This window comes from Haemorhous mexicanus, chromosome 5 (genome assembly GCF_027477595.1).
Source record: "Haemorhous mexicanus isolate bHaeMex1 chromosome 5, bHaeMex1.pri, whole genome shotgun sequence".
In the NCBI taxonomy this organism is placed as follows: domain Eukaryota; kingdom Metazoa; phylum Chordata; class Aves; order Passeriformes; family Fringillidae; genus Haemorhous; species Haemorhous mexicanus.
In genome coordinates, this window is record NC_082345.1 from 29,598,560 (window position 1) to 30,741,542 (window position 1,142,983).

Here is a 1,142,983-nt window from a genome sequence, read left to right on the forward strand (position 1 = left end):
CCAAAAGATGTGCAGAACACATTCTTTGTGAATAAATCCTAAACTGAAATTTCATCACCAAAACTGCCCATAAAATCCTGAGGCAATTCTTAGAAGATCTTAGCATGTTGTAACTGGGTCTGTCTTTGAGCAATACACAGTATCTGAACAATAAAAAGTGGTTGTGCACTCTGCTCCTATGGTGATCCAACATCCACAAAATGAAAACTCAAATACACGGGCAGCAGTCTATTAAGAAACCAAGAGAATACTCTACTAGAAGGGCAATTAAACTTAGAGAAACTGATGGCCAGCTAGTCAGTGGGAAAAAAAACCAAACCCCAACAAATATAAGATCAAGCTTTTTAAGTGCAAAATACATTTTTGTCAAAAAAAACCCAAAACACTCAAGTCCCGACAACATAAAAACCTCAAACCATCTACCTGTCTCATTCCTTCCCAAAGGAGATGCCTGGTTAGACAGAACTCCATAAAGCTGTTTGATATACTCCCTGAAAGAAAGAGCCAAGAGTACCCCTTCACATTGTATCTGATCTACAGAATCAAGATGGCATGTAAACCATGGGTGCCACTGGACTCATCTCTTCCTTCTAATCCTTTATGAGCAAAATTCTAAATCCTGAAAAGTCTGGGTTTAGAAACAACTCTTGCTAAATTTCTATGAATAGTTAACCACCAACCAGAAATATTTTTCTTCATTTACAAAGCAGTATGAGCCAGCTAACAAGAGCTTTTGATGAATCACAGCAGTCATAATTACAATTACATGAACAGAAATCTGGGAATAAATTTCCATACATGATTTTAATGCCTCAATCAATAAAGCATACTGTCTGTCTAGAAGTCAAATATGTTGATGAGTCAGAAGTGAAGTAGATGAAAGTGTGAGAAAATTAGTATTAGATAGGAATAGCATTTTCTCTAATTCTGGATAATGTCCATGATGTTTTCCATCTCCTTATGTGGCACCTCTCCTTGTTGAACACTGGGTATTTTGTTCATTTAATGACTTCTGACAATAACACCTTCAGTGATCAAGCCATGGCAAGGAACTGATTGTGACACATTCTCTTTTTCAAAAACTGCTGGGGTTTGGCTTTGTTTCTGCCTTTGCAACTCTGAAAACTTATTCCACTCAAAATGCATTTTTCCATTATGGGATTTTTTTAAAAAGTGAATCGAAGACTGTCAAAATAAAAACAGCTTCATTATTGACAATACTGAGCCTTTCTTTGTTTTTCTTTCAAGTCTTCCAGTTAACGATCCATTTTATAGATAAATATTTCAGAACCAAAAAATGAGGCCAAATACAAAAAGGAGGCATAAACACTCGTAAGTCCTAAAAATTACTGTCCAAATATGCTTGAGATATTTGGTGCTCCTATTAGTTCCATAACTGTTTTTTCCTTCTTGGAATTTAATGGTAGATGTCAAAATGTTTTCTATATTGTTTTCAATCAAAAGAAAATATCTCAAAGCATTTACTTCAATCCAGTCTCTGAATATCTACAATTTAGAATTCAGTGATAATTTTCACTGACTCTAAATTCACATTCAATGAATACAAAGACCATATATGTTATTAATTCATGCAAAATGATAAATCCCTCTCTGCTTTCTTTCTCATTTTCAAGATACTATAAATGTATGAAAACTCTTTTTTTCCTTCCTTACTGTGCTGGTCCACAGCTCATTTAATCTCATCTTTATTCTAAAACTGCAATTGTTATTTATGATGCACAAAGTCTACTGTTCATCCTTTCAATAGGAATGAACATGTATTGTCTGTAAATGCAGGACAACATGACTTTCTCAGTAAAAACAGTTGTGCACTAGGTTTTACTATGTGCTGACGGATATGATGAGAAAGATTGTGACCCAGCTCTAATCCCATCCAGCAGAAGGGCTGGGGAAGGAGAGCATCTGCCACCCTGCAAACAGCCAAGCCATCAGCCACTTTTTCACAAACTTGGCCACAGTAATTCACAACAGTCACTTCTTGTTTGAAAGATTCTTGTTCAGCTGTGTCACTTGGCATGACCCACTATCAGCTTTCTTGCAGACACCATCCCGTGCCTCAACAGTATTTTGCAAAGACATTGCTTACTGAATTGCTTGCTGACCTACCACATTGTCAAGCTTCAGCTGACTTTGGAATTGAATATAAAGCTCTTCACAGGACCCTGTACACATAAGAAAAAACAGCCTTTCAGATCACACTGATCCTATCCTCCATTACAAAAGCACAAAAGACAATCTTCTACTTACCCACATTTCCCATGAAATAAAAATACCACTGCACGACGGCAGAATATCTCAAAAGAACATGCATTTCAGATAAGTGTTGATAACTTTATTGCTAAGTTTGCTCTAAAAGTTAAACTTTTCTGAAGATATTACATAACATGAGTAATGCAGTAATTGGGCTTATTTTTAACTGCGCTTATTTTAAATTGAGCTACTCAGGTATTGAACTTAAGGCAGTCACCTTTAAATGACTTGCTACATTAATGTAATACATTTTAAAAGTCTTAGACTTTCATCTACTTAGAGGTGCTTTGTAATCTATTTCTTCCAGATACATAGTGCATGGAGAAGTCCTGGAGTGTTTACAGCACCAGCAAGCCCTAATCCCAGCAGAACCAGCTTGCTTTTTTCAAGCGGGGAACAAGACCAGTGAAACACAGCTGTGGCCATATAGCTAATAAAATAAACCTGGGTGGTGAGCTCATGGCTGAAGCCCACCATGCCCACCCCAGTCTCCAGCCATGTGGCTCAGCCAGCCTCCCGTGGGCAGCTCAAGACCTCAAAATTACGGATTGCATGAAAAGAGAAAAGAAAGTCCTCTTCTGACCTGCCCTCCTGCTTCCTACATGCAGTGTGGGAACACTCCCACACACCCTGGTACACTTTTGGATCATTATATTCAACCTTGGTGGAACCAACTGGATGGTGGTTTTTTTTTTTTTTTTTTAGTTTTCCTTGGTGTTTTTGCAATTTGATTAAAAGTGGCTTTCTCTTGCCAGTCCATCAGCCTTCTACCTGAAAATCTGAAATCTGCCCAGAGGCTGAAGTTCTCTGGATGTATGCTCCTTCTCCCAGTCTCACAACTACTTTGGACATGGAAAGTTTAATTCTAAAATGCTCCTAATTTGATTATTTCAGAACGTCACACCAGAGTTATCATTTCAGGGAAAACATCAAAATTCCATTTGATGTACAATATTACTGGGGAAATTCCAGTGAGAAAAGAAATTACAAATTCCTTGGATCTAATACATACCAAAAATAGGATATAAGATAATCAAGCTGAGTACTGAGAGAAATAAGATATGACTGTTAAAGTTACATTTCACTGAACTCTAATGTGTGAAGGATTTTCTTCTTTTAATGCATAAACCACTGGTTTTCTCCTCCTCTGTTCTGTTACCTCACTTTCCTTTCCAGTTTTAAAAATATTTCTCACTAAGATTCTGAATATGCATGAAAAGGCAGTCCAGAAGTAGAAGAAAGAAAAATAATATTTTAAGTGTGAGAGAAATGTTGGCAAATTGTTAACTAAATATCTACTCAGATGAAATCTAGTGATATCACAAGTATTACCACCAGGCTCTATCTAGTTCTCCAAGTCTATTTTAAGCCAGCATTATGATAAGATTGGTTAGCATGCAGCATCCTTATAAAAATAAAATTAAAACCACCAGGGTCATTTAATTTCTTTTTGCATATAAAAGTCCCTCTAACTGATTCTTGTAAAACCTTATATTCTATGGTAACATTGCTAGAAGCTGTAAAAAACTCACCTTTCTCTTAGCTGAAGATGCTTCTTAAAGGCAACTTCCTATGTTTGGAAACTCACTGTAAAGGTTGCCATGGTGATTAATTTTAAAAGTGAAATTTTCCCTTTTTAAAGTTTTTTCTTTAAAGAAGAAATGTGCTAGGGCTCAGCTCTCAGCAAGAGAAATGGGAATGAAAATTCCACCTTAATCCTGAAGATTAAAGGACATAACCTCTGTGTAACTACAACTTCAGAAGCAGAGACGTTTTCAGAAAAAATTTGGAAGTATCTATTTTTACCTAAAAATGAAAGAAAAAGCACATCCATAGGCAAAAGAATTGAAGGGAAAAAGCAATATTTTCCGGGGGTCAGACTGCAGCCACCAGGCTAGGTTATGCTAGTGATACGATGGAGAAAAGTCAAGGAAGGAATAGTTGGGGGTAGCTGAAACTCAATAGAAAAACTGGCAGTCAGCTAGGAATAGTGACATTGTGTGGCAAGAGAAAGGGAAATGCATCCCCAAAGAAAAGCCTAGAAACCAAAGGTCACTACTGAAAAGCTCTTTACCTAAGGCATTGTCCATTTTATTTCCATGGCTCAGTTTCACATGGGTGTTTCCATCTATCAACTTCTCCTCTCCCCAGTGATGTGCAAAGCTACATTAAACCTTGGCTGTCTGCACAGCTGTGTTAGCTGTCAGGGAACAGATAACTGCACAGCTCTGTCCTGCACTGGGAGATGGAAAGTACCATTTCTTCTCTAAAAAACACACAATTTTCAACATTACGTCATCCAGCTTGCCCCTGCATAAGCCGTCACTGCAGAAATCACTGGCAAATTAAGCTGGGAAATGTTGTGCCAGTTCAATACCTAGGCAATTCATGGCTTCTTTATTCACATAAAGATCACAGTACTGTGAGACAGCTGCATTATTCATTATGTGTTTAATATTTTATCTCTCTAGGCAAAAGTATCTGTACGTGCACAATTAAAATGTCTGTCGTAGAGAGAGTTGATTTTAATACAAAGAATCAAATTTGTTTCAGAGACCTGCTTGACCTTAAAGCTCTCTGGTTTAAATCAATAGAAGGAAAACCAGGCTGAGACTTATGTGGTGCAGTGCCTGGGCTTACTCATTTTATCTTGAATGACTACCCAAGAAAGCCTCTTCACCTGAGCTTATCATATCAGTGATAAGATCACATGGTGAATGTAAGATAGTCTAAGTTATACAGAATTATTTTTCACTCAACACATGTGGTCATGATGATAACAAAAGAAAACACCTTTTAAAAAATGACAGAACATGCAAATAATTACTATTGCTTCTTTGCCATTATTATAAAGTTTAGTAAATCCATGTGCTTTGTAATTACCTATTAAGACTTCTAGGGGAAAAAAAAAAAATCTCTGCTGCATGGCATCGGAGTTACAGGTATGAACACAATGCAAATAGAGTAGGAAACAGTCACCATCTCCTTCCCCAGGCTCCAGAGCAGCAGTGTTACTCCTAAACCAGTGACCCCCACACATTTTTGCCTCCTCTTGCAGAGACAGATCACACCTATTGGCAACTGCATGCTCCCAAAAGAAAGTTTGTTTTTACTGTCCCAGACCTGTGTTGTTCAGCACACAGAGTTTAAGCAATGAAAAATCAATTTTCTGAGCAAGGGGAGAACAGCAGTTCAATGTGCAAACAGCTAGAGTGGCATAAACATTTCAAGGCTGTCATCTCTGTCATCAACAGGTACATTCACCCTTTTAACCACTAATATTTATAGAGAATGCAGTTAGCTTGAACTGCAAATATTCTCCATACTCTCTTGAATAAGGGTTTTTGTAAGAATTATGGAGACAAGCCACACTCCAGACATTCATCCTTAGGAGTTTAAACCTCCTTATGTACTCATAGCAGAGAAGTTGCTGAAGGTCTCCACCGAGCACAGAACAATAGCTCAGAACAAAGCTGAGATGGACCACACTTAAACCACTCCATGATGTGTCTTTGAAGGCTGAGGCTGATTCTGCGTTCAGGAGTAAGTTACAGAGTACAAAGTGTAGTGAAGCATCATTCACGTGCTTGGTACCTTTTTTTCACTTCTATTTTTCCTTTACTTTTCCTGTGACTCTGTCCTTTCTTGAGACCAGCATTTTCTTTAGGCCATGATTTGCTTCTCAATTACTCAACTTGAGCAAGTTGCAGAACAGCAAAGGGATCTTAAATAGAGTGTTTGAGAATTTCTTTGGAGCCTAAAGTTGGAAGTGTGTTTCTCATCTAATAAAAGGCTAAATGAACCAAACAAAGCAAAAGAAAATGTAGCGGGTTTAGCTGAACCTTCTCTTTCATCACCCCTGCTCAAGCTGATGATGCTTCCCTCATGACATCACCAATATGTTAGTACCAGCTCCTTGCACTAAAACAAAAAGCAACTCAAGGAAACCCAGCACACAGAGGAAGAGAGAATGGCACTGGGGGCAGGGGACTGGAGAATCAGTTGGGAAATCCCTGGGCCAACACAGGCAGACACATATGCCAGCTCAGCATCAAACTGTGATTTCCCTCCCCTCCTTAAGATGTATCTGACATCTTCCCAGGAGCTTGCCCACCCAGACATGAAGGTACAAAGCAAGTGAGGACACAGTGGCTGAATACAGTGTCTGAAACATTTGAACTCACAGTAAAAGTTCTGGATAATTTTTGTTGCACAGAATGGGACTAAAAACAGATGCTGGATTGTTTTGCCCTACTCTCAAAAAAGAGGCAAAGACTCAGCACAAGAAATAAATACTTACATTACAAACTTGGACATTCCATGCTATAGATAACCTTGGAAAAACAAAGGAATCATTTAATCAGAGACAAAACTCTTGTGGATATTTCCAGCTTACAAGGCAGCACTGCAGACACATAATCTAAACATACATAAATACTTCCAGACAGGAAGGCCCCTCTGGGACTAACTCAAAACAAGGCATGGTAATGGCACAGGATGAGGAGACTAGGCTTAAACTTAGAGAACCCAGAAATGAGAAAAGAGGAATGAATTTGCCTGTCAAGGGAGAAAGACACAGCTTATTCCCTTCTGCCAGTGTTTCCTCATTAGCACTGGACCGTGTGACTGGTCAAGCTCTTCCTTTCCCATCCAGACCACAGTTGTACTTCATCCTTTCCAGATGGGAGTGAGCTGCAGTGTCAATGCAGCAAAGAACAAGGTATTCAGCACTACCAGAACAAGCTGCCAGCAATTCAGCTGTTAAATTTGCAAATTTGCTATTAGGACAGTATGACCAATCAGTTTTCTAGCTGGATGGGGGAATCACTGAAATGTAATCTCCTGCAGCACTGCTAAGTGGCACAATTAGCCTGAAGAATGGTGGCCAAGCATTGCTAATATGTCACGGAGGCAATCTGTGACTGCTACACAAAAATATGGCCCCTAGGATAGCCACAAAAGAGCAGGCTGCCTTTCAGTGTCTGCAGAAGTAGACATGAGGGACATCCTCCACACGGCAGAAATGCCGAGTAAGTCAAGGTCTGAGAGCAGTTCTGGCAGATGACAGCAAGGTGGTGCCCTCAAGGTGCTGGGTGATTAGAGCTCAAGCAATAAGTCTTCTGCTTTCTCTCTAGGCAGCCCGAGCTTCCCGAAACACTTGATTGTATTAACCACAGAGGAGTCATTAAGACTGCTCTGACAGTAATGCAATCACACCTGCTGAGAGAGTCAACAGCCTGCTTTCAGGGAGGAGACCCTCTGGCTGGAAGGCTTCACAGTCCTGAAATCAGGGACCAAAGTTCTGAATATAAACTCCTATTTAGTAGGAATAATTCCTACCTAGAACCTATCAAAAACACAACACCCTGTTTACCCTAGGACAAAATGATCACTTCCAGTGGCATTGAGAAGTCCCATCATTTGGAGAAAGGCAATGAGGCTCATCAGTGTTTTTCACAGAGATTTCACAAGTGCTGCTGACTTAAATCTGTTTTAAACACCAGCCGGGGTCTAGAGGTGAAGTATAAACTGAACCAAGTGTCAAAGCTTCACCAAGAACCCTTGCAGGAGAAATAGAGCTGAGGTGGAGACAATCCAGAAGTGTGACATTAAGTTACATTCAATTCTTTACAGGTATTTGGAGAACCTCAGGAGAGTGGGTCTGTCTATCCATCAAATATCAGGTATCTGAGGACATGTGAAAGACTCCAGCCAAGTCATCCAGGAAATGCTCAGACCAGTGAGGCAAAAGAGCTCAAATAACAATCAGTTACAGCTCTGAATCCTTCACATAGCTTAGCAAACTCTGAGGGTGCTCAAGGCAGCTAGCACATGCCAGTGAAGAGTGGGGATGGTCCAAGACCTGGCACCAGATATTTGTCTGGGTTGATGAAGAACTAAGCAAACCAGCAATCCCATCATATTACTTTATGATTTATCCTAGTGAAGAGCTCACCCATGAACTAACCAGGACTGAACCACTGTGCCAGAGAGGCCAACCATGGCAGCCTTAGCCCAGAGCCACTAGCTCAGCACACATGATAGCAGTCCTGATGAAACAGAAGGCCTTTTACAGAAACTGAAACTTCTTGCTCATGGCTGGCAGTAGAAGTACCAAGCAGCATGAACCTTCTACATTGCCACAGCATTAATCCTTGGAGCAGAAGAAAGAGACTGAGCCTCTGTCAATAACTTATCATGCCTTGCTGAAGGCTAAAGGTAATCTGGGGAAATGGCAAAAATTAAGCAATCTAACATGTAATCAAAAAGTTTCACTGCTTGACTACGCAGATTGCAAGGGGCAAAATCTACATCCTGTATCTCCTTCCATCTGCTGAGATGAGGCCACCCCTCAAGACTGGATTTTGTCTGAGGGGACTTGAGCACTGTCCCAGCAGAATTATGGAATGACATCCTGAGATGAACAGCATCTCACGAGAAAGGAGAGGGAAAAGCAAAGCAGTATATCAGTTTACCTGCCCTGATGAGGGCATGAGGTATGCTGGTATCATACAGTGCAAACTGAGGAACAGAGCAGAGGGGGCTTCATCAGTCTGGGAAAAGACAGAGAGGGTTTGTTCACTTTCAGTGGCAGGAGGCATGTAACACAGCAGGCCACTCCTTCACATTCTAAGACCTGGCCAATGCAAATGCATTTTGATCCTTTGGCTAGAAATATCATGTGTAAACAGAACCTTTTTCTTATACCCAACCTAAACCTCCCTTGACACAACTTCAGGTCATTCCCTTGTGTCCTGTCTCTGGTCACCACAGAGAAGAGATCAGTGCCTGTCCCTCCTCTTCCCATCACAAGAAGTTGATACTGCAATGAGGTTTTTCCTCAGTCTCCTCCAGGCTGAACAGAGCAAGCTCAGCCATTCCTCATACGCCTTCCTCTCAAAGCCCTTCAACATCTCTGCTGCCTTCCTTTGGATGTTCTCTAATTCAGCCCCATGGAGGGCCAATGGGAAGCTCCCCATTTCCATGCAACCTGGCAGAGAATCTTTAAGATGATTGGCAAAATTTTACTATCTCAGAATGATGAACTAGAAGTGGTAGATTATTGAGAACTTATTTAGAGAAATTTGAAGCCTAGCATTTTTTCTGGATTTATCTGTGTAGCATTAGCAACCTCTTTTCAACAAAAGAGTAAACATTTTCAAAAATACCCCACCCATCCAGCAAAGACAAAAATGAAAATAGAAACCTGTAGCAACCTGCATAGCACTTGATGGGAGAAATGTATCTTATAGAAAAAGAAGTTTGAAGACTGATCAGTCTACATATATCTCAGTGGATGGCACTGCAGCAATGCATCCAACACCTCTGCAAACAGCTAATTCAGGGGCACAATGTTACATGACTCACAAACACTGGGGGTTTTCTTTTCCTTGCTGAGAAAGAGGAGAACATTACTTCTACATATACAATACAAGAAATTTTGAAGTTATTAAAAGAAAAGTGAGCTTAAATTTTCCCCTGCTGTGTTCCACCTCTGTAATTAGCCATTCTTAGTTCTCTCTAGTTCTCATTTCTCCTCCCCAGGTTTTTAGTAAAAGAAAAATTCTTTTTTCCTGCCTTTGTATTTGCTAATGAATTATCAAAGACAATAGAAAGTATGTAACCTCGATAATTCAGTCATGTATCTACCAGTTCTGGAGCCTGCAATATATAGTGTCAGAGAGAGTAAAAATAAACATTCTCATATTAAATATTAAAATTATTATTACTATTACTACACACATTGACGCAGAGGTAAGAACAGATGTAGAATGCCTTCACCACAGATTCTCCTCACCAGGTTTACCTGAAATCATGAGAAATCACTGCAAGGCAACTTAGAAAACAGCACAAGAAGAAGCAACAGTGAAGGTGATGATTTTTCTGTCTTACACATCTCCCTGTGAAAGTCACCCACCTTCAAAACTGAGAGGGGCAGACCCCCTCCCCAGAAACAGAGAGAAAATGCAAAGAAAAAGAAGCAAAGGTCCCTGCCAATTTTTATGTGTGTTTTTTTAAGAGACTTGTTTGGGAGCCTATTAATCATTCTTCACTCCCAAAGAGTCATTTTTCCCCAGCAGAGTCACACCATGAGCAATGTCACATTGTCACAGACGATGCAGCACCGCTGACATGCTGTAATTTTCTCTGAATGCAGACATTTATGGTTTCATACTAACATACCTCATGCTGATGGTGTAATAATCTTGACCTGCAGTTTTTACAAGGAAAAAAGAAAGCAGCAAATCACTGACAAGTGACCCCAGTAGCCAGTGTCCCTGTTCGCCAGAGAGGCTCTGCTCTTGCTGTTCATGACACATCTTGTTAACCAGCTCCGTTCCAAAGGACGCGTTTAAAATGTGAAGTTGGCAGTGTCATCCTGGAGGTCTCACTGCCCATTCCCCAGAAGAAATATGCCATCACACAAAGACCTTGCAAGGAGCTGCTGACAGGGAGGGGCAGCCCTGATTCAGGCTGATGTCACCAGTGTTGTGACCTTGGGCCAAGACAACAGAGGGCCAAATCAGCCCCAAAATGGGCAGAGCTGGAGTCTGCTGCCCTGCCCAGGGGATGAAGGGGTGGAGTGCAACCTTATTTCTGAGAAGACATCTCAACCTGAAATGGTGCTGCTTCATGTCCCCATGTCTTGCCTGTCCAGGGCCTGGGAGGATGCACAGAAAATAAAGCTGGCTGTTCCCTCCTGCAGTCCTCAGTGACTGCCCAAGGTACCTCTGTCAGGAGCCAGCCCCGTCCTCCTGGCACTCTGCTGTGCTCAATTCTAACTCACACTGCATCGTCTCTGGGGCTGCTTTGGCTTCCTGGGCAGCTCTGTCTCTTGGGAGCCTGATACCCTTTTGCCACCCAGTCTCATCTATCACTCAAAGATTTTCCTTCTTTCAAAAAAAGTCTTGCATTTCACTTGTTCTCTGTCTCATTTCAGATCCCTAGAATGCACATTCCTCCATTTCCCCTATCTTTGATCTCTTAATTAATCTGGTTGCCTTTGTTCAAGTGCAATACAATGTCTTTGCAGCACTATTTTTTGTGATGTATATTGCCTTGGTTATTTAATTCTCTAAAGCCTTCTGGAGACAGCTTATTTACAGGACATCATATAATTATAGGAAGGTTTTTAGATTGTGCTGGAAATGAAGGTGTCATTGGGAAAGTAGCTCTGAAATATGCTGTGGATTTAACTCACTGTTTCAAGTATTACATCCAGATACCAGCAACACCTAAATGCCAAAACATGAATATAAGTTTAATATATAAAAACAATTTACTCCCAAAAAGAACAAAATCATCCTCATATAATTGTCCTCAGTAAAAGTATCTATTAATTACATTTTAAAATCAGAATTTGGAAAAAAAAACCCTTTCTAGCAGGTGGCAAACTTTGTGTTATTCACAAATATTTCAGTATGCTGAGTATTATTTAGGTATAATATTTAATGAAAGCAGATGCCTGCTTCTCCTTTAACAGCTGGGAAATTGCACTTCTGGGACGAGTATAACACAGGACAAATCTGTTCTCAAGCCTTTGTGGCCCACTCCTCTCCTGCTATGCAGGGAAATCCTCAGGCACGAAATCCATACACAACATATTTCTACCTCAGGCTGCCTGGCTTCCAGAGAAACCTCAGCTTCCTTAAAATGAAAAAAATAAAGAAGCATGCTAAATAGCCCCTCCCCTGCAACCCAGCCAACAAACAAAGAATTCACCCCAAAACCAAACCAACAACAAAAAACAAACCTAGAGAATAAAAATAATCTATTAAAAGTCTCTGGCCTACCCATGGGAAATTAATCAGAAAATGAAACCAAAGTGAATATGCAGAACAAGGATTTTTTCTGCCTCTCTCCTTCTGTGTATATACTCATACACACCTTTGAAAAAACTCATATATATATATATATATATATATATGTAACAAGTCATCAGTCATCATAAGTATTACTACAGTAGCAGTCATATCTGCCATCTCTACAAAATGTAGTCACAATGATATTCTACCCCAAACAGCATTAACATTCCTGATTTCCTTAGGAAACACTATGGCAAGAAGGATCTGCCAGGCTACAGCAAAATGTAGAACACTGCACAATTACCTCAGGGTAATCTGTTTCAAAAAAAAAGTTGCAAAAATACTGACAAGGAAGGTAGAGCAACATTTCCAACTAGAGAGCATTCCAGAGCTGAAGGTTACCCATAAGGTTGTTACCTTGCATGGCCCTTGGCAAAGCAGACCATTTCTAGTGACAGGGGTTTGTTCAGCATAGAGCTTTTGAGCAACTGACTGCAACAAAAGTCATTTCAAGGCTGAAAAATAGGCACTGTGTAAATAAGCTCACATAAGCTGATAAAAAGATAAAGACCAAGAGAAATCAGGGGGGTAAGTGGGGTTAAGAGACATGTGCAGGATGGGTCTCTTGCCAAAACTAGGAGCCTTCCTACAAACGTAGGACTTGAAAAGACATAAAGCCCACTCATTTTGTACTAAGAAATCTGACAAAAAAGACCATATTTACATGACATCCTTTCTCGAACACATATTTTTCTCTAGCACTACTGTATTTCCTGCAAATAGAGTGAAATTTGCTATTCCCAAATCCTTTGCAACAAAGTTCAAATTTCCTTGTGAAAAATTTTGTTACCTGTAGGCTATGAAACTCAATGAACTAATGGAGCCTTCTTCACTTACAAGTTGCCTCACAGAAGAAGATTCATTTTAATTTGAGTGGAGTGATTTCTGACTACATAATTACCACCTGGGATGCTTCTAGAATGATTTTGCTATACAGTTCTTAAAAATGTCAGTGCATTGCTTATCCAATTCTACACATGTCATAAAACTTTTCTTCAGATTCACAATAGCAAGGCAGAGGTAATAGAAGATACTGAGCCTATACAAAAGCTGAAGACAGATAAAAGATGCCAAGTGAACTAACCCTTTTGTTGTCAACACAAATCGGAATTAAAATGTCATCAGAGGTTCCCTGCAAGGAGTTTTATGTCATTTACCACCTTATACCCTTAGAATCCATCCCTTTTCTTGTTTAAAGCACTTAAGCTTTGCTAATAATTTTACTTAAACCTGTTTGGTTTTACTGAGTTGTCACCAGATTTTATTAGATGAAGACCTTTTTGAAACTATCAGTGAAAATGTGACCACTCTATACCACACAAGCACCTTTGAAACACTGCTGATATTTGCTCAAAAGACAGCAGATTGTTGTACAGTAGTGCTGTAGTCACAGCCTGTGAGTGACTGCAGGTGCAGGCAAACTCTCACAGACATGCTCCACTGCAACCTTTTAGGAAGACACAATTTCTAAGCCCACAGCTGTTCTCAGATATAGCAAGGGATATTTAGAAAGTAAGACATAAGAAAGATCAAACTCATTACGTGAAATGAGGTTACATAGGAACTGGGGCTCTTTTAAAGTACTACCTGGACACATGCAGCTTAAGGAAGCCTCACACCTTGCAAACTTGAAGCATTAGCAGGAGCTAGAGCACTAATCCTAGCAGGCACAAAGCATCACAAGGACCACAGACATGGAAGTACACCTAGCTCAGAGCCTGACAGCTTGCCTGGATCCAAAAGGTCAGAGTTTAGTCTGACGCAAAGCTGCTCTGCAGCACCATAAAAGAGCACCATACTCTGAGACCTTGTTTGTTTAACAGGAGCAGGAGCCTATAATGATATTAAAATGTTGCCCCAATTCTGGTGCTGTAAGGGTGCCCCAACAGCACCAGATGGGTGATGCTTGTGTTGAGCTGTCTTGCTGTGGAGTTGAGCAGGTGACAGCTTTTCAGGGAAATACAAACCAGCTTTGCCAGGGCTAGGGCCAGAGCAACACAGGAAACAGGGAGTAAAGGAGCTTGCAAGATCACTCAGCCTCTCCTCTGCCTTCTCAGTTGAGAGACCAAATTCATGCAGCTACTTTAACCCACCCTGGAAATCTTCCAGGAGAGATGGCACAGGCCCCTGCCTGTTCCCAGGCACTCTCCTCTGGCATCTCTCTCCTCATGATTAGAAAGTTTTCCTTCATGTCTGAAGCTCCTTTACTGCAGGTTGAGGTCTCTTCTCCTTGATCTCCTCGCTGTGGACAGAGAGATCAGACCACTCCTCTTCTGTCTGCCACCACCTCTGGTGTAACCTTACAGAAGGGACAAACACGCTCTCCCAGTCTCGACTCTGCCAGCCTGAGCACCAGCAGCTCCTTGGCTGAACTCCTGCACACCTTGGCTTTCAGCTGCTCTCTCCCAAAATTTCTTCCATCAGCTTTTCCACCTCCTCCTAGAAGGGGACTGCCTTAAACTAGGCAAAATAGTACAGCTGAGATCTTCTGTGTGCCAGCAACAGAAGGAGGATTTCTCCAGGTATCTTCCACACAGCTATCCTCCTCCTACACCCCACTATGTTGCCTGTTTGCAGCAGTACAACATTATTGGCTCACACTCAGTTTTTGTATCACTGTAACTCCCCCACCCCCAGATCTTTTTCCAGAAAGCAGCCACTTCTTGTTCCCCATCCTCCACACTTGCAGTTGATTTTTTTATGCCTAAATGTGGTCATACCAGCTGAATACCATCCTACTTTTTTCCAGACCATTTTTGTGGTTTTTCATGGCTATCTGGGTTTGACTCCTGCCCTTCAACATTCCTGCAGCATATCTAACAGGTCTGTATAATATGTAAATGCACTTAGAATTGAATAAATATAAAAGATGCAAAGGAATGTCATATTACATAAGCCATAGATTGTGGTGTTCTATCAGTAATTGTATAGCATCAAACTCCAGGTGACCTCTGTGAAAAGTTCTGTGCTGCACAGCATTTCAGGACAACTGGCTTGACATCTATTCTGTGCCTGTTCTTTTCCAGAACATTCTAGTACAATATTGCACCTTGTAAGAGTTTCAAGAGCATCAGGCTTCAGTAGTTTGCAAATGAGTTCCATGAAAGACTCTGTGAAAACCACTACTGAGCCAAGAAATATGTCAAGTATTCTTTCTCCCATATCCAGTAAACATGATGTTCTTTCAACATGAGAAAATCAGATGGCTTCCATGAAATTTCTTCTTTACATAATCTAAAGACTGCTGCTCATCTCCTTGTTACCTTCTAAATATGAATCAACAGCTTACTTGCTCAGTATTTTTTCCTGGCTTTCATTTTCAGGGATTAATCCCAAACTAACTAGTTAACAAATTCCAGGCTTCTCTTTTTCTCCCTTCACAAAGGTGCTATTTACTTTCCACTTTTTTTTTTTTTCCCTTTTACCAGCATGACAGTCCTGTGCTGTATCAATGGATCAATAACTCTTTAACATACTAAGATCAAATTAGCTCCTCTGCCTGAACAGTAGAACAGGCAAGCTGCCTTGGCAGTATTGTGCTTTCCCTCTCATTATACTAAATAGCTCTTTTTAAACCAGCCTCTCTTTTTTCTCCTAATCTGCATTTGAAAGTGTCTTTCTCTTAGTTGTTAAAATGCACTCACTTTCTACTAGGACTCCACACTTGGAAACCACTTGGAACATCTAAAAAGACATTTTAGCCTGGCTTCGAAGCACTTTGCTCAGAGGGGTCTTTACTTAATTTATACACAGGTCTGGCCCAAAGGCCTTACCTTGGAATGCCAGAATACTGAGACTCTGGAATTTTACAGAGATGTTTCCTTTGAATATTGAATTGCCCTCCAATGTGACCTTACTTTGTGAGCACCAGAATTTGGGATGTGGGGGAGGGAAGAGTTTAAAAAATTACCTTTTTTCTCTTAGAGAACCCAGCAACATTTTGCTGCTGAAGGGAATGGGGGCAGGCTGAAGGGCCTCACTTCTGCTGAAACAAGATCTCAAGAAACTGTAATCTCCTCAATTATTTTCTATTTGTTTCATGAGGCTCTAACTGCTGAACTGGACTTAAATTCGCAAATAATTTAGATCAACATAAAACTACATATGCTGTCATTTAGTTTTGGAAAAGTAAATTCTGAAATGTTTGCTTTTTGCCTCTTTTTCCTCTCTCAAAGCACTATTTTATAACTTTTCCTTTGCCTATAAATTAATTCTGATTTTAAAGGTTTTGTGTTTCAGCAAAAGATAGATAGTTTTTCATCAAAGCAGCAAAGACATACCAATCTGTCAAAACATTTGTTACAAACCAAAAATTTGCTACAAAGAAAAGATTTTCAAACACAATTCAACAGAATTTATATTAAGATCTTGTTAACATTAGCAAAACTACATTTCTATAATGGTATAGAAAATAACTAAACACTTTAGCAGATGCTTCAGAGAGGCAAAAATATCTGGCAGAAAAAAATTGGAGGGATTTTTTTATGTAATCTGCCCTCTTCCTTCACCCTCACTTTGCTGCTGCCACGCACATATCCAATAACAAAAAGCCCAACTGCTCACAGATGCACAGATGAGTTCTGCCCAGAGAAACAGCTGTTCAGTGCCATCTCTGATACTTACTCATCTGCACTTTTCAGGCACCAGACTAGCACTGCTCTGCTGCTCCTAACACAAGAGATAGGAGCTGAAAGAGGCACGGTTTGGGGTTTTTTACATAAAGACTGTGGGGCTCAAGTAACTGCATGAGAGTGAGGAAGGTAAGTATGGAAACATCAAGGTTATCAGTAGAGAACAAAAAGCACTAATCCCAGGTTTGACCTGAATTTTCCTAATGTTGGATTAGCTTAGATATTCTGCATTAATCTTTTCCACCAGACATTTTCATTCTGTGATCTGAGAGTGCCTGGTTTTGCACAGCTTCTATGCTCATTACCTTATATTGACTTAAAATTATACACATCTATTGCCTAAGAGATAATGGTCTTCTCTATTTATCTATTTTACTTCTCACGAAATTGGATTCTGCTTGCCTTCTGAAATGTTATATGTAACTTTCTGTTTATCTATAGCCAAGCTGCCTGAGGGAATAAATTCCTGTTCCTCCCAGGAAGATATACGTGCTCCCTGCAGTACATGGCCCATTTAATGAAAAAAAATTACTACTATAATTACAAGTTTTCAGGACTTTGTCAAAACCCTATAAATGTTTTCTTTGGCCATTCACAATGAATAATTTAATAATTTCTAAGTATTTCCAATTATTTCCTTGGAACAGTTTGTAGAAGAACAAAGTCTTTTGTGTCAATTCATAAAAAATAATCCATAAAATGTTCTTTCAGGAGTTGTTGACTTGGCTGATACTCATCCCTGTTGTCAAAAATCTCCATGAATGGATTGCAGTATAGCCAGTATATTATGAACCTTGTATGCCTTATATTGATCATGGATAACTCCTTGGCGTGGGAGTTTGGGGGAGCCAAACTGAAGGTGAACAGGGAAAAAAGAATGAATGAGAGTAGATGAATCATTTGCCAGACAAGAAAGAAATAAGAGACACACAGTCTAACAGCAGTATGATTACCTTTTTGATAGGCTAGGAATACAGCATTTAATTATTCACATTTCTTTAAAAAAAAAAAACCATAAAGATGTCAATTAAGAAGATATATATGGTATTGGAAATTGGAAATTGCTATTTTTCAACAGTTACACTTGCACAAAGAAATCAGAGAAATAAAATAAAATATTTGCAAAAGTGCCTGAATTTTCAATACAAGTTTTAGCAATCTGAGAAAAAAATGGAAGGACCAGCTGGTAGAGGGTGTAAGAGAAACATCAGCAGTGCCAAGCCATCCTTGGCTTCTCTCCCCTATAACCTGTGGCCTTTTCTGCAAGCACTGTTCTCCCCTGCCAAATGGTGTTACTCACCAAAGCAAGTTGTAAATTTTAGAAGGAAAAAACCAAAAAGGCAATGGCAGGAAGACCTTATTGCAAAAAAAAAAAAAAAAAAAAAAAAAAGAAAGTGTGGAGGAAGCAGCAAGGTAAGTCCCTACTGCTGTAGTTAGGGGAGCAGAAGGACAGCACAGTGATGAAACACCTCTCTTCCACTGTGTTTCAGCACACTTCTCATGCATCAGCATTTGTTTTGCTACTGAGTAGAGGTGAGAGGGAGCTCTGCTCAATCATGGTGACAACTGCTTTAAGTTCCAAAGAGACAAATACATTCATGCTCTAAATAGATATTTAAATTTATTTCAGTTTCCAGCTGATTCAAGTTGCTACTGTTTTTCCTCAATCCTGCCACAAATCCTGATCTGCTCAGAGTATACAGTAGGGTCACCTGGCATTCAAAAATGCTGTACTGAAAAGAATACAAGCAGTATCAAAATCTAATAATCTCTTATGCATTAAGAAAAACCTCTCTTGTTGCAAAGTTACTCATAATAACATCATTTTAAGCATCTCTATGATTGCTATCTAGATGTCTTTCCAGCTGTGGGAACTTCTGCACTGAGTATTATATTCAATTTTAACAATAGCACAAATATTCTTAGTGTTTATTTGTAGCTTGCCTGCAATTTTTACTGCAACCCTTTCTCTTTTTGTCCAAATTTCCTGTTATTTTGGGGTTTTGTTCTGAGTCTAACATCCAGATAAAGTAAATTTCTGTAAGACCATAGAGCTGAGAAGGCATTTTGGAGCAGTACAGGATAACCAACGCACAGGGGAAGGTCAAGACCCAATCTACAACCCACGGTTCTGCCAACAGGAGCAGCAGCTGATGCACTGTCCTTCTCTTGGGGGACACCTGGGAACAGCCCTGTTTCTGCCTTCACTGGTGGGACTGTCAACCACCTGAGTCACAGTCCTGGCTGACAGCAGCTGCCACACTTGGACCTGCAAAGCCATGACCTAAAAGTAATTTGTTGTTAAAATATAAGAGATAGGACTTTCAGAAAGTAGTGCTGACAGCATTGGCTACAGAGGGCTAAGGAAACTCCATCTGCTGTGCTGTCCCAAACTCTGCTGATTTCGTCTCCAGTTCCCTGAGATCTGTTTTGGGCATCAGGTCAGCTCACTCAAATATGGGTGAGCAAGGACAAAGGACATAATGAATGTTTGGTACAAAAAGCAGCAGGCATTTTCCAACTAGCCTAGGCCTGCAGAACAGCCAAACAGAAAACATATTTGTGCTTTTGTTTTTTCTGCTTCTTAACTTACAGCTTGGTTTTGTGAGTAAACCCATCACATTCAGAGCTTGTTTCTTTAAGGATACAGATACAAAACTGGGAGAAGCAGTTGGCTCCCTCGAGGTCAGGGAGGACCTGCAGAGAGACCTCAACAAGTTAGAGGGCTGGGCATCACCAACTATATGAAGTCCAACAAGGGGAAGTGCATGATTCTGCAACTGGGATGGGACAGAAAGACTGGATGTACAGACAGACTGGGGAATGAGGCACTGGAAAGCAGTGCCATGGAAAGGGACCGGTGGTCCTGGCTGATGGCAAGCTGAACATGAGCCAGCAGTGCCCCGTGAGCCAGGAGGGCCAACCCTGTCCTGGGGGGCATCAGGCACAGCATCACCAGCTGGGCAAGGGAGAGGATTGTCCTGCTCTGCTGTGCCCTGGTTGGCCTCACCTCGAGTGCTGCATGAAGTTCGGGCACCACAATAAAAAAGATACTACGAGAACATCCAAATGAGGGCAACGAAGATAGTGAAGAGAACCTTGAGGGGAAGACATGTGAGGAGCAGCTGAGGTCACTTGTTCTGTTCAGCCTGGAGAGAAGGAGACTGAGGGCAGACTCTGCAGCTTCCTCAAGAAGGGAAGAGCAAGGGCAGGCACTCTTCGCCATGGTGAGCAGTGACAGGACTTGAAGGAATGACCTGAGGTTGTGTCAGGGGAGGTTTAGGTTTGGTAGGAACCTTAGAAAAAGGTTCTTCACCCAGAGGGTGTTTGGGTACTGGAACAGCTCCCCAGGACAGTGGTCACAGCACCAGCCTGACAGAGCTCAGGAAGGGTTTGGACAATATTTTCAGGCACACAGTATGACATCCTGACCCAGGGATGGTCCTGTGCAGGGCCAGGAGTTGGTCTCAAGGATCCTTGTGGGTTCCTTCCAACTTAGCATATTCTGTGGTTCTGTGAACATGGATCTGCTACACCAATCCCTGAAACTGACATCAAAGTTGCAAAGCAAATGAAAAAACACTTCCAGAAGGATTCCTTGTCTGTGAGAGGAATTGATGAAGCTCTCCCAATACATGCTGCAAGCTGGACAGGTAGGTATGAGCCTCACCTTGCTATTTGCATTGAAGACAATGGTCCATTTCCCCAAAGACCCCATGACCCTCTAGCCTTGCAGACTTTCCATATACATTCATAAGTCAAACTTTTCTTTCTTAGAAACTGGCTCTCAGCTAAAAACCTGCAAGTCTGATAAGGCCCTGGGTAACCTATTCCAGCATAGCAACTCCCCACAGGAGTGTTGCCTTCCTACACAGAACAGGACAGACCAATGGCCACAGCAAAAGAGGCACCATAACAAAAAGCAGAAACCCAGAATTCCCATTCACAGTGCCAGGCAGCAAGGGTTCTGTATATTATCTCCCATCAGGCTCATCTTTTCAATAGGCTTGGTCTTCCAAACTCAAAGACACATCAGTATTCTTGGCTAACAAAAAAGCAGAGAAAATAGTCACATGTAGAGGAAATTGCAAGCTCAAGACCATTATTTAGCAAAGTACACAGCTGGTAACAAAATCAGTCATTTTTACATTCATGAGGAAGGCCCTTGAGCACCAGGCCTGCTGATATTAATTTTTTTGTTTAATTTTCATGGACTCAGTTTATTTCTTTGAATCGCTAAGCTTTTGAGACTAATTAAATAATAAAAATGTTCTGTTTGCAAAATTGCAGCATGTTGCTCTCACACAATTCGAAGAACCAGAGGGGTATTTGTTTGGTTGCTAAAGTCAGTAGTTGTTTTTTGTCTTGCTTTTGCTTAAGAAACTGTTATTATTTAGGACACAGTTTTTTCAACCTAAATTTGCATGAGAACTTCTTTTCAAACTATAAACTAGATTTTTGATACCCTGATTACAGAGTTAACCTCTCTCTTGCAGGAGTCTGTGGACAACTCTTAGTGCTCATCTCTCTTGGGAATCCAACAATTTACTTAATTTCCAAAGATACAGACCTGAGAGCATTGTTTTTCTGCTGTCTTAATAAAACAAAAAAAAGACACCTCTGCTGTTTTCAAAGGCATTTACCAAAGTAAACGTTCATCCACTTGTTCTTTGATCTGTAGTTTTTACAGTGCTAACACACCAATGCATTGAGAGAAAAACCCTGCAGTGTGATGGTGATCCTTTTGCTGGAAGTACAAATGAAAATTAATACTTTCAAATCAGTATCTGGCATTTTTTGGACCAGAGTCATAAAAAAGTTCTTACTCCTGAGAAAAGATGGGAGTACTTCACTGACAACATAATACACGTGTAAAGTGAACATAAGAATATATGAACAGGTGAGATACCTTGTGAGTGAGATTTCTGATAACCTATGGTAATCACATTTTTAAAAAGACATCAAAGAATTACTTCAACCTCATGAAATGATGCCATAGAAAGACATACTGCTTTTGTTCCTAGTATTATTCAATCCTGGAGAGGTATTTGACTCAGTGCCCACAGGAACTGAGTATCTTAGAGTCTTTAATGGGTTCACCCTTATAAAAAAACACGAGACAGAAAAGTTCCTTGCTTGCTTACACTGCTAAATGCATACAACCTCAGTGATCCCCCTCTGGTCACACTAGAAGAATATGGGCAGTCCAGAAACATCTACTGTGAAGACCTGTCCATGCAACTTTGTTAAATGCATCACTTTCAACCTATAGACACAGCAAAATGAAAATAAATATATTCAGAAAAGTAGAAAATTCTGCCTTGCCATCCTAATAGCTCATCTACCACAAGAGTCAGTAACAGACCCACCAACAAAATTAAAGCAGTTCTTGACTCTCAGTTTTAGTGTTATCAAAATGCTAATAAACAAGTACACTTGATCTCACTAGAAATATTTAGTTGATTCTCTGGAATTAACTAAATTTATTGGTGCTTCTGTTTTCAAACAATCCATGGGTACCTGCGTGCTTGTATGTCTATGCGTACAAAACTCCACTTGAATTTCTGATCACTGTCTTTCAAAAGCTGTCCTGTATTTCACATTTTTCTTCAACTGGAACCAGTATATTTCCTGAGAATCCAGGTGGTTCCCTTGAGAGCTCACTACATGTCAGGGATGGTGTCAGGACTTGCAGCCATCACTTGAAAGTCTGCAGAGAAATTCTCCGTCCATACACATTTTAGCTGTGTTCCTTCTGCTGCTTCTGACCTTATAGCTACTTCTGAATTCAGGTGGGGTTTGAAGGATCAATGTCAGTGGCAAAATTGCTACATTATGTTAATGAGTTTGGTACACAAAGCTTGTTTTTTGACAGCTCCTTCACTGTCATCGCTGAACATTTAAATGAAATGTGATTAGACCCACAAACAATAAGAAATGTTGGGTGACACTCCTGAAAGAGAACCACCATAAATGGCACAAAATCAAGAGCCCAAATGCAAAGTAAAAGACTGCCAGCAAATTCAATAGGATCACTGTTTCCAAAGTTTTGCTTGTGCATGCAACTGTGTGGATTCCCATGAGACATTAAGACTGGGAAACAGATTAAAATCTGGATTTGTTTGCTTTGGGTACCCCTGGTATCCATCTACCTTTTAGGATCATTTCCTTATGATCCTAAAAGAATGTATGTTCATGTGCATGTATGGTCAGCAAGAAAAGCAACATCCAATGTCTCAATCTTACAGGTGCACATAAAGCCGAGTAGAAACCAAATATTTTCTGAGAAGCTCACAGGACATTGCCAAGAGGACGCCTGTTACATCAGTAGTGGATGTAATCCAGGTTCAACCTGTGTTCTTTTTCTTTTGTTATTTTAATGAAATTCTAATTTCACAAGGGATACTCCAGTTGAGAAAGGAAAGAAATCCTCAGTTTTCTTTTCTGGGCTCCAGTACAGAAAACAGGAACATAGAGAAGATCCCAATTTTGTTATCTCTCTATTTTCTTTTGGCTTTGTCCCTCCATTTGATGATGCATCAACAATTAGCATTTTGGAAAAAAAGGAGAAAAGAGAAGGAAAAGACATCTTCTGGATTGCTCGATGTTTTCATTATGTTCTGCAGTCTAGTAGCTCTTCAGAAGTAGTAAATTAGCCTGCAGCACTGATTTTTCCCAAGACACCTCTGTTACTTTGAATTTGCATCCTTATCATGTATATTATGTATGCCTGTGCGTCTCTGTGCCTGAATTAGACTACGAGTTCCTTGTCACAGAATACCTTATTCTGTTCACTGCACTACATTCAACTTTGGTGCTCAAAGAATAAAGTTAACATAAGGAACATAATGGCAAGCAAAAGAAACCAAAATATGCCAAATGCAAAACTAACTATGGGCCCAAGAGCTACTAGACAAAAATTAATAGACAGCACAGCCTAAAGGTTCACAGCTGAAGACTTCCAAAACTACCCCCACAGACTTTGGATGATCATTTCTTTCCACAAACACACATTGTGGGAGCTCTTCTTCCATGGGAGAGCAGCTCTTTCTAAAATGACTTCCTGCATAGAAGTACTTATTCTGAGTTCCTATTAATTAACTACTGTTTCCCCGTTTTTCTGGCTCTCTGCAAGGCTGACATTTCACCTCGTGGCTGATTTTCAGAGGGAAAGGAATACCCCCTTTGTCTCTCACTCAGGAGCTTGTAGGTTTCTATTTTCAGTTCAGTGCAAGGTAGCAGGAAGGACACATCCCAGGGCTAAGACTCCAGGTAAAAAAGAGTCCTTCAAGTTTATGCAAATACAGGACAGTTCATATGAACTCTGTTATTTTTTTCTACTTCCTAGGTCTTGATTCCTGCCCTTCTGACATTAAGAAAGGCTGGCTTGAAGCCACTGGATCAATAACACGTTTTCTGGGTCATTTTAGGTCCATTACATGGACAATACTCTGAGAAACAAGCACTAACAACCCCAACAGCACAAAATGATTCCTACATGTCCTGGGCCAATGTGTTAGCAATTTTGCAAGTTATGACAATGAAAGCCACATGGGATAATAGACCTTGTCTTTCACAGAAATAAACTGTTCATCTCAAAGAGTAAAAAAGGCCTAATTTTCTCAAGTATCACCATAGTATGATGCTAATAATGCAACCTATTATAGAACCATAACTTATTCTGAAGTAGCTTCAGTCTTCTTTAGAGCATTAAGAGCAGCCCATTGCCAACCACAATGATGTAGATGAAGAAATAGTCTGATTTAGCAGTTTCTGCCCTGCTTTTTATCATTCACAGTTTTGCTTAATCTACAGTACTAACTTGATAATCTCCAATTTTCCATCAGGACTGTGGTTTTTGAAGGTAAAGAGACATAACTACACTGCTGTCTATTAAATTACCATTACCCTAAGCAGTGCCTGGGATTACTGAAAATGAGCAGAATTAGAGGAAGGAAATGGTATTTTCTGTCTAATGAGTAGTTTTACTCTATTTGCACTGGACAGCCCTCCATGTATGGTGTGTTTCCCATTGGGCTGACTCCTTTTTTTCATTAAGTGTTCTCCTGCATGAATATCTTACAAGCTCTGCCTTCCTGGCACAGCTGTGGCTGTCCTGTCTCTGACAGAACTGCATGCAGCCTTCTCATTCAGCAAAATGATTTTTTTTAAATTTATGCCTGTGTAAAATTTTTATGCACACTACAATAATTACGCAGCAAACACAAGCTGTATTACATGGAAGTCATTCCTTGCACCTCACCAAACACAGAGGAGTCAGGAATTTAAATAGCTGGGAGGATACATTCTCATTTCCCAGCAATGTTTCCTGCTCTCTCTTCACCTGCTCCTGTGGTTTGCCTGCTGGGAGCTGAGCAGAGCACGGCGACAGGAGAAGGTGCTACGTCAGCTGCGAGGTGATACAGCAGTTGTTTCAATGACAGCAATCCTTTTAAAATGGAGATCACAGCTTAATCAGCAAACAGCTAGTGACCTGGAAAGGCAGCTAATTCAGTGCTTGGCTGCAAGATGAACACTTAATTGAAGCCTTATCAAGTGCTTGCAGAATTTACTGCCAGAGTTTACAAGCAGGCTCAAATGCCCTGTGAAGAAAAGGGATTGTTGTTATCTTGCACCATCCGGTGTAAGATGCAAGTTGACTTGCATTTCTGAAGAGCCATACAATCCAGATGGAAATAGATGGGGCTTCCTCACACTCTTCTGCTTCCTCCTGCTGTCAGAATTTCCAGTGATATCAAACTTGTCTCAGACTAAGCACTGCAACATAAAACTTGACTTGAACAATGTTCAAGTTCTTGAGACATGCCAATATCCATGCAGCTTGTCAGCTCTTGGTTTAGACATGGCTGCAGCAGAGTGAAAACCATCAGTATATTTCTCTTCTACCACTAGGAAGGTGACTTCCCACCTTGGGCAGGCTTCAATGCACAATCAAGCAGAAAAAAAATAAAAAAAATTCAGAAACCAGTGGACATGTGCTGATAAATTACCTACTCTTAGGCCTACTCACTCCTGTGGACTGGCATGGAAAACTGGTCTTTGCACTGTGGATGCTTTCATGGGTACTGCCATAATGTCTCCAACTATCTTTGCCTTAGGATAATACATTAAAACCTCCAAATCAGAAAAAGCAGGAGGATAAAAATCTGGTACCATTTTTCCTGGAGCTTCAACAGAGTTTTGTGTGGGTTTTTTTTTGTTGTTGTTTTGTTTATTTTTTTTTTCTACAACTAAATTGGGGGGAAAAAGATTTAAAGCATAACTGAGTAAATGTCTCCTTACTTTATTGCCCATAACTCCCTTCCCTTGATGCCTTGTCAATGATTGACACAAGAGGAGTAATTTCCCAGGGAAGATGCTTTGTTTGGAAATTCTGCCAGCGTTTCTTTGCTGATCAGCAAGCAAGGCTTTAGAAAAACGAATACAAAGATCACCAATTGTTATCCAAAACTGAAACGTATGTTTATCACATGTGCTATACTCAGCTAGAAGCTGAAGATGTGCTCCTTTGTTTGCTCACCCTTTTAAGTATATAAAGAGAAATCAGCTAGCAGTTAACTGTGCCACATTCTAAGTGATTTTATTTGTGTCTGTGTGCATGCACTGATAAGAGTCCTGAATTTAATTTTTTAATTGACTTTGAGAATGAATAATAAATGTTTTGAATTATCCCCTAGGGTAGCAGCACTCCCCTGTGAAATAAAGCCCTGTCACTGATGGTGTCAACCAGAAATGCCAAATGTCAACTAACAAAAATTCCAGGCTTTGCAGTGGTCTTGACCAAACTAATCATAAATCCGCAGTGTCAGTTCTTTCACCTCTACATCATCTGAACAGTACAAATAGGACACAACTTGGCACTGGCTGCCAAATGGAGATCAGCAGCAATGGAGGGGAGCACTGAGCAGGCAGGAAAGCAGCCACTGCTGTGCCCTGCAGAGCGGGCAGAGGCAGTGGGTTAAAGCAGAAGGCAGAAACCCTTGCTTGCTCTTTGCTGGTGCTGACCAAGCAGAGGCATCTGCTAAGTCAGGTATCAAGATGGTAGTACAAGGACTGGGAACTGTTGCTCTATTTTTATCCTTTTTCCAAGCAAAGAACAGCATTTAAGAAAATCCAGAGCAATACTTTGTGTATTTCTCCTTGGAAAGACAGGAATCCATTTACAATTTAGCAATAGGCTTCAGCTGTAAAAGACTTGTTCTGTGCATGACCCTGGATGTATTCTCCAGAATACAACAATGTGATGAAGACAGAGCTCAAAATATCTTCCTCAGCAAGAATAGTGTAGTAATGGAGGTCTTAGCAACAATATGGACATGAACACCACCTGACTGAGTGAACTTGTAAAAACACTCAGACATTAAGTTGAAAGTCAAAACAAAACCGCATTTTCTGGAGGTTCATTAGTTTTAAGGCATCATTAAAATCTTGTTGCTTTTCCTTATGATTCTCTCAAATGTCAATTATGGCAGCAATGGATTAGACAAAACACTCACAGCTCTTCTGCTGTTCTTGCAAAATACACAGTCAATTTAGTTTACTGCACTGCATTAGAGATAAACCTGCTGATGTTTAGAAGTGACCTTCAATTTCTTTTTATCAGAAGCTCAGGAAGTCTTGGATGTCATTGGTTTGACAGCATGGCAGAGCATTTCTCTAACTCACTTGCAAACCTAAGTAAAAATGCACTGAAAGTGAGGTGATAAACTCCAGTTTAACCCAAGGATTGTGCTCGGCACAGCATCCAGTGCTGAATGTGCACACCACATATTGCTGCATCACCAGTGACCTTCTTCTGACTCTCATTCCCATAGCCCACTGCAGATGCTAAATCCTGATCAGGTACAGCTATTACAGATAAACATGCCTGTTGGTAGATAATCAAATTAAGCAAACTTATGCTATTTCCTGTGCAATTTCGAACCAAGTTCTTCTCAATGGAAATTTACAACTTCAAATTTAGACATTTATCCTCTATTTTCAAACTTTGCCTGATCCATCCTTCCAACCTGTCCCACAAGACAAACTTTATTTTGCACACAAGAAGATAAGGCATGAAGGACTGTCTGTGCTCCAGTCATCAGTGCAGCATCATCACTGGTGAATGTGTTCTTCTTGTGATTCCACACAAGAACAATAAAAGCTGCATCTCTCCTGCCTGTGCTGCTCATTCCTATATGGATGTGGTGCAGCTATAACAGTGTCTGTTACTGAGCCTAATCAGCAAAGCTGTAGTAAGGCCCAGGTGATTTGACCAAAACTCAAACAGCAAAATATTGGCAGAATCAGACAGAAGGTTCACATCTTCCAGATATGCTACATTGAGATCAGTCCCCTACCCCATTTTCTGTATCTCTACAGAAAAAACAATTAAAATAAATGAGCCATTAAATAATTAAGGAGAACCTCAGTGATTCACTAAAATTTCAAATACTGAGCTCATTGTAACAAGGAAATGATCTAAAGAAATTTACCAACAATGTATTTTCATGAAAAGGTAGCCCAAAGAAGCTAATACTTAAAATTTACTTATCTTCCTGCATCATCTACTAATACATTAGGATGATTTTGTCATCATCCTGCTACTGACACAGTTTTGTGCTGTTTAGTATGACTGTGGTATTAGTGAAGAAGTTCTGTTCAAGTTGATGATGAAACCAACAGCAATGTAGACTGTCTCTGTGTTCACTGTCTCTGGGAAACAGCACTCAAATAAATTCTCTCAACACAACACAAGTTAGCCAAAGTCAGCAGACATCCACAAGCCAGTGCTTTTCTTCCCTAGTCCGCAGCCTGTGAAGTGTCCCTGCAGCTCCTCTGGATCTGGGTTTCAGGAGCAGGGTAAGGAGTCTGGCTGCTTTGCACTGCAGCTTTTCAGAAGCAAACACACACCGCAAAATCCATTGAAACAGATTCAAATCGTAGAAATTTCTTGCTACACTGAGGGGTGGATTTCTGAACAAGAGACAATTTACTGTACCTATAGTTGGATCTCGCTGGCAAGACTCCTTGATTGTTCCATGTATCACATCCTAGTGGGTATAGGATTTCCCTCTAAAATCCTATACATCCATCTATGTCCCACATGAAACTGCATTATGCAGCTCAAAAATTCATTCCCCACTACTTGTACTCCTTGCCTAAATCTCAATATTTTGTTTTTCCTTTCGTTGAAAAGTTGCAAACCAGGAACATGGCAATTTTGTTTTAAAATTATTGTTCCAAATTATTACTTAAAGTCAGAAAGAAGTCTGAAAAAAAGCATTTTCCATCAGAAGTGCTATGTGAAAAGGTAGAGAACTACAATTCAACCTAGATTTTCAAGAACACTTCCTTAAAAATTGGTAAGATCCTTCATCTTGAAGCTAGAATTCGTATTTTATGTTTCTTATACCATCTTGTTATGATTGTGAAAAGGTCAGCTTGGGAACTGCAGTATTTCTAGAAACTCTACAATTGCCTTCTACTCTTTTCCTTATTTTAGTTCATTCACTGCATAAGGGAGATATAAAAATGTGTAAGTCCATTCCAGATACTTTAAGATGCCTATGGGAAGAAAATGGTCTTTATTTACTAGCTTTATTACAATTATTTAGTGTCAGTTTGCCCCTATGTATTTATTTTCACACCAGTATAAAATAAACTAAGATAGGCAACCCAGACCTTGTTTAGGACGATGTTGAAAAAATGACTACATGGCAAAAAACTCTAAAAAGAGCTTAGCTTCCTTATGATAGTACTTAAATTCTGTTCAAATTATTTCTGTGCAAATTGACCCTGCAAGTTTTGTGCAGGTTTACAGAGGATCTGCACTGAGCCTGCCTAGTTTGAATTGTGCTTTTGCCCATTGGGGGCTGTCAGCAAATGTTAGAACTGTCCCAGCTAAGCATGGTCAGCATCAGTGGGTCTAGAGATGGAAATCTTTCTTCTCACCTTCATGCTGTGGTAGAATAATCTCTTTTTTTCCCCTTCCCATTTCCTCAGAAAGGTTCCTCAGAGATCCCACTGTTACAAGCTCACAGATACGACCGTGGCAAGAACCACTCTCCACTTCAATCCCGAATTGAGCACTGTCCCCTTGTTCACCTCTGGAAACTGCAACATGAATGACTATGGGCTAAATCAGATAATCTCTGAACATAAAGTGCCACACCTGAGGTTCCCACAGTAGAAGCACATTGACTTAAGCCCACTGAAATTGTGTCCCTTCTGGTTGGGAAAGTGCCCAAGGCTAGGATTGCATGAAAACTTTTAAGGTTAGTTTTCTTTAGCAATCTGGAAGCATGCAGGTTTCAGTCCAGAGAAAACAGAATAATCGCTCTTCTCCATCAAAAATTATAGCATAGGGTGTATTCCACAGCACAGAGAACAGCATCAATAAAGTCAGCAGCGTGTGAACAAAATTGTCAGGGTCTTTATCTCCAATGACCAGAACACATCCAGCAATTCTCCTAGCTAGAGCAAAGGCACTCTTTCTGTCTGCAAGTGAATGCCTCACAATAAAAATGAATTGTCAAATTAAGCTGTTGATTAATTCAGGGCTATTTCTATCCAATGATCCTGAAATAATACTGTTAAAGCAGAAAAGTATTTTTTTCTTTTCTTAGTTGATCATTCAATAGACTGTAAGCAAGGAATTGTTAATTTCTAGCAATTTAGCCTTCAAACTCAATGTACAATTTAGAGCCCATAAAATCCATTGGTCTTTTGTAATTATAACATGAAGATTTAGACCATTTATTTGACTAATTACCTATTTTTTTGTGCTGACTTGAGTATGGCTCTGAAAGAGAAAAATGACATCAAGAAAAAGAGCTTTAAAGCAGTGAACAATGCAATTTTCATGACATGGTATCCTACCCTCATTCACACATTCCACAATTCCTCTGTGCAAATTCTATACCTAAAATATACTTCCTACCCTAGTTCCCTCATTTCATTACTCTTTAAGTTCAATTCCCTTTAAAAATAAAACACATTTTTTCCTAAAGGAAGAGAAAGGGAAAAAACCTCCCCTCTCACCTTGCTATTTATTTTTCAACCCTGAGTAAAATAAAAGTCTATTTAAACACAAAATGACAGAGCACTGATTTTTATAGCCATGTACATTGCTCCTACATCAGGTAACTGCTTGTTCAGACTACCCTTGTATGGACCAGGTGTCCTGCCTCTGGACTCCAGAGTGTCCAGGAGGCTGGATGATCTATGGAGTGAGACTAAATCATCACCATGAATAACTGCTAATTAACATCACTAAGTGACCTTTCTGCTGCAGGCAAGAGAAATTTCAAAAAAAACAACTCTGCTTGTTTCCCAGGTACCTGACTTGAACGCCCACAGAAAGATCCAGATTCAAATTCTCTACATCTGTGCTGCTCACAAACTGCAAACTGTGCTGAGAAAACTCTTGACCCTGCTGCTCCTCATCATTCACACTTCCACTTGTTACTGCCATTCACTTCTGCTGCATTAGCAGCTTCATTCCTCTTCAAACCAGAAATTAGAATTAGTCAAAAAATTGCATTGAAATGAGGAGATATTTCGCGTCTCAGCTGCACAAAGAATTTCTACTCAAGACAAGTATTCATTGTCCAAACCAGAGGCAGAGTTGCTCAATCCTTGTCCCCACTGTACCAGCTGCTGTGTTGACCTCAGCATTTTATGGGACTTTCTGTAAGGAATGGAGATTTCCCTGTCAGGACTTTGACATTACCCAAAACAGACCTAAAGAATCTTAGGAGCTTAGAAATTTGTACAAGGCACAAGAATTATTAGGTTTCCAACAGGGCCCAAGATCCCACAATCTCAGGCTCTTGACTTCACATGCTTTTAAAAAAACCAAAAATGTCATGTGTCAAAGGCTTACTGTCTTTGTGTGAAAGAGAAAAATTGAGCAAAAGAATGAAACTAGGGGGTACCTAATGTGCCAAGCACGAATGAGACAAAGCTCATTTGCTCTCACTCACTCCCCATTACTGTTAATTGTATGGATCATTTACTAAAACTTTCAAAATAATATGCTGTGCTTTATAAAAACTGATATCCATCCATTAAGGAAGATGTGACTACAATCAAAAATATTGCACCAAGCTAGGTTTGAATTTTAAACTTTTTTTTTGGGGTTGTTAGTTTATTCTAAAATCAACCAGACAAGTATCACTGTATGCTGTAAATTTCAGCTACTGGGGTGTTGGAATTTACTGACTACAGATTAGCAGCAGCTTCTGCCTCAGCCAGGCAATACTTTTGCAGGAATGAAAATGGCAAGCCTGCATTTTTACTTGTAATTGATTTCCAAACACACTGCAGCACTGGATTCTCTCTCACTTTTTCAAAGATTTTCAATGACATCAATTCATGCTGACACACAGAAGATCTGCAATGTGTCTTGCATGACTCCATTTTTTGAAAGCACCTGTCTCTGAATTATTTTATCACACTTGCAGCCTGAGCTTGCTCAGCAAAATGGCAGCACTAGACCCAGAGGATTAACTTTGCACCAAAGTGCTCAGCATCTGGCAGTTAACAGGGTATAATATTAGTGGTGTGTCAGGCTTTTCATATGAAGAGTAAGGAAAAATTTCTCCAGACTTTCACAAAGCATGAAATTCAACACAAAGGTGACCCTTGGCTTAGTTACTGAAGGTTGCAAGCCTAGCTTGTCCTAAATCAACCAATATATACCTGCTTATGCTGAAAGGAAATGGTCTGTCTGGGAGAATGAGCATTTTATAGATAGCCTTTAGAGGAAATCAATAAGTCTCTAATTTCCTTGACACAGAATTAGATGCTCAGTGCCTTAAAACTGCTATACAGAGTAAATAAACCTACCATCTTGCTCTGCATATTTCTATTTATGCAAATGGCTCCTCTCCACCTCCTGAGCATTAGCATTTTTAGCTTACAATTGCTAGTGTGATTACACGTAAAAACATTTCAATGATGCATTCAAGTTACATTTCTAAGGGATAAACAATGACTGGAGGAACATCCTTAGTACTGTTACCCAAGTTCTGCAATTCTCAGTATATTCAGCCCACAATATTCCCCCTGATATATCTCAACCCCTAAAGTAATTAAAAGAAATTATTGTAAAGCATGAAAAATTAGCTCATGATTTTCCTTCAGCTGCAGCCAAAGTAAGGTATATCCTGGACCCCAACAGAGAGACAGGTTCAGTCCCTTTCCTGAGATACTCCATTAAAGAGAATTCTTGTTCTTGCCCTGGGACAGCAAAACGCAGGTGACAAACCACAACAAAGCCACAGGCACTGTAGGATGCCATGCTGTGACATCTTCCTGCCAACAACACTCCAGCAGCATTTAGTAGGCAATTGCTGATTCAAAATCTGCATTCCTGTAACCTTGGCTGACTGGCCAGTGCTGGCAAAGCTTCTGAAACAGGACAGTGGCCAGGCTATTTTCAAGGGCACATGAGCAAAGTATTAATTGCTTTACTCACAACACTTACAGCAGGACAGAAGATATTTTTTTTTCTTAGACTTGATCAGTTGCAATTTTATTACTTGTGTAAAGTCCTGTGCTAAAACTATGTTAATGAGAAGGAATGAAAACACTTTCACAATTTAACTGGATTTACTTAACACTGAAACTGTAAAGATAGAATTTTGCTCACATAATAGTTAATCAACATCAATTTTTCATTTTAAAAAGCAGCTTTAAAGTATTAACCACATCAATGAATATGCTACAAAATCACTAACCATGCATATACAAACACAGATGCCTCAAGATTTAGAATGCCATTTCTGACTTGGGAAATCTGCTCAGGCACATTTAAAAGCAACTTCGTTGGAAATTTAGAGAGAGAAAATTAGATTTAGGAGGGACATTATGAAGAAGGTCTTCACAGAAAGAGTAATTGGGCATTGGAATGGGCTGCCCACAGAGGTAGTGGAGTCACCATTGCTGGTGGGAGGTGTTTAAGAAAAGACTGGATGTGGCACTCAGCCCCATGATCTGATTGACAAGGTGGTGGCAGGTCACAGGTTAGACTTGATGATCTCCAATGTCTTTTCCAGCCTAATTCTTTCTGTGAATATCTATCTATCTATCTCTGAGAGATGGTTATTACTGTAAAATAAAAATAAGATTACCTAAAGTTTTAGGCTGCCTAATTTTTTTTTTTTTTTCTGTCAGCAATTGATGTGGGGTGTTTTTTCCCCTCTAACAGCTCAAGGGCATCACTGTAATGGTAGAAGAGTAGAGACCTTCTCTCCCAGGATGTCATAGCTAGCAGTCACATCACATCATGAAGGAGGAGGAATGCCAAGATAAAAAGTTCTGTGGCAGTAGAGGACACTTCGTTCCATTAAAATGCCATCAACAGGGAGTTTTGTAGCAAAAGATGTGCTTCCCTCTTCTGACAGTTCTACCAGCCCTGGAATGTCAACCATGGCTACCAAGCTCACTATGCTCAAGACAAGGAAGAAGAAAATTGAAGCTCTCAAATACCTCACATATACAGCCAACATTTTTCTCCATAACAGAGGATGAAAATACTGGATTTCATGAAGTCTTTTAAAATATTTAGGTGTTGACATATAATGCAACTGTATCAGAAGGCTTTTGAGTTTGCAGTGTCAAGTGCCTAAGAAGTGCCAGGATTAAGGCTGCATCTGTGAAATCCAGTCAGCACTTCTGTGCTTATGCAACATGACATGAGTTTTAATTTCAGACCACACAGAAATTTTTATCCTCAGTGTGCACTTAGGATGGACACTGCTGGGATAAGCATCAGCTCCACCTGGCCTCTGCCCAGTCTTGCCATAGAGAAAAACACATTGAAAGTACATGAAGACAAAGGTTGGTCTCAGGATCAAAGAATTTGGGTTTTAGTTTGAGATGCTCAACTGCATACGCCTCTCTGCTTTCTATGGAAGTGACTTCAGAGGGGGTATGTCACTGTCCAAGCACCCAGCAGACAACACCAAACTTATGGTACTCAGAGCTACAGTCAGTGTCCACTGAAGCCTTGTTTTGATTATATAAAATGCTATAATGTGATTAAGACATGAAAATAATCGTGCCCTTGACGTTTCACATTCAGGACCCTAAGCCATTTCTCCCTTTCACATCAAAAACCTCAGCTCCTTATGTATGAAGTAATAAGAACAAATGACACCAAGAACGAAAATATTATCTTCTTACAACATAGTTTCCATGAAGGATAATTATTTGCCATCTAGACTTAAGCAGAAGTTTTAGTGATTGCAATAAAAATACAAATATCAGGAAATATTTGTTTGGTTTTCGTTTGGAGCCTGGTTTGGATCACAGAATGAAATTTTTCACAAGTAAAATAAAAAGAAACCAAGACAACTCAAGGAAAAGATTGCTTGTCAACATATGACTAAAGTCTCCAGGATATTGCATAAATACAGGCAACCAATATTCTGGTATTTAATAATTCTTAAATGCTCAAAGCTGCCTCCTCCCACGGTATTCAGAAAAATCAAGCTAGCAGTGCTCGCTTCCAAGAGTGCAATTAAGTACTCACAAAGCTATACCCAAGGCTTAAAACTGATTGACAGGCTTACAGATGTTTCCAAAAGTGCAGTTCAAAAGATGTAAGTGCTGACAGTGTGGCCTCAGAACACATTTTCCCCTGGACTCCATTCAGCAAACACAACATATGCTTGACAACAGTGAAAGAGAAACACACCAATTTCAAGTTACTTAGCCTGGGGTGCACTGCAATCAGAGCACATCAAAAACTAACCAGGCATCATGGAATGTCCTGGAAACAAACAACTGGAATTTTTAGGCAGGCAGTGACAAGCTGCAATGTTATCAAAGTTATTTGGCAAATATCCTAAATATTTCTCCACACTCTGTAACAATATGAGTTTGTCTTTAAAAAAAACTTTTATTTTTAAAAAACCTTTCATTTTTAAAAAAATTCTTTGAGGTCCTTTACTTGTTTTAGAAACTAGAAGACTGAAAGTTTTTTTTCTTTACCTTGTGTATTTGAATGTAGCTTATTTAGAATTATCTGTTAGTATTAAAATTTTCACTTCCCCTATATTGTCACTCTGGGAAAACAGGTTAACCTGGCATGGGCAGGGTACTGGCACAGGTTTCAAGAGTCCTGGGTTGAACCAAGACATATATTTCTGAGTGATCTTGAGTGAGACACTTAAAGTTTTGACAATGAACAAGTTCCTGTGCAATAATTGCCATGCTATCACATGATGGGTGAAAGCACAAAGAAATTCTCAAACGCACAGTTTCTTTCATTACAACCTGAACCTGAAGCAAAATGTCAAAAAAAAAAAAAAAAAAACCCACAAAAAAAGCCCCAATAAAACCACCAAAAAAACAAACAAACAAAAAACAAATAAACAAAAAAAACCCCAACCCAAACCCCAGTGGATATGTGCCACATTCATCTCTCTTCTTTCTTCCCTTGTCCCTCTTGGAACTAAAAGGAAGTCCAGGTCCTGAACCTATCTGCCTTCTCAACTTGGAAGCAGAGGTGATAGCCTTTAGCTACCAACCTCACACAAGGAGAATCAGGACAAGCACAGACCTGTTATGCCTCCTCACTGCAACATATATTAAATTTCTATTCAAGCAGTGTACCTTAAGGTAAGGAAATGGCTCAATAATATTGAAATTGGAGCCCCCACTTCTGCATTGTAATGTCACCTTTAACACCCTTTGCATTGTTTCACAAACAGTTCATAGAAAGTTTGGGTTGCTCTTGCAAAGAATGGTGACCTGCACAACAACTCAGCACAACTCAGTGGTCTGAGTTCACATTTTCATTAAGGCTCAAAACTTTAAGCACAAAACAAACACCAGTGTGTGAGTGGGACGCCTGGACACAGTCTGGAGGAGCAGGTAAAGAACAGAAGGAGCAGACAGAGAAATGCTGGAGCAGATCTTGAGAGAGGGTCAAAGGACAGGAGGTCCAGGAAGAAGCAGAAGCACAAAATGCAGAATTGTAAGATATAAGATCAGATGTAGAAGCAGAAATATAAGAGGAGAATTAAAACTGCATCAAAAAGAGTTACCTGAATGCTGATCTCACTGAGCTTTACAGGAATCAACTTGATAATTTAGATCTAAATTTTGTCACAAAAGTTGTGGTTTACAAACATAATGTACTAAGCACAAAACAATTGAGTCATGTTAGCTTTTTAGGTAAAAAAGGAAAATAAAGTAGCATTTTCTCACATAAGAATGTATTTTTTGCAGAATTGTTCCAGGTGACAACAGTGCAATGAGAAGTTGCAGCAACAACCTGATCATGGGACACTGACTACTGATGGAAACTTGTTTGTATCATCAGAATTGTACCATAAGATATTAATCAGAATAGTTCAGAGTCTATTATTATTAGAAATATAAACTAAGTAAACTTCATGAAGCATGCTGCAGTAGAAGGCTGTCCAATCTTTTGCCAGGGCATTTCTGAAATCCAAATCACAAATCCTACATTACAAAGGAAAATAGGGAAATTCTGTCTGTGGCTCAACAGGGATTTAGGTGTGACCAGTTAGAAAGGACTTCTTATGCCTAGGCTCATCTGGTGGTTATCATAAAGAGGCAGAGAACAGAACAGCTATTAGCAGCACTCAGCATCATTCAAAACAAAAATAAGTCCGTGGGTACAAACTTGACTACCCTGTATTTAATTTAAATGAGATCAGGAATTTTCACCAGAGTGGAAGAGTTCATTTAAATGGCATAGGCTAGAAAATCAAATGCTGCAGATCCTTCTCTGGGAACAAAAAACAAGAAATTAGAGGAAGTAATACTTTTCCTTTCCCTGAGGGTAGAAGAGCATTCAACTTAATTCATTTTCTTCCCCTCATCTAAAATAAAGAATTTTTATGGCAATAGCCTCAAAAACACTAAACATAAACCAAAGCAGCAATGTCTGCATGAGGCTGCAGAGAGGTCGAAATAACTCAGACCAGTATCACCTGCTTAATTCTTCTTCTATATGGTTCTTTGATCTCAGATTCCACAGCTACAAAATATATTATTTTCCTGCTAGATTGAGGAAAAGAATATTCACGTTAACAAGGCTGACATTTTACTTGACTCCTAAGTTCCAGCCCTTTTGTCCTGCCAAACCTGTTTGTCAGTGCCTTTTGTTCTCCATTTTTCTATGCATGCTTCACAATGTACTGGGACTGCAGACCAAGCTCTTAGGAACACTGAAAGAACAATATTTGCATTTCCCTAGGCACTGAATCAGAGCAGTGTTCTGCCCAGATGAACTCAGCACAGGATGGCAACTAGCATGGTTATAACCCTCCCCAGCCCCCAGTACAAAAAAAAAACCAAAACTAAGAAAAAGTTGAAGGCAAATCAATATGTAAAAAGGCAAAAAAATACACACCAAGGGAAAACAGTGGAGAGAGAATGTCACAGAGCACAAATAAGAAATGAATTGAACTGAAGCTGGGGGATAGATGAACACCATGTAGAGAGTTTGCATGTCTACCAGCATACATAGAAAAACACCAATGGACTTCACAAAGCTCTGGATTTTAACAGGCATTTTACAGGGAGTGGTTTCCCAAGAAGTATCAAGCCCATTTAGAAAAAGTCTCTGGAGGTCTAATACATGATGTATAAAGTATTAGGCTTAATCTTAATGAAAACTAGTTCCTTCAAAGAAAATGATCTGAAATGGGAATATATCTCCTTCTGATCCAAAACAGCTAATCACCAAGCCAGCTAATCACCAGCTTTTCCATACAGCAAACTGGCTCAGAAGAGATTCTGTCTTTCTCTTCTCAAGTGATTTTGTTAATTAACTTCCTCATCCAAAAATGAAGGGAAGTCAGAAAAAATTTTCTATATTTGAAGGCTGTAAGCACTATATAAAATAGGAAAGTAATGTCAATACTGCAGGGGGTTGCAACAAGACCAAACGGACAAAGGTAGAAAAGCTGTTTTGATGCACGCTCTGTTTTAATAATCTCCCAGCACTAGTGACATAAACCCTAGAGATAAATCATACAGAGGCTTACTCTTCCTAGCTTCATATTAAACAGCAATCATTTTCTAAGGAAGATCAGGACATCTCTTTTAGGCATATTTCTAACCACCCTCTGGAAAGGCAAATTTTTGGTATTCTACCTCTGTAGAGAGCACAGGAAACTCATCTCCTATGATCATCACCAATACCTACATAATCCTGGAATCTTAGAACATACTTATGTCCAGAGAATGCATTCAGATGATTTAGTTTGTTTATCTTTTAAAAAATACTTACCTATGGTAGTATGGGCTTTTGAGGGACCGAATTAAGTTGTCCGAAATTCATGGACAGCAAGCCTCCCTTTGGACAATCAGATTGTATGTGCTGAGTCTGGAAATCTCTGGATTTATGTTCAAAGTTCATCATTTGGTGGGAACTGGTATTCTCTCAGAGCTGAATTTGGTGGCCAGACTGGTTAACTGCTCCTGAGGTCATAAAGGGAAACTGTTTCTTAGATTTGTGCTTTCCTAGAGTAAAATCCATGCATGGGCAGAGAACTGCACATCATTAGCTCTCATATTTGGGGATCTAATTGCAGCTTTAGCAATATTCATCCTGCTCAGGGTGTTTTTCATAAAGATTAAAACACTTGCATTGCCTGCCAAGATCCCTTCTACTAGAAGGGATACTGAAGAACTAACCCAGAACTCCTAATGAAATTATTATTTGTCCTCATATTATACCGTGAGAAGTGCTCAATTCTAAACCAATCTCAATCTCACATTACCAGAATGCAAACACCTGATGTTGGTCAAGTCAAACAGGCCTAGTGCTGCTCCACTGTTACCACATTGAGTCTGGAATAACATAATTGTGACTTTTGCCATGCAGGAGAAAGTTCTGTAACACAGAGAACACCTCTCACTTTATTGTCCAGTGTTTCCTGTGCAGAAGTTACGTAAGAACAAACCCACAGGAGGTGAAGAGAAACACCATGGTTTCCATGAAGAACCAGACAGATCTACACAAAGCACTCTGCACTTGCACAAAAGCAGAAAATGCAATCCCCTCCTGAGATATGACAGGATGCAAGCCATTATAAGAAGGCAGGGTCTGCACAGGAGACACAGGACGCCCATAACAATGTCTGAAAGCTAATCCTTCCCCAGTGACAGAGAGACAGCACACAGCACACACACAGCCTGCCCAGGGCTTCCCCAAAGCACTCAGCTTGTGACAGATTATGCAGCACAGTGTTCTCACACAGGATTTCCAGCCACCCATAAACTGCAAAAGTAGCAAGGGCACTGAAGAGAGCTCACCTGTTAAAGCTGCAAAACATACAGAGACAGTTTTGTAATACCTGCAACATTAGAGCTGAAAAGTCCTTGAAATCATCCTGGACAAAATCTGCAGCCTAAGTGGGATAACATGTCCAGGAACACCTTTAAAGTTAGCTCTGTGAATAAGGGAGAAAGCCTAGAAGGTGCAGTTGGCTTTTCATTATTCTTATGGGCTCATTAGTGGGTCAGGGTGGATGAAGAAACAGCCAGGTAAAAGCACAACTGACACAGCATGAAAAAATCACCAGCCAGAGCGCTGCCTGGTACTGATGACTTCAGCTCTGCAACATGCATATCTCAGGACTGCTTTCCAGTCTGGGGCAGAGAGGGAAGTTGGAGCATGGCTCATTCACTGCCTGAGCTCTTCAGCCAGTGATAATCAATAGTGTCTGCATAAGTTTTGTCAGAAATGATATGAGCAGATGGAAAGCATAAAATTACTGAAGCAGTATGGATAAATGAGTGAGCTTTCTGTAAAAACATACCAATTTATATTCCCAACATAAATGTATATTTTTGAGTATTTGTGGAGTAAAAAGCTTTAAAAAACTTGCTTCTATAGACAAGTGGATGAAGAATGCATATTGATCATACACAAGAAAAAAAAGTGCAATGACTTCATCAGACCATTGGGTGATTTTGGCTGGCTAAGGAACAGAGCTTTTTTTTTTTTTTTTTTCCTTTCCCTGCAGTTGTTTTCTATGCAGTCTTCAGCCACTCTGCAAAGGAATTAACATGACACCATGCTGTGAAACAAGGAAGTACCATGCATGCATTCCCTATTAGAGCATTCACAGAATTCCCAATAAATGAACAGTAGGCATATCTACCTACTTGAATTTCATGTAATTTGGGGAATTTCACTCTTCTCTATACCTCTCAAGACTGTTCCAGAGGATTGCATCTTTATTTTTCAAGCCTTTAGCCTGCAACAAGATGTGCTGGCAAGGATTTCAGATGCACAGACTTCTCTGTTGCAGTACACAGATGTTAGGTTCCAAATGCAAACATCCCATGGCAAGCTCATATAGTTTAAACTGGAGAAAATACTTCAGGATCATTTTCCTCTCTTCCTTTTGCCTCAAGGTTATTGAAAAAGCACATTACATTATGCACTTTGGATTTTAAACTTTTATTGGAAAAGTCAGATATGATCATGCACTTATGGTCAAAATTAGCTTTTATAAGATTATTTAAACATAGGTAATTTTTGAGTAACAACCAAACTTGTGATAAATTGTTGGGTAGGAATGTGGATTATTTTAGGGCATAGGAATATCTGAATTTACAACAATATTTTAAAACAGAATAGCATGCAGTTCTGTAATTAACTGTGAGGTCTTCAGGATATTTTATGTGGTGCATGCATTTTGCAAAACAGCTTTTTTTTTAGGTTTACAATAATTTTATATGGAGAAAATGGTAAAAAACTCCAAGTTCAAATGCATGCACAAAATTACTTTTTACATTTAATCAAGAAAAGCCTAAGCCTAATTGCTCCAAGGCAATATCACAACCTGCAGGCTGTGCAGGGTCTCAGGACTGCTTCTCTGTGTGTGTTACCAGGAGCCCTGCATATCTTCAGAGCAAAAAGTTTCTTTGCTGCTGTCATAGTGTCAGCACTCTGAAACTGGAAGAGAACAAACTCAGGCACTTTCACTACGGATATAAAAGAGTTAAGTACCACACAGACCAGTCATAGTGCCAAAGCCTTTCTGTAGGAGACAGTGGGGAAGGCTGCTCTAGAAATGTTTTTAGGCAGTTCCTTGAGCTGCACAATTGCCAAAACTGGCCTGTTCCCTGCCAGAGTAGGAGATCTGCAGCACGTCCTCACTGCATCGGGGAGAAGGGAAAGCAGGCTCAGGATCAGCTGCAGCACTGGGTTCTTCATGATGCCAAAACCCAGGATCTGATGGGGGAGATGACTCAGAGCACTGAGATCTGGGCTACGTGCTGGCCATTGCTGCTTGCTCTGAGGGCAATGCAGCAGGTACCTCACTGCACCATGAAGTCCTCCACCTGCAGGTCTGGGTAAGCCTCCTCCTTCTCCCAGTGCCTCTTGTCTAACCTGGGGTTCCCCCTCCCCCACCACACACATCATGCTTATCAACACAGCTTGACATTGCACCCAGGTACAGAAAGGAAATTAAGGGTATTGAAAATAACAGCAGTGTTCTCAAGTTTTTACTCTTTAGGGAGGGAAAAGGAGGTACACAAACTCTATTCAACTGATCAGCTCATGTGAAGCAAAACTCTCTGAAATACAGGATAAATCAGGAACTAAATTGTTTTATGAAGTCACAATGTAAGCTACATTAAACCAAGAAAAAAAAAAATTCCCAGACATCAGCATCTCTCTTGTTAAACCCAGATAAGGCAATGCAGAGACAGAATAAAAGCTTTATTCTTATCCTACCTCAGTAAAACAAAGGTGTAAGAACACATCTCCTCTCTGCTCTGCTTGAAGTCAGACCACCCTGTGACAAGTTTGAGCCAGTGCTATATCTTTGCCTTCAGTGGACCTTTGAAGATGTAGCAGAGTCTTTATTATTCCTGCAGCCTGTAAGGGCTATGCATAGTCAATCCACATAATGAATCCACAGCATGAAACACATTTAAGTTAAAAGAAATACTTTCGTAGTTCTCTCATACCAAAAGCAAAGGAAAACACTTATCTACCAGAAACTGTATATTTGCTTGACTTTAAATCTCATGCAACAAACTAGAAAAGAAAAAAAAATACCAAAAAGACCCCAACTAAAACTAAGGGCACAGTTTACTGTGGTCTAAATAACAACCTTTCCTATTGATAAAATCAGAGCTGTTAAAATAGCTTAGAGCACAAATTAAGCCAGAACATATTTTCAGACATTTAAAGCACTTTTTTTCCTACTGCAGAGATGTAAAAGCACTCCAAAAAGCTAAGAATTTGCAACAGTAAGGACTAGATAGGGATGAGGGTTATTGGGTTGCCTATTCTGTAACTTCTTGTCCCAGCTAGTCTGCACTTGTAAGATGCAAAAGGTCCAACTTAAAAACACCTGATGACACAGGCTTATACAGCAAATGCTGAAAGAGCCCATCTGTCCCATGCCAACGACAGCAAACACCAGCTCAAACCACATGTATGCTCACACTTGAATACTGAGGGGCTTCAGAGTTTTCTAGCTGGCTGGTCAAGCAGGGGACATCTGTGCCCTCAGTGCAAGGGTCCAGACCTAGAGAAGCGAGCCTGTCACCTTTACCCCATGTCTATTCCAGGTCCCCAGAAGCGTATCCCGCTGCTGCCACCGGCAATCGGGAGCAGTGCCCAAGGCTCCCGTTTCAAGGACAAAGAGGCAGCGCTCAGCTGGCAGTCAGCACTTCAGAGCTGCGGGTCAGAGGAGGGAAAGAGCGAAATAAAGAGAGAACTTGCATTTTACTTAGCCAGTCTCTGCCAGGAAGACGCTGAAAATTATGACCAGATATTAAGTGAAGGTCACGAGACTTAGACAAGACCACCGGGGGAGAAAAACAGATGGGGAAGGGGGAGGGAGAGGGAGAGAGGGAGAGAGCACGAGCACTGCAGCAAAGAAGCTACGCTCATCCAATGTATGCTGGCACTTACCATAAAAATAGAAAGATCCAAAGAGAATCAGATTTAGGATCCTTTTTATCTCTCTTCAGTAGAAAGGTTCCCACATGAAGCTCTGAACACAGCTGGCCAGGGGAAAAGCAAGGTAATGTGCTGATGCACAGAAAGCGCTAACGCACAAACGGGAAGCCCTTTCGCAGCCTCCGAAAACCCGCAAGCAGTTTGTGCCGAAAAAACCAAAGGTAAGAAGTCTGGAGACGACTCCTCCATAACACTGCAGCTAAACCGGGCTGCTGGATTTCCAGTCACTCACGCCGCACTGTTTTCATCCTCATCTTCTCACCATTACTTACATCCCAGAGGTGGGCTCGGGGGTGGGGAGAAGAGATTTCTCCTGCGAGCGGAAAGGATCACAGAAGCGGCATCAGCATTTGCAATCGGTGGCTGGGAGCGCCCAATCAGAGGAGCCGAGGGATGGCAGCGTGACAGCTGTCCGGGGCACGGCAGCCCCACGCCGCGGTCCCGCCGTGCCCGGCATCACCGAGGGGCTCCGGAGCCCGCAGCCCCCGCGGGGTTTCTGCACCCAGGGGCGAACCGAGCGCCTCCGGGCTCTGCGCCGGCTCCTCCGGGCAGCAGCGCCCTGAAGGGCACAGGCTGCTCTGGCTGCTCTCTGCCTCTCTGCAGCCCTACAGAGGCGAGAAAAGTTTGGAGGTTTGAGTATCAGCCTCGTTTACCTTGTAATTTTATTACCCGGTACCTTCTCTGTATAAAACATGCATTAATCGTTGCTTCCTCTTCAAAGGTATCTTTCTGAAGAAAAAAGAAATCTGGAAGGGATTTTACAGTCCCGTTGTTGTGAACGGCCCTGTTAGAGCCCGTGCTGGTTTTGACATGACATCACAGACCGCGGACAAACCACAGAAAATACACGAGCAAAGTTCCTCTCCCTGCACCTGCCAAGATGACAACTGGATTAAGTGTTTTGCTGCTTTCTACCATACTATTTGACACCAAAAAAGATTTTTAAAAAACCCAAACCTCTACTTGATTTTCAGCAATGAAATCCAGGATCTGGGGAGAAATATTCCTGTGGTATTTAAACCATTGAGGCAAGTCACACAGTAAAGTGATGCACTCAGATTTAAAGCTGCCAAGCACTGTAATTTACAAGGGATGCTCCTGATTCTAAGGTACAAATGGCTGCATTTGACTATGGGGGAGAAATTATTCTGATTCTGCTCACAATGCAGTCCGTAGTGATGGAAACATAAATACAGCATGGAAACTTGTCTTTACTTAAAGTTAACACTCTTCCAGTAGAAAAAGTTCGATGCTTACCTTTTCAAAACATTTTTAGAACAGCCAGTCCTGAATTTTTTTGCTGTATCACAAAGTAATCATGAATACCATACATCTGATATTCACATTTCAAAAGATGAAAAGGCCATGCAGTGTAAGGGGGGAGCATGGAGGAAACAGACATCAAAGCACTCCCAGCAGTGGTTCCCTTATTACTTGATCAGTATCAGGTACTTGCAGATCACACCAGGTAACAACATAAACCTATCAGGGACAGAGGAGGCCTAATAACAACAGCAACAACAACATTTAAAAAAAAAAAAAAGTAAATCACAGCTTCTACATCTTGAAGCACAGACTGAAAATCTAAAGGCCAGTTTAATACAACTAATCTGTTCCAAAATGTTTGAAAGTTTAAATAGTGCAAGAACATACAAATTCCAGTAGCAACAACAGCAGAACACTAGGCTGTCATCCCATCTTGGTCAGAAGATATTTCTGCATGGTTTTTTTTTTTCTCTTTTGTTTTGGCTTGGTTTTAGGCTTTTTTAATAAATTTTTTTCCCCCTCTGATGACAGGACATTGGAAGGCCCATTACTTTCTTACATTTTATTTGGGTTTCAATTTGATGGTTTCATAATGTCAGCGGGACACGCATGATATTTATTCCCCCCTTTTCACAAACATAATTAGCCCAAAAAACATGAGATCTGCTCAAGAGGGGGTAGGCACAGGTGAAGGCAGATCAAATGAGCAAATGACAAAGGAGGGCAATTACCATTTCCAGCTAATGCACTAAGATATATACAGATAATAACACTTATACTGGTAGCCAAAACTAAAAATATAGCCAATATAGGAGCAAACATGAGAAAAGAAGGAAGCAGCAGAAGAAAACACATTTAAACTCTGCAACAAGCTTTCAAAACAGACTGCAATGCTAACAGAAAGATTACTACTTGACACCTGTGAGTGTTGCCAAGCCCAGATGCCATGCCTGGAACTGAGGAAGGTGATGAGAGCAACAACTTTCTGCTAACTTGATCTTGCCTGAAAGTGACTTAGGAGAATCAGCTCTTGGTACTGCTCAACTTGAACATCCTTCAACTTTCTGATTTTTCTATTTTTATTATGCATTAAATTGAAGTGCTTTCAGTTATCAGCTTTTTAACCTCTATATTGATCTATTGAGAATTGGCAAAAATCCCTGCTTAGTTGTCATATTGGTAAATGTAGATGTTTCCTGATCTTTTCCTCTGTCACATGGCTCCTTTGCAATTTTTCAGGACCTTTTTTTAGCTCAATTAGGAATTTAAACAATTCTTTTAAAATACTTTAAAAGAAGTTATCTTTCTGCTTATTCTAAAATAATTGGTGGTTTCCAATTAGAAACTATTGAGTGAGTATTGGAATGAAGTATTTCAAATTATGATGTCAGTTTTCCCTTTAAATAGAAATATTTACTGAGTATTTCTGCTTTTAACATTGTCATGGAAAATGCTGCTTTTCTACATCAGAGCTCGAACAGACCAACATGTTTTGAGTAAAAAATCAATTCCTAACATACTGTTACTTCCAGTTATAAGAGAAACCTTATTTATTTTCTACTGAATTAAACATGCATTAATATTGATGGCTGTCAATACAGCACTTTTTTTTCTGTTTTATCCTTTTTATCTTACAGTTAGGAAATTAATATCTTTTTATTATTAAGACTTCCTTCTTCAACATGTAATTTCCTTGGAAAACATAAAATGTTCTTAAATGGCTTCCAGACAAATAAAAAATTCATAATTATAAAAAAGTGACTTCATTTTTCAAATCTCTTAGCCATGAAACAGGGATTATCAATGTCAATTCAAGTAGAAATTTTATCAATCTCTTTTTCCAGAAAAGTGGGTGTTCCAAAGCTTTTGCCCATGTTGCTGCAACATCATTTGAAATTCCATAAGGGAGGTTCTGAACAACACATGCAGATGGAAAGGAAGCAAAAAAGTATGATGGACTTCAAGAAAAAGATGTCAGTTCAGCAAAATCAAAATGACCATTAATAAAAAATAAAAAAAAAAATCCATACAGGCATTTCTGAAGTACTAAAAACATCGTGACAGACAAAAAGAGAATAAGTAATCATCTAGAGAGACTTCATTTCTGCAGTGTAAGTTTAACTCTAATGCAGGAGGGAAGCAGTACAGAGCTGACAAGGCTGTGTGGAGAGAAATGGCTGCTGCTCACTGAGGCATCTTCATTCTGGTAAGAGAGCTTCAAAGACCTTTGCTGTAATCATTGAAAAAAAACAAACAACAAACAAGTTTTTCAATGATAAAGCCAAACCCCCTGGCAGAAAAGCTGTTCATAAGAAACTCCCAAAACCTAAAAAAACTCCCCCAAACCTCTGTCTGTTAACCATCTTTTGGTTGAAAAATCAGTAATGGCCCTGTCTGCATTCCAGAGACTTTATCTAAAAGGAATTTATCTAGTGGCAAGATGCTATTGAGAGATTGTTTCACTTATGGAGAATTTTCCTGGATGTTTTATAGAGAGAAGTAGCTTTGTTTTGGTTATCCGTGTAACCCTTATGTAACCACATTTGTCAAACAAAAACCAAACAAAACAAACAAACAAACAAACAAAAACAACCCAGAAAGATCCACTCAAAACACCTCAAAATTCTACAATTTAGGAACAAAGACAGTGAGAATGTTCTCCCCACCTTCTCTCCTCCTGCCTAAAGGGACAGTAAAATCAGTGTCATACAGAGGAAGCATTACCAGTTCCAATATCTACAATATCATTTGTCTCCAACTCAGGACCTCACAATAAGACTTTCCATAAATCAAATAACAAAATTATAGACAGGTAGTATTTCTTAAAGCATAAAGAACTGGTTTTTTTAAAGCAAATTCAAGAGGGCTCTAACAAATCAATTGCTGTCTAAAGCCTAAGCTTGTAGGTATAAGCTTTAAACATACATAGAGCAACAAATGGAAGTTTTGATTTAAAGTTGTTCTTCAAAAAAGGGAAAAAAATATTAACTATTCAATGATTAAATATTTTAAAACTTTAAAAATATCAGTTATGGTACCTCTACATAACTCCATAGGAACTATGTTTTGTACCATGCACCCTAATAAGAAACAAATGTCATAACATATGAAGCAGTTAAAGCACTCCTAACAGATTGCAACTTAATGGTACAGAATATTCCATTTATTTCTAGCTATTCCCTTAACTAACTAAATTAAATTCATAACAGCAAAACAAGTTTTATGATAGCCCAAAGAAAACTACCATTATGAAAGACTTCAAGCACTGAACTACCAGCAGAAATAGTGAGATAAAAGGTTGGTGAAAATTCAGAAATAACAACAAGCCTTTAACAAAGCAAGTAAAAACAGTTTTAATTTTATATCTATATTTTTTCTTCACATATGGATCACACAGATCCCTTTCAGAGTGTAGACTAGAGGGGAGTTGGTAGGACTTTTCTAACCTGCAAGGAGACAGGCAGGTTACATCAGGTCACACAGGATGGAGAGGCTGAGATACTGAGGTCCTGAGAGGAATTAGGGGAAAGCTGATATCTAGAAAGCAGGGGGCCACCTTGCAGGAGCTGACAGGCCCCCAGACACTTAAAAGGGCTTTCCAGCCTCTCTTAAAGCAGGTGCCTTAAAGCTGTGTCAGACCTTTAGTCAAGTTGCAGGTGACCATATGCTAAGCCTTCAACTTCTTGGAAGTAAAACATGACCTAAAGTTAGTGCTGCAGCAGAGAGGAAGGACCCAGCACAGGTGAGCGATCAGAGCAGCCCCAACAGAGCACCTCCTGCTAATTTGTGCCCCCAATTAATAAAGCATTAATTGGCCACTGAGATTTGAGGGGCCTTTAGGGTCAGACACACGCATGCACATGTGACAAACATTTGAGAGCTTACAGTAGTAGAGAGTGATGCTGAGCATTTAAACACCTGACATGTTCACTGCTGACCTTTAAGAGGTTTAAATAAAGAATAATTTAAAATAAAACATAATAATTAATGATGCATGGTCTCTGCAAAGAGACAAAGTGTTTTACTTACTTCTGATTGGAGGTTTACCATTCCTTTATTAAAGAGTAGGAATGAATCTCTTTTGAAACAATAAAAATCTGAACTGATCTAAGCTGCTCCTGATATAGGAACTGGACAAGAATATTTCAAGATGCCTTCTAACCTAAATTACTCTACAACTCTAAAACATCCCACCAAACTTCAAGACCAATCAGCCAAGAAAATCTCTCAAATAGAAACAAACAGCAGCAAAACTGTTAGTGATAACCAATAAATAATAAAATAACAGTCACACTGCTGAATACACACACACATATGCACATCATAATCAAAGAGCCTGAATTCCTTCAAGAGGTGTTTCAGGCAGAGTCAAGAAAAGAAGAGATTTTTATACTGGGTTCTTTCTCTCAGCAAGGACCTACATGAAAGATCTCACACTGAGAAGTTTCAAAAGTTGGCTGATCAGACTCTGAAAGTGACTCCATGTGATGCTGACCTTTTAAATTCCACCACGCCTACCAAGGGCTGGGGTGAGCTCCCCATGTCTTAGTCTCCTTTATTGAAGTCTAAAGGAGTTTTTCTTCTATAGAAATATTTTAAGTGCATCTTAGAAATAGTAATGGGATTATTAAGTGTTCTTTCAGAAAGTGAAGTAATTTTTTAAATTAACTTACTATCAAATTAGGTAGTTCAGTATTTCAGCTCATTCAGAAGCACAGACAATTTTCAGGCATCCAACCATTAAAATTTGGGGTATGAAACAAAAATAAAATAACCACAAAACTGATTATTTATTTGAGCTTTCCATGTTTTCATGGATTTTTAATGTAAGAAAAAGAAATTCTAGAAATGTAACCATTAATAATTGTGTTGGATCTCTACAAAATCAACAGCAAGAGGAAATGAAAATAGAAATCCTTAAGTAGGGCATATAACTGAAACTGTACTTGTAAATGCATCTCTTCAGGACACATTCACAAATGCTGCCAGCCACAGACAACAGCAATTCAAAACAACCTTTTAATAACAGCTTGTATCCCCCTGTAAAATGCCTTATGAAAGGAGCTCAAAAGAACTGGGCTTCCACCAAGAAATAAATCTCACCACATGGCACTTAGGACCTAATAAAATGGACAAAATGCAATAAAATTAGTATCTATTTGTGACAAACTCAGTATTTTGTGTGTATTTACTGATTACTATCCCTGTATCCTATGGTGACACATAAAACCTGTGAACTAAAACACACAATATTTTTAGACTGCTGTTGATTGTCCAGTGTAGACAGAGCCTAAAAATGTCAGTACACTGGTTTCTTCAGCTTGGCAGATAAACTGAAGAGTGATTTATAGTGAGGATGAAAAGACAAAAGTTTTCTGCAATATTTTTACAGATTATTCTGGCTTAGTTAAGTGAAGAATCTTTATGAGACAGTGTAAGCTATTTTGACTGAAGCAGACAGAAATGTTTTATTTAGTTCTTGCCTTATAAAACCCTTATATTGATTTCCTCCCTTCCCTGTTAATTTAGATGCATTTCTCTTTTTAAGTGAAAAAAACCTGAAAAAATTTGTATTTCAAAATTGTTTTTCAAAATTTCCAAGTATATTTTTGTGAGAGAGACTAGTAGTCTCTCTGTAGTGTAACACTGCTCTGCCATCCAACTTCAACACTTATAATGGAAACTCAGTGGGAAATCAGTAACCTCAGGACACCTAGAAGCCAAAGGTGCAGTACAATAGCTCCAACACACAATAACCACAGATCTGCTGCTTAGACTCACAGGACTGGTCTAGCAAGCTTTGGGAAGAGCTATCACTTTTCTAAATTTTAATCTGGGGGGAAAAAGGCACACAAAATACTAAAAGTTTGGGAAATGGAAATTGCCCAAAAAGTTTCCTGAGTAGAACACCCCAGTCTGAAAGCATGAGAAGCAAAAAGGCACTGACATTGCAACAGTTCTGCTTGAATAAGAGCATCCACTAGATTCGATCTGTATTCACTGTTTTAGTTCCCATTTCTCCTCTGCATACACACACATCCAAATCCCTTCTAGTGGAGCACTTATAATTTACTATTTTATTATTATTTTCATTGTAACTGCTGTTATATTTAATTTTAAAATATTTCACCCACTCTGCAGTGCTTTCTCCTTTGTAGTGAAGAAAAGGAAGACACCTACACATTGATGTGCCAGCCCTGGAAGACAGAAAAAGCACCAGGTCCTACACAGTTCAACAGAAAGATTCATGAAGAAAATCCACCTGTAAACCAACAAAGCTGTCCCTGGAAGGGCCTACAAAGAATCAATATTGATATCTGGAGCTAATGTTGCTCTAGGTCTTAAGCAAGAGTTGCCTGAGACCCCCATAAATTATGCACAAGGAAAGAAGATTCAAGGGACTTGAATGTCCCTGGTGGGAAAAGCTGTTGTGTTGCTTAGAGATTTGATAACTGCTGCTGTGACATGAAAAGTACAACTGGATGGAAAGGTTGCTGACTTAGGTGCTGATTACTCTGCTGTTAAAGCACCATGCAAGCAGCAGTGTCCAGCTGGCACTAATGATACATCACAACACTCCATCTGCAGCTCCCCATGCACGCTGTGGGGGGAATGTCCTGTGCAAAGAACAAGAGGTAATGATTCCAGAGAGGCTAGAAACACAAACCAACACTACTTGCTTATTGTGGTGCACTCCCAGCCTCCCCAGAACTGCCAAAGAATCATGAATGACCAGTGCACACATGGAAGTATTAACTTCCATTTATTATTATGTTTTTTCAAATTAAATATTACTATCATCTGAAGTAAAACACTATCTGAAGACATTCCTGAAAGCAGGAGTAGGTTTTGTGTGCAGCCATGCTCTGGTTCTCTTTTCCTGTCGTCGCCTGAGAAAGGCTCTTTAAAATAAAAAATTCTCCATATTGACTTTTTGACACGCCCCACGCTTCCTAGAAACACAGATTCAGAACAGCAATTTTCACATGTTGCTTTGTTTTCCCCCTCATTTCTATATTTAGGAGCTGGGATTTGAGTGCTACTGTGGCCCTGAAACAAGTAATGGTTTGGTTATTCAGAATAATCACCATTTCCACACTAAACAAAGACCATCAGAAGAAAGTGACTTAAGGAAATATGATCACCACAAGTAGCTGTAGAGCAAGAGGTAATGACAAGCCAGAAAAGAGATCATTTTTCACATATGCATATGGAACACCAAATGAGACTCATCAATTGGCTGAAATAATCTATGACATGCAGAAAATAAAGAAAACAAATTATTAATACCCACTTTTGCTATAAAGCTCTTTTTTTCTCTCCTTTCACCTTCCTTCCTCACATTTCTGTCACTTTGTTGCCTGGGGCTCGGAAGGGAAGATTTTGTTCAATTTCCATAATGCAGCAGAACCATTAGTCTCATAGCCATAGACTCAGAAAAAAAAAAATTGCTACATTTACAGGGAATAAAACTCAGTGTACAGTTAAAGTCAGAAAAACAACTGACATTTATGATTTCATATGTGCCCAGGACAATGTGAGGGTCAGGCTGTTCTGATTGCTGCCACTATAGAGTGGACTGCCAGAAAGTGAGATGGGTTTTGCTCCCCTGTATCTTCCTATTTACCCTTGGTTTCCCTTTGGAGAGCTTGCTCAGGTGATAAACTCCTGACTAGATGAAACACCTCAGTTTTCATGTCCCAGCAGGGATCTGACCAAAGCAATGAAAGGACAACCTGCCACCACCAAGTCAGGCTGGTGAGGAAGGTGGCTGGGAGACTGCGACCCTGAGCACCACGGGCAGAGCCCAGTGTCCACGTCCTGCTCTTTGGCTGAGCTTTCTGCCCCTTGCCTGCATCCAACAGGGTGCTTTTGTCTGGGCAGGAGGGGCAGTGAGCTGAAGGAGGCTGCCATGGGTCAGCCTGCAGCCCACATCACAGCAGGGCCAGGCTCAGGTCACCTCAAAAAGCACTGCTGCTCCTTCTCCTGCACAGTCCCTGCTGCCATGCCTGCCCCCTCTGCTGAGGCAGCAGCACATTCCCAAAGGGAAAGGGGCTGCAAACCACCCACCCCACTGATGAGATCCCAAAGGCTGGGCCAGAACAGCACAAGTGAATCCTCAGTGCAGAAATCAAATCCTCTGACAGACCAGCATGGAAGCACAGCAATTACAGCTTCCACACCACCCTTTTCAAACATGACATGAGGCACCCAAGAAAAGATGGAGATGGTTTTCCACAGCCTCTGCTTGTGAGGACACACTGATCTCTGCCAGACAGGGAGATTTCTCCATGTAACTTGGCCTCTCATGATACCAGTCCTTAAACTGTCCTTGCAGCTTGGCAGAAGGTGTCCTTCTTACCTCCCAAGTGCCTGCCTATACATAGTGACTGTAATTGGAAGAGTAATGTCCATTAAGTTTGCCAATTTCATTGGGATTCATTTTTAATAACGAGATTGAAAAGGTGAAAGCAGTACAATTTTATTCTGTCAGGGCCCAAAGCTGGTTTCTGATGACAAAGTTGCAGAGGAGAACAAAAGAACCAAAACCTATTTTACAAGATGACAGAACCTTCCCCGAGCTATCACTTGAAACTCCTGAAGCACCTTTTTTGCCGTAGGGGGAAAGAAATGCAACAGCTGCATTCCCCCAGAGCTGAGCCCTGTGGGCATTCCAGGGGCTGCTGGATCAACCACTTTCCTCCTGCCCTAGCAGAGCCTCCCAGCTCCCATATCCACATTTATTGGCAGCTTCCTGACCTTCTGCTGTTGTTCTCATCTGCTTTTTAACAAGCAGCAAAGCCACTCCTGGCTTCTTTTCCCTGAACAAGTAGAGCTGCTGCCATTTCCCAGGTTTCATCCCCAGATTCTAGAATATCAAAGTACAGGATTGAGGTCCCTCTTGGCCCTCTGATCACAGAGTGCCATCATGCTCTCTAATACATTTCTCCAAGCTTAGGTAACTTTTGAGGTATTTTCAGTCCCCTCAGGACCATCTCACTTTCTGATAAATAACAAACCATCTGGAATATTTGTTGCATGCTTACCTTACAAATCTTTCCATTTTCAGTCTGCTTTCAGCCCTCCACTGGGATCAACCCCATTGCAGAAAAAAACCATAGGAGACAGATCTGGCCTGTAAAAGAAGCCTTCCAGGTGTCCCTTTGACTCCAAATTCAGAGAAATTTGTACTTGTAGTAGAGACTAACTCCCTCACCACACCTACCTTCACACACAGTGGAGTCAACCACAGAGTTTCTCAGTTGAAAATTGTTATAAAGTAAAATGAAGAGGGAAAAACCTTCTGAAGCTTCAAAGTGGATGTCAATCATCAGTAGACTTGAAGATCTTTAAGCACATGTGTTTCTGCAGCAACATTGCAGAATGTCAACGTTTCTCAAGACTGCATGCATGAGACTGTTAAGTCCAACCTCTTGGCAAAAAAAGCTGTGGAATTAGTAAAAGGACTTTGTTTCTATTTCAATGCAGACTAAATTAATTCATTACTTCAGCTGCCAAAGCAATTTTTACAAAGAACACCTCCCAGAAGACTCCAAGGGGCAGGTTTCCTTACAACTAGCAAAGGTGCACTCCCAGGTCATCTGCACAGACAACAAATCCTGGCACTGGAGTGGCATCAACCAGCCTGAGCATCTGAGACTCAACTGATCAAACCACTTGGATGTCAAACCTAAGGCTTATGAAAGAACCACTAAAGTAAAAAGATTGCTTTCATGCTAAAAGGTACACACTAGCTTAAATATTTTGCTAGGTCATCCATCATGGTCCCAGCAGTATTTATGATTAATTAGCTGATTCCTCTTGGAAAATGAAAGGCCTTTACAGAGGACTGGCTGGAAGTCTAGAGCTTAAAAATATGTCTATGTTTTAATTCAGTTACAAAAGTAAACCAACTATTTAAATAACTTAAAGTAATGTAAATGTGAATAATCAGGCATTAGTATTTTCAGACTGGTTTACTAACACATTTACACTAATTAACTATTTACTTTTTCCAGAAGTGCTCTGCATAAAGATATATTAATATAGAAGATTAGCCCAGCTTATTAAATTAATATATTTGTCACCACCATAGAAAATCCTATATTCATTAAGCAGGAGCTTTTGTACCTTGTATAAGGAACAGATTGAAAGAAATGTATGAATTTAACACAAAAATCAGTGTCTTATATGCAACAAAACAAATACTTTTGAAAAGCACACTACTGCATATGGAGCTGGAGGGACTTTTTTATTTTTGAAAGACAGCCATGACAGGATCTGCAGAGTCAAATATTTATTTGTCATATAAATGTTGAAACAAGAATAATCATATTTTTAATGAAATACCAAAATATCAAAACTGCAACTAATCATGTATGCAAACAATTTCTAGTCACTGACCTACTTGAAATGTTATGCATTGTTAAACTTGCTTCAAAATCTAAGTCAATGTAAAACAATATTAAGAAAAAATACTTCTACTAAGACCTTCAAGTCTACGTCAAGTCTCCTTAGATGCCAAAGAAAATTTTAAACAGTATGCCTGAAAGAAAAGATGAGGCTTTTTTTCTCTGAGCCAAACTCTCCTCTGTATATGCTATATTTTGAAGAATTAGGAAACAAGGTTCTATAGTCTTCCACTAAAAAAAAAGGTTCTATCAATAAAGGTAAAAACGTGTCTGATAACTCTTGTGGATAGAGGTCACAGGGCAAGTCATTCTACAGAACCTCAACAGACCCTGTCAGCTTCAAAAGAGTCACGTGGCAAAATCTTGGAGTACTTTCCACAGCTAAAGAAGGAAGATGAGACTTTGAAAGTCCACAAGTTAGAGTGAATGTAGATGCAGTTCTGATCAAAAATATTATCACTGGACCAGGAAATAATACACTAAAAAACATTATATTAAATTAAAACTAGTAAAGCATAGTAGTAAAACCATAGTGTAAATAGTTAAGATACAAATTAAATAAACCTTTGTAAAGGAAAAAATAGTTTATAATAAAAATTCCTTATTTAAAGAAAAATATATTATCAGTCACATTTATGTATATGAAAATTTAGATTTTTTTTTTCACAGTGGGTTTTACTATTATTTTAGTATTCAGTTAAGTTGCTCAAAGTGAGAATGAACAGTGTGTTCATGATGCAGGAACATTACCACTTGCTTGTGAGTCTTAGGACAATACAATGACTGCATCTGAAAAGATGCACTGAACCTACCTCAGCCCTGGAGCAGTTCCCCTGTATACATAAGCCCATTAAATGAGAATTTCCCACTCCTGTGAAGATGACCTTACATGATGTTATTCTGAAGCATCTCAGAAGCTGTTTTACTGAAGCTTACATCATTCAATCCTAAGATTTTTGTGTAAAACCATTTTTATTCAGTCGTTATAAGTTCTTCTGGTTCAGCTTTCAATTATTCACCACCTGATTCATATACCTGAGCTCAAATAAACAATTTCAATAATATTTTTAATCAAAGCTTTTAATATAGCACAAAATTCAGGGTTGCTAAATTATACAAGAGAGTGTTTCTGGACTAAGCCCACAGTGTGCATGAATAACTTGACTGAGATCATGAGACTCTGCTGGATGTTTATGAATGCAGAGACATTATTTCTGCAAATGTCCAGTTTTAGTCACTGCCTTATTCACAGAATTTTGGACATATTCTTTGAAGCAATTGGCCTTTAAGCTTGATGCATGTCCAAAGAGTTGTTAAGCCTTGAATTCTTCTGCCATCTCTTCCATTTGCACGCTCTAGCCTCACATAAAAACCTTGTTTCAGCAAAATGGATTCCTACTTTGCTGAAATAAGAATTTTTCTGTACTTTAAAAGCAAATATCTTATTTTGCAGCTTCTTTCTTTCTATCCTCTAAAAAGTAAACTGTGGAGAAGAATAGGATGTAAAAGAATTTTTAAAAAAAGTAGATTTTTGTTGTAATCAGAACTCAGTACAAAGTATTACCAGATTTACAACCTCTTCATCAAAGCCTGGTTTCCACGGTGACCAGCACATCATCTGCTGGTTTGTTTTAGTTTTTAAAAAAACTTGCTTTTTAATGTCACCCATTCCCAAAATTAGGATAGAAAATAAGCTTGGAGAAATGTGATTTTTTTTCCCTACAGTATCTAAACCAAACTGAGGACTTAGATGCCCACACAGTATCAGCATAATGCATCATTCTTTTTATCTAAAGCTTGCTCATCCAACAGAGTTACTAGTAGCTACTCTACTCTGACAAAAATGTTCATAATTTTTGGAATTTTTTAAAGCCATATGGATGACAGTGACAAGCAGGTGAACCTCTGCTCAAGCTCAACACCTTTAAACTGTGTAGGAACATAACTTAAAATTTGGTGTGCTGGATCAGGCTAGAGGCCTTCTAGTCAACTGGCTGAAGAATTGTGTTCCCAGTAATAGCCAGAGGTCGTAATTTCTGCCACCTTTTTTAACTAAAGTGATCACTTCTTCCTTCACCCTATGAACTGAACTACTGCATCCCCTTAGCCATGAGAGAAACCCCATTCTAACCAGACATAAAACCAAGCTGAGCTCATGATTTTCTATATATACACACCAAACAGCTGATTTTTACTTTTGCTGTTTCTACTTGGCTTTTACAGTCAGTTCCCCACTTGCTACTCATGGTATTCAACATAAAGAAAGACTAAAAAGCCTTGTGCCTCAACTCCCTGCCTCTGCAGTCCCTTTCTTGTCCCTAGTCACCATGTGATCATATAGTGATCAACATTTATATAGTTTAGACACTGTCTATTTCTCACTGCAAATTTCATCCTCTATTCAGCTGCCCAGCACATTCAACATTTAATTCAATCCCACATCCTATTTTTAACAATGACTCATTTAATTTCATCCTCACCCTCTTGCAGTCTCAGTTCAAGACTATTATATAACTCAAACCAGTAAAATATACAGCTACAATTTTTTACTGTTACAGCTTCATTGCTTGTAATTTCTGTCAAAGATGCCTTTTATTTTAATGCAGCATTGGATGTTTACTAATACAGGTTCTCAACAACCAGCTGTACTGATATCAAGAGATAATACTTTGTTTAACCTGCTAACTTGAAGATCACCTAGAGACATCTGATTTCTGGTTTGACTTGATAAACACTACCCTTGTGATCATGCAGAATAGTTGAATAATGGCTCCACCTTTCTCCCTCACCTACTATACACAGAATGGCATAGCATAATATCTGCCTAAGGGAAAAAAAAAATAATAAAAGCCTGTTTTCAGCAAGGCTGAGGTACAGCATGTTCTTATCTTTATGCATAGACCTGCATGAACACTCTCTCTTCTCCCACAAAATTAATCTCCCATAATTTATTTTCACTCTTCAATATTTTCATCTTAAAAGCTGAAGTGCTTCAAGGATATGAATGACAGTGGTTTTGGTAAGGGAGAAAGAGGCACCCAGGGGAAGCACTTAGAAGAATAAGAAAGAAGTATGTAGGTATTTCTGCATGAGGTGTGTTGGTAGGTTTTAGTCCTGATGTGGAAAAGATTACTGGGCTTTGAGAACTTGTCATTTGAAAAGGAGCAATTACTTCTGTAACCCCAGAGTGATGGCTGATATGCACCTCATTTTTTTTTTCTCTGCAGACAACAGATAGTCAAGTACCCATTTCAGATTACTGCAGCTTTATTTCCAGGATAGAAGGGAAAAATGAGGTAGGAAGCAATGGGAAAAGGAAGCACAGACAGAGAAGAGAGAGAGAAGTCACATATTTAAATAGCAGTTTTGTTTATCATAGGTTCAGTTACCTTAGGCTGCAGTGCAAGTGAGTCTTTCCATTGATTCCAACAGAGTTTAAACAAAGTCCTGACTTGCAAGATAAAACTCAGGATTAAGGGGGCTCCAGCAAGGTAATCAGGATTCAACTGGAAGCATGTCAGTACATTTAGGAATTCTGTCCAAGAGTTTTTTTTGCCCTTTACAGTGAATTCTACTTGGTCTTCTCAACCAAAAGACATGGATTAGACACAAATGCCATGGCAGACCTGAAAGCAATCAGACACAAGCACTAAGGAGCAAATATTCTACTGGACATCAGAGCAACACCTGCCAAATAAGCCATCTGCTTATCTGCTACAGGAATAGGCTCCCAGCTAGAAGCTGGCCATGGACCAGCTCTCTGGGATGAGGTGATCCACTCTCCCCTTGGCCCTCAGCAGCAGCCTGCCACCTCCATGGGCATCCTCCATCCTGACTGAGAGAGAGGTACAGGCACCACAGTGGCTTGATGTGCTTGTTGTCTCAGTTTGATCCTTTCAGTTTCCTAAAGTCTCAAGGGAAGCAAAGCACCTCACCTGTGATCCAGGCATGGGAAACCACAGGCAGTGTGAGAGGAAAAGCTACATACATGGAGCTTCCTCCAGCCATCACCTCCTCAGAGCTGAGCAGAGGCAGGCTGGGGGCAAGCAGACATGCATGGCTGGAAGCCCCCTTTCCCTGGAAATGCTATAAATGAGGAATGCAAATAGGTAGAAAATGGGGAACAAACTCACAGTATGTGCACAGAACAAGTAGGTGGGCAGGAAGGAGAAGGAAAATAGGAAGAGATTTTCAGAGGAATACAGTTATGGCTGAAGAGGAAGAAATGTAAAAACAAATGTTAAAAATGAGGAAAAAGAGGGAAATACAGTAGTTGAAAGGGTAGACAGGATGGCATTTTTCAAATTGTTAACTTCAGGTTTTTTTCTCAAACTTGATTACTCTTCTTTCAGTGAGTGGAGTGATGGGACACAAAGCTTGGTTACCTTAAACTGAGCTTTAAAGACAGAGAGGAAAAAGCAAAAAGGGCTTTACTGGAGCTATTTTATATAGTCCATTCCATTTCAGTTGTACAGCTCCTGATCTCTGGCTCAGTCTTGTAGTGCAGTGCTGCACATGAACACTTCCCACTTGACATCTGAAACTCTTGACACGTCCTTTCTCTTTTAAAGGATCAAGCTTCATCATCCACAGAAAAATGAAACACCTCATTAAAAAAACATTGGAAAAAAAAAAGAAAACACATTAGATATTTGGGTTTGGTTTTTTTTTTTGGTTCATGCTCTTTGATGTGACTATCAAAAGTGGATTTATTATAAAGTTAGGGTTTTTTCATAGTTTTCCCACCCAAGGACACATCAGTTACTTACATATAGAGCACTTCAAGGTTTAACTGTGTAATATTCTCTAATGAGAAACAAAATAAAAAGCATTCTATTGTTAGACCTTTAATTTCTCTGGAAGCAAAGCTGAAAAAGTCTTTTTATGATTCTGTAAAGTTAACAAGCAGATACTAAATGATAATTTTATGCTTATCTTTTAGTAGTGTTTTGGTTATAAAATATGCAAGATAAGTACACTGTTCACAGGGAAAGGCATGTCATTGACAGGAGAATGAAACAGACTGCTGTTCACAAACCCTTCTTTGATTTAAAGAACTAATTAAACATTTCCTTCTTGCACTAAGCCTTGAAGATCCTCTAGCACTAGAAGGCTGCAACTGGAAAAATGGTAGGAAGACAGATCCTTAGGTAAAAACCAGTTCTTCAATTACTGATTCAAACTCCATCCTAACCCTTTTCTTCATTAATTGAGTAGTTTACAAAACCAAAATATTGCCCAGAGTAAAAAAAGAGTCTCCATGAAATCTGATGTTCAAAATAATTCTTATTGCCCCAGCAGTTCTCAATGGACAGTACAGAAATATATCCAAGAAAAAAAAAAGGCAATCAAAAAGAATTGAACGTTATAAATGTGTGTTAGCTAAGTGGTGATGTGAGGAGGAGATTGTGTATCACTCTCCCTCCCGAGTTTAGGTTCACACAAAGCACCAGCAGGAAGCAAACAGGGATCAACATCAGATTCCTGCTTGAACTTGTGCAATGATGTGCCAACCTCAGATCAGCAAAAAAGGGCAAATATCAACATTGTGGATAAATAGGAAGGCCAGGTCTTGCAACTGGTTTCAAAATTAGCACAAAGAGAATGCAGGAGAGTAAATGCACTTCCAGCTCTAAAGATGCTCTCTGAAGACAAGTTTGAAGCACACTGGTACAACAGTTCAGGAGGCATGTGCTAGCATTGCCAGTTTTAAATGCCCTGAACCAGCAGCATGATCAATCCTGGCCAGCATTTCCAATAAATTTTTATAGGAACTACCAGCTCATTGTATTTAGGCAGATTTTAGTTTCCCATTCATAAGTGGTAAGAATAATTAGAGATGCCTATAAATTGATCTCCATGGCACAACTCTCAAGTTCAATTAAGCATCCACTTCATTGCTTTGCTGGATCAGAATCAGGAAGTTCAGCAGCTTCTAGACTTGATCCTGCAACAAGGTCAGAAGAGTACAGAAGTTTCACAGGTTTTCTTTTCTTCCTTTTAAACATGAGTGTTTTAGAATGGTCTGTGCACTTAGTGTCAGCCAGAATCTTGAGTAAACAGCATTACACTTTGAATCACAAAAGCAATTCTACTGGTAGCCAGAGTTTTGAAACTGATTAAGTAAGTGCACTTAGATGTTTGGAAGTAGAGATTTAATGGCCTTCTCTGTCCCAAGAGTCAGCAAGGACATTCTTTGTAAGATCCTAATTTGTCATATTTATTGAACGCAGTATGCATTTCAGCCATTGCAGGTATAAACTTAAACACATTTAGTCTCCTTTTATTAAAAGGAAAAATGCATATGCTGCATTTCAGGAGCAAAAGATGACATAGCACTGGAAGAAAGGCATTCCACAGTGCTTAGCACTTCTGAAAGTGCACTCCCCTCATTTTTGAGTAAAGTAGGGAATCATTGCCTTTCTTAACTGTAAAGATTCTGCTGGTGGCTGAACGAAAGAATTGAGAAGGGGAAGCCTCCCCTCTTCATGGTCACAATGATTTATGAACAGAGGCATGATGCTTTTGCTGGCAGCCAGGAGACAAGGGTAGGGAAGGCAGGCTGTTCTCAGGCCAGTGAGAGCAAGTTCATGTAGTTGTCAACTGGACTTCATTGTTTCTCAGGTTCAGCTGACTGCAGAGTTCCCAAGGAACATTTTTGCTGACAATGTTTTTCCTCTTTCTAAACCCCACCAGGAGCTCTCTATTAGACAGCCATGAACTGCAGAAACCTGTCTCTCCTTCACTCCTTTCAAGATGCTGTACAGAGAGCACCAAGCCAATCTCCCAAAACGGTCCCTCCCTTGATGCAAGCACAAAAGGAGAACAGGCAGAGAAGCACAAGCAGTCAGCAACACTGTGGGCACAGCAGACTTTGTCCTTGGCATTTAAAAGGCACCAAAATTCAAGAGAGGATTCTAATCAGAGATAACAAAGATCTGGGGTTTTTTTCTATTTCTCAATTCCATCATTTCATCAATCACCAATTGATGAAACAACAACCTCAGAAATAACCATCACCTTTCTAATTCCCTTAATTCCCTCTTTCCCTCCAATATACTAAGAATGCATTAGGACTTTTTACCAAAAATCAGTGCTCAACCAAAAACTGCAGCCTGAAGTGATCCACTGACTTTTTCACTTGTTTGCAGGTTAATACACACCAAACTTCATGGAAATTTTGTCTGGTTACGCCCAGGCTGCTGCATATTCTGCTAAATCTCTCACAATGCCTTCAACCACTGTAAGGAGTGTCAGCACCATCTTGTGGCTTTCACTTTTATACAGAATCCCCAGGAGCTGCTCAGTTTATGGCCCCTCCACATAAATACCTTAAACTGGAACACACACTAAGAATTAAAATGAGGAGTTGCATCTCTGGGGTCACTTTGCAGTTTCCTCAGTCTCTGAAGGCTGCTGGTCAGGATAAATGGATGGTCAGGATAAATGGGTGGACCTGTTCTTCAGACTCAGCTATTTCCCCAAACTTTACAAACATTAGAGTATTAAGTAAACAGAAACAGAAACTACTGCTTGGTTTTTCTTTCTTTAAATGGCTTTCGTTTTGCGAGTCTGAACGCAGCAAAATTTTTTTACTCTCTTATTGTTCTGGTAGTTTTTCCTCTGCTTAAGCCCCAGTAAATCTCTACTCTCTGAAAATAAGCAGTCAGTTTACATAAAAATCTTCTATCTCTCCCTCTGTAGGAAATACTTCACCTGAAACATCCCAGGCCTCCATTTGCTTTTTTCATAGCTGCAGCCCCCCTCCAATTAGTAGCTGAATTTTTCTTCCTCTACTATTTCTTGCTGAGGACTCACAGTTTATTGGAGAAAAAGAAAAAATCCTGCTATGCACAGTCGCAAAAGCAGCACCATTGTATTCCATAACTTTTCCCTTATTCTGTTCCCAAAAGGCATCCATTTTTTCCTACGTGACATTCTGAATATCCTTAGCAGTGATGATGTCTCCCACCTTAGACTTGTCAGCACTTCTCACCCAATGCACTCCTCCTTTCCAGGCAAAAATCCTCCACAAAAATATTAACCTTGTTTCCAAACCAGTTCTGGGCAAACTCCACTGTTCATCTTCCTCCTGTTTAGCACTCCCTGTCCCAAGACTGTTTTCATGTCCCCCCGAATCATCTCCTTATTCACATTATAATTCTTCTAAGTATCATTTTTCTTCAGGGGAACAAATAAATTCCTAAGCAGGCCAATATTATTCCTTTTACAGAATCCATTTAACATTGGATCTACTTCCTTTGCATCTAATTTACCAAACAGATATTACTGGAATCCCACACCACACTAGAAAGTAGGCAACATCACAAATGTCTATATAGATGGGTTTCTATATATAGGTTTTTACTGTTATTGCTCAATTTAAAACTTAAAACCTGCACAAGACAAGGCAGCTGCAGAATCAAAGAATACATATAAGGATGCACTTACCTACAAATCAAGAAACACATATAAAAATAACTTTATTTTTGCCCATGTCAAACACAGCATTCACAGCAGGTGCAATGTCTTGCAGTGTAGTAACACAAGGCAAAGGTTTCAGGCCATGATTGTGCATGCAAAATAAAATGAAGAGGTCACAGGAATTTATGTAGATAAAAGAGGGGACATGAGCTGCAGCCAGACTTCCAATAGTTTTGAGGAATAAACCTTGAACACTCTTTCAGGTTTACTTATAAAAAAGTTGTGTACTATGACCATAATATTATTTATTTCCAAAGTGTGTGTTTCTGTCTAACTGTAAGACAAGATCAAATGCATCCCTGAGGAGGGTCCATCTTGAGTCCTCTGCATTTTCACTGTCTCTGCTGTGAAGCACAAGCTCTCCTGAAATTGCTCTGTTCTGGACATTCACAGGAATGTCCAGAACAGAGCAATACTTTACCTTTCAGTTGCTTTGCTGGGATTTAGCAGCCTACATGCATTTTTGGGATTATTCCATTGAAGTAAGGGTCCCATAACAGTGAAGAAGGGCAAATAAAGTAGTTCAGGTAATTACAGCCCAGTCAGCCAGACATCAATATTTGAAAAGAGATAGTAACAAATTAGTAAGTAAGCAATAAATCAAGCTGTCGTTAACCACCTTGAAGAAAACAAGATAAAAAAGAGTTGACATCTTTGTCAGGAACAATTCATGGCAAATCAATATAATTGCTTTCAAAACAACTGATCCAGTGTACAAGGGGACAGGCCCCTGTAATGAGCAAACAAGAGAAATGCAGTCTGGATGAAGGTGTACTTATTTCAGGTCAGAAGCAGTTGAATGAAATTATTCAGATTATTATTGGAAAAATGGGAAATGCATTTCAAAAAGGCACAGATTTCTTGTTATATCCAGTATTTTAATGAATTATGGTATTTTGTGTTTCTCTAAAATTTGGCACAAATTTGACAGGTATTGTTCAGCTCCTGACTCATTTCTACCCAGTGCAAATCTATTCATCTCAATCCAGCTGGTGTTGTCTAGAAAATCTTCTGAACATTCTGGAATACAGTGTTCAATGTAATTAAGCATTGAATAATGATCATAAGAGACAAAGTTAATCAACAGGAACTCTTCTTGACTCAGCTAAAAACCAATATGCAGTTATGAAATATTTACCACAATGACCTTCCTCTCTGCTACTCCCTCACAAATTCCTTAGGTTAGAAAATGAGCAAAGAATAACTCATGTTTGTCTCATTCTAAGCAGAAGCCTGGCTTTTGTTGACCAGAGCAATCTTCTCAAAACTCCATTATTTAGAATCACAACTAATAATATAAATTCAAAAATTCTCTTCCACAGTCCATGAAATTGATTAATTCTGGTGTCTATTATACTCCTATACCCAAGGACAAAATTTGACACTACTCTGTAAATTATCTAGCATTGCAAAATGCTGCAAACGAACAAAAGCTCTAAATTGAAACTAATGTTTCAAGTAGGATGCAAAGCACCCACTAAAACCAGCTGCAGATTTATCTCTTTCATACAGTGTATCAGAATACACTGAGGTTTTTATGTTGCTATCTTATTTTGAACATTGAAATCCAGCTCAGACAACGCCATGCATGGTTTATTTCAAGGTCCCAAACATGTCCTGATCAAAAGGAAGCAGACAGAATTTTTCCACTATCAGTAATTAATAAAAGAATTCTTTTGAACTAATGTGTGAGTTGAGTGCATTATGTACCAGTGGTTTAGCATAGTTTGTTTTTTAAAGAATTTGCTGCTAAAATGTTATAGAGAGTTTAAATGTAAATGCACAGAGGAGAAGCAGCACAGTAAGCCTGTGGCATTCTTCTGCATTTCAAGTTTTTGTAAAAGATCTGATCAAGTAGTCTTGGAAATAAACAAGTGTGGATATAACTTCAAGATTTACCCTGCCTAATTAATCTGTCCCTAAGTTACCCTCTGTCTTTTCAAGAACTCCCCCATTTCAGCTGACACTGTACTCTTGCCTGAGCTTCCACAGAAGTGCTGAATGCTGCAAACAAGCTTTTCAATCACGGCAAGACAGTCCCTGAAAACTGATGTAGTTTAAATCACTTAAAGGAATCTTTGCATTAGTAGAGTTATAATGAAGCCCAGGGATAAGGTTTAACACTGGAGTTGCAGATGTGACATCCAGCCTTAAGGAGCAGCTGCTGGCACAACACTGTTCTACCCCTGAGCAGTAATGGTAAAACTCTGGTTACATGCAGTACCCTCTACTCTGCTGCAGGATTCGATTTTAAAATGAAATTTTAAAGAATCCCACAGATTAGAAATTGTTTCATTGGATAAAGAAATTAGGATATCAATTACCAGGATGAAGAATGTACCTTCTTGTGCTGGAACTTTGAACCAGCACCACCCTGCCCTGCTGAAAATGGACATTGCTTGAGTGCTAGCTCAACACCATGCTGCCATGCTGCTTTTCAGTATGACATTTTCATAAACATCTCAGTGTGAACTCTTCAAAGACCTTGCAGCTTCTTAAGTTAGGGTGAAAAATAAGGCATTGGTATTTGGCTTGCTCATATAATATCCTACTGAGGTCTTTGGCTATTTGTATCCATACTTTAGAAATTGTTGGGAAACTGGGAAATTGTTCTGCAATGCTAACAGGTTCTTATCAAGTCTTACTACTGTTTTATTACGCTACTACTATTTTCTTTTATTTTAAATTAACATTTCTTCCCTTCTCCACAACATCACCTCTAGGTGTCAAGTGCCTCCTCACTTGCCACCCCACTGTCCCAAAACCACTTCAAATTAAAACCAGAGCTGTCACCCATCATGTGGGAAAAATATTAAGTGTCACACAGTATTTGTATCAGTAAAACAGATGGTAATGTAAACCAAGATGCAAATTAAGCCTACAGAATATAGTCACAGAATTCATACAACCAACACTGCACTGAAGAAGGAGGTCCATATTTACATAGCTCTTAACTGGAAGCAGAAAATAAGGGAAATGAGAGCCACAGCATTTAGCCTTCCTGAAGCTGTTCAGCATTTGACCTAACGCTCCTACTTAGCAAGTGTCACCATCAAAGCAGATATTGGGAATGGCACTTGAAGGGCTGGAACCTGAGATTTCCAGCTGCCATAAGCATCCAGGAAGGTTCTGAGGATGAGCCATTAGATCAGAGAGCTCTGGGAAGGGACAAATAGGTTTTGATTTGATTTCAGCACCACCACAGAGTTTCAGGTCCATTATTTTTTGGCAACATGCAATAATGTCTTCATCAGTTACACTAAATTATATTAATGTACTGCAATACTTAAAATAAAAATAACAGTAATACAAGCCACAAGAATATACATATTTGACCATCATTTTTACTACAGATTATATTCAGCCACTGTTGACAGCAATTATTACAATTTTAAGAACTAGATCAGCACTATGCATTCATACCAGCTCTAGGTATGAATAGACTATTCAGACTTTTCAGAATATTTGGACTTTTCCAGCATTATGACTTTCAATACTGGCTCTGCTAATACCTTGCTCTCAATATACAACATTCTTTTACTGGCACCTAGGAAGAGCCTTCTAATTCTTCACTCAGTAACAGAACTTAGGCAGCAGGAATTAAAAATCCTTTTAGAGGGGTTCAGCTAGGAAGCATATAGATGAGAGATTCATTGATAGCCATAAATTTTCACTGAGCTCATGACCCACTTCCTATCATCATTATCATTAAGAACTCTCAGAGACTAATGCAGCCAGACTTGGGTTGAGTGACTTCTCCTAACATCACAACTCTTCACCAGCTGTTATCTTTCCATCAGACCCTGAGACCTCCAAACCTCAGAAGGAAAGAACAGCACCAGTGATCAGCATACTGCTGTTGCCTCAGATGGGTTCTGGTAGATGTCAGCCTTCTAACAGGCTGGGAGCACAAGTGCATTGCCATGGATGTAGCTGGATGCTCCTTGTACCCCCTATTTTGTGACTAGCCAGGTGCTAGCAGCGTTTTGAACACAACAGACCTATCAGGGCATCCTCCATCACATGAAGTTTCATGGCAGGCACAGAAGAGACTGCCCTCCAATGCCTCCAAATGCTAACATGGATGCACCCTCATCAAACAGCTGGCCTACCAGTTTCAAAGGAAATGTACCATAGTGGCATTAGTGCTGCTGAGAACATCTTTGTTCCTGACACTTGGTTTCAACCATGAGGGAAATTGTTAGGGTTTCTTTGGATAAGGATTACTTTGCATAACCATAAATCCTTTCAATGATGTTTCTGAGGTCTGATTCTTAGTTAGGAGCAATCAAAGCACTCTGGCAACAGAAACAGCAGTTTACATTGACCATGAAAATTGCTGATCAAACCAAGTTTGGACACGTGAAAAACAAAGACTCACTTACCTGTGGAGTCTTGACTCAAAGTTTCTTGACTACTACTGTTGTAAGAAGGCACTGGAGTGATTGAAAGTGATGCTGGACAGGACAATGGACATGAGAAGTCATTCTGAATAGAAAAGCATTGACACCCAGGAACACAGGCATCTTCAGGGGCAGTGAGACCGAGGGGAGGGTTCCCATACACACACAGATTTTTCCAGCGAAGCAGTCCTATTGCAAGAGGGCCAACAGCTTCAGAACCTGACAACAAACACCTGGAGTTAAAACCTGTGTCCTTGTATTGTACAGCTTGTCATTTTGGACAAGGAAGCTATAGCAAGGTAATGCTAATTCCTGTTTTGACCATTAAGTTTTTCTGTCTCTTGGAAAAGAATGCCAAATTTTATTCTGTATATGATATTCCACTGTCAGTAAAGTTGTTAAATGCTGGTGTAATGCTGAAGGAATACTTTCAGTATGTGTCCTCCTTGTCCTGAACAAGAAACATTTAATGTGAAATAAACCTTCTAATTGCTATGTGAATGCACAGATTGTGGTGGTCTTGCTCATACCTGCATTTCTGCCGGAACTCACTCATACATTACAATCTGAAGGTTTCACAAGTAGAAGCAGAAAACCACTGTTGAATTTTTAATTTTTTTTTCCATCACCAGCTTGCTGTGATTTTTTGACCCCTGTAAGGGACAGACATCAGTGGAAATCAGGAAGTGGGAAACAGCCATCCCACTGTCACATGCACTTCTCTGTTCTTATGCCACAGTCCTCAGGAATTCTCTTATCCACCAATCAGTGGTTTAGGATTTTTTCTGTCTATTTCAGATTTCCTTTTTGCACTTTCTGAAGATTATTATTCCATCTTCCTAAAAGCTCAACTGCATATGACATTGTGACACAAAACCATATGGCTTATTAAAACCATAGGACACTGTACCACAAGACTGTGGAGGAGAGATACCTTGAAGAGATTACTCTGCTGCACATGATACTACCTCTGCTGCATCACCAGCATCCCATCCCAAAATATAGAAAAAGAAAAAAAAACCCTAAAACTGCAAAATAAGGGGACTTCTATATGTATCTCCTAAATGTAGTTTCTTACTTTTTAACTCTCATATTTGTGATACTTGCAAGACTAGGAGCATCTGAAAACAAAATGTCCCATCCACAAAACTGGACTCTCAAATGCAGACAAATCAAATCTGTGATGGTCACACAAGCACCCTCAGGCCATTATGGCAACACTCACTACAGGACTACAAGTCTGATGTAGACTTGGCTGCTGCATCAAGCCAGGACTGAAATACAACACAGAAATTCAGACCTCAGTCATGACCATGCCATGAGTTTCTGAATTCACCTCCAGAAAACCAAGTCAGTAACAGCAGAGCAGGCCTGAATGGAACAGGTGGCTCAGAAGTGGCTCAGAAGTTCTGCAAGAGCAATGTGAGAGCATCTAATGCAAGAGTCATTCCAGTTGCTCCAACCACATTTCTGTCACTTACTGTAACTAAGCATCAAACTAAGCACCTGAAAAGCAGCAGTTGCCTAATGGTAGAGCCCTTAAAAAGGAACAAAAAAATACAGATTTTCCATCAGTTGTCTCAGAAGAGGAGTCTCTAGGACTGAGGAAATAATCCCCTTTAAATAAGTGTGTGTGCCCTCAGAGCTATTTGAGTTCCCCACTAGACAGACAGACCCATAATCAAGGACCTTCAAGTGTGTCCACTCCAGAGAAAGAGCTCAGTGTCACTGCAAAGAGTTCAATGGACTGTAATAAAATAACATCACATTTAACAGAAAAGCTCTATCATCCTCCCTACTTTCATCTTTTTTTCAATACAAAATTTTGACTCACTTTTTTTAAACATAAATTGATGCATTTTCTAGGGAGTTAGCTGCCAATATGTTGTTCTATCTCTCCTGCAAACACTCAGCACATTTGAGACCATCAATTTTACTGAACATGGAGCTTTGCCCAGGTAACTTAAAAGGACATGGGTTTTATTCAACTTTCTTAGTTGTAATTTGGGTTTGTTTTAATACAAATACCAACAGACTAAAGACTGTGATCATCCCATAGTGCTTGACTGCTTTATCATGAAGGCTCAGGAAAATGGGAGCATTAAAATATATCTGTGTACACAGGATATGACATTCATGGCTGTTTTTAACTGTCGCTATGTTAATGAAAATATCCATAAAGATTTATGTTCAGATTTTTTTAAATACCCTTGCAGTCACTCCTTTGTCCAGTATAATTTCCTGTTAACATTGATTTTCACTTTTACCAATAAAGAATCATTCCACAAACTCATTTGCAAGTACATTGAATTGATCATTTCTGAGGAAAAAAACCCAAAACACAAACAACAACACAGATATATCACATCAAAGAGACTTTTAGTTGTCTTATTTATCCATTCACCACTGCAAGGCCATTTTGCCTACACTAAAACCATCAGCCTAATTTTCATTTTTATCTGTAAGAGAGCATATGCTGGAGCTGTAAGCATATTACACACAGAATCTTATGCTGAAAAACTAAGCTAGACTATAAAAAGTTCATAAATAGAAAAACTCAGCAGTCTTGAGTGAATACAAGCTATCCAAGTTTCTGACTTTGTTTAATCTCATTAGTCACATCAGTTAGGAACAGTTTTCACCATAACCACTTCTAGTAGCCAAATGAAAATAAATGTCTAATTAAAACAACACATATAGAACACATATATGTGTATATATATCAATAATATAGATGTGTTCCTAGATATGAAAATGTATATAAACACACACCCACCCACAAAAGCATGAAAGTGTATGTATGAGAAGTGAATGCAGTAGTTTTAAATGTTTGAATTGCAAAGCTGTAACTGTTTTGTTTGCAGTAAATTTTAGTTTCAATTGGGTTTTTTTTTTGGAAGGGGGGAAAAACACTCCCTGAAAATTTTCAGCTCAGAACAAAAAAAGCCACTTGAAAAAGCTGTCATAGTTAAAAGATTTGTCTTTTCAAGGTGATTACAACACCAGGGAACATTGCAAAATGCAAGGAATGAATGCTGGCTAACCCTGCAGCAGTACAACAACGTGTTTAACTGCAAGATCCATGCACGGGCTGCTTCTGCCTGTTTGTTCAACTGACAGCAAACCAGCAGCTGAACCAGAAGGATCCAAAAAAGAGACTTTTGCTGGGGTTGCACACCTTTTAAGTTGTACCAACAATTTCAATCTTATAACAGTGAAAGAAAGCAGCAGATAGCTCTCAACAGAACTTCACAACATCAAGGCAGGGAAAGGGTTGCCTGAGATGTGCTGCAGGAGACTCTTCAGCAGCCTAATAGAATCGAGGTTGGAAACAAGAGGACAACTATGAATCCACAGACAATGTTCAAGCCACAAGCTTAATGCCATTCCCAGGTGTTGGGATATGCTTTGCAGAGAAACAAACACATGCACCCTCTACTAGCAATAGAGAAATTAAATTGTGTACCTTGGGATAATTTTTCTAAGTGAAGAGGACTGAAAGGGGCTTGACAGTCCCTCAGAGCATTGCAGAGGCAATGCCCTGAAAAGCAAACCTTAAAGCTTAAACATGGATTCAAACCTGGCTGCCCAAGTCCTCCAGGTTTCCCTGTCAGGCATCCACTTTTTATGCACTTGTTCCACTGTCAGACAGGTTTCCCTTTCTCTCTGCAGTTTTCTCTGAAGTGGTGGATTTGCATCTCTGAGTTTTCTCTCTGCTGGATTGCCCCCAGCCTTGTTCTCTCTCAGACAACACCACACTCAAAAATTCTCCCTGAAAACCTAAACTTTTGTATATCCTCCTGAAGCAGTAAAACTCAAAACCAGTCCCCTAATGCCCCTCTTACCCATAAATGCAGTAATGCTATGCAGCAAGCACGTAACTCTGTTAGCTCCTGCTTCTGCCTTACAATGTAACAAGCCAAAAGTAAGAGAGATGAAAAATAACATACCTGGCATGGTCCATGCATTTGCCCTGCCTGGGCTCCAGGCTGAGTTTGCTGCAGAGTGCCAGCAGACTGCCTGTCGTGGTCTGTGCACCTCCAGACTTCCCCTGTTTCCTGGGCTGCTGGAATCCCCCATCCTGCTGGGGTGCTTCTTTCTGCTGCTGCCCAGACAAAGCTTCTCACCTGTGCTCCTGCTGCCTCCTGAAGCCTGCGTGGCACATGCTGGCCACATGTTGGAAGTGCAGGCTTGCCATTCAAAGGCTTGGGTTTTTTTTTTTTTCTTTTCTTTTCCCCTCCCTCCTCTCCTCTCCCACTTCTCCAGCTAATCCTGATCTTCACAATCAGACACACCTTTCCCCTCCTGCAGCTGAGGTGGAGCAGGAGCTGCTGTTCTTTCACGTGGCTGCTGCTCCAGTCAGGCTGCTCCATAGGGAAACAGTCTCCCTCAGGGAGGTGGGAACAGAAAAAGGTACAAACACATTTTTGCAAAAACACACATCTATTTCTTGCTGCTAAACCCTCCCTGAGCTGTGGTGGTGAAACCAGACACAGCCCCTGCATAGGGAAATGAGGCTGCTGCAGGGTGGGCCAAACACATCTGCACAAAAGATTGGACATTAAAAGGAAGTGTTTATATGGAGAGAAACAAAACAAAACAAATCCAAGCCCAAAAGACTTCAGTGGCAAGTTTTGCTGCTACATTTCCACCTGAGATCCTGTCCCACCTCACCTGCTCCTGTTCAGAGCAGGAGGCAGAAAGCCCAGCAGATTTTCTGGGCCTGAGGTTTACTGCAGGTCAGCAGCCAGCCAGCTCCTCTCCTTCACCATTGCCATGGGAGGCAGACTGTGGCCACCTCAGTCACACACCCTGACACTTTCCTCTAAAAGCCTAAACTGGGTGGCCAGTGTGCAGCTTGCTGGAAACTCCTGAAGCTCCCAGACCATCCCACTTCACCCCTGTAACTGAAATGCCTCAACATGCTAGGGAGGCAAAGCAGGACACCCCTTTTCTCCTAGGGTAAGACTCCCCAAGTTGTATTGAACTTGATTAAAAGCTCTGCAGTGCAGGGAAGGAGGGCAGAAGGGAGACAAGACCAATCCTGGCATCAGAGCTTGCCTTAATTATCTGGCCTGAAATACTGCATAGGGCTACCTGCTCTGGAAAAGGTTCTCCAAATCCTCTGACCTCTCAAAGAGGTTAAAGGATTGAGACATCTCAATCCCAAATTTTGCTTCCTTTTTTGAAATAATCTGTTCTGAATAAACCACTTTATTAATTACTTTCCACTTAAAATATACATATTGGGAATAGATGACATACAGCTAACATGGCAGAAAATTCACAGTAAGAGACTAAGAGCACCAGTTCTCAAATAACCCCAGCCCCCAAACTATCAAGTCTATATCAGCATTTTCTAGTTTTGCATACTTCTGGTATGTTTATAGGTATATTTAGCCAAATGGGACAACAATAATTGCTTTCAAGAAATTCTGTTCCAGCTAAGCATATTTGACATTCACACACAGCATAAAACTCAAAGTGCATACGTGGGATTTTTTTCAAAGTTTAGGTTAAGCAGAAAAACAGCTTTTAGCTTTTTATTATCTATGTGTGCCCCAATTCAAACTTTTCAGCTTAACCTCTCCTTGTCCAGGTTTCAAATACTGCTGTTAGCTGGTAGACTGGCTAACACATAACCAGACACAAAGAGTGTGGTATATTAACAGGGATTTGACATGACCTAATTATTTTACATCTTGGCAATCACTCTATCCCTTCCCCTTTGTAGAAAGGGAATTATCCTTCAGCTGCCTCTCCTTGGAGGATATATGCTGCCAAGGGTGAGCCAGATCTTCCATGGCTGTTATTATGTTAATCATATCTGGATTCAACAAGAACCGATATTTATATGAAATTTTAGTAGAAAATAAAAACATATACGTGAAAGTATTTGCAATGTGTACTCACATTGCATCTGCTGACGTGAGAAACTTCATTTGGTTTATGTCAAGACTATAGAGACACATCCAAGGACAGAGATTTGCACTCAACCACAGAAAAGGTGCACAGCAGACCACGTCGTACAGCAGAAGGGCATATTCTCAGTGCTTAGCTTCACTTAGCTGCTTTAGTTTCTCCCATAAATGAAGAGAGAAGGATAAACTGGAGTAATCTGTAGTAAGATCGAAAATCTAGTCTGTGAATAATTCTTGATAAGAACTTTACTTTTATTTACCATTAAGTAAAAATACAGCACAAGGAAACAAGCTAGCTAATTTAGCTGGCTAAACTGGCTTCTTGAAATAGGAAGTGTAAACCATGACCCACAGTATCCATTTTGTCATCCAGTCTTCTTCCATTTTTTTCTGGATTCAATAAGCACTTAAGAGTTTATTCTGGGGAGAAAATTGTACAAGTGTGTTGTCTACTTCTGTGGGAAAGAGCAGTACCAGCCTTCACTATCACAGCTCATCTTCCTCTAGATGGGGCACGCATCAAGATCAGGACAGATTGCAATTTGTAGGTAGATGATGGAAATCACACTGGTTCTCTACAGGTCAAGGCAAAAATATTAAATTATTAAGGACAAGATGTTGTTTCCACCTGTCTCACTGCAGAGCAGTGGGTAGAACACCTGGCAGAGCCAGAACACACAAAGCACTAAAAGCCACAAGGGGTTTCCTTGTCTTCTTACCTAAGGATTTTGAGACTGCTTCCTGTGGAAGGAGAGAGTGTAAATAGCAGGTTTGGAAATAACTAAAATAAAGCAACAATAAAGACTTTTGCTCTGCTTACACACAGAAGGATCTATGTCACTAACAAAGGCCTTGATCTTTAGCTAGTTGGCTCAGACTGCTTATCTGTCAGATAACTTCAATTTGATTGAGAGCCCTTGCTGTGACTTTTCATGTCAGTGCAATAAAATACACTGCTGTGGATGTCCACTTCATCAGTGGTGTGGTTGATAGGATGGATTTTTATTTTTGGTTGTCCGTTCAGCTACACAAGATGAGGTAGGGCTACTGCACATCACTGCTTTAGACATACCATAGCAGAGGGGCTGGGGAGAGTTGGAGCATACTGCATGGGAAACAGATTTAATTCACAACAACAATTTATATTTACACTAAGGACTGCAGCATCATTAAAAATCCCCACTACAGAAAAAGCCCAGGAGAACAATGACTATAAACATCTTTCCTGAAAAAGCTGGATGCAAGGCACTGAATGCCAAACTCTAGCAGAAAGCATTCAGAGTGGGGAACCTAGATGACTCAAGATGACAAGTTATGAGTTGTCCCAGTAGTGCACTATAAAATTTTAAGTAATTATTTAATTTAATTTTTTAAAAATACATACTAGTGACATATATTGGCATTTTAATGAAAAGACAAGTAGCTCAAGAAGAGACTGGCTTGTTGCATTCTACAGCCTACAAAGGAAGAATCTTTAAGCTTAACAGCTTCTCTTCCCATAAATAACTGTGATATTCCCACTGAAAAAAAGTTAAATAAATCCTAAAAGCTTTAAGTTTTACTGTGGAAGTGGAGAATGAAAGATCTGACTTCACAGCAGCATGAAGTTTACCCAGCCCTCTTTACCCCGAGTTTTCATATCTGATAAGGAGAATTCTGTTCAGAAAACAGCTTTATTGCAAGTGCTGACAAATGGATAACACAGAGTTTGCTACAGACCTTGACGAAAATAATTGAGAGCATCAATCATAATCTATTTGGGAAACCTCACTGTGTATTAGATGCAAGTTATGAATGTCTCTTCCTATCTCAAACATTCAGTCAACAGGGGTGAAGACTGAGGTGCAGAGTGCCAGCTGCCTGAAATACGTAACCCAACGTCATCATTCACCAAATGGGTCCTGTTCCAAGAGCCTTGGCACCCTAGGTCTCACCTTTGCCTGAAAGTGTGCATGCTCAGAGACAGAGGGGCATTGAATTCCACAGCAGGGTTACCTTGTACAAGATACAAGTGACAGAAGTACAAGTTAAGTCTTTAAAGAGAGACCTCTGCTCTGCAAGCAAAGCAGACTGAGTAAAGCCATCCCATTGTGTAGAGTAAAATAAATCCTCTCCTCAGTTCTGTAACTTTTACCAATTTCCTGTCTTGCACAGACTCCACAAAGCCCTCCAGAGTCTCTGTTGCCTCCAAAGGCCCAGCAGGCTGAGGTATGTCTGCCCCACCTTTGCAGATGCTGATGCTGGAATGTAGGGTAACCTTGCTCCTCTGCAAGATGAACGTATTCTGAATGCAGTGGGCTCCAGCAGGTGCCCCCCAGGTTTGTCAGAATAAAATGAACAATTGGATAGGTAGCAAATGGCAAAGCTTAGTTTTCACTGTCACTGGGTAATGTAGTCTTACAGAAAACTTCAACGAAATTTGAGTGATTATTCTCCTTTTCTGAACTCACTCCTGACTTCAGCACATAGCCACACAAAGACCCCTAATTGGTGTCATCTTATTGTAAAGTTCCCGTATCTTCTCAGTGATTTCCCATGGGCAACTCCTTACAGCCCTGACTCCTTCTTCTTCACAGCAAGCCAACCAACTCCAACTCTCTTAACCACCAGCTAACCCACTCTTTAATAGCTCCCATCCTCATGGACACATCTGTGGCCTGTTCCTAATCTTTGGTGATTGGTACAGCTGCAACTCCTCAGGGGTGAGATTGCCTTCTGCACTATCTTTATTTTCTTACATTCTATCCCCCCACACCTAATGTTTTTACTTCTGTTTCAAAACACATATTTCTGTCCTGCAATTTCATTGTTTAGCCCTTAATAATTGAGTCATAAGCAGTTTTCATTGTTAAAAAAATCAAAGGTTTTTTTTTCTAGTTCTTGGAATAGGATTATGAGAAAAAGCACATGTACAAAAATAGCTGCTCTCAATTTAAAAAAACTCTCATTTGTTATTACTGAATTTCACTTGTGAATTGAATGGCAAGCATAGGTTTTTACTGCATTTCATGAGGTTGCTCATTAAGGTACATTTTTGCATCTTCTTGGCTTTGAGCTTAGCTTAAGGATGCCATTGGCCTGAGTACAGCTTGAGAATTCCTGCTGTATAGGAATAAAGCATGCAGACAGAGAGCCTGAGGCTTGTTTCCTTCCAAAGAGCCTCTCAAACACCACTACATATCCGGCTCCTCTGAAAACACTGGACTCTGCTTTGAGAAACATCACTACACCTCATGTTTGTCTTACACTTTATGAACTGCAGAAATCTGTGAGGGCTCAGGCAATGTAACAGCACATGCCCTTGGATTTTTATTATTCTATGCAGAATCAGATTTTATAGAGAGCAGTACTTGGTCAGCTAAAACCAAATGCTTTATTGTCACAATACCACTTCATTGTTTTTAAGGACACTGCAGTATTTTCCAAAACACACATTTCTAATTTGGTTTTAAAAAACTCCTCTGTGTTTATCTGTGTGTCAAGGGAAAGGCAAACTAAGCCAAACACTACCACAATTCATTATCTACTAGAACATTTGGTGATGAGAATTTCCCAAGAAGAGCATTTGCAGAGAAGCAAAAAGCTGAGCTGAGAACAAGAGTGCAAACTTTGCTTCCGAGAGATCTCACTGAAGCACCCAGCTCTCCAAAGGCAACATCCTGTCATCCAACCCATGGCAGTCACCTAGCCACCAGGTTGTTCTTGGTCAAAAATTCTTTATTTGTTGAATATAGATACAGCTTTTAAATCTTCCCAGTGTGACAATGCTGCCTGTCCCATTAAGGTTGAGGTGGTTGTAGGTTGTGACTGGAGATCAGAGGGTGAAGAGGGAGAAGGCAAGGCCTGAACAATGCTGTTGTAGAAACTTCGGCAAAGGTTTTTGAGACCATGGGTATGACTTCATGACTGCTTAATATAATTTCCTTATTGGGGGAGAGGGAAGCAGTAAAAGACCTAAATGAAGCTTATGTGCTTTTTTTTTAAGCTTTATAAAACCCTCTCAGCCCAATTCTTGGAAAATCAATCACAATGCCTTTTTGTGCAGTCACAGCAAGAGTGACTCTCTCTCACAAATTGCAGTTCTCCGGGCACCCATTTCCATTCAAATGTTCACAAGGAGTTTGTTGACCAAGTTGGTAGTGACTGGCTAAGAAGATGAATAATAAAAAATGGTAGTGAAGCATCAGCTGTATGTTGTATGCAGTTAGTCTTTCTTCATAGTTCTCTTCCCTTCACCTTTGGCATTATACTGTTAGGTTATAGCCCAAACCCAGCTAAATAACTCAAACACTGTTTGAATCTAGCTGTATCTTTCACTAGTACAGGCACCTATTTTTGCTTGATTTGAGTAGGAGCACATGTGGTGGTGACATGGAGTAGAATAGCTAAATTGGAATGGACCTATGTCACCGACATGTTTTATGAAAAATCCTTTCCTTAGGATTTTTCCTCCTGAGAAGCTGAGAGGCCTCAAGAAAAAAAATGTAAACAATGATTATCTGCTGCTGTGGAATGCAAGAGGTGGATCTGTGACTGGTCTCATCTGGTTGTTTCGAATTAATGGCCAATCACAGTCCACGTGGCCAGGCTGTCTCGGTCAGAGACAAACCGTTGTTATTCATTCCTTTTCTATTCTTAGCTAACCTTCTGATGAAATCCTTTCTTCTATTCTTTTAGTATAGTTTTAACATAATACAAATAATAAAATAATAAATCAAGCCTTCTGAAACATAGAGTCAAGATTCTCATCTCTTCCCTCACCCTGAGACCCCTGCGAACACCGTCACAGACCTATGCAGTTCATTTAGTCCAACAGTACTTACAGTGTGGACCAGAACTTGTGGAACAGAGAGACTTTTGGTTTCATTCTACAGAACACACAAAATGGTCCAAGAATTTTGGAGGCAGATATTATAAGCTTAGGAAATGACAGAAATGAATTGGTCAGAGATGCTTGTAGCTCCTGAACTCAGATCCCTTACACGCATTTAAGATGAGATGAGCTGTAAATTCCTGAAGATTGGTTCTGCATCCTTGGGAGAGGTAGATGGGGAACATGTTGAAGGAATACAGGAAAGTTGAATGATTTTGTCTTGCTTCAGGCAAAAAATTTCTGTCTCTAGGAACAAGATTTATATGTCCTCTTTTTTCTTTCTGCCTCCCTGCATGATATTAGATAACTGAGATAAGCTCACTGCTTCACAAAGAGCTACTTTACTTTCTTGTTATATATGTCTGACTTGAGCCCATTACTCAATTTTGCAATGCTCCTAAGCACTCCCAAGATATAAAGCCAAGTCACCTGAAATTTCAAAGTTAGTCAGTCCAGTATCTTCACTATCACACTAACTACTTTGAAGTGCAAGTTAATTGACTCAACTGAATGGATACTTTAATCTCAGTGACTTTCAGCCCTGACTTTCCTCGATTTTAAGGAGATAAGCCTCAAGAAACATTCAGGTGCTGGGATGAGATCCTGCAAATACCCATATGACAATGATTCACTGTCTGCAGCACAGGCTAGAAAATAAGGCAAGGGTCCACACACTGATGTACAGAGAGAATCCCCAATACTGAACTGCCTATGCAGGCAGGGCTGTCTCTTCTACAGGCTGAGTGAAACAGCATTCTGATGAAATCATAATTGATAATGGAAATGTGTGACAAAATGATAGAATCATAGAATGGTTTGGGTTAGAAGACACCTTCAAGACCACCTAGCTCCAATGCCCCTGTCACAGGCAGGGACACCTTCCATTAGACCAGGTAGCTGAAAGCTCCATCCAGCCTGGCCTTGAACACTTCCACAGATGAGGCAACCACAACTTCTCTGAGCAACCCATGCCTCACCACTCTCATAATGAAGAATTCCTTCCTAACATCCAATCTAAACCTACCTTCTTTAATGTCATTACCCCTTATCCTATCACTCACTACATGCCCCCATAAAAAGCCCCTCTTCAGCTTTCCTGAAGGCCCTCCTTTACGTACTGAAAGGCTGCAATGAGCTCTCCCCAGAGCCTTCTTGCCTCCAGGCTGAGCAACCCCATCTCTCTAAGCCTGCCTTCATAGGAGAGGTGCTCAAGCCCTCTGATCATCTTTTTGGCCCTTCTTCGGACTTCCTCCAACAGGTTCATGTCCTTTTTTGCAGGGGGCCCAGAGCTGAGCACAGTACTCCAAATGCTTCATGCATGCTAGTGAAACAGTTGCATTCACCCATCTGAATTACAGCTTTCTCTAAACTGTGAATGTTTGACTTCACAGACCTAATATATTACTTTTACACACCCGTGTAAATGAACTGTGACTTAAGGAGCTGAGTCTTGGGGAAACTCATGGGGTTTTAAGAAGGAAATCACAAAGAAACTTCTCAATATTTTTCATTAAGCAATTAAGCCCATCCATAATTAGCAGATATTCTTATGGCCATTGTCATGTGCATCACCAAAAATTCTTCTTCATGGATATATTTGTAAATAATTTGACCTAGCACAATATCCTACTACATCTAAGAGTGTTTTATACAATTGTGTAGTCAGAAAAACCTCCCAAATCTAATGTAATATACAGGAGCTTAATTCCAGGGCTATAGATGCAGACAAAAATAATTAATTTGATTTTTAAATAAACTCATTCTGCTGCTCTTTTCATTGGATGTAGCAATAAATAACATCACGGTACTTCAAGGGTCAATGCTGCAATGTGTACACAATAGAAGCAATTTATTATAGTTTTATTTCACAGGTGTCTATAGAGCAGTGTGTTCAGCAAAAAGGAAAAAAAAGCTGTGAAGCAGCATATTGTTCATCAGGATGACACATCACAGTAATTATTTCTGCTCTTCTGGGAATATAGGTTCTGCCACAAGGCACTTTTTGTTACAGCAGCAGTGTTTCAGAAAAGTAAATAATAATAATAATAATGCTCATATAAAAGTTCAGCAAATTAGAAGATTCTCAACCTGAATTTCGACAATTATTTTATTTTGAAATGCAAGAGGTAAAGTATATGATTTCACTGTAAAGATGCATGTAACTGACTTTAACATGGTTCTTATCAGGTGCCCTGTCTGAGTATTTTGACAAACACTGATGTATTCCACTTTTCCTGAGTGAATATCCTAACAGGGTGTTTGAGGATGCATGCAAGTTTGGCTTTGTTTAGTAGGACCTTAGCTTTGCACAGCACTTTCTGACTCAGCACTAAAGGCCAATTTTACATCAAAGTTCTGTGCTGCAATCTTACCTTCTAAAAACTCTTAGCACAACAAATCTGTCAATACTTTCTGCCTAGCTACATTCTTTGGAGAAATGGCCAGCTGCTCCCATCCTGTAAAGTTTTTCTTCCATCTGGAGCAAAATACTTCACACAAAATGCCATATTAGCTTTGCTTTAGACATCAGTAGTCCTCCCCAAGCAGAAAGCTGTCCACTGCTGGCACTCCCATCAGGTGACACACCTGAAAGTTCATTTCTCAGTTAAAGGGGATTGCTGGCTAGCTAGATCTGAACTGTGAGCAGATCTCACCCCTCAAATATTTTAATGCTTTATTTTTTATTAAAATGTCTGAAGGGTGTAAGTGTTGAACTTAGCTACATTTCAGACAATTTATTTTTCGAAACTTTTATTATGGAAGTGATCTTCAATTTTGGCTTTTAAAGAATATAATGAAAAGGAAGTTTTCAAGAATGTACTTGCATGAAATGAAAGGGTCTTACAGCATTAAATGTCTCTTGGATTACTTATTTCATGGCGAATCTGGATTTTGCTAGCTAAAGGTTTTATTTGAATCCAAGAGAAGAGTTTTGCCTGTGCATTTCTAGAAAAGTTGAGGGGTTTACATTGTCAGAGTAGTCTCTATAAAATTAACAGACACCAGATGACCCCATAGAACTCACCTAACAAACAGATTTCATTTTCCCTGTAGGGAAAAAGAAAAGGAGCTGCTTAGTGCAATATTCTAGGTTATGGGTGCTTCAAGTTTTAGAAAAACTGCCCTGAAATTTACCAGAGATAGATAGATATGATTAGGATATATAAAATAGGGTTAGGATACTTACCTGAGAAAATCTTGGACTGCCTTTGCATATTATAGGCCAGCTGTAACAGCATCTCTTAGGAAAAAAAGCTGCAACTAACACCTAAGCAGAGCTTGGTCCTGTAGGAACAAGGATGGTAGATGCCCTTTGCATGTGCTAACTAGACACAGCTGAAGTGGAAGGGTAATTCTGTGTGATTAGGCACCAGCACCAGACTGCCAGGAACCAAAGACATTTTGGAACAGCAGACAAAGGCAGGCTTTAAAAGTTTTAATAAAATAGAATAGGGAAAGGGGAAAAAAAGTTAATTAGGTGGTTCCTGAGAGAACACCCACTTTTCCACCCAACAAAACGAATTAAATTTCTGTCTGCAACAGACACAGAGATAGATCTTTTGTTGACAAGATATAAGCAGGGAAAATATTGCACACAGGTGCTCTATATTTCAAGTAGAGCTGCAAATACAACTTTCTGGTATATCTGAAACTACTTAGGCTTATTCCTAGATGAGGATGCGCCTTCCACACAATTAGTCACACTGATAAAAGGGTCAGAGGAAAAATGTCTTGAACTCCAAACCAAGCAATGGATTAGACACAGCTATTTATGCCAGAGATGGAATCTACTATTTATGTGGTGGCAGAGGGAAAACATGAACCTTCTGAAATGCATTTTCTTTCCCTCCCTGCAAAAGGATGTCAGGAGAAGAAACGTGTGCACACAAAAAGGTGCAGTGTATGTTTATTTTAAATAAGTACTCATAGAGAAGACATCAATATCACATGGAGAATCAGTCAGATTCTTGCTCCAAATTATCTTTCTCTCACAAAAGGTAATATAAACTGAAGATTAGACTTGCTACTTGGCAACAAACATTGCAAAAATAGTATGTGTTTTCATTAGGAGGTACTTTGTTACACTTTATTCTTGGCTCACCTCATGTTACATGACTATGCAATGCAGCTGGCAACTACCATTTCCACAGAAGTTGGAATCACACTCAAATACACTATTTTTATAATAAAACCAAACAAGTCTACCCATGTGTAACTTTAAATTAGCTGATAAAGGTTTCAACTGTAACAGTTTATACATTTTTATTTCAATTTTGAACTTTAAAATTCAGTTTATTACATGACATCATATATCACAAAGATGAAGACAATTTGCTTCATTTTCCCTGCAGTTCAGAAAGGCAGATGTTGAAGTTGCCTTACACTGAGATCCAAGAGCCTCAGTGTTTAAATTGATGCTAAGAACTTTGTAAATGGTTTAAAAGGTGCTGTGGGTTGACCCCACTCAGCAGCCAAGTGCCTGTGCACACCCATCAGTCCCCTTATCTCTCCTCCACCCCCAGCAAGATAAGGAGAGAGGAACAGCAAAAGCAAACTCACTGGCTGGTATGAAGAGTTTAATGAATGAAGAAAAGATATGAAAAGTAAACCACCAAGTGATGCAAAGGCTTCACTACTCCCACAGACAGACTGATGCCCAGCCAGCTGGCAAACAACCATCTTAGAAGCCACACAACCTGCACGCCCTTCTTTCTCTACCTCTTCCTTCTTTTTATTGTTGAGGTGATGCTTTATGATATGGAATAGCCCTTTGGCCAGGTCAGGTTGGCCAGTTCCCAGCCATCTCACTCCCAATCTCCTGCCTACTCACTGTGGGGGCAGAGCAGGAAAAACAAAGACTTGATCCTGGAAGGGTGGTTCAGCAAAGGCCCAAACAACAGCATGTTATCAACATGGGCTTAGATTTTAGATTTTAAATCTAAGACACAGCCTCATATGAGATGCTATGAAGAAAGTTAACTCCATCTCTTCCAGACCCATTAAAGAAAGAAAACCCCAAGAAGTCAGCTATTAATCTGCATGTAGCACATGTAACTCACCATTTGGAAGCCCAAAAATAAAAAGCAAGTCATCTACTGCAAAATGCTTTCAGCATATGAAACCAGGTGCCAGATTTATCAAACCTGACAGGAAACCACTGTAGTCAATACTCTACCTAACACTGTAACAGTGGCTTTGACCAGCGTACATATAAAACAAGCAAGCCCAAGGCCTTCCCCAAACATACAACTTTGTATGGGATCCTGTGGGACTTGTGTCCACGTTATCAAAACAGATCTGTTTTCCTCCTACAGTTTGGATACTGGTATCTACTGCTTACTCCCAGCAGGTTGTGTGCAGTATTATACAGTAGATGTGCATAAATAGAATCATAAATTAAATAAAATAAGCTAACAAGGTGCTCAGAAAAGCAGCTCTAGGACTCTGCCACATTGCATGAGAACTCAGTTTATGATGTTTGCTTACTCTAGTTCTAGAAAAAAAAAAAAAACAACAAAAAAACCCTAAAATAAAACCCCTTAACAACAGAAACTACATATTCCATGGAACTCTGCTCCTTTAAAAAGACTTCCCAGTTCCACCATCCAGGAGCCTTTATGGCAGTGACATCCACTCCTGCCCATAAATAGACTGGGAATGGAGGGCAGAAGTGATGGTCTGTGGAAACCATCAGTGTGTCTTCAAAGACCTTTAGAGCTCCTCAGAGTCTGGAGGGACAACTGTTCATTAACCCTGAAATAACCCAAAACAGCACTACTCCCAAAGACAGTAGTTTTCCATCTCCCATGAAGCTCACTTCTCAAGGGTAAAGGTGATGGCACCAAAGATGTTTAACTCACTGAAAGACTTCAGGAGATGGGTGTAAACAGTGCATAGCTTTCTGGCACTTTAAGATGTTTAAAGTCAAATGCAGACTATATTCCTCTTTGAGAAACTATTTCCCACCTCCAGAGAGTGATAGAGGAGAGCCAGGAAAGAGGTCTCCACAAATAAAACAAGAAAGGCCACTGCAGACTAGAGTGCCAACAAAAATTAACCCGTAGCACTGAGAAAAGTATTTGGCATTTCAGTCTTCCATGCAAAGGCCACTCTGCAGTAAAGCTCTGCAGTAAAGCTCTGCTAGAACAGGTCAGTGCTTGAAGCTCAGTGTTGCTGCAGCAGGAGCTGTTTTGGGGCTCCAACCCAGGAGTAGGAGCTGCTGGGGGGCTCCAGCCCAGGGGCAAGTGTCTTCCCTAGAACTCAGAAACATCCCTCCATACAGCAAGAGCTTTCTAGGAAAGCTAGTCAGATTTGAACATGGACTAAGCAAGGTTATCTGCCCTGGGTTTTAAAGGTAGCATTGCTCACTGGAGAGTTCTGATCTGAATTTGAGAGGCTAAGGCACAATGAAAGTGAGCAATAAAGGCCATGATTATTGGTGTCCAATTTAAAACAAACCAAGCTCCACTTCCAAGTGAGCTGAATCCACTTTAAGGCATATGGGGGGGGCACAAGGAACACTGATAACAGCATCTGTCAAATCTAAACAGGACTAGAAAATTCTTCTCTTTCCAAAACATGTGACCCAGATTTGGGTTCTGGGATACCAGTGAACAAAACCCAGTTTTGTTTGAGGTATTAGAAATTTTACAGCTTGTGCACAGCTCTGTTGCTTGCCAGACACCTCAATGCAGATGTGCCAGAACCAGAGTTCTGCTGCAAAAACATCAGCCTTAATTCCCCTTTCCTCTCCCACACTTTTTTGCAGCAGACCAAGGACATTTCCCATTCCACAGTGCCACGCAGCAAGTAAGCTCACTTCTAAACATATCCAAAAAGAAGTTTCTAAACCACAAAATAAACACAGTTCTTACAGTAAGTTAGGCAGCAAAAGGCAGGTTATACCTAATATTTCATATTAAATGTAGTGTTATTTAGCTTTTTTTCCTTGTCCTCAGTGTAGCAGTTACAAGAGGCCATTTTAAACAAAACAGACTTCCACAGAAAGTAACAAATTAGTTTACTTTCTGGGCTTTTTAGTCCCTGTCATAACAAAATAGTGATCATCTTGCCTGCTCTTCATAAGAGGAACTTTTGATGCACCAGGTGTTCCTTTGTTATATGCCTGCTCCTTTGGCAGTGGCTTCTTGGCTGCTGGGGCCAAGCTTTTGTTTGTTTGCAAGTTTTTGGTTGAATGCTGACCTTTTGTGGAAGGCTGTGCTGGCTTTTTGGTCACTGCTGCTTTGGCTGAAGTTTGAGGGAGCCGTACAACAGACAAAGGTGTGCGTTCAGCAGGTTTGGATAAAGAGGGTCCAACCTGAGGGGGATTATTGGCATTTGGCTGCTTGCTGCCAGCTGATGACACATTTTTGCCTGTAGGTAACAATGGAGGTGGTGAATTGGATGCTTTGCTAATGGCAAGGGAAGGTGCAGAAGCGGAAAGTTTTAGCTCAGAAGCAGTTTTCAAGTTCCTTGCTAGGTGAGAAGTTGTTTGTGGGGCTCTCCGAGGATGCTGAGACCCAGCACCTGAGATCTGAGTATCCTTTTCAGGAGGTTTTGCAAGGAGTTGCTGAGAATGTGCAAACTTGGCAACAGCGTGCAGATTCGTAACCGGCAGCCGAGCAGCCCTGGGAGTGGCTGAATTCACCTTGGGTTTAGTGACAGATACAGGTCTGCATTTAGCAGGGACACACTTCTGGTTTGAAGTAGCTGTTCCAGCTGTCCCAGACAAGAGAGATGGCTGTTTTTTAGAGGGTGAGGGGGCACGATGGAGTGATGGTGCTGGGGAGCCCCGAGGCAGGGCAAATTTCACCTTGGAAGCATCGGGGGACCGAATACGTTTGCGCAACGTTTCAGAAGAAACAGGAGCTGGTCTTGTTCCTGCACGTGAAGAACTTTTGCTTCCAGGCTGTGAAGGAGCAGAAGCTGGTGAGCTGCATGCAGGAGACTCCAGTTTCTTTGAGGTGCCAGCTAATGGTTTGAAAGGAGACTGCACACCTGTTGCTGAGGACCCTTGTAATTTGGACCTGACTGTGGATGACTTGGCAGTGGAAGATGGAGTCACTCTTGGTGATGCCAGGGCAGGGGACTGAGGACGTTTAGCTAAAGCCTTCTTGGCACTGGCACCAAGACCTATAACAGGAGCAGGAGGTTTTGATGGCTGCTTTTGAAACATACTGACAGCTGACATTGGATTCATAAGAGGAGGCTCCTGATTTCTAGCTGACAAGCTGGGGACACTGTCACTGGTGACCCCTTTCTGAAATGCCAGGATTTTTTGTTCCAGAGTGGCAAACTGAAGCACTCGGCATGGATCATATTTCAGCAGAAAACCTTGAAGAGTGTCCCAGCCTCCACCGACACGCACCATCACATGCTTGCCATGTAGCATCTGAGAATGGGGAAGAGGGGTGGGAGCAGAAGAACAACAGAAATTCTCATCTTGTTTTATTTTTCTTCATCTTACATTGCCATCTATTGAAATTGACTAAAAATAGCACTTCCTTTCTTACAGAGAAACATTTTAAAATAGAACTTATGTTATAAACATGGTTTTTGCTTCTCAATTATTTTATTAGATAGCTTCTCCTGCACAGGTAGTAATTCTGTGTCAGGAAATAATGGAAACATCTTTACAGAAGACATTTTAACCATTCTGTAAGAATCTTTGCTTAGTATACAGAGTTCTAGGCATGAATTTAATTTAAATTATGTCCTTGCAACACAAGCTCTTATGATTGCTGACAAGAGCACTCAACAACTCCGCAAATTATAAACCCCAAGAATCCAGGTTTTGAACAAGCAACATTCTCAGGATATTCTATGGCATTATCTTTATTTATGCTGCAAGTCATTACTGAAATATTAGAGACACCACAGAGAAACATTATCTTAGTTTAGTGTGGTTGTAAAATCTATGTTTGTGGATCAAAGATCTAAAGAATGGAGTAATTACACCTATTTAGAATAAGGGATTGAATGTCAAGTTGTGCCAACCTAAATAATTCCGCAATTCTAAAACAACTCCACAAAAAATGAGGTATTACACTTAAAAGCATTTCTCTCCCCAAAATAAATATAAATTGGAGTTCTAAAAAACTACTTACTCGTATGAAGAGTACTTTATCTCCCAGCCTATAACGTCCCTCTGACAAGTATTCAATTGAAAATCGATGGGAACAACTGCAGGGAGGATCTTCTGCTATATGTTTTACCTAGTTATTAAATGGAAAGTATTTGTTAGTATTTTGACAGAAGCACAAGTTTAACCATCTATTGAGTTAATCTTCTGTTAAGATGGAAGACCCAAGAAGGAAATAACTGAAAAAAGGGGAAAGGGAGTCCCCAAATAAATTCTGGGTTAGAGAAGATCTGCCTCTAAGAGCCACTTAGAAAAGCAACAAATTGGAAGGCTGAGATTATTGCCAAGAAGGAGAAATAGTGAGTATTCAGAGAAAGTGAGGACCTGGTGGCTGACATTCCCAAAGAAACAGAATTTTTACATTACAACACAGAGGACCTTTAAAATAAATGAATTTTTAAGCAGAATAGGAAAATTGTTCATAATTTCCTCTGGACCAGTTTACAAGCTGTACAAATCATTTCCTTTTCTGGATACATATTAATTTCCAATTGGTACAGCTACAGAGGTTTGATTTAAAAATCTTCTTTTAAAAGACTTTCATCAAAGCCTACTTTAACATCCGATGAAATTTTAAGAAAAGATCAAATTAAAGGGCAACATCGCAGTCATAGAATATTGACACCAGAAAAATTGAATGAGAGCATTTCTTCTACTCAAAGAAGCAAGGAAAAGGAAGAGGGGAAATGAAATCTATGTAGGTTCTATGTACTCCAAACCATATAGAACAACATTTTAGTTACATTTTCAAAACAAAACAAATTGATAAAAAGAAGTGCATAGCCTTCTCTTTGAGGAGGATAACACATATTAGATGAAAACCAACCTGTCCTTACTGAGACAGATCATAAAAGTTCATCACTAAGAGATTAATTTAAAGCCCAAATGACACTAAGCCAGTAGCACTTACTGCCTCGTGTAGCTCCCCATGGTGACAACATGACTTTGGTGTGCTAAGAGGTGATGGTGGCCCAGAGGTCATAAGCAGGGTTTCTTCTAGCTCAATTTCCTTCTCTAGTTTTACAAGTACAGGAGGTTCAACTCCATACCTCAAATACCAAAGCAGAGTGTTTAATTACTTATTTACTAAAGAAAACAAAAAGAAACTGATGATAACAAACTTGCAAAATTCTAAGTGGCTTGACAGACAAGGACATCTGAATCAATCAGAGGAGTAATTGCCTTAATAATCCAAAGAGAAGGAGCATCTCTGAGGTTCTAGCAGAAGCCCTTCCTTAGGTAGCCTTGGTTTTACCAGAGGATGCAGTAAAAAAACTACACAGTTGAGGTCCCATCCAATTTAGATAGACTATCTTAAAGCTTCCAGCTCGGCACTAGAAATAAATTGTTGACATGTAGATAATAAAGAGATACCTTCCAAAAAGCTGAAAAATTGAAACCCTTAAAATCATATCTAATGCTCAGTGAGCTCTTCCAAGAGGTACACATTATCAATAAGATGAATGTTTAAGTTAAACACACAGCTATAGAAACCAGTATGGAACAGCGCCTCTCCAAGGAAAGAGTCCGATACATATTTGAAGAAACATTCATATTGTATGGTGGTCCTAGAAAAGCTACTCATTACTTTTTGCACACAATTAACATCACTTGACCGCTGCAAATAATGTCCTAACTTTGTCTTAGCTTTTACTTAGTAGGATGGGCCTTTCAAATTCTTGTTGGGAGCATGTGTGGATCACCTACCCGGATACAATGCGCCCAATTTCCAGCAGACAAAGATACACTTGTCTAGGATCCTTGTGCAACACTAAAAGGGAAGAGAATAAAGAGGAGTTACAGCTCATATTTATTGCAGGAGGCCTATGCAATTAGGTACAGCCAAGAGAAGGGAGGATGAGGCATCCACGACTATAAATTTCCCATCATCCTACCCAGAGGCAAGGTACATTACCATTGATAAAGCACTACATGCTTTACAACTCTAATTTTCTATTCCATAAAATCTTTAAACCCATCCTAGCACTCATGAAACCACTCTTCCTCCTAAGAGAAATATGTTTTATAATCTTCTTTCTTGATGAGAACAGGAAAGAAAGAGACACGAACGCTTCCCATTCCCTACTCCCAAATGCAATATCACAGTCTTAAAGATGGAGAGCACTGAACAATGACAAAAAGGAAAATACACCCATCTGTTCATGCTCATGCCTACAGACACAGCTAGGTGCATGCACTCTGGAGGTTACAATCCACAGGAGGATACACTACAAGGGCCCCAGCTGACAAGTGGATGGCTACACAGCCAGGCAGCCTGAGTGGTTTCAGACTTCACCTGGGAAAGAACAATCTGGGTGATTGTTACCAGTTCAGTAAGCAACAGATCTTTTCTTATCACTGCTTCAAAAGTTCCAGCTCTGTATTTACAGATGAAATCCAACATCCTTCTGATATCAATTTGCTATTTGAAATGCCTTTGCTTTAAAAGTGTTTCTTCAAGTATAATCCAAATATGAAGTCAGATTTTCTGATGATGTTTACATCATCGACTCCAGTTTCTAAGTCTGCTTTTTAAAAGATCCGATTATGAAGGGTAAATCTAGAATAGAAAGTTGACAAAGCCATAATCTAAAAGCTTTTAGAGGCCAGTTGATCTTTTTTTTAGTGTATGTGCATGTGTGTATTTGCCAGCTGTAACAAAAGTGCTTTAATTTGCTTGAGTCCAAAAGAGAAAAATCCAAATATATCCCTAGCAAAGATCAAGACATTTTGTTTGGGCTTGACGTCAAAGGGCATCCCACAATGCCTAATCTTCCTTTCTGCTGTCTCAGGAGCCTCTTGATTTATTTCCTTCCCAGTCATCTACACTTTCCAGGAGGTGCTGCTATATGTCCCTGATGGGAAAAAGACAATTGTCAACTTATCCTTTTTCATTCATGAAGAATGGCTTGAAAGTCTGATGAAAAACATCAGTGGAAAGAATGTTTCATCTAGGAGGCTGCAAGTCTGCTCATTTCAACTGCCAAAAAAGCTCACAGAAGATATTTATGCCACAAAGCAAGCTTGTGTCAAGAGTTACAGACTTCAAAACACTTCTTTGCAATGAGTGAAAGCCACAGCACTAGGAAATCATGTCTGCTTATCACAGGGAAGTTAAACAGGTTCTAGTTACCTGTCCACTTACAGGAACTAACATGTTTAAGCAATACAATTCATACAAGGAACTAATAAAAAAAAATTAAAATATTCTTGTAACTCAGTTCTACTCTGTATTTCCCGGCACTGAAAAAAGATACACTCACTAGTTAATCAAAATGAAACATGTAAATGATGGAGTTTTCGCAACTGTTTTTAAAGATGACTTATCCAGTAGAGATGCATGGGCAGTCCAGCCAGTATGTAAATAGAATTTAATTAGCATTAATTCTAATTAATAGCATTAATGGAAAAAAGACTTCAAAATACAGTAAATATTATGAAATTTCATACTATTACTGAAAACAAAAGATAGTTCTCAGTTTTTTGCTAGTCTGCTGACAGGCAGATATTTTGCTTACCAAAAGAAAAAAAGCCAAACAACAAAAAACAGAATTTGGCTTGCCATAGAAAGTTTTGTATTAATTAATTTTTACTGACATAATAGCTGGTAGAAAAGCATTTCCTTATTTATTATGTGATGAAAGTGCAATCCTCTTAACTAGCAGTCAAAAAGATTTTATTCCATCGTACCAGTCTAGAAGATGCTACACAGCACCAGTTGTGCACTGGAGCAGGCATACTCATAGTTGGTAATATTTATTTTTTTAACTATCTTATAAATGGGAAAATACAAATGGTTTAGAGTAATGTTGTGTCCTGAAGTAAATGTTAATTACCAACAGGCTGTTGCCACTTCAGACACAATGCCCTGATGTCATTACCAAATTTAAGCATCTTGAATGTATTATTCTGAGGGATTTTTGCAAGAAGAATGAGCTGTAACACCAAATAAAGGATCTTATTGTGAGTTGACTCCATGGCCTTGTGGTCTTCCCACACACAGAAAGTGAAACCACAGTTTTCTCCTGTTTCTCAGTGGCTCTTTTTACTGAAGGAAAACGCGGTATTTTGTTGCACAGCTCTCAGTCCCTACTTCAGCCCACACAGTAACTTTCAGAAGTTTGGAAAAGCATCATACAAGTTATATTAGTCATTGAACTGAATTTTCAATGCTTGTACCTGGACGCTACCTTAAAATAAATAAGAGCTTGCACGACACATGAAGAGTCAAGAGAAAAAGTTCAAAAGTCTATAACAAGGCATCTCCCTGACCAGGTAGTGATTCACACAGAGATCAAAGCAAATCTTACAAAAAGAGAGAGCTACCTAAGCCTTCAGATTCAAAGAGGTATGTCTCATCAACTCCAATGGCTCTACACCAGTTAAGAAAGTTGGCTGTATTATCTCTGGCAAAAAAAGATCCTGATGGAGCATCCTTCTTACATGGAACTTTTCTCATAGGAAAATTCTGGCAAGGGAAGAGAACAAAAAGTACATTGTACACATCAACATTGCCAACAGATTTCAAAGCATATTTGCAAAGGAAAATACACCCTAAATTCAGAGTACAGAAACAGTTGTAACTATTTTGTGTTCACCTCACTATGTATTCCATGAAAAAAGCTACACTAATATAGAAGGCATTCTACTTTATCACTGCGAATGGTCACTGAGTGAACAGTCCTTAGTTCTGCAGCCTTTGTACTCAAAGTAACAGAGACTTGCTTGAGATTCACATTTCAACTAAGCACTGCCTCTCAATGGAAACACTGAAGCCCATCTGCAGGTCTGGATAGTTTTATGGCTGACCTGTACACCTCAGTTCAGACACCACTTTCTGGCATAAAACATAGCACCAAGTGCCAATGGATATCTCAGTAATAACCCACACTGGTGTCAGGGGAACAAACTACAGACTTGGACGAGATCTTGGTCTGGCAAGATTTCTACTGAAATCAAACCCAAAACCCAGTAAAGACCTTAGAATGAGATTAACGAAGCAAGCAATTTATTGGATGAGTTTATCCGTCTATAAAGGCACTTTGTTGTTAATCAGTCTCTGGATACACAGCATAAAAAACACTTCTTTGGGAAGCCTCACTCACCTGCTTTCCCTGTAACTACTACTTGAACTTTAGGACTTGGTATTTAAAAAAATCATTAAACAACTCACCCTTAAGTTATTTGTGCTACAACATTTTTTAACTGTGTTTTGAAGAACATCAATCAATTGGCAAAGCAGTACCCCATTATCAAGTTCTTCTAGCAGTTGTTCTGCTTTGACTTCCATTCCTTTAAGAAAAAGAAGGTCGATATTAAAGTTACTCCACAGAAGGTAAAGAAGTTTCATATGAACTTAGAGGCAACTCAAACAGCATTCCAGTGTTAAAGACTGAAAAACAGAAGAAATACATAAGTAAAATAAAATCAAATATTAGTTTAATTAGATTTTAATTAGACTAACAAGATTCATAAATATAAATAAGAATTATTAATTGTGCAATCCTTAAGAGGTGGCAGCTAATAAAGCTGAAATCAAAGCATGCATTTTAATGCAATTCTCCCAGCCATTCAAACTCAAATACACCAGCTCATAATAGTACTATAGATATTACACGTCAGTGCTGACTAGAATACTGGAAGTGCTTTGAAATTCATGAGAGTGATTTATTTTTAAGCTCACCCAGCAAGCCAGACAGCCAAATGGAGAGATCTTCCTGCATAGGCACCAAAGTGGCTTCGTGCCGCACAGATATCCATTGGTCATAGAGGCACACGTCTGCCAGACCCGGCCCATGCCTCGGAGTCAGAGGACTTCGGGGACTCAAGGGAAGCTCATCTCCAAACCACACCTGCAGAAGATTCCAGTAAACTGAAGACAGGAGGCTCTAATATTTGCAGTCAGATGACAAAAACTTGTGCTTCTGAATTAGACTGAAGAGCTATTATTCAAAGAATGTTCACTTCCCTTTCAAGAGATATAGCAAACCAGCAGAGCAATCAAATGGTTCTGCTCTTGCTAGTAACTCCTGCATCAATATACCACTGCATTCCTTCTCTTGACTCCCTTGGATTTAAAATTACACACTTGCTGAATACAGAATAAAGACAACATGCATTAAATGCTTCAGGTTTTTTAAACTCAGCACATTTTAAGTCACAAAATCAGCAAATTATAATATTATTTACTGCTGACTTCTTAATCAAACATTTCAGAGGCATTTTGTGCTTAAATCATTAAAAAATTTAGCATTAAAAGAGGAAATGTTCCCATGCAAGGACATAACACATTTCTTGAACACAATTACTTAGCATTTCTCTTCAGAATTGTATATCTTGTAAATGAGAGGTAACTTACACTTCAAGAAAAGGACCACACTGAAATTTTGTGAAGAAAAATTTCCAAATTTTTTTCTGAATAATTTTTGACTGAATAATACCAGAATCTTTCTGGTATTCTTAACTATTTTCCTTCAGTTCAGTGTGTATGTAAAATACATTTATTTATTTATACTTAAGTGATTAATTAGAATATAAGGTTACTAAAAAAGCACTTCTTAATCATGATGGAAATTTTTCAATAATCTCAGGCTTTGACTTTAAAACCTCCTTAGCTAATAGCACTAAGAAGTGAATGGGTCACCTATCTGATAATAGCAGTGGGTTATCCTTATCATATTGCTCCTTGTAAAAGGGGAAAACCACTACATTTTTTTAAATCAGAGGTAACTGGGGAATCTAGTATTTCATCTGCTTCAGGGCAGACTTCAGTATTAAAAAAAAAAAAGTATTATACATATACAGGATTTAAACACTTCAAAAGGCATTTACCTGAACTGCATTCTGCATGGTCACCTGCTTTACATTAGTTTCTCCTCCTGGGGAAAAATAAGAGATTTTTATTACAGTCTCTCCTGTTTTCATGAAAATCTTGAGGAAAAACCCATCAGTGCTGTTTTGGAAAAATAAGAATGTGGCCAATAGGAAGGGAAGGGGAAAGAGGGAAATATCTTAGTAGCTAAGGTTTTGATCCAGGATTCAGTCAACTTCAGTTCTCTGCCCTGAGATAAAAGTGCAGTTATTACAGCAAAAGTAGCGACTAACTTTGTATGCAAAAACAATGCTCCAAAGTTTGCAAGATTTTTAGGAGCTGTATGACATTTATTTTGTCAAAGAGTAATGAACATACTTCAAACCATTCTTGGATTTAACACTGTTGGCTCTGATTTTTCCTTCCAAGCTATCACAAGTGTATCTTGTACATGTGTGCAGACAGATATATGCATCCTGAATTTACATTAAATGCTTGGAATACCAGGAAAACCTTAAAGCAAAGGAATAGTTTTGACAAATAAGATTTTCTCTTACAGAATCATAGAATGGTGTGGGTTGGAAGGGATCTTAAAGATCATCAAGTTCTAGCATAGACACATGAGAGAAATCAATGTTTTTATAAATCCTTGTTAGGATTGTGACTTTGCAGGCAGCATGCATGCACTGTTTTCAACAGAATGCTGCGAACTATTGCAGCAACATAGTTATCAGTACAAATCCCTGGCAAAAGGAACATTAAGGAAACTTTGGAGACAATCCAGTCAATGCTTTCTTTCCTGAAGCAAACACTATTTTCCAGCAATACGTTCAACCATGGGAAAATCCAGAGCAAATTCTACACTGGGCTAAGAATTAGTAAGTCTTTCCCTGGAGGCTCTAGGTCTAAAGATGTGCAGCATTGCCAAGTTAGCTTCATGCATGTGTACAGAGGGTATTTCTCCATAATCATTTTCCAGTGGTATTTTGCAATGTCAAAAAGTTCCTATCTGCGTCTTGAAACCTGTTAAAAACTACTTACTTGCTGTTACTCAATAGCTGCAATAAAATTTCATCTTACTGATTAAACTGAAAACCAGATTGCAGACATTAGCAGACATTTTTAACTCATCTGTTTTCATTTAAAATTAAGTATTTTTCCTCTCCTGTCCCAGATATTTAGGCTTTGTATGTAGATGGCATCTTCTCTCCTTCACAATCTGGCCCTCCTATGACAAAAGACTGAACCTCCCATCACAGAAAACACAATTCTTGTAAAAAATTCTCACCCTTTCATCCTACATAGAAAGCAGAATGGTGTCATTTTCTCCCCCTTGCTCCTTCCCACTGCCTTAAACCTCACAGACTACGTGGGACCACATCTATCAGGCATTTCAAACAACTTACCTCTACGACTGGCAAATGAGCAACCAGTTTGGTTTCAGGTGAAGACACTTCCTTGTACCAGGACTGCTAGCACTTCTCAGACCTTATCAGAGACACTCCAGTGATATCTTCCCCCTTCCTTTTATTTCTAGGGAAGGAAAAAAAAAAACCCACAAAGAGACATCCTCTCCTTGATGTCATTTTTCTTTCTATGAATGAACAAGGGAAGGGAAGGGTATATACCAAGCATTACTAATGAGCATGTTATGCTTCCCACAGCTTTGTCCAGGGGAATACGTTTTCCTTTGGCATAAGAAAGCTATTGTCCTAAGAGAAGCTCAATAAGAGGCTTCATTGATTAAAAAAAAATAAATAAAACAACAGCAGAACAGCCAGTAGAGAAGTTGGTCTCATTAAAATAAGGAGTTCCATATAGGCTAACAAGAGCTCTAGCATATTAACTGCCAAGGGAAAACAAAAGACAGCCTAATTCACAGGGAGCACTCAAAACATGAACAAAGCAAAATATTCACACTGCAGCTATCACAGGAATGCTCAGCATCTGCAGTTTTGTGGCATGCCTAACAAAAACTAGTCTTGCCAAAGAAAAAAAAAAGAGGAGATTGAGGAAAATTGTGGCACTTGAACTTCAAGTGCCTGCTCTTCTAAAACAAGTTATTTTGTAAGCCCATATGTCAGAGCTCCCTAGAAAGCCAAAAGGCTTCACTTATTATCAGGACATCTGAAAAACACTTAATAAAAACCCCCTCTGATGATGCGAGCTACAGTGCATGAATTTTGAGTTGAAAAGTAATACAGTAACAATTGCCCATTTTCAGATGCCAAACAGTTCAGCTCAGAGGTTGCAGGGAATACAGATTAATGTAGCCATATCACTTACTGCAAGAGGCACAGGATGAGAAGACCCAGATCCGCCACCTTCAAGTAGTCAGCCTGTAAATGTGCAGAAGTTGCTGTGGTGAGGTGAATACTGCAGTACCAGGCAGAGTCATAACCAAATCTGACTTCTTCTAAAACCAGTTGGGTTCCCTGCATCAAAAAGCTGCACATAATGAATGAAGTGAGTATCTGATTCTGAATTTTGGCAGCTCCAGATAGGACTTCATCAGTTTCTACACATGCCAGTTTTATCAACTCTCATTCAAAAGGCATTTGGTGTTCAGACACTGGAGTTTGTGAAAGAAAGGACCTCAGAATAAAAGTACACTGTAACAAATCCTCCGCACAGCTCCAGGCCGTGCCATTCTCATTTCCAGGCAGACCTTGATAGCCTCAAGGTCCCTTGGGACAGAAGACTGAATATGCCCATCACAGTAGAAACAAATCTTTTAATAATTCTTCTCCTTCTCCTGCTGTTTCTGGTGTTGTTTCTTCCCCATTTTCCCCTCCCTGCTTCACTCCTTAAAACAAGGAAAACACCAGAAATGTGAGCTTTGCCCCAACAGGGGGCAACCAATCCAGTTGCAAGCTCAGTAAGCAGAGATCCCCCACCAAAAACGCCACTTTCAGAAAACCCCTCTTTTTTTGCTGGTACTTCTGCCAATGGCTCTGTGGGATGGAAGGAGAGGAGCTGTCAGCTAACCACACCTTGCAGCTGGATCAATAGAGAGACACTGATTTACTGGGAGACAGGTGGTCAGCCACAAATTATATACCAGGAGAAGCAAGAATTGCCTTCAGCTGGTTGAGTGCCAAACCTCCAGAGAAGAACTTAGAGCTATGGATCAACACCAGGTAAGAGAGATGAGAAAAACATCCCTATCTCTTGACACGTGGCATAGGCATTCCTCAGGAAAGGGGGTGCAGACACACCCTGGACATGACCCACACAGACTTGTGAGACCACAGTTTGCCTCTGCTCTCGACAGAGATGCCCAGCACTTTGCCCCCAGACACTCTGAGAAACAGCAGAGTCAGCAAATACTAAAGCACTTTACACAAATACTTCGGGGTGTTAACACACGCTCTTAGACACTCCATGAGATAGCCTGCTTAGGATCAGCTGTATCAGGATTTATAGATCACTCAGTGGGCCCCAACCAGCAAGACATGCTACACTTATTACAACCATTCTGTAGCACAAGATGAACCGATCCGGATTTTACTTGACTGAACAGTTTACAAATAAACAAACAAACAAACAAAATCCACAACTCTACAGATAGCCAAAACATTGATGAAGCAGCCATTCACCTAGCTTTAGTGGGACCTAAAGGGATTCACGGGCTCATTAAACTGCCTTCTGTTAACAGGCTCATTAAGAAAACACTTGGGTAGAAACGCTTCTACGTCTTCACCCTGTATTTAAGATTTATAACATCATCTTCTATTCCATCAGCACCCAAAGGCAGTCACAACAGTCTAACCCAGAGCAACTGGATTAGTCTTGATAGTACCTACTGAAAGCCATGTTTATAAACACACTGAAATGAAAGAAGCTGTCATGTCAGTATCTGTTGAAACCTACTACAGGACAATCACGATTTTTTTTACAGACACATCTACTAAAATGCAAAAAAAAGGGGTAGGCACAAGAGACATTCCCTGAATGGAGCGCTACTCCATCACTACAGCAATTTCAGAGCCTTTTCGTTGCATTACTGAGTCAGCAGGAGCTCTGCTTCCCTGGGGAGTTCTCAGAGGCACGAAAGAGAAAGAACCAGACTGGTCAGTCCGAGGTGATGGGCTTTAAGGCGGTAACCAACTCCTTACATTAAGGCACGCTGACTCTTCTCCCCAGAGACTGCCTTTCCACACCTCTCCATGAAGAGCACACAAGCAGAGGCAGTGAGCACACTCTCCTCTACCAAATGGCAACAAAGGCCCTGGGTACACCTGTCAGAGCAGAGAAACCCACTTGAAATCAGGGAGGAGCACTTCATCTCAACAGCTGCCATCTCCGCAGGAGACACGCAGACGGCGGCTTTCCCACAGGAGCATCCAGTTTGGGCAGAGGCTGGTTAACACCAGACTGCCCCAGATGCTCCCTCAGTTCTCCTCTCCCTCCCATTTCTCCTCTCCCTCCCATTTCTAACCCACACTTCTTCCAGAAAAGCAACACAGAGGGGAGCATTTATCGATGCCCATTTAGCAGGCTGCTGGCTGGCCACAGTCAGGAGTAGTTTATTATGACTTAAATATAAAATCGTGTGTTATTCTGAAAGATCCACCCAGTACAATTTCGGTACAATGCATAGGCCAGTTAGGCCTTATAGCTCCCAAAGGAATACATGAACTTTTTCCCATGTCTTGATCTGCCAAAGGTGACACACAGCATCCCTGGAACACGGCCAGCTTTTGGGCAAAGAAAGGTGCCAGACGCTTTTAGGCTTATTAAGCAATATGAATGAGTGTTTTAGCCAAGAGCATTGGGGCAGATTTCCTACAGAAGCAGCACTGCATAGGGCACAGGAGAGACTGGTTTGAAGGCGGTTATGCAAAAACTCTCCCTCTCCCTTCCCCAGGGTAAGTTTCGAGGCACTTCCCTTCCGACATCCGTGACTGAGACGCAGGATGAACTGCTGCCGCTGGACGTGGGACCGGGCCGATGGCAGCGAGCGGCTCCGCCCAGCACCGGCTCTGCCGGGGCTCCCCGACACGCGGGACTCGGCACCCTCCCAGCGCTGTCCCTGCAGACGGGCGGGACCCCCGAGTGCCGCCGCTCCGGAGCTGCGCGCCCGGGGCTCCGCGGCGAGCGGGGCTCCCCCTCAGCGCCCCGCTGCCCGCCCGGCCCCTCAGCCCGCCTCAGCCCCCGCTGCCCGCCCGGCCCCTCAGCCCCCGGCCCCTCAGCCCCCCGCCCCTCAGCCCCCCGCACCTCCGCCGCGGGCCGGGGCCGGGGCCGGGCCACTGCCACCCCCCGGTGCGGGCTGCTGTCACACCCACCGCTCTGCCGCGCCGTGCTCTGCCCTGCCCTGCCGTGCCGTCCTGTCCTGTGCGGGGCCGTGCTGGGCTCTCACGGCGCAGCGACCGCCGCCGCGCCGGCCGCTCCTTTCGAAAGCGCCAATCGGCGCCGGGGGCGGGGCCGTGCCCGCCGCACCTGGCCCGGAGCCGCGGCACCGCCCCGCTCCCGGGACAGCGGCCCCGGGCTGGGACACGGCCCCGGGGCTAGGACATCGCCTCCGAGCTGAGACTAGGCGCCCGGGCTGGGACACTACCCCCAGGCTGGGACACGGGCCCCGGACGGGGTCACGGCCCCCGGGCTGGGACGCCGCCCGCCTGCAGCCCCGGGCGCTGGGAGCCGAAGGGCCGCCGGCAGCCCGCGTTCTGCCCGGAGCGCTCGGCACAGCGCTGCCCCCGCCGCCTGGGCTCGCGTCCCTGGGAGCGGAGCCCGGCACGAAGAGTCTCCCCCACCCTGCCTGCAGCCCCCGGCGGCATCCGCACCTCCGCGCACAGCATCCAGATGCGCTTACCTGTCCCAGGGATGCTGCCGATGGTATTTTTGTGAGCTATTAAGCACCAGCAGTCAAAGTCATAAAGCAAAATAACCTGTGACACACTTTCACAAAGTAAAGATACTCTATAATTTTTACTTCGAAATAATATAGCAATTGAAGTTACATGTTATATCATTAAGAGGTTTTTTGTGTATGTGGTTTTTCTCCATTACATAATTTTTCATCTGGTGAAGAAATAACATCTTGCAAACCTTAACGTGAACACATTTCAGAGTTGAACAGCAAACGACTATGACATTAACCATTTCAGCTGGTTTATTACTGAAACGATCTGGAATATATTCTTTGTCAGAGGTAAAGAACAAAAAAACACTGCAGTGAAAAAATTATGAATGGAAACTTGCATTTCCCCATTTCTTTGCAGAGGAACAGTTACTGCAATCAGCTTAATTGCAGCAGGAATTAATTGCGTTCCTCTGAAGACCTGGTGGGCTCTTTCTGGTCAGAGGATATAAATACAGGAAAAGTTATACTCACGTGTGAGGATCTGATAGCTATACAATATTCTGTGTATAGTGGACAAAATGACTTTTATGAATCCATGGTATGTTGCTATAAAAATGCAGTAAAGAAAATATAATGCACTGTGGGAACTTCTCTATGAAAACAAGTGCTATGCGGTCCTTTAAAAAGATATTTCTCCTAAAATAAAATAAAGAAGTATCCATCACTGCACATCCCAGATCTCACAGAGAAGAGGTGTGAATTTGTGATCATTCACTCTCCATGACATCAGCATCTCTGCATGATGATGGTTAAATGTCCGTAATTCTGTGAGACGGCCCAGAAGGCATGCAAAGTGTTGAGGGTTATCTGGGTGGTGAAGTTTGCAGACTTTTTGTAGAATATCCAGCAGTGGTTCTTGAAGCCTTTCCACAGAATCTCTGTCCTTTATGTATTGTCGATCTAATTATGGTTTTAAAGAAAAAAAGTGATCAGCAAATATATGCTCTGATACATTGCAAATATTTACACCGATAAGTTAAAATAAAAATATTCAAATATTTACACTGGCCACTGATGTTCATACCTACAAGGAACATTTATTTTCAAATTAATAGGAAATAAAAATGTTTAATGCTGTATTTTTGCTTTAGGGTTTTCATGTAAGCGTCCTACTTCTAGCGAGAAAAAACTTTTAACTTCTCAAAAACTGAAGTATTTTAACTCTGCAATGTTTCGCTGGAGTTCTATCATCATCTCTCCATGTGGTTCTGCACCAGAGTATGTCGTGCGATAAATTTCAAAAACTGAGCAATACCCTAAGTTCTTGGAGGTGTAGTACTCCTGGGGAATTTAGCCAGAAGAGAAGAGTGTAAAAGCAGGTCACCAGGGTGAAATCAAACATCTTCATCCTCAGATTAAATTTCCTTGTTAGAAAATACTTGTATTTTTATTTTGTTCATATGGAAACATGTTTGGATACTTGGATTGGGAGGAGAAGGATGGGATTTTTGGTGTAAAAAAATTTCCTGAGACATACTGACTCAAAGAGTGATGGAAATGCTTCATCTTCCCATCTTTGATGAAACCTGGTTTGGAAACCTCCCAACAAAGTCTGAAGACCTCAATTGCCATACTCTAAGTTATTCTAAGTTATAGGGCTTCCCAATTTCCCTTTAAAATATGTGGCATTTCACAGTGGTCAGTGATGATGTGCATGTAGCCACATCTGGGGTTTTCTGAAGGAAGAAACCTGTTTTGCTAAGCAGTGAAGAGATACCTGTAATTTTTAAAAGCACATTATTTAAGCAATTTCTTCCTTGTACTCAAAACCAAATAGTGTAGCAGGACATTTGGAGTTTGTATTTCTGTGCTTTTTTTCTGGTTTAACAACTGAATGTACAGAATGAGCATGCACATGCACTTACTCCGTGTAGAATGTAAGTTTTTACAAATCTCATGTTTGCTCCTCATGCTTTCTTTCCAGAACCACTAATATTTAATTCTGGATGAGAAGTTACCTGGAGACAGGATAACTATGGCTGTGAGCAGTGCATATTCTTCCAGTGTCATCTTCAGCTCTCCAATGCTTTTATAAAAATTAAACATGGGAGTTATGAATTCATCTGAGATACCTGTGAGAATGAAAGAATAGTTATAGTATGTCTTAATTATTGAAGCACTCTGGTTTATTGCTACACAGCAATTATTTCATATTTCATATTGACTGTCTTGGTGGGAGAAATCTACTGAAGAAATCATGATGCAAGACAATTAGTTACTGAAATGCAAGCACATCCTTGTTTTCCAGAGCAAACTAGACACAGACCAACACTGGAAATTTCTTTTTGCATGGTTTCAAAGTCTTTTTTTCAAACAATTCATTTCACTCTGCAGATTTGTCCATCTGGCTCTTCAGGACAAGTCTCATAGGTGGTTTCCTTGTCTACTGATAATCCTCTTTGCGAAGCAGACCCTGTGTTCCCTGTCTCTGCATTAGTTATGTGGAAACCTCTCAGGGTGTATGGTTTAATTCCAGCCCAACTCTAAAGCCAACTGCCTTGGGCAATTGCTTCAGTTGTCTCCATAAAGTCACTTAATTACTCCTTTTATGTAGCCTGAAACGTTCATTAGGTCTAGGATTACCTGTAGTCCAAGATCAACTTGCTTGCAACTACTACTACCTTAAAGCATAAAATAATGTATTATAAAACACAGAGCCAAAAATAGCTAAAATCCAGGCCTATTTCAGAATAGGATCATGTGATTCTCTCACCATCAGCAGAAGCCTTTGGGGTTTCCAAATTAAGGCATGCCAATGGGACTTCTTCTTGCTGACTTTGTCATCAGGTCACAATGTTCTTAGTTAGCCTTAAATTACAGATGCACTCCATCCTGCTCTTTGGTGTAAAAGAGAAGTTCTGTGACATCAAAATTATTCCTCTTTTAAATGATATGTGAGTCACTCAGAGCAGACATGAAGCTATTGACAGCAGCTGCTTGCAGCTCTGAAGCAGTGTCGACATCCAAACCAGTGGTTCTGCAGCAAGAACCTTTTGGCCTTCCTTGCCTGAAAGGATGGGAACCTCCTCAGTTCCCACAGATGAGGGCCATAGGATCTCTTGTACATTTAATCTTAATTTTGAGTGGTTCTAAGAGAAGTCTTTATAACTTCCTTTGGAAACCATGTGAATTAATGTGGGTTTGAGTGTTGTGTACAACACCAAGCTGCAGTCCAGGACTAGTGAGGTTTGGAGTGCCCCCAGTAGGCAAAATTCAAACTGAAACTCAGCATGTGGAACTCAAAGAAAGGAAACATGAAGTCACTTGACTCAGCTATGAAACAGTCACATTTTGCTGTGGCAGTGAATTTACTTTAAGCAGTGGAATAGTTGTGTGTCCCAATAGTGAAGGAATGGTCTTGTAGGGTGTGGTTTATTTCATGGCTGAGTCATGTTTTTAAACACATGGCATGAGCAACCTATGTTCACTTCAGATTACAAACCACAAATCTTGTTTCCTTGATGAGTTCAATACTACTAAGTCAATTAAAGGGATATATATGATGTGGGTCAGCTTGTCCTGTAGAAGTTAGTAATACAGCTGGCCCTTCTTACAGGGCAAACAATAGTCATAGCACCTAATGTGCTGCGAGGCTTATGTTGTTAGTCATCAGCATTAACTACTTTAAATTTTTAATACCTGTTATTGCTAACTTTTGGGGCACCACCTGTCTCCCTCTTGGGTGGTTTGAAATGCCAAGGTTCCTTATAATATGTAAGTAGCACATATATATGGAATGCCAAAGTCTTAGAGTTTGCATGAAAGTAGGAAAAAAAAGAAGTGAAAAGCTGGGCCCTAAAGCAGAGCAAATGAATTCCTTTCATGGAAGTGAATAGCTCAGCAGCAACATGAGAAAAGTCTAAGACAAAGAAAAGTCTAAGACAAACTTGATATTTTTAGAAGTCCCTGTGCAAGGTATTGTGCCACTGGGCACAATCATCTTGACAGGAAACAAGAAATGGTAGGAAATGGGCTGTGACTGACTCCCATCACTTGTTTCTTATATTCATAATTTAGAGGGTTTTTTTCTCTTTTTTCTTTTGAAGGTCAGGCCAGCTTTCAGCTGGATTAATTTATTGCTTTTGGTGACTCCAAACTCCTCAAATCCTATTGTCTATATAGCAGAAGTAGGATGAAAATTGTGCTGGCAAACAGGATATGGAAAAGCTAGTGAGGACCTAAATTCACATCCTCACTGCTCCAAACAATGCCTAAGCATGTAGTGAAACAATCCCTGCCCAGAGAGCTTCTAAACTAACATTAGAAAAGGAAGGGTGAAGCAAAAAATGAGTATAGATGTGAAATCAAATGAAATTACTGCAGAGTGAAACTCTGAAACTCTGCATTAGTGTAATGCAAAGAGAGAAATAAAACAAAACCATAGAGATGAAAGGGAATTATAAATTACATGTTTGTAATCATATGTAGGAATTATATGTTTGAGCAAAGCATGAGATTTACCACTTCTCCTAGGGAGAACAGAACTTAAAAATCTTTAAACTGATATACGTCACAAGACAGTTATGAAAAAATCCGTAAAAAATGAGCAATTTTGGAACTAGGATAATGGAATCTTTTATCTTAGTAGTTTTGCTGTCATCCCGCCTAAGCTGAAGTTTCCCTGCTATTAGTTCATCTTTCTGCATGCACGTTACACAAATTGCTTTTCCGTCACAAGAGGGGGCTGTTTTCTAATGTGATTGTAAAAGCTTCGGCTTGGATTTAATAAACTCCAGCAGAAAGAAAAAAAACCAAACCGCAAACAGCGAGGAAACACAGGAAACAGATGTTTATAGTTCTTACTTTTTGTTTCCCTAGCTACTGTATGAGATGTTGCCACTTCAGATTATCAGAACGAGAATTAAAGGTGATTTGGTGCTTGTAACTGGAAAGGCTAGAGAAGTGAGTTACATGATTTTCCCAAATCATTACTACAAGTTATAGCTCAAAAGTGAAAAAAAAAAAAAAAATCAATGAAATTATATTTCTGGCCTCATTGAGAACAGAAAAGTTAGTTCCACCTTACCTTCTATATTTAGATCAGATGAGAGCCCTGCACAGTGCTGTCAGGCAGGCAGAGCTTCCTGGTCACTGCTAATAGTGCCTCCTTCCTAACTTTCTTCAAAAAGGTTTCAAAAACCTTGTTTCATGCAGCATTATGGCAGTAAGAACATGCTTATCCCTCACATGTCACTGGGCATTTTTCTGTGTTATACAAATTCCTATCTAACCCAACTCAGCCATCTGCAGAAGATGCTGCAGATCATTTGATTATTTCACTGTGTTCATGCATGTCTGGCTGTAAACCCAAGTGTGGTCACTGGGAAATACAGGCTTTACTGAGTGCACCTTTGCAGCATCAAACTAGAGCAGATTTAAACCCATGGACATCATTCATTCAACATCCCTTACTTGCACAAGTTCCTCCCCATCTGTAGTTCAAGGCCCGGTATTACTTTAGACCTTGTCTTTTTCTGAGTTTTGTTGCTATGATTACTCCTTAAAGGTAAGATGACTGATACCTGATATAAGATTTGCAGTTTCAGGCCATGAATAATTATCTGTTTAAGAAAACCCTTGAATATGTGTCTTTACTGTGATATCAGGTCAGTATTGCCAGCTTTTTGAGGCAGCATTCTCTCTTCTACTTTAGCTGTGTTGCAAATCTGAATAAGTAATCTATTGCAAGAAGAAAGCTTGAGAGTAAATGCTAATTAACAGTAACTAACACTGTGTTATTAATATAGATAGAGATCATTTATTCTTTATAAACATTTAAACATCAGTGAATATGAAGCCAAGGGTATATCAGTGGCTGCTTTATGCAAATAAAATATTCTAATTACTCACAAACTTACATTTTATCTTTCACATTATTCCATCTACCAGAATTGTTTTTCATGCTGCTTATTAGCTCTCCCTTCTAAGCCATTCAAATGCATAAATGGTGCTTTAAACACTGACCAAACTCACCCCTGCAATGATGAGTGCTAAGCCAGGGGAAAATCCAGCCAGGAGAGAAGATACACCAGAGCATGGGCACAATCTTTTCTGTCTGCCATTATCTTGTAGGGCTTAAATGGCCAACTTAAATGAGACTTAGCATATGTTGAGCAGAACTCACAACCAACTACCAAACCCCCATCTTCTTTAAAGCAATCTGTAGGACCTCTGGCAAGTCATGATTGCAAGCAAAGACACCTTAGTTAAAAAAACCCACCAAAAAAACCAAAAAAAACAAACCAAGCCTGTAAGGAGGGTACAAATAACCTTTTCCACATACCCTCCTATAGCAGTGGCCTGAGGGCCTGCAGACAAGAGAGAAATGTGGTCTGGCACACAGTAGCAGCATCTGCACTGCCTCTAGCTGGTCTTCCTAGGCAGAGTCTGAAAATGTTTTTGGCCTGAAGAAACACACTTATGCAGAATAAAAGAGATTGGGTTGCTGGCATCTGTTTTTGCTTTCATGGGTATAGATTTATTGTGTAGATATGATTTAAATAATTTTAATTGGTCTTCAGGTACCTAGAACTGGATGACTCAATGTGGTAGATTGTGCAGGAAAGGTATGTGAACAGAAAAGATCTTTCCTATCTTTTGCAATTTAGAGTGGTCTAAATTTCTTAATGTTTTGGGCAGTGTGCCAGTTTTGCCTTGAGTCACAGGATGATGTGTCCTTCCACAAGGATGCACATGACCATTTGGAGGGTTAGACACTTTGGTCAGTACAGATCATTTTGTTTCTCTGCACAAACCCCAGCACAAGAGGGGTTTGAAGCACCACTCTTGCTCAGTACTAATAACCAAATTATAAAAAACAAGGGCAATGGAAGTTATTAGGTATCCATGCTCCAATATCAAGCTTTGCTTTTGGTTGCAGGAGCCTCTTATCCAAATCAGTGGGAACTTTGTATCCCACATTCAATGGGAAAAGGTGGCCTCTTGCCAATGCTTTGAAAGTGCGGCTATTTATTTTTTTCCCTTGGATCTGAGTGTACTTCAGCACCTGTAACCCATCCAGGAAGACAACAGTGTGTTTCACAATGTCAGAGGTCCTGCTGCCAACTTAAAATTTGGGTCCAGGTTCTTCCCTTTCGGTCAATATCAGTATTTTATTTCCCAATACTCAAATTCCTAGAACTGCTCTGTAGAGTAAAGTGACGAAATAAAAATCAGTCTTTTCATGACTACTGAAACCTGGCATCTTTAGCAAAACTAAAAATCCTCACAGAGAAAAATTTCTGTATCTCAGCTCTGTTTTTTAAAAATAGTATAATGCTCGGAAATGGGGAAAATTTACTTTATAAATAACAGAAAAACACCAAGCATTAAATTACTAGAATGTCAGCCTTTCACAGAATGAGTCAATCAGAATATGGTATATGCATAGTGAAGCATCAAATAAGATGAGTAAATGGCAACAAATCTCAGTAACATTAAATTTAAAAAGTCTGTATTTCTCATTAAGTCTCAATATTAGGGTGTGTAGGAGAGGATTTCAGTCACAGGAGCACCTAATGCAAGAATTTTCCTAATGGCTTGTGGAGAAAGACCATCAGGGCTCATACAAAGGCAGTCTCTGAGGTGCAGCAGGACTTGAGCAATATGCACAAGCTGAGAAATAAAAATATGCCTCATCAGCATGAGAATTAAATTGAATGCTGATAATGCTCAAAGGTCATCACCACCAGATCTCTGACTTCTTTATCAGAAAAAAAAAACCCCAAACATTCCATACAAGCAGACCAGAGAAGGCATAAATATTAATAGATGAGAGCAGCTTCAAAGTGGACATGGTGGCAGGTGACAGAATGCTGGACAGCTTGTGACTTTTAGGCAGAATCACCACCACCCTCCCTGATTTTATGGATACAGGCATCAAAGCTTGACAATAGAACTTCTGTGATATTTAGACATTAGTCTGTACCTAAAAATATACAGACAGAAATTCTGACTAACAGCAATAACTTATGGCTGCTGGCATGACAATGTTTAGGACCTCACTAGGAGCCATAAATAATCCTGATGCTGTTTTTCATTTGTTACCTATAAACTTGATTTTCAAACTCCCACTCAGCCATCACTGAATTTCTTCTGAGGCTCTCTATTGTCTTTGCATCTTTCAGTTTGCTGCATTTAGCCTTTTTTGTTTCTGTGTTTATTTGTTTGTTTTCCAGTGAGGCTATATGGAAAAAGAGGGGTTTAATCTCTTCTGGCCGTTCTTGTCTCTTGGGCCAGTCTATAACATGATAATGGGCAGCTGCAGCTTTTAGTAGCATTTGCCCTTACTGGTTAAGACTGGAAAAGATTGTTTACGTTTCTATTCTAATGTCACATTTGGTACAGGCTACTGTGAAACCTAGAGCCCTGGTGTTGAGTTCTATGACATTCAGGGGTGCATAATATTTAATATTTTAATATTGAATATTTGTAATATTTTATTTTGCTGTAATTTATATTGCATATTATTGAGATAACATTGAAAGCTGTATGTGTAAACAATGATAACAGAAGAATTTGGATGTCTTTCCTTCATTTGGTTTGAACTTTGACACATGAAAAGAATGAGGATTTAAACTGCAAAAATAAGCTATTTCTGTAGTAGATATTTTAAAACTATTTCAAAGTTTCGTTTATTTAAAAGTCAAGTAGGTCCAGTAGCAGTAATTAAACTAGAAATGCAAAGATTTACAAGCTGCTTTTTTTATTGTCACAGCCCCATTAAATGCAGCAAAGGAAGATATTTTAAAGTAGTCTTGAATTTGCACTAAGTAGAGAAATAAAATATATGAGTTATTTTATTCTGGCTATTAATAGAAGGAAAAAATGCAGTCAGCAGCAGTAAGCTGGATAATACATTAGCCTTTTGTAATACATGGAGGGGGAAGTTCTAACATCAGAATTTCCTCTTATGTCTTCAACTTGATCCTGGCTTGAGGGAGGACGTTTCAGAAAGCTTCTCCCAAGAGCAAGAAGATTTGTATTTATACACACACAGAGGTTTAAAAAGTTATTCTGTTTCATTTCTTGGGAACTATTCATCCTGGGTTTTTGGTCTAAGAATTTGCTTTTAATTTACCCTGGAGTTTTTCCCCACAGAAAAAAAAGAATTGCAGGAAATATACCACATTTTTTACTTGTCTTGAAATTTCTACACAAATTTCTTCTAAATTGTTTTGCACAAAATGTTTGGGTTTTTTTTTTAATTCTGCAACATGACAGGCAAATAATACTAAGGCAGGATACAATGTAGTATTCCAGCCAGTTGTATTATCATGAAGTCAAGCACAAACTTGTAAAAGGTAATATTGCATCTCATCTGGATCTCATAGCTGCAGAGAATTAACAGAATATTTTAAAATTATGACTAAGGAAAATTATTGGTATGACATAAGGGCTTATGCAATGTTCTGGATTAAAGTATTTCTTGCTTTTGGGTTTTTTTTAAATGAACAGTTGATACCTGGAACAAAGAAGCTTCATACTCCTACAGATTAGAGAAGAGAAGCTTTCAGTAATCATGTTGCCATATGGATTCATTTCTCTAAAAGCTATTTTTATCAAACATGTGGGTTATAATCCAGTAAAAAAAATCTCTTAATGAAGACATTTGGATATGTGACAACTCATTACAGTTTCCAGGAAACATATCTGGCCTTCTTGGCACACTTCTCTGCCTGCAGAACCTGAACCAGAAGCTATTCATATCACTCTGGAAGTCACTGTTTCCAGTCCATCAAATAGAACCCTCTTATAATCAATGAAAATGAAAGAAATAGAAAAAACTACTAGTTATAAATGAGAGTGCTAAGCCAGAATAAATACATATGGTCAGCCAGTGAATTATTCTCAAGTTTTCTGAACCTTTTCAGTGAATCAAATATGTAAGCATTGGCTTAATTTTGCTTACATCAGTAGTTCTTTCTGAACCGAGTTCAAGCCCATTCCCATGACTAATGGTTACATGTTCTTCTGTCTCCTCTCCTTCTGATCGTTAAAAAGGAAAGTCAGAAGGCAGAATCTATAGACTGACTCATTCAGAATTGTTGATCCCTTTGAATATTCATTGATAGGTATCTGAGGATTAGATGAAGCTTGCTGGCCAATACAGGAAAAGGCAAAACATTCGGTATTGTATTGGTGGAGAACAAAGAATGCATAACAATGTACAACACAACTTCTCCTGCTCTAAGTAACAAACAATATCTAGTCCCATTTGGCTTCTCATAATTATTACAATTTATGTCTAGGACCAATGGAACTTATCAGAGTCACTGAGCTTTCAATGGACCTTAAGAAGCAAAAAACATACTCAGAACATGCTGTATTTATAATTCTTCTATGCACCTTGTTCAGTGTGATTCAGTTTTACCAGAACAACCCTAAGAATAGGTGCTTGCCTTCGGTCACCTTCAGTAACATCCTAAAATATTTTTTTTCTTTTCTTCTTATGGGGATTGTCTTTGAAAGCATCATTACCAACACTTTATGTGAACAATTTGAAATGGTAATAGTTCTTCTTCATCATTCTTTCATTCTTATCACTGGAGACATGCACTAGGTTTATTTGATGTAGCATTATTCATAAAAGTTGCAAGGTACTTGTAAAGGATCCTTTACCTTGTGAACTTTAGACTCAAGGCTCAGTTAGATTTGTTCTAGTTAAGTAAAGAGCATTCAGATAAATCTATCAATGCTACTAAACAATCATACCAGCTTCCCAAGGGCCAAAGACTGACACAGAAGTGGAATGGCGTGGTTTGGTTTTGCCTCATTGACCAAGTACCTACCACTATTGCGAATTCTTTCTTCTAGAAGGACAGTGTGTCCCGTAGGAAGCTTCCTGCTGAAGATCTCAGCTGAACGGAGGAACATGGCTTCTACTGCTGAGCCCTTCAGCAAAGCAATCTGGTCTTCATGATCAAGGGTTTGGAAGCCTGAGGACACATTAGAGACAAATCAGACAGCAAAAGAAGCAGTTCCCACTTCTTTTGTCCTGCAATTCCTGCATCTGAGGCACCACACATCGGCATAACCTCGATGTTGGTGTCAGTAGGGTTGCTAAGTGCTGCAGACATTCAAACCTGGACTTCAGCACATGACACTGATTTGAACCTCCCCAAAGTTTATGAGGATTACACACATATTTCAGTGTTCATGGTACTTTTTGAGGGTAAGCAAAGTGAGGTGGTGCATAACCAATAGTGACAATTTTGTCTAACCTGATACTGCTCCATAACATCTTCTGTTGTGTTTCCACCAGAGCTCTCTACAGTCCTTTCCCACTGCCATGCTGCTTTCAGTGTTACAATGCACCTTCCTTAGTTAAGGGTGCCTACCATATGCCCAGTGTTCAGTCTGGAGGTAACACGAACTTGAGAGTTAAAAAAATGCTAATAAACTCAGATTTTCAGCCCTTGTCCATAACACACTGTGCAAGGACCATAAATATTGGTGACACCAACTAGAGAAAGTTCTTGTGTGGCACTCACAATTCAGTGGGTGTTATAACCTGGAGGCATTGCTAGAAAGGCAGCAAAGGGAATCAAGTAGAGTCTAGCAAGTGTTAGTGGTAATTTAGAGGCAGACTATTTGGCACTGCAGCAATATATAAAACTAAAATATCTCTACAGACACAATCCCTTCTCTGAGCATTTTCTCTGTCAACAGCTAAAGGGTGCCACATCTTGGAGTAGTAGAGTTTGGACTGTTCAGTCTGCTATTCTTCTGAGCAGAAGGCACCTTTTCTTTATATGATATCTAAACAGTGAATAGAATGATCAGGCATTTTTAAATAGCCTTTAAAATATATGCAAAGCTTTCCAAAAGGCAACAGAAAGGCATGTAAGCATTTCAATAACAAATATTTCCCCAAGACCCTGGATGTACCTGGTAGTTTTTTAGTGAATTCTACAAGAACCTGCACATGACTGGTGGCCATTTCTGTTAAAATCAGAAAATTTCCTTCAGCGCTGAATTCCTCATTCAACTGTTGAAAATCAAACCAAACAAAATCTGTTAATTTTCACTGACATTTCCTTTTTAGGAGCATAAAATACAAGAACTATTAGACTGGACCAGGCAAGAGTTCTGCCAAACACTGTAATTTGTCTCCAATGTTGTCAAAACCAAGTATTTTGGAAGGCAACATAAGAAGTAGACAGTGTCTTTTACTCTAAAAAATATTTTCAAGATTCCAGGCTGGTGTCTTTACAGGAAAGGAAGCTTGACAGCAAGTCAAAATCAAATCACTGCCTACAATGGAAAAAACAAAGCTCCAATCAGCAAAGGTTAGATTTGATCATAGGAATCTTACTCTAGAGTTGAAAGATTTTTCTAAACACTTAAGTTTCACAAAGATGTGGTCTAATTGTTGACTGAATGGGAGAGATTCTGCCCCACTTTCAGCATACTTAAAGTGTAAGCCCACAGTTTGCTCTACTTACTACACCTGCTTATGCTGACTATAAATATTTTTTGCCTTATAATCCTCACTTCATTATCAGCATTTCAAAAATGAATTTGTCAATATACTTACCAGTTTTTTTGACACCTCCTGGGGTATTTGTTGTTTACTGTATGAATCCATAATATAATCAAGAAGTTTCTGCTGCTCTGGGGTAAGTTCTACTTTCTCCTATACTGGCAAAAAAAAAAAAAAAAAAGCCCATCCTGAAATGCAGTCATAGTAATGATGTAACATCTCCTGCTGTAGGCAAAAGCTATACATCCATTTTTCACCATTTGGAGACTAAGGAGATAAGAGGTTTTCTTGTCACTGAGGCTTTTACAGAAGTGTACAGAAGAGAGGTGCATAATGTTTTTAAACTGCACAGGTTTGTGTGGTTAATTATCAGAAATAATGAGATGATTAGCAAATAAGTAGGTATGTTCAAGTTTTAATATCACACCTCAATGTATGTGATATATGTACCACAGAAAAAATACTGCATGGATCTTACAGATGCTTTACAGGGTTTTGACTAAAAATATCAGAACTACATCTACACTCAAGGTATTTCCTTGACTTACTGGAAGACAAAGTTTTAATCAACACAGGTAACTCCAGAGGGTTTTCAATACCCTTACATCACTGTGCTAGATGCACTTAACAAAAATCACATCACCAGTAATGAACTATTACAAGAATTCTCTTACCCTATATATTTTGGTTGTAGAAGTTACTTGTTTCACATCATGGCCTTCGTTGTCTTCACTGACTGTCTGATCTGGGGGCTGCTTTACATTTTTCCTTAGCCTTTTTGACTTGCACTGTATCTCTGTTAGGAGACCTAGGACACATAATGCAGCACAAAGCAATTGGATTTATACATGCCTGAGGCACTGAAGAGGTACTTAGACATGCCCATGAATGCCCCTTACACCAACAACCCTCTTACCCATGCAGATCATCTCCTGCATGTGTCATTATCTTTGGATGTGAGTCTGCTGAGACAAGCTAGGCACACTCCATGAGTAGTCTACCCCACATGGAGCTTATCTGCAGAGCAAGAATCCACACACTGAGCATGTCAGGGGTCTTGCTTTGGACCAGGTCTAACCTATTCTTACAGGCAAAAATCTCATTAGTGAGGGGGATATGCTGGATTGTGCCTTTGTTTCAGTTTTACAGAAGAGAAAAGCCTTTCCTGTGCTCCAAGACCTGAACCAAAGTACAAAGAATAGGAACAACTGGAAGACTGTCATCAAAATAATGCTTTTTTGCTCTGATCCAAAACAGTGATGGAGGTGCAGCTGTTCTTACATGAAAGGCTTTGGATATTTTCAACAATCCTTAAGCAATATTAGGTCTGTTGTGCCCAATTTTTTGGAAAGAAAGCCCACACAGAAGAGGGGATTCCCGGGCTTCAGCCTTTACTACCTCACTGGTAGGCCAACAGCTGAAAATGTCAACTCAGAAGTAAGTCAGATTGGCAAAAGTACCTTTAAAATGTAATTAAGAAGTTACCCAGATGGTCTTGTTATTTTGCTTTTCATTGTATTATAGGAGTGCATAAAGCCCTGATTTTGTTATAGGATTTGACTTGCTAAAAAGGATTTTTGAATTTGTGGTGTGGGATTTTTTCTTCTCTTTTTTTTTTTTTTTGGTTTTTTTTGGGGGGGGGTTTATTTGTTTGGGGTTTTTTTGTTTGTTTTTTTGGGGTTTTTTGTTCTTTTTTGGTTTTTTTTTGTTCTAGACTACATTTCAGTACCTTGAACTAGGAAGCATCCTTGTTTGGATGTCCGAAAAACTATCAATTTTCTTGTTCTAACAAAAGAAGGGAACAATAGGTAGCCTACACAATCTGTTGAAGACAGTCAGAAATCACAAATGAAAAAGAAAATACCTAAGTATTAATCTAAAATTAAACCTTTATTTTAAGCACAGGACTTCTCTTTTTCTTTCTTTCTTTCTTTCTTTTTCTTTCTTTCTTTCTCTCCTTCTCTCTTCCCATTCTTCACCTTTAAAAATGCAGAGCAGGAAAAGAGGCTCATTCAGTGAGTATATGATGTGGAGGAAGATACCATGAAACCAGTGAATCTCGTTGTGAATGTTTTTAATTTCCTGTTTAAGCCCTATATAAAATGACCTACCTGAACTGCTGAGAGAAGAGGAAATTTACATGATTAAAATAAGACCTGCAAAGAATACCTTGAAAGGAGGGAATAGGAATGATAGAGATAATAATTGGTATTGAGCCATGTAATTTGTGGTGCCACACAGCACCATAGGTTTCTTTTTCTAAATTATTCAGTGCATCCTTTGGTGCTGTTAATGGGCTTGTGCTGTTTTCCACCAGCTTAGGATCTGGTCTATTGCCTTCCTAGGGAAAATTTGCTTTACATTTGCCTTAAGCATTAAGACAGATTTTTCCTATGCTTCTTGCTACTAAGTATTACCTTGATATCTTATTCTGGCTCCATTTAAGCAATCTGAAAAACTTGTGTGTGAGACAGGACATCACTTTTTAGCTCAGCAATAGCTAGGTTTTGATGGGTATTAAATTCCAGGAAGAGTGGCAGAACCTGGGTCTTCCCTAGGTAGACATTTCACCCAAGAAACTTTCAGTTTAGATCCAAATGACAGCAAATGACTGAACTTGATGGGTAGTAATTTTGGTCTGTCTGTAGTTTGCACATAAAGGGCAGGAAAAAGATTGCTGAGTATCTGTGCCATAAATATTTATAATACTTTAGCTCCTTGTTCAGACGGCAAAAAGAATTCACAGAGCTTGCAATTACAATCCTACAAAATGAGTAAGTGAAACAAAGTTCAAGGTAACCTTTTATTTCCTAGTCATATTTTTTCAAATAATGCCCTATACTACTAGAAGTTTCATGTTTTACTGTCCTAGATTGCCTTGAACAAAAAGCAATTATACAACACACTCCTACTTTAAAGCCATTAAATGGTGCCTTGCCAAACATCCTCATTGCAGTGCATTGGAGCACACTTATGGTTAAGTCATGAGCAGCACAAGATACCCCGTGTTTCCATTGCAGGGAGAGAGTCAAATGGCAGCAGCACCCACTGGCTTTTATTTCCCGTGTGCCAGCTTGTGAAAATGATAGGCCAGCATAAAAGTTTCATGTGGTCCCAGTCAGTATTATTTACGCTGACCTGGTTTTATTTTTTCAGCAGTGGGTTGTTGGGTTTTTGCTGCAGTGAGTGACTCAAGCTATTTTGGATCCTCAGAATTTTGAGGCAATGGATCAGGGGTGAGCTCCACAGGGGAGTTATTTTCCTCTGACAATGCAGAATGCATTGAGTTCTTCCATCAAAGTGGGGTCTGCTCATATATTTATGTATTGCACAAGAATATATCCTATCTCAGGATCTTTGCAGCCTGTTCAATTTGCAGAATGAAAGATTAATTACATTATGCCGGCAACACCTTCAAAATATTGATGGAGCTTATTGTTTCTCATATAACAAACAGTTACTATAGCATCCTCTGATTAGATTGAAGGATAGAAATATATTAAAAATTCCAAGTAGATTAATTTCCTGTATGAAGCTAAATTGATTTCACACATACGTGTATGCTAAAGTGACTGGAGCCATCAAGAAGAATAAATTGCAGTCTTATTCATGGAAGGCAAAAAGCAGATGTTTACAGAGAGTTTTCAGGAGCAGGCTTACAAAAATAGTGCAATAACTCAAAGAGGATCTTTAAACATGTTCAGAGTTGTACTTCAATATCCCATTGTTCAAAGTTATCCAGTTTGAAGTTCAATAACGTTTATAAACTGTCAGTCTGAATAGAATATTTCTTCTACTATGCAACATAATTAAAATTTATTGGGTTTGTTTCTGGAGACCTATGTGTCTACCTATGTACCTATATGCAAGGCAGGAAAATCTGTAGCAGCATAAGAAAAGCTAATGAGACTATAAAAAAGGGCCAGCCCTTACCCAGCTTTGCCTGATTGCTGGGTGAGGTCTGGGAACATACATTTGGCAAGTCCACAGAAACTTCCTGCTAGCGACACTCCCGCTCTTTTCTTGAAAATGGCATTGTATATGTGCCAAAACTTGGACTTGGCCAGCAAGAACTTGACTGGGGGAGCCCCAGAGAGAGGAGGAAAGAAAAGTGCCAGGACTTTCCTGCTCTGGCTTTCATAACACTGCAAAACCCTGACTCCTGGGGAGTCTCCCATAGATCCACTTCCCCTGCTCCTTCCCACTCAAGCAGACTAAGAGCTGTCATCCAGTGCAGGACTGGCCTTCCTTCACCATTTGCTCAGCTCTTATGCCCTGGCATCCCTGACCAGGTAAATCCCACTGCTTAAAAGTGCATTTGTCTTTCAACAGGGTTTGATGCACAGGCACAGGATCTTCTTTCATACGCCTTCCACCTGCCACATCTTTTATAACTTTGTCAAAACCAGACCACTCCAGCAAATCCAGTATGTAATGCACACTCTGACTGGATGATGCAAATACCTGTATACATACATTCAGCCAGCATGCCCATCTGCTTGCATTTCCTTAGACGGCACTCCTGGCATTTTCTCCTCATGTACATGTCCATCTCACAGTTGCCTCCATTTTTACACTTGTATACTGCATTTTTTGTGATGCTTCTTCTGAAGAATCCTGCACAAAACAGCAGTGACATAGATGAAGGAAAACACTCAGAAGCAAAGTCATCGAGGTGAAGTTCACCTCCATCCACACTGGATTTTCTGAATGACACATGTTCTGCCAGATCATCAATTTCTTTCAGTGCCTGGGTGACTAAAATTTTGACACTTGTACTGACAACAGTACCCAAGTCATATAATTTAAAAAATAAGCCCAAACACTAGACATTAGTCCAAAGTAAAGTCCTGTAATTGTGAATTTTGGGAAAATTCAGACACAAATCTGAAACCTGCCAGCAGCAGGCTGAGCACCAGCACAACAGCCATAGGGTGTTACCATACAAATAGCCAGGGAATAAAAAGTGAGTCTGTTAAGTCTCTTGAGGTACAGAATGTGCAGAATGTGCAGAAAGAGAGATGAGTAATTCTTCACCCTTCCCCCAGCTCCTGGGAGCAACAGAAGCTCCACATATTGGTTTGCTCACCCACCCCCAAGTTTAATAAGGAAGCTGCACCGTGTCTGCCTATTGTACATGTGGCCTCTGCCCCAGTTTACAAGATACTCCAGCCTTATTCACTAAGTATTGTCCACTTGATGAGTTAAGTAGTCACCCAATTTCACCTGCATGGGCAGTTCTACTGGTATTGTCACTGGATTCACTCAAAAATTGCACAGTTATAGCTGCAAACAGCAACTGATACAAAAAATGGACAGGACCCTTCCTAAGTCCGTCCAAATCTCCTATTTGGCTGCTTCCCATCTGTAAGAGCAGCACTGTGGGCAAAACATGGGGTAGACAAGATAATAAGTGTGATAAAATAAGATTCATCACAAAGCAACAGAATCTTTGTTGTCAATGTTTTGTGAATTTTTAGTATTAGTCACTGTGCCACTATAATCTTCTTACACTACCCTTCACGTGGCAGAGACTCTTTAGCATCAGCTACAGTGGGAATCAGTTTTCCTCCCCATGTGAGGGCAGGTTTCTGAAATAAACTCCTGGGATCTTCTGCTGCCACATCACTGATTTATACTGTACTTCAAACTAGAGCTCTGTGTACATTTATATTAACCAGAGCTATTCAAAAAGCTTTTGCTTTCTTATCACCACTGCCTGGAACAATAAAACTATTGTATTCCAACCTGACACTCTAATGCATTAAAAGAGGGACCAGATAAGAGCCAGTCTCCCATAATCAAATCACAGAGCACATTCAGTTGAGAATCTAAAGAATTGCCTGTGTGTTTGAAGAATTGTGCATTGTCAGATGACAATTTCCCTAATTTGCCCCACGGTTTTATAGTTGCCTAATCTCTTCCAAGCACCAGTGTGTAGCAACCAGTAAAACAATTCCACTACCTGGTCACAAAAAATCTGGCATTTCTCTGAATCTTCAGTAATTCCTGCTTGAAATCTCTTCCATGCTGTCTGTTTTATTGGCTGCTCTTCAAACAAATACAGTTGACTGGCATCAGTCTCTTTTGAAATGCAGATTACTTAGAGCCTCCAGAAGCCCCAGGCATTATTTTTTATTCATCACTCACATGGTTTTAATACATTACCATTTACTGGTCAGGGAAGGGAAAAAAAGCCTGGATTTAAGATGTAAGTTCTCACTGTCAGTTAAAGGCAACTGCATCTGCTTTATATAATTTATTATTTTATTTGTAAATTTAAAATCCTATTGTTTATGATATATTAACTGGTAGTAAACACTAAAAAGCTCAGCACAAATACTCATAACCTTCTAAGACTGATTGATGACTTTATCACTCAACCTATTCACAAGGCGCGCATTTACTTCTTCATGATGGAAGAAAGAAAAAGATTGATAAATAATTTTTTTAAAAAGTTCAAGAAAGAAAAAGGGGAAAACATAGATGCAAAAGCTAAGAGCCAACAATATTCAAGCAGTCAAATACTTTCTCTTGAAAACAAAGGGTATGAAAAAGCGAAATTATCTGAAATGAAAAGTAAAATAATTTTTTTCTTTCTGGCAAACACTAGTTTTAACCCTATTTTTGTTTCAGTTTTCTGTGAAGTGACTCTTGACTTATTGTCTTTTTGAACAGATTTCTTTGTAACTGATTTTTAAATTAGCTTTTGGTATGAATGAGATTTCTGTATATATTATTCACTACTAATTTAAAATGAACTTACACTGCTGGAAATGTGACTTGCTATAACAGGAGGAGTTTTACTAAAATTTTAAGGTAAGTCTGAAACAACATATGTTAAACTAACAAAGGGTTAGCAATTCCAAAAGCTGAAGGTTTTCCTGGCATAGTCTAATTTTCATCTGGTCTTGCCAAATTACAAAAAGCTCATGTTGGCTGGAAATGTTGAATTTGCTTTGTTCTCAGATAGTCATGAATATGATTAATTATGGTAGAGCTGCTCCAATGTTACTGATGCTGATTTTTTCACATGGAAATTATGAAAGTTGAAGGAGGGCAGCTGTAAAAAGATTAGATGAAAGCTTTGGAAATATCTCTGTTTGGCATACTGATGGGTTTTAAATTTAAAAGTTTTTGAAATTCACAGTTGCTAACAAATCACCTGCTCTGCTCTGTCAGGCTATCAAGACCTCGTCTGAGTTCTTCTGCCCCATGCCCCCATGGTGGGTGTTAGTGTGAGGAGAAGATTAAACAGTGACCCTTTTTGCAAGAGGAATTCTAGTCTGGTGTGAGACACATCAAGCAGCACAGGAGTGGTTTGAATACTGCAAAAACTCCTACTGCAAGCCTGCATGGAGGGGATGTGTAACCAGCATTTCATAGAGTCTAGAATGGCTGGGGTTGAAAGGGATCTCGAAGATGGGCACTTTTTGTTTCAACAGATCTTATTCTGTGGCTTAATTAAACAAGCACAACATTATGTCACACTTGTTCTGTAACACCTAGCAAGGGCCCTTAAAACCCAGTATAACTGTTCAGGCTGGGGCTGTACCAGAATGTCTTTGATGTTAGTCTGCAAAGATTGTTTCAGAAATGGTCCCCGCAGCAGCAAGTTTAAACACAGTGTATTGCTCCTTGTGCTGTAAATATTATGTAAAATACTAATGAAATAGTTCATACATATCTGTTTGTGGATGATAATGTATTAAGAAATATATATATATCAATATATCCTCCTGCCAATATCTTCAGGTGAATATTCTCATGAGGACAATAGATAAGATCCTAATATTGTTTCGTCTGCCAAAGAGAAAGAAAACCAAAGAGAATGGAAAGTGTTGCTGAATGCATTACCCATGAAAGAAATAATAATAATAAAAAAATTAACATATTCATAACAGAGGATTGAATCCCATAAAAATATGTGCAAAGCTTCTTCCTTTGAATAAGAACATCCACTGCATCAATGGAGCAGAGGTGCTCCAAGGTGAGCTCCAGTCCTACAGAAAGGGACCTGCGTATTATTTTGGACACACATTGAGCATGAATTAGAGTCTTGTTGCAAAAAGAAGGGATAATCTCATACTGAGGTTCAAGACACAGACACGTGAGGTAGCTATTATACTGCACTGATAAGAGCACAGCTGAAGTGCCGAGCCTAATTTTGGTCTCCATGCTTTGAAGGTAATGGATACCCATGTGAAAAACTCCAGGGATAACAAGAATGATCAAGAGATCTAGAAAACAAAGTATCTGCTTTGCCTTGTCAGACAGAATTACTGACCTCAGCACATCTCTTTACTGAATCAGCTGGTACTTTAGTCACCTTTAAAATTTATTGTAGAAACAGAATCCATTACCTATAAGTAATTCAACTTTTACTATGTTTGATCAAGGGTACTATTCTTTGCAATTGATGTTGCAGACATGAAACAGAACAAAAACATAAAATAGATTATCCCAATAAAGCAGTAAAATTATGGTTACATAGAGTGATTCAAACTGAATCAGTAGGGAAGTGGATGCACTTTTCCTTTCACCATGGGCTTTAGTCTGAATATTTACTGGATAGCTTTAACCTCTCTTCTAGAAACACTCTATACGAATTTCAAAGTTTGTAACTTTAAGTCTTTGAAAAATTTCTCACACATTAAATACTGCAGTTAATAAAGAGGAGAAACAGCTTCCTAACAGAATTAAAGTATCATTACTTGGAACCATTGCATCAAAATTGAGTTTCACCTGGTTTATAATGACAGCATTAATATGAGTTAATTCACAGTTTTTGACTTGGAGACTATTCCAAGTCAATCTTCAATAAGAATCTCTTATTTATTGGAATTATTGAAATAAATTGTGTGAGCCTTGACTGTATTCATGTTTTGAGTGTTTGACTCATGTGGTCTGTTTTTTCTCACAAATGATTTTGTGATAGATAAAGCAAAAGCCCCACATTAGGTCCAGGTCCACTCCCTATAACAGTGAATTCCACATTAAGATATTTTAGTAATTTGGTAGTGACCATGCTTTAGTCTTTATCCATGAAACAGAAATGTTAATGAAATATTTATTCACAGAACAGGATGAAAAAATGGGGCACTATTTTTCTGGCCATAATGTACCTCAGCCCTGTCACAGGTATATTATACCTCTTCAGGTATGATAGTTGACATAACCTCTTGTCCCTCTGTGCTAAAATATCTGAAAATCATGTTTTCATGTAGAAAATCAGCAATAATTTTCTACATCACATTTATCCTGATAATAATATGTGAATAATATTCTTCTAAGAAGCAAGATATTTGTCCTACAGATACGACCTTCTTCCTGAAGAAGCTCCCTCCCTAGAGATAGGGGCTACCCTTAGAAGAACGTATAGAACTAGAAATCCTTTAATTTCACAAACCTGAAGACACCCATAATATCCTTTGGGAGCTGGGGGAAAGAGAGTCCCTGGGAACAGCCTGCAGGTGGGGGCTGACAACTTTTACTTCCCTTCAATGCACACTACATGAGGCTCTTGGGCTGGTTTTAGCTATTTTCTAGGGCAGCCTAGCACTCAGCTCCCAGGGGCCTCCATGGGCATGTTCCTTCCAGAGGCAGAGAATGGCATGAGCAGCTTCCACAGAGAAGAGAGCAGAGCCAGGCTGCCAGCCTCCAGAGAAAGCTGTCCTTCAGTTCACCAAAAGGTGCTCAAGAACTGCAGGTTGGCCTGTTATGCTGTACAACCCTAGGCAATGGTGGAAGACACTGCCAGTCTGCCTTGGGGGAAAATACAGAATAGGGTACACAGGATTCAAATGCAAATCTCTAATATGCTTAGTGATTTGGATAAAATTAACAAGAAAAGTAAAAAAACCCCACAGAACAACAACAACAAAAAATCAAACCCAAAGAATCTGAGTAGCTGCTGTGTCTATCAGCTGATTTCATCCTACCTTTGCATCCTTCACAAGTAAGGGCGTTATAGTGATACCCAGAGGCTTTGTCACCGCAGACCACACAGAGCTCTTCTCCTTTCACTCTTCCCGTGGAGTGACCCAGTCTGGGCTTTTTGGCTGCAGGGATATCCATTATCTCAGCCTCCCTTGTGAAAAAGGTCTCTGAGGGTAACCTCCTGAGTTCATACATCCCAGGGGAGTACCATTCCTCATGCTGTGGAGGGTAGAAGCCTAGGTTGGAGTAATAAGGCGGCGATGAGATCTGAGGCTGAACTTGGGGAAATGGCACATTGTTGTACTGTGCATAAGGTGACACATCTGCCTCTTGCACTGGAGAACTCATTGGTTCTGAAAGGACACCTGGAAAATAATAATGCAAAACCAATTTCTATTACTACCATGAAATTGTAGTCATCAGAGAAGTTCCCACTTCCAGACATCTATCTCAAAAACCAGGTACAAACACGAAGATTGCATTATCTAAACTCAGATTTGCTACACAAATACACCGCAAGAAGTTTTAAAAATAATTTATTCATTCTCAGACAGTCCTTTATAATTGGTGGAAATATCTGGCACTGGCAGTTACACTACAAAAATCTTGAAAAATATTGTGAAGGTGATCATAAGATCACCTTTCAGTTTATAAGAAAGAGCAACCCAACCCCAGACAAGTTAACAACCCAAATTAGGCCTAAAAGCAGAATGCAAGAAATCCAAACTAATGGCAAACCCCCCCATGGTATTGGTGAAGGCTAAATCAAGACTCAAACATCATCTTAATTTGTATTAATTCTGAATGAATACATCATGACAGACAAAAACTGCACTAGGGAAAAATGACAAGGGTGAGGCTTAATTAGAAGACTGAAAACATGAAATAAGCCATCAAGAAGAGCCTGAAACAGGAAGGTGACGTTACCAGGAAAGAACAAGAAGGATATTCCTAATGTAAGTGATGAAATGCAACCTTCTCACCATCCAGCCTCCAGTGGCCAGCCAGCCTCTGCAGCCTGATCCCCAGATCCCCAGCCCCTGTGCTATTCAGTGCAGCCGTGAGGATCTCACAGGAAGCACCTCTGTAAGCCAGCATTAGTCACCTCTGAGCCACCAACAGAGCTGGCAGTGGCACAAGGAGTGGCAACCTTTCCTGTCGGGATCAACACAGTATCCAGAGGTTACCTTAACCTTGCTCATTAAATAGCATTTTTTAAATTGCAGACAACTGAACCCTCTTTTCTTTTCTGTACTCCAAGCACAGCCACATCTAGCAGTCCCTGGATGGTGTAGGTAAAATCCAGTCCACATCAAACAACTGAAAAGCTGAATTTAAAAGTTATTTGCAAATTATTTCTTATTTTCTGTTGGAGAGAGCCACATCTTGCGGTTTCATGAAAACTCTGACTCAATTCCTTCAATAGTTCCAAGAAGAGAGTCTCAGAAAAAGAGTGCATAATTCCAGGAAGATGATCAGTCCAGTTTTATTTGAATCAGCAGCAGTATTTACAAGAAAATCATGGATTAATGCTCATTGGTGACCATCACTTAACAGCACTTCAGAAGAACTCCAAAAACATTTTTGCTGACATAAAATTGGTCATGGACAAGTGTCCTTCTTTTGTAAGGAATCAAAACCAATGAAGGAATGCCAACAGTTAAGAACAGGGAACATATGTAATTGCAAAAAATAAATAAAATATCTCGTGGGGGATCCTTCCCTCTCCTTTGTCTCACTTCAGTCAGTGCCAGAAACTGACCTCTTAATCACACTGGCTTTTTCACTTTCAAGGTCTCACATTCTTGCTCTGCAGCTTTCTGCCCTTCCTATTTCCCCATGCTGCAGAAGCCATGCAAGTGTTTTGGGTTTTGTGGCTGCTCTGTAATTGCCCACAGCACATCTTTGCCAGTAACAAGTGTTCAGGTCCCAGTTCCAGAATAGGCAGCGAGATGTACGTCTGGAAAAACGTGACACAAAACCAAATGAGAATAATGGTGCCCTTTATTACCAGCAATTAGTTTAATTATGGCTGCATTTCGTAGCTCTGGAAGAGGCCAGGGCACCAAGTGCTACAGTGGCAGAAGGAGAGTAGCAGAAGGCACTCCTCAAATCCAAGGTTATGCCATTCAAACAAAGACTATTGACACTGAGGGCATCTGGGGACTCTGTGAAAGAGCCTGGAAGTGACATTACAGCTTCTTGCATCAGATGCAAGCTGTCACTGATACCTGCCAGCCACAGCAGGGATGAAACAAGTAAAGGGTGAGGACAGCAAAGATTTCATACCCTGAAGGTTTAATGAGTGGTTTTTTAGCTGTATTTACCACTTGCTGAGGCTGCTGCTCATGAAGACTGGTCAAGGTACTTCAGGTACAAATGTGGGGTTAATTGTGGGATACACAATCATTCAGTCTTTGGAAAGGAATCTGTTCACTGTGGAAACCTGAGCTTTCGTTTGCTCATTGTTAATTAGTTGAGTTTGCTAAAAGAAAGTGGGATGATCCCAAAATGAAAAGGAAGAAACTTGATTTTTAGCTTTTTGCCATACACAGGAAACTCCACAAAAGCCGTATACCAGCCTCTTGAACTGCTTGGGTTTTTTGGAAGAGAAAGAAGAGAAGGCAACATTCCTTCCACAGAAAAAAATATCAGGGCTTGTTAAAAAACTCAGAGCTGCTACAGGACTGCAGCACATCCTGAGACAATACTGGGGGTTTATTTAAACAACTGTAGAGCAATTTGAGTTACAAGTATGTTTAGAAAAATCTTCCCAATCATTAATTCTACTCTGCTTCCAAAGGAAACAAACAAACAAACAAACAAACAAAAGAGTCTTAATTAAGTTTAAATAAGGAAAAAAAGCCAAACAGCCCATATCACCTCCTTTTTCCTTCCATCAGACACAACATTAAACAATTTAGCTGAACTGAGTCCATGCTCAGAGCAAAGGAAGGGAAAAGGAAAACCAGACAGGTTTGAGAGAGACTGAGAGAACAAGGCCTTGTTTTATGTAAAACAGACTCACAGCTTAAACTCTGGGAAGTGCTCAAAGACCAGTAAGATTTTTGAAGATAATTAGGTTGCAACTATGTATGTTTTCCCACTTTAGCTTGAAGTTTTGAGGGTTTTTTGTTTGGTTTTGATTTGGTTTGTTTTAAGTAGACCTGAGCATGACGTACCTGTAGACCTGTACATGAGAGGCTGGACTAAATAATTTCTTATCACAAAAGAAAAGTAATCTTATCTTACCAAGTGGAACGTACATAAGCTTTTCTCCAGGTATATTTATTAATAGAGATCTGGGATGGACTGGTCTCATGCAACTAAAGCATGAGCAGCCCAGTAATATCATTGCAGTTGCAGTAGTATAAGCAGTGAAAGTGAAATCAAAAATGAGCTCATTGGACTACACCAACATTTTGTTTCAGTGGTCTTAAATATTTTGAACCATTTATCTCTTTTTCCATTTGGAAGGATACCTTTCATATTTTTAAGGAAAGACTATTTAGGCGCACACACAAATGTTAAGCTAATTACATTTGCATATTTTTTCTATTTGCAAATCTTACATTTTGCAAATAAGTGTTTTTCAATTAAAACCTTTTACAAAAATATTGAAAGCTTACTAAAAACAAAGTGAAACCTTCACATGCATGTGATCATTGTTTTACAAATATTTTTTTCTACTTGCAACTGAAAGTTATTAGAGAGTTTTACTTTTGTTACTTTAAATTTTACACAGAATACTTTACAAGAAACTTCAAAATATATTTGACTTGTAGAAATATTCCTTGCAGGAATAAAGAAACTGTTTTCAGTTTGCAGAATGATACTGTGATTTTGTGCAAGCTAAATGTGCTTTTATGCAGAATATTACAGAAATTACAATGAGATCACATTTTAATGTAAAAGTTATTGTTCCACTAATATAAATTTCAACAAATAGAACTAAATTCTAAGTAGGTTTAAAATATGAACCCCTGGCTCTCCTTCGTTATTCATGAAGAAACATAATAAAATAACAACATCCAGAATTAGGTAATTCAGAAACCATGCCATAGCCATTATCAAAATCCTGGTTTAATTCAAAACAAATTATTTGCATGTCTTTTAAAGATCTCTTGGTGTAAAAATCCTACTAGCATCCTACAATTTCAAAGAAGAGTGCAAGAATAGATAACAAAAATATCCAAGGGAGAATATGGCAATATCCTACCTCAGGCTGTGTTCAGTCTGACCATTTCTTGACCAAAAATGTTCTCCTTAAGGTGCCACAGTCCTTGTTTCCATCTTTTTCCTTTTTTTACTTCCTAAAGTCCACATGTACATAAAACTTCTTAATTCTGCTTTGTCTGTGTCCTGTTCACTTCTTCACTGTGAGAACTTTCTTTAAGATTAGAAGGAGTGACACAGACCAGGGGTTGTATAGTTTACTAATTAACTTCATTACGAGCAACTTGTTTGTAGATGCCGGAAACAATGTCTGTTCCCAGTGTGGATTTACCTGGGTAAAATTTGGCTGTCAGTTTGAGGGGATGCCTCCAAGCAGCCTAGCTACTGTATTTTTGTACCTATTGTGGTTTAGTTACAACCAAATTTTGTATCAGTCAATAGTTGGTGGGGTCAGGTGGTACTGTGCAATAGATTGACCACTCCAGTATCACAGGAAGCAGGTTTTTTAGGTGGAGAAATGTTGCATTCTCAAAAAAAAAAAGGCCAAAGTGCTCAGACCATACTGGACACACCTGTGTGACAAGACAGAAGGGTTTGGGCTGGAAGGGACCTTAAAGACCATCTAGTTCCAAACCCGGAAATAGGAAGGGACACCTTCCCCATGAGCAGGTTGCTGAAAGCCACATCCAATCTGTCCTTCTCATTAATTTTTTTACTCACATTGCCACTCTGTTTGGTTTGGGTCTGTTAATAATTATTATGCATCCAATGTTTTCTGTTTTAATTTGTGCTGGTTTGTTTCTTTTTGATTTGGGGGTCAGTTATGAGCCTAATTATCTTCTCTGCAGGGATGAAGCCAGATGTTGCATCAACTGCCAGGTGGTGCCAAAGACAAGAAGTTATTTAACATACTTTATGATCTTGAAGCTGTTTAATCAGTTTGGACACTTGACCCTAACAACTTTTTCACTACTCTTATTTATTTTAAAAATACACACACATAAAAGACCAAATAAAACAAAAAAACAGACAAACAAAAAAACCAAACAAAAATAAAACTAAAAAACACCACAAAATAAACCAAACCCTGCCAACAAAAAAACAACTAAAAAAACCAAATAACCACAAATCAAACCAAACCAAACCAAGCCAAGAAAAAAAGCAGGAAAAAAAAAAGCTGGTTTACCTAAAAGGAGCCAGTCTTTTAAGCTACTCTTAAGCACTCTTCTGTGTCTAGAACAATTTTCAATGATATTTGTTGTTCTTTCATTAAGAAGTTTAGAGATATTGGTTTTTTCCCTGCCTTTGTTACAGGTCATTATTTTTTCTTATTGTTCCTCATCCTTTTCCATACAGCTTTTAAGAGTGTTCATTCCCTCCAAAACCTTCTTTCCCAGCTAGGGACATGTACAGTGAGGCTGGCATTTCTTGTCTTGTTATATTTTAGCATCTCATTACAAGAAAACATTTTCAGGCCATCAAAAACACTTGAAATACTTGAAAATACTTGAAATAGGTCTTCATTCAAAGAATTTGATTTTCTTTTCAGGTTCTTAGAAATAATTCATTTTCTGATATCTGAGGTTTCACACTTAGTATCTTACATACTTGCAACTTCTATATGAGGTGATTTCACAGAAAATAGAATGGATCTAGCTACTTACTTATCATAGAAATGACAGTTTGAGTCACATGCCGTACATATTTCAGGTGCCACACACATATATAACCTTTCTCAATCACCTGAGTCGAGAGTTAGAAAAAGAAAAGAGTTTTGCAGGAAGACAGGGTGGAATGGAAGGACCCTGACTTTAACTAGGTTAAAGATGTTCCTCATTTGCATTTGAGGCCCTTTCCCCAGGGACTCATTGCTGCAAAAGTGAAAAACTATGGTAAAAACACACTAACTCCAAAGACATCCAGACATACTTTACCTTAGACATATACTCTAAAAAGGCAGCACACAATTTTCACCTACTGAAAGGCAGACAACCTTTTTTCTGAAACCTGCTGCATCTAGAAGTCCTGAGGCTAAGGATGCAGAAGTGCCCCGGAATTTCTATGGTGATGAGGCTCAAGGCACAGGCAACTCAGAATTGACAACATTTCTTTTTGAAAGACCTGAACCTGGAGCTAATGTTTGGAGAAGCAATCAGATTTGCTTCTGAAGGTCTAAGAACACTCTCCCAGGAGACTGAATAAAGCACAGTGAAAACAAAATGTATTTCCAAGGGTTTTTTTATAGAATGTGAGTGTGCATCTTTGAGTAAAGGAGACTGGTTTGTGTGAATGGTAATGTCTGTAAGCCAGCAATTTTGAACTTGTGAGCTGAAATATATGAGAAGACCTAAAAGAAACATGAATTATAAGGACCATCTGAAAGAAAAGCTTTCTTCCTGTTTTCTGGGGTTCACAAGTCACTTCCTGCCAAAATGGAATGTCAAAAATTGCAAATAATTTACAAATATACAGAATGGAGAGGCAAAGCCATTTCCTGCAAGTGTTTTGCAGGGATGGAGTCATATTTTCACAATGAGTAACTTTCTCTGTGCACTCAGTTGCATATTATTTCTGATAGGCTTTTTTCCAGCTATAAAAGCAAAAAAGCTCCACATTAGAGCGACACCCCACAAAACAAAAGTCAGCTTAAGTGAAACACAGCAGGAGTCCTAAGTTTTCTTCCTAATAGGACCCCTGATTCAACTCCTTAATACATTATTTCTTTCTGTTACAGAAATGTCAGTTTGAATTAAATCTCCATTGTGCTAAGCTCTGAGCACCTTTAATGAGAGACACAATGCCTCTTCTGAAAGCTTCACAATTTGGAAGTAAGATTACCCTGTGGAAGAAAAGTATTTTACATTAACATTCTCCCTTCTATTTTCAAGCAACCTTATAATTACTCCTTTAATTAATGAAATAACCAATGAAAAAGTAGATATTGGGGGGAAATTTCTCGATAAAAATCTGAAGTAGCTTGGGTATGGAGGAGTTTTGAAAGATGACTGGAAATAAAGTTTGGCACCCTAAATTTGAATATCATTCTCCTCTCTATATATCATGGCCTGACATTGGAATTAAGAGGTAGTAAAGGAGTGTTTTAGTTGTTAGCATATTTTTTTTTTCAACAACTCCAAAACATTTCTCCAACCAAACCCCAAAACAAAGAGGGATAAAAACCAGTAACCCACAATAATGGAGTGGGTTCTGCTTCCCATTAGTGATCATGCTTTATTTTAATTGTATGGAGCCAGGACACTGCAAGGGGTCTGTCTTGTAGAGATGGTCCTGACTTCCAGGAGCTCTGCAGCTGGAGTGGCTCTGGGTGCCAGGCACCAGGCACTACTCTTGTTTCAGACAGATGAAACTGGGATGTGTTTGGTTTTTCCAGCACTCAAAAAGGCAGAACTCTGGTCCTATTTGGACTGTAAATTTCCGAAGTGTTGCAGCACTTTGTGGGTGTTTGTATTGTGTGTGAGGCCCTCAGTGTACCATAACTTACTCAACGAAGGACCCACTCTCTGTCAAATGAAAGGCTAAAACAATTTAATATTACCTTTTTTTTTTTTAGTGGTACATATACCAGGAAACAGCTTACCCATGCTAATAAAATATTCACCAAGAATTTTTCACTTATTAACAAACTCATGTTTAGCCTTGAAAAAGATTCTCCATGAAACTGGAGCAAGGAGCATCTTCCAGCCTGCTTTATAAACTTTCTTGTCACTGGAGTTAATAGGATAAGTTTTTAATGGTTGTAATAAGACAGAGATTTTAATTTAGGTGAAATTACTTTCATAAATTTGCATAATATGGCAATGCAAATACATTGCACTATAATTTTGTTACAGGTTAACTGGAAATGTACCTGCTCAGCTTGATTTAAGTGACTCACATGAAGGTAACATCCAGCCTCCATACAGAGGTCTGGTTTTGCCAAATGATCTCCAGTATGAGAAGAGTGTCACGACAACAACTTCAGGTTCTGCTGTGAGCAGTGATGAGAGCAGTAACCTGCAGGACTGCATTAACACCACAGATCTATTGTTTGTTACTCCTGTCATAGGTACTGAAGATTCAAGAAGGCTGGCAGGTTTCAGCCTCATACCCTTGACTTGGAATTTCAGTCCATTTTCTCCTAGGTTTCTGACTATAGGACAGTTTGCTATTTCAACCCAATTTGGTGACTTACCAAACAAATGAGGACCTTCAGCAAGAGGAAATCCATCAGCACTGGCTAGCTGATGATGCCCTATTAAATTCATTTCAGATCCCATTTATTCTTCAGTTCAGGAGGAATATGCTGATTAAACAGGAGGTTGAAAAGAAACCCTGAAAAATATGAAACAAAAAAGAATATTTAAAACAAGATAACTAACTTTGGTGTACCTAGTATAAAGCAGAATGCAGGAGGTTATTTCAATATTTGTTGTAACAAACACTGTCTTGAAATTACAAAACCTAATTCAGCCTTTAAATAAAATGCTACATCCAGCCTGTTTGTTTTTTCCTTGCTGTGGCATATTTTATTTGCCCTGTTTCTGGTCATTTTAAATTAATAGAGGTTCATGCCCAAATTTATTCACATATTCAGCCTGAAGCACTGGCCTGACCTCCTGAGGGCATGCTGCCCAGCCCACCTCCCATGCAACACCAATTGTTTGCATGATTTTTCACCACCCTTTCATCATTTCATTGTTTTCACTTATTGGAAAAAAGTGTAAGTTTATGGTTAGATCAGAAGAATACAGATAGGAAACTTGAGTTTAATTTGTAGGGACCAGCTCTTTATCTTGTCTTAGGTAATTTCTGAACAAGACAGATGGTGACAAGCACAGAAAGCCACGCCTGGCTCTGGCACCCAGGCTCGCCCACGCGCTCTCTCTGGTCTCAAGCAGCCACACAACTCTCCCTTGGGAGGCTGGGAGAGATGTGACAGGGACTCCCCTGCCCAGCTCACCTGGGTGCGCTGGGCCAACTCCAGATTGCATTTGAGGACCAGCAGGAGAATGTAGAGCTCCAACAAGGAGATGTCTCAAGGGCTTATACAGACACCGAGAGGATTCTGCACAGAGTTGTCAGCAATCTGCTTTACTTTGTTTTACAGCCTTAATTCTTTATTTGGTTTTACTAGCGTGGGACTGTCCCTGGAAATGCATTTCCACTCACTGAAGGCATTTGAGAGTTCTAGCCCAGTCTGCTTCCCAGTGAGAGCCCAGCATGTTTCTCGAGGAGAAATGAAATCATCTAACAAAAACGTGAGTGCTGCAGGAGGCCCCAGTGCTGAGCAGGCTGGGAAGTAGCTTGTGAGAGTGAGTGACAAGCACACTCTGTAATTATATTCAGATTTGTCTGTAAGGATTCATTAAGTTCTTTTTTAACATAAACAGAGGCCCTCTAATTAGACAGATGCATTTTAAATGTCTGCCCACAGATAATTTAAACAGTTTACTTAGAAATGTCAAAAGCTACTTGTATCACAGACCAGATAGGGTTCTTGAGGCAAATCACATATAAACACAGTCTCAAATCTAGCACAGAAACATAGTTTTGCAACAGCAGAAAAACTCCATGTGTCTTGGATGGGATCTGGCAACAAGCCCAGCCACCCCACCACGTCCATGTTTAATTCCAACCATTTCATTGCCTTGCTGCCTCCTTTTCCAGGGAAGTTAACTGCTGAAATCAAGATGTGGGGCTACTCAGATGGCTTTAAGGTCTTAAAATTCGTGACAGACAGATTTCTCATAAAACACCCCTGACAAACCCTTAGGATGGGATTCCTCTTACAGCCCATTAGAAGCCTTCTGTGACGGGAGAAGGCAGTGGCACTGTCAGGACCATTATCATGGCCAGCAAGAAAACCATCAAAACGAGGTATTTTCAGAGGGCTAATGAGTACTTTTCTGGATTTTCTTGTTGGAGAGCAGAGAAGAGAGGCCATCAGCACCCTCCCCTCATGTCCCAGCCATTTATTATCTTCCTTACAGCCCATGGGAGTGCAGCCCTTAGGGCTCCTTGCAGGATCAGCTCTCCTTACAGCCAGACATGAAGACTGCTCCACCACTGCTACTTCTACTTCTCATGTCTCCTCATCAGCCCCTGTTTGAGGGCCTGACACTGCAACACCTAACATCAGGCCTGGGATTGTGAATCCCTGTATGTTCATACAGAGCCTAGAATTTATCTTCTCGGGGAATGTTGGAAGCTATATCAAAATACTTTAAATACAGTCCCAAGAAGGCATCCATTTAAAAGTATTTACTGCCAGCATATGGTCAGACTTTCAATGCACAGATTCTTAGCTTGTAAGTTTTATATTCTCCATCCTGCTAGCTTCTGCTGCAAATAAGAAGAAAGAGGGCAAGCTGTGTTTCTAAGGGCTTATAAAGTGTCTGTGTTTTTATAGCCTCTTTGTTATGTCTATAAACTTCTTTCTCATTTCTTTGAGGACATTCCATTTTTTAAAACATATCATTGTATAATGCCCCTCTTTAACCTCAAGATGGATTCCTTAGAATGTATAATTCTTTGCATACACACAGAAAAAGACCCAACCCTCATGTTATTAATACTGCCTTGTTGATAGTAAGAATCTTGAGGACACGTTTGTAATAATCTGCACTGTTGTAGGACATTACAGGTTTTGTAACTCTATGCCTCCTGCCACATTTATTTTTGTCTGGATGGATTCGGTTCAAGCCAAATGTTCATGATGATTTTACAATTCCCATCATTTTAATACTTCATTTTCTTTAATATATCCAGCTGATGCAGATCATTTACTAGATGTCATGGAAGAGATTACTCCTCTTTTCTTGGGGTTTCTGCAAGCCACAAGATCACCATAAAAAAGACCAGAAATATATTTTCCAATGCATCTAACTTTGGTACTAGATTTCACTGAACACCAAATTCTTCATTAAAGACTGATTGATATTTGGCTTTGATTTTCTCCTGAGTCCAGCCTGCTGTGAGCTACCTAGCCTACATTAGATTTATCCATATAATTAATTGCACATGTATTTAAAAGCAGAAGGTGCTGATTTCCAGCTCTAGGACCTGCACTAGGTACACAGTACAGAGCATTGAAGCCACACTAACTCCATAATTGTTCAGTTCTGGGAAATAATGTGGGTCACTATATTGGATTGATACTCTATCCTGAGGTGTAACAACAAAAACAAAGAGCATCTGACATGTAAAAGCTGAAATAAAAGCAACAGAAGCACAGGAAAACAACGTTGCTCTCCCAAATAAAAGCCCTTCAAGAGAAAAGAAAAGGCATGTGATAAATTAGAAAGCTTCTTTATTCCAAATAATTTTTGGTTAACTGTTTAAATAAACCAATTTACTCCACCACCTTTGGAGATTATTTCGTAGGCCAAAATATACAGCAAAGGAAAACAGAGATCAGTATGTACAAAGTAACATATGTATAAAGTAAAATATGTGCCCAACTGCTTGAGATTATTGTCTTCAACTGTGTGTTAGGAACTTGGAATTGCATAAAATTTTGTTACACGTAACCTTTAACATACTTCAGAACAATCAGTGTGTGTTTACATGTTCTATGTTTAACTAAGAAAATTTACATGTATATTATTATATATGGGGCTTGTTCTTTCCACTGTATGGGTGTATACACATATTTATTCAGATTTCTTATGAGATACATGTTCATTGAGGTATACAAATATGTATGTAGAGACAATTGGGCTCACCACTGAACTCCAGGTTTCAGATGTATTGTGGGCTCTTATCTGTGCACTACCCTGACCTTGCTACAGTCAATAGTAAAGCTTTCCCTGGCTTCTGAGTCAGCAAAGCCAGGTCTCTTGCTGAAATAATTAAAGTTGAATCAACTGGCTTCACTGAAAACGAAAGCATATTGGCCTCACACTTTCAAGTAAATGTAAAAATACATTTGATCATCAGAAAAGCTCCATGACAGCTCTAATTGTGGTTTACCTTCAGAAGAATGGTTGAATCTATTTCAACTACTCAGCAAAGGAAGATATATCAAAGCACATGCAAAATCTTTGACAAATATTAGTGAAGTACATTTCCTTCCATCTGTCCCATAATATTTTCCTATTCTTTACACATCTGACTGCCTATTGCTCAAAGAGAAATTGCAGTAACATCACTAATCTATGGCCCAATCCAAACATTGTTAACATCAAGGGGAAGATAGATTCCCATCTCATTCACAGGCTTTTGATGTGGCCTCACAGCCTTCCTGCAGAATATTTAATGCAACGCCTCAGTTATTTGAGAAGCTATTTTATTTGCTTACCTGTTTGTTTTAAAGTGTATCAAAGGGACCTGAAAGCATTAGGAAGATTCATGCTCTCTACTTCCAGCCTGCTGCTCTCAGGTCATTTTGGCAAGCACAGCACCACAGGCAGCTACACAGCAACTGATGCAAAATGCGAGCAACCACACGAGCAAGTCTGAGAAGCAGAGGCAGGATGAGCCTTACTGGGCTTCTTTGAAATTTTCTGTTACATTTCTTACTATGGAGTTTAAAATCAGAGCAGGAAAGAGACACAGGACACAGAAAAAAATAATAGAATATTCCTACTTCTTAATTCTGAAGCAAAGGCAGGTATCTGAGTCCCAAGTAGAACTGAAAACTCCAAGAGAAGTATCAGTGACATTTCTGGGAGCAGGTAAGTGACTTCGAAGAGTGGGGCCAGCTTCTGACTCTGCCTGGGATTTCCTCCTAAACACCATTTGTGTGTTTTGCTTTCTCCAGCACCTTTTTCATGTCTCAAGCCCTCCACTTCTAACTTGTTTTTGGACTGCCATTTAGACTAGTGCTATTCCAATATAATTCCCAATCTCTGGGCTCTCTGTAACACAAGCAATTGCAATAAAAATAACAGAAGTGAAATATGCTCTGCCACAGGTATAGTTTTCTGAAGATAAATGAGTAGCAGAAGCACTCAGAGTAGAATTACATTTTCTTAAAAACTACCAATGGATTCAAATAGTAATCACTTGAGATTTGAAACCCCCTTTTTACTTTTCCTAGTTATGTGAAATATGTGCTAAAATCTTTGGAAGACTTGCACTTGAAAAATGTACACAGAACTCTCAAAGAAAAAACTCTATGAAATAAATATGATTTTCCCTTTCTGGATTTTTCTCTGTTCTTTCATTAAAAACATTGAAACTATTTCCCACTTCTAAAAGGTGAAAAAAAATTTCAAAGCTAATGCACAAATTAACTCAATACTGCTGTTGCAAGAAAGTCTCAGTATCAAACTTACACCTTCTGTTCCAGTGACACACAGAAGCCAGCTTCTGAAGACAAGTTTCAACATGACCTTCTTTTTCACCTTACTATTTTTCCCAAAGGGAATTCTTGCTGTTGAGACAGTTTTGTGGACAAAATGACTTCTTAAATTATTCTTCACTTTAATTTTTTTTTCTGGTCAAAAAATCCATTAACATCCACTAAACAAATCAGGTGACAAAATTACTTTTATACTACACAACAGCAAGAAGCTATCAGTTTAAGGAATTATTACTTACTTTTCTTTTCTGGAAGACTGCAGATGGCAGGATGTAAGACAGTTCTGCACTCAGTTCAGTATCCTAATGATTCTCACATAGGAACATTTTTGTTTTGTTTTTCTTTCATGTTTAGCAGAAGCCTGTAGTGATAACACAATGAATCAAAGCTTGGGTTTATTGGCTCAGTGCCCTAATGGACAAGGATTACTCATTAACAATTCTTTCTTTGCGAAACTCTCCAAACATGGGCTGTATTAAAATGTTCTGAATTCCAGCTTGGCCATCAGCAGAGAGATTTGAGATGCTCCTTAATACTCTGATCGAGTGCAGAGGGGAAGTTAACTCAGACAGCGGGGTGATAGGACCTTATTGCTAATTGTAGCACTGTCCTTGCACATGTGCATTTTGTGACATCCTCAGCCTCCTTGTCTTTCCCATCCAAAGAGCCCAGATGTTATTCCAAGACATAAACTTGGTTTTTAAGTCTTTCTGTTATTTTGTCATGCTTTTTAGGGAGACTGAGCATTACACTGAGTACTGAAGCAGAATAGGCTATAAATTTCACCATCACAGGGATGCAAGGACATTGAAGTTTAATTCCTGTATCTGCAACAATCTCAAAAGAATTGCATCATTTTGATTTGGGCTCATCACATAAAGCTTTAGACAAGAAACTGAGGCCCCTAATTTTAAATCTATCAGACTCATGCACTAGGTGTGCACAGGGGGAAGAAATTGGTACCTGTGGATGGAAAACCACATCCTTGAGTGGGTTCCACTGGATCTGAAAATGCTGATGTGCTGTCATTGACAGAAAGGGGACCTTGAACTACCACATCCCAATTTACCCTGCAGAGGGAATCAAAGCCAAGACAAATGGATTGAGGCTGTTTTGTTTCAACATCCCACCTACACAGGAAGCATACTAATTCCCTGGTTTGCATTGCTAAACGTACCCAGTGGGCACGAGTTGATCTGACAGTGGTACTGAGACAAATTTCAGTCAGAGGAGACTACTGACAGCATCACTCATGGTGAGTGAGTTCACGATTGTCACACAGAATATGATGTCCATCCTTCCTACATATTTACACTGTCTGAGTAAGATTGAATACACAGGGACACAGATTGTGCTCCTACTTGAGCAAAGAGAGGCATTGGGCAGCAAACACAGTCCTTTGTCTGAGAAAGGTGAGAGCTGCTGGCCCTAAAATTACCAAGAGTAAAGTTCCTTCACTTTCCCTCATTTTAAGAGAAAAAAAAAATATTTTAAAAAGGTATATTAATCCTCAAGCTTTTAGCAGGGCAACTCAAATTCTTTATAAATTCTCTATACTTCTCATGAAAATATTATTAATAATGAGTCTCTTTTGTGTTCTGTCCCTTGCCAATTCACCTGGTAGCCACCCAAACACTCCTGGTCTGACAGATTTCTGAAGAGAGCAATGGGAGAATGATGCCATAAGGCTCTCACTGGACACTAATTCCCAAGAGACTACTGTTCCCAGGGATTTATGCCTACAACTCATTCCAGCGGGCACTAGACACATGATAAACATATTTAAGACTAAGGCTTTCTCAGTCCTCATTTCTGACTCTCTGAACACCATCTCACTTCTGTAAACAATGAGATTTCTCTTTGACAAATTAATATTTAGCAAAACCAGCAAAGTACTTTCAAGTAAGAGAATTCTTCCAAACAACCCTACCCACAGGAGACAGGAGGTCTCTTCAACCAAGCATGCCAACAGCCCATCTGACACTTTCCATCATATGTCCACTCCAGTGGTGCCTAGAAAGCACATGCCATTTTAGTATGTCAAAAAAACCAAGTTTATTTGGTGATACTGAGGCCAGTGATGGGTTTTGTCCCGCACCAGGAAAAAAAAACAGAAGTGGAGGCAAGAAATCCAACAAATGTCATATAATGTGCCATGAAGCTTTTGGTCTCTTGGTAGGTTTCAAAGATCTGAGATTTCTTTTTCATCATTCAGCTTCCCCCAGCATTGGTTTGATACAGTTGGTGGCACAGAGCAATTGCTTTTTAGAAGCCCCTAGAGACTAACTTTCAATAAATGTTCTTTCCCAAAAAGTATTTTCCTCTGTGTGGATGTTTGTCAGACAGCTAAGAGTTTAGCAGAAAGGAAATTGAATTTAATGCACCTATTCACCAACACATTTGTTGCATTAAAACAATTTTCCTTTCCTTAAAATAATGAAGAGGCAAGTGCCAAAGCGGAGCTTTGTCCACTAATCAATATATTCAAGACATTATTGGAAAAAGCTAAGAAATCATCCACATGATCTAAAGAGGAGATGTTGCCTGTAGCAATGACATGTGGCATTACTGGTTAAAGCCAGGTGTTCCTGTTTCTTATGGTTCTTGTACAAATGAGAATTGAAGAGAAAGGAATTGGAGCAAATTAAATATATCTTCAGTGGTGTTTCAAGAGATTACATACACAGCATCAAGGGAGAGAATAGAAGAAGGAAATATTCAAACACAGATACTTATAAATGGAATGTCTTCTCAAATATAGCATTGCATTCTAAAATTTTTAAAATTTCAGAATATTATCTGACATCCTGAAACTTTTCCAGACAATAGTACCATTACTTCTGTAATTGACAAAGAGTGTGTGTTCTACACATACACATCTATGTCATTAGCAGTCCAAATACATGTTCAACAACAAAACCAGGGATATAGATAACATTCAGAGCTAGAAATCTGCCTGCCTGGAAAACACCACTTCATAAACTCCATGAAAGAAAAAGGGGGTGTTTGCCATTGCTCATTTGCTCCTCCTCTTGCTACTCTGTTTTTTCTCCACTGAAATAAATGCCATTCCACACTTTCACTGGCAAGGTACCTCATGGAAAGGCAAGACAAATCCTGGCAACAAAGTAGTTTGCCATCAAAAGTGTGGTGGGAAAAATGTAGTACAGAAAGAGATAGGGGGAAAGAAGAAAAAATGTAGACTGGGTGTTCACCTTCAACATTTCCTTCTCTCCACATCCTAATGAATGCATCATCACACACTAAAAAAATCCTCAAAAGCAATACACCCAAAAATAACCAGTACCTGCTCCTTTTGCTCAGAATTTTCTTCCAGCAGCTGAAAAGCTTACTGCCCATTCACAGCCAGTTTTCTGGAGCTCCAACAACATTGTGCACATGACAACTGTGGAACTGTTCAGGTTGAAGAAGACCTCTAAGGTCATTGAGGCCAACCACTAACCCAGCACCACCAAGTCCACCAGTAAACCATGTCCATAGGTGACACATCTGCACAACTCTGAATACCTCCAGGGTTGGTGACTCAACCACCTCCCTGGGCAGGCAGTTCTAATGCTTGACAACCCTGCTGGTGAGGAAAGTTTTCCAAATATTCAATCTCAATCACCCCTGGCACAACTGGAGGCAGATTCTTTGCTGCATCAGACAGTCATTACCACAGGGAAGGTAAGGATGAGGAGCTAAAGCCAGACAGATCTCTGCCAATGCATTAATTTCTCTGTTCCCCAAGATGCAAAGGGAGAAACTTCCTGTCTTGCCAGTGGGAAAACATACCTTCTTGGCCTAGGGATTCCTGGAAACATCTTGGGGCAGGTGGGAATTGCAACAAGGATTAGGTCTGGTCTGGCTGAAAGATTAATCAGCTTTTCCAACTGGCACCTGGAGCTGTCAATACCCTTAAAACACCTGGGCATTTCTGACAAAAGATCTAATTTGCAACAGTCACAATGAGTGAGATACCTTGGATCTGTGTTTGTTTCATAAGCCAAGGGACAGGTGTGTTGACCAAGACCTACTTGTGCTCAAGGACTTCTTTTTCCCTATTTTTACATCTCCTGGAATGAATGGTACTGCAGACACCTGAGAGATCAGGCAAACTAAATTGTGCCTCTGCACAAACCATCAGTTTCAGCTCATAACATGACCATAAACAGTTGCCACTAAGCTGCTGTCACCCTCAGGTCTTCTTTCATCCTTGTGGCACGCCTTATTTATCATTGCTACCCAGAGGATTCACATCCTCTACACCACTTTGGGCCACGGTCTGTCTCCTCAAACCAGCCATTTCTTACTCTCAGGCACCCTCACCTTTTCATTTCTGGAAAGATGTCCAAGATTATCACACTCTTACAATAAATTTTATCATCTGAAGATAATTAGGCAATCTTAATAGCTATGGTTGTTTCTGTACAGGTTAAGTACTTCATGAATCAGAGCCTCTTCATTGTAAGTTGCTCTCTGATTATTCAGTTTCTGAGCAGGGCAAAAATTATTCAACAATCTTATTTTTTGCCCTGATAAAATAATCTGTCTTCTCCCCTCACATAGTTTACATGGAATGTCATGAAGAGTAAAATGACCACAGAACAATCAGTCCTAAGAGGGGGAATTCCTCCCTGGTGACAGGCAGTTAATTGTTAGCCAGCGTGCTCCAGTGAGACCATAAATGTAAGATACCCTCTTACAGCTGCCTGGGTGCAAGAGGAGAGCTGACTATTTGTGGAATCAGCTACAGCATCAAAAAGTTAAGTTTCAGTAGGGGAAACTTGTCTATTTCCCTCCAGCTGACTTAAATGAAATTTCGGATGTGTTTTTCTGTTAATAAATTCTGATATTCCACATTAGATTATCTCTTATTATTTTAATTTTTAATTAAGACACTGATACCACATGTTCTTCCCCACCCTTACCCCCTTCTAGAGGTTACAAGTTTACAAGTTCCTAAAGAAATCACAGCTTTAAATTAAACTTGTTGGTACAGTATTAGCTGATAAGAAGTTCTCTTAGAGGCCTCGGACTAAATATATACTGTATTCTTACAATTTTTTTTCTCTTGACATTTTGATGTTTTACAGTGTGATAGTGATTGAGTTCAATAAGGGTTAGCCTTCATTTATGTAAATATTTGGAGAGATAAAATTGTTAAGAAATGTTGATCTATTCCAGTAAATGAAAGCACTGTCCTTTCATTAATAAGTAGTTCTCTTAAACTAAATGTCAAAGGTGACAAGTGAAGTATTATTAATAAGTAAATATTAGAATATTTTTAGATGGGTTTTTGAATTTTTAAAATAATCACACCAAGTAAATTCATTTTGCAAAGTTTTAAACCTCTACTTTTTTCTCATACTTTACTGTCAAGAAAAAGACAGATGTTTAAAAGGACTAGTTCAGTAGCTAGCTAAAAACCATTTCTTTCAGGAGGGGGGAGGAAGTGTAGGCTAGACATCATGTGAATGGACAGTGCAAAGCATTGGAGCTGTGCTGATGCTCTCTGGCAGGGCAGAGTCACCGTTAACCTCTGAAACCCCCAGGTGTATAATTCACTGCTCTAGAGGAGGCTCTGCCATGCCCTGAAGCACTGCAGGCAGATGCCTGCTCTCACTCATTGAGAGGGAAGGCTGCAGAGCCCACATCAGATGCACAAGAGATCCCCAGGACAAAGCCTGGGGGAATCTCCCTACCCTGTCTCAAGTCCATGATCAACCAGGGAAAAATGGGAATATTGCTCACTCAGCAGCTGATGGAGATGTCATCACATCTGCCTTCACATTTGAGAGGAAAGAGAACATCAGATTCCACCACAAGTAATGCTGCAGCCCTCAGTTTGGGAGAAGCTGCCTTCTTCCTTTGGCAAGGCAGGCACTTGTACATCAGGAAGGAGCAGGAGCAGGAGCAGGGCTGTTCCATGAGGGGATAAAACTGGAGCTAAGGACAGCCCCACACTACCTGAGTGGCCAGGTTGCTGATAGCAACAGTCCCAGGGGAGACAACATGGTAAATCAGGATGAGGGGCCCTGCAGGGATCAGCCAAGAGCAGCAGGAAGAGGTGGGGCCAGGTGCATGGCTGGGAGCTCACTGCTTGCAGCCTCAGCACAAGGTCCTGCCAGGAGGCAGAGCAGAGGCAGAACTGCAGATATTGCAGGCTACAGCTTAGCACCTGCAGTCCACCTGGGGGAAAGTCCACTCATTAGCCAGGGCATGAGGAGACAATGCCAAACACACTTCCAGAAACTTAACACAAAGCAGGACTAGAAGGCCAGGCTTGAGCTTAAACAGCATCCTCAACCCACAGGCAAGGCATGCGGGAGGCTCCAGATGAGGCTGTTTAGGTGTTTTAAAGCCTAGTAGTACCTTGGGACCTTATTGTAGAGCAGCTCTCAAAGTTTTGTTGACTCTTCCTTGTTCCCTAAGAGAATTTAAACAAACTTGTGGCAGGCGAGAGGAGTAGCAGCAGGACCAGCCCTTCAAGGTCCAATTAGCACAGGAAATACTGAGATATGTCCCAAGTTTAGCTGAAGAGTACTGATGACTCCACTTAGCTAAGAAGAAATGAAAGGGACTGGAAATTAGATTATGTTGTGTCCTGGATATAGCTGAGATATTTCCAGACTTAGAAAAGTAGTTTCAAGTACCAGGTCAATCTGATTGCTCTCTTAGTTTCCACATAGTAAAGAGCTGGTACTAAGGAAAGAAAGGGATTTGAAGATCAAGGAAAAGTGCGGTAATTTAAGGGAAAGTTAAAGGGATATTGAACAATAGATCTTGGAAGAATTAGTTTATTTTCCTTTCTTTCCTAATCTTCAGCTGACATCATTGCATTCTGAAAACAAATTACTTCCCTTTTTAGAAAAAAGAAACTAAATGTGGTATAAAGCTTATTAAATTTATATAAAGCATATCAGGAAATGGAGAGGTTACTTATCTCATAGCAGTATTAGCTTGGGCTCAATCTGAACAAAAGCTTCATTTATCAATATCTAATCTGAATACCATTTTTGTCCAAAATTTGGTCTCATCCCAAAATATGGGATCATTTGCATTGGCAGATCCCTCGTTTATGTCAAATCTCACTTGGCTGATGTATTCCATCTCGCCATCTCAGCCTGAAACACAAAACATGTGTAACAAAACCAGGTTATCTAGAGGAGATTGCATGCATGGAAAGTTTGTCTAGTTCTGTTCTTTGTCTTTTGTGACCCCCTCCTGCAAAACCTTTGTAAGGGAGGGAATCTTACAATGAATTTTAGGCATTAACTCTTTCTCTAAGTAGATGTGTAATATAAGAAAATTTTTGAGGAAAAGGGGAAAAAAAATCAATTCAAAGAATGGCAGTTCACCTACTCAGCAACTTAATCAGCAACTTAAGCCCTTGTTCCTCCCTATGCACTGGCTCTTCACAAGTATGGAGCCAGATTACAGGTTTCTATCCTTTCCCTTGAGGTTTCCTCAAAATTGCCTCATGTTAGTGGGGGTCTGTGCCTACAGCTCTCTGAATTTAGAAGCCTTCCACCAAAACTGGTATTTCCTGTGGCCAATGGAGCTGCCTACCCAGAGGATGTGCTGTGCTCATAAGGAGATGGCCCTTTCTCAGCTGATAATCCATGGTGGAATAAATCCTAGAGAGCCTGCAGGATTCATTCCTACGTATCACAGCCAATTGCAGCCATATTGGTATTTCTTGGACCCAGAAACTGGTTACCACAAGGGAAATGGGGAAAGGAAGGTGTTGTCATTACAGAAATACCAGCTAGGAAGCTCTTCAGAGAAGTGACTGGATTGAGTATCCAGCCCTGGTGTTAACTCTTTTGTCCAGCAAGAACTAGCAAGGAAATGTGCTCCAGTAGGATTCAGGAGGCTTTCTACCAACCCATTTGATGTACAGAACTGCTTAATAAAAACACCCCCAGTCCACATGAACCAGCCATCACATGGAATGGTACAGTTCCAGTTTCTCATCTACTAAATTTGAGTGAAAATTTGAAACAAGGTAGCACCAATAATGGGAGCTGCTGTTGTGGTTATCATGAGGGTGACAGATAAGTCTCAGCTGCAGCAAAATTCCACAAGAATTTTTTGGGAGATGAAGCACATATACTTCCATGGGTAAGCATTGTTATTTCTACTCAAAGGAAAGAGAATCTCTACCTGTGATTAAATTGACATCACCAACAACTGAGGGGCAAAAGTCATACCCTATTCTTTTTTCCAGTTGTCTTTCCCCATAATAGCTGCTGCTGATAAACTCAGTAGCAGACTTTGATGGAAACATCAATGGTACCAAATACTGGAATAACAGCGTGATTATTAGATGCAACTAATCTTGTTCTAATATTAGTAAACTGATTACTTCCTGTATGTAATATATACCTCCAGAAAGTCATCCTCCTGTAACAGAACAACAAAAGGGATTCCTTCCTGTATGCATGAAAATTACCCAGATACAGGGAGATGATTCTGTTTCAGATTGTGTCTCACTGATGTGCAGCTGCTAAACATGCATATATACACATGCCAAATAAAAGATTAATAGAGGAGGAAAAAAATGCATGTAGCAACATTAGTCTTTCAAAACAGAAAACATTTTTCACCTGGATATGTGATAGCAATCTGGGAATGTATATAAACCCTGAAATTGCATTCTTTTTTTCTTCACATCCAGTTCATTCGAGAGAGAGCAAATAAAGAATATACCTAGCTCTTATCACTTTCAATTTAGTTCAAGGGTGGTAAGTGAAAGGTAGAAAATGTGAGGGAACTGCTATATTCCCAATGACAGAACTGCTGTTCAAATAGGTGATGAACCTTAAACTGTGCAAGAGCTTTATGTCACTGCTCGTGCATGATAGTGTCTATATTCCATGATATTTGCTCTGAAGAAGTCTTAAATCTTTTTGGAAAACTGACAAAGCATAACTTTTCTGTTATTGCAAAGCTGATCTACGAATGGAATATGCCAAAAATATGCCTCTCCTCAAATGTTAAAAATGATACAAAAATAAATTGCCTGAGAAAGAGGATAATTAATAAATATCAGGACTTTAAATAAGCAGAACAGAAAAATTTTAGTACTTCAAATTTCTTACAACTCAGAGAACTGGGGTTTTTTTCTTCATACTTTCTAAATATCTTTTTAAACTAGCAGAGTTGATATCCATCTTATCCGTTTAATCATTGACTTGTTGCCTAACTTGTCTTGTTACCTAGGCCTTTTAAAGTCAACAGATAATAATATGAAATAAACAAAACCTTTGTCACTTATTCCTACACCAAGCTTTATGTAACTCCCCTAAATATGAGTTGCAATAGAAACCTTTGAACACCATGCCAGTAAAATGGACTGCATTGCAAAGAAGCTGATAAAATCTTGTTTGGAATACCATCAATTTATTCCAGGAATTAACTATAATTAACCCAATATTTTAGGCTTCTTGAATGTAATAAATCTCTGTTCTGTTAATATACTGTTCCTTGCTTCTTCAGGTGGAAAATCTTGATCCATAATTGCCTGGACACAGTTTTTTGAGATTACCATTTAAAGTGGGCAGAGACACATGATTTCTCTAATCAGAATGTCAGCCAGCAGGTGCTAAGATGAAATGAGACCTTGACTGCATTTACAACTGGCCTTGGATTATTTCAAGGCAATAGGTGAGGTATGGAAAAGCACTCTTTTCCTGTATCTGCGCTCGATCTCTCCACATAATTTCACAATTCAAGGGTATTTTAGCAATCAATTTTAGCAGTTCAGAATTTTAGAAATTAATTTAAAATTTGGTGTGTCTGCATTATCTGCCTTTAGATGGTGGACCATAACTCTGCATATTTCAGCATGTTGAGGACTTGTTTGGAAGAATATCATGGGATATGGCCCTGGGGAGAAGAGTGGTCCAGAAGAGCTGGATATCATTCAAAAATCACCTCTTCCAAGTTAAAGATCAGTCCATCTTTAAAGCATGAATCAAGCAAAATCACCAGGAGGCCCACGTGGATGAACAAGGAATTTCTAACTAAAATCAAACTTAGAAAAGCAGCGTAGAAGTGGTAGAAGCTGTGTTACATGATCCAGGAGGAATACAGAGCATGCAATGCATGCAGAGGTAGTGTTAGCAAAATTAAAGGCCACACCATTTCTTATGGCAAGAAATGTGCAGGGCAACAAGGAAGACTTTTACAGGGGTATAAGCAGAAGAAGGAAAATTAAGCAAAATTTGGATTTGCTTCTGAATGGGAGTGGGCACTACCGGACAAACATAGAGAAAACCAAAGTATTCAATGCTGCCTTTGCCTCAGTCTTCACTGATAAGAGCAGCCTCCAGGAATTCCATGTGCCTGAAACCTGTATAAAAGTCCAAGAAAGTCTTGCCCTCTGTGGAGTAGAATCAATTTAAGGAGTATCTACACAGGCTGGACATGAGTAGCTTGAGTAGCTCTGTGGGTTTTAATGGAATGTACTAAGAGTGTTGAGGGAGCTTCTGGTGCCACTGTAAGGCCACTTTCGATTGCCTTTGAAGGGCTGTACCTACTGGGAGAGATTCCTGATGAATGGGAAAAAATCAAACATCCCTCTGGTCTTTAAGAAAGAGGCAAGGAACCCAATAATCTTCTATCACAAGAAGACAGGCTCAGTGAAAAAGGGCAGAGCTTGAACTTAACAATGCTTTCAGCACTGTCTTCATTGACAAAATCATAAAGCACATAATAGATAAATACACTGTGTGTTCGATTTGAAACTGGCTAAACTGTTCATCTCAAAGGTTTGGGATGAGCAGCAGGAAGCCCAGCTAGAGGCAGTGATTTGGGGTATATCCCAGGACTGAAGACTAAGACCAGTCATTAATGACTAATATGACTAAGACCAGTCATTAAAGATTAATACAAGTCATTAATGACTTGTATGATGGGACAGAGCACACCCTCAACAGCTTTGCAGAGGATGCAAAACTGGCAGGAGTGGTTAGTGCAACAGCTCCTCATACTGCCATTCAGAGGGGCCTGGACAGGTTGTAGAAATGGTCTGACAGGTATCCTACAATCTTCAACAAAGGGAATTTCAAGTACTTCAGCTGGGGAGGAATAGCCATGTGGAGTAGCCAAATTGACCTGGGCATCTTTCACTAAGACCCTAGCTACAGAAACCTATCTCTCCAAATATAGTATCACTAAATAAATTAAAATGTTAAGCCACAATTTGGGGAGAGCAACAGGTGTGGAAACTCAAACTCTACGCAACTTTGGTGGACTTCAGTTGCTCATTCTTAGAAATTTTCTGGTTTCTTCGGGGAAGCACTAATGAAAATATTACTGGAGGAAATGCTTTGCTTCCTAGTAGGGTTTGTACCGGGCATTCCTGATGAGGAAATCTGCATGTGTGATGTGTTGGGCTGGAAGCCTTGCTGACCTTCAGCTCTTGCGGTAATTTGATGGCTCAGGAAAACATTTTGTGATATTTTTTTCAAACTAGTATGTGTTTGTGCCTTCTGGAACCAATTCCAGCCATTGACACAAAGAGAGAACAACCTGTTAGCAAACTTCTCCTACATGTTTTTTGAAGAGGCACATTTCTTTTGAGATAAGTCTTACCCAATAACTGGCAAGAGTCAGCACCATATCTTCTCTGAAAGACAGAAAATTGCCCAAGAATCATGGAATCATAGAGTAGTTTGGGTTGGAATAGACTTTTAAAAGGTAATCTACTCCATCCCTGCTGCTATGAACAGGGACATATTCAACTAGACCAGGTTTCTAAGAGCCCCATCCACCCTGACCTTGAATAGTTTCCTGGGCTGGGCACCTGACACCACTCTGGGGAAAAAGGAGGGGACAAGAGGGGTGCATGGGCCAAAGGTACAGCTCAAGGGCAGAGAAGGAGGGTGAGATTGAGAGATGCATAATGTGCTCCAGGCTTGGGATACATCTTGGGAGTAACTGAGGGGCTTGAATTTACCTTGTCTCAGGTAAATTCAACAGCAGAAGATGCCAATTGACAAGGGGCATTTTAAGCTGCTCACAATTTTCCATTAAATTGGAATAGAGGTGGTTCCTTGGGGGATAGTAAGATTGTGGATAAGGAGCACAGAAAAATTCTTGGAAACAGCAGAGTTTCTCATGGTCTGACAGCTCCTGTACCCAGGCAGCCAACAAGGGTAGGAGACAGAGGTCCTGACTGCAGTTTCCCTCCCAGCTTTGTCAGCAACTTTGCCCTTCAGCCCCCTACAAGCGTGACAGTTTGCTGTGTGCTCTGGCGCAGCAGAGGGAGCAGGACAGGCCAGCGTGGCCTTGACCTTTGGCCAGCCAGGGCAACGTTTCAGCTGCCCACCAAGGACCAATGGTTCCAGCCTCTGCTGCCATGAACCTTGGCACAGAATTTACCTCTTCCTAGCAAAATTTAAATAAATTAAAAAATAAAATAAAACAAAACAAAACAAAATAAAATAAAATAAATACAACTAAAATAAGGAATATGCTAAAAAAACAAACCCTTGCTAATTTTGGCTTTGGGCTGCCCTGGTGTCTTGTGTACCATTCCATCTGTTAGCAAGGGTCAAGGGAAGCCACTCATGAAAACAAGAAAATGCAGGTAAAGATAGGTGTCTAGTGTGACTGCAATATTTTCCTTCACTCCATCCAAGCATTGTAACAGGTAAACTTGCAGCCAGTATGGGGCACTGGGAAATGGGACGTGAACAGTGCAGGACAGGGTAATTCCATTACATTCCCATGCTCAGTGAAAACCTGCCTGCTGGGGTTACTCCCAGTTGCCTGTGTCTGCCCCACACAGCAGCATTATTCCACAGAAGTAGCATTACATCCATTCACACTGATTGTCCTTGTTTGTCCTTAATGTTAATCTCTTTCACATCTAAATTCAAATTTCATGTTAGCGCTCTAATTTCCCCATGCCCACCATAAATCAGCGAGGGCCCATAAGCCACTTCCAGCCTCCTGCAGATTTGTACCAGTACAAACTACACAACTGATCATTGCCAAGAAAAAGATGGGGTCTCTCAGGACCTGCAGACATTTTTCTTTTGATTGCATACCAGAGAAGGAGCAGGGGACAAGCTGGGGGATCAAAGTCGCCTCCCTAGAAGAAGAGAAAGTCCAATTTTTCTTATCTTAAGCACCATATCAGCAAGTTTTTTCCCATTAATTCCCCTTCTGTTCATTACAGTTATTCCCAGCCAAGGGAAAGCACCTGGCATGTTGCTTCTGGTGATGATTGCCAGCTTCAGAGAGCAGAGGTATCTTTATTGGGGGTTCTCAAATACTTCCTGTTTTATAAATTGTTGTCTTCCTGGCTGGTGCTTCAAAGATTTGTCAGACACCTCTTGACAACCAAAACTCTGATCCAATGGAGATGCATTTTTCATGAGTTCCACTGTTTTCCTGACACATATTTAACAAAACAGCCATGACCTTCTCAGAGGAGTTCTGAATTTGCCATGCAGACAGAACAAGGAGTGAAATAGTTGTCAAAAATTTGTACAGCAAGTGTCTGAGCACTGACTTTATTGAGCAGATAAATATGGTTATACATAAACAAATTTAGTCTGTTAGCTACTGCAGAGATCCAATACAGTAATAAATTGAGGGGCAGTACACGACAACATGGGACAGAGACAACAAAATAAATGGGTCAAGTTTTTATTGTGATCAAGACTAAAAATACCCAAATAGTCTGTGGAAAAATGTGTTGGCTCTTATTACACTGTAGATAGCTCAGCATGAAGTCAAATCTTACTACATGTCTTACATAAATTTCCTTCTGTAGTTATGTAATTTTGCATGCAGAAGAGCTGTAAAAATGATAAATAGTATAAACACAAAACCGAATAAGTTGAGATAAAAAAGGAACAATTTTTTTTCTGTCACAGCTAAACACTGTTATCAAATGGAAGTTAAGAAATAACTGATACTGGTATGTTAGTAGTTGAAAGCATTTTTACTAGGAAGCCTGTCTTCTGCATGGACATATAGAGCTGCAATAGTATTAGTAATGTTACTTTTCCAGCAGTATTATCTAATCCAACATTTGGAAGACATCAGAATGAGGAGTTTTTAATCGTTCCATTTATTCCTGATTTCATGAGACTTAAGATTTGACATGGGACCTGAGTGAATTCCCTGGACCCTAAGATGATGCAGAGTATTAGATCATGGCACACATCCTGTAGGTTTTTAACTCAAAAATCTAGAGAACTCCAAGTTCTAGTTCCAGGATTTGAAATTTGATTTCTTACCCATCCTCAGCCTTCTGTCTGCATGGCCTTGTGGCAGCAATTTGCTTTCTCTTTTTCCTCTATTCCCCTTTCTACTCTTTAAATCCCAAGAAATACTCCTCTTTCTTAAAATATGAATAATTAAATAGCACTCTAAAATTAAGATCTTCAGTGGAAAATAAAAAGAAAATTAAGATTAAAAATCTGGTTTTACAAAATTTTCCTTAAAATAATGACTAAACTTACAGTCTCTGTAACTGTCAAAAGAAGTCAGTTGAAAACATATATGTGAAACCTTAATACATTTTTCATGACCTTGAGTTAATTTTTACCTTCCTGCTTTCAGTTAATTATGTTACACATGAGTCTCCTCCTGGTGCTTTGTCAACATCTGGATGCCCTGGTTATATATTTCACCCCAAGGTCTGTACATTCTTTTGGAATAAGTGATTATTTCCCTGGAGAAATTCCTACTCAGGTGAATTTATCATCATTTCTGTCATTAATTTGTCCTTTCTCACTAAAAGGACCAGTTTGTTTAACTCTTACAAAAATATAAGAGGAGTATTAATTATCATTAAATGTCTACTGGTAGTAAGAAATATAAGCTGTCAAAGAAATAAAAGCTACAGCTTTCTTTGTTAAGAAAGATCAGTAAATAACAACACTGAACAACAGATTCCTGGGACTGTACTGCTTTTTTTCTCCTCAGACTTGAATTCATTCCCGTGGACTATTCTACCATTTCAGCTTATGGAGAGCTGAATCTTCCTCTGGCTGAATTAAAATCTATATTCCAGTGTAAAGAAAATTCTGCTTCCTTCTGCAATCAGAAAGCCATTTCCAAATCAAACTCTGACTTGTATGAGCACTGTCATATTTGAAAATACGCAAAAGTTATTTTGAACATGGACACAGCACAATATTCAAAGAATGTGATAAATGAAGTAAAATCAAGCTAATGTTTCTCCACAGAAAATATAGTTTGAATTATTCACATTACTACCATCTGAGACATGACTTTTTAGACGTCTGAGTCGGATATAGCAGTTTCCCTGATTGTTTAAATGTTCCAAATTCTTACATATTTTAAGAAGTCATTTTGTAGGAAAAACATCCTCAGTGACCATATCTCCTCAGACTCCACAAGAAAATTCTACTGAAGCATGTTGCAGATAGAAACATCCAGCAACACTGGAGCTACAAAGTCAGTTTGTTCTCAATAGGTTGTCTTTATTCTTTGTCATACAGGATTGTGGAAGCCACTGTGTAAATCACAGAGTTGATTAAGTACAGACATTTCCAGGAAAAAAACCTGGTTTCCAACCAGTGCTGATGTTTATAGTTCAAGCAATGCACCTGAAATATTTTCAAAAATGAAAAGGAAAGGGAGAAAGCCCAAACATCCACTGTGAGTGCCTGAAAAAGCCCTGTATGTAATACTACATGTATACTACATGTATGTAACTTCAGCTGATAAGAGTTGATGTATTGGATTAATAGACAGTTTAATTCAGACAAAAAAGAAAGGAGATTTTTAAATGCAAAAGTTTTCCAGATGTTTTTAAGCTATTTCTTTCAATATATTAAATAACCCTCAAATGTCCACTGAAGTCAAACTTCCACTGAACTAAATCAGTGCAGTCTGTTTGTGGATACAAGATGATCCTGCTAAACTGAGCTGTGGCTTGTCACTTGTGACAGCTGTGGTGCATCTGCAACAGGAAAAAATAGCAGCTATACTCACCAGAGAGGCAGCCAAGCTCTCATGGGCCAGCTGGCCATTTCCCAGACTGTTGGGATGTTTGTAGTTCTTTGTCATAACAACAGCATTCACCCCCTTTGTATTCCTCTTAACAACAGGAAAGTTAGCCTTCATCATTACTGGAAAAATGATGCTGCTTCTAAGCAAATGTTACTGTTTCTAGAGTAATACGTTGTCTGGTCTTCTCTTTTCTCCCTCAGATTATACTTATACAGATTCTTATATTGAATCGTTTCATTATATGGTTTTCTCTATTAGACTTCCTGTAGCAACTATATGAATGTTACATTACTGGGGAGGGAGGAAGAAGCAGTTTGCTTTGCACATATGCAAAGTGATGGACCTCTTTCTTTTGTAAATTGTGGTGAATATTGCAAAATAGTTTGACAGCAGCTGGTCCTGTTATTGTGATAGACTAATGAGAATTATTTGACCCAAGTTCCTGCCAATTAAATCCCCAAAAGCTGACTATCACCTGAAAGCAATAAGATATTTTCTTATACCTGTTCTAAATATCAGTAGTGAAATAAGGAGCTCTAGTCTAAAATGAGTTTTTGAATTAAAAAAAATATTATTTTCTGACTTAACAGCACAAAGTTACAAGTTTTTTTGGACTGACTTATTAATAAATTGATATTTTTAAAAGCAGGATTGAGCTGTACCATGAAACTACCCCTTTCATTAAATTATCTGCTCATATCAAAAGTCTTCACTGTAGTCAAATTAGGCATTCAACTCACTTTCCTTCTTACCCATATGCAGTTGAGATTGGATTTTGCTGAGTAGAAGAGACACAAGAGACATGAACAGAGAACAGCTAACTTACCAATACACCTGTTTGTAGGGAAGAGAAATCATCCATGGATTCAAATGAATGTACAAGCGTAATTGCACACATGCTATTCAATTGCACTTCAATAAAGTAGCAAAATGCATCTGAGAAATGTTCAGATCTTGCGTGCATCACAGTGGCTGCACGCGGTACACGAGAACAATAACACTGAAACATCACAAAGCACAGCGCAGGCTAGACAGGTTAGCTTTCACTTGAATTTAATGAGGCAGTAGTCATAATGAGAGACAAATTAAATCACATCTTACTGAAATTATCCATTCTGAAAAGAGTATTAATGCCACAATGAGTCTCTGAGTCGCAGTTAACTGAGATGATACAGCATGCTCCAATGTTTGATTCTAAAAATGGTAGAAAAAGGCTAAAGCCACTTTATATTGTCAATTGTATACCAATGGCAGAGGATAATTACTTTTATACATAGGTACCCTGTTAACTCTCAAATGGTACAGTGCTTCATTCATAGCAAGAACAAGACTGAGGCATTGAAAAGTTACAGATCCAGAACTAAATATTCCTGTAAGTAAGCTTGTTCACCTAAACAAGTACTATTGGTGATGAGAGCAGGAGCTCTATCAGTATAATACTAGAAAAATATATTCAAATTACTTCACAATGATGAATTGAGTGAGAATCCTAATCAAAACAGGGCTAAGATTTCCTTTCATAAGGATTATTAATATTGCATCACTAACAATGATTTTGTATTCAAAATTATCTCATGCCAGCACAAAATCTTTGGAGGGGGAGAAATTTTACAAGTATCCATTTTATGGTCTTATCCATACTCTGTGGGGTGTGCACATAAAGATATCTGCCAATCAGTTTCTAGGAACTGTTGAAGCAATCCTGTGCCACCTCTGCCACATGTTCCTCTTCCTCTTGTTGAGTGACCATTAGTAATTAATTACAGCCTACAGTCAGAAATCTGCTTTTCCCTCAGCTCTGATCTTTCAGCTTGAGCTTGCAGTTTGACATGGATTAAGCAATTCAAATGCCACCCTACAGGAAACCTAAAAAGGCAAAGCAGGGCTGCTTACCACAGACTGTGACACCACTGGAGACCCAGGGATTACACAGATCACCGTGGATCCACCATCTGGTATCACTTGTCCTTTCTCTGCTCAGATGAGATGATGAGGGAACTCCTTGCTCCTACAGTAAGCTCTACAGCTTGCATCAAGCAGGAGCCCTGCCAGGGCTGGTCATTTAACTGGCACAGAAGCTCTCCCACGGTCATACAATGTCTGGGAGAGGATTTAGGATCACTTATCCCAGTCCTACTGTTGTTAGCTTCTTACACACCATGGAGAGGGAACTATCACCCCTCAAATGTAGCCATGTGGCCAGATGTTATGTAATGGAATAAGACAATAAATGTGAATACCTGATGATTTGGGGCAGCTAGGCAGGAGTCATGGGAGTAGCTGCTATACAAATCTTACAGTTTCAAGTGTTAAGACAAATCTTGAAAATTTCCATTTTCATAATGGTAAGAAGTCTGTTCCTCCATGTCTTGAGTTACTTGCTTTTGCTTCTTCCATTCCCTTCTCTGTACTTCACTATTTTGACTGGTAGCACCATACGTTTTCTTTGGACTTACAAAAGTTTCATTGTTCATCTCTGTTTCTTCTGCCAGTTCATCCTGATCAATTATGCCACATTTCTCTTCACTGAGGTTTTCGGGGTCAGCCCATTCCTGCTTCTCCCCAGAGGCAAAGAGAGCGTAGAATATCACACCACTGTAATGCACCAGGGCTGCAATCAGAAAGACGTTCTGCCATTCTTCACGGGTCTGAAAGAATGGTGCAGGTCTCATTAAGTTTCCAGTAATAAGAAATATCACCCTCCAAATTATGCCATTAATTAGCACATATTGAGGAATGACTGTGAGCACCGTTTGATTCCTGATGCTGAAGACAGAGCAACTTATGAGAACCATTGCAAAGATTTTTTTTTAATATATATAACTACAGCAAATATATTAAAACTTAGGTTTCTTTGCTTTTTTCCTCACAGTAAAGTTTCTCTCTTGCATGTGAAATATTTGTGGAGTTGGAAATGCAGGAATTTCTCTAAGAACTACACAAATATTATTGTAGATCAATGTTTGCTTAGAAACTCTACCGTGAGAGTATGGATGCATTGCAGAGGAGTTTTCCAGGCCCTGTAAGCATTGCACAGTTGTATGGAGATACTACAGAGACTCACACTCAGGTGGTATTTAACAATGTCTGCCTACAGTGATAATTAGTTATAATAGCGGTAGTGGTATTTAAAAAGTGAATGTTTAAGACAAACAAAAAGCATCTGCAGAGACCAATGATGGAATAGTATCCCCAGGAATCTTTGAAATGTCTTAAATTTGTTGCATTACCTATCCCTTTTCCTAGAAAACATGGAGAAATGTTACCTTATGCTTTGTCATTGCACCAACGATGAGTGGGCACACCATTCCCGACAGCGTCCCCACGCCGTTGGAGATCCCCATGAGAATGCTGGCATAACGAGGGGCTATGTCCAAGTGATTCACATTGAAGCCTACAAAAAATGAGAGAAACAGCCAGCTGTACAGCACTGCACTACCAGGCCAACAGGGCTATCTACTGCCATTCTGGCTGAAGACTGAAAATGTTAGCAGCCTCCCTACTGCACCTCTGAAGATTATGTTGTATAGAAAATAAAGTTTAGTTTGGCCCTGCCTAAAGTGTCTATACTTTCCATTTTCTCATACTGGAACAGTGAACTTGGCAAATATTTTTAATTAAGGAATCAACACCTCAAATTAGTGAAATGTCTTCTATCTTTTTATTTATGTAGTAGTGTTTTTAATTCATTTCTTTCGGTATTTTAACCACATGAGTGGTTTAACAGAGTTTAACAACGTAATAAAAAAATAGAATATAAACCAGTAGGAAAAACAATTATTCTCACTGTAGCGTGTCTTCTGAGCACATATTTTATTAAGAAATAAAAACAAATACTAAATATCAGCTCAGATATTTATCATTCCTTAGGTAATGAAAATTAGTCACGTTAACTATGGTAGATTGCAAGAAGTGACAATTAATTCCAAGTGGGAGGTAATAAATAAGGTAAGAAATAGACTACTGGGAAAGTCCTGCAGTAAAAGCTGATTGATAGAAATGACCAGCTATCCAAGCACCTCGTAACTGAGCAGCAAAACCACTTCCCATCTGCAGAATCCTGAAATAACTGAAGACCAGCAGTTACTTTGCTGGTCAATTTTGTTCAATAGATCCACGTTCTTGGCAGTCTTCTTGGAAGATCTTCAATCTTCTTCAGAAAATCTCTAATCTTCACAGTGAAAGGAGTTTTTTTTCAGTGATGCTGGTACTGATTGTGCCACAAAACAGCTTGAGACTACAAAACGTGGGTGAGACTCATGGAAGCGTTAGAAACAACTTCTGGAGAAGGGCTGGATGTAGGATACAACAGAGAGAGGGCTGACATAGGAAGCAGAAATCGGGTGCTAGGGTTGGGGACAGAATTGCAACTGATAGCCTTTGTGCAACTACTCACTGCAGATTAATGCTCTCTCTCTCTCTCCGTCTCTCTGTCTGTCTCTCTTTCCTTTTAGGCATACAGATAAACAGGATGAAAAGGTGACTGACAGTGTAAAAGTATATTAGAAAATAACAGCATAAAGCTGATGTAAATTGGGATCAATAAAGAGCAGGTTCTTTTCAAAGCTTCAGGAATTGTATGCAACATGTTTCATAGACAGTGAAGTAAATTAGTTCTGATATGGGAAGAAATAACAAACACCCCATAAGCTGCCACATTGAGAGCAAAATAAATAATAGAAATTATGACAGTAAGAACAGTGAGGATAATAGCATCAATTTTATCATGAATAGTAAAAGCAAGAATAAGTTTAATTCTTACCTGAAATTGCAAAGCCACTGAAGCCTACTGCTAACACCAGAAAGGAAATAGCCACACCTTTTGTGTGAGAATAACCAACCACCAAAAGCAAGGTTGCTTCCATCCCAAAGCCTTCCAATGAAACACATGAGAATGAATTACATTTAAATTTCTAGTTGCCATGAAAATACTAATAAGCATTATCCAGAGTAGAAGCTTAAAATGAGAGAAAATTATTTTGTATCTTTTAGCTATTCTTGAATACAACTGGGAGCTTTGTGCATTTGCAGAAGTATTTGTATAGTTATTGTTTGAGAATATATTATTTTTTACTCCTCATTCACTGCTGTATACATGACCCAAACAGTTGGTGAAGTTAATTCACTGTATTCACTGAGCATTACAGTGCTCAGTGAATACAGTGAATTAACTTCACCAACTGTTTGGAAGACAATTGAGAAAGTGAGTATGTGCAAAGGGCAGAAAAATTCACAAACCCACAAACATTTGAGAGAAAGAAGAAGAACACTTGCCTTTAGTTTCTCATGGTTGTAGTGATACAAGAAGTTCTTGGTAAATGGAACAAAATAGTGTTTTACATTCAACTCTGTTATCAACACAACAGGACATCCCTGAGCATCACAGGGAACTTCCAGTCTCTGCCATTATTGGAACTTAATATTTTCTAATATGTAACATTACAATCCTTCTGTTTTGTTGTTTTAATGACACTATTAATATGCCCTGAAAATACAATGAATTTCACCATCCTTTCTGAAGATGCATAGCCAAGTTATATGCCATCACTGGCTGCAGGCATCTCTATTTCTAGGAGCCCGTGCCATCTATAAATAATGCAAGCCAGCAATTGGCAGTGGGCAACTAACTACTCCACAGGCTGTCTGGCTTGAAATCTTTTCTCTAATTCAGTACCAATCCTACATGTCACTGATTTTTCAGTTCAGTGACAGAATTGGAACCAAATGATTTTGTGCTGAGTTAAAATTTTCCTGTTCATCCTACTTTTTACCCCCACCCTAAACCTTCCAGCCTAAACTTGTCAGTGGGCTCTGCTGGGAGTAGCAAATGGCAACATGGCCAGTTACTTCAAGAACACATCCACTGGAAAAGGGTCTCTCCAGCACCATGGTACAGGGTTCACTTTGTATGAGTTTGCAGGTTGAGGCCCATTTGATCATACTATTCTATTGCCTGTTCAATTATTAACCAGACTTCTTGTCTCCTCCCTTTTTTAAAGCATGCTCATATGAGTAAGTATTTATGTCATGAGGCATCAGTTCTCCACTTGACACTTCAGATTAACCAGCTATAAATGCAATATTGAGTACATTGTCTCTTGTTACAATCAAACATGGGCAAAACTATGATACTTGCACTGACTGCAGCACACAATTGAAATGCCATATTTTCAGAATCCAATAGTACCTCCACAGTTCATGACCTTCCTTACAGTGGTAGTGGTTAAGATCTTCCTGCTCCGTAAGAAGTCAGCTAGTTGCCCTCCAATGGGCACAATGATTGTCATGACCATGTGAGGAACTGCTGACAAAAGGCCAACCTGCAATTAGACAAATGTGTGCTTAACTGTCATTTCTCCTTCAAGATTTAGAGGCAAGAGAACAGGAACCATAATGATTCTTCACCTCTTTTCCCCTGGATCACTTTATCTAATTACAGCCAATGCTCAAAACTGGGTGAGGGAGAAAACATCTTGTGGGCCAGGAGGAGAAACCACAGCACAAGTGAGAATCTCACCTTAGAAATGCCATGCAATATCCCAAGTACTCATGGTTTCTCTTTAGAGTTGCATGGGAGACTGTTCATATTAAATTCAATTGCAGACATCACAAAGCCCTGTCATTTGTGTCCTGATACTGGAGTGCTTTATCTTGGTTTTCAACTGTGTTTTTATATTTTTGTTATTCATGTTCTCAAGGACCTCCTTCCTGAACAACAAATCAATCCCTGCTTCCTGCCTCTGTGTAAAGGAAGGAAGCACCTGCATTTTGCACAGGGACTGAAGACCATGCAGCATAAAACCTGACATCATGAAATAATTTTACAAATAATTAAATAATCTTTTTTTTTTTCATTTTCCCAGAATCACAGAATTGTTGAGATTGGAAGAAGCCTCCTTCTGCTCAAGCTGGATTGCACAGAGAATGATTCCCAGAAATGTTGTCCAGACAGCTCCTGAGTATCTCCAAGGATGGAGATTCCACAACCAGGTAACCAGGTAATTTTTATCCCCTTCTTGATTTTTGTGACTTTTCATAAGCAATGGAGATCAAAGGATCTGAGGACTCTGAGGAGCCTGTTCCAGTACACAGTCCTCCTCACAGCAAAAAAGTGTTTCCTCACGTTCAGAAGGAACCTCCCATGTTTCAGTTTGTGCCCAGAGCACTACTGAAAAGAGCCTATTTTCATCTTCTTTACACACTCAGATATGTGTACATACGGATGAGAACCCTGCTGAGCCTTCTCTTCTCCTGGCTAAACAGTCCTAGCTCTCTCAGCCTTTTCTCGTAGGAGAAATATTTCCATTCCTTCATTGGACTCTCTCCAGTCTGTCCATATCTCTCTTGTACTGTGGAGCCTGGAACTGGACACAGTACTTCAGGTGTGCCCTCACCAGTGCTGTGTAGAGGGGAAAGATCACCTCCTTTTACCTGGTGGCCTTTGCATGATGCAGCCCAGGATACCATTAGTCTTTACTGCCAGGACACACTGCTGGCTCATGTCCAGCCTGGCGCTCAGCAGGACCCCCAGGTCCTTTTCTGCTAAGCTGCTTTCCAGGACCGTACTGGTGCATGGGCTTGTTCCTCCCCAGGTGCAGGGCTTTACAGGTTCCCTTATTGGGCTCCATGAGGGTCCTGTCAGCCTGTCAGCCTGCTTCACCAGCCTGCCAGGGCTCCTCTGTACAGCAGCACAACCCTGCAGTGTAGCAGCCACTACTCCTAGTTTTGTGTCATCTGCAAACCTGCTGAGGGTACACTCTGCTGCATCTTCCAGGTCATTAATGAAGATCTCAAATAGGATCAGACTCAGTACAACCCCTGAGACAGAGTTTTAGTGATCAGCATGTCATCTTCTAGAAGCTTTTCTTTGAAGAAGTAATTTAGAGAGAAGTTCGAGTTTACTTTCAGCAGTGTGCAACCTCGTTACATTGACAGCTGGTTTTACACTGGTTTTAAATTAGTGAGGTTCACAGAGATGGAACTAGCATTAATGAAAAGCAGCTCAGAATAAATAGATGGACTTTTTCTTAATATTCCTCTTCATCTCCATGCTGTACTTACATTTGGACTGTCATTGCTACCATGGCACAGCCATTGCTTCTCTTGCAGAAGCTGGGCACACAGTGCTCCCAGAACAGATAAATAATGATGTTCTTTGTTATCAGCCTTTGACTTGCTTGAAAATAATTACCACAAAGCAAGTATGTTTGCTAAATGAAAGAGTTTTTAAAACTTTTCTAAAACAATTCTTCTGTATTCCTCATTCATGCTCCGTAGAGGAAGTGTAACAATTCTGATTTTAATGAAATGGTGGTGGCACAGAATATAAAGAATTTGATCTTCATTGCTAATGAAAAGTCACAAAAATCAAGAAGAGGATAAAAATTACCTGGTTAAATTCTGAATAGTCAACACTAAACAAAATGCACATTTCTATTTACTTAGTGGTTTTTCATAATATGAGGGGGCTTTTAATCAACTATTACCCAAAATAACATCTCCATTCTTTCCTTTTTCTAATAATTTCATGCTCACATACTTTTATTTCTATCAGGTCAGCAGAATTATGTCATGCCAAATACTGGGAATAATCTCCTGTAATGATTCCATGTCTATCTGGTTCTCCTCAAATAACCAAACCATAGCACTAAGTGCCATGCCCAGCTATGTCTTTAACATCTCTAGGTATGATGTTCACCTCCTCTCTGGGCAGACCATTCCAATATTTAACCACCCTTTCAGTGAAGAAATCCTTCCTGATGTTCAACCTAAACCCCCCCTGCTGCATCTCCTAGGCCACTGCTTATTCTCAGACATTTACCTTGCTTATTGCAAATCCAAAGACTTCTTCAAAGTAAGCAGGCTGACTTATAAGGAGCAAATAGAAGGTCCAGCTTCTGCAGAAGTTTGCCACAATGATTGCATAAACTGGCATTGAAGTGAAAAATCTCTTCCATGGAGTACTAAATTTCTAGGGGGAAAAAACCCAAAAAAATTGGGTAGATAGAGGCAAAATAAAGAACCAGTATCTTTTATTATCAAGTCTATTACATACATTGCATACAACTTACATCGCAGATCACTTAAAATGCAAGTGAAATATATCTCATGAATTGCTGGCAAAAACAAGGTAGAGAAATTTTCTTAGAAGTTGGGATGTTAAAGGTGGATACTGCACTGCTATTGTCCTGCTTACTGAAATACATGAGGTCTTCTGGAATCCTGCTAGCGGGATAACAGGATCAGTAAAAGAATCAAAGAAAACTAGAGAAAACCTTGTGCCATTCCCCACGTTTTGGCATGATGCAGTTTGAGACACAGAAAGGAGTTGGAAATAAGGGTTGTACAGGCTAAGACACATGCAGTAGTGCAGCAACAAGCAGCTACCTGCTTCAACCTAATTCATTTAATTCAGAAAAAAAAAGGCCTGTGGTAGAGAATTTAATTTCTGTAACTTGCTTTTTTGGCATTTTCAATTAGTGTTATGCTCCAATACTCCATACAGCAGGAAACATACTTCAGAGACCTATTGATTTTTAATAGAATTCCAATCAGAAGCTGAAATCTGTGGCTATGGCAATACACAATGATATTCTCCTTCTTTTTGAAAAAAATGTTAATTGTGTTCTACGGGCCACCATACACCTGCAGTTGTGCATGCACCCAGGAACTTGGTACCAGTTTCCTCTGCAGAAAAACCATCATGCTGCAAGGAAAATCCATGACCTGGAACAAGTGTGTGTCTGTGTGTGTGTGTGTGTGTGTGTGTGTGTGTGTGTGTGTCTCCAGCCAAGCCTTGATCAGCCAAATTTCAGATACATGCCCAAAAAGACAGTCTGGTATTTTACACTCCTAGCAAGGCTGTTATCCAAAACATGTAGAGGAAAAACCTATAGTTACTTTGCTCCAGAGTGTTCAAAACTAAAAGCTAATAATGAACAAGAAACACCTTTGTTTTTCACTACTGGCAAAAAAAGTTGCCTAAGGGAACAAAGGGAAGTTTGATGGGAAAATAGGTTTTAAATCAGAGTTTCCGGGATCTTCTCAGAGAGAGGATGAGAAGTCTCAAAGGATCTGAGTTGCTGTGGGAAAGAGCAGGGCAGAAACCCAGTCCTTAAGCTATTAGATTTGCAATCATCCTTAATAGGAGTTCAAAAGGCCACTGGATAATTTAATATCTGGAGTCAAATTCTTATTTAGCTAAATCCATGAATATTTTTTAGAACAAGCATGACAGTTACTCAAGAGCAGGAGACCAGAATGTGTGGTAACCCCCCTCAAACCCATCCCTTCCCTCCCTAAATCAGAGAAGCTCAACAAGCCAAGAGCTTAAACAGCATTACGAGTTTTCCTCATCCAGTCCAGCTGCAAGAGCCTGATTCCGCAATTATCTTGAAAGGAAAAGCCCCTAGTTCAGCTAACAGTATCCATCCAGTCATATGCTGATCTTCTGCAAAGTCCTCACAAATGACTACAAGGAAAGCCTTTTTTTTACTTACACTTGCATTAGCTAGGCTGGCTCCTTCTCCTATACTTGTTTCTATGTATATCCTTTCTTCACTGGTTATTGTTGGATGCACAGCAGGGCTCTCATAGGCGTGAAGCAGCCAAAACACGTACCAAACAATCCCAAACATTCCTGAAGAGGCAGGAAAAGCAACTTGGTGTTCAAAGCCAATAAAGCTACACTTCAGTATCTGCAAGCCTTGGCGTTTATTTCAAGTGCCAGTTAAACAAAACCTGCAAGGAAATTATGCCCAGGAAATAACAAAATATGGCAACTAACTCTGTGCATATTGTATGCCTGCTTGCAAAGCATTTGAGTATTTTGTTACTTTTATTACATTATGCATGGGGCAAAGAAAAGGCAAGAAGAAAACTCTCTGTAGAACCTAGGGGGAAAAAAAAAAAAAGCAGATGGGCCATAAAGTGGTGGGAATCTGCATGAAGGGACTTCACTGTAAGATGGAAATGGCAAATCTTGTGCTGTGTCCTGTATTTCCAGGGAAGACAGAGAAAACCCACTTTAACTGGGCTGCTGATGTGCAAGGCTGGTTGTAGCCACCTCTGCCATACACTGTGAGGGGAAGAATGAGGCACCACAGATCAGCCACCAGGCCATACCCATGGGACCACTTTGTAAAGGTGACACTGCTTTATTAAAGGCGGACAGCATAGGGAAGATTTCTCAGGGCAGAAGTTTTCCATTTGGCTCCCTGTCAGCAGCATTTGCTGCAACTTTTGCTGTTAGTGTGCGCTCTGGGGCAGTCCCACACAAGTGTTTGTGCTGTGGAGCAACGTTTGCAGCCACATCCAATCCTGTCATTGAGTGATCTTGGGCTGCAGCCTGGTCATTAAAATTTTACAGCCTTTTGTAACAGATGATTATGAAATGAAAGCTCTCAGAATCTGCAATAAGTAGGGAATAAATTGGAGCACCCATTTGCAACCTCTTCATTCATCAAAATAACTTTGATCCATCCTTGTTGGACAGGTTTTAGTAAATGCCTGGCAGTACTGATCTAGTGGCAGATGACCTTCATATTAGGCAACTCACCATAAATATAAAAGACTGATGACCATCCTATGTACTGTACCAGCACACCTGCCAGGGGCATGGCCACCACTGCACCTGCGTAAGACCCTGAGGAGAAAACAGATCAGTGAAACATGTCAGCTGTGGTAGGGGTGGGGGCCCAGCTTTCTGAGCAGATGATCCAGACAGGTGCTCATGAGAGCAGAACTGGAGGGATGTGTTTGACTGACTTTTTATGAACTTTGAGAATGGGATGGAAGTTGCAGAATTTAGACTGGGGTGACAGGAAGCACTGACCCCTCATGAGTCACCAGGCTCATTTTGCAGAGTGGTGCCCTGCAGGGAAATAGGAATTGCAAACCCAAGACTGATGACAGACGACAGCAGAGGCATAAGCTATATGTATGCTCTTGAGAGGGAAATCCCACCTGGCACTGTGGTGTGGGAGGTGAGTTTTGGAGAAGATAATGGACCAAGTTTCAGAAGCTTCATCCTGATGACTGCAGATATGTTGGGAGGCTCTTGTCATGGCCCTAGACCGATGACCACACAAGCACTGGTAGCAGAGATGGTGTTCAAACCAACCCTGAGTCTGTGTAACCATGCTTAATTCATATTAACAACATAAACAAACAGCTGGAATCAAAAGGCAGATGTTGACAGGGGGGAAAAAAGAGGATAAAAATGTGGTCTGTGCCAAGGTTTCTGATTGGGAAATACATAATACTGGTGAAATATATTTCTAAGTGTCTTGTGGAAAGAGATGAGTATTTAAGTGCAATCTAGATAATAGGTTTCAGTGGAAGACAGTGCCAATGGCTTTACATGTGAGGAGTGTTGCTCTGAATTATTCTAGGAAATGCGATTCTTGTGGTTTTGAGAGTAGTACATCTTTTGTTAATAAACATTTGTTAATGCTCTAGTCATTAGCAAATACTTCTCTGCAAGGGTTCACAGTAATCCTTTTCCTTCATCTTCATGTAATTAATTTTTCCTACAGCTTTCCTACAGAAAAGCCGTAGGCCAGAATGTACATAGAAAAACCAGGAACCTGCTTAACCTGGATTTTCCTAATTTTTCCATTGTTTCTATGCACCTTTCAAGTGCAAGATCAGTGACCTGTAGCCACTAAAATGGATGTCGAGCTGAAGGATGGATCTTTCTCTAGAGATCCCATGCTAGGAATTACATGGAGGGAGCACTGAGAGTGGAGAGGCCTTTCTTTGGGTCTTTTCTTCTGCAGGAAGTGAAAACACCTAAATAATTAAAACCTGAAGCCATCTATAGTAAAAATAAAATTCCCATAATATACAAACACGGGGTTTTTTCCACTTGCTTCACTCTTCCTTTTATTTTTTTATTATTTTTTTTAGTGCTCTATTTTCCCCAGCCATACAACTCTACTGCTGATGGACAGATTTTTTTTTTCCTGTGACTTTTACATCTTTACTGAACATTTTCTCGCACAGACCTTCAGCTGTCAGCATTGGAAAGGGACACAGAGAAGAGAGCAAAGCACATGTCTGATCATAACTCAAAACAGAATGAAGGAGGGCAGCAGCTGGCAAGAAGTCACATCACCTCTGCTGCAGTATATTGAGCAACCAGCCTAAAGTAATGAAGATAATTTCAGATAATTTTTAAAGGTGTGCTTTTTTAGAAGCATCCATTGAGTATGTATAATACATGGAGTCTCTAAGGATGATGCAAATAAAAAAATACAATATAATTTCTCTCATGTGAACCTCTCGACCCATTTTAGTTTATTATGAGAGTGTTGGCTTTAAATGACAAAATGATGACATATTAAACAAAAAAGGACTCACAAGTTCCTGAGCTTAGGGTACAAGGTGATTGTAGCAAAGGGCAGAGTGTCTGTGCAGCTCCCTTCAAATAATGAAATTAATAAAATAAATCTAATCAGGATCCATGCTTACAAGCACCATACAAGCCCATGGACTCACCACAGAATGAAGTGGTAGCCAGCCTGCTTCTCTCCAGCGGCGGGGCCCACTTACTCCACATCCCGTGGCAGGCTGGGTACGTGACGCCCTGGCAGACATTTCACACATCACATGATTTGCTTTCTCTGCATTCCACTTGAAGCAGTTGCTGATGCTATCCCTACTGCCTAGCTGTTTGTCACCATGGAATGATACAGGAAGGGTAAGGAAAGTCTGGACAGACTTGATTGTTTGAGTATGAAGATGTCACACTAATCTGAATGACCTATTACCTGAATAGTAATATGTTCTGAGGTAAAAACACTGGTTAGTATGTGCACTTGATGGCACGGGAAAACTGAAATAACTAAAATTGCTGCACCAGAAATATACATTTTTCTTTACTTTAAGTAAACTTAGAAATATAAATCAGTACAATTAAAAAATTATACCTCAAAATGAGCAGCAAGTAAAACCGTATATTGATGAGAAATCCTGATTGAAAGAGATCTTACAACTTCTGGAACCAAATCTCATAATCAACTCAGTTTGAAAGGACCAAAATGGTGTGTGAGCCTACCTCCACCAAACCTTGAAGAATCCTTACAAACATCACACAGCCATAATGCACTCTTGCTGCAGAAGGGATGATCATGTTCAGTGTAGATGTCAGAAAGATAGCTGCACCAAATACCCTACGGAGAAAAGTAGCATGAAAGGGAATACAATTATTATCTATTCTTCAGAAGTGTTTTCATGTTCCACTTTATAAATATTTATAAACTTATTTTAAAATATATTGTTGCTATTCTTTTTTTCTTTTAATAAGTATTCAAATTGTTTGCATTTCAGTCTCAAAAAACTTGTTCGCAGGAAATATAAGCGACTTTATTTTTGTGTCTGGTCTTATTCACAGTAGGATTAATGGTTGTGTTATAGCATGAAAAATTTACAGTCAGATAAAACAACACTGTTTTATCTAAATCCTCTACACCTATTGACAAAAGCAACAACCCACACCTAGAGAGCTCATTATCTGAGTGACAAGAAAGCACTAAACAGATGAACACAAAAGCAAAGAAGCTTAGCAGGCTTCTACATAAATCAGCTCCTTTGTCACTTAGAGAAGTGACAAAGGAACTGATTTACACAGAAACCAGTCTGAAAATATGAATTGAAATACAAAGTCCACAGTCATATCTTGACATTTAGGAGACTGCTTTAAAAGCCAAGTAAACATTTAACTGAGAAATAAGTATTATCTCTCTGTTGTGATCCCTGAAGAAAAGACTTCTGCCTTTTGCTTTTTTACCACTAATAGAATATCAGGTCTGTTATCATAACACTGTTGACTCAGGGAACTGCAGCAAAGCATGTGAATTAATAACCATGTGAAAGAAGAAACTGTAACAAAAAGAACATGTTTAATTATCCAAACAGCTATCTCTAAAGACTGAATTTCCAATCTCTGCTACTTCTTTTAATGCCAACTCTTAACATGCCTAGGTTGTAAATGCATCATTTATACTACTATTTAAAGAGTTGAGTATTGTTTCCACAGAGGCAGCATCTTTTCATCAATTCACTGCCATTTATCCCAAAGAAGTTTGTCTCCACTTTGACAAGAAATTTTCCAGGTTTTTTCAACTCATTCACATATTCTTCTGTCCTCGCTACCACGATTCCTGGGCAGCTGCCACCTTTGGATCAAAACAGACTTCTTCAGCTACAGACTCCTCTGCCCAGCAGGGTGCCCTTACTGAAAACTGATATCAGGAGGTGCCTTTGTGTTTCATGCATCCACCAAACAATTCTGAAATCACATTTAGATGCATGTTTGAGGATAATAACTAAGTTAAAGGGATGGTGTCAGTACATGGTTGATGAACTTTTTGGTGGAATGCAGATCTACATCAATTTGGGTGAATGTAATAAGTAAATTACATAGTGTTAGAAGGGTTTGGTGCAAACCCACAAAGCACTCAATATTTTCAGCCATTATGAGATCCATTTTAATCCCTCACTATTACAGATAATTATATGCATTAGAGAAGTGCCTGGGGTAGGTCATCCATACATATGTTCAAGGTTGCACAATTTAAACAAGTGTCAAAGGAGTCTTTACCTAAATCTGTAAGGTCAGTATTAGCATAGAATCTCATTTCCAGAGTGCAGCTGAGAAAAAAGAAAGTTTTTCCTCTTTCTAGAGCTGGTAGGTTCATTGGCCACAGAACCCCTGTTTTCCTGCCCTGTGTCTTAGCAAATAACCCCTGAAACTGAAACTGGAACTTGGCACCATTGGTGAACCTACCTAAGCTGAAATTGGTTGGGTAAACAAGGAATAAAGGAAAAACATGGACTTAGTGAATCCTATTACTGCAAATAGAAATTCTCTTTGAGCTCAGCTCTGGAGCTATTTTTGTTCCTCAGCAAATTCTACTCCTAAACTCAGTTATGATGGGCAAATCCATAGTGTGATATTATAGTATAGCATTAGATTGAGTTGGAAACTCTCACGGGAATAAAGGCAGAGCTTTCTGTGCTTGTGAACAGCCTGTACTTAAAGAAACACTGCTGACAGAACACATCTAGTTATGGTGCAAACATGGTTATTTTACTGTTTGCAAGTAAATTAGGAAACAAAAGCTGAACTAATAATATGCTGAATTATTCAGCCAACAGTGTGCACATCTGTGTTTTGGAGCCCTTCTGCTGCAAAAGCTGGTGGCAAGACTAGAAAGGCTGGAGAAGTTATTGAGCTTAGCTAATTTGTTTGACTTATGGAAAAATATTATTTGGCAGATGGAAAAAAATATTGTGCCTAGGCACTGTTACGTGGTAGAGAAATAAATAATTGAGGATGAGAGCAGTGCTGAAGAAGCAGTGCAAACCAAACTCTGAGTACCTTTTGTTATGGACAGTGGAGAGTGGGACTGAACAGTCCGGGCAATTCTGTGGGATGACTGTTCTGGAGAAATTTCCACAAGAGCATATGGGTGGGAAGAACATTCAGGCAGTCTTGTAACCCCCACAGCTCTTTGCAGAATGCAGAAAGGAAAGTACTTTGATTTGGGGCAAAAACTGCTTTTAAAGACCCTTTCCAATTCTGACACTATTTGTAGATAAGTCACATCTTGTTTGTAGAAAATGAAGTTAGTACCAGCCATCCTTTTTTTATTTTAATCTGTAGATCCCAAATACCCTTAATAAGCACATCTCATAAACTCATTCACAACAGCTGTCTTCAGACAGCCACTCTCTCTCTTGTGATAACATTCAAAGTTCTGAAGACCTTTTAAAGTAAAGTCCAAAATAAAAGTTAACATTGACAAAATTAGCTAGTTTTTCTTATTCACATTTTCAAAAGCAGTTGAATAAAAAAAAATTTGACAAACACATTGATCATAAAAAAAAAATATTTGTACAGATTCTCAGACTTCACCAAGCAGAAATCAGGAGGCTCTATTAGAAGTTCTATGCAATCTTAATTATAGTCAGTACTGTATCCAGCCTTGGCAAGGATATTTGTGTGCATGAGGATAGATTTGTGAATTCAGATCATAAATAGTTCTGTAATTCCTTAATTCCGAGCTTCAGTCCACAGGGACTGTGAACTGTTAAAGGGGGAAGACTAAACACTGCTGAAAAACCATTGTTTGGTTTTGACCATTGTTGGAAGCATTAGGTGTGATTTTCCTTAAACTCTCCAGAAAGCATTATTGTTTAGAGAAGAAATGTGTAAATATTTGAGATGAACAAGTTAAATTGAAAAAATCAGCAATAGACCCATAATGGATGTCCTGTCCTCTGAAATAATTTTTGATTAATTATTATTATTAATTATTATTAATAATTCTTGGTAAATACCGAATTTTCAGCTTCAGATGTGCGTTTCTGAAACACTAATTTGCTATTTTAATAATTCCCATTTACACAGTGTAAAACAGTTGTCAGGCTCTAAAGCTTAATTCCTTTGCTTGTTGGTTTTTTACCTGTTAGCAGCCAATTTGTTTGAGATGAACCCTCCTGGAATTTGTGTCACAATGTAACCCCAGAAAAAAGAGCCATGAATGAGTCCTACAGTCTCTGGATCCCAGTCGAATTGGGCTGTCTGTAAAGGAAATGGGACACATGCTGCAAGATAAAGCATACTCATTGTAAGGTAACAGTTGCTTAGAAGTCACACAGAAGCCACCCCGTGCTCCAAATCAAGCCTCTTTACACTGGCTGCTCAGGACTGCTGAGCTTGAAAGCCCCCAGTTAAGGCAAAAGGATGTTCAATTCCCCTGAGATTACTGCTTTTGCTCTTAGGAGTGGGAAAGGTTTCAGCCATAAAGCAGCTAATGCTGGACCTTTAACTTTGCCACTTGCCACTGCTTCCCCCTGGGCTCCTTCAGCTTGAAGCCTTTGCTTTCAACACTGCTCAGAGTTATAAGAAGGACCTGATACCTTTCAATGGACACATCCATTTTCCCAAGATTATCAAGGCTGCTGAAATCCTTTGAGCTGATCTGCTTCCTGGTCAGATTTGTTCATGGCTCTCCCTGTCAGGGCCCAACTCTGATCATCCACTGTCAGCATGAAATGGCATGGAGCAGGAAAGAGTTGGGGGCAGGGAGAACATCTGAAGACAAAGCAATCTAAAAATAAAACCAGGTAACACTAGCCAGTGACTAGTTTATCTTTTGTTAGAAGTGATGCCAGAGTAGCCAGTTGTCACTAAAATACCAGAGAGAAGCGGCAACTGTAGTGATAAGCACTGACATCTCTTTTTACAATATTCCTTTCTGCATGTTAAAAGAAAAACAGTTTTTCCCACTATATTGATTTTTTGCTCAAAAAGAAGCAAACTGAAAAACAGCTCATGGTTTGACCAACAGCCAGACGGCATTAATTAGCCAGACATGTTTACAGAAGGCTAAAGGGTTTCCTTCCCCATCAACACTCATTTTGATGTGTCCCACTTTCCTGTGCTGAAGCACTTCTGTTTAAACACCTAACTTTCTACTGGCAATTTCCAGTTGAGTTTCTAGGTAGTGTTAATTTCTGAAGGCAGAAACACCATGAGATATGGAAGAAGGTTCCTCCTGATTCAGGAGATGCTCATGCCCAAATGCTATGAGAAGAAATTTACTCCCATTTTCTGAAATTACCTCTTCTGAGCTTCCCAACCTATGCAGGCACATACTTTCTCTTGCTTAAGTACAGAACCTGGAAGTCCCAGCAGGACCCTGGGGAGCAGGGATTAGACTGAATAAATACAAATTCAGCAGGAAGTCTAAGCATGGGTCCCATGATCATGAGTCATGGATACAGGCATACTTTTAACATTGGAAATTTATGATAGACATTTTCTGCACTCTTCTTTACCAAAAGTTAAAAGATGCAGGAGAAAAGCTGATAAATATTTGCACAGCATTTCATTCAAGAGTCAAGATTCCTATGAATTTGTTAGGCCAAAAACATTCAAAATATATCCAAAAAAAAGTCAACAAGTAGAGCAAATGTAGAGATTTAACTTCATAAAATCCATAAAGGGACACTTGATATCACAGCCAAATACTGAGGGAGGATGGGGAATGCTGTGGTATGGATTGAATGCACCTCCTGGGGTGCATTGATAAAGCTGTGTAGGATCTGCTGTGGAGCACATGCCATCCACTGCAGATTTGAAAACAGCTTGGCACCCAGCTCTTAATAGCTCCAGACAACAATCTACATTGTCAAAAACCAGATGCCTTATTGCCAGTGACTGCTTTAAGATCTCGAAAATTATCCACTGATATGAATGTAGTGGCTGCAGCCCTACATAAAATAATTGATAATTCCTTCTGCAGCAGCATCAGAGCACATTTCCCTGAGAGAGAGTAAAGAGCAAAAGCTTCTGCCACCACAGCAAAATCTGTCTACAACTGACAGATCGGCGACCTGGGAGACAGGCAAACCAATTCAGTTCTCATTTCAGGTACTTATACCCTCTCTATGACACTGCAAATCCTCAGATCCTGAAGGTTTTTAATGTGACTTCATCACATAAATAGGAATTAAGTGCCTGCACATCTACGCGCATCAAGACTGACGTGTCTCCCTCATTCTGCTTTTTTAATCTGTGTCTACACAGGACTTTGCTGCGTGGCATTTGGGTGATTTCACAGCGGGATCTGCTCGGAGCAGTGAAAGGAAGACGTTTTCTCACCCGCAGCTCTGGCTTTCCGTCGACATAGACAGTGTTGTTGTTGACCATCTCCACGATGGCCACGCCCAGGTTGCACCTGATGCCGAAGGAGATGCAGAAGCCCAGGCCGCTCATGATGGCGATGATGTAGCGCTTGGGCAGGCCGCAGCACTGGCACTCGCACCGCGCGGGCCGCCGGCCGCTCGCGGCCACGGGCCGCCCCTCCGCCGTCAGCTCCAGCGGCTCCTCCTCCACGGCGCTGCCGTCGAGCTTCCTAAACACACGAGGGAAGGGAAAATGAAGGCGCCCCGTCGTCTCAGGAAAATTTGCTGAAACGTGGATGGACAGCTCCATGCTCCGGTCCCCGGCTAACTCCGGTTGTGAGGTGCTTGTCTCCGGGCAGTTGTGAGGTGAGCTGATGCTGGACAGGCTGTGAAAGGTTAGCAGTGACCACGCTTTTTCCAGACAGCCACCTGCAGCAATGCTCACAGGCTACTCGTGAGCGTAACTATGAGATCTAACTGGAGGTCTGTTGTGATAGAGTTCCATTGATTCTTTGGAAAATTTACATTTAAATTAACCATCATTTCTGACTAGATTTACTAAGCAGAGCTGCCAGTATGTTTCAAGAAAAAAAGCATGGCTTCACTCAGCCCCAAACTTCCTGGAATTTGTTGTCTCCTGTGAGACAAAAATCAGGGCTGTAGAGCAGAGGAGAAACCTCTCTGGCATCAGATCCCCTATTAAAGACACAAAAGAGACAGACCCAGACGTTCTTTGCCCATCAGCTACCAACTAACACAGGAGTGCAGCTCCTCAGGCTTTGCATATCCAGCCTTTACTTTTCCCACAGGCAATCTACCTGAGATATTCATGTTAAACGAAATGGCACTTCCATGCAATCTGGAATTGCATGATAGCACAATTAAAATTTAATGGTCTCTCAGTCTGATTAGGGCTATTAACATCGTGCTGCAGGACCAGGCAAAGTCTGTGGTAGGAAAGGTGAGGTAAGAAAGAACTAGACACACCCACCAGACCAGAGCTAAATAATTCCTTTTCTAACATTACCTTTCCAGGTCTATTTTAAAATGCAGATTATGGTTTTTCTGACATGCTGAAACACTTAAGGACGTGGCTAGCTGTGACTAACCCACTGAACAGTAACCATAAGCTTAAGGTTAAGCCTTCACTAAGAGAGGCCTTGATCATCAGCCTTTCAGTTTTGGCATCACCCTGAAGCACTGAGCTCAGGATCCAGCTTTTTTTGTGCCTGCCATGGAGCACTGTGAAAATATGAAGTTAATTAACCTAAAGGAAGCCAGCTTGCCATGTAAAATGATGAGATTATTTCGTTCAATATTTTCTGATAAGGAATAACTTATTTCCTTCTTCCACACATCTAGTTGAGTGTATTTGAAATCTAATGTATGTATTTGATATGTATTTGAAACATCAGTTTTCAGTATGAAAATCAACATAAACAAAAGCTGACAGAGCATACATGGATAGGCTATGTCTGACTGGGTTGGGTTTTTTGGGACAGTGTTGGTTAAATCACTGCTTTTCCCAGTTACTTTAAGTCTAAGGTAAAGGTTTAAAGTTTTAGGCTCTAGAGCTAACTGGAGCATCATTTACCATATCATTCCTTTTTACATCACAATATAAACCCATTATTTCAGCCACAGTCTTAGGAAAAAGAAAATAAGCATGCTACAGTCCATCAGCTCACGTTTTCAAGAAGCACTAGAATCACAGTGTTTTGGGCCAGAAGGGAACTCCTGGGATTATTTTATTTAATTCTTTTCTCAAACCAGTGCTCACTGCAAAGTTACATCCTTAGCTCTTTGTCAGACTGGAGCAGAGGCTTTCCATTCTAGCAAGGTAACATAGAAAATGTGATCTTACTGTGGTGTTATTGGGGGTGATGGAGATCTTACGATTCACCTGCAGGGAAACAGCATTTGTTAGTGAAATGGGAGTGCAGACACTAATTCAGTCAGGCACTTGAAAAATAAGACACCAATATTCTATGCTCTCTCTATGTGTTAATAGAGGCAAGTGTAAACAGAATGAGATACCAAAAATAAAGACCTCAGGAAGTTAAAAAACAATTGAATAATTATTTTTTAGAACTGTTGTCATCTACAAAGTGTTATTAACAAGCCAAAATAAATAATTTGTCTTCCTCTAACAGAATATAAGATATTGATGGAATTAAATCAATTAACAATTTTCCAAATATACCAGACATTAGACTTTAGGGGCTGCATTATTTTGGACAGCTGGCAAAGATTAGACACTTCATGCAAAGCCAAAACATCTGGATGTTTTCAGCTGGCTGTCAATTCAGATAGGAATGAAAACATCCTTCTGCTCCAAATTCAGTACTAAAAGTGGTGACCTAGGACTAGAACTAGGGGCCAATATTGTCTCTGCAGAGAAGTTAATTATTCTGCTATTGTATTTGACTAATGAAAAGAAGAAAGTTGAGGACTGATCCATCACTCCAAATCCACACAGTTTATTTACTACTCCCAGAGATAATTTCAATGCCTCTATACCAGGTTTGTCTTGGAGAAAACTATCTTTCAGTAGCTGTCCAAACACATAGGTATTAGAGAAGTGCAGACGTTTACACAGTGTCTGCACTGTTTTTTTGGTCTTACTTTATTGAAGAGGTACATAATGAAAATATGGCAACTCCATGAAATTATGAGAAATTTATCTTCCAATTAATCCATGTATTTTTGTAGTGTCAGTGAAAATTTTTACTAGTTGTGGGCCAATGACTTAGAAGAAAACTGCTTCAGGGCCAGTGCTCTCCTCTAATTATCAGCCTCATGCAGGAGATGCAGGTGTGCATTTTCCTGCACAGGAAATGTTCATTTCTTAGATCTGTTTTTCCTTTTTTCAGCAAATGTACAACATTTGGAAAGTAAGAAGAGCTAAGTTATTTGAATCTGCATCCATATTCTGTGCCCAAATGTCATAATAACTTTATGCAAAAATTCTCTTTTTTATTGAATGCCTACTCTGGCATATACAGAATTTTGAAAGCATGAAAGAAATTTTAAATATCCCTATCAGTAATAAATAAAATCCCTAAAGCACATATACATTCAGCACTCTGTATTTAAGGGGGTTTTAGCAGAGGAATTAGTTCTTTCTAGGTGTACTAGAATTTCATTTTGTTTATTAAAAATTCATTGATTCTACAGTAATAGGGAAATGTTAATATCTGTTGTGGTAAAACACATTGTAGAATGGATTTCATCAGATGTGGCAGCTGGAGCACAATCATACACAATGTTCAAAGCTCACACCTATAAATCCAGTAACTACAATGATCTCTGCGTAACTTCAGAGACATATACAGTAATTACCAAAAAATATCATTAATCCAAAAGCAGATACAATCTCCTAAGATTTTATTAATTCTTCGAGGATTTGTCCAGGTGAAAATTTTCTATAATAAATCCTGTATTTGATGCATTGGTACCAAATCCCAGCACAAATATCCAAACTCTCTCGAGTTACTCAGGGCATGGGACCTCTCTTGCTGGTTTCTGCGTGGTATTTCCATGAAGCCCCCAACAAGGCTCAGACACTGAGGGACTGCATGGCCCAGGTGCTGCACTCCTGGGCTGCAGGGCAGTCTGTCCCCAGTGCAGTGGCAGAGCACTGCAGGGATGTTTGCCCCCGGGGCGCTGCGGTGCAGCGCTGCACCAGTGCTCTGTGCCCTGGCACCAGCAGTGCTACAAAGGCACAACTCGTGCATCAGCTGGGTCTGCAGCTCACAGCACTGCACAGTATGGAAGGCACTAAGTTCCCCCTGCTTTTGCACAAAGGGAAAATCTGAGAGGAATAACTCCGTGATCCAGCACAGTCAGAGGAGCCCCGTCCAATGCAAGCGTCTATCACCCAACTGCTTCAAGATGCAGTTTTCAGCAATTTAGGCTAATTCACCAAGGGACATCTACAGCAGTCAGAATGACACCTATCAAGGCTGCACTTCATACAGCAGCCATGTGGCATGGCCCATTGGGCTGTAAACCCACTTAAACACCTCCCACTTCACCAAGAAGCCCACAGCTGCCATTAGCTGGTCCAGGACTCCTGAAATCCTTGGAGTAGGGAGAGTTTAAGATCTTACTTCAGTCTTTGGCTTTTTCCTTGACTGCAGTAAGTTCACAGAAGGACCAAAGTGTTTGTGCTTGTCAAGATGATCTGCATGAAATCTTTCTTTTCTGAGAAACATAATGATGGCAGAGCCACAACTCTGATATTCATTCACTCAAGCCTTGAATTCTCTAATTCTTTTATGGCGCCATTGTATAAAATTAATCAAGAAAAAGACCACTTTTGCATTAAAATAATTTATACAAAGCATTTACAACATTTTTTAAAACATTTTCTAAGATCTCACAAATTAAACTGCTGCCAACAGCCTAAAGAAAGGATGGCTCTTGGGTCTCTCAGTTCAGTCTTCCCTGCCTCCCTTCCAGGATCCAGACAGCCTAAAGTCACCTCCTGTGAGCAGACTCTTATTTTGCAGCACCCACCAAATAAGCACACCTGTGAGGAGGCAGTAAGCTGCTTTATGCTGCTTGTGCTTTAGCACTAGAGCTGGACTGTGGATAATTGCCATGGAGCAGCTGCTCTTGCTGCTTCTCTCTTGTTTGCAAGACAGAGGAAATGTGGCAGGAAGGCATAGGCCAGTCATATTTACCAAAGTTAAAACATGTTTTTCTACCCACTTTGTCAGTTTCGACATCAACACACCACAGTCAGTGAAGTCACACTTGGAGGTTTAATCAAGGATGTGCATTATAATAATTCATCAAATTATGATGAATGCTAGAAGAGAAACCAAATTCTTTGCTGATTTTCACCACATTAAAGTCAATTGGATTGGATGAATAGCAAATTCAAGGTTGGAGCTGGTATACAGGTATATATGCCACCATATAAAAACACAAGTGTGGGCTCTCATTTGCAGACTAAGCTGTAGAGAATGAAGTTCATATTAAAAACATGCATGTTTCAGTCATTTATGGAAACTTTCAAATATGACTGCATATTTCCTACAGGACTGCTCAAGTTGCAGCAATTCTTACTTAGATCTGACTGCAGACAAAATAAAAAGATTTTATAGTTTGGATTGTTTCCTCTGCTGATTGGTACATCTAATGAAGGCTCTGAGATACCTATGCTTAAAATAGGAAATAATTGAGTTCATCAAACTTGCTTGCATCTCAAGTGATATTTGGGTTAATTTGATTCAGGAGCAGTGTTGCTGAAGTTGGCTGTCTGTACTATCAACTGTGTAGGAACTGGCATGACAGCTTTAATACATGGCTACAAGAGGAGAGCAATCTGGATAATCTAAGGTGAGCCCAGTGTACTGCCACATCACGTATTCACTAGATACAAACCTTACAGGTATTTGGTCAAATTGACCAGCAGAGCCCACAGCAAATAGAATTTATCACTGAATAAATGAATTGAATCAATGTTCTAAAAGATAAACAGATTTCCTGGAATTACTGTAGTGTATTGTAAAAGCAAAACAAAAAAAGCAAAACATCAGGCTTCATCTGTAACACTGTAAATTAAAAAAAGTTAAGTAGAAACTGTGTAGAACACAGATAGTCTGTTCACATGATAAAGAAATACAATAACTGCAGTATGATATGTGTAAATTCTTACACATTTTCTTGTGGTCGAAGGCTTGGTTAGATATTCCAAGAATTATTTCTTGACTCAAAATAGCATTCCCAATAGAAGGCAAAGGGGTGGATATGAAAGCAAATGCAATTCAGCCACTAGAAACACCTTCAGTTAAAATATTGGCCTGATCAACACAAAGATTTAAAACACAACATCAAGCATGAAAGAAATGCCACTAACCCCTCTGGCTCTCATCTGTTGATTACACAAATAAGTGTTGTCAGTAGGCATTAAAAACATAAAGAAGCTTCTCTTTAAATGAGAAGTATCTTCTCCTTTATGAAACTGGTAATTTCTTACATCAGATTTTCATTTCTCTAAAAATAAGAATCCTCCATTTCTTGGTTCATAAAACCATCAGGTTAAGATGAAAATCTTAAATCTTTTCCCTGATTTTGATAGCAAACAGCTGCTTCTCATTATTCTCTCTCTAATTTGCTAGTGTCAGTAAACTCACACATACACATCTCTATTCAATACATTTTCTCTTACTGATTTGGAACAAGTTTTTAAAACCCCCAAACCTGTAATTTAAGAACATTAAGTCTAATTTCAAGAGTGGCATCGCTGGGAGTGTTAATTCCCATTAAATTATTCCCTTTTCTCATGCAAGTTAAACCACAGAATTAGTCACACTTAATTATTTAAAGTTTTTTTAATTAAACAGTTCTTCAAGCTCTTTTTAATATTAGAACATTATTTCATAATTTATTTTCACCTTTCCTGTTTAATATAAACATTCTATGATCTACATTCATTTGCTGTTGTAACTGCTCCTTTTACATCTTCTGTCTTACAGCAAGCTATCTCACTCTCTGTACTCAAATATTAATTTTGCAACTCTGTAGTCTGCTTTGTGTTTATACATTTTATTTCTATACTGCATTTCTCTTTATAAATGGAATCAATGGACCTGTCTGGGAATTTTCTGTTGGGTTTTACCTTCTCAGATTCCCCAGCGATTCGCTAATGGTGTTCTTCACCTCTTCCTTTCCTGGGTTAAAAAATCTTTCTTTCAGTGAACCAAGACCTTTAAAAGGCATTTTGTTTTTCTTCTTCAGTAAATCCCTTACGTTAACGAGCATTCACTTCTGCTGTCATATTTCCCAACACCAGAGCCGGGAGCCTCCACCAGTCCCCGCGGTGACCTCTGCAACAACAACCAGTTGCTCAAGAAAGGAGCGGGTAAAAAAATAATAATTAAAAAAAAAGTCAGATCTTGCAAATCCAGAAGGGAAAGGCTGTGGAGCAAAGCCCCCCCAGAAGCACTCAGGGGCTCGGCGTGGCCCTGGGAGCAGCTCTGGTACCTGCTGTCGGTACCTGCGTGGGGCAGCGGCTCCGGGCTGCAGCTGGGAGCTGCAGGTGCTGCTCAGGCCAGCCTCCCTGGGCAGGAGGTGCTGCCTGCTCCACAGGCAAACCTCAGCCTGGCTCGCTGGGGCTCATCCTCAGTGCATCCCTCCCTCTCTTCTTCCCTCCCTCCCCCCCTCCCCTGCCTCTTTCACACCGAGATCCTGTGCAAGGTGGTGCTATAGTAACAGACACAATACCTGTCCTCAAGCCACTCCAGTTCGCTAATAAGACCTCATCTATGGCAAGGGCCAGCAGTTTATTAAATATTTACGAGACCTTTCTGCAGGGAGGGAATTATTGAAAGCTACAGCTCCCATTCACTGTGTACCCCCCACTCAGGGGAGGCCCCCTACCCCAGCACACTTGCTGGTTTGAACCCAAAGCTGCCTTCCCATGCCTGGTCATTTATTATTGATGTTGTTGGGCAGAGAGGCATGGAGGGGCATTGGTGCAATGCTGTTTGAATAAGCAATGGAAGACCAGCCATAAATTGAATGCATTGCACTTTTGAAACACAAAGTGGCTCAAAGAGGTGAACCAGTCCTACTCAGTGTGACTTTGTGAAAACAACACTCTTCCTAGCGTGGCAGAAAGCACTTAATGAAACTTTTGTGGAAATGCAGCTGGCCACTCCACTCATCATGCCTGCACATTGGCTGGGGTCAGTTGTAGAATTTCTGCTTTTGGCAAGGCCTCAGATATTGGATTTGGATTATGGACAAGTTAAAAACAAACAAACAAAAACCCACACACAAAACCAAAAAAAACAACAACAAAAAAAAAACCAAAGCCTCAAACTATTTAATATATTTCCTCTCCCATCAGTCCCTCCCTTCAGGTGACGGGGAAAGCAGAAACTCTGTAGGTTGTCAGAAAAATGGAGAGCTTTGTGTTTGGCACATTACCTCACTCCTACAAGGAAAGTGAAATTAAGTACCTGTCAGTGCCTCATCAGGCCAGCAGCACAATAAGGATTGATTGCCCCTGGAAGTCCCCAGCTGAGAGCTGCCATGTGGAGGGCAGGCAGCTGCCCACCCCCCAACCCCAGCTCCTGTTCTGCCACCAGCCACCTGGTGTCCCTGAGCCAGTGGGTGACTCTGAACCCTCCCTCCTGCCCTGTCCTTATCCTTCCAGGCTCAGGGGCCACACTTTCCCCCAAACTTCTGTTCAGAGCTTGGTCTACTCAGACTCTACAGAGAGACAGAAGAAAAAAAGAAACCCAGAAAGCAATTTCTCCAGAGAAACAAACTGGATCTGACTTCTTTTCACTTAAAAACTCCTCATTTGGGTGTTTGAACTGAGTGAGCAGGTTTGAGAGGGATGTAAATCTGGGCCAAAGCTGTGCAAGGACCATCCATCCATCCATCCATCCATCCATCCATCCATCCATCCATCCATCCATCCATCCATCCATCCACCACTTCATTCCTCTCCTGGCTCCTTGCATGGATCCCCAATCTCTGGGTTTTAGGACCCTCCATAATACAAAAACCAAGTGTCTGGATTGTCCCAGCTCCACTTTGAGGAAGGCGATTTTGGAAAATACATTTTCTCAGGGTTATGTGAGGCAGGCAAGCAGCTTCCACTGAAATCCTGTATTCCTAGTATGAAGCAGGAGGGAAGAAGAGAGGGAGAGGGAGCATACTTAGGAGCTGAGAGTTTGCCTTTGCTGCAGTCTCTTTTGTTGCAGCACTGGTTAGAGTTTCTTTCTTATCTTTGAATAATTCATGCGGTGTAGGAAGCCTTGGCTCAGCACAGCCAACACATTTGTCCTTGCAGAACAGTCCTCTCATAGCAAGCATTTAGAGCATGGGTACCTCCAGATCTCAGCACTACCCACCTGCCTCTGGCAGGGCTTCTCTGGGTGTGTGTCTCTCTAGCTGGGTTGAACAGCAGCTGCTCTCACTGCCAGCTCAAGGACTGACCAGCGACCCGCCCTGCAGCACATCCCACTGCCCTGGGAGCAGCTGCACCTCCTCTTCCTCCTTCCCCTCCTCACACTGCTCAGTCTTGCATCTGGCTATCTCCAAACGGAGTAAAAAAGACAGAATTTCTCCTGGTTTCTCACTCCAGACCCCTAATCCTGGTTTACCACTGGGGTGTGTGGACGGGCAAAGCAGCAAGGTCACCACGATGGCAAGGCCCAACACGACCACGTGTGTGCATTAAATCAGCCTCTCCAATTTCCACCAGGCACACAGAAAATGAACCCCAGCAGGCCAGCTGCCAGACACCACAGGTACATATGGGTTTGGGAATATATACATGTGAAACTACAAACCAAAATTGTCTTCCATGTAAAGAAACATGTATTTGCTGGCATTTGAGATAGTATTCTGAATGCTCTCATGGCAGCTGGACATCTGAAATCATGGAAGAACCCAGCACCGCACTGGAAATGGTGCAAACTCCAGTGCAAGGAATTCACTTTGGAAGACTGGAACTCAGGTTGGAAAGTGGTGTTCAAAACCCATACATGCCAGCTGCTGTGGAAAAAAGGGTTTTATCTGGCCCATCTTTCTGGTCTTCTGGTTCTGGTTTGGATAAAGAGGGCACAGAGCAGACACAAGAAAGGAGTTAAGCTTAAAATGTGCTGTTTTGTTCACTTATCCCATTCTCTAGCTGCATTTAGCACAGAGGTCTGAAGCCTGTCCTCCATGGATTTGGGGCTGATTCAAGTGGCTCCCTCAGAGACCTATGCAGGCTGGCCTGTGGCAGAGTATGCTCCCCTCAAGGATGTGGGGCTCTCTCATTAGCCATACCACTTGCCTCACCATTAACAGAATTTCACATTTCTCACAGCAGGTTTCCTCTCTCCCTCCTCTTCACTCTCAGTAACCCTTCACTTCCTGCATGTCTGCAGTGCTTCAGCAGTAGCCCCTTTAGAAATCCACAGATCCTTTCTCTGAGGTCTAGAGAAAGTGGGTTACTCACTCCTGCTTCTCTGAGGGCAGGCAGCTCGACAGGAGCAGAGCTGCTTCTCTGTTTTCTCCTTCTCAGGCTCACAAAGTAACAAACTGCCTGGATTCCAAAGCACTGCTGCAGAGACTGTCACAGCAGCTTGGCAGTGCCCTGCTCCTGCTGGGGCACCATCCACAGGGGCACCACCCAACTCCCAACAGGAATGTGCTGGATGAGGCCATGGCAATGCCTGTGGGAATAATCCCAGCACACATTTCGGAGCATCAGCTGAGGAACTCTTCCTGGATGAGTCCTAACATGCTAACATGTAGACCCAGCCGTCATTATTACTGCCCTTTTCTTTCCTGTTTTAATCTGTGCCCTGATTTGCTTTTTCAGAAATTATACCACATTGTGATTCTCCTTTTGCTATCTCAGACCTCCTTAAAACAGTGGATTACATAGTTTCATTTTCAGTCTGCTGTATGCAAGCTGGGGCTGAGTCCAACATGCAGCATTTGCTTGCATTTGTAAGGAAATATTTTGCAAAATTAAAACTCTATGGCTCACATAGCTTGTAGATTGAAACTACAAGTTTCAATTGAACTACTGCTATTGAAACTACAAATTTCTATCCCTAAAGACAACTAGTAAGTTTATTAAAACCATATTTTAGACCCAACACAGACCTAAACCAGCATGCAGACAGCCACTGCTGAGTGCTCATACACCATCACTACCTCAGGTGTTCAAGAGTAAAGTGAGCTGCAAGAAAACCCAAAACTGGTCAAGTGCACATACAGGAGATGTGCCTTCCTAACAAGAGCTGTGCCTTGCAGACACAGGGCTTGATTCAGAGTTTTAGCAATCCCTTATGAAAACCAAGCTTGCAAATATCAGAACTAGCAATAAACATAACTTTTGTGGAACAGTACTTTCTACAGGCACAAGTAAATGTATCCCTAGAGGCTATCTAATTTGTTACACTTATTTATTTTGTTGAAAAGCCTTGAAATACCATCTTTCTGCTGCTCCTACTGAAGATTCCTCAACATAATGGATGGGATAAAGTCTTTGCCACATTTAAAAGAGATTTTTGCTACTGCTTTCAGTGCAGACTGGATAGCATACACATTTCATGTGCTGATTGTCTTGCAAGCAGTCACTTCTCCCAGTGCTTGTAAAATATAAAATTTTGATCTCTTTACAAGTGTTTAATTATCACAGTAATTGACACCCTGATACTAACATCCTGAGAAAGTCAATGTAACTTTTTGGTGTCTCTGCTGAATTGACATAAACATGCTTCACTTTGTGCTGTGACCAACCTTAACAATAACCAAAGGCTGCTGGGCCCCTCCAGTGGAAATGCATAAGAATATCTTGGTCAATTTTTAATCAGTTTCTTTTCAGTCCAAGGCCATGTGATCACATCCCTGGAGCTTGTGAGATGATTTTTAGATCATAGTTTGCTCTTGTTATTTGGAGGAACCTTCTTTTGTTAAAGCAAGATGACTTTGCCTTTTTAGCTCTTACCAAGACCTCAAAGGCTAGAAAATCCTGAGTAACCTCTCTTACTAACTGAAGATTTCTTAAAATTAAATTGAATTTAAAATTTTTGATGTTTCAAAACTAAGTATCTTTGAAAGTTTTGAGTGCCTCCATTTCTTTCAAATGGAGCAAAGTAATGAAGCAGAGATAATGGCTATTGGTTTCATCTGCACAGAGGTCTTAGGGTTGACAGACTTCAATGTTTAGAGCACTGGGAGTTTGACAATGCTTTGCCCAAGAGCAAGGCCTGGGTAAAAGTTGTCTGATAGATTTCATTGAATCATGGAATCATTCTTTCAGGAAAAGACCTTTAAGATCCTAGAGTCCATCTGTTCACCCAGCACTGGCAAGTCCACCACTAAACCATGTTCTTAGGCAGTGCCTAAGGGGTCCACTCAGATGACAAGCATATTTTATTGTTAGGCACAAAATTTTGGGTTTCAGCCAATTCTTCCTTTGTATTTGTCCAGTGTCTGGTGTACTGGAGACCCTATTTCTGTTGGCACCTGTAAAAGTCATTGTAACATTACATAAAAAAGAGGGTACTCTAGGAATTCAGCCTTGGAGATCTACAGCATCTGCTGTCAAAGATAAAAGAGGTGACCTGGGATCCCATGTTATGCAAGGCTTTAGAGTAAATGATCAATCTGGTCCTTCAGGTTTTGAAACCTATGCTTTACACCTACAATTTTCTGCCAGAAATGAGGATAGAGTCAAAGACTTCAGAATCCTGATTTCTATTTTACCATGTGTGAGAACTGAGTGCTCTCCTGCCAGGTTAAAAAGTTTCATGCTGAGTCAGCCCAAATCAAATTGTCAGATGTTATATTTGTTTCCCTGATAACTGCAGCAAAACCAGCACTAGTTCCAAATGGTTTTAAAAATCCCTCTTTAGTTTCTAGTTTCTGCTTCCTGGTCAGATCGCCGGTATGAACAACATCTGATCACAGCTGGACACAAAATAAAAATAGTGGCTCCTGGGATGTTAATAACATACAAAATAACAATAGAAATTAGGATTCCTATTTATAATTTTATTTACTGAAAGCTGCTAATTAAGTACTCATTTCTTACCTTATACTGTAAGAGGGCTTTTAAAGCATTTCCATGTGGAAAGTTCCTATCCTGTTCCTTTGAAGTTCCTGTGAAGTATGTTCTTTTTTCCACAAAAAGAAAATGGGCAGAGTTTCTACACCATTGCTCTAACACAGATATATTTGATGATGATTTTTGTGCATACAGGAATACAGGTTTTTAATTAAAAATAGGTCCTTTTTTACTTTCCCAAAGCTGTATAAGAAAAGTCTTGTAGCTGGACAAGACTATTACTACAATGTTTGACATTTATTTGAAAGTTTCTTGGGCTATAGTGACACCTTATGGCAGTTTTATTGTACCTTACAGATCATTTTGAAATTAACATATCATACCATTTTACAGCCTGTCTCTATCAGTAAGGAACTACTTTCATGTTTTTAGAAATCTTTTAGTTCCAAGTTACTCAAAAGATCATTCCACCTCTTCAAATTTGAATTTTCCCTTTACCTCTTACTAGAAAAATGTATTTTACAGTCTTTGGCATTATCTTCTCTCCACATTTAACAGATAATCTCTTCCAGGCAGCCCAGTTATAACATACTATTCATAACCACCTATGGTGATGCCAATATCTCTTACTTGATTGATTCACTAAATTACAGAATGCAACTCATTGTGTTTCTCTAATCCTAGATCTGAACTCTTTAAAAGAAAACATCATGATAGAAGTGAAGGATTTTTTTTCCTTTTAAATACTGTTGGAAACCAAACCTGTGGGACATGAAAATAAAACTTACTACTACATGAAGAACAGAATTTATAAAACCTGCCTTCCTGGGGCTCTCCCTTACATGAATTGTCCAGTGTCTAACCAGAGCTATCTCTACCTACAGCCCTTCCCTCACCTCAGGTGCCAAGTTGGTCCCTCTAATGAGGCAACAGTTACCATAAAATTAATTCTTTACATTATTCTTTGTCTTTGGCATTTTAACAACACTTCCATCAAACAAGGGTGGAAAGTGGGCAACAGGTTTGAAGTTGCAAAGGGCTGAGAAGGAATGAGGGAGAACAATGACTGAGCAGTCACATTAATCTTAAAAACAGAGATGAAAATCTACAAATGCTCAAGCTGACTTAAGGAGGAGTTGTGTTTATGCTGAACTGCAGTTTTCTATCTTAGAATAAAACAAGCTCCAGAATACCTTTCATGTAACCTTTTCTTGTTTTAAAATTGACATAGAGACAGCTTAAAATGATAAAGATTTTTTTTTCCTTTGAGCAAGATATTTGTTTAAAATCAATATCTTAAGTGCCAACAGATGTCAGTTAATACACTTAACAGTGTATTAACAGATGTCAATGACTAAAAATGGCAAATCTCTTACAACCTATCAATTAAAAAATTAAAACCCACATGCTTTTGCCATAATTTTAAAGGTATTTCCATTGCTTAGCTAGCTGAAATCACTGACTAAACACCTAGCATCTCCTGCAGCTCTTTGGGAAGAACAGAAATGAAACCAGCTCTATTTCAATTTAAAACCACTAGTGTTTCAAAACTAAGAATCTGAGCAACACAGAAAAAAAAACTTCTTCCCTCACAATGCCTGCATTAAAATGTACTGAAGAAAAATGAAATTTAACAACTGTAGCTTCTTGAAAAACAGTGACTAGTAACTCACAGCTCAAGACAGTACTTTTAATTACTATTACTTTGGTTCAAATAAATTTTGTTTTAAAACTCACAGATTTAATACAGTTCCTTTCCAATGTCTCTAATCTTTATGTATATTTACATACTGAATATTTGACCTACCTTTCACTAGAAAATGTCTGCTACAGCAAAACAGGGACTGGGAAAAAAGTGAAGTATTCAACTTCCTAATCGCAGTCATTCAGTTTAACAAAGTAATCATTTCCAACAAAAAGCAAACAGAGAGAAATGAAACATTCCAGTAAGAGTGTTAAGACTAGATTAAATCAGGGTTCAAGCAGCTGCCCTTCAGCAGCAGCAATAGTTGTCAGGACCAGTCAGGCTCTTCCATAAAAGAGCATCCAGCAGCACTCTCTGTGCAGGCCCCAGGGATGTGAAGAAAGCAGGTGGGCAGGAGATACAATTTCAAAGAAAATAAGTCCAACCCTGCAGGGCAGGCACTAGATACTCTGGCATTTTGCAGATGACAGTTTCCACTGTCCTTCCTGGTTCTGGTTTTTTTTTCCTTCAGCAATTCCCTGAACTCTGCCTCTCTGCACTGAAGGGTTGCTCTATCACTCTGGCACCTGGATTCAATAATCCTTCAGGTCACTCACCTGCAGCTGCTTTTGACATTTCTACTCCAGGTTCACGCTGCCTGTAGAACAGAAGACAAGGCAAAGAGATGCCTGCTCATCATCCACTGGCTTGCCAGAGCTGGACCATCACACCGAGATGCAGAGCCTCACGTGAGGTTCCCTTCTGCAGCCCCTCATGGCAAAGCAACAATCTCCAGCTGAAAAGCACCAAGCACAAAATTCAGCCTGTCACTGTCATAAAGTCTGCATTCCTTACCAAGCATCACCAGAAAAAAGAAATTGTCAGAAGCCCTTGAGTTTGGTTGTCCTTCTGCTTCTACAGCCATGCACTGCTTGGGAGCATTGATACAGGAAAAAAATCGAAGAGAAAGTAGATGCAAGAAATGCCTTCAGCAGAAAGGGCCTGGAATAGTAGCAGGCACATGGTCCAAAGGAAAATTCTGACAAAGGAAGTGCTACACGTGGGATTGAGCTAAGTTAAGTTGGAAATTATGTTTGAAGACACACACAAAATTTAAGACATACTTATTTAATCTCTGCAATGTGCAGGAAATCACAGCTCTGTCCTGTCTATATCATGGTTAGAATAAGGTAACACTTCCTACCCAGCAGCCAGTTAATGATCTGGTTAGCTTAAAAAATATTTACTGTTTGCTAAATCAAAGAATTTCAGCTGTATGGCTCTGGTTTGCAATATGTGGCAATGAAGATATTGCAAGAGGTATTTGCTATTTCACTGCAAATCTTTTATTTGTAATGGCTGTAAATCAGTAAGACTCAAGCAATGAATTCTTTAGGAAACATAAAACCAGGAAGGACAATCAAACTGAAAAAAAAAATCAGATAATTTAACAGTTTCCTGCTTGCCAGATAATAAAAAATAATAGATAAACACTAATTTAATCTTGCACAGAATAATGATTAAAATGTTAGTACTTTAATATGGAAATTACCCGAATTGCAGAAATAATATTTAGTATCTATCAAGTCAGAAAATTACACAGAAAATACTGCTGTTGATATTTTATAGAACAGATCAAGAATTTAAGCACAGCTTACACCAAAATGGTATCTAGATCTACAAATACTTAATTTTTTTTTCCTATTTTGTAGCCAAGTAAAGCCAGGATTTGTAGCATAAGGCTGTTTGAGGAAGGTCTACAATTGAAGTTCCCATTCAACAACAAAAGCATGAAACATATATTCTAGTCTAATTCTATTTTTTTCCTGATTCTCATGCTTTAATTTTCTAAGATTTTCATTGTAAGTCATTGTAAGACACAATTATTTTTAGAAATTCTTAAATAATAAAAATATCTGTCTGGTGCCAAGTTTGGATAGATTCTTCAAATGAAATTTACAGTAATTACAGAGGGCTCCGATTGCTTCATTAGCATTTTCTTATTTGCACTATTTGAAGTCACTGCTGGGACATTGGTTAAAATGCTTATTCACAGCTTTGTACCACAGGTGAGTGTTTATTTCATCTGCATGGCAATAGCAGGAATTGCAATTCTATTTTTTTTTTTTAGTTCCCTGCTCTAAGACTTGATTTTTCTGTTCAGAAGATAAGCAGTTATTTATTCTGTGTGGTGTTTGGTTCTAAATTCACCTCCTGGAAAGCAAGCTCTTCAAGGTTTTGATTTTGTTTACTCTTGCAAGTATTGGGTTGCATGAAAGAGAAACAGACTGACATGAACAAAGGCTGCCTGTGTCATAACTTCAGCTCCCAAACCCCCTGCTTCTCAGGTAAAAGATAACAATGTTTTCATTGATGTAGTTACAAATGGAGGTTCTTCTTTGATTATTTGGCTAATTATTACAGGAGAGTGTAAAACCTAGTCTTTTGATGTTGTGCAAAAGGTGAAGCATTTTAAGAAATTCCATCATAAAAGGCCAAATAATAATTAAGGCACAAGCAAGACGATGAAAAAAAAAAACCTTTAAAAAATTGGTATGTAAATGTACGTAGGTCATTAAACTTCTACTATTTCTGAGTTTCCACAGCCAGAACAGCCTTAATTTGCAGGAAGAAACTGCAATAGATCCATAATAGTACAGTTCACAGGCAGGTGTCCTACAGAGGAAAAAAAAAATATTTAAAAAAAGCCTAGAGTTTAAATTTTATGTCTCGAACACTTAGTAAATTATTTCAGAGTTTGAATAACTAGTATTTATTGAGCTGCTGTTGGGTTTGTGCATGGATAGTAGTACAAACTGAATTCCTGCTTTGTCAGTTTGGCACAGGAAATCAAAATCCACCTCTTGAACCATTCTTCAATCCTCTGAGAAACTGCAGTGGTCTCCAGCTGGTGACACAGCTCTACAAATGCTGACATAAAAAAAGATTAATCTAAAGTTCTGGTGTATGACAAACCTAAAGGTTGGAGATATTTAAGTGATGAAATACAGACAATTAGCTGCCAATATCAAAGGACTCCAGGACAAGGAAAGCCAACCAGACTCCCTGTTTGAATATTTAGGCTATCTGGATTCATAAAAAGTTTATAAAAATGTCAACTTTACTCCACAACAAACCAACCCAGAACATCTGGATTTCAGCACTTGAAACCTTTTAGCTTCATGAACAGGTAGGAGTTATGGATCCTACCAATATCCAGAAATGGAGAGGCAAAGAGAACATTACCAGGGTGAAGGACATGCCAGTCAGATCAGGACTGTGATTAGCTGAGCAAATTAAGGCAGGCATTTTCTCAGCAGGGGGCTGGCATATGACAGGACTGTGCTCACTTGATGGATACAGCTGTGGAAGGAAAGGGGCTGCTGTCATCCTCAGCAAGTGAAAACAGAGAGAGCACTGAAGCCAGCTGATGCCACCTTTCCATTTTCACCTCATCTGTATCTTTTTTGTTCTTTTACTCTCCCACACCATCTCTGGGCAATGATGCTTCTAATCAGATCAGACATCAGATGTCTTGTACTTGAACAATTGATACCATACAAAAGGCTGAGAACTACATTTCTTTAGAGTGCTGGCAAACTAATCTGCCAAAGCACTGTATCTTGAAACTCAAGTTTAGAGAAAGGGCTGGTTTCTGGGTTAATCAGCTGTGAAAATGCAAATTGAGATCACTGTGTGTGATCAGAAAAAGTAAATGCTAATTTTAGAGGCATCTAGTGTGGCAATTTTCCCCCAGAACTTTAATCCACTGCATGAAGGCAATATGTGATGACATTTGACAAATGTTTGGAGAGCAATCTCTAAGAAATGCACTCAGAAGTACATGGGATAAAATGTATTTCAAACAAAATGAACAGGGAAAGTTTTCTACAGAAGTTACTGTTAGTTAATTTAATGAAAATTATCAATAAAAATATCTTCCAACTTGAAAATATGAAAATTCATTTATTTCCATAGGCAACCTAATTCAGAGTACAAAGTGATGTGTATTTCTGAAAACTGTCACTGTACCTTTTACATAGCTTTAAAGTAACTGATCTAAAAGTTGATACAAGAATAATTTTGGTTTTGAAGAGCTGTCCAATAAATCAGATATACACTAATGCCATGCTATGACAGTTCTATTTATGAATCACGGCTGACACAACAACAATATCACTATAAATCTCATGAGAATTTTAATGTTTTACAATCAGAACATAAAACTGCCACTAGTACAGAGACTGTACAATTAGACAAATCAACAAGTATTAAATATTTTGCACAAGGCCTGAGTTCACTATAACACATTTTGATTTACAGCTTCATCTCAGAAATCTGTACAGCAGTTAGACCTGTTCCAGAGAACTTAAAGATAATACAACTTCAGGGCTTATTTGTTATGTTGATACAAGGGTGAGGCCTGAAAGGCAAGAGGATTTGGTGTATGAATCCAAGGTTTTACTGCCTTGTGTCATTTTCTTGCAAAGCAGTCAAAACCTAATGGAAGGTAATGTACAAGGCAGAACCTCACTTGAAAATCAGCTAACTCATCTGAAATTCTCCAGATAGGTTTCCTCACAGCTTTCCAACAGAAAAGTTCACAATAAATATATAAAATGCAGCATATCTCTTAACAAAGAAAAGGGTTACATATACAATAGGGTATTTTTTTCTGCACTCCCCCTCCCTATGCTTCTTTCATTGGAAATGGCACAAATCACCAATATCCCACCCAACCCCAATAAAAAACCCTAATCAATAAGCAAAGGTCACTCCAAAGTCCAAAAGCTTCATTGTAATGCAAGATCCAGTGTTCATAAACTTATGTTTTAAAAACTTTCCTTTTCTGCTCAAGTCACACAGATGTAGGCAGACTAAGCATGTATTATTAATAAAAGATAACACAAGTATCATATAATTCTTAGCCTGTATGGAAGCTTTATGCAATTTAATTCAAATCTAGCTTCTCATTTAATCTGTTTTTTTGGTGCAGTTAAATGGAAAAATCCAAAAATCCTATAATCTAGAATATAATCACACTTATCTATCTACAGACACAGATAACATTACAACAGAGGTTATAATACAAAAGTCAACATACATTTTTCTTACTTTAAAAGGCAATCAGGGTATTTGTTAAGGTTCCACATAAATGTGAACCAGTTGTTGCTAAAAAGACGAAACAGAAAAGGAAAGTTTTAAAGAATAAGGCTTGAAATGTTGTGCACCTACACATCAAAAAATTCACCCTTTTACTTGGGGTATTCAAAACCTGTGTAAGGCTACAACTTCCCCACAACATTTCTTATTCACAGTGAGGAGAACATAGTATCTTCATTTAAAAAAAAATTAGTATCTACCCATGCTCTCAGTAAAATTTCTCTCCCCATCTCCCAAATAATTGGTAACTCCTTTACCTTTCAAAAGCCTCCACTGGTATTGCTTCCCTCCTGCATAAGCAACTTCCAAGGGCTGTTCTGTGCCTTAGTTCAGAACTTCCAAGGGCTGTTCTGTTCCTTTTCATCACTTGTGTGATGAAAAGGAACAGAAGATCAGCTCCCTCCCCCAGTGACACCTGTGCCATTTAATTTCTGGTTTCTCTCAAGAGTCAGAACAAGGGGTTTCTAAGCTAATCTGAAACTCAGTAGTTTTAAGGTTCTCCATCAGCCCAAGTAGAGAAGGTTTTTCAAGCCACTTCAATACAATCCTTCCCTCTAGCAGGATTAGTTTGTTTTCTGTGACTCAGTTTTGAGAGGATGCTTCAGACACTTTAACACAAACCCAAATGGAACCAAGAGCTCTAATAAGGAAAACACTGCTGTCTTGGTGCAGTCATGTTCATTTAGCATACACCAGAGCTGGCAAAGCACAACTGATGTAAGATGTGCAGCTATTTTCACTTAGCTTCTCCTTTTGTAGAAAACAAAATATAGATGAATCACTTACAGAACAGGAACTTATGCCCTTCCAAATTTTTTTGGAAATTTTTACAAATCAATGTAAACTAGATGGGCTGGGCATTTCAGCCCAGACCCTGTCCTCATTTCCACAGTAGAATGAAGACATGCTGACAGTGGGTGAGCCAAGTCTGTGCACAGTGGCTGCTGTCATGATAGAACCTGACAGGCTTTCACATTTTTCCTTTAAATTAGGTTGAATACAAAGGGCAGAAATTTAGTGTAATTTACTGTCTTCCTCAAGATATTGTAAAGAATAACTCATTACCAGATGACTATTTAAGTAACAGCACTTGTAGTTTCTTAACCAGGTACCAATTTCCAACCTATGTTCTCCGCTTGACTTGACATGACCCTCTGGTACAGGCAGACCCTCTGCTTGAGGCCAAGCTAGATGTAGCACAGATTTCCATCCAAGTTCAGCCACAGGAGGCTCCTGGAATACCCATATTTTGTAACACTGTCCCTTCCTCTTTGTCTTTCCCAAAAACCAACTTGGATGTAAAGCAAAACTGCTGCTCTCAAACAATTCACTCTGGCCACAAAACAAGTCTTCCAGCCTCTTGCAGGGCCTCAAGAACCATAACTTTTAAGTGGAGAGATCAGTTGGCCAAGGATTCCTAAAGTAAAACTATTGCAGCAGAAGCCAAGTGGCACATGGCTATGGTGACTTACCTCTTGCAAGTCCTCTTTGCTTTAAGTTAAGAAGAAATCATTTGAGAACTTCAAACACACTGAGTTCCTGACACACTAAGCAAGAAGCATCTATGTGGAAAAGGGATTGGACTCACTGCTTTTGTTTTATTGAGTTTAAAAAAAAAAAATAAATAACTGGAAGATTTTGTTAAAGCTTTTGTAAGCACCCTTTCCAGTTTTCTTTGTTGTTCTTCCACTCTGGGCATTCTGAAAATTGCAGCAAACAAGAGAAATCAAAGTTATGTTCTCAAATATAAATGGAAAAAAGTCTTATTGCTTGAGTCAGATAAAGACCTTATTCCATTGCATTACTACTTCAAAAAAGAGCTTATTTTAATTTGAACCTGTAGGATTTATTTTTACTTTGTTCTTACAAAACAGATTATGTTCTGGTATAGCCCATGCCAAAAGCACATACCCCAAACCACACGGTTTAGGAGGTCTAGTAAATGAAATCAGATCCTTTTTTTCCTACTTTCCCTGCAATAGGTTAAACTAAATCCAGTTCTGAAAGCTCCCAGTCCAGACACATCAGTGACTGAAACCCCAGATCAGGACACTGACTTTTAAGACTGCCTTTGCCATAGATGTATTAATTTAATACATTGTAGAGTCCTATGAGATGCTGTTTTTAATATAGACTTATTTTCCTAATAATTTAGAGGAATACAGATTCAAGTAATTCTCCAAAGGCTTGCCTTAGGTTACCTTAACAAAACACAGCTTCAAAGGGTTGACATAAAAGAAGACATGAGTGTGACTGAGAGTATAGAGTGCCAGCAACTGTAAATGAACCTAAATAGTTCAACAGTTCTAGTATTGTACTTCAATTTACATGGATATTTTAACATGACCTACAAAGCTTACCATGAATATTAACAGCACATAAGCATCACAATGTATTAGGTATTGTTTTCCAGACCACAAACTTATTGGTCCCAGGTATTTTAAAACGATAGGACTAATGCAGCAGCTATAATACATAAAGAATCCTTTAAGAAATATGCTTAATGCTATCACGGCTCAGAACTGTGGAAGTATAACAAAATACAAGTCATATTTACAGCATAAGGCCCTTTGGTTTCTTAAGCAGCAAATGAAAGAAGAGTTTCTTCAGTGAAAGGCTTTGAAAAATAAAGCAAGTAGGCTTTCCATAAAAAAGGTAACTAGTTCTTTCCTTCTCAAAATAACCATTTATAGTCTTCAAAATACTAGGTAAGAAAGCTCTTGAAATTCTTAGGGAAAAAAAAGTTAAAACTCAACAGTAGTATCTGACAGAGCAGAGATTCCACCATGGGCAAGCTGAACATACACCTTCTGGAAGCAGAAGAAACTACTATTTGGATTTCTGAAGACCTTTATTGAATTTAGTCTAATACAATAAAAAGGATCTGAAATACCTGTGTATTTATCATACACTCTAGAGCTTACAAATCCATATTTGAGAAATCACTTCATGTCAATCTATCCTTCATAAGGACTTGATTTAAACCAAAAGTAAAATGAAATAGTTCACTCTTAGTCAAGGCAATTTACGGCAGCCTGCTTTTTCACAAAACCCTGTGCAAATTGTATAAGGTGATCCTCTTTCATTGTCTCAATTGAGCAAAAATTATGAATTCAAGATATTTCTAACTGCAACATTTCTACATGTGTAACTGTGTAACATGTGTTTAGTTACACAGTTGGGGCAGTCAACATGTGAATTTTACATTTACATTCATTTTTTGAGGTTTCATAACTAGAGGGTTTCACATCAGTTAGAAGCAGTATCATACTAGCCAAAACAATGGAATATACAGTAAATGTGATGAAATCACCACATGAATTTTAAAATCCTGCTTAAGTGGTATGTTGCTTTTGCTATGGGGCTTGTAACAAGGATCTGGCATTATAAAAGAGATTGTAAACCAGCATGGCCTTTGAAGCAGTGTTCTTACTCTGTCCCAAACTTGAACCAAATTTTAGAACAACTTCTTATGCCTGATCAATCTTGTTAGAGTTTACTACCACATTCATTACATTAGCTTACATGAGAGAAGAAAGTCAAAACATGCTCCCTTCTCAGTTCTGCCCTTAGTTATGGGTTAGAGTGCTCTCTGTACAATTTGGCTACCAAAATTTTTAGGCCAGCATAAGAATTTTCTTTTTGCAAACTGTCATAGGACAAAATGACAGCTTGTGACAAATTCAGGCAACAAGAGTAATTCTCCAGGTTTGCATCCAATAGCAGCATTAGCCCCTAAGCATTTTTGCTGAACTTAAACAAAATTTTGAAGGAAATTTCATTGGACTTGACCGAGTTCAGCTCTGAATAATTTCAGTATACTTCTTTTTCAGAAGAATATACACATCCTACCTTCAGCACTCTCATGGTGGTAAAGAGACAGGAAATCTTTAGCATGTAAGATGACTTTGCACTTACACAATTCCACTGCGGTACCAGGTGAATGAAACATCAGCCTTTTTTCCTGCCCAGAAGTCTTTACTTTGCTGGGTTCAAAGTTTCCCCAAGTCATGCTTTTATTAATAAAAACCAGATGTTAATCAGCTTACCCATGATCCAAATTTCACCAATCTTTGAAGGAAGAAAACAAAACATTTTACCCAAAAAGATCTTTTAAGTCATTGCTAGCTGAGCTGCTGTTTGTCATGGTGTTTGCTGGTTGTGCGAAGTTCTGAGGAGAAAAGAAAGGATTACCCTGTATACCAAAGCCTGGCTGTGCTAGCATGTTCATCTGAGGTGCCAAGGCTGTACTGCTCGCATTCGGGGACCCTGGCGGTGGCACAAACTGATTAACCCACTGGCTTGATTTCTGTTGAGCCAACTGCTTCATGCTAACTTTGGGTTTTTGAGGACCAAAAAGATTATCTAAAGCAGACATATCTGGGGGTCTGTTTTGTTGTGTCAGTGGAGAGAGTGCAGATGCAGCATTCATAGGACTGTAATTTGGCATATTGGCAGGGGGTACCATGTTCATCTTGGCTGCTCCTGTTGCACTTGGACCACTGAAGAAATTCTGAGTGGCGAGACCTCCTCCCATGGTGAATCCAGCAGTCTGAAACCCCATATTTGTATTTAGTCCATTTGTCATATTTCTCTTTGTGTTGTCAATGGGTGATGAAAATCCCATTCCAACACCCATAGAAGGAACGGAAGAGAAGCTGTTTGAAGATGCAACTTGAGCTTGGTTGATAGGACGGCTGGTCAAAGATGACATATTATCTATCAAGGTATCTGTCAAGTCTTTTGTCTGCAAAATACACAAAATGCAGTTAAATGTTTTTCCTGTACAGACACCCTAGCAACAGTATTTTATCATTACCTCTGTAGACCTGGCATTAATTTTTCAGAAATTAGAGTTCACTGCATGGAATTTGGCGTGAAATGTAATAATACACAAGAGAAATTACATTATTTGTGTTCTTTGCTACTTAGAACTAATTGTTATGCAGCTTTAATTTGACATCTAAGACTCCACACACAGCACTACCTGTGACTGTTTGCTTAAATGCCCCATTCCTATCCCCAAATCTTATATATATTTCCTTAATAAACTCTTCAGAGAAAAACCTTTCTTAGTATGCCCTTTTTCCTTATCTAATACAATGACCTTCCAATAATAAAGATACCCTTGGAAACTCTAGCAATTTAAAAGGTGGGAATATTGCAAATTATGCAAATGGAAGGCACATGAAAATTTAATTTAGCTTTTCTCAGCTGTGCTGTTGTACCACCAGAGAAAACAAAAGTGACTCACAGGAGGAAAAATATGCTAAATCATACAGCCCTTGAAAAAGCATCAGAGCTCCAATGGAAACAGTGCAGTTGTTTGTTCGTTCTCACCTGCTTCACTGGAGGTGTCACTGTAGTTGCTTGGGGCTTAAGAGGTTGCTGGCTTTTCAGTTTCTGTGCCTGTTCTTGTTCTTTAGCTAACTTTTGCTTCTCCTCCAGTGTAAGTGAGGCCTTTAAAAGGGAAAGTACTGGTACTAAGTTGCACAAAATGGTTATTCTGACATTCATATTTTAATTTCATACTAGCACTGTTGTTTCAATAATATGTGGTAAATACAATTATTTACACAAAAGAGAAAGGCAGTAAGTGAAATCTACTATAATATTTACCATATTGCTAGAAAGTACTTCAAGCATATAAATATAATATTAAGACCAGCATAATGAGAAATTTGGGTAGATCTCAAATAAAAGAGATATATCAGCAAAACCTCTTTAGCTTTGTTTCCTTAATATTGGGTGTAAGAAAAAGTGTTCTTTACAGTTTTTGTTTTTGTATGGTTACTAACTTGATTTAGAAGATGCAATTGACTGTGGAGTTGAAAAGGGAATTTCATTTTAAAACTGCTCAAGAGTAGTTTGAGGATTTTAATTCTACTTTTGTTAATAATGAAGGATGAAATAATTATATCATTCTCCCTTACTTTAAAATTAATGCAAGGATTCAGATAACTAGAAAGAAAAATGATAAAAAAAAGATTCTGGGCAGCCATTTCCATAATTAGTACAAAAAGAATTTTACAATACTTAAAGCTTATGTTTACTGTATTACTGCTTATATTTTGTTTTTCCTTTACTTCTTGTATTTAACCACATATTGACTGTTTTTTTCACTTCACTTTGAAAGGTACAGTAAAAGTTAGTCTCTACTACTACTTAAAATTCTACATTTTATTTTCATTTCTCTTTGTCATGTTATCATAAGGATCCCTATTTTGCTTTTCCTACCTATATCCAGTGGTGAAGTTTCAGTTTCATTTAAGTCTATAATTAAGGAGAAAGAAAATGACCACAAATTTATAATCCTAATGGCTGCCTACTTCGTACAAACATATTTTCAAGGAAAGGCTTACATGAAAATTGAAGGATATGATCTGAACGTTTTTCATGGACCTTCTCATGTGACTAAATAAAGCAGTTAGTTTTTCTACTAAAGCTTTGAATATGGTACCTATTTACACACACTCTTTTTCTGCAACCCTATCAGCCTTGGATTAGACAGATGGAAAAAAAAATAATTACAAAATAAAGCAAAGCACACCTTTCTCTGTACTGATGACATCTCATTCTCTTTACTATCAGATCCACTGGTTAGAAGGTCAGTTCCGTTATTAAATACCTTGTCAATCTGTTTAAGTTCAAAGAAAAAAAACCCTTCATTATTTGAAATACTGCAATTTAAGGTGATGTAAATATCAACTAAGTGATTTTAAATTTCCATGTTCTGTATAAGTTACATATTGTTACTTACCTGATTGCCTGTACCACTAGATCTTGCCTCTTCAGCCCCACTCATTTGGTTGGCTATGTCCAAGGATCTACATAGCGCAGAGTATATTACAAGAAGACAACTTTGCAATCACATCCACAACATTAATCTAACAATGCACATCATTCTTCTGCTTTTAAATAATACCAAACAATAGAGAGCAACCACTTTAATATAATGCCTTGAGGAGACTGGCAAATGTTCCTTTGAGAAATAGTAAACATCTACTAATAATTTCCCATGGTTTTCATTCCTCCCATTGAGCAGGGTGACCTAGACTTCAGATATCCCAAATTATTTTGTCTCAGAAATCTCACCTCATATCAGGTTCCATAAAATAGCTCCAAATACTTCAAAATATCACAGCCTTCTGAAAGGCTGCAATGTTTATGCTTCTATGATATGGTTTATTTCTCAGCAACTACAGGAAAGCAGCTTAGCACATAGAAGCAGATCTTCTGACAACTGTGCTTATTTGAGATAATTCTCAACTACTGAACTTAGAATTACCTGATTTTTTTATTGCTCTGGCTAGCAATAAAAACATTTGCCAAAAAATGACTACTTCTCCAACACAAAACATTAACACTTACTTCTGTTGCTCTTGCATGACATGAAGTTGCTCAAGTTTGGTTTTATGCTCTGCTTCCAATCTATTGAGCATATCTCTTATAACACAAATAAAAGAATTGAACTGGAAAAGAAATACATAAGAAGTTTGGGTTTTGCAATGATGGAATTCAGATAGGTGTAACTTAGCAGGTAATACCTCATAAACCTACAATACACAATGTAAGAAAAAGTGTAGACTTTTAAATAATTTATACTCCACCTTCATTCTTGTGCATTAGATAACAAACTACGAGCAGAGTGCATACTGAAACAGGGAAAAATACATGTCACTAAAAAAATTGAAATGGGCCAATGCAGACAAAATCTCCACACGAGTATTACCAGATTCATTTTCAAACAAACAAACCAACCTATTATTCCCTTTCCCAATATTTTATAGCATCATAGCATTTTATTTTAATACTTATTATGTTAGTAGCTAACTGCTTTTGCAGGGTATTTGGAAGGTGACAATTTTATACCAGATCAGTTAAACAGACTAAAAAATAACAAGATTCAAACACAGAAACACAGTAAAACTGGGAAGGGTTTTTCTATTGCTTATTTTCACAATAGACACAGACATGCAGTAATGCATGACTTTTTTATGACAACAGTTTAAATTTATTCTCTGATAATTGTAAAGGAAAAGCATGCAAAACAGTCATGTTCCTACCTGATTGAGATTAAGATTGTTCTCAATACTAAGAGGAATCAGATGGGGCAATACTTTTCCTGCAAGCTGTTCTTTGGTAATTCCCAACTTCTTGTGAGTAAATGTACATTTGTAAATACCTAACAGAGAACATCAAAATAGGAGAAATTGTTAAGTTTAGTAAACAATGTGAACAAACTCGAAGTAGCACACTCATATATGTATTGATCAGCTGAGCGACCACTGCGCTTGTGTGCAAGCAGGGACCAACTGACCAAGAGACTCTTAAAGGCTAAGTACTGATCCACAACAAACAGCAAGAAGCTTTGCTACAGTTCAGAACAGATGTCCAAAGTCACACTTTGCAGCTATGAAACCTGCTATTAGTGAATGTCCCGTTCTGGTCAATTATTTGAGAATATACATCTTTGAATGTACAAGTGATTTGCCACAAACTGACACACTGTCACTTGAGGAATCAAGCTGCATCAACTAAGGATGTGTTCTCTCTCTCCTGGCTCACTACAAGTAGCTAGGATTAACTATCATCCTGCTCTCTGATGGATTTTTTCAAAAACTGTTAACTAAGAAGTTAACAAAAGAAGTTTTGGACTGTTACACATAGTATCAGAACTCATGCATAATCGTTATCATAGTTTCAAATTCAGTGGAAAAAGAATCCTGGCAGGCATGAGACACCCAGTGTTAAGCCCAAACGTTCTGTAGCGTTTCTGACATGAAGAGTCCTCTGCTTAAATGATCCAGCTCTGGTAGCAAACACTGAACACACTAGCATAAAAGACACAGCAGCTTTCCTCACTTTCTATGGTAGTAGAACAGAGCTGTCATCAAGACAAAGATGGTGAAGGATTGTATTATGATTCTGGAAGAAAGGAGAGCCTGAGTATCAGTTTTATAAACTGATTTCAGCCCATCATTTCCAAACCAGGATTCACTTACTGTATCTGAGTAGAATTCAGAATTAACACAACTAAAGCAAAAAATAGAGTCCCTTATTTTTAGATAGCAAATAAAAGTCAAAGCTGCAAGGGTTAAGGGAAACAGGCAGCTTCAGACCAGTACAGACAAGACGCCTTCTTGCTGCTTTTGAGCAAATAAAAATAATGCTCCCATCACATATTAGTACAGTTGTTTAATGAGGGTTACTGGCAGTGCAGCTTAGCTGTTACAATTGGTCTACACCACTTTGGTGTCAGGAGGGGAAACAGTCACTGTTTTCCAGACCTGGCCAAGGAGTCACAACTCATCCTTGGCAGTGGCTCTGGTCATCTGGACTCCTTAAGCCCATTCAATTTGCTAAAATCACACACTCTGTGATAGGCAAGCACCACGTGGCAGGAGGAAAGTTCAAGTGGGAGTGAGGTCTCCCCTCCGAGATGTACCAAACCATTAGGTTTTGTTAGTCATTTTGGGAGACCTCACCCAGACTGTGTTCCACCTCTGCCCACAGGCACAACTGTGTGTGCCTAAATATCCAACAAAATGAGTCTAACAAAACCTGCAGTAAGGAACAGCAGGTTTGTACACCATCCTTTATACCATCTGCTATGCAAGAGTGGTAAAAGAAGGCAACAGTAACATCTCAAAAGCTCCAGCATCTGAAAGATGACAGTTCATATATTCTCCTGAAGAAAACAGCCCCTCTGACACTGTGGAGCACCCACTCCACGTAAGTGTCACAGCCCAAGAACTGCAGTGAGAACTCAAAACTGCACCAGGCCCTGACGACTAAAAATATATGTACTAGTGCTCAAATGTCATACATAAGGCAACTGAACAGGGACATACTCAAGAACCAGAAAGTTTTTAATAGTCATTTTAGGGATATACTATGTAAACATGTTCAACGGTAACACAAAAAGCTCTTGGATTTACAATATCAAAGCACAAAAGAGAAAGTTGGAAGTATTAGTTACCTAAAATTCCCATGAGCACTGCAGGTTCCTTTGATGGAATTTGTTGTAGAAAAGGTAAAATATCATCAAGCACAAACCATTTATCCAAGTACTCCAAAATCTTGCCTAAGCACACTAGTGAGTTTACCCGGACCTGTGAAGTATGATAAGAATGAAACAAACTCTTTATTTATAGAAAAAAACCAAAACAAATTTACAAAACTCATAAGAAAATCTTTCTACTGAAAAATTCAAGACAAGTTAAAAAACGCTTTTCTGTCATGAAAGAAAAACACTTGTTTTTATGCTCACAAAAACTCAGCTTTTCTGCATGACAAACATTGTCAATGTGTATTACTGTGGAACTCAATTCAGTAATTTAGACAGTATTACTAACATGGTAAGTTGTTAACAACTTTAAAAATTGTTAGAGCAAAGAAATGATGCTTTTGCACTTTTAAGAAGTTTTTAAAAAAAATTTCAATAAGAAATCAGAACATAGTGATTGGCTTTTCTTTAAAGATACAATATGGTAAACCCAAAGTAATTAAAGGTTACAACATTTTCTGAACACTAAAGATTGTTACTATGATACTCACAGCAAGAGAAGAGGTTTGCAAACATGCATTTTTAATTCTTGGAATTAATGAATTTTTCATTGATGGGTAATCTATTAAATTGGCAAATGTGGGAATTATGTTTAGGCAAAGCTCCTAAAAAAAAAAAAAAAAAAACCACACAAGTTTAAAAAGAGCACACATATTTATTATAAAATTAGTACTAATATAACTCAGTATCAGTTAGTTTGAAGCGTCTTCTTAGGCTTTCCTCTTAAGGAAATATGTTCAACTAAGCTGCCCTTAATCTATCACAGTCACTTAAAAATAGCTATAATAATAAAGCATCATGGCATGTATACAGAATCTTCAAGAATGGATTTTAGAAAAAAGAGCATTCATAAATTCATAATATTTAAACAGCAAGAATATCTTCCATTTTTATGAGGCTCCTTTATATAAAACCCAGCTTTTACTACATCAAACTATCAATCTCTTACATAAATCAAGAAAATTTCAATGACTACTATCAATAATACTGCAGCACAATGATAGGCTGAATGATAAAATATCATGCCAAGATTAACCATACTTTAGCAACAGAGAAAAAATAAACACATAATTTGAGACCAATCTCAAAAAAAAGAAACAGCAATACTAAGTATATGCTATAAGTGAACACCTCAGTAACCAAAGTACTGATGCAGAAAGAAACTCATGACAGATACTTCGAAAAAAAACCCTTTGTCCCTAATATTACAAAGGCTTTGCAAAGGCAAAGTCACATCTGATTATCCAAAACTGCCTTTGAAAAATATTTTGTTTCTATATCTCCTGCTTCTGAACATTTTTGGCTAACTGGAAGTTAATTGCAGTTGAATGATTAAAAAAAATCCCCAGAAGAACCTTACAAAGGTAGAGAAAGCCTAAGGAGAAAAAAAAAAAATCATGGATATATAAAAATGTCACTGGAATATAGATTAATATGATTTTCCAGCACATCAGGTCTCCTGAGGTAACTGTCAGCACAGATGTTCTCCCCAGCAGGAGCTCAGAATAAGCCACCTCTCACTGACTGGTACAAGCATGCATGCCTGCATGGTTTCTGCTGCAGAGGCAGTGAAATATAAATGCATATCCTACTTTCTGCTATGGTGGCTAGTAGGAATCTAAGTTAAGAGCATTAGAACAACAGTCAGGTGGTTACCTTCCTGGAAAACAAGGAAACTAAATTTTACTTTAACAGAAACAAATGTTCTTTAATAAAGCATTCATCTCTTTCAACATTCAGGCATATTATACAGTTCTGTTTTTTTTTTAAGTGAACAAATACATGAGTACACAAAAGGTTGGTGTGTCAGCTGAAAGAGGAAAAAACAAAGTTTTAAAAAAAGGCTGCAACTACTATACCTGGATCTGAATTGAAGGTGCTTCCAAGGCTCTATAAACCATTGGCAGAACGCTGTTCTTTATTTCATCTGGTGGAGTTTTGGTTAGAAGCAAGTCCATTTTTTGCAGGAAGATTAACAATATCTATTCAAAGAAAGACAATTCAGAAGCCAAAAGTTTTAACTGCAGAGGATATATTTACAATTTTAACTGTGTTGTATCATATCAAAAAAATCTTCAGAAGTTTTCTTATAACTCAGGAAATACGATCACTTACCATGTTGCTTGCCTGAAGGCATGGAAGACAAAAAACACTTTGACATGTTATTGCATTTTAAAACCAGCAAATACAAATCAAACAAAATATGCATGTTCTTGACTGATTCTTCTGAAATAACAAATCATAATGACTCAGTAAGGAGTTCTTGTTTCTACTTACAAGAACTCGTAAATAGTTCTTGCTTCTCTTTATGGTCTTTTGTTAATATACACCCCCGGAAAGTTTTTATACACACATCACTGTTACAAAAGCTAAACTTCCAACAACTAGAACTCAAATTCTGTCCTCAAAGCACTTGATCACTACTCCACATATGTAAGCTGTATTCCATGTGTCTAAAATCAAAATAGGGACATAATAAAAACAATATTATGGCTACTAGATGGACAAAAAGGCCTTAATTCTATTTAACATGGAAACTGTGTACCCTAAAATTAAAAAGATCTCAAACAAAATATTCACATCACATTAACATAAAAACTAGAATAGCACATATGCATAGTGGGATCCATCTTGCTTAAGATTAGCCATCTAAAGGGTAAACATTATTCTAAATCCCTCAGCCAGCTTAGTCTCAAATACAGAGCACTATGTAACTTATAAGATTCGTATCACAGCTCGGACAGGTGCTAGAGGGGACAGTGAGCACCACTGATAGCAGAACTCCTTTCAGAAAATAGCTTGAACTAGACAGATAAATTATGTTTACAAGTATCCCATGTATAACAAAAAGCCAAGTATTTTATAGGAACACTTACACTTTTTGTCTAAAAATACAAGGCAATCAGTGCTTCTATGTCAAATAAACAGAAGCACTGAAGTGTAGAAACAGAAATGTACCGAGACCCCATTACAAATTTTCCCCTTTAATTTATTCCCCCTTCTCTTTACAGAGAAGAACAATAGATTATTATAGTCCAGCTAATATGTGTTTTCTTTATGGAAATGTATAATTTCCCAAATTGCACATGCACGCACACACACACACACACACAAAATCATTCATTTAGTTCCATGAACATTGATTCTAATGTAATATCCCCATATTTGGGACAATCAGGGTGACATGGACACGACCAGTTTTAAAGCTAGATTTTATGGTTTTCTTCAATACACAATCTTTGTCCTAAACTTGAGTTCTTAAGATTTACATGTTCTCTTAACACTTGTTCTTCTCTAACAACCCTAACCATGTAATATTGTGGAATTACAGGTTCTATGTTTAAGCTTCTAGGATCCTATTTGATAGTTTTTATCTATTTAGGTAAAAATTAAGAAGGTACAGCCACAGATTCACACACACCATTTAATAAGCAATTAACAGCAGCTGCACTCTGCGTAATAATGCTTCATTCATTAATGCAGGGCCCAGTACTTGTCAGGGACCACTTCTGTGTAGTGAATTAGAAAATGAATTTACAGCACATCCTATGCTGTCTATGTAGATCCAAATTAAGGGTTTGTCTGGGAAGCTATGTCAGAGTAAGCTAGGGTGTTAAGGTACAGCACACATTACTACACACTCACCCCAAGAATAAGTTTATCTAAACATTCCATTTTCATATTATGAACTCCTTTACAAAAAGACATTGAGAACATTAACTAACAATTTCTTCATATTGAATTAGAGCAGCTTTCCCATGATGCATTCATTTCCTAATTCGAATATACTACTAAAGTCAAGCAACAGGCCCCTCATACAAATTTGTAACATCTTGAAAGAGTGGTTGGAAGAAACACTGGCATCTTCCCTGAATGCCCTTCTCCAGGAGTTAGAAGCACACAGAAACCAGACATTTCTGCCTTGCACAAAGATAGTCACACCTGGAAATCTATCTTCTGGCATTCTGAACTTCTGTAATTTTTTCCAGAATTCCTGATATATTAACTTTGAAAACATGACCTAGATTATTTAAACTTTGCCATACTAAAAAGACTGTAGAAATAACAGTTGAATAAGCCATGCACTACTTTGCATGAAAAATACCAGCATAAGAATTTAATAGTGTCTAGACAGTCACAGAGGAACTTTGCAAACATCCATCTTTATGACCTAACTCCAAGTTTGTATTTTGCTTCCTCCATCTTTCAAGATATAAACCAGCTTTTGTGTCCATTATGCTCCAGATATAACTTTGCTACAAACTATTTACAGCAAGGATTGTGTCCCAAATCTAATGGTAAAGGCAACAGAACAAAGAGTTACCTTTCAGGATGACACAGCACAAATGAGATGTTCACTGGCTTTTGGTTGGTTATACACAGAATTTTTTTAAGACAAAAAAACTAACATAAAGATTTAGTGTAACAAGTATAAACAGCATTAAGTAGATCAAATGTCCTGAGGTATTCTTAGACAGCTGTCCCCTTCCCTCCCTCCACAGTACAATGACAGTCCTCTGGTCCCATCTTTTTGAAACCCAGAAATCACAGGTCTGCTATGTTTACCTTGCCCTTTCCGTGCTCTGCAGAAAATAATGGCACACAGGAGTGTGCGAGAAGGAATGCATACCTGTCTCTCATGTGTGGAGGCACAATGCCCTACTTTGCGAGAGATTTCTCAGGAATCATCATGGTGATGACAAAAGGATGCAAATTTTTTTCTCCTTTACAGTAATGACTATGTATTAATACTTTTATTACATTTAAACAACAGGGAAAACAGCATATTTTACTTACACATTACATTTGTCAAATAAAAATTAAATTTATTTCACAAATTTTTGCACAGTCCTCAAACAAATACTACTCTTAATATGAACATACAGCACTTCTTTGAGAGTGTCAACACTACAATTTTTCCACCTGATGATCCCAATGTCAGCAAACTGAATACAAGAAAAAACCCAACTCAAAAAACCCCAGGTTCTCTACTGGTAGAATATATGCAAACACTGTACTGTACAACCCTGCTCAGATTGCCCAGATATGTGTTAAAATGCTTACAAATATATCTCCTACAATCAGCCAAAACCAAGTGGTGAACAAAACCTTCTTCGCAAATCTCATCTCATCTATAAAGCAATATACCCTCAGAACCCATCTAAGCAAGTAGAGGCTTTGAGAATTTCCTGGAAAAATCTATTTTGAATGAATCACGGCTGACTGCCTGGACAACTACAGAGCAGACTGGGCAATGTGTGTGAAGCTGGAAAAGGGAAATAGAGCAATTAGTCATTTTTGCAGGGAAAACAAAACCAAAGATAAAAATTGAAATATGACTAATATTAACATACCTGGATTGGTTCTTGCTGCTTAAAAACAGGACCAAGATCAGGTAGAATGAGCTTGATATATTCTTCTTTGGTGCACTCCTCAGCAATTAAGAGAACATTAGGCAAGACAAAGGGTACCATATCCGGATTCACAAATTCAGAAGTCAAGCAAGGCAAAATTCGCTGAATTATAACACGCTAAAAAAAAAAAAAAAACCTGAGTATGAATCATGTACTGCACAGCAGTAAGTTACCACTGTGCCAGTTCAGCAGCTTTTGTATTAGCCTGATATTTACAAAAAAGTAGACAGGTAATTTTCAGTTTTGATCTCTTATTTGAATAGTACACTGTAGTTAATTTACACTGTGCTACTCTGCTTAATTTTCTGTTTGCACTCAAAATTAACAACTGTGAAGATCAACAAAAAGCAATTAACTGTACAGAAAATACGACTTTGAGCTACACGAGTTATGAAAACCATGCTTCATATGTTTTCTTTAAAAATACCCTAACAAGACCCTTATGATACCTTATAAATCCTCCAAATGAGTAATTTTTTGTTTCTGAACACCATAATTCACTGAACAAACACATAATCCTACTATACCTTCCTGCAAAATTCCAGACACATTCCCTACCTACGATTCTGCTGATGAAAGAGATACTAAAACTATGGATGTCTACTGTAGCATTAGACATCCTTAAATGCTTTTGAAGTCAATAAACAGATATATGGTTCAAGGGCATAGTCACTTCCCTCATAAAATATACTTTCAAGACACAAAAAAAAAATAAAAAGAATGCCCTAAAGATTATTTGATCAATCAGTGGCTGTCTAAAGCTAGGTGAAATACATGCCACTTATTTCCAAATTCAAAGCACCAACCATTTATGATAAAACAAAAAAATTACTAAATTAAAAAGAACAGAGTATTAACTATGGAGTCTAAATGTTGCACTGTGTAGTGCAAAACAGAATGAAAAATAAAGAAATGTAATCACTAGTTGGGAAGCTCAGTTATTCTATTATGTATTAAACTAATACTACTTTTCTATCACGTGTGCATTACGGCTTCTATAAATTAAGGTATACCAGAAAAGGAAAGGGAGTCAGCCCAGACATCTCACTTAACACTGCACAGGAGAAATATGTAATGAGAGGCATTTCCCTTTGAGATTTCTGAGCACTGCCAGCACAAGAAAGCACTTAGTCTACTGGGGGAAGGAAGCTTTGCATCACTCAACATTAAAGTACTGCCTTGCTATGAAAAAACTTGAAGCAATCTTATAGGAAGAAAAGGTGGCAAATTGGCTTCAAAGAGCTATGATGGCATCTGGAAACACAGGGAAAGCCTTTAAGTGGAGAGAAGACAACACCCTTTCAAACTGGGATGAACTACAACAGGACACGCAAATGATGGCTCCTTATTTGCCTTATTTGCCATTTCCATCTAAAGTATTATTGATTGCTGAGGAATACTTCCAGAATAAGCACTTCCTTTTATTTCCTTCTACCCTATTCTGACAGTCTCACAGCAGTCCATTATGGTACAATGCTACAGAAAGTCCAGCATTCCAAGAGTCAAAATGCTAACAGATGTTCATACATTTTCAAACTTGCTATTACAAGAAATCATTCAGACATACCTTAGGTAGTTTTGGCAGAACTTTTGGTAGTCCTTTAAAAAACTGTGATTTCTGCAGGTTATCCCTTTGAAATAATGAATCAAAATACTGAAGTGTCATTGCTCCTACATCATCGAAGAATGGTATCTAAAAATAAGATAAAAAGGTTTTGATCTGGAGGGGGACAACACTGACACTGCTACAATAATTCCAAAATATAATCATCTATGTACCCTTTCAATGCATGACAGTAGGCTTTTACAATGACATGTCTGCAACTAACAATTAGAAAATTAAATTTTTACATATCAAGTAGTAAAATATTCAGATACAGGTTCATTACTAAGGCAGAATTTTCCTAGCATTTTTCAAAAAGTCATGCATGTTATGTGTATCTAAGTTAAAACATTATTTCATATACAGTAAATTGCTAACAAAAAATGTAATGAAAAATAAAAACTTTGAATAAATATTCTTCTGGGAATAATTATGCTATATTATATTATATTACAACACAGGATTACCTACTAGGTCATCCACATCTGGCTCCCACCCCTGGAAACTCCAGAAACCCTGGGAACTCTGGTATCTCTACCCTATAATTCAGTGTGCAGATGTGGTAAGAGAGACTCAACATCTTTATAAAACCATACTGCTTAATACAACCCCTCAGAGATTTGTTTTTTTAGTCCTTTAGACAATTGAATTGATACCTGAAGAAATATCTGCCAATTCCCTTGCTCCCATCTTTCAGCATATAGGTGCACAAAATCATCACCTGCTCCCTTCTTCCTTCTTCACCCACTGTTTCCTTCAACAGTTAAAACACTGATTCCTATCTCTGCATACCATCTTTTTACACCACAGCAAAATAATAAAATCCTTTAGCAAAACAAAACTATAAGCAGGAATCTGAAAGGCTGGAGAAAATGGGGCATAAGACAAGGGAAGAGCAATGCTACTTTAAGATAGAAAAATGGAGCATCAGTGTTGCCAAATTAAAACTTACATTATAGCCTACTTGCAATTAAATTTTGCTTTGTTAGGGCAAACAATTTCTGAATATACTTCATTATTCTGCATACTTATGAATACACCAAAAATCATAAACCAAAAACCAATCCTTACGTTTTTTGCCCTTTATCATTTCCTCACTTCCAAATCCTTCCAATATAATTTTAAAGACTCAATTGTATAAAATCATAGCACTGAAAAGCTTTCAATTGAATGGAAAGGAACAAAACAGTGTTGCATTGAGTAATTTTTGAATAATTGAATAATTTTTCTAAATTCTGTATCAGAATCCACTTTTTCCATAGAAATAAATGTCAGCATAAGGATAACTTTTGACATCAACTGAGATTACACCGAAATGGTTAAAAAATATTTATCATTTCAAATAAAATGATTAACAGAAAACACTTCAAAATAGCTCTAGAAATCAAACACTAATTTCTCTCTTTCCTATGGCTGCTGTATTTTCCATGGACTGACCTTGGTCATTTGATCAGCGTCTGGTCTGACTGCCGGAGCTACGTTTAGGAGGAGCTTTACATGCTCACGCACCTCCTCAGGTATGTTCTCAAGATTACTGGAGCTTAAACGGCTCAGCTGTGGAAGTAATTGAAGCATGAACACCATGAAGTCAGAAAACTCTGCATGTAACTATTTCCAATATACAACAGGCCTATACTTTGTTCTCTTGATGGTTTCTCTATCCACGCATTTGAAATCCCTCTCTTCTTGCTCAGTCTTCTCTGTTTCCCAAGAGCCTACCTGTTTTAGGTCCCATCTCTGTTTTTTCAACTTCCCACTGTAGTTCAAGTTATCAGAGAACACAAACACGGTATTTTAAAGAGGCAAATGTCATTATCTGAGGTGTTGTCTGCACACATTAAAACACAGTACATACTGTGTGGCAATGGGCACCCAAAGAACTTTCAACAAAAGAAACCTGCATATGAACAGACATTATGTCAGCTGACCCAATTAACTGTGACACTGTCCTCTGTTAATACTCACAGTCCACAAAGAATGTGAAATGGTGATAGCTAAGTGGATACCAGCTGCCATGTCAAGTGATCACTCTAAACCCAGCCCTCTTCAATGGTCCTACAGAAGTAATTCACTGCCAGGTGTTTCGTACTGTTCACCCCAACAGGTAAGCATTATTTCACAAGACCAGCATTCAACAGGTTTACAGAGAAATCAGGTGAAGAATGCAATGTTTAGTTAATAAAGCTGGTACACGGAACCTCCTCTAAACATATTTTTATTTCTCACCTTTTGGTACGATGTTTTTCCTTGTTATAACAACAGTATGCAGAGTAAGATACCATTGTCAGATGGTTTATGTTGGAGCACTGATAGTGTTCTCAATATTTAAATCTATTTTACAGTAGTAACTTTTCAAATACAAAAATCAACCAACAATAACCACAAAAAAAACCAAATACCTGGTCCAGCTGTCTACTAAAGCTTTTATAAATATCTTGCTTGTTGACCTCAAAAATTGGTTTCCCTTTATTAAACACTGCATACATAACAGCTCCCAGAGAGTACATATCACTGGCTGTCTCACAGCTCACAGAGAGAATATATTCCGGCGCCAGATACTCAGGATTTGGAAGACACAAGGATGGCAAGTTTGGATCCCATTCCTTACAAGGGAACTTTGGCTACAAGAGAAGCATGAGAAGCGAAAAAAAGTACATTTACCAAGGATTTTTAAAGATCATTTTGAAAAAGAATCTCAAGCAGTGAAAAATAATTAAGCCACTCAAATTCAATTATGAATCAATCAGCAACACAGTAAGGCAAAACTGTTAAGAATCTCTGTGTGGAGCTTAGAGTGATTGGCTGATGCAGTTTTATCTGAATATTTGAGCTGGGAAGTGTAATGTAAAATCAAAGCACTGCTGTAATGGGGAAACATGAGATATGATGGAATTCATCTTCAAAGGTAGCAACCAGGCACTGAGTAAGTGCAACACACTAAGTTAGGCTTGCAAGTCATCCAACATGGAGGGGATCAGAAGTGGCACTGGTTCCAGCCTCTGTTTGAAACCATCACTAGTCTACTGTGACCCCACTGAACTCAGGCTCTTTTTCTGAGATTATCAAATGCAGCACTTCAATCCAGACCTGTGCCATATGTTCTAACTTCTGGCCAACGAAATACAGAGGTGAATATTAAATAAATGGTTATATACTGGAATGCAAAATCATGAAACTAGTTTCAGGCAAAGACCTGAATTTGAAACTGAATGATGATAACTATAAAGATTATTACCTCCTGTTCGGATGGATTTGTTGATTGGATACAAAAATCAAAACCCATTATTTTCCATGCTCCACTCTTATTCAAGATTATATTTTCAGGAGTAATATTTCCATGGACCATTTTGACACTGCTATGCAAAAATGACAAACCTTCAGAAACCTGTTCATAAAAGATCATTATTTCAGGTTAAATATTTCCCCAAACATCCTATAAGACATTTACAAAAATTCTGTTCTTATGGTCACAGTTAAATTCCTAAGTTAACAATGAACAATTTTTCATATTTTAGCCTATGCCTTAAAAATGATGCATGAAGGACATTAAACACAGATGGGTAATCAACAGGTGAGATTACTAGTGTTAATTAACTATCACAGTGTAAGTGTGGTGGTGCATTCCCCTCTCCTCTCAGGCCACACCATCTCAGAAGAACAAAAATGCTTTATGAAGCTGGTCAATATATTTACCAAAAAAATCTGGGAGCTGTTGGTTCTCCACAGAACATAAAGGAAAGATTCACATATGGAAGAGACAGATGGAAAATAGACAATTACATGGAAAATAAAAATTAATTGAAGTTTCAATTTTACATGTCAAAACAATCAAAAAAAGAGTAGCACCTTAGAGCTTCTTGTGTTTATCCTCTTTTACACTTAGAGTGATCAGGGCACTATTACCTCTCACCTCACTATTATTGATTTACTATAGGCAGACAAAACTTTGGCAGTGTACTGACTTAATTAAAAAAATCATTAATACTAAAAGCAGAAAAAAAATTATAAAGACAACCTATATCATACCTGAAGCAAACCATATTTGGTCTCCACGTCATAAAGTTTGTATTCTTTAATGTCTGATGGTAAAGGAGAAGGTAGGTTGTCCCAGCTGCCAAGAACATTAGCTAAACTTGCACAGACGGGTTCTGTACAAAATGCCAAGCAATCCCTGTATAGGAAATGCATTAAAAAATGTCTTGTACATAAATGTAATACATCTCTTGATTGCAAATAAAGAACCATGCAAACACCACATATATTGCCAAAGCACCTGGTGCTACCAAAAGCCATGTTATATTTCAGGTTTTGAATTCTTTTAACATGATACTAAAGAGAAACAAATAAATGTCTGAAGTTTAAAAAATACTAGAATTAGGATATTTTATTCTCTAACATTCACATAGATCACTAATGATTCACACAAAGCTTCAGAATTTTTTTTTTTTAAAACCATGCTTTCCTTGTCGTGATCCAGGAACAAACTGATCAAGTAATTCTTAATACTGTTAAAACTTGTAAAATCAGACTTGTACCTATGCTTAAAACCAACACATCCCTGACTGAAGCAGTACTTAATGAGGTCAGACAATGATGAGAAACTAAATTAATATAAGGCAGCACCTGAATATTCTTTTACTTTGACAACTGACAGAGAAGATCTGCAAACACAAATACACTTTTATATGAATGGCAGTTTGCATGTTAAGTGACTGTTCTTTAAATTATTTTATTGATTTTTTTTCTTCATGAAAAATTAATGGTCTTGCCTATGCATTTTTGTGTCAATTGTGTTTGAAAAGCACAGAAGAAGCAAACTTCCATACATAAGGAATGGTCGTAACACTGTCAAAATTTCAAATTTCAAAACTGGTCCTATATATTGGAAACCACTATATGTCTCAATTTCCCAATCTTCATGCAACACAGACAGAGTCAATCTTTACATCCACATTCTTCATACTGCTCTGCACAGCAGTGGAGGCCCTGGACAGCCATTGCAATTCACTCCTTAACAGTTTTAAAGGGCTTTTTTTGAGAAAGCACGACATGGACGGTAGCACACATACCTGCTTTAAGGATCATTAATTCATGAGAACACTAAATACTGCGTCAGTATGAACACAGAAAACAGAAACCAAGTAACAGCAACAAAGATACATTTTTGAACAGAGCCTAACTTTTTGACCACTCCATAAAAACATCAGAAGACATGTCTCAGCAGGAAACTACCACATATTTTTTAAGTATTTCAATAATTAACAAGCTTGACCTTTGAAGTAAAAGAAGGCCGCTGAAACATGCAAACCTCTTACTATCCATCCAGACTTTCGTTTTATCTACTGCCTCTCTAGAAGAAAAACAACTGAAAAGTAAAATACATTGAATGCTAAGTGTCAGCCAACCTGACAGAATTTTTTTGCTTGATTTCCTTCCTCCCATTCTGATAATGAAATACCTTTTCATGTTTCTATTAATATGACTAGGGTTATAAAACTTGTTTCTGTTATAAACACGACTCAAAATGAGAACACAGAAAGACAAAATACTTTCTTTTCAGTCTGACTTCAGCTTTACCATAGAGCTTATCCATATAGTCATGGTTAAGGCACAGTTGAAAATACCTAGGGAGCAGTTATTCCATGGTTTTCATAAACTCTCTGATTACTGCTGTTTTGAGGGAATAAAAATATGGCTGTTTATTTTTTACTTTAGGAGGTAATTAAAAAAAGGGCCCAAGCTACAGTATTGAAGGGATGCAGTAAATCTAATTAAATAGCAGAACATTGCAGAAGGTGATGTCTGCCATACAGGGCAGCTGCCTTAACAGTTTCCTGAAAAATATCAACATGAAATTCAGAGCAATAAGATAAAAACATTTTAAAAATAAAAAGTGACAGCTAAAAATACATATGCTTTCTACAGGGAAACAATGTAACAAATGCAATGTCTAGTAAATTGTAAGGGACAATTCACAGTATTACTATTTTTAAAAGGTAGGAATGATATTATGAGTTAACCCACACTTCGGTTTTTTTATCTTTCTCTTCAATAACAAGCTAAATATAAATTAATAACGCTTTCCAGTGCTGCTAATGGAATTCAAGATCATTTGTAAATAAACATACTCATATTAAATATTTAGTATAAATAAGGAGTTACTCATATAAATGCATGTTAAGAGGTTTTACATCATTATAAGTATTACATACATTTATATTAAATTTAGCTATGCTGGATACCAATAATTTGTAGTAGAAACATTCTATTAATAGTGAAAGAAGTATCTACACACTAGGGTCAGATTTCTTTCCATATCTTCTTCAACCCTCCAGGTGCAACAAGTATCTATTTGCATCATAAAGGAGGAATATAATGGGTAACCTGCAAGCAGTTCATTACAACTGTACCTTACTTCTTGCAAAATAAAAAAAAAGGAAGAAAAAAAATTAAAAAATCAGGTACAGTCTAGCTAGAGGCCCATGAGAGATTTCTTCAAGAATAAGCCCTCTGGAAAGACCTGAAATCCTAAAGCAATCTTACAGCATCCTTGCACAAGATTACACACACATATATTCTACATAAACCTTTATTTTATTAATCTTCTCCAAAAACTGTTACACCAGTAACAGCAACTGTACTGGTTTTGTGCTTCTAGTGTTTCTACCAGCAGCTGAGTGCACTGAGTATGGAAACAAAAACAGCAGAAGCAAAGTGTAAGGCTTTACTAAAGACTCACAAACAACAACTCTGATGTAACTACACTGCTACTTTTACTCAAAAGGCTTAAATACTTCACAAGAACACCACCAAAGCTTTCTTAAAGGTATGAATCTGGGTGTTTTCTTCTGAAGGGCAAAGTTCAGAGGAGAAGTTGCTGAGTCAACTGCAAAGCTGTGACAATTTTAGGAAGAAGCCTGAGGTATACTCTGGGATTCACTTGCATACACTATAATTTGAGATGACCCTAAGCCATTTAGCATGTAATAGTTTATTTACTGTTGTAGAGTACTGAGAGTTGTCTTCAACTACCTAATTGATTCTCTTTAGGCCATTGTAAGGGACATACTAGATCATAGGTGCAATGACAGCTTTGAACCCCTGTTAATGAGAAATGTTTTTAGCACTGGAGGAAAGATAGATATGAATATGTAAGTGCAATTTAATCCAGTAAACCTGTCTCAAAGCAGGCATTGCAAAGATGAAGAAGCATTCCTACAGTATTCTCAGCTCCTAGAAACCATTTGGAAGAAGTCAACACAGAAAGGAAGGACATTATATAATGAATCTTTATCAGGCTACAATTTGGGATCACAGAATGGCTGGGGTTAGAAAGCAATTCTGGAAATCATCTAGTGAAACCCTCTTCCTCTTTGGGGGAAAACACCCAAAAACCTCCATGATCTTCTTTGGTTTTCCTTGTTAGATTTTAGTGTGCTGTGATCCCTACAGCTGAACAATAAATCTGTAAGACTAACCAGTTACTGTTCCTAGTGACCAACCTTTCATAAATCAAATAAGCACTAGAAGAACATGCTGAATTTTGTCTTCCTCGATTGGCACTTGAGGGCCTTTTCAACACATATTTAGCTACAACACATACAATTTATCAGAAATCCCCAATGTACTTGTACTAAATACATCTCATACATGTACTAAATACATCTCATACATGGAACAAAATGCATGAAAAAGTGTTTGAAAGAAAACTATTTTAAGAGAGTTCTTTGAAAGCAAAATTAATTAAAGGACCAAATTTTCATGCTGTAAGGGTCATGTGTAGCCTTACAACTGCAACTGGACTAAAATCAAGCAATAGATTATTAATTTGATTGACACCCAAACAGCATTCTATGGTGGGGGGGGGGGGGGGGATATGGGGGTAGGGTGAACACCTTGTTAGATGAATAAATACACTACACTTGAATCTCATGAGATGTACATATTGAATGTTCCAGACAGTTTACATCCACTACCAAAACAATGATTAAAAGTAACTGTTCTCTACTTTACTACAGCTTACCTGGACTCTTCTAATGGATGTTGTACAGTAAGTAGTCTAGGGTGCCGGAGCCTAGTTAGCTGCTGAACACCTCGCTTTAAGGAATCAATAATCTGATCTTTTTCAAATTTTTGGTACTTGTCTATTAGCTTCTTATCAAAGACAAAAACAGCCACTTCCTGAAAATAAGCAACAGAATTCTCTCAGTATATAACACAGCCAAAACCTAAGCCTATACACAATTATACACAAATGTGTTTCTTGAATCAACAGTACAATCCCACCAATACAATAATCAAACAAAGAAACTGACTTGTCCTTACTTAGTCTCAGTCATGGGAGACCTTACTGTAAATAAACCCTGAAACAGACATTTTGAATTAAAGTACTAATGTTCCTTTATTGTATAAACAGTAATGTGTAAACTGTAACCCCTGCCTACACAGTGACAAAGCAGCAGATCCACAGTCAGAAATTAGCTTGATTTTAAGTAGATGAAAGCATGTATAACTACTATGAACAGTTAAAATATTCTGAGTACATATCAAGTGTTGCTTTATTAAACCAGGTCCTGTCTGAGTGTTCTGCTCCAAACCAGTACAATCTGACAAAAGAGTCACAGTAGTCTATTAATCTGATCAGACCACTCACATGATAAAACATTAAGAGTTTTGTAATGCTAAAGATGTGTAAAAACCGAAAACATTAAGAACAGAGAAATCCTCTCCAACTTCTGCAACTGGAGAAAGAGAAAATTAAGAAATCTGTATGAAACTTTGAAATTACAGAGGTCAATGTAAAATAAAAAATTAGATTACACCACCATCTGGGAAGTCGTTAATGTGAAATTTATCAACTGATGAAAAAAAGGAATTAAAACCTTTCATCATGAAACAGACTTTAATATGCTGCTTCAACAGCATTATGAATAATAATAAAGGTTAGAAAGCAGTAGAAAATAATACAAAAATACAGTCTGCAGCCCCAAGAGGAACTCGATGGTCTTTTATTGCACATTTTATAACCATTACCCTAATTAAAATCTCACAGTAACAGCTTAATTATTAATTAAATAAAACCCTACAAACTTTTAGAAATAGGCTATCCAAAATATGAAATTCAGCCCAATACACAAAAAATTGTTTTTTAGCTATTTTCATTAACCCGTTAGCAGGTGAATACTTTTAACCAACTCAACCAAGTACACTTTTCCTGCCTCTGTTTCCTCTATTTCCTGCCTCTATCCATATTTGCTCCCTGCTCCAGCTTTTAGGTGTTATGGATCAAACATTACACAAGGCAGAGAAAAGCAATGACAGGGGATGGAAGAAATACACTGAGCAGGACATGACCAATAACAAAATTTCAAACTAAGACTGCACTTCTGAAAAAACTTCTGTTTGATGACAAGTGAAAAGAATCAGAAAGTGAGTATTTAAATCAGCTATGGTTTGAATATTTTGTGATGGGTCTAAATAAGTGCTACTGGTGCTTGCTGCAATCCTGCATGGTTTTTTTAAACTCATAATTCCCTGCACCTGGCAGAAGAGAACACAATTTGTGCTTCAGATCCTTAGCCAGCTGACTCAAAGCCATTAGGTTCCTCTTGACTGTCGGTAGCCTTGTTGTTGGGACTTCTGAATTCTGCTAGCTTTATAACTGAGCTGGCTAGTGCTTTGTGACCTTACCCTATCTATTTATGACTGCACTTTCTAAGCAGAAGGACAAGCGCTATATTATGCCAAAAAAAGTGCATAAAGTCTAACTTATTAAATCTAACATGAGCTGAAATACATACTGTGAAATTATACATCTATATATAACCAGAGTGATTCATAAATCTTTCAAACAAACAGCAGCAGACCAGCTATGAGATAGCACCAGACAAACATAAGCACAAAGGTAAGTAATTTCCTCACATACTGTTAGGTTGTTACTAAGTCACCTACACAGTAAGCAAGAAAAGACAAGGTACATTAAAAAAATAGTAACAGATAAACATACAGAAATCCTAGAAAAGCAGCAAGGCAGGAACCAGGCAGAACTCGGAAAAGAAGAATAAAGTTATAGATATCTACTGTTACCAGTAATGGAATATTTGTAAGTGTCCACTGACTCAAAACAGGAAGAAAAATAATCCTGAAAACAAAGATTTCTGATAGGATCTACTGCTGTAACTTTAAAACCTCCAAATTTAGTTGTTTATCTGGCTACAATGACCTAAAGTATTAAGCCTATTAGACTATATGATTTAAACTATTGTGTTGTGGTAAAGTGACAACAACAGGGGTAATTAAGCCCTTACATCCTACTTGTCTGATTACAATACACACTGCAAAAAAAACCCTGTAGCTTCAACTTAGATATACACACTTGTAATACAGCAAATATGTGCAACTTCACAAAAGTGACTGCTATCACCTGGAAAATGACAGCCAGCCCAAAGAACATTCAGAAGGTACTTGGGAGAGAAATAAAAATAATGTTAAAGAACATATATTGCAACACAACACACCATAAGCTGTATTGCTCACAATTTATTTTGCAATGGCAAAGTGAATGTTGACATGGTGTTACCTAACTGGTAATATTAATAATGATTTGCAACTGCATGTCAAAAGACCAGCCATCTAAAATTCCATACAGTACAACTGCTGCTGTATTTTCAGTTACTAATGATGGCATACCACTGCACAGAGGTCAGTCAGGGTTTACAGATATATTGCAGGACCACATGGAGCACCTGAATTAAAACTCTGTAAAACTGTTGGTCAGAACAGCCATTCAAGGCTTGAAGAAGGTGACTGACAGGAACCTAATTACATATACTCTGTCAACTATACAGTGAAAGAAACTTAGTACAACTCTCCAGACCTTAAGGATATACCTGCTACAGGTCAAATGCTTACTGGGCATACAGATTGTATAAAATCTATCAAAATTACCACACTTCCAATGTTATCACTGTGTATAGCTGAGTAAAACCAAAAAAAAGCCCCAATCAACTGCTATGTTGGGTAAATTCAGTAAATAAAAGATGCACAGAGCTCTGCACTAGCTAAAAAAATGCATATAAATATGGCAAAAGTACCTGATTAAACATTGTTCAGACTCTGTCACACAGAATCAGATCACACATTCTTTGCAGATTATTTATTGTATGTACTATTTATATCTATTTGCTACTGTTTATTTGCCTATAATCTAACAGATTGTTAGATCATTTTCCAAAGACATTCCTTTGTGACCATTTCATTTTGGTACATTTGCAGCAAGCTGTTGCACTAAGTGACTTCACATAACTAAAGACCTTAATTTATTAACACTTCTTTTTACACTTTGTAAATTGTATTTCCTCCCTGAATTTGAAAAAAGACTTTTCACATTTCTCCAGCAACAAAATACTTTTCTGTAATAATAATAATTCTTAAACTGTTTTTTACAAACTTTCTTCTGAAGTCACAGTCCTATATTCATTTACACATGTAATTTCAAATGAGTCAAATGCTTGAGTATTGGTGCTCTAAACCCTAATACTTTAGGGAAATTAAAAAGGAACAATACTGATCTGAAAACAGTACATGGAAAGCATAACTAACTTCCTTCATAACCTCCTCCTCTATCCCATGCCTTCCTGTTACAGTACCTCAAAACTTAAAATTTCTAACTACTCAATTTCTGTAGGGTAGCTGAGCAAAAAACTACAGTCTTGCTGACAACAAACGATGACATACTTCATGGTTATTTTAAACAGTAAAAAGCCAGAACTGTTACCCAAAAAAACCTGCAAGCTGCAACAAACTGGGGAACCAATCCACGGTAAAGCAAACTTCTTCCTTCTTGTCAGATCACTTTTAACACAGATGAATTCTTCATCTTGGTTCCAAATTGTATGCTATGAATGCAGAACCACTTCTTTCTCTACCAAAAGGCTTAAAGCGAGTAATACTTATACATCTGAGAACAATGTACTTAAATAGTGCTGAGTTTTTTGTGTCATTTCACTGCCCTTAACATGAGTCTGTCCAGTTGGACTTTAACTGCCACTTACCAACTGCTACCAATCAATCTGTCATCTAATGTTTATAAACACAGGTCTTTAGTTGATAACTCACCTGCTTTGTTGATTTTTTAGTTCCATTAAATATCTTCCAAGCAAGACCATTACCTCCACTGGCAATGTGTCGCCCGACATCGAATTCCCTGGTGACGGGATTTCCCATGACTGCACTGGTGACATCAGCTGTCACCTTTGTGACAGTGCTCTTCAGCTTGTTCAGCATGGACTCCATGGTTTCAATGTGCACCAATGGCTTATCCTACAAAGACAAGAAAACAAAGGTTTCACAGTCCTCTCAATTCAACCGTTTCTTGAAAACTGTAATCAAATAATGCAAATGATTTATAAACTGTCCCCCAACAGGAAAGGTTCACACCCTGTGTATTAGTATCCATCAAACAGAGAAACAAATCTGAAGGAGAACAGATTCCTTTAATTCCAGTGCTCACAGAACTACTCATCTGTCTGAAGCGAAGGATTGCTTAAGATCCCAGGCCAGCAAAATAATGGATGTATATTATACAGACAGCAAGTAAGAAACAGAAATATACTTTCCTATGCAGTGATTTTCAAAACACAAGCTCCAAATTCAGTATTTTGCCCATCAGACTGCTGGCATTACCATTTCCATGATCCAAGGATTTATGAATTTAAGTATTTAGTGCAGGGGAAGGAAACAAAAAAGCATATTTTTATGCTTTACCAAAATTGTGCAAGGAAACTTTTTTCACATCACCTTTCAAATTTTAGAGCTAAAAGACAAAGCTAAAGAGTTGAGCTTCCAATTTATTTCATCTTCCTCTGTAGTGTGGACTTGCAGAGCTTACTGTATTTTCTCAATAAATGTGACTTGTCTATTCTGCCAGATACAAGTTCTGAAGCCATTTATGCAATTGTTTCTCTGATAATGCATACACAAGAAAGAATGAAGGCAGCAAACAAACAGCAGAAAAAAAGATAGAGGCATTCAGCTTCCTTATCTGTGTGAGCAAAGAAAAAGAGAATGCAAGAAGAAATTATTTCCTAGAATCAGTATTACGTAGTATATTCAAAAGCAACACTTGAGGATATTTCTTCAATTTCTCTTTCAAGTAAGATGTGAAGACATCTGTATCCTTCAGTCAAACTTAACCAAAATCAAGCACACTGAAGTTACCTGGACATGCACTCCTCTCCCTGGTACTATAGATTTGATTCCACCACAAATCAGGACAAATAATCTGATTAGGTTGCAATTGCAAAGACAGATCTGTAATAGAGGCCTGTAAAGGTAAAAGAGGTAATAAACATACTAAACAAAACTCTTTAAAAAGTTCCCTGTGTTATGGGACAATTCCTTCCAGTGCAATTGTGTGTAACAGTATTATCCAAGCCCCAAGCAAATCTTAGTGCAGCACTGCACGCAGAATAGCTGTGCTGCTCCATCTTGACTCTTTGGATATGAGAAGCTATGTCTGAAATCAACAAGACAATCTTAAGAATAACTACAAACTTGTTTGGTATCTAGTTAGTGTTTTGTTGAGAATGTATCTTGAAATAAATTATGGAAACACAGAATTCCTTTATTAAGACATTTTATTTCAGCATTTGAAATTTTATTATTACAAGAAATTAATTTTACTTTATGATTCATTATATGGAAAAACACATGCAAGTCCTAACTGTGCAGCCCTACACCAAACTTCTATGAAGACACTGGCCAATATCCCTGTATGAAGAAACTTTTCATCAATCTAATAAATAGGCACAAACAAGGTTCATGGATTATTTTGAAAAGGTTCTATAGGCATTTCCAGCTCTCAGCAATTTTATTCAGCAGCTATTCTGTGGGCAAACTCTATATGCTAAAAGACTATAAAATCAATCCTAATGAGTTTAAAATAATCCCAAATCTAATTTACTTGGGTTTAGATGTCGTGCTTTTTCCATTGTTTTGTTCACTCCCAGCCATCAAATCTTCTCTAGTACCAATGCAACACCATCTTGTTAGGACTCTCAAACACTTTGCAAAATTAACTGCAGAAGTATTATGAAAAAAATGCATGTGGATGCATGTTCAAATTCCTCTGTGTAAATCTGAAGGGAAGCTTTCTCTACAGAAATGGTGGGAAAATGGTGTAGTATTCATTAAATCAGAAGCGTCCTCTGCTGTGGGTGACAGACAAACTGCAGTGAGTAGCCTGAAAAAGCCACTAGGTGAGAATACCAACAGCATTCCGGTATGTGAAGTGCTAGAATTTAAAATTTAAGCCTGGTAGACCCTGAACAACCTGTTCCCCTCCAGCTTGACAGCAGGCAAACTATTGTTTAATTTAGCTTCTGAGCAAGAGTACCAAGAAACTTATTTCTCAATAAGCAGATAGGGTTTAAAGCTTACATCTACCTAACTGTAAATTTGTAGAAATCCTCTTATCAACATCTAAATGTAAGCTAAAATAATATATTTTGCTTTATAAAAACAATTGCTATTACCAACTTCAGGAAAAAAATCTATATATGTATGTCAACAGAAACAAGGTACCTAGAAAATCCATACCCCACCAAAAATAGCTGTTTTGGATAGTATCTCTAATACCACAAATCATGACTAGTTAAACCACATCAGAAATACACAAGTCTAGTTCTCAGCTGTAGGAAAACTTGTTTGTTCAGTTAAGACTGGTCTAACACTTAAAAAAAATTAATAATAACCAAGTGGCAGTAAAGTCAGTCACCCACAATAAAATTTGCATTTCAAGTTAAAAGATAATAAATGAGAAAAATGCAAAATCTGAAGTATAACAGTGTCTGGACAAGCAACACAGGACATGCAATAAATGTTTAAGAACTCTTCCTGTTTGAATTTCATGAGTAATATCAATGCTACTGATTCGGAGTCCATGAAACCTGGAAATAATCCTAAAAAATTCTGAATGTTCAATATGATTTTCACGAATGCCCCTGACAATCAGTAATGGTTTTTACGCTGATGTACATCAGCAATCATATGGCAGCATGATGAGAACAATCACTTAGCAAGGTAGTAAGCAGCAACCAACACTGCACTCAGAACATTCAAAATGTTGAAATACAGGCTGTTGAAATCCAAAACAAAGACTGTCAACCATTTTTCAATTCTCACTCATTTAAAAAAAAAAAAAAGCACTGCATAATGCAAACCCAGCAGTTTAACCTCAAACTAATTCATAGCTTCATCTGATGTATGGCTGAGTGCACACTGTACAGCAGTACAACACACACTACCGCTATTCTGAACTATAACAAGCAGGGATCCCCCTTAGGGAACCACGACCAGCAGGCTGGTGCACAGCTACTTCAGGCTGCCCAACCGCATCCTAGCCACCTGACCCAAGCCAGGATCAATCCACAGAAGTAAGTGCTGGAACAACTGAGTCACAGCAACTAAAAGGACAAAACCCCAGCATTTTTAAAGCACAACCAGGCTTTTGCATTCGTTACAAAAACATCGAGAGGGTCAAACGCAATGAAGCACTGGACAAGGCTGCCCTAGCCGCACCTCACCTTCTTAACTTTCACGTACCATTTCGGTACTGAGCTTTACCTGAATCCCTATCAAAACTTCACGAAATGAGATCCATTAACAAGGTTCAGCCTGTCGCCTGGTGACAGGGGAAACCCAGCCTGTGCACTGCACAAACCCCGGTCAGCCTCCTGCGGGCCCGTCCTCCCAGATGAAGTATTTACTGTTATTTACAGCGAGAGCGGACTCGCACCGTTCCGAGCCGCAGGGCCGGTGCCTGCCCTCCCTGCTCCGCGGGGCAGCCGGCAGCAGGGCGCTGGGGGCCGGGCGGCGGCCACGGGCGGCAGGTGACCCGCGATCCGCCGGCCCGGGCAGCTCAGCGCTCCCCGCCCGACCCTGCCCGCGCGGCGATCGAGCCTCCGGGGCGGCCCTTCCCCTCCAACCCTCAGCGTCGGGCACCCGCGACCCGAGACCACCGCCCCCGCGGAGCCGGCCGGCTCTGCCCGCCCCGCGCAGCGCCACCAGGCCACGGGCAGCCACCGTCGACCCGGGCCGCGGCCTCTCACCTGAGCCCGCGGGAAGCTGCCGGCGCAGCGCCCGGCTGCCCGTCGCCCTGTGGGCCCGGCGGGCCGCCTGTCACGCCGGTTCGGTCTCTCGCTCGGACCCCGTCCTGCCGCGACTACTCCATAGTGACGGCGGCAGCCTCGGCGGCGGCGCGGGGGCGGCCGGAGCTCGGCTCACTTCCGACCCGCAGGGGCGGCGCTGGGCGCGGCCGGGGGCGGCGGGCGGGAAGTGATGCGCTCCGCCGGCTTCCGCCAGCTGCCTGGCCGCGGCCATGGCGGGGTATTTGACTCCGCGCTTCAGGAGGATCCGTAGCCAGAGCGAGTTGCAGCCGCGGCAGGGGAGCGGGCGGCGCCGAGGTGGGCGAAGAGCGTCATCCCCGTCTCTCCGCCGCAGCAGCTTTTCCCCCGCAGCGTCGGAGGGGCCGGGGAGCGGAGCGGGCTGCGAGGGGCCGGTGCCTGCCCGATGTTTGTGCTGGCACAGCCGGTGCTGCGGGAGGGGGCGGCGGGCAGAACGGGGCTAGGGAGGTTCGGCAGCTGAACGGGGAGGAGAGGAGCTTCCTCCGGCCGTACCCCTGGAGCTGAGCTTACGGGGGATGCCGCTTGTAGGGCTCGGCGTGGAGCTGGGCTGGCTGCCAGGCGCGATTAATGCACTACAAACACTTGTCTGCCGAGCTGGGCGCGATGTGTGAGGATCCACTGGGGGCTTCGGAGCACCTCCCCCAGTGGGGCTGAGAGCGCTGGGGCTGCTCAGCCGGGAGAAGAGAAGGCTTGGACGTCTTTGTAAGAGGGCAAAGAGGATGGAGGCAGACTCTCTTCTGTGTTACCTAGAAAGGTTTTGATATCGTTCGTGGACAACTCAGGTTCTGGAGATATTCAAAACCTGGTTCTGGGCGACCAGCTCTGGGTGGCCTTGCTTGAGCAGGGAGGTTGAACCAGATAGACCCCAGAGTCCCTGCAAGCCTCGGCTGTTTTGTGATTCTCTAATGATTTAATGTGTATGCACACAGCACGTACATACAAATGTGTGGTCATACCAATGACAAAAAAACCTTCATCCATTGTTTTAAGTGGATTTTTCTTCTCTTGAATCGACCATAGTGGGTGTGAGTCAGCTTACAAGAAGGACTGAGTCATGAAATATTATCTTTGTCTTTGTAAAATTCAGCTGATTTCTGAATACTTTTTAAAAAATATAAAACTAAAACCACAGTGTATTTTTTTAAGTATTAAAGGTTTTAGATTTGTGAAACTTTCATATAAACATTTTGCAGACTGCAATGGTCCTTTTCAAGCAACTCAGCTGTGGAATAGTATTATACATGCCCTTCACAATCAAGTGGAAATCAAAAGACGTAGACAACACCTGAAAACGTATAGAAACTGTTTCACCGGCTCCAATGCTGTTGATGTGGTTCTGAGCCATCTTATGCAAAGCATGTACCTAAGCTGCAATGACATTTCTCGGCTGAAGGGGGTCCGTGTGTGCCAAGCGTTGATGGATCACAAAGTGTTTGAGCCAGTTGGAGCCAAGCTTTACTTATTCAAGAATGGGAAGGAGACGGAGTTTGAAGACACAGACACTAGTCTCTATAGATTTGTAAACAGCAGTCTTGATCCTCCTCTTCTTCCAAGTAAGAATAAGGACAATGAAAGCTTATCTCCTGAGCAAATCTGCAAACAGAAAACAAAACGATGTTCCAAGTGAGTTATTCTAAACTATTCTAATTTTTCTCTTTTTTAAAAAAAGTTAAGGAGGGTTACCTTTAAATGAAGTTATGCCTGACTAAACCAGGTGTTGGAGACTTCTGAAAAGTCTGTGCCACTTTTGAGAAGTGTCATGTCTAAATTGTAGATGCTTCCAGGTATTTTTGGGTAAAGTATTTTGATCCGCCATTTGTTATTTGGAATAGAGTCTGGCACAGTAGCATAAGCCTAGGAATAATTTGGTTTTGCTATCAGTTGTGCTGAAATCTGAGACTTAGCATGAATAAGCTAGTTTTACTGAAAGCCAGTAAACAAAGTGGAACTAGCAAACAGTATTTGGAATCAATACCCTTGCCCTTTCCAGAAAGCAGATGTGGATGATAGGAATTCTAGTAGCGGGATAGACTCCAGATATAATGAAGCCCTAAAGCTCTGATTTGAGAGCAATTTAGTAAGTAACAGAAAGCCAAATGTGTTCTAATAGTATTTGTTGTACATCTTTTTTTCCCCCTCCCTAAGCAGGAAGTGTGGCACAACACTTTCAAACCCCTTAGCATTAGAAGCAGCTGATAAAAAGAGGATTGAGGAGCTTCTTCAATCAATATATGTTCATGCATCTTTACCTCCAAAGATCGTGGTTAATGAACCAGCTCACCTGCTTTCAAAAGGAGGTGAGGATTGAATTTTGTCTTTTTAAAACTTGATTGTTCTTCACTGTATCTTGTAGTGAGTGCCCTATTTCTGTTTAACAATGCTCCAGAGACCTAAATTTAACCTGTCACTCATAACAAAATATCTAAATAAGCATTAAGGGGTTAATGCTTGTAAACCAAAGGAAACACAACAGGGTTATGTTTTTGCATAATGTGCTATTTATGAAAATACTACTTCAGAAGGAAGTAGGTCTTAAGATTAAGACTATCTTTATTATGTGATTCCTTTGCTTTTCACTTGTCTTTTTTTATCTTCTACTAATTAGAGTAGTTTATTCTGAATCCTAATATGATGGGGGAGACATTTTTATTTTTGTTAGCATTCCTGTTTTGATCCCTTCTTACCCAGCACAGCAACTTCACACTATGCTGTTACCATGTTTTTTTTGAACACTTTAAAGATTCTTTAGTGAGTAAAAACAAAGGTGAGTTGTTTACATAAGATCTTATTTCTGTGGGTTTTTTTGTTTGTTTATGGTATCAGTAATAGAAGATGTCTGGAAACAGCAAGCTCTGCTACGACTGCTGCAGTTAATTGATGTTCCCCTTCTAGAAGATTTCTTGGTGTCTTCAGTGAAGACAAAATCAGACAGTTTTGGCAAAGAAGAAGACATGGTTATATCAAATACTTTCCTGGACAGAGAGGTTACATGTAGCTTAAACTTGCCCGAGTAAGTTTTATATCTATTAAATAAATTTGTTAATAAAGGCTTTATTATATTCTTGATCAAAGATTTGTCTTAAGTGAACAAATAGACGTCATTATGTTTGTGTACTTGTAGACAGAGGTGACATTAGTGTGATTGACTTCTTTTCAGAAATGGTAAGTGATTTCACAAAAAGTGTATGTTTAGAGTTGGACATTTGAGCATTTCAAGTAAACATTAAAACTTTAACCTTGAATGTTGTAAACATGCCCAATTTCTAGATCAGATTCTTTACTCTTAGGTCTCTGTAACAGAGATCAGAACTTGGAAACTTTATTCTGAGTCTTTGTCACAGTTCCTGGTGGCTGTGGTGTGAAGATACAAAGTCAATAAGGCATCTGTTGTTAGCAAGAGAAAAGGAGAAACCGAGGTGTAGCACTGAGGAATGCTTATATAATGAGAATATAAATGTCTCTGCATGTTGTTAGTGTTCTTTTCCTTAAATTTTCTCTTACTTTTGTAGTGTTCCTGTTTAGTATACTTAGGCTGATCTCTATCTTGCGTATGCTTCTAATGAATATGTCAAGGCTGATGTAAATTTCTTAGGAATTACTATTTTTGTCAAATTATTTCAGTTTTTATCTGCAATTTCGCAATCTTTGTTTCTGTTCTCCATGATAAAAATAAGATTCTGTGGATCTTAAATAATATTTACAACTTGTCATTGGTTCAGATCAAATTATTTTACATCCAGAATGAGGTAAAAGTAATTGTTCTTCTGCCCCACACAGTTCTAAGATTTTACATTCCTTCTGTACAAAATGGCTGAGACTTTTTCTAATCTTCTGGCTTCTTTCAACAATAAATTACGCACCTGAATTTTAGGTGCATAATTAGGTTACATTTTTTTTCCTTAGTTATAGAGACGATAGATGCTTGTGAAAACCCATGCCTTTATAGTAGGTTATATAAACTGCTTCTTTAGTCCTCTGGAATTTAACCAACTTGTATTTTCCTCTTTTTTCAAACTAACTGCCTTTTTCTCTTCTGTAAAGATCAGGTTTTTTCACCCTGGTTAGCCCTGGTGTGTTCTCAGTGTGTGTGTTGAAGTAATGGTGGTGTTTGGTTTTCAAATACTAGCTGAAATCCTGGGGTCAGGGACAGTCTGGCATGATTGCAGCTTGTTTTGATCTGGGTTTGTCTCAGGTGTATTGCCTTTAGCATCAGAAAAACATGGAAGTTGCCCATTTTGAGCAGGTTCTTGAACTGCTGTAGTGAAATAAGTTACACAAACTGCTTAATAAACCAGTTCAGCATTGTGGTTCATAGATGTGACTATACCTGCATGGTTATTTCTGTCTAGTTTTCTTTTAAAGGATTAAATGGACCCTGGGATAGCTCAGTTGTTTAGAGCATGGTGCTAATTATACCAAGGTTACAGATTCAATCCCATTTACTTAAGAGTTGGATGTAGTGATCCTTGTGTGTCCCTTCTGACTCAGAATATTCTATGAATCTTTGAAAATAAAAATATGTAGAGCAATTTAAAGCAAGCACTAAAATGACATTTTCTTTCTGCAGGCTTGACAGATGGCTCTATGCTGCAATTGAATGCTTGGAGTATTTTCCTGACCAATTCCTAGTGATGGTTAGTCAGCAGTTACCTCAAAGCACTAACAACCCCAGCAGTCTGACTACATACAAGAAGATTCTTTTTGATGTTATTGTGAAGTATTACAGTCAAAAGAAGGACTCTCTTCTTGCCACTCAGGATTTTGATATTCATTTAGGAATTATAGAACTTATAGGTAAGTGCAACCTGGAACAAAAAATCAAGATGAAAGCTGTGTAGAGGAAGTCACTAAGTATCAATTGACTGAATCATGATGCCATTTGCAATGCCATTGCAGATGCACTTTTTAGGTTGGAAGGAAATGCTCAAGATCACTATTATGAACCTGTACTCAAGACAAGGACAAATTTCAAAGTTAGATCAATTTGCTTAGACCTGGTCCAACAGAATTTTGAAAATCTGGAAGGATAGAGATTCACCAGCCTCTTGTGGGTAACTCAATATGTAACTACTCCCATTTTGAAAGTTACTTACCCCAAGCCAGAATTTGCCTTATTGCTACTGCTAAGAAATTACGTAAAACTAAAATCATTGCTATAAAGTTTTTCATGTTAACAAGAATAAGGTTTTTAAAGTTATGGACATAAGGTCCTTTTTAGTAATAGAAGTTATTCAAAGTTACAGAAGGGACTATTGAGAACCCTCCCATCATATGCATAGAAGTAAACCAGAAGGGTTTCATTTCAATACAAGTTTAAGGTTAATCCTGCCTAAAGAGGCTTTGTTGCTGCTGCATCAGTCCTATTTGGTTGTTCCTTAACCGCAGCTGCCAACTAGCTACTATGAAGCTGCTTACTCACTGCCTGCTGCCACCCTGCCCCTGGTGGGGGAGGAAAAATTAGAACTTGTGGATTGAGAAAAGAGTCTTTTAATAACTAGAACAACATGAAATTTTGTTTGGAAAGAAACACCTCCAAAACTGAGATTATTATTGGGATTTAAATAAGTATTCATGACTCTGAAAATGAATAGTAACATTGGATATGCTATTTTACTCCATGGCAGAAAAAGGAAAAACAGATCAAGCTCTTGAGGCATTACAACTTTATTTAAAATTATTAGCACCGAATATTAGTGAAGAACTTCACAGGCTCCTTACATTCCTAGCCATTGCATCAGAATCTGAGGGCTACAGATTGCAAAAACAAGTAAGTATCTGTTCTGCTTAATGTGAAAAATAGCAGTTTGTCATAGCAAAGCTAAAATTTTTGTCTAGTTAGAAGTATTCCATTTACTGCCTTTCTGTGTGATCTGTTTCCCACTGATAGCATCCTGTTGTACTTAGTCTTTGCTAGCACTCTGCAAGTCAATCTAATGCCAAATCCGGGTACTATTTTTTCTAGTTTGAGAACAGATTTGTGATCATCAAGACTTGTACAAAGTTCATCCTACAAAACAGGACACTGTCAAAGCCACAGGCAGAACTGCTGACTCAGTTTCTGATGGACAATCACTCCGAGCTCTTCAAGGTATCATTCTCCTTACATCATTGGCTTTGTAATTTTAAATGTTAAATGCCACAAATTGCTTTTTTTTTGAGTATGACAAGTCTGAGGAACTGTGTTTAATGTTCCATTTGTTACAGTTTAATAGTACAGCCAAACAGGGTGAGAAGCTATTCCAGACTACACAGGACAGATTTTTGAGAGCTTTGCAATCCTTTATAAATTATATCCTCCCTTTGTATTTGAATGATTTCTATTAGGAAAATATTTAAATATTAATAATTTTTATAGACTGATTTTGACACCCTGTTGGTAATGAATGCCTACTAAATGTTTAGGTATCTTAGTGTCTTTCTCCTTTAGAAGTTCACTGGCATATACTCTGAGTGGTAGAAAAATGGCATGCTCTTGTACCCCCGTGTATGTGTGCAGCTTTGACAAATCTAAATAATCCTTCAGCATTTTGGAATGTTAACTTCTAAATTGAAGAAAACAAATAGAACCACAAAATGCTAGTAGACTTTCTGTTAAACTTGATGAGTGGTGTAAATATGCACATATAATCTTCATGTTTCATCGTATTACCACATGTGAAAAGATGAAGCTTTACCATACCCTATAAAAATAAGCTTCACAGAACTTTGGTTTCAGTAAAATACTGTTTTTATTTTTATTCAACACATTGATTTCCACTTCTGACTTCAGGTTGAGACATGCGAGAACTATTTTTTTTTAATTAGCTCCATTTTAGTTTGAAAGCATTAAGTGGTTAGTGGGGTTTTTTATTTGTTAGTACACAGCAACCCCCCCTTTTTAAATTTGTGCTAAGGGTTCTGACATGAGGGTTGGGCCTTTGATTCCCCACTGGAGTTAGGGCCAGAACTGTGCAGCAGTGACAGCGAGTGGACGGTGGTTCACTCTGACAGCTGCAATTGAGAGCCTTGTGTGAAAGCTGAAATCAGCTTCTTTGGCACTGCAGCTTTTGCCGTGGAAAATGGCATCTAGAACTTTTTGCTTCCTATTTCTTTGTGCAGAAATACCGGAAATAAACACATGTATCTTAGTAAAACTATGTATTTTAGTGCAATTCTGTGAGAGACTTTGAATGTGTACTTAAATAAATTTGGGCATAAATTCTTCTGCATTTAACTATGTGTTTTTAAATTGGTTTTCTGAAAGCTTTAGATTATAAAAACATAGGAGTATTGCTTTTGTAATATTTGCTTTGTTGGGTTGTATTTTCAGGCTCCTTTAACTCTTCTGGAACTAACGAGTAGGAGACTTCAGAGTTTGCTAGAAGGGCAAGATCCAGATATCAATTCAGGTAGATGATGGGATAAGTTTTTTATATAAAATATTGTATAAGAACTAGTTTATCATCAGTTGGCTATAATTGTTTGTAGACTTATTTTCCTTTGTTGGAAGTGATACATTAGGGGGATTAGTGGCTATTGCACTAAATATTAAATTATATGCTGTCTGCAAATCTGGTCGGAATATTGGAGAGGAAGGATTCTATTAATCTAGTTTGGATATCCTATGATTTTTTAATTTTTTTAAATTTTTTTTTTTTTTTTACCAAATAATTACTTCTGGAAATAGTAGTGCAAAATGTGATTCCTGAAGTGATTTGCTTCTAACTGGGTTTGGGAATTTGACTGGACTTTGCATTTAGGAACAGTATTCTTTTATTTTTGCCACAAGACACCTATAAATTCTCACAGAACTCAATAGTTCAAGGTTCTGCTACATGACTTGAGCACAGACTTTGTTTCGTGTTTTGACTGTTAAGTGTTTTGAAGAACTCTCCCTTTTTTCTGGGTAAGCAAAAAGTTCATTAAGATCTTAGGACTTGTGCACCAAGTGTCAAATGGCTTCCCTTTAGGCTACACTACCCTTCTGTATGTGGGGTTAATGCTTTTCAGCTTATTTCTTTTGAGCTAACATTCTGTCTGGCCTTGCTGCCAATCTGATTAAAAGGGTTGGCTTAATTAATTGAGTTTCTTTCTGACTCTTCATCTTCTTTGACTCCTGTATTGCTTGCATTGTGTGCTTAAACACTGAAGAGAAACCCCTAGGGAAACAAATTGCACTAAGTTATTTTGCTGTGTAATAATGTATTTAATACAGCAGCTGCTGGAGAAGTTGTTTGGTACAGAATCTTTTACCATCTCTGTTGGATTCTGGAATGAGGCCAAATTCCTTCTGGTTCAGTGTTCTGAGAATCACATATTATGAAGCCAAAGAATACAGAGATGAGCAGCAGTGGGAAGAGCTGCCTGTCTGTAATATTTTCAGAGCCTGTGTGATCTCCACTGACACACTGAAGAGACTACAGAAGCACAAACCCCATACTCCATTTTTCTTACTAAGTTTTGGGGTTCCAATCTATAAATACATATAGGTTCCATCTACTTGCTGAAATAGTTTGATCTGTTTGTAAGCTCTCTGGCATGGCATATTCCTGTTTTCCTGTGTGCCTCATATGCTGACATCATCTTCCCTTTTCTTTCCAAAATCTTTCCTAGGAGCTATTGAGCATTCTTAGCTGGTGAGCTTCTTAAGTCCAGGTAGGAGCAGGAGGGAAGGCTGGAAGACCCAGATAAGAAAAGGGGTCTGTCAATTGCAGGAAAGTAATCCTTAGGTCTGCTGGAAATAAAAAAGACTAAAACCAGCAAGAGAACTCTAGAATTGGTTTTAATCTAGTTAGACACTTAAAAGCACAGAACTAAAGATCCATGCTGAAGTTTTAAGAGTTAATCTCTTTGTCAGTTGTTAAGCCTTCCCTTTTGAAAGAGCTGTCTTTTTTTCTTCATCTGATTCTACTAAACCATAAAAGTATTGATGTTTGACAAACTTAATTTAGAAGATGGGAAGGACAAGTCCACATAAAAACTCTGACAGCTCAGATTAATACTACTCTCTGTGAAGCCTAAAGATGATGGTGTTTTTAAAGAAGGTTTAGTAAGAAATCTTTCCCCTTTAGGCAGCTGACACTTGTTCAACCAAATTGCTCTCTAATGTGTATAGGAATAAAAAGTGTCTGTGGAGTAGCTGAATGCCTGTCTTTCCTCAGGCCAGAACTGCCTGCCCAGCCAGGGGGCTTGAGTCCTTGCAGGGCAGTACTTTACTGCAGAGATTCACAACTTTTTAATAGTTAAGGTGTGCCAAGTATCTCTCTTGCATCACCTCTGCTTCTGGTGCCCAAACCATGCTCAGCTGTCTACTCACGTAGAAGCTCCTAAATTCTGTTCCTGATTTTTGTAGTCTGGTTAAGAGGCAACTATTTCTCCAAAGTATGTATTCACTTGCATTAGGTGCTGAGCCTTGCTTACAGATCTGATTTACTCACAGAGAACCTTTGGATCTGGACAAATGCAAGGTGCCATTCTTACTGTGTAATGTTCTTCTTGTTTCTGTGTGAGAACTGTATTTGCTCTTTGTCTTGCAGGCCTGTTTTGCAATACAGAATCTTCTGTGATACTGTATTTGTAACACTGCTTTTCAACTTGATTTTTGCAATTCATGTTTAGATTTCCATCCTTTCTCAATGGAGAGCTGTATGTTTCACATTGCTGGTAGTTGTAATCACATCTGAACTGGAATATCAATATACCTAAGTTTCTTACTGTATTTTTAACCAAGGCTTTTACCTGATGCATGAAACTTAATCTGAACCCTCTGATTTCTCACAAAGGCTTCACCTTCTGTCAACGCATTACAACCAAAGAATATGAAGATCAAAAGCAACAAACCAATCAGTATCTTCTAGCTCTGGTTCAAGAGATAGACAATGACCCTACTTGGCCTTCAAAGCAAAAGAAGAAATTTATCAAAGAATTGCGAAAATACCATTCTTTTGTCTACTGTAGTGGTTGTAAAACTACATGTGAATTTTGTACTCCAAATGGTTAGACTTCAATAAAGCCTTTTTAAAATATTTTTTTAAAAGAATGAATGAGGCACATGAAAATTGCTCATTAAAAATGTTTTTATCTTACATCCTTACATCTTTAATTTCAGGAAGCTGCAACTGTCAAAATTACTATGCTGCTAAAAAGCACTAAATCTAATTAATCTTTTAAGCAAAATACACTTAATTATTTGTAAGTAAGTAGTAACAGCTCACTGCTTGGGCTGCCTTGAGTTCAGGGTCTGGCACTTTTTTCAATCTGTCCCACAACCCCATGACTTTCTGTCTGAGCCACATCTATGTTCTGAGCTTCAGTTGATAATCAGTGGGGGGTTTTAATCTTTTCTATCTTTAATTAATAATAACTTCATCTCATCTTAAACTGTAGGTTATGACTCCTGTGGGTATTGTAAAAGTGTAGAAAGTGTGTAAAAAATGTTGGAAGCAGGTCAGTGGGTTTTGAATCTGGAGCAGGAAGGATTTATTAGGCAGGCGAGCTGTGCGTGCTTGCAGTCAGTAATTACAACCTGTTGTTACTGCCTCCCCACTCTGGCAGACTGAGCTGCTGCTAATTCAGGGGAAAAGTTACATTTTGAAGAAACCCTCTCCAGGTCTCTGTAGGCTCCCTTAAGGAACAGGAAGGCAACAATTAGGTCACCCCAAAGCCTTCTCTTTTTCATGCTCTCTTGTCTGTTTTTAATAATAAATAAATATGTGATATCATGTGATAAGGGTTATATTACTTCTTTCATCCTTATAACAGACATTTTGTCATGTATTGGACAAAGGCTCAAAAACTTGGTATTGGAAGGGACCTCTGGTCTAGTCTCGCCAGCCAGGTTGAAGTGGAGTTGATTAGTGCAGGTTGCTCAAGGACTTTTCCAGTTGAGTTTAGAATATCTCCAAAAACAGATATGTCACAGCCACTTGGGTGAGTCTGGTCCAGACTTTCACCAGTCTCACAGTATTTAAAAACAAGCAAACAAACCCTGCCTCCACACAAAAAAGAAAAAACCCAACCAAAATAAACTGCCTTATGCTTATGCAGAATTTCTTGCACAGCCTCCTGTCCTTTCACTGGCACTGCTGAAGTGTCTGGCTCAGTCTTCTTCACTCCCTCCTGTGGGCATTCTCAGGGCTAAACAATCACAGCACTCTCAGCCTCCTCCCTGTGTGACAGATCCTCTACTTCTCTATCATTTTCTTGGCCCCAATGCTGGACTAGTTCCACTATAAGCATGATTTTTTTTTTCTGTTGTAAGTGTGCTGGTTTAGGTGTCTCCATCGTCCTGTAGGCTTCAAATATAGTCAAGTGAGCAGGGAACAAAGCTTTCTTAGAACAAGTGCTGTTTTTTTTTTAAATTGAAATAGTTGCACTGTAAGATATAAACAACACAACCTATTACCTGTACACTTAGTTAATTTGAATATTTGAAGTAGCCTTATTTAAATTACCTGGCCCTATTAGAAATCAGGGAATGTAGTTGAAATCTCTGTCCATGATTCCATATTTGTGCACTTGCTATTTAAGTGTGACTCACCAGTGTGAAATAAATAATTTCTAGAGGAAGAAAAGCATCCAAGTTTCCCCTTTCAGAGGTGAATGCCCTAATTCCTATACTACAGGGCCATATATTCTTTTCCTAGACCTGTGTGGGGTCTTGGTCATTCTCTCAGAAGAGGGAGCATATACAGAAGCAGGTTACTGAGACTTGTAAACAGGAAAGGATTTCCTGATTAAGTGCTTCTGGTGTTGAGTAGCAGAAGAAAGAGGCTTTAGTTGTCTTTTTTTTCCTTAATCTCTCTCTCTTTCTTCTGTCTTCAGTCTGTTTACTGTGTCTTACTCAAAATACGAAACCATGATATAACATGGTAATTTGTAGGCTGGGTGGGCTGGGAATTGCTTTGGGAAAAACTGTGTTGTTAAAAAACAAACTTGCACTTTGTGGCTTGATTTCGAATGTTCTTGTGCTAATTTAAATATAATAAATAACTGTATAAAAAGTGATGAGCCTTTCATTTCATAGTGTGTTTTTCAGGAAGAGGCAGCTCGGGGTGGGGGGGGGGTAGAACCAAGTATAAAACAGTAAGGAAGTGTTCTGAGCAGCAGTTTATAGCTGCCCTGTGGTTCCCTTCAGTTCATGGGACAAGCAGCTAAGATTGATCTAGTTCTGCAAAGGAAAGGAAGAGCTCTTAAGAGCCCTGTTTTATTCACATAGCCTAAGAGGAGGATCTACTTACCTTTTAATCCTCTGTTGACAGAAGCTTGTTATTTTACATCTAAGGGCCCCCAGAAAAGGTTTGGTGAACTATAGACTACTGGTTTTCAGTTAAATTCCAAAATTAGAAAAATTTTATTGGACTTTAGAAAGTTCTGTCACATATTTTTAACAGTATCTGAGACAGAATCATGTGCTAAAGAAACTTGGGACCTGTCACTCAGTTTATGATTTCTAGCATAGAGCTATCAAATTAATTGCCAGTATGAATTTGTTTGAAGTAGAGAATATAAAGAGTGAAGAGTTTAGCTGAGGTACTTTTCAGTACAGTCTTATCAAAGCACAAGTGGTGCCACCTTCAAAGGAGGCTTGCTTCTATTCACAGAGCATTCGTGTTTGCTCCTACAAAAAGTTCATTAGTGCTTTCATGAGAACATGTATGTTTCTTTAAGTCCCAGCTAAAGTATACTGACACTTTCATAAAGCACTTAGTTAAAAAACTAGAGCTTGGACACAAGGGCTTTTCCATGTGGCTGTCAAAGTGGCAGTGTACAAACTTACTCATGTCCTAACAAAGTCATACAATGTGTCCGACAAGTGCTGGTCTCATGCCTTCATACCTAGCTGCCTCCTGTGGGGATCAGTAGCTGCTAACAGCAGGAGGAACATACCCCTTTCATTCCTTTCAGCAGGTTACACTAGAGGAAAGCAACCCTGAGCTTGTTCCAAAGTAAAAAAAGCCACATTCAAGAAGATCATCTCCCACTTTCTGAAGCACTGGCTGCTCTTTGATGCTGCCTTTATGCCAGGTAGCCAGGAAAGTGCACTGTGTAGGAATAATTACTGGCTTTATGTTAGGATAGACAAGAGAGGGAATATGAAACACAACAGGATACTCCAGTGTCCATTTTCCACCCTGAGTGCCTCTGTCTTGGTACACAAGCAGGCCAGGTGAGGCACCCCCATATCCCAGCCTTCTGGTTCTTAGGCCAGGCTCTTCCTCTCCTGCATGCCATGCCGCACAAATGATGGCAAAGTAAAACAGCTTCTGATGCCAGAAACAAGTTCTGGGGTGTTTGTGTTTATCTAGGATGTGTGGAGAGGACACAGCTGAGTCATCACCCAGGACACAGCTGCAAGCTTTGTTCACCTTTGTGGCACCTTCTTATCAGAAAGATGGGAGTGGAGTGGCAGGAAGCTTATTTGCTCAGGCATTGTTTAAAACAAAAACCAAACAAAAAATTCCACAACCTACTAAATTAAAAACCCTTTAAAAAAAGGAATTGTTCGAATTACTCTTTTCTCAACACCTAAGTATATTGTCAATAGCAGTGGTCACATTTCAAGTATATTTCCCTCATAGCTACTCCAAAAATAAAACTCATGTTTCTTTTCAGGAGAGGCAACATCAGAAGGTTCTTTTGAGATATGTTTAATGCCCTTTTAGTGGAATATGTAAGTTAGAATAATACTCATTTTGGAAAAAAAAAAACCCCAACAAACTTCTCACTATGTATTAGCATCACACCAGTACAAGCACTTGATATTTTTATTGCCTCATGCACTGAGGTGTTCTGCAATAAAAATACAATAAAGCTATCAAAAAAGATACAAACATAATGAAATTGCAACGAACATATTATTTCATAGTATTACACTTGTGAAACTTTATTTCTGAACTCTTAAAATTATTTTTGTCAACCTAATTCAATACAGGAAAGCTAAAACACAATCCTAGCTGATGGAAAAGAGGTTGTAGTTCAAAGAATTCCATTCTAAGTAAATCAATGGAATAACAACACATCCAACTATGCTACCTATATATCAAATTTTTCTTCACAGATATTGTGTCCATGTTCTTCATAGTCTTCTCTAGTTACTATCATGTCTTCAAAATCATCATTTTCAGAAATGAGCTTTCCACCTTCCCAAGAATAAGTGATAGGGCTGGAAAATGAAAGTTATTGTTACTCCTCTATAAATTAATTTAAAATAGAAATACACACTGATGATTTCCAAGACTTTTATTTAGCTGTATCTATTTAAACTACATTTTTGATGGCTAAATCAAGCCCTCCAGCTCTAGAGAAGTTATGAGACAAAGTCTGAAACTTTAGCAGGGCTAGCTGACTTGGTTTTTAATAAAGGGCCTCTTTGAAGGTAGGTGTGAAGAAGGAACCACATGGATATGCTTTGTATTTACTTTGAACAGATAATAATTCTTTAATAGTATTTAAAAATACTCCTTAACAATACTTTTTTAACAGTAGACTTTTTCGGTATATTCAAAATATACTTGTTTTGTCTCCACTCCTTCTGCAAAGAAGGAGTTACCCTTTCCTAACCCCTGAAGTGGTATATTAATGATGACATGGGAGCATTCAGATGCTGAAAATTTTAAGTAAAAGACTAAGTTCTAATCTTACATACTTACAATACAGTCTTATTTATCTGTTTACAGTAAAAAGGCTGACCCTAAAAACACTTCCTTAACTTTACTAGGTAAAGTACAGAGCAAGCAGGTGATCTGGTTTATTTGGTTTGTCTGAAAAAAAACTGATTTAAAACATCCTCTTGCACAGTTTTTGTTCACTTAATATTTAAATTAATGCCCTTACTCAAACTATCTTCTTAATCAGCAAAAGAAACCCTACTTTACTGTTTGTTCTGCTAGAAAGATAAAGCCCCTTCTATTTAGTAGTTTAGGACTTACTTTTCAGGAAGAACAACGGAAACATCATAATCAGTTGGAGTAAGACATCTAACTTCAGAATAAACCCGATCTCTGAAGCCTGGAAAAAGGGTGTTTCCCCCAGTCAGAACTATGTTCTTGAAGAAATGAGGCTGCATTTCTGTAAAATAATTAAGTAAATCTGTAGTTAAGAGATGGAACATACATCTAAAGATTAAAGGTGGTAATATTTCCAATTTTGTTATGAATTTAAACAGAAGTAATAAATAGATGTACAAAAAATTTAAGATCATCTAATCAGCATATCAGTTAAACAGAAATATGAGAAGGTGATCAATCACTCTATGTTCCCCCTGATTTCAGAATTTGGCTTTGATAACTACTGTTTTCTTGTATTTATTAAATTTCACATTCACCAACACAATTCCATCTTTAAAGAGGGATTTTAAGTGACACAGGCTTTTTAAGAGTACATTTATAGCCTAAATGCTGCCATGCTTAACATGGCATCATAAAACCTATGAAAATCTTCTTTGTAATAATAATTACCTATACATAATCTATGAAATGAAAGCCTTAGTATTACTTCTGACAAACTGCACTCAGAAAGTGTATTTGATGCTTAAATACTGACTTTTGGTCAGTTTCACACCAAATGAAACCAAGCCATTTCAACATGCCTCCTTCTCCCACCCCCCTGTCCTTTTCAAAATACTTTCAGGATATACCTTCAGGTAAATTCTGAATAGAATAAACAATGGCTTCAGGAATTCCCATCTCTTGAATACCAATATCCGAAGGATGGAAAAGTATTTCTGGAACTGCAAATCTTTCATTTGTTAGACGAAGTATTTGTTCACCAGTCTTGTATTTTCCGCTTAACACCATCTCTTCCCTTGGCTAAATTAAAGACATGAATAGTACTCACTGCTTAAGAAAAAAAATCACATCCTAGAATATTCAACTGATCTATCTCATGCAGAAGCAGGCAGTGTATGCTGCCATTGTCATTTTATCTATCAGCAACTCTTTTAAGAATAATGCGTACTCCCATATTAAATCTGAAGTGACTTTGCTCTTACCAACTGCAGTTTTGCTCAAAGCAAAATAAAACTGGTATGCATGAGAGTGGCCTTAAAGTATAGGACTGCTTTCAAAACTATGGCTGGCTCAGTAAATGAGATAAAACTGTTAAACTGTCTTCACTGGTATTTCAGGCTCTTCTATAATATGACTTAGAATTTTTAACCATATTTGGGTGTTTAAATGTAATTCAGAGAAACTTTAAAAAAAAAAATCAAAGCAGAGAAAACATTTCATAACTTAATCTTAAAAATTTTTATAATGATATGGATAAGTTATATGACAGAGCACAAACAGAGAAAGTAAAAACTGTTAAATAATAGAACATAAAATGCTATGCTGAAAAAACTGTACTTTGTTGTCGTCCCAACTTACTGAGGAAAAACTTTACCAATTAATGCATAGCAAGAAAGATGTTACAGTACAGGATTAAAAAAAAGGAGTACTTTTAACCTCTCCACTAGACTTGTGCAGAACACAATCGAAAAAACTTCAGAATTATTATTACCTTACAAAATCCTTTTTTAATTGTGCTGAAGTCTGGCAAAACATAATCTACCATTACAGTATTTTCCTCTCCTTTCAATCTGAAAAAGAATGTAAAATTCAACAGAATAGAGAACAAGTTCTAAATTCCAACTATTTTATACTAACAAGACTTCTTTAACTTAACTGGAAAGTTTTCTGATTAGGAGTATAGTTTTCTTTGTACAAACAGATTATTCTACATTTAGTACCATCGCATACATACTTGGCAATGTCCATGTCTTTGTAAAAGTCTTGAGAAACATAACACACGTCTTCTTTCACTTGATTAATTACATGTGTTTCATCCATAACATGCAGCTGCCTGTGAACAACAAAAACCAAAACCACAGAAGTTTGAGAATAATTAAGTGTTCCCTTTCCTGTCCAGTTTTCCTCTGGAACTGAGCAACCATTGTTTTTCAGCCACAGGAAGCTACTGTCTCAATATCTAAACTTCTATTCCATTTACAAAAACATTCCTGGCCTACTGGAGCTTAATATTGTCCTGTTTCACAGTTCAGTAAATACATCAACCTGCATTTGCCCGCTGTCTTGCTAACGAGCACAGCTGTAATCCTGCCAATAGCTCTTTGGTAAAGACCTTTACCTAGATATAGTTCCAAGCTGAAGGATCCCAATGAAAGGTTGATCCTACTGCATTTTATTTGCAGTACTGATACAATCAGTCAGCAAACTGACTGATGATCTACTGAGACACCCCAGAAAATATATAAAGACTTGTGTAATTGTGAACACACAGGTAACCTCAACAACTTCAAAAGCACTGTCACTTTGAAAAATAACAGCCTAATTCTTCAATGTTAATTCACCTTGATCTTAAGGTCAAGATGGTAGCTAGCAGATTATAACAGAACAAAAAATTCCCTTCTCCTTTAAACAGCAATTAATCTAAAATTCACAGAACCTATAAGAATACCCCATAAACTTCTGGCTCGTTTCACACCAAGTTTCAGAGTGAAAATTAGCATGCTTTACCTGTAAGAGATGATCTCCTTTAGATGGTTGGTTAAGAGTTTCCCTCCAACATTAATCCTACAGAAAAAGAGTAACATGAGCAATTTTGTCATTATTAACTTCAGGCACATCAAACAGTTCTTCTAGAAAATATATACTGCAGTATACCTGATGATTGCTTCTTTTTTCTTTTTACTTCTGCAGTAAGGTACAATGTGGGTGAAAGAGTATCCACTATCCACGATGATACAACACAGCTCAGATGGATTATCCCGGAAATACCTGTGTGCACTAAGAGCTCCAGCTGAAATACAAAAAATTGAATTCCATTTTTATATCAACATTTAGAATTCACAGTGATATAAAGGTGAACTTGCTTCATATTTTAAATGCCTTTGACAGACTTTCAAGACTTCAATACATAGTAACACAGCCACTGCATTAATTCATTTTGGCAGTGGATAAAATTAAGTGTTCTATATGTCCCTATTTGATCTTTTTCAGGAATTCCAGTCCATGTTCCACTTCTTCTCAAGTCTAATCACACTGATTGTGCTACAAACTTATCAAACTTATCAAAAGGAGTATCCTGTGTCCAGTTAGCTGTCAGCAGGATGGTATGGTTGTTTACACATTCCCTTTGAGACACAATAAATTTCATAATCGTAATGCTGCGTTTTATTTGCTAACACATAACAAAATCAAACAAAAATACAATCCTACTCCCCTAAAAAAGGAAAGCTATCAAAGACTTCATGCAAAGTTTTGGTAGAATTCTTTAAATGTTATCCTGTTCCAAAATCCATCTGTTATTTCTGTCATCCTTACTCTCCTCAAATTTCCTGTAACTATATACCATGACACTCTTTAGGAAGTAGTAGAAGACTACAGCTGGAATTTGTAAAAGATATAATTTTTAAAATGTTTAATCCACTTTTACTCAAGAGCCAGGAAGCAACTGAAGTAATATTTTTTACTGTGTATATATGTGTGTGTCTGCATGTGTGCTTGCTTATTCATTTGTTTAAAGGGTTAAGCTTCAAAATACATAAATGCAAAATGGAAGGAAACATACTCACCATTTACTCTAAGAACTGCTTGAAATTGATATTCTTCAAATAGAATTTCATTCATAGATTCTTGTATCGAAGTGAAGTTAAAATAAGGTTCGGTAATAATTATACTGGTATCTACAAAATCCACCTATAAAAAACACATTAAGATTGTAATTGCATAAAACATAAACATCAATAATCCCTTACCATCTTTTGCAGCAGTGGAAGATCATGTAAATCTGAAGACATGATTACCACTTGCCATTATCTGTTTGTAGAAGCTAGACTTAGAATTTAGCTTTTTTAAAGGCTTCATGATCAGTGATTCAAGTTTATCTAATTAATGGGTAAAAAACATAATAGAAGGGAACACTTTCATACATATCCTGATTCTGTTCTCATCCCTACAAATTGTAATCCAACATTTTAAAGAGACACCACAAAAGAACACTACAATTTTAATGTAAAATACTTTACACCAATCCTGTGAGCTACAGAAAAATAAGTCTCCTTGACAGCTCAGCACTTGCACCACAGATTACCTGTCTAATAACCAAAGCCCTGTACAGTGAAGAATCAATAATAAAACTCCCAGTGACCTCTACTGAGGCCAGCAAAAGATCCTGGACTTCCCACATTTACCAGTATCTCAAATACTCTTTTACAGAGGACTTAATAGGGTTACTTCAACCATAATGGGATGTGGCCCTAAAAACATTATCAGCTGTATCTCTCTGTAGTCTTCACTTGTGAAGAATTAAAAACAAATTCTCAAAACCATGACAACATTGAATACAGTTCCAAATCTAAAATGAAATTTATGTATCAAAAGCCAGCACTTCATATTTTAAAATATAAAAATGTAAAGAGACTAAGTTAATTTGAGCCATTACTTTCATTCTTAGTACACAGGTATTAGAAAAAACTCAAGAATTTCCAGAGAATGTAACATTTTTAAAGAAAAAAATTAAAAGAAAGTCTTAATACACTTCCTGTGCTAAACCCAGCTTGTGTGATATGAAAAAAATTAAGTATCAGATATTTATATTTTATACATTTAAGTTATTCAGGGGTAGAAAATGGCTAGTCAAAGATGATTACTAAATGTGTATGTATTTTGGCCTACTGACCCAGCTCATCCCTCCATTTTACATTAACTATTTTTTGATCTCTTAACTACACTGTATCTGTCTGTGATTATTTTTTATTAACTTGACCTCTTAATTATGTTGATATTAATTTCTTATGTGAGCTGCACACAGTAACAGTACATTCCTACAAGACTAAAAAATTTAAATATTTTTCAAAATCTACACCAGAATTCAAAAACATTTGCAAAAACTTAAATCCTGTGATTTCTAATTGAAGGCACTTTCAAAGAGAACAGTAAGATCACCCATTCTCCTTAATATTTATTAATTCCATTAGTCAGTATTTAATCTACACAAAATATGTAGTTAAGAAAAGGCTCTTACTTGATACATTTCTTTTCCAAAGAGATAATCCCAAACCTGTCTCTGAACATCCCAGTTCACCAAGTAACCCTGTAGGAATTTAGAAACAAATTTACACTATTAAGGAAAAATAAAATCATACTTTAAAAAAAAAAAAAGTCAACAATTGAGACTGGTAATATAAAAAATCTGAAAGTTAAAATGTCTAAATTTACATTTTTAGGCTAAGGAGTAAATGTTACATAGGATTAACAACAGATGGTTATTGACAATCTGGACAAGGGTGGAGTTCAACAGAAAGGCCTAAGTTGGGTAGGACTGTTGATCTGCTTGAGGGAAGAACAGCTCTGTAAAGATTTCTGGACGAGGTGGATTGATGGACTGAGGACAATCTTATGATGTTCAGCAAGGCCAAGGGTGGGGTCCTGCACTTGGATCACAAAAACCCACGCAGCACTGTTGGCTTGGGGCAGAATGGCTGGGACATTGCCCAGTGGAAAAGGACCTGGGGGTGCTGGTTGGCAGCCACTGAGCAGGAGCCAGCATGTGCCCAGGTGGCCAAGAAGGCCAAGAGTATCCTGGCCTGCATCAGCAATGGTGTGGCCAGCAGGACCAGGACAGGGACTGCCCTCCTGCACTGGGCACTGGTGAGGCCATCCCTTGAATCCTACGTTCAGTTTTGGCTCCTTCCCAACAAGAAAGACATTGAAGGACTGAAGCAAGTCCAGAGAACAGCAACAAAGCTGGTGAGAGGTTCAGAGAACAAATCCTGTGAGGACCAGCCGAGGGAGGCTGTCTAGCCTGGAGAAATGGAGGTTCAAGGGGGACCTTATTGCTCTCTGCAGTGACCTGAAAGGAGGTTGTAGTGACGTGGTGGTTGGTCTCTTCTCCCAGGTAACAAGTGACAGGACCAGAGAGAATGGCCTTAAGTTGCACCAGAGAATTTTAGATTAGAAATATTTTCTCACCAACAGGGCTGTACTACTGGCAGAGGCTGCCCAGGGAACTGGCTGCATCACCATCCCTGGAAGTATTTAGAAGATGTGCAGACGTGGCACTTAGCCACATGGCTAAGTGATGGGCTGCACAGTGCAGGGTTAACTTTTGGACTTGATCTTAAAGGTCTTTTTCAACCTAAACAATTCCGTGACTGTAAACTTTACACTGCTGACTGGTTCTTGTATGATGCTACATATAACCCTGCAGCTGGGACATACAGTATGAAAACTATTCCTTAGAACAGTTTACATTGGGCTTTAATGTTAAACTGGAGATACCTTACTTACTTTCTGAAAGGGAAGAATATAAAAAAGACCAGAGGGATCCTTAATTTCATCCAGTTGATTTGCCGTAAAGGTTTTCAAGCGTGCAGTCTTTGACCTGAATTGACAGTTGGGAATAACGCTGGAAAAGATTGGGAAGTTTCCTTTTAAACATGGTATGAGACACATTCACTTTCTTTATGCCCCTTTCATAAACAGCGTACTTTCAATAATGTGTTTGCTGATGCATTTTGGCTTAAGTCCATTAACTGGAGGTAGTTGTGAAGGAAATCTTTAATTTCTGAGAACTCCAGTGCAGACGAGACACCTTTTGGAAAACCAAATACCACCTCCTACCTCCGCCGCACATTGCTGGCTGCCGCCACCCCCTGCACAGCAAGAAGAGCGCCAGGGGTTCTCCCCCCACCCTGGCCGGCGGGGCACGGTGTGACACGGTGTGACACAGACGGACAGAGTGTGACACGCGGGGCACGGTGTGGCACAGAGGACACGGTGTGACACAGGGGCACCGCACGCAGCGCGCGTCGCAGGGGCGGGGCCGCAGCCGCCGCAGGGGCGGGGCGGGGCCAGGCCGCGCCTCTCCGCGCCGAGCGCAGGCGCGCTGCGGGTCCGCGCTCCGGTGAGCGGCCGAGGGGCGTGGGGCCAGCGGAGAGCGGCGGCGGCGGCGAAGCCGTGAGGGGACGCCCAACGCCCGCCCCATCCCGGCCCCTCACCTGACGTTCGCGTGGCTGTAGCCGATCTTGGCGTTGTAGGCGCCGTTATCCAGCACCAGGGTCGCCATGTTCCCCACGGCGCCACGGCCGCCGCCGTCCCAGTATTGATCCGCCACCGCCGTGGATCTCTACGGTGACCATAGAGCGGAGGAGCAGCGCGCGCGTGGCCGCGGGAAGCGGGAGTGCCGGCAGCGCTCCGCCTCTGCCGCGGGGCGCGCGCCCTGCCGGTGACGCTGGCGGAGCTGCGGGAGCCATTGGCCGGGCGTGACCCGGCAGCGCTCGTCACAGCGGTGGGCGGGGAGGTGGCACGGCGTCACCGCGGACAGCGCCCGGCCCGGACGGACGGTTCCCCGCGGGGGCGGCACCGGCGGCTGGGAACACGGCCGGGGTGGTCAGGGCAAGAGCCCTGTGGCGGTGGTTTAAAGTTACAGACTGCGTCGGGTGACCCTGCCTGCTCGGGATGCTGCGGTGCGGGAGCGCCGCGCCTCGGGATAAAGGTGCTGAGTGACAATCTCAGTGAGAAGTGCCTGGGCTATGTAAGAATGTGACACAGTGGAAAGAGAGACAACTCTAAATTCCACCATCATTATATTTTACTGTTGCAGAATCACAGAATCAATTCGGTTGGAAAAGACTTGAGATCACTGAGTTTAACCTATGACTGAACACGATATAAACTAGAGCATCGCACTAAGTGCCATGCCCAGCCTTTCCTTAAGCACCTTCAGGGACGGTGACTCCACCACCTCCCAGGGCAGTCCATTCTGATGTCTATTCACGATTTCTGGGAAACAAGAAGAAGTTCTGGTGCAGTTTAAAACTAGGTTCTTTCATCCTGTCCCTGGTTGTCTGGGAGAAGAGACCAGCCCCCAGATGGCTACAACCTTCCTTCACGTAGAAAGTCTTTCAAAGCATGCATAATTAACACTTTTATTATAAGTAGTATGGAAAACAGTGCTATTGGAATTCTCTGTTCCTGACCAGTCTTTGTTTTGCTTAAGTCTGTGTAGTATAGCAGCACACACCTCTATAGAATCACAGAACCATAGAACAGCACCAGGTGAAAGGGTGCTGAAAGATCATCTGGTCCAATCTTTTGTAGTAAAGGGAACCATGATGAGATAATCTAACACCCTGTCCAACACCATCTTGAAAACCTGCAATGGGAGCTCCCTGAGGTATGGTTTTTGCAGTGATTGGTTGTTCTCACTGGGCACAAGTTCCCTATATCAAGACAAGAGCTCTCCTGGTACAACTTAACAATTGTTTTTTTTTTCTTCTTGTGAAGAGAGAGCCTCCATCATTGTAGCCACTCTGTAAGTAGCACAATACTGTGACAAGATCCCCCTGAGCTTCTCCAGAAAAAAACTAAGTCCTTCAGTCTTTCTTCAGTGTGTGTTCCTGAGCCTTTGATCACCTTTATGGCCTTAAGTTTGGATGCTCTCCAGCTGTCCACAATTGTTTTTGGAATTGCTGGGAGCAGAGCTGGACACAATACTCCAGGTGTGGCCTGAAAAGCACCAGGCAAGGTGGGATGATCAAGTTTCTGTCCCTGCTAGCAATGCCCCTGTGGATGCCACCCAGGATGTGCTTTGTGCTCCTTGCTGCGGTGGTGCACTGCTAAGTGCAGTTCAGCCTGATGTCCATCCAGACCCCCAGGCCCTTTTCCACAAGGCTCTTTCTGTGCCACACAGCTCAGCCTGCACTGGGCTCTGTGGGTATGTCATCTCAGGTGCAGCACCTTGCTTTTGTCTTGATGATTAATTTTGCTCTATTTAAATGTTTTACTTGCCATCACTAGTTCCTTTGTTGTAATCCAGTAAAACAGAAAGAGAATTACAGTTTTGTATTTGTGTGTAATTGACTTTCCTGAACTTAAAAATAACTGTTACTCTGTATGATGACTCTTCTCCCTAACAAATATAAAATGTCTTTCCACGAGCTGGAATGTTCATTGGAACACATGGCAATCTGCTTTTAGACAAATCCTCTTTATGTGCTTGTGAAGGAAGTGTATCTTAAGGACAGCTTCCTTAATCCTGACTGTAGCAGATACATTATTTGATTCTTGAGAAGAGGTCACAGGAATTATCAAAAGCCTGTTTTTCAAGTTCAGGAGAACTTGAAAAGAATTTTAAAGAACACTGTAGATTGTTTTCCTTCTTTGCCTACTGACAGGTATACTCATAGTAAATTTTGGGTTTGTAATTAAAATCCAAAATACACGAAACATAGAATAGCAACAAATTTATTAGATATTCAGTGTTAAAGAGAAACATAAAATACCACTCTTAAAATTGCATAACTTTTACTTTATCCTTTTACTAATATAAAGTTCTTAGTCTAATTGTTTAGATTCAAAAGTCCTAGTATCTGTTGCTGACTTTTGCCTTGTGAAAATAAAAGTGAAAGCCAGAATTTAGTAAATTTAGTTTCCCTTCTAAGTACTAGCTCCAGCTCTATGAAGCTTTATCTGTTATCATCCAATGACTTGTGTTGGATTTGCAGTTACTTTTGCTTTTTTCCTTTTTTTTCTTTTTTTTTGTTCTAGGATGTAGGACAAGTGCCAGGCTTTTAAGAGTTTACTTAGATTTATATGAAGTGGTTGATATACATAAATATTTCAAATCTCTTCAAACTATAGTTGGTGTGTTTACTGTCACTGCTACTTGAGGATAATTCATAGATATTTATTGATATTTACACATTCACCCATATATTCCAACGGCACTTACGATAAGAGTGTCTGTTGTTGTTGGAGTACGTAACACAGACCAAGTCAGCCACCCAGCAAGGACACATAAATAGGACTTTCAAAAGTCCATGTGGTAGCAAACCTTGTACATTGCCCCTTGCAGAAGTGAGAATTGATATTTTGTGATGTTCTTTGAATAATGGTCTACCAGACTACTTAATCCTTGCACATCTGCATTTGAAGACAGACCATTATCTTCTCCATTACCTATAAGAAGGCATGCCAGATTTCTCATTCTGCAAGTATGATACAAAGCACTCCCTGAAACTTAGCTCAAAATTAGTTTGTTCTCTTACTACATCTCCTACTGCTTTATTTAATAGGAAAAACAATTGTGGTTTTTTTTTTTTTTTTAATTCTGTGACCTTCATGTTTCTGAAGTTGCTTGAGCTCCAGGTGGTTTTGGTTTTTTCCTCTCAACTCCATTCCGGTTTTTACAGTTAAGAAATCCCCATGAACACTTGAAACTGTGAGAGAGTCAAACTCTGCACACCCTCTACAAAGCACAGGTCTGTGGGAACGAGCAGCCTCAGAATGACTGAGTGATGCCAAGTACAGGATTTCCAGGTTGTTTAGAGCATCCAAAGAAAGATTACCTGGAGGAAGAAGTTACTGCACCCTTTGACACAGGGGGTTGTTATCCTGGACTTCGCATCAATGAACAGTGCTCCATGTACCTTTATCTGGGTGATGGTGAAGGCCAGGGTGCTGGTTGAGATGACTGCCTGATGGAAAATTCCACACCCATGGCTTCTTGAGTGTTCTATTGAATTCACAAATTCGGTTGTGCTCACAAATAGGCCCTAAAAATACCTATGGTAAATATAAGACAATTTTTTTCTTTGAGATTATTTCAGCATCCTGGATATGCTCACAAGTGGGGTTCTTTCTAAGTGACATGAGTGCCAGCTGCTCTGAGAGGGAGAGAATCCAGGAGCTAGAAGGGCTACTGTGGCCAGCAGGGTAGGGCCTTGCTAGCCAGGTCCTGTCCCAGCACCCCCAGGGAGCAAGGCAGACAGACGTGGGAGTGAAGCCCAGAGCCCAGGCTATCTAGCAAACGTGACAATGAAGCAGGTGGAACATCAAGCACATAAGACAATCCTCAGGTCACAATCAGGATCAGGACTGGTAGGATTAGCAAGGGCCAGACATAGTCTGGGGATCACCATGCAGGTCCATGGTGACTGGGAAGGTCTAAAATCAACACTGGTGCCCTTCTCATTCCCTTCTAGGTAAGGAGGGTGTGGTGTGTGGTAGGTGTTAATCTGTGCATTTTCCTCTGTTCCTCTACACAGTATGCTCCAGGACATAGGGATATAACATGAGGTCATAACTCAGACCAATCCTGCTGGACAGAAATATTTCTGGTCTTCACTTCTGATGTCAGTGAAGAGCCTCAGGACTTCCCCTGTTCTTCCAGAGCTATGCTTGCAGAACACTTGAAAGACAACACATGGCATGGGTCTTACTTTCCTTGCCCCTTGTATTTTCTCTCTTGATGAGAAGTTGACCCATCATGATGCTGAGTATTGTTCTCCATGATACTGGTGGACTTTTCCTAGTTGAGAAAACCGAACATAAAACAGGCACAAAAGTGTTAGCTTCATACACAGCTCATTCCTACTTTATAAATCTCCTTAAGAATATAATGAGGTCAGTATTACACAACTGACTGATTTTTAAATGTCTGGAAAAATCAATTGAAAATGTTCATCTCCTGACCTATTTTTTCTATTACTGCTTCATATTTCTGACTTAAAGGTCCTTAGGGTTTTGGTTCATCGCTTGTAAATTATTAATGTTATGTATATGAGAAGCAGAGAAAATAGTATCTGATGTCTTTCCTCTGCAGCTCAAGCTCTATTACAGAGGCCCATCCTGCATATGGAGGTCACAGCTGAAACTTTTTAGTTTTCTGACTGATAATTTTTTCTTTTTCTTTTTTTTTTTTTTTTTGCTTTCTCCAGTTAATATTTTTAGGGTACTTGGTTACCCACCACTGAAATTCTTCCAGATGCCTTTTATGAATGAGGGAGTGCCAGAGGAAAAGGGTTACAAAACCGTGTTTGGAATAACAAAACTAATACAAGACATTAATTTCTTAACTGACTTGGAGATTTTGCTGCAGCGTGAGAGGCTGTTCTCTCAAAAGTAAAATAACTCGTAGGCTGTATACTTGTCACAGATACCCAGCAAAATGTAAGCATCTGAGGATCAATCTGATTTTTAAAAGTCTCTGGGTTTGAGCAATTCGGGTATAGGATATTTTAATGTATGCATATACATGTGAATTTCTTGCCATAGCATTGTAAGTTTCTGTCGGCGAGCTCTTTATCTTATTTAGCCTCGTTTCTTTTGTGTGGTGCTGTAGAAGCTGCAGCTGTCCTATCTTTGGGCTTGGCCGCGGTCAGGCCCGGGCAAAGGTGTGATGGTGCTGGGACACGCTCCACAGGCGGGAGAGGGATGGAGCCACAGGCGGGGATGCAGAGACACGCGTCCAGAATTTTGGAGATGGGAAGGCTGAAGACTGATGAAAGAAACAGCTGGCGGAAGAGAGCGGGGAAAAGGCGGGCGGTGGGGCTGAGGAGGGCAGAGGCTTTGGGCGCTGAGTGGGGATGGAGATGCTGAGCAGGCGGGCAGGGGCTCTGTGAACAAGCGAAGGGCGGAAGCGCCACCGCCCTTGCCCATGGCCCCACGAGTGCCCGTGCGCCTGTCTCTATACCTGTCCCCGGCCCGTGCCCCCGTCCCCGGCGCCGCTCTGCCCGCCCGGAGCCGCCGCTCTCCGCGCGGGGCGGGGGCCCCGGGCCCGTCCCGCCCCGTCTCGCCCCCGTCACCAGGCGATGCTGCGGCCAAGATGGCGCCGGGCGTCGAGTGAGCGCGAGTGGGGATAGCGGCTCCGCTCCCGGCGCTCTCCCCACCTCGGGCAGGGGCGGGCGCAGGGATGAGCCGCGTTCCCGGTCCCGGCTGGTCGTCGTGAGGGGCGCGGGCAGGCAGACACCATGGCGGGGATTATCAAGAAGCAGATCCTGAAGCATCTCTCCAGGTCAGTGGGGCGCGGTGCTCCGGGCAGGCTGAGGCGCTGCGGGGAGGGGGCGACTGCGGGTGCCTGTCCCGGTGAGCGACCCCCGGTCTGGGCGCTGGGCGGGGGCACCGGGTCCGTTCTGCGCGCAGAAGGGGGAACTGAAGACGCCTCCTCGTAGTGATTTGGAGGCGGAGGAGGTGGCTGGGTGCTCGTGTGGGGCTGTCCGGCGGCCACAGCCGCTTAGCTGGCCCCTGGCCCCGGCTCCTTCGCCCAGTGCCCGGCGGCGCAGGCGAGGAGGGGGCTCGGTCTGCCTGGCGCAGGAGGGAGTCACCGAGTGAGTGAGTCACCGCCGGGCTCCGGCCGCCTCCCCGCCGGGCTGACGGTGCCCGCCCCCGCTGCCCGAGGTGTGCGGGGGGCAGAGAAGCGGGGGAGACCCCGACCCTCGTGGTTCCCGGGCGGCGGGGGCGAGCAGCAGCCGCCGCGGTGCGCGGCTGGCCGGGGCTGGGGCAGCTCGGCCTGTGTCCTTGCAGCTCGGCTCGCGAATTCCGAGCTCCTGAGGCGCCGGGCAGGTGAGGCCGGGCAACAGAAAGGTGCACGCGGAGAGGTGAAAATAAGTTCGTGGTTTTTTGTGTGGCTGAAATAATGTCTAAGGTGCCTCGCGGCCTAAAACAAAACAAACCTCCTGTAAATTTCTTAGCTGTCAATGTCGTGTGCTTGACAGATGGAGAAATCGCAGAAAGTACACAATCTGATTAATACAGTTTTAAAAAGCCGCATCAGGTTTCTCCCGTTTTCTAAAGAGAGGCAAAATACCTGTTAGGTACTTGATCTGTCATAATACCATACCATTGCTAATTCTTCAGAGCTTACTTTTATATCTTAAAAAACACAACCTGAAATACTTCTTTTTTTTGTCTTGCAAAATGTTCTATTCCACTTTTGTGTAGTATATCTGAAAAATGTTTATAGAAAATCAAACAAAATGAAGTGACAGATTGTCATTTGACTAATCTGTTGTTGATGCATACAGAGAACGTAATTCTCATTCCAGATCCTTTGATATGTATCTGCTAAATGTGATATATGGAGCAATAGTAGAATAATTTTTGTTCTCTGCCCTGCTCATGAGTTATGTAGCAGGGAATGCTGACAAAGAAATCTCTTCACATGAAAATGACAGAGCACTATATGAATAGAAATGAACGAGAATATGAACGAGAAGATGTCATCAGCCTTGAGTCAGTTTTCTAATCAGCAGTATGCTTGGAATAGCTGGATTTAGCAGCTTGTTTCCTGTAGTGATGTGTATGTAGCAAGCTGTATGGGAACAGAAGTGAGCCCTAGTCTCTGTGCTGCAAGTTAACTCTAAAACCTGTCTGGGAACTAGGCATGAGTAAAATTAGTCGGTTTTTGTCCAGTTTTTCAAATGAGCAGCTGAATAGATTAGAACTAAGTACTTTGTCATGTTTGTGATTCCTCTCTTGTGTGTTGTGATAATGTTTACTCAACAAGGCTCTGTCAAATGATTATGACAGATTTTATCACTTCTGGAAAGCTTATGGGATCTATCCAGTGGTCTGTGGCTTGCAAGTTGAACTTGATGCTCATAATCCGTACTATTCAAAGAGTGTGTTTGATACCTGAAATGTAGACAGTGTTATTAAGCTCCTTGTTATGAGTGTTCTTCATTACATGTACAGATAATACCTTTACTTCCTGCAGAACAGGTGTTTCAGTGGTTTCAGAAGTTGATTACTCAGGAAAGCAAAATTCAAGTGACATGAGCCTAAATTTTAGGACCTTGATTTTTCAGCAAAAATTCAGGATTTTCATTAATAAGTTTTGTGAGAATGTGACACTAAGGAGCCAAATGCATAAGAATTTCCTGTAATAGAGACAGTGCCAAAGGATGCTTTCACTTTTTACTCTTACTATAACAGTTGCAGTTCTGCATTTTTCATAGTTTCTTGAAACTGCTGCCTGCTTGTCATCCTCAGCTAAGCAGGTGTTAGTGGCAGGACTAAAATTTATTGGAAGAGGTACATATATAGTGGAAAGAATTACCCTCTTATCTTGATTTATTTTCATTTTTTGAATATTTTATTTCCCTTTATGTTTGAACAAAGATATGAATTTGTACCTTAAGAATTGAAAGATATGAATTTGTACCACCAGAGAAGTGCTTTGATTTTTTTGCCACAAACCACAGAACAGTTGAGGTTGGAAGGGATCTTTAGATCCCTTCCAGCTCCCCAAATCATCATTGATTTGGCAACGTTTGCCATGAAGATTACTGCAATATCTGTTAATCATGTTTTTACTCTTTTTCCTATCTAGGTACTGTATTTGCAAATTTAGAAGCATTGTGTCATTCAGCAATGCAGTTTCCATTCAGCAGTTCACAGTGCTTTTATTAGATGAACTGATAATGGAAACTGGTGTAGAAGGAGCCCTCATCATTCTACATTTGTTAGACAGTGAAAATGTTACATAGGTATAAGTCTTTAAAATCTTTAAGAGTATAAGAAGATGACCCAAACTCCATTTTGAAATGGTTTTGGTATCCAAATTACTTTTTACCTTTATAGAGGGGGTTTTTGTTGCTGTGTTACAGTTTAAGAGCAGTGAAGGTAATAAAGCTTATTTTATTCAGTTTGTATCAAGTCTTTATCTCATGTCAGGATGTGGTGATGAGGTTTTTGTTTTTTTCAGTCTTAAAATTTTAAAAAATGTCCTCTATCTTCAACATACATTGTTCTTTCCCAAAATGAGGAGGGAAGGGGTAGGAACAAACTATGTCTGTTTTTTGTTGTACTTCACTTATGTGGTGCTTGGTATAGGATATGAAACTAAATGCATCAACTAAACTGAAGGGATGAGTTTGCCATTTGGAGGCTTGAAATTGTAACATCTCCATGTTGTGTTAGGTGAGGCTTTACTGAAGGCACTTGACAGAGTGTCTTTATTTCATATGTGCCATAAAATGAAACAAGTGTCTGGATAACAGCATCATCCTTTACAGAGGTAGGAAAGATACACCATCCCTAGGAGAAGTCTTCTCTGTAGTGTTGGGATCACGTACTTGAAGGTCTTCCCCTTTGAACTGGAACTTGTGTTGAATCTTAATTTGTGCTGTTATGTATTTTCAGTAGGTGAGAGAATTGTTGTTGAATGGCACCTTTTTATTGCAAAATTTTCTGTTCAGTGTCTGCTGTGATGATTGCAGATATCCTTCAGGATTCCTTCTCTTTTCTCAGACTTGGTGGACAACTGTATGAAACAATAGTGTTAAAGATTTCCAATAGGAATCTAGATTGCCCTGTGCAAGTTCACTGTGGTGTTACTGTAATACTGTCTCTGTTTTTGAGGGGGTCATCTCTATGGCAGGGGTTTCAGTCTTGGGTTTTTTGGATGGGAGGTGCACACAGAGATCAGGTATTACTAACACAGATTTGTATAAGGGTGTTTTCAGGTGTTTTTTAGTTTTGGCTTCTAGTCTCATTGAAATTCCCTTTCTAGTTAATGAGCAGTCTGAGTCTTCTGTGTATTTGCATGATCCATGCCTTTCTGTGAAAAACAGTTTTGTTTATATGTGTAAGAAGCACGAAGGCAAACTTATAAACTTTGCCAGTCTGATAAGTAGCCACACTGAATATGACAGTCTTCACCTCAATTGATATTAACTCTTAAGTTTATTAATGAAAACACATAGTTCAACTTAAAAAGTTTCAGTTTGCATCTTACTCAATATTTTCCACAAAGGAAACTGTAAGAAGTTTTGAAGTGCTTGGTATGGCAGAAATTGTTTTCAGTTGTGTCATTAGTTAATGTTCTGCATGAACTTAGACCTTTGCTTTTGCTTATCTGAATCAATAGATGTGAACATACTCAGATTTCAATAGAAGAAGATTGCAGTGAGTTTTATGACAATTGTTTTCATTTCATAGTTAGAAAGTCATTCTAAAGCTCATAAGGAGAATGGTTGTACAAAGAATAGCATCCTAATTGTGTGAATATCAGGAATCAGCTGGTACTGATATAAACAATGATATCCTACATCATCTGGTACAACTGATATGCATCCTACTGAAGGGTTTGCCCTGCATATTGACCTGGTTTTATGCCAGACATGCCTGATTGGTGAGGAATGTTGTCCTCTCAAGAGATCTGAGGTGACTTCTTTTAGAGTAAAGCAGTGTAACACCTTTATTGGGCTAGAATGGTCTGTTTCCTTCCTGAAAGTAAATGACCAAAATTGTTTGGATGAACTTTGAAAATTCTGCTAGTAGCAAAATAAGTAGGTTTTTGCTTATTTTCAGTTTTGTATATTCCCCTTCTGTGTCACTTCAGTTTTGTGAAAGTTATCCAATTCCTTTAGCCAGCCAAAGAACACAAAGTGTGTGCTTTCCTGCTTCTCTCTTTGCTTGTACTAATTTTGCAGAGTGTATTTTAGGTGACTGATTTCATTGCCTTGTGTAGTATGTGAGAGAATTGCAAAACACAATGTAGACAGAGCAATCTCTGTTGTTCTGAATGAGTCTGTATTGTCTCTGAATGCTTGCAGAAAGTGTTAGCCTTATGTCTGTCTTAAATGCTGCACCTAGGGAAAGAATAAGCCTAAAAAACTGCAGGTAGTAAAGCAGAACTGCTTGAGACATCAGACAAGAAGGAGAAAGAGCAATTTAAAATTTCACTGTAATTCTGTATTTCTTAAATTCCCTTATGTTTGAAAATCGATACTTTTGGTATTTAAGTGGAGACTTCATGCCAATTTATTCTGTGTGAATGTGTTGGTAATGTTCTGATGAGCATGTAGGAATCAATAAATGCTTTTTAAAACAGAAATAAAAAACTTTCACTGTCTTCTGTTTTTGTTAGTAGCTTCATGCATCATATGACATTTTAAGATTTTATAACAGACCATCTTCCAAAATTCAAACTGAAATTGCTCTGGTGCTTTATGAAATTATACATGTATTTTGGAGATAAATAAGCAATATTGCATTTTCTGGAAAAATTCTAAATCGTTACCTTTGTTAAGATTTGATATTAAATCTTGTGTTACATCTCAGAAAGATCTCTTAAGATTTCAGTTAATAAAATAAATGGGTTAATAAAATAAACTCAGAGAATTTGACTTGTGCTTTTCAGTTTGTTTTACTTTATTTTTGCAAATGTATTATAAATCTAAATGCTAATTCTACAGACGTTGTATTTGTGCAATTAAAGTTCTGCTGAAGCTTTGTTGAAGTCAGACAACTCTTGTGCATACATAATAAAAACTAATACATTTGCATAATCAAGAGGAATTAATCAGCACCATTTTGGTTGTATGTGATCATTTTCTTTAAAGGGTTCTCAGAACACTTGTAAGTTTCACAATGAAAATGATCTTGAAGATTGCTCTGTTTAAGTATCTGATACACTAATATGAAGTATTCCCTGGGAAAAAAGGGTATTTAAATAAAGCCTGTAAGGAATAAAATTGTATCTTGGGGTCAAGTGATTATGGAGTATGTAAGAATCAAAACTAGCCCACAGTTACATTTTTTAAAAATTTGTTATTTCTTCTGTCAAAGCCTTAGTGTTTTGAGGGGTTTTTTTATTATTGAAGCAGAATAAAAGTCAGTACTAAATAACTCCAAGAATGAGAGGTGCTTTTTAAAGTGTCTTGGTTTTTTTTTTCTTTTTTTCTACAAGAAGATTGGGTGAAGGAGATCAGATAATTTCTGATGAGACATTAATGGAATTATAAAAGCTTATACAAAGTGATTTATTTCACAGGTTTTTCTCAAATCATCAGAATAATTGCTAGCAAGTAATTAGTTATATCAAGAGTATCTTGGGTATGACCACTTGCACAACAACCCAGGTTTCTCAATCCAGTAACTCCTGTAGGAGTACCCCTTTGTGGAGCTGGTGTAAACCAAGGTTCAGATCTCTTCGTTGTCTTCTTTTTTGGCAGGGAAACACAGGAGAGGAAAGACTTCAGCTAGGCTGTCTGTGCCTTTTAGTTCTTCCAGCCTCCCCTGGATGGATGTATGAGCCCTGCTGGAAGAAGAATGTCCCCAGCACAGATTTGGTGGCAGCTCTGCCATGCATCTTTACCATTTAGCTAGAGAACACTGGAGTTTTGGGGTTTTTTATCTCAGAGACACTTGCTCCTTCTGACTCCCAAGGAATTAACACTTGGATCCAGCTACCCAGTAATCTGGAAGTTACGTGGTTGCCTACTTCTCAAACAGTTTTCATATCGTAGTTTCTTCCATTACTGGGGGTCTGGAGACTTGAGAAGAAGAATAATTTGTAACTAGGTATCTCTAATTCACTTTAGTGGTAAATCTCTTAAATTCTGTTCTGATATCCCAATGGATACCAAGGTCACTTTTCAAATGTTTGGGTTTTGTTGCAACAAAAGGATGAAAGTGTAGGAATTAATTATACTTAAGCTGACGTATCTCTTTGAAGTGAAGACAGCAGAGAACTTTTTTTTTTTGAAGAGTTTATTGTACTAAAATTTCATAGCCTGCAAAATCAGACTGTCAAACGTGTGCAGGTCTTTGTAGTACCACCCCAAACACAAAAACAAATGTAGAAGTGCCATTCCCCTACATCTATAGAATCAGGTTTCTTTAGTGTGAATTTTGAATAGCTGAGGTTGAGACACTGTAAATAGGAACAAATAATGTGAGGAATCTCAGCCTAGGCAAAACAAAACTGAAAAGTTGTCTCCCATTTAAAAATGAAATAAAACCCTCTTATGATGCATCTTTGGGCTATCTTCTTCTTCATCTTCCAAATGTACTTACTGGGTATCTCTGAAATGACTTGGCTACATTATATAGATCTTTTCTGCATGATTAAAATTTTCTTCATGAGCTGTTCGTTTATACAGTGCTCCAGTACTGTAGTATCAGACAGCAAGGGATACTCTCACAGGAATCTAGTGTTTTACACAGGTCTGTTTCCTTTTGAATTCTCTAGTGTCATGATGTGTAACAAACTGTTGTAACTGCAGTTATCTTCAGCTAAAACTCTCTTACATTATTGTATCACTCCTTTTTCCCTTTGAACTTGATCCCTTGTGTGTCCCCTGTGTCCCGTTCCCTGCAGCGATCCCAGCTGGCTCTGGTGGAGATTGGTTTGCTGTGAATATCCTTTCTACCAAAATGAGTACCAGAAGCTTCTCAGAAGCCGTGGCAACTGACCACTTGCTTTCACCAGGAATAGGGGCCTTATGTCTGAATACCTTGCCCTCAGGTAACTTCCCCTCTCCCACCTTTGTAGAGTAAATGTAAGAGGTGGTATGTATTTATATAAATGTAGGAGTGAAGAGAGCTCTATAAAATGTTACTTGAGTTTCCACTCCTGTTTCTTTTTGTAATTTAAAATTATGTAAAAAATAATTGTTTATATGCAGCTGGATACAAACAATTTGGATTCTTTGGGATTTTTGTCAGTCCTAAACTAAATTTGGGTTTGTGAACTAAATCAGCAATCCCATTATAAACATACCTTGATGTGTGTTCTCTAAACGTAATCTGGGTATTTCCCAATATCTTTAGGCTATATGACATCTACTGTTTATTATTTGCATCTGCTTAATTTCTTTTCATTACTTTGTGTGTATTAACTCTGTATTGACATATTTGAAGGATCAGTCAGCTCTTAAACTAGTTTACAGAAGAAAGTGACTGATTTTATTTATTTATTTAAAATTAAAAGAGTTCTTATAGTTAATATCAAAAAGATCTTACTTTGTAGTGAGATCTGATCAGTTAGCATTAAAAAAGATACCTGCTAATGTCATATAAATAAATGATATTTCCAAAAAGAAGGTATTGTTATGCTTTTACACCATATCATAATTTCATTATTTAAAATTTCTGAAGTTATTTTTCATCAAATGGCTTTTTTTTGCATTAGGTACAGAATATTGTATTTTAAAGTGGTATTTAATAGTTATCAAGTATAAGCAAATTAAGGTGGTTTATTTGCTGCCTGCAATGGGGAAGTTGTATATGCATTGCCACATATTGTTTGATATATTCAGGACTTTATGTTATCTTGTACTCACTATATCATTGAGGCATGACGTATAGGATTGTCATGTTTGAATAAATTTCATTGGGGTTGATCATATTGGCCATTTCTCTGCTTGATGTGAAAAGACTCACGGAATAGAAAAGCTTAATATTGATCTGTGTGAGGGTTTATCATAAATGAAAAGTAAATTGCTTGAGCAATGTTTTGCTTGCGACATGATTATCATTTGTGCAGTGCAAGCTCCTCATTTATGCACAGTTCTTGGCTGTGTCTGCACAGATCTGCTTCATGACACATAATTAGATAATAACCACTGATGACAGCAGCTGTCTCAGTTCTGCCTGTACCCAAAAAGCAAGCAATACAGCTTTTCTAAATAAGGAAAGGAAGGAAAATAATGTCCTATATGTGTTATTACAGAATTAACTAGGGGAAGCATTACGTACTTGGCGGCAATGTCAGTATTTGAGAAAGTGTGGAACAGGTCTTGAAGAGAGTAGGAGTGTTCTAAGACATCATTAGGAAGTCACCTGGAGTGGGAGTCTGTGCTGAAGTCCTTCTGTGTTGTAATAAAATGGAAGCAATTATTTGGAAAGTGTCAGCAAAGCAGATGTATTACTCAGGACTCCTACAGTGGGATGGATCAGGAGGTGGTGTGACACTGCAACAGATGTGTTACACAAATATGAGTTGCTTGTTGAGCCAAGGTCCAATTAGTGATCTCCCTGGAAAGGAAGAGTAGTCCTTAGACTAAGATAGGTCAAAAAGAGTGATGACTGTTAGGTGCTTGAGGTCATGTATAGTTGCATGGAAAGTCCCACCTGAAGCTGTAGGGTTGTAGGTGCTATTTTGGATTTGTCCAATGTGCTATAACACATGGCCAGCCCGAGAGCAGTAGGTCCAGGCTGGGTGTGTAAACAAGGAAATGACCTGTCCTGCTCCAGAGGGTTGGGCAATGAGCACCTTCACAAAGTGCTTTGCAGGAGGTGATGCAGATCCTCTCCATGCTGGACATCAAACAGGCCATGGAGGGTTCTCCATCTTGCATTCAGACACCAAATGCATATCTGACAATTCTGCAAATGTTCATGGTGAGATTAGATAAAGCATGTAGGAATTGGTGTGGAGTGGCCACAATACCGATGGGTAAAGGGGTGATACCTTTCTCATGTACAAACTGATGTTGGAGGGTGTAACAGGGTGTCAGCTGGGTGTCACAGATAGTGAGGGGTGTACTTGATCAATCCAGTTACTTAAAATCAGCTATGGTTTGTGGTGTTACATTGGATGAGAGGAACTCAGTTGTAATAGTATACACTGTTGATCCCAATGCATTTTTTTTCCTGTGGGAAATTTGACAGAGAGTTAGTTCTATTTCTCTTCTATACTTGAAATCTTAAAGTTTGAAGTGGTATAGTGAGCTGAACAGAAGTAGACCTCCTCCATTCTGTTACTTAGAGTCATGGGAAGGAAACATCTTCCTATGAAACTCAATTGTAAAAGACCATTTTTCTTGTTTCAGAAATTGTGTAATATTCCTTAGTGATCAAATAACATGGTTCAGCCAGGTGAAACAGTAAAAAAAAACCCACTTATCTTCATGTTCCATTTCTGCTGTTCTATTATTGATCCAGTTGCCAGTGCTTAGTAGGTCATGCTTCCCTTTTTCAAAGCCTGTTGTTTAAGCAGTTTAAGTTCATAACAAGGAGATAAGCAAAACTTGTGGCACATACTGTGATTTAATAATTTATCATGATTAGAGCATACATTTAGAGTCCTATCGCTGAGGAAATTTTATTTAAAAAGCAGGGAAGGCACATAGTAGAGCTGGGGAAGACTGTTGTATATTCAGGAGATGTGCAAAACAGCTGAGAATCTGTGTCCAAATGTGATCCAGACTTCTCTTATTTTTCTACTAAATCCAGACATTGGAGTTTCTGTTGTCAAACTTGACAAGGCACCCGGTATTCACTCCAAACCTTCGGGGAGCACTGCTCTAAGCTCCATGTGGTTTGTGGCCTTCCGTATACAATCCATAAACTTGTGGCTTCAGAAAAGTGCTTTCCCATCTTCTCTACCTGTTTTGGGGGTTTTTTTGTTTCTGTTTTCAACTTCTTGGCTATCTTCTCTGCCAGCATGATGGAACTCCAAGCCTGTGGTGTTACAAACAAACCTTTAGAAGATAAATATTTTAGGCAAGGAAATAAATGCATCTTTTGTGTAGGTTTTGAGTTATTTTAGAGGGGGAGAACTGAAACAACTGTTTTGGTCCTGACCTGTCCATTGATTGTAACTTACTCCTCTTTGATTCTTAATACTGCACTGTTACTGTATAGTTTTTATGCTTTTCACAAAACACTTAGTCTGTACTTTGTAGATTGAAGTTGAACCATCTATCTGTAACTGTTTAGGAATATTTAGTGCATGTGTGTGTAGATGTACCCAAAGGAGCTATGTGAGGCATCTTGTGATATTGACAAATTCATATTTCTGGATTCTTGCATTTAAATTGTAAATATTTTACAGCATTATTCTACTTATGAAATTCAATATTAAAGCTGTATTGAAATCCATACTATCACGTAGTAATTCAAACCTCAGCTATGTTTTGAGAAAGTGTAGTTTGTAAAATTGAAAATCAATCTGTGAAAACAATTATGCTAAGAATATCTTCTCACAGCTCACCTGTTGAGAGTTTCCTTCCATGACTTTTGACATGAAGGGTACAGTCTTAACATGCAGAGATCCTCTTATGTCTGTCTCTTCTCAATGAAGAATTAAAAAAAAAATGTATATAGAAAAAGTGATGGTCCTTGAATTTTTTCCCAGTCCTTCTGCTCCATCTTGAGAGAAACTGGTTTCTATTTTGTTTGTTGGAAAGATATTGAAATTAACTAAAAAATGGATCTGCTGTTGCCATTCTCTGCCTGACTGGTATTTTGATATCTTTCTTGCTCTGAAATTTGAAAACCTCTTTCTGTAGGTCCTGTGTGTTTCACTGTGATGTGTCTGCAGCTGTGACAGGATAATGCTTAGATCTGTCTCCTATCTGAGAGGCATTTCTGGTGTGGCTGAGCAACAGGGAACTCTGAGGGGAACTTCTTTCACAGAGCATGAGTCTCAGGAGACTTGTGTGTACCTGTGTGTGTAATGGCAGAATGGTTTTGCATTTGCTGTGTAAATGTGACTTTAAAATGACACCAGTTTGTAATTCTTATGTTGACCCTTACGTAGAAAGTCAAGACTGAGAGGTACTACTGGGTGACTGAAAACACTCAATGGTTGCTTTTTATCTTCTAGGAATTTTGTACTACCTGAGTCAGATGAGACTTTGCAATGGTTTCTGAGATAGAAGTTTTATATTTTGCTGTTACTGATAGGTTGTTTTAATGAGGAAGGTTAATTAGCTCTTCTCATTATTCTTTCCTATTGAAAGCAAGAAAAAAGGGTAACGAGAAAACAAAATAATTCAAGTCCTTTATTCCCCTCATAATGTTTCTAAACAGACCATTTAGAAGTACATTTGTTGCCAAGGAAAATACGTTTATCAATACCCTTATCTCAATATATTTTTAGTACTGAAATTATGAAACTTTATTATTCACAGATTAAATCTCATTGCTTGGGGATAATATAATACAGTAATGACTGCAGCACTTCTGTCATAAGAAACATGTCTATTATTATTTGCAAATACATACTACTTGTAATTTCTCAGGCTAGGTAAATGCATTTTCAAAGCTAACCATCCCAGGAATGGAGTTGGGGAGTTGGACTCAAAAGATGCCTTCTCTGTTTTAAGGTGTATTTGGAAACTGTTAAGAGGAAAAAGAAAGCTTGCCAACCTTCCTCATCTTCTTCTACCATCTCCTCCAGTATCAGACTTAATGAGGACCTTGTAGTTCAGTTAGAAGTTGGTCTCTTGAATGGAAAGGAAATGCTGGAATTGCACCTCCTGGGGCATTACTGCAGAGTGATGTTCCATCATTGAGGACAGACAAACCCCCCTGTCTGGAGAATAGCAGCACCAGGAGGTTTTGGTGGGAAAAGTCGCAAAGCATACTGCCAACAGCAGTATTTTCTACTCCCTGCTCTTGTAAAACTAGACTCAGTTCATGAGCAGAAACAAATTTTCATGGCAGATTGAAAGTGTGGTAAAATATAGATTGTTCTTAGCTTATGGTAGATACAATGCTAAAGCTGTTGGTTTGAAGGTAGAGAACCCATGGGCTCTGTCCTGCAGTTTCACAAGGATGTGAACCATTTGATGCAGTCACACAGATTGTTTAATTGTATCAACAAATCCCAGTGCATTTGAAATATAAAGTGATTTATATGTACGCTTTTAAATAGTTACACCATTTACCACATGGATATCATATTGAGCTTTCAAGTTTTCATCCAATATTTTATATACTTCATGCTGTTGTGTGTATGTGTATTTCTAATTTGTCTTTAAATTCTATGACTAAATCGAATTAATGTTGTAAATAAAACTTTTTATTGCAAGATTTTAGCTAAATATATAGAAAGGTACTGTTTATGACAGTAATTTTAGGGGTTTGGGATTTTTTCTCCTTTCAAAAAATTAAAGAGTGAAATAGATTCAATTCTACTTTATATAGTTTAAAATAAATAGTTCAATAGTTTGAGTCAAGGATCATTTGTTATTCTGGGTGACACAAAAATTAGAAGATATCTCACAATATATTTTTGTTTATGTATTTATAAATTGAGCTAATGAGATGAAAAAAATTAGAGGGACAAATCAATTCCATCATACCATTTCTTTCCTGGGTGAAATTTATCAAAGATTTCTTCACCCCCAGACCATTACTTTTAAGTTAAATTGTCACTTTGATTGCTTTATATGTATTTACTTAAGGTGTGTTTGTTTTTAGGTTCACCAAAAATCTGTCACCTGACAAGATCAACCTGAGCACGTTAAAGGGGGAAGGTCAGCTGACCAATTTAGAGTTGGATCAAGAGGTACTCCAGAACATGCTGGATCTTCCAACATGGCTGGCTATAAACAAGGTGTTTTGTAATAAAGCATCAATTAGGGTGAGTGTTTTATTGTGCTGGTGTGGTAATTAACCAACTCTTTTTTCTTTTCTTTTTGTCTTTGTAAACTTTCAAGCAACTTTGTATTAGTAGGAAATTGTGATAAGTGCTTGATAAAATTTTAAAGAACAACAAAGATTTTATCAGCAATAATTTCTTCCTTATTTTTCTTTCCCATGTAATGACATAAAATGTCTGGAAATAATGAAAATAAGAGATTATTTTTAATTTTTTTTCTTCCTGAGTAAAATTCATTCCTGCATGTTTTGAAAATGTGGTAGAAGTAAAAGTTTGTATTTGTCTGCAGTACTTAATCTATCATAATTACTTATTATTCTCTTTTTAGGGTGTTCTCTATTCACTCTTCTTCGTTTATTGCTTTCCCTCTTGTTCTGTTCCTGTCTCCAAAAATACCTTTTGGAGGGATTCTGATCTCTGTGGGAAATGTGGGAAACACAGTAATTCTAGTAGATACTGTGGTTTAGCTCATCGTGGCTGCTAATAATTGAAACAATGTGTATCATCTGTACCACATTGTACGTGATATTAAGAAATGAAGTATGGCTTGTTCTTGACCGAAGTTACAATCTGGTCAAACATTAACACCTCCTTAGTCTTTTGGAGGAGTTTGTTTATGGTTTTTTTTGGTGTTCTTTCTTTGATTTTTTTTTTTTTTTCCTCACTCTGGGAGATTGTCCTGATTTTTCTAAATGCAGTGAACTTGATGCTTTGTGTCAGGTATCCAATTAGTTGTAGGTCAACAAAAGAAATGTACATTTTCTTTCTTTTTAAAGGAAATAATGTGTAAGGCTGTGATGCCTTTTCTGGTGCTTGACAGCTCACTGTTTAAGAGACAGATTCTGCTTTGTTCCTCTGTTTTTCTACTCAGTGATAAGTAGATTTTGAAGTTCAAAGTTTTTAACACCTAGTTTGCATAAAGCTACCACATAGTACATTCAGATGAACTTAATATTTTGAAAGTAATATTATGCTGAGTTCAGAAGCTAGAAATATAATTTGTATGCCTAGAACACATGTGATTTATTTTACTGTATTTTTAATATTTAATTTGCTTTAGAATAGTGTTTTCTCTTGCAGATACCATGGACAAAATTGAAAACACATCCCATCTCTTTGGTGAGTTCTGAAATAAACTCTGAAATATACTTTGTGTGAAAGAATCTATATCAAATATTTATATAGTTCTCTTGATATGATTCTGAAATAATAAAACATTAACAGGCCTTTACGAAGTGTCCTCTGGGTAGCAGCAGATCAAGGCAAAATGTTTTTCTTGGTAGGTTTACGTTCTTAATCTGTGGCTTCAGTGTAATTACTGTAATGTTTGACTATTAGCTCACTTCTGTCACATTTTTAGTCATTGCATGTTCATTTGGGTTTACCTGAAGGGTAGTTATTTGTTCAAGTCCCCCCTTTTACAAGTCCCTGCCTTTCTTTTGGGGCAGTCTTTTCTGGGACTTTTCAATTCTACATCTATACTTTACATTGTGATCTCAGCTATAGCAGGTTTGACACACATAGCATTTATTGGGTTTTTGTAACCACCTAGGATTCAGCCTGGATATAAATAGGAGGTAAAATGTGTAAATAGAACTCAACAGCAATTAGAAGTCACATTAATTCTTGCATTTGTTCTCCTTTGTTGTTTAATTTTAAATATACTAACAGTTGTGACAGCACCAGCAGTAATGTATTTGATGACTAAACTTTGTCAATTGCATTTGCTTAAGAGTGAATATTCCTTTAGCTGTCATGTTTCCCAGTCTTGCAGTGAATGCGCTTCTAATTCCTTCGTTCTGAATCAGACTTGGGAAAGACATGTTGTTTTAAATAATTGATGCATTTGCTAGTGACCCAGTTGGAATGTACTTATGTCTGTACTGCTTCTTCCTGACACCCAGAACTTAAAGCCTGGTAATGCTGAGGTGGGATGATTCAACCACTTGGCTGTGAGATGCAACTGCCAAATTAGGAAATGGGTTTAAGCACTGCTATTCTTAAACATGACACACTTTGACCTATGGTAGCAAGGCGCTGTTTGGTTACCTCCTGTTGAACTTACATTAGCACTCTTTGAGGCTAAAAGAACTATTCAAGGTAACCTTTTTCACATCAAGGTGTCCTTGAACAAGTGCATTAAATATGTAACAAAAGTTCATTATTCAATGAATTGTTGTACAATTAGATTGTACAACAGGTTTTTTGATTTCTAAAGGAAAGTGAATTTGGTGGCCCAGGTGCCAAACCTCAGCCCTTCATTACATAACTGAATTCCTGGTATTTTGGCAGGGATGGGGAGAAGGGATATTTTTGCTACTGAGAGTTGAATTAAGTTGGAATAGCATCCTCTGTTAGCACAGCTTACTGGATAACTAGAACCCACTTGTCTAGCCAAAGAGACTTTCACTAAGCTGAGTTGCCTTTTGTGAGAATCAGTCTGTTGACATAGTGGCATACTTTTTGTTCATGACCCAGTTCTGGTTTTATATGATAAACAGGATAGTTTTGAGGAGTGATTTTGGGCCCTAAGGATGATCTGCAGCAGTTTTTACTCTATCCAAGTACAGACGTTGCCAGTGAAAAAAGACTTAGATCTGCATCCAGGCATTCTTTGTTACCTCTTTTTTATATTGTGCAATCTCCTTTAATCTGTGTCCTACTGTTCTGTGCGCTAGTCATGTAGTAAAGAGAATTTCTAAAAGAGTGGTCAAACATCCAAAACTGTTAGGATAACTAGGTGAAATCTCAGCTTCCTCCCACCATCTTCAAACTAAGGGATTGGTTTTTTTCTTGTTTTTTTTTCTCTGTTGTTTTCAAGGAAAGATAATCATTGACACAGCTAAAAAAATAATTCTAAAACGTCCAAATTTACTCTTAACAGCAATTGCTTCCCTTTAAGCATCAAATACAGTGAAGTATAAATAAATCCAGACTAGACACTTCACAAATTTTTTGGTTTGTAGTCAGGTTTTCATGGGTAAGAGTAGCACAGAAAAATGTTGAGCAAGCAGATTATGACAACAGGCATGATTAACACAATATGTTAATAATCTAGTAGCTAAGGCAGGTTGAATCATGAAAAATCTAAAATTGAGGACAAAGGGGTTTTTGGTATTTGTCTGACCTAAGAGCATAAATGGGGGAATTTAGAAGGGGTGGTAAAAAGTTACAGTTAGGCCAGGAAAAAAACTGCTGTGCTTTGAATCAGGTTGCATTAAGTATTTCATTGAAAGAACAACCATATAGAAAGAAAATTCAGATAACTACACATTAAAGCATGGCCATTTTGAAATGCAATTTTTGAAACTTTATGTGCTGGATAAATAATATTCAGGGATCAAGAATTTAATGATAAAATATTTGACTGGGGATGTGTGTTAGAACTCACAAAATTAAAAACATAAGAAAAAGTCTAAAAAAGATAATTCTAGTGCATTACACAAGTTTGTGGAAAATTTGACATGGTAGGAAATGTTTTGTGTTTATTTCAGAAAAAGTTCTCAAGTGACCTTTTTTCATTTGGATTTTGGTTCTTCATATGTCATCTATTTACTTTCCTACCTCTAAGGTCTCCAATTTTGTTTTTGTTTTCAAGTCCTTGGATAAAGTTGTAATGGAAATGAGCACATGTGAAGAGCCTCGTGCCCCTAATGGACCCTCTCCTATAGCAACTGCATCCGGGCAGAGGTCAGTGATGGCACTTAGATGTAATTGGTCAAGAAAGGTTTGGCATTATGTAAAACAGATTGACTATTTACTTCTGAAAATTTCAATTTTCAGAAGTATATAGGGTTGCAGCCTGCCATTCCCATCTCCTCCAAAATTTTGTTGCTTCTGTGTGAAGCAGTGTAGTGATAATGGAGTTATCCAGGCCCAAGCCTGGAGGGAAGATGTGAACTAGATATAGAGCTTGCAAGGTACATTTCATAGTGTGCAATGTAGGTGTGGCAACAGGTGCAACTCCTATGTCAGATACTTACTGAGCTTAATTGATATTAAGCTTTTTAAAAATGAATATCTTGCCTTCATCTGTTTTTGAAATTACATATAATGTTCATGTGGGTTTTAAAAATCTTTCTTTTTTTATCTGTTTTGTCTAAAGAGTTTTAAGGGTTATTTGTTAGTGCAGTGTTTTAAAGTTCTATTTCCTTAATTGTATCAGCTGATTCTTATTGGGAGATTTCATGCACACTGTGTAACTGAGAACTTAAGCAATTTGGTGGGACAACACAATATTACATCAGTGATTTTATGTCTCACTGCACCCCAGTAATTTCCTTTACACAGACTCAAAACATTTTTTTGTGGTCACAGGGACCTATGTGCAGAGAAATAAATTTGATGATACAATATTTTTTCTTGTAGTAACTTCTGTGCAATGTGTAGAAGTAGTCTGTGGGCCTCTGTGTCTACTAAGGTACAGCTTGATAATCACAGCCATAGAGATTTTGTGTAGAATGAAAGTTGAAAAAGGAAAAGGAATGATAAACCACACAAGGTTTTTTGTTTTTTTTTTTTTAAAAAAACAAGCAGAAAAAAATCACAAGAAAACAAGAGGGTGGAATTTTTTAGATGTTAAAATAATATTTAATATTCAGTTTTCCATACACTAATCTAAAACATTCAGAACATATAAGATTTTTATTAAAAAATTATTTACAATAGCTTAATCTTTTTTATTACTAGAATGCATGTTGATTTACTGTAGAAGTGTAGCCACCATTTAGGATGCCTTTCTTTATAGAATGAAATAATGCAAATACTTTATACTATTTGGAATATCTGAAAGTTATTTTTTTAATGGACAAAATATTTTGGCTTATAGACATAAATACTAACCGGGCTGGAATTGTCAAGTAATTTATTTGACATTAATTGCTCCTTATGTTTATAAAGAAGAGTAAGCTTTCTGCATAGTGATGTAGACTGCTTTCTTAATGTATGTATAATAACATATAATACAGACATCCATGTAATTTGATATCAATGGATTGTATTAAATGTTCTACTTTGTGTAGATTGATCTTAGTCAAATATATGTTCTTTAATTATGTAGAAATGAGGATCACAGAGTGAAAATTATTGTAAACTGCATCGAGTATATTGAGCAAAAGTTGCTAACTGTAGAATACGTTAGTAACTTCATTTATTTTAACATCTGTTTCATAATTTATTTACTTTGTTTAATTTTGTGCCCTTTCACTCGGTTTATATTTAATATGTTGGCATTTCACTTTTTAGTGAATATGGCTTTGCTGAAAAAGTGGTAGAAGGCATTTCAGTTTCTGTGAACTCCATTATAATAAGGATTGGTGCAAAAGCCTTTAATGCTTCATTTGAACTTTCCCAGCTGAGAATATATAGTGTAAACGCAAACTGGGAACATGCTGACCTCAGATTTACCAGAATACAAGAAGCTCAACGAGGAGAGGTAAATAATACCTTTTGCTAACATTTTTCCCTTGTTTTTGTGGTGAAGGAGGAAGTTGAATTGCAACCTTTTACAGGGTAGAGAACATGCCATTATTGAGAATGGAGACATTCTGTGCTCAGTGATTTCAGTTGTCCTTTAGAAGCACAAATATGTAAAAATGGTGGATGTGAGTCAGATCAAAGAGCCAACGTGGATGTTTAGGCAAGAACAAAGACTGGGGCAAGCAGGTGTATGGTTTCCCTCTTACATTCTCCAAGTGAATGACTATTCTAAAATGCAAACTGAGCCAGACTCGAAGAGTACTGAAAGAACAAAGAACAGTATATTCAATATGGAAAGATAAGAAGTTGTGCTGGTTTTGTTATTGTTGTTGTTAACAGCAACAGGAATTATATTTTACAAGTTTTATCTGGTTATTTATTTGCTTGTGAGAGTTTTCCTGATAAGAATTTTTTTTTCTAAAGCAGTTTTAAATGAAATTTCATCAAATTTCATTTAAATTTATACATATGATTTATACATTAATCATATGTATATATAAAAAAGTAATAGCAGTAAAGTGTATATGTTTCTACTGTCCTGGAGAGTAGCACATGGAAGTGCTAGTTTGTTGTACATCATTCATTTGCCTTCTCCCAGCTACCCAAAGTTAAACGTATACTGAGTGCAAGGTTGATTATAAATATTGTATTCAAGGAGACTTTTTTTAGCATCATACATCTGGCCAGCTTACTCCAGAGTTAAGGCACCTTGTAGTTGATTTTTATGTAGGGAAAGAAACCCCAAGAGAATATCAGTTAAAAATACCACAAAAGTAAGAAGTTGAAAACTGTTTTTCTGATGGTTTTCCTTTCCTGCAGCTTATCTGTATGCTTATGCTCCCATGTTAATGAAGTCTGGATGGGAAGAATTAAACTTTGACTAGATGGAGTTTTGTATTGGCAGATTTTTTGGTTTTGTAATTTTTAGGAAGAATTTAATTCTGAACAGTTGACCTGTACACAATAGAGCTTTTCTTGGGAGAGTGTTCTTTTCCTATCCAATTAATACCAGAAACAAATTTCTAGATATTACAGTGAATGATATGTTAGCAGCAAATTGCATGAAAAGGTGAAAAGCCAAAACCAGTGCTGTACTTTGAAGATAACATGGGCTGATCCTTATATTTAGGGCATAATCATTTAGCTTTGCACTGTAGCTACATTATTAATATAATAAGCAATCTCCTTGGAATACTTTAAAAGCTTTTGATCACACTGCATCTCCTGTATGAAGAGGATATGTATTCTGCTTTTCTGCAAAAAGTGTTTCAGGATGCTTTGCAGTGCACTTTGCATCTTGCTCACTTGATGGAGTGTACCTCTTTTCCAGACACACTGGGTATGATTTACTTAAGTCTCTGCATTTCCCAGGACATATGCTGTAAGGTTTTCAAATTGACAAGAGGAGAGTGACATGTAAGAATAAGTCATATACCAAACAAATTCTTCCGTCTTGCTCTTTACTCATGGCTGATCCTTGTTTCTTCAGAGAGTAATCATAGAATCATGGAATAATTTCATTAAGGTTGGAAAAGACCTGCAAGATCATTGAGTCCAACTTTTGACCAAACCTCAGCATGCCTGCTAAACCATAGCACTAAGTGCTGTATCCAGTCATTTCTTGAAACTCTCCAGGGATGGTGACTCTAACACTTCCCCAGGCAGCCCATCCCAATGCTTAGCCACCCTTCTAGTGAATAAATTCTTCCTCATGTCCCTTCCTTATCCTCCCCTGGTGCAGCTAGAGGCCATTTCCTCTTGTCCTGTTGCTAGTCTTGTCTCCTGCCTGGGAGAAGAAACCAACCCCCATCTTTGTGCAATCTCCTCTCAGGCAGCTCTAGAGAGCAATAGGTCACTTCTGAGCCTTTTTTCCTCCAGGCTAAACATGCCTGTCTCCCTCAGATGCTCCTCGTAAGATTTGTGCTCCAGACCCTTTACTTTCTCTGGGCACGTGCTGAAGCGAGGGGCCCAGCACTGAACAGTCACTCTGCCCCCAGCCTGTGGTGTTGCCTGCGGTTGTTGTGACCCAAGTGCAGGACCTGGCACCTGACCTTGGTGAATATCATAAAATTGTCCTTGGCCCATCAACCCAAACTGTCCAGATCCCTCTTTAGTGCCTTCCTACCCTCCAGTAGATCAACACTCTCCCAGCTTAATGTTGTCTGTGAATTTACGGAGGGAACTTGATCCCATCATCCAAATCATGCAGGAAGGAGTTTTAGGTAAACTAGAATTACTGGTTTTCCCTACTGATATCCTGTTCATTTGGTGTTCTCCACGATGTTCCTGCTGGACAGTCATTCATTTTTCCATATTTGATTTTGAGTGTCCAGCTGTACTTGATGTTCTTGTGTCATCATTTTTCTAACATTTGCTTGCTGTGGCTTCTAGAAATCCTTCTAGTGGATTCAGAGCTTGCGGGGTCTGCATGGCATGCAGTGTGCTTTAAGTTCAACTTTCTCTTTTAATTGAAACAAAACACTCCAAAAAAACCTCTCCTATCCTGTAGCTTTGCTTCCTCCCCTGCCCTTTTCTTATTTAACATTTTGAAACTAAACTAAACAATCATTTTTTCCTCTCCCAGAAGCAACCTAGTATGCAATAGCTGTGACCTTTATTTTCTTCTGAATATTTTAAATGCTGCTTGTTGCCTCAGCCTGCTTGAAAGTAGCTTAATGTTTCTGTGACAAGCAGGGTGAGGGCTTCCTGACACCTTTAGGTGGAATAACAAGTGAGTTGTATTTGTTCTGAGTGTATGGCTCATGTGAATTATTGTGTACATATGTACAGATCTATACATACATGTGCACAGGGCTAGGTGCAAGTAACTGTCGTATTGCATCAAGGTGTTTTTCTCTTTTTTCTGTCTTTTAAGGTCTTGACTTTTAAGGAAATCAACTGGCAGATGATCAGAATAGAAGCTGATGCAATCCAGAGTTCTAAGCATGAAATAATGAGTGCTCCAGTTCGACTGATTACTAACCAATCAAAAATTAGGGTCACGCTTAAAAGAAGGGTAAACTTGAAAAGTTTCAAGCCTTATTTTATTTTTTAATTTGTAACTCATGCTCCTAATGCATACAGGTACAGAGTAAAGATTTTACATTTAGGCCATATTGAACATGGAATTCCCTGAACTAAATTTCTAATAACATGTAACTGGTAAGATTGTAGAGTCTACAAAAAATACTGCAGGCAGGTTTTGAAAATGAAGACCTAATATAGGTCCCATTAATAAAATGGTTTGATCTGCAGAGCTTTGTTTATTGATGTTTATTTCATTGTTTTATCTCTCTAGATTCTGGTAAAATTTGCACTGCTTACATGTAGAGAAATGCAGTTTAATATCTGATGCATGCCAAATATATAAAGAGAAGCATAAATATACTGTGTCTTAGGTACTTCTTAGTTAGTAAGAGGAATAAGATTTAAAATAAAAAATGTTTGTTATTGCTTTTTGCATGAAGCTTTTCTTTACTCCATGTATTTAATATAAGAAATATAAGTACTTAGTTCAACTTCTTTAATTTTTTTTTTTTTCAGTTAAAAGACTGTAATGTTGTGGCATCCAAACTGGTTCTGATTCTGGATGATTTGCTGTGGGTTTTGACTGATTCCCAATTGAAAGCCATGGTTCAGTATGCCAAATCTCTTAGTGAAGCCATAGAGAAATCAGCAGAACAGAGGAAAAGCTTGGCTTCTGAAACAGCCCAGGTATGAGAATTGATTGTCTCACCGTGTCATTATCACGTGTTCTGCAATACGACACAGTGTGGTTAGTTCTGTTAATTTATTTTAGAGAATGTTCAGTTACTCATTTTCATTTAGCTGTATATCTTAAATTATACTGGGAATTAATCATAGTTTAAAATGGTCTTTACTTTGCAAGATTTTTTGTGTTGATGTTCACTGCAGAAAATAAAAGTACTTCTATTTCTTTATCCATGCACAGACTGTTTAGACTTCTGTATTTACTTATCTCTTTATTGACTGTTTAGTAAATTTGTTCTCCAAATATTTTATGGTTATGAATTTAAATAATTAAGACACTTTAAAGTAACCTTAATGTGTGGGTAGATATGCTTACTATAATAATTTAAAGTGCTTGCCCAGTTTGTTCTCATGGTACTGAAAAATTAGCTATAATTAAGAGCTTACCTTCATGCAGCTCTTGTTGGAATATATAGTGAAAACCAATTCAACTTTAAATATATTTCTGCTGGCATATCTGTGCTGTTGATGCTGTATGTAAATCTTGGTGTTCTTCAGCACATAGAGCAGGCTAGACCAGCTGGGCTTTGTGAGTGTTGAGGGGGGGCACCTCTTCTTGTCTGTGAAGAAGCAGGACAAGTACCCTGATACAAGATAAGTGCTATAAAATAAAACATGATTGATTACGGAGTACAGTCAGTTGTAGAGACTCTCTTAGAGTAAAGCCAGTGTACTGTAACAGAAAGTTCAGTTCTTTGCTGGTCCTGATGCCTTATACAGTGATGTGAAGTTTTAGCAACAGCAATGTAATGGTTGCCTGCTCTTGAGCAGGGATGGTCTGATTCTTCAGTGCCCTGTCCTTGCATCTCACCTGTTCTTTGACACTGGCACTGACTTATGTTTGACCCCATCGTGAGGTAGCTTGAGGAACTATATTAGCAGAAAGGAGCCCACTGTTGGTTTAGTTCCCTGAACAGCTTGCAACAAAAGTTAGAAAAATACCAGTGCTGTGAGTGACAGAGGAATGGGGAGAATGGGGTGTGCCCTGACAGTGCAGTACAGTGCACACAGCCATTAGCTCAACTTAGCTTTATTTTAAAACACTAAACTTTAATCTCAGTAATGATCCAAGGGGGAATGCATCTAATGCAGATTTTTTTCTTTGTTTCAAATGCCTGTTTTGTGTAAGGAGACAGATACTTATGCTTGAAAGAAACAATAAACATTATAAATTGATGTGATTGACTAAATATTTTTTCAGAGCTCTGCCCCTGCACCCAGCTCCCAGCAGGTGAAAACGCACCAGACAACAGCAGCACCTGATCAAAACGATGCAATAGTAAAATTGTTTAATGATTTTGATGTTAAGGAAACTTCTTATCACTTAGTAATTTCTCACTTGGACCTACATATATGTGATGATATCCATTCTAAAGAAAAAGGTAATTTTTTTTTTAAGTTGCATGTCTGTGAATTCTATGAGGAATACAATAATGAGAAAATAATAATACAATAAAATCAAGAGACTTCAGTTTAGAGGAATAGTTAGAATTGTCTCCAGTGTTTGTGGACTGATGTAAAGCTATTCAGGTGGCTCTGTTAGGACAGCATTTCATTAATAAATGTAATTATTTTAGAATAAGTGCAAACCCTAAGAGTGCTAAGAGCTTCTGTGCTTTTTCTGTCTTCTTGGAACTTATTCTATCAGTCTGATTGTTACTGCTGGGTTTTTTTCTTTTACAAGTTAACTGGGTTATGAAGAATGCAGTGGCAACATTTTTTTAGCTTGAAGAGGTCACTATACAATCTGTTTCTTTAATGCTCTTACAAATGCAAACTAATAAAAAGAGCAGTCCTCTTTGTGTTACTAATTTAGACAATTTGGTATGGTCTGCAGCACATAGAAAGAATGGAACAAGTGTCCTGTGACCGTAAAATTTTGTGTCTAAATCTTGTACTGCTTCTTTTTGACAAAAACCTATTGCCTATAGTCACATTTAGAATCAGAAAAAAAAAAAAGGAAGACAAATAAGGGCATTTTTTCATGCCTTTCAAAAGTGATCATAGGCAGTGAGATATTACTGTATACCTTGTCACTGAAAATTCTATGGAAACATACAAGGTCTGCTATATTACTAGTCACTGAAAAATTTATGGAAACATACAAGGTCTGCTGAAGAAGAATATGAAAAACGTAGGGTTTAACAAAAATGCATTTCCTTGGTTAGGAAAGATACTTTGAGAACAGCAGAGCATGAGGTTCACTGGCTGGAGACGCATTTCCTTACATGCAGTGTATCTACTGTGGTTGGAATTTATCACTCCTAGTGAGATCTTTTTATTGGTCCTTTATTTTTGGAGTTTAAATTCAACAGTGGAAAAAGTCAGAAGAGAAGATTCTCAGAAGAACCCTTCACTGCAATATTTGTCAAATAAAATTATATAGTATTCTTGAAAGTAAATGTTGACTTCAAAGACTGATCATAATCACATATTCAGTATAAAAAGTTTTGTTTCAGAAAAACTGCAGTAATGTGTTTTCAAGATGTTGTCTTTTTAGTAGCATTGAAAACAGCTTGCAATTTGTAAGTAGTGACTGAGTACAGAATTCTGCAAGCTGATCTTTAGAAACCAGTGAAGACTATCTGAATGAAAATTTTGAGGGAAGATAATGAGGTTGTAAGGAGAGACAGTAAAGGGAAGAAAGTAGGTGTTAGGTGTTTAAAGGATTACAGCAGCATGAGAACTAACATGCTGAATGCAATGTCTGCAGGGCCAAGCACTGTTTTGTTTTACAGACCCAAACAGGCGTGTTACAGGAGGGGCCATGCAGCTTTCCTTCAGCTATTTAACAGTGGACTATTATCCATTTCACAAAGCAGGTATGAAAGCAGACATTTTATGAATTACCTGTGACTGTCTTGTCTGAAAGCTAAAAAAATTTGTGCGTACACGTATACAGCTTGGATAATCATGCTCAAACCATTTGAAATGCACCTTTTTACTTCCTTCTATATGCCAAAACAAACAAAAAAAGCAACAATCTGGGAACCAATTTAATTTCTGTGAATAAGCTGTTTTAGGCCAAATGCTTTTCACTGTTTTGTTTGGTCAACAAAACAGTGTTTACACACTTCTGACATGAAAAGAATGTTGTGAAGGCAGTATTGCATATTGAGAATTCAGTAATTGGATATTAGCAAGAATCAATCTGTTAGATTTTTTTCATATGTAGAAAACTGTCATTTTATGTCCATTTCCAATCAGTGTCTTGCTTTTTACATTATTTTGCTGAACAGGAACCTCAGTGTGTAGAGGCTCAATTGTTTAGCCTTTTGTTAAGCAATGTTATTAAAAAAGTTAGCAATCTCCAAAGAAGTGTTTCTTACAAAACAAATATTTATGAGAAAAATGTTTCTCATAAATAATTTCTGGTGGAAATCTAAAAATTTTAAAAGTGGATACATTACAGTGCATGAGACAACAAAACAGGGTCTGATCATCTTCCTAATCAGATGGTCTGGAGCAGAAATCCACAACGTCATCGTTCATGTTAGTCTGCCTCTACTCCCAGCCTGTAAACACTCAGTTGACTGGTGATCCATGCCAAGGCTGAGCTCCATCTGTTCCCACTGGTCTTGCCCTGCCTACTCTCTTGTGCTCCCCAAAAGCCCATGTTCATTCCCTGCAGCATTTCAGTTGTGTGTGCTGATCCTAATGAGATCACAGCCGTCCAGCTGCATGCAGGGGTGTGGCTGTTCTGTTCCCACATGCTGTTGCATGTGTTAGTGTTCATGTACTTCAAAGAGGCAATTGCCCAAACTGTCTTCCCAGAAGGGGTGTTAAAGCTTTCCCTATGGTGTTGCTAACAAAGTCCTGTAGGCCCTTCAGAATCTGTTTGCATGTGCTTGAAGTAGCCCCATGCTGCTAGCCCTGTTTTGGAGAATCCCAGTATCATGGGCTTCAGGCTAATGCATCCTTGTCCTTTTGTTCCCTCTCTGTTTTTTTTCCCCTGTTCCTTTATCTTCCTCCTTAACTATAAAAATGATAATAACCAACAAAGATAACTGTGAAGAAGCGTGGGGAAAAATGTCATCTCTTGTGATAGGCGCCAGCCTAAAAGTTTATTTAATGCTGCAATATTTGCATTTAGACTTAAAATAACTTTTTTTTTCCAAAATAATTTTCTTATTTTAATAGCAAACATATTTGCTTATCCCCAGTGTAAGTATCCAAAAACTCATTAAGTCCCAAATAAAGTAAATTTTCACATGGTAGTATTTAAAGAGTGATGTACCAACTGATGGAAGTTATTTGTTATTGCATCCTTATTATTGAACAGGTTAGTAGAATGTCTTTACAGGGACTACTTCAAGATATCACAACTTCTTTCAGAGGTTTGAGTGTTTGACCAGCAGAAACAGGTTGGAATTGAAAGCAGGAACAAAAGAATTTCCTGTGGGATTGATTTTTAAGGCTGTGTGTGCTGCAGCACTTCTTGAACTTATCTTGTTGTTTGTGTGCCATAAAGGTGCTAGAGAACCAAGACAAAAAGAATACATTTCTGGAAAGGGACCAGGAACTTCTTAGGACACAGTTCTGGCAGGAAAGATAAGCTTGGAAAAAGTGAGCATGAGAACATCGTTCTGTTACTTGCTCTCACTTTTTTTTTCAACTGAACATTTTTTTGCATGTTCTCACATATGACATTAATGTGTCGTAAGATTTCTCTGAACTGAAAATACTCAATGATGTTTTGAGTGTTAGTGGTGTTATAAGGCAGCTGGTAATGCTGTATTCTGAGTGATTTCGTGAAGTGCTGAGACTTGGAATATGGAATGTTTATGGAATATATAACTTCTGTTTTAATGTCTGGTATGACTGCTGTTGTTCTATAATTACAGCATGCAATGAGCTTATAGTTTGAAGAATACTTGTGAAATAGTCGAAACTTGTTATCCTGTTAAAAGCAAAATTTCAAATGAGCTAATATTTTTCCCATTTCTCTTATTTGCAGGAGACAGCTGTGATCACTGGATGCATTATAGTGATGCCACTAAAACCAGAAGTGGATGGGCCAAAGAATTATTAAATGAATTCAAAAGCAATGTTGAATTGCTTAAGCAGGCTGTGAAGGATCAGGTCATAGATTCTCCTCCCAAATCACCACCTGCTGTATCTCCTCAGAACCTACAAACAGGTATTTTCTTTACATCACTAATTCTCTACTTCCATGAAATATTAAAACTACGAAAAAAAGACTGTTCTTTTCAATGATGCTATCACTATTCTTTCTTACAGGCAAGGAACAGATACCGAAACTAACATCTAGGGCTTCCTCTGTATCTTCCCAACAACCAAAGGGCAAACTGATGTCTAGTCCTATTGTGGTTAGGCTTGCAGACTTCAATATATATCAGGTATATTTCTTTAAGTTGTAAAGGGCAACTCCACCCTTACTGTTTTGTGACTGTGGGTTTTAAGGGACGATATGAAGCCCATTGAAATTAATGAGACTTTCCATTCATTATTGACTTTATGAACCTGCTTCTGCTTTGTTAATATTGTGATCATATCACAATTAAGCGTTGGATGTAAGTTCTATTGTTCTCCAAATTATGAATTTGGAATTCAAATTTAATCCTTTCATTGTACTATCCTATGTGCCCAATATTTTAATATGTGGTTTTGTATATTATGCTTTTCTTATTGTTATATTTTTTCAAAGTACAATAAAAACTGTTAAGAGATTTTTATTAAGTTTGTAATATCTTTTTCCAGCCACTCCCTTTCTAGTGATATTTTGAGCAGACACTTTTACCATTTCCATCCCCATCCCCTTTGTTAGAATGAGTAGTTTTAGTTGCTGGTTGTGGTCCAAATTGACTGTTCTGAGGCAAGTGAAATAGCGAAGGAGTGTGTCTCCATTAGGCAGAATTGTAGTGATATGTGAGAATCTACTCTTAAATTTCAGGTCCTAACAAAAATGTTTAGTGTGTGTCCTTTGTCACTGTGATTTGTGCTTGCTCTTTTTCCAATTTCCAACACTTTTCTGCCATGTCACTACTGGTGTTGTGGGAGATTGCAGATTGCTGCTGGGAGCCTTCATCTGGATCTGAAGTGGTTTTATACTATTGTTTTGTGCTGTTCATGTTTCCATTTGCCTTCTGCTCTTGTCTCCTCCTCTTTACACAAACACATTTTCAGTTTTTAAATTGTCATTATTTCTATGCAGTTTCCTAAAAGCTATTTTTCTAAATAGATAATTTACTTGAATTTTTGTGTCTGTTAATGCAGATATGTTTGCCTCTTGAAAACAGCTACATAAAGTGAAGCAGGCTTATAAAGGTCATGTATTCACTGTTTCTAGAAAAATTCTAGTAGACATCATCATATATTCAATATTAATACATTGGGTAATTTCAAACTAGCAGTTTGACCTACTAACTGTTGAATGGAAAAGCTTTGTTTTGGCAACATACTTTTAAAACTAGGATGCATTCAGTGAAATTGAAGGTCAAATATATATCAAATGTTGGTTTCTTACTTGTTTCATAATTTACATTGTAAGGAAACAGAAATGGAGATTACTGTTCCATAGCATCTTGTTTCTCCTGTGAAGCAGACCTTCAGGCATATCCAAGCATACACATTTCTGCCAGGTGCATGCTGAACACCTTGCTTCACACACAGTTTGAAAGTCAGCCTGTGTGCTGGAATTTGTTCTTATGACACTACAAGAACTATCTAATGTGTGTAATAAACATATCTAGCTTATCTATCCCTTATCTAGACCAGACTGTATGGAAATACACTCCATCCAAGCATAAATGCTTAAACAGGAGCTGTAGTATTTGCAATAAAAAAATCAGATCATTCTAGGCTTCTGCTGGACACCTTTGAAAGTGACCTGCTGCCTCTTGCCTTGTATGAAGGAAGGGGATCTGGTACCTTTAAAACAGTTTTCTTGTGAAACTCTTCTATGTGAGTCATTTCTGCTTCAAGGCACTTAAGTGTTTGTCACTGTTCGTCCGCACTTTGCATTGTACTTTGTGTTGTGTTGTTTGGGGACCTACATCCATGAGCAGTGGAATGTTACTTTACTAGGGACAGTACCACGCAACTGCTTAATCATTCATAAAAATGGAATGTATTAATGAAATAATCTTATCGTTTACAGGTTTCAACAGCAGACCAGTGTCGTTCTTCCCCTAAAGCTCTGATCTCTTGCAATAAAAAGTCACTTTATCTTCCACCAGAAATGCCAGCTATTCATATTGAATTCACTGAATATTACTACCCAGATGGAAAGGACTTTCCTAGTAAGACTTCCTTTTTTTTTTTTTTTCCTTTTTTGTTTTGTTTTGTTGTTGTATTGATGCATAAATTTTGTGTGTTACTTTCACCTTTGTGAAGCTTAAAGCTTGGAAATAGGTAATGGCTTTCTAAAATGGATAGAGGACAAGACTGCTCCATTTCCACAGTGCTTGCTCCTGCAAACTCCTATTAATACTGTTTTTTATAAACATGGTTGTTCAGTCTGAAAACACTTGCAGCATTTTTACTGGCACATGAATTATTCATTCTCCAACATCCACATATTGTTTCTGCAATTTCACTGTCTGACTACATAAAAGAGCTCAAACTATTGCAACAATACCTAAAATGCAATGAAGAGCTGCTGGAGTTATTTGTAGGAATGTGTTCTATGGCTGGCCTTGTTTTATATGCAGAAGTGTTAGTGGATTTCTTGGTGATGGAACTTGACCATGGTCTTCCCTTTGCTCTGTAATGAGAATATTCTCCCCATTTCTTCAGACTTAATTCAATTCTTAGTTTATATACACTCAAAAATTTAGTTACTTTCTTGGAGTGAGAGAAAGAAGCATCACTTCAGGTATGCCCTAACAATTAACTCTTCCTTGAGACTAACGGACTGGGTTTCTGTTCTTTCTCTGATGAAAAGGACTGGTGAAAATATAAGTTTGAAATTGTTTAAAAGCCAAAGAAAACCCAACCCATAAACATTTTCCTTATTCTCATGGTTTCATTTTTTTTTTCTCTTTTAGTTCCATGTCCAAATTTGTATGGCCAGCTGAATGCTTTACAGTTCACCCTGGATCAGAGAAGTATTCTTTGGCTAAACCAGTTTGTGTTGGATTTGAAACAGAGTCTTATTCAGTTCATGGCCATGTACAAGTTAAATGACAATTCAAAATCAGATGAACATGTTGATGTGAGAGTGGATGGACTAATGTTAAAGGTATGCTGTCATTGAGTAGGGGTTTTGTGGTTCCTTGGAAGACTATTTCTTCTCTTATTCTCTTACAAATACCTAAATGAATGAAAAAACACTTCTCTAAAAAACTCTGCAGAATATGATTGTTTGAAGACAGACATCTTGTTTCCTGTACTCCTTCATCTGTGTCCTGGTATTTTGGTTTGGGTATTTTGGTTTTGTATTGGAGATCTGAGTGGGAATACTAACAAATTATTTCCCTGTGGTCAGCGAGCTTGACATAGCAGAGCTGAAAAGAAATTTAGCACTAAAGTAAAAAACCAAGTGAAAAATTAGTATTAAAATTAAATTATAAAATTTATACTCTATATTAATGCAAGGGTCCTCCCTTGTTCCCCTAGTTGTATTATATCAAAGCTCTTTTGTCTTGTTGGTGAATGTTCTAGAGTAAAGTAAGCAGTTCATCTGAAGGTTTATTTCCTTCTCCAAAACCCATTCTCACCATTTTCTGTTTCATGCTGGCTGTTGGTGTAGTTCAGGTGCATGAATTCTCTGTATGCTTATTGCATAGGAGTGATGTTTGTTAATGCAACTGAACATCATATTTTTGCTTCCCTTGTCTTCTCCTTCTTGGTAAAAAAAGGATTATTGAGCAGATAAATTTCCCACCCAAACCCTGTTTGCATTGAGCATTTCATTGGATGGTTTCCAAGGTTCAGAGGTGAACAAAATTAGTCTCTTCAGTGGTGCCCACAGAGAGGGCTCTAAAAAGTCAGCATATGGAGAGATGGTTTTCTTTCTAAATTCTTGCTACATTTTTAATGGAACTTCACAAGGACGTTGTTTGTACTGAATAGAAACAGTTATTAAGAGCAAACAACTGGAAATCTGCAAATATAGATTAATCTGATATCGAATTATTTTATGGGAATAGCCTACTAGGCTACGAGAGGATAAAAGTATTCTTACATGCCTCAGACTTTGATTTGTATTAATTTTGTCACCCTGTATTAACAGCATTATTTTTATTCAAGCAAATGATGAATTGATGTTTGCATATAATATGGGTAATTATTTTATTTAGGTTTTTTTTCTGAGTCCTTGTATTTAAATGAAGAAGCTTCATTACCCCCATCTTTGTCTCTTTAGGGATGATTTTTTACTCCTACTTTCTTGATTCAGAATGGAGATATTGTGATAGAAAGCAGTGTCACTGATATTAGCCAAACTAGAGTGGCCAAGGTTCATATTAACAATTTAAGATTCAGGATTTGGCATAAGATAAGTTTACTTTAAAATGTGTACTAAAAATATGCGAGTTAATTACAGTGTGCTGAACTATTTGTGGTTCTTCAGGAGTTGAGGCATATTATTATTTTCATGATGAAACAAATGTATTATGATTATCAGATAATTGTTAAAAATACCTGATCTATATTCTGCAATGTTAAAAAATATTAACTGCATTGGCACATCTAACTGTTTGCTTGTATCTTAACAAAGAAATAAAATACTGTGGTACATGGTATGGTGAAAAACCCTATCTGACATGCCAGATTGAACTCCAAATTATAATTCTCTGTTTTTCAAAGCTGTAAATTTTGGAAACACTCTAAGAAATGTTCTACCAAGCTGCTTGAGTTGAGGAAATGAGCCACTTCAGCCTAATATAGCTGAACTAAATTTAAGACCTTCAGATAAGAAAAGCCTGAGACCCTTATGTTTTTGTGCAAATATTGATGAAAAGCCTGAGACCCTTCTGGTTTTGTACAAATATTGATGCCACAGCATCCTTCTTAAAAATGGGAGAGAACATAAATCATAGTCTGTGAGCCCAACTTATCCCTGTTCTGTTTCACTGTACTTTATTTCTCATAAAACTATAATTATTTTCCTTTGCATCAGCTGTCATGGCTATTATTTTGGTTTTTTTAATTGTATACCTTCTTATCTACATATTTTTAACTAGAAAAAATGTATTTCTCCTTGCAGATCATCATCCCATTTGAAAACAAACCTGAAATTCATAAAGATCAACCTCGTGCACTTTCCATTCAAAGTTCAGAGATGATTGCTACGAATACCAGATGCTCACCAAACTGCAGACACTCTGATCTAGAAGCTTTGTTTCAGAACTTCAAGGACTCAGAATTTTTCAGTAGAAATTTCACCACTTTTCCTAAGTCCCCCAGAAATTTTAATCTTTTACATCCAATCTTCCAGAGACATGCTCATGAACAAGATACCAAAATGCATGACGTTTATAAAGGGTATATCACTCCAGAATTGAATAAATATGCATTAAAGACATCTGCAGCTACTGATGTTTGGGCCATGCATTTTTCCCAGTTTTGGATAGATTACGAAGGAACGAAAAGTGGGAAAGGCCGGCCAGTAAGCTTTGTGGACTCTTTTCCGCTTTCACTTTGGATTTGTCAGCCAATAAGATTTGCAAAGTCACAAAAAGAGCTTGTATCCCGTAATCAGACAGCCTTGAACATTCCAAAAAGTGAATCTAGTGATCTCTCTAATCGATTGCAACGTAAGAAACTTCTAAAGGAGTATTACAGCAGTGAGACAGAGCCCTCGACCAATGGCATTCAAATGTCTGAGATTTCAGGAGTGCTTTCTGAAAGCGCTTCCTCTGATGCAGATGTACATGTCCTTGTCCATGTTCAAAAACATGTAAGCGTGCAGATCAATCACTACCAGTATCTTTTTTTGCTGTTTCTCCACGAATCTCTTGTATTGCTCCTGGAAAACCTAAGGAAGGATGTAGAGGCAGTGACAGGAAAACCTGCAAAGCAAACAGATGTCTGCATTGGGATTCTACTGAAAACTGCAGAAGTAGCCTTACTGCTCCATCCAGTGACTCAGGGAAACCCTTGTAAATCTCCCGTTGAGGAAGAAGGAAGTACCATGGCATCAGAACTCTCCCCTGTGGGAAATGGGGAAACTCTTACTTCAGAGAGTAAATTAGTTGGTAGTAAGGTAGTGGAAGCCAGTATTACTACTTTTGGTTATGTAAATGACTGCAAGCCTCTGAATGCTGAAGTTAATAAAGGAATTTTAATAGATCCTCTTTTGTTTAAATCGGACAGTAATACGGATTTTCAGAAAGCAATGTCATTTTCCGATGATGCATCAGATAAAGGTTTGGGAGATACGAGTGAAGGAGGAAGCAGTGGACTTTTTAGTAGAAGTGATTCAGAAGAGGTCTGTGGACCTCTAAGTGAGAAAAGTAGTTTGAATCCTAGGGATTCGGTGTCCATTCTAAATAAGAGAGAAGATTCTACTGAATTTTTCATTGATAAAGAGGATGACAGAAACATATTCTCAAATAAGTTAAATGAACAGGAAGGCACAACTGAAGGCTGTCCTAACCAAGTCACTGACTTGGAAACAGAAACTGCCTTAGAATCTGAAGAGCTTGAAATCAACAAAGACAAAGTGGCTTCAGTTAAAATGTTTGCATCCCAGTCTTCTTCAAGGTATAGAAAATTAATACTAAAACAGTTTTCCTACTCTTTGAAAAGATTTAGAAATCTTGTTGGCCACAGACTTGCAGTTCTTTCAGCAGTCAGGAAGGGAACATCTTAAGAGTTAGTCTTGATGGTTATTCCAACTCAGGCTGTTGTGTAATTCTGTGTTCTAGTAGATGAAAATTTTTAAAGCATATAAAAAGTTATGCAGTATCCAGCATTCAGTGAAAGTTAAAATGAAATGTTAGTTAATTGATTTAAACTATTTACTTTTAGTTTAAGTGTTAGGAAATAAGTAGTGAGAGAAGTATTGACATAAATACCTACATGAATGTATGTTGTTTCTACATTTTCCTTGTCTTGTCAAAGGATTATTGAATAATCAGACATTTTCATTTATATTCTGCTTGGTTTTAGAGGAATTTTTAATGTAACTTCTATGTATTATTTAATATAAATAACAATTTCCTCATATCTTTATATTTTAAAAGTGCTAAGCCTAAGGAACGCTGCTCGTCCAACCTCCCTGCATTCTCTGTCTCTTACAAAAATATGAAGAGAAGTCCATCACAAGTGTCTCTGGATACCATCTCTATTGATAGTATGATGCTAGAGGATCATTTGATAGAGAGTGATGGAAGTGATAGTCAAAGCTTTCTGGAGAAAGGTATGCAGGTTTCACAAAATATTTTTAAGCAATACATGAAAATATTGTTTGTTGTTAAAGTCATGCTAGACAAGAATTCTAGTCCAGCAAATCCTGGATACTTCACAAGACTATTTCTGTTACCTTGACCAGTAATATCAAGTGTATTCACCATATATAATTTCAGGGGAAAGTAATAACGTGCGCTACTTAAGCAGCATCATTTAATTTTAACACTGCTTAATTTTCCTCTCTTATGGAAAGTAGGACCATTCAAGTGCTGTGTTACAAATCTGAATTAGGCAGAACTTCTTCCTTGCTGTGCTTGAAAGCAACTGCTTTGGCTGCAATACTTACAGGGTGGAGCCTAAATCAGTGTTACACTTGAAGTGGTAAAGAAGCTTTCATTTTAGAAGTGGATGAAAAAGAAATGAGTTTTCACTAATGCTCACTGTGCTCTTTGCCAGTCAGATAGGTTTGGTAGTCTCCTTGCAGCTCATCTCTCAAGGAGTATTTCCCAAGTATTGGCTGTCTAATAGGAGGTATTTGTCCAATTTTTGCTCATCTGTGTATGTACTGATGGAATAATTTTCCCATGTCAGGAAATAAAGTAAAAAGACCTTATTACTACCTCTTTTCTGATAATTCTAATTTGCATTAGACTGGGTTTTTTCTGTAGGATTTCTCTTCAGTCTAGAACAATAATGAGAAGACTGCTTCACTTGCAAGCCTGTTATATATTTGAATTGTAGGAGTATTCCTGCATGTGCTTATGTGGAAGTATGCCATGAAATATATTCTCCATTTTAAATAACCTTTATATGTCTTTTTAGCTTGTTAAACAATATTTAACTGCAGGTTAAGTTTCTATGCTTTCCAGTTGTCAAGGAAACGCCATCATGATTATGATTGCTCTAATGGAAATATATGTAGCTTACTTTTCTAAACATACAAGCATCTGCTCTAAAGGCACTGTGCAGTATTTTAGTTACACAACTTGGAAATTTTTTTTCTGGCTGCATCACATTTATATTATTTGATTTGGAAGACTAAAAATGCCTTCACAGTTTTTTTAACAATGCATGTAGAGTGCTGTGTTGGTTTTGTTACTATATCCTGCTTTACTTTTGATTAGCATCTAGAACTTTGAACTCTCTATAAGAGGAATGGATTTGGCAGTTCAATCATAAATATTTGTTTAATAAGCCACTCAACTCATATTTAAAAATGAATTAATGTGTGCAGTCACTAACAGACGCTGACTTTATTCTTAATGTAGGAGTGATTAAAATTATGCTGTGCTAACTTTTCATTTTTTTCTGATGTGTATTTGGAAGGTATTACAGCCACAAACTATCAAAGCCCATCAGAAAATGTCCACGAAGGAGGCACAGTGATGGAAAATTGTGATGGTTCATCTCCAGATGCCATAAGTGCTGCTTCAGAAAATGCCCATGAGACTGGTGAAGAAATGGTAATGTTATTGTATTCCATTAGTATATATGATTCTGTAAATTAAGCCTTAAAGCACAACTAAAATGTCTCCTTTTAGAGGTGATTTTTTGAGTCATTAGAAAAATGAACCAGAATAGCCACAATGATGATGGATACACATCTTCTGATACCAAAGCTGACTTAAAACTGGCTTCTACTTATTTTTTAAAAATATTGCAACCCAGTAAATAGAGAAAAAGGGATGACTACTATGCAGATAGCCAAAGTTTAGTAGTCTGTCCTAGCTTTTTAACCTGGTCTGATTCAGCACTGCAAGTGCTTATGATATGCATAAAGTTGAATACAGTTGTAGGTAATGTCAGATACCTGATATTTCAGGTGTCACATAGGTATGTGCTTTCTTGTGAGAGTAAGGAAACTCTGTCTCACTTCCATGGCTTTTCTAGCCAGTTCTGAATTGGCATCAGTACAAGTGTCTCTCTTTGGACAGGCTATTGAGCAATCCATTATGAAGCCAGTGTGTACAAAAAGAAAAGAATAAGAAAACAAGAAAACTTTTTGCTTCTCTGTGAGCAAGGGTTTTCAATACAAAGGGCCGTTTTCCTTTTGTGATGGGAAAGGTTTAAACATACCTTACAAACAATAATCACTATAAGATCATTTTATAATCTTATATTGTTTTATCTGGGTTTTGTTGACAGATGTCTGTTGTGGTTTTTCAAGTATTTGGTATTAATGGTGAAATTGACATCAGAGGAGAAGACACAGAAATATGCTTACAGGTCAACCGAGTGATACCAAACCAACTAGGAAATATTGGTGTTCGAGAATATATGTGCAACAGAACTGTTGGTAAGAACTAACAATTCAGTGTCTTGAAATTGGAGCTGGAAGCATTTGTTCCAAGTAAATAAAAATGCAAACACAGTTTTATGTTAGACTAGCATCCCTTTTATGCTAGTTTAGAACTCTGATTTCTTTCTTCATTGCCGTACACTAAAAAGGAAGAATAAATAAATGGAACTGTCTATGACATGTAGGTAAAAAGGTGCATTGCATTGAATTCTGGTCATTAGTTTGCTTTTTTGAAAATGAAGTAAGCTGCATTATGTGCTGTTTTGGCTGGGGTAAAATTGATTGTCTTCATAGTGACTGGTATGGGGTTATGTTCTTGGATTTTGTTTTCTTTATTAAACTGTCTTTGTCATAAGCCACGAGTTTTCTGGCTTTTACCCTTCCAGTTCTCTCCCCGATCCCACTGGTGGGGGGTGAGCAAGAGGCCATGTGGGGCCTGGCTGCTGGGGATGGAACCAGGACACAATGCATTGTGTTACTGTTTCCTAAAGATGGAACTCCTTATGACTCTAATAGTACTTTGCTTTATGTGCCTTCCTTTGAAGGAATGGGTTTTTTTTCAAGAACAGTTTCTCTAGATTAAATGACACACACTGTTTAAACAGGCTTATAATACGTGGTTTAAGAAAATTTTAAACATTTCCTCTCTCAGGAAATACGAGCTTTAAAGACAGACAACTGTTTTTAGTTTGGTTTGGGTTGGGTTTTTTTGCTTGTTTTAGTTTTTTGGGGGTTTTGTTAGTTGGTTGTTTTTGTTTTTTTTAAGCTTAATGCAAATAGTGTAGTTTCATGTCAAATATTTGCACAGCTAGATCAACCAGTGTCTTTCAGAGCTGTTCTTGGGCGTGAGTACACTATATACACACTTTGCCAGAAAAACCGAGTTCTCATGGATGAGGTGTTTTCCTTGGCATGATGTATTGGTGTGGCAGCTCATGTCACAGTCTGCTTTGCTGCCCTCTGCCAGCCTTCTACATGGATTGCCTGATGTAAGCTCTGTTGCACTATGTGGTTTTTGGGGCAGATCCCTGACGCACCCGCTTCTGGTTCAGTTCCTTTTCAAGGAAATAGCTATAGCAGCTGTTGGCTGCCATTTTCTTATTCCAACCTTCTATCAGCATGGCTTTTGTTCAGCAGGTGCTTCAGCTTCAGAGGTGGTACAACCTCTGATCTCCTAGCTAAAGAACACATTTACTGGTAAGCTGAGCCACTGCCAGCAGCTGCTGCCTGAGCAGCTGTTACATGATGTTGTAGTCAAGCATCTGAAGGCTAGGAGAAGGTCCAGCAGGGAGGACTCATGGCTGACCTTCAGTTCATACAGGCAAATTGACTTCTGGTTATCTGCCATATCCTCTGTAAAAGCTGGAGGGAGTAAATAATATGAACATGCCACCTTCCTGCTCTTGTTTGTATCTACAACTGGAGCCTCTGGTAATGATAATGCTTCTCAGCTGATAATGAGAGGCTTGTGCACTGTCTAATTATTTTGTGGGTAGAGAGGATATAACATGATTGGAATCTCCAAACACTTCCACTTTGTATCTCTTCCTTTCTCTTTCTGGCATCCTGAATGGATGAGCTAAGAAAACTTTTTTTAGTTTTTATGCATTGCTGTTCACTCCTATTCTGTAATGTACATCTTCTCTCCACTGATCTTTTCACTGTGATTTCTGTACTGTCAGGAATCTTCTGTTGCTGCTCCCTGTGTCCCATATTCATTTCTAGTAGAACTAAAAGAGAAGAAGTTTGGAAGCTTGAGAATCAGATCAAAAGAGACTGATTAAAAGAGTTAATAGTAACAAAATACAACTAAAAGAACAGGTGAGCAAATGTGTACAATAATATCCCAATAAAAGCAACTTCCCTCTTCAAGACCTTTAATAAAACTTTTCTCAAGTGCTGCATTAACAATTGAAACCAGTAATCTGAGGAACCATGCAATGCAGTGAATACTCAGCTTATAACTACAGTCTCCAAGATGTTCTGGATGAAAATAACCATTTAAAATGTCCTATACTCTTAATGCAGTAGATGTAAAAAGGGAAGAATGTGGCTAAAAGCTGGACTAAGTTGAGAGTGACATGGCAGCTGTGCAATTCCCTGCAGGGCTGGATGCAGGACTGCTACTTTATCTGATCTTGCCAGGCAGCAAAACTAAAAGAAGGAGGAGGGATGGAGTATGGCAGAAGTATTGTGGGAGTGCTGTGCTTTTACTGAGATCTTACCATGCTGAACCTGCTTGTTAGAAGGCAACAGCAGTTCATAGCAGCTTCCAAATTTTTTAACACATTTTTTACTCCATCTTCCCTTGACTCTGCCCCTTTCAGGGTAAGATAACTAAAATTGACTCAGGACTGAGACTGAATGTGTGTTCTTTTCCTCTGCTCTTTTTCTGTACTTTGGATCCTTCCAGCAATGATGCAGGCACTCCTTTCAGGTGCAGAAATACTTAGGGCACCTACTGCTTATTTCTTTATCTGTATGTGTGGGAAGTATATGGATCCTTGAGGGGAACAAAGTTTCCCGAACTAGTTGCAGAGATTCATTGAACAGAATGGTCATTGTTCTTCTGTCTGGAGAGTGTTCCTTCTTCTCCTGGGCTGCTGGTAGTTTATTCACTTTTGTCTGGACTGAGCCTAAAAAGATACTTGATACTTGCAGTGGATTTGGTTGGTTGCTTGGTTTTTGTGGGGAAGGGGAATATGAGATTTAGCACATTCTAAACATCGGAAAGACAGAAGGATGGAGTTGTGGCTGTCAGTGTTGTGGAAACCTATTCAGAGAGGTAACAAAGGGAGAGGTTCTGGTTCACAGCAGAAGCTGAAGGTTCTCATGTACATCTTGTCATTGGTCTTTGTCGGCCCAGATCGACAGTGTGTCTGTCTACCCTGACTCTCGTGCAAGTAGATAAGTGCACAAGTCCTGACTCTGCTGCTGTGCCAGGTCATCCATGAACATGCACGCTATACAGGAAGAGGAACCCAATTAATGTACAAACAGGAAATTAAATCAATTACCTTGTCAGGCTGCTGTAGCTCTAGGCAGGGTCTGTTGCAAAATGAATTGACACAATGCGTTTAATTTTTCTTGAGTTTCTTTCTCGAGGTATCTTTCAACTTTCAGTGCTAGTTTTTTCGTTACTGTGATTGTGTTTCTTGTCATAGAGATAATTTCTGTAGGTCAGCTATCATAGTGATGACATGACTTGAGAATCCCATGGGGCAACTATTTTACATAAAAAATGAAAAATGGTTACTGCTCACTGCCCCTACCCCCCACAATCTGGTTACCTTACATTTTTATTTTAGTTTACTTTAGTTTAGTTTATTTTGGTTTTACAACTATTTAGGTTGAATGTTGTAATTGTCCTTACTGATCAAAGATACTGAAATTAACAAGAACATGCCAGAGTTTTTTTAACATTCAAGTCTATTGCCACTCAAGTAATGCATATGTGGTCATACTCTATCTTAATGCATTGCTGTTTATGGTTCCTAAGTCGGGAAGTTCAGCCGTTCCAAGAAAATACCTGCTCTCCTGAGAGAGTGAAGTGACTTTAGTGTTTTTCTGAATTGAAATTTAATGACTTAGTGGAAAAGTATGCAAAATAATTGGTTATATCCATCGTCAAGGCACCAAGGAAACTTTTTTTTTTTTGTGGATGGTGATACTTCTGCATTGTCTTTTCTCTTGTCACAGTGAGGTACTAGCCTTTATTTTTGTACTTTGAAGTGCTATACTTAGAAATTTGCTCTGAAGTTCTGTATTTGAAACACTGCTTTTAATGAATAATAACTCTATGATAACTTTTTGGCAAATCAGTTGGACAATAGAGGTGGAAATAATTACATCATAATTGATTTTCTGTACAATGCAAAATTTTAATGCAAATTTGTTTTCTTTTTGTAACAGGTTCTGACTGTAAATCTGTGGCTGGACCTGTTAATTCTTCACCTGAGATTAGTCTGAGATGGGAAAGCGGGCCTAGTGCTGTTGTACATTCCCTGCTAGCTGTAAAAAATGGGTTTCTTCAGTGTCATGTGGAGAACTTCAGTGCTGAATTTCTAACATCTTCTCTCACAAATATTCAGCATTTTCTAGAAGATGAAACTGTCGCAGAAGTGATGCCTATGAAGATAAAAGTTTCTAATGCAAGGATTAATTTAAAAGTATGTTAACAATGAGATACTTGGCTGCTCCAAAAAGAATTGTGTTCTTGTTTCTTTGATGATAAACTACTAATCTGGATACAGTTAACTTCAAAGAAACTGCTATCATGCTCTCTGAAAGGTCTTTAGATAACACTGAAACAATTTTAAAAGCCATAGATTTGGTTAGGTCTGTGGTATGCCTGGAGGGGAATTTTCTGCATGAACAAGCTATTTGTATTAATTAATATTTTATACTTTTTCCCCCTCTCCCAAATCTTTTTTGTAGAGTAACAGTGTCTGGTAATTTTATATGTAAGGATCTAGAGACACAATGTGGGTTTTTCTGGTTGGGCTTTTTTGCTTAGCAAAGGATATGGTTTTCTAATTACAAACCATGGATTTTAAAGGTTATTTCTCTCTCCCAGTTAGAGGGTAGTTCTTGCAATGAAACTTCTGTACAAAATAAGGAGAAAGGTTCTGGAATTCCAGTACAAACCACTTGAACACAACCCAAATTTCATGTTCTTCTAGAAGCAGATACTGAACAGTGCAAGCATTTTTGAGCACCATATCTTATAATAGTAACATTAAGAGGACACTTCTGCTCAAGTCTCCTAGGGGACTTTCTTTCAGACATTTAAAGAAGATGGTGAGTTCTGTGCTGCACAACCACTGAATATAAAGATAAGGACATTTTTTGAGGGGTGTAGAACAACAGCAAAACAAACAAACATAAAGATAATTATTACAATGCTTTGGACAGTAATAATCACCCATACAAAGTTTGAACAAGTTGAGGATTGGAAGAGCAGCTCCAGTTCTACATCTGGGGCTAAGGTCTTGATTCTGCCAAGATTGTTATTGACTGGAAAGGCAATTGTCTTGTGTTCTACTCAAAATGCATCTGTATTCCTTCCCTCAGTGATACGGCTCTTCCATCCCCTGAAGATCTTTGGGCACTCTTAGAGTTGTTCCTCCTCTATAGGATTAGCACAAGCATTTTCTGTAAGAGCTGTGAATCTGTTCCTCAGATTTCAGTGGACCACAAACATGAATGCCCAAATGCAAGTAGCAAAACCTTGACACATAGTCACTTGCATTTAAAACCAGGGTTGTGCTGGTTTATTGGAAGAAGGCAGACTTAAGCAAAATGTTCTTGAGAAAGTGGGGAATGTACAATAATAAACTGGCAACAAGCTTCTACTTGGCAGCAAAAGCACGAAAGTGCTCACTCAGCAGTGCACACAAGTCATGGTGGAAGTTACTCATGATGGTTGACAAACTGCAGATTTGACATAGAGATGATTCATTTCTATAGAGTTGTTGGGTATTATAGAGTGAGAAGATATGGTTCAAATGTGTGCTGCATTGCCTATTCAGTGCAGTATGTTCTTTTATTTCTTCTGCATGAGACTTCATGCAGTGTTGTTTCATGGCAAGAGAGGAATTTGAGAAAGATTGTTTTATTGTTTGCATTTTCTGCTGTAATCTCAGTGCTGTTTCAAGAAGCTTTGGAAGCTATATCTCAACAGCTTTCTTGGTAGACATTTAATGCTGATATGTATAGTTTATGATTATACTGGCTTTGTTATTCTGTTTGACAGGGATAATGAACTATAAAGACTTCCTGGGGAGATCCCAAAGTAATTTGTGAAGTTTCTCTTCTGTTAAATACAGTAGTATAACTTAACTGCAGCTGGTGTCATCCCAAACTAAATTCTGAAAAGACAAAATCTGCTCAAGAATGATAGCTGTATCCATTCAATCTTTAAATAGTTGAAGGGAAAATCAGACACTATATAGCACAGGCTTCTTATCTGTGACTCAGCTCCTGAGCTAACAAATGTCTAGAGTTGAGGTATAATCTTATTGAGATGTCTGTAAAAACACTTTGAAGTATTTTAGTTGGACTATATATTGAGTTCAGCAGACTTACTCTAGAGATAATTTTGAGCCTTTAAAATGATCCCTGGGGGGGAAAAAAGGGAGCCAAAGTTTAGTGGAGATCCCATTAGAAAATTCTGCTCTGAAACATTCCCTTTCAAGTTTCAATAAATCCACTTAAATAAACATTTTAATTATCTATTTTGATTTCCTTATAAACTCATTTTTTATTATGTGTATTTTTTAGGATGACAGTCCACGTGAAAATCTTAAGGCATCTGAGCTGGTACCCATAAAACTTCATATTGACATACTCTGGATAGAAAGAAATGATGATGGCACTTTTCTCATTAGAGGTTTGTATGTTGCTGTACCTTGATATCTCAATTCAATAATCCTGTTGTTTTTTCCTTTGTGCATACTTGTGACTAATTATGAAAAGATAACTGGTGATAATTTGTCTAAGCTGTGTTGCCATATGCCATAATTCTAAGTGTGGTCACAAAAAGGAAGATTACCTTTTTGACTAGTGTATTGGCTGTGATAACCCACAGTTTAATCAACCTGGGAGAAATAAAAAATATGCTTATAATGTCATCAGGATATGCTTCATCAGTGCATATCACTTCATCATGGTAAGTTTAGGGTTCCTTTGTTGCTACAAAGCAAACAAAAAATTGCCTTTCTTTACAGATTTCCAAGGTGGTTGCTGTCATTTTTGTTTTGTTGCAGGTAGTACTGGAAACTACTGTAAAACCATGACCCTGACTTCTTCCCTTGATGTACAGCAGTATATTTTAACAGGTGTTATATAGTGTACTTCAGTTACAAATGCTAGAAAATTTCTTTAATGCCAAGTAATTAAGGTATTTTCTAATTAAAAAACTTGATTCTGCAGGTTTATCTGTGTCTTTAAATGTAAATGCAGTCTTCAGAGAGATCTGGAGACAGTGTGTTAATAGCGATATTAATAGTTCTCAAATTTCTGATTATTCAGAATGCATATTCTGTGGTGATGATACAGGTTGGTATAAAAATGTGTTTATATTCTTCAGGCTGGAAGTTACATATTGTTTCTTTCTTCCTCCAAAAGTTTATGAGTTTTAATTAAATTTTATTCTTAAATTTGATTTTGAGAGGCAAATATCAATGTACTTAATATTATATTTGGTTTAGGTGGGTTTAATTTTATATTGATAAAAAGAAAGATTAAAAATTTTTTGACAAAAAAATGCACACTATTTCTGTAATACAGACAATCAAAAAGTAAATGATGTGTCAAAGATGAAGAATTCAAGCAGCACATTGCAGCAAGCAGTGGGACCTGTTGAACGTAGAACACAGGACCAAGCCACGCAAACTACTTGGGAAACACCCAGACCTTCTAAATCAAGCAGGGATTCATCTGATTTCCTTAAAAATGAGGTATAAAAAACGCATTTTGACTTCACCTTGGCCTCCTCAAAATTATGTTACAATGATTATTAATCATAATTGTAAGGCTATTTGGGGGTGGGCCTCTGATACACTTTTGAAATCTGTTGGAGATGAAAAATATGGATTGTGAATATTATGGTGTGGTTCAGCAATTTAACACTGCATTCTAAATAGTGTAATAATACACTGCACTCTGACTCTTTTCCTTTACATCAGAGGGAATTTTACGAGGGAGTTTTCTTCTCCCCGCCTCCTTCATTCCTGTACAACACAGCTACCAGAGACAAGGGACTTAGCTGTTTGGTCAGATCTGTACTGATCTATCAGTCATACCCAGATTTTGAATGGATGATGACAGAACCCACACATTAATTTGGCTGTTTTTCTCACTGGATAAGAATCTGGTCCTAGAGCTCACAATCTTGTGTCATTTCCATTCCACTCCTGAATGGAAATGGCATAGCTGAAACACTGGCTATCCCACCTTTTGAGCTGATTGCATTAACTCTCTCCATGTTCTACACTCACTGACTGAGAATCTGTTGCCATTGGCTCAGCCTCAGCAAACCTCCGCCCAGCAATGAATGGGAGCATTTGGTTTTTTAAGTTACTGAAATGGAAGAAGTCATCAGTATGGAGTTATACTAATAGCTTTCTTTTCTAACCTCTTCATTTCAGCTTATTGAAGAAAATGAATGTCTCAAACAGGAACTAGCCAAAGCCAAAATGGCTCTTGCTGAGGTCCAGATGGAAAAAGATGCCCTGCTCCATCGCATGAAGAGGATGAATGTTGATCATCAGTAGGACACTGTTCTCTTGGTACAAAGCATCATCATCATAACTGCGGGTGGTGGTGGTGGCACCTAAAATACTGTCTGCAAATCACTTGAAAATGTGCTTATTTTTCTTATTTTTTTGCTTACAGACAGTTTTGTCATTACAAAAACAATGTTTGTGAACCAGGTACTCTTCTGAAATTATCATTAAACATTGTAACTTTTCTCAGCCCATTTTAAACTGAAATGACTTTGGGAAAATCAGTTTATACTGTACTTTATTAATTTACTGAGGAAAAAAATCATATCATCTACTTTTAATATTATCAAAGGAAATGTTATTTTTAAAATGTTTTCTGAAAAGTGGATGGTCCAGCAATGAAAGAAGGTGCCTGGGTACATAGCAGAGTCCGTGTACCACGCCTCACTAACAAGGTGTACCTCTTTTTTGTTGCTTGATTGTTGCCAGAAGATATCTATAGAAGAGGTTACATTTGCACTATGATGATACAGGCTAGATCCTCTAGAATAGTATAGCTACTGAAAATTAAAGTACCAGCCCTAAACTGGCCCTACATTCAGTGTCATTTGCCCCGAGAGGATTTTAACTATAATCCTCTGGTGCTATAGAGTTCCATATACCCTTTCCATATGCACTCTTAAAATAAAACAGTAAATGCTGGAGAATTTAAATAAGAGGGCATACTACTGGGCTTTCCTTCTGCTTGAAGGTCCACTGTATCTGTACAGCTGATGTAATTTAGACATTCACACTTTATTTTTCCTTTCTCTGTCAAGAGGATATAGCCCTGATGTAGGATCTGGCCCTTTGTGACAGGTGAGCTTTGAGCCATTTTGCATGCATGTCTGATTCCTGCACAACTCATCAGACATGCCCAAGGATTTGGTTCAGTGTGTTTAAATAAATAATGTCAGTGCTTGTGAGGGGGGAAAATCCTACTGGGATTCATTAGTTGTATATTGCTCTTTTTTTGATAAAAAAGCTGTAGAGAATCACTTAATTACCCACAGAAATTGTGAGATTACATGAAATGTAATTATACAGTTTAAATTATGGGTGATTTGTACAAATTGAACAATAATTTTCAGCTAAAAACTGGTACAGATGAATAACTAAAAAAGCACAACACCATAAAATAGAGACTATAAGAGTGTGCTTCTAAACAATTTAGGAAACAGCGTACAAAACCATACATGCCTGTAAGAGATTGTCTTTGCTGGAAGTAAAACTGACTGAATAATTTAACTAGTGACCTTGAATCTGACAAATGAAAATCTTTTAATTGCTACCACAATTGTTTCTGCTCCATGGGATCTTGGAGGGAAGTTCTGTTTGTAGATAAGCAAACAAATCTCAAAAAGTATTTAGTATCCTGTGGTTTGACTTTGCATACTCAGGTTGTCAAACCAGTTTTAATTAAATTGTTTTCATTAAAACTTTTTGGAGGACACATAATTTGCACTGCTAGAAACAGTTATTGAAAGTGTGTAGATTTTAACTAAGAACTCTGTGGAAGAACTGGTTCAGGCACTATTTTAAAGCCTGCCATATGAAAAGCTAGTTGAAACTCTTCTTAATTCCCATGGAAATTTTTATTTTATTATTCTGAATTAGATGAAAAAATATACACACAATGTTTCTATTCGAGAAATGAAATATTTGTATTTGAATAGTTATATAAGACAACACAGTTTTAAATAGGAGTGGTGCAATTTCACATAAATATGATGTCAGATTCAGGGGAGGAATTCTCCTTTGATTTAACTCTGGTTGGTACTATTAAAGTAATTCTTATTTGGTTTATCTTTGCCAAGATCTAGTTGGAATTATTTTGAAGAAGGAATGTATAGAGTGCTTAGTAGCATGTTGCTAGAATATTACATTGAGAATTATCTAATTTTTAAAAATAAATAAATAGCAATATCAAATGTCTGGGTTTTTTTACTGCATAAACTAAAACTTGCTTGTTTTGAGAAAAAACAATTGCAAACCAAATCCAAAATACCAGCCCAAAGCAGCCCTTCTCAGTACAATTGTTGAAATTGAGGGTATCACTTCCTAGCACTTCACTGTAACTGAATACGTTTTCAACTTCACAGCCATTGCACAGTATTGAACATCACCTGTGGACAGTTCAGAGGAGATGGGTGTGCTTGGTTGTGAGCTTGACAATACTGAGAGTGATAGTACGGTGTCATTCTGAAATGAGTTTTGCTATTGAAAAAAACTAGAGAGGGAGAATTAATTTATTAATGTTTGAAAGTGCAAAGTTAAACTAAGCTCTAATAGGTTATACTAAACATAGTTACAAAAAGCCTCAGAATTAAAAAAAAAAAAGGCTTAATTTGTTCTCAAGGCTCTGCTGTGTTCATAACCTCCTAGACAGGAAGTTTGTGTTACTTAGTAGAGCCTCTTGCTTTTATTCTGCAGACACATAAATGGAAGATAGTTTGGAGAACTTCATTGTATATAGTAAACTGACTCCAGAAGTCTGGTAGGAAAACTGTTACCATATTTTGTTTTACATTTTCTGGAGAAATTTAAACTGCTCTGCAGTTTAGCTTAACGCTCTTCATCTTTATAGAAATGCTGTTTTAATATCTAATGAAGCTTTCACATCAATTCACCTGAAAGAGGCTGTGCCCTTTCCCAGACTTGGTCACTGAATCTTTACGGCATGTTCTGTTCCAGTTCTCACTGCAACTCTAACTTTGATGGTAAGCACCAGTTTTAAATCAAAATTTTGTGGTCTTCCAGTATTACTTATAGAAGGCCTGGTGAAGAGGGAGTTTTTTAGAGATCATACCTACTCGGGCCCCTTCTGCCAAGTCCTTTATTTCCCAGTTCCATTAGCCATCTTCTGTTTGTACACTGTCTCACTTAGGAATTTATCTGGGAGTCTTAATATGGGATCACAAATGATCTCTAAAGGATAACTGCCAGCTGCAGAAAATTTCCTGTGTCTGCCCTGATAATGGTTACCTTTATTCAAAATAATTTTTTAATAAATGTATGGAGAATGTGATAATAAAGGTAAAGACTTTTATCAAGCATCTACAATTCCAAGAGTACCAAGTGTATGTAAGTATTGCAGAAGCAAACTCCCTGCAGTGACCAGATTTCAGGTAAGTAATGATGGACAAAGTAATGATGGACACAATGGTTTCTATGTAAAGTAATGTGCTTGCATTGGTCTAGTTCTTAAAACGTTCATCACAAAATGCTTCAAGTGGAGTTTCAGCTCACTGTTGTCATCTGCACATTTTAGAGAGTACATCAGATTCCAATTCAGCTGAATGTCTTTTTCTCTGCTGTAGGAACAGAGCATCACCTTGCTGATATGTTAAATACCAATGAAATTGTGGGCACTTGCTGTGAAATCCACTAATTCACCCCTCCCAATAGGGAAATGAGTTTCTTGACAGCCCCTCAATACAACCTTATCTTTTTTTTAATTCCAACCCATGCCACTTCACTTTTGCTGAGTGGCTTTTGAGTAGCAGCCCCAATTTCTGTGCCTCATTGTGAACCCAGTGGCAGGCTCTGTCGTGCTGAAGCACAGTTCTTGGTGCTAAGGCTTGTGGCTCCCAGTGGTGCAGCACCAAGCAGCTTGCTCAGCTCACTCAGCTGAGGTCCCTGACAGTGACCTTCTCATCTTAATAACAACAGGAAACCTGAGAGCACGAGCAGCACCAAGGTCATGCTAATTGGCATTAAGGGATGCAAAACATGGACAAGAATAGTGGTCTTTGCTGGAAGAACAAAGCTTTGTTTCTCAATAAAATTAGGGAAAAGCATAAAGATTGCTGGTAAATAAAAGCTGTGTAGTTACAGTTGTTTACAGTTTTAGGTATTTTTAGCATGCTTACATAAAAACTGAATTAGAATTGTTCTGATTTTAAAGTTTATGGAAGACATTTTTGAACACTTTAATATTTCAAGAACTTTTTTGCAACTCTCAGCTCCTCAAATACTATGGAATGTCATGCAAGTATGTGTTATGCTAGTTGCCAGCTGAAACAAGTTGCAGGAGTTAAATCTTCAAAAATCAACTAAACTCTTGACAGCCTATGTTCTCTCCCAAAATAAGGGGTAACTTCTGCATCCCAAAGAGATGAATCTTTCATATTGCCACCTATTTAATGGGTAGATAATAACTTTTTCAAATGGACATTTTTTTGGTTTTGTCTGCCATTGCCCAAGCCACTCCTACATTAAAGTATCAGTATTTTATTATTCCTTCACTATCTCCTGCCTTTTCTTTTGTTGCCATCACTCATTTTAGTGTGAGTGGAAGTGGAATATATGTATTTTCTAATGCTTTCTGCCATGTAATCTCAGTATTAAATCTTACTGTTGTTTTAACAATCTCTGAGAACATTGTTTCGGAAGTAAAAATAAGATGTACTTATGCTGCATCTTCTTTGAGAGTAAGATGGCAGTGTGTGGAGCATAATGCATGAACTGGTTAATGCAGTTTTCCTAGGACAGAGTCTGTTTGAAACCACCATGATTTAATTTGAGTTAGATAATTGGTAAGTATTTTAAACATTTGACAGAGACATGGACAGATGAGCACTTCGGAAGTGGTGGTCTGAGTCAGTAAGTGCTGAATAAAGAGTCAGCCTCTGCCCAACCTATCTGTGGAACAAATCTGCAAACCTCATTCCACCGCTACCACGGAGGGTGCAACTGCCAGAAACAACTTCTGTCTGTGTAATTATATTGTTCTAGTAACGTGGAGTTTTCGAGCATTGGAAAACGCCTTTGCAGTGAGAATTACCACGTTGCAGTCCATGCCGGTGAGTGTCCTGCCGGGCAGAAGAGCCGTGCTCAGCTGCGGGCGTTCGGGCGGGGGTCGGTGTGAGCGGCGCCTCCCGGCGCTGAGCAGCGCTGCCGCCAGGGGGCGGAGCGGGAGCCGCCACTGGGAAGGGTCACCGGACAGCCCGCAGCTCCCAGCAGCTAATGATGCTCCGTCTCATAACGTGACTGAAAATCAGGGTTGTTTTGTTTTAAATTTAGATAACCTGTCTTTGTTTCTACTGCCTTATTTATGGCGTATGTTTGCCTCTAAGTAAATCGCATGAACTGCCTGAACAGTGTCAGAAGAAAGATTTTCTTCCCCCTTTTAGCTTTAAATAAATTATAAAAACTTATTTTTCTACATATTGTCCCCTTTATGGTAATATTTTTAACAGATTTTTCGTGCTTCATCATTATCTCTTAGAAGTTTAGAATAATTTTTTCTGGTTCTCCTATCATTGTATAGGTGAAAAGCTCCACTTTGATATCAACAATTTATTTGTTCAATTTCTTCACTAACTAGAAAAAACCCTCATATAAACAAAAGGAACATATAGAGATTTGCTGTGTTTCTTTGGGAATAACGAAATGTAATCCTTTACAAACACGTACCTTATGCACCTTTGCCAAGTTTATGACAATTTATATTAACACCATAGTGTGTGCTAAGTGATCTTTAGTTATTTCTTTTTATATCCTGTTTGGCTATTCAAAAACTTACAGGCAGAATGACTAAGCAGAGAGAAAAGCAATTTATACAAAATTTACTGTAGGAATGGGGTTGTTTTATTTTTGTCAAATAGAGAAAATAGCATAGAAAGCAGCTGTCTCTTTATTCCACTGGAATCTTAATGTAGTTTTTTTCCTTCCACTTATTTTTAATTTTAACAAGAGCCTGCAAATCAGGAGAGGTACAATGGAGAGTTTTTTAAGATGTCATCCTGCTGTGCCAATACTAGAAAATGTTGCAGAACATGGCAATATACTGGACACCAGCAAAATCATCTTCTTACCTGAACTGAGTTTTATGTAGAGATGAGGCTTCTCTGCTCAAACTTAGCAGGAAGATAGCAGGAAGTCTCCTCAAAAATCACTTCCTTCTAAACATGAGATTTGCTATTGGTGCAGTATTCACACACAAAAAAAAAAAATTTACAGAATTTTTTTGTTTGTATGCGTATGTGTATATTTATATTCAAAAGTATTTATACCACAGCTTTCTTAAAGAATTATAACAAATATGTCAGCCCCAGCATTTCATTTCCTATCCAGAAGTAATGTAAGAAATATGGTAAGTTGCAAACAGTCATTGAGAAATTCTTTAAAGCTGTATCAGAGCTATTTGCTTTAACTGTGTCCTACATTTTTCCAAATCCCTAACAGCTGGCAATGTAACTCATGGAAGCTACAAGTTAAATTTCAAACTCATGCTCATCTGAAGATATATCTGAGAGGGGTCATGACCTGAATGCTGTTCTTAAACCTTCCTTTGCTATTATCAGAAGCATTTTCAGCTTCTGCAACAGGAAAGAATTCCTTCAAAGTCATAATATTAAGAAGATTTTTAAAAAGACTCCTTGAAATGGGACTTCACAAAATACTTCAGCAGGCAAAGCCAACCTAGAGTTAATCTCTTTTGCCTTTTCATTATGCAAAACATGTCTCTTATTTAGCTACTCTAAGTCAAGGAGGAAGAAGGGAGAGTGTTTGAAATAAGCATAGGGAAAACAACACATTAAAACAAATTCTCAGCACCTTATTCATGAAAACATGTTCCTATGTGGCTGAATAGCTGTCATCCTTAATGTCAGTGTGGCTGCCTTTAAATCCACAGCTGCTGGAATCAAAAGGAATATTTTTACTTAGCAGCAAATAGTAATGTATAGGCAGTAACAGATTTTTTTCTTCTCCATCTGGTGATAAAACTCATATGGAGCAACGTCATACTGCATGTGTTAGCTGGATACTGACTGACAAACACTGTCATGATCTCCCACTTTGCTGATGTCCTTTCACACTGCATGTGTTAGCTGGATACTGACTGACAAACACTGTCATGATCTCCCACTTTGCTGATGTCCTTTCACTTCAAGGACCCTTGGAAATTTCTTATGCTAATAAGTAGACCCTACTTCAAGCGGGATTTATGAATAACAGGAAATTTAGGTATCAGATACTCAGTATCCAATCTCACCCGCTCATACTGGAAATGGGCCTGCCAGAAGAATCTGAGCCCTAATCACTGGAGGTGATTACTGTGAGAACTTAACTGAAGCTGTGTTTAACTAAATAAAGATAAGGCAGAGCTGTAGCACAAACATGTCCTCAGCATGATGTACATTTTCACAACCATCACAACAGGGATGTGAGAAAGAGAGGGTTGTATTATAGAAGGAAGTAGAAAAGAGAGACTGAGAATTTCTATGAAAGGAAATTTCAAAATTGCAGCAAGAGAGAAATGCACAATAAACAGACAATATAAATTAAATCAAATGCTACAAATGTTTAGTTACTGTATACACAATGTGCATTAGATCAGGTACATTACAAAATGTATCAAAACATTCCAAATAATTGGAAAATATGTTTTGATGTAAAATATGTTTTCTTTTCTTCTACAAGAAAGAAAAGAAATTGACTCAGCTTCCACAGCAAATCTGAACTGTTGCTTCCCTGCTCAAATGGTGGTGGTGGTGGTGAAATGTTTCAGTCTCTCCTCACAGGAAACAAGTGATAGGACAAGAGGAAACTGCCTCAAGTTGTACTAGTGGAGGTTTAGGTTGGACATTAGGAAAAATTTCTGGACCAAAAGGGTTGTCAAGCACTGGAACAATCTAGCAAGGAAAGTGGTGGAGTCACCATCCCTGAAGGTATTTTAAAGATGTATAGATGTAGCACTTAATGGATATAGTGCAGTGTTGGACTTGGCAGTGATGGGGCAATGGTTGGGCTCGATGACCTTAAAGGTCTTTTCCAACCTGAAGGTTTCTGTGAAAAGGGATTGGGCTAATGCAGGGTAGTGTCTTCACTGGGATATTGCTGAGAAAAGCAAGTTTGACAAAATACTAGCATCAAAATAAAACTGGGCAGTTCCATATTTTGATGTTTCAAGTTTAAAATGTTTTATTCTATCTTCAATATAAAAATGAATGATGTGATAAAATAGTAGTGTCATAGAAGCTTATTAATTTGCCATTACAAAGTCTATTTTCAGAAAACTACCGTGTGTGGTAGGTCCAGAGGTGTGAAAAGAGGAAACAAATGTAAGAAAACAGCAGTTATCAGATTTATGTGACTTCAGAATTTTCCTATTTGAATTATTCATCCTACTTTAGTTATTCACCCAGCATTATTGGAGGTGGATCTTTTTAGTTCCAATTTGTTGTATACTTAATTATTTGATTAAAGATTACTTTGCATTAATTATTGTGTATTTTTCTAGGATTATGCCAGCCTATTTGCATATCCATAGCAGAGTGTGGAAATAGAACTTCTATCCCAAATAGCTGCACCAGTTTCCTTCCAATGAGAAAGAATGCAAAGATTAATTCCTAGATCTGTTTTTCTGAATCAGCTCCAGTTAGAAGAGTGTTGTGGATATGCTGGTATTCCTGTAATCCTCTCTGCTACCTTTGCTACTGATGCTCTGGGGTATGTCAGTACACTATTGTGTTCTTGAAACATTAGTCTTACATGGAATAATTTTTTGTGCATGTTTCTTCCTTTGAGATCTTGCTTTTACTTAGCTGCTGAAATAAAATCAGGGCTTTTTGCCTGGGGTTGATAGTCACCTTCAGTTCAGATGAGTAAGTGTAAATCAAATTTATTGGCTGGTTTAGCCATAGACTTTACCAATTATTTTGTTAGACCAAGACTTATTCTATTGTTTGAAGGCTCAAAATGAGGGAGTTGCACATCAGCAAGCAAATTACTCATGTTAATATTTTACTCTGTAATCCAGTTACACAAAAGGTAATTGAGATTAAGAAATTCACTGCATAACCATGTCCTCATGCAAAAAGCAATAACTTTCTTCCCTAGGCAGTGCAGGACTAGCTGTCTAATTTTAATAAACACTCTAGAATATTGTTTTGTGGGGCTTGAAGAAGTAATTAAGAATGAAGAACCTTTTTACTGTTGGGATAACTGAATAAAGTACGCTGGGGCCCTAATCTTGTGCTAGGAGCAAAGTACCAGCTTCATAAAATCACCATTTCTGACAAATTTGATATTAATTGTTTTTTTGACAGACAGCAGCAGCAACCTTAACATCAGAATAACTGTGTGGTTGTATATATACTGTACAAAACCACAGTAAACACTGTGCTGTGTATTTTAATTTACAAAGACTCCATTAAACTACACTCATACACAAGGCAGTAAGCTGAGATAAAACTAGCAAGGCAATGAGCAAAGCTTACACACCTGTTATTTGTGCTGTGTGCACACATACACGTCCATGCTAACATGTAATTTCTCAGAATAAAAGCATGTGGAAGTGGAATACAAAGCAACCCCAAGCCTATTATAAATTAAAATACTTGAACGAAAACAACATGTTAACTTGGTTTAAGTTTGTCCCCTGACCATTGTGATTCCTAAGTTCTTCTTCAGGAAAAATAATTGTTTTATATTTACTTTTTCCATGTCCTTATTTTATATACTTCTATTTATATCTCCCTATGGTTATAATTTTTTTAAAGCTGCAGTGGCCTGGTCTATTTAGGCTTTACAAAGACTGTACATACTATACATCTGATCACAGCTCTTTGCTTTTACTGTACCTTCCTTAGCTCTGATGTAATGTTTTTGAGACAGGACAAAGTCAGTGGTTTTATACACTGACATATTGATGCTCATCTCCTTTCCTAATAATTCCCAATAATTGTGTTTGCTGTTTTGATTACCATATAGCATCAAATGGACGTTTTTATAGAGATTTATGGAGATGTAACAGCAGTTGTGAAATTATAAAAGGGGAAACCAAAATATCCCTCCAGTAAAGAATTATTCCTTTCTTTTGACAATGTTGAGTTCCACCTTCTGTTTTACTATCTACTAGAAAAATGTACTCTTGCATACTCAGTTTTAGTCCAAGCTATCCTGAAACCTGTTGTTTTGCTACTGTATTTCACTTCTTACTCTCTTCACAGGCTCTTTATGAGCCTGCTGGACAGTGCAGGTCCTAGGAGCAACCTCTCACCAATGTGAAAATTGGTCATTTTTCCCTTTTACTTTCCTTCCTTTAATGACTCACAAGAGAATCGTCCCTCTTAATAACAATTTGATTTTTTAAAAAGTATTCTCTATGGACCTTGTCAAAAGCTTTTTGGAAAGCCAAATGCAACCTATTGATTGATTTGAAATTTTCTTTATGCTCTTTGACTTCTCCAAAGAACTCCTAAGAAACACGAGACATGCTTTGCTTCTCCAAAAGCTGTACTGAATCTTCACTTTTGTGTGCAGGCAGGTGTCTACCAATTATCCTAGCATGCAAATCAGCTCAGTAGTTCTCCAGGTCTCCTTCAAGCCCCTTAGGAGTTATTAGGATCACATTTGCCACCTTCCACTCATCTAGTACCAAAGCCAATTGAAACAATAGCTCTCACGTCACCATTTTAATTCTGGGAGTGTTAGAGCTGAGCTTCTTCAGACTCTTTGGGAAATTGAATCTGGTCCAGGCAAGTTATTTTTGTTTATTGATTTGTTATAACAAAACCTTTGCTCATGAGACTGTAACTTAGTCAACACCTTGGACTTGGCCTCTAAAGAAAAGCTCCAGTAGTTGAAATGTCAACTACTTTTTCACCAGAAATAGTTTTTCACCCACTGGAAAAAAGAACTGGCCAGACCAAGAATCCAATACAAAGTTAGCTATCTGCATCATTTGTGTTACGAATAAGCTAAAACTTGCATGGATTTGGTAAACTAAAGTGAGTTAGAGAATCAGTGGAAGACTGTAAATTTGACAATGTTATACTGAGAAAAAAAAGAGTGCTGTGTCCATTTGGTTCCAGGTTAATTCCCATTGCAACTTTAATCAAAAATCTTTGTCATGCATTTCTCCTTTGAAATTTCAAATACATTCTGCCTTGTTGGTCATTACCACATGTATGCACAAATACAAACATACCTAATGAATGCACAATGTATGAGTGTTCACTCAACCATTTATGTCAATTCTGAGGAGTGATTTACCGCTATGTATTCATGTAGGATACTTACTATTAGAAGAGACAAAACCAGAATAGACCCTCCTGGGCAGAACACTTCTAGCTATGCTATTGCCTTACAGTGCACCAGCCCCCTGTGCTGCTTTCCTGGGTGTTACTGATGGAGAGCAAGGATAACACTTGCACACAATTCTACCAGCTGTCTCTACTTGCAGTTGCAGTCCCTTGTCACTTGCATGTTGCAGCTGAGACTTCTCTATGATCCTTCTTTCAGGCAGTCAAAATCTGATGTGTAGGCAATGTCGTACATATCCTCAAAGGAAGATAAGAAGATGAAAATATTTTATAGTCTGAAAGAGGTTGCAATGTATCAAAGGTAGAAACAAGTTGGTTTTTTATACAATAAGCTGTGCATTAAGCAGTACAGGCAAAGTTTTAATACTGCATCTGTCAGCCCACACTGGACTGGGGCATCTAATCAGCATGCTGCTCTTACCAACTGGTATCCACATTTGATTGTGCATTTCTCTCTAATGCATGAAAAATAGTCTCAGGCACATTTTGATAGCACAGTGATGTACACCTAACACAGAGCAGAAGGACTGGATGAATAATCATACTGCTAATCCCACCTGCTCTGACACAAGAAATCCATGTAAAAGATATGTATAGATATCTCAGTTACCCTTAGCATCTGCCATCAGAGCAAAACCACAGCTGCACTGGAAATGGCACAGCAGACAGAACTTTCTGTCAGTACTATCCCATGCCCATATTGTGGAGGTTTGGCTCTCCAGCACCGACACAACCTGCAGTCTGTGTGTCCTTGACACTTTCCAGCAGTGGGACATTTCAGCCCTGTGGGGAATGCAGCACACTTCCCATGGTATATTCAGATGACTCTGTAGGTTTATGGCTGTGAGAGAGAATCACAGTTTAATTTCTTTCTCTTCTTTAACGTGTTCAGAGCTCCATAAATATGATGCCATGAGGTCACTGCAAATGCAGAGGCAGTGCCTTGCTGTTGGGCAACATCACCAAGGGACTGGTTTTCCATTCTTTTCCCATGCAAATTGCCAACATGTTTGAAAGGAAGTAAGTGTTTATAGAAAATGGAATCTAGTCAGAATTGTTTAGTCAGAGACAGGATTGTTGTGGGTAAGTTATCTAAAATGGCTTTTTCCTCACATGTTACTTCAGCTTCTGCTTAATTGGGTGAGTCCAAGAATCCGTGCAGTTTTTTAAGACCACAGAACTCTTGGTGTTTTTATATCCCTCATGAGTTCATTTTAGTACCTTCAGTTTCTATAATTTTCTTTCACAGTGGGGGAGGATGCAAGTCCTTTTGCATATTTCAGTGGTGAGAGCTAAACTAAGCGTCATGTGAGTATTATGGTGTGTCCCAGTTTTCCAAACCGAGGCCATGTCCACTGTGCCATCTACCTGCTGAGCCTATCCCCGAGGAGGGCTGACCTGCATCTGGGTTCCACCTTGGCAGGCAACCAGGACATGGTGACATTCACACCTGGCCTCAAGAGCTCATGGCTTGAAACTCAGTTTCTTTTTTATGCTACAAATATCCACTCTAAAGAGCAAAAGACAATATCAAGACTGAAAAACACTTGCCACACAGATGCATGAAAAATACTGCTTTCTCTTGGGCAGCCTTCACAAAAATTAGAATAATAATCAGGCCTATTTAATGCTAATTTATTTTCTGCTGTCAAAAAGAGCTGATGGTTTATTCTAGCATTTTGTGCTCTGTTTCAGAATACCCCTCAGAATTTGTAATCGGGATCTTAGGCCTTCCCTATATCTTTACATGAGAGAACTGATAATACATAGTCCTGAAATATGATGTCAATATATTTGCTATTCTACACAGCTATTTTTTAATATCATGGATTTAGTGTTCTCTTCAATACCTACAACTCAGTTTTTCATACTCTCTTCCACGCATCTGCTTGAAAATAAAGAGGGAAAAGTCATGGAATGTTAGAAAGCACCCATTTAATTTGCCTGTAATTCAGGGAGGCTGCAGGAGGAAAGAATGAAGAAGTTGTCACCCTGATATGAGAACAAAGCCGAGTGATAGTTGCATTGTAAAAACATTAGGAAACTCCCTGCTTCTTACAGTCACTTCTAGTTCTTTCAAATGACAAACCAGTTAAAGAATTTCTAGGTAGGCTAAGTGCTCTCTCTGGTATTTTAGAAAATGGAAGAAAACAGAAGGTAAAGCATATGTTGTGTTGAGAGAAATTTTAAGAATGAAGGTGTGATGCCACTTGGACACTGACAGCTGCAGTGGTCATAACTTAAAATGTCTTTACAAATACTAAAACCTTAGAATCAAAATTGTGCTGTCATATGGAACATCACTGCTCAAAAAGCATACAACATTTTGAAGGATCTCTTTGCTGTTTTACATATTATTTTTCTCATCTGTAACTACTGCAAATTACACAGCTATGTTTCTACATTCTGTGTCTAATTCACTTATTTATCATACATACATCTTTTAACACTCCACAGTCTTGTCCTGATATTACCAGGAGCAAAAAACAAAAGACATTTAAAACACAAAGGAGTCCACTTAATCTAACGAATGGGTTTGGCCATTTACATTCAACTCAGTCTAGATACTTTGTTTTTCTTACTAGAGCCCACTGTCGATTTCATCTCTGGAAACAGACCAGCCCATGTTCTCCATTCTTCGCTTCAGTAGCCCTTACAATTTATCCACATTTAACCCTTCCATTAAACTGTGCTGCTTACATTCCTTTTCACTTTTCAAATGGAATTACTCTGTTGTGCCGTATCTGTTAATGAAACTAAATCTTCTATTCGGCCTTCACAGGTTTTTTGGGCACTAGGCTATGGGTTTACTGGGGTTTTGAGCCTTTCTACATTCATAAAATCTTTCTAAATTTGCTGGCTACTGCATGCATCTGCTCCATTGATATTTCTATGCTGATTCTCCTTACTGTTCTTCAACAGCTTTCTGGACGATCATTTCAATTAGAGCACAGTCTTGAGATTTTATTTTCCCCAGAAGAATTATGTAACGTTTATACTGAGTCATATTTGCCATCTGCTGATCCAACCACATAAACAATACAAATTCTTGAAAACCTGAGATTTTCCTTAGCATCTGCTTCCAATCTAATTTTTCACAAATGTGCAGGTTTATGCACAGACTCCTGCTTACGATCAGCTCCTCACCGAATACCGGCACCTCTTCCGAGGCTCTCAGCAAACTGGAAGGAATTTCTTCATGCTGAGCATGCAGAGCATACATGTGAGATGTTTATCAGGCAATGCATGTGACTGTGTACAAAATCAAAAGCAAGGAAGGAATACAGGGAAATTATGGCAACCTTAACGCGAATTCAGAATGTGAGGTGCTCTGAGTTTATGGCTACCTTCTTTGGAACTAGTTAATGCTCAAGTGGCTGGCAACAAGATACAACTTTTTAGTTGGTTTTCAATTACAGTTTTCCACTGTGACTGCTGCGGCTAAGGACTTAAACTATAAATCCTAATTCATGTGATTACACATTTATATATTCAAACCACATTGAAACACTTGTGATCACAGAATCAGGCCTTAAAATTGCTATTTATATCAGACTCCTTCAATAAGAAAAGCTGTAGTTACAGAGGCCTTAATAATTTTATGCATGTGTTCAGTTCTGTGTCCTGCTGACAATATTGGAGGAGATATCATTTTACATCCTGAAAATGACAAACTATGTAAATTACATTTTCTAGCTAAAATATACTCTTTTGTTTCTGTGGATGACTTTATTGAAATGACAGCTGTCTATAAGGATTGTTTTTTTCCTTTCTAAGAGAAAATCAGACCCCACAATGAACCTTGTATCAATTTTTAAGATATTAAAATTGCTTAATTAGCTAACAGAAACACAAAAACATTGTAGAATTGTTACTGACAGGGACTAAAACAAATCATTTGTGAAATCAACAAGGATCTTTCCACTGCCTTAATGTACCATAGGTTTGGTGTAACAAACACTCTCCAAAAACACAACATTATAATCCTGCACAATGTTATTTTGCCACTGCTCCCATCGCGTCTTGTGAACACAAGAGGAGAGTGAGAACACATGGGAGAGCGCCACTGATCCCAGTGTGGGAAGGGTGAGGGATCATAACTTATTTGCCTATGGTCGTACCTGCCCCAATTACTAAACTCAAACAGGAACATGGGGCTATCATTTAGCTCTTGCACATGCACAGGACAAACGGAGCATTTGTCAAGGATGTGCCTATGAGTTGGCCAGCACTGAATATTTTCAGCGTGGCTTGAAAGAACCCAGAATCCACGAAGAATGATTAATTTTGGAGCCTGAAAAAGTCACACAATTTAAAAGGTCTCTGTAACAGAACCGGGAGCTCCAGAAGGGCTGACTGGATTTGATATCAAATATATACAGTTATATTATTATATTCAGTATATACTAAGTGTTTCTTATCCTTGGAAACACTGAGAAGCCGCGACCCTGGCGTGCGGCAGGTGCCGGCACTCCCGCCTGCTCGATTCGCTCCTGACCCCCTCGGGGCCCGGGTTTTCCTGTCTGTCTGCACCGCCTCGAGCAGCTGAGCCGGCGCTGGCCGTGCGGGGCCCCCGGCGCTGGCCGTGCGGGGCCCCCGGCGCTGGCCGTGCGGGGCCCCCGGCGCTGGCCGTGCGGGGCCCCCGGCGCTGGCCGGACGGGCAGAGTGCCGTTGGCACCCCCGCCCCGCACACTCGCGCTCTCTGTGCCGCGGGCCCCTCGCCCCGCCCGCACCTGCTGGCAATCGCCCCGCGGGCGGGTGCGTGTCCCTCAGCGCCCGCCGCGGGAGCCGCCCTCTGCTCCCTTCGCTCCCGCGGCTCCTCAGCCCCCCGGGCCCCCCCGGGCTCAGCGCGGGCAGCCGGCCCCGGCCCGGCGCTGCCTGAGGCCGCCCGGAGCCGCCGCGGGGGGCGCGGCCGGCGCACCTGGCGGGGCGCGGGGCGGGCGGCGCTGCCGCCACCGCAGTGGAGCGCGGGGCGGGCCGGGGCCGGGGCCGGGGAGCGGCGGCCGCGGAGCGCGGGGTCACCGGAGCGCCGGGGCGGGCGGAGGGGGCGCCGCGCCCGGGCAGCCGCTGGGAGCGCGCCAGCCGCGTCTCCTCAGCAACGGGCCTGGCACGGCAGGGCTGAGCCTCCGCCCTCCCTCCCTCCGCCCGCTCCTCCCCGCTTCCGTCCGTCCGTCCGTCCGTTCATCCATCTGTGAGGGTTGCTATCCCCGCTGGCCCGTCCGGCCATAGGGGCCGAGGCTGCCCGCGCCCCCCGCCCGATCCTCTCGGCCGAGGCCGTCTGTGCATGGGAGTGGGGGGAGGTTCTTTATTGGCCTCGTCCTCCCTCTCTCCCTCCCTCCCCCCTTCTTCCACACTCCACCCAGAAATGATCCAGTGAAACTAGGAGGAGGTGATTCTCCTCCTCCCTCCTGCTGCTGCTCCTGCTGGTCTGGAAGGGACTGCAGGAATCTCTGCTGTGCTCTGCTCTGAGGCAGGGTCTGGGGAGGGGAGACCGTTCTGTGGAGGGAGGGGGCCGCAGTGGCTCGGGGTGCAGCTCTCCCGTGGGGGCTGCTTGGTGCCCGACCATGGGCAAGGACCAGGAACTGCTGGAAGCCGCTCGCACTGGGAATGTGGCTCTGGTGGAGAAACTCCTCTCTGGGAGGAAAGGAGGGATCCTGGGCAGTGGATCTGGAGCTATTCCCTTATCCAGCTTATTGAGGTAGGGACATCGTTCCCCATCAAATGCTGGGGATATTAACCTGTTCTTCCCTATCATCATTATCATCGCCCCTCTCATCTTCATTTCCATTCCCGCATCCTTCATAGTAACAATAAATCGTTCACTCTCTCGCCAAGTACAAGCATGCCAGGGTTTAAAGTCACAGGCAGTCATTTTATTAATATAGTGGTACTGAATTTCCTGCCTTCAATGCGTCTGCAAGGTCCTTGTTCATTCTGGTACTAGCTGTGGTGCAGAACTTATGTTTTGACTGCTGGGCTAATACATACAATGTATTAATTACCCTTCCTTTGGTATTTCCATCTTCAAATTGTTACTTTAATCACAGATGGAAGTGTTTATCACAGGCAAGGCATTGCATCGTGGAATTCTGTGTAAAAAGACATAGCTTCACCCCATACCCTCATCCATAGCTTCGACCCTTGCTTGCAGAGGAAATTAGGCATGCCATCGGAATAAGCCTACAAAACAAAGAAAGGGAATCTTTTTTTGTGGGAGATCATCAAGGCAGAGGAGGGGTAAAACTTAGGAGCAGGTTAGGTAGGAGTAGCATTACTTTCAAGGTACCTGGATTTAGAGGAGTGAAACTGGGTTATTGGCCATGTTGGGTGATAGGGCTTAACTTCAGTCATTAGTTGTATCTCCTGCCATCTACAGCATAGCTTTGATCGTAAGTTTCATCATGCTCTTAAGTCACAGCATTGTCACAATCATTTATGGCATTTGACTGTATTCAGAGCAGAGAGGGTCTGCAGCACACAGTCCAGTGCTGGTGTTCAGCACTAAACTAGGCATGGCAAAAGAAGACAAAATGAACTGAAACACTGTTGACCTAGAAGTTCAATAAATTGGGGGGGGGGGGGGGGGTGTTTGTTCCTTAAAGAAAGAAAAGGCCTAGCACAATGGAAATTGATTAAATTAAAATGTATTTGTGCTTCTGTTGCCAGTGCCTTCTTGTCAAGATATTTATATTATTTCCAAGTTCCCTATCAGGGAAAATTTAATGTTAACTCTCCAAAATTATAATGTTTTATAAAAATCTCTTTTATAAAATCTTGCTATTTTAAAGCTAGGTTTAGTGCTGTAAACAACAACAGTTCAGGTATTCATAGTTTACCAAAGTTCTGTGGTGCCCCAGTTCAATTAGCTATTGCACCACTGTTGAATTACTAGCCCATTGACCAAAATCAAAACACACCATGTGATTGCTTTTTGTACTGTACTCAATAATGTGCTTAGGAAGAAGTGTGCCAGCTAGTCAGTTGAATTTGAAATATGATACCCACTTTTCTAAGTACAGAAGTAAGTTCACTTCAGTACAATGACTGGCCATTTCTAATCTAGTTCTAACACATGGATTGTGCAGTGGCTTTCTCCAGGGCTAGTGCCTGTGCTGTATTCTTGCACTGTTAATTTCATGTTGTGTATCGTGAGTTGTGTATATCCAGAGGGGGTGTATTTGCTTGTGCTTGCCTCCCTTTATTAAACAGCACTGTTGTATGTTGTGTACACAGAACACGTGAACCGTGTGTTTTGTATATACAGATGGGTCATCACAGTCCTTGTTTGTTACTCAGGACTGAAGAGTTTTAGGCTGTAAAGTCATCTGCCTTTTTTTTTTTTTTCCTGGAAGTGCACTTAGCTTGAAGAGAAGTGAAGCAGAGTAAAACATATACTGTTTAATTAATGGCATTTCTTACTAATGTCAACAAGAATGTCTATGGCTTTCTGTAAACACAGCTTCAAAAATCAAGAGTGAACTTTCAGCTGTATGCTGCATCCAGCTGTATGATGAAATATTTCTGATTTAGAAAGAATCCAGTAAGCATCATTAATGATGCCTAGATGTTCCCAATCTAACACACTATGGAACATAGGACTTTTTTGAGGGTTCAGCAGGAATGCTCAAAACAGAAACTAGTAGGCATTATAGTAAATGTTTTTCAAGAAAGAATTATATGTGACAGGTATTTTTACATAGCTCTATTTTTTTTTTTTTTTTTTTGGAAATGTTCCATGATCTAACTGATGCCATTAATTATGGATTAAGTCCAGAATGACATGCAAGACTAAAGTTGGATCTATCTTGGTACAGACAACATGGAAACAGTATGAGAGTCATATGAACATCCTGATCCTGTTTGGGAAATCAACACTTACAGAAAATAGCAAAGCTGTAGAAGAGCCATACTTGTACAGCATAAAAGTTTGAGGGGAATCCAAATATTTTTTAAAATAGAAAACCTGAAGAATTTTACTAGTAGAGCTATATTGGTATCTTTGCATACAGTTATTAGAATAAAAACTTCTGAAAGTTGTTTTAAAAAAAGCAACAGAGAAAAATATAGGGGCATAATTTTTTAAATTTTATTTCATTTTTAGGAGTAATTTTGACAGCAACTCCTGCTGTTTTGTTGATCATACCTATTGCTCAATTTCTAAAATGGTGCCCCAGGACTGCATGTATCCCACTGTGGTGAGAAATGTCCATGTTGCCCTTTCTTTCTCCTTTTGGCAGTGCTGTTTCTAGTGTTAGGTTGGAAAAGTCCAACTCTTTCAGCATGCATATAGACTAATACTGTGCCTGATGCATTGGTTTAGGTAGTAGGACTACGTTGTCCCTTTGGATTTCTTCCAAGTGCTGGAGACAGCTCAGTTTATGTGGCTGAACGCTCTGTGGGGATAGATGTGATTTTTTGGCTGAAATTGGCTTTACAGTAATTATGTGCCCTGTAAATGAAATTTAATATTCATAAATTGGAAAATACACATTGATTATTATCTGAACCAATGAACAAACTATCTGAGCTCTGATGTCCTATTTACATTTTTGTAACAGCTTTTTTTTCTTAACGATTAATGTGCTTTATGGTACTTGGGGGGAAAGTTGGGCAAACTTTTATGGGCATTCTATAGGATTTGTTGATGCTAATTGCAGACTAAATTATATAAATTTTAAAGGCCTGACTTCTAACTCCCAAGACATTAAATTATGACAACAGTTCAAGAAAACAGCTCTGTTCTGGAAGGCTATTTAAGCACACATATAAATGTATGAAGGAATTCCTGCAAGAATTTAAACATGTGCTTAGAGTATGTGCAAAGTACATAAAATTGATGTATGCTTAATTAAGACCTCATATGCACCCAGATATCTGTAATACTTACTACATAATACCTCACGGCCAGATTGGTTTATCTAAAACAATGACAACAAATCAGTGATGTTTGACTGTGTGGATTCTTTAACTCATTTCAGCTTAGGAGGAGCTTTGGAAGGCTGCTCTGGGTCAGTGTGTGCCCCCTGCCTCAATATCCATAGTTTGCTCTTTATTAGAAAGATTGTGGCTCAGTATAGTGAGGGTGAATTCCTCAGGTGCAAAGATCAGCATAAAGCATTGCAACATACTAAAGCAAGTAACCTAAACAAATGCCTGATGTAATTTAGTTGCTTTGACTTGGGTACTTACTGGTACTTTAGGTGCCCAGGTGTTTTCTGAATGGAATGATGGACTTTGACAAAGAACCAGGAACTGTGGAGATACATCTAAATTCCCAGTGTGATACACTAGGACATCTAAAGCTGTGTTACATGTTTAGCCTATGGTCTCTTACCCAAAACATCAGTGCAGGGCTGGAGTGTCTTCTTTTACTACGTTGAGACACCTCATAAAGCATTCAAAGTTTAGAAGGCTTAAGTCTAAATTTAATTTTAGTGTAGATTCCACTGCCTGGAATTGTCATAAATTAGTATAATAAATATGTTCATACTAAGAAAAAAAAAGATTTTGAAGTTTAGAATTAGGGATTTTTTTTCAGAATATAAGTAGAATTTTTGCATATTTTTATGTGATTTCACTGGCTCTTATATTATTCCAGTGTAAACACAAAAACTAGACAGTAAAATCCCACAGTCTCTCTAACAGAATGTATCATTTAATTTCTGTATCCCAAATTCTTTAATGCATATTAAAGGATTTAACACATAGGAAGAGTAAAGTGTTTCTAACAAACCTGGTATTTTTAATTTACTTAATTTTTATTATCTCTGTTTACATAGCAGGTTTTAATTGACCAGCAGTTTTTCATCATTGGTTAGAGACAGCCTTTGTTTCTTTCAAAGAGTTTTTAAGAAAAAGAACTTTGGGGGTTTTAATGTCTCAGAGACCTTACCTCATTTTGCCACATGTAGCCAAGCACATGCCCATTTGTTCTATGTTACTAGCAGGAATGGATAGTTTTTGATTTTATGTTATTTTTAGTCTTTTTAAACTGAACATGTTAAAAGAGCTTTGGATTTTTAACAGGACTGTGGGATTGAATATTAATTAATATGAACTGGCACAGAGTAGTAGGGAAGGTTGAATTGGCCCTTTTTTGCTCTTTGTTGGCTGCTGCCATTACACAGCATGAGAGGGTGGAGCAGCCTGCCTGGAGCTGGTTCTTTCCCCTTCCACACTTGGCACTGTGGCAGGGAATGGTTTCGTTCTTTGCTCAGCCTTACTTAGTGCAGCTACACCATGTGTAGGCCTGGCCCAAGTTATTTCTCCTCCAAAGTGTAAGAAACACGGCAAGCAGATTGTCAGTCTGGGAGTTGCAATCTGTTTCCTCATCTGTTTCTCAGAGCAGTGTCTTGCTTGCAGCAAAGCCACAGTTTAGCCTGATGGCCTCAGTGCGTGCTGAAAACCACACAGATCTTCTGTCCTTGTGCAGAGCCCTGTGATTCATTCAGCTTCCTTCACAAAAACAGATCACACTTGGTAGGCCTTGTAGAGCAGAAAGTGTTTAGAATGTTGAAAGACTTTATGAAGCTTTAGTTACAGTTTTAAAGTTTTTCATGTTATAATTTGAATAACAAATGGATCAACTTAACAAGAATAAGGGATCTATTTCTGTTTATCATTACAACTAGCATTGTTTAAAGTAAGGGGAACTTAGCAAGATAGTATTATGTGGGGCTTGCAGTTCCAGGGCTCATATAATTCCAAGGCTTTTATTTCAGACAACCAGCACAGATAATAAAATGGAAAGTATTTATTACATAGTTCAATGCGGCATCCAGTAACTCTATATTTATTTCTAATTTTAGTTATACTACTTTTAATTAATGGAGGGGTTTCTACCAATGTCCTGAGCAGAGACCAGCATTCCCAGATTTTCCAATTACCTTCTTAATCCTGTTAGAGAAGTTAATCTAATTCTTTTGAGGACATATTTAATCTTTCTTCTTTTTGCCTTTCAGTATGGAATGCAAACTAACAGTTAGTTTATGCTTTTTGGTATTACTGGTAGTTGATTGCTGCATTGACTCTACTTTCCCTTGCAGATGTGTGAGCTTATCTTAGCCTTTATTTTGTTATCTTCTACCCTTTTTAGATTTATTTTTATTCTTCTTTTTGCTAAATGCTTTCAATCAAAGTTCAGACAGCATTTTATCTATTGAACTCCTTAGATTTCTTCTCTAGTTTGAAATATTTACAATATGTAAAGGTAGCAATATAACAATATCTAGGACATCTGATAGATGGTTAAGGGCAAGGCAATTCACAAAGTCTATGTAATAAATCTTCCCAAGGTGTTCAGTATATCCCAGATTTACGCTCTCTAGTTAAACTCTATGGATAAACTTCTCACATCTTACTCCAGAAATAGTTTTCTGAGTATTGGTGAAGTGTACATTCTATTAATTTTCTTAAGTGTTAGACCAAATGCAAAAAATGACCAGCAAGAGCTGTAGATCTGGTGTAAAATCTAGAAAGGTAATTTTATCTGCCCATGGATAGGATCAAGATATGGTAACTGTACTGGGAGGACTGATGGAGTTTATGATGGAGCCAGGCAGACTGGTAAGGGAAGTTTGACAAACTTGAAGTGTCTGTAACTTAAAACAATACCTTTAGAATTCATGTGGAATTCTTAGCCACTAGATGGCTAGTGTCTAATTCCACAGAGGACCCTATAAAGTCATTGTGATCACCCCTCCTGTATATTTCCCCATTTATAATTTTAGAGGTTTGATAATTCAGTAGAATAAATGCTGCTTTGTAAATTTTTGACATTGACATGACACTACTGTTTTTAAGTAGTAATGTTGTAATAGAACTAAAAGGGGAAATAAGCGAAAGGGAATGAAGAATTATGTAATCTGAAAGGTCTGCTATCTTGTGATGGTTGGAAATGTTATGAAGACCAAATAGCGATGCTTTTAGGGCAGGTGTTTTCACAGTCACTGCAGTAGGGATCCAGGACATAGCCGTGTTTCCAAAACTCTATAGGTAGATTTTTTTATTTGCCTCAATTTCTGTTTGTATGAGTATTCCTGGATAAGCTGCTAGGGAGTGCTTGCAGCTCTAGGCCTTTTTTTTTTTTTTTTTTTTCTTTTTTTTTTCTTTTCTGTTTTCCTGACAAAGGCACTAGTTGAAGCATCCTATAAACTGCCTTAATTTATACAACTGGTATATAATCTGTTAGGGACAGTGTAATGTAGAGTGCAGTTACAGTGCCTTCTCTTCAGCAAGCTTAGTCTGCTCATCTGGGGAGGTGACAGATACAAGAGTTCTGCAGCTAAAATTCCCTTCTGCCATGGAATTTCTCTGCTGGCCATTTCCAGTTAGAATACACATCCTAATCCTATATTAATACTTCAAGGTAAAATATATTGACAGCTTTTAATGTTAACTGTGCAAGGCATGGTAAGTAGTGTTAATTTCTGCCAACTCACATGACATTTTCAAGCACGTGGACTCTTTTGGGAAGTAGGGAATACATTTTTTTTAAACTTTCTAGCCTTTATTGGAAGACCTTATTTATTTTTTAATTACTTTTTCCTGGTGGCAGTATTTTCAGTATGATCACTTTGCATTAAGAAGTGATACAACAACTGTTCTGCCCCTCACTTAATATCTATGAATTTCTAATAATGTACAGGTATCTACTGTGAGAAAGGTTCTGTGAGATATAACTCCACAAGGTTGTACTTTTAATATAATCATTTCTCACTGTTTCCTATTTTTTGGACATACATTTTCTAAAGCAAGAAAAAATGTTCAAAATGACATCTTGAGTGCAATTCAGTTCCTCTTTAAAACAGCCAGTGGCAGCTATGTTTTTGTAGGTGCTGATGTCAGTGCTAGGTCTCTAAGTTCCTATTACAGACAATGGAGATCTAGTCAGTTAGGGGGCATAGAGAGTGACTGAGCTCACCCCAAAGTGGATATTGAATGATTTTATTTCAAGGTGAAACATATGCCTTATCTAAATATTTTTGTAGGTAAACATTGAAGAACAGGAAAACAATCGTAATTGAAAGTATAGGTAGAATATATTAAAAATGACTGCTTATATAGGTAGGTTGAAGCTAAATTTGGGTGGAATTTCTTTGCTTCTGTGTTGTATTGCTGGTTTGTGTTAATTCAGAAGCAGTAGACAGTAGGTACTGATCGATAATCAGTAGATTAGCTGGCCAAGGGACAGAATTCTGGATGGTTGAAGTTAGACATGAAAATTTCTTCAAATGCATGATTTTGTATCACATGAGGTTTATTGAAAATGGTCCAAGTGTACAAGAAACAAATTAGAAAACAGGAGCTGGAGTTGAAGCTTAGGAAGATAGGAAAGGCAAAAGTAAATACAAATTGACATCAAAAGAAAATATGGACTCAGTGCTTGGTGGGACAGAAGACCCAGTGACAAAGCTCATGGACAAGGCAATGACTCATCTTTTCTGCTTTGGTTGGTCAGCTATAAAGTTTGACTTGCCAGCTTTTGAAACAGTCCCCACAGCAGAGGAAGATCAGGGGAACATTTACATTTGAGGAACCCATATTACTGTGAGGCCACTGTTAGTTTTTGGAGGGTTGTGTCAAACATGGGAAGTTTCTCATGACTGAAAAAGACAAATGTCAAGTGTGGGGGATAGAATGAAGAAAATAGAGATAGTGCAGAGGGCAATCTCACCCTTGAGGAGTTGCAGCTGTACTAATCACCAAAGATTAGGAGCCGGCCTGCCCTTAATAGGCCACAGCTGTGTCCAGTGAGGATGGGTGCTATAAAAGAGTGGCTAGGCTGGTTGAGAAGAGATCTGCAGTTTGTTGGCTGTGCTGTGTGGAAGAAGGAGTCGGTGCTGTGAGGAGCTGTCTATGAGTGATCACTGAGAAGATATGGAACTTTTGCAATAAGATAACAACAGTCATGCCCGTTGGGAAGAGCGAAAGGAAGGTTCTGGGGTCGCCTGGCTCATCAGTCTATCCTAAGTCCTAGAGAAGGTTCCAGATCATATCCTCCTGCATGTAATTTCTGATCTCATGAAGGATATGAACACAGCTGATAATAGCCAGTGTGGATTTACTAAGCTTATGATGAACTATGGACTGAATAAGAGGATGATAAGATGGGTTGAAACTTGGCTGGACCGTGAGAGGGTGTGATCAACAGTATAAAATCCAGCTGCTGGGATCTACTAGAGGCTTTCCTCAGGATTCAAGGGCCAGTATTGATTGCAACATTTTGCATATAGCAGGTTTGTAGGTGACACCAAACTGTGGCAAAAACATTCATATGAAGAATAGCTGTAAGGAGGGACCTGGACAGGCTGGAGAAATGGGCTCATTGGAGCTTCATGAAATTCAGGCAAAAACGTTGTGTAGTCCTTCAGCTGGGGGTGAATAGCCTCTTATGCCACCACAGGTTCTTTTGCTGGAGTTGGACAGTTTTTTGTGTTGTACATCTTTTTCTGACATGTTAGTCATTCCAAACCCACAAATATCACACTTAGTCTTTGAATTCACACATTAGTAACTTCTTTCTCCTGTAGGAATGGTGTAATTGGTATGTGGATTTTCTCTTAATCCTTCATCGCCTGGACAAGTGCTGAAATGGGTTAAGTTGTTAAATATTCACACTGTCACAGTATAAGAAGTGTCCAAGAGATAGATGCCTTTTAGAGAAAATAAGAAAAAAGAAGAGTTTTATAAATCAGAATTGGGACTATCTTGGACTATTTTCTGCATATTGCTTGAATTTTGCTTGTATGTTGCTTGAATTTTAAACTTTCATGATAAAACTTTCTAGTGTCATTTTTACTGGTATTCTGAAAATTAACTCCTGAGTATAATGTCTTCCATGTTTACTTACTGACTTGTTGGGGTCATTGTCTTCTATTTTTAGATGTCACTCCATATGAATAGTGAATCTCTAGGTTTTTTGGTTTTTTTTTTTGCAAATTAACATCCCCACCCAGCATATTCTTATTAGCAGTTTGACCCCAGAATCTCAATTAAGTCATTGGTAAGGTTTCTTAAAAACATAATTTGCACTTATTTTTAGCTTTCAGCTTTCTCAAGTAATTATTTATGCACTTTCATGTCCTTCTTGTCATCTGGATAGTTAATTTGTCAAAATATGCTCATAAGTGATTTGCAATCACTCTGCTTCCTGTTTTGTGCACATTTATTGCAGAGCAGTATCTTGCATAACCAAGTGGTAGATCTGCCAGGGATATTCTCACATAATGTGCACAAGTAATGCTTCAGAGAACCAAATAAATCATTTGTGGAAATAAAGCATACGCCATGTAGTACATGTACATGTTGCAGATCTGTTGTTTGCCTGTCACAACAGTTAAATCTATCCCCTATGTTCCTACTTTCATGTAGACTATGCAAGTCTTGATTTCAGAGAGAGAGGAATCTTGTCATAAGCAGAAAATGAAGGTACGGAATAAACATATGGCCTGGGTGAGGAGATGGGGGTAGAAGACAGGAGGAGACATGAATCAATGTGTTTGGGGTGGTTTGGCAAGCAGGCTGTATGTTAAACTCTGAAAAGAAGTTATTAGTAAAGGAAATGGGTAGAAGAATTGAGATTAGGAATAAGAACTGAGATTGACTGTGGCAGTTAGCAGCACTGAGGGCAGTGAGAGAAGTGTAGAAGATGAGCTATGAGGAACAGGGCAGAATAAAAAAAAAATTCATTCAACAGAATTGAAAAAAAATGTGTATGTACTGAAATATAGTTTTCATTTAAAGCCTGACATTTTCATATTACCTTGCTATATTTGTGAAAAGCATTTGCAAACTGTCTCATTTTCTTTTAGTGCTAAAATAAATTCCTGTAATAGTGGTTAATAAAGGGCCACCAGTCATGACATTAGTTTCAGTGGAAGAAGTGGTTATGATAAATCATCTAGTAAAGTTTTGCAAGATGACACTGCAGGGTGAAATTTCAGGAGTTTTAGTTTGCTTCTTTTATGAATGATAAAATTAAGGTTGCTAGTGAAGTTTTTAGGTGTCCCACTGAATGCAGGCATTACATGGTTTTTTTTAATGACACAATCTGTAGTCTTTTCCTCACTTTCCTTACCTGTGGCCCAGGATAGACAGTACTCATTAAATAAGCAGTTATTCAGCATTTTTAACTTACTACTCAGTGTTTAGCTCTGAGCTGCATTTTCTGCACAAAATTCAAACTCTACTCTAGAAAAAGAATGATTATTTTTTCTCCTGGGTGCTTTTTTTGGTGGTGTTTGTCACTATGGTATCTGACTGCTTCATGGCATTAATGAGTTTACTGTCCCTGTACTTCAGTGACTGGGTAGGGTTTTAATAGCTGCACTTAAAAATGCTGATTGAAGCACTCTTAGATTATGGTGAGAAGTATGTGTTGAATTGGTGTTTCCATCTGGTGACTTCAAAGAGCTCATTTTTCACAGGATTAATATAGTTAGTATAAAATTAGAGGAGTGGCTCTTCATGGTCAGAATGAATGTCTGTCTAGCAGAGTACTCTTCTCCAGTTTTGACTGTGAGTCAAGAGCCTGTTCTTAGAAGAATATAGTGGCAAAGCAAACACATAGTATGTAACAGTTTCTCCAGTGTACTCTCACAGCTTTTAGCAATTTACAGCAGCTTTCTACAACAGATGTATTGTCTTTGTATTAAATAGCTCCAATGGATTTTTTCTTCCATGCATTTGTTCAATTGGTCTTTGAAGCAATGCAAATTTTTAGCATTCATGACATCTCACAGCAAGGGTTTCACATCTTAATGAAGTATTATGTGAAGAACATTCTCTGTAAATTAAGTAGCATTTTATATGTTCAAATGTATAAAGATCTGTTCAGACATTGAGAGGTTTGTTTTTGGAGATCACATGTGGATAGAATGCAGTTCTGTGGTGCAGCATTAAGCTGCTATTCCTGTTCTTACCTTGTTTAATTGATTTAATAAATACCAATGCACCTTTTAATACCTTTGATTTTCAAAAAGAAAAGAATTTTTATTCAGTCATCCCCATTCTAGGGGATAGGCCTTCAACTGTTCCAAGATCATTCACTGACCAATAAAAAGAATAATAAAAGGACAATAAAAGGAAATCATGTGATTAAGACTATTATTAAAACTTGTGTTAGTAGGATAACACCTATTAACCAGAATTTAAATCCTTGCCTTGTCAATCTGAACAATTTTTAATACACTCTTTCTGTATATAGTTATGTATTTATTTCCACAGAAATATATATATTTTTTTTCAGAGGAGAAATATATTTCTTTGGAGATTGTAAGTATGGACTACCCATATTGTGGTGAGCAAAACACAAAGAAATTTGAGATACCTCTAATAACTTAACAAAAATTACAACTCCTAATATGTATCTAATATGTTTGAGACATTATGTAGAATTTAAGATGCTGGAGGATGGTTTTTTCCTTTTTATTTTTTTTTTTCCTTTTCAGTGACTAGTGATACTCATTGGAACAAGATTCCCATTATATCACCTGAAACAGCAAAAGTGAGGCAAGAAAAATCAAACTTTAATTGTTGAAAGTAAAGTGTGAAGATTAAATGAATGAGCTGTGTGTAGGGGAAAGATGTTATTTTTCTCTCTTCTCTTGTAGGAAACAGATTTTGAGGAAACAGCAAGGTCATTCCCCAGTGATGGAATGTTTCCTCTTATGCCCTAGAAGAACAGTTTGAGGCATAAATGGGATGTGTGTCATTTTCTCACTTAAACTGTGGACCAGAACTAATGAGTTACTTCAGAAGAGAAGCTGTTCCTGGTCTGTGGTACTTACTGTGCTGCTACTGCTTGACCAAAAAGAGAGAGGAGCTTCAGCACTGAGCATCCATGTCTCTGTCATTCAAGCAAGAAAGAGTTACACAGGCATAAATGGCATAAAAGCAGTAAAAGCAGCAGAAATCTTGTCATGCATCTCCAGTGCCTGAATAGTTTTTGCTATGACATGAACTGTTGCGATGTTTGCTCTCCTTCTTTTGCTTTAAAGCTCAACTGGTTGTAACAGGACACAGACGGAGTTTTGAGAAAAGCAAGTGAGGTTGTTTAGAAGTGCCTGCTTTTTAAAATGCCAAGGGAGCATCCTGCTTGTTAGGCTGCCTATTTCAGTAGATAACCTCTGGGGAATAAATCAGCTAATTATGGTGGTGGTAAGAGATGAAGAGATTTCTTTCCCTTCCCTCAGTAACTAAATATTGTTTTTATAGGATTTTTCTGATCACCATCATCTCTTCTTTTCCCACTATAATTGTGATGCCCAGCTTGAAGGGGGGGAGAAATTTAGGATGTGAAGAATCCTGAGGTTGCTTATGCCAGCCTTGAAAAAGAGAACCTTGCTGCAGGTATTCAACTCAAGGCCAGGGAATCCATATGACAAAAAACAAACAAACAAACAAAAAATAAAAAAAAAAAAACCAAGATGCTCTAGGTTCATGACTTTGAGTGCAGAAGGCACTAGACTGGAAATGGCATGGAAAAATTGAACATAAAGCAGAATTCATCGAGTTTGAAAGAACTGACACAGCACTGATCAAAAATATAAGATCAGGGGTACAGGACTGATTTACAAAGTAGGGCATGATAATTTCCTGGACAAAATGGTAGAGGTCCATTTTCAGAACCTTCCTCAAAGACTGATGAAAACTTTTGAAGTGGCAAATGAATTTATTTAGAGAGTGAAAAGAAAATACATGCAGGTGGTTGGATGTTGTCTGGTCTTTGCCCAAGAGACCCATAGCACATGTGGATGAATTTTCCTAGCTACTCGCGAAAATGCTAAAACCGAACCCACTATCTCTGAAAAATGGCAGAAGGAAGGAACTCAGTCCTTTTGTGGTATTTCTGGTAAAATATGTTCTTGGGTTTAAAAAAGCTCAGTCAAGAGAGAGAAAGCAGGCCTCAGGATTGTTTTTTAAAGGATAGAGCCAGAATGTCTAGACTTCTTTCTTTTAAAGTTTACTATTTTGGCTAATCTTCATAGTAGCTAATTATTCAAATCTCTTTTGAAAATATGACTTTGTTAAATTACACAAGTTGTCAACATTTCTGAGTGTCACAATTCCTAAAGAAGAATCAAGAGCAATTATTGAAGGTCAGCTCATAATATGCATCTCTCTAGATAAGTTTCATTTGACTTGTGAGGTGCTGTATCACCAGCAACTGTCATGCAGCATGCATTATTGTAGTCTTCTGGGATTCTTGGCAAAGTCCAGAATACAGCTGAGATTTTTTTCCCATGAAAATGAGCCTTTTGGTAAAACTGACAATTCATTATATTCCTGAAAAGTTGGGTCTTTGGGGATTTTCTTTCTCTCCTCCATAGAAAGCAATATATATATATATATCAGATTCATTTCACAGTATTGTACTACCAAACTTACTGGGCATCAGATGAAGCTCGGGTAAAGCATGCAAAACTCAGCAAAGGATGGCTTTCTTTTCACTGTAACCATAAGGCAGATGCTGCCTTTCAAAGCAGTTGACTTGATGCTCAAGCAGGGAGTTGTCAGGAACTATTTCAAATTTTCCAGAGCAGCAAGGGAGGCTGTCCTGACTGTGATAGCACTGCTCAGGGCATACTTCTGCATTTTAGTCACATGGCCTAACGTTCAAATCATCACAGGCAAATGCAATATAATTTTGATGACAAATCTCTTTCCCTTTTCAACTCCATTAGGGTACATTATTACACATCTAAGCATACAGAACTTGACAATAATAGTAATGATTAAAATAGTAGGTTTTCATTTGAACCGTTTTTGATTCATACATGAAGAATTACTTACTTACTTTCTAAAGATGTTTTAAGTTTAGTTTTCATGGTCATCATGCAAAGACTTGGGACTAAGATTAGAGATTTGTGACCCACCTTAAAAATTGTCAGAAAAGGAAAAAGTAGCCTGACTTTAGTTTCTCATTTGAAGTGTAATATGTCTCTTAATTTGGTATTGTGCTGCTGTGCAGAAGTTGGCTGTATGTACCAGTACCTGACTTTTTTTCCATCATTTTCAAATGGTTCTTTTTTGAGCAAGCTTTCGGGCCAGTAGGCATATATAGCAATTACAGTATTACAGAGAAGTTTGCCTTGTATCCCTTCAAATGGATTCTCAAGCTAAAGCTGGGATGATTTATCTTTAACATAAGAGTTGAAGCCTTGCACACCTAAACATTAGTTCACATTCCAAATGAAGAAAATGCCTTTTGGCTAACAGCAATGCATTCTGTAACTATACACTGACTGCATTAATGATATTGTGTAGCTGAGTGTTACTGTGCTAAATATTACACGTCTCCAATTCTGTTAGTGCTTTGATCATTAGATTCTCTTTTCCAATTGAAACGCTACCAAGTTGTGTTTATGTGTTTCACTGTTAATCAATAGTGAGCTAGCCTATCAATTTCTCAATAGGTTAGTATTTTCCACTGCAGCTTAAAAACTTAAATGTAAATAATTGCTCACTTTATCTTCACACATCTTTTTTTTTTTTTTTTCCTGTTGCGGGATGTTACTTCAATGCTAATGAGACAGGGCTGGGTATCACCATCCTCCAGAAAATAATGCAAGTGGGAGAAAACATACTGAAGACATTTTGCAAATAAATTTGAGTTATGTCTTGCCTAAATAGGAAACCTTGGAAAATCTTGAAATGAGCTCAGTCACAGTTAGGTAGTTATGTGTCTGTTTTATAGATCTATGCTTCAGTGAAGAGAGCCAAGTTCCTTTGCTTAGAGGCATGCATCAATGGTATGATGATGTCGAAGGTGCATGTCCTCTTCCCTCCCAATCAATATCTTTTTTTTCCAGAAAATAGAGGTGTTTGTATGTCTGTAGTTGTGCATGAATGTTTCACATAGCTCTGAAGAGCTGCTGGTATTAAAATTAAAGTGGATAATTTTTTAAAATAATTTTTTCAAAAACCAGCTTCAATTAAAAAAAAACCCCAGCTTTTCTTGTTGAATTGTTTTTATACTTGTTGTGGTCTAAGTTTCTGACCACAGAAACAGCATAGAGTGTAACAGAGCCCAAAACAGTAGTTAAGCTGATAACCCTGTAATTCACCTCTGATGTGGAGACTCAGGTTCAAGTCTCTAGTCTTATCCCAAGAGAGTTCTGTAATAACTGGTTTATCCGGCATGTACTTTTCCCTAGACCAAAGATTATACAGAGTTACATAAAAATATTGAAAGAGATTAAAGATTTTAAATCCAAAACATACAAGCAGTGTTGGACATGACACTTGCTTGGGAAACAGAATGATGGTATAGGGTTACTTTAAGTTTAATCTCCCCATCATAATCCAGCAGCCTTGAGTTTTGCATTCTGTTATTTTCTGTTTAAAAAACTTAAAAGTCAACATGAAAAACCCCCACTTCAGAATGATTCTTAGTTTAAGTTTCACATAGGAAAGTGGAATTACCAGAGACTCAAAATTTGGAAGTCAAATATTTAAGTGAATTCTAAAGGCAATTTGTTGCAAAGTAAGGGAGTGTTCTGTTTGTACTATATTGAAACCTTTCTGAACCACACCTTTCAATTCAATTGTTTTTGTGTGACAACCTTTTGAATGAGTAAGAAATGTGTTAGAGTGCTGTGATGGTAGTTTCAGAAGTGTTAGCACTGTTTGAAGTGGACCTGCAGTTTTCTCTGTGGACTTCGAAGTACAGGACTCGGAACTTCTCAGAGTATTCTGACTATAATTTTATAGACTTAGCAGAACTGTGCATTTATGAATGTATTGGTTGTAGCTTTCATTTATTTAGGCACTGAGCAAGATTTAAAACTGATCCTTTCTCAGATGAATATCATCAATCCATTCATGTCTGTGGTGAAGTTTTATATTTGTGCAATAATTTTCATCTGGTGAAGTAATTACTATTCATGTATGACTTCTGGCTGAACTGGTTGAAGAAAAATATGTTCATTAAAATATTACATTACTGAAATATATAAATTTGGAGCATAGAGGTCTTTCTTTAATATCTCCATTTTTTTCCTTCCCCTTTCCTCTGATCCCTCTCTCTTGGTTTCTCTGCTCACCTGTTCCCCCTGCCTGTTTCCTCCTTCTCTGCCTGTCTCTCCCCCATCACTCTATCTCCATTAATCTACCTTTCCATTCATCCCTTTCTCACCACATCTCTGCCCCTGCTTCTGCCCCACCACCATCTCTCTCTTCTCTCTCTCCAGTTTAAGCCATAAAGAGAATCACCTGAGGCAAAATAATACAAGAACACAAATCAGGAAGCATTGCCTGTTGAGCTAAAAATAGTAAGATGGAAGGATACAGTGACAAAGTGGTCTGAAGAGAGGGAAACTGATGGTTTGTTTAGGAAAAAAGTTGGTGTTCCTGAGGATGAGCCAATGGCAAGTATGATTAGACTAAAACAGGACAAGTCACCCATAATCCCATCCAACATTAAAAAGGAAAAGTGTGAAATAGAAAGACATGTTTTATTTAGAATATGGACATCTGCTTGGGTTGTGTACTCTTTTCTATGAACTGAGACTTAGCATAATAGTGACAGCAAGTATCCTAAAGAATTTTTGGATGGTTTGACTGATTATACGTAAGTACATTAAAAAATAAAAGCCTATGCAGAAATAACAGATAAGAACATAAACTACTTCAGAAAAGAGAGCTGAAGATGAGGATGTCTCATATGTTTTCAGAAATAATTTAAATGACAGTGAAAAAAGAAAAAGGTGTTACTAGGGATTTCTGGCAGTAAAGAGAGAAGTTTTAGATCACACCCTTTTGACTGGTTTGGTGATATTGCTAGATTGTGGTGGATGGGCCTTTTTTATAATGTATTGTAAACAAAAGAACTTCACACATAAGTGCTTCAGATTTACAATGGGGCTGCTTTGGAATAAGATAATTAAAGTAATGAAAAAGCAGAGTGAGGAAAAGTACAGTGACTGGCTGATTTACTGGTTTATAAAAAGCCTGGAGACATGATTTTGTTAGTTAAAACACAAGCATGAATAAACATACTTATTTAGAAGAGATATAAAGAGAAGGTACAGAAGAGAAGTCCTTCTCAGGATGCAATTGTCTTGAGAAAGAGGTAGATCAGCTAATGAGTGTAAAAGCTGTCTTGCAGAGAGCAAGGTCATATTCTGCACTCCCCTTCAACATTCTCTTTCCTTCCTGAAGATCTTATGTCTAGGCAACGGGTCATAGAAAGTGGGGAAAGTAAATTTAGGATCTCTTACATGCTGAAGTACTGGAAAGCATGGTAAGGTAACATGCACCGATGTTATCTGTAAATGACATTATCTGTGCCAGGATCAACAGAGCCATCTAATAATCTATATATGGTTCTCTTTAGATTTACATCTGTGGAGCAATGATACCCAGCCTAGATCTACAAAGAGCAAGCTTGGGTTTAGTGGGACTTCTTAGCTGAGATTCAGTGTCATGCAAATGAGGCTATAATTCTTTCAGACATCAGCTAGTTTTAGGAGCATTATAAATGCATACAGTTGGTTAAGAAGTGCTATTAAGTCCAAACTGGCTTTTGCAGGCAGTCCTATATCTGTGTACCCACATTTGTCTGCAGATAGTCTGCCCATGAACTGTGGCATGTTGGTGGCATATTGTGTGTATCACTGAATGTTGTACATTACCACATGGTGTTCTTCAGATAAAACTCACTCCACTTTAATCGTATGAGAGGGATGGTACTCTCTTAGTTGTTATTCAGTATTTTATTTTCTCATTGTAGCTGTTAGCTTATGCCTTTGACACACAGCTTGTAGGTGTTTCTATAAAGAGAATTCTTTCCCTCACTTATTTCACAGCAGAGTTTTGCAAGTATAATGCATTTATTTTCAAAAACAACCCTGTTTGATGACAGGGTATTATTACTCCACTTTACAAATGGATATGTGAAGCCCTGAGACACTAGGGTCAACGTTCTTGGGTAATTTTAGATGCCTGATTCAAAACACCTAAAACCTGCTTTCTGATTTTGAAGAATATTTGTCATCACAAACCATTTAAAAGTGCAAAGCACAATTTCCTCTGACTAGCAGAGGAATTGCATATAGTGCTTGTGCAGTTAAAACTGAGAATATGAAGTGGGTAATCTGAAAGTTACATGCTTGACCATCATTATTTTAAAGTTAGATTTAAGAGACTTTCCTACTGCCAGAAAACCTCTGTGGTACAAAAAGTCTGCGTCTCTAGGTCAATATTGCACTGCCCTGCACACAAATGTATTCATTTTTTCCATGCAGTACTCTAGTCCATTCAGAATATATTTCTCTTTCTGTTTAACTTCACACTTAGCAGGCTCTGTTGTACAGATTCATGAACTACCTTTAGAGTAGTTACATAGACAGGCTGAGGCAGGTTTAATAAGAAAAAAAAATGCATGCATAACTTATTTGTGCCATTTCTTGTCTTTTCAGTGGGATTTCTTATATTATTTTTACATAATGATATATATGTAATTTCCTTTTTCTTTTCTTTAGTAAAAAACCGCCATGATAAACTAGCAATTCCGTCATGTTTGTGGTATCAACACTCAGATGCATTAGGCCTCTTCAATTTTTGCATCATAATTGACCAGCTGCATGATGGCAACTCATGGGGCTAAGACTCTGAGTATTCATGGCCAAAGAAGTCATCTTTTGGCCTTGTAAAGCTTGTAGGCCACTAACTACCTGAACCTGCTGCAGGTCAATGAGAAATGGCACTTCAGGATGTGCTGCACAGAACTCTGTGTGCTTGACTAGGATGCTTGGCACAGGCAGCCAGTGGTCATGGGCATTATTATTTTATTGAAAGTGTTGCTGACATTTGCCCAGTTAGTGTGGAATTCACTTTAGGAAAACATGTTCTGGAAGAGTGTTTTACAAGTGTTAGACACTTGTCACTTGATGAATGTTCAGCTCTTCTAGTCTGTCCTACTGTTTTCTTAGCTTTAGACTTTATTCTAAATATCCTGTGTTTCTTTGTGTCCTTTCACAGCTCTTCATTTTACCCTTGGGAGGCTAATCCTGCCAGTGTTTGCCTCATCATTTAAATTATTTCAACAGCCCCTCTCCAAATTTCATATCTTGCCTGCATGAATTGGGTCTTCTTTTCTGTCTTATTTAATTTTATTTTCATTTCCTGTGAATTTCCCTTAATATGCTAATTCAGATTTCCTTCCCTCACCCCCTATTTTCTTCTACTCGAGCTCCTTTCTTAGAAGTCTGACATGTGATGTTGCAACTTAAACAAAGCAGTTTAATCATAAGCAAAGTAAAATGTGCTTTCTCACTGGGGAGTGGAGGCAGTGCATAATAGGCCGTGTTGCTAGAGCACTTGCTAAATTCACCATCCATAAAGAAGAAAAGTTAGTCAGTGTAAGAAGATATCTGAGTCTGCATTTTACTGATGGGCAGTGGCTTTTTAGCATGTACAGAAGACTGTGATTTATTTAATTCTGCATGGTAGAATGAACAGAGTCTTAGAGTGCACTAGTGTGTAAATAGTGCACTCAGGGAACTTCTTGTTTATAAAAGAAAATCTGACTGTTCTAGTAGAATGAAGGGAATGTTGCAATCAAGCAGTTTGGAAATAGTTTTAGAAATCTTAAGATTAAAGTGACTTCTCAAAAAAATCATGCATGAATATGCTTGAAAAGTTGGAATCAAAAAGTTTTTGGTTGAAAAGGGGGAAAAGGCATTTATTTTTATGTATGTATATATAAATATATCTAAAAGGAAGCAATAAGCCCTTCAGTAAGTGAAGTTAATTTTATTGGTTTGATTAGTTACTCTGCAGAGTGAATGGGAGAATTCCTCTGTGCCATGAAAAGTGCTGTTTTGCTCACATCCAGCATATATATGCATGATGCAGGTATTGCACTGCAACTTGTGCATTGGTAACATGTTCCAAGGAGAGAAACAGTTTCAGAGTGTCAGTACATTCAACACTTTTATAAATCCATCTTAACCATGAAAGATACATTCTCAAAGTATTTGACTGATGAGCAATGGGAGAAGACCTTTTAAAAAAATGCAAATTTTAGAATTCGTGCTACATAACTAATGAAAAAAAATGTATATATATGTTGGATGTTTTATTTTATGAAGATTAGTAGCTTGAAAGTTTTTGCCATATCTGAAAATTCTTCTTTAAAGAAAACTGTGAAGAACTGAAGTCATCCCTTGGTATGATGTATAGCTTTCAGAAAAGAAAAAATGACTATAAATATTGCTTTCTCTAACTCTAATATGGTATTTTGCTGTCATTTAACTTGGAATATGAAGGAAAAAATAATTCATTATCTAGAACCTGAGCAGAAAACATTAATAATTAATGGATAATTAATGATAATTTATGTAAAACTAGGTCCCATGTTAAAAGGTAATTATAAAATTGGATAATGAAAGGAATGCAGAATATGCAACATTTTTTAAAATATATATTCAGAATGAAGTAAATAAAATGATACTGTGATTCTTAAAACCTTAATGTTGAAAAAAACCAAACATTGCATTAGCTTGAACATGAATGTTGTCATGGAATTAAGTGTTACTAGATAAGAGACTTTAAACATAGGGACTATAAATGATACTTTATTCTACCAAATTTTAATGTTAGTAGCCAGAGGGTTATTCTAACATTAAAACAAAGAGGAAGATGCATTTAAATGTGGCTGACTCCCAAGCTGATCTCAACAAAGTCTGGTCTGAGAGTTCCCATATTCCGCTAAACTGTTTGTTTCCTTTGACATTTTCTCTAAGTGGCAATTTATTTTGACACTGAATGAAGTTTGATTCTGCAGAGTATTTTTGTTTTGGAGGAAGAAACTAAAATTGCATTAGTCAAATTGGCAGATACTGAAAAACTAGAAACTATTGCAAAATACTTTATAATAAACAAGATTAGACTGTAGTAAAACTTTGATAATCTGCAGGAATGGGTTAAACATGAATAGTTTAATAAGCCAAGAATGTTTTTAAGAAGAAAATTAAATTTTAAAGACAAATTATATAAAGGATACTGAGTATGAAGAAATTGGTATCAGATTCTTTATGCATATACTTCTTATACTATCAAAAGAAGTAAGAGATCTCAAGAAAGCTCTGGGAACCTAAATTCTCTAGCAACATACTGTAAGAATACTCCTAGTCCCAGTTTACAATACAAAGCCACAGAATTGGCAAGCAACACTAATAGAAAAGTTCCCAACAGCTTATCTCAAGTTTTACTCAAGATGACAAAAGTGTGTACCAAAATTGTAATTTTCTCACATCTCTTAGTACGGGCTAGTGGTTCATATTTATTTGGAGTTCCTCAGAGGTCTGCATTTTTGTATTCAGTTCAATTCAACTTTCAGTAGGTGCATCTTGGTATTTTTGTTCCTCTTCTTTGATATCTGTAACAAAAATAGTGTATTTTATTCAGTTGGTGGCTGGGTCACATCCTGGTGCCTGATTAATTTTTTTTTAAACACCCAGGGGAGTTCTAATCTGTCAATACCTGCAGGTAGTTAAAGCAAAATTTGTTACCTGAACATGTAGCTAATCTAGCACTATAGACCAGGATCTATTCTTGGCATCTCAAATAATGATAATATTTTTTACTTAAATGATGTATTAAGACAGTAAATTGTGGTGAATTTTCAATAACTTTAAAAAGAATTTTATGTTAAAGGAGATCCTCAGATTGGTGAAAATTTTCTCATGGCAGAAGATTGCTGGTCTAATGTGTGCTGCTTTCTCTTGATAAAATTATACCTTGTGTACAGGTTTGCCATTTCATTTTCAGAAGTTTTATCAAACCTAGTGATAATCTGGCTTTCACTGTTGTGAAAATTAGTGATTATTTGCAGCACCCAGCGTGTTTATTATAAGTTAAACTTTATATCTAGGTGCCCATGTTTTGAAATAGGTCTTTATGTTTTATACTGGATCTATGAGAACCATCCTATTAGTCCTTCCATATTGAAGATGCAGTTTGCAGTGAGTCTAAAAAAGCACCTTCAGGTGGTGATCCTTGAGGCTGTACCTGAGAAGTAAAATTCTTCTACAATCTTCAAGAGACGTTTCCCTTTTAGTACATTACCAAGGACATTGAAGTCAACAGGAACCTGAGCACATCTTCAGGGTATTGCATTGCTATTCTGAGAGGAGTATGATATTTAAACAGTTGGAATGAGTGCATCATGCATTAGTTTTGTTTTACATTATCCCATGGCAGGTGTATGAAACTATTTCCTATTCAGATGTTTATGAATAGTGAAGTGCATGATTGAAAATTCCCGGAAAGCATAATAGACAGTGTATTAGAAATGACAAGAAGCAGCGTCAGTGAAACATCATACAGTTGATTTATAACAGATTAACCAAATACATTAAGGCTTAATTTAAATGAATCTAGCCTTACCCATCACCCCAAAATCTTCTATACTTCAGATTCTCCTTCTAAAGTGGGACCGTTGAGGTCAAAGTAAATCCAAGCTCTTGTTCTTTGTTAGACTTAAAATGGAACAAAATTCTGAAGATGGTTTGAAATTATAATTAATTATTTTATTACTAGAGCAACTATTAAAAAAATTTTGTTTAAGATCTGAGGAGGTCCTACATGGATAATTAATGTTTATAATCTCCTTTGTATTATAAGTATAATATCAGACCAAGTTTTAGTGTGCAATTATTCTCTGTTTATCTTGATCTTTTGCCCTAAAATCCAATTTGAATGTTGATACTTTCAACTGAACTTCAGATTTAGTCTGTAACAAAGATGACAGTGTAAGACTATCCATTAACTTATGGGGAAATACTTTAAAATTAGTTGATCGGAAATTGCAGAATTCAACATAAAGCGAGAGAGAATGTAACAAATCTGAAAAATTTCATATTTCCATAAGCATCCAAAGTCATATATGCATCTGGATAATGGAAGCTTCTACCACAAGCTTCTTATTTATCATGGGGAGAAATAAAGTAGGAGAAAGGGATTAAAGCTGGAATGGATAAAAGTACTGAAAAGGATGGATAAAAGTGCAGCCTTTAAAGCTGTACTGCTCTTCAGGAACAAGTATATAGTGTGGGATAGTAAAACCAGGGAGACTGTTCAGTGATAGTGAAAGATGTATGTGTGTACCTAAGTGGATATCTTACTTGATAGTGGTTTACCCTGTCCTTTGCAAATCATTCTAATTTAGAAAGATAACATTTTCTCAAGACTATTAAATTTAGAATGGCTTAGTATGGACAGCTGGCTTCAGGATAATTGGTAAATTTGAACTCTGACAGACAAGGCTGTTAGCAATGAGAGAATATCTGTTGCTTTAACCCCTTAATCCCATAAGGAAATGTCTCAGTCCTTAGAATTCTAAGTTAATACAGCTCCCATACCTGTTCCCAGCTTTGTCTCATATACTATCAGCACAACTGTACTCTTTTGGGAGTATGCCTACTGCTCTTTTCCAGCTAAAATCTACACAACTAAATGAAATTCACTTCCATTCACTTATTCTGTTCATTTGGTAACAACCAACCTAATGCTGAAGGATTCTAGGTCCTTGGACCATTCTCTCTCCTCTTCTGAGCTGGCTATGAAAGATTCTGTTCCTCCTTTGTGCGAGGAGGACCATGAGTAGTAGAACCTCCTGGCTGAGAGTAGTAGAATTAAATGTTATTTGTAACATTACTTAAATGAATTAAGTAGTGAAGAAATGAAGTAATTTTAAGTATTGAATGTTATTTGTAACATTACTTAATCTGTAAGGATTTAAGTTCCTATGGAGTGTAGGATAATATTTATTTTATGCTTTCTGATATGTAGTAATCTCTCAGTTTTACATCCTAGAAAGAAGTCAATCATAAAAATATGGCACATTTCTGGGCTCACTTTTGAAAGCTACCGCAGGTAAAATTTAGATGTCCTAATTTTCCTTTGATGTAACTCCATACAATTTTTTGTGTGGATATCTTGCCACAAATTCTGTATTTCTCACTTGTGTTTGACAGATTTTAATAAATTACCTGTCATCAAAACCACAAGCCATTTGCAGAATCTCTTGCATAATTCACTGCAGGCTTTATCATAGAGACTTGTTATAGGTTTCTGAGAGAAAATCCTTGCTTTTTTTTCATGCTTGAAAGGTTCTCTTGCAAAGCCTGTGTCAGGATTTATTATTCTTACAATTGTTTCTGTATTTTATCTCGAATTAACCAAATATAAAATATACAGTCATTTGCTAGTTAAGGGACTGGAGGTCAGGGTATTTCCCAGGTGAATGCTCTCATTGCCCTTTTTAAGGATTTTCCACCACCACTGAGCACCTTGAAAAGAACAAAGTCAGCTTTTCTGAGTTCTTAGGGAAGAGGAGATATCTACTTTTATTTCTGAGAGGCCCTCCAATCTATGGGTTGTGAATGGAGGACATTTTTCTTTAGTCTTGAGATACCTTATCCTTGAAAGAAGAGAGGTTTTCAGAAACATGTATGTCTTAGAATTTCCTCTTGACTAGATTTAAGGAGCTGCATAGTGTTCTTCATTTAGATTACTCTGAGTGTTAGCTGAGGTGCCTGATTCTGGCAATGCAATGTATGTTTATTTGTTCATAGGCATTTAACCTGAGGAAAAAGAACAATAGTACCTATCCTCTATGTACTGTCCTTTTCATAATTCTAGGCCTTAGAAAAAAACAACTGCACTTTAAAATTAATGGAAATAAAAAATTCAGGTCATGGGAACCTGAAGAAAGAGCACAGAACATAGTAGCCTTTCAGCTTTATCCAGGTAGTATTTATTTACAATTTGGTATGCCTTCCTTTTTAGAAGAGGACTTGAAAATTCAAAGGGTTTCACAGTAGTGAATTGATGGAAAATATCTAGGCTTCAGTCTACGAATAAGGAAGTAAGATCAAGATTTGAAAGATGGCCATTTTAATAATGACTTATATTAAAACATATATAGAATAAAGAATGTAAAATTATTATTTATTTCTTGAATAATCTTCAGTTTTTGAATATCTTCAGCCCCATCAGAGTAGATGTATTTCATGAGAGCATATCCAAGTACATAAAGGACAAGAGGGTGAATGAAGGCATCAGCCTGGATTTACCAAGGCTAATTTGTAGCTGGCTAACCTGTCTACCATCTGTGAGGAGAACATAAGTCAAAAATGTACCTTTGCAGCAGAGAAGGTGGATAAAAAACATGGCCAGCAAGTTGAGGGAAGTACCTATTCACCTCTGTTCAAAGACTTACACAGTTTTGGACTTCATTATAGGAAATAAAAACCAACTGGGGTAAAATCCAGAAGAGAGAAACACAGCAAGATCATTAAGAGGCTGGAGTGCTGACATACACGAAGTTGAAAGAGCAGTTTGTTCAGACAGAAGAAAAGAGCACTAAACAGAATCTCATTAAGGTGTCCTCAACTAAACTACTTCTTTTGGTGTTAAAAAGGGCCCCAGTCTTATCAGGTGTCCCCAGCAAGGGGAAAATGGGGGCAGATACAAAATACAACAAGGAAATTTATGTTATATATTACAGATAAAAATCACAGGGTAATCAAGCTCTGCAAAAGATTGGCAGGGGAGGTGATGTAATATCCATGACTGAAGAGACTTAAAACTTGACTTGCACAATTTCCCAAGCAAACTGAACTAACATCAAAATTAGCTCCAGCTTTGAAATGTACATCTCTCAGAGAAAGTGATTGAATGAGGTGATTCCAAAGGTCCATTTCATATATTCTGAAAGTCTTCACAGTTAAATTCTCACCATAAGCATTCTGTCTTTTCTGGAAACAATATCCACAGCTGCAAGTTCTTCTGGTGCTGAAGCTTGGCCAAAGAATTGATTGTGATCAATTGTGTTCACTACTTGCTACTGTTACTTAGATTCTTAAGCAGTGAGACTGTTGGACAAGATTAATTTTCTCCTCCCTTTCTCTTTGATAGCATTATTTTCTCATTGACTAATTTAAGGTGTACTAATTTAGTAACTCTCCTTATCTGTTACTTTCTTCATTTTGAGTTCGTAGAGATGGTTGCATGTTCCCTTTGTTTTCCACTTGCAGTCTGTCATTGTTAAAGGTGACATTCCTCACAAACAACTTCATGGTAAAGTAGTTCTGGTACCTAGAAGTTCCTTCAGCCTCTGAAAATTAGACAGTTATCTTTTAGTGGGATAGAACTTCTGTTGCCCCCGTTAGTCCATTATTTTCATTGTCACAAACACTCTGAAGAGATGAAATTGTTCAAATTGTTTTGCCATCTGGACCACGAGCATTTAGATTTTCATGAGAAAAGAAATAGGTATGTTGCAAGTTTTTTGGGTAGTTGTGTATTGTGGTTTTACTTTGATACAAGTCATTTGATCAAGTTTTGACCAGTCTTGTTATTCTTATCTCAGTGGTTAATGGGAGGATTTTATAGCAGTCCTCAATGCATCTCCTACATGCCTCTCTAGGACTGCCAAAAGCAGAGATGTTATTAATGCATCCTAGCTCCAAGTTTCTTAGGAAGTGTGTTAGAATGGAATGTGAGGTGCACTTGTCTTACATATGTTAGAAAGGAAAAAATCAGGTTGGTTCGGATTGACTGGGTGTATTTACTCCATCACTCCATCAGTAAGTTACTCTTCATGCAATCTGCTTACTGCTGTCTAGATTAATTTTTGTAGATGAAGCTCTGTATAGTTGGAGAGGAGAATTTGAATTCTCTGGCTTTGACGACAAAAAAAATTTCAGATGAGTTTTCTATTATATATACTTTCATGCATGACATCAGGAGGTGGACCTCTTAGTAAAAAATTAATACATCTTTGTCAGCATTGGTGCTTGGCACCAGCTTATTATTTTACTTTAAAACTTTCATATCCTCTCTGTGAGTTCTCATGGGCAGCTGCTTGCAACACTGACACCTTCTCTCTCTCTTCCACATGGCTGGCTGACTCCTTCCTGTTCCTTGCACAACCACCTGACCCTTCCTCCTCACACCTCCACCTCCAACTCACCTCTCTCAACCACCTAACCCACTCTTTTATAACACCCATCCTTATTGGATATAGCTGTGGCCTACTAAGGGCAGGCCTGTTCCTAATTCTTGGCAATTAGTACAGCTGCAACTCCTCAGGGGTGAGATTGCCTTCAGTACTATCTCTATTCACCTACAATCCATCCTCCCACACATCTTCGTGTATAATGAATGTGTATCACAGAAGAGTTGATGCTGGAAGAGACCTCAGGAGATCATCTGCAGAGGTCAGCTAGAAGAGGTTGCCCAGTCAAATCTTGAATGCCTCCAGGAATGGACACTCTGAATCTTGGGCCATCCCACTCAAGTGTTCCATAATCATTACAGTAAAAAAGCATTTTCTTATTTCCAGATGGAATTGAATGTGTTGAACTTCATGTCCGTTGCCTCTTGTCCTGCCACAGGGCACTACTTAGAAGAGTTTGGCTTTGCCTTCTCTACACCCTCCCACTGTGTACTTACTGTGAGATCCTCCCCAAGCCTTCTCTAGCCTAAACAGTGCTGTAAAACTCAGCTTCTACTCTTAAAAGATACTCTAGTCCTTAAGGAAACTTTATTCCCATACATAAAAAGAATTCAGAAAAATATCAGGAGAAAAAAAATCGCCATTTTATTCATGTGTTATGCAGCTATAACTTCCCCTAATTTTATGTTATCATCTTAACTACAGGAATAAAGAAATAGCAATAGAACTAATAAAAATAGCATCAAATGCTGTTGGAAACACTTAAAACATGGGGAATTTTTGTTCTTTTATTGCCTGAATTATTGACAAAGTAGCTTCTCTCATTTGACTTCAAAATATTTTATGCATAATTAATGTTTTAGAGTATAGTACCAAATGTTGTAGTAAAACATAATTTTATGTTGCTGTCTTTACAATGCTGAAATATTGATGATGATTTGATAGTAACTATGTTGAATTTGGTATAATATTGTATTCACTCAATGCTTAGGTTGTGTTCAGGATAGAAAGACTTATGGTCACCTTTGTAAGGGTAAAATCTACGTAATGTCCTTTGGAAACTATGAAACTATTTTCCTGAGATAGGTTACAAATGTGAGTTCTGTTTGATGTAGCTCAATGTCTAAGTGTGAAAACAGTTTCCAAAGAATGGAAATGGCCTTGGGAACAAGGGAATAATCGTAGTATATGCACATCTTTGTTAAACCCTCCACAGAGGGAGGAGCATTTAGAAATTGAGTTTATTCTGTAGTTGCAGATGTCTGTCTTTGCTTTTTGCCGTAGCCATATTTAAAATTAGTTCAATTTAAGATAAAGTTACATTTTACAGTGTGCAAAGGAGATAGATAGATAGTTTCTGATTGTGGATTATATACATAAGATTATTGTTCCTCTTTTATATTAGATTTGAGATCCATGAGTTGGGGTCTAAGTTTAGAACTATGTACTCCTTTTATTTCACTGAACTAAAAGGAGTACAGAGTGAACCACATCACTCGAAATAGTAAATGAAGAATAAAAAAATAATACTACTTTTATAGTATAACTAACTTGAGTTCTTCTTATTTTTAATCTTGTGGTTGACCACAAGTTTGTGGTTGATTGATTTCTGCACACATAAGACAATGGAACTGAAATTAGAACTCCTTGACCTCCAGTGCCTGTAATTCACTTCATCCACCATGTACAAGTGTAAATAAGGTAGTACAGTCTGCTACCAAATCTTTGTGATCTTTTAATGGCTATAATTGCAGGATGTAACTGGTAGGAGCTCAATTCACATGAACTGAATTTCGATTTCTTTCCTCCTTTTTCTTTTATTCATTTTATTTCTAATACACAATATTAATTGCATTTTGTTTTTATAGGTGTTTTAGTTTTTACTGGCATTGGTTAAGACATCTGCTTGAGTCTCTCCTCCCAACCCCGTAGCTGTTCCAATTTTCCTTCAACTTTTTGTGACTGTGGCCAAGAAATCAGTTCCTTTTCTATTGCATAAGAAACCAATGGTAAAACAGCTGCATTCAAGTTTGAAATAAAAAGGAGTCCATCTTGAGCTTGAAGAGTAGTTCAAATGATGAAATTCAATGCTATTTTATCTTTAGATCAACAGAGGTCATTTGTGTCTCTTGGTTTGTAAGACAGTATTTTTCCATAGTGTGATTTATCTGTGGGAATTTTAACTTAAAATTGGTTATGAATAATTCCAGTATATAGTCCTGTAGTTTGGACTCTGTGATTCCAACTATCTTCTGTTACAGTTTCCCATGCTCAGGTGGACTAGAGCACAATTTTAACTTCACTGTAATGATTAGGTGTGGAAGTAGAGCTGTGCCACCATGTAATCCATAAACAAAGTGATACAAAATTCTCTCTGCTATACTGGAAGCTGGCTAATCTTTCAGATCAGTATATCCAGTTAAAGATTTCTATTCCTAGAAGCTCTGAATACATTAACAAACAATTTGACCTACTATAGGCTTGTGAATTGTGCGTAGGAGATTTCAGACAGCATTCTGTAGTTTGATTTTATTACCTCAGCCTTCCAGAAGCTGAAACTTTGTCTCAGAGATTAATACAATGTGTCTCCTGCCCTGCTTCAGCTGTGATGAGGAATTGGAGTTAATTTATTCTCTGTTTAAATTTCCTGATTTATACTTTATTTTTCATTTTTAAGGGATTTTCAGAGACAGTTTGACAGACTGGCACTATGGAAGTTCCTAGTTTCAGCATATTCTTCATCATGGATATGGATATCCAACTCTCACTTTCATCCTTGACCTGTTCTCACAAGACAGAAACTTTTTCTTTCTTCTGGAGAGACCATCTAGTTAATTATGGAAAATAATATCTCTAAGTGGGACAAATTTCCAATGGTTAACTAGGTCCCTCTCACCTAAGAAGGCTTCTTTCTCCTTGATTTGTGATGACTGGGAAATCAGAAGGGAGAAATGTGTCAGTTCAGTAAGGCTTTGGCTGTCTTTAATTTCAGCCTGTTTTGTATTGGTGGGACTAATTATTTTTTCCTACCCAGTCACTTCTGGCTTCCTTCTGTAGAATATGAAGATTCTTCCAGAGTCCCTGTTTATAAAACCTAAGTGTAGGTATTTTTGGTGCAAAGGATTTTCATACCTATGCCTACCTTTGATTTTTTTGAGCCAAAAAAAGGCTGCTTTTTTGCTAAGTGTTCTTTCTGCTAATAAGTTTAAGAGATTCATGCTGCTATAGCCATTAGCAATATTTTCCTTGAATAAGGTAATTCTGAGTCCATTGTGGATTCCTTTCTTAAATTTTTACCAGAATAAGACTCCTAGACTGCTTTGCAGGGGTACTATGCAGTTTGGATGCACTGCTAGGAATTTCCATCAATATGAGTGTGCATGTGAAGGAGGAGAAAAGAAGTTAACAAGAGTAGTGTAATGTTTGGGATATTCACATCTACAACTTTCCTCCCCCTTATCCTCTATCCTGGCATTGAGCAGTCAAGCAATGAGCTAAAAAAGGAATTGGGTCAGTGTACCACTGCTTCTCTCTTCTATGCCCTTTGCTGGGAGAATCAAAGGCATAAAGCAGAAACATGAACCGTGGGCCAGAGGCTCATCATGATGTGTCTGGACCCAACAGTGGTGCTCTTGCATCCTCTAAGCTGATAAATGCTGCAGGTGAGTGACAGGCTTCTGCCAAATTTGTGACAGGAATGTGAGGCTGCATCTAACTTTCATATGCCAGGGAACATTTCTGGGTACTGGAAGGTGCCATGTGGCATTCTCCCAAGGAAAGAGCTACCAAGCACAGCTGAAGAATTAGTATGTGCCTAGGGCCTGATAGACAATCTGGATGCAGCTATCCTGTTTAGAAGGTTTGAGTAGTGTAGGTGTGGAGCATTCTATGCCAACATTACCTCAGTGCCAGAAGAAAGTTCCAAACATGTTTAGTTTACTATTGCTGATGCAGCCTGAGTTCCTAAATGGTTCAGAGCTGAAGTGACAAGAGAACTGACATGGCATTCAGGGCCTGCCAGAATGGGGTGTCCTAACCCGCATACAACCCATGACATATTTTCTGGGAGCTAAGCAGAGCCAGATAGTTTTAATGATATCGATTGTGCTTTGATCTCAACAGTATATAAACATCCCAGATCCCTGACTGTCCACTGCCATTTTGTAAATGATGACTGAAACAATTGTGCCTCTGTGACATGGAAGAAAAGTACATAAAAACTCTACTGCCTAAAAATGATTGTCTAGAGAATCTGTTAGGGATTCTAGGTTGTTCAGAGTGACTTGGTGATGTGGGAAAGCCAAAAACCAGTTTCTGTTTGTAAAATGAAAAATGCAGTCCTGTACCAATTTACCTCTATGTGAAGATTTTTGTAACTGTGATGACTACAAAACTGAAGCTGTAAAATTCATCCTGCCATTTAAAAAAACCTCCAAGCTGTTCTGAAATTATTTTGTACACTAGACTTCTCCTAAAGTTTTATCTTCTATGTGGCAGAACTATATGATAACTGTGTTAAAATTTGTTTCACATTATGAGAATCTATTCCTTCATTGGTTGGACTGTTAAAGTTTTATGTTTTACAAAAAAAAGTCAGAAGTTTGGTTTCTGTTTTGTTTGCTGTAGATTTGGTATAGTTTTAGAATTTCTGCAACCATGAATTTCATCCTGGTATTCTGTTTCCATGCTCAAGGAGAAATTAACCTTCCAGCTTTGATTATGCTTTTAAAGAAAATACTTAGAAATTTTCTGTGTATTCAGTCTACTCTGAACTGGCATGATCAAAGTCTGTATGGAATCATGGCTATATGGAATCTTTATGCTAATAATGTACCCCCAATTAATTCAGTGTCTCAATAATCAGTGTTATAGGAGTAATGCTGTGCTGTATTTTTTCAAATCATGTGCTACGCAGGTCTTTCATAAGAATTTGGGTTGAGTTTTCATGCCTTTTAAGATGCCAAGTTCCTTCAGATCACTTTGCACTCTTTTCAGGTGGCTCTTGAGAATCCAGGAGATGGATATTCCGGTAACTAAATGGATCTTAAACATTTACCTTCTACTACAACCCCCTCACCCTAGGAGAGAAATGTTCCTTGATTATTGCTAACTTATACTTTCAGACACACCTCTATGAGCTTCTTTGCCTATGTGGTGGTAGCATGGGGGACCAGCCATGAACTACCAACTAGCTGGGCCTTGGCCAGTTCAAAAATTTATATATTTATAATACATTATTATTATATTATATATATTATAATTCATGATATGCGCCATATGATGTGGGGGCCCCATGTCGTGATGTGGGGGCCTATATGTCGTGATATGCATATATAATCCATATATATATATATATACACACACACATATGGACTTTCTAGTGTGACTCCAAATCTGACAAGTGTGGTTTTGGTCAGCCCTTAAGCACTTGGGGGAAAATGTCCCTCTTCTTACTATTTGGAATCCAGTTGTGCCCCCTTTGGTGAAATGATGTTTTCATCCTAATAATTGTACAGCCAAGATTGGACTGGCAGTCAAATGTACTTGCTAAGTGACCTTAGATCGAGATATAGTAAAAGATCTTTCTTTCCGAGATTAAAGATAATTGGAATTTAATGTGAATTCAGAATCAGGAAAACTCAGCTGGGGTCTTTTTTTGGGGGGGGTTTGTGTTTGGATTCTTTTAGCAGTTAATACTAAGTAGCTTCTGGAGAACCTAGCCCATGTGTATGTCAGAGGCCTTCCCATCTCCATAATTTTCTAAAAAACTACAGCTTTCTGGAGATTTCACAAACAAGAATGCCTTCCTCTCTGTGAATGTATGACCTTTAATGGAAAAAAGAGAGATTTATATATATAATAGAGGAAAGTAGGATGGAATCTGCCATCTACACATACATTTCATAACCTTTTTTGGTGTATCATTTCCCTTCTTTTTGCTGTAGGCCAGTCTAGGCTTGCATGATACATTTAGTTTAGTACCTAAGGTATTTAGCTGGGAATTGGTTTTTTTCCTGCTCAATTAGATAAAGATTTAGGAACATTATTTGGGTTAAACACCACTGAAAAAATCACAGTAATTGTTCCATGAGTCCTTCAGGTACCATAGTGCTAATACGAAATTAGCGAGAGAGATGTGATGAATCATTTTGCATGGTGTCTTATTGGGGAACTGGGATCTCTCTTGCAATTTTTTTTTTTTTTTAAACCTATGATATTAAGAAAAGTATTTGCAGACAATTTTGGGTTCTCTAGATATATCTTACTGAACAGGCAGTTCAGAAAAGACATTAAATTATTCCTGTTATGGCTGAGTCTTGTTATATATTTTACAAAAAGGTATTTGCCAAAACAGATTTTGTGAAGTATCTTATCAGTTCAATTTAAAGGAGCAGAAAGATGCTGAAAGTTGCTGAAAGATTATTCTTTAAATATGTTCCCCCAAATTTAGCATTTTTATTTTAATATTGTTGAAAAGTTCGTGATCCAGAGAGCTGCAATTCTATGGAGCACTTGCAATACTTTTGGAGTAGGTCTCAGGTTCATTTTCTAGAAAACATTCTACAGTAAAACTACTTGAGGTACAAAGAATATTTCTTTCTTGATGTGTAATTGTTTATTGGAAAATTATAAAACACAGTGTTCACTTTAGATACATCTGGAAATAAGTCATGGGTTACTGTTATTTTTAAGCTGTTTGAAAGTCTACATCAGCCAAATCTTCCTTTAAAGCAGAAGCTTCTGTGTCTTAGTTTTGGATTTAATTTCTACATTTGATAAGACTTTTAAATAGAGTAGAAACAATAACTCCTAATGGATTTAAATAGGAAATTCTAACATAAATAGACTGAAAATTTACTGAATATTTTCACTGTAATTACATTTTGCCTTCTAAGCTGTGTGTCATAAATTATTTTGTTCAATGGAAAGTGTCATTTTGGATGAAATGATGTTTTCTGAGTGATCCAAATAATTACTAGCATATCTTACCAAATACTTTGTCAGTCATGTGATGGATATGACCTTTGTAGTTATTTCGGTAACAGTGTTCAGGAAATTTTAAGTGGTGACATTGTTGTTACATATCCAAAAGCTTTGGAAGACCTTTATAGTATGTCCCTGGGAAACTTCAGTCTCTATTTAAAGTATGTTATTTGTCTTTGTGAAGGTAATTTTGTGGTAATAAAAGTATTTCTAGTCATGATCATAGTAATGCTTTGGATGCTGCTGAGGTAATTCTGACCTCTGTTGGCAAAGCACAGCAAATGAAATGTGTGCTGAGTAGCATCCTTTTGTTTTGATATTATTTATTTCAAGTATGACATGTTGCTAAGAGAAGAAATTAAGGAATTAATTCTATATTTTTATTGTTGGAAAGCTTTTTTCTGTCTTGCTGTTCCAGTTAGCTAGAGCATAGCTAGCTAACATAGGATAGAGAATTTATGCTCAAACTGTCCTTAGTTAACAACATTATTTGATTTAGTAATTTTATATCATGCAATAGTTTCATCCAATATAATTCTTATTCAGATTTTCTATGCTATGCCAAAAACATTTGAACATTTCACATTATTATTGTTTTATGTGTTAAAGATTAGATGTTACAACAATTCCATTTGAGGTTTGCAGTATGTCTGATAAAAGCCAATCTTCAAGGCTCTGAAAAAACTTGATTAGTGGATTGGTTTTGTCCAGTTGTACTTAATGCAGAAGCTAATTTCACCCTGATTGACTTCCTTATTTAACTTGATAATCAATTTAAGAGAAGAAATAACGTTGGTGTAATCTGAATAGGTGCTAATTTTTTTTTTTCTATGCAGTGGCTATCATTTCTATAATGTATTTATCATATCTATATTTTTTATGTCTTTCCTAAGCTGTGTCCTTGTTAATGAAGTTAATTCAAAGCTGGTGGAAAGAATGAGTGTTAGCACTTGGATGGAGGCAGTCAACATGCAGATACTCCATGGCAGCATTCTAGCAAATGCAATAAGAGCACCTCTGATATAAAATAATGTTTCTCCAAAGAACAGACTCAAATGTTTTAATATTTATGTTGTTAAATATAAACACAATGTTTGTATTATACAGTTCAGCATTATAAAGTCACCCCAGGACAACAGGAAAGAGTTTTACTACTCTTTTGAATTAATTTTGATCAAGGTCACTTTCAGTTACCTTATATCTTGTAAAAATGTACTGTTGCACACTTCTGATGTTCACTGACTTGCTCATTGTCTGCTTAGTCCCATGGAGGGCTTAGTATAACTGAGGACATATTCTACTGGAAAGCACAAATGTTAGGCATATATTCTGCATATGTTATAGGTCATTGATAGACTTCAAGAGCCTTAATATTTCAGGATTCATATTTTGGAAGTGAGTTCCTGGAGGTGTAGTCTTTCACAGTTCTGAATTGAGGCTGTTATGGCAGGTTGTCCAAAAGGGTTGGACATTATTGATGCTGGTATGAGATGAAGATATGGAAGCTTTGAATTGAGAATATGGGAAATCATCTGGATAACATTTAATATCATGTGGATGCAAACACAAGAAGTGAGACTCTCACATCTGTTACATTTTCATATGTCAGGATAGTGAGGGATTGATCACATTGATGCAGGTTTTAATGTTACTATAGGTGATTTCTGAATCTCATTTTCAAATCTCAGCATAAATTGAGAATGAGGTGTGAGATGGCTTTCAAGAATCAAGGGGAAATAGAATCATGCATTTCTTCTTGTGTCTATTTTGCTAGTGTCTGAAAGAATTATTCTACTTTTGAGGAAACCCAGATGAGGAAGGACAAGGTATTAAAGCCAGCTGAATTGCAGACTCTATATATAGCAAGCTCTGTTCTGTGTGTCCTAGAGCTATAACAGAGTCTCATCTCAGGTTGGTTTCTAAGATGAACAATCTTTAGTACTGGATTGAGGTCACAGATCTAAACAGCATCCATATTCAAAAATCTTTGATGCAAATTGTTACTCTTCCTAATGCTGCTTCCCGTGCCAGAGCTTCAGAAATTTTTATTCCACTTAAACAAATGTCAGTAAGTGTTCCAGGATGCATAATTAATCATTTAGAGGTTTTAAATTCTCCTTTTCTAGTAAATATTGACTTTGTCTCTCTGTGATAAGAATGTGTTTAAAATTGCAAACACCATGAATTTATGCTGGATGAGAATATTGTGTTGGATCTCCAAAAATGAATTGTGGAAAAAAAACCTCTTTTCTTACTAAAGATTCAAGGTCAGTTGAATTAGGAAAAAGAATGGCTAAGGGAATATCTTTCCTAATAAAATATGGCACCATATCTGTATTCTTGAGAGAAAGAGAAATATGACTTTGCTTCAGTTTATTTCTGATAAAAGTAATATTAGGGTGGCTTTTAAAAATTTTTTTTTTAATGTCAGCTATTTTTTGTGAAAGGAGTCAGAATAGTCTTTCTGAGAATGTGCTCTGCTCTTCAAAAGAAAATACCTCAGCATTCATGGGTATATTCATATTAGTGTATGGAATCTAAAAATCATAGAATCAACAGAGTTGGAAGGCGCCCACAACGGTCATCAAAGTCCAACTCTGAGCCCTGCACAGCACCATCCCCAGGAGTCACTCCCTGTGCCTGAGAGCACTGTCCAGACAATCCCTGAGCTCTCTTGGGTTGGTGCTGTGACCACTGCCCTGGGGAGCTGTTCCAGTGCCCAAACACCCTCTGGGAGAAGAACCTTTTTCTAATACCCAAACAAAACCTCCCCTGACACAACATCAGGTCATTCCCTTGGGTCCTGTCACTGCTCACCATAGAGTAGAGATCAGTGCTTGCCCCTCCTCTTCCCATCATGAGGAAGTTGTAACTCCAATGAGGTTTTTCCTCAGTCCTCCTCCAGGCTGAACAGCCAAATGTCCTCAGCTGCTCCTTATATGGCCCCTCACCATCTTTGTAGCTCTCCTTTGGTTGCTCTTTAATAGCTTTATATCATTCTTATGTTGTGGCACCCAAACCTGCACACAGCACCCGTGCTGAGGCTGCACTAATGCAGAGTAGAATGGGACAATCCCCTCCCTCAACCAACTGGTGAGTGAGTGTTTGATGTACTTAGAATCATGAGATATGCAAGGGCTTTCACAACCACTCACAAGACTGATTTCTGTTGTGATGATAGAAAAATAAGTATTATTTATGTAATTTCAATAAGTATTAGTTGTCTAAAAAGAGTTGAAAGAATCCAGTATTTATATAGGGAGTTTAATATATGAATATTTCCATAAGTATTGTATTCACACTGAAAAAAGATATAGCCAAGGTAATTAGCCCATCTCTATTGTATGGCCTAATAGCAAATAACACAGTGGGCTGTGTTCCTGGTTAATTTGATCAATCTATAGATCTTATACAAAGTGCATAGGTGTAATTCATAACAAATACATAGAACCCAACTATCTTATACATATTAGGGAGCCCACACTAAGGATACAATGGGTATGGAGTTGCTCTTCATAGGAGCAATTAATCTAATGCACTGATCTTCAGCATTAGCTGTGTGGTATTCTTTCAGATCGCTGAGATCACCTGAGATCATACATATCATTGGCAATGGTTTTAGAACATGATTTACATTGCTTAAACATAAATGCTTTTACTTACTAAAGGCATTGGCTGCTGCTCTGGTTTTGGACTGTGTATTTTCATAATTTAGTAGTTGTTCTTACAGCATCCTTCTGCAGGATGATGTCAAATGAGAGGTAATGTTTTTCCTGTCAGAATGACTGGATTTTCAAGGACAGAACCCTGGATTGAATCCAAAGATCTGTCTGACTCATCACTGACAAGCTGGAATTACTGTGGTTCTCTGTGGACTAAGCAAAACCCCAGCTTGTCCCTACAGACAAGTGGAATACAGAGGAACCCTTATGTCGTAGCTGATGAAAGCTTTCTCTCTTTTAACTACTCCAGGCAAATTGGTCTTGACTGTAAAAGCTAAGCAGTACTAGTCAGGAACATTTTGCTTTCTGAGTATAGCCACAGTATTATGCAGTATACTCAGCCAGTGTACTTCTAGATGAGTAGTCCATAAGGAATGATGAAGCCAGACTGGTTAGATCAAGGTCAAATGTAGTTACCTTATATATGACAGATTTTTAAAATAAAGCATAACTGATTTCCTATTCCTTTGTGTGACATCATCCTGAAGTCAATGTGTTTCTCCTTTTGGAGTTATTTAACTATTTACCTATTAAGACTATCAGGATAAAACTACATACCCTCAAGGGAAATTGATTGCAGCTTCAAGTAAACAGAGTTCTAACTCTGTGAAAATAGTTCATGTCACTTGTGTTCAGGTTTAGTTTATTTAGATTTTACCATACAGAGTACTTAATTGGTGAGACCGAGTGCTCATCAACATGTTTTTCTGGGTAGATTCTTTCCCAAACTGGGCATACATAAATTTGCATGTAGTTACATATGCACAAACTGTCCAATCTGAAGAGTTGTAGGACATGCCTCCCAGTAGTGTATGTCAACCATAAAAGACCTGATTTCTCTAGTATTTTCAATATAGATGTCTTAACCTCAGAGACATACAGCCACACAACTGGCTCCCAGGCTATTTCACCCACGTTGCTGACTGATCCATCTTGGTCTTCATTAGCAATCACACACTGTCTCACACACTCACACTACAGCTGCAGCCTCCATGGACACATGTGGGTCCTCTGATCCAAGGTCTCCCTCCAGTTTCTGGTACACAGACTGTCAGTTGCTCCATTTCCTGGCCAGACTGACATATTCTTACTAACTCATCATCTGACTAAGGTGCAGGTAGTTTGGCCCTCATACATGCACAAGGATAGAGGCCCTTGTCTAGGGAAGTAGAATCATAATTTAATAAGATTGAGTGCAGGACATGACCAGCCTATTGTGCTGCAGAACCAACTATGCACAAGTGATCAACCCTTTTTGTCCCCTTATCCCTCTATCTTCTCAAATTTGTTCCTCCCCAAATCACCTGAGTCCATCCCTTTCCCTGCCTTTGGTTCCTCCCCTAAATATCCCATCAGAAATCCTGCTCAATCCATGTGTCCTGTAGCCCTAGAGGCTGGTGTCTCTCAGCTTAAGGTGTTATCTAGCATTGCTTCATGTTGATATGTGTCACCCCGAGGCAGCGGGATGGAGGCTCTCACAGCAGTTTTGAGAGGGTCTCCCAACAAGGTGTGTCTTTGCCTGCCGTGGTGCTGTTGTGCTCTGCTGGACTTGCATGGATGGGCTTTTAATGAACTGGTGATGCTTCTCTGATGAGCTCCAGAGTAGTGGGGCTAGGGCATTACTTGATTCTCCCACTTTCTGTTGTCCTTTTCTGCTCCTTTGTGGATAAACAGGAGCTGTTTATCACATAGCCTAACATGTGAATAAGAATTTGTATAGTTTCCAATCATCTCAGTACTATTCCAGCTTGTTCTTTGGGTGCTTCACAATTGTAATGTCCTCATTTATAGGTTCTATAATTTCTCAGCTCAGGAGTTCCTTTAAAGTTGTTTCTTAAGTCCTAACTCTATCAAAATACACTTTTGTAAAACATTTTTCTTTCAATTGCAATTCTTTTATCCTAAAGTTATTCAAAGGATAAGTCCGTATTGTCTCTCTGTAAGGCTCATCGTGACTAAGTCTGTTCTGGATAGCCAGGTGTAGGTACACACACAGTTTGTGGTAATTGGGAGTGGGGTGCAGCCAGGGCTCATCCCCAATGGGCTACAGCTGTGCAGGGCAGGTGAGCAGCAGTGAAGGTAATGAGCCATGGGGTGCCCAGGTGTACTGACCAATCACAGAAAGTAACAGAAGGCACACAGGTGCAGTGCATGAGCTATGAGGGGTGTAAAAGGTTGGGCTGAGGAACAAGAACGGTGGATGTTTGCAGCCTTCTGATGTAGTATGCTGTTACTCTGTATGGGCAGATGTCTGAAGCCTTCTGATGTGGTCTGGTGTTACTCTGTATGGTGATGCTCTGTGTATTATGGCCTTCTTGACTGTGGCATGTGCTGTGGCATGTGCTGCAACACTTTGGTATCTCTGTGTCTGGCTTTCTGCCTCTGCTCAATAACACACAGACTTCCAGTCATTTATAATCAACCTTTTTGTAGTTCTTTTCACTGGAGATGCAGTGGATGGCAGGTTGGAGTAATGATGGCATGGTTATCACCATTCTCCAACAAAAACACAGTTAGTAACAGTGAGAATGGTAAGTGAGCAAATATCTCTGAGGCTATCTGTTGGACACTAGGTTATTTGCATACTTTTGAATACTGCAACCCTGCTCCAAATTTTAGTCTGGGCAGATGTAGCCTATTAAATCTATCAGTGTTCATTTAGCAATGATTCTTCACAAAACTTGAAAAACAGTAATTACTGCTAAGATACTCTTTTTTGAGTTTTACTCTTTTACTCTTTTTTTGGTTGGACATGGTCCTGTTCTTCTACATGTGTTCTTAAATTACCCTTTTTACTTCCATGCTTCTGTTATCACTCTAAGTGTTGATCCTGCTGTTTGCATATTTGGCAGAAGATCTTCTTCTAACCCACTGTTGTAGCTAGCTCTAAGTATAGTAATGACCAAAGGTTGTATACTAAATAAACAAATTCATAGTATGTATTACACTTGCTATATCAAATAGAAATCACAAATTGAAGACACTCAGTATGGAAATAACATCACAGTTTGGTGGAATCCTCCAGTTTTGCACTTACACTAAGGCCAAGGCTGTAAGCAGATCTAGGTTAAAGAAAGCAAGTGGAATAAGCTGCTTTAGAACCTGAACTTGAGTGACATCCTTAATCCCATGAATAGTTGATAATGAATATAGTTGTATTATTTATTTTGAGGAAACTAAACAAGAGGAATCGAAATTAAATAAGCACATTCAAAAAAGAGTCACATTTCACACTGATACAACAAAAGCACTAAATCAGAATCATGTGTACAATAAGGTTTTAGCATAAAATCAGTATTAACTGAATTGATAATACATTTGCTATTCCCTTTATTTTTAATTAAAATGATAAAAAATAGTATTTTGATTTGAGACTTTTCACTCTCAGTTGCTTTGTGCAACAGGTTTTTTTGATACTTGAAAGAAAATCAAAGATAGCCTTACTCAAAATATCATCTACTTTTTTCAGTTTAATACCTATAACTACACCTGCTTGAAATTAAGCCTAAAATACATTTTTTCAGTTTTTTTTTGCATGTACAGTTATTTGTTAGGCTTTAAAATATGACTTTCTCAAAAGGTTTTATCACCTCTGCAACTAAAGGCAAATATTTAAATTTACTTTATTTGAAGTCATTTGAAGACATACATCAAATTCAGCAGAGGAGTGTTCATAATAGGTAAAACCATACATAAAAAATAAATATATATGTTTTTAATGTATTTGGTATAACATTGGATTCTAACAAAGAGGAATCCATAGAAAGAAAAAAATCACATTTACTAAAATGATATGCTTCTATATTTGATAAGTGACATTATTAAGTTATATGGGTTAGAGCAAGAGTTGTCAATTTGGTGTATTTGTGCATGAAATAGAGAATGGGAGCTATTTTTCTGCTGTTCACAATAAGTAATATCTTTATTGTGTATCTGAATGATGGTACATATTACTGTGTAAAAGATTGCATTTTCAAATTTCTATGTAAAATTGTCCATGTACTTTATATAAACTGAGTTTATACAGCTGAACATGTGTATGAATGTAGGCAGAGCACTAATAAAGAGCCTGTCCATGTGCTTAAGAAACTTTAGTCAATGTGTTTCTGCCAGATTAACAAAAAGCATGGAAAATTCAGACGATTTTGGCTCAGAACAAGACAAATTCCTGTAATATGTATTTATTCTGTGGAACACAGGAACAGTAAGTGGCTGTGTAAATCTGAACTGGTTGATGTTGGCTACTGACATCAATGGAAAGAGCATGAAGTTTAGAAGGTCATGTCATCAGGCAGCCTTCTAAGGCTTTTAAAAATTCTTATCCTTGTTTACCAAGAATACTTTCCTTTCACCTTAGCAAAACTCCCATATAAGGACCAGAACTATTATTGCATAGTCATGAAATAGGGTAATGATAATGGAATGATATAATGCAGATATATATATATATATAGAAAGAAGAAATGTGAAGGAAAAATTATGCATAACTTGCAAGCATAGTTCTTGTACTGTTGGTGGAGAGTGTCTGTGTGATGATTAGCTGGAAAAAGCTGTTATTTCCTTGCTTTTCTGTTTATATGTGGGTAACAACAGCCACTTCACAATTTTTTCTTTTCAAAAAGCATAGCAAAGTAAGAAATCAATTGACTAACCATCTTTTTCTTGTATCTGCCATTTTCATGTTTCTTTTGAAATTCTACTCTTTTTATGTAACTACTTAAGCTCATTAAAAAAACCCCAGTAATTTTGTTACCAAGTAAAGAGTATTTTCAATTAATATTTGACATCAGTTCATGAGGTCAATATTCTTTGTCCATAGCGAGAGCAGACTATGAAGGAGCTCTTTCTGCTGTCAGCAATATTGTAAATAGTATAACAGACTTCTGTTTCTTTGTGCCTTACTTTGGCAAGATGTAATGGAAGAAAATAATTGATAATCATGTTTTAATTGACCTTTGAATGAAAACTAATTTTTTTTCCACAAAAAATAGGTTCAATAACTTGTAAAAAATTCATTAAGTAATGGGAAGGTTTTAATTTACTGATGTACGTGGGAAAACAGATTCCTAACTTGCTAATGCATGCCACACTAAGAAATTTGTTTGACTGCATCACTGGAAGAAATATGCTTTTGAGAACATTCAATATTAACAGTATTCTGAAGAGCTGCTAACTTTCTCTCAACAAATATTCTTTTCTGGAGAGTGAATGGTATTTGTTTTCTGCCAGATCCTCCTTGGTGTTACTTTCACAGATGTTTTAATATACAGATAAATCAGTATATTTAATGATTCTTCACATATATATTTATGATGCTAAAGAAGGGATCTTTAGGCTTTTCCTTAATCTCTACTCCACTTTTGTTTGAAGTCAGCTGCTTTTTATGGACCTTGTATATGACTGGACTTCTGTCCTGCTGCAAGCGACGAGCTTTAGCTGAAGCTGGGAGTTTTAGGATGTAACAATTTCTGTTCAGACTGTCCAATTTGAATTTGATTCTCAGTTATCAAAGCATAAATATCATGTGTGTATACTGGACCCCTGTTGCAATGCAGGACTTTCTGGGAGAGGATTTCAGCATGAGCCCAAGGGAAGAGAGCTGCCTGCAGCCAAGTCCTGCTTCTGTTTGCTGTGTTCTGCACTTCAATAACCATGCTGTGGTTTTAAGCATGTCTGTGTACCTTTGGGAGCTGACAGTGATTAGTCTGTCCATCCTGTCTGGTGTCTCTGAGTCATCAGCATTTACTCATTGTCTTTTGTCCTTTGCCTCTCAGCTGCCCAACCTGTGTGTCATGAGGAGTTTCACACAGGTGCATTTATATACTCTCTAATAAAGTCTCAGAGTTTTTTTGGGTTTTTTTTAAATCCATATAGTTTCAGTTGCAAAATATTTCCTAAGACCAGAGTCAGGAAATAAAACAGTATTTTAATTAGTGCATGCATTAAAGAAGAAAATTAGGGGAGAGCGAATGAGGATTATCTTAGGGAGTTTTGGTAGGAGTTTTTAGGTTTTTCTTTGATTTTTAAATTTTTTTCTTGCACTTCAAAAAAAAGAGCCAACAGACAAATCCTAACAACTCTAATTCAAAGCAAGCAAGTTATAACCATATCATAACGAAGTAAATTGTTGTGATTGGTAGTGTATTTTTTTGGGTAATATTTTAAATCTTGGTTTCTATGCCACTTCTTGTTTTCTTCATTCTCCTATAAGATGGTATATATATCAAAGGATGAAAATATAATAAACAATAATTGATAAACACTATACAAAAGCATGAGAGGTTGTACCTTATCCACACATAAGGATTTCTTTCCTTCTAATAGAAAGGAAGGATTGTCTTTGCCATAAAAATAACAGCTGTCTCTTTGAGAGGAGCTCTCAGTTCAGGGACTCAATTATTACTATTCCATGAACTTAAAAAAATTTCCTTTAACCTAAAAGATTAGAATGACTTTTCTTATCTTAAAGTTGCCTTCTGTACAAAAGAACATCTGTAGATGTCTGAGCAGATTTTTTAAAAAGTTACTTTTTTTTGCCTCTTTGCACCCAAGAAAATGATTCAATCCTGTTCTTCCAAGAAATTAAATTGCAGGGAGAGGTGAGGTACCTAGCATTATGTAGAATTATGCTCAGTGCAGAACACAGTGCTTCACACAAATAATTCTGTATGCACACAGTATTACTTGTGGGAAAACAACTGCTTAAGTTTATGAGCTAATGAATCATTCAAATACAAGCAATGAAAAAGAGACCAGTCTACATCAGTATTCCCTGGTGTGGATATATATATGTACAAATATATATATTCAATTTTACAGGTAGTAAAATGCAGATTCAATAGTAAATCTTAAAAATCATTTGTTAAGCATAACATGTCATTTTACTGAAGCAGATAATGAAAAATGACAGCATGAAATTTTTTTTTACTTATTAGCTTCAGATTATTTTCTTTAAACATCAGCACTTAATTCTAATGTATGAAGTGAAGGGAAATATGGCTTACCAGTGACTGTTTAGCACTGTATTAGAAACTAATGAATATAGACTGTAATTCAGGACTCAATTGTGTTCTGGAAGTTTTGATACTAATGATGAAAACTGTTACAGAAAAGTAAATTGCTTCTGTAAAGGATACAATCAGTTTCAAATGTGGTCAGTTAGATAAAAAAGCCTGCTGGTTCTCAATGCACCTCTGTTATCCAATATCCAGGGCTTGGTTTTGGTATTGGTTTTGGTTTGAAACAAAATATGTCCTTTACTATTTTTTGGAAAGCCCATAATAGATCATGAAACTGGTTAAACAGGACATGTAATGAGGTTGTCTATAAAATAAAGCAAGACAGCAAAACTTAATTTAATTAACTTATTTTTGAAAGTATATCTGTTTTAAAAATATAATCGGCTAAAGTGGGAGCTAAAATATCAAGTTAAGTAAAAGGAACAAATTTTCTGCCCCTTTAAACAATGTGATTGGTTCTCACTAATCTGATGTTTGTTTGGTTCTAGACTAACTGACCTAAAGACAATGAATACATACTTGAGGAAAAGTAGTACAAAATCAGATGATAACCTCAGTGTAATTACCAGAGTAATAGAGGGAGAACAGTTCTAATTGAAATGACTATTCTGTTATTAGTCTTTGAATCTGCCCTACATAAAGTTCATGACTCTTATATAGATGGATGTGTAAATTATTTTTATAAGTAAATTATTTTAATATCAAGATGCCACTTGCTGTTTTAACTTTCTTTCAAGGTAATTAATCTCTTAAAGTTTAATCACACTTGTTGCAGAGATCTTCAAATTATTTGTGGACCAAATTTCTGACATTTCTGTACTTGCCAAGCCAAAAAATTAATGTCACAGTTTTTCTTTATTTGCAGCATCTGGCGAGGACCAAACATAAACTGCACTGACAGTTCAGGGTATACTGCATTACATCATGCAGCTTTAAATGGACACAAGTAAGTGCCTCACATTTTGTTTTTATGTAGAATGATATTTAACTGTGCAATGCAAGAAAATATAGCATAGCTCTAAGATTTGTATCAAAAATTGGCAAACCTTGACTTTTTAAAAGAGCCTTCTTTCAAATGGAATATACTAATTGATGTTTTGACCCTGTCATATCAATAAGTAGTAATGAAAAATGTTAAATGAAGTTTAAAAGCTATTGATTCTATACTGCTTCTTCCAAATTCTTCCTCAATTTTGGGGAAATTTAGCATTGTTGCTGCTAGTCTTGGCTGTAGTTTTCATCGCAACAGAAAATATTGTGTTATATCTCTGTATGTATGCACATATGTGTAGAGTGTGCACCTTTCAGGAAGCAATTTTGTGAAACAAAGAAAGTAGAGATTAATCATTATCAAAGCAAAAGTAACATGGAAAGACTATTTAGTAATTATACACTTGAAAGCGGGGGGAAAAAAAGGGTATTTTCACCAAAGAAAGTTTTGACATAAAGCTTTGGTTTACTTCTCTGTGGGAGACAGGGAATTGATCCAAACCCAGTGGAAATTAAGAGTGATTAGCATGAATTTTAATATGATTTTGGACTGTCCATAAAATAACACATGGATATATAGCTATTATTTATTTAGCTTACTCATTGCAAAATTTTTGCGTCGTTCTATGGAAAAATTAACACTTCAGGATGTGTCTTCAATTGTATTCTAGAAAGGTGCCTGTTTCCTTTAGGATGGATCAGTCTTTTGATGAATATGGGATATTCTTTCTAAATAAATTTATAAAGTAAACTCTTGAACTAGTTATTGTGCATTTTCCAAAGTTTCAGCTGCGTAGGAAGGTTCAGAATCATCCATTAATATATTTTTACTTCCACAAAATTAGGTCTAAGTTCTTAAAATGGCCTGTTAAACTCAGCATTTTTGTTCATGATTTATGGATTGTTTCTTGTGCTACTGCTAATTTTTGACTGACCAAACCCCAAGCATTGGCTTGCAAAGATTGCTGATTTTAAATAGATGAAAACTGGGATTAGTATATTTAAGACTAGCAATACAGTAATAGTTACTCAGAAAGTTAAAAATATTGCTGAATAGCGAACACTGTAATATAAATTAAATTAAATACTAAAACTATCAGAGGTTCAAGTGAATCCTAGCAATATAAAGTCCCAAAACACACAAAAGCCAAATCATGATATTAGGCAAAGTATTGACCAAACTTATTCCAAGGTCATGGAGGACTTAAAAATGTGGACTTCTGTACAGCAGCAGATAAAACTACAGCCTTTGATAAGTCCAGTGCTGGCTGCCATGACCCCTTACACTCTCAGCAGGATAAGTAGCGGTAACTGGCATCACAATTATGCCTTGTTATATTAAAGTAAACTTAAATATGTTATGAGTATTTTGTGATAAGTCATGAGGATTTCAGGACCTTCTATTACCCAAGCCATTTTACTGATCCTGCTGCAATGGTAGCATGGCCAGCAAGAGAATTAGACAGACATCTGGTGGTTCTAATTTTGTTAGTCATTACAAATAACCAATAAATTACTTTACACTCTATTTGAGTTTTCAGACTTGATATTTAAAATCAAAATGGCATACAATCATTTGACACAAGAATCTGCCCACTTAGAGAAGTTCCTGTCCTTTAAAAACTTCTGTGATTTTAACTTTTCCCACTTTACACTAGGTTGAATGTGAGAGATTTCAGAGTTTTTCAAGAAAAGTAAGAATATAATTTGTGGCTGGGATACTTGGACACCATTGCTCAAATCCTTGCTTGATCACTGAATGTAATGAATGCCCTCCTTCTTGGTTATTGTGGGACCATTTTCTTTCTTTGTGCAACCATTCTGCTTTGTATAAGTAATTAAATAATATCTGGGGCAGGCACTGGAATCTCAATCTCCCTAAGTAATTTCACTTAGCCCAGTAATGTTACTGGGCTAAGGACTTTGTCTCCTCCTCTCTGAAATGTATTTGTACAAAATGAAAAAGTTCTGCCAAAGGACTAAAAAAGACTCACCCTAGATAAGCAAGATGGGTCAGGGCATTCTTGAAGGATGAGAAAGATGGATGTTCTATTTTGTAACTTGAATCTCACAATAGACTCTTCCCAAAAATCCTGTGTTTTTTAATCTATAGATTTCATCTGTGCAGGCCTTTTCTTCTGATTTTCTTCCACTTGATTCAGTTTATGCTTCCTTTGTGTGGTGTTCCTTTCAAAGGAACTGTTGTGTATGTCTAGCTCTCATTGGATGATTTGCTACAAAACTATTTTTTAATGAGAAGTTTCTCAAACCTTACATGTACTAAAAAGTTTCCCTCAGGAGTCACTGTTCTGGAACTTTTTGTGTAACAGAAATCTTTCCGTAGTGGACCTGCTCTTTTTTGACTGTTCTCATGGCATTTGACCCTTTCAGGAGTAACCAAAATCCAGCTTAAATTTTCTTCAAAGCTTAGATGTGATGACTCCGGTATCTTTTGAAGTCAACTGGCAGTTTCTTTTGAGCTGGATATATTCCCTCATAACTCACCACACTTTTCTTTCAATATGCAATTAAATAAGGTTCTATCAAGGTTGGAAGAATAATGGCCTTAGATTTATTTTCTTAGATTTATCTTAATTTGTAGTCAGTTTGTAGCCTTTTTTTTTTGTCATAACATAGGCTACATTGAGCTCCCTCCTCTCACTGATTTTTTGAGCCAAATCAGTCAGTGTTTCCATATTTGTAAAAAGTGTGCATAGAGTTGCCCACACTGGATCATAGATTCTCTTAGGTTAATAACTAAGGAAGCCAGACTGTGTCAAACTATGAGACTACAAATGCAGCAGCAAGATAGAATTTATTTACTTTCTGACATACTTGGTAATGTTATCATACCACACAGCTGATTTTTAGTTCAGCTTTTGAAGTTAAGTATAGGAGACTGCTTAAAAATCAGGGATGCAATATACCAATTTATGCTAATCTTTCACTTAATGTATGGTAAGCCACATAAAGAGAATTAAAATGGTAATAAGTCACTTTTCCCCTCACTGCTACAAGGCAGCTAAATGTGGGAAATGAAAATAGCAGTTATTTTACAGAAGTTATACGTAGAAGAAGTTATTTCATATATCTAGCTAGATCATCACTAACTTTTCCTAACTATCTGTGAGATAATGCCTTAAAGAAGAGGAAAGACTATTACTTAAGCCTTACAGTAATAAATGTGTCCATCAAACTATCCTCTTGTCATCCTGCCTCCAGAGTTCAGCAGTGACGGGGACAAGAGTACTTCTCTGCCTTTAGTGCCTTGAGGAACACACACATGTTCTGTACAGGCAAATTCTAAAAAGGATTCTGTGGCCAGGTGATCCTATTGAAAGAAACAGATTGAGAGCTGATGATAATATTTTTGATGGTATTCATAAGTAAGAATTGTATTCATTACAATTAATAGTTTTTTGTCTATGTTTCACTATCTATTTAATGTTCAGAAATTATTTGTCCTCACTTTTTGTAGCTGTTTTGCTTGAAATACAGGGTTTTTTTTTCTATTTTCCAGGATAAAAATATTGGTCAATGTATGTTCATGTAAAAACTTAATTAAATTAGCTTCCTGTTGATTTTGAGATTTACCTCCTGTTTTCCAGGGATATAGTTCTCAAATTACTTCAGTATGAAGCATCAACCAATGTAGCAGATAATAAAGGTTACTTTCCTATTCACTTGGCTGCTTGGAGAGGAGATGTAGATATTGTGAAGATTCTCATCCATCATGGACCATCACACTCCAGAGTGAATGAACAGGTGAAGTGATAAAAAATATTTATGTGCATCGTCAGAAAAAAACTACCACATATTCTTTGGGTCTGACCAATTTACAGACAAATTTGAAAGTCTATTTTCCATTGTTTCAGTAATTTCTTCTCCAAGATTGATAAAATCTTCCATTATAAGCATACCAGATATCTTTCTTTGGAATAAGCATTGACTTACAGAATATTAAATTTAAAAAGTATGCAGGAATCTTCTGTTTGTTTTTGAGAAATCACATGAAGACATACTCTAACTTTTGCATCTTTTGTATGGTTGTAAATTTGCACAAACATAATTTTTACTCTATGAGATAAGTTCCTGAAAATCTTTGAGATAAAATTAATGTCCTTGGTATATTTTAAGAGTACTGTAAAAAATCAGAAATGCAGAGGTAAATGGCAAACCAGATGGACTGCATGGATGCACATGCAACAGAAAGGACACATAAAAAGACCAAGAAAAAATTATGAGTATTATAGTTTGTAAGGGCAGTATAAGCATGTTGCATTCTGCTGTCAGACATATGGTACACCTTCTGTTTTTATTCTGTATATTCTTCCGAGGTCCATTCTTAGGATTAGTATTTAGAAATAGAAAGAAGCTGATTAAAATTTGACACCATCTAGGCTGAGCTGCTTAAGAACTGGAAGTAGGCTGTGAAATGCAGATAGTAACCATTAAGCAATTGCATTTGCCAGGGTAGTCAGAGACTTGGAATGTGAAGGTGGGAGTCAGCTCCTAATTCAGATCTACATTGCCTGCATTTGCACCTTTTGGTTCCACAGAGACCTGGGCTGTGTAATCACAGGAGCCAGCAGGGCTATTCAGATGACTAAAAGAGGGATTCAAATGTTCACACTCAGAAATGCAGCATCTTCTGAGACCCTGCAGTAAATGAGACATCTGCATGGGCCTGAGAGTGTGACAGAGGGTGCTCAGAATTTCCAGGTCCTTGTGGAGTGAGTGGTGAAGTCCAGGTATGGTCCCACCTGGCACCCCACAGCACCTCAAATGGCAAAGTGCAATCTTACAGATAATTGTTCTTTCGGTGCCTGCAGTAGTGTGGCCCAAAGGCAAACTGTGAGAAGATAAGAAGTGTGAGACCTAGATTACACACACTCAAAACACCATGCTTTGAGTATTTGATATCAGTTTATACACCTAGCCATTGGAATCCATACAATAACTAAGATATGGATATCAAGTATTAGTGCAGGAAATATAGGAAAGTAAAGTAATAAAATGTCCATGTGACAGTTCTTCTGGGATATCCTGTAATACTCTGGCACATTCAAGAAAAAAAATGATATTCAAAAATTTGTCATTTTGTGATTTCAGATTAACATAGTTCTCCAACTTTCTCATTCTCATCAGTTGTTTTATGTAGGATTGAAGCCATTTGAACTGTAGGATTACCTTTTGTCAAGGAGAGGTTTTTTCAGTTTTATTTATGCAACAAACCAAAAAGCAGCTATTGAATCGTGTGTCACACATTTGCTTGAAGACATTACGTGTATTCTACTGACAGAACACTGGAAGCTGTGTAGGATCTTCCGAGAGGGTGAGAGTCAAAAAGATATTTCAGTAAGATCAGAAAGAGAAATGTAAATTCAAACCTCCTTCTCCCCAATCCCACATATACCCCCAGACTTCTAGAATATTGTCAAGACTTGTTTAGTTGTGCTGTATCTGGTTTGATCGCTGGAGCAAATAAGCAGGGATACAGCTGATACTTCTAAACCCCACTGACAAAAAAGGTCCTCAGATGTCCTCCTGTTTATGCATTTAACCCAAAAACCTTATCATAGAAAATGTGTGAGCAAGCCTCACAAGAAATGTTGCATCTTAAGTCTTTTAAGTAAATCTTGATCATATTAAACTTTGAAGTTAAACTCTTGTATACAGAGTTTTTCTGGCCTTGTAAATTCCCTGGTGTTCTACTCTAGACAATGGCCAGGTTTAGTATGTGGACTACTTTGCTGGCACTTACTTCCCCCTGCTAATTAGCACTCTGTGCAGGAGAATATCCTGTGTATCCCACAAAGAGGGAATGTCATGTTGTTACAGAGCCACCTCCACCCATGTTTTCTCAAATAACACCTGAGAGGCATCCTCACCCTCACACCTGTTGTGCATTCCCATCAGCCTGTGGGATTCTGAGGCTTTTGCTTATTTGCAGACCGGCTCTGAAAGGCAGGTGACTCCTCAATGCTCTATTAACTTCTCTCTGGAGCTGAAGCTATGGCTTGTAAGAAATCCTGGACTACTTTTCTTTGCTTTTTCTTCTGAGGTCTGGAGACAAAGAAAGCCATTTTTCATAACAATTTTTCAGCACAGCAAATAGTGCACTCAAGTCAGACTTCTCCTCTGTTTTTCTTGGTGGTGGTGTTTTGTTTTGTTTTGTTTTTTTTTTTTTTTCCCCCAAGGATCACATTAAGATGTAATTGTTTGCATTTTAAGAAAATTATTTTTTTTCATGACTTAAAAATTATTGCAACTAATTTGTAGCATGTTTTTGTTTTCATCTATCTGATTGAAATTCTATGTGAAAGAAATGCTTCTAAAAACTTATGGGAAAGCAATGGATGACTGAACAAAGAAATAAATGACAAGTTCACGATGCATAAATGTATAATAGATGAAATAATAGATTTCATATGGTATATTGTAAATTGATCAAACTGCATTCTACACTTTCAAAATGCAGTTATGTAGCATGATAGCATCATATACAACCATATTCAGCATCTAAAGCTCTGAATGCCCCCTGCTGTTCCTATTACATAAAATTGGAACAAACAGTAAAGAGACAAACAGTTAAATGACAATTATGTTATGGAGGTGGTGGAATACAGACTGGCAGCTCTACACACAGAGAATGGTTAGAGCATAACAATTATGTATGAAGAATTCTATCACTGTTTAATGTAGGAGTCTTAGTTGACAGGCATGGTGTATGTTATAAATCACAAAATATGGTGACACTGCAAAAATGTGTTTAACTTAATTGATAAAGATTTAAAATTATGTAAATTACAAAGTGAATTAAAATAGTGTGAGATCAAGATATGTTAATTGATAATAAAATAAAAAGGTGTGCTGTTAACAGGCAAACTACTTACAGTTTATTTCTGTAAAACACATCTGGATAGCTAAATCATTTATTGTGGCAACTTTCAGCATAAAATTGCATAATTAATAACAAATACAAATCTAAGAAAAAAATGGTTAATAAACAACAGCCACATACAGGTCAATATGCAGTGTTTGGCTTTTTTCAGGAAAAATGTGATTATAACATCAGGGATAAATAAAAATATGCCTTCTTAAATATGAATAAAATATACTCCAATCATAAATATACAGAATATGAATTGTGAAAAATTTACAGGAAAAAATGTGAACACTTCTGAAATTTGTATGGATTCAGTGTGCTGTAGAATTTGCCTGTGCATCAAATTGTAATTGCCACAAAACCCACCCACATTTCTCTAAAACTATTCAACAGTTTTTCTGAAAGATGAAGAAAAAGAGTTCACAATGCATTCATATGATGTAAACACCTAAATTTTCACATATTTGTGAACTTCTCCAAATTATCCAAATGAAACACAGACTTCTCTCAGCGACACCTCATGGGGTTCCATAAGTTCAAATCAGTTCCAAAACAGCCTGCAAACCCAATATTTTTCAAATTCTTTTACATCATTTTATTTTACCCCTCAATAAATTGGATACTAGTATATGAATTTCAGAGTCTCCCTTGCAGCTCTTACTATACTTTCTTTAGAAGGAGAAAAAAAATCTTTCTGATTTAAGCCAATTGCAACAATAAATTGGAAGAAAAGCTTTTTCAAAGTAGTCAACCATATTACATTACTTTTTTATGATGTTTACATAAATAAAAGTGAATTTCAATGGGAAGTCAGTAGATTTGATTTAAATTCACACTGAGTAACTTGCAGACAAATTTCCTTTATTTTTTCGGAGTAATAACTTCTTGGTGGAACTTCTCAGGAAACTGTTTTCCTGATTTAATACATAAAGTAAAACCATCCTGAGGTCATTCCTTTCTCTGTCTTGCATATGTTTTTTTCACTCCTTTTTTCTCTATTTAGTAATTTAGTTATTAAAGCCTTATTTTTGTATTGTTTTTCTTCTAGTTGACTATCAATATTCAGCATATAGATAGGTGTTTCCAGAATCTCCCACCAGAATCTCCCATAGTTCCCTCCTTCTTTACTCTAAACTTACATTCTCATATCATAACTGAGAAAATAGCAAAAAGCTTTTAATAAAAAAATTCCTATTCACTTTCTTTACTTTGGGATTATGTGACAAAGAAATGGCTCAGTGATTTAGGAAGTCTCCTTTTTCAAGTTCAGCACCAAAACACTTTGATAAAAAAAGGAGTGGAGCATCCCTTGGAAAGGTCTGTTAAATCAGTACTTGAGCTATTTTTGCTTGTACAGTACTTGCATGGACTTTAGGAGATTTAAATCTTGCTTGGCAAGAAAAAAGGACTTCACAACTAGACAAAAACTGTGGGTAAATTCAGGACATTTAAATAGTGGCTTCACAAGGGCCTATATAATATTCATGATAGCCATTCATTCTCTTGATACTTCCTGTACTTCTTCACTATCAGAGTGCCAAGCTACAATAACTGTCTCTATAATGTATTTGCTAATCTGCCCTCTAATGAATAGACCTCAAGATATATTGTACATTTTGCAGTGGCACACCTCCTTAGCAGCCAAATGATGTAGCACAGCCTGCAAATTCTGATGAGATGCAGGGCTGTGAAGGCACGGTTCAGCCTGAGCTCTGGCTGTATGTGGAAGAGAAAAGATTCTGAGAAAGGCTACAAAAGGTCAGGATCTTGCTCATGAAATAACACTTGGAACAAATAATGAAGAAAATTAAAAAAAGTTTAAAAGCTGAATCATGGAATGCTGTCCTTATTTCTGAATGAGGTCCTTTTGACCATAAGAGTAACTATTTGACAAAAATATTGTTATTAATGAATATTAGAGACTTTAAAAAAATACTGTGTTTGCATAATATTGCTCTACTCTTTTTACCTTACATTTAGTATGTCTTGGTTCTTATTTCTCGATCTTTCTTTTTCTAGAACCATTCAGATGTAGAATCTGTCTTGTAGTTGCTAACATATCATGAAGTATCTAAAATCTCTGCAAGGATTCTAGACTTTTTCTTCAGCACTAGATGTATTATTTAGCCCTTGGATATCAAATTTGAAGCTCTAATTACAGAATGGTGTTTTGCTTGCAGATATTTTTTAGCAGATTGCCTGCTCATTGCAATGACTGTGAACACATAAACTTTTCTGTACTCCAGAAACAATTGTTTATGCTTGGAACTGAAAATATAGGCAACAGCACTAAATTATTGCCAATTTCTTGAAGAATTTTTTTTTTCATTTTAAAAATATTGCTTCAAACCAGTATGTGACTTTAGAGATATGAAGACAAACTACCTTAAAATCAATAGTCTCCTCTCCTTTCCTCTCCATTCTAAGCTGATTTACATAAGTAGTACTAAATTGTCAAAGTAGATGACTTTAGAGGGCACTAAAACAAGCTTTAATTTACTCTTTGAAGGTTAAAAATAATTTTGTCTTCTCTACCTGAATTGAAATTATTAATTTACATTTTAAAGAAGGAAGAATGTTTTACTATCAAGTTTTAATTAGGTAGTACCTCTCACCTCTGATAACACAATATGTACAATGCTTGTTCTGGGGGCATATATGTAGGTAATTTAATTATCATGTTTGCCCAGGTTGCATTCTTCTGCTTTATTTCAGTGATTTGTAGCTCTTTATACTTTTTTAGTAGCTCAATTGGTCGTGAACTGAAATGTAGCTTTTATTTGGCAAATAAAAACCAGAGAAAAATGTTCAACAATATACATCTGAAAATAATATTTTGTTATTTTGCTTTTGTGCATGGGGCTGTTTTAAAATGTACCTTTTCTTTTCAATACACCTTTGTGTGAAAATTCATCTGGATATTCTTTATCCAAAGGGAGCAAATTCCAGTTTGCTGCTCACCAGCAGCAACTTGTACTGTTTGATCTCTCTGTGTCTGTATCTGTTTATCACATTTTGAGAAAAGGCCCACAGCAAATTTAATTTTTGTTTCTCTGAAAATTTACTCAGAATACTTTTAAGCTGCAATATGAGCATCATTGGCACAAGATTTGAAGTAGTTCAATTAGTACTTCCATAAGTTCTTGAAAAAGCCCTCAGACATAGGCAGATATTGGACAAGTGCTTAATTGTAAACATGTATTTTGTTATTTGCCTCCCAGAATGACAATATAGTTATACATATAAATTCTTGGTGTAACTATATCCACTGGACAAATAAATACAGTAACTGTAGGCAAAAATTACCCTGATTGTCCATTTTGTGTGCAATTATCTGATGTTCATACTTAATTGTACACAAAATAAGGCTGGAATTGCCTGTTCATCTAGCTGTCCATGAAATATTGAAAATTTTTAAATTAATTTTAATAAACTGTGCTTGTGATTTGTGGGCTTACAATTGTACATAAGAAAATTGCTTTGCTTGGTCCTATTTAAAGATATATTAGAAGTCTCTAGAGCACAAAAAGCTTGTTTCAGGTAGTTGGTAGAACATTGCAGCAGAGTAGTATTGTGACAGTATATATATATTTAAATCTGAATTTCTGGTCTGTGTAATAAAGAAAGCCCACATGGTGGTCTGAATGATGCACAATGGTTAAATACTTACTAGGCATCAAACCATGTCTGCCAGTGGAAGCTTCTCCACCTGGATCTTCTGCAGCCTCTGTGTTGCAGTTTAGCAGGAAACACACTCCAGTCTCTCAGATCTTGCGTGGTGTTGCAGACACCCATGAGTTTGACTACAACATTGATGTACTTGAATGCATTAATCTGTCTCTTCTGTTTCCCAAGTTCACCTGAGTCATCTTAGATTGCAAGAGATGAAAATGACAGCAATGTTGTTAAAACCACAACCCCAAGAGTTGAGTTCTTGGTTACAGAATAAGAAACATCATTACCAAAAAAAAAAAAAAAAATCTTTTCCTCCTTTCTAGTTTTTACTGTGCACCATGAATATTATTATCCTTGCTAGCTTTTGAGTAAGAGTCCAAAGCCTCCTTTCACTGAATCTCTGACTTCTTCTGTCTTTTTTAAAAAAAAATTGTTTTTTTTCTATTTTCAGTTCTCTGTCCCCTGAACTTTCTTCAGCTGTCTCCTTGAAAAATAGAACTATGGATTCATATTTGCCACTCTTTCTTCCTTTAGAATGATATCTCTACCCTTCTTTAGTATCTTTTCTGAATCTACATGAATCTTAATTTTTTTATATAGCACATTAGCTTATTGATTTTGTACTTTTACAGCATTCCTAAACTGTCACAACATTTTATAAATAATTTATTAGAAGAGGCAGTCAATGTATATGCTTCTACAATTTACAGCGTCTAGTGTTTTTTAAAGCTTTGGAAAGTCTGCACATGATATATTAATAATATAGACGACAGGTAGAATTCAGAGAGCTTGATAAACTATTTCCTTTGCCTGAAGTTATTTGTCTCTTTGGTGTTGCAAGTATACAGACATAATTGGAAGGAAACAATTAAAAATATAATGCTTATTCTCAATATTTATTATTAAGTTTATTGAGTAATATTTTGGGAAACACTTGGAGGCCATTGCTTTATAAAGCAAAAACCTGTTTGCATACAGGATTGTGAGCATATGCATACTGATATGCCCTAAAACACATAGATGCCTGTTTCTGGAGTCCTGAGAAGACCAACTGCTTAAATGATTTGCTAAGTCTTTGTATAGGTGCTATTTTGTCTTCTTCAGCTTTAATTGTTGTCTGGGTGGTAACTTTTTATAGTGATACATGAAACTAACCTTGTTCCTGATACATTTGCACAGTTTTACTCCATAATTCCATTTCTCTAATAATAAACTGCTATGGTATAAAACCAGCACAATCAAGAAGAGAGGCTTCACTGTCAGAGTATTTTCAAGAGAGGGACTCAATCATAATTTCAAGAACAGCTGAATCAAAGAAGGTTACAGATTTTGGCATATCATGAGCTGCAAGGATTTGAGGAGCATGTTGTTAAAATGGATTGGGAGCAATGGTGACACATAGGGAGCTCATCTGCTTGAGAGCAGCAAGCTGAAGTATTAATGTGTTATTATTAAAATTTCAGTAGAGTAATTTTGAAGCATTTACCATATATTACCATACATTATATTACAAACTCTGCCTCTGTAGTGATCTCATGGAAGCAATTTATAGAAGCTGAGCATTTTTGTTGTGGATTAAACACGAATTTCTGAACTTTGGGGGTTTTTTTTAACAGAACAATGAAAATGAAACAGCACTGCATTGTGCAGCCCAGTATGGTCATTCAGAAGTTGTTGCTGTTCTGCTAGAAGAGCTGACAGACCCCACAATAAGAAACAACAAACTGGAAACACCTCTGGATCTGGCAGCACTTTATGGCCGTCTGCGCGTTGTGAAAATGATCATCAAAGCCTATCCCAATCTGATGAACTGTAACACAAGGAAACACACTCCTTTGCATCTTGCTGCTCGTAATGGCCACAAAGCTGTCGTGCAGGTGCTTCTGGAGGCTGGAATGGATGTCAGCTGCCAAGTTAGTGTGTAATTCCTCCCTTCCTTCCTCCCTCCCTTTCCTTCCTTTCCTTCCTTCCCCCTCCCTTAGACTATGATTTAAATGAAATTACTTCTTGCATTTTTTTTTTTCTTTAAAGTATACTTGCATTTACTTTGTTAGAAATGCTGCAGGGTGATATATATCACAGCTTTATTTATCACTCAAACTCAAACAATGTGTTAAAAGGGATAAGTCAAGAAAGATACATATCTTCAAAGCTGAGTGCATGTTGTCTTGAAGCATGTAGATAATGTTGTCTTGAAGCATGTAGATACACAAATCATATCAACCATTCGTGTAGGTGTGTATAAATATATTTTCTACAACAGTGGCTGTAAAGGTTGTAAGCTGATTTTCTAGAGCTATGGCCATTCATGGTCGCAGCAATCTAAAACAGCATTTCATTGAGAGCTCATTTCCCTGTAATTATTCCATCCAAGCTCAAGTTACTAAGTAATAACAATTTTGATTTTCTGCATTTCTAAACACTTATATAAATCTAAGAGAAAATTCTATAGCAATACACTCTCCCAGCTACTGTCTCCAACCTGCCAGCTCTTCTGTGCATCTAGTTTAATGCACAGTAAGTTATAAGGATGTTAAAGAAGTAGCTTTAAATAAGATAGACATAGATGGGAAGAGACACAAGGTACAGCAGCAGTGAATTTTCTGTTCAATTTTTTGTGCTGGAAGGTGTCCAGGCCTTTTAACTACGGAGGACTGGATTCTGTGTTCTGAAATGTTGCCTCAATCCTATGATTTCTCTTGATTTGATTGATGGCACTGTGTTTGTTGTAGAGTGGATTAAATTTTCATAAATGGAGTAACTTCCTTGCTGTCTCTCTCTCACTGTATAAAATATGCTTTGAATTAAGGTTGTTTCAGGTTTATATCTATTTTCAGGTAAAGCAAGCAAGCTACCAAACTTAATTACATTTACTTTAGAGTCACATTCAGACATTCTCTACCACTTAGCAGTTGGTTAGAGCCTGCTGATAAAAACACCAAAGCTGTGGGTTCAATCTCTGTATGGCCCATTCACTTAGGAGTTGGACTTGATGATCCTTCTGGGTCACTTCCAACACTGAAGATTCTGTGAATCTGTGAACAAATCTTGCAGACTTTGTCTAAGCTTTGATTAAAATTTATATCCATTTTAAGCTTTAGGTGCATTCAGTTAGACTCCTTTATACATAAAATTCCCTTTTATACAGAAAGATTGGACCTGGATTCCATACACTTTTATTTCTGGATTCTTCCATCAAGATAATGTTTTTCAACTTTTGAGAAAAGGAATGTGAAGAGGAGAAGAAAAGATAGATTAAAAAAAAAAAAAACAACAAAGCAAATCAGAAAATATTAGTGTTTTTTAAGATTAGAAGTGGATATTCTCAAGTGCCTTCCATAGAAAAATGTGGTAAATTGTTTTACTACTTTTATTACTTCTCGCATGTTTTGGGTTAGTGTTGATTCTTTCTTCAAACTATTTTAAAGTGAAACATTTTTGTGTGATTTGTTGCTTGTGAATTTGTTGCTGATCAAGCTTTCAATTTCATTTGATTATGATTTCTTTACTAGAAAAAGAGACACTTGCAAAGGTTAATATAAGCTGCTTATTTTTTCTTTACAATTACTACATCTTCAGTAATTTAGAAAAGTTTAATGCTACAGCAACACTGAACTTTCAAATGCATATTTTTGAATGTATAATTTCTCTTTTATCTCTAGCAAAAGAATGAGGAAAAATTCAGAAAGAAACTGGTGCCTGAATTTATATTTAAGAAATAGAATAATTGAAGGAAAATAGTCTCTGTCATGGCAACTTACAAACTGATGGTTACATGAGGGCAAAATATTACACAATGCTTTTATGAAATGTGTTCTTCCTCTTATGTAATCTAGATAATTTTAGCACTACTGTGAATTCTCCTAAGCCATTTTTATCTATAGTTATACTAAAAAGTTTTCACTAGTCTTTAAAAAATACAGTGGCTGAAATCTTTTAAGAAATGAAAGATTTTTTAGTAATGGTGATCTCTTTGACATCTACAATAAAATTATAGGGTTTACTTGTTTTAATTTTTTTATTCTAAATGCTTTTAAGTGATTTATATTCTCATAAATTTTTTTTTGGTAGTTATTCAGAGGCTGAGAGATTTTTTTTTTTTCAGTGGGTTATCTTGTTTCTTAGGGGTTTTGTCCCACTTGCCATAAGGAAATATCATTTATTTATTTTCTTGCTGGTATACAGATTCTCTATCAATATGTTCCTTTTCATTCAGCAACTTAACATATTGGTAATTTGGCTTATTAACTGATTACTTCTATAGCCTCTGAAAAATTCTGTTGATGATTACTGGCAGCTTATTAAACTGAGGAGAACACAAAATATCAGCCTGTCACTTTAAACTAAACTCAACTATTTTGTTATTAATTAAACTGATCTGCATCACTGTTTAGGAAAGAACAATTTGCAAAGTAAAAACTTATGTGGTAAACAACAACTTTGCACACATTTAAACATGTTAAATAAATTCAGTTTATCACCATAAAGACCTCTCAGAATATTTAGAGATGATAATAGGAGTAGCCTGTCTTGTATCACTTTGTAGTTGTAAAGATGTATTTATTTAAATGGAAGGTTTACTTCTTATCTTTCTCTTTTTTACTCCCTGAGCACTTTTAATCACAGCCAAAAATTTGGACTTATAAAAGAGAGCATTTATTTTTTTATTTCAATTATCACACATTTTATTATTTCCCAGGTCTATCCACTATCCTTCAATCTGGAATTATTTAGGAGTGGGCGATACAAATCTGTTTCATCTCTTTATGCTTTGGAGTTTTCATTTAAATTGAAACATATTCAAAATACACACATTTTGGTTGAGTGATAGACTTTGGGCCTTCAGTAAATTAAGACACTGCACAATTCAGTATGTTTCATGTAAACAGTAGTTTAATAATTATAAATAGCCTAAAATCTTGGCCTCTTCTGTTTATCCAACTTTCATCTGTCCCTATTTGCCTTCCTTGTCTGTTCCAATAATGATGGCAATTTCCACTGCTTATCACTGGTAGTTCTGCCAAAAGCTGTGCCCCTTCCTTTTTGCTCTCACTGTATATGGAGGATATTCTGTGAATCAGTTTGCAAAGCTACATTCTGTCCTTCAGATTCTGTCTGAAATCCATGTCAGAACTATAGCAACCTGCCTATGAATAAGGACGAGACAAGTGACCTAATTACAAGCTCTTGCATATTTACATGATTAAAAGAAAATTTGTAATTATTAAAACTCTTGATGCTTTTCTGTGAGCCTGCAGATTGTATGCCAAGTTGACCTGAGTATTCTGGTGTGCTTATTGACAATGTCCTCCTGTCCTAGCTTGGTTTATGTGTCCAGCTGTGACATTGTACCTGTATTTAGTAGTAAGCAGGGGCAGGGACTGTTTATTATGTTTAGCACAATTTGTGCTCTAGTTCTCTGTATTTCATATACAGAAAATTATGCCAGAGTATCAATATATTATCCATTGGAGCAAACTCAAGTAGACTTTAGCTTGCCTTGATCCTGAAAAATTGCCAGCAGTTTCTGTATTAAGTATCACTGGGAAAGACTTTCCAAATATAATGGTAGTGTTTACTTTGCCAGGAAAATATGATCCAAGGCAATGAAAGATTCAGGAAGTAAAGCAGTGAAAATTGTCTATAAATCTTAAGCTCACTTACTGTAGTATAGACAAGAAGAATATATTAGTGCACCAGCACACTGTTATAAGTAAGTTCTAGGACATTTTAAATAATACATAGAAATTACTTTCAACTATGATTTTTAATCCTTGTGATTTGTGTAAGTGCTGTAATGCACAAGAATAAAACATTCTGAACTTACTTACTACCTTCAAGTGGTAAGGCATATGTACGTTTAAAAAGAGAGATACATCTACTTAGCCAGTCTGAATTTCTCTTGGCCCTGTTCATCCTGAGGTTCAGCATTCCCTCTAAGTTAAAGCAGAGTTTTGTAACTGAACTGTCTGGTAACAAGGGCATTTCTGCCTTCTGGATAGTTTTTGGGTGAAGGGATCTGATTCACTTGTTAGTTATTCACTATTACCATGAAATCCTGCCTAGGGCTTTCAAGATTTGTGTCAGCATTCATCTCCATGACATCTTATGCAGGATTACACATCTGCATCTTACAAGTGTGCTTTCAATCTCCATATTTTCAGATTGGTTTTAGTTCAGTTTCATGGTAATATTTGCCCTCTTGTTCAGAAAATGACCTTTGTAGTGTACAGATCCTTGCACTGTTTATGTGGTGTGCCTTTTAAATTCCTCTTTTGAACAAATTGTTCATAATATAAATCTCATTTCCAGGATGTGACATTCATTACTATTGTCTGATAGCTCAGAGTTGTAAAGCACAGATTGCCCTAGAATGCAGGGCAGTGGGGAATGTCTGTAAAGCATTTTAGGATCATGTTCTGATATGACAGGAAATATCGTGGTAGAATAGACTAAGAAGCAAGAAAGTGTATATGGAAAAAAATGGCATTTAAGTTTGGATCCCTCTCCCAACTCTATGAATTACATGTGTAAAGGTGGGTTAAGTTCCTGTACTCCCTTTATGCATAGCAGAACTATCTTCTGGTTCTTAGGTTGCCCCCAGATAGATTTGTTTGCCTTACACATCTAGGAAGTTCCTCTTCTCCTGTTAGTTTTAATTCAATTTCTTACTAGATGTGTCCTCTCATTGAGGAAAATACTGCTTACCTTTCCTCCAGTGGGGTGTTTTGATGAACAGAAAGACTGCTACCCATGCCAGTTATCACATCAGGATCCCTTTCACCCTTTAACTAGGTAATCCTATTCCTCATCTTCAAAGCTTTTGATTGAGTATGCCAGAACATTGATCTTTCTCAGTCTCAGATCATGGTACTACTCAGTTATCACTAGTGTAGTCCATTTTCTCCATTAAACAGGGATCCTTATTAGTACAGAATGATATCTACAATTTTAGTCAAGGTGCAGCTGGTTTTCATTTTTGCAGTTCAGTCTCATAGAAATAAAATTTAGTGCTCTGGCTTCCTCCAGCAATTGAACCTCTGTGGATTTCATTGTTGATATTTACATCACTAATTCTTATTCTTGACAGAATCAGAGCATGGTTGAGGTTGGAAGGGAACTCTGGAGGTCATCAGGTCCAACTCCCCCTTTTCAAGCAGAATCCCATAGAATAAGTTGCCCAGGATTATGTCCAAACAACTTCTGAATATCTTCAAGGACTGAGACCCTACAACTTTCATGGACAACCTGTACCAGTACTGGGCTCAGTTGCCTGCAAAGCAAAAAAAAAGAAAAAAAAATTAGTATGTTCAAATAGAACCTACTGTGTTTCGGTTTTCCCCCATTTTCTCTTCTGTCACTGGACATGACCAAGCCTGGCTTAGCCTTTTTTATACCTTCCCTTCAGATATTTGTACACATTGATGAGATCCACTGTAAGCCTTCATTTGTCTAGGCTAAACTGTTCCAGCTCTCTCTGCCTTTCCCCATAGAAGAGATGCTCGAGTCTCTTAACAATTTTAGTGTCTCTCTGTTGTAGCTCCATCTCCATCATGTGCTGGGGAGCCCAGAACTGAACAGAGCATTTTGGGTGTGGACCCCCCAGTAGTGAGCAGAAGGGAAGCCACCCTCTTGAGCTGCTGTTAACATTCCTCCTTGATGACAGAGAACTTTATCTTAATAGTACCAGCTCCACCCAATAGTCATGCCAGTAAGTGACCAATCCAAAGGAAATGCGATGTGACACCAGGAGGATAATAGGCTTTTTTTCAAAATTGCTGATGTCAAGCCTCTTTCAGTAATCAGAGCTGTAACTATCAGTGACTTTTCTGAGAACTTTTCTCATTCCCAGAAATTTCTGAGCTGCACATTAATCTCTGTGTGTACCTCTGTGGTTGCACTGTCGTTGCAGAGTTATTCCATTTTGAAGTCAATTGCACTAACTGGAAATATCCTGAAGATATTGTATGAGTAAAGGATTCTGAAACCATCTCTAAGTAAATCTGCATATTTAGTCTTCTTGTTCCAAATAAACCTGGGAATGTTCAACTGGATTGCTTCTGAAAGTGGAAATTTTAGAAGTTGTTTTGAGATGTGTTTCGTATCTATATTCTCTTACTGACTCCCTTCTCCTCTCTGTTATACTTTTAGTATAACTGGTGTGCAGGATGTAGATGTCATTGGGCATGCTCTACTTTTTACCTCCATGTTCTAAGCAGTAGTAGGACATATGTACACTTACAGAGTGATCACATCCTGTCTCAGGATCTCTGATTACTTCTAAATATCCTGTCGTTGCATTGCTGTAACTCTGATGCATTCCAACACAACTAATTAATAATGAATTGCTACTTTATTTCAGACTTGGGTTTTGTATGTGTGTATCTTTAAGGTCTTTCTACTATAGTAAGTACAACTTGGATAAAGTATAGAAAAACCAAATTCAAGCAGCAAAATCTTTAATATTTGTAACAAATAAATTTCAAAATCTAATTTACTATCAAAAAAAAGGAGGTAAGTCAGATACTCAGTGAGATCTAGTAGGGCTCTAGCTAATGCTATTAGATGGAAAGTGACTCTGTTCACATTTACAGTAACAGTAGCATAAAATATTAAGAAAAGTAGCTTGTTAAGAGAGAGAGTGTGTTTTTCAGTACTATAAATTTTATTTGCACAAAAGTCTTCTCACGAAGAATTCTGTGTCAAAAAAATCTGCAAAATCAAGTTCACAGATATCTAAGTTAGAATTCAAATGACATGAGCATGGGCATCTAAAGCTGTTGGGGGTGCCTTAGGGTATCCAAGGCATCTGTATGGAGCAGATGTGAGGCAGATCAAATGTGAACATCAACTGGACCAGCAGCTGGACACCAGGATATCCTAGGGCATCTCTCACATGTAACTGAATTGACCTTCTAGGGTGCAATCCATTTTCACATTAAAACATCTGATTGTAGATGTCCGCATGTAAACTGTCTGGCTCTGCTGAAGAGCTGTGTTCCACTGATGGTGCTGACTAGATTTTCACTGCCTATAGTAAGAGTTTAGGAATTTTTCACAAACTCAGGCTTGTTGACAGGGAGCTGTATTCCATTCCTACTATATTTTCTTATATAGTTATTAATTTTACAGTAGATCTGATAGCATTTTTGGTTTTGTCTTGAGCAATAATAAAAAATTTTGTGTTCTAGTATTTATTCTTGCCTATTCCATGTTTTTTATGTATAGGTAAAATAGAAGGGAAAAGATAAATTTTTATTTTCCTAGAGTATTCTTTACAGAAAGATTAATTAGTATTTTAAATGTCACAATATTTCTTTTCTAGACAGAAAAAGGAAGTGCCCTACACGAAGCAGCCCTATTTGGAAAGGTGGAGGTAGTACGCATTTTGCTTGAAACAGGTAAATCTGATTTACAGGAAACACTGAACAAATACCCTTAATTTTCCTAACTTGGTGTAAGTGTCCTTAAGTTTTGGTTATACAAATTACTGTTATCATGATCAGCCTTTGCAAATCTAATCACATGTACTTCTCTTTAGAACAGTGTTCTTTTAGAATAAGAAATTGCTATATACAGAGAACAAAGGTGATGTTCCAACTCAGAAATTCCATATATGACTCAGTGTATGCCACTGTATTCTGAGAATAAATGTATTATGAGAACAAAATGGCTACATAAAATTTTGTTATTCACTCTGAAAGGCAGCCAAGACTATTCTTTGATGTAGAGACCAGAAGATTCATGTTCACATTTATTTTCTTCAGTTAGCTATTCCTAGCATACACACCATTCTGCTTGCTTCTTAATTTCCTGGATAAACTGAGTGCCTGCAAAGAAAGGGGAAGGCACTGTGTCTCTGAGAATTGCATTTGTCCTGAAAGAAAAGAAGAACGGGGTTATAAAGTCCAAACAACTCATCTACTGCATAGTAAGTTTCAAAATTGTTGTCAGTAAATTACTCATCTAGACAACTGTCTTCTCAGGTAAATGGTAAGACTAATGAGAATGAAAATACTTAGAAATAATTTCTTGCAGATCCATGAACTTTCATTACACTGAGGGATCTCATTGGTCTTTGTTATCAGTTCTTGTGGTGTTACATATATATTGCAAAAGGAAGTATATCCTAATCACAGCTCTTCCTCTGAATCTCAACTAGTGTATCCCTGATCTCAGACCTGGTTTCAGAAAAGAAATGGTCCTTCCGAGTTGCTTCTCTGTTTGGATGAAGAAGAAAAGGCTGAAAGGGATCTTTACCTGCCCTTGAAAAGGCCTTTTTACTTCCTAAAAAAGGAAGGACTGGAGAACATTGCACAAACATAGGAAGCCTTTTAGACCACAGAAAAAGCCCACCTTTTTCAGATTATTGCATGTTACAGCCTCTACCAGTATACAGTTGTCAAGACAGTGGAGTAGAATCTTCACTGTGAACTCCTTCAACCCCAAATGCTCTGCACTTCTGCAAAACTCCCCATCTTCTGCCTTTTGTACCTAACAATCCCCTCTTTTCTAATTCTGCTTCAAAAAGAGTCAGAAGATGTAATAAGTAGCCACTACAAAGGAAAGATATGAGTTGGTGTGTCTGGCCTCAGAAAGTCAATTGCCACCACTAAATAGCCCAGTAATATTTTGGGTTTGTTTTCAGGGAGAAAATTTTGTGTTTCTCACAAAACAAATTAGGAAAATGTCAGTTAGGTTAGGAAATTGCAGCCTTTTCAGAATGCTTTCAGAATGTCCTTTTAAATCCTGCTTCCTCTGTTTTTCTCTGGTGTCGTGAAAAGAATTTCACGTTGTTTGCTAGGACGTTTCATATCTTTACTCATTATGAAAGCACATCTAAACTGAAAAACATAAGGCAAAATTTCCAAGGAAGCTCCTACAAGGCAAAGGTAGAGTCGTGCAGTACCCTGTACATCCAGGGCAAGCCTCAAACTTAATTCACAGTTTAAGCCCAGCCATTACTTTGTTACCAGTAATGGATGGTCTGTGAGGAAATCCTGTGGCTGTTCATAGTGCCTATACTCTACACGTGGATATTTCAGTCTATTCATGGCATGAATTTTGGAAATGTTGCCATGAAGAACAACTTTATTAACATATAGATAAAAACTTCTTCTGTCTTGCTCCCAAAACACATACTGGAACTCTGGACCAGAAAGTTCCCAATGAATTAAAATAGTTTGGAGAGAAATGTAGGAAAAACATTCAGAGAATTTCTCGATTTTACAAAATATCCTTTTCAGGATGGCTCTTCCTTAGAAAAATCTGTTAAAATAATCCCAAATTTGGTTACTTTATATCCCCACTATATACAGAAACATAAAAACCATTCACATCAGCATGTAAATTTTAGGCTACTCAAGCTTTAAACAGAAATGTATCCTGTACTTCAGCTGAAATGCAGTTTGCTTTCAATTTGTCTGATAACTCAGTCTGATATAACACATTTATAATCCGAAGCATTTAGGGTTAAATATTCCACCACAGATCCATTTCTTTTTCAGGAATTGATACCAACATAAAGGACAGTTTGGGTAGAACGGTTTTGGATATACTTAAAGAGCATCCATCTCAGCAGTCTCTCCAAATTGCAGCTCTACTTCAAGGTAAGGCATAATCAGTTATACATTTAGAGACAATAGAGAAATATTATTGTGTATTGTAATTTCTAATCTTTACATGTTTCATTACACAAAGGAGCAGTCTTTTGGTTTAAAAAGACTAGTTGAACTAAAATAGGTTGTCCAATATCTGAATTTCAGAGTAAACCCTTTCTTTTTTTGTGGGCCACTGACATTACCATGGCATGTCACTTATACTTAGTCTTTTAACATTCTTCATTACACTATAATATATTGTAATATTTTAGTAGCAGTTCCATTAAATTGTAATGGTAACCTACAATTGCAATGCTTGATTTGTAGCAACTAAATGACTGAAAGACTATGACAATTTTTCAAACCATTTCATTATATTTTTTCATTTTCCTTAAATGAAAAAAATATAAACTAGGCAGTATTTCTTGTTATTGTAGGAGAAATAATAAGTTTTTTGTACATGAATTTGTTCTCATTCCCCATCTTACTTTCATAGTGTAAGGTTGATGGAAGTTCACTGTTTACTTCAATCTTTTACTCTAGAAGATGGATGTAAAGTGATGAAACATGAAGTACAACATAACTCAGTGTTCAATATAATCTCTTCTATAGAATTTGTTGCCTGCATTTTCAGCTTAGCCTTTCATTAAGTGCATTTGACAGAAGAGGTCCCTGAAGGTATCAGTGCTGCATCTTCATCTGTATTGATTACTCCCACTATTAAATAAGCCATTTTAATCAGTTCAATGTTGGTTCTACACATGACAGGCTCCCTCATAACTGTATTTTATAAGACTATTTCTTAGAGAAAATAAGGCCATGTGGCCATACTGTGTCATTTCTTTTCTGAATTACTTCCAAACTAGTTGACCAGCTTCCATAAAGTTTTCCAGTAAGATGATGGACTGAAGATACAAAGCTCCTATAAGTATATTGAAAATTTTGCAGGCTCTAGGAGAGGTATTCCTGTAAGGAGCAGATTCATGTTAGAGCTGAACCAGTTAACAGATTGCCTCGAGGTCTCCCTCTCTCCCTTCTTCCTATTTTCTTTTGCCTTCTCCCTCACTTCCCCCTTTCCTCCTCCCTTACTTCCACCTACACAGTTCCCTTACATATTCCCCATTTACATCAGACTTCAAAGTGACTTGATTCAGTACATGAACTGGTAGAATACAAAAATATATATTTATTATACATCTAAAATAATAAAAAATAATATTAAAAATATAGAACTATACTTTCTGTAGTTTTAATTAGCTGGCATCCTGTGTGATTCAGGTCTCCAAGTTACCTCTGTCCCAGGTAACTCAAAGTAATGTGCATTGAAAAGTGGAAGGAAGAGATGTGTGGGGGACACAGGGCTTCCCCTGGCAGCAGAAGGGAGTTTCTAATTTGAGTCAGACTCAAACTTCAAGTCCTCACAGAGCTGCAATATGAGCATACTACCATGTGGAGGAAAAGAGGGTAAATGTCATTCTGGAACTTCTTCAGTGGCAGGAAAATGGTCAGTCAGAGCTCCCACTTTCTTAGACATCCAAATCAATCATCCTTCAGGTATGAATTTAAGATTCATTGTAAAATCCCATCACCAACTAAACTAATTTTAATTTTACTACCTCTTTATTGTTCCATTTTATCCTTGTTGTGATAACCTTGCAGTCTCTAACCCCACTGATGAACATTTTTTTCAAAGTACCATTGCTCTATGAGTAATAAATTTCCACACATCCTCTCATGGGTTTCTCATGTTGATGGATCAGTAGCTGCCCTCAGTCTTTACCAAACACACACAGAAAAAGAAATACATTAATTTCAATCCTTTTTGTTGCTTTGACATGCAGTCTTTTTTGAAAGAGGGCCTTGAAGTATAAAAATGACTGCTTAGTAGTTTCAGCTCTTATTAGTGTGATGAAACTGTCTTGTAATGAGCAGCTGTTTATTTTTGCTCTCTGCCTATATTTAGAAGTGATGTGCAAAAATGAAAAATGGTCACAAAGATGCCATTCTGACTCTTAAGACAACCTGAGGAGCTCCTTCAGAACTTATTTGGGGAACTTACATAGATTATTTTTCATCAGCAAAATTTTCACTGAATCTTTATCCATCAAAGTTTGAGCTGAAGTTGAAAAAATCAGGAGTGGCAGGACTCAGTGCTAGCACTTCTGATGATACAGTTGACCTACCCTCCTCTAAAAGACAGCTGACTATACTCTTCACTAAAGTATGGGTATTTATCCTATTGTAGCTGAAAAATCAGTGAACCATTAGAGTTTTTGGAATCTTGAATGTACTGTAATTGAGTTTGACTTCAGTGCATAATGAATTCCATGCTAAGAAAGGGCAATTACTGAGAAAGATTTAGTGGCTTCCAAATACATTCCTGTTCAGGCTGCTGTCTTCAGATGGTTGTCTAGAGCAGCTTACACGGCTCTTTCATGTAGACTTATAGGAAATAGAAATTAAATTAATGATGTCAGACAATTACTGGCCAGATTTTTTAAGTTTCTTGCTAATTTTGTGCTTTATGCAGACATAGTGGCATTGATTTGTTCTTTCACCTTGTTGCCAGGGTAGACCAAGATGTTATCACCAAGCATTCTCATTATTTTTTTCTGGTTCCCCCTTGCACTGTTCTGAGTGTCACTTTACTGTTTATAGTATTAACACAGCATTGAATTTGTCCCTGCCACAAAACATTAGCTTTCAAAATATAAAACAAAGGCTGAAGGATGCATATGAACAGGCTGGAAGTAATGGGTAAGGAAATTATGTGACTGGTATTACTGGCGGGCCTGTTCTGCAGAGGGATAACAGAGTTGGAAGAAATGTTTAGAAAGAAAATTAGTTGGCTTTGGGGATATTTATAACAAACTTCTTTGAAGGAGAAAAAAGTAATTTCTGTGTTTGGAAGCAGTTAATGGAGGTAGTAACACTAAATCCCATGAGCTGATACTAAACCCAATAGGGCTGGTAGCCACCTGTGAATAAATGCCCTCCCAGAATTTAAGGATTGTGAATAGAAATTGTTCTCCCTCTTTTAAAGAGTATTTAGACAAATACTTTTTACAGATTGTAGGTTTAAAGAAACAAAGCCTTTTCCTCATGAGGTTTTAGAAGTGATCCTAGCATTCTAGTGATCCTTATTTTACATCTTTTCTCACTATCCTGAAAAAAGAGCAATGGAAGTTTCTGCAAAAGTATTTTTTTGTGTGTTTGCAAAGTCTGCCGCCTTTTTTGAGATGCTGGCACATTATCTGATAGAAGGAAAATAAATTAAAATACCACTTTAGAGAGCAGCAGGAAAAAGGCTGAGTAAGCTATAGAACACCTAAATGTTTTTTTTTTTTACTGCCTGTAATTATAGTTGGAATTAATAGAAATGACAGTTCAGGTTTTACTTCTATGTTTTTTGTATGTCACATCATTTTCTGTGTCTTCATCAGGTCTGAGTAGCATTGAACTCACTTAAAAATACTTGTTAGGGTTTAGATTCCTAGTGTAGTAAGGAAGAAATAGCTGTATCAGTATTATGTACTGGAAGAGGAGAGAATTAGGATACTGTGCCAAGCAAGGCCAAGCTACTGGATGCATTTCATGGCTTTAGTGAAACAACAGCACTCAGTACTGAAGCAGTTAACAGTGCTGGCACTTAGGGCTTTTATAATTAGGCATTGGAGATAAAAGGGATGTTGCCAAGGCTAGTAGGCCTAAAATTAAACCAACCAGCTGTGTTTTAGTTTCAGCACATGTGAACGTGACGCAGGTGCGAGCTGCACCGTCTTTCAACTCTTTCTGCACAGCCCACTATGCTCTCTATTAGAATCTTGCTCTTCTACTATTTCTGGAAGCAGAATTCTCATTATTATGAAACAAAGAAGATAGTAGATAAACAGATGAAAAATGGCATGAGCCCCAGTAAATGCTGCTGCATAGACAGTATGGAGGGAGATGCAGTGGAAAACTGTTTCCTCTATTCTGCTGAAGCTGCCTAGGAACCTAACATTGTTTGTACCTGTTTCCAAATTATTCATAAATGGAAAATACATAAAATACATAAGCAGCTGCAGAACCAGAACTCCTTTCTATTCCTCTCTGCTTAAATAGCTTTGTTGACATAAGCACTGGCTTTTCTTTTCTTTTTTTTTTTTTTTCCTTAATGTATTCTCACTCTCTCCTTCTCTCCTCTTTCTGTGGACAAGTAGATCTTCCATTCTGTTGAGTGCAGGAGGCCAGCCTCAGTCAAGGCTGGAAGAATGGAATAGGTTTTCAATCAAGGATTTGATTGCAGCTGCATGGATGAAAATAATTGAGATGTCAATTCCTCTTCATTGTTTTGGTTTTGTTTTTATTTTTTGTTTTGTTTATGGGTTCATTTTTTTTTGTTTTTCTGGAGACTTTTCAACTTCTTCTGTAGGCTCTTGTGCAAAGACTGTAGAGCATTGACTGCATTCATGAATTAATTGAACTACTGTTGTTGAGACTGAAAGTTTGGCTGCAACCTTACCTATCTCACAATCACAGGAGTACTTCAGTGCCTGTTTCTGTTATCTTCCCTGAACACATGCACAAAAACATCTATTGATTTCACCTTTCTCTGGGATTCAGTTTAACTTGAATCATTTAGAAGTTGTCCTCTGAAATGTAGGAGACTGAAGTGAACCAGCCTCCATCTCAGCTTGTCTGTCACCTTAGCACACTTGACCCATGGTAGTTAGCAGTCAGTTTCCTGCTACTGCAGCTGCTTTAAAGAGAAGAGAAATTGGGTCACAAAGCCTCAGGTGGGTTCCTTCCCATGGTGGCAAGTGAGCTGTTTTGGGAGGAATTTTTTGAGAGTTTCCTGGCTGGGCCTGGACTCAATAGAGCTGCAGAATGCTCAGACTGGTTCTGGAAGAGTCTTAGGGAGGACAGAGGTTTTTCTGAAGATTGCTGCCCTTCAGAAAGATGTGAAGGAGGTGTAAGCACCCCTCTGCAGGAATATTGGCTATGGAGGGGACTGGTTTCTGTAAGTTTTATTTCTCTGATCTAGTTACTCGGGAAGTCTTCTGCTTAAAAAAGTGAGTGTTCATATTTATATTCTGGTCAAATTTGGCCTTTTTGGGTTTTTTTTTTAGAGTTTTAAAGAGCCTTTTGGTCTCCTTAGGGAAAAATTGTTCTAGAAAGAATTCTATATGAATCTACTGCATGGCATGGCTGAAGTAGGATATAAAAACAAAAGAAAGCAGCTTATACTTCATTTAAAGGACAATAAGGATTAAAATAAGTTGTTTGGGTTTTTATTTTCCATTAAAATAAAAAATTTTCTGAGGTGAATATAACCATTACTCTAAAAACCAAGGTTTGTAAACAAAGCAAATCTCTTAACCCTACCACCTCAGTGAGAAATTAGGATCTAAGAGGAGCTGAAGTTCAGGCAAATTGTGCTGTTATACTCCTTGGAAGTTCAGGAGCAGCTGTAGCTGAGCTGGGCCATGCTGTCTTCATGCTGGAGAGGCAGCTGTGTTTTTCTGCTTCTATGTTCAGTCTTTCCCATCTCTTTGGCTTTGGCTTAACTGGTATTACAGAAACTAAGAAAGCTGTTTGAAACTTTCCAAAGCTTGTTCCATTTATATTCCCCACTGTTCTTATTTCCACTGCTGTGTGACCACTTTTATGGTATTACCTTTTGTGCACAGGACCCAATTTAGGTTGAGTGGGGCTTTGGCAAAATCTGGTAACTACAGACAACAATCCTACTAAACTGACCAAGTTTTTTGAACTCTTAGTATTAAGAGCTGCAGTAGTCCTCACTTTACACTGGCCTGTGAAATTCTTTCTGGACAAGGTGAAGAAGTAAAATGGTCCATTCTTCCCATTATGAATTTGACAGATTGTGGCCTAAACAGCCTTGACTCTCCCCTGTGGTAGGAATGATGGGTTTTTCTTCTAAAGTTGTGTGAAACTGCAGATGGAGACACTGTTCTGGTCATTCAGTGCTATAAGTCACTAAGCTTAGCTTTGTTCTGAATTCTCTTTTTGCTTTGAGAAAAATGATCCACCCTGAGCAGTCTCTCAAGCACCCAGTAGTGAGTAAGTTTGGGCAGGATTTTAAGATGGATTCCTAGCCAGCTGCAGGTGATTAGAATGCAGCTGCTGGTGAAAGCATCGGGAGATTTTGTGTGTTTTTTCTTTGGCTCTTGATACAGATCACTTGTTCTGTGTCTCTTTCTCTGACAGTGTTATGGGTAAGTACACATTTACCTACATAATAAGCTTCTTTAACTGAGGCCCTGTCTTTATCTTGTATGTATCTGGTAGAATTTTCAATAGCATAAACCAAGTTAGGAGTAGTAGTCCCACAGAAGCCCAAAGTCTCAAGGGTTGTACCCTCTCAACATTGGCATGCTGCCAGCCTGTTGTAAGCCTTTTGTACCATACCTTGTGAGAGCCAGCTGTAAAGGTTTTCTGGAAGGAACTCTGTGTTTTTTAAAGTAAGTAGTTAAGACTTATGTTGAACTTGGGATTTCCTCTTCAGAACTAGCCTCCAGGAGGTAAGTGCATTGGTCTGGAAGTGGGGACTGACAAAGTACAAAAATAGAGAATTACTTTAAAACCACAGTCTTGTCTGATTATGTGACATCAAGGTTAGAGTCCTTCACAATATCTCCTTCATTTCCTCTGCTAATTATAGCTGTAATAATCTAATAATTGTAACATTCACCTGATAGAATTAATTTCCTTTTGGACAGTTGCGTAATTACCAAGCAAACATTTTTCATACACAAATTTCTTTTTTCTTTTAGTTTTCTTTGGGTATGGCTTCTTTTATATCTTATCCCCATCTTGCACATTAACTTGACAAATACTATCTCTGGCAGAGCTGGAAAACATTCCAGAGCATTTTGTCATGGTGTTAGTTTTCTCATGGTCTCCTACAGTTCATCTTTGCTTTCAGACCCACACACACACAAACACAAAATTTTCATGATTTGTGATGAAATTTATGACAGATTATGCCAGGGACCACTGCCAGTCATTAAACTCAATATATGGCACTTTCAAATCATACCATTTAAAATATACCCCAACAATCTGCAAAGCATTTTGAAAAACTGCATGCTGTTCTATGCCATTTCCAATTTCAATTTCTCAGACGCCTATTTTATCACAGATTGTATTTGGGTTTTGGGATTTGTTATTTAATCATGAGTAACAGCAAGCTTAACAAGTGCATTTGTGGACTGTAGAAATTCAATCAGGGAGATTTCACTTCCCAGAAACTCCTTAGTCCTTCAGTGTGATATTGATGAAAGACGTTACTGTGCTTTGGTGCTCTGTGTGTTGCAACATATGCTATTGTGGTTACTATTGATATCACAATGTAATTATTTAAACAATTTTGTAAACTCATGAAAATGCAGATGCAGAATAACTGCCTAAATTGAGAGCTACTCAGTTACTCTGCTGGAAAAAAAAGTGCCACTATTACAAAAATTATTTTCTTATTAATTTTTGCAATTCATTAATGTTTTGGTCTTCCACTTAGGTAGCTTGTGTTGAAAAGCACATGAGAGTAATGTAGATATTTATAAGAAAAGAACAGTAATGAAACTAAAGTTTAGCTCATTCATTATTTCATGTTTTTCTGCTTTTATAAACATTGTTGTGAACGTGGGGCAAGGGAAGTATAAAGGAGAAAAACCAGAAATTTCAGCTCACTGCTTTTTAGATTGCTATTTTAAACTAAATTTTTAAGATTGCTTTTTGTTTTACCTCATGTTCTGTATCTGTGCTGCAAGCAGAGTATTTGGATTTTTAAACAATATCAATGTTTGTATGTATTTTGAACATCCTGAGTATCTTGACAAAAAAGTTTCCACAAACTTTTTAACTGTAATAATGTAATAGAACAGTTACGTTGATATTTCAAGGAGACAAGAAAAACACAGGGATAGTCTCAACTGATTACCCTTACAATGAGATTTCTGTAGCAGTTTCCACAAAGTGAAAGACTGGCCATTTTACAGTGCTTTCAACAAATTACTGACTTGCAGCAGTGTTTATGAATAATTATTATTACAGGGTTGTGATATTAATGTTTGCCAATGACAATATTATTATTCATAATACTTTGATTATTATGAATAATAATTATTACAGAGTTGTAATATGAAAACTTGAAAAGTCTTTCATGAAAAACAAAGTAGCAAATATACTTTTGATTGAAATACACCCTCGTAATTCAGATTTTTAAGTGTATTTGTATGTTTAACTTGCAGAATATATGGAAACAGGAAATGCAAGTATTTCAGAGGAATGCCCACTGGAATGTGCAGAACATCAGTCTTGCGTTTTGTCCCCTGAAGTTCCTCCGTCTCCAAAGGCTAAAAGTAAATTCATGTACTCTGTGAATGCAAAAGCTGTACTGAATTTCTCTTTAATATTAACATTCATACAAACTTGGGAAAAAAATAAGAAAGCTATTGATATCAAGTATGGGTTTTTTCTACCATGAATCACCTATCTTGACTACATACACTGTAATCCATGTCATATAGAAAAGCAAGGAACTGTATTCTCAGAAAGGACAAGTTACTAATGGATTGCAATGTACTGCGTTGTTTGATCTTAAATATTTTTAATTTATCTGACCTTATCCATTGCATAATCAAGTAAAACAAAAATACTAAATAGGTTGAAATACTCTGCAGGTATTGTTATCTACCAATTGTTTTGCTTTTGGAAGCCTCTTTCAAAGGTCACAAATGCTCTTCCATTTGTCTTCTAACACAGCTTTCATACACTGTAGCAGTCACTTACGTGCATGTGCTTTCATTTTATGTTCTGATTCACTATTTCCACACCACAGCCCCTAAAACAGTGGCATTTCCTGAATGTGGTGTCTTTCATGAAAGTCATCTTCCTGTAGAACCAAACCTGACTTCTGTAATCGTCCAGATTGAATGTAATTGACTGCTGGCAAATAACTGAGCCTGTCCTTGGATTTGTTGTGAGTTGTGGTGTTGTTTTGTTTAGTAGTGATTTTTTGTGTTTGTTGGGGGGTTTTTTTGGGCTTTTTTTGTCTTTTTTTAACATGTTCTTTTTTTCTTTAACATGTTCACTGGGAGAGTTTTTATTCATGAGAGAATGAAGCTTCCTGATGCATGCCAGGTTATGATCTTCATGGTAGTACTGAACAAATGCTGTAGTTCCAATAATATTTCCCATTGGGGTACTTAGCATGTATGTGGTGTGTGAAGATAAATAGTTCCTTTGAGATTAGCAGGATTGTGAAGCCAACTGTGCAATAGAAATGTCTGCCCTGAAATTAAGTAGCAAATATTTTTAAAATATGTTTTAGTTTTTAACAATAAGGTCATGATCTCACATTCCTTATTTCCTCTTACAAGGTATAAATAATGTAAAACATGCTAGCTGGCTTTTGCTTGACTATTCTGTAATCTGATACTACAGGAGAGAAATAGTACTTGATCATGCTTCCCATCCATCTGTCTGCCATTCACTGACAATCTAACTTCAGATAATTTAAACCAACTTTCTAAGAGGGATAGCAGTATCAGTTACCTTTCTGTGACTTTCCTGAAAATGGGGAGCTGGATAGAGGCGAAAGACCTTAATTAGTACCTGCCCTGAAAGAAATAGGCAAAATCTGTCTTTTATGTATTCTGGCTGCAATCAGCCAGTCAGCTAGGGCACTCTCACCAGGTCAGTCCAGTTTTGTCACACAGAACTCATTCTTGCCCAGTAAGAAATACTGCAGGCCATATGTGGGAGAATGTGGGACTGGAGACATGAACATACTTTTGTAGGAAGCAGTAGTTCTGGTTCTTTATAGCACACTGTATCATGATTTTAGAATAGTTTTTAATATTTAGGTATTTTATTTCCAATTGTTGGTTATAATCTTATTCTGGAATAATTCCAATTTTATAATTAAAAAGCAAAATATGAATAAACCTGATTATAATTTTGCTTAATTTACAAGTTTTGTGCAAAGCTACCATTGACTAAGAGTAGCAAGAGTTTGGAATGCAAAATTCCCGTTGGATTTTAAAAAGCAATCAAATGCTTTTAATTAACAACTTCTGTTCTTGTCTCTGAAAATTTTGGTAATAACTGGCCATGGTTATACTTTAAATAAATTTTTGACTATTTGTGTTTACTTAGCATAGCAAACAGTAACTATGAAAAAAAATTAAACAAACAGAGCTCTAGACCAAGCAGATACAGTTTTATCAGTGGATTCTGTAGTTATCTGAGTGTACTTAAGTCTGGTTTATGTATGCTGAGCTTAATATGCTCACTCTGTTTTTCCTTTTCAGCATTTTATTTCCAAAGATGGAGTAACATGGGAGCATCTGTATTTTATCAAGTCTAAGCACTGCAGTTTCCACCGATATGACTGTTGGAAACCTAGTTTAAAAAAGGGGTTTCTTACTTGCTCCTGGAAACTCTTGGCCTTTTTCATTTTCCATTGCTATTACTGAGGTAGCTGTGTAACACACACACAGTACATAATCAGAACCCAATCTGGTAGATCATAATGAGTTACTTTTCAGTCTGTGGAGGCTTTGCTGCTGCCAGTGGATTATTTGCAGAATGGTTAGCACTCAGTGTGATTCTAGTACTTGTTACTACTGCTACTTTCCAATAGTGGTCCTCAGTATAGACATAGAAAGCCTATTGTCTTACTGTTCTGGTGGATTTCTTTAGTTAAGAAATCTGATAAATTAAGGAGAAAACATGAAACACAATGCAGAATGTACTAGATGTGGATTTCTGATGGACTGCTGTAGGAAGGCATGTTTTAAACAAGTAGGGTTTGCCCAGTATATTCTTCCACCATTCCATTTAATCCTGGGAGAGTGAGCAAGAATTATTCAAAAAGCATTAGCTGCTTTGATGGGGGGAGATATGCATTCTTAGTCACTCACAGTTTACAGAGCTTATGTAGTGTATTAATTAATTACAGCAGCAAACATGAACCCGACGCAGAGTATGGGATATTGATTTTGTATGTTTGTAAAAACTTTCCTGGATTAATTTTACATTCTTGGTTAGTTGCTATTTCTATAAATTTTCAGCATTAGAAAATGTAGAAAGGGTAAGTATATATTCATCCTAATTAAATGCAAGGTATAGGGCAATGCAGAAGTATGTAGATTGCCTCAAGCAAATTTCTAGCCTGGAACAAGATGCCATTATTTTTGAGCAGAGAATGGTGCATGAAGATCGTTGTTTAGAAGATAAGGTATGGAAAATAACAGATAATAAAGTTTAAAGAATGTGCATTTCCTTTTTAGGCATAAATTACCCCGGTATTCTAATTACTGACTAATGGTGTGTCTGTTTTTAAAGGTGAAGCTGTGACTGGAGAATTATCAAAGCTCTTAGATGAAATCAAATTGTGCCAAGAAAAGGAATACTCTTTTGAAGATCTGTCTCATACACTATCAGACCATTATCTGGAAAATTTTAGTAAAGTATCAGAGGAAGATCTTATGACCAGTGGAAGCCAAACCAAGCTTAATGTAGTAAGTAAGATGGGATACAAGGACAATGTATTCAGTTACATCTGATTTATTTATAGCACATTCAAGAAAGAAATAATGAAAGAGGGAGAATAGTACAAGGTTAAAATTATAATAAAAAAATATAACATGTGCTTCTTACAGGTTTAGAATGTAATGTTCACTTAATTTCTCAAAGGTATTGCTTGCCACACCTCAGAATGGCTTTTTATGTCACCACTAATACTTTCAGGTTACTTGTTTTGAGCATGGCGAGGGCAAGAAGGGTTTTTCTTGTGAAATCAGTGGAGATCAGTATGTTCAATACTCTGCTGAATACTAAATGTTAACAGAATCTCATCAGATATGCCTCCAAAAGAACAAGCTAAACATCCTCAGTTATTTTTCTTCTACATTTTATTACTATATAGTTTTTGAATATTGAATCTCTAATACAGATAATTGTGGTTGTGATACTTCAGTGATTTCCAACTACAGCTGAAGATAACTTCGTTGCTACTAATATTAAGAAGAAAGTACTCTAGGATTCATTTTTTCTTTACTTTAATAAGGCACTTTTTTTTCTTGTTTTTAAATTGAATTCTCTTCCTCAGTAGGTTTCCTGGTTTCAGCTGGCTTAGGCTTAAACTTAAACCATGACGCTAAATAAATGTGATTGCCAGGGAATAAAGCAGAGAATAAAGGAAAACTGCTAAGTTTTAAATTTCAGTTAACATTTTTCAGAAGTTAAGAAAAATTATACTCACTTATGTGAAGAAAACCATGGCAAGTTAAAGACTTTCATGTTTTGGAGGATTTATTATGACATATATAGACAAAATGAGATTTACAAAGATGCATAGCTACCCTGAAATGCAGTAGATACTTTTGTAAAGCCCTTCTAGATGTTTGAACATTTAGATACATAACTCATATTGAACTCAATTTTAACAAGATACCAATCCCATTTAATCATTTTTAGACACTTGTCTAGTGACTCTCTGAATTTAGGTGCTAACTGCTATTTAAATCTTCTCAGCTGCTATTTTGCAGAAAATGTATTCCATATAAATCCGTCTGCTCAGGCCTAAATGAGGTACAATATGAAGAGAAAGTATTCAGACACTAAATCTGTAATTTCTGTGACAGGGAAATAAAAAGGTAAATTAGGCAATATGTTTTCTAGATATTTCATATATTTTCAATTGAACTAGATATGGAAACAAATCTTCAAAACTGGAGACTGTTTGAAGCATTTTATGGTGTTTTCCTGCTGGGGCATCCAGCTTTTCTTTTAGAGAAAACTGTAGTCAGGCTGATGGGTGTGCACTCTCAACATGAAGTTAGGATGGAGGGCAGAATATGTTTTCCCCTGCAGTAAACCCAGCTATACAGATCTGTGTGGAGAGGACTCTTTGCTGTGATGTGAGATTTTCCTGTTTGTTCTAAGGCAGCCATTTAATTTTTTAATGTATTTTAGGGTTATTCAGTCTGTTCAGTTGCTACCTGGTTGTCTTGCATAAAAAAAATGAAAGTTACTTCCATTTTTGACCCATCTTTTAATTTTGGGCAGGTGTTGCCTTCCCTTTGTGTTTAGGTTCCCTGGGTGATATGAAAATCCACATGCTCTGTAAGGGGCCATGGAAGAGTAATTGGGAAGAAGCACTAAAGTGAAGAGATATGTTTAGCTCTGAAAAGGTGAATGCTGCCAAACTGCTCTGGGGGCAGGACCAGCAAGTGTAGTCAAGGAAGATGTGTGACAGTACAGTGATGATTGAAGAAACTTAAATGAATATTTATGTATAAGAACATGAAGATACAGAGAGAAAGAAGTGAAGATGTATATAGATGTGGAGAGTCAGAAATAGATTCCTTGGGTATGTATTAAAGAAGAGAGATTCTTGCAGCTTTTTCTTACTTAAGTTTTCACCTCCATGGGAAGCTTCTGTAAGAATCTCAATAGGTTGAGTGGGTTTTATCTGTTGTCTGCATTTATTCACCTCACATTTGCTTCTACTGCACATGCCAAGACCCTTTGAAAGTATGGGCAGCCCGGAGCACCCCTGTCTGGAGCAAGACTCTTTCTGCCTGCTGGACTGAGTGTTGCCTTTCTCAGTCACCAGCACCAACTGAGGGCTGGAACCACACCTGGTGTGCTTCCACGAAGGAGCAGTTACTTCAGGTTCATATCAGCAGATTTGTCCTAACTTTCATTGCTGGCTGTGCTGGCATCAGCTCTGAAGAGGTGTAGAAGTTAGCTCCCAGTTGATAATGTGTTAGGTGGTGCCATTTCCTGAATTAATGTCGATTCCGGAGACGATGACTGTTGAAAGCTTTTCAACTTCATGTAGTTCAGCATTCTAAAAAGTTTCCAAATCCCAAGTCATGCCACTTTGTCACCCTTAAGGAGATTCTGCAAAGGCACTGACGGCTTGGAGACATCTGAATTTTCTGCATCATGCTATTGTTCAGAGAAATAGGGGACCAAGACTGGGGAATTTCTGATTTGAATAGCAACTTGTGGATCATAAACTTAGGAAGCTGGAGCAAAGAGCATCAGGAGCCACCTCCTGAGGATAGCATAGGCTTAGGAAAGAGAAGGCATCAGGAAGCAGAGTGTATTTCAAAGCATTTTTTTTAACAATTGGCTTTTTTCAGGAGGGCCAAAACTGCTGTGACTAAATGAGGTTACAGTTGATTTGGGACTGCACTCAAAAGGAGTGTCTGTCTACCCAGAATGCACAGCCTGGAATTGTGTCCTGAATTTTAACTGCCAGCCTCTATTGTTTGAAACAGTGGGGCTCACAGTTTTTGTTTAGTGTAAGGGTAGTGTGAATTCCTGCTTTTCAATACAATAACTTGACAGTAAAGGCTTCATCTGGAAAACCGGTGCTCAATTCTGTCCATGGCATAGGGGTGAGTTTCAATATTGGTTGTACAGTCTCCCAGATAAAGTACAGATCATCAGGCTATGATCCCTTCTAGTATTGTTTCTGCATTGTACAGCCACTGGTAAAACACCAGTGCAGTCTGGAGAGCAGGACTTGGGATGCCTTGTTCACAGGCACATTCTCTTCCTTTTCTGGTCTTAGGCATCTTGCATGGTTTGTTGCTCAATGATAGAACACTTGTAGAATTCTATACTTTCTTTGAAAGAAGTGGGTTGGAAGTCTTTTAGGTCAAGGACAGAATTGAATCCATTCCTCCATTTGCTGTGTTATTAGACAATCATCCAACAACATAACAAGTTGTTCTGGAATGTTTGTAGTAAGGAACTACTTTTCATCAAAATTTGCATTGAAAACAATGTTTTTATTACTTGATATGTTTCTGTTGACCAGGTGTGTGACTTGTGACAAGGCATTAAAACCCCAGAGATTTATGTGCTTACAGTATTTTCAAGTCAAATAGGAAGCAGAGTTTGCACAGCTCTAAGATGAAAAAACAAAAGAAAGAAAAAAAGAAGCTGTTTGGTTTAGTCTTCTGAGTTCCAAATTACCAATCAACTTTGACTCTTGAATTTCCTTGAGACATGGAGGAGCTGACTAGGAAAATTGATGGTGAGGATCTTGGGGATTAGAAAGCATAACATCTGGGAGAGGGAGAGTACAGTGGAGCAGTAAGTAGAAGTAAGGACAGTAACAGTAGACCCATAGTGTAGACATGAATAGGAACAGATCTGGAGATGAGTGAAAATGTCCCCCCAGGATGCTTCCCTTCCAAAAGTTGAAAGGGGAACTGTGACAGAAGAACAGATTGTCTTGGCTTCATGAATGGGAGGGAATGATTAATGAAGAGGGAGGAAAAGACTGAATGCTAACAGCAAAAAGTCAGATGAGAGTAAGTTAATGTTCTCTTTCAATTTGAAGAGTACATTATTAAGGATAAGGTAAAGGAAGTCAAAGCTGGACTGGAAATGTCATAATTTAAAGGTTTTCTTTTGCCACTCTGGCTGTGTTTGGTGTGCTGTTGTGCAGATATTAATGCCATGTTTCCTAGTCTGCCTTTACCAGTCATTAAAACATGTGCATTACAACATAACATGCAGCAAGTCCCTGTCCATTGTCTCAACAAAATTAAAGGCCAGATTGAGCACAGTTCTGCAATTCTACTTCAGAGAGAGCTCCAAAAGGCGTTCATACACCTATGCATCATTTTAGTTCCAATTCCTAGTACTTCTTAATTACTTGTATGCTGGGTGGAGTTGATGGTCAATTAATAGATTTGTGCCTCCAGTTCCTGTCTTTGTTTTTCCCATTTTGGTCATTGTGGCTTGAATGTACTTTTTAGCTGACCTATGTGTGCAAAGGCATGGAAAGCTCTGACTGGTGCTGCACAGGTAAGCTTGGGAAGCTTTATACTTGTGTTTTGCTCAGTGCTGACATACTACAGTTTTTCCATGTTCCCTAGATAAAATTCTTTCAAAAAACCTAGAATTTGATTGTTCAGTGAGTCAGAAAAGCAACTGTGCTTCAAAACATATTTCAGAAAACGTGAGGTGGAAAAAACCACAGCAAAGTCCTTGATTTTTATCACAGTTCATTTGAAAAGGTGTTTCCTTTTCAAGCTGAATTAAGTGTGATTGCAGTTTCAGGTTTGTTTTTAAAAAATATAATTAAAAAAATATTTATTTTCCAATAGATGGCAGTCTGGTTCAGTAATTTCAAGAACAAAAGCAACCATCTTATATAAGAGTTTTCCAACGTTTTTCATTGCTGTGTTAAAATTGTGCATTTTAACACAGTTGATAGTTTAAACTGCTTCAAAATGAACACCTGAAATTCCTTTAGGAGAAAAATGTATGGAACATCATGACATACATTTAAACTGCAAACTAAAACATCAGGACTAAATTTAGAAGTGTACCATTGCAAAGAGGTTACACACCAAGTATGCATTCAAATTATCTGTGTGAATTAAACAGCAAGCAAGAAAATTTAAATAGGTATAATGTACAAAGCAGGGATCCAGAAAAATTATGTGTAATGGAAATGAACAGAGGATTGCCAAAGTGGGTTTTCTGAGAATCCTGAGCTCCCACAAGGAAATTGCATTAGATTCCTCTGTCTGTGGCATTCTAAGATCATTACCAGTTTCCTGTCAGGTGTGAGATTCCTGTGTGTGTATTCATGTCAGGACAAAGAATTCTAATTGTATTATTAAACCCAGAAATGCACCATCTGCATTACAATGTATTTGCACATTGTGTTCTTTAAAAAAATAATATCAGAAAATAAAAATATGGGCTTTTTGTACATGTAAGAAATTTCTATGGATTTCAAAGAATATTTGACTTTTTACTTGCTTTGGACAACCTGTGACTGCAAAACAAAAAGTAGGGATTAAAATTAAGGGATTAAGGACTTCTCCACTTGTGTGTGTGTGTGTATATATATACATTTGCTAGACGTATATGTTGGATACAATAAATCTCAGACTTTTTCTTTCATAAACTTGATGTTTTATTTGAAAAATATTTTACTAAAATTTTCTCTTAAAAAGGCTTCATCTTACTCTGTATTCAAAAGTCTATTTCCATCCTTATTTTGAAAAATGTGGTTTTCTTTTCATGTACAAACCATAACTATTCCATATTTTTCGAGAACTCCCAAGATTTTTTTGAACTAAAACTAATTTTAAAATGTGCCACTTCAATAGAACTGAGGCTCCAGATTGAAGTATATTCTTCAGAACAGTCTCTTTAATCTTGTGTAGTAGGTGGTTGCTTGCAGTGTTTGCTTTTACATTTATGCTGTTGCGTTCAGAAGCATAATAAAAAAGATGTGTTATTGATTTTCAAGTGCAAATGCAATATCTTACTGTCTTTGGATTTGTGACACAAGTTTAGATTAAAGAAAGAGTTCCTGAGAGTATTCTGTGTTCTTAAAAGCAGAGTGTATGTTAAAGGATTTTGCTTAATTACATGGCATAAATACTGAGAAACTTAAGATGCCCCAATTTTTTTTTTTTTTTTTTTTAACTGAAGATAGTAAAACTGTGTAGTAACTGCACTACAGAAGGATTTCATGGAAGTGGCAGCAGCATATCTGTTTAAATTTAATGTGGTTATATAATAGATAATAAAGGCTGGCAGCAGTAATTTAAATTTAAACATGAGGAAAGGTTCTGTGTAGTCTCAGGGAAAAGATTTGGATTTCATCACAGGCATATAAGTGTCAGTTTCTGCTTAATTCTGTCATCCAGAATGGGAAGTTGTTACTTGTGCATGTTGAGAGAGTGGAAAAAATATATTTTAAAATATTAGAAGATTTCTGAAAAGAGTGATAGTGCATATTCAAAGATACAATTTTTACTCTTATGTCAGAATATCAAGAATATGAGGCTATATAACAGCAATAAAACTATAATCATGTCTGGTTCATATCTAAGGAGAGATTCAAAATCATACAATTATGTGGTTTTAAAAGAAATTGACTAAGAATATAATAGAGTGGGTAAAATTTATGCATGGTTTTTCAGAAGTCAGTTATTCTGATTATTTTTTTTTCTCTAAGGAAAAGAACAATTTTTTAATTAAAAGCACAGAATTTTTTTGTTTATTATTTCACAAAGTAATTGCTAGAACTTGTTGAAGAATATTGAAGTAAACTATTTAGTAGCATCATTCAAGAATACTATTTTGGTTTTTACTTTTTAAATAAATAATGGCTGGATTGAAATATAATAGCTAAGAGTGACCAAACATGCTCGAGTAAAATAATTGCTGTCTTGAGCCTTTAAAAACACCACACACTGGCATGCATTATTGAGAGAGGAATAAAAAATTTCACAGAAAAATGATGATGAGTAAGCCAGAATTGTGTATAATGGCTTACTAATGAGGATACAGTAAAAACACCTTCCAGAACAATTTTGGTTGCTTCTTCATTAGGGAATAGTAAGATAATCAGGCCTGATTGCATGGAGCTTCAAGGGCAGAAACAGATGAATTTTAAGTCATTTAATATAGTAACGTCTGTTAAATTTGATAATAAAGCTTCCAATGCATTTTGCAGGTATTTATGATGTATTAAAAAAAGGAAGAGAATTGTATTGAGAGACAGTGTTTGGAAGATTGTTGCTTTACTGAATTCCTTTTTTGTTATAGCATTAGATAATTTAAGTATTGCCAAATTCTGATGTTGCAAGAATTTTTTATTAAGCTGCTCTTTCACCAGTTCAGTTATGAATCCTATTTTGCAAGCATATGCTGACTCTTATTTTATGGAAGTAAAAGTATGAAGGCCATCTCTCCCAGGATATGTAAACATAACTTTTTGAGATTCCCTTGCTGGAAAGGTCTACCCACACTTTGAAGATAAGATTATATAACTTTAAAAATTGATTTTGAAAGCTACCACCCCACTAAAAACCATCTGCTACTCCCAATTTCTAGTGCACACAGTAGTATTTCCCACTGAGAACTGTTGCTGCTGCTGCTTTTTTTCATTAGATATTTATAATGGGACATCTAGTACCAAACACCCACTTGGTCAATGTGGAATTATATACTTTCCATAAACTGCTTTACAAAATGATTTCTAAATTCTGTTTACATATGAGCTAGTGATTACAAAGAAGCAGAGGGAAAACAACTGGATGTAAATTTTTGCCCCCCTCTTTTAGGCTACCTAATGAAGGGGAGTTCAGATGTTCTAAATGAATCCTTTCCTAACCTGTGTTCTGTAGCTATTAAACAAGATGATGTTCTGTATCTGTAGGTTAGGCTATGCTTCAGCACAGTCTTGTGAAAATTTATGTTGGAGGGGTCCTAATAGGAGCTATGTGGAACTCTACACAGAATAATTTGCCTGGTATCATGCTTCACTGCCGACTAAATTAGCCTGCAGCTCCTTGCTGCTGTGATTTCAGGTAGAAGGATTGCTAGCCAAATCCTCCAGTGAGCTGCACAGACCTACCCTGTGAGAGAGCCAGTGCTTGTTTAAGAATATAAGATCTCAAAACATGGCAACACTTAGTATGATTTAAACTACATGGAGTTAAGTATAACTAGGGGAATGTGCTGGCCAAACCACCCGTTCATTTAATCTGCATTAAAAAGTACCTGCTCTTTTTTCCACTAGAATGATTTTCTGGAATATTTAAGCAGTCTGTGCAATTATGTGTGTGTGGCAAATTCCTTGCCTATCAGGTACTAGCAGGAAAACAGCTTATAGACAAATGCATTTCTCTGAATGCCGTTATGTGTTTAGCCTGCAGTGGTGAAGCCTAAAGGTACCTAATCCTTTTGCTCCAGTCTGTCACATTGTTTACCACCGTGTAAAACCCTGTATTGCTTTTTTGCAGAATGTGTGCTCCAGACACAGGCATTTTCTCTTCTTGGCTGAGTATATGCTTCCATTTAGTCTTATATGCTGAAATCTGATAGGGTAGAAAAGAACAAATGCTTTGTGCACACCCTTCATAATTTGCAGTATTTCAGGCTTGTTCTTTCTTAAAGCTTTCCTTTTCCTGACCAAGTAATCTTAGCATATTCTTATTTGGTATTTTAGTCTTTCCATGCTGCCAAGCACTTTCACTTGCCCTGCTGTGGACCCTTTCATCTCAGCTGAATCTTTTACATAAGGCTCTTGGATATGGGTTTAGAATTTTTTCCATATAAAGTAATTATAATACAAGCTTTTCAGATCAAAGAGCTTGTTTGTCTTTATGCTTATAAAGCTGTGTGTAAATTTGGGGTGCTGTGGCAATGATTAGTAAAATTTTGTCTACTCAAAAATTCTGTTTGATAGCTAGGTTTTATTACCTTGACTACAGTAGATTTTTTTTTTTTTTTAACAAGAACAATTTTGGTCAATACTGAGCACATATGTAGAGTCATCTCTGTTTCATTATACTTAGATGAACACCAAGGATATCTACTAATCTCAGTTGGATTAGCCAAGATTTGAGGGCTCTGTCAGAACTGATCCTGAAATCATCTTCCCAATATGAAATATATTTGCTTGCATTAATTTTTTTTTTAATGTTACTCAATGCTTTAGAGAACCTTCTTTCTCATCTGTGTTTCATGATTTTTTTTTTAACATCCCTGAGCTGCCTGTGCCACTGTTGCCAGTGCTGCCCAGCAGAACTGCTTCTCTTCCATTTCTTGTGATGCCCTCAGGGTCCGTCATCCTGGAGTATTCAGTCGTGTACAGCATGATGTCCATTCTTAAGCTGCACTCTGCAGATTCATTTGGGACCTTCCAAGACAGTTTCAGTCACTTCTGGAGAACAGAATGAGAAGATAATACCATGACATTTCCACCCAGACAGTGACTTTTTTAATGTTAACATCAACTCTCTCTTTGTGATATTATTATAAAATGAAATGATCAGGAGCACTAAGTTATTGGTAACCAGAAGTGCTTCCCTCAAGCACTGACTTTCCTTAGAAATCTGTCAAAAAAAAATCTGTCATGGACTCCTACTCTCCATTTCCCTTGGGTTTTTCCTGTCCTCAGACTGTTCTCCAGTGTTCCAGTCAGAAGCACATTTTCAGTTTCTCCTTCACAGGAGAACAAAAAGTTCTTTTTATCTTCCTTGGTCTTCTCAAAATACAGTTTCTGCCTATGTGATTTAGAGCATCACCAATAGGACTGCTGATACTCCAAAGGTGTATTGGTTTATCACATTTGAGCAATAGAGTATGGAGCAATGTCCGAGGTCTAGAAGGAATATGAAAGACTGCTGACATTTAGGTTCAATCAGATTTTAATTTCTGAAAACATATTTTTTGCTCTCTGGAAAAACTGCTGTTGGTAGAATATAAGAAGACTGAGCTTAGATATGTAGAAGATTTCTTTTTCACAGTCATAAGTAGATATTTACCTGAGGGAAAAGATAACTGAGTTAATAAGGAAAAAGGAGAATCTATCCTACAATCTAAACAAAAACCACATTGTTCTAGAACATTTTAGCTTTTGATGTTTCTGCATTTCAAGAGATAGGAATTTCCGTAATATTTTAGAACTCTTATCACTGTTGTCAGCAGGTACCAATGCAGGTTTGATTGTTCTTTATCATACATAGTGACCTCAGAATAAATGAGTGTTATACCTACACATCAAGTTACAAAGAGTAGAGGAGGAAAAAAAATGAAATGTTTTTGTATATAACTCAAGTCAGCAGTGATTTAGTGTCTATTCCATTAGTGTAAGAATTAAGTCATTAAGCTTGGAACTTGCAGTGGAGCCTGATGATCACCATCTGACAGGAAATGCATGAGAAAAGTAAGAACCAAATGGGGATGTCTCAGTTGTCTTCTGTATTGAGTAGAACAGCATCATTTCATCCCCATGGTATAACCAGGAGAGGGAGCCTGCTAATCCATCAGAGCAATGTGAACTTCTGCAGGATCCTAAGGGGTGGGAATTAAATGTATGGTTTCACTGTACTTGATTCAATGATTCTTTTGAAGTTGGCTAAGTAGGTACTTTCTTACAAGCAGCAGTCTCGCTTTCTTTTCTTTGCTTCTTAGTAAGAGGTATACAAATAATACTAATGGTAAATAATGTGCCATATTTCACAGGGCAAAATGACCACCCATGACAAGCTAATACAAAATAAGGCTCTCTTTAAAAACTGTTTAGTAGCTGAAATTAGAGCATTGGGCAGTTTGCTTAGACAACTTGTTTAATTTCATTTTTATTCTATCCTAATGGCAACAGGCAGATTTGTTTTATAATAGGCATATAAAATAAATTCAGTATTTTTTTCCTTAAGTCTTGAAAGTTGACCATTCATAACATACAGTTTCTTTGTATTCTGTTGACAGATTTTTCCAGCCCCTGTTAATGAGCTTAGCAAGTAGAAAATGAAGAGAAAAATATGCTGGGCCAGATTCCTATACCTGTATAAAATATAATATCTTGAGGAATTCAGTTAAGGGCACGTGCCTGATATGTACTATGCATTAGAAAAGTTTGCCCATGGGCAACAAGAGTCTGCTAGAAATGCACCCCTTAGCTTTTCTGTGACTTTAATATTACTGGAATCCTTGCCTGACTTCAGTGGTATAAGTTTTTAAACTGAGATTAAAATCAGAAACCAGATTTACTTGATGTGTTGTGTCACATGAAGCATGTGTTGCTCCTTACAGCAGATTCTTTATTTTTCCAGAGAAATGTGACTTACACAATTTTTGAATATCTATGTTCATTCCTCTTCTCTTGGCATCCATCCTTCCTAAACTTACCATAAGTTTCAGTTTAGTGTCATGAGGGAAAATCTCAGGAGAGGTTCTTCAATTTTATTTACTTCAGTAATTATTTGAGATTAATCAATTTGCATTATACTATCACTATTATTTTTTGTTGATATTGGTGCTCTGCCTAATGTTTCTGAAGTATGGGCTGTTCACAACCTGCGAAGAAGCAGCCTCAATACTGCCTGTCAAACGTAGACAAAAATCATATTAAAATATAATTACTTTTTTAATGCTATGCTGATCTTTCTTTCCATTGTTAATAGTTTCTTACTTACAGGTATTGGAATATTTATTGCCTTGCCTTTGTTTCTGTCAGTGGTGTTTCCTTTAAGAAATCTAAATAATTTTAACAGCTCACAATCACTTATTTAGTCATTGATACCCCCTAAGAAATACAGTGCTTCACAGGAGTTATAGATGAAAGCAGGTTACTGACTGACTTGTTTATGTGTATTTTATAGGAGCTTTAAGGCATTATGTTATGAATGGCTAGAGAAAGAATTTAAATATAAAGTCTTCAGCTACTTAGGAATGTGTTTGGAAAAGAACAAAATGGTGTGCTTGTATTGCAGTGGATCTGAATGGGTGGTGTTACCACAGGCAAATCTACCACAGGCAAAAGGAAGCAGTACCACTGCTTCCCAAAGCACACCCTCTCCTACATCTTCTGGCAGTGGTGGTTATTGAGATGACTGCAGTGACATCACTGGTTTAACTATGTAAGGCAGGAGAAAGCAGCAACTTGCAGTATATGAACTTCACACTGGCAGATTTTCCTATTGGCCATAGCAAAGACTTTGCCTTCCTAGTGAAGGTGATTTTGAACGCTGCTTACACATGCCACGTAAATCAGGCTGCATTGAGAGCTGTTCTCCAGCTGATAGTATTCTGCATCTCTGATGGGATGTGATCCTTTTCAGCTTCTTTAGAGGAGTCTGAGCCATTGCTTGTGCTTCTGAGAACAAAAGGTAGATTACTCTTTGGCTGATCTTTTCTAGTTAGGCCTTCAACTTCTATAGCCTTCTAAGACATTTCAGCTGTCAACTGTTCTACTGTGTTGTGTTTACATTATGTTTAGCACTTGGCTGCTAATATGGCAAACCACTAGTAATTTGTACTGCTGGATCTGTAAATCACAAAGCAAAAATGCTTTTCAAAGCTCTTTTGATTGTCCACTCTTAACCAGAATTCACCTTCAGAAGACTAACTCAGTACTGCGTACAGATTGCCTTTGTCTATTCAGGTATGATTTTCTTTTATGTTCTTTATTAAGGCACCAGTGGCTTAATGGAATAATAACTGCATTTTCATTGACACATTTCTACTGAGAATATGTGAGCTAAATAAAAAGCTGTGCACTGGAGGAGTAATAAAGTGGTGACTTCTGCCTACTCTGTTGCCACCTGATTTTTCCCCTACTTTAATTTTTCATCCTTCTGCTCTATTTCATGAGAAATAATGTATTTTCTATAAGTTTCATCATACTGCCACCCACTTACCCACCCTCTCTTTCACAATTTTAAAAAAGGAAAAATGCAAAGTTTACAACTGATTTTCATGGCAATTACATAGCACTGAGATTTTCAAATGTTATATGATAACATTCAGATGGTATAGGGCTGTTAAATACAGAGATGCCTCTCTAACTATTCTCCAAGCAGTATTTTCTCTGAGACATTTAAAGCCAAAAGTGGTTGACATTACTCTGAATTATGATTTTTTTTCCTTTATGCAAGAGCAAATATTCTGTAGCCTTTAATTCTATTTAATATTTTTAAAATTATTAACACTTGATTTTGCTTTTCTGTGGGCTCCTATGCCCTTCATTATCAGGTTCTTCTTTTTCATCTGGTACATGAGTTTTTCAGTGAGTCATTTTGGAGTGAGTCATGTGCATTTTGATTCAGGGAGACGCAAAAGTCTGTCATTAACATGAGAAATTCCATTAACTTAATTGCAACTGTTCCTGTGGTTAAATTTCAGGACTCAAAAAAAAAAGGTACCAAAATTCCTTCCCTTTTTGCACAGCTCATATTTGTGTATAGCCTTCCTACATACCAACATAGGTCAAATCTACTGTGGCTGTGGGATGGAAAGGCACTCCTAGAGACGCATTTCTGTAGCAGAGTATCTTTGCAGTCTGTATGACTTCCTGGGTGAATTCTATTTTAGGGCTTTATGCTTCATGTACTAAGTTCTTTTCCATGGTAAAGTAAAGCCCTTGAAATGCTTTGATATTAAACATTTAAAATTAGATGAGCAAATGGTCTGATTTATTAGTATTAAGTACGTGCTCAATGTTAGACAAGTATTTAAAACACAGGTTCACTTTATTTTAGCTAATGTTAAGAAAGAGAAATTAATTTGGCACTTCAATCCTGTCCCAAACACATACATTAGAGTGGAGTAAGTTATGGTAGTGCCTGTGTTTTGATACATTATAGAGAAGTAGCTTGATCCATAGATTAAACAAATAACTTTTATTAAATCACAGAATACACTGAGTTGGAAGGGGCCCTCAAGGATCATCAAGTTCAATTCCTGGCCCTGCACAGAGGCGTCCCCAAGACTCACACCCTGTGCCTGAGAGTGTTGTCCAAATGTGTCTTGAGCTCTCTCAGGCTGGTGCTGTGACCACTGTCCTGGGGAGCCTGTTTCAGTGCCCAAACACCCTCTGGTTGCAAAACCTTTTCCTGGTATCCAACCTAAACCTTCCCTGACACAACTTCAGGCCATTTTTTTGGGTTCTGTAACTGATTCACTTGAGAGAACTGATCACCTATTAGGTTTTTAAATCCTAAAACTTGTTTTATGAACGGTTGCATCCTTTAATGTGAGTAGTGCAAAATTCAGAATCATCTTAATATTTGTTATTTATGCTACAAGCAAGGATGAATTAAAATTTCAAATGTATTGCTCTACTTTCAATACATGTCCAGATGTAATCATTTTATAATCTCATTTTTACTTAAAATTTTGACCTTATTCAGTATGCATTATACTTGCCATTTGGTTCCAGGATGTATTTCCTGTATAGTGTCAGATCCTGCTCTGGAGACAGAGGGATTTATTTTGTGGTGCTCATCATGATAGGTGTCAATGGTACATGTCCACTGAGGGGCAGCAGCTACACAACCACATAGTTTTCCTCATATATGCCAATTAATCGCATTTTTCTAGTTAATACATTTTGTGTTTGCTACATGTAGTTATTTCATTTGACTCTGCTGACTTCAAGTGACAGAAATTTCTCCTCGGAATCAGCTATCACTGTGATCTTGAGTTCCAAGGGTGTAACTACTTCAGATGTGGTGTTTCTTTTGGAGCCCCAGTCAGAAAATATCACATGCAACTGGGCTGATGTGCAGTGGTGTAGAGACCAAGATTCCACATCTGGGACTTCTAGAACTGGGATTTGCAGGGTACCTAGGCTCATATACCACTGAGAATAGTCACAGAGTCTCCCAAGATGATTCCTGATGTAGCCCAGCATGTGTGCAAACTCACCTTCGCTTTCAGCATAGGCAGCAGATCAGGTGCACAAACTTAGTGACCATCTTGGAAGTGTTGAAATGACATGTCTAGCATCCCACAGGGATTGAGGCAGAGGCAGGTGCAGAGTACTCTTCTCCATCGTTCTGCTGCTGTAAGTACAAGACTGTCTTTGTCTTCCTGATACTTCTTTGCAGAATACAGGAGGTGCAGTCAAACTCTACCCACACTCAGAGCGAATGAAAGAGATGCAGACTTGGAACATGTTGATGAAAGAACAGCAGAAGATGTGCAGTGTAAGGTGAAAGACAAGATAATGAGGATGGGAAACAGAAAATCATTAGTAGGGAGAAGGCCTTGGGGGATGTGGGAGAGGTGTGCCCAGGTTCCCAAAACCTTTCACTGACTGTGAGACGTAAGATGTGTGTGTCATAATTGAGGCACCTCCTTTTCAGGATCCTTACTGAATCTCAGAAAGGCATATTTGCTTAGTGCAGGGATGCTGCTGTAGAAAAATAGTGACTGATTTTGTTATATGTCATGCCCTAATGCTCTTTTTTCTTCTGCATACCTCAGGCATTTTCCCCTGAGAGCAGCTTGGGCAGCAGCAGGGGGAGCACTGAGAGCACAGAACGCTGTCCCAGCTCTTCTGTCCCTGGCTTGACTGCTGCAGCTGCTGGGGACAGCCGTGGCAGAGATAGACCTGATTTTCCAAATTTATAGAAGAGATTCAGGAACAGTTTCCTGTTCTATTAGTTCTTAATAATGTCAAAATAGAATACTAGGTAACAGACCTGTAATTTTTTGCTTTTATTTCACAGTGTCAGGTACGTGTCCTTTGGGCCAAGGAGAGGTAGAAGCACATCTCTGTTAAGATGATAGAAAATACATGTTTGACAAATTATTTCTACAGAAGAAACTTCCTACTGACCTCATTGTTTCAAACTGAGTGGCAGCACTTGGCTTATCAGATGTCTGGTTGCTTTCTGCCTCCTGTAAGCAGAATAATATTGCCTTCTGGATTTCATCTTTACTGTTCCATTTAAAAATATTGTTTGCTAACAAAGATAAATCATAGGGTAATGTTCATATCTCCAGAGCTATGATGCAATAGCAAAAAGTAAATGTCCTGTTATTTTGCACTTGTAATAGTTTGCTGGTGATGTTTTGCTCTAGCAAATATTGTTTGAAAGGTTATGTGAAATACTTCTGCAATTGGATGATATTGTGAAAAAAACAGATGCAAGAAGGAAAGGTTTTGATGTTTGGTTTTAGGTTTCACTGGACTAGTCCAGGAAAGTCTCCTATGTATTCCAAAGCAAGGGAATTGAGTAATATTTTTCCTAGCAGTGGCTGCTTACAAATGTCAAGGCAGAAAGCAGACCAATATTCAGTAAAAGCTGAGAAAAAAGGAGGGACTGAAAGGAAATAAGACATCTTTTATAATTTACTGGATTCCTTAAATAAACTTGTCTAGGTAATAAGGTCATATATTAGATAGGAGATAGTTAATATTTGATAAAAAGAATACATAAATACATAAAGGTATTTATGTATGTTTTATACATGGTGTACAGCCACTGAGCTGTGAACTTGGTGACTGTAAATAATAGTTAAGATTAAAGCTGCTCTCACCTTCTCTGGTTGTTGACTTTTAAGAGTAGAACAGACTTTCTCTGCGTTTTCTTTCTGTGTTCATCATTCTCTTTGTTGATAAATATTGCATTGTTCTCTTAGATTAGGATAGAGATTCCAAGTTATTGTGATAGACAATCTGATGTACATACGTTTTGAGAATAAATAGCCTCTTTATAAAGTGACCTTCAGTCTAAAGTGTCCTAGTGCCCAAATTTTCGCCTTTTATGTAGATGGAGGCATGAAAAGGAGGGCTTCCATACCTAAATTTTGGAAGACATGATTTAAATACTCATTAAGTATGAAAATGAGAGGTGATGTGGTAGGCTTAGTAGTGTCTGAAGAAAATTTGTCACTAGTTGTAGTGGTAGAAGGTCCTTATGCTAGATCTTACCACTCTCTCACTGCTGTATCATTATTATTCTCTCTTTACTCAGAGAAATTACTTTCTTAGCCTTTTACTACTGCAAACAATGTCTACTACTTGATTCAGTGTTCCAGTAAAAACCAGAACTTCTAATAAAGCTTTAATTTTCTATTAATATCTTTGTGATTTCTCCACCAAATTTTCCTTTTGCATATTATATCTAATATCGTGTGAGGTTTTCTGTCTGTTCTGTTTGAGGATATATGTTGCTTATGGTTGTGTCTCTTCTAACCTAGGCAGAAGTTCCCTTACTGAAGCTTAGTACTGCAGTTTATATTGGCTTTGCCATTTTATAATGTCTAATTCAATTAACTGAGTAACTGATTTAGATTTTTAACTACATTTGTTTGGGTTGTTTTAGCACAAAACAGGCATAAATAAGAGGTTCTAAATGGTGCCTGTTTTTCTTTAGTTGACAGAAATATCTTCTACTCTATTTATTTATTTATTTTCTGAGAAGTGGGCATAAATAACTTTGGTTTTACTAAAACTCTCCCTACAGGGCTATATCAAGGCTTTCCAGTAGAACACACAGAATTAGATTTTCATGTTCAAAGGACCTCTAAGGAGGCAAAATTAAGTTATACAACAGAACAGAAAAATTAGGGAGTTCTGGGAAAGGAAAGAAGGCTGTTAGAGAGTAGCAGGAAACCGTGTGGTCTGGGTTTGGAGTTTTATGGGTTTGTGTGACAGTCTGAGCTCTGTGAATAGATTGTAGATTTTTCTGTATCTCGTTTGCCTCCTCCAGACGCATCTCTCTTCCCAGGGTATGCAACACCAGTCTATCAAATCTGGGGCACTTGTGACCCTTTTCTCTCATGCAGCTATTAACTCCTTCCTTCCTCTTTGCAAATGCAGATCTCTTTCCCTGCAGTAATTCCCACATATCTCTTTCCCACTGTCTGGGTGGAACTGGGCATCTGTCAAGCAGGGATGGGTGAGAAAGGTGATGGCAATAACTGTTTCTTCACCCTCCAAATAGACTTTTCCTAATGGTGCCTTTTTAGTGCTTTATTGGTGGCAGAAATCTGTGCAAGTGTAAAAAGAGCTCACCCTGATCTGCAGTAGTCTGTAAGTTAGTCTATATCACATTCATACCTGCATTGTCTAGTTGCACGGGAGTACCAGTGTGTTCCAGTCAGGTGCCTAATGAACTCTGGCATTGACTGATCCTTTTTTGAATGATCAGGAGAGCTGACTCAATACTTTGCACTTCCTCTCATTCACATCGACATTAAATTCCTGTAATTCGCACTCTATCTTAGGCTATTTATATAAAATACATCCAATGGAAATATACAATTCTCATTCTGCTTGTGTATTTTGTTTTTACCATTCAATAATTGTTTGGCATGGGGTTTTTTCACTCTGTTCCTATAATGGCTAAATACTCATATGCTCCCTCTTCAGTGACTCTATTGTAATTCATCTTCCTTTAGTTGTGTTGAAAATTTCTTGCTTATGTGTGTGTGTTTTGTACCTTTACAGGGTGCACTGACGTTTTTATATGACTTTTGTATTCATTCACTTCCATTGGCTTGTAAGGTTACAGCTAATGTGTGTCACCTGCTTTCCTGTGCTGAGCGCTGCTGCAGTTCTTTGCTTTTTACTCCAGGGGGCAAGAAATGCTTTATTCTCTGGTACAGCAATTCTGAGATTTAAAATACAAGTGTAAGGCAGCCACCATGGAAGATGGTGTCATAAATAGAGGGGAAAGACCTCTAGTCTGCTTCCTTTGTCTATGCAAATACCTAGCAATAATAGTCTTTCACGACCTACACTCTGCAGAATTAACCCGACGCTTTTAATAATCAGTGTGAGAATATTGGTTGCCATGGCAACATATTCTGTGGTACTACTAGAGTGTCAAAATAACCTAATGAAATACCATGCTAAGAATGTTTTAGAAATTGACTTCTAAAATAAAAAGTAAATAAATCCACCTAACTTTACAAGATACGGATAGATTCATGAAGTCTGCAACAAGGGAACAACTGTTTTCTAACCAAGGGGAATTGGCATAATGGAGTGGGGTATATTGTGTTTCTCATCTTTGATGCACCAGTTGAGATAGAATTTATAAATATTTTCCCTGCTTAAATTCATGGTATACCAACAACTTTTGTCTTAAAAAGTTAGCACAAAAGTCAAGAGTTGAGTGATCCTTAGACGTTACACAGTTTGAGTTAGTGCCTGTCTGTGTGGTGCCTTTGCTTCTCTTACAGTTTCCATCAGCTTGTATTCATCTTTAGAGCTGCTGCTGTTTCTCTACTTTTCCTCCCTATTTTCTTTCACTTCTCTATTCCCTTCCTTGCAGCAGACTCCATGCATTTCTTTATTCTATTGGCTAAAATCATCTGCAGTTGGGGGTTGGGGTTTTTAAGATGGTTTTTACATGGACCCCATAGCAGTGCTTTAGAGTTAGTGTTATCATCAGATTGATAGCTGTGATCAGCCATTGTCTCAAACAGTGCTATTCTGGTCCAGCCACTTCTGAAAGAAGTGGTCCTAAACACAGCATTTAGTATCTGAGTATCAGGCAGGTTGCTCAAGCAAATTTGAAGCAGGCTAAAAGAGCTATTTCGTATACCAATTTAAATAGGGACAAAGAATTAGTGTGTGAAAATTACTTTTTTTGGTTGTTTTTTGTTTTTTTTTTTTTACTTGAAACAATTTTTGTTGATATGAGATTTTAAAAACCATTCTTTACTGGGTTAACTTTCCTCCTTCTTCTCCTAAGATTAGTAAAAATTGCCACTGCAATTCAGTTGGGGTGGATTGTCCTGCGTAGCAAAATAACATAAATATATGGAAACTGACCACTGTTCCTTTTTCTGTCTGTTATAGAAAATTTGGATACTGGTTTAAGCAAAAATCAGCATTTTTCCCTTATCACTCAGATCAATATGTAAGCCACAGTGTTCATAAGTCAGTGATTATTCCTGATAAATTTAATCCCTTCCAGACTATAAAGCAAAATAATACAGGTAATTTTTAAATACATATTTTGCCTAAAAAACAAGATAGCACATTTATTACTGATAAATATAATGCGAAACCTGAAACCTCATCTTTTAATTGATTTAGTAGTTTTTGTCTGCAAAAATCTTGGACCCGTCCAGGCAAATGTTAGTTTTTATTCTTTGTGGAATATCCTAAACTTAATGATATTAGAGCAAATTTTAAAGTAAAATGAAGTAGAAATTGCCAATTTCTTGATAATAAAGACAATAAATATTTTCTATGTGTATTAATATGTTCACTCAATTTTAAAGTATAATCTCAGATAGCTCAATATGCACCTTCCTTAGAAAGTATTATTCTCATACAGCAGTTTAACACTTGAGTAGGTACTTTGGATCAAAATTGCAGTTAATCTTTTGGTATTTCTGAATACTTTGGTATTTCTGACACTCTTAAGTTCATGAGATAAAAAGATTCTTTACAATATACATCACTCTGTTTAATTTGAAAGTATTGTTTCTTTATGCACAGAGGCCTTCTTCAATGCGTTTATCGCCAAGAGAGGAAGAAGATGATGATGCAGCTGAAAATACTTGTGGACCTTCTGGTTTATGGGAGGCACTCACACCTTGTAATGGATGCAGGAACCTCGGATTTCCCATGCTTGCACAGGTATGTGATTCCCTTTTCATCATAAAACTTAGTAACTATGGAAGAGATGCTTCATCTCTGCCTTAACCCTTAGTTATTTATAGTCTTGCCTGATTCCCTTCAAAATTGCTACTTTCACTCTTCATTTTAATGTCAAAAGCTGCTTCCAAAATTAAATGTTGAAGGTTCAGTCATCCTGCTATAATAATTATTCATAACAGTTTAATATGGAGACTGATGTTTACTACCCCTATTTTAGACAGATAGTTGCTATGTTGGATAGCTTTCTTTTCCATCTGGAAACAAATTTTGAAGTTGCATAGTTTCCTTTGGGATAAGTACTCTATTTTTGACCAGCTTCTAATTAATATAATGACATCTCAGCTACTTTCTTTATAGAATTAATTGAGGATATCATGCATAACTCAACTGATATAAGAATATAGCCTAAGACTCCTTTTTGAAGATTATGTAAGTTAAAGAAAAAATCCCCAAATGTTTTCAAATGCTCCTCATAATACAGAAGAGAATAAATAGAAGTGGGTAATATATTTGAGTCTAAGTCCCAGCAACTCTTGGAGCAGACCAGTCTACAGTATCTACCAAAGCATTCCAGCAGCTGTGTCCTGAACAAGTGATATTGTATTGCTCCAGAACAGGATGATGCTTATTGCTGCTTCTGGGTCTCCCTTGTTCTCTCCCCCCACCATAAATTAGCACTCTCGTTTGTGTAACATTTTTCCTGGTCTTTTTTTTTTTTTTTTTTTTTTTTTTGTAGCATTGACTGAAGACCTGCCAAATTTCTGTTTAGAAATGTCTGGTTTTTTTTCAGTTGCATCCTTACTTGGCACTGCATTTAAATAGCTTTGTCAGATTCTTGTGTACCACATTGGAATTCCATATCCTGTCTCCCCACACTTCATACACTGTTGCTTTCATACCATGACTGTACGGTTTATTCCCTTTAAGTCTCGTGGACTTGCACCTGTTTGAAGTCAATGCTGAAGCCTTCCCTGCAGTCAATGGAAACAGGATATGGCAGCTCATGTGCTTGAATAACAATGAGCACTGCCCTGTCTCTTGATAAGGAGCCTTTATGTTCCTTTCCCCTTTCAGTAGCTGTTTCCTACTTCATACTATCCATCATTTTAGACATTTGGTGAAGTGGGGCGTTGTTGGAATCATCCTGATTTACAATCGGGGTACTAGTTACTAATTCCTCGTTTTCAAGGATTTGTTTCAAAACATATTTCTTAAATGGAGCTTTTCTTATTTAAATATCACCTGTGGTTTAATTATTGTTAAACTTGCCTATGATGAACATACATGCTGCTTTTATTTCCTAATTTTAGAAAATATTTTTTTTTCCTTGTTTCTTCTTTAGGTTAGGTATACATAAAAGGTGCTACAAAATTGAGGGATGCCTTTGAAAAGTGTAATCAAGTGTGGTTGTTTGGTTGGTTGGTATATCTTTCCTATTTGTAAAGGGAGATTCATTTCAACTATGATGTCAGTTTTAAGATAGTGATTCCTGAATTAGTGTTATTCATTGTACTTAAATTTTAAGCTCAAACTCATGATATCTCGTCCTTCTTGCTCTGAGACCAATAAGATTCTTAATTATAAGTACAAAAAAGTGTATATTTATTATGCTTTCATTTATGATATGACAGATTGCCTTTCTAGATTGCTTCTATCCATGAAAATTCATGACAGAGATAGTTTTGGTCTTTTGTTGATTTCTTTTTATGGGAGAAAGGAAAGAAATTAGGTAGTGAAAAGTCTCCAAACTAAAAGCCAGTGACTTTGGTTTTTATAAATTGTTGCCATTAGTGTATGCAGTCTTTCAAGCTGTTAGCTGATCTGTTGGATCTTTCACATTTACTTCAGAATGCAGCAGAGAACATCTTGTTCTAAGGGATTGAAAACACAAAGTATATATGTAAGTTTCTGGATTAAGAACAGTATCTGGAATTGGTCTAACAAATTATATATTGTGTGCAATAACATTTTTTAGGTAAAAGTACAAAAATATGTTTCTGATACTCATGTCAGTGCACTAACATATCAGAAAGGACAGACTTCATCATGAAGGAGCAGTGAGATAAGGGTATTTGACATGTGTTTTAAAATTTATGCTCTCCTAAAGATCCAAAAATAGGGAAAAGGCTCTATCAGTTACTCTTGGACTCAAACAAGTTCATTTTTACACTTTATTTAAAAATAGATTTTACAATCATATAAATATATTGTGTTTGCACATCAAAGGTGAACAAACACAAAGATTGATTCTTGCTTTATATACACAGTCAGAGGCACAATGATAACATGAAATTGATTTTTAGGTGAGCTTATGAAAATGTCCATCTGTGACCTAATGAGCTAACAGTTTTCAGTATGCCAAAGGAGAGGGCAGTAATCTCCTTGACAGACTTGGTTTCTTTTTTGCAGTTAGGGAAAAAAAGCTTGTCTGGAGGTACTTCTGGCATGTGGTGTGTTATTGCTGTCTCGGCTGTGCTGGGAAGTGTCATTTTAGAAAGGGCTATTATAGAAAGTTCTGCATAAAATGTTATTTAAGACCTAGCATAGCAGTAATACAGGTGTTCTCAGAACAATCAACTCTCTTTTACAGTCTCAAAATTGGTGAAGTGCTACAAGAGCTTTATGGAAAAATCTTTGTGCCTTGTAAAAATTTCAGGGGTTTAGAATATGCAGCTGGATTTTTGGAGACTGGAATTGAGACATGTCTTCTTATTTTAGCAGAGAGCATTCCATTTGTTGGTTATGATTTAAGGTTAATTTGGGCTGTTGCTTTGTTCTGGAGTTAATCTTTGGTTGAGGGAAAAAATTCAGTACCCACATACATATTCATGTTTTCTTGAGAATAGAGCAGCATACTCTGAATATATGTATATAATTCCATTTTCTTTTTCATGTATAGCATACTTTGAATATTTCTCTGCTAAGAGGCAGACAGGGCCTGATGTACAGAGATAATAGAGGGCAGTCTGCAATGTCAGAGAGATGTGTGCTGCAGAGCTCTATATGATCCCTCCAGTATTATCAGTTTAAAGCAAGCAGTTCACACACCTTAATCTTGACAGCCATGCCAGCATAGTTTTATAATTATGATATAAAGTAATTGTGAGATAAGGCAGGTTTAGCTCTGTCCTGTTTATGATGCTGCTGGGTCAGCTTGACTGAACTGTGACTTGAATTGTGTTGTGTGTACAACTTAAAAATCCTGACAGTTATTCTGTGTGTTTGACATGATGACAGCCAGGAACACCTCATTTGTTACACCTCCATTACAAAATGAAATAATGTCTGTAAAGAGAGCAGTGCAGTTGCTATGGAAAATTTGAACTTTGATTCAAAAGCCATAAGTATAAAAAATCTTCATGCTGTCAGTCGCTGGGAAGCATGGCTCTTACAAAAAATATATGGCAAATTTATAGATATTTAAATTCTATGTTTCTAGCTTAGTGTCAAATTTTCATCTTTTAAGAGGGAACGAACTTCTGGGAGACCTTGACATTTTCCTTTTAGACTGATCAACATTCTGCTACATAACTCTAGGATTCCTAGAGGTAGGAACTCCAGCAACTTTATCATGTATTCTCCTGTGGAAGAGAGACATTCCCCTCACAAAGCCTTTTTATTTAGATGGAGGGAAGCAAAAGTGGACTCCTAACTATATTTTTAGATGGGAACTGTATACAATAGTTTCTTCATCAATACAGGCTATGGTGGGAATATTTAAAGTTTGGAGTTTGATGCATCTGTTAATAGGGTTATGTATTTCATGTCTGTCTTCCAGAAGATCATTTTGTCTGTCTGTACTTCTTTTTGTAAATTTTAAAAAGTAATATTTAATGGGAAGAGATTTTGTATACTGTTTGTATTGTAGAAAGCATGATATTGAAAATTATTCTGTTGCAATTATTTTTACATTTTCAAAGTCAGCTCAGGAAACATGAGAGATGAATGGAGTAATTAAGTAAGGAGCTAGCTCAGTTTTCACATAGAGATCAAATCTGCTCCTAAAAAACCCTCTGTACTGATGCTCTCTGGAAAGAGGCTTCATGTCTTTGTGTTGTCTCTTTCTGAAGAATTTTAATATTGGGAATTTTATTTGGCATTATTTGTTTTCGTTTTAACATATTCTTTCAGCTTGAACTCCTATTTTCAGTTGCCTCAAAAATTTTCTTAGACTTTAAGCTCAGTGCAAATGTTTGAGTAATTTTTGAACTGCTACGATGCAGGGGAGGTCATATAAAAGAGGAAGTGTTTCTTCTTTCTATCTAAATCAAAACCGACAAAAACAAAGAACAGGTTTTTAATTAAACAATAATGGCTTAAGTGCTTAAGCTTGAGCTTGGTTTTTCAATCTGTTAATAACCTTACCTTTCAGTGCATTCAGTGGAAGCACATTTCAAACTAGACTGGTAAAGAAGCAGATTTGGCTGATCTTAGTGCTGAAGTTCTCCAAAACTAGAAACAGAAATTCTTGTGGCATTATCTCATTTCTGTGTTTTAGGGGAGGAAACCTGTCTCCTTGTTTAGTGATGATATAGACAAAGTGGAGAAAGCTTTGACTAAAAATATACCTGACTATGGATAGCCAGAGTAAGATTATTTTATTATCTGTAATACTTCCCTATAGTTTCTAACCTTCTCTGAAAAATATTTTTTTCTTCCTAATTTAGTGGATTAAATTATAATTTTACTTAAATATAAAATTAACATGTAAAGCTCTACTACCCATAAAAAATATTTCTGTTAAATTCTTGATTTGCAGTGTTGTCTCTTTTGCAGTAAGCTTAAGTCTTATTAGTAATTTCAGGAACACACCACCCACACACTGAAGCAGCTACCGAAAAGTGCAATATGTATTCTGCCTAGAAAGAACCAGCAGGTGATGATTATACCCTGCTGAACAGTGATAGAAAATAAGTATATTGAAAAAATTGTGTATTATTTTAGTGCTATGCTACATTTTCTGATTGTGTTTTAAGGAATGAAGCTGAACGTTTCATTCTTGCATATGGTATGTATTGCATACGTAGCTTCTGAATTTCCAGTGTAAATTTGGAGTCGCCCATGTAAATTTGTTGTGTCTTCTTGCAAATGCCTTTTTACTGTGCTAGTTGTGTACACTAGACCCCCCTACACAGGTGTGTAGTATAACCAGAGAAGTTATGGTCCTTGGGTATTTTCAGAATTGACTGATCAAGCTCCTAAGCTCTGCTTCAACTGCAAGTTTGGAAAAGATGACTTCCAGAGATCTCTTTCATATAATTGTTAACACCTATGGTTCTGTAATCCTCTGTAAGGCTATGGGACCTCAGATGAGCTTATTTCTTTAAAAGTTTAGGGCTACCTCTGCAGTTTTTAAATGACTGGTTTTGAAAATTTGGCTATCCCTGTTCAGCACTGTGTAAATCTGGTCACTGTTGGGATGTGTTATCTCTTGGTGTGATCATGAAACAGCAAAATTAAACAGGATGAGAGAGAAAGGAGAGAGGTGTCAAAATGTACTGGAACTAGTGATCTATGTCAGAAATAATCTGAAATATTGATGACCGTATGGTTTACAAGATTAAATTTATTTCCTATTAATGGTATTCAAATTCATGTAGAAACTACTGTTGAATTGAACACTGTCACATACCTAACTGAAACATTTCACAATGGTAATCTGTGAGGATCTTACATAGTATAACTATATTTGTGGTTTAAAATTTAGTGGTAACCAGAAGACACACTTTCCTGGAATGTCTTTGCTTTCAGTGCTGCCTCTCAAATTATGGGAAAATGGAAAAAATCAATTTGAATTGCCCAGTGAATAGATAGAAGTAGCACATGGCAATTAGTTTTGTACATGAAAGAAATTCCAACTTCATGTTAAAAACTTTGTGTTTGGACTTTAACTGCTTCATAAGAGAAATAGTAAAGCAGTATATTAAAACCTGAAAACTTATGTTGATCTTCCTGTTTCTGACTGAATTGGGCTACTAATTATTCAGTCTTGATGTTTCCTGGAGGAAAAAAAGCCATCATAGATATATTGTATTTGTTGCTCCTACCATAGTAACAGGAGGAAGAGTTTATGCACACAAGTGCTGATGTTGAAGTGTCTGGAGTTAAGATATCAGTTGAGTGGGGATATCTGGACATGGTGATTGTGACATGGATTTGCTACACTGATTAGCCATGCAGTCAAGCTTTGTGTCAGGTTGTATTTCTGTGAAGGGCTGTTCAAAGACACTTGACATTTTGGGACTGGTTTTGAGCATAAAAACCTATGTTCTATTTTTTGTTTGTTTGTTTTTAATTATGTTAAAAATACATCTGAGAACTAAGCTAATACTGGAACTGTGAGGGATAAGTTTTCTTACTTCAGTTTTCATAGTGCAGAAAGTCATGTCTTTGTAGAGTGAGTCCATGAGAAGTCTTTAAAATGTATAGACCTTATTTCTTTCTGAAGAAAAGACCTGACTGACAGCTGGACTTTTAAAAAGAGCAACTCTGTACGATCAAACTGTGAATCCTCTCTTGCTGTGCAAAAGGAAATGCATGGCTTGGGTTTAAAGTCATGTCTCATGGTTTTATTTTACTGAAAACCTTGAATGCTGGTATCCATTATACTGAGTCTAAAAATGGGATAGATCCTGAATCAATGAATTTCTTAAATATAAGCCTTAATGTGCTCAACCCTGCTTGGGTTTCCATGCAAATGTAGCTTTATAAAAAGATACCTTTTATTTTCATCAAAATTCAAAACTAGTCTAAGACTTACAGTTTCTTAAAATCCCAAACTGATTGTTACAATTTTTTTCACTACTAGCAACCTGTAACTGAGAAGAACTCATGAACTGGATGTAAAAGAAATGAAACTGAATTGGGGGGAGTCTGTATTTAAGATATCAAAGGGAAATATATAAGACTACATTGTCTCATGTTTTCATGAAAAGGTATTTTGGATCTACTTTGGATAGAAAATGTGATCTACCAATTATAGTGAAATACTTATTTTTACTTTAGGTCACTCAAAAAGACAGTTCAGCTAGAAAACAGCAATCTCATACTTCATGTTTTTTTACCTAGAATGTTAATCATATATATTGCTGTAGAATGTAGATGTTCTATTCACTTTCCAGAAGGAATAAGCAGTTTGTTTCATAAAATCTACTATTAAAAAAAGAAGTCACAGTAATGCTCCTAATAGTATGGAGAATAGCTATGCTCCTTTGGTGAAAGGGGGAGATAGCTTTTTTAAAAATACTTGTTATAAATATGTCTTTGTATAACCCAAACAGTCCACTAGGCATTTTGCAATTTTAGGAGATAAAAGGTGTAAGTGTGAAGACATTGAGGTAAATTAATAAATTGACAGTATCATGCCAACTGTGTTATTTTTGGAGGTGCTATAATTTTATAGCATCCTAGTTTTTGTTTCACAATATTTTATACTGTGAAGAAAAAGAGAGAAAATAAAATCTTTAGGCAATGTTAAGTCCTATTTATAGCTACCTAATTTTGAATTTAACAAAATTGAGTGTATAACTCTCAGACAGTGTTTTAGCCCAACAGTCTAAGTGCTTGCAAACTAAAAGGTTTGTCCCTTATTAACTTTTATGATTAGCAGATACTACATACAGACAGCAGTTCTATATACACATAAAGCTTTTTTTAGTGAACTGCATTGTGAAAAATAAATATTGACAGCAGAACGTTCCTTCAGAAACCCATCTGGATATTCTTGCTCCTTCTATCATTAAGAAAGTGTCAACATCTCTGAAGGTATTTGACTTACTGCTCTTTTCTGTTGAACAGGAAGCCACTGTGAGTCAGCCAGTGTGAGACATGAATTTAGGGATGTTTTTGACCACATGCCTAGTTTTTGAGCTGAATTTATGTGCAAATTAAACACCAGGGCACTTAGGGTACACAGCTGACAAAGTAGAAAGCTTTCTTTCAGTCCTTTCTACTCACTTCCAAAGTGGACAGTCTGAGTGTATCTTTTTTATAATCTCTTTTGAATCTCTAGAATAATGTTCTATTGTAAGGTTCATGAGCAATTTTTGAGGTACCTCTCAAGGATAGCAATCTAAACATCTTTTTCCCACAGACAGTTATTTCTCATCAGGACTGTAAGATCAAAGAAGAACTCCTCACTCTTCACAGTTTGGATTTTTAGTGGCTAGAATGTAATTTTTTGACCCAGGAAGAAAGATCCATTGCCAAGGGTTTCCTGTTCTCTGGCTTCAGGTGGTTTCTTGTGACATCCAGACATTCCGAGTAGCAAATTTCTTTTACTTAACAACACTGTTTTCTCAGTAATGAAAATTTGAAAGGATCTTGAGTTTGCGAATTACTTAAGTGTTTAACTTCTAGCATTTACATTGCTATTTTGAAAATGAGTTGTTATTTGATGAAAAATAAGAGAATAATTGAATCAGAACCTCGAGCAATAGAATCATTAGGGAAAAAGTTCTTTTCTGAGGACTTTTTACCATCTTGGTTTTGGGAAACTCTGATATAGTAGTTTCTTTACATATGAAGGAATTAACAACATTAACAGAGATTACCTGTAATAAAACTATTCATTACAGCTACTATGACTGCAAACCTGCAGCAAGACCCCTTAATTCTTGTTAAATAGACAGAGTGGTCACTGTTCCAAACTGGAATCTTACAGTGAACCTATAGAAAAATTTTTAAGTTCACATGTTATTGAAAATGTGATTTAGGTTCCCTTATAATCTTTATTAATTTTGTTTTATGTAATCTTTACATTCTGTTTCCATTTCACAATATCTAGGGCTGAGAATTTGCAATGAATAAGTAGATTATCATACCACAGGCATCATCATAGTAACAATTAAAGCAACAGAGCTTTGATGTGAAAAGGTAGGGTTCCTTCTTTAATGAGCCATATGGAAATTGGAAGTAGCATGTTTATTAATGGAATGGCTTTCATTCAGTGATGAATTAAGTAATTATGTTCATGTATTGCCCTTATATTTCCATCTTACCTGCTGAAATTCAACATGGTCACATCAGCCCTCGTAAAATTGCCAAGATTATAGGCAGTGTGAGGAGATAGCACTGAGCAGTGGAGCTTTTTGTATCCATTGAACTAAAAATCCATGTTATGAATGTTAGTGGGCTTTGGCACACTTTTGGCCAGGAAACAGTGGAGTTCATAGGTTCCCATTCAGAACTATGGTATGAAACAGAAAATTACTGAGTTATTTAAGAATATAGGAGATACAGGCAATATCCTCTTAACTTGTGTTTAGTGCTAATGTGCATATTTCCCCTGTTGCCATGGAATAACTTGTTTTACTGTTTTTAAGCACCATGTCTAGCTTACAGTATGAATTTACTTTCCCTCCAACTGTCTCTTACTGTTAGGCTTAATTTTCACATTGCTGAAATATCTGCAAAGTTTATTTGGTACTATTTATTTAGCAGGTATTAGCTTTTAGAAATTTTGCATGCTGCTGGGATCTTTAAAGAACAATCTCAAACTTTTTTTCTGTTAATTTTGTATTTCACTTTTCAGTTATGTAACAAATAACAGTATGATTCACAACAAAGTTCTTTCGCTTTGACAATACCACTTTCCATAACTTCAGTATTTTGAAAAACATTTTCTTGTTCTTTCTATTTTACTGTGGGAGCATGTGTAGGAAAGATTTCTTCTAAGAGAGTCTTGGTTTGTGCTATTGCAGTAATAACCTTTATAACAAACATATTTAAATTTTTCTTTCTTCAGTGTCAAAAACTTTTGAACATGGAAGATTGCCTTTCCTTAAATAGCAAATATTTATTTTTCTCTTCTATCAAATTTATTGTATGTGATAACAATTAATTGGTTTCTATTGTGCAAATTTTTCAGAGTATTTACTACAGAAAAAGATGCATGGGCAGAGATAGAATATTTTTTTTAAAGGTATAGGTTATTTGTAATAGATAATGGATTGAATTTTGGTGTAAATCTCTCCTTTCAAAGAAGATTTCTCCCATAATGTGTCATTTTAGTGAAGTTATCTTCTCTTCAATCAAGTCAGTTTACAGCTGTAAGGTTGCTATTCACAGAGCTGTTGTGTTTTGCTTCAAGATTTACTTAAGTGCTTTCAGTTCTTCTCTCCCCTTCACAGCAACACATACGTTTTTCATTTAATGGCACAGTACTTGACAGAAATTAAGCTATAAAATGTGAGAAATGTGAGTCTGCTTAACACAGAGTAGTGCATTGTTTTCTGCATTTGCTGTCAAATATTGCCTTCAGTATAAGGTTTCTCAGTATCTAACATTTTCCATGGTTACTGCCCTTTTAATGTGAGGAGTTAGTTTTCGTATTTGCTGCTTCAGTTGGAGCTGTGTGTGTATGTTTAAAACCTAGGCATTAGAGCATAAGCATCTTGCAGAGAAGTATTGTTTCCATGGAGCTTAGGTTTAAGCTCATTTTATGTTTTTTTTTTTAATAAAATAGTGTTTATTTTAAAGAGGCATTTTCCTACAGCTTCAAATTCAAACAAGACATAATTTTTTAAATTATCTTTCATGAAAACAATAGAAAAAAAGGGAGGATATTTGAACTGGAAATTGCTTTCTAATTTATAATTGTATTTTTTTCAGCTAAACTAAGAATCGTTTATTAAAACTGTTATTATATTACACTACATCACCACACACAACCATTAATATTTGCATAAACCAGATTATGTGCACTTCTAGTATATTCTTTGTCACAGTGAGTTATTTATTAGAGGAAGCATCTGCTCTTTTCTATGGCCTGAGTGTTGAATGCATGGGAAAGCATGTAACATGACTACAACAATCTAGCTTCATTTGAAATGCTGAATATCTGCCAGTTAGAATTATGAAAACACTGCATAAAATATAGTGACATGTTTCTGCTGCTGAGGTTAGCACTGCATTCATTATGCTCACAATTTACCCCTGTCTTCACACGTTTATAGTTTAGGCTATATTAGTGAGTTTTGTGTTGTAAGGCATTGTAGGAACCTTTAGCTTACAGGGGTTTTTTTCTGTACAGTTTTCATATGAACTTTTAAATTCAAAACATGGATTTTTGAAATTATGCATTGGAAAAGGAGAAAAATAAACCTATATTTGGGGTGTTATATAAATAAGGCTCATTTTTTTATACATAAAGTTTGAAAAAGTAAATCTAAATTTCAGTTTCTGAAAAACTAAACATCATATTTACATTTACATCTAACTAAACAGGACAACAACTCAAACATGCTTTTTAAAATTGATGCTTTTCTCAGCTCTGTAGAAGGCTTTCTGAAACTTGAAAAGGCTGTTTCAGGTGTTGAAGGGAAATAAATATTTCAGTGAACTCTGTACATGTATTATTCCTACAACTGCAAACCTGCAATTTCAGATGTTTGCTGAAAGAGTAAAAGTTCCTGCTCTTAAAATCCTTGCTAGAAATACTTTGTGCAGACCACAGTAGATCCTCCACTGTCATTACCTTTAAATGAGATTATTGGTGATTTTCCAGATTCTGCAATATATCGTGAACCTTATTATATGTTCTATGACAAATTACACATTCAGGTGTTTCTAGCTGTCATAACAATGAACATTTATGATAGCTTGACTCATGAAAAATTATTCTAATTGTATGATACTACGAAACTTGCTTTGGTTAAATTATTAGTATTAGATGTGGTTTTACTAGCCATAAATTATAGTACTATTCCTGATATCTTTGACTGGAAAGGCAGTGAAAAATAAATATTTCATCATCTACTTGGGGTGTGGGGCTTGTTGTGACATAGGAAATACTTTCAGTTGTTTTTGCTTAGTACATTATTGTGGCAAACTTGTGCAATGCCATTCAGGTTCACACATTTCCCTTTCCACCTTGCTGCATGTCAGAAAGCTGTTCTAATTATCTTTAGTCACTGGTCAGGACATCTTTCTTGCTTGAATTCTTGATTCCTCTCAGCAACCTTCAGTTACTTATCATTAATATTTCAGTGTGAAGTGTCCCAATCCAACAAGGTTATGGATCAGTCTGTTTACAAATGTCATGAAGTCTGCAAGTACACTCAGACTAGATGTAAGGAAATTTTTTTTTTTTTTTTACAGTGAGGATGGTGAATCACTGGAATAGTTTGCCCAGGGAGGAGGTAGATGCCCATCCCTGGAAACATTCAAGGTCAGGGCCTCTCAGCAACCCGGTCTAGTTTAAGATACCCCTCCCCATAGCAAGGGGTTTCACTAGATGACCTTTAAAGGTGCCTTCCAGCCCAAACCATTCCATAACTCTCTGGCATACATGGGATAAATGCAATATTCATTGCTCACTCTCAGGATAATCAGGAGCTTTGGGTTGATGTAGCATATAATAATAATTCTCAAGTTTCATCAATAACATGTCATAGTACTCTTCTAAGGAGCAGCTGGGCAGAAATTATGATACTATGATAGAAGGGCAACCACCTGGATTCTAGGTGCTGGTCCTCTGGCCTTCAGCAAGCCAGAGGAGACAGCACAATACCCTGGTGGATCTCAAGGAGTATGTCAGAATTTAATAGCTGTTCTTCACTAGCTATATAAATGAAAAAGATATTTCTAAAGGTGGCAGATACATTGCATTCTTCCTTTCTGTGTTTCCCAGTTTATTTCTACTTTAAGAGGAGAGTCATATGTGACCCTGGTAGGTTGTCACATGTTCCAGGGAAGTAATAAAGCTTCAAGTGACCTGATTTTTATAGGAAAGGATATTGACAGAATGAAAAAAATTCTGTAAAGTACAAATTCTATCTTTTTGTCAGAGTGTCAGTTCAGATTAGGTGCCTCCTGAGCCTCTATCATTCCTATTCATAGCTCTTACAAACACAAACTTGCATATACCTCAGCCCTTAATCATACATCATTCAGTTTGATTCTCAAAAGAAAGGCAAGACTATATAGAAGGCAGAAGCAAGGGAAGCTAGAAACCTGGAAAAAATGTGGAAAAAAAAGGTTTGACTCAACATCATGTAGTTCTTGAAGATTTAGTCATATTATGGCACATCATTTTACAATTGTGTATAACTCTTTGCAATGGGCAAAAATAGATATTTTTGGAGCAATTTCATTCCCACTGATTAACAATCTCTTACCCCTGTGCAGGTTTCAGACAGTGTATCATAGGTGTTATACTTTTAAACTTGTGCTCAGAGGAGATCCGGCTGGCTGCAGGCCTGTGAACAAGGGCCACAGTGTGTCCCTGGCACATGCTCTGCACCTTCAGTGTCACATTATGTTTCTTTCTACAAGACAAAAAAAATCTGATTTACATTGATCAATATGGGTGGCTGTTCTCTAGTGATTTCCCACTAGAGTGACTCACTCACTCTCAGTTTTGGGTTTTTTTTTTTTACTTCTATTGTGTATGTATTTTTATCCTTTCCACAAAAAAACCCCTACATATTTTAATGTGCTAGAAGCCCAGCACATTATTTTTGTGAAGTTATAATTTCAAATAAGAATAAATTCTTTCTTGATGTTGGTGGTCAGGTATATATCTCATATTCAACAATTTGGAGGAGTTAATAGAAATTTGAGATTGAATAATCTCTATTTTTAAAACAAAAATTAGACTCTGATTTTGATTTCAGGACTGAAGATAAAGGAATAATATTTTTAGGATTTTTTATTATGGAGTTGATAATAACTTGGGCATGTAGAAATTACTGTAGTTGTTGCGGTTGGTCTAGAGCTTTCAAGAAAAGAACAGAATCACCTTGCTTCACACTTGATACTTAGAATCTTACAACATCTGCTAACATTTAAGTTGGTGAATTAGTTTAGATCTTAGAAATTTCTAGAAATGCTCAGTATTAGCAAAATGGAGAACATTTTGTGGCAACTAGAAGACTTTACAATGCCAGTGTTGAGAAATTTTCTTTTTTCTTTTTGTTACATAAGCACTTTTTAATAAAGGTTTATCATCTTCACTTAATGGGTTGATAGAATTTCTGACTTTCTAAAGTATTAACAATCCTTTTTTGGCTCTAACTCATTTAACTTCTGCTGGACATACTATTATATTTTATTTATTAGAGAGATAATTAGGAAGACTTTAATTGCTGGTAGCTTACATTCTAACAATTTTCTGAGTAACCCCATCATTTTTATTTATTCTTCTCTGACATTTATGTTCATGCAATGTTAATTAAAGAATGTTGAATAACATTCAGAAAATCAAATTGAATGTTAAGAGCAATTAGGAAAGGAGTAGAGTACAAAAAAATCATTATGTCAGTATGACTGCTTGGTGAGCCATCGTCTTGAATGAGGAAATCTGAGAAAATGTCATCCCTGTCACATCATTGAAAACTGAGAGGATGAAGGGTGACAGGGATGGTCAAAATCCTGGAACAGCTGGGTAAGTAGGCTAGTATTTCTCATTCCCTAAAGGAGAGGACATGGCAAGTGCATATGTCTGTGACATCACATGGAGAGGATAAATAAAGAACAACCCTTCATTGCCACCTAAATTATAAAACAGCAATGTCAAACTTGGTGAGATAGATAAAAACAAGATGGGGGCATGAAAACTGTGAAAGGGGACGTGCTCTAAAGGCAACTTGAGAAGGTAATTCTAGAAAGCTGGATTGGTAGACATGCAAAACAAACCTTTTGACTATGAAATGTTAGACCCACAAGGTGTTGCAGAAGAAGAAGCAGTTACTGCATGCTTGACCTAATCTCATGTTGGTTTCACTGTTCTCTAGGTCAGCACTGTTGGCTGCCTTTACAGACAGAATGTTGGGTGACACAAAGTATGATCTTTTCTAATGATCTATTCTAATCTATTCTACTATTCTAATTCTAGTCTATTCTACTGTTTGGTGTATCAACTTTTAATTGTTTGTTTTTTTTTGTTTTTTAATGTAGCTGAATTCAGGCACTGAACAAAATTTTCCTTTGGTGTTTTGTGACAATTTTAAGGCTGCAGTATTTCTTCATGGGCTTCTCTAGGCAGATTTACTATAATTAGGGTTTTGGCATTCTGACTTAAATGCGTGTTTCTAGAAGAGTACAAGGAGATTTGAAGTCTCCTGTTTCAGTCATTGCTTTGGTAAATAAATTTTTGCCTCTGCCTTTTTACAGCAGACTTAAATGGACAGGCTAAAAATTCTCTTTTTTTCAAGGCTGGAAGGATTCCTTCTCTTGTCCTGCAGTTGCACTTCAGCTGCTTCGATGCCTCTGTGTAATTTTCTATTAACTTATTTTAAGGAATGAAATGGCTGAAGTTAAAAAGTTACTGGAGCTTCAGGAAACCTGCTTGCAAAATTTTGTAATCTTTATAATTTCTACTACCTTAAACTAGTTATTAATAGTTTATATATGTGAGATTAATAATACTAAGAGCTCATAATCTGACTAGGTAGAAAGTGGAAAGGTAAAAACAGGTAGAGATACAATCTCATTCCTTGTTTAAATATGTTTTTTGAATGCTGACCACCAATTTTGTATTGTTTGCTAGTACATACTAATTTTTTTAAAATTACAAATGCATCTTAGTGTTCTATTTCTTATTTATTTATTATATTTATTTATTTATTATTCTCTTTTTTCTATTTATTTTATTTGTATGATTTTTTCCCCTGATCACTGTTACCAGTGTTCATTTTCAAGCTCTTTGTTAGTTTAACCTGGGATTTAGATCTGTCTCTACCAAAATCATCACTAATTTTGATGTGAAGCTGCTCTTGGTGTCATCTTAACCCTATCCTTCAAGAGGCTTTGAATTATTGCCAAACTTACATAAAGATAAAATGACCACAATGACCAGGAAAAAGCCCAAAAAACAAAGAATCATGTATTTATTTGCTAACAGTATCAATCATTTATCCAAAAAGGCACTGTTACCTACAGCCATAGCTTACCTTAGGTAATACAGGTTCTTGGTTAAGAAATTGTTACTCCACATTTTGCTTTGGACATCGCGTTCTTCAATAATTTTCTTAGTAAGGCTATGATAATTTCCAACTGTCAGGGTGCTTTCTTGCCCTTTGCCTTTTATTATATCATATTTGATTTATGTCTGATGCTTGACTTTCAGAGACATCCATATATCCAGTGTAAGAAAGATGTGGAAATATGTCTGTGCCCACGCAATTGCTTTCTGTCAGGATTAAAAAAAATGTTGAAACTGGATGTTATCTACTTATTCATGGTCAAAACTAGAAACAGTCTGCTTGACTGGATTACTGTACCAGCAAAACCTCTAATTCCTTTTTTCCCTCTCCCTTAACATTTGCTATGTATCGTTGTTATGGGACCTTTTGTCATTATTTTGCTCAAATGTAGAGCAGTAATTCATCTTCATTCACAGTCTGGGATCCTGCCATCCATATGTAGAAGGCCTTTTTTAAGTTTTCTTATATGTAATATAAATATTTTGTAAAACCATCCCTGAAGAGAATGTAATTGTAGTGGTTAATGTAATTGTTGCTCTCATGAGATACAATTAAAAAAGAAAATGAGACATCTCCTGAATTACAACCTAGCAAAACAGGTATTGCAAAAGCAGTAATCCAATTTTCATTAAATAAAAAGTTTGATGAATGAAGTTCTTCTGTAAACAGAACAAGAACTGTATTATACAAAAATTTAAAGAAATAAATGTTTTCTTCTAGCATGCAAGTAATTCTTCTGGTCTGTTACAGTTTGAATTTCAGCAGAATGTGGTATTTAATTTGCTGGTGCTAGCCAGAGTTATTGAGCCTGGTCCTTTTCCTGTGTCATCTGAGAAACATCTCCCTTACCTACTTAAATTTTTTGCATTTCAGGAATCCTATTCAAAGAAGAGAGGTTATGCATTGGAAGCAGTACCCTCTGTACCTCTGGATGCAGTTCCTTCAGAAAATGACAGCAGTCTTTGTGATTCAATAGACGTAGCAGTCACCAAAAAGCCTTGTTCCCTAGAGATAGCAAGAGTTCCTTCCTCCAGACCAGGTAAATCACCAAATAATCCTTTACACAGTTATTGGTGGAAGTGTTAATCTATAGAATATGTAGGTTTTTGTTTTTAAGTGTGCAGTTCTCTGTTTATCACAGTGTGATTATAGTCTTCCATTAGCTACTGTAAGAGCTTCGCATCAGAATAAAGATTAATAACAAAATGTTTACAAGTGAAAACAAAGAAGATGTTTATATACTTTCCTAGATAAATAAAAGGTTGCAAAAAGCCAAATTAGAAAGGCTTCTTGTAGACAAGCCTTTTGCAGTAATCCTTTAACCAACTGTTTCTTTTTTTTCGAAGTACCCCTTAGCAACAACATTATGGAACTACTTCAAAATTCAAAGTACTCTGCATTTTCATGTTACGTGGAAAAATATCTGATCCATTTTTGAAAATTAAATAGTGAATGAGAATTAAGAGAATATTTAATATTAACTGACAGTTTGACAGACTGCTGTTTATGTTATATATAGTTTGAATAACAATGAGTTAAAATAGTTAAAAACTAATAGAATTATGCTAAGTCAGATATTATCTGTAAGAATTGTGTATATGTTCTCCAAAATTATATGATCTCTTCCATTACCCTTGTTTGAACTCTTCATTAGTCACCACCTGGTATAGGAATTTCAGAATCTAGTCATTTTGCTCTAAGTAATTGGACCGAGAGGCTGCTGTGACAAATGACAGTTCTCAGCAGCAGAGACCTATTTGAAACAGGCAATTGACTTTCTGACCTGTGCAATCTTGATTAGGAGTCATGATTTGGGTAATGTAGAGGGATGACAGATGATTGTTGACTAACATCGTGCCACTGATCTGGTCTGTGTAAGGGAAAGCACCTTCTTGATTTCACAGCTGAACTAATATTGAAGGAGTGCCAGACCTATAGCATGCATAGTGTATGAGGGCCAGATAGCAAGATACAGCTTTGGAGTTTGCAAGGTAAGGTGGAGTGGATCGTAGTTCCTACCTCTCTATCAAATTTGAGCTAAAGAAGACTTGCTGGAACCTGCATTATAAGCAACAGTCTAAAAGGTGGCACAAAATAGGATAGCATCTTTGTAGCATAGCTGCAAAGAATGGACCTGAATCTGGCTTGAACATCAGCATGACTACTTGCTTCTACCACTTGTTTCTGAGTTTGATGATTGTGGCTCTGATAATCTAAAACAAAATTAGTCTGTGCAGGATAGTATTGTGGGTTGCTTTTTAGTAGAGGAAGAAAATAACAAAGTATCTTTGTTTTTCACACTTCTATTTGAATAATTACCATAAACATATGTCTTGCAGTGGAAAGACTGCCATACACATACCTAATAAATTGGTAGAGGGAGTTCATTACCTGCCTTCTTAGTAATGGGGCTCAACAACAAATCTTCCCATGGTAATTAGTATTTTTAAAAATAGATGGGGTTTTCACTAGTTTAAATACCGGGCTTTGGAATTGTGCTGTCTGCTGAACATAAGCATTTTTCCTAGGCATAGTAAATCCATTAAGATCAGTGAGAAACACAGATCTTGTAAAGAACATTTTTATGCCTTAATCTGGAAATATGTTTTGTATAAAGTTTAAAATAGTGTGTATCAGGGGCCTAGAGTATAACCAAGGAAGCTGTAGGACATTCATGAGGACATGCATGATATTTAGAAGATCTAACAAGATCAATGAGTTGACAATACAAATGTACTGTAATTCCTTCTGTTAATTTTCCATATACCACTATGATATTTTCCTCTTGGCATTTTATTGGGAAGAACATTCAGCTGCATAGAAAAATGTAGTTTTATTTTAAGCTATAAATGTAGAAATTATTTACCTGGCCTGGCTTGTAAGCCATATCTGGAATCATGTTGGCTCTTATCTTATGCTAGAAATGGACCAAATTAAATAAATCATGACACTCTCAGTTATAAGGTATTTAGCACTAGGTGTAATTGTATGCAAAATCATCCTGCCACTTTAGGTTGTATGGATTTATTGTTTGAATAAATTACAAAATCATTTATTTAAAAAAAACAGCTAATGCTTCATGGTTTTGTGTCACTGACATGCCAGCTTTGGGAATACTGTTTCAAATTTCTGTATTATGTGATATGTAGGGCTCTGGGGAGAAAAAACAGACTGCTCTGTAGTTCTCCTCAATCTTGTTGTTAAACTGGTAGGGAATCACAGAGGATGAGAACTCCATGCAACAAATGGTGAAGGTAAAAAATGTTTTCTGGGTGAAAAACTGAATAGAAAGCAAATAAAAGTAGTCATAAAGTTGGTTATGTCTACTTCTTAAACCTTATTTTGTGTGATTTTTATGTCTGTTTGCAAGAAATTAGGTTTATATAGGAAGAGGAACAGTTACATTTATTATTTTATGCTCAAGTTAAAGGAATTGCTTCTAATTAGCACAGATTTAAGAGTAAAAAAGAGTGCTTGTGTGTCTCAGTCCAAGTTAAATTGTTCTTTTTTTTCTGTGACAAAGTAATAGGACAAGTTTAGCAGAGTGTATAAGCATTTCTTATCATTTTTACCTTTAAACTAGTAGTTAAGAAATGATAGGAATATTCTGAAATATTCTTTCCATTAAGTAAAATATAAATTTGGCGTTAAAAATTCATAGATCCATCTCATAAAATGAATATAAAATAATGATTCATTAATCAATCTGACTGATTCTTCTGTTGGCTATTGTCCTGTTGGATATGTGTCCAACAGTATCAATATTCCTTAAACTAGGCATTTCTGCTACTCATTTTAATTTTTACACCGCTCTTCTATTTAAAAAATTCACATGACATACTTAATCTTGAAAAATAGTCATGGAATTTTATTAGTTCATAAGCCATGCATTAGTATTTACCTTTTGCTTTTAGGGATGTAATAAAATTTTGTGAACTATAACAACAAATCATCTTGGAAAAGGTGTAAAGGAAGTAAAAAAGATGTTCATGAGGTTAGTGTGGTTTTGATCACTTATATAGAGTCCAGAACACTGATTTAGGTATTGGGGCTGCTTTGGGGCTCTGATGTTTAGGACCCTTACAGACTTGTACCCTTAGTAGCTTAGACATTCTGTAACACAATCCATTTTGTTTTGGAGAAATATTGAATGAAATCTGAGCTATGTTAGGGTTTTTTAGTTGTAGTTAAGTGTATGTCCCTACCCAGTAGGGAGATTTATATCTCTTTGAGTCTGATTTTACTATTTCTACTGCAGAAACTCCCTATGAGTGAGACCAGGGGACATTTCACATGTTAAATTTTCAATAGTAGTGAGTGATGGCCAGTAATAATTGAACTATTTTTAGGTCTCCTTGAGTATCATCAGGAAATAGAGAGAACTTTTCAAACTCAGTTTCTCCCAAATAACCACTTTCCTTGGGAAATTTGTTCTGTCTATGCAGATTAACAAAGGTTTTAATAAAGGATCTCAATGCAAGAGACATTTCTCTATGCAAACTGCATGAGAATCATCATTGAGTAAGAGAATTCTAGTTCAAGAACCTCTTATGTTTCATTATGTTACTTTGCTGTGGCTGCAGGTCAGGGACACCTTAGTGAGCCATCTCCAACTCTGAAAATAGCTGAGCTGTGGCAAAGCAGAACTCAGTGTGGGCTGCACAATCCATCTGAGAAATAAGGTGAATACTATAGGGCTTCACTTGTGCTGAGCTCTCAGCCACTGCACAGTCAGCAATTCCCAAGGCAGTAATTTTAAAGCTAGCTCTTGTACAACTACTCTACCCACTTTTATCAAAGATATGGATTCTATCAGGGATAGAAATTGTCCTTAGATATGTGATGTGTTGCCAGTAGCCTGTACAGGCAAACACAAGGCAAGGAGTTGAAGCATAAAGAAAGAGATAGCAGCTATTCTGCTCCTTTGCCCAGCTAAGTGTGCTTTGAAGTAATCTTGCTGTTGTCAGTAAAAAAAATGCTTGGTTTGTGCTTAAATGCCAGTGACTCCTTAGGAGGACCAGGCAGTTAATAAATCTGTAATTAATCATACCTTCTTCTTATAGCCTCATAATCACAGCAGGGAAATTAATAAAAAAGTAATTGACATTGAATTAATACAATCTACAAAACTGTCCCCAAGCTGGCCAGTTCTTTGCACTATTAGGGTTTTTGTTTTTTTGTTTTTTTTTCTTTCTCAGCCTGGCATCCCTCTCCTGTCATTACAGTGAAAATTAACCCAAACACTTGACAGTGTGTCATATCACCTCAGCTGTATAACACAGATATATAGGAGACTATTCTCCAGAAAACTGAATAGAAAAAAGAGCCTTGCTGTGGTAACCTTTTTATCAACATTAAAATATGTCTTTTACTTAGTTTCAAAATCATCAAATACTTGGCTTGGTAAATAAAGTTCTATTTGTCAGATCGTCAGTTTCTGTTTGACTTCAGTAATTCTGAATATTTGCACACTTCAGTTTTCCAGTGACTAAGATCTCAAGTACATATTTTCTAACTTGATTAATTGAGATCTTCAGTTTTGTGCAGTTATTTTCTAGTTATAAGCAAATCAGTGAAAAATGGCCACGAGAAGGAACCATCACACTGCCAGATATAAAAAATTGTCTGGATGAATGGAAATTCAAGAGTGTAGCTTTAGTCATCGATGCTTTACCACTTTGAAACTCCAGTTGATCTGAAGGGTCAGACACAAACCTTTCTGAAAGCCACTCACACTTGAATTGCTTCAGGCAGGAATAGAGCTGTATTTCATATAAGTATGCTCTTTAAACCAGAGATAGTAGGATATAGTGCACTTAGACACATGACCTACAGTCTAACTCCCCAGGATTAAATACTTTCAAGGAAAGATATTTAATGATCAAGAAAATCATCTTAGTTGTGTAGGAGGAAGAAAGGAGACAGGTTAACAGTTGGTGTAAACCAGCTGAAAATAGTCTATGAAATTTAATGTAACACAAATGTTTCTGAAACAACCAGCCATTTATGAAGGCTTTTGATATTGTGGTGCATATTATAAGTCATTACTACCTACCTGCCATCAGTGCTGAATTTTCTATGCAGCAGCGATGTGAACGGAGAACTTCAGAAAGCTCATCAGAGCCATTAAAACTTACTAGTGCTTCAGGACCTGACATGACATCACAGCACCAGCCTGCCAGAGTTGAGGAAGTGTTTCAACAAAACTTTGGCACATGATGTGCTTCTTGGGGCTGCTCTGTGCAGGGCCAGGAGTTGGACTTTGATGGTCATGACCCCTTCCAAGGAATTATTATCAGAATATTCAGTGATTCAGTGATGATATACGAGTGCTAATCAAATGTCCCTTCTTGTTCTGTCTTTTACTCAAGGGGACATTATCTCCGAAGAGTATAACAAGTCTGTATGTTGAGTGAGATGTGAGGAGCCACTCAGGGCTTGTCATTACAGAGCACAGGGCAGAGGTATTGCAATGCGAGCCCTGCATCCATTTGGTGGAGTTGGTTCACTGACAAAAGAGAGTTGTGTTTCCATAACAACCTAATAGCTGAACAAATCTTAAGCAGCAAGCATTTTCTTCTCCAAGTAATTTTTTGCCTTAGAGAAAGGCTCCCACTGCTAACTAAACTTTTCCAGTTGTCAGGATGTTTAGCACTATATAATCCCCCTTTGCATTTAGCACAGAAAGAGTATCTTATGCCACAGCAGGCAAACACAAGGCAAGGAAAGAATGAGCAAGAGAGCCTCACAGTGCCCTGAAACGATGACAACACTCCCCTTAAAGGGAGAAAAGTTAGATTCTAGCCCTTATATAGTTCCTTTCAAGATAGATCTTCAAAATATCTGGGTTTTGTGCCTGTTGCTTTTCAAAGTCATCTGTATTAGAATCACTGATTTCTGTGCTAGTTATTAAGAAGCTTCTCATTTCCAACTTCAGTGTATTCATGGCCAACTCCAGTCAAGACAGAGATATCCTAACATTCTGTCTTTGGAGAAGTTGGAGCTCTCCAGGAACTCTTCTGAAATCAAATCTGGATTATGATATTTATACCAATGGGAAGTGGTTGAACTGGAAAACAGACACCTTTTTTCCAATTAAATGTTATATTTAGTCCAAATGAAAATAGTTTGATTTTGCTGTTTATGTGCTTTTTAGTAAAATTTACTTGAAAGTAAAAATTGAAAATTAGCAAAAGTTTTCAGCTGAACTTTTAATCAATAACTTATTAACAGTGAAATTTAATGTCAAGATCTATACATTTTTTTTCTCTCCTATTGTTTTCCTTACTTTAACCCATGTTTGAGCTAAGTGGATGTAATTTGGCTATGGTACAGAATGTATCAATTGACTTGTTTTAACAGGTTAATTTACAGTGTTGTAATGTACCAGACACCAAACTACCCTTCTCCTGACTTTCACTTTCTCCTGTCACCTGTGTGGTGACACTTTTTGTGTCTGTCATTCCAACTGCCACAGGATGTAGTGCAGAATATAGTGCACACTTATCAATTTTGTCTAGTACATTAGTATGTGCTTACAGCTACGATTTTTAGTTTCATGTGATCTTTTAATGAAAATCAAGAGAATGCTGATGGAAGAGTGAAATATACAATAGCTCTTCTATCTTGCATTTTGCTGGGTTTTTTCTTCTGTACAGCTAGTTCTTTTTTAAGCACCCTTCAAAACTAGAAAAGATTCCTGAAACTTATGCCTAGAGTATTTGCTGCTGTAGTTGTTTCTATATCAGAAATTACATTTTTAAAATTTCTTTTAAGGTTTAAAGTATCTTCTGGAATTTTATAGTTACTTTTAGTTTTTTTAAGTACAAATCCCCAAAATATGAGAAGCTTGGGAGTTTTTATCTCATCATAATGATATTTTCATACCTTTTTTTTTGTATTTCTGATATTATTTAATTAGGATGCTTTCTATTGACTTTTTAAACACCGTATCTCCTAGAGGAGCACAGTTCACCTGTGGTCTGTGTTGGTCACTATTTTTATTTTATTGACAGTTGTTCTAGACCTGCTGGTCTCAATAAGTAGGTCTTCAAGTGATCTGAGTCTCAGGCTGACATGTATTTTTAATGTCATTGATGTCAGCACATGTTTTGACACTGATTTTAATTGAGTTAGATTTTCACTGTGTACATCATCTTCCAAAAGAAGGGTCTTCATTAGAATTAGGAATTAGTCAATTAAGTATTGATATGAGACTGGGAAAAATGTGTCTTGTATTATGAGATGAAGAATGAGGTGCTGTGAGAATATTGCCCTTCTGATTTTGTTTGAAATCAGGAGAAGATGCCTCTCAAATTATCTGCTACACTGTTGTAGCTGGAAGTGGCTGTAGACTGGTCAGTGAGGTGTGTAACTCTGATTTCTGCCCTTTTAACTACCTCCTTTGAATCACGTTGTGGCAACATACTGAAGCTGTGGTCCACCCTAGCTACATTTGGGTGATGTTCAGGAGGTGAGTGAGACAGCCTGAAAATCCTTTCTACAGTGAAGTTTTTTCCTAGGTTGTCCAGGTTTGGAGGTTTAGCCAAGAAACAGGCCCAGGTGATCTGTATTCACTTTTTGTAGACAGATGCTGTCCCATATTCTTTCTTGACATGTCTGTAGCCTGCTGTCAGTAGATACACCCACAGTGCACGTCTCCCCTCCCTAATGTTTAAAGAAGAAAATATCCGTGTTTTATTGTTTCAATTTTCTGCACAATGTGAGAATTGGGGTTTTTTTTTGTTAGAAGTTACAAAGGGAGAGGAAAAAAATTAACTTTTGTTGGGCAAAATAAGCATCATTCTCATTAGGATTTGACTCTAATTATAAATGTATTAGCAGAACAAATTAAGAGATGAGGGAAAATAAACTATTAAAAGTTTCAGTAGCAGTTCATCCTCTGGCTTCCCCTCCAAGCAGTCCTGGACAGCATGAGATAAAGCCATAGGTTTCTCTAACACAGCTGTTCCTTTAGTTATTCCATTTTAAACAGTGAAATTTTATATTTGGGCAAACCTTTGTTATCATAAAATTCTCAAATTAATTACTAGAAAATTGAAATCCTCCAATTTTGTCATCAAATGAGTGGCAGACTCTAACTCCAAAGCGCTATGATAAAAATGAACTCTTTGCAGTGTGGGGAATAAAAAAGTTCTTCTTTTTTTTCTTTCTTTTTTTCTTTCACTTAACTTCTTGACTTTTGTAAAAAATGAGAATTTTTCCTGCAGGGCTAAAATAAAACTTCAGTGTCACAAACTGAGAAGTAGACAGTGAAACAGACAGAAGTATTCAGTGATTGCTGTTTCTAGAGTGCTTTCTTGGCTGACTCTTCCCCATTTAACTGGCAGCTTTCAGAATCCTGACAAAGAGCATTAAAGGAATGAGGTTCATGTAAGCTTTTTGACACTCCTTCTACCCATCGTGGATTTGCAGGATAAGGATGGTAAAACTGTTACCTTTTTTTCATTTGGGTTCTGCACTCTTCTCATGCACATGTATCTGGAAGAATTCATTATAAATTTTTTTTCATTTTCTCCACTGCAAACATAGACCACTTGAATAAAGTTTAATAATCCAAATTTACTTGTAGTACTTACCTCTATTCCAAAAACTTTACATTGTATTTTAAAAACCAGGGTTAAATGCTAAGATCCAGTTTTTCTGAAGCAATGCTAATTTGCATGACCTCTGTCCCTTCCATTTATTATTAATGGTGATCCATATCAGCTATTCCATTATTCCTGATCGCAGGCTGAAAGCCTACAATGACCAAGGTTACTCCATTAGCTTCCTTTTAGTCTTCTTAAATCTTATCAATATGCCAGGTACTATTAAGAAACAGCACCGTTTATTGAGATGAATTCTTGCCAGATCGTTTTGAAATCTTGAATACAAATTAGATATATTGATTAAAAATTTCTAGCCTTAGTAACTCTCATTTAACATTCGTTTGGAATATTATCCTCTGAGTTTCTGTTTGATATTTAGGGGAAATATTTTTCATCTCTCGGTTTATAATATTGTTGCTCCTGCCACATTTCTAGGGTGATGTACCGTAATTTTGTTTGTTCCATCGTCCATTTCCCTCACATTTTTATGACCTTAATGCAGCAGAAGTCATGTGAAGAAACAGCATTATCATCATAAAGGCTTCTTCAGAGAGCCTGTGCACAGGAGACTGAATTGAGGTCACACAATTGAGGTGTCAATTCTTACATATTGCAGCTCTAATGTACTTTCCATTAAAACCTTATCATCCCTCTAAAAGGTTTTTAGTATATAATTAGGATAATTGCTCCCCATCATATGCTCCCCTGGATAGCATCTCTGATAATATCCTGAAGAATGAAATGTTATTCTTAAAAGCACTCTGTCATGTTTGAAGTTAACACACATGGCTGATACCATGGGATCGGTTCATTATCAAAATACGTGCACTCTCCGCCCATCCATTATGTTCCAGTAAATATGTTTATGTTGAAGTAATTTCATTTTCCAAAGGATTAGGTTCCATTTTCTCTACAAACTCAAGGAAAAAGGCTTCTGCTCAGCATATGTTAAAATTTTCTGATGTTTCATTGGGTTTTATTATTATTATTCATTAAAATGCAGTTGAAAAAAATCAGCCCTCACAGGAGTTTTTGGAAATTTTTGCAAATGAGTGCTCATCAAAGTGTGTGCATTCTGACCAACGCTCAGTTTCATCCATCCTGGTGTGATTGCTGTCTAGAATGATCTCATTATACACTTGACTGCATGCTGTCAGACAAAAACCCTTTTTCAAATCAAAACAATAATTCAAAGGAACATAATTGTTTTTGGCTGTTTTGCATTTTAAAGCCCACATGGAAATATTATTTAGCAGGATTTGAGTTTTTCTTTGTTCAATGACAATGAGTTGCGACATTCTTTGTAGTACTTTTGAGTTAGGGCTGGAATATATATAGACCAGATAGAACATAATCCATTCTAGTAAGTAATACTACACCTCAGAGTGCTGATGGGATTGTTTGATAATTGAGCAGATGTAAATGATAGTGCCTTTCATAAGTGGCAGTAACTTAATAGATAAATGGTAACTAATACTTCTGTAAAACTCACCAAATTGCCAATATTAGGAGAAATAGTAAAAATTCATCTTTTAATTTGTTTACAGTTTACATTCTAGAGGAATATAAACTTGAAATAGGTATAGCATTGCAAAGAGATCTTAATAGGTATATAGCTAATATTATGTGTCTCCTGATGCACCTGTGAATTTTCTGCAAACCTTACCCTGAATTTTCTACAAAGCTTTTCAATTTGAATCTTACTCCATTTTAGAAGCTGGGAAGAACCAGTTATCTTGAGCTCATAATTTTTATCCTCTTTTATTCAAGACTAGATACTGTGCTGTTTTGCATGAAGATGAAATTGAGTCCTATAGTTTGAGAGATCCAGTGCTCAAGAGGTAGTGCTTCACTTGAGTTATGTCTATAATGCAGTGCAGTTCAAGTACTGTAAGAAAAGCTAAAGTGGTTTTCAGAAACACTGGAACTGCAATAGAGGTATGTGTTGAATCACACAAAGAACTCTGTCTTTTGTGGAAGATCGATTTCTCTGCTGTTTGGTCTCTTAATTTCAGATGGTAAAGCTGCTCAGCTCTAAATGTTTAATCAATAGACACTGCAATATACTTATCTTAGGGTACTCTAGACATTCTCAGCATTACCAATGTTCCTGATCTCTCCTGCTCCTTGTGTAGTTTTTCCAGCTCTTTTGGTATTTTTGTATTGAAGGTTGCAAGTTTAACACAGTTTTTTAGGGAATGGTTTGTGACTTGCTGCAGATGGCAAGTAGTTGTGTAGCACAGCTTTTGGTATGTGATTACCTTTGATTTAGCTATTAGATTTGATTACCTGGGCAATCCCTTGAATTTCTATGTCCCATATCAGGGATGTGGAAGATCAGGGGAACCCTAAGCATCAGACTGTAATATGAGTGACTATATCTGTATCACAGAATATGAGAATTCTCTTCAATGCTGGGTACATCCTGTGTGCATCCCAGCTCCATGACAGACACCCCATGCAGTAACTCTTCCCTTTACTCACCACCAAACAAACTAAAAACTTTTTTCTGGTTCTTCTGACCAGCAGTCTTTAGATAACTTATTTTGGTGACTGATTGTGTCAAAAATTGGAATATAATTCTAGCTTATATCATACAACCAACTTAATAGCCACACTAATAATTTTATTTCAGCATTGGCCTGAAGCTGATCTGAAATACTAGATTTTATTATTAAAAAAAATACTCCTATTTCTACTGTCTTTACTTCTTTAGTAAAAAACAACTGAAGTGTTGTAGTTTTGTGAAAAGAATTAAGAGATTGTATTTAATACTTGAATATGTTTAAATGTGCTCCACTGGGAACTCTTTCTAATGAGAATTATATGTTCTAAGAATTTTAATAAATTTCTTTATTAACTTTGGTACATTCGGAAAGCAGAAATCTTGGCATCGCTTTCTAAATTTTGTTAAAGTCAAAATATTTGTGACAATATTAAGCAATTTCTAAAATAAAACAATTTTGTACATAATGAACAGATTTATTGGCTTTATTCAGTGTAATGAATGATTAAAAAATAGAAAAACATTGATTCCTAGTGAAGGAATCCAGTCTTTCATTAAAAATAAAAAATTCCTCCTATTCTATTTGAAGCTAAATAAAGACCACTCATTTACTTCCATTTTCTCTGCTTCTGTCTCCCTTTCTCATCTGCTAGTCCTGATGGCAACATGTAGCTTGCTGCCAAAAAGTTTTCTTCTCTTACTTTACAGAAATTTGGTTTTTTATTCTTTTTATACCATTTTCTTTTAATGCCACATCAGAAGAAAACTAGAAATGTGGAAGTGATGTAGGATTTCACAAAAAATATATATCAAAATAGGGTGGGAAAGGGTTTCTATTGCCAAGGGTTTGGTTTGATATATATATATATATATATCAATATTTATCAAAATAGGGTGGGAAAGGGTTTCTATTGCCAATCCACAAACATATAAATGCAGCACATATTTAATAGCATCTAATAAAAGAATAATTTACTACTGCAACAGAATATAAAATTATTCTTTTTTTTCCTGATATGCATTAAAATATCTCAGTTTTGGAAGAACCCATATGAAAGACTATGTTCACACCCAGCTGCTTTATTGTTATCAGAAAACAAGAAGTCTTCAAAGAGACCATTTCATATTTTGTGGCTCCAGAGCAGGATGTGTTCTTTCTCTAGTACAGTATATCACTGTATATGGTTGTCACTGTTCAGGATGATGACATTAAAACCAGCTGTTAGTAAGAATACTCTTTCCAGTCTAGCTCCAGCTCCACTTCACCCGATGTCCTTTTCCTTTCAGAAATCATTCTCTCCATGATGGAAGATGCATAATAAATAGTGCAGCACAATTAAAATCATTTTCTTACCCATAGGACTGGGATTGACACTAAATATTTATCCAAGAGCATTTCCATTACTTTTACATCTATTTATGGGTTACATTATGGTGAAAAGATATCAGAACTTTCTGTGAATATTGTGTAAGTAAATTTTGAAAAAACCCTCTTTTTTCTAGTCAATTATGTAAGCTGTCTTTCAGAGTTTTTCTCATCCAAACTGTTATAGCTGCAAGAAGAATTTGCTAGTGATCAATTTAACAAAAGTGTGTTCTAATGGAACAGTGGCATTTGCAGTAGGAAGTTGTTACTGGTTAGAAGTTCTGCCAGTAAGAGTGACAGGACTTGTGTGGGTCTTTTAGTTAAATTCTTACCTGTATTCCAGTGTGATTCTTATACTTATGAACTGTAAGTTACAGAAACTTGAGAAAATCCAAGCCATATTTTTCTCCATAAAACTTGACAAACTCCCAATAGTTTTATTTAATTATAATCTCTCTTTGTTTCTGCTCCATTGTGCTGGAATAGTCCTTCTTGTCTAAATCTACTGATTTGGCTCTATATAAACCAAACAGGCCAAAGCTACATGGTCTAAAAATTGAGATTTATTCATTTGCTGTCAATAGCAAATACAAATGGCTCTTCGATATATACAAAGTTTTGTGCTAATTTTATCATTCCTTTATATAGTTAACTGCAGCCCTCAAAAATTTCAGCAGTCTATCCAAATTAGATATCTGTGGTCTCTATAATAAATGTATTAGGTTTTATTAGTGGGAAAACATAATGGGAAGAATTTTAAGAAATTTACAAAGCTAGCATATGGATCTTAGAGAACCTAAAACCAAAATAAGAAGAGAAACCTGGGATGGTAGCAAATTAAATAGGCTGAAGTGTGGAGGAGATTCTAAACACTCAGAGAAGTTATGTAAATCCTGCTTGTCAGTCAGAAGGTAAGATTAATAATGCCTAAATATATAACGTTTTTATAATATATCATTTTATCTGAATTGCAGGAGATAGAAAATTAACTAATGCGGGAATATTAGTAAAAGGCATAGAATTTTAGTATTTTTCAGATGAAAATAATATGTATAAATGAAATATATAAAATATGGTGAAAAGGTTTTGGGACAATAATTCTAAAATGAAAAATCTGGAAATTAAAAAATGCTATCAATTTTGGGGGGTTTTGAGTTATTAGAAACTTTAATGCTGTAGTTCCAAAAATTAGCTGGTTGAAAACTGGATTGTGATATTCCAAAATTATTCACAGTATTTCCTTTATCTTTCTCAAGTCACTTGGACACTATCAGGGCAACATATTGGTCATATAACTGGTCCACTCTTGTCCAGATGCTTTGGTATCTCTTTCAAATTGAACAGTAAAGCCCATAAAGATTCCCTGAATTCTGACTGTGTATTTGCAGTGTATTCTATCTGCTGGACAAGTTCTTTATGCCTAATGAATATAACTGTTACATGATACAATACGCAATATGTATTAACAAGATACTTCTTTCAGTGTATATATAATGTATATTAAATGTATATTAAATACAAAAATGTAAATTTTCAGGGTGAGAGTTGAGCTTCCTAAATCTCTCTGAAGCTGCTTGAAAATTTAGATACTTTAAATAGGAATAACTACATTGTGAAACATTTAAAAACATTTCTATGTCTTTGGTTTTAAAGTATCTTTGTTAGCACTTTGACTTCAGTGTTCTGATTAAGAGCTTTATTAATTAATCGGTACTTAGAAGAGCTGAAAATATAGGTTTTTTCCATTAATTGATTTTCACTGTAGCTGTAGATAGATCTATATTGGGTGATTTATCTTCAAGACTGCTTAAATTATTTATTAACTGAACTTTGTCCCTGGAGTTTATGGCTATCATTGGCTTTATTTAAATGATTTGAGAACACTTACTCTCACCACCTTTTGTGGTTTATTTTCTGAAATAATTTGACAATGTATCCTAATTCAGTAATCATCTGTTGCCTATGTAAGAGTAGAGTATTTTTTCTGCATACCACACTTTGGTTATTTTCTTTGGTTTATAGGAGAAGTCTTATGAAATTCTAAGGCACACATATGATCACATTCAGTGACTTCTTACTGATAAGTTTAATTTAAAAATAAGCACAGAAATCTCCAATATCTACCACTCTTTTTGGTTTTTTTTTTTTTTTTACAAGACTATTAGGTATCTCAGCTTTTAGTTAATGGCTAAGATAACCAAAAATATTTTGGCACCTGTATCTATACCCTGTGCTTTTCACTGAACTTCCAGGAATATGATGCCTGTAAGTTGAGACAGTGCAAATACAGAAATCTATGAAATATCTGTCACAGACAAGTGCAGTCATTTCACTACAAACCTTTTAAATATGGAAAAGCCAACAAAAAAGCTATTACACAAAAATAAAAAAGGTAGATGGCAACTGTGTGGTATTGTTTTTGAATGCTCAATTAGACATCAGCAGCTTGCAGAGGCAGTCTCAAAAGGTTACTCAGGAAATGGTGGAAATCACCCATCATCTCTCATTAGTACTTAATGAGAGATGTTTTTCCAGACAGTTGCCTGGTATTACAAGGGTTATGTGGGCTTGAAGCAGTTCCAAAGTCTGTTTGTGCAGGTGGGTGATTAGAGGAAATAAAAACTTGATAATAGTCATACCCAACTCTCTTGGATGATGCAGAAACAACTAAACAGACCCCCTGCTGCCACTGGAATGCACTTCACTGGTAATTAATTCCAAATACAATCCTGAAATAGCTGCCACATCCAAGACTGGGCCAGTTATAGCTTCGAATGCTTTCAACAAGACAGTTGCAGATATATATTTTCAATTCTACTCAGAACAACAGTTATTCAGGGTTAAGTGTGTGGGAACCAAGCAAATTCAAAAGAGCCAATTCAAACTGTTGAGTCCAACCATTCTCCCTATGCATCCAATGTAGCTACCTACTGATTCTGTTATTCACTATTCCATCTGTTCTTTTGAAATGTCTCTGGTAATGTTTGTTCCTTGAAATCCTGAAATACACGGTTGTCCTTATCTGCAGTTTGTAGATTTATTCCAATTTGAATAGTCATGTTGGAGAGAAGATTTGCTGTGGGGATTTAGTCAAGTTAAAACAGTTTTAAAGCTGAATCCTATGCCATGGGAAATTACTTAGTCCTGTTTGAGGCTACTCTGTAACATGAATGTTTTTGTTATCTCCCTGAAAAAATAGGAGAAGTCTGTGCATTTGGTTTAAAATAATGAGTTGATTCTCCTTCCTCTGCCTTGTTGTTAATGGTTGTTAATGAGCCCTCTACAAGATTCAGGGCATCACTGGGCCAGAATTCTCTTTACCATGCAGAGTCAGATTTAGATGACTTTTCATGTGGGCCTGTGTCTCTCTCTTGCTTGTGAATCAAGCTCAAAGATTCCCTGGAGTGGAATCAGGGAAGTTCTTTGGTCTCCTCAGCATGAGAGTATCAGCATATCCCTGATGAAACATCAATATCTTTGATTATCACAGGAATCAGAAATTCCCAGTCTATCTATCTCTCCAGTGGAATTATAAGTGGCAATTCTTTTTTCATTCCAGCTATGAAGATTTTAAAAGGACTAGATGAGCATTCCCCCATTATCAAAGAGCATTAAAATCTGTTCCTAATAGTACCACACATGATGGGACCTACATATTCGTGTTAATTTCTTAACCAGACAATTAAATTAGCAATTTTGGTGGCTCTGTTCTCTGCAAGGAGATATATGTAAGTTCATTCACTGCAGACTGATCCTCCAGAAATAGTACTATTTCCATAATATCTCCTTTTTTGCTCTTCCAAGATTTCTGTTGTGATTATGAATGCTTTCTGTCCAGGACAGATCATTAGCATTGCCATGTTCTTTTCAGAGCTTTTTGCTTTCATGTAACATATTTGATGTTAAGAGGACATGTAACATGTACAGACAAAGGCACTCCCAACTTTTTTTCCAAAGACAGATCCAAACCCATAGAAATTGCCAGACTAGATAAGAGTTTTATAATAGTCTAGCAAATTGAGTCTGCTATAATTGATCAAATTTAGGTCTGTCTTGTTACCACACTAAAAAGCATTTTGAGCCCAGATGGCACTGAGCTATCTGGACCTTTAAAAAGCACATTTTTGCATTATCCCTGATGATGGGGTGTCCAAAGCAGATGTAGGATTTTGACCTACCTTCAAGTAGTTTGAAACATTGCATGAAATATTCCCCACTGAGCAAAGCTTGAGGAAGCTATTACTAATAATATCTAATATTTGGATGCCTTTGGATTTGTTTTCCATTTATGTGTGCAGGTGTATCTATATATTTCTGTGTATGTATGTTCATGCACATTCATTTTTCACCCTTGTCTTTTATCTCTCCCAGTTTTGCAGTGAACAAACCTGTCCAGGCCCTGTGTTTGTAGTATAAATTTCTACAAGGCCATAATGATTAGGCTTTGGGCTTCAAATATTGTTGTTCATGCCTACTATTGTCTTTTTGGATGTTTTAGAATTTAGTATATGTACTTAAACACAGCATTCGGTGTGTAGTGTATAATCTAGTTCTAGGTTATTAATGGTCCATACCTCTAGAGTGAAATACACATTTCTTCCATTTTTATAGCAAATTGTGACTCTGAGAATATAGTATTTAAGTGACTCCACAAATAGAGTGAATATGGAAATAAAATAGGTGGAGTATACATTTGCATTTTGGCTCAGGGCACTGGATGTGAATATGAAATAAATCATCATTTGCAGTTACTAATAATTTCTTCAGTCACAGGCCAGCTTTGGAGCACATCAGCCAGATTCCTTCTGGATGTGATGCTCCTTTTTAGGTGGGCACCAAAAGCACAGGGTCCTTCTGGATGCTGGAAGTTGTGAGGAGCATGTATGATGAGGGTGTTTGGTAGAATAAATAAGTTGCTGGATAGTGCTAAAAGCTCAAACCCACCTATATTCTAAATGGACTGTCATGCAGGTCAACTGCTTTTGATCTGCTGATCCATTGACATTACAATAAGTTGTAGAAATAACTGATGTAATAGCTAATAACTGTAAATTTTGATATGGATGCTAGCATGTTTCTGCAATGAAAGTAGAAAACTAGATTAACTGTGTGTTCCATTTTAAATGTTTATTTCTGAGGTGAAATCTAATTAGAACTATATTTCTGGAACATGGGCTGTGTCTGGTTTTTGATATTTTGCTTGCTGGGATGCAGTAAGTGTTCTGGTTGGTGTACTTAGTATTGCTTGAGAGTTCATATTGTGGCATTGTATACACACAGTGCCTTGTCTTTGAGTACATTATGAGAAAAACAAAATCTCTTAGAAAAGTTTCAGTGAGCAGTTTGTGGTTTGTCCTCACAGCACACAGATAGTGGGATGAAAATGTCGATGAAGCACTCGTTGAACTCTGGTGTTATGATCTATTATCATCCATGAGGGCCTTTTTCTCTGTGCAGTGCTCCCTAAGAAAAAAAGATATGTGAAACCAATGGCTGATGTCACACAGCACAAGAAAAGGAAAAATTCCCTGTATGTGGCTTTTTTTAATCATCTCAGTTAAACAGTTGCCATTTTTATGTTTTTGTGGCATAAATATGACATCTTAGAAGACAGCCCTTGTATAACACCTTAGTTTGCTCTTACAATATAATAAAATACCACATTCATACATTTTCCTTGGTCTATTTCCTTTGCTCTGAAATAAAGAAAATGGAGAATTTCAAGTCCTCAGTAAGCATTTTCAAAAATCAGAATAAGCTCAAATTACATAGACGTTGTGATGACTTCTCATGTGTGATGGAGGAAGGAAGGAGTATTGTTAGAGCATGCTGCAGTTCATTAGTTTTTAGCTGCTACATGATCCCTGGAGCCTGATGTTATGTGACTTACACAGAAACATCTAGATTATTGCAATGTGAGCCAGGAACTGGAAGAGAATGACAGTTGTAAATATTTCCCTGTTGGCCCCATCTGTAGCACCTATCAGAAAATCAGCATGAGAGCTAATCTTTCCTAGGTAAGTTTGGTAGTTTCTTAAATTTCCAAGTTCTATTTGCATCTATGAAATGTTTTTCTGAAACTTGCAGTGTTGCCATCATAGTTACCTGAAGGGGGAAAAATTGCCTTAGTTTTGTCACCAGGGAAAATGAAAAAATATTATTGTATAATTTAACTCCAAAGAGAATAAATTCAAAGATACTCTTAATGAAACTATAAGTACTGTATACATAAACAGGTCCTGCAAATTGGTTGCAGGAACTAATTTGATGGCGTTGTTCTCTCTCTGATGGAGCAGACACAGGTAGTAAATCATTATTGGTTACCTAATGGGAACATCCTACTGTGAAAATAAACAGCTGTCCACAATAAAGAAATTGTTTACAAGAAATCATTACATGTCAGACACTTAGCCCCTTGAGAAAGAAGGAAAGGCCTGAAATACTGAACAGTTGGATTTTTTTTCTGGGCTGTTTATTAAAAAAAAATAAATTTATAGCTTCTTTTTGCTAAGTTTTGCTTTAGACTCTATAAACATGATCTTTTTTTTTGGTATTGCTGCTTAATTTTGCTTGGAAAGAAAATTTGTAACTACTCTTTTCTGAGGTTGCTGCATATTGTGTATATTGCTGAATTGGTTATGGTTGTATTCACACATTGTAGCTGGAGAATTTTTTCTCATCTGCCTTGTGGGGCATGTAACAGCCCTGTTCCCCCTCCTGTATGCCTTCCAGTAAATTTCCCTTCCAAGAATGTCGCTTACAGTCGGTTTGAAGCCGCTCATGTGGCATGTATGAAATGGGAAAACCTGGCCTTCAGTGAGCTACTACTGAACAGGGTCAACAAGAATTCTTTCCTGTGCAAAGACCAAAACCTTGCTCATTTAGCTTGACTCCTCTGTTACCCTCTTCTGCATATTTGAAGTATGGTTAAACTGAGCTGAGGTGACTCAACAAGGCTTTGAAACAGAATAAACTGGTGAGCAGACAACTGCATTTGTTACCAGCGACACCAGTCTGTGTTTCTGAGGATGTGTCCTTTGAGTGGTCCCTCCTTGAGATACTTCTGCATCTGCAAGACTGCCTGATTTCACTTGCAAGGCTTTCATGTGCTAAATAGCTCAAGGGCAGTTGTGCTAAGCACAGCCACACAGGCTCACAGGGAAATGCTGACAGAAAGGCAGGGACTGCTGGAGTATGGAGGAGTTTGTGTTCTTTATAGCTTTAGCTGTTTATCAGAGACAATCATTCTGTTTGTTTCTCACACCAGTGAGTAAATAAGTGCACTAAGTGCACTTAGCTGGATTCACGTGGAGCATTTCTCACTCTAGAATTCATTTTTACCTTCCTATATATGATGCATGTTTTCCCACATTTCTTGACAATATTGTAGTCCCTTGCTTGGTGGCTCCCCAAACAGAGGGCAGGGATCTCTTAGAGCAGCTCTCTGATCCTCAGTAAGGGAGGTTCATTGATGATATTCTGTCTGTCCACAGAGTGAAAGGAAATGCTGTTTCATAGTCTGGAGCAAAAGGCATGAAGACTTTCAGCTCACTTAAGGTGTTACTCTAGCCTTTGTCTCGCTGTGAGATTTTCAGAGCATATCCAGCCTTTGTCCTTACTTTGAGATTTTCAGAGAATGGCAAGGCTTTCAAGGTTTCTCTTCTTGCCAAATCCCTGTCCCTCCTTTGATGAGCTGGGCTTTCATGTCACAGAATACTCATTTACATGGTGCATGTGAACAACATTATAAAAGTTAGATACCTGGTCAGGCAGGAAAGAATATAAGAGACTTAAGGCTTTCTGAAATGCTATCAAAATTCTTCCATGTCAGTTATGTTCTTGTGAGAATTCATTTTCAGTTCTTTTCTAAGGCTGTGTTAAAATTGTTTTGATCTATCATATCAACACACATTTATTGCTTTATTAAATAAATCTGATCCAAGCTTTCTGTACACACTTATGAAGATTCAGGAAGAACTCATCTGTGTGGTAAGACTGCACACCTTTTGGACTGGCAATTTCAATGAGATCCTTTTGAAAAAAGTTGGACTTTTCTGTTTCTGTAACAGGGGGTGTTCACTCTGTCAGGTAACACCTGAGGTTATCTACAGGATGTCTCCATTTTGGATGTCTGCCAATCTGCCATCTGAATTTTTGTTTATACTTTCATTAAGTGTGCTCTATCAGTATTTCTGAAATCTAAAACATTCCAGCTTGACATTTGTTTTAGAAGAATAAATTCTCAGACTGTTTTTGATTAGAAACCTCATCCAGTTACAAAGTGTTTCTGCAGGAAGAATCCTGCAGATTTCCTAGAATCACTCAAGCTGTGAAAGTATCTGTAAGTTGGAAAGACCATCAAGTTTACTTTCCTGAAACTACTCCCCTTTATTCTATATTATCTCTGTTAATGTAACTGGATATTTCCTAATTTTCAATATCTCTGTTACCCTTCCAAGAATTCTTTCAGGTTAGTAGGGCTGTGAGAGCAGCTTCTGTCATGGCTTTCACAGAGGCATTTGTGACTTGTGCAGAGGGAGGAGCTCATGTGTGTACCTGTGGAAGTTGGTCAGGAAAAAAATTCTCCAGCTTAAGAGAGCTGCTTTTGCTTATTGATGTTTGGTTTTTTCTGGAGTGGATTTGTCCACAGAGTAGAAGCACATATTGGAGAACCACCACAATCACAAAAAAACTTGCTTTCTTCTGTGAACCCTGCAGGCTGTCAGTTGAGGCCCTCAGACATGAGACTTGACATCATTGTCTTGATGCAGTGCTTCAGGTATGACATTTAGGAGCATGGAGCACATCTTTGTAACTCACAAAGAAAGGTGCTCAGTAAATTCACAGACAATGTAATAACCACCGTAACCATTCACAGGCAATGGCACTTTCCCCAGAATCTGAATTAAAGCATTTCTTTACTGGTACAATTCAAAAGGCCTGAAGTGATGTGGAGTTTTTGGCCTTCTGCTAAATCATTCCAGTGATTGGGTACTCTCACGGCTGAGAAGATATTTCATAGTCCTCTCTACCCTCTGATCTGATTTTCACTAACTTTACATTGATCAACAGCATTAAGAACATTTAGAGGAGGTAAGAATGATATTTTAAGTCCTTTTAGTGGTCCTTCCCAGTGCCATAAAATGGTAAGAGTGAAATACGTCCAAAGAGCAGTTTCCCATACACATGCAGGTATGCAGGTATTTTTAAGCCAGCTGTAAGTTATATAGCTGAGGTACTGCTGGAAAGAAAGTTACTGCTGTGCAAAACTCTATGGAGGATGCAAATTTTACCTGAGAAACTGAGCATATTTTCATGTAATTAGTCCTTGCTGGTCATTTATGCTGATCACAATGTTAAGGAAAGTTATCAGTGATGGCTATTAGCATGTTCTAAGTTTGTATGTGTTTGTGTAGCACAAAGATATACATAGAGCTTGGTCCTGTGTGTTAGGATTTTCCAGAATGAGCTCGAACTTGCGTTTTAAATCTTCCTTTCAAGTCACCTTTGTTATTGTGATAATATTTGAATTCACTATTAGTAATTCAAGGTAATGAAAGTAAAATATTCATGCTTGGTTTCCAACTCATTTTTTTTAGATACTGAGAGAATTCTGTATCTTGTCTTAACATAGGATGAATGTATGGGCTGAAAAAATAAGCGTAGATACGCAATATATTTCTTGACAAATGTATTTAAATTCTATTAGGTTCTATAAGTTTAAATAGTGTTCTGAGTAATCTTCTGTTTTCAAAGTTCTTTTTTACTTTAAAATATACAAAGTATCTGTAATTTCACATAGATGTTATTTTTATTCACAGATAATGCACCTCAGGTAGCAATTACCGCACCAGGATCTGGTAACCATAGAAACAGCTCCACAGGCCCAACACCTGACTGCTCTCCTCCATCACCAGACACTGCACTCAAAAACATAGTGAAAGTCATACGTCCTCAGGTAGGTGCTCACCATAAGCATCCTCTTATTTGTTGTGTTTCTCCTTTCAATAGCAGGCTGTGATGCACGTATTCTAAGAGGATGTTATGGCTTTATGCATTTGAGTAGGTCAAAGACATAAACAGGACACAAAATACTTTGTATTCTTAACAGTCAATCTTAGTAGCAGAAGAAGATAGAATATTTTATAAACGAGCCCAAAGTATGTACAGAGAGGTATCGGTACATACTTCTTATAGCACTAATAATGAATGAAGTCCTTATGCAGTATTTTGGTTTTTTGCATACTCTTACTTTTGTTTCAAGGTATTGTTTTGATTTTATCGATATTATTTCCATATTACTTTTTCAGGTTTACTTCTCTCCATCTCCATTTGCATGAAGTTATAATGTTTCATACCTTTTTTCTTTTACTTTCCCATGCAGTATTGCTTATGAACTTCCATATTTCTAATACTGTTTGGGAAACAAGATGCATAATGTGTAGGAAACTGGAGTTCTCCATATAATTTTTAAGGACTGCATCTCTTTAAAACCAAAACTTTAAAGTAAATACATGTTAGAACTTGAATCAGTAATATAGAGTTAATCAGCATAGAGGAGTTTATTTTAAAATCATGGGATCATGGGATAAGTCAGAACAAACCTTGGGATGCTCTATTTCCTTGTTTAAAAAGCCATGACATTAGGTGTGCCAAAGCTAGCTCAGACAACTACATGCCAAATTGACTAATTGTGAAACTTTTTTAATGTGAACCAAAAGAACTTCATCTCCTACTAATTTTGGGTTCAAGTGCAGCCATCTGTTCTTTATTGCTAAGCTGGTCTCTGCAGCTGAGCCACTCTGATGCTGTTGGATGGAGGCTTTCTACCATCAGTATGTCACTGGCATCAGTATGTCACTTGTTTTACTTGAGGAGTAGGCTGATGGACACATGATATTTTCCAAGGACTAGTGTAGGCAAGGTCGTTTTGGTACCACACAAGTGACTATGTCACAGTGTTGGAGGTGAATTTTCCTTTCAGTTCTCATTGGAGTGCACAGTTGAGAAGCTCTTGCAGAATTAGGACTAATTACTAGGTGCACTTGCCATTTCTGTCTAGGAGCCTGTGGCTGACCCTGTCACTGTACAATAATTCAAGTGACAGGCTGGTGCAGACCATCTCCTTCTGACACCACCACAGTTCAGGTTCCACATGCTGGTTTAAATCTAGATTGCAGAGAGTCTAAAATTACAGTTTCTTCTATTTTTTATTTTTATAGTTGTTTCTCGTTTTGCTTGTTTCTGTAGTGTCTCTGTCCCTCCCACCCTACATCAGTCTATAGTACTGAAATGCCTCCTTCCCTCCAAGCTGTTTTTTATAGTAGGTGGCAAACAAACAGAAAGGTAATGAAATATTGTTGAAACAAGCTGTTGTGTGATAGCTCATTGAAAATAGCATTTAAAAAGCTGTTTCCATCATGATATTGCCAACAGATGGACCCAGAACACTTCATGGTGATGCTCTCCTGGTAGTTAACTCTGAATGGATTCAGCAGATTCTGGGGAGCTATTTTCAAATTTAAATTATTCCATTTACTGACTCACAGTGTTCTCATCGTTCTGCAGAACAAAAGCTAGCTCTGTGATATATATGGTTAGAACTTTGCCACATTTCCTAAAATGTCTCTCACGTGGCCCTACACATGGCATGCTCCCTGTACAGAAAACAACAGCAGACAGGCATAATGTATGTTTTAAGTCTGTGTGCTAATACACAACAAGTTGGATATGCTGTAGCATTCAGATCCCATTATCCTTCTCCTTTTTTCGTGGGTTTTATGCACATCCCCCAGTATTCTTTATTTTCTTTGTTTTTGCTTTTTATCTAATCACCTTCCCCTAAGACCTCAACTGAAGAATTTAGACAAAGAAGCTGTAGATATTTGCAATGTGCTGTTTGCTAACCATTAGTGTTCATTCTGCCTGCATATTTAATTCCTTTTTTCCATTCAATTACATGGCAAGCTCTTTGAAGGGTAGCACAATGGGATTCTATTCCTGACTGACCTCTCACCATTCATGTAAAACTAATGAATGGTATTACACAATGTATGCAAAATATTTAATTTTCTGTTGGCTGCCAGGGCCTCTTTGCATTTTTCTAGCAAAATAGATTGATTTCTAAGAGAACTAAACCAAGGATCATATAGATTTCCAAAACAGCTGTCACTTCTTTCCCTTTTTCATGTCTCATGCATCCAGCACAGGAAAGTGCCAGTAAAGGCAGACAGGGAAACGCTTCAGCAGCCGTCTTTGCACGAGGCAGGCCTTGGCAGCTTGGATGGATCTGCCAGGGAAGTCTGGCCTTTCAACACATAAAGTTATTTTTATTTGCAGCCTTACTTGTCTTTCGTGTAGGGTTGTACATATACTGGTTTACCAGCAGTGAGGAGAAACACTGTGTTTCTATTCAATCAGGACAAGAGGATGCAGTCTTGAGGTGCATCAGGGGAAGTTTAGGCTAGAGGTAAGGGGGAATTTTTTCACAGAAAGGGTGATTACACACTGGAATGGATGACACCTGGTGGAATCATCAAAGGGTGATTACACACTGGAATGGATGACACCTGGTGGAATCATCATCCCTGGAGGTATTTGAGTATTAGGTTCAGTGCCACAGTGCCACCCACTTCTGCTACCTTCAGTCCTGAGGCTGGCATACTTAACAGTATCTCAGGGGTCTGTGTATCTCAGGGGTCAGTATCTCTTCTATCTGTGCACCTTAGCTGTGGCTTGTACTTGTGATCTAGTATTTTGCAAATGAATTTCTTCTTTTCAAATTTTCTCATGGTCAGTCTCTGAAAAAAATGTTTTTTGAAAAGTTGCACATATGCAGAAAATAAGTAAACAGAATTTAGCTCAGGTCTTTTTTTTTTTTCTGATTGTCCAGATGAGACTTACTAAGTTTTTAACTCTTGAATTGCTAATTAATGGAAGCTTTGAGAAAGTAATACACTTTCAAGTGAAGGATATATGCTGCTGTGTATATTCACAGCACATGGGATCCAAAATAAGATGAGGTAGGAGAACAAGTAGATAAGTTTCCTTCAAGTTTTAACTTGATAGTTTTAACTTGATAATATCAAGTTTTAACTTGATAATATAGCAAGTGTTATAGTAATACATAGAGTAAAATATTGCTTACCTTATCAGACTGTAATTTTAGAAAGTGATAGTAAAATGGATCTTGTTCTATCACAGTTCATGTAACTCTCAGTCTGGATGAAGTCTGAACAAAACTAAACTGCTTGTGATGCTTCATGTATTTTTTGTGTTAGCTACTCAGTTTAGTAAGCTTCTCCTTATTTATTTGTTCAGCTCCATTTAAAAAAATAAACTGTGTTCATAGAGGGAGAAAGAGCACCTTTTCCATATAAGAGTGTTTCTTTTGCCAGTGTTACTTACTTGTGGATCTTGGGCCAATGCTCATAAACTGAATTCTGACTTCTCACCTTTAAATTTAGTTATTTAATATAGTCCAACATTGGCATGTTTTCTTCTTGTCTTTTTAAGATATGTTTCAAATGGCTTACTGTAGGTACAGCTTTTGATGTCAAAATGTGGATTATTTAAAAGTTTCTTTGATTTTATCTATCATGAATTAGTATTTTGCCTATTTTATGTGAATAACCCAATTTCCTAGAAGTGTTGTTTCAATACTATTAAGAGATTTTCTGATAGGAGGACAAAGAAAAAAAGAATTTCAGTGTTTCTGACATGATGAAATTTCATAATCTTGTTCTTTCTTGTTTTATTGCTAAGATCTGCAATAATCTATTCATCATAATATCTTTTTTTTTCTTATCAATATGGACATGCTGTCTTTACAGGAATCAAAATTTTTTTCCCATTTATCTTTTTTTAACCTTTGTAAGCAAAGTTGCAATTCAATCTATGGCTCCTCATTCATCTGGCTAAGACATCTATGAATATAGTAGCAGCTAATAGTTTAAACATTTGTAAGCAAAAGAAATTGTCTCCTTTTTCTCCAAGTGCTGGCAGAATCCTGCAGGACATGTGTAGCCTCTGATAGACCTGTTCCACTTGTTTGGGCTACCAGATGTATGGCAGTTTTTGCATGCACAACGTGCCTGTCAAACCAGAGGATCTGTGGCTCATCGAGGCATAGGGAAAGCCAAGGACCAGGACATTCCACTCCCTGTGCCAGCCTGGATGTGAATGGACAGACCGTCTGTAGGAGATGTGTGCTCTAGAGCCTCCCTAGCTGACTTAAAAAGTGATAATAATTTGCATTCAATGAAATTATTTATCATTCTTTTTGCTGGTAGGGGCAGGAATTACTTTGAACACAAACAATCATACAAAAATCGTCTAAGTGGAAACTCTGGAAAATCACAGTTCCAGAAAATAAATTTTCAGAACTAATAGTTCCATAGAAGGGATTTTCAAGGGGATTAGTGTCACTGTTTCCCCATGTTGAAACAATGAACCTATTTCTCCCTGGTTCCTCCCCTGTACTAGCACCATGCTGGTTTCCTTAGTTGTTCACAAATGAAATGCACGCCTTGTCGCGGTTGGCTTGAGTTGGCACGTCCCTGTCTCTGGCAGCTTAGTGAAATCCCTGCTGGAGGTTGTTGCACCAGTACACAGCACCATGAGAACTCTGTGTTGCCTCTACTGAGCTTGTTTTGCAACACATACACAGAAAATCTGTTTTGTTCCATTTTACCACAAAAAGGAGGGCTGGAGAACAATGTTATGCAATAAATTCTCTCCACTCTCTAATGAGATCACAGGACAGAGGGGGTGCAAGGACCTTCTTTGTCCTGTGAGCTGCTTTCTGTGCTTAGCTCCACTTACAACATGCTCAGCCAGGCAGGGAATAACCAGGAAGATCTCTGTGAAGACTGTGCAGGCACACAGTACTTCCTGTTCAGGTGCACACTTCTGCTGCTGCTGTGTTTTGGTGCTGGACTTTGTGCTCTGTCTGTGCTTAGCACAAGAGGCAATGACTTAAAAAAACCAAAAAAACTTTTCTGAGAGTTATGATTTTTTGGGGGATCATATACAAGGTAAAAGCCACTCCTGTGTACATGCTTTTGTGAACTTCTGGAAAGTGCTGAGCATTCTCCAAACCCTCTAAAATAAAAATACATTCTACAGTCCACACATGGGTAGATTTAGTGGTCATGCTTTTTGTGCCTGGTCTGGAGATTTTCCATGGAAAATATTGTTTCCAGTGTTGTGTGTATCTCTTAGGGCTGCAAGCACATTAAGGTGGTTGTCAGCAGTCAGTGACCTTGATTCTATGTAAATATATTTCAGATTATTCTCTCTGTGACAGGGAATGTCTATACAAATCTACTGCATGCAGTTTGATGTCTTCTCATTCTAATGATGAATAAAAAATCAAGCTCCTAAATAGCCCTTGAAAAAAAGGGAGCAAAGCAGAGTAAGAGGTATACTGTCAATGCCATTAAGATGTGGTTAGCAATTAATCTATGCATGACTGAAATTAGGACAGACATTATGAAATGATTTTATTATGGAATACTGAGTACCAATCACAAAAACAGGTTATGGTTGGAATTGTCTCTAAGGATTGATTCCTACACACCCCTCTCCCCCAGCACACATCCCCCCACACTCACCTGTTTTACCACAGCATTCATGGGCAGAAGATGTGTTAGTGCTTCAAAGGAGAATATTTGGAAAAAAAATTCCTTGGAGCATAATGGATACTCTGTGACTACTTAATAACAACATTGAGCAAAATATTATTAAAGAGATGCACTGTAAGAGATTTTCTTGACAAGTAACTATAAAACATAATTCTATTTATATATTTTAATTAGGTCTAATAAGAAAACATAAACACATCTTCCCAGTACATGGTACTAATGAAAACGGCAAACAGTGTGTGTTAGTGCATTTAATTACAGTTCAACAGGATACTAAAACACAAGTATAAATTAAAGCAGAATAACACTCTATTGTGAGGAGTGTTAAGTTTTAGAATGTCATTTGTACGTGCATATGTCTTTGTTAGTTGAAATTGGTTTCCTACCTGGAGAGATTTTCTCGGTTGGGATTCCTGATTCAATATAAACACAAATCATGCAGAAATATAGAACATTTTTCCTATATGAGCTTGTAATAAACAGGTGAACTACTGTTTTTAAAGGTAGTTCAGATACTGAAAGGAACATCAATGCTAGTAAAATGAGCTTTAGCTCTGCAGAGTTGTCATCTACACTATTGAATTATGGACACAGTCCTGGGTATAATTTTGGTAGTGTACAATTTTCTTTCTCCAAACATATCCACGGTCAGGCCTGATTTGTGATTTGAATAGAGCAAGCACCATTCCTGGTAGATAATTCTGCCTTGAAGAGCCTTCTCTGACACCTAATGAGGTTTAATTGTAGGGGTGTGAACCAATCCATGCCAGTAGCCCTGCCCTAGTGCACATGATACTTGGAAACAGTGACATACTCCGAATATGGAAGATTAAAGCCTTATCTATTGTGCCTTCATGGGTTTCTTACATTATATTCTTAGCATTTTCATTTGTTTCTGTTAGTATTAAGGGGTTTTGAGCACCTTAGTTATGCAGTGACCCTTTATCATCATCTGATAATGCACATTTTCACACATGCATGTTGTCTGTAGCACACAGCTTAGAAAAAACAGCCATCACTTTGGCCCTTCAAGATTTATGATACAAAAATATCATGATGCAAGTAATTTTCATAATCTGCAGGTGAAAAGGAGGATGATACTAGCAGCTGGAAATCAAGCTTTTTTTGAAGAAAATAGTCTTGCATCCATTTTCCAACTGTTTCAATGAAAATAACACTATTTTAATCTTTGAAATATAGAAAATTTTTATATCTGAGGAATGAGACATTCCTCTTATTTATCAAATTTGTCTCTTGCTATTTGGGACTCATTTCAAGCAATGTTTTCCCAGGATAGGTATAACTGTGGATCTTCAAGATCTGGTCAAATCTATCAAGGAGGGAAACCGTTCCAATGGTGTTGCAGTTTTTGGCATTCGGGATTGCTGCTCCTCAGAACCCCCAGCTGCAATATGGGTTCAACTAAAATAAAAGTAGAAGGCAGGGAAAATAGAAACTAAGGGAGATCAAGTTTTTCTCTTATTTATTTCTAGTGTGGTTTGACATCTGAGATAAGACCATGGGTAGAAGGGACAGCAACCCTCTGACCTTTAGTTACTTACTCCAGTGAGAGGCTTTTAAGGCAGAGGTAGGATAAGGTGCAGAGGAGAGAGCAGAAAGCACCGTGTCTGTATGGCCCCCAGAGTCACACAGCCCAGCTTCCTGACCACAGGCTACACAAACAGCTGAGTCTGTGTCACTCCTGAGCATGGCACTGACAGGGAAGTGATCCAAGTATTCTGAGGGACCATGAGATTACTCTGAGGTAATATGCACTTTCTGGTCCTGCAGGATACAAGCAGTGTTTTTCTCTAAATTAATAATCAATCAAAAAGAAATTGCTAGGACTTTGACACTATGATGTCATTAAAATCAATTTAGTTTCAGAATGCATTATGCTTTTAGTATCGTAAAGGACCTACAGCTAAAAAACAGTGAAAGCATTTTTTTGAAATTTTTTTTAAGTCTCATGGTCCTGCAAGCTTCCTGTTGTGGCTGCTTGGGATATATTAGGTGCCAGCCTCTGTGTATTTTCTGCTTTCTACTCTTAAACTTAATTAAAATATTCACAAGTAAAATCAAGATTGCCAAGATGGGTGCTGAAACTGCCTATATTTTATTTTTAATTGTTGTCATAATATAAGATAAAGTTTTGTGAAATGAAAAAAGAGAAAATTGTATTACCATGTTAAAAAGAAAATGTGTCTTCAGCTTTTTCAACATAGTATTTTGAAGCTTGACAGAATAATTGATTCAGTAGTCTAGTAATAATTCAGTGTAGTCTTGCACTTCCAGGTGACATAGATAAATCAAACACAGATGCATTGTAATCTCCAGTTTTTGCAATTTCAAGGCTATTTGATCACCTTAGCTCAGATCCTATAAATCAAATAATTCTTGACAGCAGCATTGACTTATGAGAATGTATCAGAACTGGTGATTTCTGCAAATCAAACTGGGGACAGGAGAAAAGAAGGAAGCCTGTCCGCTCACAGGCTGAATTTTACTGAGAAAATTTTGAATGTTTTGGGCTTCTATGTAAGTGTACATGAGCAAAAGGGACAAAGATAGAAACAGAGATGGTATGTTGGAATGTCAAGCTGGTATGCTTCTGCAAAAGGCAGAAGCCATAAAAGTCATGTGAAAGTTGCATTTGAAAGGGAGGACAGAGGTTAAAATTGAATACATTAAAGGACAATGAGAGGGATGTAGGGACTGTAAAATCAGTGTGAGATGGAGCCATGAGGGAGTTTGTTTGAGAGACCTTGATGACAAAACCACAGAGAAAACAGAAAATCAAATTTTGGAACACCAAATAGAACTGGAATCAAGTGGATACTGTGCAGGTCTTTTTAGAGTAACAGAAGTAGATTTGGAAGGAATGTAACAATGGATAGGAGAAAACAAAAGAGAGGTGTCCAGAGAAGTTGTGGATGCCCAATCCCTGGAAGTGTTCAAGATTAGATTGGATGGGGCTCTGAGCAACGTGGTCTAGTTGAAGATATCCCAGCTTATTGCCGAGGGTTTGGATGTAATGACCTTTAAAGGTTCCTTTCAACGCAAGCCATTCTATGTTTCTGTGAAAAGGAAAATGAGTGTGTAGAATGAGATTTTAGAAGGACGCTGAAGAAAGGAAAATTTCTGAAAAAGGAGTGAGTTGATCAGAGAATTGAAAGAATTGAATCATCTGGGCAGGTATCAAAATGAGGGATTTTAGTGGCCACATAAGTGCAGTCACGCAGTATTGAATATGTGAGATGAGCCTCCGGGAAGGGGCTGCAGCCTTTTGCTTTCTTTGGTAAGTCTGTGTTTTATGTGCTAACTAGAATTTGAGAATGTAGATGCAGTTCTCTCTTCTAGCATACATTTTCTGCATGATATATTATAGCAACTGAAACCAGTGTCTACTTTATATAGAGCAGCTGGAATTTGTCAGGTTTTGCCAAATGCAGAATTTCCTTAGGCTCATTGGTTCTCAGTGTTTCAACAAACCACACATCTGTCCCTTGGGAAACATCTATACCTTTGCTCAGCATCTGTAAAATGGGGCAGCTAGCTATGCCATAGTACCAAGTGTTGTGAGAATTAATTTTTTTAAGACTATGATAGTGCTACGTACTCAAATCCCAAAGGTAAAAGAAGGTGAAGTCAGAAGCTTGTATTGCAGAGTATACTTCAAAGCTGAAGAAATATTTTGGTGTTAAATTGAGAAATGAGTTTTGCCCTATTGCCTCTGCTAAATGTTGTAAGAAATATTTGAATGATCCTTGCCTGCTCATAGTGTTACATGCCAGTCGTGGTAGCATTACAGAACTTGCATGCAAATTCCATTAATGGAGGGATTAAGTTCTTACTTGTCATTTGAATAAAAAAGCAATTCAATATGGGTATTTTGATGCATTTCTTGGTTTTGTTATTTCACAGGGGTATCCTTCATTGATATATGTTCACTGCAGACTGAACATGAAAATATGTTTATTATACCTGATTTAACAGTCATTTAAATATTATTATTGCAGTATCTTTAAAGATTTGTACTGACATTTTTTCTTATGTATTGAAAAGATTTATTCATTGGCCTGATTTGATATGCTATTTTAGGATGATGTAGGGTTTTCTAGGTTGGTATTATGACAATTGAAATAATATTTGTGAAGAAATACCTAAAAAGTAAATATCGGTCATTAAATAGATTTACGCATAACAAGTAAATTAAACACATGAATCCAATGAATAAAAATCTATTGAAGGACAAACCTGCATCCTACATAGTGTGCTTATTGGGGTGAAGTAAAGCCATAAGTATGCCAGAATTTCACAAGGGTTATTTAAGCATGTCCAGACCTTTGGAGTAGTACAAGGAAGGCATGTAATGACAAAGCTGGCTTTGAAGAATGAAGGAAGCATTATCTCTTTGGAACAGAGTTTTGTGTTTGTGTTTCACAACCATGAACTCTTGACCCTTGACAGAGTTTTGGTGTTCAATAATAGAATTTTTCAGAAACAATCTCACGAGTTCTTGGTAAATGTAGTTAAACAGTGGCTTTGACAGGGGCAATCAGCAAACCAAGTCAGGAATTACTGCCAGTAAGACTGGAATTTGGCATCAGATTCTAGAAGATTTCTAGAGTGTTTTTAGGAGTGAGCTGGATGTGGGATTAAATCTGGGACTGAAACACCTCTGCTTTCATTTCTGTGTATAAGAATCTCTGTCTGATTTAGAGTCCTAATCTCCCATCATGCTTAGGACAGTTGCAGGATTCAATTCAGTTACTTAAAAGTAGGAATCTAATGTCATTGAAGGTGCTATAGAGGTGTCTTTGAAACGCACATGTACGGGTATTGTACAGGGCATATACACAGGAGACCTGCACTCTTCTGAATGGCAGCTGGAGGCCAGGTGGGATGCCCTAAGGAATCTGCAGTGATGGTAGATACCTGCGTTAAGGCAAGGCAATCAATAGCAAGGGGACTGGAGTGGGGTGAATTGTTCTCTGAACTCCTGATGGTACATGCACTAGATCATGATTTTATTATCTAGATCCCAACTGACTGCTCTGGGAGCTGAAATACCTAGGGTACATGTAAATAGCTATGCTGGAAATTTGGTTGCTGGAATCGGAAATGAAATTTAATCCTAACTGTAGAAAAAAGATTGATTCGTTTCTACTGAGGTTTTTTTTTTTGTTGTTGTTGTTAGTTTGTTTTTTGTGCAAATAGTGCTTTAGAGAGATAAAGGCAGAGAGATGCACTCAGCACAAACTGGTTTACTGAGTCTCTGATAGCATATATTAATGAACAACTAGTGTACTTTAACAGCATAACATTTTACAGGACACAGCAAAAGTGCAAAAAATTCCTCCAGTTCCTCTAGTTTCTTAGTTAGCTACAAAGGCTTAGATGCTGGATTCCTGACTAATTAATGTAGAAAAATTATTGGCACATGTTGATGGATGGACCTTGTTAACTCCAAATATATTGCAGCAGTGTTATGCTGTGCAGTACTAGTGGCTGAGAGAGGTTCTCTGCAGAAGCCTTAGATTGGAAAGACATATTGAAACAGATATGTTTCTCTGAATCAGTAATAATAATGCCCAAGTCCAAAATGAGGTATTGAAAGGCCAGGTGATGTATCAGATGCTGCTATTCTGCCTCTAAGAAAGGGGCACACAGACAAAACAGTGGCTGAAGGGCTGACTAGACAAAGGCCGGGGTAGTTGCCTTTGGAGCTGCTTTGGGAGACAAAGATGGACCATTCCAGCTGCCCATTTAGGCAGGAACTGTCTCAGCTTAAAAATAACCAGACACCACACCTCATGTTAAGAGAAGTGTCCCCTTTTCAACACAGGAGTTCAAGTCCTGCAAATCTGCAAAGCCACTATTGCCTGGGAAAGGGCCGGGAAGGTACTTCTGAATGACCAGAGATTGTTGTCAGTTTAGAAATAATTAGGCCATTCATGAATCTATTGTCTAGCAAAAGTGTGCCAGTTAGATTTAATTAATACAGACGAATCTTTTTGGTCTGATCTGAGAGTTATTTTGGCTCAGATCCCAAACAATGACTTCCAACCACACTGTTTGATGTAGGAGTCTCTCCCTGTTCATTTAACTCTCCCATGAAATTGCTAGACCTAGGAGGCAGGCTTTCAAAGCAGAAACTGGTTTTAATTATTAAAGAAAGCAAGTCTGTTCAATAGACCATAGATAAATTCCAGATGCTTACCAAAATTTCCCTTTTTTCTCAGTTTTAACGTGACACAGTTAATTCACATGATGCCTAAAACAACTTGAAGAAATAATCAACATTATACACACCTAATTCTATTGAATTTTTCTGTCTGACATTCCAGTATGAAGGGTGAATTTTTAGTGAAAACAGCCTAGTTCAGTATTTATAACACCAGCATTGCAGGACTTGTAACCTAAAAATTAAATTGACCAACAAATCACTCCACTGGAATAGATTGATAGATTTAATAGATAAGGGATGGTGAATACCTTTGTGGTCCAAGGAGGATCTTATGCTCCCAAAGGTAATAATTAGGTTATGACACTAATAAGGAATAAATTTTTGACCATTACAAATATTCTAACATGTTAAGCCTGACATATTAGAACAAGAAGAGATGAAGCATCTTTTATTCTCTTTTTTTTTATTTTTGTCCAGGTTTGGTTTGCCAGGGCAGAATTTCCTGAGATGTTTTTCTCTATTGTGAAATAAGTATACAGACAGCTATAAATGTGGATGCAGAGCCTCCTCTGTTTTGGAGAGGTTTAATGTTGCAGGTCATTGATCTTGAAGCAGCAAGAAGCATCATGGGGTTAGGGTATTGTGGGTATGGAACCAAATGAGTGCATTTAGCATGGCATTGCAGACCAGCAGTGGTCTGTGGCTTAAAAGCCATAATATTGACCACGAAGGTTATGCCTGCATTAGTAGTGCAGTGCAATGGGAACAAGTCCATGTAGTGAAAAAGTTGTTGCTGGACCTGATGAACACATTATATAGATTTAATTTCTACACCTGATGATGTAGATCCACCCAAAAGAAATTAGTTTCTCATGCTTTAAAACTGCTCTGCAATCCAAAGCACAACCATTAAATGGGGTCTCCTCAGAGGTTTCCTTTGAAAGTAAATATTTGAAATAAAGTAGTACCAAGTTGTTTAACTGTTGCATGAAAACTCATGCAGAAACTTTGATTTTCATGTATGATTTTCAAGCTGACACTTTTCCCTTAAGCTTCCAGACATTTCAGTCTTTGAATATTTGAGGCATATTCATAAATGGCATAAAGAGCAGAGGGTGGCTTTCAAGTGATGGGCACTTGATATTATTTAGTAAACTTCATTATACTGGCATCAGCGGTCTAATTGTTTTGCAAGATGTACCCAGCAGTGCAGCTGGTGAAGAGCTCCCTTTCTTATCAAAAGATGATTGAAATTATTATATGCAGGGCTGTAAAGGCCTATTTTATGTTGAATTAAATTGATTAGAATGAAGATATGCATTTTTTTCTAATAAAGATTAATCCAGATTTTAGAAGGAAATTATCTCTACACACCACAACTTGTCATATCAAATGATTTTTACTACTATAACCTTTGAGCCAAATAAAAAAAGTAAAAACAAAGAAAAATAGGTTTATTAAATGTCTAGTGATGCAAACTATATGAAAAGTCTGTATTTTTCATTCCAAACTTCTATTTTTCTTGTAGCCAAAGCAGCGTACATCCATAGTATCTTCTCTGGAATTTCACCGAATGAATCACAGCCACAATTATTTTGAAATCAACCCATCCATTGGCTGTGCAAGTTTTATTTCTACTCCTGCAATCAGTCCAGCTAATTATTCCTTTGGATCTCTGGAATACGGTCTTGAAGAGAAAGAACTTACAGGTATAGAAAAAAAGCTTACTTTGTCTGTCAACAAAGCTTTATAAAACTTCAGGTCTTTGGGTTTAACTTCTAATTGCTGTTGTCTTTGGTAGGAAAATGCATTTATCATAAATACACAGGATTATTCCTGCTATCTTTTCTTACTGCTCTACAAAGAGTTCTGATAATTTTATGACCAGTATTATGAGACATACTTTTTTTCCTGGATATTATATTTTGAATAAGAAACCTTTAATTTCCAGACTTGCCTAGAATTTAGGTGTTGTAGTTTTTGAAATTATGATGATTCATACATCTTCTTTCATCATTGTGTGGTCAATATACTCCAACAAGAATTTTACGTTGAAAAAATGTAATTAGAAATCGTTATGTAACCACCAGTAAAGATGAGGAAGGGAAGATTTCTAAGAAGCTGTGATTGTTTCTTCAGTAGTGATGGGATTCATTAAAGTAAAACTTCAATGTGTTTGCTCTGATGATAACTGTTGAATGGAGTGATAGAACGGGGAAGGTTTTATCTGTAAACAGATATTTGCATAATGAAAATGCTTTAAAATGGATTAAAGTATTTCCTTTTTCACAGATCAAAGCTTCAAGTATGGAAAATTGTCAACAAAACAATAATTAACCTTTGTCTTTTCAAATTCCATATAAAAGTTGCTTTATTTAGGCTAAATTTGTGGCAGAAGGGTATAGTATTTGGGAAAGCTGATGTTATGAAACAAATGTCTTCGGTAGCTAATTCATGGGATCTGCAGATCAAGTTTAAAAGGGTATTGTATTTAAAATATAAATAGGAGTAGATTACTGTAAAATAAAAGTAAGAAAAATGTTGAAATTCAGTGCAAACTTATCGATTGGTTTTTGTAGCATTGATCTTGAAATGAGATTAATCCTCTTAATTTCTAGTTGGTAGAGTTTAAAAAAATAATTTTATAGCTAGAACAATAGAAAACTATATGTTTAGGGAACTATTGTGAAATAAGAGTGATAAATCCTATCTTCTTTGAAGAGAGAGTTAAAATGATCAGAGATTATTCATACTGGTTTTTTGAGTTATAATATAAACAAAGATAATATGCGTCATCTTTGAAACTAAATGAATGTGCTTATATCAAGGATATAGCAAATATTTTCAAACTTAGCTGGAAACAATTTGAATGGTATCTTCTACTCCTAAGTCTGGGGTCATTTCATTCTTTAATGTTTTGGTTGTTTTCAGTTGTTACTTGGTTTTTTCCCTATGGTAAATTATCCTCAGCAATCACAATTTTATTCTGGGTAGTTGAATGATACTAAATATTTCTTGATGTTTAAAAGCAAAGTCAAGAAAACAGAAAGAACATGCACTGACATTAGATAATGAATTTCTCCAGATTTCTGCTGTTGCACAATTCTGTTAAAGTTCTTCATAGTATCTGGATTTGCTTGACTCTTATCTTCTTTGGTTAAATCTACAATGGACTGCACTCAGTAACTTCTAATTACTGCATTTAATTTTATCTGAGATTGGGACTATAAGGTCATGCTTCTTAGAATTTTATGCTTCCAATTTGTGGATGATTTGATTTATGGATTGAGTGAAAGCCGAATTTCCTTTTATCTCTGACCAGAAAGCTAAGAAAAAATAACAAGGCAAAATGACTGAAGTTCAGGGCATCTTTGACAAGCTTCTCAATAGTGCCTTTCACCATCAGTAATCCTTAATTTAGCATTAGTAAATTAAATAATTACAGTAAAATTACAATTCTGTCCTCCATTTTCAGCTGGTATCCTAGAATTATTTAATTAATATATAGGATCCTGTATTAGACACAATATTACCCTGAATGAAGAAACCCATATTTTATTTTGATCATTTAGTTTGTTTGACTCCTTACTGATAGATGATGCGTGGTAACTCTGTAAGAGACCAGGAGTACTAATATGAAAAGAGAATAACAAAATCTGGAAGAAACAGACCAAAATTGTCTCCTTTGGAAAAGAGTTTAAGAATTGTCTCCTATCTAAAATGTAAAGGGCTGAACCTGGAGTAGCAATGGTCAGCAAGGAGCAGCAGAAACAGTGTTCTGTGCTCTGCTACAGCTTTTCTCTGCTTTACCTAGCTGTTGTTTCACTGAAAAGCCCCTTGTTTCTTTTCAAGATCTACAGTGACAACAAATACAACTCATCATATGACCTAAATATAACCTTTTGAAAATTTGTGGAAAGTCTGCATCTTAAAATACTGGCTAGTTTAATTGAAGATTTGTGTGCATTTGAGTGAAACAATTTAAATGCTTTTTACAGGATTTCTAAATCATAAACTTCCATCTAAATAAGGCATACGTACTTCCCTACCCAATTAAAGGGTTTTTTATGTTTTCTTCTTTTGCAATGATTCATTATAATTCAGATAAAAGTGAGAGATGAATACAAGAAATAATTATTCTAAAAATTTTATCCTTACCTCAGGTAGTCTAGAGGTAGTCTGCTACCAAAGAATAACCAACCTGTTGTTGATGGTTCCTTTTCAATGTTTGGGGATCACAGTTTTACTCTTGGTGTTTGCTAATTCCCTACATCACCTAAATTGAAACAGGAGTCCTGATTTTTAAGAAGTGTATTTTTATCAAATAGAAAAACACAGAACTCTTTCGCAGATATATTTAATATCTGAGACATATTATCTGAATGACAGTATATGACAACATTTCTGATTAATTTTCTAGAGAACAGGCCACATACAATGGTAAATATGTGCTTCAGCTTTGGCATCAGATAGCCTTGTACAGTAGACAAACCAGGTATGTTGTATGCATGGATGGCAGCAGATACCTTAATATCAGGTTTCCTGATGGAAGAATAAGGCTTCTGTCCTTTGTTTTGAACTTTACCTGGTGGAAGAACCTGCAACAAGTTGGCAACATTTCTCTCACTCCAGTATGTGTAGGGCAGACTGTGTGAATGCAGCATTGGCGTGACCTCTTTTCAGGGCTTTGTATGGTGCTAGATCATTGACATCAGAGAAGCATTCTTGAATTCCAAGTGAATGGTCATGCTTTCATAGCATTGCATTTCACCTGAAGCTAGAGGCCAGTGCATTCCAGTAATATCAGCTACTACACATCGTAGTATAATAAGTTACTGTACTAAAAGTGAGACAACTTCGTTGCACAGGGAGTCGTTTCTGTAGGCAACTCTGTCCCAGCAAGATGCATGGGATTTTCTTCATCATCTGAATACATGTTTAGTAGGTGTTCTGCAAAATAACACACATGAAAAATTAAATATGTGATAATCAGGTGATTGTTGTTTGTGAGATGTTCTTCATGTTACTTTGACCATGAGCAAAAACCATGTGCAAGATAATTCACTCCAGGAGAGGGCAGCCTGGGCTTTCAGGGAAATGCCTGCCTAAGAGATCTCTCTGCCTTGTTTTCTATATTCCTCAAGTTCTCTTGAAACTGTAAATCTTAAAGATGGAAGGCAACAAAACTGTGGCCTTTTGGTAACATTGGCTTGGCACAATCAACACTTGCAGCTGAAACTGTCAGTCTGGATGATTTTCTTTTTCATTTTTACTTGATCAGTCAAAATAATGGATCTTTCTCTAACCCATATAATTTCATTATATCTTCTTGTCCCAAGTATAATTGGGCCATGAAATTAAAAAGACAGTTCTCCAGAGGTTCTTGTTCTGTTTCAGCTCACGAAATAGGTTTGTACTCAGATTCATGTATGCAGTAAAAATGCCAGCAGATGTCTGGAGGTAATCTCATTACAATCTTTATTTTCAGCCCATGAAAATCTGTACATTTTCAATAAGTTCAATATGCCATTCATTGTAAACAAGGATACAGTTTTTCCTCATCTTGTTGTGGTACTGAGAAGTATTTACTGAGTTTATCACTTAGTTAGAAAGGCTGTCTCCACTGGAGAGGACCTTAAAGTAGCTGTTACTGCTTCTATATGCCATGTTCTTTGACTGTGAGAGGCATTTAATACATCTAAGAAGGCTACATTTTTCCTTAAAACAGCCTGGAATTAATTCAAGAATTTAATCTTCAATGTGTAGACTATAATTTTTTTTCTTTTACTTTTGAAAAAATTGTATTTGAGTCACACCTTCGTTTCCTTCTATAATTGTCTTCAGATCTTTCTTTACAGTACATATTTGATGAAATTTTTCTGTCTTACAAGCCCTATTTCAGAAGCAAAAGTAGCCCTAAAAGCTCAAAACTTGTAGTTTTGTTTTTTTTCGTTTGAGAGAATGAAGAAATACAGCCTATTAGAATTAGAAACTTCTTTCAGAGATCAGGCCTAAAATTCTTGGCTATGTTGCATTTCTTTATGCAGTCAGAATTTATTCTGGTGCAGGAATGTTACTTTATGTGACAATAGCAAAGCTACTCTTCAAAGTAGGTCACGTATTTGTCAACATTACTTTCTCATTTAAGTGTCTCATATATTAAGAGCTGATATGAAAAGATCAAACTCTGAGGTCTATGTAGACTCTTCAAGCTTTGTTTCTTCAATTATAAGAAGTTTTGGAATGACTAGAAGTGAAATACAAAATGAGAGGAATACCAAGAAAAAGAAAGTAACTTTTATTGCCAGTGCATTTTTTTGGGTGTGCTGTATGCAAGTTCATGGTACACTGTCTTTGTTAACAAAACCTCACTAATTAGCAAAAGAACACATGGTTTTCTAGTGACAGAAAAAGGGGAAAATATTGGCTTGTAATGAAATAAGAAAAATAACAAATTTTGGTAGATAAAGCCTTCCAACCTCTTTTATCCAGACACCTGTACATCCAGTGAGGTAATATCTAAAAAAAATGGTATTACCAGTCTGTACCAACTTGTCATTGATTGAAAACTCTTTTCCAGATGAAATGGCTTTGAAGGTCAAATGCAGGCCCTCTTTTCTCTGGTTTTTAGTTTTCTTCATCATCATCTTGATTACAATGCAACAAATTCTGCCAAGGCATTCTTCAAAACAGGTTAATTTGAACCTTTTCATCTGGGAAAATTATCTGTTTTCCCCTATAATTTGTAGCTACATTCAACTGAATGCAATTAGTAAGACATAGTAGAGCTATTCCAGGAACTGCTACTGGGGATCATACGCTGTACTGTCTCATACAGTTTATTTTTTGTTCTAATTAACTTGTCCAGCAGATGTAGCATGTTGAGGTCTCCTTATGTTGCCCTTGTTTTTGCTGCTTCTAATTTCAGCCTTTGCACAGTTATCCAAGGCAAGATGCAGTCTGTCCCACAGGGAACAGAGAAATGTAGGGTTGAATATTATAAACTACTTTTTGTTAACTATTATTGTCTTTGCACAGTCCAGTTTCAAAGAAATTAATTTCATGCAGCTCATTGTAATTATATTTCAGTGTTACAAATATGTCAACACATCCAAAAATGTAGTGGCAGAAAGGTCTTCTGAGGCAGTACCTGGAAAGCTGTGGGTGAAACCAATTCCTGTTGTTCCAGTCAAAAACAGTATACCTTTTTCCAAGAAATTGTTTTGTGCTAGTGCCTTCATGAAACATTAGATACAATATGCCCCTGAATCTCATGCCACCTGAACTTAAAGGCAATCTCCTTGGAATGAACAATATTATTCCAACCTAAAGTTCATGACAGCCCTTCAGTAATGCCTCTGCAGTGTTGTCATTCAGTCTCTTCACAGGCTTAAAGAAATTATCTGGGCTAAACCCACTTAGTTGTTCATGTGAACCTACTCTCCAAACATACTGTCTCATATGTCACTCACTACGTGGACATTCTGATTGCTAAAGAAGGGTAAAGTAATATGAAAATAAAACAATTTGTAGCAAGCATATTGAGGGAATTAAACTGCAGATGGGTCTTGAGTCTCTGTTGTCAGATATAGCACTGGATGTGTTAATCAAACAAGGAATGACATGAACAGCTTATCTCTTTTCAAATCAAATTCTGAACCATCTGACCACATGTGGAAAGGCATGTGTTGAGCCATGTGCCTGCCTGTCTTTCTTCAAATGGCTATTCTTCACAGGATTTGCTCTTTTCACTCACATTATTTACTTACTCTGAATAAAACCAGTTAGCTATTGTTGACAATACATGGGAAAAAATCTGTTCTGATACTTAAGTTATTTTTACTAATTTTGAAAGCCTGTATTCTTAAGTCTCAGTCTGGCAAGGAGGAAGGCAGGAAATAGAGCAATGCTGTGATGATGCTGGAGATGAAAATTTTAGAGACTGTCCTAAAAGTGGGGAAAATTTCCCTCAGGATCCTTAAGAGCATTGTGTGTTACACTGCTGTCAGGTCTAGCAGTTAGCTGTTTCTCTGAATCCTTTCTTGCCTTTGAAGTAAGCATAATGTAAAGCTTACTGCAATATATGCATGTTTGTATACATGTCTATCTGCAACTATTAAAATCTTTTACACTTCATTTAGTTGCATACATCCCCTTTTTTGATAGGTGTCAGCACAAATAAATAAGTGCTTCATCACACCATTAAATGATTTCCTGAAGGAGCAACAGATACTACTGTATTAAGTCAATAAGGACTGTTGAAGGACCTTCTTTTGAGGAACCTTCTTTTGAGGTTGTGAGTGCAGTTGTTAGAAGCAATGTAATTAAAAATGTTATTTATCTATATTTAATATAGCTTTTTCCAGGTGTGATAACTATCCTGACATGTAAGGTCAAACGAAGAAATATTTTCTGTAATGTGTCATTTACACTTCTTAGCCATCTCTAGAAGCAGAGTAACTGTAGACAATACTCATATTTATCTGATTGTCATCTTCATCAGCTCTTTCCTTTGCTCTTTTGGTTTAGGTTTTTTTACTGAGCCAGAAGCAAAATAAGTCTTTAACTTGTAGTAGGACCATTTGCAGAGACATTTTTTTAGTCTTTAGGCTGTCACCATGCCTTGTATTGTTCCCTTATCTTTTCATTGGATGTTTTGTAAATAAGATTGACCAAGCTGTGGAGGGATGCTCTTGAAAACTTCGTCACTTCATCAGTCAGAAGAATTGCCATTGTGAGACGAAGGCAATGAGCGAAGAGCACTAAGATGTCTCAGTCTTCAATTCCTCACAATATTGTTTGTGGTACAGCTTTCTTTTGCCCTGAGAATGCACTTAAACTGATTGTAACATTATTTAGAATATCCTATCTTACATTTCAATATATTTTTCTTTTCCTATGTCATGTCCTCTTATTCATATTTAATTGCTTTTCTGCTTCTTCTCCTTTGCATCTTTTAGAAAGCTTTCTACTCACCAGCTGTATTTCCAAGCCATATGTGAGATTATTAGAACTGAAGGAAATAGCAAAAATCTGCCAGTTTTTTTTAAAAGAAATTTTAGTCCTCTGGGTATAATTAGTGATATCCAGTTTTAAGAAAAACAAAAAGCTCTCTGTATAACATACCAGTCAGTAACAAAAAAAAAATATGTTTTCTCCTAAGGCCATTCTGAAATTAAAGACAATTCTTGTTTCTCTTTCTTGCATGCAACTCTCTGAATTTCTTTCTTTGTTTCTGTTCCTTGCTCTCCCATTGTAATGTTAGTATTATTTGATGTAATCCTCTCTCTTTATGTCATTCCAAGCTGTATAAAATAATGGGGAGAGAAAACAAGTCTTCTTTACCTTTGGTGAATATCCAAAAACTAGGGTAGAGTCAGTCTTCCTCATTAGTTAATAACTTATGCATTTTATAAACAGATCTAGCTGAACAATGTAAACATGATGTAAAATATCAGAGTACATTGCTGATGATAGTGTTCTTGTGGAAAATGAAACTTTGATGCCATTTAGTGAAAGACAGAAACTGAACACCAGTCTCCCTCATTCTGGAATAGCCACCGTCATTTTTCCTAAAATGGATATGATGCTATGAGTTCCAGAATTTTGATTCCAAGCCTTGAAAACCCTTTTTTCAGCAAGATTTGGTCAATAAATCTGAGATAATTCCATGAATGGTTTCAGAATGACTGAGTAGATCTTACTGTAAAACAAGATTAAATAATTTGTGTTTGGTTCTTGCTATATTGAATAACTTCTATACAGTGGCTAGTTTGATTTGTAATTGGAATTTTAAAAGATAATGGCAGGTTTAAAAAAAATAAAATTACTTCCTGCTTTCAGGAGCATTTGTACCTTTTCGTAGAAATGACTGATTGTAAAAATTCAGTGTATAATAAAATTGAAGCTCTCAAAATGTCTTTGAAAATCCACAGAATCACTACATGTTACTCCTAATTTAGCTCTAGATCATACAAGTTATGTCTACAACTTTTCAGTTTGTATTTACAATATAGCTCTAGCGGTAAAATTGAATAAATAGAAAGGATATTTTTACATTTCTAATTTTTATGTAGTGAGAAATTAATTATCTTTTTAGAGCTATGCAGAGGGTTCACTGGGAGCTTGGATTTACTCATTTGAAGAAGAAAAATGCACATGGCCGTGTCTGGGGAAGATACACAGCTGTACTCTGAAAATACATCAGAACTGTCAGATATCCAAAGGAATAAGTTCTCATAAGTTTACCAAAAAACAGAAGGACAGACAATAATGTGGTTGGTGTCAGTAAGAGTAAAGTTTTATCTACCCTGTGCCATGTTTGACCAATTATGAAAGCATTTGGGAAATGTGTAATTGCAAAACAGTGGCATAATGACCCCTCTTCAGAGTGTTACAGCCTTTGAGTGTTTGCAGACCAAGGTCCTCCTAAGCCCAAGCACCTCCTGGGTGTTTCCTGTGTGTTATGTAACCTTACTAGATGTATGTTCTATGAATGGATCCATTCTCCATGCAACCCATATGCAGATTTTGTTCACACAAGGAATTTTGCAAAGAGTTACACACCTTAACTAAGTATCTAATCACCATGAGGGAGTTCCATCTTTTGTTTCAATAATTGTTTCAAAACTCAGAAGGCTAAAAGGTGTGTCCACTGTTCATGTTCTAGAGCTTTCATTTGTGTCACTTGTACCCAGCAAATTGTGACACCATCTGATGCAAATTTTCTGCATTTCAACAGCACTGTTCATAAAACTAAGATTCTCAATTCCTGAGACATGGAATAATTTTCTAATCACAGAGTATTCTGAGCTGGGACTCTCAAAAATCATAAAGTCCAACTATCAACTATTAAGTGCCTGGCCCATACAGGGATTGAAGCCATGACCTTGGTGTTATTAGCAGCACGCTCTGACCAACTGAACTAATCTCTTGGCTTTTTTTTTTCTAGTTTTGCATATTTTTCTTATATCAAAGGAAGACCTTTGCTAAATCATTTAGAAGGAAAGTCTTATTTTCTCTCTTGTTGGTGTTTTGTGTATCTCATTAGCAGCTATTTATTGTTTTTGTATTTACAAGGATGAAAGTGTTGAAGACTTACTCTGTAGTGGCATTATATGTGCTTTCTTAATATTTAAGTCATGCTGAAGTGCCCTCTTAAGAAAGAACTCTGGATCAGACTTGTACAGCTCACAAGTAATAATATTAATTGCCTCCTATGGATTTTATTTTTAAAGAAAATATTTAAGAATTGGTGCCTCCAGACATATCTCATAGAGTGGCAAGTGGCAAGATTATAATTCTTCCTCCCAGAATCCATTCTGTCAACAGAAGAGGCAACACACACCAAGGAGTTTGTGTCACACTTCTGATGATCAATGTAATATTATCTGCAATCTCTCTTTAAATACCATGTAGATTGTAGCTTTGATAATAGGATCTGTGTTTCTGGCACAAGTCAGGTTCTAAGTGGCTGTAGAGAGAAGTATGTCCTTGTGCAGTTGTTTTCAAGATGTTTGCTTGTCAAGAAAGAAAATCTCCATGCAAAACCTCAATCCATACGTGAAAACACAAAGACATGCAAGAAATAATTTCACCATCCCGTTTTAGTGCAACTTTAATTAAAAATCTAGTTTAGTTTAAATACATCTCTGGGTCTGCACATGCTTGCTTTTTTAAATTTAAATTTTAAGTTTTTCTTCAAGTATAATGCTTCCCGAGCCACTTTTAATTTATCAAAGTATCAAGATATCAGATACACACACACATAGACACACACACACACACACACACATATATATATATGTAGGCATACTTGAGAGCTGTAGTGTTACTTCTCTGTGGTGATCAGTGACAGGACCTGAGGGAATAACCTGAGGTTGTGTCAAGGGACGTTTAGGCTGGGTATTAGAAAAAGTTTTTTCACCCAGAGGGTGTTTGGCCACTGGAGCAGCTCTCCAGGGCAGTGGTCACATCACCAGCCTGGCAGAGCTCAGGGAGTGTCTGGAGAGTGCTCTCAGGCACAGGGAGTGACTCCTGCGGACGGTGCTGTGCAGGGCCACGAGCAGGACTCGATGACCCTTGTGGGTCCCTTCCAAACCAGCGTATTCTAGGACTCTGTGATGCTGCTACTCTGAGTTTACATGAATTTTAATCAGGAGAAAGGTAGATTTATTCAGTTTTAGTGTTCACTGGATTCCATAGAATAAGCAAATACTACAGTTGAATTCAATATTCAATATTTAATAGAAAGAATTCAGTAACAAATTATTAAAAGTTAATTTACTTTTTTATTTGTAATTCGGCATTTCCCAGAGTAGGACTATAAGGTTGTCACTGGGGGCTTTTGTTTCTGATAAATGGGTTGAATTTAGAAAAAAACAACTTTTGCCTACACAGCGGTCTTCTAAGAGGCAGTTTAATATTGATATTACTAAGGCAAAAGTAAAAATCAAACATCCTTCAAATGAATCCTGTGTATCATACAGATCCTTGTTGGATCTTAAAATATAGGCTTTGAAAGTCTAGTGGCACCTTAAAAATGATGGAAGAACAGATCATGTAAATCATATAAAAGTAAACTGTAGCTATAGAGCACGACATGGTACAAAAGTACACAACTCCATCGAAAGGTGCAAGAGAGCAAGATTTATTTTAGCAACATTGCTTTTATACTTTTCAAGACACTAACACCCATCCAACATACACATCCGGTGCCCATTGGTCATAAAAGAGGAACAAAGTTCCCAGTAGGTGATCGGGGAGCCACGTCACTCTGTGAGCTAGCCAGAGTCCATATCTCTTAACTTTCTCTCCTCCACTCTGTCTCCATGGTGACAACCTTGGTTTTCCTTCAGGAGAGATATGGGGCTTCTCCTTATCTTCAGGAGGCCTTTGCTAGCTCACAAGAACAGCACAGAATGTCTTTCCCACAATTCCCCCTTTTTGTATTTGACCAGCAAATACAACTGCTAAGAACTTCTGCAGGGCCCTTGCAAAAATCCAAGCAGATGGAGGATCCATTCTTCATTCACTTACAAATAACCAATTTCTACCAACTCCACAACAAACACCCTCACAATCTTCAGGTTCATATACAAAGCACATAAAGACACATCTTCAAATATCCTTACAGACTTTGCAATTTCCTGATGACACATTTGTAGCAGACACCTTCACCTCTAATCAAATAACCTTCTCCTACACAGAGTCAGAGACCAAGTCATTTGCCTAGTCACCACTCAGAACTAAGTAGCATCCACTTAACCTTGCAACTGTTTGCTGCTCTCATAACAGGCAACCAACCTGGTCGCTTAAAGTGTGGACTTCAGCTACTAATTCAACCCCTATGCAAAGGCAACACTTCTCCCTTAGGTACATCAAGTTCCCCTACTTTGGGACCATCAGTGCCCTGCAAAAGGAAATGGTACACGACACATTTCTCAGTACTACCAACCTCTCTATAAGAGAATTCAAAGAAACAAAGCAAAAATGACATCCACTAATTTAAATTTTGATTTTTCCAGCGTAAGCCTGTAACTTCCTTTACTCTGTCTTGGATTACCGTCTTTACCACACATTCCTTGAGGGTCCATGCTTCCATCTGTCTAATAACCAATGCAATTACCTATTCATTTTTCTCCCACTGTAGAACCACTCATTCTGTCCTTTTCTGTGCGCTCCAAGTAAGGTTTGACACAATGGGCAGAGACCCAACAAGGGCCATTTTCTGTTAAAACACGTGTATCCTCTTCCCCATGTTACTAATTCTACTGGGCCAGTCCGCTTTTCCATGATTAAATCTTTCACCCATACTTTAATACCTTTCTTAAAGTTCTGCTGTTTTGAATTTAAAGACGAAAAATGGTAGAATATAGGAGAGGCTTGTGAGTCAGGTAAAGGACACAAAAAGTTTAAGATGTAAATGCTTTGTCTAATCTCACTTGATGCAACTCCTTCTGCATTCCCCCTTTTTGTTTTTGTACCTGGCGCTTCAACACACCATGAGCATGTTCAATAATTGCTTGGCCTGTCGAAGCATGAGGGATACCAGTAGAATGACCAACACCCCAGGCACGAAAAAACACTTGCAATTTCTTTGAAACATACACCAGGCCATTATCCATCTTTACATGTGATAGAATGCCTAAGATGGAAAAAGCGTGGCAGAAATGACGAATAACATACCGAGCTGTTTCACCTGCCAATGCTGAGGCAACCATGGCATGAGAAAAAGTGTCAATTGTGACATGAACATACTTCAAACGGCCAAACTCGGGCATTTTTGTACAGAAGGCACAGTAAAGGCAAATTTTTCCTTATCCTGATCAGCCAATGGAATTGTAAAAAAGCAATCTTTCAAATCAATGATAATTATTTCCCATCCTTGTGGAATCATTGTAGGTGTTGGGAGACCTGATTGTAAAGCACCCATTGCGGCCATCACAGCATTTATCTGCCACAAATCGTGCAAAAGTCTCCATTTACCAGATTTCTTTTTTATTACCAACACAGGTGTATTCCATGGGCTAAATGAGTTTTCAATATGTCCAGCTAGTAATTGTTCTTCCACTAAACCTCGCAGGGCAAGAAGCTTTTCAGTAGGCAGGGGCCACTGATCAATCCAGACAGGGTTATTTGTCAGCCTGTTAAACTTCCGGTTGTGTCCTGTTTCAAGGACACAACCGGAAGTTTAAGGCCCTGCATCCCAGTGGCCCCCAGTAAAAATCCATGGTAATTTTTACACCCCATTGGGTTAAGCAATCACATCCCCATAAATTAGGTTGAGCATTAGTAACATATGGTCTAATGTTAGCTTGTCGGCCTTCCGGGTGTGTTACAGTGATTGCGATCGCAGATAAAGCACAAGCAGTTGACCCACCTAACCCAACAACTCCAAAGGTTGATTGGGTGAGGGGCCATGCTGGAGGCCAAACAAACTGCGAAATTATAGTTACATCTGCTTCTGTGTCAAGTAAACCTGATATTGTTGTAGTTTCTGGGTGACATCCCTTAGCAGTGACCAAACATTGTATTACCGGACGCTCATCTGTCACCTTCTGAGTCCAGAGAACCTGAGGTGGTCCTGTAGATCCAAAACCTCCAGTGCCACGACTCTGGTCCACTACAGTTGGAGCACAACTCATAAAAGGAACAAGTTGAGCAATACAAGTACCTTTTGGAATCACAACAGGAGGTCCACTAACAGACACCATAGCCTGAATTTGTCCCACATAATCAGAATCAATTAGACCCAAATGGACATTAATACCTTGAATAGTGCTACTAGATCTTCCCATCAAAAAAGCATTCAAACCTTTGTCTATAGGACCATAAGCATCAAGAGACACTTGACATATACCTCTTGTCAAAATAGTCACTGTGTCAGCTACCAGTATATCAATCCCTGCCGAGCCTCTTGTGGCCCCTGTGTATCGGTCACAAATGGAGGGCCTTGCAGTGCTGGCAGGGCTCGCAATTGTCGTCGGGGTCACCAGATGTCGCCATTAGAGCACAATATGGTACAAAAGTACACAACTCCATCGAAAGGTGCAAGAGAGCAAGATTTATTTTAGCAACATTGCTTTTATACTTTTCAAGACACTAACACCCATCCAACATACACATCCGGTGCCCATTGGTCATAAAAGAGGAGCAAAGTTCCCAGTAGGTGATCGGGGAGCCACGTCACTCTATGAGCTAGCCAGAGTCCATATCTCTTAACTTTCTCTCCTCCACTCTGTCTCCATGGTGACAACCTTGGTTTTCCTTCAGGAGAGATATGGGGCTTCTCCTTATCTTCAGGAGGCCTTTGCTAGCTCACAAGAACAGCACAGAATGTCTTTCCCACAGTAAATGAAGGTATAGTGCTCACATTTGAGCCCACATTCCCACTTAATTTTACCCAGAAGGACGGAACTTCAAGATTGCTCCAGAATGTGAACAAAACCACCATAAATATGAACTGTGGAGAGATTTCCCAGCCAAACTAAAACATTAATGAAGATGCACCTGTAAGCCTTCAGTACAAACGAGCTCCTATTAACCATGAAAAAATTAGATGAATGAAAACAATGAGAAATGAGAGATTCTGAATGTTTCAACTGTAGAAAAAGCTGTAATTGTCCCTTTTACCATCAGAAAGCCTAACTATGAGATACAGGTTTTGTATAACCAAGCTTATTGTTTTGCTCTTCTTTTCTGGGAACAATTCCAGGAGTTAGATGTTAAAACCATAAATATTCAATTATTTGAATCGCTTGCTGTCTATCCAAGCAATTAGAATAACCCCTACCTACTTGCTAGCTAGTTCATATCCCTCAGATAAAGTGAGATGATACTCAAAATTGCCTTCCCCTCCCTCCTCCTCTGGAAATGTATTTTATGTCAGCTTCATAGGCAAGACAAATGAGACACTGAAAAAGAAAAAAAATAGAGTAACAACATAAAAAAAGAAAAACAGTGCCGAAAATACAGGTTCAGGGAACAGGGAAGACTGTTTTTCCCTGTATTACCAGGCATTTTTCACAAAGCTAAAAACAGACATTCCTCAGAGCAGCATGTAATGCATGAACTATTCTCCCCCAAGTTTTTTTTTGTGACTTAGGAGGTAGTGTTATATCATGGCCACAGAATAATAAATGTTCATCACTGTTTTCTTTTTCATATTGTAAAATGGTATATGGTCTGTCCATGTTTTCATTCCCTTTGGGAGTGATGTACTCCCCTTCAGAGTTTACCATACTCTAGTATAGGATGTACTGCCAGTGGGACTGACAGCCCATATCTGCCTACATGGGGTGTCTACTGTTATCAAGGGAAGTTCTCCTTGGACTGTGCATCACTTATGAGTTTCTGAGAGAATTTAGGCAGCTGTGCTTTGGTCGTTTAACAAGCAACCAGCCCCCTCTGCTTATCTTCATGCTTTTACTCCATGGCAAATGCTGAATTTATCTTCAGTGCAATAGAGATGAAACACTGTTGGTTATCATCCATGTAGGAATGCAAAGAGTAAACTCTTGATAAGGTACTACAAGATGCCTGAGTGATGTGTTGTCTTTTATCATATAGCTACATGTTGAAAATGATGCGGGAAATGGAAACACTAGTCTCAATTAAAGTTAAGGTGAGCAGCATCTTATAAGGTACTAAGTGCCTCATTTAATTTTGTAAAAATTTTAGAACAGACCCATTTCAAATTCCAATCAAGTGTTGTAATGTGTCTTAATGATTATTTCAGGAAATAATCACACATGATAATTTTAGGATTTCAGAAAATTCTGAACTGATATATTCATTCTCTCAAGAGCATTCTTCCACAGTAAAGCAGCAATTGAAACATCACCTATAGCAACAGTAGCCATGGGGAAACATTTTTTCTCAGTCAGTGAAAGCAAACCACTATCACGAAATGAGATACACACAACATCGAAGCAAGAATATCTCATGATGGTGTTTACCTGGAATCTTGATGAAGTAAACACTCTTAATGCATACTTCAATATTTTAGATTTTTAAATTGCACTGTTTGAGATTAATAAGGTCGTATATTTTGGTCTAAACTACTCTGCCTCTTATTACTCCAAGGATAATGTTGAGTTGCCTTAAATACTTACATCAGCTGCATAAATGATCAGCACAATTACTTTAGAAAGTGCCATATAGTTGTTGCCTTTCTTCACCTTTTGGGATTTAAATGATCATAGATTTTTATGCCATGAGTAAGTTCTAAACTTCTCATTGTAATTAGATGTCATACTGTGTTTTCCTTATGAGAGCTTTATTTCTTTTTATGGGAGCTCTTTGCACTCTTCTCAGCACATGGAAACCAAGCTTGGTTACTGGATATGCACTCTCCTCCTGTTTCATTCTTCTGTGTCACACCCAGTAAGGCCATTCACACTTCCAAACCCCATGTTCAGATATTGATACTGAGTTACAATGGTGCTGAACAAATAAAAACCCACCCATCACTCTGCGTAATTAAATTCTGCCTCAACACCATAGACAGCAGATCTTGTACAATTAGCATCATATCTGTAAGCAAATAAAGCTTAAAGAATTGTTTATTAAATATTGTCAATCAAGTAGTGTTAGGAAAAACACACAAACTAGTAAAAAATATGTTACTGCATTTCACTGCTTTCAGCTTTCTTAGTCCTAAATCTGATAATCCAAGGATAATGGCAGTGATGATACAAAATAAAAGAAAAAGGTTTCTGAACAAATAATTTGTCTTGTAAAAGAAATGTAATTCTTAGCAGGCCTTATACCCCTCATCCCTTGGAATCCTGAGAACTAAAAATAAACTGAAGATATGGCAGTAGGTCCAGTTTTTCTCTTAGGTAAATGTCTATAATATGATTATGCTAAATCTGATGAGAAATTTAGTATTCTGATTTAGAAATGTCAGAACCGTGAGAAATAGAACAAGAAAAAATGAATAGATGGGTCAAAATCAGGAGAGAGAAGAAAAAGAGAATAGTCAGCAGTTTGATTGCTAATTCTCATCTATACTTTAAAATCCATCTTTCAAATAGCTGTTTTTTAATGGATATAGCAAACTGTTCTGCATGCTATCACTCATTCATTCATAACCTGAAAAATAAATTAGACTGTTTATAAAGGAGTTTTAATTACATGCTGTAGTTGCATATGCTGAATTATCCTTTGAAGTCACTGTTTAGACAAAAATGTGCAAATGTGTTTTGCAAAATAAAATGTTCTGCAAGATACCGACACTTACAGGTATATATAACTATACCTATATAGTTATCTATAGAAGGTGTCATAGAATATTTGATACTGACAATATATGCAATTTGGTAAGAAAATGTGTTTTAAATGCTGATTATCAGTTAAAATTCTCTACGGGCCTGATCCAAAGCTTATTGTTAATAGTGGAAATTTTCTTACTCAATATAGCAGATTTCAGATGGAATCAGACTCCAACACATTAAAAATTACTGGTGTTGAAGAGCTTTTTCTTTCTAAAAACACTGGAGGCAAATACATTAGTTCAAAACCAGTGGGATATCATTCTGGACTAAGTCTATAATTCTAAAGTAGAACATGTGCAAGATAGAACTGAACAGTGATTTAAAACAGATCTGAATTGGACTGGTGCACTTAACTGACAAGACTTGGGATTATTCTGTGCTCTAAAAAGGCATTTAAATCTGCATGCTTCCTGTTTTTCTAAGGCTAGCAATCAATTTGGGACATTTTAGCACAGTACATCACTTATTTCTGTTTCAGATTCTAAAAATTGCTTTGAAGTATATGCCAGAAGCAAAATTATTTCTGCCTTTAGATGAAATAACTCATTCTCTGTGGCTTCCTCAGATGTGAAGTCAATCTCTGCTCAGGAAAAATATCATTTTTAGTAATAGAATAATATGTAACTCCTAATTTTAAGTTGAACATTTAGCATCCAGACAACTTTATGGGCTAAATTGTGGCACAGAGTCAAAAGTTTTCCTGATGGAGTGCATCAAAGAAGTCTGTCTCATCTGGGCACAACCTGCTCTGGAAAATAAAGATGAGGGACTGTTTTTCATTGGTTATTTTGCCAATAATAAATTTAACTTGAATCCCATTGGATAAGTTATTAGAAAAACATGGAGGTTTTAGAAAAAATTGTTGTTTTTATTATTTTTTACTTTTACTTAACAGTGCAAATTCATGCAAAATAATTTGAACTGTTACCTCTTTGCCTCTCTTCTTCAGATGTGTAAGATGCAACTTGCCAGAAAAAAAGAGGATTGGTTTATCTCTTCAGCCTTACCATGGAGTTCAGGGAGAATTTCTGTCTGGTTTTTTTGGACAGCTGTCTTGCTAGCTGGTGTAGGGTCTTGTGGCAGGCTTTCACACATCCACAGAAGATCAGGAGCAGTACACAGTCTGGACCTGTGTAGATTCAGAGCAGTATATAAATAGGAAGTCATAGAAAGAGATAGTTCAGACCATCACAGCTATAGTCCCAATACTACTATCTGGTTTTCACAACATTTTCTTAACAATTTTCCGCATAACTCTGAACCCTTGAATATTCAAAGATCATCACAATGAAGCTCTTGTGTCATCATTTCTGCTGCCGTGGCATTCAGTCAATTGTACCTGCTTGTGTTAGTATGGTTTATCAGGAGATTTCACATAAGTGAATGCAGCATACATTATCACTAAGGATAGGATCTGTGAATCATTCTAGAAATAGTTCTAGAACTTTCAGTGCCTACTTTGGATCTCTGAAGCTATTAATTTTGCCACCATTCTGTTCACAACCTTCCCAGGTCTAGTGCAAATCCCACAATCCCTTCCTATGTTGGGGTGGAGAGGGCACATTTCCTTCTAAGGATCCATCGGGGAGCTTCTGTCGACATAAAACATTAGTGAATTTGGTTGATGATATAAAACTTAAAATTGAGAATAAGCATGTTAAACATGCAGAAATTAATTTTGTGTGTCCAAATTTCTGTGAACAGTAAACAGAATATACAGCTTTGGAACGCCCTGTATGGGGGCATGTAATTGGCTGGAAGATGCTTATACAAAATCTGAATGGTGTTTGCATCACTTATTGGTATATGGTGTAGTGTTAAGAAATAGAAGTTTAAGGGCATTCTTTTTTGATCCCATCTCTTGGTCACTTTGATCCTCTTTCTGGACCCAGAGATGCACAGTAAACATGAAAACTCTTTTGAACAGTGTGGTTATCAATAGAAATGTACCTTTCCAGTGAAGTATTTACCAAAGCTGTTTGAAGCTCAAAGCCTGAATAAGCAAAACCGATGCAATTTTTCCCAATTATGGTTCAAGTGTGATTCTGCATATTTTTATATAATTAGATAGCATATTGGAATTATAGAATTGTGATAAAGAAAGATTTGGTAAAAACTGTGCTGCCCTGGTATTTTGCAAAGAGTTACTGAAAATAAGTTAAGTGTGAAGCATTTCCCAGATGGTAAAAATTCACTCCAAGGAATTTAAATTGATACTCAAAATGTTGCTGTGTTCATGAAGCTCCTTTTGCATCTTTAAAAAGAAAATTGCAATGTACTCTAATCACTGACATTTGTACTGTAATTTATTATAGGGAAGATTAAGTGAACACAAAAATTGCAGGTGGAAATTTAATCTCACCCTGCATTAAAAACTTGCAGCATAATATTCTCATCTTTCAAGTTTTGACCTGTTTTTGCTGCATTATCATGAAACTGAGCTTTCTTCAGGGAAATATCAGTAAAAAACCATGCCCTTATGAAGCAGCTGTCAGTGTTAATTTAGTTATAGAGACATTTCTTTCAGTTTAAGCAAGATTTCTTATGATCTTTTGACGCAGTGCTGGTTTCTAAAAAATATTTTTAATCAAAGGATTCATCATTGTTTTTTGAAATATTTGAGTCTCTTCATAATATCAGTCTAATATAAACCTCTCTTCAAATTCCATAACATTGAAATGTACTGTTTTAAACTGTTTTCTGTCTACACTACTTGACTTATTTGTTCCAAGTTTTGCATATAATTTTTTTTTATCCAATGTTTGGTGTGTGCCTAATGCAAACTGAGTCAAGCAAGGCAAGTAATGCTGATTTGATCAAAGAATAGAAACATACTGATTTAATTTGGCATTATTGGCATAATAATCAGGATTAATTCATACAATAAATGGCACATTCTTTGCCGAATATCACTTCTATTGAAAAACTAAAATGAAGTACTTCCTTAATTAAAGTATCCATAACCTTAATGCAGAGAATGACTCTTCTAAGTTAAGCAAATACTTCTTTATGCTTCTGCATAGTCATGTTTTCCTAGAGTTTCCAGCACACAAATTCAACCTTTTATGAAAACAATCCAAGAACAAAACGTCTTCAGTTATGGCTGGTATTAATTCTCTCCTTGCTCCTGCATCATTCGGAAGCTGATCATGGTTTATCTGATATAGGCCACATCCTTGTCTATCTAAAATGTGAGGTGAGAAAGTGGATTGTTTAATTTCTGTGGCAGGAAAAGATGTGATGCTGCTCATAAGTCTGCTGAATGGTTGCCATTGTATTTTTCAGAGCAGCTGCCTCTGTTAGGGGTAGTTACAATGTGTTTCATGATCTTTGGATCAAAGCAGTTGTGGGACTCTTTGTGCTTCTAGTTATTAATTTATTTCTGTACAAGAAGAAGTATTATTTTGCCAAGAGAATTATTGCATACATTTCTGTGTGTGCATAGCATAGTATTGTGTAAGCAAACAATATAAGCCTTTCAGTTTGTGATATTGAGAAATGAAGGTGCTGTTTAATGACAATTGTTCTGGTTTTGTTTTCTTTTGAGGCTGGCAGTAAAATACTAGAGGAAAACCTGAAAAACTGAGAGATTGATCCAGTTCAGTTTATAAAGCAGCCAAAGATGTGATTCTTAGAACAAATGTATTTTAAAATAAAACGTAATACATAAGTATTAATTTAAATTTCTCATAAAAGTTGAAGTATGGATTCTGACATCTTGAATATTTATATCAAATAAAGACAATGTGCAAGGTTTACATCCAACAGTAGAGCAATATGCCTTGACTGTGAGCTAATCTGTGACACAGCAGTAGACTAATACTTGCTTTCTCTTAAAAGAGACACAAGCTCATGTCTGCACTGAGTGTAAAATATGAAATGAAGCCACTATTGTAAGTGACTTATTGTTAGATTTCCTATTAATGGAAATCATACATAAAAATCAAGTATGTATTTAGCATGTAACTGAAAAACTGGGTTAAATGCCATCTCTTAGCATTTTACATTAAAAATGAGATATGTAAAGAAAAACTGTGAGCAGCTGTAGCATCTACTTCAATATTTTGTTCATTGCTATGATTTAGCTTTTTCTTCTGTGTTTGATGCTTTGAAAATTACTTATTCTAAGACATAGTTGCCTGGAATTAATCACTCTTGCCCTAACATCTTTCTCACTGATCCCATGTCTTTAGAGGGATCCCTTCTTCCTTTCTAAAATACAAGGAATGACCATGCATCTTCTATTTTTCTAATGTAATTCAGTATGCTAAATTCTGACTTCTTGGCTGTGTAACTATGTCAGCTCTTCAGTTGCTTGTACTGTCCTTCTGGCTTAACCTACCCTGACTGTATTTCTGTTTGTGTCAAATGATATTCATTTGCCTTTTTCTCAAATGAAATTGAGAGTATCTATGAAGACTAAGCTCTGTAAAATACAGCTATAGAATGACTGCTAAAATGAAAGCTGGCTTAATGGTAAATATTTCTTCAAAAATACTGGAAGGGGGGGTAATATTAATGGTGTAGATAATATTCTTTATTCTGTTACTAATTAATATTTTAAAAGTTCAAGCATAGATTACTGGATATTTCTGTTTTTGTGAGAGATCACCTGAACCATATCAGCAAAATGAAAGCTGATACCAGGACTGTGCAATGACTACCTTAATTTATTGCAATAGGACTGCTGTTAGATTGCAGTGATTTTATAAAGCCCATGCTTTATAAAGTATATCAGATTGGTAATTCAACTCAGAAGAGCTTATCCATTATTTCTTACTGATATAAAACTTCCTGTGACATTAATAAGGGAATGGCTTCCATAAGCCTTGCATAGATATCACAGAAATTAGTAACAAATATTTTAATGCTTTATTTGATATGAAGATGTTGCTAAATATCAGTGACTATTTTTTTCTGAAAAGCAAGTTTAAAATTCAGGTTTAACATTCAGCTTTCTTAGTGATTCTATGCATTTGATGATTCAATGCAATTTGGAAATAATACAAGTTGTTCGTACCAGTTCTTTTACAATTTTGTTGATGTAAAATGCGAATCAAATCTGGACTGTTTTTCTGGTCTTACATAACATCACACTACTTTATAAACTGGATGCCAATTCTGAATTAAGTCGATTTCCATTCAGTGAGATTACTTTTCCAGGTTTCGTTTCCTCACAGTGGAGCTGGTTGCCTGAGCAACCGGTAAAATACCAAGACTGGGATGCGCCCAGTGCTTCCTTCCTCACTTCTAACCTGAATGCATTTGGGGCTGTGCAAGCTCCCAGTGTCTGGAGCTGTAAGGAAAGCATTGCCCATCACACTTCACTAAGTGAAAGATGAACAGCCTCCCCTGGGCGAGACAAAAGCTGTGGTATTTTGTGTTGAGGGTTCTCCTAAGAAACATGAAGCTGGAGCTGATGCATTGGGTGAAATCAGAGAACTAAGGGTGCATATCTGAGGACAAGAGCCTTCATCTGTTCTTAGAGGGAGATTTGTCAGAGAAAAACCTGAAGCAGTGTCAAGTGCTGTGACCTGTTGAGAGACACACATAAAACATAGCATAGAGATGTGCAGGAGATCCCAAACTCTTATAAGAGCTTCATGTTCTCTGCACACAGATTAAGTGTTGCCCAAAATATAGGTAGCTCTGTGAAGCAGTGTTCCTGGGCAGGTTATTTTCAGAAGTCCTATTGATGGTTTTCACTCTTGAGCTCTTGTTAGATAAAAAGATAAAAATAACTGCTCCTTCTCTTGGATTAAAGAAAAAGAGGGTGGTAGGTCCAGTACTTCAAGAAAATTTATCAGTCTGATTTGTTCTACTGCAAATTGAAAATTTCAACAACTTTGTTTAATACGCAGGTAAATTTAACCCGTCAATTATGTTGAAATGTATGGTGGATCAAAAATAAGCATGGTATGTTTCTTGAAAGTATTAGTTAGAATAAGTACTCTTGGATCAGATGCTATAATATCAAAGCCAGTAATTATATTTTAGAAATATTTGGGCGGGGATTGAGTTTATACAATGAGAAAAGGTGAAATTCTTACACTAACATTTCTTTTCTGGACAGTAAGACAGTATTTTAAGAACATGCAGTGAAAGGAAAAATGAAACATTTCATTCCTTTCTTTACTCCTTTTAGTGGTGAAGAAAACAAAACTAGATTTTAGTATAAATTAATGGAGCATAACTTTTCTGCACATTTGGATAAGGCGCTCGCATGCTTTTTGCTCACTTGTTTAATGTGGAGTTCTGGTACCTGAAGGGAGAGATCATGGATTTGAGGGTTTTTCCTTCCTCATATTCCATCATCACAATGATCTGTAGTGTAACAGTTCCCAAATTTTACATTTTTATAGTTTATAGCCTCCTGAACAATTAAACACAATGGCAGGGGCATTCCACAAGTTTTTTTCCCATTTCCAGGTTGGGTGTGAGTATTAAAAAGCCATGTCACTCTTCAACATGGCTCTGGGACTAAATAACAGTGTAGAGAGTTAATTTGTTATTTGAAAGCTGCCCTTTGACTAACGTATATGGTGATTTTGCTTTTTGCATGTATAAAATGTCCCTTCTTTGTGGGGGTGGTGGGAGTGCTATGTCTTCTGTAACACTTACAGCTAAACTGAAAATCCAGCCTTGTAGCTATTTTAGTATCAGGAGAAGAGAGTCTGTAGAGAGACTGCAGTCGGTGTGCCAGTTCCATACCCATGTGGCATTGCTCACACAGATGTAAGCTGGAATTCACTGGTCAGTTTGAATGAATGAAGTCACCTATATCCTTAATTAGATATAAACTTGGTCTTTTTCTAGGAAGAAAAAAAATGTCAAAATAATTCTGTGAATTCTGTAATAAGGGGTTTTTTCTTGAAAAGCAAAAATTTCCACAATTTTTTAAAACGCTATTAATTAACTTCAGAAATGTCCATCCTATTTAAGGACTAGTTGTCAAAGTATAGAATTGACAGCAAAATTACTGCTCATAAGTTTTTATCATATTAATATCCTTCTAATACTTCTATATGCAGACTAGAAAAATCTGTTTTATACTTGTGATTTTAATATGAATTCACTTCCTGCAAGGAAAAACACTGACTAATCACTTGCCGACCACATAAAAAAAAGGTCTGTACTCAAATGTAAATATCAAACAAAATTGGATTTATGACTTTATTTAGTTTTCAGTATTTTTAAACTGAATAAGCTGCATTTCAATAATGTAAAAGCATGCATTCTAGTTCTGAACAGTTCCATTACACAATTTACTTTCTAAAGACATTTGTGTCTTCACAGTCATAGAATCAGTAATTGTGGGAAAGACCTCCAAGATCATCCAGCACACCTTTGACTGAGCACCAGTGCCACGTGCATGCATTTCTTGAGCACCTCCAGGGATGGTCACTCCACCAGCTTCCTGGGGAACCTGTTCCAGGGCTTTCACCCTTTCAGTGAAAAACTCTTCCTGATGTCTAATCCCCTGGCACAGCTTGAGGCCATTTCCTCTTGTCCTGTCTCTGGGTTCCTGGGAGAAGAGGCCAGCCCCCACCTTTCTACAAACTCCTTGAGCAAATGTTCCTGATAAGAAATATAGTCCTTAAATGTGTGCTGAGGCAGTACCATATATTCATTCACTTCAGGAGGCTTTGCAAATACCAAAGATAATGTCAATTTTTCACCATTTCATGTTTTCCCAGAAGCAGAATTATCACAAAATTATTATTTTTTAGTCATTCATGCTATCTGTGGAAAATGCTATGCTCTGGAAATGAATATTATACTGAAAAGTGGCAGATGCTCACACCATATGGATTAGTCAGGAACAGCTTTGTGAATGTTAGGTATGGCAGAGGATCCTCTGGGTATTTTCACATAAAGAATTGCGTGGGCATGAAAGACCCAAGGACATCTAAAGTATTCTTGATCTCTCCTGCCAATTTACTGCAGTGCAAGCTCTGGTGATTTTTTTGTGTGCTATATGTCCTAAATGGTTTTGAAGAGCTGCTTGAGGACCTGTAGTTCATGGCATGTCTACAGATGGTCTCTGAACTCTTCAGACCAGTGTTCTCAGCACCACTGCCTGTTCTTAGGAAGGACTAGATGCAGTGACCCCATCCTGGGTGTGTGCAGCCTTTAGTGATGGTGTTCCTCCATGAGATTATCAGTCTGTTCTTGGAACTGAAGTGAATGGATGGTAGTTAATGCAAATTAATTTTGGTACAGCATTTTGGTACAACACAAGCGTCTTCTCTATGAAGTTTTAGCCACTATTGGAATAAGAAGAAATTGGTCTAGAGAGCCCAGAAGAGAGAGACTTGGAAATAAAAAAGCAATCCTTCTCTGGTAATAAAAATGTCTTTTTCTCCCCTCAATCCAATGGCAAATAGATGGTATTCAGTAAAGAAACAGCTTGGAAGATAGTTGAATGGTGTTTAACACTAAGAATATTAGTAAAAGTGGAAAAATACCTGGGTTTTAAACATGTATTTTGTTAATTATTTCTCATACCATCTTGCAGGTGTCAGTATTGTCTCCATTTCACAATATTTCTGTGTTGTACAATGAATGTGTGCTAACCCAGCAATTCAGGAAATAGAAACAATTAACCTGGAGACCTATTTGAGGACCTGCTAGTCCTGAGAGAGCAAATGAAACAGACAAAATTATATTGACATAGAAGGCTGTATCTTGCACCTGGGCTTCTATTTTTGCATTACATTAAATTCAGAGTTAGATAAACCATTTTCCACAGATGTTTAGGATTGCATATCACTGTCCTTACCTTGGTAGAGAAACTAGATAAGAAGAGTGAGAAAGCATAGGGATTGAGTCAGTTTCTGGAAAGATGGAATGTGTAGGAGAGGAGGAGGCAGATGATTCGATTTGAGGTCATAACTTGGAGCAATGAGGAAAGGCTGTGTGGCACAGGGTTGGTACCCTGTTTTGGAGGCTGGAGCTGTGTAGTGGGAAGATTAGGAATGTTTTTTTTAAATGGAAGTTTTATAGCTGGATTGATAGAGTTTCAACTCTCATATTTTCTAAGGTTAATTCTCACAACAGAGGCAGGTATAAAATCCCAAGGGATGTTACTTTTCGAATGGAATTAAATTCTGTATGTTACTCAGATGACCTTAAATAATATCAGGCTCTAGGCAGTAAGCTCAGTGACTGCCTAGTTACCTAGAAAGTTTCTTGAAAATGTCTCTTGTCAAAAAATATTGTTGTTTTATTTTAGAAAAGTCTATGGTCAGTGGTCATCTCTGTCATCATTAGTGAGCCAGCCACAGCTTCTGAAATAAGGTTATATTTGCAGAGATTATTTGGAGATTTTTGGGAGGATTTTCTTGCCAGCATTGAAGAATGTGAACGCAATTTTTATTATCCAAAAAAATGGTACTGAATAGAAGTCTTAAAGCTAGATGGGCTGCTGTGGGAAAGATTATAAAAGGGCAATTTATTTAATTGAACCTGGATTTCATGACAACATTGCAGACTCCTGATGCAGTCTTTCTCCTTACTTTTCTGTGTTGCGTTGCACAGTAAATAAATGTTTTGAGTGAACACCATATTTCTAGCTCCCCTTCCAATACAGAATGACTTTTGAAGACCCTAGAGACCCTGTTTGTCTTAAACAGAACAAAATACTAAATTGTCTGACGTACCAGTCCTCTCAGTGAGAATACTGGATACCATCTGCCTCTGATTTAAATTCAGTGTCTCATACTGTGTGAAAAATCACGTTTTGCAAAATAACATTTAATCATTTAAATCTTTTAGATATTTTAAATTCATTTTGTTGGAGTTAAAACATAACAATTTTCTTTTGAAGTATGTGTGCCTAGGAGTAACACATCATTATTATAGCCAGAGTGCTTTATAAAACATTCTCTAGTTTTTCAATTTGGTATATATATAAAGACACTATGTATACTCTGTAGTTAAATTTGTTTCCACATGCATTCAGTTTCTTTCATATTAAATAAAGATTCCTACAAACATTAGAGAAGTATAAAACTACAGTATAAGAGGTTTTTTAAGGACTTCTGAAAAACTTTGGGTTTATGGTGAAGTCTGACAAACATCTTAAAAGATGCTGATAATACTTAGCTGTCCTATGGTGCTGTTTTCCTCAGCAGGTCGTAAAGCCCTTTAGAGGGATTGATGTTATTGCAGCTGAGGGAATTCAGGAAAACTAATATTCAAGTGATTTTCAAAATTCGCCTGGTAAACAACTGAAAATGCTCCTGAGGAGTGGCTCCTGAGTTGCAATCCAACAGATTTTAGTTAGGACTACTGTGTTTTTTCTTGATTCTATTCTGCTTAAATTAGAAAGTCTTCCATTAAGAAAAGTAATTTATTTTAATGATTTGTAACATTGTTCTTGTGGAAAGTTAAAAATAAAGAGGTTGGTATTTTTAAAGATATCTGTGCATGATAGGCAAATTGAGTCAAAGCCTAATTCCCTTAGTCTTTCCTGGCAGCCCTGGTATTTTACTAAATTGTTGAGAATATTTCTGCAAAACAACAGACAATTGTGCCATCTTTAAACTGCCTCTAGCTGGAGAACTGGTGTTGAAATGCAGCATAACATGGGCTGATTTGCTCAGGGTGGGAGCAAGCTTCACAGCCTATTGAGTGCACCATAATGATATTGCAAGGTTTCTCTAACCAAGTAGGGTGTTTTTAAAGCCCTCCTGCTCTGTACAAAACACTGTAGCTATTGTCAGTGCAGAGTGGTCACATCTCATGTCTCTTTAAGAAGTTCTGTTCTTTTTCCTTCCTGCTGACCTTTCCTATCACCTCTTTGCCCCCTTGTGATTCATCCTCAATGTTAAATTCTGATTAGAGAACTTAATGCAAACAAAAGTATTTAAGTTACATTTAAGTGATTTCTGTGGATTTTCTGTAGGCCATAAAACGAGATAGTTCTGAAGTGTTCATATTGCAGAGTCTGTTTCTAGTGTACAGTTGCATTAATACTTGGAGCAGACGGGTGTTTAGGAATTTCAATGCATGCTCTTATTTTCTTCAAATTAGTTTTAACTTCTTAAATTTTTTTCTGGTTGCTGGAGCATCTTTCAGACCAGAAGCAATTTGCCATTAAAACACATAATGAATAAGTTTTCTATGTTTTATAAATACAGTCTATTTATTCTCTTTTGTATCTAGAAGGAGTTGTGTAGAACCTGATGTCCCCTTAGTAGAAGGGAAACTACCACATCAGGTATTTTGGATACCACAATTTATATTTGGAAGGGGCAATTTCTTAACATTATACTCTCAGTGAACAGCTGGTACACAGTAAATTTTATATAATCACAGCTGTCCTCAGTGAATTTTATGACTCAGCCTGAGTTTGATACTAAGACTAGAAGCTTAAATTATGTTCAATTTTTGTTCTTCATACTTCAAAAAAATTGCACTTCAGAGATAAATGAAAAATATCTTAATCTCCTGATTTTTGTGATTCTTGACAGTCTGTAAAATCCTAATAAATAGTTGAGGTCTTTCAAGAAAATAAATTCCTCTCTAGTGGTTTATATATAAAAAGCAAGTTTCTTTCTATATATGTAAAATCTTTTTTCTAGATTTGATTTAGTAGGTTTTGAATGTTCTGCTGTGAAAAAAAAAAGTCAACACAAAATGGCTTCATATTGGTGAATATAGTTGAATCAGTATTATTATTATTCAGCTAGTCTGTGTCACGTGTGCAAAAGCATCTTCCAGAAAAGCACCATTGCATTCCCACATTCTCAAGAAAAAAGAGTTGTTACCTTGAGAACTACTTTTTAATTAGGAGAGTGGAAATTTGTCATGATGGCAGATTTATGAAAAAAAAAAAAAACAATTACCATGTACTTACTGACAGATCTGCAGTATTCCCACTGAAATTGTGGTAATTTCTTTTGTAAGAAGATGAAAAGCTTTGGGGTGGAGACCAGATTATAAGCAGCAAATGCCTGGAAGCCACTGGAGATGCAGCGATGTGGCCGATGACACTGCCAGCTGTGTCACTGGAGTGGGATGTGAGAGATGATCTACTACAGCTAAAAAATTGTTCTTGGTATCTCTAAGATCACAGCTGTCAATTAAGTGCTCCTGATGCTATTGAGAGGTCCCCAGTAAAGGCTCTGTGTGCCATGCTTAAGTTAGTATGATTTAGTGGGGTTGAGGGTGTGTAAGTGATGAGAGTCACACCTAGCACTCAGTTGTGGGTTATGCTTCCAAACCAATCGTGGTGGTTATACGTGAAATCGAGGGAGAAGTCTGTCTCATTCACATGTCTAATTTAAGAGCTTGTGGGAGCCTAATTGTATTAACTGGCTTTGGAGTTGTAGAGGAAGCAGAACAATAACAATCTCATGCATAACACTTCCAAACTTTTCTTGTGCTCTGTCACCAGTGTGGGATCTGCGTATTAGCAGTGTTTCTGTTTTCTGAAGAATGCAGTTGATAGGCTGCATAATTTCCTAGCTCATCAAAAACACTTTTTGTCAAAAAGCTGAAAGGTATAGTGAAAAGGCTAAAATTCATCCTAAGATTTTGTAGTATTCTTTAAAGTGATAGATCCCAATGACTTCTTTACATGCTTAATCTATTTTTCTTTTTTCCCTCCATCCCAATCCGTTTCTTAGGTGTACAATCTCCATGAATATGTTTGTAATCTCATGAAGATTTAGATTGAAACTTTACAGTTTTAGGTTAGGGCTCTCTCTCTAAAGTTAGCAGAAGGAAAACTACATTCTGTGTGTGTGTATTGGTAGCTTCCAATTTACAGTACCTGTGATAGCAAATACAAGTCTGTGTAGAAATGGCCATGTGTGTTTGGGATTTTTAATTTTTGTTTTGAAAGAAAGGCATAGTTTCATGAAACAGGCTAAAAATACTTTTAGTGTTCTGTTCCTTCTCTTTGACCCCTTCTATCTTCTTTTCACTTGTCTGGTTGAACTCTGCCTCCTCTGCCCTTAGTTTTTCAGATTTTGTTGGAATTCTCCCAAGGTGATGACTTCTCCTTGTGTTAGTCCAGGAATCAGATATGGTCTTGGTACCTCCTTGCACTATGCCAGAAGCTTGGCTTCCAGTTTTGAGCTTTGTACTCTTTCATTGGGTTTGGGATGTAGGTTCTTTGTTTTCAAATTGTTCTAGAAAATTGCAGTGACTGAAAAAAACACTTGGGACACCAGACTTTCATCTCTTTGAACTGAGGCCCAGGAATACACTAATCCTCCTTCAGGAGTCAAAACATGTGCCATATATAAGACTGCACACCAAAGAAATAAGAATATAAGGACTGAGAAGGTGTCTGCTGTGCTGACATTGAAAAAATTCTGCCTTCATGACTGAAGGCTATCTTTGCTTAGCAATAGCTTTGACTTTACAACCTGGTTTACAACTCAGAACAGCATAGCTCAGCTTCCCACATGACATAGATGAAAGGATTGCTGAGTGAATATGGAATATGTTAAGAAAGTCACTGTGGCACAGCTAAACATGTGAGGAAGCTTTAATTAAAAAAAAAAAAAAAAAAAAAAGACATCTGTTTAAATTAAGTTATCAAAAAAAACCAACCATCTAAAATGAAAAATGAATAACTAAAAGGTGTTTGGTGTTATTCTGTTTATTTTAATTGAGTCAACATACAGTTTTTCAAAGATGCTTTAGCTACTGTAAATTTCTCCTTGATTTTGTCTTAAGTTTTCCCATGATTGTCATGATTGTGACATGATACTGAGAAAATTATTATGACTCAGTCCAGAAATTGTCAATGACAAATCTATAGGTTTAATTAAAGTAGGAAAATAAAATGTTAAACAGAAAATAATGTCATTGTTATTTGTGTAAGAAAAGTTGCATTTAAATATGATTGACTTCAGGCAAGATGCACAGAAAAAATAAAAACTCCCTGCAATTCTCTTAATTTATAAAAAACAGAAAACTAAGTAGTGTCCACTCAACAAATATTTGAAAACCTCAGCTTGTACCTGGGCAGTAATTTAGAGTTGATGTGGCTGGGATAGTAAAGGCAAGGAACATAGCAGAAGTGAAAGACAGAGAGGTCTGATTTCAGTATTTTGATCAAAGGAGTTTCTTGACAAGAGAGACAGGAGATGTAGCAAGAAGACTGAAAGCCCTTGTGAAGTAGTGCAGTTCTGGTGAGAGCTCCCTGGAACTATTAATATATATCTATATAACCATATGGAACTATTAATATGTATGTCTCTATATCTATAATTAATATTCGCCCTTGACTTCTGCTTCTGTGTTTTCCCACTCTCATTCTCTTGCTTACTCTTCTAGAATATTTTTAATCTTTCTAGTACTGTAGCTCTTCTTTTAAGTTTTCTCTTTTTTTTCTGGTTTCTTTATCACGAATCCTCAAGCAGCCTTTTTGTATATTCCATATATGAATACAATGTGAAATAGAAATAAAGTGAGTTTATAGGAGCTTTGTCTTTTTAGAATACTTCAACTAACACTCATTTGTGAAAGAAATATCCCGTTATTAAAACTGAAATCTGATCTCCATATTTAGTGTGTCAGTGTCAGATGTATTCAGGGGAAGTGAACCTTGTTATCTATGTCTTATGTGCAGGGCCAATGGAAATGGTACTTCCTAACCCTAAATTCATTATTTTATGTTTCCAACTGCTGTGTTTTCCCAAAAGTCTTTGTACCACACCTGAAGAAGAAAGGCCAGCACTGCCTTAAGCTCTGGTCCACTTTAACCAGCCAAGAACTTTTGTCTGATGCCTAACTTTAAAATTCATAGAACAGTTTGGGTTGGAAGGCGCCTTTAAAGGTCATCCAGTCAGACACCTGTGCCATGTGCTGGGACATCTACTAGACCAGGTGAAAACCCCATCCAGACTGGCCTCAAATGTTTCAAGCAATGAGGCCTCCACCACCTCTCTGGGAAACCCCCATTGTAAAATACTATTTCTTTATATCTAGTCTGAATATGCCTTCTTTTAGTTGAAAACCATTACCCCCTGATCTATTGCTACAGGTTGTACTAAAAATTCTGTCCCCATCTTTCTTCTAATCCCCATTTAATTATTGAAAGTCCACAATAATGTCTTCACTCAGTCTTCTCCAGGCTGAACAACCAAACTTTCTCAGCCTGTCTTCATGGGAGACGCGGTCCACCTCTCTGATCATTTTTGGGGCTCTCCTCTGCACCCACTCCAATGGGTCCATGCTTTTCCTGTACTGAGGACTCCAGAGCTGGATCCAGGTAAGGTTTCACCAAAGTGGAGTAGAGAGGAAAAATTACCTCCTCACCATAGACCTCTCACATCTTGGTGTGTAGCAGCACTTCCATCCCCACAATGAAGATGAAATATTTTTACTTTCTATGATTCAGTCTCTCTGACTGCCAAGATACATTAAGAACTCATACCACAAAGATCAGAATTCTTTCTTTCCCACAGGAGTGCTTATAGGATTAGCACTCTGCCACCCTTCCCTGAGGACTGTGAAGTAAAATCATCTAAGTGTGATGGTCTTTCTCTATTAATAGTCTTCCTCAACTAATTGACTTCAGAAACTGGCAAAAAGAATCACACCTTGGAAATTACTGACTTATTCTGAATCTTTGTCTTTGGCGTGATAAACATTGCTGTGTTGGCTCCAGTAGAAAGTATGGTTTACCTGGAGAAGAAAAATGCCATTTTTAAGAAGCAGGCAGTTATTTTGATTGAAACTTCTGTACTTCTCTCTGATGAGTACTGCATGTCTTGGGATTCTATCAAATGACAAAAAAAATTGAAATTCAGATTGATTAGAGAACTTGAAAGCAATTACAAATGACAGATTTTTAGTCTTCATATTGATTGACTGTGTGGTGAACTTAAGTTTCACTTTAAATTTACTTTTAAACTTCACTGATCAATGTTCAAATCAGTGGAGTTAATTTTGGTTTGAAAACACATAGTATATCCTCATATATGTGTAGATGTTTTTTGGGTTTTTTTTAAAATTTGTCCAAGCTATGCTTGGAAGAAAGGAAGCTGCTTTCAAAAAAAAAAAAAAGTATATATATCTCTTTCCTCTGTGCAGATTTATTCTTTGTTTACTAGTACTGTAGCTGTCTCAATTACTTTGAATTCTGGCCTGGGATGTATTCTCTGAGCAGAGAAGACTTTAACAGCATAGTGCCTTCTTTTCCATCTAAAGACTTGAAGAAAATTCAGTTATCTGTTAACTGGGCTAGAAAGAGGCCAGTATCCATGTCCCATTTGGTAGTTGACTCCCTGTTCATATAAGAACTGCTGTCACTCTCCTTGGAAATACAAGTGCATGTCATTTATTCCTGACACCATCACCAGCCTTCTTTCATTTAGGTTGGTTCAGATAGGAGGAATAATTAACTAACTTAATGTGAAATGCTAAAAACACTATAAAATTCAAGGCAACCTATTCCAGGTGTGACCATCTTTGCTTTTTTTTACTGTGCTTCATTCTAGGTGCTTCCATAAAAATGCTTTCAGGAAACAAGCGTTGTCTAAAGATTTGACATTTTGTCTTTGTGTCTTCATGAGATTTTTGCCAGCTAATTAAAAAAACAAACAAACAAACAAAAAACCACCCCTAACACATAAAACCACATTGCGCATTCAAAAAGGTCCTTTTTGGGAACAATTGTAATTTGAAAGTCTAGTCAAGAGTTTCTGGTTTTACTATCTGTGGTCATCAGAATAGCTCTTTCCTCCTCTTCTCTCTCTGCCTTCCTTTCTTCTCTCTCTTTCCTATTCTTACAAGAAAAAAGTGTGTGCCTACTTTTAATAAGAAAAGGGAATAATTTTTTTTCATGGTAATTTCTTGTTATTTTAACAATAAAATTTAGAAAAAGAAAGAAATAATTTGCAGGGTTTTTTTCTGGTATATCTCTTAGAGTGCTATCTCATATGTTGAGCTGCTAGTCATGCCTTTGTTTGCTTTTAGAAAGAGAGTAAAAGTGACTTGCTTTAAATTTCTCAGGAGACCATGATAATCTGATTTCCAGTTTATTCCAAATGAAGAATGTGCTAATTAAAACAATCAAAATATTGTTCCTGCAATAATTTATTACTTATGATTGACATAACAAACTACTTCTGCACTCTCATTTCTCATGGGTATGTTTGGTAAATTAGACAACTTGCTATATTTCTTCACCTTGCTTTTTACAGGGAACTTCCCTGTTGATGGAGATTCTTCCCACCTACATATATACAAAACAAACATCTCAGTGATCTGTTGTCTCCTCAGGTGAAATGAAAGATCTGCCTGGTTTGAGGCCTTAGTTCACTGGTAAATAAAATTATTGATGATACCAAGTATAACATAAATAAATTAGAGCAGAATTAAGCAATAATAAAATTCTAGGTCTGTCTTTCTTCAGATGTATCTGGTTTAAGGCCCTAAAGAACTTGTTACCACCTGTCTTGAAGCATTGTAGATGAGAAGTAAATAACTCATGATCAAAAAAAGTGTTCTCTAAATTGAAAGTATCTAATTATGTAAGAAGTTTTATTTACTTATTAAAGATGGCTGGATGAGGTTATTTGGTAAAGAAGAGTTTTCTAGCATCTATTATTCCTGGTATTCTGATCAGACTGTTACCTGAACAGAATCTGGGCTATAAATTATGGGACTAGAATGGTATCATTCCCACATATACTAGTCGTTTCTGATCCCTTAGACTGAGTTTCTGTTTTCCTATTTACAGTTTCTGGACTCTTAGGCAAACTTATATATGTATTTCTACTGGTCTGGAGGATGTTTTTGAAAGCTGTACCATTATAGTGCTTTTAGCTAGATAAATAAGTCCTCTTTATTAGACCTTGCTAATGTTTATTAGCGTCATGCACATTATTATCCCTAGTTAAGAAAACATTATTTTTAGTAGGTATACCATGTTTGAAAAGCAGGGCTATTTGGTGCCTTTGGGGGATATCTGCCTGTGTGTTTCAGAGAGAACAGCTGACCCTTCTTCCCAGAGAGTATCATCTGTTCATGGATGGCAGAGTTCCATGGAAGTAGCTGAAGATGTGACCAGTCCCTCTCTGTCATTGCACTTCTTTCATAAAATGTTCCCAGATATGGCTTCAGCAGAAGGGTTTCTGTGAGAACTTTTAATCCAGCACAAGCAAAATATACCAGGTGAATTAACTAGTCTGCCCAAACTGGGGCAGCTGATTAGCCTTATAAGCAGGTTAGCCATTCTTACACTCAGCTCTGGCCCTGGAGCTGCTCGCTGATACCTTCTGTTTGAAGAGCAGTGGGGTGAGTGGTAATGTACTCTGTTGCTGCAGCTGTTCAGGAGGTGAAACTCTGTCCTCCAACTCCTATGTGATCCTAACTGAAGGTAAATTATTCAAAGTTTCTATGTGTAGCATTTGTGTTGCGTGACTTTCCAGCTTGTTGTGTAAGAGGGGTTTTAATTATGTTAGATTGTGCCTCTCAGTCTCTGTGGGAGCTTCTATCCTGCAACTAGCTGATGATTCATACAGTTTTTCATGATAATATTTTTTGTTTATTTGGTTGTATTTGTATAGTAAGAGAGCTCTGTAAAGTGTCATTTGTGGTGCAGCATGAAAGTTTGTAATTGTCTTCCAACACCACTCACCACTCTTCCATGTCTGAGCAACTGTAGTCTAATGCTGGTTTTTCCTTTAACTGTATCTAAAATTGAGAAGTGCTTTTCTGCATCCTAGTAGCTTAAAAAAAGCTACACATTGACTGCTAACTATGCTACTCCCCTAGTGGTCATGGTTAATTTAAAGCAGGTTAATTTCATGTTCCAAATGCACATGTGTTTCCAAAATATCATAAACTGATATTTTGGGGCTGACTTGGTGTCAGCCAGCCTTTCATGCTCTGTGACACTCAGGTGTTGTGGACTCTTAACTTGATGGCTATTTTGGTGGAAGTATCAACAATCATTACTTAAAATAGTAACAAGTTTTCAGTTCCTATTTAAAGTGAGTGTATGTAAGTCATCTGAAATGGAGTATATGCACATATGAAATGATTTATTATACTGTAAAGGATTCTTTGAGATTTATTGCCTACATCTACCCTCAGTACTCCTTTTCTGCTAGCATTTGATCTCTAAGAAACAATTCTAGTGCCTAACCAGGTGTCTAGACCAACTTGGATACTACAAATACTGTTTCTGACCTCTTGCTGTTTCACCAGAAAGACAAAGGTTTCCAAGTTGTGAGTCACACCTGTCAGCCATTGCAGTCACTTTGGATACCCTGCAGTGTATAAAATGGCCAGGTGTGTCTGCATTTAGCCACCTGAATCTCTGCTCTTTGTTTCACATCTTCTTTTAAGCATCCTGTGTGTAATATTACTTTTTAAAGTCAATACAGTTACTTGTGAAAAGTAAACAACTTTTAGAGATATTAAATATGTCTAAAAAGTTATCATTCTTAGATAAAATATTTTGCACATTATTTGTCAATTTTTTAAAGATCATTTATGTTTCATAAATACTTTTCAAAAGAATTTAAATGGTTATCCACTCACATTTGCAACCCCCAAATAAATCATTTGGAGAAAGTAAATACAGTTAATTTGGGTTTTATTCTCTAATTTTCCCTAGGCAGTATTTATAACTACAAGATGTGGTGAGCTGCAAGCTTGCTAAAAGACTATGATTTTTAATGATTAGTTTCAATACTGTCACATGTAAGCAATTATGTAAAATTTCAGTGAATGTTCCACATAGAGTTGAAAATCTGAATGTAATTTTCCATGACTGTATATGTACCTATAGCTAGAACTGAAATTTCATTCTACAGCCAGAGATATTTTCTATACATTTTTAATTTTTTGTACACATTTTTGTCCCTACAACCTAACTGATTTAGCAAAAACTGGGGTAGGGGGCCTTTATTTTATATTATTTCTTATGAAATCACCAATTCCATTTTTTCTGGATTTGAAACATAAGTTGAAAAAGAGCACAGATGCTCTTGTATGTGGAATGAGGAAAGAGACAAACTGAAGTATCTTAAAAATACAGATCTGATCAGAAATATATTCTACATCGAGGTTACAAAAGAGAAATGTATGGCCAGTGCAAATGGCAGAACAAGCACTTTCTTTGCTTTCTGGTCTTGTCTCATGCTGAGGGAAACTGAGTTGTTGCTAGGGCAAATAATTCCTTTTAAACAAAATTGTTGTGCAATGTCTCCTTTTAGAAATATTATTCTGAGAATCCTCCACTATTTCTTACAGTTTCTTTTGCCTTGTGTGTTGTAAGTTTTGTTCCCACTTGGTGGAGGAATTTGTCATTCCTTCTTTGCATGTGATGTGTGAAATACCAGGAGTGGAACATGCAACAGGGTTTTTTTACAGTCTTCAACCAAAGGATATGATTTCAAGAGCTCATCTATCACGTTGATCTTGCTTTGCACTGCTTTTAGTTATTAAGTGTCACCAAGTTTTCCTCTTGTATTACTCTGCCCTGCCGTACTATATTGTCAAATTAACATGTACTTTCTGAGCACAGCCACAACCCACTCAGCTGCTTTCTGCTGAAAAAAAGAGATCCCCACAGAATTTCTCGATGTGATTATATGTGATCTCTCTGCAGAATTACGTTTTACATCCACTGCCATTCACCTCTCAGAATTTCTTATGAAACATTCACTAAAAGTTACAGACACACTACGAGGATTTCTTTTTGCTTTGCTTCATTGCAAAGCTGAAGCATTCCAGCAGAATTTTTGCTTGAATGTGAGTGTTGAATTTGTCCAGCATTTCACCTGAGGGATGTTGACCATTATTTTATCAGTTTGATATGTTTAGTCCATAAAAATGTTAGCATGTTATTTTTCTGAAGAATCCTTATTTTGATGTGCAGACATAAGGCAGAATTTTGTGCTGTAAAATGTGATGGTTCATGAGAGCCTGTCTGTCTTTAAGATGTCTAGGAACCAAGCCTTATATAGTCACATAGAAAGAAATCCTCATGGAAACGGCATTATGGAGGTGGCAGCTGCAGCTCTTTATTTTTGTCTGTGTTGAATTTTGCAGTAAAAGGTTAACCCTTTATGTGATTATGAAAATTACATGTATGTCCTCCTCAAATACAGAATATACATGTATCAAAAAAACCTGAAGATGTGCAGAAGAGACAAAACAGCTCAATAAGAGCTAAAATTAACTCTGTTTGCACCAGATTACACTGCTTTTGCTGAAAATTTGGGCAAGAACTATATTTAGGCATTATAATGTGGTTGGAATTAGCAGTAATAAATCCTTCCTCACCCAAAGCTTTTTTTCTTCGTTAGATGCTGGCAAGCAATGTTCAGAAAACTCCATCTCTTTCCCTTAAAATCATTCTCATCTTTTCATTTCCTGGTGGGTCATGGGGAAACGATGAAGGTAGAGACCATGAGGCAGTAAAACCCCTCAAAACAAAGTCAAGTGCAGACTGCAACACTGAGGGATGAATTGGCAGTTTTGAAGCTTATGAGAGCAAACTCCCAACCCACAGAGACGCTCGCTGTGATTTCTAAGGGAGTGGGTTTTGAGGAGCTGGCAGTGTTGAAACCTGGGCACAGAGCCTTGAGACCATCCACAGCAACCTTGCCAACCATTTTTTTGGTGGTTTCTCCAGATTAAGGAATAACCAGAAGAAGAAACTGCAGTCTGTCTGGACACTATTGCTCCTCTTCTGTGTTGTTGCTGGTGACAGTAGAAGCCCACAGTCTTCACCCCTTGCTTAGCAATCTTGTTCTATCTCCCAGGTCCTTGCTATAACTTTGACTTAAGTGAGAAAATATTGTTCTGCCTCATCTAAGATATCTGCAGCCAAAGTGCTACCATTCAAGAGCTGTAGCTTGGTCAGAGCACAATGCTGTTTGCTGTGTGAAATGAAGCCTTCCTGAATATTGCTACTTCTGTTTTTAAATACTATGAATTTTCTTGGTCTTCCACCTTTTCTTGCTGATCATCCCCTTTTATATCGCGTTGGCAATACAACTGATGTCCTCACTACTGAGGGTATTCTAGAGTTTGCAAAGCAATCTTTGCTGTGGAGATATGCTTACCCATCCTTCTATAAGAGGGTAGTTTCCAAATATTGCTCAGTTCTGACTGTTGGTTTTAGCAGTCAACTGAATGTGGGGAATAGGGAGTTGAGAATACATTTTTGGGCAGATATTACACATGTGCAAAGTGTGATGCTAAAAACATCTTTCTGGATCAAATGAAAACAGAAGTTGAATAGAATAATCATGTCACAATACAGTTGTTACCATAGCTATAGAACAATTTTCTAGTGGATCTTTATTTTACATTAGAAATATTGTGCCATGGCAACGGCAATGCCTGTTAAAGATCTAACTCTGTCATTATAATTTATCTATTACAGCTCTTTTCATTAGTGTTATTAACAACTGTTATTCTCCTGAATGCACTTTAGTTAGGAACATGGAATCTCTTGAGATACAAATGTGAATAAGACGATTTCCAATTTTACATGAATGCAAAATGCACAGTATTCAGTATGCTTCTGCTTTTCTTAATGTGCTCTGCAGTCTTGGAGTCAGAATCAGGAAAAAATATCTGAGTTTGATGAAGCATCTGTAAATTATAACTCTCAAATACTGAAAGTGAGAAATGGTATTCCATAGAGTTCTATATATGTACCACGAGCAACTGTGCTGGGGTGCATCAGTGTGAGAATAAATAGCTGATTGAATTGCAATCTGCTGCCTAAATACCAGTTTGGTTGTATATAAACTGGTGATAATAGAAATATGTATCTGTGTCTTTGAGATTATGGCACAACTGAATTTATTTGTAGTTCCAAATGTAAATGTTTTCCTTGTAACACAGATATGGCAGTATCACAGTGATTTTCAGAAGTAATCCTCAGATGGATAAGCTGTACGTGAGCTTGTAATAACACTAAACTTCTGTAGAAATGACATCTGTTTATGTTTTGGTATTATGATACTCTTTACAAGTAAAAAGATAAAGTGGTAAGAAAAGCAGTATCTGGTAAGGAAGCAAGATGTCTTTCTGTTGGCTATTTTTTTTTTAATTACAAAAATAAATGTACTTGCAAAAAGAAAAAAAATTACTTTTAAGCTGAATGCTTCTCCACTGGGATTGAGTCCAAGAGCTTGAACTTCTCCTGTTCTCTTGCATCCCCACCCTCTTTCCTAAAGTTCCTTCTCCTAAAGCTTACTCAAGTGTCTGGGAGAAGAAAAAGTTGTCATTATTAAATGGCTGTTCACCGAGTATAGACCTATGTAATGTAATTGTTTATATAAATTCTTAGTGCCAGTTAAGTTGGTTGAAATAATAATAAGAAGAAGACATAAAATTAAGAATTAGTAAATGGTTTAATAGCATGGAGGTTTTTTCAATACACAGCAATATTCAAAGCAAGAATTAATTTTAAATGTTTAAAACTATTATAATATTATAGAAAATATTATATAAAATATCACATTTTTGCATTGCTACTAAGCCTCAGAAGAAGTATTGATTTCAGTATCATCTTTCTTTAAATTTATGACAGAAATATGCAGCAATTTAAAAAATCTATCTCAGAGATGGGTAATTATTAAAAGCAAGGATTAAATTTTTTTTTATAAAGTTGCCTATTTTAGCAAGGCTATTATTTAGTGGTATTATCCTATGTAAAGCTTTTCATTCTTTTAGTTCTTGAGATGGAGATCTTGGATATTCCCATGAACAATGAGTCTGTATTTTTAGATAATGTTGAAGTTTGAGGAGCTTATTTAACATCTCACATTTCAGGTCTTAGGTCAACAAATACTGACTTGGAATAAGAATGAGAAGCATACTCTGGGAAATTATTTTATGATTATCTGTTGTGTGGTTTATTTTTTCCTTCTGTGATTTCTTTAGAACACAACAGGGAGTGATAGACTACTGTACTATTAAGAGCAATGCTATAGTCCATCTCTGTGCTCTCCTTATTTGCTGAACATAAAAGTATTAAATATTAACTGCATTAGGAAACTAAAATAATAATGCAAGTCTGTATTCAAAGAACATTAACCTTAACAGTTATCAGTTCAAAAGGCAGAAGATTCAGAATTATGATTGGTTCATTAAACTGTTGGATATCTGGAGGATTTCTAGTCCATCCTCTCCTTTGGAGCAGGACTGTCACCATGAGATCAGACATGTCTTTTCCTAACCAGGTCTTGAAACTGTCCGGGGATGCAGATGGCACCACTCTGCATAACCTCTTTTAGGGCTGCAGTGCAGCATGCAATGCTCCTTGCTCCTTAACCTTTGTCATCACCACGTGGATTTTTTTTATTTTCTGACAGCCCCAGTCTTTTTTGTTGCCTAGTATAGATGCGGTTTGCACTGCTCAGCTATAAGATCTTTGCTTACTTTGCTACCATAATTAACGAAGCTCTTATTAAAAGTCTCTTTAATAAGAGTCTCTCTGTCTCTGCCAGGGGTTTTTTTACTCTGGTCAAGACAGACCAAAGGTTACCCAAGTAGCCAATAACCAAAGGTTATCCAAGTAGCCATTAACCATATTCCTTGGTTTTTGCATGATGAATTTGACACATTAGGGGGCTGATTTTTTTGATCTACTGAAATGAATAGTGACCGTGCTTCAAAAATATTCTGTGTTTAAAAATGTTTAATACTCTGAACAAAGAAAATCTTGAGGAATCTCAAATAAGATTCCTAAACATTTTTGCATTTTCAGCATTATATCCTTGTGCCTTATCTCCCATTTTTCAACTTAGCATAATATCACATTACAGTCTCACCTTAGAAGGATATATGAGTTCATATTTGTGAACTTCTTAGATAGTGGACATCATAAAAATTTGAGAAGCTGTTAAGGAACTTGATATTCAAAGAAAAATTTAGATGCTGTGCAGTAAATAGGTAATAAGACCACTCCTATATAAATCCCTGGAGATACTTAAAAGGTGTGAAGATGTGACACTTGGGGACATGGATTGGTGGTGGTGGTGGTAGACTAGGCAGTGCTGGTTTAACAGTTGGACTTGGTGATCTTAGAGGCCTTTTCCGAACTGAACAGTTCTGTGATACTATGGAAATGTTGAAGAGTTCTTCTTCATTAAGCAAACTTCATTCTCAACATTAAGTGAAATAGGGTATTGTTGAAAACTAGTAGTGATCTTATAAAAAGTGAAATAGAGTGCTTGCTAACACATAGGAAGACTAATGGGTGCACAAGCAACCTTTGTTTTAATTTTTCCTGACTTCCTCAAAGTATTTGTGTGGGTATTTTAAAGATGAAGGTTATACCTAAAGTGGAATATATATACTTATGTGTACAGCAAGGGTTGTGAAAGATGAAACTGAAAAAGGCTCATACAATATATTTGGAATCTTTGCTGCCACATCAACTATCAAAACAACCAGAATTAATGTTTTGATATGCTGTCACTGCAGCACTGCTGGAAAGTAAGTGACACACACACACATACTTTCAGTGCATATATTAATTGACCACAGGGGAATAGGAGTTCTCCATAAGAACTTACTTTGTTTACAGTAATAAATTGAGCAAAATCAGGGCATGAGATGCCAGTGGTTCTTGGCAGTCTGTACTCATAAACTGTTTGCATTTTGCCAGTCTTTGGGCCAATACTGAATAGACCCACCTAGACAGTGCCTAGGCACAGTGCAAGTTTTAGCTGAGACCAGAGACTATTCCCAGTAATTATTTGGATGGACCAGCTGTGTTGTGAGAAGGAGAGTTTAACTTAAACGACGTGAGCCTAGTAATTCCTTCAGATCCTCACAGCTGTTAGCCAGTACTATTTAGTAACATGGACGTAGCAAAGCTAGCAGTGAAATTCTTGCAATCCAGGTTCTGTAAGCTTTTGTTTTTCTTGATTTATTCCCTCCTGGTATACTTTGTCCTGGCAAAAATATTTATCTCTTCAATGAGTCCAATTCACAGCTATGAGATACCTGTGTGGAACATCAAAATAGGATTCACTTCACAACAGATATATCATGAAGGTATCTGGCTACAAACTGAATGCTCTCTCCCTTAAGTCAGTGGCAGTGTAGTTAGCCCAGTTAACAGAGTACAGGGATTAATAGATTTTACTCATTTTATTAATCTGATCTCTGAGTATGGTGGGAGCTAACGTGCTTCTTATCCATGTAGAAAAATGATGTGTCCTAATCTGGAGCAGAATCTCAGCTATTGAGTTTTTCATGTAAAGGAAAAGCATCACAGCCACTAATTATTTACATAATTTATTCCTCATTTTGAATTCACCTTCAAAATTGCAGACATATGTATAAATCAGCAACTTTCAGAAATCAAAGAGAGGATGCCCCATGTCCTCTTCTTTCGCCTGAATTTTTCCCCTAAACCAAATTTTTCTGGGTTTATTGATCCCTTAAGCTATGTCATGTCCTACATTTAACCTTTCTCCATAACACCTCACATCTTTTTGGTTGCAAAATGTCTGAAGTGTATATTCTAGTTGGTTGTTTCTCAAAGAAGAAAAGTATGTTTTCTTAGGTTATTAGAATTTTATCATACATAGAAAAACAATTTTATATTTTTAAGCTGCTGACTAGTAAAAGAGTTGATGAAGTTTTGAGCTACACACCAAAGTCTTTCTTCTGTCATTCATAAAGTCAAGCACTGCTTTCTTTTAGAAAGGATATTTTGAGATTTGATTGGGTTTTTTTTTTTTTTTTTTGCCAGCAGATATTTTAGTTAATTGGAGAAAACTGCTCAATGTCTTTGCACATTATGTCATGATGCTATGCTCGATTCCTTGTGGTAGCTACTGCTGTGCTTACAGTCCTACAGTTAGAGTCCATCTAGAACATACAACTTCTGGCAGAATGAGATAAATTTATTTGTCTTTAACAAAGTAGTTTTAGAGATGTGACCATTAGTAGGCACACAGTTATTCTGACTAGAACATGCTGACTTTTTGCCACATTGATAGAGTAATGTTAACCACACCAACACTTTAAGTGAGGCAGCTCAGGCCTACTTTTTTTTCCCCTCCTCCTAGGTCTTTCAGCAACAAGCATAAGAAAGAGCCATAAATTTTAAATAATCCCCTCTAAACCTTGCCAAAGTAGTGCATTTTTCTGTGGTTGCTTTTTGTGTTTATGTATGTACCAAGTTATATATTAAATGTGTTTGAAAAGACTTGATTTTGTGTTCTTTTTTCCCAGTGGTTACTATTACTATTCTCAAAAGTTCCTGAAAATAAAAACAACACTCAGATCTACTCCTTAGAGACTGTCAGTAAAAAGGCATCATAGTGTAAATTCACTATTATTATAATGGCTATAAAAAGAAAAATTACTAAGAATACTCGTGACAATAATGGTTCTTCATGTATTTTACCACCTACAAACTACCTACCTAATTCATCATACTAAAGTATATAATTTTTGAACATTTCAACTCAATAGCAAATTAAAAGAGACATCATCAAGCTGATGGAATAGCAATGGCCTATTTTATCTTATGAATTTGTTTTTTCATGGGATTTATATATAGCACTGAGCATTGTTGGCTGTCCTTCTACCAGCAGATATTTTAGTCAGGAAAAAATAATCATATTTAAGGGTTTTTTTTTAAGAGAATAATAAATCAGTTCATGGCATAGTTGCCTTTTGTTTCTTTACATAAGAACGTTCCAAGCAGCATTAAAAAGTAATTTTGAGGGGAGTAAGGATTTTTTTTTGTTTGCAGTATTTTATAACCTTTTTATGTTTACAAGGTTCTTTCTCATTTTAGAGCAACGTAGCCAGGGTGAAACATCCACTGAAAGTGAGCTTCCTGAAGGACACCCCGCTGAGCAGTTTGCAGGTTTACTTCATGGATCATCCCCTGCCTGTGACCCACCTGAAAATCCACTGCAGCTGTACAGCAAAGTAAACCTGTGCAGTGGGCCACTGGAGAAAAACATTTTGAGCAAGAGCACAGCGCAGCAGATACAGCTACGGAAAGAGAGCAGCTCTGACCCTCCTGTTAAGAAAAAAAAGCCACCAATTGTAAACAGAACCATATTTCATACTAAGAATAAACCAGCAGAAAATCATACCCTGGTTGGTGCACCAAGGATCAGTGAACAATGGGTTATTACCACTGGGGGATTTGTGGAGCGAGCGTGCACGCTGGGCAGAATACGATCTTTACCAAAGACCTTGCTGGAAATGCATTTGTGCAAAAATGTTTCAAAATCTGATTCTAATCTTATCACCCATCCACCAAATGATAAAAAAGCAAGAAGCAATTGGAGTGAACCCACACCAAAGCCACAGTGCTCCAAAGGGAATTCGGAGAGAACACCTTCCTTCACATCAGAGTGGGAAGAAGTAAGGTTTTTTTTCATTTTTTAAGTACTGTTGTCTTGTGGAGACACTGTTATTGTTTTCAGTTTCAGAGACAAAATAAAAAGTGAATATTCCACTCTGCAAACCTCATTGCTAATGTCACAGTGTACTGCATGGGAGTTCAACAGCTGGCACAGAATGCAAAGCATTTCTGTTCAAATGCTGCCCACTCAATAAAGTCTATTGTTTCCCTAGTGAATGAAGTTAACCAGAAGTAATTCTGCAATTTTTTGTGGCACTGAAATTATTGTCTACTGAAGCCCTCACCGCTGACAATAATAATGTTGGTAAAATCCTTAGTAACTGTGCCTATTGTTTACATATTTGCTAATAATTTCCACATGACAGTGCCCATCAGCAAGAGCCAGGAGAAAATGGCAGCAGTAGAGAGTTGATTGGGCATTCTACAAACCCTCCTTATGTATCATATCCTCTAACTGGTGCATAGCCTGTGTGCAAAATGCTTGGCACATACCTGGCTGCTGTGTGAAGTGGGAATACTCTTATAGCAGCAATGACTTCAGGACTACTAACAGAAATTTCCACACTGAATTTGTAGTGCACATGCTTGCTCATATGAGAGACTTTATTTTAGGTTTAGAATTCAATTTAAATTAATTTTTAGATACTGTATGTTTAACTTTTTTTCCTGTGCTGAATTTCAAGAAAGTAAATGTTTCTTCATAGACACAGAAGTACCCATCTCATTGAGGTAATTTAAGAGTTTGAAATGTTTGGATCTTTGCTGCTCCTACAAAGAAGTGAGAATTTCTCTTTAAAACTGCTACAATGGGAAAATTCATCTATCTCCAGGGTGCTATTGTGTTCAGAAAGAACCCTGAGTTTGATTATATGGTTGGTTATTTTTCTTGGAAAATGTTTCAAGCTAACCTAAGTGTCTGATTTGATAGGGCATTTTAAGGCACTTTTGTAAGGGAAATACTCTCTCAGTGAAGATGTACTAAGGATATCAGCTTTTGATCTTTACAACTTGGATGTGTTATTATAAAATCCTGATTAGAATCAGGTCCAGGTTTGCCTTTCTACATGGTCATCAAGGTTTGATCTTAAAAGTAAAGAAGTGCCATATATATCTATGTATATATTTATGTATAAAGTATGAATGCTCAGTCTGCAGATTCTGTCATAATTTCCAGACTTTCCTCTGTCACCACTGACTAATACATACTTTTTCTACTAGTCCTAATATTAAGCTTAGTAAAGTGTGTTTCTCTTTGTCTGTCTTCTTAGTCCACAGCAACCTTTTGATTCACTTTTTGGTTTGTCCTGTTCTTACAGAAAATAAAATAGATACAGTGACTTTGGCCTAGTAAGTTCAATGTGCCTTAGACACATGTGAGTAAGTTTTGGGATCAGTGCAGTGTTGTTTCACAGAGAATGTTGTTCTGTGGTATGTGGGGACACAACTATGTTTCATACTTATTTAGTGCCCTTGGGGCAGATGGAAAGAAAAGGGGGCTAGGAAATTCTCTGGAAATATTAATTGAACAATTGATCTAATTGTGTGTATTTTAAATACTGTGGAACATACAAGATTTTTTCTTTTAATTCATTATTATTACTGCTTAAATAAACCACTAGTGGTGATACCTAGATGACCAGAGTCATCACTATGTGAGGAAGTCTACCATGGAAAAAGAAATACTAGTCCCAAGCAGTAATTTTTGCTAACATTCAAAATTGCATATCAAATTGCAATCTCCAAATCAAAGTGGAGAAATTAATTGCCTACCTTTGATTTATGCATTTTTACAATTTTGATTATTTCTTTCCTAATTAGGGTAATAATGCCTCAAATCTATGCATGAAAAACTAAAATAAAATACTGAAGATGGGATCCCACAATTGTTTCACTGTTCTCTCTTTTGTAGATTGATAAAATCATGAGTTCAATAGATGCTGGAATTAATACTGGACTGGGGGAGATGAAAGATCACGCCACAAGTAAGGAAAAACAAGCAACTATTGTTTAATTTTGACGTAATTGTCCATAGGGAAACTGTGGATAAGACATTGCTAAGTAACCCACTGTGTTGAAATAATTTGTAGTTATTTGAATAACCACGAACAGAATCTGTGTTGTTTACTGTTAGAGATGCATTAGGCCCAGTGTCCTGGAGCTGTTGCTTTAAATAGCATATTGGAGTCATTAATGTTGTTTTGAAATCTTACCAGAAAAAATACTCCATTAATGTCTTTGTATTGAAGCCTTTCTTCTAGGGGGGTATTTTACAATCATTTTCAGATGAGATTTTGTTTAGAATGATGGAACTCTAGTATATATAATCCATTAACTGGTGACACTTTTTTTAAGAATTGTATTATATAAGGCTGCTTTGAAGAAATATTTGACACAGGTCTGAAAATGTTGCTGACAGACTGGTGTTAGCAATGATGGGAAAATTTGAAAACCTCTGCTACTAAGATCCCTAAGTCATGCTTAGCCTGTTGGTCTGTCAGCATAAACCTGTGCAGCTGTGCTGATAAGAATTTTTAAAGCATTTTATTATGTCTTCTCCCTAACTCAAGGAGGGAAAACTGACTTGCATGTCCAAATAATTTAGTCCTGAGGCAAAGCTGTGTTACTCAGCTGTACTGGTACATCCCTGCTAAAAATTGCATTGGGTTTATATGTAGGGCAGGATGTTTTGTACCTTATCACTTAAAATTTGGAAAAGGATTTATTTGAACAACTGTCCATTTCATGGAGCATTACATATATACAGGATGAAACTGTGTCTTATCAATTAAATATAATTGACACAGCTATTTTAACCATAGCTTGCAGTGAAAAGGGGATCTAGGATAAGGAAAAAATAACTGATTTGAATGCAAATATAATTGCAGATAAAACAAGCAAACTCAGCTTATTTTTTTCTAAAAAGAGCAAGGGGCAAAATCATGAGAAATGCTAGGCATGTTGTTCTGGCAGTCTGTTCTTTCTGCAACTTGCAATGTTGGAAAACAGCGCTGTTCACAGACAAACTCCTCATTAGGAGGCAGTGAATAATTTCTGAAGTTATTCTAAATACTTTAGGATTTTCTGTGTCTTATATTTTATCGTGGTAGTTGTACTGGGTCTGCAGGAGATGAAGTTGTCTTTCCCACAGCAGCCTTCACAGTTCTTTGCATGGGTAGCTGGAAAGGTGTTTACCTGTCAAACACCCTGGTGCTCCACCAGCGCCAAGGCTGCCTCTCCAACATTCCCCCCTCACCAGTGGGGAGAGGGTGAGCAAGACCTTGGGAGGGAGCACACCCAGGACAGCTGACTCAAGCTGCAAAGGAATGTTCCATACCATACAGGGCTGTACAGCAATAAAAGCTAAGAAAAAGGAGAGGGAGGCTGGATATCTCCGGCTGGATATCACCAGGAAATAGAGAATAAATCTTTTGTTTTCCTTTGGTTTCACACAGACCTTTTCTTTTGTATTGTTGTATTAAACTGCCTTTATCTTGACCCAAGGGGTGTTTTTCTGTCTTACTCTCTCCTGTGCCCTGTCCTGCTCAGAGCAGTAATGGAGTGGCTTGCTGGGCACCTGGAATCCAGCCAGGGTCAACTTCCCACAGCAGCACACAGGCATCAAAGGCAAAATTGGGTGTAGGGTAAGAAGCTGCAGAGCAAGTAAAAGCCATGAAATGGAGACAATAGCAACAGTATATGTTTGAAAATTTCCATATTTTAGTGATGTGTAAATACTAGTCTATCTGTTCCCATGACTGACCACTGCTTTTCATTTTCTGCTTTTTAAGACCAGAAAATATCTTACAACTCTTGTCATCAGCCATTTTGTACTTCTACTGCATACCTTATTTTTCTTGATATAGAAATACGGCATTTGGTGTTTCAGCCCTTGCAGATGGCAGAAGATCTTCTCTTTGCTTCTTTTCCCAGAGTGGACATTGAGTCCTTACTTTCTATTCAGTGTGCAGCTTTCTGAACACAAACATTTTTTTTCTTTCCTGTCAACGGTCTTTAGCTAGTTTAGGATGATAATTTGTTTTTGCTCTTAATTAAGACATCAAGCTATGATCAATCAAAATACAACTATCTCTCCTTAAATTTTATCAGTTTTGCTTTACATGCAGCTTGCAATAAAGACATGTCTTTCTACTATAGACCAAAATATATGCAGCTTCACATGTATGTATTCCACTTTTCATTCCTTTTGGCCATTTCCAGATTCAGTCAAACACAATTTAAGCAGCAAAGCAAAGGGAACTATTATTGAATTAAATGCATTGCATGCTTCAGACATGTTATGTGGGATTCACATTCTCTGAGCCTGAGAGAAGCAGAGAGAGAAGCAGAGAAAAGAATGATCAAAACCATTCTTATCTCATTTGCTGCTCCTGTGTTGTGCCAAAGTAGAATGCAGTATGGAGATTGTTTACCCAGAGTGACGGGGTTTTGTTTCCTTGGCCTGTCAGGGCAGCTGAGTTGAGGGCTTGTGCGGTTTTTAGTTTAGATGTAGTATACTATAGTGCAATATAGTATAGAATAATATAATATAATAAAGTAATCAATTAGCCTTCTAATATCAGTACAGTCAGATGCATCATTTCTCCCTGCCACTGGGGACGCCATTATTTGCTATAAAGTTATACTTCAAGGACATTTTTCTTACTGTCTAAGTAATAACCAAGTAATAGGTTATCTAGGAGGAAATAAGGAGTTCTGACTTCTCACTGCTAGCAGGCTTCTCCTTAAACATAGCACAATCAAAGGTAAAGGTCTGGCCTATGCTTAGGAATAAAAATTAGGTAATACGGTATCATATAATATAATTTTGAAATACTTCATCAGTTTGTGTATAAATATGAGGGATTTTAATTTTTGCTTGCATATATGTGGAAAAAGCTTATCCAGTAATGCTTAAAAATAATATTTTTAATGTTCAGAGTGTGTTAGTAAAAGAAACTTTTACTGTTGAACTGTAAGCTTCTAAATCATTGAGCACTGTATTCAGGCAAATTCACTTGTCTAATAACTTTTTAGCAAGTAACAAAATTCCTGGTAATACTGAAGAGTAAACGTAGCTTCCTATGGAATCATTCATTTTAGTGTTTGCTTAGTCCTGTACTTCATATTATACTTCAGTGTTTTCATGAAGGGCTAATAAAAAAAAAATATGTAAAAATCAAGCCCAAATACTCTTATCAATCATAAAGAGCTTTTTGTACTACATACTATCTCATTCTTAGTAAAAAATATTTGAGAGGAAATATCTCGTGTGCTCATAATTAAATTCCTTTACTTAAAATTAGACAATGATGACATCTTGTGATGAAATTCTTGAATAGACTTGCCAGAACTTTGGCCTATATTTTCCTACTGGTGGTATCTGGAAAGACTTCTCTTGGATCTCCAGGGAAATCTCTTAAGAAGCAATTAGAGGAGCAGTAAAAGGAGAGATTCAAAACTGAGTATGCTCATGAGGATTTCATCCACAGCATGCATCCAGGAACAAAAAAATTAAAGCAGAGCTTTCCTTTTGGTAGCAGAACAGGTACTGGAAGAGCAGACTTAAACTACAGAGAGGAAGATGCCTGTTGATGTCCTCTGAAAAAGTAAAAGCAGGAAACAAGTAAGAACAACTCTTGATAACTGACAAAAACCCCAAACACTAGCCCAAGGAATAAAAAAATCCCTTTTACCAAGAGGAAATAAAAGGTGCTGCTGGCTACTGATCTTCTACTCAAGGTGATGTGGAAACATCTGCAACACCTGGCACTTAAATTATGGCTGATGTGGTTCTTCAAAGAGTCAAATTTTTCCAAACCACAAAGGATTGCATCAATAATTAGCATAGGATAAAGAATAATAATGGTACTGATAAGAATTATTCTAGCAAATCAAAAGTTCTTATCAGCCTCTGTGGCAGTAAATAAAGAAGTTGAAGATTCAAGATAATATTGTCTCTCATCTCATGTCCAAGTCTAGCATCAGTCAGATACACCCTTGTACGTATGCATGTATAATGTAACTCTTCTCTCTCCTGAGAGAGAGAAGAGCTTAAAATTAGAACCATTTTAAAATTTAAAATGAGAACCATTTGGCAAGAACAAAAATCATAATCTTAAATAAGCCAACTTGAACATAGATCTTGTCCCCGGGATTATTTAAAACAAGATTAAAGAAGTGACTTGAGAAAGTCATGAGTCAGTTTGCAAGGTACCTTGGCTGTTTGCATGCTACTGACAGAATAACAAGGAACAGAGGAGAAATAACTGAAGAGTTAATGCGGAAAACAATAATTAATTGGATATGAAAGCAAAATTTACATTGTAGGTACTTTATAATATATATTACAATAGTAGTATAGTTATATAGAAGCAGGGAAGAAGAGAGGAACTTTTGGCTTGTATTTCAAAACCAGTTGCTTTGAGATCTCAAAAATAGGATTAGATAGAGCTTTTAAATATCTGTTGGTGTCCAGGGAAGCAGTGAAGGATATATTTGTCCTTGAATATTTTCCAAAGACATTGGACATGGTAGTAATGGAGGTTTCTAGTTGCCATTTTTGTGTAAAAAATTGCACTGACAGACTGCCCAGGGGAAAAAAAAGCTGAAAAAGGTAGATGTCAACAAATTCAGAGATTTTATTTTAAGAAATATATAGGGAACAGGTTTAAGACAAATCTGTGGGGTTTTCAACCGAAATCTACAAAAGACCGTAGTACAATCATTACCAGTGTGAAGAAAAGAAAGTGAAAAGGCCAGCTGAGCTAAGTTTTCCTCCTTCTTCCACCTTAGGCAAAATGAAGAAAATTTCTCTTAACTAAACATGGTGGAATAGCACACATGTGTAGAGCTATGTCAGAAGTGCCAAAGCACTCAGTGAGAAGAGATTTAATATAACATAATTGTATTAGTGCATTAATAGAAGAGGAGCAAAGAGGTCTTCAGTACCTTAGGGAGAGCTGCTCTCTGGAGGAAAGGAAAGGGTGCATGGAGTAGGAGCAGGGAAGGGAAAAGCACAGAGTGATTTTTTTATTGCATGAGTTTTACTGTAGAGGTTGTTGGTGAATATATGACATGCACAGTTAATCCTAGAGCTAAAACCTCAATTGTAGATAAGGAAAGATTATATAGGTTAGGTTTCTTAACTGTCTGGAAAACTTAGGCCTATTAGTGGCTTTCTGTGAGATTTCATGAGGGATATATCAGGTACCGGAAGACTAGATAAGAATAAAATAGATCTTATCTTCAAAAGAGGAAAGAAAGAATAATGTGGGGAATTATTTTCAATTAATAAACAAGTCAATGAACAGATATACTACTTTAAGTAGCTAGAAGAAATAAGTAATAAACAATATGGATTTCCCAAGAGCAAACCTATTAAAGCCATCTAATTCTCTTCTAGGAGTGGATAGGAAATATTAGGTAAGGGAAAAAACAGTGGATGTCCAGTATTTGGACTTCAGTTAGGGTTTTGACACTGTCCATGGGTTTTTCTTGCAAATTAATTAAGAAAGCATGAGCTTAATGAAAGTAATGGTAGGTCAGAGAGATTAATCTTATTGGTGATGTCTAAATTCAGACTTCTGGAGTGTGGACTGTGAGCACATCTGAGCCATTAATGCTGAGTTAGATAAGCAGGCACTTGGTTTGTTATTGGTCATCATGTCTAAATGTCTGAAGCATGCAAAATGGCACTGGGGTCTTAGAGGAGCTCCTCAGATGTTGCTGTCTAAAACTACCTAAAATGAATCTCCCTCTGTTCCTCAGGACAAGATTATAAAGGTGATATAGTGGAGCATCCAAATAGATTATTATTATTATTATTAGGAAGATTATAACTTTGGTTACATCCAGAAGCATCTGCAAGACTTTTGAATAGTTGCCAGAATGAGAAAGAATAACAGTTGGTGTATAGCTGACCTTGGCTTGAGTCAGAATGGAACAGATCACTGGTTTATACCCCTTAGAGTCTATTTCGTAAGGATTGTGTGACTACTGTAATAACATGATTTAGAAGGAGCCTATCTACAAAGTAAAGTAAAAAGAAGAAACACTAAAATTTCATATTAACTTTGCCTAATTCTAAACGATTTTTTTTCCAACAATAAGTCTTTCAAGACATACACATCAGTAGACCTGTGTTAGTTGTAGCTTGGTTGCTGTTTGCAGGTGTGTGACTCAGGGTTTACTTATATTTGCAAATCACTTGGAAGGGAATAATAAAAAATAATCTACTTCAAAAAAAACCCAAACTAAAATTGGTAATGGATATCATATCATCATCATGATTAAAGCTAGAATTGTGTCAAATCAGAGTAGTTAAAATAATGAGTAAGAAAATAATTGTTGAAAGTCATTCCACATCAAAACAGTCAACTATCATTTTAGTTTTTTGAGAGAGTCACTTATGTCAAATATGTTCTAGCACATGGAGGGTGATTTACAGTTTCATAATTCTACTGATCATAAATTCTATTTTGGATGCTGTCCATAAATGCACTAAACAATTGCTGTGCATATACAAGTCAGGATTTTTTTGGTCAGCTGATAATGTACCTACCCTTGAGTGCTCTCATTGTTCCACCTAGAGGCAGAAAGGATAGAGTTTACTGAAATAACTTAATTTTCTTGATGTAAAATTTTATTTTGAAACATTCGTCATAACTTTTTTTTGTTACAGCTGAAATAAACAATTCTTATTTCATTTAGGAAGATTGTATTTTTCAGGGTTTTGTGTTGCCCTTTTGTGGGAGCAGTGCCCTTTCCTGTGCTTGGAGATAATCCTAGCACCACTTGCAGCATCTATGCCTTAATATCAATATCAAGGCTACAAACCTTGCTCAATGACAGAGCCTGAGAGCTTGCCTTTCAAAGATTAATGTTGCTTTTTACTGGAAGAGGTATATGAAATAGAATCACATCACATTAAAAAAAAAAAAAAAGACTTTCAAGGAAGCTAGCAAATCTTGTGGAGTATTTACTTTAGCAGTATGTATTCTCATGTGTACAGCTTCAGAGAGACTCATGGGTTGGCTCTTTCAGGGCTGTTTTGAAACCAGAAGGACTCTGGAACACTGAAGGCTATGCCTGAGTTGACTGCACTCGGTGTATCTCATTTGAAAGCAGGACTCCACTGCATTGTGCTGTACTCTGAATAAACCTACAATTATGTCAGGTTTTTTGTACAAACAAGACCTTATTGCTTCTTGATGTGCCCACTGTTTGGGTTTCAATGTTATGTAGTCCAAACTTAATGCCAGGGACTGACAGTAGGTCAAAGAGCACTGAATTAGAACACATTTTATAGTGTTCTTTCTCAAACTTCCATTTCAGGATAAAACTTGTAGACAGTCATCATACAAAAGTTATTTTCTTTCTTTATTTACCTTCTCTACTGATATGAACAAAGCTATTGTTGATGATTTCTCCTTTGCAGTATGGGGAAAATTTTAAGAAATTTTACTTTTCAGATTTGTGAGGGAAGTTACTTTGAGCACAAAGATTGGGAGAATAAAATAGACGTGACTTCACCAGCTTAGGAAAAGATGGAATCAGGTGGGCCCACATCCAGAAGAGCTGACTGAGAAGAATAAGGGTTCGTGTTGTGCCCTGTACAGCTGTAAGACAACTGAAATTGGGCACAACCCTTGACTGCCTGAAGCTACATGCTTTGGTTTCCTCTCTGTCTTCCCCCTGTCCCCAATGCCACTGTTCAGACATGAAGCCTTCATCATCCCTGGAGTGGTTCTGCCTATAAAAGCTAATATATTAACTGAAAAGTCAAACTTTATTTTATTAAACGAAGCCTTGTTAGGCTGGCCCTTTTCTGTTTGCTGCCATATGGTTGCAGTTTTGGCAAAGTGGTTTTCCTCCAAAGCTGTTAATATCCTCCCTCCTCCAAGAGCTGAAAACAGATAAAATATAAGTACTTAAGGCAGAATTTTAATTGGAGATGTGTAGGCATGTTGACATAAGGCAGATTTCACAGTGGTACATTATAGACTTAAAAGTATATATTTTTTTGTAATTTAGTTCCTGTTTTGCAGCATTTACCTTGTCCTTTTTAAATCTCCGTTTGGTTAAAATAAGATCTTTGATAAAGTGGACCTAATTAATAGAATTTAATAAAATAAGCCATGAAACTTCTCACTAAGAAGGACACCTCTTAAGCTTACAGTTTTGAACACATAACTGTAATTTTGCAATAGCCAACCCCAACAACCAGACAGTACAATAAGGATAACACCACTTCTCTCCCAGCTTCCCTTTGAAGTTGGTATGCTGTGCAAAAAGACCAAAATACCTGTAGTATCATAGATGGCAAAAAAGACAGAAGAAACCTGACTCTCTAGCTGATGAGACAAGGCAGCTCCAGCAGCTGGTATCTGCTGCCAGTGCTGTTTGATGCTTCCTCAATAGGAAATGCACACACAGTCTAAAATCACTAAGCTGCAAGTCTTTGAACTCTTTAGCAACAATTACAGGACTGTGCTTTAGCAAAGGGAGCCACACATTTGTGTTTGGTTCTGCCCTTCCTTGTGTCCTATCAACAACTGGAATGTGGAATTTTCATTTGCAATGGCAGAACAGCTGGGGGCAATTTGCATAACCAAAGTCAATATGCAATGTTAGGGAAGGCAGAAGTGACTTTTCTTTTAGATGGAACGGTTTTCAGTCAGTCCCACTCTCATATGGAGCCTGTCACACTCAGTACCCAGGAGCAAGGAGGGGTGCCTGTGTGCATGGCCAAGTTGCTTGTCCATGGTCACTTCTGAATGTTGTGGTAGGATTCCTTTTGATTAGGACAAGCAAATTTTTTTTCATAGACCTTTAGGAATCAACCTTTGCTGTGGTATGGCCCTTTGGATCCAAAATTTCCTTCAGTAGCACTCATTGTTTTTGCTTCCTTTTCTCAGATATTTTAGGCCATCCTTTGGAATAACAAAAAGATGAATATCACATGCCATGTGCCATAATGTTGTTGCTGTAGTGCAGGGTCTTCTGCTGATAAATTGTCTGAGCTGTTGTTTTATCAGAGCACACTCCTCCTCTTGACAGGAACATATTCCCAAGTGTTTCACCATGCCAGCAGTGTCCTTCATTATCAGTACAGACCATGCCTTTAACTCTTTGAGGCACTGTCTCTTCTGGTGTTTTCACATATGCATTTCTGCCCCTGCATTATTCATGCCAATCTTTCTGTTTCTGTTAATAATATCTTCATTTCAAATTATTTGAATGGCAATTTAAGTGTATGTAATCATCTAGATCATAAAATAGTGGAGAACAGAAGGCATGTGGCTATAAAATATTAGGAAGAAATATTTTTAGCATTTATTTACTGGGGACATGATAGTCCTAATGTATTGCATGCCACTGAACTTACCTAAAGATCATATAAATTCTACAGAAGTTATCACATATAATTGGGGTAAATTTTTTTTTTTTTTTTTTTTTTTTTACTTCTACATCATAAAAACCTAAACAAGAGATAAAAATGTATCTGTTTTAATGATTCATTTAATCCCAACACAAACCTTACAGAAACTGGGCAAACTGCAAGATAATTGTAAAGCCTTTACCTATGTTTTATAACAAATGCAATGGGAGTTGGATGCAAATCTGCAGGCATGTATTTTATTTTATTTTACTCAAGTATTCCTATTATATTAGCAATTTTACCCTGTAGTGTCTTAAATGTAATATTCAGCTCTATATTCTTCATAAACCATTTTTTTTTGAAACAGCCTACTACAATGGAAGACTCAGGCTAAGCAGAAAATAGAGTAAAAATGTAAGTCATTGGACCATATTTACCAAAGTAGTCTTTAACTCTGATACATTTTCTTTTTACATTTCCACTCTCTCTATGAGTGCCAATCAATATTTACCTTTTATCTCTGTCCATGCTTTTTGTGTTTAGTGTAAGGCTTCTTTTTCCAAAACTGTTGCAAAGCAATTTGGTCTTTATATTCACAGACTTGGATAAATGATTTCTGTCATATGTCTTCTAGAAGGAATAGAGAATATTGATAGCAAACAAAGAGACTTAGGAAAATGGAGCTATAATGTCATAAATATTGACATCCATCAGAGAGTAAATGTATAGCTTAATTCTTGTCAATTTTGGTGTAGTCTGCTACTGGCTGTCAGACCTGGTCTGCAGCGGAACTGCTTGAACAGAGGAGTCTTCTACAAACTCTCTTTTAATTGGAATATTGACTTGTCATTTGGACTGACTTAATATGCTGGGACTTTTCAGGTATTTTCCCACGTCGGATGTAACATGCTGTTAAAACAGCATAGGAAATTAGGCCCTATTTCAATACTGAAATTTTCTCAATTTTAAAAAATAAAAATTAAAACCATCAGCAGTCTGGTCTGCTGTGCCATTTTTTTCTGAGTAACCAGACTTTTTTTTTTTTCCCCTCACAGAATACAAACAATGTATTCTTCTTTGGAAAATGTTGTTGGATCTAAATGGATTTTTTTTTATATTTTCTAGAAGTACTTATTCTCAGAAAGAGGAATGATGCTGAATCCCTACCATCTCTTTCTTTTATTTTGTTCTTAAACTAATAGCTGATCCATCCATTCTATTGTTAAATATGGTTAAAAAAGAAGTCTTTGTGACCACACACGTGAACCATTTATGTACAGTTTGAATGCTACTCAAATCTGTGGAAATTCAAATAGTGTGCTTACCACGGTTATTAAAGCCTTGTTTCAGTATTTTTAAAATATTCTCAAATTATACAATTTCCTTCTAGAAGAAGTGAGAGATATTGAGTTACAAAGAAGATGTGTATGTGAATATGTCATGATATAGAGCTATATTATATACACTTCTAGTATTTTTTTTTGAGATAGAGTGCAGAATAGTATGAATACATAGAATGCAAAACTCAGAAAATCAGATTTTCAGTGACTTCCAAGGGCATGATGCTCAGAAATACTGACAAATAATAGTAAAATGGAGAATTCAGTAGTATGATGTTTAAGCATGTCTGGGGACAGTGCTTAGAAAAACTGTCTATGTTTCTTTACAGAAAATCAAAAGTAAGTGAATAAAAGTTATTCTCACTTTAAAAGTTTGGATATGCCTGCCCTAAGGCCCTAACCTTACAAAATCACACTGATAAAAACAAATCATGTTAGATCTCAAATTAGTTGGTTGTGAAAGTAGCTTAAAAAATAGTATGGCTCATATAACCTCCTGGGTTCTATTGGTTAATAAGTGGGTTCCTAACACTTGGGTGGATTCAAAAACTTTTCTGAGGATGATGTTAATGCTGCACTCTGCTCTTCCTGGTCAATTCTCTCCTCTGTCAGACCAGTCCCTCAAGCCACTGAGATGTATAGCATGTATCTTTTTCCACCATAGGGTTGAATATATGTCTAAGCTTGGTCCATCTAGATAAGAGATAAAAGGATCAACAACGGAAGATTATGGATTTCAGAACTTGGAAAAAAAACCATTTTCAAAGTCATTTCCAGTAAAACTGAGGTCTTGCCTGTCTCTCCACTGAGAAATAATGGTATGGGGGGAGTTTCCACAAAAACAGTTTGGCTGGATTTCACAAAGTTAATGCCAGAGTGCTTGCTGGTGTGCCTAAAAAGTAACAAGCCAACAATGCCCCCATTCTATAATGCTCTAATAATCATCCTGCTGTAATTCCAGAGGTTAAGAGGTGTTTTTTTTCAAGACACGATAAATGACGTGAAAAGAATTATCAGATTACTTGAAAGTTTTAGAAATCACATGTTTAGGTTCAGCTTTTTCTTTGCTTTTTAATCTGAACCTTGCAACTATCTAGCCCCTTACACACATGTATGTTAATATTTTATTCAATTTGTTTAACTAAATTGAACAGCGTTTATTTCTAAAGCAGAATCAAATTCAATACCAGGTTGAAGAAACGTATTCAGAATTGGAATCAGCACATCAATGGTATTAAAAATACTTGATGAAAAATGAGGCTTTTGCAGCCTGTAGCCAGAAAATACTTTAAAGGCAGCAGAATATTCTTAACTTCTAAAATCAGTTTTACAGATTTGGCTTTAATAATCAGTTTGTTATTTTCATGTGTGATTGCTAATGATAAATCTCTAAAGCTTTGTTCAGTATCTCTGGTGGTGTTTTGTATGAAATGCTCGGAGTGTTACTTTCAAAAATATGTTATGGTTGGTGATGTTGTGGCAAGTGAGACTATGATGAAGTTTATCTTTCATAAATAATATAGAGATCTAAGTCTACTAAAACAGTATTAATAGTGTTTTCTTGAAAATTCAGCTGATTCACTCATATTTCCTTCTAGTAGTCCTTGGATTTAAATAGATATGAATCTTTGGATTAATATTTCTAGTAATCACATTTTGAGTAATCACAAGAACATCACATGCTAGTTGAAAAATCTTTGGCTTATTATAGAATTTACAGCACATCAAATTGTTTCTAGTTTTCATTCCACCTACAGAAAATGAAGTAATTCAGAATATTGAACTTATTAAAGGGAGTTCATTTACTTTCTAACCCAGACTGTTAACCTGAGTTCATGATTTTAATGCTAGGATCAGTATTTTCTTGTTTCATTGCCCTGTATTCAGGAGGGTGCTGCATCGGAATGCCTTCACATCTTTCAAAAATTGTTTGTGATATGCTACTTATCAGCCCTACAACATAACTCATGATTCCAGGAATTTTACAAAACTGTTTTTCTACTTTTATCCATTGCTCCTCTTTATTTTAGGTTATTGCATTATTGCAGTTCTGAGAATGGCTGAGGTTAAATTATTGATTGATAATATGAATTTCCATTAAATTCCAAAAATAGCATTTAGTCTAAAGTTGTTCTGGTAGCTACTTCTAAAGTGTATTTATTATTCATTGACAATAAATACTTGCACTTCATGTGTGAGTTTAGATAAATATTTCTTACAAACTCTGCTGTTTGCTTTTCTATTTACAGAGTGCGATGCCCTATCTCAGCTACTTTGTGCTACTTTTGTTTTCTGCTAGGCTATTTGAAGTGTTTCATAGAGCACAATTCTAAAGAATACATTATTTTGTACACAAATCCCCCTATTTGTGTATCAATACAGAATTTATATAGAGCCCAGCCATTCTTCTCAAATTTATGCAAGAAGAAAATCCATGTACTTGAAAATTTTGAAACGAGTAGCAAGAAATGTGGCTAAACAGCTCTAAACCAGAATGTGAGGCTACATCTAGGTGTTGGGTTTGCTTATTGAACTCCCTCAAGTTTTGGTCTACCTTGTAGTGTGGGAAATAGTCATTAACCCGCAATAATCTTTATAAAATATCGGTGGAACTAGTCTGATGAGTGCATTTTCTGCTAACCTGTACCTGCAGGACCACTTGAGCTCAAGCTGAGATCCTTTAGCCTTGACAAATGAACTAGGTAAGGAATCATTCCTGGAGTACATTTTGTGAAACTTGTCTGAGGAGTTACGTTTGTATCATTGCAATTTCTAAAAAAAAAAGCCGTGCAGGACTAAGTACAATGCCACAAGAGGTATTTGCAGTGTTGTAAGCATTAGCACAGGTCCTTGAAACAAGACCCTCAGCTCCAGAGCTGGGAGAGTGAGAATAGAGCCGTTGGCATGAGGGAGCTCACAGACAGGATGAACTGGGTTTATATAAGCTCATCCATATGCAAACAGTCCAGTGAGTTGCCAGAGCTGTGCCAGCAATCCACCCACTCAAGTAACGTCTTTATTATTCATTGAAAGATGCTGCAGTTTTCTTGTGGTGCTGCAGAGCCTGTGTTAGTAGGGGATAAATATTACAGAAGGTGGTTATAGAGTTTGTGTGTAATAAGGCAAGTTCCTGTTGAGAGCCTGACTTTTTGTCAGAAGCAGAGATGGATAGTTATTCCCTAAAAAGCAAGGAGATGTCTGCCCCTGGTGGGCAGAGCCAGGTGCTGGTGACACGCTCCACTGACCACTGAAGTTAAGTTAGTATTACCTGAAATACCAAATCCAACCTAGTCTTAACTCAAAAGAAATCTTGGGGTAGTTTAATCTGAGATAAGTTATTTCATTTTTAAATGAACATTTTTTTTACCTGTTTTAAAATATTTGAAAGGGGAAGTGGAAGAAAAAGATTAGAAAAGGAAAAAGGCTGATGCGAAACAAAACAATAAATTTCAGTAGGTGGAGGTGAAGGATGATGAAAGAGCAAATGACCATAATTTATAAGAACAAGAAGTGAGATAAACAGAGAGCATATAAAATTAATTATAAAATGAAGTTAGAAAGGAGAGAAGCTGATCTCCTGATCAGCTGTTCAAAGGAGAAGTTCACTCTGAAATCAGGTGCACTGGGGCAAGGAAGACTCTGAACCCAGCTAGGCAAATGCAACCAGAAAAAAAAGCACCACGCTGCCTCAGGTTGAATCTGATTTATAAAATAACCTCAGGAGAAGTCTTTAATCTTCCATCATGTATCATTTCATGATTCAGAATTTCAAAAATATGTGTCAGGACAGTCTTCTCATTTCCACAGCTCTTCACAGGACCTTGCAGCAGTTACCAAATCTATGAAATCAAGGCTATATTTTATTTTATAGCTGTATGTAACTTCTTGAAATATCTCTGCGCAGGTATCTTTTTTTAAGCACTTTCTTCAAATAGTTCTCTGTTACCCAGTTCTGTGTTACCTAGTTCTGCTTGTTTGCTAGTCCAGTGTTGCTTAGCACAGAGCTGTAAAAAGACTTGCTCAAATTTGAAATTACATAAATTTGGGTTTATGGTGCCAGGAATTATAGGATAAAGGGTTGAGCTTCCTTAGTATTTTTAGCAAGACTTTGTAGTATACATTTTTTATATATATGCACTCAGTGTACTATCTTTTAACAGTAGTCTAAAATTTTTACTGAATTAAGTAAAATATTTTGATTGGTCATGGTGTCATGTAAATTTTCAAGGGGATTTTTTTTTTCCTTACTAGACGAAAGCAGTGAAAATGATTACTCATAGGTGGTGAGTGTAGTGTTACTATTATCCCATAAAACTTCCCAAGAAAAGGACAGAAATTGCTCTGAGACAATAACTCCTTTTTTTCAGAAAATATTATTAACTTCCCTTGAAGTCAGAATAAGAATGACTCTTTCTTAGACCATGTTTCAACCACCAAACTGCCAGAAAAATACATGAAGGACAATTAAGCATAAGGAAACTTTCTCTTTCAGGAAGACGTTTAGTTGCAAATTTCTGGAAGCTGACAAATGCTAGGAAAGTATTGCTGGATGTCCATCTTATTCTTATGCTCTTCTGTAGTCATCTAATAGTAGCCACTGTGATTGAAGCTGATGAATGAGGAAGCTGGATGAGCTAGATGAAGCTGTGCTCTGATCCACTGCAGTTGATCCTGTGGTCTTGCAGTAAAACATCCATCTGTTCTTCACTAATTCCTTGTGATTCAGTAAGCTGCATCTGGTATTTCTGTTCTGTAAGACAAGGATATACATCTGACTGAAGTCATGTGTGTTGCAATGCTATATAATATATATATATATTTTATTATCCCAATGTCTTTAGAAAAAAAAAAATTCCCAAAATCTATTAATTTGAAATAGAAAATCAAAATCTGGAAAGACTAGCTGTATTTCAAGCAGTCTTGCTGCATGGTAATATATGTTAGCAAATATGATAGATAGATAGATAGATAGATAGATAGATAGATAGATAGATAGATAGATAGATAGATAATTTCTCTGCATTAGATAGATATTTCTCTGCATTATGGTAATGACATTCTGGAATAGAAATGAGTCCTAGTCCAGTGGCTGTGCTCTAGAAAACAGGTATTTTAATTTTCCAATAAGATCTGCTCCTCACTGACTGAACAGCATGCATTCTGAAGGAGGCTAAATTAAAGTTGTCAAAGCAATCAACTGAACATGAAAAATATTCTAACTTTGAAGTGTGTGTGATAAATGTATGTTTCATGATACAGTGGAGTGCTTTGACTGAGCTCTTCCTGGGTAAATAATACATCAGCAGTCAGAAATGCAAATGTGTAGAAGGGCCAGTGTGTTTCACAAAGTACAGGTCACTGCTGACAAATCATCTGTCAAGTAAAATGAATTCTTCTTGTTGACTTTGAGGTTATAGTTATTAAAGATACAGCGCTTACACAGTGGTAATGTGGAGTTATAATCAATATTGGTATAAAAATCAGAAAAGAGCTGTGAGGATGATTTTTCCTAGTCACTGAGGGTTTTTCCATTATCTTGATTAGCTGTGATCTGAGAGCTATTTTTGTGAGTTCTGAGCCACACATAAGCAATGGAATGTAACCTTTAGATCATAGAAACTAGATAGTGTTACTTAAATTCAAGCTGTCCCTGTTGATTTTGTTTTCTTTCTGTATATGCCATGAAAAAATTTATCTAAAAGCACTTTCAGAGAAATATTCAGCATCACCAAATATTATCATCCACAGTGTCATCATCATCGAAAGAGCCAGGCTGCCAACAGAAGTTTAAGATTTTTATGCAAAGGATCCATTTTTTTCAGAGTTTTATGAAAAAGATATTTTAAAATCTCTAAACCTTTGGGGCTGCCTTATAGTATAACTGAAATGTTTGAGACAAACCAGAATCCTGCATACCTTTCTTGGAACCTAGGATGCTTCTTCCATAATAAACTTTAATTGTAGTAGTCTGCTGGATGTTTGGTGTAGTTTTTCTCATACAACATCCTGTTCCTAGCTATCCTTATCTCCTCTGAGGGATACATGCATTGCAATAGTTTATTCACTAGAACACCCTGCCATGCTAACTGCTGTCACAATGTAGGCAGATAACTTTTTAATCTGCCTGAAATCATAACTATAAAAATTATATCCTATTTAGCTTTATACAAGGCTGAAAGATTTAATTTAAAATAAAAAAAAATGTTTTCAGTACTTACTCTAGCATCAATTTCTTTTCCAGCTTTGCTAAACTTACCTGCCAACTTACCTAAATGATTGATTCTTTCATATTCTCTACTCAGAAATGTTTTGGTCGCTACTACTCACTACTAAAATCCTCCACTTTTTGTTTCCTTAGCACCAGATGTGGTTAGGTTTAGCAATGTTTAACAGGTATTTATATACCAAAAAAGAATTGTTTAAAATAGTCTGTTCATAATGATTCTCCTCAGTCAAAAAACCAAAGAAAAGTCAATAAAAATTCATATTGTTAACAGTAGAAAAATAAAATTGAGAGGCCCTTAAATTACTTAGCATTTAGAGCAGATCTGCCTTACAGCAGGTTTGAAATCATGTGCCCTCTGATATCACAGATTCAGTCCATTCCAAAGCCCACAGTAAACATATTCTGAATCCCATTGGGAACAAGATGTCTTGTAGAAATTATCGTATAGCATACCAGATGGCATCTTTCTTGCAGACATCACTTCAGTGTGCTTCTTCTGTTGCCTTGGAGAAGAAAGAGCCAAGTACTGCTATCTTTGTAAGAGACTTAAGCATCAGTTTTCCCATGTAGGAATGGGTGAATCTTTTTTGGTTGTGGTATCACAGAAGGATTATCATGGAATTTTTGTGATTTGAAATCCCAGGAAAGCACAGTAGTGTGTAAGTGTGTTGAGGAGAGACCATCTCATGCAGCCTGCAGGGTGTTGTCAATGTCAGCCCCAGCTTTAGGCATAGCAAAGTGTAGGCACTGCCTGCAGCAGCACACTGGTGGGGCTGGCACTGAGTCATAGACTTTAAAAACTCAAGAGACAGCCTTTTAGTCTCAAAGCAGGAGCATCTGCTCTAGGTACCCATTGCACTAGCTCAGAAAATCTGCCCAAGCAACCCCCCTGAGGTAAAACATCTGAACTGGCTAAAGATCTGGAGATCTTAATGGGCTGCAAGTTCCCTAATCCAAACAGTCCTGGCTCTGTGCCTGCCTTGCCTTGCTATAACCTCTGGTGGAAGCGGTAGGGAAGAAAAGCCTTGTAGATAACAGGATACTTTAGCAATGAAACAATAGTCAGGGGTGAGGACTAGGCAGCAAGCTGACTGTTTCTCCTCCCTTTCTTTCCCTTTGCTGAGCAACCTTATGTTGTGTTGATGGGTTCAGGCTCGTAGTTATACTGGCAGAGGACAGAGTTGGAGAGAGTGCACAGTGGGACCAGCAGTGCTATAATCATCCAGGGCTGGAGCCATGGAGACAGTTAGACACAGTACCAACAGCTACATGAGGAAATGTGTCTGGGGAGCCACTCAGCAACTGAATTTTGCCTACACTGTTGCTAGGCATTGAGCCAAGCACTCATCACTGGCAGCATAGCTTCCATGCTGTTTATAGTAAGGTAAGGAAGAAGCAGTTCGACCATGAAACTAGTATATTGATTATTGTGTGTGCCTTTTTGTGGGCAGCAAATTTTTGGTGTTGGGGAACACAATGCAGAGACACTTGTGTCTCTGCATTTATAGGAAATAAGGAGCCAGTCATGCATAATCTCTTCAAAGGGATTATGCTTCCCTAGATCTCTTTCTGATATCAATTTTTCTGCTTACAGGGGAAAGGGGAAGACAATATCAGGAATCCTTTTAAAAGAAGTGTATTAATTCTCAGTCAACTAAGAAAAAAACAGAAAGGATTGAATTCTCATCTTATTTAAGATACCTTTGTTCTCAATTTTCCCTCTAAAGATCTTGCCCAGCCTTTTGAATTTGCCTATTTGGGGGAAGTCCCCTGTATCTCAGCTCAGCATAGCCTACCCTTCTTCATGCCTGGGCACTATTCTGAAGGGATTGTGATCTGTCTATATACAAGAAGTATTCATTCATAGTTGAGAATTTTTTTCAAAATAGGAATGATTTGCAGACTTGTGTGAACAAATGCATTTCTATCTCCATCAGACTTAGATTTCCTGTCAGTTTGGCATTCTTACTTTCTCTGAGAAGAAATTAATCCTCCATTCATTTATTTGAAGTACATTTAGCAATGAGAAAACTCCTAAAAGTTTCTTTGGCTACTGCAGATTTACCAGTGCCCGGTGAGTGTTCAGTATTCTTTTTAGAGACATAATGAGCCTTTCACACTTTGTGTAGTGAATTTATCAAGTCAGTAAGAATACCTGGAATAACAGAAGATCTTATAAGAGATCTTAAACAACTTTTCAACTTCATGAAAAATATTCGGTGCTCAACTAAAATTATTCTACGAAATTATTATGGACTTTAGTTTGCATGACATGTTTCAAAAATCCAGGTAGCAGTATCAAAGTGAAAGGTCATCCAGTTCTGGTCCAAGGACTGGTAAGATTATAGCTGAAACTCTTAAAATATTGTTAATGCTATATATTTAGAATCTGTTCTGCAACTGCTCAGGGACCTTCTGTGTGGCACTGGAAGAGACATTGTATTATAATGTGCTGGTGAGACTGTAGGTTTGGTTTTCTACGAAACAATTATCTGCCATAGTACTATCAGTTCCATATTATCCCCTTGACAAACATCTATGATTTTCTCATGCCTAGAATTACATTCCTCCTTTGAGATGGTCATTGCTTGAGATTCACAATGGATAAGAAAAACAAAATGTAATTAATTTGCTCAGTAAATGAAGCACCACTGACAGGATTCCTTCTAGAATTGTACCCTGAATCCCTGAATATACCTGTTTCCTGCCTTTTTTTACTAAGTCCTTTCATATGGTTATGAAAAACAAAAGTTTAGTAGACATTTCTTTCAGAACAAAGAAATAAAATATTCCCATCTCGAGAGAAACTGTCTCAAAGATGAAATGTAGATATAAAATACATCATGAGGTAGTTAGTTTCTTATGCAGAAAATGAATTTTCCGCTCATTTAAAATTCATAATCTTTTTTTTTCCAGTTATAGTTGATAAAATTTAAGTCCTCTCTAAAAATCATGCAAATCTTATGTCTACTTGCTATCATTCACATTTTTTGTAAGAAAGGATATAAACTTAAAATTTTATCCTTTTAATTATTCATTTGAAATGGTGACCTTTTCAATTTGAATTATTATATGTCGGCATGAAGGTTTTCTTGTGTCTTAAATTTTACAGTTGAAGAAATCATGCAGATAATCTAATTACTTTGACTAAAATTGTTGTGCCTTTTATGTCTTTTGCTGTACTACACGAGAGAAACTGTGAAATATATTCATTATTGATTCATTAAAGGGTTTTGCTATTATATAAGCAGAGATGCAGACCACTACCTATCTTACATTAAAAGGGGAAAGGGGAAGGCATAGTAAACCATGCCATGGGCTATGCTTTAAGTACTATGTTTCTTAATGCCTTGTGAAATGTAAAAATCTACAACAAATAGATATGTAAAGCATAACTGGTATGAAGATTCTATTCAGATTTAAGTGCTCTAGGTTGCTTTTGAATCTTGCTATTTTCTGCATTTGTTTTGACTGCTCTCATCATTCAAGATTGACGCTTGGATGGGTGTGTAGGAGGAAGCAGCAGCAGCAGGCTTACAGCTTGCAGACAAAAAAAAAATCTGCCTTATCTGATGGCTATTATTGAAAATGCGAGGTGTAGCCTAGGCTGGGTAATGAAGGGGAGCGAGCGAGGGGGAGCAAGAAGCATGGAGCTGCATACTGATGAGTGTAGGAGTACTTGATAAAAAGAATTCTTGCTGCTGGCAGTGCATTGCTCATTGTGGAGTATTCCAACAATCACATATAACGGAGAGCAGCTTAGCTGACAGCTTGATATGCCTTTTTTTTTTTTTCCTCTACTGTATGACGTACTGGTCTGTAGTAAAGATTAATAACCAAGAAATGTAGAGCTGCGATCAGATCTTACGTTATATACTGCCCGGAAAACTATGTTTTACTTCTGACTTTTCTGTTTGCTGAAAACATTAATCTGTCAAGCTGGCGGGCTCGTTTGATACCAACTTTTCCAGGAACACGATGTGGCAATGCCACCTCTCAGCCCAGGACTACCGCTATTATCCAGTGGATGGTTATTCGTTGCTTAAACGCCTCCCTCTTCACCCTCCTACAGGACCCCGATGCCCTGTCCAGACAGTGGGACAATGGTTGGAAAATATTGGGCTACCTCAGTATGAAAACCACTTGCTGGCTAATGGATTTGACAATGTGCAATTCATGGTAAGAAATCTTCCGTGCATAGCTGTGTATATACACTGTAGCTGCCTTTTTTGTCTGTCTCGTATGTGCTCGTAAAAACCTTAGAGCTATTCTGCATTGCACTAAGATCTGTTTAGTGCTTCACTTTCCTATGTGTAGCTGAATTAATATATAAACTGCCTTTTTATAAACTTCCAGAATATACACATTATAAAAGAGTCTAGGCTGAAATTTGGTAAAATAAAAACTGAGTGTCAATGCTCTTTCTCTCCCTCATCAATCCTCCGATTAAAGAAGAAAAATGCCCAGTTCTTTTAATCCATTGCAGAATTTTCATAGTATGAAAAAGCTGCAAACACCCCTTTCTGCAGTGCATCACATTCTTACTTTTATTTCATCATTAACTTGTAATGATATTTAAAGAACATGCAATGCCATTCTTGCCTTGAGAGGTATTTTAATAACAGAAAATTATTTAATGAAGTGTGCTCTTTCTGCAAGTAATTCTGGATGTCTCGGTTAAATATTTTTGCATCTTAAATAATCAGGCTCTGGGATTCACTTGTTGAAACTTATGCCCTAAGAGAAAAAGTAATGCATTCCTATTAATTGTTCCATTCTTTTGTTTTAACTCTAGACATTTATCAGGAATATTTGAAAGAAATGTAATTTTACTTAGGTCAGGATTTACAATATCACCATGTGGTGTAAAGTAACAGACCTGTCATGCACAAACTTTCCATTGAAATGAATATTGACAGTAAAGAGAGAAGCTTGCTTGTAAAGCTGTTATATAATCACTTTTCTACCTGCTTCAGTATTCCTCCTACTTGAGCCTCTTCCAAAATCTCAATTGCATTTCTTAAAAAGTATCAGGTCTTAAAACATTTTTCAAAATATCTTTAAAATATATTTTAGGTATCCATGTATATCTTGGAACAATTCTAACTTTTCATAACTTCTATCTGCCATATAAGAAACAGAAATGAAATGACATGACTATTATATCTGTAAAATCACCACGAGTTGTGTCCTTCCTCTTTACATTATTTTGCCAACATTATTATATGCATTTGGACTACTGATCAAAAAATTAGGAGACATATCTCTGCCATTTCCACATTACAATAGTGTAGACATTTCTTCCTGGTTTTATATGGCTACCATATAATCATTTGCTTAGATCAGTAAAAATCATTGTCATCTGCACCTTTAAATATTCTTTAAAACAAAACTGTGCTGTCTGCCCAGCAATATAGGGAAGAAGAAAAAAAAAAAAAAGTGTATCATGCTGCAGTTTCCCAAAATGTGACTACATATTCTTATATATATTGTAGAATTAGTTACATAAGTAGGTGATCATTTGGACTTAAAGAGGTTAGAAAAGGAAACTGTTCACAAGAGGCTGTAGGTGGCATAACAAATTCAGAGGGGTGCACCTACCACAGGTAAATTATGAGCACCAGAGAAGTCAGATAACTGCTCTGGAGGGCTTTTCAGTCATACCCTGGCTCTGGAGGGGCCTGAACCATGGTCTTGGGGAATTTATATGACTTTCCTGCATCTCTTTTTACTGTACTTATGTAAACATACAAATTACATACAAGATTGTGTTATGCAATATGCAAGTCAAACTTCTAACATATCAGGCAGATTAAGTTTTGTTTGCATACTTCTCTGTAAGCCAGTGTTTTCTGGTAATTTTAAGCCTTTTCTGCTATATTACAGATGAAATACATAGTTACTCTTAATATTAGCTGAGGTAGCATGCCTTGAATGGAAGATTAGACTCATAAATCCAATAAAAGAGTTGTGAAATTGTGTTGTAATTTAAAAAAATGATAATTTCAGTAGTTCTATAATTTCCAATTTATTGATTTCACCATTCATCATGCTTTTGCATATTTCAGTTTTTGTCATTACCAGAAATCGAATATTTTCCATATTTTATTGGAAATAAACCACCGATATCTTTTTATATCACTTATTTGAATACATCAGCATTATGTAAGGAAAACCTCTCTTGAAAAATTTAAACAAGTGTTTTAAAAGCTCTTTTTCATCCCAGCCAAAATTTTAAAGGGAAAATTAAACTTAGAAAGTATATAGGAAAATGACAAGAGAAACACCTACTATGCTAAGAGAAAAATTCAGATTATTCCAAACTTAGTATGTTGTATTCTTCCTTAAAATGAGAGAACAGCTTTGCCTTTATTGCAGCAGTTTACATATTAAACTGGAGTTCAAGATCTTATTAACCTAAATGTTTCAGATATGTTAGCTGCTTTACATTGAAGAAGTCTAATAGTTCAATGCAGTAAAAATCAGTTAAGACATATTTCTTATTCATTCTGTACTATATTCCTGCTTTTGTTTTTTCTGGAAGCACAGTCTGACCTGCATTTATTCATTCTGTTGCCTAAGCAACAACCATCACACTCCTATTAAGTATGATTTAGTAGTACAGGTCTTACTAGCTGTTCAGAACAGAAGAGGGAATATCACAATGTTATAATTAATGTCCATGGAATAGTGTACATCTGAGAACAAATATATCCCATATATGCTATTCTCAACAGCAAAATTCTATTAATTAAATTAGCATTTTAATAAAAAGGTGATTTTCTGATAGAAAGATTTCATGGTTAATAATTCATTAGATCATGGAAATTAACTCCTTGTGTTTAGTCTCCCTTGGGCATTAGGAAAGTTACTCACTAGACTGTGGTTAGAATTACGAAGATTTGTTTATCTTACCTGAAGTGTGTGGACTTTATATGAAGAAGCAGCTGGATTCCTATTAACTTTACAGTATAAATAATTTTCAGTACTTTATCAATATATATATTTTAAAAATGCATCGAAACATAGTATTAAAAAAATTAGTGTTTTTTCATTAAATACTTTAATTCTACTTACAGCATGTTTGCGCACATAGCAAGTGCAGCTCCTACCCACTGTTAGGGTCATGCAGGAGTGACACTTCCATAATTTTTAGTAGGCCCCCAGGCAGATTCAGTCCCAAGACTTGGTTCACATGTGCTTGAATATGTGTATGGATACGCAAGCATCATTAACTTTGATAATTTGTTGTGTACTAGGCTGCAGTGTCCTTCAGGTGTAGAAATTTTCAGTGACTTTGTGCAGATACTCTGTATTTGAAGATGCAGATGATACTGCAGTTTCTTAGCGTGAAGGCTGCTTCGCAGGGAAACCAATTCCAAAGTGCAAGAAAACAATTAAATCAGTCATAAATCACAGTATATGAATTAGATGTAAACAATAAGAAAACTTATGCACCTTTTGATGCATAGGTGCAATGGATATCCCTGGGACAAGCTATAATTTTATGCAGACTTGCAGGCCTACGTCACTTAGTATGCTGAGAAAAAAAAAAGCTGACTTGCAGAGAAACAGATGTAAATATATAAATGTGCAAGGTCACTAAAAGCTCTCATGCAGTTCTCTACAACTGTGAAACTTCATCAAAAACTCCATTCTGGATTCACAGAGATAAAAGCAGTTCAATCAAATCATTGCCCAGTGGGGACTAGTTCTGATTAAGGACTGTATATAAGGACTATCTATTTATAGGCTGTCCTAATAATTTAAAATATTCTGAAGTTTTATCGCTTATTATTGCAGTTCCATGAAGAAAATGTCTCTTAAAGAGATTGATAAAACACACTATGACAGAAACAGGGACCAGCATTCAAAGTGAGTTAACAGAAAAATATGAAGCATTTTATTATATCTTTGGCATTCTAAAATATTGTTCACTGTCAACAGTTAATATTTGCATTACACTCTAGACTTTCATAGCTGCTTTTAAAAGACAAGCATCTCTGCCACTCTGAGTACATATGTGGCTTGCATTGCCTGATGGTCTAAGTATTGCATAAGTAGTTTGGGTTTTTTTTTTTTTTTTTTAATTCTTTCTTTTCCACTCTTGGGAAACTGAGACATAGGGTCACTGTGGGGTGGAATTTAAAACTCTTATACATTTGATACAAAAGGCACTCATTCTCAAAACGCCTGCTGACATAATGTTTAACAGATCAAGTCAGTTGCTTAAATGTAGATGTCTAGTACCAATTGAAATACCATAAGGAATCCAGGAGATCTAGGCAAGGTTGACAGATATCGCTGAGAACCAGAGACAACCAGGCCCTTCATGATTATCAGGTTCAGGTGGGATATCACTGAACTCCTCAGACAACTGTAGAGTCCTGATGCTTTGGCAGCTGAAATGAATCTTAAATTATACAGAGTTTATGACATGTCTAGAAACTGAACATAGATGTCTTGAGTTTTCACTTATTTGCACATGCATTTCTTTACTTTCTAATAATTTTCTGTATTTGTATTCATCCTGTGAACTTACCTGCAAAAGTATTTACCAGGTTTCTCACTGCTAGACATGGTCCATCTTCTCAATTCCCCTTAGCTAGTGCTTTGGATGTAGTTTTGAATAAGGTTTTGGCTTTTCTTTCTCCCTTCCTCTCTGTCTTTCTTTATTTCTTTTCTTTAATTTTTTCTCTAGTTCTGGAGGTTGATAAGCTGAAGTTTTCCTGAAGACTCTCTTCTCTCAGGTGTCAGTCCTGGGAATTGCTCCTCTGGAATACACTGTAGTTCTTCTTGCCTTTAAGCTCTTTTGAGGGTCTTATACTCTCTATCAAGTATAGAGGACAGAAGCAATTTTATTTCCTTAGAGTGAAATGCACCTGAAAGAAAATCTCCATGTACATCAGCTCCAAGTCCTGTATTTGTGGAGACCACCTAGATTTTCATCAAAAATATCTAGGGCAGAGAGTGATGATTTAGGCATTAGATGAATGCTGAAAAAGAGTCTGTCAGTCTACCAACACCATTCTTAAATTAACCACTTGACTGGTGATGAAAAAAGGCCAATTTTAGACAAGGGTTCTAGTCTGTAGTGACTTTGGTGACTTCCAGAATCCAAACAAGCCAGTCAACCTCTGCAGCCTCTAGGCTGTCAGCTCTCCAGGCCCATAATGGCTACTGCTGGGACTCATTGGGATACTCATGCTTCATCTGGACCCTAGGAAGGTTTAGAGGACATTGTCTATGTGTACTTTACACAGAAATTAAGAACTATTTAAACAACCTTAAAACTGGTTGTTGATAGGCTGGTGATATACAGCAAGCCATACAGCAAGCAGAGTCCCACTGATGCTGGAATAGACTGTGGTTTAAGATTTACTACACATCTAACAAAATCTTAGAATATATTCCTGGAACCACAAGTCTCCTTGTTAGGGCCTCACTCTCATACCCAGGACTTGCTTTTAGTTTCATGGCAGATCTACAAACTTAACACTAAAAATGTGGAGCTCCTCTCAGTATCAGTGTAGCGTTGGTTTTATTGCATGAGTAAAGTGACTCTGAGATTCTGGTGTCTTCTGAGTCTTCCTCTCCTTCACCCCAGGAACCTTTGCACCTGTAGGTCTTCAAGCAGGCCACCTTTCCCCTCAGTTCAAGGAGAATGAGGCAGATTTAAAGTTCAGATATAAACAATTACATGTCTATTTACACATCAGTAGATGTTTAGGACTCAGTTCAGTTGCCCTCATATTGAAATTGACATGTCTGGGACATCTGTGTAGGCTTGGACTTTACGGTACAGGATCTATAAAATAGCAATACCTGTCTGGAGTTTCAATCAGATTCCAGGCAATGTACATTTGCAGCACCTCAGATGACTCCAAATTCATTTCTGTGGTTGACTAAGTGAAGCACCTAATCAGACATTAAAGCCAATGGAGCACAGAATGCAATTTACCTGGGTGGCTGAATGACTATTAGGGTAGTTATTTGAGGATAAATTAAAATAGATTCATCTGATCAGCTGAACCACTGTCTAAGCTCTATTGATGGTTTTGTACTAGATCTCCTAAGCTATAATGTAGACACAAAATTTATGATCATTCAGTTTGGGCTAGAATCCACACAAAGTTCACTGAAAACAAAACACAATTTTTATTAGAGCTTTTTCTCCTCTCTCAGAACATCTAGCCCTGAGGCTTCAAGGTCTTTTTCATCCTAGTAGGAATTCTTACTATGGAAACTGCAAATTAGAGCTCAGGTGGGTGCCAGAGTTGAAGATTGTGCCTGTCATCCTGCAACAGCAGCGAGTCTAACAAATAATCCCATTCCACATGCTCCTGTTAATGCTTCTGTCATGGTATTCCTCAAGCTAGTCAAGAGACAGAAGGGATTATTAATGTACTACCCAGTATTGCATGTGTAAATAGTAGCTTGCACTGTCATTCTCTCTTGAGGTGTCTGGCAAGTTGGCATCATCCTGTATGAGTGCATGCAGTTATGGAGAGGTAGTGCTTATTCCCCAGTGGGAAGGAAGTTTAGAGGAGTCTGCTTCATGTTTTTACATCTATATATGTAATGTGTGTGTGCAAAAAACACAGCACTAAAAGCTGGGGACTGATCTTGCACTAGATAAAGGACTTTATGTAAGTTTTGGCAGTAGTGATTGCTCAACAGGGAGTCAAATTTTTCATGTATTTCACTTGAATGGTTGATTAATAAGGAACACACCTCCAAACAGACTGTCGGCTTCATTAAGACATCCTGGGTATGGTGGATCCCTTGAGAGTCAGAGAGAGTATGTTTTCATCTAAACCTGTCTAAGCAATTGTATCTTGAAGGTATAATCAGGGATGGGTCCATCTGCCTGTATACTACATTCTGCTTAGTTAACCTTTAGGTTAAGGTTTTTTGGTTGTTCTGGAATATTTGGCCATCTTCAATTAAATGTTGTTCCACGCAAGGTTGTACATACCAGGCAGAAAGACAGGAGTTTGGGCTGCACTCCTGGTCAGCATTCCAGGTGCCAGAATCTTGAGTGGAATGTCTTTGCACTCACCTCTGCCATTCAGGTTAGTGACACTTGGTGTGTATTTGCTATTTTGCTAAGCTCAGTCTTAGAAGAAAGAGCTAGTCCAAAGTACACAGCAGTGTATTGGGCTCAGTCATACTCTCCCTAGGAACCAAGGGCCAAATCCAGATGTTGAAAGCCATCACCTGTTCAGTCACTACTAACAGTTACACCATTTCATGGTATATATCTGTGAATACGACGCACAAGGACTGGAATTAGTCCCATCTGTTCTAACAATATGTTAAATGTTAATGTTAAACAGCGTGTTTAAGCTAAAAGCCTGCCTAGTGCAGAGGGTGGCCTCATTTTGGTGTACAAACACTGATGAGCTGTATTTTGAGACTACATATGTGAGGAATTGGCTATTGGCGCTAAATGCAATTTTATCATAAACTAGTCACAAGTATTTCATCTGAAAGCTAGTTTGATAAAGTGGATGAAAACTCTAATAACCAGAATGAAGCATGATGTTTTAGTAACTCATAAAAAACAGGTGTAATGCCAGTAAAACGTTCTTGCTATGTATTTATTTAAGGACAAAACCTTCCAGCTGATTGCGTTGACCAAAAGGGACAATGGTAAATCTTCAAGAATTAGAAATGTTTGGGTATAGAGTGATGTGTATGATGATGTTATTGATAACTGATGAAAATTATGGAAAACTTGACAAGTTATAAACATTGTTTAAATTACAGAAAACTTAAGGATTAAGAAAGGCAAAAAAATCTAAAAGGTTTTATGCTTCAGGGAAGAAAGCTGAAGATTCACAGGACAATCAGTTTTTAGTTGTATTTACAGTTTTAAAACTAACATCCTGTATGTAATAGGAAGTTTAAACTTATTCATGGTTATTCCACACAGGAATAGTTTTTAATAAAATTAAATTTAAAAAACCCCAACAGAATGAAATTCTCAAAGCAACATAATATACAGTTGTGTGTATTTCTGGATTAGAGCAACATTGTCCAACAAGAAGCAATTAAATGGAATCTGGAACAGTAGATAAATTTCAAACAATGACAGACTTCCCTGACTAAGTTAAAGGACAGAGCAGTACAGAGTGGCTTGATTACAGATAATGGCGTGGTGGGACTCTGAAGGAGTTTTCAGGGAAAGATTAATGACTACAAAGAGATAGCTGGAAATAAACATGATTCTTGGGCATGTTATCCTTTTTGAAGGAAGACCGGGTGATGTAAGAAAAGCTCGGGTAGTTATATGAACAAGAATTAATGCTGATCAAAAAATAGAAACAATATAAAATAAAGAAAGATTGAATTGTGAAGAGCAGATAAATAATCAAAAATACAAAAAGAAATAAAGAAATAGGAGAAAAAATGCAATGTCCATAGCTGTGGGAGTAGAATGCATTCAGAGGAATTTTTATCAATATGCTATAGCTAAAAAGACTATTTTAAAAGTTACTACCACTGCTGGAATCAGATAAAATTCATTTTAGTTCTGCATTAAGAACAAAATACAATAATTAATCAAGTACAGTGTTAATGAAGACCACTGAGAAACTGGAGGAAGACAAAGAGTGAGAATAGTCATATTGCAAACAGACAAAAGAGCACTTGGTTAATTAGAATATCTGAATCATCTAGGTTAGGTGATATTTGATAAAGAATTCTAAGAAACTGAAGAGAAAATACCAAATCATTTAGCAATCATATTTGAGAACTTCTGGAGAATGAATAAATTATTAGAGGACAACTAAAATATAGATGTAGTACTAATATGTATGTCAGATCACAGGATTCTTCCTCAGGATAGATTTCCAACCTCCTGGGCTGTTTGTCTTCAACCATTCACCATACGACCTTTGCCTAAATCAAGGGGGAAATGTATGGTGGTGTTACTGGCAACAGAAAATTGCTGTCATTAGCACTAACTCAGGTGGAAGGAAAATGAGAAAGGATAGGGAATGCTGCAATGGAATGTAATGGGAAGGAAATAAAGCTAAATGAAGTAACTCAGCAGCTGGGAGCTGAACTATTTAAAGGGAACCAGTAAAGAAACAGATGTACTGTACAACACATTGTGCCCCACATCATTTTGATGAGAAATTATTTTCTGTTAGAAGCCACTAAAATTTCGACAAGGGAGACAAGCTTAATTTTGCTAGTAAAACTGCAGCTATCTTTTAGAAGCTGTTTTAGAAAATGTACCAGAATTCCCATGCAAGCAAGCCATTCCTGGTACAATTTGCCTGACTGCTTCTAAATTTCCTGGGTATCTAAATTTACTGTCCTTCAGTTCGAAAATCTTTTGTTTTCTCACACATTGGTGAATTTTTTGCCTTGTTTATGGTATCAACACCCCAGCATCTGTTTTAACCTTGGCATGACACCCATGTAGCCTTTATCACCATGCTGTCCTTTCTGTCTGTTCACACACACACTCTCACATTTGTGCATACACATATTACACAAAAAGGTAATTAATTACAATGAAATATTCCACATGCTTAGAAATAAAGAACGAGAGAGTGAGAGAACTAGGTGACCTCAGTTTACCCCTCATATTCACAAGCCTTATGATAGAGTATCACACGTTTCTTTACTAATTTTTCCCCTCAAAATTCCTTTCTCATTAAGTGTACTGAGATTTGAGTATGCATAGGCACATATTTCAAAGAACTATCAGTTAAAATACAACCTTTTGTTATTTTTCTAATGCTATGTTGCTTGAATTTTATGACCTTAGCCCAGCAGTCATTTAAAACAATAATGAGACCCCCTAAACTTCCTTCTTTTCTCATTCAGAAGTGATGTACATTTGCATAGTGTTGTAAATCTGGAACATTAGAAAAAAATACTTTTATATCTGAGCGTGCATTTGCATTTTAGAAACTGGGTTATAAAGAGTTAAAAAACATAAAATTATAGTACTTCAGGTTATAACTTTAGAGAATTGAAAATAAGTATATGCAGTTAGAAACACTTTTGTCAGAATTTTTTCAGAAGCTGAGAAATGTGCATCAGAAGTCACCTCCAAAAACTTTGCCTGTGCTTCACATGGGTCAAAGCACAAGCTCAGTTACAAGAAACTTTGCACGGGACAAAATAAAGATTCTTAAATCTGCTGAAAGTAAAGTAAAGGCCCAGTGTAGACAAAGCAAGCTGCTGTGTCTAAACTATGATTTTATTCCACATATGCATAATCGTTTGAATTAACAGAAAAATTTTGTTCACTTTAAATACAAGGTCACATGTGAAATTCACACCAGTTCTGTGGTCTTGTTCTTAGCCCAATCCAGATTGAAATATATTTTCGCAAAACAGGAAATACAAATGTTACTTTGATCCCCAAATAATTTACTTCTGTAGTCTTTAAAACTCTATATTAAACACTTCAAGCATTTTATTCACTGTGGAACATGTTCTATTCTGTATCTTTTCCATTAAACCTCAATTATTGTGCATGTGGGACAAAATCTCCATACAGCAATACACTGTGTTTACTTTAGACTGGCTACTACTGATGAAACTGAAGGCACGTGCACTTGTTGCAAATGCAGCCTTTAACTTAACTGAAATCTCATACTTCAGATGTTTATTACTCTCATCTTATGCAGTATGTTATTAAATTATTGGAAATTGAATGCTTTAATAACACTATTGATGGGAACATCAATGGGTTAAATTTGCAAGATGTACCATACCTGCTCTAGATTTGTGTTGAAAGTCTTTGATTAGGTAATAATTGTTTGAATTTTTTTTTTTCGTCCAAAGTCTAAACCTAGGTGGAAGTTTTGACATATAAATGCCAAAGTATTTGTCCAGGTGACAGAAGTGAGGGGTTAAGTTACTGTAAATAGAAGTGAATAAACATTAAAAACTAGAACACCATTAATAAAAATACACTAGGTAAATACTTATCAAATTACCTTCCAATATAAATCTCAAATGGCATTTTTGTCTGAATGCCTACTTAGCAGCCAAAAATCAGCAAAGAGTGGCCCCTCTGTGTACTATGCCACTTTGCAGTCACAAAGAAGGGAAAAAGCCTATATGTTATTCACTGCTATCTTCCAGCCTACACTAAGAAAAACTGTTATTTGTTGCTGCTGATTACAGCTCGCTCTTCAATCTCTGAAATTATTGATAGCTTCTGTTCTTCAGAACTGTTCAGAACTATTTCCCAGCTTTTTCACTTTTTGAGGTTTGTTCTCTCCAAACAGCTCCCCTTTTAATCAGATAGAAAGGCCACTTCTTGAAGTAAGTTAAGATGGTGTTTAAAAAGAAATAGCAGTTCTTAGCTGCTATGCTGCATCAGGATAAAAGATTGCACAACTGAGTTGGTTTTTAGCCTTGATCCATTTTTAAATATAGTATGAATATTATAGCCCTGTTAGCTTCTCTGAACTCCCTAGGCATTCCTCTTGTTGCCAGAAAGGAATTACAAATTGACAAAGCAAGTTATTTTTTTGTTTTCCATCTCCCTTGGAATTTGGAAGTTTGTCTGTTCTGTCCATGAGCTTTTTATTTCCTGACATTCTGATTTTAAAGTACTTTTTTTATTACCTATAGAAATAGTAGATCCTCACTTTCTGTTCAGAAAAATAACTTTATGTAGCAAGAGTGGAATATTATACCAAAGAACCAACATACCAACAAATCTATGACTCTCAGTACTATCGAGCTTTTTTGTCAGAAAATTCTGCTCTCGCTGCTTGTATGGTTGATTTCCCTCTATCTCCTAACTCTGCTTCAAATATATGTTTATTTAAAAAGCATTCTGATTTCCCTCATTCTTCAAAAGAAGAAATGGAGACTCAGGGGAAAAGAGAATAAAGAAAAAACTTGCTAGGACATGCAGATGCAGCCTGGTCCATGGAGAATACATAGGACAATATATCTAAGGGTCTTCTCTGGGGTCAGCTTTTGATTTGAATTATGAATTTGGAGAAAATGCCTCTCTATTCCCCTATCTGGCTGAGGGAAATTACATAACTTTGCTGGCCTACATATAGGAAAACAAGAGAGGATCCTGGGATAGAAATATCTGTGTATTTTGAGCTGTCTTGTGGATAATTATCTGCTTGTGTCTAACTTTTGACATCCAGATTTCTGAGTTCCTTTAGTTGGGAAGAACACTTTCTCAGGAAGGAGTTGGAGGTAGCCAGATTACCTGAGGAATCTCACTCAGTACCTCAGTTCAGTTCTGAATTAAGTCAGTGGCAAGGGTTGGACTTAAGCTCAAAATAGTGCAGAATAGCGAAACAAGCCTTTAATAGTTAATATAATTATTATTTTTTAAAATTAATCAGGAACATTTTTCTGTGTATGAGCTTCCTAAATGTAATTTATCATTATTTTAAAATTTAAGTCATGCATTTTATTCCGTAAACCAAACTCATGGCAGAATCAGTTCTTAATATTCCTCTTGTCTCCCCTTGAGCTGCCTGGGTGCCACTCTTCCTTTCTGTTTATTTCGGAGGTTTTCTACATCTGACCCTTTCCCCCAAAATTCATTTGGTTTCTGAGATCTCTTTCTCCTCACCATTCCTGCAGGCTGTACTCTTCTTGTGTTACCCATGTCCTCCTTTTCTCCATTTCCTCTTTCCTAAGTAGAAATTACCATATTTCTTTTCTTTGGTCTCGAAATCAAAGGAGGGAGGGAGCAAGGGAGGAAGAGAAGACTGGAAGAAGAGGAAAAAAGGAGGGGGAAAACAAAGAGGGGGACAGGAGATGTTTGCTTCACATCCATGTTCTTTTGCTGACCTAAAACATTTTTACCTGATTTTGAAAAGCAGGGGGACATTAACTGAATGGTTGTCACAATGATGCTCTTGTCACTCGCACCTCAAACCCAACAGAGCTGGTGCTGAGTGAAAACTGACTTCCTTGTCTGGGCTTAGGATGAGTTCTTGCAGAGAGTTAGCCATGCTTTCCAGCATGCTTTGTAGTTCTATGTCATTCAGATCTTTCCATTTTCCAGGATATCTCAGGCTTCTTATTTACCTGGACAGCTAGCTACAAATTGTGACAAATTTGTCTGATAGAGCTGTTGCACTCAAAATCCTTTAATACACATGGCGAAGGGAAGGAGCAGATTTTGATTTGCTGAAGTATGAGTGCTCACAGCTAAAACTGAATATAACTACAGTTGTCCCTTGAATACTTATGTAGATAGATACTAAGTACTTAGTGAAATGGAAGAAAGCAATCTCTGCATTTATGCATTGAGAACTAATATAGTGTATTTTTTTTTAAATTCTAGCCCGTATTTTTTCTACTTTTATTCTTTATCTGTATAATGGGTATTAAATTGTCACCTTGCTTTGATGGAGTCTTATAAAATACATTAAATCATTGTTTGGAGCTGTCTAATATTAATTCAATGAATGTCTAAAAAAAGTCTGAAGAAAGTGAGTCATTCTTACTGTTGAGGTCTTCAATGGGAAGCTATATATAAGACATGGACCCACACAGAGAATGATAAAGGCTAAAAGAAGAAATATCAGCTGCCTTATTTTCCAAGTACAACCCATCCTCTTGTACTGAATTCTTGGATTATTCAGAAATATAATTATAGTGTGTGTTTGGTGCCATGTGGGATATGTAACCTGGGGCGAAGGGTAGTTAGCCAATGTTGAACAATCTGCAGTCTGGTATTTTGTAGCTTCATGACATTCCTATAATGTGTAGTGGGGATTAGGAACTCCTGTTTTGTCTCTTTTATTCATTGAAGTGACTGTTCCTTTTAGGAAGGTGTACTGCAATCTAGAAATTATATCAAGTGAAGTCACAGTGTCCCACAATCTTTTCTCACTGGTTTGGGAGCATACTGTTGTATTGTGCAGTTTGATGATAGCACTGGTTGGCTTGGACCAAATACCACAGGTGTGAGGGACAAGGGAAACTCACAAGTGTTCGCCAAACAGGAGCAGTTTTTTTACTACAAAGAAAATTAAATTAGAAAAATCCAGCTCATGGAGCAATGTGTAAAGTGTCAGTAAATCACTTGTCTTGAGTTAGGAAAGGAGGAGGCCCCAGAGGATCCCTAGTTATTTGTCAAATGCAGTATCCTTGTATAGAAAGGGATTGGTGGAAACACTCATCACAACAGCATCAGGAAGAGGGGTGCCAGAAAAGGTGGACTGGCTTGCCTGAAGGTTTCCTTGTGACTGAGGGAAAGAGGTACTTGAGTGCCAGATTAATGGACTTTGGCAGTAGATATCCCAACACCTTGAAAATCATCTGGATAGCAACGTTGCAGAATCCTTCCATAGTGTTTTGCAGCTGAATTAGTCCGTGTACAGTTAACGTTATCCTAAGAGTATATCAAGCTGTCCCCTCATTAGTTTTGAACACATTTATTCAGATTTTTAAGAAAATGCAGTGCGTCATGAGAAGCATCAGCCCCTTGGTCAAAAAGCAGAAGTTCACCTTTATTGAAAATATTCTTGAAGACAAATACTGTTTGCTAGTCAGGATGGAGAGTTCAGAGGGCTATGTCAAGGTGCTAGGACTATGTGTATGAAACCAACATGTGGCTTTAGGTTTCACAGCCAGTAATTGCTTCAGCTGAACACAAGTTGTGTAGTTCATTTCTCTGAAAAAGCTTCTTCAGATGAGTGAATTTTTTTTCCTTATATTCACTGGTAATAAGATCTTATGTCAGCAATTAGATATGCAACTGATTTATGAGCTGGTGTAAAAATGACATTTTGTGTGAGTATTTGTAGCTTCTAACTACTCAGGTATCAGTAGAAAATGCAGAACTGTTGCCGTCTAATTACTGCTTTTGTGTTATATCTGAGATAAACAATAGAAGAACATTTGCAAAAGAGTGAAAAGGTGTAAAAAAAGCAGAGAATGTGTACAGAAAGAAAGGTCACAATATTAGAACTGTTTCTTAAAATATGTGGGCTGGGAATAAGTTGCACAGGAAAAAAGAAGCAGACATGAAGGAAAAAAGCGGACAGAAAATAGGCAACTTGCTATCTGGCTTACACAACCAGAAATCTGATTTTGCATTTGTTTATTTTTTGGATGTGCATGTTTATTTTTAGGTTTTGGAATTATGAATGTTGTCATTCAATGGCAAGATACTTAAAATTTGTGGGCAAGCTATGTTGAAGCCTGTGGTATTTATTGTTTTATATGAAATCCAGTCAACAGCTACAAAGTGGTAGCCACTTTTTTTTAATACGTTCTGGGTGACAGTTGCTGCATTATCCATGATGCAGCTAGACCATGCTACATGAAATGATACTGTGTAATATTAGAAATATGTTGTGAGGAATTGAAAAATAAATACCAAGAAATGTAGTGAATCACTCTAGAGTGCACTTCTTACATATCAGTGAATACCCAGTTGTTTTCCAAAATTGAGCCTTTTCTGTTTAGATAAGGTTTGCATACATGGAATGTGTTTCTCTCATTCTTTGGGCTCATTCATCATTTTGAAAGGGATTTTGAGCAGCATGAAAATTGTCCTGCCCATGACAGGAACTAGATGATGTTTGAAGATTCCTTCTGACCCAAGCCAGTCTGTGATTATGACTCTCTTAGAATCATTTAGTTTGGAAAAGACTGTTAAGATCATCAGGTATGAGCATTACCCCAGCACTTCCAAGTCCACTGCGAAATGATGTTCCTAAGTAACACATCCATGTGTCTCCTAAATACCTCCAGGGATTGTGACTCAACCACTTCCTTGGGCACTCTGTTCCAATGCTTGACAACCCTTCCAATGAAGGAATTTTTCTTCATATACAATCTAAACCTCCCCTGGTGCAAGTTGAGACCATTTCCTCTTGTCCCATTGCTTGTTACACAGAAGAGACTGACTCCCACCCGGCTGGAGCCTCCTTTCAGGTGGTTATAGAGAGCAATGAGGTCCCCCTGGAGCAGCTTTTTCTCCAGGCTGAACACTCCCAGCTCCCTCAGCTGGTCTTCATCAGACTTGTGCTCCAGCCCCTTCCCCAGCTCCACTGCCCTTCTCTGGACTGCCTCCAGTGCCTCAGTGTCTTTCCTGTAGTGAAGGGCCCAGAACTGAACACAGGATTTGAGGTGTAGCCTCACCAGTGCCAAGTATGGGAGGTTGATTCAGAAATATCCTTTCTTCCGTGATCTCTACAAGTTTGGGTCTGCCATCATAACACAGTTTGGAAGGGTGTGCTTTTACTTCTATTCTTGTGAAACATATCTTCCCAAAGTTAATTTGTAAGAAAGATAATCTGTGTTTCTGTCATCTGTGCAACACATTAATAAAAAAAAAAAAAAAGGGCTTTGCAGTGCAGGCATGTTTTGCTGCAGTCTAGAAAAGGCATGGTAAATCAGTTTCCTCAAAATGCTAAAGAGCTGCTGGATCTCATGTATCCATTCAAATTAATGGTAGATTTTTATTTAGGAAAATCAGGTCTTCCTCCAGCTAGGTATATATAGATATATCTATATCACTCAGTCTCTGGTGTAGCTAAATGCCCATGTGCTTAACTTTAAATTAGCCCAACGATGAGAGTGAAAAAAAAATATGCATTAGGTAGACTATTGATACATTTTCCTTTTCTGGGCAGTTTTGGCCAATAGCAGAAACACTGAACCAATGAGTTAGGGAGACGTTTGATCTCACTTAGTGTGGTCATACTGATGCTTCTGAACTGCAGGAGCAATTCAGATTGTCTGCAATGTTTCCAAGAAGCAGGGTTTGCTTGGTGCTGAACATAGGCTTCATGGAGCAAACCAGCCATTCCCGAAGCCGCTGCGCGGGACGTGAAGCAGAAGCTGCGGTGATGCAGCAGTGCGTGCGTGATGCACAGGATGACCAGCGGAACGCTGATCAGTCCTTCGGGGGAATATTGGCATGCCTCTCCCCTCCGGTTGCAGGAGAACAATAGCACTGTGTAGTGGCACAAGGCGCATGGGATGGCGCCGCAGCGATCCGCTGGTTGCCGTGGTGACGGGAGTGGGCCCGCAAAGCCAGCCTCCTGGCTGCTGAGTTGGAAGGGATAAGAAAAACACAGCCCACTTCCCATGTGAAACGAATTACAAGAACAAGCAAAGGAAGAAAGGAAAAATGTCAGCCCTTAATCAAATGTTCTCTTATTTTTAGAAGGGGTTTGAAGAAAATGGAGACCATCTCCGCTTACCTCTTGGGCCTCAGGGATTTGGCTAGTAATATCTCTGTACATACTGTGGAAATAAATCACAGAGGTTTGTATAAGAAAAATCACGTGTAAAAGGTATCTGTGTGCAGTGGGAGATGAGAAAACCTTATTCTATCCTGCTATCCTTTGTGCTTGCCTTAGCAAACAAAATCTGTAAGAATATGTTAAAATGATTCTCAATGTAATAGCTATATTTGGCAGGCAAATGAAATACAGTAATTTTTAACTAGAAAAAGGTAGCATATTCCAGTTTCTTATTATCTCACAATGTCTCTTACCTTTTAACCTTACTGCACAGCTGCATATCAAAAACAGCATGGTGGACTGTGAAATACATTTAAATATAGCAAATTGGTGGTGTGGAGAAAACACCATTCATTTTACAGCCTTTCTCATTCTTGGGAGCTGCATCATATTTTATTATATTTAGTAATATTAAACAAACTAGCAGTTTCAGTCAACCTAAAAACCTCCAGTTATATCCTGAAAATGATTTGGGCACCTGGCAGTTAGGAGATGCCTCCATTTCGCAGAACACAGTGCAATGAAAAGCCAGCCCAGTGAGGCCTCCAAGACCATGATAAAAACACAGTGAGTTGCAGCGATTTGTGAGCATAATGATCTTTGACTGTAGAGTTTCTGTTCCTGGGAGTAGGATGTCTGCTACTGAATAGGCAAACAAGACCCTGCTTAACTTAACAGGAGGAGAAAGGCAAGAAGAAAAAGGGTATGCAATGCTGAGGAGAGGAAGCCAGTGAGATGCTTCGAAGCAGGAGTTATATCTCAAAGTTTTGCCCCCACTTGCATCCCTGCATTAGATGCTATTTGAAGGCTGGAATTCCTGTCCTGCTCCCTGGATCTTGACATGTGAACCAACCCTTTGGATAAGCACAACTGCTTCATTGTTCTTTCAAATTGAAACACATGCATAAGTCTGTAGCTTAGAAGGTAGGATACTTGGATGAAAGAAAGTTGTGAATTTTTAGCTTTTTTCCTGCCCTTTTTTTTTTTTTTTTTTTGGCAGTCACTAGATATAAACCAGAAACATTTGTAGAAACAGCACAAGAAGATTGATTTATCACAACCAGCTGTCACTGGTCTAAAGGATGTTATTCTTTCTGACTTCCTGACTAAACCTCACAGCAATTTAGTTTCAGCAGGACCAATGAGCAATTCCTCCTCAACCCAGAGTTCCCTTTCCTGACAGTTGTTGTGTAGTTTCCTCTGTTTTTAGGAAATTTGAGTATGAGAAAGATGGGTAAATCTGATCTCCTACCTTCTGCATGAATCCTCTAACAGGTGGGCTGTTCTATGAGAAAGAAAGAAAGAAAGATAAAGCCATTCTTCCTCCTTTCGACACATTTAAAGAAAGAGCAGCAGCTCGTTCATGTCGTGCTCCTGTTTCTGCCTTGGGCATGCTCTGAGACTTCCTACCAGATCAAGCCCTGTTGACATTTCAGAGGAGGGCCTACTTTCTAGACTCCCACAAAGGATTGTCGTGGTTTCCAAGCTGCTCTGTCTGCTCTGAACTGGGGCCTTGCACACCAGGCAGCCCACAGGCAAAGCCACCAGTGTGAGCAAGGTTCAGTTGCAGGCAGGAGGTGAACAAGTGCTTGAAGATGGCAGCCATAACTTTAGGGTGTAAGTATGTGAAAACTTACATATTCTGTTGGGAATGTTTTCCTTGCTGCTATTTGACAGGCCACTTCTGGCAATAACCTATTTTAAAGTGTGGATCCTGCCTGGAATTTTAGTGTATTTGACTCTGCATTTTGTGCTCTCTGGGGTGGTTTGGGTGGCTCACATTTTAAAACACATGACTATAGTTGATAAAAATATGGGGAAGGAAATACTTGTATAGGACACTCTGAGAGGTAAACTGAGTTTTTGTTTTTCGTAGAATCATAGAATTACAGAATTATGAAATAGGTTGGGCTGGAAGAGATCTTAAAGACCACATAGTTCTTCTCCAGGCTGAACAACCCTATCTCTCTCAGCTAGTTTAACAGAAGAGATATTTCAGCCCTGTGATCATATTCATGACCTTCCTCTGGACTATAGGTCCATGTCATTCTTGTGCTGAGGGCTTCAGAGCTGGATGCAGCACACCAGGTGGGATCTCACTACAGCGGAGTAGAAGGGCAGAATCACCTCGCTTGACCTGATGGCCACAATTCTTTTGATTCAGCCTGGGGTATGGTTGGGTTTATGGGCTGTGAGTGCACATTGCCCAATCATGTCAACCAAACCCTTCTCCTCAGGGCTGCTCTCATTCCATTCTCTGCCCAGCCTGTATTTGTGCTTGGGATTTCTCTGACCCACATTCAGGGCCTTGCCCTTGGCCTTGTTGGACTTCATGAGGTTCACATGACCCCACCTCCCAAGCCTGTCAAGGTCCCTCTGGATGGCATCCCTTTCCTCAGTGTCAGCTGCATTGGTGACAAACTTGCCGAGGGTGCACTCAGTTCTGCTGTCCATGGTGCTGACGAAGATCTTAAACAGTGCCAGTCCCAGCACCAATCCCTGAGGACTCCACTCGTCCCTTCTCTCCACTTGTACACTGAGCTATTGACCACAACTCTGAATGCAACCATCCAGCCAATTCGGTACCCACTGAGAGGCACATCTGTCAAGTCCGTGCCTCCTCAGCTTACAGATAAGGATGTTGTGTGGGACAGTGTCAAATGCTTTGCACAATCCAGGTAGAGGACCTCAATTGTCCCTTCCTTATCCACCAGTGCTGTAACTGCATTGCAGAAGGCCACCAAATTTGTCAGGCTCAGTTTACTCTTAGTGAAGGCATGTTGGCAGCTATCACCTCCTTATTTATTGCAATACCACAGTGCTAGCTGGTTAAAACTCCATGTTACATGCAGAGTAGGTTTTCAGTATTTTTCATAGGGCTGAAAATATTATCTTTGCCCCTTCCAGCCCTCCACAGCCTTACATAGTTATTGGAGAAGGGAATATTTTTCTGAGACTTTAGGAGTCTGTTAATTAGCTCACAGTAATATTGATTTTTAAAGTGGGTCCTTTGAGAAATTTAGCATCCAAGCTAAGCAGCATTTATAGCAAGTAATCTGAATAATGGTACAATAAAGACTCTCTGGAATTTTCATTACTCAAATGAAGTGAAATTATCTTCACAATATACATTCAAGATATTAAGATGTAATTTAGGAAAGTATTAATAATTATATTATTGAATTGTTATGACTAAATAGGTAGACAGAGTTGGGTCTACAGCATTAGTAATTAAGTGGGCCAAGTGTGACATCAGAGGTAATTTTTTCAATTGCCACCTTATCTGTGCAGCTAATTTGCGTGTGACAATTGTGTTGCTTGTAATGAATCAGTGCTACAAGAAGGAGGGATAAAAATAGCAGAAATTCTTCCTACAAGGATCCTTGTCCCAGCTATCCATGTTGGTTAATTACCACTACACTTTAATTAACTATTCCTGTTGTGTGAAAGGTCTGTGACTGTATGATCATTTGAACGTCAATATTTGAAAAGCTTTGGATGGTGCTTGTTGCTTCAGGCTCATTTCTGGAAGAGCTGAATGTGAACCAGAGAGAGATCTTTAAAGCTTAAGTCATAGGGGCCTCAGGTCTGTAGGGACTCTTTTTAAACTGACCCTGCTTAAATCATCACTTTTTATGCAGGTTGCAAATTTGTACACAGAAGTGCTATCACCCCATCCTTATCTTTGAGTGAAATGGCCTTTTTTTAGTGAATATTTCAGCATTAGCTTGTTTTTACTTCCTGACTAAATGACACTGACATGGAAAACTCTCTTTCAGTTTTCTCTGGTTTTTGTGGGTTTTTTAATTGCTAAGAAAGTCATAAATGTAAAGACTGGAAATAGAGTGAGGTGAAGATTGAGAATGAGTATCAGTCGTTTCACAGCAAAATAATTTTGGAAGAATGTTATCGAATTATTATTTTGCAACCTGCTTGGTCCTTTCTTCTGAACATATTTTATAATCAATCTCTTTCTCCCAAGACAAAATTCCATGCTTCTGCAGGGGATTTTTCTAACAAAATCTTGTCAGGTTTTTAGATTAAATAATGTCTGCAGTATCTTGAGGAGTCTGAAATCTTTCTGACCTGAAGGTATAAGTTGGGCATTTAACTCCGTAATCATTGTTACAGATCTTGTTTTCATGTTAACAGTGGAAATACTAGTGAGAGGCAACCTTTTCACTTATAATGAAGCTTGCTAAATTCTGGTCATTTGCCAGTTCTTGTTTGGAAATTAAATATGTGACACATTGCCTGAAATTTTTGCACTAATAGGAAGCAATGCTCATTACTGAAAGCTACATTTCTCTAGTCCTCTCTTGCAAGTCTCTAAGAAATAAATTCTTTTATCTTGTGGGAAAATTGTGTTGTGTTGAAGAAACCTTTTGGCTTGTGATTTAGCTTATGAAAAAGAAAAGTTATTCAGTGTGTTTTTAATTACATTGTGAGATGTCTTTAATTTGTCCCCAGCCAGATGACAGTTTAGATGTCCATTATTTCAAGAGGATATAGTTTGGAAGGATATTAGCGTTGGGTGGGTGAGAAACAAAGCAATTCCAGCTGAGGAGGCTTGTTTAAGTGAGCTGTTGAGGATGTGCTTTATATCAGTCCTTATTCCCTCATCAGTTATGCATCTAGGATTGCAGAAAAATAGAGCTTTTTGGTGCTGTTGATCTGTTTTCTCTTTCTGACTTCAGTCTCCAACCATGTGTAATGGAAGAACATGCCCATCTGCTCCTGCCCTGCTCCCACCTCTCTTATCTGAGTGACAGGAATAATGACACTCTCAGATACTCCAGCTAAGTGTACAACCCAGCAGATTTTCTTTTCTGTGCCAGGCCATATTTCCAGCAGCTCTGTAAGCCGAAATATGAGGCCTGTTGTCCAGCTCCACTGAAATGCCCCAGCTGTGCTCCTGCAGTGCCCGGTCTCAGTCCGTCAGGGTGAGGCACAGTGCAGTACATTTTGGTATACCGAGACATTGGCAAGCACTTCAAACACCCACCAGACCTTGTCTGTCATACCCTTACACCATGATACTACCTACTGCTGTGTGCTGGATGCCACCTGTACCAGCTCCTCAGAGTCTCTTTTGATCTCATTGTTTTGATAATGCAGCAGATTACTACATGGATGACTGGGGGGGACAAAGGAGGGTGTAAAGTTCTCCCTGCACATTTGGAGTGATGCAAGCACCTTTTCTGCCCCATCAGCCCTGTAGTTACTTCAGAAGTCATCCTTCCCTTACCTATACCAATCCCGGTCTTTGTCAAACCAGTTTCCAGTACATCAGAAACATAAAACATTACCAGAAGTTGTGGTTACCTTGTTGTTACCTTGTAGCACTGGGTTTCTCCAGCCCACCTTGGTTTCAATAATGACTGCACAGCAAATGATTTTGACTCAATCTGTTGAGCAGCAGCTCTTACACAGCTTTTGGTACCCGATTTACTACTTTTCCTCTTCTGCTGACACAGATGAACACCGAAAGAACAGGTTAAGTTGGCATTGCCAGCTTAAAGCAAAAAGTCCCCCAAATATTCTATTTCTTATGTAAGTCTTTTTCCTTTGCAGGGCAGAAAGAAAACTTTAAATTCAAAGTCAACTTGTTCTTTCTTTTTTCAGTCATTTTGTTCCCCACAGCTCATCTCTTCCAACTTCAGTGGTTGAATTTCCAGAGAAGTCTTGTGATACATCTGCCAACTATTTTAAAGCTTCTGTACCATTTTACTTAGGTGGCAGAACCAGACATTAGAATTTTTCATGATAGTTCTCCAGCACAAAAAAATATGTGAAGGAAAATTAAAAACATAGGTACAAAAGGAGGAATGTGAAACACACAGTCATGCCTGCCATTCTAATATGTTGTTCAATATTTTATTATCTTACAGGACAAACCTTCAGAGTTCTATTGTTTCTGCAAAAGGTAGAATGCATATGGGTGCTTAGGTCTAATCCAGAATTTCTGCAAATGACTTTATTTAGGTGGAGCATGCAAGAGGTGATTTTGTATTGAACAACCTATATAAATGCCAGTGACATCTTTATCTCATAATGTATCATTTTGCATTTTGTTCTGAACTCATTTATAGGAACTATCTCAGAATTTGGCAAAATTTCTGGGTTTTTAAAATTATGTTGTTTTTCATATGCCTCCAGTCTCCCACATGCAGTTTTTCCTTCATTCTTGAGCCCAACTGTTCTGTGAAACTACTGCCTTCTTGCTCAGGAGATGAGCTTCCTGTGTGTGCTTACAGGGAAAAAGATGATGATCCTGGGAGTTGTGCAGAGCCACAAATCTGGGGGTGGAGGGTTTCAGATACACTCTTTCCTAACTGGAACTTCAGAAGCAGGAACTTTCCAGTTCATTAGACTATTGTGCACTAATAAGACAGGAATTTCAACACCGTAAGCTGAAGTGAATGAGATCTGAATCTGTCCTTGTATAAGCAATTTTGATGGGGTTCTTATGGCTTTAATTCAAAGTTTTCCTTTCAACTGTTTTCCTGTAGACTTAAGAAACTACAGTATCATAAAGTCTCTTGTTTTCATTACAGAAAACATAATAAGCTCAGTAGAGATTGCTCACCTATATTTCCTGTTGTAAGAACCTGTTTTGCATGTAAGCACATAAAAGTTAAATTTTTGGACTCAAATTCTCTAGGTGTCTGCTAGGATAATTTCTTTTTGGTGAATATTTCAACTAATGTAGCTCAACTATTTTAAGGATGAAATAATGTGACAAGACATTCTTGCATTCATATTCATTTTAATTACATTTACCATGTCATCTCTGAAGTTAATTGAGGTTACCTTTGGCCCAGCTTATAATAGATGGAAGCTAAGAGCAGGGAAAGCATTTCTCCCCTTGTAGCAGAGGGAAGTTAGGTTTTCTTCACTCTCAGTGTAGGAGGCTATATGGAAAGAGACTGCAAGAGCATGAAAGGAATAATCAGGTAAAAAAAAATCAGGGGATACGATTAAGTGGGCAATGTGAGCAGATACTTGGGAGATAGGACTGTGAGGGATAGGCTGTTTCTTTCTCTTCTCAGGTATTTCTGCAAATTTAACAGTGGCTTTCTACTGCTGAGTTTATTCCTCTGCACTAAGCAGTAATGGATTATACCGAGTATCTAAATTTCCCTGGTTTGCTGTTGTGGAAAGATGAAAAGTTGTTTTAGCTCCATGGCAGAAGACAATAAAATCAGTTTTACAGGAGGGATGAGTGTCTGCTACTGTTGATACTTAATGTTGACACAGGAAAGCTCTAAAACCTGAGCATATTCAAAGAAAAGGTTGTTGCCTTATGAGGCAACATGAGTTCCAGGCCTTCGTGAGTTTTAAATATTTGCTTTTGTAACCTTGACGTACTTTAAAAAAATACATTCAGTAATACATAAGGAATAAACAATAGCAAAGAATTAATATCAAAGAATAGCAAAGAATTGATAAAACAAAATAATGGTTTCCCTGTGATGCAGCAACTACATGCAAATATTTTTCCTGTTCCTGTTAGTTTAATTGAGTTTAAACATTGCAATATTTGAAGCTGTGTGCCAAGGTTACTGGCACCAGTAAACAGTGATGAGTACACCATGATTGTGTGTAAACATCATGCAGTAATGGAGGTGAAATCTAAAAAACTGTTAAATGAAGTGAAAGCAGTAGCTGCAAACAAAATAGATGCATTTATTAAAATGAATGGAAATGTATAGCCTTTGTTTTGGACTGGATCCTCAGTTGGCTCAGTTCCCTTAAATCCATTTATGCTAGCTATTTCCAGCCGCTGGAGAATCCAGCCCAAAATGGATGGCTTTTTTCAAGAGTTTTTTTCTGTAGGTTTACAGCCTCCTTTTGGTTACTTAAAAGAAAAAGGCAGAATGAGGAAATTATATTTTTGATGTGTTTACCAGGGAGATGAAGGGGGTATTACCCCACCTAACCACTATCACTGGTTGCACAGCCCGTGCTGCAGGCACTCTTATATCAGGTGTTCTACTTAAGCCGGCATCATTGCACAGCTTCTCCTGGTAGAGCAGGTTTCTGCCTGCCCTGTTCTGAATGCTGCACACAGATTGTTTCAGGGTATCATTTGCAGATTTGTAGTCTTAAACCATACCACTTACTGTAAAGTATAGTGTAAAATATAATAGCTTTGCAAAGTTTCCTCAATTCCCTTAGAAAGACATCACCTAGATTTTACAGGGTACTCTGTGGAGTAGGACTTGAGAATCTTCAGGGGTACACCTGTAAACTAATCAGTCCATCTGAAAAGAGTGAAGATTTAGCAGCTGAACAGGGTGAAGTCTTCGATATTCCAGGGTGATTTTTGAAAGAAATCCATTCTGCTTTCAGAAAGGAGATTTTATTTTCAGAAAAAAGTCATATCCTTTATTAAGCCCTGACACAGCAAAGCATTTAAGCATGTTCTGTTATGTGCCTATTTGCTTTTCATTTTGCTGCTTAAGAGCTGTGCTAAGTCAGAAGCAGCAAGCAAAATGGAAAGCCAGAGATGAAGTTTTCATGGATTTGCTCGCATAAGGCCTATTTAGTAATCAAATTAAGTGAGTACAAATAAGAATTCTTGCTTCTAGCCAATTAGTGTCATGAGACTCCAGCAGGGGCAAGAGATCAGGACAGGTCATCAGTTTTTTCAGGTTTTGTTTCAACTGTAATAGTTAGAAACTTTTTAAAAACGAAACGTATTTTTTTCTGAAATGATAAGCTCAAAAAAAAATACAAGATTGCCAGCAGTCCCAACTTGATCCCTGTCTTCAGTTCCCCTTTTGAGCCACTCTCATGCCTCCAATGATTCCTTCAATAGTCACTGACAGCTCTTTAGATCACTGACGTGCAAATGCTGGACTTACTAGTAGGTGTCAGACTTCTTGAATTTAGGAATTGTATTGTCCTGTTTGTGTAGATCCTACTGCTAGCAACTCCTATGAAGAGATGCTTGAATTGTGGAGGTTTATTTCATGAACTTTTCTGGGCAATTATTTTGTGTATTATTTGAACAGATGGTCTGTTTCAGCTATTTGAATGTTTGGAACTATTTGACCTGCCCACGAGCAGGAAGATAAAAGCAGTGACAAGTGAAGTTAGGATTGAACTGGTATAGTTAAATGGGGGATGGGGACTGCATAGTTTATTGACACCAGTCCCTTTCTTCATCATTTTACTATCAATGAACTAAATAATTTTATCCATATCCACTCTCCTCATCTTATTCTGTGTTGGTTTTTTTCAATCTGGAGAAAAATGAACATCATAAATAGATGGGTGAGGTAGGAGGTGAATTGAAAAAATGGAGAGTTTCTGAACAATTTTGTAGTCATGTCCTTGGTTCCAAGTGAAAGAGCAATCACATCTGGTATTTGGCTTGAGTGAGAGCTACAATTTCTCCACCAGCAGTGCTGCCAGCAGTGTAGCAATAGTCCACGGGTTCAAGCACCTGCCACCATATTTTGTTATGAAAATGAATGCAATCATCAGTAATTTATTATTCTTGTCACATGCTATAAGTTAAGCAAAGTGTTCTCTTTTAAATGTGACAGAAGGGCCTGTTTCAGGGTATTGAGGGCATCTGTTAAGTTTTTAATTTTTATTTCACCTTTTTTCCCCATTTTTAGGGAAGCAACGTGATGGAGGACCAGGATCTCCTGGAAATAGGAATCCTTAACTCTGGGCACAGACAGAGAATACTCCAAGCAATCCAGCTTCTCCCAAAGGTATAGTTTCTGTTATTATGTAAGTGAGGGAACTAGCCCCTGCAGTATTCACATTATTTAAAACACTTTTTTGAATGGAGATAGATGTAACTCTACTGGTTTTGTGGACTCATTTTTTGCGTATGCAAATATGGCATAAAATACTGTCAATGCATTGGACTCCCTTTGCATAGATGTAATTGACAAAGCAGAGGAAAGTAAAATCTGTAATTTGACGTGGTGGTTGTTTTGAATGAATTTGAATTCCTTTTGGTCTTTCAGCCTATTTATAGACTGCCATTACATACGTGTAAATAAGGCTGCCCATGAATCCCAGAATGCCTTTGTTAACATAGGAGTTGCCCTGGAAATACTTTGCCCCTTTTATAAGTACTCTTAAAAGCATTGGAGGAAAGATTGTTTTTCCAGTACCTGCCTTTTGTGTGAGATACAGAGACTTCCTGCAGGCTGCATATTTAATTTTCTGCTATGTATATGAATTTTCCTTCTCAGCTGCAGACAGAAAAGCTTGCAGCCATTTTCCCAATCATTTTTAGTGCTAGCCAATTTAAAATCTAGATTTTAAAATCAGTGATAGAATATTCTGCATACCAGAATGTATCACTGGAGGCTTTTACTACCATTCCAAACAAGAGATAGTGGACCTAGCATGAAAAATTACTATTTTAATTTGGAAAATTTTAAAAGGAGAATGAATGATGAATAGCAGACAGCAGTAGGGCTCAGGAGGCTGTCACATGTGATGCTGATACTTCGTGCAAAATACTAAAGGAGGAAAAAAAATCAAGTGTAAAGTGCACTGAGTGTTCTGGTAGCAGCATGTCGGAAGTTATCAAGGTAAATAGAGATTATTCCACTTGAAATTTCTAATACTGGAGAATGACAAGAGCTATTAAAGGATTTTTCAGTTTAGATCATGAAGCAGATATGGTTGGAAAAGGCTTTTTGATGCATCAAGGCTTCCTGGATGGATGACTTGTAAAAGACTGCAAAGGTTTCTTTTGTATGGGAAAAGCAGAAGTTGTGAAGCAATTTCTGTATCTGGAGGTGTTAGTCAATCCATATATACTGCAATGTGAGCCTGCACACGGAAACACCAAAGATCATTAAAAAGAGTCATTTTCTACATACCATATTAGACAAGTGAGATAAAGGGTGCAAGAAGTAGGGTATTTAAAGTAGCATTCAATGAATTTAAAAAGATATTAAAGGTTTATCTATGAATTTATTAATTTTTCAGGAATACTATCATTCAAACAAAAATTTTGTAATCTTTAACTGAGCTCGTAGCTGCTGATATCTTTATACAGTTTCTCATGCTTCTTAGAGAGATCAGCTTTCATGTGGTTTTGTTAACATTCTTCAAAATTATTGTTAATATATCATCGTGTTAGTGCTGTCTGCACTCAGTGGCTGGTGTTTATGAAAACATTGCTAATATGGCCTGTTTTGGAGAGTTTATAATGCTGAGAGCAGATTCTGTTATAAAGCCATAACTTCAGTCCTTTTAACATCTGCTTGATGTGAGACAGGATCGAGATCTAGGGGTGCTCTTGAAACCAGTTGAGAACAGGATGGTTATGCAGTTACTCAGAAGAATTCTGGACCAAAGATAGTTAAGTGACACAGGATGGCTTGAAGCATGGCTGAATAATGGTGAGATAGTTTTTAGCTTCTTCCCTGTTGAGCTAAAAAGGCAGTCCCTAAGGACCACATTTTTAATGTGTCTTTGATGCAAGGATGTTACACCAAATTAAGTGCGGTTGCAAGCTGAAGCTGTGCATCATGTTTTTCCACATAAATGACTCAGCAATGTAAAAGAGCTTACACACTAAAACCACATAATTTCCTATATAAACTGAGTTCTTTTGAAGGCAGGTTATAGAGCCCAAAAATTAGGATCATGGGAAGTTTTATCTAATGTAACACACCCTTGTTGTATCCAGAACAGCTTGCTAAATACATAAAACACTTTCACATCCCGCAACAAACCATTAAACATTGCTGTATGTCTATTTGTGTGTTGATAAGTTCAGCTCTGTCATCCTGCATTCAAAATAGTGCATGCCATCTAAATACATTAAGACCTCAAACCATAATTGGAGTCTCACTAATTTGAATCTCATTAGATAAAAATTCTGTTAGTTTGTTTGTTTTGAACATGTACCTCTTTTCTGTTCCTCATATAATTTAAATCTCGATGACTCCATGCGTTTTTAACTTAATGACACTGCTGATGATGTTATTTTTAGTTTTGCTAATAATGTTTCCTGTCTTGAGATACATTTTAGCTCATATTTTGAGGTGGAAGTTAAGTGCTTTGAAAAGCACCTATCAAACAGCACTTCCCTAAAGCCCCAGGCAGCACTGAATAAGTTAAGAGGGTAAAAATCAAGCAACAAATCTATCATCAAGGTTTTAAAATACCTTTTTTAAAAGGTTTTTTTGTTGTTCTGATATATATTCATCTCTGCAGCCTGGAAGTGCAGCAGGTATTTAGTATCTGAAATTTTTTACTCATAACTGCTGCCTTCCTAAAGAGTGATGAATCCTTATTAGGAACCATTCTCTGGAGCTTGAAGTGGTCTTAAATAAGGAAAAATACCCACATTTTGGCCAAATATAGATTAATTAATTAATCATTGTGGTCTCTTATGCAGGTATAAAAGGGTATGTTTACCTGGATTCTCAAAATGTTTTCCCATTATTTTCTGTATTTGAGAAGAACATTTCATAAGAGAGAAAAATGGTATGTTCACCAGTAGGTAGGTGGGGTTGAAACCTTTGAGACAGAATGCTTCTTTCCAAAATACTCTTTATTTTTGTTGGATTCGAGCTTGTAGCTCTAATTCTTGTCTTGTACCAATGTAATTTAAATTACTCAAGTTTCCCCTTAATATTAACTAGAGCACTTTATGGCTTATTTTAATAATATAAGGTTAAGACAGTCTGGTAGAAATATCATTTGCAAAATTAATTCTTGAAATTGAAGTATTTTATGCATTACATCAGTCTTAAAGCAAATTTCATAGCAGAGTTTATTGCATTTAAGACTTTTGTATGAAAAGTGAAATCAATAAATTTTTGGAGGAGGATTTTATATGCTTCATTGAAAGGAAATTCAGATATGTTGAGAAATGGAGATAACATATAAAAAGATACTGAAGCTGCAAATACCTTCAGAAAAACGTTAATACTGAGAAAAGAATTGTGTGCAGTGTATGATTAATTGACTAAGAAAGTAATAAGTCATGGCATAAAGTTTTAGTCACAATTAGGTTACACAAAAAACCTAAGGAGCATTGGCCAGCTATTTCATCCTCCCAAACCTATGCACGAGCGACTTCTCAGTGGGTTCCTCAAAAAGTTTTTTTTTAAATGACAATTATCCTAGGTAATCTCAGAATTTATCTAAGAAAGAGGATTGGCTAGTGTGGGATGCTCAGTGTATGGCTCCTTCTCCCAGCATATAATGGGAACACATGCTCTCATTTGACAGATGGAAGAAAGATGTTAGCTGAGAGCAGCTTTCTTCTGGCTTCAGAGCTATTCTTAAAGCAGCTTGTTCCTTCCAGCTCAGAGAGGTCTCAGCACAAGCAGGTTTGGGAATAGCAGTGGTGTGCAGGCAGCCAGCCTCTTTTCTTGGGTGCTTTGCAAAACGAGACAAGTAGGATTTGAGCAGGCTATGGGCACATCCTGTCTGCAAGTGGTGTTATAGAGCTCTGCTTCCAAAAGTGCTGGTCTTATTACTCATATGTAACACTCTTGTGCAAGCACAGTGAGTCTGGCATTTAGGAAAGCAGAACGACTGTGCATGTGCTCATTAACTATGCTGTGTATGTAAGAGAGAAGATCACATCATGTGATCTTTGCTGTTGCTATATTGCTGTTGTTTTAGACACCCAAGAACTCAGCAAGATGCGTTCAGTCCTGGTGTTTAATTACCCCCCATTTAGCACTTCCATTCCTAAGACAGTTTCCAAACTAGGAGATGCTGCAAAATGTTGATGATCCTTTCTGACTGTGACTTCTTGTTTCTGGTCTGCTGGAAGTGAAGATGAATAATGGGATTCAAAGGACATGCTTTTTACTCTGCTGTTTTCCCTGCTTCTTATGCCTCTGGAAATTACTTTCCTGGTTTGAAGGGAGGCCGCTCACATGCTCACTGCACCACTTGCAAGACCTTTAACCACAAGGACAGAAAAAAGCAATTAGAATCCAATACAGCACATGAATTTTTCAAGTCTGAAATACAAATGGGTAGTCTATGTTGTTTAAGTAATGCAGCACAATAAAATCAGTAGAAGCAATTAGATACATGCAAGCTATAGTTCCAGATGTTTACTTCAGACCAACTTCAGACTGGTCCCACAGACCTCTCCAGGCATGTGCTTCAAAACTCACTGATGAAAGAAGTATCATAAACATTTTCCTTCCTATTTGAGCCTACCAGAGAGCCACTCTAGACATGACATGCTGACATTTATCTGTATCATGTAAATAACAGTAGCATGCTGCTGGTCCTGCCACTGTTGCCATACAGGATGTCTTACTTACCTTCCTGCTTCTTTTATACTTTTTTATTTGTTATTGGCTCCACAATATCTACTGGCTGCTCTGAGAATAGTCAGCAGGCAAGGAAAAGCCCTACATGAGAGGAAGTGCTATCCCCTTTTTTTGGTAACAAGACTAGGATGACAACCTGAAGGAGCTGATTTTAACTTTTTCATGAGATCAAAAGTCATAGTGTCCACTTAGTCCACAAATTTAATCTTTAGATCTTAAGATTGCATTTTATGCAATGGGTATGTCCAAACTGCTGGACACATTATCACGGAATGACAATTGTTATTCCCTTGTCCCACATATTGTATCTGATGAAGAACTGGGAGGTTTCTTCATTCTTCTGATATGGAACTGTTTACATCTCTCCAGGGAAAAAAAAAAAAAAAAAGAAAAAACCAACAACAAAAACAAAAAAAAACCACCACAAAAGCCCCTAGGTGTGCATCTATTTTCCTTTAAATTTGGAAGACAAATTCCAACTGAAAAAACCATAGAATAGATGGCTACTGCAATTCTGACAATCTTAGGTAGGAAACACTGAACTCAGTTGGGGGTATTCTGGACCTTCCATTGAGGTAAGATCCTGAATCAGGCACTGCTGTGAAGTGAATGTGCCTGTACTGCCTTTTTCTAGCCAGCTCCACAAGAAGACAGAAGGCTTTTGATTAGTGGGAAGAAAAGTCTAACATTAATAGAACACAAGCTTGAATAGTTAACTTTTTTAATATGTGACAGGCTAGATGGAATAGAAACCCAAAAAGTTTATATACAGTTCTTCCTCACCTGCTGTCTCTCTGCAGGCAGACCCTGTTTCATGCAGTGCCTTTCTACCAACAGAACATGCAAAGTCCTCTCAGGTCCTTCATCATTTGGGCCCATCCCCTGAGAAAGCTGCCCCTCTGCCCCTGACTGCTGGCTCAATTTCTGCCCAGCCACTGCAGGCACCAGCTCCATGTGGTGCCCCTGTTCCAGCCAGGCTCTCTGGGCTTCAGGAGTGTCACTCTTCTGAGCCTTTTCTTTCAACGCCCCAGAGGAGGAATGATCTCCTCTTCCAACAATGACTCCAACTGACCACATTTGTGAAGCACATAATATATAACAGACAGATGACAGAGGAAACAGAAAAGAACTGATATATCCCTCATTACAACCACCTAAAACTTCTTAGCTAAGTAGCAGATAGTTTCATATAAGTTCCCAAAAATTCTGCCTAAAGATCTTGAATGGGCCTGCAGTGTAAAAGAAAGCATTGTATACTTGCTAAAAGATCTTTCTTCCAAACAAACACAAGCATAAATCCACAGCAATCATAGCCACCATTTAAAAAGCAGTGAAAGTCAAATAATCTCATCCTCCTTGTACAGCACATAAAAAGCTTGATTTTGATACACACACTAAGCTCCACTGGATAGTGATACTGCCTTTGGAGAACATAGTATTAATTCTCTATCTGTCTGTGATGATCAGAGAAAACCAGTAACAGTCCATGCTGCTGAATTTACCTTGATTTTTTCTAGTGCATATGTGATTACTTTGAAGCTCTATTTGTGTTTATTTGGCCACCTTTCAGAGACAAAAACTCAGGTGCCTTTTATCCTAATGTAAAATGCTCTATCAACACAGCAGTGATATATCTTTTTAAAAAGTCTGTTGTGCAGACAGTCTCTTGTGAGGGGTTTCTCCAACCATTAGGATACTACTTGGCATTGCTATTTTATTATGAGAAACATCTCTTTCTGGTTTCTCCTCTCTATTCATTTTAAAGGAAGTGATACTGATGATATATCAATAGGACCTAAGAGAGAAATCTCATATGGTTTGTATCTTCTTCCATACTTTTTTGAATCACATTTTTGTAACTACTTCTTTTTCTCTAAATCCTTTGGGCTTCAATTCCTAGCCTTTTCCAACTCGGCACATGGAAATCTTCTGCAATGAAAAAGCTGACATTGGTATTGTTCTCTAAACAGCTGAATGAACTGGCAGTAGTGTCTGTGGAAGAACAATAGTGCCCCTATTTAGGAGCACTTAATATTTGAAACACTGTCATGACTTGCAGCTCAGAGATTTTACATTGATCTGAGTCAGTGTGCAACTTACTTGAATGCTTGACACCACTGGTGCTTGTTTTGTAGCTGGTGCAAAATGATTGAAATATCCATGGAAATACACTCAGTAGGTAGGAGGGAGTTTTTCTTTCAAGAAATATCAATCAACAAGGAAGCCTACGGGATTTAAATGATCTGTGAGAGGGGTCCAAGATAACAGTGCAGTATAGAAGAAAAAATACAGATAGATAGTCTAAGAGTCATGACCTGTTAATGAGGATTGGGCTAAGATGCAACTAAATGGAATCTCTGACAAAGTAAAAGGGCAGCACTTCCAGGCAGATATTTCAAAGCAGTTTTATTTAAAAACTCAATAACATTTTATATGAAAAGCAGATACTATTAACGATACTGTCACATCTAGATAACCAATATGTCTGCCAGTAAGTATTTGAAAGGAAAACATTCAGGTAACTATGAATGACAGCTAATAAAGTTGGTATTATTAAAAAACAGAAAGAGACTTTCCATACAAGAGGGTAGATACTGAAATTTTATTAATTTTCATTTTAGATGCATTTTAGAAAACCTGTTTTAGATTCAAGAGTAGTTCTTTGTTCATGACTAAACAAAATAATGCTTTTGTGCTGAAACCAATGGTAAGTATTTTAGTTCTGAGATAATTTTTTGTGATAGTAGCGACTGTCCTGCCAGGGCGGGTGGGCTGGGACCTCAGGCGTGGGCAGGGAGCACTGGGACAAGGTGAGTAGTGCAGGGACAGTGGCAGTGCCTGTGAGCAGCCACATCCCAGGGCCGATCAATAGGACACTCACAGGGATGAGGACAGGACAAGGTCACATTGGAGGGTCAGTCAGTGGTTGAGGATGAACGAATGTGGGCTGGGCACAGACATACCTACAGCATAGCTCAGGTAAGTGTCAGTACATGGACCTGAGTTCAGATGCACCTCCTGCAAAAGGTGGGGTCTGGCTAAAGCCCTGGCCAGACTTCTCACTGCTCTTCCTCACACAGATCTGATCCAAGGCTAAGCAGCTGCACTACCTGCAGCATGGCCTTGAATACTAGCAGACAAAAGTCTGGGAGAGGGAAAATGCTTGCAAAATCACCTACTGCCCTACAACAAACCAGTGTATTTTCACGTAGGCTATTGAGTGACCCAATAACAGTTTTGTCTATTGGCACCAAATCCAAACACTGAGATTGTCACATCCATTTCACATTGTCACATCCAGTTGTTCTCAGCCTCTTGTTTATTGTATTGTTCACCTGTGTTTACTTGCCTGCAGCCTTTTGCAACTCTGTTGTAGCAGAGGAATATCAATTTTAACAATTCTTTTGATGGAGCTCTCCAGAGGGAATTGAGAATTTAGAAACTTGCCATGTTGTGTTTACTTTTCATAGAGGCTGATGGGTTAGAAAAAGTGTGGACCAGACTGCATGGGTTTTCACAAATCAGGATGCCAAAAAAAAAAATTTAAAATTAGAATCCATTAAATGTAAAGATCAAATAGTAAGAAACACAAGAAATAATTTGCATAACACGCCCTATCTGAATAGGTTGAAAATTGTTTTCATGGTGCATCAATTTTCTTTGTTAGAGAAAGGAAACCAAAATACCTTATATTTTCCAGAACTCATGTGTTCCCTGTGGGACTGTTCCCTATCTTCTTATCTTCTCTATACTAGATTTTTCTTCTTCCATTTATCGGGTTCTTGCTTTACAAGTGTCTATTTAAGCATACCCTTGTTAAAATCAGTATGCCAGAGAGGAGTGATGCAAGCACACTGCAATGTGAATAGGAGAGTTTAAGCTCAAAGCATTATGTTTCTGTCAAACTTCCATTGTTTCTCATAGAGTGGGGATGTATATTAGTAGGCAAAAATGGGGACTGGATTTTACTATTCACAGTCACCCCTGCACAGTCAGGAGAACCTATGCAAAACCCATGATTTCTAACCCTCTAAAGCTTCTTAACAATTTACTGGTTCAGTGTATTATCAAGTTAGCAATAGTTACATTTCCATAGAAAGACAATATGTGCAGAATACTGTTGAAAATTGAGGCTGTTTCATAATTTTTTCTATCTCATTCTACTTTTATTTTTGCCACTATTATAGGTTACTTTAAAATTCATTGTAACAGTGTGGCGTAACAAACTGCACAGGTAGAGGCTTTATAAGTTTTAGCTTTAATAGCTTTAATGACTATCTTGAAAGTCTTCACTTGTGTCACTGAGAGGCATTTTTAAAAGAGAAATTGCAGCTTTTACTTCCTGGCAGCTTAACAAAATTCAGAAAAAATAGATGCCAGTGGTATTTCTTAGTTTTTTATGAAAACAAGATTTATGATATTAGGTGGCTGTGCTTCTATATAGATGCAAATAGTGCACTTCTGTGTATGTTATTCTGTCAATTCCATTCCAATGATATCTGATTCAGTTGTCCAGTCTCAGGCAACTTAACAGACAGTGAGAAATCTAAAACATGTTAAATTCCCATGCCATGAAAAATGTGAGCAGGTAGAGGAAAGAGACTTTTTTTAAACCTCCCCTGGGGATGGAAAAATATAGTGCAGGTTCCGCTGTTATAAAATAACATATTGCCTGGTAGGAAAGATAAATTAGGAATAATACAACCAGGATCATATATTTCATTTGCAGTATGATACCAAAAGAACCATTTCTCAGTCTAATTTCTCCCCCATCTATGAAATCTGAGATGAAAATCCGACATTTTTGGGCAGCAAGCATATTAATGTCTCTTTTACCCTTTTGCCTTCCCCCACTTATGGATTCTCTGATGTCTAGAAAGAATTGAACTCCAGCTACAGTCTTGGTATACACTGGTGTAAAAGGCAAGATTCCATAAGAAAAAGATGCATCAAAAAACTAAGTTCTATCACTGCTTAAACATAAAATTGTTCCATGTTGTACTAACCATTAAAAGACTGTTGATCAGAGAAGAAGATAACTGACCCAAAGAAAATAACACTGTTTGGAGAGGTGTTTAATGGGTATCACCAGTAATTTTTGCTCATCCTTGTTTTTCAGATGAAGCAGATCGGTCACGATGGTTACAACCCCTCCTCTGTAGCTGAATGGCTGGATTCCATTGAACTGGGTGACTATACCAAATCCTTTCTAATTAATGGCTATACATCGATGGACCTTGTGAAAAAAATATGGGAGATTGAATTAATTAATGTAAGTTGATTAATTTATAGCAGTAGTTCCTCCCAAATACATTATATAGTACTTGGCCTTGTACATCAAGGAGAACGCAGAAAAGCAATTTGCACCACAAATACAGTCATCAAATGCTCTTAAAGACTACACCTTTCATGCCTGTACCTGGGTTGGCTGTACCCTTTGCTTCCATTTACTTTGCCATTGTCTTTAGCATGGTATTCAATCAGCATGATTGTGTTTGCCTTCAGGAGGCATAATGACATCTAAAAATATATTTTGGAGGTTTGTAGCTACAAAGCACACAGCTCCAGCTGAATTAGACATAAAAGAAGGAAACCTTATAGTTAGTAAGGTATTTTAAAATAACACTGTGTTTTATCTAATTATTAATCTTGCTTTAAACTTCATTTACATGACTCAGTTTAATTAGATGTCCACATATGGGCAACCATAAACTTTAATGTGAACTGCTCTGCAGGGTAATTTGGAAGGAGAGGAAGTTTGTGCTGTTATAGTGAAGTTTGTAATGTTATAGTGAAGACACTGACAGTACAGCTCTGCCAGAGGAATTTTCATGTGAGTTATGTGTCTGAAAGTGATTTGTTTTCTCTTATAAAAGACTGAGGATTGTAGCTTTGCTGTGACTTCTGAAATCAACTGTAATGTCAGTTTATGTTAACTTTTAGGGCAACCTCTATATGGAGAGAAGCCTGATATCATGTTATTGATTCTTCACAGACAAAAGGCTCTGCTCTTCCTTCAGGTATAGGAGATGCTGCATCTCTGCCTCTGATTAGTGCCGGAGTCCCAGAGCAGTCCAAGGGCTACCCGTAACCACAGTCAGTCAAGCATAAGATAAAGCAGCTGCTGTAGTTTTGTGCTAGGAAACAGTTCCCACTGTGTCCCAGACTGGAGAAATAGAGAACATAACTGTGGTGCAAAGCCCTGCTGCGGCACAGTAACTTCTGCACAAGGCACAGGCGGCTGTAGCCTGAGACCAGCACGTAAACAAAAGAAAGGAAAGCACAAAGGGAGTTATTTCCTATTAGCTGGAAGACAAAACCATTGAACATTGGATTTTCTTTTCTTGCTGTCACAGTTGATGCTAACTAGCAGAAAAATGTGGTGTAAGGGCCAAACTCTGCCTTGTGTGTTTTGTCTCAGATAATGTACCTTGTAGGTACATAATGGAAGTCAGGATATGACTGATGCATTACGGATGTCTGCTGCTAAGCTAGTTATTACTGGGATTCTTTTTTCTCTAAATTGCTGGAATTTTAATAAGAACTGGGGACCCTTTGCCTCAAAAGCTAATATAGGTCATCAATCAGCACTGAGTTGAAAAAAGTAGAAGATTCTGCTCTGTTTTCTGTAATTTTGCATCCCGTTTTGTCACAATCAATTTGCAAACAAATTACCCTTTAGCTCCCCCAAGTGGATCATTAAAACGTCATTAAAGGTTTGTGGTTTGATTCCAAACGTGCTTAAACTGATGAAAAGGGGAGTACATGTACTGAAATTAACAGGAATACACTTCTGTAAAACTAGTATAAACCAAACCCCTGTGTCCCTCTAACTTTGAAGCCTAACATTATGTTCAATTTGAAGGGCTGTAGTTCTTGGGAAAACACCCCCTTTTGCCATGAGTTGCAAGAAGAAGCTGTTTAATAGTTGTATAAGTAGATATATAGATATAGGCATCTATAAAGATAAGTATTTTTCCACCTGATAGGTTTGAATTATATTGTTCAAGGGCAAAGTTAATAAAACAGTTTTGCTTTATAGGAATTACTGTTTTTGTCCTGCCATATTTGATTCCTCCCAATCAGTGGGAGCTCAGTGTAATGATATTATGTTCACTGAGAAAATCTATAGCTTAGAAAGGTATTTACTATTACTGTTTTTTTTCATTTGAAGGGAATCTTTCAGAAATGGACAAGAAATTGGTTTGAAGCATTGTGCAGTCTGTCAGAACGAGATACTTAGCTCTAACCGGCAGTCCTGCTGTATGAAATTGATTTCAAAGGTGTCACTTCTTCAGTTGATGACAAAGAAAAGCTTATTGCAGAAAGTTTTTCAAAAAAGAATGCATAAAGTTCAAAGCCACTAACTCAGGAACAGGACTCTTCTCTTGAGTTGGTCAAAGTACAGACACTTGAAAAACAAGAAAAAGAAACAGACTCAGAATCATAAAAATAATTCAGAGTACCCTTGGTTTGGAGGCTCCGGATCAAAAAATTTAAATTAAAGTTATGCCTAATATGCAATAAAAATATAGCAAGGGCTACAGAAATTATAACTTCTTCATTTCAGCTTTTTAAACAGTTTCAGCTACTGAATTTGACATGAAAGCCATACCTAATTTACTTCAAGGAATCTGTTCATATATGGTGCTTCTTTCCATTTAGCTATAGGGAAATTGACCATGGGTCCTGGAGGGGTAGAAACAGGTTTGGTGCTAGAGATAATATCTTCTCTTTGAATCCCTCACTACAAGAAGGAGATTGAGCTGCTGGAGCGTATCCCAAAAGGGCAGCGAAGTTGGTGAAGGGCCTGGAGCACACATCCTATGAAGGGTGGCTGAGGGAGCTGGGGGTGCTCAGCCTGGAGAAAAGGAGTTTCAGGGGAGACCTTTTAGGTCTACACCTACCTGAAAGGAGGCTGTAGCAAGGTGGAGGTCAGTCTCTTCTCCCATGTAACAAACAATGGGATAAGAGGAAATGGCCTCAAGGCTCATATTGAATATTAGGAAAAATTCTTCCCTGAAAAGAAAGAGTTGTCAAACACTGGCATAGGCTGTCCAGGGAAGTCACCAGTGTTGAGTCACCATCCCTGGGGATATGTCAAAGACATGTAGGTGTGGCACTTAGAGATATGGTTTAGTGGGATCTGACAGCGTTAAGTTTATGGTGGAACTCAATTAACTTCAAGGTCTTTTCCAACTTACATGATTCAATTATTAAAGTTACCCTTTGTGATTTTTCCTTGATTTCCATAGGACACTGGAATGATCAGAACTTTGAGTCTTCTTGTCTTCCTAAAAAGAACAGTTTTTACTTTATTTCCAATACAGTTTTATTACTCTTGTAAATTATCATCTAGGTAAGCACATTTAAAACCACTGTGAGGAGAGCACCAAGCGGGAGAATGTCCTGAGGCACTGGGGGAAAGGGCATCTTCCCTCAGCTTTTCTGATTCCCCAGGCAGCTCTCTGGCATTAAAAAACAAATTTAATATTCATCTTCCTAAAATTTATTTCAAATTATTCTGGCAAGATACTGTCATCTCTGACTTACATGCTAGTTTCTTTCCAACTTTTATGTGTACGTAGAACATGTGCTTCTTCGAAGGCAGTCAAGCAGCAATTTCTAAAAGCATTTGAATCAGAAGAATAATTGTAAAAGTTATTCACTTGTGTTTCTTGTAAGCTCTCACCAGCATTCACAGTTCTTCTTCAACAAGTCAGACTTTGAAATTTAGATTTTGTTTCACTAATTAATTTTTCATTTGGATAATTTAGAAATTCTCCAGATCCATTTCCTTCTGTGATGTGCTTTCTGGGAAGCATTGTTCTAATTTTCTTATCCTGAGATTGTAAGTATTCAGAATGCCTTCAGCTAGATTAGGCTTTCCCAACTCTTCTGCTTTTGTCTCCCAGGTTTCTTGGCTCATTAGAGAGATCAGATTCTGTATACTGATTCAGATACAATTAATTCAATGCTGTAGCCATGAGGAACTTTTCTGAAATACATATCATCTGCTGAAAAAAAAAAGTCCAGCATGTTCTATAATCCCCTAACCCTCCTGTGCACCTGTGCTTTGAAGTATAAATGCTTTTCTATATGACTAATCATATTATCCTTGTCTGTTATTCTAGATTACTTATGTAACCCTCCCCCTGTGGGACTCGCTCTCCTCAGGGAACTTTTACCATAGAGATTCTTCAGGCGAGATATAAACACCTTAAAAGCACAAAGCAGATTATTTGTCGTGTAACACATAATACTTTGTAGGACTAATGAACTAGGCATTAAATCAACCCCCACCAATGAGTCACTCAGAATAATGGGCAAGTAGTCATCACTCAGGTAAGGGGAGAGGTGGCCTCTGGGGCTCACTGAACAGGCTGATCTGTGGTAGTGCTGAACTGCTATCTTCTGATTTCCCTTTCTTTTTACTTGTTAGGATTTTCTGCCCCTTCATGTGAGTGTTGTTCCTTGAATCTTTGAGGTGCCAGTTTTCCCTGTCTCAATAATCTTACTTATGTCTGCAACTTTACCTTTCTTATCTCAAATGCTTCCAGCCTGTGCACTCTCTCACAGCTCCCTCTCACGCCCTAGCAATTTTCTCAGAAGGAAACTGAGAACAGTTGCACAGCTGTGCTGTACTGAAAGTAGGTCTGGAATCACAGATAGTTGAACTCCTGGGAGGAGGGTTACATGAAAGTGGCCTGGTTTACATTTCTTCTCAATTAGTTCATCTTGCACTCTGATCTCCTTTTCTCACACATACTTCTTTCACACAGATGATTCAGTCATTGTCTTCTATAAAATTAATCTTTATGCTATGGTTCAATCGCTGTCCAGATTTTGAACTTTTTGGTAAATGTCCTTGAAAATCTCTCCCAAATTGCACTCCTGGTTTCTCTTAGGATATAATGGCTGCTGTTCAGAATCAGAGCAAAAAATATGAGAGAGAAATGAGTTACCAGTTTATAGGTAAATACTTTGGACCTTTCACAAGATCGCTGATGAGTCCCACAGTTTAATTGAATTATATACTGCATGGAAAAGAGACTGTTTAGTTTTATTTAAGGTGGGTACATGATTATTGAAGCCCACGATGGTTTTACTGTAGGAATGAAAGAGCCTAACAGCAGCCATGGTGAAGCAGATCAGTAGGTCTATGTAACCCACTGTGGTGTCTATAAAAATCACTATAAATAGAGGACCAGGGAAGGCTACGTAGCAAGTATATTATGAATTATTTGCATAGCATTCTTAAAATAACAGTTTTGAGCTCAAGGACTTCTGAAATTGGGCCCAGTTGGTCCTTGACTTTTTAACCTTGAATAAGTTCCTATCATCATCAAATTTTGTGATCCTACTGCTAGTCTTCTTGCCTATAGAATTAATAAATATATTGAGCTGCTGAGGTTCATTCACAGATCTCTTGAGGAATTCACTAGAAACCTTCTTCCACCTTGAAAACTCTGATTTCTCCTGCATTTCCTGGTTTAAACAGATATTTCTCCATGAAAGAACTTCTTCTTATGGCTTAATGTCATAACTGCTGTTTTGTGGCCTTTGGGGTATTTTTTGTAAAAGGGTTTTAAGAGTGGCTTCATCAAAAGGCTTTAGAAGTTCAGGCAAACAAGCAGACCAAGCAAACTGTTAACTTTCACTGTGTGATTTTGACTGCTTCAAGGAACACCAGTAGGTTCCTGAGATATGAGGCATCCTTACATGCAGTCACTTCAACTCTTCTTGGTTGTCTTTATTCATGTGTGCATTACTAGTGTGCATTTTAAAATTCCTACTATTTCACCTGGGATAGGTGTAGGGGCCAGTATCACCGTGGATCTTCCATGAAACTATTCTCAAACCTGGCATCAATTTTGTCACTTTCCAGTCCTCAGAGAACAAGTTTTTAAGTGGAAAGTTACACGTTGTTGCTAGTAGCACATCAAATTCATCTTTGAATTCCTTCTCTATTTATCTTTTCTGTGCTATGGTTCATTTTACACAGTTCTATCATTTTTCCTGTCAATGGTCTCATTTGCAAACCAAAGAGTCTTACATCAGTTAGTAATTTCAGACATCCAGAAATCCTTGTTCTGTATCGTTCTGGTCCTTCTCTTTACAGCTCCAGTGCAGTCACACAGTGGCAGTGATACATGTCTGATTTCAAAGTCAGAATTTCTTGATGCATATCTAGCTTGAGCCTGTAGGTCTAAGTTATGGAAGCCACTGTGTTGAACTTAGTGCTCAGAGCTCTCATGAGGCCATAGCTGACTAATACACCTACAATATCGATGCCATATATAGTCTGTGCATAAAGCACTTGAACTTACTGCATTCTGATACCTTGGTCAGGTTAGTGTCTCACTTAGCAGCCTCTTCATCTACTCCAGCAAAGCAGATAGTAACTCCACCATTTGAGCAGGGCACACCAAATGGATGGATTTTGTACAGTGCTCACTTGACACCTGTATTTCCCATGCTATCTAGCAAGAAAAAATGTCATTTCTTAGGAGGGTTGTCCTTCAGATTCTGTTTGAAAAATTACTCTGTGACTCTTCTTCTTTTGTTGTTACTGAATTTCCTGAGTGTGCCACTCTGCAGAGACAGTTTTGGGAGAGGAACAGAATGTACTCTGAGACGTCGCAACTCCAGAATTACAATTCCTATTCCTTTTCCTCTCTGCTTCAGAGCCTCCTGCTAGATTTCATATCACTGAAAAGAGAGTTTAGTGCCACAGTCCCTTCTGTTCTCCCAGAAACATGCTGATTGATGATGCCATAGCTCTTCCTGTAGCTGCTTTCTAAATGGCACCAACAATCTTGTTGGTTAGAAGAGCTTTCAAGACCTTGAGGCTGCACTAGCAATAGGCTGTGGGATCTTAAGTTACTAAGTATTTAGTTATTAAAAATATTTTCTAGAGTTGTGGAGTGTAGAAAGCTGTCCATATGACTTTTTCTTTGTTCAGTCTTTACAAACATTTGGAAGCATATTACTAGGGTACTTGATTAAGTTTGTGAAGTTAATCTGTGTGAGCCAATACTTCTTTAGACACAATCATTTTGATGTACTGCTGCAAAACCAAGTGTCTTCTGTTTCAAAGTTTCTAGGTAGCATAAAATTCTTGAGAATGTCTGATGTCCTACAAAAACAAAGGAACTCTTTTACGAAGAGTTCCCCTTTTACTAAGGAGCAGATATTTCTAGCCTTTGAAATTTTAATGTGAATCTTTAAAATTCTCTGCCAGGCAGACTGAACCTTGGGTCTCCTCACTCATTAGTAGAGTAGTAACCTATGTATAAGATGCATTAATACATTCAGGGAAACATTTTCTACTACATTTATGGTGGGTTTCATATTAAATAAATACAATTTTGAAATGGGTAATGGACAACCTTGGTTTGTTTGAGGAAATATGAAGGAAAATTTCAACGTTCATTCAAATTCTTTGGCTTAATTTTCAAAGCTATCCTAATTATATTAATTAGGATAATTAATATAATTAATTACATAGGATTGAATATTAAGCATTCTTTTGACAACAGAAGAGTTGTTTGTGTTTTTCATATCAAAAAGATGAGTATGGAACTGAATGGCTTTCATCATCTTCAAGAGGTAAGATGGATATGGATTTGTTCAGTTGCTCCTGCATTAGTAGGACAATGCTGTAAATTGGATTACATTCATATCTGTTCACCACTTTGGTTTCAAATACAAAGGATAGCACTCTAAATAACTCTATTTACCTTAGACACTGGATCAGTAGGTTCATTAAATGTACAAAAAAAGCCATGCAATATTATACAAATAGCATTTTTTTCCATATACTGGAGTTATGTATATTTCCTTTATCCAGGGCACCCACAGAGGTCTCAAAGTAGTTTTAATAATGCATATCTGTTTCTTTTGCAGTAATTAAATATGTACCAATTGCAATCATGTACTAAATTTTTTTCCTTTTGATCTTGAATTTGAAAATTATTCTTTCTGCAGTCAGACTCTTTCTGTTTTGAATGCTGATAAAATCTCCATCATTCAGTTCCTAAATTACTGTGGATGTTACTTTTAATTTAGAAACTGTTGTTATGTTGTAGTATTGCAGTGGTTGTCTCTAGAATCTCTTTGGAAGCTCTGCATCCTCAGCAAATCCATGTGCCAGTATTTTTAATGTGTTTAACTCTTCTGTGCAGTTTCTGCATGTAATGTTTTGCATAGGTAGTGATCTTACAGCCTGGGAGTGATTTGATGTGCAAGCTTCCATCTGTTCCTCACGCTAAAGAAAATACTTTTAAAACACACCATTCTCTTTCCTCTGTACTGTTACTTGCAAAAGAGCTTGAGATGACATAAACCATGGCAATTCCTTTAAACATCTTGTGTTTACCTCTTCCCACTCCCACTTTGGATCATGGCAGTGCTTAGACTTCAGAGCAGTGGGAGGAGGAGGGAAGGAGGGAAGGAAGGAGGGAAGGAGGGAAGGAGGGAAGGAGGGAAGGAAGGAAGGAAGGAAGGAAGGAAGGAAGGAAGGAAGGAAGGAAGGAAGGAAGGAAGGAAGGAAGGAAGGAAGGAAGGAAGGAAGGAAGGAAGGAAGGAAGGAAGGAAGGAAGGAAGGAAGGAAGGAAGGAAGGAAGGAAGGAAGGAAGGAAGGGAGGGAGGGAGGGAGGGAGGGAGGGAGGAAGGAAGGAAGGAAATAGCTGCACTGTGAACAATGTCATGACATTTATTCTTTTGGAAGCATTATGATTCTTTTCTAATCCACCTGATGTCATTTTGTTGTCACAGGTTGTTTAAATACAAGACATGATATAAATACTTTGAAGTAATTTTCGTGATTCTTTTATTTCCTTACATTATGGCAATAACAAATAAAATACTGGTTTATGATTTAAAAGTGATGTTAAAACCACCATGTTTGATTTGTAAATCTAGCCATTGAATGAAATTTGAAGACAGCAATTGCTTTTCCCTCCTTTCTGAGGCAAACATTTGCTTTAGAATTTTTAAAATCAGAACTCCCCCCCTCTTTTTCTCTTTTATTTAATTCCTTCTCTTCCCCCACGCTCTCTTCAAAACAAATTATAATCAGGTAGTGATTGGCAGTCATTTTTAGCACAATAATCAAAGCTGAGCAATTTTAGCACCTATTGTGTTCCATCTGCAGGATCATTTTCTTGTCCTGTAACACACAAGGTAGCACAAATGATTGATTTATTAAAAAAATTATCTTGCATTATAAAGCAACCCCCTCTACTTATTGCCAGAGAGAGTACTGCCTCTGAAGTATCCTAACAAAATCTCTATCCATTGAGGGAACAAATAAATTGCCTTATCATTTGATTTTCTGTCTAAAATCTTGGTGTTCTATCAGAAGGTTCATATTTCAAGTTTGAGAATGTGATCTCCTTTCCAGGGAGTACAATAGACATCTTATTTCCTTTAAAACCCCTGGAAAATAACCTCTTCTGCCAGCCCACAAGTTCTCTACAAAAACAGATAAAATACAGTCACTAAATATTTTGTTGTCCTAGGCAACAACTTGTTCTGCATTCAGTAGCTTAGAAGAGGCCTGAATAAAGAATTGTATTTACCAGCTTAACCTTTTAAGTGTTGATGAGCCAGCAAGGAAATTGGATTTCCATTTTAAAATAATATCTTTTTTCAGATCAAACTGATATTAATTTGAAAATTTTATACATATCCTATTCTGAATTTGACCTCTGAAATGTGCAGGCTTGGGATAGCATCCTTCATTACAACAAGAATTGTTGATTGTAGTAAATGATAGGTGCTGCAAAAAAATTCATTATGGGTATTTTATTTTGTAGACAATATTTGTGATACTTGAGCTGGAATAAATTGTTTGTTTCAAATGCTTGCATTTTCTGCCCATAAAACATACAACTCATAGTTTTAGCTTCAGGCATTTTATAACAGATTGTGTTGATTGAAGGTCAGTACAAAATACTTGAAGGTGATGCTACATAAAAGCAAACAAGAACATAATTGTGTTAATGTTGCAAACTATACTTCTGCTTCTACTTTGAAGCAATTTGCAGTGATGAAAATCATAAAGAAATATCCCCTTTTTTCAAAGAAATAAAGCTGCAGAATTTATTACATATTTTTTTTTAAGGACTGCAGTACTATTTTGGTGCTTTTCAAAGAATACTGTGTTCAGTAGTGTGCAGAGGAGAAATAACTCCTCTTTAAAATCTTCTTAAATCTAATTTTTTTTCTGCTTCTACATTGCTCTATAGGATATTGTGAGGGGTTGATATTTCCATTTAAAATTCCCAAGTGTATCAGATCTTGGCTAGCATGATTTGTCTTCTGTTTGCAACTGATTTCAATAGCTGAAGGTAGAGAGGACTGAATGGCAGTCATTTTAACTATAAAGATGTTGAAGATCAGAAATACCTCAGAAATATTTTCCCTCTATAACAGATTTTTTTAAACATTCTCAGGTGTGAGAGCCAATGCAGTGCTGTGCCATATAGACCTATCAGTGTGATTAATGTTCCAAATTAGGACAGCAGCCTTGCCCTGGGTCTTTTGCTTGATTCTCCTGTCTCATATTGTTCAGAGCTACTTTGGATATCTCTGCAGTCCACTGCATTTGTGTCACACAGATACAGCCCTGGATTTCAAAAGAGACTGGAAAGTATTATAGCAAGATTATTAATAGAAGTAAGGTAACATTTTTTCAAAACAATAAAGTTATGGGGAAAGGAAGTATTTACTCAACTGTAAAAGGTTCTGTTGCAGCCTACAGCCAACAGGGCTTGAGTCCTTAAAGTCATCTTCAAGGATTTTTGTCTTTCACTGTTTTTAACTTTCAAAGGAATAAGGTTTCAGTCACTTTCCATAAAGGGCTATGCACCATTCTAGTAGCTGTTGGTGCCAAGAAACCTGTCCTATTCAGTCTGTATTATTTCAAAATTAAATACGATTTTCTCCAGTTATAAATCTTCTATAGATGTAAATAACACACTGGCAGCCCAAATGTTTACATCCTTGAAATAGTTATTGGCAGGTTCTTGCAATCCCTTTCATAATGATCAAGACCTTGCAAGGTTATGTACATTTAACTCCTGATTTAGATTCCTGCCTCAGATTGTACTTTCTTGCTCATTGCTTATTTTAAAGATTGTTCTTCGTACCACGTAGAGCTCTTGAAAATGCTGTATTCATCCAAAAGCAGTATGTGTATGGATTTGAATGCATTTCAATAATATGAAAATTAATTTGAGAAAATGCAGTTAAACTTGGGTATTTTGTGCAATGATATTCAAAATGTTTTTCAGATAATAAATTACAGCATAGCTGTTGCAAGTCTGTGTGTCTATTAGGAGGAAATTAGAAAGCTTTATCATTTTCTGGGGTTCAAAACAGAAAATCAGTTTCAAAATCTATTAGAATGCTTTATCTGTGCTTTTTTAATCTATGAACTAAGTGCCTGATTCAGATGCATTAATGACAGAAGCTACTGGAAAAAGTATAGTTAGACCTTGGTTATTCTTTTCTTCACTTATTAAAAGCTGGATCAGAACCTGTCTGAGCTAATCAGGTCAGTGAAGGAAGGACATATATGAGTTTTCCAAATGGCATTTTTTATCACTCTTGAGGCATCAACCAAGCACCTGGTCATCCTGATTTTCTCAGGGTCTGGACTTCATGCTACCCTTTAAAGTAATACATTTAATAATAATTCTATTCAGTGGTTGCAGATGAGCTGCTAATGACTGTCTTTCAGTCTCTATCATCTAAGGATTTTTTTCCTGTTCTACATGCATGATCTACTTGAAAACAGAAAAGACAGTCATAATGACTTTCTATAAAATACTTTTCCCTCCAGTAAACCACAAAGAAATACATATGCACTCATGTGCACACATAAAGCACAAGAAGAATTATGCAGAGCTAAGTATTTAAAACATTTGTGTTCCCACACACAATATGGTTCTACTGTGTTTTCAGTGAGCATAACCAAATGCAAGGTATTTTGTGCTTCCTGCTTTATAAGTTAAATTTATGTAAGATTTATATAAGCAACAGATAAGCATCAAAGCCATGGCTGAGGAGGATGGATGGCAAAACACCAGGCTAGTTCATAAATTTACATTATTAAAGAGAAGTGATAGATCTATGCTGCTTCTTTAGTTGAAGCTGAGCAACGTTTTGCAAGCAGAAATAATTCTTCTCACCTGCTTTTCATAGCAAAGTGTACAGTAGCACTAGTACCTGACATCCACCAAAACAAAGTTCATTATTTTAGGTTATCTGCTCTGATCTGTGAACCTTTTTTTTCTTTTTTTTTTCTTTTTTTTCTTTTTTTTCTTTTTTTTTCTTTTTTTTTTTTTTTGGTAATTTGTGGATCTCTGGGAGTCAGAAGCATAAGATGTGACAATGTGAGAGGAAAAAAAATGACAGGAGTCTAATCTGCCTCTAAGCATATGGAGTGATTGGCTTTGGGAATTGGCTAGAACTGAAGCATGGGAAAGAGGAAGCTGAGAACTGAGGAGAGTTAGCAGTAAATGAGATACATGCAAGGATGAGATGTCAAGAGCCAGAAGCAAGTGCCATGAGAAGCTAATGGGCTTAGCAGGAATGACTAGAAATGCATTTTGAAGAAACAAACACAGAGTATCTAAGCATCATATAAATAAAGATGACAGTCCTTATTTTATGTCTATTTAAAATGGCAGCAAATGACTACACAGATACATAGAGAGTTTCAAATATTTAAAATTGGTCTCATATTAGGTTTTCTGTTTTTCTTCAGTCAAATCAGTTTGCTGACCCTTTGCATCAGAGAATCACCCTCAAGGTTTGACAGCAAACTCCTAGAACACTCTCTAAAATATGATCAGAAATTATACTGTCTCTCATTATTTTTATGATGTTATTAATAAACAATATTATGGATATGAAAATGATGATTTACAGAAAATGTGGAAGATGACTACATGTCATATATTATAGAAGAAATAAAACATGGGATAGTGTTTCAGGTAAGGACATTTGTGTCAAGAATGCCTTGATGTGAGAAAGACTTTAAAAGTTTATAAAAGATTATTTAGAGATGTTTCATTTAAGCTGGCAAAATATTTTCCTGTGGATTTTGATGTGTACTTCAGCTTTTCACCATAAGATTTCTAATGGACACTGGAACTCAGATAAGGCAGAGAAGCAATCTGACTGCTATCTTCTTTGCCTTTCCCCAGGGATTTAACACAGATTATTCCAATGTGACAAGGATAAAACCCCCTCACTGTTTTGCAGGAGGTGCTGTTAAGTGAAATGGCTGAGATTTTGTGTTTATTGCTGACAAATTGTTATATTTCCATAAGCATCAGCATTTTAGCATCCCATTTGTTTGTGTTAACCTAAGTATTTTTTTCTGTGTAAGTGTGGAATTAGCTGCTGTATTTTTCTACAAGGAATCAAGGAAGATTCTGCTGATAATTAAACACGAACCAATTAATAGGAAAATGAAGAATTTTATTTGGTCCTGAAACTCACCTATTTTGTTTGATTGTGCATGTAGTAATTATCAAGACACTAAATAGACTCAGAGGTTCTGAAATATAAATTTTCTGATGGGAAAATGTCAAGGTAAGTTTAACTGAGTAGGAGGGTCAGAAATGTGTTTACTGATAAGCAGAAAACTGCCATCAAAATCACAACACACATAATTCTGAATATGTGAAATCTTGTATTTGGACTTAGTCTTCATCATGTCCTCCTAATGTCTTGCAAGTAAAAAAAAAAAAAAATTAAAATCAAACAAAAATAAGGAACAAAATCCCAAAACCTTTCCCAAGTATCTATCAGCAGTGCTATATCTTTATAACAAATCTTTTATTGAATTGTAAGAGATGAGTGTTAGTGACAAAATCGAAGTTAGTTTTTACCCACAACTAGTAAAATAATAATAAGTAGTAGCATGTTTTATTTATTGTAGTAGCTAGCTGACACTTGGCTTTGAAAAATACTGTGGGAAATCAATTATTTTCATTGTTCATTTTGTTTTCTGGTTCATCTCTTTTATCTCAAGGGTAGCTTCCCATTAAAACATTTCAGAACTTCATTTGCTCTCACTGTGAGTTTCCCCCCTGAGTTGCTAATCCAGTTTAGCTGACATGGCCAGAGTAAGTAGTCCTGGTGCAGAAAGAACAAACACCAGTCAGTGCAGTGGACATTCTGAGGCATATCTGGAGGGCTTATACCTTCGGTGCTATCAGCAAAGCTTTCTTGCCAGCAGCTGGAAACCTGGAATTCTTCTGTATCTCCTCATGAAACTTCTTGATACTTTAGGAAGCCAGCATGCTTGTTCAGTGCATTGCTTTGCCACGAGGCTCTTGGGAATGTTTAAAATGTGTGCACTCAAGTGTCCCTGGTGGTAGGATACCGTGAGTTGTTCAGTTGATATGTGAAGCTATACACAAAGCAGAATTTAAAAAAAGAAAAAAATTGCACAATCATTTAGCAGGGTGTTATAATTCAATGTATACTTACCCTGATCTGCTTCTTGTGTTATGTTTTATTTACTTATGGCCTCCCTCCCCTGGCTTTTATTTTTTAAGACTTTTCTTTTGCCAGTCTTCATATGGTATTACAGCATAAGCAATAAAACCCAAGACTAACAGTATTCTTGGAGAGCATTAACTGAACCAGTTTCTCTCCTCATGGATAAGCAGAAGAACCCTCAGTTACATTATTGATATTTTAGAGTGCATCTTCTGACCAGCCATTACCTAAATGATTGAAGTTCCAAAGGGTTTACAGCACAACTTTACTAAATCATTAAATAGGGCAACCATAACTAATTAGGCCTATATCTATATAGGACAACTAATACTATATTATTATAAAGGGCAATGTTGGGCAAAATTCATAACTGTGTCTTTCATGTGCCCATTATATGAATTATTTTGCATATTCCACTCATTAAGTGGGTGGAAGTGGAGCAAGACATTGCATTATTAGAAAAAACTATGTTTTCCCTATGCATGTGATAATTTTTAAGTTCCTTATGATGATTGGTCCTACAGTATGCAGTCATAGATATAGTGGTAACTGTCCAGATTATTTTCTTTTTACTAAAATAAATTGGCTTAAGAAGCAGACACTCTTTTTAATAAATGTGCCACAGTTATGGAAAGAAAATTTTGAAATTTATTACAAAAAATTAAAAATAAATTGCATTTGAAAATCTATATAATTTTAAAATATCTAAATATTTTTAAAAATCATCTTGAAAGTTTATTTCATGTACCTAGGTGATGACTTGAAATCAGAATGAAATCAATAATGTTTTCTTTGACCTGTACTGAACATGCTAAATTGTGTTCTGCTTTAGCAAAAAGAGGAACAATGGAAGGATAAAATTTCAATTTCTGACTATATCAGAGAAATTCATGTTTACGACCCAGTCATAGGAGATACATGTCAAGCTTCTTGCTGTAATCATTGAAGATATGCAGCCATTTCTCTGGTGTGATTCATCTAGTCCCAAAGCAAATGCCTAAATTATATCAAATGAGTCATGCCTTAAAGGTGCCTATTTTTCCCTGTTAATTAAAGGGATCTTTACATGAGTACTGAGATCTCTGTTGTGGACATTGTATATGTCATAAAATGAATATTGCTCTGAATCTCTACTTGGATTTTTACTTGAGAAAAGTACAATAGAAATTATTGACTTAAAATTGTGATGTACGGGAAAACTGATAATTAAAAAATAGTCCCAGTATCAAAACTCCTGAGATGAAACCTGTTTCCCCCAGAAACCTGTTTCTTACTTGAAGAAACGTGCTTGAAAGTCTCACTGTGTTCTGAGAAAGTAATTGTAGCACACCATCGTATACCAACACGTTTTATCATTAACAGCCACTGGATGTACCAGACTGCTGAATGCTGCCTACTCCTTAGGAACTCCATGTATCATATGTCTGGTTTTTTCAGTCCTGCAACTATGTCTCTCGTACTTCTGTGGCATTTGTACCACAAAAGAGAACAACTTTTACCATGTCTTTTTAAATCCATGCTCCTAGTTATGAATAGAAAGAACAAAGTAAATAACCTCATTTTTTCTAACAAGTCAGTATACTGAAAAGATCCAGAATAATCCCATGTAAAACAGATTTTCCAATTTCCATTTTAAATTGCTGCATTTTATCCAGGACCTTTGGTTTTTTATTCAGGCAAGATAAATCCCATTCAAATAGCACAGATCTGATTTTATAAGGGCTGTGCTCTTTACAGCTATGCCTACAGATTTGAACCCATTTGCACTTCCTAAGGATAAATTTTGTAGATTAGGATAATTTGTAAACTTCACAGCAAGATCATGAATATTAATTCTATGTTCAGCTGTCAAACCAAGCAGTTGCTGCAAGTATAGCTTAGCGTGTCTTGTGGGTTCAGCTAATACATCTGCTTTACATTTGAGGCCTAGAAAAGTTTATAAACATTTTTCTAGTGTTCTCTTAGAAAATAAGTATGTATATGGCAAAGAGGGAATGAAATCTGATTATGCTGTCTTATGTGCTGAAGACAGTCATACATGCAGAATCACCAACTCCTGCCCGTATTTCTGAGATTAATTAAAGATAAAAAATAGTTTGAATATGGTCTTACAGTTGTAAAAAACCATATTTTTAAGTGTCCTCGATATTTCTGTGCATCATCTTAGTACAGTTTTGCACATATCCCCAGAAAGATACAAATATGTGCTTTAGGGAATTATGAGAAGAAAGAAAAAGTTCACCAGAGAGTTTAAATTATATCAGTAATAGAATGTAACAGTGTTACCAACACTGCTGTGGAGTACAGGTGGAACATGACAGAACTTTATAGGTTTGAAGTTTAAAACCAGATAGTTGTCAGAGTAATGTATCCAGTTGTTTAAAAAAATAAGATTACACAAAAAAAGACACATTTAATTTAGTTAGAAGAAAAAAAAAAAATTACATTTTAAAAAATTAGAAAACTCTCTCTCTCTCTAAATGAACAGTGTAAACATCATCCTTTCATAAATTTAAGGTGGTTGAAAGCCAGAACAATAGTCATGCATGACAGGAAGAAATCTAGCAGTAATCTCCCCAGCCCTAAATTCTGTGATTCAGTAACAATAACACATATTAGCTTTCCACCAAGCAGCATATATTGTGATATTGCTTACAAGATGGCATTTTAGAGCCATTGTAATAAAGGAAATTTCCACTAGGTGGATCTGGTGCTCTTCTAACAGGGATCGAGAATATTAGTGCACAGGAATTCCATGCCTTTACTTTTTTTTTTTTCTTGATTGTTTTTTTAACTCTTCTGATTATGTCAGAATCCAAACACATAGTTGTATTTTGGATTTTAGCACTAATATTATATTTGTTGATTAAGGGTAAAATACCCGTGGTTAAATAACACCAAGGTATGAGACTTCAATAATGTGTAATTCCATTGCTGAGTAGTTAGTATTTATCTTACTGAAAACATTTATCTAAACTGCTAGAGCCATGTTTTATTTCAGCCCTCAAAATTACCTTGAATTTTTAAACTTGTACTGTAATCACGATGGACTTTGAATTACATTTTTTCTGGGAAGTGTCATCAGTCTAAGTAGAATTTTTAATTGGTAAATTTATTACATTTGAAACATTTTTATCACCTAAAGTAGAATGTGACAACAGAACATGAGCAACCAGGCAAACTTTCTTTTTGTACAGGTCATTGCTTAAGTGAGAATGTTGATTTAAACACATCTCTGGAGCTCTGCTATGGCCTGGTGCAGCCACTCATACTTTTAGTAAAATCACTTTATGCTTATCAACTTTTTCTCTCAGATGGCCTGAGATATGCAACTTCAGGCATGCAGCTTGTATACTCTCAACTTGTATTCTTCTTTAAGGGCTGCAATTGCTGTTGGAGACCCAAAGGCCTTATTGCCCAAACACTTGTATCGCTTGTATTGCCCAGACGTGTCCGTGTGGTCTAGTAAAAGGTGGTTTTCATTACTACAAATCCTACTCTTTTGAGAAGGCTTAGAGTTCTACAAAATCTTTTTCTGTCTTTTCTTTTTTTTCCCCCTGCCATTTCTGGTGTTACACAGTTTGCAAACAAGACTCACGTTATTAATTCTAGGTTACTACTATAAATATTTCCAGAAACTACTGGACTTAGTTTGTTTCAGCTATATTTGCATTTTCCTGGTATGCTAGTGAATGAGTTTTGGAATATTACAGAGAATAATATAGATAATAAAGCATAATAGATATCATAAATTCCTAGTCTGCACACCAGAAAACCAATTCTGATGTTTTTTAAACTCATTCACTATATGTGGTCTTATTTCTGCTGGGCTTGTGTGTTCATATGCAGCAAATACAAACCTATTGACAATAGTCCTGCTGAGACCCTAGAAATTATTCTCAGACCCACAGAGGTCCACAGTGCAACACAGACTCCCAGCAGGCCAGAAATGAGAGCTTATATCATGTACTACTGATAATTATGATTTATCTGGTATCTGATTTTTTTTTCTTTAGCTCACTGATAAGAAAGCTTTTAAAATCAGGCTGTGCATTTTCTGTTAAATATAAAGGTGCAGAGCATCTGCTCATTAACTCTTTTCATCTAATGCCATGCCACACAACCTATGCAGGGAACTGGATTGGTGCCCCACTTTGCCAGAATAATCTTCTTACTTCTTTTCATGGTAGGTGTAGAATGGAGATCTACTTCAGTCATTGAACAAGACTAGAAGTAGAGGCATGTCCCTGCATACAAGAATCTGAAAAGACTGCAACATCCAAAAAGCATTCATTAAAAAGAGTAAACCACTCTGAAAAGTGCTATGGCATGTTTTAAAAAGCAATTATTTGGCTGGCAGAGATAGAAAGCTCCATCTTTCTATAATAAAAAAAAAAAAAAGGGTACACTTTTTCTAAAGCTCAAACCCATTTTTTCATCTTGCCATAGCCAACCCTCCATATCAGAAGTATTACATAGGTGTGATGTAAATGCCTTCTAAGCTCTAGGAATCTTGCCTAAAAATACCAGGAAAATAGAAGATCAAATGTACAATTGGTTGTGATTCATGTGTTGAAATACCTTTGTGACCTTTGTTATTCTAGAAAAATGTAAGACCAACTAGAACTAGATATTGCAATTCAGAAATTTGTACTCAAATGAAATTAAGCATGCAGTAGCCAGTACTGGGTGCAGAAATGTGTGAATTTGAAAAATTTATTTCTGCCAGAATTTCTTAGTGAAGTTGTAGCAGACATAACTTTCAACTGCAAAAAAACTACTCAGTCTTTATGATTAAACCCCAGAATCTCACGAGTTAACAATTAGTAGAAGTTTGCTTTTCAATTCTTTTGACTACTGTTGCTTGACATAACCAGGAACTATCATAGTAACTAATACTAAGGCATTTGTGAGTGTGAAGAACTAGCAAGGAGCATTATTTTTAACTTTTGTTTCTAAGCAGTGCGATAGCAACAATACTGGTGCTGTGACAACACTCCTCTGCCTCAGCTCTGCCCACAAGCCCTACCTTAAACAAAGGAAGAGTGCTTACTTGGAGAATTCCATTATTAATGATCTTCAAAATTTACGTAGTTATATGAAAACAAAATAATCTTCTGCCGACATTTGGACATTTCAAACTTGTCTTACTACTCAAAATAAAAAACACAGGGATCAGTCATTTTGGCATGAAAAGCTTGATCACATGGTTCATAATGTGCATTGCCAGAATTGACCGTGAACTGAGAAGCCTGTAAGTATTTTTCTTTTCTCTCTGTATTTCAAAAGACTATTTCTATTTTGTCCTAAATATTTTTTGTCATTGTGAGCTTTATTTCCAGAGTAACCTCTTACGGTATGTTGTTTCTCAGGAGAAAACATAAAATGTCACAGACTAGCCTGGCAGATTACAGATTGCCCTGATGGTTCTTGACACAGCAAGACAATTTTGGAAACTACTAGAGACAGAAAACTTTGAAGAATGGTTTTGATTAGAATTCTGATTTCACACATATTTTTCCAAGCTGTTATTGTATTCATTTCCATGTGGACCCCCCAGGATAGTACCTCTTTAATTCTGTGTGTCTCTTATTGCTGGTGGATTTGTACTTGCTGCAATAATAAGCAAGCAGCGGACATAACTTCTCTGGTTTATGGTACATTGCCAAATTAGTTGTGACTTCAGAGTAATGAATTCCATAGCTAAGTCTATATTAGTAAATTAAACAGTGTTCAGGAAATGTGTCCAGGCACTGGAGCACACATTCAGAAGGACCTACGTATCCTTTTGGCTTGTTCCTACTAGTACTGAAGAGGTGCTTGAAAAAATGAAGATTCCTTTTTTGCTTCTTCCTCTATTTTTCTGCTCATTGCATTGTATCCTAGTATTCTGTAAAAGGCAGGAGAATTTGTGTCCTCAGCGTGATTCTTACCCTGGTATCATCAAGTATGTACATGCATTAAACAAGTTTAAAAATATCCTGTTATCTACAATGACAAATGTCTATCTTTAACTCTTTGTCCTCTTTGTCTTAGTTACCAAAACCCATCTTCATTACTGTCTTGCTGTAACAACACTTTATATGAAATTCTAATGACTTGCATCTCAACAGGGAGTTTTAATTAGGGACAAAAGTTTTCCATTTCTGTCTTTCTCACAATACTGTCATACGAGCAGCAGATGAAAGGTTTAAATTTTAATGTGTACTCCAGCATACTCCTTTGATTTGTATTCTAAGTACTATTTGGCAGCCTGCCATTATTACTTGTGTTTTACTTTATTACTCTACATAATTTTGAAAAATTGCTCTAAGAGTTGATACGAAGTACGGGTGAGAATAATCTAGGCTCTTGCTGTTATATATCTTCCATTATTATCTTGTTTCCAACAATTTTGCTCTACTTGTCAACTCTCTCACATTCTATGATACTCAGGTTTTCAGATTGCTTTCTAATTAAGACATCAGCTGTAAATTAAAGCCTGCTACTTCTTCCATTGCTCACTCTGCAGACATAACTACTTTAACTTTGCAAACTCCAGGGGAGGGGTCACCATATTATCTGCACAGTGTTTGGCACAGTGAGTTTCTGACTCATAATCAGTTTTTCTGTCCACTCCAGAAGAAAAATTAGCTTATCCATATTTTATTGTCAGTGATTTAAACTTTATTTTCATTTGATCAGGTAAAAACCAACCAAAACACGGCTTTCCAGCTGTCCTGCATCACCAGGGTGACTCTGCCTGCACTGCAGCGTGACAGTGTGATTTCAGAGGTCTCAAACATCCTGGCTTACCCCTGGAATTCGGTTTATTCTTTAGAGATGAATTGTTCCATCTCTTTAGAGATGAATTGTTCAACAGGGAATAGCTGTTGAAACCTGGGGTACCCCAGGTGGGGTGTTGTCATTAGCTCTGCTACGCAGGTACATCAGCACAGGCTGAAGCCACACACCTGGGCAGCTGCTCCCTTGGTGCTTCCGTAGGTCTCAGCCTGTGAGATGTACGGAAGCACCAAGGGAATCTTTGTGTGTCTCACGGTGGGGCAGGGATGGCACCGGGGCAGCCTGGAGCTGCACCGACCGTGCCGCAGCGCTTCAGCAGTCAGCTGTGCCTGGCAGGTGGGGCGGTGTGGGCACACAGCACCCTCCTGCCCACAGCCTCTTCCCTCTGACTGGCAGTGTCTGAGCCAGGGATGACTCAACCTTTCTGTAAGATAGCGGCGGAAGTCTGGAGCGCTGTTATTTAAGTCTGTAGTATTTCCAAGCTGAGCGAAGCGGATGTGTAACACATGTCACAGAGCTCCGTCGTCTGCTCGATGGAGTCGCTTTGCAGAACACTTCAAGTAACGTTTCACCATTGCTGCTGGAAAGGAATAGATTTTGAGAATAGACAAAGGAACAACAAGATTTAGGAAGGGTCCAGAAGCGACAGGGTCCCACAAGACTGGGGGCTCCCCAGGGCAGCAGGGCAGGGCCTGGCAGCGGAGCCTCATCCCACCACCCCAGCCAGGAACAGGGCATCTGCGGGGGACCAGGGCAGCCCCAGAGAGCAGGCAGCTTCTGGGGAAGGACACAGGCTGTGCTGGGATATCAGCCCACAAGGGGTGTCAGGATCAGGCAGGGTGTGTGGGGGCTGGGATCAGACATGGCCCCAGGGTTGTTGTGCAGAGCTTCCCCATGGTGGTGTCTGCAGCCTCCATGATGCCATGGACAGCAGAGGGGATGTGCTCTGGGCCTCACCAGAGGTGCAGAGTAGCTGAATGCCACACGGCAATGGCGTGAGCCTAGTCACTCCTTTTCTTCCTTCAGTTGTCAAAATCATCCAGAAGGTAACATCCTTGCTGTTTCTGTAGTTTACAATACATCACTACTTTTTTTCGAATTTGAGATTGTTTAGATCTTTTGGCATGTTCAGAGATTTGGATGTAGTAGTCTGCTTGCTTATATCATAGAATCACAGAATGTTAAGGGCTAGGAATGGAGCTTAAAGATCATCTAGTCCCAGCTCCTGCTGCCATGGGCAGGGACACCTTCCACTAGACCAAGCTGCTCAAGGGCTTGTCTAACCTGCCTTGAACATGGCCAGGGTTGGGACATCTACAACCTCCCGGGGTAACCTGCTCCAGTGTCTCACCACCCTCACAATAATTGCTTCCTAATATCTAATCTAAATTTCCTCTCTTTCAAGTTGTACCTATTACTCCTTATTCCTGATGAAGAATAAGGAGCTGATGGAGAGCAACTCCTGAAGAGTTGCTCTCCAGCTTCTCTCTAGGCCCTCTTCAGGTACTGGAAGGTTGCTACAAGGCCTCCATGCAAGCTTCTGTTCTTCCTTATCCTTTATGTCAAAATCTGGGTGTAACAGAGACACCTTTCCTGAGGATCACTGCTGCATAGGTGTTGCAGCTTGCCTTTGGAGAAACTCCTCAGGATATAGGATACAGGAACATTTTAAATATTTCTACCCGATAACAATTTCTAGGATATCTGACTTTGGCTTGTCATTCCTTTGTGTATGACAATCTAGCTCTCCTAACTAAGTTGACTATGAAGCTTGGTGGTTTTCTTATTGTTTGGGCTGTTCTACCTCTACTTCAATAAATTAATTTCAAAGTTTCATAGGTTTCTAAAAATTGAGTTGATCAGACTATGAAGGCTGGTAGAAAGTTGACGCTTTCCACAAAATATCACATTCTTACCATTTAGTTCTTTTTCAGCTGCAAATGCAAGAAAATAAGTTATGTTGGATGAAGTGCTGTACTTATTAAGAAATACAGTAGTTATTGTTATATTTAAGTTTACAAAAGTGTAGATAGACTATTTGGAAATTCTGTTCTTTAAAATAAGCATGTTGGTATCCCTGCTACTTTGTAGGCGTTCTCCAAGGTCAGTGGAAGGAAATAGGTACCCCCCCATGGCTAATTATCACATGCTAAAATGTTGGTTTATTCTGAAGTTGTGCTTTTGACCTCTACTGTTCAATGGTGACTGTGTGATGGGGAATAAAATTGTGCTAATATCCAGATTCCATATTGCTGAGCTGTCTTCTATTGGAAAATTTTCTCTTTTCGCCTGGGTAGTGATCTCTTCTGCAGTGGTTGGGGATGAGAGCAATGTTCTCATCAGAGCAGTGACTGCATGTTGAGTAATATGCCAGAAAACTTCTGACTTTTATGAATCACCAAATCTGAGTGGTGTGGTGATCCTCTGGGCTGATTTGAAGGGTGGAGCAGGAAGAATTTTAGAAAGTTTCTAATCATTCTTGAAGTGATCCAGTAGATTCTTGTTTCTACTACATCAAATACATCATCTAAGTTGAGCAAAGAAATGTTCTTACCCATTAAAAGAAGCAAGCAAAAGCAAGTGGAGTCAGAGTCTGTATGCTTTTTGAGGTTAAGTTTGGTTTTTGGGGGTAATTGGGAAGGCAAAAGTTTCACCTTAAAAGATTTGAAAGCAGCTTATCTTATTTCTGAAGCAAAATACTTCCACTCAGGCAAAGTGGAAAGGCAAAGGCTGTATATCTCATAGTTGTGGAGAAACTCCTAAATGTTAAAATGGATACAGACTCCAAGAAATGGAGTACTGTTTGATATTTCTGCAACTTTCATGCTGCTCACTGGTTTGTGGAAATCCTCTGATTGACACTTTCAGTTATCATGTAGTATTTACAACTTCAAAACCTGAATTTTCTTCTTTTCTATTTTTAACTGCAGTAAGAACACTGACAAAATAGCAGAGCATATGAGCTTTTTAAGGATTAAAGAAAAGCAGTTATGTCCCTGTGTATGAAGACACAGTGTATGGGTTTTAGAAAGCCATCAAGGCCATTTTCTGCTGGTGGACTTAGATAGGATTAGATACATTCTGGTAAAGTTAGAAACTATTTAAAGATGGATTTTTTTGAGAGTAGTCACAGAGAGGCTGAGTTGGATTACAAACTGAACATGGTTAAGGACTGTTCATGGGTTCTGATATTAAATGGAATGAGCTGATTGACACCTATTAAGCAAGAATCTCATGCTTACCTCCAAAAGAACAGGTGATGATATCTGAACTAGCCAGAGAGAATGGTCCCTGGAGCAGACTGTCCTGAGAACTATGCCACAGAGAGTGCTAATTTGCCATCCCAGGGTGAAGGCTATCAGTTAATTAACATGTATGATCAGCAGTGTGGTGCCTGGGTTCACTCCCTGGCTCCATTCCACTGAGCAGTTTAGCCACAAACAACTACCCTTGCTGGAATTAGCAGCTTTTCTCTGCAGGCTTCAGGCTGGCTAATGGGCATTGCTCATTGATTCAAAGGCAAGTTGTGATTTAGTCTTGTTCAGTGGGTTGCTGCTTTTCTCTTCTTGCCTTGCATTATAAATTGATGAAAGCCCTTCTGTTGGAGCACTGGCAGAACCTGGAGCCTGAAATGGAAGGAAAAGACCAGCTTATACCTTATTCTCTTTCATGCAGTCTTACTGCCATTTTATTATGAGATAAAGGCAACTTGTGAGCAACCTAGCCAAGTAATCCAGTTTTTTGTGTACCATTAAAAAATGCCCTGGCCCACAGCACAAGTCCCATTCTATAGGAATTTAAAGAAAAAATAATTTGAATATATATATATATATATATATATGTATACAGTAGCTAATCAAATCCAGATCACTGATCTTTTACTCTTGGGTGCAATAGGTGAATTAGATTTGCAGCAGCCTGTATTTGTTTTTATGAGAACTATAATTCTTTCTTTCCCTACTGCACAAAAAGGACTGTTTTCCCAGAAGAGCTTAGAGAAAAACACCAGGAAAATATGAAGCTGCAGTCCCAGACTTCAGACTTTTGTTCACACTCCAACCCAGTTCCCTCTCCTGTGCTATAGCAGTGATTCCAGGAGGATATGACTTTTCTTGCATCTGGATGGTTTTCAGCAAAGGTTGTTCCTGAGCCAGGAGGAGGCAAGTGCTTACCTCTTGAGACTTAATGAATTAGTTCTGATTACTTAGATGGGTTCTGCAACCTGTATTATCAGTATTTCTAGGTGGTGTTGGTTCTTTTTGACCAATAGACCCATTTACGTGTCAGTAATTACTATATAAGCTGTTTTTTCTGAAACCCACAACCAAGCAGGAGGTGCAGTGGCTCTTTCATCTTGGAGGATCATCTCATCTTTATTATTGCAAGCATTCCAGGCATCATTCAGATGTTGGTGACAGCAACAAGGAGTGATGGGACCACATGCTAAGCCATGTCTTTCTAAGTTTGGAAAACAAAAGAATCTCTGTGGTAGGCTGATACATCTGCTTCTTCCTAAATGATTTGGAATAGATTGTGAAGTTTTTTGCATTTGCAGAGCCTACCATGTTATTGAACAGCACCAAAGAACAATCTCCTGTGTCATGAGGGGAGGGCAGGTATTACAGAAAGCATTCAAAATGGTGATCAAGAGAAAGAGCACCCCTGGAAGGGAAAGCACCTCTCTGGACCAGCAGGAAAGCTTACTATAAGTGAAACAGAGAGCTATCAAAAAGTGAAGCCACCAGACAAGGTATTTTGCTTTTTAATGTCACAGCTTTTGTGGGTGTGTGTGTTTTGTGGGAATTGATGTAATAATTTATAATTTTAGCAGACAGCATCCAGGACTTGATGTGTTGTTTCATTAATGTCTCTCTCTATGATTGCATATATCAATCACAATATCCTTTATAAACCCTTTCCTGGTTTTGTATTGCACTTTAAGAAGCTGATGGTTTTTTGATATTCACATATGATGTAAGAACTATGCTCCCAGAATAAAGATGGTATCTCATTGTTACTGTAAAAGATAAATGCTTGCAGAATGTCAGTATTCCAAAGAAGAAATAGCAAACATTAAATCAATTTACTAGAAAGCAAGTAGCCTACTTTGTTATTTGTGGTCTTTCTACTAGTAATGAATTGATCAACATGTTTAGATGATGGCACTGGAACAGCTGCCTATTTAGTTTTCTATCTGTAAATACTTAGGTGGCCACCTCACATTATCAAGATTTTCTCCCCATGCTGGTTTATTAAGCTTGCCTTTTTCTACTGAATTTACTAATACTGATAGCCTAAGCTTGTGAGGCCAAGAGGTCTCCCAAATCTGTAACTCATGCTAACCAGTGCAAAGAGGATCTTCTGGATTAGGATCAAACATGCAGGTTTACATTATCTACTGCTGTACCCTGATTTGGTCCCCTAAGTAGGAGCATTTCCATAAAGTGATTTATCATACTAAGATTGAGATCCCCAGAGCATCTGAATTAGTGGCTTCAATGCCAATCTTTTACATGTTGCATGTCTAAAACTTGATGAGAAATGGAATACACAATAGCACTGCTAACCTGCTCATACCTTTCTTTTTTTTTTTTTTTTTTCAAGTGAGAAGACATCACATATGGTCATAGAGCAGAGGCCAGGAGAGAGCTCAGCTGCATAGCAACTGAGGTTTCAGAAGAACAGAAGACCGAGGCACCTTCCTCCTTTTATGCAAGGAATCATGAAGATAGCCTGAATTGCAAAAGCCCAGCAGAATAAGAAAGAGGAAAAGAGTTAACAAAAATAGGATGTGAACCCCTTTGACTTTCCATAGAGTTTGTATCCTCAGCATACCAAAACAGTACTGGAAAAACGGGATCAGTAGCAACAAGAAAACAAATACTGCAGAAAAAAAGTAAGATAGAGAGAAAATAATCTCCTAAGATCGCTTTTTTTAAGGAATGAAAGCACTCAGCCAAATTGTCAGTGTCCTTGGTCAAGTGCATTGTATATCACATCTGAAGTAGCAGAGAAGCAGAAAACTTTTGTCCCCTGTAAAATTGGTAAGAAAAAGGAAAAAAAAGCAAATGTGGAAAAATATTTTCTTTAAATGCGAGTAACAGTCTGTTTTTTCTGAAACATGTTACATTCCACGAGTATCCTGCTTCTGTTTTTTGAGACTAAAAAGCTCTGAGAACCTTTTGAAGGAATCTGTACCCTCCAGAAGGCAAATTCCTCCAAGATCCTATAAAACTTAAAAAATAAAAATACAAGACTCAAACTACTCTGTTCCTTCCTGCTGTCATAAAAACACAGGTGTCTGTATCTTAGATCATTAAAGATGCTGAATTTTATTTATTTTTGCTTCTTAGAGGATGACACCCAGGTTTGTGTCCACACTGCTTTTCTGATGACATGCCAGTCTGAAGTGGCATATGCCTGCCTGTTTACCACACATCCAGCATAGTGTGGCTGGCCTTTATTCAGGGATACAAGTAGGTCTCCCAAGATATCCTGACCCTTCAGTTCTTGGTAACCTCATTCTGCTATGACTATAGGAAAGGTAAGCACAGGTTCACTCTTTTTGTCTGAGTAATGGCAGGACTGTTACAAAGCACCAAGGGGAATCACAGTTTTGCTGCTAGTGAGCAAAGACTAGTTTTTCTCTGAAACCATTTCTTTATTTCTATAGACCTATTGCTCTTCATATTATCCTTCTGTCTTCTAGTGGAGAAGGAAGAGGGAATAAGAAGGAGTAACCTATTGGCAGCTTTTCATGTTACTGTTTATGTCCATTGTTGAAACATGAGAACGAATTTCAGAACAACCCTGAATTTATAGAAGTAGCTGGTTTTCACATTTCACAACAACTAACATCCATTTTAATAATTTATTGCATTAATAAATCATCATCTTTGCAGTGCATTGCACTGCCCTCTCTGTCTCTCTTTACCTTTATATTCAAAAAGGTTCCACCTGTATGATATACCTGACATCATGTCTCCTATTCTTCCTGCATTGCTGTATCTCTCAGGCCATCCTCAAAGTCATCTCCTTCAAATACAAATGTGAATTTTAAAACTGCAGAAGGTGTAGTAAAAATTACTCGAATAAATCTGTTTTATTTTATTTAGCTACTGATTCAGCTGTTCCACTTTGCAACTGTTTGTGATTTGTAGACTTGAGGGAGAGCAGTCTCCTCCTCACAGTTTCTTGGTTAGAGAAAGAAACCATTCAAAAGCCCTACTGTGGGCTATTATCCCCAAAGTTCAGTTTTAAATCCTGACTTTCCAAACAACTTTCCTCTTTCCTGTGGAGCACATCTTGAATAGATTTCTTCTGGGGGAATTTCCAGCTCCTTCTAAAAGCACCAACACATTACTAATTTGTTATTGATTAGGGAAATATTAGCATAACTCCAGCCTGAAGGTTGCTTTTCTCACTCTGGTTGTTTTCTTTGTTTCTAGCAATTACACAGCAGTAGGAAATTGTTTTACTGGGAGTTAAGTGAGCTCTGTAGATCATTCATTGGCTGTTGGTCTGAAGCCATACTGTTGGGTTGATGTTGCATATCGATTTAGTCTTATGATTTAAGCTTTCATGCTAAATTAACAGTTTTAAGGGTTGTAAGTAATTTTCACACACAGTATCAAATTGAACAAGGAAGTTTTTATTTTGCTGCTTCATTATCTGTTTGCATAGAAGTCTGTGACCTTATGTTTACCCAAATATATGGTACATATTGATTATATGCAAATAATCAATCTCATTGGGGTTTTTTGATAAGAAATTGGCAGAAAGGTAGAGTAAAAAATTCTTAGAATAAACTCATTGACATAAAATTAATTTTTTTCTGTCTGTACTGTACGTCATCTAGCATGCTTTCAGTAGTTGTAACAATACTGAGCTCTTTCAGAAACAAGTGTAATAAAAATGAGAAGCTAAGTAAAAATGACTGATTGTATTCTGTCATAGATAAAAACAAATGTATTATCATCATGAGCAAGGGTGTGAATGTTGGCTACTGTCACAGAAAGACAGAATGTGGTGAGTTGGAAGGGACTGATAGTGTTCTTACTTTAAAGCATTATTACTCTTATTTCACAAGTTTGGTATCTGATATCGGTGAAACTAAAATAATTCCTGGGAAATTGTTGATTTAATTCGTTTTAGCTCTGTTTCTGCATGTGATTTTGCATGAACATATTATAATTTTCTCAAATGTACTCATTAGAAAATTTCTCTGAGTAAGTTTTAGTGTTTATATTCTTTGCAAATACTTTAAATTCAACATCCAAGCTGTTTTAAAGAGCTTTGATTGGATATATGAGTCACATAGTATTGTTGTGTTCCAAGACTGGTTAAAAGAAACTTATAAATTTTTATGGCTAGTTCTAAGTTCAAAAATTTCTGTGTTCTTGTTCTCTCTTTTGTTAACTGTCCTGCTATTTGACTCATTTGCCTGAATAGGCACACAAAAACTAGCCTCAAAATGAGTCTAAACACAGCCACAGTAGAGTCAGCGTTTTTCCAAGTAAGTATTTCTGGAAATTCCACTCATGTAGATACATACCTCAAGAACTAGCCATTTCAGATGTGCTTTGACATATTATTTTTTGAAGTAACTTTGTCATGGGACTATTAAGATCTTGCAAACTGGGGGAGGAGGGAGGGGAGGAAAGCTCCTTTGCAATTCTGAGGTACTGTCTGCTGTAGTTAAGGAAAGGCATTTAGTATCCCTTAGTGTCCAAGTTCATATCATCAGCACTGAATATCAGCCCAAAATATCTGGATGCAGCTGTATACTCATTTTTGCACTCACAGGTTTTCTACTCTGCTACCACTTAAAGGAACTAGCCCTAAAACTAACACTTGACTGGAGGACTGGTTTAGGAGTTATATATATAGGTCTGTTACTCTAAATCATACACTAAATCAGAAGCATATTTCTGACATCTGATTATTTATATGTAGTGATTAAAAATTTAAACTCTAAGGCACTAATACCCCAAGGCAGCTGTTCAGTTTTGCTGATACATCATGGGGAATTAAGCTGGTTACTTTTGGCTCTATCACCTAATTCACACACTCCATAATGGAATGAAATACTTTGTTAAAATTTGATTGGCCTACCCTTTACCTCTAATAATTTTTGGAAGAGACAGAAATGAAAAAAATCTATTGATTACATGCTCCACAGTTTTGTAGTGGTTAGTATAATTTAAAAAGGAAGTTATGCATAAGAATATCTTCATTAGTATAGACTCATACTGCAGACACCATTAGGGTCATAATGACATTTAATGTCATGTACTTTGACCATAGCTAACAAAATTTATTTTAAAAACTTCACTGGGACTAATTCAAAATTCAGAATATTCTTAAATCCTCTGTAGACTTGAAACATGTAAGAATTTCAAATTGTCTGTCATGTCCATTATGACTCTTCCTGCTCTCTGGTAACTAAAATCAAGCATCTGTTAGTCTAAAGAGGGGAAGTTACATATATTTTACAGCAAGCTCTAAGTGTGCTACAGAGTTCATTCAACATAATCAAAGATTCTGTAAGTTTGCTACATCAGAAACAGTCATTTATATGTCTTAATTGCCAATGATCTCTTGCCACTCTTTTCAAGTAGTATTTTTAGGGCTACTGCTACCAGCAAGACAATGTGGTGTCTTAAATAATATCGGTCAGATTTATTGAAGCTGGTATTTGACCTTCATTTTTGTTCACCTCTGTAGTCTCAGGTAGAAATTAACACTGTGTTTCCAGACATATAGCAAGTACTGCTTTTAGTCCTCTTGTTTCAGAAAGTAACTACTATTGGAAGACTTATTCTGGAACTACAAAAAGAGATCTGAGGGCAGAGCGTGGCCAGAGTTTCCACAGACTATTATTTCTCTCCTACTTGTATATCTTAATTGCCTTGTTTTTATTTCAAGTAGTTAGCAGATGCTCCATCTGACAACCTTACACAAAACTCTGTGAAGCTGTTCCCAATAACTAATTATCTTGAATATCTAATTGACACACAATTAAATGTGTGTTATTTTTCCAGAGCTATCCCACCACTTATAACAGGTAATGCTCTGACAACAAATGCTATCTTTAGAACAAGATGAACTTTTATATTTTGCCCTTTATATAGATGTGCTTAAAAAATCAGTAACACTATCTAGCAGTCAAAAATGGTAATTATAGATTTCTCTTTCTTAAATTATGTAAATTCATTTAGCAAAATAAACACAAGGATATCCCTTATGCTTTATGATGGCTTGTTCTTCTGCCTTTTTTTCACGCAGAGGGACAACCATACCTTACATAGGATCCCAGCAGGAAATCCCTAGAAATTCCTGGAAGCCCTGCCATCTGTTGGAGCATAGCAGAATGGGAGCCCAAATATATAGGAAGTTTTGGTCCATCACTTCTACACTTTCTGTAAAGAACAGAAGATAACACACAGCCCTCCATTTGAATTTTGGGTAAGCCTCTTTAACATAATTCTCATAAAAAGATGTTGCTGGCTTACCTGAGGCCCTCTGAGATCACCAGTTTGGGATCAGCATTATTTTATGAATAGTAAAGATGTAGCAAAAACTTGGATCAAATGAATGCAGGTTTTGCAATTTTTTTCCTGTATGAGCTTCACATCCTGAGAGAATAGCTAAGGATCACTGTTATTTATCAGTGTACAAATTTGGTAGCACAAAGGGAATATAAAGGTTATTTCTGCAGTGAGTTGCTTTGCAGTGATAGTATCCCACCGACAGTCCTTTAGTAAATAGAGCAGTTTTATCCAAAATTCCCGTTCTTCCACAAAAACATCCTGCATCTGCTTCTTTTCTCCCTTTCTAAAAACAAAGGTAGAGCAGATGGAAGAAGCAGAATTAAATAAAAGCATTTCCTGTGCAATCTCTTTCACTGTACTTCTTTAAACAGATTATCATAGATATTGAGATAACCACTATTTTTCAGTCTGTATAAAGACAGCAATAAGGCATATTTGTTACGAAGTAGCATGGAGATCAGAAATAATCTTCTGGCAAACAGCACAGTGAAATAGGAGCAGAAAGGTCACGTTAGACAGCATCTGGGTGGATTGTGACAAGAAAGAAATGGAGATGAATGACTAGTCTTAGATTAAAGACTCTCAGAAGCGTCTTACAGTAATCATCGTTGCAAAGGTGATTAAAATAGCACGCTTAGTCATGTTGTCTCCACTAATCTGGAGCTGGAACATTATTATACAGCACTTATTCACATATGTAGCACATGAAGGCAGAATTTTAAAATGGTACATCCCATTTGGCTTGTGAGTCAAGCTAAGATTATGGAACACCCATTTAATTGCCTCTGTAATGCCACAGCTGCAGTACGTGTATTTCTGCATTCAAATACTAGAAGCTCCTTTCCTGGCTGTTTTAGCTCATTTTACCTTCATTCTCTTCCCTTCCCTGCTAGATCAGCTGCCCAAGACCTAGAATGAAAAATGGCTTTCTGCCATCTTTTAGGGGAAGGTGCCTCCTGCACCCAGCTGGTCTGCAGTAAATCAGAAACCTCCATTTCTTCTCAAAAGGAAAAAAAAGCTTCTGCATTCTGCCTGAAGAAGGCATTGCTGACATTTTAAACAGACCATGGGACACCAATCTTCCTAATTTATTTTCAACAAATTTTACATAACATTTATGCTCTCTAATCTATCCAACCTTCTCTTATAATTCATGGAACTAATTCCCCTGATTCAAAATCAGATACATGATCTTGGAAATTCCTGTGTGCAGCCTGCATGCTGAGACTTTAGACTACCATGCTGTTGCATTCGTTGTGGTTTATCTTTTCTCACATCAGTTTTAGGAAAAAGATTCTTCATTTTTGATAGTTCCTGACTTGAGGGGATTTTGGCCTGCTTGTTCTCCTTGTAAAGGGAAGTGACCCTGAATATTCCACAGCCTCTGAGAAACCTAAGAAAATAATTAAGTATTAAAAGACATATTGTCCAAATGTCTCTAAGGTGAATAAATTATCCCACCTTTTTTTTATCCACTTTATGCTCATATTCTATTGTGTACATGGAGATTGATTAAGAAAGACAAGACATTCATTTAACTGAAAATACTACCATTGTGAGTAATTTCTTTAGAATCTGAGGGTGAGAATGTAGAACAGAGCAAGACTATCTTCTCTTGGATACTTTTAATATGTGAACTGAGAATTTAGAAGACTGGAAGAAAATAATTGGCATTATTATTGCAAAAACATCTATAAAAATAGAAAAATTAGAAGAGTATGTCTATCTTCCAAAATTCAATAAAATACACAGTTTCTTGGATAATCAAGCTAAACACAGAACATAGCCTTAGAGGGAGCTGAAGTCCCTGAGGAAGACAGCTCTGTGCAGCCCTAACCTCTAGGGTATTTGCAGGAGACAGTGGCAACTTATCTGGTAAGAAGCCATGTAGCTGCTTTATTGCACTCTGCTTGCTTTGATTTGTTCAGCCCAGAAGTGGTGTATGTTGGACAAGGCGAGTCCCCTCCCTGGTGTGACTGCAAAGCTGTAAGTCACTGAGGTACTCTGTGCTGAGTTGTGCTGCCTCATCATGATTGAAAAGGTTTCTTCTCTGGTAAAAGTGTAAAGTTAAGCAATTATAAAATATCTTCTTTCTTCATACATTATTCTGAGGGGTATTACCTGCTTTTGTTTTAGTCTCCTTTTTTCCTTGCACAGAAGAAATTCTGGTGTAATGCCTGGCAAAATGATTTCTCAGGTGTCCTAAATCCCTTCTGATACCCAGATTTTTCAAGATGGTCTTGCATAATTTCATTAATAAGGAACAAATGCACAGCTAAAAAAAGTAGTTCTAAATTTAGATATATTTTAAATACATCTAAAGCCATCTTTTAATTGCTCTAGTTTGGAATATGAATATTGATAAATTAAAAAGTCAGATAGTTACGGGGACTGATTCAAACAGTTGTGTCCTTTCAACCAAAGAAATAAAACTATTGCTGATATTTGCTAGCCCACTGTACGGAGCTCTGCCAAACTGCTTTCCCAGCTGATAGCATCCATGGTAAATAGGCAAGATCTTTTTCTCCTTCCTCCCCTTCATCTGTGAAATGTATTCAACTCAAACAAGAGATTGGCCTCTTCCCAGGGGATCCAGAACTTCATATCCCTAGAAACTAATATTCCCTGCTCTGAAGCAGTATCATGAATATTATTCAAGAGTCAAGATACTGTCTGTTCTGCCAGAGAAAAGAAGGCTTTTGCCAGATTTTAATCATGAACCATATAACCTAATAGCCGAAGTTTAGTTCCAGATGGTGCACATTTCCTTTTCTAATCTTAGGAATTCTTCTACTCAGTTGAACTGTAGTTTTTCCTTCCTGGTTTTCCCTCCATTTCTCTTCAAATAAGATTCAGAATTAGTCAATTTAGTTGTGATAAAAATTTAAATTCATTTTAAGAGTAAAAGTATTTCATTTTAGTGCAGTCTGCCTCAGGGTAAAAATTGGTATATTTAGATAGTTTCATGCCATTTTTCCAAAATGACTCCAAAACTGTATCTGAAATTATTTCACAAGTACTCTGAATGATCTCTCATTTGCTTTTATTTGAGGTGGCAATAATTTTGATGTATTTGCATTGCAAGGTTACATTTTAGTCTTCCTTGCACTAATAGAGAACAGTAAAATTTTGAAAATTAGTTTGAAAGATGTTGTTGCATAGAGACTGGACCAGCAAAAAAAAAAAAAATTGTAAATCACTATTGTCTAATTGTAGGGGCAGGAAAAGAAACAAAGTTCAATAGAACTCCAAGCCTACTAAAAATTATTCATTAGAAAGGAAGACATTACCATGAAAGTTCTTCTTGTTGGTGGTGGTTTTTTTTTGTTTTTGATGGGAGAAAACTTTCTTTCAGGGGTGTAGAACTGGGGGGAATAAAAAAACAACCCACACCCAAACAACTGAGAAGCTGGGAAATGCGAATAAATACTGCTGAGTATACAGTGGGGTTTATGTTTTTTTTCTCTTGGGTGAGATAAGCCACCTCAGACTTTTCAAGGTGCAGTTGATTGCGTGGTACCAATGTTGTGACTCTGATGAGAGCCTTCCTTTATCCCTGTCCAGAGGGAAAGTGCTGTTACCAGGAGCACAGCCCAGATAGCTTTACTTTTGCTGTTGTTCCAGAACCTGTAAGAACAGTGGCACTCTGAACATCTGAAAAATAAGAGTGGAAAGTAAAAATAGATGTAAAGGGAAGCAATAAACATCTCAAAAGAGAGGAAAAGTGGCAGTAGGAATCAACATGAAATCCAACAAAGCATCCTTAGTAAAACCTCCATCTATTCCCTTGTTCAGGCATTGACTCTGTTTCTTCTTATAAAAGAAGAAAAATTCTTATAAAAGAGTGTTTCTTAATATTAGAGTATTATTCCTGTTTCCATGGCCCTGTTTTAATGCTTAGGACTTGTAGCAAGATATTCTGATATGATATATAATTGTGGAAAATGTCTCATGGAGCACAGCTCAGTAGATAAGCATTAGTATCTTAGAAGAACATCACTGAACATCATTGGATTAGTAATGAACTGTGTAATTTGATGCTGTCTTGAAAAAGGTGGTAACAGAAATGGATCATGGTAGCCTTGAGTTATCACAGTTCTTTTACATCTTTGGACAGAGTCACCAAGGATTCAAGGGCCATAGGCAGGATGTTTTTCTCTCTCTCACTCCTACTGTCCAGCCAGTCTGATCTCAGTGCACTAAGTTCTTGGGGAATCTATGATGTGTTCCAGCAGCTGTGAGGGAGAAGGAGGGACACTGCAGGCTGTGCAGAGTGATATCTTTCAGGCATTGTACATCCACTCTGTAAGACAACTGTCAGGTACTGTGTTCCCAGCTTTGAGGAGAAATTATATTAAGTGGTCAAGGCGGCAAAAGCAGATATTGGAAAAGTATGATATTGGACCAGGGAGTACTGTACAGAACCAAGAACAAGCTTCATGTTGTGCTGACTCTCCTGACTAATACCTGCCTAATAATTCTGGTACACTTTAGTATTGTGTTTGTTTAAACCTCAGTGTTGTTAGGTGCATAGTGTGGGAATAGATGATGGTAGTATTTCTGCACTGACGAGGATATTGGTTTTTTGAATTGCAACAAGCAGTGAACTCCTTTGAGTCATGCATACACATTCGTATTTTCTGCATCTAGATAAGACGAGGAATTAGGAGCATCATACAGAGCCTGCTCTTTCATTTTGGATCTGAAGTCCTTCAAAGCTGACACAAGCTGTTAATACCAAGCTGTTAATACTGCTGTTTGATGACTCTGGAGTGGACTATGTGAAATGTATTTCATGGCTGCCATTCCAGCTTCTACATCTGCTACAAATTGTCAGTGGTATTGGTTAAAGACTGTGTGCACTCAAAGGCAAAATTATTTGCATGTCTGTGGAGCTGATGCTTGCAGAATGGTTTGATGAGTGCTGCAGGGCTGTGGGGAAGTTTGCAATGGGAACTGGTACAGTTCTCCGGTGGGAGAATGGGAACTTGAAAGAATGAACAAAATGACAAAAACAGGTTTAATGAAATACATAGACAGTTGGAAGCAGTTAAGAGAAACCTGAGTTAAATGGGAACATGAACAACAAAAAAGAAAATTATTATCATAAACTGAATGATAATTACTTTTGGGAAAATTAGAAAGAACAATTCACTTGACAATGGATAATGAATAGGATCAAAAGGAAGAAATCTCAAGATTACTATATGATTAATTGCTATTTGCACCCCAGAGAGATTATTATTTTAAATTCTTTTTTTTTTTTCAGAAGCTATACTGGCAGGTACTGTATAGCTAGATAGCTGGATCATCTTTTTTTGCATTTTTGGAGGGGATCAGGCAAAATACATTTCAAGTTATTTTAATTATTAAAAGTAGTGTTTTCACTTTCCACTTACTATGTGACACCCAAAAATTATTAAGAAAAGGGTGTATTTTCTGGTCACAAAAGTCTGTTTACATATTTTTTAAGCTATTAATAAGGTGATAGTCATAAATGGATACCTGGTGATAAGGTCCCAGTCTGAGACAGTACTTTAAGTACTTTTTTACTCAGCAAAAATTTATTTAGGGAACATCCAGCAAGATTACTTATTTTAAAATTTTGCCAAGTTTCAACTTTTGCAGGCATTTCTCCACCTTTCATTAGAAATTGGATGTTAGGATGCTGGTGTCTCTTGAGGAATGCCTTTAAGAACAATTACATAACATTCTGAACAGATATTGACACTTTAAGGAATCTTTTCACAGTGATTGTTGAGATATCTACGGAACAAAATTCCTGAAGTTACAATCAAACTCCACCAATTCCTTCATTTATTTGCCCCCAGCTAGCAATATTTTCAAATTATTTCCAAACAGATTTCAAAACATTATCTCAACATTATGTTAAAAAACAGGTGGGAACACTGGTGATTAACAGTGCAATTCACATGAATGGGTTGCCCTGAATAGATGAGCAGTCATGATGACTGATGACTTTGGAAAGCATGGAAGATCATTAGTACCTTCCTGCATCAAGGAGAGAAGGAGGTGGGACCAGGCATTACTACTACAGGATATTTTTTTGCAGTGGCTTCAGCTGGTGGGACAAGTCTATTTTGTTTGGCACAGCAGGCTGAACACAGAACATAGGTCTGACAACATAAATGAAGCTGTAGTCAAAGTGCACTTTGTATCTCATAAAAAGTGTTTAGCCCCTGCCATCTGGCAAGCTACTTCTTCCCCAGTTTTATCAGCCTATAATCAGCCATTTTAATGTTGGTAAATCAACCACTGTAGGGGTTTTAATAGACATATATTCTGATAAGTCAAAATATGCCTGCACTGGCCATAAAACACAGCATAAAAAAGATAAATTACAGGTTTTAGTCCCTAAATTCTAAAGTCAAGCAAGCATCAGCAGCCAAAGACATAACCACAAGACATGACTGTGGTGTGTCATTTTTCAGCCCCCACCCCCGCTGGGACCCTGAGACCATCAAACACTTGTATAAAGTGTCTGTACACCAATGCATGCAGAATGGGGAACAAACAGAATGAGCTACAGATCCACAGGCAGTCCCAGGGCTGTGACATCATTGTGGCTATGGAAAGACAGTGGGATCGCTCACGTGACTGCAGTGTTGTCATGCCAGGGCTTCTCAGGAGAGACAGACAAGGACAGACAAGTGGTGGTGGAGTTGCCATCTGTGTGGGGCAACACCTGGAATGTATCGAGCTCTTGGGGTGGATGATGAGCAAGTCAAGAGCTTATGGGTCAGGATAAAAACTAGGGCAAACTAGTAAAGGTGACCTTGTGGGGTGTGTCTGTTACAGGCTGGAAGGGAATCCAGATTTTCAAAAAGAGTAAGAGGTAGGGCACAGGGAACTAGTGGCCAGTCAGCCTCACCTCCATCCCTGGAAAGATGATGGAGCAGCTCACTCTGGAGGCCATCTCTGTCCACATGGATGACAGAAATGTGATCAGGAGTAGTCAGCATGAATTCACTAAAGGTAAATCATGCCTGACCAACCTGATTGCCTTCTAAAATGAAACAACTCCCTGGATGAATGAGTGGAGAGCAGTGGATATTGCCCGCCTTGACTTCAGCAATCTTTTGGCACCATCTCTCACAATGACTTCATAGGCAAACTCAGGAAGTGTGGACTGGATGGGTAGACAGTGAGGTGGATTGAGAAAGGACTGAACAGCAGATCCCAGAGGGTTATGATGGTGGCACAGGGTCTAGTGGGAGGCTGGTCACTAGTGGTGTCCCTCAAGGTTCCAAACTGAGCCCAGCATTGTTTAACTTATTCCTCAATGACTTGGAGAAGGGGGCAGATGCTTCCTCAGCAAATTCACTGATGGCACAAAGCTGTGAGGCATGCCCAATGCTCCAGAGTGCTCTGCAGCCCTTCAGTGTTGCCAGCAGGTTGAGGGAGACGATCCTACCCCTCTGCTCAGCCCTGGTGAGGTCTCGGAGTGCTGTGGCCAGTGCTGGGCTCCTCAGTACAAGAGAGGCATGGAGGTCCTGGAGTGGGTCCAGTGCTGCGCTACAAAGATGATGAGGGGAGTGAAATACTTCATTTATTTCCTTCAGAAAGGCTGAAGGAGCTGGGTCTGTTCAGCCTCAAGAAAGCATGACTGAAAGTGGACCTCGTCATTGTCTGTAACTATTTTTGGGAGGGTGTCAAGAGGATAGATCCAGGCTCTTCTCAGTGGTGCCATGCAATAGGACAAGAGGCAATGGGCAGACACTGATGCACAGAAGTTCCACCTGAGAAAGAACTTTACTGTGCAGGTGACTGGGCACTGGAACAGATTGCCCGGAGAGTTTGTGGAGTCTTCCTCACTGGAGATACTTAAGAACCATCTGGACACAATCCTGTGCAATGTGATCCAGAATTACCCTATTTGAGCAGGAAGGTTGGATCAAATGACCCATCCCTTCCAGCCTTGTCCATTCTGTGATTCTCTGAGCTAATATGAGACCTCTCACCACTGGGCAAAAGACACTGCAAGTACCAGTTGATTAGGTATGATTGATCCATTAACATAAATATCTGTGAAGTTCCCTTGTAGCATTACGTTTTGAAATGTCACCCTTCTCCAAACACTGAATAATGAAACTCTTGCCTGAAACAGATATAAGTGGTGCTATAATTCCAGACGTTATTCTGAAAGACCCACCTTGGCTCATGCTTCCCTGTTTCACAAAAATTACTGCTGTTTGTATGCCGAAGATGTTACTTGTATCCAAGTTACAGAATGATACTCATTTCACGTGGTAGACGTTTGTAGTGCCTGCACATCAGAAAGGTGTTTACAGAGGGGTGATGGGTGGGGACCAGATCTAGAGAGTCTGTCAGAATGCTCTCAATAGAGTGCAACGCTGGTTCTTGAGATGTCCTCTTGGGCTTTGGGGTCATGACCAAGAGAACACTGTGCTTTATTTGTAAAATGGATTTTAGGTTTTGAGTGGTTAATATTGGGTAGGAAATTATTGCACGCTACAGTACCTGTTTTGATTTTGTTGATAAAATTCATTAAAGGGGATATGCAGTTGAATGGCATTTTTCAGTAAAATGCACTTCCAGAATAATAAAAGTGTAGCTTTGAGGTAGAACAGCATAGTAGACTGGAAAACTAAAGCAGCATACAAAAAGGCAATGTGCAGGATGAATGCATATTTGTACAACCGTGGATCATAGCTGTTCTTGTTCTTGTTTCTTTATAAGTGAGGGTCTGTCTGTCCCATATAAGTAGAAGACTTGCAGTGGTCTTGTGTCCTCAGTAGGTTTTAGGACAGGGTTAGAAAGGCCAATACATTTATTCATTGTCAATCACTGTCCTTCAGTGAGCTCAGCTCTACTGTTTCATATGCAGAATTTTTTCCTGGATGAAACTTTTTCTGTGCAGTCTTCCTTTTCTTGACTTTTTCTGGCATTTCTTCTAGTTCTTCTCCTTGTTCTTCTCTTCTAATGTAACTCTTCCTTTCTGCTTTTGTGCACCTGCTAACTTGGAGGCATAGCTCAGTTTTATTAAAGCAACCTGATTTTTCTTTTTCATTCCCTTTCTCATCTCTTACAGACAAAGCAAGGTATTAACTGCTGATACCAGTTTTTTTACCTCATGTTAGGCTGTACTTGGTGCTAAAAAAGAAACATTTTTGATTCCTTTAGTGAAGAGCATTTTCCAGGAAGAAGAGTAAGATTTGAAAATGTTTCTTGTTTCTTTTCTTTTTTTTTTTATTCCAGTGTTTTCCTGGCAATGCAGTCTAATAGCCTTTCAAAGACTACCACACATCTTTCTAATAGGGGGCAAAGGATTTAAAAGTAGTAAGACTAGCAACTTCATTTTAACCCTTCCAAGACAGGCTGTCCTTTCTTTGAAGATTGCACCAGCCAGAAATAAAGTATGCTATTAACCAAAAAACCCCACAAACTGGAAAGATGCACTTAGAAGTTCCTCAGCATCCTGAGACCAAGGGTTTAGCAAATGGCAAAAAAATGGAGAGTGACGAATAGGTGTTAAACAACATTTCCTGCTTTTTGTAGGCAAGGATAATGGCACAGAGGATCAAGTCAGCGGGGAACAACATGTGTGTGTGAATTGGCTCAAAGAGATCTAGTTCAATGAGATATATTTAACCTTTTTGTCAGCTGAAAACTGCCAAAGATAAGCTGCCATTATCAGATTCTTTTGAACTGGGGGGAAAATACATTACACTGGAGAAATGATCTTTCCTTTTAAACAACACGTGATTGAGATATAACTTACAGTTTTACTAATTGATTCTCTGTGAACAAGATAAAAAAGTACATAAAGTTTCTTCGTTCCTCCAACAGTGTTCTGCCAGTGATACCAGATGCAGTTCATAAACAGGACAAGAAAATTTATCAACCACTTTCTTACTATACAGGGGGTAAAGGATCTAAGTGTTCCTTGAAAAGCCATTCTCTTTGAGATGTGGAATGATCAATTCCAGGAAGTTGTCGTAAGACCAAAAGGTTTAAACTAGACCCTGATCAGCATCTTGATCCCATGTGAGTGCCAGTACAATGTGTTTTTTTTCATATTTAATCTATTTAAATGGTCTAGACAAATTTCTGTCTGAGTATCACTGAGCACCTGCAGCACATTATATCCCTGCACACAATCAATTTACATTTGCACATGATAGAGTTTAAAAACATATAAAAGGTGTTGTTAATTTTTACTCACTGGTAAAAGACTAAGTTCTATCATGGGAACTTAAATTGGCAAGGATATAGCCTGGATCACTTTGAAAACATGGTGGATTCTTTATTATTTTATGTATCCATTTTTCAACAGGTATTGTATGTCTTACAGCATGTTCCAGTTAGAGGAATTTGCTAGCTGTAGTGGTAGCTGCTCTTTTTCAAAAACTTAACTGACCCTAGAATCCTTTTGGTGAGGCAGACCAGTAGTCTTATGAATTCATTTATAATTTTTATTTCTAAGACTGCCAATTCATATATGTGAATATAAATACACATTTTAGGTTAATCAACAGTTAATTTGAAATATGAATAAGAAATCTCTAAATCTAGATATCTATTTCTTATAATTATGTTTTATCTCCTACTTTTATGGCAACTGTAGAAGGATACTTCTTCTCAGTCATAATATAGATGAATTAGTCAGTATGTAGAAAAGAGGTATAGGGAAGTATCAATTCTTCCTTCTCCAAGAACTTGGACTAAATTGATGACAGCAGGAGTGGACATATCATTAGGAAGTCTCTGACATATTCCTGTTCTTGAAGGATGTCTATTCATACTGTACAAAATAGTATTAATGAGATATGGCTTCTGGGTCAGCTGCTTATTTTGGCAGGACAGTATTTGCAGACCCATTAAACAGAGATTCAAATCTACTCTGACTAGCAGTGTCTGGACAGGACACCTGAAGAAGGAATGGCTGTTACATATTCATGGCCTTTCAGGTTCCATTCACTTTATCTTTTTTGTGCGAGAAGGAAAGGGATTCTGACCAGAATGTTAATAAGGTCAAAAGAGGTGCACCAGGTGGAAGTGAAAAAAGAGCTGAGTCACTGGAAATACCACAGTGCTCCTTTTGTGGCCTGGCTTTCAAGAGGTGCAGGAATGATTCAGAGGGGAGGACTAATAGGGGTGCACAAGGCTGTTAAAGTCCTGATGTATAAAACGTTGTCCTGACTCTTAACTCTGATTTAACACTGCAGGAACAACCTCCCTTTCCACAAGATGGTGATGAAACAGGGGAAGAACTACCTACATAGCAGCTAAAACTCTAGACTGCTTTGCTTGAACTTTTATGACCCCAACTCCAAAGCAAAGTGAAGCAGCAATATCTGTACCAATTAGTGATCATGATGTATATACACTTAAGGCTCAAATTTAAGTGTTACAAGTGAAAGTTTACTGAAAAATAATTTCTAATTGTTATGTAACAATAGCTTCTAGCATTTATATGTTTTTTAGAAGAAACCTTAAAATAATTTAGCCTCAAGTGGGTGCAGTTTTAATCTCATTTTATGTATAAGAAAATCTTATTATCTCTAAAAGTTTGGTATGGCACCAAATTTGTGACCTTCTGTTAATTTTCTCCTAGTGTATTTCTTGGACTTTTTTCCTTTCATTCTAATATATGATCATGGTAAGTTCAAGAGCATTAATATTTATTCCTGAATGTGTTACATTTCCAAGTGGAAAAATGAGGATCAGAAGCAGTTACAAAAGATGAAATGGTCAAACCAATCAGAAAAGATGGGAGAAGTCTCATTTGATTTACAGATAAGGGATTAAAATGTGTAGTGGGGGAAAAAATGTCATTGGTTTTACTGCTCTGTTTTCTTGCTTCAGTAATACTCTGAAGGTGCTGTAGCATTAGAAAAACACCTAAGCAGCTGGAGGACTGAAGGACATTGAAGTCTTGTCCTGTCATTACTTACTAAATATAGAGGTAGCACAGAATTTTTCAAATCCTATACGGCAAGCAGCAATGGGAGACTTGGTTATTTTAAAGCACTTTGTACATCCTGGGTTAGAGACTTTCTACAATATTGTTATTTATCTTTCTCATATGCTGTCTGATGGTGGAACTCTCGCTGGGCAGAAAACAGGCTGAAGGCAGGTGAAAGCAGATAGTTCTCTTGGCTGCACTCTGATGGCTTTCATGGTCTCAGGGAAATGTTTGATGTATTTCAAATCAGACCCAAAATACTGAACACACGTCATGATTCTGTGCTGACGGCCAGGTAAAAATCCAGTCCAGCTTCTCACACAGGGTGTATGGAATTGTGCACTGAAAAAGGTAATTTTGTCTTTGAGTTTTGGTAATTCACCCTGAGAACTTTGGCAAGGAACTTGCCCCCTGGAAAGAGGATTAATTACAATAAGTGTAATTTGCTAGGACATCAATCAAGCAGAGTTAACATGTGCCTCATCTTAAAGGCACGGAACATCAGGATCTTGTTTCATGCCTGTTCAGAGGCACAGGACTTCTGCATGCAGCTGACCCACCTTCAGAGGCCCTGTCTTGTGCTGGAATTACCAACTGCCAAGTTTTGAACATGTCTGCATATAGGTAAGAATCAGATAAATGAATGGGGTGGGTCATAGGTTGAAGGGATCAGAGTTCTCTGAGCAAAGCAGATGTGGAGCAATCTGTTTGTGAAAGCTGTGGAGAGGACTGCTTGATGAGGTGACTGAAATAGTAATTACAACCTGTCTCAGGGTGAAATAGACCAATGTAGGGCATAATTTTACACCGAGTGTAAATTAGCACTTTTTCAATTAAAATCTTCAGTGTATAGAGAAGAGCTGCATTTTTATAGAAAATACTCTATTTGCTGAAAGACTTAATTTAAATTTTTCAGGAAAAAAAACAAACCCAGACCCCTATAAATTTCCCATAATCCTATCTATACACTTAATTTCTGTGCATGTGCTGGTTTTGGCTGGATTAGAGTTAATCCCAACTGGGGTTAAACCACAATACTGCATAACAGACTCAGTTTTTGTTAAAACTTCACAATTCAATATAATCTTCCAGGAGCAGCCATCAAAAGCACTTTCACAATGACTTCAAAAGCCTCTCTTAGGTCTGGAGGAACTGGCTATCAAAGACTGTCAGCCAAAGCACTAACATAATACCATCAATTCAAGTCATGATCTAAGTAGAAAAATAATGTTTCACTCTAGAGCACTTTAAAATAGTTCCTCCTTCCTCACACTGCACTACCTGATTGGCAGAAAGTTGTGGACAGTGCAGTTCTCTGTTCTAGTTGTTAACCAAATAATGTGAAAATTTTCTGCAATAAGTGTCACCACTGGGATTTTTTGTAATTCAATATGAGATGATCCAAAGCACATGGCAACAGGAACGAAAAGCAACAATATCTTCCTGAAACCCATCAGCTCATTATGGAATGAGTCTCCCTGGAGATGACATCTGAACTCCTTTCTACAGAATTTTCTATTGCAAGCATGAAATGAGGCTGATAATAAGAATAGCTGTTAAAGAAACTGGTCTCCTTTATGAAATGGAAGTTTGTTTACTTTTAATTAGAAAAAGTGTCCTGAGGAAAAGAGGTCTGGTTATTCTTTGCACTTCATCCAATTTTTTCGTAAATTAGTTGCTGTTAGGGTGCTCTAACCAACTCTTTTCATGCAGAATGTTTGTTTCCAAAGGCCTAGATTGTTGCTGAAATTTCTGCAAGCAGGCATGGTAGTGTACATTTCATTTGAAAGGCTGCCATGCCCAGGCCTTGAGTAAGAGCTGGAACTATTGAAGTCCTTTTTGGTGACATTCTGCCCAATACATGCCCCAGAACTCTTTTTGGAATTAGAAAAGAACCCACCGAAATAATACTGATATGAAAACCACAGTTCTTGACAATCAGAAATAAATAGAAAAAAATCTGATTCTGAACTAAACTAAAAGTCAGATATAAAAAGAATTCATCTGAGTGCCTTAATAACTTTTCTTTTCTTTTTATTTTTTAGGTTATTGTTTTCCTGCTTCAGGACAGTCCTTCCCTCCCCTTATTGTGCCAGAACTGCAGGGCTTAGTCATATTTTTCCCTTCCTCTCCTACCCCCAGTGACAGAACTTTTCATTTTGCTTTCATTTTTTGGGAAAGCTAAAGCAACATTGGTGTGCTCCTCATGATTTATCCGTAATCCCCTCAAGTTCAAGGAAAACTTGAGCAGAGAATTTTTCAGAATAAATGGTAATGAAATATGCCTCAGAAGCGCTTCTCAAGTTCCCAATTTAGAATTCTTTCTTTTTTCCTTTCTGCTGTTGTGGACAAGACCATAAGTGATATTTTAATATTGATCACTGACTCCTGATCTAGGAACTCCTGAGAACCTGTGTAACACAGTGTAGTTACCCAGGAGAATTACTGCTGGGCAATATGGACACCTCCTCACCTGTAAGGATTAAGGATTTGGCGTCTTCAGGCCAAATAATCTCTAAATTGGGAAACTTGGGCATGATAGTGGTGCTAAATCTTCATGAAAAGGCAAGGAAAGTAATTATCAGTGAGCCATAGAGCAACTGTCAACTTATTTCTTTTTTGGTTTTGTTTTTCTAATGGCATGTGTGTTAGTTCCAGGTAAAACAAATAGTAGCTTGGAGATTTTCATTTGTTCAAAAATGTTACCAGTCTATAGCCATTGATCTTTTACTTTCTAATGCTGCTGCTCAATTTAAGCTATTTTAGAGAGGCTTTGGTTTGGAATGTCCAATCCAAGTATGAACAAGTGTCCTTAAAACATAATGAATTAAAACTCACTGCCCATCCTTTTAAAAGCAGTAAATTAATTACACTAAGTTGATAAGAATGTGGTCCAAAAGAGGCCATTCAGAGTCTATGTCCATGGACATCAGTGGGAGGTTGATCCCTTTAAATCACTGTTTTCCCACAAAGTATTTCTCTTTTCCTTTGACTGTTATGCAAGAATAAACAATTCCAATGGTAAAGAGAGAGAGTGTGGCATAAATTCATAATCCAGCTGCCACAAAACCCAAAGAATCAAACCCAGACTGACTTCAATGACTGACACAGTTTCATGTGTCACTGTTGACAGTGCAGAGGTGCTCTGTAGGGATGGTGACCCATACTTCACTCTGTCCCAGTGCTTGCCTGGGAACTCTTCAGTGATTTCAGTTCTGCAAAGTGCTGAGCAAGTTCCCAAGTACATGTGGCTCCCACTGGATTGCTTTGGGGTCCCACCCAGAGGCAGAAATCCAGAGAGAGATACTGGGCCCCTGCTGAAAGGGCAGCTCTAAAAGAAAGATCATAAGAACAGGGGGCTGCTGCATGGAGTGTGGAGAGGAACTGATAATGCTTTCCACTGTAGGAAATTATCTGGTTTTCTCAATAGGTTTTCTATTTAGTATGCATCCTGGTGTTTTGACTGCTTCCCTTTTATGGGATGTAGTTGGTTCTTAAAGGGCATTGGTTACTAGCAATTTCCAATGTTTCCAATTATACTTCATTTATTATTGAGTAAGTATCAAATAGTAACGCTTTACATATAGTAAAATGCTTTACGTATAGTAAAATATAGTGACAAAATAAAATTGTTGTGGCAGGCTAGTGGATGCATCAGAAATAACTTCTAGCATTCTTTAAATTTGCATTTCACATAACTGGTCTATTTGTGCCACTGGGTGCATTAATTATTTTCAGATTGATTTTTAGGGTATTTACAGTCAATGGCTACATTTGTTCTTCTGAATAGCTCTTCATTTCTACAATGAATTTTATTTCATGAAAACCAAAAGATGTGTGAAAAATAAATAGAAAAATGCTTCAGGTGTGTGTTTGCACAGAGTACTTCTAATCAGATCTCAGTTTAAGGTTTGAGAGCTCTGAATAACAGCTTACCTCAGTACTTAACTCAGTCAGCTGAAGAAAAAGGGAAGTGAAAGAGTACAATCTGAAGGTTACAGATCTTGTTCTGGACAGTAGCTCATTGTTGGTATGTGCATTTGAACTTAGGAGTTATTCTGCTTTTTGTTGTGACTCAAAAGGAATGAAGTCCAGCAAACCATCTGAGCCTTTTGGGGAAAAGACAGAACAGTGCTAATTGGTACATGACAGAGAGAATACCTGAACACAACCTAGGACTTGGTTCTGCTGAAAGCATCCTATTATGTTGTTTCCCTGTGGATAGAAACCAGAAAAGTCAAGGGATTTTCCTCAAGTTTCTTTACTGCCATGAAAGTATTTCCAATTACATACCCTGGTAGAATTATCACAGTAAATTTTATGCAAAATCTATACATTATTGAAATGAAAAAAGAAAAGAGCAAGTTATCTCTTAAGGTAGGGGTATTTGCCTTTCATAATTTATTCTGACATATTCAGGACTTGGCTAAAGGTCACTGGCAAAGACAAATTCCTCAGACTTGTTGGGGTTTTTGTGTTGAATGCAGGGAGTTTTCATTCTGCAACAGACCTGGACACAGCCCCTGCTCTTTGTACAGGAGTCCTTGAGGCTTACCTGCCTTACTGCCTCTGGCCTAATAATACATTCTGATGCTGATTGGAAATGTGCTGTAGCCATTCTCAGAGTGGTTTCTAGGGGAAGAATAACATCTTAATTGAGTTACATTAATTTCTGGTAATTATCATGCAATGGCAATTTAATGTGGCTAATACTTTGTCATTTAACTAGTGTAGTTGTTATTGCATATTACAGTTTTCTTGAAATTTTGTATAATTTACTGATAGGCAAACCTTCATGTGTTCATAGAAAAATTATAATACACATAAATATATTATATAATTGCTCATATCTAATTGCAGGTATTACAAGGAGTAGCAATTTGAGAATAATATGATTGCTAATTATCAAATCAGATGTTTCCATGAAATTAAAAAGAAGATTACTTTTTTAACCTGTATTTTTTTGATTTTGAAAAGCTTTTCAAAGTTACCTTCTGCCTGTCTTGCTTATTGGGCAGTCAGATTAAGTGGTAATGTCACTGAAATCTAAAGAAATTATCAGTGTCTGACTCCAAATAATTTACTTATTGAAAGACATTATATAAATTCCCCAGAATGAATTGGCCTGGTGGCACTCCATGAACTAATTTATATCCTGCTTAAACAAGTTCCAGAGTCTGAGGGAGTGATTGGGAAGGAACTTGAGTAACTAGGGGCAGAATGCAGCCTGTATAAATTCATCATTCAAATACAGGCATTCTTCTAACTATCAGCTAAGAACACTGAAGCTAGAGTTTATTTTTTAAAGTAAAATTAACACCAACGTATCTTCAGGTCTTAGCTACTTTTACTTCCATGTTACCCTGTTTCTTTCACAGGATCCCAAGTAATTTAAAGTGGAAGGGAATTCTAGAAGCCATCTGTGCCAGATGAGAGGACTCAAGGGAAATAAGGCTAGAAAAATATGTTTGCAAAGGCTAGAGTCTTCTGGTACTGCTGACAACATACAATAGAACCTAAGATTTTATGTGTCACTGCACCATTTCTATTCAATGGTATACTCCTTTTACCATAAAAAAACCCCAACATTTCATATTGAACTATATTATTTCTCTCCAAAAGACAAAAAAGCCCCTTTTTTTTTTCATCTGGTATATAGTTTCATAAATACATCACATTTTTTTCTAGGCATTTAAAAAAGCACTGCATTACGATGCTGTCCACGTAGAGATGTAATCTAATTTTAAAGTTAATACTGAGTAGTTTGTATGCATGGGTAGTAAAACTCTTCTCAGCAATGTCTTCTGCATCTGAACAGCTCTTCTCTCTGGTCAGAAATGTACAGCCTTTACTGCAGGATTTTGTTCCTGCTCACCCTTCTTTGGCTAGTCTTGAGGCACCTTAGGAGTCTGTGCTCAATGGTGAATATTGCATCCTTCAGACCCCCCACAGTGGCCACACATACAGTACAGCAAGAGTGGTATTGCAAGGAGTTCTGCTCCAATAGCACCTTTTTTTTTTAATTTAGTCTTTCCAATTACTTGAACAAAGGCTCAAGGAATGTGTCCTTGTGCTTTTATTTTGCCCAGTATTGTATTAAGACTCTCAAGAAAGGAATTAGGTTTTGAGTCAAAATTTGTCCTAAAAAAAACCCAGAATGTTTTCTCCTACAACTTCCTCACAAATCTAGATTATGACTTTTTTGGTAACTCCTTCCAGCACTTTGTCTCTCTATGTCATGTTCAGTTAGGGGGAAATCCCAAGTGTTTTCTTCAATATGACAGACAGGTGAATATATTCCTTCCCTTCTGTAACAAGCACCAGTACTGAAGTGACTTACTTTGATTATGCAAGGAAATGGCAGGAATAGAAAAATTTCTCAAAAAAAAGCTACAAGAATTGTCAGAATTTGCCCCTTCCTATGGTTTTATCAAACAGCTTCTGCCTCTGCCAGAAGTTGCAGCAGGACTCCTCCCTGTTCTGTCAGCATCCCAGCTGTGGGTAGTTATTAGGCACAACAGAGTAACAAATTGCTGGCTCTGCACTTTGTTCCTTTGTCTTTCCTCGACTGTCCACTACATGTCACAAATAACTGTCACTTTTAGACTGTCTACTCAACTTCATTATTACTATTATCATCCAGCTAGCTAATTTGTGCCAATCCTCTTCCCTCCCATTATTTTTTCCAGAACACTGAAAACAGTCAATTTGTCAAGGACATAAATTTTCTGTTTTGCCCTTGTGCAGCCAGAGTTCACCACGGGCAAACAGAATCACAGGGCAGGGGAAGGAAAACAGGGAAGAGGGAACAGCAATAGGATGGCAAAGGGGACACATAAATGAATATGGGGCTTTGAGTGGAAAAGCCATGAAAGGTTCCACAGCCTTCTTTGTTCAGGAAACCCTCAACAAATGGGAACATTGAAATGTCTGCTTTCCCTATCAGCAGTTTTGTGATCCTTCTGCATGCTTCTTAGGGATTATTGTCTATTCCTTCCTGCCTTCCTGCCTTCTCCAGATCTAACATTCCTATTTGCATTGGAAGTATCTGTCTGTAATCACTTTCTAGCATATCTTCTTCTGGCACTTTGTCACTGTCAATTCTCAGTGGGTCTACTTTTGGTAGATGTTGTGGTTTTTGTTTCTTATCCTACTGTATTTATTGGGCATTCTGATAAAACAGGGGTTTCACTAAGCTTTAGAAATGCTTTATTTAAACCAAATTGAAAATTTTATTAGAAATTATATAAATCTAGGAAGGTTGGGGTCTTGTTTTGAACCATATCTGTAGAAATGAGCTGCAAAAATAATATCAAAATTTTCATGAGAATAACATTGTCAGTGAAATAACAGGAAGCACAGTAGAGGAAATAAGCCTTGGTCTTCAGAGACTAAATAAAAATATTACAAAGCATTCAATAGATCTGGTTTGATTAAGGAAATACACTTTTTGGAATATTTATGTAACTCTTCCTGCACAAGAAGTAACATAATAGTGTGCAAATGACCGAAATATGAAATAAGAATAAATTTATTCACAGAAGAATAAATGCTACCAAAAGCCATTAGTAAAAGCAAAGGAAAAAAACCAAACTTGAGAGTTCAGTATCAGTAACAGAAAGTATCATTGAGGTGCAGTGTAAAAGACTGTTGTGAAAATAGGCAAAACTTTCTTATTTGGGGTCTTTTAATCTGTTCTGGGGGAAAAAACCCAGGAAATATAGAAAATATTCTTGTATTTTCAGAGATTTAATGGGACACTAATAAAGATCTTCTCGAGCTCTAACTTCTTGGAATCAGTTTTGGGCAAGACAACCTGAAATGTTGATGTTAAATACAAACTTAAAGTCATTGAGGCAGTGTCTTGTTGTGGTTAGGGAAGTAAACAAATTACAGTGATAAGTCAGCAATGCTCAGGTGCAAACACCAGGAGAAACAGGTAAATCAAGGAGAATCTAGAGATCCAGTGAGGCAACCCTAAAATACTTCATTTGGTCAGTGGACTGTACTACAGATGGAAATTAGGTTTGTAAAGATGAGCAAAGCCCTTACCTGTGACAACATATTGTTATGCTGATTTTCCTTAGGGGGGGAAAAAATCATAAGATTCCTGGTCACAGGATTTTTATACTAAAAATGTAAGTATGTTCAATTCCTCTTTGCAATATTTTTCTCTTATATGTCTTTTATGACTTTTAATTTAAAAGTTCAGCTTCCATCTGGGCCATTTATAGACCTCAAATGTCTGCTGTTTGGGCTTTCATGTTTGTTAGGGTTTCTGCCATGAAATTTAGGACAGAAAATGACTGTATCTTGGATGTAGAAACATCTTGGCTGCCAGACTTTCTCACTGTTACCAAGCATCTTTTCACATTTAAAATTTACACCAAATCTTGAGAGACTGTTCCTAAGGTGATCTTGCTGTAACTCTTCCTCATATTTACCATGATTGCTCTTTTTTCCCAGATGCCCATTTTAATCCTTTGTTTTTAAATGTGTTTTATCTTGCTTATTTCAGATGTTAAAAGGGTGTGTTTTAGTGTAGTTTTTGCTGTATTCTATCATGCTTTTAAAAACATCTAGAAACCCTAGATTTATCAGGGGAGTTCTCATTTGGCAGTTAAATTATTTTTGTCATAAAGTGGATATTATAAAACTCTTTGAGAAGAAGCATGAAACTGAAATAATGGGACAAAGATCAAAGCCAGCAGCTACACAGAGTTTCTTGAGTAGAATCCTTGACTGGCAAAAGGGAGCTGGCTGATGCCTTTTTTTTTTTTTTTTTTTTTTGTACAACTAATGAAAATTTCTCAAGAGGTTAAGCCTTCTAATAGTTTGGAAGAAGTAATAAAAACTCATTTCAGACTAACACAGAGTTTGCAGCAATATGTTATATGTATGAATTTTGCCCTTTACAGCTGATAATTTGTCACCACCTTAATCTTCTGTCCTGCAACCACACAGAGGATCAGTCCTGTTTATGTCAGTGCTTATTCCCAGGAAAACTGTAAAGTCTCATTGCTGCTGACCTTTCTCCAACTTTAATATGGATGCCTTGATCATTTTTAGCAGTACTTCTTTATTTTATCAGTACTGAAATTGCATCCTTTGATTGACCTGGTGGAATATCTGCCTGTAATGTCTGTATTCCTTTTCCAAAATACTTCTAGATAAATATAATAAATAAAATCTTGGTAAATCAGTTGAAGTGGTAAAACATTTGTACATTTTCATCAAACTCCTTGATGTCTCACTAGGAACTTTATAAATCCTGATTTGTAATTAAGATTATAGTTCATTAAATTATCTGGAATTTACTCACTTTGTATGTACTTTAACATGACTAAAAACTTATTTTATTAATTAAAATAGGGATTTTTTAAAGAGTTTTAAGTGAAGATCAGAGAATGCAAGGTGCAAAAAACAAATGTGGTGAATAGGCAGGAACAGAAGGAGAAATAGCAGGAAAAAATTATAATGATAATAGAGGAGTATCAAATGAAAATGTATGAGATTTACAGAATTTAGATAATTTACAGAATAAAGTGAAGTAAATTATCCAAAATCAGAGTCAATCAGCAAGGTTGATGTGTTTTCTGGAAAACTTTACCAGTGTTTTCCCCCTTCCAACTGCAAGTAGCTCGGTGTCACGTTTGTATAATACAGCCTGTGGTTTGTGTACTGCTTTGCTATTTACTCACAAGGAAAAGCACCTTTCATTAAACAACCAGAAGCATTTTGTTCAGTGTTATGGGCTTTCCTTACACAAGATCCATCGCAATAAAGAGGACTGCTATTACTAAGATCTGGCAGCTATAGAGTCCAAATGATAAATATAAAAGCTGTTTAACATTCTAATAGACTGTAACCTGCAATAATCTCTAAAATTATAAAGCATTTCAACATTTTCATCCTGTATGGTCAGTTCTGAACCCCTGTGAATTTTCAGAAGTTTTTAGAGGCCTATCAGGAAGGTAAATATCACCCAGAAAATGTCTGATACAAATCTCCATTTCTTATTTTTGTCAGTGTACTGCAAGGGATGTCTGCTCTATAAGGGAGAGGATGCAAGGGGGTCAAATATATATATTAAAAATAAGGATTTTTTCATTCAGAGCCATGAAATCTCTTTAATCATGCTGCAGTAGGGTGTAGCTGTCAGTTTGGACAGTCTCAACTCTCTTTCCCCTGGTATCTGGAAGAAAAGATCCTGTAAAGATCAGACACAACCTCTGCTGTTTATGAAGTTGGCATTAGCTGTTTTCTAACTACCTCACCATTCATGGGTTTGGTTGGATTTCTGTGTCCTTAAATCAAAGCTTTACAGCCCTAAGAAAGATGTGACACCAGCCTGGGATTGAGTCACCTTTTCCAGGACCAGCTATGTTCAGGTACTTGCCAGCCAAGTGACATGTTCGGCACAGACAGGCAGAAGTGAACAGCTGACTGGGCTGTAAGAAAATGATGCTCAGGTAACACTCACTTAGATGAGCTGGGGAGTTCCTCCTTGTTTAACACATATGAAATGTCTTACTACACAAAAAATGTCTGTTACTACACAAAATGTCTTACTTGATTAAATAAAATCACTACTACTACACAAAATGTTCTACTGATCCAGCTTTCTGTCAGGATCAGGAACTTCTTTTTCAGGGAAACATCTTACTGGCCGTTCCTTCTCAGTGGAAGATTCTCTTCCTTTCTTATCTCAAACCTGGTCTTCACTGGAGAACCATAACAGCAATTACTTGACTGATCTGAAGAATTTTTTCCTCGGCAGTCTTGCATGGAGAAGAAGAACATCAGATGTTTGCTGCGTCTGCCTTTGTTCATCCAAATCTGATAAACCACAGTATTTCCATGAAAATGAATCATCCTGTTTCTCTTTTGGGATTATTTCCTTCCTGGAAAGTCATTCCTCTAGTTCATGAAGACCACCCCAGCCCCAGCCTGGACCTCTTGCTCTTGGCAAGTCTTTGCTCAGAGCTTAGAGTCAGGGGATGTTACCAGCCCTTGCTGCTGCTCTTACTGCTTAAGACCTAATTCAAAGTATTCCTTGCTGACCACACATTTTTCATTAAGACAGAATCTTATCCTGATGCTGTCACCCTTTTCTTTATTTCTTTTTCCACTCAATACAATAGATAGGTAGCTGTTAATATACTGGCATGTCACTGAAATACAAAAGGCTGTTTTATTTGGTTACAGATTTGGAGGTTTTTTGTATGTTTGGAAATAGAGAAATGTGTGAAATCTGCCACTAGACAGTCATGTAATATAGTTACCAAAGAATACAGGGAAAGGTGGAAAACAAATTTAATTTTTCTCCTGGAATATGAAAAATACAGAGTAGCAAATTAGCTTTTTTTCAAGTTTGAAAGATCACTGTGCTTCCATTCATCTAAAAGAGGTAAGGGAAGATACTTTATTTTACATCTTTAAAACTTCAGCAGAAGGTTTCCATATGAGAACTCTAATTCTGGAATTGAGCTATTATAGTTAGCTTTGAACATACTGGTGTCAGAAGTTACCCTGAGTTTTCACCCAATAATATTTCATTCCAGTGACCACTGTATCACCTGCTGCTAACACAAGGGAGAGAAAATTTAGAGATGTTGATTTATGCAGCTGCTGGTTGTGCAGCATTGGATAACAAAAAATAATTACAGAAAGTGCAACAGTTTGTGTTTTTATAGAACTGTATTCAAAAATAGTAAAGTTTAATTAATTTCTACAATATCCCAAGAGAGCAATAGCTTCTAAAGAAAAGAAAAGAAGAAAATAAGTAGTTTTGTAGGAACAAGTTATTTTCACCTTAATTGTCTACCGAAACCAGACTGAGCATCTTTACAGAACCATTAGCATATTTTCCACTCTATTTTTATCCAGAAGACTCTGTTCCTCTCTAGGCTCAGTCTGAAGTGTTTTGCTTTTGAATAATTTCAGACCTACACTCTGGTAGGTTGCTCCAGTAGCATGGCCCCCTTGCCACTATAATCACTATACTAGATTCCAGATTGGTAAGGAATAATTATATTCTGGTCTGTGATTCCAGTATTCTTCATTTGCTGAGATCTCCAGTACTGTGCATGTGGAAAAAATGCAAGGTGCCTTGAGAAAGAATGATAAAAAATAAGCTCCAAGTTTGAAAGTATTACAAATGTCATTAAAATTTTCTATTTGAGCCCCTCAATATGTCTGTTTAGGATTGCCTTTAATAGGTTATTTTAGCTGAAGAAAATATATTATTAAAATTGATTTTGGCCTCTAAAATATGGAATTTATTCGATAGAATGTGGTGCTTTGGTGAGTAAATACCTGTTGATATATCCATTATTTAAATGTTACAAAATATAGGTTTATTTATCAACAACAAAGCTGCCTGTATCAATCGTAAACTGCTTGATTTCTTGCACCAAATTGGAAAACAACTTGAAAATGCTGATTATCTTAGAGCTACCTTTTTTGACACCCTGAAAGCTCTCATTTCATTATCACCACCTGCCATTGCTTTATAGAGTGTAACAAGTGAATCTTCCCATATTATAATGAAAAATAACTATCTAAATTATGCACTACCAAAGAAAAAAAAAGTAGTCAGGGTCTCTTTCTTTCTGGCCTGCCCAGATTCTGTTGACTACCAAAAAAAAAAAAAAAAAAAAAAAGCAGTATCCATTCAGGAACATGCTCCATCTTGCTGGTATTTTGCCTGAAACAACATGAAAGAAATAGAATGGATGAGAGAAACTTGTACAAAAAGCAACTCAAACCCATTTGGCTGCTCTAGGTGAGGCTGTGTTGAACCCCAAAGCTGTGGGTAGAGCTCAGGCTTTTGAACCAAAAATATTTCCAGCTAAATTTTCCAGCAGCATGGATTACCAAATAGTTATATTTTTCTTTGCTTTTACTTGGAGTTTGTAGTTTGTATTGATGTCATCAATACAGATACTGTATTAAAACATTATGCATATAAAATACTGGCATTAAAAACTGGCAGAATTTTGATAACAAAAATCTAAAATGGCCTGGTTGGGCTGCCTTGCTTATGTCTCCCTTGAGGCAGTCAATTGAATTTTCTAAACAATCCACCCTCCACTACACCCATTTGCCCTACCACAAATGAATGGACAGAGAATTATGACACATCTTCATTTACTGAGAGACTTTTGTCATTGAGACCCTTTCTGCTTTCCTACTGATGGATGTACCATGCATACTTACAATGTAATGCTGCAAAAATATGCAAAAAAGCTATCACATTCAACTTAATTAAAACTAATTAACAGCCCTTCTGGCCTTTGCAGAATACCATGCTAAATTCAAGAAATAATTTGAATAGGTAATTATGAATGCTTTTTTAAAATAATGAGTTGAAGCATCTATAAGATTTTACCTTGACAAAAATGTGATTGCTAAAATTGCCACTGACTAATACATAGTTGGGAGGAAAAAACTTTTTTCTTTTAGAAAGAAAAATGTGTAGTCCCATTGTCTACAAAAGCTCATTAGAAATAAGAAAGACATTTGGAGGATCTCCAAATGCAGGATTATGAAATGGAAGAGAGAAAAAAAATTCCTTTCTTGGAAATATTTTTTTAATGGATGCAAATATGCAACATCCAAAGTCATTTGTGAGGCACCGGACTTTGCACCATGCTGGCAGTGATTGTCTCCCCACACTGCAAATTATAACACTGGGGACCAAGTAGTCACTGTCATGCACAATTCTATGTTATAACACTTTAGATTTGATTTCTACAGCAGCCTTGAAAACGTTGCTACTGACAAAACAAAATTTATTCTTTTATAGTCAGGCTTTTCAGTCTGCTTTTATTCACTCATGCCCATCCATCACCACTTTCTGTTTATATTATGTTACACCAACATCCTTAATCTAACAGTATTTCAACCAAACCTTTTATGAAAATTAATGGTTTTCATACATAGTATGAAGATGTCTGAATTACCCAGAGGGTGGTTAAAGTACAGTGTTACTGTGTAAAGCACAAAGGTATTAATCAGTTTCATGGTTTTGTTGCCTTTTACAAAAGCCAGAGGCGATTGCAGCTGCAGAGTTGCTCAGTCTTGAGATGACCTCTAGGGGTCACCTGCTACATTCTCTCATAAAGCACAGAGTTTATTTAATTATTTCCAAACAACCCCAAAGAAAATGAGACTTCTCGAACAGTGTTTCACTTTAAGCTAGTGATGGCACACTCTGGTTTGCATATGAACTCTTATTTGTTCAAATCTTATACAGCCTTTCCTAACGTGTAACCTAAATTTTCCCCTCTGCATGTTAAATGAGTTCCTCAGTCTTCTTTGATTAATCAAAAAATATGGCCTACTTTGTGACATGCCTTTAATTATTCGCAGACAGTTCTTGTCATGTCATTTTGCTCCGGATGGAAATTGCTTGGCTATATAATTCCACACAGATCTTGTTTTCCTAACACCTCTGTTCAGCTCCAGTCTACTCAGCTTGCTTGGCCAGGGCACCTCCTTTTAAATACTGCATCCCTCGACCATTCTCTGGTCTTTCATCACTGTCGAGTACTGCCTTGCCTCCTTGCTCAGTGTTTGCCTTGTGCTTTTCCAGAGTGAATGAAGAAAAACCTCTGGGCCTAAAGGGAACCCTACAAACAAGGAGGAGGAAGAGGCCAATTTCGGGGGGAAATTAAGAGTGATGTTAAGAGGGGCAGCAGCCATGAGAATGCTGAAATTCCCTCCCGGGTCAGCCAGGTGTGACCACAGGAGAGCAGGAGCTGATGTTGTTCTGCTGAGCCCAGGAGGAGTGGGTGTTATTGTCCTTCCTGCACACAAGTGTTCCTGGGATGGCAGAGAGCTTCCTCAGGTCCTGCCCCTAGCCATAAATTGGCTTAGTCTGACATTCCTGCATCTTCATACAGAAAAAGAACACATTTCTCTCTTTTGTAGCCATGTGAAATATTAATATAGGATAAATTTATATTTGATCCTGGGGAGAGAACTAAAGGTCATTGTACCTTTACCTTGCATTTTTTATGTAGCAATACCTTCTGGCCATAAATGATAGGAATTTTCTGAATCTTTAATGTGGGTTTGTCTTTGACTAATGCCTAAATTTTTTTTTTCCTAAAATAATAAATATTAAGATTTTTCATTCAGTGAATATTCTATAACTTTGAAATGTCTTTTAATTGATTTGTGGCAAGAAACTGAAATCCAAAAATATTTAATGGAGAAAGTATTCTGAAAATGTTTTCAGAACATAGTCTTCATGTATAATATGTCCACATTTATGGTCATAGACAGACATTTGTTTTGAATTCTCAGGCAAAAGCAAAATAGTAGCATTGTAGTTCAAACTATTCCATTCATTTTCATGTGGGATCAGTATTCATAGACACATTTTATAATAGTTTGTAGTCTACTCATTCCTCTGATTCACCATGGCATTTGTTCAGAAGGAATCTTGTACTGTAGTAAAAGACTTTAAGGAATTCTTTTTCTTCTTCTGGGAAAAAGCAGAAATCTTACTTATAGATCCTGTGAGAAAGCCATTGATTTGGAAAGACAGTAAAGAATTTTTTTCTTTGTTTTTGAAAGAAGTTATTAATATGGAATATTTAATTTTGTTTTACTCATTCAAAACACAACATTGATAAACCCCCCAGTAAAGATACTGTATATCTTTTGATTCTCTTCCAACTTTCTTCTGATCACTCTACTTTATAATCCATCTCTCAATCTGCTTGTAATATCTTGAGACATTTTATGCTGATTAGTCTTAGAAATAGACTGTTTGTGTCTAACATTTGAATAGTTCAAATATAATATGACCACCATTACAACACAGTGATTATTTGCAGCATGGCCTTTGACACCAATATCAATATTCAGTATTTAGATTTTTTTAAAACATCTATCTGTAGCTTACAGTGACATTAAATATATCTTTGAAGCCATGTATTTAGTGTTGGTATACAATCTGCATGCATATGCCTGCATTTCCAAAGTCAAGTTTTCTTTCTGTTAGAAGCTGATCATCTCATGGTATTTTTGGACTAACTATACCATCCAGCTCCAAATTAATTTCTTCAAGTAGCCTTCTCTCTCTAACTCTTTGGGAAGCATTTATTCCTTCCTCTCTAACTTCCAAGCTTTAAAAAGTGTACATTTTCAAGAAAAATAAGAGAACAAAGCTACTTCTATGATTTTATGCTTTCCTTTTCTACATAATAAAAACCACCAAATGGCTGAGCTGGGTGTCTCCCTACTTCACTTCAATATCCCATTATTGTCTCCCTTGTCCCAGTAAATACATGCACATTAACATTCACATACATCCCCTCCATGGGTCCATGGGTAATTATCTCATTACTAGGAAACAAATATTCTGTCCTATAATTCTGAGATATTATTCCACTTTATACATTTCTTAGTCAAGATTAAGAGCAGATTTTCACTCTTTTTCATTGCTTTGCTTTCTGATCACACATTAGATTATATCTTCACTCAACTCTTTATTTTCTTTTCTAATTAGTCAAAGGTAGAATAACCATTGTGGGCACAAGAATAAAATGGATCCATGTACTTTTCCTAGATTTCTCTGTTTCTTTCCATTAACCTACTTGAAACCAGATTATACTTCATATTCATATCAATATTCCACATGGATATTCAAACTAGATTCTACAGTTTTCTAGAAATTATTTTTATATGTGGATTTTTTGGGTTTTTTTTTGTTGTTGTTGTTTTTTTGCTTCAATTCAGGTTGCAATGTGGTTCTTTTAGGGAAATTTTGCTCTCAGAGAAACTGACTGTACAAATATTCCATGTTTATAAGCAATTCTATGTTTATAAGCATAACAAATATAATAACAAATATTCCATGCCCATAAGCACATTCCATGTTTATAAGCACCACCAGCATCAGTAATTGACCAGATCCATTCTTGACACTTCATTCAAAGGCAGGTTAAGGGGATTTGTACTTACTCCATGCCTTTGGCACCCAGGTATTTTTTAGTTCTCAGCATGCATGATGTTGTGGGAGGCTGTATGGACAAGACCTCTGTGTACATTCAGTTGATCTTCAGGTATTAAATTTATTTGATTAACACTTCTTTATCGACCTAGGAGATTGTCTGGAGGGGGCAGGGGGGAGGGGAAGGCACAATTTATGTTTGCCAGTGAGAATTTCTCCTCAAACCCCAGCACACCACAGGCCCAGCTCCTGCACATACTCCAGTGGTTCCAGAAGATACCTGCAGTTATCTCTTTGCTTCCTAAAATAACTGCTTGCCCACACAACTTTATTTGGAACTTGCTCTTTCCAAAGGGACTGTACAGTCCAAATTTATCATCTTCTTTGAAAATTCTCTCCAACATTGGACAATTTTAAGAATAAAAATCAAAATAAATTATGGATTATTTTGAAACAGGGGCACTTCAGTTTCCTATTCTGAGATTGGAATTAAAAGAAATGTATAAAGACAGCTCTGGTTGTAGTATGATAGATAAATTTCTTTCTAGTCCCTGACTTTTTTTTTTTTTTTAGAATATTTAAGCTTTCAGAAGTGTTTGTCCTATACAGCAAGATCCCATCATCTGAGTGCTGACCTAGAGCTGAAAATAAAGCCAGCTTGCAGGACTGGCTTAAATTCCCCATGAGATTTCCCTGCTTAAAACATCATTCTGTTACCTTTCTGTGTTCAAAAATGACAACTTCCTTTTTCTTCCTTACTTTGAACTTAATCCCTGCTCCTTACCCAAGCCAACACAGCTGTTCCCTCTGTCTTGAGTTATTGAATTCCCTTTGTCCTGATTTGCTGCAGCCCTGGTGCAAGTGCTACAGTCTCTGTCCAGTTATCTAGCATGGGCATTACCTGAGCAGATTTTACCAAGTGCAGAGAATTTCTGGGATTCTTCTTTGCAACCCCCCCTCTCCACAGGGTGTGCCTTCTCACCTGTATATTCCCAGCTACAGGGACCTCTATACCCCAGCTAGAGGGGCTGGTTTTGGCAAGTATGATTTACTGGTAAAATTTTCAAATATGCATTCTGTTTATCTCTTAGATTCACGTTATGGTTATGCTTTCTCAGTAAACATATGTAAACAATTGCTTTACTCAAAATCTGAATGTTATTATGTTTATGGGTACTTCTCCTAACCTATGGTATAGAGCCAATCTGCTCAGTCCCAATTCAGGAAATTCAAAATCAACATGGCTCTGAAAAAAGATTGGAAAAGCAGTCCAGTTAAACATTTTCAATCGTTTTATCTTGCTCTTTAATGAAGATCACTTCTCTACTTGAAAATATGATTTAATTTTAACTTGCTTTAACTCTCTAGACCCCTTGATAGACTATAAACTAGTAAGAGTATGGACATCAGCAAAGCAGTTCAATTAGCAAATACTTATCTCTAAGAAAAAATAATTGATTTATTAAAACACAGGCTTTGCAGCACTGGTGAAAGAAAATAAATGAGCAGAAACCTTTGGAGACATTATTTGAAGAATCAGGATATAGTACTTCTACATTTTACTAAGAAGAAGCTGTTTCAACTTATTTTCAGAAATAAATTATATTGCTAAAAGACATTAATTTTTCTGACTAAAACTTCCAGTATGAAGCTAATCAAGTGTTTATTAACAATGAATCTTAAGCAGAAAACAGATTTCCTCCCTGTGTTTCAACAGATCTCACTTTCTGTGAAAATACATGTAGCTTTGTTTGTCAGTAAAAAAAAATAACTTTTAGGGGACATTTTGTTAAAAATCTAGGTCTGTTTTGACTTATTCATCAATCTGCAGTGTGGTGATAAGCCTGGGAAATCTTGCATGTAAGTAACTGTATGCATGTGGCAACTGGTTTCTTTATTTAAAACTGTCTTTTATGCCATAGGTTAGGGTGATCCTTTTCCAGAAATAATCCAAACCTCCCATTTCTGCAATCTCATTTGTAGAAGAAATTTCTGCTACTTTCACGTGGAGGTGACTCACTTCTAGAATCTATGGAATGTTGCTGCCCACAGGTGGTTTCCACAATGAGGAATTCCCCAGTGTGCCTGATTTTAAGGCTTATCTGGATACCAGCTGAGTGTAAGAAAGCAGATCCTGTTCTAGCCATTTTCTGGGAATGGAGACTTCCTCATCATAGTGCCCTGCTGGTCAGATAAGTTTCACTCAAAGACAGCAATGGTAGCCTTTTGCCATGAGGCTGGCTAGCAAGCCACGCTCCTCATCTGACATTGCTGAAGACACCCAGGTTGAAGCACTGCTGCTCAGCCTGAGCCACTCCCAGGGCAGGAGAATCACATGTTGTCTGCTGTTCTCCTGCTTTTAGCACCTAGGAGTTTGCCTCTGGCATCTCATCAGCTGAGAGAACCAGGTCCACAAATCAGCCATGATGGATGAAGCTTGCAGGAATGTCTAATGGCACCCAAAAATAATACCAAATAAAACAAAACCAAACAATTGGACAGGATTGTCCCATTGCTGTAAAGGAGAAAGCAAGCTGCCTAATTCCTTTCAAGAAGAATCATGGCCACCATAGCAGCTCCTCCTAGTGGTCCACAGATCTACAGATAAAGGAAGTGTTGGGCCAGGCTTTGATCACTGTGATCAGCACATCAGCATACTTTGCTGATCAGTTCAAGGAAAATCACAGGGAACCTCTAAGAAAAGAAAATTATATTTGTGATCAGATCCACTCATATAATCACTGACAAAATTTGGCCTCAACATACACGTCTAAGATTTTGAAGCTTAAAAAATATTTGAGAAAACTCATTAAATGGATCCCTCTCTCTTCTACCTAGATCCCCATTACTAAAATAAATTCTTACTCTGCCTTCATGAAAAGACAGTGATCACACTTGTTGAAACATAGAATGGCCCACATGGCCCTCAAGCCAGGACTGCAGTCTGTCCAGAGTCTCTGCTTCTCACAATCCATCTCAGTCCAGCCTGTAACACCCCCAAGAACACTAACAGAAGAAATGGCCTGTTCTTGCCAATGAAAGAGGCAATTTTTTTCTCCCTTTATAGTAACAGATCTTCTAAACAGACTGAGAGGTATCCCAAAGTACATTCCTGCTAGGACACAGGTCTCTCACTTCACTGATTTTTGTCTTTACTTATCTGGCCCTGTCAGGATGCTGAGCAGCCAACGTTCTCTTCAGCTCCATCACACGAGCAGGGTGAGCACCAGGTCCAAGTGGCAGCGTGCCAACGTGGCTCACTCACCACTGACACAGCCATGTAGGTGGTCAGGCCTTAGAGAAAGTGCTGCTGGCTGGAAAGGAACCAGGCAAAAAGGTCAGAGTGGCTGAATGGGAAATGTACCTAGTGGTGAAATCACGCAGATCTTCCCTGTCAAAACGTTACAAACTCCAGGTTCATGCTCGCCTCTTCACTAAGCTTCTAAATGTCTAAAAATGTCCTTTCTTTCACCATCTTGCTAGAAGCCTTCATCCTTTCCTAGGACTTGCTGTGTGTTACACACATTTTTCCTTCATGGAGAGCTGCTCTAGGCTGGAATATGTTACAATCAATAGAAGTAATGAAGTTTATGGCAGGTATAGAAACCGGCTGGCACATCCACTATGCCATGCCATCATCACATTGGCCTCATGCTGACAGCCTTAACTGGTTCCTCCTCTGGCTTAGCAATTCCACGTAATTATTGCTCCTAACTCAGACAGTTGTTAATGGATCACATCCCACCTATTCTAAAGATCTGATTTCAATTTAAAAATGCAGATCACAAAATCCAGGACAAAGCAAGTTCAGACTGTGCTAAAAGTCTTGTTAGTTGCAGGGATAGAAATGTGGACACCCAGGGTATTGAAAAAGTATAGACAAATCTATAAACATCATTCAACATTTTAAGGAAATGCTGCCAAAGCATCTGCTTTGAAAAGATCTGTTCGTGTCAGAACAAAAGTGACACTGACAATCTAGACGTTAAAATTTAAACTGCATTGACATGTTTTGAAAAGATGAAAAAGAAATGTTTTGAAATGGACATTTTCATATTTCCAGACTCAGTGTTTGGAATTCTGTTCAGGATATGTTGCAAAATGTTTATGTTTTCTCCTGATTCAGGATGAAACTAAACTTTTGTATTCTGCTCAGTCCTTCTCCAGATGGGCTACATCAAATCTGTATAAACACCAGACTGTGTCTATAAGATTTTATTGAAACAATAGAGCTCTGCAAAGAAGCAGAGAGTACTCAGTTAAAATCAAAATAATTTTCCAAATCTCATCCTAAAATGTGCTTTAGAGCTAATGCTTAGAGTTCCCCAAAATTCTTTTGGCAGGAGTAATTAGATGAAATCAGTTATTATATAGAAAACTGTATATCCAGGAGTTTTCATTACTACTTTAAGCATTCCTTTCAACTCTTAAATAATCAGCAGTTGATCTCTGTGATTCATAGGCAAACACTGCTGCCTTTACTCACACACGTAGCAGTGCATTCAAAGTCAGCACTATCTTGTGGCTGAGTCAGTGCAGCCACCCCGCTACAGTCGCTGAGCTGGTGGCTATGTGCTTGTTATCAGCGCTCTTTGTAACCCAGAGAACCATTCGTGGACATGATCATTTACTCCTTGAAAGACTTGCTTTGGAAAAAATATGCAGCTTAGCATTAGTTTGAGACCTAATTAATGCTCTGAGGGACATACGCTCAGAGCCTCAAGTATGATTTATTTTGGTGCTCAAAGCCATCTATGCTTGAAGTTCTATATAAGCACATGCAGTCGAACATGTCAGACGAAAGGGCTGGTGAATTAGGTTTCTACATTTAATCAGTGTGAGGTCTCTGAGAAATCTGACTATGAACTTGAGTGCCTGGAAAGTTTGCCTTGCTGGTGTGCTGGATCTGCAGCTACTGCATCATCCATCCCTGCTCCTCTTGCAGGGCTGAAAATGATACTGAATTTCAGCACTGTGGCTTGTCTGTGTAAAGCTGTGCTGCCCAGAGAGAAACATTTAGTTTTTCTTCCAGTTGTTTATTAAGGATTTTATTTCACGGAAGACAGAAAGCCTCCAAAGGCAGGATTGGGGCCTGAGGCACCTGCCTGGCTGATGTCTTGGATAGATATGCCGGGAGTGGGCTGGAGAAATGCAGCAGGCGTTACTAACCACATCCTCCCCATCAATTCACCTGCTGTAACTGAGTAAAATTTTTTGACCTGGTAAAATGTTTCTTCCAGTCTCCACCGGCTGAGCTTGTCAGATAATGTGCTCAGCCATCAAGTGTGTAACTTCCTCAGGGAAGCACAGTAAGAGATAAGAGCCGCCATGGGGGACTGAAAGTGCAACTCTGTCTTCTGACATTTTGTAAAGTTAAATTATAGGGGCATTATCTTTTGTATTTTATTTCATTTATTAGGCGGCGCGGGTGCTGCTTAATGGGATGCAGTCACTGAAGTAAATAATCCCGTGGGATGCTTATTTGTTCCTATTAACGCAGGAATTCGAGCTCGGATGTGATTTATGTAGACACTCGTGTTAAAAAAAAAAAGGAAAAAAAAAAAAGGTGGTTTTGCCAAGGGAACAAGGCAAAGCGTTCGCCAGTCGGCGGCGGGGACGGAGTTTCGCCGGCGGCTCCCCCAGTCCCCGCGCCGCCCCGGCTCCGCTCGGCGGCCCCCGCCAGGCCCGGGGCAGCGGCGCCGCGCGGGAGCGCCCCGCCCGCGCGGAGTGCGCGGGGGCGCGCAGGGCCCATATCCATAGTAACGGCGGGGGCCGGGGGAGGCGCCGCGGCAGCTCCCGCCCGCCGCAGCCGGGACCGCACCGAGCCGCGGTGAGCGCGCGCGCGCGCCCGTCCCGCTCCGCCCCTCCCCCCCCCCCCGCGGGCGGCGCGGGCCGGTGCGCGCGCGCGGCCCCGGGGAAAGCGGGAGGGGGCTCGGGGGGCCGGCGGGGGCGCGCGCGGCGGCGGCCGGACGGGGAGGGCGGCGGGGGCTCCGGTGCGCGCGGCTCCGCGGCGCTCTCCCTGCCTGACTCACCGCGGGGCGCGGGGATGATGCTCAGCGCGGAGGGGTAGCGGCTGCGGAGCAGACGTCGGGGCCCCCCTCTCTCCCCTCCCTCCCCGCCCCCGCCGGGCTCGGCAGCTCAGCCCGCCGCCGCCGCCGCTCCTAGGTGAGACCGGGGGCCAGGGGAGGTGCCGGGCGAGCACGGGGGGCCGGGCACGGGGCCACCGGGCACCGCCCCCGCCCCGCCGCGCAGCCCGGAGCGGGTGCCGTTCCCCCCCGGCCCCGGGCGCAGGGAAGAGCCGGGAGCGGACCCCGGGGGACGGGCGGGCGGGAGCCGGCGGCGCCTGCGGTTGCTGCGTTCGCAGGATTATGTCAAGCCTCGCCTCGCCGGAGCCGCTGGGGCGAGCGGCGGCGGCGGCTCCCGCCCGGCGGCGCTGCGGGGCGCCGCGCTCCGGGGCGGGCGGGGGTCGGCGGGGAGGCGGCCACGGGGCAGCGGTGGGCGGCGGGGCGGACGGAGTTTGAGCCGCCTGACGGAGCCGGTGCTCGCGGCTGGTGAGTTCTCACCGGGCCGGCGTGGCCGCGGGAGCAGGGCGTCCCGGGCAGCCCCGCCCGCCCCGGTGCGCTCCCTCCGAGCCGTCCGGAGCGGTGATTAATCCCAGGGGAGAGGGCAGGTGGGCACCCACCTCTTGTGCCGCACGAGAGAGCGGCAGCGCGGCGCGCAGAGTCCTCAGCAGCGGCTGTCGGGGGGGGCCGTGTCCGTATGCGCGCTGCAAAGCTCTGTTTGCTTGGGTCTGGCAACTTGGCCGTGGTGTGCCCTGGTCCGAAACTTGCTACGCGAGGTCTCGCCTTCACGGCACCGCTGGTTGTCCGCTCGGTATTTCAGGAACGCTAGTTGGGCGAAATGTTACGGTTGTGGGGGGAAAAAAAGAAAGGTAAAAAGAAAAGGGATGAAAAGCTGAAGTGTGTAAAGATCAGAATGACGGTCTATGTTTCCGTATCTCAGAAAAGACTCATGTTTGAAAAATGCACAGTAATGAACAGGTATTGTACCGTACGGCGAGAATGCAGTATTGGTATTGGGAGACAAGCGGTACCTGAGAATTTAATTTGGAATTTAGTTTGCTGCGCACGTGCAGTAATAGTTTTCCTCAGCATTTTTAGCATGTGGAGTGATGCATGTTGCCATGTGCCTTGCAAAATTCCTTTAGCTGTGCGAGCAGTGGCAATGTATGCCAACATGCCCAAAATCAAGGTGTACTCCACGCCGTTGAGAGCAGCGGTGCTAATGAGGAGGGCTACAGTGTCCATCTGTGACAGGATTACCGATAGGACGTATTTTATCTTAAAGAACGTTTTAACTTGTTCCTTGAACGAGGCACAAAATGCTGTTAGACCGTGGCATGATGGATAGTAACTTGCCATTTGAATGCACTTTAAGGACCAATTTGTATCCTCTTCTGTATATGCCAAGGGAAAAAACCTCAGTGGAAGGTTTTTCGTATGACTATCTTTTCCTGTATAAATGTGATCACAAATTGTAAGCCCTCATGTGAAGTTGATACTTGTTTGCTCAGTACAAAGCCTTGATCCTATGGTGTGTAATTAGGATAACGAATTAAAGCTTCACTCTGATAGCATTCTAAAAATTTCAGTGGTGCTCTGAAGAAAAATGAAGAGTAAGTGATTTTAGCAGAAAATTTTGGTCTGTTAGCAGTTGCTCACTAAGAGATCTGTTCTTCTTGGTATGTGAGTATAACGCATACAAGCTGCTGTTGTGCTGTTGCTCACACACCCTCTTAACTTTACACACCTGAGAAGTTCCATTTCAAGATTTTCTGCAAATGGTTGACAGATGAGAACTGGAAGAGCTCTCTGATGTACTCGAAGTAAGCTCTGCTTCCTGTACTATTGGTGAGCTCCTTTATAATTTTTTTTTCCATAGAAAGGAGATGTGATAGTCAAGAAGAGATAAATTTATCAGTAAGAAGGCAAATTAAAATGTACTGGACATATTATTTCTACTTAGGAGGCATTGAAATGCAGTACCCCAACATGAATTCAGAAAGCTGAGGGTCTGCTGCTTTTCCTCTTTGCATTTTTCTTGGGTAGGGGGGAGGGAGGACTGACACCTCTAGCTGGAAGTGGGCACATGGAGTTAAAAAGGGAGGGTAGAGGATGTGAAAATTGGGAGCAGAACTGGCAGTGAAGCTGCCATCAAAGGTGGCTGCACTGAAGTAAGAACCTAAAGTAAACTGGCTCTAGGTAAAAGTTTTGCTGCTGAGGAACTTAAGAGGGAGCTGTGACCTGGGTCAGTCATAATTTCATTTACTGTCCAAGAAAAAGACACTTTAATGTCAAAGGAATCAGAATTCCATGTTGGAAATGTTAATTTTAATTTGTTTCCATCACTTGGAAGGATGGAGGTTTTGCTTTGTTTTAACATTGAACAATTGGCATTTTGGTAAGGATATTTGTATTTATTTATTGCATGTTAGTGATAGGCATAGTGAATAAAATTCTCCACAAATTGTAAATTCTCACCTTGCCTTGGGCAGGCTGAGAAACTGTCAAGCCTTGGACTTAAGCTCTTTTGGCTCTTGGTCCTGAGACCTGCTCTGCATGCGGTCTGCAAGTTACAGCAGAGATGAGAGTGAATGACACCATTCTTGGTCCAAGCTTATTCATTTGCCAAATACCAATCATGAATATATTTTTTTTCTGATGATCCTATTATCATAATTCTTTGCTTATTAAATGTTGAAATTTTATATTAATCTTCCAAATCAACACTCGTTGTGGTGAACTGGCCAGTTTTTACTCTGAGATATGTAATTTTTGTGTTTGTACATTAGGGAACATATTGGCATATACTAGTTCACATTTTCAATGTTGTCTTCACAGTTCTACGAGCTGCAAGCTTATTTTTAAGAAATCACAGTCAAATTCTGGAGAATAACACCTTCAGAAAATTGTGCCATACTGGCACTCTTTACCATCCAATGCAGTTTTTCCCTTTGTGTAGGCAATAACAGAGGGCTGCTTGTACTTGGTCTTTTAGTCCATGTGCCAACTATGCCAGCTTGTCTACAAGACAGTAGTCATGGTTCCAAGTTTCAAGGGGTTATGCTTCAGATAAAGATGGCTTTGACAAGGTAATTAAGCAAGGAAAGTTGTTTCATTGTCTTAGTTTGTTTGCTGTCTCTATCCATAGACTTTCTGTATTTTTTTGCCTGTGAGGAGAAAAGATTCAAAAGCTAGTAAGTTCATTGGAGGGTTTCAGCATATTATGCTGAGTATTTTGGGCACTGCAGTTCAAAGATGCAGTCTTCACACAGCTTATACTGCTTAGCTCTATAATAAAGGTATGTAAAGTCTGCACCTTGAATTGCTCTTAGAGATTGTCTTGTTTTACAGATTACATGTAAACACAGTGGGGCATTCTTGGGTCAGTTTCAATGGTCATATTGCTTTTGATACAGACTTATATACTGCCAAGTATTCTTGGAGAAGAGGAGATACATGGTGTTCAGTTGGGCTTCTTTTCCTTCTTTTCTATTTACGTACTCTGGAGCAGTAGAATTTTTCTAAAAGTCCTTCAGTTGGGTAGAAGTATTTTTTCCTCTCTCCAAAGATTCTTCATTTTAAAAAACCCCTCAAATTTGGCCTGGATTCACTCTGGCAAATTTGAGCATAGTGTTAAAGGATCTTGTTGACATTGTCACCCTGCAGTTAATTTCTCTGAAGTGAAGTATCTTGCAACATTTCAGATGGCTTCATGTTAGCTCAAGATAGCAATTGTTATGTCTGGCCTAAGGAAGTGATGATACTGGGGTTGAACAAACCTTAACCAAAGGAAAATCACCAGGCAGATAGTCTCTCTTCCTTGATAAAGGGATGGTCATTATTGGTTGAGGAGTGCTGGTACATCTCCTGGAGATTGTCTCTGTCCTCTGATCACAGAGTCAGAGAGGTTCTTGTCATGAAAATGCTCAAGCACATAGAACAGATATGGTCCTGAATTTTCTTTCTCCATTCCTTCCTTATTGCCTTCAGCCTCTTACTGGTGGATTATTTCTAGCTCTGTTGACTAAGGAACATCTTAGAGCGTTTTGTGATGCCTTTGTAAAGGCAAATGCTATTTGGTCCCTGCTTGGCCCATCCTTTGGGGTTGGATAGAATCTTTGTGGTATCTTGAGAGGAATAACAAGAACACAGAGCCTGCAGGGTTATCAGTGTTAACAATACCCAGCTTTGGTCTCTTTTTTCATTAGGACTCAAATCCCAGAATATCTGTGCCCTAAGACCTGAGTTTGGGTTAAAGTCAAATGCCTGAAACACAGCTTGATCAAGGGAAGATGTAACGAGCTGTGACAGTGTATCTGAGGACCTCCTGAAATCTCTGGCTGTGCTATCACTTGAGGGCACTTGCTCAATGTTAGAAAGCAGTCTTCAGCACTGGAATTTACTCACCCTGTAGATGGTTAAGATTGTACTTTTTTTCCCTTGTGGATATTCATATCTTGGCTTGTTTCCAAGGTTTGCATGATCCCTTGCTAAAAGGGAGTACCTTTCCTTTGGGAAAACCAACTGGAAATTCCAGCTGGTCCAGAACTAAGTAATTGTAACCATCCTGTTTTTTCTAAATGTACCATGCATACTGAAGGCTTGTCAGCAGTGCCTGAAATAGGTGTCTGCTGCGGTCTTGGGAAGCTTGAGATGAAAGTTCTTTCTCCCAGGCCTTTGTCTTTGGAGTTTCCTCTTTCTAGAAACACAAAACTGGGACATGTGAAGGAAAGATATGTCATTTTTCTTACTTTTTTTCAGCTTTTTGATGCAGGAAATCCAACGTGATTTGTACGACATTTGTTATATGTAATTGGTTTGTTCTTAATTCTGTTCTTATTTCCTGCAGTCATCATACATTGAGAGAGTTTTTCCTATTGTTTAGAATGTTTTAAGTTCTGAGGCTGTAAAAAGGCTAAATTTAATAAAAGCTGCAATAATAGCAGATGAAGTCAGCAGGGAGTTTTGCCTCTTTGACAGAAGATTTTAGACCATTGTTTAAATTTTGAAGTTCTTTTTTCCAGAAAGTGCTTCTCTACAGCGAAGAATAAGCATTTCGTTTTGCAGTACATTTAAATGTCACAAAATGTGAAGGTGATAAACACTTGTTTTGCTTGTCCAACTGTAGATAATTTTCTAAACTCTTCAGTTAGTTGACTGGCCCTCCTGGTGCAGACTGGGGTCAGACCATCAGTGCTTCTGGGTGTTTGCATGTATGCTGCCTTAGTTGGTTCTGTGTACTTTGAAGTAAGGCTTTTGCAGGGATATCAGTGGGAACATATGACTCTTTTACCATGGGTATACTGAAGATAATTTATTTCTTCTCCATGTATCTGTTCAGTGAAGAACACTATTACACACAATATCTTTAAGTATCTCACTCCAACGATGGTACAAGCCACTGGTAAATTGGTGAGCTGCAAAAATGTTTGGGTGTAATTATTACCAATGTAGGAAAATGCAAAATCAGTTACAGTGTTCATCAAGAATTATTATATAATACTAAAATATGTGTTAATGTATGTGTGTATGCATGTATAATAGGAATAATTTTAACTCCAGAAGTTTTACTGTTGTAATGCATGATCATCTCACTGTTCTCAAGCTTCATCTTACCCCACTGAAACTGATATTAAAACTCTCAATAATTTTGAAAAGAATCATAAAAAATGTGTGTAAAAATAACCTAGTAAATTCTTACTATTATACAATCTTAGATAATGTCACAGCATAAATAGATATGCTGGTAAATGCCAGCTTGCAAATAGTTAAAACACTTAATTTTTAAGGTAGCTGAAAACTGGCTAATTATCTTCTTCAGGATCCTGTAATCAAAGAGCTGTTATGCCACTGTTGTGCTTTGTTAATGCTTTTGTTTTCCAGGAATATTTTCATATATAGCTATAAAACCTTGGAAAAGTGTTACTTTGTTAATAGTGCAGCCACATGGAAAGTACATTATTAATGAGTACACAGTTGGTCTGTGAAGCACCTGTGTTATTATTATACAATCAAAATACATAGAGCTTCAGTTTTCTGTACCAATATTAATAAACCACCACAGAGGTAAGTGGATATTAGAGTGTGTAGTCACACAGTAAAATACTTCAGCAAAAACCTAAGGGAGGTATTGTATGATTCATTGTATTTTTACTGAAGTCATTATAAAGTGGATGTAAGTTATTATTTTTCTTTAAAATCTGAGTGTGGTATGGATTTGGCTCTTAGCACTAGCAAGAAACAAGAATTCAAGGATTTCCATAGGCTTTTGTGAGTACTTCTCATTCTAATCCAAGTTATATCCTGCTTGGGTATTTCAGAAGCAAAGATTGGCTCTACAAGAAGTGCATTATAAAAAAATTCCAAACCTCACCTTCATTAAAAATTCACATGAAAGTGTTATGTTTAACAGATGTTGACAGGATTAAAAACCTGCTGCACTGACCATTTCCTAGGTATTTCCCCACTGCTTATTAATAAAAGTAATTAACTGTCCATGTAATTTTTACATATGCAAAATGACATTAATTCTTTAATATTGTCTCTATACTGCAAAGTTGCACTTCTTTAAGCCTTAAAATGTGGAAAGAACATGAAATATTACAACTGTCATTTTTTGCTTGAATTCTGTTGATCCTAACTTTTGTTGTTGGCGTGAGTATCTTTAACTTGTGTGACCCTTAGCACAAGATACAGATTTCGGAATCATCATCTGGTGGTGGGACTTGAGTGGTGCCAAGTGACTGCCTGCACTGAACCGTCTCAGCACCCTGCCAGACAGCTCCATACTTGTCCTGTAAATACTTTGTGTACGTATTAGTCACAGCACAGTAATAGCAAGTTTAATTGTTTAATGCTGTCCGCATCACGTTCCTTTCATAAGCATCCACCAGCCAGTGCAGGATAATCTTTGGGCTTGCCTGGATGAAGCATGCCCTTTACAGCTGTAGTTCTTGGCTGTGCCTATTCCTTGCTGTTACCACTTTTGTTCCTTACAGAGCTGTCTGGGGCTAAGCAGAGCAGCTCTGCAGTGATGATGTGCACGGGGAAGCGTAGGGCAGAAGGAAGCGTCGCGTACCCCGAGGGTTTGCACTCAGAGGTTTTGAACGCGGTTCTCAGCTAGTGAGAATTGTCATAGCACCACTGATTCTGTTGACTGCACAGGCTGAAGAGCCTGTCTCAGGTACCTTGTCAGAAATAATCTTCCTGGATACTGGGAAGAAGGACAAGCAATGGAGTATGTTCAGTTGTCATATGTTCAGCTATGACTGTGGTGAAGAAGCATTTGGCCTGCTTCACACGTACCTTTTGGAAGCTCACAAGAATCTTCCTGTTGCTATCACAGTCAGGAGAGCTCTGACACTGAGAGAAGCTCTGTGCGGTCTTGCTAAACAGGCCATCTTTTAACATGATTTTATTTACTCCTTGGTTCATTTGCATTGACCAATTAATTGGCTAAAACTTCAAAGAAAATGAAATGTTGAAGAGGAAACTCGATATGTGGTTTTCAAAGGGAAAGGTGCCTTTAGAGGAAGTGTTAGTATAATTGATATTCTCTGTAAATGCTCAGCTTTGGAAATAGGAAACTGAAGTTAGGTGGTCCTGATCTGGAAAGCTTGGCTGAAGAATGTTAAGTTTCCCTTTGAAGTATATTTCACTAAATATGCCATGTTCTATTGTATATACAAGCAAGTGGTGTTCCTAGGTTGAAAATTTCCTTGAAATCCTTTGGCCTTGATATTTAAGGGTAGTATTGCAGGCCTACATTTCTGTAATAAAAGTATTGTTAATGTTAATTAAAAAATCTATGCTCTTTAAAACATCAGCTAGAGAGCAGATCATAGCCTCCCAAAATAGCATTTTTTTCCCCCCATTTAAACAGTTGACTGCATTGAGATTTCAGTTTTTGGTTATTAGAGGGACTGAAGACTACTTCAGTTATAAGAAAATTTACAAGCTCCTTTCTCCTTTGAACAGTTTCCTAAGTAATTCCACAAGTAAAGCAAAGCTGCTACTTGTTTCTGCTGACTCTCAGTATGGTGCAGCATCTCATCGGTGTGGTGCCTGAGGACTTGGTGATGCCCATAGTGGTCAGATCACCTCAGCTGAGGATGGTAGCTTAGTCAGTGATTCCCCAGCAACTCACTTTTTGGTGTCTGAGACTGGTAATCTATGCTGGCATCTTTGCAAGAGAAAGATCCTGATTTATCTGCAGAGCATCACATAGAATTGGTTTTTAAAAAATGTCTTTCTTGATTTACAGTAGAAAAAAAAATTCTTTGCAAAAGCAGTTTAGAACAGAAATACTGTAAAATAAACAATCTGAGTTAGAAGCAGTGAATAAACACAAAACAGCAGTCATCTTTCCATGTTGTTTTTACATTGGCATGCACCCTGCTTTGAGTTATGTAACTTAATAGGATTGTTCTTTGACCTTCATAATCTCTTTCTATACTGGAGGTACAAATACTCGTGAAAAGTAAAATTTCTTCTTTTCTAACCAATCTTCACTTTTAGTTATCCATTTGTGATGATGATTTTATTCTTTAATGCAAAACTGTTGATTCATGGAAGTAATCCTGTGTTCATGCATTATACAAAAGCTATATCTGGTATTGTTGCTATTGCTAGGGGCTGATGTGTCACATTTTTATAAATCTTGTTTTTAGAATATCTTATTTCAGCCACCACAGCCCGGTTCTGTTTAAAACCTTGTTATGTTGATCCTAATGCAGTGATGACATAACTAAGAGAGTGAAGGGGCTTATTAAAAACTAATAATATCCCTGAAGTATTATTTTAATTTATTAGGAATGTAGCAAATCCTTAACAGTCAGGTGTTCCTAAAGAGGTTGATTTGAACGTGTAAACTAAGTGGAATTTAGCAGTTTTGGTTTTGGTTGTTTTTTTTTTCTTCTACTTCCCCCCTGATTTTTAGTCCAAGTTTATACTTTTTTATTATGGATCTTATACTTCATTATTCACCTCTGCCATTCCCAATAAACAAATCCTGATCTTTTGCCCTGGTGCCTTTGTGCTGCTCCATGGGCAAAGGAGAGGTGGTGCTGCTCTTCCAAAGTGTGTGTGGAGAATCCTCTTGACTGATGGTCTCCAAGATGGATCTCACCATTCCACTTCTTGTTGTTCCTGCTGTTCCTGACTTCCTGCCTCAGCACAGGGCCCCAGTGACGAGACAAAGCTCTGAATCTCCCTGCCCCGTGGGAGGAAGGAGGTGGTTGAAACTTAACCCAATCTTGAGGCATTTTCGTATCCTACAAATTCAAAAGGAGGATTAGAGCACCACAGTAGAACTTCAAGTCACTCTGTCACACATTGCTCTGGTGAGCAGAGGGTCTGGTCCAGCACTATGAAAACTGACATAACTGAGTTTGGTTTAAAGGTCTTCATGTTGCTGAATTCATGGATAAGGCAGCTTGAATTTGGCTCAAACGTTAATGGTGTGTGCGCGTGTATAATCAAATTGGAAGGCATTTACATAATTACTGATGCATCGGAAGCATTAAGAGACCTGTCATGCATTATTATGCTATCAAACATGATATCCTTTGTGGACTGTGACACATGGAGTGTTTTTGTTTATGCTTTTGACATACTACAAAAGATTGTGTGATGCATTCAGAAATTACATTGACATTATAGCAGTCTCTGTCTCCCTTTTTCTACACGGCAGTTTTTCAGAGAGAAGAATGTCAGTCATGGTTTTCTATAATCTGAAAAGGGATAAAAGTTGAGTTAGTTAATCATCATAAAAAAATTTGATAAAGCATTTTTTTTTCTACTTCTTAAAGCTATGACAAAGAGGACTTCTCCCTCACTCTACAGTACTCTGTATTTACAGGCTGTGAAGGTTGAAAGTTAGGGAACTCGTTAAATTGGGAGCAGGAGTCGTCGGAAACAGCAATTTTAGTGTTTCGTGTTTGTAGTCTGGAAAACAGTGATGGCAGAATGGAATAGAAACTTCAGGTCTTCAGGATTGATTCTAGATACTGTATTAATTGGACCATAATCAAGGTTTAAATTATTACAGTTTGTATTTGTATTCTGGTATCTTCTTCCACAGACAAGAATTCAATAGTCATATTCTTGCTTAGATTTTGCTAGGGCTGGTATGAAAGACTGAAATACTGCCTGCTAATGGGGTAGGATTATTTTATTTTCTGGGATGCAAGACTTACTGGGCTACGTTTGTGAGGATTCTGTAAAGATATTGTTCTCTGTTATACTCCAGGTGCGGGCTAGGGAACTTGTGTAATCCAAGGACTCCGTATGGAACTTGAGCCCACACTCCCTAATGTATTGGGGGAGCAAGACCAGGCTGGATGGGGCTCTGGGTAACCTGATTTAGTAGAAGGTTGCCTGCCCAGGCAGTAGGGTTGGAAGTAGATGTTCTTGAAGGTCCCTTCCAACCCAAAATATTCTATGATTCTGTTGTAGCAAATGTGGCTCATCAGTAGCTCTGTGTTGCCACAAAAGATATTGCAAAGTCATCTTTGGTTTTTTGAGCAGTAAGGAGGGAGAGAGCTGGATCTCTGAGGCATTGGCCTCAACTAAAGCAAATGTTCCTTTATGAAATCACTCCAGTTGCTCATATTTCAAGCCTTCTCGAGAAGATTAGAAAAGATTGTGCTAGTCTGCTACAAATGGCTTCAGGATCAGTCCATGACTTTTGATTTTGTTAGAGTAGTAGATTCAAATAGTGAATCTACTACTCTAACACTGTAGTGAGTCATCCATCTGGGGCAAGGATGTTTTCTACCAACCAAACTAAGGCTTTGTTTGGTGATATGGTTGATTGCTCCTCCAGAGTAAAACAAATCCCACTGGAAAGCAAGAATAATTTTACCAGGAGCACTTGGTCCATGATGAAAGTGAAAATGTTTTTCTGGATAAAGTAGATAACAAATTGAGTGGTGCTCATTTCATACACTTTTATCCTAAACTACTGACCTCCTCTTAAGCAGTCCTGAATTTCTGTCAGCTCAGTAACAACCCTGGCCTTTCATCTGTCTGCTTAGGATAATATGTGTGATTATTATACAGTTACATTTTTGCGGGATTTATTCTCTGTGTTTGCTCTGCTGCCTGAACCATACCTATCCTAGGAGTTGATTGCAGTATTTATCAAAGCTATGGAGCCCCCATTGGAGCCATCTGTAGGTAGTGGTTGTGCCATCTGTCACTGAAGACTGCGTTCCAGAGGGAGAGGCAACATGCACAGACTTCATCATGCAAAGCCTGTAGGGTACGGTCTCTGATGTTTGCTTTATCCTTCGAATATGTATAAGTTCCAGTGTTACACTAACTTCTGAAATCTTTATTGCAAGAGGCTTTTGAACACCACAGTAGCTGATGCTTCATCCTTGCTCCCTCTGTATGCATTATGCATTTTGCTGAACTCCACACACTCCTCTGAGAGGTGAACTATGATCCCTGGTTGTTAAAGACTGCAAGAGTAGTAAAAAATGGGCAACACCAAGCTGCAAGAAATTTCTAACTGGTATATAAAGCTCAGAGATAATGGCAAGAGCCACAAGAACTAAGGTGCCTTTGGGTGCAAGCATACGATTTTCTGAATATTTTTGCTATGAATTATCAAGGATTACAGCAGCAGCAGATGTTCGAGGCAGCATGATACGGATTGTGTATACCTTTGTGCTGTGATCAGCTGAGCCAATATCCTTGCATGCTAAGAGATAGGTGACTTCAAAAAGTTTCAAGAGAACATTAACAGAATATTTCAGGAATGCTTTCCCTAAAGGTGTTGCTACCAAGAGCAACATTCAACATTTTTGTGTGGTGTGCAGTGATCATCTAATTTGTGAGTAGAAGTAGTAGCATGTGATCAGCCATCAAATTTTAAGTGAAATTTGCATTATCTTAAGATGTATCTCATGTTGTATCTGGGGGCAATGTGATGACCTAAACATTATTGGATGTAGGAACCTACTAATGAAACTGTAGGCCTTCAGGACAGCAATTTTCATGACTTCATATTCTCTGCATTGCAAAAGCTTAATTGCAGTCCTTGTCATAGGGAAGGATATACCTTCATACTTTGTGCTCATGGGGCCATGAATCCTTGTGCTGCCTCTTTCAGCTCTGAGTAAAGCATGTACCAGACACATGCTGGTAACCACAGAGCTCAGAGGCTGCTGTCAGATTTGCACGTTGCCCAACTCTGTAGCTCATCCACACGAGTAGCACTCCTGAGCTACTCTTATTTGTTTTTGTCCACGCAGTGTTGGCAGTCTGTCAGAAACAGACATGAAATATAAAGCAACAAAGTAGTGGGGCTTTTAGTACATTTTCTTTTTAAATGCAACACAAGGAACATTTTGTACAAATGACAGCGCCCTAAAAAGAGATATTGCATCAGTAAGAGGCGATACTATGCACTGCTATGTTAAATAGGAGAGGAACTGATTTAGCATAAGCAAATGAACTTTAAACGAGCCCTGTGATACCTGTTCCTGTTCTGTTACAGATCAGATGTAGCATTAAGAGCCTGTCATGACTTATATGTGTTATGGCTGTGTACTTATGTATGCATTAAAATGTTCCAAGAAATACATAGCAAGAACATTATATTGTCAGCAAGAGGTTATGCATGTTTAATCAAGACCGAGCTTCTGAAAATACTCATGAAATGTGGATGATCAAACATTTTACTGAAGTATTGAATTTGAAGGCATTGGAGTGGATTATTCTTTGTTCTTTATGGATGTTTTCTCAACATGAAACAATGGGAATATACAAGTATATATATTTCCTTTTTTGTGGTTTTTTTTATTTTGCACCATAGCAAGGACTTGCTTCGTTGCTAGGTAACAAGGTATTGCTTTATTTGCAGGAGCAGTAGCTGAGTTGATAGTGGAGGCAATGATTTATCTGAAATGTATTAATATATACTGGAGCAGTAATAATGATTATTGAAATTGCTTATTTTTATGTTCTCCATACCATGGAAAAAATATATAATCAGTTCATTAGAATCTTTCCCTCTACTGTGTAGAATAAATGCTTAATTACTAAAAATGTCCAGTTATTTAGTAAAGCACCAGAATCTGTATCATTTATTTGGTGTCTTAAAAGAGGTTCTTTCAGGTACAAAACAAGTAGTAAAGTGCTACCAAAATAAGGGGATTTATGAGGTGTAGCTATAATTGTCCATTCATAGCTTTTTTGGCCTTTCACAGACAGGCTTGCTTTTTCAGCAGCAATGCATTTTCCTCCAGGGATCAAGGCCAAACCTGCCAGTCACCAGGGCAGAAGCTGGCTCCTTTCCTGTGGCAGGCTGCCATCTGGGTTCTGCCTCCAAGAAGACCGGCAGGTGGTCTCCAGGCCACTCCACTGCCTCCTTTCTCACACAAGTCTGGAAATTCAGAATGGTCACAGCTGCCTTCAGGGTAAATGCTAATGCCACCTGCTGCCACTGCTGGCACAGTGACTGGCTGGGTGGTGCTGGATGCTGTGTCCATGGCCACAATGTCACTGCTGTTCATCTTGCTCAGTTTTGCTGCTGTTTGTGGGAGGGAAGCATATGCAGTCCTGGTGGAGTCCCCATCGACTTGATGCTTGCTCCTCTTAGGTCAGGTTACTCTTAGCCAGGTAAGCACCTTCATCCCTGCCTGTTTTGTGAGATACCAGCTCTCACTAGAGAACATGGATGCAGGAAGACTGTTTGAGTACAGGAAGGAGGATTTTTGTGGCCACTCTGAAGCAGAAGCATGAAGTTGTTCTTTCCTGGTGGTGGAAGCCATATTGATTCAGCAGAAAGCTGTCTTCAGCATGAGCCAAATTAGTGAATGTGGTATGGCTGAACATTTTTTAGTATGATTCATGGAAACCTAGAGTATCCTCAGTAGGAGGGGACCCACTCAGATCATCAAAGTCCAGCTCCTGGCTCTGCACAGGACCGTCCTCAAGAGCCACACCATGTGCCTGAGAGCACTGTCCAAATGCTTCTTGATCTCTGTCAGGCTGGTGCTGTCACCATTTCCCTGGTGGTTCCAGTGCCCAAACACCCTCTGGGTGAAAAACTTCCTAATATCTAACCCGAACCTCTCCTGACTCAGCTTCAGGCCGTTCCCTTGGGTCCTGTCACAAGTTACCAAAGACAAAATATCAGTGCCTAGCCCAGTGCTTCAATTTGAGTCACCCTTGCCTAAATTTTTGACACCTTTCTTCTTGCAAGGACTGAAGTTTAACAATAAATCCCATGTATAATTCTGCTATTTTTAGAGTAAACATTGGCTTTTTCCTAATGTAAATCAGTTTTAGTAGCTGCAACTCTTTATAACCTGCAGGATTACCTGTTAGACTTTCAATTTTGGTTCCAAATATTCACATACAGCTTCAGAAAGTTGCAGTTCACCTCCACTCCACTCAGAGATTTTGTCACCCTGGTGGTTTTACCTTTAAAAAGGCTATTAGTCTGTGGTCCTGATCATTCAGTTTCATGGTTTTGTTGGGGTTCTTTTTGCAAAGCAAGATCCTGCTTAATTTAAATAAAATGGGGCATTTAGCAGTCTGTGATGGAGAGCAAGACTAGTCTACAAGGGGCAGTGGATGGGTAGGCAAAACAAGGATAGAAGAGATAGCAAAATTTATCTCAATGTGCCTTACCTGGGCAAAGAAATATTTGCAGCTGTGGGTGACGTTGCAGCTTGTTGTAGTTTCTGTATGGTACACTTGACATTTCCCTTAGACTTCTAATGACTTCTAACACAGTCTTCGACATAATCATTTCATAAGTAAATAGCTGCAGGCTTGGACAGTGTCTTAAGAACTAAAGTATTCCTAGTCTTTTTGGCTTCCCTTTCAGCAAAAACAATGAGTAAATAAAACAAGGCAAAATGGCACTTTCACAGTACCTGGCTTTCCTGAAAAGTTGCAGAAAAGAAAAAGAAAAGCCAAAGCACTGTAGGGTTAAAAAGAATAAAATTAACATAGGGTTAAAAAGAATAAAATTTAGAAAACTGGTTCTATTTCTATAAATGTAGAAGTTCGAAATAAATAAAAGGAAAACAAAAAGGACAAATGGGAGAAAATGGATACTGCAATAAATAAAAAAAGAGCAGTAATTATGCTTCAGCATGAGTCAAAAGGATGAATAAGGATGGTTCTTTTCTGCAGATCATCAAAAGGAGAAGGACTATGGAGCCATTGCTGGATAAGGACTTCAGTATATACAATTCTGTTATTTTAAAGTTAGAAGAAATATTTATTTTTTTTTACTTTTTCATGTCCTATCAAGTGGAAGTTATGCATTAATGAAACATGCATTCAGCCTTGGTCTCTGCCTGTCTGACCATCCTCACCTCACTTTCACCTCTTCTGACAGCACCTAGTGTGCAGCGCGTTAGAGCTGGGTGTTGATTTATCTTGGCGCTGGGAGTGTCTAGAGAACTCTTGGATCATCATCATCAGAGGCACACTAACATGGACTGCAGGACTTTTTAACTCCCCAGATTTAGTGAGCTTTGTGTTACATTTCACTGCTGTTTGAAATTCCCCAGTACTAGTTACGATACTGACAGAGCACAGCATTTGCCTGCCTGATGTTTTCGTTGCTTGAGCAGCCGGGTTGACAAGTTGGGTCTTTGCTGAATGGGAGGTCACCTGTATGGCTGTTTTGGTAAAAATGCTTTCCTTTGTGGATAAATCATCAAAGAACTGGAATTTTTCTGATTTCAAAATACTTTAATATGTTAGTGTAAATGTGTTATGAGCTCAGAAATCAGTCTGATCCTTGCTCTTCCTAAGCATCAGATTTCTCTTTCTAGGCTCTGTCAAAAGAATGCTCTGTGTAAATACTGGATGTGCATGCTCAGGTGAGAGGAATCATGAAGGCAGTTGCTTAATTAATCACTGTTCTGACAGGACATGACATTCACTCTATGTGAATGCCATGTCATCTAAGTAAACACGAGTGCACAGCCCAGGTTTGTTATGCTGACTTGTGTTAACCGTTGCAGAAGGATGGACTTGAATCTAAATTTGGAGTGCTTTAACTTCTCTGTTTTAAGCAAAAGCATATTAAGAGTAGCACAATACTCTGATTTGATGAGGTGAAGTGTAATTAAATAACTGCAGTTATGTGAAGTTACATAAGAAACAAGATTTGATGTTCTTGTTCTGAACTGTATTATTAAAAGACACATATTTTAGCATTTTTGGTCACCGATTTACTCCATTAAAGTTGTCTTTTGGAGAATACTTTTTAACCTAATGCAGTATGGTCTTCAGTAATTGTTGGTCTTTCAAACTGATTGGGCATTTAAGCTGGAAGAATGGTTTCTTTCAGAGGTATTAAGTTCCCACAACTTTCATGGGAGTGACTAGATGGAACCTTTTCATATCCTCTTTGTGGTGGGGATATTGTGTAGGGTAGGAAAAAGCACAGTTGAGTCGTAGAGCTGTGGTGGGAAGCTGAAGTTACAGTGAGGATGGAGGAAGCTGAAAATAATAACAGGGAAAGAGGTACAGAGAGAGGAGGAGTTCTGCTGTGGGCCAAGGGAAGGATTGTGGAGACAGACATGAAAATCCATAGGAAAATCTGCTATTATTTATGCTGCTGGTGGTCCTGGTCAATCACCAGCTGCCTTTTTAAAACAAGTCACTGTGTGATGAATGGCATATTGGCTTAAATAAAAGCACTCAGTTACAGGTGACTTCTCATACTGCTCTTCTCACTGCAATAGTGCACCCTGGCTGATGAGAGCCACCAGCACCTGGTACTCCTGTCTTCTCTCCAGGGAAAAAGGATTGGAGCTGGATTGAGCAGAATGCCATGGCTGGTGGGAAAGTTCCTTGGTGTGTGTGTTGGGAAGGCAGAGGCAGATAAATACGCCTTCTATCTGGAATGGAAGTGATGTGATGGATGGTGACATAAGAAATCCACTTTTGCTTTCTCACAAATTTTTAATCAGATGTTTTACTTTTTTACAAGGGTTAATGTTGGACAGTCCTTGATTTGGATTTTCTTTATATTTTTGATCAGAAAATGCAATGTCTATTATGCAGCCAAAATAATTTTTCACTTAACCACACTCTTTCTCATGGAATACTAGTTTATCTTCAAACATATTATCATTAGTTAATGAGAACAAAGACCACTATAAGAAAATAGTGGAACGTCTGATTTTAGGTTTGCAGAGAGTGAAGACTGTGAATCACTTCTTACAGTGCTTGGCCAGACTGCACACATTGCAGATGTTTTTTAATGGTCTTGTTTCACCCTGATTGTGTGGATTCACCTGATTGTGTGGATACAGAAAGTAAATCCAGGATGATTTTATGACTAAGGTGTGTGTTAGGATTTAGAAGATGGGGTTTTCATTCCTATTAGTATGCCAAGTTTCACCTACAGCCTCAAATTTTTCAGGTAATCCACAGGTTTGCATTTGTTCAAAAGAAAATAGGAAAGAAAAATCAAGTTAGTATATTTTCCTCTCTGCACTGGTAGAAACATACACTTGCATTATTCAAGACTCGAGAGCCACACTCTCATCAACAATACAGAATCCAGTGACCACATTGCAACAGGGAAGGTTGACACCATATAAAATTAAAGTCAATGCATTAAAAAATGGGTTTATAGCCTGATGTTTGTACTATGATAAGACTCACTAGAGTACAATGAAGCTTGATCATATGCAATGTAGGATAGTAGATTAAATTTCTTAATTGCTAATAATAAGTAATCCTTATGTCTCCAAGGTATACAGAGGGTTGAAAAGCTGCCAAACCCACTGCATTTTCATTGTGTCAGTCTCCTCAGCAGGTCTCTGTGGAAGCATGCTGATGGGCAGGAGGGAGGTTGGGAAGAGCCTGTGGGTATGTATGGCATTGCTGTCAGGTTAATAAATTACATGGGTCCACTGCAAAGTGGGTGCATAGGAGCACATATTGTATGTGCTTCTGTGACCCTCCAGCGTGGCATTCTTCTGGCTCAGGGGATTCAGTTATTCATTGCTCTCTCCCTCTCTTAATTTAATTTGTGAGCTCATTTCACAGCAGTCTATTCTGCTCCTAATGCTTCTGCTAACTTTCCAGAATACTAGAAGTGTATAAAAGCAGTGGGAATAGACCCCTGAGCTTGGACTGTGTTTTTTACTGTGCTAAATTTGTGTTTTACCATTCATAAGCTCTCACTCCACAAAACCTGTGCTGCTGTTATAAGATAAATGTGTAGGTTTGGATTTAATTTTCCAGAAAGCTGGATAATAGGCATAGAAGCGATGCATACAGCCACATATCAGAATAGTTCTGTGTTATGTAGCTGTATTTGAAAGTAAAGCTCAGAGAACAAGTCTTTTGTTCTTCTTCACATTTCTTTAATCATTTTTTAGCGTGCTGTGAAAAAAAACATACTGTGTCATATTTTTCTTCTTAAAACACCTTGCTCTACCCTCTTCTTATTTATCTCCTGGGCAGGAGGCCGTGTCTGAGCGCTTGTACTTTGCACCCTGCACTCCAGTTCTAAACTCATTTGATGTTCAGTTTACTGCCCTTTCTCATTTCATCCTGATGGCCCATGTCTTCTCTTATGCTTTACCCCGGAGTGACAGAAGTCCTGGATGCCTGAGATGCAAGGACAAATCTTACCAAATGGGATGCGTCCAGTTGTCTTCATTTCACCAAGGGTGTCATTCTTCTTGAGACCCGAGATCCTTGTAAGATTCCACTGTAACAAAACGTGGGTGTTAACAAAGCAGGCTGGAAACGTGGAGCTGACAATATGGGATCAAGAGCAGCTATTAGTAAAAGTTGCTAATGTCTGCATCTTATCTTAGCATACCATTAAAGTTGTGACTAGGATGAGCTATCTGTGCTCTGAGCGCTGACAGCCTGGGCAGAGTTCCTGTAGAGAAGGGAGAAACACATCAAAACTGCAGGTTGTCCCCAGCTGGTCTCAGATCTGCCTCAGTTTTACACTCTGAAGCAGTGGGTTGGCAGGAAGGGATTGGCACTAACAGCAGTGTCCTTTTCACCCAAGTCTCAACAGAGCCCTTTACAGAACACAGGGAGAGATACCATCACACAATTTCTCTCCTCTTTGCATATGGTTTTGGGTTTTGTAGTTGGATTATGCTTGTGTCCAAGCTTTTCTTTGCATCCCTCAGAGACTGTGAATTCCTTGTGTTTCAGTGGGTTAGAATCGTTGGCAACCCAGTGTTGGGAAAAGCTGGTGCTTCAGGGGAGGGTTAAAAGTGCCCTGTTCATTTTGTCTTGTGAACCAAAAGGAAAAAGTTGTCAAGTTTGGAAATAAGAGTTTTCTCTTAATTGGAATATGCATGTTGCCTGAAAGTCTACTTTGGTGTCTGTAAGACTTCTTTCTTGCCCTCATACAGTAATAAGGTGGCAATTTACAGTAGGGCTCTTCCAGCTTGGGCAGACTGTTCCTGTGTGCAGAATGTGAAAGTTCAGTTGTCCTTTAATTAGTGATTATCTATTTGATGAAAAACTAGTTAACCTCAGGGCTTGAAATATTATAGGGAAAAAAATTTACATAATTCAAAACTGTCTATGAGGTCATGGGACTTATGCATTTGTCTCCGTAACAAAGCTGAGATTCAAAAGTTTGTGGTTTTGGGAAGCAGATAGACTTTGTTGAGACTTGTGATGAAATCACAAGAGTGAAAGACAATATATAGGATCTGCTTACTCTCACCATAACTGGGCCATCTCTGAAATTGAAATAAAAAGTAATCCTAGGGTGTTTTTCTAGCTCTGAGTATAAGCAGTTAAGAGATTGAATATTTTTGTAGGGTAGGTCTGCTGAATAAGAAAACACTATTTTTACACAGTCAGCTTTCATTCTACCATTTCGTTTTGACTTTACCCATCCTTTTCAGTCCTGCAATGCAGTGTAATCCCTATTTTATTGGAGTACAGCATGTCCAGGCGAGACACTGGCTTCATTCCAGTCAATGGTGTTTTGACATTGACATCAAGAAAACCAGGTTCTCATCCTTGTTACCAGTACGTGGTGTTTGAAAGAAAGCCTTTCACTGGCATTAGATCATTGCAGGCAGGTAACTTATAAGCTTGTGGAAAATATTATAAGTGCTTTCAAAATTCTAGTGCATGTATGCTTTGTTATTAAACAGTGTCGAGCTGGTATTCAGTGTACATTCAGAAATTCTTACAAAGCAAAGATTCCTTTGGGAACAGGGCGCCTCAGACCAAGAACATAAGAGTAAATCTAGACAAAAGATAAAGTGTTAGCTCGGATCTAAACGTGAGCAGTTTCTGTAGGGATTATAGGTAGCACAGCCCCACATGTTCAGCACCCTGGTACTTCCAGCAAGCTGAGAAGGCTTCTCACTAGGTTCTCCTGCCCTGGAAAAAGAACATGGGTCCACAGGTAAGGGAGGAAAAAAAAAAAGAAACAAAAAACCAAAAAACGGCATTTGATTCTGATTGGAGGATTTTGTTGTTAATATATAAGGTAATGAAACACCTGACCTATTGAATTATTTTTCTTAACCATTTGTCCAATTTTAAAATGCATGAAAAATTCAATGTAACTAACATAGCAAAAATTACTTGAATGTGTGTTCACTGAGTGCGTAATAATCTGCAGAGTATAGATAACTTTTCAGGTTGCTGCACAGAGATTTAGCTGTGCAACTTGGAGCTAAGTTAAAATAATGATGTACATTTTCCCATTTAATTTTAGATCCTATTTTTCAGTATATGGGTCAGCTTCTTATGTCAGTCTTGCATTAGTCCTTCGCACAAAACAGGTTTAGAACTGCAATCAGATCTTCCACATTTTCATTTCTTTAAAGTGCTGAACTGTAAATGAGATGATTATATCTAAAAATACAGATGTGTCCAACAATGGCTCTTGTCTTCTTGCAACCTGCACAACAAAAGTTATATTTACTCTCTGAAAGAAATTATTTTTACTAGTGACTCTTCTGCTGATAAATCTCTGGGGTTTTTTTAACCTTTCAGGAATTAGCAGGTTTAGAGAGAGAAGGTTTTTTTCATCTCATCTTAATCTCAGTTGTAAATTGTATCAGGTTTTGCTATCTCACTTGTCCACGTACGTTCTCTGCTGTTGTAAGGAACATTTTAGCACAGTAGCTTGTGTCTGCATTTTTGTTTGGGGTGGGGGAAGCTGCCTTGATTTTGAATTTAAAATAGATTGTGTGAGCCTCTGTGAGAACATCTGAATGAGTAATTCCTCGGTTGTGTACCGCAGAAAGATGAGGCTTACCTCCCAGTTTTCTCTGACCTGGAGGATATTGATGCTATTCCAATCCAGGCTTTGGGGGTCTCTGTTTCTCAGGCTTGTTGTGGCTGGCTCTGCTGCAGTAGTATGAGGGGTCTCTTGCACATTTTTTCTTTCCTGCTTTCCAGCCATTGTGCATGTACAAAGATGGTAACACACATCACGCATTTTTACTGAAGAGTGGGTGTATTTATTTAAACCCCACATACTTGCACACCAAGTGTTTGAATCAACTCAATGAATCATGCCAGTGAAAGATTCAGTATACTTTCCATTTTATGCCTTAAAACTCTGCTTTTATGAGGAGGATGGTCTGAGAGATTTGTCAGTGAAAGTCACTAATAGGTACCTCTGAGGGATACCAGCCCAGGTCTTGTCCATAGAGCACTCTGTATTTAGAGTTGGAATACTCTTCATATATGGAAATTCTTCCTGCCCTCGATTTATTTTTGATGCAGGCTTTGTTAATGCACATTTCCTTACCACACACACAGAATAAAAATGTGGTTGAACTTTAGAGAATAAATGACTGCCCTTGCACAAAGAGAAACCTACATATATATATAGATAGATGTAGATAGATATAGGTAGAGATAGAGATATGGATATAGATATAGATACACACACACACATATATTCTCTATATACATCACCTGGCCTTTACTCTTATCAGGTCATATGACATGGTGAGCTGTGAGAGAAATGCTGCCCTTTTCCCCTCCCTGATTTTAAGAGACACATGTGTGGGGGAAAAAGATGGTTAGGATAAGCTTTTGGCTTTTTAGCACCTATTAAAAAATAATTCCTTGCAAATCTTATGGTAGACACTCTTCTTTGTGCTTGTCAATTGTTTCACAGCTTTACATATGTTTTAAATGAGATAGCTGGACTACATTGCTTTAGCATTTAAATGAAGCCAAATTAGTATTCTGTCAGCAAGCAGAAAAGGTTTTTATGCTAGTAAGGTGTAGGAGGGAGATGGATTATGGGGGATGAAACTTGCTGATACAAACACATGCCATATTTTGTTAAAAAAATGAAAATCTGAACCACTGAAGCTTTTAAATTATTAAAGATGACCCTAGATGATTTTAACATACATGCCTGTTCCTGGGGACTTATGAAATTTTTTATCAAAATGATACAATGATAACATACAAGAGTAAACTTTTATATTTTCTAAGTATTTCCTGCATCATGGCACAGTAATAATTTTTGGTTTAGATAGTAAGAAAATGTATCCTGGTGAGGGGATTTCATGGGATTTTAAATAACTAAAACTTAGATGCACAATTTTATGCAAAAAATAATTCATAGCAGGAGCCCATGTTCACAAAATCAGTTCTTTCTTCAAAATGTTATTGAATAGCCAGCCCTTCTGCAAAATGCTTCCTATTGGTAAAACATTGTCTTCTATGTTTTATCTCAATAAAGAATCAAGCAATCATACTATGTGTGGTAGTAAACTCAGTTCTCCTAGGTCACAGCTGATGAGGGGAGGTGGTTGCAGTTCTCCTTGCAGCACCACTTGTACAAGACTGCACAGACCATGAAAGAATAGAAACCTATGTGGGTGTTTGTTCTCTTTATTTCCACGGTATCCTAGAGTTGCAAAATAAGGACAGAGATTGCTGAAGAGTGAGGCGGTCTTTTTCTGCAACCCTGAGCAGTTATCCTGGAAATAACATATATAATAGACATTAAATATACATTAAAAATGTTCATTAAGTTGTTATTTCATTGCTTATATGGAGGAGAGCAGGTGCCATTAAATCAAATCTGATTTTATTATTAATCCAACTGCTTCCTTTCCATTTTTCTGTGGACTTTTTGCCTTATTGACTGGTTGGTAGTTTTTGCTCATTCTTTTGCTGTCATTTCTCCCTGTCACCTCTGCAGTGGTTGGCTGAATGAGGTGGGAATATGGTTGCAAGTGCAGATAAATTGCTGAGCTGGGTGGTGAGTGATGGGTGGTAAAGAAATAAGGAAGACCTAGAGGAAAGCTGCAAGGGAAAAGGACTTTGGGGTTTCTTGAGCTGAAAATAAGATGTGGGGAGAGAGGGAGAAGGTTGACAGAGAGGGAAGGAAGTTGAATTTGCAAAGAAGAAAATAGGCAAGTTACCTAAACAGCCAGAAAAGACAGATAAAATAATCTACTCTGGTTATCACAAATGCCTTCTGATGTCACCTCCTGATATCCTTCAAATAGTTGCTTTTAAATTTTATTGTAAAATGTTAATCCTTCCATTAGCTATTTCTCATCTGATTACTATAATGACCCATTTTCTGGTCTTCCTATTCTTCTCCCATGTTATTCATCCTCTTAAAATTCCGGCACTCATTTTATCTCTTGTAGGTTCCAAATTCTCATTTCGCTTTATTATTTCAGGAGCTTGCGTTGGTTGTATCTGCAGTTAAGGAGCAGATTAGCAAAACTTAACATTTGCATTTTAAGTTCTCAACAGATATAATTCCTTGTACAGCTAGTACTTAATTGTAACTCGTGGTGTCTCTCACCATCTTTTCATTTATGATTTGCACATGGTGTTTTGTCATCTGTTTGCTTTCCCCGAGCATGGATGTGGAGGAATCCCTGGCCTGTACAAGGTCTCATTTCCCATTGGTCTGTAAGACAAATGTAGATTGTAATGTTCCACAGTCTTAGCTCTCTCTAGGGAGAAGATGAGAGCATTCCTTGGTGCCTGAGATGAAGCCAGAGATGAAGCATGCAGCAGTGCATCCAGCATGACCCTGTTTGCAGCAGTGGAGCTGCAGGATGGCAGCAAAGCAGCTCCAAGCAGGAAGGGCACGCTGGGCTGGTGGTAGGAAAATTTGTGCACTGTAGAATTCCACTGTGCTTCAAACTCCTCCATCCCTGAACCTACCAGCATCCTGGTTTTGATCAGGAGCTTCTGTGTCAGCCCCAAGAAGGCTGTGCCAGCTGATTGCTGTTGTCTGGGAACAGTCTTGAAATTTCAGGGAGCTGGTTAGTGCTCTGTGCTCTGCTCCCTGTTTTCCAGCCTGAAATACACCTTTTCCTATCCTGAGCAATCCTGAAGAGCCAGTACATTCAGTGTTTTCTTTTCACCCAGAGGGTGGCTGGGCTCTAGAACAGGCTCCTCAGGGAAGTGGTCACAGCACCAGCCTGGCAGAGCTCAGGAAGTGTTTGCACACAGCTCTCAGGCACGGGGTGTGACTCTTGGAGTGTCCTGTGCAGGGCCAGGAGTTGGACTCGATGGGTCCCTTCCAACTCAGCTTATTCTGTGGTTCTACGATTTGAGAATGCTTTGCTAATTTTAAGTATAATTCTCGATCTTCAAGTGTGAAGAGTCTGGAGCATTTTTCCCAGTCCATCCATGCCACACTTTGATGGCAAGCGCCTGCCTGCAGCACTGTTGTGCTGGTTCTGTCCTTTGGGCCCGTAGGCAGGGAGGGCACCCGGCTCCCAGGGCTCAGTGGGAGCATCAGTTTGGTAAATTCCTTGTGGAGAGTGTTCATTCATGAAAGATCACTGGACCAAGTTTAGGGTGATACACAGAAAAAGCTCCTGAAAATGAAGAAACTTCCCACTGCTAAGTAAGCTTGTGTTTTTTAATGTAGAAATATAACATTTCAAAAGCATATTTTAAATTCAGCAGTCATTTCCTTGCAATTCTGCTCAGAAATTTGGTTTACTTATGCAGTTGAGTATCCGTGAAAAATCTGTTTGAAATGAAAATATGGACACAAAATGTGAATGGAAAATATTTTATGATTCAGAGGTTCTTCCAGCAGAAACAAGTAAGTTTAAATGTCAGGATTCTTAAAATGAGAAAAGGCTCACACTCTTCTGAGTCCAGACCTGGATCACAAATACAGGAATTAAAAAACCCACATAAATGAGATGCATGCTTGAATAGTAGTCTTTCTAAAACTATATTTAACAGTGACTAAATTTAGGCTTACTGACTAATTTGAAAAGCCAAAATGTTATTTAATTCTCTAGTACAACTCAGAAATACATTTTAAGTAAGTCATGTGAACATACCCTAGGTGGCTGCATCTTAGAACATAGCAAATATGTAGGTTACATTATCATCTAATTGTCCATAATAAGAGTTTTTTTCTCTTTGCTTGCTATTCATTTAAATCTACTCTTCTGATTCATCATTAATCACAGTTCATGTGGTGATTTGGTGTAAAATGCTCATGACAGGATTTCTTGTTGTAGTGAGTTAATGTGATCTGTACAGTAGTGCACGTTTGTGACAAGATCATATAGAAACTTAGTTGGCTTCACAATAATGCCTCTGGCTTTTACACCTAATACTGTAAATTAAGAGATATAAATGTACATGTAAACTAATCTCTTTTTTTGCTGTAGCAAAACTCGTCATCCAAACAAATGTGGATTTTTGTGGCATTTTTTCTTATCTGAAAGATGATTATTTAACATTGTAGTAACATTTGTAAAATAGGATTAAAAGAGAGAATTTTCTTCAAAATGCATAAATGGGTTGATTCAGTTATATAAGATTTAATTGAAGAAATGTGAAAGTGATTTATTTTGAAAGTACAGATCACATGAGAATATAATGAGCTCTGAGTATTTCACTGAACAGCAGTACGGGGGAATAATTTGGGCGGGAGAACAAGAGCCACTGGGTATTTGACTGAACATCAGTCAACAACAGAACACAAAAAAAGGAATGTTGTGCGTGGTAGCAAGGTGAATGTGTTTAAAAGCTTGTAGATTTCTGTCCCCTAGTGCTGTTCCCTTCATATTTCACCTGGGATAATATGTTTATACATTGTATTCTTTATGTCCACCTAAAACAAACTAGGGAAAGAAAACAAATTTCTATTCTTGGTAGGAGAATTTTGCAAAATTGTATGTATGTTAAAGTAAATTAGTTGCAGGAGAAAGTAAAACTGTTCATAATGATGAATTATTTTCAGAAATCAGTGAGGACAGAACAAGGAAGTGACCATTTAGGTTAAATATTAACAAAAACCATAATTCAAGAATTAGAGGGTTTAGTTGTTGCATTAAGGACATTTATAGGATCATTTAGGTAGGAAAAGACCTCTAAGATGACTGAGCCCAACTGTTCAGCTTACAATGCTAAGTTTAAGCTGCCTAGATATTAAGTTTATTTATCTATTTAAGTTTAGCACTGCCTAGATATTTGCTGAATTACAATATTTAGAATTATAAAAAGACATGATTAGAGACTGGGGAGATCTTTGACAACATTCAGTGTGGTTTAGAAATCATCACAGATGTGATTCTAGGCATCTGACTTCTTGCAGCCAGGGCCTACTCTCCTGCAGTTAGCTGAACCCAGAGGTTTGATAAGTCTTTTTGGTTTCATGGAGGTCCCAATATCCCCTCATGTAACACTCTGCAAAAAAGGATGTGCTGCTGGTGTTACTGCTACTGATGGGAAAAGAGAGGAATGGAATCCTTGGAACCATCTTTCCTTTTTTTGACTTTATTTTATGGGTTGGGTGGAGTTAGGATAAAGAACAAGAAAGTCAAAGCATGAGCCGTGGAGGTGATGTTTATAATCCGTTTGAAGAGAACCTTGCTTTTTCGGGAACTTTTGATAAGGCTGAAGAGAAAAAGGAGATAGAGGTGTAGAAGACATGCTGCTCTACCCTGTACAAGTAGTCAGTCCTGTACAGCCCTTCTCACTGAGAAAATTCAAATAGAATTTGTAGCAAGAAAGCCTTTCCCAGGACAACCCATTCATTGGTGGGTTTTGCCAGAATGCTTCATTAATAATGGATCTGTCCCAACTGTGGATTCAGAAGCATACATCTATATTCTTTTTCATATATAAAATATCTTTAAGGGCAAGAAGTTTGAGATGACCAAAACTTTGCCAGTTTTCACTGTTAATAAGAAGTTTGGTTTATCTTTTTTTTTTTTTAATCATAGTACAAAATCAGCCTCATGTTTGGAGAGCTCTTCAGTACAGCTTGCTTTGTTCTAATTTGGTAATGTACAGAAATGTTTCTTTCTTAAGCCAGACTAATGTTGAATGTTTAATGAAGGAATCTGCATAAGATGTGCAAGATCTGAACTGCCTTGTGGTTTCGATCTCTCTCAAATCATGCAGACAATAATCTTTTCTGCTGGAATTTGTTGTGTTTCTCAGAGCCACATGGGAAGAATTTACTTGAGCTATTGAGGAATGAATATTTTTGCCACTTTATTTGTATCCTTTTGTAATGGCACTTTTTGATAGTATTCCTTCCTGCTCTTACCTCAGAGCATGAAAGAAAAAGATATTTTGAGAAATGCTTTTGCTGTCCCCTTGCTGCCCCTGGCAGAGTTAATCCAGCCATCCTGCTGTGCTTATAGAGCCTGTTCTTTCCCACCCACGGTGCTTCCTCCTCACAGATTAAGAGTCAAAGTACAGGATGATGCTTGCTCTGCCTGTGATGTATGATTCTGCTCTGCCATGGTGGCCATTGCCTTTTTTAGGATAAGGGCTGTCATTGATACCGTCGTGCCAGCATTAAAGATACAAACAAAGCTGGGATGTAAGGAAGAACTAATAGCTTTTTTAAAGCCATATAATGAATTTGGAAAGTGTGCAAGATTTGGGGTTAAGAATCTGGCAAGCAGCGTCACAATCCAAAATGAATGTAGATTAGTCAAAGTTTCTCTTAATTTATTTAAAGTAGGTTGATCAATCAGACTACCTGAAAGAAAACAGTAGACTCCTTTAGCTGGAGTTGGGATGAATAGGTAGCTTTGATGTCTGCAGTAGCTTCTTCCGTTTGGTGTCAGAGGATGAGGTTGATGAAGGTGGATGGCAGCATGAAACTTGGGGAGAGGGGCTGGCATTTAATTCATTGATTGTTTAGTGAGCAAAGACTACAAACCAAGATAGTAAAAGATGTCTGGAAAAATAATTAGATGGAGAAAAATTTTTAATAATTATTTTTATGCTAATGTTGTATGTCACAACATAACCTAGACTGAGTTTATCAGTTATTCAAAGTTTATTCTTCTAGGGAGTGTCCTTGCTGGAAGAAAAGTGATGAAATTGGTCAGATGGCTGTTGCTGCAGTGCAGGTGGAGCGATAGTTGAGGATCCTCTTTACACCCTGTCACATCTGTTGATGCATATTTCCTGTAGATTAATGAAATTAAGATCTTGATAGTGGTGACATTCCTGGATGGCAAAACACATGTGCCCAAAACCAAAGTTAAAGCTGCCTATTACCAGCATGTCACAAAATGTGTTCTTCCGTCAGTGTGCCAAGCACTCAATGACAGGTATGGCTGAGGGCAAGCAGCCACTCTGCAGGAAGTGAGTCCACACTGATAACTGTTAAGACAAGAGCTGCTGAGTACTCAAATGCATGAGCTTATAGACCATGGTTTCTGTTAAAGCATTTGCTTTATGTCTCTTTGCAGTCTTTTTTAATCCTAGCTGCCCTCCTCTTCTGGGTGGTCCATTGTGAAAGAAGCTGCAGTTTCCCTGTAGTGGGTTCATCTTGTGTTTGGCTCATGCTGCTGTAAGCACCAGCAGCTGCTGAAAATGAGATTTCCACCCCTTCTTCTTTCCTTCATCTCTGGCTGTACTTTCCAGCCCATTTACTTGTGCCAATGTTAGCATTTCTGTGATCAAGGAACACAGGAGATGAGGAGCTGGCCATACAGAGAGCTGCTCCCTGCCCACCTCCCAGGTCCACCCTTGGATCCCAGGAGTGAGATCCCTGGAAGGTTGCTCTGCTGCAAGTGCTCCCACTGCAGCTCAGAACCCCTCCTGTTGGACCAAACCCTGGTACTTCTTTCTGCAGAACTTTCTTCTGAGGAAGCAGTTCCACACAGTTTTCATGAGATTTCTAGGACAATGCTCCTGTATTTTGGCAGTGAATTGGGATGGGTTGTGGCCTCAGCTTCATGCTGTCAGTTCATACTAGTAGAGTACTGACATTAGCAGTGCTTGTATCAAAGCCTACAAACACTCATCAGATTTTTATCGTGATGATACTTTTACAGCTTTTCCCCTTAAAAAGTGGGTAAATATTAATGTTAGCAATAGAGCAATAATGCATTGTCATGTTTTCAACTCTGGGATATATACTACTGTGAGGGGTGAGTACATTTTGGATTGCTGTATGTCCTGTATGAACCACTCCATAGCATGCTGGACTGTGTCCAGAGAAGGGCAATGGAGCTCGGGAAGGGTCTGGAGCACAAGTCTGATGAGGAGTGGCTGAGGGAGCTGAGGGTGTTTAGTCTGGAGAAAAGGAGGCTCAGGGGGGACCTCATTGCTCTCTACAACCACCAGAAAGAAGGCTGAAACCAGGTGGGGGTTGGCCTCTTCTCCCAAGTTGCAAGTGACAGGACAAGAGGAAATCACCTCAAGCTGCACCAGGGGAGGTTTAGTTTGGATATTAGGAGAAAATATCTTCACCAAAGCCATTGTCAAGCTCTGGCACAGGCTGCCCAGGGAAGTGGTGGAGTCACCATTCCTGAAGATACTTAGAAGATGTCTAGATGTGGCACTTAGGGACATAGTCTAGTGTTGGATGTTGGACCTGGCAGTTTTAGTTCTGTGGTTGGACTCAGTGCCCTTAAGGGCCTTTCCCAACTTAAATGATTTCTGTGATTCTGTGGCTCTATGATAGCAGAGCTGGAGTGAAGCCACAGCCTCTGTGCATAGATCTGGCTTGAACTAGATATTCAGGGGTGGAATTGATGCTTTCAATGTGAGTGTTTTACAGAAAAATCGTTTTACTAAACTGAAATAATTATGATGCAAAAGTAATTAGGTCTTCATGCATACATCTGGTAACTGGCAAATATACCAAGAAGCTAAGTCTGTTCTGAATAGCATTTCTTTAACAACATTAGTTCTGATCCTCAGTCCAGGTTCTTCTCCCCAGTGTTTGGGTTTTCCTTCTGTGTCTTGATAACAGTCTTTTCTGCACTCATTGTATATCTAAATAATGCTGATTTGAAAGAAAAATATAAAAAGCATAGAGGCACTTTCATTAAACTCTAGTAGCAGAAGATATTTAACGCCATCTTATTTTTGCTGCAATTTTTATCAGACTATATAGTTGCACAATATAGAAGTAAACAATTTCCAATCCTAATATATAAATACCTTTATAATTAACTAATGCTATTCACATATTGCAGAGCTTGCCTTTTCATGACAGCCTTGGTTATGACTGTGAGCTAGAGTAATCTGCATTTTTACTCCAGGCTGTTTGCTTCTTCTGATATTGTAAAAACTCTTACTACTCTATGTTATTAGAAGGTTTTTTTAAAAAGCCATTTACTTAGTAGAAAAAATGTCCCTTTCTTTAAATGGGCTTGAATGTTTGGGGTTTTTTGCTTTTTCTTGGGATTAAGTAAGTCTGCAATGAAAATAGATCAAAATCAGAAAAAAAAAGGATCCATTTTAGAGCTATTAAAATTTTCTATAGAGATTTTTATTTCATCTCTTATTTCTCATTACATGAGCTGTATTTCATGCTTGTGTACAGATTAATGTGCTTTGCTGATAATTGCCTATTAAAAATAGATAAATAAATTATTAGCTCATTATGAAATGTGTTGTAGTACCAGTAACTTTAATTATAATCTATCTGCTGTGTAAGTAATCCTGCAAAATACTCTGGGATAACATATTGATATTGCAGTTGCTCTCCTGTAGTGCTATATGAATAACACTGAAGAGCTCAAGGAGTGAGTGCTCCTGGTCTCTGTGACCACACATTCTTCAATCTGATCTGAACCAGTAACTGGATCTATCATTAGCTCAACACACAGGTGAAAATGCAAGTCCTCAGTGGAGGGCACAGTCTGTCTCCTAGCACACATTTGGATTGTGTTCCACCTCTCAAATTGTCTAATATTTTTTCTACTTACTTCCTGTGAAAATTGAATGTTTTCCTTTATGTACAGACCTGCTTAGTGCTTGCCATTTTTCACATAAATAATATTTTCAGCCTTGTCTCTTAGAATAGGTAATCATTGCTGTAGCAATCTTGGTGTTTGTATGTATAACAGATCTTTAGGATTTCTGATTTATGGGGGGTTGAGACTAGTGGGACAAAAATGCACATATGTAATGTTTATCATTACATCTGAGGCTTGTAGAATGATTGAACTGTGACTTATTTCTTAAGAGGCCATGTATTTAACTTTTTGATTTAAAAATTGTTTTTAAAAAACAGTCCAGCATGTAGCCTGAGACACAGGAGGCAAAGTGGTCAGGTGTCAGTTTCAGCCAGGTCTTATTTCACTACATTTTCCTAAGTTTTTTAAAGGAAATATTAAATAGAATTTTTTTCACTGAAATATTAATGCTCCTTGATTACAAGCACAAAATTACTGTTACTGTTTTTATCTTTAGTGGAGCAAAAATACTAGCACCTGGTATTTTCTGTTAGCCAATTTGGAAAGCACTTTAATGACAAAAATGGCTTGATTGGCCCAGTCAGGACTAAGTCTGTCCTGAGAACTCCTACAAAAAATAATGAATTCTCACCTGCCTCAGTCTGACCTGAGGTGGCAATGACAAGTTTACTTGGAGGAGACTCTTGGCCTTTGCTTTCTCAATGCCCTTAAATGGAAATCTGCATCTCAGTTATTTTTTTGAGTGATAGGGGACCAAACAAACATCAGTTCCTCAAGATAACATCTGGAAATGGGACTTACAGGACAGCCATTGGCCTTTGTGAAATGCTGTCATCAAGACAGCTGACATCTGTTTCCAGCTGGGTAATTAACTCCAGAGGATTGTGACCCATATTTCATATCCTTATGATATGAAATCATTATGATATGAAATAAAAGTCTCTCAGAGGTGTCTTCCTTCCTTCCACACTTGCTTCCCCTGCAGGTGTGGACACCAGAGAAGTTGCAGCAAGCCTTTGACCAGCAGGATGCTTTGGTGCTTCTCTGTTGCCATGTGCTGAGAAAGAGCATAGACTATGAGAAATGCAATAGAAGTCTGACATGATTTCACTGGATTTGGCTTTGTCTGGTGCTGCTAAAGCCACTGGGCATTTGTAGAACCACAGAGTGGTTTGGGTTGGAGGGGACCTTGAAGCACCCAGTCCCATGCCCCTTGCCATGGGCATGCCCCCTGCCACTAGATCAGGTTGGTCAGAGCCCCATCCAGCCTGGCATTGAGCACTTCTAGGGATGGGACATCCACAGCTGCTCTGGGCAGCCTATTCCAGTGCTTCACCATCCTCACTGTAAAGAATTTCTTTTTAATATCTAATCTAAACCTGCCCTCTTTGAGTTTAAGTATCATAGCTGACTTGGGCCTATTTAATTTTCAAAATATACCAATTTTTACACTAAGTAATCTTGGTCAGTATGCAGAATATAGAGATTTTTTACCTTTTTTGTTTGTTTGGTGGGTTTTGTTTGTATGTTTGTTTTAACTGTTAACGTTGACAGCAGTTCTGTGGTTAGGATCTGTAAAGTTGATGCTGAAAATTTATACAAGTATGTTTAATCCTTTTGTAGTTTTCAATCCCATTGGTCAGGTGAGCTGTACAATTGATCTGGGGCCACTTTCTGGCTTTTCTGGGCCCTGCCATGTTTTAGGATTAGCCCTGTGGGGCAGCATTGTGGCAGGAGAGGGGTAATAATCAAATGTATCCCTTCATCTGGAATTCCAGATAGCTTGCAGTTTATTCCAATAGGACCAGCAGTAAAATGGTTAATAATATTGATTTTAACATGTGTTTTGAGCTGTTTTCTTACAGAAATAGGAAGATCCCACTCTTTTGGCTTGCATTTACCATTGTTTTCTTTAATTCTGGTGTCTGTTGCTGCTACTGGACAATCACTAGCACTGTTCTGATCACTCTTTACATTTTTTTAGGTGGTTCCTGGTGTCCAGGTGCTGCTACACATTTAGTCCAGACCTCTTGTGCTATTATGATCATAATTTTAGTCCATACAAAAATTTTTCAGATTATTCCAAAAGAAGGAGAATTAATGTCTTGAATTTCAGTGCTCTTTGTAATATCCGGGGGAAAAAAAAAAAGTAGAATCATACAGTATTGAATATTATTATTCAATTAGAGGAAAGATCAGGCAGAAGAATGTTGCAGAAATAAGGCTCATTTTTAGGTGGAATAGCTTGTTAATTCCAGCATTTGCACATACCCAGTCACCAGGGAGTTATTGGGCTACATGTATCTTTTGAAACATCTGTCAGCTAAGCCAGAGATCTAAATGCAAAGTGTTACATTGGCTATATTTGTGGATTTCTTACATTTCCTAGTGGAATTTCATTTTGTATGCTAATCATTGCAGAGTACAGAAGTAAAAATAACATTAAATTTTTGTGCATGTGTCAGTGCTTTGGATGAGTGACTTGCCCCATTCTCTTTTAATTGTATTGCAACATGAAATACATGAAATGGAGTGATATCATTCTTGTCTCAGATATCCTGCCATCAGTGTGGAAAGAAGCATGCCATGTACATGCTTTTTTTTTATTTTTCCTTTTGTCCCAGTGATGAAATAACATACTGTGGACAGCCTTGAGCTACTCTGAACAGTTTGACGACGTGTTGTTGCTGATTCCTGCCGCCACACTGCAAAATTCATTTCATTGTTGTGCAGCAAGTGGGCTACAATCCATTTGACAAAATGCCTCACTGCATGACACTTAGGTGCACTCTACTGACTGTCCTTATTCAGTGTTAGTTCAGTGTTCACTGTAACCTGATTTATAGAAATTATATACCAGGAAAGCTAACTTGTGGGCTGTTTAAGTGCAAGACTTTCAACAGTAACATATTTCTATGGTACTGCTTTAGGCAGCTCTACCATTCCACACTGTTGACCCATATTTGTGATATTTGACATTTTTGAAAAATACTGTCAAGTATAATCCATTTGCAGGATGAGTTTCCCGAGTTTCAGGATGTTTGTTAAACCCTCATAACTCAAATATAGAAGTGTTTCAGAAAACAGTATTTTACATTGAGAAACAGGTTTTCCAAGTAAGAAAATTGCTAGGGAGTAATTTCCAGAAGAATACAGCTGTCTCCAGTTAACATAGTATGTGCTCCAGATGAGACTGGGATGCAGCTGCCTCTTGCCTGGGGACCATATGTTTCTGTAGGTTGCATCATTAACTCCCTCCCATTCACATTTGGGACAACCACCATTATAACAAAAAACCAAAATGTGTAGTAAGCTTAGCAGTGCCTATTGTGTTTAAAGATCTTTATTACTTTCAAATTGAGAACAGTTTTTGAAATAATTTAGTCATTGAGACCTGTCTGCCGATCTCTTATGTGTGTCCCTCAAGACACATGTCTTGTTCTCTCCTGCTGTTCAACAGCTCTGTGAAGTCAGAGAAAGTTGCTTTGTGTGGTTTGATATAGCTAATAAGGCAGTCAGAGTGCTGAGGACCTTGAAACAACCCAAAGAACTTTAGCTTGGCTTAAAAATCTCTGGATAAATGATCTTGATGGGGAAGCATTATGAAAAAAGCAGGTTCACTGAAGTGCATTATTTGAGTAATGCTTAAAGCAGCTGTGGTTCATTCACGTGTTTCACATAGTTAAATACAGAGATAAACTGTGCACCCTTCTGTTTAACACTCAGTGTAAACTGAATACATAACTAAGTCTCCTGCATGCCTCAGGCATTTCTCTGTGTGCTGCATTATCTCAGCTTCTCTAGATTTAGACTGAAAGGAGAGCACATAGCGGGGTGGTTTGTGGGACCGCGGCTTGTGTCCGCTGCCCAGCTGCAGGGTCTGCAGCAGCCCTGGGAGCTGCCTCTCGGAGGAAGGCCTCCATCTGCTCCATGTCACAGCCCATCACTCCGGAGATGTGGGCAGCAAAGAGGTTATTGGTGTTCAACAGGATCACATAGCACAGAGACATCTAACAGAGGAAACGGGGATGGGTTCGTGTGCACGTGGATGGGCAGGATAATGGATGGGTAGGCATGGATACTGGAATAATGACAGCATGCTGCTGTACCATATTTTGAGATACTGCATCTAAGAGATGTAGCAGGGGAGTTGCTGGGGTTTGGGTTTTGTTTGTTCTCATGAATTGCAGCTCTTAGTGCTACCGCTTAAGCTGAGGTAGTTGTTCATTTAAGATGCAGCATTTCCAGGTTTTTTGGGGACTATTACTTTTTCTAGGTTGAGTGAGAACTTCCTCTCAGCTGAAGGGTGTTGACACACGGTGGTCCTAAATATAGTGGGAAGTACTGTTTTCTGAGAGGGAATGGAGGCAGCTCTGGAGTATGAAACCACATGTACAGTCTGGAGGAGTTATGTAAGGACACTGCTGTTTGCAGAGCAGAGGCTTTGCTGCTACAATTAATGCTGCTGTACACTCTACACTACAGCCATTGTAGCCATTAAAGAGTACCATTGAAATATGTGATTTTTCCCGCTAATACTTAAAATTTCCAACTCGCTGCTTCTGCTCTCCCCGATTTCCTGAGAGCAGTGGTGGTTTTGCAGGAGGCAAGGACACAGAGAAATACAAATGAGGAGTAGTTGCTGTGAATTTGGGACAACTTTTTGGCAGTTTTCTGGGAGTTTGGACAAGCATGAGGTGTGTGAATGTATCCACTGATGGACCTGTTTCTGTGCAACAGAGATTTTGCGTCTGATCAAAAAAGTAATACAACTCTGGGGTAAAAGTTTGTCCACCCGGTGTTTCTTACACAAGGATGATTCTACATAATATCACAAACTGTATGAGATATTTGGAGATTACCTGTGTGTGTGAATCTACACATACTGGTAACCAAGAGCAACCCTCAAACCACAGCCAAAATGCAAAGGATGAATTTATTTCATTACCTTGCTAACTACACCAGGTGATAGAGGGATGGGGACATGGCTCCATTCTGGCTGGCAGGAGGGGAGGGGAGGGCTCTTGCCTCTCTATAACACAAGGCTTCCCACATGTCTGTGAGAGTGTGTTATCTCTCCACAGGACTTCCACTTCTCAAAACAGGCAGAGGATGAACAGCATTCGGCATAATAAATGGAGTTTTCCCACACCAACAATTTTAGCATTCCCAGCTGCAAGGTCACTTTGAGAGAAGCTATTCCCTCCTTCTCTGCTAAATCTTGCAGTTTTAGCCCTTTCCTAGCAACACTTAAAGGCATGGTGAATAAATTTAAAAGTTGTAACATTTACTCATGGTACAATTCCTTTTTTCCCTTCTTGCCTCCTCTAAGCATTTGCTGGCTCTTTCTCACTCTTTTCCTCATCCATCCCATGAATCACTTTGATCCTCATCACTCACTGTTTGCATGCACCTTTGCATTTCCTTCTCCAGTCTTCTCATCCCCTTCCCTTTTTTCTTTCTGCTCTTCTGCCTTCTCCTCATTTCATTTTTGTTTCCTCTTTACTCATGTTTGAGTCTGGTTTTTTTTCCGTTTTTCACACCTATACATGCTCTAGTTTCTTCCTTCATTTTACAGTGTTTTTCTTCTGATCTCACCTCTCATTTTCTCTGCTGATTGTTTGCCTTGCACAGTTTCCTGTCTGCTCAGCCTGTCTAGAGGACTAACTTGTTAAAAGGTTTAAAGAGAAAATGGCTTCAATCTGAATGGATGTTCATGTCATGGTTGCCATGTGCTCTTTTAATGATGTATTTCTGATATTATTTCAGGTCTTAAAAATTAGCTTGATTGGCCACCGGAAGCGTGTTCTGGCATCTTTGGGAGACAGGCTTCACGAAGATCCTCCTCAGAAACCACCTCGGTCAATAACCCTCAGGGTGAGTCCCCATGAAAATTTGTTTGCATTTCTTGACAAGGCAGCAAGGGTTTCATGACGTTCACGTGAAAGCAGTGGCTGCTTGGAGTGGGGTTCAACTTTCCTCCCTTCAGAGTTGAACATTATGGACACCTTGGGCTGACCTGCTCTGGCACACCTCCCCATATGGCCAGCAGAGATATATTGACATTTTTACAGGGTGATCTGTGTGACCTGTTTCAGATGTCTGCCTTAGGATAAGATCAGTAGAGTCTTAGAAGTACCAGCTTATCTTTGCTAAGGAAACTAGCTCAGGAGCAGGGATGTAAAAGATGCATGTCTTCATTTGCCCACAGGATTCCCAGCCCAGCTGATCAATACTGCAGGAGAGTTAACATTTTCCTTTCATGATTTCGAAAGTTTGCACTTACTTTTCAAACATATGCTTTAAGCTTTCTTTAAGGAGAACACCTTAAAAGTGTTGAGATAAAAATGCCATGAAGGTGTCTCTGTATATCAAAAGTTTCATCATGTTTTTAATTTTCATTTGTATTCCCTCTTTCAGAAACCTTATTGCAATGTCCCTGGGGTTTTTCCACACTTGACCACATTTAGTCTCATTATACTACACCTTCACTCAGTTTCTCCAACCCTATGCCTTTGCTTACTTGTTGTCTGCTACTCTTACCAAGTTGTGGTCTGATGGCCACTTCCTACTGGGTTCTCTCCAACAGAGTTCATAGCAACATTTTTATTTTGATATTTTAGGTCACACCTTTCGCATTTGATTGGATCCCATTATTTTCGTGGGGCTGCATTTCTGACAGGAATCTTGTTGGGGATTAAATTTCAAAATGTCAGAGAGTGTCTGTGCTCCCAAGTTAAATTTCCTGGTGTAAAGAGAAATACAGAAAGACAGAATGAGGGCTTATTTTTAAGTGTATTTAAAATTTCTGTGACCAGCCTGTTTTCATCCTGCTTATTCTCAGATGCCCCATACAGACATTTTAGATCCAAGCCTTTAATTCAAGCTATTCCCAATGCCATATTTAAAAAGGTCTGACAAATCTGTAATGTGCTCTAAGGCACGTTGCACAAATGTGTGGATGTTTTTCTTGTATTTTTTTAAAATGTATTTTTTGAATGATTCCTGATGCATGGCAGGTGTTAAAACACTCCAAGGAAACAGAAATAGATAAAAAGGCAGACTTTTTTGCTGAATGCCTTTAATACTCTGGACTGGATAATTAATTCCTACTCAGCAAGTGGGAAGGTTTCCACAGTCCACATTCTTGGTCAAGACTGTATATTCTCAGTTAATACAGAAGAGAAAGCTGGATGTCCTCCATCTGTAGTCAAAATGATAAAAAGTGGTGTGCTGCTGCACAGCTAGAGTTACTGATGCAGGCCAGTGCTAAATGTCATTTATCACCTCTTGGAATTGGAGTCTTCACAGAGAATCCTAAAGAGGAGGACATGCTTTTGGAATGAAGTTTTTCTTTCCCATCAACTGCTATGATTCCATTTCGCACGAAACACAGACCTAGCGTTTAGTTTGTAGTCTGCAATAATTTGTAGCTTGAAAATTGGCTTAAATAAACTGTCTGCTGCTGCTGCTGTAAGATTGATTTATATAGAATCACTGAACAGTTTGGATTGGAAGGGACCTTAAAGATCATTGAGTTTCAACCCTCTTTGCCATGGGCAGGAGCACTTTCTACTAGATCAGGCTGCTCTACAGCAGTAGAAAAGGTAGTTTGTTATTTAAAGTCTACTTTTAAGTTCCCAAGCTCAAGCTAAGCAATGCTAATGCTTCATCTTTTTTGACTGTTTTTGTATTAGCTCTTAAAATATTTCAAAGTAGAAGGTTAAATATTGATAAAAATCAAAAATTCCTTAAAATCTTAAAAATATCCACAACATATGTTAATCCCTGTTGTGTGTTACTGTGCACTAAGGAAACGCTATTTTGATTTCAAATTATTCAAATAGATATATGTTTTATATATATATATTGCATATATATACACACAGACACTATACAAATATACTTTTCTATACATGTATATGTTTTATATATATATATTGCATATATATACACACAGACACTATACAAATATACTTTTCTATACATGAAAGTATAGAAATTGCTGGATCTCGGGTTACCTATGCAGTCTCGCTTTCTTTTCTTAAGTGCATCTTTTTCTTGAGTAATCTTTAATTACAGGACCAGTTTCCATGTTCTTCATGGGAGCCCTTCATTACCCAGGCCAGAATTTAAACTGAAGGACCAACAATTTTGGCAGAAAATTTGGAGAAGTATTGCAATAGTAATGATATTTTAACACAAGAATTCTGGAGAGAATTCCTGGTTTCAGATTAGACAAACATCTGTGGGACATGAAGTGTGTTCAGGCAGCTTGGGAAAGGATCTCTTAAGCTCCCTTCCAGCCCTGACCTCTGTGGTTCCAGGTGTACATGAGCAGCAGGTCTGAGAGGGGACGAGGCAGATCTTGAGAGTGAAATATGCGATCAGACATCCCTGCAGGCCATGTGTCCTTGCATTCACAGCCAGGCAGAAACACGACAGGAGTTCCTGGTGAGTAACAGCAGCGTGGTACTGAGGCCATGGTAGCACCTGCAAGGGTGTCCGTGCCTGGTCTGCAGCTGTGTTTGAGGAGGTGAAAAGGTGGGTATGGAGTGAGGAAGAGGAATGAAGGAAGAATGGAAGACGGGCTCATTATTAAAGGAATAGCTACACCTATGAAACTTACACCTGTTTTTGCCACAAAAAACTTGGATAATTTGTGATAAGTTATTTAATTAATTGCCTCCTAAACAGACACTAATTGTGTGTTACTGACAATCTACATATTTGATTGGAGCCTTGAGTCTGATTTATACAAGTGCTGAGTACACAGTGCTGAAAATTAGATCAACAGACATGGAACTCAAGCACTTTGGAAATGGAGCAAGAAATGTTGTAATGGAGTGACTGGTACTTTCTAACCTTTGTTGTCTGTGTGTCTCTGGTCACCCTCAATAAAGCAGTGATTATGAAATGCCAGAAGTCACAGGTGTGGTGAAAATTAATTGATTGACATTTGTAAAGCACTTATGAGCGTCATGACTATGACGATATTAATCATCTTATCTTCAGGATTTTAAAAGGGTTTAGGAGAGAGGTTTGGGGCCATGAAGCAAGGCAAGGATAAAATACTGACTAGATGGTAACTAATGATAACACGGTGCTGAGTAGATGACAACACACTGCACAGTTGAGGATCCATCTGTGCTGTGAAGGACAACTTTGAGAAAATAGCATAAAATTGTACAATGACATACTGTTCCATAATGCAGAGGCACAGTAATTCTTTTATTTCTTGAGTCGGTAGTTCTTGTCTGTATTGCCTTGCCAGCAATCTTCCAATATAGATCTCAGGGTGAATTTCCTCCTCATATGCAGTTTGATAAAATATGAAAAGCTGGATGAGGGCTGGAATCTCTGTGTTCATCTGTCACTTTGATCCACTGGTGGCCCTGCAACGGTGGGTGAATCCTGATTCAGAGCAGAGAGAGGTTACCCTCCTGGCCAAAGCAGGAGGGAGCACTCACTAAAGAGGGTCTTGTTTGGTGCCCATGTACTCAGGTTATTTTCAGAGCAGAAGTGTGTGTGCACCATGTTTTTAGGCCCAGGGAGGGTGGGTTTTAGAGGTTATGCCTCAGCAAACCTCCTGAGCATGTGCAGAATTCAGCTTTCCAGAAGCCTTTAACTGGGCCAAATGTAGGTGGATTTTTGTGAAGGAGGGAAAAGATTATTCCTAAGAGGAAAATGCTCTTTTCTTTGCCCCGGGAAATGTCAAGTGCTCATCTCAGATCATAGGAAAGCCAGAGAATTTTTTTTAAAAATTTAAATCCCAGTTAATTAAAAATTACTAAAGAGCTATATTTTCCTAACATTTTTCTTGTTGGCAACATGAAAAATACTAATCCATTACTGTGATTGCAAGGACTAATGTGACATAGACTCCTACACTTCAAATATTGACATCAGGCATTACTATGACTTGAACTTTCTATTTGGAAGAGATTACAACTCTCTGATTTCTTACACCAGAGCTTGTTTCTTAACAGCATGGAGTAAAGTACCTTGATGATTTTCAGAACTGGGCTTGCTTCAGTGTAATAATGCATGAATCATCCACTTAATTCTCTCTCTAAATAAAAAGGCAGAACTTTTTTACCTTCCACACTGGAGCAGGTTTTTGCTTGCTCCATCATCTTCAGGTCCCCTCTTGTTGCTGAGTACTGAAACAGAGTGTTGCAGCAGCAGGTGGTTTAGAGAAGGTCTGCCCTGAGCAAACCTGCTCCTGGGTACATTCTGCCCAGTACCCTCCATCCTGAGAGAGGCACATTTCCCATTCAGTTGCTGTGGAGTGCTTTCCTGCTCACACAGGGTGGTTCTGGTGCAGACTGGACAGTGCACTGTAGCTCCCTGCTGCTGCTGCTGGAGCCCCAAGGGCGTGTGCATGAGACTGGGTGTTTCCAGAGGTACACACCGTGTCTGGCTGTGGGCAGTGTGGTGGCAGATCCTGGTGAAATGTACACCAGGTGGACCTGTTTATTTATTAGGTAGCACTTATGCATCAATTCTATGGGTATTTGCACACTGACTGGTACAAGGTTACAGCCCAGTAGAGGTAAGGAGAAAAGCCAGGTAAAATATTTGTACTCTGATGCTTTCGTGCATTCCAGGAATTGGTGTTTAGCTTGTGTCTGATATCTGGTGCTTCAAGTTAAAATGGATGTTCTGCAAAGCCATAAAAATTGCAACAAAATGTCTACACTGTGTAAATGGGCATGTGTTTCTTTTTTCCAGCAAGAGGTGTTGCCAGTGTTCAAATCACTTTCACTGCTCAGAGCAGCTGATCAGAAGTGGTGAGAATGTATTTCATCTCACAAATAGCTAATCCTAAATAATGGCTTTATTTGGGCCTTGACAAGAAGTAGCTCACCGTTTTATCTCTAGGAGAGAGTCTATATTACACAAGGAGCTTTTGGGGAGGAAATTTGCCGCTAGTTCACATAATCAGTGAACTATTTTTCCTTCCACGTGGGCTCTGCACTTCAGGTAGCAAATCTCAAAAGTTCATCCACTCATTCCTGCAGTAACCTCTACTGCAGGAATTGTTTCATAATTTTTTTAGTGTGAGCAATTCAAATGCACTTTTAAATGTGTGGTTTGAAGTCAGCAACACGCTGTTCTTCTTATGCTGCATTTTTCTTTCTCTGTCCAGGAACCCAGTGGTAACCACACTCCTCCTCAGTTGTCTCCATCACTTAGCCAAAGCACTTTCACTACTGGTGGCTCCCTGGACGTTCCCCACATTATCATGCAGGGCGATGCAAGGAGAAGAAGAAATGAAAACTATTTTGATGATATTCCCCGATCAAAGCTGGAGAGGCAGATGGCACAGGTAGGAACAAAACCGGTGCCCTTAAAAGGCTGGGCCTTGCTGCTTTTGGTTACAGGACTAATCCTGACCACAGCAGGGGGTTGTACATGAAGGCTGAGTTGTAAACAATGAAGGCTGACAATTTTTCCAAGCTGTCTGTTCTAGCTGTCTGTATTTCAAGTAGTGTGAATTGATGTGTTGGTGTGCAGTCTCTCCTCAGAGATAGAGGTTTGAGGGTGTTTAGATGCATGGAGGCTGAGGTGAAGGTGGCATCTGTGCACCAGAGTGTGCAGTCTTCCCCCAACACTGACTCTGCCCCTCATTTTCATAGTAAGGTGCAGATTCCTGACATTCTGAGCAACACAGATAAAAGTAAGCTTGCATCAGTTCACTGCTGGAAACTCAGAGGACTTGGAGGATGATGATTGCTGCATTTATTAATGGGAAGGGTCAGCATTCTGTAAAACTGCAATCTGGGCATATATTTTGATTATTTCAAAATAAGATTTAACTATGAAAAAAATATTTGAATAGCACTAGACTCAACTGGGTGTTAAATCAAACTATTCATGAAAGAAAGCTTAAGGTAGCCTCCATGTCTAAATTTTTTTCATCCAACCTCTGAAAGAGTACTGATAACTTTAAATTAAGCATATACTGAGTGATGCCACAGAACCATAGAACCATGTAAGATGGAAAAGACCCTAAAGGTCTTCAACTCCAACCCTTAACTCAGCACTGCCATGTCCATCACTAAAACATGTCCCAAAGAGCCACATCTACATGTTTTTTGAACAATTCCAGGGATGATGATTGAACCACTTCTCTGGACAGCTCACTCCAATGCCTGACCACCCCATTCAGTGAAGAAATTTTTTCTAATATTCAATCTAAAGCACAGTAAATTATGCATGGACAGTCTGTTGGTGAAAATGTTTTAAAATGAGCTCAACTGGTTTTCATTGATACCTACGATGATGAAAGACAGCCAGGTCTTATGCTGCATGCTGGAAACAAGACTTTGATTTGCTGTCAGAAGCAGATGGGCAGCCAGGGCAGTTCCTGGAGCAACTCATTCCACGAAGGACTGGGTTGCTGCATGCTTCCCTGCATGAGGCTTCCCAGCAGTGGCTCTGCTTGCCACAATCCAAAATAGAGCCTCTGTCCAAAATTCAGCCTCAAAATGGAAACAGCTATGCAAATAACTGTATTATAATGAACAAAAGGCTGCAGTCTGCCAGCTAATTACATGAACAAGAAGTAATTAAATAAAAACAAAACAAGGTGCTGCCATTACCTGGGAACACAAAAACAAATTGAATTCCATTTGTTCAGAGGACATTTCTAAGAAGTGAAATTGCATTTTGTTGGGTGGGGCTGTTGCCTTGCCCTTTTTTAATCTAATTGTCTGCTATAAATTTTTCTTGTACAGAATTAAGGAGAAAGTTGCTGAGTGAATGAGCTTGTTTTCAAACCAAAGTCTGCTGGGCTTTTGTGGCAAGAATATGGTTGAGCAGAATTCCAGCAAAGAAAAGACAGATTCTTAACATGAAAATATTTCTTGAAGGTCATGAAATTTAGGTGTTTGAGCATAAAATGCACACTTACTTGTGGCTGAATACACTGGTTTGTCCAATTAGTTCATTTTATCACTTTGCTACAAATCCCTATGCTTGCTACCTGTTTTAGTCACTAGCACTGAAGACATAAAATGAAACAAAACAAAGAAGCATCCCTATGCTAACAATTCTTTCTGACTCAGTTTCACTCCTTTGTTTTACTGATGTTCACAAGAGGTATGGCATACTCCAATAAATGACACCTGGAGATTTTCTTTGTGTTGTTGAACACTGCATTTCCAGAAGGAATGATATGTTACATGTCCAAAGAGAAAACTGAACAGTTATTACTTACACCACCCCAAACCCCCTGTACAACCAATTAAGTGCTTAAGGCATTTTTTTTGTTGTTGATGGGTTTTTTGGGGGTTTTGGTTGGGTGGGTGAATGGATGATTGGTTTGGTTTTTGGGGTTGTATTTTTTTTTTTTGCTTGTGTTTTTTGGGGGCGTTTTTGTTGGGTTTTTTTTCTATTGTTGTTGTGGGTGTGTACCCACTGAATAGATGACTTCAGTGCCTTCTCTCTAATTTTAACCATTGAATATAGCTGTCATCCTTTGGGACTCCAGAGGGGAAAATGGATTCAGATTAAATCCATAAAACCGTGGTTTGTGTTGTTCCCTGAACTCCAATCTGTTTGAAGTCTTTTTCAGCTCTGCCCCAAAACTCTGCATTCCTGATGTATGTAAAATTCCCTTTGACTTTAATGGGAAAGTCAATGACTCCCTCTGGTGATCATTCTCAATAAATTGGATTCACCCCATTAAGAGGCTAATCAGGGATTTCTTCAACCATTCTAGCCCAAAAATAGATTCTTAAATTTATTTTGTGCAATGTGTGCTCTGCCAAAATGAACTATATTTCCTTCAGTCTTTTCCCCCAAAGCCTCTTTGAAATTAAAAGTAAAATAATTGTTTCTGCACAGTAAAGGAGATCCATCTGATTCTTAACATGAACCTTCTGCTCTGTGTGTTGTGGGGTTTTTTGGGTTTTTCTTTCATCTAGCAACTTTCTCCTTGCAGTTTGCTGGTTCTTTTGGCTTGTATCAGATCAGCAGCAATTTCTGAACTCATACCAGTCCAGCTTCCCAGCTACAATACTTTTCACATACACAATGATCTAGAGGGATTATTTGAATTGCTTTGAGAATGTTCTTTTGTCTTAACCCTTTCTTTGCTAGGCTGTTTGCATGCTGCTGTATGAATCTGCATGTGTACTGGATGCTACAGTTCACAAATGTGCATTTATAAATGGATGCTGTGGTGTTTTGGAAGTTTTAGGTATGTTCTGGATGATGAGATTAGTGGGTGTTTTTATGGCCTTGAAGAGAGAGGCCAACATGGTATTGTGAACTTATTTATTGTATTGCTTTCATGAACCTGATTTTATGTAAAAAATTATAGAATGAGACTATCTTATCCTTAATTTAAAATATAAAATCTGAAGATATTTTGATGAAACTGGATATTGCCATCTTTACTATGGCCTGTGTTTCCACTAAACTGTTACAGGGAGTCATCCATCATGTTGATCTTTGCATCAACCAACCAATATTTCTTAAACAATGAGCACAGCAGCTTAAATCTGTTTTCCTTTGATGTGCTAGATGTGTTTAAACAGTTCTCCAAACCATAATCAAATCTGCTTGTAAGTAATACAACTCTTTGTTTCCTGGAGGAAGCACTGATTTAAATTTACTTAATGTGGGTGGTTTTGTCTCAAGGCCAGCATATACCTTCATTTACAGTTCCCTAGCAGACTGTTTGTGCCCTAAGGGGAAAATTGTAATATAAACAATGAGTCTAACCAATTTAGAGTCCCCAGTGGAATAGGTTTGGTCATCCAACTCCCCCATTGATCATCCAGCTCCAAAAGTCTGTGATGTCTGGTTGTATAAATCATAACTGCCAAAGTGGTAATACAGGAGGTTGTGAGATGGTTTGTTTTCCAAAGAAAAAGGAGGAAAAAAAATCTAGGAAGAAATTAGTAGTCTGAGTCATCATTAGCTGTGGATGTTGAATTTAGAGCCTGCAAACTGTAGGTTAGTATGATCAAATTAATGTAGTTTAAAATAGCTGAGGTTGATCTTAAGATTGCCTAAACCTTTAAAATAGAACTGAAATCATGCAGGCATGTCTTGAGTGCTTTGGATCCAAAATCAATAGGAGGAGGAGTCCCATTGAAGGGATTGGGCTCTTCATTCACCCCTGAAATAGGTGCAGGGAAGAACTTTGGAGGTTGAAAGAAATCATAGCCATGTTCATTAAAAGACATCAGTCAAAACATCACCTTTTGAGGATTTTCAGTTCTCCAGGCAGGAGAGAAGCTTTAGGTACCAGCTGCAAGCATATTCCAGACTGCCAGCCCCGAGGCACTGGCTGTTTGTTGCACCAGCCAGTGGTGTGTGGTGCTTTTGGCCACCCTGGTCCATAACACCTCTTGCTGTGGTGCCCTGAGCCAGGAGGGAGGAACAAAACCACCTTTCCCGTGGCAGGCATGCAGGGAGGTGCAGGAAGCAGCCCTGCCCACAGCACTCCTTGCAGAAGGAGAGCTGGGGCAGGTGTCCCCTGGTGCTGTCCCACGCCCTGAGCCTGCGGCACAGCCCGAGCTGGAGAGGTCTGTGCTCTTGGGGGCAGTGGGCAGGAGCCTCTCTGGAACAGCTCCAGCCTGGAGTGCTGAGTCAGAGTGAGCTTCCTAGGAGGGCAAACCTTGTCATGGACTGTATGGGGGCACCCCAGAGGGCTGTCATGGAGGGAAGAGATCTTTTAAGATCTGAGAGCATTGAAAAATTTATTCACAAAGGCTGACAGGAGTTGTTCTTGGAGTTGTTCTTTCCCAGAGTTGCTGAACTCAGACTTAATTTTGAAAGCCTTTCGGGGTGCTTCAGTCACATGGTTGGAGGGTTCTTGCTTTTTTTTTTTTTTTTTTTTTTTTTTTTAATTTTTACTTTTTTTTTTCCTAAAATGAAAGATGGCTTCAATGTAACATTGTTGTAATGACTGCACAGTAAGTGTGAAGTAAATCTGTCCTGATTGTTGGGATTCTGCCTTTTGACATTATTTTGTAAGATACAATAATTCATTGCTGGGTTAGGATTGATATGCAGGGGACAATAATTTAAATGGATTTAGTACAACAGATTCTTTACCTACAGAAGAGGAGAAATATCATAAAAACATAAAACAGAATTAGCAAAGGCAGGTTTATATTAAAATTGTGAAATAATTTTGCTTCTTTCTGAAATAATATTTTCAACTCAGCAATGTCTTCCAAATACTTCACAGATAGTAATGCATTTGTATTTCCAGTGCACTGTGGGGCTGTGATTTAAAATTGTATTTTCCATTTTTCAGCTAGGAAAACTGACATACAGGGATGTTGAAAGTTGAATAAGATGATATAGAAAGTTTGAAGGAGCCTAAAATAAGGAAGTCATCTTTATTTTTGTAACTTTAAACCACAATAGGACTTTTTTTTTTACTTGTTTTGTGTTTGTTTTCTCGTCTCCTCTGCTTTTGAAGGATTAAAATATTACTGTGAATGAGGAAAAATATGCCCAAGAGAATACTGGTGTGTAAAATGAGATTATCTAAGAAGCAGTGAAGAAGGTTTTTTTATCAATAGTTGAAATTACTCATGAAATAACAGAATTCTTTACTAGTTGATTTATGAAGTAATAAATACAAAAATAAGGTCATCTAGATACACTCTCTTGTTACTTCTTAGGCTACTTATTTCCTTTTTTTATAAGCATAAAATAGTTTATGTTGGGAGGATAAATAGACAGCTGTCTAACAAAAAAGTCAAATCCAAACAAAATTCTCTAAGGTTCATATTTTAGGTGCATTATATTTTTAATTTGGAAAGATGACTGAACTGTGCAGACCTTCAATTTAACATCAAAAGAAAAATGCTTAACTACATCTGTTGCTGGCAGTTGTATTTGTAATTCACACAGATGCAAACACCATAGACAGCTGCATCTTGATCTGTAAATTTCAGCCTATTTTCTTCCACAGATCCCTTGAGAATTGTGTATTTCATGGAATCATAGAACTGTCACTGAGGTGGATCATCTAGCTCTGAGCGGGGACGTTGGAACTAGATGATCCAGCTCAGTGATGGTTCTATGATTCCATGAAATACACAATTCTGCTCTGAGCAGGGACACCTCCCACTGAGCAGGTTTCTCAAAGCCCCATCCAGCCTGGCCTTGAACACTTCCATGGGTGGGGTATCCAACACTTCTCTGGGCAATGGACAAGTAAACCGATAGAGACATTATAAGAAGTCTTCCTAATTTCTGCCTGAATAGAGGGAGAGAATTTTTTCAAGAATGTTATAGAAGCTAATGTTTTAGAACTGAATTCATGTGAGGTGGATCATACCTACAAGCTGCTTCAGCAAATGGAATTAAGGAAGCCTCTTCTATATTCAGTAATAATGATCCAAACTTTAGCTGTAAATGCCACACCAGGAAAAGGACAAACGTTCTTTATTAATTTACTGCTTTTCACACTTGGTCTTGTGAACTAGGAGGTCTACATTGAGAAGATTTTATGAAAACTGAATTTTAATACCTAACATTTACATTTTTGATCTGCTGGAAAAAAGCTGTGCTTAGAGTTTGGGGTGCTTTTCTGAAAGAGCGTTTTTGTTGTTTGGAGGGGTTTTTTTTGCAGGAAGGTAGATACCTATAGTCTGATAAACTTCATTGGTGTTTGTCCAGAAGTTTGTATCCTCTCTGCAAGGCTAGGATGCTGGGGTACACTGGAAGCTGGCAGCACCAGCAGAAGGGGTATTGTCAAAGAGAAGGAGCTCACCCATCACCCACTTCTTGCCTGCAAGAAAGCCAGTCCTAGGGACCCAGTTGTTGTCTGGAAATTTTCATGTAAAGTATTTTCAGGAGCAGCAGAAGAAATACACTGTTGCAAAGAGTGTAATTCTTCTAATAAGAAGTGATATTTTGAGCTTCTGCTTCTCTAAAAGAAATACAAATTTCACTCTGAATTTTTTTTTTTATTTTGTTTTTTGCTAGTAAGGCTAGCTCTCCTCTTTGCTTTGAGAACATTCAGGGATGCAGCATTTACTTTTAATAAATACCTGAGGTATTTACTTTTATTAAAACCTGAGGTTTTTTGTATGGGAGAAGGAAATTCAGCAAAGGGCAACCAAGATGGTTGGGAGCTGAAGCATTTGCCCTCCAAGGAGAGTCTGAACAACCAGGGCTGGCTGGAGAAGACGTGGCTTTGGGTACTAAAACTGAAAGAGGACTCTGCATGCCATGAGGAACTTTCTCCTCATATAGACAGGCAAGCAGGGAGACAGGTTGTTCACAGAATCTGTCCTTGAGGTTTTCAAGACCTGACAGGATGAAGCCCTGAGAAATCTGGTCTCATCTCACAGCTGCTCCTGCTTTGAGCTGCAGTTGGAGTGGAGCTTTCCTGAGCTTCCTTGCAGCATGAATTATCCTGTGATTTATGTCCTTATTCTTTTGAAAGACTGATCTGTCTAATTTGAAGTATACTGAAACTTTCAGATCTTTTTTGACTTCCCCTAATCTAAATCACTTTGCTAATTTATTTGCTATTGTATTTCTCTGTGTAATCCTACTAAATTTCCTCTGACTGATCTGTAGGTCATCCGACCTGTTTTCAGTTCCTACCCCATTCTGAGAAGTTCTTCACTTCTGGATCCTCCTCGGAGAGCACTGGCACCCCTCCAAGCCACAGCATGAAGCAGGTCCTTGCAGATTGCCTCAACATGTTCAGTCCATTTGTGCTTAAATACCAATAATCATTCTCGAAACGTGCTGCATCAGGAGTCACACAGTGTCCAAGTCTTGCTGTACTTCTCCTTGCTGCTGCTGATTTAATTGGCCAGTTTTCCAACACAGGAAGGAAATTTGAACTGAAATGATTCATACTGAAGGATCTCATTGTGAACATCTTGAATTTTTCACAGTGCATAGAAACTGTCTTGGTAGCACATGGAAGGCAATATTACACTTTCTCTTTGTTATTCTCAATAATGTATGCATAGATATAAATATGCACATGCATACATATGTTCCTGAGTGTTTATTTCAGATGGCCAGGAGTGATGTCAGAAGGTCATGAGGACCAGGGGATGGTGACTGGATTTTTAAACTTTTCTAGTCACTTACTGGTCCCTGCAGTTAGGCTGGCTGTAACGTTCCGAACCTTCCTTTTCTCCCATCTTAAATACTCTTTTAGTCCTTCTTTGGTCCTTTAGTATCTTCTGTGACTTTTCAAGGGTAATTTCTCCTAATTTAGGTAAATCTTTAACATCTGCTAACATGCCATTGAGTGAAACTCATTGAGCTGTAATGAATACATCTGGACTGCCTTCCACCCAGCTCCTGTTCTTCCTGTGTGTGGTGTCCAGGTATTCTTTTCTGCCACTTTCCTCTGCTCAGAAAGCATATGATTTCTATGATCAGTCTTATAGTTACTTTCTTTCTTCAGATTATCAGCCATGTTTTCCTAGTCTATAAGGAGGAAGCCTAAAGTTTTCCCTGGAAAATTCTTTTCACCCTTCCTTTGCCCCTCCTGCTTGTCAGAGCTGTGTTCCACCATGACTAGACAGGACAACCGTTTATGCATGGGACACCACAAAAAGGATATGATAGCAGAGTCTTGCTGTGACCTTACTCATAAGCATTTATCTTTCGGGAAGTATTAAGATAATGGCATATTTGATCCTAATCAGGCAATAGATAATGCTATTGTTTTGCTCTTCTTTGCCATATAACTTAAGAAAATGTTCTTTGTTAAATTCTTTCACAGACCCTCTGTGTCAGTGGTACTGGGTGCCCAAGTGTATTTGTGTTTATTTTGGTGGAAGTGTATGCACAGATTGAATTCTTTAGGGTTTTTTTGAGAGCATATGTTTTGGGAGCTGAAAGTTGTGAGTGTTTGAAGCCTAATCCACACTTGTCTTTCTACTGCCTATTTTTTGGCCTCAGATAATCACTTAACCTTTCTCCTTGCCTTGGTTCCTTCCTCTCCACCACAGGGGTGTGCAACTTTAGGTACTTCTCCTGGGTATTTCATAATTCATTAAAAATTTCAAGTACTTTGAAGATATAAACTATGGATATAGTAAATGCTAAATATTTCTACAATGGTGCAAGGAAAAGGTTGATTTCTGAATTTGAATTCATTACCATCCATAAAATTAATGTTCCATCTGTACTGCATTTCAGTACCTTAGTCATTTAAACATTAATGAAAGCAAAACTGAGCAATGAGTTTTGCACTGCTGTCCTTCTGACTGGGCATTTGTGGAGTTGTGGGAAATTCTCAGTCTCTGCTGGTCTGATTGACTTACTGTTGATTGTATTTAAAGATGGTTTCATTTAAGCCTAAATCCTTCAAACCTGTAGTTCTGGAGGTAAATCTTTTTGTTGGGGAAAGTTCGCTTGAACAGTTCTTGAAGCAGAGACTTGCACACAACTTTCCATTTGGGAAAAGAGGGGCTGGGAAGGGAGGGGCCAGATGGATACCACTGACATGTGTAAGAGAGGATTCATTCACTGCCCTCTTTTTAAATGGAGCAGCTTGAAGCCTGGACACCCACGTGCTGCAGGGTTCCCTGTCCCTGGGTTAGCACCAGGGCAGCTGAAGGACTGAGCTGGCTGAGTTATGCCAGCCCCTAAAGGCAAGTCCTTGAGAGGAGCAGGATTTAAAACACACTTTTGTCTCAAGAATATCACGATGCTGAGAAATGGCTGCACAATGTGGCAGCATCATGGCAACCCCTTGCCAGCTCTGGGGAGAAATAAAACATCTGCCAGCATGCAGTATCCTGCTGCATCCCCTCCTGCTTTCGGTGCCTCGGTGGGTACAGATAGCAGTGCCCTTGGTTTTCTTTACTACCTTGATTACCAGATGTTTGGGTGTGCTGCACCAGCATGGAAATGCCTTCTCTTTGCTCTTCTCTTGCAAAGCAGAGGCACAGCCTTCTGCCATGGATTCCTATTCAGGAATCTTCCCATCTCAGGCAAACAGATACAGGCATCACAGCGGTGGGGTATGGCCAGAACATCCTGAAGTCAGTTTTGTTGACATACACAGACAAAAGTCATTGGTAACCACTACTGCAGTGTCCTAAGGATGGCACAGCAGAAGAAGCTGCAGCAGTGTTTTGCTGCTGATCTTGCACTGAAACTATGTGTTCATCACGTGGAGGAGGACTAGTTTGTAGCAGGTTGCAGGGGATGAGGTAGAAGACTGGAAAAAAGTCAAAGTTTTAATTAGCTAATGGTATCAAAATGTAGAGCCCTGCACATCAGGAAAGAGAAGCAAAGAACTATGAAAACAAGATAAGGGATGTGGAATTAACCACATCTGTGAAAGTATTAAAATGATTGAAGCTGCAGGAAGGGATGTGTGCTCATGCATTTCAGATGATGAAGGAAACAAGGGACAATTAACAACACAAGACAGCCACCAGGCTGTCTGGCAACACTCTGTAGTCAGTCCAGAGGATGCCAGGCTTCCCTGACAGTGTATAGAAGTGGTAACTTGTTCTGTCACCAGCCAGGGTGCAGGCCACAAAAGGTAAGAGCAAGAGTCATATTTTAAGAAGACTTGCACGTCTTTGGGTTGATTTGAGCATTAGTGCTAAATTTCTGCTGCTGCAGACAAAAACCAGCAATGCACGTTCTTGATGTTGTTAAATTACTGAAATATTAATTGCTATCTCTTCTGGACGCTGCAGTTGCATTTTTCATGTCTGTTTATTGCCTTTTGTTGCTGCCTGCTGAAGATAGCGTGGGCAGATCCTATGTCTGATGCTTTGTTTTAGTTGCCTGGCTACTGTAAAATGTTATCTTAGCTTTTGCTGAGGTGCCACAGATGCTTTATTGATGATTGTCCAAACAAGGAAATATATAAAAGATGCTGGTGAATGCTGTGCTTGCCTAGTTCTGCTGCTTTTGCTAGAGATGCTACAATATGCTCACTTTGCTTTGCTACTACAGATTCTCTGTATGATAATGTAGAGGGTAGGCTGAAAGCTTTCATCTACACACCGGGGTCATGGTCAATGCCAAAGGTAATATTGTCTGTATCTTAGTGTGCAAAGGGACTGTTGTTGGAAGGAGATGGTGGGCAGCTGCTTCACTAAATTGCAATGCATTAATTTCTGGTAATTGTTATAAAGAAAATGTATTTTTCCTGTTGATCGTGTTGCCAGATTTTTCCCTTCCTTTCTCCCTGTGAATGTCTCCAACATAGATTTAAGTCTCAAAACTTACTTGGGATGTTGACTTCAAACTTCTTCCCTGCCAAAACCCAAAAGTAACCAATATTTCTTCTGCTCTAGGCAGTTTCTATTTATGCTCTCATAACTTTATCTCTACATCATGAGCACTTCTGACTAAATTGTTTTCTTGTACTTTTCACAGTCTGAAACCTCTTCTAAAGTCTCTGAATACGCTATGTTTCTTTTCTGTCAGTCCAAAAATATTTTGTCAGCAAATAAATAATAGAATTACTTTTTACGACTGTTTTACTTCCTTCTTTCGTGTTATTGCAAACCTTTTCTTAATTATTCTTGCCTTTTGGCAGTTGCAGTGCATTAATATTTACGAGATGAGATACAGTTTTCTGTTTATATTAGCAGTCTTCGGTCTGTGAGATCTGGACCAACCAGAATGCAGGATATCCTTTCTCATCGATCCATCAGGTTCATAATGTAAGATACAGCGATGAACGGCTGTCTTGTCCCTCTGTGGATGTACAGTCTGTTGCCGTGGTGTTATCTCGGGTGTCGTGTCGCTGAGATGACGGAGCAGTCCGTACCTCGTGCGGGACCGTGTGTGCGCGCGTCCGTCCGTCCGTCCGTCCGTCCGTATGTCCTGCCGTGTGGTTGGCGTGTGTCGGCTCCGTGTGTGCGTGCGAGCGGGACGGGGCAGCGCCGGCGGCCGGCTCGCCCGGGGCACCTGCGGATTCTGTTCCTCGTCTTTCCGCTCGCTCCCTCTTCCGAAGCGGGAAACCGTGCAAACAGCTCGGTTTGCACAGTTCGGCCCCCGCCGTGTGTCCCGCTGCCCTCTCTGTGTCGGTCTGCAGGCTTTGCCCAGCTGAGGTTGCGCTCTGCCTTTGCAGGGGCGCTTTGGGGGAGTTGGATTCACGGTGCCCTGGGTTTCTGTCACTTCTCTGTGGCAGTCACAAGAGGGGAGAGCAAACCTGGTGATCCATACTGCAGCGTGGCAAGGACGGCAGCCAGTGTTTCAGCAGGGTATTCGAGAGCAGCTGTAGATTTCTCCTCATTCTGTCATGCCTCCTTGGAACATTTCTGCTAGAGAGGGGTCATTTTGGCCACCAAGCATCAGAAGTGTTTTAAATCTGAAGTACACCATGAACCTGTTTCCATTATTTCAAAGCCAAACATTTCAGGAGCTAAAAGAATTGTCTTGCTCTGGGAATTAAAACACAAGAAAATAATGAGGATTCAACTGGTCTGCAGAGCATTTAAAATTTTTACAGGAAAAAAATTATAAATTTTTCAGCCAGAGCTGTTGTATCCATGTGTGCTCCAATTTGTTGTTGTCATGGTGACTAATACACGTTACCGTAACCAGGCATAAGGCTTAACAGGTGAAAAGTTATAAGATGTGCTCCTTGTTAAAAATAACTACATTCAAACCACTCAAAACCAGGCCTTCTTGGCTTTTTCTTCCTTTTAGCATGGAGGCTTTTTAACGTGACATTTTTATAAAAAGACGAGGGAGGTGTTAGATTTTTATAGAAGATTTATTGAGGTTACTTCTTATCTGCGACTATCTCTGCATCCAGGTGCCTTTAATATGAGTCAAATACATTTCTCAGAGAATGGATGAGATAGGAAAATGTGCAGCAATTGTAGAAAAAAGTGTAGAGAAAATAATAGCTGTAGTCTGCTTCTCTAGCTCACTTGACATCAAGCATCCAGCCTTTTCCAGAGCACAGAGAACTGCGTATCTGCCCATTTTTGGGGTTAGAAAACACTGCAAGAGCACGAGGTATTGGTCTCTAAGGCTGTTAAAAGTTGTCATTGCAAAAGGATTGAATCCTTACCACTCTGACACCTGCCTTGAGACCATTTTCTGATTATAAATTATTTATCTGCAAAATGTAGTGCAAAAGATCTTCTTTTTCAAGTTAGCTGAGCCCAAAGAGAGGAAAGGTGCTGGTTAAAGTCATGGGGAGGTTAAAATACTAAACCACAGGCAGTACAGAAAAATCCATGTGATAAATTGCACAGCTGTCTGATGAGCTGTAAAGTTGGATGAGGAAGAAATTATCTCTTGCCTTTCTACTTCATCAGAGAGATAAATATCTCCATCCGTATATTGTGTCATAAAAAATACATAAGCTTAAATGTTTGATTATTTCTTATAATTGCAAATTAATTATTCAAACCAGAAAATCCTTATCCTATCATATCTATTTTTAAAACTTAAATCAAACATTATAGTTGGTCTTGCACTGCAATTTATTAACGTTTCTGTACTGCTTGAAAAGTGTATTAGGTGCTTATGAAGGACTTGAATCTCAATAAATCACCCATAAATTGTTCCACATTAACTCCTCAGATTTAGGACTATTAGTAATTAATATTTTTCCACCCTGACTTGAACCTTGTGGTTTCAAGTCTTCTCTAGGTTAAAGATGGTCCTAGAGATGGTCCTATTTTACCTGATGTTAGCTGTCATCATCACATCCTAAATCTCAGAATTCCACTATCTGACTAGAGCCAGTCAGCTGAGAAGCTCCCTTTCCTCTTGGTGAGGTTTTTAGATACGGATTTATGAATGTATTTAGCTCTCTAAATCTTGTTTAAAAGCATTTCTTCCCTAAATAAATAAAAAAATAAAAAATTAAAAAAAAAAAGGGAAAGGAAAGGAAATTGCATGGGGAATATGTAGTAGGGATTACACTTCTAAACATCTTCATGGATCTGGGCTTTGGAGACTACCCTGTTACAACTCAGCCTAAATAGGTTATGAATACTAACAGTAGTACTGTTTAAAAGTCTAAGGAGTTTGGTAAGAAGCAAAAGGAAAGGAAACCAGGAGCCACTTCTGCTGAATATTAAAAAAACACCAATGGTACAGCTGTAAAAGAAAATTTTGCCTATGTATAATAACTTCTCCATCATCTCTCCAACTTCTCCATCCATCATAATAATCTATATCCATGTGTTTAATTGTATAAACTTTTCCTAGTGGCTGCTCCCTCTACAAGACACAAGGAAGTACATGAAAGGCCTCCAGGGGCAGTGGTCTGTCAGGAACAGCAGAAATCCTGTATGTCCGCATTCCCCTAACCTCAGCTCTATCTCATGTTTAGAACATCCTAAAGATAGGTAGAGCAATCTTGGCAATTCTGTTTGGTCTAATTTAAAAGGAGTAGGTAGTAAGATGTTTATATTTATAGAGCATTCAATGGATACAGACATGGTCTCCACATGGTCCCGCTCTAAGTGTCTCATACACAAGTTTTGTTAGCCTGGTTGAAGATTATTTCTCATTTCTTCATCAAATTGAGCCAAAACAAGAGGTAATCACTGTTCCCCTTTTCCTGCCCTTTATTTACAGACAGAAACAATGCAGTTCTCTATGCTTTTCATACTTAATGTGCAAAAGGGAAGCAAACTGTAAAATGATGCACTCACTTTTCTCCTTATGTACCCTGCTTAATTTGCCAGTGCTATTATCCCTTTCCTGCATGAGAGGGAAGCCACCTGCTGAGCAGTGCAACAGAAGGGTTTGGAGCACTACCCCTGCTCACTTGTTTGGTAGGAGTCCTGCCCCTGCCTCATGGCCATCCCTGTGCTTCCTTGGTAGAGAAACTGGTAGTCAAAAGATGCACTCTTGTAGCTTTTCTGTCCTGAATTTACCCCCTCTCCACATAGGAACCTTTTGCTGAATGACCAGGATGTACCTCCTGAGCTCTGCTTCCTTACACAGAACATGCAGGAGTGTGTCTTTATTAGGGGGGGAAAGAAGAACTAAATCAAGTGGTCTGTTAGCTGTGGCCCTGAACAGTTCATAAGAGGCTGCTGAGCACACTGTGAGAATTTATGATGTGTGCAATCCATCTTCTCTTGTTGTGAAACACAGACTCCACTAATAAGGATGCAGATCCTTGCCCCTTGTAATATGATGGAAATCTTATTTTATGAGAAGAGCTGCCTCGTAAAGAAATCAAATTCCCCCTTCAGATTAAATAAGATAGAAATTTTTATGCATTAGTGGCCAGAAGGATTCACTTTTGTGGATACAAACTGCCAAAAATTGGAGCAATTGCTCCTGCTGCTTTCCTTTCAAAATCTGATGCTGAAGTCATATCCATGGCATGTAAGCAACTTAACTAGGCAAAACAGAAATTACACTACTGTGCAATTGGTAGACTTGCTAATGGTGGCAACAGTAACTAACTAGGTTCAACTTGTTTTATGATGTTCTCTTGCTTGAAGTTGCCATATTGGCAGGGTAATGTTGATGTTTCCAGATTTATCTCTTGCTTTTCATTGCAGAGCTGTGCAAACGCGTTTCATTTTGTTATTTTGTGACACATGAAAATGATGTACTTGTTCTGTTTACTCTGTCCTGACTTAATTAGTAAGATGTGATAGATTGCAAGACTTTGAATGTCTTCAATAAGATTTTTTTCATGTGTTTTTGATGCTTAACTTCTTTTTGCTGTAAAAGTCTGAACTTCTATCCATGTTCTGTGTGAAATGCTGATGACAATTCCTTGTCAGTTTCAACGCATATTTTAATAATATGACATGCATAGAAAATACACAAAGATAAGTGCAGGTGAAGAAAGAAGTAGCATAATCCAAATTGAAATTATCATATAGGAAAGGGTAAAATGGTTTGAGAGAGAAGAATGGGCAGGAGGAGAAGGAGGATCAGGAAGGACAATTGTAATTGCAAAAAGACAGAGCTGTGGGAAGAGGGGATTTGAGAGGCAGTCCAGACCAGAAAGGATAGGAGGGAAGTGAGAGTGGTGGCAGAGGGAAGAGGGCTTAGGAAGAGGAGAAGTCCATGCATGGGTCATTTCCAGTTAAAGTGAGCTCATGCATGGACCTGCAAGGTAGAAGGAGCCCTAAGGAGAGGTCAGTTCAGGTCCTATGGAGCCATGACCAAAAATACACAAGGGCAAGTGAGACCCAGACCAGCACTGCCAGGCTGGGGACATTCCTGCACTGATGCATGCCTTGGCTCTTTTGGAGGGAAGAAAAGTGAGCTGTGAAGGGATTTGGCAGCAAACTGCACTCCTACCTGTGTTCTCTGAGGGCTTTGAGGAAAGAGGGGAGATGACAGCTCAGAAAGGCAATCTCCTATATCAATGAGAATGATGAATTTGGAAGGACAATGTTAGTACCTCCACAATGAGGCATCAAGAGAAGGTGATCAAAGTAAATATTCACAGAGAGATTAAAGAATGCCTCGTGTGTTTGAAGAATGTATAATAAGTCTTCAGATCAAAGCAAAGTCTGTGTTATTTAGCCATTTAGGAAAGTTAGTTATTGGTTATATGAACTGGATAATGGAAGGCGTATTAACTGTGCAGAAAATCTTGTAAAACACATAGCAGAATTTGTGAAAGGCATTTTTGTGCATCTCATGATTTTTTTCAAGTGCTCTCATCCTCATATATGTATTGTAAACACTTGTTTTTAAGGAACATTTCCGGTGCCTAATGATTTTATTCTCAAAGCAAAGAGATTTAATTAAAGCCTCATTAAACACTGCAGTAGATGACTTTGGATTATAAATTAAATCACGAAAAATGTTGTAGGAGTTGTGTTCCCTTATTTTAGTAACATGGCTCTGTGTGTAGAAAATAAATCCTTGTTAATTGAGCACAACAGTGGAGGGCTACTTTATAGTGAATTTTCCTGCACATACTCTTACATCTTGAACAACTGTGATTTTCAGACAGGAGACTGGGGAGAGCCTTCAATTACCTTGCGACCTCCAAATGAAGCCACAGCATCAACGCCTGTACAATATTGGCAACACCATCCAGAGAAACTCATCTTCCAGTCATGCGATTATAAAGCCTTTGTAAGTGTTGACAAATGTAGTGGTTTGATTTGAGGCAGATGTATTAAACTTGGGATTTGGTAGGCTGTTGTGTTTTGCTTTCATTTATAATATTTTTTCAGTCGCTTTTAGAGAGACAGGTCACTGCTTCTGAAATACTGTAATTGTAATAAATGAGAAACAAGGATGCACAGTACTTTTTTGCTGTGAATTGTGTGATACATTGCAGTCCATGTGGCATTAGTGTTAGAGAAAGGGCCCTGTAAGTGGCTGAGTGTTGTTGAAGTGACAGTGAGAGTAAGCACCCCTACTTTTCATCTCTTACAAATCCCTGTCTTTTAGTCATGAAAGAATAATAAAACATACCTAGCTCGTACCTACCTTAATGCTGTGTGCACAGCAGTTAAAGTGTTGCCTCACCCGAGCTTTATACAGGTGTTTTGGGGAAAGGAAGTAGAGAAAAAGGAGGTGAGGGTGCCACCTTCAATAGACAAAAAGGAAGTGAGGGCCCTGAGTGTTTTTCATCTATGGAACAAGGGCACATTCAGACCTCTCCCAGCCTGATGGCTTCTTGAAGCACCAGTAGCAATCAGTTCCATCAGGGCAAAAATACTTTTTTTTACCTCCATGTGGCTGCAGGCAGTTACGGCTTCCCATCCCTGGAGAAATGGAGCTTCCCTCCACAACTAAAGACAATTAGTCTTCTCTGGCTGTTATAAATGTTTGTGGAGGAGAGAAATGTCTCCTGCGGTACAGAAAATCACTGGAAGGGTTTTTTTTTTTAAATGAAAAACAGTTTTCTGAAATCTTGAGTTCCCTGTCAACAGGGTGGAGGGGCTGGAGCTTCTGGGGAGCTGAAGAGGTAGCTCAGCCCACCCTTTTAAATGCTTGCATTTCCCCATCTGACTTTGCTGGAAAGCATTGTTGAAGCTGCTGGAGGTGCCTGCCAGCCCACAGTGTGTCCTCTCTGGATGTGGCCACCTTGTGGCTGGCTTATGGACAAAGGAAAGGGGCTCAGAAGTTGTAGTGACTGTAGGATGATAGCTAGGGGTTAACTGCTGGTCCAGGACATGGGGTTGAGATCCACTTCACTTGAAGGGCCTTGGATCTTTGGTGCTTTTTAGGATAATGCTCTGTTCACTAAATACTGCTGCATTTGGGGAACAGTTGGAGTTTGCTGTATTGGATCTCAAGCATATCTGGAAAGGTAGGAATTAGAGACTAAATGCAGGTGAGGCAGAGCCTGGCTCCCTCTGAGGAGAGGCAGAAGGAGTATTACAGACCTGCACCTTCTGTATCTTCCCTTGGACCCTCATAGGGTTAAAAATTGCCATGTGTGCAGTGATCATCCCTGGACAGTAACTAGAACCTCTGCCTTCCTCAGCATGATGGTCAAGAACCATCTCACCTGCTCTCAGTCTTGTTCTCCTACTGTTCAAAACCTCCTTGCTCACCTCAGATTGAAAAGGAAGGTTAGCAACTTCTAGTTCTTTAAATATTTTTCATAGTTTTCAGAGAAGTGAACACGTCTATCTCAAGTGCCTTTTCTCTTTTTGCGTGATCCAGCAGTGAATTCATAATCTAATGTTACCTTTGTAGTGGATTGGAAGATGGATCATTAAGGAAATGAAGTGTGAATGACCAGGAATATCCAAGTTAGTGATGATTAAGGAAAGACCTTCCTTTCCTAAGGACCATGTGTAACCCCTTTGTTTCAGCTCCTTGAGCTGTATTGACCTCAGCTTTATAGAGTAAAACCCTGGCTTGTAAGTTATAATTGGGGTAGCTTTCACTCTATGCCACATCAATCAGTTAAACTGTTGGATGTTCTCTGCATTGCTCCCACATGCCCTGAGTGTTTGAGAAGGACTGTTTCCAAAAGCACAGAAAGTCAAAAGGAAGCAAAATTTCTTCCAAGAGTTTCAGATTTTTCTGACAACTAAATGGGATGGCACTGCTGTGATTTGTGTGTCTATTCCACAGCTCACCTTGGGAAGCATCTCTGAGTGTCTTCAGCTGAGGCTTTTTTGCTGCTGTGCAGGTGGGACAGGTGCTCTCCTTCTCTTCTCTTTCTTCCTCTTCTGCCATAAGCAAAAAGCACTGCTTTTCTACCCTGCTGCCTAACTAACTAGTAGCTTTCAAGGAAAAAACAATTTGTTTTACTGTAGTCTATAAAAAAATGAGAGAAAATAAAAACAAACAACCCCCAAAGCAAAACAAAAACCACCCAACCAACCAACCAAAAAACTGAAGACATTAATTGCAACCTGCCCGGAGAAGGCTAAGGATTCCAGATGTGTCAGACAGCAGGACTCAGAAAAATACAGTTAAGTTCAATATGGTTTTGTTTACTCTTCTAATTTTAGAGCTTGCTTTAAATATGTTGTTTTTCTTCAAGGGCAACATCAAACTGTCCCATCAAATTAATGCCCAAAGCCCTATTCACATCACCAGCAAGGCCCCAGCTGGACTCACAGCTGCTCAGTTTATGAATCTTTCACATCTGCAGTCCTCTAGGAATGCCCTTCATTCATTCCTTTATGCTTGTGCTTATCTGGTAGTGTTGATGTTGCTCACTGGCCCATTTATAATGCCCTATAAGGAGTTTCTCACTAATTGCTGTGTTGGCTACTGTCTGCATTAAAATATTTATGCATTTTCTTGCAGGTCAGAGACTCCCACCATACACAGTGTAAACTGAAGGCTTTAAAGAAAAGATCTCAGTTTAGGTCAGGAGAGCAGAGAACTGAACCAGTACACTCTGTGTTCAGTTCCAGCTTGCATTCATCTGTAACTGAAGGTCATCTCGATAGGTTCTTGTCTAAGCTGAAGCTGGTTCATCATCTGGTTGGGTCAGCTTAGGCTGTTTCCAAGAGGAGACATTCTGGAAGAGTGAGACAGGTCAGCAGTGGTGGGTTGCAGCATCCTCTGGAAAGTGCCTTCCACAGTGCTTTCTCTCCTCCTGCAGCCTACTTACCTTATTCTCACAGTGGCATGACTTATCTTCAGCTCCCATGTTGCTCACTTAGAACTGGAGACTTAGGAGAAGCTGTGGCCTTGTGCTGCGGTGAGAATACAGAGAATACAGCACATCTGTATTCTCTGGCACATCTGTGTTCTCTGGCACATCTCTGGCTGCATCATCACAGGGATGACGCAGCCAGAGAATACAGAGCTCTAAGAGCACACACACCCCCCCACAGGTACGCAGGCCTGTGGCACCTACAGGAGAAATGCTGAGCGTGGTGTGGCTTTGGTTCAGCCCAGGTAGGAGTAACAAGACCCCTCTCTGCTAGGTGGGAATGGCAGGGAGGATGCAGCCAGCTCCATCCCTGGAGGAGCAGCGCCATTCAGCCACGGTGCAGGGGGTGCGGAGACCTCCGGGGAGCAAAGGCTGCAGGAGGGCTCAAACTGCATGTGCCAACAAGTGGCACAGTGAGGGAGAGGTCTGTAGCACAGGAGCTGTGTCACTGAGGCACATGCTGCCTTGTTGGCCCTGGAGATGAGCAGGCTCCTCCCTGGGGTTCCTCGCAGAGAGCTGAGCCAGGACACAGCACCCTGCTGCTTCCTCTCGCACAGCCGCCTCCAGATCACTAAGGGCTTCAAAATAATAGTTCAGGGTCGGCCTTTCCATAGGAAGAAATAATGTTTTAAGCTAGTTTTAGTACAGATTTGTTGTCTCTCTTTGCTGACATCAGGCCCTCTTTGCACATAAATTAGTTACAGATTGAGTACACTGAGGTTAAGATCACTGCTGGCCTTCTCATCCACGTGATTGCACACATAACAATAGGAGTTTGGCAGATGGCAGCTAAAAAAAGCAAATTCTCCATTTTATAATCAAATGGTTTTTTTAAGATGGAATCTGTAGTATTTGTTAGTTGTTTCAGTAACTAAAATGATAAGCTAGAAGACTTTCAGATATTGTTTCAAAGAACTCCAGCTGGTTCAATACACTTGTTGCTGTGCATTCTTGTTTCATGGATTGATTAACATATGAGTTTAGATGATTTGTCAAAGAACTGCAGAGTAAGAAAGATCTAAAGCAATATGTTGAGAAATTGATTGCTACCACTAGGTTTTTTACAGCATTTTTTGTGCATTTGTGCAGATGTTTGTCAGTTCTGGAATTTCAGCTAATCTAAGTTCATTGGATTTTTGTTCTAGTATTTAGGTTCTATGCTGGTAAAAGAGTTAAGAGGCACAGAGTCGACACAGGATGCATGTGCAAAGATGAGGGTAAGTTTGTAAACCTTCTCCTTCTCTATTGTAATAGTGTTAAATAACTGTGATTGTTTGTACTGTACCCTTTTTGCTTTTGTAATGTGCTGTTATCCATTTCCTTTCCTTGCTTTTACATTGATATTCAATAGGGAATCTATTCTGTTTTACATCTTAATTTGAAGTAATACCAAAATTTTAAGGTAATTTTTTATTTTGCATGTTGTATCTAACAAAAAAACCTAAATGTTTGTGTTATGTTTCTCATGAATCTTTGAGGATGTTTCAAAGTACTGTCCACACAATTTAGCATGCCCATATCCATTTTTTTTATAAACAGAATTTATAGCTTTTATATGATGATCTAGATTGAATTTTCAATGTTAAATATGTAGTAGTATATATATAACATGTTAGCAAACACATTGGGTTTTACATATGGTCTAATCCAACCATTACATAATCCTATGGATAATTTTTACTCACATGAGAATTTCCTTTAATTATGAGTTACTTATATGCTTTTTGATTAAAGGGTGAAATGGGGTCTAACTCAGTTTCATCTCATGGTGGAAAAGCAGCTAGGTTTCCTTCAGACTGTTAAGAATATGTTTTCCTGTGGCTCTTTGGCCTGATACTGGTTTGTAGCAAATTACAGTAGTCTATCTCCAAGAAGCATTGCTGCTGGAAATGCAAAACGAGCCATAGCCTGGTATTCCCAACTGTAGCTGTAATAAGAACACACCTGTTCCCAGCCATGGTGAACATATCATGGGCTGGCATGATTAATTAATGAAGAAAATAATTGTTTGCTAATCTACCAAATGTGTGCAATTACCTAGATTGATGAGCAAAATCTTTTCTTCTGTGTATCATACGCCTCTTATGCAAGATGTCTCTGAGCACAAGGGGTGACATTCAGATCAGAAAGCTGGAAGATGTGTAAAATTCATGCAATCAGAGAACCACTTCCTGCTGGATGCATGTGTGCAGCACACAGACTTCCATACAAGCTGGTTTAGTAATTCACAATTACTAGATTGCCTGAAGATCTGAGGCTTTTCAGCTAATTACATGCTAATCATTCCTTACCTGGGCTTAAACTCCTCTGAAAAACCCCAGCAATTTGACACAGAGGGATCTACAATCACATACACGTGTTCTGGGGAATTAATTGAGGCTGCAGGCATACCATCTCCCAATCCAGCTTTGAAACTGTCAGGCTTAGCAGTTCAGTTCTTTGGGCGTAGGCATGTTCAGAAATTAGGGCAGAATTTGGCACTATAGTAGCATATGACAACTTCAGTAAGTTTTCTGACTGAACTAGGAGACTTAACATCAAAAAAGGCACTCTAAATAATTTATGGGCATTTTAATATATATTTCTGTAAGTAATAAGTTTGGCCAATTAAAATTATACAACCGAAAAACCAAGTGTTTGAAAACAGATTTAAAATACACATTTCCTATATAAATAGTTCAGTTGCACTAGTTTTCTATAGTGCCATACAGGACACTTATATAATACAGTGATGGTGTTTATGTACATTTGGTTTTTACATTCTTTTGAAACAATTGTTCTGTGAGAATGTTTATTTTGTGGTGTGAGAGTTTTATCATTGCAAAGATATTTGAATAAAACAGTTCTTAATCAGAATTTCATCTATTCTTTCTATGTAGTCCTTTTAATCATGTTCCTATTCAAGTCAAAAGCAAAAATGTTTGACTTAATGGGAACAAATTATTATTTTAGCCTGTTTCCCTGTGAGAAAAATGTATATTTTTCCAAAACTTTCTCCCTCTGGATGTCTCTTGAAAGTTGAAGTCAGTGAATTGGGAGTCCAGGTTGTCCAAAGTCATCCTGAAACTTTGCTGTGATGTTCATTATTTTATTTAGGTCACCTGGGGTTGTCATTGAAAAGCTGGTTTCTGTTACAGTTACATTTTGCTTTAAATGTACTGAAAGGTACATTTCACTTACAAGAAAGAGAAGTGAAAAGCTGGATGTATTATTTGTCTGGCTCTCAGGTACTGAATTCTTTACACTTGTCCAGTGTCCCTGGAATCATGAAGACCTTTACATAGTGTTTACTATTGTAATAGAACAGCATTTTTTTTATTCTGGTATTTTATTTATTATTCCATGCACATATTGCAAAGCTATAGCCTGCTGCAATGTGAAACATGTTGGGTATGGGGGGTGGTATGTCACATATAAACTTGTACCAGGTAGAGGTCACTCCCCACAATGTTTTTAATCTTTCTGGACTCAGCTACATAATGGCTTTATGGAGAATGTTTGCAAATTAGGTACCTAATTTTTCTGTCAGTGTGGCTTTTGATTCTCCATCTTTAACCTAATGCTGCTGTCAAAAATGTTGACATTCACTGGATGTCTTGCAGTCAGCAGGTGCACAAGGATGAAAGAAGGGTATCAGTGAAAAAAAATCTTGATCTTCCTTAATCATTTATAAATACAGGGAAACAACAAAAATGACATGTTTGCTGACTGCAGATCCCTCACTGTTAGTTGTAGATGCTCCCAGGGCTTTCAATTATTGCAATTGATGGTTTTGGTTCTCCAGGGAAGTGTCATGGGGATATCCCTTGTGTCTCTTTGCAGAGAGGCTTACAGCAGCCTCCTTCTTATGGCTTAAAAGTGAAAGGAGATCCTAAATCTTCTATAATGTAAAAACACCCACCAAGAATAATAATTGAAAAAAAAAAAAGAAAACAAAAGGGCAACAACAAAAAAAAAAAAAACTTGGGAAGCTTTACCTTAATAACTCTTCTTGGAAATCCACTGTGCTTCTCAGCAGTGTGCTCTAGCAGTGCAGTTGATGGATTTGTTTGGGGAAAATCATGCAGATGCAATATCTGGAGCTCAACACTGGGGTCAAGGTTATACCTGTTTTTTTTCCCCATCCAAACTGCAAAATCATGTAACCACACAAAATTATGGATATTTGTCAAGGACTTCACTTTTCTATTAATATATTTGCACTCCTTTATATTTTACAGTTTCTTATTTGTTTTCAGCTATTTTCTCTCACAAACTCCCTCTCTAGTGGACAGCACTGTCTCCTTATCACCATTCTCACAGTAAACTGACCTTTCCTACTTGGAGATTAAATCTTGCTGTCCTGGCCAGAGTAGATTTATTAATTATATTTGAGAGATTCCTTCAAGAAATTAAGAATTCATCTTTTTTCAGTGTGAAATGGGAAATACTGCAAGTTGGGTTTTTAGTCAGATTGCTGCCTTCATCACAATTTATCATGGGAACATGAAGGGAGAATAAGATGTGTTTGCATCAAAATAAAGGCAAGGGTTAAAGTTAATTTTGAGCTAGAAAGAGATTTTCTCTACAGAAGACTTCATTTGGCATTTACAGATCAGAATTCCTTGACGAGGTGGGAAGGGGATTGTTTTATATTTACTGGCATGAGCACAGCAACAAGGTAGATTCTTTCTTTGCAGCTGTGTTAAATCACTGATGTTGCATACCCCAACTGAACAGTCCAAACAGTCAAATATTTACTGCAGCAGAAGGGAACTTAAATTTGCTTCTTAGATCCTGCCACCTTCCTGACTATTATATTTCTTTCCTAAATATTTTCTTGCTAGGAATAGGTTCTTAAATTTCAGATCAAAGTTCTGAGGAACCAGCAATATAATTCTGCTCACAAAGCAGGTGAAATGTCTTGCTGACTTAAGACCAAAATGTCAAAGTTGGAGTTGCTATAAAATCTGATTCTCTTATCTCTAGAGAGGAAAGTGAGGCAGAGTTGACTCCCTGAAAACAGGCAGCATCTAGGCCTTTCTTCCTCCTTTCATTTCTTCTTAGGTAGAGAAGGAACCGAATTTAGATGGCAGTCTCCTTGTTTCTACTACACCCTTTCTTACTTTTCAATCTCTCTTTCATTTTTCCTCCAAAAGTAGAAGTCTGCATATGCCTCCTGGTGAAACTCCCTGGGAAAATACCATGTCAGCATCAAACACTATTTTGGGATTTAGATTCTTCAGTCTCTGCTCTTTTGAGACTTGCAGCTCTGCCTCTCTCTTGTGGCCACTGCTTTCCAGAGGGTCTGCAGTGGAACAGGCACATGGATATTACCCAAAAGGAAAAAATAAGTAGTGGTGGAAGATCTTATGAACATTCAGTCTCTATGCACATCCACATCATGGTGTACCATGTGTTCAGAGCATTGTACATCCTTGAATTCTGGCTGAAAGGAATCTAAAGGGCAGCTCCAATGCAGAGGAATGTTTAGAGATACTGCAAAAGAAAAAAACATCTCTTTCTCAACTAGGTGCATTACAGGTGCACCCCAGGTGTAATATTCATATTAAGAACGTAGCTTGGAGGCACCCACTAATTGTAGAGCAGTAAAGAGTTTTGTACCACGAGGATTGCAGATGTAGTTTTATTCAAACAAGTGTTAAATTATGTCAGCAATGCATTTTTAAACTTTTCAGACTGAGAGAAGTTAGTAAGTATTTGTTAAAAGGCAGATTGTACAATTGGATGTAAATATTTGTTAAAAGGCCAGTTGGCCTCAAAACTAACTGCTCACATGTGGACTTAGACTTTTTATTTCAATTTCATCTCATGCATGATCTTGTCAAAGTGATTCATTCACTCAAGCTCCTCTTCCCCAGCTGGTCAAGGGAGGTGATTGTCCCCCTTTGCTCTGCGCTGGTGCAGCCCCACCTTGAGCCCTGTGTGTGGTTTTGGGCACCACACTGTGAGAAGGAAATAAAGCTGTTGGAGAGCATCCAAAGGAGGGCCATGAGAATGTTGAAGGGCTTTGAGGGGAAGCTTTGTGAGGAGCAGCTGAGGACACTTGATCTGTTCAGCCTGGAGTGGAGGAGGCTGAGGGCAGCTCCTGCATGGCAGTCTGCAACTTCCTCATGATGGGAAGAGGAGGGGCAAGCCTGCTCTCTTCTCTGTGGTGGTCACCAACAGGACCCAAGGGAATGGCCTGAAGTTGTGTCAGGGAAGGTTTAGGCTGGTCCTTCTGCCAGAGGGTGTTTGGGCACTGGGACAGCTCCCCAGGGCAGTGGTCACAGCACCAACCCAACAGAGCTCAGGAAGGGTTTGGGCCATGCTCTCAGGCACGGGGTGTAACTTTTGGGGGTGGCCCTCTGTAGGGCCAGGAGTTGGATTGGATTTAATTATTCTTCAGGTTCCCTTCCAACTGAGATTTCACTGATTCTGTGAACTATTTAGTGAAGTTTTGTAAGCCTTAAATAAATACCAGACTTACTGGTATGATAGTAGGTGGTACTAACACATGTTTTAAAATGTGCAGTCTGATGCCATTTAGAATTAATAGTTGCTACCAGTTTGGGAAAATATTCAGATTCTTATAATGAAGTGGATTCCAATAATTGAATAGGAGAATTGCCAGCTAGTGTTCATATAGATATTAAAAAACAATATAGCACTGAAGATTCATATGCAAAAGTAGAAAGCCAAGATGAAGACTTAAGATTTTACAGCTCATAAACTTTTACTTGGAATTTATTTATGTATGAGGTTGTTAGTGACTTGTCATAGCTGAATAATATTTCTTTCCTGAGTATTTGCAATATCAAATATAATTACATATAAACCTAAAAGTGAATCTGTTTTCATTTTGGCCACTGTATGAAAGCTGAGTAATCTAGTTATAAATGCATGTATAAGTATATTGCAGTGGTCAACATGGCAAAGGAGAAGTACCAGTGAATCCCCTTTCCTCTTGGCAGGAAATAAATAAATGAGATGCAAGATTTTCAGAGGGGGCTGTGTTGCACCATGTGCTACAGTATATCAAGGGAATTTGTTAGCATCTTACTTGGACACCATTCTATGTGTGTTTCTGAATTTCTTGTTCAGCTGCTTTGTGTGGGTGTGTGCTCAGAGATACCATGGTTTGTTTGTACACTGGAGGAGCCTTCAAAGGTGTTGAATTAGTGCTCTCAGTTCTGCATAGGATAAAATATTGAGGTACAGTCCTGTCTTGAAAAAGTTAAAGGCCCTTCAGGGTTGCAGGTTTTTTATTTGCTTTTTAAAAATAAACCACTAGTTTATATTACTTGATTAAGTCCTCTTCCTCTTAAGTCATTGTTAATTACCTAGATTTGTTAGGCATGCTGGCAGGGTGGATCTCAAATCAGTTGGATTTTGTTTTATATTCTAAATAAATGTCTATCAGTTCTGCACGGCCTTTAACTCAAAATCAATATGCAAGTGGAAATGCTTTACCTACTTAAGATAATTTGTAGTAGTACTATAATATGAAAATAAGTTTAGGCTCTGGATATGAGAGTGATTTTTTTTTTTCAGTGAAACTAAAGAAAATCCATGAACAAGATGAGAGCAAGATTGCACTTCTTCCCTTGCATCTCCTTGTGACCCATTTCAAAAGGAGAAATTGGGACCAGCAGTGTCCAAGCAGGGTTTTGGCACTGTCCTACATAATGGCAGCAGTGGGTTCAGATGCAAACTCAGAATAGTCTGGAGTTCAGACCTGTGTTGTAAAAGCAGTCACTGCAGTAAACCAGGTAGTTATGCAGAAGGTACCTTCTACCTTCTTCCACTCAGCTGATCTGCTTTGTGGGTGCTGAGGGGATGAAGCAGCTTCATTGCAGCAGCTGCACCAAAATACAGACAAGGCTGGTACTCCAGATGTTCCTTGTTCTGAAGAGAAAGATGCTCTGTGTCTTTTGAGAAGTCTGGGGAAGCTGCACATATGTCACACTAGATTTAGGGTGGTGACACTTCTATCTTCCTGTGTATGCACACAAGCCTGCTTTATGGTTCTTGAATTATACATGGCCTGTTTCACAGTGTCATTTACCTGTCTGGCAGCAAGGATTGCAGAGGTGGCCCCAAAGCTCAGCTCTCTGGCAGTGCAGACTGTGCAGCACAGAGGCTCCTGCCTGCAGGAGCAGTGCCCCCATGGAGATGGGGCATGCACATCTGTCCTGGCTAGGTGACCAGCTGGTCAGCAACAGGCACTGGCAAGGAGCCTGGAATAGGCTTGCTGTTCACCCAGGTGATTCTCCTGAAGAAGTGGATTGAAATGAAGAGCCAGTTATGGTCACAAACAACGGAGTTCAGAGGAACTATGACCAGTTCCAGGCTAGTGAGCAGTGGCCCAAAGACAGTGTCCTGTCACTCTGATTATTTCTTTGTGAGATGAAATCTAATCCTGCTACTATGGTATGAACAAGCCTTGGAGCATGAGACCATATGTCAGCATGCACATGACATCCAACGCCGGCCTTCAGCTGTGGCTCCTGTAACTTTGGCTCAAGTCCATATTCTTCCCATAGAGACACCAGATGGACAAGAATATTTTGTCATCTCATTGTGCCCTCATGGAGTTGGTACAGTGGCTAGAACCTGAAAAGCCCGAGGAAAGGGAATACTGACTCCTGTGCCCCACCTTCTTCTCAGATTCTGGGCACAGACATGGGCAGAGATGCCCACTTGGCTTGCACAGAGGTGTGAAATGTCTGACCAAGAAATCTGTGGGACTTCATCTCAGCATCCTAGAATTCAGAGCCAAAGCACCTACAGTGCCTGAGCAAAAGGTATTCATTCTGTATCTCTGAATTCACACGTTACACATTCTGGCAGACAGGTCCTTCATTACAAAGAAAGGAACAACAAGCAAATAGTGTGAGCTCACCATGACAACTTAAAACTGTTGAAGCTTGGCAACTGCTTGGAAATAATAATTATCTGGTGGACCTCAGTTACTGTATCACTAAGAGTGGAGCCAGGGAATAGAGCTGCCTGTTTTTCTTGATGGCACTGCTGTAATAGCAAAGGATGTTATTCCACTGCCCAGCTGTTTGTTTCAATGAGATTACAAGTGCAGAATTGTTACCCCAGATTCTACACTGGACTGCAGTCTTCCAGAACACCTTCCAGCACAAATCCTGGGGTTTGTATGGTTTGCAAGCTGATGAGAAATATCCTATGCTCCTTACCAGCTGAGATGGTTTGGCTTAATAAATTACAAATGTCCATCAGTCTCTGATTTGTTTCCTAATTTGCCAGCTGTAATTTAATAGCATCTTGATGAGCTGTTTCACTCAGAGACAGTCTTCTGGCCGTTTGCAACCCTGATTAAATACTAGAGGTCAGGTCTGGTCAAGACAAACCCAGGTGAATGTGGAGCAGATGAAGATGATTAAATTACAAACTAAAGGTCTAGAGGAAAGAGATAATGAATACAACGTGGCCTGGCCAACAGGCTGCTTCACCTTTATGGCAAATACCAGACAGTGGGAATTGTACTGAAAAACTAAAATATGTGAACTTAGTACCTGTGTTTGTATAGCACATTGGAGAAAAGGAAGTTTGCTGTTAAGGAGGCAAGGAAGGAGGTAATTACAATAATCAAAATGAAAAAGAAAGCTCTCTTGTGTGTAGCTGTTGGACTAAATTGAAAGGACAAAAGTTGAATGATTGCTGCCCTGCCAGACGATTAAAGTGATGTTGTATTTGTGGCTATTTTGTCGAGTATGAGCATAAATGGGGTTATTGCTTGTTATTCTGATAGGTGTATGTTCTGCAGGTTTGTACAGTCACTGTCTTGCTTTCTGTGCATTGAAATTGAATTTTATGAAAAGATCTGTTTAAAGATCTGTTAAAGTGACACACACACACACACACACACACACACACACACACAGAGGTAGCTGCTTGCTCTACTTTTGGTAGGGATACCAGTCCACTCAGTTCAGAGGCATGCAAATCAGATTAGTGTCTTTCTTCAGAATTTGTTAAAATTCTTCAGGATGTTGTATCATTTAAGCTTTCATTTCTCAAAAGTGGTGAGCATTCTGGGTGAAAGGAGTTTTCTCTGGGGTAAATTGACACTTGATTGCTGTCTCAAGTCTCTCAAGTCATTTGATACAGAGAGATCCAACAATCCTCTCCATTACACAGATGGCTGGGGCTGTCCTTGAAACTTTAATATGAGGTTTTAGCCTGCTTGGACACTAATTGCAGAACATAGCTGGATCTGTAGCTTTGAATTTTATGCTGACAGAAATGGAACCTTGTTTGATTCTGGGGGGATTGAGAGCCAATAAGGAGACATGATCTCAGGGCAGTTTTTTGTTACAAGTTTCTGTTTATTTTGCTTTCTAGAGTTAGCATTGCCTATTTTTTCAAAGATATTTTTTAGTTACAGTTTGTGTTTTCAAGTTTCTATCTCTGCTTTTTTGGGCTTTTTTTGAATCATACAAAGCCATTGCTGCTGCTTTTGTTCAGCTGCTTTAATGATCTTCCCATGTGCCAGTTCTAGACTTCTCAGTGTGTTTACACTCTCCTTCTGTGTGCTGATGTTTCTTCATGTTTACCTGTCAATAGCTCTATTTCCTCTCAGGAAAATATTTGACTGATCTCTGTGATTGTTTGCAGGTAGTCCCATAAATAAGTATTTTCTGAATGTTACTACAGAAGTTCTGTGTAGAATAGTCTGGTTCATCATTGTCATTAACCTTAATATAATTCAAATCAGTTATAAACTATTATGGCACATTTGGGGGTTTTGTTCTGTAGGTTTTGGGGCTGTTCTAGTAAATTTAATCTGTAAATAAATAACTTTTTTTTCTGCAGAAAACTTAATTCTGCTTCAAATGTTTTCCCAGTCTGTTCAGCAGGAAATATGTTTGCTGTGTGCATCACACTGAAGGCACACAGAAGCAGACTAGCATAAAAGGAAAAACAACCTTATAGGAGGGCATGAACTGTAGGTGGGAGAACCTGGCACGGAGGGGGTGCAGAATAAGCCTCTGTGCTAATTCATGTGTAAAGCAGCTTGCAGCAGCAGCTGCACTCCAAGTGCAGACAGGCAGACTGACGAGGTGCAGCGCTGGCTGACAGATTGACTGGCAGGCCTAGCGGGCTGCAAGGATACCTCATGTCACAAATACAGCTGCAAAGAAGGGAAAAACAGGGAAATATTTCTGAGTAACAACTAATTGCAGCAAAGAAATGGTACTGCCAGAGGTACTGTGCTGTTGATTCTTACAGCTGGGAAGGGCAGGAGAAGGGGAGGGAGGCAGCAGTGGATGGGGCACATCAGATAGATGTCCTAAACACACATGTTTTGGGAAACACTGGTTGCATGACTGGTCTTTTTAAGCCTGGAAAAGTTACTTTATTCTCTTCCTATTGTGCTAGAAAAAAAGGAGAATTTGTACTATCCTCACAACAAACTTAAAGCTATTTTAGTTTTGTAACTGCAAGAGAGCATAAACCCAGAGCACAGCTGGCTGAAGAAAAAGTAAAATATTTATTTAACTTAGGTATTTAATCAGAAGAAGAGAGCACTGTTATTGCAATGCAACACAACTCTAAGAATAATAATATCTTTGTTTTGATTTCAGAAGTCTACAGAACAGATGAAGAAAGTACCAACCATTGTCCTGTCTGTCTCTTACAAGGGAGTCAAATTTATTGATGCCACAAATAAGGTATGTGCAATTCCTGAATATTACCTTTTGTTTCTCACAACTAGGAAAAATAGTAATACCTGTGAAGGCCAGGTCAGAGAGGGGACAGATTTCCACTGTGTGTTTTCCTCTCCTTTTTTCCTCCTCTTTTGCCCAAAATGGATGTAATGTAATTGTCATTCTCCAAAAACTCAGGCTGGAGAGCAAGTGAAGCAGCTTTAATGGCTTATTTGGAGAACATTGTGTCCAGTGTTCTGCTCTCATATGCAAGCTTATCACAAAAGACATTCAGCAAGGAGCCTCTGTGGAATCCTTTACCATATTCTTTTTTATACAGTTCCATAAATATGCAGAATATATAAATATAAATAAATAAATAAATATATTCATTAATATAATTTGATTAAAAAAAAAAGATGGCTCAATAAAGAAGAAAGAAGTGGTTTTTTCCAGGGCCAGCTATTCAATGAATAAGGAACACAAGCCTTGAATATCCTTTCCAGACTTTCAAATACCACAGCCTCTCTGTGAGCTGTTTTCTTGATGCTAGCAATTTAACTACCTGAACTGCAGCAGCTTCTTAATAGTTGCTATTCCTTTTTTTTTCATCTTCCTGCATGGCAATGTTTCTGTGCTTTGTTTCTTACATTTCTAAATGCACCCAAATATTTTTTAAAAACCCAACCAAAGCCACAAAAGCAGAAATTAAGAGATCAAAGAACTCAATGATGGATAGAGCAATGGATTATTGCTTAGCCAAATAAAATGTACAAGCTCTATAAAGAGAAGTAAAGTAATTGCATTAATTTCTCTTCTTTGTATGTCTAAAATGGCAAGGAAATACAATCTGCTGCTTTTATATGATCAGGAGAGAAATTATATTTTCTGCTATGTGACTAAAACTGACTAGGCAGTATAAAAATTAGATCTGACAGCTCAGCTACCTGACCAGGTTAATAATGTATATAGCAGCTTTGTGTTGCTACCACACAGTACACCTAACCCAGGATCCTTCAAACTTGCCAAATCAATCAGTTTTTGAGTTTAACTAGAACTGTGTTGTGATGAATGGAAGCAGTTTTGTGAACTTTTGCTGGAGTTTGGAAGCTGTATTTAGAGTTAGAAGATGGCATAATAGAAAAACTGAGGTGAAATTACTGTTGTTTCAAGTCTGACATACTTTCCAGAGCAGAGAGACCAGGGATTCCTCTCTGCTCCTTCTTCCTTCCACTGATTCAAAACTGAGCTTCTACAACCCTCATTCCTTTTGTGTTCTCTGATGTGTAGGGCATAAATCAGGACGTTGTAATGCATTAACTCCAACTTGGATAATACTGCTTTCTGCACTTAAATCTCCTCTGTAGCTTTAAAGATGTAACTACAGTGTCCTGAGGTTTACAAAAAATCCCAGGAGAACAAGAGGAGCTCCTGTGTCTCTTTGCACAGTGCATAGAGCCTTATGTAAGATGGAAAGCCAAAAGAAGTTTGGCAAATTGCTTTAGTTGACTCTAGATGTCCCACTGAAACCCAGCAGTGCACCAGATATATTTGATGGAGTTAAATATGCCACAGTCCAGTGTTTTTTCTCAAGTGGTAGATTGCTTTCTCTCCCGTTCAAAATCTGCACTGCCTTTCCCTTCTGTAAAAACCAGGTAATAGCCTGCAACTCTCCCAGAAGCGTTGTTACCATCCTTGTCCACAGTGTGCTGTTCCCAATTCCTTCAAGACCCAAACAGATTAGCCCTAAGGTGAGAGCCTGTCCAGACTTGTACTGCCTCCAGATGAGCTCCTAGCTGACAGTGCAGGGCACCACTTAGCCACAAACGCATCGTTGTCAATGACAAAACTAGCCAGCAGTTCTGTGCTTGAAAACTCAGCTCTCATGGCTGCTCATCCTTTTCCTTTATGCCACCAAGCTAAGAATTTGTCTTCCTAGTCTTAGCAGGCAAAGTTTCAGGGGACAAAGAGGCCCTGACCTCATTCCATGTCAGCTCTTTCAGTGGCGCCTTGAAGTTTGGCGTGACACCATTTCTTTGCAAGTGAGGCCAGAAAGAAATTACTGCTTAGGAAAAAGCAGACTCACAGAATTTTCTCGTGGCTCACAGCTTACTCTGACTTCTGGGTGATTTCTGCCAGAAGGGAGATTGGCTGGCATGAGTTAGGCAAGCAAAAGGAAGGCTGCTTAGCAAAAACCTGGTCTCTCCAAGGTATTTCCTTGGCAGAACCAGAACTGACTTCCAGCTTCCCCACTCTTTGAGAAGTACTGGAGGTTTCTCTTGCCAAACTGAAAGACAAATTTTGGAACAACTGCACAGCGTCAGTCAGTGTCTGAGGAGTGTACCCAGAACAGGAAGCTGGTTCATAGCCTTCTGCTTCCTACAGAATGAGACCATGGTCTGCTGAAGTGTGACAGTTGGACGCAGTAAAGGCATGCACTAAAAAATGTTTGAGTTTGAAAGGAGATCACAGAGGACATCCTAGAGCAGCTAGGAAAAAAACCTCAATTCCACTACCAATTTCTATCTAGAATATTTTGTTTAGGTATACTTTGTGTTTCTAAAATTCACTTGATTTAAATTTAAAACATTAAAATAATTAATGAAAATCTCTGTGTCAACCCCAAGTCACCTAGAAAAGGTTTCAGCATAGCAGAGCTCTTTCCACATATGCTGCATAAATTCAGGTGATTACATTGTGGCTCATGATTTGGCATAAATACTTCACATGTGATTTTAGCACCTTCCAAGCTTGAATTCTTTCTGCTTTCTAAACTACAATGACATCAAAGACAGTGCATTACAGCTCCATCTGTGCATGTCTAAATCCCTGGGTTTGGTATAATTCTAATTCTTATCAAAATCTTTATTGAGGGTAAAAGTTATCAATTTGAGAACAAAGAAAATAAAATGTTTCAAGTAACAGAAAAAGCAAGCAATTGTTGAGCAGAGATTATACATGTCATTATAAATTGGCATATATTGAAACACAAGTACTGGTTTTGTCATTTTTATGAATAATGCATTAAACAGAAATAATCAAGTATGTTGCAACAATTTAAGAGGATTATTTCTTTTCTTCAGTAAAGTTTCTTTATCTCAGTTTTCCCATAATTTGAAATTTGGTATGGTTTTTATTAAGATTATTCCTAAGTCATGATTTCTTCAATTAGATATGTTAATACTTCTTTTCATTAACTTGGCACCTACATGCAAAGAGGAAAGTTGCCACTTAGCAAATGAGAGAAGATATGGCAAAGCATCTGAAGTAATTTGGTTGCTTGTATAAAAAAAAAAAATTAATAAAAGGAGGTGGATGAAACGAGGTAGGAAGGAAAAGAGAGGGAAAACCAGATATGCTCAGAGATTGTTTTAACTTGGGCAGAGGCCACCATGGCATCAGCAAGTGGTGGCTGAGGTGCGAGGAGCTGGGACACTACAGGTGTCACCTGTTCCATGATGCAGTAGTGATGTCATGCTGCAGCAGGATATGTCACTGTGGGCTTTTGTGGAAATGCCAGAGCTATGGCCAGCAGGGCTACAATTCAAGAAATCATATAAACTAACCCCTAAGTAAATTCCTATTCAGTGAATCATTCTTCTCTTTCAACAAACCATTTTAATGTGTGTGTTGCTGAAGCAAGGCCTAATCATAAGCCACTCTGCTGTATCTTCTTCTCTGGCTTCATGGTTCCTTTGGCCTGAGCACACTAATTATGTATCAGCAGTTTATGTAATGAGTATTCATAATTTTCTCCAAAGCTTTAAGACAGCTTTTTTTTATTCCACTGGACAGACATGCCCCACCTCTCTCCCAGTAGTGAACTATAGCTAAAATTATTCAAGTAGCACGTGCAAAAACCTGGCCATTGAGCTTGCTGGGTTTCAGCAGATTCTGTCTGTCAGTTGACTGAAACAGTGTCCCATTGTGATCTTTATACAAAAGCTCAGGAACTTCATAAGATGCTGGTATAGTGCTTTGAAATTGTATCTATTAATACAATTTTGAAGCACTATATACCAGCATCTTATGAAGTTGTGTCCTGTGTGCCAGGAAAGATGTCTCTTTGTCAAAGGAACCTGAATAAACTGCAAAGCACAAGTGGTCTCATAGGGAAGACTCTAGAACATAATGGTTTCCTACCAGACAATTGGCAATTGGAGAGGGTCAAAATTCCAAATACCTGTGTAAGATCTCACATGGGGTATATTAAATCTCTTATTAGGACATTTCTGAAATGCTTTGGTACAGCAGATCAACGCAAATGTGAACCTAAACCCATGCCTTTTACAGCTCTTTTAAATTTAATTCTTAAATTGATTGGAAATATTTTTTTTTAAACAGAATATTATTGCTGAACATGAAATCCGTAACATTTCCTGCGCTGCACAAGACCCCGAAGACCTTTCTACGTTTGCGTACATCACGAAAGACTTGAAGACCAATCACCACTACTGCCACGTATTCACTGCGTTTGATGTGGTCAGTTCATAGAAGATACTTCATTGAATAGTTCTTCCTACTTGTCACAGTCACTGAGCTCTGTTAAAACATTTTCAGATATTTTCATGGTGATCGATGGAAGGCGTCATTAATTCACCCCAGGCGAATATCGCCATGGGATAGCAAAGGGATATTTCTGGAGTAGAGCAAAGGTTTCCTTTGATATCTCATTTCCCACTGGAAATAAGTCACCTCTGTCACCTCAGCTGTTGACTGTAAACTTAGTGAGTAGCTTTTCATGCAAGCCTGGACATGAAATTCTCATAACCAAAGCTACAAGCCTAAGGCTTCCAAAAGTTTGTAACAAGTGTGTTTGGCCAGCCATTCTGAAATCTCAGTACACACCAAAGGATTGGTGATCCTTCGTTTTGAAAGTAGCAAATTAATTATTTAATTCTTATTTCCTTGTTCTGTAATTCTTGCCTACATATCTCAAAATGTTACTTCAGCAAAAGTCCTTGAAGCTCCTATTATATTGATGGAAAATTGGTAATTTCTTCCTATACTTATATTTTTCAGGTGGGAATACACAAACTATTATGGTTTCAAGAAATCATGAACATGTATCAATTAATCAGTCATGCAGTTTTCAGCTAAATTTGGTGACCTAAGTAGTGGCTAAAATTTTTATGACTAAGTTTTATAATCCAAAACTTTCAAGAAAACTTACTCCTTGAGTTGAGCACAAGAGAAATTTTAATTTTAAAACTTCAAAATCATTCAAGAAAAAAATATTTTAATACAGTATAATGTGTATGAATTCTTGAAACATGCTTATATGAATATAAATAAGTTAAATCAAAAGAACAGGGTACCTTGAACTGCAGCTTTTTATTTGGAACTGGGGAAATAGTTAACATGCACAGCAGTAGTGTGTGGCAGAATTTAAATAACAAGATGTATAGGTAGGTTAGAGGAATTCTAGCATTTTGCTTGAGTGCTTTTGTTATTTAAATTCTCTGCTGACATTTTAGTATCCACAGGGAGTAGGAAAACTCTGAAATTGTGTTAAAAATAGAAAAGTATCAGCAAGATGCTACATTATATAGATTTTAGTGATGTGTGAACAACTGAAATTAGACTGATTGAGTGAGGTTATTATTTCTCCTGGTCTATTTAAATTCTACTTATTGGTTTCAAAGTAATGCAGTTTCATTTATAGGTTTAGTAATCAAGCAGAAATGTAGACTCAGGTATTGCAGATGAAATCCATCTCCTTTCTTGGCAAGGGAAGAAAAGTGATCTAGGAATAATTATATTTTGCCCACTTCCTGTACTTTAGGAGGAGCATTTAATATCCCAAGCACTTTAAATGGCTATTTTAAGCAATATGGAAACTTTAACTGTCTTAAGTTAGTTTTCTCCTGCAACCTCATCCTCAGTTGGGTGTTACCTACTCAAATATCCTCTTTTTGTATTGGTTTGTTGGGTTTTTTCCCCTCAGGAGCTAGCATTTTTGATGCAAGTACAAGCTCTATAAAAACTAGCTAGATGCATAAAAACTATGCTAGATGCAGCTATGAGTGCAAGCACAGCATGAATTAAATTTTCTGTTTAAAGCCTAATGTGCACGTTAAACTGATTGTCCCATTTGCTAATAGAAACAATTCTACCCATTTGCCAATGGATAGAAGTACTATCATTTTCAGAAAATTAAGGTTTAAAATGGTAGAAATCCACAACTAGATGTAAGGCATTTTAAACCATATTTATTTTGGTAATACAATATATGCAATGTTATGAAAAAAAAATCACTCTCTTGGGTCCTTCAGTTTCTCAGGAAATGTGGGCGAGAATAATTTATTTATAGGTAGGGAAGTATTTTAGTGTAGTGACATGCAACCACAAACACTACTGATACCATTTAGGAGTAACTGTACTTTAACTCAGAGTTAAATTTAACTTCAACTCAGAGTTAAAATTCTACAATCAAAATTGCAGAAACATCAGACATTATTACAGAATATTGAAGGAGAAAAGGTTTGGGGGAAGAGGAGGATTTACTGCTCAATAGTTGAGATCCACTTCACTTTCATTCTTTTACTAATCAGCCTTAAATCTATGAGTGAAGGATTCCCTCTGGAGAAGCAAACCATCGGCACAGCTCCTAAATCGATTTCTGGTTTGTGTATTGGAGATACACAAAGTAATTTCCATCAGATAATCCTTCATTGCCCAGTGCACCTCTGAATAGAAGACAACAAAAATGGCAGTTAAAATGTAAGGAAACAATTAGCCATGCAATAGGCTGGCTGAGTTACAGATGAAGAATCCTGTCTCAGGCTTGGGCTGGAGCTCTGAATTGTAGCATTGCCTGGCAAACAAGGCAGTTGACCTCATTCCTCACCTCCCAGAAATTGTGGCTTACAGGCATCGGCTTACTCACTTTCCCTCTCTGCCTCACCACGCAAGGAGCAGGATTGCAGCAGCCTGGGAAGCACCACAGGCCTTTCTCTCTCCTTCCTGAGGTGCTTGATGGGGTGCTGTGAGAGTCAGTGTCTCCTGCAGCAGCCAGGGGCTCTACAGCATCCATGCTCACTGTCTGTCAGAGAGGGAGACCTGCAGCCTTCCTTTTGTGCCACGTGCTTTTGAACTTTGGAACTTACTTGAACTTTTTAGTTCAGATAATCTCCTCATTCCATCAGAAGAATTTCCACAACGGATTTTGGCGTGGTTTTCCACCCCTGTCCTGAAGGGAATCCTGCTTCTACCTGTCCAGTATAGCCCCTGCAAGAATCTGTACCTACTCTGGTCCTCATAATCCTCTCCCAGTACTACGAGTGGGAAATTCCTCAAACCAAGTTTATTTACTTATGGGTTTTCTTCCAGATAAATTTTTAAAATTTCACAAGGTACACTTTTAAAGCCTTCCTTGCCTCCATTTGCAGACTTCCCTTTGTCAAGGCTCAACCACAGCATACAATGTATGAAATTTATGTACAAGCTACGGCTCGGTTTGCATTTCAAATATTGAACAGAACAGTGGATGTTCTATTTTATTTGCTACATTTCAAATATTTATTAACCAGAGAAGCAGTTACATGTTTCTTTCAGGTCCCGGGCAGGCCTGTTTTTTTCATTTTACAGACAGCAAAGGAAAACAGATAATAGTGGCTTTATAGAAGATGCAAGACTTTAAATTTATGCCTCAGTATGGCAAACTTTCAGTCTGTCTCTGGTCCTATCTCCCACATTTTCAGGCCTGTCTCAGTGATCTTTTTGTATGCCAAGCGGGGTGGTGTATTTTCTCAGTTCTACTAGTATTGCAGGCTGCATATTCTCCAGCAAGCCATTCCTACACCTTATCCTGCTGATGTATTCCTTAGTAATATTAATAATATCCACTGCAGACAATCCCATCGTGATATAGGGCACTCTCTTACTGTCACGACAGCTGATTCTAAAGACATCTCTCTTTAGAATAATGTTCTAATCCCACTTAAATTACACTCCATTTGAAATTATATTATTCTCTACATTTTTAGCAACTATACTCTGTTGCTCTTAATTCCTTGGCCAGCATTCTGCTAAAAGGCAGGGCACTTTATTACAGGCTCTTTAGTTTTTCTTTTATTATTCCACTGGCAAACTGCAGCCTCAGTGTTTTTCAATTCTGGACAGTTTCCCTTGAAGTTAAAGGGGAGATAATTTGGAGACTACAGCTATCAAATCAGGCATTTTTATTTGGGAAGCTATAAAATTTTGGCTGGCTTGCTGTTGTTACTGTAGTTGTAACAGCAGAGAGCAAGTCCCAGTGCAGGGGTATAATTGTTTTCTGTCTGACCTAAGACAGAGCAGAACTGGCACCTTTATAAGAAACTCTTATAATGAGCAAAATATGCTGAATTTAGCCTGTATTACATCAGTATACAAGAGTGATAAAAAAGGAATGGAAATTCTTCAGGGAAATTAAAGTGTAAGGCATGAAATACAATGCTTGTCCATTTAACTTTGTTTTAATGATTGAAAGGACTGAAAATAGTGTGCTTCCAAGTGCATTGCATTGCTTTCTCACTTACTGCAAACTTAACAGTTAGACTTGACTAGTAAAGATGTAACTCATTTGAAAAAGCATCAGAAATGTGGGAATTTTTTGGGATCACCTAGGTTCAAACAATGCAGAATTGCTTCCTGCTATAGGCTGTGGAGATTGAGGAAGGAGAGAGTAACATCTGAATCATATCAAGGGTTTATGAATTATTCCAAGGGGACTGTAGGACATCATATGGAGGCAAGCCAACAGGCTTGCCTTTGCTCTGCAGGGGTTTTAAAGATTATTGCAGAGTTAGTAGCCCAGAAATAGGCTCTAGTAGGAGCATAAAAATAGGCTCCAGTAGGAGCCTGAAAATAAATATACAGAAACAAACCCACAAACCTGAAGAAAAATTACCATAGGACTTCACTTTCCGTTTAGAATAAGGTCACATTTGAAACTCCTAGCTGCTTTTTCATTGATGTATAACTGCACTGAAAAGATATTTATATCAACCCCTCTGATACCTCATTCATGCTTTATAAATATTTCAACAGGTTTTTCTTCCCCATATTCGAAGAGGATTTAAAATATTCCACCTATAACACTGAACTGGTTTTAGGCATAATAGCCTGACTTTTTTGATTATGCCCAGTAACCTCCGTTCCCCTTGCTTACAGGAGTGTTGTTACACAGCTGTGTGAGCTCAGTTTTTCTTCTAGCAAACAAGCCCATGAGAAGGTGTCCCCAGGACTTGCAGCACGCACTGGAGGCGGTGCGCTGACCTGCACACTGCTGCCTGCAGTGCGTGCACTGCCAGCCCTGGCTCTTTGTCCCTTTGGAAGCATCACACCCAGGCTGCAGCCTCTTCCTGTGCTGCTTGGTGAGCACAGAGCATCCCAAGGCATGTGCCCAGGGAAGCAGCAAGTCAGGCTGCTGGCTCTGGAGGAGGAAGGGTCAGCACAGGAGTTCTGAAATAGAGCGAGGCTGAATGTCACATTGCAGCAGTGCAAGAGGGGCTGGTTCCCGAGAACAGAGACATGGGATGAGGTGGGAAGGTTAATGTACTCATTCTAAAAAGAGATGGCAACACACTCACCCACTCATGTTTTCATGTTTAGTAAGACGTTTTCAAGGGGTTTAGAAGTAATTACTTTCAATACAATAAATTACTTTTAGATCGTTTTTAATCAGTGAGAAATCAAATGACAGATGTAAACATCACAGAGACTGAGGAGCCCATTACCAGCGTGATTTTAATTATTTACATTGCAAATCACTACCCTACTTCATGTATCTGACGATAATTCAACCTCACCTCATTTTTAACTGTTTCTGTTTCGTTCCAGAATTTAGCTTATGAAATCATTCTTACACTAGGACAAGCGTTTGAGGTGGCCTATCAGCTTGCACTACAGGCACGAAAAGGGGGTCATTCTTCAACCCTCCCCGAAAGCTTTGAAAACAAACCCTCTAAACCTATTCCCAAACCACGTGTTAGTATTCGGAAGTCAGTGGTAAGTAGAAGGTGGTAATGCATGCAAAACAATCCAAAATATATCAACTATACAGTTAAGAGTTTATGTACTAGAAGCTGTACAAATAAAATTACCTCTTGAGTCAGAAATGCTCCATCATGCCACCTCTGCTCATCAGCTGGCAGGGTTGTGTCACCACAGCACTGGCAGCCATTTCAAACAACTGTTTATTTCAGATTTCTGCAGATTAAGATGTTGCTTGGTTAGTCTTGTGTCTTACAGTAATTACTGAACTTTAATTAATTGAGTTTAATCAATGCATACCTCTCAAACTCGGCAGTTTCATGGACTTTCCTAATCTATCACCTGACTTGTTTGGGATACAGTCATGGCATATCTATCCAAATCAAATTACAAATCCAAATCAATTAACAATTATCCAGTCAGACCAAGCAACTTCTTTTCTTACCCTTTTCTTTTTTCTTTTGTTTTTTGGGTTTTGTTTTTTTTTTTTTTTTTTTTTTGATCTGGGATTCAATATACCTTTTCAGTATTAATCACAGACTCCTAAGAAACAAAGCTCATTGAAGCATATGTGTTGATAGCCTTAAAAGTGCCCTCCTGAAGTGCAGAGATGACAGAAATATTCTTTTACAGTAGACCTTTTTAAAAAATTATGAAAACTATTATAAATTGAGAACACAGGCACAGGGTGATTTGGGAGGGAAAGGAGAAAAATGACCGCACACTGTATCATATTCACTGACTATAACGTGAGAACTGTACTCTATGACACTGAATTATTGGGTGAGGGGAAGGGGTGGGGGGAAATGTGTGACTGTACACTTTGTCATCCATTGCCACAGAATCTTCCTCCATAAAACCTTAAGTAGAAACATTTCCTGATGCCATCGTCTGTCTCATTAGCGAACAGACTTCTCAGGATGAAGTGTGGCTTTAATGAACTCTGATGCCCTATAGCTTGGGGGTAAACACAGCTCTGATCTCAACAGGAAGAAGAAGGCAGCCATGAGTACATGGGAGTGTAGACACCACCATACTTGCTGCTGTACGACTTTGTCAATTCGGGATTTGCCCTGTTAGTTTAAAGAAAACCCCTCTGCTCGAGCTGCCGTGCACGGAGATGGTAACCCGTCTGTATGTTTGCATTTGTCTTAAAGCAGATAGATCCATCCGAACAAAAGACTCTTGCGAATCTACCCTGGATTGTTGAACCTGGACAAGAGGCCAAAAGAGGCATTAATACCAAGTATGAAACTACAATTTTCTGATACAAAACTGTCCCCCTGTTCCTTGTTGTGCCTTGCACGCCAAGCAGTCACAGCACAGCCTTTCCTTTATGGCAACGTTTCAATCCAGCAGAGAGGAAGACTGCACTGTATGAGTGGCCTTGTAACTAACAAAAAAGGCTGACAGTCATTTCTGGTGATGTTCTTCTTCCTGCAGCACTGACTGAAGAGTGATTCTATATGAAGACTTTTAAAATTAAAGTCCACAAGAGGAGTGAGAAACCTTATTTTTCGTGCAGTTCTCCCTTGTGACTCTGCCACAGTGCTTTCTTTGATTTCTTATTTTAGAATTCTACTTTTTAAAGAAAAAAAAAACGACAAAATGTCTCTAAACTAATACTAATGCTGCCTACGAGTAGAGTATTTGATTGGGTTTTTTATTTAAATCTTGGCAGTTTTTAATTGAAATAGAAGCAGAATTAATAAATAGGTTATTTGTGAAACCACTGAATTCATTAATAATTACTGTGTTGAATAAAGAATTCGTTAAAGTGACAAGAAATTAGGCACCCTGATTTCTGTGTGCACTGATTTTATATGTAATCATTGATGTCCTTTGATCCTCTACAGAAATGAGAGCCTCTTGCATTGTAGCAAAGGATCTGAGTTTTATGAATGGTTAAGAAAAGGTATTAATAATGCACAGAAAACATTTATTAGATATTTTTATGGAAGAGAAGTACTATAGGAAAACATATGAATATTTATGGAAGGAAGCCAGATTAATTATGAGAAATATTGTTTATTTTAAAGTTAAGTAAATGACTGCTATTGCAGCATTATGAAAATTATAAGAGTTGTAGCATCAGTGCACTGGTGATGTTCTGTGTGATCAGTCTGAAATGAAAGTGGAATGGTCATTCTACTACACCTACATATAGTTTATGCAGTTCAACATTGCTATAGCCATGAATTCTAATAGTATTTTTAAAAAAATAATCTCAGTGGTTCTAAAAAAAAGTCAAAACCATGGATTTTGCTATCAAGATTTCTGTCACAGAAAGCTTGTTTGGAAGAGTGTTGATAAAATTCTACTGCAAAACATTTTCTAAATAAAAACAGCAAGAAAAAGAAAAAAATTCCAAAGTAATAAAAATGTTTTCATGAAACAAAATAATTAAGCATTTGCTTAATATTTGGTTAAACAAGATTTACTTACTTTTTCTTTAAAGTGTTTTAATTTTTTTAATGTCTGTGGAGTATTTGTATAATACCATGATGTATATTTATGTAGAACTGAAATTATAACAGTAAAATATCATTATAGGAGAAAAATGACATTTTAACGTATATTGTTCTTTCCAGTCAAATTGTGAATCATTTTGAAGTTCATTATAGAGATATTGATAAATTGTGTGGTTGTCTTAATGTTTTTTTAATTATTATTTCATATCCAGCTGAGGTTTTTCAGTTAGAATCATCAGTTGGTATATTCCAAAAAATGGATAATTGAACTTGGTTTAAAACTGATAACTGTATATGGTTTAGTTAAACCTAATCATAGCTCTGAGTGATGACATCCTTTTAATACAGTATTCAATTTACTTGAACAAAATAGTTCCTTGTACATATTTTTGCTTAATCACTGTTGATATGTACTTAGTCAACTGACAGTACAAAAAAAAAAAAAAAAAAAAAAACAACACTAAAAATATGGTACCAAAAGGAAAATTGTATAGGAGAACAGTAAATAGTAGCCTCACTGCAACAAATACTTATGTAAATATGCTTGGGCTTCCAGTTATAAATTTTGTAATTTTGTCATTTATTTATATCCTATAAAAGCACACAAAATAAAAGGAAGTTGTACAGTCCCAGCTTTGTGTATCATTTTATCATTGCTAAGGGAAATCAGGGGCCTGGTGCAAAGTATACTAAAATCAGTGAAAGATCCCCCCACCCCATTTCATGGATTTCACTGGGCTTTGGATCTTGTACCTACGAAACCTGGGAACTGCTGTGGAGAGAATTTTGGTTCGCAATACAGATTTTGTTTACAGATGGTAAAAACATCACACTTTGAAGTCCTCAATTAACTGGTTCTTCCGTGCTCTACTCAGCTGCTGACTTCCCATATTTAATCACACCCTGCAAAGATTTGTGCAGGAGTCATGTTAAAACACATTCGCTTCAGGCACGTACAGTGCAAATGGGCCAGGTTTTCAGGGTATAAAACTGGGGCACCTCTTATGCAGCTGAGTGACCCCTAAAATTAAAGGATGAGACAGGAGCTGCAGCAAAACTCTGAGCAGATGTAAAGGAAAGGTGTGAAACAACAGGAAGGACTGCCACCTTGCAGGAAGAATTTGATCTGGGTTCATCAAAGAGATGTCAAGCAGGTAAGGTGGCACAGGAAGCAGCTGAACTCATTTGGGAGAGATAATTGGGGCAAGAGAAACTGACGATAACTAGCAGGACTGATGAAAGATGAGACAGATGAAAGACTGGTAGGGCAGAGAATTGAGTGTGAAGGTTTTGGGACACAGGCAGTGAACAACTGAAGCCCCCACAGCAGGCAGATTTGAACTGGAAGGAAAGATAAGAATTAACACACATCAGGGACTTCTGTATTTGCAGAATCCTGGGATTTTAGAAGGAAACATATCCATCTACTCACCAATACTAGTGTAAGCCAGTTGGAGAGAAGCCCAGGGGATCTCCTCTATCATGGGACAGTAGTTCAGCAGTCCTTTCTTCAGATCCAAAAGGACTTCTACAAACTTGCACTAATCCAATGGAGTTTCCACTTGACCTTTTGCCCTTTTTGGTTGAGATGACTTTTAAGTTCCTGGTATGCTGGAAGTGCATAGGCAGTGAGGGGATAATGGTCAGTCTTAAGAATGAAGGCAGGGAAAAACCAGAGACCTCTATAAGATCAGAAAGTCAGGAAAATTGCTGTTCTTGACCTCTAGGGTAAAAGGGAAGCCAAAGCAGGTCAGGGAGGGCATATGGAAAAGCTGGAGCATTTGGATGCTGGAAAACCAAGAGTTAATTCCAATGACTGACTTAGAGTGGGAAGGTGGAGAATAGGCAGAAGAAGAGAGCTGATACAGAAGTAGATTGCATTTGACATGAGAAGGTAAGCAAATCGAAATCCAAATGAGATGTGGGTGACAAAGGGTTTTGAGAATTATGTGAGTAGTGAGGTCTCTAACTTGCTGCTGGGAATGGGTGTTTTAGGTTGCTCAAAGAATCACTGTCAAAGGTATTGGCTAAAGCAGGTTTAATAGAAAAATGAAAGCACAGTGAAGTTTATTCCTGAACTACACAGTTGAAGCACACAGAGAAGAACTGGACTAAAACCTAAAATCAATCAAACTAAAATCAGTCTAACATTATCTGTGTGGAGGATGGGAATGGAAAAAGGTTAAGGACGGAAAAGTGTAAGGATAAAAGGGAATGGAGGGGACCCTGCTGTTGAGTCACAAAGTTCAGAGTAGATGCTTTTGCCAGACTTGATTAATGGCTTAGGCCTCAAGCTTTTAACAGCACTTCATTGACAGCCTAATTTACACGAGTTAAAAGATTCTTTAGAAATTACAATGAGCACGACAGTAACACACAGGCCTGCCTCGCACAGGAATCTAATGTACTTAGGAATTACGGAGATCAACACAATGCACAATGCTCGTGTGTCCTGGTTTGGCTAGGACAGGTCACTCTTTCATCATTGCTGAGAGGGGCAGAGCCTGTGGCTGGGCTGCTCCTCTAGACCATCCAGGTCATCCTGGGGCAGCATGGTTCCAGGCAGAAGAAGAGGTGCCTGTGCAGTGGGAATGGCACCACGTTTTTCCTTTTTTCTGGAGGAGCAAAGCCGTGCCCACGACCCCTGGGGTGGTGTGGACGTGGAGCAGGGCAGTCAGTGCAGGCAGGGCAGTCAGTGCTGTGCAGACAGTCTGGCTTGGGAGGTTTGTCCATCCTTGTTTCTCCTTGGCTCGGGCTTGGGGAAGGAGGACACTCGCTGCGGGAGCATCCCCACATCTTTGTCTCGGGAGGAGCCGTGCAGCTGCTGGGCTGTGGTAGCCTCCACCATTCTGTCTTTGTCTTGGTGGCCCTGTGGTGCTGGGTGGGGGTGGTGAGCACCTTTTTGTATGTAATACTCATGTTGTTATGAGTACTGTTTGCTGTTACTGTTTGTTTTCCTTCTCTCGTTGCTTTTTCTCTAGTAAATTGTGATCTCGACCCCTAATCTCTGCCTTTTTGTCCCTTTCTCACTGGAGGGGATTGGGGAGAAGGGAAGCAGCTGTTTGGTTTTAAACCTCAAAGATTTGCAATACTGTATTCAGGCTTGGCAGACACACATTAGAGGAGTGTGGACGCACACCTGTGAAAAATTCCCCTCAGGATCAGTGAAGTACTCATCTTGGATGCCTTAGCATCATTTTGAAGGGTAAAGCCTCAAGGAATGGTGGTATCAGCCCAAGCTCCATCCTTGGCTTTTGGCAGTGGTCCTACAAAAAGAGTGAGCTTGAGAATTTTCTCTCTTGAAGGAGTGTCCTGCTCAGAGTGAATTGCTGGCTGCAGCCCTCTGTGGTCCAGTAGAGCTCAGAGGGTCTCAGAACTGCTCCTTCCAGGGCTGCAAGGGTTTTCTTTTGTCACAGCAATTTTCCATCCTGGCCCCAATTCAGGTCAGTAACTTTCTGTAAAAGTTCAGTTGTAAAAGCAGAGTTACACTTGCATCCTTAGGCAGGCAAGGAAAATAGGTTTCCAAGACTGTTTGCTAAAATGCAGGAGCTCATTAGCCAAAATAAGTTCCTGGGAGCACACGGTGTTTCTGATAAGCTCAAGGAGCTTAGCTGAGCTGTCATTCATCACAGCCAAGGCCTGACAAGCATTTCTGAAATCACAGTGTGGGGCAGTGTGAGAGGGGGATGCACAACCACATGTGCACAGTAAAAAAGCTGCTGCTGGGACAAGGCTTAAAACTGCACAAAGTCCTGACAAACAACAGGGCACTTCTGTGTGTGTGGAGTTAGAGGGTTTCCTAAAGCAGATGTTGGTGTTGCCTTTGAGACTGGATCAGGCACCCATCCCAAGTGGCCTGGTGTTTATTGAAGGCCAGAAGAGCCACTGCTTACAGCTGGCAGGAGGAAACACTCAGCATCTCTGGTTCTGGTATCCTGCCAGGAAGTTTGTGAGAGGCTGCTTGGCCTGCAGAGCCACAAGGTACACATGCCTTGCAGTTTGAAATCAACATCTCAGCATCAAAAACTGGCCTGGCCATAAAATGGTAACCACTGGCAAGGGAATTGTCAGGTTGTGAAGATTTTGTCTGTCCTCTGGAAAAGAAGCAGCCTGCTAGACAACTAATGCACACACAGCTGGGGAATGGTTTATCTCCCATTCTAGATTAATACAGGCAGTTTGTGCCACATGCAGGACTCTGGTTTTGCCCCAGATTTCTTTCAATGTGTGCTGTTCAGCTGGGCTGCTTCACACTTCACGGGAAGATGGTGTCTAAGATGTCAACAACACAACCATCTAGAAAGAGTAACTTATCTCCAAAGTACCAGCCCAAAGAACAATAGACTCCGTGAAGGAGCTGCATGGCAGTGACCAGCACATAAATGAGAGACATGGCATAGGGGTTAGAGACAATATTTAGATGTGGGCACTTATCTAAGAAGAGGGATATTTGTTATCTCTTGTTCAAAGACCATCTGAAGAGAGTGGGAGGAAAAAGGACTCTTAACTGGCTGGAAATCCTGGCAGGATTTTCAGCCCACTGGAAAGCACAGGGGGATAATTCTTAGGCTTCTACTGAAAAATTCTGCAATTGTTCAGTGTTCTTTGGCTTCTTTAGGTGAAACAACTGCTTTGCTAAATCAGCAAACTGACTCTTCTGCAATCCAGGCCACACTGATCCTGGTTAACCAGATGCTGGTTCTAGTTAACTTGCACACTTGATAAGCTGAGCTAGGCAGAGGCTGGCCACAAGGGAAGCCCTGGATGCAGGTTTTGTGGAACTGGTGGATGATTTCGTTCCTACTCACTAGACAGTCACACTCATCCTCATTACAAGCCTGAGTGCTTCCAGCCCAAACACCACTGCCCTGCTGAAGAGGCAGAGGAGGGAAAGCAGAGAAATGGCCTTGCCTCTCGGGAAGGCTGTGCTCCAAATGCATGAAGGGGAAATGGCATCTCCACCTGCCTCCTGCTCTTGTAAAGACCACAAGCAAATTTCTCTTCAATCCTACTTTATAGAGTGCCACATCTTTCTTCCTTCTGTGGAGGCCAGGTACCTAGATATATTCAAGAATGTGGGTCTGGGTGAAGTGGTGATAACTAGGCAGACAAAAATGCCATCTGTGCCATCAGAATGTAAATGAAACCAAATTCTTTCTTTCTCTCCTGCTTTCTCTTGCCACTGAATGTGGATAGGAAAACTGCTTTTTCTAGCAATCATAAAAGCTGAATTTGAAACACATTACAGCAACACAAGGAAAGATGAAGCTTATTGGAAATATTCAAGAACTGCCTGGATGCAGGCCTGTGTCACGTGCTCTAGGATGACCCTGCTTGAGCAGGGTGATTGGGCCCACTGTGTCCCACCAACCTTACCCATTCTGTGATTCATACAGTTTCTATGTGTGGGGAAGAAGGCAGTCACAGGGGTAGCTTCATAAGCTCCTTTGATTGTAAGATATGTGCATTTTTGTCTTTTTAAACATGGCATTTCCTACTTTCAAGTCATTAGAATGGCTTGAATTCTCCACAGCCTTCTATAAAGCTAATTTCATTCTAATATTAAATCTTTAGGGGAAAAAAAGGAAAAGAAAAATAAAAATTCATGCTCAATATTAAGGATAGCCAGTGCTTGAGAGAACATGTTCAAATTTGAAGGTGGTATGTTTGTTATCATATTTTCCAAACATATAAAAGAAAATCAGAAAGCCAGTGAGACAAAGGAAATGGAAAGATGCTCCAGTATCGAGAATACCCAATGAGCATTAACTTTATCCTATAGTGACACCATGAGGAAAAAAAGAAATAGACCACAGTAATTTAAAAAACACATTAGATGCAGTGCAGTCTGCATTCTTCCACTTGTGATAATTGGATAGTGATAATTGTGAGGCTACAGAATGTCAGGCAAGTCGTGAGCAAAAATACGTCTATAGTTGAGTTGTATGTGTATCTATACTGAAGTACATAGTTGAGGTTAGCACTTCTTTCTTGAGTTAATGTTGCAAAGAGTAATATTCTTTTCTTCAATTTACCTCCCAGACAACATGTAAGTCTATAAAAGTATCAGTGATGGATTAAGTGAATAATTCTGCGTTGGAATTGAGTGAATCTACTGAAACATCCAAGTGTCTGGGAATGCTGTGCAGGAGTGGAAGTTAGTATAAAAAGATATTAGATCATTCACCATGGCCATCTCTGTCACAGCCATTACACAGTCACAGACATTACATAGTCACCATGGCCATCTCTCTGTCACAGCCATTTCTCAGTTATACTTACAGAAAACTTGAAGAGTTAACTAAGCTAAGTACCTCAAAAACCTGGAAAATTCAACTGATTTTTAAAGCACTATGGAAAAGAGGCTGTTACAGTGCCAACATTATCCCCAGCCCCTGATGTGGCAGGAAAGCCCTTTAGAGAGAGGTACCTAAGTAATTGCAGCTCATGATACATACAGCCTGCTCCACAGACAAATGAAAAGATGGGGGGAAATATTCCTGCCAGTCTGTCAATTGGCAGGAATTCTGCCAATTCCTGCCCAATACTCTGGGGATATCTCTTTCCCAGCCAGAAGTCTAGCCCTGGCATGATGCAATCTGCAAGGAAACAAAACTATGAGTATCTATTGCTCCTGAAGGTGCAGATCACCTGTGTTCAATACTGCACATCCTAAAGCCAATCTCATAGAAAGGTGAAGATTTAAAGATCAAATCACACAGTACAAGAATTAAATTCTTCCTGATCTGCAGGTGACCAACAAAAACTCTGAATCCTAGTGTTTCATTACAGTCCCTTCTCCAGAGCAGACTTTTGCAGACCTGAGGCAAGGATCATTGTCAGAAGGCCTCTGAAGTTTTTTTCTGTACCTATTTTTGGGTGAGACGTGTAAAACAAGGAAATAAAGATCTCATCTTTATAATAACCCATAACCTTTGAAACACCCAGAACATCTGGAAATAGTTAAGCAGAAACAGAATGTTTACCTGAGATGTTTGTTTAGATTCCATTTTGCATAGAGATGTAGGAATTAAGAGCTATTTCCTTTGTTGCATATGATTTTACAAGTTTGCTTTAGATCAAAGTATGGTGCAGTAATAAATCAAATTCCTTTAAGAAATCCAAAGTTCACATATTGACAATGACACATTAAGAACAACAAAAAAAAAAAAAAAATCATAAGTGAAACAATTAGAAATCTGTCAGTAACATTTGCCAAAACCAGTCTCTCAAAAAAACCACAGCAGTCAGTAATGCCTAGAAAATTCCTCTGGTGCTCAGAATAGACTCTACTTTTCCATATGACCATAAATCTGCCATTTCACTGTTTTCCTCAGCACTAACTTCAGGTCAGTAATTGCCTTGGTCACCTCTTTAAAAACACCAGACCTGCAACAATTCACAACCATTTGTAATTTCTCTTTTTTTTAATGTGTGATGAATTTTACCAGGTGTGATTCAAAGGACTTTTCATCTTATCTATTGCAGACAAATGGCCATTTATCATTTGGACTTGGTGATTCCAAATTCTCTAGTTTGAATAAATGCATCCTTGCTATATGTTTTGTTAAGATTATCAATTTCCAATGCCATATTTCCAACATTACATTTCAAAACTGTGTCACTGTGATCAATGGAATAAGCTTCTTTTGGTTATTTACATAGGTTTTTAATCCTTCATTTGTTTTTCTTATTGGTATTTCACTCCCTGCTTTGAAAACCCTTATCAGTTGCTCTTATACTTCATAATTTGCACTCTAAAATATTATAAACATAATCTCTTAATGTATTTGTCTGTGTTGCACTGCAGCTTCTACACCTTTTTTAAAGGGATGTAATGAAAGATAACATCTCATGCAGCAGGTTTGGTGGTGTGGTGGCTTTTTTCACATCTGTGGAACTGTGACTTCTTGGCCCCCTTTCAAAGCTTTCCAGCTTTTACACATCCTACATTACATCTGTGCTCCCAACCATGTCAAAATTTATTTGCTGGAATGATTCCAAGTCTGTAACTCCCTGATCAAGGTGATACCTTGTTGTACAAGGAATATGCAAGCAGAGTACAATCAATGACACCTGGAAAACTCTAATTTTTTACACATTGAAATTGGTTTCATAATAGACATTTCATAAAGGTTTGCTTTTCAAGAACATCTCTGCTGATCCAAAGCCAAACGTGTGGGTGTTTTTCATCTCGTTGTAGTTGATTTAACTTGTAAAAGGAGACTTAACTTCCTTTCTATAGTTCCTCTCAATTGCATAAACATTTCTGTGAGCCAGCCAGTAAGAGTTTATGACAGATTTAGAGCTGCTTGGTGATAATTTATGAGTACTTCATGTTGGCCTGATTACTGAAATGTTTGCTATATGGCTTCATTTGTTTAGTGTAACAAGAATTTGTCGGGAAAAAAACAACTCTGAAAGGGAAGGATGGATTAAGGTACCCAGTTTTCAAACTCTACTTGGTCCTTAAGGAAATGCCAGAGTTATTTAACATCCTGTTCAACACACCCTCTAAAATCAGCTCAGAGAATGAAAAAGAAAAGTCCAGGATTCTGCAAGAGCAAGCCTTGTACTTCAAATGGTAAGAGAAAAGTGCTTCACACCTAAAAAAAGTGCTGCTTCTGCCAGTCACCACAGACACACCACCACTACAGCTGCACCTTGAATGTGCCACTGCTGCTGGGTTATCTGTGCCACTGATCTCTGACAGTGGTTGCTCAAGTCTTGTCTTCACTTCCTTTGGGGAAGAATTTTTGCAGTCCTCCCCTTGGACCAACCCACGTCCCTTGGGTTACAATACCTAACTCAGCTGTTCTCACTTTGACATTCTGACTGGGTTTATGAACATTCCTCTTTTTCTCTTCAAGGAATCTCAGCAGCAATGAACAGTCCATTTAGAAATACATGAAAAAAAAATCCCAGTTTCAATAGAAAAAAACATTTTGTTAGAACTCAAATGTAGTTAAAAATACATTCTAAACAGAAGACACTCAAGTTTCAAGGCCCTTGCTTCCTGTCATAGGTATTAATTCCACCTGAGACATCCAAAGTATGATATATTCCTTCTCACAAATTTAAGGCCTCTTGTGTTTGCTGCTAGCTGCTCAAAGTATTCACTGTGATCAAACTCTCATTTTTCAAATGAGAAACAAAAGAAACACATTGGCAGATACATAATCCTAAAGTAATGTCTAACCCATCACAGAACTCAAATAAAGAGCAAAATAAGTGAAGCAAAATGGACAGACAAATTGCACGAGCTGGAAACACTGTGGTTTAATTTTTGAAAAGGAGGACATGTAATTTGTATGCAAAATAAAAATAATATAGACAAGATCATCATTTTCAGAGAACATGATCTTAATTTCCTAAATTTGTATTTTAGCAAAAAAATAGCTTTATGATATATAGCACATAAATTTAACAGCTTGTTAAAGATCACTCCTTTTTCTGCTATTACATGCTGAAGAAACCAGAGATCCAGAACACAAACTGAGAAAATGTTCCATTCCACAGAGTCACTTTGTGATAAAAAAAAAGAACAGTGAAGTCCAACTTTGCTGCAGCAATTCTTCCCCTAACACTACCAGTACTAGAACCCCGAGCAGTGGAACCCCTCATTTGAAGGAAGGTTGACACAAGTAATTAAGGACAAAAAATGAGATGTAAGGAGTGTACAGGGGCTTGAGAAGCTGCCTTGTGTAAAGAGCTCACACCTAGGAGAAGCTTAAGAGGAAAAGTAGACCATAGCTCAAGGAATAGATTTCTTTCTCTAGGGCTACCAGAAGTTTAACCCTTTAAACAGAGATATTTCTGGGAAAAGGAGATTAAACAGTCAAATTGGTAGATTTATCACTAATTGCCACCTACTGTGTTTAATATATTTTTAACCAAATTTAAATGATCAAGGTATGCTGTGAAGAAAATCCAGGTCACATGAAGTTCAGTTGAATTGTACCCATCTCTGGCAGGTATTCACTGATACAATTTCACAGTGAAAAACAATTCTTCCACAAGTTCAGCTTGGCCCCTTATGGGGTTCGGCTGCCATCTCTGCTCCCACACACGCGTGGATGGTTCTTTTCACGCTGGGCCTCAAAAGATGAGTCTGGACTCTAGGTTTTTTCGGTTTTCAGAATTGTTTATTGTTTCTTATCTACAAAGTCCCTTCTCTGTCCGACCTGGATCTGACCAGCACAGCAGCCAAAGGCACTCTGACCGCCCCTGAGGAGGTTGCGTCTTTTATAGCAAAACCTACGTATATCATATTTACTTTTTATTCCCAATACCTATCACCCTCATCACCAAGTGCACCCTCACCCCAGACCAATCCATGAGTGCCAACACCACCACAGAAGATGGACGACAAGAAGAAGAAAGAAGAGCCTTGTGACATGCCCTGATTCCTCCATCTTGTCTCCATAACTCCCCTGTACCAAAACCCCAAAATCTGTGATTTACCCTATAATGATATCTTCCCTTCACCATTCACACCTGAGTGATTCTCACAGGTTTCATCTCCTCATACACCAGTGGCACATCCCTAGATGGATCCAAATCAAGCCACCAAGTGCTTTTGGCAACATTCCAAGACTCCCGAGCCCCCCAAGGGTTCTCTTGGTAGCTCTGGACATCAGGAGTGATGTGCTGAGTTCCCACAGCCCCTCAACCATTTCTCTGAATGAATGTGTACCTCCAGGATCTTCCTCAAGCCCAGTGCTCCAGACTATGAAAAACAAGCTGCTGACTCCAAACAATAACTTAATAGCTGAATCGTTGATACTGTAGAAATTTTTTTTTAAATTACTATCTGCTATAAAATTTTTGAAGTAGAAAAACTACAACTCATTGGCTTTGATAAATTGAGAGTGCAACATCTGCAAGATATTAAAACATCTCTTTAAATATTTTGAAAACTCAGGCACATTCAGGTGACCTATTTTCATGCTACTGGTAAACATATACTCAAATACAGGTAAAATTTAGGCAACATTTCTTCTGTTCAAACTCTTTGAAACTGTTTCTCTTCCTATTTCCTAGTTCTGAAATTTAAGGCACATATTGATAAGACCACACATTCTCTCCAAGATCTCAGCTGGAAATATAAACCTATATTGCTATCCTGTACTGAATTTAAATAAACTTCACAGCACCTTTTAAGATATCATGCAAATCCACTGAAAAAATCAGGAGCTACCAGCTTCCTTAAGTAAATCTTACCTTACTGTGTAGATGCTTAGTGCTCACCCATCAAGACATGATTATTGGCTTCAGGCTGGACTCTTTAGATCAAAATGTTTGATCTGCATTTAGAGACAAATTTCCACTGGCCTATGCTTATAGTCTGTTCATTCATCTATTCTCTACTAAAAAGGCTCTAAGCATTTCCAAGTCTCAGATTAAAAATATGTTATTCCTCTCAGGTATTATTTCAGGGCTATTAAACCAGAAGTATATTTTTTAGCCTTTCCTTAATCTTTTTCTCCCTACACTACTTCTGCCAAGGGGCTTATAAACAACAGCCAGTACTGATGACAATATTAAATTAAAGGAGGAATTTAAGTGGTTATAACTGGGAAGCACAAAAAAAAAAGTGTTTTTATTGTTACTGCGGGACAGGAAATCTTGCTCTCAAAATGTGTCAAGACTAAGATTTCTTAGCACTGAAGTAAGAGTTTGAACCAGCAGGCTACAAAGTCTTATCAACCCAGATATTGACTCTAATGAGGAAGAGGAATATGAACAGTTATTACTATCTTTGGAGGATATGGCAGGCAAATAATATGATTTTTTGAAATAAAACACTGCTATCATGTGCTAGAGAGTACTATAGAAAAGTGATATGGAAATTATATTTTCTATACAGTTACAGAGAAGAAGAGTCTAATGCTTTAGAAAAGTAAAATAAAAGGTATTTTAAATATCAAGCATACTTCATGTGCATTTATGCATTAGAAATAACACATGCTTTAGCTCAGGAGCATCATGTTTACTTTTGAACAGTTTGAATGTGTCAGTTTGTCTTTGCCTGATTTTGAGTTAAACATCACGATTTTCAAAACTCATCTGAGTTTTGCATACATTATTAGAGAAACATGAACAAAGCTAAAAATAAATCAGAGGCACAAGTAAATTGAAGGATGCTAATACAGTAAGAGATTAAAAATACCAGATAAACACATGGAATCTAATTGCAGCATCCTAAGTAGTACTCAGAGGATGCCTCTTGAGTACGGAACAAGAATCCTCTCTAGCCTGAAGGACATGAATCTAACCATTCTCAGAGCACTTCTCCTGTGTACAACATATGGTTTGTTAAATGGAAACAAGCACAGGAAGCTAATTTGTTCTGTAAACAGTCAGGCCCCAAGAGAGAAACTGCCTATTGAAACACTTATAAGATACTTTAGCTTTCTCATCCTCCTGAACAAACACACACAGGCAGCTTAAATAGTTCTAGTCCAATTATCACTCAGTTGTGCTCTATCCCTCAAGTGCAACTGTAGGAGATGATACAGGAAGGGATGAAGCTGTAGCATGTGCAGACTGAAAATCTGGCTCCTTTATACTCCTTCAGGATGTACCCTAACAGTCTCAGCCTAGGCCTCTATTAAATCTAGTTGCAAGGTTTCTCATAAAAACCCCTCCTAGAAGAAAGCTGTGCAGTGAATTAATCTGGAAGAAAACCCAAAAGCCAGCATCCGTGCTCCAAACCCACCGGCCCCCACCTCAAAAAAAAAAAAAAAAAAAATCACATTAACACCATCATTGACATGGACAGCAGCACAGCCCACACAGAAGCTTTGGAAGTGCTGAAAAACACAATCAATCTACTGTAGAGCTCCAGCCACAAACAAGCCTGGTCTCAGCTTAACATCTCACTGCACATTGGCAGAGCCAGTGACTGTGCCCCATTCCTAGCTTGAAAGAACAAAGTGAAATTGAGCACAGAAAAAGAAAAAAAAGTATACTGGAAGTGTTCAGAATATCTGGCACCTTCCCTGTCCTCCAAACAGTAAAGGTCATTTGGCTTCTGGTTTTCTTGGAATCAGGACAGAAATGAGGTGTCCCAAGTCCTCAGAGCTCTTGGGCATCATCAGCACCATCTAGGAACACAAATGAATTTGTGCCTCCACAGTAGACACAAGGAGGAGGAAAACACAAGGTGGACAAATACATCTGAGAGCTCAGGTGTCCTACCAGGGGCAAACACAGCCCCAAGGCTGACTTTTCCACTCCTGGGCATTGCCATGGAACCTGTACTTGCTAGGAAGGAGAAAGGGAAACCAAAGAGCTCAAAAGGAGTCTGTGTTCTACTAGCAATTGCAAAACCATACCTGAATTCTTTGTGATCTGCTGCCATTCTGGATTTAGCACCTTCTTGAAGAAGAGGGCAAGGAGCCTCCCAGGGATGTTCTGTTCCAGGAGGGCAGAGGAAACCACCTGAGTCAGAGTCTCTCAGGCTCTCTTTACCCAGAAACCTGTAAGGACATCAGCTCCTTCAAAACACCTTGGGAGAGCAGTGGTAAGGACAGATTCTGCGGTGGATAGATACAACCTGGGCAACTGGGCCCCACACAGAGACTCCACTGAATTTAAAAATTGTAAAAACCCCCTCAAAGCAGCAATTTGCACAGCATTCTGTAAAGGGAAGTTTAACTGCACAATTTTCAAAAGGAGGCAAAATAATTTTGGGGTGGGAGATAGCCCTCTACTGGCAACAGGTCACCAGTTCCAGTTCTAGCCCCCCATTCCAGCATTACAAGAGATAGAGTTGGAAAAACCTTAGGCACTCAGTGCACAGTTTTATTTCAAAAACAACTGTGTAAGATAAGAGAGGGTGAAGGAGAACACTGTTGTTGGAGGAATGGTACACTTCAGGGCAATACAAAGCATCCTCTAGAGCAGCTGTACCACACATGGGTACAAATCCCAAGGAAAGAGAAAGTAGCAGCATGTGAAGGAGCTGTAGGTTTAACTGACTAAGTGAAGAGACTCAAAATTTCTACAGAAACTGATAGGCATGGTTAATAGGAAGTATAAAAATTGTTTTCACAAAAGCATGTTATAATTTCAGCTATAGAACTAGATAAAATTAGCAAAGATCATTAGTTAAATTTGAATGTAGACTGATTCATTTTGATCTGACATTAAAAAAGATAATGGGAGCACTGATATTCAATCTACTTAAGAATTGCTTTTAGTCAAATTCTCTTCTGTTTCCTTTACAATACATGTAACATCCAAGAGAACAGCCAAATCTGATGATACAGCAAGACTTATTTTATTGCAGTAAACTGTCTCCTTAAATATTTTAAATTGAAGAAGTTGCTTTCCTGGAAAAATAATTTCAATGATTTTTCACTTGAATATTTACATATTTTTCCTGTAAATCAGATGTATTCTTTGGCTCTTCAGATATTTTCATCACTATTCCTCTTCCACCTCAGTTTCAAATTCTTACAGCCAGCTCCAGACTTCTACATATGTGAATGCAACCATCCCAACATCACCTTCTGTGAAGAACAGCTTCCTCAGTTCCAGCAACAAGCACGATGATTGTGTGCTGTCATTCTTCCAGAACATCCAAGAATGTCATGTTTATCGCACATTTCTAGTTTCTGTGCTATTTACTTCCTAGTCACTTCAAAATTGCAATTGTCTCTGAACTGTGCTCATGCGCCATTTGCTCTCTGCACTAAACTGTGATCAGTTGTTTTTCTTATCATCAGAATTTCATTTGAGTTCTCAGAGAAGAGAACTTTCTGCCCTGGTTCCTCAGTGGAAATATTTTTCCTGTACCTTTTACCCTGGCTGGGTCTCTAAGTTCAGCCTGACAGGGTCCTGAGCAGTAAGGACAGCACAGTCTCTGGGATAGAGGGATACTGGCTGAGAGAAGCTTCCTGCTCCTTGGAGCCTCAGCTACTCAGGGGGTACTGATGGGCTCTCTAACAACTGGACACCAGAAGCAACATATTCCAAGACTTTGTTTTCCTTCTGTTTTCTTTTTCCTTCACACCCATATTTAATACTGTTGCTCACCTCTCAAAGCACTTTTGATGCAGTTTGTAAAGCAGCATTATGTTTAGACTGAAAAAAAAACCACAACAGAAGATGCAGCACTCCCTCTCCCTCCCAGGTATAAAAAAACTGACTCAGGAATTCAAATTCATTTACAACTTTGGCCAATACTGCCTGGATCACCTTTATTAAGTACTGTACATACTTGGAATACAAAACATCATGGTCTTTTCTATTGAATTTCTTCTCTTTACATTTCTGCCAGCAGTAGTTTGATTACACAGACCCGTATTGAACAGCACCTTAGAAAGAGTAGAATTTCAAGTTGGAAAAGAGGAAAAACTGGTGATTGTCAAAAACAGGGAAATACTAAAAATGCCTATTAAATTTTATGAAATGCACACAAAAAATACTAAAAGTAAAAATTTCAATATTCAGTACCAGTTGAGATACTTGCTGTATCTTTTTTTACTGTACTTTTTACAATCCAGCAGTAAGACAGTGTTCTACTGCCAGCTACAAAAGTATGAAAATCATATTAATGCTTGTGCAGTTGCTCATAGCAGTTGAGAGGCAATTGAATAGAAAAAGGCTTACTAGGTACCAAATCAAACATTGCTACCCAATTATTCAGAAAGCATTTGTCAAGTACAATTAGTACAAAACATTGATATTTCTACTCTATATTGAATCTATAAATCGACTGTAAAAATTACAAAAAAAACATTTAAAAAAACCCATAAAAATCACATATTACCAGGCAAGAGATCAACTGGGCATAGAATCCCATGTAAACAAAGCTGACAACAGTAAAGTGTCTCCATAGTATAAACTGAATGTTATTTCCAAAAGAAAAAAAAAAATCTAAAATTCACACCTTATAATTTTCAATACATAACTTTTGAGCCATTTCCACTCTCATTTTAGCTGGTTAGCTGTACTCATCCTTTGACTGGAAATGTGGCACAGTCTCTTCCACTTCAATTGCAATATTGAATTTCAGATTTTGCCGTGAGAAAAGAAGATTCAGGATGTCCCCTTTAATAGGAACAGCTCATCCCTGCTACAATGGGCTTTATCTCCACAGGTTTGAAGCATGAAGGTTCATACTGCAAGTGGGAGGCGCAGCTGCTGTAAACTGAACATCTCAATTTGGTTTGAACATCAAGCACCAACATGGCTGGTTCCATTTTGCAAATGAAGAATGCCCCTGCTTCTTCCCATTCTGTACTAAATGAACATCCTTACATTGCACCAAAAAAATGGGCTTTTTGCATTTTGCACAATTGTGTTCATGGCTGGAGAACATTTAGCCATAAACCTTAGCATAAAATATCATTTCAAAGTATCATACCCTTATTCTTTCTTCACTGCTATTAACATTAATTTCAACTAATTTGAATAAATCTTAATATAATTTCCTTACAAAACTGGAAGCAACATACTTAAGATGCAAATCAAGATTTAAGGATCATGATAGTTCTTATTAAAAACAAGATTAAATGCAAGTTCATTTGAAAAAACATGCATAAAAGTACATAAATATACATGAATACAACAATTAAATATAATTCACAGCTGAATGACTGTCAGACAAAGCAAAATTTTCTCTCCATCTTAAAAAATTAATTATCTTTGCAGTGTTCAGACCATTAATCAGAACTTCTGTAATACATAAAGAATACCAAGATTATCAACAGTCACATATACGTTGAAATTAGGGGACACATATATTGACTTGAGGTTTGTTCCATTTGTGTAGAAGGTTTGTAAGGATTCTCCAGTAGTTACATTCCACCACTATAAAAAAATAATAAACACATTTTCAGTTAGGTGAAAGAAGTTCAGAATAGAATCTATTAACAGGCTTAGCATGGCTAACCCAGTTGTCTGCTTTTACCAAAGAGGCAGAATTAAAAATAAAACCATCAAATTAATTAACGTTAAAAACAAACAATCTTTAAGTAGAATAAGTTTAGGACTAATTACTAAATAAAAGGCTTTCAGATGAAAAGAAACTTCAAAAAGACTGAAGCTGTTAAATCTCAAGAAAACATACAAAATAAATTCGGGTACTGCCCCTTACCCCATCACAAAATGCAATCAATAGACATAAGCTGCAATATGTCCAAACTTTTAAGAATTATGTATTTTCATATAACCAAATGAATACCTGAAACATTCATGTATCTGGCAGTGTGCCAGATAACTTAAACTGTAGCTGAATTAAAAACTTAACTAGACACACAAGAGGATTGATTATGTACGTGTTTGAAACCATTTGCAGTTTTTTTAGTAGGACTGACTTCTTTTTCAGTGAGATTGCAATTAATATTTTTTAGAATACACAGTTAATATTAACAACAAAGAAACCAAGAAACCTGCTACCATAGTCTGAGATTTCCCATTTCTCAGAAAAACTGTAGACCAATGCAAAACTGGACCTAACACAATCCAGCACAAAGCTGTTATTCCACTGGGCAAGTAGGAACTCTACCCTCTATTCTGGCAGCATTTGAGTGCCACAGCAAAATACCACAAGAGATTACCTTCAGCTTTGATCACATTGAAAAGCAAATGGTACTACTACTTTTCAGCTTAGTCATCTCATGAAATATGTAACATTACAGTTGTGTGCATAATACAGATTTGCAACTACACAACTACAATGCTCTGATTTAGGAGCCACTGTTCTTAAAGTGTCTGTTATTTGATGGAGACCCCTCAAAAAAAAAAAAACCAAAAAGAAAAAAATTAACCAAACCAAAAGTGGATCTTAATAAGCTTTTGAACCTTTGTTCTGAATAAATGAGCAGGTGCTGTGCCAGTGGGTACCACTCACACAGCAAGTTCAATAGAACCCAGGTGGATACACCTCGTCTGTGACTAAGATGATTCATTCATTCAAAGGTGTCAATCACGTAACTCTACACAGTCCAACTCAGTCCAGCTTTTAGGGGTCCAGACTCCTGAAATGTTCTGGACTTTCCCTGACTACTATCTCCCTACAAAATTGCTCTGTGTGCGTGTTTTCATGCACATCATACACATCTATCTGTAGATCCTCAAAGAGAAGCAGAAATACAATACTTTCAGAAGACATTGTCATTGAATATGGTCCCACGACTGGCAAAAGACAAATGCCATACCCACTTTCACAAAGAGCAAAGAAGGTACTGGGAACTACAGGTCAGTAATGTTCACTGCAATGTCCAGGATTAGTATGGAACAGGTTTTCTGGAAGTCATTTCAAGTCCCATGAAAAGCAAGGATGTGATCTTGAACAACTAGCAGAGATACATCACAGGTAAATGATGCTGAAGCACCCACTTGACTTCTGCTGACAAGAATGGTGTCTCTCCAAAGAGCATGGCAAGAGCAGTGGATGTGAGCAACCTTGACTTTAGCCATGCCGACAGCATGGTCTGCCATAGCATCCCTACAGCCAAACTGGAGGGATAAGGACTGGCTGAGTGGAATACAGGGTAGGTAACAGAGTGAGCTGTTAGTTCAGTCACTGAGTGTGCAGCCCTGCCCAAGTACAAGAAAGACATTGACAAACTGGAGCAAGTCCAGCACATGTTGATTAGGGTGGCTGGACACCTAGACCAGATGTCATGGATTGCATTAGAGCATTGCATTTGTTTAGGAGGCTAACTGCTGCTAATAAGAGGGTTAGGGAAAACAGAGGTTAAAGATAACCCTCTTTACAGGGCTCAGAGGCAATCCTGTTGGATTTGGGACAATATTTCATGGGGCAAGGCCCTAAATAATTTTACCTAACTCTGCAAACCACTTCTAGCAAGGGGCTGGACTAGAAGAATTCTAGAAGTCCCTAACATCCTAAACCATTCTACACTCCAAGAAGCATCACCATGCCATACCGTGTAGCCACAAGATAAAATGAGGAGGAAACTAGAAACAGAAAGTATGTCTTGTTCTTTAATATAAAATGAACATCAGAAGGTGCTTTCAAAAATAACTTAGAAATTTCAACTCTTGGTTACATGGCTACTGACTTCAAAGAATTAGTCTGATAGCATGTCTAACACCTAGACACTGACCAACACTCAGCTAAACTCCATCCCTCCGAGGTGAGAACTTTGCCACCTGTCATTTCACACATACACACAGATAACATCTTTCTAATAACAGGTGTTGGCTACCACAAAGGGGAAAAAACCAACACAAAACCTCATGAGAAATTTAAAATTACAAAGAACCATTCACAGACTGAAAAAAAGGCCATCTCTTCCCCTTGCCCAAAAAACATATGCCCAGTAGATGCCTGAACCAATGAAAGATTGATAAAAATACTGATTTCCTCCAAATATTGCTTATGAAATGTCTTTCAAGGCAGAAACCATCACCTGCAATTTCTTCTGGATTTCTACTTATGACAAAATTTAAACCTTAGTATCCCAAAAAAAAAAAAAAAAAGAAAAAAAGAAGTCTAATATAAGCATAGAGAATTTTTCTGCTCACTGTAATTGCTGTCAAAAATGAGTAATATTAAAGCAGACAAAAATTACTGGAATCTTTAAAATTAAAGATGTTAAGGAAGGACATTGCAAATGAAAATCTGAAGTTAATAAAAACAGAAGGTATGGAATTTGAAAACAAACCTAAATTCTTAGAAGACTTTTTCAGGGGACTTGCAGATATGAGAAGAAGTGAAAAGTGCTAGACCATCACAAGAATGAAGCAGCTTTGTGTTAAGTAAAATGTTTTAGGTCTGTTTATTGAATAAGTCTTAATTGTCAGAACACTGCCATTTAGTAAGGTGTAACAGGGTATTGTTTTACTTCAAGGCTTACCTTAAGATAGCCTCCAGATGACACAAGCATTTTACTGTCAGGAGAAAAGGAGAGGTCTGTTACCCAACCCCCATGTGTTGGCTCTCCTTCATCTACAGTAACTGGGGAGCAGAAATGAAGTAGTGCACCTGTTAAAACATCCCAAATCTGAAAGAGAGGAAAGAGTATTTACAGAAGGAAACTTAACAGGGAAAAAAATGACTCAGATAAGGAAACCTGAAATGTATTTTCTGTATTAGAAGAAAATACATATATATTCTACTTGAAGTGACAAAATAATTTTTTAAAAAATCTTGTCTTAGAACTGTATATTATATAGAGGATTTAATCACACATGCAATTCACAGTAGAATTATTATTAAATCATGTGAATCAGTTCCTTAGCATTCATGGACCATAAATCTATCAATATGGTTAGAAACTACGGCCTCATGTGGCAAATTTTGCTATTTTCACCCCAATGTTCACCACAATGCTATAGAATCAGACATGCAGTACACAAACCATAAGAACTCTTCTGTCTGTGAACTGACAATCAATGGAATTATAAAATAACATCAAGCTTAGAGCAGTACCCTTATTTCTCCCTTGTCATCTCCAGTGGCCAACAGTTTGTTGTTAGGAGAGAAAGTGCAGCACCGCACACAGGCTTCATGGTCCTTCAGTTCATGAAGAACAGATGAACTTTCAAAGCTCCATATCTAAATGGAAAACATTACAGAGGAGTCAAAGACAAGTTCAAAACCAGTTATGATTTTTTCTAAAAGGCACATAAGGTACATAAGACTTTTTCTACATATGCATATTTGTATGTGAATTTATGTAAATGTATTATACTGTAGAATCTGGTTTTCTTTTTTATTACCTGAATCACACAAGAATGCACTTGCTACAAATTACTGAACTGACTTTATGTATCTTTCCTTGGAATATACCTTTTAATGAAACCTATATACTTACAAGGAAGTTTAAAGCTGTTTCACAGAAACACGATTCATCAATCACTTGAAAATTATATTTTAGAAATATAATGGAATGTTTTAGGAACATAATGGGGCAGCCCCAGCTCACTACTTTGTGCACCTGCCTTCTGAACCTATGAACAGAAACTTCACTGGAAGTCTCAGAAATTTTTCTTAACTTTACAAATTAAGAATGTCAGGCTATCAACAAATCAATACAGAGAAATAAAGCGTTCTGCACAAAGCTGGGCATTAAACACACATTTTATTTGTACAGAATCCCCTAGGCTTAAGTTATATCCAAGATCAATTGCAAATGACTGCAACAGCTTTAGTAACATGCTGTCAGAAAAAGGAAATTTAAAACTAGAAATACAACAGGATAACTTGAATAATCACTAGTTACCTCAAAATGAAAATTACACACTACTTTTCAGGACAAATAAGGCACCATTTTTATCTCTGTACAGAAGGCAACCAACCTTTGCAGTTTTGTCAGCAGAAGCAGATGAAAATTTACTACCATCAGGTGAAACAGCACAGGAAAGAACAGCACCTCCATGACAAGCAAAATCTTTTTCTGGGCTCCCAGTAGTGATATTCCAAACCTACCACATATACAGAAATAAAAAGTTACTTTTTTAACACAGTAATAAGGTAAAAACACATCTTACACAACAATATATAAGGGATAAAACTCAGCGAGATAGTTCTAATGTGGCCAACATTTTGTTATACTCACTGATATAGTTAAAATACAACACTGCAGATCTTAGTGAAAACAGAAAATCCACAACTTTGTCTTCCAAGTCAGCTTATACTTTACAATTGATTCAGTAAAATGTGTGCCCACACAAAATGTAGGGAATACCAAATGTTACAAGGGACAGTCAAATGTGTTGGATGTGATTTCTCAGTTCACAGCCTTTTACTCACCTTAACAGTTCCATCAAACGACCAAGAGAGAATTTTTGAATTTTCCAGAAGTCTAAAATCCTTGATTGCTTCCTTGTGCCCTCTTAGGAGCACACATTCACTCAATTGCCAATTCCATACCTAATCATAAAAATCAAATACATTTTTTGATAAAGTGAAACAGCAAACATAAGAAGCATGAACTAACTTTTTATTTTTAAGTAACAGGACTAATAACAAGTTCTTATGGTGGTGGTGATTAATTAAAATGTTAGATATTGAGGTGGTCCATAATGGAGATGCTGAAGATTGAGGGTGCCATAGCATTTAATGATCAACCTATGACAGAGTTCCTTATAATACACATATAATCTTATTTGCAAAGTGAATTTGATAATTAAAATTCACTGGTGATTAAAAACAAAAAGAAAAGCAGCAAACCAATAACTTACAGGCACCTCAGTAGTTTGGGCTTTTAAACCTTTGATTGTTACAACATATAGACTTATTTCACCTGGCAGACCTCATGTTTTGCTTACTTAAATTCGATTTCTTTTATATTTTTAAAGGGCATTTTTAATGAACTGCCATTTTGCTTTGCCAAATGACACTTCTATTTTCAATTCAACTGTTCACTGCAAAATGAGTTATGTGAATTTTTTTCTTCAGAAACTATATAAGCATCAATTTATTTTAAGCAGCAATGACTTAATAGTTTTCAAAGGAACAGGTTTCCTGCAGCAGGGTGAACAGAAAGCTGTGTGTGCAGGGGACAGTCCCGGGGGTTCAGCCCACCAGAGGGAGCTGAGGGCCAGCAGAAACGCTTCCCACGGAAGAGCCAGGAGAAGGATCCCAGGCTGAGGATCAGCACCCAGGAGTGCTTTGGAGGTTATGTTCAAACTCCAGGTTCGGCTGTGTGGGCTCCTGAAGGCTCCTGAGCAGCTGGACCACGTGCCTAGGGATCCTGCCAGCACTCTGAAGTGCTCTGCAGGACAAATCAGCAAGCTCCAAGCGAGACACGGATCTTTACTGCAGAACTGCAGCCCGGAGGTGGATGATGCTAACACAGACACACCAGAATGCATCCCTGCAGCAAACCCACCTTGCTGAGAGGCAGAGGTTCCTAATCGAGCCCACATTAGTGCAGCCACTCTATTTCTAGCTGGTTCTTAGCACTGCACTGGACAGGGTGGGCACACCAGGCCCTTTTACATCACTCCCCAAGACAGTGGAAGCAAGCACACTGACAGACTTACAGCATCCCAAACCCTCATTTCAGAACTGCTGAGCCACCTTGTTTGACAGCTAATGTTTCTTTTACTCTTCTCAAAGCCTTTCTAGCATCCACAGCAGTAAGAACATAAAATATTCATTATCATATAAAAGCTACACTTTCTACAGCCCCTTGCCCTTGGATGGAGCAATGCAGAATACAGTAGTCATTTACTGAGTTTATGTTATCTATAGTATAAAAGCCCTTTATTTTAAGGAAGTTACAGCATTATCTTTTTAAATATTGCCCAAACCTGTATAACTGAATCATGAGCACTTGAGATGAGAGTCTGACAGTCGGGTGTAAATCGACAGCGCTGCACAGATGTCCTGTAGGCCTCCCAGGACTTCAGAACCTTCCCATCTGACAACTGCAGTACCTATAATGGAGAATAATTTTAATTATTTGAAGCGTGTCAAATAATTGCATTTATTTGACACACTTGAAGAAAAAAAGAACATGCAAATTCTTTCTTAAATTACATGAGACTGTAAATTTTAAGTCACTGAATTGGAACAATCAAAAATTCCTATTAGCTTAGTCTGGGTAAAATGAAATTCAGAGCTAGATTCTTAGCATTACCTTTAAGTCATTTTAATTTAGACATCACTCACAAATGTAAATTGAGTTACTATATTGAAGAATATGATTGTATGAAGTCATCCAAATAACATTTATTTTAAAAGAAAAAGCATAAAAAAGAGTGTTTTCCCACTGTTTTTAAAAACAGAATTAGGATTTAATACCTTTATTGTTCCACTCTCTTGTCCAAAAGCTGCAAATTTAAGATCTTCACTTAAGCAACAGCAAGAAATGGGGGATTCTTGGGCTGTTGTCTGCATAATAACACTGTCTGTATTTCCATTGATAAGCTGTAAAATAGGAATGTAATTAAGGTATTACAATATTTTAAAATTTAAACTTAAATAAACTACCATATAGAGCTGACAGTGCCAAAGGGAACAGTATGAACTTTAAATTACGAGTTACTTTCATAAACCACTTTGGATGTTGGTGTACTTAGCACTTGGTGTGGCAGGGCCCACAGTAGTGAGAGTGTAGCTACTATTTCCTTTAGTGCAAATGTGGGCTCACACCTCTCACTGCCCCAGTTGGAGATATTCCCTCAGCTGTTACACAGAGCTTTGGAGCATTACATCATCTGCTGTGTAACACCCAGTCTATAGGTGCTGTACACATTACACATTGCTGTGCATATCTGAGCCACCTGGAGAGCCCACAGAGCCCCATCATGAAGGGATGAGTTTGGGTCCTCTGCATCCAGACTCAGTTTCAACATCAGCATAGAAATTCCCCTCAAACTCTATTTTTTTCACTTACTAAACTAGGCACAGTTTCTAGATACAAAAATGTTATCACACACTGAGTCATCTGTGACAGATTCAACTCTTGAAAGCCAAGAACAAGAGGTTCTTTTAGTGCTTCCTCAGTTTCCCACTGAGATTTGCAGGTAAGAATCAAACATACTAAAACATTGGTAAATACACCTTACCTGTAAATTCTTCTGATTGTAGATGGCTAAAATCATCACTTCACCATTGTGAAACACAACGTCTAGTTCACTCTTCAGCACAGCATCAGAAGACTGGCACACCTTCTTTGTTTCCCAGATCTGTTGAAGAACACAGTGTTTCATTAGCTTTATTAAAGAACAAGATAAAACTTGCTGAGTAACAGCATCTGAAACCGAAGGCTTATAAAGTTTAAGCAACACTGACTTTTTAAAACAATGAAAATGAAAATTCTGCTGTTCTTGATACTGGGGAAAGTTGTGCAGTTACTACAGTGATTCCAACAGATGAAACAGAACTTTTTTTTTCCAGGCTGACTACAAGACTCCCCTGTGTGTAGACTCACAGCTGTAACATCCAAAATTTTCTAATAAAAAGAGCAGCATTAAAATCCAATTACAAAAAGTATTTCAATTGCTTTCAAAATTTCAAGAATGTATGTGTTAACTTGGGAGAAAGAGAAAGGCTACCTTGGTAAGATACAGTTATATTTTCACAGGTTTTAATGAGGCATTACAATTACAGTAATCTATCCTAAATACTAACAGGCAAATATACCTAACAACAAAACATATCAAGTCTGCTAGAATCTTGAAAAAACCTTCAAAATTCCCAATTCAGATAAAGTGCAAAACAAAACAGAAGGTTATAATTACTCTTGAAGTGCAACCAGACTTTAAAAAATCATATAGATAAAGAGGAAATTTAGATAAACAGTAAATAAAGCAAAAAAGCCAGCACATTCTACAGTATATGTAAATTACTTTCTAACAAATATTTAAATTTATATTGACTATAAACTTACATTAAAAACACACAAGTATATTTTAATGTATTTTATATATGATTTTTCAATAAAAAATTCCTTAAATGGGTGACTTAATACCTATCTAAATTCAGATATTTCAAAAAAGAGAAGTTATCTTACACGTATTGTCTGGTCATCAGAAGAAGTCAGAAATAAAGATCCATCTGGTGAAAATGTCACACAGTGAACCCAGCTCATGTGTCCTCTGCAATATGCCACTTTTGATAAAGACTTAATATTCCATAACTACAATAAAAACATGAGACAAAAACTCAAAAGTATTTAAATTGCATTTACAGTGAAAATAGTGCAAGTGGACTAATTACTTACTAACTAAGACACTTAGTTACTATGTCTTCTAGTATTTTCTTAGTTCTTATTCTGAAATCAAATGTAACAAGAACTGTGCCTGCTTATCAGATTTCAATGGTCAGGGAAATGGAATCAGCAGCCTCTTTGATTGCCATGATTTTAAAAGTCATGGGGGGAAAAAGAAAAAATCACATTATACAGAAAATACAAGTTCTACTTGACTGTACAGATAGAAAAACCTAAAGATCCAAAGAAAACAACAACAAAAAAATCCCAAACTAACCCCAACCCCAAACTTGATATTTGTACAGACCTACTCTAGCCATGCTAGCCTCAAAGCTGTTCTAGATGCTTCCTTCCTTCTTATGTACCCACACATAGAAGGAGAGAGGGTTTGGTTTGAGTTTAGCAATACCCCTGAGAGTGACAAGAATAGCTTAGATACACTTAGTAGACTAGCCTAGTTTTAGATAAATGTGGGTTTCATCATCCAACATGTAACTTTAAAACATTATTTCCCAACTGGTATTTTAAATTTAGGAAGCAAAGGAAAATTTAAAAGGGTGGAGTACACCAAAAGCCTGCTAAAACCAGCATTTGTTTTATCTCTGCATACGAGAAACTATCAGGACAAATGTACCATTTTAAATTGCAAGTAGCCTTCAGTAGTATATGGCAGACACTTACCTCAACAGAGCAGTGAGACAAAGCAACTGCTACTAACTCATCCCCAGGACAGAAGTCACAGTACTGGATTGTGCTGTGATGGCTGACAATGACTTGAGTTAACAAACCACAGGTGTTGATGTCAAAAAGCTGTGAACACATAATTGCAACATAAACTCTGTTTGAATGACTTCACTACTGACAAATAGTTTATATGCTCAACACTCAACATTCTTGAATTCAGACAGTATTTCTCTTAGTCACAGGTTTGTTGACCACATATTTTTATTTACTGACACTTGAAATCAGGCACTTCTGTCTGAAAGATCCTAATGGCCTGGAATTTTATCTGTAATCAATTTCTACCTATACTGTAATACACTACCTCCAAAAGATCACTAAAGCGAGGTACTTACCAAAAGCTTGTTTTTGGCTCCCACCAAAATCATGTTACCATTTCTGGACCAAGAGCAACATTTTACTAAAACCTCCACATCATCTGGTTGTTCATCTGCATTTTTAAAGAAATCTTTTATCTCAATGCTTTTCAGTTCATTTCCTGAGCGTGCTTCCCAAAGCTGGAATAAACAGAAAGTAGACACGATCTATTGGCTGATGTAGGTACAGAATACAACTGGAGAGAGCTCCCAACTAGTTCTTAATAAAAAAGGGCAGAGAATAAAACACAAAAGCCCTTTGTAACTTTCCCTAGTCAACAAATAGCACTAGAATATTCACAAGTCCAAATTATTTATATACTAAAAAAAGGAGAAAAACAAATTAAGAAATAAAAACAAACCACAAAGAGGATTATGCTGTACCAGAACCTTCTCCTTGGGTTTTTCCCTCCTATCATTCCAGCCACAATGCTGCCTGAACTTCTACTCAAAAAAAGAATAAAACCAAACATAACACCTGCCCTGCAACTGTGTAAACAATCTATTCACCATGAGAAATCTGGTACACATCTAGATTTGCACCTTAATTTCACTGAGGGTCCTGTCAAAAATCTAGGGAATATTTCTATCCTCTTCACCATTTTTTTCCTTATGAACAACAGCTACAGCAATCCTTCTTTCCTGATACTTACACTCTCAGAAAAACACAAACCTCTCAGTTTTCTTCTACAGCATATAAGAAAACAGCACATGGAAATTGCTTTTAATTTTTATGTCTCCTGATGATTCATTTTCAGAGATGACAAAACTTTCAATTAACCTAAAAATTTACTACTATTTCTGGTTAAACAATTTTTACTCCCCACTCATGCTTTCTTAACAAAGTGCATTAGGGGGCAAAAACATTCAAAATGAGGCTAGTAAGAATTTATTTGCAACTACAAGCAGTCAACTTTTTTCCTCCCAGTACTGGAAAAGCCATTTCAAAATCCTGCATTACAAATGGGACCAATAATCAACTGTTTCAGGATTTAATTCATTAAAGCTGATCATGCAGACATAAAATTTTCTTATACATATTTTGCATTTGATGCAAAACCTGCCCATCCATCATCAAAACAAAGGGCTGATTTAAAAATATACTGTATACCTTTACTGTTCCATCTGTTGAGCAGCTAGCAACATATTCATCATTTGGTGAAAATCTGCAGTGATTGACAGAATTTTCATGACCTATCATTGTATTTCTACAGTATTTTTGATTCAAATCCCAAATCTGTAAGAGAAATAAACATATAAATATCATCACATTAATGAATAATTCAAAGACAGATCATTCATTCTCTTCTCAAAATCATACAGGGGCAACCAAAACACCACTTTTATTTTTCTTAGTTTTACCCACATGCTCATGGACTGGAAGCTATGCACTGGGCTACAATTTACCTCTATCTGGTAAGATGCATGAAAACTATTAACATCAGAATTAAATAAATCTAAATCTCTTAAGTTAGTCTTGAACAGTCTGAATATCATCAGACCAAAGTCCTCACCTTCATGCCCTACCAACAGAGGACTTGCCCATTCTCCTTTGCTGAGTATAAACACTCCTATTCTGCCTTGCTGAAATCTGATAACAGAGCTGTAGTCAATACTCTTGATCTGATGCCATGTCTTCTCTACCAGGCTCATTTAAAAAAACGTTACTTCACCATGTTTAGATAAATTTCTACATCAACAGCTACCCTGTTATGACAAACAGCATGAGAATAACCTCACCCTTTTCCACTTACTTTGATGAAAGTGTCATTTGAGCAGGTGGCCAGACGGTACTGACCACTTTTGTTATTGAACTGGCAGCAATTGACCTGCTCAGAGTGTTCTTCATACACACACCTACACTGGCCTGTTCTTGAATTCCAGACCTAGGCAGAATTAAAAGATGAAACACACTTTTAAATATATTTAAAGTAATTGTTTTTAAAAATCTGGAAATACAGATAAACTCCTAAAACACTTCTAATAATACCTCAAAAATATTTTGAAGAGCAAAGATTATATATTTAAATAAAGAAGCAAGACATTATGAAAGCAAAGGTCATAATTCAAATTAGAATCCAAAAAATTCTGGAATTCCAACAAGATTTTGCTACTATAATGAAGAATTAAAAATCCCAACTATTTCCCAGGTAACAGAAAAGAAGCATTAAAAAAAGAGTTATGAATAGATTCATCTCATGTTATGAGTAGGACTGGACTCACACATTATGCTCTAGTTAAAAAGAAACATCAGATGATATAAATAAGTGGTTAATTCTGCATGAATGATGTTAACATTAGGTATCTTTATTTTATGTAACAAGTGGGGCTTTTCTGTTTGTCAAGTATTAAATTATAACCACATAATATTTAAGACCGTTTAAAACACCTTTAGTTTTAAGAATCTAAGTTAGTGCTGAGCTAGTTAAACAGAAATTCAAATTGTGAGTTTGAAAAAAAAGATCATCTTTTCTTCATTCCCTTACCTTGACTTTTTTATCACTTGAACAAGTTGCTACAAATTCACCATCTGCAGAAAAAGCGCAACAGAGTATTTCATCATCGTGGGCATTTATCTCCAGGAGTCTCTCTCCACTTTCTGCTTTAAACACCTAAACCAAGGAACAGTAAAACCTTATAACTTGCAGACAGTTTGAAAACATGTATATAAGTTTCTTATATCATCTCAAACAGCTCTCTTTATGCAAGCTCTTAAAAAAATGGGTTGATTTTTGAAAGCATTCATAATTTCAGGGACAATAACGTAATTGTAAAGTCCTGCAAGGATGATAGGAATTGTAATAGAATTAGCAAAAATTGATTTTTCAAAATACTTTTGTTCTACCCCCACTCTAAGCTAAGAGCCATGTCCTTTCACAGCCTATTTTAACAGTAACTGGAAAATACAATCTATTCACAAAATCTAAGATATTCATAAAACTACAAATTCCAGTTTTATATGTATGGGACAACCATACATCTAAAGTAAGAATTTCAACAGAATTGATGATTGGAAGAACAAAAAACCAAAAATAAGTAGGGAAAAATTGATAGGAAAATTGTCACACATTTCAGTCTCAAGTTAGACATAGGCAATGAAAGGACAGTTGGGGAAAAGTGCAACATGTTAATCCACTTCCTCAAATTCTGGGATTTAACTTTACAGTGTGGGTTGGGCAGGGGGGGGAAATCAGGTGTCCCTTTCCATCTCAGGTTACATATTCTTAATTATTAAAACAAACCACAGGGTGTTCTTTACAGCACTTTTCAGAGGGTTTTTTTTACTGAACAGACATACCAATGACAATTAAATGGTTGGTATTTGTTCAAATAAGAAAATAAGTACTGAAGTAACAGGAAATCTACCTTCACAGTAAGTTCTGCAGAGTATCTGTTCTTAATCCAGCAATCATTTTTTTAAGTAGCCTTGAAAACTGAAAAGCTTAAGCCATAATTAGGAAAAAAAATGAATTAGCTCAAAGTTTAAAAAACAAAAAAAAAGATTATGGCTAATTTTCCTATTATTTCTTCAATGAAAGTTTAGTTTAAATGTAATTGCAACCCAGAGATTTTCTTGGGTGTAAAATGAAGAAAAAAAATAAGCAATCTGCAGTGTCAATAATGAGGCCATTAAGTACAGAAGCCCAGCACAGCAACTACAGCACAGCATGAGTACATCCACCAGGCCATCTCCTAGGTGGATGCCATGATCATAATTCTGTACAGGCCAGCAAATAAAATAAGCAAATAAAAAACCCAGTAACAACACAGTAAGTAGCCAAATGAGCAGCAACTTAGTACTCAACTTCTCAAGCATCCAAAACAGTACCAAAGGTTTGCAGCAAAGCTGCTCTTTTCCCTTACCTTTGGCTGTCTGATTATGGGTACTTTACCAGGTTACTGGCTGGCTGATTGCTAGTTTTCTTGAGAGCTGGCTGACTCCCCTCCAGGCAGACTGCTGGCAAATTTATATTAGTCACGTTCCTCTCTGTCTCTTTTAAACTGCTTTCTAAGCACTTTGGGCCTGTATCCAATTTAATACCGTCCTCTGCTGCAGGAATTTTCTCCACAGATGTATTTCTTATGCATTACGGCATTTAACTAATTAAACACTAAAGTGGCATAACATCCACTACCATCTCATATAAATAGTAAAGCTGTACCCAAAACATCTTACTGCTATTCAGTACTGTAGAAGGTCTACTGTGACTACAAATAACATTTTTTGCAAGCAAATATTAAATAAGCTGAGGTGCATTGCTGGGCTGTGACCTTTCCCATATCATCTCATGTTCACACATTAGGGCAGTGAGGGCATAAACCCTAAAATCCCACCATTCAGTTCTTGAAGATAACGCTTACTATTCTGAACATGAAAATTGGCATTTATGCCAATGACACATCCTTTTCAATCATTTGTCTCCAATTACAATCTAGATCCAAACATTTCCCCATAGCAACAGAAGAAAAGTGACAGGACTGTTTAACAAATGTTTTTGAAATGGTACACAGCACCTCTTTTGATTCATTCACAGGTGTCTTACCTGAAGAGTTTTATCAGCTCCACATGATGCTATTCTTTGTCTATCCTTAGAAAAGCAGGCATGGTAAACTGCATCTCTATGTGGACGAACAACCAGACGGTAGAGATTTTTCAAGGATTTCTTATTTCTACAGGGTAAGACAATTATTTAGATGAGTGCCTTTGTATTATTCAAAATCATCTCTAAGAAGATTAACACTTTTTCACACATCTTGAGCAGCAAGCTTTATAAACAAACAAAACCCACTAGACCCTACCTCTAAGCCTTCATGCTGAACTAATAAAGGAAGAACAAATTTCAACATTCACTCAAAGGTTTATGTTGTGCTCCAACAGTTCCAGCTTAGATACCAAGAAAGATAACATTTTTATGATCTGAAATATGATATTTCCAAATATAGACTTTTCCCTGAAAATTCTTGTTCTGCAGGAGAACTCTTCCTTTTCAAGCATATTAAAAAACACTAGTAGATTTGCTTGGATCTGTGCAAATTTCCTTTATTTCCATGACAATGGCTCGATTCTTATAACTAGATAGCTAAATAAGATCTGTGACTATCAGCACTTTTCAATCACAGATTAGGTACAGGATCTAACTCACCTTAAATGACTCTTGCCTCACTTCAACAAAAACTTAAGAGTTAGTAACAATCCCAGTCATCCTGTTTAGCCAGATCTTAACACAGACAGCTGGCACTGTAATGAGATGACTTGGTGATGAATGATCAAATCTCTCTCTCCTGAACTAACTGGATATTGACTCTCCTGAACCACACAATTTTCAAGAAGTTTTGCTAAATCACCAAATATTCAAAGAGGGCACTAATCTGCCTGGCTTGTACTATAATTGCTTGGCATGGAGTCACTCTGATTTATAAACACCAAGTACTACAAATAGCAGAAGAGAAATATCAAACAGAATCAAAGAGTTACGTGGTCAAATGACTATTGGACAAGGCTGGGAAAATGTGAAGATCTATATATTTTTTCCTTAAACAACTTCCAAAAATGCAGTAACAGCAAAGAATTGTTTAAATTGGAGAAGTTTCAAAATCGTATAGAGATTACAATTTCCCATCTCGCTACTTTATAAAACTTTGCAAGTTGGCACAAATGCTCTCCTTTTTAAAGTCACAGTTTACTTTAAAACCTAAAAACATACACTAACATACCAAATACTGGCACTACAATTCTAACTTTAAAATAAAACTATTTAAAGAAGATTCAAAGTATCATATCGTCATCTTTGCATTGTTATTAAAAAGGAACAATAATTGAATACAGAAGTAAATATTTTACTCAATTTATTTTTATGTAATTATTGCTAAGTTGTCACCTTACATATCATGGGTTCCCCTTCTCCCACAAGTTCTTGAAAATTATTACACCTTCTTTCCCCAGGAGAAAACCCCAGCAGTTCTTACATAGATCCCTTTATTACCATACATGGTATTTAGCTGCACATTAAATTACTTCCTTGGCCAAGGGATCAGCATATCAGCAGATGGGCTGCAGCTACTTACATCCACTCCAAATAAAATGTTCCTGTTTCCCTTTGAGCATGTAGCCTGGCCTGTTGATACACCTCTGATGTCTCTGGCTGGCAAAGACCCAGCTGAATGATGTCAGGAAACGGCTGCCGTCCAAGAAGGTGCCCATTTAAGGACAGAAACTCCTGGAAATTCTCACGCACTGTGCTATCCTAAATACAGAGCAGACATTTGATAACATAAATTTATCTTAGGATTTATTTCCTTGCTTTTCAAAATTTCTATACAGCTAATATTCTTACAGAAGCCCTTAGCTCTATTTTTCTATTATGCTATATTAGCAAATACATACAGTAGATATGAAATATTTCATTATCCTATTCAGAAAGCACAATATCCTTATTTTTCAAACAAAGAATACTAGCAACAGTGATTTATTCAATAAGCAGTGTGAAATATCAGAAAGACTATTCCAAGTGGTCAACATAATTCTACACCTCCACAAAAGCAGAGCACCTTACACAACCACCCCTAGGTATTGATCACTATGGCTACTGAGTTCCATGGCCAACCACTTACACACTGAAGTTCAAACAAACAGAAAACTGAGTTTCCTCCATTTTTATCTTCTCCAAGTTAAAGTTCAATTTAATACCGGTTTCATGCTTTGGTTTTGTAAGCTTTCTATACACCTGCCATATACATACATCCAGCCAAATGCAATTACAAAATGGAAAACTGTATTTGGAACCAACTGATCATTTACCTTTTAAAATCATACCTTTTGATCCAGGACTGAACTATATTCTACATATTCATGAATCAGGTGAGCAGGCCCCACCAATTCTGTTTTAGCTTTAATCCAATCTAAAGAAAACATAAGATCACGGAGCTCCTAAAAGAAATACAAATTTAAGTTCAGAGAATAAGTTTCACAACAGAATCTACTTAGGAGGAAAAATAAAAACACAGGAAATACATTAGGTATTTAATATACTTCAGTACAACTGTCTCTGGTTGAAAATCTAGGCAATTTCCTGTTTCCTGCATCTTAATTGTTCAGTTATAAAAATTCAGTGCACAGAAGGCTAAGTTTGTTATTTTAAACTGCTCTTTGATACAGCTAGTCAGACAGGAGATGGAGGTACAGAGCAATTCTTGGCTTCTGCAGCACACGAGACCTGGTTTTTTAACTCTGAAAAAGCTTCTTCTAGTTCAGTCTAGCAAAGATCACAGCTAATAATGATTGTTGATCTTCCCAAGAGATGCTGAAACTCCTAAAACCATTGGTAAATGATCGAGGGAGTCCTGCCATAACATCCTTTCATTCCTTCAGTGCTCTGGGTTGTATCATATCAGGCCCTATGGACTTGTGAACATTCAACTGATCCAGCCAGTCCCTTAAAATTTCCCATCTGTCCCCACAAATGAAAAGTCCCTGTTCCCACACTTATAGTCTCCCAAACCAGGGGGCTGGGCATACAAGGTCTGAGAGTATTATTAAAGACTCAGGTAAAAAAAAATCATTGAACTTCATCCCTATTAGTTAGATGACCGTCTTTAACAAGCATTGGTACAATATTTTCTTTAGCTCTCCTCCAGAAAAACTGCTTAGCAGAAACACTGCACAGGTGTAAAGCATATTCCAATTTAAAATCAATGAATACCATGAGGATTAAAAGATTATCATTGTGAAACAAAGAAAAAGAATACCTCCTAGCTTCATTAGCCTTCCAACAAGTAGAAATCATTTTTAAATAATGAAAAATGAGTGATACATAGACTATAAAGTCTAGGAAGCATACGGACACAATAAGCAAGGCTAAAGACTTCTGAGAAGCTAATTCTACAAAATGTAGAAAGGCTGCCAATAAAAACATTTTCACAACACATTGAAACTAAAGATACTAAGAAATAAATATGATTCAAAACACCTGGACTTGTAACCAACATTAATTATGAAGATTCCTATAAGAGATAAATCCATGAAGTGTATTATATGATAAGTCAGATGAACCATCTTGAAAGAAGCTCAAATGAAAAGGATTGAGTACTTCTGAAATAAAGCAATTAGCAACCATGACCAAACACTATTCAAGACATTTGAAACTCAAATTCAAGTGAAACTACCAATTATTAATCTTTCTGCATGATTTCCTTCTCATAATAGCTCAATATCTAAAGAAGAGTAGCTGGCAAAAATGAGAGTAATTTTTTTAAGGTGCCAAGACAATTCTGGAAACAAGAGACTCGCCCATCTAGCTCTTGATGGGGTTTTTTTGCTATTGAAATCAGATAATGAATTTTTACACATAAATCTCTATGACATAAGAGAAAAAAGCTAACAAGACTTCTGAAGATAAAAAAGTAATTAACTGATAAAATGCTCTGATGAAATCAATTTACTCGTATTATTACACAATAAAAAGAGCTTGGGTTTTCAGAAAGGTTTAGAGAAAATTTCTTATTAAAGCTTCTTAAAAAGGAAAAGAAAACCACAAGCCATTATGATATAAAATAGGAAATCTTCTCAAGCACTGGTTGAAAAAACAACATTTCTACTCTACAAAGGGTAGAAATAAAGCAATTTTTACAAGGGACAGTGATTATCAGAGGACCTCCTAGAGACTTTATGTTGAGTGTTCACCCAGCTGGACTAAAGTCAAGGGGAAGAGATGCTCAACTCGAAGCATGCTGGGAGGGAAAAGCAGAGGTAAGAGTGGGTGAAGAAGGAAGGCACAGGACACCTGTCAGAACCCACCTGCTGCATTTTGGCACCTGCCATGTGATATGCTAGAAAGTTATACCAGTACATGCAATCCTCTTGAGACAGAACAGGTGTATTAAGCTTGTAGTATTTCTTGTACTGATTTACTATGTTTTTATGTAGGTCCTGCAAAGTGAAGAAAAACACACTTTTGGCACTGAGGACTTATAAGTATTATTATTACATTGTAAATAGCACTGAGGAATAATATTATTTCTCAATTGTAATACATTAGCAAGTCAAATAAAAAAGCTTACCTTCCAAAAACTGTACACCTAACCTAATTTACTGCTAAAGACTTCTCCAGAAACATTCTCTGTATATTGAAAGACAGAAAAGCAAGCTGTTAATCCTCCTTCTCAGACTGAGATTAGCTACCAAATCTCTCTTCATTTTAAATGTAGGTAGCCAACAACAACAACAACAAAAAAAAGATCCTTCTAAAGCAAGACAAAAAACTTGCCTTTTCTTCATATCTACTCTTTCTGCCTTGTCTTTCAGAACTGAAATTGAGCCCAACTTATAGGTCATCCTCCTAAATGTACTGACTTAAATTGAAAAAAAAAAAAAAAAAGGAGCAAAAAGCATTTTTTTTATTCTGGTAGGGCCTTGATGTCTTTGGAACCAACAGAGGAACATTAAATCTCCTGCTGGAAACATCTGATAGAGAAATAACAGTTATAGAGTCTTCTCTCAGTGCAATCTCTTAGCTGCAGACAGAACCATCAAGAAATCCCCCCACAGTTTCAAACTGAAAATAAATATTTTTAATTGGTCAGCCTTAAGTTAAAATTAATTTGGACCTATGCTATGAAGCTACTCAGGGTACCATTTAACAAAGCAACATTTTCTGAACGATGCCCAGCTTCGGAGAGTAAAGTTGAATGCAAGCATCAGTTGACATGTTACCTGAAGCTGGTTGCGATTCTTCTCTGTGAGAAAGTCAAGCTGAAGATCATGTAAATAATAATGGAAAGACTTCCCATTACGATCACAGAACAACAGTGATTTGTTAACAAATTCCTGTAGGATATCTTCAACTTCTTCAGTTTCCATATCCCAAAGAATACAGAGAACCTAAAAAATATTTACACATAAACAGAGAAGAGAATCAGAACCAAGTTGTAATATGATTTGTATGAATATTATAAAAGGCTACCAATTAACTGTCAACAAAATGCATATTAACAAAGGGTAACCAATTCAATAAGTTACCAATTCCTTCATACCAAACCACAGGACAGATATTAGAAGTTAACCTATGTTTTGTCTATTTGTGCTGATTTATGGTGACCATAAAATGAGACAAATTCCACATAACAGTTTTCAAGCTTTCAGTGAGCTCAATTACAATCTAATTACAGAACAATATACAGAATGCAGATTAAGCTTATGTGGTATTCACATTCTTTGAACAGAGAGACATAATTCCCTCTCCCAGGATTTTTCCTGGGGAAGGCAGTGAGAAGCTCAGAGAAGAAGAGAACAATTCTTATCTCTACTTGCTGCTCCTGTTGTTTGCCACGTGTGGAATGTGCCATGGAGATTGCTTACTGAGAGTGATTTGTTAACTGGGTTCTGGTTACGGTTGTTTGGATTGATTGGCCAATTTGGTCAAAGCTTTGTCGTGACTGTCAGGAGACAGTCACAGCTTTTTCTTGAGTAGTATCTTTTTAGTCTAGTATCTCTTTCGTATACTTATAATATAGTATTAGTGAAATATAACACAGTTTAATAAATCATTTGCTCAGCCTTTTGAAATCATGGAGTCAGAGCATCGATAAACTGTATGAATATGTTCATTCAGTTATGATTATTTTAGTTTCACTACTAACAATGCAAATCATGGTGCAATAATGGAACAAATCTACCCAATCCAGCAATTATTATTAAGTTACATACCGTAGAAGTTATACATGACAATTATAAATTTTGAGAATTCCTTAAGGTTGTTGTTTGTATCTCACTAAAAATCACAAGGTTTCTGCACTGCTTTTATTACCTTAGTAGGTACTTTAACATCTTTTGGGAGGATAGAGAGGTCTTTATAGTAGTCCTTGTAATTGTCATCCAGTTGCTCAACACTTATGGACATTGCTTCATCAAGGGCTTCGTAATCATAGGAGGAAGATTTTCTTATTCTTCTAAACTGCTTATTCTGCAGCTGCCTGAGATAGTATTCCCAGCGGCTCGGGAAGTCTCGGAGTAATGCACCTATCAAGGATATCACGAGAGGAGAACCTGAAGGAAAAGATTAAATCAAATTTAGAGGTCACCAAGGAACAAAATTCAACAGTTGATGGTCACGTGACTGAAACAGGTACTATTCCCAATACACTGATTAAATTCTTGAGGTGTGGAGCAGAGATAAATAAAATAAACACTCCATGTAGACATTGCAAACTCCCCAAATTTAAGCCTAATTGTGGTGCAGAGAGAAAATATACTGAAGAAAACTACCCAAAAATCAACATGAGACTTCTGCTAAGTTTAAAAAAAAAAACCCTAAATATTTAACAAGCTATTGTATTTTATTTAACATATGTAGTATTAAAGGATACTTCTCTATCTTTAAGTCAAAATATAGAAAAAAAACCAAACCTACATTCAGTGGATTCAGAGGTAAATTGTACAACAAGGAGCAACTAGAATACCTTTGCACTCTCTTACAAGAGAGTTAGCTTGTTCTGGAAGATCTGATATTTTCATATTCACAAATAGGGATAAAATCTCCAGTCCTTTCTCATGTGCTAGTCCACTTTCCACATGAACCTCGTATTTATTGCCTAGAAACAGAAACATGGAAAAATTTCAACTAATGCAAAAAAAATATGGAAATTTAAAGTATTTTCCAAGCAAAATCTGAAGCAAAGCTTCATGACTTTTTGCATAGTATTTTATAGGACTAAGAAGAGTATAAATTCCACTTATCAGAATCAGTCTGCATTAGAGATACATACACAGAAAAAAAACAGACTATGAACTAATAATTACAAATGCATTATGGGCAGTCACTGGTAAATAGTGTAGAGATAATCAGTCTAACAGCACCAGTGTCATAGAGATTTATTTCTTCTGTTGAGAATTACTTCACTCATCAATGTAAACATGTAACTTTCGAGATAACATACAACACTTGTTTCACAAAGAGCATAAAGTCTTTCAAAGAAGAATTCTAAAACCTTGCCACTTGTGCACAAATTGATAGACAGATCCTATCAGATTCTTTTGAAAGCTCACAAGAACACACTGGAGACACAGACACACAAAACCTGTGGTGCAGGAGAGGAAGCTGTTCCTTACCAGCCACAGCATCTGTTACACTCCTGTCCCTGCTCGTGATGAGTACCTGACATTGGTTATCGAATGCTTTTAACACCCAGGAATCCCAAATGTCATCCAGGACCAAAAGAGACCTAGTGAGAGAAAAAATACTTCAGATCAGCTATTAATGCTAAAATAAAGCATTGCATTTTAATAAAGAAGAGACATTTTCATAATTTACAAAGTATCATTGCACATTTTTATATTAATATGCAGAATATCTTAATAGTATGTCCACAGAACAGTAACAAAGCTGGTAAAGGGTCTAGAAAATGTCCTAAGAGGCACAGTTGAGGGAGCTGGGGTTGTTTAGTCTGGAGAAAAGATGGCTCAGGGGGCACCTTATCAATCTTTATGACCTGAAAGGAGGTTGTAGCCAGGTGGGAGTTGGTCTCTTTGCCATGTCTCAAGTGGAAGGATGAGAGGAAATGGCCTTAAATTGAACCAGGGCAGTTCAGATTAGATATTCGAAAAAATAATTTTCTGTGAAAGAGTGGTTAAGCACTGGAATAAGTTGCCAAGGGAGGTGGTGGAGTCATGGTCTCTGGAAACATTCAAGAACTATCTGGATGTGGCACTTAGGGGATATGGCTGAGAGGTGATTATGGTGGTGCTGGGTTGATGGCTGGACTTGATGATCTTGAAGGTCTCGCCCAACCTTGGTGATTCTGTGATTAAACCGAATGCAGTTGTGCAAAAAACTGAATGCAGTTGTGCAAAAAACTACATGCAGTTTAATCAAAAAGGTATTTACCATTTATTATTTCATAGCTACAATGGAAGTGCAAACAGTGTTTTGGGAAACATTTCCATTAGCAGATGCCAGGAAAACCAGAAATATTTACTGGTTTTAAGTCACTAGGTATCATAAATTAAGAAAAGAGTTGTATAGAAGTAGATAACTCTGACACAGGTTAGTGATGAGCTTTGTGGGAAAGCATTTAAGTTTCCTTTTGACTCAAGAGTTTTCAATTTCCTTCTTGTATCTTTGGAAAGCTATAGGAGACTAACCCTCTTGTAAAGCAATTGTCTTGAATGGCAAGGCTCTTACATAAATGACATTTCATACTGACTCCACATTCCAGTTGTATGGCCAGCCACATTTGTAGATTCCTAGATGGAGTCTCACCAGAATAATGTACAGTAGACTTCCCTACACCTGCCTATATATGACAGAGAAGTTACTGAAAACTGTTTTTAAAAGACTGGGTTTAATGGAGCAAGAAGTCAAAAGGACTAGCTGGTAAGCAGATGTACGTAACTTAGTAACAGTTATTTGCCTTCAGTGAGTTTTAGCTATTGACACCTAATCCTACAAATTGTTTATATTTACTTTGCTTGTTTTTTTAAGGGATGGAATTTTCCACTCCACTAGTTACTGGTTAAGTTGTCCAATTTTCACTGAAGCGTGACAAAGCTTCCGCATTTTTGTTCAGTTATGTGGCACTTATACCATCAAAGCCCATAAATGAGGATTTGATCCTCCTTAAAGAAGTGCAAACACATCAGACCACATTCTCAAAGATACATTTAAGTCTTGGATACCCCTATCTCATTTTTATACAGCTCTTCTATTAATAACCTTTTGATAAATTAGAGCATTTACAAGAATACTAGCATAGCCATAAAGGGCTCATTTTGTTGCTCTTTCATGATTAAAAATACAATGGGTGACATGAATTATAGCCTGATTATATGTTTTTAATTAATCTGAGCACTTCAAAGTCCTCCCATTCATTAGGCACCAGTTTTCTCCTCCAGTCACAACAACAACTCTTAAATTCTAATTAGGATTATTTAAAAATATCTTATAACAAAGAGAAACCAACCAAACAAAAACACACCCCAAAGCAACAAACAAAACCCTGTGATTACAATCACAGGAGATTAAATTCTGTAATTTCTCATTTTAAAGTATAACATAGTTTTCATTTTTCATTTGACTAATAATTTAATCCCAAGTAACATACTGGCTTCAAAATTTGAATCCTTTGTCTAATACTTTATTCCCAAGAGATGTACAGGGTTGGCTGTCTGAATCCAGGTATAGCTAAGTGACTTCTTGTTGCCAAAGAGAATTCCAGAACCAGCTTCTTCTCAGATTCTGGAAGAACCAGAGAAGCAGAAGCAGCTTCTTTCCAAGCTGCAGTGAAGCTTTGTTTCCCATACACTAGCACCCTCTATGATCCTTACTGCCAGGCATGTTCTCCTCTATTTCCTGCCATGCCCACTTCTGTATTGAAGAGTTTTAATTTGTTTGTTAATAAACAAGAAATAACAACGGAAATGTGTCAGTGGAGACAACCACTCCACATCCTTCAAGGAAAAGTGCACTTTCAGCTGATAGATTTCTTTTGGAGGACCTGTCAATATTTCCCGCATCTTTTCCTCAATAGAAAGATCTTTTTTTTTTTTTTCCTTGTACAGAAATGCCAGTATTCTACTCTGTTATCTACAAAGATCACAAGGCTGGACTATTATTCCCAAGATAACTCACTGACAAGCAGGCTCATTTAGTTTAGTACAAATTTTCCCAGAGAGTAATTAAATCCTCAGCAAATAACAAAAACTATTGCTCAAAGGTGAAAAAAGCTGTGCAATGACTGAGAAAGACACTGGTTTCTTGGAAAAAATTGGTCACATCATGAAAATCTGATTTCATTTTGGTACCTCTAGACCAAACACTTTCTAAAGACACCATCTGTTCTGGAAAGGAATACTTTTCTGCAGTGATACACACCCTTTTTTCTGCTGTATGATCCTCACGTATCAATAAAGCAGTCTACACACACAGTAAGAACACTGAAAGTTAGAGAAATCCTTATTTTCAGCTGTTTGTGCCCATCTTTCACTATTCAAACCCATCTTTCATTATTTCACTATTTGCTTTTTCAAGCCAATATGACTCCCGCACAGCTGCTTAACATATTTTGTAGATAGAAATCTTATTAGCCTAAGTTAGGATGTTGGTTAAAAAGCCAAACATGCAGACATGTAACCACAACACAGACACCTCAGATGATTAGACCAAAGTTAGTCTGCCAAGTTTTATCAGTTAAAAGAATAGTACTTGATTTTACTGACATCACCTGGGGTATTTGCGCAGCATCAGCAAACGAAGACGATCTTTAGCCTCCTCAATGTTAAGTGGTGGCCTTTGTGAAAGAGTGGAGTCATGCTCCAATCTACTGCAGAGATTCTGAAGTTTTATGAGCAGCCCTGCTTTGTCTTGTTTCCCAACAGAGATCCAGTGAACTCCTCCTGGAAAGTAATCTAACAAGAAAAGCAAGATTAATACATTTGAAATAATTTTAAATATTTTATAGCAACTTACAGTAGTAAGTCAGCATTAATTATAACACAAACCTCTAAAATCTGCTGCAAGCCATCCTTGCATCTCTACTTTTAACACCAAAGGGAGGTTCTACAAGACCACTCCTGTTTATTTTTTAAGGAAAAGACTCTGTAGGACAAGCACCCACAGAAATTCCACACCATCTCTGATGCTGCTGTCCCTCCTTTCTACACATCTTCTTTCCACAGCCCCTTCTGCATCCATCTTCCTGCTAGTCTGACCTACCATTTACATTTTTAACTGTGTAGTACTGCAAGAATTCAGAGCCTGGGGTCTAAAAATAACCTTGAAACAGTGATCAAGGGGATATCTAGAGAGTCAGCTGTAGCAGGGGACGCTATAGTATCTATCCCTACATCATTTTTTTCTTTATTGCCAAGTCCTACTTACTCTTCCTAGTGTCCTATGCAAGGAAAAATAAATAAAATGGAAAAAATGCCATTAAACAGTTGCATCTATGACCTACTTTAAGCTAAGGCAATACTAATCACCACAAATGCCTTTCACTATTAAAATCTATGTAAATGTGAGAGCAAGATTTTTATAACTCACATAGCAAGGAGTCTGAGGACCTTACAAGCAATGCCCAAAAGGAATATAACTAGCTATATTATTTTGCACTAACAGAAATAACAATTTCCAGTTAACTAAGGATGCATCTACTCTCAAAAACCAATGCAGATTCTAAGGTGAAAAACTATTCAGAACCTTTTTCTAAAAATTAATAGAATACTTAGTGGTCCTAAACCACTAAATGGTTATGAAAGTTGTATGTTGCAAGCAAATATTTCAGAATCACCTAAGAAACTTAGAAATCCAAAACACTTCCAAGGTGACATTTGATATTGCACCATACATGTCCAATACGTGTGTATCTACAGTGAAATTTATAAAAATACAGATGTTTTTTCTGAAAGTACCTTCCAAGAGCTGAGGATCCCTTAAAGCTTCTGCTGTTAAAACAGTCTTCCCACAGCCTGCCATTCCATAAACTGTGACCCAGCCTGGGTCACTTCCCAAGCAGTACAGTTTCTTTTTAATAGCATCTACCAGTTTTGGTCGAGTGACAAACACAACTGGTCTCTGTGGTACGCCCCCTTCGCAGAGAATGGTCTTCACTAAAGTTAAGAACAAGAAACATCAAAATAAAACATGAGTTCTAAATGTGATGCCTCTTCAAACCCAACCAAACAACTCTTCACCCAAAATAACTAGTGGGCTCCCTCCCAACCTCATGTCCCATAAAAATGCCCTAAAACCTGCTGGACTCAAAATACCAAAAACTAAAAAAAAAAAAATACTGTTATTTAGAAATAAATTACTTAGCATATAACTAGCCCCATATCTAAAACAGTGTTTAAATTAATAACTGCATGAAGAAAGCTTGTCACGTTAATCCCTAGAAGTGAAAAGAGAATTAACATCCCCCATGGAAACCGTGGCAAACACAGGAGCTCAACATCACTATATGAAAACAAACAAGTCACTTTCTCAGCCAGAAGTCACCACACTGTGGATGCAGCAGAGGAGAAAGGATTCTGTGTAGGGCCTTTCCTTGGCAGCTCACAGCACAGCACTGGGGTCCAAACAAGCTTCCATTGATTTAAGCTGAGATAGTTCGACTTTAAGAGGTAAAGCATAACAGGAAGGGAAATGTGCACTTCATCTGCTCACTTTGTGGCCATGTGGAGTTACATAACTGATAAACTTTGATTATCTAACACAGCCTTGAACTCCACATGTCTTTGACACTTATTAAATGTAGAGTGCCAGTAAATATGGCAGTTAATCAGATGCAGATAGAAGGTTCTGCCCCCTTAGAAACTACACATTTATTTTTCAAGTCAAAGATGATCCAGATGACAATGCAGGTAAAGGTTTTATAGATATAACTTATACAGGGTACCTAAAAGATCTGGTGGAAAGTATTAAGTAACTTAATAATTAGATCAATTAATCAATGATCACTAGATCAATGTAAGTTGAGAGATTCCAGATTACTCTTCAAGATAAATATCAGAATATTGGAGCCTACAAGTTTTTCTTTTAATACATACAAATAAGAGTCTTCCTTTCACTTACAATAAAAATGTTACAAATTAGAGAAAACCATAAGAGCATCAATTCTCCTGCTTCTTAAAATCAGCATTATTCGATATGAACACTTTCAAGATCACCTATAAAAATTGCAACTGTTGCAACTCTCTGCCATATTAAGTAGATGAAATAGACATAGTTGCTACACCACCAAAACAAACAAATGCGCCAAGGGCTCCTTTTTCATTGGAACAGGTATTACACATAGCCACTTTCTAAGGAGTAAAAAGACAGCTGGTGTTCACACTCAGGCACAGGCACAGCTGCAGTTTCACTGACCGTAGGAAGTCATTCCATCCATTGAACTCTTTCTGTTACCAGACGAGACGGCAGGAATGCCGTCCTGAAGGAGCGCAGCAAGATCTCTGTACCCTTCATGGAGCAGTGCATTATAAAAGGATCTGTATGAATTATTATCTTTTGTAAGAATAATGTTTATTAGCATAGCTGCTCGCTCCTTCCGTGTATTCTAGGAAAAAAAAATAGAAGAGGTATTATACAAAACTAAGCAACCTCAGAAATAATTTAATTTATCACTCTGTAAATTATAGACTATTTATAGTTATAGAAATAGCCTTTAATTTACCAAGGCCTTAACCTTATTAAGAGCAACAAAAACTGTACGCTAGAATTCAACAAATCCAGGAATTAGAAAGCCAGAAAATACTATTTTTAGAAAGGATAAAATATAGTTAAAATATGTGAGTAGACTAGAAAGAGAAATAACAGTGAGAGAGAATTCTACCTGTTGCTTCACTCTCTCCTCCTCCTGTAATGTCAGTACTTCATCAGAAATCATCCGATCCATAATATAAGAAGTCTTGATGTCATTTTCCAGTGCTTGACGATTCATAAGCAAATAGTTTCTACTCTTGACATCCATACTTCTTCAGAGTGAAAAAGAGCAGGGAGAGGGGGTGAAGCCAAGTCAGACTGGGAACATAACTTACAAGCATGAGAAAGGAAGTTTTAAAACAGCTTAGAAATTTTGGTGTTAAAATCAAAAAGAGTAGCAATGCACCAGCTAATTCTGAAAATACAAATTCTTTTCCCCATTCCTATGAACTTATGTTTATAAACACTTTCAGAACTACAAAACCAAAGCACCTTGCTAAATGTCTCCATTGAAAGGTCTTCTCCCCATTCACTACATCCCCCAAATTTTTTTAAGTCCTTGGATCATGTGATTGGGTCAACAGGATAAGAAAGAGTGCTGGTCTCATCGCAAGGGGTAAACGCATTGCTGTCTCCAAATTCAAGACTCCATACAAGGACACTTGGATGCTACCATATGATGGAAGACAGAGCACCCAACACTGCCATTGACTGCGCTATACCTTCCTTTATCAGCATTTGGACACGCAACTTCAAACTCACATTCTTCCTCCATATCATAAAAAACCAAATGTCTGAAGAAAACAGGTGAAAACTATTGACTACGGCATAAAGGTTTCCCAGAACTGATCAGCGACTCCGAGAGTCCCAATCGACCAAAACGCTCTCTCCGATCACACTTCTGCCGGGAAAGCTCCATAAACAAGTCCAAACTCCTCCACAGAGCACCCATGGAGGTGCCTGCAGAAGCGTTCACCTTTTCCGGCACTCTCTCCTTCGGGAGCTGGGTAGATGTAGAACAGCTGCCTTCGGATAAGCCCGCGATGGAGTGCCTTTTCCGCTGTGCTGACAGAATTTCCTATTTTCACTAAAAATTACGTAGTTAAGAAAGCCTTTATCCCACCGCACCGCGGAGGGAAGGGGACGCTAAAGCTCCCTGGTCGAAAAACGGATACCAACAATAACGCTGCCACACACGAGGCAAATACAGAAGAAATCGCTCCACAAACATACAAAACAAAGAGTTAACTCACACCGTGCCGCTGTTGCCAGCCGCCAACGAAACAGACACCGAGGCGCTCACACCGTCCGCCCGCCGGCCCCTGCCCTGCCCCGGCAGAACCCCTCGCGGCCCGGCCCGGCCCGGTCCGTCCCTGCAGGACGCCGCTCACCTGGCAGGCAGCCCCGGCAGCCGCCGGCCCCGAGCCCCGCCGAGCCCCGAGGCACAGCCCCTGCCCCGCGGCTCCCGGGAAGGCGGCGCCGGCAGCGCTTCCTCCTTCCGGGCCTGGGCGGGGAAGGCCCGGCCCGGCCCTGCCCGCCCGCTGGCTCGCTGCCCGGCCCGCTCGCCGCCCGCCGCCGCCGAACAAAGCCCCGCGCTGCCTCCCGCGCCGGCGCGGAGCCGCCGAGCCCCGGCTGTGCGTGCCAGGATCGCCGCCCGCGGCTGGCGGGCCCCGGACGTGGCGCACCGGGCGGCGATGCGCCAGCCGCGGGCAGGGGAGGGGCCCTGAGCCCTGTAAACGTGGTGCCTGCGGGGCAGGGTGGCCCTGCCCGCCTCCGCCCCCGCCGCTGAGGCCGGAGGAGCGCGGCGGGTACGGGACAGCGGCCGCAGGGAGGGGAGATGGGAGGCCGGCAGTGCCAGGCCTGGGGGCGTCCTGCACGGCGGGCTTGGAGAGGATGTGGGGCAGGAGGGGATGCGGGTCACTGGGGGGGAGCGGAGGGGGCAGTCGGTCACTGTGGGGGGAGCGGAGGGGGCAGTCGGTCACTCTGAGGGGAGCGGAGGGGGCAGTCGGTCACTCTGAGGGGAGCGGAGGGGGCAGTCGGTCACTGTGGGGGGAGCGGAGGGGGCAGTCGGTCACTCTGAGGGGAGCGGAGGGGGCAGTCGGTCACTGTGGGGGGAGCGGAGGGGGCAGTCGGTCACTGTGGGGGGAGCGGAGGGGGCAGTCGGTCACTGTGAGGGGAGCGGAGGGGGCAGTCGGTCACTGTGGGGGGAGCGGAGGGGGCAGTCGGTCACTGTGAGGGGAGCGGAGGGGGCAGTCGGTCACTGTGGGGGGAGCGGAGGGGGCAGTCGGTCACTCTGGGGGGAGCGGAGGGGGCAGTCGGTCACTGTGGGGGGAGCGGAGGGGGCAGTCGGTCACTGTGAGAGAAGCGGGGGGGCAGTCGGTCACTCTGGGGGAGCGGAGCGGTCCGGAAGGGTCTCTGGGGAGCTGCGGCTCATCCCTCTGTACAGCACCGGGCTGCGAGCTGCAGCCGTCCTTTCAGAGCAGAGCTGTTCTCTGTTAAACTCTTTCCCTATTATTCAGAGCTCTTTTTGTTTTCTCCACTTCAGCTTCATAGTATGTGCTCTCGAACCCAAAGATGTTTTAAAAGCTTTAAAATACAATTTTTCTCTTTTGGTGGCTTCTTTTGTTTGGTTTTCTTTGGGGTTTTGGGGTTTTGTAGGGGTTTTTTTTGTGGGTTTTTTTTTTGTAAATGAAAAACATTTTTTCCTCCATGCTTCAAGCTCAGAGTGAGCTTCCTAGTTCTGTAGCTCAAACAGCTCTAAGCTACCTGCATGTCAGATTAGACTTTAAACAATGCCTTTTACCCCTGTAGATAACTATGTAAGTATCTCCAAATATTTATATTTTGATGTGTGACTGAGCGGCAATGCTGCAAAGTGAGCCAAAAAGCCAGCGCAACAGTTTGGTCTCAAATTAGGCTAAAGCAACTCTGCCAAGGATGAAATCTATTTTGAGCAGTATGGTGGAAGGTTTTCGGCTTAAAAACGACACTCTGTACTTCACTTGGATGGTTAAAATATGAGCTGGAGATTCATGTTGCCTCAATCTCTTCTGACCTTAATTTTTATCAAAAGGAAGTTACAGTTTTTCTTCTTTCTAGAGGCATAATCTCATGAATCTTCTGAATTTTTCTGCCATGACTTTTTGTTAACCAGCATTTGTTATTTTACAGATTACATTAAATCATTACACTGGAACTACTAAATTAAAGTTTGATTTGCAATTTTATTTTTTAAATTGAGAAATTAACTTTCCCCTTATAGTGTGGTGTAGGTAATAATTCTTTTTCAAATCTACAGGTAAAACACAAGTTCATCAGTGAAATTGCTGATGAACTTGTGACAGTCATCAGCTACAGAAATAAATATACTATTAATCCTTGTAATTTTAAATACATATTTAAAATAGCTTATTCTACAGCAGATGAAATATTTCTGGAAAGATGAAATTAGCTTAAGCTTGGAAAGTTAGTTCAGCTGGAGAAAATATGAAAACAGTTCTCTGTCATATAGAAAGTAAATTGAAGTATTATGATACTTTACAGAAGTTCACATAACTAGGAAGCATAGTGAACACCAAAATAAACATGTTTGGAGGTGTATTTGTGGACTTAAAGTTTATGTTTGAGGATGTTTAAAAGTAAAATGTAAGAAGTGAAAACTAGTCCTTTCTGGTTTTTTTTTTTTTTCTAGCTCTCTCCTTTGCTTCTGCATTTTAAAACCACAAAATGTCTGAAGTTAAGCCAAGGAAAAAAGGTATTTCTTCATCCAAGACCAGTGAAGGTTCACAGAAGGCTGAGAAGCACAGTAATTATGGCAAGCTGGCAAGTGCCAGGATCAGCAATAATCACAGTTCCTTTTGGATGGACCCAAGGACAAGTTTGAGTATCATTTCCCTTCTTGTTTGCCTGGTGGTGAGCTGGTAGGTAACTCTCTGAAGAGGATTCCAGTATTTTCTTTTGTATTCTGTGGCCTGTATGATTTACATATTAACAGAGTGCTTGGGCTAAGTGTCTGTAGAATCTTGTTAGAGCCAGAAGGATCCAGGAAAGAGTAGCAGTATTGGCAAGCATGGAAACATGGGTGTGCGGTGAGTTACTGTAGAAGCTCCATCTGTTACATCCCCCTGAAGGTGCCTTGCTCATGAATTCTAAATACCTGCTTTGGAGACTGCATCTGCCTGGAGAGCAACTTAGGCTGACAGGAAGTTTGGCAGGCAATAAATAATTGGACAGAAGAGGTGAAATAGAGTTTTCTGTAAATAATTTGCTCAGCAGTGTAATAAATCGTTCATCAGGTGGAGTCTTTAAGTAAAGGTCAAATACTTTTGTTAAAGATCTTGTTTGAAATCTTTGTTAAGATTTTAAAATACCTTAGCAGCATCAGTGCCTTAGTTACCTTAGCATGCATTGTAAAAGCAAAGACATCTATGGATGCTTCCTTGCTCTCATACCTCTTTTAGAAGATAACTCCAGTGTCAAGACAGATCAATTTCTTTGGTTTTTTTTTTTGTCATGTATTTTGTCGTGTCATTTTTTTGTCATTTCTGTGAACACAAACCCCTCCAGTAACAGTTTACTGTGAATCAGTCCTATAATACTTCATATATACTAATTAAGAAGTTATGTTTTCTGTTTATTTACTTGAAATTTGCAGGTTTCTATTTCAGCAGTCAGGTCAATTTGCTGATCTGGAAAGAAAGTACAATTTTTTACATCAAGAAGCTGAAAAAATCATGGATGTGGGAAATAAAGTAAACTTAATTTCTGAAAAGGTAATTATTAACATCTTAATTGGATGATCTTTGGTGAATATTTGTCATTGCTTACTTCATTGTTATTTTGTTAATTTAATTGTTTTAAAACAAGTTTTCAGAATGTGCTTTACTTGCCTGTGAAGAGGCATTTAGAGACTATTTCATGTGACAAAGCATGTCAATCCATGCCATTGTTCCAGTGTGTGAATACAGTAGTTGTATCTCAGTATTATTTCTTAGAAACTGAACTATTTTTAAGAACTTACATACATGCACATTTCATTTTACCAGTCCCCTCTCATGTGCAATTCTAACATACATTGATTTGAAGAAAATTTACCGGCATTTTATGTAGCAGACCTGGTCTAATGATATGAAGACATAAGAAAGTGATAGATAAGAAAATACAACAGTAGTGAAAAAAGATATTACCACATGTGACATTAACAAATAGAAAAACTGTGCTGGCTGCTGAATTATCCCTGATACCTTACAGATAAGGATGGTAGCACAGCATGGCTCATGCCAGTGATTTTGTTTCAGCACTGATCTCAGAATAATGTCATTTATACATGATGTAATTTGGATATTTATATACTATACTTCAGATTGCAGAATGTTGCATGGGATTTACTGTATTTTGGACAAAAAAAAACCCAAGTATGGAAAATTGCACATATGCTATAGAAGTTCAACAACAGACATAGCTTTTTTTGTGACTGTTTCATGCTAGGTTAATCAACAGTATTTTTAAGATGAAACATGGAAATGCCATGGAGGAGCTTTGTAACAAGTACAGTGGTTTTTAAGAGACTTCATTATCTCTTAATAAATGGAAAGGGTTTTCTGTTCTTACTTTTGTTAAGTAGACACAGACATTGTTTTGTGTTGTAAATGCAGCTTGAGTCTTCTGAAAGTATCCTGCGAGAAGCTGCCTCATCCATCTCTGTGATGACTGAGTTTGGGCAGGAAATATCTTCGCTTCATAACACCATAAATGATATTCAGAACAATGAACAGACTCTATCTCTAAAGATGCAGAGCATTCATGAGAAGTTCCAAAATGTTACAAATTCCTGGAGAAGAAGCCTGGATGAAATGAACACTAATGCTAGTGGTTTAAAATCTGAAGCAAAGTCCATACATACAGAAGTTACTTCCAAAATCAATGAAGTTGACCAAAGAATTAAATCCCTTGCAGAAAGAGTAAAAGATTTGGAGGACAGTACAGCCAGAAATATCAGAACATTGAAAAAGCAAGAAGATGATGAATTCTCTAGAGTTGAACAAAAGTTGAACCTGGATGCAAAGTCAGTTGAAAAGCTAGAAGAAGAACAGAATAGTCTGGTAGCCAAAGACACAGAGCTGAATCAGAAACTTGCAAACTATGAACCTAAAATTGAGGAGTGTAAGACCCATTTGCCAATAATTGAAAATGCTATTCACTCTATTCTTAAGCTGTCAAGTGACTTGCTTGGTATGGAGAAAAAGATAAAGGACTTGCAGACACAGCTGTACGCTGTGGAAAATGACATGTTGAAAACTGTTTCTGATACAGTGGCCATGCAGAAGGCTCTTGAAGGCCTCCAGTCCAATGGCAGCTTGACCAAAATGCAGCATGGACTAGCTGTTCTAGAAACAGGGCCTGACATTGCAGTGGCTTCAAAAGCAGAAGAAGTAACTTTAGAAAGCTTTAACTTAGAAATTGACCAGAATGGGGATAAGTGAATTTGGTCTTTGGTTTTTCATTAATGAAAAAGCACTTTTATTAAATAATGTGATTTAAATCTGTGTCAGGGATAGCTGATGTACTGTCATTGATCTTAAGATCATTGGAACAGCTTGAAAGGTTGAGAAAGAGGGTAGAGAGCAAGAAAGTAATACTTTGTTATAGAAAGAAAGGAATATTTTCTTAAATTAAGTATTATTTTCAGTTTATTTATTAAAATATCTTTTTTAATAAAAATAATTTGAAGCCAAGTATTTAGATTTAAGGGAAAAAAAGTTCATATTTTTAGTTTGTATTTTGCTTTCACTACTTAGTTTCTTTTGTTGTTACTTTGTGTATTATTTTCCATAGACTTGTAACACAGTGAACAATTAATCCCTTATTTCTCAGCTGAGATAGCTGTACCTTGCTTTTAAAGTATTGTACGCCATAATGGTTTTGTGTTGCAGGAAAGCACTGAGTACATTTTTATCAGCTGAAGCTCAGATACAACAAACACCCTTAGAGCAAACACTAGGGAAGTACCCCCTGCTGAGAGCCTTGTACTGTTCTGGTGTCTACAAACTGGCATTTACATAGCAGCTGCTTTGTTTTCATTTTTGGGGGGGCTGTTTTGGTGCTTTAGAAACAAATTTTAACCTTATAACCTTTTTTTCTGTAGGATGTTTTTTGTTCAGCATCACATATGTCCTGTATTGCTTTGCATTGGAAAAGGAAAAAAAAAAATTTAACAATGTCACTGACATTGTTTCCCAGAGTTTGCTGAACCAAGAGCTGCAAAAGTAATTAATGAAATCAGTGGAGTTATGTGCTTGGGAGTAGGGAATATCCAGTTTACCCATAGACCTACTTACACATGATGTAATAGGCCTGATAGATGTTCATTGAAATTTGGATCTCAGGGACAACACAAATTGTCTGCAGACTTATTGGCTTGATAATTTTGTATTTCTCCAAAAAGGAGAAACAGTATGAACACACATTTATGACTTTATCAGACCTAATTTAAATTAGTCTGGGTTTGTAGATTAATTTCTTTAAAACTCCACTGAAATCTTCACTAAATGAGTAACACTGCCCATTCAAGAGACTGTGAAACCAGTGTTTCTCAATGTCATAAAACTGTGTTGGTTTCATATAATTACTGCTTATGTATGAATTTCTGTTTCCAGTGATACTCAAAATAAAAATATATTGTAGTGAATTTCCCTGTCCTGATGCATAATCTAATTCAAAATAAACTGTTCCTCCAGAAAGGAGGAACAGAGTAAATACTTTAGTGTTCCTTGTCCTATTAGGAAAAACTGTGATATAAAGAAATGGTTTTTAAATATTTTTCACAAGTGTGTTCCAGTTCTAGTGTTTCTACTTTGTATCATTTTGAGGCAGGGTGGTGGGAGTGACAGTGGTATGATCCCTAATCTTTCATCAACCTCAACCCTACTGAAAGCTGAATGTGCAGGAGATTGAACATGAAATCTTCATCCTTGGAGGCATTAAGTAGGAAACAAGCACAACTTTCCACAACCTGAATTTTGGTCTTTTGCTTTTGAGCAAACAGTTCTGAGCTATGGAGGAACAACCAGCACTATTGAAGAGTTAAAATATTGGTTTCTGGGATGATATTTTTACTACTAATGTCCAGAAAAGGATTAATATGAAACTAATTCTAGCCTCATAGAATGTGTTTCAGTTTGCCTGTTTGGTGGTTTTTTTCTGTCCAAGTTCTACCCTGACTTATTGGGGATTGAACTGGATAGTATGACTCTGATAATTTCCTTTTTTCCTCTCAAATCTGAAAACCAAGAACCAGTCATAAGAAAATAAATGTAAAATAGTGAACTAGCAAATCAAGACAAAAATCCAGCAGCAGCATGAGTTTTCCTTCACTAAAATAGCTTTTATGGAGACTTAAAAATTCTACTGTATGGAAGAAGAATCCATTTGATGACTTGTGTTTTCAGAGGTCACCTTGGAAAGTCATATACCACCTTCTTGTAATTTTTTGTTGTAATAGAAGAAGTACTAACATTTATTATATATACTTACAAGGAAAAAAAAATCTGGTTGTGTTGTAACAGAAATAGCTTTCCTAGAGACAGGGTTTGCACTCAAATTGAATGTCAGAATAGTAAGATCTTTCATTAAAGCATAGCTTGAATTTTGACGTTGAGTTGTTAAGCTAGAAATATTTTTGTATCCCTCTAGTGTGAAAAGACTTGGAACTTAATGAAACAGCTGGAAGATCTTCAAATAATTTCTCACATTAAATATCTGCAGGAAGATATTATTACAATGAAAACATGGTCTAGCAGCATAATTAAAAAACAAGAAGAACTGGAGAAGAATTTAACAAGCCTTTTTCATGCAGTTTCAAGCGCTGAACAGAATGCAGCTTCTGTAGCAAAAAATGTAACATTGACAATTGTGACAGTAAAAACTGACATAAGGCGCATTTCAGGCCTGGTCTCAGACATGACTGCATTGACAGATTCTTTGCAAGCACTAGAAGATAAAGTAGAAAAAGGTGAAAAGGCAACAGTAAAAAATATTGGTGACCTCCTTACCAGTAGCATTGACCGAAGTACGAAAATACAAAGCCTGGCATCCAGTAACGCAAGGAAAATCGAGCAAATCAAGACAGCACTGGCTGAGTTAAGGAGCGATTTTAACAAGCATTCCAACAGACTTTTGAATCTTGAAGGTGACAGAGCAAAAGTTCTGAAGACAGTTACATTTGCTAATGATTTAAAACCTAAGATGTACAAAGTTAAAAAGGAGTTTGCCATCTTAGAGCCCTTAATAAGTGACCTAACGCTGAGAATAGGAAAATTAGTGGAGGAGGTCTTAAAACGGGAGAAGGAAATTGCTTTACTGAATGAGAAACTGGCCAATCTAACAAGAGCTCAAACCAAGATCAAGGATGTGAAAGATGAAATAACCAAGATTTCAGACATTAATTGATCACTGAAAGGCCACTGCCTAAAGAATATTGTTTGAGAAGTGTTAACTCCCATAAAGTGTAGTACTGAGAAGACAGACAATATTTAAAGGCTTCATTTAGAAGCACACCTAAACCTGAAATTTGTCCTTTTTCTTTGAACAGGACAGGAAAAAGTCATACTTATTTCAAGGGAGAAATAATAATGTGAACCAAAAATGTACCTCTTTGCATGTATTTTTCTTTCTGAAGAATGAGAGATGCTATATTTAATAAATTGTTTTGTACAATAAAGCAGTGTTAAAGTATAAAATTATGTTCTTAGCTTCAGAGTTTGCTTTCATGAAGAAAGCAGGACCCAAGAATGACAGATTCTGGTTTCTCTTTGCTGCTGCAAAGAAAGGAATAGAATTGTGGTTTCCAGCTAAATAAGAGGTAGTCCAACAGCAGTAGCACTTTGTCTCTATTCACTCTATGATTTTTGTAAACTACTTTCTTTTTAAAATAATATTTAACAAGGTAAGTGCAGTGAAGCAAGAAATGTTCAGAAATATTGCTGATGCCTTCCAGAAAGTTTGTCACACCTTTAGATAGAATAATTTGCATAAGGATTTGTGTAAGGCTTTTATAATTTTAAATCAAAATTACTGTGCAGCACCGTTCTGTCTTTAAAACACAGAATGCTCTCTGGGGACAATGCTGCTGATGGCTTTATCCCAGTGTCATAGTGTCTGCTCAGGAATCCTAACAGTGTCAGCCATTCATTATTTCTTAGTCTGTAAAATACTATAGTGTGCAGCAGAATTAGCAAAGAGAAGGTGCTTATATCCCAAAAGGCTACTGCTATGAACTGCTGGGACTATTTAGGTGCTGAAGAACAACAGATTTGAGACATTTGAAAATGAAGTAGGCAGTAACAAGATAGTGGGAATGGTTTTAGCAGAGGAAGGTGAGGGAGAGAAGTGCATTAAAGAGGAATAAAAATGGCTATAAATATCAATTAGAAGTGATACAGCAACTAAGAAAATCTCTGTAAATGAAATAATATCAAGAAGTGTAAGTATATATTAAAGCCTTTATAACTTTTCAGTTGGCCATACCTTAACATCTTGCAACTAGACACTTGATTGTATGGAAGATACAAGCATTCCTCTCCCTCACTATTTTCATCCTCATTCAGCATTCCATGTCTTTTGGTCTGCTTCATGTTGCTGGTCTTCTGTACCTTTGCTTCATTTGCCCACAGTCAACCTCCAACACTTTGTTTAAAGTTTTCCTCTTTTTGGTACAGGTCCATTCCTATCTCCCCCTTTCTTCTTCCCCTTTCCAGCCCACCTGACAGATGGCAAAAATAAACCTGTCAAAAGGCAAGTTTTCCTAGGAGCATCCACAGATTCTCTACCAACCGCTGTCCCTTTGCTCTTCTCCACACAGTTCTTAAATGAGCTCCTGAAAATAACCAAATGGCATTTGAAGGAGGCAGCAAAATTAAAGAACAGCCATGGTAAAGTATGCATTGTCTATCATACCTGAAGCAATGTATGTACACATGCACATACACCTTAGGGGGTTTGAGGGTTACATAATAAATATATTGGGGATTAAACACATCATAGGCTACAGTCATTTTATTCACTTCGCTTTCAATTTTATGAATGCATCATTTGTGGTCAGTAGCCAGTAAGAATCTGGAGAGGCAGAACTGGAGAACTGGTAGAGCAACATCTACACAAGTGATGTGGAAAAAATACATTCCAGTTGCACAGTTAATCTGAGCAGCCTTGACACGGCAGAGGTCTGTCTGCATGAAGAGAGCGTACTTACTCCTTGGAACTGTAACCAGAAAACAAGCCAGGATAAACAACTGTGGATTTCACTTTCAATCTCCAAATTCTAGAACACGTCTCTGAGTGAAAAGCTGAGTGTACAGTCCTTGGAGTGTGGTCTCCAAGGGAAGTTAAGTATGCAAAAAATGTTACAGGACCACCACTTCCCTTTCATTTTAGATGTATGCAGACTTCCTGCCCTTACTTCCCAAGATAATCCTCTCAGAAATTTTTCTTGCTGCAAGCAAGACAAAAAAATTAAATCACAAAGGTAAAGTTTACTTGAAAAAAATATTTTGGAGTTATCTGTATCTCAAGTCGTCACACCACTGTACTGACCTCAGCAGTAAGGCAAGTGATTGGAAATTCTCCCACACAGGTATTACAAATCTCTATTTGCCCTTCAGGCACACATCTCCACTAAAAAATGGAAGTTTTATAGCAGCTTTGTAATTAGACTGCTCTAAGCAGGGAGGCAGAGAGCTCCTTCTACAATGGAAAATTTGAACAGAGAGTGAGGTATTTTTCAAAAATTTAAAGCAGACGGGTAACCTTGCCTCCCTGTTTTAGTATGGTCAGCGTTGGGGAGAGTATCGGCTCAGTGAAACTACAACCCTTTAGTTCATGTCTAGGGTCATGCAGTGATACTCTGCAATTTTATCAAATGATTGAGAGATTCAGGTAATAATGAAAATTACAGGTATGCTACTTCAAACAGATCATCCCATTGAGCCCAAACTGTGGTGACATTCAGGCCATCTTTGCTTTTAATTTAGCTTTCAGATACAAAACCGGCCAATTGAAAGGAGAAAAAAACAACCCAAAAGCCAGCAACAGCATTAAATGATCAATGATGAAAAATTACATGAGCAAATTAATTCCAAAAGAATATAATCTACTTTTAGACACCAGAACGTCTGCACAGCCAAGAATTTTCTGCCATCAGTATCTCTCTCCCTAGAAGTGAGTTACAAAAACTGAATTCTGTAACAAGGCCATGCAGCTATCAAGCTCATCTACCCAAGGTACTCATATTTGCTATAAAAAAGCAGGATGTTTATTGTTTTCACTGTGGACTACATCATTTCTATGTAAAAATGTAAATGAGTTACAAGTATTTGCATTATTACAGCCCATTTTAAAATGATATGCAACAGACATTTCCGCGAGTATCAGTGAGCACATTTCATCTGTAGTACAACCTGATACAAACACCATGTGCAAATGCACTTGTTACTCCAAACTTATATATGCGGTATGCTTTGAACCAGAAAGCTCATCTCAGCTCTAAAACCAGCAAGAAAATATGTTTTCTCCTTCATAAAATATACACAAGCAGCATATACATAATCCATGTTTTACAGAGCACTTTGGGGCTTAGTGATGGGTCTGGAGTTACCTAAGTTCAATATGGGGTACCCCTTTTGGATACAGGACTTTCTTTGCAATGGAAGTGCAAATTTATCAAAAGCACCATTGCTCTATCTCAACCTTCAGAAAATGTACCAGGCATTATGCACAAAGCAGTTATCAATGACAAAGTTGACCTTTTAAATGCATTTTAACACTACATTTTTCCCACTGAAGCTTATTTAAAATACCAGCAGGCAACCCTTTAAGCAACACCCTTTCTTAACAAGCATCTGAACAATCCTATGGCTGAATGTCAATGAATCTGGCAGCTGCAAGGGAATTCTCTCCCCCTCTTGGGTTTTCCACTGAAATACAACACTGCAAGGAGCACTAAGAGTATTTTCCCTTTCTCAGTTACAAAAGAGGAACTGTTGGCTGCTCCTTGAGTCTTATCTCAGGTCTACCTTGATAAAATTATCTAAGCATTTAAAAGATAATTTAATGTCTACCAGTGAGCAGTAAGAAAATGGACTTAAGTCTCTTATTGTTGTACATATTTGTAACAACTGTGCGACATTAACTCAATCCTAGAGAAAAATTGTGCGACTTTGCTCCACGTACAGAATGAGAGTCTTGAGAAATTTAGCTCAGCACTAGATTGCTTGACAGACTACCACACTACATGAGCCAAGCTTGTCTCACTCTTCTGCCAGCCTTAAAATTTGAGTTCTTCACTTTCCCCAGGATTAGAAGGAACTTTCAGCAAACAAAGAAAAATCTACTGTGTTAAAACATGCCTCTAAAGAAACTGATTTTCAGTACACCAAAGTGAGTTTTGCCTAGCAAGTGCACCATACACACAACTTCAAAAGGTGATTTAACATCAACAGTCTTAATACAAGTCATAGTAAGGGCTCTTCTCCAAGGAAGCTCTTACAAGTATTTAATGACTCATTAAATAATTTCAGAGCTTCCCATTCATGATGGGGAAACAAGATTTACATACTTTTAGCACTAGATAATTTTAATTCAACAACAAAGTACTTGTACAAGTGTTTATTTAGACTTAGGGTCTAAATCTGACTTTGCTGCATAATGCAGGCAGAATCCAGCCGCTCTGAGTGCCTTTGTCACTGTCACAGTGACAGGGAAATGGGGTAGTTCTAGCTTTTACTCTGCATTCTGAAAGGCAACAAATCAAAGTAAGGCCCAGCTTTCTTGTTTAGCATAATCATTCAAAATCTTGGAAGTTGGAGGATTTTCCCGGGGGATGAGAAGCTCAGTGCTACAATAGCAGGCACACCTGACTCCAGCAAGATGCAGCAGTCAGTACATTTATGATATTCCAATGGCACCTGCCTGATTTGTCCTTTTGGCTCCGAAGGAGCCAAGTAAAGAGGAAGAAGCAGTGTAACATAAGGAAGTGCCAAGCTAAATTCAGTATCTACAGCTCACACGCTGTAAGGCAGCCTATCCACAGTACTGCAAAAAGACCACGTCAGCTCCAGCTCTACTTTGTGAGCAAAGTAGTACTGGATAGGGTGCAGTGATTGCCAACTGTGGGTTATTGAACAAGTGAAATGCAGAAGGCAGCACCATCTCCCTTCACTAAGACTTGAGAAAAAAATTCAAAAATTAATACCTTAACATTGCCTTAACTGTCTCCTCTTGTGTGCCGAGGAGCATGTATTTCTTCACATCAAGGTCCAAAAAACCTGGTATGGCTCCTTGAGCTGCAGAAATACATGGTTCAACCATAATTCAGTATTATACTAATTCAGAAAAAAATAACTGAAATAAAAAACTACAGCTGTAGCAAATGTCAGGAAAAGCTGGCAAGTTTTTCAAACTCTAGAATAAAAGACAAGCCATTTTTATTTTATTGTAAAGCTGAAGTACACCATTAGTAGTCAAATATATTTGAAAATCTTTATTAACATCAGCTTTTCTCTAGTTAAGAGGTAGCAACTACTGTTTAATTCCACAGGACAATCAGAAGGGCCTCGTTCTTTGGTGTGGTTCAAAGCCAACAGAAGCAGAAATTAGTCAAGTAAGCCTAAGTTAAGTTGGGATGACCATCCCAAGGCAGAAACAGCTCTGGTATGCATAAGGTTCCTTTTATCTCTATGGGAAACACTGATATATCATGACTAGGATGCCCAATCAGACTCCAGTCTCATCTCAGCCATTCGGGAGTTCAGCTGTTCCACAGCAACAGTTTATTACAGGCAAATGATCAGTGGGCTCCAAGTGCAAGGACAGGTTCTTGGCACTTCTCTGGAAACAGTGAAAACCTTATTTTAAGTGGAAGAGTAACATTTGTCTAGTTTCTTAAGTGTGAAACAGGGTATTTTTAAAATTTTTTGGGTGGGAGAGGGGGAAGCCAGGAGAGTATCTGAGGTATTTGCTACTATGAAATGAAGCTTACATATGCAGTAGTAAACAGACACTAAGCACTCTGTTTCTCATTTATTTCAGGCAATGACAGTGGTAGAATTTAAACCCTCATGAGAGATGAGGGCACAACCAATAATGACATTGTATAGTTTGTTTTCTACATAGTCAAATATATAAAAGTTTCATGAAACTCATCACTGGGTCAGCCAGCAGTCAGTCCATGAGTTGTCTATTCAGTTAGACCAAGCTTCTTCTTCAGAGATTCTGGCATTTCAGGTGGAGGTGGGCGAGGAAGTCTGAAATAAACCTTGACAGAATCGTAGATGAACCACTGTAGTGCAGTCAGGGTACCAATCATAATGATACGAGCAAACAGACCTTTCCATACACCTGGAGAGCAAACCACAAAGCATGAACAAAATAAAATGGCATGAAGAAAATACCTCCTCCCCTAAACACCACAAACATTTGATCCAAAATACATGAAAGAAAGAACGTACCTTTGAATCCAAGCCTCATAAGAACCTGTGAAGCTGAGCTGCCCTTTTCTTTGTTCAACACAGACACCACAGAGTCAGCAGGATGGGAAACAATTGCACAGAACACACCAGCTGAAAGAATAATTTGACATTAGTTCTGTGGTGTTTAGCTGTACCACTGCTGCATACACCAAGTACAACCAGGTGAAACTTCTGAACAGAAGAAAACTGCCAGAAAAAAACTTCTGAATATTTGAATATTAAAAATTCCCCCCTTCCATCCAATGATTCCCAAGACTGAGAAAGATGCAAATTTGCACTGAAATCAGCTGCAGTTTTTAAATCTGGCCATCAATACTGGTAACATATAGGAGCAGTTAAGAGAAGTGTCCTATTACAGACCCACTTTCCCCTAACAGACCAATTTTATAGTTTTTTCCCCTGCACATTTTAAAGCTGCAGCTAAGTTCTCCCATGTTAGTGACACATGCTAATGTTACTTTTCAGTTAATACTCTGAAAAGCAACAGGTCTCTAGATTTGCAGCAATCCATTAATGAAGTGTAGAGCTTAAAGATTTCTTACCAATATATCCTGCAACAAAAGTGACTATCAGCTGTTCTCCTTTTGTACATTCACTTCGTGGCTTGGGAACAACGTACTTGTAGAGAGCTTCAACAGTACGTTCAAAGCAGGCAAATTTCATCATTGTGTATGGAATCTGTCTCATCCATAGTGGAGCAACACCTTTATAGAAACTTAATCAGAGAAGAGACAATCTCAGTTTCATTTCCTTCATTATTTGAAGTGTATTTCTAACCTGAAATAAATTAGCTTATTTATTGCTGCTATACAACTTCTATATACTGACCTGTAATGCTGTCAATACCTACAGAAATTAGAGTTGTTTAAATTCCTAAGTACTACCTTCAAACAGCAACACAAATTGAAATTTTCCTGATCCCCAGGCTGCACAGCAGTTTCTTTAGTCACTTTTCAGATTACAATACAACTGCAGCAAGGTAGCAATGATACTACCAGTGCAGTAAGGGTAATGTCTGCATACCAGCCAAGTCCTGATAGTGAAACATGACCTGTACATCTACAGCCACTTCTATCAGAACAGAAAGCTAACATGCAGTTATATTACTCTCACATGCCAATGACTCAAGCATCTTTGACCGTACAACCAGAAAGTTGCTGAGTATCTCTGACTGGAACTGCTAGAAACTGAAGTTATCCAGCAGAACTCAGCACAAAGATACTCACAAAGATGGATCTAAGGAGCATGTGGAATTAACAGCCAGTTCAGCACAGATCACCTGAAGTATGTTAAGTTCTTATCTTGAAATACAAAGACCAAAAAGTATTACAGGCTAAGGCCAAAATTAGACATGGCACCAGCTCTTCATTAAGCAAACGTACTGAAAATCAAGAACTGCAATTAAAATGAAGGGATGCTTACGCCCAGATGCCCTCTTCTGCAAACATTTTGGGTAAAGCCTGCCGTAGAGTGTTTGCATATCCAGGCTGTGTCTGAATGCGAACTTTAGCAGCTTCCATTGGAGCCAGAGCAATGTCAGCAAAAAACTCCGCACTGGCAGATGCAGCTAAATATAGCGAAGTACGCCACAAATAGGCATTTTCCTGAAAGGAATTGACACACACATGTTTATTAACGAGTCCTGCTTTTGTGATTACTCCTTATCACTAATACCATTATGCTGCAGACATATAGCTTTACAAAAAACATTTAAGGCTTACCTCTCCCAGCATGTTGCCATACAAGATTTTGAAAACTTCATAAAAACCAAATTTACAAAGCCCTTGCATGGAATAGCCAATAAAAGTTGGGGCCCATCCCTTAGCCAAGCCACGAACACCATCTTCATTGATTGTCACTGAAAATCCATTGAAGATGCTCTTGTATTTTTGTGGATCGACCTAAAAAGAACAGACAGTTAAATGTTTGACATAGCTTACTATTTTCCTTCTCACAACCCCATCTAAAATTTTAATTTTTTTTATTCCTCAGATAGCTGGTTTCCTGTAATTCCCTGGACAGATGACGTACACGCCACAAAGTTACACTAATGGTTACTTGCTAGTCTCAAACCCTGACTTATTTTAACAGTCAGTATGTTCTTCCTCAATACTCAGAAATCACCAAACTGAATTTTGTTCCACTTTAATTCTCCAAATCAACAATGTAACTGTAATGAAAAGACTTACTGAAATCACTGTTCTAACACTGTCAGTGGTGCTACTACTGGTGCAACTATGTCTAGATCAGATTTTAAAAAAATTTAATGGGTCCTGTCAGCAATCTCATGTACTTCACACACTCTACCTATGTACACTCAAGCACTGTCAGAAACCTAGTGATTCACATGATTACTAATCAGAGGAGGTTGCTTCTCCTGTGTGATCTCTCCACATAATCAGATTAAGACAGATGGAGCAAACCAGATCAAAGACTACTCAAAAACTTCCACACTTGTACTCTGACTTGGCTATAAAGGCTACACACTGTCTTCTGCCCATAAAATTTTGAGTGAGATTTTATTAACTTATCAGAAATTTAACAGACTGACTTGAATAATTTTGTTTCAGATGAAAGGAAGTAATTTAGCAGAAACTTTTCAACAGGTAATTACATCACATCCCACTGTTACTTTTCATATCTGACATCATCCAACAGCTCCTCTAAGGATAAAAAGGAAGATATTAAACTGGATGCCCATCAAAGCTTTCAGAAAGAGCTACAAAACATGCATGCCAACCTGCACTGACTGGTATTTTGTCCTGCAGTCTAGGAACAACATACTTGAGATCTAGTTCACCTAAATATGTCAATTTTAGAAAGAGACATAATTTTAGAAAATTGGATATTTGATCAGGCACTGTGAAATGGGACTATGTTCAAGTCAGAACCATGCTTAGTTATTAGGTGTGTAACAGGTGTCCTGGTTTCAGTTAAACCATGGCAAAGGTGACCTCTTCTTAAAAAGACATGAGAGGGCAGGCAACGGGTTTCTTCCTGGAGAACTTAGGAAGGATTAGTAACATACTCTGTACTGAATCTGTAAAGAGATAAATGCTGACAGGTTTTACAAGATCACACCTGGATCCACATGGAACCCCCCTCCTGAACCTCCTTCTAAGTGCTGGAGAAGGAAGGGGAAGCACCACCATCCTGACCATAAAACAAACCAGAACTGGTAGCCCACACTGAGCATGTCTGATGTGTTACAGATTTCCTAGTTTGAGACCAGAATTTCAGATCATCTCAAGAATGTGAGAAAGTCTCTCTGGTAAACGTTAAATCAAGGTTTTGAAGAATAGCACATGCATACTTCTAGCATGACAAGGAGGTCTGACTAATTCATAGTTCCCTCCTAACTTCAGTTCTATAATTACAAAATGGCCATTTTTATAATCAGCCTATGCAACAGGGAAATCAATAACTACTATATTTCCAGAAATTTACTACAGTGCTTTAATTTGCTTCATTCTTGTAGATTTGCCTGAATAAATCCATTAGTATGTTTTCATCCATGGCTGTTCACAAAATTATTTTAATGTGCCATAAGTGCAATGCAATGATGCTCCCTTTAGATTAATCAAAAACCACTTCAAGGAAAGCAGTTGAAAGCATCAATAGCCTTCATGATACCAAATCAAGTTTTAGCCACTCTGTTCAAAGCAGTATCATTAGAAAATGTCCAATCCATAAGCCGTGCATTGATATCCATGGTGTTAATGGATCAAATTACACATGCATGTCACTCCAGGCTAAAAAAAACAGATCCAAAAGATACTACTTCCTTACTCCAAAAGCACTGGAATAGTGCTGGACAGCCAGCCAGCAGAGTAACATTGTGGTGGATGCCTTTTAGGAAATAGTCAGTTAAATGTGTCTTAAATGCTGTCAAAAATAATGCATCCAGATTATCCATAACACATTTACTTCTCTTCAAAGTGGTATTTTGCTAGTCTTACAGCAGTAGATTTGATAAAGCAGCATTCAAATTTACTTGGATCTTCTCATCCACGAAAGATTGCATCCCTACTGCCACCTCTTAATATGAAAACAGAAGTTCAAGAAATGTTTAAGTTCATACAAACCTGCATACGACATTTCACTAAATCCAGAGGTACGACACCAGTGTGTGTCAGGCCACAACTTAGGACCCCACCAACGCCACAGAGAGCATAAAACTTGAGCGAGCCATATTCACAACTGTACTCTGCAGCAAAAAATAAAGACACACCATGCTTTTATATAAACCATGCACTGTTGGACAGCCATGTCCAGGGTATAGTTTATCCCTCCATTTCATTAGTAATTAAATATACCACACTGAACATGCTCTGTCATCACATACCAACATGCAGAACAAACCTGCATTCTGCATTTAACCAGGTCTAGAGGAACCAGTGCCGTATGTGTTGTTCCACAGCTAATAATCCCACCAAGGCCACAAAGGACAAAGAATCTGTTTGAGCCATAGGCACAGCTGTATTCTAGTTAATTGGAAAAAAATTACATATATACGATCAATCATAAATGGTAACAATGATCAGAAGAGAAACAAAACTAAGTGCTACTTTCTCAAAAGTATTAAACTGAAATAATCTCCCATGCTGTACTATTGGAATATACTGTTATAATGAAAAATTCTTTTGCTTTAAATTAAAACATTTTGGACTGACAAGACTTGATTCTAAGCATTCCAAATTGAATTTGTTCCTTTAAATAAGCAAAGGAAGACACGCTGAAGTTTTAGCTCAGAGCACACTAAAACCAAAGAAATTAATCCCAGAAGATACTAGCAGAAACTATGACTCAAAGTTGCAATGCCCAACAATTTCTTATATCAGGGAAATAAGAAGAATATTATTCCTCTAGTACTCAAAAGACAAAGCTTCTTTCATTAAATATTCTATGACAGTTTAACTTCTGTATTTAAGTAGAGACTACAAAAAGGTACAATATTGGTGTTGGAGATATGCAGATATATTTTCAAGTATTTCTCAGATTATTACACTGATTTTTTGTAAACTGTCTTTCAAATACAGAATCTCACAGCTTGTTTAATGAAACTGCAGAGTGCTATTTATCATCCCACTGAATGCTCACACAAGGTTCATTAAAGAATCTTTCAGGTCACATTTAATCAAGAGATATTTCATATGCACTGTCCTATACAGTGTATATACTATGTATAAAACCATCCAATCTTAGAATATGTTATTAATTTTCACATATTCCTATACAATGAAGTTACTGGAGCTGGAAAAAAAGAATCCATTTTCTTCTTTAATTTTTGAAGAAGCTACAGAGGCTATGAGTGAGTGCAAACAAGAAACACTCAAATTTACAATGAACAGTAAAAAATAAGCATAAAGTAGCAGCACAGTTCTGCTACTATGCTCAACATTTTTAAAATATACATAAAAGCAAATCCAACACACTGAATAAGCATACAGAAAATAATAACTATGTAAAAAATATTTTCTAAAGTAGAAAAACAATCTTTTGCTACTAAATTTACTGGTGTCACTCCAATATAATGGAATAGACATTAAAGTGTTACTACTTAGTAAGAAGTATCTCCAAGAAACACTAATGAAAACTAAAAGACGGCAAAATCCTATATTATGTAGAGCTTCTTTGCCATCTTTCTGGTTCTGAATTCCTTTATGAACATCAACAGAAGCTGACAATGATGTTCAACAGCACCAGCAGAGCAGCAGATAACACTAGCAGGCTTATCCGGCTCATAACTTTTAAAGGAACTCCTTCCCACACATGTTCCAGATTTTACATTACGTTTTGTATTTATATTTTTCACCTTACTTTTAAAAATTGCCCAAACAACAAAAAATAAGTTTTTTTTATTTAAAACAATAAATATCAAATCACAGATGCCATAATGAACCTAAGATAAAAGCTAAAAATCAGTTATCAGAATATTTTTTATTGAGACACTGCTAAAGACTGTAAATATGCTGGTCTGGGACTTACACATACCTCCAAAATAGCTTGGCTAGCAGATCTACAGACAGCAGAAACAGTCTGTTCTTTCTAGAATGGCTGGTTAAACACACACAAATCAGGCAGGTGTAATCAGAGAACAGACTCTAGGTCTGTCTGGGCCAGCTCTGTCTAGCTGTGTCTTTGGCCAACAGCACCACAGCCCTGCAGCAGCTACCATGCTGCCAGATCTCAGAACTGCTTGTTCACATTGCCTTTATCACAGTAATTTAAAGTCATACTCCTCAAATGACAGGGACAGACCTTTATAGTAGCCAGAGAAAAGAAGAGTTTTATGTATGTGCTGGATTACAGTGCTGTTCAGACTGACCTGTCAGCCTGGTGTTCAAGCCAGTATCAATTAGGCTTGAGCTCTTTAGAGGTGCCTAGGTTTGTAGTGGTACAGTAGTATTAGGAAAATAAAGCCACAGATGATCTTGGACTTTTTATTTCAGAAGTACAGTCAAATTTTCTAAAAAGTTTCTAAAAAAACAGCTGAACATGCTGCACAGAGGAGAAGAAAGTCATTGTAACATACCCAGGTAATCATTTAAGACAAATACCCTCAAGGTACACAAATTATACATATGGCATAAAAATACACCTACTCTGTTGAGACAGCTACATCGTAACTATTTCATATCTCTGCTTCCAATCTGACACGTTAACAAGGACAAATTCCATGTGCCAGTCGTAAAGTACTTGGTCTCCGAGCGCCACTGTGGCTGATGCCCTGAGCTGGTCTCAGAAGGTCGTGTGGTTTGTACTGACTTTGTGTGACCTTGTGCAAGTTCAGATATCTTCTGCAATGTGTTATGTTCTCAACACAAAAGCCAGAGAACCAGCTGAGTACATGAAATAATGAACTCAGCAGAAAAGATTATAAAGATAGAAAAACTTTGGCCACCTTTGACCTCAACTGCCAACAAGCAGGATGAAGATTAAACATAATGCTTTAAAGAAATAAGTGCACCTACTGAATATATTTAGCATACCAAAGAGCGATTTAGGGCTTTAGTTAGCTGGCAGCAGGATTACTACACTGAAAGCCACAAATAATTTCCTGAAAACTTTGTAAAACGAACCTTTTTCATGTATTATATGAATGTTCATGCAACTCCACTGAAATACTTCAATAATCACAGTACTTTAGAAAGGTAGCTTGCTGAAAGTAATTCCTACTTTTTTAAAGTAAAATCAGAGAGACATTTTTACGTTATTGACAGCTTAAAAGAATTGCAATTTAAATATCCACCTCTACTTCAGATGGACTTCAACAGGTTGGAGAGGCGTGCAGAGAAGAACTGAATTACGTCCAACAGAGGCAAATGTAGGGTCCTGTACCTGGGGAGTAACAGCTCCATGGACCAGCACAGCCTGGGGACCAACATGCTGGAAATGGCTCTGCAGAGAAGGAGTTGGGGGTCCTGCAGAGCAGCCAAGCTGTCCATGAGCCAGCAGTGTGTGTCCCAGTGGCCAAGAAGGCCACTCCACCAGAGTATCCTGTAATGCACTAGAAGAGCACTGCCAGCAGCTTGAGGGTGATCCTGTCCCTTCACTCAGCCCTAGTGAGGGTGCATTTGGAGTGCTGTGCCCAGTCCTGCACCCCTCAGTACAAGACAGACATGGAGCTCCTGGAGCAGGTCCAGGGGAGGGTGACAAAGACAATGAGGAGACTGGAAAACCTCACCTTCACCTTTCATGAAGAAAGGCTGAAGGAGTTGGGTCTGTTCAGCCTCAAGAAAGGATGACTGAAAGTGGACCTCATCGTTGTGGGTAACTATTTTTGGGAGGTGTCAAGAGAATGGACTCAGGCTCTTCTCAGTGGTGCCATGCAATAGGACAAGCAATGGGCAGACACTGATGCACAGGAAGTTCTATCTGAAAATAAGAACTTTACTGTAGCGACCACGCACTGAAACAGGTTGCCCAAAGAGGCTGTGGAGTCTCCCTCCCTGGAGATATTCAAGAATCTGGACACAGTCCTGAGCAATCTGCTCCAGGATGACCCTGCTTCAGCAGGGAAGTGGGACCTGCAACGATGATGACGATGACTCACTGTGGTCCTTTCCACCCTTATCCATTCTGTGGTACTGCAAGTATCATCAAGGTCTGACCTTCAGAAGTCAACCTATTAACTGGGAAGCACACAGAAAGCACTTGCACTTAACTCTTAAATGCATGCCTGTCTCTTAGGTAGCAAGTTATCTGGCGTACATCCCACAACTAGTAAAAAGAACTAAAAAAGAACAGCAGCAAGCACCCTTAACGTATCTAGATGTTCAGGCACCCAGCTACAAACAGACTGGTGCAAAAAATAAGAGAAAAAGGGAAAAAGGATGGGAGAGATGGTCTTTCGAATTCACATATTCAATCGCTGCTCCTCTCCACCGGTGAAAAAAGTACAGGCCTACAACCTCGATGCCCGAGGCTGCAGGCCATGCAGAGTCAGAAAAAGCGCTCTCTGCTCCCCAAGACAAAATCTACAGGGGTCTCTGTGATTACTCTGCACTAGAGCCTTCCGATGCCCTTTCCCGGCAAACCCGGATCCCTCCTGCTCCTCAGCACACACCGCCGGGAGAGCGGAAGCACTGCCAGCGCCTCCCCCGCCCGTGCCCTTCCTCGTCCTCCAAGCGGGCGCGTAGGCCCAGAACCGGCCCCTCCCGGCCCAGCGAGCCCCGCTGGGCGCTGACACCCCTTGCGCCGCCCTGGCGGGCACAGGCCCGCGTTGGCGGGGTCAGGGCAGGCACCGCCAGCCCCGCACGCCCGCGGGCCTCGCCTCCGCCGCGGCCCCTCCGTCCCGCTCTCACCTTCGTCGGCGGACGCGGCCGCCAGGCCCCGCCGCGTGGCGGAGACCTCCGCGGGCTCCGCTGGGCGCTTTCTCACGCCGTCCTGCACCAGCTGGAAGTGCGGCGCGTAGAACGGGTTGTGCCGCGCGAGCGGCGCGATGGACGAGAACATGGCGACCTGAGGCGGGCGAGAAGAGCAGAGCGACGTAGGACCGGAAAACCCCGCCACGGCGCGGCCGCCGAGCCCTGGCCCTGCAACTGCGAGGCGACCCTGCCGCCCCGAGGCTGAGCCCGGCTCCGGCGGCGAGCAGCCCGCGCCGCCCCGACTCACCTCGCAAGATGGAGCCGCTGCGGCAGAGGCTGAACGCGGGCCCCGCGCCGTCACCTTGTCCTTCACCGCGCCGGGGGCGGGGCCGCCGCACAACGTCCCGCGCCGCGATTGGCGGAGGCGCCACGCCAACCGCCGCGCACGCGCGGCCACCCCCCTCCCGCCCCGCGCCTGCGCCCGGGCGGGACCGCGCTGGCTCGGCGCCCGGGCCGAGCCCGCCCGTCAGCGCCCTGGGAGCGGCCGCGGCAGCAGCTCCGCCGGCCCTGACTCGCTGCGGCCGCTGCTCAGGCTGTGTGAGCCCACCCTACAGCGATAAACCCCGCGCCTCGGCTTCTGTTCCTTCCTTATCGCCGCCCGGCTCGCGGCGCTTGCCAGCCGCGCCACGTGCCTCCCGCAGCCTTGCCCCGGGCAATGTCAAACCAGAGACGCGCCCGAACGCGAGTTCCCTGTGCTGGCCTTGACCCGTGTCTGCAGCACTCACACCGAATCATGAAATCACCTGGGTTGTAAGAGATGTTTAATCTTAAGTCCAACACTAGCATCGCACCCATTTTTTAAGATTCGTTTAAAGAAGTTCGCGGTATCAGCCCCGGTTCCACGTCTGGAAATCACATCCAGTAATACTTTGTAATCAGCCTGGTAAACACACAGGATGCAGTTCCCTGAGCAGAAAGCTCACCCCTCTGACCAGACTCCGGCTGAGAACTCTGCCAGCCCGAGCACAGTCACATCTAGCCCCAAGCGCTGTCTGCAGGCTCCCTGGCCGAGCTCCACCTTCGGAGGGTCAGCTTGCCGGCCACCATGACACAGGCTATGCTACAAGGGCTGCAGCTGCTCGCAGAATTGTCTCTTACTGGTTTGTTACAAGCAGAATGTTCTGTAACACCGGACACGTGCTTGGCCTTACCTCTCTTTAACTATGCCTTCTCCAGCACAGGGTGATTTCATTCATTTTTACATAGCACAAGACTAGCACGGACAAGTTCATGTCTCCAGTTACTGAAGAGGCAATAACTCCACTTTTTCATTGTTTTGATCATATACTTTTGATTACAGTGCTCTGCAACAGCACACACACACAAGCCAGGAAAGCAAGAGACACGTGCTGAACATCCCAGCTCTTACTTCTGGACAAATGACCACACACCAGCAGCATCACACTGAAGAAAAACCCCAACTTTGGTCAGCTAAGGGGCTCCTATCAAACTTCCAAGGAAGGCTCTACTTGCTCTATTTTACAACAAAGTTGTGAATCCAGGGAGACTGTCCTACAAGGACAAAAGTGCCCAATAGCACTGTCAAAGATATCAACGTTGGTTAAGTGCCTCTTGAATAAACTACACTCCAGCTGCTCATGTAGGAAAAGGACAAATGAAACTAGCATTCTCCAAATACTTTAATTTTGCAACCAGCTGAGAGCCCAAAGTGCTGTTGAATTCATTGCCAGTGGCAGCAGTGAAAAAAACCCAGAATTGTTCATTTTGCCATTACTTGTTCTTCTCTACTCATTTACCTCTAAACAATTATTGGTAATAATGTTTTATTTAAAAGCCAAACACTGACACTTAGAAGGTAACCTCTAAACATGATTGAGCTTTGAGCTCTTACCTTAAAACTGCATATAGATGATTACAATTCTTGCAGACTTTTCCAATTTTTAACATATAGAAAACCTCTGTTCCTTCCAATTATGAAGGATGAGCAGATTACTACTTATAGACATCTAATAGCAATTTGTGTGCACAACTATACAGATGCTTATGAGTTAGTCTGTAGAACTTTAATAGAACAAACTGTGAATTTGGTTTTTGTTTTAAGTGACAATTAACTTCTTACAGCTGTATTAACAAGAACTACTAAACAGCATAGCCCCATGAAAATACAGGGATAATGTATGTTCTTGCTGAATATATATCATTTCACAAAGAAAATACTGGCCACTTTTCCCAGATGTGAAGGAATAAAATAGCAATAGCATGTAATTCAAACCACCTAGATTAATTTAATTAATTTCTGAGAGACATTGCAGGTAGTAAAAGGTGAAGACTTGAAAGATGTTACCTTCTAGTGTCAACCTCTGTCTAATTCACAGTAAAAAGAGCTATTGTAAATTAAATCCATCTATTTAATCAATAGCTCTACATGTTTTATGAGTTAAAAAAATTTCAGTTTGCAAGTCTGGAGTGTTTTTAATTTCATCTATCCTTGTGTTTTAACACCCACCGCATACCCTCTCCATTTCCGACCCCAATTTCACCTCACACTGCATACAATCAAGGAAATGCAGGCTAGTTCCTATCTTACAGTAACTTTTCACAGTTCTAACATTTTGGTGAAGACTGCAAGCAAAATCAAAGCTCTTAGGAGCTTGTTTCCCAGGTGACCTTGTTTTCAGAAATACACAAGATACTGAAACAACCATCCACACCTTGGATAACCAGGTAAGCAGAGCAGCATTTGCTTGGGTTGTAAGCTTGTACTTTATATACACTTTCCTTGTTGCAACATCAGAACTACGAAACCTTGGCCCTAGAATCAGTCATGGATCAGGTTTTACAGCCAGAGGGAAACCTTAGCTTGCAGCATTTCCTTCACCAGGATCCAAGCTTCCAATGTTGAACAACAGCAGTCACATATTCTCAACACAAAAAGTAGTGAAACCTCTATTCTAATTGCTGCCATGTATATCCTTGTCTAATAATATTTCTTTATTTTTTTTCATTCTTCTCACACATTATATGGTTTATCTCTTAAGCATCACAATTTTTTTTCCTAAAGAACAAAAAACCCAGTGCAGTTATTATGTTTTAATCACAGGCTACCAATCCTAACAAAGTGAGGTGGTGTAGGCAAGACTGGGGGTAGCACGGTCGGGACGGATGGAGACGAGCGATCTCTGAAGCCAAGTCGTGGGACTTGCGGTTTATTGCAAAGGGCGTGGGTACAGGGCCCTGCTGGGAGCTGCCAGCTGCAGCTCGGAGCAGGCCCGAGAGAAGAGAAAGGATGAGAGGGTAATAACGTAAAAGGCAAGAGCTAAGAGCATAGAAAAGTGAGAGCAAGAGTAAGAGTAAGGGCGCAAGAGTAAAAGCAAGAGCATAAGAGAGTGAAGTTCCTGTTACAATACAATATATCATCTTCTGTGTTGAATATTCTGATTCTCACTAACCAATCTAGTACAGCATACAAATCCTATAGCATTTACATACAGCCTATAAGAATCACTACATTACCATATTGTGCTACATTTTAAACCCAAAAAACTATCCTTCAGACCCCTTCTGCCAAGCTGGCAGGGTCTGCTCTGACCCTTGGACCTGCCTGCTTGCAGAGGGTATTGTTTCATAAAAAGGGGATTACCTTCAGCCGGCCACACCATTGTTTTCTTCTTGTTCAGTAACTAAGGGATGTCAAAGCTTGCTTTCATTTCAATCTCGCTTATAGTTTCTATATTCTCAAAATCTTTTGCCAGGCAATCATATTTGTAAGGCTTTCTTGTTTCATCTTCCCCAACAAGGTGGAACAGAAAACTTGTGGGATTTTTTTTTTCCTTTTAGTATCAGCAGATACACAGTACTTACAGGTGTCTATACCTTAGGACTGCTTTACAAGGTCAATTAGCTTGGATACCCTGTGCTATCTGAAATATGCATGTACATATCCACTGTAGTAATCTGCTGTAGCAAAGCAGCCTGGTAAATTCCCTCAGGAAAAAGAAAAGCAAGTCAAAGGACAGTTTTAGACAAAGATAGGTAGACTTACCAAACACACAATAAAAGCCATATTAACAGACAACAAAGGATATGCTGAAACACCTACCTTTGCAAACACAAAATTTAAAATTATACATCACAACATTATTCATCCTGTATCTATTCCATCCAATATGTTACTTAAGCCATATCAAAGTAAGCCAAATGTACCATGCACAAGGTATGCCACGCAATTTTACCAGCTTCATTTGCAATTACATAAATTTTACTGCTGAGTCTTCTACAAGTCTTTGGGACCTGTATTATTTAAAAGCATTCTTTTTGTACTCAGCTCTTCTGCTTTGAATCTGCATAAACTAGTCAAACTATTTTTAAAAAGATATCTTGTCCACAAAACTAGCAAAGAAGGCAATTAGCAGGAATTTTAATACCATAAAGAGTTCTGTAAGCTATGCCACAGGAAACAATGCAAAACACATAGACCAAGCCCAGGAGGGATCCAAAATCATTCTGTAGGCCAGTGCTGAGTGTGCTTTTTAGCAAATAAACTTGGAGAAGAAGTTATTTCACACTGTTTCTTATGCAAATACAATTAAAGGTCTTAAAACACACAGAGAATTTAAATTTAAGATCCTTCATGAAAATGTATTATCTTAGACACTACTGAAGCTCTCCCACTCTCACCATGGATCAGATGCTGTAAGATTAATCTCAACACTGCAAGTGAAATCCTCTAGTGACTCACAGCCTGATACCAGACTCCCAAGACTGGATACATGTTGAAATTTTTGCACAGAATTTAAAGGGGAAAATATAAGCTGTCAACTCCAATTCAGACAGGAAATCAAAATCTGCCAAGTTTTCAGCACAGCATTCTGAGCAGTATGACCAATCAATCACAAGACCCAAACCCAAAAAAACATTCTCATGCCTATTAACTTCCACAGACCTTTTCCAGGCCTGTTGTAGCCCTTGCCCTAGAAGGGACTTAAATCATACTTTCCACATCAGAACTCCACTCATTTTTGCAACTGGATTTTGGATACTAGTCCATAAAGTTGCTCTATTTTGTCATTGATTCTGAAAGTTCAAGCTGTCTCTGTCTAAAAAAAACAAGATGAACTCACTGAACAAAAGTGAGAATGTGTAAAAGGAGGGGGGAAAAAGGAACATCAGTGCCTATTGCTTCAGCACTTTGATAAAAAGACTACAGTATAATTTTAAACTTCAGCTTAACTTCTACAGCAGTAGTTAGAAGGCTTTAAGCACATACAGTACTATGTGTTGCTCTCACAATACCATGAAAAATTCATCTTTGGGGCCAGGAGAAATCTCCTCCTCTCAGGGCTACCTCCCATCATTAAATGTCTGAAATATAAAAAACCCCAATCCTTTCTTGAAGATGCAATGCCTTCCAACTACAACTGAATGTGATGTGGGTTACTTTGAGGACTTTTCTAGAAACCTCTACCATCTGTGAGGTAATACTGAAGTTGAGAGCATTCTCCAAAACAGTGCAAAAATGAAAGAATGGTGACACTTAATTGTAACAAAATTCAGTGTGCAGTATGTTTTGATTGTGGTTTGCTTTTTTTCTTTGATGATGGTAGTAGTACTGCTGGAGGAGGTTAACAGAAAGTATTTCATGTAACTAGGAAAGAAAGCTATATTTTACATTGAAACATGCAAAGTGGTGTGAGAAATAATTTAAAGTGAAAAGGAAGTTCTGTAGCATTGAAGAACAAATGAAAGCTATCTTCTCACCCTATCCAAATTAAAGGCCTGACATAGGCTAAAGGACTATGGCACAAAACTCTGATACTGCAAATATGATGATACTTCTCTCACCAGGTGACATGAACTGACCTGAGTTCATTATCAGATTTTTAATTTTTTTTCAATAGGGAAGACTGTAGCAGCACAAAATGACACCACTGATACATCATTTGTCTTGCTTTCGCTGCCTTTCAGCAATGCATTTATTTTGATAAGGAAAATCCACACACATTAAAATCATTTTTATTTTTCTCCATTTTTGACACCAAAAGTGAATGTCTTATGTTACAATTCCCTATAGGATGGACACAAGTTTAGCTATTTGAATTACTCAAAAAAGCAGTTTAGAAGGAAAAAAACATTAAACAGGAAAAAAAACCCCAAAACTATTGCTTTGCTACAAATTACCATGTTTGTCCCAAAGTTCACAGAAAGTAAAGCTTCCCCATAGCTATAGTCTACACAATAATTGTACCTAGAGAAAAAAGATATTGACTATTAACTAATGTTCTCAGCTTTTTATAAGTAGCACTTTAAGAATAAGTAGTATGATTTATTGCAATTTTGTACCAAGCAATAAGACTGAACATCTGTATGCTGCAGATTTAAGCACACCAAAAATGTATACATTCACTTTTAAAAGATTTTTGCTTATCACTCTTCATTGGTAGTAGTGAAGTCAGCTGCCTGCTCAACCAAGTTACACAATAGAGAGTGTTTCAGCATGCTTCCACTGAGAAAAATAGTCAATGGCATGAAAGTAGTAAATCTCACCTTAAAAGATGAAACTAGCAGAAAATGCAGCAATGCCCTCTTCGTACAAGAATAAAACTTCATATGGAATTTTCACACTTTGAGAATACTTTTCTACATGAATATTTAAAGATAATCACATAAAGCTGTGTTGGAAAGACCTCGCTTTTTTAAAAAAGAAAAAAAGACCACTGCTAATGTTGAAATTTCGACTGCTTCAGATAACAATCTTGACCCAAAAAAGTATTTTAGTAGCAAATTATTATGATGTTGTTTTTATTTCCCACACATTTTACTAATAAATAAGTTCCTCTAAGACATCTCTTGCCAATTAGATTTGTATTCAGCTCCTACAACACTGTAAGCACTAAAATGAAGGGATACATTTAAATGAAGTTACACTTAAACAGAGTTACTAATATGATACTAAGACTGTTACAGAAATGCAAACAGGTTTACAGTTACACTTACTAAAAAGTTACAGTAATCTACAGAAAAGGTTGTTGTTGTACTCTCTCTACATCCTAAGAGATCAGTTATGTTGTTACTGAAAAAATGCATAAAGAAATGCATTTCCCTTTTCCCATGTTAAAATCCTTCTCCACTATAGTCTCGAGACAAGTACAACTTCTTTTCTGTACAAAGGAAAAGCTTTAAAAACACAGCTTCACATTTTACTACATTTTTGCCCTTCTCAGCTTCCAAGTTCTTGCAAAAACAAATATACATTTTCTCAAAAGTGAATTTAAAGGATGTCCACATTAAAAAAATAAAGCCTACAAAAAGTTCAAAGATTTAAAAAAATGTTACTCCTATGGCAGTGATCTCCTACTTGTCCAAAGTCCAGAAAGTTACTGATGTCCATTTAATATTATCTTTCTTCATTTATCCAATTTATCAGGTTCCAATCACATTATTTGTAAGAAGTCCTTGAGCCGATGAGAGGGCAGAAGAGTTCTCTACAATTAAAAAACAGGAGATCAAATTGGGTGTGCCTTTCACAAAGCTATTCATTCGGCACTGCCTGGACTGACCATATTCAGGTATCTAGAAAAAGGATTTCCTTGATTAGTTTCCATTGACTGATAAACCAAAAACATGAAGACTGAAACAATAACAAAGAGAAGAACTTTTATCCACAGAGGAACAGGGCGTTCTTTTTTTATTGGTGGTTTCTCTGACTTGATGTCAGCGGAGGTACCATATTTCTGCGCATACTTAGAGTAACTTTCCTCCAGTATGAAGTCACTGTGCTCTAGAGGCCGGCTCGCAGCTCCTTTGATTGGTCTACGGCAGCTAGCACTGTTAATAAAAAAAAAACACAACTGAAATACTGCATATTTAAGAGAGCAATCTAAAGTACATTCAGAAGCTTTAGTGTAATTCAAGAACTAAGAATTATTTCTGGTGAATATACTACCTGTAATACTACTTTTGAAGCTTGACAGATGGACATGTTAACAATTCAGTGTTCAAGCAAACACTCTACAAAACCTTGAAATGCTACTTCACCCTATCCATGCAAAAAGTTTTTACAGTTTGATTGCCAGCTATGATCCTATCTCTCTCTATTTGCTTTTTTAATCATTATTTATGCAGCCCCGCTGGGATTTCTAAACATAAGATTATCTCTGGCCAATAAAATATCTACTGATGGCTAAGCCAATACACAGAGCCAAAAGACAAAGCAGCAAGGATTAAAAAACCCCATGTACACTGGCAAGTTCCTATATACAAGGAGTACACATATATGATTTTTATTTAAAAGAAAAGAAAAAGTGGTATGGATTTAACTAGACCTCAAAACAGGAGAGCAAGCTTGAGTAGTCAGCAGACACACTACAGTAGTAGCAACTGGTACTATATATTCTCCTTATGGTTAAGAGTTTATGCAATTGCAGTTTAAATTGAAGCTATAATTCATATGTTGGAAACACAGGAGAAAATTTCACATCTTAACATGGGCAAACTTTTTCTCATATCCTCTAAACTTAGCAATTTTTAAAATTACCTAATTAACCAGAGGGTTGCATGCAGAGGTTCAATTTTTGTTTAAATATATGACACAAAACCCCCCCCAAAATGCACAAGTAATAGCCCTTCCTAGATGCCTTCCTTATTCATGCTAAGAGTAATCAATATGACTGCCACCTAAAGGAAAAAATAGGGTATCTGAAAGTTCTTTCTTGCTTTGCCAAAAAACCCCTCAAATATATACTGCAAGAGTTTTCCTTAATTTACAGCAGGCCTAAGCAGCTGCATGTTGTCAAAAACTTAAATACTGCAAGTCATTACCACAGAAAAGCCCTTTCCATTTAACTTTCACCACCCAGAAATTCCAGTAATAATTCCTACTATAGTACCACCCTATTCTTCCTTCTCCAATTTCAATAGAGAGGGGGCTGTTTTGGTTACAAATCTATGTGCATAGAATAGAAGAATAGGTGGCTGTCACAAATCTCATTGAGCCAGAGTGCAAAAACTATTCCTCAGAAATCTATCAATATAATCAAAAGATATTTCTCAGCTTAATCAGGTTTACAAGAACCGAGAAAAAAGGCCCCATAAACCTTAGAATTACCTAATTCCTGTAGGTGTTGATACTTCATAAGGGAACAATTCTTTAAGAATATCCCTTTCTACTCTTCTTTCTTCTGTAGTTCTCTCCAGCACCTAGGAAACCAAAATCAGTTAGAGGCCGAACAGACCGCAAAACAAAAAGTTTCTGCATGGCTATCTCAGTGACCACTACCATGTGCAATTTGTAAGAATGAATGAGTCACCCAGTGCCATTCAAGAAGTTTACTTCTTGTGTTTTAGAAGTTTGTTTAACCTTAATTATTGGCAGCCATTCGGTCACTTTTGGTGTCCTAAAGCATTCAGTGATCGCCTCAGTTTCCTTGAAGATAAAAAATAAGTTGTATAAATCCTATAAACCTGTGAGCCGATGATGTAGATGACCAAAAAAACTTAACCATCACCTCTATCATGGCTGTGTTGAGCAGATCACAGGACTGGTTGTGACCAACATGATTTAAAAAGCATTGATGTGGGCAATCTGTCTCTTCTTGCTGTAATAAACCATACAGTATGCTGTAATAAACCACAGTACAGTAAAATACTGACTGAAAAACCCCATCAGCAGTTTGGAATAGAACATCAAGTTGACCCACAACATTCTATTTGACAACTAAGTCTACATTGCAGTCATATTGTAAATGAAGTGTTAATAGCAGCTTTATCTAGAGCTATATAAACAGACAAACAGCATCTTGCAATGTAGAATTCCACATTACAGTATTACATTAATACAATTACATATACTTGCAGGTGCTTTAGACAGTTCTCCAAGAGATATAATTTTTGACAGCTTGAATAGGTTAACAGTAAAAGAATTCTTTTCTTTCTTGATAACTGTCAGAAATCTACAGATACTTTTTTTAATTCAGGCATTTGGTCTAAAATGATTCTATAACTTAATTCCCTAAATTAAAGCACATTGTGTTTTTTCAGGATGGGCTGATTTACATGCTCAAAGGGAGATAACCCATGTCTACTCTACTTTGAGCTATAAAGAATAAAAAAAACCAACTACATTTTGTTCAGAAAAATAGCAGCACAAGGAGAAATAACACATCAAAATATTTGTCTTAGGAAAAAAGAAAAATCAGATTTTCACACACACACACCCAAATCTGAAAGGGGAAGATGAAAATAAGTTTATGTTCTGTTTTATGTCATGTGACAACACTAGTTTATTTTGACTGGTGTCACCTGGGCAGTGACATCCTCCACCCCCTCTGTACTAAGAAGTAAGCACATACACACAAGAATTTTGTTCACAGAGAGTAAGCAAGAGCAATCTAAGTTTTAATTTATTTACTTCAGCTGTCATCAGTAGTTTCTTTGGTGTTCTTCTGGGCATGTCTGAGAGTTCACTGACTGACAGTGTAGGAGCTGCATGCTTGAAATTTCCAGGCACCCTATTGCCAACCTGCCGAGATTCAAAATTGTTCAAACTCAGAAACAGCCAAAATACAAAACGAAAAGGGGCAAGGTGGCAGAACCAAAAAACAAAACCTTTATGTGCATTGAATATATGCATGTTAGCAGTTAACTGAAGAAGGTTATGTAAAACATGCTCCAAGATCAGCAAAGGAAACACACTGCTTATCATTCCAAGTAGTTTCTTTTAAGCCATTTAGAAACATAAAAGCTATTTAGTTCACAAGAAAAGCCAAACTTAAAAGCAAATATTCTGCATGTACTTAAATAAATTAAGAAAGCATCTTAGCTTGTAAAGTGGTTCTTTTCAGCCCTCCCCCCCAAATGACATTAGGTGGGACCTAGGTGTTGACCTAGTCCCATCTCAAAGTGAAGAGTATTAGGTACTAGAACAGATTCTGAGTATGTGTTCTTAAAGACTACTGAATAGTCTTACTTTCCTTAAAACAGTCTTCTATTTGTGCAAAACAGAATGATTCTATCAGTGAAGATATTACAGAAGAATACCATAATTGATTAAACATATTTACTAAGCATATTTACTAGGGTCTCGTTGCTTGCAGCCAATACAGTTTCATTTATGGGAGTACTCTCTGATATTACAGCATCATCTACAGGCAACTGTGCTGTAGCTTCCACCTGTTTGTTTAAAACAAACAAAAGACAACAATTGAATAAAAGAGCCACTGGGACCCTAAGAGTGAGAGAAAAAAAAAAATCTTGTCTATTAAAAAAGCCTCTCATCACCCTTTTTCTTGGTGTTCTTCTTGACACTCTTGTAGACTCCCTAGAAAATGCCTGCAGAGGTCCACTTTTTGAAGATCCACTTGTCCAGACAGTTTCAGTAACTCCATCTTGAGAATAGGTCTATTCAAGCATCAAACACATGATCATATACATGAAAACCAGCTCCAAATATCAGATACTCACAACCAAAAGCCAAAATAGCATGCACACTCCAGAAGCAACATGTCTACAATCAAAAAACTGTGGATCCTACAGCTAGAATATAATGAATAGCTAGCTAGATTAGTAGCATTGACCAGAATACTTACATTTGAGCATATTGTTGCTCAAATACAGAACAGAATAGATAATGCCCAACAGTAAAAACTGCTAATTTGCTCACTGCCGTATCATGAGCTAACATGAGGAGTTACATCAAGTCATGGACAGCAGACATGAAGCTTTCAGTTCCATTACATTTCCTGCCTACACACACAAATACAAAAATAAATCTATGAGCATAAGCAGAAAGCATCACCTTTTTCTCTACACAGACAGGGTTCTATTTTCTCAAGCAAAACTGGGCAGTTTATGCACAACCACTTGTGTTTCAACAGGAACTAATCGTCAGCCATAGGGAGCAGGGAGAGACACTTAATGATCTTACAAAGTTTCCACATACAGGGATGAAACTAACAATTTTCACATAACAGCAGGTTTAAACAATCAAGCCTGATACAGATCTCTCACAAATTGAAGTAACAGCATGAAGCACCAAACTTTTATAGCCATTAACAAACACAGATGATTCCCTATGCTTTATTGCAAGTTTCGTGCTCAAAGCAAATATTCCCCTCAAAACTAATTCCAAGATGGAAAGGAAGATGTGGATCTGCTTCATCTACACTACATACAAGATTTTCTTTTTTATTTGGTTAAGTTTAAATATAAAAATATTACTTTTTTAATACTTCTTATCTTTGCACATTAACGCCTCATACAGTGATGTATTACCAAGTTTTTGGAAGCTACACTCACTGCTAAATAAAATTATACACTGCAACTGTCGTTACAGGTTCAATAGTGGAAATTACTTCACTAGAACAGTTTCAGCCCCAAAACAATGTGTTAAGAGAACAGGCTGAAAAGTATTTATTAATTGAGAGGGGACAGTGAAACTAGAAGCTGAGCTGCTTTATGGTTCTATGACAAATTCTGTATAACAGCTACTACATACACAGCAGAGGGAGCACAAGTGTTTCACTTCATTCCAAAGTCACTGAAGTACTTTCTAAAACAAATACACAGACCTCAGGTCCAAGCAGATTGCAATTCTTTTTAGAATTGTAGATTACAGCCTAATTCTCCAAAATTCTTTACAATTTTAACAGACTTATGATGAAACATCTTCTAACCCTTTCTTAAATATTTACCAGACATTGCATTCTCTTCCTTCCTGCAACCTAGAATCACAATTCCCCACCTCAACCCCATACACCTTCTATATGAAAGGTGTTCTTTAGAAGCTTAGAGAAGAAATACTAATTTCAGAGTGTTTCTACTCAGGAAAGCAGGAAGACAAATTCACTCATACTAGGAACCATGAGCTCCCCATTCCAGACTATCTGGCTATGAATTACTTATCTTCTAATGAAAGATAGCACTTCACTAATAACTGCCTCTCTTCTTCAGATACTTGAATCATGGTTTAAGTACCAACTTTCAATTTTTTTCTTGCATGAAAAGTCTAGGAAAAACCAGAATCTACTGCATAAAACCCATCCAGATTTCAGTAGAACACAGTCAACAGACAAAATGAAAAAAGAAATAAAATTTGTTGTGTACAGTTATAATTATCCTCACTGTCAACAGAGCAGGCCTCTAACCCTATCAAAATGTAACGCTCACGTTGGGTACACCACCACCCTGTAATGTAACCAGAGAAACTACAATGGTGTGGTGTGGTACACAAGCAGTGATCAGTATCTGCTTCTAACTGTCAAATAACTCATGGGCAGTGAAACTACAGATTATGACTTTACCTCAGCTATTACTTACCAAGTTACTATACAGGTAGTAAAAAAAAAAAAAATTACTGGGAGGAGTAGGGGAACACAGCACATGCAGAATGTCACTGGACAAAGTTTCAGAAGAGAGACGAGTTCTACATTACTCCTGAAAATTTACATTGTTTAACCCGCCTCCTTCTGCCCAATGCCATTTCCTATGACATGTCAGGCTCAGTTCTGAACTCCTACTCTAGATTCACCTACTGGATTAGAAGGGGGTATTTAAATTAGGATTTCCTGCCAACTTCTCACTATGAAGAGGTAATTAAACATAAACAGCTGAGCTCAAGTCCATCCAGCCCTCCACTGCTAACTGACTGATAAGACCATATTCAACCTCCCCACCCAATTTCTTTTGCAGCAGGCCGCCAAATAGCTATCTATTTGCACTCTCTTCTCAAGAGAACAGCTACATCCAGCCATGCTAAATTACAAGCAGTCTTGTAAGCTACGTACATCTGGTCTAAAACCAGTGCTACACAGGACCTAGAAGTAACTAGCAAGTCTGCTCGCTCTACACTGCCCACCAGCTCAGCCACACCATGCTTCAGACTATACTCCTGCAGAACTATTTCAACTGTTATGCACTGTGTGGCCACACAGTGCATAACAGTCGAAATAGTTCTGCAGAAGGAGTATAGTCCCTTGACACATTGATGAAAACCTACAATGCAATTCCACTGGAAGAAGGGGAGGAAAGAAAAAAAAGTCTCCACGTTCTGGTTTTGTTCTCAGCAAAATACATGACTACATACATTTGCTAGCCAAAAGCATTAAGTTGTTCTTGGCTTCAAGCAGCTGCAAAATTTAACTGGGGGGTGGGTGGGGCTGTTTTGTTTTGGGTTTTTTCAGTGGTTTTGTATGTTTGCTGTATTTAAAAAAAAAAAAAACAAACAGACAAGAAACAATCAGAAGTTCAAAAGTAAAAGGTTTAACTAACTAAAGAGAGTTTCTGAAGAATTTGGCAATTTTGAAATGATGTAATGTTTTCATGATTCTTTTGATTAACTCCTGGTAATTAAAAGACAAGTTGCAAAATATTGCATCTCATCTGTACTGCACATGTAAGATTGCCAAAAGAGTAATGACATGATACTAATATAGTGAAACTAGATGACAAAAAATTGAGTAAACAAATCATCACTTAAAATGGCACAAAAATACCTCGCTACATCTCTTTAGTTCTGTAGACAAGCTCCTGAAGACTACAAGTTTTCCTTGTTGACAGCAGAATTAACTATCTTTATTACACTGAAGCTGATAGGGATTTCTGGCAGAATAATCACTTTGAAAAAAGTGATTCTTGAAATACAAGAATCTAAAGATTAAGATGCTCATTATAGAGACCATTACAAGCAGAAGTTGCCTGATCAAATTAAAGAATGGTGCACTGAACTACATGTGTGTTTAAATTTTTTGAAGTAAAATCTGTTTAGCTTGCACCCTAAAACTCCAACTTAAAATAAGCAAACTAGTTATGGATCTCCATAGCTGTGTTGTATTACTCAAGGTCATATAGCAGCATTTCACCTGCTAGAGAGACATCCATAGCTAAAGCATGTTTATACATATATACACACACACTAAATAGCAAGCATCTGGCATTTAATAAAGTATTGAGAAAAGTCACTGCAATCTGCTCAAATACACCAAGCAATTAACAAGCCAGATTCTGAGTCACTGAATGTTTCTTTATGAGTCCTTTACTACAGCATAACTCCACTACTTACTGGACAGATGAACAGCACTCTAGAGACTTTAAGTATCCTAAGGTAGGGAAGAGGGCATTTAGTGATGCTTTCACATTAGAAGGACAGATCAGCCATCAACTACCAAACTCTGTATTCAGCAGTTTGAGAATCAGAGGTGCTTTTGTAAAATCCCTCTTCCATCAAGACAGCAGAACTAATATTTATAAGTAAAGAAAAGTGGTACATACAGGTGGGAGATCTACACTTGTTATTTTTTCTTTTTCTTCATAGAAGTTTTTAAACAAATTTGTGTCTACTCTAGTACTGCTGCTACAAACATAGTTGAAGAAAAAATATTACATAGTCAGCTGGTGTATGTGTGTACACACATTCACAAACCTATATATATAGGCATATACCCAAATACATTACTTCACAGACTACATTTAAATGAGTCATTAAATAGATGGATTTAAAATGCATACCTATATCTGTAGCTATCTAATCATATATATATATATACGTGTATGTAAAAACACTTGTTAAAAAAACAAAAAAAATCAACACACCCCTTTTTCCTAACTTTTCTTTTTTTGAGAAACCACTGCTTTTATTAAATCAAATTCATTACAAGCATCCAACAGAAAGCTATCAGTCCATGTGACTTAATCTGCCAGGTTTCCAAAACTGAACATGTTAAGGTTGCCTACTAATCTTCTCTAGGAGGTGCTACAGCAGCTGGCAAGTCAGACAAACAGCTTTTAGCAGACCATAACTTTGAACATTATCAGACATGCTAAAACCAGCCGCTACAGTTAATTCACAAGATTTTCATGCTATATTAGAACAGGCTTCTAAAAGAACTTTTAAAAATCAGCATGGTTCACTTAGTCAAATGTGATGTTAAAGGTAGTAAGTGTTTAGTGAGCACATCACCTGCAGTCAGTAGCTGTTCCACAAGCTGCTATGACAAACATACCTGGTTGTGTTCGACAACTCTTTTTTGTTTGAGTGCTACCGGCGTCTTTGTCCTGGCTTTCAGAGGTTCTCTCTTCTCAAGCCTCAGCTCAGTCTTCGGATCTGCAACCAGTTTTAATATAACTAGTTTCTATAATACTACTGATTGTTAGATTAGTTGAAACCAAATGTATTTTAATAAAAATTCATTTTGAGAGGCAACATAACTCTTATGAGTTACCATTCCCTTAAAAAGCTGTGAAACAAGTACATTTCTCTATTAAATGTATAAGAACAAAGACTTTTGAAGAATAACCTTAAAATTGATCCATGTATTTACCTTTTTTGCTAAAAATTCTACATTTCAGATAAGCCTTGACAAATCCAGAAGCTCCATTTAGAAATGCTATCAAATTGCAATTCCTTCAACCAAAGTATTATTCTATTGATTGTAGTAAAGGTATTGAAGCTTGTCAATGTTGTTTTAAGTTGCTAGCTTAGCTTCCTCTAATATATGTCCTTTTATATAAAACCCCATTTCTGATGCAGTAGAAAGGAGAGTTGTTAGCAGTCATCTCACCAATAAAAAGATGCATTATTTCCACTGCTTTTCTAAAATTCTAGCTTTACACCAACATATTTATGATTTATTAATAAAAAAACTTTTTTTTTTGTAAGGGAAAAGGGGAATGTTTGTATTTGAGTTTTTTTTCCCAGTGTGTGAAGAATTCAGTATTTATATGAAGCATATGTAATTATAAGAAGTTAGCTGTCAGTTGTGACTGGGCTCTTGGCTGTCCCAAACATTAATAAATCAATCTCTAACATCCTTTCCCCTAAAAAGTGCAAAATATAAAAGTTGAAAAATAAGCCCAAATATGCAAGGGAGATCATCCAATTACTAGTTGTATTTCAGCCCTTCCTGTCCTATGTCCATGGAAATTCCTGTAAAAAACAATACAAAACAAACCCACTCCCAAAACCAAACCACACTAAATAAGCATCTTCTAACACTCCATTCAAGTAATTCTTTAAAATTTGTGCTGTTTTTATTTTTTTGTAAATTGCACAATGGTGTGGTTTTGGTCCCACTTTCCCCACCACTACACATGCTTGATACAAACTTGATATTAAAACCCACAAAATACACACCCAGGACCAACCAATCAATCCACCCCCAACTAAGTCCATAAGGAACAGAGCATAAATAGGGTTGAATCATAAGCGTTAGCCATTAAGCAAAAAAGAAAAAAAAATTAATAAAGAAACATTTATTCACTATCCCACAGTGAATAACTACTATAATTATAACTACGAAACTACTAATACTATGGTGTGAGCACCATAAGACAAAATTGGACTAGTACTTAAGTGTGAAGTGCAAAGAACATTGAAACACCCAATACGCAGTTCTCCTGTCTATTGGATTTACAGGCTCCATACAGTCTGGGGAAAATGGATAAAAGGGACCAGGTCAGTAGCAAAAGGTCTCCTTTCCCAGAACAGGCTCCTGGATCACTCTGCTGGCAGTGCATGATCAAGTACATGACTGACATGACCCACAGCAGTATTTTACAGTCTCACCCAACAGCAAGATCATACCTCTTTAGGTTATTTCTACTGCAAGTATTACTCATGTATAATTTGAACTGTTCCCATGCAAGTTCCACTCGAGCCTTACCTTCCTCATTGTCACTGTACTGGTCAGAATCATTGTTTCCATTCTGTCTGGTGTTCTCAGTAGTTGGAATCGCTGGGAGAGGCACAGGTGCCTTCAGGTCAGGACCTTGTTCCATCAGTTTCAAAAGCTTTTTCTCATAAAGTTTCCTAGTAGTAGCTATAACAAGGAAGGATACACGCTAAAGAAACAGTTTTAATCTTTCCTTACTTGACTGACAGAACTTGGCTGTTACATATTCTTTGGGAATTTCTGAACATAATGTTTTGTTGATTTTTAATCAGTTTGTATGGCCCAGAGTGTCTCTCTCTCTCTATATATATATACACACACACCTCTAGGTACACAACTCTGCCTCTAAAGCCTCTAACTTTTCAGTTTAAGAGAATTCTTAGATTAACTCAGACCTTCCTGTACACTGAAAGTTATAGAAAGGAAATCTATGGAAAGGGAACTTACCTGCTTCTTAGATATTCTACTTCATATTTTGCAATATACAAAGTTGTTATTCCCTTACAAAAAAAAGTGAATTCGATAGTGCAAAGGAAACAATTTCCATGCAGATTGCTCTATTATTCTCCTAATTCCCCTACCCTGGAATTAATGCCCCTGTCTTTACCTTGTTGGAAAACCCAGACCAATAAGCATCAGAGGTGGTGCAAGCAAGCATCAACAACAGAACTTTGTGCTTGCTGCCATCTAGCCATCAGGTTGGCTTGCTTGGACAAGCAAGAACAGCTGTCTAAAACATTTTAAGTCTAGCACATACTTCCATATTTTGACTTTGTTGGAAAAAATCTGTAGAGGTGACTGATGCCTGAGCTGTTAGCTGCAGAAAAAAAAATCTAGCTTTTGAAGTTTTCTGATAAGAGGAAACCACCATTTAAAAGAAATGGCAGCCTTTCAAGAAAGAATCCATACCCTCTAAGAATTAAAGGCAATAAATTAGACCAAATGTAAATGCCTTTCCAGTGGGCTACATAGGTTCTGGAGTACTATGCAAGAGGTACAGGATGAATGGCAAGGCATGCAGAATCAGCTAACTGAAAATATTTCAGATAAGACTAGGAATACACACAGGACTGCATGACACTCAGTCATGGACACTTCCATCCACCTAGGATTCAAGAACATTCCACAGAAGGCTCTGCATACTACAGACAACAATCTTTTTTTCAAGAGTTGTGAAATCAAATTCCCTTGCCATTAGGCTACTGCACAATCTGAAAGGCAAGGCACTTTGATCTCACATCACAGACAGTGTCCAAGGCAGGAGATTAGGCTGGGGTCAGGACTACTCCTGACATAGGCCAGCACACAGGACAGAATGCTAGGCTAGAAAAAAACATTAGCAAAGGAAAACATTACTGCACAATGCAGTGAGTAGGAAATGCTCTAGGGAAAGGGAAGTTCCCTGTTCTCATTTGGCTCTCAATACTATTATGTTATTATGTAAGATGTATTTCCTATTTAAGTGGGCCCAGATCTAAACCTCTGTATCAGAAGACCCCAGCACTGAACTTTAACTAATAGTCACACAGCTTCAGAACACAAGTTGGAACATCTCCAGCTGGCCTAGAACAGCAGAAACAAACTGCAGACTTGCCCGCTGAAACGCTTCTCAATGTAAACAGTCCAATGAAAATATCCTAGGTGAGAAGTAGGATTGCAACAGTACTGGTACTAAAAAGTAACTGTACCAGGGAAACTTCACAAGTGAGGTATAGTGAGAAATAAAACAGATTAATATCTACTAGTTCAATTGACCTACCTACAATTGGGCCAGGATTTACTCCATACTTCATAAGTTGCTCTTGAAGGTCTTCATTACTCATCTCTGTTATATCTAGGCCATCCTTCTCCTCTGGTCTGGGTTTGTCAGTTTTCTTTGTGGCTTTCTGGAACAGGAGACAGAAATGAGAGACAGTGTTTCCAGTTAATACCGAACACACCTTTTTCTTCTAAGGGAACAGGAAAACATTAGAGTACTAAACATATAAACCCAGAAGAAATTAATTCTATTCTCACCCATGGTCACTACTAAAGCCTATGTGAAACAGTACAAACATTTACACCTACTAAGAAAAAATGCCAAGTTTTCTACTTAGGAAGGAAATACCCATTACAAGTCTCCTCTTAAAATCACTCATTCTGGTCTTGTGTTTTAGTTTGAAGTTCAAGTATATAGTGGGAAGGGATTTCTTTCTTGTGGCTGGAGAAGTAGGCTTCTAGCCGTTTCACCATCACTACACAAAACTATAAATATTTGTTACATTGGCATTTCTTTGCATTATTTTTCTACCTGATAGGTAATTTCCTCCTCTAATGATAAGGAACAAGCTCTTTAGTACCTACATACTTTCAACCAAGTTTCCAAAACTCCTATTCCTAGTCAACCTGTCATTCTCTGTGAGATTACATGATATTACAAGGTAAGTAGAGGAAAGGCAAAAATCAGAAACAGTCTCAAAATCCTGCTTGTCTACTTAGGCCTCTGCTACTTGTAGCTCTAAAAAATTCTAAACCCAAGTCTGGCAACACTACTTGAACACTTGGCAATGCACCATCACCACATGCAGATGGCTATCAAAATAATCTGCTGAGATGCTACTCCTAAATTAGCAGTTTCCGCTCGATCCAAAGAGAGTGATCATAACACTTCAACTTGGGAAGCCTCTGTTGCTGCAATAGGGATTGTAAAAGTGAAGAAGACACAAAAAAGCATGCTTAGGATTTTCACGCTCTTTACTAAGAAAGACCTTGATACTGTTTTGAAATAAGTCACATTTGTATCTCAAAGTTGCATTATATAAACAGAAACAATTTCTGCACTTAGCATTTTTCTCAGCTCAGTTGTCCAAAGGGCCTGTTTGGGTTTGTTTTTTGTTTGGTTTTTTTTTTTTTTTTTTTTTTTTTTTGTACTAACAAAAGACTAAAAAGTCCAAATACAAATAGGCTATAAACACTCAATAATGATAATTTTCTTGTTGCATTTTATAAGATAGCAACAAAACACTTTGAGATGATTTACACGAGCTAACAGAATCTATCTAGCTATTAATGCAGGTTCAATACTTGTTTACATGCAAACTTGGTCTTGCCTCAAATATTTTAAAATATTTTAAAACTAAGCAGGGACTGAATGAGGGTTTCCCAAATATATCTGACTCCAAATTTTCCTCTGGCTTCTGGATATTCCAGCATGATAAACTTAGAATCAGCTGCTGAAAAGCAACAGAATCTCTAAGGATCATGGCATTTCTTTATTTTAAGAAATAAACTCCAAACAGTCCAAAGAAAGTATAGGACCATTAAAGAAGCAGATTTGACTAAAGAGAGATTTACAACTCACTTTATCAGTATTTCCACTCCTAATTAGTTTTTGAAGCAATTGAGCCATGCACAAGAAACAATCCTGCAGCTGCATGAGACTTTTATTCACTTTTGAACATGTGGGTCATAACATTTTGTCAAGTTAAATATTGCATTAACTTTCATATCATATTCAATGTGTTTTTTCTGGACTACTGGACTGTCCAAACAGAAAAAAAGTTCTGAAAAAAATGCCGGGTTTTCTTGTTGAGATCTGTTTAGACTAATGACAGCTCTGGTGTTTGCCCACATCACCAAGCAGATTAATCAAGATGCTTGTCCGTATTTCAGAAAAAAAGCTACCATGGTGCAGGAAAATGACATTCCAATGACACTTCAGAGAAACTGGAATCCTACTGTAATGTATCTCTACCTTTGTTCACTTAGAGACCACAGAAGAGACTACAACAATATACACCAGAAAAAACTCAGCATTCAGGATGCTTTACAGAAGTCTCAGCCATCAGAAATCTAACTGTAACTAATGAGTACCAGGGTACTCTAACACAAGTAAACTCACATCTCTCATGGTTTCTGTGTGGCTTTTTTCCTTCAAAATACCATTTCACTTTTTCCTGCACTACTGTCACAAACAGAGATCATCAAAACAGCCATTTTCAGCAAAGAAAAAGAGTAGGGAGGGGATGAAGGAAGTTGAAAGTAATCTGTGTTCTTCAATATTGGGCCAGATGTGTTCATTTTGTGTTCTGCAAGGTCACAGCTTTTACTTTTGAACACCTATTCTCCTTAGAGCAGGAGCAAATGACTTCCCTTGTACAAGTAGAAAGCTGCCATCTAACCATTCACTGGACCACCAGGTGAATCCCTAGAAGTTTAAGGCTGGATAGAAGACTTTCTCTCACCTCAAATGTGGCATGACAGCATCAACTTCAGCAACAACACTAAACTTAATTACCACTACCATTATAGTATAATGCATCACTACGCTTCCTGTGAATCAGGACAACTTGTCTGCTGGACTACACCATGAGAGAGATCAAAAGAGCTAGCTTAAAAGTTTAACAGTGTAAATTAAATACAAACAAACAAACCCAAAAAACTCACACCCTCATTTTCTTGTTTTATGACCACTGGCAAGATTTGTCTTACTGTGGTGCGGAGATGAAGCGCCTAAAATGAAATTGTGGCAGAATTTGCCAATGTAAGGCAGTGCCACTGACCACTTTGCCCATAATGTAAATATTTCTGCAACAATACAGCCAAATCTATGTAAATATTTCTGCAACAATATACCCAAATCAATAAATCCTTATCTGAACATCATCTAATCCAATCCAGAGTTTACAGCATAAAAAAATATTTCTAGCCATTGCTATTTTCTAGAAAACAGAAGATGGAAGATTATCTGCATACTTCACTTGAGAGATAGCAATTTGGTAGTGTTATCTGTCAGGCTTGGTTTCCAATTGCCTAGGAACTAATTCTTCAAATGAGTACTGAAGTGAATTATAAGCATGGGGCTACCACACAGCATTTTCAGCACTAGGGCCACAGCATAAGAAATTCATCTTCTCCAAGTATCATCATCTCTTGACAGCACAAAGCTTTCACATTCTTTTGCTAGCAAGAAGAGCAGACAATGCAAGCAACCCGAATTCAGAACCTACCCCTTACCTTAGGCATTCCTGCTGAGTAAAAATGAACAGCCAGAGACCAGCTTAATTAGGCAAACTTCATAAGCGCCTGTACTAGTCCCAGCACTGTCCCAAAGACAAGCATAAGAAACACGCTGAAGAAGCCATTAAATAAAACCAACAACTATGGGACATCACCAAAAACTATTTTCAAATCCCAAGGTAAATGGCATCTACATCAGGATACAAGGATTTTAATCCCAAACAGGTGCAGCTCCATCACTAGACACAAAAAGGGTCAGGCTTATTTACGATTTCTCTGAATGAGGTTAAGATAGGCTAAAGAAAGCCCAATTCACACCACAAGAATGCTGTTTAATTCTCCAGTTTGCAGAGTTCCCTCTGGTAAGAAATAACTATTTCTCTTAGGAGATGTGAAGTTAAGGAACTGGATATGCAAAATGTTAATAATAGATTTATACTGTGAAATAGATAGGTCTTTATTCCCCTTGTACTTTTTATTCTACCAAAGACAATCATTTCCTACAATAGAATTTCCTTTTTTAAAAAATCAAGTCCTACTGAACTTTTTAACCTTAAAGGCCTGGAGACAATATTAACCAAGAGCCACAGGACAGACAAAATAAACAATGGAAAGGGAATTATTCAGCAGCAATTCAAAAGATACTGATACACAGAACTTAGAGAATTCACAACCTTTTAACCTTAATTAGTAAGTGCCAGACTTAAAATTACCAAGCCTATGTACAGTAACAATCATAAATTATAAGATTACGGACTATTCAACCCTTCCAACCCCTTCTCCTCCCAAACACTAATTTCCATGTTACTTGGTGAAGGAAATGCACCTACTCAAAGTCTGAAGGTGCAGAACAGCCTGGCAGGACTTTTCACTGTAGTGGGAATTACTTTGGTCATCTCATCCCTGCTGCCCACAGCTTTCTCTCAAATGATGAGCACTTGTCAGCACTTCCCTCAGCACATGGGCACTTTTTTAAAAGGCTACAAAAGATTTAAACTGTATTCTGGGTGATGTTTATGTGGCAGGTTGTAATGAAGACATAGAGCCACACAGGAAACACCGAATAGATTCTCTGCATTCACTGGGCACGCACAGATGCTTTACACTGCCTCACCTGTCCAGTACTTTCCACAAACCTTATCTTCATAAACCACCACCAGTTTTACTATTACTTCTCTTTTCCAGCAGGGAAGGGGTTGAAGCTGTTGTTACCTCGGCTACAGATATCAAGACCACAGCATTCTGACTATGAAGAGCTGGCTCTTTATTTACTTGGCTACTTGATTAGAACAAAAAACTTCAACAACCCAAACAACTCTAACCCCTCCCCCCCACCAAACCAAACTGATAGGTCTCATGTATGACCTTTCAAACAGGCCCCTCAGGTCCAGATGTTCTCATCATACCTTCATTAACAAGAGACATTTGACTGATCTTTTTCATATAATCACTTTAAAGGTCAAAAATATCACTCATATATGGTTTAGAAGTGATTCTTCCAGGACATGAAATACACAACAAGCTCAGTCATAATAATCTATGCATTTTAAGCTCTGAACAGTTCCTGTTTGACAACAGCATCAAGATAATATTTTTGGTACATGCTTTAAAATAATGGTCCTAGAGAGGTAAAAATGTAATTTTATAGTTACTTTTCCTGTGAGCTATCTTTACTGACATTCAGCCCATAACTAACCAGGACAAGGGGCATTCAGATGCAGATGGTTCACCCTGCAGCAAAACAGTGTCTTGCATACCTAGTCACCCTCCTCACATACCACTATGCTAAACAGGCTTAAGGGAAAAAAGCAAAAAAGTTGCTCAAAAACATTAGAGCTGGAGAAGCTGGCTCCTCCAGACAATATTATCAGACTGAGGCACAAACAAGCATGATTTTAAAAGCTTTTCCTGCTCTGGTAGGAATATGTAGCCAAAGTGAGCTATATATTCTTGGGCTGGATAGAGCTAAGCCAGAAGACTGACATAGTCAAAACACATAATTTGCAATAGAATTCAAACTATGGGATTTTGTCTCTGCACAGCTTATTTTCTCTTTTATCAATAGAAAATAAGCACCTAAACGCATTATCATATGCTCATAACTTAGAAAAACCCCACTAAAATGACAGAGTAAACAGTTCAAAATTACTAATGACCAAAGCCGTGTCCAAGCTCTAGTGCCAGCATTAAGAGAGCGGGTGTAGCTTTCAGTGAGTGCAGCACGGACATTCAGATGATTCCTTTGTACTTGTTGCTCATATCCCCTTTAAGAAAAGCGGTGCCTGCCCCCCTGCAGGACCCCTAAGCCAGCCGAGCGATCCCGCGGGTGTCGCAGGAGCCGCTCGCAGCGAGCGCCCCGCGCTGCGAGGGCCCGGCCCCGGCGCGCCCCCTGGTGCCCGGCCCGCGCCGCCGCACGGGCCGCGACCCTGCCCGCGCTGCCCCACCCTCCGACTCCCCTGCTCACACGAGGGCTGCAACTCAACCAGGCTGCAGCCTCTGAGAGGCTTCTAACTATTTGCTGGCAATAAAGGGAAGGGCGAGCAGGCCCAGAGAGGGGTGGAGGAAGGCCCGTTCTTTTGCTTTACTCCGCCTCTCCATATATCCTTGCAGTTCCAGCTTCCTCCCTTGCCCCTTACCTCTAACTTCTTCCAAATGTCTGAGTGCTTTCCCTCCTGTCCTCTCTTAATCTTAAGATATTTTGCTTTGTATCCCAGTCCCCTGGAATGTCAGCCTTCCCTCACTCTTCCTCTTCTTTCCAATTGTTCTGGGAGCAAGTTGCTCTAGAGACAGGAGTGTTAATCTTTTTGAAGGACAGCTGATCAGAGAAACACCCTTATGCCAAAAGACATTAACAGGGACAACAGTTAGGCTACAAGCAGTTGCAGAACTACTCAAGTAGCACAAAGAAGACAACAAGCACATAACATCCAAGTTTGTTTTGCTTGGCAGGTATTATTTGGGATTTTTCTGAGTGTTTTGGTTCGGGCTGGTTGTTTTGGGGAGGGGGTGATAAGGGGATAGCGACACAACACAGGGCACAACGGACCCAAATCTGAGCAGCTCTAACTAGAGTATTTGCTGAAGTTCTGGAACTTCTGATGATACAGCGCTCTGATACTAACACACAAGATAAGCATAAACAGTACAGAGCCTTCCAGATATTGTTAACAAAAGTGTAGGAGTACCACCCATTCTGTAAACATCAAAAAAGTCACCCATAATTGTTTAAACTTAAGCACTGTAGAAAGGAAAACTCATATCTAGGATAGGAACTAGCAGTTCTGAGATGCTCCTCCTCCAACAAGCATGAAACAAGTCAGATTCAAGCTCAACCTGTTTAACTCAAAAGCACCTTATGAATGCTATCAGCAGACCACTCTAAATCAGAGAAATGTCTGTTTCACTGTAACTGCATTCAGTGAATGCCAGTTAAGTGTCTGAAATAAAAAGATGTTAAGGTAAATAACTTGGTTTTAGAGATCTCTTCCTCTTGAAGCGGCAGTTTTCAATGTTTTAATTTAAGAACTGTTCTCTTGGGCTTTTGAAGATTAAATCGTCAAAGATCTTCAAAGGACTCCGTTTTTCGGCACTCCCTTAACTAATGACCTTTGAAACATAGTATCTAAGACACAATTAAACAGTTTCACTATCACACACATTAGGAACCGGAAGCTGATAATCATTATCTAAGCCTCTTCTCAAGACCAGACATCTTACAATTATCAATTACAAGACTGCTTTCTCAGAATATGCAAATTTATAGTCCACTTACGAAAAATTAAGAAAGAAATCACAGCTGCCTAAAGAGAAAAATTTCAAATGGCATCAGCTTCCCCTCTTTCCTTGCATGTGTAAAATCTAAGAAAACAAGCACAGGGGACTAACTGAACAGGCACCAGAGGCGCTTTGCTATAGCACACATCTTAGAGGTACGAGCAAGACATCTACATTACGCAGACCCTCTTTACACTAAACAGTCCACTTCATCAAGCGAAACAAACCAGCTGTTCCCCCACAGCTTCACCCTTTCATTTAGAAGCATTTACACCGAGTAGCGCTGCTGCCGTACAACCGCGACAGCGGACCGGAGTCCTTTCCTAAGCAAGTTGCAGCCTCGCGCAGTTCTCTTGCTTCGTTCCTCCAACACCCAAAGAGTGTACGCAGGACAGCGTTCGCCAAGCTACAGTAAAGGTCTCCCAATTTACCCTCGGGGGGCCGTCGCACCCTCCACGCGCGGTCGCGCTGCCGCTGCCCCCCGAGCCAGCCGCTCCAAAGGGCGCTCAGGGCTGGACGCGTCCTGGAGGAGCAGCCGGCAGCCCCCGGCACCGACCCGCAGTTCCAGCTCGTCCCCGACGCGGGGCGGCCGCCCGGCAGCGCCGCTGACCCTCTCCCCCAGGCTGCGGGACCGTCCCGGCCGGGCACGATCCCGCCCTCAACCCGGCCGGAGCCTCTCCCAACCCCGCGTGGGGACCCCGGCGCGTTGTGCCGCTCCCCGAGCCGCGGCCGGCGGGCGGGGGCGGCCGGCCCCGTTCGGGCGGGAAAGCGGGCCCGAGGCTGCCGTGAAGCCAAGGCGGCGCGGGCAGGAGGCAGCGGTACTCACCCGCCCGGCGGCAGCAGCTCCGCGGCTCCGGGCGCCAAGAGGTGTGGGCTCCCGCTCCTCGTCGCTGGAAAAGTCGGGCTGCGCGAGGGCGGGCGGGTTGCGGGCGGTGAGGTGCTGCAGGTAGAGCTGCACGTACACGTCCTTGCGCTGCTCGCCGCCCGGGAGGCTCACATTGTTAGCGATCAGCTCGCTCTTCAGCTTCTCCTTGGTCAGCACCGACGGATCCGCCAGGAACTCGGGCATCGCCGCCGGCCGCAGCCGCCGCCGCTCTCCCGGGAGAGGCACCAACAAAGCGCGGGGAGAAGGGGCGGAGGAGCAGGAGGAGGAGGAGAAGGACTCGCCTGCTCCGCGCCAGGGACCAGCTCCACAGCGGGCGGGCGCGCGCACCGAGCGCTTCTTCCCAGCCAGCAATAAACGGCGTCCTGATTGGCGGGGAAGGCAACGAAGCGGCCCCGCTATTGGCTGGCGGGCGCACAGGGGGCGGGACGCGCGGGAGCACCGGCGTTGGTGCTTTGCGCGAGGGACAGTAACGCAGTTTAAATTCGGCTCGGGCGGGAGAGCCGCGTGGGGCGGCGCTCGCGGGCCCGGGGAGGGCGAGGACGCCGCCCGCGCCCCGCGGGTCCCGGTGGCGCTGGGCCGTCTCCGAAAGAAGCCCTTTCGGGTGAGAGGTGTGTCCCTACCGCCGGGAGCGCCCCTCCCTGTCGCGAGCAGCGGGGGAGGCTGTTAACGCGATCCCGGTTACCTGCCGTGATCCCGGTGTCCTGCCGCGACACCTGCCGCCGCCGCCGCCTCTGCCCCGCGGGCACCTGCGGCCCTGGCGGAGCGCGCCGCCGGCGGCCGTGCCTCCCGCGCTCGGCACCGCGGGCCGGGCGGGCACGGCAGCTCCCTCTCCCCCGGGATAGCCGCCCTCGCCCGGCCCTTTGGCTGGCGGGCTCCAGAAGAAATCCAGCCAGGAAATCGGTAGCTAATCCCTTAGTGTGACTGCCGCCGTTGCGGTGACTTAAACGCAAAAAAAAAAAAAAACCCGAACTCGCATCTCTAGTACCGCAGAGTTTGAAAGGCTCGTAGGTGTTTTATTTATTTATTTGTAAAGACAACTTCTAAAATGCCACAAGTGTGTCCCTGCTGGGGAAGTTCGATTGAGTTCAAGACTGCAGTCTTACAGTCTTTAAACAAGCGGGTTAAATCCTTCTGTGTTTACACGCTGCTTGCTGGGAACAAGCACTGCTTCTGGTTTGTGATGGGAAGGGTTCGGTGTTTAGATTTGACTATCTGTCCTGTGCTTTTGAGACCTGCCTTGCAGTATACCCGAGATAAGAATTTAAATGTGACTACTTTAACTTTCCCATCAGTCATGGATCTGAAACGGGATTGCTGGGGTTTGCACCTACTCCTCTTTGTATTCCAGAAAGAGTTATAAATTGCTGTTGGAGAAAGGGATTTCCACTACTGTTGTGTGCTCCATCATGTCTAGGTGCCTGTTGTTCCTATTTACCTTACCATAGCCTCAGTATCAGCTGGGTGACAGCGATGAGGATTATTTTTTGTGGTAGGTAATTTCGAGACAGATCAAGGACCCACCCGCAGGAAGCTTGGCGCTTCCCACTGCAGAATTGGTGTGGTGTAACAAAGTAATTAAGAAGAGGGAGAAGCTTAGCTTGGGGCATTTAATTTACCTTGTTGTTCTAGTCGCTCTGTGAGATGGCAGTCATCTGAAATTCGTTATAATTTGGATCTGAAAGTGCTCTGTTTTTGGTGTACACACTTTACCTGTTCAATTTGTTTTGCAGCGAGGTTAAACAGTGGGTAGAAACATCTGCCTCCATTAATACCACACATGTTCACAGTAAAAAGTAATGTATCAATGTAGGTTGACTGCTTACTTTTAAGCTTGAATAGAGCAAATTAGATGGTTCTATCTATTTTTTCAGCATATCCTACCCAAAATTTTACCAAGTACGTGGATATGACAGGTATTTTGGAAATGTTTAAAGGAAATTCAATTCCTGTTCAAATTTGATAGTACTAATTTTAATCATAGATAGTATTTTTCACCTTGAAAAGCTTTTAGGTGGCTTGGGAAATAGTCTTTCCTCAACCTTTAAGAATTTGCTTCTTTTCCAGATGTAGAACTAGTTGCACAGCATACTTTAGAGAGATTCTTCAGCTCTCATACTAATGTAAAAAATAACAACTTTAACTCGTATCAAGTCTAAAATGTTTTAAAGCAGCATACAGGGAACTGGGTCTGGGAAATTTTAAACAAACTTAATAGTGAAAATACAATCTAAAAAGTTGGTGCAGTCACCATCTAACCTCCCCACAGACAATAATGGTAGGATAGCTCTGAAGCTTGTTTTTTGACAATACTTCTTAGTGCAGGCATAATTCACAACTCACTGTTCAGATTCTGCAATACAGCTTGTGCTGGCTTTTCTTGTGAGTGACAGTTCAGGAGTGGAAGGAAGAACAACTGCTGAGCTTGAAGCCTAAGTACTTTGATGGTAGGCCTGGTTTTAATGCATTAAGTGTAGAATAGAAAACCCCTACAGGAATACACTATGAAGTAGAAAATCCCTACACTTACCCTCACGTTCAGCTTTGGCCATAACTAGTGGATGGGCTGACTTGTCTTATCTTGGTTCTATGTTTTTCTGCTTTTGCTGTCAGATGAAACTGGCATAGAATCATAAAGATAGCAGAAACTTATCATATGTTTTGACTATTTGTTCAACCTCCAGCACTGTTGTTGCAGAGCCACTGAAGTTGTGGCTCTGATTAATGTTGCTTAAAGTTCATATCTATAGTCCATTAAAGTTCTGAAAGTTATTTTCCCCAACTATAAAGAAAAAACTGTATTTATTGTGAATTACTTTCTCTATTATGTTGTTACCCTGATGTAACTGCCTTGCACTGGCACAGAACTCTTTTATTGGTTACCTCTAGTTGCCTCCAAAGCAGCCAAACCTCAAGAAGCATGATACAATACTTCAGTGTCACTCTTCTTTGGAGCAATAGCCTTTTCTGGGAAGCCAAGTCCCTAAACAGTCCTTGGCACAAAACTGTCCTTTATTGGTTCTACACTTGTTACTGTCACACTTTGGGACCAACAGGCATCTTCCAGGCAAGGTAAAGACAGGGAAAGTAGTATAAGAAAGCACCTAAATGTGCAAATACATGATAATTGACACTGGAACCTGCAGGTGTCGCCACAACTAGACCTTAATACAGCAAAGGATCTGCACCTCTTTTGTTTGTTCTGTTTGAAGGAAAAAGGAAGTCGCATTTTGTAGCATGAGGCAGCAGTCAAAGAGATGAAAGGAACGAGTTCATTATGAATGAGTTCAAAAAATCTTTCTAATGTTCTTACAGCGGGGGAAAAAAGCTACAAATATGAAATCTCTGGTCTCTAGGCCTATTCAGTAATTTGCTGTGTAAAGGTTGGAGCATGGAACTGTTGTTTTACCATGCCTTCTGTGAATCTTTCCAGAACTTGAATGTTCATCCCTAATTGCAAGTTCTGGTTTTTGAAGACCAGAATACCTGCCTCTACCTGAGAAACAGGTAGTTACAGTCAGTATAAATGCTGACAACAGCAAAGTTTAGGAAAAAAATGTGAAAATGTTGTGAGACTCTGGCTATTTCCAGTGGTTAAAAAAGTGTTCTAAGCTTGCCTAAAAATGTGAAATATGCTGAAAGGAGAAGCCAAAACTCCTTCCTTTGTAGGACCCTCCCAAATGTCTGGAATTTCTTAGCTTTCCTGAGTGTGAGAAAGAGATTTTTCAAGCATATATTCATCTTTGACTTGAAAACACTGAATGCCTTTTAAACTGTCTCAGATTTCTGACTCAAGTTTCCCTAAGTTTGTGATTTCTAACCTCTAATGCCACCCATAAAAATAAGACAAATGTTTTATGTTGCAGTATGCTGAAAAAAAAAAGATTTTTCTAAATATGTGCTTTTAAAAAAGTAACCTAAATTAAGTGGAAGGTCTGGAAAATGGCCTATAATGAAGTACAGATGTATAATTTGCATTCATAGGTAACATTTGTCTCACAATAGATAACATAATGACTATAAATTCATAGCAAAGGCATTTAAGCAAGTGTTACAGACATGATCTTGTCTTAGACTAAGCTGATAAGGAAATGTAAAAAAGCTGTATGAAGTATTAATTCAGTCTTGGCAGGTTTCACTATGAAAATTATATTCCCTTTGAGAAATGCAACAGAAACTGGAAAGCTTTACTAGAAATAAAATAAGCAGTTGTCTAATCATTGTAGCACAGCATAACTGTACTTTCTAGAATAAATTATTTCTTTTTCACAATCTTGATTAATTTAGAAAAATTAGGTGGCTTTTTAATAACTCTAGTTTTTTCATTAGAAATGTCTGATTTTGAAGTAGAATGGGAAAAGTGATAAGAATGAAAGCATGCCTTAGTATAATGGAGCATATTGCTTCTAGAGCAGTTCCAGAGCTGGCAGCCACAGAGAATGCTGCTCTGCCAGTGTCACCTGAAACAGTGAACAGACAGGTGAATAAAGGGATGCCCAGCACTGTATGGCTGTGCCAGGCAAGGAAAGAAATCTGTACAACCGCTTTAAAACTTCTTACTGCTGATCTTATGATAGTCAAAGGCCTATACCAACAAGGATTGAAACCAGAAGTGTCAGCTCCTGTTCAAGTATGCTGTCAGAAATGAAATGGACAGTTTTCAGGGTGGTTTCCTATACTGAATCATTTCCAAACCAGAATTATTTGGATACTTATTTCTGTCAAAGACAGAAGCTATATTTACCATATATAAACTATTACTTCAGCTCCACTGTTTTTTGAAACTTAAGTAGATTTTAGTTTTTGTCTATTTAGCTAGTAACAATTCCATAAGAAAAAACATCTGTGTTAAGAGAACAGTCAGGTTACAAAATGCAGTATTTTAAAGTCAGGAAGAGACAAAAAGCACAGAAGCACATGGGCTATTGAAATGCTGATGAGAGACAAATACCCTCTGGCATACTTGGACGCCTCAGAATTAATGGAGTCAACCTCACAAAACATCTGTAAGGTCAAAGAGAACCATTACCCCCACTTCACCAATAGAGATTGAGTGGGAGAGTTTGTAGGTAGCTAAGGGACATTTAATTCATTCACTTAGTTCTGAAACATCACTAGATGATTTTGATTTAAGGGTAGTGACCTCTTCCCCCAAAGAACAGCTAACAAAATCTTAAAGTGAACCACTAGTATTTGTGGTTGCTGCCAAAGGGGATGATCCTTCTCTCTATCCTGTCCCAGGCCATGTGCTCCTGGTGCTTTTCCTGTGTTGGATCTAGTAGTTGTGCCATCAGATTCTCATGCTGAGCTGGCAGCTGCTGCATGCCACAGCAAGATGTGATCTAAGTGGAAGGAGGGAAATGCACAGGTAGGGATGGGCAGGGCAGAGCAAGATGGACTGTTTTGTGACAACCTGCACATGTCAGGTATACTAGTGCAAACCACATTCTGAAAACTTTGACTCCCATAAGCAGATATTACCCTTACTGCAAGCCAGAGAGATTGTCTGGCAACAATCTGGAATGTTTAGAGCAGGGCACCTGCTTTGGCAGAGGTACAGGAATGCAAACAGATTGCTGCTGCTTCTTACATTCAGCTCTCTGGTGGGTGGTGAGGCTGAGAGATAAGATACTGTGTGGGACCAGGGAAACATCTAACAGATTATGCATCTCATACAAAATGCATCCATCTAACAGACTGTGCATTAAAAAAAAAAAAAAAAAAAGGGCTAACCAAATTAAATTGAATTATTGTCAGCACAGCATGCAAGGCAGTCCTCCTTGTCCATTCAGACCTGGAAAATCTGAGTCAGCTGAAATACTGTGACCAGTTCTGAGCTCTTAAAAATGCAACTTGTTTGGAAAGGCTCCAGAGGCAAGCGATAAAATAATCAGAGGCCCAGCAAACATAGTCTGTTACACTGGAACATCTATAGAGAGGCATAACAAATTTCAAACATGTAAGAAGTACCTATAAAAAGGAAGGGAGAAACTGTTCTCCAGTGCAATGACATGGGGGCTGAATTTAAGTCAAGGCAGAAGTCAGGGTTAAACTACATATGCTAATTTTGTAATTGTCAGAATAGCAAAGTGCTGCAACAGATCACTTAAGGAAGATCCAGAATTTCTGTATTTAAAAGGTTTTAAAGGTATGTAGAACAAACAATAGCCTGTAAAACCCAATGTATTTGGTTTAATAACCCCCACATAATTTGTTGAGTCTGCTGAATCTGATTTCCAAGACTTCTGTATTCATTTTCTTCTATGGTTTACAACACTAATAATCAGTGCTTACAAAGTGAGAATTGTATCTCTGGCATTCTCTCTCAGTTCAGGCCCTTGACAAGCTATTGTTTTCCTCCCATTTAAATTTTATCCAGTCCATCTAAATCACTAAAGTATTATTTCTAAGACTTGCTATCTCATGTCTAAATCAAAGCTAAGTCCTCTCTGTGCCTTTCTGCTCTGGGTACCTGTCAATCTCAGCATGTGGACATAGCTATTCTGAGAAAACTCTTCTGTTACGCAGCCTAACCCCATTAGCCTCGAGGGTTCCCCCCACTGGCACCCTGGTCCCCTCTCTCTCCCTGTCAGGGTTTCATTCTTCTGCGGGGTTCTCAAGATCTCTCTGAATTCTTGGCTCCACCAGACCATTTGCTGCCTCTGCCTTTGCTTTTACTCCTTGTTATGTGAACTTCTGTACTGAAAACATGGTATCTGCCATTTCTGGGGCCTCTGTCCCCTTTAAAATTACACTGTCGGCTGCCTTAATAAAGTAAATCTTTGACACGTTCTTGCCTTTTGTGTTTAAGCATGTAATTACAGTCCTATGCACACAAAGACCGTAAACAAAGACATGCCAGTTTTATCCAATGCGATCTTGCCTTGACGCTCGTTGTGTCCTCTGTGTCGCGCTGCCCTCTCAGCCTCAAGCAAAAGAGGAGACCTTAAGCTGTAGAGGCAAACATAAAAAACCAGCCAACAGTAACGTTCCTCGGTTTCATGCACGGAGATGGCGGTAAAAGCCGACAACAGATGGAAGAAAAAGCTAGTGACCCCGACGTGATTCGAACACGCAGCCTTCTGATCTGGAGTCAGACGCGCTACCGTTGCGCCACGAGGTCCTGTCGGAAGACGGTAAGCAGAGCCTTACAACTGGGCCGCCGCGGGCCGCCGGCCGTGCAACCCCTCTGCCGGAGGGGTAGGGCGGGGACGGGTTGGGCTGGCGCGGCCCAAGACCCTGCCCGTCCGCCGCCGCGCCCCTGAGCCGACCCCTCTGCTCCGGCACTGCTCCGTTACCGCCTTCCCGCGCAAGCACGCCAACTCTCCCCACCCACACCCCCGCTAGTGGTCCGCAGCAGCAAGGGCTTTCCGCTACCGCTCCCTGGTGGTGTCGAGTTCGCCTCCCTCGCCGTTTCCTCCCTACGCAGGCTCGTGGGTCCATGCTCCCGCTGCCGGAGGTCGCTCCTGCTGGCCCTCCGCTCCCAGCGCAGTGTTTATAATTCACCAACGAGAACGTGGTTGTGAGGATTTGTTCATAAAATGTGTCCCGCGATGTTGCCCGATAAGGCACTTCCTCGTTAGTATAGTGGTGAGTATCCCCGCCTGTCACGCGGGAGACCGGGGTTCGATTCCCCGACGGGGAGGCCGCAATTAATACTTTTTTCGGCGGGCGGCGCCTTTTGCCGTCCGCTCATATAAACGGCTCGCCCGGGACGGGGCAATAAAAACAATGCGCGAGCGCAACTCTCCCCGTCGGGGAATCGAACCCCGGTCTCCCGCGTGACAGGCGGGGATACTCACCACTATACTAACGAGGAGTCGCTGGCTCCTTGCCCCCCGTGGGGGCTGCTCCCGCTCCGCCCGGGGCGCGGGTGGGGATGGGTGTGGCGGAGGGAGCGCAGCGCGGACAGGGACAGGGTCACGGGGACAGGGCCAGCTCCGCACACACCCGCCCCACTGCGGCCCCGCCGCGCAGCCCCACGCGGAGCTGCGAGCACGGATCTCTGGATATTGCCGCAGGAGGGAAGTGCCCGGCTGGAGGCGGCGGGAGCGGAGCAGCACCGGCAGCTCGGGTGTCTTTGCGTTTGTGGTTCTGCATCCCGTTCACGCAGAGTTTCTTTTTACGGGAACCTGAGAAGTTCTGGAGTCAGCAGTCCTTGAGGTTAAGGAACCGGAGCACCTGCTTCTTACTTACCTAAAAAAGAAACGAGGGAAATGGAAACCGGCTACTTTGAGATTTGAGAGTAAAAGGCAGAAGGACGCGGGCTGACCATCTGGCTTGATGCTGACCCGGTCAGCAGAAACATGGTTGCAAGTTTGTATGACAGTGACATTAGACAAGGAACTATATTTAATTTGCTGACTTCTGAGATGAAGAATTAACACCACATAATAAACAAGCGGTTGGAGCAAATGGTGTTCTCTTTTGATGGCCCCACTACTGCTAGTATTTGCATAAATGAACCCCATCTTAGCTTTTTCAGATAATCATAGCTAAAGAGCAAACAGCTTCCTTTATGTAGACTTCTAAATATAAGTGACCTGTAAGCAATGCGTTTCTGAGAATTGGCCTACTCATTTAAACATTTGAATGTGTTTCTCAGTAGATGCAACAGATTTAAATTTTGTCCTGCAAAGTGAAAAATAACAACCACAGTCTCATAACAATTTCAAGACTTTAGATGTAGTGTAATGTCTATTGTAGGGCTGTGATCTGGTTTTAAACCTCCCAGAGCAGGATCAAAACCAGTGTTTCCAGGCTGGTCTGCACTTGCTGTGCATGTTCAAATTGTATTCAAAAGATGTTAATTGTTTGCTTGAAGCTGGGAGACTTTCTGGTGGATCAAACATTGCCTGTTTGCATTTTATAGGATCACACACACTTAGTTTAGATCTTTTTGCCTGCAACTTCCTCAGTTCCTTCATTAATCCTTGTGGTCAGGGCGCTGAGCTTCAGACATCTTTATGTACCCCAAACAAGAAGATGACTTATCCAAAAATACCTAAGAAGGGGAGCAAGAAGAGACATGGAGGTGTGAGTCAGCGCAGCAAAAGGGCTGTTTAGAAGTGGATGGACTATTATGAGGCTGCAATGATTTGCAGTTATAGAGCAGATATACATTCCTTGTTGATTTTTCACAGAGACATGCAAATGCAAAGCAGAACAGGTACTGGGAGCTATGATCAATGCTCCAAGATCTGTGGAGGCTCCATCTTCTCCTCAGGATCTACATGCAGCTATTTCATGTGTCCAGTTCTAACAATCTCGTTGCACAGTTTCCTCATCATTGCATCAGCTCTGTGTTTAACTTGTCCCTAGAGGCTGCTAAAACATGACTGGTGAAAGTAACCTGTAAGAGGCCCATTACAGCCACAGGCAGGAGCAGGGCTGGCATCTAGCACATCATTGTGGCTGGATGCTAGTTAACTACCCTTCAGCTTGCTTAGCTGAAGCTCATCTTGCCAAATGTCCAGATGAGTTTTGAATCTCATTATGGATGGGAAATTCCACGACCTCTTGGCCATCCTCACTGGTAAGAATTTCCACACTGCCCCCTTCCTTGGAATTTGCAGTGTTGCAACTTGATCATTTTGCTGTGCACCTCCAAGAAGTGTCTGGTTCCATCTTCTTTATTCCCTCTCAATGGGTAGCTGAAGACATGTTAGATCATCCTGTAACCTCCTTCAGGCTGAACAAACCAACCTTTCTCAGTGTCTTTCTGTTTGTCGTATGCTCCAGCTCTCTATTCTTTTGGTGACCCTTCACTGGACTCATTGTAGTTTGTTGGGATCTTTCTTGTTTCACCCTGCCCCAGGCTGTGCACAGCTCTCCATAGGCAGCCTCATGAGTGCCAGCAGGGGATGGGGGCAGTAATCACTTCCCTTGATCTAGCTAGGCTGTAACTGATATTTCCCAGCCTATCACTAATTTTCATTGCCATAAGAGCAATCACTCACTCAAGGCTGCCCTTGTTGTGCACTGGGACCTTTTCTGTAAAGCTGCTGTTTACCAGTCACTCAGCTCCTGGCTGCTTGGGTTATTATATCCAAGGTGCAGGGCTTAACATTTGCCTTAATTGAATTGGAAGAAATTCATACTGGCCCATGTCCCCAGTCATTCAGAGTCCTGCTAAGGACAGCCCTGGCCTGCAGGGAATCAGCTGCTTCCCTCAATTCAATGTCATCCACCTGAGTCACCTGCTGATACCCATTTTCCTTGGCAGCTAACGTACATTGTTATTGGCATGTTGAGGTGCATCACTGATCAGTGATGGAGCCTCCTGTAGCTGCAGAAATCAATTCTTCCAAATCTGTGAAAAAACACAAACCCTAGATAAGGAGGGAAGCCCTTTACAGGGTTTAGGGTGCCACAATCCTGAACAGCTGCTGCAACTTGAAGACATTTGATTCTGATTAATCTTCATAGCTATTTTGTATGCTCTTCTCTCTGCCCATTCACACATATCCAACACTCCATCTGCTCTTTGTGTTTTATTTTCCTTTTAATTTTTGTCTCTTCCCGCACTCTGTGATGTTCACAGCAAAAGATTTAATGAGGTTTTCAGTAAGAACATGTGAGTTATCAAATGGCATCTTAACTCACAGGGCTTCTTTCTGTATAATTTTGGCATTATACAATTTCTGTCCAGTGTAATGGGTTTGTAGTGAGGTCTGTATGGCTCAGTGATCTCCTTCCATGCTAATTTTGATTTAGCTAAAATGAAGTTTAAGAATTTATTAGAAAAATCCATTTACACCTCTTAAAGGAAGGAGTGATCAGGCATCCTGTGTGAAATTAACAGCTGAAGACCTGAAAAAATTCTGGTTAAAGAGGTCTGGGACACTGTACGCGAGTGCCTGGGGGATTAGTGGGAGGAGGGATTTAAGGGGCTTTCCCCTATTACTTAATTATTTATTATTTAATTAAGGGGCTGTTTCCCCTAGCATAGGTTATTCAGTACTAAAAGCAGTCACACATCTGAGCAGCTTTCCCTCTGTGTTGAGTCATGTGAACTGCCTAATACATAGAGCCTTTTAAAAACTTGTTGGAGAAATCTCAGGGCTTGAATATTTATGTCCTAAGAATTTTGAAATTAAAGAGACAAGAAATGCTCGTGCTGAATTACATTTTCTGTTTAGGTAAAAAACTGAACAGTTGGATCTGGCCATTTTTATTCTTGTAGCATGGTTTACATCAAGTGGATGCTTCCAATAAGAATAAACTCCTTCTCAGAAAGGATCTACATTCTCATCACTTGTCCTCAGAAGGGATTGCCAGACAAATGTACTAAAGAATTACTATAAATATTGGAAATTAAAAGCTGGGAAAAGTAGAGGCTGGCTGGTTTTAATGAATAATTTCAACTTTACAACTGCAAAAACTGAGAGAGATCCTGCTAAGAAATAGATGGTAATTGAAGACTTGGTAATTAAAAGGAAGAGGATATAAGTTTGTGCGCAGAATAAACCTCTCTTTGTTTATGAGGTTTATTGTTTCAGAGTAATCTCAAAAGAAGATTTATACAGCAAAGTCTTTAGACACATATCAAGACACTCCAAAATCCAAATAGATTGTATACTAATCTAAGTGTTTCGTTGTAATGTAGGTCTGGATACCACAGTATGTCTACCAAATGACTCCAAGTATAATCATAACTTTCTAGCTGTTATGAAAGACTGCAGTAGACTCAAAAATTTCACTATTGGTCTGACTTGCTTTGAAATATGGTATTTCTTAGAACCTTGAAATTGTCAATGATCAGCCTCAAAATAGACCTCTCACATAATGCCTTTGAAGGAAAATTCTAGGGACAAACGTGGAAAAATCAAATACTCTAATATACAGTATTAATATACTCTCACATCATATCCATTCTAGAAGTAAGCACCTGTCATTCAAATTAAAAAAAAGGAATCACAAATATCATAATGGATAATAATAAAGCTAAATTAAGTGTAGAGACAGGAAAAATATGGAATAGGCCAACCCGCAGAAAGTAATACAGGAAGAAGCATCATAGATTGAGGTTAGGTAATGCAACAAAGATGTCATGAGATAAAGGCACACGCAGAGACATTAGTTATACTGTGAAGAGGGAGACTTTTGAACATATTGGTTTTGCAATACTATAAATGAGTCTATATGCAATGAATTTAACTTGGAAATCATCACACTTTCAGGAATGCACAGTGAAGCCTGCACTACAACAAATTGCTAGAGTGCTGGCAGCTTTGACCTAGTTTGGTTGTTAAAATAAGTAAGTTGTCAACTTTGCCTTTTGCTGACTGTTATTACACCTTTGGGGGTTTTAATATTTTTCTTTTTTATTTTTCCCAAAACATTAATCACATTCTGAAGTTCTTCTCTAGTCAAACTCCTCAAGCAAGATTGCTAACAGAAATTACCCTCTTTTTATAAGCTCCATCAACTCATATGCCATGTAGAAGATTCCAAACTGTCATTTGTTATGCTTTCTACTTTGTGTTCAATCTTTCCCCAGACAAATTAGGTGCTTAGAGAACAGCTGCTTGAAATCAGGTCTTAACTCTACTGTGTATTTGCAATACCAAAATACTCTTAATTCTAGTAAAAGCAAGGAAAAAGTGTTTAAAGAAAAGATACATCAGATACATTGTCAGGCAGAGTCACAGGACATTTTACAGCTTTTTCCCAGCTGATGTGGGGGAGATGGTGATCTGCAACCAGTGGTTTGGAGATGCCCATTTTAAGAGATGAGAAAAAGGCTGAGGAATTGATGTGGCAAAAAATATGAAGGGAGACATTGTCAAGGTGATAATAAATGATCGAAATAAGGGGTTGTTAAAGTGCAGTGAAATGCAAAATAATGCACTTCCCGGGGGAAGAAAATAAGCATGGTTGTTAAAATAACATTTTAAATTATGTTCTTGATCTCCATTATGTGTTATCTTGCATGTGAAGAATTTTGCTTCAAAAGGCACAAACACTATGCTTCTGAAGATCAGTCTTTATTTCTTTTCAGTCTGCAATTTTGCAGGATAATGACCTTTCCCTAAGTGTTTTTTGGTTTTGATTTTTTTTTTTTTTTTTTTTTTTTTTTTTTTTTTTTTTGAACTTAGCTTTTCAAGTTTTCCATCGCACTGGCTCCCTCTGGTGGAATTCTGAAGTGCTCTACTCTACAGTCAGTAAAATTACTAACTCACACTTAGTTTGGGAGATGATACGTGAAGTTACTGTTTTATATAATTGTTACATTAAATACAGGGGAAAAAAGAGAATCATATCTCATAAATGCAACTCAGCTTACTCAAAATGAGCTCATAGAATGAAATGTTAGCAATCTGGGTCAAAATGGCAAGAGAAAGCATCTTTCATTTCCCCTCCCTCACATTTTCTTAACTGAAACCATGGCTAGTATTTTGCTAGTGTGTGCTTGGAAAGGAAAGGAGTTACAAAAATGTCATAAATATAGGACTGGCCTGTTTCACTTGGCAGCAAAACTCAGTCAGTCTTTTACAGAGAGTGTTCATAGGAGAATTTCTGTTTCGAAATGAATCACTTGGCAGCGGTTGCCCCTTGCATCCTGAGGGCTCTCACCAGAGCTGAACCAGCCCATGGTCCATTAATCCACTTCTTATTAAAAATGAATATAGAAAGGATAAAGAGGAGCAGGAAATGGAGAAAGTGTTAGACTCTTTCCCCTGTTTATGCATGTGGTAAGGATTTACATTTTTGAGGACTTTGCAAAAAAATGAAACTAAGCCTTTCACCCAGAGTTGGGCAACTGTGTGGTTGCCCTTTCTCAGTGTAGCAAGACTGACTGAGAGGAAAAATATATTCAAACTTGCATCATCACTCCATCCCAGTCCCCTGTCTCTGCAGTGTAAGTCCTCATTACTGGACATGGTAGGTTTCCCAGATGAATGTGATCCTGCCTCTTCTTTAATAACTACAAGGGTTCAAGAACTCCTCCCTGGAGCCAGAGAAAGGGAGTACTTTTTGTCAATTTGACTCTGCTGTGTAAACATTCTCAGGTTGACACGCTGATATGCTTTTAATTGTGGCACTTTGGAAACTTTGAAAAAAAGAAGACATGAAAAAGTCAATTTTTTAATGTAGATTCTGTTCGGATTGGAAGAAATTATGTAGGCTCCTCTGTTCACATGGATGAAGGGGCCAGAGTCTTTTCTGACATAGTTTAAGAAAGGTAAAAAGGGAAATGCTAAATATATTTTTAGAACCATTGTTCTCTAAGTGACATGAAGACTGAGCTATTTGAAAGGGCTTCAGTACTAAATACCAATAATATTTTACACTTTTGACAAAATTCTGCCGAAGATATCAAATTTTTCCTCAGTCTGACATGGGAAAAATCCTCACCCTCCATACCTCTCTCTTAAAAAAAAATAATTTAAAAAAATTTATTAGATAACTATTATAAAATGAACTTGTTGTTCCAGTGAATCTGAAACATCAGCTTTTCAGAATTATTTCAGACAGGTTATTTCAGATTATCACAAGAACTCCACAACCAACATATTATGAGTAAGAACTGTGAGAGCTGTGACTAGTGTACATAATTCTGCGCACCTCAAAGTTCTTGGAACATTTCCTTTACCTGTAAGACACACAACATCAGATAAGTAATATATTGCATGTGTCAACATGTTAGTCAAACATTTGATATGGACTTTAGTAACGTTTTATCTTGTTTCTTCTTATGCAGAAGTCCTATATTGTTCCGTAAATTCCTTACCTGACATTTCCACAGTGAATGTTTGTTTTACATCTACAAACCTCACTAGTTTTGGACAATGCCTTTTAATTTTTAAAATCAATGGAACCTGTCAGAAGTTACCAATTTTTAAATAAATCTGGCTTCTGTGCCAAGAGAGTATATAAGACATTTCAGCTGTGTTTAAAAGGCAAAAGTTATTGCAACTGTGCATTAAGAACTGAAAGTCATTCATAACATGATTAAAAGCTGAGTTTGACTATTTTCAGCTAGGCATTGTAAGAGCAGTATGTGTTAATCAGAGAACCTGATAGATAGTGCGCTTCCTAGGTGCATGCCAAAGAGACCTGTACAGTGCAAAAAAGAGAAGAAGAATGAAAATAATATTTAGAAATCAGAAGGTGTGTCTAAAAGGCTTAGATTCACAAAATTGTACAATTGCTGGCAAAAAGAGCTAAAATAGGTAAATTGTCAGCAACTATTTGTAAAGCAACTCTGCTTCCTATAGAGACTTAAAAATGTAAACTCACAAAACTTTAAAATTTACTTATAAGGAATAATTATATTAGGATTTTTAATAGCAGTTAATTACTACTACTAAATAAACCCCCTCGCCTTCAAATAAATAAGGATTAATATATTCAGAATGTATCTTTTCCTGAAGGCATTTTTTCAAACAAAGGAGGGAAACAGACACTTGGTATAGGGGCTCAATGCCAGTACAATGCTGAATGCAAGCTTCTTAATTTTTGTTCTTTATTGATCTGGGTTATATAAAGGATAATTTCAGGATAATTTCTTGAAGGCAAGAAAAAAGGTATTTAACCCTTAGGGGCGTGTCAGTCCCTAAACTTGAAATCACTTCTACATCATCCATCAACTGGTGCAACCCCATAGAATATTTGAAAGTTTAAGGGATGCAGCTTTGTGAAATTATTTAGATCAGTCTGGGAATCTGACCAAAAGACATATATTCAGGGCAGAAGTTGTATCAGAAGATAAATCAATGGATTCATTGAGCAACCTTCTGGTCATCACTCTTATTCAGAAAAAAACCTTTGCATGCACAGGAGAGAGTTCCTGAAGTTTGACTATCTCATTGAACAACATTGTATTTTCTTTGGATGAGAGGTTAAATGCAAAATGTACAGGTTTGGGGAGTTTTTTTGGGTAAATTAATTATGAACATTCTCTATGTTCAGAACATGAGCTTTCATTATTATCATAAACTCCCTCCTGTAACTGCAGTCTAGCAATCTGTTTTCCCCACACTTGCAAATGGTGGTGCAGGCTCGTAATATTTCTGTTCTCTTAACAAGAGACATGTTTGTGTGTAAAGTTTAAATCTAGACCTGAGTTTCCTTACAATTTAGGGAGGGTCAGGAGAGCATTGCAGTTCTGCAGACCGGATGCAGAACTTCGGCTGAGATACTTGGCAGAAGGAAGTTGTGGATAGATACGTATCTCAGATTCTAATGCCTTTGTGTTTCAGGATGCACTCTGAATTTGGGTGTTGCCTTATGCTAGTTCCATATTTAAACTTCCTCTGTGGTAAAACAATTAGTTTGAGATTTTGGCGAGTGAAATAGAAAGGATTCATGAGTTTTGAAAAGACAAGTAGCGAAAGCTATAAAGAGGAAAATATACACAGAACACATGTGAAGAGGATATGAAATTTGGAAGTCTGAAACTCTGGTTTCTCCAGCCCACAAACTGTATTTCCTTCATGCGTTCAAATAATGTTGTGCAGTGTGCTGTCTGCCTTTGACAGGTCACTTCCTGAAAGGGAAAACAGCATGAAGTTATGCATGAAGAATGGCAGTTTAATGGCTGGTCCTAAACGGATGGATACGGTACAGAAAAAGGGTGGGGGTGTGTGATGGTGTCGGGGCTGTCCAACAGCAGCAGGAGTGCCATGCACACTGTCAGGAAGTCAGAGATCTCAGCAGGTGCCTGTGCTTGCATTCCTCATCCCTCTCTGCATGACAACGTGATGCCCACATTGTGACTGCTCCTGTCCTAGCTCCTAACTGCAGTCCTTAATTAGAACACTGTGAGCACTTCCTCTCTGTGTAGGCACTTCCACTGGTTTTGCCTGGGGGAAGAGTTAATTTTCTTCATAGGACCTCCTATGGGGCTGTGGTTTGGATTTGTGCTGGAAACAGTGTTGATACCAGAGGGATGTGTTTGTTATTGCTGACAGAGTTTACACAGAGCCAAGGCCTTTTCTGATTCTCATCCCACTAGAGAGGAGGCCAGAGATGCACAAGGAGCTGAGAGGGAACACAGCTGGACAGCTGATCCCACTGACCAAAGGGGTATTCCAGACCACATGCTGGAAGAGCTCAGATATACAGCTGAGGGAAGAAAGAGGTAGTGAAGGATGTTTGGGATGATGGTGTTTGTCATCTCAAGGAAGCCTTGCACTTGATGGAGCTCTGCTCTCCTGGAGGTGGCTGAACACCTGCCTGCTCATGGGAAGCAGTGAATGAATTCCTTGTTTGGCTTTGCCTGTGTGTGGCTTTTGCTGTTTCTGTTAAAATGTCTCTCTTTATCTCAACCCCTGAGTTTTCTCACTTTTCCCATTCTCTTCCCCCCACCACTGGAGGGATTGAGTGAACAGCAGTGTGGTGCTTAGCTGCTGGCTGCGGCTAAACCACAACACTGCAGAGCGACAGAGGCAGCATTTCAGTGTGAGGCTAGCAGAGTGTTATTCTGGGCTGCCTGCAGTGTCCAAAGTCAGGTGGGATAAAGGAAAGCATGTTGACAAGGAAATTGTTGCTTCCTGTTCTGTATCTCCCTCCTCATCCCAAGAAGTTAGTTTCTAGAATTTTTTGTTGTTTCACTGACACAGAAATATTATCTAGCTTGACCTTTTTTTTTAAATTAAGCTTGTGTGGAAGAAGATTGTCATACACAAAAGCTTTAATTTATATTCTTGTTATATTACTACAACAGAGATGGTTACATTGAATGAATATTGTTTTATATTCAAATGCTTTTCATTAGGTGATTTAATTGATGCATTTGGTACTACCACAAGGAACTCCTAAGAAAAGGGAATGGTTTAGCTTAATATACTATGTATGAACACTTTCCAAACTGTATGGCAATTGCTCATCCTTCTGTCTGAAGCAATGCTCTTTGGGCAGAAGCTTAATGGCTGCTATTCCACTGGGCAAGCTAAGGCTCTTAACTCTAAGTTACTCACTTAGAGAGTTATTGTCTTAATTCTTTGTGTCTGGATGATCACAAAGAATGTTATTAATAATAGATTGGAAATGAAAAATAAGAGGGTCTATTCATCAAAGAGCGTATCCAAAGGACGTAGGATCTCTGGCCAGCTGGACTGATTGTTTTATGCAATGACTGTGTCATTTGTACAGCAGATGCCTAATAGTAGCTGCTGAAGTCACTGAACTGCATTTTTCTCTAGAATATGTAAGCATCTTACCAACTTTGCAAATTGCAAAGATACATTTTCATAGATGAGGCTGAGTTTCATAGATGAGACTGCTGTTAGGCAACTAACAATGTTATATGACTTAATTTTATTGTATGACTCTAATCCAAATGCAGAAAAACTGGAATAGAGAAAAAGTTTGTAGCAGAAGGTAGCATGAGAAGAAAGACTCAAAAAGGTTTTGGAAATATTTTTATTATGAAGGATTCTTCTATCAAGCATCTGGCTATGGTTTCTAGATTTATCTGAAAGGGAGATATTTTTCATCATCTATTAAAGTACTTTAAAATAGCTGACCTTTTTTATACCCACTATTTGCTCTTCTACAGTGTGTGGTGGGAGAGGATTTTTTTGTTGTTCTGCAAACAGCATCATTTTCTCCTATACACAGCCACGTATGATGGACTCACAGGAAGAGTACATCTTAGAGGAGGAGGGGTTTGGGCAAGGTGTGGGAGTCAGACAACTGGTGTGCTGGAAGCAGCAGAAACCACAGGAAAAAAAGAGCAAGGGGCAAAGTATTTTAGAACAGAGTTTGCAAACAGTTATTGACCTGAGCAGGGACTGATAGCCCAGATTAGTGTATGAGTGTAATGGGACTTCATGCTCTACAAGATCAAAATAGCAAATGCCCCATTATGGCAATTATCAACTGGTAAAAGCACAGGAGATGAAGTTGATAAAGCACTTCTGTGTTCATTAGCCTCACTATGTGGTGAATGTGTTATAGGTCACCATATGCTAATGCTTTACCTGACAAACAGAAAATGTTAATGGAAATTATAGAAAGACAAATTATAAGGAGGCCAATCCATGTTCAGCCATTACAAATCCAACTAAATGTGCAGCCTACAAATACTTATTGGTGAGTCTGTGGTCAGCATCCAAAATTCTTTCTTCTGATCCAAATGTTGAGGGCATTTAGGTCAGCAAGCATCTTTCTTGCCACTTGGCTACTTGGAGACAAGACAGAACATTTTGATTTTTAACTCAGGGAAACTGATAGCTAATTCATTTGGCCTTGAAGAATATTGGAAGGCAAATAAATGATCAAGCATTGTCAAGCATTCTTCAGGGAAAAGCCATTTGTAATCAAGATTTGCAAAACAAAAGACACAAAGAACTTGGGCTGAACCAAACTGCAGCTTTTTAAAAAGAAAATATACTAATTTTACTTGTGTACATGTGAGTCCCTGCCTTCTATCACACGGCTTAAGGTTTTGCATGTAACTACTTTACCTATGTTAGATTTTTAATGTAACATTTTATTAAAGTTATTACTTTTTGTTCTGCTCAGGAAAAAGCCTTTAGCTCATCGGGTAGCAGTGGATTCTGATATGTTTTTAAGAATTTCACCATTTCCCTTAAAATCCTGAGCCAAGATTTTAATATTCACTAAGGTCTGGGTAGAACAGAAGGTGTAGACTTTTACCAACATGGAATACATTCCCTCCACAATGGTACTAGTTAACAAGCTATATGGAGGAAGGACTCTTTTCCAGATCTTTCTCAAATCCTTCCAGGCAAGTCCTTCCAAAGCACTAAAGAGCCCTTCAACACTTACATTCAGAAGATCTAAGGGTTCTAATTACAGCCAGGTCTTCACCACTGACACAGATGATGATGATGAGACAACGAGATCTCAGTGTGTTCCCTCTTTTATTAACCTACAGTGAGTGTTACAGACATAACTGGCTTCTATTGGTTGCATATATCACCACAGGATACTACGATACTCAGGATACCAGCAAAAAAAAAGTTAAATAAAATGCTGATTTGTGTAATGGATCTGATCTAAATTCGGTGCTCATTTCTAGTTTAAGGCCTCAGAACACAGATATACCTGTACAAACTCTTTGGAGTTATTACATTTACCTCAAGATTCAAGCCTATGTAATGCTGGTGCTCAGGAAAAATTATGCAGTAGATGGAGAGGAATAAAAACTCAACAGGATAAAACAGCATAATAACAGGAAAAAAAATGAAGATATAAAAGGGAATGGGTTGTTTTTGAGGTTAGTGGAATGGGGCTCTATGGCTAAACCCAGCTGGTCTGGAGGAAGAGAAAAATAGGGTAAGTAAGACGCATTGCCAGCTAAGTTTTTAGCATGAATTAAACAAGAAAGTGGCAATATTTAATAAAAATCTAAGTATTAACTGTCAGGAGCAAAGATATGTAAGCAGGGAGTTCTTAAATAACCAGCACATATATTTGGTATTCTCGGCAATGTATTTCTTCCAAGGAGAATTTCAAAACATAGCACCATAATTTCAACAGTTCTCCCATTCTCTGGACCAGATTTTCTTCCTTTTTTTGAATCTCTGCATGCTTAAATAGCTTCAAAAATGTTGCAGAGGGATAGTTAGATTGTTCTGTAGTTAACTCTTGCAGATAGAAGTTAGGAGAGATCTGGGAGAAAGAAAAATAAATTTCTGAATAAAGAAAGAAAAAAATAGTAATAGAGTTTAAAGTATGTTTTGGGGCAAGCAGTTCTTTATGGCTGCAGCAGCTGCAGCAGGTGAGGCAGCTTTGCTGTGCAATGAGGGTAAGGTAGGCTACTGTGCACCATCCCGAGGTGCCTTGGCATAGGAGTGTCACCTAAGCTACACAAACTGCCTTGCCACAGCTTGCAGGAATTGAAGAAAATAGTCTTGTGACAAACTTAGGGATGACAGGGTCCAGAGAGGCTTATCAAATTCCTTTGAGCTTTTTCTAAATAAGTAATGTCACCAAAGTGACTACTGCAGCCTTTAGACCAGCACTGCCTCTGTGGGTAGGCTGAACTACAGGATCCTTTGGGACAGTGAATGTCTCCTGTCCTTTGCCTGGTGTTCAGATGGGAAATTGCTCATTAGTGAGTACTTACACTGACTCAAACTCACAACCTTCTCATACTTCCTATGCTCTCTCCAATGGGGCTTGAGAGCCTTGGGCAATTCATGAGACATTGAATCTGCTCTGCTGCTGCCATGTCACACAGCGTGTTATGGACTAGCAGTGGCACTGTGTCAGTGGCACTGTGCTCTGACCCTCGGCCACCAGAGCCATGTGGTGGGACAGAAAGTCTACAGAAGTATTCAGCTGTGTCTCTAAACTGGCCTCAGCTGGGAGGAGGCAGTGGGACCTTGTGGGTAAGCACCTAGTGTAAGCACCTGCCTGTGGGCCTGTGCTGATGACCCCTCTCTTCAGATGTCAGGGGAGTTGCTTTTTGTGATATGGAGATTTTGGTATGCTGCTTGAAGATTCTGAAATATTATGCACATTGAATAATATATGTAATATATATTGCATATAATTAATATGATATTGCCAAATTCAATTTTAATTTCATTTATTTTGAAGTTAAAACCAATTTGAAAAGTCAAATGATTAGGATACACTTTGTAGATTAGACTTTTGCATATTATTCAAACAGAAAATCCAGCAACTAGACATGGAGCCCGAGAGTTGTACAACCACAGTTATGGGATCAGAGCAGTTCACAGAAATATTTTAGAGTTTTAAAACCTGTGTTCCAACCACTGCCCTAGAAGTCTGTGTTCACATTCATAGTACCATCTATGTCCAACCTATGTGTTTGAGTCAATAAGAAGCCAGTGCATTTTGACATACTTCCAGACTTTGGTGTCTGTTGGAACCAAGGGCTGCAGCACCTTTGTGCTCCCTCTTCTGTGCAGGGCTGCATAAAACTGAGGGCAGTCAGGGTCACACATGCTTTTGATGCATTTCCCTTCCTTTAAATTCATGGTGTTGAGAATATAATCCACATAGTGCCCAGGTGGCATGAACTTTAAATCTTCCAGGTGTTACTTTTAACTGTTTCTAAGAAAAATATCTCATCACTGCTTCCCATAAAAAGGCATAAGCCTCTCCCCAGTTTAGTTGAAATGGGAGAGGAAGTTAGCTATGAATTTTAGAGTTTACTTTTAGAGGTCAGTAGAGTGTGATAAAAACATTTAGAACATAATTGGTGAAGTGAACCCAAACAGAAGGACACTCTATGTGAAACAAAACATAAAATTGCCCTATCTTATTACTCAGGTCAGATTGCAAAATGTTTTTACTGTGACTATAACAGATTCTGCCATTAGCAGATGCATATGCAGAGTACATGCACGCTGACCTAGGAGATAATTAACAGGAACAGAAAACAGCATGATCAAAAGCCCCTGGTTCCTCTCTGCTGCATTGCATGATCCCTTCTGGGTGTCATAGAATGCAGTATTATCAACCAGTGTTAAGGTAGGGTTTAATCTCAAGCCTCAGGCTGTGCCAGCTTCTGCATTGTTCTATAAATCATCCTTTCTTAGCAGAGTTTGTTTGGGTATGAAAAAGGTGCTTATATCTAAGCTTCAAAGTCAGCACTTGCTGATGCAATTAACTAATCTACAGCTCTCAAAGCTGAAGCTAGTTGTTTATTTTTAGGCAGAACTACTTTTCATCTAAAAGTGCTGACTTATCAAAATTGGAGTGTTTTGTTGGAAGATGTTTTAGCAAAAATTGAATAGAACTGTCTGCTGAGGAGGCATGAGAAGAATCTGCCAGCTTGATGGAGCAAGGGGCAATGGCAAGTTGAGTACCCACAAATCTGGAGCCAGGCATGCAGCTCTTTGCAAACTGAGCTTTTCTGTTCTCAGCTTTTACAAACCTCACCTCAGGACTGCCACCCATGGGGAAATTCTTAGTGCTCAGCCCTGAGCTGCCCACCTACCCCAAACATTGGTGTAGCAAGCCTTGGGGAACATGAGGGAGCTTTGTGGAAAGGTAAAAAACACAAAGAGATCTGCACGTTTGAAAACCATGATTTTGAAATTTCTTTGCTGTGACAATTTGAGGTTTTTAGTCTGAAAGAGAAGAGGCTTTTTACATTCAGCAGAAAAATTCCTGTGACTAGACAATAATATCTGCAAATGTAGATATACAGCATTAGCTTCCCTTTTTCTCAGCTGTCTGCACAGGTTTTCTTAAACCCTACCTATTTCAGACATGAAAAGAGAAGTTATGAGAAACACAGCAGCAGTCACCAAGGGAAAATGCTGACAGGCAGTATGACAGGGACTAGCCAAATAGAAATCCCACATTGTAGTGATACCATTTTTGAAAGGAATTTAGGAATGCATGCATTAGTAGATGCTATTCACAGGAGTTTTGGGGTACAAACCCTTGTTCCACTCTCTCCATCTCTGGGTTGCTGCATTTAAGACTTGCAGTTTCACCTTGTTGTATTTGCCTTTGGACAAAACACAAACAGAGCATCTTCTCTGTTCCTCTGAACAGTGGCGCTAAAGATCTAGAGTCAGAAGCTGTGAAGTAACTACTCTCAGTTCCCTGAACAAGCTTGCTATGGAAATGTCTCCTTTGTTCCTACCCAAGGAGAGTACTCATCTCTGTAATTTGCTTGGCAGCTGAACCACAACCTCCTACTATTCAAGGTATTTTGAAACTAAATAGCATTGTTTTAAATATTATTTTATACTGAAGAGTTATATAAAACAAGAGAGATGCTTACAAAGGTAACTTAAATAATTCTCTACACAATAAACACCTATAATTACAATGCTAAGGTATTATTTGTATGACTTACCCAGGATGAGCTTTTTTTTCCCCCTGAAGCTCTAACTCTCTTCTCAAGTGATACAATGATGTAATTCTTGGCTAGACTACTGTACTGTGTTTACCAGGACTTGAAGTTTTCAGTATTTAGGTACTCTGATCAGTAAAGAATGAAAATTTGATTGATATAGGTTGGATCAGTGCTGCCTTTCAGACTTGGCCTCCTGTCTCTTATAAGCACTTTCTATAGTGTTCAGTGCAGTCACCTGTTTTGGTGTCTGTGTTCAAGATGCTTCAGGACCTGCCCCAGCTAATCTAAAACATCTCATAAAGTGCCAGGAGGAAGAGTGTGAGAAGTAAGCTCAGAAGAGGAGCACTAATTATCAAAAGGGAGCTGCTCACTTTCTTGAGGCTGCTGGCCACCAGTTTATTCTAACCTTGTGCTGCTTTCCCAGTAATCACACTAAAAATCCTGCTGTGATTATCAGACATTCCTTGAACTATGCTGGGCAATAACATAAGAATTTTAATTCTCGATTGGCCAAAATATGCCTGTTTGTACAGTGGGAAATTGGAAAGGAATGTGAAGAAAGTGCACATGTAGAATTGCAGTTCCTAATACATGATCCTGTCTTCTGGTAATCTGAAGTTCATGAATGTCTAAAGACAGAGTTGGTGTGATATTAGTTTTTAAAATGAGAAGTACTCTTATCTTTTTACAAAATCAGGAGCCTGTTTGGAGAAGTAGAAGAGTATATAGGGGTTCCTCACTTTTGATCTGGATTTTGCTTCTTTCATTGGACACAAAATTTCCATAGTCTGTGTCAGGTCATGAAGCTCTTCTCTCAACCAGGAGTTTGGGAAGTACTTATTCAGAAAATTTCTTATGATTCTTAATGGCTAATTATATGCAGAATTTAATACTGGCATACCAGGAACTAGAATGAATGCCTTTAATGTTCAAAATTTTATAACTTTCCCTTCTATCTTTCTAGTATTTAAATAGTTCATTTTCATATTGCCTACAATACTCTTGCATATGTGTAAGTGTTGCTACTACTGGTCTTTTATGGCTGAAATATTGAAAGCTGTATTCAAATTTTAGTTTAATTTTGGGATAATTAAACCACATTTCTGCATTTTTCTCAATAGCAAAGGATATTTCCCTCCCAAATTATAAAACAGTTGGACATATTTTACTGTTTTAGTGCCACATATATTCCCTTGTCTATCCTTGAATGCAAATAAGTTTTTTAAAGAAAACCAGTGCTGTGAATACCATGTAATGTCATGTGAACTTTGCACTGGAGATAAATAGAATGTGGTGACATTTCCACAGCTGTGGGAGAATAATCTGGAAAGGTTAGGCAGGATTACCTTTTTTTTTCTTTGAATACAAAAAGTTGATCAGTTTGCAGTCAGTGGAGGTCATCCATTTTGGGCTTGGGCTCACTGGACCATATCCAAAACCTACTGATGTAGTTTCCCCTACCCACTTGTATCCACCTGTGGGGACAGAAAACTCTGGTTGCTGAGTACAGAGGCCAAGCAGCGTTAGCTTCAAACTAGAATTTAAAACAGATGGTGCCCCATGCTGACACTGACCTTCAGCACCCTCTCATGGCTTTTTTTGTCACCCTTGTGCACTGGCTGGGATATGACCCCATGTACAGACCAGTTGCATTTCTTTGGTTTGTTCTGCTCTATATCCTCTGCCAGTCACATGCTGCCTCTGGTTTTATACAGAAATTATTGTCTCTCTGGCTGATGGCAGCATATGGGAATTGAAAGGGTGTCTGCAAGCCTCATCGGCAAAATCTGTGCATGAATGGAAATCAGAATAAATTAATAAATAATATTATTAATATTTCGCTAAATACACTATTTGCTCCCTGAACTTTTACTGTTTCTAGTATAAAGCCTTTGATTTATCTCATCGGATGTCCGAAGCCCAGCAGCACCACTCCAGAGAAGCGACCCCTGTGGTGATCCGGGGACTGCTCAGACCCCGCTCCGGGTCCCAACCCGCCAGCTGGAGCCTGCCCGTGTTTCAGCACACGGCCACCCTAGCTGGAGCGCAGAGCGGAACAGAGATCATCGCCAACATGAGACTGAGGGTTAATGCAGCTCCGTGCCGGGCGCGACAGCCGCTGCCGGGCGGCGCTGCGGGGGGACACCTCGCGGGTGCGGGGGGACACCTGGCGGGCAGCGGGGGAACACCTCGCAGGCTGCGGAGGGACACCTCGCGGGTGCGGAGGGACACCTCGCGGGCAGCGGGGGACACCTGGCGGGTGCGGGGGGACACCTCGCGGGCAGCGGGGGAAGCTCGCCCGCCGCGGCCGCTGTCAGCCCGCGCCTGTCTCCCCCCGCCGGGCACCCTCTCTGGACGGAGAGGAGAGACCTCCCTGCTCCCAGGTGAGCTGGGCGAGCTGCGGAAGCCCAGGGCTTATGAAAAATCGCACTTCTGCAATGGGTGTGCACTGACAGAGACTTAGTCTCTCTTTGACATACAGCCAGGAGCCACAGCCATCAGCCTCCACAAAGTTCAGGCACAAAACTGTGTTAGGGGACAAACAATGTGGGTATCAATGTGGGAAAAGGTTTTTCACCCAGAGGGTGGCTGGGCATTGGAACAGGTGTCGGAATTCAGGACATCCCTCTGGCTGTCCTGGACAGCCAAGACCTCTGCCAGGGAGCTCAGAGACTCTGGCACAGAGCCCAAGGCACTTGTGGTTTTGATTATGACCCATAGAGCAAATTACCAACCTTATATGAAGATCTGCAAGCCATGAGAGTTTTAGTAGAATGATAGTAAATTTATGACGGAGTAAAAAAATAAATTTTGGGGTTTTTAGAATGAGAGTTCAGGGAGCAAGATGGAGGAATCTGAGTATGTCCAGCCTTTCTAAATTCTTCTTGGCCTCCATCTTCGGCTGTGATGTTGGCACTTTTAGATTACTTTAGAGTAGAAGCTCACAGTCTAACTTAAGTGATAGGTATTGGAAAGTAATTGTAGGTATTGTATACGTAGTTTTTAGTATAAAAAGATAACACCACCCCAAGAGCAAGTAGAGTGCCTCAGACTATCTTGCTAAGAAGACCTTGGCTAAACAGGAGAAAAAATTTTATAGATAAGATACAATAAGCAATCTTGAGACTGAGAACTGAAGAGTTCTGACTCCTTCTTTGAGCGCCAAGCTGAGAAAAGAGACTTTCTAACATATCTTGCAGTCACTCTGACCAGCAAGAGACCCTGAGAAACAGGCTCCCCAGAGAAGTGGTCACAGCACCAAGCCTGACAGATCTCAAGAAGCATTTGGACAGTGCTCTGAGACACAGGGTGTGACTCTTGGAGTGTCCTGTGCAGGGCCAGGAGTTGGACTCAATGATCCTGATGAGTCCCTTCCAATTCAGCTTATGATTCTATGAAAGTTGCTCCATGTGGAGTGTGTTTTGTGTCAGCAGGGAAATGGACAGTGTATAACTTGCATCAGGACACAGAGATGAAAACCTGCACTGGAAAGGTAACCCAAGGCAGGAAGCACAACAAAGCCTCTCAAGCTGGATGCTGCTGGCATTCAGTGATTTGAATGCTGCACCTCAAATACCATGTTCAGTTTTGGGCTCCTCTCTACAAGACAAGAGTTTGAAGTTCTGGAGTGTGTCCAGAGTAGGACAATAGAGCTGGTGAATTGGCTGGAGCACAAGTCTGATGAGGAACAGCTGAGGGAGCTGTGGTGGTTTAGCCTGAAGAAAAGGAGACACAGGTGGGATCTTATTGATCTCTCATTGACAACCACCTGAAAGGATGTTGTATCAAGGTGAAGATCAGTCTCTTCTCCTAAATTACAGGTGGTAGGACAAATGGAAATGGCCTCAAGTTTCACCAGGGCAGGTTTAGATTGGATGTTAGGAAAAATTTCTTCACTGTGTAGTCAGACATTGAAAAAAGTTGCCCAGGCAAGTGATGGAATTACCATCACTGGAAGTGTTCAATAAACATACAAATGTGGCACCTGGGGCCATGGTTTAGTGGTGAACATGGCAGTGCTGGGTTAAGGGTTAGACTCAATGACCTTAAGGGTCTTTTCCAACATTAATAATTCTGTGAGTCTATGAATAGGACTGTGAACCAAAAACGGAGCCTGCACTGAGGGCACACAGGCTTTACCCAGGCTGGCCTTACAGGCCTTTGAGCCAAATGGGGTTAGGATGAAAGGGGATCAGGCCAAAAAGGGACCAGGCTGAATGGGCCCCTTCAGGTGCTGCAGGAGTACCCAGGGGCAGGAGGCAGCTGGGACACATGGGAAGCAATGCAGTGTGGTGGCCTGGCTAAGGAGGGATAAGCAGCAGGTCCCTGGGGCTGTCTGCCCACAGAGGTTGCTCAGAGCTGATGGTGTCACCAGCGTCCTGCATTTGTCCTGCTGTGCTCACACTGACATGCATCGGGGTCTTTGCAGCATCAGGAACAGGAGCAAAAAAGCACTAATTTATCAGGATGGACTGTCATGTGCCTGCTGGGGATGTCCTTGGCAGAGAGAGCCTTGCAAGTACTGTTTCTCCTCATGTCTGACACGTCGAACCTGTGCTGCACAGACATCACACAGGGACCGGCACGGAACCCGCACGCTGTGGCATTCACCAAGATTCCTGCTCACAGCTTGTGCAGTTCTGTCTACCCAGACACAGGGAATCCCAAACACAGCAACTCCTCAAAGGTAAATGTGTCCAAGGGGAAAGGAGAATCTGGGAAAACACACTGTCAAAAATTACTGTGTTCTTAACCAGGGATATGGAAGGATGGAGGAAAGGAGTAAAATGGAGCAACAGCAATGCAAAGCATACTGGGCTTTTCTGGAAGCTGGTAGTAGAAAGCACTGCTCTGCACTTTAAAAGATGTTTACTAAACCTGCACTTAGCTTTCTGTGTGCTTTCTCCACATTCCTCATATGCCCTTTTGCATTAAGGAGTATCTACACTGTGTTTCTTCAAAGTCTACCACAATAAGGCTGATTTTTCTCAGTTTTATATCTTCTTCTAAAAATAGATAAGTATGGTCAGCTGCCACATTTTGACACTCTACTGTAGAAAGCTGAGATTAATCACATGAAGGGCATGCTGACTGAACTTGGTAAAATCTGCTTTTTATGGATCTGACAAAGACTAATATGGAAAATGTAGTCCCTTGTATCTTATCTCAATTTAATTTTGTAGATCAAGTAAACAGATGGGCACCTTACTGTTCCAATCACTGAAATTAAACATTTGTTTTGATATATCAGCTCACTATAATAGAAATAAATACTTTGCTACATTATTTCATTTGCTGTCCGAAGGTATTTTGTTTAAACTTCTACACAATCTTGTTTTAAGCTCTTCACTGCAAATCTCAAGACTGGGGTGACACCCACTGTTCTGTGCACACCTTTTACATCCGTGAGCACTACCACCTAACTCTTTCCTTTCACCCTGTGCACTGTCTCTATTAACATGATGTAAACACCTGACCATCTAATTTTCATATTCTTCTACAATATTGAATGTAATGAGATCCTGAGGCTACAGGCACTACCACAGTAGGGCAGAAGTAATTACTGGAACACCGGTAATGCAATTAGCGGCCATGAATTTTGCTGATGTGATGTACCCTTAGCAGCATGTCCAGCTCCTGTGGTATTGTGCAGCTGAGAGCTGTGGATAGAAATTTTAAGACAGTTTTCTGATGGAGATTGCTACTGCCTAAAAGACCACCTTGAAACCTTGATCCTTGCAGCTTAAAATAACTTGAACTTTTCTCCAGAATTCTGTACAGATTTCAGCTAGGCTGCTGTTATTAACCTATCTGGAAAAATATATACAGGGATACTAATGAAAAAAAATTCTGCTCAGTCTACTTCCATCTAGGATTTAGTTTCAGTATATAGCTTAAGGAAGACAAAAAACATTTGTCTCTGATACTGGTATGGATACAGGAACATGGCTTACTTTGTTTTATGATGTTTTCATTTTCTTCTACATCCTGTTACAGGCTATATATATATATGTATATAAATATACATATGTTTTTTACCCTTTTGCTACTGTTAGAACTCTTCATATGACATTGAAATGTAACATTTTCTTGGTTCGTCTTTGATCTTTAAACATCAATTTTTCAGTTGCATTTTTAAAGTTAGAATTTTTCAGTTTATTTTCTAGGTGGAAAGACTATCTCACTAACAAGTTCTTGTTTTATTGTCCTCTACATTTATTATTGAGTAGGCTCTCCAAAACCATGTGTGCTTTTCTCCATGATCAGTTAAGTTCCAGGACTTCTTTTATTTTCTTCTTCCAGTGACTGTGTTTTAAACCACTTTCTTTCAATCTGCACAATTTGCTTGTACTGCAGGTTGTGTACATTTCTCTCCTCAGAGAGAGATATTGTAAGTTTCACAATGAGACAAGAGTAATCAGTAGGTGATTTTTTGCCAAGACAAAGAGGGCAACTGTAGGAGCTAGAAAAACAAATGTAAAATCAGGCCAAACTGCAATGAAACAAAAGTTCTTCCAGCTGCAGAGAATGGTAGGTTCTCTGCTAGTCTGTTATTACTTGTTTTATTAACATACAGACCATATCTAACAATATCCACATATTTAATGCATGTCTAATCATATTTGCACCAGAAAATAGACTTATTTTGCACAGTCATGGCCTAAATGTATCTTTAGGTTTACCTCATATCCCAGTAAGTTTGGGAATGTCTTTCTTTGTGTCTCGCACATTTACGCTGCAAGGAATGCATGAAATTAGACAGTTCTGTCTCAGGTTTGGTATAACAGATTCTGTGTGTTATGTAATGTATTTAACCTATAAATCAAAGCTAGACAGAATTCAAATATCTGCAGGGCACAGTTGTTATGCATTTGAGTCTGTGCTTTCACAGAAAAAACAATGTCTCACACTGAACTGCTGGTAGGGAAATAACTACACTGGTTTAGCTCACCTTCAACCTGACCTCCATTCCATCCAGCCTGTAGCCTTTGCTATCTCTTACCACCAAAATAGCACAGGAGTCTAAAACATGAAGTGTTATCAGTGCCACAGCAGACAAAGCTGCTGCTGTAGTTCCAGGAGCGTTGCCTGGGGCTGTGTGCCTTGCCCACGGGATGTAGGAGGTGCTGCAGCCAGTGCACTGGTGGGCACAGTGTAGCTCAGGATTTGCTATGGTGTGGCTTCCCAGCTGGTTTAAAGCCTGATACATTGGTTTGCACTGTTTGAGTTCAATGAGTGGCTTAAGCTGCTGTACTGGAGTCTGAAGTACAATGGCTGAGAGCCACCACACACAACAGCTGCTGCTGTTGCTTCACCTGTGGGCAAGAATCTCCCAGAAAGTTATAACACAGATCTATGAGAATGAAACTCCCCATGCACTGCAAATATGCCTTTTGTTATATTTGAACCTGCAGGGTAATTTTTCAGGAGATGTTTGCCATGGCTGCTGGTCCCATAGTACCAAGTGAATGGGTGTGGATGGCTGGAAAGGAGCACTGACAAAGCTCTTCTTGTCCATTGGTGGTGTTGACAGCATGTCACCAGAACTGTGTGAGACTGATTTGTAACAAGCCGCTGCATTTTAATACATTTGTTTTATTTCTGTGTCTGAAAAAATTGATTTTTGAAATCAAAGCCTGCAGCCTATTCCCTCTTAATACAAATGAATCACTTTGGTATTCCTTTTTAGATTAATCCAGCAGTTGTGATAATGACATTTTTGAAAGTGGCTGCTGCCTAATGCTGTGTAATTTTTTTTTAGTAACGATTGATCCAGAAAATAGAATTCATACCATTCTTAATACACATTCTAACTAGAAGCAGTGATGGTGTGTGTGCAAAGCAGGCATATCAAGAAGTGTCTGAGTCCTTTTTTCATGGGGTGTATTAAGGCCCTGGATGCAGCAAAAGTAGGTATTCTCCTTTGGCTGGACTGGAATTTCATTTGTCATCAGCTACAGAGAATTCAATCTATGATCCAAACAAGAGCCAGACTCCAAAGCAAGCTATTGGAAATTAAAAGTAGAATGGTATTATATGTGAATACTTCTGTTCTAGACAGTGAATTAAAAGAAGCCAAGAGAAACAGAGACAGTGTGGGAAATTCCCTGCCTATGCCCGTGGTGTTCTCTGTAATAAAGTAAAATGCAGTTCTGGATCATTTTTCACTTGTAGGATCTTAGGCCAGTGTAACACAGTTTGAAAAAACTCACTTGTGACACAGTTTATTGTCATTGACATGTTTTATGAAAAATCCTTTCCTTAGGATTTTTCCCTCCTGAGAAGCTGAGGGGCCTCAGGAACAAACTGTAAACAATTCTTATCTGCTGCTGTGGAATGCAACAGGGGGAATCTGTCATTGGTCTCATCTGGTTGTTTCCAATTAAGGGCCAATCACAGATCACCTGTGCAGGCTGTCTCGGTCAGAGACAAGCCTTTGTTATTCATTCCTTTTCTATTCTTAGCTTAGCCTTCTGATGAAATCCCTTCTTCTGTTCTTTTAGTATAGTTTTAATATATTATCTATCGTAAAATAATAAATCAAGCTTTCTGATACATGGAGTCAACTTTCTCGTCTCTTCCCTCATCCTGGGACCCTTGTGGACAATACCACAGTTTATAAATGAGAAGAAGCATATATGTAACTACTTATAAATTGTCTTGATAAAATGAAGACCCACTTGGTCAAACACACTTGGCTCAAGTTCTTAGATACAGGATGTGCTTGCAGGTAGCTACTATTAAAGAAAATATAAGGAAGCTAGGATGAGTCAGAAGAGGAAAAGACTCCTCTTTAGTCTTGAGTATTGTACTTAAATGTATTAAGTACTTCAGTAAACAGTGTCTTTGTTTTTAGCTGGGGGTGGAGAAACAGAACATTCCTTTCAGCACTGTGAAATATTCATGTCATCTGCTGTGACAAGGGTATCCATGCAGGCATTTTACTAGCAGCACCACTTGGCCACTGGGACAAGACTGATTCCTGCCTATTACAGTAACATTATTCCAGCTGTGACTTTCAAGAAGTTTAAGAATATATTTTCTCTATTATTGGTCCTTGATGGAAACAACATTCTCCTAAAATCCAAGGATCTGGTGAATACAGACATTGGCATTATTTTTAATTTTTCAATCTGCTGGTTTAATCACTTTTAAAATTCATACATTAGGTCTAATCCAGTATGTACAGGTCTTAACAACAGCTGTGTTTTAAAAGCAACCTGTTCTACTCAGTACAATAAAGTGTGCTGTCAAGAGCTGGTAGGTCCATCGAGCTACAAAGACTTTCCTGGGCTGTGACATTCTCTTCCATTAGCGTGTGAACTGCTTTCAGAAGGCTGCCAGTTAAAAGGGGTCAGTTCTGCTGTGACCTGCTGAGCGTGCATGGGACCCAGTCCTTTGTTTGTGGGCAGATATTAATATCTGAAAGACCAAAGCACTTGAGGGACATTACCAGCAGAAGAACAAAGGTGGGGTTTGGATGGTTTTCCTAATTTTTTTTCACTCTTAGAGTTATAACGAAATAAAAAAATATGATCATAAAGTGTGTTACATCTCAAACATTACTGCTATTTCTCCTCTACATACTCCTGAGGGGCCTTCCTTAATGAGGGACCCCAGTCCCAGAGAGCCCAGCTCCAGCTTTAGTTCTGCTTTTCTGGGACTCTGAGCAGCAGAATCTCTACAGGTGAAAACAGTGCCTGCAACTGTACTTGTTGGCTTTGTACCAAATGCAGAGCCTGCCTGGATGGAGAAACTGATGATCTAAGGTCAACAAAGTGGAGTTTTGTAGAAGTGTAGAAGATTATAATAAGATGAAATCAAGAACAAAATATCCAATGCCTGGCAAGGTAGCAGAGCTGCAGAACAGGGTCTGGTGCTTATACTGGGTCAAAACTGAAAAAAGGCCAGTCAGTGAGATACTGTGCTATAGAAAATCAATCTCCCTCTGGGATGTATTAGCAAGAGTGTCACTGAACTGAGCAGAATTTGCTCTTTGCAATGCTGGTGTGACATTATTTGGAGAGGTCAAAGCACCAGACATTAAAAGGAAGACATACCCAAAAAGAGCAAAGAGAATAGTCAGAGGCATTTTAAAAGTGCTATTTGTGAGAAACGAAAGAGGAAAGGATTTGTTAAATTTTGGAAGAGAAATAACTATGATTGGGGAGAAGTAATGCTGATAACCTTTCAACTCAGTAAAGTTTAAAAGATTATTATTAGGAAAGAGAACTGTGATCAATTGTTTTCATTGCTCATCACCACAAACCAAGGAAAATGGCAGCTGAAGTTTCAGCAAATGCTACTTTGGTTAAGTATCAGGAAAAAGTCAAGCCACCAGGTTTTTCAGTCTATCAGGTCAGTTCCCATGATAAACACAACCTACAAAGAGCTGCTTGCATGACATCCCACTTCTCTCTGAGACACAGCAATAGTCTCCTGAATCCTTTTTCTGGATCTGGAAATGGATCCAGGATCTGTACATGGACTTCTGGCATCTGGATCAAACTTGTGAAAATTGGAATTGCTAGTGAATGTAACCATTGTTTTCCCAGCTTGTTTGTGTCTTGACTTCTTTTTGAAAGTCTGCATCTCTTTTCCTACCTCCTGGACTGTGTCTGAAGTAAATAGAGATGAGTTGAAGGACTTAATGTTGGCAGCCTGGCAGGCAAATAATTCTGTGCTTGGGACTGTAACCAGGCAGCTTAGTCAATATCAACTTCAGTAAATCAGTAACAGTCACTGTTCTCAGCAAAAATCACTTCTTTCTCTAAAAGAGCACATTCTTGGAAATCTACACTCAAACCCCACTTCAAAACATACCAGAGAATTAATTTGCATCTCTCTGGCCTTTAACTCCCTTTACCCCACTCCAATAGGTTACAAAATTTGGGCTGCTCAAAAGACTGCTGTAACAGTTGCAGGAGCAAAAGTCATAACTAGAAATCTGTGCATAGCTCTTTTTGAATTAATAAACTAGGTGATGTGTTTTTTTTGAGCTGGGGACAGAAGAATATGCAGAACTGTTTTGATGGGGTAGAATGTATATGAGAACAATCTGTATGTAGTGATAAACAGGCTCTCAAATCTGTTATTACTCCTGTTTCTCTGGCAGACATAAAGGTGGGGTGCTGTACAAACAAGGAAGGTGTATATTTTAAATGGTGTGTTGGAAATGGCAGGAAAGTCTTGGTTCTGCTCAGGATCTGTGCAGGTGGAAGATGACTTGTTTTACAAGTCATTGTCCACACTTCTGCTGTCACCTTGGGATCCCAGGGCAAGTAAACTCTCTAATCTTTGACTGACTCTTTAAAAGATTTCACTAGAAACTGAAACACACTATTTCATGCAAGAAAGGTTTCCTACATTTTGGATTTAGAGAGTCTTGACTGCTGAAATGCTGCTTTCATACAGCCTTCTCTGCTAAAAATTGGTTTTCCCCAAATGATCCCAAACTTTCTGAAATAACCTGACAAATCCTAATTCCTGCAGAACATTTTTTTCCTTATTTTTGGAGTTATCATTGGTAAACATACCTCTAGGCTGGTATTAAGTGGCAAACTTTTGACGTACTTCTAATAACTTTAACACCTGCTTTTTTTTTTCATTGCAGAGTAAATCCTGCTGAAAAATATTTATAGTGATCATCATTTCAGATGCTTTTACAATAAGTCCAGAGGACTTATAAAAAAGTGTTGATCTTTTCTGTGGGCCTCCATAACTGCAGTGAGTCTGACTGCAGTAAGTCACAGCTCCCAAAGGGACTTTGATTATATAGAGCCAAATGCAGAGAGAGCAAAGATAAGCCTAGGAGCTAAAAACCACCAAATCCAGCCTTAAAATTAACAATGACAAAAGCTGTATCTATTTAGAGCTTTGATTTAACTAAGTCTCTCAGAGCACAGATCAATTGTAGGCATGGCATCTAAGCCAATCACCATGATGTCTAAGTGAGGATGGTTATCCCAGCCTTATTCTTCCCTGCATTAACCTAGACACACAGTGGGATCAAACTCTCTTGTTAAACACTCAGCCATTCCTCCCTTTGTATCTACAAATGACAGGGAAGGGACAGAAACAGATATGTCTTGCAGTCCACAACAGCATATCAATATCCCAATCTGCATAGCACACAACAGGGGTCACCTTGCAGATGGATTAGTGTGCCAGCTCCCTGTTGCAGCTAGGTAACACAATGAGTTACACGGAAGTTAATTAGCAAAGCAAAGAAAGGGGAGAACCTGAAAGGCTCTGATGTTTTGTTTAAATACTATAATCCTCTGATGTTCTGCAGATTTACAGCAAGACTCATGGGTTCCTCTTCTTTATGGGAGGGGATGGGTTACTGCTTGGTGAATTTGATCTTTTAGATGCATAGCTGAATAATCTATAAGGCATGTTTATAAGACAGGGTAATGCTTCATGAATCTGTCCCAGAGCTACATGTTATTTACTGTCCTTTTGATTTATTCTGTTAGAATAGCATTTAATAGGATTGTCAGATTGTTCCTGAGCTTGGCTGGCCAAGGCTAGACTTCCAAAAGGAAAAACTTGAAACAGTTTGGGAGTTCAGGCCTATTAAAAGATTCTAATTTCTTTGTTTTACTTGCCTGGGTATTGCAATCCTGTAGTTACTTTTAACAAAGTCAATTACATTTTTGTACTATCCCTCTTATCTTTAGTAATAAGTATGACCTTTAACCTAGTTGCCATAAGCAATCCAGCCTGGTATGACACAGAGAGCAAAATGTTTATTCTCAAAGGTCTTGTGTTCTTTTGTAGCATCCAGCTGGAATGCTGCAACTCTGTAGAGGTGAGGAAACAAGCTCTAGTCTTCTGCTACAAAGACTGCTTTTCGCCTGGGTGACATGATGGTTGTGCTTGTGGGCATCAGCTTTCCTTAATGGGGATCAGGTCTTTACTGTCATGGGATTCCAGGCATGGCAACAGGCATAGGATGAGAGCAGAACCTGGTGGACATGAGATGAATGTGGTGATAAGAAAGTAAAACCAAGTGGTTTATGGATGTGGAATAGGAGCAAAGCTTCCTAATTTCCACCTTGTGCGGGCCATGACTCAAACGAACTGAGTCATAGCAATAACTAATTTAGCTACACTCAATCTCATTTCCTTTGGATTAGCGCTCCCATCGCAAGAATGTGGCTACTGCTGCAGATGCTTTTATTGATAACCAGCAGTGTTCTCCACAGAAATAAGCCCTTAGTTGAATTTTTTCAGCTGTCCCTCCCTCTGGCCATCAGAAAATCTCAGGGTAGCAAGGGGACAGAGGACTTACTAAAGACCAAATTTGTTCCTATCAGATCAGTGCTGAGTGTGGGTGACAAGGTGGCAGAAGAAAAGTCACTATCAGTCATGCTCCAGCACTTTTTTGGTAAAGCAGAAGTTAGTTCCCCACAGCAGCATGTGCAGCTTTCAAAATTCTCAAATCCTTCTAAGGAAAAAAATCGGAAGTGGGTCTGTCAAGAAAGGAGGAAATACCAGGACACCCAAGGCACAGACAGTATGGCATAAAGGGGAGTGGGCAATATCATTCAGCTAGAAAAACAACTTTTTTTTGTGATTTCAGGATCTGGGCTTCATGGCCTTTGATGTTTCATTCCTTTGGGCTCTCACCCCTTAGCTGCAAACTCCTTTTTTTCACGGATACACTGCAGATGCAGTAGTGAAATTTTTTTCTGAAACATGTGTGTTGATACCATGCCTTGTTGTAAGAAACAAATGTTTACCTAAAATGGAAACTTCAGGGAACTTCAGTCCATCAATGTTTGAATTTTCTACCTAGAATTGTGATGCTAATGCAGAGACCACTGTCGTTTTGTGAAAAAGAAGAGGAATGACATAATCCGCAATATTTTTCTCTTCCACAAATGTGTTTGTGGCAGGTTTGAAATTGTACAAGCAGCCACTGGATGGCAATGTTTCACACACAATTTCAGTCTCAATGGTTTAATAAGACTTGGAGTGCAGGTGCTCATCTGATTAAAACTTTCATCCAAATCCTAGTCTAACACTTATTTCAATTCCATGTTTGTGTCGCTGACAGAAATTGAACTGACAGTTGTATTATGGAGAGGCTACTGGCTCTGCATTGCTAAGGTCGAAACTTGTTTTCCATTATAAACTCAATCTTGGCCTCAACTCTGAAATTCTCAGTAAAGACTATTCCTCTTTCACATATTGGGACCACAATGAGCAGCAAAGAGAGATGTTTTGTTCCCATTTCAGATAAGTTAAGCAAGGTGCTTATTTAGTTCAGGTCTGTGGACACTCTGGTGTTAAAATGCATAAAACTTTTTGCAGTGTCTCTTCTTTGAAACTTTCTATGAAATTCAAGACCCCCAGAAAAAACACAGGCTGGATCTGTAAGGCTTATTGACTAAAATGGGAAGTGAAGTTCCTCCAGCTGAATTCACCCTTCCTTCCTTATATTTGCTTGCAGTGAAATTCACCTAACATTTCTGAACATTTTCAGAAAATGAAAATCTAGTGACAAGTAACACAGTGACAGGTGCAGGTGTTCTGAGGAAGCAATTTTTTACACTCATCTGTCAGTATTCATGCTGAGAGCACTCACACCTGGATTCAGCTAGGAAACAAACACAGCACAAATCGGGTGACTTGGCTGGCAAATTAGAGCTGACCAACACAGATCAAAAAGAAAATGCTGAATGCTTAGAGAGTTAAGGTGACATAACCATACACTGAGGTTTTTACTCATTAAAAAAAAGTTACATTGGAAGACAATATGAGATAAGGAAGTTGAAGATTCATTACAAGTATTCATTGTGAAAAATCAAAACACTAAAATCCCTGATGATATTACTTACTTTGCTTCACTCACCATCTTGCAAAAGCCTCCTTTCTCTTCATACACCTGTTCTTGTTATCTATTGCTGACCAGCTCATATCTGACAGGTATGCCATATGCCAGGCCAGCAAACAGAAAATCACCGTGCAAAAGAAATTATCCACAAATCTTTGTTTCTTGTTTTGATGCAGGTTTGAGTAGTAATTGTGGGAATCATATTCCTCCCTGCCTGGGTCAATTTAGTTTGGTGTTTACTGCATCTGAGGAAATCAGCTCCTTTGGAAGAGGATTGTCTCTTGAGATATTTCTTGATGCTGCAATCATCCAGGAACGGATACACTTTCTACTCTGCCACTGGTTTTGAGCAACAAGCTTTTTATACCTGCCCTCAGAGAATTCAGAGTGGCTCTATATGGGAAAAATCCAATCTCATTCCTATATTGGCACAACCTTTGAATCCTTTGCTTTACTTCTACAGATCATAGAGAATGCTCCTAGCTCTTTTGTGTAACAGATAAAAAGGTACACAGAGGGGAGGACTGAAAGCCTGGTATTGCTGTGGAAGAGAGCTAAGATTAGAACTACACCTGAAGATCATTTCCACTTTCAAGCATTCTCAGTTTAGTCTTACAATGTGTACCCTAACACTGTAATGTCTCTCTTAGGCAGTTAAAGTGCTCTTACATTTTACTTCTCTGATACTGGCAGGCACTGTCACACTGTACACAAGCTTCTGTCTGGGAAGTATACACCATTTATTTTTCTTTGCTGCTGTGTACAGCTAAATTTAGAAGGTGAATCTGTACTTGATTAAACTTTTTCAAACTTGACGCTTCCACATTTTTTGGTCATAAACAGCAACATGCCAGAAAAGTATGTTATAACACAAATCTGAGCTGTGGCCAGACAGTAAGGCAGAAAATAAACCATAAATTAGACTTACATTACCTAGACCATTCTGAGAAAACTATGTAACCTAGTCCTAGTAGTAGCATAGTGATACCATTTGCATCACTGAAATTTATTAATAAGGTCACCATTTCTCTAAGGAATTATTGGTTCAGATGTTAGTAATATGATTGTGAATATTTGTTTTGACAGAACTTTCATCAGTTTGGATATATTTAAGTAAATTATTTAAAAAGGGAAATATTTTAAAATTACAAAAAAAGCAATGAAAGCAGATCATTAAAACCCTTAACATTTTACCAAAATATGTTTTAAAGAGTATATCATAAGGAGTTTTTTGTTAACATGTATCTACTGACAGCCTCAGAGCTCAGGTTCTTGGCTGATGCAGTAGGTCAGTCATACAGAAAGGGTAAGTCTCAATCGTGCTCAACAGCCACTTACATACCCTGCTCAAAATAGCCAGAGCCTGACATTTTTAAGTTAATGATTTTAATGGAATGAGTGAGTTCAGGTCTAATATACCGCTGTAGCCATGCATCCAGATTTGGCCCAGGGAATTCACATTACACATTTTGTGTATGTGGAACAGGTAAATAGTGATCACCTATAAACATTTTAGTCTAAATGCCCTGCCCAAAATCAGAGAGAAGCCCTTTGTCAGGGACACAGGAATACTCTGTGCTACTGAAACAACAAAAGATTAAAATGACTTTTTTTTCTCTTTCAAAAACATCAATGTTTGCATCTCTGGATAAAAATGAAATATTTTATTTTGAGGCCTTGACTCAGGATAGATTACATATTGACACAAATCACAGGTAGAGTTGTCCCAGTGTACTCCTTCAGGTATTAGAGGGTTCCTGAATTAACTGTGCATTTGTTTGAAGTTAATAATACAGGTTTAAGTCCTCAGCATCAAGATTTTATGTCAAGTATGTTTTGGTGGCTCAGATTAAGCAGAATTCTAGAAATGGTACCTTTAATTTAACATTTTAGCAAACCTCTTATGGGAGTCAACAGAACTTCTCCTGAATTAAAAATGTAACATCTTCCCCAATATTTATGATAAGTCAAACAAACTAGTAATTTTCTCTTTGTCATCAAAGAAGACAATTCTAAAATGCTCTCCCCACAGAAGCACACAGTCAGCTCTCAGGAAGAAAAATTAAATTCAGGAACATTAGAAAATTCTGAAGAACAATACTTCCACAAGTAAAACTTGGGGGTGACTTCAGGACAGAAAGAAGGAGGGCATTTAAAGCTTATTTTTTGAGAGGGTTTTGGATATGAGAAGTGTATTTCCTGTGGAATTTCAAAAATTAAAGTGGCTTTGAGATATTAATGTCCCAGTATAAATATTCTAGGAGACAGTAGGAAGATTTTCTTAGAGGGAAACCCCCTGTAGCCCTTCATCACTAAACACAGAAATGAACCAGAGACACTGTGAAACAGTACATAAAATGAGACTGGAATTTTTCAGTGTGGTAACTTTTACAGTGCCATGTCAGCTTAATGTTAGAGAGATAGACTGACTTGAAAATGCAGCAAAATCATCATATGAATTCTTACTATTAACATTTTTTCCAATATTAATGACATCAAAGTGACTTGAGAAATTTCATTTATTTCTTATTGAATATGACAATATCCTGATACTTTCTCCACATCAGATTTGTGTCTGTACTGACTTCTGTTTAGGGATAATAGTTGTCAAATCCAAGATTCAGTAAATAATGGGAAAAAGCCAAAGAAGAACCAGGCTGCATGGGAGGACACATAAAACCTGGGCTTCTGTTAGTGATGTGTGCTTGTAGAACTGACTGGACAGAAGGACTGCCAGGATGGAGATTCAGCTGTTCCAGGAACTGACAGCTACTCCATGCCTGAGGCTTTGAGGGAAGCTTCAAGAAATGCGATAATCGGAGAATGACTGAACTTTTAGACAAATGTCTTCCTTTGCTTCACCATCTCTTGGCTCATCAGCTCTGCAGGAAGAATGTGATTAGAAGACAGTTATCCTCTTTAGTGCAGGAATAGTGTTTTCCCTCCAGGCTGCTTTAGTCAAATGCTTCTTTCCCCAAAGCATGACACCCCAAAGAGGAAACTGACACTATCTTCTACAAAGCAGAGATGTGTGAAAGGAACGTCACCAGTGAATGCCAGCCCAGCACCCTCGCTTTGAGGCTGAGCAAGGGTGTGAAAGTGTCATTAGGACACCAGACCCGTGATTCTTCAAAATTGTCCAGCAGGCTCCTGGCTGCCAGCTCCCTGGCCTGCCTTGCACCTTCATCCCATGTGTGATGGCACCCACCACAAGGCACTTTGTGCCACCCCCCACTCAGTGTCAGATGGATGCAGGCAGAACAGTGTTCCTGGGGCTTTTCCTCTCTTTAACCAGATGGGGAGGCTGTGGGCAACAAGGGCATTTCAGAAACATGTCCTTTCCCTGCCTATTGATGGTTGTGGGAGGAATAAGAACTTCTCAAAAGCAGATAGAGAAGGAAAAAAACCCTGTAAAAACAGAAGAGCAAAAGAGGTGGAATATGAAACCTTGCAACCACTGAGGTCAGAGGCAAGTTTCTCAGTAAATCTGTGAGACCAGTCCTTCTGCAACAAGATTGGAAGGCAAAGAGAGATGGAAGCTTGAAAATTTTCAAAAAGAAGCTGGCTTTTTGTTTTCTTAGTTGCGCTGTAAATTAGATGTGGAAAATATAAAATTTTTCATGCCTTGGCAGAAGCTTGTTTTTCCCTATGGGAAATGAAATAGAAAAGAATTTGTTTGAAAACTTGTAAAATGGAAAGGATGTTTTGGGGTTTTGTAAGCCAAAGACCAAATGTCTTGAAGGCTGAAAAGGGAATTATTTTTTATTTTATTTTGTCAGCAGCAACTATGTGTTTTACTAGGCAACAAAAGCCTTCAACAGCTATTTTATGCACCTTCATTTCCTAGTAGAATATTTTCATCCATTTCTTTCCTCATTCTTGCCACAGTCTCCATTAAACTCTTTATTTTGCCATTTCCTTTTCTCATTTTTTTGGTCTAAACCAGAGTTTGCAAAGTGGACCTACAGATCTGGGTTTTTTTTTTCAGAGAAGCTCTGTCAGGCATATAAAGAAAACTTGGAAACAGTATCTAAAGTGTCAGAGAGTCAAATGCTAAATGGTTGTGGCCCCTCTCTCACTGCTGCTCTCCTGCCTAGAGCTGTGATTTTGTACTCACATTCAGTTTTCAGAGAAGACAAGATTTCTGGTTGCACTTTGCACTGGTAATCTGTAGCTGTGATACCACTTAGCAGTTCATATTCTTTAAAACAATCCCTTCAATTTTAATCGAATAAATGGCTTCTTGTCAACACCTTGTGCAATTGTACTGTTTCTTAGCTTTGTTTGACAACATATTGAAAAAACCTTTAGTTGTAAATCAATAAAGAAAGCCTAATTTCCACCTTAATTCCAGACACAAGAGAATAAATAGAAAAACTAGAAAGCTATATACCTGTTTACCGACACCTGGGACAGACTTGATGACGGTAACCATTGCAGAGATTGACTGTGCAGCCTCAGCATCTTTGATTGGAAAGTTTAAACCAGCTGCAGCATTTTCAGAATCTAAAAAATAGTGAAAGTGCAAAACATCTTTCAGTTTGAAGCTACAGAGAACAGCATCTCTTACATTATGACTTACGAATAAGAGAAAAAAGAAAAACCAAACATGTTTATATATTTAGGAAGGCTTTATTTTGGATCAGAGGAACATATTTCTCATATGAAAGAAAACAAAATTAATATATCATGTCCAAGAAATTTGTCATAACCTGCCTAGTTATTTCCATAATAGAATAGTTGGGGTTTTTCTTCCTTAAACAAAAAGGGATTGGTTCTTTGGAGAACCTAGTCTTTAGACATAGAGTACAGATTCACAGCCTGGTTTTGGATGCTTAAGTGGCAACAGAATTTGAGTTAATGACCTGAGAGAGCCAGGGGTTAGTGCTCCAGTGGTTTCCAAAAGCTCCATCAGCAGGAGTCTTGATCTTTTGCTTATATTTTTCTTTTTTGTGAGGTGCCAGATGCCTGTCATGCTGCATAAAGAAACAAAATGTCTTCACTGATCAGGACAGCAAGAAGTAAAAATGCATGTTGATAACACTGAAATGCTAGAATGAATTTTTTTCTGCCGTGCTAGCATTAGCCTGCCTGAGCAGTGGTTGGAAGCAAAGCAATGAGAGGCAAAAGCTCCTCTTGAAAAGTCCTACTCTATGTTAGGAATTTGCATCTTGGTTCTGGATAGCAATTCAAACTTTTTGTACAAAATTATGCTAATGGTGGATTTGTCAAGAGGTCTGTTGAAGACACTGACAATTGCCTGGATAACTCCAGGGCAACTCTGGTAATCACATACTTGTGTAGTTATAGGATTGTGAGAGAAATATAATTAAGAAATACAATTCAAAGATAAGATTATTCTATGCAGGAAAAAGACAATCTAGTTTAGTGAGCCCAGACCTCTTGTACATCTTGCTTTTCCATTTCCTATGATTCTGACTTTTCCATTCAAATTACACTGTTTAATGCCACCATTATTCTTATATTTGCTTAATTTTTTTACTGGAATCTGAGAAGGGATAAGTGGGTGGCTGATTTCCCCACTGAAATGTTTATATCAGCTTGTCTGGAGTTCAGTGGACATAGGGAAGTTGAACATCACTCCCTGACAGCAGTTCTGTGAAAGCCTCACAGGAGACAGATGTGGTTTTAAGGTATTTCTCAACAATCAAGTTAACAGACCACTGTGACTATGGTCACAGCTAAGGCACTCCAAAGACAGCTCACTCCTCAGATCAGCATGTGGTCCATGCTGGCTTTGCAGGACAATCCTTTGATGCCTGTAATTAATAACTCCCTTTTCCTGGAAAAGGTTGGAGTGGCATTCACCCACCAACTCCAGAGAAAGGACAGATGAAAAGTACTTTTACACAGCACCTTTTCCTTTCTGCAACTTATTGTTTTCATTCAAAACTACTGACTGAAATCCAACTATACACTCTGGAGCTTGTTGGATTTCTTTGCCAGGGGACCCTCTTGTTTGCATAATGGGATCAGCTGGTCATGGCAGGGTATGTGATGCTGGCAGCTGCCTCTTTTCAAACAGCTTTAGTGTCTCCTAGTCCCTTGCCAATTGCAAGGTTGAGACACAGTGTCTTTTGGGAGCTGAGTCTTTATTAAGCAACATGGAGAAACCCTGTTTTTTTAAAAATTTGAAGCAAATGAGAAGAGTGATTGACTACTTTATGGCTATCTCTACCAGCAATTTTGCTAATCCAGAGAAAGATCAGTGGAAAAAAGGAAATAAAGTGGATCTACTTTTCATGTTTTAAATGGTTAAGAATTTATTCCCAAATATGTTTTCATCACTGGAATAGCACAGAAAAAGGTTTCACAAACATTTACTACTTCCCAGCTGGGTGTTAATTATGTAAGTTGCATGCATTGTTTCTGCTTTCTGGTTGAGTGACTTATGTAACCACCCATTTCAATAAAAATTATAACAATCAACCTTAAATGTGTTGGTTTGTTTTTTTTTCTTTTTGTTTGCTTTCTGAATAACTCAGCATTCAAAGGTTAAAATCAATGTTTTGAACATCAGTGGAAGTGAAGCTTGAATTGCATGAATATTTACTGACAGCTAAGATGTCAGATTGGAAAATCATATGAATCAAATTTGGGGTTGCTTGTTACTATTGTTAATAATAAGTGGTTGTGGGACAGTATTACTTAGTATTCTTTCAGTGTTCAAAATATAGTGAAAGCATACAACTAAGAGAGTGTGAACTTCAAAGTTACACTTGAAGCATAAAACACAGGGGGCTTACTGGCTTTGGAACAAATGTTTGCAAAATTTTCCCTCTTTTCCCCCGTCCCTTTTGTCTCTCTCTCTTACAAAAATACACTCTTTTCCAAATTATAAGCTGCTAAGAAAAAATGATATAATGTTACCACTTCATATTCCCCAAGACAGGGCTGAATAAAACTGTTAATTTCTCTAACTTCTACAAGTGCTTTGTCTTAGAAAGAAGAGAGGAATCAAACCACACTGATCACGTCTGTGATGTCAAAAGATTCAGTTCTATTTCTGATGAACTTTTACAATTCCGTCTGCAGAGGGATCTGCTACAAAAACCTCTCTTAGAGCCAGAATGGAAACCAATCAGTGGCTTGTGTTCTTGATAGGACTAGAAGGATTGGATAAATATCCCTAAAACTTTTCTATGTGCATTGGCAAACTTAGTATTTAACTTAGTATTTAAAGTATTTAAGTTAATAAACTTAGTATTTAACTCTTTAAGTTCAAAAACTTCCAGCCAGATTATTTATTCAAAATTTAAGTTCTGTCAAAAGAATTGTCTAGCAAGATTGCATATTGAAAGCTCATCTCTTAAGTAAATTTTTATAAATGGATGAGTAAATCCATAAGTAAAAAACCCCAGATCACTGGATTTAAAAAAAAAAAAAAAAAAAAAAGGTAAGTTTTTAAAGTAAAAATACTAGTCTAAGAGTTATAATTTGTATCAAGGCATAAAATCATGCATGGAAAACTATATACTCAATCCAAAGGGTTAGAATATGACATTTCAAAAATTGAATCCCTTCTGTGGATTAAGCATTAAATACAGACAGGAATTTATTTTTGAGTAAGCTGTCAACATAATGTTTGAAATAATGCATATGTTCAAAAAAATCTATAGTCAACAGGGTAAAAAAAATCATGTATCTTTTCCACTTGCAAGAACAGTTTGTCACATAGAGGCAGAATCAGCCACAGAATTACCAGCAAAGTGAAAGAAAGCTTCAGCAGCCTCAGCTAGCTGTGGCTAGCAAAATGCACAGTCCTACATTACCTGATGTGGTTGCAGTACCCTGTGTTTAAGCCAGGGGTGCTTCCATCCATTCAAGGATCATTCAAATTTAATTTATTTATTTGTTTGTTTGTTTGTTTTACCAGGTAGGTGAAGACCCTCATAAACGAGACATGCACTAACTGCAATGTTAGAAAAGAGTGAAGTTCATAACTCCTGGTAAGATTACAGCAATGCACCATATGAAATCAGAGTGAGAAGAGACAGATGGTACAGAGAGAGACAGAGTTTGGTCAAAAGTCAAAGGAAATCAATGGCAGATCATCTGCAGACTACAGGGGGGTGAGATTGAAACTGAAACATCTAATCTTAAATCTGATCCTCACTTTGCCTGTAAATATGGACAAGGTATTTCTATTTTATAGCCTTAATGGCTTTCTGAAATGGTTGCAAGGCTTCAGTTAGTGTTTCAGAAGAGTGCCAAAACCTTAAATGAAAATATGAACAATTACAGAAATATGAACCATTATTAATAAAACAAAAATATGGGCTTTTTACCTTAATTGAAAACAAGTAGCAGGAAGAGGAGAATACTTATAAAGTGCACTTAAACTTCTGACTTACAAATTCAGTTAGAGAGATATTGCAGGAGTATAAATGAAATATATAAAAGTACGGAAGAAAAGCAATAAAGCATCCAAAACCACCCAAATGTCTGTCATACAAAGCCTTCCTCCCTCCTCCCCCCCGAAAACCCAGGTACTGAATATATTGGCAAAACAGAGAGAGAAAACAAGCCGGCACTTGCAAACGTAAGCAACCAACAAACTTTGCAAACAAAACAAGCCGGCACTTGTAAAAATAAAACCATTCAGGGAATCTCAATGAATAATAATCTGACTATTTATCACTTACATAATGAAGGAAACATTTTTGCCAAGGGCTCAGTGCTAGTGCAATTTAGCAAAATTGTGGGCAAAGAAAAATTGTCAACATGCGTATCAAAATGCTATTTGATTTCATATTGGGACATTAAAAATTTCCCTTTCTGAGTCTGGATCACTCATATTTCAAGCTCCATGAGAGTGTTTTACTAAGACCTAATTAATCCTTCTGGTTGTTCAAATATGTATATATACATAACTGCACCTTTTTGCATAATTTTAGCCTTACCATTTTTGCAAATTAGAAATCATTTACTCAGACAGTTTAAGCCAAAAGGACATTTTAATTGAATTGGCATGATTCTTAGAGTTGTATTTTACAATTGTAGTTTTCAGTAGTACTGATGTTGGGAAAAGCATTCTCTTCACTTAGAGAAAATTCTGTGTTATTCAGAACTGACCTTAAATGCTGAAAAATCAGTTTTCTATAAATTTTGCTGTGTTCCCAAACCATCTCTTTTCAGGCATGTTTTTAGGTGCCCTCACAAAGGTTTTAGGTGCTAAACACAAAATATTCTTGGGCCAATAAGTTTTTTCATAAGCACAGTTTTGCCAAGTATTCTCATGCAGGAAAAAGTACAAGTCCTTTTGTCCATAAACTGCAGTTTTGTAAAAATTCAAAGCTATTTTTATACAGATCAATACTCCCTATATATTAATAATAGATATTTAAAAAATTAATGCCAAAAGTTAACTTAAAAACATAGTTCTAATGCATGTAATTAGGTGTAGTGCAACATAAGTCTATAAAGCTACACTGATGTGAGCTAAAGTCACTGTGGTACTTCCCTAACATTCTCTGACAGCTATATAACAAAAAGCATGTACAACAATAACACTTAATTTTTAAACAGGGCTAAATTCTCTCCTTGTTAATGAAATCCTGAGAATTATGACTGATGTATTTTGATTTCACATGAAGAGAGGCTGGTTTATCCATAACGTTGTACAACCCAAAAGGATTCCATCCACAGCTGTTGAATAGCATATGTAAAAGATGGGATGTGGGAGCAGTCAAGTCCATTACAACAAATATTGATGCCCCCCTCTGACAATTTTACTATAGAAATCAAGAATTAGTGTGCCTGAAAATAATTATCCTCTTCTCACTACAGATAGTCCTTCTGTACTGGGATAATACTATGTGGACAATGGCTGTGGGACTGCTTTTGTCATGCTCCTCATGCAATCTGTATTTGACTGACAAACAAAGACTTTCAAGGGCAGAGGTTCAGGTTTTTACAAGTGCTAGTTGTAAACCCACAAGGTAAAATCCTCTTCTCATAAGTGTCAAGATTCTCTGTTCTCCCTCAGGTATGAGCCATCTCAGAAGGTGGGTAGCAGAGAATAATGACTATGAAACCACTGATGTAGCTTTGAGATGAGACTTTTGCTGTGAGAACACACAGTTCATTTAAGCAGAAAAGGACTCATTATCCTGGTTTCTGTGACAAAACTTTAAAGGCTAATTTTGTTTCAGTCCTTTTGTCTGCCTGTGGAAAACTAACTATTTTATATCCCAATTGCTCTCATTTGCCTGAACAGGGTAATTTTAGGATCTGTGTTTCCTGATTTTAACAACAATTACACCTTTGGGCATTGCTGAAGCAGTTTGGATTTTCACAGCTAAACCTTCATACTTTAAGGAGTGAGGAAGCCTACAAAAATAAAAACTATCCAGTATCTTCCCCCATATGGGGGATTGCTTAAGCTCACTGCTATTACAACATTCCCTGTCCTGATGTACATATTCTGCATCTGCTTTTTCTCCTTCTGAAAGGGCAGGGTGTGAGAGGGAGTTCTTAGGGAAAGTTGTAGGACCCAAACCACAGTACAAGCCTGGAAGTTGCCTGCAGGCACATGCAACCAGGATGCTTTGCCTCACCTGTTCTCCACAAACCCTCTCCAACACTCCATAACAAAGTTCAGTACAAAGAGCAGAAGGCTCAGAAGTTACTCTTTGCCCCAGGATGGGAGCAGGCACATTGCCTGCTCCCATCATCAGCACTGCCTCATGCTTTTTCAATAGAGTCCATGATGGAGTTCATCAGTCGAGTCTCAATGGTTCTGAAAGAGGTCTGTCCCCAGAGGTACCAAGGCAGGTAAAAAATAAAATATGTCATGTTTTATCTCTGTGCCAATTTGTCTCTCCCTGACTTCAGACTGACACACTTTCCTGATTTTTCAAACACTGAAATATTTTGGCAATCTCTTCTGGCTCCCAATAGACACAATAACTGCATGTCTTGGCAGGCACACTCTCGACTGAGTGACCAAAGATGTAGGACAGAGCTCTCACTAGGAAGAGGTGCAGGCATTGGAGGCAATGTCATGTTCTTGCTGGGATGTGGGAAAGAGAATAGGCACAACTTATGTTAGCTTAGACTCTTCCAGGCCTCCAGTCTTATTTGTTTGGATAATTTTTGGAAATTTTTAGCACCTGTCCATGGGGTCTATTTTTCAAATGTGCCTTCAGTCAAGCACTGAAATAAGCAGGTGGAGTTCAAAAAAGCTCAAACTCTTGGACTGAATTCTTCCAAAATTTTGGTAGCATTTGCAGGTGATGAGTATTTGCAGATCTTGCTCTAAGAGTCTTTGAAAAATGACTGACTCTCACAGTAGAATAAGAATTACAACTGAGATTCATTTTTGCACATATAAGGAACAGTACAGACAGATACTGTCTGAAACCTTTCCTTTCTCATCCTGCCAATGCCTTGACTCAAAAGTAATATGAGAGTTGGTCTATCTGTGGCTTATTTCATCCAATAAAGCAAGCTACATCTAAGATGGTCTGCTCAGATAGGATCTGAGCTGTTAGCTCAAAGCCTCTTGGGAACTTAAGTGCCATTTTTATTCTGTTCTGTAAACACACACGTGAGAAAACTCCTGGAGGAGTAACTTGTTAGATACCCATGAAACGTCATTTTGGTCTTGTCTGGGTCAATAAAAAACTTCTGAGAGATCTGCTAATGTGCTGCAAAACCTGTTAGTTGAAGATAGTAATTTTAGTGTCCCCTCTGGGTACACTTCTCTTTCTTTGAAAGAAGGGAATCATTCACACAGGAAGATATTAACAAAAATGAGAGACCAATAAATGCACCTGTCAGTGTTCAGCAACAGCTAAAATTAATTCACAAATCCAAACAATCTGTAGAAAACTGAACACAATTACATAAGAAATTAAGTTATACAGTTGCCATGACCTTTAATCAATCATTCCAGCTGTTAATGTTAATTTTGTGATCTGAAAATCATAGTTCTATTTGCATTTTAATGGCTGTTAAATGAGAGTCATCAGGAAGAAATAGTGACAGCTTGGCCTTTTGATACCAAGTTCTTCCTTCCTAATGTGATTTGGAAGATTTGGAATTCCTGTTCAGAAGGGGTTTTGTTTCACGCCACAGCAGGCACATGCAGCCAATTTTGCAGAGGGAAAACTGGTAATTCAAAGCTACATACCTTTTTTAATCCATCTGCATCTATGAAAAGATCATAAAAAAAACAGGTGAAAAAGCTGTAATGGTGACTTCATTACAGCTCAGACTAACAAAACCTCTATCATCTTTTAAAGTCCTTTTCACAGATATATGCTGGTTTAATATTTTTTCTGTGAGTGGGGATGTTTGTACTTAATGAACAGAGCTTTTTGTCAAGTAGTCAATGAAATAAAACACAGAAAATGCAAGAAAACCACTAAATAACTATGAATTTTAGGATTAGTTCAATTAGTTTATTCTGCATTTACCTGACAAAAGTGTTGCATACAGGACTGCCTTACAACATAAATACCATTCATTGGCTTATTTTGCAGGTAATGATGTTAGTGGTGTTGCATTACATCAAAACTCTATTTAAATCCGATTATCATTCTGGAGTAACTGTCAACTTGTTGATAGCTTTAATTATTAATAAGATCTAAATGTCTGCCAACCTCTTGTGCTAGTAGCTTCCATTTTATCATTAATACATTTTCTTATTAATAGGAAGACGTTCACTGCTATGTGACAATTTATTTGTATGCAAAGTGCACAGTTCTGATTAAAATGTGATGTTCTTCTTAAATCTTCATCTAAATATCCTAGGAGACAGTCCCCAAGTGAATCTTCTTCGCTTAAAAAAGGAGGTCTTGGAACTACATGTTCAGAAAAGGAAGCAGTGAGCTGCAGACAGATTTCAGAAATTGGAAAGAAAAGTCAGCATTAACAATGGAAGAAGAAAATGGTTTAGCTCTATCCAAAGTCCTTTTTATTTAAAGCAGGTACATTGTAAGAGGAAGAGAGTTTCAGCAGATGTTTCTAGGCTGAGTTTCATAAAGGACTGAATAGCAATAAGGAAGAGGAACATTGATAAATGCCCTGTCTTTTATCACACAAGTAGGACTTCTGTCCATAAAGGCGTTCTAATTTGAATGCAATGAACAGCACACCCTCTTCTTTCCCCAAGCACACAACCTATGCATTTTCTTCTTCTGCATTACTTGTACAAATAAAACTTTAAAGGTTTTACGAATGCCAGTGGGTCTGAACTCTGAAGTCAGAGCACCGACTGATGCAGGAAATTATCACAGGGCAGAAGGACTCCCATGCTCATTGTGACAAGCCCTGTCCTTTTGCAGACATACTGTCCTTATGCAGCAATACTGTTGCTATCCCAACTTCCCATTTTAAAAGCTAACCCGGAAAGAAGGCTTGGCTGAAATGCAAATCAAAAGTAACAGAGTCAGGATGCCGATATTCTGGTTCTGCTGGATTTCAGGAAGTTTGCTTCCTTAGAAATGTAAGGAAGCAAAGTCAAATTTTCTCTCTGGCCAGCAATGTTCCAGCCTGTAGTATGGCTTTGCACAACGTTGGTGCAGCCATGTGTGTGAGTGCATGCATGTGTGCACGTGTGTAAATGTAAGTAAGCAGCAGCATGCGGGGTAGGAATGGGAACAGATACCCCAGTCTGAAATTCTGGCTCCACAGAACTCGGTTAGAGCTTTGCCCACACTTTTGCTGGAACCAGGCTGTCATCCTGAAGTCTGAAGTCCTTTAGTTCTTTAGACTTAGAATGGGTGAAGTGCAGGGTCCTGGGGGCTTCTCCAAGCTGGACAGAGTTAAGAACATTTGGTGTGAAATATCTCTTCTTGTCATATTTATGTAGGAAGACAGAAATCTCCAAAGCTTTTGAGGTCGATTTGGCCAGATGTTCAGAAGTTCTATGGCTAATTCTATTTCTCCTCTGTGGACCTCTTCAGTTAAGTCATCAGGTCACAGATCTCCTGAGCACAAGATCTTTAATACCTTTTTTCTAGTAATTTCCAGTCTGATCAGATTTGAAGTAAGAACAATTTTTTTCCCCTGGGAGGAGGTTTTGTGCCCATCAAGTAAATGGATAATAAACATTCTTCAAGAAGAATGGCATGTGAGGAGGATTCACCTAGATTCTTTGCTGAAGAATCAGGCTTCTCCTTTTTTCCCAGCCATACACATCTGTCCTGAATTTCCATTGCTGGATTAAAGGCATTAAAGAAATCTGAACCGAGTGATTACTTATTATTTTCCACCTGTTGATAAACCTTGGCATTTAAAATGTCCCTATTCTATTTTTGAGACAGAAAAATTCGGTCTCAAAATCCTTCTTCCCCAGGAAACCCTCTATATGGTGTTTATTATGCAATACCTATCATGTTCCTGAACAAACCTCAGGAATCAAGCCAGTAGATTAGATCCAGGAGAACAGACAAATCTCAAAGGGATCTTTACAGCTATATTGCAGGTCAGAAGCTCACTGTAAATGGGACCCATTAAGTTGCTCAGAAATTGCTGAATTGCAGGAAATGTCTGCATTAATATCCTAAACAAATATATTCTTCCTATTATTCTTGATCATACTTGTATTGCCCTTTTAAAATATAGATAATTTAGCATTAAACTGAGATGGTTTCAACAAATCAGACCCTATGGTACTGTAGGGTTGGTTTTGGTTTCCCTATTTTTTTTTTTTTTTCCAGGTAGTCAGGGCTTTAAGTCACTTTTTTTTCTCTGATTTCAGATTTTTTTTCTGAACCCATCAGAATTGCTAGCTGCCCCTTTCAGACAGTTTGGGGCTTAGGAAAAAAATACTTTTCAAAACATTTTTGTCCTGATTTAAGATATTTATAACACTTGATAGTCAGATTTTTTTTTTTTTTTTTTTTTTTTTTTTTTGCAATTATGTAGCCTGGGGACTAGCACATGATGCTGGATGAAAAATCTTTGTGCAAAAGTAAGCCAAATTTCAATTTCTTTTTTGAAAGCTTACCAGAAGCAATGATACACGATGCACAGTTTTGGTGCCATGTAACTTCCTTCTCTTCATGAATATGCTATTTTTTTTCTTCAGAAAACTCCAACCAAGTTTGTTCCATCTGATCATAGGTGTTTTTAAGAAGCCTTACATCATTAAGCTGCACTGATAGGAGATGTGAAAAGCAGTGTAATTTCTATCCCATTACCCAGATGATCAGCAGTTCCACTAAACTACACTTAAAGGCCATCTGGCCCATGGAAGAGACAGTTTTCATACAAATGGGTTTATGCCAAATGATTTATGAATACAAAGTAAGAAGACTGTTGAGACTAAAGAGGACTCTTGGTAAAATACTGACTATTGGGGGCTTTAATGTACAGAAGAACTGTGTTTCCTCACATCCCCTTTGGGAAGACAAGCTGATTGCAGTCGTGATTCCGTGGCTGGAGAGGAGAGATTTGGGGCTGGGCAACTTCCTGGTCAGGCAGGACCTGGAGTGAGATGATGGGAAAGAGTGTACAGAGTGTCCCAGGTGACTCAAAGAGGGGAAGAATGGAATCACAGTCAAACTCTGAGGGCAGCATTGCTGAGACTGCTGACCCTACATCCCGAAGTGAGAGACAAGAACTGGCCTTTTGGCTCCGTGCAGCTGCCTCCAAAACTGCTTTGGCAAATCTCTGTTGCAGGTCTGCTGGATTCATTGCTCCTCAGCCTCCCAGCCTCTCAGCTTTTCCCAAGAGATTCTCTTGGGCTCCCAGCAGGGATTATTTATAAAGTTAGCAACTTCATCTTTTTTGGTAACTATGAAAAAAGGGTAAATGTTAGATATTTAACCTGGACCATGCTACTACATCCCTCAAAGAGGAGATAACTGTTTCCTTAGACACTTGATGGAAGAATTTATCATGTCTTGTTGAAGTGGTAAGTTTGGAATAGTTTTTGGTGTCCTGGTTGAATGACTTTCCAGACAGTAGGATTTTTCACTTGCCTTAAGAATTAATCTTTGAAGATAGGTCTGGAATATGAGGCTTTGCAGACTTAATGGTAGTAGAAAAAGCTCCAAAGAATGTAATAAAGTGAATGAACAACAAAGTAAATAGCAGTCAAATAAGTGACATAAATCTTCAAAGAGAAAAGATGTCTCAGCAGAGAACCAAATTTAATGGAGGAAAGAAATTTATCAGGAATTTAAACAGAATCTGCAGGAAGGAAGGTTAAAGTCAACTAATCAATAAACGTTTAGAAAGTTGCCATTTCCCCAAGTCTCCTAACACTCACAAAGTCCTAATCTCAGCTTCTTAAGCTATATAGCAGAGCTGAGGTTGCAGGACAAAACAGTATATCTGGCCTGGTGCTGGCAGACTGAAACAAAGTTCCCTGTATTTTCTTCATCCCTAGGACCTACAAGTAGGTTAAGCTGATTTCCCAGGGCTGAACTTCTGATAGGATAGCCCCAGAGGCTATAAAACAAACGAAGTTTGCATTGTTGTTCAGAAAACTGCATTTAATAACTAAGAATGCAGATGATTTCAGCTAGAGATATATTTTAAGTAACTTTCCTGCTTTTGGTTTTAGACCAATAGATAGGAGTGTAGCACAAAACTGTAATAAATATAACTCTGCATTACAAGAAGCGCTATTAATAAGTTGCTTCTAGTGACAATGTTATTGCTCCTTCTATGTGAGAACATACTGCAGGTGTCACAGGTAATTTCTTAGAGCAATGCTCAGAATATTTACTGATAAGCCTGACAGGATTATTGTTTTGGATGGGAAAATTCAGAAATAGTCTCTCTTCTGAATTTTATATGACTGATAATAAAGAGGCTAAAAGAAATTCTCCACCACTGCAGAAGTATTTACAGTGAGGTGCAGTTTTACCAGCACAAAAGTAAAATCCATTTTAGACTTGGCTAAAATACAGCTCACTGTATGTGAGTATTCCTGCTTTGGAAACGTTTGCAGTATGATTGTGCTCCTGTTATACAAGCTGAAACATAAATTGACAGCTTTAGGAGGAGCTTTCCATTCATTGGCATAATGGTTCAATGTGTTATGGAAATAACTTAGATTAATTTATATTCAAGGGCTTTGGAAGGACTTTTATATGGAAAGGTGCTCAGATGCAAATTTTCAGCATATCTAAATTCACTTGACATATTTTTCTCTTAAAATGAATTACCAAACACTAGGATAATATTATGGACAAAAATGCATGTTTTAACCAGACACAGTTATCTTATCATGAAGTAGTATTCACATATGTCCTATTACAGTGAAAATATCAGATATTTTCTGCATTTATTTTGCATATATCCAAGAATATATGTGTAGACCATACTGAGAGCTACTACATCTTATGAAGGTGTGGGGCAGAATATGGCATCCAAAGCAGAAGTCATAAAAGATTACTTTGCTGGAAGATGAGTGGGTGCTAATTAACATGCTCTCTGAAGTGTCTTTATTATTTCCATTGTGTGATGCCCAGAAGAGGATGGTGACCAGAGACTACAAAATCACTTAGATCAAAAGATCATCTGTTTTCAGCTGTAAAAAAATCGTGGAATGTTGAGTGCCTGTTTGACCCTTATGCTTCACTGCCACCAGGAAGCAGTGGAGCCCAGAGGTCCCCCCTCTCAGTCTCCATCAATACAAAGCCATGCTTTCATCCCCTCAGAAATCTTAGGAGATGATAACCGCTGTTCTCTTGGATCTTCCAAGTCAGAGACCACAGAAAACATCTAAACAAATCTGCCTCTGAAGAAGTCTAGGGCCTTAATATTTTTCACTAGGAAGTCTTCAAGAAATATTGTCACATGTGTCTGGTGAAGATATGTCCTTTCCATAAGAGCAAGCTTCTGGTCAGCCAACTCACTAAAACCATCACAGGATGCAAAACAATTTGATGATAGGCCATAGGACTTATCGCACCACCAACTATCATCCACTCATTCATCATGGCCTTGAATCCACAGTCTGGATTATCCAAAAGTCTCCTGAGATTTCTGAGGAGATTTCTAATTGGTGATGTTTGCGTGCATTTACAGAAGACCCCAGTGAATCTGTGAAGCTAATTAAAGCAAATGGGTCTCTGTTTAAAAAAGTGAAAAATGTAAATGTGAAGCTGGGGATCTGCTTCAGTCAAATAAGCACAGAGAAGAAGGGAGAGAAACATAATAAGGCTCTGGAAATCCCACTGCAGAAAAGCTGACTTACAGCCAGGACAGGAGAAATGAATGAATTCTGAATTTTTCACTCCTGAATGCTTAAATATTTTCAAATGTGAGTCTAAAATAAACCTTTAAATGAAACTTTAATATACCACTGAGTAGTTCAAGGAAGTTCCTGTGAATATAATAGACCACAGCTAGGATCCAAAGTGTCAAATTCAATCGAAGAGTCTGTGCTGCTGCCCCTGCAGCTCAAAGCAAAGTACTGTCCCTCAGGCACTAGCTGAGTCTTGATCATATCCTTCCTATATTGTACCAGCTACCACAAGCCAACATGTAGGTGGCCAAGGAGGCAGATTTGGGTATCACTTTGAAGGGTTGCCTTTTTGACAGCTCAATAGCCTACCCAGCAACCTCCAAAACACCATTTTCTGTGGATCTCATCATGACTTAGGTTCCTAGGAAGACATATAGACCCTGTTTACCCCAGCAGCACAGAAGATGTGTGGAGAGCCAACAAGTTCTCACTCACCTGCCGTATTTATTCTTGCTCTGCTTGTGCTGCTCAGGCTAAATCGCAGGCACACATGTCACAAATCCTCTGGGATTCACAAACTGCAAAATTTAAACACTGTAGGTTCAATGTGCCTCTGCTGAGGAGGCAGCCTTTCTGATCTCTTTTGCGCAGACAGCAGCAGAAGTGGAAGGTTGTGAGGAAAGGAAAGCCTTTTTCTCCCAAAATTGGGTTGGTTAACTGAATTCCATGGTCTTCTGCACAGGTCTGTCCTACTGTCTTTTCCCTCTAATGACTAGTCCCTGATCCCTCTCTACTTAGCTGCCTTGAGGCTCCCTGCAAGCTCCACCATCGCTTGCTTATGCAGGATGTAAGCTTTACACACTCTCCACAGTTTCCCAGGGGATGCTTCTAACCCCAATGGGTTTATAGCTGAATGTGTATTTGCAAATTGATAATTTTGCATCATGCTGCTTAGCCCTGGGCAGTGCTGTGTTAGGGCTTAATTCTCCCATGGGCTCCTGAGCAGAAACTACAAAGACTGGAAGTAGAGCAGAGTGTGTTGGCAGCCTCAGAGGTAGCTGCTGGCAGCCCAGAGTAGCAGGGAGGGCTCTGGGTCCTGGGACGTGATGGACAAGCTGCTGCAGCCAGCTGAGACATTCACTTTCTTCCCATTCACTGCCTAATGAAAGGCAGAGTCTGACCTCTGGGACTGGAGCCTCTCCCGAGGATACAGAGAGCCACACGGCACTCTCAGAGCTTTACTCTCGGTGGAGAAGCCCAGCATAGCCAAGTGTGCTATGCACAACATTCAGCCTCAGCAGGAAAGCACATCTATAGGCATTGCTCTGCACTGACAAACAGAGGATGCACCAGCTTTGCTGTCAGGCAACCTCCCAAATCTTTCAAGTGGGGACACAGGCAACTCTTCCCTGCCAGTTGTGGAGCTGCTCTCCCTCAGCCATCATGCCTCAGGGCTGCGGTTCTTTCCCCTCCAGACAAGAAAAACATAACAAGAGAGGGGAAAGGGATAGTCTAAACAGGAGAGCAACTAAGAGAGAGTGAAAGATGAAGGATACTAGGAAACAAAATGTAGTTCAGGCTTAGGAAGTCACATTTATCTTGAGCAGTGCTGGAGCTGGCTGGGAAGAAGAGCAAGTGAATAGCTCATGTGTAAATAACAGCTGGGTAATTATTGTGCTAAAGGACACTGAAATTCTCACTGATGAGAGGAAGTCTGATGTAGTTGTCATTGTAGAGCATTAACAGGGTGATTCATGTGAATGGAGTCTTTGAAATCAGTGTGTAGTTCTCCTAGGAAGGACTGAGGGGGAGGGATGGCACCCTGCACTTCCCCCTGTACAATGATCAGTAGCTGGAGGAGTGTGCAAACATGCCAATGATAAACTCCAGAAAGGAGTTGAGGGAGTGAGGAGTAATGAAGTGATGAGATCTGCTACAAAACACTAAATCAAACCAGAAAGTAAGACGAATTATTCCTAAAGCATCTGTCTGCACTGGAGGATAAAAATTGCATTATTATAGAGAACTTAAGTTTGGAGGATCTCACGCAGCTGGTAGTAAAACATCACAAGTTTTAGAGATTGAATTTTTTTCTTTCCACAAAAGGAGATTGCATGTGACAGCAATCTGCTTTTGGAGACTCATTCTAACATTAATACTAGGACTACAAGTTGTTGATCAAGGCTTATGCGATCTGGTTACATTCACTATGGACAAAAGACAGTTGTAACTAGTAATATTTATATTTGGAGCTTCACAGAAACAAACTTCTCATCCTTAATGAACATTAAAGAGAATTTGACTAGAGGGTGGATAAAAGGCAGAAAAAAATGCCTGAAAATTAGGAGCTGTTTAAGAAGTTTGTTACATGGGCAAGAAGCCAGGGCCTAGAGTCAAGAACAGGGACAACTTTGGCAGAAAGCTCAGGGCAGTTGAGAGAAGAAGCCCGTGACAACAGATTTCTTAAGGCACAAAGGGCTATAAAGGGACAGTGAACTGTTGCACAGAGACAACTACAGCATATGGCTTCTAGCACAGCACATGGATGTCCTTGGATATTGCCAATTTTTCTACAGCTCATCTGGCCTTTCAAAGGGAATTGCAGAAGTCCATCCTCTAGGAGGATGACTCTGGCTGAATGACAAGGATAACCCATGCAGCAGCAGTGTTGGGCTGGCCTGAAAAAGTTAGCAGTTGCTTTTAGCCTTACATAAAAATTCTGACACTGGGTAAAACAAGTACCTTTGGTGTCCCTTGAGAAACTACACTTTACTCTTTGTGAATGGAGAGCCTGTGTTTGAGACAAAGGAAAGTTTTAATTAGAGGAAAGGAACTTAAATTTAGGGAAAAAAGAATCCAGCCCAACAGCAGTGGCAAATCAGGGACTCCTCACGATTCAGCTGTACAAATAACGTGTGAAACATCTGATAACAGACTAACCTCCAGTAGCCTTTCATCTCACTCTTCTCATGCGCCTGACTGGTCAACAAATGACTGCCCTTCCACAGGATGCTTTCCTGCCACCTTGGTTTGTTGAAGCCCCACTCCAGGTCTAGCATCATTAGCTGACAAAGTCCAGCATGTGAACTCAGGCAGGCCCTCCTCCCGCCCTGAGGAGAAAGGATGCTGTGTTTCCGTGACAAGGCTCCTATGCCGTTTGTCCCTGAGCGACGGTTTTCCAGGTGACTGTGACTCTAGAAGCTTGGCCCAGTGTTGCAGGTCAAGTGCTCAGCACCCATCCACCGGTACGACCCGGCACCGACGGTGCGGGCAAAGCCACACGGCCCGAGGCGCCGCTGAGCCCGGCCGGGCCGTGAGGGCGGCGCCGCCGCGGGGCCGTGAGGGCACCAGGGGGCGCTGCCGCCCAGGGGCCCCGCCAGGCCGCGCCCCGGCCGCACGTGCGCGGGGGCGGCTGCGCGCGGCCACGCGGGCCGGTGGCGCACTGCGGCACCCGCGCGCCGGCCCTCAGCGCGCTGCACCGCACCGCACCGAACCGCACCGCACCGAACCGAACCGAACCGCACCGAACCGAACCGAACCGCACCGAACCGCACCGAACCGAACCGAACCGAACCATATCCATTGCCCACAGCGCCACGGCCCGCACCGCCCCGCTCCACATCGCCCTGCCCTCACGGCCACGGCCCGCCCCGCGCGGCCGGCCCGGCAGCAGAGCCGCAGGTGCCCTGGTGCGCTGCCTCCGACCCGACTGCGACGCTTGAGCTGTGCTAAAGCGCCCAAACACGCGTGTTCGCGGTGCATCCCGACCTGAGGCAGGATTCCCTCACCCTCCCAACCTAGCGTTGGGTAGGGGAGTCAAGACACAGGGAGTCCTCACATCCCGCTCTCTGCCTTTGAGGTGAAAACTGCTGGGCGCTGATTTGTTTAAGCCTCTGTATGCTCAGGAATAGTTCTCTTAAAAATATTCTTTCCTTGGAGGAGAGGAAATTGTTCCCCCTATCTTTTAGAGACCTAGTAAATCCCGAGTTTAGAAACGTTACAACTTATGAGTGTGTACAATTATGTGAATAAGTTCGGGCTTCTTTTTGGAGGTGAAAAATTCATCATATTCCATTAGAATTTGTTTCAGATGCACTTGCTCACTTTTTAAAATTTTTCCTTGTTTGAATACTCTATGATACATGTTAGCTGGCAAGAGTGATAGGTGAAAACCTAGTGCTGTTTTGAATGATTGCGAGAGAATTCTCATCAAAAGTAATTTTGGGATTAAAAAGCATTAGAACTGGCATTAGAATACTCTTTCTATAAGAATGTCATCTAATCGGGCAACAGAAAACTATCATCTGATACGCACTATCAATCAATATTAACCAATACAGCTCAACAAAGAACGTTGAGTGCTGCCATAAATTTCTCTGAACAAACTATAAATCAAGAATATATGCTTGGATTATATGACAAATAGATTCTAGCAGTGAATTGCATTGAGGTGAAAAAAATTTTATGCAGTTTGCCAACAATTCAGAAAACAAGAGCTAAATTCATGTGGTCACTGTGGAAAAAAACAGCTCTAATTTTTTGTAACTAGTTTTGCAAGTGCAATTATGTGTTCTGAAACATAGTATCCATTTTTGTAGACAAGTAATTTTGATTTGATGAGATTCAAGCTAAAAGCCCTTTATTATTTTAAAAATGATTGCTGTGTGCATGGTGATGTTGCAGATCTCAGGTAACTGCCTTGTTGAATGCAATTTGCATGAATATTAATCTGACAATATATACTGATGGTCATGTGGGTCTAGAAATAATCACCTCATATGGACAGAAAAAATGGAACATAAAAATATTATCCAGCATTCATAAAATGGACATAATATTGAGAGATTTTCAGAACCCTATAAGAAATTCTTCTGGTGGCAGAAAGTGTGCTTGGGGTGACAGCCTTGTTCCTAGTCACCTTGCTGCATTCCCAACATCTGTGCTAGGCTCCCTATCCAGCACATGGAAAGATGTGCTTGGGTCGAGGGGGTCTCCAAGGAGACTCAGTGTCTCTCTTCCCTGCTGTGAGAAGATGAAGACAGGCAACAGCTAACACTGCACATGCCTAAAGAATGGTTGTCCCTTGGAAGCCTTCAGGAAAGCTCCATGCATTCAGGAAGGCTCTTCCTTTCTGGAGATAGGCTGATGTGAAAAGCATGTTCAAGCTTCTGAATAGCAAGATGCTCTGGGTGCCGTGCTCCCAAGCTCTTCTTTGGTACTGACTACTAAATACTTCATAGATAACTGGGATCTCAGACTGCATGTTTTCTGCTTTCAAAAAGAGCTGAATCATATGAAGAGAGCATCAAGTTCCGCCTTTCCTTCTCCCATTTTCAACAAGTATTTGATTATTCTGTACAGAGCACAACTTGCCCAGAGCAGAGTTAGTCCAAACACAGCTTGGGAGACAGTCCAAACTGCAAGGGTTAGGGTATCCTTGAGCCTGTCAGGCAGTGCGAGGGGTTCATCCCCTTTGGTACAAGTGAGTAAGAGCAGCAACTCCGTTGACTCCCAGGTAGAAAATCCCTGGAGTACCTCCACTGCAGCAAGCACTGCAGAAGAGCACAGCCCCTCGTCTGGGACTCCTGACTGTGCTCCTGTCTACGTCAGGGTTGAGCCACTCACTGAGGCTGAGAGAGAGGCTTCTTTGGATGATACAGGACCAGAAAAAGGTGATGTTTGAACTGTAAAATACACACAGCCTGCAGGTGCTTTGGAGTAAAACAATCAGGGCTTACAAATACCTGCATTTAGAAGCAGAACTTGCACTAGTGTGGACTTAGCCCTCTGCTTTCTAGAAAATAAAAGTGTTTTTTTGTTCAAATGTAGGGGTAACTTATAAATTGAAAGGTGACCTTGATCTTACAACTACAAGCAAAGGGAAGAAGAGGTTTGATGGTTAGGAATTCCATTTATACCTAGGTCAGTCCTCCTCAGATTTTCCATAGATATTTCCAGACCTCAGGTGAGATGAAAAAAGCACACAGAGAACAGCCCAAACTCTTCTTATAGCCGCTGAATAGGTGAAAATGTTTGTCAGAGGGAGAAAATCTGAGTATGTAAAATTACTTGTGCAGTCAAGGTGTCCTAGTTTTATTCCCACCAAAAAAAGTCTACATATCAATCAGGGATGACATGTCCTCCCCTTTACTTTGGCTGTGCTAAATTGCTTCAGGGTATATTGGTGCTGTTGTTGTAGCTCTGCTGCAGGTACAGGTGCTTACCATTAATAAATACACTAATAAATACATGGGGGTCTAAGGTCTTCTTAGCTAAAATGAAACAAACTTTTCACAGAGGAAAAAAAAAAAACTTCTTGGAAGGTTTTTACCTCCATGGCACTAGAATGGAGCCTATTTAAAAGTTTTTTGAAAACAGAACCAGTATTTTGAAAGTGGGTTTGAGATGCCGTGTTGAATGTTTTTTCTGCACAAATACTCTAATGAAAACACAGTGATCAGTCAGACCTCGAATATTTTATACAACATAAATTTGTATTGCAATTTTTGGAAATTTTGGCCTGAGCTGTCTGAGAGAAAAAAAAGTGTTGAAGAATGCATTTAATGCAGGTAGCTAGGGGTACAGCAGCAGTTTGAGCTGCAGATTGAGCTGTGGAGCCCCAGGCAAGGGGCCATAAAGTGGTGCCAACCCTTTGCACAACAAAGGTCACAGGGGACTTGTGGCCCAGCTGGGGGACCAAACACTCAGAGACATGGCAGGAGCTGAGGGCTCAGCTGGAAGACCCCAGACTCACTCAGACTGACTGTAAGGGCATAAAACCCCAGGATTCCCATGTTCAGGGTCCCTCCTCAGAGGCACCAGCTTAAGCTTACGCTGTTATTGCACCATGACTAAATTATTTTAAGGATTGGGATGTCTGAGATACTGTTCTGGGAAACCTGGGGTTGAACTGTTAAGGAATCCTGGTCTGACTGAGTGTGGTGAGTACAGAGAGTCAAAAAGGACACCTGTCAGGTACCATGAAGGGATCTGTCCTAGCTCAGGTGGTGTGGGTGTGACTGCCAGCATCAGGGAAGTTTAACAAAAATACAAAAGAAATTTGAGTTTATACTGAGAGAGAAATAAGGTCTGTCTGGCTCTGGTTGTGGGCCCCTCATATCAGGGTATCTGTTTGTCTGTGTGTTCCTCATATCCTGGCTGAGGGCAGCAGGCAGGGCAGCTCGCTTATCTGAGCTCTGCACAGGGATTGGGAAGAGAAGGGAATCCACTCCAGATTGTTGCAGCATAGGGGCTGTCCCTTCTGGTCTGGCATGGGAAATCCTCTTCACTGTTCTAAGGACTGATCCAAGGTCTCTCTGCTTGAAGGACAAGACAAAGAGGGGACTGATCTGAGATTATTTGAATTACAACATAACCCATGGCTATTTCACTGTCTGAGTTAAGACTTCAGTACTCTCAGAGGTAGAGAGTGAGGCGAATTCTCACCCTACAGGCTTCAGAGAATTTGAATATATCAAAAATTACATAAATTATTTAAAATATAAATATAGCAGATAAAGTACAGCAGATTAAACTGAAACCATAGCTGTCTGGCTGAGTCAGTCTGTTTTTCTGTATACACACATGGCAAATGCAGAGAAGACATTTACTGTTAAGACAACAACACAGGAAAGCTCACTCGCTAGACACTACAAAGATATCACAACAGTTTCAAATCTGAAGCAAAATTCTACCAATTTTAAGAGCTTTTAGAAGAAAAAAAAGAATGAAAGCCTTAAGAGTGAGCACCTATTAGCTCCTGAGATGAAGGCTTCAACACTAGTGACATTTTATATTTGCAACTGTAAACAACATTAACAAATGCCAAATGTGTGTCGGTGTGCACATCTATTTCTCCTTGGCCTTCTCCACATCAACTAAGAGAAGGAGAAGTGAAGTTTTCAAGAACCCACAGTCTACCACAATGTTTGAGTGAACCCAGACAGTGCTGATTGTTTAAGGCATGTCAGCTTTCCATGTGGGAGTCATCACTGCAGTCAGTCCTTAATGGCTCTTCTGTCATTAGATGCCATGATGGGGATGGGAAAGTCTCCTGCATGACTGCTGTTGGACTTGCATTAGACTTGTTAAACATCCAGGTCCCCTGTGTGATTATTCAGATAAGCTATCAGGTGACTCTGATTTAAGCATCTCGATACAGAGCAGAGCATCCAGGCTATTGCTGATATTTGGATTTGTGGCTTGCTCATTACTGCCTATGCAGTGCCATTAGGGGGTAGAATGTACTACTGACACAAAGGCACACTTGCCCTGAGGAGTCTGCAGTCAAAAGCAGACACCAGGATAGTGAAGGCTACAAATACTCAAAAAGTGCAGGAATGAGAGAATGAGGGCTATAACAACTGAAAGATTATGAGATATGCTTGTTATGTTCACCTTTTGCTAGTGCCTTGTTTTTTCAGTCTGTGCTGACACCTAACCTGAACAATCTTGCAAAAGAATCATGTTCTGAATTCATATAGCTTCTTGTGATAAGCTGTTGATGTGCTTCTGGTATTTTTAAGACACAGAGGAGACATGTCAGGGAAACAGAAGCTCGATTGCACTGCAGATAGAATATTCTAATCAGTGAGCAGCTTATCAGCACACTTACCAGCAGCAAATGCTTCACAAATCCCAGAGAATGCCAGCTGAAAATCCCCATCATTACTGACATAACTTTCTTGATAAGCCTCCTCAACAATATGAGCTATTGTTTATACTGAGAAGCACTGCTGAGGTTCAGTGGAAAGGTGTACAGAGCTTTTCCCCCCAAACAAATGAAGTGCTGGATTCATGGGTGAGAAGCAGACCTGCTGGCATTCACTCCTCTTATTCTATTCAATGGTCACAGCAAATGACACCCTTTCATTTTCCCTTCCTGCACTTCCTATTACAAAAGAAAAACTTAAGCCTAAACCAGCTATTCTTATTTTTGATTAAATCTGTTTTCCCTCTCCAGATGGTACGTGCAGGAGCATAACATTAACCCGAAACAAAATGAGCAACCAGAAGCAAGTGTGCCATTAGCTCAGCTCAATGTCTGATGTGTTTATTTTCAGTGGATCTGTGAAGCAGGCTGACAAGCAGAATCTTTTGCTTCACATACCACTTACAGAGCTCCAGAGAGAGCAGGCACCATATGAAACAGGCAGTGAAAAAAAGCTTCAGCAAAGCATGGGTTTGGTTTTTTTTGTTTTTTCCTTTTTAGGCACAGATACAGTCAATCAAACCCTCGATCTATGAAAGAGACTCATCAGAGACAATATTAAGATAATTACATTGTAACTACAAATTGTCATAAGAGAGGCTTTATGACACAATTTAGCTGAATTTGATACAATTGACCTCAGAGTGGTTTATCAAGGCAGGAGAAATAAATTAAGAGATACGAATACTCAGAGAGTGAGCAAATGGTGAGCTGTGTTTTCCAACTTCTTTGAGGTATGGTGGGATATTTGTATTTACAGTCACCGAAATGAAAAGTTCTGATTTTTAAGCTACTGATATTGTATGGCTTTGTCTATGGCAGTGAACCAGGCCAGGGTATGGGTCTGCATATTAGCCTGGGATTATCCATACTGGAATTTACATTACAAGGTCCTTGACATGGTTTTGACCTGTGTCAGTTATCATCCCTCCTAGGTTTCAGACACAGCCTGAGGGCTAGCACCGGCTAAGGACCTGCCTGACTGCAGGTCAGATGTGACCCCCCCATTTAGGAAAGAAATGTAGCCATACAAATGAGAGCAGTGCTGTGCCAGTGGATCTCAGGGCTGGAGAATGATCCCTATTTACTAATATGGATGCACTTTGTAATATCAGATAGAGAAGGAGCAATGTCTGTCTTTTGTGCCAAAAACAATGTTCCAGTAAATAGCATTGATAACTGAACTTCCTGGCTGTGTTAGGGCAGTCAACTCTGGTAAAGCCTCTCAGCAACAATGGCTAATTATGAAGTACTGCCTTCCTTTGTGCCAGTTTGTGAACTGGATGTGCAGAAGGATGTGACAAGGATGTATACTTGTCAGATATGAGCCAGCTTGTACCCAGAGGCGATGTCGGTATGCCATGGTGTTGCAGCTCATGGGAAGAGTCTTAGCCTGTAAACACTGACATCATCCCTGTGTGGAAGTTTTGGTGTGGGTTTCTGCTGGCGGAAATGACTATATGGTGCAGCTTCCATCAGCACATCCTCTCCCAGGATTTATGTGTCAGCTTAACACATAGAGAGAGGTGACTTTTCTTATGCATTTGCACACTGAAGAGCACAAATGTGAGAGGGGGCTTTTCAAAGACTTCAGCTGCTATTGAAGTACAAGTATTAAATAACAGGAATTCCTAACAATGAAAATTAAATAAGCATCATCAACATGAAAGTCCAGCTCACCTTTAGAAACAATGCCTCAAACACAGGCAGAACTGAAATATCCTTTGCCGCCTACAACTTCATTAAGGTGACATTTTCCACACTATGTACTTTGCAAACACAACTCCAACCCTTACTGAGTTCTCTGCTGCTTTCAAAATGTGGCACCTCCTGGGACCTGGAATCTGCTGACACAGATGTTATAAAAGACTTTTTGTAGGATTGACGGCAAATAAAATATTCTGCTGCTTATTGCAAGCTTTTTGACGGCATAATTATGGGTATCCTTGCTCCAGGCTTCCTGACTGATTCCCACCTGACAGACAGCCTCATAGATTTTATGCATTCAACAGATGCATTGGCACTCTCCCTCATATTTCAGCATAAATCCAGGAATGGAACAGTCATCAGGTGACTGCCTATTTTGAATCTGTTGTACAACTTTTCACGTTCCTGTCTCTACTGTGTTGTTACAGTAAGTCTTGCTTTTGCTTCTCAGCTTTCTGAAACAAAAGTAAAGGGCTGTGTCATAAACATCAGAAACAAAAGACAAGAAGCATTGTTCAGCCAGGGTCCTGTGTGTGTACATTACTTTGAGCAATTCAACATTATTTTATTAAAGGTAGCTTAAAAGGGAGTGGAGAGAAACTAGAAAACCAGAACTTTCTCTTCACAGGTGTTGAGCTCCTTAAACTTCCATTAGCTTTCTAAAGGTCTCCATTTCCTTTAGGTTCAAGGTGCTCTGTGAACAAAAAGCACTTAAGCGAAACATGCTTTTTAAATGGTAGTGGCCAATGACAGACAATAACAATTTGTGGAAGGACAAGGAAAGCTTTTCTTTAAAAAGACAAGAGCACCTCTGAAAAAAACCAGGACAACCTGATTTTTCTGTGCTTATTTTAGCAGAATGTTCCAGAGCAGACTTATTAAAAAGTCTCCACTAAGTCTTGTTTCCAAGAAGGAATGGTATAATTTCTGATCATGCACACCATCTTTAGCTTTGACTTGAAGAACACTAAGCTACTTTTCCCTTATCCTTTTTAACTTTAATTGTGCAGTAAAGTATTCTTAGCTTCCTCATGAGGTACAATGCTAGCAGCCAGCTTCCTACTGTACAATTCTCTTCTTTTATCACATCTTCAGCTTTTCTTATCTTTCTGTAGCTATTGAATCTTGATATCACTCTCATTTGTCATAACCTCTAGCCTGGATTTCAAAAATCCCTCTCTTTCCAAAATAAGCTTTATACTTTGTCATCATCACTTCTCACAGGATCCTTTCAGAGCAGCAAATTTCAGTGCTAACATGCAAAGCGCAGCTCTTCGCTTTCCGTTACCTTGTGCCAGAGATTAAGATCCAAGGAGGTTGTACCAGTGTCACACAGGTGAGTTCAGCTCATTCTATTTGTGGTCCCAAAGGCCTCCTTGCTATTTCTCTGAAGTGTGCTCCCTCAGACATGTTTCTTGCTCCCACACACCACAGATCCCCAGGGAGTGATCCCTTATCATGGGTGCTGTTTAAAGTCAGCAGCTGAGAATACAATGAGGAGTAGAGGCTTTTCTTCTTCTGATCTTGTCCCCAGTACAACTCATACCTTTAGATTTGTAGTTCCTCCTGGGTAATGTAGAAGCCTGATAATGGAGTCTGTGGTCCCAAGCCCTTTTAGCAGAGGGTTTCTATATTAAATAGTGCCACTACACCAATATTATTTTTAATGTGATTGGTGTACAAAAGACAAAATGTTAAAATTTTGCATCTTAGGCCTGCAGAGAGCCCTTAAATCACACAAAAATTTCTAATGTTGTTGTTAAGGTGGTGGAAACATCCAACTTTAATTTTGACCCTTCAGGAACCAATGGATAAGCTAAAGAGCTGTCTGAATATATGGCCAGGAGGTGACAAGTAACACAGACTTCATAGTTCCAAGTTTATTTTTTTGCACTGTACTGTGAGGTGTTTGATAATGTAGCTGTCAACTCTCTTCCCATAAAGAACATTATTTAGGAGAGGTCTAAGCCTGGGCAGAAAGCCCTGAACTCATGTCTCTAGGGCTGTGGAAGAGGGCTTTACCCATGCTATTCCACCTATGTTCGTGCAAACAAGGGCTGTAACTATCCCTCACCTTCATCCTGAAAGAGCACATCATTCCAGGAGGATCAAAAGGAAGAAACAATTATTTGAGATTTCTTCTATTAACCTTCATTCTCCACGTTCTAATTTTACTTCACCTTTTTAATTGTTAGAAAAGAATTTTTTTGTAAAGAAAATAAATTCACAGGTACAGTCGGAAGATATCAAAGAGAATTAAAGACTTCCACTTGGCATACAGCTACTGTAATTTTCATTTCCTATTTAGGACTTGGGCATTACAGTCCAGAGCTCTCAATACTCCAGAATGAAACTGGCCTAATCACAGTGATCTCTGTGCACTGCACTCACTGTGACACCTTTGCTTTCCCAGGAGCACATACCCGACTTTGAAAGATCTGAAATGAAACCCACATGTATGCATTTTAAAGAACACTGTGGTACCCCCCCTGGAAATAGCATTGTCATGGAATAAGTAAAAGATGGGATGGAAGGATAATATCTCTGCTCCAAGGCTCCAATATTTATTTTGAGAGATGCAGTGCATCAAGCATTTTATCCTGTGCAAGCATGCTGGGTTGAGGAAGAACAACTGAGTATTGACTAAGGAACATGTTGGACTTTGCAGTGAATGAAGGAAGGACCAAGAGAGCAGAATAATTAAGTTGCTTTACCAGGCTGTAGCTACCATCAGAGTGGCACTGAGTGGTAGGTTGAATAGGTAGAAAAAACAATAACAATTTTGCCAGTTTTAACTGCCTGATATAGCACAATGAAGAATGGCCACAAGCTATCATTTGATATATATGATACTGCTTCTTAAGACCAGCTGTGATGTTTCTTTAGGGCATGAAAGAAAATTTGTGCAGAGGGGCTGCAATGCAACACCTGGCCAGAAGTGCCACTATAGGGGCTGCAGAGGGAGCACCCAGGTGCTGTAGTGAGGAGCCCAAAAACTAGTGACATCAGTGTCTCCATGATAATCTGAAGCCTGGAAATGCTTCTCTGCACAGGACCTCCAATTTGATGTCTCAGTGCTGTTGGCTAACAGGCCCAGCATGTATTTGCCAAGGATGGGGTGTGTGTGTGTGTGCGTGTGTGTGAGTCTCCTGGGTGGAGAGTGAGAATTAAAAAGTATCTGCATGTACAGTCTACCGGAAACAGTGGCTTTTTCAAAACCAATGAGACAAGGAGGCAGCAGGGAAAAAAGGAAAAATGCAGTTCATTTTGGATGGAAGCAGCAATGACCAGGACACACCTGACCTGAGCTCTTTCATCAAAAGCAGAAAGACCTACTGAAGAGAAAAATCATGGATGTCCAACCCCGTTAAGTGAGCTCACAGTAGGAGTAATTTTTAAAATGAAAAGCATGCCCACTGTTCAGAGATACAAGCAGGAGAATGGCAGGGGAATCTACAAAAGGAGAAAGGTGATGAAGAGAGACAGCAGGAAATCAAGCTCCGCTGAGAACAGCCACAAAGTTCCAGTGCAGTCCAGCCTGCAAAATAACAAATAAACTCTCCCTAAGATGAATAAACTGCTAAATGCACTGATCACAAAAGAATGAGTTGTACCTACAGGTACCTCACAGCCCTTTTAAATGGTAACAGTTAGAAGTCCAGATGTGAATGCAAGCCTCCTTTTCTTTCTCCAATTCACATTATACATGCTTTTGTAACAGCAACATATGGAATAAGGAGTTTGGCAACTCAGAAAAATCATTATGTTCAAACAAGCTGTATCACCATTAGAGTATTTTCATTTTCTTCTGATGTATTAATCCTTTGCTGAAGGAAGTGTCAACTAAAGGCCCAAATAACTGTAAAACCATACCCTGATATTACATTTATGAGTAGGTATAAAAAGTGAAGCCAAAAACTAGTGTAATCTCTACCTTAATCAGAAGTTGTCTTCTTGAGAAAATATTCTTGATTTGTAGGTGTTGTTACTGCCCACTTTCATTACTCAGGTGTAAAAATATTTTCATTATTTTAGCATGAAATATGAACTTTCTGATAAGGAATCTTGAAATGAATTGTCTGTATTTCACCTTTGAAATATCTGTGGCATTTATGTCAGGTGCACCAAGATTTTTTTCAGGCAGATAAAGTAAGGAGATCTATTTTTAGATATTTTTTCAACTTTATTGACCTCATCAATTTTAGAGATAGCTACTGAACTCTTTTTCAAAGTTTGAGAAGGCCTAAACTCGTTAGAGATGTGAGCTTTGACTGGTCAGGCATAGTACATGGCCGTGAGGACCCAATTAGGAATTTAAAGGCACTGCTCAAAACAAGAAAGGTGGGGTGATGTCATTAGTATTGGCAGGCAGGTCAGTGAGAAGTTCACCATGGGAAGAACTCATTTAGATAATAAATCCTCACTGGTGTTTACTAGGTAAGGTTTACTTCCTGTCCAAAAGAAAAGCTACTTCCTTTTTTTTTTTTTCCTTCCCAATAATGAATGTGGCCTTAAGATTTTACACAAACATATTGGATTATAGGTTTTGCTGGAAAACTTTGGACAAACTACCTAGGCAGTAGTTTGCACTAGTACAGGCACATTAGTCCAGCACTGATGTGTCACTTGAGCTTCAAATGCTGGATGTTTCAGTGCTAGAGGGAACATCAGGAGTGCAAGGTAGGGATGTGCTTGCTACAGGTATTTGTGAATTATTCCTGACCCAAAAGCTTGGCTTGATTAAATAGTAGAAAACTGCATTTAACTTATTGCCTCCAATTAATTTGTGCAAATTGCTTAGTAATCCTAAATCATTACAGTGTTTAGAGTAATGACTTTGAATTTTTATTATGGAACATTTTCATTAATGCTATTTCATTACTGGTTCATTTCTTGCAAGAGAATTCTTGCAAGAAAAAAATTATGCTGAGATGGTTTTTTTTTCAGTTCCCGTAAGTGTGGTACTTTAGGCTGGTGTATGTTTGCAGGTGTCCTCTTCCACAAGCACCCTGTGAGCAGCCACCCTAGGATGTCCATGCAGTGTTTGGGTGGTCACTAATGAGGCAATCTGCAGCATGTTGACCAGGATTCTGCAGAGATGACACAAGTGGGGTCAAGTCAAGAATAAATCCCTCCTCTGAAACTTGTGAAACCCAGCAAGGCTACCATGGCAGCGACTGTGAATAGTGAATGTCTTGCTGATTTTTAGTCAGTGGAGCTACATATTTGGGAAGTCCTGCCCTTGGGTTCTTTCAAACTGTTCCCCTTTGTGTTGCTGCTGCCTTAGCTACAAGAGCTGGCCATTTCTGATGCAAATGGCTAATCTGCCACTGCTGCTCTGCAGCAAAACCAAGAATTGAATGTCTCCCAAGACTGGATTTCCAAGCAGCTAAACCAAGCACCCCAGTTTGGGGATTTTTAAGGAGTACCACAAACACTAATCTTTTGAGATGGCTTAAAATTGCACACGATTAATTATCTCTACAGCTGAAAGTGATTGCCCTGGTGTCTTCAGCATATGGAAAATAAAGATGTGCTGAACTTTGATATTACTGGCATCAGCAACTGTATACCTAAGGATATTCATGACAGTTGCACCAATTTAATGTGTGATCAAGATTTTGAGATTGCTATGATAATCAGGTTGGTAAGTATATGTCCAGGCACGTAATATTTCATAATATTTCTGGGTTTGGAAGTAGGCTGAGCATGCAAATAAGTACCCTTTTAAGTCCCTTACTTTGTTTAAAGCACTGGAGATCACTAGCTGTACTGTTCACTTTAATAGGTCAAGTAGAGCTTCCTTCCTGCCTTCCTTCCTTCCTTCCTTCCTTCCTTCCTTCCTTCCTTCCTTCCTTCCTTCCTTCCTTCCTTCCTTCCCCCACAAGGTGTAGGCAATATTTTTTTCCAGAGTGAGGTGAAAGCCAAATGAGGGAACAAAGTGTGCATTCATACCTGTATTTGTACACAAGATATATACATATATCATGTTCAAATATACACATTGAAAGGAAATCATTGTTTACAAAAGCAAGCCCTTAGAATTTAGGAAATACCAGAATCAAGTTTGCCTGTGCACGTTGAATTGAATTCTGTTTGCATTACAGTGAGTGCTCCATCATACAGCTACATGTTTTTTACCCACAGGTGGCTGGGATGGATTAGGATCACTTGCTGGGCAGCTTTTCAATATTCTGTTTTATCTTCGTAGTTCAGCACGTGGCTCCGTGTCTCGGGTATTGCACTCTATTCAAGCTGTGATCTGGATACATAATTATTAATTCCATCAGCAGCTTTTTGGTGGCAGGCACTGCTATTGTTTTCAGGTGACTCACAAATAGCATTGAATTCTGTTTTCCCTCTCTAAGATCAAAGGACATTGTTATCTTAATTTTTCAGGTGGAAAAAAAAGAAGGAAGATTTGGTCCAGAGGTGCCACTAATTTCAGCCACCAAAGATCTCTGCTGATTACCCTTATGGAAAGCTGACAGAGTTAGCCACAGCCTTTATGAACCTTTATGTGGTTCAGTGCTAGCACAGCCTTGGCAGCAGCCATCACTGCCACTTGGTGACAGGGAAAGCACGGGAGCCCCAAACACTGGAGCCCCAAGTGCCTCCCCAGCTCTTCGAGACAGACACACCATAGACAGACACAGGTTCATCTGTCACCCCCTCCACAGCCAATGATCCATGAGCACCTTGGCTCTGGCTGAAGAGGGCAGTGTCATCCCTGAGAGCGAGCCAAGCGCGGGCTCTGCTGCCAGCCCTGGTCACTGTCTCCAGCCGAGCAGCAGCAGCCTTGGACTGCAGCTGCTGGGTGATGCCGAGGCACCCCAGTGGGGCCCATGCCCTGAAAGCACAGACTCTTTCAGGAATTTAACTGCTTTCCTGTGCTTGGACTGAGATCTCAGAAACGGTGAGATTTGGGTTGATGTGCACAGGAATAGCAAATGCACTGTTAACCTTTCAAGATGAGGCTAGGATATATATTTTTTCCTTAAACTTCTTAGGAAAAGAAACAAACCAACAGTCTGAAGTTGGATATTTCCCTAAGTATACAGCCGGCAGGAAAATCTGCCTGGAATAATTCAGTCCAACAGGTTAAAGTCTAGCAAAAATGTTAGCAGATGAAGCAGGCAAATCCTGGTTGACTTTACTATTAAGTAGTTCCTGTAGTGGCCTTGCTGCTAATAAGAAGGCAGATACACGCACGTATGCACCCACACACAGACTGTGTGTGCATGCACAAGCACAATAATTAGCAGGATGCTGGATGCCCTCTCATTTATTTTCCTTGTTCTTTTCTGTAGAGCTTAATCTTGCAGACAGTTCTCTTTAATCGCGAGCTGGTGGAAACGGCAGGAGTTTGTATAAAATTGGTGTAACTTTTCAGCTGCTGAGAGCAGAACCCATCAGAAGGCAATACTGAATAAATCCAGAAGAACACCGTGGCATTAATTGTGCACCGTGCTGAGCATACCTACTGTGGCAGAAGGTGACTCCCAGCCCAGTGATGGATGGAACCTGAACGAAACTAGGGCCTCCTCATGTTTCACCAATGCAGAATTGCTTAAAGCTGCATGCTGTAGCCTAATTCAAATTACTTGAATTTAGATGGTAAACACAGACTCATACAAAAAATTAAGTACAAAGCAAAGGAACCTACTGCTGTCATTCCTGTTTTGAAATGCATTAACACCTTTGGGGGAAAATATCAAGATGTGGAGGAAAAAAAAGAATAATTTCCTTAAAAAAAAAGGTGTTAGGTCTTTTAAAATCTGACCTGCCTTTTCTTTTTAAGATAATAATTATATCTTAATGCATAATATGAATGGGGGTAATGTATGTATTATTAAGGGCTCAGATTTGCAAGGAGTGTGAAACAGTAATTTAATCCTCCTGAATTATGTTGTCAGTGTCAGTCCCAAGCTTTTTATACATGTGCAAAATTAAGTGGAAACCACCTTTACTGTTTTCCTTCTTATTAAACAGTAAAAATCTACAATTCAGTGAGACATTAAGCAGTTGGCATTTGTTGCTATACAATCCCATTCCACAAGCCCCACTGTGAATTCAGCGGGGCATTTGGCACTAGCCAGCTTCTGTTATCAGTAACTCTACATGAAAGAACTTGCATTTTCCTGCTAACGAAACAAACAGAAGAATAATAAAGTTGTTCAGTGTTTAAAAACCTTAGTTTGAATTCCAGCTCTGAGATTTCAGTACTGAGAACTGTTGAGATGCTCTCAAGTCCAAGAGTCTCTCACTGGTAAGTGCCTGTATACTTTTATCTCCTACAGATGCACATTTACAAGTTATCACAACTATTGACATCAGTGAGATAACATCACTAAATTCTGATAGGGGATCTCAAATATTCTATGAGCTGTATCTGGGTTAGGGAATTACAAATTGAAAAGCCAAACTGGACCCTTGGGTCTGAAGAGAGTGAGCAATAAAGGCTTCAAACAAAAGGCAGAAAAATCAGATCCTGACACATTCCTCCCCTTATCTTCCTAACATGACCATTTCTTTTTAGGACACATATTTTTGAAGAATGCTAAGAGTTTTTACCCCTTATAGAGTTTATTGACTAATAAGCCAGTCAGCAGCGCTCCATTTGCAGGCACTGACCTCAAATCCTCTTTGGATTTAAGCTCCTTTTGGCCACCTGTGTGTTTGTGTGGTGCCTGTCACTGCCTCCCCTGCATGAACTCAGTTTGGCTTGAGGAGCCAGGTTTTCTTCAGTGAAGTGGCTGGTGTTGCTCCTGAGATGACCAAGTCTGGTAGATTGAAGTTGCTCAGGGTGAAGTGTCTGGGCCCAACATGGTGGCATGGGGCTGCAGCATGTGGGAGGGGATCATGCTGGGGTGTCACTGGGGCATCCCTGGTAAGCCCCTCTGGCTTCTGGAAAGCTCAAAATTAAGATGATAAGAAGATGAGTCAAAGCTATTTTAAACTGTGGTCTCTGGCCTGTGCTTAACTGTCCTGAGCTTCTCAGGCCATCCCTGTACTGTCACTGTGCCCAAGGCAGAGCTCTCCATTCCCTTTTTTGATTTCTGGTAACTTGCCTGAAGAACAGTTTATTTGCCCTCTGTTATGGCTGGGAAACCATGGCCCTTCCCCACTTCCTTGGATCTCTCTCTGTCTGTCTCCATCCTACTCTACAGAAGAAAGTATTAATCAGCATTGTGGGAGCAACGTGACGTCGTATTAAGCTGGAGAAATTCTTTCAAACGGGAGAAATTTCAATTTAGAAGATAAAATACCATTTTGGGGAAGCAAGTGCTCTGAGTTTGGACTTTGTCAGTGGAGGAGAGTCTTACACTGACTGTATCATCCAGTCAGCAATTGGGTGAGTTTGCACTGCTGAAACCAGGACAAGTTTTGCTGCTTATCTACAGATGGCAGTTCCAGAAAGTTGTGTTTCTCTGCACTTGTATTTTTCAGCTTTTTTTGACCAGATGAATTATTGCTGAAATAATTATCAAGAAAAAAAATGCAAATATTTGCCTTTTACAGGAACATGTTCGGTCTCCTTCCCTTCTACAACCATAAATTCTACTTCTACTCTACCTGCTCTTCTTGTTTGTAGACATCGCATCAGAGCTAGGAGCACAGTTTTGCAAGAGGAGGGAAGGACCAGTCAGCAAAGTTGCAGAAGCTGTTGTATGGGATTTGTATTGCCCAACACAACATTGTGATTGCAGAAGGTTTCCAGGCTCTGCAAAAATTTGCAAAACATTAATGATCCTGATTTCTAATTAATTTTAAAAAGAATTTGTGCTAGCAAAATCAGTTTTGCTAACTGCTGAGCAGCAGTACTTTTGTTCATGCATAGTTGTGGAAGTACAATGACAGGCATGCAAGTAGAAGCTCTATTTAAACCAGCACATTCCATTTAAGTACATGACTGATAACTACACAGTTGGTGGCTTGTAACAATGGTATTTTCAGGAAAGATCACACAGGTGTTTGAAGACATGGTGTGGAGGCAACTTTGAGGGTTGAAATTCCACACTCTCTCATGTCTGTGAGAAGAGCTGTATCTTTTCCAGCTAGAAACAGCTAAAAACCTAGACTGCAGGGATGAATGGGAAGTAAGGAAAAAGGTCATGGACTTCTGATAGTGGAGGATTGTAAGGACTCTAAGTATGTCAGAACAGCAAGGTCTCAGTGCCTCGGTTTTGTTCCTTGGTCTAAAAAAGGGGCTTATTCCAGTTATGGAATACTGGGAAGACTGAGCATCAGCCCCTTTGTGCAATAATTGCAACTTTGAGCTATCCTGTTTGGGTAAGACTTCTTAGGAAGAAAGCTGGTAAAGTGTATGGATTGCTGAGGACAGAGAAGAACACTGTATTTTAGGAGGTGTCAGTTCCTGAGGCACTTCCCAAATTTCCGCTGCTGCGAAAGAGGACTCAGAAAGCCCTTTGTGAATCCCTGATGTTGAAAGCCAACCTTGAATTCCCTGAAGACCTTGTAGTAAGTCATTCACAAGAGTATGATCATGTTTCCTAGCCAATGAGATAGTATGAGTTTCCAAAGTTTATTAGAAATCTTGGGGCAAAAAATGGAAAGAGATTTGTAGAGGAGGGAGAGCTGAGGCATTCTTGGCTGTCCAACCATCCCCATGATTCCTAGCAGTCATCATGAACATCAAAGGACACTTGGAAATACCTAAGATGGAGAAAACACTGGTCAAATTGCTCCTTATCTCTTTATGTATTTATCGGCACGTAGCCAGCTGAACACACAGAAAGCAGCTTGTTTATTAGCTCCTCAAAGAAATATCTATCTCTTGGCAGGGAAAATACAGGCTGAGACACAGTGTGACACTCCACACCTGCCAGGAGCAGCAAGGAGATGGGCTTGGAGCAACATCCACATCCAGCAGTTAACATCTGTCCTAGCTGCTGGTGCCACAGGGATGGGAGGATAGCTCTAGGGGCTGCCTGTAAGCTTGGCAGTGGGCAGGACTCCTGCTGCCTGCTGCCTCTCCCCAGCTGGCACCTCAGCACAGTCCTGCTCCAGGTGTGCAGAGACCTCCCAGTGCTGGGATGAGAGGCTGAGAAGGAGTCTTGTCCTCTTTAATGCTTTGAAACAGCGATTATCAGTGCCAAAGATGCACAGAAATTCTTCTGGACAGCTTTGCCATTCCCATTTTACTGCCTCTCTGGAGGAGGCTGCTCAGCCCTGACACAGTTGCTGGGCTGACTGCACTTGTGTGACTTGCTCATTTTGCCAAGGGCGGAAGGGAGATCGATTGGGAAGAGTTAAGTCATTGGGCTGATGATACAGACTGGATGGAATGGAAATGGCGTGGTGTGAACAGAACAGAACAAAACAGAACATATTTTTAGAGCTGATAGCTGCTTCACCACCCTATTCCCTGGCCTCCTGATCTTGAGGCCTGCTCATCTGCCATGGCAGAAAGATCGAGAGAGGTTAACTGTGGAATTAACCACTCCTCATACAACCAGCACAGTTTCTGCACCAGAGAGACATAAACAGCAAAATGTGCTGTTTTCAAGGAAAAGTGCTAGTGTGGATTCCTGGAGGAGTGGGGGAAATAAAGGGATTTTAGTGCCCTTGGACTGTGGTCTACAGTTAAGTACCTTTGGGGCATTTAGTCTTTGCAAAGAGGAAGACTTGACACAGAGAGAAGTGTAGAAGGAAGGAATTATTATTAATCAGGAAGTATTATTTAAATATCAGGATTACATGACAACTAAACAGTTAATTTGTTGATCAGAAAAAAGAAAAAAATGACAATCACCCTGATTTTAAGAGCATCCCCTGTCTCAGGTGGTTAACCAAAGGGCCCTTTTCTTATGCAGCTTGAGAAAGCATCACGGAGACTTTTATCAAATAATTGCATAAGCAACAATGGTATCACAATAGCCAGACTTCTACAGTGCCTTGAGGTCCTCCCCGAGGAGCCTGCTGCAGGGCAGAGGTGCAGCAGCTGGGGAGACGTCGCCCATTCTTACAAAATTCTCTGTGGTTAAAAATTTTGCTGCTAAAGAAAAAAAGACCAAGACAGAACTAAACTTATTCAATATGCACAAGGCTGTGTAAATCAGCTCTGTACTTGCTTTGCCTTGCCTGTCCTTCCCCTACACCTCTTTGTCATTCAAAGTATGCTCATAGGAAACTTCAAGAGAAGCTGCTAACAACATTATCAACATCAGGAGAGACAGACAAACCAATGACACCAGGATGTAAGTGAAAGGATACCACTGAGAAGAGCTACACAGATGGTTTTAGAGATTAAAAAAGCTGGCATTTCTAAAGCTCAGGATGGTTAAAAACAGAGACAGATAGAGGGGGAGAGGGTGAGAGGGAGGAGTATCTTATTTATTCAGTCCTTCTGGTTTGGTATTTCTGTAGGCCCCATCTGTACTTCTGCGAGAATGGGTTTGTGCTTTTGGTTGCACTCCCAGCTTCTTCTTCTTGGTGTTTATAGACTATCCCAAATGTCAAGATCTTTCTCACAAAGCAAGTTGATAGCTCCTCACAGCAAGAATTGTTCTATCCTGGGACTGTGCCAGGGCATTTTGCATTTTTAAAGTGATTTCCAGCCCAGAGAAGTCCTGTGAGTAATGACTTTGCTGTTTCTAGGGCAGAGAAGCACTGGGTCTCTCTCTTGGCCTGCCTGCCTTTTAGCTAGACAAAATTCTTAGTTATAGTCTTTGTTCATTCATTTTCCCTTTCCCTAAAATCACTTATTCTAGTAATTCCCAAACCACAATTCTTGTACCACATCAAACAATGCTCTCTTTGGGTGCTTTCCACTGAAGGCTTCAGGAAACGGACATCTTCTAAGAAATTTTGCTAGTGTAATGTTTGAAAAAAAAGCTTTGGAAAACCAAAGAGACCTTTTCTTTTTCAGAAGATGTATGGGATTACCAGCTGTGATTTCAACAAGAAGATAGAATTGGTAGGAGGGACCCCACAAGCCTTCTAGAATATTTGCTCAAAGTTTTGCGGTTTCAAGAATTCTCACTTCTGAATAAACCACCCCAAAAAAACCCCTCTCCTTCTTGCTAAGTAATTGACATTAAATGGGTGTTACTTCTGGGCACCCCCTGGCCCCACCTGTCCCCTGGCTCTCCAGCCAGGTTCTGCACCCAAACATGCCCCAACTTCCCTGGGTATACCTCATGTCTTACCTACAGTCCCAGCCAACAAGGAGGCAATAGAGATCCTGAAATATTTTCCTCTCTCCCAGTCCCCTGGCTAGTTTGGCTTGTGCTGAAGTTTCACTTTTCAACCTACATGGCAATCATGAAAGGCACAAAGTGTCCTGGTGTCCCCTGCAGCATCTTTCATGAAAGAGAGGCTATACCAGGCAGCCATTCATGGCATTCCATTTAATAACCCAAGCCAAAGTAACACTGCATCTCTGTCAGGGGCTCTGTTTAAGCATTTGAGGCTGTGACAAGTGTTTGGTGCAAAAAACACTTTTAAGGGAAAAAAAATTTCTCTCTGAGGACTGGAATGAAATGAGTTTCTGAGAAGTAAATAGACAGACAGACAAATGGGCGGGTGATGAAATTGGTCCTGTAGCCTGTTTCTAACATATTTCAAAATAGCAGCTTTGGAAGATGGCACTTCCTTTTACAGTCCTTTTCAGAAATAGTAAGTACAGTTTGCTGGAATTTTGGTCTAACTATTTAAACACCACATTGACTTTTAGCAAAGGTTTGCTTCCCATCATTAAGTAATTCATTCTAGATAAAAAGTGGAATAAAACCAGAGGGATGATGTGGTAGTCTCAGATGTAAGTCTTATATTACAATAAAGAATAGTGTGGTTAGGCTTTTTCCAGAGGATTTTTTATTTTCTTGCTCTGTTACAGCTTGCAGAAAGTACAGATTACAACATGTATCTGCTGATCAATATTAAACTAGTAGAGTAAAATGTCAAGAAGAAAAAAAATTGAAATCATACCAGATTTCAACACCAACAGAGAAAATCCCAGCATTTGTGAAATGGCAGCAATAAAACTAGCAATTGTTATTTAGTTTTAAGTAATGAACTACATAAAAAATACAAAACTTGCTGCATTGCCTCCCAAATGGAGCTTATTACACTGCTGCTTGAATGTTTGTACAATCTTTAATTTAAACATTTTCTCTTCAGGTCTTAATAATAGGCATGGGCTGTTGCAATTTACTCTCTCTTCAAAGGCAAAAAATGAAAGAGGAAAACAAAATACTTTAACTCACATGTGAACGGAATTGACTCATTCAGCTAGAGGAGGGGTTGAAAGTCAGAAAATTTCACCCTCTGATTTATCTTTCAGCCAGGTAAGGGCAGGATTAGCATGTGGACACTCCAAAGCTGCTCCCCCAGTGAGAAGGAAAAGCCATTCATCACTGTTTACTGTGCTTTTGTTGTGCTGCAAACCCTCACAGAGAAGAAATATAAAGGGTAATTTGTATTTCTCAAAAGGAGACCAACATGCAATCACATAGATGCTGCAAGGAGTTTTTTTATTGTTATATTTTAATATATAAGCAACTGAGAAAAGCATTTAGAGGTGAATGTTAATATATTCCATTCCTCGTGGCCCACAGGATTCTCAATTCTCAGTTCAGTTTTTTCATTATATTTCTGGAATTACTGTGGTAGTTTACTGGTTTGAAGGATTTTGGAGTCATAAATACCAGCAAATCTTAACCTTGAAACTTGAATGACAAAATAATCCTATTTGAAACAACACTTGAGTGGCACAGGGAAGAGAAATAAATAAATAAATAAATAAATTCCACTTTTCCCTGTACATGACTACTTCAAGCTCCAGCTGCTGTTTAAATTTGATCATCTGATAAAAAACCAAATTTTAAAATGCCTGGCTCTGGCTTTTAAATGAAGGAACAAAGGTGGGCTGCAGTGTTTATTCCTGGCCTTGGGTTCTATGGATGCATGATTTTCTGTTTCCACCCTTCCTTTAGGGCATCAATGCTTACAGCTTCACATGCAGGTAGAAATAATTTTGAAAAAACTGGGTTTAGATGCTTACCTGAAAAGTAAATAAGGAAATCTTTCTCTTGGGCTACACTTGATTTCTTTAAATATTTTTGTTCTTTGGGTTCTGGTGTGCCTTTGCAGTGAAGCACGGCTCTTTACTCAACCTGCCACACCAGAAGCAGGAGCTGAATGGAAGGGCTGCTGCTTTGCAGGGGTCACAGCCACCCTCTGGGCGTCTGCCCAGCATCTGGGTAGGTGTGATGGCCATGTCAAGCCCAGGAAAGAGTATTTTGGAGGCCTGGAGGAGCACAGAACCATCCTTTACATCTGGTGTCTTGTCTCATACGTGGCTATGAAGGCATTTCTCTGAAAGTATCTCTGTCCTTGTCTGTCCTGGGTAGCTGTGGGGCCTCGGCTGCTTCTCTCAGCGACCCACAACATGGCTTTCTGTGGGAAATGTAAAGCTACAGTCTGTGAGCTTTGCACACACTACTGGAGTGACATTTAACAGGCTACAACATACAGAAGAGAGATTAGAGACCATTGCACAACGTTTAGTGTTAATTTTTGTCGTGCTGGTAACTCCTTTTGGAGAATTCTCTCTCCTGATGGTCCCCTCTGTACTAAAAATTGAAAAACCAAACATGTCCTTAGCACAGTAAAGTAAACCAGACAGTAAAACATGATGCCATGAAAGAAGATGATCAAATAATCAGGCTCTGCCTCTGCACCTCATCACCAGGCAGAGAAGCCAAGAGCTTGCCCTTTTGCATGGCAGCTGAGGGCACACTGCTCAAATCTGATGCCACTTGGGCTGAGATCCCACAACACACTCCTGAGTGTTAACATCTGCATTAAGGGGCCCTCTGGAGCATGCTGGGACAATCCCCATGCTTCAGACTTTGATATCCTTTTCCAGGGATGCATAAACCTTCAGCACAGGACACATTTCCAGTGTAGCTGTGGCAGCTGATAGAAGAAACAAGGAGCAAGTGACAATGACATCTGGAAAATGCATTCTGAAGAGTTGTTGCAAAGAATGTGGATTTGGCTTGCTTTTGCTAGGGAACTAGAGAAAGAATATGTGTTTAGTAGGGAGATACTATGCCAAGAAGGATATTAGAGGTCTAGCACAGCTATGTAGTCTGTGAGGTAAGAGAATATTGCTGAAATTTTATCAGTACTGGCACCTAAATAGTGCTGTACATCCTTTAGGATCTGTTACAGATAGACTCATACAACCACTGTAAAACAGAATGAAATTACACTCTTCTCCCCCTAGATTAGTCTAGGAAACAGCTGGGAACACAGTATTCATTTCTGTCTTTCTTATTTTTTTGCATTGAGAATTTCTAACATATTCAAACTACTGGTCAGTCAGAAATCTGTAAGCCATAAGAGAGACACTGACCATAAGAAATCAGGATAGGAAATAATTTTCCAAATTATGCCACAATTTTTCCTCATTTACAGGTAAATTAAAGGGAAAAAGCAATTAGAAAGATGTGACTTAAGCCTGAGTATATACGAGGCAAAGAGATAGTTCTTGCTGCCAACAATGAAGATCTATCAAATACTGAATGTTGAGGAGAGACTCTTTAAAATCTAGGGCCAATTTTACATCCAGAGAGAATACAATTTAAAAGATACTAGAAATTTCAATTATGTCTGAAAATTTAAGAAATGCCACCTATTGTTTTGAGGACGTTATTCATTACTGCTTATGCTGAGGGATGAAAATGTTGGGCAAATTATATCAGCTCTGTATGGCAAATTGAGGAAAGTTCTTCCTAAATCTGATGGGTTACCTCATGAAGTTCAGAGGTAATATGATTGTAGATAGGCAGCAAAGTGCATTGTGATAAAATCAAACCTCAAGTGCTTACTGTTCTGAGAGGGAATCTAGCTGAGGGAAAAAATAACACATGCAGGCACTCATACCTACCTACACAGTTCCTGTGTTTACAGGAAGCTTTGATGATAATCCATCTTCAGCATTAATGGGGAAGCCTTCCAGCCACATCAAGTAACCGGGAGTGCGTGGGCCACAGCTGGAGGTACAAAACCAGCCTGCAGTTCATCATCATTTTCCTGGTAATTCCTTGCTTCTTTTTAATCAAGGGCCATTGTACCTTCATAAACCTGAGGACCAGATGGTGGTGTTCTGGTCTCCCAGGTGAACACCAGTACACAAGCCAGAGAATCTCAGGCAGTACTTCCTGCATCTTAGGATACTTTGTCCTTGCCTTAGAGTAGGGGATAGCCTTGGGACCTCCAGGAATATAAGTAGGCACCCAGCTATTTCCCAATGATTCCTGACGGTGTTAATACTTTTCCCAAAGGCAAAGTTAATCTTTGTTATTAATAACTGCATAAGCAAAAGGAAACAAAGTTAAGAGATATTCAGTATAACTGTTAAAACAGACGAGTTTTCTATCTTTTGGGGAGTGTTTTTGACTCTGGCTCAGATTAACTGTGATCAAAATACATTTCTATCCTTGCAAGGCAAAGAGAATGCTTTTGTCTCGGACCTTTGCTCAATGACAAAGGTTTGGTTTTTGCATCTGCAAATCTGACCTGAGGCTGCAGAGCGGCTCAAACGGGAGAATGAGAAAAGCAAGGAGGAATTATCTGCAGCTAAAAGGCAAGCCTCCCACCACAGGTTAAACCTTTTTTGCTTTCAGCTGCTGTTTCTTGTCTCATGTTGTCTGATCTAGCGTCTGGCTGGTAGAATCTCCCTGCAAAATGAGGCATAACAAAGGCAGGAGAGAGGGGAATGGCTTCATCCTACATCAGTGTTTATGCTGGGTGCCAGTGGGGAGAGGAGGGCACGGGTGTGTGCTCCCAAGGCTTTGCCCCTTGCTGGGTCAAAAAGGAAGAGCTCGTAGGTGGGGGAGCCTTGAGAACAAATACCAGTATTTATAGAGGCTATGAAACAGGCAGGAAAATTTTGTATCATAAAAGAGGGGAACCTCTGTTTGAGCCAGAACAAAGGCAGAAACTTAATAGTGAATGAAGGATTTTCTCAGAAGAAAAAAGCAGGAGAGAGTGGTGTCCCTCCTTAGAAGAGAAGACTGACAGGAAAGAGAGGGCAAAGAACAGTTTCTCAGTCAGGGAGGGAAAAAGAATCAGAGTAGGAAAAATGGTGTAGCTTGCATCATAAAAGCAAACACTAAATATAGAAGGTGAATGAAACTCCTTGAGAGAGGCAGTGGGACTTGGTGCTTGTTACAGCTAATGCCAAGCAATATTACTTTACCCCACCAGGTATTAGTGAATATTAATATTATGTCATTAGCAAGCTTTCAGTACCCCTGTAGTATGTTCTGCCTTTTCTGGGGTGAAATAAAAAAACTCAGTTTCTAGCCCAACTGATTTTATATCTTTTATGAACTACACATTTTCTTCTAAAAATAAAATACATAATGTAAAAGTAGTAATTTACAGCTAAAGCAACTATTTTCTGATGTTCTCATTAAGCCTATTTTATGCACCTGTCTTCAATTCACTCTTTTGAAATTGTAAACCACAAATAAGTGTACTGGGAGTGAGTAATTAGCCATAATTATTGTTTCTTTGTAATATTTTGGGATGTTGAGGAGATTTCTTGCATGAGGGTGTCTTTTGTGAGAAGGGAAATATTCATAATAATGCTGAAGCTTATGACTTGAACCCACATATCAACAGCAGCCTGCAGTGAGGAGAGAAAAAAAAAGAATTATAGCAGGGTGTCTGCAGCAGCAGGTTTCACCAAGGACAAATCCCAATACATTTTAATCACTGCTTGGTTTTAAATATTTTTCATGAAATATTTGCATTTTTATGTCTGCTAAAGGCTTTGATAGTTCCAAGCTCTTTCATTTCCTAAATTTGCTATAATGGTGTGTATGTTTAAATACATCTGCATGTATAATGATCTGTAACGTTGCTGATCCTCTGTGTAATGAATTAGACTTTTCACTTCTGTAAATATGACTGATTTGAGATAAATAAACCAGGCCAAAGAGTATTGATACATGGAATTGATGTAAACCAAGGTAGAGGAGAAGCTAATAAACATACTTGACTGATTTGCAGTCTAATCCTATGCAAAAAATTGGAAACCTAACTTGTGAGCACTAAAACAATGAATCCCAGCTTAAGTATTAAAAGCAATGTTTCAAATTCTGCTGTGGTTTGTCCCCTCAACACTCCTTAATATTACACAAGATATGATTTTGCAGGCTAAATATAATAATTGTAATTTGTTTTAAAATTGGATTTAATATGAAATATGTTTTTCACAAGGATTTTTAAAAGAAATGAGTGGATTTGTCCTAAATATGAGCATTGTTATTTGTATTAAAATTGGATTTAATGTGAAATATGCTTTTCACAAGGATTTTTTTCAAGAAATGAGTGGATTTCTCCATCTATTTGCAAATCTAAACTATTCAATTCAAACAGTAACTGTGAAAGTGTGAAAAGCTGTTTGCAGGTCTGCAGCCATCTCTAGTTTCATCAATTTGTTTTTCAGTCTTTGTTATTTCTTGTTTCTTATGTATCTCCTGGGACAGCTTCTTGCTTGAGGAGAGAATGTTAATAGCTCATTCATCCTCCAGGATGTTTCCTCGCAACAATCAGAATGCTCCCCAAATTTCATCTAATTCCTTTGCCTCTTTTCTGTAAAATCAAGGAAAAAATAGTCAAGAAACATGAATATAATCTGAATAAGGCTGTTTTGTAATAACAGCCTGCTTTTGCTTGGTTTATGTAAAAACATATTTAAATAGAATATAAGTTTCAAAGAACCATTAGTGAAATTCCAGTCCATTTTAGGTCTTATTTTCAGAATAGTGTAGGTGCTAAATGAAGTTCATCTAAAAAGGGATTTATGCTTGGGGTTTTTTTATTTCACTAACATATTCATCAAACTTGTAATTAAAGCTTGCGTACCTGTAGGTCACTCTGCTGCAATATTTAAGAATTAGTTTTCATTTTCCTGGAACCATAAGATATTTCTTGGCCCATGCAATATGATGATGCACTGTAGTGTTCATAGTATTGCTTAAAAAAAGGGGAAAAAAGGAAGTATGAGCATGAATGCAGGCAAGTATTTGTACTCTAGATGGATTCTAGAGAGAAATAAACTTGAATTAGGTGGAGAGCTTAAGTTTTCTTAGATATAATATATGGGGAAAGCATCTATTATCTATCTGTCTATAATTTATAAGAAAAAATAATTTCCTTTGTTCGGGGCATATCTACCACCATGTTTATAGAAATTCCCTAAAGCTGGCTCTGAACTGTGAGAAAAGGAGAATTACCTGTGCAATGATTTAAAGTATTACTACTGTAATTACTACTGTATTTACTACTTTAGTTCCTACCTGATTATACTTCTGGAGTTATTGAGCATTGGGATCCTTGGAGCAGCACACAGCAGATATTAGTTCTGCTCTGAACCCATATGAAAACAAACAAAAAAAGAAAAAACCAAAATAATGTTTCCTGGAATAGTTCTATAACAAAAATAATATTAAATTCATAGTTAAATTTGGTGGGATAGTAAAGCTGAGACTGTGACTTCTCTGTTGACATATCTGTAAAATCTGTGGAATTACTGCACCTTTTGTCTTTCTAGATTTTGATGGGTTATTTTTTCCTTTGTTAACATAAGTGACTACCTGGTAGGGGGACCAGCTTCTCATATTAGTTACTTGATTATTGTCTAGCATATTGTAGCTTCACCTAACTTTACCTCCCCCTGTTCCCTCAAACAAAAAGCCTCTAAAAACCTATGGGAAATCAGGTGAGAAACTGTATTAGAGAAAATCAGTTCATATATATACAGACTAACAACCTTCTGACCTTTCTTGCCAGAATACACATGATAAGGGTAATTGCCAGCACTGTTATTTGTTCTCATTTTATTAAGTCTGTTTTTACAATAGGTATTTGAGATAACTACTCTGATGGCTATTTCTCCAGATGTCTGGTTTAAATATACCATAAAAGGTGCTGGGTGGTGTATCCACTAACACCATATAGGGATGAGAGTAGCAGATTAACATTAAACAATGTGTTAAAGGAGAAAATGTTTCTAAATTGCATTTTCTAGGGTTAGTTGCATACACCAGAAATAATTAAAACTGCAATAATTAAAAAAGGATTTCCTGCCATATGCTGTCTACTTTTCCCCTTTATTCAGTTTTTAAATTCCAGGATGCTTTCAGAGTAAGAATATTCAGGTTTGGTGTTTCTGATGCTGTGCAATGGAGGGAATATGTTTGTCCTTCCAAACTGGGAAGGAATCACAGATGTTCTGTCTCTGCTCCTTATCCACTCCCTCATTATGCACAGATACTCTCTGCCCTTGCATGTTAGGTTATTTTACACACAAGTGAGAGGCACAGCACCATGATGAGTGTGCATTGTTGGTAAAAAATAAGAGCTTTTATGTTTTCAATATTCCCACTCCAAATTTGCACCTTTGAAAATCTCTTGTGTATCCTAAACCTGTATCCTCTTGGACCTATACTGCCAGGAAACAACTCAGACTTTTAGTCTCTGCAAAGAGTCAATAGTCTTTAAATCTAAGAATCCACAATGCTTTTTATGAAACACACTTTCATATATTCTTCTAAGCAGTATCTCTCCCTTTTTCCCCCCCTCAAAAAACATTGAACACTTCATAGTTTTTGTGTGCATTCCTTTGTTGCCAGCACCACTACCCTGGTTATACATTTCAGCTTTGGTATTCTCCTTTAACTTTTTCTATAACTCCTAAACAATATTCTCCAGCTACTTATTCCCTTTTCTCTTTTTTAGTTTTTTTTTTTTACCCCATTATTGGATAGTTTTTCCTTTCTATCTATTCCACCAAGTATTTTTCAACAACAGTATTTGATTTCTATGATTTCCTTTTCTAGTAACTTGTATAGAGAAAACATACTTTGACAGATACTTCGGGCAGCTAATGAGTATTTTGGAGATGAGTGATCATGTGGTACTTGAAATCCCTGCTGTAATGAGTAACAGCCTTTCCCCAACTGGATGTATTCCATTTCACTTTGTTTAAAAATCTGTCTCAGCTTTGCAGACTCTAGAGTAGGACTGAATTCTTCTGAAAGGTTTTCAATTAGCATGGTATTCCCAAACTATCAAAGCAGAAATGTATCAAAAATAAGAAAAAATAAGCAAACAATTAACAATTTTTTTTTCAAAATCCTTAAACAATTTTGGTTACTTTAGCATAGCAAGAAACATAGTTTGAATGGAGCCTAACAAAATGATTTTGATAGTCCTGTGCTTGTCAACCATTGTTTTTTTCCCTTTAAGTCAATACTGTGCATTTCTTTGACTTCTAAGCAGTGAGCAGAAATAAGTGAAACTGAGCTTGTATATTCAACATGAGAAAAAAACCCAACCAAGCCAGGCAGAAAAAAATGTTTTCTTTGCATTAAGAGATGATGAAAAGTTTTCTTCTCTTCTGCAAGGAAATGATGATTTTCATTTCTCAGTACCTTTGTATTATGACTCCTCACAATGCTCCAATAATCATTTTTCCTGGACTTTGGATGTTCATGTTCTTTTAAAACCTGAGATCATGGGATGGTAGCACCTGCTACACAGGAGACTGGCCCCTGAATTTAAACTGTTTGAGGAGGTGGGAGCTCCTGGCATGAGGAGGGTAATTGTATTGGTTGAAACACTGCCCTTTGAGACTGGATGACTGATGACTTCCTTCTGCAGTTTCCTGTCAGGTGGAAGCAGGAACAGGCATTACTTTACTGAGAAGAAAGATTCCAAGGGATTAATGACCTGGTACCTGTATGAAGAGACTTGGTAATAAGCTCTTGTCTTCTGAATTAGTAGATTTTTCTAGCTGTATTTTATTACTTCTAACTAGAGTTCAAAACCCACAAGGCTGATGCCCAAGTCAGCCAGCACCATTTTGTACCCACACCCTCCAGAGGAAATGCAGGGATTTAATGGGTAAAAGAGGGCTTTAGAACTTTACAAAGGTGATCTTTTTTCTCTGATCCTTTTTCTGTCTTCTCTTACTTCGTCCTGAACGTGGGTGTGGGACCGTAGCTGAGTCTAGTTTTCCACGCAGAGTGGCCATTTGTCATCATCTGGAAAAGCTTCCCAGCAGACAGGAATTTGGAGAGATGATGTGAGTTTGACAATGTTTCTTTCTTCCTTGACAGCTCATCAGCCTACTCCATAACGATTGCATGAGATTTTCAGGACAGTGAAAGGCTGTGCCATAAGATTTTCTCATGGATTTCACTGCTGGGGCTTATTTTCTCTTGTAATAGCCCAGGCATCTCCTGAAACTCCAGTGTTTTCTTGTCAGCTTGGACGTGAAGGCAGTAAACTTTGGTGTCCTTTTCTCCTAGGCAAGTGGGCTGGACCCTGCTAAACTTTTCATCAAAGTTAACTGATTAAAAACCAGAGTTATGGGAGCTGACACTTGGGTCTGAGATTTGGGGAAGGAAAGCAGGGGTTGTTATCCGCTGGTTCTTAAAATCAATTCACTGAAGTTGTTAATTCCCATGTTTACCTTCTTTGGTGTGCTTCAGCTTCCTTCAGTGTGTGGTGGCTATTTGTGCCATCAGTGTTGCATGGACATGTAACAAGAGACCAGTGAAGCCACAGAGGGCATGAGGGAAGGTGGAATACCTCAGGAACCATGGTTTTATAATGTGAGAGAAGGTGGGGGAATGAAGGTGCAGTCAGGTGAGGGGGAACAGGAGAAAGATAAAGAAAGAGATAATGAAGGAGTAGTTACAGCAACACAAAGGGGAGTGGATGAAATGATCATGCAAGTGGAAACCCCAGACAAAGACAGAGTAGAGAAGGGACAGGGAAATTTGGTAATCCCTCCATCCTCTGCTGTGACTACCAAGAATACCACCGTGTCTACAATGACAGAGAAAGCTTCAGTTACACATACAAACTTTGTTTTGGGCACTGGAGGAGGAAGACCATTTCTTGCCATATTTACCCATTTAATACAGAAGGAAAATTCATCCAGGATGAATTTTAGAGAATGATAATATTTTGCTCAACAATTTTCAAAAAAGATGTTCTCTTGAAATGATGTAAATTTTAGCTGATCATGTGAATACAAAAATATAGTCTACAAAGTTACAAATTTTATGCATTGAAAAACTAGAGTAGCAAACTGCTTTATGCAGACTGGTTAATATGATGAACCCCATTAAAAGCTTTTATGTTTATAATGGATATGTCTTCAGAATAATAGAATAGGTTTATTAGATCAAGTTATATGCTGTCCACGTTTTCCTGGAGATAAAATTTTTTAAGGATTTTCTGTCTTTTTAGTATTTCTCTGTGACTAGTACTTCTCAAAAAATTCATGCTACTGTGCAAATAGAATTAATATAGACATTTTGTAACAGGTATGTTCAATCTTCTGTATAGCAAACAGTAGCAGGATCCAATACTGGTGAACAAATATAAAAAACGGGCCATTTTCAGATTTCTTAACACATAACTAAATAAATCTTTTTTGTGTAAACCAGTTCTGTAGAAAAAAGATTTCGTAGTGCCCCTGCACATACTAGTAATAGCTAGTGTGTCTTGGAGACTCAGCATCTGACAGGTGTGCTGGTTTTGGCTGGGATACAGTTATTTATCTCCATGGTAGCTGGTATGGGGCTGTGTTTTGGATTTGTGGTGGCAATGGTGTTGATAGCACAGGGCTGATTTAGCTGTTACTGAGCAGAGCTGACACTGAGCCAGGGCCTTTTCTGGTTCACACACCTTCTCCCCCCACCCATTAGCGAAGAGTCTGGGAGTGCACAAGGATCTGGGAGGGAAAATAGCAGGGACAGCTGACCTTGATGACCAAAGAGACATCCCCTACCCTATGGCATTTGCTCAGCATATGAAACTGGGGGAAGAAGAAGGAAGGGGTGGGGGATGTTCACAGGGATGATATTTGACTTCCCCAGTCACCATTACATGTGGCGGACCCCTGCTCTCCCGGAGGTGGCTGAACACTTGCTGCCCATGGGATGGGGTGAATGAATCCCTTGCTTTGTTTGTGAGCATGACTTTTGCCTTACTCATTAAATTGTCTTTATCTCAGCCCATGGATTTTCTCACTTTTACGCATCCCATTCTCTCCCCCGGCTTCTGGGAGAATGACTGATTGGCTGTGTGGGGGCTAGCTGCTTCCTGGGTTTAAACCACAACACAGGTTGACCTTGACTTTCAGCAATAAGCTTCTTTCAAATAAATACCACTTTCCCCAGTTACAAATGGATATTCAGAAAGCACAGACAAAAAGTCAAAACCCAAACTCATGAACAAACAGAAGTCTTGTGTAATTGTATTTCAGAAATGCCATGAGTGTGTTTTAAAAGTACATGACAACATGCAGGTTTTGTCCTGGTTTGATAGTATTGAAAGCTCGTAACATGAACCTGGAAAGCTTTGAAGTACTGCCTCTAGACACAGCTTGTTATTGAAGAAACATATTGCTGCTGCTCAACAAGAAATTCCTCTATTGAACTCCTCCGCTCTGAGTTCCCCAGACAAATAAGCAGCAGCTGGACCTAACATGGGCCTTTCACATGCTGGAGAACATACCTGCTCTCACCCAGCTAAGGCAGGAGCATTAATACTCTGCAGCAGCTGGGAAAACACGTGTGTGCTGCCAATTAGGAAACCTTTCAAAGTGAGGCTTTGCAGCTCATCTGTGATCTGCAGACCTCAGCTTGGGAACCATTATTCTCTACTAATGGCACCTGTGGGCCAGGAGGGATGGGAAACTGGGGTTTGAGGGAGCAGAGTCTATTAAATGCTATGGCAACAGGTAGCAAAGCAGCGCTCTCCCTCTCTCCCTAATTAGTAGCTGTTAGCATCTGGAGTTGACTGTTGGTGGATGTAATTTGCTGCACTCCATCATGTGGTGGTGCAAGGATCAGTGAAGGGTGATGCAAGGACCAGTCGAGAGGTAAAAGAAATATTAGGAATTAGCTTCTCTATACATACTTTGCAATGCCATATTTAAAACAAAATCATGCTCCTGGAGGCGTGGGAGTAATGTACCTAATGTTACAATGTTTTCTACCCTGTCTTGATTGTTCTGGTTACGTGCTTTGCATTCTTTTGGCAGAAAATACACACTGATCTTTTCACTTGTTTGAAATTTCCAGAAAATGAAATTGCCTGTTGAAAAGAAAATTCCCATGGTAGATCTGAGTGAAATCTTTCTACTTATGAGTGATCCAAATCCCTTGGAAAGGAGAGGTTTCAGGTAAGCTCTGGTCTTGTGGCATGTTGATAGAGGGCTGGGGATGTAGCCTTAGCTGTGGGGTTGCTCCTGCCCTTAGAGAGAGGAGGGTTCCATGCAGTCAGCAGAGTGAAGTCAATAGCGAAATCTTTCTTCTTACCAAAGATGTTTTCAGACCACCATATTAGATATGATTATTATTAAATAAATTTGTCCTTAAGGGTTCAAAATTGTTTGGAGAGAGAAGGAAATATATCTGAAGATGTAGTGTATTTGCAAATATATTTCCTCATTTCCTGGGGAAACTAAGATAAAAAGAAGAATTTCAGTCTTAAATATTGCATATATTTGGTATGTTTGAAGGCAGGAGTGACATTGGACCACTACGGTCAATTGCATTGATATTTTATTCTTGACTGTATTTATCTCTTTCATTCAGTGCTTGGTTACTACCAAAATCCACATTTTCCTCACCTGCTCTGGATATTTATGTACTTATGTTTTCTTTTGTTGCTTAATGTGAGTTTGAATGAGCAGCTCTGCAGAAACTTATATATTGTGAGAAACTGTAAGAAAATAGAAATTTCTTCTAAAACCAGAAGTCATAGTTTATTTATTAGGTAAATAATATGGCTTAATAGAAGGAGGGCTTTTCCATTTTTAACAGTGCCTAAATAGAAGTTCCAAATTTCACACATCATCAACTTTGCAAAAATCGATTTTAATTCCTCTCTTTGTTTTTAGTTTGTGTACCAGCTTGACCCTAAAGGTCTGAAAAAGAGTTAAAACTCTATTTTGAAAATACAGACAAAACTATAAAAGCAATGAGATCTAGGTGGTGATGGGCATTTGAAAATCCCACTAGATACTAATTTGTGTTTTTAAAAATTCATCTTAAAATCTGCAAAACTATCAGTTACTCATTAGGCATTTGTGACAGCAGATTTAGGGATCTGCAGGTGCAGTAACAAGAAATCAGCATAATCTGCAGCAGCACAAATATGTTATACAGAAGCTTCTCTTTTACACAGAAACTTTAAACTAGGGTAGGCTGCAGGAATGACTCAAAGCAAAAGACTTGTGAAGCTTGAGGAACAGAAGCTCCAAAAGGACCATGGGGGAATATTTGATTAGGGGAGTTTTGATTATCATTACTGTTTGGTGCATATGTTTTACAAAAGATTTTTTTTTTCCCCAAACCCTGATTCAGTAGTTCAATGAATGGCAGTGGATTAAGCCCTATTGACACATACGATAAAGCAATTCTGAAGTAATTGCTTGGGATTCAAGCATTGTCTGTGAGACATACAGATTATAGAGGGGAGAAAAAACTTTATACAAACCACACAAAAATAGTCTTAATCACTACACTGGCTTTTAGTGCCCAAATCCTTGAGAAGGAGAAGAATGGCAGACAAAGGGCAAATGAAAAGAAGGTGAAATAACACAAAATTAATCCTAATGTTTTCCCTTATCTCCGAGTCCTGCCTGTCATTTTTCTACATTAAAAATGTATTTTTGAAGTACCAATTCATTCAGCAGATACATGATATGTATATCAAAGGTAGCCTAATGCTTTGCAGGACTAAGATATTCCCAGGTGCAGGATTTTACTGACTGAGATTATGGAAATTCATTTTTAGTGCTTTTTTAGCTCAGTGGCCCACTATACTCACAGCACTTTTTTGGCCTGTAAGAACAGTGACACTCATTTTATGAGAATGGGGTTGTAAACCACTTACTTTTTAAGTTCAGTGTTTTCCCCTGGCATTCTCCTCTGACAGATTGGACAGAGCTGGGCCTTGAGAATTCTACTTCACCTCTCAGTCCCTAAGAGCACTGCTGGCATGTTGTTGGTTTTTCTTTGCCTGAATGTTTAAGATAGTTCTTCTGAATGTCCAGTCATTGCCGCTGAGCAGTGGTCTTTAAATTAATGCAGAAAGCCATTATCTCTTGCCTGGAATGACATACAAGTGTGAAAAGCAATTTTAGTTTTCCTTCATTACCATATTCTGATGTGGGTTTTAAAAATCCGGTTTAGAAGGAAACCAGATTAGTGAAAGACAAATAAAAGATCTCAAAATCTGGCATGCATTTACTTTATCTGTAAAATCTGGTAATTGTACAACTTAAATAACAACACTTACTGTTATTTTAATTGAGAGGTACTTAGATTATTTTTTTGCTTCCTTTGTGAAGGTAAATATACAGAACCTTAGCCAGGTTGTGCAGTGTGATATTTTTTCTTATGGCTACAGATTATTTAACAGAGGGGATTGTCCTACCTTCTAATTTGCTTTGTGTGTTATTTTAGAGGTGGAAATGAACAATCTTTGTTTTAATTTAACCAGAAAGGCACAGCTGTCTACATAGGGACTGAATGTATGATAAACTTTTAAGAGGAGCACACATGTAGTCAGTGTGAGTGGTACTGCTCATTTATTACCCTTTTTGATTTACTGTTCAATTTTGATATGTTCTGTACTGCAGTTGTTGGTAGATAAGCAATGGCGTGGTGAACTGCGATGCACCGTTTGTCATGAGCATTTTTATAGGGAAGTATTGTGGTTGTTACAATCTTAGTATATTTATTGAGTACTAAAAAAAGCAGGAATAGGAGACCTGTAGCAGGGCTCAGTCAATTTGGAAAGTCAAATTCTATCCTTTTGAAGAATTTTAGTGGCACAGAGAAGTGATGGAATCATCCAAAAATATCTAGACATGGTGTGCTAGGGGACATGGTTTAGTGGTGAACACAGTGGTGCAGGGATAACAGCTGGGTTCTATGCCCTTAAGAGGCCTTTTCCAACCTTAATGATTCTCTCTTGAACTGCAGGGACAATTTTTTGCATTCCATTTACTTGATCTTATTATTTATTTTTAAACAGAAATGAGAAGAAGCAGAGCAGTTGTTTCTTAGCATTATCGTATGGCTGTAAACATTAGTGTTCACCGAGGATAGCTGTGAGGAGTAGCTAAGCTGTCTTGAGCAGGGCCTGAACACACTGTCATCTCTGCTGCATCAGCCAAAATAAAACCACGTGCCTTGTGTATGTGTGGGGACAAGAAATTTGCTGCTGCAAGAGTCTCTTCATGAGAAGCAGGGATGGCTGGAGAGGGATGAAGGAGAGAGAAGCAGTGCCAAGTGGAGCCATCAAGTTTTAAGTGTGCAGCCCCAGAGGAGCTCTCAGAGAGAGCTTTGTGGCTGGGTGGGAGCAGAGATGGCTCCTAGCATTTCCTGAAGAGCACCCCTCCAGGGAAGCAGTGCACAGGCTGGGCTTCTGCACCAGCTGCTGTGCCAAAGGTGGATACAGCTGCAAGTGTAGTGGAGCTGATCACAGTCAAGGGAAGAGCGAGCGCTGAGACCACGGCAAATCTGCTGGGGCCTTCCTGAGGAGTAAGGCTGGGTTACTCCACAAGGACAATGGCCCTGAAGTGCAGGTTTATTTCTCCCAACACATGATATTTTTCAGCGCCTTTGGAAACTTTTGCTTAGGCTATCAGGTAATTCTGACTTAAAATGGAGGCACTGGCAGGTTTTCAGCACATGTGTGGTGATGTTTTCAGTCAGGCACTTGTATGATTTCAGTTGACAGTCTGCACAGCAGAGACGACCATCCATGTTCTTCCTGCAGGCACTGTGGTGCCTCCAAGGGCCTTCATGTATATTCATTAAATTGTGGAATCATTTAGGTTGGAAAAGATCCTTAAGGTCATTGAGTCCAACTCTAACCCAGCATTACCAAGCCCACCACTAAACCATGCCTCTAAGCATGGCATCTTCACGTCTTCTAAACACTTCCAGACAGAGATGGCAACTCCACCACTGTCCTGGGCAGCCTGTTCCAATGCTTGACAGCCCTTTCAGTGAAGAAATTTTTCAAAACATCCAATCTAAACCTCCTCTGGTGTTACTTGAGGCCATATCCTTTTGTTCTGTCACTCAATACTTGGGAAGAGAGACCCATGTTTTTTCATTCACCTCATTGCTAAGAGTCTCAGTGCTTTTTCTATTTTCATCCTGCTGCAAGCCATCTGGGCTGCCAAAAAGTCTGATATCCATCCCAGAAACACTTACCCCATTGCAAGCAAGGACTTCCTTGCATTTGTCCTGTCGGTAAGTGATCTGCAACATGCTCATCTGTAAGAGTAACATGCAGACTTTAATGAAAGGTTTTGGGGCTGAATGAGGTTTTCTGTGTCCACTCTGACCTCCCTGCAGCAGTGCAGGTGAGCAGACTGTGGCTTGCAAGACCAAAAGTAGATGGATGATGTGAGAAGCAGAACAACCCATGGAGCTCACAGCAAGGGAGTAAAGCAATTAGCTGATTTCAGGGACTTTTCAACTGGTGCCAGCTATATTTTGTAGTTAACTGCTTGAAAACACTTTAGTGGGACCAAGTCATTCCCCAGACTTGTAATGATAGACACTGAGGTGTTAATTTGCAGAATGCAAAATGGAGCCAGATGACTTCTGGTTGAGAAGATACTTTGCCTTCATTTTTGGTTCCCATCAAGGTCTGTTTCGCAGCATATATCCTCTCTGCAAGGTAGCCACATTAGGCAATTAAGGCACAACAGTTTGGCATCAACTAGGACCAGCATCATAGCAGAGATCTGCAAACCCGTATGCCATCTGTTCTGCTCTCTTCAAAGTTTTTGGCTTTGTTATAGTTTTGGCAGTCAACTAAAAAAGGAAATGGTTATTGAAATCTGAGCTTACATTTCTTGCCAACAGACCACTGCTTGCTTAACCTTGAAATATTTGAACAATCTCTATTCTGTTCCCAAGCAGTGTAGGTGTAATGGGGGTAAAATCACTTTGTGGTATTACATGAAATGAGCGGACATTTACTTGTACCAGCAGCACTTTTGTGACAGGACTGGGAAGATTCATGCAGCCCTCAGACTGGAGGAGAAGGTTAGTAGTAAGGAAAAGATATCACCAGCTCAAGAAACAGAAAAGCAGTGGAGGTAGAAATATTATTAATGCAGACTGAAATGAAATCCAGACAAATCTGTGGAACCCTTCCCTTTTCCATTTGTCTCAATACTCTCAATACATCTCTTTATATTACATTCCTATCAAAAGTGAAGGATAGTAATCACTCATCTGTAACAAACATGGAAATTGAATAATTAATGACAGATTAGGAGATTGGTTTTTTGTCCACAGTCAGTTCTGGACATGGCTGGGTTTTTCCTTTGTATTTTCCTGTTTTGCACATGTATGTTTCATTTTGTACATGATTTCTCTCCAACCAAGAGGACAGAAGACAGTAGAAGTAGAAACATTGATAGTGCAGACTGAAATTAAATCCAGTCTCTTGCTATACAAGGGGTCTCTGTATTGCTATCATGGTCTACAAGATCCTCACCCAAGTCACAGGTTTCTCTTTTTGGCTGTTAGCTTTTTTTAGCCTGAGCTGACATTTTCTCATAGTGTTTTCTTGAAAGCAGAAGAGACATTGAATTATAACCTGTAAAAAAACCCCCCACATCACCCATTCTCTCTCTCCCCTGAGAAGTTTACAAATTGCTAAAGAATGTGAAAAAAAAGCAGTTTAGTTTAGACCAGAGAACCACTCTCACTTCTATAAGGCAAATCATGCTTTTGCATGTGCATGTGATGAGACACCTGTGAATTGCCTCAGGGACTGTTTTCACCATTCTTCAACCTGATCCTGAGCAAAGGGTGTGGGATGGCATCACTGAAGAGCTGGGGCATGACTCTATTCTGCTTGTACTTAGCCGAAGGTACAAGCGCGCTCATAACTGATTTTCAGGTATTTTAAATTTTTTTACACTTAATTTCTAGGGGATTCACTGTTCAAAATCAAGTCTTACATACAGTGTCATGAGTATTATTTTAGGTGTGAAACCAGAATATGCTTTAAATATCTTCACAAGCCACTGAGACTCAAAATATGAAACTTATGTTTAAATAAAAAGGAAAGAAAACTGCAAGGGTAAATAAAACATGTCTCAGCAGACTTTTCAGACAAACCTGCCTAAGTAAGAGACCTAGAATAGCTGTTTCTCCCACAGCAATTTTTTAAAGGTTTATAGAAAGTGTTTTTCAACTTTGGATGTCTTGAAAACATTCTGAGAGAGTCAGAATGTTTTGCCTTCTTGGTAACTTGATTTTTAGTTCCATACTGCATCTAGAAAGGGAAGCTGTTGCGTCCCCACGCTTAGTACCATTGAGACCATAGCTGCAGTCCTGGATCCAGTTTCACAGTCTCAAGTATGAGAAAGGTACTGACAGGAAGAAGAACAGTGTGGAGAGAAGTAACACTAGGCACCAAGATCAGCTCATGCATTTTACTCTTAGCCTCTCAAACTTTGCCTTCAGTAACAAACATTTCTCCAGACATTTTCACAGCTGGAAGAACAGTGTGCTCCCCCCAATATGCTGTAGGGGTGACCATGAAAACAGATTCTAAATAGCTACCAACAAATCTAAGAAAACTTCATCACCTGGATTGAAAACCTTGAATACCTATCGATTTCCACCACAGCTTCATTAATCACTTTCTGTAAAACACTAATTTCCTGGTCACAAGCAGCAGCATAAAGAACAGATGGAATACACACAAAACCAAGATCAGTGCACCCACCTCTGCAATAATTTATCCACCAATCAATAATTTAAAACAAAGCAAAAATGTTGGGGTACGCACTCAGAATCTGAAATGCAGTGTATTAGCTTTGAAGAAATATTACATCTACCCAGCCCACCCTTCCTCCAGAGCTCCCGAGAAAGGATTATCACCTGTAAGGCAACTCTGTGAAAATGTACCCCATATGTAACCAAACCACAACACTACCATATACCCAGTGTCTTCATTTAGAAAATCACCTCAATTGTATGCAGCTACCTGTGTTACACCCCAGCCTTGAAAATAACTCTGAATTATCATCCACACTTGAAGAAAGTTGGCATTTATTTCCTTTATTGGAAAAAAAATTGGCAGCACATTCCCTCTCACCCTTTCCACCCCCTCCAGTCTCACTCAGTTCATTGCCCAAAGAAAATTTCCTGAAGTTCAACATGCACCACTGGTTCAGGGCATTGTTCAGGATGACTGGGAAATTTGGCAGGAGGTCCACTTGGCTAAGCAAGGAGCTTCTTAATGAACTAAAATGCAAAGCACATAAGAAGTGAAAACACGGGCAAACAACAAAGGAAAAGTATAAAAGTACTGCTCAGACGTGTTGGGACAAAACCAGAAAGACTAAAGCCCAGTTGGATTTAAAACCGGAATGGGAATGTAAAAACTAACAAGATGTGATTTTACAAGCATGTCAGAAGTGAAAAGAAACTCTGAGAAAGAGTGAGTCCATTTCTGAATGGAAGAAAACTTAGTGATGGACAGTATGGAAAAGGCTGCTCAATGGCTTTTTGTCCCAGGGAAAACCTGCTCCAAGATGTCTGCACCCACCAGTGCTATATGGGAAGCCAACAGTGCATTAAAATCTGTAGGTCTGGATGGGACTCCTCAGAAGTGCTGCAAGATATGGCTGATATGCTTGTGAGGCTCGAAACATTTTTTGAAAAATCATAGTTTTTGGGGGGATCCCCAATAAATGGGCTGATGTTACCCCGAGCATTAAGAAAGGCAAGAAGCAGGATCTAGATAACTGCAGGCTGATCAGCCTCACTTCAGTCCTTAGAAAAATAACAGAGCACATCCATTTCTGAACACAGGAATGACAGTAGTAATGAGGAGCAATCAACAGATTTATCAGAGCAAATCACAGTTCTGAACTTGGACTGAGGACTGGACTGCATTAAAAGATCACAGGTGGCAGGGTGTGGGTGGGCTGGAGATTATTTCCCTTCTTTTGACACTTGTGAGGTCACATCTAGAACACCACTTTGGCCATGCCTACGTCCACAGTATAAAAAAAACCCTGAAATATTAAAGTGTGTCTTGGGGGTCTCCAGGATGACTGGGAGGATCATGGCCCAGAGAATAGAAGGCTACAGGGAAGACTGATTGTGTTTTCTATCACCTAGTATGTAAGTATAAAGAAGGCAAAGACTTCTTGAAAGTGCCTGGCAAAAGTACATGCTATAGAAATTGCAATTTTGGTCACTGGAATAATCAGACATATTTAAAGCTCACTTGGGCAGGTCCCTGATCTCACTTTTGAAGTTAGCCCTGCCTTGAGCAGGATCCTAGACAGTACAATCTTGAGTTCACTTCCAACAAAAACCCTCCAATGTTTTTATGATTCTGTCTTTAGACAACTAGATTCCTGTCTGTGGTGGCAGAACTGGTGACATGGATACTGAGTGGTTCATGTGGGCTTGTAGCCTTCCTGTCTGGAAGCTGAAGAAGAATAGACTGGACAAATGGACTCCTAAATGGACTGAAGATTGTCTGGGCCACCGGGCTGAAAAGATAGCAATCAATGTCTCAAGACAGCAGCCAGCAGAGTGCTCAGATGTTTGATAATGAGGCTGATACTGTCTGGTATCTTCATCAACAAAAGGGATGATGATGCAGAATGTAACTCTTAAAAGCTGTGGAAGGTTAGGTGGAGTGCACCATGACAGCCTGTGGGATATGGCCAATAAAAAAAGATTGAAGGAACTGAGTTTGTTTAGTCTGCTAAAGAGGACCCATAGAGGCAGAATCCAAGAGCAGTCTACAACAGCTTGAAGGGGAATTGCCAAGCCAACAGAGCCACAATCTCCTAGCCGACAGCAGATGCTATAAAAACATGCAATGGCCACAAGTCACAGATTTAAAGATTCCGAGTGGACATCAGGAATGACATTCATTAGAAGCATAGGACAACAGTGGAACAGGCTTCCCAGAGAGATGTTGAATCTCTGTCTTTGCAAGTTTTCAATACTCGCTTAGCTCAACAGAGCTACAAACTGTGATTTGGTGCTTGCCATATGCCTGCTTGAGCAGGACTTTGGACCAATTGAGCACTCTTCCAATCAAAATTCCTACTGCTCTGTGAGCCATGCTGCTTCTGAGCAACATATGTGAGACCTGCCAACATATCCTCATGTCCACAATGTTAAATGCACCACCACAGAAGCATCAAAACCTCTGATTCCTGCACAACCAGATCCCAGAACACACTATGCACTGTCCAGCGAGGCAGCTGCCAGGCTGTTTCCATGGCAGTAAAAGTGCAATAACCACACACTGGAAAAACTCACAGAGATGAACAGTAAATGACAGGAGCTTCCAGTTAGCAGGAGCTTATGGTTTTATTTTGGTTTTTTTCCCTTTCTTTCACAAAGTAGCAGTTTCATCTGTGCCTGCTCAAGCCTAACCATCCAGGGAGATGTGCAAAGCACCTGCAGAAGAGGAGTGTAGGAAGTAAAATACACACCCCAGCTGGACACTAAAAATTACAGATTAAATAGAGAGATTGGCTTTATAGCACATTGTAATTCCCTCCCCAAGCCCCTCTATCTTTCACAGGCAATGAATTACCTGTCTTTTCTCTTTTTGCCCACCAGAAGCTAATGACCTTACCAGCTTTTTCATTGCTCACACCGCCCATATGCTCCTCAGGTACCCTCCACTTTCTTGCCCAGATAGTCTAACTATTTAACATAATCAAGTTAACTTCAGACCACTGTTGCCTTTAACACTGAAGATGCTGCATTTATTTCAGCTTTGAAAAATGACTCTCATAGCTGAAAGGCTGTCTGCTTTGTCCAGCTATTTGCTGGGTCTAATAAAAGATATTATCTTCTCTTACAAACCTTTCACCAGTTATACCCATAGATTATCAGGATTCAACAACAATGCTGCTTTTCTGAATTAAATAATTTGAAAGAACGATGTTTTCAAAAAAATTGCATAATCCTCTCTTCCAATGCCACCCATTTCCATCTGTGAAGGCACATGCCCAGACTCTGCCTGTAAACTTCATTTTTTGGTGGAGCCAGGTGATATAAAACAAAGTTTAATTTACTCCAATTTGGAATGCTGCAGGTCTTAATCCTGATATAGGTCAAAACTTACTTTTACAATCTGCTGAAGGCTGATGGAAGTCAGCCTTTGAAAGTTACCAGTTTGTCTTTATGAACTGCATCAATCTCAGGCTCCTCAGTCCAAACACGGGACTTTGTTGTAGGAGATTTCTGTGCAGACTTGGAAATTGCAGAGCTGAGCAATTTATACTAGTCAGATGGTCTGTCAAACCTGTATTCTTTAGGGCTAGTGATCTTGATTGACAAGGAATCTTTTTAAACATTTAATTTTTAATTTTTTACTGATTTTAAATGAGCCCATTATCTTGTTGGTGGAAATGCAAGGGAGCTTCTGAGGCTAAAAAGGAATGATGGTCCTCTGTAGATGGACTATATCCCATGTCATAGATAAGTCATTTCAATGCAAGACTAATTTAAGATGAAAATCTGAATATTGTGTTAAAAGGATTGAAGCAAAGAATAGTTAAAATGCACAAAATCCTGCAACTTTTGTGCTTGTTTATAAATCAATTATAGTCTTGCCAGGAGCCAGCACCATCTTTGGAGCTGTTCTGGATTTTCACTTTCAACAGTTTCACTGTAGGTCAGAGTTCACTGTAAGCTGCTCCACTGTATAATGAACCAGGCCAGAGGGGTTGACTTAGTAGTCTCAGTATCCACTTTGAAATATCCAGACACCTTGGAAACAAAGGTTTAAATTCCAACAGGATTGACTCAACCCTTCTGCTTTTTGAGGCAGATAAATTGTGTGCAGTGCACTAGAGTACCTATGGACCTCTCTGGTAAGGTGAGACCTGAAAAAGAGACATGCGATCTACTCTGCACGCATGAAAGGGCTTACTGCCTTTTTCTCAAGGACAAGTTTGTTTCAAATTCATGTCCAAAAGTTTTCAGCTCCAAGAGCTGTGCAGTTCAACCTGTATTGCTTTTCTGAGTGACTGTTACCCCCTGAGTTAGTGAGACTGACTGCGCTTGAGTTTGATCCAAAACCCATCAAAATTAAGGCTGTTCTTTTGACCTTTATATTGATTTTTTTTTTTTGGTGTGACACCTTCCATTAAACTCTAGGTGTCCCCCCCCAACCCAAATATTATTAAAGACAATCCCTGTGGTACACTATATCAGAGGTACAAATGCATGTGTAATACCATATATTCATGACCTCTTGGATATGCAACTGTGCACACACCTAATATGAAAATGAAATCATACAAATGTGATTCAGTCCTTCCAGATACCTCAACCCACGTGTCCCAGTTGTGCAGCATATTAGCATTCATCTCACAGTGATTTGCCTACAGAAATTTTTCAAGATGAAAGTTTGATGCATAAGAAGAATCTCAGGACAGAGCGGTTCCCTTAGCAACCTTGCAGCCGGCTCCAGCAGCCCTGACCCAGCTACAAAGCCCTTCACAAGCAGAGGAGACACACTTAATGACAGCTGGATGAAATTTGGGAGTACTGATAAACTGCCTTCTTATCTGGAAAACACCTTTGAGGAATATTATCTTTATTGACTCACTTAAAAAAAAAAAAAAAGCCCACAAACTGCTGCTACAAATTAGTACACAATAATAAGCAACAATACTAATTTATTAGTGTGCCCTCCCTCTCCACCAGTAAAGCACCTGGGGCACTGAATAACAGAGTAAAAATAAACACAGCATAATTAATTAACATGATTACACTTCATCCCCTCTAGATCTTCTTGAACATAGCTGTTCAGTCCTGTCTGTCTCACCCATGGCTCTCCCCATGCCACCTGCACCAGGTAGCCCCTTGCCACATCCCCGGCTCTCCATTTCCTGTACAAGCTCTGGCCTTGCCACATCTTGTGTCTCAGTGCCCAGCTATGTCCTTTTCCTATTTTTGTACCTGCCTTCCCTCCCCTGCCTCCATTTTATGAAAAAAAAGACCAGTTTTGTCTTTTGTTGGACAGGGAAATCAATTATGGGTGTGACTGAATTGGAATAGCAAGGAAGTATTTAGAGAATAATAAGGGCAAATGTTGCTATGATTTCCCAGGTCTTTCTTTCTGCCTTGCTGAAAAAAACTATTTTCAAATTTTGGCTTTTAATGACATATTCATATGGTATCTCTGGGCCAGGTCTGAGCCTCCTAGTTGACTTCTGTGCTGTCTAAATTAAGAAAAATAAAACATCTCCTCTGCAGAGAGGTTGATGGCATTGACCTCTGTTCAGTTACAAGGTGCTACCGTCTAGCCAAGTTTCTAGATGAGTTTTGTAAATCTTCCCAACTTCACCCTAGGGCTGGCTCATGGAAAAGGGAAAGCTTTAACACATAGGGATTGCAACAGAAAATTTTTGATGTGGTGGTGAATGTGCATGAGGAAGACAAGGGAGGTAGAAGAGAGCTTTGTCTGACACAATGCAAGGACAGCCATTTTCTATAGGTCAAGGTAATCCCTTTCCATCGTCAAGATAATATTAACAACTTAAGAATACTAACTTGTTATGTGTGGGGAAAAACAGGCCTTTAGCATCCTAACTTTCTTCAGTGTGCTCCTTTTCATGATTAGCCCCTCTCACCACATGCAAACCTCTGCAAGCGTTAGCCAGCGAAATCCCCACTGTGCCAGTGCACCAACCCATGAGAAATCAGCAATGCCTTCCAGACTCTTAGAAATAAAATAGGAATGAAAAATTGTGGAAATTTTGTTATGTGTTATAATAGCTATTGCATGTAGTAAACAGCTGCATATTGCAATAAATGTGAATGAAGCTTGTAGTTACCTCCATTGCATTATTCATATTACTATTAAGAGAGAATGAGAATTAAAAAATCTTAGCAAGGTTTATAAAATTCTGATGGGGATGGACCTCCTGTACTCCAAGATAAAAGTTACATATGTAAACAGAAAATCTGCATGTCAAAGGGAGATATTCCCTTTCACAGCTTGTGTTAGGCAGGAAATTGCAGAGTTGTGGCTGAAAAATGAGCACTGTGTACTCGTGCAAGACTGTGGCTGGAGATGTGACAGTGCGTGTGACAGCAGCTTCAGCGTTCCTTCACGCTGGGGTGAGCGTGAGCCTTCTTTCCACAAATTTGAAGGCATTGTTTGTGGAAAATAGGATTTTTTTTTTTTAGGCCAAATATGCTCAGCCTAAACCACCTCTCATTCTAGACCTCAATTCTGCATCTGTAGATGTTCAGAAGCAGACATTAGTGAGTCTAGATTAAATGCTGATAAATAGATCAAATTTGCTTCCACATCTCATGTTATTTGAGTGATTTCCCCAGCTCACTTGACAGTCTCTGAAGCTAAAAGAAATCCCTTATTGTGTGTAGATACACATACACAGTTTATAATTTCAAATCATACTTTTACCTTCAGCTGAGCAAAGTGGAGGCACAGGCAGAGGAGGTGGCTGTAAAATCGTGATCAGCCCTGGCTGCCGCAGCTTTGACAGAAATGCTGGTTTTTGCCTGTCCTTTCTCTTGGAAGGGATGGGAACAGGCTGTCTGAGCCACCTGAGCTGCCCTCAGAGCAGACATCTCCCTCCCTACATAGCTGGATGTGCCACTGCCCCGTGGCTGGGGTCAGGGTGTGGTGCTGGTGGAGATGTCACCAGCATGGAGAGAGGCAGGCAGGCGTGTCATGAGGCCACCGCCCATGTCTGTACCTTCCCCCTCCTTCCCCATGCCATTTGTGTGAGGGCACAGATTCATGGGGAGAAGGGAGAAGGAGACAGCACACATATACCACCACCTGACACCATCAAAAATCTTCTGGAGCCTCCAAAAACCACTGAAGCTTTGAAGGCCCCTGCACCATTCAGTCCACTTCCTTCTCTACCGTCTCCCCAGATATTGGCAATTCCTGTCCCTGATATCTCTGCCCCAGCCAACACATGCCTTTCCACACAGCCCCTACACTACACCTGGGTGTTGGTTGCACAGTGGGTTTCCCTGTGCACTCGACATAAATATTTCTGACCTCTAAGCAGAGTATTCCTATAGTGCTCCTCTGATGTCTTAGCTCTGGCCATGCTCTGCCAGCCCAAGCTCCTGCTGAGAAGCCACAGGGAGCAAGCTGGAGCTGTCAGCTGTGCCCCAGCCACACAATGCCAGCCCTGAAAGCTGACAAAAGCTCTGGCCATGAAAGCTGCTGCAAAAAAGAATTTACAGTCTCGGCAGACAGGTTGAGCAGAGGTTTGTGAGGAGGGAAACAGGAAAGCAGAGAGAAGAAAAATGACAGCCCAACACAGAGGACATCAGTAATGTTCTCAGAGCTAGATGTGCTAAGATGGACCTGCATCTCAAAAAGGACAGAGTACGGCTAGGGGACCATGACTCACAGGATGCAGGGCTGCAATATTTAAGGATAAACCACATGATCTTCAAAAATGTTAAATTTAACTCTCTAAACACCTAGCTCAAATTAAAAAATAAATTAGGATGTTACAGTCTGAATAAAACATTAAGACATATTAAACATTCACAATGGTCCCCTCTGAGTTTATAAGCCCTGGCTGTTGAAAATTTTAGACAGGGATGTGCCACCTCTGAAGTAGGCCGTAATAATTACAGCATAGGTGGTGAAATATGTATGGGATATAAGAAAAGGCATCCTTGCTACAGTGCTCTAAATTCAAATTGATTGAAGAATTTAAGAAAAATATTTGCAATTTTTTGTGGAATGGAAATTGAAAGGAATGTATCTTCCTCAGATATCCCAGTTTTGTGTTGTTTTGCTGATTAGAAACAGCCCAATTTGTTTTATGATACCATTTGTTACTGTACCACAAGGTCCCAATAAACATTTTAATAAACATCATAACCCAAGAACTCATCATCTCTGGTTATGTCTCCATAAAAATTTATGACAGAATCATTCTGCCAGGGTTTCTGACTGAAGAACTTAACTTAGATGGTTATTTATGACTTTTGTCTGGGGGGCACATATTTATAGAACAGTTGGATGCAGCTGGCTAATCACATCCTCCCCATACATCCATAGTGAAAGCCATCTAGACTTTTCTTTGGACATTTTCTGCCTCCCACAGTGGCCTGGTGCAAAAAGGGGATGAGCAGTGGATGTTACAAGCCTGAGCTTGTACAGAGCTCAGGTACAAGCCTGAGCTGCAGCTCAAGCCTGTGGATGAGACACTGTCTGTACCTGGACATCGCCCTGCTGGCTACACGTGATGCTGAGTGACTCCTTCCAAGCACCAACCTCCTTCCACTCACCAGAGGGTGAATTCCTGCTGCCTATTGCTTTAGATGTATCTAGAACCTGCCTGACCTTTATGGTTTAAGCACTGATGAGAAAATGCTGGAACTGACTTTGCCCCAAACCCAATTCTGTTCTTTCCTCCCAGTTCCTAGCTTCAGCTGATAGTTTTGCACCCGGTCATGTTGAAGCAGTGGCATTACTTTCATGTATGTCTTAACAATACTTAATGCCATCAAAAACTTTGAAATAAGCTCTGGTATAAAGGCTTTCCCAGAGTGCAGAAGTGAAGGAGTAGTTTTTCTAACAGTGGAGACCTGACCTGCCCATGTCTCTGGGCTTGCTGAGAACCAGCAGCACCAATGGAGCCATTCATAAGGGGGGAGAGAAAAGCAAAAAGCAACAAGAAAAGGTCTTTCTGTCAGCCATGGTGAGGAGATTAGACATGTGGAGAGCCCAGTCCCAGTGCTCTGGGCAGGTGCTGGGTGTCCCCAGCTTCCATTAGCAACAGCATGATGGGAGAGACTGGGAGCCTGCATGAACACCCCGCTCCATGCAGCAGCATCCCTGGGAGCTGCTGCTCAGTCTCCTCTTTTTAACTTCCATTTTTCTTCAATTTCAGTTTCAGTGTGAAAAAGTAAAATAGGGGGAAGGGATTTGATACACACAGAGATAGTTCAGTTTCATAGTGGCAACAATCTGCCAAATTTCCAATATTAATTGGCCATATTTGTCTCCTCAATTGAAAAGAGACTTTATCAGGAATGTGATTTATATAAAAGATTGCTGGTTTTATACTTCTTTATACAAAGCAGGCAATCTTGGCATAAATCAGCATTAAAGCATTTAAACAATAAGTTGTTAACTCATAAAACAGTAAGTCAGCTTCCACACAAGCCAAAATCAGTCACTGTCAGGTTCTGATCACTTGGTAGGAGTCTCCAGGCAATTTCTCTCACATCTGTGCCTTAAAAATAGATTTATCTCAATGCATGGGGGATTTAGCTCTGATTCTCATCAGGAAGAGGTCCATTTCCAGGCCATTTTTAAAGCAAAGTCATAGTCACACACAGGTGTAGGTTTTTTATTGGGTTATTGGCTTGACTTTTTTTGGTTTTGTTTTTGGGTTTTTTTTAAAAGGAAATGTCACTGTTTTATTTTTCATGAGCATTGCACCACGGAGACCAAGGTATATGGGCTTCACCACTGTGCCTTCATTTGTAAGTTGTTTTGTGGCTCAGTATATGACTGTTCTTTACTACATTGGCTTATGCAGCTTTTTCCTTCTTTATTTTCGTAGCATTACTTCCTACTGTACAGCTTAAGACTAAAAATAAAGAATAAAACGACAATAAAGGCTCCCAGGGAAAAACAAAAGGGAGGAAACATGAAAAGGACTTGAGAAGAAAAGGGTATAAAAGCACAAAGTACAAAGGAACCTAGAGTTGAAAAGATTATAGAATTAAGGGGGAAAACGTGCTAATGTAATCTTAAAAAAAAAAAAAAAGAAGGGAAATAATTCAAATGAAAAGCCATCAAAAGGAAGATAAAAAGGAGGAACATTAAAAAAAAAGGAGATATTTTTAGACAGCCTGTTTAACATGAGGGGCCACCCTCAGGAAAGCCAGATGTAGTTTACTGAAATTATTATCCTAATAAAATGTGTAACAGAACAGAGAGCACCATAAAAACAGTTTTAATGGAGAACACAAAATGATCTTCTCCTTCTTGTTGGTAACACCCTTGCTTTGAGCACAACTCCTGTAAAGGGTACTGGCATTCCCAGCTTGTTAGTTCTCTGCCAAAACAATGCCTGTGCAGCTCATACATATTTTTTCCTACATCAAAATTCACTTTTCCTACCTATAAAATGTGGGTATTATTTCTGGACATGTTTCTCCCTGGGGAGAACAGGAGTATTAAGGCTTATGGGGACCAGTCCGCAAGTCCCCTGCATGTGGAGAGAATGATGGGGATGCAGCCCTGCAGAGTGAGAGCAGTGTCCCCAGCCCTGCCTGCCCACTGCCCTTTCCCCAGGCTCATCCCAACAGGTGTCTTTATTTATGTGATGCTCTTAGCAGGGTTAAAATCAAATGGCCACTCTGAGGGCAGAAAGGGAGAAGCAGTCCTGCTTAGTAAAACACAGTTATTAATTTTCTACATTATAATCTTTCATTACAGTGCTATATTTAAAGCTAAGACTTTTTTTTTCCTTTGTTCCTAGCCCCTATTTACAGAAATGTCTGTATCTCCAGAAATATTACATTTTGGCTGGAAATCATTATGCTTCTCTTAATTTCAGGAAAGAGCTGTTAAAAAAGTGTAATACCTCTGTTCAAATGATATCAATATAAAAAAGTAAGAGAGTCTTATTAGATGAATCTTCATTTCCCATTTCTTTTTACTGGGTCCATAGTATAAAGCAGTTGAAAGGGCAGTTAGCTAAATTAACAAAAGAAGCATTCATTAAGGACTATTAACCACAAAGGTGTAAACTCAGTTCTTGGCTTCAGGAGCCAGTAAGTTAAGTCACTAAAGTTACTGGAAACTGAAATATCACATGATTCTTGCCTTGATTTAATCTAGCTTTAGACTGGAGGGAGATGGCTTAGGTGCATGGTTGCACGTAGCCTGGCATTTTAATGTTGTAAAACCAAAAGACAAAGAACCAAAAAATAGCTTTTAAAAAGTATTGTCACGGGGATTTTGTTGGCATGCATTGCATCAGCAGACACAGGTTGTCAATGCTAAACTCACCATTCAGGGTTGGGAATATGTTTTGCACTGCCACACAGAGCTCTGTCCAGGTTAGAGAAGAGGGTTGTCAGTGGAGCAACTTCTTGTTAGGTCTGCATGCATGCAGGGAAAGGCATTGACAAGGAAGGTAGGGCACAGAAATATTCAGCAGTGGTGGGTGCAGTTCCCAGAGAAGCTGGACAGCTGCTTCTGATGTTCATGAAAACTTTCACACCATGGGTTACACACAGCCAAATCCTGTTGTGGCTGGCGTAGTCATGGCTAGGGTGAGAACAAGGGAGGGGGAGAAAGGCTGAAATCAGGGGAGCCTAGGCAGCAAGGGAATTAAAGGTTAAAGATAGACCACTGTCAAGCTGTATTTGTCATTTCCCACATGCTAACCCCTGGTAGTTTAGAGCGCTCAGGAACAGGTATAAAACCTCATTTCTACCCACGGTTTGATGTTGGAATTGGGTTTCATCTCTGACAAACCCAAGCCAAAAAACCGTGGGAATGAGATTGCTGTTATCCAGGGAAGGACCCAGACACCTCTGTCATGCTTGACACCATGCAACCAAGATGTGCAGCCAAACCAGAGGAGTAATGAAGACAAGTCCTACAACCATGGTCTGCCTGCCCTGTGGGCTAAAGCACGTTTGAGTAAGATCACTTGTCAAATCCACTAGAGAAAAATGAGAGGAATAGAAAAATAGTCTGCTGGAGAAACTCATTGCTGATCACAAGTGGATCTTTGGTGAACTATTTGGCAATATGCAGGTGGGACTGAATGGCATGCAGCAGGCAATTTCTCCCTGAAGAAGGAGGTGTTTTGGGAGCAGAGAGTAAGGGATGAAAAAGGGAAAGCAATCAGAAGGTTTACCAGTTCAGGACCCCAAGCCTGGGATTCCTCCTGAGCATGTGTATCTATTAAGGTAGGACTGTGGCCTCCCTCAGTTAAAAAAAATAGATCTGTCTATTGGCATCAGTATAATGATTCTGTGGAAATGAAAATACATGAAGCATTTCCCAAATGGTCATGCATATGGTTATGCTTGACTTCAAAGCTGAGTGCATTTCTATGACCTGTCTCCCTGGACTCTGCCTTTTCCCAAGGGAAGAAATTCTCTGATTCTTTTGCACTTTTCTTTATGTTTCTAGTGTTAACTCCATTCTTCTTTAGCAATACATTCTTCTTTCTATAAGAAGTCTGAAGGCAAACTCCCACGTGAAGAATGGTGTCAATATTTCCCTCCACAACCTCCTTGTCTTTAAACAGTAAAACTGTTGACACATGGTTCAGAATATGAATATTTGATCAAAATGAAGCTTCAGTGATTCCAGAAATTTCACCTCCCCAAGCATCTTTTTGGCAGATGGCCAGTAATCATCTACATTTTTTTCCATTTGGATCCACCTTGTTTCAGGTTTAATGCCCTTAGAATAGAACAACCATTATGGAAATTAGTTAGCAGCTGCTGTACATCAATGTTTAGAAAATTAATATTACCCACATTACACAGCACAGAAGCTGAATTTTAATGAAGCATGGAAACTATAAGCAAATTGGCCTTTCACCTCATCAGAGAAATAGTCAAACACTACTTTTTCCGAGAAAACTTATAATTTTTGCCAGAATTCTCTGGATGTGATAACAGAAATACAGTATTTTCATTATGACAGAAGGAATTAAATGCTTCAGCAGATTAAAGACAACAATAGAATCTAAACTGTTACATCTTCTTACTGCTAAGCTTTAGAAATATGTTCTCTTAGTTGTATGACAGTGGAAATGACAATGCTTTATAATAACAGCTCTAACACATGAAGAGAAATGGTCAGATATATGCTGGGAGGAAAAGTGATCTAAGCAGTCAGTTGAGAATTGAGGTTTCCTCTGGCTTAGGAGCCATGACCAGCCCATACCAAGAAGGCAGCAGAATCAGTCCCTCACTGATTTTTTGGTTGCTGGCTTCTTTGCTTTCCAGCTTCTCACCACCATTTTCTTCTCCTTTTTATTGAACTCTCAAAAATGTTCAATTCTGACCTCTGTAATTTAAATCGTGTATCTTCTTTTATATTCTAAGACAGTTATAACATCACATGATAAACAGATTTCCTACATCACAGGAAAAACAGAAGGGGTGAATTTATTATACTCAAGGAATGTATCATGGACATTTTAGTTTCAGCTAGAAGCATTTAGCTAATGCATTTTTCTCTTCTTTAAAAAAAAAATAGAAAAACTGACTTTGAAAAACTTGCAGGGTGCCTTTCTGCAAAGACTTTCTAAAAATAATTTTATAGCCTTTTTGAAACACCACCCTAGCATGTGTTTCTGTGTATGTGCTTGTGTAGTGTTGTGCATTTTGTAAACATGCATCAAGACTGCCAGTAAAAATTTACCTTGAGGGTACATTTATTCTATAAATGGCAGCGAGTACAAGTAAGTCTTTTGATGGAAAATTATGCATTTTCTAGCAGAACTATTTACTGGAGTACAAAGTTAGAGGAACAGGTCTGAATGCTGTAGTAGCCAAATTTAGGTTTTACTCACATTTAGTTGGCAATAAAAAAAGGCCTGAAACTCTCAAAAGTTAATAAATGTGAAATAAAAAAAAGCATCAGGAAGACGTTACACGGCTCAAATAACTGTACTATAAGCTGACTCACCTGGCTGCAACAGGAATTCTTGGTGTGTAGGGATTCAAATTAATGGAACTTTGGATGAATAAGAAAGTCTGCTTATCATTTCCCTCAGACACAATGCTGATTAGAAGACTGCAGCAGAACCATAAAGTGCTATAAAATTACTTAAAGGTCATCGCATGTTGTAATAAACTGTAACCTAATTTATTTTTTCTTTAATGCTGACATGAATCTGCTGAAACTAAAAAAAAAGCAGGTAACTTTCTCAATTAATGTCAAAATGTTCCATTTTATTTTATAGGTTGTTTTACCCATTCTAAGTTGAACTGATGCTTTATTATGGTATCATTTTATGAGCCCAAAGAGACATTTTGACATTTAGCATAATCTTCCAGAAAATCAGTAGAGAAATGGTTACAAAAAGTGTACTGAAACAAAATGTAGGAAAGATTACATTATAAATAGGAGTGGTGAATAAAGTATTGTTTTTTCCCCACTTCAGATGTGGGGGCTGTATTTCCCCCGCTTTCTCTATACTTTTCAGCACTGTCTTTGAAATAAAAGGCAAGCAACTTGCAAGAGACCTTTGAAAAGCAATAAAAATCCTTCTTCAGACTTCATTTTTGTCTCGTTATTTTACCTGTAACCATTTCATGACAGTCTAGTGCAGAGGTATTATGGATTTCAACTGCAATTTATGGGCAGTCTCTGCTCCTTGCTGGAGCACTGTGGGTGAAGAGATGAGACATAAAGGGTTGAATAGTCTCATTTAAAGAGCCTCTCTGTGACTGGGCACTCGAGCACCCCAATTCACGCCACCACAATGCAAGGGTGGGAGGATGCTGGCAGCCCCTCTCCCTCCACGGGCTTTGGTCCCCTGCCTCTCTGCTGCTTCCCCACACAGCTATAATTCATTGAGCAGAGATGCAGAGCAGAGGTGACTGACATACTCTGCTTGGGCTCTTTCAAGGACATGGCCACACGGTGCTCCCCCGCTGGCCCCTTCCCTGGCTCCCAGCCACGGCTGCCAGCATGCTGGCCACATGCCCTGCACGTCTCTGAAGCCAAGGGGTGTGGAAGAATACCCCAGAAGGTTCATTGAAGCCTGGTGCTTTAGGGATTGGCAGAGAATGAGTCCTTCCTAATTAAAAGTTTTAATTTACTTTTGAGCCACCCCATAGGTCCCCAGAACAATCCTGGTTTACTCTATGTGTCTTCAGAAGGACATTTCTCATTTTCCTGTGCCCACTAGAGACCTAAGAGCTGGAAGTGACACTGGGAAGATGCTTTCTTCAGGAGGCAGAGGTTGGAGGAGCGGAAGGCAGTGGCAGTGGTCTGGAAAGCTCCCCAGGAACCAGGGCTAAGCCCAGATGGGTCTCACTGTCCTTGGATCTTCTCTCTTCATTGGCAAGGGAAGTGGGAGGTTGTACTTCACTGAGTATTAATCACTAAATGCTGACATCATGTCAGGGATTTCTCTGTTTTAACAGCAACTGTTTCCAGGGACTCAGTGGCAGCTCACAGCTGCCTAAGGCCAAACAGTGGCCCCTGTCTGCCAATGGACACCAAATGTTTTAAGGGATGTGTGTGTGTGGAGCCAGCAGCCCAGAAGGGTGAGGGGAGAGGTGTAAGGAAAGGCCATTGCCGATCCTGCCCGGGGCACCATGGACATCCGCTCAGTGCCAGAGGTGCTCTGTGCCATGCTTGGGGTTGGGAAGAGCTGGGGAGAGCAAGCCATGGAGGGCTGGACATTCAGGAGGACACCGTGAGCACGAAATTCAATCCCTATGCAGCTGACATGTTGTCTGGGATTCACAAATAAACTGTGTTGGGCAGTGTTAGAAAAGGGACCAAGACTTACACTGTGCGTGGTGAGTGGCCAAGGATAACCACTCAGAAAGCCCCCATCAGGGAGAAGGTGTGGAGCTCACAGTCAGAACAATGCCACTCTTGTCTTGCACTAGGAAGGAGCAAGTGGAGATAGTACCATCCCCCTTCTGCACTCACTTTGGAGATCTGGACCTCAAGTCAGTCGGGCGGGGAAAAAATCTTCACCAATCTCAGCACCACAGGAAGGTTGTTTGACTGCTGGGGGCTTGGAGAGGGATGTGGTTGATCACCATCATCTCCCCCTGCCTTCAGGGTTTGGCATGGCGAGAGCACCCGGTGCCTGCACGCTTGTCAAACTGCCAGCAGCAATTTTCTTTGGGAATTTAAACACTGGCAAGTGATACAGAGGACAGTGAAACAATCATTTTGGACAAATAAACTTTCTGCTGAGTGAATTACCTTTGGTTTTGCTGTAAACCTCAGGTATTTTCTGCTCTGGTGGTGCTTAGTGGAAAGGCATGAAAATGCACTGATGGAACAAAAGGAGGGGAGAAATAAATAGAGAAAAGAGGAAAAAAGAGGAAGGTGTGGGTGTTGCACAGTTAAAGGCAAATGTTAGAAGAGAGGGCATATAATTAGGGTATAAGGCTGGGATCCCCATTGATCCAACGAGCCTCACAAGCTGCTTTCTCACCATGTGTTAAAGCACCAGATCCCTTCCCCAGCACGCCCTGTAAGGCACAGCCAGCCGGTTTTCATCCTAAATGATACGCTTGCAACACCTCCAGTAGGCCTCATTAGCAGGGAGCTGCCAGCATGTGCAGACGTGTTGCACTGAGCTTCCATTTCACAGGCACATTAAAAATGTCCCTGCTATGACTGCAGCTGCAATTTCCAAAGATGACACCAACCCCAAGTGACCGCAACTTTCGGCCTGCCCCAAGGGAGAGGACAGCAGCCACAGATCAGACAGGGCACGGGGGATTTCTGCTTTTCTGTGTTAGTAAGGAGGCAGTATCTGAAGTGCCACTTTTGTAAAGAGCACGGTGTTCAGTTTTCCTCCAGCCCTGATGCTGAACTGATCAATACTAAATCTAAATTATAACGATGGCCCCCGTGAAGCTCGCAAATGTTATGTCAACATGTCTTAATAGCTTTGGCTTCCTGAGCAACCTTATTAGCTGCAACCTTCTCTGCTTCTGCTATTCTCTCAACTACTTCCAGCTATGGAGCCCCCTCTCTAACAATGCTGACCACTTCTTCCATCCTTCTTTCTCTCTTCTGCCAGTGGTGGCTTCCGTCCCGTTGGTTCCTGTCATGTGAGAGATTTCCGACAAGGACATGCAAGAAAAAGAGAAAAGAGGGAAGAAAACAAAATTAATTCCCCTGCCTATTCTCCCCCTCCCTGCAACTGATGAACCAAAGAAGGAAATAATTGCTACTTTCTTTTAATAACAGCACGTTTACAGAAATTTCCATAAAGATGATTCAGAAAGGAATGCATGGATTTCTTCTCTGTGGGGTGTCAAAAATGGTTTGCATTGTTCTGTAATGTAATGTTATTAGTGCTCCATCTAATTTATATTTGCATTTCCCTGTCTCCAGGGCAAATTTTTACAACTCACTGGCAAAGTACTAAATGAAGAAGTGCTGCAGTGCTAAAGAACATTTCCTAGCAAGCTTTCAAGCCATTCATTAATTGCCAAGGGGCCAAACCTGAAAGGTGTTGAAGGACTCCAAAGAAACCCTGAGTATTCTCCATCCTCATGTGGAGCGCAGAGCACGCAGCACTGCAGAAGTGTTTGATCATTATGGCTGTAACATGGAAAGTGGAAATGAACAGACTCTGTGTCTGTAGCCTGAACTTGCTGTAAATGGGAAGGATTGCCTCCCCACTTACCACTGGAAAGGAAGTCGAAAGTGGAACAGAGGCAGGTGAAAGATGAGTGTCAGCTGGAAAACCACCATTTTTCTGAGGTGTCTCACTGCCAGGGCATGTGTCACATCCACATGCATGTGGGATAGTTTAGGCAAACAAGCTTTCATTGATTGAATACTTACAAACTCCAGACTATACAAATACTAATTGTAGCAGAGTTTCTCCTGCCACTTACTGTGTAGGCACAGGGTATTTATCCCAATGGAACAATACAGGGGAGATAGGAAATAATATTAATGTTATTAATGAATTATTCTGAAGTTGCTGTTAACTCTCCCTTATGTGCACTGGGAAACAGATGCCAAGAGATGTAAATGACTTGCTCAAAAGTCAGATGGGAAGTGAGTGGCAGTGGGGAGGAGGACATGAATCCCATGAATCTCAGTCACATTCTTCATGCTCAAACCATTTTCCTCTTTTCTGATATCATTGATATAAAAAGTATAAATATCTGTACATAAAATGTCCCTTCATAAATTAAACACCACCAAGTGGATTCCTAATTCTGAGACTAAGTGTGTGGCATTTCAAGAATTTTCCCAGCAGCTCAGGACAAGCTAATTTGGGTTTAACAACAAAAGCTGCAGACAAGCCTGAACAGTCACCAAGGGACAATGGTTGCTTTCTTCTTCCAGGAAAGAACTCAGGCTTCACAGCCTGTGGAAGAAAAAAATGAACTAAAAATCACCAGGGTTGGGAGAGAAAGAAACGTAATGTGAGGTTTCTGCTGTAAATACCTGATCAAAAGGCAAGAAAAGAAGAAAGAAGCAGCTTCCTAACCTTTCTGGGCAGCAGAAAATTGTGATGATTTCTGTGTCTGTGATGCCAAGGTGGCTGCTTTGCTTTCTAACAAGAGAGTATTATAGTCCAATTAAAACAGAATAAGCTTGTTCCTCCTGTTCTTTAATGTCAATAACTCGAGACTGCAGTTTATGGCAAACTCCATTCACATAATGGGGAAGCTGCACCTGCTTAAACATCAGGTCTTAATTTAGATAAAAGTCTTTAGGGATGCACCTCAGATTTTGTTTCATTAAGATGACTCTACATGCTTCACTGGGTGGTAACCTTTCAGATATACTTGCAAAGCAGAAAAATGTAATATTTCAAGACTTAGCAACTCAAGCTTTATGTTCCAGTATTTTAAGAAAACCCTTAATTAATTCAAGGTAAGGAACCAGAATCATGTATTTTTTTCTTAATAGGGATTCAAAGAATCCATCCACCTGTTCAAAATAGAGGATGAGCCAAAATTTCATGTTGGAGTAACAATTATGTCTGTCAAAGAAACAACATTTCCTCCACTCCCCCCTTTATTTGGCCCATCCTTCCTGTTCTGAAGATATAACCTGTAGAACAAGTCTTCAGCAAATCCAGCAAGTATCATTTGCAAAAACCACACCAAGTTAAAAACAGAAACTGACTTCCACTTCAGCAGCTTGGAGTTTAGGTCAGAGGTGAAGCAATGCAGACACTTGTGTTTATAAATATTATTGAGATCTAAGACACAGTGAACGTTGTATTTTAAAATTGAGATAAACAGTGGCCAAAGGAATGTCCTGTTATGTAACTGTTTGGACTCAAAAGTAATGAGAATGGCTTTCACAACGGAAAAGAACATCCACCTCAGGGCTGGCCTCTCCCTTTGTTTGCTCCTCCATAGATCCACCTCTCTCTGTTCCTCTGGCTTTGGTAGGCAGCAGGCAATTTTCTCTTTGGCAGGAGGGTTTCTGCAGGCTGGTGACAAAGATCTTACCACTCACAAGAGTGAGAGTCTCCATAAGGAAGAAAAACCTTCCACAGCATCCTCCTAAATGATGTTTCTATATACTGGGGTCCTAAGGGCAATGAGATTGGTTGGAGGCTATATAAAGCCTATAATATTTAGGACCAAGTCCCTGAGATAATAATTTAATAGCTGGGCCATGTTTTCAAGAGGAAGACTAGAAACTCACAGTAAAACATGGAAACTGACCTTCAGCTCAACACTTACAGTTTCTACAACCTGGGTACCTGCAGGCTTTCACTATGACTTTCAGTAGACCCAAAGTCTGGCTCTGCATGAAGGGTGCCTAAACAAATCCCTGAAGATCATGTACATGGCAAGACAAAGGACCATGTGCCCTGTTTTTGGTCCACCTCCCTGGCTGCCTATATGTGTCCCCATGTTCTCTGAGGACTTTCTTTCCTTGAATATTTGCTCCAGGTATAGTCCTGCAGTTCTACCCGAGAGAAGACCCTCACCACGGTCTATGGATTTTGCTAAGCTGATCAAACAGACACCACACAAAGAATTTTTTCTGCCTGAGTCATGTGCAGAGGTTTCCATGCCTTTCCTCTGCCTCAATGCAGTATCTGCAGGCTTAGTTTGGACCAGATTAGTGGCACCTGGAGCTAATGCTGCACTCAGAGAGAGAAAAATCCACTGATGTGATGCTTTCAGCTGCATAGGAACGAGGAACTGGTGTCTGGCAGTGATACCAATGCCCCCACAGCCACTGCCTCAGTGGCTGACCAGGGCCATGGACATCTGGGACACAGTAGATGGGTCAGAGCAGTATTTGTTACAGGCATTCTGCCTTAAAAGTGCCCGAATTTTCACACAGGTTAGAAAGGGTGAGCAAACGTTTGCAAATGAATCCCCTTCAGTCCCTAGCCTAGACAAAGCCAGAGAATGAGTGTTTAAGTTGGATTTGGAGGATTTGGCAACCAGCCAGGCCACTTCTTCCCTATTTGTAGCAAAGTGTTAAAAACAGGATAAGGTCCAGAAGGCTCAGATCTGCCCTTCAAAAAAATCCATATAATTGAGGAGTTTCTCTCACTGACACGTTTCTATTTCTGTTGTCAAAAGGAATGAAAAACTAATAATGTTGGGGTTTAATAACCGAATATCCCTGACATACAGAAGGTCTTTAGATTTTGATTGGGAGATTACAAGGTAGGCTGCTGTTACCTGTGTGTTGTAAATGGTGCACAGTGAAATCATAACTGAAGGGCTGAGGTGCAGGTCAGACATGCCACAAACAAAAAAATAAAAGAGCGAGAGAGCTATAATATCTTTCATTTCTCTTTCACCCTGCAGGGTTTTAGGAACAGTAATAAGTAAATAGGTTTACAGCTGTCCACACATGAGGGGTTTTGGATCACCAATATGGCTATATTTTTCAGACATGATAAGTTTAGGACCAGGGTTTTTTAATGATCAGAACTGGTCCAAATTTCAGCCTTAGTAGCACAACAGAAGTTCATGATTCCTGTCTAAAGCACCAACAAGAATGAAAGTGGTAAAATACCTATTATAGGACCTGATTTGCTGCTTTGCATCCTTATTATTGGTGGCAATCAAAACCAAGCAAACAAAAAATTCTCATCTTAAGATGGAAGCTCAGTGCTATAAATAACAATTTCCTGTGAGATTTTTGAAAGATATGCATTCAGTTTAGTGAAAAAAACCCCATATTTTTCTTTCTGTCACCAGAATAGAGACAGTATAACTACACATGAACACACTGCATTCTGACTCAAACACTTCCCTGGAGAATATTCAGTTAAGTTTTTATTTTACAATTTTTATAGTCAGCGATGGTACTTAAAGCACAGAAATAACACAGTGTAATTTGAAGTTATAAGGCTAAATCTCCACTCTTGATCAAAAAAATCTTAAATTGACTTAAAAAATGAGTGAATTCATGTGGCATTTATGGAGCAGGAATATGTAGGGAGTGTTTGGATGTCATTTTCATAAGGACATTTCTTATAGTAACTGAAGCTGCTATAAATTGAATTATGGAATATGAAAGTCCTTAAGGTTTATGGTAGAGTTTGTGACTGCTGAAATGAAGACAAAGAACTTGAGATAGCAGGTGTGTCAGCAGCACACAGAGGCTAAATATGATTCATTTTCTTGTAAAATTAAAATACAATCTTTTTTGCAAATATTTGAATTTCATTGTAGGTTAATAAATACTGGTTTTCTATTAATTCATACTGAAAAAGATGTCTCTTTGTCTCTTTGACTTTGAATAGACTATATTGCACTATAAAGTTTTAGTGCTGTTATTTCTTTTACCACTAATACTTTTACAGTTTCACAGCTATTACACTGCCATGCTCCTTGGACTTGAAAATATGTTCTGTGCACTGATCCCACAGAATCTGTTTATGCATTTCACTCTCCTGAGTTTGTTCATTAGAGCAGTAATTACTTGCAGGAGCAGAGCTTGCCTTTTCAGGTCCTAAAACATGCTACTCTACTCTAATTAGGTTCTTTGAAGCCACCACATCCTGTAAATAATTCAAACATATCTGATTCATGCAAACACATCCAAATGACCTGTAAATATAATTTCATATGCAACAGATATTGAGATACCAATTCTGAGATTTCTGCCTCTTCTGAAGTGCTGGAGATACAACAGGGACTGCTGTCGTACTGGGATCTTTTGGGGTGAAGAAGTGCCCAGGTGCCCCAGGCTCTTCCATGCCAGCACCAGACAGGGTCCAGCTTAAGCTTCAGCAGGGAGACAACAACTTGATATTCACAGAATCCCACCATCACACAATAAGCTGAGTTGGAATTAATCCACAAGGATAATCGAGTCCAGCTCTTGGCCCTGCACAGGACCATCCCCAGGAGTCACACCATGTGCCCAAGAGCATTGCCCAAACACTTCTTGAGCTCTGTCAGGCTTGGTGCTGTGACCATTTCCATGGGGATACCATTCCAGTGTCCTTCTGGGAGAATAAATTTTTCTAATGCCCAACCTAAACCTCCTCTGACACAACTTCAGGCCATTCCCTCAGATCCTGTCACTGGCTACCACAGAGAAGAGAGCAGTGCCTGCACCTCCACTTCCCCTCATGAGGAAGCTGCAGGCTGCCTTGAGGTCTCCCCTCAGTCTCCTCCAGGCTGAACAGATCAAGTGACCTCAGCTGCTCCTCATATGGCTTCTCCCCAAGGCCCTTCACCATCCCAGTGGCCCTCCTTTGGCACTCGAGGTGAGGCCAACCAGGGCACAGCAGAGGGACAATCCCCTCCCTTGCCCAGCTGGTGATGCTGTGCCTGATGCCCCCCAGGACAGGGTTGGCCCTCCTGGCTCCCAGGGCACTGCTGGCTCATATTCAGCTTGCCATCAAACAGGACCACCAGGTCCCTTTCCATGGCACTGCTTTCCAGCCTCTCATTCCCCAGTCTGCATGTACCATACCAGCAGGGTTGCCCCACCCCAGGTGCAGAATTTGGCATTTTCCCTGGTTGAATTTCCTGTGGTTGGTGATTGCCCAGCTCTTTAATTTGCTGAGGTCTGTCTGCAGGGCCTCTCTGACTTCAAGAGAGTCAACAGCTCCTCCCAGCTTTGTATTATCTGCAAACTTGCTTAGTATCCCGTGTCCTAGTAATTTACTAGCATGGATGCATTTGTCAAGCAAGAAGCTTAGCTGAAGTTTTGCTAAAGCCTTTGAGATATGTGGTTGATAAGGAGAGGAACAAACTTTGGACGCTTGAAAAGGTGAGGTCAAGGCAAGTGTCAGCTGAATGATAAATATGATGACTGATATTGCATTTAGTTACCACAGGAAGAAGTACTTTTGAAATAAAATTGGAGACATATTTAATGTTGGTGAGTGCAGTGCCTCTGAAAGACACCAGAATGGAAATTCTAACTTCTCCCCCACCCCCGAACAAATGCACCAAAGGTACCAGTAAAATACAGCAAAAGTAGCAGCCAGACCAAGCAGTATGCTGCCCACTGACCCTGAAGCCACTTCAAAGCCACAAAAGTTGCTCACTTCTATGGCCCACCTAATCTCTGACCTGTCTATTTAAAAGGTGCTATTGAATATTAGTGTTTTGTTGTTGCTGTTGTGGGTTCTCTCTGTTCTCATCCCCTCCCCACAACCTGCTCCTTTTTTTCCTTCTCTTTTCTTCAAGCCAATTCCCTCACTGGTATGAGGCAAGCCATCCCATTTCTCACATGGCACTAAAATATTCACGAAAAACAATTTGTTGTTAACATCAACTTAGGCTACAGCTGGGCACCCAAACATGAATACCACCTGCTTGTCTTTCATGTTAAGGGGACTATTCATGAGCTTCCAGCCATATGTTTTTAACACTCGCAGTGGATCAGCTCCACTGAAGTGGAAGATCTTAAAGATCTGCCTTAAAGATCTTGATTTACATATGTCTCTTCTACTTGCTTAACAACAGCTCCTTGAGAAGGCAAGAAAGTTCAAGCAGGGGTGATATCTTCTAGATACTGAAAGTGAGCATAGAAAAGTATAAAAAACATAGTGAAGCAGAAGTTACAGAAATTATGATACATTGCTCATAATGACTAGAGAAATGTGATAGCTTAATATACCTCATGAAAATACTTAAAAATTAGATAGAATACTTGCATTAAAATTGCAACTTGATTTTTAATTCTATTGACACAGTTTCATTATTGAGACATTTCTAAGTCTTTACCTCAGAAATATTTTGTGGTCATGTCTTCTGAAACCACACTGAAACCACACTGAAGCCATTGCAGGGCTGGTGCTGATGCCTTTTAACTCAACAGTAGGGATCTCAACAGGATTAGATGCATGTTTGGATATACTTTACATAATCAAAGTTTAAGGGAGTACAATTGCACAAATCAGTAGAGTTTTCATTAAAAAGATAAACCTAACAGGACAAAAAATATTTAGTGCTTATATTTTGAAGAACAGATAAAATGTTCCTGTACATCCTATAAGGACCCTTCTGATTTTCTTCTGTCACCTCTTTTCAAGCTCTAGCCAAGTGCCATGTGACAGTCTCTATGAGCTTGAGGATAGACAAAAAGTGCCTAGTAAGAGCTACCTACCACTCAAATGCACAGGAGCTTTGAAATGCATTTATTAATCTTGGTTTTAATAACTCAAAGCCAATCTACTTTGTTCATCTTCCCTATGAAAATGGCAGCTGAAGCACACAACTATTTGAGAAGTTATTATTACTTGCTTCATCAATAAAATCACAGTGCAGATGGGACACAGGACATTTTGTTCCTTCCAATTGTATCCTAAAGCTCTCCTTTCACTCAGTCCAACCTGCATGCACGTGCTCACATCTGTGACATTGGGAATAGCTGGGGAATTCTCCACTCTGTGTGTGCGTGCTTTCACTTCTGCTGTGCTGTGGGGCTGGATGCTGCTGTGTGCACCAACAATCCTCATTACAAGGAGGGGATGAGAAAGCTTTTACAAACCTACCAGGAGGGGATGAGAAAGCTTTTACAAAAGGCTATGAAGTTATTGTGGGGTTGGATCCCATGACCTTGAAGTTAGGGGCTTTCCCTGCTTCACTACCAGAAAGACACTGGCTGGCACGATTAGTAATCTACAGGAAGGCTGCAGTAGATTTAAGCAGTCTAAACATATTATCTTAGAAACCCTGAAGTTGTCTGTTTAATTCCTTCAATTTAAGGAATTGTTGAAATACAAATTGTTTTAAGATGAAGCTGACCTGTAACTGCAGTATACCACTTTGCCATTATCTCTTAAAGAAATAAAACCCCCAAGTACCTAACTTTGTAAAATAGCGGGAATTTAGAGTCTGATAAATTATTAAAAACTGCTAAAGAGATAATGAAAAGCAATACATGAGTAATCTACATTTCAAAAGCCAAAACACAGCCGTGCTGTATTTCTTACAATTAGTTTTGCTGTCATGCTCATCCTGTGCAGAACTTGGGAGATCCACCGCAGCAGCGAACTTTCCAAGCACGCATTCTGCAAAAGGCCATCTCATTACGCAGCCAATTAAAACGATTTGTTTGTTCATGATGGAATCTAATGTAGGGATTTGTTTTCTTCCAATAGATACCTTCTGCTAAGAAGCCAATTTGGCACAACTTTATAATTGTGCTGGTTCCACTGGGAGCTACAAAGAAGTTTGTGAAGCTGATAATTCTTTAGTGCAAATGAACGAATAATAAAGACAAGACTCTTATGAAATTTTCCACAGTGAAAATTCAGAAACATTGTAGCATCCAAAGAAAATGCTGGAGATTAAAAACCGTAGGGCTGTGTTATATTACCATCCTTATTGTCTTCCTGATGTTATAATATTTATGATATTATTATATTAACATATATATTATATGATCAGCTTTATTGTTGATGTATCAATGAAGTTGTATTCTTGAAGATTTTAAGACGAACAAATTGATATTGCAAAACCTTTTTCCTTCCCAAGGAAGATACCAAAGATGCTGTAAGAGTTGTCACAGTGACAAAGTTTTGCGCTCTGTTTCTCAGATAAACACATTAACCATCAGAGCCAACCCGGGCATAAAATTCAGTAACTTATATAAACACATTTTAAAATTGCAAAGAGAAACCTGTAGAGCCTTATAGTCTTTGCTTGTAATGAATGTAAATAAAAATTTTCTCTGAGGCACTCAGAGCAATATGCACCCCACACGGCATAGCCTGTTCATCAAAACTACAGTAGGTACAAACCTGCAGATTTAAGCATGAGGCATGGAGGGAACAAGAGGAAAGAGGCTGCAGTTTTCTAAAAATAAAGCTGAAACTGAACCAGGCACATTTTCTGACAAAAAAATAAGGCTTTCTGTAGCTCACAGTGGAGTTGACTTTGGCATGGAAGCTTAGCTGGTGTCATTGCTGCAACAGCAGCAATGAAACATGGAACACTCAGGTATTTTTTTGGCTCCAAAGCTTGGTTTCTCTTTTCTAATTTGGGTGGAGGGCAGGGGAAAGCAGTAGAATGAGGACCATCAATATGATCAGGGACAGACCCGATCGCCCAAAGCTGGTGGAGAGATTGATAGTCCTTGTTGCAGACCTCATAATCCTTGAGGAAATGCTGAGAAAGCCTGACATGAAGAACTTATCATCCTTCTGGACATGAGTGACTCTGCAGCAGTGCCAGCAAACTACTTTATGGATGATTCTCATGCTGCTATCAAAGTGGTGAGAAAAGATGGATGCTGTTGGCAGTGATGGGGAGAGGGTGTGACCCCTGATGGTCCTTACATGTTGTATTTATGGGCATCCAGAACCTCACACTCTTCTTTCCAGGGCAATTGGTATGTTAGCAGAGACAAAAAAAAAAAAACAACAAAAAACCAACAACTAATACAGAAATACTACTATTGAAAAAATAAATACTAGTACTGTAAGTACTGCCTTTCATCTCTTCTCCTTAGCCCTGGGAATCCAGCCCAAAAATGAAGAGAGTGAAGGAGGCCTCTGACAGCTCTGGGGAAGAGCTGCTGCATACCTGGAAGCTAAGGAGAACTCCTAAGGTGAGACGCAACTTTCATCACAAGTGATTCTGTGGCCGAGGCCTGAGGGTTTAATCCACTCTGCAGAATTAATCAGAGAATCATGTTTCCTTTTCTTGGAGGCAAAAGTTTGGTTTATATCATTAGGAGATTAAAATTAGAAACTAAAAATATGGTGTATGCTCACATACATCCAAAGGTAGGAATTTTCCTCAGGGTATTTAAATTGCCCCAAGCAGATTTCCTTTTATGGCCACAAGTGTGTGGAACTAGCATTTCCCTTACCTTGTGACTTTATCATCTTTCAAATTAGTGCAAAGTAGCAGTCAAGTACCACTAACCCAGAAGTTTGTAACACTGAATTTTGGCTCAGTAACTCAGAAGAAAAGATGGTTTGTTACAATATTTGAGCTATTTTCCCTTGGACAATAAATGCCGGTTTGAAACATCATTATTATTCTTATTGTGGATAAAATTAGAATTTAAACTTGCAAAATATACGACAGAAGCTGACAATATAATAAAATGAAGTTTTGGGGCTGATGAATAGTTTATGCTGTGGATGCTAAAATAAGATAAAGAATGGAGTTAATGCTGAAAAAAATGAGCTGGATACATCTCATTAGGGGCTTACTGCTGTATTTGCATTTTTGTTTAATACTCAAATCCTGAAGCACTGCAAATGAGCTGTAACTTTGCAGTCTTTAAAAAATAAATAAAGATTAGATAAATGCAGATGCTGTGCAAATAGTCAAGCAGCAGCAGGCTACTGGGCAGCCATTAACAAGTGCTGGGAAGTTGCACAGGTGACCATGAAGAACTTTCCAGGACAACCAAATGCCAAAGTGATGTGTAAGTTCCTTCTACTTCTTTCCTTGAATTTGTCATACAGGCTATTCAGAAGTCACCTGGAATTATGCCTTGTTAGGTGGGGAAAGTTGATGTATCTGTAGGTGGGGAAATAAATGTAGCATTGCAGTCATGTACAGAAGAGACAAATAGCATAATTGCACAATGCCTGAATTATTGTGAAGGAAAAGAAACAACCTTTTCTGTTATTTCTAGTTCTTCTTCATTATCAAGTAACATATGAGTATCTCCTGGATTCGCAGTCATACCCAGACCTTCTAAAAATTACTTATGCTCAATCAGATGAGACAGTTGCTCATTTACATCCCAGATTACAAAAGCATTTTAAAAATCTTTCTTTCACTATCCATTTATTTGTCTGCCCCATGTGTTCTTATTGGTTGTTCGTTATGAAAGAGATTTATGGTTTAAAACTCCTTCTTATTTATCCCCTTCCTTTTAATGAGTAACTATAAAATAAGCATCATTTTCCTAATGTGCATTTTGAGTGTCAGAAATAGGCAATTTAAATGTGAGGCTTCAAAGAGCTATTAATGCTGCAATTTAGTGACAAAATATCTCTGTTTTCAGTGCCTCTTGCCACTCTTCATTTCAGTGATTTATTGTGTTATTTCTCAGCCTGCAATAGTTAGTGCCCTAAGTAGCTGGTTTATTTTTGTGTTTCTCTGCACATTAATACCCTTTGGTAATGGCTGGCTCTACCTTTGTTTGGCAGTCGGCCAAGAGGAATGCCACAGAACCCCACATTGTGCCAGGCCCTTCGTGACACCTTCCTGGGGCTGTGTCTCCATTCCCTGGCTGTGGATGACTCCTGAATACTAACTTGGAAAAGCTCAGCCTGCCATGAATGGCTGCAGCCTCGCCAGAGAGCGCCAACCGCTGCTTTCTCCCCCCGATGACAAGGGGGAAAAGCTGTCACAATGACTAACATGAAAACCTAAGTAATGATAGAGATTAGAGGGTTTCTTGATGATTAGCTCAGCTTCATCTGTTCCAAAGCCTTCAGAGAGGATGAACTCTGTCTCAAGAAAGGCACTGTTGCTCAGTGAGTTTAGCAGCCTCTTTTCTCAACTATGCTACAAGCACAAGTAAGTTCTTAGCACTCAGTGTGTGGCAGGCACAGTTTCAGGGTGCTGGATTTCATGACTGCCTGCATGAGGCACAATGTAAATTATCCAGCAACCTGCTGCTGTTTGAAGATATTGAAAGGTTTTTTCCATTTTAAATGTGCACTCAAAATCCAGAGACTGTACCACCTTGCCTGCATTAGATATACACTTGTGCTGAAAATGTTTTCAGACAGCTTCATATAAACAGGTCTTTTGTGAAAATATATTCTTTTGTGAAAATATATTGTGGTGTTCCAAAAGCTGCAAAAAGACAAATTGTGCTTGTCAAAGCCCTTCCACAGTCTTCTCTCTTCTCCTCCCAGACTTCAAAGCCTATAACACAGAATAGGTACCCTCATCATTTACAAACTGTGTATGATGCAGGGATGGCTTAGTGTCAGCGTTGGCATTTCAGGCTGAGGAAATAAACCTCAGAGTTGTGAGGAACCCGTCCCAGCATAGTACAGCAGATCTATTACAAAATTTCCTTGCTCTGTGCTCTAATCCAATATTGTTAATTGGCTGACCTAAATGCATTCCTGTGGTGGTGCCTCCCAACAGCAAAATCAAGTAAACAGCAACATTTGTCACTGGAACAATAGCTGTTGCCCCAGATTTGGTCCTGAATCTGACTCTTGTACCCCAGCAGATCACAAGCCCACTTTTGTTTAGATTTTATCCTGTAGTTGAAATATTGGCAGAAATGCAGGACAGAAAAGTCCTGGGGGGAAAAGTACAGAGAAAGAATAGCCTCCTCCTCCATCTGAGTGCTTAAAAAAGGGTTATTCCCCGAAGGGTTATTCCTAGAGAGGACAAAAATGTTCACTAATGATATAAAATAAAAAAAAAAAAAAACATGGCCTTTTTGGCAAAAGGAATGATCTATTGTGATCAACAACTCATTTTCATGCCACAAGAGCAAATTTCCTTACAGCTTATTGAGAGGGTAATGTCCCACCAATGTAGCAGAGGATGTGATGGGCTCGTTTCTCATGGGTGGTGAGGGACCTTGCTGCTGAACTAAGTTCCCTAAAGGGAAAATCAATGTTATTGCACCCAGAAAAAACATATGCCACAATATTTGCAAAATCTACCCAGGCTTGTCAAATTTATTTCTACTTAGATGTATGCTTATACAGTATTTAGCACTGGAACACATTTTTTTAAAAATTCTCAAACTCCTTTTTTTCCAGGAGTAGGAAGCCCCCATCACTTTAGCTGGACCATCCCCAAAGCCAAAAAGCACTCTGAAGTTCAGGGGAGACTGGCTGGATAGGAAAATTGCTAGTGTAGCCTGTAAATTGTTAGTGCAGACTATGGATTGGGCAATGCCATGGAATGAGCCTTATGTCAATCTCCCAAAACTTCAAGATCCCCTGCAAAATTTGCATCACCTGGCAGTTGAAATACACCTGCCCTTTGTCCTATTTTGAGTTTTAAAGGACTGTATGTGCCTGAAATTCTGCCATTTTATACCCACCTGCTCTTCAGTCTTATGCCAGGTGTTACTGTGAGAAGACTTAAGTATGCATAGAGCCCGAAACAATAGCTTGACAAACACATATTCTCCACCTGAAATAAAAATAAGAAAAATACTGAAATTTTCTAAGAGAAGTCTGAAATGTCACTTCACTGAATGAGTTCACCTGAAAGAACAGATCAACCATAAAATTGTTCTCTACATGCACCTGAATGCTCTTTGATTGCCACAGCCAGTCACCGACCATCACATTAGTCTTTGAAAGAGGAAACTGCAGACTGACTGTGGAGACTTGGGGACATTAGGCCAGCAGGGCTTGTAGACACTCTGAAAGTTTCTCTCCTCACTCATACAGTGATTCACTGCTGAGCATTTTGCAGTTTAACTGGCCACAGAGAAGGCTGTCAACTATTTCCAAGTGCTAATCATCACACTTTTGTGGAGATTGAAAGAGGGACATAATAACGAGGAGTGCCTCAGAACAAGAAGAAGCTGGGCTGTCTGAGAGCATCAATTTAGGCACACATACAAGATCCACAAACCCAGGGCTCCCAGATCTTCAGGCTGGTCCTTCCACGTGGCAGGAATATCTTTTTGTTTCTCATGTGAAACAGTCACTTATATTTACTCATTTTATTTATGGGGTATGTCAGTAATTTTCTTATTCTGGGGAGTTTGCACAATGTTCTGAGAAGGGGAAGATCTTAATAACTCTGCCCATTTTATTCAAAATCCACATGGACTGTACAAAAATATTTCATATTTTTATCTCATTTTCACCACATTTTTCAATAGAAAAGGAAAATCTAGAAATAAATGTGGAATTATGTAGTTCAAGTTTATTAAGTCTACTTGACCCATGTGTCATATAATGACATTTTAATTTTACTGCCTGACATTTAACAAATCCTTAGCAGTCCTGAAAAAGTTAATGATTGAAAAAGAAAAAAGAAATCTCTCTGTGGAGTTAACTAAAATACATGCAAATAAAATAATTAGCAGCATATTTTGTTTTATCATATAAAATTGTTCATTATTATGATTTTTGATTGCATGTTCAGCATGTATTTATCCCCAGCCTTTTGACTAACAGCTTGCCCTATTTATTTAAATAGTGGTTGTTTCTTTAAATAGACAATAAGGAGAGACCAATACAATAATAATAGTAATGCTAATATTCCTATCATGTATCAGATTTTCCCTCCTTCACACTACTGACCTGGAGAGGCTCTACTACAGGAATGAAAATACTACGTTGCCTTTGCACATTTCCTACAATAGGATCATGTCCCTCCCAGCTATTTGCAAGAAGTCCTATAGGAACAATTATGAAATACTCTCATTCATTTGGCACAATGGCATATGGAAATTTCCTGCAACACTAATTACTATGGTTGCAATCTTTAGCCAAAAATGTCAGTGTCTAGGATTTAATTAGGCTGCAGCAGGATTTTAAAACTGACCTTCTAGTTTAGTTAATTAATTTTCCAGTTCTTTTCTTTTTTCTTTTCTTTTTTTTTCAGAGAATCCTGTCACATCAGTTTTTAAGAGATTTTAATTAAAAAGAAATCACTACTTCTAATGCCAGCCGAATGTCTAAAAGCAGTTGTTAAAACATTTTTAGCAAATAAAGCAATGAGGTCAAGTCCCTATTGCTTCAGCACGCCCTGCTAGCCATTGCCCACAAGTGCTAGGATTGCCACCCAGGTATTGGTGAAAGGCAGTTTGCAAAGTGTAAAAGTGTAATGAAGTTCTCCCCCAATTAACTATTATTCCTCATGCTTGCATCAGCACTCTCTGCTGATAGTGATTTCTTTACAGAAGTCTTTTACAGTATTAATTAGAGACCCGTTTGAATAAAAATACGGAAACCAACACGCTGAAAGTCTTGGAAAGATTGAATTGCTCCAAAATCTCCAATGAGCATCTGAGGCTGGCTTCTCATTTGAACCAGAAATCTTGATATAAATTCGGTTTCAGAGTTATAAAGACAGAACTGCAAAAAAGACATTTTTTTGTTCAGTTTTATCTTGACATGAGCCAAAATATGCCTTTTATTCTATCCCCTTTCTTTGTGACAGTTACTCTGCTGAGGAGTTACACATTACTCTTTCCTGTGGAGAAAATTAAAAACAAGCTATCTAGCAGTCCCAGCTCTGCAGCCCATTCCAGCTACTGAACTGTGTCACACTGTTTTAAAAGAAGAACTATAGTACATCCCCTGAAATGGAAGCAGCTGTGGCTTTTTAGGTGCCGAGGAATCAATAAAAGGATGAAAAAGTACATGGATGTGCCTGAGACTGCTCTTGACATCTGCACCCAGACACAATTACCAGCTATAGGGTACAAGAATGCAGGGGCTTTGCAGCTAGGATTTAATCACCAGGATCATGCATGTTGCCAGCTAAACCATGCAAACGTCCGGGAGCTGCTTTTTTGCACACTGTGGGAAACTTTAATCTCTATGGCAATACTTGTGATGGATTTCTAGTCATAGGTCCGCCCTGTTTCCCCCATATCCTGGATGAGACAAAGGAATTAAAACACAAGTAGAAGAATGTCATCTTGTTATAGAATCATCACCTTGCCAAAGAGTCACGGTGATTCATAATCCCAGAGCTATCACCTGGGATAACTCATCAAGCCACTAGGAAGGGCAATAGCTATACCCATGTATCTCTGCAGCTCAGTCTGCCTGTATCTGTCATCTTTCCATTGCAGACAAATGCTTCCCTTGCAACCACAAAATGCTGCTACACTTTGGAAGCAGAAGAAATGAGACTCCGTTCTTTAAAGGAGACCAGGGTTTGGATAAATAGAGAGGAAAAAAACAGAGTTAGAAAAGACACAAGGTTTGAAAGATGCGAGAGAAGAAAATATCAGAGAAAATAACTTCAGGGAATATTCCAGTTGAAATCTCAGAAGAAAATATCAGGAGGACTGGAACCTCTCTCCTGTAAAAAGGGTGAGAGTTGGGGTTGTTCAGCCTGCAGAAAAGTAGATGCTGGGGACCTTGCTGCAGCCGTTCAATACAAAAAGACTTTTACCAAGTCCTGTTGGGACAGGACAAGAAATATTGGTTTTAAACTGCAAGAGACTAGATTTAGATTGGATATAAGGAAGAAATTCTTTACCATGAGGATGATGAGACACTGAAGCAAGTTGCCCAGAGAAGTTGTGGATGCTGCATTGTTCAAGGCCAGGGTGGATGGGGTTGTAAGCTACCTTCTCTAGCAGAAGTAGTCCCTTCTATAATGTCCCAAACCATTCTGTAATTCTCTGACCTGCCAGTGAGCAAGTCTGATGGCGAGCTGAGAGCCTGCTATCTTCAGTTTGTTTGCTCAGTAGATCATGGCTCATCAGTGGTGAATTATCAATACCATGTCAACTCACTTTCCGTACAAAACCTCTCTCGAATATCATGAAACCTCCAGGATGCAGGAACCTCTATCAGGTGTTCCATAATTTTGAGGAATGTGCTTTTGATGTTGCCCCATTATTCATTCATCAGAGGCAGCTCTCTAGGCCTTTACAAACTGCACATGCCTGTTCTCATTTCTCAGCAGTGAGCTTGCCTGAAGACACAAATTGTCATCAGATACATTTGTCCTCATGTTACTGGTCTTTTCCTGCATTACTGCATCATGCTAAGCTCCACTACAAGGGCTACCCAAAATATGATGAGCTCTCTCTCCTTTTTCTAACAGGTTTAACTGTTGAACACATCCTCTTCAGAGAGCCAGAGAGGATTTGTCTAACAGAGTGGCTGCATGGTTGCAGTGTTTGTTGGCTCTTCATCCTCAGCAGGTGAGGGTATTCCATTGCTCACAGATTTAACTGAATATTTTAAGGGCAGCACCACTAAGTTAAAACCAAGTAATTTATTTCCCTTTAAAAGAACAACCACAGGGAGGTTATGGCCTTTCAGTTGTGTGCTAACTGTTGACCATTTAACTGTTCAAAGCAAGTTCTGAATAACATCAAATACAGACTTTGTTTATCATTAAACAATAAATGAATGGGTGACTGTTTCTGTCTCAGAAACCATGGAGAAGACTAGCAGTAATGACTTGTGAAATGAAATTAAACTTACAGGGAACTGGACTGAACACCGAATTTCTCCACTACCATTAGCAATTTTGGTTTTCCATTGTACAGTGTATATTCCAAGGGTGGAATTTCATTTATCTGAACATATTTTGAACTCATGGAGTTAAAAGCAAACAAGCAAAATAAAGAAGCATCAGTGCATCTTTCATAACCTTTTTTACTGCCAGAAGGTTGAAGGCTTTGAGGATTTGCCTGAAATCATTAGCTGATTTTCTCATTACCTTCACAGTGTGGAAGGAAAGTTCCCTCTGTACCAGCTTTGACGGTCGACAACTTTATCACAAAGGACCCAGTAGACTTCCTGTACCCATAGTTGCATTGACTTTCACATCCCTTCAATAGCTTAAGGTACTTTTCTGCCTTCAATAAATTCACTCCTTACCAATCAATAAAAAAACCCAGAGAATATGAATCTTTCAAAATCAATTATTATGTACAATAATCACACAAGTATGCTAGCGACAGCTGGAGTGTCAAAGCAAATCCCAGGACCAATGATCCCAAAGCCTCCAGAAACTAGCAGAAAATGATGTAGTTTTATTCACTTGTACTTTTGTGTGAGCCAGTGTCAAGGTTAGATGATGAGTGGGTGTATTAACTCCTCAGCCTGTTCCCTCAACTTTCACAAAACAAACTCCACTTAAATGTGAGGATTTTCAGTTTGATCAAATAATTTCTACTGCTGGCTGCCTATTGAAATGACAGGGTTCAGACAAGGTGGGAAAGAACAAAAGAGTGTACATGAGTGCTGACCTCTCACACTAGCTATTTATGCGGTGCAAAGGGGATTCATGAGGCCACTTTACAGAGGTAAAATTTACAAGGCTAGTTAGAAATGATTGCAACAATGCAAGCTGAAAGCAGCTTGGAAAGTCCACATTCAGCACCCTTGGGTGAAGGGCCGGGGTTTTCATCTTCTTCTTAACATTTTTGGTGATGTTGGAAAGTTAGCTGGTGGATGCTCTAGGGATGACACTGATTCCTAAATGACATATTGGTGTAATGTGATTTAAGAAACCTGCAGTCTTCAAATTCCAAGGTATCAAATAATTGCCTTGTAACTGTTCAACCTTTTCAACCACAGCTTTCTGAATCTGAGACATTTGCAAGCTATGGCTGTATTTTTTAAAGTTGATCTTAGAGCTCATTCTGAGGTCTACACTCATATAAGTTTGCTTTCTTGCAAAGAAAGTACTAAGAAATTGACAGTAGGAAATGATGAGAGGTAAGGGTGACTGGCACAAAAGTATGTGTTTTCACATTTGCCCTCAGTGCTTTTTCAAGCCTAGCCTCAGTTTATGGTGTTCTTGCTTTCCATTGGGTCAGTGCATGGCACTGAAAGACCTTGCACACAGCCTTCATCTTCCTTGCTTTTGGCCATCCCCTAAGTACAGCATAATTCAGGGGACAGCCCCAGCAGCCCCATGCTCCATGTGCTGGGGCAACGTGATTTCAAAGGGATGTTTAACTGCATTGCTCTTTCATCCCTCTGTGCTCTGACCCAGGAGTGTAACAAGCATCTTACAACAAATTCTTCCACTCACCAATCCTCTTCCCTCCACCCTCCAGCCCTGTTTTTTACCCCCTTGTAATGCAGATTTCTACTTACATTTTTACAGAGTCAAAAATACGTGGATTACATTTAACTATTTCAAACTGAACACACTACCCAGAAAGTATGCTGAAAGCTCCTTTCTGGAGAAGGTGTAAGAAGATTTCCATAAACAGCAGCCACTTCTCAGTTATTCATGTAGTTGTATGTTGTTGCACAAAGCTGGAATGGAATAGAAGCAAGGTCAGAAATGGAATAGGAGATGTTAACAATTAAAAAAAAAATTAAAAGTATATCTATATTGGTATTTCAAAGCACCACATCAGAGCTCAGGTTTATCAGCAGGAAACTGAATGCACTGATATCAAAGAGCAGCTCTAGCCTGTCAGTCAAGAGTTCAGCCAGATCTTGTTTAGAAGTGTGTGCAGTTCTTAGGATTCCTTTGGTGATAAAGTGAGCTTGGTTTAGCTCCCATTCCTTGTGTCCTTGGTCTCCAGGGAGGGTGATAAATGTGTGTGAAAGAAAACTTTCCAGAGTTAGAAACATCTGCCCTCTGATTGTTTTTCTAGACAACCAAGCCAGAGAAGCTATAAGTCAGATCAGTCTACAGAATAAATATGAATGTAATCAAAACATAAGAGAAAGGGAAACAATTTGAAGAAGTGATAAAAGGAAATAAAACTTCAGCATGAAGACTACTTTATTTTTAAATCCATATATGGCTGTCTCTGCCATTTTCATTGTTCTTAGGTGTTATGTCCTACCTTATTCTACCTCCTGTTTGCATCTTCCCCGTTTTTGCTTCTTGTTTTATGTTTTCCAGGTATTTTTAAGGGCTTCTCCAGTCTTTACAGACAGGAAAGACTGGGAAACTAGAAACTTTAGTCAGCAGGAGGGAAGGTTTTTCTGAATCATTACAAATCCAGATAAAACACACCTTTTGCTCAGTGTTGGCCATTTGCAGTTGTCTCATTACCTCAGGGCCTAATTCCCCTACTTGTGTTATTTTGTACAGGGTTCTTCACCCCCCAAAAAACCCTCAAAAACCCCCACCACAAACCCAGGCAAAAGACATGAGTGTGTCCACAGGGCACTTATGTTACAGCCATGTTTGTCTCCCTGTAATGTTGCAACTCCTCTGTGAAAAGGGTCCCTATTAATTTCTTTAGTAGATTTTAGGACCAGAGAATGTCCTGATTAAAAGTTCCCCAGTTTCATACAAACTCAATTGTTAGGATATATATATATATATATATATATAATGTATGTGTGTGTGTGTGTGTGTGTGTGTGTGTGTGTGTGTGTGTGTGTGTGTGTATTGATTTGATGCATTTAATTTCTCCTTCAGAACTATGGAAAGAATAAACCCAAATTAAGGATGCAGGCAAGTAAACCCTGAACATGAAAAACATTGAGGGGGGTTTAAATCTCAAAGTACAAGTGCCTGCCAAAACAATACTAAAGACCTTTTTTAGGAAGAACAAAACAAAGATGCATGCAGAGCTTCATTTGGCTCAGTTTGGTTTTCAGCTCACAGTTGCAGTTTACAGCCATATTACCATGCAGAGTGACAGACCTATGGACTGGATAAATAAGATTTGCAATTAAGTCCTCATTGGAAAAAAAAGCCAAAATTCACCAGAAGGACTCTGCAAAGAATTTCATCCCTTTTTTAACCAGTTCTAATAAATGAGGTGACAGATGGCCCCAGATCCAATACAAGGTTGGACTGGCTCAGGGGGCTCTGCTTGTTCATGGGTAGCAGCTGAACTCCAGGACTGGGCTGCTCCCTAGGAGACACCATTTGTTTTAATGGGCAGTGCTTCATATTTGTGTGTGTGTGTGTGCATGTTTGTGTCCCTTTTTTTTGGTGCCACATGCACACAATGGCTTGTAAATGATTCCTCACTAGGTTTCCTTTTTGTACCACTGGTAAAGATTTTGTCCTCCACCAGTTCTTGGGGGAAAAGGCTTGCACAGCTTTTCCATAATGGCCTTCTTATCTGTGCAGCCAGCGGCAGCACTGGCAGTGGGCGAGATTGGGTTTTATAATTAAACTAGTGCTCCCTCTGTTGGCTGGATGTCAGGGCCCAGAAACTAGGATTTGCATAGCCAGAAATTGCATTGATTGTGGGGGAAAAAATTTAAAAATTAGTATTCTGACTCTTTGCAAAATGTGATTTCTTATTTTTGAGTGTGCATGCCAAAGCTCCTTCCCCTCCCTTTGCACTCACATCAGTCACAAATAACGTAGAGAGTCTGAAGTTTACCTGGCAAAGAGAAATAATTCAGAGACAAAACTCAGCAACTAGCTGCAGTACTGTCTTTCAAGTAACTCAACAACTGCCAAAGGATGTGGATGAATAATACATACAAATAAAGCTAAACAGGAAAAAAAAAAAAAAAAAGAAAAAAAAAAAGCACCTCATTCAAGTTAAGACCTGCACATCAAAGCTGCATACCACTTCATGAAAAATTGAAAAATTATCTACAGTCCACTTTGCTCATGTTTGTGGGTTCTTCTGTCCCAGTGGTTTCCCTCCACTGTCACAGAAAAATAATGAAATTTTTACCAAATAACTAAATAGCACGCCCAGAAACTGATGGGAGTATTTTGGGTCCCTGTGTTATCTCTCTCATATTGATGGAAGGGGAGTCAAAAGAGTGTAATGAAGTTTTGCCCTCTGTGTTCTACTATGACACAGTGACAGAGAGCCTCATTATTACCTTGTTCTGTTTACAAGGATGGGATTAGTCTTTTGAAAAAGTGCAATCAACCAGGCTTTCCACAGAATGCTGAATATCTTTACTAAATTACAAATTCTTACATTTCAGAACTAATGCTGTTCTCCATTTTAAGAAAGCTGTATGTATCAGCTTTTTAATTAATTACTTACCTGGTGCTCTGTTGCAAGAGAAATACATTTGTGACTGTATCATCAGCAAACATTATTATCTTGTATGCAGCCCATTGGGTTGTCAAGCACTGCTTGCATTAGATGAGTCTCTCCCCTTCTTTGACACAGTGGAGTTTCGGATATTTTGAACTTCATAGGATGAACTGGAGGCAAGAAAAGCTAAGTAAAAATGCCAAGATATGCTTCAACTCAGCTCAGGAATTCTTTTAATCTTACCTCTTTGTAGGACATTGCCACCTGCAGAGGTGTTTCTTGGCAGGGTTCTGGCACTGGCTCTTTTCCAGAGCCTCTGACCTTCCAACAGGCTGTTGTTGCACCTCACTGGATCTTGCTGGATATGAGCTAAGTTCCCAACCAAATCCATTCTTTAAGCTTGTTCACCTAGCTAGCTCACTAAAAGGATGTTTTTTCTCTTTAGAGACTCTTAATTTTTTTCCTTACTTCATTTTTTTTTTTTAATTTCTCTCCTACTAAAGCTCTGTATCATCCCCATTTCAATCTCAGATTGTTTTATACTTGCTGCCCTTGTAAAAACAATTTTCTTTATTTGGTGATGAAGCCATACATGCTGCCAGTCCCTAACCTTCCCCACCACCTTGTTTGGTGTCAATCTTTCTCTCCATTTCCCATGTCTGTTAGCTTAAATCCTGCTGAAATAATTTCTTGCATTTCAGGTACCACAGGGAAGATCAATACCAATTAGGAGACCGTATTGTAATAGAAATGTATTAAAATCTTTCATTCCTATAGGCCAATTTTATTCCCACTGAAGGATAAAATAAGGCAACAGTTTAGAGACAATTCCCCTTTTCTGAAAAGGGCTATATTTCAGGTTAGCTGAGAGCTTAGCAGGGCATGCTGCATTTGCCTACAGTGAAAGTATTATTTCTTCCCATCCAACCTCTCCCCCTCAGTTACTTTTGGACATAGAATAGCACATTAAACAAACCTTGATTATGACCTAAATGTAGGAAATACCTTATACATAGCCTAAGATCCTGAAAATCATTGGGAAGTTATTTTAATGAATGCCTATGAGGGCTTCTTGTTATCTTTATTGGAAAAATCATATAACCATAGTACTGTTTTCTTACTTCTCCACAGATGCAGAAATCACATTCACTTCCTTGGGGTGCAAATCCTTGACACAGAATTTGACTCATATTTTTGTCAGTATGGTCAGAGAAAAGAAGATACATGGTTGCTAAGCTTTTGTGCTTGGATAAGATTTCAGAAAAGAGACAGCTCTGCATCAAAATGCTCAGTCAGCTCCTGAGGAAAAGAGCTTGACAGGAAAGACACTTGTCCTGTTTTTCTTAGAGAAGGCATCTGTGGAAGATTCCATCAAAAAAGGACAGGGATACTTGTTTGTCTTCCACCACCAGGAGGGGCCATAGCTGCAACCAAGAACTTGTCCTTGACTCGTACCACACCCCTGCCTTCCTACATCAAAACCAAAAACGACTTAATTTTTCGTCCATGTCCTTGCCAAAACCTCAAACCCAATGAATTTGCCCGCTCTCCCACCACAAACTGTCTTTAATGGAGAGCATAAAGCACACCATGCTATCCCTCTGCTATTAAGTGTTGCTCAGAAAGCAGAAAAGAGTCACAGCACAGAATAAGGATGGGCAGTGATGTTTACTGCAAATGAAAGTGGGGGGCTGGGCTGGGGGGTTGAGCTTTTCACAGCCTGGTATTAAAAGGTAACTGTTTGCATCTCTGCTGCTGTCAGGAAGAGCTATTCTCTAAAGCAAATGGATTCCTGACAGTGTTTATTCTGGCAGCTGGAGTTTAAAATAATGATCTCAGACGTTAGTTAAGCATTTAACAAACAGCGAATTAAGACTTGCATTCTCAGAGAAATTACTGGAACAGGCCTAATTTCTGGTCTGCCAATCAGACAGAGAAAAAACATTAAAGGAATAAATTGCTTTTTCCCATCCTCCTGCCTGCCTTCAGACAGGCAGATCCGCCAGTCAGGAGAATGTACTTCACCCACGTGTGTCCTCCAAGGCACTGGAGTTTGCTGGGCACTGTGTCCCCATCCTTTAGTGACATGCAGCACCAGTTGTAGGGGAAAGCCTGCACATGCAGCCCTGTTTGTACCAGCCCAGCTGCCCTCTTTCCCTTGCTCCTGAACTGGAGCTGACTTCTTCCCATGGAACTTTGCTTTGGTGCCTTTGCCATCACCACTGCCCACAGCTACATCAGACAATCAGAGCAGAGACTTAATCCCTTTTATACTAAAAATTTGTGGCCTCCCTCTTGAAAATCAGTACTTGTCCCTTGCTTTTGTTTTGCTTGCTTCTTTTATTTCGTTTAAATAGCCCTGGCAGCAATTTATTCAATTCATTCTCTTTTGTCTCTTCTCAGAGCAACTCTTCCTTTTGTCTCCCCTTCCTCCTCTCCCAACACCCTATCACAATAACAGCATGTAGCTCAATCATCAAAACATGTCCATGTCACAGATCTGAAATGCTCTTCTCCAAAATACTGCTGCTAAATTTCAACTGAAAATGTACAGTGGGCAGGGAAAGAGCCCGGACTGCAGGGTCAGAAGGCTTGAAAGACTCATCACATTTTTGTTCCAGTTATAAAGCTAATACCCTGGGAGGGGAGGCTGGGGGAAGTGCTGGGATGAGGGCAAAAGTTGATGAAGTCTGAGCTGTAGAAAAGTGCAGCGTGGCTGGTGCTAGACCAGTCCATCTGGTGGTTCAGCTTCTTTATGGCTTGCTGTGAGAGGATGGCACGGCTCTATTCATGCATGAAAGAAAGCAGAAGACAGAGAGTTGCTGCTGTGATCTGAAACGTGGTGCTGTCTGACTGTCTGACTGCCACCCCAGCCTAGCAGGGCTAAAGGCAGAGAGCAGTGGGAGAGGGGCAGAAAACTCTTGAGTGGGGGTGAGAGATGGATGTACTTTTCTTTGCTGACACACAAGATTGCCAGTTGCCAGTGTTAGCTGGACAACTGTTCTTCCCCTGCAAATGTTAATGTATTAACAGTTGGTGAGAATTCTCAGATAAAATGAACATAAATGTTTATTCAAGCTTCAGCTGTGCTTGGCAACCCCATGTCTTCTGATTTCTTGTCAGGATTCCTTTGCACAGGCTCTCTTTTGCATCTCTCAGAGATAGGGTGTGATTGCCATGCTCTCAGGACCACTGATCACTGCTTAACCCAAGACCTCACCACTGTACAAGACTTGCAGGCTCTTTGATTTGCCACACAATTCTCCACAAATGCACGATAATCAAGAGATCCAAGAGGACTTGCAGAGGTTTCCAACCACACTGCTCTGACACATAAAGATTGCACAAGGAATATGTAAAGTAACCCAACTTCTTCCTGCTGATCTCTGATTCAGTTTCCTTATCAATTTAAAGCATCAGGCTCTTTTAAGACATTCTGGAGGTATCTTCTCCTCTGCCCTTGGAGCTCCTTCTGTGTCCTTCTCTTCTTGGGCTGTGAAACAAACCTGTCCTTCACAGAATCATAGAATGGTTTGGGTTTGGAGGGATATTAAAGATCATCTGGTCCCAACACCCCTGCAGTGAGCAGGAACTTCTTCCTCTAGAGCAGGTTGCACAAAGGCCCATCCATCCTTGAACACTTCCAGGGATGGAGCACCTACAAATTTTGTGGGAAACTGTTCCAGTGTCACACCCCATTCATGGCTCCACATTGTGCTCCTTTGCTCCTAGGAGGACTCATTCAAATCCCCCACCATGTTATGGGGCTGTAAGCAGATTGGCTCTTTTAATGTGGCTGCCATTCTATCAAGAATGCTTAATTTCAGAAGTAAATTACCAATGTGTAACCTTTCTCTACAGGCAGCCCTCTTCTTTGCCTCTGAAATTTTCCTGGACTGAACATGAAAATACACTGGAGAAGGTGAACAAGGTTCAGACCTGAAGTGTGTGTTTCATGATGGCTATATATAAGGCTACATATATGGTATAAGGCTATATATAATGATACTTTTGAGTTTGCACAAACTTCTGACTAGGAAATAAACCAGCAGGAATTGCTAGAGCAATAACAGAGTAAGTGATTATATAGGATTTTGTTTAAAAATTAAATAGGAAAAATATAAACCCAGAAAATAATATTAATTATGTTTCATCACTTTTCAGTAGAAAAGATTTATTAAAAATTTCCCAACTGCTCCTTTTAGTGATTTCTGTTGTTTACCAGGATTTGTTTTAATTTCTTTTAAATCACAGGATAGTCCTTAATTCTTGGAAGAAACACCTTAATTTCTTGGCAAGAATTTTGTTCTTGCTGTTAAAAATGTCTGACACTGATGGTCCTGTTCAGTGAGTAATAAGATTAAAATAATTGTGGTAGGGTTGAAGATGTGGTCTGGTTTCATATCCCAGTTTTCTTTCTAAATGCTTACGCTGCTATCCAAGAGCACTGATGTAACGAGTAGAAATAACCATCATTTCAGAGACAAGAATTTTGGACTTTATACATAACTTTTAAGTGCTGCTCATTCATCAGTGACCTCCAGGAGTTTCTGTTTTCAAACTATAGAGGGATGGTAGGATATCAAGGGAAGTAACAAAAAGTGGTGGGTATAATACATTACAGAAACTGAAAGAAATTGAGAGCAAGAGAAGAAGAGAGAGAAATGCAGCGAGAATTCTTGCCCAGTTTTGCACTGATTGTGTGAGAGAGACCAAGGGGCCCTTTGGATGCTGCCTTCCAGGGGAAGAAGCAATCAGTAACTGCCTTGTAGCTATCTGAAGAATCGACTAGGACAGGACAAAGGGTGTCATCCTGCATCATGTAAGGAAGGATTTCTGTGTGACAAGGCCACTGAGAAGAGGGACAGAGGGGAAAAAACACATCTAAATCTCTTACAGACTGTACAAGCTCTGTGGTGATAGGCAGGGATGGACGAGTACCTTCAAGTCTCCTGTAAATCAGAAATTAGGGAATCCACAGAGATGAGCCTGTTTCCATTATAGTTCTGTGTACACAGAGGTTTTGCAAGCTCAGTGGCAAGGTGCAAATCAAGAGGAAGAAAGAGGCTTCTGATGTGAATCTTGTCTCCCCATTCCTCTCCTTTATGCAGTTTGAACTAGCTTTCTCAGGGGGCAATTGCAATCAGCGGAAGAATGGTGCACTCTCTTCCATTCCATACTTCTAAAGTAGCACATGGTGGATTAAAACTCTGAAACTTTGCTATGTGTAAATATTCTCCAAAACCTGAGATTCAAGAAAGGACTGAAACATATTTTTCTTTTCCTATTTTTGTGTCAGTTTTCAAAATATGATATAAATAAACTTGACTTCATAATCGCATGCTAAGTATGACTTCATGAAGAAATAATAAATTTTACGTTTTCAGAAGCTGCTGAAATATTTTATTGCTGTAGCAAGATTCATGGTGTCTATTACATGGGCAGTAAGGGGAAAATGTTTTTCTTCTGTGTTCTACAGAGAACCCAAACCATTTGCAACAGTCCTTATTCAGGTAGCTCAGCTTATTTTCTCTATCCACATTGGGGATTGAACACTAAGTTCAGCCTGGAGAAGGTACGGACAATTGCCAGGGACCAAATGTTGTTGGTTTCACATCTATGATTTCTCAGAACCACATGAGAGACAGAAGTATGAAATACTTTATCTAAAAATGAAAAAGTGTGACTTGGGGGGTTTATTTTTAAAAAAAAGACATTGAAAAGAAAGCAAGGGGTAAAATTCGCAGGGTAGGAACAGTGGAGCAATGGGTATAGGGACAGGATGTAGAAGATGAAAAGTTGCAGATAAGTCAGCCAATCTCCACCCAAGTTTTCCACATTCCATGACATTTTTTTGTTCATTAGCTGAACTAAAACCCCAAACCCCAGATGTGAACCTCCTTGGGATTGCTTTGCTCCACAGACGTTGCTGTAACTCCTGTCTCAAGAGACATGCTTGAACCCATATTAAATGAGTCAGCTTGGGTAGCCCTGTTTAACTGGGACAGCACAAGCAGCAGAGACAACACAGTGGCACAGACAACCAAGCATTTGCACAGATCCTTGGGCAGCATTTGCAGCTCAGGCAAAGCCCTGTGTTGCCATGAATGCCCTTCCAGGAGCTTCAAGCTACTTCTCATGAGCCTCAGTGAGGGCAGCAGGAAGTCCACCCTCAGCCCAGCCCTGACACCAGGGCAGAGCAGCATTTGCCTCTCTCTATTCTGAGGACAGTTGCACAGGTCTGCAATGCAAACTGTAATGCTCTAGACCTCTCGTCCTCACCAGCCACAGCTGGTGACTTAAGATATTTTATCCCTTGCCAATATGAGCAGACTGCAGCTATCTCTGAGTTACTCTGCTGCAGCCTTCAAACAAAGCCAGAGGATTCTTAAGTGATGGGCATGGGGGAGGAAAAGACTTGTTCCAATGAAATAAATGAAAGAAAACCCATTGATTAGACGAAAACTGTTATGATGGAAAGTCCCACATGATGGACTGTTTCCCTGCTGTGTTCATATCTACATAAAATGGCACAAACACCCACAGATCTATTTGCTATACAGTTATATATATATATATATATATATATATATATCTATAGGGAGAAAGAGAGAGACAGAAAGAGAGAGAGAGAGAGAAAGAAAGAAAGAAAGGAAGGCATGACTGTATACATATATTCCTGTTTCTTTTTTCCTTAAAGTGATTAGAAGCAACTAGTGTACTGATGAACAGCTGGTTTTTGTTTAAATCAGGATACCTGTGTGATATTTACAGGAAGGGAAAATACTGCACAGAATGTGCCAGAATTCTGACCTTTATGTTGTGTAATATCTCCTGGGTCCTATGGGATACCTGGGAAAGTGTGTCAGGAAAGCCTTCTGTCATCTTTGTCTGGCTGCCATGCCTTCTTTTGCTCATCCCCAACAAGAGCTGCAGTTCATGTGTTTGCCTGCCCCGGGAGGGACCACAGATTCTTACTCTACCTGGAGGTGAATGTGACTGGCTCAGACTGGTGGAGTCCAACAGCCCAGTGATTCAACCACCCATATGATCTACCAAGGACCCAGTAAACACATCTCATCTTCCTTTATAAAATTCTTCCCTTACACATTCCTTCCCACCGAGTTCAAGGGCCAATTCCTGCCTAATGAAAGAAACTTCCAAAATCAGGAGTGATCCATCTGAGAAACACATCCACTAAGTTTCTCATTCACCACTAAAACTACATCCTGGAAAAGCCATGGTTTAAAGTGATACAAATTGAGGACATAAGACTGTCCATTGGCTTTAGGACTGCTTCTGAAAGAAATCTGACTCAGCTGTATTGCATTTAAATTTAACCTTTTAAATACAATTTTTATCAGAGACAGTGCTGGTAAATGGGGCATTCAAGGCTCATGTATAGGGAGGAAGACAAAAGAGAAAGAAAGCAAAACAAGAAGAGGTTCACACAGGTGGTTTTTTTTTCCTTTGCATCAGGAAAAACAGGGTTCTGTTATCAAGGGGAAAGCTACCCACCTCACAGTGTGTATCTTAAGGCAGGATTTGTTCCTTTTCATTTCCACAGGTCCCATGCATTTCTTCACTCCTATTACAGTTCAGCTTTCTGTTTCATGTTCCTTATTTTGGTACTTCAGAGCCAGTTTGCAACATATGGTCTATTAGGTGTAGACCTGCAAGTGCTTACATAACTCAAGGCTTGCTGGAGTACAAAGACCTTGGTATACAGCAGATGCACGAGCGAACACACGGTCGAGCGTGCTGTGGATACAAAGGGATAATGATACCGCTCAGAATCAGATTTATTCTGCTTCTCCTGTGGAGTACACCTGTCTTCTGCTGGCTATACGTGTGGCTCCAGCCAGCAAGGCTTCATCATCCAAAAGTAAGCTTAGATCTTCTTTCCCTCATTACTGCACTGTGATTTCCCCTCCTACACCTCATTTGCACAGGGCAGCTACGTGTTCATCTAAGCATTTCATTAGTGTATTCGAGACAAACCCCCAGCAGGCTTGAAAGTGATACGCACAGATGCAAACAAATAAACCTAGAAGAGGAAACATAAGTGTACCCGTGGGTTCACAACAGGTTTTAAACAAATTCCCAGAAAGGAGATTAAAAGTCGTGACACCCTTAGCTGTAAGAAAATGAGTCATGTTTGTTAACTCCTTCTGACCATTCCCTATGCCCTTTAAAGTCTGCTGTGTTGCTTATGCCAGGAAGGGAGCTTCCTCAAAGGAACTTCAACTGTGATCTTCTGCCAGATGGAGGTTATTCCAGAGGTCAGATATTAAGTCCTGGCTCCTGCTCCTTCACCCTGTGTGAAGGATAATGGAGCTGCTATCATCCAGTGGGCAATTAACTGAGGAGTCTTCATGTGGAGTAATTCTGGTGTAAATAAATTTATGCCATCTGCTTTCCCTCTGACACAGGTGTTTGGGAATGTTCAAGGTAGTCTGAGCTTGGTATGTCGGGCTCCAGCAGTTTGGAGTGGGATCTTTAGGGGGCTGAAGCTTACAGAAAGTCAGACCAGTAGAGAAATGAAAATATGCCATTGTAGGCGAGACTGGGGGTAGCACGGTCGGGACGGATGGAGACGAGAGATCTCTGAAGCCAGGTCGTGGAACTTGCGGTTTATTGCAAAGGGCGTGGGTACAGGGCCCTGCTGGGAGCTGCCAGCTGCAGCTCGGAGCAGGCCCGAGAGAAGAGAAAGGATGAGAGGGTAATAACATAAAAGGCAAGGGCTAAGAGCATAGAAAAGTAAGAGCGCAAGAGTAAAAGTAAGAGAATAAGAGCAAAAGCAAGAGCATAAGAGCAAAAGCAAGAGCATAAGAGAGCGAAGTTCCCGTTACAATACAATATATCATCTTCTGTGTTGAATATTCTGATTCTCACTAACCAATCTAGTACAGCATACAAATCCTATAGCATTTACATAGAGCCTATAAGAATCACTACATTACCATATTGTGCTACATTTTAAACTCTAAAAACTACTCTTCAGACCCCTTCTGCCAAGCTGGCAGGGTCTGCTCTGACCCTTGGACCTGCCTGCTTGCAGAGGGTATTGTTTCATCAAAAGGGGATTACCTTCAGCCGGCCACACCATTGTTTTCCTGTTGTTCAGTAACTAAGGGATGTCAAAGCTTGCTTTCATTTCAATCTCGCTTATAGTTTCTATATTCTCAAAAGCTTTTGCCAGGCAATCATATTTGTAAGGCTTTCTTGTTTCATCTTCCCCAACATGCCATAAAACAGAATGTCCAGGCAAGCAGTTGTAAAGCTCTCTTAAGTATTTATTAGAATAAAAATTACTTCTTTCACAGACTGGGGAACCAAGGGACCTTTCACCCCTTCATCCAGCTCTACAGCTTCAGATTCTCTAATGTGTCCCCCATAGTCCCCCCACCCCAAATATCCCACCACACAATGGTTGGGCCAGCTTCTGCACCACCCCATCCTTCCATCCCTCACTGGGGTCACACCTTTTGTGTTTGGGGTGCTTTGACATCTCTGACACTGCAATTGCTCAGTCAAAACTAGTTCACAAGTTCTCAGGGAGCAGAGCTGCCAGATAATGAAAACATAGGAGCATGATTTCCTTGGGACTTACCTGCATGAAATCAGGAACTTTTTTCCTTGTCTCCAGTTACCTCGCAGATATCATGGCAGAAAGCAGCCTCTGAGGCACTAGTGGGTCTTTTACTAGCAAATCTTTCCTGTTTAGCATCCTCAATGGCTTTGCCACCAACAGTTTAATCACCTTAGAAAGCCATGGTTCCCTCTGACAGTAAAGGATACTACCTAGAATTACCTCATCTGCTTCTTTCTGTGGCTATATTGTCAGACATTATCAGCAAATATTTGCTTGTTATAAACTGTCATTGGGGGAAAAAACATGCCAGTCTTCCTGCCTGCCAGGTAACAAATGCTTTGTTGTTTTTATCCAGTGAAGACCATCTTGCTGGAATTGTTCTTTCTGTGTATATTGCTCACCCAGACAGGCTGACAAGTGACAAGGTGCACCCACAAGCACAAGTAATTCTGAGTATATAAAGGAGCAAAACCTTTGTGTTTCAAATGGCATGAGTTTGTTTTCTTGCTGTCCCTATCTGCTTCTTCCTAACCTTCATCTCATGGCTCATCCAGAGGGTAGGGGAGGATGAGCATTTCTGACAATAAAAGGCCTTACTGCTCCTAAAAGGAAAGAAATTCTGCTGTATTTGTAAGAAAACAAGATATTTTGGACCAGCAAACTTCCATGCATTTCAATTGCACTATCCTAAGTTCAGTATAAAATGGTAAAATGGTTCTACCTAATGCTTTAAGCTTCAAGTGCAAATTCACTTTGAAAATATTAAGAAAGCTTCTATAGTTTTGAGAAAACATCAGATTTGCAAACACCCACATTTCTCATTTTCTATTTCCTTACTCTTTTGTATTGCACTACAGAAAAGCTGAAGCCTTTATTTTATTTGATTTAGGGTAAAGAGAAAGGTAGGAGTTCCAACTGAAATGCAGACAGTACCTGTCAACTTTCCTCCCTCTCTCCTGAAAAGCACAGAGGGATCACAGTCTGAGACTGCCGTGTAAAGTTGCAATACAATGTTAAACATGCATTACTAGAAAACAAGATTTTCAGTACAGTAATGTGTCTAATGAGAGGTTTAAGCATAATTGCGAGCTAGAGTAATAATAAATCATGCAAGAAGCACCAGTTCTTAATTAACAGCCCATTATTTTGGGTAAAGTGCAGCTGCTTTATATCTTAGGTGTATATAATTAGGTGTATCATAAACTATGGTTACAATTTTTTAATAGTTGAGCTCTGTAAAGTGCTAGACTAGGTTCTATTTTACTTTTCCTGTTCCAAATTAGTTTTTTTTTTTTTCTTAAAGCTGCACATTTAGCAGGCTCACTCTTAAACAACAGATACTTATTAAATGTTCATATGAGACATAAGCAAGGGGAAAGTCTTTCTAACCACCAGTATTACCACAAATCATGCAGAAAAGTGCCTGAGTCTGTTATACACTCTTCTTCTAAATGCTGGCTGTGCTTTAGAAAAGCATCTTCAGCTGCATTCCAACCTCAAAGTCATTTGCTGAAAGACAAATTGTTTTGTTTCAGTCCTTAACAACCAGGAACTAAAAATTTATTTGAAAGTGTTTTGTGCTGGCTTAAATACCGACGGTGTTTTCTGAAAAACATGAAAATGCATGTTGTGCCTTTCTCCCTTATAGGCTTGGCTTTCTCATGCTGTAATTCACTGCAACATATAAGCCTTTATTCCTTTTCCTGTACAGGGAGTCGTGTAACTCAGAGTGTTTTCCTGTTGTGACTGAGAAGATGAGGAATTATAAAAGACTAACACTACAATTTAACGCTTCAGAGAAACAGTGTATATCATTACTCCTCTGTAGCCAAGCACACTAATTAATATTTATTGCACTTGTCAAACCAGTAGCCATGGTCAATCCATTGCTGCAGCAGTTCAATGGGAGGCTGGGCACCATATTTCTCCTTGGCAGGCATGTTTAGGTCATCAACAAAGACAAAAGCCCTTTTCCCTGGTGGAGCACTGTAAACCTTCTTCTTTCTCCTGCAAAATTAAACCATTAATTTTATTCATGTTAATTTTCATCTTACTTTGAAAGAGCAGAAAAAAAGAGAGAGAGAGGTTGGGAAAAGAAAAGAAAAGAAGAAAAGAAAGAGGGAAAATCACACACTTTCTGGGGAGCCTGCCTGACATTATTATTAGAACCAGTTCTTTTGGAATCCATGACCTTTTATTTTTATCCGATGTGCCGTAAAGGTCACAGAAACATGGGGAGGACATAGTTATAAATCCACATGGAGTTTAATCAAAGGTGGCATGTTGTTCTGAAGTAAACAAGCTAATAAAACTATTCCAGTTTAAACAAAGGGAAAAAAAAAGGAAAAGAAAAACCCTTTGTTAAAGTCTGTCAACAGAACTCTGATGAACTTGAATGTATCAATGGAATTAATTAGGCAAGAAGGATTATAATAAGTGAATTTCAGTGTTGCATCTACAGTAGCCTCTTTGGCACCCTGAGTAAAATGCTTTTATTTAGAGTCCTGCACCTCATTCCGAAGCATGTTGTGGTGCACAGTGTGCTGCTGGGGAGAAGTATTCACTCCAGCTAATTACAAGACAGAGAGAACTTGAGCTAAAGGCAACTGTGGAGCAGACTGCTTCAGTTCTACCAGCCTGTATCCTGATTGCATCACAAAAGCTTGGGACACTGTGAAGTAACAACATAAATAGAAAAGAGGTATGACACCCTGCATTTCTGCATGTAGTATGACAGGAAATTTTAATTACAGGCCTTGAAAAAAATCCCCCCCTTTTCTTTCCTCCCTCAAAAATATCAGGCTGGGGTGTCAGAAAAAAGATAGTGTTCCAGTGTGGGTACTATATAAGCTAGGGAGTCAAAAGTAAGGTATTGGTTCTACTTTTTCTCAAGCTTAACTGGTTGTCCAGGATCCCAGGGAAATGTCCAAAGTACAGGAGGATCTAGGAATAGGACAGGAGGCAAGGTTGAAATACCAGCTACCAAGGGTGAAAGTGGTGAAACCACCTGAAGTTAATGGCTAGAAGACGAGTAAAGAATTTGCTTCTCTTGAAGAATATAGAGATCATCTTGGCAAAGCCCAGTCCTGCATGAGTCCTTGTGAACACTGAATCGATGCCAAGACTTATAGAATACATTATACAATGGTCAGTGAATGGGTGTTTTAATGTCATAGATGCATATTAACAGCCTCATGCTTCTCCCTACAATAGAGTCTGGGCTGGGTTTTTTAGTACAATACTCAGAGAAATACATAAATGCTTTGAATATCTCACTGGCTGTCTAAAAACCTCTTTGAAATAAGAACTGGCTGTCAAACCCACTAAGGTACATTTGAAAATCACTTTAGCAGTTACATGACTCAACAGATGTCTAAATACCTTAGGAAATAAAGTCCTTTATGGTTAGATATACAAGGACAGATGTATACATATTTTGTCTCTTATACTAAGGCTTGTTACTGAGATGGGTCTGGATCCACTGGGAAGATTTAGGTCATGCCACACACAGCTTTTAGGCACTTTGCCTTCTTAAGAAAACCACAGCTCAAAGCTGGGTGCTTGAGGCTTCTCCATTTAGTGAGAAAAACAGGTTCCAAGCCACCACCTGCCAAAGCTTCTATACAGAGACCTTATATGCCAGGAGACTTCAGGTATCAGAGCAAGGCAAAATCAGCTTAAGGAAAGTTAGGCACCCTCCACTCTTGTAATAGCTGGTTGCTTAACCCAAGAAACAGAAACTGTGTCAACCCCAGGAAAATGCCCTGGTTAAGGCAGCTCTCCTGAGCAGTGGCATAAGTCCCTGCCCAAGTGGATGGGTGGCCTGTACCTGGGTTCCCAGCTCCCAGCAGGGAAGCACAGGCAGCCAGGGAGCCAGAGTCAGAGCAGGGAAGGCAGGATGAAACACTGGGGGGATTGAAATGAGTGCTAAGTGCCAGCGTGCGTTTTGTGAGTCTAACCTATATTTCTTGGCTCTTTAATTCCTCCACAGGGTTTGTTACACGAGGCTGGTGAAATGCATCAAGAAGTAAGCTGTGGTCTGACTGTGGAAAGAAAGCCATTTTCCCCATGCAAATAATTATAGAACTAATTCTAGGGTCTTTTGTCAGCTGTCTCGCCTCTCCCTTAAATGCTCTTGGATGGTTGTAGAGCCATAAAATGGGTTCAAAATAATACTTGAAATTAATACCATTTGATTTAGATGACCATTTATTTTATAGCCATAGTAAAAATGTCAGGGAGATTTAACAGAAGATAAACTTTGCATTTGCTAGAATAATTCTAGCAGCTCAAAGCCATGTTTTGAGGGCCTAGTGTTAGCAGTATTTTCCATTTTCCTTGACAAGTGGACTGTAAGTAAGCCATCAGTTAATTATTGACAGATAGAGGTGATATATCAGATAATATCTGGTAGAAGAGAATCACAAGAATTAGCAGAAAAGACTAAAAATACTAGAATCACAGGAATGATGCAGAAAATAATTCGTATGCCGTTCATGTCCCTACACATATGGAGCCATTTTGTATTCAATAGATCTATACAGTTCATTTTACATGACCTAAAAAATTCTGCTTTCATTGTTTCTCCTGGAGTCTATTCATTAACAGGAGCTTTTTTCTAATATGCAGCTTAAACGTTCATTACCTTATTATGCCTCACAATGAACTCAGCTCAGTGCTTTCAGCATCTAGTCATAATTTTTACCTATCAGCTGGAAGTGTACTCTACTCTATGAAAACGTCAGAATTATCATACAGCTACTGCCTGATAAAACACTGCTCAAATCCTGTAATGTTTTCAAATCTTGAGCTATTAATAATTTAACATAATTAATTCAAAACACTTCACTCAATGTGAACCAGAGAGAGACGATGGGGAAATGATGCATATTCCATCTTTCAAGGGTGGAATTAAATATGGGGAACAAGGAAAAGATAAAGAGCTGCCAACACTTACTTGGAGTGTAATTCGCCTGTTTTGAACTTAATATAAATTTCACGTTTCTAAGACTTTCAACTAACTTCACAGGCATAAATGATAAAACCCTTTCCCCTATCAGAAGCAAACAATTTAACATGGTTAGAGCTGTTTGTCAGGCATAAGAAGAAAAGAAACAAATTAACAAATGGGTGAGATTTCTCTGCAAAGGGGAGTAACAATTAAGCAAACGAACAGTCTTGTAGAAAATCCTTTAAAATGCAATACACGGAGATTCCTTCCTCTTTTTGTTAAAGCTAATCAACAAAGAGTATTGTATTGCTAACACTTTTGCTTGATTAAACCTTCTTTAAAAGCACTTTTGTTGTTGCTCTTTTCACGGTAGGTTTTTTTTCCATGTTGCTCTTTTCATGGTAGGTTGTTTTTAAAAATTTTATTTATTTAAATCAAGGCTGGACCCAACCTTTGTTTTCCTGGCTGGAAATTCTTGCTGTTAGAAAGAACTGCAGGTGCTAAATTATGGCACAATACATCGCAGCTGCAGAAGTGCACCTGGAAAAAATTAGACTAGTAATGAAAATTTCACCTGAGAAGTGCCAAATTGGAAGTCTCAGAGATTGAATGCTTCCATTAAGCCACCACTCAGGAACAAACCAAGTAATAAATATTGAAACTTCTTTCTTTACTTTGACCGTGAAGACTTATTTCAGATGTGTTTTCCTCTCTATTTGGGGAAAGAAGGGAAGAACTAAGAGAGAGCATGTTCATCTCTCATCTCCATTAAATCCCTAGCCAACCTCTACTGCCAATAGAGGTACCAATTAGTACTAATTGTGGTAGACACTAATAGTGTAGACACCTGTCACTATCTATTGAGCTGGGACTGTCAGTAAATTCACAAAGGCCACCAAAAAAAACATCTGGAATAATAATGATCAACATTTTGGTACTGACCCAGTCTGAAATTAAACTGTTGATTCCGAGGTAAAAAGCTCAGCCATGCTTTTTGAAGGTGCCATAATCTAATGAAAGTAATGCACATACACACACACACACACACACACACACATATATATATATATATATAGGTTTTTATTACAGAAACACACAAAAATGATACAGAACTTGTTACCATAGCAACAGTGCTTTCTGCACTGCACGCACCAATGATCCTCACTATTTTGGAGCATTACAATGGATTCATGCTTGATACAAAGCCGCCCCCCCCTCCGGACAATGGCAGGACCTGTGTGGGTAGAATGATGAACCCCAGCCTGCCCCAATCCCCTCCTCAGCTGACACGTACATCACTCATGCCCACACAGGGCGACGTTCAGGTTCTCCCGTTTCATGTGCAATAATGTGGTAATTCTGTATGTAACGTGTCACGCCGCGACGAAAGGCGGCCACCTTTCATTCTGACAAAAAGCATGCGGAGCCTGCCAGCCCCAGCAAAACAAGGGCAGCTCAAGGGCCGAGCCTGAGCCTCCTTCCCAGGCCACCTCCTGATTTTGTGATGGAAGTCATTCCTGTAAATGCTCCCTTGCCTCAAAGTGGTTGTGGGAAGGAAAAAACTCCCATGATGTGATTCTAAACCAGCCAGATACGGGACACGTGCTGCTTGGCCTGGGGATGGGAACCAGCACCTGTCGGTCTTGGGGGAATTTCTAATTCCCACAGTTATTCTGGAAGCACTCCAGGCACGCACTGCAAACACCACAAGCGATAACAAGCCCATAAACCACTGAATGTTAGAGATTACTTGTAAGCATGATAGAGAAAAATTAAATCCATTAAAAATCCCTGCCAAGCCGTGATTAGCTATTATTATTTTTTAATTCATTGTAATATACACTGTGCATAAGAGAAAAGCTAACAGACATAAATAAGGGGGATGTTAACCAACACATTAATTTTCATTTTAACTTAGGCCTCTTGCCTGAAATAAATGGAAGTGGTAACTCATGCAGATGAGTAAGATGTGTTCTAAAATCTTCTGGATGATGGAGCCCTGCAGAAATACCAACAGGATGCCATTTGTGAGCGACTTCTCTCTGGCAACGGAGAGAACCGCCTGCAGTATTCAGAGCAGGTCATTTTTCCTCCATGTAGAACAGCTGGACAGCCATGGACTCTCAAGCAGTTTCTTTGCATCAAAGGAAAAAGGGGGATTGGGAGTTCAGAGGATTCCTGCAAGCTGTGTTCTGCTTGAAGCTGAGCATCAAAGAAATCCACAGGAATATATATGGAGAAGTCTTTGGGAAAGGCTTTTCCCAAAGACAGACATGTTTCATTTTTCAGTTCACAGAGAACCTTTTTGAATTTCTGCAGGTTGGGAAATCCACCATGAAGTTTCTGTCTATATTCCAAACTCTCATAAGGTTGCATCTCAGGGCCAGAAACATCTATGGGCTCCAGCAGTGCCCGATGGGCCCAGCTATGCTCACAAGGATGGTCACTTCTCTTCATCTCTCTGTTGGAGGAAGCACAGGAAAGGTTTTCATTAATCACAAACTCTCCAAACAGGAATTGTATCTGGAGTTCCTTTGCTCACCATAGTGTTGTGCAGACAAGCCTGAAAAGGTGCAAGGTGCTGGTTTTCTCCTTGCCTTTCAGTGCAGCATTTCACATTCCCCAAGCTGGCAGGAAGTGATAGCTTTACCAGTGCAACCTGCCTATAAGCTCTGAGAGAAAATATTGCTGCATGCAGCTCAATTTCCACTTAGGGCCCTGAGTGTACACCCTGAAAAGACCTGTCTGTGAGAGAAGCTCCTTGGCAAAGGCGACCCTCTTCTTTTTAAGAATTAATTAAATTGGTCACCAAGGGATGGTAAAAGAGCTCAGCACAGAACTTCAAAACAGAAGCTGCAATCAAACGATGGAAATCACTCCACCCATATTTGCTTCAGCAGGTGGGTAAATGTAATCTGCTCTTGGAGAGAGACAGCACAAGAAAAGCTCCACAGAAGGAGATGAAGTTGTTTCTCCAGCCTCTGAAGACCATTCTTCCTCATCTCGTGTTCCAGGCCAGGGTATTTTGACTGACACAGAAGAGGGTACATTGCAACCCTTGCCCTTCTCTCACTGCCCTTCAGCTGTGAGGATTTGGACAAGTTAAGAACCAAGCAGACACAGGCAAAAAAGTACAGGGTGTCTTTCTTCACTTGTTGAAAGAGGGGAAAGCCAATCTTTGTCACAAAGGGGTAAAAGAAATCTCATTTTTGAGAGCACACTGTGCACTGCCTGTTAGACTCCTTATTTATTTGACTGTTTAATTCAGTACATGACTTCAGTCATGTAGTCAGATGTCTGGTGCTCATTTTCAGCCAGTTGACAAACTGCCTGAAAGTTTGAGTCTTTTGATCAAATACTTAATGAAATAATCACTGTCTGAATCATGCTGACAGATCCAGGTTGGGTTCTCCTTCAGCTGATTTTTCTGTAGATTAGAAAGTTGCCTCGTGCTGAATGTAGCTTAAATGTCTCTTTGATCAGGCAGTTTGGCACTCTTTGCTACGCTGAAGGTACCTTGTGCACCTCTGCCTGAACAGCCTCCTGCTGCCTCCACTCCACCTGAAAACCATGACCAGCTCACTCCTCCTCCCTTCTCTGGGGCCACCACCTCCCTCCTCCCTGTGCTCAGCAGATGACTGTCCAGGTGGACTTGTATTCATTTGACTTTCTTCATCTTGCTCCAGTACTGTGTCCTCAAGGGAGCTCTGCACCCTGTCCAGCCTCCCCGTTGGTCCCCACCCATGAGTATCTGCACTGGAGATGTTTTGGGGGGGTTCCCTCGTGCCATGACCACCCACAGCCTTTTTTTTACTAGTTAGGCTGCATTTTTAAAATTGTTTCCACCATCTAACTATCCCCACCGCCACGTCAAGATGAGAGCCACCTACCCCATGTGGGCCAAGTTGGGTGCTGTGTTATTCCATCATTGACATTTGCAACACTAGATTGTGTTGATTACTACAGAAATTACAATATCCTTGGTGCTGGGGCTTCTAGCTTAGTAGCAGATGTGTAGCAATTGAAACATTAATAAAATACAGTGACCTTTATTGCAAAAATAGTTTCTCTGTTCTTTACTTTTAAAAGCCTCTGTGATCAACTGGAAACCTTAAAATTAAGCTTGCAGCGCCCATAAAACAGTTTGATTTCATTTCCATGAATGAAATTTCCATTCCATTTCCAATGCTTGTAGATGCATACCTTCTAGGTTTGCTCACTCTGAGCAAATATTTCTGCAATATTCACTATCTGCTTCAGCTGAGAAGGTTAAAGTAAGTCTGGGAAATGATCCTGGTCTCTAAGAAATAATCCCGAGTGATCTTGGCCAAGCATAATCAGAGAAGAAACCTCATCTAGGCCACAAAACTATCTAGACTGGATTGTTGGTGTTTCCCATTAAAAAAGGGCTATTTTTTTAATATCATTTTGGAAGACCACCTTTCAGGTCCTTCAGCAGCTTTTGACTCAGAAACAGATATGAAAAGAGCATGAAAAGCATTTTAAAAAATGTTTAATAAATTTTTTAAGATATATATGACATTTTTCAGAATCTGTATGATCTCCCTCATGTTGTAGGTAATCCACTGCAATCCATTGACTAAACACATGGACTTTTAAAATAACTTTTATGACCTGGAAAATCAAAATACTAGTAATCAAAATCTGACCATCCCTATGCTGCACTTTACCCTATAGCATTTTGCTAGAATCTGCTCTTCTCGTGCATATGCACTTTGGCAAATTGAAAAGAATGCCCTTCTGAGAATTTTTCTCTTTTGAGAGAAAATTCCTATTTTAGTACAGGCTAAAACAGTGCAGCTTCCTCAGAGAGTTTATGATGACCTTGTCAGGATTGGGACAGATAATTTTTGGATGTCTAGTTATTCCAAATCTTCTGTCTAGGCTACTTTAACATTTTGTTTTTTGTTTTTTGGTTTTTTGCTTTTTTTTTTTTTTGACAGACTTTGAAAACACAGTTTATAGAAGAACACAAATATAAAAAAAATACATGGAGCAAGTTGTTTTATCTTGACTACTCAGAGATTGAAATGATCATGACTTGTGAGCCCCACAGCAAATGCCCTTATGGCATTTTCTAGTCCTTTGTATTGTTTGTAGGATATATTTCTCCATTCACTAGAGCCTGCCAGTTGTCATAACAGCATTTATCAAACTCCACAAAAATGCATTCTTTGTGTACTTGAACTATTTATGTCACAGTTGAGTCAAATTCTTAGCTTTATTTGCTCGAGGAAGCTACAATTATTACAGTAAATTTTAGTGCCAAAAATATAATCTCTAATGTTCCTAAAGATTCATGCTTGCACTGAGCATTTTCAGTACTTTCTTTCACTTTAAAAAATTTATTTATTTATTTTTGCATTGATTGAGGTGTGATACTGCCCACAGAGCTCGTTTCTGGTGACTGCAAATGTAAAGTTCGAGGTTTTGTTGAGGCTGTCTGGCAAGCAAGGCTCTCCGTATTGAAAGGTGCAGAATAGCTACGAGCTCCCTTTTATCATGCCAATTAACGTTTGACTTGTTTGTCTGCCATGTGATGAATTAAAAATGCATGATTTAGATGCTGGAGAGCTAGCCATTTTCTAGATATAATCCCCTGGATGCTGCCATTCTTCCAGTTGATCTTTTTGCCCTCCGTGGGTTGGCAAGTGCCATATATAGCCCACTGCTCAGATCTTTCCCTAACAGATGGCTCTCTTTACTAGTTGGGACTCAATCTGGTGATTCCCTTTAATATGCTTTAGGCTGAAGAATACCCAGGGACAGGGAGCTGATTCACTCTCCTAAAGCAAAAACATCTAAGGAGATAAAGTTAACTAGACATGCTTTCTGGACTATGCGCTGTTCTATATGTGCCATAAATCAGAATTTTTGTCAACATCAATTAAAATGTAGTTTCCCCCAGTAATAAGCATTACATAGAGAAACAAATCAGCTTTCATTCATTCTGTAATAAATGGAAGAAGAGCATTTCATGTTATTTTGTGGATGATCTCTGTGGACCAAACTGAGCAGAATTACATATTTGATTTTAATTAAAACTCAGGATACCCTTCGAGTTTTGTTAGGAGGATGTTGTGGGTGTGATTAGCTGAGACCTGTGCTGAGAAGTTAATTTGACATACAACATATTTTTCATGAGGTAACTGTCGCAGGAAGTTGTTTGTAATAGCTATCTTTCCCAGGCCTGTGGGGGCTACAAAAAGTAATGGCTTATCCTGAAGCAGCAACTTCTCTACTATGCAGCACATCTGCATAACAGTCCCAGTGGTGCTCCCAGTAATGTCATTAAGCTGAGAGAAAAAAAGAAAGAACCAAAGATGCAGATACTGATAAAGGTGTTTCGTTACCTGCTGTTTGCAGAACAACAGCAGAACTCAGTCATGAAATAGTTTCAGGTCACAACAAAATCAAAACCCACAGAAAATACCTGGGAATGACAAAGGAGTTACGCTTTATGAGCATCGGGCTGGGTGGAATTGCCAAGTTGGAGAGTTAAGCACAAAAGAGCACTGAGAAATCCTGTTTGGTGTGAGGGAGGGAAGCTATTATACACAAAGCTGGTAATGAGAATGCAGCGTTGTTAACTGTTTTCTTTTACAATATTTGACACCAGGATAGCTTAATGCTATGTTGTTTTCTCTTCAAGCTACAGTTTTCCTTTGCAAGAGTGTGAGAGCAGAATTCTAATGTAGGTATACACTGGGAAAAAAGGGCCTCACTGCTTTGCTTTGTCTTTTTCAATCTCTTACACTCTAACTGGAAGGTCATTTCATTTATTACACACAGAAAAGGGCAGGAGCCAGGCTTAAGACTTGCTGTGTACTCGTATATCAAACTGGCACTTATTTTGTTCTCCTCTATCTGGCTTAGCTTCCTGCCCTCATCACTGCTCTAGGTGCATGGTCTGGCTAGAGAGAGGTGAAAATAACAAAAGTAACCTCACTGCATGCACTCCTCCTTCACACCCTTCCAAAGGAGTTACCTGAACTTGGGGTATGGGTGGCAGAATTGTTTGGGTGTTCCACAGGGCATCTTCTAACCTCAGCAGCTATTCCTCTGCACGAGAAAGCTACAAAGAAAGTGTGCTCCATGCAGAAGGTTCACAAAGCAATTTCATCTATTCACAGCTGGCTTATTAAGGGAATCTAGCAAATGACAGTATCATTGAAGCATTATGTTTCCTGCCCTTTTCCTTTTGAACATAGCTTTGAAAATGTAACCAATATAAGCTGATAGAAACCAATTGCTGGGGTTGATAGGTTGTAACTTATATTTCTTGAAAACTGGAAGTTATTCAGTCACCTCTACCAGGGTCCAAATTGTGCTTTGAGCAACAACAGCTGCAAGAATATTTTCCATGCCAGTCCAGGGCTAAATGTAGTGCCATGTCTGCATTGCTTTCCCCAGTTTGTGGGCTGACAGCTTTCCTCCCAGCTCAACCTGGCCACAGCACAGCTGAGTAGCCAGTGGAATATACTGTACCCGGCTCTGGTACAGTAGGATCAAGGTGTGGAAGTGCAGAAAAAAGAAGTGAAGAGAAGAAAAAAACACCCTTAAGTAGTGGTCTGTCTCCTTCATACAAACTCTCCCTTTGGCTGAAGTCAAACCACACAGGGCTCCTCCCTCATTCTCCTGGATTATCACTGACAATGCATTAGCTCCAGAGTGGAGCAACATTTTGCTAGGCAGCATGCAGACATACAGATAGAGCGAACTCACCTCCTGCAAGATCCTGAGCTGTGAACAGAAAAAGCAGCTAAAAGTTTGGAGGGAAAGGCAGAAATGTGCTACTGTGTCCCCGGGCCAAAAGAGCAATTTTGGAGCAAAACAGTCAACAGCATGCCTAGCTGGCTGGGACAGGGTCCCTTCCAGGAGGATACTGTGGTGAGCAGCACAGGTGGGTAAGACACATTATCCTCTGCTGAGGATGTCTGTAACATTTATAGAGAATCATGACCAAATATACAAACTACATCAGTGCATAGGGGGTTAACATCCTTTTCATTTCAACAAGAAGACTTGAAGATTTTTAAAGCTACAGACAGAAGAGGAAGCCAGTATTGTACAGTTGGCCAGTATTCCCGCAGTAGAATATGGCCTCCCCTGTGGAATTCCTACCCATTTTTATTAAAAAAAAAAGAATTAGTTGTGTTTGGAGCATGTCCTGAAGTACTCTAGTCGGCCCTTTTCCTGACCAGAAGCTGTCTCTGGGCCTGTCTGCACATTTCTGATGGGCTGGAATTAGATGTTCTTGCAGATGGACACCCATTTTTAGTAGTGCCTCACCCCTGCACAAATCACATACTAGGGGACCTTGTTGTGCTGCCATAGAAAGAGGGAAGGAGAAGAATAAAAAACTATTTAATTATCACAGAAAGTTTGTGGCTCCAGAGATGTGCACTGTACACATGTGAGGATGCAAAACTAAGCTGTGAATTGCACACAGTTTGGCCTGTACAGTATTGCCAGCTGTCTTACAGATTGGTTTCACTCCAGTCCAAATTCTCAGCCTAAAAGGTTAAATATATAATACTCCATATTGTCAGTAATCCATTTTTCCTGCTTTCAGCAGTAGGAAGAAGGTGAATATACAGCTAATTAAAATACATTTGTTGAAAAGGTCATGCAGAGCTACAGTTCAGCTGAATAGAAGGATTATGATCCTATTCACCCAGGCTGGTGACAAACACACTGAAGACAGAGCCTAAGATACAATTAATCTGTTTTGCTGTCACAGAATGGAAAATGGTTCAAACTTAAGCATGTTCTAGTCCTAAAAAAATCCCAATCCTTAGTGTTCCCCACATGCTCTGGTACAGTATTAGTAAGCTATGACCATGCTTTTCACAAGAGATTTAAGGAGTCAGTTGCTCCAAGTCTATTCAAATGTAGTTAGAGCATCTCATTCCTGTTGCTGTAAAAATACCAGTTTACTTGGCAGAAGTAATTCACACAGCACAGCACAGCCACATGTTAGTGGCTACTACCTCCTGGTAAACCATGAAGTAATTAAAATCCATTCTCAGTTTAGAACCACTGATCACCCTGGAAGAAAACTTACAACAAACAAAGTTATGCGTGCCTACATCTTCCGGGGAGTCTGATCTCAGTTCGGGAGTCTGATATTTTACTTTATACTTTATTTATTTTACTTTATCAAACAGGAACTGTTTTATGTTTAGATTTCAGAGGAATCTAAAGGTATCTCTTCTGCATGAATACATAAAAAAAGAAGTTGTAAACACATCATTTTTCATGCTACTCACTGTTCTGAGTCAGACACCTCCATGAAGCCATAGACCGGAGAAGATTCTTATGCCAAGGATAGTTGAACATTAAAGAGAAAAAGATTACATTCATCAGCCTCTCACATTACCCAGAAGAGGTTTGAAAAGCCACATACTTGTGCTGCTTGTGATCATTATTCACCCTAGGGCTTTTTGTTGCCAGCTCCTGATCCAAGTCAAACTGTATCACAGGGACTCATGCAGAAATGGAAGGAGCTCAGTGTTTCACCCAGCCTCAACACACGTGTGACCTGTGAGGGGATGCTCCAGGACTGTATGACCCATGCATTCCTGAACAGCCAGGGAAAAGATGCACTTGTCATTTGTCCTGGAGTGAATGCTGTACACCAGCAGAAACAGTGACAAAGTGAAAACATGGTGTCTGCTTGATTATGCTCAGAGGTAAACAAATAGGCAGACAGCAAAGAGTTAACCACGGGTAGTGTGATAGCTGAAAATGAAAGCCAGCCCAAGACAAAATCTATTTATAGCTCTTCAGGTTGAAGAAGGTTTAAATTTCTTTTAAAACTACAAAACTGACAGAATTACGGAGTTTAATTCATGAAAATACAGATGGTCAGTGACCAGGATTAAAAGTCAGGTTTAAAATATAATGGATCAAAAGCTAGATGTTACAGTGCTGAACTCTTAACTACCTTCTCGTTCTGAGATTCAAGATTTCTTATGCAACTTAAAAGGTTGCTGGCTCAGGTGATCTTTTACATCATTGTCGTGCAGAGCAACAAAACATGTAAATTTTGCCCAGCTACCTCAAAAACTTGAAGCAGCCTTGAGAAAGAGGGTAAATTAGCATGAGCCACAGTGCTTCTGCTCTGCAGTGGTTAAACAGCAGATCCATTTCCAGCACGGCATGGTAGAGACTCAGATGGCCGTGAAGCCCTGCGCAGCTACACCCTACCGGCATGACACACAGTGCCATTTCCCCAGCTGACAGGGCATCCAGCCTGCTCTCCAGCAGCACCACAGAACCCTGCGCCATCACACATTCTCCTATGCAAAATGGGCTCACAAATAGCCAGCCTGCTGGGCAGGAAGCTGCCTGGAGCTAATCGACACATGCAGCTAATGACAACAATAAGTCTTCAGTCCTGTCCCTTGGGCAGAAGTTGCCACCCGAACTCTCCCGTGAAGATTGACATCTGTACTTTCTTTCTTCCCAAGTCCTAAGCAGGATCTCAATTCCTCTGCTGAGGTGATCCTTATTACTTATTGTCCTTCTTACTCCTTACACAAGACAAAACCAGGAAGCATTAGGCTAGCGTGGAAAAGGATGCTAAGCAGCTCCTGTGTTTGAAGTGTGAAACTACATAAAAATAATGCAAGATACGTGTTGGAATCAGGAAGAAGGGGTTGAAGAAACATATTTGATTACATTATAAATCTCATAGCTTAAGGAAAAAATGTTCAGCTGTGAGTAGAGAGGCCTAGTTTCAGTATGGTTTAATCTACCAACCCAGAATGAGAATTAAAGTGAGGTGTTATCCCATGTCAGCATGTGAACCAGTACAGACTATAGCTTTAAACCCAGTCTATTACACCATCCCTGAACTTGTTCAGGGCACATTGGCACAGCCCCAGAGGTATCTTTGTCCTTGCCCCAGAGCAATCCTGACCTGAAAGTCAGAGGATTTCGGAGGGCCCTTCAAGCAAAGCAGAATCAAGCAGTGATCAGTCAACCACTTGGTAGATGAACACAGAAGCCACAAGAAAAATTGTGTGCTAAGAGAAGAAGGAGGCAGCAGGTAATCTCAGAGCTGTTCTGAAGCAGGACACAGCTGGACTGGCTCCCCCACGGAGCCCAGTCTGGCTGCCCATGGCCTGTGAAGGCTGGTCAGGCTGGCCTGTAGATGATTTCTCAGAGGGAAAGTTTGATCTCAGGTGGAGATGGGTTGCTCTTCTCTTTCAAAACAGAGGGAAGCTGACAGGGAACAAACCGAGTCTTTAGGCATTTCCAGAGTCATAAGAATAAAATTATTAACTAAACTAAAAATAGAGTAAAAGGAGAAATTCTCTGAGCAATGTTATAAAAAGCTCTTTTCTTTTTTGGATTATCTGTCTGACAGAATATGAGTTCTGACTTGAGATTTCTGAGACCACAGCTGGGATTTGTGATTCTCTTCTCTCTCATAGAGACTTCAGTGTCTAAGAAGGATTAAGCTCATGCTGCAGGCTTTATCACAGTGGGCACCCTAATTACAGTCTTACTCCTCTACACAGCTGTTTATTTTCATCAAACTTGTGGAATTTAATATATTTAAGACTGTCTTTCCACTTTGAAATATGGTTGAAACTAAATAATAAGTTCAAAATGTACTCAAAGAGAATGTGTAGGTAAAACAAATATATTCTAGATGATATTGGTCATACTTTCCTAAGGTAAAAATCTGCAGTACCAGTGAAACTAAGGTACTTTCAAAGGCAAGGTGTAGGGAAGGGAAGCCTTCAAAGGTATTTTTTGGAACCAGATGCTCAAGTCTGATTAAGTCCCACCAGAAGATCTATATCTGGGAGATTTTTCTTCATTACAAAACAAAACTAACAAGCACTCCAGAGGACAGGACTCATTTGTTTTCTTACCCCGTTGAATAGATATCCTCTTCTTTCGACCCACATGACCCTGCATAATGTTAGCTGTACTAATTGTAAACAAAAGTCACACTGTCAGAATAAAAGGGAGATGAATTAGCAGCAATAGAGTTCATTAAGGCTTGTTAATCTTTTAGAGGATAGGTGCAATATAATTGGAAGAAAGGCTAAGAGCTATGTTGATAAAATTTTTCAGGGGAATACATTTCACTTCAAATGACAAAATATAATTAAAAGTGAGCTGTTAAATCAGCTGTCAAAAGCCCAGTTACAGCTGTCTTTCTTTGTTCTTTGCATTTTAAATACAATGACGTTCTTTAGCCAGCTTTCCCAGCCTGTCTGACCTGCTGTGCTCTGCTCCAGTTTTAGCTGCAGGCTCCATCAGGCTAGTTCTTACTGCTCCAAGGAAGACTGTACTCCTTGTGTATTTTCCACTATTTTCCTCCTTAGTTTCCTACCCCATGTACTTTGCTACCAGGTCATCCTGCTGCAGCTTTTCTTTTACTCACTGACCTCTACTTCCCTTCCATAGCAAACCTGATACTCCTTCCGACAGCCAGCCACACAATCAGGTCTTTGCAAGTGACCCTCTCCTGTCTGTAAACCAAATATCCAGGGATCTACAGCCTTCTGCTTCAGTCCCTGAGAGATCCCTCTCTGTCAGCTATCACAGACTACCTTCCTGGACTCTCTCTATTTTAACTCTTTGCCCCACAGTCCCTACCTCTTCCTCTGCAACTTTGCAGTCAGTATTTTATCAACTACCAGTTCTTCTTCATCTTCCCATTAGAGATGTGTGTACTCCTGCTAGCAGTGCTTTTGTGGTTTGAGTATCTTCTCTCTTCCATTGGGCACAGTAGGCTCATGGTTATGGTTCATGTTGTGTCAACTTCTGCAGTGTCAAGCTTCTCCATCAGCCCATATGGAAGGAAACCTGGGAAGTGTAAGCTTAAAGCTGCAACATCTGTACCCACAGCATGCACTCACCAAGAGGATTTTGCTTCTCTCCCTCTGCATTATTGCATGCTATCTCATCTCTCAGTTTAATGCTGCTTCTGCTGGTACTGCCCATCTCAGCTAGTCAGTGAGCTCCTTGAATCACAGGCTTTTATGTGTAAGCTATCTAAGCAGCACACATACACTCAAGGTGTCTCTTCCTTCAAACATAAGCATGTTATATTGCTCTCACAGTCAAAATAGCTGCTTTCCAGGGAGGGAGGAGAGATGGGACTAAATAGCAGCATAAGGTAATTTCCCCACCACATCATTACTTCTGAGTGCTCTGTCATACTTCTGAGGTCTGGTTTGTAACTGCAGACTGGGTGCTTACCCACACATCTGCCTTTGTCTGAATGTGCACAAAGAGAGCTGCCAGTGACTATTTCCAGGGCCCTGAGGGCACCCCCAGCACCCCTGTCCTTGCCTGAACCCCTGGAGCTCCCCCCACCCTGCCTACGTCCCAGCGCTCCATTTCAGCGGTCAGGCCCTGTCCCAGCAAGGCTGGTGACCCCTGTCTGTCCTGCTCCTGACTGGGGAGATGGGATGGGTCCTGGCTTTCCCATGGAGAGCTCTCAGCCCCCTCAGGGCCCTGGCAGCTGTACCCAAGGCTCCAGCATTTTCCATGGGCTTTCACAGAGGAAATACTGGGAATGGTTGACTTTCTGCTGCAAGGGCTGCACCTCCATATCTGTGACCATACTGAAATTAATGTACTCTATCAGAATTTCCTGCAGTATCCAGAATTGTGGTGTTTATACTTGTGGAGGGCTTTTCATAGGGGGTTGGTGCAAAGAAACCATCCACCCTATATCTTTAAGCACCTCTTATTTGCCTGGTTTCCAGGCTTGTCACCCTGCCTCCTGGTCACGGCTGCACCAGCCCATGCTCCTCAAGAGTCAGATTGTCCCCTCCTTACACTGCTGTCACAGAAACTTCCCAAGTTTGGCTAGAATTCTGAGTGCTGGTGCATTTGCTGCAAATAGTAATCATGGAGGAATCACTTGATAAGCAACACATTGTGAAACTGCTGTTGTGTTAAACCCCTCTGTTTCCACAGCTGTCAGCAAGCTGGTTTTTGTTTTTACAGGAGTCCCCTATTAGAAAGCACATCCGGGTCTATGGTCAGCATTTGAAGCATGCCCCATTGCCCAGCAGCAAAAATCTTGTCTCTGCAAATAAAGCAAATATCAGCCAACACTGGCACTAGCACACAGTTTCTGGGAGAGGCACAAGAGCAATTTTTCCTCATACCAAAGCAGCAAGCTTTTTATTCTCCTATTGTCTTGGAGGAAGCAGCTCCCACCTAAGCACTGGGAGCTACCTGAGCACCTCAGGTCCTCAGGGCTCCAGAGCTTGGATCAACCAGCAGTGCCCTGATATGGTGCAGCTGCTTGCTGCTTCCACCAAGTACAGAGCGTGGGCACATTTGGCTGGAAGATTAGACAGGATGGGGACATGAGAGAGAAACCTGAAAAAGGCCAAAGAATCAACAACAAATATTTCAGCTATGAGTTTGTATGCTTGTATCCTGTCCCAGTCATCTCTTACTTATTAGTAACAACTCCTCAGTAACAACTCTGACTTTTGAAATGGGAAGTAGTCTGATTATGTGCATATTAAATGTCTAGCACCCTGTGCATTCTATATATAAATAATTCATAATCTTCCTAATAATATGACAATACTATTCCCAATTTTCACAATTGTCATTTTCATCCTAGCCAAATAGGCAGAGAGAAGTCTCATCCATACTAAACAAAAAAACATCTTAAAATATGTATATATGTAAACAGAAGCCAAAAGGAGCAAAAGTATCCTTCTTTTGAACACATCTGAATCCTTGACCCATAAGCTGTAAACACATCAGCTTCAAGTTCAGGATTACAGCATGAAAACTCTGTCTAAATTTGAAGATTTAAGGTGTCCCCAAAAGTTACCCATTCAATTTACAGGAGAAAAGTAGTGTGTTGATGTAAATGTTTTAGTTCAGTGATATTTATACTGTCAACTAGGACACCTCCAGATGAGGTATGTAGGATAGTAATAACAAAGATTATTACTGCAGGTTAATTGCATACCTACAAGGCTGTACAAGTTGTTTAAATAACACTGCTGTGAACACAGATCAGCTTGCCCGCTATCACCATATTTTAATATGGTTTCTTGGGGTGTGAATTATGATTAATGAATTTCTAGGTGAATGAAATACAATATTGTGATTAGATGTAATACATTGAAAAGTCTCTGCTGGCATCTCTGTTCTACGAGGAAATTAGGGTGATTCTTTAGTCTTTGCTTGTGCAAGGGGTTCTAACACATATTTTGGGAAGAGCATATGTGATAAGTCTTGAAAAATAGGAAGGGATTTCTTCCAAATAAAACATAACCTTAAAAATAATTAGTAGGGAAGAAACTGTGTCATCCATTTAGAGGTTCTGAACTGTGACCTTTGGCATGGGTGCATTCAATCTTCAAGGACTTAATACAGAATTTTTCCTTTGCATTCTTTAAGCCAGACCTTAAGTCAGAGAGGTGGGCTCTTTAAGCCCACCCTATAACACCAGCCCAAGGAAATGCTTGAATACCATCTATCTCCTCCACTGTCACATACATGGTGCAGTTTAGGGTTAATTTTCTCACAAGAGCAAGGAGTTTATAATCATTTCTATCTTATTGAAAAAATACCTAATGTTAATAGGCTTGTCATTTAGTCTAGCAATAAATCTGACTTAACTCAGTCACAATTAAATACGGAACTACTGACTATAAATAATGCATAAGGTATTAAATTATTTTAAATTCCTAATATTTTTATAAAAAAGAGACTTTAATTTTGTATGAAGCCCTGTAATTTTCTTTGCACTCTTTTAATGAAACTATTATTGTTTATCTGATTTTCTGATTAGAAATATGTAAAAGAAACATACACATCCTGATTTTAAAGTTTTTTTTTTTTTTTCTGTCTGTCTGATGGTAAGAATATGAATGTCATTTTCCCACTGGCTTTTGTTCTGCTTCTATTTTACTTTGGTAGACATAAGCCACTTAAAAACAAAACCCTAAACAACTGTTGCAGCCCAAGGATACAGAGCAAAGACTAACAAAAAATTATTCTGAAAGATTTATACTTCAAAGGATGATGTGCTACATTGCAAGTACAGTTGACGCAGTATATTCTCCTTAAATATTGCATTCTAGTCCTAAAAGTCAAAAAGGTGCAATTCTTCTGCAAGATATTGATGAAAAACTCCACTAAATTGTTTGTGCCACCTTCAATTCCCTGAGCAGTGCCCCTTTAATATTTTTTTTAATAGGAATCATAGACCCAGCCTGCAGCATACTAATGAGTCTAAGCCTACCAATTACATTTTGCTCTCCATTTCAGATTAAATGACTGTCTGTCTAGGCAGTCATGCATCCCACCCCCTCCCCACACCATGGTGTCCTGGTTTTCAAAAATAGAAATAATAACAGTAATAATGTACTGTATCTTTCCAGTTAGCTACAACTCTATATGCTTTGTTAGGCTAATGATAAAGAAAATGCCTGAATCTCAATGTTATGGTAGCTGCTTCATGAGGATAATCAACTTGCCATGCATCCCTGATGCTTTGCAAAGCAGAACAGAGAGATAGGCTTTAAGGAGTTAGAAATAGCAAAGTGCATAGAGAAAACAAAAAATAACCCACAGATGAAAGAGTAGAAGAGAGCTGACGGGTAAAAACAGTAGAACTGCTTGGAATTTTTCACTTCATTCTTTTCCTCTGGAGACTTTTTTCCCGTGATGTGCCCTTCCCATTATCTTCCTTTAGAAGAAGGACTATTCCCGCTTCCTGGCAACACTGTTCTCCATATTCCTGGATCAAAAGGCCTCTGGGATATCAGCTGTCTGTACCCCGTTCAGTCTGGGTGCCAGAAAATCAGTGCTTTGGGGGCTCAGTTTCCAGTAACACGTGGAAAGTTGTTCTCAGTCTCTCTGTTTGCCTGTCAGATGCAGGTGGACAGCCAGGCCTGCAAAAACATTGCAGCAAAACCAAGGAGGTAGAACCAGACCTGTGCCTCTCATGATCTGCCCTCTACTTCTCTATGTCTGTCTTGGACACCAACAATGTACTTGGTACTTTATTAGTTGTGCTGAAAACATAACCACGCTGGCCTGGGACCTCTGAAACAGCACAGAGGTCTGTGTTATTTCTGCTGTCAACAGAAAGGACACTTTTCTGCTGTCAACAGAAAAGTGCTCCCCAGATCAAGGATCAGCCTCTTGGGTTTTACAGGAGACTGGGAAATAAGAGAAGGAGAGTGAGGCTACAATGACAGGCTGCTTTTATTAGAGACAGAGACTGGGCTTGTATAGAGTAGATGTAGGGAAAGTTTGACAAAGTCTTGTAGGACATGTTTATAATATTCCAGAGTTTGAAATTCACATGCATCCAGGAATATCATGGGCAGGGTTAGGGCAGGACTGCAAATAGAAAGGTTTCATAAGATAAGAGGCAAACTAAAGTCTCTCAGTATGTTTGTCTTCACACACACACCCCACTGCCTTCACATGCATTCAACCCCTGATCTGCAGGAAGTGGAAAGCAGGTCTTCAAGGGCTGTTTCCCACAGCTTTTCCCATAGGCCATAGCCTAGTTCGTTCCCTCCATACTGGTAGGATGTTCTGTGCTGGGGGAATAAGTACTCAGTCCAATGGAATTGTAGCAGCTTTCCTGCTCTAGAATGTTAGTTGAAACAGAGCAGTCTGGGGAGAATTGGTGCACCCATCTTCATAGTGGAGAGGGTCACTATTTCCCTCTGAAGCTTCCCAACACCCACTTAACATGGGGCAGCAGGAAAAATTACTTTTAGATTGATATCCTCACTCAACCATGGGTAGTTGAGGTCTGTGTTGACATTTTGCTGACAAAGACCCTGTGCAGCTTGGGACCAAAGGAACACACTGAGCAAAGAAATATCCCCACTGTTTGGTGAGATGCCTATCTACTGTAGAGCACAGAAGGAGGACAGAGATGGGGCTATCATAAAAGCTTTTCCTTTCCTCTATGTGCCATGGCCTTGCATTGCCCTTATCCCAGCTGCAAACCCCTGTTCATTGTTAATTAGTTGTTTCTCCTGAGCATAACATGCATTTCCCTTCCTTACTTTTTCCTCTGCCTCACCACAGGTGTGTCACCGACATGTTTTATGAAAAATCCTTTCCTTAGGATGTTTTCCTCCTGCGAAGCTGAGAGGCCTCAGGAACAAACTGTAAACAATTCTTATCTGCTGCTGTGGCATGCACCAGGTGGATCTGTGATTGGACTCATCTGGTTGTTTCTAATTAATGGCCAATCACAGTCCAGCTGTCCAGACTGTCTCGGTCAGAGACAAACCTTTGTTATTCATTCCTTTTCTATTCTTAGCTAAGCCTTCTGATGAAATCCTTTCTTCTATTCTTTTAGTATAGTTTTAACATAATATATATAATAAAATATTAAATCAAGCCTTCTGAAACATGGAGTCAACTTTCTCGTCTCTTCCCTCATCCCAGGACCCCTGTGAACATCATCACACAGGTGGACTCCTGTGCTGTGCCAAAGTCTTTTGTTCTGCTTCCAAAGTTAGAAGAAAACCACCTCTCTCCAGCCTGATATCTCATGTGTGAAAAGAAAAATGGGATACTGACAACAGGTTGGCATGATGCCTGAAGAGTGGATGCAGCAGCCCTCAAATTGGCTGAAATTAATGAAGGAGAATGGCTGACCTACACTTTAAAGCCCTTCCTTGATTGCTTTGTGATGATGAAGAAAGGTAATAAACTTGCTGCCTAAACCATGTTTTTCTCACCTTGTCCTGAGCCTCTGAAACACAGAAAGATTGGATGGGAAGGAATATTCTCTTTGCCAGTTCTTTTCCAAGGCTGATAATAAGTTCCCAAACTTCTTGCTGATTGTTGTACAAATTTGCTGGCTGGTCAGAAAGAGCCAAGTACCCAATTTCATCCCCTTTTAGTTCTCATGTGGCCAGTTCTTTTAGAGGATTCCTGGGCCATCTTCTGGAATAGATTTGCACAAAGACTTTGATTGCCTTCTCTGCACAGACTCTGCAATGAGAGCAGAATACACCCAACCAACACACAGGAGGGTGCATGATTAGCCCACTGGAAGGAGTGGCAAAACTCCACATGTGGGAGCCATAGGTAAGTTTTAGAGAAATCGCTCTTGGGTTGCAAGTCACTAAATGACTCCCACTGGTTTTGAATCAAGCCCAAAGACTGTAAGAGAACTAACAGAGTTAACCTACTCTGCAGTTGTTAATTTTGCCTGGTAGGTAAAACTGAAAAAAAATCCCACTGCAAAGCATAAAATTTACAGGTGTTTTGTATGTCCCTTTGGAGTTCAACCATATAAACTACTCAACTGGTACAACTACAGGTGCAGAAAGACCTCAGAAGGGAAGGAAAGAAAGGGAGGCTTGGTGATTTGAATTGGGAGTTTTCTAGAGCAGATCCATGGCTGCCAGAGGAATATCGTTCCCTTGGGGAAGACTGCCTTTGACAGTTCTCCGTTCATCATGTTCATCTTCCCTTCTCTCGAGGGTGACAGATGTCGTATCTTGCAGTCCCATAGAGAGGAAGGATCATGGGACCTTCAGAGGAATATGCAAAAGAAAAAAAGGATTATTGTTTTCAAAAGTGATAATTGGAAGTGCCCACCTAACAGCCCTTATTTGGATATGATTGAACACCCTTGTTGAAAAGAGATTCCCAAGTGGCAACTTCACTTGGATTAAAGGTGCAAAGCGATAGCATGGCCAGTTGCAGTTTGACTTCAATAGGACTAGGATTTCACTCAGAAAGCCTGTTTAATTGACATTTACCATACTCAAATGCTTTTTACCTTTCATTCCTTTCAAATCTAGTACTGTCAACTTCCAGTCAGGAATATAGAAGCAGTTGAAAACTTCAACATGGTTAACTCTGCAGAAACAATTTTATTCTCAGGTACTTACTCAAGTCATACTCAACTGCATCAATAACCTATCTGGAAGAAGAGTCATTTGCTGAGAAAGGTTAATTGACAGTCAGGAACTCTGACTGATGGGGAAAGGTACAAAACCTAAATATGACAAAGTTTGCCAAGTACCACGTATTACTATGAGAATACATGAACCACCCACAAGTACCAGAAACCCCTGAACCCCAAGGATGGAAAGGAGATGATTAAAGGCGTGTCATAGGTAAGAGCAGGAGCAGTAGTAGGATCATATTTTCAGATATGACACATTCACAGCTAAATATAAAGCCAAGCTTTGATAATATATAGAAGAACAGCTTTTCACAGTAAGCCATTAAGCCCTGTCTACTGAGACCTTAAACCTAGACTCAGAAAGTACCGTAAAAGCCAGGGACAAAGCTGCCACAGCTTCCAATATGGAAAAGATGACCCAATATATCTTTTTCAGTCCATAATTTATATAATTCCATGAGCTTTTATATTCAGAAAATAAAATTAATTTCTGTTCATTGAATGCTGCCACTGTCTTTTGCCTTGTGAAAGTAGAAACACCTCCCCAAAAAGTTTCAGCTGCCCTTTATTGCAGTCTTTTGTCACTGTCATATCTTCGTCTTCAGGCTATCTTCACCACAAAAAAAAAAAAAAAAATGTTTAGGAACTAAGAATAATAATAGTTTCAATGAAAGGGGTGAAAATGCAGTAGGATGCATGATTTTCAGCCTCTAGGTGTTAATGAGGCATCTTACACATGTTGGCATTCTTTGCCTTTGGAAGACAGGAATGCCATTTCTGCTGATAGCAGAAGTGCAGCATGCTCACAATACTGCTCTGAGAAGACAAGTAGTTGTTGACCAGTTGCTATTAATAAACAAAGAAACCCTGACTCAGAATGCAGCAGTGCTTTCTGAGTAGGCCTTTTTTTTGGGTTTATCTAACTTACCATTTTTTTCTCGGTTTATCAACTTACCCTTTTTTTTTCCCTCAGCACTCCTGAAATGGACCGTGCCATTTAAAAAATGAATTAAGGTTGAAATTAGGTAGAACACTAAAAGAGATGGGAATGGAAAGGAATTTTTAATTAAAACAGAAACGACTGAAGTTAGATATATTACTGTGGAATAAAACTTCTCTGACTGCAGGAAGTCACTAGCTCTTTAGCTCTTACTACGAGCTCAGAGAAAAATCAGAATTTCAACAGGACTCAGTAGGGCCAGAAAGGTGACACAAAAGAAAGCTGGGCAACCACACTGTGAAGAAATTCCCTGAATATTTTCTTCTGTCCTCTCTTACCCCCTTAGTGACAATAAATATTTGTCCTACCTATTTACTCATTCTTGAGTACTGTGTGCTAAGCAGTTAGTCAAAATTTCATGGAGTGAAATTTGTTCCACTGGGAAATAATTGCTTGGCTGGGGGTGAGGAGGGGGAATGTTTTATTACACATCTTGGAAAACGAGATCTGTTTGGGTCATTAAGCCATTCTTTTCTGTCTGGATAAAATCAGATCAGAGGGCACTGGAAACATGACAGCAACAGTAGCAAAGACAGATGGACATGTACAGAGATAAGATGGATAGACAGATATGACAGATGCTGATAACAGGGTGTTAATATATGGAGTAGAAGACATTGCAAAAACTACAATCTTTCTCTGGCCAAATGTGGAAACTGTTTTATGGAATTTTACCTTTGCTGTTAAGAATTCTGTAAAAACATTAAAGTGATCTGATGTATATGATTTATAATAACTATAAAGAAGCTACCAGCCTGTAAATGGAAAAATGGAAAGGCTCTGAGGAGCAGAAAATCATGGGACAACAGAAATAATTTGAAAAATAGTATCCTCAAGTAATATAGACACTTTCTCACAGGTATCTCCAGAGAAGAAACTTAACTGAAATACACAGCAACCCTGTAACTGATTACATCATCTGCTATATTTAGAATACCTCCAGAGTTACCATGGAAACTGCTTCTGCTTAAACTCACATTATTCCATTCAGCATTAGTTGACAGTAGAGTAATACTTTTAGAAGCTCACAAAACAATTAATGGATCACTGCATATATATAGTAACAGTATATATTAATGTATATAGTGTTTTTTCTCAAGTGTGCATTATTCACACCCAGAGATGTCAGATTTCTGACAAAGACTACAAAGACCCAGATTCATGGCAATGGAGTGCACATTCCAGACTCCAGGAGAATTCACAGTACATCTCTGTACTTTGCTTTAGGCCAGTTGCCTGCATGCTGTCACACTGCATGCACATGTCTGTGTGTCTGTCTTTGGCATGCAACAATTGAACCCAGTTTCAACCAAATTAGACGAGGAGAAAAATAAAAGGGAAGGTTTTTAATCTCCCACAAGGTTTGCAAAAATAAGCAGCTACACAGAAGAAAGCCTTACCAGGGATGCCACTGAAAGACTAATAAGAGCAATCCTTTTTACACAGAGAAGAATTTACATAAAAGAGTCTCTGTGATTTTTGCAGGTCAGAGAACTACTTATTATATTGATGATGAAATCAGAAAACTAATAAAGCTATAACTATGCACTGCATTGCAGAAATAAAATAAAAAGAGTTTCTATTGTTTCTCTATGAAAATGATGCTTTGCAAAAATCATCAAGAAATCCAAAACAGGTACAAGAACTTAAAAAAAAAAAACAACCCAGAACTACCAAAATGAGAATTTAAAGAAAACAACCCAAAACTTAGGAACAGAAGCCCCAGACTCAGATTTTCAAACTGTACTCAAGGAGATATAATCAAATGGTTTTAATTTATACAAGTGATTATCCAAGGTGGAAATGTAAAGTTAGTTTTTGGAAACAAAGTACTACAAAGTAAGTACAAATGTCCAGTTTCCACAGTGCAGGAATGTTACTATAAGATTCCAGATGCATCTGTGCTCCTCGGTGTATTTAGAACTCAGCTCTAAATGGGAATGAGGCAACCACATTTGCAGACCACAGCTGCAAATATTTTCAGAAGGATCTACTACTATTGTTTGTCTGAGTGATAAAATGGAAAATGACATACTATGGTAATAAATATGAAGCAGAGTATGTGTGAGTAAAATAATCCAAACTATGCATGTACAGGGGTGAGCTCTAACTTAGCAGTTGTTACTCAGAAGGAAATGCTGGATTTTTAGGTACCTCAACACAAAGATCAGCAAGAAGGGCAAATCAGATATTCAGAGTTATCAGCAAAGTTACCAGAGCAACAGGGAAAGACCTTATGTCACTTACACACATTTTTATGACTGTGTGTGATTTTAGTCACCTCAGAAGTGATGTGAGAGAACTGGCTAACACAAGGAGGAAGAAGAAAACAGAGAGCCAGGCTATGGCATCCTTTCAAGAAGAAAAGAATATAGAGAATATATGAGAATTCCTCAACCTGGAAGAGAGTCAGCTGGAGGGTGGTAAGATTAAAGCCTCCAGATACATGAATTGTATGGAGCGGATGAAGGGGGAGTCACCTCTTTTGGCTGGGGAAAGGATCAAATAGGAAGAAGGAAAATGACCTTGACCTCAACTTTCACTTTAGCTGGGAGTCCTGTCAGCTGTGCATCTTTTGCCTCCTTCCCAAATCCTGAATCCTGTCTGTGAGTGATGCTAGCCAAGAGTGCATCGTCTGATAAAGAGACTTCAGGAAAGCAAAGGAATTGCGTTACAGAAACATGGAAGAGAATTTTCTAGCAACTACATATCAAAACGAGAATGACATTTACCAAAGACATTGCTTTTAATCCATTAGGGCTTCTTGGGCAGATTTCTTTCTCCAGCAATATCCTAATTCTTCAGTAGCATGGTGGCAAGACCACCTAAATACTTTGACTGAGTGGCACATGCTTTGAGAAGAGTACAATTTTTCAGCATTTTCCTCCATTTTCTTAAAAACTGCTGACAAAACTTGCAGCTGGCTAAAGCTGTAACTACTAAATTCAGTCATGGGACCAGACCTGCAGAACAAAAGGATGAGGCATTCAGTTTGGAGAGGTGAAGTTACTGCAGCTTAGCCCTAGTCAAGTACCACGGTCTGGAGGCAGCAAGCCTTCTGTTGCCCTCCCTGTGCTCCCAGGAGGGCAGGGAGCCTTCCCAGCCCTGCTCCAAGTCTGTCCTGGCACCTTCCTTTGTGCAGTGAGGCTGTAAAACAGATTGCTGAAGTGATCTGAGTTAAAAATAACCCAGCAGAAAAATCTATGCAAAATAATGATGGCCAACAGCTTTCCAGCTGCTGGGTGGGTTTAGTCCATGTGATTTCTGTGGGAAAGCAGTCTAAATGGTTTTCAGTGCAGTGGCTGAGCTAAGGAGGATAAAAGAATAGTGACAATCAGTTCCTCCAGCAGCACAATGTCCCCAGAATGGCCAGAAAGAGATGTCTGAAAGTCAGTCCTGCTGTGTTGAGAGTTGGGGTCCCTTACATAGCATGGATCAGGGAATGAATCCTTTCTGCAGCAAGGAATTCTTCATCCCTTGATGGTGGCAGAGAACCAGCTACAATCTGCAAAAGCTTCTGTATTGAACATGTGAAAGCCATAAGTACTTCCCATTGAATGAAAACTATCACTCACTTGTAGCAGGTTGACTTTGAAGGAAAACGATTCAGCTTTTATGCTTTTAAAAAACTTTTCTCAAAGTATCAATTCCTTTTCAATCTTAAGAGTCTCAAAGATGTCAGTTTGAAAAGCATAACCTTCCAAAATATTTTGCAAATGTTTCATGGTATGTCTGCTTGTACCAGTGGAATTCTTTAACAGAAAAATCAGATTGCTACCAACATCCAGAAACTAATTAGGAGGGAAAAATACATTTCAAACTGCGAATATTCCTTTTTATATTCCCAGTGCATTACAAATGGAATGAAAATTTGATTTTCAACCCCCATCCCCTCCTGCAATGTTAAAAATGTGACTGGAAAATAATATATCACCAACCTGAAACCTTGTTTTACAAATACAAGTTGTAACCGAAGGCAATAGTTTCAAACAGTTAGGTGGAGAATCCTGAAACTAGGGACTGGAATGCCCTCTTGGAGAGGAGAGACGCCCTGAACTAATGTGTTGTCTGCTTGTTGATGTTTTGTAGCTCCTTATTCCATCTAATGGGGCAGAGATTATTTCAGATCTACATTAATTTGCTAAGCAAAGTCATTAGGCTCCTTCAAGTCATTTGCATCTCACTTTAATCCTTCAGTGTAACATAGACAGTTCCACAGTCCCACATAATATGAACGAGCTGAATGGATTCCAATTTATCAAGAAACCATAAACCGCAAAATATCAAGCAGAAATGGCACTAACAAATCCAGTGATCATTGTCCCATACATTTTAGATTGATATTTAAGTCCTCCTGGGAGATCAATTCTGAATAACCTATTTCTGAGGATTTCTGTGGGCTATATTAATTCTTTGTGACTATTTTCACTAATGTATTACGACTCGTTTGCAATACTGAAGAATAAGTGGTGAGATATGGTCACAGTGGAACAGGAAATTATGTGGAATTCATCAGGAAAAGGTGTAAATTTTTTTCCTGTCTCTGTATGCATATACTGAATGATTATAATTAGCCCATTCCACATTTACATCCCTCACACACTGTGTCTGCACCTAGATAAATCCTCTTTGGGAAAAACAGTGTCTGTAATACTCATTGACTCCTTAACAATAAACACAGAACTCAGGCCCAAGATTTAACTTTAAATGAAGAAGTTCAGAGAAGATTGGTCAGCAGAACTTAAAATCTGCGGATTTCTTCACAAATTATGTGACTGCCAAGCAAGCAACACCTGACTTGATGGTAGCCAATGTAACAGATGATTTTGAGCTCTACTGCATCACTGCCTGCTCCTGCTGATGCATGCCACTTTCAGGAACCAGGAGACTGAATCCCTCCAGGAGAGAGGGGTTTCCTGCTCATCTGCTGCAGAGGAGATGGCTTAAACAGGCTACTTTGGGGGAGATCCACTGGGCAGGAGGTTTGTGATTACACTTCCTCTGCTTTCCCATCTGCTCATCTACCACTTCCAGGGAATAAGCCAAGCCTCACCAGGAAGGCTGGAAAGAGTAAGTAAAAGATAAAGTCAGTCGTTCTCCCTCCTTTCTGTACTAGCAGCTTCTGATAATGAGGCTTGGAAAGCAGTTGTGGCTAAAAATATCGAGGAGGGCAGCCATGGGACCACCACTGGCAAAATTTCATTCCCTTTCTTTCTGATACATCTCAAAGCCAGGCTCCCTCATCCTGTGCCTCACTCCTATATCTTGTGTGTCCATATCCCTGTGCAATCCTCAGTGTTGCAGGCACCTCAGGAGCACATCTTTCTCTCTGACAGCAAAGGGAATCATGTCCCTGGGGAGGCTGCTCTGGGCAAGCTGTTTTCAGCATTATATCATGGATTTCCCAAAAGGCTTATGCTATCAGTACAATTACTCCCATTTTAGGAAGGACATAACTGCAGCTGAGAGCTTACCAGTTTTCTCAGATATATCTCATGTGAATAATACTTTTAGCTCAGGAATACATTTAACTATATACTTAAGTCCCTTTACACTGCTCTCTAGGAATACACTATTAAAGACTTATTTTAAAGCCCACTTTAAATCCAGTTGATTAAAGTCCACACCTATATGTTTTTTTAAGCAAGAAAACTTCAACAAATTGGAGTCTCATGTATAAAATGGATGACTAAAAATAAAATGCTGTTCACTGTAGGCATCTAACAGAGCAAAGAAATATATCAAGGGTTTTTATGCTTGGTGTCAGGCATGATCAGATTCATTTTGGGTCTGTCCTCTGAGCGGAGAAAGTACCAGCAGTCTGAAACTACAACACATAAAACAAGAGAAATAAACACAACCATTTCATGTGATAATGAGAATGCAGTGTATTTTCCTTTGCCTTCCTTTCCTGCCCCTGTTTGCCTCCCCTTGTTTTCCACAAAGCATTAAAGAATAATAAAACCATTTGTCTAATAATGAAAAGTTTCATTTCCTATTGTTTGCAATTCTTTAGCATATCCTGCATCATTTCTACAAGGAAGTGAGTTTTGCAATCAATATGATCCTATAATATGCTCTTTTGTGACAAGGTGCTTTAAAAGATTATGCTGTACCACCTCCTCCCATGCAACTCAGTTGTTGCCTTTTTCTTCCCTCCCTGTAGAATAATTTTCAGGACAGAGCCAAAATGAGTTATTTGTAAAGCCATCACTCCATTTCATCCACACTGATATGCAGATCTCTCACAGCAAAGTATTGTAGAGTGCATTGAAATAAAAGCCATTATGAGAGGAGTTAAACTGTGGGATGTGTTGCAGTTGTCAAAAAGAAGCTGTTAAATCCTTTCTGGTTTGTATCACAAGACAATGTATACCTTCACAGTATTATAATTCAAATAACTACTGCATCATAAGAGTTAGCTTCAAGTTCTGATTCTTAATCTAGTTATCTGTGTCAAAGTTTTACAATGCTTTATAATTAAAGGACAGTATTGCTTTGACCTAATGGAGAGAGACTAGTGTTTTTAAACCTTTGCCCAACATTAAAATTGTCTTGCTCACAGCACTTCATCAAAGACATATGCACACCCAGATGTGCACACACACGTTGCCTAACTCAAACTGCTACAGAAATGCCCTGTCTGCTGATAAAACATGACCTGTAGAGGGTGAAATCTTGCAACTATTTAATGGCATGCAGTCATGCACATTAATTTGAAGAAGTGGGCTTGGCTACAAGGGAAACTGCAAGGAGCGAACCAGTCACAATCTGAGATTTGGTGAAGCCACCAGGATTAATAGCCAGAGGCTTAAAGACAAGGCTGCCTGCAGTGCACAAAGCTGAGCAGACCTTGGCTTCTTGGCCCACCTAAATCAGAGCATTTCCAGCAGCACAGTCTCTGCTGCCATTTGTACTCAGTGCTGATGCAGCCTGGACCTACCAAAGGCCCAGCACCTTTTCCTGCAGCCTGGGGGTATTTTTTGCTATATGCTTATGCAGAAAAGTCTAACAGGATTAACTGCACCCGAGCCAGCTCTGGCTGGGCTCTGTTAAGAGCAAGAAGCAGCCTACATGAACTTTATGTTTTTCCTCTTCTGCTTTCTGAGAGGAAAGTATGTGGTATTGATATAGGCTTCCCATCTAAGCAATGATTTACTTTCTCCTTGCTTAGCATATCGATTTAGGCAGGATCAAAGTACAAGATGACATGGCTGAAAACTAATCAACTTATAATTTGCACAGGATACCATGCCAGTATTGTACATCATTAATAAATATGACGAGAATCAGACAACTCTGCTTGTTGATCATTCATACTACATAGGAAATTGACTGAGAATGTCATTAAAAAAAAATTTGTATTTGCCCAGAATCTAGAGTACTTTTTCCTGTTTTTCTTTCCAGAAGTTGTCCAAACCTTTAAAACATAGCAGAAAAGTTGCTTTGATTTTTTAAAATGTCAGCTATCCCTAAGTGGCTTTTTTCTAGATTCTGAAAAGTATTGACAGGCTTTCTCATTTGCAACTCTCAGAAAGTTTCACAGATAATCTTTTCTGTCTGATTTTAAGTCAATAAATATGAGACTATATGCAGAGGAAATGGGATGAAAAGCGAATTGACTGAAAAGTCATCAAGTAAATAGCTTCTTTTAAAACATCTACTAAATTAGAACAAAAATTTTGAGACGCTGGAAATCATCGCTCCATCCCTTCAACAATAAAAAGGGTTTTGCAGAGGGAAGTCTGAAGAGCTTATCTCTCACCTCCAGCTGTAGGTCTGAGTGGCTTTGAAACAGCTGTGGGCAAAAGGCCATCCCAGGAAACCTCTGAGTTTTCTGGTGAAAACAGCCAGTAAATTGAAACCTATGGAAAATATAGGACGTTGTCAAAGCACAACCCTAGGGCACAAGTAGGATGCTGGGTATGTGAGACTGCTGTTTGGTGGCACCAGCTTTCTATCTTTGTGTTGCCATCCCACCACGGTGGTCACTCATGGGCTGATGCTGGCAGGAATCTTCTGCTTTTCATTAAGCCTCCTGCCCCTGTGTCATGCTGCCAAGTCCTGTGCCAGACTGGGCTATTCCTGTGCACAACTGTGTTCCCTCTGACTGCCAGCCAGGTCCGTGCTGCTTTCTGCAGTACCTGGAGCTTTGTAGTGCATCAGTCCTGGCTGACCTGCTGTGATCAAAGGCAGCTGCTGACATGCTCAAGAGTTTCACGGCAGACATGGGCGTGTAGTTCATAGTCAAAGTGAAATTTGGGGATTTTGGTGACTGTGTCTTTGCCATTAAATTAACAAGTATCATCAAGGGGAAAACAAGCCAGAGAAATGACAGGGGTTTTAAAAGCTAATATCGCACATTCTATTTTTTTTTTAAGGTTTTGGCTTAGGCAGCTCAATTAGCAAGAGGAATAGGCTAAATTAATCTCTAAGTGAAAACATCATGGAAAGGACTGTATGCTTGATAATTTCAGGCCATGACCAATAATAATTGAGAATAATGCTTGTCTCATAATAATAAGCATAATAATACTAAGGGATAACAATGCCATTTTAGCTGGAAAAAGTAGAAGGAAAAAACTTTGGCCTGCTTTGATAATAAGGATGTAGTCTTTGACTTTGTTAAGATAAAGTTGAAGATGGAATGAATTATTCACATAAATGTTGCCGTAGTAACAAGCCAGCAAATAAAATAATGAAAGCAGATCCTTGGTTTTAAGGGGGAAACGACAAATTTCAGCCTCTGAAAACTCAACCATTTGTACACTCTGGGGCTACTCTGACCTATGCCTGCACCTGCAAAATCAGTTGTGCATGATCCTAAATCCCCACCATAGGATCATTTTTAGCATTCAGAGGAGTGCAGGAGCATTGCCTCAGTGAGCTCCATGCTGCATGAGGTGGGTATTTCAGCATCACCTAGGACTTAGTTCTACAATGAATGGAGACATTTTTCTTCTGTTCTTTTTCTAAAAATTGAGATAGCCTCATTCAACATGCTTTATTCAAAGGAAACTTAGGTCAAAAGCCAGTGCACAAGATCAGGAAATGTCAGCACAGAAATGATAGCAAGAAGATTTTCAAATAACACATTTTTATGGAAATGGATGCAGATAGAGAACTTTGTATGTCCAAAGCATTTAAATCAATTAGGGAAAACCAACAAAAGGGATAGAGTAGGGGTTTTGCCTGCTGAAAGTCCAGAGTCCTGTGCTTAAAACATGAACTCCCATTTGGTGCCTGAGGCAAATTCAGCACCCGAAGCTGTCCCAGCTGGCACGGTGACACAGGGTGGGCTCCCCGAAGGCAGCAGACAAGAAGGGAACAGCCCAAGCCTACTAGCATGGGGGATAACAAGATGTCAAAAGGTGATCCCTGTCCCAGGCACCCAGCCAGTGAACACTGGGTGAGGCAGCCTGACCTTGTCTGCTGGTGAGGGACACCAGCATCACTGGGGGATGAGCCATTGACTCACCTGATCTACTGTGGTGCTCAGGACACTCACCTGGGAACAGAGAACCCAATACATCAGGGAGCACGGGCATAAATCAGAGCACTGGTAAGTTGCCTGGTGGTCTCAGATGTTCCTGGTGGCTCTCAGAGCCCTCTCTGACTCCCTTTGTGAGGGAATGGATGTGCACACAACTGCTCCTGGCAGCTGTTAGTGCCTACATACGTAAATAAACGTTTTCTGCTCTATATGCAGTGTTTTAAGTGCAGTACACCAGGAGAGGATCAATACAGGTGGCAAGCAGCTTGTCACAGGGAATGCTCTCCAGTTAGAAAGGATAACCCATGGGGTGAGACTTGTTCTCCTCCAAACTGTTGTTTTAATCATAGGTGTTTTGGCTTATTTTGCAAGACCATTTCTGATCAGCTTTTTCTGATGTTATTAAAACTCAACTCAGTATCAGTATTTGGCTCTGTAAATAAACCTGAGGCTGGGCTAGGAGCAAAACTAGCTTATATCATTGGAGAACCTGGCATATATTCTTTCATATTATCTCCTTTATTTTTTTACCCCCTTCTGAATCTTTTTTCTGGAAGTATTTCTTTATTTTAAGCAACTGTAGGTAATATCAGAGAAGACAGAGTGCAATGTAGTACCTTTGTAGCACATTGCTTAATGTCCCAGGTATAATCAATTGAGACAATCTCTAGCACTGGAGAGTTTAGGGAAGGGTCAGATTCATATCAGGAAAAATTTAAATACTTTTGCTTTCTAAAATGTTTTTAAAGATACATGTAGTTTGGCCAAAATCTTCCTATGGACAGATGCTTTCAAACTGTGTCAGAATATCCTCTGTGCCTGGTGCTTTTCTCTTCATTATCATGTAAGCTGAGCTTTATGGACTACCTTACATCAGATAATTTCAAAGCAACATCTGTTGGTTTCAAGGTTAAGCTTGCTGTTACAATAGAGTACTGCAAAAATGTTAACTCTCTGTAGAAATACCTTGGCCGAGGTCCACTTTATGCACAAATGATTGTCTCATAATACTGCATTGAAAATGGAAAATATAAGCTAAATTACAAGCATATTTGTTTGCAGCAATCAGTTTTGTTTACAATAGCATCAGCTTGAGAGCACTGGAAGACCCTGGCTTCACACTATTTTTTGAGGATGTGTTCATGAAACACATGAAATGTGTTGATCCTCACATTCACACTTCCACAGTCAAAATGCCAAGAGACCCCTCCACTGGAGTGAGTGCCAGTGCCAAGGATAGGCAGGGCTGGATGCAGCCAGGCCATAGCCATTGCTTGTAGGGGATCCCCATCACTGTGCCACCCTGAAATTGGTGTTGATGGATTACCATGATCCATTCCAGGGACAGAACCTCAACTGGGGCATGACTGACTCAGTGGGTAAGTAAACAAAAGTAGTTTTCCTGCAATTATGGTGGTTATTTTCTTTCTGCTAAATGTAATAAACTAGGGATTGGGCAGACTCCTGGCAATTTTTCTTGTTACCAATCTACCTGGCTTTTTACACATAAAGCTGCCATTTATTGCACCTAAACTGTTGATTAGATCAGCTTGTGTGGGTAGTGATGCTAGTGAATTAGGCAGCTGCATAGGCATTTTCACTTCTGCAGTGGAGTTTGGGTCGATGGACGGAAAAAGCTCCAGCAGGATCACAGGTCTCAAAAATTCTCCTTAGCAAACAGAAGTTTCATTAGAGGTTAGAAATATAAATTGGTGAAGTGACAGATTCTATGATATGATGGAAGCTCAATTATAAGTGGATAACATAATATAACAAGTGCAGATGAAATCCTATTAAGGTCTGAAAATCCAATATCTCATCTTCCTGACTTTTAATTGATCTTTACACATATTGTCATTACAGTCAAATATTTGAAATGATTCCTGTACACATAAACAAATGTAAGCACATTAACTCTGTTAATAATTTTAACAAGTAATTTGTATTTCCCATTAGAGTATCTTACAATTTGCTTTACTATAATTAAAGATATCATCAGTGATAAGCTTTAATGTGTTATTTAAACTCTGCTTGTTTATAAGATTTGCTTTTATCATTAACTGCAGGTTGATAAGATCCACATCTTAATGAAGACACTCTCATTAAGAAATTAGATTTTATGTCTAAAGCAAATAGGATGTTCAGGTAGACAAGGACTGCTGATTTTTTCATAAATCCTAAATATAGACCTTTCTTCCTAAGGCAGATCTGTGATAAGTCAAGCAAGTTCATTAAACCATGGCTTTTAGTCTGTTTTAGCAGAGAAGCAACACCTCCGGTAAACAGCACATCCTTCACTTGACATAAAATTATGTATGTCTGTGGTGTCAGAGTACTGATGGGCAAAAGAAATCCTGCACATGAAGACAGTTATGGGCTTTTCCTCTGGAGCAAGGTCAGGCCACTTTGCTTTTGACTGGGATCAAAAGCCTTTAAGAATGGAAATGTTTTTGCCTGTGTTTCCCAAAGCCCAGACAGCAGAGGCTTTCAGGGACCAAGCTAGAGAAAAAAAGTGGTATACATTTGGGACCCTGATTAAATCCCTTGTAAATGTTTTGCTTCTTATGCACTTCCAAATTAGGTACAAAACACCTCTCCTTTATTCTTGACCAACACAATGGGAATAAACAGACTATTTGCCTCTGCCCCTGCTCTGTCTTGTATATTCATTATGTCTCTCAACAGCAGTGCTCTGAAACTGCTATTAAGAGATGATTTCTTTTATGCTATTTGCCAAAAAGAGAAAGAAATAATATGTATGTTTCCAGCTTGAGGTTTGAGCTATTTGCTTGTGGTAAAAATGTGACTTTTGGGAGACTTTCTTTAGATTTACCCAACACTGCCACTTTGTAAACAAAAACAACTTTTGTCACCAGCTATGACTAATCCATTACTTTAGTTCAGCAAGTAGAATATATGTTCAAATCATAACCAAAGAGATGGAATTATCTTGCAAGGTTGAAAAACAGACAGGTGGTTTAGCTTTTTTGTTGTTGTTGTTCCTGAGGTTATAAGACATTTAGATAGAGGTAAATAAATGTCCTCGTGAATAAATTAGCAGAGTCGGTGGAAGGGAAAGTAATTTTCCATAGTTTATTTTTCACTTGTAGTTTGTTTAGAAGGCTTTTTTGGTCTTGGTTTTATTTTAAGGAATGAAGCCCTTATTCCCTCAGAACCTGCTGCTTTGCCATTCTTTTTTTTGTGTAGAGAGGAGATCATTTGGACCTTAATTAAAATTAGAATCTCTTCTTCCCATGGAATGATATCAAATACTTTCCTAGCGAGAACTAGCATTTAGTAAAAACTTTTTCTTGCAATTATTTTCATGGAACTTTCAAGATTCCTCAAGAAGACGAAAAGAGTCCACAAAGACATAACTGGCAAGTAATTGACTGATGCCCTTCCATTCCACACAGCAATCAGAACTGCAAAAACATGTGTGTCTTCCTTCTCTGTATCCTTATTCTTCCTCTGTAACTTACATTTTCTAAATTATTGAGAGCAGAGTGGATTCAACTATAACGTTAACTGAGAACTGTTTAACTATTTATGTTACTATAATTTTGTATTGATTTTATGTAAACTTTTAACCAAACACAGATTGCATTGCTTAAAGAAGACTTTTGGGAGTTCCTAATAAATTGCCTTTCCGATCTTTAATGGAGCATTAGTAATTATTGGATACAATGTGATTTAAAGTCATTTAGAAACCACATAACAGTAACTTGATACAGTACATTTCTGTTTCACTAACAAGTTGTGTTAGATACAATTTTTGTCTGACAGGAAATACCAGGAAAAATAATGGCAAAAAATTTATCTTGATTGTAAAATTCTGTGTGATCTTCATGATATCTCATATGCTAGATATTATTTTCATCACTAAAAATTACCGATTCACGCATTTCTACAGGAAAAACAAACAGCAGAAGTAGCACAACAGAAGGTTGCAAGATTAACTCACATCTAAATTCAACAAAATCTTAGCCACGGAAAAGTAACCAGCTCCAGAACCGGTAAGAAAATGAATGAATAAAAACACACTCCTGCTTGCAGCAGTCAAAATACAACAATTTGCCCACAGAAAGATGAAAGCAGAGAGATAGCTGTTTTTTCTTATGATAGAATTTCTGGTGGTGACCAGATCTTTAGACTTTCCCTTCAGTTGTTGGTTAACAGCGAAAAAACCCAAAGAACATCACTGGCCAACAAGGATTTTGGATGACTGGAAGCAACTGTGATGCAGCAACTGGACAAAATTCATCATAGTAGGACATACAAATGGCCTGGCAACTCTTCTGTGTATTACCTACTTTCCAGACCTGTTAACACCTCTGATACTTGCTTTAGATACAAAACACTTCAGAAATTTTTCCATAGCCCTCCTGCTGGTCATCTGGCAGAGCTTGTTTAAGTGGGCTGACTGTGCAGTGAAGGATTGAGGATGTCCTGAGAAGAGAATTCACTTCTCTGGGTTGCTATTGCTTTTTCTTTTGCCACTGATAACCCCCGTAGTTCCAGCAGCTGGAACCTAAGGTAAGGACTTCTTATTAGGCACCCCATAGCCATGGCCAAAGGCCCCATCACATCAGAACTGCACACAGATCTAAGAGAAAACTTCCTACCCCTTGTCCTCAGCATGCTAAGGATGCTATAGCTGTCAGTTTGTGCCTCTGTCCCTATCACAGTTCACTATAAAACTCACAACGTTCACTGTTCCTGTTCCTTCTTGCTCCCTTCTTCCCTGCTCATCCCCACATGGCCCTGAAGCCCCCACCTAAGTCCCACCCAGATACCGATCCCCCATGTCTCTGCCTCCCACCCCTGCCTTTTGGGCATCCAGTTCCCACCAGTACACATATTTCTCCATTCAGTATCTGAATCACCTCTTCAGTCCCCTTTCCCCATTAGCTGCTTCCACTTTGGCTGTTACTGCCACTCAATTCTCTTTCATATTTTCACTCTGTCCACAGCAAACACTGCCCAGGCCTGCAATAAATTTCAGCTAACCCATTTCTTGTTCTTCCCATCAATCTACCCTGATGCCTTTTATCAGTTTTGTCCCCGGGGAATTATTTGCCCTTTACTTGGCCCCTATAAAACTGCTGAAGTAACTGTATTCCTATCATGTCTACCCATCTATCTTCAGCATTTATGGTCCTCAGGTCATTACAGAACGTAGGTACTGCTACCTTTCCTGAGATCACCAATTACTGTTGGAGCCACTGCTTTAAAACTCAATCCATTAATTAGATATTCTTGCTAGTAGTCTCACCCCTTTCTTACTAGCTCATATATACATTTCAATACCTTTGCCAATCTATGAACAAAGAAATTGCCGACAGGACTTCTATTTGTAGGTACTTTTTGCCAGATAGTGCTGAAAAGGCTCTATCTCTGAAAAGGCATGAGTAACAACACTCCTCTCCACCCTTGCAATTTGCCAGATGCCACGGCCTGGGGCACGGCCCAGAAAAGTTCATCTGTTGACTCGAGTGGTCAACAAATAGGGTCTGCTTTCTTATTTCTTCACCTGTAAGAGCAAACAAGAGCAACGGAACTAAACAAACATTTTTCAGATTTAGGAGAGGGATTTTTTTTATCCGCTCATTTCATGGCGTACCGTGATTCATGGAGATCATGGGTGTGACTCTAGAAAGCAGAAAGCCCACAAATATTCTGTACAGCACTCACTGGTGGAAAGAAATGCAAATGTTCACAGACAGCAAGCAGCCAGCTTACCTCATCCATTACCTCAGTTGGCGTATTCTCATGTGTACAGGAACCTTCTTGGGTAGATCTAAAACGAGACAGTGATTGATTATGGAAGGAACTGTTATGTAACTTAAACATTATCTCCATTTCTACAACCCTAATCACAAAGTTCCAAATGCAGTCAAGTGACAAACCAATTTAAAAACAATTTGACTCCCAAGAAAATCACAACAGGGAAACACTTTAACTGAGCAGGTATTACAATGCAATTAGCACAGTTAACCCCTTATCACAGCAGCAAATCAAGAATTTTCACCTCTCACTGTTTCTTTAAAATGTCTGCAATTGGAAAAGTGACTTCCGGCATGGAGGAGTTAACACTATGGCAATCTCTCCCTTACAGATTTTTAACAGTCACCAGGTGGCAAAATCTATTTATACACCATATGTTTGTAATAGGATCTCAATTTGTAAGATACGACATTAAATTTCTCAAATGAATATACTGAACAGAATAGCATGGCAACTGAAGCTGCAATATCATGATAAAATGTATTAAAAACGGTGTTAATATAATAATCAGCTGTGGTTTGTTCCATATGGCAATTTATGTTAACAATCAGCTAAACCCCATCTGCTTCTTTAAAAGCTGAATATAATAAAGGAAGAAAGGTCACGATCATGAACTTCTGCCTCCAAGTCACACCGTGTGTATGTAATAATGAATGTATAGCTCAGTGGTTCTCTATATGATGTGTTTCAAAGAAAAAGGCAAGGGTTTTTCCTCCGTATTAAAAGTAGCTCTTTCCCAGAGAAACTAGCTCCCTATTTCCTAACTTATTAAAAGAGCCTTATGGAAGTGCACAGATGGCAGCAGAATGGTCAACGGCAGTGCAAAGAGCAGACCCAAGTTTTTCCTGCACCGAAGGGCCTGTCATCTCAAGGCATACCTGATTCTGCTGCTGTGACAAGACAAATGGTATATTCCACACATCTAACAGGTGTGCTGTGCTACCGTTCTGCTCGCACTGAAATGCGCTGACAGTACAGCAATGGGGAACATTTGTCTTTATAACAACTGACAAGATGCATGATTACAACTGTAAGGGTATCAGGGATGAAAAAAAAAGGCAGGCCCTCTCTGTGAGCTTAGTTATTAGTCACATGCTGAAATGCTGACCAAATCTAGGAGAACAGGAATTATTTGCAAAATTGCTCTCAAAGAATATTATCCTCTGCCCCGCTTCCAATAAACAAGTGAAACGGATCTAAGCTGATCTAGATTTTTATTCTTTTTTGTGAGAATTTCTATCAGTTTGAACTTAGCCAAGTTCAAAATATTAATGTCCATCTGAAATTCATCACACCTGTGGGTATTTTATTCAGCCCTTAAAAAAATCTATTACTATGATGGATTTTTTTCAGCACAAATATCTCAGAAGGGTTGCTACCTGTGAATTTGCCCAATGTGGGCAAAATATATATGTATGCTGTATTTTTTTTTTGAAGAAAACCCTCTCCTGGGATATCTTTGAAGGAAATAAAACTATCAAACCCCATGTTCAAACAGAGGATCCTTACCTGGGCACCTACCTTACATCTTTTCTATCTTATATCTTTTACTGCACTGATATATGTAAAGAAAGGGTTTGGGTTGTCAGTTTTGTCACACAGGTGAGAAACAGCCTATCAAACACTTCTTATAGCAGCCTGCTAAATAGTACTCCTGAATTTTCCTTCCTAAAGTGTGTGCATTTCCTTCCTAAAGTGTGTGCAACTTGCCTGGAAGGTAACCTGGAGTGTAATTTCTATGAACACATAGAGATATAAATATAATTCTGCCACTGATGAACAGATATGTTGACCTCTGCAACACACAACAAATTCACCATGTAAACAGCTCTTGGTTTCCCATCTGGAGCCAGGAGTTGACATATGGAAGTGTAAGAGTTTGTGCAACCTGGGATACCCCTTCAGAGAACAAAAATAAAGAGGATTAGAAACATAGTTTATGCCTACCAAAAGTAATTTAAGCTTTATGAATTGCCTCCCATAGTATGGTAAAGGCAAATATGGGTTTTCCTCTACCTCTGAAAGTGTGGTTTTAGTTAAAGCTTTTCCACTTGTGAGGAAATTACACCTATAGAGCCACTAGCTCGTGTACAAACAGGAAATCCTCCTGTTCCTCCAAGGATGTGGAGTACAAAACCATCAAAGATCTCCTGCAAGATCTCCCCCAAGACTCCCACCAAGTGAGTGAATGTGCTCTCTGGACAATGAAGACAGTCACTGTAAACCACTTCAGCTGCCCTGACTTTATACAGCAGCAAACTGGACATGGGAGCACCAGCAGCAGCAGCAGCAGTTCAAGGTAGGGAACAATGTGACATAACATGGATGTTATTTTCAAGTTGTTTTCCTCCAGAAGGTGCTGGACAAAGGGATAATGGAAAAAGAATTCTGTCTTTTAAAAAAGCTTCTAGTCCCAGCACCACTCAGAGCCCCACTCAAACAAATTTGCTGGGTCTTCCTACATGCCTTGCTTTTCTGTTACCTGTCCTATCTACAATCTTCTTGACCAGATATTCTGACCTTGTATCTGCCTGTGAAAGCTATCAGTAAATTGTTTAACCAGGCAAACATGCAACTAATAAATAATAATTTACAAGATAGGTCTTTAGACAAGTGGTAGAGTCCCTTCTCTCACAGACAGTTATTACCTCAGGAGAGTTGCTGTGGCCTCTTTACATATTCAGTCCTGCACTACTCTGTTTTATTTATGATAAAGTAAAACAAAAATGAATTTAGAAGGAAACGATATCACTTCTATGCCATTAAAATTGAGACACAAACCACAGAAGCCAAGATATGCAAAGACACGACTGTCATTTTTCCTGACACCATGCAGTCTGACATAGTGTCAGACTTAACTTTGAATTTCCTGGCTTTGGTGGGTTCTTGTTCTAACCCCAAGATATCATTTAAATGCAGTTTGTCGTTTCTGAATATAACTGTAACTCTTATATTATCAATAATAATAGGGTACCTTCTGCTCCTCAGGGGCAAACTCTCAAACAAATGGCTTGTGAATCAATAAATATGTTCTGTGCTGCAGCTGAATTTATTTATTCATGAGATGCTTATCTCTCTGTAAATTCCTTAGGAAAAATCCTTAATCCCACCATACTGAATTGACTATTTATCAGTTTTAAATTGGACCTTATTAATTTTGTTCCATGCTGGAAAACGTCTCTCGCAATCCATCTTCGGACAGAATTGAATTTCTTTCTCTCTCCCTTTTCTCTCTCAGGGACAAAACCCAGTGGTTAAGAATGGGAAATAACAGATGGCAGCAATCTCCCATATACAAATCCGCTCTGTCTGAGCGTCCTGCAAACTCTCTTTGCAATGTACTTGCAGAAGCCTGTATGCCACGGCATAAGCACTGTCACATTTGGCTTCTCACTTATCGATGACAGGCTGAGCTGTTTCTTCTTTTGTTTTATTGCTGGCTCATTGGCAGCTGCTGTAAGTAGGGATCAGCTCCATCACAACCAAGCACAATTATATTTATGGGCTACAGAGGTACTTACAAACCCGTAAGCATGACACTGAATTAAATGCTAAGGTTGTGATGTAGGTTTTACCTACTGACTGTGGCAGGAGGTGTCTTCTCAAGATCTAGGAGCTAAGAAAACAATGTTCTGTTGTGGGCTCATTTGAATAATCTCACCACTCATTAAATACAGCTGCAAGGCAAGGAATGACAGGGTTCAAAGGCAGACCAGGGGAATATATTAGTAACAAAATTATTGTCAGGCCCTTTAGGTATGTTTCCTGATATTCCTCAATGTAATTCCATAAATTACAATGGGAACAATTGTATCATTTGCGAACACTTGAAAAGGTTAGCTGAAGATTCTGTGCTGATAGCCTTAGTAGTCTATTTTTAGAAACACTGTTGCTAGAGAATTTCAAAATATTGTAAATTTTGATTAAAAATCAAAAGAGGGATTTGGTTTGGGCATTCATGGGCTATTTCACATTATGTAACTAGTGAGTGAGAAGTCCTAGACTGCGTTCTTTTCTAAAAAACAGTTGTTGATGTGATTTAAAATACATTGCCTAATTCCAGCATCTTTTAGAGGCTGCAGACTGCAGGAAAAAGACAGCATTCAGATATTCACACAAGGTTATGTTTTGCTTGTGTTTTTACATACTATTATCATCCAGCTACTTTTCTGGCCAAATGGCATCCACTGGCTCATCATAAATGCGCCACTCTCCGCCTTTTTGGCAAACGTTCCCCAATACACCTGTTAGGACAGGCAGCAAGCACAGCAAAGGGGCAGCCTCTCTTGATTTAGCTCCTGTGGTCAGAGGGTGCCAAAATGCTTCAGGGCTATCAAAGTGTTGACGTCTCCAGTGCAATTTTCATCTTTGCTAAATAAAATAAACTTTCCAATATGGCTCAGGAGATTGGAGTAGTGTCTTTTTTCTTCTCTGCAAATAAGAACTGCTGCCATCCTTTAATATTTATCAACCCGAATCCAGAGAGAAATATTCAGCTGCTCATTTTCCAGAGTACGTGTTTTTTCTCACCCCCAAAAAAGCTCCTGGATTCTATGAGGCAAAGAAATTCAACTGCATTTGATTTGGGAGAAGGGGGATATTACAAGTGCTTGGAGGCCTATGTGGCAAGTGGCCCTATTTCAGATCTGCCACTGTAATCAGAAGCAGAGTGACTGGAAGGTGTTTTCCATGAAAAACCTCTCTGGAGCTAAATCCAGGGACTGGGGCATTGTTTGTGAAAACACTGTCATTTTTAAAGGAAATGTACTTGTTTACACATCATAAAAAATTTAAGAGGTACTTCTCCTTTAGGGACAAGTGTAAATGACTAGAGCTAAAGAAAGTTATTTTCTGGATCCTTCAAGTGAGAGGGAGCACTGAAAAGAAAAGGACTGTAAGTGCTGCTTATGGAGTGTTTCACTTTAAACTTTGGTAAAACAGGTAAAGGAAATGCTTCGTGTGGAAGAGATACGAGAGTTCCCAATTAGACCTTGGTCTGGGTAGCACTCAGGCACCCACTTATCCTCCAGCCTGTGAGCAGTAATGCTGACTCCCAAAGGACGTGCTTACAGCAGAGCACAGTCTTCAGCCTGGACAGAGAGGAGGAGCTGGCACAGTGGCAGCGTGCCACGCTGTGCCTTGCTGCATCTTATGTGCCCCCAACTCCCCTCCTTTTCTAGGCCAGAGAGCAAAGGACCTCTCCACGCAGCAGGGATTATTCTGTAGCAGAAATTGGTGGGCACACAAATGAAGTTTGATTATACTCACTGTTGCTTTAAGTCTTGTTTTGGTCCTGCAGATGCTTTGCTTAACCTTGCAAAAGTCATTCTCAGACAAACTCACAGGCGAAAGTCCTTTGTTAACAGCAAGCCAACACCAGCTGCTTTTAGCCTTTCTGTATGGGAACAAATGTCATGAAAAAGAAGGAAAGAGAATATGCTTTTATTTTTATTTCATAGGGAATTAAAAGCACTAGAAGCCATGGGCCTATCTCACTGCACAATTTAATTAGACAATTTTTCAGTGGTTTGTTTAGTTCTCTTATTCATATTTAATGTGGCTGCAAACAGCAAGCAAGGAGTTTGGTTCACCAGCGTAATGATGCATTCTGCTAGCCACTAAACTCCCGAGACTTTGTGATCCTGGCATTTATGGTCAGGTCAGCTCCTATTATTCAGTTTCTGGAGTCACATGTGAAGGATATTAGCATTTGTTCTTCCAGCAAGGGGAGGGAGAGCACACAACCAGCAGGCCAATGGATGCTGTTGCTAGGCAGGAGCCAGAGTCCTGTGGTAGGGTCACGCTCGCTCCCCCGCACTGTGGCACCCAGTGTCACCGCAAATTACTGGACACAGACTGAAGAAAGCAGAACCATATTCTCTGGAAGGACACAGGAAAAAGAGTGGATGGAAGAAATATGGTGTTAAGAGTAAATCTTTGCCATTACTCAGCACAAGGGGCCAAGCTCATCCTTGGATTTTTGCATGGCTTGTTTTGCTGAGAGAACAAACGGTGCAGAAGGACAGAAAGAGCTGGCTGTGCCAGAGGCACTGAACTGCTCATTACCCCCTTCAGCCACTTGGAGAAAATATTGAAACTGAAACATACACCCAATGTTCAGGCTTCCAATAAAAGAGAACTGCAGGTGGTGAGATTTGGAAATCCTTGCCCCAGTCATCCCACACCCTTATTAAATATGTCTGCTGCCCTGGAGTTTTTCTGAGCCCCGAGAGCTCTTCAGACACTGTGCTCTAGGGTAATAATTTCACTATCTGAGACAGAGAAAGCAGAGTTGCCTGGGGCATCTGCCAATAAGACACGAATGTGACAAGCAGAATTTACGTTTTGGCTTTTGGGCCTTTCTTTTTAGTGATATTTTTTAAAGTCAAGCTTTGATAATCTAGTGGTAGTACTGATCAACTTAATTTTCTCAAGTTGGTTTCATATTGCAATTTCTAGGGTACTTCTCTGTGAGTATATGTAAAAAGTGTTGGATTTAATTTGACAGAAATAGATATTTTTAGGAATTTTTTGAGGATGTATAACAAAAATGAAAACTGACAATGCTGTGGTACCTTTGTCTGAGTTTTAGAAAGTTAAAAGACCTATTGAGAGGCCTCAAATATTAATTCCCACTTCTAGCTAATGCAAGAAATACATTTGGAATAGGATAATAATAAGAAAAATAACTACCCACTTCTTATGCAGAAAAGTTTCAAAATCTTTTTCACAGGAAAGAAATAACTCAGAGAAAAAATAATATTCTAATCAAGTCTGAGATGTTATTGCAGTCATATCATACAGCAATGGTATAATGGATTATGAATGATGAATGAAGGCAATAAAATGAGATAATCTAAACCAGCTCACCATACACAGGGCTTTCCAGCTAAAGCTGCTGTTGACATGCTATACAGTCTTAACTGAAAAGAAGGCAAGCAGCTAAAGTCTACTGGTGGTCTTGTGCTTGGAGAATTTTTTTGCATATCTGAAACAGAACTATCTTGGCTTTGAAATCAGTACATAAGAATAGAATGGGGGCAAAAATCCACGGAGGAAACTCAAGCTGAACCTGAATGCTATTTTAAGCAGAGGAAGGCAAAAGTCTCTGCATGGAATACAGACAAAGCTTCTGAAGAGGACTGATGAATATCTTCCTGGTGTTTAAGAGTAGAATACATAAAACAGTCAGATGAAGTCAGGAATTCTATAAAATGACCATGATGTACTTTAAAAACAGAGCTGCAAACAAAAGCAAAGCACATGACAAGTTCTGGGATTGGAATACATGTTGCAATCAATTGGTTGATGCTGGCCTACGGAGTGCCTGGTGTGGGTTGCAGGCAAGGAAGCTGTAACTTGTGTTGGGTTTTGTTTCCTGCACTATCTCCCTAAGAAAGAGCAGTGTTGAAAACCCAGACTTGCCCCAGTAGCAAAGAATAGAAAAGTGAAGGCCATTGACCATGTGGAACTTTATCTTGTGATTAGACTGGCCAGTCAGACTTAGGAAAATGCACAGCAGAACTGCTGGAAATGAATGCATCAGGATTACATCTACAATGTTTCATTTACATTGGTATGGCTTGTGTGGAGGGGACCATCAAGCAGAAAAGAGAGCTTAATTCACACCTTATTGCTGCTTTAATATGAAAGTGAAGAGAAAATTCTCAAGAGGGGCTCAGAAATTTGTAAGGACTCTGCCTGAGAGTTAGAAAAGCAATGACAATGATTCATGCCTTTCTGTCTGTATGCAGACTTTCCAAAATACCTGTTATTGGAACATGATCTTGACACCTGTGTATATAATCAGTTTCAAGTCCAGGGAAAAAGACTGGCATTTCACAAAGTTCCTTAGTCCATGCCATTAGGAGCATGTATAACATATAACAGCGTATAACAGTAATGAGAGTGAAAACAGTGAAAAGAAATACAGGGGATGCAGACAGACTATAAGTTTCACACAGCATTTATACAAAAGGATCACTTCATGGCTTTACAGTGGCTTGGAACTCTTTGTAACTCTTTAGCAATATTAGCAGTGCTGAGTGAGATGATTTATGTTACACAGCTGAAATGATGGAAGTCTAGAGATGTGGTCTACAGTAAGCCAGGCTGGACTGCAGCCAGGATACTCTGTTAAGTAACACTACTGGAAGCTCATGAAAAGCAATCTTGGGATCTTTAATGACTGCAGAGGAGCAAGCTAACTGCTTTGCAACTCATCTGAAAAGCAGTTCATCACCACAGTGGAGACATTCAGTCTTGCAGCCAAGGCACTCTTGGGCATTTGGGAGATCTGGGTCTGACTCCCCACTCTGTGGAACAGAGGAGAAATAAATTCAGCTTTCCAGGACTCCACTTCTGCCATGACACACATGGCCCCAGTAAGCCTCCGTGCCTTCCAGCCTTTGCCTGCTTTGTCAAAAAAGCAGAAATTGGGTGTGATGAGCTGTGCCTGTATACATCTATCCCTATGTGACCCTTTCATTACTGGGAGTTGTTCCTGCTCTGGGGAACCACCTTCTTAGGCTGGGCCAGTGTGGTGGCACTTTGCATCATGTCCTGTGTGTGTGGGAAGCAGTAGGAAGTGACACAGGTACCTCAGGTGATAACCACAGGTATAACCCTGAAGAAGGAAGGGTCCTCCTGGTGGATGCTGGTGGCATGCACTGATGGCTGTTCCAACCCAGAGGGCCCCAGTTCCAGGCATGCCTCGGTAGAAGACCCGGGCTCCACAGCCATAGCTGAGGCTCAAAAGCAGAAGAGAGGCTAAACACTTCAATGCAAACCTGAGAGGGATAAATATCACCATGAAAGAGGGCAGGGCTGAGGCCAAATACAGGTGACATTTGATGGGTCTGGTCTGGAAGCACGGGCAAAAGCTAAAGTAGCCAGATGGTAGAACAAGGGCTCATGAAGAATAAGTCAGAAACACTGAGGGACTTGCTGCTAGACATATTAATCTGGAATTAAATAATGTTATGTATTTCAAAGGAGGCATAATAAAATCCCCAGATACATTACTATAAATCATCTAATTTTAACCCCCTAAAATATTCATATTTCTAAAGTGGTCTGATAGTTAAGTCTAGAGATAGGGCATTCAAAGATTTAATTTAATTAGCTGTAGAATTATAGGCGTTTAATATAAATCAGGAGAGGCAGCTGTAGTGGTTGCCTAAGAATAACATGTAAGACTTTAAGCTCATTCAGACTAAAATTTTCTAATCACAAACTGCCAGTAAGCTTTTGAAATAGGTGCTACTATATGAGCTGGGAAACAGAAGAAAATACTTCAGAATTAATCATATTAAACTCAGCAGATTAAGGAAAAGAAAATATAAAAAAGCAGGGACTATTAGGAAAACAAAAACACTAAAGAGAGTGGACCAGAAGGACGGAGAATTGTCCCACACTAATTCTTCATCAGTAGAAATGCAGTCAACTAAACTGTTACAAGAGATTTGGATTACTGTGCTGAGATGAAACAGACAGAGAAAACACATTTATCTGAGTTCTAATAATTAATATCTTTAACATAAAGGAAAAGTGATTGGTTTAATTCTAACAGCTGTTTGAAACCTTTGAATAAAGAAACTCTCAATCATCTACAGAAAACATATTCATAAGGTCAAATTGCCTGTAGTAGGTTGTTAGAGTAATACGATAAATTATATAAATGGTTATTTCTCCTTTACAATAAGAATAGCTAAAAAATATGTCAATATTTCTCCCAATTTTTATGAGCAGATGAAATATTTAAGCTGACCATTGAACATGGGAATCTGTACCTTTTCATTTGTGTAAAATGGTCAATCTGAAATATAGTTAGTCCATGCAAAAAAACACAAGCTAAAGGAATCAAAAACATAGTATAAAACCAGACACTGCAGCTTTGAAAATAAACATTAAGTAATGGAAAGTGCATGTGTTCAGACAGCATTGTGTGATAAGTTGCCAGATGGAAGCCCTTGAGGGCATAAAGGAAATGTCTTGGGATCTCACTTCCTCTGTGCCCAGGTGTATGGATGTGAGCTGATAAGAGTGAATTCAGCCTTTAAAAGCCCTATTAACATCCCTCTAGTAGTTTTCCCTGTTCTCCTGTGGTGGCTTTGGCTGGGGTAGAGTTAATTTTCTCCATAGTAGCTGGTATGGGGCTGTGTTGGATTTGTGCTGAAACCAGTGTTGATAATAGAGAAATGCTTTAGTTGCTGCTGAGAGCTCTTCCACAGAGCCAAGGTCTTTTCTGCTTCTTGCAACAGCCCAGAGAGGAGGCTGGGGGTGTTTAAGAATTTGGGAGTGGGGCACAGCTGGAACAGCTGGAACAGCTGACCACACTGACTAACGGGACATTCAAGATCGTATGCTGCCATGCTCAGTCTGTAAATCTGGGAGAAGAGGAAGGAGGGATGATGGTGTTGGTTAGAGCCTGTTGCTAATAACACCAAGGTTGTGGGCTTGATCCCTGCATGGGCCATTCACTTAAGAGCTGGATTCAATGATCTTTGCGAGTCCCTTCCAACTCAGAATATTCTGTGATTCTGTCCTCTCAAGTGATGGAGCCCTGCTTCCCTGGAGATGGCTGAACACCTGTCTGCCCATGGTAAGAGGCAAAAGAATTTCTTGTTATGTTTTCCTTGCACATCCTTTTTTATTTTACCTATTAACCTGTCTTTATTTCAACCCATGATTTTTTGCTATACCCTTATGATTCTTTCCCCCGTCTCACTGGAGTGGGGTAGGGAGTGAGTGGCTGTGTGGGGTATGGTTTAGGATATGGTTAAACCATGACACTTGGAGTTCTCCCTTTTGGTAAGCATTCAAAGGAAATTTATGCACAGCATCAGAAAAATGACCAAAAAATTGAACAAATGGATGGAATCTGGAGCAAGAGATAATTCAGAAAACTTGTCTTGGAGTAAGAACTATTTCAGAAAACTGGTCTAAGAGAGAAGAGGTGAATTCTGTGGGGCAGCAACTGTGGGACTCAATGGGATAAATCATCTGTGGGCCAGGAAGTCGTAGACCTGTTTCCTTATACATTTTGTAGAAATAGGCAGGATACCTGTGGTCTCCAGAGGGAAGCTCACTGAAGACATTGGTTGTATGTCTAGAGTCCCTCTCAAGCCAATGGAGTGCTTATTTATAGGCACTCCAAGGGCAGCTTCTTTTTAACCCAGTGTAGGTGAGTGGAAAATAGGTCAGATTACTCACACTGTAAAAACTGCATATTTCATTCATGTGAAAGAAAGAAGATCTGTCAGATACTGTCTATATGGATTTCCAAGATCATTCAAAAAGTTCTTCTGCAAAATTTCCTGTAGTATCTAAATGGGCATGGGATAAAAAGTTATTGCATGAATAAACAACTGATTAAACCATTGGAAGAAAGGCTAAGAGTAAATGGCCAATTTTCACAGTGGAGGGAGGTCACCAGTGGAGTCCTGAAGGGGCCAGGCTGGAACTCATACTGTTTAACATAAACATAAAATGCTGTGAAGCAGTGGCTGTGGAAGTGTGGGTGGTGAAGTAGCAAAGTTTACTGAGAGTGCTGTGTTGTTCAGGGTTGGAAAGTTGAACACCAGCAGTGGAAAAAGGCATAAGGACCTCTTAAAGCTGAATGACTGGGCATCATAACTCAGAGTAGAGAAAGATGCAATGTGGAAAAGATTCCGATGCAAAATTGGGCAATTTTGTCTGATATTACCCTTTAGGACCAAGATCCTAGGCTTCTAGTGGATAAGTAGAGAATTCCTTGAAAATCTTAGCAAGGAGGAATTATGATCAAAAAAACAAATTCCCAGGATAAAGGACTATGAGGAAAAGAAGACAGATCAAACAAGAAAACAACATGATGCTTTGAAAAGCAATGACTGAGAGAGGCAGAAGGTTATGAAATTGTGAGGGGCAGGGTTAGACCGTTCCACAAAGACTTTCTCCCTGTTCCTGTACAAGAACAAGAAAGAATCAACAGTCATTCAGAGATAGTATGTTCATTAAAACAAAATTAAAGCAAGTAGTTTTTCACACAGCTTATATTTCAGCTGTGGAATTTCTTGCTTCAGATTGCTGGGGGTTTACATAAGTGCTTGCAGAGATCCCAAAAGCAACCTGTCCGAGGATGAGAATACCTTTCTTTCTAGAATAATTAATTGCAAAATAAATGAATAGTAAAACTGTCCCAAAATCCTGAATGTATTGCTTTATGAAACCACTGACCTGCAACTTGTGGAATGCTTGGAGAATACTTTAGTAGTATCATAGATAGCCAACAGCTTTTCAAACTCATCTTTTGGCATCTGCTGTCAGCCATTGCCCACAGAAAGACACTGGGCTGGACAGATCTTTTTCTCAACTCAATCTGGTTGCTCTTATATTATATAATGTGAATAAAAGGACATTCTTGACAAAACTTTGTCTTTTGTACCACAGTGACTTCCATGCTCAGTGTTAGAATTATAAAAATACACCTCAAATGTGAAATAGAAAACTAAGTAATTTCTAAGAGGGACAAAATGCAGAATGGAACAAAATGAAGCAAAAAGCCAAAGAAAAGTATTTGAAAAAAACAAGCACACACATACATGCACACACACACAGACATACACACACACTGCTGTAATAGTTACCAGATCTGCAAAACACAGGAGTTGGAAAACAGAGAAACTAGGATTGACAATGCAGTGTGTCCTTTAAAAGAAATAATAAGCTCACACTGGGCTGCACAGAAACTAGTTCCCTTGACTACCAGAGACTTTGAGAATGGAAATAAACCCAGAGGTGACTTAGAGAAAGAGAAAGAGCAAGTGCAGAAAGAGGGGAAAACAGAGACTCCAATTAAAATGCACCAAGAGGCTGAAAAGATTCATGAGGAAACCTCAGATGATGTTATGCAAAAGACTGGGCAACGAGTAGACTTCATTGGGCCAGCATGAATGCACAGAGCGTAAAAATGGTAAGAAATCGTTGCCACTGTGCAAAGTACCAGAGATAGAAACACTGGGAGGCTGTGACCATTTGTGATGCACCCAGCAGAGCTTGACAGCAACTGGCAACTGATGTATTTAAACATGGAGGAAACCACCACCTGCTGATAATTGATTATTACAGTTGTTCTTCTGAAGCTAACAAAAGTAAAAAACACATTATCCAGCACTCTGGTGAATCACACTGAGGTAGTAGTCATTGAACACTGCATTTGCAATGAGTTCATTTGAGATAATGGGTCACCATACACATTGGAGGAATTTTTAAGGTTTTTAAAGTACCAGGGTTTCAGCTGCAGCTGGTAGTTCTTATTGCTGATAGTTTCATGGGCTGGTCAACATTATTAATAGCCAAAAAGATAGTAATTCAGAGAAGATCTTCCTTGAGGTTTACTGACAAGCCCCTGTGGAATCAAATGCTTTACTGTATGGGGTGGGATGCTAATAAGCTGAAAGCTCTACTCATAAGTCCTGTGGCGTGCTCCTTCTACAGCCCAGAGCTGCAGATAACAGCCAAGTAGCACAGATGGGAGCAGAGTGGGAAAGGAGAGAGCAAGCCTAGCATGATCATTTGAGAAACTACAGCACAGCTCTAGGTAACTCAGAGGTAATGGCATGGCTGGTGTTATCCTTGTGTGGAAACAGCATTTGTGGGAAAATTCACTTTCTCTGCAATACAGGTAGAAAATGGAGAGAAACGAGATTAACCTCAGATGTTAGAAGACAGCTCTGGCCATATAACTGCTCTTCTGCTCTGATAAAAATCTTATTCTTGATCCTCAAACAGCATCTGAAAAAGTCAACAGCCACAATCTCGCCATGGCTTTAAAGCCACCCACCACACAGGAGGGAAATGACTCATACCTGAGCATCAAGTGATACAAGTGAACTATACTGTGTCACTCAAAAAGTTCAAGCCCAAAGATCTGACATTTTTATGTTGTGATTACACAGAAACATTGGTAAGAGCATTTCCAGTTTTATGTCATTTTCATGCATCATTAGATAACTGGTGCAACATCATTTAGAGAAAACCTCTTAAAATTACTCCAGGAGATTCTTTTCTTCTCACTCGGTCAGCTAGTGTGCTGAGTTCAGATGCTGAGAACAAAGGGTGTTTTTGAAAGCCCAAATTAAAAAAACTGTTTAAGTTTACATGCGTGGAGTGTCATTCAAGCGAGCAGTCAGAATAATACAAAATATAGTTCAAATAACAAAAAATGAAAATAGATATGAAAAGGTACACTCAGATCAGAAATTCACAGATGTGCTGGGGAAGGGTTGGGGAAGATTTGTGTTGCTGAGCTGTATCTCCTTCATCTCACAGAGAGAGGAAAGCCTGTGATCCCAAAGCCATGCCATAGATTTTACCTCACATATATGTTGCCTCAGCTAAGAATTCATTTAAATTAAGAGCATTCAATGTTACAAAGCAATGCATTCAGTACCCTGTAAAATGGTTTACTTAAAGAATAGCTTCCTTATATTGCAGAATCAGGTTCCTTTCCATACCCTTAACGCTGTCTTTGGGAGCAACCTGGCTGTAACATGATAAACCACTTGGTATATGAGGTGCATGGCTCTTTTGATTCCCCTGTCTCAGCTAAATATCCACTTAGACATCCAGAGCAGAGGAAGACACTCATGAAACCACCTAAACTCAAATGTCTTAAGCTGTCATGCATTATGACTTTTTCCTCTTCTCCTTTGTGGCTGCTCTTACCCTCTTGCCCTTATTTAGCATAGTTAAAATGAGTAAAAGTGTAATTCAGTTGAATTAGTGGAAATCAACTACTCACTTCTTTGTTGCACAATCTATTTCCAGTCCCCTTTCCTCTGTCTGACTAAGGGAAAGCTGGGGATAGTTTCTTTTTTGTGTTTACCAGATTCTAGCATAATGGGAGCCAGGAAGCAACTGGCTTTTTGGACTGTATCACAGTAAAATTTTATATTATTGATCTTAAAGTACTGGTTACATGTTAGATCCTATGTAATGTCAAAACAGCAGAACTTGCCTCTGCTTGTGCATGTGTAAAATTGCAGTGTGACATTTTTACCTGACAAATATCAGACTGGAGAATATGAAGCTGATCATATATGTGTGTGTGTGTGTATATATATATATATATATACTCTCAAGCACACACATATACATGCAAATTAATGAATTGTGACTGTGTTTATAAAATTTCTGTCCTTTTTAATTACAAATTCATCATCCATGTTTTGCATAAACAGCTGCACTTACATTAATTTTTGAGAATAGTATGGTCATTTAATTTTAATTACCAGCAATATATTTTCCTGTTGTTATTATCTTTTCCTAATAATCTGTTGTTCTCAAAGCTTTCTTTAGCCCTCAGGAACTTCTTCAGTTTTCTATTCAAATATTGATGAAACTTAACCCTGGTTAGTTTTCACATCTGACAAGATCATAACTCGATGTGTACTATTATCCATTAAAAACCACTTAAGGCAATTGCTGTTACCATTGTAACATGATAAACCTGACAATAGACTGTTAGTTCAAAAGAAAGAACCCAGTAATTTCATTTATTTTCTATTCCTCAAAACATCTGCAGTGACGTAAAAGAAATGTCAAGTTAAAAATAACAATTCATGGGTCACGGTATCAACTGTGATTTCATTACATTATGTCTGAGCAGACTAAAGCTGCTCTGGCATTCAGACTTTAGGTGAGCTTGTAAATGAAGAAAAGCTTAATCTATTTCAGTTCAAGATTATCAATTATTCAAATACCTACGCAGAGTCTTCATTTTCCCCACACTGCTAAAATGAGAACACAATGTAGTCTGCACAGTGGGAGGCAGGTAAGTGCTGGTGAGCTCTGCCTGCAGCCTGAGCCTGCAGCCTCTGTGCCAAGCTGGGCTGGGATGCTGGGAGCCCGTGGCTGATGAAGGGCTGAGGATGGCTCGCCAGCCAGCTGGGGAAGCTGGACATCAGCTCAGCATCAGCATCGTGCCCAGGGAGCTTCCTGCATTTTGTCTGGGAGCTGTGCTGCACCTGCAGACAAGCCTTACCTGGGCCTGCCAGAGCTCCCCTGGGATGGTGTGCCTCAGTTCTGGGAGAAATGCTGCTTGAGAGAGACATCTTCCAGGTCCCTCCTGAACACCTCTCCTCCTATGCTGAAAGTCAATTATTACAAAGCATATGATTACTTTTCTACTAAGTAATATACAATTATTACTTTATCAGTTAGAAAAATGAATTTATGAATACAAATTGAAAGAGCTGGAAATCTGAAATAAAACCAGCAGAGGAAAGTACATATAACACCTTACCCCTTCAGTGCATTGATGGTAGTTACATTGCAGTGTCTGTGACTGACAGACTCACGTTCTGTTCTGAGATAACTGCATCAAGAAAGAAAGGGAACTTTTATCCTTATTTCAGAACTAAGTTGCTTTAAATTAGCAAACCTTTGGGGCTGACCTTACTTTTAGGGAACAAAAATTGCCAACTCCTAAGTGAGAGAGACAAAGATGAAATCTAGAAGAGCTGGTATTTCAAGACATCCCTTGCTTTAAGCTATCTCCAGGAAAAAAAAATGAAGTTCAAATGCAAGAGTGATGTAGGCACTTCAGAAATCTTTGTACAAAAAGGGACAGATGCTCAGAGATATGGACAGTCATAGGCACCCACTTCAGAATGTATCCACCAAGTGTCACTGCCTGGAATTTGGGAAAAATGGATCTCATCCTTAAGAATGACACAGATAATAAAAATTTAAAACATTTGCAAGAAGAAAAAAATCCATATACCAAGGAGAATTTCACCAGGGTTATTTTCTTTCCTGAAAGCATCATGTCTGCAGCTAGTGCTTGAGTGCATGCACAAATTAAGTTTACAGATTTCATAAAGCAATTTATTCTACTTGAATGTAATAGCAGTAATTTTTCATGTAAGTCAGCAAAATACAATCCATAAAGGAAAAAGTACTGCCATTATTTTAAACTCTATTGTTCTTATTCTATCCAAATGTGAACTGAAGCTAAATAATTTACTGTGTAAATTTCATTTTTAATTTTATGCCATTGAAAAAGAAAAGAGAGAGAAAGAGAGAGAGAGGGAGAATCTTCAAAGCTCTAAATCCTTGTATACTAATGTCTCAACAGTAAAATAATCTAAGGAGTGTGCTTCAGCAAAAATGATTGCTAGGATCCATAATAGGATTGTTTTAACTCAATAGTGTTTTATAAATTTTTGATTCACTCTGGGTTTTTGACAGCTTGCCAAGTTACAGTTTTTATCTGATCATCTTTGCATTAATAATACATTACAATAAGTTTTGCTGAAAAGTGGCCACTTTTTTCTCACTGAATACTTTACTTTTGCCAGCAAAATATTGACTTGAGTTTATAATCAATTCCTGTTTGGCTTGATCATGCTTAGCACGAAACTAAAATATTTGCTGCTAGACAGATGCCAATACAAATGCCATCATTGTCATACTCTAACAAATTCCATCAGCTGCTAAATGATCTGCCTTGCAGGTTGCAATATGTATCAGACTGAGGCCCAGAGCTCCAGACACACCAGGATGTGAGTAGTTGTACTTACATGAAGATCCCATTCCTGCCCTTCACAAACACTTCCTCCCAGCAACAGCATCTATTTCCATACAGACATCCTGTGAGTCACCTGTGGCTTGCCCACTGACTGGATTTAATCAAGGCAAAAATACTGAATGAAGACAAAAAAAAGCCAATAATTACTTTAGTCACCTACCCCCATCTTCTGAGGCATGAATGAAAATTGACTTTCAAGAAAGAAACCAAACCAACCACTAGAAAAGCAACTTATTTCTCAAAAGATTTTTCATTAAAAAAAAAATTAAGCTAGTTGAAATTCACATATCTTTATCTTCCATGATAATTATGATATTTATATAGAGATTATTATACTTGATTAGTATCAGGAAACAGAACAGTCTGAGAAATACTACTGTTTAAACTAACTCAGTCAACTTACTTCATGAAGACAGCACAAATTACCCCTTCCCTTGCATTGGCATGCCATTTGGAAAACCCCATCCTGTTCTGGCACATCAGTCCCAGACCCTGAGTTTGCCCTGCCAGAGGAACTGAGCCAGAATTCCTGCAATTTTCTCTTTCTGCCTTCAACTCTGAAAGCACAGCTCTTGTGTGCCAGGTCCAGGACTGGCACTCAGCCAAAGCTCTGCGCTGTTGGCAAGAGACTGCTTTGCCACATGGCCCAACCATGGAAGGCAAGCCCACACGCCTCTAGAAACTCCCTGATGGGATGATGATGGATAGCAGGTACTCTCTGAGCAGGGGAAGCCTTGCCACACTCTCAGCTACTCCCTTGGTGAGTAATGGCAGTGACTTTTCTCAAGCCCCAAGATGACAACTGCAGAGAGTGAGAACATACCTGGAGAATATAAATGTTGGAGTCTGTCCTAAACAAATCTGTGCTGAGGTCCCTCTGTCTGAAAGGCAAAACAAGCATGCAGAAGTGGCAGAGGCACAGAGCCAGTGCCAAACACCCTACCTGACCCTCACAACTCTGTCTTTCCTGACACACATCTCTCTTTGACACAGCTGAATGCTCTGATACTTCGTCACCTTGTGGGGTTCTACAACTGATATAATGTGTTGTTCGTTTCATGCCCAACTTAGATATTTGAAAAGAGTGAGGAAACTAAAAACTGGCATGTGCAGGCACTGCAAATCAACAGATTGTGTACGTCAAGACATGCTTTAGAATTTCATAAAGTCACTCCTGATGTCCAGCCAATATTTGCAATTAACTATTATCTTCAGCCTGACCAGTTAAAAAAAAACAAACATGAAAATATGAGTTTACATTTAAAACACAATTACACATTATATTTATTGCTTCATATAGTAAATTTCTCCTCTCCCGCAGGCAACAGGCAATTGCTCTGAGAAATAAAATATATGTGAGCCACTAAATTATGCAGGCCCTTTTAAGCATTGCATATATCTATAGAGTCCCAGTGGCAGTGACACTGCAAATTGTAACATAGCAATATGGCCTTTATGAAAGCCATTTTGCTACATCTGGTCATCACACAAGTAAATTCAAAAATATGTTTCATTTTTCCAAAACTTAAATTTCTTTAAGAAAAGCATGCGAAATTTTTGCTATGAAAAAGCCAGGGCTGGCAGTCCTGTGGCACGTAAGAAAACCAAGTGCCTCAAGTCTCAGCTCTAGTGATCTCAGAGAATAAACTCCCTTTATATAGTTTCATCTCACTTGGGGCAAACAAGGAAGACAAAAATGTGAGTTGGCTGCAGCTGCTATCTCCTGCCTGAAAGTGACTGTCAATCAGCTTGAAATGAAAGGAAGATGCATCCCTCTTGTAGCAAAGCAAAAAGAATATAGTGGGAGCTCACTAAATCAAGATAGTGAAAAGCATCATTTGGAAATAAAATTGGAATCAGCTGGGCAATGACCTTCTTCCCTGCCTGTGATTAATCAATACTTCTATAATGAATCAATTAATAGTGGATAGCTGCTATATCTATTATGAAGGTCAAAGAGCAGAAACAAAATTCAATTGAAATAAATAAGCCGATACATATATATCAGTGAAAAAATTGCTCTGGAATGCTGAAAAACAAACGCTCATTATTTTTAATGTATGCTTTCCATTTGCCAGGGTTGGGCTTCCCAGTCCTCAGGGCTGGGTGAAGGTGGCAAATGGATGGTGCTGCAGTGAATGCTGAACACATGACTGACATATGGGATGGACTTAAAAATTACCTTTTGTCTCACAAAACAATATAAAGATGACAGTTTCAGATTCATTCACATCACAGTCTTTTTGCAAATCCACAACAGTAACTCCATCACTGATACAGCACACAGCACTCTCCATTCCAATGCAGGCAAGCATAACCTACCTGGCAGCAAAGGAAGTCTGGAAGCAAGAAATGCCATCCTGATTTCCCTTCCGAGAGCATAATTTGTATTTTTCAGATTTGAGGGAATCAGTGAATTCACTGAGACAATGGATGGGAAAGAAAAAATTAAACCTCTCTCTCACTGTCATGTGCATACAAAATGAGAATTATCAACACAATGCAATCAAGCATATGGAAAACAATTTCATTGTTTATACAATAGAAGCAAAAAAGGTCACTTAGCCCTGGCTTTCCAAACTCTGATTTGCTATATTTTTTTCCAATAGGAAGGATTAGTGGGTTTTGGTTTTACCTTCTTTTGAAACGTCAAAAGAGCTCACTGGTGTCTCTTCATCTGTGAACCCTCGTCAGACTTGAGCTGAGCTAGAAGTTTGGTACTTTGCATGTTGCAAAAAGAAAACCTTCTGGTTTTGACAAAATGAAAAAAGATGACCAGAAATAGCAAAAATGTGTCAGATATTAGCTGGAAATACATGATCAGGAATTGCTAATACAAACCACACTGCTAATCATTGCATCCCTTTGTCAAAGGAGAAAGGCACTTTCTGTTTGGAGGGTTGTTTTTGTTTCACCCTGTTGAAACAATCATTCTTCCATTAATGTACACTGGTCATGACATTGTTGGTTTGTTTATGTGATTTCCTAACACTGAGGATGTCTGTGATGCTTTGTCCAAGCATCCTGACGCCTCATTTTCTTTGACAGCAATCATTCCTATCACAAATGCCAGTGGAGAATGTTACAATGGAACAAAGTGAAATTTGGTGCTTTTCTAACCATGCATCACTGTTACAGTGATTGAAGGTCAAGCAACAGGACTACACAGGGTTTTGTATAGCTGCAGCAACGCTAACAGTGAGTGGTTGATGCCCAGGAAATCACCTTTTATTGTTTCCTTTTGTGTTACACAGATCCATGCATTTTTCTGTACGCTGACTTGACCTGTGGTGAAGTATGTGTCACCCGAAAATCGATACCATGCTCTTTTTGCCTTTCTCTGCCTCGCAGGTCAAACAAAAGGAAGGTGTACTTGCTTGTCTCTCTTTTAAAAACTTTTTGAGAGTGTTCATCTGAAATGATCCAGTGAGTAACAAAGAAACTCAAAAGGAAGCTGGCTTCATTAAAAAGAAAAGTATGCAGAAACATAATGAGTTTTTCTTGCATTAAATGAGGAGCTGACTCACACAATAGGGGAGGGGATCAAAACCCAGGTACTTATAAGAATATCACAAGTTCTACTCTTTGGCCTGAGTCAACGTGGGCATTTCATTACATTAGCACATCTCATGGTGTTTTGTTTGAAACAATACACTCAAATGCCAAGATGATCCCATCTTGGCTCTAAATCACGCCTCCTCCAGCTTCTGAGTCAGACAGCAGCCCCTGAGCACACAGAAGCAGCAGACAGAAACCAAAGTGGTTTTGAGCTACACAAATTTGTATCTTTAGCTGCAGATGTTGGGCAAAGTCTCTGTTTTCTAATTGAGCCAAAGCAGTTTGTCTTCTGCTAGTGCCAAGCTACTCAAATGCAGGTCCTTAGTTTCCCACATTCGCTGCATCTTGAGGAAAGAGAAGGATGTGAAATGCGTGATCCCCACTTTTGGTCAGAGGTGCAGGGAAACAGATGATTCCTTACAGAAGCTGTGGAGGATCTCTCCTTTTCCGCTCTGTATTTCTTGCTAAACTTCCTTGTTCTCACAGTTTCCTGCTGCTGGCACCAGCACTTCCACTTTAAATGGAGCTTTAACATGGATATTTTACCCTGTCTGCCATTCTTCCTTGGACTAACATTTGCATGGCAGATGGTACAAATGGCCCAGCAAATATTTACTGGATCAGTGTTAGAAAGGCAAGGCAAAGCAAAACAAAACAAAACCAAAACAAAACAAAACCACCCCAGCTGCCAGACTGATGACTTTCTGGCACTATATTATGTGCCACCAGTCAACAGGATGGGGAAAACACCACAGGAAGATAATTGATGTTGAACTTACTGGATTTTTTGGAGTACTTTCTGAATCTTTTTATTTGGAGCAACCCCAGAGGACAAGTACAAGGACAAAAACTTTTCCCTTTCTTTCTCAGAGTCTGCCTTTTTTTTGTTGCTTAGGTAAAAAAAAAAAAAAAAAAAAGGTATTGTGACAGATTAATATATTCCCCTTTCAAATACAAACCAGTCATATCCGGTATCAGAACTGTATTAATTACAGAGAATAGATTGAGCTCCTTGCAAATGGAGTCTCTGAAACACTCATGGCAAAGCCTGGGACAAATATCTTACAGATTTAAATAATGATAGAAGCATTAAATAATGATAGAAGGAAGGTGATCAATGTTAAGAATAACCCATGGCTTTTGGAGGAACTTGTTAAGGCTTATCAAGGAAGAGCAGAACAGTGAAGTACCTGTGCAATGAAGTTGCTTTTTAATTTTCCATGTTTCTGTCAATCACTATCCCTTTATTTTGCCATTTCTTTGCTAGCTGAACTAACTGGGTGTGAACATCTTTGATGGTGAAGGACAATGAAATGCCAGGAAGTCTTATGGAGCAAAATCCTTTTTCTTCACCACAGTGATTCTCTATAATATAATTAACAGTGCAGAAGCAGTTCCAATTGTATTACTATTCAAATGGATGTTATTTTCTAAGCAGGTTACATAACCCATAATTTAAAAACATTGTGTTAATATTCCAAACAGAAAAGAAAGAAAAACTGAAAAAACAGAAGCCAAAAATATATGGGCCACCATCCTGAAAAGCATTTCAGCAGATGGTCAAAAGGAAAATTTGTATAGAATGGGGCACAACAGAAGGAGACAGAGCTCATCTAAAATTCTTGTTCCAACTGGAAGATTGAACCATCTGAAAGTCAAATTATGTTTATCCTACAGCTAATTTTAATTGAAATTACTAAGTCTAAGAAATATTTAGATAATAATGTTTTCTGTTTGTGTATTTGTTTAAAGGAAAACAAATTTTCCTTCTCCCATCAGTCCCTCAGGAAATATTTAATTTCTCTTTAAGCCTAGGAGCAGGATAGATAGAAGGAGAAGGTACACACAACAAATATAAGTAAGGAGAAGAAAGAAAATTCTGTCTCCTGCAATTGTGTTTTCCCCATTTATCTTGCACTGTAAACTGTGAAATAAATGAGAATATGCCATGAACTGGAAAAGGGGAAAACAATACAGTCCTGATTAATGTAGTTCACCCAAAGTTCTCCTCTTGATCTTATGGCATTTCAGAAGACACTGTTCATTAGTTACCAAAGCTAAAAAAATGTCACTGTATCTTCAGTGCCAAAAGAGAAGTGAAGAACTCTTCCACTGGAAAACCAAAGCAACTACAAAGTCTTTACACAAAGGCTACAGAGAGTAGGGCTGGTTTGGGGTCCTCTCTCCAGGATTTCTTTCATGACTTTCAAACAGATCTTGCTTTCCAAACTCATGTGTCCTAATGCTAAACCTGAGAGTATCAGAGTTCACATCTGACCTCACAACAGCAGCACCAGACATAGGCAGATTCACACAGTCCAGAAAAAGAATATATTCTTATACAGGCTTTGAACCTCATGCCATGAACTTCTTCTTATTAAAACAGGTGGTTACCCAGTTCAGGATGTTCAGAGGTTCCCATCTTTAATGCCAGTAATTCTTCAGTTAATCTCAACTTGGCTGCTGAATTTATTCAGGTAAAGAAACTAACCAAAAAACCCCAAAACCCAGCCCACCCAGCTGGGGTTTTTTATATCTATGTGTAAAAAAAGTATGAAAAACTAAATAAATGCTTAAGTAATTTTTCAATGTTTTAACCATCATCCAGCTGCACAACAAAGACATTCTTTCTGCTATTGTTTCTACCATTCTGTCTCAGTTGATCCTAGAGAGGTTATTCCCTCTGAAGCACCTGCAAACTGCCACCTTGCTAAGCCAAAAAATTCACCAAAGGATATTGGATATTGGATTTCACTGGCCCAGGATAGCCTATCACCAGGTTTTTATCTTAGCTCTCTGCTTTCATGTGGTAAACAGCTGAGGTTAAGCAAGGAGAGGGAAGACTCATTTTTTGTGCCCATTTTCCTCTTCTTTCTAGAAAAAGGTGACTTAAACTGCACATTACTAGAAACAGATATGTGGAGTCCAGAGTTTAAAATAAAAGTATTTTATAAGGTTTAGATTTTGTAAGCAATTCTGTTCATTATATAATTGGGGAAGAAACCATGAAGACACTGACCAGCTCCTCAGCTGGAGGAGCTGGACAAAGCTGGTGAAGCCCAGGGAAGGGCTGCTCAGGGAAGGTTTGAGCCTTTTTTAAAAGTTACAGCTACTGTAACTGAATTGGCACCTGCCACTCTTTTCCCATCTAGAGAGAGTGCTGTTGCTCTGTAGAGAGAGCTTATTGCTCTGTCAAAAGCACCAGAATTTTCTATCTGGAATTGCTATCTCAGATTGCACTGCTTTTTAAAATTTTCAGCCACAACATTCACTAAATAAAATGTGGAAAACATCTTGTAAAAGAAGGTTTCTCTTGAAAGCGAGGAAGAAAAAGAAATTCAAATAAATGTTCAAACCAAGGATAAGTGGAAATGTTGCAGGTCTCTACCTATAAATGGGGGTCAGTGGACCTTGCTCTTCCTAGGGTATTGTAAAGATTCATTAAAGTTTGTAATGTGTTCAGATAGAGTGAGAACTGCAGAACAGTCAAGTAGGAAATGAATAATTCTGTCTTTAGAATCAAGCCTGAGCAATGTGCAGTAAATAAGGCCTGAGGCCAAACGCCAAGCAATGAGGATAAAAGAACATATTGAATAGCTGCTCATTAAGTGAGCACCATCCATCCTGTGCCCTGCTGAAGCAGGTGTCCTGGGGAAAAGTAATAGTATGCAACCTTGTAATTAAAGCTGTATCATAATGCATATTCACCAGGAGGCGAATTTAAGGATGCCTTGAGAAATTCAGCCTGACGTTACCGAACTTTTGAACACTTAACTTTTGAATGCTGGACTTTGCATTTTTTACATCCTTTTTGCCATATGTATGGAAATACACTTATACATATATCTGAGTGTGTGTGTGAATATGTAAAATATACATAAATATTATCTTCTCCTGTTTTCTGTTTTTCAGGAGGTGGAGATATCTGATAAGAGATTGCAGAATATAGTTTTTCTGGCCCCACAACCTAACAAGAATGACTTCAAGCCAGTGGACTGAAACTAAAGTCACTGCAAGTGTCTGAGGAGCCCAGAGCAGTGCTGAAAGGAGGGGAGTGGTAGATCTGGAATCTGTAAATGAGGTAAAAAATTTTTGAGAGCCAGGGATCATTAGCCTGTGGCCTGTACATGATAGGTACTGATGCACATCAGGGATAAATCTTGATAGACTCTTTCCTTGCCTGCAATCTGGTTATGCTTGATTATAAATTTTAAGTAATAATTTTTTAATTAAATAAATTCTATGTTCTTTGATTACTTGTTCTTGAACCTATCCTTCCTTCCTTCCTTCCTTCCTTCCTTCCTTCCTTCCTTCCTTCCTTCCTTCCTTCCGCCACTTCCTTCCGCCACTTCCTTCCGCCACTTCCTTCCGCCACTTCCTTCCTTCCTTCCTTCCTTCCTTCCTTCCTTCCTTCCTTCCTTCCTTCCTTCCTTCCTTCCTTCCTTCCTTCCTTCCTTCCTTCCTTCCTTCCTTCCTTCCTTCCTTCCTTCCTTCCTTCCGCCACTTCCTTCCGCCACTTCCCTCCTTCCCTTTTCTCATCACATTCACTTACCCCAAAGAAATTGTAAATATTTTCCATGTTTATTCTCTCAGTCTTTAAACATCTTTTCTCATTTTCTACCCCAAGAGGATCTTACTATTACTAGCACTTTTTTGCTTGTTATATTGATAGTATTTCTATACCTGTCTATATCCAGCATGTGAGAATGATTGTAGATATGCAGGTCTTTGCAAGGACACTTTTTTATGCAGGTAAAAACTGTAAATTAAAAGAATAGTAATGTCACAAAGTCCAGGTCACAACAGTAAATGAATCCATAAAGTTATTTGAACTGAAACAAAAATAATTTCTTCCTCTGTGTTTGTATTTCCCTGTCTGTGCAACTACTTTTGCTGTTAATGAAATGCAAGTTTATTCCCTTGTTGACCTCCAGAGGTAACAACACAGTGTCCCAGCACTTCTGTCCCCATGCACAGATGGGGATGAAGAGCCCAGACAGGTGGTTTTCTCACCCATGCTGGAAGAGAGGTGACCTGCCCACAAGACCTGTTTCTACCAGGAACGTGGTCCTCCTGCAACAACCACCCTGCAAGTATGAGGAGCATCAAGGAAATAGATTTTTAACCAAAGACTAAATTCAGCATCCTCACCCTTCATGCTATGGGCCTATGCTCTCTTTTCTGCACATCTTACTTCACAGACAAAACTAATTACTTTCTCACTGCTCACAAGATTTGTCTGGGTGCTCAGCTTATTATGCAAATACTTGTAACTTGCTCAGTAAAGAGAGCTGCCTAGCAACTTCCTGGCAAGGCACAAAGTCAAATTTATCCTGAACTACCCTCAGTCAACCTTGGGCATGTTTCTGTCTACTTTTCTAAGCTCAAGCCCTAGAAAAGGAAACTTTATGTAGTAATACATTTCATATACACCACCTATTTCATAAATTACATGCTTCAGAAATATTTTGAATCATTGCTCTTTAAAAGCATTTTTCAGTATCTACTTATTCAAAAAGCAAGAGATGTTTTAATACTCCAAATGCTATTTTATAGGCCTTGAAAGAAAACTTTTTTTATACATAATAATTCAGCAAATTCAACTTCTGATATCTAATTCTGGTGTTCATTGAACCCCTTTGAGAGTCTCCCTATTCCTTACAAAACATTGCTTGAGGTTAAATCTCAAGAGCTTTTGACTTTCAGCCTCTAAAACAGATATAGTCTCTAACAAAATATTGCACAGGCTGATGCTCAGGGCTAGCACAGAGTAAAGGTAAAAACTTATGAGTTGGAAGAAAGGAGGAAGGAAATGTTGTGCTTTTATTGCTTCAGACAAATATCTATGAACAGCAGAATTAATGAACTTGAGTTTCCACCATGTTTGTGTCTTCTGCTTGGTCTGCCTTTTGGCTAAAAAAGTGCAAGCTGCAAACAAAGTTTGCATGCAGCTGGGGAGATCACAGATGTCCCTCCAGAAATCTTGGCCCTCTCCTTCTCTTTCTTATTGCATAAAACTTGAAGGATTTTAGGATCTTTTTTCCTCTCTGCAGTGTGGAACACAGAAGCTCTTCATGATCTCTGATGCAATGGTGTACAACACCTGGGCTTGGAAATTAAATCTATACAGAGGGAGAAAAGGTGGAATCCTGTTTCCACACAAAGATCACAGGTCAAGCTGTACCACACATAGGCAGGAAAGTGAATCTATGTGTGAATGTGTTGTCTGACCTCTTTGCCTCTGAGGCAGATGTGATTGACATTGACCAAGTGGTTCCCAAGTCTTAGACACAGAAGCAAAAAGACAGCATCACAGAAACCTTGTTTCTGAAGAAGCCTGGGGTCAAATTACTATTAGCCTAGAGAACCATTGGGATGCATTTAAAGTACTGGGAAAAAGATGGGCTTATGATCTAGATACAAATCACACAGTCAATGCCTCTCCCACGATCTCCTTCAACTGCTGACCACAGCAGCATCAAGACTGAGTGCAAGAAGCTGAAAGAAACCAATATGAAATTGCAGCCCTAGCTTTCCTGAGCCCTGTGGGGAGCACGCAGAATAAACACAGGGCAGAGGAGAACATGAGGGCAGCTTGAGCAGAGCAGACCCCAGACATGAAGGCAGAGAGGAAGGAGCAGCTGAGCAGCTCCCAATGCCACCATAGGGTGGAGGGATGAGCACAAGCTTTACTGGTGTGACTGAGGACCCAATTCACTGAGCAGTTGCTGCTGAAGGGCCAGAAGGAGAAGAATCAGAGAGTTTGCAACTGAGGGACTTCCTTGCCTATTCTCTGGCTTCATGAATTTTGCAGGCAGAAAAGAAAGGGGCATCCTGATAGAGTTGAAGATGTCCCTGTTCATTGTGGGACAGTTAGACTGCCTGACCTTTAAAGGTCCCTGTCAACCCAAAGTATTCTATGGTTCTGTGAAAACAGTGTTCAAACACGAGGGAGAAAAACAGTGCACAAGCATGTGGCTGGATCCTTTGTTTGGCATCCCAGCCTCTCCTCCCTCTGTTTAGAACACTAAGAGGAATTCTTCAGCAAAGCTGTTGAGAAAAACATTTTATTGCAATTTCCTCCACCTGGTGCCAGGCATACCATGGTGCTCTCCTCACAGACTAAAAATTGCTGCTGACAGCTCTGGAAAGCCACAAAGGCAACGACAAAAAACAATAGCAGGGGTGGGGGTGAAGCAGCACAAACCACAAAACATTGCTGCATTTACCCAGAGAATAGAATTCTAACTTGTAGGGGTAACAAGAGGCCAAAGGTCAGCCTGGCTGCGCAGGTCCTCAGACATACCTGTGCTCTGAAGGTGCCTACATTGCTGGTCTGCCACATCCAGAGAGCACAAGATGTGTTTAGCCATTTTTTGTTCACAGTTCAATATCATGGTAATTGAGTCAGTTCTTTTCTATATACAAAGAATAAAAGGACAGAGAGAGGATTGTGAAAGACCAGCTCAAAGTTCAGTTTCCTGCACTTATTTGTTCTTCTTCATGTGAAACCTTTCCAAGAATGGCCCTTTTGTGCAAAATATCTTTGTGCTTTTATAGCACCAAATTCCACTTAGAGCTTATTGAGGCTCCCATGTAACACAGCTCTTACGTACCTGCTAAATGATGAGCATTTATTTAAATCACATCCTTAGTCAGCAAAGGATTCAAATCCCTTATGAGCCTCAAGGACTCGAAATTGCTTTTCAAACTAAAGAATAATACATCAGTATAGGAAAAAGAGACCTTGAAAAGCAGCAACGTGACAAATGGAATCAAAATCAAGCCCGAAAGTTGCATTCTTAAATATCAACAATAAAAAAAAAGTTAGGGATAGCACATGAAAACTATCTCAGCACTGAGTACTTAGTTATTATTATTCTTCCAACATTTTAGTAACATCCTTGCCACCTGGAGAAAACATACTTCTGCTCTATTCAGATCTTTTACCTTCAGGTAACTGGGACATGTGGAACAGGAACCTGAAGTGTGTTGTGGGTGCTATAGGCCAGAATGTCCCCACCAGGATGTTCATCTACATAGGCAGGAAAGGCTTTCTCAAATGTGGAGGTGGCATTTGCCCCTTGGCAATGGAAATTTACTGTTTGGTGCCAGCAAATGCAGCAAGTGCAGAACACATCTCACAGACTTTATTAGCATTCTGAAGGTGTATCATTCACTCTCGTGAAGGAAAGAAGAGGAGTATCTTAGATGACTTGCACTGATAGTGGAAGTATGCAGTCCATACTGTTACAGCATATGAAGTGAAGCTATTTATTTAGCATTGTGGCATTTTAGTTTAGGTATTGGGCCCCTCATGGAAGCTTCTTATGAATTTCTTTATACAAATGTGGAGTAGTGGAATTTATAACATGAGAAGATTAAAAACAAAACAACATCTGAATCAGATTTTAGGTTTTCTGAGTGTTTTAAAGAATATTTTTTGTATTAAACCTGAATGTTGGAAATAAACAAATAAATTGCCAAAATTTCATAAAGATAGTTGCTAGTTGATAAACAGTTACTTTACCTCTCAGTTAATTCCTCTCTTCTTACATGAGAAATACATAAATTAAAAAAAAATGCTTGTACATCAATTTCTGCTTTGAAAAACAAAACAATTCAATCAAAAGTTCTATATCAATTAAAAAAATGTTTAGAGAAATTTTCATGAAAGTGCAAACTGCATAGAGTTTGAACTCCATATCCTTGAAATATATGGCATCTATCCCACAGACTAAGCAGCTTTTGGTACCATCCACAAATAAGATGCACAATTTTCACAGGCTCTCCTGAAGAGCAGAGTTATTATCATACATTAGATTTTGCTTCTTGATTAAAAAATCATATTAATTAAATGCAATTAAATTAAATTAAATTAAGAGTTGAAGAAGCAGCAATCCATTTATTATTATTTTCTCACAGTGTGGGCCACATTCTAATAGAGTGATCACCCTCTCTCCCAGCCTCCCAGTCACAATTACCCAGCATCCCTGGAGCACTGTGCAGAGGTATTAACATATTTTAATTCTCTTCTGTGAGATATTTCTTTGCACAAAGAAAACTGGTTGTGAGGCCTCCTCCTTTTTGGGTTAATCGCCTCCTTTTAATTGATTTTTTTCCTTTGTCTTGCTGTCTCTGAATTGCCTTTTCTTTGTCTCATTGTGTCATGTCTCCTTGCATTGTACTAGTCTACTTCACTCTATCCTCTCAAGAATTCCTGGAAACTTTCTTGGGAAGGACAGCCATCTCTGCTGACAGCTACTCTTACAGTGTCTGTGTTGTATATTCATTGAGATCATCCATCTCAAATTTCCTCGAGAAGAGAGAAGCAGAGAAGAGTGGAAGCAATTCCTCAAAGAACAAATTAAATTTTCTTTGGTCTCGATGGCAGAATGTATCATCCAAACGCCACTTTTGGTTTCATGTACTGATTCCCAAGCAAACTTTAATCACTTAGTCTCTTAAATAGAGGTCTAGTTTATTTAAGTCCATTTGGGTAGGGGGAAGCTCCCAGGCTGGCAGGGTAGTTGGCGCTGAGGAACTGCCACAGGCAGACTGCTCCTGCACAGGTTTCTGTGTCAGGTCTTTCTGCCCTGCTCTACTGCAGGCTGGCAGAAAGAAACATGTGGGCTGTCCTGTTCAACCAGAGCTGAACTGATACATTGGGTGCTGCATGAATCAACACACACAGGTGAGTGAGGGGAACCAAAACACCACAGCTGCAATGCAAAGAGTAAATGTATTTCCTTACCTCTCTGGCTGGGAAGAGTGCCAGGCTGCAGAGACACAGGCAACGGGGACACAGGCACCATCAGGCTCAGTCCAGCCCAGTGGCTGGCAGGGCTGCTCTTTGCACCCATTTGTCAAAGGCACACACAGACACAGTTTACCTCCATGCTGTGATCACCTCTGCTTTTTATGATCTCTGCTTTGATCTCTGTCCCAAGACAAGGAGCTCAGGCATGTCTGGGAAAGGACCTCAGAGTCTCTGCAAACACCTACATTATTTCAACACAGAAATTCTGCTCCTCAAAGCAGAGAGGGCATAAGCAGCAGTAAGCATAACATATGGTTTCCCACACTGTTGCTCTCCAGACCTTGGCATTCCCAGCTGCAGGGTCACTGGAGCGAATCTACCATTCTCCTTGCCATTCTTCTGCTTTTAACCCTTTTCTCCCAACAGATGCCCTGAACTATGACTCAAGAAAAGGTGAGTCACTCTGCCCAGCAATACAGAAGTGGGTAATGAAGTCCCAGCTGGCTGAAGAAGTGAGAGCAGGTGAGGAGTCTGGGGCAGAAAAAAGACCTGCACTAAACAATCAATTTCTTGCCAAATAAGTCTCAGAGCAGTCCTGCTGGTAAACCTGTGACCTTGTTAAAATGAACACATTCTCCATGGAATTTTGTCTTCCTGAAAATATTAGGGAAAAAATTTGCTTATTTGCAGTTCTTTTTGAGCAGGCAATACTCACGTGGGAGAACTATTGAGATCCTGAGCAGCTGCCCCTACAAAACTAAAACCCAGATCTTCATAGATGACTGGCAAAGACATGCCATAAATTACACCAGAGCCAGTTTTTAACAAGCATAAAACAGCACATGGAATTATTTTCTGCTGTTGTGTTCTCCTTCCTTCCACTAAGTTAGCACTGCCATTCCCCCTTTTCTGAAGCTCCTGCTCCTCTCTGGAGCATTCACCCACCTTCCTCCACACTCCCACCATCTGTGAGGAACTTTGTCCTATATTATTCTCACCTATTTTCTATCTCACTTCAATTCACTGCTGGCAGCATGTACTCTCTCTTTCCCTCCTTAATTCCCTCTCCTTTCTCTCAGCAATATCATTTTATATGTTAATACTGTTATTTAATATTGTCTCAGCTTCTTGGATCCAGCTTACACTGAAGTAGCTTTTGCCACAGCATTTTTGTATATTATGTTTTTGTCTCATATGGCAGATTTGTTTCGAAGATGATATGAAAACGTGTCTGTTCATGATTATGTACTGATGATTCAAGACAGAGTTTTGTTTTCCTTTTGGAAAATCATGTTGGCTAAATATCTTTCTCTTTTGATATCTCTGGACAGCTTCTGCAACGTGCTCCCTTGTGACAGTTTGTTTCAGAATGGGTTTAAACTCATAAAATAATCTCCTTATAGTATCCAATTCACAGAAAATACTAACACGGGCCCTACTGAAAGGAAGATGCCTTCTGTGAACAACATGAATTCATGACAGTTCAATATTTATATAGTCAGAAACATGGGCTTAGAATTTATTCTCTTCTCTATAGCCAAATCCCATTCAGATCTTCAACTCACTTAACTGAGGGGCACACCAGCCTGTAATTCAGAGCAGGAGGCACCCAGAATGGCCAGGCCACTGGACAGACAGACAATTATGCACATGCACGCCTACACTCATTCTGCCCACTTCAGTCCTCACTGCAAAGACATTTTCTGGACCAAAGTGAACTGTAACCAGGCATTTCATCATAACAAGCTCCTCAGTCCTTTGTGATTCACTTATTCATGTTGAGCATTGGTGGCTAAGACTGGTCTTTAACTCATTATCACATGTAAAAATAGTTTATTTGTAAGGTTGATTTGTAGCACATGTTCACACAGGATGCAGAAAAAAGAAATAAAAGCTTGCCAGGTGTCCATCAGCTTCCAAAGAAAAGCCCTAACCAAACTAACCTCCTGAGTCTGACAAATCAAATTTTTAGCCTTTCAGGAAAATTGAGCTATAAAATAGGCCACGCATGAAGATATAATTAAAGTGGTTAGTAGTTTTCACTACAGGAGCCCTGTTCTGCTCCCTGAAACACCAGCCATCACTCTATTCATGTGAAATTGGATCAAATCTGCTATACAATTGCTCCACAGTGATACTTCTGGGGCATATGAAAACATGCTCTACTCTATGGTCACCTATTAGAACTTTTCCCTCCTGCTGTTCAAGACTCCAACAAGCACTTTCAGACTAGAGGTTTTTACACCCTAGAGGGCTTTCCATAACTTAAACCCAATCCAAACTAGCATTCATTCACAGAATTTCAAAGACAAAAAAATGTTCACATTTATTTATGGAGACAAAATGCTTAACCAGGGGATCATTCACTTTTCCATGACAGAGGGTTCTAAGCATAGCTTAAATCCCCTCCTAAAAAGATAAGACATATATTATGCCCTTAAAGAAGTCTGTTTCTTTGTTTGTTATCTAGTGGAGGATGACAGAAGGACAGGTAGTACAGCCCTGAAGTGTGATATACAAAAATGATTCACTACATTATAAAATGTACAAAGGTAGCAATATCAAAATTTCCCTAAATAAAGAGGGTGGGATGTTGGGGAAGGAAGGCAAGAAGGGTGGATTTAAAGGAAAGGTTTTTTTTTTTCCATGATACCCATTTACTTTTGTTAAGTTTTGCCCTGGAGTTCCATTTATCAGCTTGCCTAAACAGTGAGCATACATAGTTCAAAACAGTAACTGTTTAAATACACAAAAGATTATCTGTGATTTCGCTGGAATGTTTTTACATTATTTTATTAAACCAAAGAATTGGTTTTAAAGCATTAAATAGAAACATTTTAAAGCATTAAATACAAACATGTCTTGGTTTGTATTATCTAACAAATGAACCAATGAACCAAGGAACCAGCTGCAGATTCATTTTCTGTATGATTTCCCTGATGGATGCAGTCAGGATGCTATGGTCAGGAGGCAGTGGTACAACCCCTGTGAAGAGGTCAGAAATTATGCTGTCAGAGAACAGAATACTGTGGGACAGGCATAGAAAATGAAAAAACACCAAAACCGAAACTGATAAGGAATGTGCAGTTAGGGCCATAACTAACGTAATAATTCTAGCTTCTTCTATTTAAATCTCCTTTAATCCTTCATCTACAATTAATAAGATTTGCTATTAAAAAAAGTAGTTCAGAGGGTTCCACACTTATTGCTAAAACATAAAAGTAAAATTTTGGCTTTTCATCATCTAAAAAATACATATAAAACTTTGTGAATCAAAAGTCTCTTTTAAACATCTCCGAGGGTGACAAGCTAAAAAACTGCCAAAAATGAACATTTTATTGTCAAAATCCTAGCACAGAGTAGCAAAGATATAAAGCAAGATGATAGTGAGCTGTCATCAAAGAGAGTGAGCATTCCATCTATGAAAACAATTTTTCATTTAAAATAAAAGGTAGCCCATTAAAGATGCAGAGATTATCTTTCTCCTTCTTAATAGGATCAGACAGACCAGTACATGGAAGAATGGAAGCAATAAGCACAAGGAAACGACCCCAAATTAATGTTAAATGTGGACTTTCATAACAGCAATGACTGCAACAGCAAGATAAAAAAGGAACTGTGCATACACAATTTTTGTGTATTTTGGACCCAGATGACATATTTGCACAAGTGACTCAACAAAAAGGCTATTTTCATAGCCCTGGATTGCCAAACAAAGTCCTGTTTGCTGTGCAGAGATAAGCCTGATGTGGAGTGTAAGGCAGGAGAGCACCTGTGTGCCTTCCCCTCATTAGTGTCACACAGCCCTGTGCTGGGCTCAGCCTGCCCCGGGGGAATGCAGCCAGTCCCAGCTGCATGGAATCCCCTCCTGCCCTGGGGGAATGCAGCCAGTGCCAGCTGCATGGAATCCCCTCCTCTCCTTCCCCCCAAGCTGCCAGGTGAGGCAGCACACCGTGGGACAAACCTGCTGGGACCTCCCCAGTTTCCCAAGGGCTGTGGTCCAGAGCTGGTGCTGCTCTGCCTGGAGGTGGGAAGGTGGCAGTGGGGTGAGTAGGGAGCACATGGGCACAACCAGCCCCAGAGGGCACAGAGCCCATCCTGCTCACCAGCCTGCCAGAGAGACTGTGATTCTGAAGGGAAGCAGAGCAGAAAAGAGACAAAAAAGCTACAAAATGGAGTCCCCCTTCTGACCGAAGCCAGAGACTAAAGACGGGTCACTAGTGTACTGCAGGCAGCACAGACCAACTCCAGAGCTACACTGCACAGAAAAGGACATCTCTTCCAATCTTCCCTATATATTTCCTTTGGATCTGATTGCTTTTTCATCTGTTGTATAGTCAGGACAATCTTTTCCACCTTTGAATGTCTTGTTGTGTAGTACATGTTCCTAGAGGAAATACTTTAAAAAAAATCAAGACCAAGAAATTCATTAACAGGCATAAAAGAGATTCTTTCTTGATTCCATTTCAGAACCAAGAAAGAACTTGTACATCCAAAAGCGTGTCCTGTTTTTTCTCATAAAGGATACCTCTAAATTTGCTGCCACGAGAATGATGTACGGTATGAACAGTAGTGCTGCCTTGAGAGATTTGGGACACGGCACTGCTTTAACATGAGAGGAGACAACATTATCCTTCATCATTCAGATTTTTCTTCCTGTATATAGAGAGAAATGTGTATGCACCCAGGAGAATAAATCAATCTGCTCTGGATCAGACCCTTTAGTCAGGCAGTTTCCTGTCTTTCTTCAACAGCGTGTTTGGAATCAAAGCAGAAAGTTTCTGCATTTTGGAGATGTTTTCTCCTGTGGCTTTGAATGCAGGTGACACCCTCTTTGGATCCCAACAGCCAGCCTCTTTGGTGCTCCTTAGTTTCCAGCCTCACTCTCCCAATATGCAGCATCAGAATGAGGCAGAGGCAGGGAATGAGAAGGTTAGATCACTTCTGCCAACAACTGCTTGCACAGAGGGGGACCCTGGCAAGAGGCGTCCCCTGAGACCACTTAAAAAGGTAAGGATACTTTAGTGATAACATTGCAGCCATGGAAGAGGGCTGACACCAGTGAGTTGATGTTTTTTCAGCAGGATATCTGAATTGGTATATCTCTTGTTTGTATCACTGCAACACAGCGCTGTGTATATTTTTAAATATACACCTGCTGTGTATATTTTCACATACCCTATATTCTATGATATACAATCATAGAATCATAGAATTACTCAGGTTGGAAGGAACCTTAAAGGTCATCTAATTCCAGCCTGTCTGCCATGGGCAGGGACACATTCCACTAGACCAGATTGCTTAGGGCCCCATCCAACCTGGCCTGCCAGGACAAAAGAGCAAAACACGGTGGTGTGCATAGTATGTTGTATATACATGCCAAAGATTATAAAAAAGTGAATTGCTTCTGGTTGTCCAGCTTAACAGCATTTGAATAGGCTGATTTGAACAGTTAGCTTTTTGAGAAGTCCTAATTTGGTTTACCCTCTTGAGTTAGCAGAGCTAGGTTGGTTTTCACAGACAAGTAGTTGGAAAGAATGCCGCATGTAAAAATGATGTCATACGCATTTCTAAGATCACAAATGTCATATTATTTCAACACACAAAAATCTCTAAAATCCTGATTTCAAATGGTAAAATACATCTTGTTTGTCAGCGTGTTTTTAGTCCCATCAGAGATTAGGTTTCAATCATGCCCAAAAGAAACAGTTGAAAAGTACTCCGTGATCAAATTGCAGATACATTGAACTCAATTGCTCACTGTGACATTTAAAACAGTCTGGTTGCTGCAAGGCAGTATAAATACATTGAATAGAGTTTTCATGCCAATAAAAAAAGAGAAATTTATCACTCAATAAACATAATTCATATCAACAGAATGACAACTTCCAGAATAAAAGCCTGACAATCCCCTTCCTCCTCCAGCCTGACAATCCCCATCTCTTCACAGAGATGTGCATCTAAGGGAAAATAACATCTCATAGTTTCCATTAAAATATATATATTTAATAACTCTACAGTGCTGTAATGATGCTTTAGGGTTTTTCAAACAATAAAACATTTCCAAATGCATTTCAAGAAGTAAAGGTTACTAGCAAATTCCCTGCCAAAACAATTTAAATTACCATGCCACTTTCCCATGCATGTTCAAAAGCAAAATGGAGATGAATATGAAACACCAAGCCTAAGATCTATTTTTCAAAGTGTTGTAGCCAACACATGAAAGAGAAATGTTTCTTAGTCTCCCTAGTATAGATCCAGCACATTAATGCAAGACAACGACTCAAAGCTATACCAAAACATTTAAAGACTGAGAAACAAGCAATCTGGTTTTCTCAAGGAGGGCATAATAAATTATCTGTAGAAGAAACAAAAGTGTTCAGAATTCTGAGGCAACTAAAAGAACTGCCTGTAAAACTCCAAGAGATACCTGAGTGCAAAATTTCAAAACCTGAAATACCTAATTTATTTCTATTTTTAAAATGCCAGTTCCTCTTAGGAATATGAAATAAGGTACATGCACAATAACCTGAAAAATCTCAAAAAGATGCAGAGACAGATGGAAATGTAAACAAGTTTGAAGGATCTCTGCCAAAAGTCTGCTCTAATTCACAGTCCAATCATTAAAGAATAAACACCACACAAACCCCTTTGTTTTGAATGAATTACAACCTGGAATTACTTGGCAAATACACAATGCAGAACATTGTGGAAATAAAGAATTAGATTCTAGCATAGAGGGACATATTTGCAAGTCATCTCCTTCTGTGCAAGATCACAAAAAGGTAAGAAATTTGTCTTTAGGACTCGGTTGGCTAAAGGTATAGAAAACAAACATTCCACTTTTTGCTCCATGGACCTGGCAGCAGCAGGCTGGAGGAACTGCAAGCTGCAAGATCCATGGGAAGTTTGAGTGTCTTACAAAAACTGCCCTGGAGCTGCTCTTGGGACCTGTTTTTCTCTGTCCAAGCAGGCATTGAGCCTTTGGGGAGGCCAGTACATCCTGTGGCAGCCAGCCTGCTAGGCAGGCAGCCCTCCAAAGAGGACACAAGCACCAGGAAGCTGTGGATGCAGGAGACATGAGGTTGTCCTTCTTGTGGCTGAGTCTCAAATGCTGCATATTCATTAGGTGTGTAATAAAGAGACTAACTTTCATTCCTCCCCACACCTAGCCCCATGGTAGCTTAGTTCACCAATTTCTCTGTTGTAATTTACATCTTTCTCACAGTAAAAAAGTTCTTGTTTTAGAAATAGAAAATATCCTTAGCAATTTCCTGTTCACTCTGCTGCCTGGTGACAGCCTGCCTCTTAAATGAAGGGTTATCACTGGAGAAGGTGCCCAGCACAATCACACTTTATAAAAAGTACCTATAGATGTCCGTGGTGCAGAGAATCATGTTTGCAGTGGGGCCATCAGTATTCTGTTCTTCTCTAGTTTTGTGCTCTCAGCAGTCCCCTTCATTTGATGTTGTCAGCAGCACCTACCAGGAGCTGTCTGGCGAGACAGGAAAATGGACACATTGCTTTTAATTACATGACTCATTAGCTAATGAAATTAAGTTTGATCAGCAAAGATATTTTATGTTCTATTTGTCTCATAGATTACTTTGACTAGATTCACATAAATAAAGCCATTTTGCTTTCAAATTCCCAATATCTGCAACAGTATCCCAGTCATTCTCCCTCCACATTTTGTAGCAACTACGAAACAATGATTTTTTTGCTGACAGTAGGCACAGAAAAGGACAAGATGTCCCTCTCATCGATGCCAGCATAGATTGAAAGTAATTCTATTAAGGACAATGTGGACCTGTCAGACATTGCAAATCTATATTTCACAGAGAGACAAGAGAGCAGGAGCTAGAAGCAGGAGCTTAGTAGGAGCTTAGTAGTCAATTGTTTTAGGAAAACCTAGCATGGTAAGATGTAAAGCTTTGATTATGTACATACACATACTAAAAATATGTATAAACAAGAAAACAAATTCTCACTCATCTGTTGGTGAAGTCTATTAAGGATGCATTAATATAAACCTGTTTGCTTTGCCTAGACTTGTGCCAGTTGTTTCTCTCGCTTTCAAGGACCTTCACCTCCAAATGAGGCAAGTATTAGGGTCTTTTTTCTGCAATTAGCTATATTTACATATGCTTTCTTTGCTAAACGGACCAAAATGGTACCTTCCCTCTGATTCTGTGCTAGCCTTTTTTTTTAAGGAGGCATCTTTCTCTCTTAAATTGCCAAGATCTATTTATTTTCCATGCAGGACACAGGTGAAGACAAGTAAATTGTCCCTCTGCCCCCCACAGGTATTCCAGAAGCAGCCACTGCAATGGCTGATAAAAAGAGGTGACATATGGATGTCACCTTGCACAGCCCAGCCACAGAACAAGGAAAGTCAGATCAGCTGCACAGTCCTGACCTTCCACCTCACCCTTGCCAGCCTCCATCCCATGTCCCCTTTCCTGCCTCTTGGAATGTCTTGCCCCTTCCATTGCTATTTCTGTAAAGCAAAACTTTTACTGAGTTTTGGGTTTGTTCAGCACGATGTCTTTGCACGTCATAATTGGGAAATGTGCTAATTCAGCTGGCAGCTTTAGGAATTGAAACATGCTGTTTGAGGCCCACAGCGTGGGGAGTCATCCTGCTGGGACTAACAGCAGCCTCAGAACTGGAAAGAGAAGCTGGGAAGAACCAGGAGACCAGGCAAGGAGGGTGCCTGGAAGTGAAGAGAACAGCTCATTGGGGGATGTGGAGAACCTGGCACGGGGAGCCCATCATGGCTGGTGTGGTACAAAACAAAGTGCCTCTGCCCCAGGTGCAAAGACATAATTGTACCCTTTTGTTTTGTGCAGAGCACTGATGAGTGCATTTCTAACAGCTTGGAGATTGTTTCACTACGTGGTCCAGGAGATTAGCTGAGCCCCTTGGGCCTGCAGAACCAACATTAAATCTCATGTAAACAAGCATAACTGTGAGATGGTGAACATTTTTACTCCTCCTTTCCAGATGAGGCATAATTGTTTGACAAACCTATGATGATTTGAAAAAAATCATAGAACTGAACTCTTCAAGCCTGGGAAAGATTTTACTTCATTTTCACATGCAGATGAGAGCTTGTAACAGCTCTGATTTCATCAGACACTTTGGCCATCCACACACAGAGCTCAGTGCAGTATTCACTAACCCTTGCAGGCACTCATTTGGGGTGGCAGGACTACAGAGTTTGGTATCTGTGATCATGTGTTAAGAAGAATTGATTTGCAGCATTTCCCTCTGTATGTTCAGCTAATTCAACCTAGTGTTTATCACTCCTCTCTCAACCTCAGACACACAATTTCATTGGCATTATTAAAAATATTAAGATGAGAAATCTTCTTGTTATTCAAGAAACAATCCTGATTTCCTAATTCTCAAGGCATTTAATCTACTTGAATGAGTTGTTTACAGCGACCTTGTATTTATTTTTGTAAGCAAAGTCTTTTATGAACAAGGAATCTGTAGCACACTTGTGTTTTCACCTGAAATAATACCACACTGGCTTGTCTAACCAGCTGCACACACTTCACCTAAATGCTCAATACCTCCTTACTCCATGGTCTTCTGTACTCCTCCATGTGTTCTTTACTGATTTTCACTGCTAAATACAACCTGTGAACATAAGCATCTTACCTTTTTTGACTGATTTTCAGCCCCAGGTGCTTGCAGTGTTCCTTAAACCTTCCCAAACAGTATGATTCTGCCTTTGGAATCTGCCAGAGTCTGCATTAGCACCTGGTTTATGTATGCAGGGAATTACTTCCATAACCTAGTAGGGAAGAATTGCAAAAAATTACTGCAACTCTTAAGGGGTCACAGGTTTCACACAAGCAGCAGTGCTAAAATGCCTCTTTACAAGCCTCACCAGTGAGTTCTTATAAGCCAGTTGTTTCCCAGCATTTAATTGATGCATCCTGGGCCTGATGAAGAAGGGAAATGGTGTGTCCATCACTGCAGGAGCACGTGGCTGGGAGTGCAGTCCTTCAGTGCACTGTGGGCAGTGCTGCACATGGCCAAGGCAGCCCTGAGACACGGGTTTGGTTGGATCTTACATCATCTTTGGCTGTAAGATGTCCATCTCTTACAGCATGTATCATCAACATGGGGAATTTTCCCACCCCCTCACAAACCCCATCCCCAGGACCAGGTTGGGAATGAGCCCTAGCAGGAGCAGACAGCACGGGTTATCCTGTAGTATTGCTCACAAGGGTCCCAGGATGAGGGAAGAGACGAGAAAGTTGACTCCATGTATCAGAAAGCTTGATTTATTATTTTATGATAGATAATATATTAAAACTATACTAAAATAATAGAAGAAAGGATTTCATCAGAAGGTTAGCTAAGAATAGAAAAGGAATGAATAACAAAGGCTTGTCTCTGACCGAGACAGTCTGGACACGTGAACTGTGATTGGCTGTTAATTAGAAACAACCAGATGAGACCAATGACAGATTCCCCCTGTTGCATTCCACAGCAGCAGATAAGAATTGTTTCCAGTTTGTTCCTGAGGCCTCTCAGCTTCTCAGGAGGGAAAAATCCTAAGGAAAGGATTTTTTATAAAACATGTCGGTGACATTATCCCAAGGAGAGTTCTTGCTCGCCCTTTCACTGACAGGGAAAAGGCTTGACCAAAGCAAAGGGTCCCCCACTTTGTGCAGAAATCATGCAGTTAAGCCCAGGAATCCTAAGTATATAGAGAAGCTCTGAACCTTGCAAAGTCAAAGAGCTTCTCAGACAGGTGAATTTGATTTTTAAGTTAAGACCAGAGGCTTTTCCCTGATCGGGGAGGTGACTTGTTGAATCCCATTAAGTGTTCATATCTCCTGGCTATCTGCAGGTACTATCAATACACCTTCCACCACCTCTCCTGGGATAGCTGAGACACTTGGCAATTAATCTGCAGGATCTCAAGCAGAAAATTGTCTCTCTGTGGAACAAGCAAACCCTGACTGGTCTCCATTTTAAGAGAGATAGTACAGAAATGGCTGCTATTCCCAAAAAATCCTGAGCATGCCTGCCCCTCTCCCACTTATCCCCTTTTGGAATCATATTGGTGATAAAGGAAAGGACAGTGCTGTTCTGCAAAAAATCACAGGCTGAGTGTGGCCAGAACTGCGCCCAAAACAGAGCAACAGCTCCTGTGGAGCCATCTGACTGTCACTGCCTGCATCTGTAGGAAAATGCTGGCTGCAGCCAGCTCTCTGGAGCAGGCTCAAGTAGCTGGGGACACCAAAAACATTTTCTTGTTAATTTTCATCTTCAACGCATAAGAGTTGGGAGCTGCATGTTGTGGATGAGGCAGAATTTCCATTTTCTGCAACTTGAGAAAGCAGTGAAGCGAATATGTTTTATTGATTATTTTGATTATGGGTCTGGAGAACAGGATCTATTCCAAGCGACATCTGCCACCTAAAACTTTAGCAACATGCTAATTAAATAAAATTCAGTTAACTTGTAATCTATTTCTATCAATTTATTTACCAGAGCCACCAAATTTTGTTCCATAGTAGACAGAGCTCTCCTCAGAATTTAAAGTAATTTATATTAAGGTTCTTTGTAGATAGTTGTAATTTTCTTGCAAAATTGAAAACTGTTGCTATGAATATTCACATTCAACACAAGTAACTATGCCTCATACCATGAAAATCAAGAAGAAAAATGAATTCTAACTGAAGGAAAGATTTTCCTTGGAGCAGCTTCAGAGAGATATAAAAATTGGTAGCAAAATTGGGATATAAACATTAAATAAGTATATGCAAACTGAAATATTAAATGCTAAACTTTCTATTTAATGGTTATGTAAATTAAAATTCTTAGCTTTCAGTCCACAGCACAATCTGCTTTCAGTTATTATAAATCACATAGCACCTATTCTAACAGAAATTTTCTTGGGCTGTGGGGTGGGAACTTAGTAAATTGATCAGGTATGAAAGAAAAAAGAAGAGCAAGATCAGTGCAAATCTGGTGGCACTGATTCATTTTTCCCACTTCCAGATGAGTTTGTTCACAGCAGCTCAGCAGCTTCAAACCTACACTCTTAATGAAAGTGTGAACATTTCTTTAAAGTTCCAGCAAAAGTGGTTAAATCATAGTCAGGGCATGAGCAGTAAATTTCTTTTCTCTCCTGCAACATTAAAGAAACATTAATTACTGAACATTAATTAAAGTAATGTTAATAATTTTACTAAAGGACTTTTATTCTCCCAAGCTGCCACTCAATTAAACCCTCACTGACACTTTGAACAAACAGACCCTAAAAATAAACAAAAAATAAATCCCAGAACCCCTGAAAGTACTCTCCTGTCTGGAAATGTCCTGGCAATTTCTGTCTGTGTAGCCATTTGTGATATTTATATTGCCTCCAATAGCAGGCTTCCTGAGTTCCTCTCTGTATTAAATATGTTTCTTGTCCAGCCTCTCTAGGGCATCATCTTAGGAGTCAGAGGAAAAAAGCCCAATGTTTTCCTGCCCTAATTTAAGTTTTCAAAGTTAAATATCACCTCAGGCTTATCCACTGACCAACCCTCTAGAAACATCCCAATCTCTACCTCTCCTGCCAGAGCAGTGAGAAGTCATTGGCTCAAACTTACGCATCTTAATCAGAGTCAGGTGAAATGTAGCCCAGCTCAAGAGATTTACCCAGAGTGCTACACTGGGAAAAAGAGGCTGAGGAGCTTCCTTGTCTGTAGATATACAAAAACCCATCCAAGTATGATCCCATGCAATGTCCTCCAGGAGAACTTGCTTTAGCAGGAGAGTTGGACTGGATCAGCTCCAGAGGTCTCTTCCAGCCTCAGCCATTCTGTGATTCTGGGACCTTTCAAACTCAAATAGCTGCTGTGCTTTTTCTTCCCTAGTTCAAAATGGAGCAACAGTCATTGTTTTTTTACTTACACAATTTACATTTTTTAATGCTCTGGGACTGCTGTCTGGATAATTAGGCAAAGATTTCTTTATATGGAGAAGTTAGTTTTTAGCAGAAAAAACCATCTGATTTAGATAGTTTGTGGGGACTTTGGGCTTTTTTTGTACACTATCATCACTTACACTTTTTTTAACACAAAATTTGCAGTATGTTTCAAAATTAGCTAAAAATGTATTATTAAAAATATATAGGTGGTGTCATAATTCTTCTACAGTCGTAGAAATATTTAGGATGAATTTCAAGAGGGCATTCAGTGCATCCCATTTTTATACAGAAATCAAAAGAGATTAGCAAAGAGTTTAATGTCTTATTGTGCTTGATTCATGATCACCAAGTGTCCCACATGTTCATTCAGTAGGCTGAAGAAAAAGGCAGCTACAAAGGACAAATGGTCACAGGGACATAAACCAGAATCAACATAACCTTTCAGGAGCTATACTGTAAGATTTTTTTACCCACTAAGTAAGAAAAAAAAAAGTCCTTTAATCTCTTATAATCTACTTATAAATAGATTATAAATCCTTGCAAAGTCTCACTTTAAAAATCTAGAAGGATTTGAAGAGGCATCATAGAAAAAATATCCTCTAGTTAATAAAGAATGTTGTACCTGGTGTCCCTGGCTCAAAAGATGCAATTTTCAAAATCTGGCCCTACTAAAAAAAAAGTAGTAGCCATGAGTTGCAAGTAAAATTGGCAATAGATACAAAAATTGCTGCATTTTACTTGTAATTCATCTACTTCTCATGTTACAGACAAGAAATAAACACTCAGCAAAGAGATCCCTTAACAAGACACAGTTTAATATGCATGTAAATCAAGGTTTGGGAGACCTGCAAGTAACAAAAATCCTCTGATAATGCCTTGATTCTTCCACAAGCCACATATTTTTCTGCTTTTTAGCCTGAATAGTCCAACCAGTATCTATTTTCCAGTTTGCAGGTCAATGTGGTAGCTGTAGGCCTCTCACCAGCAACTTTTCTGTAGCTGTTGAAAAGATGAATCTGCTCATATTGGTTTTAAAGACACCTACAAGTGCAAGGGACAACCTCTTTTCATTGTAAATTTCACCTCTCACTTTCAGACTGCAAAACAAACTAAGCACGTGAGCACTATTAAAAAAAATTAATTAGCAACTTGCTAATTTAGCATATTTAGCAACTTGCTACTCACATAGGATTACACTTTCAGAATATAGGTGCTAAAACCTTATTGCATAGCATTCACTTTTTTTTTAAAGCTGCAAGAAAAGAGTAAAATTTCTCCTGCTTTATTATTTACTATATAATGTAGATCTGAACTGGGAGTTTCAGATGAGGAAAATATTTGAGTCATTTTTGAAGAGAATCTTCAATGTCTTACATTATGAATGTCTTTTTCAGATTTTTCACTAATTGAAATTAAAAGTTAATTCTGATTGTAAAATTGCCTGGTAAGAAGAAAAAGAACACAGAGATGTTTTTGTAGACATTTCTTTCTAGTCCTTATGGGGCTCCTGGTGTGTCATTATAAACTGGGGAAAACAGGATCCAGAGATACTAATGGCTTTGTTTTCATTTTCTTGTCTTAAAAGAAGATAAGACAAAATGAACAGTCTCAAATGTGGTGTGACCCTGATGAATTTACATCCAAACTCGTGGTAAAATTAAATAAAGTTTTGATGAGTTACACTGCTCATCTTGGATAGAACTGTCTTCTCTATCCTCCTGGACATTATTTTTTGTAAATTCCTGCATTCAGCTGTTTGTTAAACTGTTTTATCAGTAGCTGTGAAGGTAAGAAAACATAACATTTTATCAGATATGTGAGTGAGAACAGACAGTAAACAAGATATAAACTTTAAAAATCTTCCTTGGAGAGTTTCCAAGCTCTGCAATGAAGCTCTGAGTCCTTTGTTTCCTTTGTTTAAAAGCCCATTTAGAATATATCACTTTTCATTTCTGGCAACAAATAGCCTCCTAAAATAATTTTGACTTAAAGGGTAGTATTGCTAACCATAATGGGCCATACTGAGTATGTCTGATAAAGTCTCCACTGAGATGTGATTTCTGATATTCTGATTTCATAGCTTGTTTAAATACAGTGTAAATCCCAGTTCAGGTTTGACTCATGCAAGAAGCAACTGTTAGAGGTGACTTGCTAGGATGGTTCTCCTACTGGGAAGCCTTATATATCTTGTCCTAGAGTAAAAGATCAAGAAACAAGAACAAGAGTGGGAACACCACTAGTAAAACAAAAAGACATGAGGCTAAAGAAACCTCATACAAGTGGGTGGGCTGTAAGAAACCACAGCATTGCAGAGACATGCCCTGCTCAGCATCCACAAAACAGGTGAGAGGCTTCCTATCCACCCAGGGCAGCAGAGACGGACAAAAGATCTCACATGAACAAGACCAAATAATGACAGCTTAATAACTTTCTGGAGCACCCAAATCCCAGCTTTCATTTTGATAGAGCTTTCCTGTCATGGTTTAACTCCAGTCAGCCCCTCATCCCCATGCAGGATGAGTAAGGCAGTAAGGATGCTCTCTTACTGCCCCGATGGGGTGGGGGGCAGAACTGGAAGAGTAAAAAGAAGAAAACACATGGGCTGGCATAAAGACAGTGTAACACGTAAAGCAAAAGCTGTGCATGCAAACAAGCAAAACAAGGAATTTATTCACCCCTTCCATGGGCAAGTGTCCTTGTGTTCAGCCTTCCCCAGAAAAGCAGGGCTCCATCACATGAAGTGGTGACTTGGGAAGACGGGCACCATCATTCCAAATGTGCCCTCTTCCTTCTTCCTACCCGCAGGTTTATATGCTGAGCATGATGGCATATGGTAGGAACAGGTCTGTGGGATCAGCTGTCCTGGCTGTGTCCCCTCCCAGCTCCTTGTGCACCCCCAGCTCCTCTCTGCCACTCTGGTGTGAGGAGCAGAAAAGGCCTTGGCTCTGTGTAAGTACTCCTTGGCAGTACCGAAAACATTCCTAAATTATCAACACTCTTTTCACCACAAATCAAAACCAAACTCCCGTTCTTGCTACTGTGAAGAAAATTAACTCCATCCCAGCCAACACCTGCACACTCCCTCAATGTTGAGCCAAAATGCAGAGTCCAAAACTTCTTCCTAACTGCATTATCCTCAGCCTATTTCACTGAGCTTTGGACTAACACACTTTACCTGCCAGCTTAGCCATGCTCAGCCTGCACACTGGGACAACTCGGGCAGCCCCTCTGACAGGTGGTTACACATTCCATTGCCAGTGCCTCTGATTACACCTCTGAAAATCACATGCTAACCCCATTTCCAGCCAAAACATACTCATTCTCTGATAGGTTATTTTTACTGTATGTGGTCTTAAATTATCTTGACAAAACATGTTGCTTTTTGTTTAAAAACAACACATCACACTAGTTTTTTAACAATGGTACTGCAGGAATGGTAAATCAGGCATATTGTTAATACATATTTATAGGTATAATTTTGAATTATACTACATATTTATATTCATCATTAGTATGTATTATAACTTTTACAAACATACCCTCTAGCCATGTGTTCTGCACAACATCTAGTACCTGCCATTTATGCTTTATTCCCTCTGTGCTCTTCCCTCCAGTCGGGAAAAGCAGGGAGTGCTGTGGAGGACTCAGTTTTGTCAGGGTTTGGTTTGGTTCTGGTGTTAAACGCATGTCAGACACTGAGAGGGCTCAGCTGCACTTCTCACCCTGGAGCAGCTGCTGAGGAGGGCATCAGGGCTCCTGCAGGAGGGCATTATTGGCTCCAGAAACCCACAGCCCTCTGCACAGAGAAATTCTGTGAGGTAAAACTATGAATTCATGTGTACAAATGCACAAACTTGCATTGTGCAACCCAAAAGCAGGATATAAACATTCAAGGAAACTTTGTTTGAGAGAAGTAGTTGATATCTCATGGCTTGAAACAGAAGTATTTACACAGAGGCATTTTTTCTGTAATGGTCAGGAAAGGAATTTTGGCAGCAGGGAGGAAAGAAGTTGGCTCTGTCACTCCACCAGCTCCTCCTGAGAACAAGCAGACAAAGGGAAGGCGAGTATAAACTAGATACCTCCAAGGAAAATGAACTCTGCTACTATCAAGAAGAGTTAATTCTGGCAGGGTGACATCTCTGATTGTTTTTCTGAAAACCAACATTTCCAATTTCTGTAAATTAACTTTCAGATTTCCAGTGAAGATGAGGACAAATTTTACCCTTGTCACCCATGGGTTGCAAAGACAGATCTTTTGACAAGTACTAAAATCTGGAACTCATTTTAAAAGCATATTTGACATGACACTAGCCATTGGAATACATCCAATTTATAATTATAAGACTGGGAAACTTAAAATTAGGTCAAACTTCAGCTCCAAATTAAAATGAAAGCATTCAAGGACTTAATGCATATGAGCAAGACATGCAGGGTTGCATTTCACACTGGCTACTTGAAGGCTAAAATGATATTAAAAGCAAGAGTGTTAAATAAGTGAATTTCTTTTTAATCAAGAGTTGCAGTTTTCTTTGCTCATCACTTTGTGCTAGAGGGCCATGAAACTATCTCAGCAAAACTGTCAGTGTTTGCAGTCTCTGTAGCCTGCTCCCCAGTGAAGCTGAGCTACTTATTTAGCTGTAAAAATGTTTCCCTAGTTGGAGTTTCTAAAATTACCCACAGAAAGAGGTTTGATAAATCTCTCCTGAGTGTAACCGCAAATCTCAAGAAATTTACCTTTGAAAAATTTATTTACCAGAGACAGTTCAGCTTAAGATGAAATATTTGCTTTTCCACAAGGCTTGGTTTTTCCATAATTTACCACCAAGTTTGATTGGTAAAAAGAAAAGCTGATAAGTTGCCACAAGATACATAATGAAACGGTGGTTTTATTTTACAGTGGATACTAGAGCTCTGCTGACTGGCATGTTTTCAACCCTCAGTGTAGACCACCTTGAAATCCTGCTGGAGGTTTGTAGGATCCCAGTGGGAGCCTTTTTCACTGGGTCCTTTTTTCCTTTTTTTCCAACCTAGAGTGTGGACATTGTGTGTAGAGAAGCAGTGATATGTCTTGCACGCTGTACTAGGCTACTAAACACAGCTCTGAAATGAGACAGTAAGAACTAAACTAAACTAAGCTAGTCAGAAAAAATAGCTGAGTTAATGGAAAAATAACTTCTGTTTGGATTATGCAAGAAATCCTCATTCTTTGGAGTGAAACAAAGCCTCCCCTAAGTGTAAAGAGCAAGCAGCTTCCATTCTTTTTTTTCTTTTAAAATTCCATTTTGTGACAGTAAGACCAGCGAACTCTCTTCTGTGAACCCACCTCTCAAAGACATTTCATCAAAGTAACAAGGTTACCCACTGGAAATCTAGCATCAAAGATATAGTGCTGTCATACAGGGCAGGGGCAAAAAGTACAAGGAACGATGCATTGTTTCCAACTTAACTGCAGATAGTCAGGAGGAAGTTCAGTCATTATTTTTACAGTTGGTGCGTTTTTCCATATGTTTTTTCATATGTGTTTGAAGGCAATTACACCAGGAAAAAAAAACCAAAAAAACCAAAACACCAAAGAACCCTACCAAAACTAACCAGAAAAAACCAAACAAACCCAAAAAACCAAACCACAGCATCTCTCATTCCTAAGAGATCCCCCTGTTAAGTTACCATTTCACATCTTCAAATATATCTCTATCTTTTCCCTTCACACTTTTTTGAGAGCTGAAATAGGCTGCAAATATTACACATCGTGTTTGGGTAGTACAACAGAGAATTGCTTGAATTAATTAATACAAACTTATTTTCCACGCTGTCCAGGGATGCAAAACCTAACTGTAAGCAACAGATGGGCAAAATAATAAATATTCCATTTTATTTTGACTTTTAATCATTTTCCCCATGTTGTATTAAAAGGAGCATAGATAAACAGCCTCTTTTTAATATGAGCATGCTAATTATAACCCATTCCTTAAAAATGTAATAGGCAAAACCAAATTACTTACTTGAAAAGGAGCTACTAGTTTATCCAATCTGGGGTAGCAGACAGAAAATTTACTCAGTAGCAACCTATTGCTTAAAACCAAAAATAAATTACTTAGCTGAAAAGAAGCTACTAGTTTTTTGAAGCTGGGGTAGCAGATGGAGAATTTACTTAGTAGTTTGTCATTTTGTTGTGTTTATTTTTACATCATGGATTAGGAATGGGCTTTTAAAAAAAAGAGTTGAAATAAGCAACAAACAGAAAGTAGCCCTTAAAACAAAAGGGAAAGAGGTAACTACTTAGTTTGGGCTGGAATGCCTGTGCAGGTAATGTCTGCAGCCTCCAGAGCAGTGTTACAGTTCCTCCCGCTGCCTCCAGGATGTAATTCCTCTCCATGCTGCCGTGGGCTGAGACACTCCGCCCTACACATCTCTCCCTGTCACTTTGCTCTCCGAGATCTGCATCTCCCTCTGCGGAAGGCAGCGCGGCACCTACTCGTGGTGTCTTACCTTACAGCTGTGCTCTCCCCCCCTTCTTTTCAAGTGGTACTTTAGTCAAAACGGTGCTTCTAGGTCTTTGGTGGCATGAGGTAGGAAATCATCACACCGAGAGTGTAACTCCAGCCTAAATTCTGCTTTTAACACAAAATATCATTAGCTTCATCAAAAGAGATGTTGTTTCTACTTGCATGTTAGACACCCTTTATTTCCCTTTTGCCAAGAATTCCTTATGTTTTTTTTGTCAACTGTCCTTCATAAGAGGAAAGAATAAAGCTTTTTTTTTTTTCAGAAGCAGACTGCCCAGACAAATACCTCTTACCCTAAAAATCCCTATTTTGGGCCACATTTATTTATTGGTTAGTGATCAGGGACTTCCAGAAAAATCCATGGGACCTGCTTTCAAGCTTTTAAATTCTGGTCCTGTTGAAGGTAAGGAAATAGAAAATTCCAACAGAAGAATAAACCTTTTCAGAGGAAATCCTTTAAAACATTTGAGTTAACTGGAAGCCTGTTTATCCAGGAAAAAAGCCAGTACACTTAAGTATAGAAACCTAGGTCTTCTTTTTAAGCAAGTAAGAGAATAAACATTGGCTTTAGCTCCCAGTTTAAATAAAAAAGCCCTAAAACAACTGTCTCAACATTAGCTGCGGGAAGAAATGAAGTATGACATGTATTTTCTTCAAGGAAAATATTGCAGCTTTTCACCAGGATGAAATATACCTACAGGGACATGTGGTCATCAGTTGGAAAAATCTATATACTTTAAATAAATACCAGCATAGTCAAACACATTGTTGAAATGCAACTTTTACATGCTATAAACAAATTGGTCCCATTACCTGAGCACAACTTTCATATGCATTAAATGACAAATAATCAAAAACTTAGAAAAATGAACATGAAGTTAGATTCAAAATAGCCAGGGTAATTAAGTCATCTGCTAAAGTCATGTCTTTGGGGTATTCAGAATATCTGTTACTTGCACATATGCAAAAGCACAGCAAGGGAAGAACAGATTTTAAAATGGATTTCAATATAAACCTGAAAATGTGTCCATGAAGAATGTGAATTCACACTGACATGTGAATTGTTCACTTAAATATAGGACCACTATCCTAAACAAAATATCAATCCAATAATATTAAGTTTTTTATAGGACTTTAGGAAAAAGAAAAAAAAAATAATACAAAAGCACAGGCATCCTAGGTGTTTTGGAATCTGCAGAGCTTCAAGGCCCAGTCAAGTAGACCAATTGTTTTTTTCCTTAGTCACATGCCAACATACATCACTAAATTAACAAGAGAACATACAATGCCTTTGAAATTAATGGCCACATTTTTTTTGACTGCTGTAAGGTTGTGATTTCAAGTTGCTTTACTACATAAATGTTAACAATTTTACTGAGACTGGTAGGGCAGTGCTAGTGCAGAGCTTAGGAGGAGCAATCTAAATCCTCCTGTGCCTTCTGAATTGTTAGCAAAGGTGCTGGCAAGCATTCCCAGACCACACTATTTGCATTAAATTTTAGGCAGCAGAAAGAGACACAGATCCATCTTAAGATGTTAGATCTTTAGATTCTCCATGTTCAGCCTTCTGAACACCTTTGATAGAAAAGACAGTGAGAGACACATTGCAGGAGAATTTTAGGAGGGTATAGAGAGGAATTATTTTTACTTATACTACTTCTAAGGATAAAATATATGTTTTCATATTTAAAAAAACCCAGAAACTTACAAATAGCTGACATTGCATTCCTTTAGCCATGAATATCAAAACAAAACATAAGAAAAAAAATGGGATTTCAACATTTAAACTAATTATCCATAGTTTTCTTGAAGCTTTCAAAGAAAGACTATTGAAAATGTTAAAAACAGGACAAATGAGCCTAAAATTTTGCTTATGGAAATAAGTAAATATCAGAACCTGCCCAGAATAGTTTCAGTGCCTAGAAACCAGCTGAATTTGTAGTGACATTTGAAAATGAACAGGAAAAGTCAGCTATTTGTTTCATTTGTAAGGAAAAATGATGACAGTGTGCTGTTTGCAAGGCTGCTGTGTAAACACATGGTCATTAAAAGAACTAAACAGAGAAATAGTCAAGTGGTACCTTACACAGGAGAATGTCACTTAATACTAGAGAAAACTGAACAGCCTTGTGAGATCCCATAAAATTAAAAAATATCACAAAATTTACATAAATAGCCATCATTGATATACAGAGATACACACCAGAAAATGTTTGACTGCTGGGAAAGCACATTTTTGAAAGAATTCAAAAATTTACAGAATCAGCACTGGGCAGTATAAAGCTGTGGTGCAAGATTTCCTTAGCACTCTGTCTGCTCAACTCAATGACTTCAATTAACCATATCCTATATTGGAGGGTGTCACATCTTTTTGGGATGGCAAAAAAGCTGGAGGTGGTACCAGAATCTATTTTAGCAGTATTTTGGATGCACAAAGATCAATAGGCCAGAGTGGGTTGCAGGTGGGGCTACTGGTTACAGATAAGGAAATCACAATTGAAAGCAGGATGGATCTTCCCTTCTCTCTGTCACCGAAAATGAAAAGTTTCCAGCTGCCTTGGTCTTGATGATTCTGGTCTGCAAGACACTGTCTGGAAATGACTGGCTCTCACTAAGCAGCGTTTCTGTTTCTAAAATTTAATGCTTTTCAGAAGTGAGAGATGATCTTGCAATACAGAAGCCTTTGCATAAAACACAGGCCACTCCTGTGTGACAGTTTGAATCACAGCCCTAGGAGAAGACAGCTGCCCTGGCATCACTGAGAAGGTATGCTCCATCAGGCAGTATCTGGCCCTTCCTTGGGTGTGGGAGGGAGCACTAATAAGTCATCTTTTGAGGACTTTTGAATCTTAAATGAACATTTTTGTCATTGTCTCAGAGCAGAACATGTGGTTATGAAGACAGCATTAAATTTGGAGCTGTGTGCCTTCTTCAGGTTTTACAAGATAATGTGGAGTTATGGAACCCAATCTGGACATTAATCAGTGGCAGAGATGGTGTAGGTGAGATTAAGAAGCTGGGAAGAGAAGGGTTCTACTGCTCAGGGAGTACAAATATTGGCAGTGAGAGAAAATACATGCTGTGGTTCAAATCAAACATGTGTAGGCAGGCAAAAAACAGAGCCTTCCTGTTTTACCTGATGTTAATTGAAAGTAAAGCTCTGCTTTAAGATAATTTCATCAATTTCCCTTATTTATAAATGTCAATAGTGAAGCAGATATTAGTTCAAAACCTACCACTAGCTCAATGGCAAGAAGAAGTTTTTGCATTCTTTCAGGCACTGAAAAAGTGCACAACAGAATGCAAAGGAATGAACTAAACAAAACAAAACAAAAAAGGAAAACAAACAAACAAAAAAGGAGATATAGAGAGAAAATAGCTGAGCTAGTAATCCAAATACATTATTATGAATAAAAAATATTTTTGGTGTAAGAAAACACAAAGTTGGATTTTTCTCTTTTAGAATATTTATTACAGAAATTAAATCAGTTTTCATCTCTGCTTTGGGGAATATACTTGCAGAAAAGATGAGTTCACTTCTATTGCCATCTACCAGCACAACATACTGTCCTATTTTATTTTCCCATTAGAATATTACTTTACTTGTTATTATAGTGGTGTCAAAGAGTACTGGCTTTAAGCATACAGATGTAGCATAATGTCTTTCTGTGAAATCAGAGAAATTCTGTAGTTGCTTCAATTTTTTGATCTATTATAATGTAACATCTGGCCTGATGCAGTGGCATACTAGCTAGCTTTCTCCACAGTCTGAAATTCTTGTAAATACTTGTCCCTTAAGCACTTTCGGACCTCGTAACATACCAGAGAACTTATTGTCATTTAGAACTTAGTACTCAGAATTCTAAGGGAATATTTTATTTCCTATTTCTCCCATTTATTCTTTCCTATAGTATGACATTAAGAAAATGTTCCAGTGCATGAGTTTAAAAATATTTAGAAATTTCAAATCCTCCACCATGCATTCTAAGTGTTCCTGTGTGTATACTTATACAAAATTAAGAGTGACAGTATCAGAGCTCTTGAAGAGCAATTAAAGATAATGAGACAAAATTTTGGATATACACACTTTAATGGCAAAACTCCCGGTGGAATTCCCAATGGTTCTCCCTACAGGACATTTACAGTCTCTGTGTTTAATCTAGTCCATTTCAACACTTGCAAAAAAATGAATAACTTAGTGGATTTCTAGATTCAAGAGCGGATGATAGCAGATGAGTCAAACTCGTGCAGATATCACGGTATTGGGCTGAGGGAAGAAATCCATATTGTAAAGATAATTTTTTAAAAAATTGAAATCTTCAGACTAGGCACTGAAATTGAAATCTTCAGACTAGGCTCAGCTAGACCTGAGCTCTTTTTCAGACATGAAAACCCAAAGTCTTTTCAGACTCACAGCTCTGATATTAGTGCTCCAACACAGACTGAACTCTTTTACTGCCAGGCAATTGCAGTGACAATGAGCAGTGTCTGGGAGTGGTTGCAAGGATTGACCAAAAACATGAAGCAGAATAAAATACCCACTGACCTCTGTTAGATTTCTAGGCACTGATCTACATATGCTATAAAAAGCCTGCAAATTATATCAGATCATTCCAATATATGTGTGGCTTCTACCAAAGTTATCCCTTAACATCTCACTCTGCCTATGGCAGCCTGAGGCTGAAAAACTCCTTGATCAGATATAATGGCCTTTGTTTAGATAAAAATCTTTGCCATTAGTATGGTGCTTCTTTCTTTGGAAATGAATTGCTTCAGCAATTTGAGGACTAGAAATACAACATAGGTAATATTTAGATGTAATGGTTTATCTTCCTGCTGGAATACATGCAGCCTAGGTCTCAAAATTAAAACAAAAAAAAAAAAATTAAAAGACAAGTAAAATAAACACTTAGCTTTAATAACCCAGATGACTTTCATCAAGTAGATATAATTATATCCAGTTTATGATAATATATTAACATTAAATAATATTTCGTTATGAATCAAAGAAGGTCTAAAAACCACAACACTTTTAGGACTGCACATGTCTGTAGTTTAACTCTAACTGCCCCTCAGCCCTATGTTAATGTAGGAATCCAGGTTTTAGGTGACCTTACATTAAAAAATTGAAAAATTAATATCACTTTGCAAGAATGAAACTCATTTAAAAGGCAACTATATGAGGTGAGCTAAAATAATTTTAGCTAGAAGCAACAAATGTTTTTACAGAAAAGGAGCTTAGTTTTTTAGAAATAAATAAATTTTAAAAAGAAGTATTTTTCTGGTTGTTGATTAGTGGCATGCAGAAATTACAGCGAATGGTGAGCATCCTAGTCATCCATTCTAATTAAAATTTAAATTGAAAACTGAGTTCTAATGAAGAGGAGCTTAGTGCTGGTCTTGAGGGATCTCCTGTCAGTGGGCAAATGAAAAAAGTGCACAAAGGCAAAAGAGATTTCACTCAGGCATTTACTTGGTGTATGCTGCACTCTAATAGAAAAAGGGGTGCCTGCTGCCTCTTTATTGAAAAAGAACCAATGCAGGCAGAGTTGCTCTCTGCAGTACTGTGATCTAGGGAGGAAATCTCTTATAGCTTAGCCGAGAAGCAAAACAGCAATAAGGAAGAAATGATCCTATAATTTTGTCCACCCTAGCAAAGTTGCTGTACTGTTGGTCCCTTTTGGATTGTCTGACAGCTCCACTCCTTCAGCTCACCAAAACTGTTGATAATAAACATAGCTGAAGGTGAGTACAGACACATCTTCCTACACCTACATCTGCTCAGACCTGGTATCTGAAGGGTCAACGTTTGCTGAACAGATAGAAAGATCATCGAAGTGAAGCGCAAAGCAAGACCTTTGACATGAGTTTAGTTTGAAAAAAAACAGTGCTTTTTTTTTTTTTTAGACTTCAAAAGAATGCTTTAATGTGCTGCTAAATGTAATAAAAACAAAAATACATCACACCCTTAGGCTAATAAATTTCCCAGTGCGTTGAATAATTCCCTATGCATCAAATAGGGATAACCTGCTAAATGAATGAAAATGCTAAAGCTATAGCATCTTCCAGAAACACCTATGTATCTTTAATGGTCTGATACAACATAATGGAAAATACAGCAAGCATATTGTATTTTTAAAGCTGGTTTCTGTGCCACATCAGAGGCAGAAATTTTAATGAATGTTTATAAACTAATTCAATGTCTATAACTTCTACTTAGGGTTGCTTGTAGCTGTGACTCCAAAAGAAAAAAAAAATCAGAAAATTGTTGGATCTATAAAAGACCAATCAGATCAGCTTATACAAAAAAATAAGTTGTGCAGTATCTCCCAATATGGAAACATAATTATGCTTTGTGTAAGTGCAATAAATTTCTGTCTTAAAACCCAGAGCTCTCATTTGTTGCAGATCCCTCAGTGCAGGGCTGATTTTTGGTTTTTGCTGCTCCCCCTTCCCCAAGAAAGCAATAAATGTGGTATTAAAGCAGTCTTCTCTCTGGCTGTGAGCTTTCTGAAGATGGAAGTTAACTCCTGTCTTTCAAAGCGCTATGAGTGGCAGTTGCACACCCGTGCGAAAGAGAAATCTCGCCACTAATCTATCACTAACAAAATGCCATGTCCCCCCACAAACCTCCCTCTGTCACTCTGCTCAGAAGGTTGCAACAACAATATTTCTCTGCTATATTTTCAGTAAGAAATGCAGAAACCATAAGAAAATTACAAGGAGAGATTTGCCATAGACAAGCGGTTGTATTTGATTAAATTGTACTAAAATTGTGTTTTTTTTCATTTAACTGTAAAATTCAGTCAATGTTGTTTAATGTCAGTGCTGTTAATGAAGTTGTCAAGCTTGTCACTTTCATTGAATACCAACTTTGCTAAGAAACCGGTACTACAATTACCTCCAGCTCTACACGATTAAATTCATCAAAGCACACCAAGGCTCCAGATTGTGCCAGACCTTTGAAGAATTTCCCCATGGCTTTGTAGTCTCGTCCATCAGAGTAGTTCAACACAATGCACTGACAAAAGAAAAGACCTTAAAAAGATCATTTTTCTGGGTTATTTAAAATGTATAGGATTCAGCAACATTTACTGCCTGTAATTCAGCCTCCCCTGCAGTCACTCCCCAGCCCCAGAATTTCCCCTTATTTATCCAATCTGAGTCTGTAATATAAAGACAGCTCATGCAGTTCTTAACTAACTCAATCTTTCACAGTAACATGGGAAATACATTTACACACAATTTAAAAAATAAATCTCCAACAGCAGAAAAATAAAAGAGGAACAACAGCAGTTTCATGTCCACCCAACTTCTCCACTTAAATATGCATCTCAGAGTCCCTCACAAAAAAATCAATTAATTTAAAGAAAAGATATAGCAGGAGAAAAGATGTTCCTCGATTTCTCTCCTCTCTCTGCTGATACAAGGAGCACCAGCAGGGTGAGGTGACTGATATCACCAAGAGGCACTTGGGTAAGATCCAGCTTCCTTCTCTATCCCCATGTCTTCCTCTCTCACCAAAACCTCTGGTATTGAGACAAGGACCAATTCCAGCACAGCCCAGGGGCAGGTGCCTCACTGGGCACACGCTGCATTGGACACTTCTCCTTGGCAGCCCCATGGCACACAAGCAGTATAGCAACCAGGGTGCTCCCAAAAGCAAGTAATTGTTTTCACTCCATGCTCTTTATACCATCCTGGAAATAAATGCATCATCTCCTGAAGAGCAAGCACGAGAAATCATTGCCCACAGAGGTGGTTTTGTAGAAACTAAGGCACCTATGCAATCATAGAAGGTCTTAAGACTTGAAAAATCTAAAAATAAGCATTTACACTGATATATACATTGTGCTGGACACATACTTGTTCTGCTGCTGTAGATGGACTAAAGGATGCAGAGGGTGAAGAGGCAAATGATGCATCACTGATGGCAAAGCTACTTTGGCAACACACATTGTAGACTAAAAATAATAAAATTCTCAAATTATAAAAAAAAACAATTACAAGGAAAGTGAAAATGTGAACCTGCATAACAAGCTCAAGACAGTGAGATTTTTGAGTTGCTCACAAGATCTTCCACTAGCAACCACTAGCTTTGGTTTGGTGCATGTGTAACACAGATGGACACCTGATGCAGCTGCAGGTAAGTTGTTCCTCCTGGCTTTATGCTTGCTGAACTTTCCTCCTTGTACTGTGCTTATAAATTAAAGGCATCTAAAACTCTCAAGCTTGTTCTTCAAGATAAATGTAGTAGCAAGACTTGGACAGATGGCTCACCAGTGGAGCCAACAGGTCCCAGCTCATAGAGAGGTGGAAAACAAGTGGAGTCCCACCACCCACTGTCAGGAACCTCAGCTCCAAAGTGTACAGTGATGTAGATGCAGATGTAGGAGATGTAGGAGATGTAGGAGATGCAGGAACAACCCAAATGGGTCACACCAGTGGCCTCTCTAATCCACCAGTGGCCTCTCTAATCCACCAGAGGTCTCTAATCTGCACATGAGCCACTGAAGTCTGTGTGAGCCATCCAGGGCACTGAAAGGGAGAGGTGGCAAAGCAAGCAAATCACCATTGGCAGGAGTTATCTGGTCAAGCCACAAACATTGGGAAGAGAATAATGCATCAAGTTCAGTGATTATCTTTGACATCTACATACCAAGTATGTGGAACAATCATACAATGGAATAAACAAGATGACTGAAATCTTCGAACGTGATCAGAATTACTGCTTACGTGGCATAGAGGCTCAATCCAACCACTTTCTCAGAACCAGCACAGCAGGTGGTACAAAACTTTCTCAAGAAGTGGAGGTAGAGGAGAAAAGGATAATCTGATATTTCATATATTAAGGACATGTTTATTTGCCCTGAGATCCCAGGAGAGGACTTTTGAGAAGCTGAAGAGCTCTTAAGTAATGAGCAGAGGAAATACATGTAGTGGAGAATCTATAAACCTTCAGCAAAACAGGACGATCTAGCAGAAGATAATTTCATGACCAGAACCATTTAAGTGAAAGGTCACTCAAATTTAGTGGCACCCAAGCATATCAGCTACATATGTAGCTAATGGAAACTGGATATACTGGGATACAGAATTCCATTTTCTCTCAGATGCTTTGGCAACAACCGCTAAATGCAGATGGCAGAGAAATCTCCAGAAAAAAATATGTTTCTGTTTTTGATTCTAATGACATGAGTAATTGGAAAACCTGAATGTAGAAAGCATCTCAAGGGAGCATCATTACAGAGAAAGAACAGCAAAACAGAAACCAATGGACTGCAAGGTATTGATAACCTCAAAAAATTGACTGGTCAGCTCTTCAGGAACGAAGTAAAAAGGGAAAAACATTGGAGGAGAAATAGCAGTTCCCTGATTTGACTGTACTTAGGGCATAAATGCAAACTATAATAAGGAGAAAATAAGAGAGAAGGAGTTCACTAAACAATAATCTTTTCACATAGCAGAAATGCTGAAAGACATACAGGAGGGAAAATTATATTTGCTTACAGACAGGCTTCCAGAAATAGCTAAAGATGACAGACTCACAAAGGCATGAAACGAGATACAACAACGAAGTGACATGGTACATAACTAGAAATCATTTGAGAGTATTATACTAGAAGATAAAAAAAAAAAGAGCTGGAACACAAATTAAAAAGGAAAAATCAGCAACAGGTAGTGATGAGAAGATCCAAGTTTACTGCTTTTTTGCTTCTCTTTACTAGGAGAGGCCAGCCACAATCAAGCAGCCAACACCAATGGCTGCAGGATAATATCTCAGGTTAACACAGACAAGAGGTAAAGAACCAATTTATTCAGTTATTGTTTTTAAATACCTGGCTGAGGCAAAGTCAGAATTACCCACTGTCTTTGAGGATTCGTGGTTGACTAATAAGATGTTGGAAAGCTGACAAGGACCAACAGAAACCTGGTATTTATACAAGAGAAAATGAAGAATTACTAGCTCAATCTCAAATCCCCTAAAAAGCACTGAAAGCAATTAAATAAAAGGTTGTCCATAAGGCTTGAAAAGAAAACAAGATGAACAACAGTCTGGGTTGACTTGTTGGGAAAAATCACACCAAAACAGTTTGACTTCTTCCTGTGACAGGAGACTGACGAGGAGATATGTAAGTTATAGTAGATGTCAAACACCATCTCTTTAATAAGGCCTTTGACACCACCTAGGAGAAAGCTAAGGAAAAGTTTTCTGAGGGAATTTTTTTCATTACATTTTGGAAACTGCTGGAAAAATGTAGTTTAAATGTAACTGCTGGTGGTTGGTTTTCAGCAGAGGACTATATCAAATATGATTCTGCAGTGCATTACACTCAAGTCTGCTGTTCTCTGATGTTTTCATTAGCCAACTACATGACAGAACAGTGTAAAAATTAAAAAGCATACACCTCACTAATGTGAATTAAGAAAGCTCTGTTGTTTCAAAAATGCTGTGATGAGAGGTCAAAAAGCATAGAGATATGCTCAAAAAAAAAAAATTCATCCATCACTGGAAATCTCCAGCTAAAATGGTGTGCTGAATTTTGAAGAAACTGAACAAAATTTTATGCCATTGGAGAACATCTTGAAAGAGAAATAAGAATGTTCTACAATAAACCATTTCATAAAAAAACCCCAAAAAACTACAAAAAGGCTCGTTTTAAAACCAAAGAGAGCAGTGACAGGGGTGAATGGGTTTGCTTGTGGAATGCCCATTCTTTGATCTTAAAGACAGAAAAAAGTACATGAGGAAATATGGCTTTTTAGGTCAAGCTCTGTTGAAGAAAAACAGACGAGGATGATCTGATCTCAGTCTATCTTTCCATGTGATTCTAAGATCAGAGAAGGATGGAAGACATATGAGCTAATCTCTTACAAGAGAAGGTCCTAGCTTGCCTTGTCAGTTCTAAAGTAGCAGTGCTGTGGAGACTTTCCCAAACTTTATAATTAACCCAGCAATTTCTAGTGCCAGGAGTCACAGAGAGTGAATCACCTTTTTCTCAGTTAATTCAATTATATCTGCACAGCACTCTTTTCTGCAACGGAGACATATACCTGACAATTAGTACATGCCTAGCAACTTTAGTTTTTATAATTACAAATAATAATTGTGCAAAAAAGTATCCTATCTGAAGATAGCATGGAGGCTTTCATTGCCCATGCAAATGTTCAATTCTTGTTTCAAGTCTAGGGAACTGGAAGTATCTTTGTCAACTGGATAAACTAGTAGTTTATTTATTTATTTAAAGTTCATAGTTTTTCATCTTTGTCCTCTCACATACATTGTTAAGCAAAAAGGGACACAGGTATAAAGTACCTCTGCTGGGCAATGCCTTGTGCACATATAACTGTCCCAATACTTTTCAGCCTCTTCTCATTTCAAAATCATGGGCTCATAGAACAGCTCATGCTGGAAGGCACCTTGTAAGATCATATGATGAACCTAAAATCTCACCTTGTCTTAAAATGTGCCATAAATCTGTCATCTGATGACCTTCCCTCTTGTAACTTCTTTCTGAGACAGGATAGCTTTGGCTGAAAAACAGCATGGAGCTGAAGGGAGATGGGAATCTTTCTGAATCATGGCAGAGGTGATGTTTTCAGTATTATTCTGTATCCAGTTCATTTAAAGAAACAGTTTAACTAGGCCACTTCTTAATCGACTGCTTCACATTTGCACATTAGGCAGAGGTTTAGAGTGACCTGTCCACAATGATATCCTAGTCATTTTCCTTGGTTAGCAGATAATTTCAAAACAGCAATGTGCATGAAAACTCAAATTACTCTCTCTGAAGCCCATTGGCCTGTATCCTTCAGCAGTGTTTTCACTTGCCACTTTACTGCCTGGTGTTTTTATTTTGGTCTGCCTGAATTTCATGCTTTCCTCCACCCAAGCATAAGGCTGGGCCCCAGTGAGGAATGGCAGAGGCACACAGATTTCCCAAGAGTGGGCTTCAAATAGTTGAAGGAAAGACCAGGACCTACTGTAGATGTATACGTGGCTTTGTTCCCCCCGTGGGTCTGACACAAATGCCCACTCTGATGAAGCCACTTGCAGATACTTGCTTAATCTGTAGTCACACCAAGTGAAGGAGCTCGCCCAGTGTGTGTTCACAGCTCTTCTGAGCTTTTCATATCCCTACACTGCCATTTCTTTCACTGCATTTTCCATTTTGTTCATTTCCCTGCTTCCTTCTTTTACTGTGTGAGAACAGAGGTCTGGGTAATCCATTTGTCATTTTTTCATTCTAGGTCTCAATTATTCTTTCTAACCTGCTTTTCTTCTCTGTCAGCATTTCCTCTTGCTCCTAACCTTTTGTATTCTTCCATCTCCTATCTGCCCAAGACTGATTTAAATAAATCTACAGGAAAGAAATGTGAATGGGACTTTTGCTTGCAAAATGAAAAGCAAGTGTTCTGCTGGCACTGCATTTCTATACCTTATGTGCTGCAGAAAGCTACATTCACATGGTCAGAAAGTGCACATATCTCGAGACAAGGAGGAAACCATACCCATGCTCAAATGACTCCTTGAAAATATTTCCATCAACTGGAGTATTTAATACTGAGCATCACATGACAAGTGAAATGGGAAACACCATATTTCAGTCTCCTAAACTTTCTATCTTTCTCTGCAATATTCTTATGACTGATTTTTTTTAACCACCAATGTCTCTGTCAAACCTCTTTCACTGTATGTTTTGTCTCTCTCTAAGGCTTTGCTTCCCATATTGTGAACACTTCTGTGGCTTCTTAGCTTTTCCCTTTACCTAAAATCTCTTTCAGCTTGGGAAGACTGAAGGATTGTGCCACTGTGCATTGTTCAACAATTGACATTCTCTGATGTGTTAACACTGTGCTGTTGTGGAACCAGGAGTGCTGGACAGAGGAAGGATGTCTGCCCAACACTGGAACAGCAAGGCACTGACCACAGGCCTTCATGTTCTTTGGTAATTGTTTCTAACTCTTAATTTTCAACCAATCTGTGACTCTCCTTGCACTTCTCTGTGAAGTACAGTTTGAGGGCAAAAGGAAAGCTACACAGACAAGTGAGGAAGCTGCTTTCCCTTTGAAGCAACCTGAATGGAAAAACAAGGACCTGTAACAGGGAATTCACTAGGCAGCTTGGGACACTGCAGTGATAGTCAGCCCAATAGCATTTGTTTTAACCAATAGATATAGACATGCTCTTCAAGTTAAGCACACACTGATGAGGTAAAATTAGCTAGAAATTAGAAACCAGCTATGGGATGCTTTGCTATTACATATATACCTATGCTGGGACCTGTTTCTTTTCATTTACATATATTTATGTGTTTAAGAGATATTCATAAGCAAATCCTCTCTCTCCTACATGCTTATTTTCTTAATGAAAACGTGCTGTAACTTTTTGCTTTAGAAGCACTGGACTTTTATCTGTCACATACAAGAATTTTTGATCATTTTCTTATTTGCTTGTTTCTGTTCTTCCTTCTGCTTTTATTTTATTATTTAAGAAGATGAAAAACCATCATCAAAAGATATCTAAGTGCCATCTGAATGGATTATTATAACAGGAAGCAAACCTACAAGTCACCTTACTTACTATATGTTCCCAGCAAATACTAGTAACTGTATGCATAATAAAAACAGATATGTATAAAACATTGTATATAGAGCAATACAGCAATGAAAAATGTCCCTCTGGGACTTACACTGTTACTTTCTCAAAGAAATTTAGATCCTCTTTTCACCACTAATTTAGCAGCACTAAAACCCAGAATCCTTCCAATCCCACACTGTGTCTCAGAAATGCCTGTATACACAGACTGTGTTTCTTTAATCAGTGTAAATTCACCCTGCAATTTTCTCTCCCCACTGCTACCCCCTTGAGCAACAGCTTAATAAATAAATAAATAAATGAAGAAATAAACAAATAAATAAATAAAATTGGCTTATGCTACTCTCTGAGTCAAGTGCAGCCAGACATCCTCTCCAGGTCTTTAGGTAGATGAGCAACCGTGCTGACTCCAGTGACTCACATACTTGTAATTATGTGCACACAGGGAATCTACATCCTTAATTTGTTTTTTGCCTCCTGTGGTGTTTAAATCATGAGTTGTGGGTTTGGGGTTTCTTTAACTTGCTTGCTGTTCTAGTCAGGTCTTGGCAAGAGTTCCTTTTCCCTGTTCTGGCTGGCTTTTCGGGTGCTCCAACAAAATATAAGGTTCCCACCAGAGTTTTTAAAGAAGAAAGATTTCCAGAGTGAGTATACTATATCAATAAATGATACCCAACCTTTTAAGAATTACACTGTCAGAAAAACCCATTAGGCTTTAAAAGAGTTGAAGTAAACATTAGATTTTAATATCTACTGCTGCTTAGATTTTTCTGAACTGAAAATCCCCAGTGAGCACTTAAAACTTCATTACTACACTGAAAGGTTGTGAAAGGCTATTTAAAGGTTTTCAATTTTGCTGAAGTCTAGAGGTTATTACAGCTTGAAAGAATACAAACCCTAATATTACATGGAATGAAAGGAATCAAATTTATGTTCTCATCTCCCCTGTAGTTTAATCCAGTTCTATTAGATTCAATGGAGAAAATCAGGGCAGGTTGAAACTTTTTAGGGGGCTGATGAAAAATAATATTTGGCCATTGTAGAAAACATTTCTGTCTATTACTCACACTCTAAAGGATATTCCTATCTCTCAGTCCCACAATCACAACTTACAGTGTTATCAGCCTCCTGCTCAGAAACCCATGGGCTATGACCTTTGTCAGTCATACCAAAATTTCCACAATTACAAAAGAAAATTGAGGACATCTGACTTCAACTCAAACTGAGGTTATCTGTAACTTGATATGCAGTCTTGCATTATAAATATTTTGAGCTCTTTTTCTCCTTTACTTAATTTGGGAGAAACTATTGGGCAACTCAAACATTATGGGCTATCATCATATTAGACATCTACAATAGAAGCTGACCAAACAGTGCAGCAAAAATTAGAACAAAGAAGAACCTTTATGCTTTTATACTGAGCATTCCATCAGATTCCAAGTTTGGTCAGTCCCAAACTGTGAAATAAAGAAGCACGTGTCCTGGTGTGCTGCTGTGGCTATGTGAAGACCTGCTCCTCTCCAGCCTGCTGGGACTGGAGAGATCAGCAGTTCATTTCTTTACACTCTGGCATTCTAGATAACCCAGGGTCTCACAACTGAAGGAGAGAGGTTCCCAGCTGCAGAGATTTATGCCGATTTGTGCTATTTTAGCATAAAACAGAAAAAAGAACTTAGAGTTCTGCTTGGTACAACCCATGTCTGAATGCCTTTATGCTGGCATTTCTACCTTGAACCCAAATATTTTCATTATTTTACAACTTACTGAGTGCTAATTGCTTAAATGCTTGTACATGACTATAGTTATATTGGCCTATATGCTAGAAGGTAAATCCCCCCCAACTAAATAGCACTCTGCATTTAAAAAATGCTCTTACAAAACACTTAGTCCCAAAAATAGGAAATAAAATTACCAGACTGTCTGTAAATGGCTGAAGCATACCATCCTCTTTGACACAGCAGCCATGGCACAGGTGAGACGGGGAAAAAAAAGAAATCTTGGTGATTTTTCTGCCTTCATTTTCCTTCTGCTTTGGGACACAGCAGGAAGATCAGCCCACAAGGTGTCTGTGTGATATGCTGGTTATCTCTCTCCTGGAAAGACTGCTCTTGGGAATATATGGTATCTATTCAGACTCTCTACTGCTGCTCCTCCACCAAGCTCTCAGCAACACCAGTCCAGAAGTTGAGTACTCCCCACCAGCAGCACTAGCTGGAAGAGAGCTTCATTTACAGCACTATCCCTCAGTGAGATGTTCAGTACAGGTACTAGAAGTTGTGACAGCCGTAACCCAAGGCAATCTGTGCCTTTGGCTTCTTCTCCCAACTCTTTGCACCACCTATGAGCCCTTTAGCTCCTTCAGAAATCACACAATTCACACAAGTCACTTGCATGGACCACCAAGGAAGCACAAAGTGATTCAGGGACTTAGCAGAGAAGCTGGAAGAGATCTCCAGAGGTATTCTGGTGTAGCTTCCTGCTCAGAGGGAGTCCATCAAAGGAAAGAGGCTCAAGATCTCTTCAGCTTGCATTTTGGATCTTGGGCATGGAGACCGGACTGTCTCTGCAGGCCTTTGGGATCTCCATCTATAAGGTCAGAGAAAGACATACGTTTCCAGCAATTATTTCCTGTCTTGAAACCCAGAAGGTATAAGAAAAGGGAGAAAGATATTATCAACTGTGCCCAGTGAGCAATAGTGGTTTTAAGATGTAAATTGCTCTTCAAATTCAAATCCTAATATCATTCACTTGGGAGATTCACAGTTTATACTTAATATGTGGACAGAAACTTATGTTGCCACAGGCTGCTACAAAAATCACTTATTCAACACAGCATTTCAAAATATTCATCAACATTTCAGAATTAATGCATCTTCTACATTATTATAATATGTCTTTAAATTTTTATTAAGTAAGATTTCTACCCTTTGTCGGGAGGAGAGTTAATCTTCATATTTTTTGCCATATAATAAGTGCCAGAGCACAGAACCTGTGCTTTCCTTTATGTTTGTTTAGAGAGAAGATATAAAAAGGCATTAATTTCTTAAATATTGGCATGTGTGCTGTTTTCACCATTCCAGTAAAGGTCAGTGAATGTGCTGTCAGTGGTGTAGAAGAAAATAAGTGCTCCTTTGCCCAGGAAGGCAGGTGCTATTTGAATCATTCTTGTTAGGCAATATTCATCTTCCCTTGAATTTATTACTTGTGTCAGCATCAGCGACAATAAATCAAGCACAAGTTGCTCGTCCGCATGGACAATTCTGTTGTCTCATATGGTGGGAAGCTAATGAGGAGGAGGAAATGACACTGTGTGGGTGATGCAGGCAGGCATGCTCCCGTGGGGAGGTATGAGGACATTGTTTGTCCCAGTTCCCACCTACTCCAGGGCTAGAGGGACCAAATATGAGTTGCTTCAGTGCCATGGACTTCTCTACCAAGAAACTCCTCAGCTGTGGAGTCTGGGTGAAGTTAGTATAGTTAGATTTTGAGGGATTCCAACCTATAAACAGCACCTTGGGTTCACAGTGGAATACAAATTTTATTTTAGCATATATGAAAGGCACATCCTATAATACCACACAAGGATCACATTAACTTTCAATCCTCAAAGGTACTCAGGTCCTTAGTGAAGCCAAAGCTCTGCTCAGTTAGATCTGAGTCTAACCCAGTGCCACGCTGCTGTCAGTGGCTGCCTAACCAGCAGCAAGTGTTCTTTTAAGCCTGGCACTGTTTCAGGTCTTTGTTCTTTTCTTAGAGCCCCAAGTGAGCACATATCAAGTTAGGAGGTCAATGATCTCTGAGAGGTTTTCTGGGGGGGAGGTGTTTATTTGGATTTGTTTATTTGGTTTTAGTTTCATTTTAGGTTTCTTTTGCTTTACTTTTATGCCTACAGCAGGTTTTCTTTTAAAAAAAGTAAAAGCAAGCAATGTCTCTGCTGACACCATATTATAATTTGCAAGTAAGAAACTTTGTGTTTTATGCTTATATCTCCTGATTAAACTGAATTCACAGATACACAGTTTCAGGCTATTTTCCCTGTCACTTATGGTATTTCCAGAATATGGTCCCAAAATACACAGTTCAGAATTAACAGGGGCTGAATGTTTAATGAATGCAAAAATGTGTCCCAGCTTTAACCATGGGCTGCAGCAGATATCTCTGTAGCTTCCTCAGAGAAAAGTGGTACAACTTATAACACTTTAAATATTTCTTCAATGAGTTTTAAAATGGCATACTAATACACACTCACACAGAGAAATGCAGTCAGCATTACTGGGCTAACTTTATAACACAAAAATCCATCAACATTAACTACATAAATATCCTTTTTACTGGAGAAACATCAGTTTCCTAAACCCATCCCATTTAGAGCAGGAGATGTTTCTCCCATCAACAGTACTTTAAGTGCTCAAAGTGCAGAGAGAGGTTTGAGAATGCATCCAGGATGAGGCTTGGGCTCCACACTTGGTCTGGAGCACACATTTTGTTAGCTCAGGATCCAGATTCTCTGTGTTCTGCTGTCACACAGGTTCCAGCATGGGACTTTGAGGGGCATGGCTCCAAGGAGTTAAAGATATAATGATGACATACTGAAGTTTCTAATGCTAATGTTTACATGGAATTTAGTTATTAATGAGGTCTTTCATTTGCAGTCACTAAATTTTTTTTAATCTTACTTTCACAGTCTGCAGTACTTTCAAAGACACTGTCAGCTCATTATGAATAATCATAGAGTGTTCATGAAAGAAGTATACACTGAAAATGACAAAATCTCCAAGTTATTAATGTGCAAATATTCAAAGTAAAGTGAAAGTTATTTATAAAAACACTCTGAAATGTTGTAATGTCATTTGTACAATTTCAGAGTGGAAAAAAATAAAGAAAGAGGATGCAATCTTACTTTTTATCTTTATCTAATATTTGCTGTGCCCGGGATTAATTTCAAGGAAAATGTATATCTTCTTTTTAGACAGCTGCTACTTTGAGACTAAAAAAAATATTTGGAGAAGACAGTTTGTTTAAAAGACTAAGAATATAAACACTGCATAATTAGCTGTTAATGATACTGTAAATCTGTTCCTTAAGACACATATTTATCTGCTAATTTTAGAACTAATCATTAGATGTACATTAAAATATAATCTACTCACTCAATTTCTCTTCTAATGTTCAAAGGTGTCCTTTTTCTCTGTAAACATATTGACACAGAATCATTGCAATAAACTGTTTTATAAGTTTCTGTCTTTCAGGTGTTAAAATAATAAAGACAGGATGTGAATGTGATAATATCAAATTTCACAAAATCAAGGGGTGTTCCTTTTCACATGATGAACATTTAACCTACAGAATACTTGATAAAGCAAAGGTACCTTGAAGGGAAAGGGTAGGTTTCAGCCTGCAGCTGTTGGAAGCAGGCAGGAGCCTTCTTAAAGCACACAGGGTTACACCAAATGGAGCAAGGATCTGGTCAGGGCTTGTCACGGTTGGAGTAATGCAAGTTGCAGCCTTCAGAGAGAGAAAAAAAAATATTTGAAGCCCACAAAAATAATGTTTGCTGAATTTTACTGTCATGAAAGTTTTTGCTGGCATTTGTTGGCTTATCTTGCAGCCAGGTTTAGTATTTGACAGTATCACTTGACATGCCCAGGCAAGGGGCTCAGGTTGCTAGGTTTTTTACTTCCCAAACACAGTAAGTGTGCACACCTTGCCTTGATGCAGATCTCCACCTTTCCATCATGCTTCTTAGTGAGCCTACAAGAAAAGAGAGAGATGAAGGGTTGTAATTTGGAAATAATTTTAGACACTATAGGGTTATGGAGACCTTTGAAATACGTTCTGAGTTTCATGTAACACCGTTTCTTCAAAGCAATGAATAACTTAAATTAGTGTTGCTTGAGAACATTTCAAGACCGATTTTTCTGTAAATTAATTTCTTTTGCATTTTTAACTGGTTTTGGCTGGCAGTAATTTAATCAGAGTCTGTAATCTTCTATCAGTTTTTGTGCCAACCCATAATGTTCCTTTACACTTCAATGGAGTCCCCAAGTATGCTTCCAGCCTATTGAGAGAACAGATTCTAGGTACTGCTGGTCCTAAACGTCATGTTTCAGTGTCTGAAAAGCAGAGAGATAATTGAAATAGGTCAATGTCAACTTCAAGTATTCCATTTTTCTCATTATATGCATTGAGGATAACACATTCTCACAGAATTATTACGTTCTATATTCTATTGATAGTTTTTTCTTGTCTCAGCAGAGATTGTTTTGAAAATATGGAGATTCCCTAAATAGGAACATATCTTTCATCTGAAAGTATGCAATAATTTAAGAAAAAAAAATCCTGATTGTGCAGACCAGTTGCATAAAATATTGTTTCCATCTGTAATTTTTATTTGTAGTTTATGGCAATTTAAAATGGGCTTTTGCCACAAATCCTAGGTGGAAACTATCAATCTTTCTGTCATAAAGTGAAACAATGCTTCACTCCTTTTGTGTGACCCTGGTGCTATAATATTTTTCTAATTAATATCACCATAGATTCATATTTCTTCTACTTCCTCCTCCACATCCCACTCCTAATTTTCTCTCAGAATAAGAAGGCTACTGTTTCTGTCTACTACCAACATAAATCAATTCCTAGCAAATAGCCTAGTGTGATATCTATTAACTTGTCACCAGGGAAAAAATTTATTTAAAAGTTAAGAAGTGTTTTGCAATATAAAACTCTACCCAGTGCTGTAGTGAATAGCATGTGCTTCCTTCATAAAGTACTTTTTCAGGCACCGCTTCTAGAAATGCAACCTCCTGATCCTGGAATGCTGAATGAAATTCACATACCATGAACATCTTTAGTGATTAGTGTCTCAAGAGTAACAGTCACTTTTCTGGACAGGTTGCCTTTCATTATATCAAACAAATTTTCCATTGTTTTGCTCTCCCTTCCTTTTTTTTCTTGTTTTCTCAAACAAGCAAGTAGATCACATCTTTTGGATGGGGCTCTAAGAAAAAAAAAAGCATATGAATACTGCAAAAATTTTTCTGATAAAAATCACGGCATGAAACTTGGCTAATTGCATTTTTCTCTTCTCTAGGCTTTACAGTAATTTGATTTTAGCTGCACAAATATGAATGCATTTGTTAATCAACTCTGGCATGTCCAAAACTCTGTAAGAAATCTCATAGTTTCTAAGCTGATTTGAAAAACCCCTTTTTGGAGGAAATACCTCACTTCATAGGTGCACAGAATAAAATAGGGTAAAATATGCATGACATGATTTGTTTTTGAAGTCGCAGCATTTGTATTTTTCTGTTTTTCTCAGTTTACTAATATCTAATAAGAAAGAAAAAAGGGAAAGAGATGCAGAAGTCACAGGTAAAAGAAAACAAATGACAATAAACCAGTATTTCAGCATATTACATGCAAAAACAGAAGAAAAGAGTTCATCTCCAAAGAGGTACATGAATCTTTTCAAAGATAACAAGCATAAAGAAAATAGTTGGCATTTCATTTTAGAGTTCACTTTAAAATCCCAACCATTTGTAAAAGAGAAAATATCACTGTATATTTCCAGTTCCATGAACCACCCTGTGTTAACTTCTCCTCAGAGATATGTTGGATAGGTCATTTAGGAGTTTTGCATAAAATGGAATGTTTCAGATTTCCCTTACCTAAGTATGATTCATTTAGCCACTAAAATTGCTATTGAAAACCATTTTGCATCGTTAGCCAGTATTACTAAATCGTTCAGCATGCTTGGAAAACACAACCCTGGGAAAACATATGTTCATGTGAAGCACTTTTGATAAGCTGTTATAAAGAGAGTTCCAGTACATAAACCCATAACTCCTGCCTGTAAAATGAAATATGCAACAAGTAGTCCAAAACCTGATTATATCTCGGATATTAAAGCCACAATTTTGGTTGATTTTGCCATGCAGTAATTATACCATCTGTGATGGAACCCTTTAAGCTCCTCTGCAGCATTCTGTATAAAGTGAGAAAGAGCCATTTTTATGGTTTGCTTTCATTTAATATTTAGCTTTTGTTTTAGTTGGTCCATGATTGCTGGCCTGGAGTAGGAATAAGGAGTTTTCAGGTTTTCCTCTCAGCCCCCAGACCTCTGGCCAGTAACTATACTGAAGCTCTGGGATGAACTCCCTCAGTCACTGCAGCAGTCAGACCAGAAACTCCAAAGAATTTCCCAGTTAACAGAGTGTGGTGAATTCATATCTTCCTTCCTCATAATAGTCAAGCAAGGCAAGAACTACAATAAAGCAATTTTACAAGCAACAAGTTGCCAGTTTCTTTAAAAACCTATATTGATTCTTTGCTGGAAAAAGACACAGGAGAACCAAAGCTATGTTCCTTTGACTATATGACCAAAGCTCTTTAAAAAACAATAGGGGCTCCCTTTCAGAAAACCAGTTAATTAATTGGCACAATACATGCCTTGCAGGTTTTTGCATATTAATCAAAAGACAGAGTGGTTCCATGATGCCACAAGGATCAAAGTGCTTGGGCATGTAGAGGCAGGTCTGCTCCAACTAGTTCCTGCCCCATCCATCTGTCCTTTCCAATGGCTTGCTCCTGGCTGTCAATCAGGGTGTCCCTTCTGCTGCCTTTGTGCCCATGAGGTCAGGTAGGCTGGAGGAACTTGACTCAGCTGAAGAATATCCTCTGGAAGAAAATAATCAAGAATATTTACTTTCCAGCCTGCTTAATTTCTTTCCCGGAATAAGACAGCTGTGCCAGCATGGGACTTAGGGATGAGGAGAGAGGCACAAAACACAGGGCAAGAGCCAGCAGCAAGGGCAGCTGCTGCTTGTGTTGATGTGCCCACCAGGGAGTTGTTTGGAACACCGTGCCCACAGCACCCTGCCTGTCACCTACTTGATTTTTATCCTCCTCTCTCTAAGTGCAGTTCTGTCTCTTTCCTTTTGTTTCTGAACAAGCAACTCCTCAATGTGCAAAGCTCCACTTAGCACTAGCGCCTCTATTGCTTTTTGCAGAGGGAGAAGCTTTAGCACGTGCTCAGGCAAGTCATCAGAAGCAGCCATCCTTCTGCCTGGTCAGCAGCAGTGAGGTCACAGCTGCTGGCAAACATTTCTTCACTGCCTTGATCCACCAGCAAAACAAATCTCTCACAAAACCCAGTTAAAAATAGCAAACCCACCATTCATCTTCCTCTCTGAAAGATATCACAAGGACATTTGAAAATTAACCTGAATGATCATTAAACATCTTTCTGACACAGGGCAAAGATCAATCTCAGAAGCAGGTAGCACATGCAGGTTGTCAATGAGGTGCCCTTGCAGAGGGAAAAGAAGGAAGGTGTTGAAGCCTCCATGAATGAAACACCCTTCCCAAAGCACTTTCCCTTGCATTACATGGGCCCTCCATGGCAGAAGGGAGCTTGCATGACTTGGTCCCTTCAGTGTGGGCACGGAAGATCCTGCCAGGTACTCTTGGCAAGTTGCATGTACTAAGCAGTGCTCTAGCAGGCAGCCACTCGTCACTTTAGACTTATAACCAGCACATAGAGCCAACTCGAAATAGCCACAAGGAGTGAGAAAATGCTCAGAAACATCAATGTCTCCACTACCTAACTTTCAGACGTGTTGTGGAGGTAAAGATGAAGTGGGATACCTAAGGGCAAGAGCAAGTTGCTGCTAAGAAATTGTGAGGCCTAAAATGACCCTTTTGGTGGCTCATCGGCCCCACAGCACCAAAGCAAGACAAAGACAATCGACAGCTGATGAGAAGTACAACACCCTTTCACCTAACCCGTGAGTCATCAAAACATTTTTATGCCCTGACTTCTGGTGAGAATAACTCCTAGACAAAGCTGACAATGATAGGCATACCATGTTTGCTGTAGACTATCACCTCTCAATATGGACACAAAAAAAGATAAGGCTTTTTAAAACTCATGGAAATACCACCACTGTATGAACCTCCACAACACAAACTGAAACATTTTCTCCTTTCCGACAGCCCAGCAGGCTGGCTCGCTCCAGCTGCTGAGATGCTATTTTTGTATCACATCACTCAAAGCCATTGCATCTCGCTGCAGAGAGGGGTGCTGGGCGCGAGGATGAAAGGCTCGGATGCTGCGTCTAAGGAGTCGTTTTTAAAGCGCCATGGGTTTAGCGTAGCTGCACAGAGCAAGGGAGGGTTGCTGGCTGAAGGGATGCTCTCTGCCATTAATTAAAGTCTGTTTACTTAGGGATCATATCCCAGTGCAAAAGAAGAGAATTATTTTTAGAGAGATTTCACCTTTATTGCCATTGAATGAAATTAACGTTAGCTGAATGGCTCACTTGGAAACATAAAAAGCAAAAGCATCTTAGAGTGCCAATTACAAGCATAAGGTCTGGAATGGCTCTCACCAGCAAGCAGTAGCTACTGGTCCTTGTGAAACAACTCCACAATGCCCTCTCTCTCTCTCCCTTCCTGCTGCTGAATTTGCTGGCTTGTGATTGTGCAAAATGGCTCATTTTATTGCAGACAGAAGCAAGGACAATTAGCTCACTGTCCAAGCTGACTAAAGCTGTCCATGTTCATGGCAGAATGGCTACAACCCCAAACCTGCCCCTTTGAGTGAAATCATTATACATTGTTTATTCTAAGATGTTTGCCTGGTTTTAGAGTGTATGTTTTGATGAGCTGAAGAAGCACCTTTCCCTGATTAAACCAGGCAGTTCAGGGAGAGCTTTGATCTTTGCATGCCTTCCGTGCAGCAAAAGGATTTTGCAAACAGTAACCTTGGAGGAAGTTGGCTTTCAGCCATGAGCAGGAAAAAGTAAATATTACATGTCAGTTGAGAATTTATAGAGAATTTGGGGGTAAGACTTTTAATAGAAAGCAAATTTGTGAGAACTGAATTTTTCTGTCGTGTTTCAATTTCTGATGTGCAAAATGAAAATGAAACAGATTGGCTTAGGTTGGATTGATCCATGCAGGACTAATTTAGTTTCCTAAATACAATTAAAATATCTTGTCTCAGGACGGTTCAACATTAATCTTTCCTCAAGCTGCCACGGTGATTCACGGGAGCTGCAGTTCATTCTCTTTTGAGACAGATACCTGGCAGACCTCATACCTCATGGTTCACACTGTTTTCTAAATGAGATAAGGCAAAATAAAGCCATCACTTCACTGAATTTCATTTTGATATACTATCTTTGGTTAAACCTGAAAATGCAGGGAAAGTTGGGGTAAGAATTTAGGAATCCACCTGCACAGTAAGATAAAAATCTCTTTGTAACAGGGTCTGGAAAGTACAGAAGTAGATTATATCTGGCCCTTCAAAGTGCAGAAAGAGAAAATATCTGGCCCTCCAGGCAGGTGTTAAACCACCTGGTTCTTTGGAAATTAATGGCTTCTCTGGATAAATTTGGAGACCATGACAGTGATGCATAAACAACAGCCCAGATCCCTCAAGGTGGACCAGGTAAACAAACTCAAGGTCCTCTGCACATACTTTTACATTGCAAGACTTCTGTGCAGAAATCATTCTCCATGATTGCCAAAGGTGCGATTTCATTGCTCTAAAAGCTCTCTGAATTGTGCCATTCAAGAATAAAGGCAGCACTTCTCCCCTCCAAACAGCTTGGCTGGATACCTTACCATTGAATACTTTCCTCTTGGGACTTTCTTCTTTCCAACACAGTTTCCAAATTGTTCCCTTTTCTTTCAATAAACTCAGGATTTGAAGGGTTCAGCTGTAGATGTAACAACCAGTTTTCAACACAGAAAATGTAAGGGTGGAACGGTATACACTTAGAAGCTGAGTTTCAACATTTCATTTTCACAGAAAGGCTATTTCTTTCTAGGACACTAATGAGTAGAAGCTTGAATAGGAAAAAAAATTAGATACACAGGTGGTAAAGAAACTGCAGAGAGTTTCACCCTTTAGTGAAGGCCTATTAATGCCAGCCTGCTGTTACTCTGGCTGCTGGCTGAGCTGACGTGAGTTTCTCTGACCACTCCCACTGGAGCTCTGTCCTGGGAGGACAATTTGCACAGGGCAGTCAGCTGTAAACTTCCAAGTGATCTTTCAATTGATCTTCTATCATGGGTATATAAAACATTTAGTGGTTTGGGGGGTATGTGTTACAATTTTAGAAGAATCTCTGGTTAAATGGTAGTTCCTCTGTTCTGGTGCTAGTTTTGAATCTGCGCATGCACACTCACATACGCTCCAGCACATCTTGTGCACAAGATAAGATAAACAATTGTCTTCTTTTCACTTCAACTACACCACAAGCAAAGACAAGTACATAATGCAAACAAATCCCTGAGCAGTGGAGTCCCTGTAGGACACTGGTTGCACCAGCTGAACAGTCCTCGTTTCTTCCCAAGCATATTTTTTCTTTAGGCTTCATGGATCATTAGAAATGAGATAACTGTAAGAAGGTTTTAAAGATATTTTATAAAAATAGTGATTACTTTTAATGTAATCAATACCACATGAGAGGCTATACACAACACTAGATGGAGTTGTTAGGCATTATGTACGAATAAAGAAATTGCCCTTGCCAAACATATCTACCTCCTAGTTTCTCACTGCAGGTAGCTTTTCTAACTTCCACAATGCAGCAACTTTCTAAATTTTCATCATAGAGTCACAGAATAGCCTGGGTTGAAAGGGACCTGAAAGATCATCTAGTTTTCCAACTCCCAGGCTGTGGGCAGGGACAACTTTTATTTTTAAAGTTTTCCCTGATCACAGTTTAATGCTCTGTGCAAGTTCAGGTTCATCTGCACCTATTGATTCAAAGTGTTATGTAAAAAGAACTTATTAATAAATATGTTTTTCTGTCATTCTCACTTATTCATTGCAATCACAAGAAAGAGTTGATTTTGTCAGCAGCAAAAATGTAAAAGTATAGCAAAAAATAATGACAAATCTCAAAGAGATCACTTTTAGAGATATAAACTTCAAATCATGATTATCCATTGATGGATGCAAAGGTATTCTATATTTTAAGTCCCACTATTTGTGGCCTTGTAGTGTGCTTTAAAAATTGCCTTTCCAAAGGAGCATATTGGAACATATAACAGTGGGCATGATTCTGATTTCTCTTGTGTAAACACTGTGATTGAAAGCTATGTGCTGACATTTTCTAACTCAAATTTTATTTCACCATTTTCACTGCATTAACCCTTACTTCAAGTCTGCTTTAATTTACCTTCTAATTATTTTTAATGGTATGTGAGCTGGGGAAATGAGAACTCTTGATCTTCCTGTATCCAGGACAAAGCGTATCCAGATTTTGCAGAAATCCTTGAAATCACACAGGATCTGGAAAAAGAGTTACATTTGATAGCAAATTTGAAATGTCTTACCCAGCAGAGTGCTATGCTATGCTGTGTTCCTCTTGTCTCCGTTTCCGAGGAAAGCAAAAGAAAATCTGGCTGGGCCTTGACTTTCTGGATTAAGAGGAAATGCTAGAATTTTGTTTCAGCTTCGCTGACACTGCAACTAAGAGAAGAAAAAGATTGGAATAAAGGGACTCAGAGGAATGGGAAAAAAGTGAGAGAAGGTATCTGAAACTGCACTGTCTCTGTCTAGATCAGCCAGTGCATGGGAAGTTTTCCATCTTTCTTTTGATTATCCAATATTCCCTGATAAGATAAAAGATCACTATTACTTTTGTACATACATTTTGTACACTGCTTAAATATAAGAGCTGGAAATCAAATCTGTTAGGTAAGGTTACCAAGTAAAACATTTACAATTCATCTTGCTAATTATAGACACAATGAGAAGTGAATGAGCTGCAGTGTGAAACATTTCACTTTTTCACCCAAGAAATCAATGTCAGGTGCTGTGAAGGATCATAACGGGTTTGGAAGAGGAACAGAATTCCATTTTGGTCCTCCATATCCAGAGAAAGACAAGATATGTGTACAGTCAGCACATTTTATCACTAAGCAGCATCTTCAAATGCCAAACTTATTTACTGAATTTACAGTTCTATGTTATCTCTTACAAGCAATGCAAAAGAGTAATATGCTTTGTATAGATTAATCCTCATAATTCTACGCTGCTTATTCGGAGAGATAACTCTCACTCACTTTGTCTTCTCATTATCTAAACAGGCATGCCTTTCCTTAAGTCATCAACAGAGGTCATCACACAAATGCCCTTGTGGAATATTCATTAATCAAACAACTAATTTGAAATGGATCTTCAAAGCATTATTCATTCCCCATCATTCTTCATACATCAATTTAAATGCTTTATGTGTATAATGATTAGGTTGATGTTTAATTAATTGTGAAAATGTGAATTAAAGCTAAATTACAAGACAAATTATTCCACAGCACAAAAAAACCCCCTTAATTCTCTACTGTTCGGTTTGAAATCTCATCAAGTTTCCATAAACACCTTTTCCAGCTTTTTACTGTGTGGTTATAGCAGATCAGTTGGCTACACTGTTTAAAAAAGGTTATAGTCTCAGTGCCACTAATTTACTTCCGCAAATGGCAGAATAAGCAAAGGTTAATGCAAGTACACATCACCTATTTGTAATTAAGAATAAATAGGATATTCACTATTTGAGAGGCAGCTTAAGAAGGCCCAAGACAGAGGAAGATGCAATAAATATATTCTACTCCAGCTTCAGAATTTATTTAATTTCATGAAGCCACTAGATCTAGTAATTAGCTTCTCAGACATTGCCAAAAATAAACTACCAACTACAGAGTATGAAGTAGGTGATACACTACGTGATATGTCTTAGGCATGGCAAAAGTCAGATGGTTTTATGACAGAGTAGCGTCCAAATTGCAGCATGTGAATTACACCTGTGCCATTTACAAACCACTGGCTCCACGCTTCAACTGGATAAACCATTATTTATGTTACTTCCTACAGGTTTTCACACATTGTTGCTCTTGCAGAATGGATATTGCTTCTAAATGCCAGGAGGGCATTTAATAAATGGATGGCTGGTCTCAGTACATTGCAGCCCAAAGAACATTGGTAAGCTTTCTGCGGAAATATATAAAATGACAATACTGATTGCATTGGAACAGTAACAAGCTGATTTACAAGAAGAATTTCCTCAATTTGCAGGTGAAAAATAATTTAAAAAAAATGTAACAAGAATTAGAACAACTTAAAAATTTCTAATTCAGTGTATATGAAGTGCATATATATGAATACCAGTAGAGATTATATATATATATGGACAAAGAGGTCCAAGAGAATGATGCATGATTAAAAAATAATTCTGGAAGGTAAGAATGTTATCTAATTATTATTACAAAAGTAATTATAACATCTAAACAGGTTTATTACCATCTGGTTATTTAATGGAGGTCAAAATAGGCAACTCAGATTAAAAATCTGAGGACAAAAAAGGCAACCTAGATTAAAAATCTTTCTTCTGCTCACAAAATGAATATGAAAAAAACTGTACAAATGTCATCATATTGAATTCACCCAGAATCAGAACAGGGAATGCACTTTACAGGACAGTGTGACAGCGATTGGTTCCATTGTGGCAGGCCAGTAAGCACAGACATTTGTTCTAAGCCTTACTTGTTTTGAGTTCACATGTACTCCAGCAAAAGGACTTAAACCCACATCCTTTGGGCCTATCCATATGCAGAATTACACCAAATCAACAATTAAGGTTCAATTAGATATATGCTTATATGTGTTGTATGATAAGGCTGCATTATTAAATAAGTGATGCCTGAAGGAGAAGCAGTAAGATATGAACCAAGCTGCTCAGAATGAGGCAATTTTTTTGTCTTTCTTTTCAAAAGCCTGCACGAGTCAGTATATAGTGCCTTCAATGAGAAGTGGTGACCATCTGAATCTCTCACTAACTCAGCATCAGATGCACATTCAGTAATAGACCAATTCTCTCAGATTTACTTTCTGCAAGCATTCAAGTAAAACCACCAACTTTTAAAAGAAATTTGAATATTAAAGATGTTGACTTTTGGTTAAAATGAAATTTCAGTTCAAATCAATGTCAAAATACAATGCAAAAAACCCCATAGTCAAGCAGCATTTCATTCCGTTTCTTGTTTGGGGGGAGTTCAGTTGAGGTTTTCAGTGGAACCAAGAATCCTCAATCTGTTCAAGTGCCTTGAATAATAAGAACCTTTTCCTCCCCCCCCCCGCTTTTTTTTTTCCTTCCTCCTCTCCCCCATCTGGGATAACAGCTTTATGGTCTACAAGCCACACATGTTAAGAAGAAGCAGAGTCCAAATCCTGCTTCAGCACATGACATCCCTTAGCAGGTGACAAAGCAACATTAATAAACCTAGTCTCATCCTAGTCAAAGCAGATATCATTCAGAAGACATAAAATGCAGCAAGAGGGATGGAATTATGTGTCTAGTTTTCAGTGATTCATTTATGAAATTCCTAGGGGACATAGGCATACAAAGGTCTCAAAGCCATCGTCTGTGGTAAATAGTATGTCATAATATATTTAACAAATGATAATTCAAACCACAGAATACTATAAGGAGAAAGGTTTAGAAAATGTTTCTAGATGGGAAGTTACTGAACACTTGGTTTCAACAGTTTTATTATAGCTTAGGGGTACACTCACTGCTGACTGTACAAATAAATAATTCCCACCCCCCCCCACCCCACCCCCCCCCGTAGTAGAGGAGATTTTTTCTCACAGTATGGTTGTTCAAATACTAGAAAATTTAGAGGTCAAGATGTAGAAGTTTCCATGAAAATGTCCTTGTGGATTGTCAGACACTAATGAAGGAACATTTTCATATATGGCAGTAAGCTTTCAGAGGTTATTCAGAACCAATAACTATACCAATAAAATATGAGCAACAGAAAATTGATTCAGCATCAGAGAAAACCTCAGGTGTAAATCATCCTAGCTCTCAGAATTAATCACTGAAAAAATAAAGGGAAATACTGTACAGGATTCTGTACTCAATTCTATAGTGCAAAGTGTCTGTTTGTAACTAAGTGGCCCATAGAACAGTGATGCTATGCTTCTAATTAAAAGGTCATCCCCTCATCTGGTACTGCTGCTAGAATCAGCATTTAAAAGAATCAGCCAGAATTTTCAAGCTTCCTATTCCACAGCATTACCCCCCTTCATACTGCCACAAGCAATTGTTTTCTTCCCTTGATTCTCATATATGTGGGGTACGATATGGAAACTGGATTATCCAACTTCACGGGCGCCTCTCTTGTACTGCTGCATGTTGCATTTCCCAGGAGTTTACCTACATCACCTTTCACTGTCCCATGCTACAATTTATAGGATATTTCCTTATATATGTTTTCAGTGCTGTCTGTTTTTACTAACTGGGTTTCCACTGGGTTTCCATTTTTACAGAATTCTGAATAGTGTTAATAAACTGGGAAAATTAACAAGAATTTAGTTGAGTTCTGACATCCTACTGCACTAGATAAAGTTTTAGTCTGGAGTCTGTCATGCTACGCACGCTATGCCTGTTTTCAGTCCAAATGCTCAGAAAGAAATTGTGGATGTCAAGAAACCCTAAGCTCTGGATTTCTGTCAGAGGAAACCTCTGTCAATGTACTTTTGCTTGTTGCAAATAGCTTGGTTCTGACTTTATTTTCCTTGTTGCTTCTTTCTCTCTTCTATTATTGCCACCTGCTCTTTCTGTGAAAAAAAACCCAAACTAACCAATGAACAATCACAAAAGCCATAGAGTCTCATTAAGCTTGGATACAAAGTTCATAATTTGCAATGATGAGGACTGTGCAGAAATGTCATTCTTTATGTGCAAGCAAGACACTTCAAAATCCCAGCGATATCTCTGCCTGGCTCCCAGGAGATCATCCTATAACTTGTCATACTCACATTAATTAATTCAGGGCTTATTTGTTTTGTCCTAGATTTTTTTCCCCCTCTTTTATAAGGGAAGGCTACTGGATGGTAACAATGAAAAGGGTAAAAGTCACATATACAGTATCTTCAGAAAGGTCAAGTCATTCAGAATTTGCTTATATCCATCTTTGTGTCTGTACTTTTGGTACTGATATGGAAGTCCCAAAGCTGAGCAGGAGAGTCAACTCTTCCGCTCCAGGAGGACCCTGCATCAGCCTCCATTCATCTGCTCTCTGTAACCCAGCTCAACTCAAGGTTGTCACTGAAATTACCTCCAGTGTTCAACATCACAGCCCTTCCACACTGTGTAAACAAAATACCAGAAGCCATTGGTTCCCCTTAGAAAAATTCCATCCCTGAAATCCTTGACTACCGTGACAGAGCGATGAAACACGTTGATTAAACAATACATTATCAAAAACTTCACAATGATTACAGTGAGGTAGGGGTTATACTTGCCACCAATTCTCCAGCCATGTTGACTGTCTGCTTTAAGACTCTTCCTTATTCTTTTTATTGATTTAAGAGTATAGTATTTGAGGACATCTATATTCCTGCTACACACAAATGATCGTCAAGTGAAGATAACCATCATCAAAGAAAAAGACTAATTTATTCTCATTTGCCCCTTGAACAATACCTGTTCAATCAGGAGAAAAATCAGGAAGAAGAAAGGATGAAATAAAACTCTTCTAGAAGAAAACACTTATACCAACAAGAAAAATAGCCTATTGAGTTAGCTTTTACTGTTCACTTCCCTTAAAAATGGTCTTACCCACAGACTTCTATTTTCTCCTGGATCTCCAGAAAGATAATTCTAGCTGATGACTTGTGGAGCTTCCAATTTCCACCTTTTACTCTTTATCAGGCAGTCAAGAGAAATGTCCTTAACAGCTTAAAGCTTTAGTTCCTTTACTGGCATTATTGCTTGTCTTCAAATATGTTTTCTTTCACCCATCCAATATAATTTCCCAGTGTTGATGCAATACAATAGCAAAGACCGTGGTTTACCAGTACACTTCAAATTCCTTACATTAAAAATATTTGCTACAAAAACAACTCTGTCTCAAGAAAATAAAAACCCATGGAAAAGGCACCATTAGTCAGCAAAGTAATTAATTGCACGGACCTTTACTCTAAAAAACAGTGGAAAGTACTTCGTTTTCTTATCATTTTTTAAAGACAAATTTTAGAAGAAAGAGCCAAATGAATCAGAATTCTGTATTTTATTTTTACTATCATTTGTCTCAAAGTCACTGGATTAAACTTGATTCACTCCATATTTTAATTTTTCTAAAAAATGTGACAGTGTTATCCAGTAGATTTCAATAGCATCATGATAGTGACCTTGGAGCACTTACAATAACTTAGCCGAGCTAGCATGAACGTGGCTTTGGTATCCTCCAGAAGCCCAACCCCTGCTGTTTTTCCTTTCACAATACCCTTTACTGATTTTACCTTTGATTTCTGCTCTGAAAACAGTGTCAGACATGAATGCTTTCCAGGCTAATCACGCAGCCTCCAAGATCTCTCATTTTGCTTTTGTGAAAAGAAATGTGAGTGTTTCTGGATCTTAAAGACATCTTAGGACAGTCCTGGGCATGCTGACTTTCAGATCATTAAGCACAGTACCAAGCCTGCAGTGTTTCCAGGCTGTGAACTGCGAACCAGAGGTGATGCAGACACCAGCTATAGTGCAGCTGCTCTGTAGAAGGTTACAGAAGCTTTGAAAAATAAGGGTTCCTGGGGTTCTCTGATAAGTTTTGGGGAATGGCAACAGTCTTTGATACAACAGCACCCCCCATGATGTTCATCTCGGTGGTATTTAAAACAGCTGCACTTCTAACATACTTGCACTGGTCATCCTTGCAGCATGGCATCTAATAACAATGCCACCTTCCTTACCAGTCGCAGCTGACCTTTGTCTCAGAACTTTGCTCACCCTGAAAACAGCATCCCCAGCAGATCTCACCCACATCCTGTGCCAGTGCAGGGGACAGGCCTTTTCCCCCATATATAGTTAATGAGTTGTTCCAGCAGTGTTAGGCAGCCTGACAGTCACTTCTAGATAAAAGGATAATGCCCTGACACATTCACAGTCTTTAATACTCCAGGGTCAAAACTGGACATGAACACAGATGCACCCACAGAAAATGCTTGTATCAGCACAAGTTATTTGCTTTTATTTCCCACAGAGTAATAAACTGTACTGGTAGAAGGTATTGTAGTGTTATCTAATAGTATCTGTGCTCAGAGTAACACCCTGGGAGAAAAAAGCTTATATGCCTCTCAAACATAGTTACAGCAATTAAAATACAGCAGCCAAGTGGAAGCCTAAAAAGCCATAAGCAATATACACGCACAAAAGCTGACGTTGTTTTGCTTTTGTGGACCTCAGGCCAGCTGGGAGTGCACACGGGAGGATGACTGTGCCAACAACCTGGAGCAGAGTCACGTCTCCCCTGGCCACCTACCAACCTAATCACACATGCACATTTCAGCATTATCAGCACAGCTGCTTCTGCACAACACAGCAAACCAGCCTGGGGGTTAATTGGTTGCAAAATAAACCCAGAAGGTAAAGAGAAAGATAAAGTTGGGGGGTCTTTTGTTTCAACTCACAGACCTGTCACATGCAACCAGTGCTGCTGGACGGGAGGGTGTTCCCTTTGAGGGCATTATTCTGTTTGCTCAGCAAAGGTTTTGCACCATATTGTCACTGCCTTGCCCCCATCACCATTTTAAGGCATTATGCAGATGCATTGCTTGTCTATCCAGCCAGACATGGATCTTCTTCCATTTGCACACCAAGTGCCCCACCCCCATCAAAACAGAGCATATAGTTCAAGTTCTTTAGCACTGTAGAAACAGGTTTTAATCACCACATCTCATTTCACTGCTCTCTATGTGCTTTGCAAATGGGAGAGAAGTTGTAAAACCCTTTTTACTACACATACATGCCTTAGTTGACTAGGCAGAGCGTCAGGTACCTGGATATAAACAAGAAAGCGCTTAAAATACCAGCCAGCAAAACCCATGTATAATTTCAGATGATATCTGTCCTTCTTCTCTTGCAGTCTAACCACAGTTTCTCTTATCAAAATCAGTTCTGCTACAGGAACACAAGACACCAGTAATATCCTTGATTTCTCCTGCTCTCTTCTTATGTGCTGCATAGGTAAAAAAAAAAAAAAAAGGGTTTTATTATCTTGTCGGGGTGCTTTCCATCATTTTCAGTGCACTTCTCCCTTGGAGCAGGATTTGGCTGAAAAGCTCTCTCTTTTCAGACTGCAGACATCATCTACAGATTGCTAACTGCGGGAACATGGATATCTAGCATCAGAACTGACCTGGGTGGGATTTAGAAACCCACTCAAACAGTGACAAGCTGCAATGAAAAACCAAAAGGCTTCCAGAGCAAGTGATATGGAAATGCAGAAAAATAGGCTACTCTTAGCTGCACTGGGAGTTCTTTCAGAGTCTCTGTTAAGAACAACCACTGAATCTGAATCACAGTCTCGGTCACCATATCCATCAAGCCAATGTTGCATCCTCCTGCTCTGAACAACAGCTCAAATATTTACTAACAATTGAGTCAGAATCCTTTTGGAATTCCTTTATACATCATGCTGTTGTTCTAGTTCTGATATAACTTACTTGACTGAGAATTAAACCAATATAACTCTGAAATTCAGTGACATATGAGACAATACTTCATAAATAGGGGCAAAATTTCAGTTGAACAGTGCTCCCTTCCTGCTGTGAGGAAGGTTCTAAATTGTGCAGTTAAATTCTGGAGACAAAGAGTGAAAAAGTGATAGGATTATCTGTTCCGCCTCCCTTCAGCAGACAGCAAACTCTTGTCTATATAAGCTGAGTGTTCATGGTTATGTGGCAAGCTCATACTTAGGACTAAGCCATAATTTTTATCTGTAAATTAAAATATTTAAGTCATAAATAAACCAAAGGACAGCAGGCCACCCAAGTGTATTAGGTGACATAATTGGAAAGATAACATAAGCCTCTCTAACCCTTGGGTACCAGAAATGTAGTAGCTTAGAGTGCAGTTTTCTAATACCTTCTCATTAACTTCAGTGAGAATTGTGGGGTCTTAGAACTTCCTAATTTAGAGACTTGAGTTAGAAGCATTCTCAGGCTGTAGTGCTGAAAATATCACCTTATACATGAAAAGCACAGGCAAAATGTTAGAATCTCCCTTTCCTCCTTGCTCAGCCTTGTGCTGAGGTCTTGGTCTTTATCTGGCTCCAGAGCAGCTGCTGGAGGGGTGCTTGGAGCATCCCTGTGGCTGTGCCAAGGCAGTGCCACACAGCCACAATGGTAGTGCTATCAGTAATGAGGTAACTTTGGACCATATTACCCTTAAATGAAAAGGGATGCTGCCCCTACTGTTGGCAGCAGAGGACCTGAACAGTCACAATTTTAATTGTGCTCCCTGTGCTGCTATTTAAAGACATAAAGAGACAAATTTCCAATCTGTCTTTGCTGACCCCAAGACCCTTCCTGTTTCAGGTTCATTTTGGTGCTTCTGCCTTAGGTCAGATGAATACAGACGTCTCTACCTCTCTGTGACCTAAGTGCTCACACAATTTAATTTGTGGATTTGTACTAGCAGAATAAGAGGTCAGCTCCTGAAAACCCAGCCTTAATGTGTCCTGTTGACAGCTTCTCAGATATTGCCTATCTGCTACCCATATGACAGTGCCTGTATTCTCTCCTCATAACAGTAACAAACCTCCCTTCATTCTCCAACCTGTCATCTTTTTGCCCCGTGAATTTCCAATAACATCCTGAAAAAAAGAGCAGAGCCTGAATGAAAGAGCTGAGAAAATACTGCAGTCGATGCTCCTGCATAATCCTCTAAACCACAGCATATATTAATATAAATCTATAATGAGAGAAAATCCTTGGAACAAAACAGCACAGGTTTTCCCTTGTCTGTTTGTTTGGGTTTCTCTTTGTCACTCCATGTATGTTAATATAAAAGACTGTAAGCAGAGGTACACGTCCAATGCATTACTCTCAGCTAATGCATGCCTATGAGGCATTCCAGCTGCTCCTTCAACCTGAGCTGTTTTGTAATGCCTGTGAACCTTGTTTGAGCTGCATGATATAGTATCTGGAAGAGCAATTTAATGCAATCTCTCATCTATTTCACTGATTGCAACCATTTAGTGCAATCTTAAAGAAAGATGATTAGAACTCTCTGGTTCTTAATGCTTAATTTATTTACATTCATGTCAGCTAGAGAGCCATTTCATTCATCTCCTAAATGATAGCATAAAATCATTGAAAAATGATGTGCAATAAACATTATTATTATAGTGCTGTCCTCACTAGCAGATAACAACTGCTGTCATTCGTAACACTGATTGACCTATATGGCACTGGTCTTTAAATTCTAGCCATAATAAAACACATTACATGCATAACCATTCTCTATTGATGCCTGGCACAATAACAGGTTTTTAGTTAAAATAAAATTCAAGCACGACTGGCATTTCTGTGCAAGTAGGTTGAAACACAGCCACGCTGTGAAAGAAAAAAAAGACGAGACACATAAATGTCATATTAGCTGAAAAGAAAGGGTGAATTTTTGGAACCAGGACTGCATCCTAATTGGCACTTCTGGTGATGTTGCCTGGTGCAGAGGCATTTATATTAGGCTGAGCAAATGCCACATTTGCATTTCCGGTAAGTGATAACATTTTTCACATTTCTCATGCAAGTCTCAGTTTAAAAAGCATACCTGAAAAGTTGTCTAAATTAGTCTGCCAGGAGAAATTACTATCTCATTCTCATTGGCAGAATTGTGAATTTTTTGCAATAATAGCCTTGATTCAAGGTAAAGAACCCTGCCAACAACATTTGGGGGTTTAAAATTAGAGCAATATCAAAAGTTGAAGCGCCTGCAAAATATACCTTCTAACAAAGCAGCAAGCAGCCCGTGCCATCAAACACTAAGTGTTTAACTAAGTTTCCAGTAAATGAAGATATCCATGAGTATAAATTTTATTTTTTTAAATAATGTAATACAGCTATTTTGTGATTGCAATGCTATCAATGGCTACTACTTTCATTTGATAAAAATCAATATTTTTCATATTATTACTTCTTTCAAATGTACAGTACCATTAGGAAAGAAGGTATCCATTTTTCGTGGTGTTATCAAGGTACTAAATAATTGAGTCACTCCTCATTGCAGCTGTGCAGTATGGTTTCTTAGTTTCCAGTAAAAAAATTGGAAGCAAAAAGAAGTTACTCCTGTATTATGTATGAATATGTGTAATAAATAAATAAATAAATTAATGGAAAATACATGAATAAATTAATTATATTTTTTAAATTATACTCCTTCCTAGACATAACACTGATTAAACCTATCAGGTTCCTCCAACAGAGAACCTGGACTCCAAAAGCATCGCCCTTTCAGGAAAATGTATGAAATGGGAACATTCCATTTACACCAACTAAAAAAACTTATTTTCAAATTTACAAAATTGAAAGAGACAGACACACAGATGGAGGGAGCAATGGACGGAGGGAGGGAGCGAGGGAGGGAGGGAGGGATGGATGGATGGATGGATGGATGGATGGATGGATGGATGGATAGACTGTTTTCTCCACATTACACTGCCTTGCTATCTGAGTTCTAGCTAAATTCCAGGCTGTCACACATAAGCAAACTCTGGATGGCTGGTGAGGTTTTCCAGGTGCCACTGTAATTATCTAGTAAAACTGGTATTACCTGGAAAAACTGAGCCTAATTCTGACTATAGGCTGCAGTTCCACAGCTGGAAAGCAAAGGAGCAACTTATTTAATTTGATGGAGGCTGAAAATACTGCACACAAAATTAGTCAAGTATAATTTAAAAAAAAACCCAACAAAATAACCAAAGCCATAACCTACTTTACGTTCTTTATCAGAGAACAATCTAATACTAGAATAATATGGACACCTGAAAATTCACAAAGAACTAACTAAATGAGCATTAGTAAGTAGTTCCCACCATTATTTTTCACTATTCCTATATTTATTTATTTATCTTTATGCTTGATGATATTATTTCTGTATACTTGCACACATAGAGAGACTTTTGTAGCAGAAGGGGGTAAGGGAAGAGTTCTGAGAGAGAGCTTGCCGATGGAGATGGTGGTGACATGAGCCTAGCCACAGGGATCTCTCAGCGCCAGTCCCAGCCCTGTGGAGTGATGGCTTTCTGGCACACAGGCTCAGTGACTGCCTAAATGTTCACTCCCATGCAGGAAGGGGAACGATCTTATAGAGCTGCACTCTGCTCTTCAGTAACCAGAATCCCATACTCCTTGTATAATGTGATTTCTGTGACCTAACTCTTGAGCAATCAGGATCAATAAATAGCCATTGCTTCTTATACAATCATAAAAAAAAGCTTAGAACCACACACAACCTACTCCAGACAACGGAGTTTCAACCCAGACTTAAAGTTGTACAAATGGCATTGACTCTTCCCTTATAAATTGTATGGTGTCTCTTACCAAATTTAATTAGTTCCTCTTAAAATTCTGGGTCTGCTGTCTTTTAGGAAGCCCGTCTTGGGACTACTGGGATAGGAGGTTCAGAGCAAAGGTGGTTCAGGACTTGGTGCACCCACTTCTCTTTGCAAAGCACTGAAGCAAACCTCATCTGATACCAACGGGGGGCTCTGGCACCTCTCAGTATTCCTGCCTGACTTACATTGCATCAGCTGAAAAAGAACAAAATGAGAAATGTTTCTCTGATGTCCTCTCAGCATACCTAACTTATATACAGTACCCTGAGTGTCTGAGGGCACCAGCTATGGGGGTATCTTTGGGTCTTAGTTCTCCGGGTTATCTTTGGGTTTTAAGTCTCTCAGGATTCTTCAAAACCCAGCAAAGATTGCTCAATATATCCAGGCCTTCAATGACACTCTTTGTTGACCAGACCCACACTGTCATTGCATGAGGACAACTTGTTTTCCATTGAAAGTAAAGGTTCATCTGTTTCAAGTGAGTTTAGAAGCACTTTCATTGCCTTGTCATTAGATTTAGGGTGGGTTCCCCACTTTCCTCCATGTTGCCAGCAGAAAGGCGAGAGAACATTTTCTCCAGCTGTGCTATCTCTCCAGCGTGGTGTACACATTGTCACCAAGAACAGCTTTCAACAGATGAATAACAGTCTTAAACTGGAGAAATTAAACTAGGACGATTTAAGATATTTGATGTAAATATCAAGAAGATATTTGATGTAAAAGAAAACTGGTTTCCAATGACCATAGCCACTATCATCCAGCTAGACTAGAACAGCCTAACAGCTCCAATTGTTTTTGTTCCTACCTCATCATGCTTGCTCGGTGCGAGTGGATTCAAAAGCACTGGGAAAAGCACTATGCAGATGAGCAAGACTCTCTTAACGCTTTGTGATCACTACTTCCTGAGTACTAACTACCCTGATTGCTACAATTCTGAATTGGGCTTTCTGATAAAAGCAGGTTTTGGTGCAAAGGTTAATAAATTCAAATTATGTATCAGAGGTGAGGGAGCAGTGGAGGGAGCCATTAGTCAACCAAGTTGCTTTGAAATGGCAAAGACTAAACCAGGGGCATACAACTGTGCCAGCCAAGCCTGGAGTGGACCTGCCTCCAGTCTTCTACAAGTGGCATGCATGCATTCATTCATTCATTCATTCATTCATTCGTCCCTTTAGTTCCTATCCCACCCTTCCTGACTACTTAGGCTATGGGCACATGAATATGTTGACTTTTGCAAGCAATCTTGATTTTAACAAGCTGTAATATGACAATACAACTCTTAAAAGCAATGCAGGCTTACCTGAAGAGCAGCAAAAACACAGTGGATGACTCGGGGCAAATCATGTCACACTTCCAATCACTTGCACAGTGTAATTTGCTGCAGGTTTATGACTTCAATGTCAGCTCCTTGCTCAGGGGTGCCTAGTCTTACAAAGTCTGAGCTAGTCACACAGCAAGATTTAATGCCAATAACTCTACCTCCCAAATCCTTGTTATGTGTGTGCTGTGGATAGCAAAGGATGGAGCAGGGAAAAGGCAGCAACTACTCTCTTAAGCTCCTTTTGAAGCTTCTGGTATTTCATGGCTATCCGAGTGCCAATTAGGACTCTGATTTAAAGTTTCAGCAGTCCCCAAGGACAATAGCAGCCACAGCAGAAAGCAAATACTTGAGCTTTCCTTTTCCTTACACTGATCAAGGGAACACTGATGCCAATACATTTTCTCATTTCTCTGTGACTATTATTCTCCACCAAAAAATAACCTCTAGAGAGAATCAGGCAGAATGGTGAATTGGGCATGGTGTGTTTCATTCTTAGGAAACAAAATTATTATATTGTGCTAACCAGAACAAGGCTGCAAGAGCCAACCTACATGGATAATTCTTTTTATTCTGTATAATAATTCTTCTTACACTGTACACATAAGCAGAGCTGCCCCTCTTCTTACCTCTAAACTGGCCCTTCTTTTCTCCATGCTTTATATATTTTTGAGAAGAGTAGGCAAATTATGGGCCTGGAAGTCCACATGGTTCTGTTTTGTACAAAGCATTGTGACCTTTTTCTGCTCTCCAATAACCAAAAAGTGTCTTGCTTTTAAAAGTTCAAACTTGTCATGTTGTTAATTCTGGAAGATGACAAGTGCACACCATATATTTGGAAGATAATGGTTGGAAAATAAGAATGATATTAAGATTCAAATTGATTAACCTTTGCAGGGATATTGTATTATACTGGCAGACGATCGGCTGAATATAAACAATACTCTTTCAGATATCTAGTTGAAGCTGTCTTATTCATCACAGATCCATTTCTTCCCTCTGGATAAGGGTAAAGTTGACCCCCCTATGGCAACTACTGCCTCCTCCACTGTTTCCTTTACCATGCTTTAAGGCATGACACACCTTCAAACCACTGCTATCCAAAGGATAGAAGGATGGAAGATTATAAGGCAGTAGAAATCTTTTGACAATATGCCTAGGTGCTTTACAGTTTTCATTCCTGGCTGGCACTTCTTGGAGCATCCTGCAGGTATGGTCCGACCTCAGGTGGCGGTGCCACGGCTCAGCCCAGAAACATTCCCAGTGCACCCTTGCTGTGGCATCAGCCAGCACTGGGCACAATGCCAGGTGATGCTACTGGTGACTGCTTCCTTTGGAACACTTGAATTCAGCTTTTTGAGCACTCCTTTCGTTCTTTAGTGCAAAATCATCAAGCTCAGCTTCAAGGCAATTGCGTCAGTCTCATTTCTCTATCAAGCAAGGACCTGCTTGAAGCTATTCCCCAGTCAGGCACAGAGTCCAGCTGGAAGTAGCCAAGCCTTTTTTATGCTTGTAGTAAAGCCAAGCCTTTACTAGAGGGCAAAAATGGTCAAAATTCCTTGTGAAGAAGATACTTGAAAAGGTTCTGAGATTTCTGAAATTCATCACGAAAAATAATACTACCATATCTCCCATTCAGTTTGGGCACCAGAATTTGGAGTGTTACGAGTTTTAATTTTTTTTTTCCTTTCAGAAAAATCTCCTATTTTAGAGAGAACTGTATCTCCTTTCTTTTAAAATCAGCAACCGGGAGTGCAAAGTGAAGAATGAAAAACCTTAGGTGCTTGAGAAAGACAGTGAAGGCAGCTACACATGGCAGCTTCCGCTCATTTCCTTTTCTGAGTCCGTGTTTAAGAGTGGGCTCACTCTGCAATAAGTAACATTGTGAAACAAAGGAGCAAATGGCAACAAAAAACACATCTTGGAAAGAGAAGTGGGAATTAGGGAATGGGAGCTGTCCTGGAGAAAAAAAGTAATATGCAGAAGATACCTGGCTAAACTTCAAAGGTATTCAGCTTCTTCACCAACCTACAGACCACTTGCCTTCTCAGGCCATAAAATTTGAGAATGGGAACAACTAGAATCTGAGAGTGCTTTTACAATTACTACTCACTATTTGTGGAGCAATTACATTTTCAAAGGCAATACCATTACATGTCAAACTCTGATTAAATAGATGAAAAGTAAGACTTCTATTTATACTTAGCATTAAATAATCTCTGGATATTTTTTAATGTACAGAAAAGGTATGTTGGAATTTAGAAGTGTTGTTGTTAAAGCTGCTGTTATTAGCCAGACAGAAATAATTAAAAAACATTATTGAAACCATGTATAAGGCACTAAAAGTGCATAGAGTTCAGATCCTGCTTCTATTTAAATAAATAATTTTGGTTTTTGCCCCCCAATTTCTAGAGATATAGTTGAATCTGGGAACTCTGTAGACAGAGACTCATCTGGTACAGGTCACCTTTATTTTCTGTATGTTGTTCACTGCCAATCTCCACCCCATCATCCTGGTTTCAGGCCTCTAATGGGCCCCAACAATTTAACAGAAAGGTTAGAGTACAAAGAGTATTTCATTTCCTCTCTGTGCTAAACACCAGGGTGAGAAAAGGCAAGCCTGAGCAACACTATCCCCAGTCCACAGCATTATCAGGTCATAGAATCATAGAATCCTCAGTCATAGAATCATAGAACATGATAAGTTGGAAGGACCATTAATTCAAACTCCTGATGGTGCACAGAGCACCCCAAAAGTCACACCATGAGCCTGAGAGTACTGAGCAGTTTCTTCTTGAACTCTGTCAGGCTTGCTGCTGTGACCTCTTCTCTAGGGAGCCTCTTCCAGCGCTTTGGGTGAAAAATTTTTTTCCAGATGTCTAACCTAAACCTCCTCTGATTCAGCTTCATGGCATTTCCTCTAGAACTGTTAAAATAGTCAAGGTATGGGTACTTGCTTCTCCTATTCTGCTTTTGGAGTACCAGACAACAAAAATTAGCTACTGAACTACAGCCAGCACTACATAGCAACTGCTAAACATACCATCTTATTTTCCTTTGGTAGTTCTCAGGGTACTTCCCTATTTAAATTCTTCTCAAATTGCAATCATGGGAACTTTCTTCCATGGCATTACTATGCCAGTGTGTTTGCAATTCTTTAATAATTTAGGCACCATCTGACCGACCATCTTCTGTGAAGGTCATGAATGCTTTTTTCATTTTATGAATATACAAAATATTTACCCTTGGGCTACTCTTTATTTTCTTGTACTTTTCTCTTTGTCCTGAATTCCTACTCTATTTTTCACCCCTGCCCACTTCCAATGATCACATGCAACATCCCCTCATGAATATAAGAATTATACCCACATAACTCAGGGCAGTGCCCTCTCATCTAATAGCAACTTAAAGGGGACTAAGGACTTGTGTATGAAAAGGAAACTGCAAAATGCTGCACCTAAACATCCTGTGACCCCGTGGTCTCTTTCCCCTAAAGGGAGAAAAGAAAAAAAAAGCATATTTACATCACTGTACTTCGATGCCTCCAAAGACCTTCCTGTCTTTCATCAGGCAGTGAAAATTAAATGGTTGCTGATCTAGAACAGTGGTGGCAGTTACCACACACTTCATATTAATCAACATCACCAAGAACTGAAACTTTCTTATTGCAGTTATTTATCTTGCTTTTCTTGCTATTTCTCTTCCTCCTTCCTATTCTTTCTCATGCTTTCAACACCAAATTTCTTCTCCCTTCCTGTACCAAGACTGCAAAGTCCCATCCAAACCCCTAGCTTAAACATTACCTGTCCACATCAAGGCCACTGTTTCCATGTGTGTTGCTGAAAAACCCAGGCATTTGGCAACCAAAGAATCTTTCTGCAGTGTGTGCTGCTTAATAAACAGCCCCAAAGAGTAGAAAACTGAGATCCATAATATACTCCTGACACCTCAGCTTGTAACATTCAGGGAAGGAACAGGTGGACTTCAGGTCTATTTCCTCCACATGACTGCAAATTTGTCACTGAACATCCAGCCAGGAATGGCTGTGAGGACCGCAGTAGCTCCGCACTACAGACAAGGCAGGGCAGAAACTAATTGCTGCTCTCTCTCCCTGCTCCAGCTTACAAACAGTTGTCAACACATACAAATAGCTGGCTTCTAGTACAAAATCATCCACTGTTCTTCTGAAAGCATCACTGATAGCAAAAGTACTGTGAGTAAATTCCTGCCTTTTGTGCATTTTGTAAAAATGCAGCATATTGTAAGTATTCCCCTGCAGATGGCTTGTTACAGAAAAATGTGGAGCACAAAAGGGGTGTGTAAGGCCGTGTAGCCTCTCTCCTGTGGCCGCGGGGGCTGTACGGGAGCCCGGCTGAGTGCCCCCGGCCCGGCCGAAGGTGGCCACACGAAGCGCCACTGCCGGATTCCCTCCGGAGCCCTGGGCAGTGGTTACCGTCTGCGGCCTGGGTGGTGCGGGCAGGATCTCGGCTACGAGGTACCGAAGCAAAGGAAGGAGGAGGGACAGCCGTATAGGTACCATGGATCTTTTATTCTCCCTTGGCAGCGCTAGGGATGGGTGACAAAGAGGGGGTCTTGGGGGGGGGGCGGGGTGATAAAGGGAGTGGGTGTGATAGGAGGAAACACAAAGCTAACCAATACCCAGGACCCAGGGAGGAGCGTGGGTTACAGCTAAGCCACTGAGGATCACACAGGGGAGGGGAAAAGCCCCAGGGGCAAATCATACATCGAATAAGGGATGATTGACACAGAGAATTCTCGAGATAAGGGGGGGTGGTTACCATGACAGGAATGGGGGGCAACTCCAAAAGGGAGGAAATAGGGAGAAACCATTGTGAGGGAAGTACATGGGGGAACCGAGGACCAAACCATTATTGAGTTACAAAATGGATAACCGACTCTAAAGACACACAATGCTACAAGGCCTCCCTTTCACACCTCTAAGGCCACAGACTTCACTGCAGCTTCTTAGGCCAGTCAAAGGAGCAATCACAGCACATTCCCTGCCACAAAGGACAAGCCTAGTGCTCGCCAGGATGACAGTATCTGTGTGATTCCCAAGGCGTGGGGATCAATCTTCCTTCTTTTGTCAGTACCAGGATGGAAGGAGACAGTTCTTGTTTTCAGTGGGTGGGAAACAAAACCTCATTTCTTAGGCCTGTATTAATACTACATATAAAAATGTCCCTTCAGTGGGCCGGACCTCTGGGGTTGTGTATCAGCAAGGCTGTGAAAATGTTTTTAACTTCTCTGACAAACTTCTTTCTAGAATGAGAGCTACATAGAAGTTATTTTATTACTGCAGTGATTTCCTGGATATTTTTTATTTATATAGTGATATATATGAAATTACTGGTATTTCTATGTAGCAACAGACACAGCTCACATATTTCTAACAAATGAGACTGTGTTACTAGGTGTATGCTGTGAATTGCCTGGAGATACTACCACAGGATTGTGTGTTTTATCATGCAAGTTGAAAATGAAATTGTTTTGTTCCCTTGTTGACTGCAATACACAAGAAACTCTGTAAACTCCCAATTACAGCTGTCACACTTTTGCACGTTCCCTAGTCAATTCAGAGAAATAAAATGGATTTTTGAAATCATGATAATCTGAAGCAACTGGAAGATATGTGGGTGGAATGGGTGTAAAGGTGAAGGAAGAAAAATGCACCGGGACACATGTAACAAAACCACATCTTCCTTGAAGTTTACTGCTTACACGCCTTTTGATGAAGAGGGATGCAGCAGCTGAGATGAATGATACAGTGTAAATCTGAAATCAGTTCTGCTTGCTGTGCTGTGTAATGCCAAGGTTTCAAATCTCTGTTAACGCCTCCTGTACATCCGTTTTGACACTAGCTGTTCAAAAGCCACAGAATCACTACTGCCCCAAATGTCAAAACACAGCAGTCAAAATCACAAATGACAATTGCAAGGCTGTCTTAAGAAATTAAAATAAAAGGCTGAGGAGCTCAGCAAAGTAGCCAGATTATTCAGCCAACAGACCTTTTCCCAGTCAAAAGAATTCTCCCGTCTCTGTGTCTGTGAAAGAGAAGGTATTCCACCACTGTTTGTAACAGCTACCCAAAAGCAATATAAAATGAGCCCAGTGTGGAGAATTTAAGGGTCAGCATTTGCAGGTATCATGTTTTTTTTACATTCCATTATGAAGGGCAAATTCTTTTTTCAGGCAGTAGAGTATACGAAGGAAACTTTTAAAGAAACTGTGGACGTATCAGCTCCAAGCATTCTAAAAGCACACAGAAATGCATGACCTTCAGGTGTCATAAATTCACCTTAAATATCTGAGATGAAGACGTATTCTCAGAAAAGTAGATGGCAGATTTGATTTCAACGGAGTATGGATTCCACTCTGTCAGATTTCCTAAAAAGCTTCAGGTTGATTTTATTTGCAGGTCAGGTTTCTACGCCTTCAAGGTGCATTCAAGTTACAGTTTCATTTTTTTTCCCCTGTGGAAGAGCTAAGAAAAAATTACTTAGCTTTTTGAAAAGAAGAAATTCTCATTAAAAAAAAAAATAAAACAATGAAACACAGATCTGGAACTTTTACATATGCCCCATTTAAAACACAAAATGAGGCAACACTTGTGTAGTTCAGGGTAGTAGTAAAAATCTACCTAGTTAATAAACTTCAGCAGGGGAGAACGCAGTAGTATTGTCAACTCAGCTGAAACTTGGGTTGGGTTTTGTCTGGGCTTTTGTTTGTTTTTCAATAATGAGTTCTAGAGTAACCTGGTATAATAAAAAGCTGAAGTTTAATGTTAAAACGTTATTTTGGGATATCGTAAATGAGCCTTGCTCCTGACCTGGTATGCACCAAGGTCTGGAGTTTTAAAAAGTCAGCAACACAATCAACTATTCATCTTACCAAGAGAGGATTTCACATGGGGATAAACTCTCATCTACCCAGACAGGTAATTTTTTGCCAGCAACCACCATGAATAAAAGTTGTCCAGTGTTAAAAATAATAAAACCACATATATTACATTTTAAAATTATCAGAAATGTTAACCATTACTATAGAATTTTCAAATTTAGAGGACACAGGCTCTAATACATTTTTGTTGGGAATGTAAATTCTATTCAGAAACACACAAGTTAAAGTCATTACAACTAACCAAAATGGAGGTTTTGTAGGCTATTAAGAACCAAAAAAAACAGCTTGCCTTCAGAAAGCTCTCGGAAGTAAAAAAGAGCAAAACAAAACAAAACAATTTAATTGGTCTAGCCAAAACATTACCTGTCTCAACAATTTAAAAAGACCCACAGGACTGCATGAGGGTAAACAGGGCCCCCAAAATGTGCTCACATAGGCTGTGAGATGCACTAGTAACTTGTAACCATGCTGAATTGCTTCTCTTATCTGTTTCTCAATTTCTGCTTTCCTATCTCTCAATAAATCTGATTAAATTGTGCTTGCTTAGTCAAGGGCAAAGGAAAGAGGAGATGGAACTGGCTAGGATTGAAAAACAAGGAAATGAAAAAGACAAGAAATTTAGTTAGGTTACTTTTTAAACCTCCTGAACACTGTGACACTTAATACCATGCAACTGAAAACAAAAAGGGTTTTGGAAAAGCTCAGAACAAATTCTATAAAACAAAGGGGAAAAAAATGCACTTCAGATAAAATATTTTTCTAAGCCTTGTGGCTAGATTACGTTGTAATAACATAAGCAGAGGCAGGGGCTGATTTTTAGATTACCTGTTCTACTCCAGTCTAACCAGCTGTATAACAAGCTTTAAAACTTGGAAGCTTTTTTTCACTTTGAAGAGTTACAGAGTTAGACACCAGTCCTTCACACCATTGTATAAGCCTTTATGTCATGACTGCTGAAAAGATCTCTTCTGAATACACTTTAGACACAGGCATGGAAACAAAATACAGAAAGCAAAGGTTTTTTGTTTGTTTGTTTTAATCCCTTAAAATCACAAAATCACAGCCTGAGAGGAGAGGTCAAACTCAGTTTTCAAACCCTACATTCACTCAGGGTGCAGCATTACTGTTGATTGTTTTCATGGTTGCCCTGTGATGGAATTTATGAGGGATTTTCTAAGTTTTATATTAAAAAAAAGACAACAACAAAGCAAATCCAAAGCAAAACTCAAAACATTACTAAAGAAAAATCCATGCCACTTGATCAGGCTCACCACCACAGTTTTTAGACGACTAGTCCATATGATCTTTTGTCTGTCTCCACTCCTCCCCGTCTGTTCAAATGGAACAGTGCCCACTCACAAATTGGACAGTCCTTGTTGCAGAGATGGCAGATGCAGAATGAATGCTTGAAAACAGGGGAAAAAAGTAGCTTGCAGACTAATGCTGCGTGCCAGCGAGACACAGCTGCATTGCAGAAAGCGCATTAAAAGAAAAAGCAACCTACACAAAACCCTCCAAGAAACAACTGTGGCTAACTTTTAAAAGGATGTAGCTGAATTACAGCTGCAAAGCAGACAATTGCCTCCTCAGTCATGCGTGTGAGTGCACTGACAGGCCAGCAGGTACAAAGTTATTAAGAGTTAAGATGTGCTAGATGCATTAATCAAAGAATAAAATCTTTTTAGTAGGTCAGATAAGAAGGTACTTTATTTTCAGTGTGCATCTTAGTGCCTGAGGAAGTCCTGGCCAAGACTGCTTTATCCCTGCTAACATTCCTCCTGCCTGTGCTCATCTGATACTTAGGTGGTAGGCTGCAAACACCACTAGATCTGAGAAGCAACATTTCCTACATTTTTTACTGCACCAAAACCACAGGAAATATCATTTGCCCGCACATTTGCTCCCTCAAATATTGAGATCAATATTTTATTCAAGTCTATTCCATTTGCTTGTCAATAATTGCAAAATAGTATATTCTATTGTACTATAGGAAAATGAAGGAAAATAACAGGGATGTGAAGGGAAAATTGAGGCACTGAAAAGTGCACCCAGCAAAACACCAGACATAATGATGCTCCCCACTAACCTCATCCAAGAGTGTGCACCTGTAAAAAAGTATGTTTTCAGATTTCTTCCAGATGTTGTGAAAATGGACTCAGGGCAATACAAAAAGCAGCCATTCAGATAGATAACCAGGGTCAAGTCTTGACAGAAGTTCAGGGAAAGATGTCTAGAAGAAGAGAGCAACTTTTGCTGATGGCTGAGGAGGTGGCAATGACCTATGGAATTGCTGCTCTGCCAGGATGGGAGGTGAGCCCAGGGGCAGCATTTGACTGTTTTATGACCATGCTGTAACTTCATGTAAGTAGCTTAGACAGATACTGCTTAAATTTTAGGCTAGGTGATAAAACTTTTAGGCTCAATCTATTGACTGCACAGTCCCAACCAATTTCTCTGGCCTGCTGGAAAACCCAACAGCTGTCACTGCTTCCCTTCCACTACAGCTTCAACTCTCTCTAAGGCCCTTTTGCCTTAAACTGCCCTTAAAACAGCTGGAGAGAGAATACCATTTTAAACTGGCAAGAGTTCCTAAATGCAAAATTTTTAACGGTATAAGTCATTTAGCATTAATAACTTCACTTCATCATTTACTTTGCATGACAATAATAGCCAGATATCCTCATGCTGTGATAAGCAACAGGCTTCTCCGCCCTGGAGATTATAAAATCAAAACAGACAAAAGAGAAAAAAAAGAATAATATATGGAGAGATTAAGTGAAGGTCCAAGGTCACAGAAACCATGTGCCAAACAGGATGGAGCTGAACCTAAAGTGGAGCCACACTGCATCTGTGATTATTTTAGTATTCCAGAAGCAGACAGCCCTAAGGCAGCACAGCGAAAGGAAGGCATATTATGGATTTAACTTCCATCTCAGGATAAGCCAAATCAACCATCAGAGCAGGGTCTGATTCACCTGCAATCTAGAAGGTGGTCCATCATCCATCAGAGCTCCACAGTGAAGGGTGAAAGCGGTAACTGACACCTTTGGTGGCATCATTTAATTTGGTCTTTTAAACTGACTCTGTCATGAGTGCTGCTGAGACAATAGAAAAGTAGATGAATGTCACAGTCATGTTAACCTGGAGTGATGTTAATGTTTATTAACCTAAAAAGGTTTGGGGAGCATTAAGAAATAAAAACAGCTGTATGTCCTGCAAAGTATTTTTTTTCCTGCCAAAGCCTTGTCTTGCTTGATTATTTGCCACCACGATTGTCACTTAAATAATTGTTTCTCTTTTTCTCACTGAATGTCTAAGCATTTTAAATATCCAGTGAAATGAGGGCACCTCTTTACTTTTCTTGATGACAAAGGAAAGACAGGAACAGGTGGTGCTGTTTATCTGCTTTTTTATTGTTGGAGTATTAGCAGGTTATCAGTATCTCTAAAACCTATAGCAATTTGATTTTGAAATTGGTTTCATTGATGCCCTTTTCACCTCATTTCTCAGGAGATTTGGAGTCCCATTCTCCTTTGATTCCCTTCCTTTGACCCTAGGGAGATTGAAGAGATACTTGGGTTCAGATGTAATGTTCACTAAAAACTCAAGAAAATCTCCAGATCTTCTCTGTCATGGCTTTGTTTTTATCAGTCTCCTGGCTTGTTTATCATCTACTCAACAAGCTACATACCTAAATGAGATAGTGATCTTTGCTATATTTACAGAACCATCCAAGAGCTGATTATTAAATTAAGTGCTGCAATTATCTGCTACTGAAATTCAATCACAAATGTAAATAGAAGTTGTAGACAACAAATTCAACCACATTCTTTCTCACATACTGTGAGAAATTGTACATTGTTTTTCTCTTTTATTGACTAAATCTCTAATACATAGATACATCCAACTTTGAGCAGTGTCTTTTAGATCAGAATAATACTAATGATTTTCTGTGTTGCCTTTCACATTTGATCAGGCAGAACAGAAGATCACATCAGATCATCCAGTCTTGAAAATATTGTCTTAGAACACAAAGATACTAAAGTGCATTCTGTGTACTCCTTCTGCAGGGGACAAGGGCTGAGCTCAACCCTGCCGTACTCCAAGTAGCTGCGCCTGCACAAGAAAGCTTAAAATTGATCCATTGTTGGTAAATCAGTCAAAAATCTTGGCTGACGAATCTGGGTTAGCTACAGTACAAATGACAATAAAATCATGCCCTTCATTAAATGCACAGTTTCTGATCCTGTCCCTGGTTTTGGATAGGACTTTCAACAGTTTTCTTTGCTTGTGGAAGAGGTAATGCCTTGTAGAAAATGAGTCGCTTTCCTGCATCTGCAGGAAATCATTAATTCTGCTGAGCTCCATGTCCGTATTTTGAAACTGTTTGCCTATTTCTTTTTTTCCCCAGAAACCCATATGCAAAGGAATCTCTGTATTACTGCAGAGAAACAACTGCAGAATGCACCTATTTTATTTCATCTTCATCACTTCACCACTTATTCACATAATCTCTCACTGTATTTCCACTATTGAAACAAATGTTTGACTCAAAAGAGGGTAGGGAATTGTTCTCCACCCAGAGGGTGGTGGCACTGGCACAGGCTTCTCAGGGACGTGGTCACAGCACCAGCCTGACAGAGCTCTAGAAGTGTTTGAACAATCTCTGAGGCACAGGATGTGACTCGTGGAGTGTCCTGTGCAGGGCCAGGAGCTGGACACGATGAGCTTTGTGGCCTCCTTCCAACTCAGGATATTCTATAATTCTGTGATCCTAAGAAAGCTACCATTAGCGTCTTCACTTGACCAGCGTCTCCTGAAACCTAGCTTCAGATTCCTACAAGTTACAGCCAATTCTCTACTGGTTTTATTTTAGATCACATAATTATGAATCATCTTAGAAAAAGAAAAGCAACAAAACTAAAAAAAAACCCATTCTTCTTCAGCCCAGACAGTCATTAATGACAGAAAACATATTGATGGTAAGATCATTGCACTGACATATTCTTTTTTCTTTTCTTAGTAATAGGTTACATTTAAATCTAAATCACTCACTCACATAACTAAATTAAGGAATAATAGATTAGGGAAGAATCTGATATTTTGCAAATGAAAATCCCTGCAACTGTTATCACTAGGTCAGTCAGGAGCTGAAGTTTTTCAACTCAAATTGCCTGATCTGAGGTGAGTTTCCCTTTTTAATGATGCTTTTACCAAAATTCTGCATATATATAGAAAATTAATTTACTTCTTGAGAGATCAGTCATGTTATCATCTCAATCTAATTAGAGAAAATTGTCCTTAAAACAATATTGATTTTGTACTGAAGCTTTCCGTTGTATTACCAGTAGGCAGTGTTTCCCTTATTTAACTTTGGTGACAGATAATGTCAAATTCAACAAAAAACACTGTTGAAGAGCATAGTCAAAGCAATTCTGACTCTTAAAAGAGAAAATTAATTAAACTGTGCTAATTGCTCTATCAAATAAATACAACACATTCTCTTATAAAGGGCAAAGTTGTGTAATCTTTTATTTTCATTCATAATGTTTCAGAGCCGTTAGAAAACATTTCTGCTGCATAGACAATGTATCTTTAGTCTTTACTGTACCTTCAGATTATGGTTTGGCTCCCATGCTCTTTTTCACTGTAAAATGTCATGATTGTTCTCAAAGGTATGTGAAAACTAGTATTTACTCATCTGGTTATGTCCAGTTAAGAATCTATTTTCTTTTTTCCTGAAGTGTACTTTTGCCAAACGAAATGAGTTCTTCTGAAAGAGAGAGGTTAAACCAAATTACCTTCCAGAAAAGAAACAGTCAGCCAGGGAACGAGTCAAGGTAAAATTTGGAAAACTAAAGTTTGTAACATTTATAAACAGAAGCTGAAGTTCCTCTCCTGCAGTAGTTTGAGGCAATGAGAGAAGTTGTTTCAGTGCAACAGCAGAAGGGCTGTGGGGCTATTCCCCCTTCCATCTTCACAAGTGCAGCAGACACTGGTCAGTGGGAAAGTGAAGCCTGGCACTAGGCTGAGAGCAGTTATTAACTCCAGATTTCAGCCAAAGCATTGCAGGTGGTCAGCACAGAGACTTGTCCACAATTGTAAACAAGCCTGGATTTGAAGCAATAGAAGGGGGAAAAAAGGTCTTCTGGCCCACTAGCAGATTCAGTAGCCAATGGCCCAGGCTGTGAATGCACTTTAAAAGATGATGACATTTTTACCAAATGGTGTGTCATCTTTCTCTAGCCTCATAACAAGCATGAGGAAGCCACAAAAAAAAACCCCACAAGTTTCCGAAAGATATTTGGAAAAAGAGAGAGCAGTAAAGAGGGAATAATATTTGGCTTGACTCAAACTGCATATTTTAGCATCAGTACAGAAACTAAGACAGAAGCAGATTTCAGAAATATTGTTTGCAAGATGTCCAATCTTGAGGCTGTTTTGTGCATTCAAACCATGTCTACACTTTCAACTACACTCATAATGGTAGACTGCAATAGCTGCACTTTTGCTGGTAATGGGAAAATTCCAGTTATTTTGGTAATGTTGTTTTCAGTTTATCATGGTTACAATCCATATTTTCTTGCCAAAGACTGTATGAATGATGGGGAAAGTTGACAATTTTGCATTTACTATCATTATGGTTGCTCTTTTCTTGGCAATATAGGAACTTGCTGTAATAAAAGTAGCTAATATGAATTGGATGTTTTTGTTCAGTAGAGTTTAGTGGACTCCTGGCTCCTTGGAGAGGATCTGGAAAGCTACACCTGGGCTGAACAAGTATATATCGCCTCTCCTTGCTGATACTCTATGTTTTTCATGTTTTAAAAAGTAGGTTAGGAGGAGAATGGTTTTATATTTTTCCATCCCTGGTCACTGCTAGAAGTTACACAAAAAACATCTCACCTGACCAGATCACACAAACAGGTGCCTGACCACAGCCACATTGCTGGAATCAATGCTGAGGACCAAGACAGAGAATGGTGCTTCCAGTTCAAGAGAGCTGCACCTGGGGACAGGAACAAGGTTATAATTTTTGAAGACCCTCCAGTAAACCAGTGGCTGATTATAGTTAGTACTCATCCTCAGTGGTCTCATTTCCTCCTCGATACACATGTTAAAGCTTGGCTGGGACAAGACAATTTTGAACACTATTTATTCTCTGAAATTTGCTATCTCATTCATTAAAAAAAATTAAAAATCCAGAGGTGCATTCCTCTTCATGAGATTCTTGTCTGGAATGAATCTGATGCTGTCAGATTTTGGCTATTTCATTAGGATGGTTCACCATTGATTTATATTTAAAGTAAAAAATCCTTTAAAGCCCTAACACACTGATTCATGTTATTAACATCATATTATGCAGCAAATGGAAAGAAGGAGAAGATCCTCTGAAGGCAGACCTGTTTCCTGGACCTCCATTTGTGTGTTTACCATCAATAGGACTTATACCCTGAATGCCTGGCTGAGCCACCACTCTTGCAATACTAAGTAACAGCTAAAATTTAAAAAGCAAGCCCTTCAATACTAAATCTATCATAGGCAGTAACTTCTCCCAATGCCCAGTATATTTTACAGAGTTTACATAACTTCTTGTCAGCCATTGATTATGAGCAAGGGCCTAATTAATTCTCGTGAGTTTTTGCTAAATGGTAGCTGAGTCATCACAAAAACCCCCAGAAAAACACTATAAATGGTCTGGATCCCCAGTGAGCTCTGTTGCTGTTTATCATTTCCAAAGACAGCCAGGCAGGCTTAAGCAGGCAATCCTTTCTTGAGGAAAGGATTGTAGGAGGAAAACACCATCTGCAAGATGTTCAGACCAAGCTGTTCTGTGCCCAGAGAGCCCACTGGGACCACTGACCACTGCAGCCTCTAAGTCAAATCATCTCACTCTTACCACTGTGCAGGCTGGGTGAGCAGGGGTCTCTGCAGCACAGATCAGGCTGTAACAGGGCAATGGCTGCTCCTGCCTGTTGCTTATTCTGGTGAAGATAAAGGCATTTAGCTCTGGGCTGGGTCCCCATCCCCACTGGAAGATCTGCCAACTCCCCATGTGAAGAACCACCCATTGGTCCTAAAAATAGAATGCATGTATGTGGGAAATAAACTGGCCACTGAACTCGGATTGAGATATCCGTGAAAGGTGATATGAAGAAACATAAATATCAAAATACTATGAAATGCATCAGCTTACAAACAATTAAATATATATATATTTTTAAGGACCTTCAAAAGACTTCAATGCAAACAAGTGAAGAGTCACCAGTGTCTCACTAAACAACAATGTGTGGAGGATGTGACATAGATTTCTAGATGCTATTTTATCATAATACCTAAAGTTTGAATATATTGTTCCACTTAACTAGAATAACAGTCTTGTAGAGCCAATAATCTTCCTTGCTGATGGACGGCAGATAAGACATAACAGGATTACACTAATTCTTTCAAGAGAGTCCCCTATCTACTCAGTCCTCACTCCAATTTCTCCACTGGAAATAATTGGAAATGTTGTAGTGCCAATACAGGTGCCATAAAATTGTCAAAACAAAAAAAAAAATATTGTGTTGAAGTTCATTTTAAAAAAGATATTTTAAAGTTCTGTGAAGTCATTCCTTTAGTACTTCACTTCTTTATGTCTTGCCAAAACTTCTAAAATATTTTGCAACAAAATATGAGAAGAATCCCTCAGATTCTATTATTTAAGATTATTTTCATACATTTCTAAGAAGGTTGCTGACTGATTTAGCATGAAAAAATAAGAAACTTTTAGCATGAAAAAATAAGAAACTTTTATTTCAGTTTTAGTATCAATCTTTTCCATTTCAGTGGCTGCTGCTGTTTTTCTACTTTAAATAAACTCCTGGGTGGACTTCTGGACCAGTTGTTACTGGATACTGTTTTCAAAATGACTGAAGTACACTAAATCTCATTGACTTTCAGTTTTGCCCAACATGGCATGCCCTCTGAGCAGTAAGTGACAGATGTGTCTATTGTCCACAGCAGGACTTAAAAGGCATCAGTGCTTTTTTGACAGGATTCATTTTCCCACCTAAAATGTTCTGTCAGACAGAAGTTAGCTGAATTGCTGTAAAAATTCTTTCTTCTTGGATCATAACCATTAAAAGAGAGCTTTTAGAAAGGCATCTGGAGGGCTTCTGGTTTGCTCTCCCACATTCGATAAACCTGATGCATCTTGCTTGATGATGGATTCAGGAAGCTTTGAACTTTGAACTCCTTCTTGTGAAAAAGAGAATTAACCTACTGTCAATTGTACTGTATTTTGGACATACAAGTCCACTCTGCTTTGGGGGTTATTCGCATGAAACTATTAAAATTTATTCTGAAATAATGGCGATTCCAGAAAAACTCCCATACCAATTGCTCACATGGCAAAGGCTTTGTCCTTTTTCACCAATCAAGAGCAAAAGGAACATGAGAAGTGATTTTTAAGATTTTCTTCAGCTAGAAAACAATTGGCACCATTTCACAGGCACAGCAAAAGGAAGCAGCCAGGTGTGGTGGCTGCCCAAAATGTCCCAGGCAGAGGGCTGCAGGTGGGCTGCTCCCCTTTCTGATACTGACAACAGAGCAAAGCATACTTCATCAAAATTCCTGGTGCTCCCTAGTGCAAGCAGTAATTTGGCTATCATTGCTAGCTTTGTGGTCATATTGAAGCCTCCTATAAGAGTGGAAATCTGCTCAGGAAGTATCTGACCAGTTTAGGTGCTCCTTAGCACATAGCAATCAATCTTAAAGAGTGAAGTTAATGAATTTAGGTTGAAAACATAAATTTTTGCAACCATGTAATTTTAGATTGCAAGTAGCTGGCCTCTGTTGCAACTCTCTAATCTTGTGCACTAGCCTCTGTATGTAAAAAAGCCAGATCTCCAAGGAAAACAGTCCACCCTGTGCAAAGATTTTAACAGCTGAGGCACAAAAGAAAATAATGGTACCCGACAACTGCTTTCTCTATAAATGCCTTCTTTGAAGTTGGATCTGCTAGTAAAGCTCCCTTTTAAGTTTGATGAGCAAATGCTGATTGCACCATGGAGACAGTTTCTACAAGTAACCACAAAGTAGTGAGAAAGTAGACAAACGTCTGTAATATTCAGGGAACGCCTCCCTCTGCTAATCAGAGAAAGCTGAAAGATCAAATGCTTGCTCAGTGGGCAGCTGTTACTGGGTTTGCTTTTTAGTTCAGTTCAATAAATTGACTTGCTCACTTGTTACTAAAGCAGATTATTGTTAATGGGCTTCTTGGTCAACAGCACCTCTTGATAACATTTTAATTAAAATGAATATGTGTCTCATTTAGTTTTTGGGGTCTAATATGTGACACTTCAGAACACTGACATAGTCAGATGTCATTTTCTCCAATTAATTGGTGTGTAATTATTCTCAAATGGCTGGAAAGCATACAACTTTTTACTCTTGCCATATTTACCACTTTGATACTCAGTCCACCAGTAGTGCCCATTAAAAAAGTAGTGCCTTTCTTCTGAAAGGAGACCCCAACTTGAATTTGCAGATCAGATTTCTGTTGCTTACAATCATTCTTAACTCACCATCAACACCTTTCCAGCTGGCTCTGCCAGGTAGTCCTGTGTGGCCCTGGCTCAAGAAGGTGAAGGGATAATACCAGGAACCAAAAAACCCATCCTGGCTCCTGGCTTTCCCCTGAAGGAGACTCATAGCACAGGCAGAGGTGCTTCTGGCCAAGGTTATGCTGGCAGCTTGAAAATACCATTGCCACGCTGTGCAGGATCAACATGAACTTTTGAGAAAGAAAATAAATTAAAATATAGTGCAAAGCAAATGCAGCCAGACTCACTAATCTTTTCCTATGAGGTCTAACAGGAGCTCTGCCTAGCTGGAGCTCCTGCCAGAGCCATCTCTGTGAGGCACTTGTACACAATCCTGAATGTACTTAACTCACCTTCTGCATTTAGGTACAGGAGTGGTATCCTCCTTCTTCTGCATTTAGGAAACTAAAGCGCAGGGACTGGTTCCAACATGCACAAAAAGGCTCTCAGAGCAAAAGCAGCAAAAGGACATGGGACTCCCATGTTTCCAGCTACCACATGAACCCCTGCACCAAGTTTCCCCAGCATAAATGGTAGCTAATCAGAATTACGGGTTTAGATCTTGTACCATGTATCCTTCTGGCAAATATAGATCTAATTCCAATCAATGACAGATTTTCCCCTCTGTTTTCATCTTCAGAAAGGGGACTATTTTTTTCCCTTTTGCACCAGTTCCACTAGGCTAAGAAATAATGATTAAAAAACATGGACATCATCCTGCTTCTTTAGCTCTGGCATGCCTATCATTATAAATGTTTTCCTACACTGTTACCATTACACGAGTTCTATAATGAACTATTTGTTCATCAGGGAGCTAGCTTGTAAGCTGTGAAGATCAGAGCCTTATTTCAAAGGGAGGGAAAACATTATAGCATTTCATCTTATGCGCATTTGTCGTGGTTTAACTCCAGACAGCAACGAAGCACCACATAGTCGCTCGACTCCTCCCCACCCCCTCCATAGGATAGGGAAGAGAATCTGTTTCATGGGAGTTTAATAGGTAAAGGAAAAGCTGTGCATGCAGGCAAAGCAAAACAAGGAATTCATTCACCACGTCTCATGGACAGGCACGTGTTCTCAGCCATCTTCAGGACAGCAGGACTCTATCATGAGCAAGGATTACTTGAGAACAGTCAACAAATATCATCATTCCAAGCATCCCCCCTCTTGTCTCTTCTTTCCCCAGCTGTGTATGCTGAGCATGACACCATACTGCATAGAATATCTCTTTGGTCAGTGGGGTCAGCTGTCCTAGCTGTGTCCTTCCCAGCCTCTTGTACACCCCTAGCCCCCTCAGTGGCAGACTGGAGTGAGAAGCAGGAAAGGCCTTACCACTGTGTGAGCACTGCTCAGAAGTAATCATAGAATTGTTTAGCTTGGAAAAGACTTTTAAGATCATTGAGTCCAACCAGATGATGCAATGCAACACTGGAGGCAATGCACCAAAAACTTTTGGCCATATACCACAGCTGTGACCAGCCACAACCAGTAACTATCTCCCAAAACTTCACATTCAGCTAAGTCTTGTCACCATACAGACAAACCTTGAAAGTCAGCTGCACTTACCTGTCCAGGTCTCCAATTGCTTTGGAGTAGACATGAATGTGGCTATGGAAGTCCACTATCCAAGAGTAAAAACATCTACTAGCACTGTTTTCAGCACAAATACAAAACATCCTCCCATACTACTATTACTACTAAGAAGAAAATTAACTCTATTCCAGCCAAACCAGGGCAATATTTAGGCGAATTTACAACATAGAGTAGAATCATGGAAGAGAAACATAAAATCACTAAGGTGAGAAAATAGCTCTGAGATCATTGAGTCCAATTGTTGAACCAGCAGTGCTGTGTTCAACCCTAAATGATTTCTCTAAGTGCCACATCCACATTTATTTAAACACTTCCAGGGATGGTGTCCTTCCCGGGGAGGCCTATTCCAATGCCTCACCAGCCCCTTCAGTGAATAAATATTTCCTAATATCCAATCTAAACCTCACCTGGCACAACCTGAGGCCGTTTCCTCTTGTCCTGTCATTTTTTATTTGGGAGAAAAGACCCTCACCTGGCTACAGCTTTTCTGCATGTAGTTGTAGAGAGCAACCGAGCTTCATCATTTGTTCCAGGTCAAATAACCCCAAATCCCGCAGCCTCTCCTCATCAGACTTGGGCTCCAGACCCTCCAACAGCTTCCTTGCCCTTCTCTAGACTTGCTCCAGCAGCTCAATATCCTTCTTGTAGTGAGATGCCCAGAAGTGGACACAGGAATTGAGGTAGAGCTGTACCAGTACCAAGTACAGGAGGACAATCCCTGCCCTGGTCCTGCTAGCCACACTATTGCTGATCCAGGCCAGGATTCCATTGGCCTTCTCAGCCAGCTGGACACAGCTGGCTTATATTCAGCTGCTGTTGACCAGCACTTCATGAAAGACATTACAGAGCCTTACTCACAGCTATGGGTGCACCAAAGGGGTACAGCAGGATTTAGACATTTTAGGTATTTCTAGAAAGAGCTGTGGACTCCATTTTTCCACACATTTTATCCAATGATCTGAGAAGTTAGTCTGTTTTCAGTGCCCATAAACTCTTCTGCTGCAACCCTCTATTTGTGCAGGTGATTTTTTTTCTGTGATGGACACCTGTCCATTTGGAAATATCCGAGCCACCAAACAGCTGTTAGACAGGAGCAATTCTTGGTTACTCAGAACTAAGGCTGGGTTCAACCCAACAGTGACTGAGAAGGGAGATATTTGGTATCATGTTATCAATTTTCTGAGCCATCTGGTTCAAATTTGTGCAATTTAACAGTGAAGGGTTAAATTTTAAAACCAGATTATTTATTACCACAAATAATCTAGTATCATTTCTGAAGTATAAGACTAGAATTAACCTCTGAAAGGCTAATCCTTTCAACTTCAGCATATTACATGTTTAAAATATACCTACCATTCACAGTGAAGCAAAGATACCTATGTATCATTAAATCTAATGGAACAAAAATTATGCTCTTATAGAAATGATATCTCATCAAAGTTTTAGATCTATGTCAAAGTAACACATGTAAAGACAAAGACAGCAACACAAGATAAAGAATTTAGAATGAACAACTGTACAAATCTCCATCAGAGTACTTCCCTTTTCACACACAAGGTAGAATACAGCTTCTCATGTGCTGCACTGTCTGCACGCAGTGCCATGAACCGTGGCAGTGTGTGACAGTCTTCAAAGCCTGAAGAAAGGAATTTAATAGCTTGCTTCTATCAAACCCACTGCTCTAACTTCTGAGTGTCCCAAGAATTTCAGCTCAGACAGACCAATTCCTGATAGGATATACTTTTCAGCCTTCCTTCCTCCATTCCTCCTTATGCCCATTTTCCAGGTGGGAACATGAAGCCCAGGCACCTACCAAGACCTGCTGAAGATCATATATAAAGTCACTAGCAGAGAACTGAGCTGACAGACTTTCCTCCAGCTTCAGGTTTGCATCCTTGCTGGATGACTGCATGACTTTTTATTCTCCTCCTCTAATGTGCATGTTATTTTTATGATACATACTTCCAAAGGTGTTGGACATCAGCCTGGGTGGACAGTCCTTGCAGCCATTTGGAAGCTTTATTAAAGTTAGTACACATCTAAGAAAAGGAGGGCTGTGATCCCTACTACTGAAATAGTAATTCAATATTATTTAAGATTTTATTTGAACTTTTAGTAAAATATTAATTCTTATCCTGGTCCTAATATAAAATTCTTTATTATGTACTCGTACCAATTTTCAGAATCTTGCTGTACTGATTTTCAGAATCTTGCAGTTTTAAAGTAGGCCAAATGTTAGGTTTAAATATCTTGAAAATGTATTTCTAGAAGATAATAATCAGTCAAATGCAAAACTGAGTTTGAAAGGTAACATGTCTATATGGATCGTTGCAATTTTGAAGACTGAATCATGTCTAATTAACTAGGCTGAGATAGTAGCTTTTTTTCCCATCTCAAATTTAATTTAATTGTTAAAAGCCAGAATCTATACATTAACCAGCTCTCCACCTGAAATGTGGGGGAGTGCTGCTTGCAGAAGTTTCTAAAACCAGACCTAAGGTATCAGGCTGTGCAGTTTGTTGCAGCTAGGAAATGTGTCAAATGCTGCTCTCTGTGTATCACATCCCTGACATTGGCTTTTAAGGAAGGATTCAGCCTGAAAACCCCTTTGAAGGGGAGCAGAAACTTTGAAGGCATCATCAGAACAAAATCATGTTACACTCTTCACATCACTCTGTGCACTTGGCAGATGCCACACACCAATAATTTAAATTTTCATTTTCATTTTTCATTTTCAGGCATTGTGATAGTTCCAGGGCATTTCCTCCATCATATTTGTAACCTATTCATTATACCATTTTACTGCATAATGAAGACAAATGCCAATACTTTAGCAACAGATTTGGGTAATGACAAGATGTACAATAACACAGAGTAATGTGACCAGGCCTTCAAGTTCTAATTGAATATTTTCCTGATCCTGCTTTCATTAATCTTTCCTCCTTTTTCATTTTTCTAGCCATTTTACTGCTGCCTGCCCCTTTTCCCCTTTCCCCCTCAAACCACCTTTTTTGGGAACTAGATTCTGCCTCCATTGTGGGTCCAGGCTTTCTACTTATCAGAGCACACGGCTCACTTGCTGATGAACCACAGAGCCTCTGACGGAGGCAGCAGCGTGCATCCCAGGCATGGGGCTTAATTGGTATGCTGGCCCATGCAAAGCTATCTGATTGCACTCAGTAACTGGCAGGGACAGAAAGCATTTCCAAGGGAAATAATTTCTAGCTGTGAATGTGGAATATGTGTGTAAGAACTGAACAGTAAACACCAGCCTTAATTTTAATATCTCACATTATGCAAAACTAAAAAAAGATGAGTGCTCCGATATTCGAGCAGACCCCTGCGGGATAGGAATGTTATCACAAGAATATTACAGAAACCAAGGCAAAGTACCCAGCTGCTGTGAGAGTTTAAGGGGCATCAAATGATTTTGAATCACCATTTTCCTTCCACAAATGAAAGTATTTACCTATTAACAGCAGCAAAACTATATTATTTTGCTGGGCAGTACGACCGCAAGCAACATTGCCTTTCAGTTTAAGCTCTGATATGTTAGCACTTAATGTCCCAAACAGCCCTTAAAAGCTCCAAGGTAAAAATGTAAAACCATAATCCAGTCCTAAATGGTCATTTAAAAAATGATCATCCCAAAGCTCAAGAGTGCCTTTATCTGTTTATGAGGCATTCCAGTTAAAATAGTTACACTAGGAATGCAGGGAGGATGATACCTATTTAATTTTATGGTGTTTTTCTCTCTCTCCACTGATAAAAGGTGGCTGGGACTGCAGCAAAAGCCAAATCCTGTTTGCTTTGTTCACACAACTAGTCACACTGACTGCAGCAGAAGAGATTTGCCCCCACCTCTTACTGTCTAAATTATCTTTCTTTATAAGCCACTTTCTGTTTGTGTCCTACTCTCTAGTGAAACTGTTACTCATATGCTTCTAGAAGGAATGTGGGACAGGTAAGAGCTAAGACATGAAAGCAGAAAAAAGAAACATCCATTCAGATCAGTGGGTTCAGATTAAAAACAAAATCTTGACAAAACAAACTGTCTTGCTGACACAATTTTTTGGGAGTTGGTCAAGGAAGATTTGCTCAGAACTGTTTAGACAACACCTGTATTGTTCATGCCTTAGGACTTACATCACCTTTCCCAGAAATGAGAGGGCAGGAAAAAATTTGTGATATTTAGAGAAAATTTGCGTGCAATTTGCAGATCATAAAGATGTACAAATGTTCTCAAGTTGATCCTACTTTTTTTTTTTTCCCTAAAGCAATGTGTGACATAGAGAGAATTTAGTGCTGATCTTGCTGGGCAGTCATTTAGGCCAGGGCAATAAGTAAACAACCTGGCAGCACCACAGAGCTCTGTGCTTGAATCCTGCCCTCCAAGCAGCCCTATGAGCTCATGCTGGTCGCTTTTCACACCTCAAGGCTGGATCTCAGCATTCTGAGTCAGTTCCTGGGTCAGACACATCCAGAAGCACCTCAGCAATATGGTGCTGAGAGACAGTGGCTGCCCTGGTGTTGCTAGAACTGCTTGCAGCTGTCCAGAAAGACTTTTGCCCCTTCAGTTGTGTGTCCCCACTTCCTCAGCCTGCTTCCAGCTCTGCTTTCCAGCTTTTTTCAGGGTTGCTTCTGAAAATAATAATAAAAAAAAGGTCAGTTCTCTGGTGATGTCTTTCTGGGTGAGGAGGAAGAACTGGAATTTTGTAACCAACTTTCCAGGCTCCCCTTGAACTCTCTGCTCTTGAAGGATAGGGTTGTTCTGTAAACTTTTTTTTGTTCTTCAGGTGGTGGAAGAAATCTCAGCAACTTGGGCAGACTAGCTCCTTGTAGAGGTCCAGCCCTGTGAGAGTAATCTTAGCATCACTGTTCTGCCTCAGGAAGGAAAGAAATTTCTCTGCAAGAGCCCAGACATTCATTCTGGGAGGTGAAAAGCATGGCATGGTACTGCGTCCTTTCTGCAAGCCTAGAAGAAGCACAGAAAGGCCTTGGGACACAATGCATACCTACTGAACAGAAAAACTTGCTCTGCTTAAAATCAGCAATTTTATAATGCAAACACACCCCAATGAAAAAACTCCTTGGAAAATACCACTGTTATTTCCAGAGCATAAATGCAGTATTTTAAACACTGTCCATTACTTTTTGTTCCAGAAAAGATGAGGATCATATATTTATTTGAGACCAAGTCCAAATCATCCTCAGTCCTTGCATATGCCTTCCTTCTTGTAAAATAATAGCAGGGAAAGGTGAGAACCTTAAAAACTATTTTAGCACTGAAGATAATAGCAACAAATCTCCACAATGGCATAAACCTTCAATTTCCCAAATTTAGGATTCAGGTTTTTTTCAATTGATGGACATTAGGGACAGAGATTTGATAAACTGTTCTGTGCAGGTTGTGCCCTATTCTGGGTGTGTGTCCTGCCCTGCAGCAACTGGAGATGTCAAGTCTAGCTGTCAAGGCCAGAAAGAACAGAGATAAATGGTCACCCTGCCTCACAGCTGCACTTACTGCAAACCAAGCACAAACACCACATTTAGAGCCCTAACATTTGAATAGGTTACAATGCACCTCCAAATGAAAGTTTTCATAATTAAAAAAAAAAATAAATAAAGGGACAGAATTTCCTCGCCTTCTTGTATAACACTTTTCTAAAAGAGAATTTGAGGGAGATTAGATTCACCTCAGCGAGGCGTGCTGCACAGTGAATTGTCTGATGCTTCCTTGGTAGGTTTTGCCAATTTGATCACCAGTAGTAAATTGGGTGATATTTTGGATTTCAATGCATGAGACTCCTCATGCGTCAGGATGAGACAATTCTGTGGCTTGGATGATTACTTCTAAAGGCAAAAGGCCAAAGTTTTCTCCTTGAACTTTACATATGAATTGATCAGCTCAATGCCTTTACATAGTTTTAGGTACCTCCCCGCTTTGCCTAGCCACATCAAAGGAATGCAGTGGTAAAAAGCCATTTTCTTCCTACTTGCAGAACACATTAGCATTTGAGAGGGAAAAATCTGTAAAAGACTCTATAAAAATATTCAGAGAATGCATTAATCCTAGATATTTTGTCCATAGTTCCTTGCAGAGCTATTGGAGTGTCTAGGTTATTGACCTATAATCCATTAATAGGATTTTTAAGAGTTCTGTTATGGTTACTCTTCAGGAGATGAGTGAACAGATGGATAGGATGGTCACCCCCTTGCTGTAACCTTTGCCTAACAAAGCTGATTAATTCAGTCGTTCTAGTTGATAAGGCATCAACTGTGGCTTTGTCTACAGATAATTAACTAAGATCCAAGCCAGAGGAGTCAGAGGAGGTGAACAGCAATGTGAACTCTCTAGGCTAAATCCAAGAGATTGAGGTCTAGAAGCAGGGGCGAGGTAAGTGATGCTGTAAAGTATAGGTCAGTAAGCACCACTGTGTCAGCCCAAGCTTTTGTGAGCAGAGGAAGGATAGACCCCAGCAGATGAGCTGGTGATGAGTGATGCCAGACACCAGGAGCACTTGCTGGAGCTTTGACAGGGTACCACAGCTGCAGCCCAGCACCTCATTCACTGCTTACTGCATTTACCTGCCCAAAACCTTTAAGCCACCTGAAGACAGTCCACCTGCATTAGGCAGCACTGGAGGTGGCATAGAGCAACACCCCTACCCTGCACAGGGGCATTTCCAGAGCAGGCAGAGAGGCAGAGGGGACAGTGCTATAGCTGCTGATGCCCTGCAAACCAGTGGCAACACTGTTTACTTTTGTTTGGCTCTTTGAAGCATTTCCACAGACCTGTGCTGGACCAGAGGCTAGCAGGTCTCTGCCTTGCTTCATTAGACATGAGCAGTAGGGGTTGCAGCCATCTACCACACTTAAGACATTCAAAAGCACCCAGACACATAATTGACTCCAGCTCCTTTCAACCCCAAAGCAAGCTAGCTACAGTCAACAATGACGAATAAAGGAAGAATTCAGGCCTGGTAAATAACCTGAAGTAGAGCAGCTGCAATGGGAAGGGAAGCAGCCAAGTGAATCAAGCCTCCCATATTCCTTTCTTAGCCTTTCTTTTCTCTCTCTGACCTATAGCTGAATACAGCCTTTTACCACTGCTCCTCATGGCTTGCAGCTGCAGCTCTCCAAGGCTGTCAGGAGCCTTGTAACACTCCTCTGGTCAGTAGTAGGGAATTTGGGATACCAAGGCAGGTACACCAGGGTGCTGCCCCTTTCACTTGCTCCTCTAAAGGCACATCTGCCTTCCTTGGCATCCTCCCAGCTCACCCCTGAGACCACTCCAGCACACACCACTGACTTCATGTTTGCAAAGCAGGTGTCCTAATAAAGTAGCTTAGGAGTCAGCCTCAGCCATCAATTTGCAGCAAGGGGGTTGACACAGATATAGGTTAGCTGGTCCACTGCCTCACTTTGCAGTGGGGAGCAGAAGGAACACACAATCCATACCTTGTTGGGAAAGTGGTGGACAAACTGTATTTCACATCTTTCGTTCAGAACTAACACTTTCAAATGTTGCATCTTATGAGCAGCTGTGCAGAGGTTTTAATTCTATTTCTGAATGGAAAAAAAAAAATCACTGTGCCAGAGGCCCCCTTTTTTTTTTCCCAAGAACACAAGCTGAAATACTAACATGAAAATAGGAGGTTGTGCAAATCTTTGGGAGATTTTCACACTTAGACACCAAATTCTGATTTACTAACTGCTGATCCAGCTGTGGAATAGTACCACAGCTTACCAAGCTTTTGCTTTGGGATTGCAGAATTTTGCATTGTGCTACTCCCAGAAATATCTGAGTGTTGCTAAGACAATCCGTCTCTAACCCTATCTCATGCTCATGCCTCATCAGAGGGCACAAATAGGCAGCCCTCTTCTTACCAGCTAATTACCAAATTGAAGGCTCCTCTGGGGTGGTGTCATGTTGAGGCTGGCTCACTGGAAATAATGAATTTTGGTTCAGTTGCTGTCCCAAGATCTATCCAATGTATTCTATTATCTTCCTACTTAAGGTAAACTACATATGCAGCCCACAGGAGAGAACAGAAACCAAAATCAGATTTGCTTTGAGCCATAGTCAAACTGACACATTGCTCCCATAAGAAGCTATGATTTACCCTCTTTATTAGCTTGCTTTTTTAGATCATTTTCTTAGAAGCTGTAAGACTTAACTTTAGTACCATGAAGGCAGAGGAGAAACTGAGCTCCTCCTCAGGTTTATCTTGTCCTAGATGAGCACTTTGAGCACCTAAGTAATGTATTAAAAGGTGACAGTGACACTGGTACGTGCACAATGCTTTACAGTAAGGTACAGATAGGAATGGAATCCTGTCTTAGAAAAATTTTAAAATTCTATACATCTATATACAAACTTACACTCAGGATTGTGCACATACCAAATTTCAATGGATAGAATTGGAAGGAAAATGCACAGTTAAGCATTTTAACAAGTGGATAAACATTTATGAATGTTTCATGCATTTTTGTCTAGCACGGGTGTTTTTGCTCTCTTTACTCAAATGAGCAGTGCCACCAGAGAGGCCATTCATGTGAGTACAGCAGCATGATTTAGCTCTGTTTGATTTTTAAAACTCATAGGAATCAGGATACAAGCTTCAAAATCAGGGCTGACTTGGATATTTATTAGCACAATTATGTCTGCAACCCCTCCTAGACTGAACACAATTTTGGTAGTAATTTTCAAATCATTAGCACACTCTTTTAGTAACATCTTATCTCAGCTATTAGACAGGCTGTACTTAAATTGAAGTCATTAGCAAACACTCCATTACTGTATTGTTTTGCAGTATGCATTTAGTATATTGGATTATTTTGTAAAGTAAATATCCTCTGAATATGAAACAAATCAATATATATCTATAAAAAATAATTATAAGGCTACTTAATTTTGCAATGTATAAAAAATATTTTCAACTTTTATATGAAGTAGCTTCTAAATAATAGAAATTCATAGTACATGATTAATTATAGCAATCATCTATCTGTGCTAAAATATGACAGTTTAATCTTCTAAATCGCATCGGGAATGAAACAATTCTGAATCCAAGATATCCCTTTATAGCTTCTAAGTACAGCTCATAAATTACTGTGGCTTTTAAATCTCATCTATATTTCTGCAGCGGATAGGCAAGACAAGACTATGTTCAAGTCTGCAGTCTTCTTTAAGTAAAATTCTTGTTCATTAAAATATTTTAGAGGTGTCTTCATAACAACAGTGCCATATAACCAACTTCCTCGGGAAGAGCAACTGCAAATTCAGTGTTTGATAGGGTAGGTAATTTTTACCTTTGGGGGTTTTTGAGAAAGAATTCCTTGGGTAGCAGCTTTGCTGCACGGCACAGGTGAAATCGCTGAGAAATCCCTGTGAGATAAACATCAGCTTTTTAGTTCCTTCCTTTTTTTAGTAGCATTAAAAGCTACATAAGAGTCTCTCACCTCGTAAACAGCCTGAACTGTGACTTTCTCTGTGGTTCACAGCTCCTTATGGCTGCCCTGATCCAAACTGGGGGAGCCCACACTGTGACTGAGGTAGCTGTACAGCTAAATTTGGGAGCCCCCATCCCTATGCTCAGGACACTGTCTCAGGATGTGCTCTCTGAATTACCTGTAGGCCACTTTGGTCATCAGTGGGAATTGGGGAAGCTTACAGAGCAGACTATCGCTCAGCGAGCACAAGACAATTTGAGACTTTCATTTGGAAAAAATTGTTAGCTCAAACCTATCCCACTAGCATGTAGATCTAGCTTTAACAAAATAGGCTGAATAATGTCCAGATTGATTTAATCCAATGGCCCTAGGCAGAACAGCATCAGAATGTAGCTGAGGTGCATAGAACCAACCACGGCTCAGTGGTAATAAAGACCTGGGGTTTCTCAGTAACTCATGGGCAAAGGAAGAAGAGAAGAGACAAGAAGCTGTATCATTGTGTGCGCACCTCTTGGGCTTTTCTGTTCTACAAGGCTGGTGGGAAGGGAGCAAGTTCAGCACAGGAGGAATACCTGCATGTCTATGCTGCCATCTTCATTCGTAAATCTTTGCCAATGCTAACTGATCCTGAGAAAAAAGACTGGTTTCAAGGCAAGGCTGGAAAAGGTCAGGCTATGGCAAATCTACTTTCCTTTTATTACCTTTTTCCTTGGACTCGTCTGCAATAATCACCAAAACAGCCACACTATTCCACGGTGGTGGGAGCAGGGGGAAAGGTCTCAGTAAAAAAGACAAGTTCCAAAACAAATAGCATAAAGAGTAATAATTATGGACAAGTTCTAGCAACATTTACAGAAGGCGTTTAACCTTCTGCTAAGTGAGCCACCGGCTTTTTCTCTCCACCCTTCCCAAAAATATATAACACCAGAGTAAGAAAAAATTTTTGCTGCACAAATATTTGGTATAAAACTGATCCAAAAATATGTTGTGGTGTCAGAAATTCTTTTAAGGATGATGCAAAGGAAGTGCTCAGTAAAACCTTGGTTTATATATCCTGGAGCCCTAAGAGCACTACTGTGCCTCATGCAATAAGACAAGCAATAACTCTGCAGCTGCCTTTTAGAAGAACATCTTTCTATCATCACACTGATCCTTTTCCAAAATATTTTAATGCACATGTCAGGCTCAGCAAGACACTTGGCTGAACGTTGTGATTGGATGTAAATTTTCACAATATAAATAAAATTAAGTTTCCTTTCAGCTTTCTAAGCTGAAATGGTGCTTAGAGGTCATACATGCATTTCCAGTTCTCTTCTCCAAGGTCAGAAGAATTAATAGCTTAGTGGGTAAATTGGCCAACAAGCAAATCCTCTCCTGAGTTTTCAGTAAAATAATTCCTCTTCTATCAGACTGCCTGAAGGTAATTTGCCAAACACAAGAGAAAAAGGGGATTTTTATATTGTACAAAAATGTTTTTTAAAGAAATCTCATTTTGCTTCCTGAGAGGCTTTCAATGAGAATAACATATTCAAAAACAACACTCACTTTAGAGTTTTCATTTGGCTGTGTACTTTTTACTTCTTTCAACAATCTCCTCCAAGTTGTCCCTGATTTGAAAGCAAATGCAGGGGAAGAGGAAACTGTAAAATGTAGGAGAGACAAAGTGAGGCCTTGAGATGAAAAATAGCTGCAAAAAGCTTTTATTTTCTGGTTTTTTTCAATCCAACTGGATTGTTATTGCCTAAGAACTTCATGAGAAAATAGCCTAGTTCAGTAATGCAATACACTACAATGTTAGGCACCCAAACACATAATCCAACATTGCTGCACATATGGATTTCCTCTGGGAAGGTGTTGGTTATTATGCATTCCAAGTTACTTTTAAGATGTTTTTTCTCTTTAGTACTATTTATCAGCTCTTCAATTAGTTTCACTTTCATGTTGCTATCTGCTTTTACCAAAGTTCATGAGAATCTTTATTCATTCCTCATTTTAATGTTTTATATCCATTTGCCCTTGTTGAGAGCACCTTCACGAACTCTAACAGCAGCAGGGGAAAACAGCTAGTGAACCACAGGGAAACATAATCTAGAAGCATGTCATCCTCTGGACAATCTCTGCATCCTGCTCCCATGTTGGCAGCTCCCAGCTTGTTCCCACAAGCAAGACCGTGTACTGAAACACATTAAAAACTCCATTTTACTTCTTCACTCTGTTTTAGGAATAGGGTCAATTCAGGAATTCGAACTCTGTGAATTAATACCAATACATTTCTGCCCATTTTTAGCAGCTCTAGGCAATGGATTTGGGGAATCTCTGCAAGCAAGATTTGGAAACCTGCCACAACTTCCATCCCTTTGGGTATTTCCTGATTTATCATAGCTGTTCCCACCTGTCATCACTTTGAGAGATCAATATTGTTCTGCAGGTTATAATGTCTGAGTATTTATGCATGGCCAGATAGGCTCCCTTTATACATTGCCCTAAAGATAAAATACCAGCTATCAGAGTTTTTCCTAGCTTAATCAGATATACATCTCTTTAGTGTATTAGATACAATAACAGCATGATAAATATCCACAATTTATATGTATATTTATATATGGATAAACTATATGACAGATTTAATCATTAATGAGCCATCACAAAAATACTTACTAAGGTTTTTTAATACATCAGTACATTCTCAGTTTAGCACATTTTGAATACCAATGAATGGTGATCTATAGATTTACTAAATAAATGACATACTCTATATTCCTCATGCTGCTACTTCATGGGACTTCATTTTTCTTGCTGTACTTTTTGAAATATCTTCTAATGTCACTATTCCCTCTGCTATATCTGGAATCTCCTCGTTTTTCCTACAGTATGCTAAATATAACTTATAACTGTGTAAAAATTCACAAGTAGACATTTTAGAAATTATACAGTATACATTGATTTTAAGAGCTGCATATTTTTTTCCAGAGGATCTGGTATTTCCACCAAAGTGAAACCTGGTACCAGACAATCCTATTATGACCAGGGAAAAAGCATGTTTTCTCAAGTGGGTTGGATTCCTCTGGGCATTGATGTCTTTTGCATGATAGGTCTAAACATAGTGAATGCAAAGAAAAATTTCTGTCTGATGGAAAGTAGACTCCTCCTCAAATGCACAAATTGTCCTATCGATTTTAAGGTCAGGTGACATTTCAGAGTAATCTAAACCATTTAAACCACAAATTGTTACTTGGTTTAAAAAGAGATCATTGGGATTTGCAGATATGACAGGACTGAGGTGGCAAACTCACCAGCAGGATTTCTGGTGTGCATGACTGCAATTTCAATGCCTATTACTAATAAATTATTCAGTTTTCCCTCCCTCTGCCTCCATTCAAATGTACACCGTTCACATGGGTGGAATATGACATGGCAGAACGTACTACTGCTGACAAAGAACTCCCCAGGAGAACTGTCTGAAGCACAGGTTGCACAGATGATCAATAGCAACTGTCAGTGTTTTGGGGTTGTTTGGTTTCCCATTTACATGGAGTAGAATCACAGCTGAGAACCTTAATTCACACATGCTTCAGGCCTTGCCCTGCTCAGTAACAACTCTCCAGGAAGCCTGCAGCAATGCCTCTGTCACACCTGTGACAGCCAAGCCTGGGCAGCTCCCCTCCCTGCTGCACAGAGAAGATCTGGGAATTCTGATATCCTGCAGTGACCAGGGGCTCCCAGCTGCCTGGCATGAAGCTGGTACTCAAACCACCACATCAAAACAAGGATCATAACAGTTCCAGCACACCCAGACTGCCCAGACATGACAAATCTTCTAGCTGTACCACCTCTTACCAGCCATTAGGAACAAGTTCTGCCTTCATGAAGTTCTGCCTTGCAGCAATCAGAGATTTTTCAAAACAAACCCAAGAAAACAAACAAAGAAACCATGAAAAACAAACCACCAAAACACAACCTCTAAAGAAACCAAAAAGTAAAAAAAACTCACCAAACATCTTCATTTTACAAAAATTGAGCTTTTTGTCAGACAGCAATATTTCCAGTGACACAGGGGTTGATATTTCCACACCTGAGGATTAGGTGCATTATATTACTTTCAGAGAACAAGTGCTTGCAAGGCTTTTGTCTTCTGCATTTGCAAAAGACATCATTGAAGTATCAGTGGAAAAGGTGCTATCACAGACTAAAGCAGAGGTACATACATTAGCATTATTGATTAGCAACACTGAGTGATCTATTTTATTTAATACCAGATTTTTCTCCCTGGTGTCTGCAACTGTAAGAGCTGTAAGATTAGCAATTTACAGGAATTGTCATATGGAAAGACACGATAAAATGATGTAGTGTGTTTTCATATAAAAATCAAATTCAAATTGAGCCAATCAAAAAAATACCACCAACCCCACCTCACAATGGAGGGCAGTTTTTGTTTTTGTTGGGTTCTTTAATCTTTAATTGCCAATGTTGCTTATTGGCTCGAGGTTTGAACCATTCTGTAGGTGCTATTCCAAAAAAGCAATGTCCCTGGAGAATTAATAGCATATGATCACTAGAATAACTGTTCACAAGTCCCTTGAGTCTCTGTAATTAACATGTTAAACTGCACTTAGAGGGAATAAAGTATCATTATACACAGAATAAATCATTTCAAATTACTGAATTATTTGTCTGGGTAATTGTACAATTACCCAGATAATTATCTAAACTTTATTAATAAAAGGTTTCATTAGCTACCACTTACTCTGGATGAAACTAACCCATCGAGCTTTTACTCTCAAATACATGCACAATGCAAAATACAACATAAATGTTATAGACATTTTAAAAAACAGAACTAAATTATATGCTGAGTTAGTCTCATTTCGAGACCATATTTTTGTTATATAGGGTGCTTTCCTGAGCTGAGCTAACTAGAGACAGATTCTGCAACATAAAGCATAAGAAAGGAACTGAGTATTTGCCAAAGCATAATCAGCCTGGGTGAATCTTAGTCTTAAGATACAGGGCTGAAATTGAGGAAAAGTGGCCTGTGACATATTAAAGCAGAATTTCATGCACCAGCTTGCCTATATTCAAAGGCAGAAACTTCCTTCAGCAAATTTAGAGCTTATCTAAGCTATTTGCATGGTGGTAGATAGTTTGAGTCTAATACAGGGGTAAGATAACAAAGTGAGAACTAAAATTGACAACAAGTTGGCATTACTGAAAACACTAACACCAGTGCTTAAGCAAGGTCTTCCTAAGCAGCACGGCTGATCACACACATGCCACTGCTCTGAGGGCAATGAAATCTGAAGGTCTTGCTCTTTCTAGAGCTGAGGCACACCAGATGCAGATATGTGACCCAAAGGGGATGACTTTATCTCTGGAGCCATGGCTTAAACAGTCATACACTAAATAAAACTGCCATATGATCTCATTATTGGTGAGATGTAAAACCTTTGGGAATTTTGCTTTCTTTCATTTTAAATCAAGTCAGTAATGACTTTATCACAATTATAACCTGCTGCAGATGCAGGATTCATGCATGCACTTGGTATCCTGCTGTGGCCCCAGGTTCAACTCCATAATCCAGCCACCACATCAGCTGAACTCCAGTAGCTGCTGCCAGCCCTCAGCAAATGCAAATTGAAATGACTGAGGTACAAAGTCATATTTCCTTTAATTTGCAGCAGACTAAAAGCATGTACATGGGCAGCTATAATGCTGTAAACATCCATTCTGCAGCTACCTCAGGCATAATTCAAGCACATGTCTAAAACCTTAACCATTATGGTACGTGAAGAGACATGTAATGTTTTATACACAGACTCCCTTGCCATTTATAAGTTGCACAATCACATTTTTCCTCCCACAAATCTCACTTTTGATCACATGGCTTTCCAGGAATCAGGCTCAGAAACACCTTTGTTTTCTGGCTCTGGGAACCTACCAAATCCTAAACTTCACATATTAAATGCTTCCTTCTGATACATCCCAACCTCAGCTGCACAACTCATAAATGTACTCTGGTGCTGTACTCTAAATCCTTTGACTTCGAAAAACACCCCATTCCAGATGTGATACTGGTGATGTTCACATTTATCCAGCTGATGAATTATTAGGATGTTTAAGACTTTACTTGAAAGCTCTTGAGCTTGTATCGGATATGTGAGCTGGGATATCTGGAGTGAAAATTCCTCACCCTTTCCAACTAAAGTTGTTCCACTTCAGGTGAAACCCTACTTGTCTTTGCAGCCATAAAGAAGGTTAGGTCCCAAGTGCCCTTTCCACTGGCTTTGGTATGCAGTGTGGGACCTCCTATTAACTCACCTACTATATGTAACAGAAGGCTTTGCCAAAAGGCAGGTAAAAGATTGCTTCTTCCTTCTTTTGAGATTTGTTTGTGCCTACACTTCCAAACAGAGACCTTGGCATCTTTTGGTTCTTCTTTGGTTTTGTTATGTCGCTTCATAAGTTTCCATGTTGTTTTATAATTCTGTCATATGAACATAGATAATATTGAGGAACTAATGCAGTAACATAGTTCATTAATAGAGTTGGAAAGGTTGTATTCACCTAAAACTATTAAGGCAATGTTGATACTTTTTTTCCTAAGTAGTTTGTGATTCCAGGGTTTTGGTTTGAATATTTTTGGTAATCTGCTGAAGAAAACAACAGTCATAAAAAATTTCAGCCTGATCAAGGTATTGAAAATTGAAAGCCACATAATTTAACATAGCACTGTGCAACCTTGACCTCAAGAATCACTACTTCAGAGAAAGAAAGTTATATATAGACTTTCACAGTGTCTTACAACCTTAGATTTGAAGCTGCCTTATAGTAGAGAAATATCAGAAACACTAGAAAATTTTTCAGCTAGAAAAATTGTCAAAGTCAGGACAGATTTGGCTACCACCAAATTCCAATTCAAGATACAACCTCAGAAAAAGATTGCTAATTACTGGGATCCTGCTCCCACTCTTGGGATGGGAATCATGGAAGGTATGAGCATCCCCTCTGAAGCAGCTGTAATGACTGGAAACAAATGTGGGTCCTTAGACACACACAAGCAGAACTTCATACCTTGCAGGCACATCTTTATGTGCCTGGTGACTGAACCAGAGACTAGCATTTCTTCTTCCCGTGGTATGGGAAAAGGAAAGAATTGCACCTTGATTTTTATGAGTTTATAACCCCACTTTTCCATATTCAAAGGTATTTCTCTGTCTTGAAAAGCACAAGAGATGGAGATGGATTATAGAAAGTCGGACTTAGCAAGAAGTATTGTGAATAGCAAGCAGTGTGCACAATCCTAACTGGTCATGAACCCATCACAGCTCAAAAAGCATGTCTGGCAGTCACAGAAGACCATGTAAATATATTGCTATATGTTAGAAACTCCATTACTGATGCAGCTTATTGAAGGAATTTTTTGGAACAGAAATTTTACCATGGCAGTGGAATTCTTACAGCTATGTCCTCAGGATTGTGCAGCCCCAGTCTGCTGTCCACAGCTGTGAGGGAGGACACACAGACCCCTCTGAGGGAAACTATCAAAGCAATTTGAGTTAACTGTATTTGTGGTATTAGAAAAGAGCCAGGCTTCAAACCAGGAGTCCCTCACTCAGCATGCCCGAGGATTTCTGCCAATAAAATGCATGAGTAGAAGACACTGAAGGTCTCACTTCACCTATGTGCTTGCTATCCAGCTCCACCAAACTGTGGCTGAGAATCAGCATGGTGCAGAAATGCTTATAGGCCTGTAGCTGCCCTTATGAGCTGCTTTTCAGTGGAGAGAACTGTGCAGTTATGTTGAAAGTAAGATTGTTTTGTCTAACTGTTGCTCATTACTGACATGGAGTGAAATTAGGCAGTGCATTTGCTCACTGCTATCAAGGTGACAATGTCAATTGGCCTCCAACCTACCTGGCTGTCTCTGAACTGTCCCCCAAAGTTGCTGCATGACGTTGTCTTCTTGCCCCTAGGTCAGCAGAAAGCTGAACATTGTCACAGCCTGAACAAAACACCCACCACTTTGCCCAGCTTCCCACACTCCAGAAAATGCTGGTGGTGGAAGGGTTAAGAGCCTCTCTGATAGCAGACAAGTCGTGTTGAATTCTTCAGTACCACCATTGTGAGATATATATAAAAGTGTTTTTCAAGATTACATATCTCCGTAGGTTATACTGTCATTATAAGGAACTGCATTTACACAGTAGGGAATTTAGGTTGGAAATGTGACACTCCTAGCAAAAAATGTGAACTGGAACAAAAATTACCCAGGAAAGAAGCACCTTAAACCTTTCATTTCAAAGAATCTGCACTAAGCCTGAAAAGAGCAAATAATGAGCGATGAAAGGCGTCTTTGTTATGCTGTGATTTCAAAGCTCTGCCAAAATGTCAAACAATCCATTTAATCAATCAGAAAATTAAAGAATGTGGTAGCTTCCCAAGGTAGCTTGACGTTTTAGCTCTGCCAAGTAATTCAGCTACTGCACAAAACTTATGTCACAATAGCAATTACTTAATAAGGCATTTTTGTCTAACTGTGTTGATGTAAAAATACAGTTTAGTTTTCAAATTACATGCAGCTGTGTTCCTACTTGGATCAAGCATGCAATACCTCCGAAGTTTAGATTTGGTGCTTCAAGCACTGATTTAATTCAATTTTTATCACAGTGTATCCTTCAAAATTTTCCTATTATCTCAAAACAGAAATAAACTTATTTCTTAAAACAGGCATTCATGAGGTCACGTAAGAAAAAGGAGGCACTGTCTGTTGTTTCACATACAAGGCTCATTACACACTTCAGACACCACTAGCAGGACTCCTGTGATGTCAAATACATATTCTTTATGACGTTTACATTTCAAATTTGGTTATTTATGTCAGGACAAAGTTCAACAACCTTTGGAATCCTGGATCAATATAAATTAAATTTTGGGAATGTGAAACAGTCTACACTGAACGTTTTCTATATTACAGGTAATTTATTTTCTATTTCTCCCAAAGGAAAAATTTGATAGACTTGTTACAAATGTAGATTGTTTTTTCCTTCTGATAAGCCAAATAAAATTAAAGATCCATTTTGTTATTGTGAAATTAAATGCAAAAGTTTTAAGGGAAAAAGTTCAATGAGCACGTAAATACATTGTTACTTTAGAAAACTTGGGTATACTAATATTGTCTGCCAAAATAATAATCCTCAATTAAAAAAAATCATTTTATTAATGAAAATAAAAAGACATTAAACCTAATGTCTTAGTTTTAAATCAAAATTGTTTGAGATATGGTTTTGTTGTCTACACTTGTGCACATTCCAGAAATTTATTATGAGCTCTACCTTGTGTCAGTGGCAAGAAATGCATCCCATGTCTACCTGCAACTATATGGACAGCATCTTTTTTCCAACTATGGACAGTTTTTCTTTTTTATATTTTAAAATTTGAAATGCTCACATGAAAGAATAATAAACTCTGCCAAATATATACCTACACTGCAGTTTTTAAAGAAAAAAAGCATTCAGCACAGCAAACAAAGCCTGACCTGCACTCCTGACAGCAGGTGGTGAGTGTCTTTGTGATCCTGGAGCCTATTAGTATGATCTCCTTCAGTGGCCAGATGAATAGGGACCTTCCTTTCAGAAGCCACAGTGAGTTTCACAAAAGCTTCTCTGCAGAGGAGGGCTGGAATGAATCCAGTCATGCAGCTTTCACTAACCCCCTGATCCTTTCTTTGGCTCCCCATCTCCACTGCCTACCTACCTCTCCCTGTCCCCCTACATTTTGTTTCCTTGTCTGGTCTTACTGCCGATGGGAAAAGACTACAATGAAGACAGAAAAAATATCCCACGGAAATGTACTGAAATGGACCGTAAGTGGGGAGCTCCTCAGCATGACCAGACCTGCACTCACAGAAAATTCTCCAGAAAATGCAAGAACTTTGGCCAGAGATGAAGCACCAAATTTGTATCACCTCTGAGTACTGTCAGTCTCCAGATTTTATCAGAACAGGGCATCCCTACATACCTCCTCTAACAATTTTCAGACACACAAGTGCTTCCAGGGCTGAAGTATCAAGGAGACACCCTCCCCACTATATTTTCTTGTGGAGGTAGGAAAAATTACCATAAACATTAAGAAACATAAGTGAAATAGCAATAAAAAACCTATTTGTCCCAAATAAGGATCTAACATTTTTTCTGTAATGATTCTTGGAATTTCCCTGCTTGCTGATGTTCTAAAAGTAACCAAGTTAACTCATTCAAAACAACACATAGGATTGACCAAATCTCTTGAAAACTTAGGTCAAGCCAAAGTGTTTCATTTCAAAGTTGAAAAAAAAATCTTCTCAAAATATTTAGCTGCTCAAGTAGCTAATTAGGAAGAGGTGAACCTCAGGCTGTTTGCATTTTCCAAGAAAGTCTTAGGAAATCCTGCTTGCATCTGAGGTTACCAAGATGCTGCTTCTCCAGAGAGCTGTATGTCCACTACCTCAGACAGTATTTTGGAGGTATGAGCAGAACATTTTCTTGCTCTTGACTAAAGCTGTTAATTTATTAAGAACACACGTAATATGGACATTTACAATATATTAAACGAAGAGGTGACTTTAACATTTCATCTTTGTGACAAGACCTTGCTTTTTTCTGACAACTGACTACATTTTAAACATATACACTTTTTACTCAATTTGACACTGACAAGAAAAATACACTCCTTGCCATCATGGCAAGGTGTCACTTAAAACCTGATTGTCAAGGTCTTACAATGCATAATTCAAAGAAGTGCATCTGAATATATCATATTTCAGGATATATAAGAAAGCATATTGCTCAGGAAAAAAAAAAAAACAGATCAGCTCCACCCTGGAGGTAGAAGGAAAGGAAAATAATTAGGGTATAAATACTAATAGTTTTAGAAAAGAATAGACTAAAGAAGGTTGTCTGCAACAGCTACAGATGAACTACTAATAGAAAGAAAATATAATCCCAAAGTTGCACTCTCTCCTCCACCAACACCTTAAGGTGTGACCACTCCAGGACAGGTCATTGCTCATTAACTCCAAGGTTGAACTCTCATGGGCACTTGCAGCTGCTTCTGAAGTAGTCAGGGAAGTTAAATCTGCAAACATGTTATGAAGAGTTATTGAAGCACTTTTGGGCCATTCTAGTGCCTTGTTTCCAAGGATGAACTCATCTCTGGTGTTATTTCAGAGTGCTGTAAGTTTTGAATCTTGAAATAATTTGGAAACAAAATACAGTACTGAAAATATACTCTACAGGTAGGAATGTAGACTACTTTTCAAAGTATAGTTTGCAATAAAGATGAATTAAATTTGCCAACAGAATAGTTTAATTGAAA

At 38.7% G+C, this 1,142,983-nt stretch overlaps 12 protein-coding genes, 1 long non-coding RNA gene and 4 other non-coding genes across 43 annotated transcripts; 5 read left to right on the forward strand and 12 right to left on the reverse strand.

Moving 5' to 3' along the window:
• Positions 1 to 82,532: 82,532 nt before the first annotated feature.
• On the reverse strand, positions 82,533 to 100,467 carry GAS2L3 (growth arrest specific 2 like 3). 5 transcript variants are annotated; one of them, XM_059846699.1, is made up of 11 exons: positions 100,352 to 100,467; positions 97,350 to 97,511; positions 96,470 to 96,596; positions 95,084 to 95,130; positions 93,936 to 94,104; positions 93,426 to 93,544; positions 92,579 to 92,720; positions 89,960 to 90,023; positions 89,163 to 89,301; positions 88,218 to 88,325; positions 82,533 to 87,502 (listed from the first exon to the last, which is right to left on the reverse strand). In XM_059846699.1, exons 4-11 carry the CDS (start codon positions 95,099 to 95,101, stop codon positions 86,132 to 86,134), a joined length of 2,130 nt encoding a protein of 709 aa, XP_059702682.1. In that variant the 5' UTR covers positions 95,102 to 95,130; positions 96,470 to 96,596; positions 97,350 to 97,511; positions 100,352 to 100,467; the 3' UTR covers positions 82,533 to 86,131. The 5 variants fall into 5 exon arrangements, with proteins under 5 accessions (XP_059702682.1, XP_059702684.1, XP_059702683.1 ...); XM_059846701.1 differs by having other exon boundaries at positions 97,350 to 97,402; positions 100,352 to 100,435; XM_059846700.1 differs by having other exon boundaries at positions 100,284 to 100,415.
• Positions 100,468 to 101,288: 821 nt separating this feature from the next.
• NR1H4 (nuclear receptor subfamily 1 group H member 4) lies at positions 101,289 to 131,854 on the reverse strand. Of its 2 annotated transcripts, none has more exons than XM_059847878.1 (9): positions 131,721 to 131,854; positions 123,355 to 123,717; positions 117,878 to 118,030; positions 114,088 to 114,221; positions 113,468 to 113,566; positions 112,819 to 112,918; positions 111,720 to 111,866; positions 102,888 to 103,001; positions 101,289 to 101,829 (listed from the first exon to the last, which is right to left on the reverse strand). In XM_059847878.1, exons 1-9 carry the CDS (start codon positions 131,803 to 131,805, stop codon positions 101,591 to 101,593), a joined length of 1,434 nt encoding a protein of 477 aa, XP_059703861.1. In that variant the 5' UTR covers positions 131,806 to 131,854; the 3' UTR covers positions 101,289 to 101,590. The 2 variants fall into 2 exon arrangements, with proteins under 2 accessions (XP_059703861.1, XP_059703862.1); XM_059847879.1 differs by having other exon boundaries at positions 117,890 to 118,030; positions 131,721 to 131,852.
• A 22,017-nt stretch (positions 131,855 to 153,871) lies between these two features.
• On the reverse strand, positions 153,872 to 179,445 carry SLC17A8 (solute carrier family 17 member 8). Its single transcript, XM_059846703.1, has 12 exons — positions 179,170 to 179,445; positions 172,516 to 172,768; positions 170,312 to 170,430; positions 166,900 to 167,014; positions 166,341 to 166,428; positions 164,398 to 164,484; positions 163,340 to 163,479; positions 161,662 to 161,811; positions 159,028 to 159,160; positions 157,603 to 157,713; positions 156,107 to 156,234; positions 153,872 to 155,488 (listed from the first exon to the last, which is right to left on the reverse strand). The coding sequence occupies exons 1-12, from the start codon at positions 179,310 to 179,312 to the stop codon at positions 155,150 to 155,152; spliced, it is 1,806 nt and encodes a 601-aa protein (XP_059702686.1). The 5' UTR covers positions 179,313 to 179,445; the 3' UTR covers positions 153,872 to 155,149.
• An 11,491-nt stretch (positions 179,446 to 190,936) lies between these two features.
• SCYL2 (SCY1 like pseudokinase 2) lies at positions 190,937 to 225,310 on the reverse strand. Of its 2 annotated transcripts, XM_059846704.1 has the most exons (19): positions 225,119 to 225,310; positions 222,228 to 222,333; positions 221,127 to 221,330; positions 217,033 to 217,190; positions 213,036 to 213,180; positions 212,245 to 212,394; positions 211,409 to 211,630; positions 210,447 to 210,563; positions 208,974 to 209,099; positions 207,347 to 207,523; positions 203,852 to 203,974; positions 202,484 to 202,597; positions 201,906 to 202,038; positions 199,990 to 200,108; positions 199,295 to 199,395; positions 198,684 to 198,750; positions 198,474 to 198,560; positions 197,264 to 197,383; positions 190,937 to 196,670 (listed from the first exon to the last, which is right to left on the reverse strand). In XM_059846704.1, exons 3-19 carry the CDS (start codon positions 221,301 to 221,303, stop codon positions 196,020 to 196,022), a joined length of 2,787 nt encoding a protein of 928 aa, XP_059702687.1. In that variant the 5' UTR covers positions 221,304 to 221,330; positions 222,228 to 222,333; positions 225,119 to 225,310; the 3' UTR covers positions 190,937 to 196,019. The 2 variants fall into 2 exon arrangements, with proteins under 2 accessions (XP_059702687.1, XP_059702688.1); XM_059846705.1 differs by lacking the exon at positions 222,228 to 222,333.
• Positions 225,311 to 225,338: 28 nt separating this feature from the next.
• On the forward strand, positions 225,339 to 237,178 carry DEPDC4 (DEP domain containing 4). Of its 2 annotated transcripts, none has more exons than XM_059846706.1 (9): positions 225,339 to 225,472; positions 226,387 to 226,816; positions 227,339 to 227,490; positions 228,017 to 228,203; positions 229,761 to 229,987; positions 230,818 to 230,960; positions 231,156 to 231,281; positions 232,503 to 232,581; positions 234,955 to 237,178. In XM_059846706.1, the coding sequence occupies exons 1-9, from the start codon at positions 225,388 to 225,390 to the stop codon at positions 235,170 to 235,172; spliced, it is 1,647 nt and encodes a 548-aa protein (XP_059702689.1). In that variant the 5' UTR covers positions 225,339 to 225,387; the 3' UTR covers positions 235,173 to 237,178. The 2 variants fall into 2 exon arrangements, with proteins under 2 accessions (XP_059702689.1, XP_059702690.1); XM_059846707.1 differs by having other exon boundaries at positions 227,342 to 227,490.
• A 1,850-nt stretch (positions 237,179 to 239,028) lies between these two features.
• ACTR6 (actin related protein 6) lies at positions 239,029 to 247,397 on the reverse strand. The gene is made up of 11 exons (XM_059846715.1): positions 247,173 to 247,397; positions 246,463 to 246,580; positions 245,198 to 245,266; positions 243,747 to 243,870; positions 242,836 to 242,971; positions 242,689 to 242,745; positions 241,916 to 242,014; positions 241,673 to 241,751; positions 240,810 to 240,981; positions 240,103 to 240,241; positions 239,029 to 239,336 (listed from the first exon to the last, which is right to left on the reverse strand). Exons 1-11 carry the CDS (start codon positions 247,238 to 247,240, stop codon positions 239,207 to 239,209), a joined length of 1,191 nt encoding a protein of 396 aa, XP_059702698.1. The 5' UTR covers positions 247,241 to 247,397; the 3' UTR covers positions 239,029 to 239,206.
• A 5,348-nt stretch (positions 247,398 to 252,745) lies between these two features.
• Positions 252,746 to 300,141, forward strand: BLTP3B (bridge-like lipid transfer protein family member 3B). 6 transcript variants are annotated; one of them, XM_059846710.1, is made up of 22 exons: positions 252,747 to 252,970; positions 260,063 to 260,209; positions 265,897 to 266,059; positions 267,158 to 267,196; positions 269,649 to 269,767; positions 271,322 to 271,511; positions 274,431 to 274,571; positions 275,099 to 275,269; positions 276,528 to 276,708; positions 278,065 to 278,148; positions 280,284 to 280,466; positions 280,568 to 280,686; positions 282,447 to 282,588; positions 283,336 to 283,529; positions 285,498 to 286,996; positions 287,479 to 287,654; positions 288,971 to 289,107; positions 289,790 to 289,940; positions 293,856 to 294,112; positions 296,226 to 296,334; positions 297,234 to 297,403; positions 298,094 to 300,141. In XM_059846710.1, exons 2-22 carry the CDS (start codon positions 260,187 to 260,189, stop codon positions 298,217 to 298,219), a joined length of 4,374 nt encoding a protein of 1,457 aa, XP_059702693.1. In that variant the 5' UTR covers positions 252,747 to 252,970; positions 260,063 to 260,186; the 3' UTR covers positions 298,220 to 300,141. The 6 variants fall into 6 exon arrangements, with proteins under 6 accessions (XP_059702697.1, XP_059702693.1, XP_059702691.1 ...); XM_059846708.1 differs by lacking the exon at positions 260,063 to 260,209; XM_059846711.1 differs by lacking the exon at positions 260,063 to 260,209 and having other exon boundaries at positions 269,676 to 269,767.
• A 14,641-nt stretch (positions 300,142 to 314,782) lies between these two features.
• ANKS1B (ankyrin repeat and sterile alpha motif domain containing 1B) lies at positions 314,783 to 726,632 on the forward strand. 4 transcript variants are annotated; one of them, XM_059846720.1, is made up of 25 exons: positions 314,783 to 314,962; positions 360,826 to 360,906; positions 364,559 to 364,715; positions 373,131 to 373,427; positions 380,840 to 380,915; positions 383,022 to 383,123; positions 391,370 to 391,480; positions 394,470 to 394,645; positions 414,883 to 415,023; positions 431,844 to 432,009; positions 454,275 to 454,411; positions 467,816 to 467,996; positions 512,833 to 513,413; positions 515,324 to 515,396; positions 536,433 to 536,539; positions 563,217 to 563,315; positions 573,001 to 573,153; positions 676,640 to 676,747; positions 682,023 to 682,202; positions 698,762 to 698,890; positions 703,037 to 703,108; positions 713,492 to 713,578; positions 717,899 to 718,036; positions 723,380 to 723,547; positions 724,690 to 726,632. In XM_059846720.1, the coding sequence occupies exons 1-25, from the start codon at positions 314,829 to 314,831 to the stop codon at positions 724,798 to 724,800; spliced, it is 3,765 nt and encodes a 1,254-aa protein (XP_059702703.1). In that variant the 5' UTR covers positions 314,783 to 314,828; the 3' UTR covers positions 724,801 to 726,632. The 4 variants fall into 4 exon arrangements, with proteins under 4 accessions (XP_059702703.1, XP_059702699.1, XP_059702700.1 ...); XM_059846716.1 differs by lacking the exons at positions 314,783 to 314,962; positions 360,826 to 360,906; positions 364,559 to 364,715; ... (1 more) ...; positions 380,840 to 380,915; positions 383,022 to 383,123 and adding an exon at positions 389,099 to 389,335; XM_059846717.1 differs by lacking the exons at positions 314,783 to 314,962; positions 360,826 to 360,906; positions 364,559 to 364,715; ... (12 more) ...; positions 563,217 to 563,315; positions 573,001 to 573,153 and adding an exon at positions 639,773 to 639,828.
• Positions 726,633 to 741,174: 14,542 nt separating this feature from the next.
• APAF1 (apoptotic peptidase activating factor 1) lies at positions 741,175 to 772,490 on the reverse strand. Of its 5 annotated transcripts, none has more exons than XM_059846721.1 (27): positions 772,332 to 772,488; positions 771,071 to 771,212; positions 770,605 to 770,794; positions 769,149 to 769,346; positions 767,963 to 768,146; positions 764,853 to 764,965; positions 764,204 to 764,335; positions 763,552 to 763,790; positions 762,459 to 762,626; positions 761,544 to 761,675; positions 759,564 to 759,677; positions 758,816 to 758,994; positions 757,294 to 757,420; positions 755,236 to 755,361; positions 754,504 to 754,635; positions 753,861 to 753,986; positions 752,729 to 752,890; positions 752,334 to 752,462; positions 751,455 to 751,580; positions 750,508 to 750,627; positions 749,741 to 749,866; positions 749,248 to 749,373; positions 747,743 to 747,862; positions 747,289 to 747,414; positions 746,420 to 746,545; positions 745,845 to 745,991; positions 741,175 to 742,827 (listed from the first exon to the last, which is right to left on the reverse strand). In XM_059846721.1, exons 2-27 carry the CDS (start codon positions 771,206 to 771,208, stop codon positions 742,684 to 742,686), a joined length of 3,750 nt encoding a protein of 1,249 aa, XP_059702704.1. In that variant the 5' UTR covers positions 771,209 to 771,212; positions 772,332 to 772,488; the 3' UTR covers positions 741,175 to 742,683. The 5 variants fall into 5 exon arrangements, with proteins under 5 accessions (XP_059702704.1, XP_059702705.1, XP_059702706.1 ...); XM_059846722.1 differs by having other exon boundaries at positions 772,196 to 772,333; XM_059846723.1 differs by lacking the exon at positions 772,332 to 772,488 and adding an exon at positions 772,194 to 772,307 and having other exon boundaries at positions 771,071 to 771,209.
• A 30-nt stretch (positions 772,491 to 772,520) lies between these two features.
• On the forward strand, positions 772,521 to 780,658 carry IKBIP (IKBKB interacting protein). 2 transcript variants are annotated; one of them, XM_059846726.1, is made up of 4 exons: positions 772,521 to 772,748; positions 774,632 to 774,860; positions 775,595 to 775,712; positions 776,595 to 778,627. In XM_059846726.1, exons 2-4 carry the CDS (start codon positions 774,667 to 774,669, stop codon positions 777,420 to 777,422), a joined length of 1,140 nt encoding a protein of 379 aa, XP_059702709.1. In that variant the 5' UTR covers positions 772,521 to 772,748; positions 774,632 to 774,666; the 3' UTR covers positions 777,423 to 778,627. The 2 variants fall into 2 exon arrangements, with proteins under 2 accessions (XP_059702709.1, XP_059702710.1); XM_059846727.1 differs by lacking the exon at positions 776,595 to 778,627 and adding an exon at positions 779,632 to 780,658 and having other exon boundaries at positions 772,547 to 772,748.
• A 4,800-nt stretch (positions 780,659 to 785,458) lies between these two features.
• On the reverse strand, positions 785,459 to 795,707 carry SLC25A3 (solute carrier family 25 member 3). 2 transcript variants are annotated; one of them, XM_059846728.1, is made up of 8 exons: positions 795,579 to 795,707; positions 795,269 to 795,425; positions 790,547 to 790,668; positions 788,183 to 788,362; positions 787,884 to 788,065; positions 787,004 to 787,176; positions 786,441 to 786,551; positions 785,459 to 786,330 (listed from the first exon to the last, which is right to left on the reverse strand). In XM_059846728.1, exons 2-8 carry the CDS (start codon positions 795,417 to 795,419, stop codon positions 786,170 to 786,172), a joined length of 1,080 nt encoding a protein of 359 aa, XP_059702711.1. In that variant the 5' UTR covers positions 795,420 to 795,425; positions 795,579 to 795,707; the 3' UTR covers positions 785,459 to 786,169. The 2 variants fall into 2 exon arrangements, with proteins under 2 accessions (XP_059702711.1, XP_059702712.1); XM_059846729.1 differs by lacking the exon at positions 790,547 to 790,668 and adding an exon at positions 790,824 to 790,945.
• On the reverse strand, positions 787,472 to 787,711 carry LOC132328268 (small nucleolar RNA SNORA53). The gene has a single exon (XR_009486731.1). It is a non-coding gene; the product is annotated as a small nucleolar RNA SNORA53 (small nucleolar RNA).
• A 5,523-nt stretch (positions 795,708 to 801,230) lies between the features above and the next one.
• Positions 801,231 to 822,958, reverse strand: TMPO (thymopoietin). Of its 6 annotated transcripts, XM_059846735.1 has the most exons (11): positions 822,551 to 822,958; positions 814,712 to 814,838; positions 812,944 to 813,099; positions 811,285 to 811,385; positions 806,567 to 806,686; positions 806,363 to 806,458; positions 805,698 to 805,808; positions 804,796 to 804,885; positions 804,648 to 804,713; positions 804,396 to 804,487; positions 801,231 to 803,116 (listed from the first exon to the last, which is right to left on the reverse strand). In XM_059846735.1, the coding sequence occupies exons 1-11, from the start codon at positions 822,791 to 822,793 to the stop codon at positions 802,825 to 802,827; spliced, it is 1,494 nt and encodes a 497-aa protein (XP_059702718.1). In that variant the 5' UTR covers positions 822,794 to 822,958; the 3' UTR covers positions 801,231 to 802,824. The 6 variants fall into 6 exon arrangements, with proteins under 6 accessions (XP_059702718.1, XP_059702714.1, XP_059702713.1 ...); XM_059846731.1 differs by lacking the exons at positions 804,648 to 804,713; positions 804,796 to 804,885 and having other exon boundaries at positions 822,551 to 822,955; XM_059846730.1 differs by lacking the exons at positions 804,648 to 804,713; positions 804,796 to 804,885 and having other exon boundaries at positions 806,363 to 806,686.
• A 6,700-nt stretch (positions 822,959 to 829,658) lies between these two features.
• On the reverse strand, positions 829,659 to 829,730 carry TRNAW-CCA (transfer RNA tryptophan (anticodon CCA)). The gene has a single exon. It is a non-coding gene; the product is annotated as a tRNA-Trp (tRNA).
• Positions 829,731 to 830,180: 450 nt separating this feature from the next.
• On the forward strand, positions 830,181 to 830,252 carry TRNAD-GUC (transfer RNA aspartic acid (anticodon GUC)). The gene has a single exon. It is a non-coding gene; the product is annotated as a tRNA-Asp (tRNA).
• Positions 830,253 to 830,354: 102 nt separating this feature from the next.
• TRNAD-GUC (transfer RNA aspartic acid (anticodon GUC)) lies at positions 830,355 to 830,426 on the reverse strand. The gene has a single exon. It is a non-coding gene; the product is annotated as a tRNA-Asp (tRNA).
• A 105,197-nt stretch (positions 830,427 to 935,623) lies between these two features.
• On the reverse strand, positions 935,624 to 969,601 carry LOC132327497 (uncharacterized). Its single transcript, XR_009486536.1, has 5 exons — positions 969,162 to 969,601; positions 961,650 to 961,813; positions 958,810 to 958,974; positions 953,091 to 953,182; positions 935,624 to 939,726 (listed from the first exon to the last, which is right to left on the reverse strand). It is a non-coding gene; the product is annotated as an uncharacterized LOC132327497 (long non-coding RNA).
• Positions 969,602 to 1,142,983: the final 173,382 nt, after the last annotated feature.

Coding starts and splice junctions, on each gene's coding strand:
- GAS2L3 (XM_059846699.1), bottom strand. Junction 93,545..93,935: donor TTGGCTGTCTGGCTTGCTGG/GTGAGCTTAAAA, acceptor TTTTTCTTAAAG/GAATGGAAGTCAAAGCAGAA. Junction 92,721..93,425: donor GTAGCACAAATAACTTAAGG/GTGAGTTGTTTA, acceptor TTCCCTTGCCAG/AATTTTCCTATGAGAAAAGT.
- NR1H4 (XM_059847878.1), bottom strand. CDS start 131,805: ATGGGATCTGAAATGAATTTAATAGGGCATCATCAGCTAGCCAGTGCT. Junction 114,222..117,877: donor GGCTGAATGTATGTATACAG/GTATTTGCATCA, acceptor TATGTGTCCTAG/GTCTCCTAACAGAGATACAG. Junction 112,919..113,467: donor AGGAGGTGTCAAAAAAACTG/GTAAGTATATTG, acceptor GATTTTCAACAG/TTGAATGAGGAATTCAGCGC.
- SLC17A8 (XM_059846703.1), bottom strand. CDS start 179,312: ATGCTCGTTAACGTAAGGGATTTACTGAAGAAGAAAAACAAAATGCCT. Junction 159,161..161,661: donor TTGGATTTGCAATAAGCAAG/GTAAATGTCTGA, acceptor GTCTAATTGCAG/GTTGGCCTTTTGTCAGCAGT. Junction 157,714..159,027: donor GAAGGTCATGAACTGTGGAG/GTACTATTGGAT, acceptor TTTCATTGGAAG/GCTTTGGGATGGAAGCAACC.
- SCYL2 (XM_059846705.1), bottom strand. CDS start 221,303: ATGGAGTCCATGCTGAACAAGCTGAAGAGCACTGTCACAAAGGTGACA. Junction 217,191..221,126: donor CTAAAAAATCAACAAAGCAG/GTGAGTTATCAA, acceptor GCTTATTTTCAG/GAAGTGGCTGTTTTTGTCTT. Junction 213,181..217,032: donor CATCCATTAGAAGAGTCCAG/GTAAGCTGTAGT, acceptor TTTCCTATACAG/GGATTGCTTGGCATTTTGTA.
- DEPDC4 (XM_059846706.1), top strand. CDS start 225,388: ATGGCGGGGTATTTGACTCCGCGCTTCAGGAGGATCCGTAGCCAGAGC. Junction 227,491..228,016: donor TCACCTGCTTTCAAAAGGAG/GTGAGGATTGAA, acceptor TTATGGTATCAG/TAATAGAAGATGTCTGGAAA. Junction 229,988..230,817: donor AGGAATTATAGAACTTATAG/GTAAGTGCAACC, acceptor ACTCCATGGCAG/AAAAAGGAAAAACAGATCAA.
- ACTR6 (XM_059846715.1), bottom strand. CDS start 247,240: ATGGCGACCCTGGTGCTGGATAACGGCGCCTACAACGCCAAGATCGGC. Junction 242,972..243,746: donor AGCAGTTCTTAGAGTAAATG/GTGAGTATGTTT, acceptor TTTGTATTTCAG/CTGGAGCTCTTAGTGCACAC. Junction 239,337..240,102: donor TCCGTTGTTCTTCCTGAAAA/GTAAGTCCTAAA, acceptor TTCATTTTCCAG/CCCTATCACTTATTCTTGGG.
- BLTP3B (XM_059846708.1), top strand. CDS start 252,927: ATGGCGGGGATTATCAAGAAGCAGATCCTGAAGCATCTCTCCAG. Junction 287,655..288,970: donor TCAAAGCTTTCTGGAGAAAG/GTATGCAGGTTT, acceptor TGTATTTGGAAG/GTATTACAGCCACAAACTAT. Junction 296,335..297,233: donor TGGCACTTTTCTCATTAGAG/GTTTGTATGTTG, acceptor TCTGTAATACAG/ACAATCAAAAAGTAAATGAT.
- ANKS1B (XM_059846720.1), top strand. CDS start 314,829: ATGGGCAAGGACCAGGAACTGCTGGAAGCCGCTCGCACTGGGAATGTG. Junction 563,316..573,000: donor CAATCCAGCTTCTCCCAAAG/GTATAGTTTCTG, acceptor CTTGTTTTTCAG/ATGAAGCAGATCGGTCACGA. Junction 723,548..724,689: donor TTAGTATTCGGAAGTCAGTG/GTAAGTAGAAGG, acceptor TTTGTCTTAAAG/CAGATAGATCCATCCGAACA.
- APAF1 (XM_059846721.1), bottom strand. CDS start 771,208: ATGGATGTCAAGAGTAGAAACTATTTGCTTATGAATCGTCAAGCACTG. Junction 769,347..770,604: donor GGATGGAATGACTTCCTACG/GTCAGTGAAACT, acceptor TCTTAACTTTAG/TGAAGACCATTCTCTGCGAA. Junction 757,421..758,815: donor ACATTTTATTTGGAGTGGAT/GTAAGTAGCTGC, acceptor CTTACCCTGTAG/AAATAAGAAATCCTTGAAAA.
- IKBIP (XM_059846726.1), top strand. CDS start 774,667: ATGTCTGAAGTTAAGCCAAGGAAAAAAGGTATTTCTTCATCCAAGACC. Junction 774,861..775,594: donor GTTTGCCTGGTGGTGAGCTG/GTAGGTAACTCT, acceptor TGAAATTTGCAG/GTTTCTATTTCAGCAGTCAG. Junction 775,713..776,594: donor TAAACTTAATTTCTGAAAAG/GTAATTATTAAC, acceptor TTGTAAATGCAG/CTTGAGTCTTCTGAAAGTAT.
- SLC25A3 (XM_059846728.1), bottom strand. CDS start 795,419: ATGTTCTCGTCCATCGCGCCGCTCGCGCGGCACAACCCGTTCTACGCG. Junction 790,669..795,268: donor GGCCGCGTCCGCCGACGAAG/GTGAGAGCGGGA, acceptor TTTTTGCTGCAG/AGTACAGTTGTGAATATGGC. Junction 787,177..787,883: donor GCAGAAGAGGGCATCTGGGC/GTAAGCATCCCT, acceptor TCTCTGATTAAG/TTTCTATAAAGGTGTTGCTC.
- TMPO (XM_059846735.1), bottom strand. CDS start 822,793: ATGCCCGAGTTCCTGGCGGATCCGTCGGTGCTGACCAAGGAGAAGCTG. Junction 806,459..806,566: donor GAAGAACACCAAGAAAAAGG/GTGATGAGAGGC, acceptor TTAAACAAACAG/GTGGAAGCTACAGCACAGTT. Junction 805,809..806,362: donor CTGCAAGCAACGAGACCCTA/GTAAATATGCTT, acceptor GAATCTCGGCAG/GTTGGCAATAGGGTGCCTGG.